Source organism: Pristiophorus japonicus, chromosome 9 (assembly GCF_044704955.1).
Source record: "Pristiophorus japonicus isolate sPriJap1 chromosome 9, sPriJap1.hap1, whole genome shotgun sequence".
In the NCBI taxonomy this organism is placed as follows: Eukaryota; Metazoa; Chordata; class Chondrichthyes; family Pristiophoridae; genus Pristiophorus; species Pristiophorus japonicus.
Genome location: NC_091985.1, coordinates 143980530 through 145095802, shown reverse-complemented (window position 1 = coordinate 145095802; position 1115273 = coordinate 143980530). Strand labels below are relative to the sequence as shown.

Below are 1115273 nucleotides of genomic sequence, written 5' to 3'. Positions count from 1 at the left end.
CCCTTCATTAAAATCTGCTGGCTCTGGAGGCCCCGACCTGGACCACCGGGGAGTGGGGTGCTGTGGCATTAGCCCAGCACTCAAGCGGAGTGCCGGCTGCCAGATCGCGGCACGGACCCCGCCCCGCGTTCCACCATGCAACCGGTAAGTTGGCCGATTATTTTTTTCTTGCGAGCGCCACTTCCCCTAAAACTAGCGCCCCCAGAGCGGCCTACAGCCCGGGACGCGCCCCCTGAACGGTCGTTGTCATCGCCCGGCGCAGCTTCAGGGAGTGCTCCTGAATTTTTGCTCCGGGATGAAAACGGGTTATTGCGCACGGTGATGACATCATTATCGCCAGCGGAGCGGGACGCTACCGGTTACCGCCGCCGCTAAACTCCCATGGAATTTAACGGGAGTCGTTAGCAGCGGCGCACCCGGCCAAAATGCCGTTTGCATCCCATTACGGGAGGGCACTAACTATCTCAATGTCTCCCCCTAGGTTTTTATTTCCAGATTTTATAAACTGCCACGGTGGGATTTGAGCTCACATTCTCCAGATTAATAGTCAAGTAATATAACCACTACCGTACAATCTTAACGACCAATAAAGTGGTAACAGTTACAGATTAAATATCCTCATTTACTTGCCAACTTTTGACAGTTTGAACACTTTCTGACAGTAATTCCGTGTATGAGGACCTAAATCTTCTCAGGCACTGTATTACTGGGACAGCTGGAAATTTGTTCCTTGCCAGGAAATCCAGTTATGCAGCTGCTGCTATCAGTTGGTAACGCTCCTTCACCACGCAGCACAGATGCTGCACATGTGCGGGGACAGCTGTGGATGTTATGTATTGATGTGTGTATCGTCCTGGTACTTTAAATGTAATGTAAGCACAATGCTCCACCACAGAGGGCGCTGTGGTGGGAAACCTGGAAGTATCTGCAACAGGCGCTATAAAATGCTGACCACCACACCTGAGAGGCACTCTGGAGCTAAACAATAAGGGACGAAGGTCACAGCAGTTAGATTTATACCAGACCGTGTGGAGTCAGTGATTTGTGTGCTACATGCACCACAGTTCCTTGCCAGGAAATCCAGTTATGCAGCTGCTGCTATCAGTTGGTAACGCTCCTTCACCACGCAGCACAGATGCTGCACATGTGCGGGGACAGCTGTGGCCTGAGACGTGGCTGCACCTTCTGGAGGGCCCATAATGCAGTGCTGTCCTGCGGGTTGGTACTGTAGAGCAGCACAGAGGGAAATTCTCCTCGCAAGTACCCGACTCAGCACAAACAGAACTTCAGCAGCCATCAAAGAGGAGACCAACTGCTGGACTGTCTGCAAACGTATGCTGCGTCCACAGGATGCTTTCCCTCCACCCTGGCCTGCCACCTCTTCATCCCATCTTTCTTCAGCCCCGGCAACGGTTATTGATGGCTCGAGATGAGTTTTACTGCTCTCCAGTGGTGTTCTTTCGGATGTGATGTTAAACCAAGGCCCCTTCTGCTCTCTCAGGTGGACGTAAAAGATCCCGTGGCACTACTTTGAAGAACAGTAGGGAAATGATCCCCGGTGTCCTGGCCAATCTTTATCCTTCAATCAACAGAACAAAACCAGATGATCTGGTCATTATCACTTTACTGTTTGTGGGAGCTTGCTGTGCAGAAATTGGCTGTCGCATTTCCCACATCACAACAGTGATTACACTCAAAGTACTTAATTGGCTGTAAAGCGCTTTGAGACATCCGGTGGTCGTGAAAGGCACTATATAAATGCAAGTCTTTCTAAATTCTTGTGGCCCTCCTTGTGAAACTCCCCATTAACTACCCCTATCCCTTACATGCAATTGAGCTCTCCTACCTGTATAGATCCAGCAGAGTTTGCACCTGGATTTGTGAACCACGGCGCAAATAAGGTTGGACACACACAAATTACGTGTTATTAGCACCAGATTCTGGCAGGTCATAAAGCTTCACAAGCTGGGAATAGAACTGCTTTACATCTCAAGACCAAAATCATTCTCAACATCTGTGGCCAACAAAAAACCCCATAAAAACAGTTAGCCAGAACAGCAGCAACTGACCTGGGAGGATAAGAAGTAAAAAGATTCAAAGTGTGATCTCACAAGAAAGCAGGGAAGTGATTGGTTGGTCAGTTTTTCTCCCTTTTCTGGGGCATTGGTTTAAATTAAGAGCTGGGATAAAAAGCAAAACTTGAAAACGTAATCAATTAAATGGCAGGGCAGACGATGTGTTTCTGTTGTTGCATGTGGGAGCGGGTTGACCCCATTGAGGTCCACAGCGACCACATCTGCAGCTCGAGGAACTTTGGCTCCAAGTTGATGAGCTGGAGTCCGAGCTGCAGACACTGCGACACATCAGGGAGGGGGAGAGTTACCTGGACTCTGTGTACCAGGAGGCAGTCACATCCCTTAGATTAATTCATTCAAATTTGGTCCGTGGTCAGGAACAGGAGGGTGTGACTACAAACGAGGCAGGTATGGGGACTCAGGAGGTAGTGATGGAGGAGCCTCAGCTCTTGCTCTTGTCCAACAGGTTCGAGGTTCTAACTCCCTGTGTGGACGAGAGCAGGGACTGCAGGGAGGATGAGCAAACTGACCACAGCCCCGTGGTACAGGGGGTCATTCAAGTGGGAGAGTAAAAAGAAACATTGTAGTGGTAGGGGACAGTATTATTAGGGGGATAGATACTGTTCTCTGCAGCTGAGAGTGAGAGTCCCGAAGGCTGTGTTGCCTGCCCAGTGCCAGGGTTAAGGACATCTCCTCTGAGCTGGAGAGGAACTTGGAGTGGGAGGGGGAAGATCCAGTTGTCGTGGTCCACATAGGTACTAACAACATAGGTAGGACAAAGAAAGAGTTTCTACTAAGGGAGTATGAGCAGCTAGAGGCTAAATTAAAAAGCAGAACCACAACGGTAATAATCTCTGGATTACAACCTGAGCCTCGAACAAATTTGCATAGGGGTAAATACGATCAGAGAGATGAATTGGTGGCTCAAAGATTGGTGTGGGAAAAATGGGTTTCGATTCTTGGGACACTGGCACCAGTACTGGGGTAAGAGGAAGCTGTTCCTTTGGGATGAGCTCCACTTAGACCATGCTGGGACTAGTGTCCTGGCAAATTGAATAACTGGGGCTGTAGAGAGGGCTTTAAACTAAATAGTGGGGGGGGGGGGGAAAGGTTAAGGTGAGTGGAAATTTAAAAAGTCAAAGAGCAAGGAGAAGGCAACAGAGCAGGGTAGCAGTGGGGGAAATGATAACCAGAGTGTGACAGGAAGGGACAGAATGTATAAAAATAAGAGTATATCAGAAAGTGGGGTCAAAGCAGCAAAAAATGGTAAAAAAAAAAATTAAAACCTCTTTATCTGAATGCACAGAGCATTCGTAACAAAATAGATGAGTTGACCGGCACAAATAGATACAAATGGGTATGATCTGATAGCCATTACAGAGATGTGGGAACTGAATATTCAGGGGTATTTGACAATTCAGAAGGATAGGCAGAAAGGAAAAGGAAGCGGGATAGCTCTGAAAATAATGGATGAGATCAGTACGTTAGTGAGAAATTATATTGGCTCAGAAGATCAAGATGCTGAATCAGTTTAGGTGGAGATATGGAATAATAAGGGGAAGAAGTCATGGTGGGCATAGTCTTTCGGCCCCCTAACAGTAGCTATACTGTTGGACGGAGTATAAATTAAGAAATAATGGAGACTTGCGAGAAAGGAACGTCAATAATCATGGGCGATTTTAATCTTCATATTAATTGGACAAATCAAATTGGCCAAGGTAGCCTTGAGGAAGAGTTCATAGAGTGTATCCGGAATGGTTTCCTTGAACAGTACATTGTGGAACCAACCAAGGAGCAGGCTATCTTAGATATCTTAGATCTGGTACTGTGTAATGAGACAGGATTAATAAATGATCTCCTAGTAAAGGATCCTCGAGGAAAGATTGATCATAGTATGGTTGAATTTCAAATTCAGTTGGAGGGTGAGAAACTTGGATCTCAAACCAGTGTCCTGATCATAAATAAAGGAGATTACAAAGGTATGAAGGCAGAGTTAGCTAAAGTGGACTGGGATAATAGATTAAAGTGTAGGACAGTTGATAAGCAGTGGCAGACATTTAAGGAGATATTTCATAACTCTCAACAAAAATATATTCCACTGGCAAGGAAAGACTATAATAGAAGGGACAACTATCCGTGACTAACTAAGGAAGTAAAGGATGAAATCAAATTGAAAACAAGGGCGTACAATGTGGCCAAGACTAGTGGGAGGCCAGAGGATTGGGGAACTTTTAAAAGCCAGCAAAGAACAACAATAAAAAAGATAGATTATGAGAGTAAACTAGCAAGAAATATAAAAACAGACAGTAAGAGTTACTACAGGTATATAAAAAGGAAGAGATTGGCTAAAGTAAGCATTGGCCCTTTAGAGGATGAAACTGGGGAATTAATTGGGAAACCAGCGAAATGGCAGAGATGTTGAACGAATATTTTGTATTCGTCTTCACGGTGGAAGACACTAAAAACATCCCAATAACGGATAATCAAGAGGCTATAGGGAGGGAGGAACTTAAAACAATCACTATCACTAAAGAAAAAGTACTCGGTAAAATAATGGGATAGAAGGGTGACAAATCCCCTGGACCTGACGGCTTGCATCCCAGGGTCTTAAAAGCAGTGGCTGCAGAGATAGTGGATGCATTGGTTGTAATCTATCAAAATTCCTTGGATTCTGGGGGGGTCCCAGCGGATTGGAAAACTGCAAATGTAACGCCCCTATTTAAAAAAGGAGGCAGACAGAATGCCGGAAACTATAGACCAGTTAGCCTAACATCTATGTTGGGAAAATGCTGGAGTCCATTATTAAGGAAGCAGTAGCAGGACATTTGGAAAAGCAGAATACAGTTAAGCCAAATCAGCATGGTTTTATTAAAGGGAAATCATGTTTGACAAATTGGCTAGAGTTCTTTGAGGATGTAAAGAGGAAGGTGAATAAGGGGGAACCAATGGATATGGTGTATTTGGATTTCCAGAACGCATTCGATAAGGTGCCAAATAAAGGTTACTGCACAAGATAATAGCTCACGGGGTTGGGGGTAATATATTAGCATGCATAGAGGATTGGCTAACTAACAGAAAACAAAGAGTCAGGATAAATGGGTCATTTTCCGGTTGGCAAACAGTAACTAGTGAGGTATCACAGAGATCAGTACTGGGACCTCCACGATTTACAATCGATATTAATGACTTGGTTTAAGGGGCCGAGTGTAATGTAGCCAAGTTTGCTGATGATACAAAGATAGGTGAGAAAGCAAGTTGTGAGTGGTACACAAAAAATCTGCAAAGGAATATAGACAGGCTAAGTGAGTGGGAAAACATTTGGCAGATGGAGTATAATGTAGGAAAATGTGAGGTTATCCACTCTGGCAGGAAAAATAAAAAAGCAGATTATTATTTAAATGGAGAAAAATTACAAAAATGCTGCAGTACAGAGTGACCTGGGGGTACTTGTGCATGAAACACAAAAAGTGAGCATGCAGGTACAGCAAGTAATCAGGAAGGCAATGGAATGTTGGCCTTTATTGCAAAGGGGATAGAGTATAAAAGTAGGGAAGTCCTGCTACAACTGTACAGGGTATTGGTGAGGTCACACCTAGAGTGCTGTGTACAGTTTTGGTCTCCATATTTAAGGAAGGATACACTTGCATTGGAGGCAGTTCAGAGAAGGTTCACTAGGTTGATTCCTGAGATGAGGGGGTTGACTTATGAAGAAAAGGTGAGCAGGTTGGACCTCTACTCATTGGAGTTTAGAAGAATGGGAGGTTTTCTTATCGAAACATATAAGATACTGAGGGGGCTCGACAAGTTAGATGCAGAGAGGGTGTTTCCCCTTGTGGGGGATTCGAGAACTAGGGGGCATATTTTCAGAATAAGGAGTTGCCCATTTAAAACTGAGATGAGGAGGAATTTCTTCTCTTAGAGGGTTGTAAACCTGTGGAATTCTCTGCCCCAGACAGCTGTTGAGGCTGGGTCATTGAATATATTTAAGGTGGAGATAGATTTTTGAGTGAAAAGGGAGTGAAGAGTTATGGGGAGTGGGCAGGGAAGTGGAGCTGAGTCCATGATCAGATCAGCCATGATCTTATTGAATGGTGGAGCAGGCTCGAGGGGGCCAAATGTCCTACTCTTGCTCCTATTTCTAATGTGTTTATGTTCTTATAAAACAGGAAATACTGGAAATATCTCTTAGGTAGTCCCTTGGAGTTGAGGATGACTTGCTTTCACACTAAAATGAGTTCTCAGGTGACTGATGAGACCACTGCGGGACTGCAGTCTCTGTCACAGCTGGGGCAGATGGTGGTTGAAGGGGCAGGTGGCTGGGGTGCATGGATTGACGTGTGCTCCTTCCACTGTTTGCGCTTGGCTTCCGCTTGCTCCCGACGAAGAAACTCGAGGTGTTCGGCGCCTTCCCGGATGCTTCTCCTCCACTTTGAGCGGCCTTGGGCCAGGGATTCCCAGGTGTCGGTGAGGATGTTGCACTTTTTCAAGTAGGCTTTGAGGGTGTCTTTGAAGCGTTTCCTCTGCCCACCTGGGGCTCGCTTGCCATGTTGGAGCTCCGAGTAGAGCATTTGTTTTGGGAGTCTCGTAGCGGGCATGCGGACGATGTGGCCCGTTCATCGGAGCTCATCGAACGTGCACAGTGCTTCGATGCTGGGGATGTTGGCCTGAGTGTGAACACTGCCATTGGTGCGTCTTTCCTGCCAATGGATTTGCAGGAACTTGTGGAGGCAGCGTTGGTGGTACTTCACCAGTGCTTTGAGGTGCCTGCTGTACATGGTCCATGTCTCTGAAGCATATAGGAGGGCAGGTATCACTACTGCTCTGTCGACATCTGCCCTTGTTGACAGTAGGCTCCCGAGGTATGGAAAATGGTGCACGTTGTCCAAGGCATTGTTGTGGATTTTGATAACCGGCAGGCAGTGCTGTGTGGTGGGGTCAGGTTGGTAGAGGACCTTTGTCTTACAGATGTTTAATGTAAGGCTCATGCTCTCGTACACTTCAGTGAAGATGTTGACGATGGTTTGGAGGTCAGCTTCCGAGTGTGCACAGACGCAGGTGTCGTCTGCATACTGTAGTTCAATGACAGAGGATGGGACGACCTTGGATCTGGACTGAAGGTGACGGAGGTTGAACAATTTCCCGTTTGTTCTGTTAATTAGCTCCACTCCAGCAGGGAGCTTACTGAGGGTGAGGTGGAGGATTGCAGCAAGGAAGATCGAGAAGAGCGTTGGTGCAATGACACAGCCTTGCTTGACCCCGGTCCATTCGTGAATTGGGTCTGTGGTGGATCCATTGGTCAGGATCATGTCATTATGAAGGAGGCGGAGGATGGTGACAAACTTTTGAGGGCAGCCAAATTTGAGGAGGACACTCCATAATCCCTCCCGGTTGACAGTTTCGAAGGCCAAAGAGGTCCATTGTGCCCCTTAGTGGGCGGAATCCGCATTGCGACTCTGGGAGGAGCTCTTCAGCCACTGGGAGAAGGCGATTGAGGAGGATTCTTGCGATGACTTTCCCTGTGGTAGACAGCAGGGAAACAATTGGACTTGTCACTTTTCTTGAAGATGGTCACGATTACGGCGTCTCTTAGATTCCTTGGCTTGCTCTCCACCTTCCAAATAAGAGAAATTAGTTTAGGTATTAGCGCCAATAGTGCTTCTCCGCCATGCTTTAGTTCTTCGGCGGGGTTTCCATCTGCTCCTGAGGCCTTGTTCTTTACGTCGGATGGCCTTTTCTACCTCATGCCAGGCTGGGGTTGTGCTGAGATGGTGGCGGGCAGTGTGCTACGGGGTGGAGTTGAGGACACTCGTGTCGAAGACAGAATCTCGGTTAAGGAGATCTTCGAAGTGTTCCTCCCAGTGGGCACTGACTGCCTCTCTGTCCTTGAGGAGTACCTCTCTGTTCTTGGCCCGCAGTGGGATAGAACCTTGGGTGCTTGGGCTGTAGGTGGTCTTGACTGCGCTAAAGAATCCACGTGCATCGTGATTGTTGGCTAGTTGTTGGATCCCCTGCACTTTCGCCACCTACCATCTGTTCTTTAGGTCTCGAGTTTTTTGTTGGTCCTCGGCCTTCAGATGTCTATAAAGCTGCTTTCTTGCTCTTGAGTTGTGTTGCTGTTTCCAGTTCAAGAATGCCTTGCGCTTGTGGCTTATTAGCTCCTGGATCTCCTGGTCTTTTTCGTCGAGCCAGTCTTGATGTTTCCTGATCGCGTGACCAAGCATCTCTTCACAGGTGCGAATTATGGAGGCCTGGAGGGCAGACCAGGCGCTGTGGATACTGTGCGTCTCTGGATCACTGGGAGTCATCAGGTTGGTTGTGAGGCGCTGGCTGAATAGGGCTTTCTTAGCAGGGTCTTTGAGTGCTCCAGCGTTGATTTTCCTGCGGCACTGTTTCTGTCTCCGCCGCTGCTGTTTTGGGGCTACATTGATGGAGATGACAGAGCGGATTAGGCAGTGGTCCATCCAGCAGTCGTCATCTCCTGTCATGGTGCGGGTGATGTGCACGTTCTTGCGGTCCCTCGCTCGGACAATGACGCAGTCCAGCAGATGCCAGTGCTTGGATCGAGGGGGTTTCCATAAGGCTTTGTACCTGTCTCTCTGATGGGACAAGGTGTTGGTTATGACAAGGCCATGTTGTAAGCATTTGGTCAGGAGGAGGGTACCGTTGGAGTTGGTTTTCCCTACCCCTCTCTGCCGATCACACCTCCCCAGAGGTCTGTGTCCTTTCCAACTCCGGCGTTAAAGTCAACAAGGAGGATCAGCTTGTCACCCGTTGGGACTCGGGACAGGGATTGTTCGAGGCTGGAGTTGAATTCCTCTTTGGGTCTTGTCTGTAGCTTCCAGTGTTGTGGCGTATGCGTTGAAGACCGTAGCACACTGGTTCCAGGTTAGGGTGAGCCGAAGGGTCATGAGGCGTTCGTTTATCCCGCAAAGGGAATCTCTGAGATGGCCAACTAGTTCATTTTTTATGACGAAGCCTACCCTATGGAGGCGGTGTTCCTCTTCTGGTTTCCCTTTCCAGAAGAAGGTGTAGCCACCACCTTGTTCCTTGAGCTGGCCTTCCCCTGCTCACCGAGTCTCGCCTAGGGTGATGATGTCTATGTCGAACCATCTGAGTTCCTGGGCAACGATAGCAGTACGGCATTCCGATCTGTCGCTGTTGGGGTTGTCCATGAGGGTCCTGACCTTCCAGGTCATAAACTTCATCTTAAAGAGTGAAAGATGCCTGCGCGTGAATTCTATTATCGTGGTGTGGCCGTTGCACACCAGCCACCACACGGGCTTGACAGAGCAAGGTCTTAATCCAATGGCAAAGGGATCCAAGATGATCGGAGACCAGGCACTGCTGCATAGGCCTAATGCACACACACAAACATACTCTGAGTATACTCCTTCCTTGTTCCCACAGGCCCTCTCACCCTGGGTTTCACAGGATGCAGTATAGTCCCCTACCTCATGTTGGCCCATGCTGCACCTTCCCTGGGTCCCGACCTCACTCCTGGGTCCGGACCTCGCTGCAGGGCCACGACCTCGCTGCTGGGTCCCGACCTCGCTCCTAGGTCCCGACCTCACTCCTGGGCCCCGACCTCACTGCTGGGCCCTGACCTCACTTCTGGGCCCCGACCTCGCTGCTGGGCTGAACCTCACTGCTGGGCCTCGACCTCGCTGATGGATCCCAACCTCACTGCTGTGTCCCGACCTTGCTGCTGGGCCACGACCTCGCTGCTGGGTCCCGACCTCGCTGCTGGGCCTCGACCTCGCTGCTGGGCCCCGACCTCGCTGCTGGGCTGAACCTCATTGCTGGGTCCCGACCTCACTGCTGGGATGAACCTCACTGCTGGGCCCCGACCTCACTGCTGGGCCCCGACCTCACTGCTGGGCCCCGACCTCACTGCTGGGCCCCGACCTCACTGCTGGGCCCCGACCTCACTGCTGAGTCTCGACCTCACTGCTGGGCCCCGAGCTCACTGATGGGCCCCGAGCTCACTGCTGGGCTCAACCTCACTGCTGGGCCCCGGCCTCGCTGTTGGGCCCCAACCTCACTCCTGGGCCCCGACCTCGCTGTTGGGCCCCGACCTCGCTGTTGGGCCCCGACCTCGCTGCTGGGCCCCGACCTCACTCCTGGGCCCTGACCTCGCTGCTGGGCCCCGACCTCACTGCTGGGCCCCGACCTCACTGCTGGGCCCAACCTCACTGCTGGGTCCCGACCTCACTGCTGGGCCCTGACCTCACTGCTGGGTCTCGACTTCACTGCAGGGCCCCGACCTCGCTGCTGGGTCCCGACCTCACTGCTGGGCCCTGACCTCATTGCTGGGTCTCGACTTCACTGCAGGGCCCCGACCTCGCTGTTGTGCCCCGACCTCGCTGTGGGCTCCGACCTCGCTGCTGGGCCCCGACCTCACTGCTGGGCCCTGACCTTACTTCTGGGCCACGACCTCGCTGTTGGGCCCCAACCTCACTCCTGGGCCCCGACCTCACTGCTGGGTCCCGACCTCACTGCTGGGCCCCGACCTCATTGCTGGGCCCCGACCTCACTCCTGGGCCCCGGCCTCGCTGTTGTGCCCCGACCTCGCTGTGGGCTCCGACCTCGCTGCTGGGCCCCGACCTCACTCCTGGGCCCCGACTTCGCTGTTGGGCCCCGACCTCACTGCTGGGCTCAGCCTCGCTGCTGGGCCCTGACCTCACTGCTGGGCCCCGACCTCACTGCTGGGTCTCGACTTCATTGCAGGACCCCGACCCCGCTGTTGGGCCCCGACCTCACTCCTGGGCCCCGAGCTCGCTGTTGGGCCCCGACCTCACTGCTGGGCCCCGACCTCACTCCTAGGTCCCGACCTCACTCCTGGGCCCCGACCTCACTGCTGGGCCCTGACCTCACTTCTGGGCCCCGACCTCGCTGCTGGGCTGAACCTCACTGCTGGGCCTCGACCTCGCTGCTGGGCCCCGACCTCGCTGCTGGGCTCAACCTAACTGCTGGGTCCCGACCTCGCTGCTGGGCTGAACCTCACTGCTGGGCCCCGACCTCACTGCTGGGCCCCGACCTCACTGCTGGGTCCCGACCTCACTGCTGGGCCCCGACCTCACTGCTGGGCCCCGACCTCACTCCTGGGCCCCGAGCTCGCTGTTGGGCCCCGAGCTCGCTGTTGGGCTCCGACCTCGCTGCTGGGCTGAACCTCACTGCTGGGCCTCGACCTCACTGCTGGGCCTCGACCTCGCTGCTGGGCCCCGACCTCGCTGCTGGGCTCAACCTAACTGCTGGGTCCCGACTTCGCTGCTGGGCTGAACCTCACTGCTGGGCCCCGACCTCACTGCTGGGCCCCGACCTCACTGCTGGGTCCCGACCTCACTGCTGGGCCCCGACCTCACTGCTGGTTCTCGACTTCATTGCAGGACCCCGACCTCGCTGTTGGGCCTCGACCTCACTCCTGGGCCCCGATCTCGCTGTTGGGCCCCGACCTCACTGCTGGGCCCCGACCTCACTCCTAGGCCCCGACCTCACTCCTGGGCCCCGACCTCACTGCTGGGCCCTGACCTCACTTCTGGGCCCCGACCTCGCTGCTGGGCTGAACCTCACTGCTGGGCCTCGACCTCGCTGCTGGGCCCCGACCTCGCTGCTGGGCTCAACCTAACTGCTGGGTCCCGACCTCGCTGCTGGGCTGAACCTCACTGCTGGGCCCCGACCTCACTGCTGGGCCCCGACCTCACTGCTGGGCCCCGACCTCACTGCTGGGTCCCGACCTCACTGCTGGGCCCCGACCTCACTGCTGGGCCCCGACCTCGCTGTTGGGCCCCGACCTCACTCCTGGGCCCCGACCTCGCTGTTGGGCCCCGACCTCGCTGTTGGGCCCCAAGCTCGCTGTTGGGCTCAACCTCGCTGTTGGGCCCCAACCTCACTGCTGGGTCCCGACCTCACACCTGGGCCCCGACCTCACTCCTGGGCCCCGACCTCATTCCTGGGCCCCGACCTCACTGCTGGGTCCCGACCTCACTGCTGGGCCCCGACCTCACTGCTGGGTCTCGACCTCACTGCTGGGCCCCGACCTCACTGATGGGCCCCGAGCTCACTGTTGGGCCCCGACCTCACTGTTGGGCCCCGAGCTCGCTGTTGGGCTCAACCTCGCTGTTGGGCCCCAACCTCACTGCTGGGCCCCGACCTCACTGATGGGCCCCGAGCTCACTGTTGGGCCCCGACCTCACTGTTGGGCCCCGAGCTCGCTGTTGGGCTCAACCTCACTGCTGTGTCCCGACCTCACTGCTGGGTCCCGACCTCACTCCTGGGCCCCGACCTCACTCCTGGGCCCCGACCTCACTGCTGGGCCCCGAGCTCACTGCTGGGCTCAACCTCGCTTCTGGGTCCCGACCTCACTGCTGGGCCCCGATCTCGCTGTTGGGCCCCAACCTCACTCCTGGGCCCCGACCTCGCTGTTGGGCCCCGACCTCGCTGTTGGGCCCCGACCTCACTGCTGGGTCCCGACCTCACTTCTGGGCCCCGACCTCGCTGCTGGGCCCCGACCTCGCTGCTGGGCCCCGACCTCGCTGCTGGGCCCCGACCTCGCTGTTGGGCCCCGACCTCGCTGCTGGGCCCCGACCTCGCTGCTGGGCCCCGACCTCGCTGCTGGGTCCCGACCTCGCTCCTGGGCCCCGACCTCACTGCTGGGCCCCGACCTCGCTGCTGGGCCCCGACCTCGCTGCTGGGCCCCGACCTCGCTGTTGGACCCCGACCTCGCTGCTGGGTCCCGACCTCGCTGCTGGGCTGAACCTCACTGCTGGGCCCCGACCTCACTGCTGGGCCCCGACCTCGCTGTTGGGCCCCGAGCTCACTGCTGGGCTCAACCTCACTGCTGGGCCCTGACCTCACTCCTGGGCCCAGACCTAACTGCTGGGTCCCGACCTCGCTGCTGGGCTGAACCTCACTGCTGGGCCCCGACCTCACTGCTGGGCCCCGACCTCACTGCTGGGTCCCGACCTCACTGCTGGGTCCCGACCTCACTGCTGGGCCCCGACCTCACTGCTGGGTCCCGACCTCGCTGCTGGGTCCCGACCTCGCTGCTGGGCTGAACCTCACTGCTGGGCCCCGACCTCACTGCTGGGCCCCGACCTCACTGCTGGGCCCCGACCTCGCTGTTGGGCCCCGAGCTCACTGCTGGGTCCCGACCTCGCTGCTGGGTCCCGACCTCGCTGCTGGGCTGAACCTCACTGCTGGGCCCCGACCTCACTGCTGGGCCCCGACCTCACTGCTGGGCCCCGACCTCGCTGTTGGGCCCCGACCTCACTGCTGGGTCCCGACCTCGCTGCTGGGTCCCGACCTCGCTGTTGGGCCCCGACCTCACTGCTGGGTCCCGACCTCGCTGCTGGGTCCCGACCTCGCTGCTGGGCTGAACCTCACTGCTGGGCCCCGACCTCACTGCTGGGCCCCGACCTCACTGCTGGGCCCCGACCTCGCTGTTGGGCCCCGAGCTCACTGCTGGGTCCCGACCTCGCTGCTGGGCTGAACCTCACTGCTGGGCCCCGACATCACTGCTGGGCCCCGACCTCGCTGATGGGCCCCGAGCTCACTGCTGGGCTCAACCTCACTTCTGGGCCCAGACCTCACTGCTGGGCCCCGACCTCGCTGTTGGGCCCCGACCTCACTGCTGGGCCCCGACCTCACTGCTGGGCCCCGACCTCGCTGTTGGGCCCCAACCTCGCTGCTGGGTCCCGACCTCACTGCTGGGTCCCGACCTCACTGCTGGGCCCCGACCTCACTGCTGGGTCCCGACCTCGCTGCTGGGTCCAGACCTCGCTGCTGGGCTGAACCTCACTGCTGGGCCCCGACCTCACTGCTGGGCCCCGACCTCGCTGTTGGGCCCCGAGCTCACTGCTGGGTCCCGACCTAGCTGCTGGGCTGAACCTCACTGCTGGGCCCCGACATCACTGCTGGGCCCCGACCTCGCTGTTGGGCCCCGAGCTCACTGCTGGGCTCAACCTCACTGCTGGGCCCTGACCTCACTTCTGGGCCCAGACCTCACTGCTGGGCCCCGACCTCGCTGTTGGGCCCCGAGCTCACTGTTGGGCCCCGACCTCACTGCTGGGCCCCGACCTCACTGCTGGGCCCCGACCTCGCTGTTGGGCCCCAACCTTGCTGCTGGGTCCCGACCTCACTGCTGGGCCCCGGCCTCGCTGTTGGGCCCCGACCTCAATGCTGGGCTCAACCTCACTGCTGGGCTCTGACCTCGCTGTTGGGCCCCGACCTCAATGCTGGGCTCAACCTCACTGCTGGGCCCCGGCCTCGCTGTTGGGCCCCGACCTCAATGCTGGGCTCAACCTCACTGCTGGGCTCCGACCTCGCTGCTGGGTCCCGAACTCTTTACTGGGCCCCGACCTCACTGCTGGGCCCCGACCTCGTTGCTGGGTCCTAAACTCGTTGCGCCTCTACCGGGCCCCGCTTGTCCTGCCTACGCTCCTGGGCCTCGATCTCGCTCAGAGATACGCAGCCAATTAGCTGGCTGGTTTCCGGTGATGCCACACTTGGATTTTGTCCCCCCTCAGGACGGCTCACGCTGGGTCCTGGGGCGTTGCAGCTTGTATTCCCGTTGCTGCCTTCTCCCAGGTCGGGTCAGCTGGAAATTTGCAGCAGCCCTGTCAACATCTGTATAGAGAAAAGACAAAAAGCGTTAGATCCAAAATGTTAACCTGTCTTTTCCTTCCACAGCTGCTGACTAAGCTGTTGTGTGCTTGCAGCGTTATCTGTCTTCTTTTCAAATTTGTAGGTGTTTTGGCAGTCTTTATAGAACAGGTGGTCAGATTGCAATGTTCGCCTCAATGTGCCGTTTGCTTCAGTCGTGGTATAAATTCGAGGCAAAACTCACAGTGCCGAGCAGCCGCAATGATTTACCTAGCATTCTGTTTGGCCACCTTACCCATGACCAACACAATAACTGGCTCAGCGATGCTGAGTTGGCTGTAGTACTGGCTCGGAGCTCCGACAATGCCCCAGAATTTACAGCATTTCACAGCACTTCCTGAAATGATTGGTGTTGGTGCCACCTTCTAAGCTCAGCCAATCTATCACCAGCAAGTCACCACAGAGGAGGATGGACAAGATATGAGGGAGAAGGGAATAGAGGGCTACGCTGATAGAGTTAGATGAGGAAAGACAGGAGGAGGCTCGGGTGAAGCATAAATGCCGACATGGAATGGTCGGGCCGAATGGCCTGTTTCTGTGCTGTGTATCCGATGTCAGTCGATTAAAACGTAGAGTCATAAGAACATAAGAATTAGGAACAGGAGTAGGCCATCTAGCCCCTCGAGCCTGCTCCGCCATTCAACAAGATCATGGCTGATCTGGCCGTGGACTCAGCTCCACTTACCCGCCCGCTCCCCATAACCCTTAATTTCCTTATTGGTTAAAAATCTATCTATCTGTGACTTGAATACATTCAATGAGCTAGCCTCAACTGCTTCCTTGGGCAGAGAATTCCACAGATTCACAACCCTCTGGGAGAAGAAATTCCTCCTCAACTCGGTTTTAAATTGGCTCCCCCATATTTTGAGGCTGTGCCCCCTAGTTCTAGTCTCCCCAACCAGTGGAAACAACCTCTCTGCCTCTATCTTGTCTATCCCTTTCATTATTTTAAATGTTTCTTTAAGATCACCCCTCATCCTTCTGAACTCCAACGAGTAAAGACCCAGTCTACTCAATCTATCATCATAAGGTAACCCCCTCATCTCCGGAATCAGCCTAGTGAATCATCTCTGTACCCCCTCCAAAGCTAATATATCCTTCCTTAAGTAAGCTGACCAAAACTGCATGTAGCACTCCAGGTACGGCCTCACCAACACCCTATACAGTTGCAGAAGGACCTCCCTGCTTTTGTACTCCATCCCTCTTGCAATGAAGGCCAACATTCCATTCACCTTCCCGATTACCTGCTGCACCTGCAAACTAACTTTTTGTGATTCATGCACAAGGACCCTGTGCGGAGGGGAGCGGGTAGGTCCGAAGGCCTCCTCGTAGGACTGCTCCTGGACACGGCCAAGAGTGCCATCAGCCGGTCCAGGCAGCGGGCGGTCGAGGGGATCGTTCAACCTGACTGCCTGCCTCTCTTCCGCTCTTACATCCGGTCCAGGGTGTCATTGGAGATGGAGCACGCGCTGTCCACCGGTACGCTCGCGGCCTTCCGCGAGAGGTGGGCACCGGAGGGACTGGAGTGCATCATCACGCCCGGCAACCAAATTTTAATTTGATTTTACGTTTTAAAGTTTAATTTGTTTTAATTGCCGGTGCTTTTAGTGTCCCCCTTCCCTTTTATAGGGGGCACTGGGGAAAAATTGTGATTTTAGTGCCCCCAAAAAAAAAGAAAAGAAAAAAGAAAAACACAAAAAAAAAAGGAAAAAAAAGGGCCTTGTAAATGTCTGGTGTGTCACCCAGGTAGGGTGGCACGGTTTAATGTCTTTTGTTTTTGCAGATAAACTCCAAAAAGAGTTTCATGCACAAGGACCCCCAGGTCCCTCTGCACCACAGCATGTTGTAATTTCTCCCCATTCAAATAATATTCCCTCTTACTGTTTTTTTTCCCAAGGTGGATGACCTCACACTTTCCGACATTGTATTCCATCTGCCAAACCTTAACCCATTCGCTTAACCTATCTAAATCTCTTTGCAGCTTCTCTGTGTCCTCTACACAACCCGCTTTTCCACTAATCTTTGTGTCATCTGCAAATTTTGTTACACTACACTCTGTCCCCTCTTCCAGATCATCTATGTGTATTGTAAACAGTTGTGGTCCCAGCACCGATCTCTGTGGCACACCACTAACCACCGATTTCCAACCCGAAAAGGACCCATTTATCCCGACTCTCTGCTTTCTGTTAGCCAGCCAATTCTCTATCCATGCTAATACATTTCCTCTGACTCCAAGTACCTTTATCTTCTGCAGTAACCTTTTGTGTGGCACCTTATCGAATGACTTTTGAAAATCTAAATACACCACATCCATCGGTACACTTCTATCCACCATGCTCATTATATCCTCAAAGAATTCCAATAAATTAGTTAAACATGATTTCCCCTTCATGAATCCATGCTGCGTCTGCTTGATTGCACTATTCCTATCTAGATGTCCCGCTATTTCTTCCTTAATGATAGTTTCAAGCATTTTCCCCACTACAGATGTTAAACTAACCGGCCTATAGTTACCTCGCTTTTGTCTGCCCCCTCTTTTAAACAGAGGCGTTACATTAGCTGCTTTCCAATCCGCTGGTACCTCCCCAGAGTCCAGAGAATTTTGGTAGATTATAACGAATGCATCTGCTATAACTTCCGCCATCTCTTTTAATATCCTGGGATGCATTTCATCAGGACCAGGGGACTTGTCTACCTTGAGTCCCATTAGCCTGTCCAGCCCTACCCTCCTAATGATAATGATTGTCTCAAGGTCCTCCCTTCCCACATTCCTGTGACCAGCAATTTTTGGCATGGTTTTTGTGTCTTCCACTATGAAGACCAAAGCAAAATAATTGTTTAAGGTCTCAGACATTTCCACATTTCCATTATTAAATCCCCCTTCTCATCTTCTAAGGGACCGACATTTACTTTAGTCACTCTTTTCCGTTTTATATATCGGTAAAAGCTTTTACTATCCGTTTTTATGTTTTGCGCAAGTTTACCTTCGTAATTTATCTTTCCTTTCTTTATTGCTTTCTTAGTCATTCTTTGCTGTCGTTTAAAATTTTCCCAATCTTCTATTTTCCCACTAACCTTGGCCACCTTATATGCATTGGTTTTTAATTTGATACTCTCCTTTATTTCCTTGGTTATCCACGGCTGGTTATCCCTTCTCTTACCGCCCTTCTTTTTCACTGGAATATATTTTTGTTGAGCACTATGAAAGAGTTCCTTAAATGTCCTCCACTGTTCCTCAATTGTGCCACCGTTTAGTCTGTGTTTTCAGTCTATTTTAGCCAACTCTGCCCTCATCCCACTGTAGTCCCCTTTGTTTAAGCATAGTACGCTCGTTTGAGACACTACTTCCTCACCCTCAATCTGTATTACAAATTCAACCATACTGTGATCACTCATTCCGAGAGGATCTTTTACGAGGAGATCATTATTATTATTCCTGTCTCATTACACAGAACCAGATCTAAGATAGCTTGCTCCCTTGTAGGTTCTGTAACATACTGTTCTAAGAAACAATCCCGTATGCATTCTATGAATTCCTCCTCCAGGCTACCCCGTGCGATTTGATCAGACCAATCGATATGTAGGTTAAAATCCCCCATGATTACTGCCGTTCCTTTTTCACATGCCTCCATTATTCCCTTGATTATTGCCCGCCCCACCGTGAAGTTATTATTTGGGGGCCTATAAACTACGCCCATCAGTGACTTTTTCCCCTCCTCCTTTCCCTTCTTGTCTATCCTTCCGAATCGTCAGATACCCCTGTATGTTTAATTCCCAGTCTTGGCCACCCTGCAACCACGTTTCTGTAATGGCCACCAAATCATACCCATTTGTAATGATTTGTGCCGTCAACTCATTGACTTTATTTTGAATGTTGCGTGCGTTTAGGTAGAGTCTTTTAATACTCGTTTTTAAACCATGATTTTTAGTTTTGACCCCTCCTGCAGCCCCTTTATATTCAGTGGCCCTTTTTGTTTCTTGCCTTTGGTTTCTCTGCCCTCCACTTTTACTCATCTCCTTTCTGTCTTTTGCTTTTGTTTCCTTTTTGTTTCCCTCTGTCTCCCTGCATTGGTTCCCATCCCCCTGCCATATTAGTTTAACTCCTCCCCAACAGCACTCGCAAACACTCCCCCTAGGACATTGGTTCCGGTCCTGCCTCGGTGCAGACCGTCTGGTTTGTACCGGTCGGCCGGGTAAGAAGCCACTTTAGGCTCTCCGATTGCTTCTTCACCTCGCAATGCCGCAGCAATTGTGTAGTGGTGCCATCTTCAGACTGTAACCCGGCTGGTGTGAGTCAGACAGCAGTGCTTCGCTGCATCTCAGTTAGCAAGTCAGGTACCTGTAACTAGCGCCTACGGGGGTCATTTTGACTGTGCGATTGTGTTCATCAGGTGACAACGAATCGGCTGGCTGTTTTACACCTCGCCCGATTTTTATTGGTGTCAATGGGGAGAGAGATAAAACGGCCTGCCGATTCACTACCACCTGTTTTAAAGTATGGCACAAGGTCAGAATCACCCCCATGATACGACTCTCTTAACACTAACCGGGAGTCTTTTATAATACTGGGAGCTAATGATGTGGGTAGTTAATTCCAGAATTCTTAATAAGGCATCGAGATGAAAGAGCATAAGGAGAAGACACACGTTTTAATTGGCATCACAACTTTCACCATATGTCTTCCTTTTGTTATGCTGGACGGCAATGACACAGTGAATTTCGATTACACTCAGCGGACCATTACTAATTAATGCTAAATGAATGTTTTTGCTTGCAATTGATATAATTACCATCTTCTCCCTCTTTTCAAACAATGTGGTTATAAAAAATAAATTAAATATTTATACAGGACAAAACAGACCGGAGGGATTAAATGCCACTTTTTAATTTCCTTTCCCCGTGGCATTTTCTAGATGCAGTGCCCCTTAAAACAAACACGTTGTCCACTTACTGACTTGCTGAAATTGGCTCGGCCTGATTGTTTATGCTTTGAAAGTGAGTTAAGCTTTACTGCACTGCTGATGCCAGTGGCTGAGGTTCCTCAATCACAGCATGCTTTCAAAGGTAAAACTGATTGGCACAAGTTGTTCGAAAAGCTGAAGGCGTGATCTGATCCGCGAGAATCTGAAGCCAAACATTTCATTATGGAGCTGTTCCCAGACCAACGTTGCAGGCCTCAATCGCTTGCCAGCCCAGATCAGGTGTGGCCCTGCCATCTGTCATTTTGATTCAGACACTGGCTGCAACCTTTGAGTCAACATTACAAGGTTAATACGAAAGAAAGAATTGCATTTATGTAGCACCTTTCACGACCTCAGGACATCCCAAAGCGCTTCACAGCCAATGTACAAAAGCAAAATACTGCAGGTGCTGGAATCTGAAATAAAAACCGAGAATGCTGCAAATCTCAGCGGGTCAGACAGCACCTGTGGAGAGAAAAACAGAGTGAATGTTTCAGGTCGATGACCCTTCCTCAGACCCTGCATCATCGTTACTCCAGAGTCAACAAACAAGAATCAGCACAACAAGGGCCCCTTTTAGGGCACCACTAATATAGGAGAGAAAGATATGGTCCAATCAAACTAAAAGAAACTCAACATAGACAAAAAAAAGTCCCAACAAAAGCAAAAGTAACATTCCCAACTAAATCCGAGTGTTGTTATCAGTGTTTACACGATACTCTATACGCTGCGGTGTCACTGGTCGCGGAAGGCCTCAAGCATACTCCATGTTTCATAGAAACATAGAAACATAGAAAATAGGTGCAGGAATAGGCCATTCGAAGGAGTAGGTCTTCGAGCCTGCACCGCCATTCAAATATGATCATGGCTGATCATGCAACTTCAGTACCCCACTCCCGCCTTTTCTCCATACCCCCTGATCCCCTTAGCTGTAAGGGCCACATCTAACTCCATCTTGAATATATCAAACGAACTGGACTCAATAACTTTCTGTGGTCGGGAATTCCATAGGTTCACCACTCACTGGGTGAAAAAGTTTCTCCTCATCTCGGTCTTACTCCTTCTGCTTAATCTGTGACCCCTGGTTCTGGACTTCCCCAACATCGGGAACGTTCTTCCTGCAGCAAACCTGTCCATTCCCGTCATCATTTTATATGTTTCTATGAGATCCCCTCTCATTCTTCTAAATTCCAATGACTATAAGCCTAATCTATCCAGTCTTTCTTCATATGTCAGTCCTGCCATTCCGGGAATTAGTCTGGTGAACCTTCACTGCACTCCCTCAATAGCAAGCACGTCCTTCCTCAGATTAGGAGACCAAAAATGCACACAATACTCAAGGTGTGGTCCCACAAAGGCCCTCTACAACTGCAGTAAGACCTTCCTGCTCCTATACTCAAATCCTCTCGCTATGAAGGCCAGCATGCCATTTGCTTTCTTTACTGCCTGCTGTACCTGCATGCCTACCTGATGTACCATGACACCCAGATCAGATAATAATCTGCCTTCCTGTTTTTGCCACCAAAGTGGATAACCTCACATTTATCCACATTATACTGCATCAGGTATGCATTTGCCCATTCACCTAACCTGTCCAAGTCACCCTGCAGCCTCTTGGCATCCTCCTCACAGCTCACACTGCCACCCAGCTTAGTGTAATCTGCAAACTTGGAGATAGTACATTCAATTCCTTTGTCTAAAGGAAGGCAGCTATTAAAGAATATGATATAATTGGGATTACGGAGACATGGCTTCAGGGTGACCAAGGCTGGGAACTCAACATCCAGGGGTATTCAACATTCAGGAAGGATACACAGAAAGGAAAAGGACGTAGGGTAGCGTTGCTGGTTAAAGAGGAAATTAACACAATAGTAAGGAAGGATATTAGCTTGGATGATGTTGAATCTGTATGGGTAGATCTGCGAATACGAAAGGACAGAAAACGCTAGTGGGAGTTGTGTACAGACCACCAAACAGTAGTAGTGAGGTTGGGGACAGCATCAAACAAGAAATTAGGGATGTGTGCAATAAAGGTACAGCAGTTATCATGGGCGACTTTAATCTACATATAGAATGGGCTAACCAAACTGGTAGCAATACGGTGGAGGAGGATTTCCTGGAGTGTATTAGGGATGGTTTTCTAGACCAATATGTCGAGGAGCCAACTAGGGGGCTAGCCATCTTAGATTGGGTGATGAGAAAGGACTAATTAGCAATCTTGTTGTGCAAGGCCCCTTGGGGAAGAGTGACCATAATATAGTATAATTCTTTATTAAGATGGAGAGTGATACAGTTAATTCAGAGACTCAGGTCCTGAACTTAAGGAAAGGTAACTTCGATGGTATGAGACGAGAATTGGCTAGAATAGACTGCCGAATGATACTTAAAGGGTTGACGGTGAATAGGCAATGGCAGATATTTAAAGATCACATGGATGAACTTCAACAATTGTACATCCCTGTCTGGAATAAAAACAAAACGGGGAAGGTGACTCAACCGTGGTTAACAAGGGAAATTAGACATAGTGTTAAATCCAAGAAAGAGGCATATAAATTGGCCAGAAAAAGCAGCAAACCTGATGACTAGGAGAAATTTTGAATTCAGCAGAGTAGGGCAAAGGGTTTAATTAGGAGGGGGAAAATAGAGTATGAGAGGAAGCTTGCAGGGAACATAAAAACTGACTGCAAAAGCTTCTATAGATATGTGAAGAGAAAAAGATTAGTGAAGACAAACATAGGTCCCTTGCAGTCAGATCAGGTAAATTTATAATGGGGAACAAAGAAATGGCAGACCAATTGAACAAATACTTTGGTTCTGTCTTCACAAAGGAAGACACATATAACCTTCCAGAAATACTAGGGGACCGAGGGTCAAGTGAGAAGGAGGAACTGAAGGAAATCCTTATTGCTCAGGAAATTGTGTTAGGGAAATTGATGGGATTGAAGGCCGATAAATCCCCAGGGCCTGAGAGTCTGCATCCCAGAGTACTTAAGGAAGTGGCCCTAGAAATAGTGGTCATTTTCCAACAGTCTATCGAATCTGGATCAGTTCCTATGGACTGGAGGGTAGCTAATGTAACACCACTTTTTAAAAAAGGAGAAAGAGAGAAAACGGGGAATTATAGATCGGTTAGCCTGACATCAGTAGTGGGGAAAATGTTGGAATCAATTATTAAAGATGAAATAGCAGCGCATTTGGAAAGCTATGACAGGATCGGTCCAAGTCTGCATGGATTTATGAAAGGGAAATCATGCTTGACAAATCTAGAATTTTTTGAGGATGTAACTGGTAGAGTTGACAAGGGAGAACCAGTGGATGTGGTGTATTTGGACTTTCAAAAGGCTTTTGACAAGGTCCCACACGAGATTAGTGTGCAAAATTAAAGCACATGGTATTGGGGGTAATGTATTGACATGGATAGAGAATTGGTTGGCAGACAGGAAGCAGAGAGTAGGGATAACCGGGTCCTTTTCAGAATGGCAGGCAGTGACTAGTGGGGTGCCGCAGGGTTCAGTGCTGGGACCCCAGCTATTTACAATTTCTATCAATGATTTAGATGAAGGAATTGAGTGTAATATCTCCAAGTTTGCAGACGACACGAAGCTGGGTGACGGTGTGAGCAGTGAGGAGGATGCTAAGAGGCTGCAGGCTGACTTGGACAGGTTATGTGATTGGGCAAGTGCATGGCAGATGCAGTATAATGTGGATAAATGTGAGGTTATCCACTTTGGTGGCAAAAACATGAAGGCAGAATATTATCTGAATGGCGGCAGATTAGGAAAAGGGGAGGTGCAACTGGACCTGGGTGTCATGGTACATCAGTCATTGAAAGTTGGCATGCAGGTACAGCAGGCGGTGAAGAAGGCAAATGGCATGTTGGCCTTCATAGCTAGGGGATTTGAGTATAGGAGCAGGAGGGTCTTAATGCAGTTGTATAGGGCCTTGGTGAGGCCTCACCTGGAATATTGTGTTCAGTTTTAGCCTCCTAATCTGAGGAAGGACATTCTTGCTATTGAGGGAGTGCAGCGAAGGTTCACCAGACTGATTCCCGGGATGGCAGGACTGACGTATGAGGAGAGACTGGATCGACTGGGCCTTTATTCACTGGAGTTTAGAAGGATGAGTGGGGATCTCATAGAAACATATAAAATTCTGACGGGACTGGACAGGTTAGATGCAGATAGCATTTTCCCGATGTTGGGGAAGTCTAGAACCAGGGGTCACAGTCTAAGGATAAGGGGTAAGCCATTTCGGATCGAGATGAGAAGAAACTTCTTCACTCAGAGAGTTGTTAACCTCTGTAATTCTCTACTGCAGAGAGTTGTTGAAGAGGGAGTTAAATGTAGCGCATATGGCCAAAGGGATCAATGGGTATGGAGAGAAAGCAGGAAAGGGGTACTGAGGTGACTCATCAGCCATGATCTTATTGAATGGTGGTGCAGGCTCGAAGGGCTGAATGGCCTACTCCTGCACCTATTTTCTATGTTTCTATGTTTCTATGCTTCTTTGTTTCTAGATCATTAATATATATTGTAAATAGCTGGGGTTCCAGCACTGAACCTTGTGGCAACCCACTAGTCACTGTCTGCCATTCTGAAAAGGACCCATTTATCCCGACTCTCTGCTTCCTGTCTGCCAACCAGTTCTCTATCCACGTCAATCCATTACCCCCAATACCATGTGCCTTAATTTTGCACACTAATCTCTTGTGTGAGACCTTGTCAAAAGTCTTTTGAAAGTCCAAATACACCACATCCACTAGTTCTCCCTTGTCCACTCTACTAGTTACATCCTCAAAAAACTGTGGAAGATTTCAGAGCTGTGATGGAAGGTGGAGGGAGGTGTGTTTGGTTAAAGGCCTTGGCACTGTGTGTGTTTTGTATTCAGCCCAGAAGCACGTCAGCTGCTGGTAACAAGCAACACAACCACAGGACAAGCGCGAGAGCAGTCAGGTTAACCGCCATGTAGCCTCTCTTATTTTACTGGATTGTGTGAATTTCCTGGATTACTAGAGTTTTGAGCAGCCTAAACCAATCATTTTTTTTTTAAAACAATGTGGAAAATACGGGTAATGAAGAGTTCCTGTCAGATTTAACGGTAGGACCTCATTTGGAATTTTTTCCTCCGTTTCCCAGCTGGCAGCTTGCCAGACTGTGGGTTCAAATCTCACACCAGAGACTTCAGCACAGTGCTGAGGGAGTGCTGCACTGCCAGAGGTGCCGTCTTTCGGATGAGACTTTAAACCGAGGCCCCGTCTGCCCTCTCAGGTGGACGTAAAAGATCCCATGGCACTATTTTGAAGAAGAGCAGGGGAATTCTCCCCGGTGTCCTGGCCAATATTTATCCCTCAACCAACATCACTAAAACAGATTATCTAGTCATTATCACATTGCTGTTTGTGAGAGCTTGCTGTGCGCAAATTGCCTGCCACATTTCTTACATTACAACAGTGGCTGCACTTCAAAAGTACTTAATTGGATGTAAATTGCTTTGGGAAGTCCTGAGGTCATGAAAAGCGTTATATAAATGCAAGTTCTTTCTTTAACTGGTGTTAGAGGCAAACATCATTTTAGAGATGAGTTTAGCTAAATAAAGGAACAGTTAGAAGGAAGATTCAAACTCAAACATAAAACCTAAGGCTGTAGGGCCAGTTCTGCAAACTATGCTCCCATCTAGTATGGCTTTTGGTTGGAAGCAGAGCTCTGTAATATTACCCCACGACTCCCACGTTAAGTTTAATATGCCGTGAAACAAAAGAAGAAGGTGGATATGTTGAAATATTAAGTGAATGTTTTCCAGAAGTATTCGCTGTAGCGGTAATTCTAATTTACTAATTTCTGTAGTGCATTCAATATCCTAGAGCATTCTGCAATCATCGTGGCAAAGGTCTTGGATAAGATAGCAGGATTTACAACCTGCAGGGCAGATGATATATATCGTCGGGAACTGAAGGAGGGAATCTGTGGGACAAGGCAAGAATCTGTAAGCACTTGTAAGGTTCCACAGGACTGGAAACAGCCAGGTGCAGTATTTATATTTAAGGAGAGTGACAAATCTGATGCAGGCAACTCCATGCCTAACAATTAATAAAAGGTAAGATATTGCAATCTACTCCAAAGGGCAAGCTGAAGGAGTGCCTGTAGAACAATAACTTAATAAGAAAAAACCCGCATGGGTTTAGGTGGAGACAATCTTACTTCCTTGTCTTTCCAGTTATTGATAAAGTAGATAATAGCATACCCTATAATATCATTTATATAGACTGTCAGAAAAAGTTTGACTAAGATCTACATGAAAGATTTCTAATGGAACTAAAAGCCACAGGAACCCAAAGCAGAGCATGGCACTGGATAACAAACATGGGACCAAAACAGAAAGCACTTGTTCTTTTTATTCGTTCCTGGCATGTGGGCATCACTAGCCAGGCCAGCATTTATTGCCCATCCCTAACTGCCCTTGAGAAGGTGATTGTGAGCCGCCTTGAACTGCTGCAGTCCGTGTGGTGAAGGTGTTCCCACAATGCGGTTAGGGAGGGAGTTCCAGGATTTTGACCCAGCGATGATGAAGGAACGGCGATATACTTCCAAGTCAGGATGGTGTGTGATTTGCAGGGGAACTTGGAGGTGAAGATGTTCCCATGTGCCTGCTGCCCTTGTCCTTCTAGATGGTAGAGGTTGCTGGTTTGGAAGGTGCTGCCGAAGAAGCCTTGGTGAGTTGCTGCAGTGCATCTTGTAGATGGTATACACTGCAGTTACGGTATGTCAGTGGTGGAGAGAGTGAATGTTTAAGGTGGTGGATGGGATGCCAATCAAGCAGGCTACTTTGTCATGGATGGTGTTGAGCTTTTTGAGTGTTGTTGGAGCTGCACTCATCCAGGCAAGTGGAGAGTATTCCATCACACTCCTGACTTGTGCCGTGTAGATGGTGGAAAGGCTTTGGGGAGTCAGAAGATGAGACACTCACCGCAGAATACCCAGCCTCTGACTTGCTCTTGTAGCCACGGTATTTATGTGACTGGTCCAGTTAAGTTTCTGGTCAAAGGTGACCCCCAGGGTGTTGATGGTGGGGGATTCAGCAATGGTAATGCCGATGAATATCTGGGGAGGTGGTTAGACTCTCTCTTGTTGAAGATGGTCATTGCCTGGCACTTGTGTGGCACGAATGTTACTTGCCACTTATCAGCCCAAGCGTGAATGTCTTCCAGGTCTTGCTGCATGCTGGCATGGATTGCTTCATTATCTGAGGAGTTGCAAATGGAACTGAACACTGCAACCATTAGCAAACATTCCCACTTCTGACATTATGATGGAGGGAAGGTCATTGATGAAGCAGCTGAAGAAGGTGAGGCCTAGGCTACTGCCCTCAGGATCTTCTGCAGTGAAGTCCTAGGGCTGAGATGATTTACCTCCAACAATCACACCCATTTTCCTTTGCGGTAGGTAAGACTACAGCCAGTGGAGAGTTTCCCTCAATTCCCATTGACATCAGTTTTACTCGGGCTCCTTGATGACACACTTAGTCAAATGCTGCCTTGATGTCACTTCTGGAATTCAGCTCTTTTGTCCATGTTTGGACCAAGCCTGTAATGAGGTCTGGAGCCGAGTGGTACTGGCAGAACACAAACTGAGCATTGGTGAGCAGATTATTGGTGATTAAATGGCACTTGCTAGCACTATTTATTGACTACAACCTTCCATCACTTTGCTGATGATTGAGAGTAGACTGATGCCGCAGTAATTGGTTGGATTGGACTTGAACTGCTTTTTGTGGACCGAACTTACCTGGGCAGTATTCCACATTGGTGGGTAGATGTCAGTGTTGCAGCTGTACTGGAGCAGCTTTGATAGGGGTGCAGATAGTTCTGGAGCACGTCTTCAGCATGACAGCCGGGATATGCCGGGATTGCTGTATCCAGTGTGCTCAGCCATTTCTTGATATCACATGGAGTGAATCGAATTGGCTGAAGACTGGCTTCTGTGAAGTTGGCGATGTCTGGAGGAGGCCAAGATGGATCATCTTCATCTCGGCACATCTGGCTGAAGATGGTTGCAAATGCTTCAGCCTTGTTTTTCGCACTGACGTGCTGGGCTCCGCCATCATTGAGGATGGGGATGTTCATGGAGCCTCCTCCTCCTGTTAGTTGTTTAATTGCTGACCACCATTTATGGCTGGATGTGGCAGGACTGCAAAGCCTGTATCCGATCCATTGGTTGTGGTAGCGCTTAGCTCTGTCTAGAACATACTCCCTCTGCTAATTAGTAGTCCTGTTTTGTCGCTTCCCCAGGTTGGCACATCATTTTTAGGTATGCCTGGTGCTGCTCCTGGCATGCTCTTCCACACTCCACATTGAACCAGGGTTGGTCGCCTGGCTTGATGGTAATGGTAGAGTGAGAGATATGCCGGGCCATGAGGTTACAGATTGCGATGGAATACAATTCTGCCTCTACTGATGGTCCATAGTGCCTCATGGATGCCCAATTTTGAGCTGCTAGAACCTAGTTCTGAATCTATCCCATTTAGCACGGTGGTAGTGCCACACAACATGATGGAGGGTGTCTTCAGTGTGAAGATGGGACTTCAGCTCCACAATGACTGTGCAATGATCACTGCAACCAATGCTGTCATGGACAGATGCCTCTGCGACAGGTAGATTGGTGAGGATGAGGTCGAGTATGTTTTCCCCTCGTGTTGGTTCTCTCACCACCTGCCGCAGGCCCAGTCTGGCAGCTATGTCCTTCAGGACTCGGCCAGCTCAGTCAGTAGTGGTGCTACCGAACCACTCTCGGTGATGGATGGTGAAGTCCCCCACCCAGAGTACATTCTGCGCCCTCATGAAAGATATAATGCTAGATTGGAGGAACACATTTTGAGTGCAATCCCAAAGCGGTCAATGTTTGGTTCTCTTTCCTTTTTAATCCATGTAAATGATCTGGATATCAAATTAACTGTAAACTGGTTGAAGTTGCCAGTGATACGAGAGAAACTAGTTGCAGCAAAAGATTTGCTGAACAATTTAGATCCATTTAGCAATGAGACAGACACATGGCAAATAAAATTGAGCTCTGACAAAGGTACAGTATTACACATGGATGAAGTATACGATGAATGGAACTGAGCTAACATAAGGAAGACTAACGATGCATTAATACTGCAACTGCAAGTTGAGCACAGAGCTTGGAGACAGAGCTGGGAGTTTTGCAAACTGAGTCATTTGCAAGCAGAGTGAGGAATTGGTGGAGAGGAGGAAGGTGGTGGAGACGTCTGTCTGAAAAGGAGGAGTGGAGCCACAGAACCCAACTTAATAGACACGAAAGCCAATCTGCGGGACAGCGAGAGGAGTGGCCGCAGATAAAGGTAGGCTCAAGAGTGGGAGTAAGGTAAGCGACATCAGCGCAAGGGAAGCAGCTATTGGTGAGTAATTGGTGATTGTTTTTTTTTAAGTCTTCAATTTATTCCTGTTAAGTTTCTTTTAAAAAGTTAGTTAACAGTCAAATAAATAAAGGCATGGCAGGGCAGCTTGGTCAAGCGGAATTCACATCCTGTGCCATGTGGGAACTCCAGGACGCTTCCCGTGTCCTGGACAAACACGTGTGCAGGAGGTGTCATCAGCTGGAGGAGCTCGAGCTCCGGGTTTCTGAGCTTATAAGAACATAAGAACATAAGAATTAGGAACAGGAGTAGGCCATCTAGCCCCTCGAGCCTGCTCCGCCATTCAACAGGATCATAGCTGATCTGGCCGTGGACTCAGCTCCACTTACCCGCCCGCTCCCCTTAACCCTTAATTCCCTTATTGGTTAAAAATCTATCTATCTGTGATTTGAATACATTCAATGAGCTAGCCTCAACTGCTTCATTGGGCAGAGAATTCCACAGATTCACAACCCTCTGGGAGAAGAAATTCCTTCTCAACTCGGTTTTAAATTGGCTCCCCCGTATTTTGAGGCTATGCCCCCTAGTTCTAGTCTCCCCGACCAGTGGAAACAGCCTCTCTGCTTCTATCTTGTCTATCACTTTCATTATTTTAAATATTTCGATAAGATCACCCCTCATCCTTCTGAACTCCAATGAGTAAAGACCCAGTCTGCTCAATCTATCATCATAAGGTAACCCTCTCATCTCCGGAATCAGCCTAGTGAATCGTCTCTGTACCCCCTTCAAAAGCTAGTATATCCTTCCTTAATTAAGGTGACCAAAACTGCACGCAGTACTCCAGGTGCGGCCTCACCAATACCCTATACAGTTGCAGCAGGACTTCCCTGCTTTTGTACTCCATCCCTCTCGCAATGAAGGCCAACATTCCATTCGCCTTTCTGATTACCTGCTGCACCTGCAAACTAACTTTTTGGGATTCATGCACAAGGAACCCCAGGTCCCTCTGCACCGCATCATGTTGTAATTTCTCCCCATTCAAATAATATTCCCTTTTACTGTTTTTTTTTCTAAGGTGGATGACCTCACATTTTCCGACATTGTATTCCATCTGCCAAACCTTAGCCCATTCGCTTAACCTATCTAAATCTCTTTGCAGCCTCTCTGTGTCCTCTACACAACCCGCTTTCCCACTAATCTTTGTGTCATCTGCAAATTTTATTACACTACACTCTGTCCCCTCTTCCAGGTCATCTATGTACATTGTAAACAATTGTGGTCCCAGCACCGATCCCTGTGGCACACCACTAACCACCGTATTCCAACCCAAAAAGGACCTATTTATCCCGACTCTCTGCTTTCTGTTAGCCAGCCAATTCTCTATCCATGCTAATACATTTCCTCTGAAACCGAGTACCTTTATCTTCTGCAGTAACCTTTTGTGTGGCACCTTATCGAATGCCTTTTGGAAATCTAAATACACCACATCCATCGGTACACCTCTATCCACCATGCTCGTTATATCCTCAAAGAATTCCAGTAAATTAGTTAAACATGATTTCCCCTTCATGAATCCATGTTGTGTCTGCTTGATTGCACTATTCCTATCTAGATGTCCCGCTATTTCTTCCTTAATGATAGCTTCAAGCATTTTCCCCACTACAGATGTTAAACTAACCGGCCTATAGTTACCTGCCTTTTGTCTGCCCCCTTTTTTAATCAGAGACGTTACATTAGCTGCTTTCCAATCCGCTGGTACCTCCCCAGAGTCCAGAGAATTTTGGTAGATTATAACGAATGCATCTGCTATAACTTCCGCCATCTCTTTTAATACCCTGGGATGCATTTCATCAGGACCAGGGGACTTGTCTACCTTGAGTCCCATTAGCCTATCCAACACTATCCCCCTAGTGATAGTGATTATCTCAAGGTCCTCCCTTCCCACATTACCGTGATCAGCAATTTTTGGCATGGTTTTTGTGTCTTCCACTGTGAAGACAGAAGCAAAATAATTGTTTAATGTCTCAGCCATTTCCACATTTCCCATTATTAAATCCCCCTTCTCATCTTCTAAAGGGACCAACATTTATTTTAGTCACTCTTTTCCGTTTTATATATCGGTAAAAGCTTTTACTATCTGTTTTTATGTTTTGTGCAAGTTTACTTTCGTAATCTATCTTTCCTTTCTTTATTGCTTTCTTAATCATTCTTTGCTGTCGTTTAAAATTTTCCCAATCTTCTAGTTTCCCACTAACCTTGGCCACCTTATACGCATTGGTTTTTAATTTGATACTCTCCCTTATTTCCTTGGTTATCCACGGCTGGTTATCCCTTCTCTTACCGCCCTTCTTTTTCACTGGAATATATTTTTGTTGAACACTATGAAAGAGCTCCTTAAAAGTCCTCCACTGTTCCTCAATTGTGCCACCGTTTAGTCTGTGTTCCCAGTCTACTTTAGCCAATTCTGCTCTCATCCCACTGTAGTCCCCTTTGTTTAAGCATAGTACGCCCGTTTGAGACACTACTTCCTCACCCTCAATCTGTATTACAAATTCAACCATACTGTGATCACTCATTCTGAGAGGATCTTTTACTAGGAGATCGTTTATTATTCCTGTCTCATCACACAGGACCAGATCTAAGATAGCTTGCTCCCTTGTAGGTTCTGTAACATACTGTTCTAAGAAACAATCCCGTATGCATTCTATGAATTCCTCCTCAAGGCTACCCCATGCGATTTGATTTGACCAATCGATATGTAGGTTAAAATCCCCCATGATTACTGCCGTTCCTTTTTCACATGCCTCCATTATTCCCTTGATTATTGCCCGCCCCACCATGAAGTTATTATTTGGGGGCCGATAAACTACGCCCACCAGTGACTTTTTCCCCTTACTATCTCTAATCTCCACCTACAATGATTCAACATTTTGTTTATTAGAGCCAATATCGTCTCTCACAACTGCCCTGATATCATCTTTATTAACCGAGCTACCCCACCTCCTTTCCCTTCTTGTCTATCTTTCCGAATTGTCAGATACCCCTGTATGTTTAATTCCCAGTCTTGGCCCCCCCCTGCAACCACGTTTCTGTAATGGCCACCAAATCATACCCATTTGTAATGATTTGTGCCGTCAACTCATTGACTTTATTTTGAATGCTGCGTGCGTTTAGGTAGAGTGTTTTAATACTAGTTTTTAGACCATGATTTTTAGTTTTGACCCCTCCTGCAGCCCCTTTATATTTATACATATTATCCCTTCCTGTCACCTTGTGGTTTACACTTATCCCAGTGCTACTCTGCTCTGTTGCATTCTTTCTTGGGGTCCGGTTCATCTGAGTTCTCACCCACTCTAACTAGCTCAGAGCCCTCTCCTGGGTTCCGAATACTCCTTGCATTGAGGCACCGAGCTTTCATGCTTGCCTTTTTATTACACTTTGACCCTTTAGAATTTTGCTGTACAGTGGCCCTTTTTGTTTTTTGCCTTGGGTTTCTCTGCCCTCCACTTTTACTCATCTCCTTTCTGTCTTTCGCTTTTGTCTCCATTTTGTTTCCCTCTGTCTCCCTGCATTGGTTCCCATCCCCCTGCCATATTAGTTTAACTCCTCCCTAACAGCACTAGTAAACACTCCCCCCTAGGACATTGGTTCCAGTCCTGCCCAGGTGCAGACCGTCTGGTTTGTACTGGTCCCACCTCCCCCAGAACCGGTTCCAATGCCCCAGGAATTTGAATCCCTCCCTGCTGCACTACTACTCAAGCCACGTATTCATCTGAGCTATCCTGCGAATCCTACTCTGACTAGCTCGTGGCACTGGTAGCAATCCTGAGATTACTACTTTTGAGGTCCTACGTTTTAATTTAGCTCCTAGCTCCTTAAATTCGTCTCGTAGGACCTCATCCCTTTTTTTACCTAAATCGTTGGTACCAATGTGCACCACGACAACTGGCTGTTCACCCTCCCTTTTCAGAATGTCCTGCACCCGCTCCGAGACATCCTTGACCCTTGCACCAGGGAGGCAACATACCATCCTGGAGTCTTGGTTGCGGCCGCAGAAACGCCTATCTATTCCCCTTACGATTGAATCCCCTATCACTATCGCTCTCCCACTCTTTTTCCTGTCCTCCTGTGCAGCAGAGCTAGCCACGGTGCCATGAACTTGTCTGCTGCTGCCCTCCCCTGATGAGTCATCCCCCTCAACAGTACTCAAAGCGGTGTATCTGTTTTGCAGGGGGATGACCGCAGGGGACCCCTGCCCTACCTTCCTTGCACTGCTCTTCCTGCTGGTCTTCCATTCCCTAGCTGGCTGTGGACCCTTCACCTGCAGTAAGACCAACTCGCTACACGTGCTACTCACGTCATTCTCAGCATCGTGGATGCTCCAGAGTGAATTCACCCTCAGCTCCAATTCCGCAACGCGGACCGTCAGGAGCTGGAGGCGGAAACACTTCCCGCACACGTAGTCGTCAGGGACACCGGAAGTGTCCCTGAGTTCCCACGTGGTACAGGAGGAGCATATCACGTGATCGAGCTCTCCTGCCATGACTTAACCCTTAGATACACTTAAATTGGCAACAATAATGCTAAAGTTTACTCACTATTATAGAAGAGAAAAAAGAAAAACTACTCACCAATCACCAGCCGATCACTTACCCTCTTGGCTGTGACGTCACCTTTCTCTTTCTTTCTACTTCTTTTTTGCTTTCTCCCTGTAGCTGCACAAGTATACCTCTCCACGCACCTCCTCGACGCTGGGCCCCGGACTCCCTGCTGTGCCTTTTATAGGCTTCTCGCCGAAGTCCCGACTGCCTCTCCTCGCACCTCCTCGACGCTGGGCCCCGGACTCCCTGCTGTGCCTTTTATAGGCTGAGGCTGAGAGCTACGTGGATAGCATATTTTAGGAGGTGGTCACCCCGCAGCAAAGGAGTGTGTAGGCAGAGAGGGAATGGGTGACCACCAGACAGAAGAGGAGGACCAGCTAGGTAGTGCAGGAGTACTCTAAGTGCATCTCGCTCTCCAACTAGTATTCTGTTCTGAGTACTGGTGAGGGCAATGGTTCCTCTGGGGAGTACAGCCAAAGCAAAGTCCATGGCACCAATGGTGTCCAGCTGTATATGGAGGTGGGTGGCGGTAGGGTGAGGAGGAAGACAGGGAAAGCAATAGTGGTCGGGGATTCGATAGTTAGGGGTTTCTGGGGCCGCAGACGTGACTCCATGATAATATGTTGCCTCCCTGGTGCCAGGGTTAAGGATGTCACTGAGCGGCTGCAGAGCATTCACAAGGAGGAGAGTGAACAGAGAGATGCCATGATCCATATCGGTAGCAATGACATAGTTCGAAAGAGTGATGAGATCCTGCAGGCAGATTTTAGGGAGCGAGGAAAGAGATTAAAAAACAGGACCTCAATGGTAGTAATCTCTGGATTACTCCTGGTGCCATGTGCTAGTGAGTACAGAAATAGGAGGATAGAGCAGATGAATGCGTGGCTGGAGAAATGGTGCAGGAGGGAGGGCTTTAGATTCCTGGGGCATTGGGGCCAGTTCTAGGGGAGGCGGGACCTGTACAGGCCAGACAGGTTGTACCTCAACAGAGCTGGGACCAATATCCTCACGGGGTGTGGAGGGGGGTGGGGTGTTGCTAGTGCTGTTGGGGAGAGTTTAAACTAAGATGGCAGACAGATGGGCACCAGGATGAAGCATTTGGAAGGAGAAAAAAAGGGCACAAAGAATTGGGAGAGATGGATAGCACTATAGCAAGAAATAGTAAGGTATTGGGTGGGATCAGACTAAGAGAGAACACAGGATGGTCTAGGATAGATTTACAGTGTATGTATGCGCATGCACAAAGCATAGTAAACAAGGTTGGTGAGCTGCAGGCACAAATAGCCACATGGGAATATGATGTTATGGAAGTAACGGAGGCCTGGCTCAAAAAAGGAGGCGCTTATTTCCAACAGATCACAACTTGATCACATACCTGATTGCTGATTGGTCCCCTTGGAGGATAAGACACACCCAGCAATTTCTCTGGAATGTGTAATTAGAACCACCCTGCCTATGTAATCAGTGACTTTGCAAAGTGTAATTCGAACCATTCTGACTGCCGATTCCACCTGCTCACTCGCACAGGTTAAGACCTCCCCCCTCCAAGTTCCTACCTCATCCCAGCCCAGGTTCCTGACACCCCCAGCCCAAATTCTTGCCCCATACCAAGTTCCTGATGCCCCCCCCACCCCAGCCCAGGTTCCTGATGCCCCCAGCCCAAGTTCCTGCCCCATACCAAGTTCCTGATGCCCCCAAGGCCCCCCCCCCCGCCCAGGTTCCTGACACGCCCAACCGCAAGATCCTGCCCCATACCAAGTTTCTGACCCCCCCCTCCCCACAGCCCAAATTCCTGCCCCATACCAAGTTCCTGACACCCACTTCCCCCCCCAGCCCAAGTTCCTGCCCCATCCCAGCCCAAGTTCCTGCCCCTCTCGCCCAAGATCCTGCCCCATTCCAGCCCAAGTTTCTGACCTTATCCCACCCCCCTCCCCCCACTGCACCATAGATGGGGCATTGTGTGTGGGTCACGGACTGTTATCGGGTTTATTGGGTATGAAGTGAATAGTAACAGTGTCGTGACTTCCAGATTTCATCCACTCCAATGATATCACTTGTCACACATGCACTGAGCTTTCCGAGAAATCGCGTGTGGGTGTAAAAGAGGTGGGGTTGGAAGAACGTGATCCATCTTCCCTGAGTTATATTCCTTCTTTCACTCTCCCCTCCCCTGCGTCCCCCCTCTCCCCCAGTCTCTCACTCTCCCCTCCTCTGCATCCCCCTCTCCCCCAGTCTCTCACTCTCCCCTCCCCAGCAACCCCCTCTCCCCCAGTCTCTCACTCTCCCCTCACCTACACCCCCTCTCCCCCAGTCTCTCACTCTTTCCTCAGTCTCACTCTCTCTCTCCTCAGTCTCTCTAACATAAGAACAGAAGAAATAGGAGCAGGAGTAGGCCATTTGGCCCTTCAAGCCTGCTCCGCTATTCAATAAGATCATGGCTGATCTGATCATGGACTCTGCTCCACTTCCATGCTCGCTCCCCATAACTCTTTATTCCCTTATCGCTCAAAAATCTGTCTATCTCTACCTTAAACATATTCAATGATCCAGCCTCCACAGCTCTCTGAGGCAGAGAATTCCATTGATTTACATCCCTCTGGGAAGAAATTCCTCATCTCAGTTTTAAATGGGTGGCCCCTTATTCTGAGACTAGGTCCCCTAGTTTTAGTTTCCCCTATGAGTGGAAATATCCTCTTTGCATCCACCTTGTCGAGCCCCCTCATTATCTTATATGTTTTGATAAGATCACCTCTCATTCTTCTGAACCCCAATGAGGGAGTTTAAACGATAAGGGGATAAAGGGTTATGGGGAGCGGATGGGGAAGTGGAGCTGAGTCCATGATCAGATCAATCATGATCTTATTGAATGGTGGAGCAGGCTCAAGGGGCCGTATAGCCTACTCCTGTTCCTATTTCTTATGTTCTTACATATAGGTCCAACCTACTGAACCTATCTTCATAAGTCAGCCCCCTCATCTCTGGAATCAACCTAGTGAACCTTCACTGAACTGCCTCCAATGCAAGTATATCCTTCCTTAAATTGGAGACCAAAACTGTACGCAGTACTCTAGGTGTGGCCTCACCAATATCCTGTACAGTTGTAGCAAGACTTTTCTGCGTTTATACTCTATCCCCCTTGCAATAAAGGCCAACATTCCATTTGCCTTCCTGATTACTTGCTGTACCTGCATACTAACTGTTTGTGCTTCATGCACAAGGACCCCCAGGTCTCTCTGTATTGCAGCACTTTGCAATTTTTCTCCATTTAAATTATAATTTGCTTTTTTATTTTTTCTGCCAAAGTGGATAACCTCACATTTTCCCACATTATACTCCATCTGCCAAATGTTTTCCCACTCACTTAGCCTGTCTATATCCCTTTGCAGATTTTTTGTGTCCTCCTCACAATTTGCTTTCCCACCCATCTTCATATCATCAGCAAACTTGGCTACATTACACTCGGTCCCTTCATCCAAGTCATTAATATAGATTGTAAATATTTGAGGCCCCAGCACTGATCCCTGCGGCACCCCACTAGTTATTGTTTGCCAACCGGAAAATGACCCATTTATCCCGACTCTCTGTTTTCTGTTAGTTAGCCAATCCTCTATCCATGCTATATTCTACCCCCAACCCTGTGAACTTTCATCTTGTGCAGTAACCTTTTACATGGCACCTTATCGAATGCCTTCTGGAAATCCAAATAGACCATATCTGCTGGCTCCCCCTTATCCATCCTGCTCTTTACATCCTCAAAGAACTCCAGTAAGTTTGTCAAACATGATTTCCCTTTCATAAAACTATGCTGACTACTTGATTGAATTATGCGTTTCCAAATGTCCTGCGACTGCTTCCTTTATAATGGACTCCAACATTTTTGCTTCCTTTTTTAAATAGGGGCGTTACATTTGCGGTTTTCCAATCCGCTGGGACTGCCCCAGAATCCAGGGAATTTTGGTAGATTCAACCACTATCTCTGCAGCCACTTCCTTTAAGACCCAAGGATGTAAGCCATCGGGTCCAGGGGACTTGTCCGCCTTTAGTCCCATTATTTTATTCTTTAGTGATAGTGATTGTATTATGTTTCTCCCTCCCTATCGCCCCTTGATTATCCACTATCGGGATGTTTTTAGTGTCTTCTACCGTGAAGACCGATACAAAATATTTGTTCAACGTCTCTGCCATTTCCCTGTTCCCCATTATTAATTCCCCAGTCTCAACCTATAGGGGAACAACATTTAGTTTAGCCACTCTTTTCCTTTTTATATACTCTTATTAACTCTTTTTATATTTCATGCTAGTTTACTCTCATAATCTATCTTCCATCTCTTTATTATTTTTTTAGTCGTTCTTTGCTGGCTTTTAAAAGTTTCCCAATCCTCTGGCCTCCCACTAGTCTTGGCCACATTGTATGCCCTTGGTTTCAATTTGATACCAACCCTTATTTCCTTTGTTAGCCATGGATGGTTAACTTCTCTTACAGCATTTCCTTTTCACTGGGAAATATCTCCTTAAATGTCTGCAACTGCTCATCAACTGTCCCATACTTTAATCTATTTTCCCAGTCCACTTTAGCCAATATTATCTTCATACCTTTGTAACCTCCTTTATTTAAGCTGAGGACACTGGTTTCTAAGAACATAAGAACATAAGAATTAGGAACAGGAGTAGGCCATCTAGCCCCTCGAGCCTGCTCCCCCATTCAATAAGATCATGGCTGATCTGGTCGTGGACTCAGCTCCACTTACCCGCCCTCTTCCCGTAACCCTTAATTCCCTTATTGGTTAAAAATCTATCTATCTTTGACTTGAAAACATTCAATGAGCCAGCCTCAACTGCTTCCTTGGGCAGAGAATTCCACAGATTCACAACCCTCTGGGAGAAGAAATTCTTTCTCAATTCGGTTTTAAATTGGCTCCTCCGTATTTTGAGGCTGTGCCCCCTAGTTCTAGTCTCCCCTACCAATGGAAACAACCTCTCTGCCTCTATCTTGTCTATCCCTTTCATGATTTTAAATGTTTTTATAAGATCACCCCTCATCCTTCTGAACTCCAAGGAGTAAAGACCCAGTCTACTCAATCTATCATCATAAGGTAACCCCCTCATTTCTGGAATTAGCCTAGTGAATCGTCTCTGTATCCCTTCCAAAGCTAGTATATCCTTCCTTAAGTAAGGTGACCAAAACTGCACGCAGTACTCCAGGTGCGGCCTTACCAATACCTTATACAGTTGCAGCAAGACCTCCTTGCTTTTGTACTCTATCCCTCTCGCAATGAAGGCCAACATTCCATTTGCCTTCCTGATTACCTGCTGCACCTGCAAACTAACCTTTTGGGATTCATGCACAAGGACCCCCTGCACCACAGCATGTTGTAATTTCTCCCCATTCAAATAATATTCCCTTTTAATGTTTTTTTCCCAAGGTGGATGACCTCACACTTTCCGACATTGTATTCCATCTGCCAAACCTTAGCCCATTCGCTTAACCTATCTAAATCTCCTTGCAGCCTCTCTGAGTCCTCTACACAACCCGCTTTCCCACTAATCTTTGTGTCATCTGCAAATTTTGTTGCACTACACTCTGTCCCCTCTTCTAGGTCATCTATGTATATTGTAAACAGTTGTGGTCCCAGCACTGATCCCTGTGGCACACCACTAACCACTGATTTCCAACCGGAAAAGGACCCATTTATCCCGACTCTCTGCTTTCTGTTCGCCAGCCAATTCTCTATCCATGCTAATACATTTCCTTTGACTCCGTGTACCTTTATCTTCTGCAGTAACCTTTTGTGTTTGAGATCCAACTTTCTCACCCTCCAACTGAACTTGAAATTCAAACATGTTATGGTCACTCATTCCTAGAGGATCCTTTACCAGGAGATCGTTTATTAATCATGTCTCATTACACAGTACCAGATCTAAGAACGCGTGTTCCCTGGTTGGTTTCCCAACATACTGTTCAAGGAAACTATTCCGGATACACTCTACGAACTCTTGCTCAAGGCTACCCTGGCCAATTTGCTTTGTCCAATCAATATGAAGGTTAAAATCGCCCATGATTATTGCCTCCATTATTTCTTGATTTATACTCCATCCAACAGTGTAGCTACTGTTAGGGGGTCTATAGACTACACCCACCAGTGACTTTTTCCCCTTATTATTCCTTATCTTCATCCAAACTGATTCAATATCTTGATTTTCTGAGCCAATATCGTTTCTCGCTAACACACTACGCATTAATCTCATCCTTAATTAACAGTGCTTTTCCTTTTCCTTTCTGTCAAATACCCCTGAATATTTAGTTCCCATGAATATTTAGGTCACCTTGCAACCACATCTCTGTAATGGCTATCAGGCCATACCCATTTGTATCTATTTGTGCTGTCAACTCATCTATTTTGTCACGAATGCTGCGTGCATTCAGATAAAGAGCTTTTAAATTTGTTTTTTTTACCATTTTTTCCTGCTTTGACCCCACTTTTTGATTCACTGGTATGTTTATACATTCTGTCCCTTCCTGGCACGCTCTGGTTTTCATTTCCCCCAGTGCTACCCTGCTCTATTGCCTTCTCCTTATTCTTTGATGTTTTATATTTTCGTTCACCTGAAACCTGCCCTCCCTCTAATTAGTTTAAAGCCCTCTCTACAGCCCTAGCTACTTGATTCGCCAGGACCCTAGTCCCAGCACGGTCTAAGTGGAGCCCGTCCCAATGGAACAGCTCCCTCTTACCCCAGTACTGGTGCCAGTGTCCCACGAACCAAAACCCATTTCTCCCACACCAGTATTTGAGCCACGTGTTTAACTCTCTGATCATATTTACCCTATGCAAATTTGCTTGTGGCTCAGGTTGTAATCCAGAGATTATTACCATTGTGGTTCTGCTTTTTAATTTGGCCCCTAGCTGCTCATACTCCCTCAGTAGAACCTCTGTCTTTGTCCTATTTGTGTCATTGGTACCCACATTGACCACAGCAACTGGATCTTCCCCCTCCTACTCCAAGTTCCTCTCCAGCCCTGAGGAGATGTCCTTAACCCTGGCACTGGGCAGGCAACACAGCCTTCGGGACTCACGCTCTCAACTGCAGAGAACAGTATCTATCCCCCTAATGATACTGTTCCCTACCACTACAATGTTTCTTTTTACTCCCCCCACTTGAATGGCCCCCTGTACCACGGGGCTGTGGTCAGTTTGCTCATCCTCCCTGTAGTCTCTGCTCTCGTCCACACAGGGAGTAAGAGTCTTAAACCTGTTGGACAAGAGCAAGGGCCGAGGCTCCTCCATCACTACATCTTGGGTCCCCATACCTGCCTCGCTTGTAGTCACACCCTCCTGTCCCTGACCACGGATCGAATTTGAATTAATTAATCTAATTGATGTGACTAGTTCCTAGATCGCCCAGGTAACTCTCCCACTCCCTGACGTGTCGTAGTGTCTGCAGCTTGGATTCCAGTTCATCAACGCGGATCCAAAGTTCCTCAAGCTGCAGACACTTGCTGCAAATGTGGTTGCCGTAGACCTCAGTGGTGTGCACCAGCTTCCACATGTTGCAGCTGTGACACATTGCCTGCTCTGCCATCTATAATGTGTTTAATTAATTAGATTTAGTATTTAATCCCAGCCCCTAATTAAAGGCCCTTAATTTAAGCAAGAAAAGAGAGAAAAACTCACCAACCAATCACTTCCCTGCTTTCCTGTGACGTTGAATGTTGTCGCCCTGTTTTCCTTTGTCGCCCTCTCTTACCTGCTTGCGCTGCTCCCACTCTCTCTCTCTCTCTCTCTCTGCCCCACTCTATCTCCTTCCCCATCTCTCTCTCCCCCAGTGTCTCTCTCTCTGTCCCAATCTCACTCTCTCTCCCCCCAGTCTCTCACTCCCCAGTCTCTCTCTCTCCCCCTTCCCGACTCTCTCTCTCCAGTCTCTCTCTCTCCCTCCCCCCAGTCCCTCTCTCTCTCCCCCTCAGTCTCTCTCTCCCCCAGTCTGTCTCATTCCCCAGTCTCTCTCTCTCTCTGCCCCACTCTCTCTCTCTCTCTCTGCACCCCCCCTTCTCGCGCTCTCTGCCCCACTCTCTCTCTCTCTCTGCCCCACTCTCTCTCTCCAGTGTCGCTCTTTTCTCTCCACAGTCTCTCTCTATCTCTCTCCCTCCCTTCCCTGGCAATAATCTTCCAATCCTCCTCAAAAACAGGGGTGGTGTTAGAGGATTGGAGAATTGCAAATGTTACACCCTTGTTCAAAAAAGGGTGTGAAGATAAACCTGGCAACTACAGGCCGGTCAGTTTAACCTCAGTAGTGGGGAAGCTTTTAGAAACAATAATCAGGGACAAAATTAACAGTCACTTGGACAAGTGTGGTATACATGGATTTCCAAAAGGCGTTTGATAAAATGCCACATAATTGGTTTGCCAGCAAAGTTGAAGCCCATGGGACAATGGCAGCATGGATATGAAATTGGCTAAATGACAGGAAAGAGAGAGTAGTGGTGAACAGTTGTTTTTCGGACTGGAGGAAGGTATACAGTGGTGTGCCCCAGGGGTCGGTACTGGGACCACTGCTTTTCTTGATATATATTAATGTCTTGGATCTGGGTGTACAGGGCACAATTTCAAAATGTGCAGGTGACACAAAACTGGGAAATATCGTTAACAGTGAGGAGGATAGTGATGTACTTCAAGAGGACATAGGCTGGTGGAATGGGCGGACACGTGGCAGAGGAAATTTAGCGCAGAAAATTGTGAAGTGATATATTTTGGTAGAAAGATTGAGGAGAGGAAATATAAACTAAAGGTTACAATCTAAAGGGTACAATCCATGAAGATAGAGACCTAGGAGTATATGTGCACAAATCGTTGAAGGTGGCAGGGCAGGTTGAGAAAGTGGTTAAAAAAGCATACGGGAACCTGGGCTTCATGAATAGAGGTACAGAGTACAAAAGCATGGAAAATATGATGAACGTGTATAAAACACTGGTTTGGCCTCAACTGGGATGTTGTGTCCAATTCTGGGCACCGAAATTTAGGAAGGATGTGCTTTGTGTAACAGGTAGATATTAATTTTATTGCCCATAAATTAATCTAGGTCAATTAAGTAGTAAAGAAACTAAACTGTAAATACAAATGTAATTAAATAGAACAAGGTCATATATAGGGATGGCAGTGCAGGTGATGTGCCACAACTGCAGCATGTGGGGGTTTGTGGAGAGCATTGTGATTCTGGACAACTACATCTGCAGTAAGTGGCTGCATCTGGAGGAACTTCAACTCAGAGTTGTTGAGCTGGAGTCTGAGGTGCAGACATTGCGGGGCATCAGAGAGGGGGACAGTTACCCAGACACTTTGTTCCAGGAGGCAGTAACATTATTAGGTTAGTTAGTGGTACAGGTCTGATTAGTGTTCAGGGACAGGAGGGTGTGACTGCAACTCAGGCAGGTAAGGGGACCCCAGGTACAGTGCTGGAGGAGTCTTTGTATTTGTCCTTATCCAACAGGTATGAGATTCATGCTGCCTATGTGGATGTGGGAAAAACCTGCAGGATGGATGAGCAAGCTAATCATGGCACCGTGGTGCAGGAGGCCATTCAATTGGGGGGAATGAAAGGGAATGTAGTTGTGGTAGGGGACAGTATAGTCAGAGGGATAGATGCTGTTCTCTGCAACTGTGACTAGGAGTTCCGAAGGTTGTGTTGCCTGCCCGATGCCAGGGTTAAGGACATCTCCCGGCGCTGGAGAAGAATTTGGAATGGGGTGGGAAGGATCCAGTTGTCGGGTCCATGTAGGAATCAATGAAATAGGTAGAACTAGGAATGAGGTTCTGCTGTGAGAGTTTGAGGAGTTGGGGTCCAGACTAAAAAGCAGACCTTCAAAGGTAATAATCTCTTGATTGTTACCTGAGCCACACGCCAATTCGCATAGGGATAAGCAGATTAGAAGATTAAATGCATGGCTCAAAGGGAGGCTGGGGTTTTGCTTCCTAGCACCAGTACTGGGGAAAGAGGGAGCTGTTCCATTGAGATGGGCTCCACTTAAACCAGGCTGGGACTAGTGTCCTGGCGTATCCGAATAACTAGGCTTTAAACTAATGAAGGAGGGTGGGAAGATTTAGGAAAGAGTACATTTAAAAGCAACAAGAGAAAGGTTAAGGCTCTAGAGCAGAGTTTTGGGTAAACATAAGCAGAGTGGGTCAGGAAGGGACAGAGAGAGCAACAAAGGCCATGACTGGCTAAGGTGACATCAAGGAAAAATAGAAAAAAGTGAAAGCTAAAGGCACTATATCGGAATGCGCGGCGTAGCATTTGCAACATAATAGATTAATTAATAGCTTAGATAGAAATTAATAGGTTTGATCTAATTGCCATTACAGAGTCATGATTGCAAAGTGACCAAGGTTGGGAATTAAATATTCCAGGATACTTAACTTTTGGAAGAGATAATCAAAATGGAAAAGGAGGAGGGCCCTGATAATAAAGAATGGGATAAAGACAGTAGAGGGAAAGGCTCTTAGGTCCTAAAATCAAGAAGTAGACTCAGTTTGGGTGGAGCTAAGAAACAGTAAGGGGTAGAAAACATTGGGGAGAGTTGTTTATAGGACCCAAACAGTAGCTATAATATAGGGCAGAGTATAAATCAGGAATTAGAGATGCATGTAACAAGGGTAATACAGTAATCATAGGGGAATTTGCAGTAATAGCGTGGAGGACGAATTCATGGAATGTATACAAGATGGTTTTCTGGATCAGTATGTTGAGGAACCAACTTGGGAACAGGCTACTTCAGATCTAGTATTGTGCAATGCGAAAGGATTAATTAATAAGCTTGTAGTAAAGGGGCACTTAGGGAATAGTGGCCATAATATGACAGCATTTTAAATTAAGTTTGAAAGTGATTTAGTTAAATATGAAACTAGGGTCTTAAATCTAAACAAAGCAAACTATCTAGATATGAGTGGAGAGGTAGATTGGGAAACTACATTAAAAGGTATGACGGTGGACAAGCAATAGCTAATATTTAAAGAATTAATACATAATTTACAACAAATCTACATTCCTTTAAGGCACAAAAACCCCACAGGAAAAGTGGTTCCAACCATGGCTAACAAGAAAAGTTAAAGATAGTATTAGATCAAAGGTAGAGGCTTATAATTTTGCCAAAAAGAGCAGTAAGCCTGAGGATTGGGTGGATTTTAGAATTCAGCAAAGGAGGACCAAGAAATTGATGAAGAAAGGGAAAATAGAATATGAGAGTAAACTAGCGAGAGACATAAAAAACAGACTGTAAAAGCTTCTATAGGTATGTAAAAAGGAAAAGATTAGCGAAAGTAAATGTGGGTTCCTTATAGGCTGAGACAGGAGAAATTATAATGGGGAATAAGGAAATGGCAGAGAAATTAAACAAATACTTTGTGTCTGTCTTCACGAAAGAAGATGCAAAAAACTCTCGGAAATAGTGGAGAACCAAGGGTCTAGCGAGAATGAGGAACTGAAAGAAGTTAGTATTAGTAAAAAAAAATAGTACTGGAGAAATTAATGGGACTGAAAACCGATAAATTCCCTAGACCTGATGGCCTACATTCTAGGGTTTTGAAAGAGGTGGCTATAAAGATAGTGGATGCATTGGTTGCCATCTTCCAAAATTCCAGATACTAGAATGGTTCCCGCAGATTGGAAAGTAGCAAATGTAACCCCACTATTTAAGAAAGGAGGGAGAGAGAAAATGGGGAACTACAGACCAGTTAGCCTAACATCAGTACAGGTTGGACCTCTCTGGTCCGGCACCCTTGGGATCTGACCGGTGCCGGAACAGAGAATTTTCTGAACCACGGGAGGTCATGCCGAGCCTATGCTTACCGGTACCTGTAGACAGCGCCCAGGGTCCTGAACGCCTCCACCACACTCCGATTCAGGCTCAAGCTGCGAAACTCGGCTCTCGCTCTCTCTCTGTTCATGTAAGCACGGGAAACTGGGATGCCACCCACACAAAGCGGCAGTTGCGCACTGATCACAGAGTCAGGAAGTGTGGGAACCCGATGCCAATGCCGAAGCCGAACCACGGATTTTTTCAGACCAGAGAGGTCCAACCTGTACTGATGTCAGGCTAACTCGTCTGTAGTTCCCCGTTTTCTCTCCCCTTCCTTTCTTAAATAGTGGGGGAGGAGGGGAAATGCAAGAATCCATTATTACGGACGTGGTAAAAGGGCACTTAGAAAATCATAATGAAAAGGCAGAGTCAACACGGATTTATGAAAGGGAAATCATGTTTGACAAATCTGTTAGAGTTTTTTGAGGTTATAACTAGCAGAATAGATAAGGGGGAACCAGTGGATGTGGTGTATTTGGATTTTCATAAGGCATTCAATAAGGTGCCACACAAGAGGTTATTAAACAAAATCGGGGCTCATAGGTTTGGGGGTAATATACTAGCATGGATTGAGAATTGGTTAACGGAGAGAAAACAGAGAGTAGGAATAAACAGGTCACTTTCAGGTTGGCAGGCTGTAACTAGTGGGGTACTGCAAGGATCGGTGCTTGGGCCTCAGCTATTCACAATCTATATCAATGATCTGGCTGAGGGGACCAAATGTAATATATCCAAGTTTGCTGATGATACAAAGCTGGGTGGGAATGTAAGTTGAGAGGAGGATGCAGAGAGAGTTCAAGGGGCTATAGGCAGGCTAAGTGAGTGGGCAAGAACATGGCAACTGGAATATAATTTGGAGAAATGTGAGTATTGTGTACAGTTTTGGACTTGTTACCTAAGGAAGGATATACTTTCCATTGAGGGGCTGCTACGAAGCTTCACCAGACTGATTCCTGCGAGGGGAGGATTGTCCTATGAGGAGAGATTGAGTAGACTAGGCCTATATTCTCTAGAGTTTAGAAGAATGAGAGGTAATCTCATTGAAATATACACAATTATTACAGGGTTTGACAGGGTGGATGCAGGGAGGATGTTTCCTGTGGCTGGGGAGTTTAGAACCAGAGGTCACAGTCTCAGAATAAGGGATCAGCCATTTAGGACTGAGATGAAGAGAAACTTCTTCACTCAGAGGGTGGTGAATCTTTGGAATTCTCTACCCCAGAGGGCCGTGAATGCTCAGTCTTTGAGTATATTTAAGACAGAGATCGCTAGATTTTTTTTGATATTAAGAGAATCAAGGGATATGGGGATAGTGCAGGAAAGTGGAGTTGAGGTAGAAATCAGCCACGATCTTATTGAATGGCGCAGCAGGCTCGAGGGGCCAAATGGCCTACGCCTGCTCCTATTTCTTATGTTCTTATGTTCTTAGAGAGGGAGCAGAAATGATTTACGAGAATGATTCCAGGGATGAGGGACTTCAGTTTACTCTATCAAAACCATTCATAATTTTGAACACCTTTATTAAATCTCACCTTAACCTTCTTCAAATCATGAGGGGTCTGGACAGAGTAGATAAGAGAGAACTACTCCCAGTGGCAGACGGGTTGAGAACCAGAGGACACAGATTTAAAGTGATTGGCAAAACAACAAAGGCGACATGAGGAAAAACTTCTTTGCACAGCGAGTGTTTAGGATCTGGAATGCACTGCCTGAATGGGTGGTGGAGGCAGACTCAAACACTGCTTTCAAAGGGAATTGGATAAGTACCTGAGAGGAAAAAAAATTGCAGGGTTACGGGGAAAGGACTGGGGAGTGGGACTAGATGAGGTGCTCTAGCAGAGAGCCGGCAGGGGCTCGATGGGCCGAATGGCCTTTTTACGTGCTATAACCATTCTGTGATTCTATGATATTATGGGCTAGAATTTCCCCTCCAATCGTTGGCGCCGGATCCTCAGCGGTATTCCGGCGGTTGCGTCTTTTCAACCGCTGGAGTACCGCGGTTTCCTTAATGTTGGCTGTGGCAAAGCCGAGTGATAGCAGACTGGAGTGGGCGGCGAGAAAGGGAGAAAAGTCGGCGATCTCCTTACTTTTAGTAAGGGAAGCAGAACCACTGCAGAAAACAGCCGGAAAATCTTCTCTGCGCATGCGCGGTCATTCTCCCGCGATTTCGGGGTCAAGGGTGACCCTGCACATGCACAGAGAAGAGTAGGACAGCACTGCACATCTTGAAGCTGCAGAGGTTGGTTGAGGTCAGTGAGAGAGGAGCTGTGAGAGGATTTGTGAGGTGTTTTGAGGATACATTGATTATATTCAGTGTATTTACAATTATATCAATAATATAAAATAATATAATAATAATTATTAATAATAATAGATCTTAAACTATTAAAAACTAATAGTAATAATAATTATTAATAATAATAGATATTAAACTATTAAAAAATAATCGTAATAATAATAAATTATTAATTAATTAAATTCAAATATTTATATATTATAAATAAATATCAACAAAGTGGAAAATCAAGCTATGGCAGTGGAAAGGGTGTTAGCTGGGTGGAAAAGGGCCACTCGTTTCTCGGAGGAAGCCCAGGAGTCATTGGTGGGCAAAGTGGAGGGCCATTGGAATGAGTTAACACGGGGTGGGCGAGGGAAACCATCACCGTTCGTGTATCAGAGGTTATGGTGAGAGATCACTGAGGCGGTGTCCTCCGTCGCACCCGTGATGCGGGCGCCGAACCAGTGCCGCAAACGGCGGAATGACATCGTTGGGTCTACGAGAGTAAGTACTAACTTTTATCATGTATTGACGGTTTACTCTTAAGTAGTGACATGTTTTATTATGTTGCAAAGCTTGATGTCATTTTTATTTCCCATCCTTGATCTCATTGTCTTAGTCCTCTATATGTTCACGTGTTCATCATGCAACACTTGCGTGCTAACAAAACTTAAATTGTGCATTCGTTGGCGAAGACTGGGGATGGTTAATTGGGGATGTGAACCTATATATTGTGTATGTATGTATGTATGTGTATGTTCTGTGTTAGTAGCTGTCAAATTAGTTTACACATATTTTTTGTCCCCTTTGCAGAAAAAGTTAGCCGGCAATAAGGCGGAGTTCCACAAAACGGGCAGTGGTCTGTCGAAGACTATTCCTTTGACGGACCTCGAGGAACATGCTGCAGCCCTGACAGGAGTGTACGATCGCACTGCCACGTGTATTGGTGTCGAACCAGTTGTCCCGGAGGGTAAGTCTGCATAATGCCTGGACTGTACTGTGGTCATGTAATTCGATCTTATGGCAATATAATGTAGAATGCAATGTAATGCTGGGAACAAGACATGTTATTAGTTGTGACATGATTTATTGGTTGATCACACTGTGCCACTTGGAAAGCAAACTGTTTGGGACTCAAGTTTTGTTCCGTCATGTACTTTCTCTCTACTTTGCTTATGATAGTTTCATGTAATGATTCTCGGGAAAAAATGTTTGTTCTCCACATAAGCCTGCGCAAAGTGAATTGCTCTGAAGTTACCTCTGACCCCTCCCCTCTCCTGCCGCCAACCATTAATGTTGTGTTTTTACAGTTGCCCAGGTGGAGCCGCCTGCCCCTCCCAGAGAGGAGTCATTGCAGGATAGAACAAATGAAGAGATTGTGGAAGAGACGGAGGAGGTGGTGCTGCAGCAGCTGGAGAAGACCACTCCTCAAAGCGTTATAATGGTGGTGGTGCAGGAGGAGGGAGGGATGGCGAGACTTGAAGGGTCCTTTCTACTGGCGGCCACCGGTTCCTCGTCGGAGGGATTCCAGTCCAAGGAAGCGGGATCAAGCGGAATGCAACGGCGCGCACCGACCCCCATGGTGAACCCGCGGTGGCTGATCTGCCAAAGTAGGAAAGCTGCGCAACAGGCAGATGCAAGCCCGGACATGGTGGGACTGTCCAGGATGAACATCGACTTGATTCAAGAGCTTCTCCAGGCCATTCGGAGGACATGGCGGAGCTGATTGCCGCGGTGAGACCGCAAATGCCAATGCTATGCGGCAATCGATGGTCATGGGATATGGCACTGCACCCCAAGGTGCCATGCCACCAATGATGACAGCACCTGATCGTCAGGAGGAACTAGTTTCTTCCGACTTTGAAGATGGGTGCTCAGCACCCCCAGCTTCTCCAGAACCCCCACACATAGCACTGCCATTGTCGCCGCCCCCCCCACCCCGCACTTAGCAGACACGCTTGAGGTGCCTTGCTGCTGCACAACGTACTGGTCCCGACGTGGGCAGGCCCAGGGATATTGATAGCGGAAGGAGGAGGAGGGGTCAGGGCCAAGGGTCAGGGGGGGATTGGGGAGGAAAGGCGTTGGGAAAGGTGGCCACAGATAGAACTGTGGGAGGGTGCAGGATCTTTTGAATGCTGTTTATACTGTTGTTGATGTTGTTGCTGTTGTTGCTGTTTGTTGTTCATAATTTTTTTTTGTACAAATTTTCAATCATAACAATTATGTTATTTTATTACATTGTTAAAGTTTAATACAAATTACAAGTTTTATATAACATTTTATTCAACGAAACCATTCTTGCATTGTGTCTCACTCACTTCTGGGAAGGGGAAAATATGTCCCACATGACAACTTTTAGGAAACATAACTTTAAATGTGTGATTGCCGATGTCCCATCCTCACAGGTGTATACATTACAGTTGTGACGCCTGCTACAGTTGAATAGCCACACGACCACACTGTCACGTCACGTGAAGAATGGTTACTTGGATGAGGCCCCAGTGCGTGGACACAACCCCTCCCCCTCCAATCCCCCACCCCACCCCTCCCCCTCAACCCTGCTACATCCAGCATCAGTAAAGCGGGGGGGCGGGGGGGTGGAGAAAATTTCCAGCAAATAATTCATGTTCAGCAATGAATAGCTCAGTGGGCTGACTCCAATGGCTTTTTCCTGAGTGGTGTTACATATGTTACAAAATCCCTTTCCTGCCACCCACAAAATCAGCCCCTCGGCATGTTACACAGGTACTGGTCAGTTACATCTGCAATCGAATTGGGTTTATTTTTTAAATAATGTTTCAATTGGGAGCGTCTGTTTCTGTGGACCCAGAAATACACCAGGCAGCATCGCTCAGCAAACACCCTGAGTTGAGTGTGTCTCTGAATTGACGGCAGCTAGTGAGACATGGCGTGAGATCAGTAGTGCGGCATCATTCATCGCCAACCTGCATTCCTCAGTTTAAAAAAAAGTTCAAGCAATGAAATGAACCACTCTCTCCTTCTTCCCATCCTTACACATGTAACCACTAATATAATATTTCATTGGCGGTGATTGCTGCGACTGGCTTTAATTAGATCAGCCCAGGCCTGGTTGTAAGTACTCCAAAAATTACTTTATTGTATGTGAAATGTGATAACAAATGCAGATTTTTTTTCTAAAGGCTAACGAGCTGTAATGTGTCCCAAGTTCAAAATGTTTGTATCAGCCTCTGCAATTGTTGCTTCCTCTCCATGAAAACTGCTCCAGTCACTGAAGTTGGCCCAGGAGCTTGATGGAAGTTCAACTCATGATGTTGATGGAACAAATGCTGAGGTTGCTCCTCATCGGTCTAATTCAAAAATCTCTGGTTGGGTGTAATGGGGAGCAAAAGTTGTTGGGAGGTGGGGGGTATCTCCCCAGACTGCCATATCACCTAATAGTGAGATTGAAAAGGGGTGGCAACCTATTTTCTTCTCTGGAAGTACTGCTTGTCCTTGGAGCTCTAATCCTCAGTAGCCCTCCAGTACCTCATCCAAGTGGCTATCCCTTTGAGCCGAGCGAATTTTGGGCTATTTGGTAGGAATCAAATTTACAGCACAGAAGGAGGCCATCTCGGCCCATCGTGTCCACGCCGGCCGACCAAGAACTATCCAGCTTAATCCCACTTTCCAGCTCTTGGCTCTATGGGTGTATTGCAGCCGAGCCTGATTAGGTGAACCAACAGTATATCAAAACATCTTGGTGCTGAAGTGTGGAATCATGGAACAGGAAATGGGAGGCATCCCCTCGGAGTCAGGGAATGGGGGGGGCGATCCCCCTCCGGGTCAGGGAATGTCGGGGCTCCCCCTCCGGCTCAGGGAATGGGGGGGGCGATCCCCCTCCGGGTCAGGGAATGGCGGGGCTCCCCCTCCGGCTCAGGGAATGGGGGGGTTCCCCCTCTGGCTCAGGGAATGGGGGGTTCCCCCTCTGGCTCAGGGAATGGGGGGTTCCCCCTCTGGCTCAGGGAAAGGGGGGGCTCCCCCTCCGGGTCAGGGAATGGGGGGGTTCCTCCTCCGGGTTCGGGAATGGGGGGTTCCTCCTCTGGGTCAGGGAATGGGGGGGTTCCTCCTCCGGGTCAGGGAATGGGGGGGCTCCCCCTCCGGGTCAGGGAATGGGGGGGTTCCTCCTCCGGGTTCGGGAATGGGGGGGTTCCTCCTCCGGGTCAGGGAATGGGGGGGTTCCCCCTCCGGGTTAGGGAATGGGGGGACTCACCCTCCGGGTTCAGGAATGGGGGGGTTCCTCCTCCGGGTCAGGGAATGGGGGGGCTCCCCCTCCGGGTCAGGGAATGGGGGGGTTCCTCCTCCGGGTTCGGGAATGGGGGGTTCCTCCTCCGGGTCAGGAATGGGGGGGCTCACCCTCCGGGTTCGGGAATGGGGGTGATCCCCCTCCGGGTTAGGGAATGAGGGGGCTCACCCTCCGGTTTTGGGAATGGGGGGTAATCCCCCTCTGGGTTAGGGAATGGGGAGGCTCACCCTCCGGGTTCGGGAATGGGGGGGTTCTCCCTCCGGGTTCGGGAATGGGGGGGGTTCCCCCTCCGGGTTAGGGAATGGGGGGGCTCACCCTCCGGGTTAGGGAATGGGGGGGTTCCTCCTCCGGGTCAGGGAATGGGGGGGCTCCCCCTACGGGTTCGGGAATGGGGGGGTTCCCCCTCCGGGTTCGGGAATTGGGGGGTTGCCCCTCCGGGTTCGGGAATGGGGGGTTCCCCCTCTGGGTTAGGGAATGGGGGGGCTCACCCTCCGGGTTAGGGAATGGGGGGGCTCACCCTCCGGGTTCGGGAATGAGGGGTTTCCTGCTCCGGGTCAGGGAATGGGGGGCTCCTCCTCTGGGTTAGGGAATGGGGGGGCTCACCCTCCGGGTTGGGAATGGGGGGGTTCCCCCTCCGGGTCAGGGAATGGGGGGCTCCCCCTCCGGGTCAGGGAATGGGGGATTCCCCCTCCGGGTCAGGGAATGGGGGGATCCCCCTCCGGGTTAGGAAATGGGTGGGGGGGGGGGGCGATCCCCCTCTGGGCCTTCACCCATTCCCTGACCCCTGGGTCCACATGCTAACCCTCAAGGTCTGGGCTCAAACAGTCCCCATTCCCGCGGAGACGGAGGCTTCAGAATGAGCGCGCGCCTCTCCCGCTCCCGGCCGGGCCCCGGAGGGGGGGAGTTGATCAGGTTCCTGGGGGGCGGGGGGGGGGCGGTCAGGGATCTCGTTCCCTATCCGAGGGCTGCCGAACTTGTTCTCCTTCACCTGGGCGGCAGGAAGCTGCATCCTCTTCTGAACGAGGCGGACATGTTCGATCTGATCAAACCCTGCCTCGACAGCGTGTTGGGATTGCTGTCCCTCGGGATGGAGAAGACCAAGGACAAGACCAGTGCCGACATGCAGGAGAGAGAGGTAATGATGGAGGTGATTTCAGCGCTCATAGCGGAGTGGGCTCGATACTGCCCGAGTTTAAAGGGTGCCTTACTCTGCTGTTCCCGTGCTGTCCCTGTCTTGAGAGTGTTTGATGGGACATGTAGAGGGAGCTTTACTCTGTATCTAAAATCTAAAATCATAGCAGGCCAGCGACCCTTGCTCGATGGACTCTCTTGTACCTTCATGGTCTGAATGGAGTGAGCACGAGCACGATGGTGACCACCCATGTCATGATGTCGCACTGGGTGACAGCACCAGCAGTGGTCAGGTCCCTGTACACCCTGTACATATGGGTTCCACGACGCTACGTTTATATATATAAAAAAAAATCTTCTCTCCCCTCTAGCTCTTTGGAGAAGATGGAACAGCTGGAGTGATCAGCCAGCCTGTTATGATGATGAAAAGTAGTAATCTCCACTCTGAGAGAAGTTTGTATCCCAGCTGCCAATATTTACTCCTGCATAACATTGGGCCCAAGTCAGGTAGGTACTTTAAAAATGGGCGGTTGTGATCAGAACGATAACAGGCGGTAGTGGGCCTTTAAAAAGACTTTTTGGTGGAAATTAGTGCTGGGGGGAAATTTTGGGCAATTTCTGGGCGGCAAATCTGGGTGAGCGATTTGCAGCAACAGCGGCAGTAATCGTAGGCCAAAATTACCGCGGGCAATAATCGGGAAGTGAAACGGGTGGCACAGGGTGGTCATTTACATTTTTGACCAAAACGGGCGGTAACTGGGCGGTAACTGGGTGTTAAATGGGCGATAATAGAGGAAATTCTAGCCCTGAAACTGCAGCAAAATGATTTTGCTTTGAACCGACGCCGCAGTTATACTGTAAATGCAGGCACAAATTAGTGTCCCGACACTGGAGCAAAGCAGAATAAGACTACCCAGTGGAGGTTAAGGTGAGATTTAATAGAGGTGTTCAAAATCATGAATGGTTTTGATTGAGTAAATAAGGATAAACTGTTTTCAGTGGCAGAAGGGTGGGTAACCAGAGGACACCGATTTATGGTAATTGCAATGTACCTGTGAGTATGCTCACAGGTGTGCGCAGCTGTTGGAGGCGTGGCCTAATCATTTGGAGCCTGGAGCAGAGAGGGAAGGAGCTCCTTGCTGTTGCTCCTGCCTGAAGGCCTGTGGAACCCTGAGACCAGCCCAGGAAGAGGCTTACTACAATTCAGACCATCCAGAGGGAGAGGAGAAGAGCAGAATTCATCAACTATAACACTGTTACAAAGAGTTGGAGAGAGGGGGAAAAAGAACAACATCCAGTGTGGAAGGAGGGAGAGCCATTACTATTCTTCAGGTGGGTGTATTGGTGCATTCCCCTAAAGACTTTGTTTTATTGGTGAGGGGAGGAAAGAAGATAACTCGAGGGCCGGAACATCGCGGGGGGTGTGTGTGTGTGGAAGTGTGTGTGGGGGTCTTGCCCACAACTAGGCCCCACACACCACTGAAGCACCCCTCCCCCATTGCCTCACCTGGGATAGCTGGAGCTACCTGGCTGAAGACTCATTTAATCAACTAATAATATCATTGGGAGTGCTGTGCCTGGGTGGCTCCAGCTGCCCCAGGTGAAGACATCTTCTCCCCCCACCCGAAGACCATTCTTAAGACTTTGTTCTTTCACCATCTGGGGAGTGAACCCCAGCAACACCCACCCATCACTGTGAGGGAAGACCTGCCCTCGCAGCTTCCCTCTTTCCCACCTCCCTCTCACTTTCTCTCTCTCTCTGTCTCTCCCCTCTCTCTCTCTGAGAGCCCCTTTCCTCCTTAATTTAAAAATATTAAGACAACTGAGCAGACGGAGCAAGGCCCCTCCCCAATCATTAACCGGGGAGAGGTGTGCCTCCTTCAGAGCTCCCTCTGCTCAAACATTAACGAGGCCATTTAAGACCTTCAAGGCCTGTGACTTTGGGGTGAGTGTAGCCCTTAAAGGGACCCCGTGATGGCGACTCCATCCACGCCAGTGGCAGGGCCAGCAAAGACATATGCGCAGGCGGCGTCCGCATCCACGGCGCCTCCTGCGCCTCCTGCTGCCCTGCCACCATTCAGACTGATAACTAAAAAAAACGGGGTCAAGAGCTACACTCACCCCACTATGACTATTGAGGAGTGCGTGCGGGCGATGGCTGGGGTAGTAGGCCCCTCGGCCATTGTCGCAGCTTCCAAAATGTCCGGGAAGGCTGTGTTCTTCCTGGGGTTGGAGAGGGCGGTGTCCCTGGCCCTTGAAAAGGGGCTCACGGTGGGCGGGACGTTCCTGCCGGTGGACCCTCTCGAGGCCACCGCGCAGAGGGTCATACTATCAAACGTCCCGCCCTTTGTTCCCGCTGAGCTCCTCCTCCCTCACCTACATCAACAGGGGAGGTAAGGTCAGGGATTAACCCCATACCGCTCGGCCTCAGGGAGACCAGCCTGCGCAATGTGTTCTTCTTCCGCCGCCAGCTTTTTGTCCGGCTGGCGCGGGAGGAGACGACGGAGGGCACTTTTAACGTGGTGCACGAGGGAACTGCCTACCGCGTCTTCTGGACGTCGGACGGCGTGCGGTGCCATGCCTGTAGGGAGGTGGGGCACGTTCGTAAGAACTGCCCCGCCTCCAAAGCCGCCAAACCACCGAAGGCGGCCAAGACTGGCGCCGCCGCCATCGCTCCCCCTAGTTGCGTCCGCGTGCCGGGAGCCGTAGGTACGCGGGTATCGTCGGGGGCCTTTGTCTTCACGGCCTCCGGCGGGGGGGAGGGAGAGCGCCCGGGTGGAAAGTGGGCGCGGAGGAAGGCGAAACACCTCGAGGCGGGTCCTCTCAGTGCGCCGGATAGTCCCATCACCGCGCTCAGCCCAACCCTGTCATCGGCGAGCGCGGGGTGCCCTGAGCCCGTGCCCGAGCCCTTGACCAATACCGCAGGGGGGCTCAGGTGCGGGCAAGAAAAGCAAAAGGGGGGAGCGGAGCAGGAGGCCTCGGCAGACATGGAGGTCTCCCTGCCTCCGCGCCCTCCCAGGAAAAAAAGGAGTCACCGCTCCAATGAGGCGGAGGGGGAACAACATCCCTCCGCGGAGGAGACGGTGCCCGCCGCGTGTCCCGCGTCCCCCACCAGCGCCCCCAAACTGCACCGTAGGGGAGAGGAGTCTGTCCCCGGGGAGGGTCAGACAGTCGAGACTGCCCAGCCTCTGTCTCCCGGGGATGGCAAGGAAGATCTGCCTGTCGTGGGGGGCATGGGGCCGGCGGAGGAATGCGTTGCCGCCGGGTCGAGCATCCCGGGGACTGAGGCGGGCGGGGCCGAAAAGGCCGAACCTGAGTCCGCCCAGCCATTATCCAACTTCCCCCGGGAGTTGCTCGATCCGGCAGAAATACAAGATTTTAATGATTTTAATGAACCGACACACGCTGGGCCGGGGGGTGGCGGCGGGGAGGGGGAAGAACACCAACCCTCACCTCCAACTTTGGGGCTGGGGAAATTGGAGGTCCTGGAGCATTTCTTTGACCAGGTCTCTCCATGTTCCCCGGTCCCTTCCGCTGCTGCTTCCTGACCCAGCAGCACAAGTAAAAGAGCCCAGTGGGGACTCCTCTGCCGACGATCCTAGGGGTGGGATCGGGGCAGAGCCAGGGCCGGATGGAGCGGCCGGGCCATTTGCCGTACCTCGTGCGGTCGACGGGCCGGCTGCTAGCGGCGACCTCCTGGAGGGGGACGGGGACTCGGTGGAGGACGCGGGAGAAGATCTGGAGTCCATCGCCGGTGAGGCAGTGGATCTCCTTGCGCCCGACGCTGAGTCCCCCCTCATTCCTGTAAAGGAGCTCCGGGACTTTTTGGTCCAGAGCCAGGATCGCCGCAACCGAACCCATCTGGCCCTGGAAAAATGGTCCGAGCCGGCGCTGCTCATCAGGTCCGTCCGCACCGCCGCTAAAACCATGGCCGCGGGCGGGCCCTTATCAAAGGCGCAAAGTCTTGAGCTGCGTCGGCTCAAAAAGTTCCTCGCTGGGCTGCTGAAGGAGTGGAGGTCAACAAACGACTCCACTCCCCCCTCCACAATAGGTTAAGGTAGAGGTTGCACTATGCTTTTGCCATGAAGATAACCATAGCCAGCCTCAACATCAACGGCGGCAGAGGGGCACGCCGTAGATTTAACAATTTTTCGCTCCTGCGGGAGGGGAAATATGCGGTGTGCTTCCTGCAAGAAACCCACACCGTTCCGGGAGACGAAGCCACGTGGCTCCTGGAATGGCAAGGAGAGGTCCGCATGAGCCACCTCACCGCCACTTCTTGTGGGGTGGCCATCTTGCTGGCCCCGCATTTTCAGCCGGAGATCTTGGGGGTCGAGGAGCCCGTGCCAGGCCGCTTGCTGCACGTCACGGTTCGCCTGGGGGACGTGCCGCTCCATCTCGTGAACGTGTACGCCCCTCAGCCCGGCCCGCAGCAAACGCACTTCTTCGAAGAAGTGTCCGCTCTTCTTGGCTCCGTCGACGTCGGCGACTGCATTGTCCTCGGGGGGGATTTTAACTGCACCCTCGAGGCGAGGAACCGCTCCGGTGCCCCGCAGAGCATGACGGCGATCGAGAAGTTGAGGGACCTGGTCGGGTCCTTCGACTTGGTGGACAACTGGCGAAATCTCCATCCCGACTCCAGCGCCTTTACTTGGGTGAGGCCTGGAGTAGGATGGTCCAGAATCGACCGCCTTTACGTGTCTCAGGCGTAGGTTTCCTGCATCCCGGCGGCCTCCATGCGGCCGGTGCCGTGTTCAGACCACCAGCTGGTGTGGGCGGAGCTCGCTTCGCTCCGTGCGCGGGTAGGATCCGCGTACTGGCATTTTAACAACCAGCTGCTGGAGGACGTGCGGTTCCAGGACTCGTTCCGTCGATTCTGGTCCGACTGGAGAAGGAAGCAGGGGGGCTTCCCCTCCTTGAGGCTATGGTGAGACGTGGGCAAGGCTCACGTCCGCGTCTTCTGTCAAGAGTATGCGAGGGGGTCGACCAAGAGGCGGGCGGCCAGGGTCGGGCGCCTAGAAAAAGAGGTGCTCGACCTGGAATCCCGTCTCGGTCAAGTCGTCGAGGACCCGGCCCTGCGGACGGTGTACGAAGCGAAGAAGGCCGCGCTGAAGGACCTGCAGTTCCTCGGGTCCCGAGGCGCATTTGTGAGGTCGCGGATCCAGTTCCTGCGGGATCTGGACCGCGGCTCCCCCTTCTTCTACTCGCTGGAAAAAAGACAGGGTGTCCGTAAGCAGCTCTTGACGCTGCTGGCCGACGACGGCTCTCTCGTCTCGGATCCGGAGGGCGTCATCAACAGGGCCCGAGACTATTATGGGGCTCTGTTCTCTCTGGAGCCGTCCAGCGAGGAAGCACGTAGAGTTTTGTGGGAGGACCTGCCAAAGGTCGTCCCGGAAGGCGCCGAAAATCTGGAAGCTCCGCTAAGCCTGGCTGAGCTGACCGGCGCCCTCGACCGGCTCGCGAGGGGAAAAGCCCCGGGGCTGGACGGGCTGACTGTGGAGTTCCACAGGGCGTTCTGGGACATCCTGGGGGGGCGACTACGCGCGGGTCCTGGGGGAAAGTCTGGCGACCGGGGAGATGCCCCTCTCTTGGCGCAGGGCAGTCATCGTCCTGCTGCCAAAGAAGGGGGATCTTCGCCTACTTAAGAACTGTCTCCCTCCTCAGCACGGACTACAAAATCTTCACCAGGGCGATGTCTGCTCGCCTTGGCGCCGTGCTGGACCACATGATCCACCCCGACCAGTTCTACACGGTCCCGGGCCGGACAATCCATGATAACATCCATCTGGTCCGGGACCTCATCCATCATTCCCAGGAGGCTGGTCTGTCGGTCGCCTTCCTATCTCTCGACAGGGTGGATCACGACTATCTGTTCGGAACTCTGCGCGCTTTCGGGTTCGGGACGCATTTCGTCGCCCGGATCCGACTTTTGTACGCCGCCGCGGAGTGTCTGATTAAGGTTAACGGGTCCTTGATGGCGCCCCTTCGCTTTAGGAGAGGGGTGGAGCAGGGATGCCCCATGTCCGGCCAGTTATATGCCATTTGCGTGAAGCCTTTCCTGCGCCTCCTGCAGACGAGGTTGACGGGACTGGCTCTGCAAGCGCCGGGCGTGGAGGTCGTCCTCTCGGCTTATGCCGATGATGTGCTCCTCGCGGTAGAGGATCCCGCTGACCTGCAGAGGATGCGTGAGTGCCAGGAGATTTACTCAGTCGCATCCTCTGCCAGGATCAACTGGGAGAAATGTTCCGGACTCCTGGTGGGTCAGTGACAGATGGACTCCCTGCCGGAGGGGCTCAGGCCTTTTGCCTGGAGCACGACCCATCTCCTCTATCTGGGAGTCTACCTTAGCCCTGACGAGGAAGCCTGGCCGGCGAACTGGCAAGAGCTGGAGGCCAAGGCCGCCGCTCGCCTAGGGCGCTGGACAGGACTGCTCCGAGTGTTGTCCTACAGGGGTCGAGTGCTAGTCATAAACCAGCTGGTGGCCGCAATGCTGTGGTACCGGCTGGTCACTTTGACCCCTCCCCCTGCGTTTGTCGCCAGGATACAGAAGAAGCTGGTGGACTTCTTCTGGAACAACAGGAAGCACTGGATCTCTGCCGCGGTCTTGAGTCTCCCGCTTAGGGAGGGCAGTCAGTCGTTGGTGTGCGTCAGCGCCCAGCTAGCGACTTTCCGTCTTCAGACCCTGCAGACATACCTTTACGTTGAGCCCCCTCCTAGGTGGCATGCGCTGGCGATGTATTTCTTCCGCCAGCAGCACGGCCTTAGCAGCTCCTGTTTGTGAGCTTGGGGGGCGTCAGGACCGCCCTCCGGGAGCTGCCTGTCTTTTACAAGGAATTCACCAGGGTCTGGAACAAAGTCTCCACCAAGCGCAGCTCTCCACCGGCTGGAGTGGCGGCTGTCCTGCAGGAGCCGCTGCTCGGGAATCCGTACCTCCACGACCGAGGTTTTAGGTGGCAGTCGGACGAGAGGGCTGTGGCTGGTGAGGTGACCAGGGTTAGGGATCTGCTCGATGGCGGAGGAGCGGGCCGGATGGCGCCAGACACGCTGGCGCGGCGCCTAAATTCAGCCGACGTCCGCCGCGCGGCCGATGCCATCGAGTCGCTAAAAACAGCACTGGGCCCTGACTCTTTTAGGTGTATCGAGGAGGCTCAAGCACGTGAGGAGATCCCGTCCGAACTGACTCCCGTCCGGACGGAATTCCTCCTCGGTGCCAAACCCCGGAACCTCCCTCGGGAGCCGGCGCCTCACAACTTGAGCCGCCTCGGGGAAATCCCTTCCGTGCCTTTCAGTTCTGTGCGGAGGGGTTTCCTGCACACCCTCAACCTTGCCATCCTCGTCTGCTGTCCGAACATGCCATGGCGTACCATCTTGCTGTCCGGAGGAGGCGGGGGTCCCCGATGGAGTGCACTCTATGCGGGAGTCCTCCCATTATTTATCGGGGACTTGGCCTGGAGGGTGGTGCACGGAGCAGTCCCGTGCAACAAATTTTTAAGTCGGTTCACGGGCTCCCAGGCCGCTTGCAATTTCTGCGACCTGGAAGAGTACGTGTTCCATGTTTTTATGGAGTGTGCGAGGTTGCAGCCCCTGTTTCATTATTTAAAGGGGCTGCTCCTCAATTTCTGGTTGCACTTCAGTCCCACAATCCTGATCTTTGGGCACCCTGTGCCAAGGGGAGCGGGTATGTCCGAGGGCCTCCTCGTAGGACTGCTCCTGGGCACGGCCAAGGGTGCCATCAGCCGGTCCAGGCAGCGGGCGGTCGAGGGGGTCGTTCAGCCTGACTGCCTGCCTCTCTTCCGCGCCTACATCCGCGCCAGGGTGTCCTTGGAGATGGAGCACGCGGTGTCCACCGGTACGCTTGCGGCCTTCCGCGAGAGGTGAGCGCCGGAGGGACTGGAGTGCATTATCACCCCCGGCAACCAAATTTTAATTTGATTTTATATGTTTTAAAGTTTAATTTGTTTTAAATGCCGGTTTTACTGTCCCCCTCCCCTTTTATAGGGGGCACTTGGGAAAAAAACATGATTTTAGTGCCCCAAAAAAAAAGGGCACGTGAAAAGTGTTTGGAGTGTCCCCCAGATCGGGGGGCACTTGATTTAATGTTGATTTTGTTTACTCCAAAAGAGTTGTTGAGCTGTTGGAGGCATGGCCTAATCATTTGGAGCTTGGTGCAGTGAGGGAAGGAGCTCCTGCTTTAGCTCCTGCCTTAGGCCTGGAGAAACCCTGTGAACAGCCCAGGAAGAGGAGGAAGGGGCTTACTACTATTACTCACCATCCAGAGGGAGAGGAGGAGAGCATAATTCAACAGCCTTACTACTGCTGCAGAGAGTTGGAGAAAGAGGGAAATAATATCAACCATCCAGTGTGGAAGGAGGGAGAGACTTTACCATTCTGCAGGTGGGTGTACTGGTGCATTCCCCTAAAGACTTTGTTTTATCGGTGGGGGGAGGAAAGAAGATTTGCTCGAGGACTGGAACATCGCGGGGGGTGTGTGTGTGTGTGTGGAAGTGTGTGTGGGGTCTTGCCTACAGCTAGGCCCCACACACCACTGAAGCACCCCTCCCCCATTGCCTGGCCTGGGATAGCTGGAGCTACCTGGGTGAAGACTCGTTGAATCAACTAATAACAGAGACTAATAAGAGAGACCTACCCTCACAGCTTCCCTCTTTCCCACCTCCATCTCTCTCTCTCTGTCTCTCTGCTCTCTCTCTGAGAGCCCCTTTCCTCCTTAATTTAAAAATATTAAGACAAATGAGCAGAGGGAGCAAGGCCCCTCCCCAATCGTTAAAGAGGCACACCTCTCCCCTGGTTAAGAGCTCCCTCTACTCAAACATATAACGAGGCAATTAAGACCTTAAGGCCTGTGACTTGGGGTGAGTGTAGCCCTTAAAGGGACCCCATGATGGCGACCCCATCCACGCCGGTGGCAGGGCCAGCAAAAACTTATGTGCAGGCGGCGTCCGCATCCACGGTGCCTCCTGCTGCCCTGCCACCATTCCGGTTAATAACCCAAAAAAATGGGGTCAAGAGCTACACTCACCCCACAATGAGCATCGAGGAGTGCGTGCGGGCGATGGCTGGGGTAGTCGGCCCCTCGGCCATTGTCGCAGCCTCCAAGATGTCTAGGAAGGCGGTGTTCTTCCTGGGGTCGGAGCAGGCGGTGTCCCTGGCCCTTGAAAAGGGGCTCACGGTGGGCGGGACGTTCCTGCCGGTGGACCCTCTCGAGGCCACCGCGCAGAGGGTCATCATATCTAACGTCCCGCCCTTTGTTCCCACTGGCTTCCTCCTCGCCCACCTACATCAACTGGGGGAGGTAAGGTCGGGGATTAACCCCATACCGCTCGGCCTCAGGGAGAGCAGCTTGCGTCATGTGTTCTCCTTCCGCCGGCAGCTTTTTGTCCGGCTGGCGCGGGAGGAGACGACGGAGGGCACCTTTAACGTGGTGCATGAGGGGACTGCCTACCACGTCTTCTGGACGTCGGACGGCGTGCGGTGCCATGCCTGTAGGGAGGTGGGGCACGTTCGTAAGAACTGCCCCGCCTCCAAGGCCGTCAAAACACCAAAGGCGGCCAAGGCTGGCGCCGCCGCCACCCCTCCCCCTAGTAACGTCCGCATACCGGGAGCCGTAGGTGCGCGGGCATCGTCGGGGGCCTTTGTTTTCACGGCCTCTAGCGGGGGGGAGGGAGAGCGTTCGGGCGGAAGGAAGGCGCGGAAGAAGGTGAACCACCTCGAGGAGGGTCCTCTCAGTGCGCCGGACAGTCCAATCACCGCGCTCAGCCCAACCCTGTCACCGGCGAGCGCGGGGTGCCCTGAGCCCGTGCCTGAGCCCTCGACCAATACCGCAGAGGGGCTCGGGCGCGGGCAAGAAAAGGAAAAGGGGGAGTGGAGCAGGAGGCCTCGGCAGACATGGAGGTCTCCCTGCCTCCGCGCCCCCCCCAAGAAAAAAAGGAGGGGCCGCTCCAATGAGGCGGAGGGGGAACAACATCCCTCCGCGGAGGAGTCGGTGCCCGCCGCGTGTCCCGCGTCCACCACCAGCACCCCCAAACTGCGCCATAGGCGGGGTGAATCTGTCCCCGGGGAGGGTCAGACAGTCGAGGCTGCCCAGCCTCTGCCTCCCGGGGATGGCGAGGAAGATCTGCCTGTTGTGGGGAGCGTGGTGCCGGCGGAGGAATGCGTTGCCGCCGGGTCGAGCGTCCCGGGGACTGAGGCGGGCGGGGCCGAAAAGGCCGAACCTGAGCCCGCCCAGCCATTCTCCAACTTCCCCCGGGAGTTGCTCGATCCGGCAGATAATGAACATTTTATTGATTTTAATGATTCTGCACACGCTGGGCTGGGGGGTGGCGGCGGGGAGGGGTAAGAACACCAACCCTCGCCCTCAACTTTGGGGCTGGGGTAATTGGAGGACCTGGAGCATTACTTTGACCAGGTCTCTCCATGTTCCCCGGTCCCTGGGGCGGAGGAGGAACCCCTTCCGCTGCCGCTTCCTGACCCAGCAGCACAAGTAAAAGAGCCCAGTGGGGACTCCTCTGCCGACGAACCTGGGGGTGGGATCGGGGCAGTGCCAGGGCCGGATGGAGCAGCCGGGCCGTTTGCCGTACCTCGTGCGGTCGATGGGCCGGCTGCTGGCGGCGACCTCCCGGAGGGGGACGGGGACTCGGTGGAGGACGCGGGAGAAGATCTGGAGTCCATTGCCGGTGAGGCCGTGGATCTCCTCGCGCCCGACGCTGAGTCCCCCCTCATTCCTGTAAAGGAGCACCGGGACTTTTTGGTCCAGAGCCAGGATCGCCGCAACCGAGCCGACGCTGCTCATCAGGTCCGTCCGCACCGCCGCTAAAACCATGGCCGCGGGCGGGCCCTTATCAAAGGCACAAAGTCTTGAGCTGCGCCGGCTCAAAACGTTCCTCGCTGGGCTGCTGAAGGAGTGGAGGTCAGCAAACGACTCCACTCCCCTCCCACAATAGGTTAAGGTAGAGGTTGCACTATGCTTTTGTCATGATGATAACCATAGCCAGCCTCAACATCAACGGCGGCAGAGAGGCACGCCGTAGATTTAACAATTTTTCGCTCCTGCGGGAGGGGAAATATGCGGTGTGCTTCCTGCAAGAAACCCACACCGTTCCGGGAGACGAAGCCACGTGGCTCCTGGAATGGCAAGGAGAGGTCCGCATGAACCACCTCACTGCCACTTCTTGTGGGGTGGCCATCTTGCTGGCCCCTCATTTTCAGCCGGAGATCTTGGGGGTCGAGGAGCCCGTGCCAGGCCGCTTGCTGCACGTAACGGTTCGCCTGGGGGACGTGCCGCTCCATCTCGTGAACGTGTACGCCCCTCAGCCCGGCCCACAGCAAACGCACTTCTTCGAAGAAGTGTCCGCTCTTCTTGGCTCCGTCGACGTCGGCGACTGCATTGTCCTCGGGGGGGATTTTAACTGCACCCTCGAGGCGAGGAACCGCTCCGGTGCCCCGCAGAGCATGACGGCGATCGAGAAGTTGAGGGACCTGGTCGGGTCCTTCGACTTGGTGGACGTCTGGCGAAATCTCCACCCCGACTCCAGCGCCTTTACTTGGGTGAGGCCTGGAGTAGGATGGTCCAGAATCGACCGCCTTTACGTGTCTCAGGCGTAGGTTTCCTGCATCCCGGCGGCCTCCATGCGGCCGGTGCCGTGTTCAGACCACCAGCTGGTGTGGGCGGAGCTCGCTTCGCTCCGTGCGCGGGTAGGATCCGCGTACTGGCATTTTAACAACCAGCTGCTGGAGGACGTGCGGTTCCAGGACTCGTTCCGTCGATTCTGGTCTGACTGGAGAAGGAAGCAGGGGGGCTTCCCCTCCTTGAGGCTATGGTGAGACGTGGGCAAGGCTCACGTCCGCGTCTTCTGTCAAGAGTACGCGAGGGGGTCGACCAAGAGGCGGGCGGCCAGGGTCGGGCGCCTAGAAAAAGAGGTGCTCGACCTGGAATCCCGTCTCGGTCAAGTCGTCGAGGACCCGGCCCTGCGGACGGTGTACGAAGCGAAGAAGGCCGCGCTGAAGGACCTGCAGTTCCTCGGGTCCCGAGGCGCATTTGTGAGGTCGCGGATCCAGTTCCTGCGGGATCTGGACCGCGGCTCCCCCTTCTTCTACTCGCTGGAAAAAAGACAGGGTGTCCGTAAGCAGCTCTTGACGCTGCTGGCCGACGACGGCTCTCTCGTCTCGGATCCGGAGGGCGTCATCAACAGGGCCCGAGACTATTATGGGGCTCTGTTCTCTCCGGAGCCGTTCAGCGAGGAAGCACGTAGAGTTTTGTGAGAGGACCTGCCGAAGGTCGTCCCGGAAGGCGCCGAAAATCTGGAAGCTCCGCTAAGCCTGGCGGAGCTGACCGGCGCCCTCGCCCGGCTCTCGAGGGGAAAAGCCCCGGGGCTGGACGGGCTGACTGTGGAGTTCCACAGGGCGTTCTGGGACATCCTGGGGGGCGACTACGCGCGGGTCCTGGGGGAAAGTCTGGCGACCGGGGAGATGCCCCTCTCTTGGCGCAGGGCAGTCATCGTCCTGCTGCCTAAGAAGGGCGATCTCCGCCTCCTTAAGAACTGTCTCCCTCCTCAGCACGGACTACAAAATCTTCACCAGGGCGATGTCTGCTCGCCTTGGCGCCGTGCTGGACCACATGATCCACCCCGACCAGTTCTACACGGTCCCGGGCCGGACAATCCATGATAACATCCATCTGGTCCGGGACCTCATCCATCATTCCCAGGAGGCTGGTCTGTCGGTCGCCTTCCTATCTCTCGACAGGGTGGATCACGACTATCTGTTCGGAACTCTGCGCGCTTTCGGGTTCGGGACGCATTTCGTCGCCCGGATCCGATTTTTGTATGCCGCCGCGGAGTGTCTGATTAAGGTTAACGGGTCCTTGATGGCGCCCCTTCGCTTTAGGAGAGGGGTGGAGCAGGGATGCCCCATGTCCGGCCAGTTATATGCCATTTGCGTGAAGCCTTTCCTGCACCTCCTGCAGACGAGGTTGACGGGACTGGCTCTGCAAACGCCGGGCGTGGAGGTCGTCCTCTCGGCTTATGCCGATGATGTGCTCCTCGCGGTAGAGGATCCCGCTGACCTGCAGAGGATGCGTGAGTGCCAGGAGATTTACTCAGTCGCATCCTCTGCCAGGATCAACTGGGAGAAATGTTCCGGACTCCTGGTGGGTCAGTGGCGGGTGGACTCCCTGCCGGAGGGGCTCAGGCCTTTTGCCTGGAGCACGACCCATCTCCTCTATCTGGGAGTCTACCTTAGCCCTGACGAGGGAGCCTGGCCGGCGAACTGGCAGGAGCTGGAGGCCAAGGTCGCCGCTCGCCTAGGGCGATGGACAGGACTGCCCTGAGTGTTGTCCTACAGGGGTCGAGCGCTAGTCATAAACCAGCTGGTGGCCGCTATGCTGTGGTCCTGGCTGGTCACTTTGACCCCTCCCCCTGCGTTTGTCGCCAGGATACAGAAGAAGCTGGTGGACTTCTTCTGGAACAACAGGAAGCACTGGATCTCTGCCGCGGTCTTGAGTCTCCCGCTTAGGGAGGGCAGTCAGTCGTTGGTGTGCGTCAGCGCCCAGCTAGCGACTTTCCGTCTTCAGACCCTGCAGACATACCTTTACGTTGAGCCCCCTCCTAGGTGGCGTGCGCTGGCGATGTATTTCTTCCGCCAGCAGCACGGCCTTAGCAGCTCCTGTTTGTGAGCTTGGGGGGCGTCAGGACCGCCCTCCGGGAGCTGCCTGTCTTTTACAAGGAACTCACCAGGGTCTGGAACAAAGTCTCCACCAAGCGCAGCTCTCCACCGGCTGGAGTGGCGGCTGTCCTGCAGGAGCCGCTGCTCGGGAATCCGTACCTCCACGACCGAGGTTTTAGGTGGCAGTCGGACGAGAGGGCTGTGGCTGGTGAGGTGACCAGGGTTAGGAACCTGCTCGATGGCGGAGGAGCGGGCCGGATGGCGCCAGACACGCTGGCGCGGCGCCTAAATTCATCCGACGTCCGCCGCGCGGCCGATGCCATCGAGTCGCTAAAAACAGCACTGGGCCCTGACTCTTTTAGGTGTATCGAGGAGGCTCAAGCACGTGAGGAGATCCCGTCCGAACTGACTCCCGTCCGGACGGAATTCCTCCTCGGTGCCAAACCCCGGAACCTCCCTCGGGAGCCGGCGCCTCACAACTTGAGCCGCCTCGGGGAAATCCCTTCCGTGTCTTTCAGTTCTGCGCGGAGGGGTTTCCTGCACACCCTCAACCTTGCCATCCTCGTCTGCTGTCCGAACATGCCATGGCGTACCATCTTGCTGTCCGGAGGAGGCGGGGGTCCCCGATGGAGTGCACTCTATGCGGGAGTCCTCCCATTATTTATCGGGGACTTGGCCTGGAGGGTGGTGCACGGAGCAGTCCCGTGCAACAAATTTTTAAGTCGGTTCACGGGCTCCCAGGCCGCTTGCAATTTCTGCGACCTGGAAGAGTACGTGTTCCATGTTTTTATGGAGTGTGCGAGGTTGCAGCCCCTGTTTCATTATTTAAAGGGGCTGCTCCTCAATTTCTGGTTGCACTTCAGTCCCACAATCCTGATCTTTGGGCACCCTGTGCCAAGGGGAGCGGGTATGTCCGAGGGCCTCCTCGTAGGACTGCTCCTGGGCACGGCCAAGGGTGCCATCAGCCGGTCCAGGCAGCGGGCGGTCGAGGGGGTCATTCAGCCTGACTGCCTGCCTCTCTTCCGCGCCTACATCCGCGCCAGGGTGTCCTTAGAGATGGAGCACGCGGTGTCCACCGGTACGCTTGCGGCCTTCCGCGAGAGGTGAGCGCCGGAGGGACTGGAGTGCATCATCACCCCCGGCAACCAAATTTTAATTTGATTTTATATGTTTTAAAGTTTAATTTGTTTTAAATGCCGGTTTTACTGTCCCCCTCCCCTTTTATAGGGGGCACTTGGGAAAAAAACATGATTTTAGTGCCCCAAAAAAAAAGGGCACGTGAAAAGTGTTTGGAGTGTCCCCCAGATCGGGGGGCACTTGATTTAATGTTGATTTTGTTTACTCCAAAAGAGTTGTTGAGCTGTTGGAGGCATGGCCTAATCATTTGGAGCTTGGTGCAGTGAGGGAAGGAGCTCCTGCTTTAGCTCCTGCCTTAGGCCTGGAGAAACCCTGTGAACAGCCCAGGAAGAGGAGGAAGGGGCTTACTACTATTACTCACCATCCAGAGGGAGAGGAGGAGAGCATAATTCAACAGCCTTACTACTGCTGCAGAGAGTTGGAGAAAGAGGGAAATAATATCAACCATCCAGTGTGGAAGGAGGGAGAGACTTTACCATTCTGCAGGTGGGTGTACTGGTGCATTCCCCTAAAGACTTTGTTTTATCGGTGGGGGGAGGAAAGAAGATTTGCTCGAGGACTGGAACATCGCGGGGGGTGTGTGTGTGTGTGTGGAAGTGTGTGTGGGGTCTTGCCTACAGCTAGGCCCCACACACCACTGAAGCACCCCTCCCCCATTGCCTGGCCTGGGATAGCTGGAGCTACCTGGGTGAAGACTCGTTGAATCAACTAATAACAGAGACTAATAAGAGAGACCTACCCTCACAGCTTCCCTCTTTCCCACCTCCATCTCTCTCTCTCTGTCTCTCTGCTCTCTCTCTGAGAGCCCCTTTCCTCCTTAATTTAAAAATATTAAGACAAATGAGCAGAGGGAGCAAGGCCCCTCCCCAATCGTTAAAGAGGCACACCTCTCCCCTGGTTAAGAGCTCCCTCTACTCAAACATATAACGAGGCAATTAAGACCTTAAGGCCTGTGACTTGGTGTGAGTGTAGCCCTTAAAGGGACCCCATGATGGCGACCCCATCCACGCCGGTGGCAGGGCCAGCAAAAATTTATGTGCAGGCGGCGTCCGCATCCACGGTGCCTCCTGCTGCCCTGCCACCATTCCGGTTAATAACCCAAAAAAATGGGGTCAAGAGCTACACTCACCCCACAATGAGCATCGAGGAGTGCGTGCGGGCGATGGCTGGGGTAGTTGGCCCCTTGGCCATTGTCGCAGCCTCCAAGATGTCTGGGAAGGCCGTGTTCTTCCTGGGGTCGGAGCAGGCGGTGTCCCTGGCCCTTGAAAAGGGGCTCACGGTGGGCGGGACGTTCCTGCCGGTGGACCCTCTCGAGGCCACCGCGCAGAGGGTCATCATTTCAAACGTCCCTCCCTTTGTTCCCACTGGCTTCCTCCTCCCCCACCTACATCAACTGGGGGAGGTAAGGTCGGGGATTAACCCCATACCGCTCGGCCTCAGGGAGACCAGCTTGCGTCATGTGTTCTCCTTGCGCCGGCAGCTTTTTGTCCGGTTGGCGCGGGAGGAGACGACGGAGGGCACCTTTAATGTGGTGCATGAGGGGACTGCCTACCACGTCTTCTGGACGTCGGATGGCGTGCGGTGCCATGCCTGTAGGGAGGTGGGGCACGTTCGTAAGAACTGCCCCGCCTCCAAGGCCGCCAAAACACCGAAGGCGGCCAAGGCTGGCGCCGCCGCCACCCCTCCCCCTAGTAACGTCCGCATACCGGGAGCCGTAGGTGCGCGGGCATCGTCGGGGGCCTTTGTTTTCACGGCCTCTGGCGGGGGGGAGGGAGAGCGTTCGGGCGGAAGGAAGGCGCGGAATAAGGTGAACCACCTCGAGGTGGGTCCCCTCAGTGCGCCGGACAGTCCAATCACCGCGCTCAGCCCAACCCTGTCACCGGCGAGCGCGGGGTGCCCTGAGCCCGTGCCTGAGCCCTCGACCAATACCGCAGAGGGGCTCGGGCGCGGGCAAGAAAAGGAAAAGGGGGAGTGGAGCAGGAGGCCTCGGCAGACATGGAGGTCTCCCTGCCTCCGCGCCCCCCCCAAGAAAAAAAGGAGGGGCCGCTCCAATGAGGCGGAGGGGGAACAACATCCCTCCGCGGAGGAGTCGGTGCCCGCCGCGTGTCCCGCGTCCACCACCAGCACCCCCAAACTGCGCCATAGGCGGGGTGAATCTGTCCCCGGGGAGGGTCAGACAGTCGAGGCTGCCCAGCCTCTGCCTCCCGGGGATGGCGAGGAAGATCTGCCTGTTGTGGGGGGCGTTAGGCCAGTGGAAGAATGCGTTGCCGCCGGGTCAAGCGTCCCGGGGACTGAGGCGGGCGGGGCCGAAAAGGCCGAACCTGAGCCCGCCCAGCCATTCTCCAACTTCCCCCGGGAGTTGCTCGATCCGGCAGATAATGAACATTTTATTGATTTTAATGATTCTGCACACGCTGGGCTGGGGGGTGGCGGCGGGGAGGGGTAAGAACACCAACCCTCGCCCCCAACTTTGGGGCTGGGGTAATTGGAGGACCTGGAGCATTTCTTTGACCAGGTCTCTCCATGTTCCCCGGTCCCTGGGGCGGAGGAGGAACCCCTTCCGCTGCCGCTTCCTGACCCGGCACCACATTTAAAAGAGCCCAGTGGGGACTCCTCTGCCGACGATCCTGGGGGTGGGATCGGGGCAGAGCCAGGGCCGGATGGAGCAGCCGGGTCATTTGCCGTACCTCGTGCGGTCGACAGGCTGGCTGCTGGCGGCGACCTCCCGGAGGGGGACGGGGACTCGGTGGAGGATGCGGGAGAAGATCTGGAGTCCATCGCCAGTGAGGCCGTGGATCTCCTCGCGCCCGCCGCTGGGTCCCCCCTCATTCCTGTAAAGGAGCTCCGGGACTTTTTGGTCCAGAGCCAGGATCGCCGCAACCGAGCCCATCTGGCCCTGGTAAAATGGTCCGAGCCGGCGCAGCTCATCAGGTCCGTCCGCGCCGCCGCTAAAACCATGGCCGCGGGCGGGCCCTTATCAAAGGCACAAAGTCTTGAGCTGCACCGGCTCAAAACGTTCCTCGCTGGGCTACTGAAGGAGTGGAGTTCAACAAACGACTCCACTTCCCCCCCACAATAGGTTAGGTAGAGGTTGCACTATGCTCTAGTCATGAGGATAACCATAGCCAGCCTCAACAAAACGGCGGCAGAGAGGCACGCCGTAGATTTAACAATTTTTCGCTCCTGCGGGAGGGGAAATATGCGGTGTGCTTCCTGCAAGAAACCCACACCGTTCCGGGAGACGAAGCCACGTGGCTCCTGGAATGGCACTTCTTGTGGGGTGGCCATCTTGCTGGCCCCGCATTTTCAGCCGGAGATCTTGGGGGTCGAGGAGCCCGTGCCAGGCCGCTTGCTGCACGTCACAGTTCGCCTGGGGGACGTGCCGCTCCATCTCATGAACGTGTACGCCCCTCAGCCCGGCCCGCAGCAAACGCGCTTCTTCGAAGAAGTGTCCGCTCTTCTTGGCTCTGTCGACGTCGGTGACTGCATTGTCCTCGGGGGGGATTTTAACTGCACACTCGAGGCGAGGGACCGCTCCGGTGCCCCGCAGAGCATGACGGCGATCGAGAAGGTGAGGGACCTGGTCGGGTCCTTCGACTTGGTGGACGTCTGGCGAAATCTCCACCCCGACTCCAGTGCCTTTACTTGGGTGAGGCCTGGAGTAGGAAGGTCTAGAGTCGACCGCCTTTACGTGTCTCGGGCGTACGTTTCCTGCGTCCCGGCGGCCTCCATGCGGCCGGTGCCGTGTTCGGACCACCACCTGGTGTGGGCGGAGCTCGCTTAGCTCCGCGCGAGGACGGGGTCCGCGTACTGGCATTTTAACAACCAGCTGCTGGAGGACGTGCGGTTCCAGGACTCGTTCCGTCGTTTCTGGTCCGACTGGAGAAGGAAGCAGGGGGGCTTCCCCTCCTTGAGGCTATGGTGGGATGTGGGCAAGGCTCACGTCCGCGTCTTCTGTCAAGAGTATGCGAGGGGGTCGACCAAGAGGCGGGCGGCCAGAGTCGGGCGCCTAGAAAAAGAGGTGCTCGACCTGGAAGCCCGTCTCGGTCAAGTCGTCCAGGACCCGGCCCTGCGGACGGTGTACGATGCGAAGAAGGCCGCGCTGAAGGACCTGCAGCTCGTCGGGTCCCGAGGCGCGTTCGTGAGGTCGCGGATCCGGTTCCTGCGGGATCTGGACCGCGGCTCCCCCTTCTTCTACTCGCTGGAAAAAAGGCAGAGTGTCCGTAAGCAGCTCTTGACGCTGCTGGCCGACGACGGCTCTCTCATCTCGGATCCGGAGGGCGTCATCAACAGGGCCCGTGAATATTACGGGGCTCTGTTCTCTCTGGATCCGTCCAGCGAGGAAGCGCGTAGAGATTTGTGGGAGGACCTGCCAAAGGTCGTCCTGGAGGGCGCCGAAAATCTGGAAGCTCCGCTAAGCCTGGCGGAGCTGACCGGCGCCCTCGACCGGTTCTCGAGGGGAAAAGCCCTGGGGCTGGACGGGCTGACCATGGAGTTCCACAGGGCGTTCTAGGATGTCCTGGGGGGCGACTACGCGCGGGTCCTGGGGGAAAGTCTGGCGACCGGGGAGATGCCCCTCTCTTGGCTCAGGCATCGTCCTGCTGCCAAAGAAGGGCGATCTCCGCCTCCTTAAGAACTGGTGCCCGGTCTTCCTCCTCAGCACGGACTACAAAATCTTCGCCAGGGTGATGTCTGCTCGCCTTGGCGCCGTGCTGGACCACATGATCCACCCCGACCAGTCCTACACGGTCCCGGGCCGGACAATCCACGATAACATCCATCTGGTCCAGGACCTCATCAATCATTCCCAGGAGGCTGGTCTGTTGGTTGCCTTCCTATGCCTCGACCAAGAGAAGGCGTTCGACATGGTGGATCACGACTATCTGTTCGGAACTCTGTGCGCTTTCGGGTTCGGGACGCATTTCGTCGCCCGGATCCGACTTTTGTACGCCGCCATGGAGTGTCTGATTAAGGTTAACGGGTCCTTGACGGCGCCCCTTTGCTTTGGGAGAGGGGTGCGCCAGGGATGCCCCATGTCCGGCCAGCTATATGCCATTTGCGTGGAGCCTTTCCTGCGCCTTCTGCGGACGAGGTTGACGGGACTGGCTCTGCAAGCGCCGGGCGTGGAGGTCATCCTTTCGGCTTACGCCGATGACGTGCTCCTCGCGGTAGAGGATCCCGCTGACCTGCGGAGGATGCGTGAGTGCCAGGAGATTTACTCGGCCGCATCCTCCGCCAGGATCAACTGGGAGAAATGTTCCGGACTCCTGGTGGGTCAGTGGCGGATGGACTCCCTGCGGAGGAGCTCAGGCCTTTTGCCTGGAGCACGACCCATCTCCTGCATCTGGGAGTGTACCTTAGCCCCGACGAGGAAGCCTGGCCGGCGAACTGGCAAGAGCTGGAGGCCAAGGTCGCCGCTCGCCTAGGGCGCTGGACAGGACTGCTCCGAGTGCTGTCCTACAGGGGTCAAGCGCTAGTCATAAACCAGCTGTGGCCGCTATGCTGTGGTATGGGCTGGTCACTTTGACCCCTCCCCCTGCGTTTGTCGCCAAGATGCAGAAGAAGCTGGTGGACTTCTTCTGGAACAACAGGAAGCACTGGGTCTCTGCTGCGGTCTTGAGTCTTCCGCTTAGGGAGGGCGGTCAGTCGTTGGTGTGCATCAGCACCCAGCTAGCGACTTTCCGTCTTCAGACCCTGCAGAGATACCTTTACGTCGAGCCCCCTCCTAGGTGGCGTGCGCTGGCGACGTATTTCTTCCGCCAGCAGCACGGCCTCAACTACGACACGCAGCTCCTGTTTGTGAGCTTGGGGGGCGTCAGGAGCTGCCTGTCTTTTACAAGGAACTCACCAGGGTCTGGAACAAAATCTCCACCAAGCGCAGCTCTCCACCGGCTAGAGTGGCGGCTGTTCTGCAGGAGCCGCTGCTCAGGAATCCGTACCTCCACGACCGAGGTTTTAGGTGGCAGTCGGACGAGAGGGCTGTGGCTGGTGAGGTGACCAGGGTCAGGGACCTGCTCGATGGTGGAGGAGCGGGCTGGATGGCGCCAGACACATTGGCGTGGCGCCTAAATTCAGCCGACGTCCGCCACGCGGCCGATGCCATCGAGTCGCTAAAAACAGCACTGGGCCCTGACTCCGTTAGGTGTGTCGAGGAGGCTCAAGCATGGGGGGAGATCCCGTCCGAACTGACCCCCGTCTGGACGGAATTCCTCATCGGCGCCAAACCCTGGAACCTCCCTCGGGAGCCGGCGCCTCACAACTTGAGCCGCCTCGGGGAAATCCCCTCCGTTCCTTTCAGTTCTGCGCGGAGGGGTTTCCTGTACGGGCTGCTCCTGCACACTCTCAACTTTGCCATCCTCGTCTTCCGTCCGGACATGCCATGGCATACCATCTTGCTGTCCGGAGGAGGTGGGGGTCCCCGATGGAGTGCACTCTACGCAGGAGTCCTCCCACTATTTATCGGGGACTTGGCCTGGAGGGTGGTGCACGGAGCAGTCCCGTGCAACAAATTTTTAAGCCGGTTCATGGGCTCCCAGGCCACCTGCAATTTCTGCGGTCTGGAAGTGTCCATGTTCCATGTTTTTACTGAATGTGTGAGGTTGCAGCCTCTGTTCCAATATTTAAAGGGGCTGCTCCTGAAATTCTGGTTGCACTTCAGTCCCACACTCCTGATTTTTGGGCATCCTGTGCGGAGGGGAGCGGGTAGGTCCGAGGGCCTCCTCGTAGGACTGCTCCTGGGCACGGCCAAGGGTGCCATCAGCCGGTCCAGGCAGCGGGCGGTCGAGGGGATCGTTCAGCCTGACTGCCTACCTCTCTTCCGCGCCTACATACGCGCCAGGGTGTCCTTAGAGATGGAGCACGCGGTGTCCACCGGTACGCTCGCGGCCTTCCGCGAGAGTTGGGCGCCGGAGGGACTGGAGTGCATCATCACCCCCGGCAACCAAATTTTAATTTGATTTTATGTTTTAAAGGTTAATTTGTTTTAATTGCCAGGGTTTTTAGTGTCCCCCTCCCCATTTATAGGGGGCACTTGTAAAATATATGATTTTATTGCCCAAAAAGAAATCACAAAAAAAAGTTTTTAAAAAAGAAAAAAAAAAAAGAAAAAAAAAAAAACGGGCATTTGAAAAGTGGCTGGAGTGTTCCCCAGATTGGGGGGCACTTAATTTAATGTTTATTTTGTCTCGCCCCCCACCCCCAAAAGAGTTGTAGAGCTATTGGGGGCAGTTAAGTGTCTGGAGTGTCCCCCAGATTGGGGGGCACTCGATCTAACGTTTATTTTTGTTCCCCAAAAAGAGTTGTTGAGCTGTTGCATTGTGAGTGGCTTAGCTAGTCACGTGGTATTCACAAGACTCAATAAAACCCCAGTCAGTTGATTCTAGGTCATCCACGATGAGGTATGCAGTTGTGAGCCCAGTGGATGAACTGGTAATGTGTAGTGTGATTGTTAAATATTTGTTAACAAACCAACTAGTTCTTAATAGCAATGTGTTGCTATGAATTCTTAAGCAAAGAACCCATGAAGCAAATACATTACAGTAATAGGCAAAAGAACCAGAGACGAGATGAAGAGAGATTTTTGTCATGGAAGCAAGCTTGAGTACCATATTCAATTTTGGTCACCGCATCACAAAAATATATTTCTATTAAAAAGGGCACAGAATAAAGCAATTAGACTGACCTTGAGTGCAAAGGCAATGAATCATGAGGAATAATTGGAGCAGCTTAACCTAGTTCAGGAGGGATCTCACATAACAAATATTTCTCCTCATCTCGCCTCTGGTTCTTTTGCCAAATTCCCTTAAAACAGTGTTTTGGGGGAAGCCTCATTTGCAATGCAGCCATTGTGTGCCAACCTTTAAGCCCTTGCAAGACCGCAATGTTCCTTTTTAAAGAGATTTTATCCAAGCTTCGGGATTGATTTATCTCAACATATGTTCCTCCCAGTTGGTAAGAGCTAATTTTATATAAAAGTATGCAATTTCAGCCACGAGAATGGGCCTTGCCAGGTCTGTACAATGCACACATGGACGCGGCGAGGCCTCGCTAAAGCTGATTATCGGGGCGTGATGCACATGCGCTGAAAACCATTTTTTCCGATGTGTCAAGATTTCGCCATATAGAATCCCCGCATCCCCGGGAGAAGGACATTCGCGCGGGAGAGACTGGGCTATTTGCCCAACTCATGCCCAGCGAATCTCCTTCAAACTCTTACGCCTGGTAAAAGCAGGCGCATAGCTTACTTTTACCAGCATAACACTTTCAAAACACATAAAAATTTAATTAAAACACTTTTTTATATTAAAAACCCTGTCCATTAAGGGAAGTTTATTTTTAGCACTATTAAAACACATTAAAAAAAATTCCCAAAATGTTTTCTTTCTAAAACATTTAATTACATTTAATTTCAATTAATTTTAAATATGTGAGGTGTTTTATTTATTTATTATGCTGTGTTTCAGTGTTTTAGGGGTTTTTCTCATTGATAGTAATGGGAACTCGTACAAACGGAGTTCCTATTTTTATCAATGAGAATACTGCATCATGATTGGTGGACCAGGCCTACGTGACTCCAGCTTGTACGTATGTACGTGAAATACATCTCACCGTGCGCTGCGCAACGAATCTAGGCCTCCAATTGGAATCCTACGATCCTCCGGGACCACCACGTACTTTCGTCGATTTTTTGATGGTCGGAGGCGTTTGTCCGAAGGAAGCCTCCGACCGCAATTTTCCCCTCCAATGTCTTAAAAATTATTTCTGGTGGATGCAAGAAAAAGGTTAAATGTATTAAGTGTACTCCTTCACTTCCAAATCCCAGCCCCCCCGCATCAAAATTAATGATGCTGTACTTTCCTTAATGAGACCTATTAGCAGAGTTACATAAAGATATTTCATGTAGTCAGTGGCAGGAATACAAGCCAGTCAAGGGGTTGTTAAATACTAGATAGCAATGGTTCACCAACTGGGCTGAAATGAGCACGTTTTCCCCCTCTGTCTTTTATTTTGGCAGACACATGTCAGAAATGTCCTCCTTAGTTACTGACATAGTAACAGTAGTGAAATAACATTAGACCCTTTGGCATTTTCCATGTAATATAAGGAAGTCAGTGCACGTTGGTTGAAAGCCTGATGACCAATCACTATAAACAATTGCACTGAATATACAGCACAGAAACAGGCCATTTGGCCCAACAGGTCTATGCCAGTGTTCATGCTCCACACGAGTCTCCTCCCACCTTTCTTCACCTAACCCCATCAGCATATCCTTCTATACCTTTCTCCCTCGTGTGTTTATCTAGCTTCTCCTTAAATGTTACCACGCCCTTTAACCCCTTGAGGATTGCAACAGTAATTCCACTTCAAAACCAAAAGTAGAGAATTAAAAAAAAAATCCCTCAAAGATATTACAAGATTAGAAATGTAACAGGGGACTATGTATGCATTGCTGAATATTATTCATTCAATTTCAGATTAGAATCTCATCGGCCCAGAAATCCCAGTCGGCTGCTTCCCACGGGCGATCGGGTAAAAAACTTTTAAAAGATGCGCACTTACCTGCAGCTGCTGCGCCCACGCAAGTTCCCAGTCCTGAGGCCTCCACTGACTGCACGTCACAGCGCGTGCACATCAGGACGTGCGCAGGGCTGGAGCTGCAGTCACATAGCACTGGGCAGCCAATCCAGGTAAAGTATATTCTCATTCATAATAATGGGAACTCCGTAAGTTGGAGTTCCCATTATTATGAATGAAACCCCCCCCACTGAAACACCCAAAACACAACTAAAAAATAGAAAAAATACACCACATATTTTTATTAATTTAACTTAGTTATTTATGTATTATAAAAAAATATATTTTTCCAATTTTTAAGAAAGTTTTTTAAATTATGGTTTAAAATAAACTTACCATACTAGGGAGGGTTTTTAACAATAAAATGTGTTTTTATAATTTTATTTTCAAATATTTTTGTGCATGTTAAAATGCCTACGCCTGTAAAAGTAGGCTATGCGCCTGTTTTTAATCAGGCGCAGAGTTTTCAGGATATTTGCTGGGCAAGATATAAGTAAATACAGCAATCTTGCCCTTGCAAATGTCCTAGCTGCCGAGATACGGAAGATCTGTCATGCTCCAGCCGCGCATGCGCATTGTGCGCTGAAAACCGGGTCCGTACACACACCGTATAGACCCGGAAGGGAGGAGGAATTTCTGCCTCTTCATATCTGGTATATAGCAAATGATGCACCAGTTTTAAAGTCACCTTTCAATATACGGTACACAGTTAGAAAGCTTTGTATTAAAATAATGCTGAGTAAAGACTTTTGGTTTCCTGCTTCTTCTGATTATCTTTATGATAACTGTAGTGTATGGGGAAAGAGTCAGACGGAACACTGTGAGCTCAAAGTAAAGTGTGACCTTAGTCCTTTATTGCAGGTCTCCAGAGTGCTGCTCCAACTTGTGAAGCACTCTTAAATACCTGTGCTCCCAAGGGATTAAGAGATCATTTGTGAAACCGGGGAATGAGCCCTCTGGTGGCTGTACAGAGTGTATACAAGTCCAGATACATAACAACATTCCCCCTAAAGTCAATAGTGTAACTATTTACAATGTGAGTCGATCTGGGGGCCCTTCTTGCCCCGGTTGATCGTCTTGGTGTGAAAGTTGGTGTTGCTGAATCATTTGTTGGGCCCTTGCTCGGCTGTTGTGCAGCTGACCTTGCTGGGCTGTCTGGTGTGTTGGGCCCTGCAGGGCTGCTGTGCAGCTGACCTTGCTGGGCTGTCTGGTGTGTTGGGCGCTGCAGGGCTGCTGTGCAGCTGACCTTGCTGGGCTGTCTGGTGTGTTGGGCCCTGCAGGGCTGCTGTGCAGCTGACCTTGCTGGGCTGTCTGGTGTGTTGGGCCCTGCAGGGCTGCTGTGGATGATGGGTTCTGCTTCGTGGTCAACCATGGTGTTGATTGTCACTGTTGAGTGTGTTGGGGGACCAAAAAAGGTAGGGTCCAAGATGGGTTGCTAAGGATAGTCCGTGAATCTGAGTTTGATTTGGTCCAAATGTTTCCGGTGAATAAGTCCATTTGAAAGTTTGACCCAAAACATCCTGCTCCCCTCTTTGGCCACGATAGTGCCGGGAAGCCACTTGGGACATTGTCCAGAATTTAATACAAATACAGGATCACTGACTTCAATCTCGCGTGACACATTTGCGCTATCATGGTATGCATGAAGCTGCCTGCTCTCTCCCTTTTCATGTAGATCAGGGTGAACTAACGAGAGCCTTGTCTTAAGTGCTCTTTTCATGAGCAGTTCAGCAACTGGAATCCCAGTGAGTGAGTATGGTCTCGTGTGGTAGCTAAGCAGGACTCGGGATAGGCGAGTCTGCGGTGAGCCTTCAGTTACCGTCTTCAAGCCTTGTTTGATGGTTTGCACTGCTCTCTCTGCCTGACCATTGGACGCTGGTTTAAACTGGGCAGATGTGACATGTTTGATCCCGTTACGGGTCATAAATTCTTTGAACTCAGCACCGGTAAAACATGGCCCGTTGTCCCTCACCAGGACATCGGGCAAGCCGTGTGTGGCAAACATGGCCCGCAGGCTTTCAGTGGTGGCAGCGGACGTGCTAGCCGACATTATCTCACATTCAATCCACTTGGAGTACGCGTCTACAACCACAAGGAACATTTTACCCAAGAACGAGCCTGCATAGTTGACGTGTACCCTGGACCACGGTTTGGAGGGCCAAGACCATAAACTTAGCGACACCTCCCTGGGTACATTGCTTAACTGCGAGCGTGTATTACATCTGTGAATGCAGGACTCTAAGTCCGCATCGATGCCGGGCCACCACACATGGAATCTGGCTTTCGCTTTCATCATTACGATGCCTGGGTGGGTACTGTGGAGGTCATTGATGAAGATGTCTCTGCCCTTCTTGGGGACCACTACTCGATTGCCCCACAGAAGGCAGTCTGCCTATATAGACATTTCATCTTTGCGCCGCTGGAACGGCTTTATCTCTTCCTGCATTTCCACTGGGACACTGGACCAGCTCCCGTGAAGCACACAGCTTTTGACTAGAGATAATAAGAGGTCCTGGCATGTCCAGGTTTTGATCTGCTGGGCAGTGAAGGGTGATTGCTCACTCTCAAATGCTTCCATAACCATGGCCACATCTGCGGGCTGCGCCATTTCCACCCCCGTGGTGGGCAATGGCAGCCTACTGAGAGCATCAGCGCAGTTTTCTGTGCCTGGCCTGTGGTGGATGGCGTAGTTGTATGCGGACAACGTGAGCGCCTATCTCTGGATGTGGGCCGATACGTTAGTAGTTATCCCTTTGCTCTTGAAAACAGGGATATAAGTGGCTTTATGGTCAGTTTCCAATTCGAATTTTAGCCCAAACAGGTATTGATGCATTTTCTTTACCCCAAAGACACACGCGAACGCTTCTTTCTCAATCATGCTGTAGGCTCTCTCAGCCTTAGACAGACTCCTGGATGCATAAGCAACCGGTTGTAGTTTCCTGAAATCATTAACTTGTTGCAATACATACCCGACTCCATATGATGATACATCACATGCTAGTACCAAATACTTACATGGGTCATACAACACAAGCAATTTATTTGAGCATAACAATTTTCTCGCTTTTACAAAGGCATTTTCTTGGCTTTTGCCCCAAACCCATTTGCCCCCTTTTCGTAGTAAGACATGTAGTGGTTCTAGCAGGGTGCTGAGACACGGTAAGAAGTTACCAAAGTAGTTCAAGAGTCCGAGGAACGACCGCAGCTCCGTCACGTTCTGTGGCCTCGGTGCGTTCTCGATTGTCTCCGTCTTCGCGTTACTGGGCTTGATGCTATCCGCCGCAATCCTCCTTCCCAAGAGCTCCACTTCAGGCGCCAGGAAAACGCACTTTGAGCGTTTTAACCTGAGCCCCACGCGGTTGAGCCAACTAAGAACCTCCTCCAGGTTCTGCAGATGCTCGACTGTGTTCCGACCTGTGACCAAGATGTTGTCCTGGAAGAACATGGTGTGCGGGACCAACTTCAGTAAACTTTCCATGTTTCTCTGGAATATCGCCGCCACTGATCAGATTCCAAACGGGCATCTGTTTTAAACAAAAAGACCTTTGTGCGTGTTGATGCAGGTGAGGGCCTTCGATGATTCCTCCAGTTCCTGCGTCATGTAGGCTGAAGTCAGATCCAGCTTTGTAAACATCTTTCCTCCCGCCAGCGTTGCAAAGAGGTCGTTGGCTTTTGGAAGTGGGTATTGGTCCTGCAGGGAGAAACGATTGATAGTTACTTGGTAATCGCCACAGATTCTGACGGTGCCGTCTCCCTTGAGGACTGGGACAATAGGACTGGCCCACTCACGAAACTTGATCAGTGAGATGATGCCCTCTCTTTGTCGCCGGTCGAGCTCGATTTCTACCCTTTCTCTCATCATGTACGGTACTGCTCTCGCCTTGTGATGAATGGATCCGCCCCCGGAATTAGGTGGATCTGCACTTTTGCTCCTTGGAATTTCTCGATACCTGGTTCGAAAAGCAAAGGAAATTTGTTTAAGACCTGGGCACACGAAGTGTCGTCAGCGGGCGATAGCGCTTGGATGTCATCCCAGTTCCAGCGTATCTTTCCCAGCCAGCTCCTGCCGAGCAGCGTGGGACCATCGCCTGGTACCACCCAGAGTGGTAGCTTGTGCACCGCTCCATCGTAGACCTTTACGGTAGCACTGCCGATTACAGGAATCAGTTCTTTAGTGTAAGTTCTTAGTTTCATGTGAATTGGAGTTAAGACTGGCCTTGAGGCCTTGTTGCACCACAACCTTTCGAAAGTTTTTTTGCCCATGATGGACTGGCTCGCGCCCGTGTCCAGCTCCATTGACACCGGGAGTCCATTTAGTTCAACCTTCAGCATTATCGGGGGACAATTCGTGGTGAATATGTGCACCCCATGTACCTCTGCCTCCTCTATCAGTGGTTCTGTTTTGTCGTGATCCTCGTGGATCTGTCCTCCTCTGCAACATGGTGGTTTGCAGACTTAGCAGCTCGCCTGCACACTCACTGGAGGTGTCCCATTGTTTCACAGCCCTTGCAAATGTATCCTTTGAATCGGTATGAATGGAAACGATGATCACCCCCGCAGTGCCAACAAGCTGTTAATGGCCTTGCATTCATCAACCTTGATGGTGGACTCTGAGACATCTGCAGACGTGTAGCTGCAGGTATGTGTGACCTGCCCTGTCCATTACGATTCGAAAACAACATCACTTTGTTCACAGTACTTGTAGCAGCACTTGTGTGCTGAGAGATTTGCTTAGTATTGTCACTGGTGGCAGTGAACGCCTGGCTATCGCTATGGCCTTACTTAAGGTTGGGGTCTCTACAGTCAAAAGTTTGCAAAGTATGGTTTCGTGGCCGATGCCATGTACGAAAAAGTCTCTGAGCATGTGCTCCAAATGTCCTTCAAATTCGCAATGTCCTGCAAGGCATCTTAGCTCAGCGGCATAACTCGCCACTTCCTGGCCTTCAGACCTCTTGTAGGTATAGAACTGGTACCTCGCCATCAGAACGCTTTCCTTCGAGTTCAAATGCTCTCGGACCAGTGTGCACAAATCATCGTACGATTTCTCCGTGGGTTTCGCTGGAGTGAGCAGATTCTTCATGAGGCCATATGTTGGTGCCCCACAGACGGTGAGGAGGATCACCCTTCGTTTGGCAGCACTCTCTTCCCATCTAGCTCTTTGGCCACGAAGTATTGGTCGAGTCGCTCCACAAAAGTTTCCCAATCATCTCCCTCCGAGAATTTCTCCAGGATGCCCACTGTTCTCTGCATCTTTGGGTTCGCTATCTGTATCTCATCACCAGTTGTTGTGTATGGAGAAAGAGTCAGACTGAACACTGTGAGCTCAAAGTAAAGTGTGACCTTAGTCTTTTATTGCAGGTCTCCAGAGTGCCGCTCCCACCTGTGAAGCACTCTTAAATGCCCTTGGGATTAAGAGATCCCTTGGGACTCTGGGGAATGAGCCCTCTGGTGGCTGTACAGGATATATACAAGTCCAGATACATAACAATAACACTATTCAATCATACCTCACATTCCAACTGTTTACCATCCCTCAAATGTCACTGTTCCAAGCCTGAGGTAAATCAGTACCATTTTTATACACTACACTGTGCTCCATTTTATCAAGCTTCTGCCCACATCCCTAACCCCCTTTCCCCTTTCTTCCTCCTGTTTGGTGTCCTCTGCCATATAAAGTGCTCTGAGGCATAGGGTCAGCTTTCACATATTCGCTGACAACACCCTACCTCTCGGACACCTTTCTCGACCGCTCCGCTGCTTCTGTTCTGTCAGAATGCCTGTCCGGTATCCATTCCTGGGGTGAGTCTTAACTTCCTCCAGCTTAACATTGGGAAGACCGACACCGTCGTCTCCGGTCCCTGACACAAACCCCGCTCCTTTGCCCCCTCCCCAGCTACTGTCTTGGGCTCAACCAAATCTCGGTTTGCTATTCAACCCTGAGCCATCACAAAGCCTGGCTACTTCCACCTCCACAATAGTGTCTGCCTGTACCCCAAACTCAGCTCCTGCATTCTCTCGGCATTTTAAATATAGGGATTATTAAATAAATTCACTGATCCGATGCTCCAGGCCAGAAACCACACGTGAAGGGAGTGGGGGTGAGCTGGATTTTGCGAGGGGTCAGCGGGCGCGATCGGTGTTGGGTCGTGTGGGGAAGTGTTTTTTTCCCCCGGCAGGTCGGGACCCTGCTGTGAAGCCTCCACGCACCTTTCCCAAATGTTGGGCCTGTCGGCACTGAGCAGACTCGACATGCAACGGCGGGGGAGGCAATTAAAATCTTTAGTGGCTTGTTTACAGCTGCTTAGCAATGTTTTTTTCCCCAGCTTTTTGGATTTGACAGATTACCCACCGGTTTCCCACTGTGCCTCGACCTCGGCTGTGGAGCTGAGGCAGGAGGTAACTGACCATTGTTTCAGCTGATGAGTGACAGCCTCAAATGTCAAGTCAATGCTACCAGCTGATTGAGAAATGTTCCCTTAACCACCAGCTTCTCTAAACTGCATTTCCACTACAGATTCAGAATGCTGCAAGTCCTTACACAAGTCTCCATCCAGTCTGACCTCAATACCTCTCCCACCATTGACAGATCGCTTCTATCATCTCTGCTTCACGTGCCATTTATTCCATCAGCATGGGTGCCATTGAAACTCTCTCAACTTGGTCCTCAGAGTCCCACCACGATCAGCCCCAACACCAGCAACACCAGGCAGACTAGCAGCACCAGGCACATCTGCAGCACCAACAACAACACCAATCTTCTCCTCAATCACCTGATGCTGCACAGCACAGAGGGCATCAGCACCCGAGCACATTGCTGCCCGGGAGGCCAGTGATAGCCTCACCATGGCCAGATTTCCTTCACTTGATGCTGTATACCCTGGTTGCCACATGATGTGCCAGGTTGGCACCATCCTGCACCAACACCATAAAGCACCCCGACAATGCCCAGTCCATTCCTTTTGCCCTCATCACCATTGTGGCTGGTACCGTTATGTCTCACCATTCACTGCAACTCACTAAATAATTTCCAAAGCTGCATACAAATCTGTTCAAGAATGCAAAGTGTTGACAATAAAGGTTTCAATGTTTGACACCACATTAACAGAATCTTTACATGAACATTGGATAAAACACCCAAATGCCTACCCTTGTGTGTTGTTAGTTGGTATGATCGGACAAAGATGAGGGTGAGTGTGAGGGGTGGCTAGTGAGATGGAGAAGTGATAATGTAGATAGAGGGGGATGGGTGGAGGTGCAAGGTAAGTTGGTGTGTGTAAGGATGTGCAGGAGTAGGGTCGGGAAGGCAGAGTGATGGGGATGTGATGTGAGGCACAACAGGATGCGGTTGAGTGTGGCTTTGTACTAATGTTTCATGATCTACTGAGCTCATTGAAATGTTTGTGGCATTGCACCCAGGTCCTCCTGACCACGGCCCTGCTGTGACCTCCTCTGCAACCGGGCTGCGTTGATCTCCTAGGGAGGTCTCTTCCATCCATTGGAAGGGAAGAGAACCTCCCTGCGTGCTGTGATTCCCTCCATAAGCATATGGAGGGAGTCATGGGAGAGCCTGGGTGAAGTTGTGCATCTTTGTGCAGTGCTTGTCAGTGTTTGCAGCACCTCAATGCTGTAAAACACTGACAGCATGAATGTCAAATTAAAGTCGGCCATGGTCCCTTTAAGGAAACCGGCTGATGACGCGTCATCAAGTGATGTCACCAGACCTGCTTCCTCTAATTGGCCGGGAAACGTCCTGGGGATTGAATGGAGTGGTGACATCCAAAATAGCAGGTCGTGCATGAATTCAGCATTGCACAGTGATTGACGTCACAACTTGACTAATTACCATTTTTCCAGGCGAGCGCTGGAAGTGGGCGGAAGCGAGGGACCGCCATTTGTTTCTCTGAAACTGGACTTATCAGCCAGCTCGAAGGTGCCACAAAGCCTGTATCATACTTGCTTCTCTTCTCTGAACCTACTACATTGCATCGTGGCCTTTTACGGTGTCCAGAATTGCACATATATTTACAAAAGGGCCGATTAGTGTCAGCTTGGCTCCACAGTAACTCTCTTGCCTCTGAGTTGGAAGGTCATGAGTTCAACCCCCACTCTAGAGACTTGACCATATATTCTAGACTAACACTTCAGTGCAGTACTGAGGGAGTGCTGCACTGTCAGATAAGATGTTAAGCTGAGGCCTCCTCTGCCCTCTCAGTTGGATGTGAAAGATCTCACGGCACTATTCAAAGAAGAGCCAGGGAGTTCTCCCAACATTTATCCCTTGACCGGCCCCACCAAAACAGGTTGTCTGCTCACCATTTTTAAGTTTTCTTCACAGGATGTGAGTGGCGCTGACAAGGCCAGCCTTTATTGCTCATCGCGAATTGCCCCTGACAACTCATGGCTTGCTAGGCCATTTCAGAGGGCAGATAAGAGTCAACTGCATGTGCTCTGGAATCACATATATGCCAGACCGTGTAATGAAGGCAGTTTCCTTCCCTAAGGGATGTTAGTGAACCAGGTGGGTTTTTATGACAATCCAGTTGTTTCATGATCACCATTATTGATACTAGATTTGAAGTCATGTCTCTGGAACTTAACGCAGGGCTTGGATTACGAGCCCGGTAACATAACCACAATGCCACCACACCTGGTAGTTTGCGGAACCTTGCTGTGCGTGAATCGGGTGCTGTGCTTGCCTAAATTACAACAGTGGCTGCACTTCAAAATAATTTATTGGCTGTGAAGCACTTTGGGATGGCCTGAGGCCCACTGAAGTTTCTAGAGTGGGGGGCCTAACTCATGAACTTCCAACTGAGAGGCAAGAGTGCTGCCCAGGAGCCAAGCAGGCACTCTGTGTTTGCTCATTTGGCTCTTCATCCTTAAGTTGCACAGGGTTAAAGTAATTTCTTTGGATTTATAGTGAGAATCTTATTAGGAATTTCTTTCATGCTGTTGCTTCTCCAGCTTCAGCTGCTTGTTGGTGCACAGGCACCGAAGAGTATTTGTAGCTTTGTGCTTCAATGAGCCAATGCTTATTTTTTGTAAATAGGATTAGAAATTATTTTCAAAAACTGGCAACATTTAGGTGTTTGATTGAAAAAAAACAAGGAATTAGCCCAATTTGGTTCCCTTCGGGCAATATGAATTGGGACAAATCATACTGTAGTATACAGTCCAGAACAACATTATAACAGGTATAGTAATTAGACTATGGAAATGGCTCTTGACTGAGGTGTCACTCACTGGAGATGTCAAGAACTGAGACTCTATGTGGACTGTTCTCATGGAGCTTAGTGACAGTATTTGTGGTGGGTGAGGACGGCCCCAAAGATGTAGAGAAGGAGGAGTGTGTAGGAGTGCCTCACCCTGACGGCAAACACTGTCTCAGGACTCAACACATCTGCAAGGGAGTAAGGAACAATGTGACATAACTAAGATAAGGTCCACAGTGTCCATTGTTGCACTCATCAAAAATGTTTTTATTGGTTTTGTGCCAATCTCTACCACAGTTACACACCTCACAGCTGTATTTAGAACACTTTGGAGATTTATATTGGTGAACTGGATCATTACCTGGTTGCGAAGTGTTAAAGGATTATTATTGTGGGTCGGCCATTACTGCTTCACATATTTTCATTCCCGTTAACACAACTGCAATCCCAGGAATCGCAAGTTTCCATAGAGTACATCCAGGCAATTCATTTACGCTTCATGGTTCCTGATCAGTGATTAAAGCAAATCTCTCTCATGAAAATAGAAATGTTGGGTCCAGAGTGCTGTTAAAGCTAATGTTTTAACTCGATTCAAAGGGCATAAAAACATACTACCATCATAAGGCGAGAGCAGTACGGTAGTGTAGTGGTTATGTTACTGGACCAGTAATCCTAATCGATTAATAACGCAGGGAACATGAGTTCACAACCTACCATTTCCTGTTCCTGTACTGCCGCCACCTTACCCATGCTCTGTTTACTGCATAGTGCAACCTCCTGTAACCCACGAGCCACGTCCTCTGCGGTGGATATACCTGTGTCGGTGTTTGGAGCGGAAGGAGTAAGTGATGCAGGGTTTTGTGAACTGCTCTTCTTGGGACGTGGAATAGGTTCCTTTTACGCATGTATGGAAAGTGTAGAAGAGCACATGTTACAATATTAACTGCATGATCCCCCTTCCGATCATTCATTCCACAAGAATAGACCATTCACATGGCATTGAGTGCATGAGTAGGTGAGAAGGAAGAGTATGAAAAGGATGATGCTGAGAGCTGAGAGAAGCCTCCACCTTCACACATTTCTATTCTCTTTACACCCTCTTCCCAATGATCTCCAAGGTGGTATTTTCATGGGCTTGCACTGCTCCCTTCTGTTTTGTAACGCCTTGTTGTGCGGGTAGAGGTGAGAGGTTCGAAGTGTCAGGAGCACATACAGGAAAAACAAGTGGCCATTCTGCAGCCCATTGTGGCTGTGATTAGATGCAGATGAAACATGCAGCAAGATTCAGCTCAAAGGACTTTTGGAAGGGAGTCCTTTAAGGATGCGGCTAGTGGGAGAGTTATAGGCGTAAGTTGCTGCTTGCAAAGTGTGGCGTGCTTTAGCAAAGGGTGCTCGGTTTCAATGGGCTGTAAGATAGTGAAAGGCAAGGAAACACTACGTGACATGCAGACTTTGCCCAGCTAATTAGGTAGTGACGTGCACTCCACTGATCTAGTGAGGTGTCTGCATTCCACCATTTTGACCTCGTCAGTTTCTCGAAGATTGCGGACAATTCTGCATAACACCTTACCCACCTGAGCAACTTTCCAAGATGAATAACTTTGTTAACTAGAGCAAACAACATTGCTACATGTCAATGCACTTTTAGCACAGGCACTGCTTCTAATGCCCAGAGCACTTTGTCCCCAAACTGGAATACATTACTAAGTTACATTCAAATGTCCCTCCACATTACCAATACAGGTTAAACCTCCCTTATCCGGAACTCCTTATCCGGCACCAACCCTCGTCCGGGACCATTCCCGACCGCTCCAACACGAACAAATTCAACAAATTGAAGTCCTTCCTCGCTGTCGACTCCCGCAATCGCCGGCCTGATCCTGTGCTCCACTCCCACTCCCCCACCCCCCCACCCCCACCCCCACGATCTTTCTGCCGCACTCCCAGCCCCAACCCAGCCAGCTCCGATATCCCCTTGCTCAGTACCTGTACCATCCCCTCGTCCGGCAAAATCCTTTATGCGACACAGGCCCGGTCCCGAGGGTGTTGGATAAGAGAGCTACAGCCTGTATTGCTGCCCTGACTTTACACAAAGCAATTGTCCTTATTCACCTCATCAATTTCTTTCATTAATTTTTAAAACTTGAATCAAGTGCCTACTTAATCCTTTTCCTCCAGTGTGAATGAATAATCTTCTCCCTACAAATATACAAATATAATGGACAGGAAAAGACCTACTGGTCCATCTAGCCTGACTATATAATTGTGATATCCACTTCATCACAATACAGACACTCCCCGCCCACCCGCAACCATGGAATCTCCTGCAGCCTCACAATCCCCCGCGATGTCTACGCTGCTCAAATTCTGCCCTTTTGAGCATCCCTGAGAATCTGTGGTATATTCTTTACGACCTCACAAACACACAGACTCCAAGATGGCTGAATACTTAGGAACTTGTCAGGTGACCTGGCACCTGATGTCTTTATTGCATTTACAGCAATGGCTGCATTACCACAGTAGTCCACTAGGTAGAGCAGTAGTCCATTAGATGGAACTATATTACCTCTCCCTCCTTAATGAAGAATTATAACAAACAGTCATCATACTTAACTTGCATGGTTATACATAACAAAAGATATGGACTTATCTTGCCATATTTACAAATCAAACTTAACCACTGGTTTGCTGTTTCGAAGAAGATACCTTCGCTCTCGAACAGAACTTTCCAAACATGGTGTTGAACTTAGACTCATTCTCGGCTGAGCCTGAGGAACGTTTTCCTCCAAGGGATGCCCTTAATTTACATTTGAATTCTCTACAAGTCTACAGAAGTCCGCCTGACACGGTCTCAGACTTAAATTCTGACTTTCTCTTGGATTTGTTTCTAGTACATTTGATGTAGGATTTGTTACTGGTACTTTACTTGTAATAAGACTATCTGATTAGTCAGAAATAATCAAATCATTCCAACTTTCAACTCCTTGCACATCTGTAGGTAAAATATGATCAATCCAGAACCTAACCTTTCCATGATCAAACATCTTGACCAAATATGTGCAAAGATCATATATCTTCACCACTCTTCCTGGTAACCACTTTAACCATTTATAGTGATGGTTCTTCACTCTCACTTTCTGATTTAATTTCACACTTCTCTCTCTTACTCTACCTCTATCATGATTCTCTTTAGATACGTCATAGTTAACTCATCATCATCATAGGCAGTCCCTCGTATCAAGGATGACCTGCTTCCATGCCAAAAAGGGATGAGTTCACAGGTGTTTCAATGAAGGACCATATTCCAGGTCCCGAACTGCATCTTGAAGGGTGGAAGTTGCCTATGCGTGGATTTTTGAAATGTGAACTAACATGGTGCTCGCTTCCAATTTGCTTTTACACTCCTTGAATGCTGTATCGCATTCTTCTGACCACTTCCAGTGGACCTGTTTTTTCAATAGTTCATTCAGTGGGTGTAATACTGTTGCCAAATTTGGTAGGAACTTCCCATAATAGTTCAAAAGACCCAAAAATGATCGAAGTTCAGTGACATTTTTCGGAGTGCGTGCATTTCTAATTGCATCCAGCTTTCCCTTGGTTGGAAGTAAACTATCTTTGTCTATTCTGTGCCCTAAGTACTCCACTGAGTTTTGAAATAACTCACACTTGCGAGCAGACACTTGTACTCTGTGCTTCTCTAGCTGTTTGAGCACTTCATTCAATATGTTGTTATTGATTTGCTTGTTTGTTGCTGAAATTAGCATGTCATCTAAATAACATACTACCCCTTCAATGCCTTGCAAAATCTGGTTCATCGCCTCTTGGAACATAATAGGGGCGGAAGACACTCCAAATGGTACCCTATTAAATTGATATAGGCCTACATGAGTATTTATAGTCAAGCATGTCTTGGACTCCTCATCTAGTTCAAGTTGTAAGTAGGTAGTTGTAAGATCCAACTTTGAGAAGATCTAACCACCAGCAGCGTTGTGACCAAATCTTCTACTTTTGGCAATGTATTGGGGAGATTATCCTCTCGAACCTGGTTTACAGTTACTTTATAATCCTCACACAACTTTACCTTACTATCTGACTTAGGTACAACAACAATGGGTGTAACCCATTACATAGATCTAGCTTAGGGGGCTCAAGTTTCGGGTGGAGTTGCTCTAATTTTTTTGGAGCAACTAGTTTAGTTTGGAGTATCTTAGAAATCGCAATTCTCGGCATTTAGTTTGCTCCAGTTCTAGTGAGTTAGTTTAGTTTCGTTTTAATTCAGTTTTTTTTTCAAAAGGAGATATGTCCAGCCACTTAAGCCTGTGTTGCAAGTTTGAACTGTGAAAAGTTACTCCAAACTAACTTAGAACGGAGTAAGTGTCCACTATTGTAAGTTCTGAAAAACCTTACCTAGAGTTAAGTTCAGTGCAGGCACAGCCAGAGACAGGGGGTGGGAAGCATTAAACACAAAGGATTAAAGCATTAAACACATCACTTAAAATGGCCTAAAACCTCTTGCGATGATACTTTGCCTTATATCTGCTGAGTGAGGACAGTTGTTTCTCTTTTTATAAATAAGCAAGTGTAGGCTCCCAGCTGAGGCAGAAACATCAACACCTAATTGTGGCTAAGTTGATCCTTCGGAAAACATCATACCCCATTAGTCCAACCTATTACTTGAATAACTCGCCTTGGACTAGATTATCTCTCATTTGTAAGAACTAACTGTTTGGCATTAACGTGCCTCTGCCAGGGACTGACTGTTAGAGTAACGTGGTGTAACCCACCCTAACCCACCACTGTCTCGTCTTGAAGGTAGCCAAAGTTCGTACTAAGTGAAACATTGTATGTCTTTTTACAACATTTTTTTTTATGTCTAGTTCTTGCTGGACTTAACTGTACTGGGTGTTTTATGACCCTTAGATAATTGAACAGATTGATGGACAATTAGGACTTGGTACATTAACGATAGCATTTGACGTCTTATCTCTTGCAACTTCTATAGTGAAATGAACCTATTCCCTTATTCATACTGCAGTAATTTCCTTCTTTTACACTCTCTCCTGCTGTGATTTTTAAAAAGCCAGTGTACAAACCCAACAACCCTTTTAGCTTCCTAATATATCATTAATGCCAACTAGCTTGCTTATTTAATAATCTACATGTGCCTATCCTCAGAGAATACAATGTCTTTGCCCCCGAAATGCATCCTTCTCAAAAGTTATCAGTGTCATTGAGGGGCAGAGATAGAATTAGTGAGCGCACAGTTTAAACCAACTCTTCCTACATTAGCTGTTATGACATTTTTCGCTATTAGAATAACGTAAAACTATAACTATATTCTTACACCTCTCCCAGCAGGTTACATGGCGATTGGGAGCGGGGGGGGGGGATCGTCATGATGCTCCAGCCACTAGGAGCGTGGTGCAGGCTTGATGGACCAGCTGATCTTTTTCTGCCCATCATTCATATATAATTTGCAAAAGTGGTGTCATGTCCCTTTAAGGGCACACGGGCTCAGTTGTTTGGCCAGGCCACTTTGCACATTGGAATGTGGTTGTCAGTTTCAACCAGCATTTTAAGATCGATTTGCATCTGAAATACAGCATGATACATGGAGTGTTGGAGTGTGATACAGGGAGCGTGATATCGGGACTGTGGTGATGTCTAGAGCATGATTTCTCACGGATAAGCCGGATTACAAGAGATAGGCCAAGTTAAAAACAGTTTAACTCCCCCTTAGAAATACAGTTTTCTTCAAGACAGTCATTTTACATCTATTAAGAAAGGATTATCAATTGAACACTTCCTTAAATATACTCCAATGCATTATGCAATACTTTATACAACTGATAGTTTCAGGTTGATGTTTTCAAGAGTGACACTCGATGGAAGGAGATGTTTCCCTTCTGAAAAACCTTTCCTACCCTTCAGGAAATCGGCGCAGAGAAGACAAAATTGGCAGAGAGAAGATGCCATTGTTTCAACTGAGCTGAAGACATGGGGGGATGGGGGGAGGGGTTTGCGAGGTCCTTTCGGCCCGGGATAGGTGCGGGTTGGTGCGGGGTCCTTTCGGCCCGGGATAGGTGCGGGGTCCTTTCGGCCCGGGATAGGTGCGGGTCGGTGCGGGGTCCTTTCGGCCCGGGATAGGTGCGGGTCGGTGCGGGGTCCTTTCGGCCCGGGATAGGTGCGGGGTCCTTTCGGCCCGGGGTAGGTGTGGGTCGGTGCGGGGTCTTTTCGGCCCAGGATAGGTGCGGGGTCCTTTCGGCCCGGGATAGGTGCGGGGTCCTTTCGGCCCGGGATAGGTGTGGGTCGGTGCAGGGTCCTTTCGGCCCGGGATAGATGCGGGGTCCTTTCGGCCCGGGATAGGTATGGGTCGGTGCGGGGTCTTTTCGGCCCAGGATAGGTGCGGGGTCCTTTCGGCCCGGGATAGGAGTGGGTCGGTGCGGGGTCCTTTCGGCCCGGGATAGGTGCAGGGTCCTTTCGGCCCGGGATAGGTGTGGGTCGGTGCGGGGACCTTTCGGCCCGGGATAGATGTGGGGTCCTTTCGGCCCGGGATAGGTGCGGGGTCCTTTCGGCCCGGGATAGGTGCGGGTCGGTGCGGGGTCCTTTCGGCCCGGGATAGGTGTAGGTCGGTGCGGGGTCCTTTCGGCCCAGGATAGGTGTGGGTCGGTGCGGGGTCCTTTCGGCCCAGGATAGGTGTGGGTCGGTGCGGGGTCCTTTCGGCCCAGGATAGATGTGGGGTCCTTTCGGCCCGGGATAGGTGCGGGGTCCTTTCGGCCCGGGATAGGTGCGGGGTCCTTTCGGCCCGGGATAGGTGCGGGGTCCTTTCGGCCCGGGATAGGTGTGGGTCAGTGCGGGGTCCTTTCGGCCCGGGATAGGTGTGGGTCGGTGCGAGGTCGTTTCGGCCCGGGATAGGTGCGGGGTCCTTTCGGCCCGGGATAGGAGTGGGTCAGTGCGGGGTCCTTTCGGCCCGGGATAGGTGCGGGGTCCTTTCGGCCCGGGATAGGTGTGGGTCAGTGCGGGGTCCTTTCGGCCCGGGATAGATGTGGGGTCCTTTCGGCCCGGGATAGGTGCGGGGTCCTTTTGGCCCGGGATAGGTGTGGGTCGGTGCAGGGTCCTTTCGGCCCGGGATAGGTGCGGGGTCCTTTCGGCCCGGGATAGGTGTGGGTCGGTGCAGGGTCCTTTCGGCCCGGGATAGGTGCGGGGTCCTTTCGGCCCGGGATAGGTGTGGGTCGGTGCGGGGTCCTTTCGGCCCGGGATAGGTATGGGTCGGTGCGGGGTCCTTTTGGCCCGGGATAGGTGCGGGGTCCTTTCGGCCCGGGATAGGAGTGGGTCGGTGCGGGGTCCTTTCGGACCGGGATAGGTGCGGGGTCCTTTCGGCCCGGGATAGGTGCGGGGTCCTTTCGGCCCGGGATAGGAGTGGGTCGGTGCGGGGTCCTTTCGGCCCGGGATAGGTGTGGGTCGGTGCGAGGTCGTTTCGGCCCGGGATAGGTGCGGGGTCCTTTCGGCCCGGGATAGGAGTGGGTCAGTGCGGGGTCCTTTCGGCCCGGGATAGGTGTGGGTCGGTGCGAGGTCGTTTCGGCCCGGGATAGGTGCGGGGTCCTTTCGGCCCGGGATAGGAGTGGGTCAGTGCGGGGTCCTTTCGGCCCGGGATAGGTGCGGGGTCCTTTCGGCCCGGGATAGATGTGGGGTCCTTTCGGCCCGGGATAGGTGCGGGGTCCTTTCGGCCCGGGATAGGTGCGGGTCGGTGCGGGGTCCTTTCGGCCTGGGATAGGTGCGGGGTCCTTTCGGCCCGGGATAGGAGTGGGTCGGTGCGGGGTCCTTTCGGACCGGGATAGGTGTGGGTCGGTGCAGGGTCCTTTCGGCCCAGGATAGGTGTGGGTCAGTGCGGGGTCCTTTCGGCCCGGGATAGGTATGGGTCGGTGCGGGGTCCTTTCGGCCCGGGATAGGTGCGGGTCCTTTCGGCCCGGGATAGGTTTGGGTCGGTGCGGGGTCCTTTCGGCCCGGGATAGTTGTGGGTCGGTGCGGGGTCCTTTCGGCCCGGGATAGATGTGGGGTCCTTTCGGCCCGGTATAGGTGCGGGGTCCTTTCGGCCCGGGATAGGTGCAGGTCGGTGCGGGGTCCTTTCGGCCCGGGATAGGTGCGGGTCGGTGCGGGGTCCTTTTGGCCCGGGGTAGGTGTGGGTCGGTGCGGGGTCCTTTCGGCCCGGGATAGGTGTGGGTCAGTGCGGGGTCCTTTCGGCCCGGGATAGGTGCGTGGTCCTTTCGGCCCGGGATAGGAGTGGGTCGGTGCGGGGTCCTTTCGGCCCGGGATAGGTGCGGGGTCCTTTCGGCCCGGGATAGGAGTGGGTTGGTGCGGGGTCCTTTCGGCCCGGGTTAGGTGTGGGTCGGTGCCGGGTCCTTTCGGCCCGGGATAGGTGCGGGGTCCTTTCGGCCCGGGATAGGTGTGGGTTGGTGCGGGGTCCTTTCGGCCCGGGAGGGCAGCGGCGTCATTTTCCGTTTTCAGCCCAGCCTCAGCCCTTGGTCAGTTTCCATTCCCAGCATCACCCGTTCTGAGCGTCCCTCATTACCCCGGCAACATCAGTTTTTGGCGCAGACCTTAAGCTCCACCCACAGAGCTTAAGGCCAATGTGCGGCGCGCCAAATTCACAGATAATTCCGGCGAAACTCTGAACTTTTCTTTCTGGCGTAATCGGGCCACAAAAAAATTGGACGTACTTCTTCAACTGCGGCGTTCTAGCGGATATCGGAAACTTGGGCCCAATGTTCTCAGTCTCTAGTCTTTTGAGTTCTTGCTCAACTTTCTTTGAGTGCATATGGTACGGGACGTGGTTTGCAGTAAACTAGCCTAGCGTCCTTCTGTACCCTGGTACTCACCTTGAAGCCTTGGATTGGACTGCCTGTTTCACAGAACACCTTCGGATACTTCTTGATGACATCATCCTTCGACGTAAAACTAATTTCAACACAAAAAATCTCATTCCAATCCAGCTTCAGTGATCCCAACCAATTTCCACCTAGTAAGGCAGGCTTCTCTCCTGCCACTACTAAGAGAAGTAAGTTCTGAAATTGATCCTTGTATTTCACTGGTAAGGTGATACGACCTACCACAGGAATGTTCTCTCCTGAGTAGCCTCGCAGCTCTAGCGTGGATTTCTCCAATGGTAAATCACACAATTTGTTGAGATATAGCGATTCCGGTACTATGTTGATGGATGCACCAGTGTTGATTTCCATGGTTATCTTGGTTCCTGCAACATCTACTTGGATGATGATAGTTTTTGAATCGTTGTTAGATACCCTTGTGCTCCTGATGATGTGTATCTCTTTGTCCTGTTGCTTTTCTTCTCTGTCGTCTCTGGGAATTTCTACTTATAGCGTTGAAAGTTGGTTTACTCTTCAGTCGGCATGCTTTCGCAAGATGCCCAGTTTTCATGCAGATGAAACACTCTGCCTTCATATATGCACAACTTTGAGCAATGTATTGTCCCAGGTACCGATAGCAGGACTTCAATGCTCTGTTACCATTGCCAGTTGCTGAGATCTTGGGGTCCAACTGCCTTTTACTTTTAACCTGCAGGAGATTCACCTCGGTTGTCTGATAACTGAAAATGGAACGAAATTCTCGGGAATATTGGTCGGCCATATCCTTTGACATAGTTGTCTGACAAGCTAAATTAAAAGTCAAGTTAGGAGTTATCAATAACTTTCTTTTGATTGCTTCATTTTTCATCCCACAATCAAAGCGGTCACACAATGCTCGGTCCTGAAAGTTTCCGAAATGACAGTGAATAGATAACTTTTAATGCTACAATGTATTCACTGAAACTTTCATCAGTTAACTGGTCTCGTGTTCCAAAACAATAACTTTCAGCAATTTCCAGGGTCTCAGGACTGTCGTGAGCACACAGCGCAGACCCGACCTGCAAGGAAACACCAGCGGCAGGTCGGGGCTACAAAAGGAGTGGCTTGGAGGCGGCTGCAAGATACAGCCCGAGCTGGTTCGAGAGGGCGACTGGATTGGACATCATCATAATCCAGGTTGGTGATTGGAGCGTAGGCAGGTACAGCAGGAGCGGCGAGGTCGGGGCGACGGAGTAGCGAGTGATTGTGGAGCGACGTGATCGGGGCCCAGGAGAGGCGAGGGCCCATGGGCAGCAAGGACCAGCCCACACTGCAATATGTGTGCGCACTAGGTCCATGCAGCAGAGCTGGTCTCCAGTTGTCTTGGTTAATCCTTACCACTGGACCAAGACCTAGCTCTGTCAAGCCCGTGTGGTGGCTGGTGTGCAATGGCCACCACACGTTAAAAAAATTCAAGCACGGGCATCTTCCACCCTTCAGGATGTAGTTCAGGACCTGGAATATTAGGTCCCTCATTGTAACACCTGTGAACTATTTGGTGTGGAAGCAAGTCATCCTCGTTATGAGGGACTGCCTAAGAAGAAGAAGGCTGTTCTAACCTCCTTCGAATCTCCATAAGTGATGTGTCCTTTGGCTTGACGGGAACAAGCACATTTTTCAGGGTTTCATACACCTCGGGGCCTGCTTCAGTCAAGAAAATAGCCCGTTTTCTTTCCAACACCACCCAGTTACGGTTTTCATCATCGGGTACTTCGATTATACTACTCGCGGTGAAAAACTTTCCTAGCCGCTCCACATACACTCTGAAACTTTCACGATTGCGATGGAATTCACCCACGCGCCCTATTATTCCCATAGGCGCGGCTATCTGGACTCTGGCAGTTCAGCCAAGTGTGCTTGTAATTTACCTTGGATTTTTAGCTGTTCTGCAAACAATGGACCTCTCTATCTCTTTGTTGTTTGGCTGGAATCATCCACTAACAAAAATTTCAGCTCGGGAATCCGATGATCCTATCCTTCATCGCCAATGTGATATATTCTTTATGGCCTCACAAACAAGCAGACTCCAAGATGGCTGTTAACTCAGGAACTTGTCAGGTGACCTGACACCTGAAGGACCCGAACTTGGTGCACTCACCGCCCACTGCCGCCGAGTTTTTTGGGCGGTCTCCCCTCGGTGCCAGTTTCCTCTCGGCCACTCACCAGTGGGAGGGAAGGATCGCTGGAAACCGGCTGCTGATGTCCGCGAGCGCACAAGGCGTGTCAGTGTCCTCCCGCCCTCCGAGCTGGCAGATTGGTCCGGGCGGGAGTCGGCGGCAGCAGGGGGAAGGACCTCTGCGTGGAGGCAGGTCTAACCTCAATGGTAAGTATGAAGACCTGCAAAAAAAGGTTAGTACAGTTCTCTTTTTTTGCAGCGATTCAAGTGGATGGGGTCCCCTGAAGGTTTTCCAGTGTTTTTTTTTGTGTAAATTTTTATTTTCCAGTGCTCCCCCCTCCCTGGGCCCGACTCAATCCTCGGTGGCACTTTGGCGAGGATTGGATTTGCCGCCGAGATTGGGAGCTCCCGCCCGCTGCCGCCTAGATTCACGGTGTAAGTCGGTATTTTGCTGCTGGGCGGTCTTTGCAGATCTTTTTGCGGAATCTCCCGACCAAAGTACCGCCAGGTCTCTCAGCAGTCCTTTGGGCGGCACTTTGGCGGGCCTTAGCTTTGACCAAGTTTGGGCCCGATGTCTTTATTGCATTTACAGCAATAGCTGCATTACCACAGTAGTCCCCTAGGAGGAGCAGTAGTCCACTAGATGGAACTGTATTACATAATCGCTCAACCATTGGTGGCCATGCCTTCTGTTGCCTAGGCCCCAAGCTCTGGAACTCTCTCCCCAAACCTCTCTAACTCTCGACCTCTCTTTCCTCCTTTAAGGTGCTCCTTAAAACCTACCTCTTTAACCAAGCTTTTGGTCATCTGCCATAATTTCTTCTTATGTGGCTCGGAGTCAAATTTATTTGTTTTGTCTGATAACACTGCTGTGAAGCGCCTTGGGACATTGTACTACATTAAAGGCGCTATACAAATACAAGTTGTTGTTGTTGGGGGAGATGAAAAAACAGACAAAAACCCAGGCCAATTAGGTAAAAATCTGGAAAATTCTTCCAGGATATAGGTATCCCTATGATATTAATTAGGGTTTATGTGATCTTCTGGACTAGTTTCGAGCGCCTAACATAAATCCCTTTTGGGTATCAAAACTAGTCCAGTAGACCGCATAGATGTGAATTAATATTGCAGGATACCTACCTCTACTATGAGGTAATCTCTGCCCCGGCCAGAACCAAGGCCCTTCACGTTCACTATATGGTTCATTGCCCATGCCTGGGGGGTTCCCGATGTGATTCCTGCTACCGTGTGAGGTCTCCAGTGTTACCGAGGAAACTCCCAGTGATGCTGCAGCAGGGGCGAAGAGACCAAAGCCGACACAAGTAAGTTAGTGGGGGCCAGAACAGAGGTCTTTACTGGGCCCGCTGCCACCTTCCACCAGGCAGTCTCCGGGAACAGGGGCAGATGAGGGAAATGGGATGAGGCGTGGAGAGGGGAGTGCAGAGCTAAGCCTCTCCCGCCAATATTTACATGTGGCGGGCTGGGAAGTGATGGCCATCAGATGTCTCGGGAAGTGGGAGAAGAAGTTCGGTGGCGTTTACTGGTACCCGGGGATTGGGGGTCACACACGCCTCCCCGCTGCGATCCCATACCACCCCATCCCCGACATCCTGCCACCACCTATAGAAAGCAATGGAGACCCCCTCTGAACACACGCGAGTGGATCCCCACATACACAAATAAATTCCTTGGTCGTACGCCCACCATTTCTCCCAGCACACCGTTACCCCGCCAGATGAGCCCATGATGGTTCGGTAGGTATCATTATCCAGACGTTCCCAGTCCGAGTGTCGGTCTCCCATGTCCCTCTTGAGCTTTCTGAGCCACCACCACCGTCCCAGAGGTATGTCCCCTTGGCAAGTTAGGCATACCTTCCTGCCTTCTGTCACTCTCACTCTGGAAGTGGCCACAGTGATCTTCGGGCAGGGGATGGAGGCCTCTCCGTAGGTAAAGTCCTTATGGTTGGAGTACTTGGTGGAGTTCGATCCCAACCACCCAGGCCATTTCCCCTCGTGGGAGTAGGTGACCCGGCCATCCGCCGCCGGAGTCCCTTCTCCTGTGGTCACTGTCAGCGCTCTGCCCCCAGAGCATCCGAAAACCAGGAAGTCCTCGGTGTCCCCTCAGTGCCCGGTGCAGATCCTTAGCGATACCAGCATCACTAACATCCAGTAGGGAGGTGTTGACATCTGAAAGGCAAGAAGAACATGGTCTTGCCTTGAGAGACCTCTCCAGGCTCGGCCCACTTAACATGTTCCGAACACAAAAATGCTGTACCCAACCGTCACTGCCTTACCTAAACACATATACTCACAACACAAAGTAACAAAACAGGAAGGGAAAATATACACACCGCCACCCGTCCCCGGGTGGCCAGGCTATATCCTGTCACTGTACAGGCGTCGTCGACCACTCGGCTGACCGTACCCTGGGGACCAGGATGCCCTCCGCTGAGGGGCTCGTATGGTCCCCCTTAATGAGTCTTGTGCTACCCTCCAAGGCCCTCCCGAGCCCCGGATAATCGGTGGGAGACCCTTGCTAGTGCAACAGAGCACCCTCCCTGTTGTCTTTCGCCGTATCGGTCTGGGGCGGGAGGCTAAGTTAACAGGGGACCACGGCGCCCTGGGCTGTGGCACTCTGTTACTCCTCCTTACTGTTGGTGCAGAGTCCCACGTTATGGGCTGCAATGCCATCTCCTCCATCTCTTGGGCTAGCCCCAGCTGATCCACCATGGGAGGTTCAGCTTCCCCTTGAACTTTGCTAATGGTAGAGGCTTTCTCCCTACTTCTGTTAGTGGGCTGGGAACCTCTACCCAGTGGTGGGATAGCCTTACAGGAGCAATGAACCAGCCCTGGCTGTAGAGCTTCGGGGCCCGCTGCCTCCTCCGGAGCCTCCAAATCCACCGGGGCCTGTTCTTCCCCCAGTGCCTGATTCCCTTCCCTTGCTCGTCCCCTCTGTTTTTGACCTCTTTTGGGGTCAAACAATTTACACTGATTAATGTGATACCACTTCACCCGGCGAGGCAATCGAACCGCATAGACCATAGGGCTAGCCTTGTCGACGATGCTGTATGGTCCCATATACAGTGGTTCAAATACCCTGACCCGAGCATAGTTCCTCACCATGACCTGGTCCCCTATTTCCCATTCGTGGTGTTTGCTGGGTTCTAGCAGCAATCGGTTTTTCTGATGCTATCTGCCCATGTTACTAGCAGCCTGCCAGTGAATCTGTTTCAGGTGTTCAAACAGGCTCGGAGCTGCCCTTCGGTGAGAACCAGCGCCAACACATGCACTGGGGTTCTCATGATCCGGCCCGTCATCAGCTCATGGGGTGAGTACCCTGTGCTCTTTGACTGACTGGCCCGGATTCCCATGAGGACCAACGGTAAGACCTCCAACCACTTGTTCAGTGAGTCTCCCGTCTCCTTGCGCAGCCTTTCCTTTAGGATCCGGTTCAGGTGTTCTACGGGGCCTGAGGACTGAGGGTTGTAGGCGACATGCCATTTGGCTCTTATCCCCAGCACCTTTGAGGTGGCCTGCATCACCTGGCCGGTGAAGTGGCTTCCCCGGTCAGACTCCACGATTTGAGGTAGACCCCACCGAGAGAACACCTCCCTCACCAGGATTTTTGCAGTCCCCACCGCGGTAGCTGTTCGGCAAGGGAAGGCTTCCACCCACTTGGAAAACACATCCACCAGGACGAGGCAGTATTTATAACCTCCCTGGGCAGCCGGTAGGGGTCCGATGTAGTCGATCTGGATCGACTGCCATGGTCCCTCTACCCGCCTGACGTGTCCCATAGACACCTTCCTTTTCTGAGGGTCTGGATTGTTTGCAGCGCAAACCAGACAGCCCGCACAGAAGTTGCGGACGTCTTCCCGGAGGCCTGGCCACCACCCTGCCTTTTCTACCCGTTGCCAGGTAGATTCCGGCCCAGGGTGTCCTGCACCTGGACCCTCATGGGCCAGCTGAAGGAATTCCCTCCGGTATTGTGGCGGCACTACCCATTTGTCCCCTTTAAACAACATGCCTTCCCTCACAGCAATATCTGCAGCACTGTATGGACCCTCCGCCTTTTCCCCCTTTTTGATAGCAGCCAAGACAGCCTTCGGGATCGGATCCTGCATCTGGACTACTTTAAGGTCCGGGGCCGCAGCCGCCCCTACGCTCCCTTGTGTCCCTGGCTTGCTTCTTGCTGCTGCTATCCTGCCTGCCTCATATGGGTCCCATGGGCGACCTGTGTGAGCACCTTCCCTTGCCAGCAGGTCTGCTTGCTGGTTACCTTCCCCCCGTAGCTCAGTTTTGGAGTAAGCCTTTACCTTATGGATATATACATCCCCGGTTTCTCCCACTGCAGCCACGATCTTTTCTAGCAGGGGTTTGGTCACAAGGGGCTTCCCATCTGCAGAGGTGTACCCCCGGCGTGACCAAATCGCCAGATACTCTGTACATGAATTGCAAGTGAACATGCTGTCCGAGCAAATCGTGTGTAGGGTAGGGAATTCCTCGGGGTGTGTGACCACATACATCACCGCCGAGAGTTCCGCCTGCTCAGGGTGCATGGGAGTTTAAGAGCCAAGGCAATTCCTGCCTTGGGATCCCAAACTCCGCAGCCCATGAGTCTTGTACCCGCGGACACTGAACTGGAGCCATCAACGTAGATCTCGCGGCCTGTGGGGTGTATCCCTGCCCGAAATCCAAAGTTAATGTCTCATACTCCCTCCACAGAGCATCGATGCGGCTGCCCTGGATAGATTAAATTTGCTGCGAGCCTGGGCTCGCAGAGGCCCTTGACCTTTAAAGTCATTTGGGAGAGGAGGAGGGTCCAGCGAGTGATTCTAGCACTGCTCACTGTCCTGTCCTTAATCCTCCCGTCCAACAGCATCTGCGTCGGGGTATGATGGGTGAGGAGTGTAATGGGGGATATTCCGGTAAAGATCTGAGCTCTCTTTACTGCCCAGTGGGTGGCAAGCAAGTGCCTCTCACAATTGGAGTATCCCTTTTCTACCTCCGTGAGGACCCTGGAGGAGTACACCACTGGTCTCAGCTGACCGTTTCGCCCCTGGAGCAACACTGCACTTAAACTGTCACCACTGGCTGCCACCTCCAGGAAGAATTCCTCCCCCCCATCAATTGCCCCTAGGGCTGGTGCTACCTGCAGGTCTCTCTTAAGACGGACAAATGCTGCCTCACAGCCCTCGTCCCATTCCCACTCGACCCCCTTATGTAGGAGTCTGAGCAGAGGGGCGGCAGTGGCTGCATAGTCCTCGATGAAGTCCCTACAGTAGCCAGTGATTCCCAGGAAAGACCTTACCCCTGACACATCCCTAGGGACAGGGAGTTCCTGCACTGTCTTTCTTCTAGCCTCATCAATGGCCCTTTCTCCTGCCCTTATCGTCAGGCCCAGGAATTTTACCTCTCCTAGACCTATCTGGGCTTTCTTGGGGTTAACTTTAAAACCCCCTTCCTTCAGTAAGACCAGCAGTTCGGCCAGCAGTGGACCATGTTCCTCACTGCTGTCTGTGAACAACAACAGGTCGTCCACATACTGGACCAGCTGGTGTGGCTGGCTGAAGCCTTTTAAGCAGTTCACCATGCATTGTGAAAGATGCTGGGACTATTATGAAAGCCCTGTGGTAGGCAGCTCCATGTATACTGCTGTTCCCGGAAGGTGAAGGCAAACTTGTACTGGTCTTCCCTCCGTATAGGGATAGACCAGAACCCGTTGGATATGTCCAACACTGTGAACGTGGTTGCGGATGCAGGGATTTCCCCTATCAGATCCGCAACCACCGCTACTGTGGGGGCACAAGCTGGGATGTTTTTATTGAGCACCCTATAATCCACCGTAGCCCTCCAAGAATTATCCGGTTTCCTAACCAGCCAAAGCAGGGAGTTGACATGGGTGGCTATGGGTCTCAAAACACCCTGCTCGACAAGCGAGCTTAAAGCTGTCTCCAAGTCTGCTTCTGCCTCTCGGGGAAAGCCATACTGCTTTTGTGGGCGCGACATGGGATCCCCATCTATTCTAACCTCCACTCCTTTGACTCTCCCACAGTCGTGTTTATGGGTGGCAAATGCTGCAAGATTTGCTTGCACATAGGCCCGGTACTCGGCCGGGGTGTTACCGACCAGAACCTCCAGGTCGTAACCCCCTTTTGGCTTCATTGTACACAGAGTCCCTTTTCCCTGTTTCTTATCAATAACCATGACTTCTCCCTCTGCTCCCGTGCCCACTGTGCCCCATAGACAATGATTCCTCAAGTCTACTAGGATCTGGCGAGCGATGATAAAATCAGCCCCCAAAATCCCTTTTCCCACCTGCTCCCAGTTCATCAGGACGCACTTCCATTGTGTTTGGAGTGCTCCTAAACGAACTGCGAGCGGGACTGAGAAAAACCCAGCCTTCTCATTACCTGTGAACCCAACTAGTTGATACGGCACCCCGTTTGATAGAGGTGAGGTTGCGGGGTCCTCCGAATGGACTATCGTGCTGGAAGCACCAGTGTCCAAAAGGTAGGTACCCAATACACCGTCAACCTCCATCTTGACCCAGGATCGCCCCCAGGGATCGTATTCTAGTGGGCACAGGTATACAGGCTGGGTCTGGGCTAGTCACGGCCTCTGTACTGGCAGGGTTGCTGGTGCTTCCCTGCCCGTTGCCGTGGCTACCTTCCCAGTCCCCTCCAGCGCTGTCCTCACTGCAGCTACTATCTCGTCAAGGGATGGTGAGGAGCTCGCTCCACTTCCCCCACTCTGGGCGGCTCCTAAAGAACTTCTCCCCCCATATCTCTTTACTGGGCTCCTGCAATCCCTTTTAAAATGCCCAGCTTTCCCGCACCCGTAGCACACTCCCTCCTTATCAGATGAGCGGCCACCCTCCTGGTGCCATTCCCTTTTGGGAATCGGGTTGGGTTTTACTTCATTTACCCGACCTTTGGAGGTTTTCTCCTCCTCCCCTCCTCCATTCCGTTGGACCAGTGCCAGTTGCCTGACCACTGCTTCCTCGGTGAGGTTGGGGTCCCGGGAATCGAACCACAGTTCTGCCCTGGCCTTGAGCCGGGGCAAGCAGTTTGCCACCAGCATCCTCAGCCAGTGGCCAGTCTGTACCGCGGAGAGATTCGCCCGGTCGAGGAGCTCCCCACAGGCTGTGTGGTATACCACCCACAGCCTGTCCGCAAACGCCTGCGGGGTTTCCCCTGCGAGCTGCCTTGTCCTTTCGACCCGTTCGAAAGGACTGCCGTCATCGAAGCCCATAGCCTCAAGGACGGCCCTCTGGACCTCAGTAAATGTACGCTGTCCCCTCCGGCATTCTGCCGGTGGGGCCTGGTACAATTTGGTGTCCAGAGAGAAGAGCAGCAGCTTGGCTGTCTCTTCCTCATCAAACCCATTAATTTCCCCTGCCTGCATCACCTCCATGAAGTGGATAGATGGGTCCCCACTGCGAGTGAGTTTGGCCAAATGGGCCACCATGGCCCTGAGTGATTGAACTCCATGGGGAATAATAAAGTCGCTCTCCAGCGCTCCCCGACCTTGGCCACCTCCCTGTGGAGGACCGTACTTGCGCTGCCTGACCGGGCACATCCGCCCTGGTTCAGGATCTTTCTGCACTGGTCCCTCTACCTCCGGCTGTCCCACCATACCCGGTGCAGCAGACAGTGCCTGGTCGCCTGATCCAGCCCTTAACTGACCCTCGGCTGTAGCCTCACATCCCTGCTGCCAAACGGGACACATTGGTCCTGCCCCCAGCCCTGGGTATGCTACTACCTGCGTGCCCCGCCCCTCCTGGTACCCCACCGGACAAACCACCGGTGCCTCAGGAGGTGGTCGGGCGCCTCTTGCCTTTGGGTTCTCCTCTACCCCCCAATACTCTTCTTTGTCCCCTGTGGACCCTCCGGGTCCTATCAAGGCGACCATCCCCTTTGTCTGGGATAGAGCGTGGGTGAGAGTTTTAATCCTCTCCTGGCAGGGACCATGATCTGCAAACTCACTGCTACTGGCCACTTTATAGGCTGCCTGTACGTCTTTTAATTTATTCTCCAGTTCCCAAATTTTCTGGGTGTACCGAGAGTTCTGTTCCCGGAGGGACCCCTCACTACCCTTGGCCTCAGTGACCTGACACTGAAGATAGTCCCGGCTATTTCGGAAGGTCTCCTCCAACTGCCGGTTCCTTTGCTGCTCTCCAGCTAATTCGGCCAGCAGGTTGTCCCCAACCACAGCCCGGATAGCAGAGAGCTCCTCTGATTTCTGAAGACTCTGTTCCAAGTCCTTCACCCGCTGGTCGAGCTTTCGGACTTGGCGGGTGAAGCAGATAAGCCAGATGGCCTTTTCCACCCTGTGGTTGTGGTCCTTCCCTGCTGTCCACTGAGCAGCAGCATCCACTGGGCGCTCTGCCCGAGTGAGGGCTTACACCCAAGGTTTGGTGAGGTTCACCTTGCCAAAAATGTATGAGGAAATTCTCTCCTCCATTTTAGTTGCCTCTCTTATCACCTCATCTGTTATATTAACATCTCCTGTTTGCATATGTCCCTTCGTGGTCGCCATGTTCTGTAAGGGGTTTTCACAGGGTTGTTGTGCCTTGGGTGTCTCTCTCTGGGCTTCTGCCCTCACAGGTTATGCCTGGCCTGTGAGGTACCCTGAGTGCTGCAAGAGCACCCCTGGAGAGATTGTGTCCACAGCTTATGAAGGGGGTTTTGAGACTCGTGCATCCCCACAGCTTATGCCTAGCCTGTGAGGCACCTGTGAGTGTCAAACACTCCTAACCCCTTCTTCCCTAGCCTGTGACACACAGTTGAGCGTTTTCGAGGCGCTCCTAGCTTCCCTTACACGGTTCTGACATAAGACTCACGATCAGGAGATGTAATACAATAGAACTGAGACAAGGTGATTCCAAGAGGAACTTTAGGCTTCCAATTTATTTGACAAGGTGTAACTCAACAAACAGCAATACACCAACAAAACAATCCCCCTAAATCCCACTAAACGGACGCAACGAAAATCTTTACACCAGTTTAGCAGTACAATGCCCAACCTCCCACCTTTCCTGGCCTAACTGAGTTGGGAGTTCTGGGGACCGGAGGTTATACTCACTACTGTGCCTTCCACAGTCTGGTGGTTTGTTTCTTCTATCTTTGGTGTCTTCGGACACTGGTTTTCCTTCAGTGTCGAGAGGCTTGTGGTTGTGGTTGTTGGATGACGAGGGCAGGGAAAATCATCACTCCTTTATACCACTACGTCAGAAACCCCTTTTTTATAGCCAGATTATCCAGTCCGCCTCTCCTGCTGAAGTCGATTCTTCTCATTGGTGGACTTTTTGATTTTGAAAAATGCAGCAGTTTTAGATTTTTAGTTTTTTTTTCCACTGATCTTAACCTACTCAAGGTTTGAGTGGGTGTTGATTGCATTGGCCTCCTGTAGCCATTGTGCTAGTCTGGCCTGAGCCAGATATTTCTATACCTGATGAAAAAGGTGTTGGAATATGTATGTGGCATTGTTTAAATGCTAATGTTTTCAAGGGGCGAGTTTCGAGGGTATACAGTTCCCAGACAATTTGATTAGTTCCAATGTCCAAACTGGCCCTTTTGATATTGACTCCACCCCTTTTCTTGCAGACCTTTAAAAAATCCCAAATTCAATTAAAGTTCGTAGTTTCTTCCATGTGCACTTTAGGATTTCAAACTTTCTGGTAGATAGTTCCAAATTAAATTCCCTTTCCTGTGAGTCCAAACACTGGGGGGGGTCTCCATTTGTGTCCCAAAGTTTTCCTTCCATCGGTTTCAATTCACAGCACAGACTGATCCCACAGCCCTTTTCCTTCTGGGTAAAATGAGAGGGTTTTCGTCCTCCCCTACATGCCTCTTCCTTGGATTTAACACTATCCTTAATTTCCCTTGTTAGCCACGGTTGAGCCATTTTCCCTGTTTTATTTTTACTCCAGACATTTTTTTCCAGGATCTGCCAGCTCCAGAATAGCCTTCAGTCTTCACTGGTTCTTTTGGAGCTACACCCCATCTAATATCACTGGAGTTGCTTATCCACCAATGGCTGGTAAGAATTTTTTTTTCATTAAAATATAGTCAATCAAAATTCTCCCAAGGCTAATAAAATGGGGGAGTGCTTTGAACAAAGAGTATTCCCTCAGACTTTCCAGTGCCTTTAAGTCTTAAAAACTGCAGTACATAGTGAACATGGACTGAAAAATGATATTACATTCATCAATACCTGAAGAGTTCAGATTTTTACAAGTTTGTATGTGTGTGTAGTCATTAACAATTATTATTTAATTGTGCCTACTGACTGGCTGTGTTCACATCAAAAGTAATGAAAGTGCCATACACTTGATTGTTTAGCAATAGATACCAAGTAATCTTACACAATCTGTAAAAGGTCATGATCAAAAGCAGGAGCAACTTATCCAACTGTTCAATACTAGTATGCAATAATGAGAATTTCAAGTTTTATTACCTGCTAGTGCCTCCCTCAATGCAACTTTAATATTCAGATTGTGTCTCCACCAATATAAAAGCTGGATTTGATTCCATCTTAACAGCTTTTAAAAAAAATTCTACCATTCGTTATATTAAGACAATGTTTAACAATGTAGTGTACCTTCTACGTTGCATACTTAGCCAGTTTTAAAGTTTATGTGGTGACACCTGCTTCAGTTTGAGATTTTCTGCAAGCTTGTCCATGAATTCAAATGTGTTCAAATAGTCAGAGCGCTACACTTTTGGTAGACCTTTGATATCTAACATGGGAGCCAGAAAAGGAAGTTAGGTGGTCAGCAGTTTGGTGGGAATAAGGTCAAAGGAGCAGGAAGTGAGACAGGATGAGCTCAGAAAGGTCATAGGCGGAGATTGGAGAGAAACTGGAGAAAGATATGAGGTCAGGGCTAGGGTAGGAGGGATCCTGAGAGGAAGTTTGGCCCAGTGGGCTTGCGGAAGGAAGGGAAGAGGCAGAGGCAGCCGAATGGATGGTCTCAATCTTAGAGACAAGGGGATAGACTTTCCAATTTGCTGTCTATCACCCAAAAAATGGGCAATGTTCCGGCGATGTTCGATGCCCAGCCTTACCGATTGCTGGCTCATTGTCCATTTTTTGGATGGTGATTTTCCACTTGGCGATAGGCCAGCGATGTCAAATGGGCGATGCAAAAGGATGTGACACTCGCCCAACGAACGGCCAGCAATGTGGAAGGTATAAGCTTCCCTAGCAACGGCCTTCTGCGCATGCGATTTTTTTTGGTGACAGGTTTTCCCGCGTTTTGGGAGGTCAGTGGTCATCCACACATGTGCAGAAGGTCGTTGGGGAGAGAGAAAGGAGAGAGTTGTTGGAGTTGAAGAGAGGAGATTTGTGGAGTTTTGTGGAGTTTTTTGCCGTTGGAGAGTTGGATAAAATGTTTTTTGCCGTTGGAGAGTTGGATATTTGGATAAATTGTAGAGATGTCATCATCATCATCGTCCGAGAGCGTGGCTGGAGGTCGGAAAAGGGCAAAGTCGTTTTCGGATGAGGCCAACGAGGCACTCGTCGAGGAGGTCCATTCCAGGTGGGCAGAACTTACCCGGGGTGCTAAGGGCAAACCTCGACCCCAGGCATATGTGGTCCGAGATTGTGGACGTCATCTCCTCGGTGTCTCACGAAGCGAGGGGGCCTGACCAGTGCCGGAAGCGCTGGAACAGTCTTGTGCCGTCAGCTAGAGTAAGCAGAAATCATGGACTAAACTGCAACAATGGTCCTTCAACCTTCATATTAATTTGTGGTTTTGCTTTGTATTTGGTAGAAGAATAATTATGAAGCCCTTTAGAAGAGCTTGCTGAATATATGTCATAATTTCTACCCTCTGACCTTCCCCTCTCTGACCCCGAACGATCAGTCCTCAGTAAAGGCCTGAGCTTATCCCCTTACGCCCCAACCTCAATGAATTTCGAGTTCACTTCGTCCAAATAAAAGATGTTGCTGTGGGAACCCACATGGGCCTGCATTTTTGTGGGATATGTGGAACATTCTTTGTTCCAGTCCTACTCGGGTCCCCTCCCTCACCTCTTCTTCCAGTACATTGATGACTGTATCGGTGCCATTTCCTGCTCTCGCCCCGAACTGGAAAATTCCATTAACTTTGCTTCCAATTTCCACCCTTCCCTCGCCTTCACATGGTCCATCTCCGACTTTTCCCTTCCCCTCCTCGACTTCTCTGTCTCCATTTCTGGGGATAGGCTATCGACCAATATCTACTATAAGCCCACTGACTACCACAGCTACCTGGACTACACTTCCTCCCACCCCGCTTCCTGTAAGGACTCCATTCTAATCTCCCAGTTTCTCCGTCTCTGTTGTGTATCTGTAAAGCATGCACTCCCATGTTCCGCCACCAGGGAGCTCATCCCCTGAAGTCCCAAGGGATCCCAGCATCCCTTGGGAGCACCGTATATAAGCCGGCCCCGAAGGCCTGTTCCTCACTCTGGAGTGTCTTTTTTATGAGTAGCTCAGCCGGGGGCACCTCTGTGAGCGAGTGGGGTCTCGTGCGGTCGCTGAGCAGTACTCGGGACAGGCGGGTTTGAAGTGAGCCTTCTGTGACTCGTTTAAGGCTCTGTTTGATGGTTTGTACTGCCCGCTCTGCCTGCCCATTGGAGGCTGGTTTAAATGGGGCCGAGGTGACATGTTTGATCCCATTACGGGTCATGAATTCTTTAAATTCGGCATTGATGAAACATGGCCCGTTGTCACTGACCAGTATGTCAAGCAGGCCATGTCAAGCAGGCCATGGGTGGCAAACATGGCCCTCAGGCTTTCAGTGGTGGTGATGGCGGTGCTTCCCGACATTATTTCACATTTAATCCATTTTGAAAAAGCATCCACCACCACCAGGAACATTTTACCTAGAAACGGGCCCGCATAGTCGACATGGATCGTCGACCATGGTCTGGAGGGCCAGGACCACAAACTTAGTGGTGCCTCTCTGGGCGCGTTGCTCAATTGAGCACATACGCTGCATTGCCGTATACAGGACTCTAAGTCAGAGTCGATACCGGGTCACTACACGTGGGATCTGGCTATCGCTTTCATCATTACTATATCCGGGTGTGTGCTGTGGAGATCCGAGGTGAACATCTCTCTGCCCTTTTTGGGTAGCACTACGCGGTTACCCCACAACAGGCAGTCTGCCTGAATGGACAGCTCATCCTTTCGCCGCTGGAACGGCTTGATTGACTCTTGCATTTCAACAGGGATGCTGGCCCAGCTCCCATGCAGTACACAGTTTTTTACTAGGGACAGCAGAGGATCTTGGCTGGTCCAAGTCCTAATCTGGCGGGCCATGACAGGTGATCTATCATTTTCAAATGCTTCCATGACCATCAACAAGTCTGCGGGCTGCGCCACCATCAACAAGTTTGCAGGCTGTGCCATTTCCACCCCCGTGGTGGACAATGGTAGTCGACTGAGAGCATCCACACAGTTCTCGGTGCCTGGCCTGTGGCGGATAGTATAGTTATACGCTGATAGCGCGAGTGCCCACCTTTGTATGCAGGCTGAGGCATTAGTATTTATCCCCTTGTTTTCAGCGAACAGGGACGTGAGGGGCTTGTGATCGGTTTCAGCTCAAATTTGAGGCCAAACAGGTACTGATGCATTTTCTTTACCCTGAACACACATGTTAATGCCTCTTTCTCAATCATGCTGTCGGTCCTCTCGGCCTTAGACAAGCTCCTGGAAGCATAGGCGACAGGTTGCAACTTCCCCGCAACATTAGCTTGTTGTAATACACACCCGACTCCGTACGATGACGCATCACATGCTAGCACAAGTCTTTTACACAGGTTATACAATACAAGCAGCTTGTTGGAGCATAAAATGTTTCTGGCTTTCTCAAAAGCAATTACTTGATTTTTTCTCCATACCCAGTTCTCACCTTTGCGCAATAACACATGTAAGGACTCTAAAAGGGTGCTTAACCCCGGTAGGAAGTTGCCAAAATAGTTGAGGAGTCCCAGGAATGACCGCAGCTCAGTGACGTTCTGTGGCCTGGGCGTGTTCCTGATCGCCTCTGTCTTGGCGTCTGTGGGCTGAATGCCATCCGCCGCGATCTTTCTCCCCAAAATCTCCACTTCTGTTGCCATGAACATGCATTTCGACCTCTTCAGCCGTAGCCCTACGTGATCCAGTCGCTGGGGTACCTCCTCCAGGTTTTGTAGGTGCTCGGCGGTGTCCCGACCTGTGACCAATATGTCGTTCTGAAAGGCCACCATGTATGGTACCGACTTGAGTAGGCTCTCAATGTTTCTCTGCAAGATCGCTGCAGCCGACCGAATTCCAAGATGAACAGTCGCTTGTGCATGTTGACGCAGGTGAGGCCCTTCGAAGACTCCTCCAGCTCCTGCGTCATGTAGGCCGAAGTCAGGTCGAGCTTGGTAAACGTCTTGCCTCCTGCCAGCGTCGCAAATAGGTCGTCTGCCTTAGGTAGCGGGTATTGGTCCTGTAGCGAGAAACGATTAATAGTTACTTTATAATCGCCGCAAATCCTGACCATGCCATCACTTTTGAGTACTGGAACAATTGGTCTGGTCCACTCGCTGAATCCCACTGGGGAGATGATGCCCTCACATTGCAGCCTGTCCAGCTCGATTTCCACTCTCTCCCTCATCATGTGAGGTACCGCTCGCGCCTTGTGGTGAATGGGTCGTGCCTCTGGGACCAAGTGGATCCGCACCTTCGCCCCGGAAAAGTTTCCAATGCCTGGCTCAAAAAGGGAAGGAAATTTGTTAAGAACCTGGGTACATGAGGCCTCATCGACATGTGATAGCGCTTGGATGTCATCCCAGTTCCAGTGGATTTTGCCCAGCCAGCTCCTTCCAAGCAGTGTGGGGCCATCGCCCGGGACAATCTAGAGTGGCAGTTCGTGCACCGTGCCCTCATAGGTGACCTTGACCATGGCGCTGCCCAGGACAGTGATAAGCTCTTTGGTGTACGTTCTCAGTTTCGTGTGGATGGGGCTCAGAGCTGGTCTGAATGCCTTGTTGCACCACAGTCTCTCAAACATCTTTTTACTCATGATGGATTGGCTAGCGCCAGTGTCCAGGTCCATGGCTACGGGTAAGCTTTCCAATTTTACGTTTTCGATGAAATGGCCACCTATAATGCTAATCCATTGTGCTGTACACGCGTGGGTTCAGATCCCATCCTCGTCACCAGTTATTGTGTTGCTAACACAGATGAGGCTGCACACGGAGGTTAAAGTAACAGTGACCTCAGTCTTTAATAAGACACTCCAGAGTGAGGAACAGGCCCTAGGGATCCCTTGGGACTTCAGGGAATGAGCTCCCTGGTGGTGGAACATGGGAGTGCATGCTTTACAGATACACAATAGTCTCCTTTGCATCTGTTCTAACAATGCCACCTTCCAAACTAGTGCTTCCGATATGTCTTCCTTTTTCCTCAACCGAGGATTCCTCCCCAACCATGGTTGACATGGCCCTCGTCCATGTCAGTCCCATTTCCCGCACTTCTGCTCTCACCCCTACACCTCCCTCCCAGAACCACGATATGGTCCCCCTTGTCCTCACCTTTCACCCCACATTTAACAGATCATCCTGTGTCATTTCTGCCACCTCCATCAATCCTACCATCAATCACATCTTTCCCTCCCCTCTCAGCATTCTGAAGACACTCCGCAACACCCTGCTCCACTTCTCAATCTCTCCAACACCTCCTCTCCTTTCCACAGCACCTTCCCGTTCCCAGGAGATGCAACACCTGCCCTTTTTGCCTCTTCCCTTCACACCTTCCAGGGCCCCAAACATTCCTTCCAGGTAAAACAGCGATTTACTTGTACTTCTTGCAATTTAGTATGCTGTATTCGCTGCTCACGATGTTGTCTCCTCCACATCGCAGATTGGGTGACCACTTTGCGGAACACCTTCATTCAGTCAGTAAGCATGACCCCCAAGCTTCCAGTCGCCTGTCACTTTAATTCTCCGCTCCACTCCGACATCTCTGTCCTCTGCCTCCTACACTGTTCCAATGAAGCTCAACGCAAGCTGAAGGAATAGCACCGCATCTTTCGATTAGGCACTTTACAGACTTCTGAATTCAACATCGAGTTCAACAATTTCAGAGCATAACCTCTGCCCGTATTTTTACAGATGGCGGCTGTTCATGATTCTGCTATTCCCATTCTCCTCTGGACCCATTTTTGTTTCTTAACTTATCCCATTACCATCTCCTTTTGCCTCACACCACCATCCCTTTTGTCATTTAATCTCTCCTGCCTCCCACCCTATCACAGACCTTCCCTTTTGTTCTTTCCTCCCCTCCCCCTTTCCCTGCCTCTGTACTGGCTTGAAACCCGTTACATCCCTAACTGTTGCCAGTTCTGCCGACAGATCATCGACCTGAAATGTCAACTCTGCTTCTCTCTCCACAGATGCTGCCTGACCTGCTGAGCAGTTCCAGCATTTTCCGTTTCTATTTCATCATTTCTAGAGCTGATTCTCTGAAGCGTAAGCTTGGCGTTGGCAGTGACAGACCTGACACGCCAATATAACAGCTCACAGCGGCTCCTTTAGTCCTGTTACGTTTTATTTTTTTGCAAATCCCTCCCCCAGGAATTAATTCTACTTTTGTGCCTGCTCATTAAATGCTTCCGCGGAAAAGATAGAAGCAACGTCAGTTCCTCTTCATATTAGTGGTTGTAACAGGCCGATGAAACAAAGGCAGCGTTCATCGGCCACATTTATCATTTCCAAATAGTTAAATTTCATGCTGCAATATCAAATAAATTCATACAATAAATTTATAGTTAGGAAACTTACCAAGTAAATGGGGTAGAAATTTGTTAGCTTAGCGCCCCTGGAAAGGTTCGGAACAGGGGCGCTGAAAGGGTTTGGAGCCATGAGTGCCGGTATTCGCGCCACCCACACTCAGGGCCCAGCTGATGAATTTTGCGGCTGCAGACGCAAACTATTTCCCGACGCAAAAATTTACCGTCCCGCCGCCATTAGCGCCCTAATTAGCCTCCAACTGAATTTCCACCCCGATATGTTTAAAAGTTAATAAAATAAAGAGGAATTGTTTGAATGGATTTTTAACCTCACACCTATCGTTCACCATATTTACAGCTGCAATTAAACACGGTTACATGGGCAGTAAAGCTGGAAGAGGAAGTGAAAAGCAGCTTAGGGGAAGCATTATGAGCGTGTTCCGATGATTGTTTAAGAGCTCCGACTGTCACACTGGTGAGACCAAAGGACAGAGAAGCCTTATTTGAAATGATTTTTAAATTCTAGTTATTAGTTTATGCTACCCAGTTCCTCCTACAGGATTCAAGAACAAACAGGGTTTGTACACATCACATGACGGTAAACTATACTGGTTATGAAGGTGAGTGGTTATGAAGATGAGTGATTATGACACCGGCTAAGAACGGTTTAAGTAATTATCAATAGTGACAGCTTTAATCAGTGTTAAGACACAATGCAAGTCACCCATGATCTTTTTAAAAATGTAGGCCTAGAAGATTTCAAATCAAGCAGCGATCGTACAAGTAGAAGCCTCTATCTGAGGATCCAAGTGCTTAACTGATTGCGATGGACTTGAATCTGCTGCAGAGGAGTGTTTATTCTTGCCAGCTAAAATTTCTGATGATATTACCTCTTTAACCAACAGGGTGGAGCGATTGAAATAGGGGATGCAGAAGAGGCCAGAATTGGAGGAGTGCAGAAATCTCGGAGGGTTGTAGGGCTGGAGGAGGTTAAAGAGATAGGGAGGGTTGGTGGAAGCTTTTCTTCCCAAAGGTGGCTGTGCCAGCAGACCCTGGGTGGAGTCACTGTCAGATGTGAATGCCTGGCTACCTATGATGCTGGAAGGTTCTTCAGGAGCACCCCAATCACACCCGCCACGATGCCACCCGGCAGGCCCTGGCAAACCCACCTGGGTGTGACATGGGAACTTGTCTTTGCAGAGTCAGGGTCAGCAGAGAGGACAAGAGCACCGATCCACAAGGGCAGGGACACCGGCCTGTGAAGTTGGCACTTCCTCTCTCGGCCTGCGTCTCTATCATTACCCACCATTGGCCAGATTCCTGCCACTGCTTTCCCTCCCAGCCTTTCTCACTCTACCTCTTGGTAACTGTTCGCCTTGTTCCATGGATGCTTCACCAGGTATTAAACTCTGCCTGTCCATCTCTTCATTAAACCATTCAGTTTATGAGCAGAACGTTCAAAAACGTCGAGGGCTGGATTTTAGGCTTTTCTGTTTTCGGGGCGAAAGCAGAGGCGGGGCGGGAAAGTTACCGTCCGGAATAGTTTGCGCTTCAGTACGGAAGTTTCGGCATCTGGGCCCCTGGGTCAGGAGTCGCAGCGGGAAGGGAGGCGTTGTACACCTCTCAGGACGCAAGGATGGGAAACTCCCGAGCTAAAGAGTCGGGTCGTGTGCGCTCCGAAAGAGGCCTGGGGGGGGTGGGGGGGTTGCCTACGGCACCGAAACACAAATCGCACAAAAAACTAAAATCAAAAAAAACTCACGCTTACTTTTACAGCACAGTACCTCCCTCACCACCGCCGGCATGGCTGAACCGCTCTGATTTCCCAGCGGGTCACTGCGGGTGCACTTCAGGGCAAACAGGTCAGGCAAAAGTCAAAACTCCTGCCGGTGTCGCAACCAGGGGCGTTGCACACCGGGCGCAGCTCTTCCCGGCGGTGCTGCCTAGCGCCGCGGCAAAACCTGACCGGAGGATCGCTGCGGGACACGGAAACCTCACCGCTGCCTTTCACACTGACCCGGGGCGAAACCCAGAAGCGCAAAGGATGGAAAATCCAGCCCAAAATGTGTGATTTCAGTAAAATAATGAGGAATTGTAGTTTGTGGTGAAACCAAATGTATCAACATAGAACTCCCCAGCTTGTTCATCTTTCATGACAACAGAATATGTTGGAAATACACAGCAGCTTATCTGTATCTGACAAGAGGCTAGTTACTGTTTCAGGCTGAGACACTTTATCAGATAAAATGAAGTGATAAAATCAGCAGTGTCAGTACAAACACTCTTACTTTTAATCTGTAGAGTGATATGTTTGGCTTAAGATAGGAATTTCCAACATGTGGACCATGGGCCAAATCCACTCCGGGGCTCCTTTCATGCCTCTTGTTCTCACATTGAACATACACGCCGACTTTATTTTCACTGGGGAGCTGAAACTAACTATTTGTGAAACTGGATTAGTGGGCACCGGATCAACAGCTCAGCTAAAGTCCCTTAAGCTTCCCAGCCTGAAGGACTGGTGGATTTAGGCCAAAGGGCAGTCTTTTCCAACCAAGTAATCTTACAGCCTGAAAAGTTTAAAGAGTTTAGCGTCTGTGTTTTCAAGCTTTACAGGACGGGGGGAGAGAGATGGGGAGAGAGGGACGGGGGGCAGGGGGAGAGAGGGACGGGGGGCAGGGGGAGAGAGGTGAGGGGAGAGAGGGACGGGGGGAGAGGGACCGGGTGGAGAGGGGCAAGGGGAGAGGGACAGGGGGGAGAGGGACAGGGGGGAGAGGGGCAGTGGAAGAGGGACGGGGGGAGAGGAGAGGGGGGAGAGGGGCAGGAGGACAGGGGGTAAAGGGTCGGGGGGAGAGTGGGGTAAAGGATCGGGGGGAGGAGAGGGACAGAGGGGAGAGGGACGGGAGGGGAGAGAGTGTCGGGGGAGAGAGGGTCGGGGGAGAGCGGAGAGGCCCGGGGGGAGAAGGTTATGAGTGAGGAAGGATAAGAACGATGTGAGAGGGTGGGAGGAAAAGGATGGGAGTAAAGATAAGGGTGTGAATAGCAGGGTGAAGAATGAGGGTGGGAAGGCTTGAATTTCTTTTCTGCATGATGAATTTCTGCTCATGGCCTTACTGTTTGGACGTCTTGGAGGTTTGGCTGTTCCTGTGTCTGGGGGATAGAAACATAGAAACATAGAAAATAGGTGCAGTAGGCCATTTGGCCCTTCGAGCCTGCACCACCATTCAATAAGATCATGGCTGATCATCACCTCAGTATCCCTTTCCTGCTTTCTCTCCATACCCCTTGATCCCTTTAGCCATAAGGGCCATATCTAACTCCCTCTTGAATATATCCAACAAACTGGCATCAACAACTCTCTGCGGTAGAGAATTCCACAGGTTAACAACTCTCTGAGTGAAGAAGTTTCTCCTCATCTCTAAATGGCTTACACCTTATTCTTCTACTGTATCCCCTGGTTCTGGACTTCCCCCACATCAGGAACATTCTTCCTGCATCTAACCTGTCCAGTCCCGTCAGAATTGTATATGTTTCTATGAGATCCCCTCTCATCCTTTTAAACTCCAATGAATACAGGCCCAATCGATCCAGTCTCTCCTCATATGTCAGTTCTGCCATCCCGGGAATCAGTCTGGTGAACTTTCGCTGCACTCCCTCAATAGCAAGAACGTCCTTCCTCAGATTAGGGGACCAAAACTAAACACAATATTCCAGGTGAGGCCTCACCATGGCCCTGCACAACTGCAGTAAGACCTCCCTGTTCCTATACTCAAATCCCCTAGCTATGAAGGCCAACATGCCATTTGCCGCCTTCACCGCCTGCTGTACCTGCATGATTTGAGGGAAAGGGGGCCAGTATCTGAGGTGAGAGAACTGTTAACAATATCATAGAAACATAGAAAATAGGTGCAGGAGTAGGCCATTTGGCCCTTCGAGCCTGCACCACCATTCAATAAGATCATGGCTGATCATTCACCTCAGTACCCCTTTCCTGCTTTCTCTCCATACCCCTTGATCCCTTTAGCCGTAAGGGCCATATCCAACTCCCTCTCGAATATATTCAATGAACTGGCATCAACAACTCTCTGCGGTAGAGAATTCCACAGATCAACAACTCTGAGTGAAGGAGTTTCTCCTCATCTCAGTCCTAAATGGCTTACCCCTTATCCTTAGACTGTGTCCCCTGGTTCTGGACTTCCCCAACATCAGGAACATTCTTCCTGCATCTAACCTGTCCAGTCCCGTCAGGATTTTATATGTTTCTATGAGATCCCCTCTCATCCTTCTAAACTCCAGTGAATACAGGCCCAGACAATCCAGTCTCTCCTCATGTGTCAGCCCTGCCATCCCAGGAATCAGTCTAATGAACCTTCGCTGCACTCCCTCAGATTAGGAGACCAAAACTGCACACAATATTCCAGGTGAGGCCTCACCAAGGCCCTGTACAACTGCAGTAAGACCTTCCTGCTCCTATACTCAAATCCCCTAGCTATGAAGGCCAACATACCATTTGCCTGCTGTACCTGCATGCCAACTTTCAATGACTGATGCACCATGACACCCAGGTCTCGTTGCACCTCCCCTTTTCCTAATCTGATAATATTCTGCCTTCGTGTTTTTGCCACCAAAGTGGATAACCTCACATTTATCCACATTATACTGCATCTGCCATGTATTTGCCCACTCACCTAACCTGTCCAAGTCACCCTGCAGCCTCTTGGCATCCTCCTCACAGCTCACACCGCCACCCAGCTTAGTGTCATCTGCAAACTTGGAGATATTACACTCAATTCCTTCATTTAAATCATTGATGTATATTATAAATAGCTGGGGTTCCAGCACTGAGCCCTGCGGCACCCCACTAGTCACTGCCTGCCATTCTGAAAAGGACCCGTTTATCCTGACTCTCTGCTTCCTGTCTGCCATCCAGTTCTCTATCCACATCAATACATTACCCCCAATACCATGTGCTTTAATTTTGCACACCAATCTCTTGTGTGGGACCTTGTCAAAAGCCTTTTGAAAGTCCATATACACCACATCCACTGGCTCTCCCTTGTCCACTCTACTAGTTACATCCTCAAAAAATTCTAGAAGATTTGTCAAGCATGATTTCCCTTTCATAAATCCATGCTGACTTGGACCGATCCTGTCACAGCTTTCCAAATGCGCTGCTATTTCATCTTTAATAATTGATTCCAATATTTTCCTCACTACTGATGGATGTCAGGCTAACCGGTCTATAATTACCCGTTTTCTCTCTCCCTCCTTTCTTAAAAAGTGGTGTTACATTAGCTACCCTCCAATCCAGCTACCCTCCAATTAGTAACTGATCTAAAGTCGACTGCTGGAAAATGACCACCAATGCATCCACTATTTCTAGAGCCACTTCCTTAAGTACTTTGGGATGCAGATTGTGTTAGGATGGTCTTGCTTTTTTGAGATTTTTTGAATGTGCGAATGTCACTTGTTTGCATATGGGCGGTCTCACTTTATTTTTGTCTTTGGGGATTGGAAATATTTATGTAAGAGATCTAGTTCCACCTCTGTAATATCACCCGACTCCACCCCTGCCTCAGCCAATCTGCTGCTGAAACCCTCATCCGTGCTTTTGTTACTTCCAGACTCAACTATCTTAATGCTCTCCTCTTCCATCCTCCGTACACTTGAGCTCATCCAAAACTGTGCTGCCTGTATTTTAACTCGCAGCAAGTCCCATTCATCCATCGCCCCTTTGCTCGCTGACCTACACTGGCTCCCGGGTCCAGCAACAATCGATTTTAAATCCTTGTTTTTAAATCCCTCCGTGGCCTCGCCCCTCCCTAGCTCTGTAATCTTCTCCAGTCCTACAACCCTCTGAGAACTCTTGAGATCTTCAAATTATGGCCTCTTCTGCAACCCCGATGTCCTTATTCCTATTATGTATAGAAGAATCCCACGAGGCTGAGTACTGTGAGTTAATCTTCGTGTGGCCTTAGTCTTCTTTATTAAAACTCCAGAGTGCCTAACCAACATGGCAGCCAACCTTTTATACTGGCCCTGCACGTGTGTGCAGGTGACCATTAGGACTCCAACAGTCGCGCCCTCTGGTGGCAAGTATTACATCGTTGCATACATAACAATTCCCACCATTGGTAGTCGTACCTTCAGCTGCCTGGACCCTAAGCTCTGGAATTCCCTCCCTAAACCTCTCCGCCTCTCCGCCCTACACTCTCCTCCTTTAAGATAGTTCTTAAAAGCTATACTCACCTGTCCTAAGTCTCCTTCTTTGGCTCAGTGTCAATTGTTTTGTCTGATTATACTTCTGTGAAGTGCCTTGGGATGTTTTACTACATTAATATAACTTGTTGTAGTAAGAGGATGTTTGAATTTTCTGCTGCTGAAGCCCTTATCCATGCTTGTATTATCTCCAGACTTGACTACTCCAACGCACTCCTGGCTGGCCTCCCACATTCTACCCAACGTAAACTTGAGGTAATCCAAAACTTGGCTGCCAGTGTCCTAACTCGCACCAAGTCCCGCTCACCCATCACCCCTGTGCTCGCTGACCTACATTGGCTCCTGGTTAAGCAACGCCTCAATTTCAATATTTTCATCCTTGTTTACAAATCCCTCCATGGCCTCGCCCCTCCCTATCTCTGTAATCTCCTCCAGCCCCACAACCCAACGAGATATCTGCGCTCCTCTAATTCTGCCCTCTTGAGCATTGCTGATTATAACTGCTCAACCATTGGTGGCCGTGCCTTCAGCTGCCTGGGCCCTAAGCTCTGGAACTCCCTCCCTAAACCTCTCCGCCTTTCTACCTCTCTTTCCTCCTGTAAGACGCTCCTTAAAACCCAGCTCTTTGACCAAGCTTTTGGGCATCTGCTGTAATTTCTTCTTATGTGGCTCGGTGTCAAATGTATTTATTTTGTCTTGTATCACTGCTGTGAAGCGCCTTAGGATGTTTTACTACGTTAAGGGCGCTATGGAAATACAAGTTGTTGTTGTTGCTTTCTGTGTATCGGGGCTCATATTTCTGCATAATCATGCAGCCCACTCACTAATTTTGATGCAAGCATCCAGTCTCCACCTCCAAAATATTGGACAATCCTGGGTTAAGATACTCGCTTGCTCTCTGCGTACTGATGGGCTCATGATTAATATCTGCGCTTTGCACGTTTGTAGGACAGGGCTCTGATCCTTCGGATGCAGGGTCACACTAATCCTGCTTAACAGGACCTCTACTGGGATTTGCAAAGTTATGTTCTGTGACAATGAAGTCCCTTTTCTCAAAATAGAATCGCATCCAAAGTAAGATTTTAATGGCGAGAATTTTACGGGTGCTCAGAGGACGGGAAGGGGGTGGGTCAGCTGTTCATTTTAAAATGATTGACAGCTGGTCGGGAACCCGCTGCCACGCTACTTTCCCAGATATTGTCTGTCGACGCTGAACACACCCAACACGTAGCGGCGGGGGAGGCAATTTCGGTCATTATGACCTTGTTAACAGCCCATTAAAAAGGATTTTGAGCTCACTTTACCATTTTACCAAAACCACGAGGTTTACGCTGCGCGGCGATCACGTCGGGGACGGACGTCGGGAGTTGTGTGACCATGAATTAATTTCTTTATTTGACAGCTGCAATTGTGCTATAAAAGCTCCCATCTCACAGCTGTTCACTTTCCAAGATCGAAAGCTGTTGCTTACTGCATTTGGAAGGCACATTGGGGGAGAAATTCGGTGCCATCCATTTTGAGGCGGTACCACCCACCTGGTCAGTAAGTTTAGCGCCTGGCGATAATTAGCGCCGTCTACCGCGAAATTCAGTTGCATCGCCCCAAGAGGGAAATGGAGCGGTAAATCAAGCCTCACACGCGAATCTTAAGGCGCTAGCAGCGGTAAGTGGGGCGCTAAGATCACAGCGCTATTCAGCGTCAAGAGCTGTGCAACAGACTGGTACCATCGGGTTGTTAATGGGGAGGTCATCTGATGTGTCGAAGCCTCATTCTGATCATTGCCACCTGCGCACTCTTATTGAGAGGCATAAGATGGCAGAGGTGAGAGGTCGCCAGCGTGCCCACCGCTGCTCAGACACCACCTTGGATGCTCCACTCGGCTTAGTGGGGAGGCGAAAGGATGTCCTGCACCCAGACACTGGCAGCAGATCACAGCCAAATGCCTTTAGGCGGCTATTGAGGGAGGTGGCACTAATGTGTCGGCCAGGAGTACGGTGCCCAGAGCCTCGACGCAATGTCACAAAAGGTTCGACGACCTGACTCGGGTGATCAGGATGAGTACCTTTTCCATATACCTTCCCATGTCATCATCTGAACCTCAGTGTCTTACACAATGTATATTGTGTGCAGGATCTCCTCATTCAGTATGTCTAGGACCCCATGCTCTTCGTTGATGAACACAGATGCAAAGTTACGCTTTGCTTCCTCAGCCATACCCTGGGCCTCCATGCGCAGGTCTCCTTTTTGTTCCGTACTCAGCCCCACTCCTCGTCTTGCTACCTTTTCACTCTTTATGGAAGACGCTAGCCTTATCGTTAATATTAGCTGGTAGCCCCCAAATCCCAGCATTGCCACACCAAGTGTGTGCAGCTTATTGAGAGTTACATGGTCACCTGCTGACATCCATACAGTAACAGCTATTCAACTATGCAAGGCACATCTGTCAGACGTTTCGATGCATGGTAACTCAGACGTTCTGTCTGTTATTGCAGGCCAAGCTAGTGCATAACCGTCGGGAGCAGATGTGAACCGGAGGAGGAGAGCCTGACCTCCCCGTCCTCACCAAGGTCGAAGACCGCGTGGCCGCCATCATGGGCACATAAGTGGGCGCGTTGGGGGTCAGTGAAGCCGAGGCCCCTGGGGACAGTGATGGTATGTTCATGACCTTTCCCTCTTCTATCACACCACTTTGCCCTGATACCACAACCCTTTCTCACTTTACATGTAACTGTCGTCTCTCAACGCGTTGTTCCATTCCTGCCCCCACCCCTGCACGTAACCACTCTTCTCTGGCTTTGTGCTTTCAGATAATCAGCCAGAAGCCCAGGATACTGTCCGTGAGCCCTCCATTGCCAGCGACGGGGGAGATGAGGACAAAGGAGAGGACACTTCTCTGCCAGTCGCAGAGGAGCCAGCAGCCTCAGTCAATGGGGACACCACTTGGGTGGAGGAGGACATGCTCATGTGGTCTGAGGTGGGTGATGCTCCAGGACCCAGTGACCTGCAGCAATGCCACATGGAAAGGGAAGCTCAGGGGGCCAGCTCCCCGGAGGGTGAGAGCGCGCCCCCGAGCTGGAGGTTGTGGCCAGATAATCATTGCGGATGCACAGCGAGCTTATAGGTGTACTGGGAAGGGTGCCCAAGAGTCTGGATGCACTTGGCGTGAGGTTGGGGGAGTCCGCCTCAAGCATTGCCTGGTGCCTCTCAGCAGCCCATCGAGCCCATCCTTGGCACTTACCAACGGATGTTGGAATTGACAAGTGACCGTGGGGACCCAGACATCATGGCGCATGCCATGGCTGACGTGGCAGTAGCTATTGAAACGTAGGCCGAAGCTACGCATGGCCATCGTACTGTCATCGCGCCAGTGCTTGTTGGCATCAATACTCAGTCTGCTCTGATGCAGAGTCAGTGTGCTCTGATGCAAATCAGATTGATGCCACGCAAGCACTGACTACTGCCATCCCCTCTGGATTCCCCCACAGTCCAGCGGGGAACTCACGGTGACGAAGCAGGCCAGCAATCTGAACTCCACCAGATTGCTCCGGATGCTGAGGCTCTGCCCCGGGGGAGTGGCAGTATCGGTGGAAATGGAAGGTGTTGTCCTCTCTCAGGATGACATCATTCCGGCTCCCACCAATGCCACTCTGCCTTTGCACCTGCCGCGGTCTGTACCCCATCCATCTGAGGTGGTGCAGTCAGCAGCCGGGCCTTCCAGGCCCAGAGCTTGTCAGGGGCATACTGCTAAGTCATCTGCAGTCTCTGCATCATAGACGGAGCAGCCTTCAAGCAGCCTTGCTGCAGGCAGTGCAGCCACATTACTGAGGAGCAGTAGGTGTGGGAGGGGGGGAAAAGGGAAGGGTGGGAAATATGGGAGTTGTTATGTATGCAAACCTGCAAATACCATGTCTACCCACCAGAGGGCTTATCCCCTGGAGTCCCAAGAGATTCCACAATCCCTTGAGAGCACCTGTATATAAGGAGGCCTCACAGGCTGGAGAGGCACTCTGAGATCTGTAATAAAGGACTATGGTCACACTTACTTTGAGCTTGAGTATCTAGTCTGACTCTTTATTCAAGACATAACAGGAGTGAGTCCCAATAAAGATTTATCGCAACATAGCCATATCTGCACATCTTTTTGGAATAATACAGCAGATATTCAGTTGTTGGTGTTTCATGGTTATTGTGTGTGGAAGGTGGTTTTGAGAAATATTGTTCATGTGGTTTTATTTCAGACGGGAGGGTTGCTGGCAAATACATTGTTGCACTTGCTTGTGGGTTATTATGTTGCCAGTGGTGTTGGTCATTGATCATTAGTTACTGCTGGTGGTTTTGTGTTGTGCTGGTTGAGGGCACACTCTTTTGAAGTGAATTATGCAATAATTTGGCCTTTGGATTATTGTGCTCTGATATATATACTTTGAGATTTGCAGGGGGTTGCACGATGAGTTCAGCACAGGGCGATGTGTCTATAATGGGCACTCGCCATTTGTTACATGCTTCATTCGAATCGCTGCATGATGAGGCGCTAATGCACAACCCTTGCAGCGGCAACAGTCTCACATTGCCTCCTCCGTGGCTGCTGCTCCTCCTCCTGGTCTGCATCGCCATGCTGTGCCTCCTGATCGTCGACATCGTCCTCCTCCTCCTGCGGTAGAGCTGCCATCCCCGGTGGCAGTGCCTGGCCCCTCATGATGGTAAACATGGAGACTCGATAAAGCGGTCAAGGCAGCGGAACCGCTGGTGCAGCACCCCGATAGTCTGTTTAATGATGTTCCTGGTGGTAGCATGGCTTTGGTTGTAGCGCTGCTCGGCACAGGTGTTGGGGCTGAGGCGGAGTGTCATGAGCCAGGTGTCGAGAGCACCACCTTTGTCGCCGAGCAGCCGGCCGTGACCTGCATGTGGTGGCTGGAAGAGTCATGGCACAGAGCTCTCCCGCAGGATGAAAGAATCGTGGCTGCTGCCAGGATAGCGGGCATTGACAGCCAGGATGATCTTCTTGTGGTCGCACACCAATTGGACATTGAGCGAGTGGTGGCCCTTGTGTTTGCGAAAGATCTGCGCTCTCTGGGGAGGTGCTCGCAATGCCACGTGCGTATAACCAATGGCGCCCTGAACCATGGGGAAGGCCGCTATCCTGGTGAAGCCACATGAGTGCTCCTCCTGTTTCTCCCTCGACATGCTAAAATTGATGTAGTTCATGCACCTGTTGTATAGAGGGTCTGTGACCTGGCGAATGCAGCAGTACACAGCCAACTGCGATATGTTGCAGATAACCCCTCCTGGAGCCTGGAAGGAGGCGGCAGCGTAGAAGCTCAGTGTTACTGTGACCGTCACTGCCACTGACGGCGAAGTCCTGGTCCCGATGTGAGCCTCTGGGTCTGTGTGCAGGAGGTGGCAGAGCTCGGTGACCACCTCCTTCTGGAACCACAACCTTCTTAGGCACTGCACCTCCGACATGCTCCCGATACACCCTGAGCAGGTAAGGCCTCCTGTCCTGACATCTGCGGCCTCTCCTCATACCTGGCCCCACATTGCCCAGATGCCGTATCTGCAGCCGGTGCCTTTCAATTAATCGCCGTAGCCCAACGTGGTGTGTCAACGTGCCCCCATCAAAATGCAGAGTTAAAACCGCTATGTAAGTGTAACTAATCACCAGCTGCACCAAGCCAAGACCTACGCACTCTGCTAGCAGAATACGTAGCATTCACGGTGACTTCTGTGACCCAGTTGTTCATCCAATTAAATATCGGCCCGGCATCACCCAACTCGGGTATGAATAGCTGCTTTCTGTGACGAGGTCAGCGGCAGCCAGTAAGTGAGGCACGAAAACCAAAGTTCATGCCCAGGGCGCTAGCATTGCATTGCACATGTACTCACACCACAATCTGCCTGGCGGTAAAGGGTGAGGCGGTAATTGTTAGCGCCGCCACTAAAAGTCAACCAAAGTTCGCAGCAGGCACTAAAATCACCAAACCTGGGCGCTAAGTCATGAGCGGCACGTTACTGCCACTCCGGGGCGCTAATGGGTGGTGCGAACCAACCGAATTTCGTGCCCATTAAGTTTTATGTAGGTTGCAAGTGTTTGGAGCAATCTCTCTATCCAGTGTCACCTCATTGGAACAACCACTCTCACCACTGACAGATCGCTTCTGTCATCTCAAGTTCACCTGTCATCTATTACATTAGTATCAGTGCCCTTGAAACTATCTCACCTTGGTCTGCAGAATCCAACCAAGATCATAGAAACATAGAAATTTACAGCGCAGAAGGAGGCCATTTCGGCCCAACATGTCCACGCTGGCCAACAAAGAGCCGTACGGCCCTTGGTCAGCAGCCCTAAAGGTTACATATAAACCTATGAACAATGACGGAAAGGGAAAGAGCACCCAGCCCAACCAGTCCGCCTCACACAACTGCGACACCCCTTATCCTAAAACATTCAGCATGCCACCCCAATCGGAGCCATGTGATCGCCTGGGAGAGGCAAAAACCAGATAAAAATCCAGGCCAATTTAGGGAGAAAAAATCTCACCATTCGCTGCAACTCACTAAGCCACTTCCAAAGGTGCACACAAATCTGTCCAAGAAGGCAAAGCGTTGAAAAAAAATATTTCAATGTTTGACAGCAAATTAACAGAAATGTTACATGAACATTGGCTAAAACACCCAAGTGCCTACCCTTTAGTGTTGTTAGTTGGTATGATTGAACGAAGATGAGGATGAGTGTGAGGGGTGGCTAGTGAGATAGGGAAGTGATAATGTAGATACAGAGGGATGGATGGAGGTGCAAGGTAAGTTGGTGTGAGTAAGGATGTGCAGGAGTAGGGTAGGGAAGGCAGAATGACAGGGATGTGATGAATGGCATAGTAGGATGAGATTGAGTGTGGCTTTGCAGTAACGTTTCATGATCTACTGAGATCATTGAAAGGTTTGCGCCACTGCAGCCTGATCCTCCTGATGACATCCCTGCTGCTGTCCTCCTGTGCAATGTGCAACCAGGCTGCGTTGATCACGGGGAGTTCTCTTCCACCCATTGGAAGGGAAGAGGACCTCCCTGCGTGCTGTTTCTCCCTCCATAGGCATATGGAGGGAGTCATGGGAGAGCCTGGGTGCAGTCCTGCACCTTTGTGCAGTGATTCAGTGTTTGCAACACTTCAATGCTGCAGAACACTGACAACACAACAGTGAAAGTAAATTTGGACATGGCCCCTTTAAGGAAACTGGCTGATGATGCGTCATCAAATGACGTCACCAGACCCACTTCCTTCAATTGGCCGGGAAATGCCCTGGGCAGGTTTAACAAGTCCAATCAGCTTAAAATCATTTCTACACAGCGTGGCTGGAGCCAGCAGTAGGTTCAGGAGCCACCACTGACCTCTGCCACACCAAACCCGCTGAGATAGGCCAAATTAGGACTGAGATGAGGAGAAACTTCTTCACCCAGAGAGTGGTGAACCTGTGGAATTCTCTACCACAGAAAGATGTTGAGGCCAATTCACTAAATATATTCAAAAAGGAGTTAGATGTAGTCCTTACTACTAGGGGGATCAAGGGGTATGGTGAGAAAGCAGGAATGGGGTACTGAAGTTGCATGTTCAGCCATGAACTCATTGAATGGCGGTGCAGGCTCGAAGGGCCGAATGGCCTACTCCTGCACCTATTTTCTATGTTTCTATCACGGCCAATGTTTCCAGCAACAAAAATATTATGTGTACTGCTTGGACTATATTTGAGTCTCATTTGAATATGATGCCTCCAGGATTGCCCTGGAGTCTCCAGAAATTTAAGATTAACCTCCTGGACACAGCTGCAAGCAACCTGGCAGAAAAGTCATAGGCCCATTAAAAGAACGTTTAAAAAAGAATTATTTGAGCACTTTTGTTAATTATTAAAATATTGGAGATGGGGGAATAAAGCTCGTTTGACCAGGTGGGCCTTTTTTTTTCCAGCAGTTGGTCATGTGATGAAACCTCCAGGAATGCATCCAACCAAAGTTGGCAACCCTAGTGTCTGTCACTTGTACCATATTTGGACCTCATGTTAATACAAGTGACATACAGAGGCTCAAATGTGACTTTAGTGTTTTGGGGCTATTTGTTGTGCTTCTCTCTTCCTTTCTCTTCCGCTCTGTTATAGACATTACAGGAAGATGTCCTCTGTGTGCTGCATGTAGCAAAATCATAAACACTCTTTTTGCTGTTTTGTTACCTGTCGCACAGAAGAAATTCCCCCTATGTTCCAAAATGAGACCATTACGTTGTTTGCTCAGATTATCTCGGGGATCCGGGAATATTTATGCAGAACGTTCCTTCAGGAGATTAAATGGGTGGGATAGACTCCATGGGGGATGAAATTGGCCGCCCGTTTTACACCACGCCCCATTTTCATACGAACGAACATATGAAGAAACAAACAACGACGGACAGGTAAAGATCATCTGGTCCAGCGAGCCTGTCCCACACAATTGCGATGACTTGTATAGCACAACATACACACTCCACCTCACCCGGAACTGTGTAATCGCCTGAGAGAGGCAAAAAAACAGATAAAAAACCCAGGCCAATTTGGGGGGAAATAAATCTGGGAAATTCCTCTCCGACCCATCTAGGCGATCGAAACTAGTCCAGGAGATCACTCTAGCCTTAAATTCCCTGCAATACCTACCTCAAGTGGTGATCTCCGTCGCAGCCAGAAACAAATCCAGCTTTCACTTCAAATGGGAAAGAAAATCAGGCTGATGCTTTTGTGCTACTGTCTGAGACCAATTTTACCTTCATGAGAGGGTCGTTTGTATATGGTCTGTGAAAGGAGTGAGCTTGATGGGCCAAATGGAATTCTTTCTTGAATCCTTATATTTCTCCGACTCAATTAATCTGGGGATTTTGGAAATAATTCCACATGTTTGGGGCTCCAAAACATGAATTTAAGAATAATATTTTAAACGAGTGGCATTACTATAATATGTCATGGCCAGCAGTGAGATACAAATATCTCCAGCAACTGACCATGAATTATTCAAACAGTCCCTTTTGTGGAGACATTTCTCAAAGCCATGGATATGACACGTCCTCTCTTCAAATCATACCATGTTATTTTTTTTTAATCGAGATTTAATTCCATTTGGAAACTGCTTTCAAGGTTAAACTATTTATTTCTATGACATGAATCATCTGTGTTTGGATTCCACTGAAGGTTTTATTCTCCCAATGAAAAGCATTGTCGAGACTTTGGCATCTCAGAGTGTTCTGGAAATCAGAGACAGTAGTAAAGCTGTTTTCAGGGGGATTGTCTTCCGCAATCCCACCCAATTTCGCCTCACCGTCCCGACCAAGATTCCCCTTCCTCCCTGTCCGCAGCCCGGCCCGCACCTTCCCGGCCCACCAAATGCCCAAGTTCTCTGTGGACTTTCCTTTTTTCCGTTTATGTTACTGCCACTCCCCAGGGCTGCCGTTGGGACAGTGGCGGTAATGGCCGAGACACCCCCAGTAGAGGCGGAGGGTCTTGTAGTGGCATCAGACTCTATTTGCTGAAGGCCCAAATCTAAGCCGCGGCCTTCAGTTGAGTGCATTTAATACAATCACTATCACTAATGAAGTAGTACTCGGTAAAGAGGGCGACTGGATTGGACGTCACCATAACCCAGGTCGGTTATTGGAACGTAGGCAGGTACAGCAGGAGTAGCGAGGTCGGGGTGCAGGAGCGGCGAGTGATCATGGAGCGATGTGATCGGGATCCAGGAGAGGCGAGGGCCCAGGGGCAGCATGGGCCAGCCCACATTGTGATATGTATGCGCACTAGGTCCGTGCAGCAGAGCAGGTCTCCAATCGTCTTGGATAACCCTTGCCACTGGACCAAGACCTAGCTCTGTCAAGCCCATGTGGTGGCTGGTGTACAACGGCCACCACACGTTAAAAAAATCCACACACAGGCATCTTCCACCCTTCAACATGTGGTTCGGGATCTGCAATATTAGGTCCTTCATTGAAACACCTATGAACTCATCCCTTTTTGGTATGGAAGCAAGTCATCCTCGATAAGAAGAAAGTAGAGTCTCCTTTAATCTATGTGGTGGCCTTTAGCGCCCTTCGCTGGATCATCCACTGCTGCAGTGGTGTTCCCTTTTGCAGTGTAAGAATGTACAGACCCTTAGAACTTGTACATATTAAAATGCTCTGTCAGGCCACAAGACTTGTCAAGGTAAAAGCTGTCTTTCACTGATGGATGGAGATAGACGGCAGACTTTGGTGCCTCATGAAAAGCAACAAACTTTTTGCAGAGTAAAATAAAACCTGCTGAACTTGTAAGCTATTCTGTGAGTTCAAAAGCTGTGTTTAGATGCTTGTAGCCACAGGGGGTACTCACAGGTAAACAAACCCCCTTTATCTGAGACAAGTTCCAGACTGAGCGTCTCCAAAATGAAGGGGTACACGAGGGTCGTAAAGCAAGACATTTTATGGCTAAAGGGAGGAAACAGACATTGGGAATTCTGCAAAAACAGGACACAAATTAACGATGAGTATTGTGACAGAATGGTTGCTGACCACTTCCGACAGCTAACAACAGACACAGAACGTGTATGTTTGAAAGATTGACAGCTCAGTCAACTCAAGTCAAACATTGGGGGAACGCCCCTCACAATCCCTGAGTGATGGAGTTACTGAGAAGGACAAAAACTGTGTAAAAGACAGACTTAACGATATCAGCACTGCAGTTGGAAGGAGTGGCCTGGCCACTCAGCTTGCCTGCGAGGACCTACAATCAATGCTAGACTGATCATCTGCGGGGTGGTTGTATGTATGAAGTCTTGTAACATTATTGGTGTACTGATTGAATAGTCTTGAGAACAATAAAAGGTAAAAGGCAGAGCTCGTGTGTCTTGTGTAATTGCTCATAAGTCTCAAGTCCGAGCTTTATAAACTGTTAGACGGGGCGAGGGGTAATTACACACGTCATACAGCAGCAATAGCGGGATTCTCGACCCTTGCACTGGCAGGCGCCTTCCTGACAGCAGGGATCTCGCTGGGAGCCCATAGTGCCCATGTAATGACCCTTGACCCAGGAAAGTGGAGGGCGTTCAGGAGTCCCACCCTGTTGGATCTCCGCCCCAAGGAGGAGAATCCCACCTAGCAACTTCTCAAAAGTCATTCTTCACATTCAAACTTTTCCATGAAGAAGGCCCTAAAATATTTTGCGTCTGATCTTCTTATGTTAAGCGAGTCCTTCCCCATTATTGTTTGTCTCCCTGCACTATCCATGGCCAATGGAGGCAGTCATGAAACTATCATTAAGGAAGAAATAGCGGGACATCTGGATAGGAATAGTGCAATCAAGCAGACGCAGCATGGATTCATGAAAGGGAAATCATGTTTAACTAACTTACTGGAATTCTTTGAGGATATAACGAGCATGGTGGATAGAGGTGTACCGATGGATGTGGTGTATTTAGATTTCCAAAAGGCATTCGATAAGGTGCCACACAAAAGGTTACTGCAGAAGATAAAGGTACGCGGAGTCAGAGGAAATGTATTAGCATGGATAGAGAATTGGCTGGCGAACAGAAAGCAGAGAGTCGGGATAAATGGGTCCTTTTCCAGTTGCAAATCAGTGGTTAGTGGTGTGCCACAGGGATCAGTGCTGGGACCACAGCTGTTTACAATATACATAGATGACCTAGAGGAGGGGACAGAGTGTAGTGCAACAAAATTTGCAGATGACACTAAGATTAGTGGGAAAGCGGGTTGTGTAGAGGACTCAGAGAGGCTGCAAGGAGATTTGGATAGGTTAAGCGAATGGGCTAAGGTTTGGCAGATGGAATGCAATGTCGGAAAGTGTGAGGTCATCCACCTTGGGAAAAAAAACAGTAAAAGGGAATATTATTTGAATGGAGAGAAATTACAACATGCTGTGGTGCAGAGGGACCTGGGGGTCCTTGTGCATGAATCCCAAAAAGTTGGTTTGCAGGTACAGCAGGTGATCAGGAAGGCAAATGGAACGTTGGCCTTCATTGCGAAAGGGATGGAGTACAAAAGCAGGGAGGTCTTGCTGCAACTGTACAGGGTATTGGTAAGGCCGCACCTGGAGTACTGCGTGCAGTTTTGGTCACCTTACTTAAGGAAGGATATACTAGCTTTGGAAGGGGTACAGAGACGATTCACTAGGCTGATTCGAGAAATGAGGGGGTTACCTTATGATGATAGATTGAGTAGACTGGGTCTTTACTCCTTGGAGTTCAGAAGGATGAGGGGTGATCTTATAGAAACATTTAAAATCATGAAAGGGATAGACAAGATAGAGGCAGAGAGGTTGTTTCCATTGGTGGGGGAGACTAGAACTAGGGGGCACAGCCTCAAAATACGGAGGAGCCAATTTAAAACCGAGTTGAGAAGGAATTTCTTCTCCCAGAGGGTTGTGAATCTGTGGAATTCTCTGCCCAAGGAAGCAGTTGAGGCTAGCTCATTGAATGTTTTCAAGTCAAAGATAGATAGATTTTTAACCAATAAGGGAATTAAGGGTTACGGGGAGAGGGCGGGTAAGTGGAGCTGAGTCCACGACCAGATCAGCCATGATCTTGTTGAATGGCGGAGCAGGCTCGAGGGGCTAGATGGCCTACTCCTGTTCCTAATTCTTATGTTCTTAGGAGACCCTCTGATGTTTTAATTGTCTATTGCTGTATTTAGCTGCCACCACCAACAAGCTTCATTCAGTGTTCGTAGAGGTAAAGCTAATGAGTAGGCACTGCTTTCTCTATAGGTTCTGAGACACACCGAAGGAAGTGATTTTGCACAGGCATCTCCAGAGGTTGTGCCTCTCAGAGTCTGTACTACCCCCCAGAGGCTGTGCCACCCTCATTGGGAATAATCGGGAGCCTCTTGCCAACAAGAGCAGACATTGACGACGAGATTCAACACCGCCTCCAGTGCGCCAGTGCAGCCTTCGGCCAACTGAGGAAAAGAGTGTTTGAAGACCAGGCCCTCAAATCTGCCACCAAGCTCATGGTCTACAGGGCTGTAGTAATACCCGCCCTCCTGTATGGCTCAGAGACATGGACCATGTAAACACCTCAAGTCGCTGGAGAAGTACCACCAACGATGTCTCCGCAAGATCCTACAAATCCCCCGGGAGGACAGATGCACCAATGTTAGCGTCCTCGCCAGACGCACCGACATTAGCATTGAAGCACTGACCACACTTGGTCAGCTCCGCTGGGCAGGCCACGTAGTTTGCATGCCAGACACAAGGCTCCCAAAGTAAACGTTCTACTCGGAACTCCTTCACAACAAACGAGCCAAAGGTGGGCAGAGGAAACGTTACAAGAACACCCTCAAAGCCTCCCTGATAAAGTGCAACATCCCCACCAACACCTGGGAGTCCTTGGCTAAAGCCTGCCCTAAGTGGAGGAAGTGCATCCGGGAGGGCGCTGAGCACCTCGAGTCTCATCGGCGAGAGCATGGAGAAATCAAGCGCAGGCAGCGGAAAGAGCGTGCGGCAAACCAGTCCCACCCACCCTTACCCTCAACGACTATCTGTCCCATCTGTGACAGGGACTGTGACTCACATATTAGACTGTTCAGTCACCTAAGGACTCATTTTAAGAGTGGAAGCAAGTCTTCCTCGATTCCGAGGGACTGCCTATGACGATGATGATGATGATAAACAAAGTGACCATGCCATCAGAAACAGAGGCTGCCATATTTTCTCTGTGCTGCTCTGGGCGGTTTAGTTCATCTGTGCAAACCTGCAAAAGTGAACCACTTTGCTGGCCTCTGTACCTTCCCCAGCATACTCTCATTTATTCTCTTGTGCCAACTGCTGTGGAATTTGCCTGGTGATACGAAAGGAGCAGTTTCCACAGCACTTTAACCATAAGGCACTATTATAGGCGGTGTCTTAAAGCGTCAAATTGGGCCCATTCTCCTTTTCCCCTCCTCCCCCTTCCCCACCCTCCCAAGCTGGCAATGGGTGTCTCGCCAATTCACATTGCTGTGATCAGAAATTCAGGATGGGCACAGGCCCACATAGAACTGCTTTGTGGTGTCATGTGTTGTCTCCGATGTTCCATGGTGCCATGTATTGGTATCTTACTATTCTGAGGTGGTGTGTTGTGATATCCCATTCCCTGTGCACTGTGGTGTCATGTGTGTTCGTACCCTACGTTTTGTGGCACCATGTGTTAAAAGCCTACACTCCATGGTGCCCTGTGTTGGTATCCTATGATCAGCAGTGCCCTGTGTTGGTATTCTACTATTCCATCTTGCCATGTGTTGGTATCCTATCAGCAGGTCGGGGCCATTGGAGGGAGCAGCGTGCGACGGCATACCACTGCAGGGAGCAGCGCGTGCTGCTGCAGGAAAGCAACGGCTATGAAGCCAGGTCGCTGATTGCAGTGCGGGCAGGCATAGCAGGAAGGGCGAAGGAGTGGCAAGAGTCCGTAGAGGGAAGTGACCAGGGCCCAGGAGAGGCGTGAATCTGGGGTCCAGAAGGGACGAGGATCCAGGGGCAGCACGGGCCAGCCCATACTGCGATATGTGTGCACGCTCGGTCTGTGCAGCAGAACTGGTCTCCAATTAGTCTTGGGTAATCTTTGCCATTGGACCAAGACCTAGCTCTGTCAAGCCCATGTGGTGGCTGGTGTGCAACGGCCACCACACGTTAAAAAAATCCATGCACAGGCATCTTCCACCCTTCACGATGTAGTTCAGGACCTGGCGTATTAGGTCCTTCATTGAAACACCTGTGAACTCATCCCTTTTTGGCGTGTAAGCAAGTCATCCTCGCTTCGAGGGACTGCCTATGATGATGATGATTTGCTATCCTACACTCAATGGTGCTGTGTCTTGGTAGTCTGTTGTTCCGTGGTGCCGTGTGGATGGTATTCTACACTCTGTAGGACCTCTGTTTTGGTATTCTACACTGCATGATACCTTGTGTTGGCATCCTATTGCTCCGTGGTGCTCTCTATTGGTGTTCTACACACTGTTGTGCTTTGTTGGTATGTTGTGCTTTGTGATGTGTGCATTGATCCTATGCACAGTGGTGCCATAGGTTGGTATCCTACAAACTGCTATACCATGTGTTGGCGTCCAAAGCTTTGTGGTGCTGTCTATTGGGTATTCTACACTGCATAGTGTGTGTATTGGTATCCTGCCCTCTGTGTGTATTCTTTGCTCTGTGGTGCCATGTGTTATTGTCCTATCCTCTGTGGTGTTGCATGCTGGTATCCTACGCTCCTTGGGTCCATGTGTTGGTGTGTTATGCTCCACGGGGTAACAATCCATGGTGCTGTGTGTTAGTATCCTGCTGCTCTGTGGTGCTGTGTGTTGGTATCCGATACTCCATGGTGTTGGCATTTTACCATTCAATGGAGCTGAGTGTTGGTTGTCCAACATCTGGCAATCAAAAGCACACTTGCCAATGATATCTGTGGCAGACTTTTTCCCTTTGCCATCTTTGTTACCAACCTGACTGCTGTGAGCAGCAGCACTAAAGTTGTGCTATGATGATATTATCAACATCACAACACCAGACCGATATGTGTAAACACGTGGTTCTCGGCTGCAAACTACTAGCTGCTTAAGGATAACGAGTTCCATCAGACAGATTTATTAACCAGGTGGTGCTAAAATAAAAGCAGAAAATGCAGGTAATACACAGCAGGTCCATTAACGTCTGAAAAGAGAGAATGCTAGTTAACATTTTGGATAGACATCCTTTGTCAGAACTTCACCCAACATGTTGCCTTTTCTCTTTCCAGCTCCTGCTTGACCTCTCTAATGCGTTTCCAGCATTATCTATTTTCAGTTCAGATTTTCAGCTGTCACTGTTTTTCTTTTTCTATCCCTTTAAACATAGTAATCTCGCAATAACTATTCTAGACTGTCTCTGCAGTGCAGTATCAAAGCCCCTGTAAAAGGGAGAATAAAAGGATGCAAGAATGCTTTTATTTGTACAAGCACACTGCATTTTTGGTTTGCCTGAGCACTTTGCTCACAGCATCAGAAGCTCCTTCAGAGATCCAGAATCAGACAGCCTTTTGAGCTCAAAGAGGTGAAGTAATTTGGACTTCGAAGCTGCAGCCTACTTCTGAACTTCAGCTCCTGAAGAAGCTCGAAATGTTGCCAGAGACAGATCCTACAGCATCAGCACAAACCTGCAATCCCCACTGAAAACAACAATGTCGGCTTGGAAAATAGGCAACATCGACAGAACTGGAGTTAACTTTACTTAGTCGGAAACCTGACAAACTAACATCCTGGGAACGTGCTGAGCTTCACTCTGGTCCTGACTTGTTAATACTAAGTGGGTACCAAGCCTCTGAGAATATTTGTTTTTACCAGTCCACCCATCCAGAGAAGAAATGATCAGAAGTGACTGGCTACGGAACCAAGCGAAGTAGAGAGAAGAATGGAGAAAACATGGCTGGGGATTATCCGAGTAAAGGTACTATTAATTATACAGACACACATGGGGGTCAAATCTCGGGCCGCGCCTAGAACGGCGCAGCCCTGACATGGACGCCCGTTTTTCACGCCTAAAAGCGCGACAAAAATGTACCTCGTAATTCTCGGGCTCCCTGCAGGTCCCCCGGAGCTCGGCACGGCGCGCACACAGCAGCGGGGGGGCCGGAGCCACAAAGTCGCGTCGATTCTGCAAGTCCAGCGGGGCGGGGCTAAGTCAAATGAGAGAACGTCGTGCCAGCAGCCCTGCGCATGCGCGTTGGAGCGCGCGCACACGCGCAGTAGCCCATAAACATTGGCACTCGGCCATTTTTAAAGGAACTTAAAGAAAAGTGCTGATTTGTCTCGTGGACCTCTGGAAAGGCTTGGAATTGAATTTTGGTGATTTTTTTGGTGTCTGAAGGAGTGCTTTTAGCAGCACTGTTGAAGAAATCACCTGCTGAATTCAGTGAGTGCTGCTTTTCACTGCTAAACTTCCAGAACAGGTGCTGCATTGGTGCATGCAAAATAAGGACTGTGTGTTTTGAAAAATAAGAGTGTCAATTCAATACAGCAATGGAACAACGTCCACCAAGAACAAAGAATTTCTTGCATGAGGAAGTGGAGATATTAGTCAACATCATTGAGCAGAGATGGCAGGAGCTAGATAGCAGCAACAGAGGTCGCATAAAAGTGCCACATGAAGAAATGCAGGAACCTAGTTGCAGAAGATTACTGCGCAGTGGTGCATACCATGAGATCTGGAAGCCAGTGTAAAAAGAAATGGCACAACCTTGGTCAAGCAGTTAGTGTAAGTAATATTTTCATTTTTTAATGTAATCGTAATGTGACTATCTGTATGTCCCACCCTGCAGAAAGACGCACTCTGTAAAAAGTTATATTTTACTCTTTGCAGAAGAAATTGGCCCACAATAAAAGGGAAGCAACTCGAACAGGAGGAGGCGCGCGTAATCTGCATCCACTGACACCCTTGGAACAGAGGGTAGCTGCTATGATGAGTCGTACATGGAGAAAAGCAATCAGTACAGCACAAGCTGGGCCGGCACGCGAGGAAGAGGGTAAGTCCTGAAAATGCGTCGTGGCCCTTTAAATCAACCTGCTGCCAGGCCTGCTATGTGTGAGAGCACTCATGCCACCCATCCTGCCCCCTCCTTTGCTGTTAAACATTTGACTGTTCTGATGTATTTTGCAGAACATGATGATGATGATGATGATGCTGCCAACCCTGAGGATCCTGAAGATACAGAACAAGAACCAGTACAACCAGATACAGACGATCCAGACTGGATGATGGCGGCGATGACTGAAATGTCTACAGGGGAGAGCTTCCAAATTAATGTTTATGAGCCCCCATTAAGGGGCATCAGAGTTTCAACCCCTTGCATAGGTTCTGGTTCCACCTTTCATGGTTTTGATTCCAATGTTGCAGGTCCCAGTGGTGCTGCTGGTGTAATGCAGCAGTTTACAGCCAGTGCACCACCCTCCGAGCCTGCGCCTCTCACTCGCATAGGTTCTGGTTCCACCTTCAATGGTTTTGATTCCGACTTTGCGGGTTCCAGTGGTGCTTGTGATATCATGGAGCAGTTTACACCCATTCACCCACCATCCCAGCCCACGGCTCGCTCTCTACGATGGACGGCCCTCGTGCTCCGGCATCAGGCACTTGCATGCTTTCCTGATCGTCATCATCCTCATCCTGCTCTTCCGTAATACTATCATCATGCACTGGACCCTCACGTGGGTCTTCTGGTTCCGCTACCAGTTCCTGCTGCCTCATGATGGCTAAGTTATGGAGCATGCAGCCCACAACAGTGAAGTGACCGACAATCTGAGGAGAGTATTGCAAGTGGCTTCCAGAATGGTCCAGGCATCGGAAACGTTGTTTCAATATGCCAATGGTCCTCTCAATGATGCTGCGCGTCGCAATGTGTGCCATGTTGTATTGACGGTTAGCTTCTGTCCGTGTCACGCGTAGGGGCGTCGTGAGCCAGGTGACCAGGCCGTACCCTTTGTCTCCCAGTAGCCAGCTCTGTCCTTCTGCTGCTGCTCAAACATGTCAGATATAACGCTGTCACGTAGGATGAACACATCATGGGTGCTGCCAGGGTATCTCGCATCGACTGACATGATGCGCTGTTTGTCGTCACACACGAGCTGCACATTGATGGAGTGGAAACCTTTTCTATTCCTGTACTGCTCGGAATCCTCCACAGGTGCTCGCAAGGCTATGTGGGTACAATCAATGCAGCCCTGTACCTTTGGGAATCCGGCAATCCTGAAGAAGCCCACAGCCCTCTCATGGATCGCTTGTGCGGTCATTGGGAAATTGATGAAGTCATTCCTCTGCACATACAGTGCAGCTGTGACCTGGTAAACACAGGCATGTATTGCACGTTGAGAGATGGCGCACACATCTCCAGTTGTAGCCTGAAACGATCCCGAGGCATAGAAGGCAAGTGCAGCTGTTACCTTCACTTCAACAGACAAGGCAGTTTGCGTTCTGCTTCTGGGCTGCAAATCTGCTCTCAGCATATCACAGATCTCAACAACAACTTCTCTGCGGAAACGCAGCATTTTGATACAATCAGCCTCGCTCATGTCCAGGTACGAGCGCCTGGTTCGATATTGCCGACGTGGGTAAGGTCTCCTGCCCATCAGCCTACGGGCTATGATGTTCCTGGTGCGGTGAGCTCAAATCAATTCTCTCCTATGCAGTGAACTGCTGGCGAACCATTGCATAATCCGTGGGGATGACAATGCAGCACCCATTCTGCAATTGCAAATTTAAGTTTCAAACTGGCTATCTGGCTGCCTCTCCCTGTCCCCTGGCCGAATGGCCTCAGTCTCCCTCGCAGTTCGAAGGCTGCTTGCTGTGCCTTCGGCTGCCGTCGAGCCACTGACGCCGCCCCTGTCTCCTACATGGAAGGAAGGCCTGCCTGAAGCACCGCAGCTCGAAGGCTGCTGCTGCTTCACCAAGGTAGGAATATTCAATATTTTATATTTGCTTTGTTTATAATTTTTTATTCAGGATGGCTCTTTATTTGTATAAGTAAAACTGTTGAATGCTTGTAGAATTTAATTACTTCCCTTCCCCACCCCCTCGCTCCCTACGCCTGATTTCTAAAGTGTAGGCAAGGTTTTTCTGAGCGTACAAAAATCTACACTTACTCCATTCTAAGTTAGATAGGAGTAAGTTTTCACTGCCTAAACTTTCAAAACAGGCGTAAGTGGCCGGACACGCCCCCTTTTGCAAAAAAAAATCTGTTCCAAAATGAAACTGTTCTAACTGACTAGAACTGGAGCAAACTAAATGCCGAGAATTGCAATTTCTAAGATACTCCATTCTAAACCAGTTGCTCCAAAAAAATAAGAGCAACTCAGGCCAAAACTTGACCCCATGATGTGGTTTGTAGAGTTTCAGCTATTTCTTCCCTTTGTTAGAACTCTACCCAAGATGTGAACTTATCTTTTCTCTTTCCATGCTAAGCCCTGCTGTCGAAAATTGGTGAAGAGTCAGGCTTAGTATCCTATGGGGGTGGGGATTGGAATTCAGGAGGCAGTGAGGAGAGCACTGGTGTAGTTCATCCTGGAGGTGACAAAGGTGTGGATGAGAGCAGAGGCAGTTGATGTTGTCGAGATGGAAATCGATGCTCCTGATGGTTAGATTGTGGTTAGCAGCTCATCTCAGTATTAAACAGGACACCGAAATGAGACATTTGTGGGGTACAGCCTGAGCGATCCACCAGGGAGGAGAAAGGAATTGGGGGCTGGAGTATGGAATTTCCGATGGTCGCCAAACTGGATGGCTTTGATCTTACCGATGTTTAAATTAAGCAAAGTTCTAATTTATGGGAACATAGGAACAGGAGTAGGCCATTCCAATCTGATTTTAAGGTTAAGTCCCCTTAGAACATAAAAACATAAGAAATAGGAACAGGAGTAGGCCATACGGCCCCTCGAGCCTGCTCCGCCATTCAATAAGATCATGGCTGATCCGATCATGGACTCAGCTCCACTTCCCGCCCGCTCCCCATAACCCCTTATCGCCTTATCGTTTAAGAAACTGTCTATTTCTGTCATAATTTATTCAGTGTCCCAGCTTCCACAGCTCTCTGAGGCAGCGAATTCCACAGATTTACAACCCTCAGAGAAGAAATTTCTCCTCATCTCTGTTTTAAATGGGCGGCCCCTTATTCTAAGATCATGCCCTCTAGTTCTAGTCTCCACCATCAGTGGAAACATCCTCTCTGCATCCACCTTGTCAAGCCCCCTCATAATCTTATACGTTTCGATAAGATCACCTCTCATTCTTCTGAATTCCAATGAGTAGAGGCCCAACCTACTCAACCATTCCTCATAAGTCAACCCCCTCATCCCAGGAATCAACTTAGTGAATCTTCTCTGAACTGCCTCCAAAGCAAGTATATCCTTTCGTAAATATAGAAACCAAAACTGCACGCAGTATTCCAGGTGTGGCCTCACCAATACCTTATATAGCTGTAGCAAGACTTCCCTGCTTTTATACTCCATCCCCTTTGCAATAAAGGCCAAGCTACCATTGGCCTTCCTGATCAGTTGCTGTACCTGCATACTATCCTTTTGTGTTTCATGCACAAGTACCCCCAGGTCCCGCTGTACTGCAGCACTTTGCAATCTTTCTCCATTTAAATAATAATTTGCTCTTTGATTTTTTTTCTGCCAAAGTGCATGACTTCACACTTTCCACATTATACTCCATCTGCCAAATTTTTGCCCACTCACTTAGCCTGTCTATGTCTTTTTGCAGATTTTTTGTGTCCTCCTCACACATTGCTTTTCCTCGCATCTTGTCCGAGACTCCCCCACCAACGGAAAAAGGTTTCTCTCTGTCGACCCTATCAATTCTTTTCAAAATCCTAAACACCTGAATCAAATCATTCCTTAACCTTTAGTATTCCAGGGAATATAAGGCTAGTTATGTAAGCTCTCCTCATGTTAATGTTATACTGTAACACTAATCCTGAATGTACCTTCACCTTGTTTATACCATACCTGTACACCAGAGGGTGCTGCTGCTGGAGACCTAAGGGTCACTTGTATACAGCAGCTAACCAAGTATAAAAGGGAGCTCACCTCTTGGTGTCCTCACTCTAGGAGCTGCAATAAAGGACTACGGTCAATATAGTTCAAGTGCCATACCCCTGCCTCGTGGAGTCATTAAGAGAGTGCTTGCATACACAATAACTTGCGACGAGGTTACGAATTTCCACGCACAACATATCTAACCTAAGCAACTTCCAACAATTCGCTGATGGGGAAGATTGGGATGCCTTTGTGGAAAAGCTAGAACACTTTTTCATCGCGAACGACCTGGCTGAGGACTCACCGATCTCACTGGCGAACAAGCACAGAGCCATCCTGCTCAGCAGTTGTGGGCTCACTATCCACGGCCTCGTCAGGGACCTGCTAGCCCCAGCAAAGACAACAACCAAGACCTATGCAGAGCTCATAACTTTAATACAAGAACAACTCAAACCCAAAGAGAGCATCCTCACAGCCAGGCACCGGTTTTACACTCACTGGCGGCCCAAAGGTCAAAAAATTGCTAAATATGCTGCAGATCTAATAAGGTTGGCTGCACTGTGTGATTTTGGCGACCACCTCACCTAAGCACTAAGAGACATCTTCATTATTGGAATCGGCCACGAGGGCCTCCTCCATAAACAGCTCTCTGCGGACACTATGGTCACCCTGCAGAAGGCACTCAAAGTGAGCCAGGCTTTCATGATTTCGTTCTGCGGCTTCAAATGGATAATGACCCACACCCAGGACTCTAACCTGATGAGCGCAGTGAACAGAAGTTCTTTCAGAGGCAAGAATGCTGCCCCGAGTCCCGCAACCCTGAGTCCGCCACATGGGGCCAACCAGCTAGCCCCGTGCTGGCGCTGTGGAGGAAACCAGAGGGCCCACCAGTGCCGATACAAAGACTATATCTGCAAAGGCTGCAACACTAAAGGTCACCTTCAGCGAATGTGTAGAAAAAGTTTTACTCACCGAGTCGCTGAAGCGTTGGCCGATCACCCGGGCTCTGACACTGATAAAGATGAAGCTGCTCAGCTCCTGGAAGAAGAGTACGGAATATATACCTGCTCCACCGAGAGTTCCCCGTGGAAAATGGAAGTGGAAATCAACGGTGTTCCAGTCTCGATCGAGATCGACACAGGGACGAGCCAGTTGTTGATGAATCATACGGCCTTTGAGAAACTCTGGGACAACCCCGCCAAACGACCCAAAATGTCCCCAATCCAGGCAAAGCTGCTCACCTTCACAAAAGGCACCATCCCAGTCGTTGGCAGCGTGGACATCCAGGTGTCCCATGGGGGCGTGATGCACAAGCTTCCCTTGTGGATCGTTGCCGGTGATGGTCCAACGCTGCTGGGTAGAAGATGGATGAAGCAAGTCCAAATCGGTCAGAGCGATGAAGGCCTCCGGGCCCTGGCGATTGACATCCTACGTGGATCAATCGCAGCACCTGGAAATTCTACCGTCCAGCTCGACTGCATGGCGACGACACAGACTGCACAAATCTGCGGTGAGATGATCCAACCTGAACGACCAGACCTCACCTTCCGGGCCATGGCAGGACTCCGAGGGAAGAATATCGGTGCAGAAGGTAGATTCCCGGCGTCCGTGGCAGAACCTGGGGAGAAAAGGATCACCGCAGCCTACCTCACAGAGAGAGAGAAGGTGGCACCCGCACCACAAGGCGAAGCACCTAGAATCAAGATGGCCACGACCAGACCACGAGGGGCAGCGTTGAGGGAGCAACACATGTTTCCGAGCGGCGAACTGGATTGGGGTAAAGATTGAAAGGCCCTCTTAAAGGAGACCGGCAACCCAAAACAATTAAAGGGACACGTCCACTCTAGGCAAGCGATGCCAGTGATATTAAAGATAAAAGTGTAGTAAATGAATGCAGATATACAAATGTAATGTTAAATGGTGATGCCAGCAAGGCTAATGGGAGAAATGTAATGAATGCTTCAAAAAGTGATGTAAGTAACAAGTTTGTACTGTTGAACAGTGATGCCAGTAATGCTAACGTGATAAATCTAACCTTTTACTGCGATACCGATACACAAGAAAGCGTTGTAAGCGCAAAATGTGAAAGTGTAAAGAGATATAACAATGTCGAGTCGACTAGTTGCGATCGGAGCCAATGTGTCATGTATGCTAAAGATAGAATGATAAATGATACCGGTGTCTACAGGTATAATGTCAATGCCAGAGGAAACCCCCGGTGGGAGACACCCAGGTCCAGCGGGCTACCTGATCATGTAGCCTGCGCTTCCGGGACCAATGTGATGCCCCAGGAAGGGTTCACACACACCCAGTGGGAGAAGACCTACTGCAGGGACAGCAGTCAATGGGCAGCACAGCCACAATCACTGGCAACCTGCCCCAGATTGGCCCTACCCACCCCTGGCCACCAGGGCCAGCACCGGGAGCAAGAGGCCAGTACCCTCCAGCTTTCCCGGCGGAACCTGGGATGACCAGACTTCCACCACCAGTGGAGGACAAGGAGCCTAAACCACCCTGTGGCCCTGCCCACCACCAAACCATTCTACAATGTATGTACCTCACCCATAGCACTTGCTCTACCACTGCAGAGTCCTCCAACAGTGACACCCACATGGCCTTTGTATGGTGGGGGGGGGGGGGGAATTGATGAGGACAGCCACAAGCACAGGGATCACACCTGGCACCCACACAACCCTCACCACAACCTCCCACAGCCCACTACTGATCACCTCCTCATGTCATGGCAATAAGGACTTGGGAAAGGCTTAGGGGGGGAGTGTTGTTATGTATGCATGCTAATGTTGTACTGTAACACTAGACCTGAATGTACCTTCACCCTGTGTATACCATACCTGTACACCAGAGGGTGCTGCTGCTGGAGACCTAAGGGTCACCTGTACACTTCAGCTAACCAAGTATAAAAGGGAGCTCACCTCTTGGTGTCCTCACTCTAGGAGCTACAATAAAGGACTAAGGTCAATACAGTTCAAGTGCCATACCCATGTCTCGTGGAGTCATTACTTGTATTCCAGGGAATATAAGGCTAGTTTATGTAAGCTCTCCTCATAATCTGACCCTTGGAGCCCTGGCAACATTCTGGTGAATCTGCACTGCACTCCTTCCGAGGCCGTGGTGTTGGATAAGCAACTGGACAGCATAGCAGTGGTTGTGGAGGCTAGTGATGATGAGGGGACAGTGAGGCCAGGTAAGAACTTGAGAAATAGGAGCAGAGTGGGCCATATGGGCCCCCATTCAATAAGATCATGGCTGATCTTCTACTCCAACTCCACTTTCCCAGCCTATCCTCCTATCCCTTGATTCCCTGAGTGCCCAAAAATCTAGCGATCTCAGTCCTGAATATACTCAACAACTGAGCAGCCACCGCCCTCTGCGGTAGAGAATTCCAAAGTTTCACAACCCTCTAAGTGAAAAAGAAAAAAAAAGACTTGCATTTATATCATGCCTTTCATGACCTCAGGACATCCCAAAGAACTTTACAGCCAATGAAGTACTTTTGAAGTGTAGTCACTGTTGCAATGTAAGGAAACACGGCGGCCAATTTGCACACAGCAAGCTCCCATAAACAACAATGTGATAATAAACAGATAATCTATTGGCTGAGGAATAAACATTGGCTAGGACACCAGAGATAACTCCCTGAATTTCTTTGAAATAGTGTCCTGGGGTCTTTTACGTCCACCTGAGAGAGCAGATGGGGCCTCGGTTTAACATCTCATTCAAAAGACAGCAGCTCCAACAGGTGTCTGCAGCTAGCCAGTCTCATATAAACAAGGCCAGAGGCCCAATATTGGGTGGGCCTTGAGCTACCCATTCAAGCACTGGGATCAATCCCTGTGCCCAGTTTGCACTGGTAGGCGAACCAATTTCTAGGCCATTATCTCAAATCATCCTGTCATTCACAAAGCTTTATGCTTCAAAAGAAATATAACTTCATTATAGCATTACTTCTACAGTCATAAATACTGTTGGCACGTAAGGAAAGTGAACACATTGAACAAAGTAAGACCTTGTTAGAAGATTCTAGTGCAGTGTATGAGGAACAACTGTGTAGATGTGATCTGTGAAAGTGTTTTGATTTAACCACAGCCACTTTGATCAAATCCCCAACTCTTCCAGACACAGCTATTAGTAATGGAAAAAATGAATGAACTCACAACTAATTGTTTTCCCGTCACCTGTAAAGCAACCCTCGGTCTTTTGATCCAGAGGGAACATCAACAACTCCAGTCGGATCGTACAGCAATGTATTACTGGTGTGTAGGTCATCTCCTAGTGGTTTCTACTCTACACTTAGGTTCCACCTCTTTTCACCTCCCAGGAGATCGCATGGTCTCGGGTGGGGTGGGGAGTGTATATATTGCGACACACAAGGAATCACAATTGTGTGGTACAGGCTGAGTGGACCAGAGGGTTTTTTCCAGTTTGTCATTATCGAACCTTGGTTACACCTCACACAGAGTATTGCGTACAGTTCTGGTCGCCATATTATAAAAAGGATGTAGAGGCACTGGAGGGGGTGCAAAGAAGATTTACAAGGATGATATCAGAAATGCGAGGGTATACATATCAGGAAAGGATGAACAGGCTGGATCTCTTTTCTCTTGAAAAAAGAAGGCGGAGGGGTGACCTACTAGAGGTCTTTAAAAGGTTCTGAAAGGTTTTGATAGAATCGATACAGAGAGAATGTTTCCAGTTGTGTGGAAGAGCATAACTTGAGGCCATCAATATAAAATAGTCACCAAGAAATCCAATGGGGAATTCAGAAGACACTTCTTTACCCAGAGAGTGGTGAGAATGTGGAACTCGCTACCACAGAGAGTGGTTGTATTGAGAGGCCGATAGACAAGCATATGAGAGAGAAGGGAATAGAGGGTTACGCTGATAGAGTTAGATGAGGAAAGACGGGGGGAGGCTCGAGGGAGCATAAACGCTGGCATGGACTGGTTGGGCCGAATGGCCTGTTTCTGTGCCGTATATCCTGTGTAATCCTAGGTCATTGTTTGTATATTCATAAATATATTGTTTGGAGGATGTTGGGGGTGGGGAGAGGGAGTAGGTGAGACCTGATTTCACTTAACCTTCAGAGCAAAAAAGGATCAAAATAATGACCGTAACATTAATCTGTGTCCCAATGAGTCCAATTTCATGGAGGTTTTGTCATTTAAATCATTTTTTTTCCTTCCGTGACATTATTTGTTTTTTTCATGTGAGTCCGACTTGAAACGGCACCATCCATTTCCCACTTTAATTAGAGGTTGACGACTGCTCAAAATCTGGATTAATGATTGGTGGCTCTCCGGACTCGGGAACCCGGCCTGTGGAGTGGGCAGTATTTACAGGTCATGTGCCACAATTTCAATGATTTTTTTTATGGACGCAACAGAATGTAACCCTTTTTTCTACCATTACTCCTGCCGTCAAAGAAAATAGGAATGAGAACTTGTCACTCCCCAAAAATGGTAACGATATTTCCGGCCTGGGCGGTAAAAAAGAGTTTTCAGATCGCCGGCTTCTCGCCCATTCTCAAAGCACCTAGTCTCCACTTTTGAAAATGGGCGTTACCGCGAGCAATATAAAATGGGCTGTAACGTTACATTTTTTTGACCTTCTGCCGTAAACTGTGACCGTCCTTATCAACGGAATGGCAATGCTCAATTCCTGTGATTCAGGAGATCAAGGGTCATCATGACATGCACAGAAGAGGAGACAGAGAGCGAGGGAGCTAAGAAGGACTGAAGGCGTGTGTGGGTGTGTTGTGGCTGCTTTAGGAGGAAGGAGGGAGAGTTTAGAGCTTCACAGCAAGTAGGCAAACAAAATGTAGCTGTTACCAGCCACATATTTGCCCGAATTTGGCCTATAATAGAGAGAGAGGAGGAGGCATCACAGCACGCTGGAGGCTGACGTTGGAGGTAGCAGTGAGGTGGGAGAGGAGCACATTGGAGGGCGCAAAAGAGCCAGGAGGTTCTCAGACGAGGCAAATGCCTCCCTCCTGCAGGAGGTCGAATTACACTGGGGTGATTTGACACAGGGAGGGCGAGGGAAGCCCACCCCAAAGGGGTACCAGAAGATATGGACCAAGAGAGCAGGGTTGGTCTCGTCGGCGACCAACGAGGTGCGTGAGGGCAACCAATGCCACAAACGATGGAACGACCTTGTGGGATCCACAAGAGTAAGTATTACATTTATTTACATGTACTTATGTATATATATAATTTGATTTGTAACAGTCATGAGTGACTATCAGATGTGAGGTCTTTCACTTTTACCGGGAATGTTTTACTCAAAGTCTGTGGTCACGGTGTACATCTTTAGGTAAAGAATGATAATAATCATAATAATCATGATTACATCAGTCAATTATGTGTTGTATCAGTGTCAGTACCTAGCAATGATATCATGCAATGATCTCACACCATGTCATCCTGTCACCTTTTACAGAAGAAGCTATTGACGATGAGGTCCATGCAGAGGCGAACGGGTGGGGGGCCACCAGTCCTCAACGACATCACTGACATGAAGGAGTGGGTGCTCACACTCCTGGGGAAGCACCCCCGGACCGCCATGGACACATCTGCAGACCCTGAAGTGATGCCATGTGAGTAAAGCTTACACCATTGCGTGATGTAATGTCAATAGATGCCACACCCACTCATATGCGAACAATCATATATGATAGATGATTTCTAAAGTTGTCAAAGAAATAATGCTGGCCTAATGAAAATCATTGGAATGCAAATGTGTTGATGGTCATGAAATGTGGTTTCTGTGATGATTTTGAGAGCGATGGTGCTTTTGTCGTGCACATGCTGTGTGTAGCGCTGGACTCACCTTGTGAACCTAGCATCCCCTTCTCCTCTAATAACCTCATTTGTGTTTTTCAGCTCAGTCAACAGTGCAGCCCCAGGCAAGACCACAGAGGCCAGAAGGTGGGGGCGCGGGGCAGGAGTTGGCAGACGATCCTACATCTGGTTCTGAGGAGCTCCGATTCTCGCCCGTCAAACCGCTGGGTCTGTTCTCCACGAATGAGAGCATGGACTTCGAGGAACCTATATCGCCATGCTCCAGAACCCATTCCACCCCAAGGCCATCTATTAGTCCTCCTGTCATTCCCGCCTCTACTCTGGAGGTACCGGCCCCAAGCACCTCGCCACAGGCTCCCCATTTGTCCCCAGGACGGCACCAACCCCGCGAAGGTCCCATGGACACAGCAAGTCTGTTCCATGAGCGCCACATGACAGCGGAGAGATGGTACAGTTGTCCAGGAGGACTGTAGACATTGGTGACCAGCTCATCGAAGCATTACGGGGCATATCCTGACATCTGGCCACCATAACCGAGTACATTCCACGGATGGCGGAGGCCCTGGATGCAATAGCTAGGAACACTGCTGCCACAGGCCTCCCAGAGGTCCCCGAGTGCGGCACTCCACCCCTAGGTTCCACACCACCACTGCGAATGACAGATGAGAGCAAGGACCAAGATCCTGCTTCTGCATCAAAGAATGTTGCCCCCTTTGCACCAACCGCTCCCGTACCCGTGCAACCACCGCCTCTGCCTTCATCCCCCCCAATGAGGCACCGCCTGAGGAGTTCCTCGGCCAGGCAGCAAGGAGGGGAAGGGGTAGAGGTGGGAAGAAGAAGGGGAGGGGGGAAGGAAAGTGAGGTGCATGTCCGCAGGTGATGGCTGTGTTATATCTCCATCTGGATGTATGCAATTTGTTGTAATGTATGGGGACTGGGGACCACCCTCCTGCTTTGCCTTTGTATTCTGCGTTGCTGGACATGTTGACCATGTGATTAATGTCAATGGTGGAAAAAGTAGGGTGTGGGCGGAGGTTGGGTGTTATTGCCTGTGATATTTATGATTTCTGACCAATGTTGGTATAAAATTTGTTATTGAACATAACCTTGTTGCGCATTGTCTCAGATAGCTGCACCATTACACACTGGTGATTCCTTAACATGAAAGGGTTAAATACAACTTAACATCAATCAACATAAACTTTAACTGGCACCAAGGTGATGAGCACCATTGATGTCTGAGCTGCACACACACAGCAGTGTGTCAGTGTGGTCACTCACATCAACGCTCTTTCAGGCAAATCTTTCAGATATCAGCTCCTCACACACCGCTGGCATTCGTTTGGAACAGTTCCACTTTTTGTGGGCAGTTTTTTGGGCGAGCGATATGGTGGATGATATGTGTGCGAGGTGCGGAAAGTGACGGTGGGCGATCTCCTGGGTGTTAGTTTCGCCAAATGTGCTCCTAACGACATAAAAAAGGTGGGTGGGCAGTATTATTTAATTTCGGCGTTAATTCCGTGCAGAAAGTAACACTGGCCGATATTATGGGCGTTGATTTCGCCCACTCTGATGATTCCGCCCAAAAAAAGTGGGTGGGCGGAATCATTAAAACATTCTACATTCCACCCCAACCGGAGCCATGTGATCTCCTGAGAGAGGCAAAAAACAGATAAAAACCCAGGCCAATTGCGGAAAAGAAAATCTGGAAAAATTCCTCTCCGACCCATCCAAGCGATCGAAACTAGTCCAGGAGATCATCCTGGCCATGTTCAATTCCCTGCAGTACTTACCATCATATCTGCGCCAGCCAACAAAAGGTTATCCAGTCTAATCCCAATTACCAGCTCTAGGTCTTGCAGGTTACGGCACTTTAAGTGCCCATCCAAGCATCTTTTAAATGTGGTGAGTGTTTCTGCATCCACCACCCTTCCAGGTAGTGAGTTCCAGTGCCAGTAACATCATTATCACCTGCACAGGCCATTTTCATCTCCCTCCAGACTTTGCATCCCTCTGCTTTCATCAAAGAGTCTAGCCATTTCCATTGTGAATGATCTGCCTGACTCACCTTGAGGGAGGGAATCATATCTCTCCTCTGTTGGTGGGAGCAGGGCAGTACTTACAATGGAATGGCTGCATTTCCCGCTCTGTTCTCACCAGTTGCCCATTGTAATGCTGCCAGTTTTGGCGGATGACGCTCCCGCTGGATTCTGGTGGGAGCCTCATTAATTAAATGTGAATCGTAGGGTTCCGAGATACACAACGGGTCCCTCTGGCAAGTTAACCCGCTCTTGAGCTTACTCTATTACCCAAAGTCAAAAATTGCCCCCAGAGAGTTCTGATGTCGCGATCACCAGTGATGACCTCATTGCTGTTTGTGAGACTTTGCTGGTGCAGTGTGGTTGCTGCGTTTGCCTACATAACACTGTACCCCAAAAGTAATTCAATGTGTGTGAAGGATTTGGAGACATCTCAATGGTGTGATAAGGACAGTGGAATTTGCAAGTAGTGATCATTGAGACATATTGCTCAAATTTTATATCATTAAAATTATTGTATGTATCTGGCGCATCACACCTTTCAAAGGGCACCGTACCTCAGGATGTGACAGCATGCAGTGTTATGCGTCTGTAGGGTAAATAAGTAATTGGCTGAGATATGGACTATTAAAATAAGTAAATGTGAACGTGAATAAATTAAAAGCAATTTAATTCAGTCAGTAAGTACCAATTAGGGATGAATGAACAGCAGAAAATTAAGCAATTATATTCTTTCCAAAGCTACCTATCCTGAACTGGGCCTCCTGGAGAGATGGAAGTTGGACAACTTGGGGAGTTAAGGGTTAATAGTCAAATTCTTTTGTATCTTAAAGCAACAGGCTTTCCAGGATATAAACAGGATGACTTTGAAGTGTCGCAAAAAGAATGCATTGTTTGTTTTCTGAGATGTAAAGTGCTTGTGTAAGGGAATAAGTGTAGGTAATAAAATGTAATTTTAGTTTTAGGGTAATAAAACAAGGGTAGCAAATCCATTTCAGGAAGTCTTGTTTAAGGGAAGTGGTTCTGAAGCAAACAATTGCAAACTGTTTACCTAGATAGGGCTAGAAATTCAATTAATTTGCGCCTCCCATTAGTGCCCTTAGGGGGCGCTAACACGGCACAAACGAGTTACCGACCGGGTGCAGCGCTGTTAACGCCTCCTGCCATATTGGGCAGGCATTTAGCGGCGCGCTACAGCTTTGTGCCTCGATCTCCTGTGCCCGGAAATTGTGGACATCATCACCATACGCATCACCCTGTTTGCACGCTGGCTCTGAGATTCACTTTCGCACCCTGCCATCAGTGCTGGGGAAAACACCGGCAGCTGCAGGAGGCACGGACCTGGCAGCCGGCCGCTACCGGGGCGATAATTAAAGGCGAGGTGACTGATGTAAGTTTAAAAAAAAAATCTCTTATTGTTGGCGCTGCTGCTCCATTTTCTTCGTGGGGTCCTGGCCGCGATGGCTCAGCCCGGCACTTTGCTCGAGTGCTGGACTGATCACGTGGCAGCCCCGCTCCATGGTGGGCCAGGTAGATGCCTTTTCCCTTGCAGAGTCTGCAGTGTGGTCCCTTCCCTTTAAGGGAGGGAAGGGCCCCTTGGACATGGCAGCGCTGCTGAGGAGTCCGCCCCTTTAGTGTCCCAAGAAGGAAGTGGGGCACTTGATTTAGCGCTCCACTTCCTTCCGGGGGCAGTAACCTGAATTTTGAGAGGGGCGATACTTCCGAGCCTGGTGCTAAGTATCATGCCTCCCCAACGTTACTGCCCCCTAATGGGGCGAGAAAGAATTTCACTGCCATGGTCTTTACGTCTTTTTGACATTTTCCTTTGATGTAGTCAAAATATGGTGTATAAAGGAGCATGGTTTTCAACAGTTTATCAGAGTGTACTCGAAAGATACAGAAACTGAGTATCCACTCTCTGTATACAGTTAAAGACTGATCACCGTGTATTGCTGTGTATCAATAAAGTCTGTTCTGTGTATTCCACTATGAAGCCTCGTGCTTACTCGAAGTGTGTTGTTGTGAACCAGAGGACAATGGAGGTGGACTGTCTAACAGGAAGATGTAAAAATACAAATCTCAATCGTGACAAATCAGATTGCTCCAGAAATGTTTGGAATTTGGTTTGAGCTGCCATCTAGAAAATCTATCTGTAAATATAATAAGAAACTCATAAAACTCTTAACAATTCAGAATGAAATGTCTGTTTTTAATCATACGGTTGCCTGAACACTGTTGCAGCTCTATAGAAGATGTTGCCTTGGCCAGGCCCACTGCTGTGTGAGGAGCCTTGTCCTCAGTTTGGTGCTTTGCTGATTGGGTTGGACTTTATCAATCGTCAAATGCCTTGGTTCCTCCCAGCAGGCAGCAGTCCATGTCGATGTTGGCAAGCCCTGCCTGTCATGTATGTAACCTTCATGTAACTGTAACCTTCATGTAACAACACTGCATACTGTATACACCTAAGAAATGCACACCTTGACCACAGGGGGTGAACTTGTGGGAGATACTCCTCACCTGGTCATCTAGGTATATAAAGGGAGGTCCCACGCAGGGTCATCACTTCTTGGTCCTGTGAATAAAGGTTCGGGTCACAGAGTGACCTTGTCTGCAGAATGTGCCTCGTGTGAATTTATAGTAGTGTGTAAGGGCATTACATTTGGCGACGAGAAACGGGAATCAACAACTCACAAGAATGGCTACCGGTAGCACAGAGGAACGGTACTGTGTTGGTGAGGACTGGGACGATTTCGTTGAGAGGCTCCAACAGAGCTTTGTCACGAAGGACTGGCTGGGAGATGCAGTGGCTGACAAGCGAAGGGCGCATCTACTGACCCGCTGTGGACCTAAGACGTACGCGCTGATGAAAGACCTGCTCGCACCCGAGAAGCTGGCGGACAAAACCTTTGAAGAGCTCAGCAAACTGATCAGTGAGCACCTCAAACCAGCGAGCAGTATACACATGGCCCGACACCGATTCCATACACACCAACGTCGGGAATGACAGAGCATACCGGACTTTGTTGCGGACCTTTGGCGCTTGGCCAGCCTCTGTAAGTTCACAGATGCCTGCAGGGGAGAGATGTTAAGGGATTTCTTTATTGAGGGCATTGGTCATGCCGGGATTTTCAGAAAGCTAATTGAGACCAAGGGCTTGACCTTGGAAGTGGCGGCGTTGATGGCTCAGATCTTCATGTGGGGGAGGAGGAAACCAAGATAATATACGCGCGCAACTCTGCTTCCAACGTGGCGATGGATCAGGGAGTTAACATTGTAAACATGACTCAGAACCCCGTAGGCAGGCAAGGGCAATTCGACACCACCCATGCAGCAACAGAGTGGGTCCTCAACAGAGACAATGGCAGGTTGAACGGACATTTACACCATCACGGTGGACAATGCGTCCCGGGATGAGGCCACTGACACCCAGTAACAGAGTGCTCAAGAGAAATCAAAGAGACAATCAGAGAGGAATGCTTGATAACAGCCCTTTTGTTCACAACAATCTCAGCTCATGCTGGAGGTGCGGGGGCAGACATGCTGCAAAAACCTGTAGGTTTCAACAATTTATCTGTAGAAATTGTAACTTCAGTGGACATTTAGCCAGAAGCTGCGGGCTTCCTGCACAGAGGCTAAGTTACGAGGCAGATGAACCAGAAGAGGGGTCTGCAAGGCAGGTTGATGCTTGGGACACAGCAATGGACGCTGAAGTTCAGCAGGTTAATGTGGCAAACATCCACAGCTCATATACCAAAACGCCACCTATGATGAATCAAGTCCTATTAAACACATGGAGCTGGACACAGGGGCCAGCCAGTCACTTATGAGTGTCCAACAATTCGAGAAACTATGGCCACTCAGAGCTAGCAGACCCAAACTAGAACGCATTGACACGCAATTACGGATGTACACCAAAGAGATCATCCTAGTGCTAGGCAGTGCAATATTGGTGGTCACACATAATGGATCAGAGAATCGGCTGCCATTCTGGATTGTCCCAGGAAATGGTCCCACGCTTTTGGGGAGGAGCTGGCTAGCCGAGATAAACTGGAAATGGGGGGATATGCACACCATTTCATCGGTGGAGCGAAGTTCATGCTCATAGGTCCTACAGAAATTTGAGTCACTATTTCAACCGGGTGTCGGGACTTTCAAAGGTACCAAAGTAGTGATACGCATCACCCCGAACGCCAGACCAGTGCACCACAAAGCCAGAGCTGTGCCGTATGTGATGCGGGAGAAAATTGGGAGTGAGTTGGACAGGTTGCTAAGAGAGGGCATAATTTTGCCCATTGAATACAGCGACTGGGCAAGCCCCATCATCCCTGTTCTAAAAATGGATGGCTCGGTCAGGATCTGTGGCGACTACAAGGCCACAATCAACCGAGTGTGACTACAAGACCAATACCCGCTTCCGAGAGTGGAGGAGCTTTTTGCCACGCTGGCAGGCGGCAAGCTGTTCACCAAGTTGGACCTCACTTCGGCCTACATGACCCAGGACCTGGCCGAAGAATCCAAGCTACTGACCACCATCACCACGCACAAGGGGCTGTTTGTCTACAACAGGTGCCTGTTTGGCATTCGATCAGCAGCCGCTATCTTTCAAAGGAACATGGAAAGCCTGCTCAAATCCATCCCTGGAACAATCGTATTTCAGGACGACATCCTTATCACGGGTCGAGACACTGAGGAACATCTCCACAACCTGGAGGAGGTGCTACGCCGACTGAACCGGGTAGGCCTGCGACTAAAGAAGTCCAAGTGTGTGTTTTTGGCCCCAGAGGTTGAGTTTTTAGGCAGGAGGGTTGCCGCAAAACGGAGGCGAATCGACGAGCGCCCAGGCCCGGCAACACATTGGAGTTGCGGTCATTTCTAGGACTCTTGAACTATTTCGGGAACTTTCTGCTGAACTTAAGCACATTGTTGGAGCCACTACATGTGCTCCTGCGTAAGGGTTGCGATTGGTTTTGGGGGGACTGTCAGGAACGGGCATTCAATCGGGCGGGGAACCTGCTTTGTTCTAATAAGCTGTTGATCCTGTACAACCCCTTGTAAGAAACTGGTTTTAACGTGTGATGCATCATCCTATGGGGTTGGGTGCGTGTTGCAGCAGAGTAATGATGAGGGCCAACTCCAACCTGTGGCTTATGCCTCCAGGTTGCTCTCCCAAGCAGAACGGGGTTATGGGATGGTTGAAAAGGAAGCACTTGCATGTGTCTACCGGGTGAAAAATATGCACCAGTACCTTTTTGGCAGGAGGTTCGAGTTAGAAACGGACCACAAGCCATTAACATCCCTGTTGTCAGACAGCAAAGCTGTCAATGCCAATGCGTCAGCTCGCATACAGCGATGGGCTCTCATGCTCGCTGCGTATGACTACACCATACGGCACCAGCCAGGCACCGAAAATTGCGCTGACGTGCTCAGCAGGCTTCCACTGGCCACCACTGAGGGGACAGCGGAGCAAAACGCTGAGATGGTCATGGACGTTGAAGCCTTTGACAGCGCAGGTACCCCCATCACAGCCCGCCAGATCAAAATCTGGACGAACAGAGATCCCCTCCTATCCTTGATTAAGAAATGTGTCCTGACTGGGGATTGGGCGCCTGCACACGGAGCATGCCCCGAGGAGATCAGACCGTTTCACAGACAGATGGATGAGCTCCCCATCCAAGCTGACTGCCTACTATGGGGAAGCCGGGTAGTCATGCCCCAGAAGGGAAGGGAAGCATTCATCAGGGAACTCCACAGCGAGCACCCAGGCATCGTGCTAATGAAGGCCATTGCCCAGTCACATGTATGGTGGCCGGGAATTGACTCAGACCTTTAACACTGTGTTCGCAGGTGCACGACGTGTGCCCAGCTGAGCAATGTCCCCAGGGAGGCCCCACTCAGCCCGTGGCCCTGGTCCACCAGGCCATGATCACGTATTCACGTGGCTGCAACCGAGACTCCAGGATGGTATGTTGCCTCCCTGGTGCAAGGGTCAAGGATGTCTCGGAGCGGGTGCAGGACATTCTAAAAAGGGAGGGAGAACAGCCAGTTGTCGTGATGCACGTTGGTACCAACGACATAGGTAAAAAAAGGGATGAGGTCCTACGAAATGAATTTAAGGAGCTAGGAGCTAAATTAAAAAGTAGGACCTCAAAAGTAGTAATCTCGGGATTGCTACCAGTGCCACGTGCTAGTCAGAGTAGGAATCGCAGGATAGCTCAGATGAATACGTGGCTTGAGCAATGGTGCAGCAGGGAGGGATTCAAATTCCTGGGGCATTAGAACCGGTTCTGGGGGAGGTGGGACCAGTACAATCCGGACGGTCTGCAACTGGGCAGAATCGGAACCAATGTCCTCGGGGGAGTGTTTGCTAGTGCTGTTGGGGAGGAGTTAAACTAATATGGCAGGGGGATGGGAACCAATGCAGGGAGATAGAGGGAAACAAAAAGGAGGCAAAAGCAAAAGACAGAAAGGAAATGAGGAAAAGTGGAGGGCAGAGAAACCCAAGGCAAAGAACAAAAAGGACCATTGTACAGCAAAATTCTAAAAGGACAGAGGGTGTTAAAAAAACAAGCCTAAAGGCTTTGTGTCTTAATGCAACGAGTATCCGCAATAAGGTGGATGAATTAACTGTGCAAATAGATGTTAACAAATATGATGTGATTGGGATTACGGAGACGTGGCTCCAGGATGATCAGGGCTGGGAACTCAACATCCAGGGGTATTCAACATTCAGGAAGGATAGAATAAAAGGAAAAGGAGGTGGGGTAGCATTGCTAGTTAAGGAGGAGATTAAGGCAATAGTTAGGAAGGACATTAGCTTGGATGATGTGGAATCTATATGGGTAGAGCTACAGAACACCAAAGGGCAAAAAACGTTAGTGGGAGTTGTGTACAGACCTCCAAACAGTAATAGTGATGTTCGGGAGGGCATCAAACAGGAAATTAGGGGTGCAGCAGTTATAATGGGTGACTTTAATATGCACATAGATTGGGCTAACCAAACTGGAAGCAATACGGTGGAGGAGGATTTCCTGGAGTGCATAAGGGATGGTTTTTTAGACCAATATGTCGAGGAACCAACTAGGGGGGAGGCCATCTTAGACTGGGTGTTATGTAATGAGAGAGGATTAATTAGCAATCTCGTTGTGCGAGGCCCCTTGGGGAAGAGTGACCATAATATGGTGGAATTCTGCATTAGGATGGAGAATGAAACAGTTAATTCAGAGACCATGGTCCAGAACTTAAAGAAGGCTAACTTTGAAGGTATGAGGCGTGAATTGGCTGGGATGGATTGGCGAATGATACTTAAGGGGTTGACTGTGGATGGGCAATGGCAGGCATTTAGAGACCGCATGGATGAACTACAACAATTGTACATTCCTGTCTGGCATAAAAATAAAAAAGGGAAGGTGGCTCAACCGTGGCTATCAAGGGAAATCAGGGATAGTATTAAAGCCAAGGAAGTGGCATACAAATTGGCCAGAAATAGCAGCGAACCTGGGGACTGGGAGAAATTTAGAACTCAGCAGAGGAGGACAAAGGGTTTGATTAGGGCAGGGAAAATGGAGTATGAGAAGAAGCTTGCAGGGAACATTAAGACGGATTGCAAAAGTTTCTATAGATATGTAAAGAGAAAAAGGTTAGTAAAGACAAACGTAGGTCCCCTGCAGTCAGAATCAGGGGAAGTCATAACGGGGAACAAAGAAATGGCGGACCAATTGAACAAGTACTTTGGTTCGGTATTTACAAAGGAGGACACAAACAACCTTCCGGTTATAAAAGGGGTCGTGGGGTCTAGTAAGGAGGAGGAACTGAGGGAAATCCTTATTAGCCGGGAAATTGTGTTGGGGAAATTGATGGGATTGAAGGCCGATAAATCCCCAGGGCCTGATGGACTGCATCCCAGAGTACTTAAGGAGGTGGCCTTGGAAATAGTGGATGCATTGACAGTCATTTTCCAACATTCCATTGACTCTGGATCAGTTCCTATAGAGTGGAGGGTAGCCAATGTAACCCCACTTTTTAAAAAAGGAGGGAGAGAGAAAACAGGGAATTATAGACCGGTCAGCCTGACATCGGTAGTGGGTAAAATGATGGAATCAATTATTAAGGATGTCATAGCAGTGCATTTGGAAAGCGGTGACATGATAGGTCCAAGTCAGCATGGATTTGTGAAAGGGAAATCATGCTTGACAAATCTTCTGGAATTTTTTGAGGATGTTTCCAGTAGAGTGGACAAGGGAGAACCAGTTGATGTGGTATATTTGGACTTTCAGAAGGCGTTCGACAAGGTCCCACACAAGAGATTGATGTGCAAAGTTAGAGCACATGGAATTGGGGGTAGTGTGCTGACATGGATTGAGAACTGGTTGTCAGACAGGAAGCAAAGAGTAGGAGTAAATGGGTACTTTTCAGAATGGCAGGCAGTGACTAGTGGGGTACCGCAAGGTTCTGTGCTGGGGCCCCAGCTGTTTACACTGTACATTAATGATTTAGATGAGGGGATTAAATGTAGTATCTCCAAATTTGCGGATGACACTAAGTTGGGTGGCAGTGTGCGCTGCGAGGAGAATGCTGTGAGGCTGCAGAGCGACTTGGATAGGTTAGGTGAGTGGGCAAATGCATGGCAGATGAAGTATAATGTGGATAAATGTGAGGTTATCCACTTTGGTGGTAAAAACAGAGAGACAGACTATTATCTGAATGGTGACAGATTAGGAAAAGGGGAGGTGCAAAGAGACTTGGGTGTCATGGTACATCAGTCATTGAAGGTTGGCATGCAGGTGCAGCAGGCGGTTAAGAAAGCAAATGGCATGTTGGCCTTCATAGCAAGGGGATTTGAGTACAGGGGCAGGGAGGTGTTGCTACAGTTGTACAGGGCATTGGTGAGGCCACACCTGGAGTATTGTGTACAGTTTTGGTCTCCTAACCTGAGGAAGGACATTCTTGCTATTGAGGGAGTGCAGCGAAGGTTCACCAGACTGATTCCCGGGATGGCGGGACTGACCTATCAAGAAAGACTGGATCAACTGGGCTTGTATTCACTGGAGTTCAGAAGAATGAGAGGGGACCTCATAGAAACATTTAAAATTCTGACGGGATTAGACAGGTTAGATGCAGGAAGAATGTTCCCAATGTTGGGGAAGTCCAGAACCAGAGGTCACAGTCTAAGGATAAAGGGTAAGCCATTTAGGACCGAGATGCGGAGGAACTTCTTCACTCAGAGAGTGGTGAACCTGTGGAATTCTCTACCACAGAAAGTTGTTGAGGCCAATTCACTAAATATATTCAAAAAGGAGTTAGATGAGGTCCTTACTACTAGGGGGATCAAGGGGTATGGCGAGAAAGCAGGAATGGGGTACTGAAGTTGAATGTTCAGCCATGAACTCATTGAATGGCGGTGCAGGCTAGAAGGGCCGAATGGCCTACTCCTGCACCTATTTTCTATGTTTCTATGTTTCTATACGCGGGCCCATTCATGGCAAAAATGTTCCTCATTGTTGTTGATGCGTACTCGAAATGGATCGAGTGCATCATATTGAATTCGTGCACGACATCCCCACTGTGGAGAGTCTGCGTGTGGTTTTTGCGACCCACGGCTTGCCGGACATCCTGGTTAGCGACAACGGCCCATGTTTCACTAGCTATGAATTCCGGGAGTTCATGTCGGGTAATGGCATCAAACATGTCAGGACAGCACCGTTCAAGCCGGCTTCCAATGGCCAGGGGGAACGTGCAGTCCAAATCATAAAACGGGGCATGTTCTGGATTCAAGGATCCTCTCTTCAATGCAGCCTATTGTGCCTCCTGCTGGCCTATAGGTCCCGACCGCATTTGCTCACGAGGGTCCTGCCCACGGAATTACTCATGAAACGTACACTTAAAACTCGGCTGTCCTTTATTCATCCAGTCCTGTCAGACATTGTTGAGGGCAAGCGCCAGTCCCAAAATGAGTGCCATGACCGTAACTCAAAGGGGAGATGTATAGAAATCGATGACCCTGTATCTGTTCTTAATCGCACTTTGGGGCCCCAAGTGGCTTGAGGGTACTGTAATTGGCAAAGAGGGGAATAGGGTCATAGTGGTCAGACTTAACAATGGACAGATATGCCGCAAGCATCTGGACCAAGTAAAAAAAAGGTTCAGCATGGACACTGAGGAACCTGAGGAAGATCATGAGATGCTGCTCACACCACCGCCAGTGAACGAGCAACAAGAACATTCAGCAGCATGCACAGTCCCTGCAGCCAGCCCGGACGAGCCGGAATCACCACAGAGGACAGAGACGCATGCCAAGGCTCAACAATCAGAACCCCAACTGCCGCGCTCCACGGGAGAGCGTCGACCGCCCGAAAGACTTAATCTTTGACCTCATAAGACATTGGGGGGGGAGGTGATGTCATGTATGTAACCTTCATGTAACTGTAACCTTCATGTAACAACACTGTATACACCTAAGAAATGCACACCTTGGCCACAGGGGGTGAACTTGTGGGAGACACTCCTCACCTGGTCATCCAGGTATATAAAGGGAGGTCCCACGGAGAGTCATCACTTCTTGGTCCTGTGAATAAAGGTACAGGTCACAGAGTGACCTTGTCTGCAGAATGTGCCTCGTGTGAATTTACAGTCGTGTGTAAGGACATTACACTGCCCATCCTTATTGACTTTGCCACCTCCTCTGCTGAGGTTCCTGTGGGTCCACGTACAGCGCCTACCTTTCCTAAAATAAGATTTTCCGAGGATGTTTATGCTCGAACATCTGGTTTTATTAAAAATTGATGCAAACAAATGAAATGGGAGGAAAGTATGCTGGTGGCCACCTGAAACATCACCAAATAAATCAGTGCACGTTTCACTACCACCGCCTGATAAGTTCTAGTTTCACAATGTGTTCGTAACCGTATGAAGTAACTCTGCATTCAAATAGTAAACAAACCACTTGCTGGCCATAAAACATAGGTTTCACATGTGGAAGGTTTTGCATGTTAATGGCTCTACCTTTTTCTTAACTTTAAATGACTTAATGTGCTCCACTATGTTTCAAACAAGAAGAATGATCAAACCTTCCTTAGTGAATCTTCTAGCTATGTAGCATATCAAGATTGATCTTAATAGCCCTGAAACTGCGTGACTCTATTCCCAGCATGGAGCCTTGTTCAACAAAAAGGCAGATCAGAGAGTCGGTTGCTAGGCTCAGTGCACCCGATTCACACCAGCTCCAACTTCCTGACTGGAAAATTGGGAGCAGCGAAGATTCTGCGCATTGATTTTCTGGTATGGCTGAAAATGGCCTCCAGCTCCCCCTCCTTGCAGGCAGAAAATGAGGACACCTGTGTGGACCAGGGTCGGCATCACCCAGATCCAGGAACCGCATCAGCCCACAGTTACCACACTCCGAACCTGGCCACACTCTCCCCCTGCTGAAAGGTGATGCCCTTACAGACCTTGCAGTACTTTGAGCCCCATAAAGCGTCTCTCAATGGGACGGCCTCAGTACGACTGAGGAGTTGCGAGACTGCTTCCGGAGTGAGGAGGGAAAGCTAACAAATGGGCTGAGGTTTGTGGCAATGGTCGGAATGTATCTCAGCAGCGGCTCTTTTATTTCTCCTTGGAACAGCAGGTGGGGTCTTCTTTGGTCATTTTTCAGCCTCTGCTACCTGTTCAGCAGGTTCTTCTATACACTCTATTGGGTGATTGATGGTCCTCCAAGGGACTCCTTATCTGAAGAGAAATGGCATTTCATTTAGTGAAGAATCAGACTCTGATATTATGCTCTGTCTAAGTGCAACAAAGGGATTGGGTCTTTACTCTCATGGTGGGAATGGGAATATATCAAACCAATTAAGCCACCATATCTGTCCTACCCCTAGATGTTTAGTGCTGTACATAGTACCCATCACCTGAAGATCCTTGAATCTCAGGAACTCTGTATTTTGTTTCATGTAAGGGGGTCCAATCCTTTTTTTTAAAAGTGGATCCCTGTGAGGGGTGCAATAGGCAGCTAAAAGTTACTGGTGGGTCTTAGCAGCTCCTCACCTCCCCCTCCCCCACCACCGCCGCCACTTGGGATACTTTGGCCAGACTTTACAGCCTCTTCAGTGAGGGTGGGCTGGTCCCGGATATGCATCTGGACCAAAGACAATCAACATGTGGGACCGTTCCCTGACCCCGCGAACCTTAGCAGCATCAGCAGCAGAGCTTGGGGGGCAGGCGCAGTTCAGCACTTGGCTGGGTGGGGGCTTGGAATCGTACTATTGAGAGACTTCCTGCCTAAGGAACTCCAACATTTTGTGTCTCTCTCTTAGACCATTCTTAATAGACACAAGCCACTCCCTGATTTGACCCTCTGTATGTCAGTGGTGCTAAAATGATTATCTATAAATAGAGCTGTGTCCACCCAAGTAACAGAAAATATGGGGCATATCCCATAGCTAAATGAGGCGCGAGGTTGTAATAAAAGTACAGTTCCAGAAGATATTCATGCTACGCCTTTTCTTCTCCAGAGCAAGTGTTGACAGCAGGTCATTCGTGTTTCTATTGACCCTTTCCTTGGGAAGATAAGGCATCATTCTGGACTTCCTTATCCACACAGCTGTAATAGTCCTGCAATGTCCTTTTTCTTTCTCAAAAGTCCTTTGTTGATCAGAGTGTAGTGATTGGTTCCTGAGGTGTGGAGTGCCCATTCATGCAGAAGGATCCTAGCCTTTGTGATCACTGGTGGGAACCTCCTGCATAAAATTGGTGAAAACATTGGCAGTGACCAGGACTTTTTCAGTTATTTGCAGCTTCAAAAGTACTTCATTGGCTATAAAGTTCTTTAGGACGTCCTGAGGTCGTGAAAGGATAATATATAAATGCAAGTCTTTCTTTCTTATAAGGTACGTTTCACATGCGAAAGGATCCACTCCGAATTCTAACTGTAAATTACTTAATATATAGCTGACTATATTGAGTATAATGAGGAAAATAATAAACATTCCCTGGTGAATTTTCCAGGTATATATTATAGGTTCCATCACGATTTACCTAGGATGGCTTGAAATTCCTCTGATTGGGTTTCTATTGTGGCAGAAAGTGGCCTCAAGCTTCTTTTACTCTGTCTGCAGGCAATGAGCAAGGCTGCCACATCAGGATATACACCATCCAGTGGACAGCTCCAGGAACTGCACCAGCCCCACAGACAAGTCACGACCCAACTGGCCAAATTCCGATGACCTGATCAGTTCCTGCGCTCCCTGCAACAGTCTAACTCCAAAACATTACCAACCACCACCATAGGGTCACTCTCAGCCTTACGCTGCCCTATCCTGGAATCATTCTTCCCCATCTCAGAGCCATTCCCCAACTTGTGCTTAGGCCGGCTGAGCTGCTCAAAGTCATTCCCATTGATTGCTTCACACCATAGAGGTGAAAACCACAAGGAGGGAAGGAGGGAGTGGGCCAGAGTGACTTTGGTCTTTAAGGTCCCTAACCTGAGCTCCCCAACTGTTTCTTGCTTAATCTGCTCTAATCTGCTCAGCAGCCTTCCTGTCCACTCAGCTGCCCCAAGTGCTTATCCTCACTGAGAATCTCTGGCCCACCTGCTCAACCACCCATGTACTTTCTAGTCAACTAGCCTACCTACATGTTCAACCCAAATGGCCTCGAGCCCACCTACCTTGAATGCTTCCCAGAATACTTGCTTTTCTATTCAACTGCCTCCCTACCCACCTGTCCATTCACTCACTCATCCTGAATGTTTCCTTGCCCAACAGCCCAACTGACGCACTCACCCACTGATCTACTCACCCACCAGCCCAACTGACCCACCTCCCCCACTGTTGTGTATGTATAATATAAGTATACTCCCTGTACAGTCAATGTACAGTTTCATAAGACTACTGAATGTACTTTAACACTGTATACACTATGCTTGTACCACTGGAGGGTGCAACTGACGGAGACCTAGGGATTACCTGTACACGACAGGTAACCAGGTATAAAAGAGAGCTCACCATACTCTACCCTCACTCAGGAGCTGCAATAAATGGACTGACACAACAGTTCAAGTACACAACCTTACCGCATGGAGTCATTACTAGAGTGCTTACAGACACAACAACTTGCGATGAAATTATGAATTTCCATGCGAAAAATGGCTAACCTTGGCACGTTTCAACAATTCACCGATGGTGAAGATTGGGAGGCCTTTGTGGAAAGGCTCGAACACTTTTTCATTGCGAACGACCTGGCAGGAGTGCAGGGGTTCTGGGGAGTGTTGTGCCTTGGAGGTGTCTCTCTCTGGGCTTCTGCCCTCACAGCTTATGCCTGGCCTGTGATGTACCCTGAGTGCTTCAAGAGCACTTCTGGAGAGACTGTGTCCACAGCTTATGAAGGGAGTTTTGAGACTCATGAGTCCCCACAGCTTATGACTAGCCTGTGAGGCACTTGTGAGTGTCAAACACTCCTAACCCCTTTCTTCCCTAGCCTGTGGCACACAGTTGAGCGTTTTCGAGGCGCTCCTAGCTTCCCTTACACTGTTCTGACACAAGACTCACGATCAGGAAATGTAATACAACAGAACTGAGACGAGGCGATTCCAAGAGGAACTTTAAGCTTTCAATTTATTTGACAAGATGTATCTCAACAAACAGCAATACACCAACAAAACAATCCCCCTAAATCCCACTAAACGGACACAACAAAAATTTTTACACAAGTTTAACAGCAGTGCAATGCCCAACCTCCCACCTTCCTGACCTAACTGAGTTGTGAGTTCTGGGGACCAGAAATTCTACTCAGCACAGCCTTTACAGTCTTTCCAGTTTCTGGGTTCTCCTTTTGCTATCTTCAGGATCTTGAAGTTAGTTTTCCGGTTGTGATTTTCTTGGAAACTTGGTTGTTGTTGCGTCTTGTTGTTGCTGTGGATCTACCCGAGTCCAGCTCTCAGGGGAAGATCCTTGTGGAAAAAGAAAAGGTTCAGTCTCCAGTAGCGAAAGGAGGCTGAACTGATGCCATCTCGGGATAGTAGTTTGCTTCTTCTGTCTTCGGTGTCTTCGGACACTGGTCTTCCTTCTGTGTCAAAAGGCTGACTGCTTGCTGGAACACGAGAACGGAACAACTTGTTGGGGCAGAAACCCCTTCTTATATCCAGTTATCCAGCCAGACTTTCGTGCTGAAATAAATCCTTCCCATTGGTGGGCTTGTGATTTTTGAAAAGTGCAGCAGTGTTGGATTTCAGGGGTATTTCCACTGGCCATCCCTGATGTTAACCTAATCAAGGGTTGAGTAGGTGTTAATTGGGTTGGCAGGGTGTGGGCCTCCTGTAGCTATTGTGTAGGCCCTCGGTTTGTTTTGGGTTCTCTAGTTTTCTTAAGGCCTGCATAATATCCCTCCATAGTGTAAACGTGGGGGAGACAATAGCCCGGTATCGGTGATGACTCAGTCCCGAGTTTTCGAGCAAGGGCACTCCCATTGGCTTGGAGTCCCTTGTTTCGGGCTGACTCTGTCCCACCATTGGCCCTCCGGTGTCCTCCTCCGTCCAATCACTGCCCTGCCAAAGCCAAACCGTCTCGGTTTCAATCCACATCTGGTTCTGGGTTCCCTGTTTCTTCCAGGACACTGGCCTGCTGCAACACAGACAGATCCCACAGCTCTTTTCCTTCTGGGTAAAATGAGGGGTTTTCGTCCTCCCCTACAGGAGACACACCGACCTCACTGGCTGATAAGCGCAGAGCTATCCTGCTCAGCAGTTGTGGGCCCACCATCTATGGCCTCATTGGGACTTGCTAGCTCCAGAGAAGACAACAACCAAAACATATGCGGAGTTCATAACGATGATACAGAAACAGCTCAAATCTAAAGAGAGCATCCTCACAGCCAAACACCGGTTCTATACCCACCGGCGGTCTGAAGACCAAGAAATCGCAAAATATGCTGCAGACCTCAGGCGATTGGCTGCACCGTGTGATTTTGGCGACCACCTCACCGACGCGCGGCGGGACATTTTTGTTATTGGAATCGGCCATGAGGGCCTTCTCCACAGGCTGCTTTCTGCAGACACCACGGTCACCCTGCAGAAGGCAATTAATGTGAGCCAGGCGTCCATGGTCTCGGCCTGCGATTCCAAGCGGATGACTCACCCCCAGGATGACTAACCCGGCAAGTACTGTGAACCGACTGGTGCCTTACAGAGGCAGGGCTGCTGCTAGCAGTCTCTCTCAGAGTAGAGAGAACAAAACCTCGTGTCCTGCAACCCAAGTCCGCCACATGGGGCCAATCGGCCAACCCCATGCTTGCGCTGTGGAGGAAATCACAGGGCCCACCAGTGCCGCTACAAAGACTATACTCGCAAAGGCTGTAACACGAAGGGCCACCTCCAGCGAATGTGTAAGAGAAATTGTACTCACCGAGTCGATGAAGAGTTGGCTGATCATCCGGACTCCAGCGATGATGAAGAGAGAGTCCATGAGGCAGCTCAGCCCCATGAGAGGTGTACGGAGTGTTTACCTGCTCCACCGAGAGTTCTCCGTTGAAAATGGAAGTTGAAATCAATGGTGTTCCAGTCAAGATGGAGGTGGACACAGGGGCAAGCCAATCGCTGATGAATCAGGCGGCCTTTAAGAAACTCTGGTACAACCCAATTGAACGACCTAAAATGATCCCGATCCATGTGAAGCTGCTCACCCACACAAACGACACCATCCCAGTCGTTGGCAGCGTGGATGTCCGGGTGTCCCATGACGGCGCGATGCACAAGTTACCTTTGTGGATCGTTGCTGGTGATGGTTCAACGCTGCTAGGAAGAAGATGGATGAAACAAATCCGTTGGAGCTGGGAGAACCTCCAGCCTCCGACAATCGACGTCCTACGCGGCCCCAAATTTGGATCCAGCACAGCACCTGAGAAACCAGCCACTCAACTCAATTGCGTGGAGATGACACAGACCACTCAACCCAACGGCGAGATGATCCAAGCAAAATGACCTGACCTCACCTCCTAGGCTCCAGCAGCAGGACTCCGGAGGAAGAGAATCGGTGCAGAAGGCAACTTCCCTGCTTCCATGGCAGAATCTGGGGTAAAAAGGATCGCCGCAGCCTACCTTGTGGAGAGAAAGAAGATGGCGCCCACACCACAAGGTGAAGCATCTAAAGTAAAGATGGCGGCGGCCAAACCACGAGGGGCAACATTGAGGGAGCAACACGTGATGACGAGCAGCGAACTGGATTGGGGTAAAGGAGACCGGCAACTCAGCACAATTAAGGGGACAGTTCCACTCTTTATAAGCAATGCCGGTGATGCCCCAGGGAGCGTGGCCACACAGGGAGGGAGCATACCAGCTGCAGGGCCAGCGATCAACGGACAGCAAAGGCACCAGTACCAGTACCCTGCCCCCGATTGGCTCTACTCCTCTGGCCACCAGGGCCAGTACTGGGAACAAGAGGCTAGCACCCTCCAGCTTTCCCAATGGGACCTGGGACGACCAGGGTCCCACCATCACTGAAGGGCAGCAGGGAAACACCGCAGCCCTCAAAGGAGGACAGGGAGGCCACACACTCCTGCGGCTCTGCCCACCACTAGGCAATGGCAAAGGCCCTGAGACTCAGCCAGGTGAGCGGTCCAAGCCCACCCAGCTGGCAGGGGGTGCAGTGCTGCCATCAGACAACCTGGACACAGACCGGTCACTCTGGAACTAGCGTCCTCACCCACCTGCACCTACACAACCCAGGGACAAGACTGTGATACCACGTATGTACCTTACCTGTAAAATGTATTTATTCCACTACTGCAAAACCCAAACAGTGATGTAATTAATCCTGTTTTTTTTTTGTTCTTTCTTTCTATACATGAATGCACATGCAGGTGTTGAGCCACACGCATGGTCTATGTATGGAGGGGGGGGGGGAAATGGATGTATGTCACCATGGACACACATGGATCACACCCAGAACCCATTCAACCCCCCACTGCAACCTCTAACCGTCCACTGCTGACCATTTCCCAATGTTGTGGCAATAAGGACTTGGAGGTCAACAGGAAGAGAGCCAAGCCAAAGCATAGACAAGGTGCAAGGGTTTTGGGCATTCAAGTCTAGGGCCAGAGCACACAGTCAAGGCCAGTGGCACAAGTCTTAGGGGAGAGTGATGTTGTGTATGTATAATATAAGTATACTCCCTGTACACTCAATGTACAGTTACATAAGACTATTGAATGTACCTTCACACTGTATACATTATGTTTGTACCACCAGAGGGTGCAACTGGTGGAGAGCTGGTATACGACAGGTAACCAGGTATAAAAGGGAGCTCACCATACTGTACTCTCACTCAGGAGCTGCAATAAATGGATTAAGGTCACAATAGTTCAAGTACAATACCTTGCCTCATGGGTCATTACTAGAGTGCTTGCAGACACAATACCCACTGACCCAATTCCCCACCTCCCCCACTGACCCAATTCCCCACTGACCCACCTCCCCCACTCACCCACCTCCCCCACCGACCCACCTCCCCCACTGACCCACCTCCCCCACCGACCCCACTGACCCACCTCCCCTACCGACCCACTGACCCACCTCCCCCACTGACCCACCGACCCACTGACCCACCTCCTCCACAGACCCACCTCCCCCACTGACCCACTTCCCCCACCGACCCATTGACCCACCATCCCCACTGACCCACCTCCCCACTTCCTCCACCGACCCACTCACCCACCTGCTCCACTCACCCACCTCCCCCACTCACCCACCTCCCCCACTGACCCACCGACCCACCTCCTCCACCGACCCACTCACCCACCTCCCCCACTGACCCACCTCCCCCACAGACCCACTTCCCCCACTGACCCACCTCTCCCACTGATCCCACTGACCCACCTCCCCCACTGACCTACTGACCACACTGACCCACCTCACCCACTCACCAACAGACCCCCCCCCCACTGACCCCACTCACCCACCTCCCCCACTCTCCCGAACTGACCTCTCGCCCAACCACCCATCAGCTTCCTGATCTACCAAGACATGATGAGTGTTAAGGTGGAGATGGCGAGCGGGAAAGAACAGGGGGTATAGTAGTAGAAAAAAAGAGGAGAATGATAAATTAGAGCGAGAGTGTTAGGAAACAAAATTCAAGCAATAGAGCAAGGGTGGAAAGTGAAACAGGATGAAGAGACAAGTGGTGTTCACAAAAAGCTTGAGAACTACTGAATTCATACGTGCTAACCATCAACAGGCAACCCATGTATCAGCTGATCAGTATTTCACAAAGAAAATCAGCTTTTTTCATGGTGATTGAGAGTTGTTAGTAACAACCAATCAGATCATTTGGATGGCAAGACTGGAAGCTGTCAGTGTTTATTACATTGGTTGGAGAGCAGGACTGAAGCCAGTTTGAACCAATTAGATCATTTGATGGTAAGATCTGGCGGTTATTATAACCAATTAGATAGTGTGATGGGGAGGGCTGGAGGTTTTTTACCAATTTGATTGTTTGGATATTACTTTTTCCCATTGTTGGCCATGCATGATTATAGGGGCAAAAATATTGAAAATGAGCTGTTTCTGAGAGTCACAATAACAGGCTTATTAAATGTTTGTCCCCAAAGAAGTTATATATATATGTAAAACAAGTAAGGTGTTAAAATTTTTAAATCTTTTAATTTCCTCAAAGATACCTTGTGACAGCATGTTGTCTTAAGTGAATGTTAATTTTCTTCCAGACTGTTTGCAACTGATTTCAGATGAGGAGGATGTTGCCCGGTGTGAATACATTTACCGGCCTCATTCCTGTCATTGTATATGTGGAATCTCCAAGGTTTGGCAATAAAATGGGAAGTATGGCTGGAATCATGATAAATTTAGGAATATAGGGATTTACATTCCAAATTACAGTAGGCCTCATAATGCCTGAAAATGCAGCAAATCAGGTGTAAAAATATCAAAGTGTCAAAGGGGGGAGGGGAGCATGTCATGCGATCCCTCCCAAAAATAAATCCAATGCATTTCGAACTCACAAACCCCTTTCTGTAACCTTCAAATCTGCGGCATACTCCACTTTTGCGTACCATTTCTTCACGTGTCATAAGGCCAACATCGTAGGGAATTTCTGAGCTGTATTTTTTGGGGGGGAGGGGTCTTGGCGACTTTGTTCAAGCTGCCGCGGTCAGTTTCCCTGGTTTTGTAGGCTGGCGCATGTGGGCATTGGTTTTTGCTGATCGCTTCTGCCAAGGACGAGTATGTTGTTTGAGTGACGGTGGGCTTAAAAATCTAGAAACAGAATATTTTGCTCCAATGGGAGATGCAGAGGCCACACTTTAATCATGTTCGCTCCAATCTGACACCCCTGGCTCACTTAGGGTTGCCAACTCTAGTTGGACGTATTCCTGGAGGTTTTAGTACATCGCGTCCCACCTCCAACTGCCCCGCCCAGTCAAACATAAACTTTTCCCCATCTCCAATAGCTTTATAACTGATAAACAAAAGTGTTGAAATAATTTTTTTTTTTAATGAATGTCCCCGATGATTTTTCTCCCCCGGGTGTTGCTCGTAACAGTGTCCTAGAGATGAATCTTTAGTTCCTGGAGACTCCAGGGCAATCCTGGAGGGTTGGCAACCCTAGGCTCACTCAATATCTTCAGTTGTTCGGTAATGCCTTCTCTGCTACGCTTTTTGCCTAGTGCTCCAGCTTTGGCCTACTGTCACACTCTTGGTTGGTGAGCGTGTGCTGTTCCCAAGTTTGGCAAATCGCCGGGCCAGTATTCAGGGCCTAAACCTATTCTTGGATCCTAGCTGCATTGACAAGTGCACACTACAGGTTAGTGTGCCTATTCTGCATTCAGGCCTACACCATCAGTGTTTCGTGTCCATCACCCCTCTGAGTGGCCCCAGCCCCCATTAACCCTTCGTGCTCCTAGACCCTCTCAGTTATTCCAGTTCCTCTCCCTAATTTAGTGACCATTTGGTGGCAGTTTGTTTATATATAAATATGATAAATATATATATTAACGATAACTATAAATATTATGATATATTCTTTACAACATCAGAAACACACATATACATAAGATGGCTCCACAGGAACTTGTCATGTGACCTTGTCACATGATCATTTTATTATATTTACATGAGTAATTGCATTACATCAGTTGTCCACTAGGTGGAGCAGTAGTCCACTAGGGGAGCTCTATTTTATACTTCTCCCTCCTTAATGAAGAAGTAATCATAACAAAATAGCCATCATACATAACTTGTCTGGTTATACACAACAAAAGATATGGACTTATTTTCCCATATTTACAAATCAAACGTAACCATTTATTTTCTGATTCGAAGAGGATACCTTCGCTCTTGAACAGAATTTTCCAAACTTCGTGACGAACTTAGACTCATTCTAGGATGATCTCGGCTGATATAGGCTGTTCCTGAAAACACTTTTCCTCCAAGGGCTTGATTTACATTTGGACTCTCTACAACTTCAGACTGTTTGCCTGACTTGGACTCAGACTTAAATTCTGACTTTCTCTTGGATTTGTTTCTAGTCCATCTGATGTAGGATTTACTACTGGTACTCTACTTGTAACAAGACTATTTGACTCATCAGAAATAGAAACATAGAAACATAGAAAATAGGTGCAGGAGTAGGCCATTCGTCCCTTCGAGCCTGCACCGCCATTCAATGAGTTCATGGCTGAACATGCAACCTCAGTACCCCGAATCAAATCATTCCAACTTCCAACTGCTTCCACATCTGTAGCTAAAATATGATCAATGTGAACAAACCTAACCTGTCTATGATCAAACATCTTGACCAAATATGTGCGAGGGCCACATATCTTCACTGCTCTTCCTGGTAACCACTTTAACTATTTATGGTGATGGTTCTTCACTTTAACCTTCTGATTCAATTTCACACTTCTCTTTCTTATTCTACCTCTATCATGATTCACTTTCTGTCTTAATTGTTTCTCTTCTACTGATTGTGCCAAGATTGGCTTTAACAACGAGAACCTGGTTCGTGGCTGTCATTTTAGAAACAATTCTGCTGATGTTCTACCAGTAGTCGAGGAGTATTACTATAAATAATCAGAACATTTGCTAGTTTATGGTCCATCGACAACTGCCATTTCCTTGGATTTGGATCCAACATTTGCTTGATGAGGGCACATTTTACAATTTGTACTGTGCGTTCTTCTGCACCATTTGAAGCAGGGTGGTATGGTTGATCTTTGGTATGTTTCACATCATTTCTGCTCATGAACTGTGCAAATTCTTCTGATAAAAATTGGGGCCCATTATGAGATACAATCTCTTCTGGGAGGCCATATGAAGAAAACAATCTTCACAAATTGTGTAATGTTTTACTTGTTATTTTCCGCATCAGAAACACCTCTACCCACTTCGAATGGCTATCAATAATAATGAACAATTGTTGTCCTTATAGCTCAGCAAAATCTATATGTAACCTTTGCCATACTCTGGGAGGCCATTTCCATGGCTGCAATGGTACTGATGATGGTTTCTTGCTCACCGATTGACCTGCTGTACACTGACTGATGATGTACTCTATATCTTTATCTAGACCTGGCCACCATAAGTAACTGCGTGCAAAAGTCTTAGTCAAGTCCATTCTCAGGTGCTGGTCATGAAGATCTCCTAAGATATTTGAACCTGAACTTATTTGGAATAACTACTCTTGCACCCCACATAATACAATCTTTATCCACTGATAATTCATTCCTACGAACAAAGTATGGATGAATATCTTCCTCTGTTACCTGGATTGGCAAGCCATGTGCTATGTAATCATATACCTTTGACATAATTGGATCACGTTTGATTACTCTACCAATTTCTTCAGCTATGGCTGGCAGTTCATCAATGTATGAAAAATAGAAAACTTCTTCTACCTTAGAGAAAATATCCTTAGTTTCTAGTCTTTTGAGTTCTTGCTCAGCTTTCTCCTTGAGTGTGTATGGTACGGGATGAGGCTTACAGTAAATTGGTCTAGCGTCCTTCTGCATTCTGACATTCGCCTTGAAACCCAGGATCGGACTGTCAGTTTTGCCGAATATCTTCAGATACTGCTTGGTGACATCATCCTTTGATACAAATCTCGTTTCAACGTGAAAAATCTCATTCCAATCCAGCTTCAGTGATCCCAACCAATTGCTACCTATCGGTTATGGTTTTCAGCATCGGTCACTTCGATGATACTATTTGCGGTGAAAAACATTTCTAGCCGCTCCACAAATGCTCCGAAAGTCTCTCGGCCGCGATGGAACTCACCCAAGCGCATTATTATTCCCATAGGCGCAGCCATCTGGACTCTTCAGTTCAACCAAGTGTGCTTGTAATTTACCTTGGATTTTTAGCTGCGATGCAAAGCAAAGAACCTCTCAAAGTCTCTCTGTTGTTTGGCTGGAATCATCCACCAACACAAATTTCAGCTAGGGTATCCGATTATCCTATCTTCATCGCCAATGTGATGTATTCTTTATGACATCACAAACACACACATACACATGATGTCATGGAACTTGTCATGTGACCTTGTCACATGATGCTTTTATTGTATTTACATGAGTAGTTGCATTACCACAGTAGTCCAAAGGGGAAGCTCTATATTACATATAGAGTTAATGTTTCAGCTCGATGTCCTTTTGTCAGAACTCCATACATGTATATCTATATATGGAGCATGAACATCGGCACAGATGAGTCGGGTCGGTGGGCCTGTTTCTGTGCTGTAAATTCAATGGAATGTACAATCAGACACCATTATAAATGTGGGATTTTCTCTTCTTCAGCAACAACAGTATAAATCAGTCAGCCACCCCACCTCCGCAACACAGGGCACCCAAAAACCTTAAAACCCAAATCAAAAAAAAGGTACCGGTAACACTATTTTTATTTATGAAACTGAGGCACTTCGATGTGTGGTGACAACAAAGCCTGCACTGGGGCAGTGGGAGTTTAATGACGACAATCAGGTATTATGGGAGTCACATGAGCCCTGAATTGTATGGCCCAGTGCCATTGGACGGTTTATTTGCTGTAAACTGTCACTTCCCAATGCACACGTGTGTTTTTAAAATCTCTGTCTGGTTGACACTTACTTACCTGTTGTTCGTGCTGGTGTTAAACCATTTGTTTAGCAAACAAAGCAATGCCTGTGGAAAATGGACGGTTTGAAAATACTTGTAATTTTAGTACGTTGCTTTGTCAGTATAAAGACTCCTGGAATGACTCACTCTCGTGCTATGTTCCATTTACTCAGTCCCTGTTAACACGATTGTGAGTGAAGGACACAAATTAACCGGCTGGTTACATCCATCCATATAGGCTCTGCTGCAATACGGTCAGATTGATGATGGTTGAGACTAGGTTTTCCAGTGTTAGTCAGATGGACAAGGGCAGAAAATATCATCAGGTCCCTACCTATATCTGTAGCTGCACCAATCTCTGCCGTCATTTCCATTGGATGCTACCAACGTCCACTCAAGATATAGACGTGTGTATTCAAATACGATAGCAATAATGTAGTAATAATGTAGTAATAAGGTCAACATATTCACTGAGGCGTATGAAAGCATGGGCCTTACACTAAACATTCGTAAGACAAAGGTTCCTCACTAACCTATCCCCGCCACACAGCACTGCTCCCCAGTCATCAAGATCCACAGCGCGGCCCTCGACAACGTGGACCATTTTCCATACTTCGGGAGCCTCTTATCAACGAGAGCAGATATTGATGATGAGATTCAACACCGTCTCCAATGCGACAGTGCAGCCTTCGGTTGTCTGAGGAAAAGAGTATTCGAAGACCAGGCCCTCAAATCTGCCACCAAGCTCATGGTCTACAAGGCTGTAGTAATACTCACCCTCCTGTACAGCTCAGAGACATGGGCCATGTAAAGGAGGCACCTCAAGGCGTTGGAGAAATACCACCAACGATGTCTCTGCAAGATCTTGAAAATCCCTTGGGAGGACAATCGCACCAACGTTAGAGTCCTCGACCAGGCCAACATCCCCAGCATTGAAGCACTGACTCCGCTGGGCAGGCCACATTGTCCGCATGCCAGACACGAGACTCCCAAAGCAAGTGCTCTACTCGGAACTACTTCACAGCAAACGAGCCAAAGGTGGGCAGAGGAAATGTTACAAGGACACCCTCAAAAGCCTCTCTGATAAAGTGCAACATCCCCACTGACACCTGGGAGTCCCTGGCCAAAGATCGCCCTAAGTGGAGGAACTGCATCCGGGAGGGCGCTGAGCACCTCGGGTCTCATCGCTGAGAGCATGCAGAAATCAAGCGCAGGCAGCGGAAAGAGCGTGCGGCAAACCAGTCCCACCCACCCTTACCCTCAACGACTATCTGTCCCACCTGTGGTTCTCGTATTGGTCTGTTCAGTCACCTAAGGACTCATTTTTAGAGTGGAAGCAAGTCTTCCTCGATTCCGAGGAACTGCCTATGATGATGAATAATGGAGTGATACTATATATGACTTTTTCCATTATACTGCTTTGGCAATACTGGATACCAATCATCCATCATTATACCAGTGCCTCAACATTACTGGAGCCAATGGAGAGACTATGGTCTAGAAATTCGGTGCATTTGCGCCTCCCGTTTCCACCCCTGGGGGGCGCAAATGCCTTACCTCCTGGGTGAGACGCTGGCAACGACTCCTGCCATATTGGGCAGGAGTTTAGTGGCGGTGCTATGGTGTTACACCCCGATCTCCTGCGCCCGGAGATCGTGACGTCATCATTGCGTGTATCGTCCCATTAGTGCCCCGGCCCCGAAATTCACTTTTGCCCCCTGCAGCAACGCCGGACAAAAACACCGACGGCTGCAGGAGGTGCAGGTTGGCTGGCCGGCCGCTTCTGGGGCGAAAATTAAAGGCGAGGTGGCCAGGGCGGGAGGGGAAGGGGGGAAAGTACCTTTTGGCTCCCGCTGCTACTCTGTTCTCTTCGCGGGTTCCTGGCCACGATCGCTCTGCTTGTGTCCCAGGCTGATCACATGGCAACCCCGCTCCCTGCTGGTCCAGATAGGTCTGTTTTCCTTCTGCAGAGTGGGCAACATGGGCCCTTCCCTTTCAGTGAGGGAAGGGCCCCTCACACGCGGCAGTGTTGTACGGCCCAGTGTGCAATGCTGCTGAGGTGTCCGCCCTGCTAGCGCTCCACTTCCTTCCGGTGGCGGTATGACGAATTTCCCGAGAGAGGTGCAAACCTCCACGCCTGCCGCTAAGCCATGCGCCTCAGGAATGTTACCGCCCACAAACAGGACGATAATGAATTTCGCCCCCTTTCAAATTTAGCCGGCCCCACTCCAGTTAATGTAATTTATTGCAGGGCCCTTTTGGTTCCGAAAAACCTCTGCATCCTGAAAAGGTGCCCGCATCGCGATGTGCGTACAGTCTGTTGTTCCCTGCATCTTGGGGAAGTTTGCAATTCTGGAGTATCCTAGAGCCCTCTCAGTCTGTGCCTCCCTGGTCATAGGGAAGCTGATAAAGTCCATCCTGCGTGCGTAAAGGGCTTCAGTCACCTACCCTCATACCCCCCCACCACCGGAGTTCGGCAGGTAAATGTAAATTTTATTTTCAAATGGGAACCAAATTGATGAGGTGATTGCAGATATTTTCTAGGATTGTTACCGGGGAACAATTTTTCCCCCACATCGTCCATTCTCAAACATGAAGAAAAATACATATTTTACCAAGATATCATTACCAAGTATGATCGAAATTATGCGTAATAAATTCAGTGCAATAACATGATAGGGAGTGGTGAGATCAAGTGGCGTTGCAATGAGCACCTGTCCAATTTGTTTGCATTGGAATGCTGCAAATTATATCATTCCCAGTTTGCTTGTGTGCAGGTCATTTAATGTCCCTCCCTGACCTCAGCCCTCCTATCTCTGTAACCTTCTCCAACCCTACAACCATTGGTTCTCTCTCGCCGGCTGCGCAGTGCTCTGGAGGTTCCACGTCACCGGTGAGCCGGCTTGTAAATGGAAAAACTGCACATGCGCAGAATGTTGAATGGGTTGCGCAGCCCATTAAAGGGGCCGTGTGGCCCCCCCCTCCCCAAACATTAGAAGCAACATGGCCTGCAACTCTCTGGGAACTTTCCTTTCCTCCAGTTCTAGCTTTTTTGTGAACTCCCAATTTCTTTCGTCCCGCGATTTGTGGAAGTACCTTCAGCTGCCTGTGCCCTAAGCTCTGGAAATCCCTCCCTAAACCGCTCAGCCTCTCTCTCTTCCCTTAAGACCCTCCTCAAAATTTGGTCACCTATCCTAATATCTTCTTCTGTGTCCATTTTTTCTGATTACACTCGAAGCACCCTTGGGAGGTTTTACTACATTAAAGGCGCTATATAAATGTAGCCTGTTGGTGTTGTTAGATAAACGTCGACGTGCTGGGTCATTGGGATTGCACGCAGTTCATTTTCATGCCTGGGCTGCAAGCATACTATGTGCGTTGTAATTAGAATCTTTCTAAGCTGCTCAAATCCAGTTACAGACCAATCTTCCCCTCCTCTGTACTCTCGCTCCTTCCCCAATATATAAATAAACTCAATGAACTCTCCGGGACTGGGCTCTGCAAAATCCACTTTTACCAGTTGCTAAGATGAAGCTGACTGCGAGCATTGATTGTATCCAGGGGAAGTGGAGCCCAGTACTCAGCAGCAAAGCGTAAGCATGCAGGGGTACAGCAGCACTGTGCAAGTCCTGTTTGTATGTTTGTACACAGAGACCAAATGCCAGCGTATGAGCTCTTAGGAGGGCGAAGGAACAATAGCCTTCAGAGATTGCCGGTGGAAATAAATGCTTCACTGCAGTTCCACCCTAATCTCGCAAATATTTACATAGCATTTTATAAGCACTACGCTGAAAGGTATTTGTGTATTGGTGCTACCCTTCACTAGTAGCCAGGCTGCTCTCTGTACCTGCTGTAGTATTTTACAAAGTTCAGACAGACGAGCAAAGGACTGGTTTTTTTTCAAAGTGCTTCAGATTTTAAAGAGTTAATTACAGGACTTGTTACCATGGAGTTTAACCGCTCTGGGAAATTTCCATTGCTATGTATATAAGGCGAACTGTGGAACAATCCTGTCGTATCTCTCTCGCAGGTACAGTAGATATCAAAGACGGTACAAGGTGACTCCTGAGCATGAAACTATTGAATCAAAGCTGCAGACTCGACTATATCATACACTGAAACGTTCCATGTAAAAACAGCCTTCAGAATACTAAATCTTCAGGTGTGTTAGAAGGTACCACATGTGTCATTCAACTCCATATTACTGCTAAATGAGTTTGGCACTCCCAGTTAATGTGGGGGTGACCTTTCTGTTCATGAGAAAACTCTGCAGAGTTCAGTGAATATGTTCCAAGTGTACACTGTAACCAGGGTGGCAAGCACTGTCCTCAAAACACTCCTGGAAGGTTCCAAGTCCCTGGTATTTAGGGAAACACAATGGGAATGGAACATTCGTTTTAGTTTAAGATTCCAGCTGCAATGAACGATTTCACAAAATACTAACTGTTCTCCTCTGGCATTTCCTCCTCGGTAGTCTGGGGTAGTCTTCTGCCCACGAGGAGAGGCCAGGTTATCAAGGTCAGAAAATACAGTAGGAAATGACTTGAGCTTTTTACTGACTCCAGTTCTGACGAAGGGTCATCGACCTGAAAGGTTAACTCTGTTTCTCTCTCCACAGATGCTGCCTGACCTGCTGAGGTTTCCAGCATTTTCTGTTTTTATTTGAGCTTCTTACTTTCTTTATTCACTTTAGACATTGCGAAGTGTGACATCTGACGTATGATAGAACATGCGCTAGACTTTATTTATACGTAGATGTATTGTTATATTTGACCAGCAGTTCTCACCTCTTGTTTTGTAATGTTATTTCTAGGTTCAATCCTGCACTGTAATTCCAGTGCAACTATAAGCTCACAGAGTTAGAGTCCAACAAAGCAGCGAATTAGCCATGAAGAAAAAATTGAAAGACCGTGCCACTTGGAGCAGAGCAGGCTAAGGGGCGATTTGATAGAGGTGTTTTAAAATCATGAAGGGTTTAGAGTAAATAAAGAGAAAGGGTTAGATTTTTGTTTTCCAAAACAGTAATTTTACGCCAAAATTACCATTTTCGCCGCGCTACCATTTTCAGGCCTAACTTTCGGCTTTACTTATGCGCCAATGATAAAATCGGCATTGCATGAGGATTCGCGGCGCAAACCGCGAGCTTTGGCAACTTTAGTCCGAGGCAGGTAACGCTGCAAGAGAGGCCTTGGGAGGGGGAGGGGAAAAATTGCAAAAAGTAAAAAATAAAAAATTCACAAAACATTTAAAAAAAAACTAAAAACTTACCTTTTCCCAGGTCTTCATACTTACCACTGCTGGAAGGACTGTACTGATAGGTTTGATCCCATCGGTATTCTGGGCATGGCGTACGGGTCCCGAGAGTGCCGAAAGTGCGGCTCAAATGCAATTTGCATCGTTACACCTCGGCGCACCTCTCGGTGGGACATGGAAGCGCCGCCGCAAAGAGGTACCCGCGGATCCCGCCGACCGGGTTTTCGCCACGGAGGGTCAAATCGCGGCGAAAACCCGGTCGCAAAGTTGCCGAAAATCTAGGCCAAACTGTTTCCAATGTCCAAAGAGTCGATAATCAGAGGGCACAGATTTAAGGTGATTGGCAAAAGACGTTTTATTCAGCGAGTAGTTAGGATTTGCAATGCACGGCCTGATAGGGTGGTGGATACAGATTCAATAGTAGCCTTCAAAAGGGAATTGAAGAAGAAACAATTGAAGAAAAAAATACTTGAAGAAGAAACAATTCCAGGGATGTGAGGACAGAGCAGGGGAGTGGGACTCACTGGATTGCTCTTTGAAAGAGCCGGCGCAGACTCAATGGGCCGAATGGCGTCCTTCTGTCTTGTACTATTCTAAGAATCTATAATTCTATGAAACACATGAACAAATCCATGCATCAATGCAATGAGAATATTGAACTATCCTGCCAGTAGAACATTGAAATCTTAGCCAAGAGACACCTGAGTTTGGATCCCATATTGGCTGATACACAAATTCTGCTAAGCAATTTCTTGCCTGGACTCTGCACACAGGCAGGGAGTGATAGAGCGTCTCCCTCTACATTGCTGTAACATACCCTCTGCTGGCTTCTCCAGGATCAGCATTAACCGATTCCACAGAGAGCTGTGGGCTGAACCATCCCAGCCTCCGTGCTGAAGGTGATTTGACGGAGCGTGAAAATGCCATTTTCAGCCCCTACCATGTTGTTGTCTCTTGTGTGTGAAGATTGGATGCAGGGAGTTGAGCTCTTCCTAAACCGCTCAAGAGAACAGAGGAAAAGTGTGCAACTCATGGGATAGTGCATTGCACGGAAAATGGAAGAGGTGAAGCGCTCTTAGTTGTGAGATGTGGATGCTGTTGGGCTCTTAGAGATGCAGCGCCTCCATATCAGGAAGCTTTCAGACAATATATTCCTGAAATAGTCACAAATTGGCTCCGATAACAAGGTTACAGAAGCTATAGCTGCTGCAGCGGGAACTTTCTTTAATGAGGTTTTAACATTAAATATTTTAAAAATTAAATTAATTTGCCGAGACATTCCACGTGCAGCGCCCGCGATACATGCTTAAAACCGTTGCCAAAGTTACCATTATGATGGGTGGTGTGCACGTGCTCATTCTGAGCCAGAAGTGCGCGGTCTGCCATATTGGAATAGGCATCAAAAGAGGCTTCCAAAGCCAACACTGCAAACAGGCTTTCGGACCTTTGCACGTGCGAATAAGGGACGCAGGCCCTGTTTGATGCCTCCTTTACCAAACTGGTTTGCAGGGCTGGCTGTGTCAGGAAAACCAGGTTTATGTGCGGCCTAACCAGAGGTCCTTAATGGGACTGCTGCAGGCCTCCACCCAAAAGGTCATGCTTTTTAAAATACTTAGCTGAATGTCGAGCTGGGGGGAGGTGCAGGAATGCTCCTCTTGGTTCCACATTAAAACCATGGGCCGTTGTTGGCCACCGCTCGATCCCCTCACCAATCACTGCCTCTCCCACCTCCTGATAAACTCCCCCAATCTCCCTGCTCTCCCAACCACCCCTTCTCGAATGGCTGCCTCTCCCAGTCACCCTCTTCCCCCCCCCCCCCCCACCCCTCTACCTGACTTATCAAATGCTCTTCGCTGGCAAGCTGCCTGGGGCCACCCAACAGGTATCTGGAGCTCGCCAGTTTGATGTAATTGGGCAGTTGGGCCTCGGGCCTACCCGTTCTGGTGCAATCAGTCTAATTTCTGGACCATTATTTCCCAGGAGCTCATAATTGTGGAACTCTTTATCTGCTTCAGTCCAACCTTGGCATAGCCCAATCGTTACTTCCTGGTTACTGTGTCATCTCCTTTACTGTCTTCAACCTTTGGGCTATCCTGCACTGTAGGCCTTGGCTCTTTACCCTAGTTCTTCAATTTAAAACAAAGTATACCCATGTTGAATGGCCACTTGGGGGAGGTATCATTTTCCCATGTTAAGATTACCATGTAGAAGGTTGAGATGTTTCAGAAGAGTGATGGTAGAGAGGAGGAAAAGGAGGTAATCTAGGCTATTTCCAACTGTAGAGGCTTCTTATCGCTCCTTGCTCTGTGACTTAGCTTCATAATAAGCTCCGAGGTTTGTGGGTTGGTACATTTGCCCATGAGAGAATCTAATTGAATTGTATTTGCGATGTGCATGATTTGTAGCTCACATATTTTGTATTGAGGATGTAATAAATTTTCAATATGTATATATTAGTGGGCACATCATATGAAAAGCATTTTGAATATTTTACTGCCTGACACTTTCTGAACCACACACAACAGATCCTATGGGATTGCTGTTCAAAACCTGAGTTGTATTCTCTGTTTGGGAGCAGAAATTCGGTTGCTAACTCCAGCTGATAACGCCGACGTTAGGCGTTGACTGGGCGGCAGCGGTTTCGCGCCGGCGTTAGGCGGTGTTGACACCTGGTGTGAAATTTGGTTCTGGATTTTCAAGGGCATAAAGAATTGCCATGCCGCCGACTACTGCCATGGAAACCATGACGTCAGATCGCACACATCGGCTCGTTGGCGCCGGTCTCGCCAAATTCACTTTTGCCGCCTCACTTACTGGCTGGCGGCGAACACACCACAAAAAGTTGCCGTTCACAAGGTGGGGTAATGATTCTGGGGCGGCATTTAAACGGCGTTGCAGCCGGGGCATAAGACGGCTCCAGTTCGGCAAAGCGGTGGTGGTGGCAGAGCCTGACACTGCTGCAGCTGGAAGGGCTGCTCATCAGAACTCATCGCATATCGATTCCAGTGAATGACACTAGACGAGCCAAATGGCCACCCTATACACCTTGGCATCTGCTCAACACACCTGCAAGCCTCCCTGCATATAACTCTCAACACAATGTCAAAAATCAAAAATTCATTTATTTAACAGATAAACCATGGTGTGCTGTAAAATAACACAACATAACCCCATAATCCTCAGCAAATAATCAAACCCTCATGACCCCTTCAAACATTCCCAGCGACATCCAAGTGAAATTATTTGCATGAATTCAGATTTAAACAAGGTTCAACAAGGCCAGCATCTGTGGCCACTATCCCCCAGTTGTTTAATAGGTTTTGCTGAGTGCTTTCCCACTCCTTCCCTTCTCCTCCCTCCCACGCCTATTGCTCCTCCTCAATGGGGTCTCAGCAGTCTAGAGTCAGTTGCTCACTTTGAGCCGTTGCCACACATGGTTGCTTCGCGGGACGTCCTCGACCAGCTCAGGCCCTGGAAGGCCTGGCTGCGGACTGCATCACCTCAGCATGGGCGACAGCACTCTGGTGGATGGGGTGCAGAGAGCAGCAGGTGCAAAGGTGGAATTATGTCATCCTGAGAGAGGACATAAGGTTCCAACAGGCCCGACGTGCTGCTACGCTCCCAGGGCAGAGCCTCAGCACCTGGAGCGATCTGGATGAGCACAGATTGCTGTCCTGGTTCAGCGAGGTTAGGTCCCCGTTGAACTGATGGGGCCCCACACACGATGGTAGCAGTCAGTGCATCCGTGGCATCAATTGCCTCTGCATTAACACAGACTGCAACTGCAGCAGACCATAGTGTTGATTGATGCCATCACACACTGACGACATGACAGTCTTCAGGCCTACTATAGCATCGGTCTGGTGCTCAATGGCTACTGCAACATCAGCCATGGCCCGTGCCAACATGTCAGAGACCCCATGGCCACTTGTTGCATCCAACATCCGTTGGTCTCTACCAAGGATGGGCTCGGTGGGCTGCTGAGAGGCAGGTGCAAACCTTGAGGTGCACCTTCGCCAGTGCACCCAGCAGATAGTGGTGCAACCGCAATGATTGTCTTGCGACAACCCGTAATTCAGCCTCCTCATCAGAGTGCTGCTGAGCATCACTCAGGCGCGCACCCTCCCTCCGGGGAGCTGGCCCCCAGTCTTCCTCTCCCCGCGGCATTGCTGCGGGCCACTGGGTCCCGGAGCATCACCCACCTCCATCTCCCTGACCACACCTTCCTCCCAAAAACTGCTGGCCCCGCTCTCTGAGGCTGCTGCCTCCGGTGTGATGTCCATAGCGGTGTCCTCCTCCTTTGCAACACCGGTCCATCTGGTTGATCATCTGAATGCACAAAGCCAGAGAAGAGTGGTTACCTGCAGGGGAAGGGGCCAGGACCGGGAAAGGCATTTCGAAATGCCAGTCTCATGGAAAGAGCTGAAGGATTGTGGTGTCAAGGCTAAGTGGCCTGCTAAACGCCACAAAGGAACTCAACATACTGTCACTGTCCCAAAGGGGTTCGGCATCACCCACCCCCACCGTACCAACTTCAGCGCCCATCAGGGCCAAAATACTTCATCCAATGCAATAATGGGCTGGAGGTCAGGGTCCCCTCCTCCAGTCCTCATCTGCTCCCTTCGATTGTGGGCAAGGTTGGCTTGCAGGATTAAAGAGAACGTCAGAGTTAGTGACCTTCTATCGGTCTGTTCCAAGTGCTTTATATAGTTGAGTACATGTTACTGTTTGAGAGTCTTCACAGGTCGAGGAAACTTCGATGAGCTGTGTGTCCTTAGTTTGCCAATGCTTGAATGAGAGGCCCAGGATCTAACAGTAATGTTGAGGCTACTGTCATCCACGCATATGAAGTGAGAAGGTAACAAGCTGAGGGGTGGATGTGAAGAACAGATGAGGAAGGTTACCAGTGCTTGCAGGCCCTTGGGGTGGATGAGGCTGCAAATGCGAACCTTGCATGTCGCCTCGCCCACATAGAGCATGGGGCCCGACACAGTCACATTGAGGACAGACTGCACATTGAGCTGACAGCATGGCACGGTCAGGTTAATGTTAAAGATACTCACACTCAGCAGCCACGTCATGTCGTTCCACTTCTTGCGGCATTGAGTGGCTGTCTTGTGCACTGTGTCACTCGCTGACACTCTTTCAGCCACTTCCCTCCATCGGCGTCGAATGACCTGTGTCGGTGGCCTCCTCCCTGCCTCTGTCCTCAGTAGTTCCTGACGCCTCACCTGGCCATGAAGGAGTGCATCGATGGCGGCGTCCGAGAAGCGGTGAGCTGCTGCATCTGCCATCTTCACCGTCTGACTGAGTGCGTAGGAAGTGGATATAACCACGAGGCGGTGAGGCACTCAATCACTGCCTCAATTGAATACAGGTGATGCAGCTCCAAATGCTGCTCAATGCATCAGCCGAAAGTGGCAAAACATTAACCGAAAAATGCTGCTGTTGCCGGCCCACTTAAAGGCCCACTTAATGCCCCACTTAACAGCCCACTTAACAGCCCACTTAATGCCTCACTTAACGGCCCACTTAACGCCCCACTTAACAGCCCACTTAATGCCCCACTTAATGCCCCACTTAACGGCCCACTTAATGCCCCACTTAACGCCCCCTTAATGCCCCACTTAACGGCCCACTTAACAGCCCACTTAACAGCCCACTTAATGCCTCATTTAACGGCCCACTTAACGCCCCACTTAACAGTCCACTTAATGCCCCACTTAATGCCTCACTTAACGCCCCACTTAACAGCTCACTTAATGCCCCACTTAATGCCCCACTTAATGGCCCACTTAACGGCCCACTTAATGCTCCACTTAATGCCCCACTTAACGGCCCACTTAACGGCCCACTTAACGCACCACTTAACGGGCCACTTAATGCCCCACTTAACGCCCCACTTAACGGCCCACTTAACAGCCCACTTAATGCCCCACTTAACAGCCCACTTAATGCCCCACTTAACGCCCCACTTAATGCCCCACTTAATGCCCCACTTAACGGCCCACTTAACGGCCCACTTAACACCCCACTTAATGCCCCACTTAATGCCCCACTTAACAGCCCACTTAATGCCCCACTTAATAGCCCACTTAATGCCCCACTTAATGCCCCACTTAACGCCCCACTTAATGCCCCACTTAATGCCCCACTTAATGCCCCACTTAACACCCCACTTAATGCCCTACTTAACAGCCCACTTAACGCCCCACTTAACGCCCCACTTAATGCCCCACTTAATGCCCCACTTAACGGCCCACTTAATGCACCACTTAATGCCCCACTTAACGGCCCACTCAATGCACCACTTATTGCCCCACTTAACGACCCACTTAACGGCCCACTTAACGCCCCACTTAACAGCCCACTTAATGCCCCACTTAATGACCCACTTAATGCCCCACTTAACAGCCCACTTTACAGCCCACTTAAGGGCCCACTTAATGGGCCACTTAACGGGCCACTTAATGCCCCATTTAACAGCCCACTTAATGCCCCACTTAATGCCCCATTTAATGTCCCACTTACGCCCCACTTAACAGCCCACTTAACGCCCCACTTAACGACCCACTTAACGCCCCACTTAACAGCCCACTTAATGCCCCACTTAACAGCCCACTTTACAGCCCACTTAAGGGCCTACTTAACGCCCCACTTAACGGGCCACTTAATGCCCCACTTAACAGCCCACCTAATGCCCCACTTAACAGCCCACTTTACAGCCCACTTAAGGGCCTACTTAACGCCCCACTTAATGCCCCACTTAATGCCCCACTTAATGCCCCACTTAACAGCCCACCTAATGCCCCACTTAACGACCCACTTAACGCCCCACTTAACAGCCACTTAATGCCCCACTTAACAGCTCACTTAATACCCCAGTTAACAGCTCACTTAATGCCCCACTTAACAGCCCACTTAAGTGCCCACTTAATGGCCCACTTAACGGGCCACTTAATGCCCCACTTAACAGCCACTTAATGCCCCACTTAACAGCCCACTTAATACCCCAGTTAACAGCTCACTTAATGCCCCACTTAACAGCCCACTTAACAACCCACTTAATGCCCCACTTAATAGCCCACTTAACAGCCCACTTAACGGGCCACAACACCCCACTTAACGGCCCACTTAACGACCCACTTAACGCCCCACTTAACGGCCCACTTAACGACCCACTTAACGTCCCACTTAACGGCCCACTTAATGGCCCACTTAATGCTACAATCCACTTTTCAAACGGCAAAACTGAATTTCGCGGTTCCAGGCGGCCAATGCCACCTGCTGTTAAAATCTGCATTCAGCCGGTGTCATCGGTGATACCGAAATTCAACCCCTTGGACTTTTGAACAAATCCGTTGTTAATTATGCGCAGAAGGACAAATCCTGAATATTCCAATCTCATGGAAACTGTCCGGCTATGTGGACAGGTGGCAGATGTTCCAAGTTAAAATACAAAGGGCAGGATTTTCTCCATGTGCTAGCAGGAGGGAAATTAGAAACCTGTGCTTTATTAATGCTACAAATGATGGTCCGAGCACATCTTGCCCACAGGGGGGAATCTAACCCCTAAAACGGGTGGGTTTGGGTTGGGTGGGAAGTAAAAATGTAAAAAATCACAAACCCGAACCCAACCCAACCCGTCTCAAACCCAACCACTCTGTTTTAACGGAGGTGGGATGGGGGGTGGGGTGAGGGTAGTGGGGAGACAAAACTGCTCCAGGAGGCGGGTTGCTCATTTAAATATTTAATGAGGCTGTGTGCCTCAGATTTTTTCTTTGTTCTATGTTTGATGCCGGCTGGAGTTCCCAGTGCTCGGACCATCCCGATCTTCTCCCCCGCGACTCCTGGTCTCTCCGGGACCCATCAATAGAAGACACTAAAAACATCCCAATAATGGATAATCAAGGGACGAGAGGAAGGGAGGAACTTAATACAATCACAATCAATAAAGAAGTAGTACTCGGTAAAATAATGGGACTAAAGGCAGACAAGTCCCCTGGACCTGATGGCTTGCATCCTAGGGTCTTAAAAGAAGTGGCTGCAGAGATAGTGGATGCATTGGTTGTAATCTATCAAATTCCCTGGATTCTGAGGAGGTCCCAGCGGATAGGAAAACCCCAAATGTAACGCCCCTATTTAAAAAAGGAGGCAGACAGAAAGCAGGAAACTATAGACCAATTAGCCTAACATCTGTCATTGGGAAAATGCTGGAGTCCATTACTAAGGAAGCAGTAGCAGGATATTTAGAAAATCATAATGCAGTCAAGTAGAGTCAACATGGTTTTATGAAAGGGAAATCATGTTTGACAAACTTGTTGGAGTTCTTTGAGGATGTAACGAGCAGGATGGATAAGGGGGAACCAGTGGATGTGGTGTATTTGGATTTCCAGAAGGCATTCGATAAGGTGCCATGTAAAAGGTTACTGCACAAGATAAAAGTTTGCGGGGTTGGGGGTAATATATTAGCGTGGATAGAGGATTGGCTAACTAACAGAGAACAGAAAACAGATTTACAATCTATATTAATGACTTGGATGAAGGGACCGAGTGTAATGTAGCCAAGTTTGCTGATGATACAAAGATGGGGAGGAGAGCAAATCATGAGGAGGACACAAGAAATCTGCAAAGGGATATAGACAGGCTAAGTGAGTGGGCAAAAATTTGGCAGATGGAATATAATGCGGGAAAATCTAAGGTTATCCACTTCGGGAGAAAAAATAGAAAAGCAAATTATAATTTGAATGGAGAAAAATTGCAAAGTGCTGCAGTACAGAGGGACCTGAGGGTTCTTGCGCATGAAACAGGTACAGCAAATAATCAGGAAGGCAAATGGAATGTTTGCCTTTATTGCAAGGGGGATGGAGTATAAAAGCAGAGAAGTCCTGCTGCAACTGTACAGGGTATTGGTGAGGCCACACCTGGAGTACTGCGTACAGTTTTGGTCTCCGTATTTAAGGAAGGATATACTTGCATTGGAGGCTATTCAGAGAAGGTTCACTGGGTTGATTCTGGAGATGAGGGGGTTAACTTAAGAAGATAGTTTGAGTAGGTTGGGCCTGCACTCATTGGAGTTCAGAAGAATGAGAGGTGCTCTTATCGAAACATGTAAGGTAATGAGGGGCCTCGACAAGGTGGATGCAGAGAGGATATTTCCACTCACAGGGGAAACTAAAACTCGGGGACATAGTCTCAGAATAAGGGGCCACACATTTAAAACTGAGATGAGGAGGAATTTCTTCTTTCAGAGGGTTATAAATCTATGGAATTCTCTGTCCCAGAGAGCTGTGGAGGCTGGGTCATTGAATATATTTAAGGCGAGATAGACAGATTTTTGAGCGATAAGGGAATAAAGGGTTATGGGGAGCAGGCAGGGAAGTGGAGATGAGTCCATGATCAGATCAGCCATGATCTTATTAAATGGTGGAGCAGGCTTGAGGGACCAAATGACCTACTCCTGCTCCTATTTCTTATGTTCTTGTGTTGTTAAACCCGGCAGCTGCTTTTCCAGTACTGCTCGGTGGCCAGGGAGAGCAGGAGTGCTTCCCCGCAATCCCCCAAGCAAACCTATTAATCTCCCCAGTGATTGGACCCCCCACATTGTGATCCGCTGCCCTCCTGGTGACCTTCACGATCTGCAATCTCCTCCTGCCATCCCCATGTCCTCCACGGGCCCTCCCCACCGACCTTCTCCCCTCCTCCCCCGATCTCTCTGCCCCCCTGCGATCTTCCCGCTCCTCCCCCGATCACCACGGCCCATCCCGATCTTCTCCCCCACGACCCCTAGTCTCTCTGGGACCCCATCAATGTCCCCAAAACCCCGATTTCACCCCTTGCCCCTTCGGTGCCAACCAGCCCTCCACGCCCGCATCCCGGCCCTCGATCTCTCCCTCCCACCTCTCCCCAGCTGCGGCCTGGTGCCACAGGTCTTCCCATCCAAAGGCCAGCCAGCTTCTCAATCTGGTTGGCTGTGGCTGGAAGATGGATTTCAAAATGGTAATCAAATCCTGCCGTTACATTCAGCAGGACCAGAACTGACCATCCACTCCCCACACCCCGCCTTGCCGTTAATAGAAACTTAGAAACATAGAAAATAGGTGCAGGAATAGGCCATTCAGCCCTTCGAGCCTGCACCGCCATTCAATGAGTTCATGGCTGAACATGCAGCTTCAGTACCCCATTCCTGCTTTCTCGCCATACCCCTTGATCCCCCTAGTAGTAAGGACTACATCTAACTCCTTTTTGAATATATTTAGTGAATTGGCCTCAGCAGCTTTCTGTGGTAAAGAATTCCACAGGTTCACCACTCTCTGGGTGAAGAAGTTTCTCCTCATCTCGGTCCTAAATGGCTTACCGCTTATCCTTAGACTGTGACCCCTGGTTCTGGACTTCCCCAACATTGGGAACATTCTTCCTGCATCTAACTTGTCTAAACCCGTCAGAATTTTAAATGTTTCTATGAGATCCCCTCTCATTCTTCTGAACTCCAGTGAATACAAGCCCAGTTGATCCAGTCTTTCTTGATATGTCAGTCCCGCCATCCCGGGAATCAGTCTGGTGAACCTTCGCTGCACTCCCTCAATAGCAAGAATGTCCTTCCTCAAGTTAGGAGACCAAAACTGTATGCAATACTCCAGGTGTGGCCTCACCAAGGCCCTGTACAACTGTAGTAACACCTCCCTGCCCCTGTACTCAAATCCCCTCGCTATGAAGGCCAACATGGCATTTGCTTTCTTAACCACCTGCTGTACCTGCATGCCAACTTTCAATGACTGATGTACCATGACACTCAGGTCTCGTTGCACCTCCCCTTTTCCTAATCTGTCACCATTCAGATAATAGTCTGTCTCTCTGTTTTTACCACCAAAGTGGATAACCTCACATTTATCCACATTATACTTCATCTGCCATGCATTTGCCCACTCCCCTAACCTATCCAAGTCACTCCGCAGCCTCATAGCATCCTCCTCGCAGCTCACACTGCCACCCAAATTAGTGTCATCTGCAAATTTGGAGGTACTACATTTAATCCCCTCGTCTAAATCATTAATGTACAATTAAAACAGCTGAGGCCCAAGCACAGAATCTTGCGGTACCCCACTAGTCACTGCCTGCCATTCTGAAAAGTACCCATTTACTCCTACTCTTTGCTTCCTGTCTGCCAACCAGTTCTCAATCCACGTCAGCACACTACCCCCAATCCCATGTGCTTTAACTTTGCACATTAATCTCTTGTGTGGGACCTTGTCGAAAGCCTTCTGAAAGTACAAATACACCACATCAACTGGTTCTCCCTTGTCTACTCTACTGGAAACATCCTCAAAAAATTCCAAAAGATTTGTCAAGCATGATTTCCCTTTCACAAATCCATGCTGCCTTGGACCTATCATGTCACCTCTTTCCAAATGCACTGCTATGACATCTTTAATAATTGATTCCATCATTTTACCCACTACCGATGTCAGGCTGACCGGTCTATAATTCTATAATATCAGGGACATGGTGGCTGTTTATTTGCTCCAAGGCCAATTCCTACAACTTTATACCATATTTAAAAGACCATCATTATCTGCCCAAAGTATATTGGACAGTCTTCTCCACATTGCGAAGACATCATTGATGATAGAAAGCGGCGATCTGTGTATGATCTAATCCTCTCCCCCTCAATATAATGCTAACTCTACCTTTGTAAACGAGCTATCCCATGAACCAAATCAATCCAAAACCAGGTGAGAAATGCCAGTGCTGGAGATTAGAATACTTTTCAAATCGGGTATGTAGTGCAAATATTAAGCATTCCTAAACCAGGTTGACCACATTTCAATGCAAAGTAATGACCACAAGAGTACCCCTGCTGCATCCTCATGACATTTTCTGAGGGAAACTGCCTTCGACACGAGTGTCCTCGACTCCATCCCACAACATGCTACCCGCCACCATCTCAGCAAAACCCCAGCCCAGTTCAAGAACAACAAGGCATCTGGAGCAGATGGAATCCCCGCTGAGGCACTAAAGTATGGCGGAGAAGCACTATTGGTACGAATGCATGAACTCATTTCTCTTATCTGGAAGGAGGAGAGCATGCCGGGAGATCTCAGAGATGTGGTAATCGTGACTATCTTCAAAAAAGGGGACAAGTCCAACTGCGGCAACGACAGAGGAATCTCCGTGCTGTCGGCCACTGGGAAAATCAGCACAAGAATCCTCCTCAACTGTCTTCTCCCTGTGGCTGATGAGCTCCTCCCAGAGTCACAATGCGGATTCCATACACTAAGGGGTACAATGGACATGATCTTCACCGCTCGACAACTACAAGAGAAATGCAGGGAACAGCACCAACCCTTGTACATGGCCTTCTCTGACCTCACAAAGGCTTTTGAACTGTCAACCGTGAGGGACTATGGACCGTCCTCCTCCGTTTCGGCTGCCCCCAAAAGTTTGTCACCATCCTCTGCCTGCTCCATGACAACATGCAAGCCATGATCCTGACCAATGGATCCACCACAGACCCAATCCACGTCCGGACCAGGGTCAAGCAGGGCTGCCTCATCGCACCAACACTTTTCTCGATCTTCCTTGCTGCAAAGCTCCATCTCACTCTCAACATGCTCCCAAGAATCAATAGGAATCTGTTCAACTTCGTCGCCTCCAGGCTAAATCCAAGGTCAGCCCAGGCCAACATCCCCAGCATCGAAACACTGACCATGCTCGACCAGCTCCGTTGGGTGGGCCATATCATCCGCGTGCCCGACATGGGACTCCCTAAGCAAGTGCCCTACTCGGAACTCCTACACGGCAGGCGAGCCCCAGGTGGGCAGAGGAAACGTTTCAAGGACACCCTTAAACCTCCTTGATTAAGTGCAACATCCCCACCGGCATTCGGGAATCCCTGGCCAAAGACTGCTCTAAGTGGAGGAAGAGCATCCGGGAGGGCGCTGAGCACCTCGAGTGTTGTCGCCGAGAGCATGCAGAAATCAAGTGCAGACAGCGGAAAGAGCGTGTGGCAAACCAGGCTCCCCATCCACCCTTTCCCTCAACGACTGTCTGTCCCACCTGTAACAGAGACTGTAATTCCCGCATTGGACAATACAGTCACCTAGAGCAGAAGCAAATCTTCCTCGATTTCAAGGGACTGCCTATAATGATGACACAACGTTCCTTGAACCTCTTTCTGCTTTTTCTTTTGCTCCTCTCCCGTCCCCTACCTCATGAAACACAGTATGCATGTTGAAAATAATTCCATTTCATCTGATGCCAATATTACTTCATGAAGAGGTTATGCTCCCTTGTTCTGGACTCCTCACCAGAGGAATCAGTTTCTCTCTATCTACCCTATCAAACCTTTTAATAATCTTAAACACCTCAATTAGATCACCCATTAATCTTCTATAATCAATGGAATGCAAGCCTAGACTATGCAGCCTGTCCTCATAATTTAATTCTTTTAGCCCCAGTATAATTCTGCCAAGCTGCTTCCCCACCCCCCCCAACCCCTCCCCCCCTCCCCACCAAAGCATTATCTGCTGAACGCAGTACTCTATTAGTACAGTACTGTCAATAGGATGTGTTTCAAATCTGTTAACTATCTATGATATTTCATATTCGAATATTTTTCCTCTTGCAGTTCATACAGCACAGAAGGAGGCCAGTCGGCATTGGTGTCTGTGCCGGTTCTTTGAAAGAGCTGTCCGGTTTCACTCCCCTGCTCTTTCCCCATAGTCCTGCAAATTTTTCCTTTGCAAGTATATGTCAAGTGTGACCTTCCCTTTTGAAAGTTACTGTTGAATCTGCTTCCATCTGTCTTTCAGACAGTGCATTCCAGATCATTATAACTCGCTGCATAAAAATATTCTCCTCATCTCCCTTCTGGTTCTTTTGCCAATTATCTTAACTCTGTGTCCTCTGGTTACTGACCCTCCTGCCAATGGAAACAATTTTATATAGAATTAAATAGAATGTACAGCACAGAAACAGGTGCTCCAACTGCACTGTGGGAGCCTGAATTCAATGTTATAATGAAGTGTTTCTATGTGGCAGATTGGGGGTGGCGTTTCATGATTTTAAATTTCATCATGGTGGGGGGTGGGGTGCGGGGTGTGGGGTGGGTGGCTAATATCGACCCCAACCTCTCAGATCTCAGATCTGGTATCATTCTAGTATATCTTTCTTACACCTTCTCCAATGCCTCTATATCCTTTATGTAATATGGAGATCAGAACTGTAGGCAGTACTGCAAGTGTGGTCGAACCAAGGTTATATACTTGTTTAACCTAACTTCTCTACTTTTCAATTCTATCCCTCTAGAAATAAACTCCAGTACTATGTTCGCTCTTTTATGGCCTTATTAATCTGCATAGCTACTTTTATTGTGTTGTGTATCTCTACCCCGAGATCCCTTTCCTTCTCTACTTCATTTAGACACCTATTTTCCAAGGAGTATGTGATCTCTTAATTCTTTCCACCGAAATGCACCACCCCACACTTATTTATATTGAAATTCATTTGCCAATTACATAATTACATACCCATACTGTCATGTATCTCACATTACTGTATATAACTGTATCTTATCATGCTATACATGACTGTAACTGGATATGACCTGTAACAATAAGCATACCTTACCACCAGGGGTGCACTTGCAGGAGACACTCCATACCTGTCCCACTGAGGCATATAAAGGGAGGTCTCAGGCAAGTGCAACCGGGGAGAGCTGTGAATTAAAGGTGCAGATCCTGAGTGACCTTGACTTCAGCATGTGTCTCGTGTAAGTCAGTACATTAGAGTCAGGACTTAACAGTGGCGACGAGTTACGGGATCACAGAATCCATAGAATGGCTACCAACAGCTCAGATGAGAAATACAATGCTGGAGACAATTGTGATGACTTTATAGAAAGGCTCCAGCAAAGCTTTGTGACCAAAGACTGGCTGGGCGACAATAAGGCAGACAAGAGAAGAGCTCATCTCTTGACCAGCTGTGGCTCGAAAACATACGCTTTAATGAAAGACCTGTTGGCACCCTAGAAACCAGCAAGCAAGTCGTTTGAGGAGTTGAGCACACTGGTGAGAGACCACCTGAAGCCAGCGAGCAGCCTACACATGGCCAGACACAGGTTCTACAACTACAGACGCTGTGTGGGCCAAAGCATACCCGACTTCGTGACGGAACTTCGGAGGCTGGCTAGTTCATGTGAGTTCTCCGATGAACTAAGGAGAGAAGTACTAAGAGACTTTTTTATTGAAGGAATAGGCCACGCAGCCATATTCCGAAAGCTTATAGAGACTAAGAACTTGACTCTAGAGGCAGCAGCACTGGTCGCACAGACAGTCTTGGCAGGTGAAGAAGAAACGAGGCTGATCTATACTTTGGGTAAGACAACCAATGAGGCATCGGAACAAGGGGTTCACATTGTGAAACAAACCGCTACCCCCACACACAGACAAAGGCAGGAGAGCAGCCCTTCAACAGCAGACAGTGGCGCCAGAAGCCATCAAAATCAAGGGCCACATGAACGGCCGATCACACCTCATCAACCCACAATGTGAGCAATCAACAACAGATTGAGAGAAGCTCAAGAGAGATCAGCCAGACGCAGCTCATCCTTTGGAAACAATGGAAACGGTCTGTGTTGGAGATGTGAGGGAAGGCACTCAACCAGGGTGTGTCGATTTCAGCATGCCGTTTGCAGAAACTGCAACTACACAGGGCATCTGGCTCGCATGTGCAGAAAAACAGCAGCTCAGCTGGTATACGAATCGGAAGGGTCGGAAAGCGGACCAGAAGACGGTTGGAACAGTGCACGGGACGCCGAGGTACAGCGAGTTAACACGATCAATGTCCACTCTTCTTACACCAAGACGCCTCCAATAATGATGAGGGTTCTACTCAATGGGATACCCGTCAACATGGAACTGGACACGGGGGCCAGTCAATCCCTCATGAGTGTTCAACAATTTGAACAGCTGTGGCCGCACAAAAGCAACAGACCAAAACTCACAAAGATCGACACCAAACTAAGGACCTATACTAAAGAAATCGTCCCAGTCCTTGGCAGCGCCATGCTCTCAGTCACACACAAAGGGACGGTACACCGACTTTCCCTGTGGATTGTCCCCGGGGATCTCCCAGCCCTGTTGGGGAGAAGCTGGCTAGCAGAACTTAATTGGAAATGGAATGATGTTCACGCCATGTCTTCAGAGGAACGGACCTCCTGCTCAACAGTTCTAAGCCGTTTTGAACATCTCTTTCAGCCAGGTGTGGGCACCTTCAAAGGGGCTAAAGTTAGAATCTACATCACACAGAATGCCAGACCGGTCCATCACAAGGCTAGAGCTGTGCTTTCTATGATGAGGGAAAATATTGAAAACGAACTGGACCGGCTTCTGCGGGAAGGCATAATTTCTCCCGTGGAATTCAGCGACTGGGCAAGCCCCATCGACCCCATCATGAAGCCTGATGGATCCGTGCGAATCTGTGGGGATTACAAGTCTACCATAAACAGAGTCTCCCTACAGGACCAATACCCGCTGCCCAGAGCGGAGGACCTATTTGCCACGTTGGCTGGAGGAAAACTTTTCTCGAAACTTGACCTCACATCTGCGTATATGACGCAAGAACTGACCGAAGAGTCTAAGCTACTCACCACCATCAACACTCATCGAGGCCTTTTTATGTACAATCGATGCCCATTCGGCATCAGGTCGGCAGCTGCTATATTGCAGCGCAACATGGAGAGTCTGCTCAAGTCCATCCCGGGGACGGTTGTGTTTCAAGATGAAATACTTATCACGGGCAGGGACACCGATTCTCATCTCCGCAATCTTGAGGAAGTACTAAGTCGATTGGATCGGGTAGGCCTAAGAGTTAAGAAATCCAAGTGTCTGTTTCTCGCGCCTGAGGTTGAATTTTTGGGCAAAAGGATTGCCGCTGATGGAATCCGCCCAACAGAATCCAAAACCGAAGCGATTTGCCTGGCACCCAGGTCCCGGAATGTCTCGGAACTACGCGCCTTTCTCGGGCTACTCAACTACTTTGGGAACTTTATGCAGAACTTGAGCACGCTGCTGGAGCCTCTCCACGTGCTACTCAGAAAGAGGTGCGATTGGTTTTGGGGGGATGCCCAAGAACGCGCCTTCAATAAGGCACGCAACCTTCTATGTTCCAAGAGTATTTTAGCCTTTTTTGACCCAGGTAAAAAGTTAGTCCTTACATGTGATGCGTCAGTGTACGGGGTCGGGTGCGTTTTACAGCACGTCAATGATGCGGGTAAATTGCAGCCCGTTGCTTATGCCTCCAGGTCACTTTCGCGGGCGGAGCGCAGGTACGATATGGTTGAGAAGGAGGCGCTCGCGTGTGTGTACGGTGTCAAAAAGATGCACCATCACTTTTCGGGGCCAAGTTTGCGTTAGAAACCGACCACAAACCCCTCACGTCCCTGCTATCCAACTGCAAGGCAATCAACGCCAACGCCTCGGCGCGCATTCAGCGGTGGGCACTCATGCTGGTGGCTTACGACTACACGATAAGGCACAGACCAGGCACAGACAACTGTGCCGACATGCTTAGCAGGCTACCCCTGGTGACCACAGAAGGGTCTGACGAACAGGACTGTGAGATGGACATGGCAATCAATGCCTTTGAATCCACAGATTCGCCCATGACGGCTCGCCAAATCAGAGCCTGGACGACCAGCGACCCCACGTTATCTCTAGTTAAAAGATGCGTTTTAACCGGTGACTGGGCAGAGGCTCGCGATGCCTTCCCCGAGGAGGTCAAACCCTTCCATAGGCGTATGCATGAACTCTCACTACAGGCAGACTGCCTGATATGAGGCAGCCGAGTATTTATGCCCTTACGAGGCAGGGAGGTGTTTGTCTGGGAGCTCCATCGTGAGCACCCGGGGATCGTCCTTATGAAGGCCATAGCCAGATCTCATGTCTGGTGGCCTGGCATTGACGCGGACTTGGAGCTCTGCATCTGTCGGTGCACCATTTGTGCCCAACCCAGTAATGCCCCTAGGGAGGCCCCCCTAAACCCCTGGCCCTGGCCCATCAAACCGTGGTCGCAGGTGCATGTAGACTATGTGGGCCCATTCATGGGCAAAATGTTCCTCGTAGTCATTGATGCATTTTCAAAATGGATCGAATGCACCATTTTAAACTCGAGCACCACCTCCACCACTGTGGAGAGCCTTAGAACCGTGTTTGCAATGCACAGCATTCCTGACATATTGGTCAGTGATAATGGTCCGTGCTTCACCAGCGCAGAATTTCACGATTTTATAGTTGACCACGGTATAAATCACGTTAAGACGGCACCTTTCAAGCCGGCCTCCAATGGCCAGGCTAAGCGATAAGTGCAGATCATTAAACAAGGCATGCTCAGAATCCAAGGTCCCACGCTGCAGAGCCGCATTCGTTGACTGGGTTTCCCCCCGCGCAACTATTGATGAAACGAACCTTAAAGACCAGGCTCTCGTTAATCCTCCCAGACATGCTTGAAATTGTTGAGGCTAAGCGTCAAAAGCTAACTGAGTACCATGACCGAAATTCGAGGGGGAGGTGGAATGAGATAGGGGACAAAGTGTTTGTGCTAAACTATGGCCGGGGTCCCAAATGGCTTGCAGGGACAGTAACAGACAAAGAGGGAAACAGGCTACTGGTTGTACAAATGGACAATGGCCAAACCTGCCGGAGGCATGTAGACCAAGTAAAAAGTAGATTCACTGATAACACTGAAGAACCAGAGGCAGACTACAATGTGGAACTCACACCACACCTGGTGGACAGACAGGTGGAACAACCTGAGGAAAAGGCAGTCTCAACAGACAGCCCCGGCGAGATACCAGCAATCACACCGAACGAAACAGACAGCCCAGGCGAGATACCAGCAATCACACCGAATGAAACACAGGCACCAAGGCAAACAACTGAACCACAACTAAGATGCTCCACGCGAGAGCACAGACCACCTGAGAGACTGAATCTATAAAGGCGATAAGACCTTGGGGGAGGGTGATATCATGTATCTCATACTACTGTATGTAATTGTATCTTATCATGCTATACATGACTGTAACTGGATATGACCTGTAACAATAAGCATACCTTACGATCAGGGGTGCACTTGCAGGAGACACTCCATACCTGTCCCACTGAGGTATATAAAGGGAGGTCTCAGGCAAGTGCAGCACTGGAGAGCTGGAATTAAAGGTGCAGGTCCTGAGTGACCTTGACTTCAGCATGTGTCTCGTGTAAGTCAGTACATTCGAGTCAGGACTTAACACATACTATAAGTTTATTAATGTCTTCTTGATTTTTTGAAATCTTCCTCAGTATTTACTGTATCCTCCAATTTGGTGTGATCTGTAAATTTTGAAATTGTACATTTCCGATTCCCAAGTCCAAATTGTTTATGTAAGTAGTGAACAATAGTGGTACCAGTACTGATCCTTGAGGAAAACCACTTTCTACCTGTAACTATCCTAACGCCTACTCTGTTTTCTATTTGGTAGCATGCAATTCATTCTGCTACTTGTCCCCTGAATCCACATACTTATCAAAGGCCTTTTGAAAATCCAAATATATTACATCGACTACATTACCCTTATCTACTCTTGCTATTACTTTTTCAAATAATTCATTAAGGTTGGTCAAGCGTGATCTTCCCTTTTGAAATCCCAGCTTATTACTCTTTTCTGTTTCTAGTGGTGTTTCTATTGTATCTTTGAATAAAGATTACAATATCTTTCCTACCACCGATGTTAAGCTAACTGGTCTATAGTTCCCTGTAATTGTTCTATCTCCCTTTTTAAATCCAGGAATAATATTAGCTATCCACCATTACTCTGGCACTATTCCCTTTTCCAATTAATTTTAATCTATATGTAATAGAGCCTCTGCTATGTCTTCCCTAGCTGCTTTTAATAAGTGCAGTTGCAATCCAGAGGTTTTATCCTCTCTAAGTTTGATTAGTTTATCAATTATCTCCACTCTTTTTATCTTAAGGAGGAGAAATTGGGGTCATGTACGTCTCCCGTTAGCGCCCCTGGAGGCGCCGTTAACAACTCCTGCCATATTCGGCGTGAGTTTAGCAGCGGTGCTACGACACTGCGCCCCAATCTCCTGCGCCCGGACAGCATGATGCCATCGCCGTGCGCAATGCCCCATTAATGTCCCGGACCCTAAATTGGGTATTGCCCCCTGAAGCATCGCGGGGTGACAACAGCAACAGCTTCAGGGACGTGTACTGTACGGGGTTTTCACTGGGTTGTTGTTGTGCCTTGGGTGTCTCTCTCTGGGCTTCTGCCCTCACAGCTTATGCCTGGCCTGTGAGGTACCCTGAGTGCTGCAAGAGCACCCCTGGAGAGACTGTGTCCACAGCTTATGAAGGGGGTTTTGAGACTCGTGCGTCCCCACAGCTTATGCCTAGCCTGTGAGGCACCTGTGAGTGTCAAATACTCCTAACCCCTTCTTCCCTAGCCTGTGACACACAGTTGAGCGTTTTCGAGGCGCTCCTAGCTTCTCTTACACGGTTCTGACATAAGACTCACGATCAGGAGATGTAATACAATAGAACTGAGACAAGGTGATTCCAAGAGGAACTTTAGGCTTCCAATTTATTTGACAAGGTGTAACTCAATAAACAGCAATACACCAACAAAACAATCCCCCTAAATCCCACTAAAACGGACCCAACGAAAATCTTTACACCAGTTTAGCAGTACAATGCCCAACCTCCCACCTTTCCTGGCCTAACTGAGTTGGGAGTTCTGGGGACCGGAGGTTATACTCACTACTGTGCCTTCCGCAGTCTGGTGGTTTGTTTCTTCTATCTTTGGTGTCTTCGGACACTGGTTTTCCTTCAGTGTCGAGAGGCCTGTGGTTGTGGTTGTTGAATCACGAGGGCAGGGAAAATCATCACTCCTTTATACCACTACGTCAGAAACCCCTTTTTTATAGCCAGATTATCCAGTCCGCCTCTCCTGCTGAAGTCGATTCTTCTCATTGGTGGACTTTTGATTTTGAAAAATGCAGCAGTTTGAGATTTTTAGGTTTTTTTTCCCACTGATCTTCACCTACTCAAGGTTTGAGTGGGTGTTGATTGCATTGGCCTCCTGTAGCCATTGTGCTAGTCTGGCCTGAGCCAGATATTTCTATGCCTGATGAAAAAGGTGTTGGAATATGTATGTGGCATTGTTTAAATGCTAATGTTTTCAAGGGGCAAGTTTCGAGGGTATACAGTTCCCAGACAATTTGATTAGTTCCAATGTCCAAACTGGCCCTTTTGATATTGACTTCACCCCTTTTCCTGCAGACCTTTTAAAAAATCCCAAATTCGATTAAAGTTCGTAGTTTCTTCCATGTGCACTTTAGGATTTCAAACTTTCTGGTAGATAGTTCCAAATTAAATTCCCTTTCCTATGAGTCCAAACACTGGGGGTACGGGTCTCCATTTGTGTCCCAAAGTTTTCCTTCCATCGGTTTCAATTCACAGCACAGACTGATCCCACAGCCCTTTTCCTTCTGGGTAAAATGAGGGGGTTTTCGTCCTCCCCTACAGTACTGGTCGGTCGGCCGCTAGTGGGGCGAAATTTAAAGGGGTGGTGGCCGCTGCTCCTGAAAAAAAGTCTCCTTTTTTTTTCCGCACCAGTGCCACTTTGGACGCTGGGTCCGTGCTGCGATCGTTCAGCCGGGTGCTCTGCTTGAGTGCCAGGCTGATGGCGTGTCACCCCCCCGCTCCCCCGTGGTATATGTAGGTGGGTTCCTCATATGCAGAGTGTGCAGATTGGGCCTTTCCCTTTAATTCAGGGAAGAGCCCCTCGTACGCGGCAGCGCCACACGGCCCAGTGTGTGGTGCTGCTGAGCCCTGTGCCCTGCTCCCGCCCTAGAAAGGAAGTGGACTGCATGATTTAGTGTTCCACTTCCTTTCGGGGGTGGTAACCTCAATTTATCGCGACAGAGCGTGGATTACAGGGCGTTACCGAATTTCTAGGCCTAAATATCTTGATATCTTTTTTGAACTCTTCTTCTAATGTCATGTCCACCGTGTTAGTCTCCCTGGTAAATACTGAGGCAAAGTCATTAGTCAATATTTCTGCCATTTTGCTGTCAGCACCTACCTGTAAGTTTGTCTTGTACATCCCTGGTGGCCCTGTCCCTATCCTGATTTTTCTTTTGTCATTTATGTGTCTGTAGAATACTTTACTATTTCTTTTTATCTTCCTTGATAATTTAATTTAGTAGTTCCTCTTTGCTTTCCTAATTTTTATTTACTTCTTTCCTAGCCTCTTCATATTCCCTTTTGTCATCCTCTCGTTTATTGTCTACGTACCTAGTGTATGTTTTTTTCATGAACTTACATTTTGTCCTTACCTCTTTATTCATCCATGGTGGGTTTTTTAGCAGTAGATAGTCAAACAAAACAAATTCACTCGATCAAAACTCTTCAAACTTTAACAACCTTTTTTAAATCTCCTCTTAATTTTCTGTTTTATTGGAAATAATCGGAATATCTCAAATAACTAGTATCATCCGGGTGAATATACACTCGACTGTCTTTATGTCTTTTTCCCCAAAGCATTTATTTGGCCTACTTGAAGAGTTATGCCCGATTTTTTGGAGCCCAAGTACGGCAAAAAAAAATTCTAAGTTTCCCCGTTGGATTTCTTCATTTTGTGTGGCGTAACCCGACCGTTAGTTTTGGGGGTGGAGCCTTGATCTGCGCCAAAATGATCGGGCTGCCATGGTAACCAGGGACACAGTGCGAGCTGAGGCTGCAAAGTGAAGCATACAGCCAGCTCCCAACACATGAAAAGAATTTAAAACAAATAGCAGCAACTTACCTCCAACCCCGCCCGAAGGGCTTGCTGGTCCGGTCCCATTCTCCGTCCCCACCAGTTCGATTCTCCGGTCTCTCTCTCTCTCTCTGTATCTGGCCGGAGGGCTTGCCGGTGCGCTCTCCCGCCCCTAGCCCTGGCCGAGTGGTCTCCCGGTCTGCTCTCCCGCCCCTAGCCCAGGCTGACTGGCTTCCCGGTCCACTCGCCCGCTCCTAGCTCAGGCCGACTGGCCACCCGGCCCGTTCCCCCGCCCCTAGCCCTGGCCGAGTCATCTCCCGGTCTGCTCTCCCGCCCCTAGCCCAGGCTGACTGGCCTCCTGTTCCGCTCCCGTGCCCCTAGCCCTGGCCGAAAGGCTTGCAGGTGCGCTCTCCCTCCCCTAGCCCAGGGCGAGTGGCCTCCCGATCCACACACCTGTCCCTAGCCAACGCCGAGTGGCCTCCCAGTCCGCTCCCCCGCTCCTAACCGAGGCCGACTGGCCTCCTGGTCCACTCCCCCGCCCCATCCCAGGCCGAATGGTCTCCTTCTCCTGGTCTCAACACCTACCCCTCTCCCTCTCCCACCTCTCTCTCCGCCTCTCTCTTACTTTTCCTGCTGCTGCTGTCCGGGCATCTCCGCCTCAACCGCCTTCTCCCTGTGGCCGAGGAGTTCCTCCCAGAGTCGCAGTGCGGATTTCGTCCCCTCCGGGGCACAACGGACATTATTTTTGCAGCGCGACAGCTGCAGGAAAAATGCAGGTAACAGCACCAGCCCTTATATGTCGCCTTCTTCGACCTCACAAAGGCCTTTGACACTGTCAACCGCGAGGGTCTATGGAGCGTCCTCCTCCATTTCAGATGCCCCCAAAAGTACGTCACCATCTCCGCCTGCTCCACGACGACATGCAGGCCGTGATCCTTATCAACAGATCCATCACAGACCCAATCCATGTCCGGACCGGGGTAAAGCAAGGTTGCGTCATCGCCCCAACCCTCTTCTCAATCTTCCTCGCTGCCATGCTTCACCTCACAGTTGATAAGCTCCCCGCTGGAGTGGAAATAAACTTCAGAACCAGTGGGAAACTATTCAACCTTCGCCATCTCCAGGCCAGGTACAAGACCACTCCAACCTCTGTCGTCAAGCTACAGTACACGGCTGACGCCTGCGTCTGTGCACACACAGAGGCTGAACTCCAGGACATAGTCAACATATTTACCGAGGCATATGAAAGCATGGGCCTTACGCTAAACATCAGTAAGACAAAGGTCCTCCATCAGCCTGTTCTCGCCGCATAGCATGCCCCCCAGACATCAAGATCCACGGCGTGGCCCTGGACACCGCGGACCACTTCCCATATCTCGGGAGCCTCCTATCAACAAGAGCAGGCATTGACGACGAGATCCAACACCACCTCCAGGGCACCAGTGCAGCCTTTGGCCACCTGAGGAAAAGAGTGTTTGAAGACCAGGCCCTCAAAACTGTCACCAAGCTCATGGTCTACAGGGCCGTAGTAATACCCGCCCTCCTGTATGGCTCAGAGACATGGACCATGTACAGTAGACACGTCAAGTCACTGGAGAAATACCACCAACAATGTCTCCGCAAGATCCTACAAATCCCCTGGGAAGACAGGCGCTCCAACATTAGCGTTCTTGTCCAGGCCAATATCCCCAGCATTGAAGCACTGACCACACTTGATCAGCTCCGCTGGGCAGGCCACATAGTTCGCATGCCAGTCACGAGACTCCCAAAGTAAGCGCTCAACTCGGAACTCGCCCACAGCAAACGAGCCAAAGGTGGGCAGAGGAAACGTTACAAGAACACCCTCAAAAGCCTCCCTGATAAAGTGCGACATCTCCACTGACACTTGGGTGTCCCTGCCCTAAGTGGAGGAAGTGCATCCAGGAGGGCGCTGAGCTCTTTGAGTATCGTCGCCGAGAGCATGCAGAAATCAAGCGCAGGCAGCGGAATGAGCATGCGGCAAACCACCCTTCCCTTCAACCACTGTCTGTCCCACCTATGATAGAGACTGTGGTTCTCGCATTGAACTGTACAGCCACCGGAGAACTCATGCTAAGAGTGGAAGCAAGTCTTTCTCGTTTCCAAGGGTCTGCCTCTGATGATGATGATGATGATCTGCTGCACTTACGTGCGCCGATTTCCTTACCTGCGCCGATTTCTTTAACTCTCTGGAAAGTTGTTTCTGCAGAGGCCACATACACTGGCCTAAGCAGAACTGGAGTAACTCTCAGCTGGCCAAACTTCCCTAAATGACCAGAAGTGGCGTAGGTGGCTGGTTACACCCACTTTGGCTGAAAAAAAAAACTGACCTAAAAAAAACGTAATTAACTGAGTTACACTGGTTCAAATTGATCGGGGAAACTGTGGTTTTTCAACTTAGGCCAAAAAGAGCAGCCTGCTCCAAAAAAACAACACAAAACACTGAGGAAAATTGAGCCCATTTCAATCTCCACTCCAGAGACTTGAGTACATAGACTAGGCTGACACTTGGAAATAGCGGATGCATTGACAGTCATTTTCCAACATTCCATAGACTCTGGATCAGTTCCTATGGAGTGGAGGGTAGCCAATATAACCCCACTTTTTGAAACAGGAGGGAGAGAGAAAACAGGGAATTATAGTCCGGTCAGCCTGACATCGGTAGTGGGTAAAATGATGGAATCAATTATTAAGGATGTCATAGCAGCGCATTTGGAAAGAGGTGACATGATAGGTCCAAGTCAGCATGGATTTGTGAAAGGGAAATCATGCTTGACAAATCTTCTGGAATTTTTTGAGGATGTTTCCAGTAGAGTGGACAAGGGAGAACCAGTTGATGTGGTGTATTTGGACTTTCAGAAGGCTTTCGACAAGGTCCCACACAAGAGATTAATGTGCAAAGTTAAAGCACATGAGATTGGGGGTAGTGTGCTGATGTGGATTGAGAACTGGTTGGCAGACAGGAAGCAAAGAGTAGGAGTAAATGGGTACTTTTCAGAATGGCAGGCAGTGGGGTACCGCAAGGTTCTGTGCTGGGGCCCCAGCTGTTTACATTGTACATTAATGATTTAGACGAGGGGATTAAATGTAGTATCTCCAAATTTGCGGATGACACTAAGTTGGGTGGCAGTGTGAGCTGCGATGAGGATGCTATGAGGCTGCAGAGTGACTTGGATAGGTTAGGTGAGTGGGCAAATGCATGGCAGATGAAGTATAATGTGGATAAATGTGAGGTTATCCACTTTGGTGGTAAAAACAGAGAGACAGACTATTATCTAAATGATGTCAGATTAGGAAAAGGGGAGGTGCAACGAGACCTGGGTGTCATGGTACATCAGTCATTGAAGGTTGGCATGCAGGTACAGCAGGCAGTTAAGAAAGCAAATGGCATGTTGGCCTTCATAGCGAGGGGATTTGAGTACAGGGGCAGGGAGGTGTTGCTACAGTTGTACAGGGCCTTGGTGAGGCCACACCTGGAGTAGTGTGTACAGTTTTGGTCTCCTAACTTGAGGAAGGACATTCTTGCTATTGAGGGAGTGCAGCAAAGGTTCACCAGACTGATTCCCGGGATGGCGGGACTGACATATCAAGAAAGACTGGATCAACTGGGCTTGTATTCACTGGAGTTCAGAAGAATGAGAGGGGATCTCATAGAAACGTTTAAAATTCTGACGGGTTTGGACAGGTTGGATGCAGGAAGAATGTTCCCAATGTTGGGGAAGTCCAGAACCAGGGGTCACAGTCTAAGGATAAGCGGTAAGCCATTTAGGACCGAGATGAGGAGAAACTTCTTCACCCAGAGAGTGGTGAACCTGTGGAATTCTCTACCACAGAAAGTAGTTGAGGCCAATTCACTAAATATATTCAAAAAGGAGTTAGATGAAGTCCTTACTACTAGGGGGATCAAGGGGTATGGTGAGAAAGCAGGAATGGGGTACTGAAGCTGCATGTTCAGCCATGAAGTCATTGAATGGCGGTGCAGGCTAGAAGGGCCGAATGGCCTACTCCTGCAACTATTTTCTATGTTTTCTATGTTTTTCCGTGCAGTACTGAAAGAGTCCTACACTGTCAGAGATGCTATCTTTTGGAAGACCTCCCCTCTCGGGTATGTAGAAGAAGAGCAGAGGACTTCTCTGTGTCCCAGCCAACACGGATTTACGTCATTGTTGTTTGTGGGACCTGACAGTGACTACGCTTCAAAATGTAACTGATTAGCTGTGAAGCATGTTACGATGCTCTGAGGTTGTGAAAGGCAGTATATAAGTACTTTCTTTATGGCTTCATCTACCTGCACTCGCATTTTCAGGGAATATGTATTTGAACCTTTAGGCCTATCTTTGCATCACAGGAATTTAGGTTTCAACAGGACCAGAAGAGGCTATGGTGAATTTAGCTTTAATGGTCCAGAAGAGCTGAGGACCAAATTGATTTAAATGCAATTACTTCTACGCCATGATCTTATTAAATGGCGGAGCAGGCTCGAGGGGCCAAATAGCCTACTCCTGCTCCTATTTCTTATGTTCTTATGTCCTTATACCTTAGCTGATATGAAACTAATCTGACAGTAACTGTTGGAAACCATGATATTACTTATAATTGCTCGCAGTAAGTACAACATTATCTAGCATTCAACGCTTACACATGAACAACATTTTTACTGTGACATACCACCCTGTGATATACTAATAATAGCCAACTTTTTTTCTCACCACAGAAGAATCTGGGCCATTTGGTCTGTAGAAGCTACATTATAACATAATCAATGAACACAGATTACACTACTATACCAGGTACCAGCACAAATACAGAGCCACTTCCATCTCTGACCCTAGTGATCACCAACACATATAGCTCCTCCACTGGTTGAGGATAATTGGAGAACTCAAGAGGTTGAAAGCATCCTAGACTTGAGGCTCAATCAGAAGGACGCGGAGGTATGGAGTCAAGCACCAATAGGATGCTCGGATATTGTGGCCGACATGCACAATACGATCAATGAGGGACTCGAGAGGATAGAGAGATCCATCCCAGTTAAAATTAATTCTAAACACAGTTTGTTGGACCATAATTGGCTGCACTGTAGTCCTCCATGGAAAGAATGTCAACCAACAATAGGGACTAGGGCCATTTCACTGCAACACATTGACTTACATGCTGCCTACCATTTGAGTAGCACCATAAACAGGGCTAAACATTTTTGGCAAGATGCAGCCAACTGTCGTGAAACTGTATGACCATAGGGATGTACACCACTGTCTCAGACCATAGGGATATACACTGCTGTCTCAGACCATAGGGATATACACTGCTGTCTCAGACCATGTGGATATACACCGCTGTTTCAGACCATAAGGATATACACTGCTGTCTTAGACCATGTGGATATACACTGCTGTCTCAGACCATAAGGATATACTCTGCTGTCTTAGACCATGTGGATATACACTGCTGTCTCAGACCATATGGATATACACTGCTGTCTCAGACATAGGGATATACACTGCTGTCTCAGACCATAGCTGTTATATATGTAAACCTGTAAATATCTTGTTTAACCACCAGAGGGCTCACCCCTTGGAGCCCCAAGGGATCCCACAAACCTTTGGGAGCACCTGTACATAAAGGGGCCTCACAGGCTGGAGAAGCACTCTGGAGACCTGTATTAAAGGACTACGGTCACACCTTACTTTGAGCTCATAGTAGCTGGTCAGACGCTTTATTCAATACATAACAACTGGCGACGAGATACAGATGACGAACCCCAATGCAACGATGCAGAGAACAGTGAGCATTCTGGAGAAATTTTCAGAGAGAGATGATTGGGAAACCTTTGTGGAGCGACTCGACCAATACTTTGTGGCCAACAAGCTGGAAGGAGAAGCGAATGCTGCCAAACGAAAGGCGATCCTCCTCACTGTTTGCGGGGTACCAATGTATGGCCTCATGAAAAATCTGCTTGTTCCAGCGAAACCCACAGAGAAGTCATATGAGGATTTGTGCACACTGGTCTGGGAGCATCTAAACCCGAAGGAAAGCGTTCTGATGGCGAGATACCGGTTCTACACCTACAAGAGGTCTGAAGGCCAGGAAGTGACGAGCTTCATCGCCGAGCTAAGGCGCCTTGCAGAACACTGTGAATTTGAAGGACACTTGGAGCATATGCTCAGGGACTTCTTTGTACTTGGCATTGACCATGAAGTAATACTTAACAAACTTTTGACTGTAGACTCCAACCTTGAGTAAAGCCATAGCGAAAGCCCAGCCGTTTATCACCACCAGTAACAATACCAAATAAATCTCCCAGCACACGAGTGCTGCTGCAAGTACTGTGAACAAAGTAATGTTGTTTTCGAATCGCAACATACAGGGCAGGCCTCACATGCCTGCAGCTGCACGTCTGCAGATGTCTCAGAGTTCACCATCAAGGTTGGTGAATGCAAGGCCATTAACATCTTGTTGGCGCTGTGGGGGTGATCATTGTTTCCATTCATGCCGCATCAAAGGATACATTTGCAAGGGCTGTGGAACAATGGGACACCTCGAACATATGTGCAGGTGAGCTGCAAACCCTGCTAATCCTGCAAACCACCATGTTGCAGAGGAGGACAGATCCACGATGGATCACGACGAACCGGAGCTCAGACCGAGGAGGCAGAGATATATGGGGTGCACACATTTACCACACAGTGTCCCCCGATAATGCTGAAGATTGAATTAAATGGACGCCCTTTGTCAATGGAGCTGGACACGGGCGCGAGCCAGTCCATAATGAGCAAAAAGATTTTCGATAAATTGTGGTGCAGCAAGGCCTCAATGCCAGTCCTGACTCCCATTCATACGAAACTGAGAATGTACACAAAGGAACGGATTCCCCTAATCGACAATGCTACTGTAAAGGTCTCCTACAATGGAGAGATGCACAAGCTACCACACTGGGTGATACCGGGCGATGGCCCCACGCTGCTCAACAGGAGCTGGCTGGGAAAGATACGCTGGAACTGGGACGACGTCCGGGTGCTCTCGTCCGTCGATGACACTTCGTGTGCTCAGGTCCAAACAAGTTCCCCTCGTTGTTCGAACCAGGCATCGGGAAGTTCCAAGGAGCAAAAGTGCAGATCCACCTGATTCCGGGGGCACGATCCACCCATCACAAGGCGAGAGCAGTACCGTACATGATGAGAGAGAGGGTGGAGATCGAGCTGGACCGGCTGCAACGAGAGGGCATCATTTCACTGATCAAATTCAGCGAGTGGGCCAGTCCGATTATTCCAGTCCTCAAGGAAGTCGGCACCGTCAGAATCTGTGGTGATTACAAAGTAACTATCAATTGTTTCTCCCTGCAGGATCAATACCCGCTACCAAAGGCAGACGACCTATTTGCAACGCTGACGGGAGGAAAAACGTTCACAAAATTTGATTTGACCTCGGCCTACATGACGCAGGAGCTGGAGGAATCATCGAAAGGCATCACCTACATCAACACGCACAAAGATCTCTTCATTTACAACAGATGCCCGTTTGGGATTTGATCAGCCGCGGCGATATTCCAGAGGAACATGGAAAACTTACTGAAGTCGGTCCCGCACAACGTGGCCTTCCAGGACAACATCTTGGTTATAGGTCGGGACACCGTCGAGCACCTGCAGAACCTGGAGGAGGTTCTTAGTCGGCTTAATCGCGTGAGACTCAGGTTAAAATGCTCGATGTGCGTTTTCCTGGCACCTGAAGTGGAGTTCCTGGGGAGAAGAATCGCGGCGGATGGCATCAGGCCCAACGATTCGAAGATGGTGGCAATCAAGAACGCATCAAGATCACAGAACGTGATGGAGCTGCGATCATTTGTCGGACTCCTGAACTACTTTGGTAACTTCTTACCGGGTCTTAGCACACTGTTAGAACCCCTGCACTCTTTACTGCGTAAAGGAGATGAATAGGTATGGGGTAAAAGCCAAGAAAATGCCTGTGAGAAAGCTAGGAAGCTGTTATGCTCAAACAAATTGCTTGTGTTATAGGATCCATGTAAGCGTTTCGTACTAGCACGTGATGCGTCGTCATATGCTGTCGGGTGTGTATTGCAACAAGCTAATGAATCTGGGATATTGCAACCAGTTGCTTATGCATCCAGAAGTCTGTCCAAGGCTGAGAGGGCCTACAGCATGATCGAAAAAGAAGCATTAGCATGTGTTTATGGGGTAAAGAAAATGCATCAATATCTGGTAGGGCTCAAATTTGAATTGGAAACCGACCATAAGCCACTGATCTCCCTCTTTTCTGAAAGTAAGGGGATAAATACAAATGCATCGGCCCGCATCCAGAGATGGGCGCTCACGTTGTCCGCATACAACTACGCCATCCGCCATAGGCCAGGCACAGAAAACTGTGCCGATGCTCTCAGTAGGCTGCCATTGCCCACCACAGGCGTGAAGATGGCACAGCCCGCAGATTTAGTTATGGTAATGGAAGCATTCGAGAGTGAGCAATCACCTGTTACCGCCCGACAGATTAGAACCTGGACGAGCCAGGACCCCTTACTATCCTTAGTAAAAAACTGTGTGCTCCATGGGAGTTGGTCTAGTGTCCCATTAGAAATGCAGGAAGAGATAAAGCCGTACCAGTGGCGCAAAGGTGAAATGTCTATACAGGCAGACTGCCTTCTGTGGGGTAATCGGGTAGTGGTACCCAAAAAGGGCAGAGACACTTTCATTAGTGATCTCCACAGTACCCACCCAGGCATTGTAACGATGAAAGCGATAGCCAGATCCCACGTGTGGTGGCCCGGTATCGATGCGGACTTCGAGTCCTGCGTGCACAAATGTAACACATGTTCACAGTTAAGTAATGCACCCAGGGAGGCACCACTAGGTTTATGGTCTTGGCCCTCCAAACGGTGGTCCAGGGTCCATGTCGACTATGCAGGCCCGTTCTTGGGAAAAATGTTCCTAGTGGTTCTGGATGCGTACTCCAAATGGATTGAATGTGAGATAATGTCGGCAATTACGTCCGCTGCCACCATTGAAAGCCTGCGGGCCATGTTTGCCACGCACGGCCTACCTGACATCCTTGTGAGTGACAATGGGCCGTGCTTCATCAGTGCCGAGTTCAAAGAGTTCATGACCCAAACATGTCACATCTGCCCCGTTTAAACCAGTGTCCAATGGTCAGGCAGAGAGAGCAGTGCTAACTATCAAGCAGAGCTTGAAGAGGGTAACTGAAGGCTCACTGCAGACTTGCCTATCCCGAGTCCAGCTTAGTTACCGCACAAGACCCCACTCGCTCACTGGGGTTCCCCCCGCTGAGCTGCTCATGAAAAGGGCACTTGAGACAAGGCTCTTGTTAGTCCACCCTGATCTACATGAACAGGTAGATAGCAGGTAGCTTCAACAGAATACATATCATGATCGCGCAAATGTGTCACGCGAAATCGAGATTAATGATCCTGTTTTTGTGTTGAACTATGGACAAGGTCCCAAGCGGCTTCCCGGCACTGTCGTGGCCAAAGAGGGAAGTAGGGTGTTTCTGGTCAAACTTTCAAATGGACTCCCCTACAGGAAACACTTGGACCAAACCAAACTCAGATTCACAGACTATCCAGAAAAACCCACAACAGACTCTAACTTTTTTGATCCCCCAACGCACACACCAGTGGAAACTGACCAGCGGTTGACCACGAAGCAGAACCCATCACCCGCAGCAGCCCAGCAGGACTCACCACGCCAAGTAGCCCAACAAGGCCAGCTGCACAGCAGCCCAGTGAGGGCCCAACAAACGACTCACCAAAACCAGCAGTTGCACCGAGACGATCAACCAGGGAAAGGAAGGCCCCAGATCGACTCACACTGTAAATAGTTACACTGTTGACTTTGGAGGGGGCTCACCCCCTGGAGTCCCAATGGATCCCACAATCCCTTGGGAGTACCTGTACATAAAGAAACCTCACAGGCTGGAGAGGCACTCTGCGACCTGTAATAAAGTACTACGGTCACACCTTACTTTGAGCTCACAGTATCTGGTCAGGCACTTTATTCAATACATAACAATAGCGATGTACACCGCTGTCTCAGACCATCAGGATATACACTGCTGTCTCAGACCATGTGGATATACACCGCTGTCTCAGACCATAGGGATATACATTGCTGTCTCAGACCATCAGGATATACACTGCTGTCTCAGACCATGTGGATATACACCGCTGTCTCAGACTATAGGGATATACATTGCTGTCTCAGACCATGTGGATATACACCGCTGTCTCAGACCAATCACTGGCATCTGAGCAAAAGACTGCAGAGGCAAAAATTTGGAACTTGATCTGGTGTCCTTCCTCTGACATAACAGAGCCTTGGCTACACGTCTGATGCTCCAGTTGAAGGCAGTGGGTGATTATTTGAATCACAGACTTATACTGTACTAAAACTTCCCTATTAGACAATTTACCACAAATTGTAAATGCCCCATTGATAATGCAACCACAAGGATTTGCCATTTCTGGAAACAATGAACGGTCTTACTGTGAGTAACTCTGGTAAAATAAAACTGGATATCAGATAGTCGCTGCTTCTCTGTCGAATGGGAATGATATCAGGTGGGTTTATGATGAAGGAAGCAGATTGTCAGAGCTAGCGCCAGAAGTGCCCTCACACTGCGGTGATACGTACGGAAGTGGAAGATCGGGCAGATTAAGGTCTCTCCGGGAGGGAAATGTCTCTTCCAGGTGCAGCGGTGAAAATCTGTCCTGAGTTGGACTGCAGTCCAACTGTGCCATGCTAACAGTGATCGGTGAGGATAGGTAAGGCAAATGGCTAAGGCCCAATTGGCCCTTCTGCCAGTTTGCTGGTCTGTGATGCTTAAAGTTTGCCTGGTAGATACTGAAATATCTACCGTTGGTTTGATAACTGGGAGCTGGGGGCAATAAAACCCATGGATATTGGCTAGTTGTGAACTTACTACTGACAGATCAACTTCTGCCCCACTGAGAGAGAGTTCACTTCACGAGCCTGAAATTCAATTCCCTTTTACATGCGTTTCAATTTGAAAGAAAACAACCACACACTGCACATTTGTTTTAGACATAATATCGGCACAAATTGATGGTTTGTTTACAGAAAATTACTTTAAAATTCCTTGGAGTATTGTAAAGACGTGTTGGGCCATTTCACACTGCTGTTATCAAATCTCATTTCAGCGGAGCAAGATGAAGGAGCAGATCGTTGGTCGCTGAGATGATCGATGGCTTTAGGGCATAAAAGGTTCATGTGAAAACTGATAAAGAATGATTTGCTTTATAGTGTATTAAATTTTTAGTGCACGCTATAAATGATTAAAATTCGATTTGTGTGAGAAGGAAGAAAGAGCCATTACAATATGAATTTGTAAGACAGATTGATGTATTTAGATTTCCAAAAGGCATTCGATAAGGTGCCACACAAAAGGTTACTGCAGAAGATAAAGGTACGCGGAGTCAGAGAAAATGTATTAGCATGGATAGAGAATTGGCTGGCTAACAGAAAGCAGAGAGTCAGGATAAATGGGTCCTTTTCGGGTTGGAAATCGATGGTTAGTGGTGTGCCACAGGGATCGGTGCTGGGACCACAACTGTTTACAATATACATAGATGACCGGGAAGAGGGGACAGAGTGTAGTGTAACAAAATTTGCAGGTGACACAAAGATTAGTGGGAAAGCGGGTTGTGTAGAGGACACAGAGAGACTGCAAAGAGATTTAGATAGGTTAAGCGAATGGGTTAAGGTTTGGCAGATGGAATCCAATGTCGGAAAATGTGAGGTCATCCACCTTGGAAAAAAAAAACAGTAAGAAGGAATATTATTTGAATGGGGAGAAATTACAACATGCTGCGGTGCAGAGGGACCTGGGGGTCCTTGTGCATGAAACTCTTTTGAGTTTACCTGAAAATAAACATAAACATTAAAACCATGCCACCCGCCTGGGTGACACAGCAGACATTTTCAAGGCCCCTTTTTTTTTTCCTTTTTTTTTGTTTTTTTTTTTGGGGCGCTAAAATCAAAATTTTTTCCAGTGCCCCCTACAAAAGGGGAGGGGGACACTAAAAGCACCGGCAATTAAAACAAATTAAACTTTAAACGTAAAATCAAATTAAAATTTGGTTGCCGGGCGTGATGATGCACTCCAGTCCATCCGGTGCCCACCTCTCGCGGAAGGCCGCGAGCGTACCGGTGGACACCGCGTGCTCCATCTCCAAGGACACCCTGGACCGGATGTAAGAGCGGAAGAGAGGCAGGCAGTCAGGTTGAACGACCCCCTCGACCGCCCGCTGCCTGGACCGGCTGATGGCACCCTTGGCCGTGCCCAGGAGCAGTCCTACGAGGAGGCCTTCGGACCTACCCGCTCCCCTCCGCACAGGGTGCCCAAAGATCAGGAGAGTGGGACTGAAGTGCAGCCAGAATTTCAGGAGCAGCCCCTTCAAATAATAAAACAGGGGCTGCAACCTTGTGCATTCCATAAAAACATGGAACACGGACTCTTCCAGACCACAGAAATTGCAGGCGGCCTGGGAGTCCGTGAACCGGCTTAAAAATTTGTTGCACGGCACTGCTCCGTGCACCACCCTCCAGGCCAAGTCCACGATGAATAGTGGGAGGACCCCTGCGTAGAGTGCCCTCCATCGGGGACCCCCGCCTCCTCCGGACGGCAAGATGGTACGCCATGGCGTGTCCGGACGGCCGGCGAGGATGGCAAAGTTGAGGGTGTGCAGGAGCAGCCCGTACAGGAAACCCCTCCGCGCGGAACTGAAAGGCACGGAGGGGATTTCCCCGGGCGGCTCAAGTTGTGAGGCGCCGGCCCCCGAGTGAGGTTCCGGGGTTTGGCGCCGATGAGGAATTCCGTCCGGACGGGGGTCAGTTCGGACGGGATCTCCCCACGTGCTTGAGCCTCCTCGATGCACCTAACGGAGTCAGGGCCCAGAGCTGTTTTTAGCGACTCGATGGCATCGGCCGCGTGGCGGACGTTGGCAGAATTTAGGCGCCGCGCCAGCGTGTCTGGCGCCATCCAGCCCGCTCCTCCGCCATCGAGCAGGTCCCTGACCCTGGTCACCTCACCAGCCACAGCCCTCTCTTCCGACCGCCACATAAAACCTCGGCCGTGGAGGTACGGATTCCCGAGCAGCGGTTCCTGCAGGACGGCCGCCACTCCAGCCGGCGGAGAGCTGCGCTTGGTGGAGACTTTGTTCCAGACCCTGATGAGTTCCCTGTAAAAGACAGGCAGCTCCCGGAGGGCGGTCCTGGCACCCCCCAAGTTCACAAACAGGAGCTGCGTGTCATAATTGAGGTCGCGCTGCTGGCGGAAGAAATACCTCGCCAGAGCGCACCACCTAGGAGGGGGCTCGACGTAAAGGTATCTCTGCAGGGTCTGAAGACGGAAAGTCGCGAGCTGGGCGCTGACGCCCACCAACGACTGACCGCCCTCCTCAAGCGGGAGACTCAAGACCGCGGCAGAGACCCAATGCTTCCTGTTGTTCCAGAAGAAGTCCACCAGCTTCTTCTGTATCTTGGCGACAAACGCAGGGGGAGGGGTCAAAGTGACCAGCCGGTACCACAACATTGCGGCCACCAGCTGGTTTATGACTAGCGCTCGACCCCTGTAGGACAGCACTCGGAGCAGTCCTGTCCAGCGCCCTAGGCGAGCGGTGACCTTGGCCTCCAGCTCCTGCCAGTTCGCCGGCCAGGCTCCCTCGTCGGGGCTAAGGTAGACTCCCAGATAGAGGAGATGGGTCGTGCTCCAGGCAAAAGGCCTGAGCTCCTCCGGCAGGGAGTCCACCCGCCACTGACCCACCAGGAGTCCGGAACATTTCTCCCAGTTGATCCTGGCGGAGGATGCGGCCGAGTAAATCTCCTGGCACTCACGCATCCTCCGCAGGTCAGCGGGATCCTCTACCGCGAGGAGCACGTCATCGGCGTAAGCCGAGAGGACGACCTCCACGCCCGGCCCGTGCAGAGCCAGTCCCGTCAACCTCGTCCGCAAGAGGCGCAGGAAAGGCTCCACGCAAACGGCGTATAACTGGCCGGACATGGGGCATCCCTGGCGCACCCCTCTCCTAAAGCGAAGGGGCGCCGTCAAGGACCCGTTAACCTTAATCAGACACTCCGCGGCGGCGTACAAAAGTCGGATCCGGGCGACGAAATGCGTCCCAAACCCGAAAGCGCGCAGAGTTCCGAGCAGATAGTCGTGATCCACCCTGTCGAACGCCTTCTCTTGGTCGAGGGATAGGAAGGCGACCGACAGACCAGCCTCCTGGGAACAATGGATGAGGTCCCGGACCAGATGGATGTTATCGTGGATTGTCCAGCACGGCACCAAGGCGAGCAGACATCGCCCTGGCGAAGATTTTGTAGTCCGTGCTGAGGAGGGAGACCGGGCGCCAGTTCTTAAGGAGGCGGAGATCGCCCTTCTTAGGCAGCAGGACGATGACTGCCCTGCGCCAAGAGAGGGGCATCTCCCCGGTCACCAGACTTTCCCCCAGGACCCGCGCGTAGTCGCCCCCCAGGACATCCCAGAACGCCCTGTGGAACTCCACGGTCAGCCCGTCCAGCCCCGGGGATTTTCCCCTCGAGAGCCGGGCGAGGGCACCGGTCAGCTCCGCCAGGCTTAGCGGAGCTTCCAGATTTTCGGCGCCCTCCGGGCTGACCTTCAGCAGGTCCTCCCACAAAACTCTACGCGCTTCCTCGCTGGACGGATCCGGAGAGAACAGAGCCCCGTAATATTCACGGGCCCTGTTGTTGACGCCCTCCGGATCCGAGACGAGAGAGCCGTCGTCGGCCAGCAGCGTCAAGAGCTGCTTACGGACACTCTGCCTTTTTTCCAGCGAGTAGAAGAAGGGGGAGCCGCGGTCCAGATCCTGCAGGAACCGGATCCGCGACCTCACGAATGCGCCTCGGGACCCGACGAGCTGCAGGTCCTTCAGCGCGGCCTTCTTTGCTTCGTACACCTTCCGCAGGGCCGGGTCCTGGACGACTTGACCGAGACGGGCTTCCAGGTCGAGCACCTCTTTTTCTAGGCGCCCGACTCTGGCCGCCCGCCTCTTGGTCGACCCCCTCGCGTACTCTTGACAGAAGACACGGACGTGAGCCTTGCCCACATCCCACCATAGCCTCAAGGAGGGGAAGCCCCCCTGCTTCCTTCTCCAGTCGGACCAGAATCGACGGAACGAGTCCTGGAACCGCACGTCCTCCAGCAGCCGGTTGTTAAAGTGCCAGTACGCGGACCCCGTCCTCGCGCGGAGCGAAGCGAGCTCCGCCCACACCAGGTGGTGGTCCGAACACGGCACCGGCCGCATGGAGGCCGCCGGGACGCAGGAAACGTACGCCCGAGACACGTAAAGGCGCTCGACTCTGGACCATCCTACTCCAGGCCTCACCCAAGTGAAGGCGCTGGAGTCGGGGTGGAGATTTCGCCAGACGTCCACCAAGTCGAAGGACCCGACCAGGTCCCTCAACTTCTCCATCGCCGTCATGCACTGCGGGGCACCGGAGCGGTCCCTCGCCTCGAGGGTGCAGTTAAAATCCCCCCCGAGGACAATGCAGTCGCCGACGTCGACGGAGCCAAGAAGAGCGGACACCTCTTCAAAGAAGCGCGTTTGCTGCGGGCCGGGCTGAGGGGCGTACACGTTCACGAGATGGAGTGGCACGTCCCCCAGGCGAACCGTTACGTGCAGCAAGCGGCCTGGCACGGGCTCCTCGACCCCCAAGATCTCCGGCTGAAAATGCGGGCCCAGCAAGATGGCCACCCCACTAGAAATGGCAGTGAGATGGCTCATGCGGACCTCTCCTTGCCATTCCAGGAGCCACGTGGCTTCGTCTCCCGGAACGGTGTGGGTTTCTTGCAGGAAGCACACCGCATATTTCCCCTCCCGCAGGAGCGAAAAATTGTCAAATCTACGGCGTGCCCCTCTGCCGCCGTTGATGTTGAGGCTGGCTATGGTTATCTTCATGGCAAAAGCATAGTGCAACCTCTACCTTAACCTATTGTGGGGGAGGGAGCGGAGTCTTTTGTTGAACTCCGCTCCCTCTGCAGCCCAGCGAGGAGTCCCTCGAGCTCGCGCAGCTCAAGGTGTTGCGCCTTTGTCAAGGGCCCGCCCGCGGCCAAGGTTTTAACGGCGGCGCGGACGGACCCCTTGATCAGCTCTGGCTTGGACCATTTTTCCAGGGCCAGTCGGGCTTGGTCGCAGCGACCCCGGCTCTGGGCCAAAAAGTCCCGGAGTTCCTTTGCAGGAATGAGGATGGTCTCGGTGGCGGCCGCGAGCAGATCCACCGCCTCGCTGGCGGTGGTCTCTAGGTCTTCACCCGCGTCCCCCACCGAGTCCCCGTCCTCCTCCGGGAGGTGGCCGCCAGCAGCCGGCCCATCGACCGCACAAGGTACGGCAAATGAACCGGCCGCTCCAACTGGCCCTGGCTCTGCCCCGATCCCACCCCCAGGATCGTCGCCAGAGGAGTCCCCACTGGGCTCCTTTAAAAATGGTGCTGGGTCGGGAAATGACAGCGGAAGGGGTTCCCCCTCCGCCCCAGGAACCGGGGAACAAGGAGAGACCCGGCCATAGGAAATCCCCAGGCTCTCCAAGTGCTCCAGCTCCACAGCAAGAGGCGAGGGTGGGTGTTCCTCCTCCTCCCCGCTGCCACCCCCCGGCCCAGCATCTACAGTGTCATAAAAAACATTTGTTTCATTTTCTGCCGGGTCGAGCGACTCCCGGGGGAAGTTGTGTATTGGCTGGGCGGGCTCAGGTTCGGCCTTTTCGGCCCCGCCCGCCTCAGTCCCCGGGACGCCCGGCCCGGCGGCAATGCATTCCTCCGCGGTCCCCACGCCCCCCACGACAGGCAGATCTTCCACGCCATCCCCGGGAGGCAGAGGCTGGGCAGCCTCGACTGTCTCACCCTCCCCGGGGACAGACTCCTCTCGCCTACAGCGCAGCTTGGGGGCGCTGGTTGGGGACGCGGGACACGCGGCGGGCACCGACTCCTCCGCGGAGGGATGTTGTTCCCCCTCCGCCTCATCGGAGCCGTGCCTCCTTTTGTTCCTGGGGGCGCGCGGAGGCAGGGAGACCTCCATGTCTGCCGAGGCCTCCCGCTCCGCCCCCCCCTTTTCCTTTTCTTGCCCGCGCCCGGGCCCCACTGTGGTGTTGTTCAAGGGCTCGGGCACGGGCTCGGGGCACCCCGCGCTCGCCGGTGACTGGGTTGGGCCGAGCGCGGTAAACAAATTGTCTGGCGCACCGAGGGGACCCGCCTCTAGATGTTTCTCCTTGTTCCGCGCCTTCTTTCCATTCGGACGTTCTCCCTCCCCCCAGCCGGAGGCCCTGAAAACAAAGCCCTCCGACGATGCCCGCGCACCTATGGCTCCCGGCACGCGGACGCAACTAGGGGGAGGGGTGGCGGTGGCGCCAGCCTTGGCCGCCTTCGGTGGTTTGGTGGCCTTGGAGGCGGGGCAGTTCTTGCGAATGTGCCCCACCTCTCTGCAGGCATGACACTGCACGCCGTCCGACGTCCAGAAGACGCGGTAGGCAGTCCCCTCGTGCACCACATTAAAGTGCCCTTCTGTCATGTCCTCCCGCGCCAGCCGGACAAAGAGCTGGCGGCGGAAGGAGAACACGTGGCGCAGGCTGTTCTCCCTGAGGCCGAGCGGTATGGGGTTGATCCCCGACCTTACCTCCCCCAGTTGGTGGAGGTGAGGGAGGAGGAGCTCAGCGGAAACAAAGGGCGGGACGTTTGACACGATGACCATCTGTGCGGTGGCCTCGAGAGGGTCCACCGGCAGGAACGTCCCGCCCACCGTGAGCCCCTTTTCAAGGGCCAGGGACACCGCCCGCTCCGACCCCAGGAAGAAAACAGCCTTCCCAGACATCTTGGAGGCCGCGACAATGGCCGAGGGGCCGACTACCCCAGCCATCGCCCGCACGCACTCCTCAATGCTCATTGTGGGGTGAGTGTAGCTCTTGACCCCGTGTTTCCTGGTTATAAGTTGAAAAGGTGGCAGGGCAGCGGGTGGCGCAGGAGGTGCCGTGGAAGCGGTTGCCACCTGCGCATATGTCCTCGCTGGCCCTGCCACCGGCGTGGATGGGGTCGCCATCACGGGGTCCCTTTAAGGGCTACACCCACCCCAAAGTCACAGGCCTTAATGGTCTTTATTGGCCTCGTATATTAACTGAGCAGAGGAGCCCTTAATGAGGCACACCTCTCCCCTAGTTGGCAATTGGGGAGGGGCCTTGCTCCCTCTGCTCAGTTGTCTCAATTGTTTTTTTTTTAATTTAAATTAGGAGAAAGGGGCCTCAGAGAGAGAGGGGAGAAAACGAGTAACAGAGAAAGAGAGAGGGGGGTGGGAAGGGGGGGGAGGGAACTGCGAGGGCAGGTCTCCCCTCGCAGCTGTGGGTGGGTGCACTCCCCAGATGGCAAAACACACAAGCACAGTCTTTGGGTTGGTCTTCAGGTGAGGGGAGAAGATGTCTTCACCTGGGGCAGCTAGAGCCACCAGGCACACACTCCCAACGATGTTTAATTAGGTGATTAAGAAAAATCTTCAGCCTGGTAGCTCCAGCTATCCCAGGCTAGGCAATTGGGGGGGGGGGGTTCCAATTGTGGGGGGGGCCTAGTTGTAAGCAAGGCCCCCACACACACTACCACACACACACACACCCCCCGCGATGTTCCGGCCCTCAGTGGTCTTCTTTCCTCCCCCCACCGATATAACAAAGTCTTTTTGGGAAATGCACCCACACCCACCTGTAGAAATGTAGAGTCTCCCTCCTTCCACACTGGATGTTTGTTGTTGGTCTTTTCCCCCTCTCTCCAACTCTTTGCAGAAATGGTAAAGATGTAAAAAAGTTTCCTTTTCTCCTCCTCTCCCTCTGGGTGAAAGTTGGTGGTGAAGCCCCTTCCTTCCTTCTCTTCCTGGGCTGGTCTCAGGGCTCTCCAGGCAGGAGCAAAAGTTGATGGCTGCTCTCCTTACTGCTCACAGTTCCTACTGTGCAGGACACGCCTCCACTGCTCCACGATTGGTTCCTTGTGCATGAAACTCTTTTGAGTTTACCTGAAAATAAACATAAACATTAAAACCATGCCACCCGCCTGGGTGACACAGCAGACATTTTCAAGGCCCCTTTTTTTTTTATTATTATTTTTTTTGTTTTGTTTTGTTTGTGCATGAAACTCTTTTTGGAGTTCACCTGCAAAACATAAAACATTAAACGGTGCCACCCGACCTGGGTGACACTCCAGACATTTACAATGCCCTTTTTTTTTCCCCCCCTTTTTTTTTTTTTTTGTGTTTTTCTTTTTTTTTGTTTTTTTTTTTGGGCACTAAAATCACAATTTTCCCCAGTGCCCCCTATAAAAGGGAAGGGGGACACTAAAAGCACCGGAGCAGCCCCTTCAAATAATAAAACAGGGGCTGCAACCTCGTGCACTCAATAAAAACATGGAACACGGACTCTTCCAGACCGCAGAAATTGCAGGCGGCCTGGGAGTCCGTGAACCGGCTTAAAAATTTGTTGCACGGCACTGCTCCGTGCACCACCCTCCAGGCCAAGTCCACGATGAATAGTGGGAGGACCCCTGCGTAGAGTGCCCTCCATCGGGGACCCCCGCCTCCTCCGGACGGCAAGATGGTACGCCATGGCGTGTCCGGACGGCCGGCGAGGATGGCAAAGTTGAGGGTGTGCAGGAGCAGCCCGTACAGGAAACCCCTCCGCGCGGAACTGAAAGGCACGGAGGGGATTTCCCCGAGGCGGCTCAAGTTGTGAGGCGCCGGCCCCCGAGGGAGGTGCCGGGGTTTGGCGCCGATGAGGAATTCCGTCCGGACGGGGGTCAGTTCGGACGGGATCTCCCCACGTGCTTGAGCCTCCTCGATGCACCTAACGGAGTCAGGGCCCAGAGCTGTTTTTAGCGACTCGATGGCATCGGCCGCGTGGCGGACGTTGGCAGAGTTTAGGCGCCGCGCCAGCGTGTCTGGCGCCATCCAGCCCGCTCCTCCGCCATCGAGCAGGTCCCTGACCCTGGTCACCTCACCAGCCACAGCCCTCTCTTCCGACCGCCACATAAAACCTCGGCCGTGGAAGTACGGATTCCCGAGCAGCGGCTCCTGCAGGACGGCCGCCACTCCAGCCGGCGGAGAGCTGCGCTTGGTGGAGACTTTGTTCCAGACCCTGATGAGTTCCCTGTAAAAGACAGGCAGCTCCCGGAGGGCGGTCCTGGCACCCCCCAAGTTCACAAACAGGAGCTGCGTGTCATAATTGAGGTCGCACTGCTGGCGGAAGAAATACCTCGCCAGAGCGCACCACCTAGGAGGGGGCTCGACGTAAAGGTATCTCTGCAGGGTCTGAAGACGGAAAGTCGCGAGCTGGGCGCTGACGCACACCAACGACTGACCGCCCTCCTCAAGAGGGAGACTCAAGACCGCGGCAGAGACCCAGTGCTTCCTGTTGTTCCAGAAGAAGTCCACCAGCTTCTTCTGTATCTTGGCGACAAACGCAGGGGGAGGGGTCAAAGTGACCAGCCGGTACCACAACATTGCGGCCACCAGCTGGTTTATGACTAGCGCTCGACCCCTGTAGGACAGCACTCGGAGCAGTCCTGTCCAGCGCCCTAGGCGAGCGGTGACCTTGGCCTCCAGCTCCTGCCAGTTCGCCGGCCAGGCTCCCTCGTCGGGGCTAAGGTAGACTCCCAGATAGAGGAGATGGGTCGTGCTCCAGGCAAAAGGCCTGAGCTCCTCCGGCAGGGAGTCCACCCGCCACTGACCCACCAGGAGTCCGGAACATTTCTCCCAGTTGATCCTGGCGGAGGACGCGGCCGAGTAAATCTCCTGGCACTCACGCATCCTCCGCAGGTCAGCGGGATCCTCTACCGCGAGGAGCACGTCATCGGCGTAAGCCGAGAGGACGACCTCCACGCCCGGCCCTTGCAGAGCCAGTCCCGTCAACCTCGTCCGCAAGAGGCGCAGGAAAGGCTCCACGCAAACCGCGTATAACTGGCCGGACATGGGGCATCCCTGGCGCACCCCTCTCCTAAAGCGAAGGGGCGCCGTCAAGGACCCGTTAACCTTAATCAGACACTCCGCGGCGGCGTACAAAAGTCGGATCCGGGCGACGAAATGCGTCCCGAACCCGAAAGCGCGCAGAGTTCCGAGCAGATAGTCGTGATCCACCCTGTCAAACGCCTTCTCTTGGTCGAGGGATAGGAAGGCGACCGACAGACCAGCCTCCTGGGAACAATGGATGAGGTCCCGGACCAGATGGATGTTATCGTGGATTGTCCGGCCCGGGACCGTGTAGGACTGGTCGGGGTGGATCATGTGGTCCAGCACGGCACCAAGGCGAGCAGACATCGCCCTGGCGAAGATTTTGTAGTCCGTGCTGAGGAGGGAGACCGGGCGCCAGTTCTTAAGGAGGCGGAGATCGCCCTTCTTAGGCAGCAGGACGATGACTGCCCTGCGCCAAGAGAGGGGCATCTCCCCGGTCACCAGACTTTCCCCCAGGACCCGCGCGTAGTCGCCCCCCAGGACATCCCAGAACGCCCTGTGGAACTCCACGGTCAGCCCGTCCAGCCCCGGGGATTTTCCCCTCGAGAGCCGGGCGAGGGCACCGGTCAGCTCCGCCAGGCTTAGCGGAGCTTCCAGATTTTCGGCGCCCTCCGGGCTGACCTTCAGCAGGTCCTCCCACAAAACTCTACGCGCTTCCTCGCTGGACGGATCCGGAGAGAACAGAGCCCCGTAATATTCACGGGCCCTGTTGTTGACGCCCTCCGGATCCGAGACGAGAGAGCCGTCGTCGGCCAGCAGCGTCAAGAGCTGCTTACGGACACTCTGCCTTTTTTCCAGCGAGTAGAAGAAGGGGGAGCCGTGGTCCAGATCCCGCAGGAACCGGATCCGCGACCTCACGAACGCGCCTCGGGACCCGACGAGCTGCAGGTCCTTCAGCGCGGCCCTCTTCGCTTCGTACACCGTCCGCAGGGCCGGGTCCTGGACGACTTGACCGAGACGGGTTTCCAGGTCGAGCACCTCTTTTTCTAGGCGCCCGACTCTGGCCGCCCGCCTCTTGGTCGACCCCCTCGCGTACTCTTGACAGAAGACGCGGACGTGAGCCTTGCCCATGTCCCACCATAGCCTCAAGGAGGGGAAGCCCCCCTGCTTCCTTCTCCAGTCGGACCAGAATCGATGGAACGAGTCCTGGAACCGCACGTCCTCCAGCAGCTGGTTGTTAAAGTGCCAGTACGCGGACCCCGTCCTCGCGCGGACCGAAGCGAGCTCCGCCCACACCAGGTGGTGGTCCGAACACGGCACCGGCCGCATGGAGGCCGCCGGGACGCAGGAAACGTACGCCCGAGACACGTAAAGGCGGTCGACTCTAGACCATCCAACTCCAGGCCTCACCCAAGTAAAGGCGCTGGAATCGGGGTGGAGATTTCGCCAGACGTCCACCAAGTCGAAGGACCCGACCAGGTCCCTCAACTTCTCCATCGCCGTCATGCACTGCGGGGCACCGGAGCGGTCCCTCGCCTCGAGGGTGCAGTTAAAATCCCCCCCAAGGACAATGCAGTCGCCGACGTCGACGGAGCCAAGAAGAGCGGACACCTCTTCAAAGAAGCGCGTTTGCTGCGGGCCGGGCTGAGGGGCGTACACGTTCACGAGATGGAGCGGCACGTCCCCCAGGCGAACCGTTACGTGCAGCAAGCGGCCTGGCACTGGCTCCTCGACCCCCAAGATCTCCGGCTGAAAATGCGGGCCCAGCAAGATGGCCACCCCACTAGAAATGGCGGTGAGGTGGCTCATGCGGACCTCTCCTTGCCATTCCAGGAGCCACGTGGCTTCGTCTCCCGGAACGGTGTGGGTTTCTTGCAGGAAGCACACCGCATATTTCCCCTCCCACAGAAGCGAAAAATTGTCAAATCTACGGCGTGCCCCTCTGCCGCCGTTGATGTTGAGGCTGGCTATGGTTATCTTCATGGCAAAAGCATAGTGCAACCTCTACCTTAATCTATTGTGGGGGAGGGAGCGGAGTCTTTTGTTGAGCTCCGCTCCCTCCGCAGCCCAGCGAGGAGTCCCTCGAGCTCGCGCAGCTCAAGGTGCTGCTCCTTTGTCAAGGGCCCGCCCGCGGCCAAGGTTTTAACGGCGGCGCGGACGGACACCTTGATCAGCTCTGGCTTGGACCATTTTTCCAGGGCCAGTCGGGCTTGGTTGCAGCGACCCCGGCTCTGGGCCAAAAAGTCCCGGAGTTCCTTTGCAGGAATGAGGATGGTCTCGGCGGCGGCCGCGAGCAGATCCACCGCCTCGCTGGCGGTGGTCTCTAGTTCTTCTCCCGCGTCCCCCACCGAGTCCCCGTCCTCCTCCGGGAGGTGGCCGCCAGCAGCCGGCCCATCGACCGCACAAGGCACGGCAAATGAACCGGCCGCTCCAACCGGCCCTGGCTCTGCCCCGATCCCACCCCCAGGATCGTCGGCAGAGGAGTCCCCACTGGGCTCTTTTAAAAATGGTGCTGGGTCGGGAAGCGACAGCGGAAGGGGTTCCCCCTCCGCCCCAGGAACCGGGGAACATGGAGAGACCCGGCCATAGGAAATCCCCAGGCTCCCCAAGTGCTCCAGCTCCAAAGTAAGGGGCGAGGGTGGGTGTTCCTCCCCCTCCCCGCTGCCACCCCCCGGCCCAGCATGTACAGTATCATTAAAATCAGTTGTTTCATTCTCTGCCGGGTCGAGCAAATCCCGGGGGAAGTTGGGTATTGGCTGGGCGGGCTCAGGTTCGGCCTTTTCGGCCCCGCCCGCCTCAGTCCCCGGGACGCCCGGCCCGGCGGCAATGCTTTCCTCCGCGGTCCCCATGCCCCCCACGACGGGCAGATCCCCCACGCCATCCCCGGGAGGCTGAGGCTGGGCAGCCTCAACTGTCTCACCCTCCCCGGGGACAGACTCCTCTCGCCTACGGCGCAGCGTGGGGGCGCTGGTGGGGGACGCGGGACACGCGGCGGGCACCGACTCCTCCGCGGAGGGATGTTGTTCCCCCTCCGCCTCAACGGAGCGGCGCCTCCTTTTGTTGCTGGAGGTGCGCTGAGGCAGGGAGACCTCCATGTCTGCCGAGGCCCCCCGCACCACCCCCCCCTTTTCCTTTTCTTGCCAGCGCCCGAGCCCCTCTGTGGTATTGGTCAAGGGCTCGGGCACGGGCTCGGGGCACCCCGCGCTCGCCGGTGACTGGGTTGGGCTGAGCGCGGTGGTCAAATTGTCTGGCGCACTGAGGGGACCCGCCTCTGGATGTTTTGCCTTCTTCCGCGCCTTCTTTCCGGTCGGACGCTCTCCCTCCCCCCCGCCGGAGGCCCCGAAAACAAAGGCCTCCGACGATGCCCGCGCACCTACGGCTCCCGGCACGCGGACGCAACTAGGGGGAGGGGTGGCGGCGGCGCCAGCCTTGGCCGCCTTCGGTGGTTTGGCGGCCTTGGAGGCGGGGCAGTTCTTGCGAACGTGCCCCACCTCCTTGCAGGCATGGCACCGCACGCCGTCCGACGTCCAGAAGACGCGGTAGGCAGTCCCCTCGTGCACCACATTAAAATTTCCCTCCGTCGTGTCCTCCCGCGCCAGCCGGACAAAGAGCTGGCGGCGGAAGGAGAACACGTGGCGCAGGCTGTTCTCCCTGAGGCCGAGCGGTATGGGGTTGATCCCTGACCTTACCTCCCCCAGTTGTTGTAGGTGAGGGAGGAGGAGCTCAGCGGGAACAAAGGGCGGGACGTTCGACACGATGACCCTCTGCGCGGTGGCCTCGAGAGGATCCACCGGCAGGAACGTCCCGCCCACCATGAGCCCCCGTTCGAGGGCCAGGGACACCGCCCGCTCCGACCCCAGGAAGAAAACAGCCTTCCCAGACATCTTGGAGGCCGCGACAATGGCCGAGGGGCCGACTACCCCAGCCATCGCCCGCACGCACTCCTCGATGCTCATTGTGGGGTGAGTGTAGCTCTTGACCCCGTGTTTCTTCGTAATGAGTCTGAATGGTGGCAGGGCAGCGGGTGGCGCAGGAGGTGCCGTGGAAGCGGTTGCCACCTGCGCATATGTCTTCGCTGGCCCTGCCACCGGCGTGGATGGGGTCGCCATCACGGGGTCCCTTTAAGGGCTACACCCACCCCAAAGTCACAGGCCTTAATGGTCTTTATTAGCCTCGTTGGTGTTTGAGCAGAGGGAGCTCTGAAAGAGGCACACCTCTCCCCTTGTTAATGATTGGGGAGGGGCCTTGTTCCCTCTGCTCAGTGTCTTAATTGTTTTTTTTTAAATTAGGAGAAAGGGGCCTCAGAGAGAGAGGGGAGAAACAGAGTAACAGAGAAAGAGAGAGGGGGGTGGGAAGGTGGGGGGGAACTGCGAGGGCAGGTCTCCCCTCGCAGCTGTGGGTGGGTGCACTCCCCAGATGGCAAAACACAAAAAAACACAGTCCTTGGGGTGGGTCTTCAGGTGGGGGGAGAAGACGTCTTCACCTGGGGCAGCTAGAGCCACCAGGCACACACTCCTAACGATGTTAATAGGGTAAATGAGAAAAATCTTCAGCCTGGTAGCTCCAGCTATCCCAGGCTAGGCAATTGGGAGGGGGGTTCAATTGTGGGGGTTCAAATGTGGGGGGGGCCTAGTTGTAAGCAAGGCCCCCACACATACTTTCCACACACACACACCCCCCGCGATGTTCCGGCCCTCAGTGGTCTTCTTTCCTCCCCCCACCGATTCAACAGAGTCTTTTTGGGACTGCACCAACACCCACCTGTAGAAATGTAGAGTCTCCCTCCTTCCACACTGGATGTTGTTGTTGTTGGTCTTTTCCCCCTCTCTCCAACTCCTTGCAGAAATGGTAAAGAGTTGTTAAAAGTTTCCTTTTCTCCTCCTCTCCCTCTGGGTGAAAGTTGGTGGTGAAGCCCCTTCCTTCCTTCTCTTCCTGGGCTGGTCTCAGGGCTCTCCAGGCAGGAGCAAAAGTTGATAGCTGCTCTCCTCACTGCTCACAGTTCCTACTGTGCAGGACACGCCTCCACTGCTCCACGATTGGTTCCTTGTGCATGAAACTCTTTTGAGTTTACCTGAAAATAAACATAAACATTAAAACCATGCCACCCGCCTGGGTGACACAGCAGACATTTTCAAGGCCCATTTTTTTTTTGTTTTGTTTTGTTTGTGCATGAATCCCAAAAAGTTAATTTGCAGGTGCAGCAGGTAATCAGGAAGGCGAATGGAATGTTGGCCTTCATTGCGAGAGGGATGGAGTACAAAAGCAGGGAGGTCCTGCTGCAACTGTACAGGGTATTGGTGAGGCCGCACCTGAAGTACTGCATGCAGTTTTGGTCAGCTTATTTAAGGAAGGATATACTAGCCTTGGAGGGCGTACAGAGACGATTCACAAGGCTGATTCCGGAGATGAGGGGGTTACCTTATGATGATAGATTGAGTAGACTGGGTCTTTACTCGTTGGAGTTCAGAAGGATGAGGGGTGATCTTATAGAAACATTTAAAATAATGAAAGGGATAGACAGGATAGAGGCAGAGAGGTTGTTTCCACTGGTCGGGGAGACTAGAACTAGGGGGCACAGCCTCAAAATATGGGGGAGCCAATTTAAATCCGAGTTGAGAAGGAATTTCTTCTCCCAGAGGGTTGTGAATCTGTGGAATTCTCTGCCCAAGGAAGCAGTTGAGGCTAGCTCATTGAATATATTCAAATCACAAATAGATAGATTTTTAAGCAATAAGGGAATTAAGGGTTATGGGGAGCGGGCGGGTAAGTGGAGCTGAGTCCACGGCCAGATCAGCTATGATCTTGTTGAATGGCGGAGCAGGCTCGAGGGGCTAGATGGCCTACTCCTGTTCCTAATTCTTATGTTCTTATGTTCTTATTAATGTTGGGGAAGTCCAGAACCAGGGGTAACAGTCTAGGGACTTGAGGCCAATTCACTAAATATATTCAAAAAGAGTTCGATGTAGTCCTTACTACTAGGGGGATCAAGGGGTATGGCGAGAAAGCAGGAATGGGGTACTGAAGTTGCATGTTCAGCCATGAACTCATTGAATGGTGGTGCAGGCTCGAAGGGCCGAATGGCCTACTCCTGCACCTATTTTCTATGTTTCTATGTTTCTATTCTTGCCATTGTACTGATGGAAATATGTGAGGACTGGCTGCATTTAAATCCGGTATGGAGGTGTCCGGCTAAGTGTTTAATATATCAGCTGCACAGCCACTTTTCGCATTGCGCAAGGTACACAAATGACAGTATGGCCCTGATATTTACAGAGAGGCCGGGAGGGTGCGGGGGAGGCTGAAAATGGCCGCAGAACGGCAGGAATCTCATTAACACTTTTTTGGTCCGGTTTCCCTGCCCGGCAGCTGGCCAAATTGACAGCCTTGGGGATGGTCCACCGCAATCGGGAAGAAGGGAGGGAAGGTCAGCCATTGCGGCTGGAGGAGGCAGAGATCGGGCATCGGGGCTGGGGTTGTGGGATCCGCTGATCACGGCTTGGGCCGAGAGCAGACATCGGGGCTGGAGGGAAAGAAAGGCCATCAGAGTTGCGGGGGCGGGGTCAGCTAATGCATGATTTAAATATGTTAATGAAGCGTCTTACCTCACCATGGTGGTTCACTCACACGCCCTGACTTCCGCTGTTATGTATGCAAGCTTGTATTGTTATATGATGTCTGTAACACTGAATGTACCTTTACACTGTACACACCTTACCTGTACACCAGAGGGTGCTGCTGCTGGAGACCTAAGGGTTAGCTGCACACTGCAGGTAACCCAGTATAAAAGGGAGCTCACAGCTTGGTGTCCTCACTCGAGGAGCAGCAAATAAAGGACTACAGTCTACACAGTTTAAGTACCATACCCTGCCTCGTGGAGTCATTACCAAAGGTGCCTGCATACACTACAACTGGCGACGAGGTCACAAACCACACACTCAGCATGTCGAATCTCAGCAACTTTCAGCACTTTACCGATGGGGAAGATTGGGACGCTTTTGTAGAAAGATTGGAACGTTTCTTCATAGCCAACGACCTGGATGGGGACACATGGCTACACGACCGAACAAGTGCAGGGCCATCCTGCTTAACAGTTGTGGGCCCACCATCCATTGTTTCGTCAGGGACTTGCTAGCCCCGGAGAAGACAACCACCAAGAGCTATGAGGAACTTGTAACACTAATACAGGAGCAACTAAAACCAAAAGAAAGCATCCTCACAGCCAGGCACCGGTTCTACACTTACCGGCGACCCGAAGGCCAAGAAATTACTAAGTCTGCTGCATTTTTAAAAGACTAGCTGCACTGTGTGATTTTGGAGACCACCTTAATGAAGCACTATGGGACATATTTGTCATCAGAATCGGCCACGAAGGCCTCCTACACAAACTGCTCTCTGCGGACATCACAGTCACCCTGCAGAAAGCAATTCAAGTGAGCCAGGCCCACATGGTTTCGGCCGGCAACTCCAGGTAAATACTGACCCAGGACTCTAAACCGGCGAACGCATTGCACCGAATGGACACTTCTAAAGGCAAAAATGCTGCCCCAAGTCCTGCAACCCTGAGTCCACCACATGAGGCAAACCGTGCTGGCACTGTGGAGGAAAGCACAGGGACCATCAGTGCTGCTACAAAGACTATACATGCAAAGGCTGCAAAGAAAAAGGGTACCTTCATAGAATGTGCAGAAAAATCTTTATTCACCGCGTCACTGAAGAGTTGGTTGATCACCGGTGATCCGACACAGATGAAGAGGAAGTTGCTCAAACCCTGGAAGAAGAGTATGGAATTTATACCTGCTCCACCGAAAGTTCTCCGTGGACGACACAGGGGCGAGCCAATCTGTGATGAGCCAAATGACCTTTGAAAAAATTTGGATGAATCTCACCACTCGACAAAAACTGTCTCCCGTCCAGGCGAAGCTGCTCACCTACATCAAAGGTAAAATCCAAATCATTGGCAGCGTCCAGGTCTCCCAGGGCGGCGTGTTGAACAAACTCCCCCTGTGGATCATTGCCGGAGATGGTCCCACGCTGCTGGGAAGGAATTGGATGAACCCGGTCCAAATCAGTCGAAGTACCTTACACTGTACACACCTTACTGTACGCCAGAGGGTGTTGCTGCTGGAGACCTAAGGATTATTGGCGCACTGCAGGTAACCCAGTATAAAAGGAAGCTCACAGCTTGGTGTCCTCACTCGAGGAGCTGCAAATAAAGGACTACAGTCTACACAGTTTAAGTACCATACCCTGCCTCGTGGAGTCATTACTAAAGGTGCCTGCATACACTACATCCGCCACCATAAAAACGGCAACAGGAACTTTTGCGGCGTGTTGGGGACCTGTTCCCCATTTTTATGTCTATATCACACCCCTCCCCTGACTCTCTCCCGCTCACCGTGGCGGGGTTAATATGCAGATCTGAGGGGGGGTGCAGAGGGGCATCGCACAACACTCCAATGTAGTGTCAAGCCCAACTTAAAAACAGATTTAAATGAGGGGTCATCGCCCTGAACTGTTGACTCTGTTTATCTTTCCGCAGGTGCTGCCGATTGTTTCCAATATTTTCTGTTTTCATTAAAAACTGATCAGACGGTTTGCTGGATTTCCCTCGTATTTTATAAACTTAAGCACAGCTTAATTAACGTATTGAGTGTGTGGATGCACCTGGACATTCTGTCAAAGCGTTTCAAATTTATTGACAGGAGCAGAGTTATGTGCATGCACGCGGACAATCTACTCCTGGCCAAAAGAGTTGGAGTCACAGCTAGGCAGCCAGACACGTTGTTGCCTCCCATCAATCAATAAGGTAACTTAAGATCTGAGACCAGTAGCAGTCAAACATGACAAACTGATATCACATCATTTTGCATGTAAGTTGCACCTTTGTAAGATTAGGGTCACAGGTCACACATATATTACCCAAAAGGTCTCAGGGGTCACAGGTCATTACCCAAAAGGGTCTTAGGAGTTTAAGGCATTGCATTAAGGAGTGGTAGTTCAAATAAAGTCAAACACAAACACAAGACACAATCAGGATAGCCATAGTAGACATATGACCATGACAAGTAGCTGATATTTTCTTCTTAGGCAGTCCCTTGGAGTCGAGGATAACTTGCTTCCACACTAACATGAATTCTAAGGTGGCTGATGACTCCAATGCGGGACTTACGCACTCTGCCACAGGTGGGGCAGGTGGTGTTTGAAGGGACGGGTGGGTGGGGTGCTTGGTTTGTTGTACGCTCCTTCCGCTGTTTGCGCTTGACTACCGCCTGCTCCCGACGAAAAGACTCCAAGGGGTAGAAATTGGCCTCATCCCGAAACAGGGCACCCCTACCATTTTTGTTCCGTTTTTCTCTGCCCAGTCCATGGGGCAGAGATACCGGAGAAATTCAGCACTTTGTTTTTTCTCCGAGTGCAGGGTGAATGTGACCTCACAGCAGGTCTGCCACTCCAATCAGTCACACTGACACTGACATGTCACAACGTCTCTCTCCTTCAGTTAAAGGGGAGAGTCGCTGCGAACTCTGCAGATACTTCAGCTAGGTCCATGGGGCCACCAGGGAGGGTTTTGGCTGGGCCTGCGGCCTGGTACCCAAGAGGGTGGCGGACCTTCCGAACCCAGGGGCACAATTGTCGGATCAACCTGGCAGTCGGCCGACAAAAAAAAAATAACATGGTGGCCGCGGCAGTGCGCCCTCTCCTTTAAGGGTGCCACCATGCCACAGAGATGGTACCGACAGCAAAAGCTGTCGAGGGCCCCGGCCAGTGGCAGGGCCTCTCCACTGGGGCAATTTCAGGTAAGGGACAATTTTGCGAGGGGGTCCCCGCCAGTTGGAAAGAGGTCGGCGGAGTACGCCGCGGCGGTAAAATGGGCGGGGTGATCCCAGACACCGCTCCGTTCCTGAGTTAGGGAGAGTCAGCGGCCATTCCGCGGCAGCCAGAGGCCTTACCAGGAGGGGCAATTTCGGCCCCAAAGTGTTCGACGCCTTCCCGGATGCTTCTTCTCCACTTTGAGCAGCCATGGGCCAGGGATTCCCAAGAATCGGTGGGGTTGCTACATTTTTTTCAGGGAGGCTTTGAGGGTGTCCTTGAAGCATTTTCTCTGCCCACCTGGAGCTCGCTTTCCGTGACGGAGCTCGGAGTATGGTGCTTGTTTCGGGAGCCTTGTATCAGGCATGCGGACTACGTGGCCCGCCCATCGGAGCTGATTGAGCGTGATCAATGCCTCAGCGCTGGGAATGTTGGCCTGAGGGAGAACAATGACGTTGGTACGCCTATCCTGCCAAAGGATTTACAGAATTTTGCGGAGGCAACATTGGTGGTACTTCTCCGGTGCTTTGAGGTGCCCACAATACATTATCCATGTCTCTGAAGCATAATGGAGGGCGGGAATCACTACTGCTCTGTAGACCATGAGCTTGGTGCCGGGTTTGAGATCTTGGTTTTCAAACATTCTTTTCCTCAGGCGACCGAAGGCTGCACTGGCACACTGAAGGCGGTGTTGGGTTTCATCATCGATGTCTGCCCTCGCTGACAGGAGGCTCCCAAAGTATGGAAAATGGTCCACGCTGTCCAAGGTCTTGTTGTGGATCTTGATAATCAGGGGTCAGTACGGTGAGGCAGGGGCAGGTTGGTAGTGAACCTTTGTCTTACAGATGTTTCATGTATACGCTTCAGTGAAGGTGTCAATGATGGTTTGGAGTTTGGCCTCTGTGTGTGCGCAAATGCAAACGTCGGTGGCATACTGTAATTCAATGACAGAGGTCGGGACAACCTTGGTGCTTGACTGGAGACGACAGAGTTTGAACAATTTCCCGTTCATCCTGTAGATTAGCTCCACTCCAGCGGGGAGCTTGTTGGAGGTTAGATGAAGCTTTTCAGCGAGAAAGATTGAGAAGAACGTTGGTGCAAAGACACAGCCTTGCTTGACCCCAGTCTGCACTTGTATTGGGTCTGTGGTGGATCCATTGGTAAGGATCATAGCTTGAATGTCAGCTGCAAATTCGGCTGTCCTCAAAAATTTGTCACCATCCACCGCCTGCTTCACGATGACTGCAAGCTGGTATTAATCCCGATTGGACACACGGCTGGTGGCACAAACAGTTCTTCTCTGCACCGTCTGCCCTGAAAAGCTCTTTGGATAAATCTTTTATTCTCTTTTTAGGGATGGGCCTGGGGTAAAATGATGGAAAGGACCATTTAATCTATGAGGGTTCTTCCCAAACCAGGGTGCCCAATGGCTCATCGAGTTCTTTGTCACAACTCTTAGGTGAAACCCTCCTTGTCACATGTCTTTCCTGTTTATACTTTCTGAAGGCTCATCTCTCCTGTACTTCTCCTCCCAAGGTTAGAGTCAGACATGCCATTCTTGGCCTTCAGATATTTGGAGCTGCCTGTTATTAATTATTTATGTTCACGCTGTTCAAGTAGCTTTAGCTATTGTACCATGGAATGAATCCTTCAATTCTAACACCAGTCTGAAGAGAATTTTTTTCTCAAGTTATTTCTTCCAATCCACGATTTCTTACACCTTCATGTCTATTTTACAGTCTTGTGAGAAAAGGAGAGCAATTTGTATTAGCTGCACAGGAGAGGCTCTCGTATAACCCACTGGGGCAGAAATTTGACGTGCCCAAAAAGCGTGGCGAGTCAGTAGAGGCATTGCTCCAGTGTGGTCCTTGCCGGCTTGAGGCTGCAAGCCAAATTTGGCACCGGGCCTTCATTTGAAAAGAAAGAAAGACTTGGATTTATATAGCACCTTTCACGACCACCGGCCCTCTCAAAGCGCTTTACAGATATTGTTATAATGTGGGAAATGTGACAGCCAACTTGCACACAGCAAGCTCCTACAAACAGCAATGTGATCATGACCAGATAATCTGTTTTTGTTATGTTGATTGAGGGAAAAATATTGGCCAGGACACTGGGGATAACTCCCCTGCTCTTCTTCAAAATAGTGCCATGGGATCTTTTACATCTACTTTGAGAGAGCAGGCGGGGCCTCGGTTTAACGTCTCATCTGAAAGACGGCACCTTTGACAGAGCAGCACTCCCTCAGCACTGCACTGGAGTGTCAGCCTAGATTTATGTGCTCAAGTTCCTTGAGTGGGACTTAAACCTACAACCTTCTGACTCAGAGGCGAGTGTGCTACCCACTGAGCCACAGCTGACACTGAAGCGGCTTGCTGCAGGGTACGTGCCAAATGGTTATCCAGAGTCAGCTCACTGGTCGGAGCCTGACGACTCTAAGCCAGCCCGCAGGTAGGTCCTGGGATAGGGGGAAGGTAAAGCCAAGGGACACGAGCCTAGGCCGGATGTGACCCATAGCACTCCTGCTCCTTCAGGCGCCACAAAAATATAACTGTGGCCGTTTTGCGAGCAGCCTCCAACAGATCCTTTAAGAAACCATTGGTTAGGCCACTCAAGACTTGGTGCAACTGGGCAGAGCTTGGCCGGCGCAAACTCCAATTTGTACATGCATTTTGCATTGAGGTTCTACAACTGGCGTAGGAACTGCGATTTGTTTAGTCTAGCAGTCTGACGCCTACATCAGGCCTGTAAATGCGTGACCAGCTCACCTGCCTGACGGGCCTTGGGTGACAATGGCTGAGGAGGCCTTCCCACTTCCAGATTTTCAACAAATGGTTGAGCGCATTGGATACAGCAAAGGCTATGGGCCCCGACAACATCCCGGCTATCGTGCTGAAGACTTGTGCTCCAAAACTAGCCGCGCCTCTAGTCAAGCTGTTCCAGTACAGCTACAACACTGGCATCTATCTGACAATGTGGAAAACTGCCCAGGTACGTCCTGTCCACAAAAGCAGGACAAATCCAATCCAGCCAATTACCGCCACATCAGTCTACGCTCAATTATCAGCCAAGTAATGGAAGGTGTCGTCGACAGCGCTATCAAGCGGCACTTACTCACCAATAACCTGCTTACTGATGCCCAGTTTGGGTTTCGCCAGAACCACTTGGCTCCAGACCTCATTACAGTCTTGGTCCAAGCATGGACAAAAGAGCTGAATTCCAGAGGAGAGGTGAGAGTGACTGCCCTTGACATCAAGGCAGCAACTGAAGTCAATGGGAATCAGGGGCAAAATTCTCCACTGGCTGGAGTCATACCTAGCACAAAGGAAGATGGTTGTAATCATCACAGCCCCAGGACATTGCTGCAGGAGGTCCTCAGGGCAATGTCCTAGGCCCAACCATCTTCAGCTGCTTCATCAATAACCTTCCCTCCATCATAAGGTCAGAAGTGGGAATGTTTGCTGATGACTGCACAGTGTTCAGTTCCATTCGCAACTCCTCAGATAATGAAGCAGTCCTTGCCCAGATGCAGCATGATCTGGAGAACATTCAGGTTCGGGCTGATAAGTGGCAAGTAACATTCATGCCACACCAGTGCCAGGAAATGACTATCTCCAACAAGCGAGAGTCTAACCACCACCCCTTGACATTCAACGGCATTACCATCACCGAATCCCCCACCATCAACATCCTGGGGGTCAGCATTGACCAGAAACTTAACTGAACCAGCTATGTAAATAATGTGGCTAAAAGAGCAGGTTAGAGGCTGGGTACTCTGCGGCGTCTCATCTCCTGACTCCCCAAAGCCTTTCCACCATCTACAAGGCACAAGTAAGTCAGGAGTGTAATGGAATACTTCCATACTTTCCTGGATGAGCTCCAACAACACTCAAGAAGCTCGACATCATCCAGGACAAAGCACCTTAAATATTCACTCCCTCCATCACCAGCGCACCGTGGCTGCAGTGTGCACCATCTACAAGATGCACTGCAGCAACTTGCCAAGGCTTCTTCGGCAGCACCTCTACCACCTAGAAGGACAAGGGCAGCAAGCACTTGGGAACACCATCACCTCCAGGTTCCCCTCCAAGTCACACACCATCCTGATTTGAAAGTATATCGCCGTTCCTTCACCGTCACTGGATCAAAATCCTGGAACTCCCTCCCTAACAGCACTGTGGGAGTACCTTCACCACACGGACTGCGGCGGTTCAAGAAGACGGCTCACCGCCATCTTCTCGAGGGCAATTAGGGATGGGCAATAAAAGCTGGCCTTGCCAGCGATGCCCACACCCGAGGAACAAATACCTGTTTTTCAGGCTCAAAATTGATGGCCGTGAGTAGAATTTCTCTCTCAATATTTCTCTTTTAAATAAACTGCAACTAGAAAATGTGGAATCGAGTCTACTCCTTTAACTCAAATTTAGCATTAACTTCTCTCTTTACTATAGTATTTATGCTGTTTAATTCAAAATGATTGGATAATTCAATATTATTATTGCAACCAAATGCTTTTTGATTGAACAAAATGTGCAATGCATAAATGTAGTTCTTGGTATTTATAAATCAGGAGCCACAAGGATAAGTGGATGACGTATTGCTCGTGGTTAAATATAAAACACTGGTTTTATGATAACTTAAATAAAACTACATTAAACTATGAATATCTTACGGGAAACAAATGAAGAAAAAACGTTAAATGCCTTGTGTATCAAGATTCTCCTACCACAAATACAAACATCTAATGCTAGCCAATCCCGGTTTAATTTGCATCTCACAGGTTTAATCCTTTTGGCTGTCTTGTGTTCAAGTACCAGAGAAATAGAAAAACCACTGATTAAATTAATCAAAAATTTTTTCTTAAATTTGAGATTTTGACATTGGAGGAGTTCAAATTTCTGCGTGGATGAAATAAGATCTCAAAGGAGTCGTGTTCCTCTTCGAAAATTCCCACTTCATTGTGCAGTGGATTGCCTTTGGTAAACAATCTCATGAAGCTGTGTAGGATAATTGGTTTTTCATAGTTTAAAATAACAGCATCAATTTGGAAGACTCCAGTGGAATAAACTATTAGAGTTTATCTAGTGTCAATACTGGAAAAGTAATACATTTTGGATGAGAGAACACTACGTTCAACCAGACCTGATCTGAAACATACAGTGTCATATTCAGCCTCCTCCTTTACTTTGATGTATTTGACAAGGGATAATGAAAAATTGGGTGAAATTTGCTTTTGATTTATCGTGTTCAGCTCCGATTTATACCACTCTGAAGATTGCGCTGTTAAAACGACTTAGCAGAGGGAAGATTGAAAGAGTTCATTGGAATGGGTCAATTGGTAGTGTGCTCACCTCGTGACTGGACATTTGGATTTGATGCCCTGATGTGCAGGGTCAACTGTGCGAGCAGCTCAGGGAGCGTGCTGTGCCAAACCTCGCAGTGGGATTCACTCTCCCTAATTTGTGTTGGAAAAGTTTTCCCAGAGAATTTGGCCGGTAACACACTTGGTTAGGGGGAGCAGATAATTCGACATTAGCAGCAGCTGTTAAAGGGCTGCAATCTGCCACGAAAGAGTGAGTCTCGGTGCCGGCACACAAGTGGAGTAATTGTCCACAATTAGCTTGCCTCTGAGTCAGGAGATGGTGGCTTCAGGCACTATTTCAGGACTGCAATACAAAGACCCTGAATTTCCTGTAAATCTGTGCCAGAAAAACAGCATGATCGTGGCGCAATATCGATTGCCAGCATGAAAGATCGCGGAAATTTGTATTTAAATTATTACGCTAAGTCCAAGAGTCTTTGATCTTTTTTGCCATTCAGCAAGACCATCACTCAGACCCTGAACTGCTCTTTAGCATTGGCCTGCCCCACCCCCCCAGATCTAAAAGAACAAAAGGTGCAAATTTCCAGCATTTAGGCAGGTTCAGAACGGATGTAAATGTGTGTAATGTATGTAGCACTCAAATCACTGATTCCACGCGGTCTCGTGCTGCAGTAACTGCTGTGACCTTAGTCCTTTATTGTGCAACTCCAGAGTGCCTCTCAGGTGTGGTGGGCAGCCTTTTATACTCTGTCTTACAGGTATTTTCAGGTCTCCCACCACAGCGCCCTCTGTGGTGCACCATTGTACTTATACATTTAATGTACCTAGACAATACATAACATCTCACTCCTCCCGCCCAGTTCCAAAAGCCATAGCCGGTGACCTCGGCCTTGTTCGTCCTGGTTGGTTTGTGAGTGTGAGTCCATAACCATCCACTTCCTTCTTCCCCCACCCCATGTAGAGATTATACTTGTGATCCGGTGCAAGCATGTGGTATTTGCAGTCCTTACAGGGGTGATGAAGTACACGAGTATAACCTCCAACAGAAAGCAGGTATACATAGACAGTACATTTGTATGGTACGTATGATATATGGTACAGATATTATGTCAAAAGGTTGCAGGTGCACTGAACAGTTATTTAATCCCAGCTCCACTGGGTGAGGTACGGTGGCAGTGTACTGCCCCTTTTTGCCCGAGGTGATGGACTGTGCTGAGACAGGGTATCGCAACTAGCCATTGCCTCTGTTCTCAGTAGTCGCCTTAGCGGCTCATCTGCAGCCGCTGAACCATTGCATGAATCACATAAAATCGGAAATCGCATTGGCCCCTTAGGCATGTTAGTCACGGACCCATTAACCCTTTTACTTGTACCTCGTGGGATTAACTCTTCGTAAATCATTCATATCCATCATTTTAAACACAGTAACCATTCAGCATCAAAATACCAACTCTTATCCTAAATCATTAAATCACACAAATCACATTATACATTTAGACTCGCTCTTGCCTTACAAAAGTCTTTTTGTGGGGACCGCCAATGGTGTAAGGCCCTTTTAAGGCTCCCGGGTGCATTTCCCTTTTAAGACGCCATCATGTGGTTCCCACGAGGCTTCCCTTGGGCGCCGTCATTTTAGTTGTACTGCTTGCTTTTGTTCTTTGCAGCCACGAGGTTCGCCGCCATCTTGAGCTCGCTGGCCTGACGTTTTGCTGCAGTTGAGAAGGGATAGAGGGGATAAAGAAGAGAGAAAAAAAAAGAAAAACGGCCACGAACGAGTCACGGACCTGACTGATACTGCAGCCGCTGGGACGGCTCCTAGTGCCGCCGCCGCTCAAACCAAGGCTCCCAGCAAGAAGCGGAATGTGATGAATGGCTCCCTGAAGCAGATCAAGGGCACGGGCGCCTCGGACTCCTTCAAAATCGCTACGCCGGATCCCCAGGGAAAAGAAGGTGAAGATGCCAGCAGCCAAGAAAGCAGCAGCCAAGAAATCTCCAGCGACGAAAGCAGCAGCCAAGAACGATTCGATCAGTCATAGTCTCTGTGGCCTCCGTAACTGCCGTAACTGCTGCTGTATCCGCCACTCTGGCTCTTATGCCCACCCGAGTAGCTGTCGCATTCTCCCGAGTTATGCCGGCCGCCTCCGTAGCCTCCTCTGCCGCCGTGGCCTCCTCTGCCGCTGTTGTCCCAGTAACTGCCGTCTCTCCTGCGGCCGCCGTAGCCGCCACCACCGCCGCCCGACTTTTTCTCCACACGGCCCCCCCCCCCCCACCCCCCCCGATTTGTCAGCCGTCGATGGGTTTGCCGTTCAACGCCTGCTCTTCCAGGGTCTGCTCATCTGTGTGTGGCTTCTTTCTCCTCCCTCTCGGTCGGCGCTGCTCTTTGGGAACCCGGGGGACAGCGGTCTGTGGAGGAATGAAGTCTTCCCAGCTCCCACGGACCTTTCCCATCCACCTCCTGTCTAGTAGCGTCGGCCCATCATCTGCAATGACCCACAAAGGTAAACCATGCGTCTCGTCCCCGTGAGATACCTGCACATGCGCTCTGCCAAGAACAGGTATCAGTTCCTTGGTGTAGGTACGCAGCTTTGCCGTGACCGGGACCAGCTTGGGTCGTGCAGCTGGGTTAATCCACAGTTTATCAAAAGTTCTCTGACTCATCAATGACGGACCCGATCCAATGTCCACTTCCATACTCACTGGAACTCCATTAATCTTGACCTCCATAATCACTGGAGCCGAATCGTCGGTACACATATATAGTCCAAGCACCTCATCTTCTTCTGCCTGCTCCTCGCTGGATAGTAGATCATCTACCATCTCCTCAGCTACACAGTGAGTCAGGCTCCTTTTGCACATACGCTGAAGGTGGCCTTTCGTGTGGCAGGTAATGCACATATACTCCGCAAACCTGCACCGGTGAGCCCCATGGCTTCCTCCACAGCGCCAGCATGGTGCTGCTTGATTGGCCCCCCTCAGCAGACTCTGAGTTCCAGGACCCGGAGGTCCATGCTCTCTGCCCCGGGCAGTTTTGTCCGTGGCGGGTGCTATCCTGTGGACAGTGCCTGCCGGGTTCGAGACTGTGTGGATCATCTGCTTGGTGCTGCAAGTCAAGGTCATGAATGCCCTGCTGATGGTGATGGCTTTTGTCAGGGTGACTGTAGGTTGAGTGGATAGCAGCCTGTGAAGGAGACCCTCATGGCCAAGCCCCATAACAAAAACGTCCCGCAATGCCTCGTCAAGGTGTGTGCCAAAATCACACAGCGCCGTGAGTCTCCTGAGGTCTGCAGCATATTTGGTGACATCCTGGCCCTCAGGTCTGCAGTGGTGGTAGAATTTGTGCCGGGCCGTGAGGATGCTCTCCTTCGGTTTCAGTTGGTCACGAATGAGTGCGATCAGCTCCTCATATGACTTGTCCCTGGCGCTCTCGGGTGCCAGCAAATCCCTGACGGGACAGTAAACCTCATCGCCACAACTGGAAAGCAATATCGCCTTACGCTTCTCTCTCAGTGCGTCCGTGTTCCCCGTCAGGTCGTTTGCTGTGAAGTAGTACTCGAGCCTTTCCGTGAAGGCCTCCCAATCATTGCCCACCGTAAAATCCTTTAACGAGCCCAGAGTAGCCATGGTTGTGTGAAGTTCGTCTGTGTCCTTGTCGCCAATGTAATGTATGTAGCACTCAAATCACTGATTCCACACGGCCTCGTGTTGTAGTAACTGCTGTGACCGTAGTCCTTTATTGTGCAACTCCAGAGTGCCTCTCAGCTGTGGTGGGCAGCCTTTTATACTCTGTCTTGCAGGTACTTTTGGGTCTCCCACCACAGTGCCCTCTGTGGCGCACCATTGTACTTATACATTTAATGTACCAGGACAATACATAACAATATGTGCCTCGCATTTCAGGCGCACAGGCTTCCTTTCAATTTCCGCCCGAGATTGGCCAGAAGTAGTCCCAGCCTTGGAATTCACTTTGACGTAATAGCAGATTTACACATTTAATAAAGGATGTATTTAACAAATCAAAATATATTGAACAGCGACATCCAACAGAGAAAAGCCTGCACTGAATTAGTAGTGAATCACCTGCCAACTAATTACTGCAAATCAGAAGCAGACAGCAGTGGATTTACTCACTGAATGGAACAATTCGATTTCCCCTTCCACCGTGCTGGATCCTGGCTAAGCGGATGATACTTGGCCACACGCAGAAAAGCAGGACAATTGATGAACAAAAATAAAACCAAATAAAAATGTGACTGTGATCTGTATTGCAATTGTATAGGGCCCTGGTGACACCGCACCTGCAGTATTGTGTACAGTTTTGGTCTCCTTACCAAAGGAAGGATATACTTGCCATTGAGGGAGTCTAACAAATGTTCACCGGACTGATTCCTGGGATGGAGGGATTGTCCTATGAGGAGAGATTGAGTAGACCAGACCTATGTTCTCAATAGTTTAGAAGAATGAGAGGTGATCTCATTGAAACATACAAAATTCTTACAGGGCTTGACAGGGTAGATGCAAGGAGGATGTTTCCTGTGGCTGGGGAGTCTAGAACCTGGGGTCACAGTCTCAGAATAAGGAGTTGGTCATTTCGGACTGAGGTGAGGAGAAACTTCTTCACTCAGAGGGTGGTGAATCTTTGGAATTTTTTGGCATTCTCTAGCTCAGAGGGATGTGGAGACTCAGTCGTTGAGTATATTCAAGACAGAGATCGATAGATATTTGGATATTAAGGCAATCAAGGGCTATGGGGATAGTGCAGGAAAGTGGAGTTGAGGTAGAAGATCAGCCATGATCTTATTAAATGGTGGAGCAGGATCAAGGGGCTGAATGGCCTACTCCTGCTCCTAATTCTTATGTTCTTATGTAAAGATGATGGGACTGAAATTCAGTAGCACAAGAAAACTGGTGCACCTCCCAACTTTTTGGGGCCATCACTGCCAAAATTTTTCGGCGGTGGCCTGATCGATTTTCAGCTCAACAAGAAAAATGGGTCCAGCACGAACGAGCACCTCCAAAGTGCACTTTGCATCGGTGTGGGTGTGTTAATTGAAGCGGAATCCCCACCGAAAAACTCAGCATTCTGGTAATGTGGACATAATGAGCCAGCTGTTCCCTGGCCTTCTTAGAGATCAGGGTTTGCAGCTAGGTCCCGAGGAGGGAAGGAGTTTACTTTCAGGATGGCTGGTGTTAGAGGAGCAAGGAGGGCAAGCCACTTCACTGATGCAGAGCTGGAGACACTTATGCAGGGTGTAGAGGGCAGGAGGACACTGCTGTATCCCGACGTGGGGAGACTAACGCGGGAGGTCTTGAGTAATGCATGGAGGGAGATAGCAGGGGAGGTCTCAGACATCTCCAAACATGAAAGGGCTCCCATGCAATGCAGGATACGATTCCACGATATTATCCGTCTTATGAAAGTGAGTACCTCTTCCAGCAACTGCTGACCTTGCATCTGCGAGCCTCTCCTTCAACATTCTCTTGTTTCCCATCCTCACTGTGTAGTCACTCAAGCAGCATTTCATTGTTCACGACCATATACATATATGTGTGTGTTTTCGCAATGGATGTTCCCTTTTGTCATGTATGTATGCTTGGGGTTACTAGCCACCAGGTGGCGCGACTGTCAGAGGTCATTGGGCTGTACACACATGTGTGCAGCCCAGGTATAAAAGGCAAGCCATCATGTAATGTAATCACTTTGGGCCCTAATAAAGCAGAGCCAGGTTTGTACCTGTGTTAGCTTACAGTATTCAGTCTATCCAGTCTATAATTACCCGCTTTCTCTCTCCCTCCCTTTTTAAAAAGTGGTGTTACATTAGCTACCCTTCAGTCCATAGGAACTGATCCAAAGTTGATAGACTGTTGGAAAATGATCACCAATGCATCCACTATTTCTAGAGCCACTTCCTTAAGTACTCTGGGATGCAGACTATCAGGCTCCAGGGATTTATCGGCCTTCAATCCCATCAATTTCCCTAACACAATTTCCCACCTAATAAGGATATCCTTCAGTTCCTCCTTCTCACTAGACCCTCGGTCCCCTAGTACTTCCGCAATGTTATTTGTGTCTTCCTTCGTGAAGACAGAACCAAAATATTTATTCAATTGGTCTGCCATTTCTTTGTTCCCCATTATAAATTTACCTGAATCTGACTGCAAGGGATCTACGTTTGTCTTCACTAATCTTTTTCTCTTCACATATCTATCGAAGCTTTTGCAGTCAGTTTTTATGTTCACTGCAAGCTTCCTCTCATACTCTATTTTCCCCCTCCTAATTAAATCCTTTGTCCTCCTCTGCTGAATTCTAAATTTCTCCCAGTCCTCAGGTTTGCTGCTTTTTCTGGCCAATTTATATGCCTCTTCCTTGGATTTAACACTATTCTTAATTTTCCTTGTTAGCCACGGTTGAGCCACCTTCTCCGTTTTATTTTTACTCCAGACAGGGATGTACAATTGCTGAAGTTCATTCATGTGATCTTTAAATGTTTGCCATTGCCTATCCACCGTCAACCCCTTTAAGTATCATTTGCCAGTCTATTCTAGCCAAATCACACCTCAAACCATCGAAGTTACCTTTCCTTAAGTTCAGGACCTTAGTTTCTGAATTAACTGTGTCACTCTCCATCTTAATAAAGAATTCTACCATATTATGGTCACTCTTCCCCAAGAGGCCTCGCACAACAAGATTGCTAATTAATCCTTTCTTATTACACATCACCCAGTCTGGAATGGTCAGCTCCCTCGTTGGTTCCTCAACATATTGGTCTAGAAAACTATCCCTAATGCACTCCAGGAAATCCTCCTCCACCGCATTGCTACCAATTTGGTTAGCCCAATCAATATGTAGATTAAAGTCACCCATGATAACTGCTGTACCTTTTGTTGCATGCATCAATAATTTCTTGTTTGATGCTGTCCCCAACCTCACTACTATTGTTTGGTGGTCTGTACACAACTCCCACTAGCGTTTTCTGCCCTTTGGTATTACGTAGCTCCACCCATACCGATTCCACATCATTCAAGCTAATGTCCCTTCTTACTATTGCGTTAATTTCCTCTTTAGCCAACAATGCCACCCCGCCTCCTTTTCCTTTCTGTCTATCCTTCCTAAATGTTGAATATCCCTGGATGTTGAGTTCCCAGCCTTGGTCACCCTGGAGCCATATCTCCGGGATGCCAATTACATCATACACGTTAACTGCTATCTGCGCAGTTAATTCGTCCACCTTATTCCAAATACTCCTCGCATTGAGGCACAGAGCCTTCAGGCTTGTCTTTCGAACACGTTTTGCCCTCTTAGAATTTTGCTGTAATGTGGCCCTTTTTGCTTTTTGCCTTAAGTTTCTCTACCCTCCAGTTTTACTTTTCTTCTTTTTATCTTTTGCTTCTGCCCCCATTCTACTTCCCTCTGTCTCCCTGCATAGGTTCCCACCCCCTGCCATATTAGTTTAACTCCTCCCCAACAGCACTAACAAACACTCCCCCTAGGACATTGGTTCCGGTCCTGCCCAGATGCAGACCGTCTGGTTTGTACTGGTCCCACCTCCCCCAGAACCGGTTCCAATGTCCCAGGAATTTGAATCCCTCCCTTCTGCACCACTCCTCAAGCCACGTATTCATCTGAGCTATCCTGCGATTCCTACTCTGACTACCCTGAGATTACTACTTTTGAGGTCCTACTTTTTAATTTAGCTCCTAGCTCCCTAAATTCATCTTGTAGGACCTCATCCCGTTTTTTACCTATATCGTTGATACCTATATGCACCAGGACAACTGGCTGTTCACCCTCCCTTTTCAGAATGCCCTGCACCCACTCCGAGACATTCTTGACCCTTGCACCAGGGAGGCAACATACCATCCTGGAGTCTTGGTTGCGGCCGCAGAAATGCCTATCTATTCCCCTTACAATTGAATCCCCTATCACTATAGCTTTCCCACTCTTTTTCCTGCCCTCTTGTGCAGCAGAGCCACCCACGGTGCCATGAACTTGGCTGCTGCTGCCCTCCCCTGATGAGTCAACCCCCCAGCAGTACCCAAAGCGGTGTATCTGTTTTGCAGGGGATGACCGCAGGGGACCCCTGCACTACCCTCCTTGTACTGCTCTTCCTGTTGGTCACCCATTGCCTATCTGGTTGTGTACCCTTTACCTGCGGTAAGACCAACTCACTAAACGTGCTATTCACGTCATTCTCAGCATCGTGGATGCTCCAGAGTAAATCCACCCGCAGCTCCAGTGCCGCAATGCGGTGCATCAGGTGCTGCAGGCGGATGCATTTCCCGCACATGTAGTCGTCAGGGACACGGGAAGCATCCCTGACTTCCCACATAGTGCAGGAGCATAGAAACATAGAAACATAGAAACATAGAAAATAGGTGCAGGAGTAGACCATTCGGCCCTTCTAGCCTGCACCGCCATTCAATGAGTTCATGGCTGAACATGGTCTGCATCCCAGGGCCTGATAGTCTGCATCCCAGAGTACTTAAGGAGGTGGCCTTGGAAATAGCGGATGCATTGACAGTCATTTTCCAACATTCCATAGACTCTGGATCAGTTCCTATGGAGTGGAGGGTAGCCAATGTAACCCCAGGAGGGAGAGAGGAGGGAGAGAGAAAACAGGGAATTATAGACCGGTCAGCCTGACATCGGTAGTGGGTAAAATGATGGAATCAATTATTAAGGATGTCATAGCAGCGCATTTGGAAAGAGGTGACGTGATAGGTCCAAGGCAGCATGGATTTGTGAAAGGGAAATCATGCTTGACAAATCTTCTGGAATTTTTTGAGGATGTTTCCAGTAGAGTGGACAAGGGAGAACCAGTTGATGTGATGTATTTCGACTTTCAGAAGGCTTTCGACAAGGTCCCACACAAGAGATTAATGTGCAAAGTTAAAGCACATGGGATTGGGGGTAGTGTGCTGACGTGGATTGAGAACTGGTTGGCAGACAGGAAGCAAAGAGCAGGAGTAAATGGATACTTTTCAGAATGGCAGGCAGTGACTACTGGGATACCGCAAGGTTCTGTGCTGGGGCCCCAGCTGTTTACATTGTACATTAATGATTTAGACGAGGGGATTAAATATAGTATCTCCAAGTTTGCGGATGACACTAAGTTGGGTGGCAGTGTGAGCTGCGAGGAGAATGCTATGAGGCTGCAGAGTGACTTGGATAGGTTAGGTGAGTGGGCAAATGCATGGCAGATGAAGTATAATGTGGATAAATGTGAGGTTATCCACTTTGGTGGTAAAAACAGAGAGATAGACTATTATCTGAATGGTGACAGATTAGGAAAAGGGGAGGTGCAACGAGACCTGGGTGTCATGGTACATCAGTCACTGAAGGTTGGCATGCAGGTACAGCAGGCGGTTAAGAAAGCAAATGGTATGTTGGTCATAGCGAGGGGGTTTGAGTACAGGGGCAGGGAGGAATTATTACAGTTGTACAGGGCCTTGGTGAGACCACACCTGGAGTATTGTGTACAGTTTTGGTCTCCTAACTTGAGGAAGGACATTCTTGCTATTGAGGGAGTGCAGTGAAGGTTCACCAGACTGATTCCCGGGATGGCGGGACTGACATATCAAGAAAGACTGGATCAACTGGGCTTGTATTCACTGGAGTTCAGAAGAATGAGAGAGGATCTCATAGAAACGTTTAAAATTCTGACGCGTTTAGACAGGTTAGATGCAGGAAGAATGTTCCCAATGTTGGGGAAGTCCAGAACCAGGGGTCACAGTCTGAGGATAAGGGGTAAGCCATTTAGGACCGAGATGAGGAGAAACTTCTTCACCCAGAGAATTGTGAACCTGTGGAATTCTCTACCACAGAAAGTTGTTGAGGCCAATTCACTAAATATATTCAAAAAGGAGTTAGATGTAGTCTTTACTACTAGGGGGATCAAGGGGTATGGCGAGAAAGCAGGAATGGGGTACTGAAGTTGCATGTTCAGCCATGAACTCATTGAATGGCGGTGCAGGCTAGAAGGGCCGAATGGCCTACTCCTGCACCTATTTTCTATGTTTCTATGTTTCTATGTAACAAGTCTCCGAGCTCTCCTGCCATGACTTAACCCTTAGATAAACTTAATTTGGCAACAACAATGCTAAATGTTATTTACTGATAAAGAAAAGAAAAAGAAAAACTACTTACCAATCACCAGCCAATCACTTACCCCCTTGGCTGTGACATCACCTTTCGATTTCTTTCTACCTCTTTTTTGCCTTCTCACCCTGCTGCAGCTGCACCGGCTGGCCTCCTCGACCACGAACTCCTGCTGGGCCTTTATCAGCCTCACCAACGCTGCTGTTCCACCTCCCCGACTGCCGCCGATCCCCGGACTCCCGCTGGGCCTTTATACACCTCACATGGAGAGTCGACTGGAGTCCGTTCCTGGAACCGTCGTGTTCCAAGATGACACACTGGTCACAGGTCGTGACACCGCCGAACAGCTGAACAACCTGGAAGAGGTTCTATATCGTCTGGACAAAGTGGGACTCAGACTGAAACATTTGAAGTGCATCTTCATGGCACCGGAATTCGAATTCCTGGGGAGGAAAATTGCTGCTGACGGCATCAGGCCTACAGACTCAAAAACCAAGGCATCAAAAATGCACCCAAGCCTCAGAATGTGATGGAGCTGCATTCATTCCTTGGTCTACTCAACTACTTCGCTAACTTCCTAACTAGATTGAGCACTTTACTAGATCCACTGCACATGCTGTTAAGAAAAGGCGACAACTGGGTTTGGGGTGCGTCTCAAGACAGAACTTTTGAAAAAGCTACTAATCTGCTTTGCTCTAACAACCTGCTGGTATATTATGATCCGTGTAAGTATCTAGTATTGGCCTGTGATGCTTCGTTACATGGAGTTGGTTGCATGCTCCAACAAGCTAATGAGTTGGGTAAACTACAACCTGTTGCGTATACTTCTAAAAATTTGTCAAAGGCGGAAAGAGCCTACAGCATGGTAGAAAAAGAAGCATTAGCCTGTGTGTATGGGGTTAAAAAGATGCATCAGTGCCTGTTTGGTCTTCGGTTTGAACTGGAAACAGATCACAAGCCACTCATTTCATTGTTTTCGGAAAACAAAGCTATCAAAACCAATGCATCGTCCCACATCCATAGGTGGGCGCTGACATTATCTGCCTATGATTATGTCATTCGCCATAGACCTAGCACCGAGAATTGTGTCGATGCACTGAGCCGTCTGCCATTGCCCACACCGGAGGTGGAGACACCACAACCTGCAGACCTACTGTTAGTTATGGATGCTTTTGAAAATGAAAGAACCCCTGTCACTGCTCAACAAGTTAAGACCTGGACCAGCCAGGACCCGACATTATTGGTTATGAAACGTTGTGTCCTTAGTGGTGATTGGTCTGCCATACCCAAGCAAATGGGTGATGAGACCAAACCTTACAACCGTCGCAAAGACGAACTATCCATTCAGTCAGATTGTTTACTGTGGGGTAATCGTGTTGTTATGCCAAAGAAAGGTAGAGAGAAATTTGTACATGATCTACATAGCACTCATCCCGGTATTGTCATGATGAAAGCCATTGCCAGGTCTCATGTATGATGGCCTGTAATTGTCTCTGATCTGGAATCATATGTGCATCAGTGCAACACTTACATGCAGCTAAGTAAAGCACCAGGGGAATCGCCGCTGAGTTTGTGGTCGTGGCCATCTAAACCATGGTCCAGGATCCACATCGACTTTGCATGTTCATTCCTGGGAAAGATGTTTTTAGTTGTGGTGGATGCATATTCCAAGTGGATAGAGTGTAAAATCATGTCATCCGGTATATCCACAGCTACCATTGAGAGCCTTCGTGTCATGTTTGCCACTCATGGTCTGCCCAACATTGTTGTAAGCGACAACGGACCTTGCTTCACTAGTCTGGAGTTTCAAGAGTTCATGAAACTCAATGGTATCAAACATGTGAGGTCAGCACCATTCAAACCCCATCTAATGGTCAAGCAGAGTGTGCTGTCCAAACCATCAAGCAGAGTATGAAACGTGTAACTCAAGGTTCACTGCAGACTCGCTTGTCATGCATATTGCTTAGTTACAGGACAAGACCCCACACTCTTACCGGGGTCCCCCTGCTGAACTAGGCTCTCTCTTGTCCACCCTGACTTGAACGATCATGTTGAATACCGATGTCAAAGTCAGTAGTGGTATCATGATCATGCTGCCGTGTCACACGACATTTCTGTTAACGATCCTGTGTAAGTACTAAATTATGGTCAAGGTCCCAAGTGGATCATTGGTACTGTTATGGCCAAGGAGGGTTTATCGTCAAGTTCAAGAATGGGCAAATATGCAGGAAACATGTTGATCAGATAAAGCTGTGGCACACGGATGAACCAGAAGATACAATCAACCAACCTACTCTCAGTCATCAGAGGACTCCATTGTCATCAATGAATCTGGACTTTCAATCCTTGACATGGTCATTGTCACTCCCACCAGATCGGCTACCCAGCCCCCAGTCATAACAGACTTAGAACGCTCGCCAAAGGCTGGAGTTGAACTGAGACGATCAATTCGGGAGCGGAAAGCCCCGGAATGTTTCAATTTGTAAAAAGACTGTGTGTGCATTTTTGTGTGCGCGGCCCAGGTATAAAAGGCAAGCCATCATGTAATGTAATCACTTTGGGCCCTAATAAAGCAGAGCCAGGTTTGTACCTGTGTTAGTTTACAGTATTCAGCCTATCGAGTTATTACATACATAACACCTTTCATCTCACACTTACACCTGCATGTCAGGGACAAACACTTGGGCACTCATTTCTGATGAGTCACCACAGTGGTACTCGCCACGTTCTTTCTTTTGCAGGCCAAACTGGCTCACAATAGAGCCGAGCAAAGGAGGACTGGTGGTGGTGACATGTATTCAACTATCATTGTAACCCATGTAAAAGCTGACTTAAGTTGTACACCTGGGGTGAACATTGACCACAAGGGGTGAACTTGTGGGAGACACTCCTAACCTGGACTTTCAGGTATAAAAGGGGAAGCTCCACCCACCGTCATCACTTGAGGTCTTGGTAATAAAGGAAACTGGTCACAGAGTGACCTTCTCTCAAGTATGGGCCTCATGTGCATCTATACTGTATAGTAAGGACATATCATTGGCGACGAGGATTGGATTTAAATGACGTGAGCATGACCACTAGCAGCACAGAAGAGAGGTACTGTGTTGGTGATGATTGGGATGACTTTATTGAGAGACTACAGCAAAGTTTTGTCACTAAGGAATGGTTGGGACAGGATTCGGCCGACAAACGCAGGGCTCAGCTCCTGACGGTTTGTGGATCCAGAACGTACTCCCTGATAAAGGACCTTCTAGCGCCAGAGAAGCCAGCGGACAAGACATTCCAAGAGCTCAGTAAGTTGATCGGGGAACACCTTAAACCAGTGAGCAGCATGCACATGGCGAGACACCGGTTTTACATGCACCGGCGGCGAGAAGGGCAAAGCGTTCCAGACTTTGTGACAGATCGCCGGCGACTGGCGAGCCTATGTAAGTTCCCAGATGCATGCAGAACGGAGATGCTGTGAGACTTTTTTATTGAGGGCATCGGGCATGCTGGGGTTTTCAAGAAACTGATTGAGACCAAAGACTTGACCTTGGAAGCGGCGGCTCTGATAGTCCAGACATTTATCTCAGGGGAGGAAGAGACCAGAATGATGTATGACAAAAATCTTGGCTCAAATGCGGCAAACAACCAGGGAGTCAACATTGTTAACGCGGCACACAGTTCTCTAGGCAGACAAGGGCAATCGGACATGCCCCAGTATGTAGTCGAACCCAAAGGGGGAATTCAACAGAGACAATGGCTAGCTGAACGGCGATTCATGCCATCGCAATGGATAATGTGGCCAGTAATGGGGCCATCAACACCAGTTAATGGTGCGCTTAAGGACAGTTACAAAGACAGTCAGAGATGATCGACTGGTAATGGACCTTTTGCTTCCAACAACGGGGCCTCCAGCTCATGCTGGAGGTGTGGAGGCAAACACCCAGCCAGAGCTTGCAGGTATCAGCAACATACGTGCAGAAACTGCAATGTCAGCGGTCACTTGGCGTGTATGTGCAGGAAGCCTGCAGCCAAGTTGATGTACAAGGAGGACAGGCCCGATGTAAGCCCTACGAGGCCAAATGAATACTGGGGGAAATCGCTGGAAGCTGAAGTGCAGCGAGTTCATGTGGAGCACATATACAATTCATATACCAGGACGTCACCAATAATAATGAAAGTGCTCCTCAATGGCATCCCAGTATTAATGGAGCTAGACACGGGGGCCAGCCAGTCCCTGATGAGTATCAAACAGTTCGAAAGGTTGTGGGTGTCTAAGGCCAGGAGGCCAAAATTATTGCCAATTGACGCACAGCTACGGACATATACAAAGGAGATAATTCCATTGCTAGGCAGCGCCACGGTAGTCGTGACCCACAAAGATTCGGAGAACAGGTTGCCACTCTGGATTGTCCCAGGGGACGGACCCACACTACTGGGGAGGAGTTGGCTTGCTGTCATGTACTGGAAATGGGACGATGTCAAAGCAATTTCTTCTGTGGAGCGAGTATCATGCTCACAGATCCTGGACAAATTTGACTCATTATTTCAACCCGGCATCCTCACTTTCATGGGGGCCAAGGTAGTGATTCACATAAACTCGGACGCCAGGCCAGCACAACACAAGGCCAGAGCGGTGCCATACGTGATGCGGGAAAAGATATAATGCGAATTGGACCGTCTGCTGAGGGAAGGCATCATCTCGCCAGTCGAATTCAGTGACTGGGCGAGCCCGTTTGAGCCGGTGCTCAAGGCGGATGGGTCGGTCAGGATATGTGGCGATTACAAGGACACCATCAATCGGGTGTCACTCCAAGACCAGTATCCGCTACTGAGAGTGGAGGACCTCTTTGCGACGCTATCCGGTGGCAAACTTTTTTCAAAACTGAACCTGACCTCAGCTTACATGACCCAGGAGCTGGCGAGTGAGTCGAAGAAGCTGACCACCATCACGACACACAAGGGGTTGTTTGAGTATAACAGATGTCCGTTCGGGATTCGCTCGGCCGCCGTGATCTTCCAACGAAATATGAAAAGCCTCCTCAAGTCGATTCCAGGGACGGTGGTTTTTCAGGACGACATCCTCATCACGGGACGCGATACTGAAGAACACCTCCACAACCTGGAGGAGGTGCTACACAGACTGGACCGGTTGGGCTGCGACTGAAAAAGGCGAAGTGCGTCTTCGTAACTCCAGAGGTAGAATTCCTGGGGATGAGGGTAGCAGCAGACGGGATCAGCCCTACTGCGTCCAAGACGGAAGCGATCCAGAGAGCACCCAGACCCCGTAACACAATGGAGCTGCGTTCATTCCTGGGGCTCCTGAACTATTTTGGTAACTTTCTTCGCAAATTGAGCACGCTGTTAGAGCCGTTACACGTGCTCCTATGCAAAGGTCGCGATTGGGTCTGGGGGGGACAGCCAGGAAAGGGCTTTTGATAGAGCACGCAATTTGTTATGCTCCAACAAACTGTTAACGTTATATGACCCGTGTAAGAAACTTGTTTTAACGTGCGATGCGTCGCCCTATGGGGTCGGGTGTGTGTTGCAGCATGTGAATGCCAATGGTCAGTTACAGCCGGTAGCTTATGCCTCCAGAAGTCTGTCCCAGGCAGAAAGGGGCTACGGGATGGTCGAAAAGGAGGTGCTAGCATGTGTATATGCAGTAATAAAAATGCACCAGTATCTGTTTGGCAGGAAATTTGAGCTGGAGACAGATCACAAACCCCTAACGTCCCTTTTGGCCGACAACAAGGCCATAAATGCGAATGCATCAGCCCACATACAGAGGTGGGCACTCACGTTAACTGCCTATGACTACACAATTCGGCACAGACCGGGCACTGAAAACTGTGCCGACGCACTCAGCAGGCTCCCACTAGCCACCACCGAGGGGGCAACTGAGCATGATGCTGAGATGATCATGGCTGTTGAAGCTTTCGAAAGCGAAGGCTCACCTGTGACAGCCTGTCAGATTAAAGTCTGGACAAATAAAGACCCGCTACTGTCTTTAGTTAAGAAATGTGTCCTGAATGGGGACTGGGCAGCCACGTACGGGGCATGCCCTGAGGAATTTAAACCGTTTCATAGGCGCAAGGATGAACTCTTGATTCAGGCCAATTGCCTACTGTGGGGAAACCGAGTTGTCATGCCCCAGATGGGCAGAGAGGTGTTTATCAGAGAACGTCACAATGAGCACCCGGGCATTGTCATGATGAAGGCAATTGCCAGGTCACATGTTTGGTGGCCAGGGATAGATGCAGGGATAGTTCGCAGGTGCAACACGTGTGCTCAGCTGGGCAATGCACCCAGGGAAGCCCCCTTAGCCTCTGGTCCTGGCCCGCCAAGCCATGGTCACGCATCCATGTGGACTACGCAGGTCCTTTCAGGGGAAAAATGTTTTTGGTTGTAGTAGACGCCTACTCCAAATGGATTGAGTGTGCAATTATAAATTCATGCACATCCTCTGCCACGGTAGAAAGTCTACGGGCAATGTTCGCCGCCCATGGTCTACCGGATGTCTTGGTCAGCGACAATGGCCCATGCTTCACAAGCACTGAATTCCAGGACTTCATGGCGTGCAATGGATTTAACCATGTCAGAACGGCACCGTTCAAGCCGGCCTCAAACGGCCAGGTGGAACGAGCAGTGCAGATAATCAAACAGGAGATGCTCAGAATCCAAGCGGGTTCCCTACAAAGCCGCTTATCACACCTCCTGTTGGCCAATAGATCCCAACCACACTCGCTCACAGGGGTTCCACCCACAGAGCTGCTAATGAAAAGGACACTCAAAACCAGGTTATTCCTTATACACCCTAGTATGAAATAAATTGTTGAGAGCAGGCGTCAGCTACAATGTGACTACCATGACAGGAATGCGAGGGAGCGATGTATTGATGTCAATGACCCTGTTTTTGTCCTTAATTACGCTGCAGAGCCCAAAAGGCATGCAAGCACTGTGATTGCCAAAAAGGGGAATAGGGTTTTGGTAGTTAAACTTATCAATAGACAAATCTGCCGCAAAAACGTGGATCAAACTAAAAGGAGGTTCAGCAACCCCATAGAAGAAGCAGAGGAAGAACACGACGTAGAGTTTACTCCACCACAGGTGACCGAACACCGGAACCAAGTGGAGGAGAGCCCAGGTACTGTGGACAGTCCAGACGGGCCTGAGACACCGCAAGCAGCAGACACTCAGGCCAGCGCCCAACAACCAGAGCCCCAACTCAGGCGCTCTACAAGGGAGCGTAAACCACCAGAGAGACTTAACCTGTGATCCCAATAAGACTTTGGGGGGAGGTGATGTCATGTATTTAACTATCATTGTAACCCATGTATAAGCTGACCTAAGTTGTCCACTTTGAGAGCATTGACCACAACGGGTGAACTTGTGGGAGACACTCCTAACCTGGATTTTCAGGTATAAAAGGGGAAGCTCCACCCACCTTCATCACTTGAGGTCTTGGTAATAAATGTCATGTATTCAACTGTCATTGTAATCCATGTATAAACTGACTTAAGTTGTACACCGTGAGAACACTGACCACTAGGTGGTGAACTTGTGGGAGACACTCCTAATCTGGACTTTCAGGTATAAAAGGGGAAGCTCCACCCACCTTCATCACTTCAGTGCTGGCTAATAAAGGTTACTGGTCACAGAGTGACCTTCTCTCAAGTATGGGCCTCGTGTGCATTTATACTGTATAGTAAGGACATATAATTGGCGACAAGAAACTGGGATTTAAACCATGCGAGCATGGCCACTAGCAGCACAGAAGAGAGGTACTGTGTTGGTGATGATTGGGACGATTTTATTGAGAGATTACAGCAAAGTTTCATCACTAAGGAATGGCTGGGACAGGATTTGGCCGACAAACGCAGGGCTCATCTCCTGACGGTTTGTGGATCCAGGACGTACTCCCTGATGAAGGACCTTCTAGCGCCAAAGAAGCCAGCGGACAAGACTTTTGAAGAGCTCAATAAGTTGATCGGGGAACACTTTAAACTGGCGAGCAGCATGCACATGGCGAGACACCAGTTTTACACGCACCAGCAGCGAGAAGGGCAAAGCGTTCCAGACTTCGTGGCAGACCTCCGCCGACTGGCGAGCCTATGTAAGTTCCCAGATGCGTGCAGAGCGGAGATTTTTTTATTGAGGGCATTGGGCATGCTGGGGTTTTCAGGAAACTGATTGAGACCAAAGACTTGACCCTGGAAATGGCAGCTTTGATTGTCCAGACATTTATCTCAGGGGAGGAAGAGACCAGAATGATGTTTGACAAAAATCTTGGTTTAAATGCAGCAAATGGACAGGGAGTCAACATTGTTAATGCGGCACACAGTCCTCCAGGCAGACAGGGGCAATCGGACATGTCCGAGCATATAGTCGAACCCAAAGGAGGAATTCAACAGAGACAATGGCTAGCTGAACGGCGATTCATGTCATCGCAAGGGACAATGCGGCCAGTAATGAGGCCAAGAACACCTGTCAATGGTGCGTTTAAGGACAATTACAGAGACAGTCAGAGATGATCGACTGGTAATGGACCTTTTGTTTCCAACAACGGCTCATGTTGGAGGTGTGGAGGCAAACACCCAGCCAGAGCTTGCAGGTATCAGCAATATACCTGCAGAAATTGCAATGTCAGTGGTCACTTCGCGCGTATGTGCAGGAAGCCTGCAGCCAGGTAGATGTACGAGGACGAAGGGCCCGATGTAAGCCAGAGGAGGACGGGCCTGATGTAAGCCCTACGAGGCCAAATGAACACCGGAGGAAATCGCTGGAAGCTGAAGTTCAGCAAGTTCATGTGGAGCACATATACAGTTCATACACCAGGGCACCACCAATAATAATGAAAGTGCTCCTCAATAGCATCCCAGTATCAATGGAGCTAGACACGGGGGCCAGCCAGTCCCTGATGAGTATCAAGCAGTTCGACAAGTTGTGGGCATCCAAGGCCAGGAGGCCAAAATTATTGCCGATTGACGCACAGCTACGGACATATACAAAGGAGATCATTCCGGTGCTAGGCAGCGCCACGGTAGTCGTGACCCACAAAGATTCGGAGAACAGGTTGCCACTCTGGATTGTCCCGGGTGACGGTCCCGCACTGCTGGGGAGGAGTTGGTTTGCTGTCATGAACTGTAAATGGGGCGATGTCAATGCAATTTCTTCTATGGAGCAAGTATCATGCTCACAGGCCCTGGACAAATTTGACTCACTATATCAACCTGGCATTGGCACTTTCATGGGGACCAAGGTAGTGATTCACATAAACCCGGATGCCAGGCCAGTACACCACAAGGCCAGAGCGGTGCCGTACGTGATGCAGGAAAAGATAGAAGGCGAATTGGACCGCCTGCTGAGGGAAGGCATCATCTCACCAGTCGAATTCAGTGACTGGGCGAGCCCGATTGTGCCGGTACTCAAGGCGGATGGGTTGGTCAGGATGTGGTGATTACAAGGCCACCATCAATCGGGTGTCACTCCAAGACCAGTACCTGATACTGAGAGCGGAGGTCCTCTTTGCGACGCTATCCGGTGGCAAACTTTTTTCAAAATTGGACCTGACCTCAGCTTACATGACCCAGGAGCTGGCAAGTGAGTCGAAGAAGCTGACCACCATCACGACACACAAGGGATTGTTTGAGTACAACAGATGTCCGTTCGGGATTTGCTCGGCCGCCGCGATCTTTCAACGAAACATGGAAAGGATCCTCAAGTCGGTTCCAGGGACGGTGGTTTTTCAGGACGACATCCTCATCACGGGTTGCGATACTGAAGAACACCTCCACAACCTGGAGGAGGTGCTACGCAGACTGGACCGGGTAGGTCTGCGACTGAAAAAGGCGAAGTGCATCTTCCTAGCTCCAGAGATACAATTCCTGGGGATGAGGGTAGCAGCAGACGGGATCAGACCTACTGCGTCCAAGACAGAAGCGATCCAGAGAGCACCCAGACCCCATAATACGACGGAGCTGCGTTTGTTCCTGGGGCTCCTGAACTATTTTGGTAACTTTCTTCCCAAATTGAGCACGCTTCTAGAGCTGCTACACGTGCTCCTATGCAAAGGTCACGAATGGGTCTGGGGGGACAGCCAGGAAAGGGCTTTAGACAGAGCACGCAATTTGTTATGCTCCAACAATCTGTTGACGCTATATGACCCATGTAAGAAACTTGTTTTAACATGCGATGCGTCGTCCTATGGGGTCGGGTGTGTGTTGCAGCATGTTAATGCCAAGGGTCAGTTACAGCCGGTAGCTTATGCCTCCAGAAGTCTGTCCCAGGCAGAAAGGGGCTACAGGATGGTAGAAAAGGAAGCGCTTGCATGTGTATATGCAGTAAAAAAAATGCACCAGTACCTGTTTGGCAGGAAATTTGAGCTGGAGACAGATCACAAATCCCTAACATCCCTTTTGGCCGACAACAAGGCCATAAATGCAAATGCGTCGGCCCTCATACAGAGGTGGGCACTCACGTTAGCCGCCTATGACAATACAATTCATCACAGACCAGGCACTGAAAACTGCGCCGATGCACTCAGCAGGCTCCCACTAGCCACCACCGAGGGGGCAACTGAGCACGCTGCTGAGATGGTCATGGCTGTTGAAGCTTTTGAAAGCGAAGGCTCACCCGTGACAGCCCGCCAGATCAAAGTCTGGACAAATAGAGACCCGCTACTGTCTTTAGTCAAGAAATGTGTCCTGAATGTGGACTGGGCAGCCATGTACGGGGCATGTCCTGATAATTTGAACCATTTCACAGGCGCAAGGATGAACTCTGGATTCAGGCCGATTGCCTACTATGGGGAAACTGAGTAGTCATGCCCCAGATGGACAGAGAAGCGTTCATCCGAGAACTCCACAATGAGCACCCGGGCATTGTCATGATGAAGGCAATTGCCAGGTCACACGTTTGGTGGCCAGGGATAGATGCAGACCTGGAACTTTGTGTTCGCAGGTGCAACACGTGTGCTCAGCTGGGCAATGCGCCCAGGGAAGCCCCCCTTAGCCCCTGGTCCTGGCTCGCCAAGCCATGGTCACGCATCCATGTGGACTACGCAGGTCCTTTCATGGGAAAAATGTTTTTGGTTGTAGTAGACGCCTACTCCAAATGGATCGAGTGTGACATTCTCAATTCAAGCACATCCTCTGCCACGGTAGAAAGTCTACGGGCAATGTTCGCCGCCCATGGTCTACCGGACATCTTAGTCAGCGACAATGGCCCGTGCTTTACAAGCATTGAATTCCAGGACTTCATGGCGTGCAATGGATTTAACCATGTCAGAACGGCACCGTTCAAGCCGGCCTCAAACGGCCAGGCGGAACGAGCAGTGCAGATAATCAAACAGGGGATGCTTAGAATCCAAGGGGGTTCCCTACAAAGCCACTTATCACGCCACCTGTTGGCCAATAGATCCCAACCACACTCGCTCACAACATGAAATAAATTGTTGAGTGCACGCGCCGGTCACAATGTGATTACCATGACGGGAATGCGAGGGAGCGATGTATTGATGTCAATGACTCTGTCTTTGTCCTCAACCAAGCTGCAGGGCCCAAATAGCTTGCAGGCACTGTGATTGCCAAAGAGGGGAATAGGATTCTGGTAGTTAAACTTACCAATGGGCAAATCTGCCCCAAACACGTGGATCAAACAAAAAGGAGGTTCAGCAACCCCATAGAAGAAGCAGAGGAAGAACACGATGTAGAGTTCACTCCACCACAGGTGACCGAACACCGGAACCAAGTGGAGGAGAGCCCAGCCACTGTGGGCAATCCGGACAGGCCTGAGGCACCGCAAACAGCAGACACTCAGGCCAGCGCCCAACAACCGGAGCCCCAACTCAGGCGCTCTACAAGGGAGCGTAAACCACCAGAGACTTAACCTGTGATCCCAATAAGACTTTGGGGGGAGGTGGTGTCATGTATTCAACTGTCATTGTAATCCATGTATAAACTGACCTAAGTTGTACACCGTGAGAACACTGACCACTTGGTGGTGAACTTGTGGGAGACACTCCTAACCTGGTCTTTCAGGTGTAAAAGAGGAAGCTCCACCCATCTTCTCCACTTCAGTGCTGGCTAATAAAGGTTACTGGTCACAGAGTTACTATCTCTCAAGTATGGGTCTCGTGTGCATCTATACTGTATAGTAAGGACATATCAGGTGGCAAGACCGACATGCAGATCCTCACACCTTTGGAGGAGAGGGTTGAGGCACTGGTTGGAGGACATGGTGCCTTCCCTGTGGGCCAGCGTAGTGCTGACGCCAATGTGGGTAAGTGAAGGCCCTCCTTGAATGCGCCAGTGCCTACTGTTCCTTTCCTTCATGGAAGTCTGCTTGTTGCACCCTCCGTGTCTTCATCCCCCACCTCCCCCTCACGGCAGCCTTTATCCCATTTATACTTGCAGATGACACACCCCCTATTGGCTCCGGTACTGGCGACGTCGATGTGGACAGCTTGGGTAAGGGAGGCCGTCCTGGAATGCGCTCTCCACCTGAATGCGCCAGCGCCTACTGTGCCTTTCCTTCTGGAAATCTGCTATTTGTAGGCTCCAAGCATTAATCCCCCAACTCCCCCTCACGGTAGCCCTTCTCCCATTTATACTTGCAGATGACAGACCGAGTAGCAGCACACCCAGCACAGTCGCCAGTCACGAGAGACGTCACAGACCAGCTGGAGGCCTTGCATCACACCCTTCTCTTCTTAAACCCTGACATCTCAGGTCTCAGCAGTGAGGACATTGGGGATTCAAGCCCTGAGAGCATCCACAGCACTCTATCGTTTGGGGATGCCACTGAGGTGGAATCGGAAGAAGAGGACACTGATGGCACCAACGCGTCACTGCTTCCACCCACAAATGCCAGCTCAGATGAGGTAGTACAGGGGTCTGCACTGGGTGTTGCACCGGGGCCTACCGGGCTGCACCATGAAGACAGGGCTAGGCAACCTCAAGTGCCATCTCTCTGGGGGGCGATTCTGCACCGGAGTTCTGCCGACGAGGACTCAGATAATGCCATCGATGTAGCGGTTTACAAAAGAAGGGTGGAGGTCATGCATTCCCAGATGTTGAGGGCACTGACAAGGGTGCCAGAGAGGCTTTCGGGAGTGGTGAGGAGTGTGGAGGAATCCGCCTTCCGCATAGTCGACAGCTCTGGGCACACCATGGTGGCCATCATTGCCAGTGTGCAGGCGATGGTGGACTCCCAGAGTGAGTGTGCGGATCCAGCTGTGATGCTGCAACCTGCAGGTGATGTGGCAACTGCCATTTCAGCACAGGCGTGTGCGAACAAGTGCATAGGTGCTGCTTTGGAGAGGATGGCCGCAGCCCTGGAAGCTCAGAAAGTTCTTATGCTCTTTGGGCAACAGGCCACGGAGCATCTTACTGCCACCATGGAGCTTCAAACTGCTGCCATGTCTGCTGGCTTTGAGACTCTGGCTGCTCTCATGCAGTCTCAGCTCGATGCCACCCGACAGCTCAGTGTTGCGTTCGTGGCTGGGTCCACCACGGGCCACATGGGACCTTCCGGTATCGTGTCACAGCATCGACCTGACTTCCCTCAGCTTGGTGGTGGTGGTGATCGAAGCACTGACCACACTCGATCAGCTCCGTTGGGCGGGCCACATTGTCCCCATGCCCGACACGAGACTCCCAAAGCAAGTGCTCTACTCGGAACTCCTGCACAGCAAGTGAGCCCCAGGTGGGCAGAGGAAACATTCAAGGACACCCTCAAAGCCTCCTTGATAAAGTGCAACATCCCCACCGGCACCTGGGAATCCCTGGCCCAAGAGCGCCCAAAGTGGAGGAAGAGCATCCGGGAGGGCACTGAGCACCTCGAGTCTTATCGCCGAGAGCATGCAGAAAACAAGCGCAGGCAGTAAACCAGACTCTTACCCATCCCTTCCCTCAATGACTGTCTGTCCCACCTGTGACAGAGACTGTAATTCCCGTATTGGACTGTACAGTCACCTGAAAACTCACTTTTAGAGTGGAAGCGATTTCGAGGGACTGCCTATGATGATGATCTTGGTGGTAGTGTGCCGCCCCCGGTGAGTGACTCAGGCTCCTCGGACCAGGATCCTGATGATGTGCTCTCCCAGGATCACAACATTCCTGGCTCCAGACCTGCCACTCTGCCAGTGCCTCAACGCATAACCTCACCCGAGCCAAGCCAGACTGACCCCTCCCAGTCTGCCCAGTCTGCACCCGGCCCTTTCAGGCCCAAAGGTGTTCGAGAGTGTTCGACAAGGACATCTGTAGCTCCCATACAGCAACCACAGCAGCCTTCCCAGGCCCATGATACAGCCACAGGGGAGACACTTAGGTAGTGTTAGGCTAGGCACGCATAAGAGATGTTATAAAGAAATGCACTGGGGTAAAAAACGATTATGTGGTAGTTGCTTGTAGTCTTTTCTGGTTCTGTTGTGTTTTTGCACCGACTTGTATCATTTGATAAATCTTTATTTTTTGCACATATATCTGGCCAGGTGTTTCATTTGGAAGTGGGCAATTGTGTGTGAAAACACTCATTGGGTTGATCATGGAAAGTAGGAGCTGAAGGGTCATGTGTGGATGAGATTGTGTGAATCAAGCAGCTATCAGACATAGCTGCACCACCCTTGCAGGGTTGCGATGGCGATGACGCCTCCCGGCTGGGTGGCGACGGGGATCCTCCTCCTCCTCATCATCATCAGGTGGTACTGCTAGCTCGAGCTCCAGTGGCTGGCCCCTCATGAGGGATAGGTGGTGCAGCATGCAGCAGACCCATCATCATCATCATCATAGGCAGTCCCTTGGAATCGAGGAAGACTTGCATCCACTCTGAAAATGAGTCGTTAGGTGGCTGAACAGTCCAATATGAGAACCACAGTCCCCTGTCACAGGTGGGACAGATAGTCGTTGAGGGAAAGGGTGGGTGGGACTGGTTTGTTGCATGTTCTTTCCGATGCCTGCGCTTGGTTTCTGCATGCTCTTGGCGATGAGACTCGAGGTGCTCAGCGCCCTCCCGGATGCACTTCCTCCACTTAGGGCGGTCTTTGGCCAAAAAACTACAGGTGTCGGTGGGGATGTTGCATTTTATCAAGGAGCCTTTGAGGGTGTCCTTGAAACACTTCCTCTGCCCATCTTTGGCTCGTTTGCCACAAAGGAGTTCCGAGTAGAGCGTTTGCTTTGGAAGTCTTGTGTCAGGCATGCAAATAATGTGGCCTGCCGAACGGAGCTGATCAAGTGTGGAAAGTGCTTCAATGCTGGGGCTGTTGGCCTGGCCGAGGACGCTAACTATTGCGTTCCTAACACAAATGAGACTTGCACACAGGGAGGTTAAAGAAACAGTGACCTCAGTCTTTAATAAGACACCCCAGAGTGAGTAACAGGCCTTAGGGGCCGGCTTATATACAGTGCTCCCAAGGGATGCTGGGATCCCTTGGGACTTCAGGGGATGCGCTCCCTGGTGGCGGAACATGGGAGTGCATGCTTCACAGATATACAACACTAACGTTGGTGCGTCTGTCCTCCCAGGGGATTTGCAGGATCTTGCGGAGGCATCATTGGTGATCTGCAGCAGACCACCACAAATATGGAGACCCGTTGAGGAGAGTACTGCAAGGCGCCACTAGACCGGTCCAGGCAACGGAACCTGTGCTTGAGGATCTCAATGCAGTGCTCGATGATGCACCTGGTGACACAATGAGCGTCGTTGTAGGCATGCTCTGCCGCTGTCCACAGTGGAGTGAGCAGCCAAGTGGACAGGAGGTATCCCTTGTCAAGCTGTCAACCACAATTTTGATTTGGGCCGGTGAAGAGGGCGGGCACACTAGTCTGGCATAGAATGAACGAATCACGGCTGCTGCCTGGGTACCTCGCATCAACTGCCAAGATCCGATGCTGGTGATCATACACAAGCTGCACATTGAGGGAGTGGAACCTCTTCTGGTTGACAAAGATCTCGGGGTGATGTTGTGGCGCCCTCAGCCCAAGGTGTGTGCAGTCGATCACGCTCTGCACCCTCGGGAATCCTGCAATGCGGGCAAATCCGGCCTGCCGCTCCACCTGCTTATCCCTAGTCATCGGGAATAAGATGCAGTCCACTCTTCTCCTGTACAGTGCATCGGTAACCTGCCGGATGGAGCGATGTGCAGAGAATTGAGAAATGTTGGAAATGTCTGCACTCGCAGACTGCAAAGAAGTTCAGAGCTATGGTGATCTTGATCTCAACGGTCAGAGCATCCTGAGCCTTGTGTGATGCTCCAGATCTAGGCACAGGACATTGCAGAGCTCCCTTAGTACATCCTTTCTGAATCTCATCCTTCGCAGGCAATGCTCATAACTGAGCTCGAGGAAGACAAACTGATGTCTGTAGACCCTTTGAGGGTAGGGCCTCCTTCCCCAGCTCTGTATTGGCCAACTCCCATGGTAACTGGATGGTGGCCTTCCTCTGATCCTCCTCATGTTCGGGAGCCTCTGCAGGCTGTTGCTGGCAAGGCTCCTGGCCCAGTATGTGTTTGGAAGGGTGGGGGGGGGGCGCGGGGTGGGGGGGGGGGGGGTCGGGGCTGGGGAGGGGGTCAGCACATCTGACCCTCCTCCTGACGCCATCTCCGTCCTGGCCACTCTCTCTATGTGGAGGTCTGCGCACATCTGCAGGCCCTTCTCGATGTTGGGCAGCCATCGCTGCTGCCTCCCTTGCCCGCTGCCTCTCTGCACATTGCTGACAGCGCCACCCTCTCCTCCGTGCCGCCCTGCATCCTACAAGGTGTACAAGGTGTTCCCCTGCCAACATTGATCCCATTGTGGTTGAAGGCTGCACCCTGACAAGCAGGCCTCTGGAGCACAGAATCAGGCCAAAGGCCTACAGGCCTCCATTAATGAGTCAGAGCTCAAAGTCTTGAAAGCTCTCCCAAATATTCCAAATAGCACTCAGCAGGTTCAACAAAAACAAAAAATAAAGAGCAAAAGTTATCAGCAAAAATACCCTTGGTCGCGAGAATCCTCCGTTGTCCTCCTCCAGCAGTGCCGCATATCACGGCAAAGTGTACCGATCCCAAAAAGCTGGCGGGGGCACTGTTCAAAAAAACCCTCCCTTTTTAAACCTGAATATGGGAGGGAGACTTGGCCGCGTAGCAGCGGTGCGCACCCTGATGATGCCACCGCGGCCGAAATCCCTTTACCGCAGCTTCAGTCGGCCGATTCCGGCGGAAGTCCTCACTGCTGAACCCCCCCCCCCCCGCTGAATATACGTCGAGGGAGGGAGGGGGGCCAATAGAGCAAAACGCGTCGGCCAATCGATTTTGCCGATTGGCCACCGAAGACCCGCAGTAACGGTCCCTCCCGGGACACTGAATTTCAGCCCCGATGTATAGGTTTGATTTTGATACAATTCAGCGTTATATGTTAAATGAAGGAATATTGCACTGGCTTTTAATGCGCAGACGTGCTGGGAGCGGGGGTGGGGGCGATCGCGCATGGGAAACACGGAAATATGTTAGGCGCGTCTGTCAGTGGCTTTTTAAAGCAGCCGCTTCATTATCATTTCATTTCTGGGTTTCCCGACCAATTAGTGTCAGCGGCCGTGATGACGACCCACTTGACGCAATCTCAACTCCAGTATTTAAAGGGACACTCCCAACATGCAAGTTGAAGCAGTTGGAGCTGGGAAGGAGAGAGAAGAAAGTGTTGCAATGGAAGGTTAAAGGCTGCACCCCACTTCACGGACGCCTCTTGATGTGCTGCTGGGGGCTGTTTCAATATAGATAAGTGAGAGATATTACATGTTGGTAAGAGAAATTAGGAGTTCACATATTACTTAGAAAACAAGAATCTAAAAGGGGCAGAGGAGCAAAGAGATCTGGGAGTACAAATATACAAATCACTAAAAGTAGTGACGCAGGTTAATAAAGCCATAAAAGAAGCAAACCAAGCACTCGGGTTTATTTCTACAGGGATAGAATTGAAAAGTAGAGAAGTTATGCCAAACGTGTATCGAATCTTGGTTAGACCACACATGAAGTGCTGTGTGCAGTTCTGGTCACCATGTTATAAAAAGGATATAGAGGCACTGGAAAGGATGCAGAATGATACTAGAACTGTGTAGTTACACCTATCAGGAAGGGATGAACAGATGGGGTGCAAAGACGTCGGCGCAGGGCGGTGAGGGCTCGGCGCGCATGGCGATAGCATCATCACCAGGCGTGCCCCAGCCCGGGTCGCAAATCGTGGAGCGCGGCGATACCGGCTCATCGCCCCCCAAACTTCTGGGGCAATTTCCCAGGAGGCGCAAACACCCCCTTGTCCGGGTGGAAATTGCATCCCATTAGTGCTTCCGGGGGGGGTGGGGGGGGGGCGCTAACGGGGCTATAAAAAGGGGCAATTTCAGCCCCTGGGTCTTTTGCCTGAGGTTGTGAGATGGTTGCACAGCTGGAATGTAAGTGAACTTCGCAATAATCAGGGCATCCCAGACAGCAATGTGCACCACTGGTGGTACATTGCCCGCGTCACCTTCCGCCTCCTCATCTTTCCCCTCCTCCTCTTCTTCCTCCTCGTCTTCCTCCGAAGAGGATCTGCGCCCTCTGCCTTGGTCCTCCTGCAGGTCCAAATCTCATGGCTGGGCAATATTGTGCATTGCGCAGTGCACCACAACCAATCAGGAGACCCTGGCTGATGCGTGCTGAAAGATGATCCAGATCTGTCCAGGTGCCTGAAGTGCATCTTCATCATGCCGAGGGCATGTTTGAGGACACATCTGGTGGTCATATAGCATTCAGTGTGGCGCTCCAGGGCCTCTCTCCTCAGTTTCTGGGAAGTGTCTTCAACCCTGCTTTAAGTAGGGATCCAGCCGTTAACTCTGCTGTCAGGTGCGAAGACTTCAGGGAGGTTGGACTACCGTAAGACGAAAACATCATGGCAGCTGCCCGATAATCTTGCGCGCACCTGCATAAAGATATTTTTATGGTTGCACACTAGCTGCACATTGATGGAATGGAAGCCCTATCAGTTGACGAACACCCCTGGGTGCTCTGATGGCCACACGTCTGCATTCGATGACGCCCTGCACCTGTGGAAAACCAGCCAGAGCTGCAAATCCAAGCACTCGCTCGTTTTGAGTGGCATCATCGCCGGCATAGTTGACATAATTGGTGACCCTGACAAGCCATCAGTCACCTGGCTTATGCATTTGTGTGCTGCCGACTGGGAGATTCGGCAAGTATCTCCAGCAGAGTCCAGGAAGGATACGGAGGCAAACAAGTTGAGGCCGGATGTGACTTTGACAGCCACTGGTAAAGCGTGACCACCAGGTCCAGCTGGCAACAGGTCCCATAGAAACTTACAAGATTCTGACGGGACTGGACAGGGTAGATGCGGGAAGAATGTTCCCGATGATGGGGAAGTCCAGAACCAGGGGACACAGTCTTAGGATAAGGGGTAGGCAATTTAGGACTGAGATGAGGGAAACTTCTTCACTCAGAGAGTTGTTAACCTATGGAATTCCCTACCGCAGAGAGTTGTTGATGCCAGTTCATTGGATATATTCAAGAGGGCATTAGATATGGTCCTTATGGCTAAAGGGATCAAGGAGTATGGAGAGAAAGCAGGAATGATCAGCCATGATCTTATTGAATGGTGGTGCAGGCTCAAAGGGCCGAATGGCCTACTCCTGCACCTATTTTCTATGTTTCTATGTTTCTATGTCTTGTCCCAGCAGGTTGCAAATGTCTGCCACCATGTGTCGTGACACCCTGAGCCTCCTGAGACACTGGTGTTCAGACATGTTGAGGAAGTTGATCCTCTGACTGTACATCCTGTGTGCTGGGCACGTCCTCCTGCAAGCTGCACTTCTCTGCTGCTCCCCTCTCTCCTGTGTAGCTACAGGTCTGTTTTGGTACCATTGCTGCTGCTGTTGCAGGTGCCGGTGCTGGTCATCTTGGTCCTCGTCTGACGTCCAATCTAAGGCAGCACCCACGCTGATCTGATAGATCAGAGCTCCCAAGTGCAGATCAGACCTCCAAATCTCCAAAGTGTTGAAGAAACTTCCAAAGCGTGAAAAGTAACGTCTCAGCACAAGTTCTGTGAACAAACCCTTTCCCACAAGTAGGCAAGAAAGCAGCTGGAAGCACTGAATACTGACTGGCCTATTTCCCTGAGACTGCTGCAGCCCTCTCAATTGCCGCAGTGTACGCTCCTTGCTTTGATTGGCAAGTTCCAGGAAACCCATGGACCCAAAGGTAAACTTCAAAAATCCAGGTCAATATTGTTCTGATTGAACGATTAACATCTGCTAAGTGGCATCCCGCCTTTCCCGAGGAGATTGCTCACAGGCAGACTAACGTGCGCGAGTGAACCCCGGAGTCTGGTGGGGGAGATTGTTCACTTGCAGACACACGAACACAGCTGCTGTGAACCCCGAGGTGGAGCCGGCTTTCCCACACGCTGCCACTTTCACCGGTTTTAAAACCCCTGGCCCGCTCTCAAGCCCAGACGCTCCTGCACATTAAAATCCAGCCCATTATTTTAATGTTGATTTTTATGTCTGGCTGTGTGAAACTGGTTTAGAACTATTAGTTTTCACTGTTTTTGCAAATTAATCCAATGTAACAATCATCCGTGATGCATATCCAAAGAGCTCCAATAAATCTGAGCCAAAATGTAGCTGCTTATTTGGCAACAAATTCTGAAACACTTGAATGATTACCGAGACTTTAAGGGCTGGATTTTACCGACCTTGCCGGGTCCGTGATGGGTGGCGGGGCCCAGCTTCACTGCTGGCTCCAGCCCGCTGTACAGAATGGTTTCTCCCTGATTGGGCTTGTTAAGCCTCACCCAGCGCGTTTCCTGGCCAATTGAAGGAAGCGGGTCTGATGACGTCATTTGATGACGCGTCATCAGAAAGTTTCCTTAAAGGGGCCAAGCGCAAATTTATTTTGACAGTTATGCTGTCTGTGTTCTATAGCATTGAGGTGCTACAAACACTGACAATCACGGCACAGAGGTGCAGGGCTGCACCCAAGCTCTCCCATGACTCCCTCCATATGCTTCCCTCCTAAATTATTTGTGAACTCGATTCCTACACAGCTTTGGCAGTGATACCATTCTACACGAGTTTATATTAGAGTTCTGTAGATTGTCAAGTTACACTCGCAGAGTAAAAGCTACAACTAATTCACAGATAAAAAAGAGAAAATGCCAGTGCATTATTTTAATGGAAGAGCAAAATTATTATTAGACCAGAATTCTCAGTCAACATGAAAAGTATAGGTCGATCAGCTGCCAAGTGCAATTTGTTTTTGAATAGTCAAATGCTAATATTGATGTCACCTTTTTATTCTCTTCAATTCATTTGGCAAAGACGATGTGCAAATAAGGGGCGGAGTTTGAATTTAAATTGCCCGATGCACAAGATATAAAAAATGTTTTCATTTGGAAGAAATGTGAAGAATGCCATTGTCCAAAATCAAGACTCAAAACTTGTTTGCTTGGAGGCCTGTTAGATTTGGTTTTTAAACTTGACAATCACTCGGGTCTTAAATGTCACAACTATTTTAATTCTGAGCGTGGCTGATTCTAAATGTCATAAAAAGATAATTATGCTGTTTGGTTCACAGGCCAAAGCTTCCGAGGAAGTTGTTCCTGGCAGCTCAAGGGTTCACTATCTTTGGTAGGGATTTTGAAGAAAGGTTGGGGAGGAGGGGGGGAGGGAGGTAGTTGCCAAGTAGCTTAGGAATGAAAAGGGTTACAATAGAGGATCCTAAACTTGAGATTGATTCTCGGGAGTTGAATAGATATATGTATCTGATGATCTGTACCACGAGGTAGCTATTGACACAAACTAAGGGAAAGAGTTTTCGAAGACCAGGCCCTCAAATTTACCACCAAGCTCATGGTCTACAGGGCTGCAGTAATACCCGCCCTCATATATGGATCAGAGGCATGGACGATATATAGAAGGCACCTCAAGTCGTTAGAGATATATCACCAGCGATGTCTCCGCAAGATCCTGCAAATCCCCTGGGAGGACAGGTGCACCAACATCAGTGTCCTCGTCCAGGCCAACATCCCCAGTATTGAAGCACTGACCACACTCGATCAGCTTCGCTGGGCAGGCCACATAGTTCGCATGCCAGACACGAGACTCCCGAAGCAAATGCTCTATGCGGAGCTCCTTCATGGCAAACGAGCCAAAGGTGGGCAGCGGAAACGTTACAAGGACACCCTCAAAGCCTCCCTGGTAAAGTGCAACATCCCCACTGACACCTGGGAGTCCCTGGCTGAAGACCGCCCGAGGTGGAGAAAGTGCATCCGGGAGGGCGTTAAGCTCTTCAAGTCTCAACGCCGAGAGCATGAAAAGGTCAAGCGCAGGCAGCGGAAGGAGTGTGCGGCAAACCAGTCCCACCCATTCCTTCCCTCGACGAATCTCTGTCTCACCTATAACAGGGTCTGTGGCTCTCGTATTGGACTGTTCAGCCACCAAAGAACTCACTTTAGGATTGGAAGCAAGTCTTCCTCGATTCCAAGGGACTGCCTATGATGATACAATTCACTGCTTATTTTAACACATTTCTTAATTCAGTAACAAAATTGTCTAATGTGATATGAGTTGATTACTTCCAAAATCCGATTTCAACATAATTTCAGAGGGTTGGGACAATGTTGGAAGCATCTGATATATCACAGAAGTAGCGTGCGTTTCTTTGTTAGATTTCAATGAAGCTCTTTTGTTGTTTATGCTCTGACATAGTCGAATTATTTTCGCAGGAAATCTCACCATGAATTGACATTGACAAAACCAGAGTATGAATGGATGTAAATTGGGTGCAACTTCTCGATTACATCCGCACAGGAAATTCCAGGCCTATGATAAGCCAGGCTGATAGATCAGTGATATACTGAGGCAGCGCTGCATTTTCAAGGTGACATGGAGGAGTTATCAAACTAAGGCCCCATTCAGGAGAACGTAAAAGATTCCATAGTATTTCTATTAGTATAGACAATTTCTTGTACCAACACATTTTTATTGTCATGAAGTACACGCTAAAGCTGCTGCCATTATTTACAAACACCGTCACAGTATCATTGAGCAGTTAAACAGGTTCTTCACATTCAACAGCAACTCCAGATCAAGTGACAGTGTTGGGGATTGGATGGTGTGGTGGATTAGATTAGAATATGATTCTTTTATCCCTGGGATCTGGGTTTTAATCCAGCCCTGAATGATGGAGGAAAGACTCCTCTTTCTGCTAGCTGTTAGGGCTAGATGTAAAACTAGTTTGGGTCGTCTTAATCCAATCCCTGGTGAACCTGAGTTCACACAACAAAATTGGGCTAAACATAAGAACATAAGAAATAGGAGCAGGAGTAGGCCATTTAGCCCCTCGAGCCTGCTCCACTATTTAATAAGATCATGGTTGTTCGGAGCTTGGGCTCAGCTCCACTTCCCTGCCCGCTCACCATAACCTTTCCCTCTCTTATCGTTCAAAAATCTGTCTATCTTCACCTTAAATATATTCAATGACCCAGCCTCCACAGCTCTCTGGGGCAGAGAATTCCACAGATTTACAACCCTCAGAGCGAAGAAATTCCTCCTCATCTCAGTTCTAAATGGGCGACCCATTATTCTTAAACTGTGTTCCCTAGTTTTAGATTCCCTCACAAGTGGAAACATCCTCTCTGCATCTACCTTGTCGTGCCCCCTCAGTATTTTATATATTTCAATAAGATCACCTCTCATTCTTCTCAACTCCAATGAGTATAGGACCAACCTACTCAACCTTTCTTCAAAAGTTAACCCCTTCATATTTTCTTATTGAATGGCGGTGCAAGCTCGAAGGGCCGAATGGCCTACTCCTACACCTACTTTCTATGTCTATGTCTATGTTTCATCTCAGGAATCAACCTAGTGAATCTTCTCTGAACAGCCTCCAATGCAAGTATATCCCTCCTTAAATAAGGAGACCAAAACTGTACGCAGTACTCGAAGTGTGGTTTCACCAATACCTTGTACAGTTGTAGTAGGACTTCCCTACTTTTATACTCTATCCCCCTTTGCAATAAAGGCCAACATTCCATTTGCCTTGCTGTACCTGGATACTAACTTTTTGTGTCTCATGCACAAGGACTCCAGATCCCGCTATACTGCAGCACTTTGTAATCTCTCTCCATTTAAATAATAATTTGCTTTTTTATTTTTCCTGCCAAAGTGGATAACCTCACACTTTCCCACACTATACTTCATCTGCCAAATATTTTCCCACTAACTTAGCCTGTCTATCTCCTTTTGCAGATTATTTGTGTCCTCCTCACAACTTGCTTTCCCACCCATCTTTGCATCATCAGCAAACTTGGCTACATTACACTCGGTCCCTTCATCCAAGTCATTAATATAGATTGTAAATAGTTGAGGCCCCAGCACTGATACCTGTGGCACCCGACTAGTTACCGTTTGCCAACCAGAAAATGACCCATTGTTCTTGACGCTTTGTTTTCTGTTAGTTAGCCAATCTTCTATCCATGCTAATATATTACTCCCAAGATCGTGAACTCTTAGCTTGTGCAGTAATCTTTTATGTGGCATCTTATCAAATGCTTCTGGGAATCCAAATACACCACATCCACTAGTTCCCCCTTATCCACCCTGCTCGTTATATCCTCAAAGAACTTCAGCAAATTTGTCAAACATGATTTCCCTTTCATAAAACCATGCTGACTCTGCTTGACTGCATTATGATTTTCCAAATGTCACCTGCTACTGCTTCCTTAACATTGGACTCCAACATTTTCCCAATGACAGATGTTCGGCTCACTGGTCTATCATTTCCTGCTTTCTGTCTGCCTTCTTTTTGAAATTTACATTTGCAGTTTTCCAACCTGCTGGAACCTCTACAGACTCCAGGAACTTTGGTAGATTGCAACCAATGTTTCCACTATCGCTGCAGCCACTTCTTTTAAGACCCTAGGATGCATGCCATCCGGTCCAGGGGAGTTGCCCACCTTTAGTTCCATTATTTTACCTAGTACTTTTTCTTAGTGATAGTGATTGTTTTAAGTTCCTCCCTCCCTATTGCCCCTTGATTATTTATTATAGGGATGCTTTTAATGTCTTCTAACGTGATGACCAATACAAAATATTTCTTCAAAGCCTCTGCCATTTCCCTGTTCCCCATTATTAATTCCCCAGACTCATCATCTAAGGGATCAATGTTTACTTTAGCTATCCTCTTCCTTTTTATATAGCTGTAGAAACTCTTACTATGCATTATTATATTTCTTGCTAGTTTACTCTCATAATCCATCTTCTCTCTCTTTATAATTTTTTTAGTCGTCCTTTCCTAGTTTCGAAAAATTTCCCAATCCTCTGGCCTCCCACTAATCTTGGCAACATTGTATGCCATTGTTTTCAACTTGATACCATCCTTTACTTCCTTAGTTAGCCACGGATGGTGCTCCCTTCTCAAAGTCTTTCCTTCTCATTGGAATATACTTTTGTTGAGAATTATGAAATATGAAATAAATTGCCACTCAAAGAGGTCACAAGAGTGGCTCGGGTAGAAGATTAAATGTTAATCCTCTCCACTCTGGAAAAGTAATACTGGTTCAGAAAAGTGTGAAAGTTAATATGTGCTCAAAAGTTATTGGCCCTGGCAGTATAGAGGCTTGAGTTCTCAAAGCCCTGAGGGAACTAGCTGATCCCCTTCGATCACCGCTAGTTTAAACAAATCACGCACATGCCCTCGACATTAAAGATGGGCAAAAATGGAAACTGAGACATACTCAAAGACAAAACACTGGTCTGGAGTTAACCCTTTCGTAAGACTGTTTACTATTGCAAGAACATTTACGCTACGATTCATACTTAAGATGCAAAGGAGTTAGAAACATGGCTGACTGGACTCTGTGCTTGGCCCAGCTTTATGTGTAGTAGCCTGAGCCTAAATTTAACAGTCCCAGTGGATATATTCTAACGGATGGACTTGGATATCTGAAATACTGAATTAATTACAAGGCCAGTACACAATGCATTTATTTATTTCATCACGTTAGATTAAACCTTTCCTCTACACTGAGATGTCTTATCATAAATATGCTGGTGAAAATAACTTTTGGGGAGGAGGAGATGTTGAATTTATGGGTTCCTCGGATATCTCAGTACTTGGGATTAAATAATTTCCTACAGCTAGCATCCAATCTGATCTGTGGCCTTGGCATGTTCAGTGTGGTTAGACAAGCAGCTGAATGGGGGATAGTTTTCAAGAAGCAGGGCTGCCTGACAATCCCACAGTGAGAATGTCTTACCCTTGGTTTTAATAGGCCTGTGGCTCCCTTTGGATTAGGTACTGTAGCCCAAAGCCTCCGAGCTGCACTGACTGAAGGAAAAAGTGCGGTGGAAAATGTTATAGTTGTACTCTGCCACCCGTATTCTAACCCATACTGAATCCCATTCACCTATCCTCACTGTCCTCACAAACGTCCACTGGCTTCCCACACCAAGGTATTGACTTTGAAATCCTGGTCCTTGACTACAAATTGCTGTGCAGTCTCACGCACCCTGCCTCTGCAACCCTCTTTAACTCTAAGTCCCAGCATCGTCTCTTCTTCCAATTCTGGACAACTGCATGTCACCCTCCCACACACCGCTCCCCGCCGCCTACCCCCGCCGCTACCCCACCACACCCCCGCCCCACGCCGCCCTTGCTCCACCATCAGTGGTACAGCCTTTAGCTATCATGACCCTGCACTCTGCAATTCCCTTCCCTTCATTCACTTCAATACATCTCACGTCTCTCTTCGTAACTCACCTCTCCAAACATTAATCGGTCCTCTCCACTAACTCCATCCCCAACTACTGTTTGATGTCTGACCATTGCACCCTTGGTGAAGCACCTTGGGACGTTTATCCGTGTTACCGGTGCTATATGAATGCAAATTGTTGTGGCTGTTGTAATATTAATTAATTCTATGATGCAAAATAGTCAGAATCTTATTTATTAAACACTTGTCAGGACAGCGGGTTACTATTATGTAGCACAATGTTGGAAGAAAGGGTCATTTAACTTTCCCTTCAATGCAGTGAAAAATGCCAGAATGTTATGGGACAAGGCGCAGATGATATTTAGAACTCTTGTACCTATTGATAATTAGGGTCCTTTGGGCACTTAATAAAAGTGGTGACATAATGGTTTCAGTCTGCAGCGCAATGTATGATTTGAGTTTGGCAGCATGGGTGGATCAGCTTGTTGGTCCATTGATGCGATAACCTTTTGGCTCACACCCACAATTGCACACATGGTGAGCTCCTAACTTTAGCTATCCTGTTGGAAGATGTCCAAAATGGAAGCTAGGCCCGTTCTCGCGGAGAAAGAGCGATAATTAAAGAGCAAGTCACAAATCGGAGTGCTCTTGAGCACCTCCTACTGGTTGATTATACTGCTGCGTCAGCAAAGGCTCTGCTTCCGAACGAGAGAGGTGGGTATGACCAACGGAGACCTAAGGACAGGGACATAAACTGACAATTAAAAGTAAAGGAAGACAATCTGATGTGCATCATTAAACGAAGCCCACGCAATGACTCATTTTTAGTGGAATTGTATGGCACACTGCTGTTGTTTAATTATTTTAATGTTACACTGCTCCCCACCAATGCAATTGAGAATCAAAGCACAACTTTGCTCTAAAGGCTACCCACCACAATAAACTAAATATCATACAATGTTGCCTCCAGCAACCTGGGGAAATATAGATATCTGACTAGTTTATTTATTGCAGATTTAGGGGGCAGCGGATCTTCGGTGGGGCGGTATTTCCTCCCAACCCCTGACCCCAGCCCATTTCCCGGGGCCTAGGGAATTTCAATATTTCAGGTGCCAGCACTATTATGGCACCAATAGGACATCGACTTTAGGTTGGGGACGGGGAGAGGGAATTTGTTGCAGGGACTTGCCTCAGTGTAAGTGGGCTTACCCTCCTGAATAAAGAGCTAGAACAAGATATATAACTTGCTGCTTTTCTATTAGCTTCCTTACTGTAGAACTGAGAACTCTGGTGGATTTGTCAAGCACAATTTCCCTTTCGTGGGACCATGTTGACTCTGCTTCATTGTATTGTGATTTTCCAAATGTCCTGCTGCTACTTCCTTGGTGGTGGATTCTAGCATTTTCCCAATGATAGATAGGCCTGTGATTTCCTGCTTTCTGCCTCCCTCCTTTCTTGATTAGGGGCATTGCTTTTGCGGTTTTCCAATCCGCTGGGACCTTTCCAAAATCTAGGGAATTTTGGAAGATTACAACCAATGCATTCACTATCTCTGCAGCCACTTCTTTTAAGAACCTAGGACGCAGGCCATCAGGTCCAGGGAACTTGTCCGCCTTTAGTGGCTGCAGAGATAGTGGAGGCGTTGTTTGTAATCTACCAAAATTCCCTGGAATCGGGGGAGGGCCCAGTGGTTCGAAAGCCGCAAAAGTAACGCCCATATTTAAAAAAGGAGGCAGACAGAAAGCAGGATAAGGGAATTAGGGGTTATGGAGAGCAGGCAGGGAAGTGGACCTGATTCCATGATCGGATCAGCCATGATCGTATTAAATGGCGGAGCAAGCTCAAGGATCCATATGGCCTACTCCTGCTCCTATTTCTTATGTTTTAATGAAACTATCGACCAGTTAGCCTAACGTCTGTCGTTGGGAAAATGCTGGAGTCCATTATTAAGGAAGCAGTAGCAGGACATTTGGAAACGCATAATTCAATGAAACAGAGTCAGCATGGTTTTATGAAAGGGAAATCATGTTTGATAAATTTGCTAGAATTCTTTGAGGATGTAACGAGCAGGGTGTATAAGGGGGGACCACTGGATGTGGTGTATTTGGATTTCCAGAAGGCATTCGATAAGGTGCCACATAAAAGGTTACTGCACAAGATAAAAGTTCACGTGGTTGAGGGTGATCTTTTAGCATGGATAGAGGCTTGGCTAACTAACAGAAAACAGAGAGTCGGGATAAATGGGTCATTTTCCGGTTGGCAAACAGTAACTAGTGGGGTGCCACGGGGATCGGTGCAGGGGCCTCAACTTTTACAATCTATATTAATGACTTGGATGAAGGGACTGAGTGTAATGTAGCCAAGTTTGCTGATGATACAAAGATGGGTGGGAAAACAAATTGTGAAGAGAACACAACAAATCTGCAAAGGGATATAGACAGGCTAAGTGAGTGGGCTAAAATTTGGCAGATGGAGTATAAATGTGGGAAAATGTGAGGTTATCCACTTTGGCAGAAAAAATAGAAAAGCAAATTATAATTTAAATGGAGAAAAATTGCAAAGTGCTGCAGTACAGAGGGCTTTGGGGGTCCTTGTGCATGAAACACAAAACAGTTAGCATGCAGGTACAGCAAGTAATCAGCAAGGCAAATAGTATGTTGGCCTTTATTGCAAGGGGGTGGAGTATAAAAGCAGAGAAGTCTTGCTACAACTGTACAGGGTATTGGTGAGGCCAAACCTAGAGTACTGTGTACAGTTTTGGTCTCCATATTTAAGGAAGGATATACTTGCATTGGAGGCAGTTCAGAGAAGGTTCACTAGGTTGATTCTGGAGATGAGGGGGTTGACTTATGAAGTTAGGTTGAGTAGGTTGGGTCTATATTAATTGGAGTTCAGAAGAATGAGAGGTGATCTTATCAAAACATATAAGATAATGAGGGGGCTCGACAAGATGGATGCAGAGAAGATATTTCCACTCATAAGGGAAACTAAAACTAGGGGGCATTGTCTCAGAATAAGGGGCCGTCCATTTAAAACTGAGATGAGGAGTAATTTCTCCTCTCAGAGGGTTGTAAATCTGTGGAATTCTCTGCCCCAGAGAGCTGCGGAGGCTGGGTCATTGAATATATTTAAGGCGGAAATAGACAGATTTTTGAGCAATAAAGGGATAAGGGGTTATGGGGAGCGGGCAGGGAAGTGGAGCCAAGTCCATGATCAGATCAGCCATGATCTTATTAAATGGCGGAGCAGGCTCGAGGGGCCAAATGGCCTACTCCTGCTCCTATTTCTTATGTTCTTAGAAATATAGAAACATAGAAAATAGGTGCTGGAGTAGGCTATTCAGCCCTTCGAGCCTGCACCACCATTCAATATGATCATGGCTGATCATTCACCTCAGTATCTTTTTCCTGCTTTCTCTCCATACCCCTTGATCCCCTTAGCCATAAGGGCCATATCTAACTTCCTCTTGAATATATCCAATGAACTGGCATCAACGACTCTCTGCGACAGGGAATTCCACAGGTTAACAACTCTCTGAGTGAAGAAGTTTCTCCTCATCTCAGTCCTAAATGGCCTACCCCTTATCCTAAGACTGTGTCCCCTGGTTCTGGACTTTCCCAACATCGGGAACATTCTTCCCGCATCTAACCTGTCCCGCCCCGTCAGAATCTTATACGTTTCTACGAGATCCCCTCTCATCCTTCTAAACTCCAATGTATAAAGGCCCAGTTGATCCAATCTCTCCTCATATGTCAGTCCAGCCATCCCTGGAATCAGTCTGGTGAACCTTCACTGCACTCCCTCAATAGCAAGAATGTCCTTCCTCAGATTAGGAGACCAAAACTGTACATAATATTCCAGGTGAGGCCTCACCAAGGCCCTGTACAATTGCAATAAGACCTCCCTGCTTCTATACTCAAATCCCCTAGCTATGAAGGCCAACATGCCATTTGCCTTCTTCACCGCCTGCTGTACCTGCATGCCAACTTTCAATGACTGATGAACCATGACACCCAGGTCTCGTTGCACCTCCCCTTTTCCTAATCTGCCGCCATTCAGATAATATTCTGCCTTCGTGTTTTTGCCACCAAATTGAATAACCTCACATTTATCCACATTATACTGCATCTGCCATGCATTTGCCCACTCACCTAACCTGTCCAAATCACCCTGCAGCCTCTTAGCATTAGTTCTTCTTATGTTCTAGTCCCATTAGGTTGCCTAGTACTTTTTCTCATGTGATAATGATTGTTTTAATTTACTCCCTCCCTTTTGCCCCCTGATTTTCTACTATTATTGGGATGCTTTTTTAGTGTCTTCTACCGTGAAGACAGATGCAAAATATTTGTTCATAGTCTTTGCCATTTCCCCATTTCCCATTATTAATTCCCCAGTCTCATCCTCTAAGGGACCAACATTTACTTTAGCTACTCTCTTCTTTTTTATATACTTGTAGAAGCTCTTACTGTCTTTTTTTATATTTCTTGCTAGTTTACTCTCATAATCTATTATTTTTTTTGTCATCCTTTGTTGGTTTTTAAAATGTTTCCAATCTTCTAGCCTACCACTAATCTTCACAACATTGTATGCCTTTTCTTTCAATTTAATATCATCCTTCACTTCCTTAATAAGTTACAGATGGTTCATCAAGTCTTTTTTTCTCAATGGAATATATCTTTGTTGAAAATTCTGAAATATCTCCTTAAATGTCTGCCACTCATCATCATCATCATCATAAGCAGGCCCTCGAAATGTCTTCACTCAGAGGGTGGTGAATCTTTGGGATTCTCTGCCACTGCTTATCTACCATCTGACCTTTTAATCTATTTTCCCAGTCCACTTTAGCCAACTCTGTCTTCATACCTTTGTAATTGCCTTTATTTAGGTTTAAGACACTAGTTTGAGACCCAAGTTTCTCACCCTCAAACTGAATGTGAAATTTTAACATGTTAAGATCACTCTTCCCAAGAGGATCCTTTACTATGAAATTATTAGTTAATCCTGTCTCATTACACATTAACAGATCTAAAATAGCCCGTTCCCTGTTTGATTCCGCAATGTATTGTTCTGGGAAACTGTCCCGAATACACTTTATGAACTCGTCCTCAAGGCTACCTTTGCTAATTTGATTAGTCCAATCTATATGAAGATTACAGTTGCCCACGATTATTGCCCCAAATGCTTTACCTCACACTTCTCCAGTTTCCATGTTGTACTTTTCTGGCTAACTGACCAGTCCACCGATATCTTCCTGCAATCTGAAGCTTTCCTCCTCACTATCATCCAGGACTCAGATGAGGAGAAATTTCTTCACTCAGAGGATGGTGAATCTTTGGAATTCTCTACCCCAGAGAGCTGTGGATGCTTAGTCGTTGAGTATATTCAAGACAGCAATTGCTAGATTTTGGGATATTAAGGGATATGGGGATAGTGCAGGTAAGTGGAGTTGAGGTAGAAGTTCAACCATGATCTTATTGAAAGGCGGAGCAGGCTCGAGGGGCCGAATGGCCTACTCCTGCTCCTATTTCTTATGTTCTTAAGTAAAATGGTGCTCTGCGATTGACAATGACGCTGGGCCTTTAAAATTTAAATCCTCTCGGCGAGGCAGTTAGCAACCCTGAAAGCCAGAGTTTTAAAAAATGTATTCATTCCTGGGATGTGGGAGTCGCTGGCATTTATTGCCCATCCCTAATTGTCCTAGAGAAGGAGGTGGTGAGCCATCATTTCAGAGGGCAGTTAAGAGTCAACCACATTGCTGTGGGTCTCGAGTCACATACAGGCCAGACCAGATAATAACAGCAGATTTATTTCCCTAAAGGACATTAGTAAACCAGATGGGTCTTTACAACAATCCGATAGTTTCATGGTCACCATTCCAGATTTATTTATTACCTGATGGCCCACAACGCCTCATAGATGCCCAGTATTGAGCTGCTAGATCTGTTCTGATCCCATTTATCATGATGGTAATGCCACACTACATGATGGAGGGTGTCCTCAGTGTGAAGACGAGATTTCGTCTCCACAAGGACTGTGCGGTGATCATTACTACCAATGCTGTTATGGACAGATGCATCTGAGACAGGTAGATTGGTGAGGACGAGATCAAGTAGGTATTTCCCTCATGTTGGTTCTCTCACCACCTGCTGTAGGCTCAGTCTGCCAGCTATGTCCTTCAGGACTCAGCCAACTCGGTCAGTAGTGGTGCTACCGAGCCACTCTTGGTGATGGACATTGAAGTCCCACATCCAGAGTACATTCTGTGCCCTTGCTGCTCTCAGTGTCTCTTCCAAGTGATGTTCAACATGGGAGAGTACTGATTCGTCAGCTGGGGGAGGGCGGTAGGTGGTAATCAGCAGGAGGTTTCCTTGCCCATGCTTGACCTGAAGCCATGAGACTTCATGTGGTCCAGAGTCATTGTTGAGGATTCCCAGGGTCACTCCCTCCCGACTATATACCACTGTGCTGCCACCTTGGATGGCTCTGTCCTGCTGGTGGGACAGGACATACCCAGTGATGGTGATGGAGGAGTCTGGGACATTGGCTGAAAGATATGATTCTGTGAGTATGACTATGATAGGGTACAAATAATAGGAAATACAGAGAATGAGGTACTTCCCTCCTTTGCCTGATTAGAATGTACCTGACCAGATATTGCCGGGTGTGTTATGTATCTGACATCATTTCTGGCAGGAAATTCTGCAAGTCCCATTGGTGTTGGAGAGTAAGTGGAATGGTTGCACACTTGGGTTGCCTCTGTTTCCTGGGTAGCCTGACAGGAGATTTGAGGCCAGGATGTTTCAATAAATGATAGGCCTGGATCCTAGTGTTTATCGACTTGGTGGATAGGATATGCACAGCAGAGTTTTGGATGAGCTAAAGTTTACAGAGGGTGGCGGATGAGAGGCCGGCCAGGAGAGCATTGGAATAATTGACACTGGAAGTGACAAAGGCCTGGATGAGGGCTGAGGCAGAAATAGAGGTGGAAATAAGCAATCTTTGTGATGGAGCGGATGTGGGGTCAGACAGCGGCCAGAGAGAAGGATGAGTTTGGAGTTCATGGCGGGGCCTGAAGACAATGGCTTCAGTCTACCTGATGTTCAGCTGGAGGAAATTGCAGCTCATCTAAGATTGGAGATTGGACAAGCGACACAGGGCAGTAGTGGAGTCGGGAGTAGTGGTGGAGACGTAGAGCTGGGTGTCGTCAGCGTACATGTGGAAGCGGGGGGGAAGATGTGATTGGTGGTGGGATCACGCTGGAGGTGGCGGAAATGGCGGAGGATGATCCGTTGAATGTGGAGGCTGGTGGGGTGGAAGGTGAGGACCAGGGGAACCATATCATGGTTCTGGGAGGGAGGGGAAGGGGTGAGAGCACAATTGCTGGAAATAGAACGGACACGGTCGAGGGCCATGTTAACCACAGTAGAGGGGAATCGTCGGTTGAGGAAAAAGGAAGACATGTCAGAAGCACTGGTGTGGAAGGTGGCATCGTCAGGATAGAAGCGACAGAGACGGAGAAACTGGGAGAATGGAATAGAGTCCTTACAGGAAGAGGGATTGGAGCAAGTGTAATAAAGATAGCTGTGGAGTCGGTGGGCTTATAGTAGATATTGGTCGACAGTCTATCCCCAGAAATGGAGACAGAGAAGTCGAGGAAGGGAAGGGAAGAGTCGGAGGTGGACCATGTGAAGACGAGGGAAGGGTGGAAATTGGAAACAAAGTGAATGAAATTTTCCAGTTTCGGGCGAGAGCAGGAAACAGCACCAATACCATGAAAAGGCAGGCATAGCTCGGACCTATATGGGTTCCGATTGCAACACCTTTTATTTGTAGGAAGTGAGTGGAGTCAAAGGAGAAGTTAGTTTAATGTGAGAACAAGTTCAGCTGGCGGAGGAGGGTGCTGGTGGTGGTGGGGATTGGTTGGGCCTCCATTCAAGGAAGAAGTGGAGCGCCCTCAGGCATATCCCGGTGAGAGGATGGAAGTGTAGAGGGATTGGATGTCCAGGTTTTTATTTCCAATTTCCAGGGTCGGCAGTATTTTCTATTCTGACTGTTATAGCTGTGATGCTGCTGTTGCCATACGGTAGTGCACCAGTAGAGAGATGATGACGCGACGACTGTTTAATTAAGGCTTCAGTGTGTGGATGTGCTTCACATGGAGACGTGGGAAAGACAGGAGTGTTGCTACACAGGAGCTGGTCAAGCATCACTTCTCACTTCATTTGCCTAATGGAGGGTAAATTGAAGGTGGCCCTGACTAGATGCACCAAGTCTAGGCATTTGCAAGTGTATCACATGATGTGGCGCTGAGTCACACTTGCACAGCAGATACTATTGGCTCACTTACAGTGAATGGCTGTTCTTTATTAATCCGAGGATGCATCCCAACCCTGGAATCTCAGCTAGTACTCTGATATTTTTGCAGGAATGCATTCGCAATATGATAAATGTCATGTAAATCAATGTGCACGGTCCCCGATTTATCATTGCAGGATTTCCGTCCGCCCCCTCTATCCATCCCAGCCCAACCCACTTTATCAGTTGTGGCTCATCAATGTGATCCCGACAGGATTCCTGCCGTCAAGAGGGAGCCCACCAGTGCAAAGGAACAAAAACTCTAGGACACCACCGCAGTACGTGAAGATCTAGCGAGGGGTCTTAAAGGGTAGAGGCTGGCTGGAGATGTGAACTGAAGACCCACGGAAGGCCCCGGTGGAGACCAGGGCCTTTAACGGCTGAGTCGCTGGGACGGAAGGGAGGGGGAGGAGGTCGCTACAAGGCACCTCCGAGCAGTAACCATCGCTTCCTGGGAATCTCTGCCACCTTCCCCACGGCAGCCCCTGAAGGCCACCGTAACATGGCCAGAAAGATGGCTCCTGCAAAATGGCGCGGCAGTTTGCAGAGGCGCAAGACCGGTGATGATGCCGTTGCCGTGCGCGACAACCACTTTTCGCCCAGCAGTGCCGCATTTGCACCCCGCGGCAGAAATTAGCCAGCACCCCGTGAGGCTGCCACGAACAATGTTAGCGTCAGCCTCACAGGTCGCGATCCTGGCTGCACTCCGCTCACGGGCCGAACGCTATATGGGAGATGCCGGCACCATTTTACATTTTTGGCCGACTTACCGACTCAGCCTCGGTGCGGCTTTCTGCCAGGTCCGTGCCCCGACGATGCAGCCCGGCACTCCGCTTGGTACCGAGCTGCTCCCACGGCACCCCGTATCCCCGAGGGCCTAGTGGAGGCTCCACAAAACCCCTGCAGAGCTCGCAGAGTGCCCTCTCCTTGAACAGAAGGGGAGGGCCCTGTGATTGCGTCAGCGCCCGATGTTGCACTCCACTTCCTCTAACCCCAATTTCGCTTCCGCGGCGGGACTTCCGCGCCAGGATGTCCCGCTTCGCAATGGTTACCGCCCCCAAATGGGACGCTGCCGAATTTTCGGCCCTTGTATTACCCCATGCTTAACCAGAGGGAGATGTGGACGCATTTACAATTGGATGTTGGGCAAGCAGTGTGACAACTGAGGCAGAGGAAAGCTCAAAAGAGATGATGGGGAGGTTGTCATGTATCCTACATGGCTACTGTTGGTACTATCACAAGGTGTGCCACCAGAGGGCACAGCAGTGGGAGACTTGTAGGTTACCTGTACAGGTGTGCCTGGTCTAGTATAAAAGGCAGGCCACCAGGTGTGATCCTCACTCTGGAGTTAACAAATAAAGGACTAAGATCACTACAACACATTGCCTCGTGGAATCATTACTGGAGCATCTAAGGACACAACAATTGGCGACAAGATTACGAACTTCCACTTGAAAATGGCTATCCTTGGTACGTTGCAGCAGTTCGCTGATGGTGATGATTGGGACGCCTTTGTGGAGAGGCTCGAACATTTTTTCACAGCCAACGACCTGGTAGGAGGTGACCCAGCCACACTGGCTGATAAGCGCAGAGTTATCCTGCTAACCAGTTGTGGGCCCACCATCTATGGCCTCGTCAGGGACTTGCTGGCACCAGCGAAGACAACGACCAAGACGTACAAGGAGCTCGTAACCCTGGTCCATGAGCAACTCAAGCCCAAGGAGAGCATCCTCACAGCCAGACACCGATTCTACACCCACCGACGGCCCGAAGGCCAGGAAATCATGAAATGCGCCGTAGACCTCAGTTCGGCGACCCCTCAACGAAGCGCTGCGGGACATTTTTGTCATTGGAATTGGCCATGAGGGCCTTTTTCATAAGCTACTGTCGGTGGATATCACAGTCACACTGCAGGAGGCCATCTCCGTGAGCCAGGCATTCATGACCTCGACCTGCAGCTCTAGGCAGATGAGTCACCCTCAGGACTCAAACCCGGCAAGTACTGTGCACAGAATGGCGCCGTTTAGAGACTGGATTGTAGAACGCGAACCCTCTCAGGGAAGAGAGAACAGGCCCCCCAAGTCCTTTAACTCAGAGTCCGCCGAGGGGGGCTAATCGAGTAGCTCCATGCTGGCGTTGTTGAGGGAATCATAGGGCTCACCAGTGCCGTTTTAAAGACTATGTATGCAAAGGCTGCAGCACAAAGGGCCACCTCCAGCGAATGTGTAAGAGAAATATGACTCACTGTGTCGATGAAGAGTCTGCAGATGGCCAGGAATCCAGCGCGGATTATGAAATGATAGGCAGAGAGGCAGCTCAGCCCCATGATGAGGTACATAGCATGTTTACCTGCACCACCGAGTGTTCCCCGCTAAAGATGAAAGTCGAGATAGATGGCGTTCCAGTCTTCATGGAAGTGGACACGGGGGCAAACCAGTCAGTGATGAATCAAGAAGCCTTTGAGAGGCTATGGGACAATCAAGCTGAACGACCCAAGTTGGTCCCGGTTCAGGCAAAGCTGCGCACCTACACCGATAAAATCATCCCAGTCGTTGGTAGTGCGAATATAAAGGTACTCCATGATGGCGCGGTGCACAAGTTACCTCTGTGGATTGTTGCAGATGATGGACCAACGCTGCTCGGCAGAAGGTGGATGGAGAAGATCCATTGGAAGTGGAAGACTTCACCCCTCCAACGATCGACATCCCCCGCGTTCAGAGGCAAAGCAAGCCCTCACTTAAGGGTGGACCCAGCACCGGAGAGCAGACCAGCACAGCCCCAAGGCACAGACCGCTCAGCACGACTGCGTGGCAATGATCCAGCTGAGACGAGCCGAACGCACCTTCCAGGTTCCAGTGACAGGACTCCGGAGGAAGAAAATCGGATCCAAAGGCGACTTCCCAGCTTCGGTGGCAGAACCCGGGGAGAAGAGGATCATCGTAGTCAACATCGTGGATGGAGGAAAGATGGCGCCCAAACCACGAGGTGAGGCGCTGATGAAAAAGATGGCCGCGGCCAGACCACGAGGTGCAGCGCTGATGGAGCAACACGTGGCACCAAACGGAGAAGAGGATTGGGGTAAAGATAGCAAGGCTCTCTTAAAGGAGGCCTGCAACCCACCACACTTAAAGGGACAGTTCCACACACTCAAGCAATGTAATAGTAATTGTAAGTTAGAGACAGAATGTGTAAAATGTAAAATGTGTAAGTGATGATCAGAGTTGTGTACATGCAATGAGCAAGGAAAAGTCGCGCGATCATGTAAAATGTGTAATTGTTAATCTGAATTGTGCACATGCAACCAGTGAGGAAAAGTCGCGCGATTGCAATCGGACCCGCAGGGTATTCACAATAAGTAATGAAACGGTGTGCGATGTAGGATTTCAACTGCACACTGCCAATGCTGTGGGCAGACATCCATCGGGAACACACAGGTCCAGCGAGCTACCCAATGCTGTAGCCTGCGTCCTGGGGACCAGAGTTATGCACCATGGAGTGTGGCCACAAGCAGTCGACACACACAAGCTGCAGAGCAAGCGACCTCAGCAGGGCAACGGCACCGGTATCGATACCCTGCCCCTGATCGGCTCCACCTCTCAGGCACTCGATGGCGCCAACTGCCATGAGCCTGAAAGAGCAGACTGTGCTAAGACGCAATCCCCAGACCCCATCACCACCAAGGCCATACCTGTAAACGAAGGGTCACCCGCCACAGTTCCCCCAAAGGGGACCGGGACCAGCCAGGATCTCAAACCAAACAACGCCCAGGCCAGCGAGTCAGCAGTCCCCTGTGCACTGCTAGACGACAGCTCCTCAGGAAGCAGCAGCGACCCAGGGCGTAAAGAAAGGACAGGGAGGTCACAGGCATCTGTGAACCGGCCCGATGCTAGGGACCATGACAACAGCCCCAAGAGCAGGCAACTCAAGCCAACCGGGATCCCACTGCCAGCACCGGGCACTGAGCCACCACCAGACTGTAGGGACACAATCCAGCAGCTCTGGAACTAGTCTGTCCTTACGCACTGGTCACTGCGTCGATAAGGCATCTCACCAGTCTAACGTACTTGTCTCACAATGTAAACACAAATGTAATGCAAATCTATTTTCCTGAAGTTGAATGTCTATGAATGCAATGAGCATCCAGCATAATCTATATGTGTTGGGGGTGGGGGGGGGCGGTGCAGAGAATGGAGTGGTCAGGGACACACACAAACAGCAACCACCAGCACTCCACTGCACCAGCCACTCACCCAAGATTGAAATGACCTACCAAGGGTCAACCAGACAGAGCCCACATAGAGCTAAGCCCAGAGCACAGTCAATGCAGAGGCGATTTGCACTAAAGGCTCAGGGGAGAGTGATGTCATGTATCCTACATGGCTACTGTCGGTACTATCACAAGATGTGCCACCAGAGGGCACAGCAGTGGGAGACTTGTAGGTTACCTGTACAGGTGTGCCTGGCCTAGTATAAAAAGCAGGCCAGCAGGTGTGATCCTCACTCTGGAGTTAACGAATAAAGGACTAAGGTCATTACAGTTCAAGTACAATACATTGCTTCGTGGAGCATCTAAGGACACAACAGAGGTAGAGCTGGGTGTTGTCAGCTTAGTTGTGCCTTCGGATGATGTCACCGAGGGGCAGCATGTAGATGAGGAAGAGGAGGGGGCTAAGGATAAATCCTTAGGGTACTCCAGAGGTAAGACTGTGTTGGGGAAAGGAGAGAAACCATTACTGGAGATGCTCTGACTATAATTGGATAAATAAGAGTGGAACCAAGCAAGGGTAGCCCCACTGAGCTAGACAATGGAGGAGAGATGGTGGAGGAGGATGGTATGGTTGACCGTCTCAAAGTGCAGAGTGAGGTTGAGAAGGATGAGGAAGAATAGTGTACTATGGTCACAACCATAGGAGATGTCACAAGACTCTTGCAATAGGAAGGGGAAATAAGTAGGTGAAAGGTGAAGGACATTTTTTCGGGGACATAACTCAACTATTCAAAAAGGACATTGCACATTCTCCAAATAAATTCCACTGGTTCAGCACTGGTAGTTATAAAGTCACTGGCCCCAAAATTTCTGTTGTCTAGGACTGTGTGGGCTGCTGCCCCTCAACACTAGCCTCCACCAGAGTTTGCGCGGGTCAAGAGGAGGTCATCTCAATTACCTGGGGCTGGTGGGTGGAGGCGACACTTGGCTGCCCCATTCCTGTGACAAATTTGGCCGGCTGCACCCAATCCCAGCACTGCTCAATCAGCAAGCAAGGACATTTTATTTTCTGATGGGACCCACACACACTCTTGATGAGGAAGGTACCCCGCGCCTCCCTCAGCGTACTGGAACCCCTGGCTTAGGGATAAACGGTGGAGACTCACCATAACTGGGCCTCTCCTGCTTTTTGTGGGGAGCGAGGTGGGGGGGGGGGGGGTGCGGGGATTCTGCTCATCTCCTGCTAATTTTGGGGCAACTCAAATTTGGTTATACGACCAGTAGTGTAGTCTTCTTGAATCAAGCCTGCCCTGTTGCAATGCAAAATATCGTTGTGCTTTTATTAATAAAATTATAACTATAATAATTGTTCAAAATATTAATTATTCTCCTCAAAGAGTTAAAAGGTTGAATTTCCTGTCTTCCATTAGTCCTGCCAAGGCTCTACTTGCTTGACAAATATTCTAAAGAAGAATCTGTATGTAATTTGCATTAACATCTGCTCGTTTTGTCACAAAGGTCTTTGTGTTCAATGAATGTTGTTGGTTTTGATTATTTTTGACAGTACCCTGGGGAAAGATGGCAGCAGCCGTAATATTTTTAGATGTTGTCCTATTCAGAGTTTAAAATGTCAATAAACTCTGAAAACCACTTGGCTCACAATTAGGAGCTTGAATTGCACTCAACAAAGGGAGTGTGATATACGGCCGAACAGTTGAAAGAAAAGATGCAGAACATCAAGAAAGCTTCAAGAAAAGGTAAAACTCTGCTGGTTTAATCACTCGCCCCCCCCCCCCCCCCCACCACCCTGCTTCAGTCCTGGAGAATTAACATTAAACTTACTTCAGCAAAAGGAAGTAAAGGTCTTCTGTCTCTCATTGCCATTGAATGACTGATAAACTGAGCTGAGACAGTCTCTGCTTTGTTTAGTCAGCCTTGGCTCAGTGGGTGGCACATCTTGTCAGGAAGGTTGTGGGTTCAAATCCCTCTCCAGAGACCTGAGCACAAAATCTAGGTTGACACTCCAATGCAACATTGAGGGAGTGCTGCACGGGCAGAGGTGTTTTCTTTTGGAAGAGGTGTTAAACCAAGGCCCAGAGTACAGTTTCGAAGAAGAGCACATAAGGTCTCTCCGGTGTCCTGGATGATCTTTTTGCTCAACCAACATCACTAAAAACAGATTACATGGTCATTATCACGTTGCTATTTGTGGGACCTTGCTATGTGCAAATTGGCTGCCGTGTTTCACTCCATTTCAACACTGGCTACACATCAGAAGTACTTCATTGGCTGTAAAGTGCTTTGTGATGTCCTGAGGTCATGAAAGGCGCGATATAAATGCAATTCTTTCTTTTATTTCTTTCATAGTGAATATGAGCTCATGGTTAAAAAAGAATGGAAATGACATTTCATCTCCACAATGTCCTCCTCTGAGCTTGAAATGCAGAATCTCAGGAACATTTTGAGGGCAGTTGGAATAGGTCTACCTTAGCTTACTCAATTAGCTTGGAGTGTCCTAAAAATGTTGCTGTCCATTGCGGATGGATCAAGGTACCAAATTAACAATTCTACCACACTCAGTTCAAATGGATCTTACAACATTTGGATTTTATTTTCCAGATCTGAAATTAAAAGTTGTCATGGAGTTTGAATGACATGAAGTTGCTGGTGGGAGTTTGTTATCTTCTGAACTTAGCACAGGTTTGGATTTACTGGGCAAGCACAGACCAAATCCAATCTATCCAAGATGTCAGCCTTTCTACTTTCATCAGCCAAAATATGCACACGAAAGATTACATGTAAATTCTGTATAATTAAAGGTCTTGTATCCAGTATGCTTCCATTATGTAATTTTCAAACATGTCACACCTCAGAGGGTGAGGGCGGGGGGATCACAAGTCTGTAAGGCAAAAATGAGTGATTGGTTAAAATGGGGAATTATCTGTTAAGTCACAAATCAAATGTTTAACTAACTACATGTGAACAAAGCAAATGCAGTTTTAGTCAGTTGGTATCCACTGTGAGGTATAAGTAATCAGGAGAAAACTATGCAATCAAGTCAGTCACTACATTTCAAAGCTATTATTCAATAGGCAGCAAGTATCACAAAACTGATCAACTAACTACCTCTTCTAATTTCTTTAGACAGTTTTTTGGGTGCCATTTTTCTGTGCTAGACATTCCATTTATAACACAGCAAACACGCTGCAAAATTAGTGAGTTAAAATTAGAATTGGGTCTCAGTGATGTCATCAGGCCACAACATGCATAATGACGGAGCCCGTTGGCTCCTGGCATGTGTCCGGGCTGCCTGCTCAGGAGAGTAGGTTAAAATTGTGGATGTTGCGATCACGGCGGCTTTCGGACAGGTAAGAGCCAGGGAGATTTTAACTGCCCACCCGCCAGGTTTCTGCTGAGCGAGTAGGGTTAAAATTGGCCCCTTTATGTGTGTGAGTTTGTGTGTCTGAGTTTTTAAAAATGTGTTCCTTGGATGTGGGTGTCGCTGGCAAGACCGGCATTTATTGCCCATTTCTAATTGCCCTAGAGAAGGTGGTGAGCCGCCTTCTTGAACCACTGCAGTCCTTGTGGTGAAGGTACTCCCACAGTGCTGTTAGGGAGTTCCAGGACTATGAGTCAGCGACGATGAAGGAACGGCAATATATTGCTAAGTCTGGATGGTATGTAACTTGGAAGGGGAACTTGCAGGTGATGGTGATCCCAGTGCCTGCTGCCCTTGTCCTTCTAGGTGGTAGAGGTCACAGGTCATAGGAGATGCTGTCAAAGAATCAGTGGCGAGTTGCTGCAGTGCATCTTGTAGATGGTACACACTGCAGCCATGGTGTGCCAGTGGTGGAGAGAGTTAATGTTTAAGGTGGTGGATGGGGTGCCAATCAAGTGGGCTGCTTTGTCCTGGATGGTGTCGAGCTTCTTAAGTGTTTTTGGAGCTGCACTCATCTAGAAAAGTGGAGAGTGAGTAAGTGAGTGACAGAACACAATGTGTAATGGACATTATCATTTCCGCTCCTGTGGAACTGCATTATTCAGTATGTACTGTGACAAACCAGGCAGAAAACTTACAAACAATTGTAAGGTATCAGTGCTACAAAAACATAAAGGTCTAGAAATTGGATACTGTTGAAAAACGAGAGCGGGCACCGTGATGCGAGGTATACCCGTGTCATTCAAAAAGTGCAGACAGCACATCAACTTCATGCTGTCTGCTAATTACCATGATGGTAGCGCACAGCCTAACACCGTACAAGCTGCTGACAGATTGTGTGCTCAGCAGGGTGCCGAATTTTGCATTGATGGTGCAAAGCTAACTTTACTTACTTAAAGCTAGCCTGCTCCTCTTCAAGACCCTCTGCAGCTCGTAAAGCTGAGCTGCCTTCTGCAGATATAAAAATTGAAAATTCCTTCAGCACTAGGCAGTCTGCACCTCTGAAAGGTGGGCTGCCTTCTGCTGATCAAAAATGATAACACAAATGGCTCAACAGGCCAGGGAAAGGGCTTCCAGAGTCACGAATGCAGCACGCGAGCTTTGTGTCGGAGATGAACACTCGAAGAGAGATCCTCTACCCACAGGGGACGAGGAGGCGCTCCAGAAAGAAGGATGTGGGACCAGGTCTGCCAGCAGTGTTGCCCCCAGGACCTGGCTCCGATGCCCAAAGAAGTTTCATGACCTCACACGAGTGGTCAAGGTCAGTGAATGCATCTTCAAAAGCCATCTCCTACCAACTGCACCATTCTGCTCAGTGCATGACCCCAGCCACCCCCCATCACTTACCGACTAACAATCTCTACCAAACATGAGGCACACCTCAAATTCCTAGCTTCACCTCACCTCCTTGGAAGAGATGGTGCTGGCCATTCTTGGCAGGGGAATGGCTGAACACTTGGCTAGCGATGGGGATGAAAGAATACAAGATGCCAGCATCCTCATACATAAAAACATAAGAACGTAAGAAATAGGAGCAGGAGTAGGCCATATGGCCCCTTGAGCCTGCTCCACCATTCAATAAGATCATGGCTTCTCACATCCCACTTCCCCCTCATCCCACAATCTCTTCTGGTTTACAAGCTGCACATGGTGTAAGCATGCACCTCTTGCTCCCCCACCACCCCCTCGCCCCTCACCACAACCCTATCCTTGTGCCTACCCCATTTTACACACCCAAGAAATGCAGCCTGCCCAGCCAATGGTTGACCAAGAAGAGGGAGGGGAGTGAAGAAGATGAAACACAGTCATTCAATTTCACACTCCTAGCCAACAACTCCTCGAGGTCAACCAGCAAGGAAATTTGCAGTCTCCTAAACTGAAATTCAGCAGCCTTCCACCAACCATGCTGCAGCCACTACGGAACTGCGCTAGGATAGGCAAAGGCACACGCAAGACACTCACTGAGGGAATGCACTTGGGTGATTAATTCATTTTTTAATGTAATATTGGATGGATAGATGGATGAAGTAGGATCGGAAAGTTTGCTTTGTGGTGGTTTTTATTCCAGCATTGTGGCCAAGATGACGCTGAGATGGTCAGTAACAGAGGGAAGGTAAGGTGGGGAACAAATGTTGAAAGGGGAATTGGGGTTGTGCTCACTGGGACCACAGGCGGATGTTTTCATCCCTGATATCCTGGACAGAAAGAGGCTGTCTGGGTTGTCTCCTTCCTTCTGCATCCTCCTTCTCTTCTGCTTTCTCCTCCTCCGCTCTCTGCGAGCAGCTTGTCCCCTTTGCTGCCTCTGCACCATTTCCATGTCATACTACAACTAGAGCCCTGAGGACTGGGAGCAAGTGGTGTTTTCAAAGGCCTTCAAGAGCCAAAGCCATGAACACCCAACAGCATATCCTGCACACTTTAACAACATTTTAAATGTAATACACCAAGCCACTCCTTCAATAAAATGTAAAGATACCAGTCCAATAGAAAAAAATCTAAACTTACCTGAAAGTGGGCGGTACACACGTTTTTCCCTGCGTGGTTTTTAGAGGGTGTTACAAAGAGCGACGAGATCCAAAATCCTAGATCGTGCGTCAATTCAGTCGTTGCGCGCTGATAGATGTCACGATCTGGATCATTTAAATATGGGAAGCGAGCGCAGGCAACGACAGCGTGCCAACCTGCCCAAAATGGTGGCCATCACATGCCATGCCAGAAGGGGGTGCAAACAAGGCAGACGCCATTTTTCCTTCCAAATCGACCTTAATGCCTGGCGCTAACAGGCTCCAATTTCCCAGCCAAAGCTTTTATTTTTTTCAGCTTTTGATACAGCTTAAGGCATTCGTGAAAAATTCTGAGTTAATAGCGTTTAGAATGTGGGTGTCTTTTTTGTAATATTTGAGTACTGACTTCAGACTGTACAACTGAAACAGTCAGTGTTGTGCAGGCATGCCTGTTCACTGTGTGATGTCTGTAACACTGTCATGCAACATTGAATGTACCCTTGTACTGTACACACCTTACAGGTACACTAGAGGGTGCTGTTGCTGGAGACCCAGGGTTTGCCTGCACACTGCAGGTAACCCAGTATAAAAAGGAACACACAGCTTGTTGTCGGCACTCAGGAGCGGCTAATAAAGGACTGCAGGTCTGCACAGTTAAAGCACCATACCCTGCCTCGTGGAATCATTACTAAAGGTGCCTACATACACCACAACTGGCGACGGGAATACGGGATCACGAATTACACGCTCAATATGTCTAACCTCAGCAACTTTCAGCATTTTACAGAGGGGCAAGATTGGGATGCTTTTGTGGAAAGATTGGAACATTTCTTTATAGCCAACGACCTGGACGGGGACACACCGGCCACACTACCGAACAAACACAGGGCTATCCTGCTTAGCAGTTGTGGGCCCACCATCTACGGTCTGGTCAGGGACTTACTAGCCCTGGAGAAGACAACCACCAAGAGCTATGAGGAACTTGTAACAATCATACAGGAACAACTAAAGCCGAAAGAAAGCATCCTCACAGCCAGGCACCAGTTCTACACTTACTTGTAACCTGAGGGCCAAGAAATTGCCAAGTATGCTGCACACTTAAGAAGACTAGCTGCACCGTGTGAGTTTGGTGACCACCTTAATGAAGCACTAAGGGACATATTTGTCATCGGAATCGGCCACGAAGGCCTCCTACACAAACTGCTCTCGGCTGACATCACGGTCAACCTGCAGAAAGCAATTCAAGTGAGCCAGGCCTACATGGTTTCAGCCAGCAACTCCAGGCGAATACTGACCCAGGACTCTAAACCGGCGAGCGCAGTACACCGTGTTAATGAAAATAAATTCACATAGACTCTAGTGAAGTAAGAGAGACAACTTTATTGCTATCAGAGCTCTGGGAGAAGAGTTGAGGTCCCGCGACCTGCGAATCACCTTCTCCCCGAGTGCCTTGTGCCGCGGGGTTATAACCAGTTTACAGGGGGCGGAATACAATCATTTAAATTCATTTACATACAACCAATCAATCCATATGGCAACGCAATTCATTTACATACAACTTTTTAGTCCTAGTGAAACCTGATAGCATGGCACGAGTTTGGGGGCCCTTCCTCTGTATCTTCTTTTGTGGTTAGTTATTCTGTTGCAAAGCTTTCTATGAAACAGTGGCCTGCACCTGGCCAGGAGTCACTTGTTGCTGCAGAGTTCATATCAGGGACAGCAGATAGGCTTCTTGGTACAAAGTTCATTTAGTGGTGGCTTACCCCATCCTGCTTTGCTATGTCCGAATATCCACTCCAACAGTTCCCCCTGTTGGTCCTGGAGGATGTTCACGAAATCCAGATGACCACAATGAAGGTGGCTCAGTGCTTACCTTCGAGGCAAGTTACTTCCCTGCCTTGCCTATAGCTCTAGCCTACCTTTCATAGGTAGTGGTCTGTGCCTGCGTCGTCCGCTCCGTCTTCCTCGGCGTCTCCGGGTGTTCCCATCAGATGTTCATTTCCGGTGATCACGCTGGCAACCGGCACTATTCAGGCCATCATGACTTTACAGCAGATATTAAAACATCCGATAATCAAGCAACAAGTAATTAATATTACAACAAGAATAACTACTCCATGCGTTAAATAAGACCCCCAGGACCCCCCTAATAGCCAGTCAAGCCAGCTATTCTCCCTTTTTGGGCCTTGTCTGAACTCGTCAAGCTGCTTTCTTATGGCATCAATGGCTTGGGTGATATTGTATGATTCATCATCAAACGGGTATGCCCATGTTTCTGAGCTGACATGAGTTCCATTGCACTGACCGCAGATAACTTGCCTCCCTGCAGTCACGTTCAGGCATCTTTGCTCGTTACAGGTGCAAGTAAACTGGCCTCTATGCACTCGACAGTGCTGACGGGCACACTGCGTCTGCACACAGGTGGCGTTCTCGCAGACCAGGGCATATACACACCCCCATCCTTGCCCCGAGAAGCAAAGCGGGTAGCTTGCATTGTCTGAGCATACCGTTTCGTCCTTTCCCCGGGACCCCCTGCACACAGGATCTGTGGGATTTATTAATTCCACACATCTTCCCTGTATACCCCTTCTATATTCGCCCGTTTGTCCCTCACAGGGTGCGTCCGAGGTATCTGCCGTATATAAGTCACGGGGGGTCCACCCAGGGGTGGCCACGAACAGGGCCTCTAATGATTGGGTTAGTGGGTAACACGCGGTTCGATTGCCGTGTAAACATATATGGGTCTTGAAAAACAAGTTATCTTCTAATCCTATTAGCTTTACAACCGTGACAACATAGAGTAACGCGATTATATTCGCTATCTTAGACATGTTTGTTACGCTCAAACAATACAATATTTACACATTAGCAGTAGCCGTAATTTGGACTTGCTTGCAGTCGTCACCTGTTCGGGGTGCATAAACAAGTATCCTGCTTACATTATCGTGAATCACATGTCTTATGTTTACTCATTAGTTTCTTTGTACAATTTCACCTGGGTCCAATGTTTCCATACACTCTTCTCTCTTATGTCCAGACAGGCACAGGTGTCTCCACTGATTATGACCTCATATGGGCCATTCTATTTTGGTGCAAACCCTGGTTTTTCAGGTAATATTTTTACCATGACGCGACGTCCCGCCATTGGGACGTCAGGGAGCCTTTCAAGCTCTTTCTGAGTGTCTCTCTCTTCCTGATTGTCTCTTACTAATTTACGCATCCCTTTGAGTTGAGTGCTTAGTTCCAAAACATACCGTTTAATTTTGTCTTTTAATGGGCCTACGTCGGCCCCACCTGTTATGATGCTTTCTGGTAATTGCATCGCCCTTCCTGTCATTAGTTTATAAGGGGTTAATCCGGTTGTCCGGTTTACCGTGGCTCTTAACTTCATTAATATAATAGGTAATACTTCTGTCCATGTTCTTCCTGACGTTTTTATGGCCTTGGCCAGGGCGTTCTTAAGGGTACGGTTCATGCGTTCTATCATTCCAGAACTCTGCAGGGTAGGGGATGTGGAATTTTTGTTTTATGCCCATCAGCTGGCATACTGTTTTTACAATCTTCCCGGTGAAGTGGGAACCTTGGTCGGAATCTATTTGAAGAGGCACTCCCCATCGGGGAATCACCTGCTCAGTCAATATCCTTGCCACAGTTGAGGCAGTGCAATCACGTGTGGGGAAAGCTTCCACACCCCGGGTAAATTGATCTATAATCACTAGGCAATATCTTTTTCCATGGGATGGGGACAAAGTACCTGTGAAATCAATTTGTAAATGTTCCCATGGCCCCCGTGGACAGGGCTGGTGTCCCATTTTAATTTTAATGGGCCTGCCTGGATTATATTGTGTGCACGTAACGCATCGATGGCAATGTTTGGCAATATCTCTCCCTTTCCACCACCAATCTCTTCCAAGACTCCCGGTCATGACCTCTCGTCCCGAATGGGACAGGTCATGGTGCAACTCCAATAAGGTATTCTGTATGCATTCAGGCGCCATTACCTTGTCATTTCGTCTCCAAACGTTATCCTTTCCTTGCGTTGCGCCCTGCTTTGTCCACATACCCCTTTCTTCCTCAGAAGTGTCCTGGTGTAGTTTCTCGATACTTATCTGTTCGTCTCAGACCCCAGCGGTGCTGACTGAGGCTTCCTCACACTCCTCTTATTCTAATGCCTCTTGTGCAGCTAAGTCCACAGCTTGATTTCCCTGGTGACTCAGTCAATCTGGACTAGTTCGGTCCGGTTCCCTTTGATGGGCTTTAATTTTAATGACCGCTACCTGTTGTGGTTTATTACTGGCTGCTAAGAGAGCTTCTATTCTCAGCTGGTGTTTTATGGGATGTCCGCTGGTTGTGATAAAACCCCTCCTCCCCCATGCTGTCATATAATCGTGTACTACTCCGAATGCATATCTACTGTCCGTATAGATATTAACGATCTTACCCTCTGATAGTTCCAGTGCCCGGGTGAGGGCTACCAATTCTGCCACCTGAGCTGACGACCCCCCATTAATTCGCTCTGATTCGACTGTCTCTAGATCTGGTTAACTACGGCCCATCCGGTACGAGGTAGTCCCTCTACCTATTTTCGCGAGCCGTCCACAAACAAGGTTTGTTCTACGGTTTGTAGGGGCGTGTCTTTTATTCTATCCTCTTCCATGTCCATATCCACGTCCCCGCAATCGTGGGGCTCTCCCTCTTGCACTATGCCCTCCGCGGGGTTTTCCCCTACATCTCTAATTATAGTTAATGCTTTGTTGGGTGGCAAGAGGACTGCTTCCCACTTTGCCCGTCTCATATTAGAAACGGTTTTCAGTTTTCCTGTGTTAAACATTTCTACCAACGTGTGTTTGGTGTGAAGAATGATGTTTCCGGTCATTACCACGGGCTCGCTTATTTTTACTGCCCAAGCTGCGCAGTCTAGTGCAGCTATACCTCTGGATAATCCGGTCACCACCGGACCTTCGGCGGTGGAGTAATAGGCTATAAGTCTCCTTTTATCTCCGTGATCTTGGGTGACCACGGCCGTATAGAACCCATCTTCATTGGTACAGTGGATGTGGAAATCTTTACCCATGTCAGGCAGTCCCAATCCAGGTGCGGAGACTAGTTCTGACTTGAGTTTACTTTACGCCTGTTCTTGTTCAGGGCCCCACTCTATAAGGTCTAGGGCCGGTTTTCCTCCCTTTACTAGTCTTTGTATAGGCTCGGCAATCTTTGCAAACTCAGGGATAAAGTTCCGGCTGTAATTAAAGAGACCCAGTACCTTCCTCACCTCCCTTACCGTTACTGGTCTAGGCATGTCCTTGACAGCCTTTTTCCTATCTGAGGGCATTTCTTTCAACCCCTTTGAAAGGCAGTACCCTAGGTACAGGACTTGGGTTTTCCCTTCCTGGGCTTTCTTGGGGTTGATCTTAAGGCCTGCCATCTCCAAAGCTCGTAACACCAGGTATAGGGTTGCCTGATATCCCTCCTTGGTTTCTAAAGCCAATAATATGTCGTCGACATATTGTAAAATACTATTTCCTGAAGGTACTTCTATTTGTTTTAGTATGTCACTCATGACTCGGTGGAATATGGCAGGACTATTATGGAACCCTTGTGGTAATCGGGTCCAAGTATATTGTTTATCCTCCACCGTGAAGGCGAATTTCTCTTGTGATTCTGGGTCGAGGGGAAGTGCCCAGAAGCCATTGGCTATGTCCAGGACTGTAAAGATTTTATGTTCAGGGGATAATCCATTAAGGATTGTGGAGGGACTGGCCACTATCTGGTGTATTTTGGGGGTGACCTTATTAAGGGCGGTGTAGTCAATGGTTAGTCTATAACTCCCATCTGACTTCCCTACTGGTCATGTTGGGGAATTAGTGGTGCTAACAGTTTCTCTTAAGATATCTTTTTCCACTAGTCCCTTTACTATTTCTACAACTGCTGTTCTGGCTTCGGGTCTTATAGGGTATTGCCGGTGTGGTTTATGAGATGGTCCAGGAACCTTAATAGGGTCCATGTCTGCCTTTCCGGTATCCAATTTTGTCTGTGCCCAAACCCCGGGCACAGAGGCACAAATGCCGCCATATCCTCCAGTCTCGGTATGCCAGTTGGTTTTTGTGGCTGTTGCTACACCTAAACTTTCCATATGGTGAGCTATCTGTCCCAAATCTCCCTTACTGCCATCTGCCTTTGGCCATGTTAATTTCCCCTTGCCACAATCAATCAGGGCCTGAAATTCCTTCATTACGTCATTCCGCAAGATTATTCCCTCACGATTCTTGCAAACGTAAAATCTCATGGGTAGACATAATTATCAATTTCCACCACTTGGGTGGTGCTCAGGTAGGCCGGTGTTGGCCGTCCATCTATTCCGTTTATTAAAGCCTTTTTGTCGGTTACGGGAAGGGGTAGATTGGTAATGGATATTGAGGCTCCAGTGTCCACTAGCATCTCACACTGTCGGCCCCTACTAGTGCAGACACATATATCCTTCCCTCCTTTTTACTTTGTACAGGGGCCGCCGGGCATCACAGGGTGGCTTTGTACTCCTGCTACTGCTGGTATTCCTGTTCTGACAGGGTCCTTGCCTTATTAGGATAGCCATTTTTACTATAGCAGGTCGCGTCTAAATGTCCCTTTTTGCCGCAATATGTGCATTGTTTTTCCATGCGTTTCCCCTTACATTCTTTGGCAAAGTGACCCACCTTCCCGCAATTATGGCATGTCACCTTTTTCTGTCCTCCCCCTGTCCCTGCTGCAAAAACCCTTTCTTGTTTTATCTTTGTTTGGGATTTTTCATCGCCCCCTCGCTGGACGCCACTAGCCCACTCGACCAGTTCATCATAATCCTGGGTTACAATTACTCCCATTTTTAAGGGAATTAAGGGTTATGGGGAGCGGGCGGGTAAGTGGAGCTGAGTCCACGGCCAGATCAGCCATGATCTTTTTGAATGGCGGAGCAGGCTCGTGGGGGTTGATGGCCTACTCCTGTTCCTAATTCTTATGTTCTTATGTTGTTATGTTCTTGTAATGGTCTGGTGTGCAGCGGATAGTCCATCCTTAAATGCCTAGATAAATGTTCGGTCATCATGGCCCGGGTTTCCCTGTCCAGAGCATTCTTGATATAGCTGGAATAATCGTTCCCCATACTCTGAGGCTCCTTCCCCCTTTTGTTGTTTGGTTGTAGTAATTTTACTCCAATTAATAGGGGCATTACCTAAAACTCGGATCTCGGTTTTAAAAGGGCCAAAGGCCGCCTGTTGACCATCTACTTCGGTGGTTAAAGGTACCGCGTGTGTCCAGCGTTCCCCTGAAAAGTCGGCATTGGCTGCTACCGCGGCTCCTCCGGTCACTACTCTCCACCGATTTGCCGGGCAAGCCGCTCGGACTAGTTGGTGGATATCTCTGAGGTGTAGTTGGTGGCCCACCCAAACTGTATCCAGCTCTGCCCAAAATTTGGTATTCGCCGGGTTTGTAATTTGTCCAGGGATGCCATTATCTGCTGTCTCTCGCCGGGGGTAAATGGTTTATAGGTTGCAGTGGGATTCGCTGCAGTTCCTCCCCTGGTGACTGGCGCCGCCGGGAAGGTTTCTAGATCTTCCTGACCCGGGGCTGTTGCCTCACCTTGGTAATCTTCGTAAGGGGGCAGTGAGGCTGTTTCTCCCCCCCATTGGGAACAGTTCTGAATCTGTTGTTCTAACGCCAGGCATTTCTTTTCCCATTCCCTACATTTTCCTTGTGCCTGACTTAATTGTTTACTTTTCTCTTCCCTTTTCTCTCTCACGTCCTTTACTTGCTCAATTAGTCCTTCTAACTGATGTATTAGTAATACTCCGGCCTTTTTGATTTTATCTTTCTTTTGTTTTGCCATCCAATTTCGTTGTTGTTCTAATGTCTGGGATACATCCCAGCCGTCTTCTGCATTTTTTAAAATTAAGACTTGTCGATCGGTCATGTAAGAGTTAATTAGGGACCCGGGCGGTCCACATTTTACGTCCGTTTCCTTATCTGCCATTGAAGATGTTTATTCTATGTTCCTGTATTCCCCTTTAGTTTATGGAATTTCCGAACTTAAATACTCACGGCCACGATTCACCTCGCAGAGACCTCTTGTCTTGCTCGCGAAGATTAACGTGTTTCCTTACCACCGGAGTCCGGCTCTTGGTTGGAGTGATCAGCTCCCTTCTGCACCGATTTCTATATCACCTTCTATGAACATTGGACTAAAATAATCAACCCCCGCATCATTAATTACTTTACTTTCAGTCTGCGTTGTACGCCACTACAGTCTGAATTTCTTAACTCTTATCACATACTATCACATACTATCAAGTTATGTCTCTTTCCTCACTTAATCTATTTTATTCGTTTGATACCACTTCGCCGGCCAGCCGCTTCCCCCAGTATAATTTCTGGGTGGTCAGAAATTGACTACTATCCCATTCTACTGGGTCATACGACTACCCAGCTCCGCCAATTTGTTAATGAAAATAAATTCACATAGACTCTAGTAAAATAAGAGAGACAACTTTATTGCTAACAGAACTATGGGAGAAGAGTTGAGGTCCCGCGACCTGCGAATCACCTTCTCCCCGAGTGCCTTGTGCCATGGGGTTATAACCAGTTTACAGGGGGCGGAATACAATCATTTAAATTAATTTACATACAACCAAGCAATCCATATGGCAACACAATTCATTTAAATACAACTTTTTAGTCCTAGTGAAACCTGATAGCATGGCGCGAATTTGGGGGCCCTTCCTCTGTATCTTCTTTTGTGGTTAGTTATTCTGTTGCAAAGCTTTCTATGAATCAGTGCCTGCACCTGGCCAGGAGTCACTTGTTGCTGCAGAGTTCATATCAGGGACAGCAGATAGGCTTCTTGGTACAAAGTTCATTTAGTGGTGGTTTACCCCATCCTGCTTTGCTATGTCCGAAAATCCACTCCAACAACCGCATGGACACTTCTAAAGGCAGAAATGCTGCCCAGGGTCCCGCAACCCTGAGTCCGCCACATGGGGCAAACTGGATGGCCCCGTGCTGGCGCTGTGGAGGAAACCACAAGGCCCAACGGTGCCGCTACAAAGACTATGCATGCAAAGGCTGCAAGGAAAAAGGGCACCTTCAGAGAATGTGCAGAAAAGGCTGTACTCACTGTGTCTCTGATGAGTTGGCTAATCACCGGGGCTCCGACACAGATGAAGATGAAGCTGCTCTAACCCTGGGAGAAGAGTATGGAATCTTTACCTGCTCCAACGGAAGTTCTCCGTGGATGATGGAAGTGGACATCGACGGGGTCCCAGTCTCCATGGAGATAGACACAGGGGGGAACCAGTCTGTGATGAGCCAAAAGATCTTGAAAAAATTTGGAGGAATCCTGCCACTCGACCAAAACTGTCTCCTGTCCAGGCAAAGCTGCTTACCTATACCAAAGTTAAAATCCAAATCGTTGGCAGTGTAGATGTTCAGGTCTCCCAGGGCGGCGTGTTGCACAAACTCCCCCTGTGGATTGTAGCTGGCGACGGTCCCACGCTGCTGGGCAGGAATTGGATGAACCGGGTCCACATCAGGCGAAGTGGTGCTATGGAAGAAAAGAGCACCACAGCCTGCCTGCAGCAAGACCACAGAATGACTGCAGCATCACAAGCATGTGGAAGAAAAGAGCACCACAACCTGCCTGCAACAAGACCACAAAATGACTGCAGCACCACAAGAATGTGGAAGAAAAGAGCACCACAAAATGGCTGCAGCACACTAAGCAGCAGACCTGCATTCAAAATGCGAGTCAACATGGAGGAGCATCATGTGACATCAAGCGGCCAATCGGATTTGAAAGCTCCCTTAAAGGAGACCGGTAACCAAAAAAATTTAAAGGGAAAGTTCCAACTATTACAGTACACAGATTTTAAAGCTAAAGATGCAATTAAAGGGTGCAAGTATGAAAATGTATGCAATGTAACCATGGATTGTATTGCTGGTTTAACTAATGTGACTAATGAGATGAATGCAGGTGTCAGTAAGGTTAAGAACAAGTTTATTATGCTTAGCAATAATGATAGAGATTGTGAAATGCCTAAAGTAACCATGTCTGTTGAAACCAGGACACCGAAAAGTGATGCAAATGCTAGAATGTATAATGCAGGCTCGACTATGTGTGATCAGAGCCAAGGTGTCATGTACACCGGTAGGACACTGCCAAAGGACATTGGGTCCTACAGGGACCATACTAATGCCAATGGAATCCCCCTGTGGGAAACTCCCAGGACAAGCAGGCTACCTGACCATGTAGCCTGGACCTTTGGAATGAATGTGATGCCCCTTGCAGGCACACAGGCAGTGGGAGCAGACTCACTACAGGGACAGTGGTCAATGGGCAGCCCAGCCACCTCCAATGGCAACCGGCACCAGACCAGCCCTACAACCCCTGGCCAACACCAGAAGCACGAGGCCAATACCCTCCAGCTTCCTTGGCAAACCCTGGGATGACCTGACCCTCAACTCCATTGGTGGACAAGGAGTCCACCCAGTCTTGTGGCCCTACCCACCACCCCACAACTACCCACATCACAGTGTATACACACCACCCACTGCTGCCGTGGCTACCTCCCCGAGGGATACCACAGCAGTGACACACACTTGGTTTGTGTGTGAGGGAAGGGAAACATATGAGGCCAGCCTCAAGCACAGGGATCACTCCTGGCAACCACACAACCCTCACCACAACCTCCCATAGCCCACCACTGATCATCTCCCCTGGTCATGGCAACTAGGATATGAAAAATGCTCAGGGGGGAGTATTGTTGTGAAGGCATTCCTGTTCACTGTGTGATGTCTGTAACACTGTCATGCAACATTGAATGTACCCTTGTACTGTACACACCTTACCGGTACACTAGAGGGTGCTGTAGCTGGAGATCCAGGGGCTGCCTGCACACGGCAGGTAACCCAGTATAAAAAGGAACACACAGCTTGTTGTCGGCACTCAGGAGCTGCTAATAAAGGACTGCAGGTCTGCACAGTTAAAGCACCATACCCTGCCTTGTGGAGTCATTACTAAAGGTGCCTACATACACCACAGTCAGTCTGACACAGAGCACGGACAATGATCATTAGAGACTCAACAGTGGGGAAAAACTACCCATGACAGTTCTACCTCAACAACAGCTTCAGCAAGAACTACAATTCCACATTGGGGAATAATGGGGTGGGTGGCGGGCAGAGGGAGAGAAAAAACCTTTCTTAATCTTGCAAATAATTCAGGGACGAAGGCAGATTGTGAGGGCCGGGGCCGGGCCTCTCGCTGATGAGTCGGCACTCAGGCCCAGGACCCAGCGCCAGAGTCCTTTTTCACTATGTCGTCCTCCCTCCCGATGGATGCTCATGTGATCTTTCCGGACAGAACCCTCAGATACCTGCCCATGTGGGTGCCAGGATACAGGACCACGCTGCCCATGCATCTGCAGTGGTGACACAGCCTGCTGAAGAGTCCTCCCAGGACTCAGGAGCCCTCAGATAAGGGCCACCTCTGGGGCTATTTTGGCTCCCCTGTGTACCCCCAACAGGCAAAGGCAAAACCTCCAGGAAGGAGCCAGTGGAACAGCCCTGTTCCCCCAACCTCCTCTCCCCCTTCCCCACCCCCCACCTCCACCCCACACCACCCCCACAACTTTGGGAATTCCTGTTGTAGGGCGTTCAGTACATGTGCTCAAATTTGAGCGGGGTAACAGAAATGGTGCAAATGATTGGAATACGTAATACAATGTACCCCCCGCCCTTTACCCACTGGCAGTGTTGGATGTTAGTGATGTAATGTGTTCCTGGCACGTAATGTTACTATGGTGTGCAGATGAGGGTTTTAAAACTTAAATCCGCACCCAAAGGGAGTGTAATCAAACGCGAAATGATTGATTATATTCATTCTGGCCTCAATTTTGTCAATGTTTTCAAAACAAATTAACGTTTTACTCCCGCCCCGCTCACTACTGCCCCCTTGAACTCTGCTGGTGGATCAACAATCATTGCTTTGATGTCTCTTCCAAATGTTCGCTTACTCCCAGACATGCCCTTGCCATCCGTGACCTCATTGTGGATGATTGTATTGACATCCTAGCTTTGATTGAAACCTGACTCACGGGTGATGACACCTTGCTCTATACTGAGACCTTGTCGTTTGGCTATACTTTCCACCAACTGCCCCACCGAAACCACCACAGTGGCAGCAGGTCCTATCACCATGCCATCCCTTGGCTTTTCCCTCTACTCTTCAGGCACTTACTCCTCCTTTCAGCACCTCACTCTGTTCCATCTCTCACATTTCTCCCCAAAAATGCTCATTATCTACCGCCTCTCAAATTCCACCCCAAGTTTCTCCCCAAGACGTCATCCCTTCTTTTTGCTCTCAGCCGGACAAATTTTCCAAGTGTCATCCTAGCGGGAAAAGATAATCCCAGGCTCCTTTCCTCTACTACCAGGTTCCTCCTTAAACACTTCTGCCCTTACTGGCCACTCTCACCTCTTAGTGCTAGGAGCTCATGGAATTCTTAGTCATCAATATGGAGACCAGGGGGGCAAAATTGGATCCGGTAACACCTGTTTCTTGGGAGCAGCAAGTGCCGTTAGGCGTTCAAAATGATGTGTGCACACACTTCTGACTGCACACATGCAGTTAACGTCTACCCGAAGTATGCAGAGCAGGCAGATCATGATGTGACACCAGCTCTGCCATTTTGGAACCCCATGCTTCAGCCAATGTCCTCTCTTGAGCTTGCACAGCTGAACACGCTTTCTGTAGCAGGAAGGACCCCCCCCCTCCACTAGTGCTATTTAAAGGTTAGTTCCGGGGCAATTTTTTTTTCTGGCAGTTGCTACAATTCTACATGTTTTTTGGCGCTTTCCATTGTCGATTCAAGTTTCAGAAGTCTAGTGGGAGTGGTGTGGCAGATGCTGAAGGACATTTTGCTGACTTCAAGCCTTCTGCACAAACTAGATATGGGTACACTAGTAGGCATTCCCCTTGGAATACAGCATGTCTGGAATCAGATTTCTTGTGGCAGCATGGCTCTCATTGTGTGAATGCGCATCTTATAGGTCAATGCCCGCTATCCTGGAAACAGCCATGATGTGTTCAATCTGCGCCAGTCCACTGTACCAGCTGCATTTCAGCTACCACAGCAAAGCAAAGGGTGGCTGCTGGGCGACAAGGGCTATCCACTGACGACATGGCTCAGGGCTCTGGTTTGCAACCCACGCGTACGTGCGCAGCATATATACAATGAGAGTCTGGAATCTATGTAACTCCAAGTAAGTAATATGTGATGACCTCAATTTTCTTACCAAAATGTAATACCTCACACATATCTGTGTTGAAATTTATTTGCCAATTATATGCCCATTCTGCAAGTTTATTAATGTCTTCTTGTAATTTGTTGCAGACCTCCTCAATATTGACTATCCCTTTCAATTTGGTGTCGTCTGTAAATTTAGAAATGTTGTTTGTGATTCCAAAGTCTAAATTATTAATACAAATTGTGAACAACAGTGTTCCCAGCACTGATCCTTGTGGGACTCCACTTCCCACCATCTGCCACTCTGTCTTGCAGCCAGCTAGCTATCCATTCTGACTGTGCGTGTTCTTGACCACCCAAGTTCCCTTCCTGATCCCCATACTCACCAATATAGTAAATGGTTCTCTCCGCTCCAACAATGTTCATTCCTTAAAAAAAAACACCCTGACTCCTCTATCCGCGCTAATTATTGCACCATTTCCAACCTTCCTGTCTTTTGAAGGCATCTCCCAGATCCATGCCCATCTCACCTGGAACTCTTCTTCATTTAGACTTCTGCCCCTCTCATTGAAACAGCCCTGATTGTGACCATGGTCCTCAACCTCTTTATAGCCTTTGACATGGTCAACCACACCGTCCCCCATTCACTGTCTCTCTTTCACTAACTCCCCTTGCTTAGCTCCACTCTTAATTACCTGATTGTAGCCAAAGCATTCCTAGCAACAGATTCTTTTCCCACCCCTGCACCATCACCTCTGGAGTCCACCAAAGATCCATGCTTGGTCCTCCCTCTTCCTCATTTACATACTGTCCCTTGGTTATAACATCTGCAGACCTGATGTCAGCATCCACATATAGGGTGATAACTCCCATCGCTACCTCTCCACCACCTCTCTCAACCCCAGCACTGCTTCTGTGTTGTCAGACTGTTGGTCCGACATCCAGCCTTGGATGAACTGTAACTTGCTCCAGCTTGTTCTGAGGAAGACCAAAGCATTGTCGTTAGCCCCTGCCACAAACTCTGAATCATTAATGCCGACTCCATCCCCCTCCCTGGCCACTGTCTCAGGTTGAACCTGTCTGCAATCTCCGCGCCCTGTTTGATCGTGAGCTGAGCTTCTGCCTCAATTTCCTCCCCATCATAATGCCAAGCAAATTGTTTGGGACAGGCTGCATGCACCAGATGGTCTTTACCTGCCCGTCATGCTTGGTATGTTCATATGTCCATAAATCACTCAAAACACTTCCAGAAAATGTTTCAATCTGCCATTGCTCTCCTCCCATCATAGGCAGTCCCTCGGAATCGAGGAAAACTTGCTTCCATTCCTAAAGTGAGTCCTTTGTGTAAAGTCCTTACACAATACCACAAATCCACACGAGGCATGTTCTATGGACAAGATCACTCCATGACCTGAACCTTTATTCATAGGACCAAGAAGTGATGACCCTCCCTTTATATACCTGGATGACAGGTGAGGAGTGTCTCCCACAAGTTCACCCCCTGTGGTCAAGGTGTGCATTGCTTACATATATACAGTATTGCAGTGTTGTTGCATACAGGTTACATACATGACATCACCTCCCCCTCAACATCTTATTAGAATCATAGGTTAAGTCTCTCAGGTGGTCTGCACTCTCTCATGGGGCTCTGGTTGTTGAGCCTTGGTATGCGTCTCTGTCACCTGTGATGATTCCGGCCTGTCCGGGCTGACCGCAGGGACTGTGCATGCTGCTGAATGTTCTTGTTGCTCGTTCACTGGCGGTGGTGTGAATACCATCTCATGATCTTCCTCAGGTTCCTCAGTGTCCATGCTGAACCTTTTTTTTACTTGGTCCAGATGCTTGCAGCATATCTGCCCATTGTTAAGTTTAACCACAATGACCCTATTCCCCTCTTTGTCTATTATAGTACCCTCAAGCCATTTGGGCCCCAAAGCGTGATTGAGAACAAATACGGGGTCAACAATTTCTATACATCTCCCTCTTGAATTTCGGTCATGGTACTCGTTTTGGGACTGGCGCTTGCCCTCAACAATGTCGGACAGGATTGGATAAATGAGGGACAGCCGAGTTTTGAGTGTTCGTTTCATGAGTAGCTCCGCGGACGGGACCCCCGTGAGCGAATGCGGTCGGGATCTATAGGCCAGCAGGAGGCGTGATAGGCGGCATTGAAGGGAGAGTCCTTGAATCCGGAGCATGCCTTGTTTTATGATTTGGACCGCACGTTCCGCCTGGCCATTGGAGGCCGGCTTGAACGGTGCTGTCCTGACATGGTTAATGCCATTACCCGACATGAACTCCCGGAATTCGTAGCTTGTGAAACATGGGCCATTATCGCTAACAAGGATGTCCGGCAAGCCGTGGGTCGCAAAGACCGCGTGCAGACTCTCCACAGTGCTGGACGTCATGCACGAATTCAAAATGATGCAATCGATCCATTTCGAGTACTAATCAACCACAATGAGAAACATTTTTCCCATGAACGGGCCCACATAGTCTCCGTGAATACGTGACCATGGCCTGGTGGGCCAGGGCCACGGGCTGAGCGGGGCCTCCCTGGGGGCATTACCTAGCTGGGCACACGTTGTGCATCTGCGAACACAGTGTTCCAGGTCTGAATCAATTCCCAGCCACCACACATGTGACCGGGCAATGGCCCTCATCAGCACGATGCCTGGGTGCTCGCTGTGGAGTTCCCTGATGAATGCTTCCCTGCCCCTCTGGGGCATGACTACCCGGCTGCCCCATAGTATACAGTCAGCTTGGATGGAGAGCTCATCCATCCGTCTGTGAAACGGTCTGACCTCCTCAGGGCATGCTCCGTGTGCGGGCGCCCAATCCCCAGTCAGGACACATTTCTTAATCAGGGATAGGAGGGGATCTCTGTTGGTCCAGATTTTGATCTGGCGGGCTGTGATGGGAGAGCCTGCGCTGTCAAAGGCATCGACAGCCATGACCATCTCAGCGCTTTGCTCCGCTGCCCCCTCAGTGGTGGCCAGTGGAAGCCTGCTGAGCGCGTCAGCGCAATTTTCGGTGCCAGACCGGTGCCGGATGGTGTAGTCATACGCTGCAAGCGTGAGAGCCCATCGCTATATGCGAGCTGACGCATTGGCATTGACAGCCTTGCTGTCTGACAGCAGGGATGTTAATGGCTTGTGGTCCATTTCTAATTTGAACCTCCTGTCAAAAAGGTACTGATGCATCTTTTTCACCCCATAGACACATGCGAGTGCTTCCTTCTCAACCATCCCATATCCTCGTTCTGCTTGAGAGAGCGACCTGGAGGCATAAGCCACAGGTTGAAGTTGGCCCTCAGCGTTACCCTGCTGCAACATGCACCCAACCCCATAGGACGATGCATCACATGTCAGAACCAATTTCTTACAGGGGTCGTACAGGGTCAACAACTTATTTAAACAAAGTAGGTTCCGCGCCCGATTGAAAGCCCGTTCCTGACAGTCTCCCCAAAACCAATCGCAACCCTTACACAGGAGCACGTGTAGCGGCTCCAACAATGTGCTTAAGTTCAGCAGAAAGTTCCCGAAATAGTTCAAGAGTCCAAGAAATGAACGCAACTCCAATGTGTTGCAGGGCCTGGGCGCTCGTCGAATCGCCTCCGTTTTGGATTCGGTAGGCCGAATTCCATCTGCAGCAACCCTCCTGCCCAGAAACTCGACCTCGGGAGCCAAAAACACACACTTAGACTTCTTGAGTCGCAGGCCTACCCAGTCCAGTCGGCGTAGCACCTCCTCCAGGTTGTGGAGGTGTTCCTCAGTGTCACGATTGATAATGAGGATGTCATCCTGAAACTTGATCGTTCCAGGAATGGATTTGAGCAGGCTTTCCATGTTTCTTTGAAAAATCGCGGCCGCTGACCAAATGCCAAACAGACACCTGTTGTAAACAAACAGTCCCTTGTGCGTGATGATGGTGGTCAGTAGTTTAGATTCTTGGGCCATGTAGGCTGAAGTGAGGTCCAACTTGGTGAACAGCTTGCCGCTTGTCAGCGTGGCAAAAAGGTCCTCCGCTCTCGGGAGCGGGTATTGGTCTTGTAGGGACACCCGGTTGATAGTGGCCTTGTAGTCGCCACAGATCCTGACCGAGCCATCCGCATTTAGGATGGGGACGATGGGGCTCGCCCAGTCACTGAATTCAACGGGCGAGATGATGCCGTCTCTCAGCAACCAGTCCAACTCACTCTCAATTTTCTCCCGCATCACATATGGCACAGCTCTGGCTTTGTGGTGCACTGGTCTGGCGTCCGGGGTGATGCGTATCACTACTTTGGTACCTTTGAACGTCCCGATGCCAGATTGAAATAGTGACTCAAATTGCTGTAGGATCTGTGAGCATGAACTTCGCTCCACAGATGACATGGCGTGCACATACCCCCATTTCCAGTTCATCTCAGCTAACCAGCTCCTCCCCAACAGTGCGGGACCATTGCCCGGGACAATCCAGAGCAGCAGCCGGTTCACCGATCCATTGTGTGTGACCGCCAACATTGCACTGCCTAGCACTGGAATGATTTCTTTGGTGTACGTCCGTAATTGCGTCTCAATGCGTTCTAGTTTGGGTCTGCTGGCTTTGAGTGGCCACAGCTTTTCGAATTGTTGAACACTCATGAGTGACTGGCTGGCCCCCGTGTCCAGCTCCCATGCATACAGGGATGCCGTTTAATAGAACTTTCATCATCATAAGTGAGCTGTGAATGTTTGCCACATGAACCCGCTGAACTTTAGCGTCCATTGATTTGTCCCAAACGTCATCCTGCCTCGCAGACCCCTCTTCTGGTTCATCCGCCTCGTATATTAGCCTGGTTACAGGCTTTCTGCACATTCTGGCTAAATGGCCACTGAGGTTACAATTTCTGCAGACGAACTGTTGAAACCTGCAAGTCCTGGCAGCATGTCTGCCCCCACACCTCCAGCATGAACTGAGATTCCCACTGTTGTGAACAAAAGAGCTGTTACAAGGCATTCCTCGCTGATTGTCCCTTTGACTGCTCTTGAGCACCCTGTTAGTGGGTGTCAATGGCCCCATCCCGGACCGCATTGTCCGCTGGGGGGGCGTAAATGTCCGTTCAGCCTGCCATTGTCTCTGTTGGAGACTTACTCTTGGGTCTATTGCTGCCTGGGGTGTCTCGAACTGCCCTTGCCTGCCTGCGGGGCTCTGTGTCGCGTTTATGATATTGACTTCCTGATCCATCGCCACATTGGAGGCAGAATTGTGCGTGTATATTATCTTGGTTTCCTCCTCCCCCGCCATAAAAGTCTGAGCCATCAAGGCCGCCGCTTCCAAGGTCAAGTCCTTGGTCTCAATTAACTTTCTGAAAATCCCAGCATGACTGATGCCCTCAATAAAGGACTCCCTTAGCATCTCTCCCCTGCAGGTGTCTGTGAACTTACAGAGGCTGGCCAAGCGCCGGAGGTCCGCAACGAAATCCGGTACGCTCTGTCCTTCCCGACGTCGGTGTGTACAGAATCCGTGTCGGGCCATGTGTATGCTGCTCGCCGGTTTGAGGTGCTCACCAATTAGTTTGTTGAGCTCTTCAAAGGTTTTGTCCGCCGGCCTCTCGGGTGCTAGCAGGTCTTTCATGAGTGCGTAAGTCTTAGGTCCACAGCTGGTCAGCAGATGAGGCCTTCGCTTGTCGGCCGCTGCATCTCCCAGCCAGTCCTTCATGACAAAACTCTGCTGGAGCCTCTCAACGAAATCGTCCCAGTCCTCACCAACACAGTACCGTTCATCTGTGCTGCCGGTGGCCATTCTCGTGGGTCGTTGATTCCCATTTCTCGTGCCACAGTAAAGTCCTTACACAATACCACAAATCCACACGAGGCACATTCTATGGACAAGGTCACTCTGTGACCTGAACCTTTATTCACAGGACCAAGAAGTGATGACCCTGCGTGGGACCTCCCTTTATATATCTGGATGACAAGGTGAGGAGTGTCTCCCACAAGTTCAACCCCTGTGGTCAAGGTGTGCATTTCTTATGTATATACAGTATTGCAGTGTTGTTACATACAGGTTACATGACACTTTGATGGCTGAACAGTCCAATACGAGAGCCACAGACCCTGTTACAGGTGGGACAGACATTCGTCGAGGGAAGGTGGGGGAGGTGGGACTGATTTGCTGCATGCTCCTTCCACTGCCTGCGCCTGACCTCTTCACGCTCGCGACATTGAGATTCGAAGAGCTCAGCGCCCTCCCGGTCTTCGGCCAGGGACTTCCAGGTGTCAGTGGTGATGTCGCACTTTACCAGGGAGGCTTTGAGGGTGTCCTTGTAACGTTTCCACTGCCCACCTTTGGCTCGTTTGCCGTGTAGGAGCTCCACATAGAGCAATTGTTTAGGGAGTCTTGTGTCTGGCATGCGAACTATGTGGCCTGCCCAGCGAAGCTGATCGAGTGTGGTCAGTGCTTCAATGCTGGGGATGTTAGCCTGGACGAGGACCCTGATGTTGGTGCGCCTGTCCTCCCAGGGGATTTGCAGGATCTTGCGGAGACATCGTTGGTGATATATCTCCAGCGACTTGAGGTCTCTTCTGTATGTCGGCCATGCCTCTGATCCATACAGGAGGACGGGTATTACTACAGCCCTATAGACCATGAGCTTTGTGGTAGATTTCAGGGTCTGGTCTTCGAACACTCTTTTCCTCAGGCGGCCAAAGGCTGCACTGGCGCACTGGAGGCGATGTTGAATCTCTGCATCAATGTCTGCCTTTGTTGATAAAAGGCTCCCAAGGTATGGGAAGTGGTCCATGATGTCGAGGGCCGCGCCGTGAATCTTGATGACTTGGGGGCAGTGCTATGACCTTTGTCTTACGGATGTTAAGCGTTAGGCCCATGCTTTCAGATGCCTCAGTGAATACATTGACTATATCCTGGAGTTCAGCCTCAGAATGTCCGCAGACACAGGCGTCGTCCGCATATTGCAGCTCAACGACAGAGGTTGGGGTGATCTTGGACCTGGCCTGGAGGCAGCATAAGTTAAACAGCTTCCCACCAGTTCTGTAGTTTAGTTTCACTCCAGCGGGGAGCTTGTTGACTGTGAGGTGGAGCATGGCAGCGAGGAAGATTGAGAAGAGAGTTGGAGCGATGACACAGCCCTGTTTGACCCCGGTCCAGACGTGGATTGGGTCTGTAATGGATCGCTGGTAAGGATCATGGCCTGCACGTCGTCGTGGAGCAGGTGAAGGATGTTGACAAACTTTTGGGGGCATCCAAAATGGAGGAGGACGCTCCATAAGCCCTCATGGTTGACAGTGTCAAAGGCCTTTGTAAGATCAAAAAAGGCCATGTATCAGGGCTGGCGCTGTTCCTTGCATTTTTCCTGTAGCTGTCGCACTGCAAAGATCATGTCCGTTGTGCCCCGTAGAGGGCGAAATCTGCACTGTGATTCCGGGAAGAGCTCCTCAGCCACACGGAGAAGACGGTTGAGGAGAACTCGAGAGAAAACCTTCTGAGTGGCTGATAGCAGGGAGATTCCCCTGTAGTTGCTGCAGTCAGACTTGTCCCTCTTTTTAAAGATGGTCACGATCATTGCATCTCTGAGATCTCCCGGCATACTCTCCTCCCTCCAGATGAGAGAGATGAGGTCATGTATCAGCGCCAACAGCGCCTCTCCGCCATACTTTAGCGCCTCAGCAGGAATTCCATCCACACCCGTAGCATTGTTATTCTTGAGCTGTTTTATGTCTTTTCCTACCTCGTGCATTGTTGGGGTTTCACTGAGGTGGTGGCGGGTCACATGCTGCGGGATGGAATCGAAAACACTCGAGTCAAAGGCAGAGTCTCGATTGAGGAGATCTTCAAAGTGCTCCTTCCAGCGGCCCCTGACAGTCTCAGTGCCCTTGATGAGTGTTTCCCCGTTCTTGGCCAGGAGCGGAGTGGGGCCTTGGGAGTTTGGACCGTAGGTGGCCATGACTGCAATGAAGAATCCTCGCATACCGTGGCTGTCGGCCTGTTGTTGTATTTCCTGTGCTTTCTCCATCCACCACCTGTTCTTTAGGTCCCGGGGTTTTTTGTTGGACCTCAGCCTTGAGCCGTCTGTAACGTTGCTTTGCAGCTCCCGAGTTGGGTTGTTACTTGAGACTCAGAAATGTTCTGCGCTTATGATCTATTAGTTCTTGGATCTCCTGATCATTTTCATCAAACCAGTCCTGCTGTTTTCTGGTTGAGTAACCAAGTGTCTCTTCACAGGTACTGGTTATGGAGACCTGGAGGGCAGAACAAGCGCTGTGGGCATTGAGCATTTCAGGGTCATCAAGGCACGCCAGATTAGCTGTGAGGCATTGGCTGTATAGGGCTCTCTCAGCTGGGTCTTTAAGTGCACCAGCATTAACTTTTTTGCAGCACTGCTTCTGCTGACTCCTTTGCTTTGGGGCTATGTTTATATCATAAGAACATAAGAACATAAGAATTAGGAATGGGAGTAGGCCATCTAGCCCCTTGAGCCTGCTCCGCCATTCAATAAGATCATGGCTGATCTGGCCATGGACTCAGCTCCACTTACCCGCCCGCTCCCCGTAACCCTTAATTCCCTTATTGGTTAAAAATCTATCTATCTGTGACTTGAATACATTCAATGAGCTAGCCTCAACTGCTTCCTTGGGCAGAGAATTCCACAGATTCACAACCCTCTGGGAGAAGAAATTCCTTCTCAACTCGGTTCCAAATTGGCTCCCCCGTATTTTGAGGCTGTGCGCCCTAGTTCTAGTCTCCCCGACCAGTGGAAACAACCTCTCCGCCTCTAGCTTGTCTATCCCTTTCATTATTTTAAATGTTTCTATAAGATCACCCCTCATCCTTCTGAACTCCAAGGAGTAAAGACCCAGTCTACTCAATCTATCATCATAAGGTAACCCCCTCATCTCCGGAATCAGCCTAGTGAATCGTCTCTGTACCCCCTCCAAAGCCAGTATATCCTTCCTTAAGTAAGGTGACCAAACCTGCACGCAGTACTCCAGGTGCAGCCTTACCAATACCCTATACAGTTGCAGCAGGATCTCCCTGCTTTTGTACTCCATCCCTCTCGCAATGAAGGCCAACATTCCATTCGCCTTCCTGATTACCTGCTGCACCTGCAAACTAACTTTTTGGGATTCATGCACAAGGACCCCCAGGTCCCTCTGCACCTCAGCATGTTGTAGTTTCTCCCCATTCAAATAATATTCCCTTTTACTGTTTTTTTTCCCAAGGTGGATGACCTCACACTTTCCGACATTGTATTCCATCTGCCAAACCTTAGCCCATTCGCTTAACCTATCTAAATCTCTTTGCAGCCTCACTGTGTCCTCTACACAACCCGCTTTCCCACTAATCTTTGTGTCATCTGCAAATTTTGTTGCACTACACTCTGTCCCCTCTTCCAGGTCATCTATGTATATTGTAAACAGTTGTGGTCCCAGCACCGATCCCTGTGGCACACCACTAACCACCAATTTCCAACCCGAAAAGGACCCATTTATCCCGACTCTCTGCTTTCTGTTCGCCAGCCAATTCTCTATCCATGCTAATACATTTCCTCTGACTCCGCGTACCTCTATCTTCTGCAGTAATCTTTTGTGTGGCACCTTATCGAATGCCTTTTGGAAATCTAAATACACCACATCCATCGGTACACCTCTAGCCACCATGCTCGTTATATCCTCAAAGAATTCCAGTAAATTAGTTAAACATGATTTCCCCTTCATGAATCCATGCTGCGTCTGCTTGATTGCACTATTCCTATCCAGATGTCCCGCTATTTCTTCCTTAATGATAGTTTCAAGCATTTTCCCCACTACAGATGTTAAACTAACCAGCCTATAGTTACCTGCGTTTTGTCTGCCCCCTTTTTTAAACAGAGGCGTTACATTAGTTGCTTTCCAATCCGCTGGTACCTCCCCACAGTCCAGAGAATTTTGGTAGATTATAACGAATGCATCTGCGTTAACTTCCGCCATCTCTTTTAATACCCTGGGATGCATTTCATCAGGACCAGGGGACTTGTCTACCTTGAGTCCCATTAGCCTGTCCAGCACTACCCCCCTAGTGATAGTGATTGTCTCAAGGTCCTCCCTTCCCACATTCCTATGACCAGCAATTTTTGGCATGGTTTTTGTGTCTTGCACTGTGAAGACCGAAGCAAAATAATTGTTTAAAGTCTCAGCCATTTCCACATTTCCCATTATTAAATCCCCCTTCTCATCTTCTAAGGGACCAACATTTACTTTAGTCACTCTTTACCGTTTTATATCTCGGTAAAAGCTTTTACTATCTGTTTTTATGTTTTGCGCAAGTTATCTTCGTAATCTATCTTTCCTTTCTTTATTGCTTTTTTAGTCATTCTTTGCTGTTGTTTAAAATTTTCCCAATCTTCTAGTTTCCCACTATCCTTGGCTACCTTAAATGCATTGGTCTTTGATTTGATACTCTCCTTTATTTCCCTGGTTATCCATGGCTGGTTATCCCTTCTCTTACCACCCTTCTTTTTCATTGGAATATATTTTTGTTGAGCACTATGAAAGAGCTCCTTAAAAGTCCTCCACTGTTCCTCAATTGTGCCACCGTTTAGTCTGTGTTTCCAGTCTACTTTAGCCAACTCTGCCCTCATCCCACTGTAGTCCCCTTTGTTTAAGCATAGTACGCTCATTTCTGACACAACTTCCTCACTCTCAATCTGTATTACAAATTCAACCATACTGTGATCACTCATTCCGAGAGGATCTTTTACTAGGAGATCGTTTATTATTCCTGTCTCATTACACAGGACCTGATCTAAGATAGCTTGCTCCCTTGTAGGTTCTGTAACATACTGTTCTAAGAAACAATCCCGTATGCATTCTATGAATTCCTCCTCCAGGCTACCCCGTGCGATTTGAGTTGACCAATCGATATGTAGATTAAAATCCCCCATGACTACCGCCGTTCCTTTTTCACATGCCTCCATTATTCCTTTGATTATTGCCCGCCCCACCGTGAAGTTATTATTTGGGGGCCTATAAACTACACCCACCAGTGACTTTTTCCTCTTATTATCTCTAATCTCCACCCACAATTATTCAACATTTTTTTCATTAGAGCCAATATCGTCTCTCACAACTGCCCTGATATCATCCTTTATTAACAGAGCTACCCCACCTCCTTTCCCTTCTTGTCTATCTTTCCGAATGGTCAGATGCCCCTGTATGTTTAATTCCCAGTCTTGGCCACCCTGCAACCATGTTTCTGTAATGGCCACCAAATCATACCCATTTGTAATCGATGATGGATTGGATTAGGAGATGGTCCGTCCAGCAGTCGTCAGCTCCTGTCATAGTATGGGTGATGCACACATCCTTGCGATCCCTGGCTCCGACGATGACAATAGTTGAGCAGGTGCCAGTGTTTGGAGTGAGGGTGTTGCCACGATGCCTTGTATTTGTCCCTCTGGCGGAACAGGGTGTTGGTGATGAGGAGTTTGTGTTCTAGACATTTTGTCAGGAGTAGGGTACCGCTGGAGTTGGCTTTCCCTACCCCCTCTCTGCCAATCACGCCTCCCCAGAGGGCTGTGTCTTTGCCGACCCTGGCATTAAAGTCACTTCGGAGGATCAGTTTGTCGCTTATGGGGACGCGGGACAGGGATGCAGGGAGGTCTCGAGGTTGGAATAAAAACCCTCTTTATCCTCATCCATTGCATCGAGTGTTGGGGCGTACGTATTGATGACTGTGGTACAATGGTTCCGGGATAGGGTAAGATGAAGAGTCATGAGGCATTCGTTAACCCCGCAGGGGGAGTCTTTGAGGCGGTCGATCAGCTCATTTTTGACTGCGAAGCCGACTCCATGAAGGCGGCATTCTTCCTCTGGTTTTCCTTTCCAGAAAAAGGTATAACCTCCACCATGTACCTTGAGCTGGCCTTCCCCTGCCCGCCGGGTCTCGTTTAGGGCAGCGATGTTGATGTCAAAATGTCTAAGTTCCCGGGAAACTATGGTGGTGCGGTGTTCCGGCCTGTCGCTGTTGGGGTTGCCCATGAGGGTCCTGACGTTCTAGGTCCTGAACTTCATATTAGCGAAGTGGAAGATGCCTGTGCGTGAGTTCTTTTAACGTGGGGTGGCCGCTGCACACCGGCAACCACAAGGGCTTAGCTGAGCGAGGTCTTGGTCCAGTGGCAGGGGGGTCCAAGACCACTGGAGAGCAGGCACTGCTGTATGAGCCTAATTGTCTACGGCAAGGTGGTGGTCGCAAGCTCGGCGCCGAGTAGCACCATTGATGGTAGTTGGCCCGAGGCTTGGTTGGAGGCAGGCATTAGGGAGGTCCGCTGTCCGCTGGGGCTCCGAGGGATGTTTTGGAAAGTTCCTTCCAAGGTTAAAAATTTCCCCAAAGGTTTCCAAATTGTTTTAAAAGTTTAAGAGTTTAAAAGTATTTCCAAATTATAATTTTTTTTTAAAGTTACACAGGTTGATTGAAGGTTTAATAAATAGATTAAGAGTTGGTTAAAAGTTGATAAAAGAGTCTAAAATGTAAATCAAGCTGTTTAAAAGTTAGTTTTCTTCGCTAGTGACCTAGGGCAGGTACAGCCCATCGTTGGGCCGGGCCGGCTGGTTGAGGTGACCCAGAATGCGAGGCTGGGCCGGGCCCTCTGGCCGAAGGGACCTGGAGCTTGTCGTTGGACCGGGCCGGCTGGTTGAGGTGACCCAGAATGCGAGGCTGGGCCGGGCCCTCTGGCCGAAGGGACCTGGAGCTCGTCGTTGGACCGGGCCGGCTGGCCGAAGGGACCCGGAGTGCTGAATGTACTCCCACGATGTACAAAGCCCTGGCCAGAGCACACCTGGAGCACTGCGGGGAAGTAGAGGCCCAGTCGTCTCCGAAGGGGGCCCGAACGCCTGGATGCCGCCCGGGAGAGGTCTGGATGCCACCGGAGGCCCAAACGCCTTGGCTCGCTGCAATCCCAGGCCGAATGGCTTCCCCGCTCCCGCTGTAACACAGTGCTTCTGCTGTGCTGAAGGAAGCAGCTCCCCGGGCCCGTGTGCTCCCGCTCGACTGTGCTGTACAGCTGCCGCTCGAAGACTGGCTCGTTGTCGTTCACATCACATTCTCTCCTCCATCTGCTGACTGATCACATACACACCAATATAGTAAATGGTTCCCGCTTATAACATTGCAAGCATAGGATAAAGAGGGAGGCGACTAAGACATGGCAGGCAGAAGTGAAGGAAAAGGAGACCCAAGGCACAGACACGAATCTGCAGGAAGGTGACGGAGCAGCCCAGCACCCAATTTCTGTTTGAAGGTTGCTAAAGTGGAGGCAGTGCTGTGTCTGATAGCTGCAAGGAGGGTGTCACTCTGTGCCACTCCAGAACACCAACCCCATGGATCAGTATTGCAGCATGCCTGAAGGCGGTGAGGCCACGTTTCAGGCCTCCGTTGACCATTACTGTTACTGGGTGTGCTAGCTTGATGCTGCACAGCCACTGCAGGTGTCCTTGCAGCCTCTGGCCCTGCACCATGTAGAGACAGTTCCCCATTGGCCCTGTTGGAGAGGTGCGACATTGCCTGCCAATGTGTTTGCAGGCATTTTGACATGAGCAGCCAATAATGCTTTTTGATCACTCTGGCATGCCTTCTTTCATGCAATGCCACTGAAATAAAGGAAAAAAAGAACTTGCATTCATACAGTGCATTTTACATCCTCAGCAAGGCATTTGAAAGCCAATAAATTACTTTTGAAGTGTAGCCACACAAAGTAGTCATGTTTTGTAGTTGGGCTGCAGCCAAGGAAGCCTCCAAAATCATGATGAGTCCGGCATATCTTAGTGATGCTACCGTACAAGTTGTTCCAGCAGGAGGAAGGTTTTACGTACACACAGATTGTCTGTCAAAGCGAGGTCTGGCCTCTTGTGTTGGCAGAGGCAGGTTCCAGGGTGGCAGCAGGTCACAGAGCATCCCTCTTACAGCAGGAGCTGCCTGGCATCCCTCTGTAGGGCCTCTTCCTCTTTGTCAAAATGCCTGAGGCAGGAGGATTCCGATGGGAATTCCACTGGTGCCAGAAATAGTGCCGGGGGGCAAAATAAAAGTAACAACAGGCACAAAGGCTGTGAAGAACTTAACTGACAGCAGGGAAAAAAACAAATGGAAACAAAAATGTGGAATATTGCAGATTCAATGTACTCCACCGTGCCTTTTATAGAATCTTAGAATAATACAGCACAGAAGGACATTTGCCCACCGTGCCTGTGCCAGCTCTTTGAAAGAGCTATCTAATTAGTCCCACTCCCCTGCCCTTTCCCCAAAGCCCTGCAACATTTTCCCCTTCAAGTATTTATCCAATTCCCTTTTGAAAGTTATTAATGAATCTGCAACCACCAGCCCTTCATTTGCCATCACAGCTAAGACCCATTGCAACAGTATTAGCTGTGGCTCAGTGAGTAGCACACTCATTTCTGAGTCAGAAGATTGTGAGTTCAGGTCCCACTCTAGGGACTGAGCGCAAAAGTCTAAGCTGACACCCTGAGGGAGTGCTACCAACTGAATGGTAAATCCAGCTCAATGTGTTCTTGCTGATCCATTTGGGTTTAACATGCACTTCTTGCATGAAAATAATTTGATGGCATCTACGTTATGGTGAGTGAACATTTATGGAACACCACAAAAAGGCTGTGCTCAGTTACAAATAATCGCTGCTATTATTTTATCAGCTGTGGCTCAGTGGGTAGCACACTTGCCTCCAAGTCAGAAGGTTGTGGGTTCAAGTCCCACTCCAGGCTGACACTTCAGTGCAGTGCTGAGTGAGCGTTGCACTATCGGAGGTGCCGTCTTTCAGATGAGACATGAAACCAAGGCCCCTTCTGCTCTCTCAGGTGGACATTAAAGATCCCATGGCACTATTTCAAAGAAGAGCAGGGCAGTTATCCCCAGTGTCTTGGTCAATATTCATCACTAAAACAGATTATCTGGCCATTATCATGTTGATGTTTATGGGAGCTTGCTGTGCGTAAATTGGCTGCTGCATTTCCCAAATTACAACAGTAACTACATTCCAAAAAAGTACTTCATTGGTTGTAAAGTGTTTTAAGACATCCGGTGGTTGTGAAAGGCGCTATATAAATGTAAGTCATTCTTTCTTTCTATCAATGCTGGAAGGCCATTTCACATGGATTTTCTGTAAAAACACACCCAAGCTGCAGGAAACGGTGTGCAGGAAATCCTGTCCCCAATGCATACTTAAATGAAGAACCCATTTGAGGTGGGCACTTCCTATGCTGCAGTTTTAGACATCACCCACAGCCCCCCTCCCCCCCCCCCCCCCCCCCCCCCCCACCGACTCCAAAACTACCCGGTGATGCAAAATGGCGGGAATTCCAGTAGGATAGTACTCCCGCCCATATCCTGCTACTAACCGCCTGCTTGCCATCAGTCGAACCGGTGGTCAGCAGCAGAAAATCTCGGCAATAGATTCAGAGTCATCTAATAGTGACCTTATCTGGACGCACATGCCCAAAGGCAGTGCAGTTATAGCACCTGCAAGGCACCAGCTTGCTTAGATTTGTGGTATTCCACGTTTACACAGCCAACTGCTCCAAATCTCCCCGGACACGAGCTGTGATGAAACAAGGACCTACACGTGCCCGAGTCCAAAAGCAGGAGCCAACTTAGCAATCTAAACTGAAATAACTTTAAAATGAAATTTTCACAGCAAAACAACAAATGGAATTACCCAGCAGGCAGTGGACTTTGTCGGTACCTCTGAGATTTTTTTTTCCTTCTTTTTACTTTTGTTCTCATTCCTAGTTGACAGCTGTCAAAGCTGGCAAAATGGAATCCTCTTTTTTCTGACACCCACGGTGTCGACATCATGTACCCTTTCTGTTTAGATTTTCTCCTCTATCAAAGCTGTTTGCTGTCATGCAATTTCCCCCTCAAGTAACATTCTCCTTCTCATCACCAAAGGCATCTCCTGAATTATTTTAAATATCAAAAGCAAACGTATTTCAGTTTCAAAAACAGTGCAAACAACAGCAATCCGAGCAAGCTGCTTGTAGCTCCTCACATACAGCCCCAGGCCTGCTGAACATGAAACAGGACTTGCCAGGGCTCCTGGATTCAATAATAAATATACAGCTCAAATGATAAATAATGACCGCATCGTATGCAAAATCTTGGCTCCCTCACTTTTGCTCTTTGCTCATTAATATTAAAATAGCTCAACTGAGAAAATACGCACAAGTAAACACACACGAACATATAAAATACATGTCAGAAGGGGAACTGGGTGGCACAGTGGGTTCAATAAAGAAAACCGGGTGGCACAGTGGATTAGATAAAGAAACTGGGTGGCACAGTGGGTTAGGTAAAGAAATTGGGTGGCACAGTGAGCTATATAAGAAAAATAGGGTCCTTAGGGAAGAGTGATCATAAACATACAGGGGTATCTGACAATTCGGAAAGATAGACAAGAAGGGAAAGGAGGTGGGGTAGCTCTGTTAATAAAGGATGATATCAGGGCAGTTGTGAGAGACGATATTGGCTCTAATGAACAAAATGTTGAATCATTGTGGGTGGAGATTAGAAATAGTAAGGGGAAAAAGTCACGGCTGGGCGTAGTTTATAGGCCCCCAAATAATAACTTCACGGTGGGGCGGGCAATAATCAAGGGAATAATGGAGGCATGTGAAAAAGGAACAGCAATAACCATGGGGGATTTTAACCTACATATCGATTGGTCAAATCAAATCGCACGGGGTAGCCTGGAGGAGGAATTCATAGAATGCATACGGGATTGTTTCTTAGAACAGTATGTTACAGAACCTACAAGGGAGCAAGCTATCTTAGATCTGGTCCTGTGTGATGAGACAGGAATAATAAACGATCTCCTAGTAAAAGATCCTCTCAGAATGAGTGATCACAGTATGGTTGAATTTGTAATACAGATTGAGGGTGAGGAAGTAGTGTCTCAAACGGGCATACTATGCTTAAACAAAGGGGACTACAGTGGGATGAGGGCAGAGTTGGCTAAAGTAGACTGGAAACACAGACTAAACGGTGGCACAATTGAGGAACAGTGGAGGACTTTTAAGGAGTTCTTTCATAGTGCGCAACAAAAATATATTCCAGTGAAAAAGAAGGGCGGTAAGAGAAGGGATAACCAGCCGTGGATAACCAATGAAATAAAGGAGAGTATCAAATTAAAAACCAATGCGTATAAGATGGCCAAGGTTAGCGGGAAACTAGAAATTGGGAACATTTTAAACAACAGCAAAGAATGACTAAGAAAGCAATAAAGAAAGGAAAGATAGATTACGAAAGTAAACTTGCGCAAAACATAAAAACAGATAGTAAAAGCTTTTACCGATATATAAAACGGAAAAGAGTGACTAAAGTAAATGTTGGTCCCTTAGAAGATGAGAAGGGGGATTTAATAATGGGAAATGTGGAAATGGCTGAGACCTTAAACAATTATTTTGCTTCGGTCTTCACAGTGGAAGACACAAAAACCATGCCAAAAATTGCTGGTCACGGGAATGTGGGAAGGGAGGACGTTGAGATAATCACTTTCACTAGAGGGGTAGTGCTGGACAGGCTAATGGGACTCAAGGTAGACAAGTCCCCTGGTCCTGATGAAATGCATCCCAGGGTATTAAAAGAGATGGCAGAAGTTATAGCAGATGCATTCGTTATAATCTACCAAAATTCTCTGGACTCTGGGGAGGTACCAGCGGATTGGAAAGCAGCTAATGTAATGCCTCTGTTTAAAAAAGGGGGCAGACAAAAGGCAGGTAACTATAGGCCGGTTAGTTTAACATCTGTAGTGGGGAAAATGCTTGAAGCTATCATTAAGGAAGAAATAGCGGGACATCTAGATAGGAATAGTGCAATCAAGCAGATGCAACATGGATTCATGAAGGGGAAATCATGTTTAACTAATTTACTGGAATTCTTTGAGGATATCACGAGCATGGTGGATAGAGGTGTACCGATGGATGTGGTGTATTTAGATTTCCAAAAGGCATTCGATAAGGTGCCACACAAAAGGTTACTGCAGAAGATAAAGGTACGCGGAGTCAGAGGAAATGTATTAGCATGGATCGAGAATTGGTCTCGATTCTCTGCTTTCAGAAAGCAGAGAGTCGGGATAAATGGGTCCTTTTCGGGTTGGAAATCAGTGGTTAGTGGTGTGCCACAGGGATCGGTGCTGGGACCACAACTGTTTACAATATATATAGATGACCTGGAGGAGGGGACAGAGTGTAGTGTAACAAAATTTGCAGATGACACAAAGATTAGTGGGGAAGCGGGTTGTGTAGAGGACACAGAGAGGCTGCAAAGAGATTTAGATAGGTTAAGCGAATGGGCTAAGGTTTGGCAGATGGAATGCAATGTCGGAAAATGTGAGATCATCCACCTTGGAAAAAAAACAGTAAAAGGGAATATTATTTGAATGGGGAGAAATTACAACATGCTGCGGTGCAGAGGGACCTGGGGGTCCTTGTGCATGAATCCCAAAAAGTTAGTTTGCAGGTGCAGCAGGTAATCAGGAAGGCGAATGGAATGTTGGCCTTCATTGCGAGAGGGATGGAGTACAAAAGCAGGGAGGTCCTGTTGCAACTGTATAGGGTATTGGTGAGGCCGCACCTGGAGTATTGCGTGCAGTTTTGGTCACCTTACTTAAGGAAGGATGTACTACCTTTGGAGGGGGTACAGAGACGATTCACTAGGCTGATTCCGGAGATGAGGGGTTTACCTTATGATGATAGATTGAGTAGACTGAATCTTTACTCGTTGGAGTTCAGAAGGATGAGGGGTGATCTTATAGAAACATTTAAAATAATGAAAGGGATAGACAAGATAGAGGCAGAGAGGTTGTTTCCACTGGTCGGGGAGACTAGAACTAGGGGGCACAGCCTCAAAATACGGGGGAGCCAATTTAAAACCGAGTTGAGAAGGAATTTCTTCTCCCAGAGGGTTGTGAATCTGTGGAATTCTCTGCCCAAGGAAGCAGTTGAGGCTAGCTCATTGAATGTATTCAAATCACAGATAGATAGATTTTTAACCAATAAGGGAATTAAGGGTTACGGGGAGCGGGCGGGTAAGTGGAGCTGAGTCCATGGCCAGATCAGCCATGATCTTGTTGAATGACGGAGCAGGCTCGAGAGGCTAGATGGCCTACTCCTGTTCCTAATTCTTATGTTCTTATGTTCTTATGATAGAATTTTATATTAAGTTTGAAAGTGGTTTAGTTAAATCTGAAACCAGGGTCTTAAATCTAAACAAAGCAAACTACATAGGTATGAGGGGGTGAGTTGGCTAAGGTAGATTGGGAATACATTAAAGGTATGATGGTAGATGAGCAATGGCTAGCATTTAAAGAATTAATAGATCATTTACAACAAGCCTACATCCTTTAAGGCACAAACACTCCACAGGAAAAGCGGTCCAACCGTAGCTAACAAGAGAAGTTAAAGATAGTATTAGATCAAAGGAAGAGGCTTATAATGTTGCCAAAAAGAACAGTTAGCCTGAGGATTGGGAGTATTTTAAAATTCAGCAAAGGAGGACCAAGAAATTGATAAAGAAAGGGAAAATAGAACAGGAGAGTAAACTAGCAAACTAAAAACAGATGATAAAAGCTTCTATAGGTATGTAAAAAGGAAAAGATTAGCAAAAATAAATGTGGGTCCCTTACAGGCTGAGACAGGGGAAATTATACTGGGGAATGAGGAAATGGCAGAGAAATTAAACAAATACTTTGTGTCTTCACGGAAGAAGACACAAAAAACCTCCCGGAAATAATGGACAACCAAGGGTCTAGCGAGAATGAGGAACTGAAAGAAATTAGTATTAGTAAATAAAAAGTACTCGAGAAATTAATGGGACTGAAAACTGATAAATCCCCTGGACCTGATGGCCTACATCCTAGGGTTTTTGAAAGAGGTGGTTATAGAAATAATGGATACATTGGTTGTCATCTTCCAATATTCCATAGATTCTAGAAAGGTTCCGGCGGATTGGAAGGTAGAAAATGTAACCCCGTTATTTAAGAAAGGAGGTAGAATCAGCACGGATTTATGAAAGGGAAATCATGTTTGATGAATCTGTTAGAGTTTTTTGAGATTGTAACTAACAGAATAGATGAGGGGAAACCAGTGAATGTGGTGTATTTAGATTTTCAGAAAGCATTCGATAAGGTGCCACACAAGACATTATTAAACAAAAGTAGGGCTCATGGGATTGGGAATGGGATACTTGCATGGATTGAGGATTGGTTAATGGACAGAAAACAGAGGAAGAACAAACAGGTCATTTTCGGGATGGCAGGCTGTAACTAGTGGGGAGCCGAGGGCCAAATGGAATATAATGTGGAGAAATGTGAAATTATCCACTTTGGTAGGAAAAATAGAAAAGCAGAGTATTTTTTAAATGGTGAGATTGGGGAATGTTAGTGTTCAGAGAGTCCTGGATATCCTTGTACACGAATCACTGAAAGTTAACATGCAGGTACTGCAAGCAATTAAGGAAGCAAATGGTATGTTAGCCTTTATTACAAGAAAATTTGAGTATAAGAGTAAAGATGCAATTATATAGGGCCCTGATGAGATCACACCTGGAGTATTGTGTACAGTTTTGGTCTCCTTACCTAAGGAAGGAAATACTTGCCATAGAGGGAGTGCAATGAAGGTTCATGAGACTGATTCCTGGGATGGGAGGATTGTCCTACGAGGAGAGATTGAGTAGACTAGGCCTATGTTCTCTAGAGTTTAGAAGAATGAGAGGTGATCTTATTGAAACATACAAAATTCTTACAGGGCTTGACAGGGTAGATGCAGGGAAGATGTTTCCCCTGGCTGGGGAGTCTAGAACCAGGGGTCACAGTCTCAGAATAAGGGGTCGGCCATTTAGGACTGAGATGAGGAGAAATTTCTTCACTCAGAGAGTCGTGAATCTTTGGAATTCTCTACCCCAGAGGGCTGTGGAGACTCAGTCATTATCTTCACAACAGAGATCGATAGATTTTTGAATTTTAAGGATATCAAGGGATATGGGGATAAGTGCAGGAAAGTGGAGTTGAGACATTAAAAAGAATTCTCAAATGGGAGTCTTCAGCTCTTAAAGCTAAATTCCCTTCCGTACCTAAAAGAAAAATTGGAAAATGCTTCAGTACTAACACAAATGACTCAGTAAGCCAGGGAATGGGCACCCATGGCCTTGCAGCTTTGTGCAGTGGGTCAACACTGTAGAGAGGTCCTCAACCCACAGGGGCCAGGAGACCCTCCAGAAAGAACAATGTGGGACCACATCACCAAGGCTGTCACTGCCAGCAATGTTGCACCCATAACCTGGCTCCAATACCAAAAGAATCTTCATGACCTCAGACAGCCCCTTTCTGGTCAAGGTATCCAGGATGGAATCATCCACCTGCGGTCCCAGTGAGCACAACCTTTCAACATTAGTCCCACACCTTACCTTCCCTCGGTTACTGACCATCACAGCATCCTTTTGGCTACGTTGCTGAAATAAAAGCCATCACAAAGCAAACTTTCCAATCCAACTTCATACATCAATCCATCCAATATGACCTCACGAACTCAACTCATCACTTTTATGCATTCCCTTAGTGACTGTCTTGTGTGCACCTTCGCCTATCCTACTGCTGTCACGCAGTGCCACCCCAGTGGCTGCAGCATGGCTGGAGGAAGGCTGTTGACTTTCAGTGGGGGACACTGCAAACGACCTTGCTGGTCAACCTTGAGGAGCTGGTGGCTGGGAGTGTGAAATGGAAGTTGCTCACCGACTGACGTCACCCTCTCTTCATTTACATTTCCAGGGCCAGCGCTGCTATCAATCTGGCTTTCGCCCCTGCCACAGTACCGAAATTGTTCTCATCAAAGTCACAAATTACATCTTTTGTGACTGTGACTATCCCTCCTCATCCTTCTGGACCTGTCTGCAGCCTTTGACACAGTTGACCACTCCATCCTCCTCCAACGCCTCTCCACCATCGTCCAGCTGGGTGGGACTGCACTCGCCTGGTTCCATTCCTATCTCTCTAATCGTAGCCAGAGAATCACCTGCAATGGCTTCTCGTCCCACTCCCGTATTGTTACCTCTGGTGTCTCCCAAGGATCTATCCTTGGTCCCCTCTTATTTCTCATCTATATACTGCCCCTTGGCGATATCATCCAAAAACATGGAGTCAGTTTCCACATGTACACAGACGACACCCAGCTCTACCTCTCCACCACTTCTCTCGGCCCCTGCTTGGTATCTAAATTGTCAAACTGCTTGTCCGACATCCAGTACTGGATGAGCAGAAATTTTCTCCAATTAAATATTGGGAAGACCGAAGCCGTTGTCTTTGGTCCCTGCCACAAACTGTGTTCCCTAATCACTGGCTGCATCCCTCTCCCTAGCATCAATCTGAGGGTGAACGAGACAGTTCGTAACCTAGGTGTCATATTTGACCCTGAAATGAGTTTCCAGCCACATATCCGCCTTTTTCCACCTCTGTAACATTGCCCGCCTCTGCTCCTGCCTCAGCTCTTCTGCGGCTGAAACCCTCATTCATGCCTTTATTGCCTCTAGACTTGACTACTCCAACTCACTCCTGGCCGCCTTCCACATTCTACACTACGTAAACTTGAAGTCATCCAAAACTCAACAGCTCTTGTCCTAACCTGCACCAAGTCAAGATCACCCATCACCCTGTGCTTTCTGAACTACATTGGCTCCCAGTTAAGCAATGCATCGATTTCAAAATTCTCATCCTTGTTTACAAATCACTCCATGGACTTGCCCCTCCCTAGGTCTATAATCTTTTTCAGCCTCACAATCCCACAAGATGTCTGCGCTCTTCAAATTCTGGCCTCTTGAACATCCCTCATTATAACTGCTCAACCATCGGTGGACATGCCTTCAGCTGCCTGGGCTCTATGCTCTGGAACTCCCTCCCTAAACCTCTAGGCCTCTACCTCTCTTTCCTCCTTTAAGATGCACGTTAAAACCTACCTCTTTAAACAAGCTTTTAATCATCTGCCTTACTTTCTTCTGTGGCTCGGTGTCAAATTTATCTGTTTGTCTGTAACACTGTTGTGAAGCGCCTTGAGACGTTTTACCATGTTAAAGGCGCTATATAAATAAAAGTTATTATTATTATTATGATGATTCTATGGTGCAGTCGGAGGCTGAGATTGGGTTTGAGGCATGTTGTTAGGTAGAGTAGAGGAAGCTTTATTGTGCATGAGTACCCCACTGAAAGTCAGCAGCCTTCCACCAGCCATGCTGCAGCCACTGGGGGTGACACTGTGTGACATCAGTCGGATAGGTAAAGGCACACAAGACAGTCACTAAGGGAATGCATAAGAGTGATGAGTTGATTTCTTGAGGTCATATTGGATGGATAGATGTATGAAGGTGGATTGGAAAGTTTGCTTTGTGATGGCTGTTATTTCAGCAACGTGGCCAAGAGGATACTGTGATAGTGTGACTAAAATCAATAACCCCCGTGCGTGACCGTGTTCAGCAGCAGGAAGGAACCCCCAGCAGTGCTACTTAGAGGGATCATCAACAACTAACAGCTGACTTACTTTTTCAGTTTTACTGGCTCTGTGTAGATTTGAGCAACTGTTTGGCGCTTTCTAAAGTTATTTAAAGTTGTGAAGGTGACAGTGAGTGTTGCCGCAAGTGGAGAATGCCTTTATTCTCAGTTAGGTGCTTCTGCTCACAACAGTTGCTCACAGTCATGGGGGCTCGACTGGCAGTCCCCCTCACGCTCGGGTATGATAGGGAGATGGAGCGGAGGCAGCAATGAAGAGAAGATGCTTGCAGAGAGAGGGGAAGGAGGGCCAGGAGGGTTCTCAGCAGGAGGCCTTACCCACCTAAGGTCTTCTCCTACCTACATCTAAGCCAGGAGTAGTGTATTAGCAGGCCATGATTCACAAAGGAAATGGTCACAGACCTGCAGCCTCAGAGCTGGACGATGATGGCTCTCCCAGTGGAAGCCAAGGCCACCGTGGCCCTCAATTTTTTTGCCATCGGATCATTCCAGTCTGGAGCAGGAGACTTCATTGCCTGCCTTGACCGCTCTGGAGGAGCCCTCCAGTACTCACCAGAGTGGGTGTCCTATTTCGTGGTGGTCTGCTGCATCCTCTACAACTTGGCCACCATGAAGGCGCAGTCCTTGCCTCCACGGCTTCCGGGACCACCTCAAGAGGAGGAGGTGGAGGAAGAGGAGGAAGAGCAAGGGAGGAGGCAGGCAGCAGAACCTCATTCCTGAATGGCTGTCCATGAACGCCTCATTAGACTCCGGTTCCAGTGAATGAAAGTCCAGATCTCCATTGTTCACCACTTCCCCATCTTTACTGTCGCTATGTCACGGAATATCACAGAGTCCTCCTGGGCAAAAAGCCGAAATGAGAGCCACCACAAAACGCACATTCCAAACATAATTTATAAACTTATCAAATGCAAATCAAAAGCATAAAGTCAACTAATCAACCTTGTGCAGTCCCTTAGGGGTCGAAATTTGTTGGGCTGACTGGAAATTGAGTTGAGCGGTGGGGGCAGCGGCAAGACATACCGCTGCGCGCTCGGCCGCCACCCACGTGGTGATGTCATCGGGCGTGCAACACTCCTTGCCGCCGATGCTCCGAAATTTGGTGAGTACGGTGGCCTTACCGGCAGGCGTCCGTACAGTCTGGGAAAGGTGGTGGGTCACCGAGGATCCCGGGGCAGTAACGTCCAGCGATCAAGGTAAGTAGTTATGTTTTTTTAAGCATTTAGGTATTAATGGGGACAGTGGGGAAGTATGGGTGAGGGAAAGTGTCGGAAACTTTGCATTTCATTTTTTTTATGCATGCTGGCAGCCTACCGCCGGGAAATTCAGTCGGCCTCCGGAGATGCCGCTCCTTTGGCGCCCAAGGATGTGTGTGCAATGCCACTCTTAGCACTGCTCTCTCATCTTTGGGCGGGAAAACTGAATTTTGCAGTTTGAGACAGCACCTACTGCCTGCCGTTAAAATCAGCACTCAGTCGGTGACACCGCCTCAAAAATGGTGGGACTGAATTTTGACACCTTAGTGTCTGTCTTTTGTGTACCAGTACTCCTTCGAAGTGCTCCCCCGGTGGCTGCAGCATGGCTGGTGGAAAGCTGCTGACTTTCAGTGGGGGGAGACGGCAGATAGCCTTGCTGGACGATCTCAAGTAGCTCTGGGCCTAGAAGGCCCAACTGTAGTCTGCACCACCTCAGCATTGGCGGCAACAGTCTGGGCTGGCTGACAGGCATCAGCAAGGGCAATGGGGGAGTGGCAGCGGTGGGAGTAGGAATACTGTCATCCTGAGAGAGGACAGCAGGTTCTTGCTCCATGGAGCCACTGCCAGTCCCCCGGGGTGACGCCTCAGCATTCCTGGCCATATGTTGGAGGACAGATTGCTGGAACACTGTGGGACCTTGCAGCCTCTTTCCACACTCGTAAACCCAGTCACGCTGGCAGCAGTCTGAGCTTCCACTGCAGCACTGAGACATTGGGTCACTTCCAGCTGTGCTGCAATGGAAGCTGCAACATTGCCCACCACATGCAGCATCATGGCTGGGCCCACAATGTCTCTCATACAATTGCCCATCATTTCCATTCTGGAAATCATGGGCTCCAAACTCTGCACAAAGACCAGTGCAATGTTGGTGCCAGACTCCTCCATGCTCCTTGTCACTGATCAGAGGCTCTCTGGCAGGCTTGCCATTGCACCAAGCATTTCTGTGTGCGTTCTCATCACCCTTCTTCTGAAGGTCGCCCCGTCGAGGTCATCATCTAAGTCTTGTGCAGCAGGACGTGTGCGTGAACTGGCCCTGCGGGGAGCTGGCACCCAAGCTACCCTTTCCCCCTAGCCTGGCTGCAGCTCAGTGACTCACCACATGCAGAACCCGCCTCTATACTATCCACTAAAGTGCGCACAGTGCCATTTCCTGAGCTGGTGTCTGCGCGTGTCAGATGCAGTGCTGGTCTGTCTTCTCCTCTGTCACTTCAGGGACAGGTTGGGTTGCTGTGAGTTCTTGGGTATCTGAAAGGAGAAAGGTACAAGGGTCAGGTTGTGTTGAGGGGGGGGGGGGGTCAGTGTCATATATGTATACTCTGTACCTACTATGCTGGTACCACTAGAGGGTGCAACCGTGGGAGGCCCAGGCAGCAGCTGTATAAAAGGCTGGTCACCACGTTGTTGCCTCACTCTGCAGTTACAATAAAGGGACTAAGGTCACAGCAGTTCAAGCACAGCACTAGGCCTCATGGAGTTATTCTACAGATAAGTAGAGACACATTAACTGGTGACAAGAACAGATCACGGATTTATACGCAAAGATGGCTGCCGTTGGTAGTTTAGAAAAGTTTACAGAGGGTGAAGCCTTTACTCGGGTTTCGCTGGCCAGGTGTTGCTTCTACACACACCGCCGCACCAAGGGCCAGGATTTAGCGGAATATGCCGCAGACCTACGAAGGCTCGTGGAACCGTGTGAATTTGGTGAACTCTTCAACAATGTGTTGCGGGACGTTTTCACGACGGGACGGGACGTAAAGCGGACCATCACCTTCAGCTAGGCGTTCACGACCTCAACGTTGAGATTTCCCAGAATCAAAACTCACTGGCAAATACTATGCAGAAAATAACTGTTGATCAAAGAATTAGTCCGACTCAGAGTCCGCCAGAGGGTGTAAATGTGAATCGTTTAACATGCCAGCATTGTGGGGGTAACCATCGGGTCCATCTGTGTCGATTCAGACACTATATGTGCAAAGGCTGCGGCCAAAAGATCCACCCACGGCAAATGTGCAGAAGAACTGCGACTCAAAACGTGGCAGAGGAGTCAGCAGAAGGTTTCCGATCCAGCAAGGATCATAAAGTACAAGCTAGAGAGGCGACTCAGCCCAAGGAAACAGTGTATGGGGTGCACACCTTCACTACCAAAAAGTCTCCCCATGATGATGAAAGTCAAGATAAATGGCATTCCTGTTTCCATGGAGTTGGACACGGGGGCAAGTCAGTCATTTATGAGCCAGAAGGCATTTGAGAGGCTGTGGGGCAACAAAGAACAAAGACCCAAGCTGAGCCCGATTCAGACAAAGTTGCGCATTTACACCAAGGAACTGATCCCAGTTATCGGCAGTGCGAACGTAAAGGTATCCTTTGATGGAGAGATACACGAATTGCCACTGTGGGTTGTACCAGGCGATGGGCCAACACTGCTTGGCAGAAGCTGGATGGGGAAGATTCGGTGGAACAGGGAAGATGTCAGAGCACTATTTTCAGTGGACGATGCTTCCTGTGCTCAAGTGCTGAGCAAGTTCCCATCCCTTTTTGAACCAGGCATCAGCAAATTCACAGGCGCCAAAGTGCAGATCCGCTTGGTCCCCGAGGCACGGCCTGTTCATCACAAGTCCCTTACATGATGAGGGAGAAAGTGGAGATCGAATTGGACAGACTTCAATGCGAGGGAATCATATCACCAGTCGAATTCAACGAGTGGGCCAGCCCGATTGTTCCGGTATTTAAGAGCGATGGCACGGTCATAATCTGCAGCGACTACAAGGTAACGATCAACTGATTTTCATTACAGGACCAGTACCCGCTACCCAAAGCCGATGATCTCTTTGTGACATTAACAGGGGGAAAGGCATTCACCAAGCTGGATCTAAACTCCGCTTACATGACTCAGGAGCTGGCTGAGTCATCGAAAAAATTAACGTGCATTAACACAACAAGCGACTGTTTTTGTATCACAGGTGCCCGTTCGGGATCCGCTCGGCTGCAGCCATGCTCGAACCGTTGCACAAGTTGCTACGTAAGAGAGACGACTGGGTTTGGGGTCAAAATCAAGAGGCCGCCTTCAAAAAGGTCAAAAACTTGCTGTGTTCGAACAAATTGCTTGTATTGTATGACCCAAGCAAACGTCTAGTTTTAGCATGTGTCACGTCATCGTACGGTGTCGGGTGTGTTTTACAGCAAGCAAATGTAGTGGGCAAACTCCAACCGGTTGCGTATGCATCTAGAAGTCTATCCAAGGCCAAAAGAGCCTACAGTATGGTCGAGAAGGAGGCTTTGGCCTGTGTCCATGGGGTAAAAAAAATGCACCAGTATTTGTTCGGACTCAGGTTCAAGTTAGAAACCGACCACAAGCCCCTAATCTCACTGTTTTCGGAAAGCAAAGGCATAAACACCAATGCTTCGTCGCGAATCCAAAGATGGGCACTAACACTGTTGGCCTATGATTATATGATCCGTCACAGGCCAGGCACTGAGAACTGTGCCGATGCCTTCAGCCAGCCACCATTGCCCACCACTGGGGTGGAAATGGCACAGCCTGCAGACCTGTGCCTGGTCATAGAATTCTTCGAAAGCGAAGGGTCACCCGTAACGGCCCGCCAGATCAGGACTTGGACCAACCAGGACCCCGTATTATCTCTTGTAAAAAGTTGCGTCCTCAATGGGGGCTGGTCAGCGGTCCCAAGAGAAATACAAGACAAGATAAAGCCGTTTCACCGTCGTAAAGACGAAATGTCCATCCAATCGGATTGCCTCTTATGGGGCAACCGTGTCGTCCTGCCAAAAAAAGGCAGGGCAACCTTCATATGCGACCTACGCAGTGCCCACCCAGGCATAGTCATGAAGAAGGCTATCTCTAGGTCCCACGCCTGGTGGCTCGGCATTAACTCGGACTTAGAGTCGTGCGTGTGCCAGTGTAACACTTGCTCACAATTGAGCAATGCCCCCAGGAAGGCTCCACTTATTCTGTGGTCCTGGCCCTCAAAACCACTGGTACGTAGATTATGCGGACTCCTTTCTAGGAAAAATGTTCTTCGTTGTAGTGGACGCCGACTCTAAGTGGATCGAATGTGTAATAATGGCATCCAGCACGTCCATCGCCACCATTGAAAGCCTCAGGGCCATGTTCGCCACCCATGGCTTGCCCGACATTTTGGTCAGCGACAATGGTCCATGTTTCACCAGCTCAGAATTCAATGAATTCATGACCCGCAATGGCATCAAGCATGTCAGGTCTGCCCCGTTCAAGCTCGCATCCAACGGCCAAGCGGAGCGGGCAGTCCAAACCATAAAACAGAGCTTGAAACGCATCACGGAAGGCTCCTTACAAACCCGCCTATCCCGGGTGCTGATCAATTACATGACACGACCCCACTCACTTACTGGGGTCCCCCCTGCAGAGTTACTGATGAAACATGCACTCAAAACCAGGCTCTCCTTAGTTCACCCTGACCTCAACGATCAGGTGAAAACCAGGCGTTATCGGCAAAACATGTACCATGATCGTGTGGCTGTATCACGCGACATCAATGTAAACGACCCGGTGTTTATGCTGAATCATAGTCATGGCCCAAATGGGTCGCTGGCACTGTTGTAGCCAGGAGGGGAATAGAGTGTTTTTTTGTCCAACTGCTTAATGGAGAAACGTGCAGAAAGCATTTGGACCAGACCAAATTGCGATTTACAGGTAACCAGGACCTACCGGGAGAGGACCTTACCTTCAGTGATCCACCCCACCTACACACACCCAATCAGCAACAGACCTAGCTGCCAACCACGAGGATGATCCCACCATCTCCAACAGTCCAGTCAGACCAACAGCGCTGCAAGACAGCAGTGGCCCGACCAATCACCCATGCCAGAAATGACACTCAGATGGTCAACCAGGGAGCGCAGAGTTCCAGATCGCCTCAGCCTGCAACTAACTCGCATCAAAGACTTTGCGGGGGAATGTTGTCATATATGTATACTCTGTGTATATACTATGCTGGTACCACTAGAGGGTGCATCGGTGGGAAGCCCAGGCAGCAGCTGTATAAAAGGCTGGTCACCACATTGCTGCTTCACTCTGGGGTTATAATAAAGAGACTAAGGGCACAGCCTATCAAGCACAGCACTAGGCCTCGCGGAGTTATTCTACTGATAAGTAGAGACACATTAGGGAGAAAGCAAGATGTGCATGCATACACCATCAGCAGTTTATAAGTGAGAAGAGATTGTGGGATGAAGGGGGAAGTGGGATGTGAGAGGAAGGATTAGAAATGAGCACACCTTCATCATCAGCATTTCTTTCCACTTCCCCGCTCACTCTGTCACTGCCCCTCCAATTATTTTGAGAACGACTTCCTCCAGCTCTGTGAGGTTCTTGTCATGTGTGTACATGCTGTTTGTAGCCACCAGATGGTGGCATTGTTGGAGGTCACATGGTGCTGCTCTGGTACAAAAGGCCAGCCATTTTGTGAGTCAGACACTTTGGGCCAAAATAAAGCAGAAGCAAGGTTGTACCTTGCTTAGTTAAACAATACTCAGTTTGAACCTTTATTGCATACATCATCATCATGGGCAGTCCCTCGAAATCGAGGAAGACTTGCTTCCACTCCTAAAGTGAGTTACATAACAGTTCTGTAGCCTGGCTTCCCCTCCACTAGTCTGCTGGTGCTCCTGGTGGTTGTGCACTACCTTTGCTGGAGAAGAGAAGTGTGTCAGTGAGTATGGTGCAGTGTGTTTGAGTGATGTGCCTGCCATGATTGAATAACTGGCAGTGTATGCAAGGTGTGAGATGTGGGTGTGAGTCTTGCAGCAGTGGCATTTGATGATACAGTCACTCGCATTGACCACTCGTGTGAGGTCGTTAAACTTTTTGCAGCACTGGATCCAGGCCCTGGGGACAACATTAATCGCAGTGACGGGTTGAGCCATCTCCTCCCACAGCCTTCTGCTATTCTGCCTTCAAGGTCTCCTGCACCCCTGCGGGTAGAGGACCTGACGGAGGATCTTTGGATCTCCAGGACCAAGGCCTCCAATGCCGCACCCGAAAACCTCCTCGCCCTTTCTCTTGGCTGTTGGACCATGGCTCTGCCCACAATGATAATGAGGTACTTCTGCAACAAAGCACCACCCCTTTAAATAATGCACAAACCCGCGGCCAAATTTTATTGGCCAGTTGACGGCACCCGATATTGACCCCGCATTGAGTGCGAAGCCAATCAGCAGCGCGTTTAGCCCTGAGATCAGCACTGCAATCACTATAATGAGCAGGCAGCATGAATTTTGCTTGCTCCGTGCGCCACTTTGAACGGTCACAGGCACAGAGCACTGCAGGATGCCCCCGCCATTTTTCAGTCCTTATCTAATTTCTAGGCCCCAGTGTTCATGGATTTTCAGAAAGTATTTGATAAAGTGTCTCACTGCTCCCTAAATCTCTCTACCCCTCCACCTCTCTCTCCTCCTTTAAGATGCTTTTTAAAATCTACCTCTGACCAAGCTTTTGGTCACCTGTCCGAATATCTCATTTTGTGTTTCAGTGTCAAATATTGTCTGATAACACTCCTGTGAAGCAGCTTGGGACATTTTACTATGTTAAAGGCACTGAATAAATGTGAGTTGTAGTTGAGATTAAATCAATATACTGTAAACATTAAATACTACCGTTATAATCAATAATTGAAAATCAAATTACAGCCAGCATAGGTTTGTTAAAGGCGAGTTGTGCTCAATAAATTTAATAGAGTTTGAAAATATAGTCAGTGTGGTGCTTCTGGATTTTCAGAAGACATTCAATAAGTTATCTCATAAGATGCTTTTACAGAAATTCAAGTGTAAGGTTAAAAAAAGAAAGATTTTGCATTTATATGGTATCTTTCACAGCACTTCACAACCATTTAAATACTTTTGAACTGCTGCCACTGTAGTTATGCAGCCAACACAGCAAGATCCCACACACATCCATGAGATTAAAAAAACAGTTAATCTGTTCCGATGTTGTTGGTTGACGGATAAATATTGGTCAGGATAACAGGAGAACTCCCCAGCTCTTCTTTGCATAGTGCAATGGGATCTTATAATGCTCACTTTAATGGGGCCTCAGTTTAAAGTCTCATCCTAAAGTTATGCATCTCTGAAAATGCAATAGTCTTTCAATATAAGGAAACATTGCAGTATGGATACAAAGTTGACTATGGACAGGAAACAAAAGGTTAAATGGTGTTGCTCAGATTGGAGAAGGATTGGAAATGGTACACCCCAGTGGTCACTCCCACGTCCACTTTTGCTCCACATATATTTTATTTATATATATAGAGAGAGAGAGATAAAGAGAGATGATTTGGTCGTGGGCAGAGGGAGCATGAAATCAACATTTTCTGATCACATGAAAATAAGCGATTTAGCAAATAGCGAGGGGACTGAACAAGGTTAAGCAGAATAAATAAACAGGAGACAGATGCAGTTTCATGTGAAGTATGAGATAATGGGGAAGAGTGATCATAATATGGTAGAATTCTTCATTAAGATGGAGAGTGACACAGTTAACTCAGAGACTAGAGTCCTGAACTTAAAGAAAGGTAACTTCGATGGTATGAGATATGAATTGGCTAGAATAGACTGGCGAATGATACTTAAAGGGTTGATGGTGGATAGGCAATGGCAAACATTTAAAAATCACATGGATGAACTTCAACAATTGTACATCCCTGTCTGGCGCAAACATAAAACGGGGAAGGTGGCTCAACCGTGGCTAACAAGGGAAATTAGGCATAGTGTTAAATCCAAGGAAGAGGCATATGAATTGGCCAGAAAAAGCAGCAAACCTGAGGACTGGGAGAAATTTTGAATTCAGCAGAGGAGGACAACGGGTTTAATTAGGAGGGGGAAAATAGAGTATGAGAGTAAGCTTGCAGGGAACATAAAAACTGACTGCAAAAGCTTCTATAGATATGTGAAGAGAAAAAGATTAGTCAAGACAAATGTAGGTCCCTTGCAGTCAGAATCAGGTTAATTTATAATGGGGAACAAAGAAATGGCAGACCAATTGAACAAATACTTTGGTTCTGTTTTCACTAAGGAAGACACAAATAACCTTCTGGAAATATTAGGGGACTGAGTGTGTAGCAAGAAGGAGGAACTGAAGGAGATCCTTATTAGTCAGGAAATGGTGTTAGGGAAATTGATGGGATTGAAGGCCCATAAATCCCCGGGGCCTGATAGTCTGCATCCCAGAGTACTTAAAGAAGTGCCCTAGAAATCGTGGATGCATTGGTGATCATTTTCCAACATTCTATAGGCTCTGGATCAGTTCCTATGGATTGAAGGGTAGCTAATGTAACCCCACTTTTTAAAAAAGGAGAGGGAAAACAGGGAATTATAGACTGACTATAGTTAGCCTGACATCGGTAGTGGGAAAATGTTGGAATCAATTATTAAAGATGAAATAGCAGCGCATTTGGAAAGCAGTGACAGGATCGGTCCAAGTCAGCATGGATTTATGAAAGGGAAATCATGCTTGACAAATCTTCTAGAATTTTTTGAGGATATAATTAGTAGAGTGGACAAGGGAGAACCAGTGGATGTGGTGTATTTGGACTTTCAAAAGGCTTTTGACAAGGTCCCACACAAGAGATTAGTGTGCAAAATTAAAGCACATGGTATTGGGGATAATATACTGACATGGATAGAGAACTGGTTGGCAGATAGGAAGTAAAGAGTAGGAATAAACAGGTCCTTTTCAGAATGGCAGATAGTGACTAATGGGGTACCGCAAGGTTCAATGCTGGGACCCCAGCTATTTACAATATACATGAATGATTTAGATGAAGGAATTGAATGTAATATCTCCAAGTTTGCAGATGACACTAAGCTGGGTGGCAGTGTGAGCTGTGAGGAGGATGCTAAGAGGCTGCAGAGTGACTTGGATAGGTTAGGTGACTGGGCAAATGCATGGTAGATGCAGTATAATGTAGATAAATGTGAGGTTATCCACTTTGGTGGCAAAAACAGAAGGCAGAATATTATCTGAATGGTGACAGATTAGGAAAAGGGGAGGTGCAACGAGACCTGGGTGTCATGGTACATCAGTCATTGAAAGTTGGCATGCAGGTACAGCAGGCGGTGAAGAAGGCAAATGGCAGGTTGGCCTTCATAGCGAGAGGATTTGAGTATAGGAGCAGAAAGGTCTTACTACAGTTGTACAGAGCCTTGGTGAGGCCACACCTGGAATATTGTGTTCAGTTTTGGTCTCCTAATCTGAGGAAGGACATTCTTGCTATTGAGGAAATGCAGCGAAGGTTCACCAGACTGATTCCCGGGATGGCGGGACTGACATATGAAGAAAGATTGGATCGACTAGGTTCGTATTCACCGGAATTTAGAAGAATGAGAGGGGATCTCATAGAAACATATAAAATTCTGACGGGATTGGACAGGTTAGCTGCAGGAAGAATGTTCCCAATGTTGGGGAAGTCCAGAACCAGGGTTCACAGTCTAAGGATAAGGGGTAAGCCATTTAGGACCGAGATGAGGAGAAACTTCTTCACTCAAAGAATTGTGAACCTGTGGAATTCTCTACCACAGAAAGTTGTTGAGGCCTGTTCGTTAGATATATTCAAAAGAGAGTTAGATGTGGCCCTTATGGCTAAAGGGATCAAGGGGTATGGAGAGAAAGCAGGAATGGAGTACTAAAGTTGCAAAAATGATCATCCATGATTATATTGAATGGTGGTGCAGGCTCGAAGGGCCGAATGGCCTACTCCTGCACTTTTCTATGTTTCTATGAACTTTGGGGCGAAAGACAAGGAATGGTAATGTCTACTCAATACTGAAGGGATGAATAGAAAGACGTAGTGGTTCCAAGTGTAGGTAGATAAATCTTTAAAATGGCCAATAACATTTTGGGGTGTCTAAGTAGGAACACAGAATAGGATTAATGGTTACATTTGTACAGGAGAAGGGTTCGGTCACTGTAGAGTACAATTGTTGTAAAAAAATTCAAATCTAGAGAAAACATACTGGTAAATTTACCAGGGTAATAACAGTTATGAGAAGTAACTTGAAATTTTGAGATTTTTTCCACGGGAGCACAGAAGGATAAGAGGTGATTTAATTAAAAAATCAAAAATTATGAATGTTTTTTATAAGGTGAATAGGGAAAGATTATTTTCTCTGCCGGGGAGGCAGTAATGAGGGATCATTAATGTAAAATTGTCTGAGCAGAAAAGTTTGGAGCATTTCTCTACACATTTCTCTCCTGCTAGAGCAGGAATGCTTTTCCACAGCGATTGGTTGAGGAAGAGACCATTGCATCTTGTACGGGAAAAGTGCATGAATAGTTGAAGCAGAAGATGAAACAGGGCTGCAGGTACAGTGAGATTAGTTTTGGAATGCTGTAACAAAGAACTGTACAGATACAATGGGCCGAACAACCTTCTGTGCTGTAAATTTCTATGGTTTATGATACTCTGCAATTTGAAATGTAGCACCCAGATTACCTAGTCCAATATTATCACTGGGGTTATGGCCAAATCCACTCTGAAAAGCTTGATCTGTCGCCATTGTAATTCTTCGCTCAGGCCAACATCCTCCGCATTGAAGCATTGACCATGCTCGATCAGCTCCGATGGACGGGCCACATCGTCTGCGTGGCTGATACTAGATTCCCAAAACAAGTACTCTATTCAAGCTCCAACACGGCAAGCGAGTCTCAGGTGGGCAGAGGAAACACTTCAAGGACACCCTCAAAGCCTCCTTGAAAAAGTGCAACATCCACACTGACACCTGGGAATCCCTGGCCCAAGACCGCTCAAAGTGGAGAAGCATCCGGGAAGGCACCGAACACCTCGAGTCTCTTCGCCAAGAGCACGCGGAAGCCACGCACAAACAGCGGAAGGAGCGCATGACAACCCAAGCGCCCCACCTGTTATGTATGCAATAAAGTACAAACTGAATACTGTTTAACTGAACAAGGTACAACCTTGTTCTGCTTTATTACGGCCCAAAGTGCCTGACTCACAAAATAGCTGGCCTTTTATACCAGAGCAGCACTATGTGCGTGCTGCTTAGTAGCCTCCAACAATGACACCATCTGATGGCTACAAACAGCATGTACATACATGACAATACCCTCCACTGAGATCTTATCACAGTCTCACAGGATGAGACGGTCCGGTGCTTTACGCTCCCGGGTTGACTGTCTCAGTTCGGTTCCGGCCTTGGGTGAATGTGCGGAGTCTGTTGTGGCTGGTGGCTGGATGGCTGACTTGTTGGGGGTGGCAGTGGCCATGTCAGGAATTGTAAGTCCATTTTTATTGAACAAGTCCGTGATGGAAATTCCGGGTTCACTGATGACCCTTGAGTTCACTGAAGGCTGCTGGTAGGTTGGTTGGTCTTCGATGGTTTCTTCGTCCGACTGCTCTGGCTCGTCTGTGTGCCTCAGCTTTGTTTGATCCATGTGTTTCCTGCAAGTTTGCCCATTCTTGAGCTTAATAACAAATACTCTGTTTCTCTCCTTGGCCATGACCGTACCAGCGACCCATTTGAGACCCTGACCATAATTCAACACATATACAGGATCATTAGCAGAAATCTTGCGTGACACAGTTGCGTGATCATGGTACCCTTGTTGATTCTGTCTTCTGTATTCAATGATTACTTAAATCTGGGTGTACCAGAGATAACTTGGTCTTAAGACCTCTTTTCATCATGAGTTCAGCAGACGAGGCCCCTGTGAGTGTGTGGGGTCTTGTTCTGTAACTCAGCAGTATGCAAGACAAGCGGGTCTGCAGTGACCCTTGGGTTACTCTCCTCATGCTTTGCTTGATAATTTGTACTGCACATTCTGCTTGCCCACTGGACGCAAGCTTGAACGGTGCTGACCTTACATGTTTTATGCCGTTAAGTTTTACAAACTCCTGAAACTCCTGACTGGTGAAGCACGAACCATTGTTGCTCACCACTATGTCAGGCAGACCCTGTGTCGCAAACATGACATTGAGATTCTCTATGGTTGCCGTGGACGTACTGGATTACATGATTATGCATTCTATCCAACTCGAATAAGCATCCATCACCATTAAAAACATCTTGCCCAGGAAGGGACCTGCAAAATCTACATGGATCCAGGACCAAGGTTTGGATGGTCATGACCACAGACTCAGCGGTGATTCCGCGGTGCTTTGCTGAGCTGCATGCAAGTGTTGCAATGATGCACGCATGCTTCCAGCTCAGAATCAATTCCTGGCCACCATACATGGGACCTGGCAATGGCCTTCATCATCACTATACCAGGATGTGTGCTGTGTAATTCATGCACAAACTTCTCTCTCCCTTTCTTAGGCATTACAACTTGATTGCCCCACAATATGCAATCTACTTGAATAGACAGTTCGTCCTTGCGACGAATGTACGGTTTGGCCTCCTCGCACATTTGCTTAGGTATGGCAGACCAATCCCCTTTGAGGATGCAACCCTTTACCACCGATAATAGCGGGTCCTGGCTGGTCCAGGTCTTAACTTGTTGAGCCGTGACAGGGGTACTTTCACTCTCAAAAGCATCCATGATTAACATTAAATCTGCCGGTTGTAACATTTCCACCTCTGGTGTGGGCAACGGCAACCGGCTCAAAGCATCAGCACAATTCTCTGTGCCAGGTCTGTGGTAAGTGACATAATCATAGGCAGATAATGTCAGCGCCCACCTTTGGATGCGGGATGAAGCGTTGGTATTGATACTTTTGTCTCGGAAAACAACGAAATAAGCGGCTTGTGATAGAAACATAGAAACATAGAAACATAGAAAATAGATGCAGGAGCAGGCCATTCAGCCCTTCTAGCCTCCACCGCCATTCAATGAGTTCATGGCTGAACATGAAACTTCAGTACCCCCTTCCTGCTTTCTCGCCATAACCCTTGATCCCCCGAGTAGTAAGGACTTCATCTAACTCCCTTTTGAATATATTTAGTGAATTGGCCTCAACTACTTTCTGTGGTAGAGAATTCCACAGGTTCACCACTCTCTGGGTGAAGAAGTTTCTCCTCATCTCGGTCCTAAATGGCTTACCCCTTATCCTCAGACTGTGACCCCTGGTTCTGGACTTCCCCAACATTGGGAACATTCTTCCTGCATCTAACCTGTCTAAACCCGTCAGAATTTTAAACGTTTCTATGAGGTCCCCTCTCATTCTTCTGAACTCCAGTGAATACAAGCCCAGTTGATCCAGTCTTTCTTGATAGGTCAGTCCCGCCATCCCGGGAATCAGTCTGGTGAATCTTCGCTGCACTCCCTCAATAGCAAGAATGTCCTTCCTCAAGTTAGGAGACCAAAACTGTACACAATACTCCAGGTGTGGCCTCACCAAGGCCCTGTACAACTGTAGCAACACCTCCCTGCCCCTGTATTCAAATCCCCTCGCTATGAAGGCCAACATATCATTTGCTTTCTTAACCACCTGCTGTACCTGCATGCTAACCTTCAATGACTGATGTACCATGACACCCAGGTCTCGTTGCACCTTCCCTTTTCCTAATCTGTCACCATTCAGATAATAGTCTGTCTCTCTGTTTTTACCACCAAAGTGGATAACCTCACATTTATCCACATTATACTTCATCTGCCTCTAATTTGAACCTCAGACCGAACAGGTATTGATGCATCTTTTTAACACCATACACACATGCTAAAGCTTCTTTTTCTACCATACTGTAGGCTCTTTCTGCTTTAGACAAACTTTTGGATGCATAAGCGACAGGTTAAAGTTTCCCTGACTCATTGGCTTGTTGTAACACACAACCAATTCCATATGACAATGCGTCACAGGCCAAAACTAAACGTTTACATGGGTCATAATGTACCAGCAGCTTGTTCGAGCAAAGCAAATTGGTGGCTTTCTCGAAAGCTCTGTCTTGCAATGCGCCCTACACCCAGTTGTTGCCTTTTCTCAATAGCATGTGCAGTGGTTCAAGTAAGGTGCTCAATTTAGGTAGGAAGTTACCAAAGTAGTTGAGTAGGCCCAGGAACGAACGCAGCTCCGTCACGTTCTGCGGCGTGGATACATTCTTGATGGCTTTGGTTTTCACGTCAGTAGGTCTGATGCCATCAGCGGCGATTTTCCTCCCGAGGAATTCAACCTCCGGTGCCATGAGGATGCACTTCAAGCGTTTAAGTCTGAGTCCCACTCTGTCCAAACGCAGTAGAACCTCTTCCAAGTTGTTCAGATGTTCCTTGGAGTCACGACCGGTGATTGGGATGTCATCTTGGAACACGACGGTTCTGGGAACGGACTTCAGTAGACTTTCCATATTCCTCTGGAATATTGCTGCAATCGAGCGAATTCCAAACAGGCACCTGTGATAAATAAACAGTCCTTTGTGCATGTTAATGCACATAAGTCTCTTTGACGTCTCGGCCAACTCCTACGTCATATAACCCGACGTCAAGTCCAGTTTTGTGAATGACTTCCCTTCGGCTAGCGTCGTAAACAAGTCATCAGCCTTCGGTAATGGGTACTGATCTTGTTTCGAAACCCTGTTGATCGTAGCCTTGTAGTCTCCACAGATTCTGACTGTGCCATAACTTTTCAGCACAAGAACAATGGGGCTGGCCCATTCATTAAATTCGACCGGTAATATGATCCCTTCGCGCTGGAGTCTGTCCAGTTCAATTTCGACCTTCTCCCTCATCATATACGGTACTGCCCGAGCTTTATGATAGACAGGTCTTGCATCTGAGTCCAAGTGGATCTGCACCTTGGCTCCCATAAAGTTGCCGATACCTGGTTCGAACAGCGAGGGGAACTTGCTTAATACTTGGGCACATGTATCTTCCGACGACGACAACGCCTTTATGTCGTTCCAGTTGTGTCTGATTTTCTCCAACCAGCTCCTGCCGAGCAGCTTTGGGCCATTGCCTGGAACAATCCACAGCAGTAACTCGTGAACAGCACTGTTATACGACACATTAATTTGTGCACTGCCAATCACCTTTATCAGTTCTTTGGTGTACGTGCGCAGCTTGGCACTAACAGGGCTCGGTCTGGACCTCGCAGTCTTAGTATCCCACAGCTTATTAAATGCCCTCTCGTTCATGATCGATTGACTCGCCCTTGTGTCCAGTTCCATCGATACCGGTATCCCGTTAAACTTCACATTAATCAAAATTGGTTTACTCTTGGTTATGAAAGAGTACGGTCCATACACTTCTTTCTCTGGTATCTCGGATTGCGTATCGGATCCACGCTAGTCTGACTCTCATCCTCCACATGGTGTGTCGCAGCATGCTTGCTCATCTGCGGACGCTTGCGCTGGAGATGCCCCACTCTCAGACAGCCTTTGCAACTATATTGCTTAAATTGGCACTGCTGGTGCCGATGATTTCCCCCACAACGCCAACACGGAGAAGTCGGATACATTCCTGCTGGTGGACTTTGGGCAGCCACAGGTTTCGCGAACGCAGCCAGATAGGCCCTGCCATGTGCCGCTCTGCCGAACGCTGAATCAATCGCATTTACAGTACTTGGCGAGGTTCGGTTCTTCATTGCTATTTGCTTTAGACTCCTGTCCATCGTCATACATTGAGCGATCTGGATGGCCCTTTTTTAAATCCAACTCCTGCACCACCAGAAGTTTGCGCAGGATCACCTCGTGTTTGATACCGATAACGAAGAGGTCCCGCAGCATGTCTGCCAACACCGTCCCGAACTTGCACGGTCCCGCTAGACGTCTCAGGTCGGCAACGAATTCCGCCGCGCTCTGGCCCTCCGATCAAACGTGTGTATAAAACCTGTGTCTCGAGATGATGATGCTGTCGTCTGGCTTGAGGTGCTCCCATACCAATGTACACAACTCCTCGTACATTTTCTCTGTTGGATCACTAGGCATGAGTAGATTCTTTATCAGACTGTAGATCTTTGAACCGTACACAGTGAGGAACACGGCCCGGCGCCAATCTGCATCATCGACCCCCTTCAATTTGTTGGCCACAAAGTACTGATTCAAACGGCTCACAAAGTCTGACCAATCTTCTCCCTCCACGAATCGCTCTAAAAATCCAAATGTGCTCATTTTGCAAACAAAGGTTCTTGTATTCTCGTCGCCCAATGTTATGTGTGCAATAAAGGTTCAAACTGAGTATTGTTTAACTGAACAAGGTACAACCTTGGCTCTGCTTTATTATGGCTCAAGGTGCCTGACTCACAAAATGGCTGGCCTTTTATACCAGAGCAGCTCCACGTGCGTGCTGCTCAGTGGCCTTCAACAATGACACCATCTGGTGGCTACAAACAGCCACCCGTCCCTCCAAGCACTGTCTGCCCCACCTGTGACAGAGACTGCAGGTCCCGCATTGGTCTCTTCAGTCACCTGAGAACTCATATTAGTGTGGAAGTAAGTCATCCCCGACTCCGAGGGACTGCCTAAGAAGAAGATTTCTTCAGAACAATATTTTATTCACGGTTAACTTAGCTGAGATTCGGACACTATCAATTTAATTTTAGATCTTTGTAATCCCAATTTTGATCCAGACAAGACTCTTTAAAGCCTTGACCCGTACAAAAATATAGATTAGGTTTTCCTTTTGGGGTGTCAGGAGGGGTAATGTCAGCAGACGTATCAAGCTGCTTCAATCAATATTCCTGAATGTAGAAATGGCATTTACTGAAGAATTCACATGGATTCACTAGGACAATTGTTTCACACTAGGCTCCTGTTAATCGAAACATTTTTTTGCCAAGAATAGGTATATATTTATGGCATAAATTACACTTCTACTCTCAGCCATTTCTGCATAAATGCCTGTAAAATCATTTAGCTTGTTGCTTCCTGAGGGTGGACAACTCGGTTGGTTGAGGGTCACATTCAGGGTCAGATAATCTCAGGGTTTCAAATGCCTCGAGAGTTCACTCTGCCTTACATCCTTCAGAGATGTTATGGTTAGGATGTGGGGAGACAGCTTTCCACCCTGTAGCAATATCTTTTGTCTATTTGGCAATGACAATGCTGCACTCAAAAGGAACTTGCTGTAAGAAATAGCATGCAAATAATGGAGTGTGCAAGGTATTGTGTAATGGAAATTCTTACCAATATCTTACAGTGATCTCTCAATAAGTGAATAAAATGTTTGCAGCACACTGACGAGCCATGGTACATGAAATAAGTACATGATCATCTAGTTTTGTTAAATATTGTCAAGAGGAGGCACATCATCATCATCATCATCATAGGCGGTCCCTCGAAACGAGGAAGACCTGCTTCCATGCCAAAAAAAAGGAGGAGTTCACAGGTGTTTCAATGAAGGACCCGAACTACATCCTGTAAGCTGGAAAATGCCTGCGTGTGAATTTTTAAATGTGTGGCGGCTTGACCGAGCTAGGTCTTGGTCCAGTGGCAAGGATTACCCAAGACAACTGGAGACCAGCTCTGCTGCACGGACCTAGTGCACACACGAATCGCAGTGTGGGCTGGTCCATGCTGCCCCTGAGCCCCTGGCCCCGAACTCGCGCCTCCCCTGGGCTCCGATCATGTCCCTCCACAGTCCCTCGCCGCTCCTTCGCCCTGACCTCGCTGCCCCTGCTGTATCTGCCCACGCTCCAATCACCGACCTGGGTCTTGATGACGTCACGCTTCACAGCCGTCGCCCTCCTGCACCAGCTCGCGCTGTACCTTGAAGTGGCCTCCATGCTGCCCTTGGCCGCTGCTCACCACTCCTTTTATGGCCCCGACCTGCCGCTGATGTTCCCTCGCAGGTCGGGGCCTCCACGCTGCCCATGGCCCTACAATCCCCCCAAATTCTCTGGTTCCATGACCACATCTTTCGTGCATCCACCCAACACCCTTTACCCCATCAATGGTAGTTGTGCCTTCGACCGCCTGGACCCCACACTCTGGAATTGCCTTTATAAATCCCACAAGGTACAAGGCCCCTATTGAATAAGGCAATTAGTTCAGACAATGACATCTACTTTAATTAAATCAATTGGACCCTGCAGTGTTAATATGAAGTTTCCATCTTTCAGTATCAGTAAAGGGTTCATAATTAAATGGTGTGATGTTCCTTAGATATAGGGCTATTATATTTTCCACGAAATTCAACCTAATGATTTCCACTCAAAAAAGAAATGAGCGAGAGGCCTTTCACTCAGTACCTGAAGCAGAGGAGACGTTGAGATCAGATTTAGGTTATTTGATCTTCTGACTTGAAACACACCTAGTTATCTGTTGTTTGTAATATTAGTTGATTGATGTACTGAACATAAGAACATAAGAACATAAGAATTAGGAACAGGAGTAGGCCATCTAGCCCTTCGAGCCTGCTCCGCCATTCAACAAGATCATGGCTGATCTGGCCGTGGACTCAGCTCCACTTACCCGCCCGCTCCCCGTAACCCTTAATTCCCTTATTGGTTAAAAATCTATCTATCTGTGATTTGAATACATTCAATGAGCTATCCTCAACTGCTTCCTTGGGCAGAGAATTCCACAGATTCACAACCCTCTGGGAGAAGAAATTCCTTCTCAACTCGGTTTTAAATTGGCTCCCCCATATTTTGAGGCTGTGCCCCCTAGTTCTAGTCTCCCCGACCAGTGGAAACAACCTCTCTGCCTCTATCTTGTCTATCCCTTTCATTATTTTAAATGTTTCTATAATATCACCCCTCATCCTTCTGAACTCCAACGAGTAAAGACCCAGTCTACTCAATCTATCATCATAAGGTAACCCCCTCATCTCCGGAATCAGCCTAGTGAATCGTCTCTGTACCCCTTCCAAAGCTAGTATCTCCTTCCTTAAGTAAGGTGACCAAAACTGCATGCAGTACTCCGGGTGCGGCCTCACCAATACCCTGTACAGTTGCAGCAGGACCTCCCTGCTTTTGTACTCCATCCCTCTCGCAATGAAGGCCAACATTCCATTTGCCTTTCTGATTACGTGCTGCACCTGCAAACTAACTTTTTGGGATTCATGCACAAGGACGAGAGGTGGGCACCGGAGGGACTGGAGTGCATCATCACGCCCGGCAACCAAATTTTAATTTGATTTTACGTTTTTTAAGTTTAATTTGTTTTAATTGCCGGTGCTTTTAGTGTCCCCCTTCCCTTTTATAGGGGGCACTGGGGAAAATTGTGAATTTAGTGCCCAAAAAAAAAAACCAAAAAAGAAAAACAAAAAAAAAACAAAAAAAAAGGGGGGGAAAAAAAAAGGGCCTTGTAAATGTCTGGAGTGTCACCCAGGTCGGGTGGCACCGTTTAATGTTTTTATGTTTTGCAGGTAAACTTAAAAGAGTTTCATGCACAAGGACCCCCAGGTCCCTCTGCACCGCAGCATGTTGTAATTTCTCCCCATTCAAATAATATTCCCTTTTACTGTTTTTTTTTCCAAGGTGGATGATCTCACATTTTCCGACATTGTACTCCATCTGCCAAACCATAGCCCATTCGCTTAACCTATCTAAATCTCTTTGCAGCCTCTCTGTGTCCTCTACACAACCCGCTTTCCCACTAATCTTTGTGTCATCTGCAAATTTTGTTACACTACACTCTGTCCCCTCTTCCAGGTCATCTATTTATACTGTAAACAGTTATGGTCCCAGCACCAATCCCTGTGGCACACCACTAACCACCGATTTCCAACCCGAAAAGGACCCATTTATCACGACTCTCTGCTTTCTGTTAGCCAGCCAATTCTCGATCCATGCTAATACATTTCCTCTGACTCTGAGTACCTTTATCTTCTGCAGTAACCTTTTGTGTGGCACCTTATCGAATGCCTTTTGGAAATCTATATACAACACATCCATCGGTACACCTCTATCCACCATGCTCGTTATATCCTCAAAGAATTTCAGTAAATTAGTTAAACATGATTTCCCCTTCATGAATCCATGTTGCATCTGCTTGATTGCACTATTCCTATCTGGATGTCCCGCTATTTCTTCCTTAATGATAGCTTCAAGCATTGTCCCCAATACATATGTTAAACTAACCGGCCTATAGTTACCTGCCTTCTGTCTGCCCCCTTTTTTAAACAGAGGCGTTACATTAACTGCTTTCCAATCCGCTGGTACCTCCCCAGAGTCCAGAGAATTTTAGTAGATTATAACGAATGCATCTGCTATAACTTCCGCCATCTCTTTTAATACCCTGGGATGCATTTCATCAGGACCAGGGGACTTGTCTACCTTGAGTCCCATTAGCCTGTCCAGCACTACCTCCCTAGTGATAGTGATTGTCTCAAGGTCCTCCCTTCCCACATTCCCGTGACCAGCAATTTTTGGCATGGTTTTTGTGTCTTCCATTGTGAAGACCGAAGCAAAATAATTGTTTAAGGTCTCAGCCATTTCCACATTTCCCATTATTAAATCCCCCTTCTCATCTTCTAAGGGACCAACATTTACTTTAGTCACTCTTTTCCGTTTTATATGAAGGCCAGAAAAGATCATTAATTTATTCACTGCATACTGAAAACTCTTCCTCATTGCTACGTCTTCCTCCTGCCCCCTTGAAAATCCAGTTCAAATCCTACTTCTTTAAACACCCCTTCTGGCATCTCCCCTAGCTCTGCCATTGCTACCACTCAGTGTCGGTTCTCCCGTTTCTCCATCAAAGGATGTTTCAATATATTAAAGTACGTTGCTGTCACGTGGTAAAGCTATTGGCCGCAACTTCTATTGTGTTCCTAACACAGATGAGGCTGCACACAGGGAGGTTAAAGTAACAATTACCTCAGTCTTTAATAAGACACTCCAGAGTGAGGAACAGGCCTTAGGGGCCGGCTTATATACAGTGCTCCCAAGGGGTGCTCGGATCCCTTGGGACTTTAGGGGATGAGCTCCCTGGTGGTGGAACATGGGAGTGCATGCTTTACAGATACACAACAACTCCCATCTCCTCTTCTCCAACACAAAGAATGAGCTAGAATGATACCAGGCGGCACCTCTAATTAAATTAATAATGGTCGTAATTACCAGTAAGCTTTCAGTTATATTGAAGTCAGAGTGGTGTGGGATTATCTTCTTGAAGAGATCTCACCCCACTTGTCCAGAAGTGATTCGTTTGACCTTCTACCTAAATTAGATTACATTGGGTTGATGCAAAGCTGAAACCAGTTCACATTGAAGCAAATTTCGCAGTATAAGTGGTGTATTAAAAACATTTGCAACTGTAAAAAAAAAAGTGAGGATATTTGAAAAAGGATGGATCTGCTAAGTAGTCCCACCTTCTGAATCTCATTATATTCAGTGATGGGATAGATCACAAAAGTTAAGAGGAGCAATCCTGCCTTTATACTATACAAAGACAAAACTGATCGGTGCCTCTTGAAGGATTCTGGAATGATAGGAACATATGAAGGAAATACAACACAAGTATTGCACCTGCTGTCAAACCCAAATACCATTTCATGTAGTTTATGATTGTATCACAGTTGATTATTACCCACAATGGGCAGGGAATTTGAAAACAGTCACTGCTAGAAGTCTGCAATGAACTTCTTTAAATCTTCCAAATCCATTTTCCGATAATCGACATCAATTTTAGCAAAATATGATCAATTTAAGATCGACTCATCACTGACCTCGGTTTACTGCGGATCATTTCGGGGTCAAAACCGTCGAATAAATCAATGTTTTCTGATACTGGTGTTAGAGGCCATGCTCACAGTAAAAGATTTATACCAGCCTGTGTAGATTTAGAAGAGGATTTACAGAAAACATGGGAAATTCGTACAAGCTTTACCAAGCTGCCACTTGCACAGATTTCCTATCACTTCAGTGCAGGACACAGCTGAAGTGACCTGTGGTTATCGTGTTGAGGGTGAAGAAGGTGTTGCTGACAGAGGCTTGGACTTCTGCACTGGGAGTATATATTAACCAAAATGATCTTGTCAGCTGTGGCTCAGTAGGTAGCAACCTTGCTTCTAAATCAAAAGGTTGTGGGGTTCAAGTCCCACTCCACGAACTTGAGCACATAAATCTAGGCTGACATTCCAGTGCAATGCTGAGGGAGTGCTGCACTGTCGGAAGTGCTGTCTTTTGGATGAGATGTTAAACCAAGGCCCCATCTGCCCTCTCAGGTGGAAGTAAAAGATCCTATGGCACTATTTCGAAGAAGAGCAGGGGATTATCCCCGGTGTCCTGGCCAATATTTATCCCTCAACCAACATAACAAAAACAGATTATCTGGTCATTATCACATTGTTGTTTGTGGGAGCTTGCTGTGCGCAAATTGGCTGCTGCATTTTCTACATTACAACAGCGACTACATTCCAAAAGTATTTCGTCGGCTGTAAAGTTCTTTGAGACGTCCGGTGGTTGTGAAAGGTACTATATAAATGCAAGTCTTTCTTTTTTTGACTCAAATGGTTTCCTTCTACTTGTATAATTCTATACCCCACCGTGTTGTGTTTTATCAACAGAAGCAGGTTGAAACTCATTGTCCCCTGGAAGTGCATAGCCACCAAAGTGGAGAGAAATATTGGGGCGAGGCGTAAAGCTGGCGCTCCACACGATCCTACGGGTTTTCTCCCTGGTTAAAATTACACTCCCCCCCATCCCCGGCCCCCCACAACGATTTTTTTTGTAGAAAACAATTAAGTGCCCCCTAATTAAAGGAGTGGGGGCACACTCCAAAACCTTTTCAGGTGCCACCTGTTTTTTTTTCCTGAGGGCACCAAAACACAAATTATACAAGTGCCTCCTGGCTAAAAGAGGGTGGGGGGCATTAAAATTGACAAATTTAAACAAATTAAACTTTTGATGTGGATCAAATTAAAATTTGGTTGCCGGGGGTGAAGATGCACTCCAGTCACTCCGGCGCCAACAGCTCCACAACTATTTTGTTGTAATCAGTAAAACAATCATTAGATCAAGTGCCCCCCACCCCTGCCCCCCGGCCCCCCACAACTATTTTTGTTGCAAAACAACAAATCAAGTGCCCCCTGATTAAAGGGGGGCGGGGTGCAACACACCAAAAATTTTCAAACAAGCTCTACAACTTTTTGTTGTGAACAAATTAAACATTTAAATCAAGTGCCCCCCCCCCCACCCACTCCGGCCCCCCACAACTCTATATCTCTCTCCATAGATGTTGCCTGACCAGCTATTTTCTGTTTTGATGTTACATTTCCAGCAAACAAGCAGGATTTTTTGTTGTTGTTTTCAATACAACTTGCAGCACTGGTTTCTGCCCGGCGAGTGTATGTGTGTGTGGGGGGCAAGAGAAGCCCAGTGCCAGCTTTACCCAGTCCAATGAAGATGGGCAGAAGCCACCAAGTGAGAAGGCAATGGGGCTGTATTGGTGATGGAGACCCGAAGAGGGCGCACTGGCCTCTCTCTCTCTGTCTCTCCCTCCCCTACCCACCCAGATCCTCCCTCCCCTCCCTGAGTTTCTCTGACACAACCAGCTCTGGGCTTCCCAGGCATCAGCAGAGCTGGAGACCGAAGCGAGCTGCAGCTGCCGCTCTCCGCGTCTCTCGGACGCCCTCTCTCCACCCCTGTTCATGGCTCAGACCAGCAGCAGCCGCCGCCAGCTCGCCCCCCATCTCCTCTCTTCTCGGCGTCTAATGGACTGAAGGCGACTCTCCCCCCTCCTCCCCATCCCCACCCCTCTCTTCCCCCTCCCTCCCCCCACACACACATCCCCTCCCTCTCTCTCGCCTCCAGCTGCTCCGGGGCTTCCAGTTTGCGCTGCTCCCCGAGCCCAGCAAGCCAGGGGTCTTTGGGATGGAGCCTTCGACCACCCCACAACACCGCCCCTTCCCGCTGGTGCTCAACCAGAAGAGAATCAAAGTGCGCCGAAAAAGACGGGATTTGTTCTGGTGGCAGGTGTGCTGGCTGGGCGGTATGTTGTTGGTGGTGCTGTGTATCTCCAGCCTGGTCGAGAAAGCAGGTAAGGAGGACTGTGTGTGTGTGTGTGTGGGTGGGGGGGGGGGTGGGAGGTCTGGACTTCCGAGCTGCTCAGGGGGCTCACCAGTGATGGGTCCGGTGGGGGGGGGGCAGTGCATTACTCTCCACCAGTGATGGGTCTGGGGGCCAGTGCACTACTCTCCACCAGTGATGGGTCGGGGGTCCCAGTGCATTATCCTTCACCAGTGATGGGTCGGGCGGGCCAGTGCATTACTCTCCACCAGTGATGGTTCGGTGGGCCAGTGCATTACCCTCCATCCTTGCCACAAAAGGAAACATTCCTGCCCTCCGCACCCCCCTTTATCTGCCCGCAGCCAAAGGGCAGCTCACAGTGTCCACGCCTGGAATTGCCCGCAGGCCCCATTCAATGTTAGGCTGCATGCAACTTTCAAGAAAGAAGGGCTTTGCGTTTCTATAGCGCTTTTCACGAGCACCGGACCTCTCAGAAGCGCTTTACAGCCAATGAAGTACTTTTGAGGTGCAGTCACTGTTGTAATGTGGGCAACGCGACAGCCAATTTGCGCACAGCAAGCTCCCACAGACAGCAAATGTGATAATGACCAGATAGTCCGTTCTTTTGTGATGTTGATTGAGGGCTAAATGTTGGCCAGGACACTGGGGATAACTCCCCCTGCTCCTCTTCCAATAGTTTCCATGGGATCTTTTACATTCATTTGAGAGAGCAGACGGAGCCTCGGTTTAACGTCACATCCGAAAGACGGCACCTCCGACAGTGCAGCACTTCCTCAGTACTGCACTGGAATGTCAGCCTAGATTATTATGTGCTTAAGCCCCTGGATTTGGACTTGAATTCACAACCTTCTGGCTCCGAGGCGAGTGTGTTGCCCACTGAGCCATGGCTGACACTAGTGAAATGAGACAATCACCCAAAATGCTGCTGACTCTTATACTTTTGTATAATTGCTAAACAAAAAATTGCGTTTGGGAACTGATGGGATGGATACATTGTAGATGGACAGCAGCATTAAAACATAACATTACCCAATATTATACAACTGAAATATTATTTTGCTCTGTGCCATTATTCTGTAATAAAGACACTCATCCACAGGAAGGTTCCATAGGGTTTGACAGCCACCTCTGAGGGTAAAACCCATATACTAAAGATGTTTGGTGGCTGAGTTTTCCAGCTAGTCACGTGTTTCCTAGGTGTAGAAGAGTGATTATATGGGCTGATGTTCCCAGGTAATTCACATGCAGTCCATGATGCATCATCTGAGGTGCATCGACTATGGTCCTGCTCCTGCCTCATCCAAACCGATCGGCATAAGTGTTTTACTGTATGTGCCAAACCTTCAGGAAACACATGATCAAGAAAGCCACTTAACAAATTCCTTCTCGCCACTTTGAGAAGCATTTGTACTTTTTTTTGTAAATGTTGCCCACATGATAACCGTCACTGTACCTCACAAAGAAGGTGATTCCTTGATGTGTGCAGTGCTTCGAGATATTCCTGAGAGATGGGATAATGCTCGATATAAGCACAAGCCCTCATTGTGCATTAAGGACACAAAGTGCACTAGGAACAGAGTGTGATCGCAGTCATCACCAGCACAATTAATGTCATGATTAAAATTGAAATGAAAACCAAGTGCCAAGAATATAACCATTAGTACGATTCATGTACACTATCTTGTTTCAGATGGTCTGCTCGGCATGGTTGGGCAAAAACATTGCTCGAGATACTGAGGCAGAATTGGGATACCAGAGCTATTGGCATTAATGGGCCAAATGGCCTTTTCTTGTCCCTGACTTTTATTATCTTATATTCTGGTGGGCAGTTTCAGAAGAGTGTTAGTGAAGCCCGACAGTCGTTTGACAGACTAGGCCTTGGTGCCGGGAGAGCCAAGCGAGGTATCACCCTCAGATCAAACCACGAGGATGTGTGTTGCAGACCGTAATCTAATCTATGGGTTCAAATGTTGCACTTGTGTTTTATGACACCCCACGCCCCTCGATTAAATTACAGCCTTGTAACTCCCTCCTGGGCATCCATTGCTGCACATCCATTTCCACAAATTTGTTTGGAAATGGAATTTGTCTTGGGTTTCTTTTGTATCGGATATCGAGCTGTTGGTTTCGACCAGCACACAGAAATATTGACTTTTGTCGAACCAAAAAAAAGTCAGTTGAAAGCTGTTTTTGGGGATGTAATAGGCGAGTATGCTTGCAATGATAAGTTATCTTATCTAAATAACTTCTGTATCAGCTTTCACATAGTACTGGTACTGTAACTGTACAGTGCTGATTAGAGAGGATGTTCTACCTGATAAGAATGATGACGGGCCATTGTTATGTCGAACTGAGCATCATTGTAAAAGGGGAGGGAGTCCTGGAACTATGACCCTAATAGGGCAGGAGGTCTTTTTCAGTCAGATTTGGGTGCTTTTATTAAACATACCTCCTCCAAGATTTGAATTCTCCCCTGGTTATCCTGCCACTTCATCTGATCCTTGGACGGGAGCTGGTGCCTTTTGTTCCTTGTCATTGTGCTACTGCAACACAATACACAACTCCTATTGTGGAGACTGCACTTCGCTCTGAACTGACTAGCTTAATAGGAATCTCATTGATTTTAAACCTGAGTATCGCACCATCGAGTAGATTTGCCCTAATGAGCTCGGAGTGCAGTACTGATTTATAAATATACAGCTTGGTCTGCATCCTGGCTGAATTCAGTTTCCATTTAGATGCCTATTTATTTAATCAGTGTGTGTGTGTGCAAAATGCAATTTTTCTAACATTTATTAGTATTCTGGTTATTAATAATACAATCCTCACTCTTCCGATATGGTGAGCACAAGTGCTGATGGGAACTTTGAGAGTCAAGAAAGCTAATATTGCTTGCTACATGTCGTGAAGAAAGCAATTTGTTATTTCCGTGTGGATTGGTATGAAGAAATATTTACATTTTTGAGCCATTTACTGCTGAAGATGATATTTGATGGCCAGACACTAGAATTGTACATTCAGAGGAAACCCAGCGTTTATCAGTTAAGTAAGCAACTAATCCTAACATACTGCAAAAGTGTGATAGCCTAGAAGTGACTGTCAGCCCCAGGTTGTTCAGGTCCTACCGGCAAGCAAGGATGCTGTTTATCCCATACAATTCTGATTTTAAACTCTCTATTATGTATTGACACAGGAACTTAGCTGGCCAAGTAAAGATTGAGCTATTCCCCTCCTGCATTTTCCCACAGATAAAATGAATACTGTCGTCGCAAATGATTTGTTTTCCTCCAACTCAAATAAATCAATCTCTACCTTCTCACCCCTCAAACTGCCGGGGGGCAGTGGTTTCCCCCTGAATCTTTCACCCTGTTTAAACTTGAGAGAAGTATTAAAACTGCAACGGTACCCTCGTGCTGATACGGATTATAAACATTGCTGTCAGTGTGAGGTACAAACATACCTGGTTGGCTGTCGGGCATTTGGGTCATTGGGGAAGGAGCATTGTCCCATAGTCCTGGTGCTTTCCCAGCTTTAACAAATGGCCTGTGGACCAGTTGCTCTGACTGTTTTTTGCTCAAATACTTATCGAGGGTAGTTGGGCTGCAGATAGCTGCACCTCTCGCTGCCAGGACTGAAAGCTGGTTGTGTTTACAAGTACTAGGGGTTCCTTGCTTCGCTGAAAGTAGGCAGTGTCGGCACTGGTTGCACCTAGAGGGGTGCTCAGACTAGATGTGTCTTTAGTGGCCTCTACAAACGCGATTGAGAAGGGCGAGCAGTAGGAACAGAATGAGTGCCGGAGCCTGCCCCGTTAACCACAGTTCCACCGACACTCAGCTGACAGTCAGCTGGAATTCTGAGTATGAGTGGGTTGAGCTACAAGGCGTGCAGCATTTGTTTTGGTGGAGATTGTGAAGGTGATTCTCCATGCTTCCCTCCAATGATCCCTTGAGATTGAGTGACTTAAGTCCAGTTCCCAGTATTTAGTACACAGGTTTCTGCCAAACCTCTAAAATGCACAGCCAAAGGCAAGATACTGACCAGATAGGTCACAATATCCCACCCGTCCTTCTCACAGGTGCCCAATGAGAACTTTATTCCTTCACTTGCCCCTCGAGACAGAGGTCCTGTGTCGGCTTGGCTCAGTTGATAACATTCTAGCCCTTGTGTCAGAAGGGTGTGGGTTTAACCGCCCCGCACTCCAGGAACCGAGCACATATTCTACACCTCAGTGCAGTAATGATGGAGCACTGCAGTGTTGCAGATGCTTGTCATGTTTGGGGGATTTTACTCTGAAATGTTCTTGGGTTGAGCATTTCTGACTACTCCTTTTTGTGATCCCTTGTTTCCCCACGGACAAGTGTCTTTACCTGTATTTCAAGTCACTGGTTATATTACGCGCCTTCGTGTGGTTTGCCATGACTTTTGAATGTGGTTGAATAAACACTCCACTAGACCGTGGCTTAGGCTGTAAACCGACAAACGAATTCAGCAGTAAATGGATAAGTGAACAGAGGCAATTGCACGCTAGATTACAGTAATTACAAGTTTAACGATTCCTCTTCAGAAGATAAAAGAAAGAAAGATTTGGATTTATATAGCGCCTTTCACAACCACCAGACGTCTCAAAGCGCTTTATAGCCAAGGAGGTACTTTTTGAATGTACACTGTTGTAAAGTAGGAATCGCGGCAGGCAACTTGCACACAGCAAACTCCCACAAACAGCATCGTCCCATCATTGGCAGTCCCTCGAACGAGGATGACTTGCTTCCACACCAGAAGGGATGAGTTCGCAGATGTTTCAATGGAGGACCCGATGTTCCAGTCCTGAACTCCACCTTAAAGTCATCGCACACTTGAGACGATTCGCGCTGGAAGCTGTAGTGACATGCTGCCGACCCTCTCCCTCGAGTGTGATAATGACCAGATAATCTCTTTTTGTTATGTTGATTGAGGGATAAATATTGGCCAGGACTCCGGGGAGAACACCCTTGCTTCAAAATAGTGCCATGGGATTCTTTACATCCACCTGAGAAGGCAGGCGGGGTCCCAGTTCAACTTCTCTTCCGAAAGACAGCAATTCAGACAGTGCAGCATTCCCTCAGCACTGCACTGCAGTGTCAGCTTAGATTTCTGTACTCAAGTCACTGGAGTAGCACTTGAATTGACAACCCTCTGACTCAGAGGTGAGAGTGCTACCCACTGAGCCACAGCTGACACTAATAGAAAATAAGATAGAAAATAAGACAGTTGTGCCTGCTGTACTAAACCGCAATATGAACTTGAACAGGATCTCTGAATATTTAGCCTTGTCTGTCGGCTTGTGGCTGACTGTCCCTGGGGACCCTCTGACATGTGTATGGTTCTCTCTGATGGCATCAGGTGCACTGCTCAATTAGAACAAGACAGGCCGAGGAATACTTTTCAACATTTGACTTGGACAAAGCAAATTTAAATGAGTCCCTTAAATAGAGTTGTCAATCAAACGTACATTCCAACCAAACCTGCAGCATGACTGCATATGAATTGAATGGCTTGGCCTCCCTCACAGCTATCAGGGCTGGATCTGCTGGAGCGTGGCATCTCACGGCCTTCTTTCAGCTGTGGCTCAGTGGGTAGCGCACTCGCCTCTGAGTCAGAAGGTTGTGGGTTCAAGACCCACTCCAGGGACTTGAGCACAAAAATCTACACTAGCACTCGAGTGCAGTGCTGAGGGAGTGCTGCACTATCGGAGATGAGACGTTAAACCGAGGCCCTGTCTGCTCTCTCGGCTGGATGTAAATGATCCCATGGCACTATTTCAAAGAAGAACAGGGGTGTTATTCTTGGCCAATATTTATCCCTCAATCAACATGACAAAAAGCAGATTATCTGGTCATTATCACGTTGCTGTTGGGCAAATTGGCTGCCGCGTTTCCCACATTACAACAGTGAATACACTCCAAAAGTACTTAATTGGTGGTCTTGCAAGGCAGTATATAAATGCAAGTCTCCCTTTCTTTCGTATGGTAATAGCAAAAGCAAACTAAATCTCACGGGGTTCACCCTTAGTTAGACTTTTACCTGCACCCTTCAGATCAAAACCATTTTGTGCTGTAAGTTGCTGGGAGTGTGAGCTGATAATGGCGTGGTGAGGGCAACAGGGCATCTGGGACCTCAGTGAACGGCAGTAACAACAGTCTAGCTCCTTAGCCAATGAGATTTAAGGATTGAGAAAGAAACAGAGGAACGACGGAGAAGGAGGATGAACTAAAGTTAAATCAGGTACAGAAAGAGAAATAAAAAGCGAGAAAGATTAGATTAGATTGAGAGAGAGAAAAAGACAGAAAGGAAAAGGTTTAAACTTTAATAATCGAGTGCGATGTTCACGTGCCGTTATTTTTCCGCCAAGTTCCGCCCATCATGTCTGTATCTGGGCGTATTGTGTATCAAAACAAACAAACTGCAGCATTTTGTGTGACTGAATCAGGCTTTTAACCCCCTGTGTACCATTACAAAACATAAAGAAGTGAATAACATGATACATCAAAGACAAGAATGATTTGTTTTTGGCACCGTGCCGTCCTTTGGATGCGATGTTAAACTCGGGGCCCATCAGCCTGTGTTGGTGGTTCAAGTCCCAAAGCACCCTTCAAAGAAGCACAAGGAATCCTCCTGGAGTTTTGGCCAATATTCCTCCGTTAACCAACATCACCAGAAAAAAATAACAGGCCGTATCATATATTTGTGATGGTGCTGGCTGAGGGAGGTACATTGGCCTGAATACTTTTCTTCAGTTCCTGCCTTGGCACATTTTAAAGACCACCTAAAAAGCAGGCCTCTGTTTAGTATCTCCCTTGCCTACACTGGAGTTCCAGCCTGAATTATGTGCTGAAATCCTGGAGTGGGGCTTGAACCCACAATTTACTGAAGTGCTCCCATGAAGCCAAGTTGACATTTGGTCAGTTTGACTGGCGATTCATTTTATTGATTGTGGGATCTTGCTGTTTACAAAATGGCTTCCCCCATTTTATCCACAAAACAGTAATTGTACTTCAGGGTAATTATTTATATGTGCGCTGCCGTGAGATATTTTTGAGAGATGTGGTGAACTTGCTATTTAAAAGCAAGTTCAATGGTACAGTTGAAGTACTCCTGGTAAGGAATGACTCAAGTCCCATTAAAAGGTAAGCCCAACCAAGTTATTAACGGTTCAGGGTTTCTCTCAACATCTTTGTTTTGCATTCAGAGCAAAAAGGCAATTTCCAGAAGCAGATTAGAACTGGCGTTCTTATGTGTACAGTCAGTGGGATAGCACACTATGGGATTGACAGTTAGCCCATACCATACATATGTTATATAGTGCACCAGGTCAGATGGGATATGCACCATGTCCTCCTGTCTTCTCTGGAAGATGAGAACCACCACACCAGAGTAATCAGAGATTTATAAATAGAGTCATACATAGATGCAGTAAGGCACAACACATTATTTAAAGTACATTAGTTAAAATGAAGATGGAATCAGCCCACAAAGGGTTAACATATCCCTTTTCAAACGTAGTTCCTAGACTGCTTGATAAGTGACAGGACTCTGGTACGAAACTGCCTTTCGTAGAACTTCACGATGGTGGTTCTATATGGATGATGGAAATGACTAATCTGCAGAATTCAGATTTTTAGATAAACTAAAGATTAAAGGAAAAAACCTCAGAGCTTCTGCAGCAGAGTCACCTAACATTTTCTCAAATACACAAGATAGGAAAGGACAATTGAATGACATACTATTGAGCAACTTCTTACACACGATGTGAGTTCCACATCTGCTAAACCTTTGAAGCACATCGATTTTGAATTTCCTCTCTAACAAAGTTCCCTTATCTGCCTACTTACCAGCTTCATCAACCTGGCGTGTTTAACATTGGAACAGGAGTAGACCAATCAGCTCCTCGATTCTGTTCTGCCAATCAGTTAGAATCATAGAATGGTTACAGCACAGGAGGAGGCCATTCGGCCCATCAGGCCCGTGCCGTCTCTCTGCATTTCAGCTAGTCCCACTCCTCCGCTCTTTCCCCGTAACACTGCAATTTTTCTTCCTTCAGGTATTTACCCAATTCACTTTTAAAAGCCACGATTGAGTCTGCCTCCACCATCCTCTCAGGCAGTGCATTCCAGATCCTAACCACTCGCTGCGTAAAAAGATTTTTCCTCATGTCACCTTTGGTTCTTCTGCCAATCACCTTAAATCTGTGTCCTCTGGTTCTCGACCCTTCCGCCGATGGGAACAGTTTCTCTCTACTCTGTATAGACCCCTCATGATTTTGAACACCTCTATCAAATCTCCTCTCGACCTTCTCTGCTCTAAGAACAACCCCAGCTTCTCCAGCCTATCCACGTAACTGAAGTCCCTCATCCCTGGAACCATTCTTGTAAATCTGTTCTGCACCCTCTCTAAGGCCTTCACATCCTTCCTAAAGTGTGGTGCCCAGAATTGGGACACACTATTCCAGTTGAGGCCGAACCAACGTTTTATAAAGGTTCATCATAACTTCCTTGATTTTATAATGTATGCCTCTATTTATGAAGTCCAGGATCCCATATGCTTTATCAACTACTTTCTCAACCTGCTCTGCCACCTTCAATAATTTGTGCACATATACCCCCCAGGTCTCTGTTCATTCACCCCATTTAGGATTGTACCCAATATTGCCTCTCCTCATTCTTCCTACCAAAATGTATCACTTTGCACTTTTCTGCGTTAAATATCATCTGCGACATATCCGCCCATTCCATCAGCCTGTCTATGTCCTCTTGAAGTCTATCACTATCCACCTCACTGTTCACTATACTTCCAAGTTTTGCGTCATCTGCAAATTTCAAAATTGTGCCCTGTACACCTAAGTCCAAGTCATTAATATATATCAAGAAAAGCAGTGGTCCCAGTACCGATCCCTGGGGAACACCACTGTGTACCTTCCTCTCGTCCGAAAAACAACCGTTCACCACTACTCTCTGTTTCCTGTCACTTAACCAATTTTGTATCCATGCTGCCACTGTCCCTTTTATTCCATGGGCTTCAAATTTTCTTGCAAGTCTATTATGTGGCACTTTATCAAACACCTTTTGTAAGTCCATGGACACCACATCAAATCGCATCAACCCTCTCTGTTACCTCATCGAAAAACTCAATCAAGTTAGTTAAACACGATTTGCCTTTAACAAATCGTGCTGGCTTTCCTTAATTAATCCACACTTATTCAAGTGACTGTTAATTTTGTCCCCGATTATCGTTTCTAAAAGCTTCCCCAGTACCGAGGTTAAACTGACTGGTCTGTAGTTGCTTGGTTTATCCTTATATTCTTTTTTGAACAAATGATAGGCAGTACCTCCGCAATTTCCACCTTTACTTCCCTCAGCATCCTAAGATGCATCCCATCTGGTCCTGGTGACTTATCTACTTTAAGTACACCAACCTTTCCAGTACCTCCTCTATATCAATTTTTATCCCATCCAGTATCTCCACTACCTTCTCTTTCATTATGATTTTAGCAGTATCTTCTTCCTTGGTAGAGACAGATTTTGGCTGATCTGTACCTCAACTCCATTTGCCCGCCAATGTTCCCCTCGATAACCTTGCCCAGCAACAATCTAGTGATCTCTGCCTGGGAAATTTCAATTGACCTAGCATCTACAGCTTTTGGGGGAAGTGAGTTCCAGATTTCTTTCTATTAAACAGATAGGTCTGTAGATACCTCATCCCTTCTTAAGTAATTTTACCATCCCCAGCCTCCATTTTGTAATTTGGAAAGGCGAGCCATTTTCCATTTTAACAATTTTAAAATATAGAATTATTCCCTATTTGCCACAGGATGAAAATGTTGCTTTAGTCAAACCCTATTGAAATATATAGCTATATAAAAAGAACAAAGATCTGCTGTTACTATGTCTTTTTCTAATGTACTACGCAAAGCAATTAATCTTATGTACAACCGTAATAATAGAAGGAAAATGTATGGAAAGGCAAAGCACCTGGTCATCGAGTATGAACATTCTCTAAAATCATTATTGGTGTATTCTAAATATTACTTTCATCTGTTGCTGGCTTCTGAATATCAGTAATAAAAACCCGCTGGTCTCTGAATAACAAATAAAAACAAGTTGGTGATTGAGATTAATATCATAATGTGGATGCACATATACATTCCTAGATGCACACACTATGTGCAAAGGCTTTTGTTTCAAGAAATGTCCACTGCTATCAGTAGAAAGGTTTCAGCAAGGGAGGAGACCACTCACATTTGAGGAAACAGTTCCAGCTGTAAAACGCAAAGAGGGTGTATATTCCTTTCCTGGTGCAATCCAATTGCTCAATAATTCATTCGTCACTGTAGATTGTCATACTCGTGTCTCCAACTCAAACACTGATCTACTTGGCTTGGCTTGAATGGTAGTAACACCCAATCGTGAAACTGTGCACTGACTCTGTCAGATTGAAATAATGGACAATAATTAAATACAGATTTCTGAATGCCGTGGTTCTTTTCCCTGTAATTATCTCCTTTTCTCTCTTGAAGGTGGGGGCTCACCCTGGCTCAGTACCAGTGACCACTCCTTGTGCCTGAGGCCAGATTGTTGGGGCATGGCGGATTAGTGATTAAATTACTGGACTAGTAATCTAGAGAATGTGACTTCAATTCCCACGGATGGCATTTTGAGAATTTGAAATCTGTAAATAGAAAGCCTATTGGATTGTCATAAGAACTCATCTGACAGGAAACCTGCCGTCCTTACCCGCTCTGGCCGATATGAGACTTCAGTCCCACACCAACGTGGATGACTCTTTAACTACCCTCCAATGTGGACTAGCAAGCCACTCAGTTGCATCAAGTAACCACCTTCTCAGGGCAGCTAAGATTGGGCAATAAATGCCGACCTTGCAAGTGATATCCACATCCCTGGAATTAATTTTTAAAAAGATGCTGGGGGTGGTTTCCGCTTGTTTTTGCTGGTAATATCAGCGCAATCCGGGCAAAATCGGCCGAACCAGCGCAAAAAATCGGGGAATTTTAACACAAAACCACTTCCGTCGTGTTTCCCGCAATTTTTTACATTGGTTCAAGATTCAGATTGCCCAAATCAGACCCTGCCCATAAAACTGGCCACATTCCCAGGTCGAAATTGAGAGATTGCACTGATTAGTGAAGGCTCCTCAAATTACGCTCATTATCTTAAGAGCACAAGCACGAATAGGCACATCTTAAACGTTATTTTATATCAAATGTTACTAAGAAACTGACCATTGAAACTATTAAATGATTCAGTATAGTTTTTTAAAGTAATTTTCAGTGATTTTAAATCAGGTTACTCACCAATGGAGGACTGGACACTCGTATTAAAACTGCTTATTTTTGATGATAAATTCAGCTGTACAGGTATTAATAAAACTGCACCAGGTTACCTCTCAAGTACATCAAGGAATACTTTCTAATGGAAAGAAAAATAAAAGAAACGATTACGTCCTATTCCGCTGCCCAATTGTGCTGGTTCATGAAAGATTTAACATTTGTGATTAGGCAAATTAATTTTATCAGAAACTTGAGCTGTAATCTAACCAGCGCAATTTCCAGCGCATTTTGGATGCAAATTTCTGATTGTGCCCAAAGCGGAAATTCTACCCTCAATGACTGTCAGAAGATTATTCAATGAGTAGCCATCATGGACGTAGTATATTTGGATTTCTGAAAGGCATTCGATTAGGTGCCACACAAAAGGTTGATATGCAAGATAAGGGCTTATGGGATTGGGGGTAATATATTAGCATAGATAGAGGATTGGTTAACGGACAGAAAATAGAGAGTAAGGCTAAACGGGTCATTTTCAGGTTGGCAGGCTGTAACAAGTGGGGTACCGCAAGGATCGGTGCTGGGGCCTCAGCTATTTACAATCTATTTCAGTGACTTAAATGAAGGGACCGAGTGCAATGTGTCCCAAGTTTGCTGATGATACAAAGCTAGGTGGGAAAATAAGCTGTGAGGAGGACACAAAGAGCCTGCAAAGGGGTTAAGTGAGTGGGCAATAAGGTGGCAGATGGAGTAGTGAGATGGGAAATTGTGAGATTATTCACTTTGGTAGGAAGAATAGAAAAACAGAATATATTTTAAATGGTGAGAAACTATTAAATATTGGTGTTCAGAGAGATTTAGGTGTCCTCTTACAGTAAACACAAAGTTAGTATGTAGGTACAGCAAGCAATTAGGAAGGCAAATGGCATGTTGGGCTTTATTGCAAGGGGGTTGGAGTATAAGAGTAAGGAAGTTTTACTACAATTGTACAGGACTTTGGTGAGACCACACCTGGAGTACTGTGCATAATTTTGGTCTCCTTATCTGAGGAAGGATATACATGCCTTAGACGAGGTACAATGAAGGTTCACTAGATTGATTCCTGGGATGAGAGGGTTGTCCCACGAGGAGAGAGTGAGTAGATTGGGCCTATACTCTCTGGAGTTTAGAAGAATGCGAGATGATCTCATTGAAACATCAGATTCTGAGGGGGATTGACAGGGTAGATGCTGAGAGGTTGTTTCCCCTGGCTAGAGAGTACAGAACTAGGGGGCATCGTCTCAGGATAAGGGATTGACCATTTAAGACTGAGATGAGGAGAAATTTCTTCATTCAGAGGATTGTGAATCTTTGGAATTCTTGACTCCAAAGAGCTGTGGATACTGAGTTGTTGAGTATATTCAAGACAGAAATTAATAAATTCTTGGACACTAAGGGAATCAAGGGACATGGTGATAGTGCGGGAAGCTGGAGTTGAGGTAGAAGATCAGCCATGAACTTATTGAATGGCAGAGCAGGCCCGAAAGGCTGAATGGCCAATTTCTGCTCCCATTTCTTATGTTCTTATGTTCTTAAGGGACTGGCTCCCTGTTGAGGTATTGTTCGATAGTGTCAGTTGCTCTTTAGTACCTTGCCCAAGTGTGTGACCTAGTAAAGGATCCCCTCGGAATGAGTGATCATAGCATGATTGAGTTTCAAATCCAGATCTAAGGTGAGAAAGTTGGATCTCTAACCAGCGTACTAGGCTTAAATAAAGGAGACTATGAAGGTATGAGGGCAGAGTTGGATAAAGTGGACTGGGAAACTAGATTAAAGTGTAGGACAGTTGATGAACAGTGGTATACATTAAAGGAGATATTTCACAACTCTCAAGAAAAATATATTCCAGTGAAGAGGAAAGGGTGTAACAGAAAAGATAGCCATCCGTGGCTAACTAAGGAAATTAAGGACGGTATCCAATTTAAAAACAAGGGCATACAAAGTTGCTAAAACTAGTAGGAGGACAGAAGACTGGGAAGCTTTTAAAAGGCAGCAAAGAACGACAAAAAAAATGATTAAGAAAGGGAAGATAGACTATGAAAGTAAACTAACACAAAATATAAAAACAGATAGCAAGAGTTTCTGTAGGTATATAAAAAGGAAAAGAGTGGCTAAAGTAAATGTTGGTCCGTTAGAGGACAAGACCGGGGAATTAGTAATGGGGAACATGGAAATGGCAAAAACTCTGAATAAATATTTTGTATCAGTCTTTACGGTAGAGGACACTAACTAACAATATTCCAACAGTGGACAGCCAAGGGGCTATAGGGGGAGAAGAACTTAACACAATCACAATCACTAAGGAGGTGGTACTCAGTAAGATAATGGGACTAAAGGCAGATAAATCCCCTGGACCTGATGGCTTGCATCCTAGGGTCTTAAGAGAAGTAGCGGCAGGGATTGTGATGCATTGGTTGTAATTTACCAAAATTCCCTGGATTCTGGGGAGGTCCCAGCAGATTGGAAAACTGCAAATGTAATGCCCCTATTTAAAAAAGGAGGCAGACAAAAAGCATGAAACTATAAACCAGTTAGCCTAACATCTGTGGTTGGGAAAATGTTGGAGTCCATTATTAAAGAAGCAGTAGCAGGACATTTGGAAAAGCAAATTTCGGTCAGGCAGAGTCAGCATGAATTTATGAAGGGGAAGTCATGTTTGACAAATTTGCTGGAGTTCTTCGAGGATGTAACAAACAGGGTGGATAAAGAGGAACCAGTGCATGTGATGTATTTGGACTTCCAGAAGGCATTTGACAAGGTGCCACATAAAAGATTACTGCACAAGATAAAAGTTCACGGGGTTGGGGGTAATATATTAGCATGGATAAAGGATTGGCTAACAAACAGATAATAGAGAGTCGAGATAAATGGTTCATTCTCTGGTTGGCAACCAGTAACTAATGGGATGCCGCAGGGATCAGTGCTGAGACCCCAACAATTTACAATCTATATAAATGACTTGGAAGAAAGGACTGAGTGTAACGTAGCCAAGTTTGCTGATGATACAAAGATGGGAGGAAAAGTAATGTGTGAGGAGAACACAAAAAACCTGCAAAAGGACATAGACAGGCTAAGTGAGTGGGCAAAAATTTGGCAGATGGAGTATAATGTTGGAAAGTGTGAGGTCATGCACTTTGGCAGAAAAGAAATCAAAGAGCAAGTTATTATTTAAATGGAGAAAGATTGCAAAGTGCTGCAGTACAGCAGGACCTGGGGGTACTTGTGCATGAAATGCAAAAGGATAGTATACAGGTACAGCAAGTGATCAGGAAGGCCAATGGTATCTTGGCCTTTATTGCAAAGGGCATGATGTACAAAGGCAGGGAAGTCTTGCTACAGCTATATAAGGTATTGGTGAGGCCACACTAGGAATACTGCGTGCAGTTTTGGTTTCCATATTTACCAAAGGATATACTTGCCTTGGAGGCAGTTCAGAGAAGGTTCACTAGGTTGATTCCGGGGATGAGGGAACGTTGAGTAGATTGGACCTCTACTCATTTGAATTCAGAAGAATGAGAGATGATCTTATTGAAACGTATAAAATTATGAGTTGGCTTGACAAGGTGGATGCAGAGAGAATGTTTCCACTGATGGGGGAGACTAGAACTAGAGGGCATGATCTTAGAATAAGGAGCCGCCTATTTAAAACAGAGATGAGGAGAAATGTATTCTCTCAGATGTTTGTAAACCTGTGGAATTCACTGCCTCAGAGAGCTGTGGAAGCTGGGACATTGAATAAATTTAAGACAGAAATAGACAGTTTCTTAAGCGAAAAGGGGTTATGGGGAGCAGGCGGGGAAGTGGAGCTCAGTCCATGATCAGATCAGCTATGATCTTATTGAATGGAGGAGCAGGCTCGAGGGGCCTTATGGCCTACTCCTGTTCCTATTTCTTATGTTCTTATAAAAGAGACAAAAAGAAAGCAAAATAATGATTATTTAATTTTTTTTAAATTTCCAATGATAATTAAAATTTGAAGGAATGAGACTCCACATTTGTTAAAGTTAATTTTCAGTGCCAGAGAGGTTGTTTGGTAGTAATTAAGAGTAATCATGCCGTTAAAAATTTACTTACACTGGAATGGACAAACTCAAACTTTTCCTGGCAAGTTAAGTGTGTATCTATTTGGTAAGTACAGAGTCTCTCGATGTGATACCATCCTCGCACAGCTTCTGGAGGAGCAGTAACTTCCTGATTTACGTATTTAACGGCACATGTGCAGTTACTGCAAGTTGCAGTCCGATTTACATGTTAATAACGGTGAGCCCTGTTAGCCTCACTGCTATTTCTGCTGCAAAATCCGGGCCAGTAAGTTTTTTTCTGTATTTTCTTTTGTCAGTGTCGTTTTTCTTATTATCTTTAGGCTGCTGGTTCCACCCTGCTCCACACCTTTCCCTAACTGAGGCCAACCACTTGACATGTTTCCAGACTTGTCCATTTCTGTTGTTGAATTAAACTTAAGAAATTAAGTGTTGGAACTCCAGCTTCAATTGTTTTTCAAAATTCTCGTCCTTGTTCATAAATCCCTCCATGGCCTTGCCTCTCTCTATCTCTGTAATCTCCTCCAACCTCACAACTCTGCAAGATGTCTGTGCTCCTCAAATTCTGCCCTCCTTGAGCATCCTTGATTATAACTGCTCAACCATCGGTGGCCGTGCCTTCAGCTGCCTGAGCCCCAACCTCTGGAATTCCCTCCCTAAACCTCTCCGCCTCTCTACCTCTCTTTCATCCTTTAAGACACTCCTTAAAACCTACCTCTTTGACCAAGCTTTTAGTCATCTGCTGTAATTTCTTCTTGTGTGGCTCAGTGTTAAATTTATTTGTTTTGTCTTTTCCCACTGCTGTGAAGCGCCTTAGGATGTTTTACTACGTTAAAAGCGCTATATAAATACCTGTATAATTGTTGTTTTCCTGCCGCACCCCCCCCCCCCCCTCCCCCCATATTACCCCTCGGGATAGATAACTGCTTCAACTCCGCTCAGGATCAGCCGCCCCATTCAGCCGCTCCCAGGAAATCACCATGCGAAGATTGGCACCTGTCAGCTGATGAGTGCAAGATAAGGCCACTATATCTGTGTGAACATTTTCTTTTAAAGAAATAGGGCAGAATTCTTGGCATGATTGCTCAAATGCTAGTTGGAGCAAGTTCTACTGATAGAGGGAAGGCTAGGTCCAACATTGAAATTCTCTCTCCTCAATTCTAGACTGGCCAGCTGTGTTTTTACCATCTGACTTTTACGATAAATATAGAGGGTAGTTTTGACATCACATTCATCCTCACCACCTGGAAATGCAACTATTTTCAAGTGATTTGTTTTTCATATAATCAGACTTGAGCACATGGTGAGACAGTCCCCACTAGTAACTAATTATTTCAGTAGAAAAAAAATTGAACTTATCAAGAGGAAACAAAGTTCCCTATGTTTATATTTGCAGGGTGGAGATTAAGATTGCCGGAAGATAGTATTGGGATGTTTTTCTCGGGAATGTTGCCCCCGTTAACATGGTACTTTGGGTTGACATTGTGGGGGTGAAATTGCCCTGCGCCCTGATTGGGGCCGGTATCCAGCTCGGGCCTCGCACAGATAGTCCCACCCCCGCCATGGGATTGCCCTTACCGCCCCTCAAAGGAAGCGGAGCGAAATCTCGCACGCTCCACTTCCTTTTGGGGAACGGTTACCGGGGCGCTACTGGGGCGCTGACGCACTTCAACGCCCCTCCTCTTCGCGTAAAGGGGCGGCCCGCCGTGCATTCTGCAAGGCCTCCGATAGCCTCCTTTTATTCCACCAGGGCAGCGTGCGACCGGGCCTCCAGCCGGACACCCAACACGGAGTGCCTGGCTGCACAACGGCGGCCCAGACCTCGCTCGGGCCACCATCATAGAGCGGACCCAAGAGACGGCCGACACAAAAAGATGGCGCCCAGGGTGCTGGCGCCCTCTCGTTAAGGAGCGCTCAGAGAGCGGATGTCGGCTGGCTTTGCGACCTGTGGGGGGGCAATTTCACCCACGGGGGCCTAAGGGGTCGTCGCGGGGCAGTGAGAGGACGGCACACATGGCAATGATGTCATCGGCAGCTGTGCGGCAGCCCGATGCACTAACCGCGGGGCATGGCGCTGCTGTGCCAACACATCCTCACCAGCTCCCGGGCATTTTCCCGTGAGGCGGTAGCGTCCCCTTCCCTGGGCAAAAAGTCTTCTCTGCCCCGTTAGCTTCCCCCACTCCCCCCGGAGGTGCTAATGCTGCTTTAGAAAGGGCCAATTTTGTCCCCTGTGTTTGAATCCAAGTTTCCCCCAGCCCATGTGGGACTAGAACTCTATTTCCTGCCCTAGAGGCTCACGTGCACTTGATTCAGTGGGCTCAATATTAGCCCCACATGATGGGCAGGAGGGGATCGGGGTGCTGGGGCGGGGGGGGGGAGGTTTAAAGATTTCATTACGGGGAACGCATCACCAATATGCGGCCCGGACGCCTGTTACCGTTTTTACGGCGGCTGATATTGTGGCGCACTTCATTAACATATTTAAATCAAGCCCGATTTAAAATTCATTGCTGCCGCGCGGGTTTCCCACAGGAACGGGAAGCTCGGCAGTTAAAGGGAGGTGGGAACTGCTGGCTCCACAAGGCAAGTGCCTTTTCCAGCACTCCATGTGGGTCAGGATGAACGGTAGTGCTCCCCCGGGCCTCTCTCTCACTCCGCTCCCTCCCCATCCCTACCACGACCACTGACCTGCCCGACCCCTCTCTGGCCCGATTACCGGGGACCATCCCCAAGGGACCTTGGCTGCGGCCTGCTGCTACTGGCTTTACGTCCGGCCACCGGTCTGGCTGTCAGTCCGGCAAGTAAGTGTCTATTTCACTTTTAAACATCTCAGTTGATTTTGCATCTGTTGTCACCTTTACTTCCACCCTACCACATTCTCATAATTCTTTGTGTGGAGGAATTTTTCCTCAATTTGCTTTTAATTAGCTTTGTTTGGATTCTAACGTAGCCCCTTGATCTTGATTTCCCTACTCCTGATTCTCAACGTTCCTGATCCATCCCGAGAGCTTTCAGCTGTCGAGGTCCAATCCTTTGGGACTTTCTCCTTGCCACTTCCCTCACTGATTGTAAAACCCCTGTTGAACCAGGGGTCACAGTCTCAGAATAAGGGGTCGGCTATTTAGGACTGAGATGAGGAGAAACTTCTTCACTCAGAGGGTGGTGAATCTTTGGAATTCTCCACCCCAGAGGGCCGTGGATGCTCAGTCGTTGAGTATATTCAAGGCTGAGATCAATAGATTTTTGGAATCTCGGGGAATCAAGGGATTATGTGGATAGTGCGAGAAGATGGAGTTGAGGTCGATGATCAGCCATGATCTTATTGAATGATGGAGCAGGCTCGAGGGGCTGAATGGCCTACTCCTGCTCCTAATTCTTATGACCTTACCGCTTTTAAAAGCTTGTGTGTGATATCACCCCGAATACATTGAAATCAATGTTCCCCCTAGCGTGAATTGCACCAGTTGTGAGGTCCCGTACAGGCTGCTCACCAGCGCAGCCGCTGGAAGAGATACCCCCCACACGCGCAGCAGCAAATGTAAAGGGCCCGCGGAGAGATAAAAAATTAGAGGGACATTGATTCAGATAGAGATCTTTCCTCAATTGAAAACTTCTAGGTGGTTTTAAAAAAAAAACGAAACCGGTGTTAAGTGTCGATTCTTTAAGCCAGAAGCTCTCAACTTTGTAAAGATAGGCTTGGGCTGATGGGTGGGAAGTAACAGTCATGCCACACAAGTGCCAGGCAATGACTGTCTCCAACAAGTGAGAGTCTAACCACCTCCCCTTGACATTCAGTGGCATTACCATCACCGAATCCCCCATCATCAACATCCTGGGGGTCACCATTGACCAGAAACTTAACTGGACCAGTCACAAAAATACTGTGGCCAGCAGAGCAAGTCAGAGGCTGGGTATTCTGCGGCGAGTGTCTCACCTTCTGACTCCCCAAAGCCTGCCCACCATCTACAAGGCACAAGTCAGGAGTGTGATGGAATACTCTCCCCTTGCCTGGATGAGTGCAGCTCCAACAAGCTCGACAGCATCCAGGACAAAGCAGCCCGCTTGATTGGCACTCCATCCACTACCTTCAACATTCACAACCTCTACCACCGGTGTACCGTGGCTGCAGTGTGTACCATGTATAAGATGCACTGCAGCAACTCGCAAGGCATCTTCGACAGCACCTCCCAAACTCTTTACCATCTAGTATGACCAGGGCAGCAGTGGTATGGGAACACCATCCATCACCTGCAAGTTCCCCTCCTGACTTGGAGGTATATCGGCGTTCCTTCATCGTCGTCGGGTCAAAATCCTGGAACTCCCTCCCTAACAGCACTGTGGGAGTACCTTCACCACACGGACTGCAGCGGTTCAAGAAGGTGGCTCACCAAGGGCAATGAGGGATGGGCAATAAATGATCCTAGAACAAATTTAAAAAGATGTCCCACCTGCTGACACACTGAGAAAAACCATGAAGTATCTCCAGGTGTTATTTAATTAGCAAATAAAGCTGTGTGTAATTTCTAAACATGCTCGATGACACGACAGGAAAACTTTGCGAAGCTTACAATACCATCATTCCAACCCTTCACTTCCCATCATTTATTTATCTTTCTCTCTTTCCTTTTTCATTGTGTGAGCTGTGGCTCAGTAGGTAACACTCTTGCCTCTGAATCAGAAGGTTGTGGGTTCAAGTCCCACTCCAGGAAATTGTCGCACATAAATCTAGGCTGACACTCCAGTGCAGTACTGAGGGAGTGCTGCACTGTCAGAAGTGCCGTCTTGTGGATGAGATGTTAAACTGAGGCCCCGTCTGCGCTCTCAAGTGGACGTAAAAGATCCCATGGCACTATTTTGAAGAAGAGCAGGGGAGTTATCCTCGGTGTCCTGGCCAATATTCATCCCTCAATCAACATAACAAAAAAACAGGTTATCTGGTCATTATCACATTGCTGTTTGTGGGAGCTTGCTGTGCGTAAATTGGTTGCCGCGTTTCCTACATTGCAACAGTAACTGCACTCCAAAAGTACTTCATTGGATGTAAAGCGCTTTGAGACGTCCAGTGGTCCTGAAAGGCGCTATATAAATGCAAGTCTTTCTTTCATTGTCTTTGCCTTCTACTTTACATTTCTCTCCTTTACTTCACTTTCATCTTCCTTTTCTTCCTCCCCTTGCTTACTGTTCTGCTTTACTCCCTCTTCTGTTTCTCACTGTTTACTCCCCGCCCCCCCCCCACCTCCTGCCATGTCTGCGCTGCCACTCGGAGGGATTGTGGAGCCGGGAGGGAGCGAGGGAGTGCAGCTCAAAGAGCAAACTATCGGAAGAGGCAAATCTTGGTGCTTGATCATTGGGGATTTGTGGAGTTTGTATTTTTGCAGCTGTAATACGGTCGAGCTGGAGATTTTAAGAGCTAGTAAAGCGCTCTGGTGCCTGATGGGTTAATTACAATTTCTCGTGACATCCCCTGAATTTTTTCCGTTCCATGTCCAAGTCTGCACGTGACATAACTTTGAGTAACCTTTGAGTGCTGAACATCCTCCTGTGACTTGCGAAATAAGCACTTGAGAATCAGCCACCTAAAGAATGCAATCATCACATTTTCTTTTAACCCATTCCGCTTCAGCTCCTGCTGTCATTTTCTTCCAGTGCTGTGGGACTGCCTGGGCAGCCACATGGAGAGTGGAACCACACGACAGCCACTGGGCCATAATCAATAAGCAAGCTGCCCGATAGTGGGGTAGTTGCCAAATGGGAGGTGAGCAGTTGGCGGCAGGATGTTGCGAGCTTGGCTGCATGGTGTGTGGCTCTGGGTCCCAAGTCGTGGCTCATTGGCCAGCCCAAGGCAAATCCATGCTCGCCCCCTCAAGGACAGGTTGCGCATCGCTGGGATGTGATGAGGGCTCCCCTTATGCTACAGGCGATGTTTGGAGAGGCGGAATGTAAGAATGGCTATCATTACAGCCAGAACTGCTACAACGATACTTGTCCCTTTACTTGAACACTGCTGTGCATTTGCCTCACTTCTCAGTTCCTGTTATATTTCCTGATTCTTTTTTTCAGCCTTGAAAAGCATGAGTGCAAAAATATGTTTTTACACAACACTGGCCTGCCAGCATGTTTGCACAAAAATTAATTTCACTGAAAAGTTTTGAGACCCAAACCTGGAAACAATTACTGTGATGTTATTGTACAGCTGGTCAGTGCCTCTGTTGACGCAGCGGAGAGAGGAATTTAATATGCGCACGTTAAACATGTGTACAATAGTATTGCTGACACTAATATCCAGCCATATTGCGGAGACATTTGGCTCCTCACCGAGGCAAGAGCTGTGGTATAGCATCCCTAGCACTATACCGTGCAACGGGAACTGAACAGGTTGAGTGTGTACCTCCAGCAGAGTGGTCAGCATGCTTGACAGCAGTGCAGTGCACTTAACAGATTGAGAAGAGGGTTGGGGTGATGACGCAGCCCTGCTTGACCGCGGTCCGGACATGAATTGGGTCTGTGATGGATCCGCTGGTAAGGATCACGGCCTGCATATCGTCATAGAGCAGGCGGAGTATGGTGACATACTTTTGGGGGCATCCGAAACTACAGAACCAGTGGGAAACTGTTCAACCTTCGCCGTCTCTAGGCCAAGTCCAAGACCACTCCAACCTCGGTCGTCGAGCTACAGTACGCGGATGACGCCTGCGTCTGTGCACATACAGAGGCTGAACTCCAGGACATAGTCGACGTATTTATCGAGGCGTATGAAAGCATGGGCCTTACGCTAAACATTAGTCAGACAAAGGTCCTCCACCAGCCTGTCCTTGCCGCACAGCACTGCCTCCCAAACATCAAGATCCATGGCGTGGCCCTGGACGACGTGGACCATTTCCCATATCTCGGGAGCCTCCTATCAACAAGAGCAGACATTGATGATGAGATCCAACACCACCTCCAGTGCGCCAGTGCAGCCTTCGGCCGACTGAGGAAAAGAGTGTTTGAAGACCAGGCCCTCAAAACTGTCACCAAACTCATGGTCTACAGAGCCATAGTAATACCCGTCCTCCTGTATGGCTCAGAGACGTGGACCATGTACAGTAGACACCTCAAGTTGCTGGAGAAATACCACCAGCGATGTCTCTGCAAGATCCTGCAAATCCCCTGGGAGGACAGACGCACAAACATTAGCATCCTCGTCCAGGCCAACATCCCCAGCATTGAAGCACTGACCACACTTGATCAGCTCCGCTGGGCAGACCACATAGTTCGCATGGCAGACACTAGACTCCCAAAGCAAGCGCTCTACTCGGAACTCGTCCACGACAAACGAGCTAAAGGCGGGCAGAGGAAACATTACAAGGACACCCTCAAAGCCTCCCTGATAAAGTTCGACATCCCCACTGATATCTGGGAGTCCTTGGCCATAGACCGCCCTAAGTGGAGGAAGTGCATCTGGGAGGGCGCTGAGCTCCTCGAGTATCGTCGCCGAGAGCATGCAGAAATCAAGCGCAGGCATCGGAAGGAGCGTGCGGCAAACCAGGCTCCCTGCCCACCCTTTCCCTCAATGACTTTCTGTCCTACCTGTGACAGAGACTGTGGTTCTCGTATTGGACTGTACAGCCACCTAAGAACTCATGCTAAGAGTGGAAGCAAGTCTTCCTCGATCCCGAGGGACTGCCTATGATGCTGATGCACTTAACCAACACATACCTGCCAAACCTATGAGTAAATACCCTGTTCCGTTGTGTTAGTCTTGTGAGGAACAAATCAATGGAGACACCCCATTATTGCCCGATTGAAATTGATATAAATAATCTCTTTCTTGTAAATTTTACTGAGCTACGAATGGAACTACGGGCAGATTTGAAAGCAAACATTTGGAAAGGCGCAGTGGCTCTGCGGGAACTCTGGTCCATCCCATGAATTTGAAAAGGATTTAACTCTGGTTAGATTTTAATTTGCAGAGGGACCCATGTGCTGAATAAATGCTGCAAAGATTTAATTGACAGCCAAAATATCCCAATTTTTCAGTTCTGGGAAGAAAATGGAAGGCCCGTTGTAAACAAACCAACCGTTAGGGGTCATTTGAGATCTGATGGTCTCCAGTTAGCTACAATATACAAGTGTCCACAGCAGAAATGTACCCACAGTTGGCTGGAGCTTCCAAGGGCTCAGCTTCTCAGAACAGCCGATAACTCCCCTTCTACTTCTCCATTTTAAAGCTGATTACGGTACTTTATAAATTGAAAGATCTGTAATCGGCTGAGCCACTTATTATCTATTTTCATTTCTGCCCTCCGTTCCCTGTTGCCAGGGCCACTTCAGTAGCCCTCAACGTCCACCACTGGCATTGTATGACACGGAAAAGCCAAAGGCATCAGGTCATGCGTTATGTACAGTAAGGCTTGGGTTTTACACTCACTTAGTTTGTTGGCATTCCAGCAAGCCTGACAGTGCACTGCACCGACCTGCCAAACACATGAGAAAATACCCAGTTCCTATGTGTTAGTCTAGTGAGGAACAAATCAACAGAGATGCCCCATTATTGCCCATTTGGAATTGATATAAATAATCTCTTCCTTTATAATTTTATTTTATTTTAAAACTGAATTATAATGAAAAGTCTCAAAGATATGGCAGAATCCTCTGGGACCTGGATTAATAGGTCAACAGTCACCCTGTCTGCTGGCTCTAAGGGTCCTATGTGAAATGAGTTTGGACGGACTCAATCCAATTGCTAGTGCTCAGGGGTTTATAGTGGAAAAAGCTTCCGTTAATTTAGTACTGATCAGCAATCTCACTCAAAACCCACAGGGTGACCTGTGTGGGAAATAGAAAAAACGTCACACTGCTGCAGGAAGGTCTTCGGAGGTTGGGCTCGGACCATTGTTGGGGCAGAGTAGAAAGAAAGAACGAACTTGTATTTAAATTGTGTGTTAGCTCATCCTCAAGGCAACCCTAAAGTCTATGGATGACTTTGTGAAGTGCACTCAACATTGTTACACAAGCCATCTTGGCAAACAGTTTACCCACAGCAAGTTCCACAAACAGCAAATGAATGAATGAACGACCTTGTTGGTGGTACTGGTTGTAAGGGGAATGTTGGCCAGGACACCAGCAGAACTCCCTACTCTTCTCGTAATGTCATGCGATGTTTTGCGTCCACCTGAACAGGCAAATCTCAGTCAAGCATCTCATCCAAATGGCACCTCTGCTAACACAGCACTCTGCCTGTACTGCATTGAAGTGTCAGGCTAGATTTATGTGGTAAAGTCCACTGTTGGATTGAAGCCACAACTTTCTCCTCGGAGGCAAGAGTGCTACCAACTCAGCCAAGCCGGCACTTTAGCGAGAGCTTTACTCTCTTTGCATCTGGCTGTGCTTTAGCTGAGCTGGGCAGCGGGAAACCTGAAATGGGAAAAGTTACATTCACCATCACTAACGTCTCTCACATCGATGAGCACAAAAAATGAATAAAAGACTCCACTGCCTGCGTCCTATTCCCAATGTCCCAGTTACCTATCATTCACTTTGTCAGCCTCCAGTGGCCTCCTGTTCTCCCCAATGCATTGATTTCAAAATCCTTATTCTTGTTTGCAAATATCTCCGTAACCTCCCAGCAACCTGCAGCTTTATGCTCCAGCTCACCCCTCATTTCATTTTTTAAGCAGCCCCTCGGAGTCGAGGATGACTGGCTTCCACACTAAAAATGAATTCTCAGGTGACTGATGAGTCCGATGCGGGACCTACAGTCTATGGCACAGGTGGGGCAGACGGTGGTTGGAGGGACGGGTGGGTGGGGTGCTTGGGTTGTCGTGCGCTCCTTCCGCTGTTTGCACTTGGCATCTGCTTGCTCCCGGCGAAGAGACTCGAGATGTTCGGCGCCTTCCCGGATGCTTTTCCTCCACTTTGGGCGGTCTTGGGCCAGGGATCCCCAGGAGTCGGTGGGGATGTTGCACTTTTTCAAGGAGGCTTTGAGGGTATCCTTGAAGCGTTTCCTCTGACCACCTGGGGCTCCCCTTCGGTGTCGGAACTCCGAGTAGAGCGCTTGCTTTGGGAGTCTCGTATCGGGCATGCGGGCGATGTGGCCCATTTAGTGGAGCTGATTGAATGTGGTCAGTGCTTCGATGCTGGGGATGTTGGCCTGAGCGAGAACACTGACGTCAGTGCGCCTATCCTGCCAATGGAGTTGCAGGATCTTGCGGAGGCAGCATCAGCTGGCCTGCTGTGTCTCCCTGCCACTCCCACCCACCACTTCACAATCAATGGCTGAGCCTTCAGCCATCATGGTCCGGCATTCTTGAATATCTCCACCTTTCTGCCTCGCCACATCTCTCCCCAAGTTCAAAAACCTGAATTATCTTCAACCACTCTTTCAGTCTACTCGCCTAACCTTCTAATTCCTGATCAGCCCCTGATCCACTCCCTGTGCCAGATACCTCAAAAGTGTAAATACCTACATTTGTAAGATTAGCAAATGACAGCGAATATTCTAAAACAAAACTAAATCTTTGATAGTGCAGCTGATAGAATTCTGACAACTTTACTAAACCATTTATTATGCGGTATAACTTTATACACAAGGCACAGTCGTCACATTTCACATTATTATACATTACTCATTTTAACACAACTTGTGTACAGTAAGAGGGTACAGTAACCTGGATTGTAACATGAAACTTCAGACAGTGCAGGACTAATAGCTCTGAGACTGTGTGAGAAAGATAACTGATTCGGCTGGAAAGTATTTGGGAAATTCTCCTGGGGAATGCTATCTTTGGAATGTTGTGGTCTGGAAATCATGAATCACACAAATGACAGTAATGGGTTACAATTGCACTGATTAGTGACTAAGCAGATGTGATTTTTATTTATATAAAAAAGTATAAATCTACAGAGAAAGTTAATGTGTGTGCTGGCAGTGGGGTAGATCCTGACTTTGTGCATTAGTGTAAAACAGGTGATAGTGAGTCGGCAGCTGTCAGCAGAAATAAAAATGGGGAGAGATGTAAAACGGACTCACTGTCACCCGCTTTACACTATCGCACAAAGCTAACACACTCTGTTTATGGAAAAAAAGGTGGGGGCTGAAAAAAAAGAGTAGAAAGCAAGAATGAGTTACCCAAGGGCCGGATTTTTGGCTTTCGGGGTTTTTGGCGAAAACAGTAGCGATACGTGCAACTTACCGTTTTAGCTGCGCGACTGTTTTTAGGCCGAACTTTCGGCCTTTATGTCCATCGGTAAGGGAGGTGTTGCACAAGCATTCGCAGCGCAAAACGCTAGTTTCAGCAACTTTAGTCCGGGGTCGTTCGCGCTGGGACCTGGCTCCGCCCCCAATCCATTGGGCCACGCTGGGCCACGACCGAAGAGAGGCTGGGGAGCGGCCAGAATACCGACGTCTTTTCCTGGCATGCTTGGAAGCGGACAAAAACGCCGCACCTCGGGTGAGGGCGCCAGAAAAACAGGTTAGGGAAAGTATAGCCCTTTGTTTCTCCCCTCCTCTCCTGAAGGCATTGATTCTTGCTGGGTTAAGGCTTCACAGATGTTGGCTGCCATTCAGTACCTTGCCTAAGTGCCTATTCTTCATGTAGACAGTGCATGTCAACTGCTGTAGAGAACATGCAATCCAGTCCAAATATGCACGCTCCAGCACGAGTAAATAGATAGCGATGAGGAGTGAGAATCCTGTCTGTTTGTCTTTTCTATCCCTAGTTCAAGCGTGCTAGTCGAGTTATAGCAACCCAACTACTCGTAGCTGTGATCTTCGAACTCAGCACAGACCTTGAATTGTATCCAGACTTCTTAGTCCGAATAACTTAGTGCTACACTGTGATGCCTGTACCCAGGGATTTGGGAGAGCTCTTTAGTACCAATCTTAAGTTAGCTGTTTGGAAATGCCGTAGAGCACATTTTGGGGAGGAGTTGATGTGGGGGGGACGGGGGGGAGGCGCGGGGGGGATGTCTGATTGTGGGGCGAGTGCAATCGCGTGGGTTCCGATCATGGAGGGTGCAATCGCAGGGGGGCCTGGATCGCGGAGGGGGGTTTCCGATTGGGGGCTGGGGGGATGGTCTCTTCCTTGATTTATGGGGAAGGGTCCATCCTTGGCACTTCCAACAACAGCAATAATAACTTGCATTTATCTAGTGCTTTTAACATGGTAAAACAAGGCGCTTCACAGGAGCGTTATCAGACAAAATTTGACATTGGGACACATAAGGAGATATTAGGACAGGAGGCCAAAAGCTTGGTCAAAGAGAGAGGTTTTACGGAGCATCTTAAAGGTAGAGAGGCGGAGAGGTTTAGGGAGGGAATTCCAGAACCTAAGGCCTTGGCAGCTGAAGGCACAGCCACCGATGGTGGAGCGATTAAAATCGGGGCTACGCCAGAGGCCAGAATTGGAGGAGCGCAGATATCGCGGATCCAGTGACAGCACAGCCAAGGTCGGGATGTGTTGAGAATCACGGGCATCGAGGGCTGAATCTTAACTCCCAAATATGGGTGGGTTGGGGGCGGGTCAAACGTTAAAATGTAAAAAAACCTGAAACAGGAAGCCAACCCGCCTCGAGCCCGGCCACTTCAGTTTTTAACGGAGGCGGGGATGAGGGGCAGCTGACCAATCCGCTCGCAGGAGGCGGTTTGCTCCTTAATTATAATGAGGGCTGCGTGCCTTCGTTTTAAAAGTGGACGGTATTTGTAACTCACCTTGGTTAGGTTTCCCAGGGCTCGGGAAACCCCGCCCCACCGCCCACCATGAGCTATCGCCTCCCCTAAGTCCCCCCCGCTCCCAACCCCCCAATACCATCTGCTCTCCCCGATCACCATCAAACCCCCTCCAACCACTATCTTCTCCCCCGAACACCAACGGACCTCCTGTGATTAGAGTCCCCTGCAATTGGAACCCCCACGATCAGACCACCCCCATGGTCGGAACCCCCCACCCCCCCCCAACCGATCAGACGCCCCTCTGCGATCGCACCCCCCTCTGTGGTCGAAACCCACGCGATCGCATCAACATCCTCCCATGATCGGACACGGCACCCCCCCCCTCCTCACAATCTATTCCCATCCTCGCACTGGACTTGCCTGCACTCAGGCCTACTCGGCTGCGGCCTTGTGCTGTAGGACTTCCCACCTGACTGGCCTCTGGCAGGCGGGCAACCTACAAAAAAAACAATGTAAAGATGTTCCTGCCAGACATTCGAGAAACCCAGAAGTAAGGGTTTCCCAATCTCAAAACAGTCCCCACCCTACGCTGCTCCCTCCCCACCTCCAAGCTAAAATCCAGGCTTAAAGTACCGTGCTGCTGCCTCTGGGGAAGATTTAATCCAAGTGGACGGTGGGAAGTCCTCAGGATAATCCCTGCGGGATCATAATTTCAAATTGGGTCGTTCTCACTTGAGTAAATATAATCTGTGTGGGGCTTGACAGAGTCAGTAGGGGTCTGTTTCAAGGCTCACTAATGACGAGAAGAAGATAACCCAATTTGAGCTAAACCTCGACTATAAAGTTTCCAAGAGCCCTGTCACAACTCTTTGGTATTGGTTGTGAATACGTTCCCAGCTCTGCCTGCACTTCATTTGCTTGCGAAGCCTGTTCAAATAAGGACAGGCAAAAAGTAGGATCGAATTGTACTTGTCACATTAATGATCAATGGCTGCTTTTTCTTTCCAAATTGTTTTTGCTGAACAGGACTAACAGTTAAAAACACGACCCGCAATCAATCTGAAAACCGACAAGTCCCAGTGCAGTGGATGTTGGGACGCACCATATTGGCACAATATGTTAATGATTCGGTTTTGCTGCTGGATGAGGGCCATTCTTTTCCAGGGCACAACAGAACAGATGCTTGTTTAGACAGCCTGACACAGCTTGGTTCCAGCACTGGTACATGGAGGTGCTGAGTGCTGTGAAGTGAGCATTTACATTAGGTATAACGGAGGAATAAATGATGGGACGCGGTGGAGTATTCTTTATGGTTGGCTTACCAATATTCCACAAGCCAGCTTCTCCGATACCTTTGGCCTTGATCTTTACCGGGAAGCGGGGGGGGAGCGGGGGAGCGTGGTGGCGGGAAGGGAAATCCTGGGAACGTGGAGACCCTGTTGAATTTAATGGCAGGGCCTCATTATCATACTTTTCCACTCCGCTTCCCGGCCACCAGCCAGCCAGCCTATCAATCTGGCTCAAAGCTTCAAGTAGGAAGCCGCAGCCAGGGACCGTTGGGAGCGGACCCTGGCGATCGGGTAAGATCGTGGGCAGAAGGAGTGGAGGGGAGGGCTCGGATTGGCAATCGGGAGGGTGTGGGGGACAGGCTCAGGATCACGGGTTTGGAGTCCCGGGGGGGGGGGGTGGTGTCGGTGCAGTCGGCCGAACACGACAGATGATTTGCTTGAGGGGCCCGGGGGGAAGCACTGCTGCTCCTCCTGGCCCACCTGCAGTGCTGGAAAAAGCACTTACCTACTGGATCAAGCTGTTTCCGCCTCCCTTTCGCTGCCGAATTTCCTGAGCCCTGGGAAACCCAGGCCGCAGTCGTTAAATTTAATGGGCTCCCAACTGCACTATGGGAGCCTGAGTTAAATATTATAACGAGGTTTCCCGTCTCTCGAGAGCGGGCCGCAAACCTCGCATGCTGGAAAAATGACAGTAGGTGCGTTCGGGGTCACGTTACACGTTATTTTTAACCGCTCGCTTGGGGGGAGGGGGGTAAACCCAACCCCTCTTGTTCATGCAAACAGTTGTTTACACACACAAAATAACAGAGAACATTCATAATGAGCCCTTTATAACTCTGTTCAAAGAAGTCTCCCTTTGTGTTCATTTTAATAGTGAGATATAACCATTCTGTACCAGAGGCAGCTTTTTCCACTGGCTCCAAATGCAATGTGGTGACCAGAATAGAACTTTAATATGTGATTGTTGCTGGAAGTGGGGAAGGGACTTTGTGAGGAGGACATGCAGTGTACTTACCATGAGGATAGTGCCAGTGTCAGGGCTTGCACCAGACTAGTCCCAGGGAGATTTGGCCATGGAAGCTGCTGTTGGCAATCCGCGTGACTGCATTGTTCATTATTAGTTCTTGCAGGGAAATATATATACATGCCAACCAGAAAAACTAACGAAAGTTAACCAACAACTTCAAAAGAGCAAACATTGTCCCATAAAAAAACTAACTGCTTCCATCTTCAGTGTACCGTTTTTAATTGCTGGATGTGATGATAATGTAGTCCTCACAGGTCTGAGCACAGTGACTCGTAGCTCGGTTAAATGCTCGGTGGAGGTAGAAAAGAGAGGTGGTTCTCTCTGGTGTAGGTCAGAGATAGGCTGAAAGAAGGTTGTCAGTGGTTCTACATCGTGGCAAGATGTCAGGCTAGGGGGATGTGGTGTGCCCCAAGGGTTAGTGCTTATTTGCCCTACGTTTGGATCCAGAAGTTAAATGCAATTTGGTCAAATTCACACACAATACTGAGCTCGGGAAGGGAGCTGAGTCCCATGACCAAACCATGGAGGCCCAGATGAAACTAGACAACATTTGCAAGTAGACAGCACTATGGCAGATGAAGTGCAATATGATAAGTACAAAGTATTATATAATGGAGAAACACTAGCTGTAGAACTGGCTAGGAAAGAGATGGAAAGAGGTTTAGAAGTGGCAATAAACTTAACACTAACATTGTCAGTCATTGTGGTGGAATAGTAATAAGATTAACAGAATTCTGAACTATATTGATGATGGGGGAGCCCAGCATGTGAGTGCAAAAGACACGTTTGCAGCCATCTTCAGCCAGAAGTGCCGAGTGGATGATCCATATGGGCCTCCTCCTGAGGTCCCAACAATCACAGATGCCAGTCTTCAGCCAATTCGATTCACTCCACGTGATATCAAGAAATGGCTGAGCTCACTGGATACAGCAAAGGCTATGAGCCCCGACAACATTCCAACTGTCGTGCTGAAGACTTTGCTCCAGAACTAACCGTCCCTCTAGCCAAGCTTTCCAGTGCAGCTACAACACAAGCACCTACCCAACAATGTGCCCAGATATGTCCTGTCCACAAAAAGAAAAACAAATCCAATCTGGCCAATGACCGCCCCATCAGTCTACTCTCAATCATCAGCAAAGTGATGGAAGGTGTTGTCGACAGTGCTATCAAGCCACACTTACTCACCAATAACTTGCTCGCTGCTGTTCAGTTTGGCTTCCACCAGGACCACTCGACTCCAGAACCCATTACAGTGAAAAGAAATTGTGGAATTGTCTTATCGCTCAGCTCCTTCCAATGAAAAGTGAGGAAAAGTAGAGAAGTGAAAATGTCAAACCTAACCCCCCAAAACACAAAACAAAGTATTGTTATAATTTTTTAGAAGTTGGATGCTTATTTGCATTTTCCATTTTAACCCCTTGATGTTGTTGTTCCCCAGGCTTTTACGTGGTGAGTTATACTTCGGAGGCGGCTGACAGGCGGATAGGCCGGAGACTGATGGAGCACAATGCTGAGAACGCCACAGTTGCCAAGGCAACCTCACATCAGTACAAGAACTGCACTGAGCCCGGTAAGAGAACCATAGCATCAGTTGCTCCCCGGGACGGAGAGTTCAGCGGAAAACATTGAAATCTTTTGCGGCCTTTGATATTAGTACTGCTGACTTTGTAGTGGAGTGACATGGTTCCTTGCAAGATGTACCCATTGCACCTCATAGCCATGGGTAACAGGCTCATGCATTTGCTCTTTTAGGCATTGAGTTCCTGTTAGCAGCCCTCCTGCCCAGAGTAGGTAGTCATATCCCCTCTGAGAGGGAGGGAAATTCATGAGAGTTATCCTGGGCCGTTCTTGTGCCAGTTGCCAGTAAAGCCAGTTGCACGGCAACATTGGTAGAGATTTGTTGGTTTACCCGCTCGGTTGGTCACAGGAAGTTGAATGGAAGAGACAACATTTTTTTTTTAATCATGTATTTATGATGCTGTCGTGCAATTTCAGAGAGATCATCCAAGATTGCTTAGAATTGACAAATAGCTAAAAGCATTCTGGAAAACCTTGAGATTTCCTTTAAAGGACCGTACAGCCATTAGAGTGTCTCAGACAACTATAACTGTGGTGTAATTTGCTAATTGGTTATATCACTTACCTTTTTCTGGTTGCAAATGTATTACTCTTTATTGAGATGTACTGAAACCACTGCAGCAGGTGCAATGCACACTTGCCATCATATCCAACGTGCTGCATCTGCACCGAGCAGATAGTCCAAAGAGGTGACCTATCCTCCATTAGCTGAAGCAGTGTCATAAGGAACAAAATATTCCTGAGAATCTGAAGCAATAATCATCTTTTCTTCATCGTTGTTGCTCACCTCCAGAGTTGACAGTGACAAACAAAATTGTGCAGCGATATTAATGTGAAAACGCTTTGATGTCTTTATGAAAGTCTCATGTCTGCTATTCTAATGGAGGCATTAGTTCATTTATTTTAAATTATATTGGCCTGGATCTTGCTGCAGCCGGGCATCTTACAGCGTACGCCATTAGTTAGACTTTCTCCTGCACACTTCAGCTCGAAATAGTTTTTGCGCCGTAATAGGGGAGAGCGGGAGGGGGGTGGGGGAGCGAGCGCACATTGGCAGCAGCCTTCAGGATTGTAGTGGAGCCCTGTGAATCACTCCTGCGCCTCCTGACTCCACATGAAGATTTAAAGAAGAAACTCAACTATCTGTTGGTCGCCTCCAGCGATCCCTTTAAGGACCGCAGGTTAGGTCATAGCAAGAACAGGAAATCCTGAGTGCATGCTCCGTTCAGTGCTGACAACCTTCCCTCAAGGGTCTTTGAATGGGTGTTGGGCCCCTCATTAACATATTTAAGGCGGCCACCGGGTTTGCCTGAATATCGCCCGAGCCAAAATGGCGTTGGATGTATTTCAGGTGCCCCGGGGTGCATGACATAAAGCTGTGAAATTGGAACCCTTTGGCCACTATTGAAAAACAGGTGCAGTAAGTTCCAATTTCTCCCCCTTTGTGACTTTTGCTTAATTTTTACTCTCTTACAAATAACCAGCATTCAATAAAAAGGGGTGGGCAGTAGAGTTAATTTTGTTGCCTGACCTGAAAATTTACACGTGCTTGCCTTTTTTTAAGGGGCACAACTACAGTAATAAAGGATGAAATAAGCCACTAATGAGGTTTATAAATCAAATGTCAATCTGTATGGGTTTATGTTTGAAAAAAACAACTCATGATTTTTATACCAAATCTCTTGCTTTTTGAGACGGTGGTGTTTTTATTACTGGATTCCATAACTGGTAGGTGGAAGAGAGATCACAGACCTATCTGGGTGTGTTTTCAGAGAATGAGCTGCAGAGAAACAGGCTAATTTGTTTATTGTAAATAAGCGAGGTTCCCCAGGATCAGCTGTACTGTAGTTATTGAAGCAGTCTGATTACTTGAGTCCCCCTTTCTATCTTTTTTAATTCTTTTTGGTTTTGTCTCTTTTCTTCTTTTTATTTTTGTTTGTATCTGAAGCCACTCTGGTAACAGTCAGGGTGAGTTAGATGCAATCTTTTACTGCAGAAAGGAATGGAGCCTTGTTGCAACAAAAAAAATCACGCGCCGCGCAAACTCTCTCAAACCCATCCACACTCGGGGTAGGAAATGTGAGAACCATGATGGTTCACATACTGGAACAATTACAAAGGCTTTTCTCGAGGAAGTTAAACTATTTTATGTTTGTGCATATTTCTGGTTATGTTATTGCTTCTCATGCAGCTAGTATGAAGGATTTGGATAGGGTAATTAATGGGAAGCTTTTTTTCCACTGGCAGGAGGGTCAGTAACCAGAGTGCATGAATTTAAGATAATTGGCAAAAAAATCCATATAATTTGCTAGAATGATACCAGGGATGAGGAACTGTGGAAGACTAGACAAGCTGGGGTTGTTCTCCTTTGAGCAGAGGAGCTGAAGGAGAGATTTATTAGAAGGTGTTCAAAATTATGAGAGGTTTTGATAAGGAGCAACTGTTTCCACTAGCAGAAGATCAGTAACCAGAAAACACAGACTTAAGATAATTGACAAAAGAACCAGAGGGGCTATGAGGAGATTTTTTTTCACGCAGTGAGTTGTTATAATCGGGAATGCACTGCCTGAAAGGGTGCTGGAAACAGCTTCAATCGTAACTTACAAAAGGAAATTGGATATATACTTGAAAAGGAAAGATTTGCAGGGCTATGGGGAAAGAACGGGGGAGTGGGACTAATTGAATAACCCTTTTAGAGGGCCGGCACAGGCACGATGGGCCGAATGGCCTCCTTCTGACCTGTGTAATTCTATTATTTTAGTGAGCTTTCACCAGTTTGAGACTGCGCTCCCACTGGACAGGGCCAGGTCCATTCATTTGGATCCCACTTCAGAGACCTGTTAACCAAAGTGAAATTTAGTGCCTGCTAAGATCTGTCTTGTACAAATTCATACGTACTACAAGCTGTACGTATATATAAACCTGGTGTGAAATTGTTCTTACATTTAATGAAAGTTGTAAATGACAAGTATTACGTGCATGCCTGTACTTATGATGCATTGAGATAAAATAATGCTTTGCACACACATTAGATACTTTGTTTATTGGCCATGTCTTCTTCCGTGCTGTAACCATTCTGTGATTCTATGTCTAGTCCACCAGAAAACTGCCATTAAAACAAGGTCAGGGCAAACCTAGAATTATATATTCAGGTCTTACATCGATACCATATCGCTCCCATAAATGGTCTGAATATCTTTTCCGGGAGTTGACTTACACTGACCTATATCTACTTGTGCAATAGTGTAACAATAGTACACCCTTGTGACCTGAAGCAGCTATTTGTGTCTTTCCTAGTGTCCTCCTTCAATCTTCCCGAAGTCAGTGAAATCCAGCACTCGGTGAACATACTGAGCAGACAGTTGAGATCAGATTCGCCTCGTTCAATCAGTACAACTTGTGTTTGCATAATGATGCACAATAATATTGGGCCTAAAATTCCGGTCGGGCGTTTCCTTCGGACAAACCTAAAATGTTTCTACGAATGTACCTGGTGGTCCCGGAGGCTCCTTCGATTGCGGTTGGAGGCCTCGATTCGATGTGTAGCGTACGGGACGAGGACTTCCCCCGCACGCACGAAAAAGCTGGTGTCACGTGGGCCTGGAGGCTACATAGGCTTTGCGCCTGCTTTGACCAGGTGCAAGAATTTTGCGGACATTTGCTGGGCAAGAGATGGGTAAATCCCGCAATCTTGCCCTTGTAAATGTCCTCACTTCCGAGATGCGTGCGATCTGTCAAGCTCCAGCACTGTGTGCTGAAAACCGGCTTTTGCGATGCCTTCCCAGGTCCGTACACACTCCATATGGACATTCCATTTGGACCCGGGGAGGCCGTGATTTCCAGGCCATTGTGTTTTAATAGGGTTTAAAATAAACTTACCTTAATGGACAGGGTTTTTACTCTAAAAATGTGTATTTAAATTACATTTCTATATGTTTTAAAACTCTGACGCTGGTAAAAGTAGGCTATGTGCCTGCTTTTACCAGGCATAAAAATTTCAAGGACATTCGCTGGGCAAGGGATGGGCGAATAGCCCAATCTCACTGCGCGGAAGTCCTTCCTGTGGGGATGCGGAGGATCTGTCAAGCAAAATCCTGACGGAACAGAAAAGCCGGCTTTCGGTGCATGCGCATTGCGCCCCGAAAACCGGCTTTTGTGAGGCCTCGCCGGGTCCATACGTATTCCGTACAGACACGGCAAGGCCAGGATTTTACCCCCGTTGAAGATGCTACACTTCCCAGATCTGTGGACCGTCGGACGTGACTTAAAAGAGAGATTCCTGACTTCCCTCGCCTGCATTTCCATTGTCCTGCTATCTTTAATTGCGTCAGGACTGCCTTGAAACATTCTGTTTCAAAAGCCTCCCTGACTACTTGGCGGTGTTACTGTTGCTGTCTGATCTCCATCTGTTCACAGCCAAATGGATCGAAGACTTACCAGCACAATGGGCGTGAGGTGTTTTTCAATTGCTGAGACAATCTTAACAAATTACTCATGTTTTTATAGTCCTTGGGGAAACAGCATCAATACGAGCTCTTCAGCAGCTTTGCTGCCTATTATCTTGGAGCCATTTCAAAAACCCACCATTTAAAGTAACTCTTCTTCCAAATTCTTTCTGTATGAAAAAAAAATCATAAAATATGACATTAAACTGCCTATTGAAACAGTAGGGTCAAAGGTGAAAAGACAGCATTATAGTCCAATGTAGTATCTTAAGTTTTAAATAAATCTCTTTGAATACTCCCCTAAATAAATGCACTGCCTAGTATGGAACAGTCATATAGAGCAGCGGAGCCCTGGTTTATGCTGAAGTAGCTGGCCCTAGCTGGGTCAGTGGTAAAGGTGCTACAACTGGCCTCAGGAACCCGGCATTATGAAGTCACCTCTACATAGAAGGTGTGCGTGTGAATGCCAATGAGAAAGGATCAGGTTTGTGACAAAGAAGATGACAAAAATGGAGTGAATAAAACACCACCTGCTGCAAATGATCGTAGAAGAGATGATTATGAGGCAAATGGGGGAGGGGAAGGATCAGGGAATTTATCTGCATCATATCAAAGTATGTTGTAACCTAAATGGGACAGAACTCAGCGTAATTTGGACTGCCTTATAATGTCACCATGTTGGGCAGAAACAATACATCACATGTGGTGCCATCAGCATTACTAAATAATGTTGTATACCTGCAGTATCCAGGGCTAGACAAGAATCTATAGACCACGTGACACCGACGAGGCAGATGTAGTCCATGTGAGATGTAATGTAGTCTGATCTGGCTGGAATCAGCAACTTGTTTATTGTTTTAGCTATCTTACTGATGACCCTGCAAACATTTGGTCCTAATATAATAGTCCTTCTTGGTTTCTGAAGCCAGATAATGCACGACCTCTAAAGTATTAGCTTCATTCAGTTCTTATTTTTGGAGCTCTTAGTCTGAGTCAGGATGTGCAACCTCAAAATAAAAGAGCTGCTCTTGAAATTGGTGCTGTAAGTTCCTTCTAATCACATATCTATTGTTAGTGGTTACCAGTGAGAAATTGTTCAAGTTCCGAGAAACAGTGTCGTTTCTTCCCAATCCCCTTAAATCTGTTCTTCTGAAAGCAGTGACCGGTGCTCTCAATACTTCAACAGGCACCAGTAGCCCTCAGGAGAGGAGGAGGCCATGTGTAAAAGCAAACTGTCGTGAATGAATACTAATGATGAAAGGAAAAAGCAGCTGTTTTAACCCGAATTTAACAAAACAAAACCGAAATGGGAAGTGAGCCTGACTGTGAGTGACGAGACTTGCAAGACGACAAGATTAAATGTGCTTCGAAATGTTTCTTAATTAAATGTCTGTCTGGGGTGGACGAGGTGAAGGCAAAGTGGTCTGATTATCAAACTCGGAGCATGCAGTTCTTATAGGCCCAATTTTGGCCATGACTTGCATCAATTATTTTGGGAGTAAGTTGTTTTTTCTGATGTAAGTTTAAAAAAAAACATTTTCCCCAATAAACTTGCTCCAGAGTAACTTAGTTAGGTACAATTTTTTTTAGTTCAGTTTTTTTTTCAAAGGGGGCGTTCCCAGACACTTATGCCAGTTTTGGCCATTTATGCCACTTTGGCCAGCTAACACTTACGCCAAATCGACTTAGGTCAGCGTATGTGGCCAGCTCTGAAAAACCTTGCGGGCAGTTAAGAAATTGGCGCAGGTAAGTAAGTAAGGACCTGCACCCAAGCACCAAGCAGCAAACATTCCAAATAAAAATTAAAATAACTAAATAAAAATAAAGAACTCAGGTAAACAATTGATTAACAATTAAATATTTGAAGTAAATCCTACCTTGGGCAGGGGAAGGCAGTGGGCCGACCTGTACGGGAGGCCATTTGGCATGGGATAGGGGCGGCCAGCAAAGACGCATTGGGGGGGGGTGGGGGAGAGGGAGGGAGAGGAAAGGCTGGGCCTGGGCTAGGGCAGGAGCGATCGGCATCGGCATCTGTATTCCACGGGGAGAGAGAGAGAGAGAGAGAGAGAGGTTGGGCTGCAAAAGAACGGTGGGGGAAGGAGGAGAGCGAGTCAACATGGCATCTGTGGGGAGAGAAAGCGAGAGACTGGGCCTATTGCCAAATTTCGGCACGACTGCGCATGCGCAGACATCGCGACCTGACTACAATGAGCATGTGCAGATGTCCCGGCGCTGTTTTCAGCGCAGGACGCTGCCTCCACCCCCGACTTGACTGGCCACGCTGCGTGACGACCGGGGAGAGGCCGGACAGTGGTCAAAGTGGGGAGGAATTTTTTTCGGTGCACTTCTGAACGGAGAAAAGCGGCGCATCTCCAGTAAGTGCGCCAAAAAAAGAGGTGGGCCAAAATTGAGCCCTGTAGCTCTTCGACTGGCTGAATTGCAACTCTTTCTGAAACCCTACTCTCAAATCATTTCTAAAACCTGAAGCATTCATTTACTTCATCAACAATGACTATTCTTCAAAAAGTACTTCATTGGCTCTGAAGCGCTTTTGGACAGCCTGGGGCCATGAAAGGCACTATGCAAATGCAAGTCTCTGCTTTGTTCCTTTTTAGTTTAGTTCATTTTTTTGACACTCATTGTGTGAATGATGTCAGTCCTAGAATGAAACTTTTTCATTTTGAGCACCCTAGTTTCTGCATTAAGCACTTCCAGGTCAGGTGTAGAATCACACAGCACAGAAGGAGGCCACTCGGCCCATCGTGCCTGTGCCGGCTCTTTGAAAGAGCTGTCCGATTAGTCTCGTTCCCCTGGTCTTTCTCCTTGGCCCTGCAAATTTTTCCCCTTCAAGTATTCATCCAATTCCTGTTTTGAAGGTTACTATTAAATCTGCTTCCACCGCCCTTTCAGGCAGCGCATTCCAGATCTTAACAACTCACTGCATAAAAACATTTCTCCTCATCTCGCTCTTGTAGAATTTGGATGTAGAATAAATTCCTCTCTCTTCTCCGCCAACAATGTAATGTGCCTCAGCAGCAACCTCTGAAAAACACTCTCAACAGCACCAGTGGCGGCTCTTTTCCATTTTGCTTTCAGCCATCCTGTGCCCTCTGAGTGAGAGCGACAATTAGAGGTGGTACAGTTGTGTAGACATTGGTCTATCAGCTGTGATGTCGGTTCAAATCCACCTCCGATTTTCTGCTAGTTGTAAATGCTCCCCAAGAACTCAGTTTGGACAATCTTAATCAGGTTCTGCATTGGCCGATAAAACAACTTGCATTCATTTAATTAACATATCTGTATTTCTTGATGACATACTCTCCTCATTTCACTGGCATATTTATTGTGGTTGAAAATAGATCATTTTGTACACTTAGCAGTTTCACATCCACGGCAGCAATTGTTTCCGTTTTCATTGTTTTATTTAAAATCCACAATCCCGGTGTTGTTTTGCCAACTTCTCCATTTTTGAACACACAGAGTGGAAGTGAAAGATGGTATAATTAAGACTTATTTACAAATAGTAGGTTCGTATTCTTGGGCCTTTATCACAGGCCTCATAACACCAATGGCGTAAGATGCGGATCGATATTAAAGTAAAGTTATGAATACTACAGAAACTAGCAGACCTCATGTGGCCTTGCTCATGGTTAGTTTAGGATCTAGACTGTGGTTTTTAGTCTACTATTGTCCCACTGCAGAAGTTCTGATGAAGGTTCATTGACCTGAGACGTGAACTCTGTTTCTCTCTCCTCGGCTGCTGCCTGACCTGCTGAGTATTTCCAGCATTTTCTGTTTTTATTTCAGATTTCCATCATCCGCAGTATTTTACATATGTATGAGCTGGATGTTACTCTTTTGGATGGAGTATCAATGGGGCGATACTTGTGTCTGCCTTTCCGATTCCACCCCAATCCGTTTCTATGGGTTTCCAATGCAGGGCGGACTCATCAGCCAGATTCCCGCTACCAAGACAAAGCCCGACCCTGCTAACTAGGAATATCGGGCAGAGTTGCAGTGGGACCGCAGGTGCAGCACCCAAAGAGGCTGCGCAGGATCATGAAAGGGGCAGGAGTGCCTCAAAGATAAGGGCTAAATTTGTTTCTGTCTTGGCTGAAACAGAGGCCCAAATAGATACGGCATTGAAAGAAAAAAAGTCATTTATACAGCACCTTTCACGACCTCAGGACATCCCAAAACGATTTCTAGCCAATAAAGTACTTTTTCACTGTTAGACTGCAAGGTCTCACAAACAGCAATGAGTTAATGGCCGGATAATCTGTTTTAGTTGAAGGATAAATATTGTCTAGGCGAATGGGGAGAATTCCCTTGCTCTTCAAAATAGTGCCGTGGGATCTTTTACATCCACTTGACGGGGTCTCAGTTTAATGTTTCATCTGAGAGGCGGCACCTCCGAAAGTGCAGCACTCCCTCAGTACTGCACTGGAGTGTTGGCCTAAATTTTGTGCTCAAGCCTCTAAGATCAACTAGTAATAACACTTTGTTATTTTCTTACATCATTGCATTTGGTTGTGTGGAAATACCATGCCTCAATATGCACCCTGCTCCAGTTCTCTTTACTTACCCTGGGCGGGCTGTATGGACATCAGCTATTTGCTGATTCCTTATCCAAGTGGCGATTCTCCGTGTGAGAGTTCAACAGTGAGTGAGTGTAGGCTCTTCAATAATGGTGGGTTTACATCACAGCCATGTTTGATCGTATCCTCACACAGGCATAACTGGAGTGAGAACCATGGCTGATATCCCCTTTCCTTTACCCCAGAGACAAGGAGGCCAATTGTAGCATCCCTGTCACTTCCGCAGACAGGGAACCCCTCAGTCTGTACGGTTGAGTACATGTACGTTTCCTTAGCCAGCCATTCGAGGAATCAGCTCTGTGGGCTCAAGTTTCCCCAAAGCATTTTTTTGGCGTACTTGAAGAGTTGCACCCGTTTTTTTTGGGGGGGGGGCCCCAAGTACGCCACAAAATAATGTTCCAAGTTTCCCCGTTTGGTTTCTTCATTTTGGTGCAGCCGAACCTGTCCTTTAGTTTTCGGGTGGAGCCTTGATCTGCGCCAAAAAGATCAAGTTGCCACGGTAACCACAAAATGCGGGCTGAGGCTGCAAAGTGAAACATGCAGCCAGCCTGCAACACATTTAAATACATTGCAGCAACTTACCTCCAAATATTAAAGTGTCCCCCGCCCCCCCACCCCCTCCTGATGCTGGTGCTGAGCCCCGCCCCTATCCCAGGCCGACTGGCCTCCCGGACCGCTCCCCCGCCCCTATCCCAGTCTGAGAGGCCTCCTGGTATGCTCCCCCGCTCCTATCCCAGGCAGAATGGCCGCCTCCCTCCCGGCCCCCCGCACCTAACTATACCCAAAAGGCTTCCACCCCCCCCCCCCCCCCCGGCCCCCCCGCAACTTACCTTTCCTGCTGCTGGCCGGGCATCTGCTGCACTTATCTGCGCCGATTTCTTTAACTCACCAGAAGTTTTGTCTGCAGAGGTCACATATGCTGGCCTAAGCAGAATTAGAGTAACTCTCAGCTGTCCAAACTTCCCTAAATGGCCAGAATTGGCGCGGGTGGCAGGCCACGCCCCCTTTGGCTGAAAAAAAACCCCTAAAAAAATCGTAACTAACTGAGTTACGGTGGTGCAAATTGATCGGGGAAACTGTTTTTTTAACTTAGGCCAAAAAAAGCGGCCTGCTCAAAGAAAAACCGGCGCAAATCACTGGGGAAAATGGAGCCCTATATACTTAACATGTGCAGCAGGTGCTTTTTTCTGGTTTCTCAATCTGTGGAACACTTGCAGGTTCTGAAAGCTGGAGCTCATCCAGCTATGAAAAGACTGGCGTGTAGTTCACTGTTAATCACTTTGTCAACTACCAAGCGATCGCATTATTTATAACAACAACTGATGATGGTTTTGAGATTCATATGTTGTGTGAAAGGTGTCTAGCCCACCTGAGGCCTGCCTCCACAGCCTGCACCATTAAACCCATCCCATTCTACTTCACCCGTACAATTTTGCTCTACGTTTGAGGTGAATTTATTTTGAAAAAAGACACTTTGGCATGCTGTGTTTTCAATGTGAAAAAAGATCTGTTAAGATGTAATCATTGCAGTGTTGCTGGAAACCTGTGTGAATAGTTACCTCAAGGTTATAAGGAGCTTTTTCCTCAGGAAACTTTCATCCTTTGTCATGGCAGCTGGAAGGGAAATGTATTTCATCTTCTCCCCACCCGGATGAGATTGACTCGTGCTGGGGTGCGTTTCCCCGGAAACCAGCAGCTCGCTAGCACAGGCCGCACCAATACCCCTTGCAGAGCCCAACATGTTCGGCGGCCCTTCCGTTGCCAAGGCTCAGCCGCCCAGCTCGGTGTCCCAGCAGCACTGACACCACAAGTGAGGAAGGGGCTGGGGGAGGGCGATTTTAACCCTGCCCGTCCAGCCACTGCTGATTTTAAGTCTGCTCTCCCTGCATCTATCCCACTAGAGCTGCCTCCAATTTTAAGTCGGTGGTGGGACTGATGTTGGGAGCCCGAAGTGAGAGTTGCCATTTAAATATCACAGCCCTTGAGGAACTGGTAGTGGCGAACTGGAGTGAATGTATTGCTGGGTCCTCTGTCCTTGGGGAGATGACTGTGCCAAGTGAAACCAGAGGGAAAGTAGAACCTGCATCCAAAATCACCCCAGCCTCTCCCACCCGCATAATTTTAACTCCAAACAGGGCTGTAAACTTCTCGTCTTACCTGTGAATTTATACAGTAATTTTTGTGAATTAACATGCAAACCTGGGCTTAACAAAGGACTCGGGTTCCTCAGCAGGTGATGCTAGAATTGTTAATGTATAGGATTATGAATGCCTTGCATTGAGCCGTGGGCACTAAGGGGGTTTCTACCACCAGCATTCCACCAATAAGCAATGATCTCATTTGTTTGGGACGGAGAAGGTTATTTCCCAAAGATGCCAGCTCCTTTTATCCCGCTCCGTTTTCCATCAGCGGGGAATTGAAAAGCTCCAGCTGCAACTTTTCCTCTGACCCTGCGACCAGATCTTCTCTCACTTCGCGGTTTGTCGCGTTGCCCCATGTGTCACGCTCCCACCAGTACCCTGTGGTGTCGAGTCTGGCTATGGTCAGAGCTGCGCTAAAGTCACTCTTAATTATATTGTTAAGGCTTTCTTCCAAAGGACGAAGGTCTGACTTGGATCTTACTTTTGTTTTATTTATTCATTCATTGGATGTGGGCGTCGCTGGCAAGGCCAGCATTTATTGCCCATCCCTAATTGTCCTTGAGAAGGTGGTGGAGAGCCATCTTCTTGAACCGCTGCAGTCCGTGAGCTGTTTTTCCAGCGGTTTGATACAACTGAGTACAGTTAAGAGTCAACCACACTGCTGTGTGTTGGGAGCCACGTACAGGCCAGACCGGGTAAGAACGGCAGGTTTCCTTTCTTAACGGACATTAGTGATCCAGATGGTTTTTTTTCAAACGAGAATCCAGTCACCATTACTGATATTATTCCAGATTTATTTAATTAACTGGATTTTAAATTCCCCAGCTGCCGTGGTGGGTTTTGAACCCATGTCTCCGGATCGTTAGTCCAGGCCTCTGGATCACTGGTGCAGTAACATAACCACCATGCTACCGTTCCCGTGAGAGCCAAGGTGAGAGACATCTGAGCTGCACATGGGAGACATTTCCACCTAAATCAGAGGCCATCACCTGTTATCTCACAGGTTTCTTGCCCAAGTCGCGCATATGGCCACTGTGAGTGAGTTTGTGCTCAGTAAGGGGCAGTTTTGTGCTATGGGCCCATTCCCTTTTGGGAACTGGATTGACACCGCTGGCTGCAAAGGTTATACATCAAATCAGTTTGAAGCTTTCATCGCATCAATCTGAGCTGGATTAAAACCAAATGAAAGGACATTGCAATCTTATTGTAAGCCAGTGCTCACAGGTCCTTAGATACACATTGATTGCTTTGAAAAAGAACCTGCGATAATACTGCCCTGATTATATCGCACCCTCCAAGTACAGTTGTATTTCTTCCCTTCTTTGTTACTTAAATGTCCCTAGGCATGTTGAGCCATTGGGAAGCTTGTGTTTTGTCACTATCATTGTTATTATTTGGGGGGAAAAAGCTTGTGCCAGTACTTTTAATTTGGCATAATTTATTCACGTCTGAGATTTAAAGAGAATCCAAGCATGAGGCTCTCGAGACTTTTTACTGTTAAATATAAATAAAAATTAGGAGCAGGAGTAGGCCTTTTGGCCCCTCGAGCCTGCCACACTGTTCAATAAGATCATGGCTGATCTTCTACCTCAACTCCACCTTCCCGAACTTTCCCCATATCTCTCGATTCTCTGAGTATCCAAAAACGTATCGACCTCTGTTCTGTCTTGAATATGTTGAACGACTGAGCTTTCACAGTCATTTTGCAACTAGCCTGCTTAGTGACATAGCAGCTTGCCTTTATTTGACACACCTCGGGAGTAATTTTAACATTTGGCAGGCGATAGTGTAAAACGCGCAATATCAGATTGTGCACCGGTTATACATTGAAGTCAATTGGAAATTATATTCTGGAGGGGTGTACTACGGGTGTCTGAAGTGATATCGCCCGTTTTACATCATCACCCAAAGTCAAAATGACAGAATGACATCTTGGAGCACTTTAGCGAGAAACGAAAATAGAATGGGAAGACTGGGAGCAGGGCTGAAGGAGGCAAATTGTATTTTGTGTGTTTCCGGGATATGGCCGATGCTGGAAAAATCGTATTTATTTTCAGTGCCGAGTCACACTGAGCAGGTGATGGTGTTCCCATGCCCCTGCTGCCCTTGTCCTTCGAGGTGGTAGAGGTCGCGGGTTTGGGAGGTGCTACCGAAGAAGCCTTGGCGAGTTGCTGCAGTGCATCTTTTAGATGGTACACACTGTAGCCACGGTGCGCCGGTGATGGAGGGAGTGAACGTTTAAGGTGGTGGATTTGCTCGTAAATGATTTGGCTCCAAATATTCTGAGGGACAAGATGTTTGCTCAAACTTGGCGTGCTCCAGACTGTGAAAAAGCGTTTGGCAGTAGCAGGAAATGTCATGTGGCTCTACCTGATGTCATTGCCCGGTGGCATGTTCTAAACTGTCCTGCGGGACAGCAGAGATATATTTGTCAAACCTAGTCAGTAATAATAGCGGTGCTGGAATCTTTATTGTCAACACAGGACTGTGCAGCAGCTGTGACTCCCACTACAGCCCCCACCCCCTCTCTAAACCGTGGCCACTAAGTATCAGTCTGGTTTGCTTCTGCAATAACTCAGTGAAAGCTGCACTGAAATCGCAGACTAGGAGGGACCTGGCTTCACTTCCAGTGTGTTGTGACACTGCTGCCTCCCTGTTTATTGAGCAACCACGGTGAAAGTGAAAAGGCGGGGGTCCATAACACCGGACACCACCACGGTTGAAAAGAGCAGCAAAGACAATGAAAGAAAAGAAAGACTTGCATTTATATAGCGCCTTTCACGACCACCGGACGTCTCAAAGCGCTTTACAGCCAATGAAGTACTTTTGAAGTGTATTCACTATTGTAATGTTGGGAAACGCAGCAGCCAATAAGCGCTCAGCAAGCTCCCACAAAGAGCAATGTGATAAATGATGCAGATAATCTGCTTTTGTTGTGCTGATTGAGGGATAAATATTGGGCCTGGACACTGGGGATAACTCCCCCTGCTCTTCTTCGAAATAGTGGCCATGGGATCTTTTACGTCCACCTGAGAGGGCAGACGAGGTCTTGGTTTAATGTCTCATCCAAGATTTGGGAAGCTAACTCGGGGGAACAGGGCGAGGAGGGGGTGTGTGCGCTGGCAAATAGGTCATTGCAAATTAGAAAAGTGAAGTCACAGAAGGAAACCTGTCCCAAACCATTCCTATGCCTGGAGAATTCCTGGTTTGTTATGATCTGCCAGTTTGAGCTGAACAGAGTTCATTGATTGCAATGCTATTGCCATTGTTCTATGCAAACCAGAAGCAGGGCCCTCAGTGTCTTCTTGATTCAACCAGCTGAAGTCCTGGTTAAAAATTGTGGGAGCAGTTACAGTTCCTCAACTTGCAGCTCTGTGAGGCAATCGGGAAGCAATGATGAGGTGGCACCAAGCTTGCCTTTAACCAGCCAGTCGGCTACAGGAGCAGGCACAAACAGAAGCGGCTGGAAAGCTTCATTCGGCCTGGCGGGGAATTCGCGGCAGTCTCCCGGCTGTTAGAGATGTTTGGCGTAACAGGACCCCGATCTGCGAGGCGGCACCCTACATGTTAAGATCGGAGACTGCAGGAAAGGGCCGGGTTTTCGAGCGGGTGCGTAACCTCGTTTTTAACCGCCCACTCATCCACCCAGGTTCCGCCGGGCGGGCAGGGTTAAAATCGCCCCCTTTGGTGCAGTGCTAAGAGAGCGCTGCACTATCAAAGGACCCGTCATTCGGATGAGATGTTAAAGCGAGGTCCTGTCTACCCTCTCAATTGGATGTAAAAGGTCTCGTGGCACTATTTGAAGAAGAGAAGGGGTGTCCTGGCCAATACTTAACCCTCAACCAACATCACTAAAGCAGATTACCTGGTTGTTCATCCCATTGCTCCTTATTGCACTTCGCTGTGTGAAAATTGGCTGCCGCATATGTCTGGAAAACAACGGGGACCACACTTCAAAAAGTACTTCATTCACTGTGAAATGCTTTGGGACGACCCGAGGATATGAAAGGTATGTTGCGTTCTCCATAACTGAGCTCTTCAATGAGGAATCTACTTGGAGCTTCAGAACGTCATCAAGGAGGTGTCGCTGAGGAGCCAAAGGGTCAAGCTATATAAGTACCTTTTCCTGCTATGACATAGAAACATAGAAAATAGGTGCAGGAGTAGGCCATTCGGCCCTTCGAGCCTGCACTACAATTCAATATCATGGCTGATCACTCCCCTCAGTACCCCTTTCCTGCTTTCTCTCCATACCCCTTGATCCCTTTAGCCGTCAGGGCCTTATCTAACTCCCTCTTGAATATATCTAACGAACTGGCCTCAACAACTTTCTGCGGTAGAGAATTCCAGAGGTTAACAACTCTCTGGGTGAAGAAGTTTCTCCTCATCTCAGTCCTAAATGGCTTACCCCTTATCCTTAGACTATGTCCCCTAGTTCTGGACTTCCCCCAGCATCGGGAACATTCTTCCTGCATCTAACCTGTCCAGTCCCGTCAGAATTTTATATGTTTCTATGAGATCCCCTCTCATTCTTCTAAACTCCAGTGAATACAGGCCCAGTCGATCCAGTCTCCCCTCATGTGTCAGTGCTGCCATCCTGGGAATCAGTCTGATGAACCTTTGCTGCACTCCCTCAATAGCAAGAACGTCCTTCCTCAGATCAGGGGACCAAAACTGAACACAATATTCCAGGTGAGGCCTCACCAAGGCCCTGTCCAACTGCATTAAGACTGCCCTGCTCCTATACTCAAATCCCGTAGCTATGAAGGCCAACATGCCATTTGCCGCCTTCACCTTCTTCAAGGTGACACGTCACATTTTCTGCAACACGCTTTGCGTCACCAGCCCTCCCTCTATCTTTCTTCTGCCCTGGAATAAATAGTCATTCTCTGTATTTACACAGCAGACCAACTAATCTGCCCCCGCCCCCACTTCTCCCCCCATCCCCCCCCACCCCCGCCATATCACTGCCCTTAACTGCACATCTTCGCAGAGCTTTAGAAATGTATTAGTCTGCACACACAGCTGCTGAAGTGCCACCATACCTTATTCCCTATAATGACTCTGATTTTAGTGAGTGCTACCACAGCGCTGCGTGTATGTTCTACTGTATGACCCAGTCTTGGGCATCTTTGCTTGGCTGGAGGTGACTGAAGGCTTGAAGTGACATTGAACCTCTGAGCAAAGGGCTGAGATGACTGAAACCTCTTTGCCTCTCTCTCTCAGCCTTTAAGATGCTCCTTAAAACCTACCTCTTTTGTCCTGATATCTCCTTCTGTGGCTCATGTTAAATTTTGATTGATAACGTTCTTGTGAAGCTCCTTGGGGCATTTTTGCTGCCTTAAGGGCGCTATATAAATTAAAGGTGTTGTTGTGATGTCATGGGGGGGTGGGGAGGCGGGGGGAATGGCGGGAATGGTGTGGTTTTGTTGTCGTCACAAGAGGAAGTGACTATATTCATTGCCAGTTGGTGTCTGCCCATGTTCCTGAGGCAGTGCCAGTGACATTGAAGTCGCTCTGTCCGGTTGGAGGACGTGTTCGGGCAGATCTGAGATTGCACCTCAAGGTCTGTATGGCATCAATCCGAGCATTCGCGAGAGATGCCAAGACTGACATTGGATCCTCCGTTGTGAGGACTTCCACTACAGATGTCCTCAGAATTGCCTTGCGGTCCAAGATGGCCTGCAGAAGACCAGACCAGCAGGAGAATATGCATGGAAATACCACTGGGTTCAGCAGACAATGTCAGAAGAAAATCAGACCTGGGCCTGGGAAAATCTTCCATCTTTCAACTTTCCATAAAGTTCAGACAATCCGCCTCTTTCCTGGTCTCTTGGACAGTGCCGCCAGGAAGGAACATAGGGACAGGAGCAAGCCATTCAGCCCTTCAAGGCCGTTCTACCATTCAATTAGATCATGGCTGATCTGTATCTTAACTCCATCTACCCGCCTTGGTTCCGTAACCCTTAATACCCTTAAAACAAGAACCAACCAATCTACGGTTTGGTCTCTCGGTCAATTGGTCCTGTGTTTGGTGGCTGTAGCAAGTTCGAGGGAGAGTCTGATTGATTTAATTGCAGCACTATGAGGCTGATCACTTCCCCCAATACCATATGTAAAACGTCCCCCTCGCCCACACACGCTGTATTAAGACTGGGCTGAGAAATAGCCACGAGCTAGGAAAGCCTTCCCCTTGTGTGTAAATGAAATGCTGCTGGTGTTTATGCACGAGTGGATAATGGCTATCATGCATGTGTGATAGATCAAGGAAATGAAATGCAGAGTGGCCCCGACAGGTACAGACTGAAAACGGCAGCAGAGAACAGCACTTTTATCATTTGTTGCAGTACAACCGATCGACTGTGCTCGGTGCGAGTGCGAAGGTCGATAGCTGGTGCAGCAGCTCTCGATTGCTCATTAAACTGAGAACAAAAGCTCCTGTGCTGATGAGGGAAGGAAAAGAGGGAAGAGTTAGGTACAGGTTTTGAAAGGTTGTCAACTCCAGAGTTGAAAGTCAAGGTCAAGTGCTATGACGTTTAAGGTCATTGGCAAAAGAACTAGAGGGGAAATGAGGGAAAAACATTTTTACACAACAAATTGTTATGTTCTGAAAGGGTGGTTGGTGATAGTAGATTCAATAGTAACCCTGGAAAGGAAACTGGGTAAATATTTGAAGGGGAAAGGTTTGCAGGGCTATAGGGAAGGAGCAGGGGAGTATTGGATAGCTTTCTCAAAGAGCTGGCTTGGGCACGATGGGCCGAATGGCCTGCTCCTGTGCTGTGTCATTGTGTGATTCTATGATTCTAAGGGCTGGATTTTTGGCTCTGATGTTTTTGGGGCGGTAATGGAGGTGGGGCGGTAAAGTTTTCACATGGCAACAGTTTGCGCCTCAGTAAGTAAAATCAGGTAGCTGGGCCCCGAGTCAGGGGGCGCAGCACTAAGGGAGGCGTTGTACACCTCTCTTAGGGCGTTAGGATGGGAAACTCTCGAGCTAAAGAGCTGGGCCGGGAGCGCTCCGAGACATCTGGGGGGGGTGGGGGGAACTTTTTTTTTAAAGAAGCCACAAAACCATTCCCAAAACATTGCCCACAGCTCCACAAGACAAGTCACAAAGATAATTAAAATAAAAAACAATTACCTTAGGAGTCCATTACTTGCCTTTCTGCAGTCGGTATCGTTGGACTGCCTGATTTCCCAGGTGTTCACCTTGGGGCGGACAAGTCGGGCAGGAGCTCAAACTCGCGCTGGTGTCCCAACCAGGGGCGTTGCACACAGGTGCAGCTTTTCTGGGTGGTGCTGCTCCGTGCTGCCGCTAAACCCGACCTGAGGATCGCTGCGGGGCGCTGGAGGCTGACCGCCTGCCCAGAACACCTCACCGCCGCTCCGGGGCGACAAACGGAGCAGAGAGGAGCCGAAAATCTGGCCCTATGTTTGGGAGTAATTTTGTGCGATAGTGTAAAACCTGGACATAAAAATTGGGAGAGATATAAAACGGGCTGCCGATTCGCTATCACCCGTTTTACATTATCGCACAAACTCAACAATATTCCCCAGGAGTGTACCAATACCTTCGAGAAGGAAGGGTGAAGTAGAGAGAGCCAGAAGGTATTCTGCACCGCTCACGTCCCAATAGCTTTTTGTTAGGAGCAGTGGTATCTTGAAATTGTTCTCTGTTCAAAGTATTCCAAGAATGGAATAAAAACAAACTTCTGGAGGTTAAAAAGTGGTCCAAAGAGGAAAAAGTAGTATAATATTTTGGATGTAAACCTTTCTTGGAAACTGTAAGATAAGTCCCTCTGTAGGACTGAGCGAAACAGAGACGGAAGGGGGAGAACAGTGGGGCGAAGGTCAAGGGTCAGGCAGGTTACGTCCCATTACAAAGAGACACTGAATAGATTTAAGAACTTGTGAAGTTTTTTTCAAAACACATTGGAAAAACGCAGAGGTGAAAGAGTGTTAATGATATACCGGGATCATAGCAACAGTCGGTCAAAAGGCATTGCTGGAATGACGTGGATGTGGGGCAAAATGGAAGGGAATAAATGGAATATGGATGGGAGAATTGATAAGTAAACAGTATGATCTGAAGTTGCTAAAGTCCATGTTCCGAGCGCGGCAGAATGCCAACAAAGATGAGATACTATTCCTGAATTTTGTTTTGAGATTGGTTCAAGCAGTGAGGGTGGCTAGAGATAAATCTCAGAGTGGGAATGGACGGGGAGGTGAACTGTCAAGCCACAGAGCAGTCGGGTTCGTGGTTCGAGACACATGTTTGCACAGTAGACATTCGATCGATGTTTGGTCTCCCTAATGTAGAGGAGACTGCACCCTGTGCGGGAAATACAGTGCACTACATTGAATAAGCGAGATGTGAATTGCTGTCTCATTCTGAAGGAGTGTTTGGGGCCCTGGGAAAATGTCCGGGGGAGGAACCAGAAATGGGGGCAATGGAAGAGTGAATAACGGTTAAACGGAGGAAACGGTACACCTGGAAAATAGAAATGTGAGGGTAAGGGAAAATCTAAATTTATGAAATAGCTGATTATGGTTTGTTGGATGCAACGTCTCGTGGAATGGAAGGTGAGGTTAGGAGAGATTTTTTGAGAGAGGAGGAAGAGTGGGTGAGAAAGGGAGTGAGGGATATGGGGTGGATATGGTCAAGGGCCCCGTTGGTCACAGGCAAGGGAAAACCTTGGCTGAATCGAAAGGACATTTCAGATGAAAATGGGAGCCATCAGAGCTGATGTAATAGAGATGGAAATACTTAGAGAAAGGGATGGTGCATTTTCAAAGTGCTGAGTGAACCATTTGGACCTTCAGATATGTCCAGAATGTGGAAGAAATCCCTAGTTGGTAGAGCAGCCTTTGAAGCCTCAGCAGAAGCATTCATTCCATTTAATGCTGTCATTATTGAAACATAATGACCCGGATTTTGCTGTAATAATAACAGCCAGGCTCTCAGCGCTTGTCATTATTACCGGGTAAATCCGACAGCAACTTCTGGCATCCGCACATGCGCAGTTAAACCAGACGTTGCTGTCAGAGATACCCCACTCCTCCACAGGGTACGCTGCTACAGACTTCGTCAATGGACTCGGCACAGAAATCACTGTGACGGCATGAAGTTGGGGTACTTACCCACTAGTTCCCCACTAAAGACAGCTGAAAAGGTTAGCGCTTGTGCATTTAAGAATAAGTGAGTTTTTAATGGAGTGATAAGTGCTAATTACTGCTGAACAACCTCTCTGGCCCTGAAAAAATAATTTTACAAGTGTGGAGTCTCATTCCTTCAGAAGAAAATTAATGTGGCGAATTTTTTCAAACCCAAACTTTGTAGGCACCTATCAGTGAGGTGAACAGCGAGCGCCTTTCCCTTCGCTGCTAACAGGAATATCCAGGCCAATATACTTCCAGAAAATGGTCTTCAAAATGCACATGGCCATTGTCAGAATGTCAGAGAAAGCACAGCCCATCTCCACCATGGGATTAGAAGAAAATGGAACCGGAAAAGGTTCACGCTATTTAGCGCACCAGCATTACTGTCTCTAGAACAATGGTTTCAAAGCATGTTATCTATACCTCTTCCTCTCTCTTAGTCACCTAGCAACAAATAGAATCCCTGGGCACAAAGAGGTTTGCACAACACGGTCCAGATCTCTGCTTGTGATGCTCTAACAATGATTCGCTGTTTTTTTACCTTCCTGAGTGGGAGCTTTTGCCTTTGTCACAATGGCACCGCTGAGGCCAAGGACCCAACATGTGGGTAATCCTCGGGCATCGCCCAGCAACCCTAGGCTCAGTGGGTCAGGCATTGCCTGCATTACTGCCACTGGGCCACCTGTTGCACATATCTTTGAATTAATTTTGTTTCAAAAGAGTTAGAAATAGTTGTAAACCTTCTGTTACTAAGATAATTGTCATATTCATAGGATACTAGGAATTGCAGTATAAAGAAAGGCATTGTGCCAATGCTACATCGGAGCTAGCTACCTGTATTCCATACCCATTTCGTATTTTTTCATGTTTAATTCCCTCTTAAATGTCATGTTTGACGTCTTCAATTGCCACTTTTCTTGTATGTTCAAATAACTTCATGCGTGAAAGATTTATTGTTATGACTATTATTTAAATAATGTATGTTTCTAACGACACTAATGGAATATTCTGGTTTGCTTTGGTTAATGACTAACTTTACATATGCAAAATACAATCGTAAAGTTCTAAATATTAGCACCTGTGCAGCTATTATATCTGTGACTTATTGGTGTAAAACCCAATGGGACAGTCTCTGTTAGCAGGATTAACGAAGTGCATTTGTAATGGAGGTTCCTGGCGGTTAAAGGACATAGACAGGCTAAGTGAGTGGGCAAAAATTTGGCAGATGGAGTATAATGTTGGAAAGTGTGAGGTCATGCACTTTGGCAGAAAAAAAATCAAAGAGCAAGTTATTATTTAAATGGAGAAAGATTGCAAAGTGCCACAGTACATCGGGACCTGGGGGTACTTGTGCATGAAATACAAAAGGATAGTATGCTGGTACAGCAAGTGATCAGGAAGGCCAATGGTATCTTGGCTTTGATTGCAAAGGGGATGGAGTATAAAAGCAGGGAAGTCTTGCTACAGCTATACAAGGTATTGGTGAGGCCACACCTGGAATACTGCGTGCAGTTTTGGTTTCTATATTTACGAAAGGATATACTTGCTTTGGAGGCAGTTCAGAGAAGGTTCACTCGGTTGATTCCGGGGATGAGGGGGTTGACTTATGAGGAAAGGTTGAGTAGGTTGGGCCTCTACTCATTGGAATTCAAAAGAATGAGAGGTGATCTTATCGAAATGTATAAGATTATGAGGGGGCTTGACAAGGTGGATGCAGAGAGGATGTTTCCACTGATGGGGGAGACGAGAACTAGAGGGCATGATCTTAGAATAAGGGGCCGCCCATTTAAAACAGAGATGAGGAGAAATTTCTTCTCTGAGGGTTGTAATTCTGTGAAATTCGCTGCCTGAGAGCTGTGGAAGCTGGGACATTGAATAAATTTAAGACAGAAATAGACAGTTTTTTAAACGATAAGGGGATAAGGGATTATGGGAAGCGGGCGGGGAAGTGGAGCTGAGTCGATGATCAGATCAGCCATGATCTTATTGAATGGCGGAGCAGGCTTGTGGGGCCGTATGGCCTACTCCTGTTCCTATTTCTTATGTTCTTATGAAAGTGTTGCTGCTTGGCTAGCATGATGGTGCCAGATTCAGCTGTGTATACTGCAGTCCATAAAAACACTGATCAGGCAGATAAAGAACTTGCAGTGTGTGTGGATTTCAAACACTTTCACGTTGTTTCAAATCTAATCACAGGGCAGAATCAAACTTTTACGGTTCCGGAACTATTTGAAATGTTTTTTTTAATGCACACAGATACTCCATTGAGGAAAACATTTGAGAGAAGGAGCCCTGCTTGTAATTTAATGCTTTGACCTCCCACGAAGACATATCGCCCAGAGAAAATTATTTACAGTGGGGGATAATGTAGCTCCTTACATAAGTGCTGTCACAAATTGGCACTAACCCACAGGTTTTACTCCTGATCAGTAGATGAAGGGTTTTTAGCTTCTTTGCGTACAGCGCTTATATAAGCCTGTGGAAGCCTGTCATCTTGCATTTCATGCATGATGCAAAGTGGGCAGGCTGTATGGATCACTGGTTCACTGTGTCCACTCCAGAAACCAGGCACCTTGCTGTCCTTTGAATGTATCTGAGTTTTCTCAATCTGCGTATTACATAAGAACATAAGAAATAGGAGCAGGAGTAGGCCATTTGGCCCCTCGAGCATGCTCCGCCATTTAATGTCATGGCTGATCAGATCTTGGGCTCAGCTCCACTTCCCTGCCCGCTCCCCACAACCCCTCACTCCCTTATCGTTCAGAAATCTGTCTATCCCCACCTTAAATATAATAACTAGAGCTGTGCCGTAACTTGGATTCGAACCGAGGTTGCTGCAGCCACAACACAGAGTAGTGTAGATCTGCCAGGATAAGAAGAAAAACCCCATTTTTGTTTTCTGGCATATACAGTGTTTCTGATTACGCATCAGAATGAAAGATTTTATTGACCCAAACAAAATAAGCTTTCCTCTAAAATGACATTTGCAAGGCAATTGCTATCTTCAAGGTCATTACCCAAAAGAAACTTTGAAAATGGAGTTTATCAAAAGGCCTGTTACAGAAAATGGAATTAGGAGAAGGAAATGATCAGTATTTGCAGCCTGATTCCTTCAGTTTCCCCAAATTCAGGTCTCAACCTTATCTCAGTGGCAACACTCGCATCTCCAAGTCAGAAGATTGTGGGTTCAAGCCCCATGCCAAAGACTTGAGCACTTAATCTGAGCTAACACTTCAGTATAGTATCTGAAGGATGGCTGCACTGTCGATAGGGCTGTCTGTCGAATGAGATGTTAAACTGTGATCCCATCTGCCTTCTCAGGTGGACATAAAAGATCCCATGGCACAATGAGCAGTGGAGCTCTCCCATTATCCTGGCCAACATTTATCCCTCAACCAATGTCACCAAAACAGTTTAATTATTCATTTATCTCATTGCGAGAATTCCTGTATGCAAATTGGCTACTGTGTTTCCCTACATTGTAACAGTGTCCACACTTCAAAAGTACTTCATTGGCTGTAAAGCCCTTTGGGACATCCTGAGGTTGTGAAAGGTCTTAGCACTGTGAACATCTCTAACAGCTCTGTGGGAGTACCTTCGCCACATGGACAGCAGCGGTTCAAGAAGGCAGCTCATCACCACCTTCTCAAGGGCAATTAATGCTGACCTTGCCAGCGACGCTCACATCCCAGGAACAAATAATTAAAACATTTATTATGATTGAAGATTTCATCCACTTGACATCCTCCAGAGCCTGCCATTTGAGGGATATTGATATTTTTAAAATAGAGTAGATTGCACACGGTCTGTTGTAGAAGCAGGCTCGATGGGCCTAAAGAAATAACAAGTTGCAGAATCCAAAGCAATCAGTTGGGGCCAATTGTGTTGTTTGGAGCTGTTGAGAAATATTATTAAGCTGCAGGAATCGTTTTTCAGTCGCAATAAAGTTCAGCCATTCTGTTCGGCGCCTCTCATTCCTGCATTTGGCTTGCTTACCGTGTGGATGTCCAGTACACTGTGTAATCAAAGAATTGGCTGACGTTGAGATTTTAGCTGCGACTGAACTGTTGCGCACGAGATTTGGTGCTGTAATTGCTCCAAGAAGTCTTGTTACCTATCAGTTGCCCACTGGTGCTACTCCTTGCCCCCTGTCCATCTCCCTTCCTGCCACACACCGGCAGATTTATAAAACCCAAACTTGGTTATCATTCACAAACCCATGACCTCCACCACCTAGAAGGGCAAGAGCAGCATGGGAGCACCATCACCTCCAAGTTCCCCTCCAGGTCACACACCATCCTGACTTGGACATATATCGCCGTTCCTTCCTCGTCGCTGGGCCAAAATCCTGGAACTCCCTCCCTGACAGCACTGTGGCAGTACCTTCACCACACGGACTGCAGCGGTTCCAGAAGAAGGCCCGCCACCACCTTCTCAGGGCAACTAGAGATGGGCAATACATGCCGGCCTTGTCGGCAACCTCCATATCCCAAGAATGAATATTTTTTAAAAATCCACTACTTACTGAGTTATCGGGTCATCTCTTCTTGTGGTGCCCTGCACTTTTCACTTTGTCCTCTTAATTTTAAAAAAAGGGTTACGCTGTTCAACTGAGGTACAACTGAGTGGCTTACTAAGCTACTTCAGAGCCAGTTAAGGGTCAACTACATGGGTGTGGGATTCGAGTCACGTATCGGCCAAACCAGGAAAGGCCGGCAGGTTTCCTCCCTAAAGTAGCTGGGTTTTTAACCAAAATCTGACAGCTCAATGGTCACTTCTTACTGATGTCAGTAATTTATTTCCAGCTTTTTGTAAAAAAAACTGAATTCAAGTGAAAGAAGAGTGCCAACCTAACTAGGTTGGAGAGGGAGAAAAGTATGAAATAGGAGGGTTGGAGAAGAGAGTGGGGTAGATTTTAGCATTTCCTGCCGAGGTGATAAACTTGCCCTGGGAGGAGTGCTGAATGGAATATCTGATGGGGATTGTGATATCTTCACAGAGCACAGCACACACAGCTTCCTAACATGCAGGCTGCTCTCTCGGAACTCTCCGGAAACTGCCTGTTCTGTTTAATGAATAACTATGCAATTGCAGTACACAATACGTCCATGTCCACAGTGTGGAGCTACAAACATTACAAGTTTACAGACATTACACGGATGTGTGTACACCCCTAGTAGAACCTACCATTCTTTTCTTCCCTTCATTTCAATGGTAGGAAAATGTGGCAGATTCTGTTCTCAGCGTGCAAATCCACCAGATTTCCCCTTCTGCGTTGTACCCAGTCGATGCTTAATGTCCAGGCGGTAAAGGCAAGAATCTACCCCAGTGTCTCTGTAAAATGGCAGGGAGTTGGATGGGATGCAGGGTCACTGCAAACTGGGACCTGGAAGGGGGTCCTTTGTGAACTGGGGCAGTGGGAGAGTTGGATGTGGAAGAGGGACTATTGAGTTCCTTTTTGAGTTTACTTCTGTGCCATAATTTGTTGGCTTCTTGTTCTATTTTTCTTCCTCCTTCATTTAAATTGGGGTGAAATTGGACTTGGGCGGAGCCGCAAAACAGACGGTATTGTTTTCACCATTCATCATCCAACACGGCCGGTAGTCACTTCCATTGAAGTTCCTGGAACTGGATATCGGGTGGGGCGTTTAACAGGCGACCGACGCAATGTTTTGTGACCCATCCATATCTAATTTCCCCGGTAATATCCCCTAGCGCGAGGACGATGCAAATAAAAGTGATCTGTTCTTTACATCAATGCCGTTTACATTAAAAATGTGCGATTATTTACTTCTGTTTCATGTTCCAAAAAATGTTATGACGCTTTAAGCAAGCCAACAGACCATTATTATTTATATTACTTCATTCAGCTACGTACAGACCTGCTGTGTTATTGCCTTCTGCAAAAATCCAAGTCATTTGTAGCTTGTAAAACTAATTTTACTTTAATATATAATTATTGCAGACTAAATGATTTTTCTCTTCAAATGATAAATCACAGTATGCTTTGGAATGTTGGAAATTGCACCCAGTAAAATGTTAAAAAATCAAAATTTCCTCAGGAGTGGAGGGACAACATGGCCGCGATTTCTCCACACACGGCGGGAATCTTCCGATGATTGGGCTTGTTAAGCCTGCCCTGAAAGCTTCCCGGCCAATTAGGAGGAGGCCTGTCTGATGATGTGTCATCAGCTAGTTTCCTTAAAGGGACCATGCCCACAATGATTTTGATAGTTCTTCTGTCAGTGTTCTACAGCATTGAAATGCTGCAAACACTGACAAGCACTGCACAGAGGTGCACTGTGCCACCCAGACTCTCCTATGACTCCCTCCTGATGCTAATGGAGGGAGGTTCTCTTCCTTCCAATGCGTGGAAGGGACCTCCCCAGGACACCAGTGCAGTCTGGTTGCACATTGCACAGGAGAACTCAAGCAGTGACGACGTCAGGAGGACCAGGCTGCAGTGGTGCAAACCTTTCAATGATCTCAGTGGATCACGAAACGTTACTGCAAAGCCATACTCCACCTCATCCTGCTGTGCCACTCATCACATCCCCATCACTCCCCTACTCCTGCACATCCTTACTCACACCAACTTTACCTTGCATCTCCATATATCCCTCTCTCTATATCTACATTATCAATTCCCAATTTCACCAGCCAACCCTCACTCACCCTAATCATTGTCCAATCATACCAGCTAACAACACACAAGGGTAGGCACTTGGGTCTTTTAGCCAATGTTCATGTATAGTTAATGTTGATGTGTTGTCAAACATTAAAATCTTTTTCAGCACTTTGCATTCTTGGACAGCTTTGTGTGCACCTTTGGGAGTGGATTAGTGAGTTGTAGTGAATGGTGAGACATAAGGGCACCCCCCACAATGGTGACGAGTGTAAAAGCAATGGGTTGGGCATTGCAGGAATGGTATGGAGCTGGTGTGGGGTGGTACCTGGCGCATCATGTGGCAGTCAGGGTGCACAGCACGAAGTGAAGTAAATGTGGCCATGGTGAGGCCATCACTGGCCTCCTCGGCAGCAATGTGGTCAGGTGCTGATGCCCTGTGTACTGTGCAGCATCAGGTGATTGCGGAGAAGCTTGGTGCTGCTGTTGGTGATGCTGGTGTGTTTAGTGATGCTGGTGTTGGGGCCGATCGTGGTGGGATTCTAAGGACCAAGGGCACCGATGCTGCTGGAATAGATGGCAGGTGAGGTTGAGATGACAAGCGATCTGACAGTGGTGAGCGAGGTTGCTCCAGGGAGGTGATAGTGAATAGAGAGTTCACTGCAAACATTTCCAACTTGCATACAGCTCAAAAGTCTCTTCCAAAACCTGAAGGCTTCAGCTTCTGATATTGGAAAGTGAACAGCTGTGAAATGGTAGCTTTTATACCACTTCTGCAGCTGTCAACTAGCCAAACAGATGGAGAGTCACTGAGAACCCAACTCCACTTACCTGGATTTAAACCTGAGGCATGGGAAACCCGAGAAAAGTTTGGTAAAATTGTAAGTGCCTGCTTTTAAGCCTCTTAACTAGTATTTAAGTATATTTTAATAATTACCTGTCCCACCGCTTGTTGTCGGGTCGGTGATCTGAATGCAGACCTGACAGCTGAGAAACTCGCACGGAGGCGGGTTCATAGTGGGATACCGACCCGCTGTCAATCAGGGCCATTTTGACAGCAGGCCCACCTCCAAACCCGCACTCGCGGAGCTGGGAAGTTTCTGGCCCCTGTCTCTCAGTGAAATGCGGTCATTTTTGCAGTGCCTCTATCAGGCTTTATTTAAAAGAAAGAACAAACTTGCATTTCTATAGTGTCTTTCACAACCTCGGGACTTCCTAAAGTGCTTTACAGCCAATAAAGTACATTTTGAAGTGCAGTCACTGCAGTCAGTTTGCACACAACAAGGTCCCACAAACAGCAATGAGATAAATGACCAGATCATTCTTTTTGGTGATGTTGAGTGAGGGATAATTATTGGTCAGGACACTGGGAAGAACTCCCCTGCTCTTCTTCATATAGTGCCATGGGAACGTTTAGACCTGAGAGGGCAGATGGGTTCTCGCTTTAACCTCTCATCTGAAAGACAAAGCCTCCGACAGTGCAGGGCTCCCTCAGTACTGCTCTGAAATATCAGGTGTGTGCTACACGTGAACCGTTTGCTTCTTCGTGACGTCACTGCTATGAATAAGGTGATATGTAAGACACATCATGGGTATTCTGTTGGGAGAGAGGCAGTTAATTACAACAAGGGCTCGGGTGCAAGTAAGTTAGCACTGCCTCATTTGCACCATGAACCCACTGTCATTGGCCATCAAAGGTTCCTTTTGAAACTCAGAGAGGCCCCGTCCATTGGCTCTCCATGTTTCGAAGGAGATTGGAGTGTGAATTTACTCTAGCTGGGGATGTAGCGAGTCAGTCTACTCACGGAGGGGCGTGGGGAGGGAATGTGTGGACGGTCACGCTCAGACCAGTCAGAATACAGCATGTTTGAATGTGTGCCATGATGGTATGACGCGTTGAAAAAACTGCTGGGAAAACTCTGAAAGAAAATAAGCCTTTTGTTTTTTCCTTTTATTGGTCTGCGATGCAGTTATATCGCCAACAACAGACTTCCAGCTGCGTGTTCGATGGAAAGCCTGGCCCTTTGTGTTCTGCGCATCTGTGGGTTTTTTTTTGAACTGTGCAGTGCTTTCAACTTTAACCCTTTGAGCAGAAACGCTTCTGCCACAGATGATTGGTTTCTTTTGGTGAAAGAGGCGGCAGGGAGTTGGCTCCGAACTTTGCGCTGTGTGCAACAGTTGGCGGTAAATTGGTCGATTTAACCTTTGGTTTCATTTCTCCGTCCAATCTGATCGGGTTCAGTCAAATTTCCACTCCACTGGGCATCTGTGCGGACTGAAAATAACAGCTTGATTGGCCACGGGCTGCAGACATTTCTGGGCTATGTATATATATATATTTTTTAATGTATTCGTTCTTGGGATGTGGGCGTCGCTGGCAAGGCCGGCATTTATTGCCCATCCCTAGTTGCCCTTGAGAAGGTGATTGCGAGCTGCCACCTTGAACCGCGGTCCTTGTGGGGCAGGCACTCCCACAGTGCTGACTTTGTAGGTTGAATACAGCTGAGTACAACTTGCTCGGCCATTTCAGAGAGCAGTTAAGAGTCAACCACATTGCTGTGAGTCTGGAGTCACATTTAGGCAAGACTGGGTAAGGACGCCAGATTTCCTTCCCTAAAGGTCATTGATGAACCAAATGTTTTTTTCGGACAATCCGACAGTTTCATGGTCACCATTACTGATACTAACTTTTTAATTCCAAATTCATTTAATTGGCTGAATTTTAATTCCTCCAGCTGCTGTGGTGAGATTTGATCTCGTGTCTCTGAATTACTAGTTAAGTAACATAACCACTATGCTACCATCCCCCATAACTGGTAAATAGTGGGTGAGTAGTACAGAAAGTGTATTGTTATCAAACTGAAATGTCACTTAGTTTTTCTAATTTAAGAAAAACTGCAAGTCATGGCAGTGAACAGCCAAACAGCTGTAAGTGGGACCCTGACTAGATGTTAATTATTCGGAGTGACTATTTGTACTAAGTTTCCCTTCTGTGCATGCGGCCACTGAGCAGCCGAATGCATCCGCCAAGCCTCTCGCAGTCCGAGCCCCGAGCCTCCCCGATCCTCCCACAGCACCGAGCCCCGAGCAAGCTACAGGCCCCGATCCACCTCCAGCGCCTGGGAGAGTGGGCAGCAGGCGAGGAGAGTGAGAAGCGGGGAGAAAGAGCTTGTGGGTGGTGGGGGAGGGGGGAGAGCTTGTGGGAAGGAGGGGGGAGGGAAGAAAGAGCCGGGGGGGGAGAAGCGAGCGTGGGGGTGGGGGGAGAAGAGGGGGTGGGGCAAGGGGGAGCCGGGGGGGGGGGGCGCAGGAAAGAGAACCTTGCGGCGGTGGGGGGGGGGGGGAGTGGGAGGAAGAGAGCCTGGGGGAGTGGGAAGAGAGCCTGGGGGTGTGGTGGAGGGGGGGGAGAAGAGAGCTTGTGGGGGGGGGGTGGGGGAGAGAGCTTTTGGGGGGTGGTGGAAGAGAGCTTGGGAGGGGGGGGAGAGAGAGAGCGCTTGTGGGGGGGGGGAGGAGAGAGAGCTGGGGGGGGAGGAGAGAGTGAGCTTGGGGAGGGGGTGGAGAAGAAAGCTTGGTGGGGGAGAAGAGAGCTTGTGGGGGGCGAGAGGAAAGAGAGCTTGCGGGGGGGGGAGCTTGGGGGTGGGGAGGAGAGAGCTGTGGGGGGGGGGAGGTGGAGAGCTGTTGGGGGGGGGGGGGAGGTGGAGAGCTTGGAGAGCTTGGAGGAGGGAGGTGGAGAGCTTGGTGGTGGGGGAAGAGAGAGAGCTGGGGGGGGGGGGAAGAGAGTGAGCTGAGGGGGGAAGGGTGAGCTTTGGGGGTGGAAGAGGGATCTTGGGTGGGTTTGAGAGAGTAAGAGCATGGGGGCTGGGAGGATCCAAGGGGAGAGAGGGAACTCAGAAGACAGATCACGTTCTTCCGAGCCCGTAGTGCGTGCAAGCTCCGTGCGTGTGTTACAAGGGACATCATTAGGGTGGATGAAATCCAGAAGTCACGACACTGTCACGATTCACTTCACACCGAATAAACATGTTAACAATCCGCACATAATGCGCCATCTATGGGGGTTGGGGGTGGGGCCGTGGTGATGTAAGGTCTTGCGCTTAGGTAAAGGTCTTCAGCTGGCGGAGGGATGCACTTGCGCTGGGGGAATGGACTTCGGCTGAAACTTGGTGGCTTTTGGGGAGATCTATCCTCTGTGGTTTCTGAAGTCAAAATGGATCGAATTACAAATTGGAAATTCACTCGGAACTTGGGCTGGGCGGTTCCAGTTATACATTCCAGAGGAACTTCAGGGTGTGGCTTATCCTCCAAGGGGACCAATCAGCAATAGGTCTGGAGAGCCAATCAGAGAAACGGCTGCATTTCAGTTCGTACAAATAGACGCATCCTTAATTATTGTTGCTGGAAGTTGACTGTTCAGTTGTAACTAGTGTGGCTCTGAAGGTATTTATGAGAGGGATATCTGCAAATGCTCAGAGCTGCAGCACAGCTGAGAGATGAATGAAATGCTAAACAGAGTGATAACAGAGGGGAATTTGGTGACTGGGAATGAGGTGCAGAGGGTGGGGGAGCTGGTAATTTAAACCAGGGGACAACAGGAAACAAGTAAATATATAAATAAATGATCAAAGTAATTAATTAAATATAAGGTATAAAATTAAAATGAACTAAAACGGACCCGACGACCCTGCCAACCTCGGTGCCTCGCCTCACCGCCGCTGCCCTTCCCTCGGAGCCTCCTCGCCAGCACTTCCGAACACCTCCTCGGCGGGGCCCCGCCCGACAACATCCTCGGCGGGGTTGGCACGCCCGATGACCTGCTCGGCGGCCCCCCCACCTTTCTGACGTTCCGAAATCCGGAAATGCCTGAACCTGGGCTCGGGTGTTTCCGGATTAGTGACGTCAGAAAGTAAATCGAGAGTCCAGAAAAGCCCGGAATCCGGAATGGCCTCTGTCCCGAGGGTTCTGTTTTTTAGGCGCTGCGCCTGTATACATAAAAAATAAAATAGGAGTTAAGGGGATACTAAAATAAAGAAAGAAATAAACAAAAAAACAAACTAATTAGTTACAAATTAATCTGAAACCAAGCTAAATCCATCTAATTATAATCCAGATCTGCAGTAGTTCTATTGGGCTCAATTTTCCCCAGTTATCTATGCTGCTTTTTTAACACATGCCACTTTTTTTGGCCTAAGTTAAAATATCCAAGTTTCCCCATAGTTTCTGTGCCAGCTAGTTAGTTATGATTTTTTTTAGGTTAGTTTATTTTGCGTCATAGGGTGCGTAACCTGATATCTGCGGCAGTTTTTCACATTTATGAAGTTTGGCCGACTTGCATTTTTCCTAGGACGGCGTATGTGACCATTCCCCAAAAAAACTTCTGGGCACTTAAGGAAAACCAGCGCACATTAAAAAATCGGCGCAGAAAGACGCCATTGTTTTTAGTCGCAGTTTTGGAGGGAGTCAAGAACACGTTAAATATGCATCATGAAGCTTAATTTTTTGAACATAAAATGGAGAAAATGGAAGTCTAATGCAATTCTTAATTTTTGGATTTGTTCAAAGTGCCACGCCACCACTGAACGTCTCCAAACCGAGCTCGAGGATCGGAGCGTTGCCCAGACACAGGGGCTCGGCTTCAAAAGAAGCCCGGCGGGGGGCTGGAAGCTGAACTGAAGGGATGAGAACCCGTACACTATGCAGCAGCATCAAAAGAAGTCCGCGCGGGGGGGGTGGTGTTTGCCGAGCCCGTGTCCTTGGGAGGGAACGATTCTCCGGCTGACCCTCGAGCCTGGTGAGGAAACGTTCGGTCGGTGGTGTGATGGTACTTTGAAAAAAATCTAAAATTATAGAATTGCATTAGACTTAGTTGCCCCAAATGTCCTCATTGAATGCCTAGCTTCCCGTTCTCAGTAAGCCTATTGCACATGCGCAGACCTGGGTGTTGTCCATACTAGGGCGTTGACCTTGTGGGGGGAGAGAGAACAAAGAAGCTTGTCCTGCTGGTTTGAGCTTCTTACAAAGGTACAATTTAATTATGGGGGGCAATATTGACAGTGTCATTCCTTGTGTAAGCCTTTTGCATGATGGTGCTGCGGAGGAGACGATTGATTTGCGCATGAGGAACCTCAGAGCATGTAGGATGATGGGCAGGAGGCCTTACCCACGTCAGGTATATCGAGACAGGCGTTCGTACCTGCACCTGAGTAATGCAGACTGTGTGAGAAGGCTGTGTTTCCGCAAAGAAGTTGTAACTGAGATCTGTGAGTTAATAAAAGCAGACCTGCAACCTAGAAGCATCAGGAGGATTGCTTTGTCAGTTGAAGTGAAGGTTACAGCTGCACTTTCATTCTATGCATCTGGATCATTCCAGGCCAGGCCACAACTGGGGATGTGTGCATCATTTCTCAACATGCAACACATATCTGCATTCGGCAGCTGACTGCTGCACTTTATGCCCAGAGGAATGACGATATAAATTTCCCCATGACAGCCCTGGCAATGCGTGAAATCCAGGATTGCTGGCTTCGCAAAGGTACAGGGCTGCATTGATTGTATCCACAACGCCTTGCCAACACCTTTTGGAGGATTCCGAGATGTACAGGAACAGAAAAGGCTTCCACTCCGTTAATGTGCAGCTTGTGTGTGACGACATGCATCGCATCACATCAGTTGATGCGAGATACCCTGAGAGCACCCATGATGCATTCATCCTACACGAGAGCGTTATATCTGCCATGTTTTCATCAGCAGCCAGAAGGGCAGAGCTGGCTTCTGGGAGACAAAGGGTACAGCCTCGCCACCTGGCTCATGACGCCCTTACGCGTAACCCGGACAGAAGCTGACCGGAAATATAACATGTCGCACATTGCGATGCGCAGCATCATAGAGAGGACCATTGGCATCTTGAAACAGCATTCCCAATGCCTGGACCATTCCGGAGGCTACTTGCGATACTCCCCTGTGATTGTCGGCCAGTTCACTGTTGTGTGTTGCATGCTGCATAACTTAGCCATCATGAGGCAGCAGCAGCTGGTAGTTGAAGACCCACCTGAGGTGAGAGTGGCTGATGATGAGGAGGAGGATAAGGAAGCCATGCAACTATCTGAACCCGGAGCATGACGGCAGGGAAGGACAGGCCATCATGCCCCTTTAACAATTGCTCGAGCCTTGCGCCAACAGCTCATCCGTGAACACTTTGCTGTCTGAAGGCTCAACTGCAACTATTCCACATGGACCATGTTTATTGTTTGGACCTGTTCCGTAATGTTGTGTTGTATTAATGGAACAAATAATGGAAATGATTCTTTTTTAGTTTAAAAAGTTGAGTTAATAATGACACAAATAATGGAAATGATTCAGTTACAATTTAAAATATATTTTATTCAAAAGTTTAACAAACACTTGTTTGTACTTAACTTTAATAAAAATATTCTTGTGTCAAACTTTAATGTTTTCAGTTAAGGTCACTTCCGAATTTTAAGATCACTTACGAATTTTAAGATCACTTAAACTTTAAGATCACTTACAAACTTTTAAACTTGTAAATTTACATAACTTACAAAAAACTTTTAATTTGATAACAGTTACAACAGTAACAACAATAATAATATCAACAACAGCAGCAAAGAAAGGCTGCACCCATCTCTCCTCCACCTTATTATTCTAAGAACGCCCGCTGCGCTTGGTCTGGGTGATTCCACCACTGACCGCAGACAGTGGTGCAGTGTTTCTCAGGTTGGTACCAAGCTTATTCTTTCAAACATCTCGGGTAATGCGCAGTTCTTGATGGGGGGGGTGGGGGCAGGTGGTAATGTGGAAGGCCCGGCTTGGGCCTTTTCAGAGGATAGTCTGGGGATTGGAGTGGGAGTGGCAGTTGATTCTGTCAATGGCCGCGTGGTCTGGGCGTGTTCCCTTATTGCAGCAGCTAACTCCGACATTCCCTCCCTCATGTGCCCCGACAGTGTCTCAACTACCTGCAACATTCTGTCCCTCGTGTGCGGACAGTGTTCCCATTTCTCGTGGCAGTGTTGTTGCTTCTCCCGACAGTCCCAATACCTCATCACCCGCCCCACTGATGGTGTCCAGGAGTGATCGGGTAAGGTCAATGCTCTCCGCATTCATTGCCATCATCTGAACCACATCTGAAAGATCCTGCACCTGAGGAGAGTGCTGTCGAACTCTCCTTCCACCTCCTCACCCTGGGTGTGGCTCGCTGCATTCCACTGGGAACCGCAGCCTCAGATGGTGGGGCCCTGGGTGTGCCTCGCTGCACCTCACTGGAATCCCTAGCCTCGGACGGTGGGAAACCATGGAATGTCTCACCAACACTCAAACCACTCAGGGAAGGGCCTGGCACCTCAATGGGCGGCACCTGCACCTCCTCCAGAGTGAGTACAACAGTGGGGGCTTCATCCATCCCCACCCCCTCCCCCTCACCCCCATGTTCTTGGTCTGGAAGATGGGATTGGAAGATGTTCTCCTCTTCAGGCTTGTCCGCGTCTGAATCTTCTTCTGTATCAGCTTCAGCCTCGTCAGGGTTGGCCTCAAGTTATGCAAAATATAACAGAACTCAAACAAATGGTTAGCAGCAGAGGAGGGGGCAGGGTGGGTGGCATGTTTAGGCTCACATAGCGCAGGCAGCAGGCGGATTTGAAGGACCATGATGAATGATAGCACATTGCATCAACCGACGCGTAGCTGACGGAGACGACCCCATGAACCGAAGCATGGCTAGCCCGCGCAGTACTTAACATTTAGCAAAGCCAAACTGTGGAATTTGCAGGACTTACCCTCTCCCTCGAGTATGGGCCCAGCTTGTGCAGTGCTGGTTGCGTTTCTCCAGGCAGGACCCATCAAAGCAGCGACCCTGTCATCCAAGGGTGTCAGTGGGTGCAGATTTGCCGGACCGCCTCCTGTTCGAGTTCATTCCCTTTTGTTCTGTGCCACTTTCCCCTGCAAAGATAAAAATATAACTTTTCAGAGAGGGTGCCTTTCTGCTGGGTGGGACATATAAAGATGGTCACATTTACAATTGCAATTTCAGTGAAAAAATGAAAATATTACTTACACTAACTACTTGACCAAGGTCCTGCCACTTTTTGCACTGGCCTCCAGACCTCGGGGTGGTCACCATTGCAGGGTAATCTTCTGCAAGTTGGTTCCAGCGTTTCTTCATTTCTTTTGGTGAAACTTTTATGTGACCTCTGCTGGTGTCCAGCTCATGCCATCTGGCTTCAATTCCAGTAACTAGTGCCTCCACTTCATCCTGTGAGAAATTCTTGGTCCTTGAGCCACGTTGAATATTGTATTGAAGCTCCAATTTTTCCACTGAGAATTAAAGTTCTCACACACAACTGGCATTTTTAAAAATGGCGGAATGCAGCTGTACTGGGCATGCGCGCCCATAAGAATCATGTCAAAAACGTCATTTTTTTTCACGCATGCGCAGAAGGTGGGACATCGTTTTTTTGGCACAGACATTAGGATCCACCTCCCGAAGCTAAAGGACAGGTTGCGCGGCGACAATTTCAAAAAATAGAACGGGGAAACTCGCTAGTTTTTTTTTTGGAGTAGTCGGGGCGAAAAAAAACAGGCGGAACTCTTGCAATACGCCAAAAAACGGCATTGGGGAAAATTGAGCCCTATAAAGCTAGAATTAAATTACTTCAAACAAATAAATAAATAAAAACTAGAAATGGCAGTGCAGGCTATGTGTTGGGACTGTAATGTGGGAGTTTGTGGACAGTGGAACTGTCTTGGACTGCAGAAAATGTCTTTTTCTTGACAGTGTCCTTGAGCTAGAGTTGGAGACACTTGGCACATAAGGCAGGGGGGGGAATTTCCCCATTCATTTTCTCCAGAATACAGTGCACCTCAGGCAAGTGCAGGAAAGGGAGAATGTGACTGTCAATCAGCAGTGTAGGGGGAACCAAGGGGAGATAAAGCAACAATATTACAACGGTGAGTACACTCCAAAAGTACTTAATTTGCTGTAAATCACTTTGAGACGTCCGGTGGTCGTGAAAGGCGCTATATAAGTCTCAAGTCTTTCCTTTCTTCCTCTTCTCTTTTTTCTTTCTATCCAACAGGTACAATGTACTTGATATCTGTGAGGACAAGGAGAAAGACCATGGGGAGGACAGCCACAATGTTGACCTAGGCACCGAGGAGCAGAATATAAATGTAGTAGTACAGGGGATTCAATAATTGGGTGGTTAGATAGCATCCTGTGCAGCCATGATCGAGAGCCCTGAAGGGTATATTACCTACCTGGTGCCAGGGTAAGTCATATCTCAATGCGGCTGGAAAGGAATTTGGAAAGGGAGCGGGTAGATCTAGTTGTTGTGGTTCTGGGCACCACACCTTAGAAAGGATACATTGGCGTTGCAAGGAATGCAATGCAGTTTCACCAGAATGTTACCAGGGCTCCAAGGGCTAAATTATATGGGGAGATTACATAAACTCGGCTTGTCTTCCCTGGACTATAGAAGGTTAAGGGTGATTTGATTGAGGTTTTTAGGATTTTGAAAGGCTAGATAGAAACCTTTTCCACGGGTGGGGGAGTCTAAGAGAAGGGGACATAACCTTAAAATCAGAGCCAAGCCATTCAGGCGAGAAGTTCAGAAACACTTCTACATGCAAAGATTGGTCGAAGTCTGGAACTCTCTCCCACAAAAAGCAATAGATGGCTCTCTCAATGAATTTTAAATCTAAGATTTTTGTTCCGACAAAGGGTATTAAAGGATATGGAGCTAAGGCGGGTGGAGTTAGGATACAGATCGGCCATGAACCCATTGAATGGAGGAACAGATTCAAGAGGCTGAATGGCCTCCTCCTGTTCCTATGTGGTTTGTTTGCGTTTATGCTGGGCATCTGCGGCTTTAGAAGTAAACTGCCACTTCCTCAGAGGAAATTGCATCTGAAAATACTTGTGATAAAAATCTGCAGGCAGTCCACTAACAGAACCAGGGCTTTTTGTGAGCCATTCAGCAGAGGTAATCTTAACACAAACACACCACATTCCTCATGTGTGCCTATTTCCACAAACTGGCACTTCTAAAAATATATTTTCTTTTCAAAGAAAGGGACTGGACAATTTTTATGAGTCCATTTCTCCCAGTTCAGTACTCCCAGTGTTTCTGATTTTTGCGGCAGATGTTTGAATGCCCCCGACTTACAAGCCATTCCATCGGCGAATTGGATTTAGACGGAGATGGTTCTTGCTGGAATACTGAATTGCTGTCAATCGCGAAGAAGACAGGAAATTGACTATAGAACACAGCAGGTCACAGAATGTCAATCTTCTCTGTGCTGAAGGTGGGGTTGCCAACCCTCCAGGATTGCCCTGGAGTCTCCAGGGATTAAAGGTTAATCTCCAGGACACTTTTGTGAGCAAACCCAGGAGAAAAAGCAAAGAGGCAATAAAAAAATTGTCTGTGTTTGTTTAAAATGTTCTTTGAACACTTTGGTTATAAAAATATTAGGACTTGAGAAAAAGTCTGTTTGACTGACGGTCAAGAATCATCCAATCTGGTATTGAAGAGTCGATTCGCGTTCCGATTGGTGTGGGAAGGTGGGGCACCGCGGGGATGGACATGTTCGGCGACCAATGGCAGGAGTGTGGGGGCGGGGTGGTTTGAGGTAGGAGGTCATGTGATGACACCTCCAGGAATATGTCCAACCAGAGTTGGCAACCCTAACTGAAGGGCTGACATCTCATTACATGCACGCTGTTGCCTTTGTGAGAGCCTGAAAGGTTCTTGTTGGACACAGAAGTATGAAGCCAGTACAAACTCGCCAAGTCCGAATCTATTAACTGGCTTTCAGAGCCAGCATGTCCTTGGTGACCTCAGTTGATCATAAGGTGCGGAAATTAAAATGATTCAAGAGTTATGGACTTGGATGAAGCTCTGTAGCTATCATTAAATCTACTGCGAGAAGAATGTGCAGTCCATTGGCAGTGACTCGGGAATAGTCTTGATGGGATTCCCATGACCTGTGAACTCAGTCATAAAATGATGCTTGACTGGTAATGCATTTTTGATCAGCTACAGAACCAAAGCTGGGTTATTCCAATACTCTAAGTCCTAAATCTTCGTTTATAGGCCTCGATTTTGGCTGAGTCCATTTTTCGGCACACTTACCGGAGATGCGCCGCTTATCTACATTCTGAGGTGCGCCGAAAAAAAAATGTTGCGACTTTGGCCGCTGTCCGGCGTCTTCACTGCAGTCGCGCAGCATGGCCAGTCGAGTCAGGGGTGGAGCCTGTGTTCTGCGCTGGAAAATGTGCCAGGACGTCTGCACATGCTCAGTGGAGTCCGTTGGTGATGTCCGCGCATGCGCAGGAGCGCTGCGAGTCTGCAACAACAGTCCCAATTGATGTAGGTCTCCGCCACACTCTGAAACTGACAATGTTCTTCCTTCCTGTGTTGCTGGGCTCCTTTAGGTAAAATTCTCTGCATTTATTCTGCCTCCTTTGTTAGGCTAGGGGCGAGCAGGAGAACTGATAGAAATCACCGGCAGGCAGGAGCACTATCAATTCTCCTGCCTGCCCCTAGCCCTGGCCGAGTGGCCTCCCGGTGTGTGGGCCCGCCCCTACCTGCGCCGATTTCTTTAACTCTCTGCAAGGGTATTCTCGAGTGGCCACATATGCTGACCTAAGTAAAAATGGAGCAACTATTAGTTGGCCAAAGTTGCCTAAATGGGCAGAACTGGCATTGGTGGCTGGTAACGCCCCTTTTGAGAAAAAAAAACTTATCTCAAAAAAATGTAACTAAGTCAGTAACGCTGGTGCAAATTGATTGGAGAAACTGGGGATTTTTAAATTACGCCAGAAAAAGCAGCCTACTCCAAAAAAAAAACAGAGCAACTCCTGACCAAAATTGAGCCCATAGTATGTCCAGGGATTATCTCTAGTTGGCTACTAAAGCATTCCTATGAAATACTTTTTGCCATTGATGGTAGTGTATTTGTGCTGGCCTAGTTTTGTTCTATTTAATAAACGTGCTGTTAATCTGGTGCAGAGGCCCATACATGGCAACTGCTGGTGTTTGCGGAGAAATCAGCATTTCCAGTCCTTCTTGGACAATCTTCCCCGGTTACCACAGAATGCCGTGCAATTTTCTTATGTCAGTGCATGCTCAAGAGCTTGTGTGCATCTGATCAAACGACTGTCCTGAGCTGCCTGGCATCTGAGGTTGCCCCATAATTGCCCACATTTCTCATCTGCACACGTGCACACCGAGCACAGCAGAGTCATGTACCAGAGATAGCGCGCCGCCTTGGTCACAGTCACATGGGGCACACTCTGGTTTAGGATTACATAGGCACATAGAATTTTATTGAGGCCCAAGCCTGTTGAATTGTTGCTTGGCTGGGAGCATGTATTCCAAAAATCTGGATGATTCCATTCCAGAGCCTGACCTGAAATTATTTATTGCAGGGAAAGTCTTGCATCATACAAATTTATCTCACGGAAAACAAAAATAATGAATGAAAAATGTAATAGCTTTTAATGTGGGGGGGGGATTGCTGAACTTAATTACTACATTGAAGTGATCTGCATTGGCCATTTGGGGCTTGCCGCCTCTCTCTCCTTTAAGTCGTTCCTTAAAAACCTACCTCTTTGACCAAGCTTTTGGTCACCTGTCCTAATGTTTCCTTCTTTGGCTTGATGTCAATTTTTGTCTGCTAACGCTCCTGTGAAGTGCCTTAGGGCATTTTGCTATGTTAAAGGCGGCATATAAATGCAAGTTATTTGGGCAAATTTAGATACATTTTTTGTGGGTTGATGCATGGTGACCTGTGTATACAGAGTGACAGACGTCCAGAATTTCCCTGTATCCACATATGTCACCATTATGTCCGTCCCATCATTCCAAGCACAATGGGAAGCAGGCAAACAACAGCCTCTGGGCAAGGGAAATTTATGAGCCATCTGATAAAATAGAAATTTGGCTCCGTAGTGCCTGTTTTTTGGGCACTACCAGTGCTGTTTTGTGTCCAAAATGGTGTCCGTGCCGGGTGCCCACACTTCTGGTGCGGGCCACACCGGATGCCATCTTGGTAAAGGCTAAACAAGAGACATCCTTTACTTATGTCTGAAGCATGCATTAGCTCATTGATATATGCTAATGCCGTCTTCTGTTCCCTCTTGCAACTTTTATTTGCGCCTGAGGCAGCCAGCAGCAGTGCTGATTGCTTCTGGGCAAATCACCACAAACAGCACGGGATTAAAAAATGGTAAGTACTTACCATAAACACTGCTGCTCCCGATCCGATATCTCCAACCGCACTCCCAACTACGACCTCCAAGCCCCCCCCAATCTTCGCCCGACCCTGGCCTCCTAGCACCCCCGACCGCACTCCAAACCCCTCAACAATACTCCAGACCCTCTGCGGTCTTCCTACTCGGCCCTCCGATCGGACTCCGAGGCCCAGCTATTCCTTCTCTAGAGCCCTGTGATCTAACCCAATCGCTTACCTGAAGATTGGCGCACCGACCTGTGCAGACTCCTACCACTGCGCCATCTACATGATAATGAGGTCCGAGGTACAAAATCCAGGGCTCCTTGGGCCTCCCTATCCGAGCACAGTCTGTTCGCACTCTGCGGGTAAGCCACTCAACAATGGTCGCCACCCAACAATGGTCGCCACCAGATTTCTCGGCCACAAACTCCTGAACGAGCCTCATGTCATACGGATTTCCGCATTCAAATTTACAACGTTTGTAGCGTTATTATGTACGCTGTAGTGAAGTAATGTGAGTATCCCAAATGACTTGTGGAATAATGTTTGGAAAGAGTAAACCATGAGCTCAAAGGGTTATGTATTTCTTGACATGATTTTCCATATGCTGCTGATCCTATGACAACAGTGCTATTTATACTCGGTGTTTAAAATGTCTAAAGCCCATCTCTTTTTGATTTGATCTCAAACCCACATAGCTTTCTTCTCACTGTATCCCTCGGTTCTCTCTCTCCGGAAACATGTCTGGTTGGCTCTTCAACTTACAGCCTTTAGTGATAAGTTATTCCAGAAGTCTGTTGCCTTGTGGTTATTCTTTAAAACATTCCACCTGACTTACCTCGACTTCCTAGTTTTAATTTGCATTCTCCGGTATCTGCATTCGTGAACAAATTGCTTTGTAATCTTCTTTTTCCTCTTGAAAACGACAACCAGGTTACCTTGAAGTCTCCTCTTTATATGGTCAATAATACAATATTCCTTTTTATATTACAGGGCCAATTCCAGTGAAAGTATTGTGCATGTTTCTGTCGTTTTGGATCTGCCTTGTTTATACTGTGGGTGGGTTTGGTGGAAACCTGGGGCAGGGGGGTGGGGGGGTGGGGTCTGTGTCTGAGCATGTTTCCCACGTGCAAAGTGACTCCCAACCTGTGAATGTGACGTTACTGCTACCGTGTAAATCTTGCACATATACAGGGCTCAATTTTCCCCAAAGCGTTTTTTTGGCGTACTTGAAGAGTTACGCCCAATTTTTTGAGGCCCAAGTACGCCAAAAAAAATGTTCTAAGTTTCCCCGTTGGATTTCTTCATTTTTGGCATGGCCTAACCCGACCTTTAGTTTTGGGGGTGGAGCCTTGATCTGCGCCAAGAAGGTCGGACTGCCATGGTAACCAGGGACACAATGCGGGCCGGGGCTGCAAAATGAAACAACCACCTCCCAACACATTAAAATAATTGAAAACCACACAGCAGCAACTTACCTCCAACCACGCCCGAAGGGCTTGCCGGTCCGGTCCCATTCTCGGTCCCCAGTCTCCCGGTCCAGTCCCATTCTGTCCCCGGGACATCGCTCTCTCACTCTCCTCTCACTCTCACCGGACTGTGTGTGTGAACCAGGGACTGAGAATGGGACCGCACAGCCTTCGGGTTGAAGGTAAGTTGCTGCTATGTGTTTTTCAATTTTTTCAGTGTGTCCGGGCATCTGCTGCACCGCTTTCCTTACCTGCGCCGATTTCTTTAACTCTAGGGAAGGTTTTTCAGGACAGGCCACATACGTTGGCCTAAGCAGAACTGGAGTAACTCTCAGCCGGCCAAACTTCCCTAAATGGCCAGAATTGGCGTAGGTGGCTGGTTACGCCCCCTTTGGCTGAAAAAAAATCTGACTTAAAAAAATCATAACTAACTGAGTTACACTGGTGCAAATTGATTGGGGAAACTGTGGTTTTTCAGCTTAGGCCAAAAAGAGCAGCACGCTCCAAAAAAACAGCGCAAATCACTGGGGAAAATTGAGCTCAATGTTAGTGTAAAGGCACATCTATGACATTGTGGATCTGGCTACAAATCTTGCCCACTGTTGGAACGTTTCCTAAAAGCACATCTCTGGCACGTAGTGTAGTGGAAAAACTTGAAGTGCAGGAATGCACTGCCACTTAGGGGAAAATTATCTGGATCATTGGGCCATGCAATGAAATCATTCCAACAGCCTGGGTTTGAAACCATGAAAATAAATATGACAAAATACATAGTACAATCTTGTGTACAAGTTACTTCACAAAGCTCAATCTTTCAGGAGCAATTTTCCACTGCTCCTTTGTTGGCAGCGCGCATTAGAAATTGGCGTGCGCTGTGCGCGATTCTCTGGCCATTCGATGAAGTTGTCAGAACTACACGCACGGTTAGTGCCAGACTTTCTGCTCCGTGCTCCGAGGCGGCAAGGCTCCCCAGCAGGAGTGCGACGTTAGAAACTGACCCCTATTGTCTACAGAGTAAATTGCATTGTCACCTCAGCTCAAATCAAAGCAACTTTGCAATAGCTGGTTGTGGAGATACCTTCTCAGTTCTGGTGTCCCGCGGACCTGTGGGATTGAGTTCTATGGGCCGAAATTGCCCCACGCTGGATTTGGGGCGGTCATTTTGCTAAAAATGATTTTTTTGCGTCGACCCCATCATGGATTTGGGCTCTTTGATTTAAAAAAATGTTACCTATGGCAAGGGAGAGGTCCCCTGGCATTAGCGCAGCACTCTTTTAAAGGGGAGGGCCGCTGCATACTCTGCAGCCTCTTTAGTGGCACCCACTGGGCCACCAGGGAGGAGGGTTGGCCAGGCTAGCGGCCTGGTGCCCAAGAGGGGTGCCGCGCTACCCACCTCCCCTTTAAGGGCAATTTCCCCTGAGGGGCGCAAAGGGGTCGGCGCGGGACAATAAGGGATTGGCGCACACGGTAATGACGCCATTGGCGTGCGCCGCGTCAGTGCGCTAATCATGGGCTGCGGCGCAAACCATTTTTTGCCAGCGGGGCCCCAGGGGAAATTCTGCGCGGGCCAATGAGGCCGCCGCACTCGCGCGCTAACTCATTGGCGCTGGCCCTGCGCAAAGGGGCACTTTCGGCCCATTAGTCTTCACACTTGGCTCTTGAGTCCTATACACAGATTAGAGGTCCATAATGTTTATTAAACAGGGAAGGCAGATGCCCGATTAGCAGCAAGTGTGTAGGAGATAACAATTATATTACATTCATATGGTCAAAGCCATGCTCATATTCAGCTGTAGAACAAGGTATCACCTTCTGTACAGTTAATTAAACACACGTTCCTGGCCAATTATATCCAGCATCATTTCTGAAGTCCAAATCATGGAGCCCGTTTAAATCTCTTTGAGATTTCACCTGTTTGTCACTGTAACTGTTAGACCTATCTGCTGGCCAGTAATTTGGATATATGAACATTTGCCGTTCGTTGGTTTTCTTGTCATTTGCTACAACATAGAATCATAGAATGGTACAGCACAGAAGGAGGCCATTCGACCCATCATGCCTGTGCTGGTTCTTTGAAAGAGCAATCCAATTAGTCCCACTCCCCCACTCTTTCCCCATAGTCCTGCAGATTTTTCCCCTTCAAGTATTTATCCAATTCACTTTTGAACGTTATTATTGAATCTGCTTCCACCACCATTTCAGGCAATGCACTTCAGATCACAATTACAAATTGCTGTGTGAAGAAATGGTCCTCTGGTTCTTTAGCCAATTACCTTAAATCTGTGTCCTCTGGTTACTGACCATTCTGCTACTAGAAACAGTTTCCCCTTATTTACCCTATCAAAACCTTTCATGATTTTGAACACCTCTATTAAATCTCCCCTTAACCTTCTCTGCTCTAAGGAGAATAACCCCAGCTTCTCTGGTCTCTCCACATAATTGAAGTTCTTCATTGCTGGTACCATTCCAGTAAATCTCCTCTGCATCCTCTTGAAATCCTTCCTAAAATGTGGTGCCCAGAATTGGACACAATACGACAGCTGGGGCCTAACCAGTGATTTATAAAGGTTTAGCATAACTTCCTAGCGTTTGTACTCTATGTCTCTGTTTATAAAGCTAAGGATCCTGTATGTTTTTTAACAACTTCTCTCACCACCTTCAAAGTTTTGTGTATGTACACCCCCAGGTCTCTCTGTTTCTACACACCCTTTAAAATTGCACCGTTCAGTTCATATTGCCTCTCCTAATTCTTCTTACCAAAATGCATCACTTCACACTTCTCTGCCTTTAATTGCACTTGCCATGTGTCTGCCCATTTCACCAGTCTGTCTATGTCCTCCTGAAGTAAGTTACTATCCTCCTCACTGTTTACTATATTTCTGAGTTGCATGTCATCTGCAAACTTTGACATTATGCTCTGTGTACCCAAGCCCAGGTCATTGAAAAGAGCAGTTGTCCCCTGGGAGACACCATTGTGTACTTCCCTCCAGTCTGAAAATCAACCGTTTACCACTACTCTCTGCCTCCTGTCCCACAGCCAATTTTGTATCCACGCTGCCATTGCCCCTTTAATCCCTTGGGCTTCAATTTTGCTAACAAGTATATTATGTGCTACTTTATCAAATGCCTTTTGAATGTCTATCGCAACATCATCAGCCACACTACCCTCATCAACCCTTTCCGTTACTTATTCAAAGAACTCAATCAAGTTACTCAAACATGATTTGTCTTTCACAAATCCATGCTGGCTGTCATTTATTAACCCATATTAAGTGACAATTAATTTTGTCTTGGATTATTGTGTCTAAAAGTTTCTTCACCACCATGTTAGGTTCACTTGCCTGTAGTTGCCAGGTTTATCTCTCTCTCTCCTTTCTTGAACACGGGTGTAACATTCGCAATCCTCCAGTCCTCTGTCAGCTGTGGCTCAATTGGTAGCACCCTCGCCTTTGAGTTAGAAGGTTGTGAGTTCCACTCCAAGGACTCGAGCACAAAAGTCCAGGCTGACTCTCCAGTGCAGTACTGAGGGAGTGCTGCACTGTTGTCAGAGGTGCCGTCTTTCAGATGAGATGTTAAACCGAGGCCCCATCAGCTCTCTCAGGTGGACATTTAGGACCGAGATGAGGAGAAACTTCTTCACCCTGAGAGTGGTGAACCTGTGGAATTCTCTACCACAGAAAGTTGTTGAGGCCAATTCACTAAATATATTCAAAAAGGAATTAGATGTAGTCCTTATTACTAGGGGGATCAAGGGGTATGGCGAGAAAGCAGGAATGGGGTACTGAAGTTGCATGTTCAGCCATGAACTCATTGAATGGTAGTGCAGGCTTGAATGGCCTACTCCTGCACCTATTTTCTATGTTTCTATAAGAGATTTTCAAAGAAGAGCAGGGGAGTTATCCCCGGTGTCCAGGCCAATATTTACCCTCAATCAACATCACTACAGCAGATTATCTGGCGATTATCACAATGCTGTTTGTGGGAGCTTGCTGTGCGCAAACTGGCTGCTGCATTTCCTATATTACAACAGTGGCTTCAAAAAGTTCTTTGTAAAATGCTTTGGGATGTCTGGTGGTCAGGAAAGACGCTTATATAAATACAAATCTTTCTTTCGTTCTCTGACACCGCTCCCTTAGCTAAAAAGCTTCTGTTATCGTCACCCTTAATTCCCTCAGCAACCGAGAATGCATCTCATTTGGACGGGTTGGCTTTTCTACATTGAGCTCTGCTAATCTTTTAAGTACAATGTGCATGCGCATGCGCTGAAAACCGGCTTTACCGATCTGTCAAGTTTCTGGCTTGATAGATCGCGCGCATCTCAGGAGCGTGGATATTCCCACGGCCATCTCTTGCCCAGCGAATGTCCTTAAAACTCTTGCGCCTGGTAAAAGCAGGCACATAGCCTAGTTTTACTAGCGTAAGAGTTTAAAAACATATTAAAATAAAATTTAAAAATACATATTTATGTTACAAACACTGCCCACTCAGGTAATTTTATTTTAAACTATAATGAAAACTTTTTTAAAAAATCATTTTTTTTTCAAAAACATTTCTATCAACTTTAATTTAAATAGTGTATTTATGTGAGGTGTTTTTTTTTAATGTTTTATGTAGTGTTTGGGTGTTTGAGGGTGTTTCTCATTCATAGAAATAGGAGTTTCGTAAGTCCGAAACTCCTGTTACTATGAATGAGAATATACTATACCTGATTGGCTGCCCAGAGCCATGTGACCCCAGCTCCAGGCCTGCGCACGTCCTGACATGACCGCGCTGCGACACGCAGTCAGGAGAGGCCTCCGGACCAGGACCTTGCGTGGCCGCAGCAGCTTCAGGTCGGTGCGTTGCTTTTTTCTAGAATCCAGTACTAAGGGAGCGCCGCGCTGTCGGAGGGGCAGTACTGAGGGAAGGAGAAACCGGGATTTCTGGGCCAATATGTTTATGAAGGACTTTTGGGTTCCCTTTTATGTTACCTCATACACTCTCTTTGCCACTCTTTTTCAGTTCTCCTCTGTACTTTCTATATTCAGCTTGGGTCTCTGCTGTATTATGAGCCTGACATTTATTATAAACCTCCTTTTTCTGTTTCATTTTAATCTCTTTGGGCTGGATTTTAGGCTTTTCTGTTTTCGGGGCAATTACCGAAAGGTTACCATCCAGGAATAGTTTTCACTTTAGTCGGTAAGTTTGGGCGTTTGGGCCCTGCGTCATGGGGTGCAGCGCTAAGGGAGGTGTGTTGTACACTTTTCATGATGCAAGGATGGGAAACTTGTGAACTAAAGAGACGAGCCATGTGCATTCCGAGAGAGGCCTGGGGACGGGGTCGGGGAGGGGTGGGGGGGGGCGGAAGAAACCTAAAAAAAACCCCCATAAAAATATTCTCAAAACATTGCCCACGCCACCACGACACAAATCGCTAACAAAATTAAAAGAACAAACACTCGCACTTACCTTTGGAGTACTTTACCCTCCTCTCTGCTGCCGGCATCGTCAGACCACTCTGATTTCCCAATTGCGGGTGCACTTCCGGGCGAAAGTCCAAACTCCTGCCAGTGTCGCAACCAGAGGTGTTGCACACCCGGCGCAGCGCTACCCGGCGGTGCTTCTCAACGTCGCCGCCAAACCCAACCGGAGGTTTGTGGTGGGGCCTGGAGAGACCTCCCCGACGCCTTTCACGTCGCTCCAGGGCGAAACCCAGAGCGCAAAGAACCGGAAAATCCAGCCCTACATCTTTAGTCATCCAGGGAGCTTTAGCTTTAGATCCCCTTCCTTTCCCTCTCGTGGGAATGTGTCCAGTCTCGTACCCGAACTATCTCCTCTTTGAAGACCTCCCATTCAATGTACCCTGTAATTATTTTGCTGACGCGGGGCCCCTTTAAGGGGAAGCATGGGCATGTGTGGTTTTGCATTGATCTCTGGAGCGCTGTGCAGACATGCATTTTACGGGGGACACTGCTCCCATTGCTCTTTCACTGTTTTTACCTGCCAGTCTTTGATTGCAATCCACCTGAACAGTGCCAAATAATTGAGCTGTCAAGTTAGGAAGAAACTACTGGTGTTTGAAGCTAACCTGCTTTCTGTTCAAGGCTAAAGGGACATTCCACTTAATTTTTTTCCTCCTTTTGTTTTCAATGTCATTGTGCCTAGTTTCATTTCTTAGTCTCTGACTCCTACATCTCAGTAGCTTGCCTGCTTATATAAATGTGCACCTTGCTTCTGCGATAACTTAAAGCAGAGACAATTGATAAAGGACCTTAAACATGCCTAAATCCCGGATTAACAATTGCAAAATACTGTGGATGCTGCCAATCTGAGATAAAAACAGAATAGGCATGGAAACACTCAGCAGATCAGGCAGCTTGTGTCAGGAGAGAGACAGAGGTTAACGTTTCAGGGCGATAACCTTTCATCATATTATAAGGAGATTATAATCTTGCCAACAGTTGATTTTGTGTCTGTGAATACTTCTCTCCCCAATTTCTAACCCGCCAATTTAGAAAAACAGTAAAAAGGGGATGAATAGCTTTAAAATCGCTGACAACTCAATAAAAAACGAGCTACAATGAGGTACGGTAGCATAGTGGTTGTGTTACTAGACTAGTAATCCAGAGGTCTCAACTAATCATCCAGAGACATGATTAAATCTCACCATGGCAGCTGGGAAATTTAAGTTCAAATTGGATAAATCTGCAATTTAAAACAAAATAGTATCAGTAATGGTGACCAGAAACTACCAGATTGTCGTAAAGCCCATCTGGTTCACTAATGTCCTTTAAGGAAGGAAATCTGCCGTCCTTACCCGGTCTGGCCTATATGTGACTCCAGACTCACAGCAATGTGGTTGACTCATAACTGCCCTCTGAAATGGCGTAGCAAGCCGCTCAGTTTTATTCAAGAAGACGACTCACCACCATCTTCTCAAGGGCAATTAGGGATGGGCAATAATAAGCTGGTCTTGCCGACAACATCCACACCCGTGAATGAATTTTTTTAAAATTAAAATAAAGCCCTGGGTAAGGCCGATGATCAGGGCCAATGCTTTATAGCGACAATGTTAAATTTAGATTCCAATGTTATGGGGATCACATTCTGCAGTAAATTACATTTTCTGTGAAAATCAAAAGTAACAGCCTTGCCTATATCATGTGATAATAAATAGTTACACAGAGTGAGGTGAAACAATGAGCTTGTCATAACTTAAGCTGTGAGCATATCTAATATCCCATCATTTGATTCACAGGGAAAATCAACAGTACATAGCAGTACATTTTGCAGTGGCACATTTCGACATTTCTACAGGAGAATCAGAATCGAATTATTTCTGTAGGGTGGGAGGAGGGTCCGTGGACATTGCTCCCACCTTAAGACATTTTCATTTTGATACTTTTTAGTGCATTGTCCTGCATTTTAGAAAGACAAAAATATGATTTCCTGGATGTGTTACAGATACTATAAATATTAAAATAAAGTAGTTATAACTTTGCATCATCAAAAAGTGAGTATAATGAAATAAGCATGTTTTACATGACTGTCCCATAGATGAGTGAGGTATGGGTTATAGGCTTGCCTTTAACAAAATTAACATTTCCATCATCCTTCTTCTTAGGCAATCCCTCGGAGTCGAGGATAACTTGCTTCCACACTAAAAACGAGTTCTCGGATGATTGAAGAGTCCAATGTAGGACCTACAGTCTCTGTCACAGGTGGGGCAGACGATGGTTGAAGGAACGGGTGGGTTACTGTGCTCTCCTTCCGCTGTCTACGCTTGGCTTCAGCTTGCTCCCAGTGAAGAGACTCGAGGTGTTCAGCGCCTTCCCGGATGCTTTTCCTCCACTTTGGGCAGTCTTGGGCCAGGGATTCCCAGGTGTCGGTGGGGATGTTGCACTTTTTCAAGGAGGCTTTGAGGGTGTCCTTAAAGTGTTTTCTCTGCCCACCTGGGGCTCGCTTGCCGTGTCGAAACTCCAAGTAGAGCGATTGTTTTGGGAGTCTCGTGTCAGACATGCGGACTCTGTGGCCCGTCCAGTGGAGCTGATCGAGTGTGATCAGTGCTTCGATGCTGGGGATGTTGGCCTGAGCGAGAACACTGACGTTGGTGTGCCTATCCTACCATTGTATTTGCAGGATCTTGTGGAGATAGCGTTGGTGATACTTCTCCAGTGTTTTGCGATGCCTGCTGTACATAGTCCACGTCTCTGAGCCATATAGGAGGGCGGGTATCATTACTGCCCTGTAGACCATAAGCTTGGTGCTGGGTTTGAGGTCCTGGTCTTCAAACACACTCTTCCTCAGGTGACCAAAGGCTGCACTGGCACACTGAGGCGTTGTTGGACCTCGTCATCGATGTCTGCCCTTGTTCCATCATACATACGCTGGAGAAAGCTCTGAAAACCCTCAGCTATAGAAGGGAAGGCGGGCTGAATCAGGAGCAGAGATTGCCGATGCTACGGAGGTGGAAGTGGGTGGTCCTTGTGATGGAGAGGATTGTGGATTTGGAAGTTCAGTTCAGGGACGCTGCGGTGGCAAACCATTTGGTTCAACCTGAGATCGTGGCCTGGGATCAGAGAAGGAATCGTTGGCCAAGGAACGGAGTTGTGATGGGGCTGAAAACCATGGTTCAGGTGTTGCCAATGTTTAACTGGAGGAATTTTTGGCTCATTCGGGATTAGCAATCTGACAACACGCAGGCAGTGGAAGTGTTGGGAGAGGCGGAGGTGAGGTAGAGCTGGGTGTCGGTCAGCGTACAGAAAGCTTGGAACTCACGGGTTGTATTTTGTGGTCGTCAATGTGCAAACTAAAGATAGGAACATGGGCAAACCGGCAGAACCATAAAAATTTACGGCACAGAAGGAGGCCATTTGGCCCATCGTGCCTGTGCCGGCCAACAAAGAGCTATCCAGCCGAATCCCACTTTCCAGGACTTGGTCCGTACCCTTGTAGGTTACAGCACTTCAGGTGCACATCAAGTACTTTTTAAATGTGGTGAGGGTTTCTGCCTCTGCCACTCTTTCAGGCAGTGAGTTCCAGACCCTCACCACCCTGTGGGTGAAATACCTTCCCCTCAACTCAGAGGGCTGTGAGTCTGTGGCATTCTCTGCTCCAGAGAGCTGTGGAAGCTGGGTCATTGAATAGATTTAAGGTGGAAATAGACAGATTTTTGAGCAATAAGGGAGTAAAGGGGTTATGGGGAGCGGGCAGGGAAGTGGAGCTGAGTCCATGATCAGATCAGCTGTGATCTTATTGAATGGCGGAGCAGGCTTGAGGGGCCAAATGGCCTACTCCTGCTCCTATTTCTTATGTTCAACTCCCCTCTCATTCTTCCTGGGGTGGGACTTGAACCCACAACCTCCTGACCCAGAGGCAAGGGTGCTGCCCACTGAGCCACTGGCTGACAGACCTATCCAGGACAGTGGTCTTTGGTCCTTTAGCCGCCGGTTCCCTCCCCAGTCCGTGCTCTGCCTCCAGCTCCTCCCGCCAAATCCGGGCCTGCTCCAGGATCGTGCGGGACAGACTCCCGTCCACGTGCTCGAGGGGTTCTGCCTCCTCCTGCTCCCTGCGGCCTCGCCGATCACGGGCGGGTGACAGGCTTCAGGGCGGCTCCCTGCAGGATCGGCTCGCCCAGGCTCCGCAGAGCCTTTGCCCGCCTTAACCTTCGCTTCAAATCACCCCCTCCTTTCAAAAATGAAAGGCCGCCTGGTCACTCGACTCTCAGTTGCCGGGGTCCTGGGACTGGACCGGACTCTGAGGGAGCTCCGCCACATGGCAGCGACTAGTGATGGTTGATGGAGGTCAATCTCTCCGCTCATTGCACCACCAAAGCAACACAGTCGTCACGCTGGTTTACTTTCAATGCGGGGATCGCACAGCAATCATTAATATATCGGTGAAAATTAAATACATGGGAAGTGATATGAAGAAAACTTTTCTGAGTAAGCCGTTTAGATAGTGGGTACGAAAAACTGACGTTCCCAAACAGTGTTATTGTCTTATTTATAAACGTCTGTGTCTGAATGCGCTTCAGTAGTGTGACATCGTGTCTGCAGAAATTATATGCACATTTGTTTTGTAGAGTCTATGTGCAACTGTTAAAATATAATACTGCTAAAAATTCTGCCTTGCTACGCCATGCAACCTACATTTACCATCCTGACTACTTTGCTGCGCTCCCACTCTGTGTGTCCCCTGATTCGGTTTAGAAAACATGGTCACCCTATCCCTGGCAATGTTCAGAAACCAGATGGTATTTAAAACAAACCTTTTCCATTCCTTTGGGGCCGTAAACTTAAGATGCCTTCGGGATTTGTTGGGCTTTACCGACATGCCTCAGGAGCCCAGTCACAAACCAGGATGGCATTTGACGGCCTTCCCAAAGCATTCTGGGGCGAGCGCAGGCAGAACGGGAAGTTCATATCACGTGCTGATTTTTGTCAACAAACCCTGATAAGTGGGCACAAGTTTAAAAATGTTGCCTGTCAGTGTGAAATGCCGGCAGTTGGCTTGTATAGTTCCCCTTCTGCAGCAGCTAGAACATAACATGAAGTGCCTAGAGTCATTCCACACAGCACATCCTATTCTGTAGGAACTTGCAAGCCATCTGGTTCCAAATAAACATCCAGTTTTGTTTAGTAAACCCAAGTCTTCAAGACATTCTTGCAACTCCTTTTAGTTGAGTTATGAACGGCTAAACAGTTAGTTTATCCAGAAATGTCAAATGGTCGAAACCATTTACTTAATCAATAGCATCTCCATCTGCTAATTCAAACCTCGATTGTGACAATTCCTTATGATGTCTAGATATTTACCTTGAAGATGCTTCAGCTGGTTGGTCTAACACTGCACTTGAAACATCAGTGGCAAACACACAACTAAATTGTTCTGCTAATGTGCATCATTGAATCCATTACTATCGAGACACTTAAACAATATCTCTGTGATGACGTTGTGATTGCTGATGAAGGATTTCTAATAGATCTAAGAATGTGTAATGAGGGTTTGTTTGATCAATGTCCTGTGTGAGAATCCGTTTTATGCTGTAAGTTATAACAATGGCACAAAGCAGTTTGGCTTTTACATCAATGCTAAACTGTGCACTGTAAGTTTGGTGCTGGGACCCAAACTGGCTCCAAAGCCAAGTAGTCAGTCCTCCCTCCAGGGAACCTTACTCGTCTTCACTTGGGTTTCAGGTTAGGCTTTGACTACAGATTCAGGCTCTGTTTACACCTATAACTGCAATGTCTGTGCAAAACGAAAAAGAAAGACTTGCATTTATATAGTGCCTTTCACGACCACCGGACGTCTCAAAGTGCTTTACAGCCAATTAAGTACTTTTTGAAGTGTAATCACTTTTGTAAAGGACAGAAAGGAGATGAGTAAAAGTGGAGGGCAGAGAAACCCATGTCAAAAAACAAAAAGGGCCAATGTACAGCAAAATTCTAAAGGGTCAAAGTGTAATGAAAAGGCAAGCCTGAAAGCTCGGTGCCTCAATGCGAGGAGTATTCGGAACCGAGGAGAGGGCTCTGAACTAGTTAGAGTGCGTGAGAGCACAGATGAACAGGACCCCAAGAAAGAATGCAAAAGGCAGGAGGCAACAGAGCAGAGTAGTACTGGGGTAAGTGTAAACCACAACGTGATAGGAAGGGACAATATGTATGAAGATAAAGGGGCTGCAGGAGGGGTCAAAACTAAAAATCATGGTTTAAAAGCTAGTATTAAAACACTCTACCTAACCGCACGCAGCATTTGAAATAAAGTAAATGAGTTGACGGCACAAATCATTACAAATGGGTATGATTTGGTGGCCATTACAGAAACGTGGTTGCAGGGTGGCCAAGACTGGGAATTAAACATACAGGGGTATCTGATAATTCGGAAGGATAGACAAGAAGGGAAAGGAGGTGGGGTAGCTCTGTTAATAAAGGATGATATCAGGGCAGTTGTGAGAGACGATATTGGCTCTAATGAACAAAATGTTGAATCATTGTGGGTGGAGATTAGAGATAGTAAGGGGAAAAAGTCACTGGTGGGGGTAGTTTATAGGCCCCCAAATAATAACTTCACGGTGGGGCGGACAATAATCAAGGGAATAATAGAGGCATGTGAAAAAGGAATGGCAGTAATCATGGGGGATTTTAACCTACATATCGATTCGTCAAATCAAATCGCACGGGGTAGCCTGGAGGAGGAATTCATAGAATGCATACGGGATTGTTTCTTAGAACAGTATGTTACAGAACCTACAAGGGAGCAAGCTATCTTAGATCTGGTCCTGTGTAATAAGACAGGAATAATAAACGATCTCCTAGTAAAAGATCCTCTCGGAATGAGTGATCACAGTATGGTTGAATTTGTAATACAGATTGAGGGTGAGGAAGTAATGTCTCAAACGAGCATACTATGCATAAACAAAGGGGACTACAGTGGGATGAGGGCAGAGTTGGCTAAAGTAGACAGGGAACATAGACTAAACGGTGGCACAATTGAGGAACAGTGGAGGACTTTTAAGGAGCTCTTTCATAGTGCGCAACAAAAATATATTCCAGTGAAAAAGAAGGGCGGTAAGAGAAGGGATAACCAGCCGTGGATAACCAATGAAATAAAGGAGAGTATCAAATTAAAAACCAATGCGTATAAGGTGGCCAAGGCTAGTGGGAAAGTAGAAGATTGGGAAAATTTTAAACGACAGCAAAGTATGACTAAGAAAGCAATAAAGAAAGGAAAGATAGATTACAAAAGTAAACTTGCGCAAAACATAAAAACAGATAGTAAAAGCTTTTATCGATATATAAAACGGAAAAGAGTGACTAAAGTAAATGTTGGTCCTTTAGAAGATGAGAAGGGGGATTTAGTAATGGGAAATGTGGAAATGGCTGAGACCTTAAACAATTATTTTGCTTCGGTCTTCACAGTGGAAGACACAAAAACCATGCCAAAAATTGCTGGTCACGGGAATGTGGGAAGGGAGGACCTTGAGACAATCACTATCACTAGGGAGGTAGTGCTGGACAGGCTAATGGGACTCAAGGTAGACAAGTCCCCTGGTCCTGATGAAATGCATCCCAGGGTATTAAAAGAGATGGCATAAGTTATAGCAGATGCATTGGTTATAATCTACCAAAATTCTCTGGACTCTGGGGAGGTACCAGCAGATTGGAAAGTAGCTAATGTAACGCCTCTGTTTAAAAAAGGGGGCAGACAAAAGGCAGGTAACTATAGGCCGGTTAGTTTAACATCTGTAGTGGGGAAAATGCTTGAAGCTATCATTAAGGAAGAAATAGCGGGACATCTAGATAGGAATAGTGCAATCAAGTAGACGCAACATGGATTCATGAAGGGGAAATCATGTTTAACTAATTTACTGGAATTCTTTGAAGATATAACGAGCATGGTGGATAGAGGTGTACCGATGGATGTGGTGTATTTAGATTTCCAAAAGGCATTCGATAAGGTGCCACACAAAAGGTTACTGCAGAAGATAAAGGTACGGGGGGTCAGCGGAAATGTATTAGCATGGATAGAGAATTGGCTGGCTAACAGAAAGCAGAGAGTTGGGATAAATGGGTCCTTTTCAGGTTGGAAATCGGTGGTTAGTGGTGTGCCACAGGGATCGGTGCTGGGACCACAACTGTTTACAATATACATAGATGACCTGGAGGAGGGGACAGAGTGTAGTGTAACAAAATTTGCAGATGACATAAAGATTAGTGGGGAAGCGGGTTGTGTGGAGGACACAGAGAGGCTGCAAAGAGATTTAGATAGGTTAAGTGAATGGGCTAAGGTCTGGCAGATGGAATACAATGTAGGAAAATGTGAGGTCATCCACCTTAGAAAAAAAAATAGTAAAAGGGAATATTATTTGAATGGGGAGAAATTACAACATGCTGCGGTGCAGAGGGACCTGGGGGTCCTTGTGCATGAATCCCAAAAAGTTAGTTTGCAGGTACAGCAGGTAATCAGGAAGGCGAATGGAATGTTGGCCTTCATTGCGAGAGGGATGGAGTACAAAAGCAGGGAGGTCCTGCTGCAACTGTACAGGGTATTGGTGAGGCCGCACCTGGAGTACTGCGTGCAGTTTTGGTCACCTTACTTAAGGATGGATATACTGGCTTTGGAGGGGGTACAGAGACGATTCACTAGGCTGATTCCGGAGATGAGGGGGTTACCTTATGATGATAGATTGAGTAGACTGGGTCGTTACACTTTGGAGTTCAGAAGGATGAGGGGTGATCTTATAGAAACATTTAAAATAATGAAAGGGATAGACAAGATAGAGGAAGAGAGGTTATTTCCACTGGTCAGGGAGACTAGAACTAGGGGGCACAGCCTCAAAATACGGGGGAGCCAATTTAAAACCGAGTTGAGAAGGAATTTCTTCTCCCAGAGGGTTGTGAATCTGTGGAATTCTCTGCCCAGGGAAGCAGTTGAGGCTAGCTCATTGAATGTATTCAAATCACAGATAGATAGATTTTTAACCAATAAGGGAATTAAGGGTTACGGGGAGAGGGCGGGTAAGTGGAGATGAGTCCACGGCCAGATCAGCCATGATCTTTTTGAATGGCGGAGCAGGCTCGAGGGGCTAGATGGCCTACTCCTGTTCCTAATTCTTATGTTCTTATGTAATGTGGGAAACGCAGTGGCTGATTTGCGCACAGCAAGCTCCCACAAACAGAAATGTGATACTGACCAGATGATCTGTTTTTAGTGATATTGGGTGAGGGATAAATATTGGCCAGGACGCCGGGGATAACTCCCCTGCTCTTCTTCAAAGTAGTGCCTTGGGGTCTTTTATGTCCACCTGCAGAGCGCATGGGATCCCGCTTTAACGTCTCATCCTACAGTGCACTGGTGTGTCAGCCTAGATTACACACTCCAGTATCTGGAGTGGGACTTGAACCCACATACATCGTTCATGTATCAGAGGCGAGAGTGCTACGAACTGAGCCATGGCTGACACTGCTAAATTGCTTCTCGTAGTTATTACAGTTATAGTGTAAATGCACCCTATGTTAAACCACTGGACTGTTTTGTTCCTCACGCTTGTAGAATCATCACTTGGTATTGGACTGTTACCTTGCACTGTTTTAAGGTAGTTACAGATTCTCCTTCCTATCTGCTTGGCAAATTGTTTTTTAATGAACTATACCACGAATGTAATCCCAAAGCAAGATTTAGTCCATTTGTTTGTGAAGAGTTCGACCAGTCTTGGAATGGTCCAAATATGGGTGATTGTCGCTGGCTCGCAGTATGGAAAATCTCTGTGGTGGAATCCAGTTCAGTTGCCTGCATTCTATCACAACTTTTTCCATCATTTTTTTTTAAACCTTTTCCTCCAGAACTTTGACTGCAGTTTTACAGGGGTAAATGAGCTCCTGTATTCCTAAATATTCTTCTGTCAAAGATGGTAAATGTAGCAGCTCTGGTTTTCCTATTGCATGTTACATGCACTTGTTGGCACACACTCGAGATTAATTCTCATTGTATTCTGAACTCCCAACTGATACCGTACTGCATCCCGTCTGCTTCATATGACAGCTTATCTTGGGTCGGGCATCCCTCTTCAACCTCCATACATCTGGTCAATTGCCATTACATTTTACGGCTTCATTGCCATCATCATCAACCTTTGTCTTCCCTCCAAGATGAAACAGCTTGCTGCTTTCTTCTCTCTACTGATGCCATTCTATCTCTTCCACTTGAATAGCACTCGCCACAGTGTCGCCATTGTCACACGGGCGCAGTCACCCGCCGTTGTGGTTTATGGCCCGGCACATCATGCACAAGCCTGTCATCATCATTTAAAAGATTTTAATAGATGCCATTGACGTGCTCAGAGCAATTAATGCCTTAATAAAGCAGTTGGATAGGATGTGGAAACCTTACAATTCATGCAATCAAGCACTGCTTCAGCATTCAGCTCCATTACATCCCTGTTACTGGCCGACATGGGCATTCTGGGAGCTCAGCCCGCCTGTAGCTAAGCCACAAAAAAAAGTGGTCCTGATTTAAAGTCTGCAAGAGCAAACTATTTGTTTGCCACCAACAGCAGTTTTAGCCAGAAGCAGAAAGCGAAAGGCTTTTGCTGCCATTGAGACGGTAAGTACTTCGGGCTGTTTGCACTGCAGGATTGGTACTGACGGCAGTCTTTAAGTTTGAAACAGCCCTGGTATTACAGAAGGCATCAGAGATCATGTGATACATCTGCAATGCACCCTGGGCAAAAATAGCCTATTGACTAACCACCCAGAGAATATAAATCCAGTTACATACAGCTCTAAGTGCTTTATTTAATCTGTGTGATGATTTTATTGGTGTCTCACTGCTGTTATGGTATCCGTGATGTCATATTTTGACAGGAATTTGGGGGTAATTTATATCAGCATGTTGCTAATAAGTTGAATTCAGCACATTGGTTGTAATTTACCAAAATTCCCTGGATTCTGGGGAGGTCCCAGCAGATTGAAAAATGACAAATGTAACACCCCTATTCAAAAAAGGAGGCAGACAAAAAGCAGGAAACTATAGACCAGTTAGCCTAACATCTGTGGTTGGGAAAATGTTGGAGTCCATTATTTAAATAAGCAATAACAGGACATTTGGAAAAGCAAAATTTGGTCAGGCAAAGTCACATGGATTTATGAAGGGGAAGTCATGTTTGACAAATTTGTTGGAATTCTTTGAGGATGTAACGAACAGGGTGGATAAAGGGGAACCAGTGGATGTGGTGTATTTGAACTTCCAGAAGGCATTTGACAGGGTGCCACACAAAAGGTTACTGCACAAGATAAAAGTTTGCGGGTTTGGGGGTAATATATTAGCATGGATAGAAGATTGACTGACAAACAGAAAACAGAGAGTCGGGATAAATGGTTAATTCTCTGGTTGGCAATCAGTAACGTGTGGGGTGCTGCAGGGATTAGTGCTGGGTCCCCAACTATTTACAATCTATATTAATGACTTGGAAGAGGGGACTGAGTGTAACGTAACCAAGTTTGCTGACGATACAAAGACGGGAGGAAGGGTAATGTGTGAGGAGGATATAAAGAGGCTGCAGGAGGACATATAGACAGGCTAAATGGATGGCCAAGAATTTGGCAGATGGAGTATAATGTTGGAAAGTGTGAGGTCATGCACATTGGCAGAAAAAAATCAAAGAGCAAGTTATTATTTAAATGGAGAAAGATTGCAAAGTGCTGCAGTACTGTGGGACCTGGGGGTTACTTGTGCATGAAACACAAAAGGATAGTATGCAGGTACAGCAAGTGATCAGGAAAGCCAATGGTATCTTGGCCTTTATTGCAAAGGGGATGGAGTATAAAAGCAGGGAAGTCTTGTTACAGCTGTACAGGGTATTGGTGAGGCCACACCTGGAATACTGCGTGCAGTTTTGGTTTCCATATTTATGAAAGGATATACCTGCTATGGAGGCAGTTCAGAGAAGGTTCACTAGGTTGATCCCGGGGATAAGGGGGTTGACTTATGAGGAAAGGTTGAGTAGGTTGGGCCTCTACTTATTGGAATTCAGAAGAATGAGAGGTGATTTTATAGAACCGTATAAAATTGTGAGGGGGCTTGACAAGGTAGATGCAGAGAGGATGTTTCCACTGATAGGGGAGACTAAAACTACAGGGCATGATCTTAGAATAAGGGGCTGCCCATTCAGAACTGAGATGAGGAGAAATTTCTTCTCTGAGGGTTGTAAATCTGTGGAATTTGCTGTCTCAGAGAACTGTGGAAGATGGGACATTAAATAAATTTGACAGAAATAGACAGTTTCTTAAACAATAAGGGGATAAGGGGTTCTGGGGAGCGGGTAGGGAAGTGGAGCTGAGTCCATGATCAGATCAGCCATGATCTTATTGAATGGTGGAGCAGGCTCGAGAGGCCTTATGGCCTACTCCTGTTCCTATTTCTTAATGTTCTTATAAAGAGTTGAATGCACAGAACACAAACTTTTAGGAAATGCAGTTTCGATGCAGGTGAACTGTCTGAAGATATGCTGCTTCCCACATTGCATCTCAGTTTGAGACATTGGGGGTTTGTTAAGATACTATCCACCAATATATTGGAGCGATTTCATTCATGTGACCCCCAGCACGGGATGGCTGGCAGGAAAGCCCACAGCTGAGAGCGATAACCAATCTGGATTGGAAGTTCGATACAGAGGATGAGAACTCCCTTCTTAGGTTTAGCACCAACATTATTTTCGGAGGATTTCTGGTCTGAAAAATGGGGAGTGGTATGAAATCGATTGAAATTCAAGTGCCAACTTTATTCTGTTCATGTATTATATGTGTAAAATAAACAATTGGTTGATTTACAATTGGCTTCGTCTCACTAGAATGCCCATCAGCCTGCTTTCTGCAAAACAAGAGAAATACACGTGGCATTATCTGCGATATTATAATATTCAGTGCACACAATAAAGGATTTAATTTTTACAAACCCAGATAATTCTGTTGCATGGCTAGATATGGAGCAGTAAGGCTAAACTCCTGAGTTCTGCTTACATGAGTGACCATAGTGTCAGAGTGTCAGCCAGTGGCTCAGTGGGTAGCACTCTTGCCTCTGAGTCAAGTGGGTTCAAGTCCCACTCCAGGGCCTTGAGTACAAAAATCTAGACTGACACTGAAGCGCTGCACTGTCGGAGGTGTTGTCTTTTACATGAGATGTTAAACTGAGGCCCCGTCTTCTCTCTCCAATTGGGCATAAAAGATCCCATGGCACTATTTCAAAGAAGTGTTGCGGAGTTATCCCCGGTGTCCTGGCCAATATATTTATCCCTCAATCAACATAACAAAAAAACAGATTATCTGGTCATTATCACATTGCTGTTTGTGGGAGCTTGCTTGTGCGCAAATTGGCTGTCACTCTTCCGACATTACGACAATGACTACGCTCCAAAAGTACTTCATTGGCTGTAAAGTGCTTTGAGATGTCCGGTGATCATGAAAGGCTTTATATAACTCCTAGTCTTTTTGTAGTGGAGACCTAAAATTGAAACCTGACGATATTTAACATTGGGTTTTCATCCAATATTTATTATCATTGTATTATTTAATCAGTGCCAAAGAAAGGCATGAGGTGCTGTGTTTGATGTTGGGTCCTTAATGAGTGGAAGGGAATTAATGGGAACAATTCCTATACTCCTATGTTCCCAAGTACTCCAGAGACTCATTAAGAGTCGGATGTTTTTTTGTTGATTGTACAACGCAGCAGTGATGTGTCTTGATGTAAGCTTTGCTTCATACGTTTCAATTTTATTTGCAAAACTGCCTAGAATTCCATGGGGACTTCTCCACTCTGATACCCTGCAGTATATTTTGCTGCATTAATGACAAACCTATGATTGAACAGGGTAACTGACTTTATTCACTGTCGATTTTTATATGTTTGGTTTTTGTGACTTGATTTCATTAATTCTCCCCCGCTGCCCTAAGCAGGTTCCATTTCACACATCTTGTCCTTCCATTACTTTTGTTTTTTGCTGAAAATGTAGTCTGCCCAGATTGTGCCTGGCTTGTCGGAAGTGCTTCAGTGAAACAGGAAGGCACCTATGTGTATACAATACCCTGATGTGAGAAATTGTGGGTGTGCCTTCATGTTCTGTCACTAAATCGCCAGGTATTTTGGCTCTCGAGTGTATCAGTGCACTCTGCAGTCCAAGTTTTCAGAGTTTTTAAAGCAAGTTGTCCTCAAGCAGAACATACCTGCAGAATTGAAAACTGCACCTGAGAAGTAAAGCTAGTTATAAAAAAGAAATTGGAGGAAAAGGTCAAAAGAACTCACATTGATTGCAAATTATCTACAGATTCCTCTAATTGATCATTAATACAGTGATTGAGTTAATTCTTTTATAATTCTCAAGGAGTAATCTGACGACACCTATGTCAGCGCAAACTACTCTGTGGTTGAATAGCATATGAAACAGGTAATCTCCAATCTGTCTGGGGGTGTCGTTCCTGTGTCACTATTTCTGTCTCAATAAATGCTATCCATAGCTTTGTGATGCTCAGTGTGATGTCTTTTATTCAGCAGACATTCAGTACCGATCTCCTTGATAAACTTGAACTGCACCTTCTATTTATCCAAGGGAACCTTTCCTAAATGATTTATGGAGGTGGAGCTGGAGGCCATAAACATGCCCGGAGCAAAGCAAGATTCAGACCCCTTTAAGGAAGATGGCTTGTGTTAAAAATGTAATCTGATGTTTCTTTTTTTGAAGCTGCCCCATGTGTGCACTTGAATTAACTGCACTTACACAGAGGGCAGCAGTAGGAGTTTCTGATCGCCTAAAGGCCCACAATGATCGGTGGACAAGACTAAAGGAGATGAATTGGGTTTTCTAGCAATTCAGGGCCTTGTAGTGAGAAAATTGATTTTGCAGGAGCGAACATTTTGACTGTTCAATCAGCGGCAGTGGTAATTCATTCTCCATGGAGGAGCTCCCTCCGGAAGTAACTGAATGGAAATTAACTCTTAGCTCGATGGAAAAGAAAACATTTATGAGTTTGTAAGCGCAAGACTCATTTACTACTAGTCGCATTTAAAAAGTACTTGGATATGCACTTGAAGTGCTGAAATCTGCAGGCCTATGGACCTAGTGCTGGAAAGTGGGATTAGGCTGGATAGCTCTTTTTCGGCCGGCACAGACACGAAGAACCGAATGGTCTCCTTCTGTGCCATAAATTTCTATTTTCTATAGTCATTGGGGAAATACGCAGTGAAATAGTTTTTTTTTCCGGCCTACTTGTGAAGGTGACTTAAATACATAAGAAAACGTGAAACGAGATGTCCATTTAAGCCTGCTGCTTCTATGGCCTATGTAAAATCACGTGGACTCTGGGGCCCGGCTATTCCGTGGGAGTTCTCCTGATGTCACGCTGTAGTTTCCGAGAGAGAGCGTTGGAACACCAAGAGAGACGACATTAAACGGGTGCTGTGAGCTATTTACACCCTTTCTTCTTGGGGTTGCACCCATCTCCCATCGAGGTTACAGCGGGCGCTCGGGTGAACTCCTGCCGAATTTCAGAGCCCACTCATTTAATCTCCTGAGGGAAAAATTCGGCAATTCTGCCCCTCGATCCCTGGACAAGACTCTTGAATCTTCATCCACCCGCACGTCACCATTCAGCTCTGGCCTGGTGCCCTGAACAAACATGTCCCCACCCCTGGCCTTGGCAGCCACTCGACGTCCTCCCTGAATGTTAGAATAATCACCCTACTATGTGGGATTTGTAACATTTGCAGCACCTTTATCACAACAAATACCATCTATAACATTTGTGGAATGTGCCTGTATGTCTCTTTGCCGTAACAGTGGTGTTCTTCCCCGCACCCTGGTAATCAGTGTGAAGTTGTAACTGAGTCAGGAATCATGTGTTACAGTTTGTGTGCTGCTCGCCAACAGAATGCCAGCAATATCTTATCAAAATGTAACCACTCCTTGTCTAAGAACAGCAGCAATGAACATCTAACCCTTGCTGGAGCAGAGTACTATCTTTCCCACCATCTCTTTTCTCTTTCATTTACCAGTGGTGGAGGGTTAGAGTCATTGGAGGTCATTTTGACTGGGCGATAGTGTAAAACAAGCCTTAACGGATTGGCCTCCTGTCATACAACTCTCCCTATTTTCATTTCCATTGAAGTCATGGGATCGATTTACACCATCACCCCCCAAAGTCATAATTACCCCCACAGTGTAGCTGGACAGAATCCAATCCAGTAGTTCTAGTAATCCCACCACGGCAGCTGGGGAATTTAAATTCAAATTAATTAAATCTAGAATTTAAAAAACTAGTATCAGTAATGGTGACCGTGAAACTAACGGATTGTCGTAAAAACCCATCCGGTTCACTGATGTCCTGCAGGGAAGGAACTCTGCCGTCCTTACCCAGTCTGGCCTATATGTGACTCCAGACCCACAGCAATGTGGTTGACTCTTAACTGCCCTCTGAAATGGCCCAGCAGCCACTTATTCAAGAAGGTGGCTCACTGTCGCTTTCTTGAGGGCAATTAGGGATGGGCTATAAATGCCGGCCTTGCCAGCGACGTCCACAGCTCATGAACACTTTTTTAAAAAGTAGATATAGTGTTTTCCCTACCACACACACACCAATTTTCAGCATTTGATGCTAACAGTTTTGATTTTGGGGGTCCAGTCATTGTGCTGGCATTTGGCAGCACAAATCGGTGCAGTTGGGTCCCCCTTGCCTTCCTCTTCCACCTCCCCCTGCCCAAGTCGTGCTCCTACTGAATCCAGTGCACAATGACAGGACAGGCTGCACTGCTTTTCACCTGTTCCCAGTGCTACTGGGCCCAATTGTTGAAGCGGGGGGAAACTCTCACAGGAACAGAAGCTCTCCTCCGGTGTACCGACCGGGGTGCAAGTCATTGCTCGTGGTGCTGGAAGCATATGCAGGCGAGGTGTGCAGCCTGTCTGGTGCATTAGCCAGCGGACTCTGGAGGGACAGTGAATGCAGGGCAAGAGGAAATGGATGGGTAGAGAAGAGAGGCACTGGAGGAGGTGGATGAGTAGGTGTTACTGAAAGAGATGTGTGCATGGCAGTGAAAGGGAGAGAGAAGGGGAAATCAATGGAAATTCATGGGGAGATAAACAAATGGCAATAGAGAGAAGCAGATAATGGGTGATGATGAAGGTGAGAAGAGAAAGTGGTAGAAGCTGGGGGCATTGCTTTGCAGTGGGAAATAGAGGAGATATCAGAGCCTGGTAGTTTAGGTGGGGAGGACAGTGCCAATGTTGAGTGAGAGAACCAGTATGATCCCTGGGGGAGGGGAAAACACCAACTTGAATGGGGGATTGGAAAAAGAGTACCAGCTTAGCTAGGTTGGGGGGGTTGAATTGACAAAGGGGGGAAGAGAGTGCCAGCATGAACTGGGAGGGTTAGAGAAGTAGTATTCCTGTGAAAGGGCAGGGAGTTGGATGGGGTGTAGTGTGACTAAAAGCTGAGTCTGGAGAGGGTAGAGTGCTTTGCGAAGTGGAACAGTCAGAGGAGGCTGGATATGGGAGAGTGACTGTTGAGATAATCTTTCATAAATAATTCTGTTGAAAACGCGAATGTGACTTTACCATTTTTAAATTAAAAACATATTATTTCTTGGCAAGTAAAACAAAAAAAATCAAGGAAAACCCAAAGATGTTTTATAAGTATATTAAGAGCAAGAGGATAACTAAAGAAAGGGTATGGGGCTATTAGAGACCATCTGTGTGTGGAGGCGGAAGATATGGGTATGGTTCTTCATGAATACTTTGCGTCTGTTTTCACAAAAGAGAGTGGACGATGCAGACTCTGCTATCGAGGAGGAGGAGTGTGAAATATTAGATGAAATAAACATAGCGAGAGAGGAGGTATTAAGGGGTTTAGCAGCTCTGAAAGTGGATAAGTCCCCAGACCCGGATGAAATATATCCTAGGCTATTAAGCGAGGCAAAAGAGGAAATAGCAGAGGCTTTGACCATCATTTTCCAATCCTCTCTGGCTTCAGGTGTGGTGCCAGAGGACAGGAGGACTGCTAATGTGGTTTAAGAAGGGAGAAATGGATAGACCGAGTAATTACAGGCCAGTCAACCTAACCTCAGTGGTGGGAAAATTATTGGAAAAATTCCTGAATGGCAGGATAAATCTTCATTTAGGAAGACACGAATTAATCAAGTACAATCAGCACGGATTTTTTCAGGGAAGGTCATGTCTGACTAACTTGATTGAATTTTTCGAGGAGGTAACCAGAGGGTCGATGAAGGCAAAGCGTATGATGTAGTGTATATGGATTTTAGCAAAGCTTTTGATAAGGTCCTACATGGCAGATTGGTCACAAAAGTAAAAGGCCATGGAATCCAGGGCAAAATGGCAATTTGGATCCAAAAATGGCCCAGAGGCAGGAAGCAAAGGGTAATGGTTGATGGGTGTTTTTGTGACTGGAAGGATGTTCCAGTGGGGTTCCGCAGGGCTCAGTACTAGGCCCCTTGCTTTTTGTGGTATAAATGAGTTAGACTTGAATATAAAGGGGTATGCTTAAGAAGTTTGCAGATGATACTAAAATCGGCTGTGTGGTTGATAATGAAGAAGAAAGCTGCGGACTGCAGGAAGATATTAATCAACTGGTCAGGTGGGCAGAACAGTGGCAAATGGAATTTAATCCAGAGAAGTGTGAGGCAATGCATTTGGGGAAGGCTAACAAGGCAAGGGAATACACATTAAATGGTAGGACACTGAGAAGTGTAGAGGAACAAAGGGACCTTGGAGTGCATGTCCACAGATCACTGAAGGTAGCAGGCCAAGTAGATAAGGTGGTTAAGAAGGCATATGGAATGCTTGTCTTTATTAGCCGAGGCATAGAATACAAGAGCAGGGAGGTTATGCTTGAACTGTATAAAACACTAGTTAGGCCACAGCTGGAGTACTGCGTGCAGTTCTGGTCACCGCATTACAAGAAGGATGATGTTTGCAATGGAGAGGGCATAGAGAAGATTTATAAGGATGTTGCCGGGAGTGGAGAAATCTTAGCTATGAGGACAGATTGGATAGGCAGGATTTGTGTTCCTTGGAACAGAGGAGGCTGAGGGGAGACCTCACTGAGGTGTATAAAATTATGAGGGGCCTAGATATAGTGGATCGAAAGGGCCTATTTCCCTTAGCAGAGCGGTCAACAACCAGGGGGCATAAATTTAAAGTAATTGGTCGAAAGTTTAGAGGGGATTTGAGGGGAAATTTCTTCACGCTCTGTTGTGGGGGTCTAGAACTCACTGCCTGAAAGGGTGGTAGAGGCAGAAACCCTCACCGCATTTAAAAAGTACTTGGATGTGCACCTGAAGTGACGTAACCTGCAGGGTTATGGACCGAGAGCTGGAAAGTGGGATTAGTCTGGATAGCTTCTTGTTGGCTGGCACGGACGTGATGGGCTGAAATGGCCTCCTTCTGTGCTGTAAACTTTCATAATTCTATGATGATTCTAATTATGATGCACACAACATATTGAAGATGTTGTTCTAGGTGTGTGCAATTGATGCACATGACCCTAATTTATATTGATGTTGAACATTTTATAATATCCTTCAGAACTGCCATGCTGGGGGAGGTGGTTGCAACATGGAAACTTGGTAGGTGGTGGAAAACAAGAGTTGAGGAAGTTTGACATATGCTGAAGTTTAGTTCCAAGAGAGACAGTTCAGTTTTTCTCACTCGATAGATCAAAATACTTTCGGTGCTTAATAAATACTTTGCTTTTTTGGCAGTGGCTAAAAATAATAAACCCAGCTAAGGCAGTTGTCAGACTGGATAACCAATTCTTTCTCTCATTTTACAACCCATTTATCTTCTGAATGTTGCAGAACTTGTAAACAGGTTGCGCAGTAGTAGTCTTACTGCATTAGTGCTCTTAATTGCCTCACTTCTGCTATTCTGACCTGGCCAACTGCCAGCCCAGTACTTTTAAGGATGTATTAATGCTGCTACTTTTGTGAAGGGATTCCACCTTGGCTTGACACTGGATGGAGTATTAATTCCAGGCTGACACTAAGCCTAGTTTAAAACTTGATCATTAAAAAGTGTTCAAGGAGTCCCCCTGGAACTCCTGCGCACTTTATAAACACAAGCAGAGCTCCTGCCTGCACTCTCAATATATCAATAACGTAAAGCTGGAGGCTCAGCCCAGCACAGATGTTCTCTCCTGGGCAGAGTCGCAGTGGGTGTAGGTATTTCCACTGTGAATCAGGACTCAAGTTATCAATATGAAAGTCAGTGTACCTGTGTAAAAGATAGCCATCTATTCTGTCCTTCCTTCTCCATTGTCTGGTTTGCGAGCAAGTATTTTATAGTACCCTCTGAGTGTTAATTAACATCTAATAAACTACACTCGGTAAAAAGGTTTTGGTCACAAATCACTTCTTTCATATAAACGGCAAACACTGATGCACATGGAAGCAATTGTGAAGGAAAGTCTGATGATGGGAGGTGATGTGACCCGACACACACGTTGGTATGACCCGACACAACGTCAGAACTGGAAATTGTTAGAAATGTTGCAGTGTATTAGCTTCATGGGTTCTTTACTTAAGAATTCATAGCAACACATTGCTATTAAGAACTAGTTGGTTTATTAACAAAGGTTTAACAATCACACGACACATTACCAGTTCATCCACTAGGCTCACAACTGCATACCTCATCGTGGATGACCTAGACCCAACTGGCTGGAGTTTTATTGAGTCTTGTGAACATCACGTGACTGGCTAAGCCACTCACAGTGCAACAGCTCGACAAACCTGTGAGCATACTCACTGGTGCATACATTACAGAGGCAACAGATTTTAAGCAAGTACAGAGGCTGGGAAAGAGTGATGGGGAGGAAAGAACAAAAGGTAACGTCTGTAATTAGGGTGGGAAGCAGGGCAGATTAAGTGATAGTGCGAGGCAAAAGGTATGAGACAAAAGGAGATGGTAATGGGACAAGTAAAGAAACAAAAGATGGGGCTAGAGGAGATGTAAATGGCAATAGCAAAATCATCAGCAGGTTCAGATAGTCACTTACGTGTTAACTTACCAGTTAAATATTCAGTTGATCAACTAAAGATGAATGCATCAAAAGTAACCAAACGTATAAATGAGGAATGAGTAACCAACAGAAAAGTGATTTAATAAAATTCCTCATGGTAGTTTTTTAAGCCATCTTTCATGACACAGCAAGTACCACAAAACTGAGCAATCACATTGTGCAAAGAAGTTTTTCACACTGCTTTCAGCTGCCATTTTGCTTCTTCATCAATATCATTAGATGTAGATATAAATAATTTAATGTGACGAAGACAAATAATTACACTGTTCTAGAAATAAAGACAAAATGCATTTCTGTAGTGCCTTTAATTATCCCAGGACATCCCAAAGTGCTTTACAGCCAATGAAGTACTTTTCAATGTGTAATTATTGTTATAATGTAGGAAATGTGGCAGTCAATTTTCACATAGCAAGCTCCCACAAACAGCAATGAAATAATGACCAGATCATCTATTGTCCAGGACACTGGGCGAACTCCATTGCTCTTCTTTGAAATAATGCCATGGAATCTTTTGCATTCACCTGAGAGGGCAGACAGTTTAATGTCTCATCCAAAAGATGGTATCTCCGACAGTGCAGCACTCCCGCAGTACCCCACGAGTGTCGGCCTAGATTTTTGCGTAGACCTACTCACTCCTGACTCAGAGTGCTACCAACTGAGCCACGGCTGACACAGTTTTTCAATGGTAGAACTGCCTCCGAGAAATTTCTGTCTGCGGCCTCGACAGTAAAAGAGAGAGAGAGAGAGAGATGCATCATTTCACATGCATCAGAAAGGATAGACAGAAAGGAAAAGGAGGTGGGGTAGCATTGCTGGTCAAAGAGGAAATTAACGCAGTAGCAAGGAACGACATTAGCTTGGATGATGTGGAATCGGTATGGGTAGCTGCGGAATACCAAAGGGCAGGAAACGCTAGTGGGAGTTGTGTACAGACCACCAAACAGTAGTAGTGAGGTTGGGGACAGCATCAAACAAGAAATTAGGGATGCATGCAATAAAGGTACAGCAGTTATCATGGGTGACTTTAATCTACATATACATAACCAAACTGGTAGCAATACAATGGAGGAGGATTTCTTGGAGTGTATTAGGGATGGTTTTCTGGACCAATATGTCGAGGAACCAACTAGAGGGCTGGCCATCCTAGACTGAGTGATGTGTAATGAGAAAGGACTAATTAGCAATCTTGTTGTGCGAGAGGCCCCTTGGGGAAGAATGACCATAATATGGTAGAATTCTTTATTAAGATGGAGAGTGACACAGTTAATTCAGAGACTAGGGTCCTGAACTTAAGGAAAGGTAACTTCGATGGTATGAGACGTGAATTGGCTAAAATAGACTGGCAAATGATACTTAAAGGGTTGACGGTGGATAGGCAATGGCAAACTTTTAAATATCACATGGGTGAACTTCAACAATTGTACACCCCTGTCTGGAGTAAAAATAAAACGGGGAAGGTGGCTCAACCGTGGCTAACAAGGGAAATTAAGGATAGTGTTAAATCCAAGGAAGAGGCATATAAATTGGCCAGAAAAAGCAGCAAACCTGAGGACTCGGAGAAATTTAGAACTCAGCAGAGGAGGACAAAGGGTTTAATTAGGAGGGGGGAAATAGAGTATGAGAGGAAGCTTGCCGGGAACATAAAAACTGACTGCAAAAGCTTCTATAGATATGTCAAGAGAAAAAGGTTAGTGAAGACAAACATAAGTCCCTTGCAGTCAGATTCAGATGAATTTATAATGGGGAACAAAGAAATGGCAGACCAGTTGAACAAATACTTTGGTTCTGTCTTCACAAAGGAAGACACAAATAACCTTCCAGAAGTACTAGGGGACCGAGGGTCTAGTGAGAAGGAGGAACTGAAGGATATCCTTATTAGGCGGGAAATTGTGTTAGGGAAATTGATGGGATTGAAGGCCGATAAATCCCCGGGGCCTGATAGCCTGCAACCCAGAGTACTTAAGGCAGTGGCCCTAGAAATAGTGGATGCATTGGTGATCATTTTCCAACAGTCTATCGACTCTGGATCAGTTCCTATGGATTGGAGGGTAGCTAATGTAACACCACTTTTTAAAAAAGGAGGGAGAGAGAAAACAGGTAATTATAGACTGGTTAGCCTGACATCGGTAGTGGGGAAAATGTTGGAATCAATTATTAAAGATGAAATAACAGCGCATTTGGAAAGCAGTGACAGGATCGGTCCAAGTCAACATGGATTTATGAAAGGGAAATCATGCTTAACAAATCTTCTGGAATTTTTTGAGGATGTAACAAGTAGAGTGGACAAGGGAGAATCAGTGGATGTGGTGTATTTGGACTTTCAAAAGGCTTTTGACAAGGTCCCACATAAGAGATTGGTGTGCAAAATTAAAGCACATGGTATTGGGAGTAATGTACTGACGTGGATAAAGAACTGGTTGGCAGTCAGGAAGCAGAGAGTCGGGATTAACGGGTCCTTTTCAGAATGGCAGGCAGTGACTAGTCGGGTGCCGCAGGGCTCAGTGCTGGGACCCGAGCTATTTACAATATACATTAATGATTTAGATGAAGGATATAGGTGTAATATCTCCAAATTTGCAGATGTGACACTAACCTGGGTGGCGATGTGAGCTGTGAGGAGGATGCTAAGAGGCTGCAGGGTGACTTGGACAGGTTAGGTGAATGGGCAAATGCATGGCAGTTGCAGTACAATGTGGATAAATGTGAGGTTATCCACTTTGGGGGTAAAAACATGAAGGCAGAATATTATCTGAATGGCAGCAGATTAGTAAAAGGGGAGGTGCAACGAGACCTGGGTGTCATGGTACATCAGTCATTGAAAGTTGGCATGCAGGTACAGCAGCTGGTGAAGAAGGCAAATGGTATGTTGGCCTTCATAGCTAGGGGTTTTGAGTATAGGAGCAGGGAGGTCTTACTGCAGTTGTACAGGGCCTTGGTGAGGCCACACCTGGAATATTGTGTTCAGTTTTGGTCTCCTACTCTGAGGAAGGATGTTCTTGCTATTGAGGGAATGCAGCGAAGGTTCACCAGACTGATTCCAGGGATGGCTGGACTGACATATGAGGAGAGACTGGATCGACTGGGCCTGTATTCACTGGAGTTTAGAAGGATGAGAGGGGATCTCATAGAAACACATAAGATTCTGACGGGACGGGACAGGTTAGATGCAGGAAGAATGTTCCCGATGTTGGGGAAGTCCAGAACCAGGGGACACAGTCTAAGGATAAGGGGTAAGCCATTTAGGACTGAGATGAGGAGAAACTTCTTCACTCGGAGAGTTGTTAACCTGTGGAATTCCCTACCGCAGAGAGTTGTTGATGCCAGTTCGTTAGATATATTCAAGAGGGAGTTAGATTTGGCCCTTCCGGCTAAAGGGATCAAGGGGTATGGAGGGAAAGCAGGAAAGGGGTACTGAGGTGAATGATCAGCCATGATCATATTGAATGGTGGTTCAGGCTCGAAGGGCCGAATGGCCTACTCCTGCACCTATTTTCTATGCTTCTATGTTTACTCTATTACTGTGCAGCTATAATACCCACGACGTGCTGTGACAAACAGACAGAAGAATGACAAGTAACATCCGTGAGTTGTGAGCACTGGTGGAAAAGCAACAAAATTAACAATTTTATTTTATTAAGTGTTTAGTACAGTTTACACCAATAAATTTAAAAAAAGATCTGAGCTGAGAATGCTGCTTGGGTTGAGGCTTTGAATTGCTGATGTTTTAGCCAGGAGCAGAGTGTGATGTCTGAGGTGATTTTATGCTAACCTCAGATAGTGCAACAGGATTTGGTCTGTCAAAACCAGGTCTAGGTTGAGCAAATGAAATAAGAACATAAGAAACAGGAGCAGGAGTGGGCCATTTGACCCCCTCGAGCCTGCTCCGCCTTTCAATAAGATCATGGCTGATCTGATCTTGGCCTTAGCTCCACTTCCCTGCCCGCTCCCTATAACCCATGACTCCCTTATCATTCAAAAATCTGTCCATCTCCACCTTAAATATATTCAATGACCCAGCCTCAACACCTCTCTGGGGCAGAGAATTCCAAAGATTCACGACCTTCTGAGAGCAGAAATTCCTCCTCATCTCTATTTTAAGTGGGCGACCCCTTATTCTGAAACTGTGCCCCTAGTTCTAGATTCCCCCTATGAGGGAAAACATCCTCTCTGCATCTACCTTGTCGAGCCCCTTTAGAATCTTATATGTTTCAATAAGATCACCTCTCATTTTTCTAAACTGCAATGAGTATAGGCTCAACCTGCTCAAACTTTTTTCATAAGACAACCCCTTCATCTCAGGAATCAACTTGGTGAACCTTCTCTGAACTACCTCCAATGCAAGTACCTGTATATCCCTCCTGAAATAAGCAGACCAAAACTGTACGCAATGCTCCAATGTGCTGGTAATTGGAGCCACAACAGCGGAGTGAAATTCTACATAGCAAGTAAAGAGGAGAAGTACACCTTGTATAATCATGTGAATAACGGAGCAAGGAGAAAGATTTTACAATGGGAAGAACAAGCAAGTGAAACACTTGTATCTTAAGCAAATACTACAAATTCACCGCTGAAGGTGGAGTAAATATTTTTTTAATAATTTATAATAGCTGGGAGGAAGAGGTGTTGGGAAGGGACGAACAACGTTACTGATATCTGAAGGGAGTTTCACGGTGGGTGAATTGTATTCGAAATAAATATGAGGTCTGGTCTTCTAGCATCAGAAATATTTTTACTGCATGGCAGTCATATCGGTTCAGTAGGTTTGGTGTATTACAGCAATGAGTCACACCAAACCTATTTAGAGTTACAGAAAGATCATGGTAAACTTCAGTTCAGGTCCAGGATTACCCATCAAAATGGCAGAGGGAATCTATCCATAAAGTTTTAAAAAATACAGACATCACCTTCTCACTGTCTCCAAGCACAATGAATTACTTTTAATTATACAAATGCAACAGTTATTTTTGTGCAATAAGATGAATAACCAATTATTTTTCGTGGTATTGGTTGAGGTTGGGATGTAAACCAGGGCACCAGTAAAACTCCTGCTCTAAAAATAGTGCGATACGATTTTTAAGTTCCATCTGAACCACCACAAGATCACAAAATACTTACGGATGAGGAAGGGCATTCAGCCTAACTTAATTCATCCGCCCAGAAACACACAGCCATCCTTCACTGCTGCATCTAGTTGCCTCTTAAATTATTCTAGGATTTTTACTCCATAGACGTATCTAGAATCCTGTTCGGAGTGTTGATCACGCTCTCTCTGACGCATTTCTGACAATCCGTCCAACTTTTACTAGTTGGAACCAGTGTCTTGTTGTACTACTCCGACAGCTTAATTTAAAGTAGTGTTCCAAATTATCCTTTTCCATACCGTTTGCTATCTCGGTAAGATCACCTCCAAGGCACCTTCTTTCCAGGTTGAAAAACTGGTTTCTGCAGTCTTCCCCATAACTCAGATCCTGATGCTGAGAATCAGCCTCATGTATCTTCTCTGCACTACTTCCAGCACTTGTTTTATCAGCTGTTCAGAACTTTACAGTTTTTCCACGTTAGTTTTCATCTGTTATTAATTGGCCCACTCACATATTTTGTTTGACAGACAAGGCCTTGGTGCAGTATCACATGTAGCAGTGCAGCAGTCCCTCAGTACGGCACTGGACTATCAACTTAAATGATCTGTGCCAACTCCTGGTGTGCAGTTGAACCCATGACCGACTGACCTGGAGATGAGAATGTTACCGATTGAGCCAAACTGACACACATTTGGCAGTGAGCTTAAGGCAGTATATTAATTCAATCTCCCAACTTCTGCTGACGTTTATACACAATTCAGCATTTGCTCTTGCAATTTATATTGTCAGACCCATTCAGTTGGATCGCTTTGTTACCCACTGCCAGCAATCAATCATTCTTCATAACAGAGCAGCACGAAAACACTGGACTTGTGATGTTCTACCATAAACCTCTGCATTTTCAAATCTACCTCAACATCTTGAAGAATTTGCCTTCCAGAACACATAGGGGGCCTGTCCCAACATGCATCTTTACGTGCTTGTTGCCAAAATAAATCGGATGTGCCAGTTGCAAGCATTTTGCCTGTACGTTCACTGCATGCATTATTACGAATTCCACATGAGTTTGCTATAAACATTATCAGCACCAGTGGCCGTTGAAAGGTTGGTGAAGTACTTTATTCCCCATTACTGTTTTTGATCAAGGTGCTGAAATAGATTTTTGTTTTTGCTGGAGGCCAGAAACGATGGAGCATATTTTCCAGGAAAACACCTATCATTATGCTGATGGTTATCGAATAATGTGTAACTACAGCGATTAGCTCATTGGCTGTATTAAAATACTGTTTGTGCACTCAGAGCTGCAGCAGCAGCAGAAGGTTGGATTGTGCCAAAGTATCCATTCATACAAGCCAATCATCAGGCTATCAGGTTGACACCAGCGTTTCAACCCTGTGTTCGCTTATTAGCGTTTCATCAGAAAAACCTGCTTTATTCCAGTTGGTTTGGAGGTTGTCTGAACCAAATTTTAATTTGATTTTATATGTTTTAAAGTTTAATTTGTTTTATTGTCGGTTTTAGTGCCCCCTCCCCTTTTATAGGGGGCACTTGTAAATTTACGGTTTTAGTGCCCAGAAAAAAAACACAAAAAAAACAAAGAAAAAAACACAAAAAAGTACAAAAAGGGCCTTGATAAGTGTTTGGAGTGTCCCCCAGATCAGGGAGCACTTGATTTAACTGTTTTATTTTGTTTCCAACTAAAAGAGTTGTAGGATGTCTGTATCGATCAATCAGATCAGTTGGACAGAGACACTGGTACTAATCCCAGAATTTACAGCCTAGAAGGAGGTTAGTGATGCCCATTATGCCTGTGCTGGTGGGAACCAATGAGATTGGTTGAAGGATGGGATGGTAGGCTGTCGGAACCAATCAATGAAGCACTACTTTCTCTCACTATTGGTTGCATGAGTTTGAGGCGGGAGCACTTTAAGACGAGCTGATAGAGCGTCAGAGTTTCAGCTGTCTTCAATAAAATGAGTAAAACTGGCCTTTAAAAAGTTTTTATTTTTCTCCAAAGCTCTTTACACGATTATAGCTTGTCCTTTTGAGATAAAGGAGATGTTCCCTGGCTTGGCTGGATTAACTGAATGCTGTATTTGTGGAACTGTCCGGCTTTGGAAATAAAAATAGGGAGTGAGATTGGAGTGGTGATACGTTCTATCCAATTTAAAAAAACAACTGAAACTGCAATTCTCCGGTTTAGGATTTCACTGTGGTGTGCGATGGGTGTGTGGACCCGATGTCCGTCAGTACGATGCCCAGTTGTGTTCATTGACACACCCACAGTTGAGATCGTTTTGTTACCTTGCGGTGACTGGGGAGAAAGCCAGCACTTTCTGGATTAGTGGCCGACGTCCATGGGGAAGTGTGAGGAGTGACAGTAATCATGAACAAGAACATCATAAATTGGAAAACTGCAGACCAGACGCAGTCAGTCAATCAGGCCCGCCTGAGCACTGACTTCAACTAGCTCCCCGTGGCTGTTCCTGCAAACCATGTTTTTTTTTTTGCATTTTTCTTTTTTTCTGACGGTTGCAGTGTGTAATGATTTTTATTCCCAGTACAAGAAAATAAACTTGTTTTGACAGGGTCAAAAGAGTGATTATAGGCTCAGAATTAGATTTGGTGGTGATGGTGGAAAAACACCCATTATATTTGTATCTGAGATTAGATTTGCAATGAAAGGAAGAGGACTCTGTAAAGCTATTAAAGCACAAACAACTACTTTTATTTTCACATTTTAACTATCTGTGACCCCTTTCCCCAGCATGCAGTTGGCATGCCTTACATGGGTTCAACTATTCTATCCCACCGCGCACTAAACCTGCTGTACACAGGTTGAGTTATTGGCGCATTGTCAGCAGGATTGGCTGGTTCCCCCCACCCATCATACAGTAAGTGTGCAGTCTGTGGGGTGCACTATTCCTCCCTCACATGCAGTAAATGTGCTATATGGCAGTGTAGGGCACAGTAGTGTAGCACTATTGTGACTGAGCCAGTAATCCAGATGATGCAAATACAAACCATGGCCATTTGAGATTTGAAATTCATTTTTTTTTTAATCTGGAAATTAAGAAAAAGCTAGAATCAGTGGAAGTGACCATGAAGCTATCAGTTTGTGGTTTAAAAACTCAACTGGTTCACTAATGCCCTTTAGGGAAGGAAACCTGCCGTCCTTGCCCACTTTGCCCACTTTGCCCACTTTGCCCTCCAGTCCCACGTCAAGATGGCTGACTCTTAACTGCTTTCTGAAGTGGCCTAGCAAGCCACTCAGTTGTATCAAACTATTCAAGAAGGCAGCCCATCTTCACCTTCTCAGGGGCAGCTAGGAATAGGAAACACATGCTGGTCTTGCCAGTGATGTCCACATCCCATGCCAAGAATAAATTTAAGAAATACGCAAGGTAAAGCCTCCCATCTTCCACCTTCCATAAATTTAAGGTCATCCAAAACTCTGCTGCCCATGTCCTAACTCACACCAAATCCCATTCAGCCATCACCCCTGTGCTCACTGACCTACCTTGGATCCCGGTTAAGCAACGCCTCAATTTTTAAATTATTGTCCTTGTTTTCAAATCCCTCCATGGCCTCGCCCCTCCCTATCTCTGTAACCTCCAGCCCTACAACCCTCAGAGATCTCTGTGCTCCTCCATTTCTGGCCTCTTGCACATCCCGATTTTAATTGCTCCACTATTGGTGGCTGTGCCTTCAGCAGTCGAGGGCCTAAGCTCTGGAATTCCCTGCCTAAATCGCGCCACCTCTCTATCGCTCCTTCCTCCTTTAAGCTGCTCCTTAAAACCTACCTCTTTGACCAAGCTTTTGGTCATCTGCCTTAATAGCTCCTTAATATCTCCTCGGTATCAAAATTTGCTTGCTAATGCTCCAGCGAAGCACCTTGGGACATCTTACTATGTTAAAGGCACTATATAAATGCAAGTTGTTTTTGTTGTTACCCCCGCCCCCCTCCACAGCATGCAAGAAATGTGCCATGTACGGGCCATGCTACTCATGTGCCATATTTGGGGATGCTATTCCCCCTAGTGGGCAGTAAATGTTTCTGTACACGGGGTGTGTTATTGGCTTCTAGCAAGTAAAGAAACAAAAGAAAGACTTGCATTTATATAGCGCCTTTCACGACCACCGAACGTCTCAAAGAGCCTTACAGCCAATGAAGTATATCACTGTTGTAATGTGGGAAACGCGGCAGACAATTTGCGCACAGCAAGCTCCCACAAACAGCATTGTGATAATGACCAGATAATCTGTTTTTTGTTATGTTGATTGACGGATAAATATTGGCCAGGACATCGGGGATAACGCCCCTGCTCTTCTTCAAAATAGCACCGTGGGATCTTTTACGGCCACCTGAGAGAGCAGACTGGGGCCCCGGTTTAACGTCTCATCTGAAAGACGGCACCTCCGACAGTGCAGCATTCCTTCAGCACTGCTCTGGAGTGTCAGCCTAGATTTATGTGCTCAAGTCCCTGGAGTGGGACTTGAACCCACAACCTTCTGACTCAGAAGCGAGTGTGCTACTCACTGAGCCACAGCTGACATAAAAAATATAAGCAAGGTTTGTTCATGGGAGTGCGTGGTGTCTGCCCAGGGTCAAGAAAGCAGGGCAAACACAGCGGCAGTAGCAATTGCCACGCTTCCCAATCCCTCACCCCCGTTGAGCTGAAGTGCCAGTGCCCCAGCATAACATAGGAACTTCAGGAGATGTGCGATAGGAATGGATGAGGGGAATAGGTTGTCAGTCGCCATCACATTGGTGTCTGAATTGGAGACTCGAGGCCCCGATTTTAACTCCGGGTGGATTCAGGCCCCAGTTAAAATTACAGTCGGATCTCAATGATGTCATCGGGCTGCAACATGTATATGCAAAGAAGGTCCCTGAAAGGACCCTGTTGGCTCCGGACGTGTGTCCTTGCTGCCTGCTCAGGAGAGCAGGTTAAAATTGCAGATGTTGTGATCATGGTGGCTTTTGGACAGGTAAAAACCAGGGCAACCTGAAGTGCCCAGCCACTAGGTTTCTGCTGAGCGAGGAGGATTAAAACCACCCCTCGTGTCTCATTCTGGAAAGCATGCCTTCCCCATCCCCATTCACCTGTGCATCTCTTGTATCATGAATTCACCAGGTATCTGTTTTACTATTCATGTATCCTGATTAAAACAAATTCCTGGCGCAGTCTTGCCTATACAGATTCTTATTATCGAGTCCCAGTTTTGCTCCTTGGGAAGGCAGCAGCAAGACGATCAAGGTTGATACAAAATGTTGCCTCCCATTGTACCTGAAGCACCTGATGCTTCATTTAAGAATAAAGTCTGTATTCGGTCAGCATTATGGCTTCTCAGTTTCTCCCTTGATTGACAGATTTTATTCATTTTCATTACCATTTTATTGCATCTGGACATCTGTTGCCACAGTGCACTATTTTTAGTTAATTAGTTTCATTATTTCCTGGCTAAAGCTGGAATTCACAGGGGGAAGCTCAGTTGTGCTTAATGGAGCGATTTCTTTTAATTTTGTTTTCTTTAAGGGCTGTGCAGTGAGAGACTCTTGCTCGGCGTGCTTGCAAATCCTGGAGACTGCCATCTTGGTTACCTGTTCCTGCTGGTGATTATTTTCACCTTTTGAACTCTTGCATCAACCTTGAAAAATTAGATATAGACATAGACATAGAAAATAGGTGCAGGAGTAGGCCATTCGGCCCTTCGAGCCTGCACCGCCATTCAATGAGTTCATGGCTGAACATGCAACTTCAGTTCCTGCTTTCTCGCCATACCCCTTGATCCCCCGAGTAGTAAGGGCTACATCTAACTCCTTTTTGAATATATTTAGTGAACTGGCCTCAACAACTTTCTGTGGTAGAGAATTCCACAGGTTCACCACTCTCTGGGTGAAGAAGTTTCTCCTCATCTCGATCCTAAATGGCTTACCTCTGATCCTTAGACTGTGACCCCTGATTCTGGACTTCCCCAACATTGGGAACATTCTTCCTGCATCTAATCTGTCTAAATCCATCAGAATTTTAAACGTTTCTATGAGATCCCCTCTCATTCTTCTGAACTCCAGTGAATACAAGCCCAGTTGATCCAGTCTTTCTTGATATATCAGTCCTGCCATCCCAGGAATCAATCTGGTGAACCTTCGCTGCACTCCCTTCCTCAGGTTAGGAGACCAAAACTGTACACAATACTCCAGGTGTGGCCTCACCAAGGCCCTGTACAACTGTAGTAACACCTCCCTGCCTCTGTACTCAAATCCCCTTGCTATGAAGACCAACATGCCATTTGCTTTCTTAACCGCCTGCTGTACCTGCATGCCAACCTTCAATGACTGATGTACCATGTAGGAAGTTGTTGAAAGAAAGTAAGACTTGCATTTATAGAGCGACTTTCACGGTCACCAGGCGTCGCTCACTGCTTTACAGCCAATGAAGTACTTTTGGAGAGTAGTCACTGTTGTAATGCGGGAAACGCGGCAACCAACTTGCGCACACCAAACTCCCACAAACAGCAATGTGGTAACGACCAGATAATCTGGTTTTTGTTATGTTGATTAAGGGATAAATATTGGTCAGGACACCGGGGATAACTCCCCTGCTCTTCTTCGAAATAGTGCCATGGGATCTTTTACGTCCACCTGAGAAAGCAGATGGGGCCTCGGTTTAACATCTCATCCGAAAGACGGCACCTCTGACAGTGCAGCACTGCCTCAGCACTGCACTGGAGTGTCAGCTTAGATTTATGTGCTCAAGTTCCTGGAGTGGGACTTGAACCCACTTGACCATAAAACGTTGCGCCCATTTACTGACTGAAGTTTCTAGTCTCTGGGCCTGTTGAACAACATTTTTCACAGTGCCACTCTCACTGTTTAAATAGTTTTTTTCTGACAGCATGTGGGTGACACTGGGAAGGCCACATTTCATTGCCCGTCGCCAAAGGGTAGTGGAAATCTGGAATTCTCTCCCCCTGCTTCCCTCCTCCCTCTCACCTGCCCCCCCTTCTAAAGGCTGTGGATACTTGGGGACAATTGAAATGTTCAAGACTGAGCTTGATAGATTTTTGTTGGCTAAGGGGATCAAGGGATACGAATGACTGAGCAGGCTCGAGGGGCTGAATGGCGTCCTCCTGTTCCTAATGTTCCTATGTCACTCGTTCCCAGAAATTCGTAGCCAATCTTTCCAATTCTTTGTCAAATCACAAACGCCAGAGGTCACCTTGCACACATCAAGGATCACTCTGCGCCAATGCTCTTAGCCAAAAGGCCTAGAGCCACTGCACAGTTCCTGGAAGTACTGCAATACCAGGTTCGTGCCATGGAGGTGGATGGGTCAGGCCCCCCACACACCTCCGTGGAGGTGGATGGGTCAAGCCACCCCACCCACCTCCTATTTCCAAAAAGCATAGGAGAACCACCTTCCTGATCCAGGGAGAACCACTTTGGGGTCATGGTTACTCCCCTGTCAGGTCAGTTACGCATGATCTTAGCCAAAAGGCCGAGGCCTTCACATGGTTTAATTCAAACCACTTGATAGATTTGGTGACGATCCCCACCTCTGCAAGGCATTGCAGCAATCGTGCAGTCAGTACACAGCACACGATGCGTGGCCCAGAGCATTGAACACTGGCAGTTTATCAACAACTTGTCTATCATGCTACCCTGGCCAAAACAAATTTCAGTGGTTTTCACAAGATTCAGAAGCCAAAATTTATAATTAACACAAGAAAAACACAAAACATGTCTCAGCTAAAATGGGTAGAAAGGATCTCTCGCCGCCAGCCGCTGATTGTGACTAACTGCCGACCACTCTCTGCTTTTCATCCCGATGCAGAAAAGTCTGAAAGATTCAGGTTGGGTTGTGACTGTCATTTTGTACAGTAATTGATCTTTAATTGGTTTTTTTCAAAGATTCGTACACTGACTCATCTTTCAGAAATGAATATAACTGCAGATCAGGCATCCGCCACGATCCAAAATCAGAAGTTTTCACAAAGTAGATCAGAAGCAGTTTGTTTCAATCATTAGATGGATTCCCCGCTCCCTAAAATGGTGCCATTGATGCTTTCCTGACTAGAATCCAAATGATGAACCAAGTGTTCATCACTGAAATCCCTGAAGAACTTCAGCAGTTTGATTCTGTCTCTAGCTTTAGCTGATTTGCATCAGATTGAAACGAGATGAAATCTGTTCGATGCTGAGCATCTGTCTCCCTTCATTACCCACGGTCTGGACTCACTTTTTGAACCTTTATGACTCAACATTGGCCAAATTGATGGTAAGAATAGGGAGCTGGCTCCATGAATTTGAGAGTGGGAAAGTGGGACATTTGGCAGCATTCAAAAGAACGAATCTCAAAATTGTATGTTTTTTGTTCTTTTGTTAAGATCCTTGTTGTCGTTGTTGAAAGTCCTGTAAAAAGGGAAACTAGGCAGTAAACTATGTCACTCTGCTGGGTAGAAATTGCGTGACCCTTCTGCTGACACAGAGCATCCCTCGACACGAGGATGGGTTAAAGACATGGCTACAGCACTGTCGCTCGAATTCTGCAATCCAGCTCATGTCCATCGCACTGGGAGTGCAGCCTCATAATGTCTGACCTGATGGCTTCAAGCCACATGTTGATGGGTCGTAAATAAGTCTCGTTGCTGTTCGCCAGCTTTAGGAGTCCGAAATAAAATGAGTTTTGGAAGGTCCCAATCCACTCCTTATTTGAATGCAAAATATTCTCTGATTTGTCAGTAATTGGCACTGTAATGTATTTGCTTCATGGGTTCTTTGCATAAGAATTCGTAGCAACACACTGCTCTTAAGAACTAGTTGGTTTATTAGCAAGGGTTTAACAATCACACTACATATTATCAGTCCATCCACCAGGCTCACAACCACCTGCCTCATCATGGATCCCCTAGACCCAACTGGCTGGGGTTTTATTGAATCTTGTGAACATCACATGACTGGCTAAACCACTCCCAACTCAACAGCTCTACAACTATTTTAATGTAAAACTTTAAATCAAGTGCCCCCTTATTAAAGGGGCACTAGAACCGACAAATTAAACTTTTTAAAAACCATGGTCAAATTAAAATTTGGTTGCCGGGTGTGATGATGCAATCCAGTCCCTCCGGCGCCCACCTCTCGCGGAAGGCCGCGAGTGTACCGGTGGACACCGCGTGCTCCATCTCCAGGGACACCTTGGCTCGGATGTAACCATGGAAGAGAGGCAGGCAGTCGGGCTGAACGACCCCCTCGACCGGCTGATGGCCACCTTGGTCAGGCCCAGGAGCAGTCCTATGAGGAGCCCCTCCGACCTTGGTGCTCCCCTCCGCACCAGGTGCCTAAAGATCAGGAGTGTGGGACTGAAGTGCAGCCAAAAATCGAGGAGCAGCCCTATGAGCATACTCACAGGTGCATGCATTACGGGCACCAGATTGCCAATCGCACTCACAGGTGGTCAGTGTGGAGAGATGGGGACATCACCCAGGTGCAGTCAAGAGTACCCTTCGGAAGTAGGGATTCAGGCACATCCGTTTGGGCAAATTATAACTGATGTAGGACAACGTGATACTGAGTGCAAAACAATATCAAATGCTCCATTCTCTGGCCGTGACGCCCCTCGCTTTGATGAGCGCGACGCAAAGGAACGGTGGAAAGTTCCAGTGGAGAGTTACTCCTTCCCACATGCCGTACGAGAGGCCTTGGGACAGGGAACAGGCCTGCTGGAGAACGGATGAGCAGCTTGCCAATGTGGTAACAAGAATTAGCCTATTACACGGAGCTGCTGGCCCAGCACTCTGCAGACAAAGTGAACCGTGAATTGGTCATTAAGGCATGTAGCAGAAGAAGCAGCAGGGGACAGAAAACTGAGCTAAATATATTGTCATTTCCAGCACGGAAGTGCAAGTGGCTGAAGAAATCCTACAGTCCATTTATCTCCTGGGACACACTGGCGTGGATTTGGGACTCCTGCATGGATATAATAGGCTGTGATATTCATGAGTGCCTGGATTCAATAAGTACCCTGAAAAGAAATGGGATGGCATGAAGCATGTTTTAAATATTGTAAATTCTGAGGCTGTATTTGAACCTACTTGAGGGGCAGCACTGACAAGTGAATAATGGAGGTATGCTTTCATTGGACACTCAGTCCTTACACAATGCCAACAATTTGTACAGGGTATTATGACAGAAAATAGATGGGTTAATGGAAGGGGCAACTACATCAGTATCCTTCAGTGATCCTCGTTGAAGTTCAGAAAGATTCCATGATATTGTTGTATGATGTTGGGAGTGATTTCAGCTAGTTGTGATCCCGTTGGTTAGTTGAGATCTGACAGACGGACCCTCCCTCCCCAGTCCCCGTTCGGACTGCACAGGGCAGTGGTGTTGCTGAAAATGCTGCCCTCTGGTGGTATCACCGTCCATTGAGAGAAATTTACCCACTGATCCACATCTATGGCACAAGTACGTTGGGGACCAGGAGGGAATCAAATGTGTCTGTTGTGCTTGTGAAAGATGTTGCAGCACAATTGCAAGCTGAGCTTGTGGTGCAACTGCTAGGGAGCATTTCTGAAGATCGGTTTTGTGATCTGGAGTCAATTCAGTTGAAGGTTGCGTCCAAGAAGTTGGGATCACCAGACTGATTCCCAGTCCTAGTCCCAAGATAGGCTCAAAAAGTCGGAACTCTACACTTTAGAGAAGTGTAGACTTAAGGGGGATCTGATTGAGATTTATAGGATAATGAAGGGAATAGATTGTGTTCTAGTTAATAGCTGGTTTCAATTCACTCCCTCCACCACCGGCGCACCGTGGCTGCAGTGTGTACCATCTACAAGATGCACTGCAGCAACTCGCCAAGGCTTCTTGGGCAGCACCTCCCAAACCCGCGACCTCTACCACCTAGAAGGACAAGGGCAGCAGGTGCATGGGAACACCATCATCTGCAAGTTCCCCTCCAAGTCGCACACCATCCTGACTTGGAAATATATCGCCATTCCTTCATCACCGCTGGGTCAAAGTCCTGGAACTCCCTCCCTGACAGCGCTGTGGGAGTACCTTCACCACACGGACTGCAGCGGATTAAGAAGGTGGCTCACCACCACCTTGGGGATGGGCAATAAATGCTGGCCTTGCTAGTGACACCCACATCCCAGAACGAATAAAAAGCATTAAATAGACTAGGCAGGACTAGGAGTCACAAATTTAAGTTGTATAAGGCTAGATCTAGGTTAGATGTCAGGAGGTTCTTTTCCCAGGCAAAAGTGGACCTCTAGGCTGACGTCTCATGCGGTGGATGCTGATTCAGTGAATTCCTTCAATCGAGAGCCGGATTAGTTTCTGGCAGGGGTGGAGATCACCTCTTACAGAAGGTAGGCACTGCAGTGAATTCAGGGCCAGAATGATCTCCTGGACTGGTTTCGATCACCTTGATGGATTGGAGAGGAATTTCTCAGATTCCCCCCCCCCCTCCCCCTCCCCCCCCCCCCGCTTCCAAATTGGCCTGGGTTTTTGAGGGCTAGAATTTCCAAAAAATCAGTGCTGGATTGCCAGCCAAAATACCGCTAAGATTTAAGATTATCGCGAGTGAAAAATTCCACAAAAAAAGGAAAAAAATTCCACCCTGCGGAAAAATCTTAATCACTGTAAAATAATTTTAAAATAATTATTTAAAACTAATTCACTTACCTTTTTTGCAGGGCTACTTATCTACCACCCAGCTCCCGCTGCTTCTCGTGGGTGTTTTTTTTTTCTAATTACCTACGGGTCACCGCTGAGTCAAAACTCGGGCGATGGCAGTCTATGGATGGTGCACTCCCCAGCGGTATTTCGAAACTGCTGGCGGAACTCCTTTATTGGAAATTTTCGCCGACCCGGTTTTGGCCCAAACTGATCGATACCACCAAGAAACCGGTCGGAAATGCAGTGCAAATTCTAGCCCGTAATCTTTTTTGCCGCTCCTAGGAGATCACATGGTTTGAGGTGGATGGAGTGTATATTGGATAGGCTGGGGTTGTTTTCTTTGGAACAGAGGAGGCTGAGGGGAGACATAATTGAGGTGTATAAAATTATGAGGGGCCTGGATAGAGTGGATAGGAAGGACCTATTCCCCTTAGCACAGGGGTCAACAACCAGGGGGCAAAGATTGAAAGTAATTGGTAGGAGGTTTAGAGGGGATTTGAGAGGAAATGTTTACACCTAGAGGGTGGTGGGGGTTTGGAACTCACTGCCTTGAAAGGATGGTAGAGGCAGAAACCCTCACCACATTTAAAAAGTATTTGGATATGTACCTGAGATGCCGTAACCCGCAAGGCTACAGACCAAGAGCTGGAAAGTGGGATTAGGTTGGATAGCGCTTTGTCGGCCGGCACGGACACAATAGGCCGAATGGCCTCCTTCCGTGCTGTAAATTTCTATGATTCTATATTGTGTGATACGCACGGCATCACCATTGTGTGGGACTGTGTCGATGGACCAGAGGCTCTTTACCTGTCCATCATTGTTCATATGATCACACCCAGTTTCTGACTGAGCTCCAGTGATGCAGAGAAGGTAATGGTCTTGTTTTCCATACAGCTCGGACCATTCAAAATTCCTCCCTCCTGCAGGAATAAACCACCCACCATTAATGGCACGTGGCAGCTTCACCAGGAGGAGGCAGGCTAGCCACGACAGGCAAACAATACGGACCGATTCCACCCACACCAAACTCTGTTCACAGTCAAAATATTTTTAACATAACCCACCTGCCACTTGGCTCCAGTATACATACTCTTTTTATTATATAAATTGTACAGCACAAACAGGCCATTCAGCCATTTTCTGATCCTTTTTCTGGGGACCAATTCAGCCTGGGCTGTTATAGTACCTATAGTATCGTGGTGGAGGAGCAGCGAGAGATCGTGGCGGAGGTGTGGTAAATGAGGGTACGGGGCCCAGAAGAGCCGAGGGCCCAGGGGTAGCATGAGCCAGCCCACACTGCGATATGCGCGCACACTAGGTCCGTGCAGCAGAGCAGGTCTCCAGTCGTCCTGGTTAACCCCTGCCATTGGATAAAGGCCGAGCTCTGTCAAGTCCGTGTGGTGGCTGGTGTGCAACGGTCACCACACTTTAAAAAAAATCCACGCACAGGCATCTTCCACCCTCTCAATTGGAGTTGAGGACTGGAATAGCGGGTCCTTCATTGAAACATCTGTGAACTCATGTGGAAGCAAGTCATCCTCGTTTGGAGGACCGCCTATGGTGATGACATACTCACTAAAAACAGACCACTTTTAACATATTGCAAATGAAAATTAAAATGCACAGTATTCTTGCAACATGTACGTACTTGCACAGTTTAAAAACAAAATCTTTTCAGAGGAAATAGTTTTAAGGAAGGCTGCTTTCTTTTAAGCGCATACAAGTTAGAATCATAGAATGATACAGAACAGGAGGCCATTCGGCCCATCGTGCCCGTGCTGGTTCATTGCGCGGAATCTGCTTCAGTTGCAGAAAGGGGACAAACAAGAGAAAAAGAAAGAAAGACTGGCATTTATACAGCGCTTTTCACCATCACCGGATGTCTCAAAGCACTTTACGTCCAATGAAGTACTTTTTGAAGTCTAGTCACTGTTGTAATGTAGGAAACGAGTCAGCCAATTTGCACACAGCAAGCTCCCAATAACAGTAATGTAATAATGACCCCGATAATCTGTCTTTGTGATGTTGATTGAGGGATAAATATTGGCCAGGACACCGGGGATAACTCCCCTGGGCTTAGAGAGCAGTCATTAGGTTGTACGTTAATGCTAAGGAGAACAGCTCAGTTTCCATGTTGAGAGGGCGTATGGCGAGATGGCAGGGCAATGCATCCTGGTTGAGTACCCATGTGCTGCACTCCAGCCATGAATGGAGAGATATGGCTTTGAGTCCGTGTCCCACACAGCACGATCCCAATCTTAGCTCCAATTCCATGGAGGAAGGGTGTAATGTATGCTCACAGGTTTGTAGAGCTGTTGCACTATTTTTGTAAGAACTAGCCCACATACGTGTGTACTTCTACAGGATGAAACAGCAACAACTTCCTCCATTTTTACATTTGTGTTATTGCGATGACTTGGAAAGAAACAATGTGTAAAAATCATCTTAAATAGCGTCTCCATTTTAATGTAGATCGGTCAATTTAAAATCCAATTGCAATTCAATCAAATAACCATTGTAAAACAAATCAGAGTCTGTAATCCTCTTCGGCTTGGAGCAGATTTAAGTGAAACTAAAACTAAAACGAAACCTTTATTCATCCCGTTCCCACAAATCTGCAGTCTATATCAGCTCTATAGATGCTCGCACAGGTTTCCTATTGCTTTTTTACAAATTTCCCCCTCACCTCCATGAGATCAATTGGCCCTTTGCTCTCTTGTCTTCTGCTCACTGGTCAGAGCTGACTCCCTGGTTTCCAGACACCACCCCTTCCCCGCGCCCCTTGGAGTGGTGCCCTTGTGTCTTTCTCGTGCAGTTCTGTTCCTCAGCTTACATATGAACATAAGAAATAGGAGCAGGAGTAGGCCATTTGGCCCCTCGAGCCTGCTCCGCCATTTAATAAGATCGTGGCTGATCTGATCATGCATTCAGCTCCACTTCTCTGCCCGCTCCCCATAACCCTTTATTTCCTTATCGTTCAAAAATCTGTCCACCTCCACCTTAAATATATTCAATGACCCAGCCTCCACACCGCTCTGGGGCAGTGAATTCCATAGATTTACAAACCTCCAAGAGAAGAAATTCCTCCTCATCTAAGTTTTAAATGGGCGGCCCCTTATTCTAAAGCAATGCCCCCTAGTTCTAGGTTCCCCCATGAGTGGAAACATCCTCTCTGCATTTACCTTGTCCAACCCCCTCATTATCTTATATGTCTAAATAAGATCACCTCTCATTCTTCTGAACTCCAAAGAGTACGGGCCCAACCTGTTCAACCTTTCATCATAAGTCAACCCCTTCATCTCAGGAATCAACCTAGTGAACCTTCTCTGAACAGCCTCCAATGCAAGTATATCCCTCCTTAAACACGGAGACCAAAACTCTAGATGTGGCCTCACTAATACCCTGTACAATTGTAACAGGACTTCTCTGCTTTTATACTCTATCCCCCCGCAATAAAGGCCAACATTCCATTTGCCTTCCTGATTACTTGCTGTACCTGCATACTAACTTTTTTGTTTCATGCACAAGGACCCCCAGGTCTCTCTGTACTGCAGCATTTTGTAATTTTTTTCCATTTAAATAATAATTTGCTTTTTTCTTATTTCTGCCAAAGTGGATAACCTTACACTTTCCCACATTAAACTCAATCTGCCAAATTTTTGCCCACTCACTTAGCCTGTCTATATCACTTTGCAGATTTTTTTGTGTCCTCCTCACAATTTGCTTTCCCACCCATCTTTGTATCATCAGCAAACTTGGCTACATGACACTCGGTCCCTTCATCCAAGTCATTAATATAGATTGTAAATAGATGAGGCCCAGTACCAATCCCTGTGGCACCCCACTTGTTACAGTTTGCCAACTGGAAAATGACCCATTTATCTCTGTTTTCTGTTAGTTAGCCAATCCTCTATCCATGCTAATATATTACCCCCAACCCCGTGAACTTTTATCTTGTGCAGTAACCTTTTATGCGGCACCTTATCGAATGCCTTCTGGAAATCCAAATATACCACATCCACTGGTTCCCCCTTATCCACCCTGCTTGTTACATCCTCAAAGAACTCCAGCAAATTTGTCAAACATGATTTCCCTTTCATAAAACCATGCTGACTCTGCTTGACTAAATTATGCTTTTCCAAATGTCCTGTTACTGCTTCCTTAATCATGGACAATGTGGACCATTTCCCATACCTCGGGAGCCTCTTATCAACAAGAGCAGACATTGATGACGAGATTCAACACTGCCTCCAGTGCAGCCTTAGGCTGCTTGAGGAAAAGAGTGTTTGAAGACCAGGCCCTCAAAACTGCCACCAAGCTCATGGTCTACAGAGCTGTAGTAATACCCGCCCTCCTGTATGGCTCAGTGACATGGACCATGTACAGTAGACACCAAGTCACTGGAGAAATACCACCAACGATGTCTCCGCAAGATCCTATAAATCCCCTGGGAGGACAGAAGCACCAACATTAGCGTCTTCAACCAGGCCATCATCCCCAGCATTGAAGCACTGACCACACTTGATCAGCTCCGCTGGGCAGGCCACATCGTTCGCATGCCAGACATGAGACTCCCAAAGCAAGCGCTCTACTTGGAACTCCTTCACGGCAAACGAGCCAAAGGTGGGCAGCGGAAGCGTTACAAGGACACCTTCAAAGCCTCCCTGACACCTGGGAATCCCTGGCGCTGAGAGCATGCCGAAATCAAGCGCAGACAGCGGAAAGAGCGTGCGGCAAACCTATCCCACCCACCCCTTCCCTCAATGACTATCTGTCCCACCTGTTTCGGGGACTGTGGTTCTCGTATTGGACTGTTCAGCCACCTAAGGAATTATTTTAAGAGTGGAAGCAAGTCTTCCTCGATTCCGAGGGACTGCCTATGATGATGATGATGAATAATGGACTCCAGCATTTTCCCAATGACAGATGTTAGCCTAACTGGTCTATAGTTTCCTGCTTTCTGTCTGCCTCCTTTTTTAAATAAGGGACTAAAGTTATCAGAGCTAAGTTTATTGATAAGGATGTGATTTTGTAAAGAGGATTTATTGCATTATAAATTGTCAGGGGTATAAAGAGCAGCACATCGGAAAGTAACTTTCTACCCAAATTATTTTGAATTCTTTTTCGAGTGATTTGATTGGTTGGTCTGGTGATGATTTCTGGTTGGTAGCTATTTACTAAATGTGAGTGCTGATTTACTTCATGCTGTGCTTGGTTCAGATAGGTAATTTTCCTACCACAATGTGGGATCAGTCAATTGCTATTACACGTACTCACTTAAATGCTTCCCATTTTTTTCGCCCCTGAGTTATTTGAGTCAATTTTTTTCTGTCGTCCTGGCCACACTTGAGGTGCGATATTCATTTTTGACAAAGGTTTGAAAGGCATCAAGACATACTTGACTGGGGAAAAGAGGGAGGGAACTGTGGAGTAGCACCGTCTGTGTATTGACACGATTGCAGTATTCAGTGGTGTTATGTCAAATCTAGTTAAATTAATGGGACTGGTGCCAACGGTGCTGCCTGTAATATCTCCAGCGTCATGTTGTCATAGCAGCTGCTGTCAGACTGCGATGTTGTAAAGTCTCCAGGTTTCCAGTATTACCTGATTGTGTGAGTCGAGTCTGGGCTGCAGTCCAGTCAAAGTTTAATATAGTCTGTTACTTTCAAGTAGTGAGTGGCCCTACTACTCCTTCCCTACATACTGTACCTGTCAGTTTAATTAGTAATTGCTTGACGCATTCCTTCTACTCTCATGGGGCATCTTTAGGAATGTGAGTCCCACCATACATTGCACAAATATATGTGTTCTATATAAAGAAAGAAGGACTTGCATTTATAATGCGCCTTTCAAGACTGTCTGTCTATCGGTCTGTCTATCGGTCTGTCTCTATCTGTCTGTCTGTCTCTGTAATCTTCCCTCCCTCAGCTTGTCTCTTGTCTTGTTTGTTGTTTTTGTTTGCACCCGCTCCTTGCAATTGGCTCCTTGTCTCTGTCTACACATGACGAGTCACTAACAGTTTAGGAAAGCCATTCTACCAATCATAACGCACCCATGAAGAATAACCCTGTACCCCCCCCCCCCCCTCCCCACCCATTAGTTGTTTAGTAATTGAGTCCAGGGTTTTCGCCTCCACCGCGTTACCTCCGCGGAAGACAACATCAAGTGTTGATCACTTTGTGTGTGAAGAAAAACATTCTGATATCAGTTTTAAAGTTACCTTTGTCCCCTTGTGCTACTCCCGCATTTTAAAGTAGTATTCTAGATTGACCTTTTCCATGAGCTATAGGGGCCGAAATTTCTCTCAGCAGGAAATTGGGGAGGAAAATTCATCTCTTTAATTCTGACACCGCCTCCCAGCGCTTTGAGGCGGTGTTTGAGGCAGTGTCAAGGTGGGTTGGGAGCGGGGTGGTGTCCACCATGGGACATGCCGCGTCACGCTGACGCGTCACAATGTCCCTCCCCAGTCTTAAAGTGGGGGAACGTTGTGAGGCCTACGTGGATCCCACTGGGCCACCAGGGAGGGGTTCGGCCAGACCAGTGTTACCGCCTCTTAAAGACCATAACAGGCCTTAAAGAAGGGGTCAACTTCCCCCCTTACTATCTTATATACCTCTAAGATCACCGCTATAAAGTGCCTCCTTTCCAGGCTGAAAAGCTCAATTATCCCCAGTCTTGCCTCATACCTCCGAACCTCGGCTCTGGGGATTAATCTCATGGCTCTTCTTCCCACTGCCTCCAGTGCTTCTCTTGTTTCTCGGCAAGCAGAGCTAGACACCATACTGAAGGTGCGATCTGACCCAGAGCACTGTTCAGTTTGATCGCAACTTTCTCTACTCTTCTGGCTATGTAGTTTGACAATCAGTTGGCTTTATAGTTTGTCACTCTGCATTTGTTGGTCTCCTTATACGCTCTTTGCTTGTTGCTGTCCATATGCCTTTTTGGATTTTATCCGTCTCTCTCTCTCTCTCTCTCTCTAAAAATCATTCGGCCCATGGTGCCTATGCCGGCTCTTTGAAAGAGCTGTCCAATTTAGTCCCATTCCGCTTTTTTCCCGTAACGCTGCAAATGAGTCCTCTTCAAGTCCAATTGCCTTTTGAAAGTTCCTATTGAGACTGATTCCACCACCCTTTCCAGAAATTGTGTTCCAGATCTTAACAATGCTCTGTGAACAAATTCTCCTAATTTCCCTTCTTGTTCTTTGTCCAATTATTTTAAATCTATGACCTCTGGTTACCAACCCACTTGCCAGAGGTTAGAACTCTGCATCGCACTTTTAATCCTTTTCATCTTTGTATTCATGTCTGGCTCTGGGATTGATCATATTTTATATAATTCTCATTCTTTCATTGTCATTTCTCACACTTGTTCACCCTCCTCTCCCTTTTTGTTTCTCTCATCTCTCATCACTTTCCACTTTTCTCCTCCACTTTTTACCTCCTGTAAAGTCCTTGCACAATACCACAAATCCACACGAGGCACATTCTATGGACATCGTCACTCCATGACCTGAACCTTTATTCACAGGACCAAGAAGTGATGACCCTGCGTGGGACCTCCCTTTATATACCTGGATCACCAGGTCACGAGTGTCTCCCACAAGTTCACCCCCTGTGGTCAAGGTGTGCATTTCTTACGTATACACAGTATTGCAGTGTTATTACATAAAGGTAACATACCTGACACCTCCCGTCCTGCTTATCTGCTCCACACATTTTTTTTCTTATTGCTTGCAGCATTTGTGGTGTGGTGCAGCGCAGTGCAGGCAGACTGCAGGGGTGAGAAGCAGGATGGGCATCTGAAAGAGCCTAAAGGTGGGAGGAAGTGGGCTGAGGCCACTAATGCAGGGAGGGACAGGGAATCGGCTTGATCCACTGGTGTAATCGAGAAGAGAAGAGGTGATGGGCTGTGGCTTTAGGAGCAGTCTCTTCAATGGTTCGTGGTCTGACTGTGAAAGGGAGCAAAATGCAAGTAGAGCAGTTGTTCAGACATTTCCCGTTTGGAATGTCTGCGGTATGAGCCATTGGAGATGTCATTTGGGCATTGGGGTCTCCAGTTTACATTCCTGAAACTGGCTACTTCATCCTTGTAATGTATGCCCCTGTGAGTATGCTCATTGGTTTGTAGAGCTGTTGCATTGGGAATAGCTTAGTCAGTCACGTGATGTTAACAAGACTCAATAAAACCCCAGCCAGTTGGGGTTCAGGGGATCCACGATGAGACAGGTGGCTGTGAGCCAGGTGGATGAACTGGTAATGTTTAGTGTGATTGTTAAACCTTTGCTAATAAATGTGTTACTATTAATTCTTAAGCAAAGAACCCACGAAGCAAATACCTTGCAATCCTAAAGTGGATGTAAGTGTGGACCACAAAAAATGTGGGTCTCTGATTTTGGTGTGGGAATAAAGAAGCTGGCTTTAGCAACGTATGGTCAGGGAGCACGGGCCGCTTTCCCAGGGCCCACACTGCGGAAGTTCCAGACAGAAAGACATCTTTAGTCTAACCCATAATGGAGACAAAATACGAACTACACCACTTCCTAGTCCGATTGGGATTTGGAACAAGTACTTGGTCCCGCACCTCCAGCTCATTTAGGCATGGAGCTAGATACAGTCGTGTACATTTACAGCCTGAAAGAAGTACTGTCCATGTATCTTGTCTTAAATTGAAATTATGTGAAGCTTTGTTTTATCAGTTTGATTTCTGAAAATGCCACATTGTGTATTACAAGAACACCTACTACCTGGTGTGTATATAACAAATGGGTTTCCTTCCTAGAACATGGCACTGAGTTACTCTCAGTGACCTGTTCCAAGTACCGCACCCTGTAATGCTGTGTTATGAGACTTTAGTGGGAGGTTGCTCCATCTGACTAAGCATTTCTTGGACTCTTTTACTCCCCATATTCCTGCTCAAATCCAGAAAAAAGGCAACACATTCATAGCAAGAAACACATGTTGTCTTCCTGATAAACCAAATGTTACTCTTTTAATAGACCAATATTTCCATGCAGCATTTATTCTTGTAGGAGTGTAATTTTTATGTATGAAAAGTCAGATTGTAAAGCAATTGAATTGTCTTCTGGTTTGAATTTTGTCAAATAATGATCTGGTGAAGTGCCTTGGGAGGTTTTACTACATTAAAGGTGCTAAATAAATGCAAGTTGTTGTTGTTGGCTATAGTGAAGTTACTTGAATGAGTGGAGAGGCATTCAGTATAATGACTGTATCTGGTGCAGGTCCTTTACACTCACTGTATCAGTGCAGGACCTTTACACTCACTGTATCTGGTGCAGGACCTTTACACTCACTGTATCAGTGCAGGACCTTTACACTCACTGTATCAGTGCACGACCTTTACACTCACTGTATCAGTGCAGGACCTTTACACTCACTGTATCAGTGCACGACCTTTACACTCACTGTATCAGTGCAGGGCCTTTACACTCACTGTATCAGTGCAGGACCTTTACACTCACTGTATCAGTGCAGGACCTTTACACTCACTGTATCAGTGCAGGACCTTTACACTCACTGTATCAGTGCAGGACCTTTACACTCACTGTATCGGGTGCAGGACCTTTACACTCACTGTATCGGGTGCAGGACCTTTACACTCACTGTATCAGTGCAGGACCTTTACACTCACTGTATCAGTGCAGGACCTTTACACTCACTGTATCAGTGCAGGGCCTTTACACTCACTGTATCTGGTGCAGGACCTTTACATTCTCTGTATCAGTGAAGGACCTTTACACTCACTGTATCTGGTGCAGAGCCTTTACACTCACTGTATCAGTGCAGGGCCTTTACACTCACTGTATCAGTGCAGGACCTTTACACTCACTGTATCAGTGCAGGACTTTTACACTCACTGTATCTGGTGCAGGACGTTTACACTCACTGCATCAGTGAAGGACCTTTACACTCACTGTATCTGGTGCATGACCTTTACACTAACTGTATCTGGTGCAGGACCTTTACACTCACTGTATCAGTGCAGGACCTTTACACTCACTGTATCAGTGCAGGGCCTTTACACTCACTGTATCAGTGCAGGACCTTTACACTCACTGTATCAGTGCAGGACCTTTACACTCACTGTATCTGGTGCAGGGCCTTTACACTCACTGTATCAGTGCAGGACCTTTACACTCACTGTATCTGGTGCATGACCTTTACACTAACTGTATCTGGTGCAGGACCTTTACACTCACTGTATCAGTGCAGGACCTTTACACTCACTGTATCAGTGCAGGGCCTTTACACTCACTGTATCTGGTGCAGGACCTTTACACTAACTGTATCTGGTGCAGGGCCTTTACACTCACTGAATCAGTGCAGGACCTTTACACTCACTGTATCGGGTGCAGGACCTTTACACTCACTGTATCAGTGCAGGACCTTTACACTCACTGTATCAGTTCAGGACCTTTACACTCACTGTATCTGGTGCAGGACCTTTACACTCACTGTATCAGTGCAGGACCTTTACACTCACTGTATCTGGTGCAGGACTTTTACACTCACTGTATCTGGTGCAGGACCTTTACACTCACTGTATCTGGTGCAGGATCTTTACACTCACTATCAGTGCAGGGCCTTTACACTCACTGTATCTGGTGCAGGACCTTTACACTCACTGTATCAGTGCAGGACCTTTACACTCACTGTATCAGTGCAGGACCTTTACACTCACTGTATCAGTGCAGGGCCTTTACACTAACTGTATCTGGTGCAGGACCTTTACACTCACTGTATCAGTTCAGGACCTTTACACTCACTGTATCTGGTGCAGGACCTTTACACTCACTGTATCAGTGCAGGACCTTTACACTCACTGTATCTGGTGCAGGACTTTTACACTAACTGTATCTGGTGCAGGACCTTTACACTCACTGTATCAGTGCAGGACCTTTACACTCACTGTATCAGTGCAGGGCCTTTACACTCACTGTATCTGGTGCAGGACCTTTACACTAACTGTATCTGGTGCAGGGCCTTTACACTCACTGAATCAGTGCAGGACCTTTACACTCACTGTATCTGGTGCAGGACCTTTACACTAACTGTATCTGGTGCAGGACCTTTACACTCACTGTATCAGTGCAGGACCTTTACACTCACTGAATAAGTGCAGGACCTTTACACTCACTGAATCAGTGCAGGGTCTTTACACTCACTGTATCAGTGCAGGACCTTTACACTCACTGTATCAGTGCAGGACCTTTACACTCACTGTATCTGGTGCAGGACCTTTACACTCACTGTATCTGGTGCAGGACCTTTACACTCACTGTATCGGGTGCAGGACCTTTACATTCACTGTATCAGTGCAGGGTCTTTACACTCACTGTATCAGTGCAGGGTCTTTACAGTCACTGTATCAGTGCAGGGTCTTTACACTCACTGTATCAGTGCAGGACCTTTACACTCACTGTATCAGTGCAGGGCCTTTACACTCACTGTATCTGGTGCAGGACCTTTACACTCACTGTATCAGTGCAGGGCCTTTACACTCACTGTATCTGGTGCAGGACCTTTACACTCACTGTATCAGTGCAGGGCCTTTACACTCACTGTATCAGTGCAGGACCTTTACACTCACTGTATCTGGTGCATGACCTTTACACTAACTGTATCTGGTGCAGGGCCTTTACACTCACTGTATCAGTGCAGGACCTTTACACTCACTGTATCTGGTGCATGACCTTTACACTAACTGTATCTGGTGCAGGGCCTTTACACTCACTGTATCAGTGCAGGACCTTTACACTCACTGTATCTGGTGCATGACCTTTACACTAACTGTATCTGGTGCAGGACCTTTACACTCACTGTATCAGTGCAGGACCTTTACACTCACTGTATCAGTGCAGGGCCTTTACACTCACTGTATCTGGTGCAGGACCTTTACACTAACTGTATCTGGTGCAGGGCCTTTACACTCACTGTATCGGGTGCAGGATCTTTCCACTCACTGTATCAGTGCAGGACCTTTACACTCACTGTATCAGTGCAGGACCTTTACACTCACTGTATCAGTGCAGGACCTTTACACTCACTGTATCAGTGCAGGATCTTTACACTCACTGTATCTGGTGCAGGACCTCTACAATGACTGGCTGAGATTTATACCCGGAGGTCGGGTGGGGCTCATACCTGCACACACTGGAGTTTTAACTCCACAGCGGCGTGTGATGTCACTGACCAGTTCGACACCCAGAGTCAGCCTGATTGACAGGGTTGGCTTCCAATCAGGTGGGGAACACTGGACAAGAGGTAGGTGTGAGCCCTGATCCGGCGGAGGCGGGGGGGATCCGATCCTGGGAGGTGAGATCTGATCGCTGACCCCGAGTGTGGTCATTCCAGGGGTGGCCTGATCCCTGACCCCTCAAGTTGCAATCTTTGGGGGTCAGGAGGAATGCTTCCACTCACCCCCCCCCCCAATTTACTCCAGTATCAGCCCCCCGCCATACAAACCACTCTCCCTCCCCCCCGTCCCTCAAACGTTAAAATCGGAAGTGGGCGGGTTAAAAACATAAGAAATAGGAACAGGAGTAGGCCATACGGCCCCTCTAGCCTGCTCCGCCATTCAATAAGATCATGGCCGATCATCGGCCTCAACTCCACAGTCCCGTCCAATCGTCATATCCCTTGATTCCCCGAGACTCCAAAAATCTATCTCGCTCATCCTTGAATATATTCAGAGTTGGGGCTGGGATTCAGATTTTTAACACTTTATGCTCCGACCCGACCCCAAACCACCAGTTTTCTGGGGTTAAAATTCCCACAACTAGATCTGGTGCAGAATCTTTACAATGACTGTACCTAGTGCATGAGCCGTCAGCCAGTCTGTCATGACATCATGAAGCGTATGGTGAACCTGAGCAGTAAGCTGACCCCTCCCTCATTTTAAGTGTGTGCGGCTGGTGAAGCCGATTATACATAGTGGACAATCCAGTTTTTCAAAAACTGGGACCATGAACATGATGGGCAGGTAAAAACCAGCTGGTGCATCGAGCCTACCTCACACCATGATAGCTTGACCATCATGGCTAAACACTCTTTCCCTCTCCCACCCCGCCCCTTCACACCCACATACTGAACCATGCCATCTCCTTGGAAAGGCAAAAAAAACAGTGCCAATAAGGGGAAAAATACTCTGGTAAATTCCTCCCTGACCTCCGCAGGCGATCAAAGCCAGTCCAGGCGATCACATAGACCAAGTGTTGTCGGCCCCAGTCAGGAACCGACCCAGCTCCCCCCTGGAAGGCCTGCAGAGGGTAAACTCCCCACACCTATTCCAGAGGCTCACTGCTCTCCGGGAGAACCACCACCATCTAACATCCGGTCTATTTCTCCTCTTGCATAGTTTAAACTCATCTTCCCCAATCTGTTGAACTGGAATAATCTGTCAATAGGGGTGCTGTCCAGCCCTTTAATTATTTTATAGACCTCTATCAGATCACCTCTAAGCAATTGGGCCAAGATCCTAGGAATCATTTTTGTAGCTCTCCTCTGGACCTTTCCAAGGCCACTAAATAACCCACTGTGTCGGGGGGATCAGAACCTCGCCCAGACCGATTTCTAAGGTTCACCACCAGTAATGTGTCTCCAAGCTGAACCACATACGTTCACAACATATTGGTTGTGGGATTAAAGCCAATTCCTAATCCAGCATTTCAAATTTCTACTCATACTACAAGCTTCTGGGGCCGAAATCGAGTGCAGCCAGAAAGCTGGTGGTGTTGAGGCCTTTTTCCCCTGACTAGCGCCGCAAAGTTTGTGGCAGCCATTGGATCCAAATTCAGCTTTTTGACCACAAAAAAAGCGTTCCAGTCTTTTTAGCCCTTCAAACCTGAAAGTATGCATTCTTAATTGGGGCGTTATTCCCACGGGAAATTCACCCTTAGGGTGATGTGGCAGCTGTTATTGTAACACAGGCGCGAGGGAACAAGGGTATCGGTGCTGCTTTAGAGAGGATGGTCGCTGCTCTGCAAGAGTCGACGGAGCGTCTAAGTGTTGTCATATCTGGTGGCTGCTCGCATGCAGTCTCAGCTGGATGCCCCCCCGAGACCTCAATGCTGCTATCACGACTGGGTCCACCACGGGCCACGAGGGACCTTCCAGTGTGGCACCACAGCACCGACCTGAGCTCCCTCAGATTGGTGGTGGTAGTGTATCGCCCCCTGGTGAGTGACGCAGGCTCCTCGGGCCAGGATACGGATGATGCGCTCCCTCCGGCTCGCAGCATTCCTGGCCCCAGACCTGTCACTCCACCAGTGCCCTCCACACATGGCCTTGCCCGAGCCAAGCCAGACTGAACCCTCTCAGGAGGGTGTTGGCCGGTCTCCAGCCGGCCCTTCCAGGCCCAAAGCTGCTCCAGGGCATCCTCGAAGGACATCTGCAGTTTCCCCACAGCAGCCTTCCCAGACCCTTGAGTCAGCCACAGGGGAAACACTGAGGCGAAGTTAGGCATGCGTAATAGAGAGAAAATAACGCAATGCACAAGGGTGGTAAATTATGTTTGTTATTTTTCTGTACTGTTTATTGTTCTGATAGTAGTTTGGAGTTATATTGATTATGTATTAAATCTTTATTTTTCACACCTATATCTGGGCTGCTGTATAATGTGAGGTGATTATCATCATCATTATCATAGGCAGTCCCTCGTAGTTGAGGAAGATTTGCTTCCACTCTAAAAGTGAGTTCTCAGGTGGCTGAACAGTCCAATGCAGGAATTACAGTCTCTATCACAGGTGGGGCAGACAGTGGTTGAAGGAAAGGATGGGTGGGGAGTCTGGTTTGCCACACGTTCCTTCCGCTGTCTGCTCTTGGTTTCTGGTTGCTCTCAGCGAAGATACTCGAGGTGCTCAGCGCCCTCCACTTTGGGCGGTCTTGGGCCAGGAATTCCCAGGTGCCGGTGGGGATGTTGCACTTTATCAAGGAGGCTTTGAGGATGCCCTTGAAACGTTTCCTCTGCCCACCTGGGGCTTGCTTGCCGTGTCGGAGCTCCGAGTAGAGCGCTTGTTTTTGTGAGTCTCGTGACGGGCGTGCGGACGATGCGGCCCGTCCAGCAGAGCTGATTGAGCGTACTCAGTGCTTCGATGCTGGGAATGTTGGCCTGGGCGAGAACACTGACGTTGGTGCATCTGTCCTCCCAGTGGATTTACAGGATCTTGCAGAGGCTGCGTTGGTGGTACATCTCCAGTGCTTTGAGGTGTCTACTGTATACAGATCACATCTCTGAGCTATATAGGAGAGCGGGTATCACTACTGCCCTGTAGACCATAAGCTTGGTGCCAGATTTGAGGTCTTCAGACACTCTCTTCCTCAGGCGACTGAAGGCTGCGCTGGCACACTGAAGGCGGTGTTGGACCTCGTCATCGATGTTTGCCCTTGCTAATGGTAGGCTCCCGAGGTATGGAAAATGGTTCATGTTGTCCAAGGCCTCAACATGGCTTTTGATAATTGGGGGGCAGCGCTGTGTGGCTGGGTCAGGTTGGTGGAGGACCTTTGTCTTACGGATGTTTAGTGTAAGGCCCATGCTTTCGTACGCCTCAGTGAAGATGTTGATGATGGCTTGGAGTTTGGCCTCCAAGTGTGCGCAGACGCAAGTGTCATCTGCGTATTGTAGTTCAATGACAGAGGATGAAACGACCTTGGATCTAGCCTGGAGGCAGCGGAAGTGGAACAGATTCCCATTTTTTACCGCTCGGAATGCTGAGCTGGGGCAACATTTCCAGTCTGAGTCCCTGGATTGAGATTTCTGTCAATCTCGGGATCTCTAATTCTCTCTCTCTAGTTTTTTTTCCCTTTTCTTTTTCTCTATTCCTATTTCTCTATTTCTCGCTCTCCCAATCAAATGTTTTCTTTGTTTCTCATTCCCTTTCCTCACTTCTATCTGTTTCTCCTTTCTCTTTTGCTCTGCTCCCTTCCCCTTCTCTCTCCCTCCCTCCTTCTCTCTCCCTCCTTCCTTCCCTCCCCCTCCCTCCTTCTCTCTCCCTCCTTCCTTCTCCCTCCCTCCCTCTCTCTCCCTCCCTCCCTCCTTCTCTCTCCCTCCCTCCTTCTCTCTCCCTCCCTCCTTCTCTCTCCCTCCCTCCTTCTCTCTCCCTCCCTCCTTCCTTCCCTCCCTCCCTCCCTCTCCCTCCCTCTCCCTCCCTCTCCCTCCCCCTCCCTCCCTCTCCCTCCCTCCCTCTCCCTCCCTCTCCCTCCCCCTCCCTCCCTCTCTCTCTCTCCCTCTCTCTCTCTCTCTCTTTCCCTTCCTCCCTCCCTCCCTCTCTCTCTCTCTCTACCTCTCTCTCCCTCCTTCCCTCCCTTTCTCTCTCCCTTTCTCTTCCCTTCCTCCCTCTCTCTCTTTCTCTTCCCTTCCTCCCTCTCTCTCTCTCTCTCTCTCTCGTGCCCCTTGAGTGCGGATTCTGTGCTGAACACCTCCGGTCCATTGAAGAGACTCTTTACGGAGCTGGTTCCGGGATCTCGCCCCAGATCACCCCCAGATGATCTCTTACTGGACTTCTCTGCTGCCAACTCAGCTGCTGTCGTCGAGCTAAGTTGGCTCCGAAATCTCTGCCACTGTGCACTGGCCCTAAAAGCTGGCGGGGACACCGTCAGTTAAAGGCCCGGCTTCTTAATGGTGAAAATGGGTCCGGGGGCGGAGCGGCAGTGGTGTGCACTTCTACCGCGTTACGACTGCCGCAAGCCCCACACGGCCACGAGAGTTGGCGGTGGCCCACAATGCTGCAAGACCTCCCGGGCCGAATCTATGTCGGGGCGGCCAGTTGAGATTTTGACAAATGGCCGCCACAAACGGGCAGTAACGGTCCTTCCCGGGACCGTGAATTTCGGGGCCTCTATCTTGTGAAGTAACCGAGTGTGGGATACCTTATCAAAGGCCTTCTGAAAGTCCAGGCAGACACTGTCTGCTGTATTTTCCTCATCCACTACCCTAATGACTTCCTCAAAAAATTCTAGCAAATTTTTTAGGAGTGACCTATTTTATTGGAAGCTGTGTTGTGAATTTCTAATGGCTCCTCCCCTTTCCCAGTGGTCATAAACGAAGTCTCTTACCATCTCTTCCAGCATTTTCCCAATAATGGATGCCAGGCTGATGGGCATAAATTCCTGGCTCTGATTTGTCCCCTTTTTCTGAAAGTAGGAACTAGATGAGCTAGCTTCCAGTTTAAGGGAACTTTCTCTGACTCTGTTAACTATTGAAGATATGAGCAAAGGGCTCATAGAGCACCCGTCCCATCTCCTTCATCACCCTTGGATGGATATTATTCAAGACCTGGAGCCCAATCAATTTTGAGCTTCCCTAATCGATCCAAAATGACATTACTATCTATTTTAATATTAATAATGCTATTCAGTTCTGAGCACTTAGTTCTGGAACATAAGCATCATCTACAGGAGTATAGACCGATGCAAAATAGCCATTTAGCAGCTCTGTCGTAATGAGAATCAGTTGAATCTGCCGGCAGTATCCTTTACTGGCCCTAAATGGTTCTTAATGGTCTTTTGACTTCTGACATAGCTAAAAAAGCTTTTGGTATTACTGCCACAATTACGCACCATCTTCTTTTCCAGAGATCTCTTGACTAATCTTATTTTGTCTTCCTTAATTGGATGCAATACTTTTCCCTGTTCTCCTGTGAGTTAAATTCCTTAAATGTGTAGAATGCCTTCTGTTTTGATTGAATTTTGCCTCTGCAGATTCCTCATCAACCACAATGATTCTGTTTTACTCTGTACCCTTCTTTGGGCATATATGGTTTTGTTCTGTTTCAGAATAGGTTTAAATAGAACCTATTTGTCCTCAGTACTTGGCTGGATTTCCTATCGAGTAGGGTTACCCCCGTCAACTTTTGCCAGATCCTTAGCCATTTTTGCAAAGGTAGCCCTGTTAAATTCTGGGGACCAGCATTACATTGGCTGCAGCCTTGAATGGGCCAATAAGATTAAAGCTAATTACTGGCCCGATGTTCCCCCAACATGGAGGTTTGATGCAGCACCAGGGTCGCTGCTAGAAAGCAGATCCAGAATGCAGCAATCCAGACTGCTACGATGTGTGCACTTAGCTGCGCATGTTGATTCAGATGACAGCCGGGCATGCTATTAAGGTAAATAGATCTGTGGCAGCATGGGACAGTATTGTTTAATGCACCGTACTTGCATTGACATCTTGATGTAACAAGTCATTAGTGTAAGCAAAGCTATTGTGTAAATGTTAGCGCGGCTTCACGTGTGCCAAAGAGCATAGATAAACAAACACTGCCACTGAGCAATTGGAGAACAAAGACTCGAATGGGCGAAAGAAATATTAGCGGGATTTACAAAAGAAAGATGGAAGAGAAAATGAAAGAAATGGGGGATGAGACACAGAACGGACAAAGGAGATACAACTAATTATTCCAATGCCAAGCCAAAAGAAGTCAATTAAATTCAGACACAGTTGAAAGATGTTATTGATGTAATTGCATGCAAAACTCAAGTATAAAACTGACAGACAGGAATGATGGAAAACAAAATGGTGTCATATATCATCACCTACCTCATCAAGTTACAAGCTTGCCTGAGAACTGACTCAACTGTTTATATTGGGGCAGATCGAAGTCTTACTGGCGGGCAGCCCTTGGACTTGAATGTATGTTCGCGAGGATCAGGATTCAAATGTTCAACCAATTTGTCTGTCTGTCTGTCTATCTTCATTTACTCCACAAGCTTCTTAATAAGGTGGGTTCACCAGAGTTCCATGCAAGACCATTTCATTATTTTTGCCACCTTCTCGGTGTATAAGGATGGTAAACACTATTGGATCTGCTGTGGTGTCATTTTATCACGACAGAAGTATTGGCCCACCGAACGCCGTATGTTATTCTGCCTCGAAGGTGGACACTGTGTAACTTGCCGTAAGGTCTAATTACTTAAATAGGCATTTCCAGACATCAAATAATTTCTGTTGGTGAGAGAAGTTTGTAGATTGGCACCTACTTGTAAATGTCTGGCTCCAAGTCAGCAGACATCATCAGGAATTGACTGTCTATTTATATTATCAGTGTACTGCAGAAATTTGCATGTGGAGCGATGTCTGAAGTGTGACGGATGGATTTGAAAACTGTTATGTGCACAGGTTGAACCTACCTTATCCAGCACCTTCGGGACCTGGCCTGTGCTAAATAAGGGATTTTGAGGGGAGGTCAGCGGTCCGAGGTCGGGGGGGGGGAGGTTGACACCCCAGGCAGGCCCGAAGTGTCTGCGGGCCCTCAGCGGGCCGCGAAGTGTCGGAGCAGCCCCAGCGGGTGTCTGCAAGCCCCAGCGGGCTGGGTATCGGAGCGGCCCCAAAGTCGGGTTGGAGGCCGGCCACGTTCTGTGCATGCGCCGCCGGAATCATGCCGGATGAGGGGTGGTGCCGGATAAGGGCGGTCCAACCTCTACTACAGCAAGAACTTGCATTTATACAGTGCCTTTCACATCGTGAAACACCCCAAGGCACTTCACAGGAGTGATTATCAAACACAACCTTGTGCATTGCTTGGTTGAGTCGGAGCTTAAGCTGGTGCAAGAGAAGAGGTGGGGCGCACATCTCCACTGAGAGGATTGAAAGAAATTTCGAAAGAGTTCTGCTTCGAGACAGTGAAGCAAGGAGGCTGCGATTAGTTCCTGGAAAATAAATAACTAGCTTACTTGTTACCTTCTGCAGGTAGCAAAATAAGTTTGTTCTCCCACAGTTAAATAAATAAATCTCAGCAAGTAACATGGGGGAGCAGCTCTTTACTGTTTGTCTGTTCCGGGCGTGCGTTTTTCATAGTGAGAGCCAAGAAATATTTAAAATTGAAGAAAAGAATAAACTAATTTGCATCACCCCACCGTTACCAAAAAGAACTTGCATTTAGCTAATAATGCCTTTCAAAATGGATCTCATAGAAACATATAAAATTCTGACGGGATTGGACAGGATAGATGCAGAAAGAATGTTCCCGAAGTTGGGGAAGTCCAGAACCAGGGGTCACAGTCTAAGGATAAGGGGTAAGCCATTTAGGACCAAGATGAGGAGAAACTTCTTCACTCAGAGAATTGTGAACCTGTGGAATTCTCTACCACAGAAAGTTGTTGAGGCCAGTTTGTTAGATATATTCAAAAGGGAGTTAGATGTGGCCCTTACGGCTAAAGGGATCAAGGGGTATGGAGAGAAAGCAGGAATGGGGTACTGAAGTTGCATGATCAGCCATGATTTTATTGAATGGTGGTGCAGGCTCGAAGGGCCGAATGGCCTACTCCTGCACCTATTTTCTATGTTTCTATGTACTCAGGATGTTCCAGAATGCTACGGGAACAGGAGTAGGCCATTCAGCCCCTCGAGCCTGTTCTGCTGATCTGTACCTCAGCTCTATTCATCAGCCTTCACTTGGGAACCCTGACTGAAAAAAATCTGTCAATCTCAGTCTTGAAAATTTCAATTGACCCAGCATCCTCAGCCTTTTAGCGGAGCGAGCACCTCCTTTCACTATCTTTTGGGTGAAAAGCGTTTCCTGATTTCATCCCTGAATGGCCTAGCGTTAACTTTAAGATTGTGCCCCCGCCATGTTCTGGAATTCCCCCATCATAGGAATTAGCTTCTCTGCCCGTCTCCACCCTGTCCTCAGCTCATCTGCTGCTGAAACCCTCATCCATGCCTTTGTTACCTCGAGACTTGACTATTCCAACACACTCCTGGATGGCCTCCCACATTCTACCCTATGTAAACTAGAGGTCATCCAAAACTCGGCAGCCCGGATCCTAACTGGCACCAAGACCCGCTCACTCATCACCCCCTGTGCTCACTGATCTACATTGGCTTCCGGTTAAGCAACGCCTCGATTCCAAACTTCTCAAACTTAATTTCAAATCCCTCCATGGCCTCACCTCTCCCTATCTCTGTAATCTCCTCCTGCCCCACAACCCCCCGAGATGTCTGCGCTCCTCTAATTCTGCCGTCTTGAGCATCCCTGATTATAATCACTCAACCATTGGTGGCCATGCCTTCTGTTGCCTAGGCCCTAAGCTCTGGAACTCACTGCCTAAACCTCTCCGCCTCTTTACCTCTCTTTCCCCCTTCATGACACTCCTTAACATAGAAACATAGAAAATAGGTGCAGGAGTAAGCCATTCGGCCCTTCGAGCCTGCACCGCCATTCAATGAGTTCATGGCTGATCATGCAACTTCAGTACCCCATTCCTGCTTTCTCGCCATACCCCCTTGATCCCCCTAGTATAAGGACTACATCTAACTCCTTTTTGAATATATTTAGTGAATTGGCCTCAACAACTTTCTGTGGTAGAGAATTCCACAGGTTCACCTCTCTCTGGGTGAAGAAGTTTCTCCTCATCTCGGTCCTAAATGGCTTACCCCTTATCCTTAGACTGTGACCCCTGGTTCTGGACTTCCCCAACATTGGGAACATTCTTCCTGCATCTAACCTGTCTAAACCCATCAGAATTTTAAACGTTTTTATGAGATCCCCTCTCATTCTTCTGAACTCCAGTGAATACAAGCCCAGTTGATCCAATCTTTCTTGATATGTCAGTCCTGCCATCCCGGGAATCAGTCTGGTGAACCTTCGCTGCACTCCCTCAATAGCAAGAATGTCCTTCCTCAAGTTAGGAGACCAAAACTGTACACAATACTCCAGGTGTAGCCTCACCAAGGCCCTGTACAACTGTAGCAACACCTCCCTGCCCCTGTACTCAAATCTCCTCGCTATGAAGGCCAACATGCCATTTGCTTTCTTAACTGCCTGCTGTATCTGCATGCCAACCTTCAATGACTGATGTACCATGACACCCAGGGCTCGTTGCACTTCCCCTTTTCCTAATCTGTCACCATTCAGATAATAGTCTGTCTCTCTGTTTTTACCACCAAAGTGGATAACCTCACATTTATCCACATTATACTTCATCTGCCATGCATTTGCCCACTCACCTAACCTATCCAAGTCACTCTGCAGCCTCATAGCATCCTCCTCACAGCTCACATTGCCACCCAACTTGGTGTCATCCACAAATTTGGAGATACTACATTTAATCCCCTCATCTAAGTCATTAATGTACAATGTAAACAGCTGGGGCCCCAGCACAGAACCTTGCGGTACCCCACTAGTCACTGCCTGCCATTCTGAAAAGTACCCATTTACTCCTACTCTTTGCTTCCTGTCTGCCAACCAGTTCTCAATCCACGTCAGCACACTACCCCCAGTCCCATGTGCTTTAACTTTGCACATTAATCTCTTGTGTGGGACCTTGTCGAAAGCCTTCTGAAAGTCCAAATACACCACATCAACTGGTTCTCCCTTGTCGACTCTACTGGAAACATCCTCAAAAAATTCCAGAAGATTTGTCAAGCATGATTTCCCTTTCACAAATCCATGCTGACTTGCATATATCATGTCACCTCTTTCCAAATGCGCTGTTATGACATCCTTAATAATTGATTCCATCATTTTACCCACTACCGATGTCAGGCTGACCGGTCTATAATTCCTTGTTTTCTCTCTCCCTCCTTTTTTAAAAAGTGGGGTTACATTGGCTACCCTCCACTCCATAGGAACTGATCCAGAGTCTATGGAATGTTGGAAAATGACTGTCAATGCATCCACTATTTCCAAGGCCACCTCCTTAAGTACTCTGGGATGCAGTCCATCAGGCCTTGGGGATTTATCGGCCTTCAATCCCATCAATTTTCCCAACACAATTTCCCGACTAATAAGGATTTCCCTCAGTTCCTCCTTCTTACTAGACCCTCTGACCCCTTTTATATCCGGAAGGTTGTTTGTGTCCTCCTTAGTGAATACCGAACCAAAGTACTTGTTCAATTGGTCAGTCATTTCTTTGTTCCCGTTATGACTTCCCCCGATTCTGACTGCAGGGGACCTACGTTTGTCTTTAATAACCTTTTTCTCTTTACATATCTATAGAAACTGTTGCAGTCCGTCTTAATGTTCCCTGCAAGCTTCCTCTCGTACTCTATTTTCCCTGCCCTAATCAAACCCTTTGTCCTCCTCTGCTGAGTTCTAAATTTCTCCCAGTCCCCGGGTTCACTGCTATTTCTGGCCAATTTGTATGCCACTTCCTTGGCTTTAATACTATCCCTGATTTCCCTTGATAGCCACAGTTGAGCCACCTTTCCTTTTTTATTTTTACGTCAGACAGGGATGTACAATTGTTGTAGTTCATCCATGTGATCTCTAAATGTCTGCCATTGCCCATCCACAGTCAACCCCTTAAGTATCATTTGCCAATCTATCCTAGCCAATTCACGCCTCATACCTTCAAAGTTACCCTTCTTTAAGTTCTGGACCATGCTCTCTGAATTAACTGTTTCATTCTCCATCCTAATATAGAATTCCACCATATTATGGTCACTCTTTCCCAAGGGGCCTCGCACAACGAGATTGCTAATTAATCCTCTCATTACACAACACCCAGTCTAAGATGGCCTCCCCCCTAGTTGGTTCCTCGACATATTGGTCTAGAAAACCATCCCTTATGCACTCCAGGAAATCCTCCTCCACCGTATTGCTTCCAGTTTGGTTAGCCCAATCTATATGTGTATTAAAGTCACCCATGATAACTGCTGCACCTTTATTGCATGCACCCCTAATTTCCTGTGTGATGCCCTCCCCAACATCACTACTACTGTTTGGAGGTCTCTACACAACTCCCACTAACGTTTTTTGCCCTTTGGTGTTCTGCTGCTCTACCCATATAGATTCCACATTATCCAAGCTAATGTCCTTCCTAACTATTGCATTAATCTCCTATTTAACCAGCAATGCTACCCCACCTCCTTTTCCTTTTATTCTATCCTTCCTGAATGTTGAATACCCATGGATGTTGAGTTCCCAGAACCTGATCATCCTGCAGCCACGTCTCTGTAATCCCAATCACATCATATCTTTTAATATCTCTTTGCACTGTTAATTCATTCACCTTATTACGGATACTCCTTACATTAAGACACAAAGCCTTCAGGCTTGTTTTTTTAACATCCTTTTAGAATTATGATGTAGTGTGGCCCTTTTTGTTTCTTGCCTTTGTTTACTCGGCCTTCCACTATTGCTTTTTACCTTTCTACCATCTGTTTCTGACTCCATATTACTGTGCCCTATCTCACTGCATAGGTTCCCATCCCCCTGCCATATTAGTTTAAACACTCCCGAACTGCATTAGCAAATGTTACCCATAGGACATCAGTTCCAGTCCTGCCCAAGTGCAGACCGTCCCTTTTGTACAGGTCCCACTTCCCCCAGAACTGGTTCCAATGTCCCAGGAATTTGAATCTCTCCCTCTTGTACCACTGCTCAAGCCACGTATTTATTCTAACTATCCTGCTGTCTCTACTCTGATTAGCACGTGACACTGGTAGCAATCCAGAGATTCCTACCTTTTGAGGTCCTACTTTTTAATTTAACTCCTAGCTCCCTAAATTCAGCTTGTAGGAACTCTTCCCGCTTCTTACCTATATCGTTGGTACCTACATGTACCACGACAACTGGCTGTTCACCCTCACTCTCCAGAATGCTCTGCAGCCGCTCCGAGACATCCTTGACCCTTGCACCAGGGAGGCAACATACCATCCTGGAGTCTCGGTTGCGACCGCAGAAACTCCTTTCTATTCACCTTTCAATAGAGTCCCCTATCACTATAGCTCTCCCACTCTTTTTCCCACCCTTCTGTGCAGCAGAGCCACACACGGTGCCGTGAACCTGGCTGTTGGTGCCTTCCCCTGGTAAATCATCTCCCCCAACAGTATCCAAAACAGTATATCTGTTTTGGAGGGGGATAACCGCAGGGGACTCCTGCACTACCTTCCTGCTCTTGCCTTGTCTCTTGGTCACCCATTCACTATCTGTCCTAACCCTTGCCTGCGGTGTGACCAACTCACTAAATGTGCTATCCACAACATTCTCAGCATCGCGCATGCTCCAGAATGAGTCCATCCTCTTAAAACCTACCTCTTTGATCAGGCTTTTGGTCAACTGCCCTAATTTCTCCTTTTGTGGCTCAGTGTAACATTTTTTTTCTTATAATACCCCTGTGAAGTGCCTTGGGATGTTTTACTCTTGTTAAAGGCGCCATATCAGTACAAGTTGTTGCTGTATCGTGATACACAGCCAATGAAATGCTTTTGAAGTGTAGTTAGTGTTTATTTGGTAGGGAAAACATGGCAGCCAAATTATGCACAGCAACTCCCAAAAGCATCATCATCATAATCATAGGCGGTCCCTCGAACGAGGATAACTTGCTTCCACATGAGTTCACAGATGTTTCAATGAAGGACCTGATGTTCCAATCCTGAACTCCAATTGAGGGGGATGGAAGATGCCTGTGCATGGATTTTTTTTAACATGTGGTGACCGTTACACATCAGTCACCACACGGGCTTGACAGAGCTCGGCCTTTATCCAGTGGCAAGGGTTAACCAGGACGACTGGAGACCAGCTCTGCTGCACGGACCTAGTGCGCGCACATATCGCAGTGTGGGCTGGCTCGTGCTGCCCCTGGGCCCTCGGCTCTTCTGGGCCCCGTACCCTCATTCGCTGCACATGGATACGTTTCTCCCCCCTCACTTTTGCAGATAACTTCGACAAAAATTGTTGTTGGATTTGCACAAGACTTACAAGCACCTAATTCACAGAATTTCTAAATTTTAATCACATACACTTCCTGCTCTTTACCCCTAATGAAAGACTGGTTTGTTCAAACCTACGATTTGAAAAGAGACTCAGTCCTGTGGCTTTGTTTTACACATAGGACTTTGGCTGAAGACAGGAATGGGCTTGGCTGTTGATACCACTGTAAGCAGCAAAGTGGTGAACGACCAGTTAGTGCATTTTGGTGGTCTGGGATGTGGCTGCAGTACTGGTGCAGCTGGGTAGGCAATGACGGCCTTTAGCTAAGCCAAACTACAGCAGCATCCTTGCAGAGAGGGTAAATGGAGCAGTGTGGAGAGGGGCGGGGAGGCAATTTCAACGGATATGGCAGGGGATGGGGGTGGAGAGCTGGAGTTTGAGACGAGGGGAAGGCAGCAGAATTGATAAAGCCATTGAAACATTAGCAGAAGGTTGAGCTGAAATAAATAATGAATGAGGTTCAGAGCAGAAAGGGAAAAAAAACACAGGTTGAGGAAGTGAACCATAAAAACGCTGCTGTAGAAGGGACAAGAGGGGTCAAAAATATTGAATGAGAAAATCAGGAAAAAGAATAAGGGTCAATGTTCTGAAAAAATTGGAGTCCGGGATTGAGTGATGTATATGTAAATGTACAAAGCATTCAAAACAAATTTGATAACTAAATAGGAATACAGGTATGATATAGTAATTAAAATGAAGATGGGACTTACGTTTGAACAGACTGGAAAATTAATATTCCTGGCTATAACATTTTGAGGATAGAGAGAGGAGAAAAGGGGGTAGAATGCAACGTTGGTATTGTATTAAGACACAATGCATGGGGATAGAATTATGAAATAAGAAGGGAAATGGTCTAAATCTTGGTGTGCATTATAGGCCACCACACAGTGGAGATGAGATGGAGATCTGCAGATAGGTCAGAGATATAAGAAAGAACAATAGGGCAATAATATTAAGTGATTTTAGCTATCTCAAATTAGAATGGAATAAAAGTAATATAAGCAGTCAAAATGAGGAATACCTTTGAGAAGTCATCCAGGATTGCCTCCTCCGTTTCTGGACCAGCAAGTAAAGCAACATGCCTTAGTTTCCCTTTGGGAAACGAAGTGGGCAACTTAAATGAAAGTAAAGAGAAACAATTATCACAACATAATTAGGTTCAATGTAAGAATATAAATATAGCAGGAAGAGTCAAAGATGAGGGTGCTGGACTGGGTAAAGTGAGACAAAAGGGACTTGGCCCAAAATAACAGGGCAGATAAGTTAATAAACAGGTCGCCAGATCAGCAGTGGGAAATCTTCAAATGTGGGTGTTGTGTATCTGTAAAGCATGCACTCCCATGTTCCGCCACCAGGGAGCGCATCCCCTGAAGTCCCAAGGGATCCCAGCATCCCTTGGGAGCACTGTATATAAGATGGCCCCGAAGGCCTGTTCCTCACTCTGGAGTGTCTTATTAAAGACTGAGGTCACTGTTACTTTAACCTCCCTGTGTGCAGTCTCATCTGTGTTAGGAACACAATAATTGGCGATGAGAATACGAATCCAACGCAAAGATGCAGCAAACTGCAGGCATCCTGGAGAAGTTCTCGGAGCGTGAGGACTGGGAAGCCTATGTCGAACGGCTAGACCAGTACTTTGTAGCCAACAAGCTGGACGGAGAAGGAAGTGCTGCAAAAAGGAGAGCGGTCCTCCTCACGGTCTGCAGGGCACCGATCTACAGCCTCATGAAGAATCTTCTGGCTCTGGTGAAACCTACAGATAAGTCGTATGAGGAGCTGTGTACACTGGTGCGGGAACATCTTACCTCGCCATCAGCACGCCCTCCCTCGGGTTATCGGTTCTACATGTGCCAGCGATCTGAAGGTCAGGAAGTGGCGAGCTACGTCGCCGAGCTAAGGCGACTTACAGGACAATGTGAGTTTGATGGCTACCTGGAGCAAATGCTCAAGAGACTTTTTTGTACTGGGCATTGGCCATGAGACCAGCCTACGAAAACTTTTGACTGTAGAGACACCGACCCTCAGTAAGGCCATTGCGATAACACAGGTGTTTATGTCCACCAGTGATAACACCAAACAAATCTCTCAGCACACAAGTGTGAGCAATGTTCATAAATTTAACTGGAGCTGTGTTTGCGAGCAGAAATGTACAGGGCAGAAACCACAAGTCTGCAACTGCCTGCAGGCGTCAGATGACCCAGATGCAAGGCAATTCACACCTTGTTGGCGTTGTGGAGACTTCCATTCAGCCTATTCATGCCGCTTCAAAGGGTATGTTTACAAGAGCTGTGGAACAATGGGGCACCTCCAGCGAGCTCTGCAAAACCTGCTAACCACCACGTGGCAGAGGAAGATCGGTACATGGTGGACCAAAGCAGTTTCGAGCCCCAGAGATAGGAGGCAGATGCTGAAGTACACGGGGTGCACACATTTTCGATGAAATGTCCACCTATAATGCTAAACGTAAAATTGAATGGCTTACCCGTAGCCATGGAACTGGACACTGGCGCTGGCAAATCCATCATGAGTAAAATGATGTTTGAGAGACTGTGGTGCAACAAGGCACTCAGACCAGCCCTGAGCCCCATCGACACGAAACTGAGAATGTACACCAAAGAGCTTATCACTGTCCTGGGCAGCGCCATGGTCAAGGTCACCTACGAGGGCACGGTGCATGAACTACCACTCTGAATTGTCCCGGGCGATGGCCCCACACTGCTTGGAAAGAGCTGGCTGTGCAAAATCCGCTGGAACTGGGATGACATCCGAGCACTATCACATGTCGATGAGGCCTCGTGTACTCAGGTTCTTAACAAATTTCCTTCCCTTTTTGAGCCAGGCATTGGAAAATTTTCTGGGGCGAAGGTACGGATCCACTTGGTCCCAAAGGCACGACCCATTCACCACAAGACGCGAGCGGTACCTCACATGATGAGGGAGAGTGTGGAAATCGAGCTGGACAGGCTGCAACGCGAGGGTATCATCTCCCCAGTGGAATTCAGCGAGTGGGCCAGCCCGATTGTTCCAGTATTCAAAAGTGATGACACGGTCAGGATTTGCGGCGATTATAAAGTAACTATTAATTGTTTCTCGCTACAGGACCAATACCCGCTACCTAAGACAGACGACCTATTTGCGACGCTGGCAGGAAGCAAGACGTTCACCAAGCTCGACCTGACTTCGGCCTACATGATGCAGGAGCTGGAGAAGTCTTCGAAGGGCCTCACCTGCATCAACACGCACAAGGGACTGTTCATCTACAACAGATGCCCGTTTGGAATTCGGTCGGCTGCAGCGATCTTCCAGAGAAACATGGAGAGCCTACTCAAGTCAGTACCATGCACGGTGGTCTTTCAGGACGGCATATTGGTCACGGGTCGGGACACCGTCGAGCACCTACAAAACCTGGAGGAGGTCCTCCAGCGACTGGATCGCGTAGGGCTCCGGCTGAAGAGGTCGAAATGCGTCTTCATGACAACAGAAGTGGAGTTTTTGGGGAGAAAGATCATGGCGGATGGCATTCGGCCCACAGACGCCAAGACAGAGGCTATCAGGAACGCGCACATGCCACAGAACGTCACAGAGCTGCGGTCGTTCCTGGGACTCCTCGACTATTTTGATAACTTCCGACCGGGAAGTTACCCTACATGTGTTATTGCGTAAAGGTGAGAACTGGGTATGGGAAAAAAAACAAGTAATTGCTTTTGAGAAAGCCAGAAACATTTTATGCTCCAACAAGCCGCTTGTATTGTATAACCCGTGTACAAGACTCATGCTAGCATGTGATGCGTCGTCGTACGGAGTCGGGTGTGTATTACAACAAGCTAACGTTGCGAGGAAGTTGCAACCTGTCGCCTATGCTTCCAGGAGCTTGTCTAAGGCCGAGAGGGCCTTTAGCATGATTGAGAAAGAGGCATTAGCGTGTGTGTTCGGTGTAAAGAAAATGCATCAGTACCTGTTTGGCCTCAAATTTGAGCTGGAAACCGATCACAAGCCCCTCATATCCCTGTTCGTTGAAAACAAGGGGATAAATACTAATGCCTCAGCCCACATACAAAGGTGGGCACTCGCGCTATCAGCGTATAACTATACTATCCACCACAGGCCAGGCACCGAGAACTGCGCGGATGCTCTCAGTTGGCTACTATTGCGCACCACAGGGGTGGAAATGGCGCAGCCTTCAAACTTGTTGATGGTCATGGAAGTGTTTGAAAATGATAAATAACCTTTCATGGCCCGCCAGATTAGGACTTGGACCATCCAAGATCCTCTGCTGTCCCTCGTAAAAAAAACTGTGTACTGCATGGGAGCTGGGCCAGCATCCCCGTTGAAATGCAAGAGCTAATCAAGCCGTTCCCGCGGCGAAAGGACAAGCTGTCCATTCAGGCAGACCGCCTGTTGTGGGGTAACCGTGTAGTGCTACCGAAAAAGGGCAGGGAGACGTTCATCTCGGATCTCCACAGCACACACCCAGGGATAGTAATGATGAAAGTGATAGCCAGATCCCACGTGTGGTGGCCCAGTATCGACTCTGACTTAGAGTCCTGTGTACGGCAATGCAGCATGTGTGCTCAGTTGAGCAACGCGCCCAGAGAGGCACCACTAAGTTTGTGGTCCTGGCCCTCCAGACCATGGTCGAGGATGAATGTCGACTATGCGGGCCCGTTTCTTGGTAAAATGTTCCTGGTGGTGGTGGATGCTTTTTCAAAATGGATTGAATGTGAAATAATGTCGGGAAGCACCGCCACCGCCACCATTGAAAGCCTGAGGCCCATGTTTGCCACCCACCGCCTGCCTGACATACTGGTCATTGACAACGGGCCATGTTTCACCAGTGCCGAATTTAAAGAATTCATGACCCGCAATGGGATGAAACATGTCACCTCGGCCCCATTTAAACCAGCCTGCAATGGGCAGGCAGAGCGGGCAGTACAAACCATCAAACAGAGCCTTAAACGAGTCACAGAAGGCTCACTCCAAACCCGCCTGTCCCGAGTACTGCTCAGCTACCGCACGAGACCCCACTCGCTCACAGGGATGTCCCCGGCTGAGCTACTCATGAAAAGGACACTTAAAACCAGACTCTCGCTGGTTCACCCCAACCTGCATGATCAGGTAGAGAGCAGGCGGCAGCAACAAAATGTAAACGATGGTCGCGCCATTGTGTCACGGGAAATTGATCTGAATGACCCTGTGTATGTGCTAAACTATGGACATGATCCCAAGTGGATCGCGGGCACAGTGATAGCTAAAGAAGGGAATAGGGTGTTTGTAGTCAAACTAGACAATGGACAAATTTGCAGAAAGCACCTGGACCAAACGAGGCTGTGGTTCACAGACTGCCCTGAACAACCCACAGCAGACACCACCTTTTTCGAGCCCACAATACACACCCAAATGATCAACAACACCACACCGGACCAGGAAATCAAACCCATCACGCCCAACAGCCCAGCAAGGCCAGGCTCACCCAGCAGCCCTGCAGGGCCAACAACACGCCAGCCCAGCGGGGGCACAGCCAACACACCAGAACAGATATTTGTCCCAAGGCGGTCCACCAGGGAAAAAAAGGCTCCCGACCGCCTCACCTTGTAAATAGTTTTCACTTTGACTTTGGTGGGGGGGGTGGGAGGAGTGATGTTGTGTATCTGTAAAGCATGCACTCCCATATTCCGCCACCAGGGAGTGCATCCCCTGAAGTCCCAAGGGATTCCAGCATCCCTTGGGAGCACTGTATGTAAGCCGGCCCCTAAGGCCTGTTACTCACTCTGGAGTGTCTTAATAAAGACTGAGGCCACTGTTACTTTAACCTCCCTGTGTGAGATGGGTAGAGTGCAAAAGAAATATACTCCTACTCGTTGATCCCTCATGTTGCACACCGGTGGTCAAGACAAAGAGCAGTCTTCAGGTAAAGGAGGAGGATTGGAGAGCAGGGGATAATTAGTCCAGGGCACATTGATGTAATAATTCGGTACCAATTTTAAATTAATATATTCTGTCCATAATTTTATATATTTCCATTATGAATTGCTGTGCCCACATTTAGAATAGAAACTGCCAAAATAAACTTGTCACACTGCAGTGCCTTTACTGGTAGGATTCGGTAATTACAGCATTACCAGGAGCATCTGGGAATGGTGGATTGAGAAGGAAGATCGGGTTCCTGGGATCTGGCAGTATTTTAACAGATGGGTGGGAGAGCAATAAATGATAATGTAGCCATGTTCCTAGCCCTGTCCTTTCTCCTGAATGGCCTGGCACTGATTTTAAAGTTATGTCCCCTTGTCCTAGACTGCCCCACCAGCCGGAAAAAGTTGCTCTCCATCGACCCTATCAATTCCTTTCAAAATCCGAAAAACCTCAATCAAATCACACCTTCACCTTTTATATTCCAAGATATACATGCCTAGTATATGTAATCTCTCCTCATAATCTAACTTTTAGAGGCTTGGTAACATTCTGATGAATCTGCGTTGCATTCCTTCCAAGGCCAATATATCCTTTGGAAGATTCAGTGCCCAGAACTGAGCACAGTACTCCAGATGTGGTCTAACCAGAGCTTTGTATAGCTGTAGCGACACTTCCTCCCCTTTATATTCTATCCTACAGTTATAAAGGCCAACATTCCATTCGTCTTTATGATTATTTTTTGTACCTGCCCACTACATTTTAGACCATGCTAATTTAAGCTGTACAAGGATAAACCGAAGCCTGTCTTGCACATGTCAAGGAACCAAATTCTTCTTCTAATGGAAAAATAGAAGAATGCCTACTTTTCTTTATAATTAGTGACACGTGAAGAAATCACAATCTCATGAATGACAAGTTTGAAAGCCGTGTGTTGTAGTTCTGTTTGCATGCCGTTAATTGTGTGGAAAAACAGAACATCTCCTGCTCTTCAGAAAGAGGAAATTCATGTCTTTGTTGCAGAAGAAAACACCCTGAGACAAAGAACATCACCTCATCCAAACTCTGTGTAACATTTGGCTAGATGAGGATCAGGATAAATCCATCCCTTTGGCCGCGTTAGAGATGGAATCAGGTTGGCGATATTTTGAATGGGCCGCACAGCCTCTTAAAGGGGCCGCGCACCCACATTAAATTAACGGGAACTTTGCTTATGTGCCCTTTAAAATCACCAAACTGTTTTAAGCAGAAGTGTTTCTGTGTAGGTGCATTTGGACCTGGCCCCCTTGCTGTGTGGATTCTTAATGTCCTCAGAACAAAGAAGCGCTCGTGCACAAGCTGCCGTAAAAGAAACCTCTGGCCAGAAAGATTACAGCATGCGCTCCCGCAGGGTTCTGTTTACACTGGAGCTGCCGGCACTGCGGCACCATGTGTTGAGCTAATCCCGCACTCGTCCAGCAACAGGAGGAGCTTCCTTGTTTACATTACATCTCTGAATGTAAAGGGATGATTCAAGGATTTGATAGCGTGGATAGAGAGAAGCTATTTCCACTGGTGAGGAGTCCAGAACAAGGAGGCATAATGTTAAAATTAGAGCTCGGCCGTTCAGGGGTAATGTCAGGAAGCAGGTCAGGGGCCACATTGCAGCGGAGGTCTGGGGGGGGGGGGGGGGCGAAGTGTGTTGGAGGGGCGGGCCTGGGGGCTCTGTGCCTCGGTGCGGGGAGTGTTCAGAGTGGGGTGGACGGGTTGACTGCGCAGATGGCGGTTGGTGGATGTGGTGTGGTTGGCGTCGCGGGGGCGTGGCTCCGGGGTGGCCAGGGCTGGGGGCTCGACATCCGGAGGGTGTTCGGCATTTGGGAAGGATTCTGATGGGGTGGGTTGGGTGCAGGGGGAGTGTACCCGGTGTTGGGTGGGTGGGGCACGGTCTTGGGATGGGGGGGTGGGGGGTACGGTCTTGGGATGGCGGGGGGCATGCTCTTGGGATGGGAGGGTGGGCTGTGGGGCTGGGATGGGGAGAGACTTCTTCACTCGGGGAGTTGTTGGCCTGTGGGGTTCCCTGCCGCGGAGAGTTGTTGCTGCCAGTTCATTGGATGTGTTCGGGAGGGAGTTGGATGTGGTCCTTGCGGCTGGGGGGGGTCGGGGGGGGGGGCGGGGGTTGCTGCTGGGGTGGGTGATCAGCCATGATCTTGTTGAATGGCGGTGCAGGCTCGAAGGGCCGAATGGCCTACTCCTGCACCTGTTTTCTATGTTTCTATGTTTTGTTTCACACAGGAAATCTGGAACTCTCTTCCCCCAAAGATCTGTTGAGGCTGGTGGTCAATTGAAAATGTCAAAACTCAGATTGATAGCTTTTTGTTCGGCAAGTGTATTAGGAAATGATGGAGTTGAGATACAGATCAGCCATGATCTAATTGATTGGCAGAACAGGCTTCAGGGGCTGAATGGCCTCCTCCTGTTCCTATGTTCCTAAACTATTTCCGACAATCATTGTAATGTGTACCCTTTCCTGTAGGCTACAAGTTTGTTGCCTCTGGGTTAGTTCCACGGGGGACACACTTCATCCTCTTGAGGGAAAGAAATGCTGACCTTGCCAATGACGCCCACATCCCGTGAACAAATTTTTTTTTAAACGGCCAGCTTCAGCCAAGAGCCCCGGGGGGAGGGGGGTTTCAAACGTACCATATACCGTACTGTATGATTGTCCGAAAGTCTCTAGACACAGACCCAATGAAATGTATACCCTGGCCTGTGAACTTCTAGTGAGCCTGTGACGCATGTTACTGCATAAAGTTGTATTCCAGGATGGTGACTTTGCTCACGTGTAAACAGGGTCCGTTTTAAACTGGGAAAAAAAGGGACAAGTTTCTTTTAGGAGACGAATTTGGTCAAGGCCTCCGGCCGCCCAAAGTGCCGCCGATGGCCGGTGAGGTACCGGACAATACTTTGGGCGTGATATTCATCGCCGAGGTCCCTCGAAGGTCGGCGGGCAGAAAATAAACGATGTATGCCGCCAATCTGGGTGGCAGCGGGCGGGAGGTCTCATTCTCGGCGGCAGAGCCGCTTGTCGCCCAGGTGCCGCCGAGGATGGAGTCGGGCCCGCGGAGGGTCGAAGACCTGAAGAAAAAAATCATCAGGAAAAAAATGTAAAAACTATCGGAAGACCTTCAGGGGACCCCATCCAGGTAAGCCGCCGTGGAAAAAAAAATATAGAAAATGTTCACTAACTTTTTTTTTCAGGACCTTCATACTTCTCGTCAGGGACAGACCAGTCTCCAGCCAGCGGCCCACCCCCATTCTGGCGCCAACTCCCGCCTGCATCAATTATGGGAGCTCGGCGGGCGGGAGGTCAGTTGCGCCACTCGGCCGTCCGCTGACATCGGCAGGCGATTCCCGGCGGCTCTCCCCTCCCGCCCGCTCCAGGCCATGTCGAAAGTGGCACTGGGCGGATCTTGCAAAGGAATGTGGGCGGCAGTCGGCGACAGTGGGCGGTAAGGTGATCAATTTCGGCCCCTTAGTCTTTTGGTATCCTTGGCCACTTGGCCCATACTGAATCATTCTAAGGGAAGGGGGTTAATCACTGTTCTGAAGTCTGCTAATGTTGTACTACTATTGTTTATGTTGTAGAAATAGTAACCTTTAGTCTTTGGCTGTTGAGCAGGGAAGATTAAATCAATCTAAAGTACCACTGAGCTATTGATCCAGGGCTGACCTTAAAGCAGTGGTCAGTTTAGCCGAAACTAATTAAGAGACATGCCAGTGCGTACCGATTCATATATTTCAGAGAACTTCAATCAGTTGATAACAAGTGCAGGAAAAACAGTACGTTCTGCAGAGGAAGACACCCAGTTTAACTGATACGAAATGGTTCCGAATGAAAGACAAACTTGGAATTAAATATTTGGATTCACAAAGGCGGAAGATACTGTGCTCAGAACTGTAAGATGTATGAACCCCCAACCAACCACTATTAGGTCTGGTTATAAGTAATGTTCCCGTTAAGCTAGCTGTCTGGAGGACCCCGCCTCAGGCTCGCTGGCTGTTAAATGGAAAACCCGCACATGCACAGAAATTTGAACAGGCCACACAGCCTGTTAAAGGGACCGCATACCCAGAAATAACAGAGAGAACTTTGGTTGGATATATTATCTGTTAAGTGTATGTTTAAGTGGAATTAAATGTACTGTATGCTGAATAAATCTACGATACCTGATATTCGATGTATAAGAACCTCTGCGGAGTAAATTACAAATAAGAACCCCACCTCTAACATCATCTAGAACAGCAGGGATTGCATAACTGATGATTTGGAGCTTGGGTATCAACCGATCACCCTGTGTATTTCTCTGGTCCCATCCAGCCATTCCCACCAGCTTCTGGACTGAGAAACCATGGCGACAGTGTATTTGCAAACATGGTTAAATGTTGCCATGGGCAGACCTCTCTCAGTTTGTATTAGAGCGGTAAATGCCAGCTAATGAATCACGCAGAGGAGGACTGTTTCTGTACAGTTTACATGCCGGGAGAATGTTGTGGCTGGTACTGAAGTGTTCTTTTCTGTCTACTACAGGCCTAGTTTCTAAAAGGGAGATAACTTCTCAGTGGGAGGTTTTCTGAGAGGTTTGTTGCAAGCCAGGAGGGGCTGCCTTCCAAAAAATGTACCAGGAGACGTATAAGCTGCGTGATCTCTTGCAAGGCCGTCTTCAGCTAGTGCCATTGGCCCAGATCTTCCTGGGGAACTTGGCCCATTGGGTTGGCACTTGTACCGTGTCTGGCCCCTTGAACGGTGTAAAGAAAAGAGGGTATTATGGAGTAAGTGACTTAAGCTATCACTTATGCCATTCCATATTTTCCTGGGAGTTTGGCCCCGCTCTATCTTTACTCTTGCTGAAATCAGCGAGAAGTTAATTATCATAGTCCCGCCTCCATTAAAATCAACAGCGATCGCAATTTTCCTGCATTTAAGCTAGTTTCCACACTGCTGCCACTTAGACTTAAAATGGTGCTGGGGACTTGGCGGGGGTGTGATTTATGGACTTGTATTTGAGGATGCAGGATGCCTTATTTCCTGGTCTTTGGGAGTCTTTGTCCAATTTGACACAGGCCACACACCAACTCTTGCCTATTGATGCAAATTAGCAGATAATAAACATTATTGGGAAAACAATCTAAGCTATCCAGATCTTTCTCTTAATCAGCACAAAGCTGTCGTAAGTCCTTTGTGAGATACACTCGTGTCTCCGGACTCCATGTAAAATCCTGATCACAAGAGAGTCACTTTTCTACTAGTAGCCCTGCCCTGAAAGAGATGGTTTGTTACACGACCCAACACGCAGACGGAGATTGCTAAAATTAAAAGTCTGCACAAATAATTAACTGTTTTAAAAAATTGAATAAATAATTTTCATCTCAGTGGTGTGCATTCAAATTCAAGAAAATAACAAATAAAAATATATAATAGCTAAATGAATATCGATATAAAATATATCCATAATAAAGTTCAACTTTTTTTATCTTTCAACGGAGTACATGGTCGTTTCTTGGAATTCTGAAGTTTTCATTGTTTTTTTAGACATACGCCACCACCGAAAGTCTTCAAACAGGGCTGGAGGGTTGCAGCGTTAGCCGGTAGAATCGGCCCCGTGCCCGGACACAGGGACTCGGGGCTTGGCTACAAAACAAGCCTGGGGGGGGAGGGGTGGCGTTCGGAAGATTGCACTCATCATCATCATCATCATCATAGGCAGTCCCTCGGAGTCGAGGAAGATTTGCTTCCACTCTTAAAATGAGTTCTTAGGTGGCTGAACAGCCCAATATGAGAACCACAGTCTCGGTCACAGGTGGGACAGATAGTGGTTGAGGGAAGGGGTGGGACTGGTTTGCCGCACGCTCTTTCTGCTGCCTGCGCTTGATTTCTGCATGTTCTCGGCGATGAGACTCGTGGTGCTCAGCGCCCTCCCGGATGCACTTCCTCCACTTAGGGCGGTCTTTGGCCAGGGACTCCCAGTTGTCAGTGGGGATGTCGCACTTTATCAGGGAGGCTTTGAGAGTGTTCTTGTAACATTTCCGCTGCCCACCTTTGGCTCATTTGCCGTGAAGGAGATCCGAGTAGTGCGCTTGCTTTGGGAGTTGTGTGTCTGGCATGTGGACTATGTGACCTGCCCAGCGGAGCTGATCAAGCACTAGGCAGCAAATGAGCCCAGGGGAGGAGACTTACAAAAAACTTTTAATTTGAGACAGTTCCAACAGTAACAATAATAACAACAACAACAGCAGCAAAGAAAGGGTGCATCCATCTCTCCACCACCTTATTCTAAGACCGCCCGCCGCGCTTGTTCTTGGTGACTCCACCACCCCTGCCCGCAGGCGGTACGCAGTGTTTCTGGGGTTGGTACCAAGCTTATTCCTTCTAAGATCTCGGGTAGTGTGCACCTAGTGGAGGGTGGGCGGGGGCGTGGGGGGGGGGGGGGTGGATGGAGGCAGCAGGTGGCAATGTGGAGGGCCTGGCTTGGGGCTTTTCAGAGTCTGCTGTGGAGATTGGAGTGGGAGTGGCAGTTGATTCTGTCAATGGGCGCGGGGTCTGGGCGTGTTCCCTTATGGCAGCAGCTAACTCCAACATGCCGTCCCTCATGCCCCCTGACAGTGTCTCAACTACCTGTGACATTCCCTCCCTCATGTTCAGTGATAGTGTTTTCACCATCTCTGACATTCCCTCCCTGATGTTCACTGACAGCGCATCAGCTACCTGTGACATTCCCTCCCTCATGGTCACTGACATGGTTTCAGCTGTCTGAGATATTCCCTCATTCATGGTCCCGGACATTGTTCCCATTTCTCGTGAGATTGCTGTTACTTCTCCCGACAATCCCGTTACCTCATCACCCACCCCACTGAAGGTATCCAGAAGTGATCGTGTAAGATCAATGCTCTCCCCACTCATTGCCATCATCTAAACCACATCTGTTAGATCCTGCACCTCAGGAGAGTGCGGTCGAGCTCTCCTTCCCCTTCTCCCCACGGGTGTGGCTTGCACCCCACTACTGGGACCCACAGCCTCAGAAGGTGGGGCCCTGGGTGTGCCTCGCTGCACCATACCACTGGAACCCGCAGCCTCGGAAGGTGAGGCCCTGGGTGTGCCTCGCTGCACTCCACCACTGGAACCCACAGCCTCGGAAGGTGGGGCCCTGGGTGTGCCTCGCTGCACCATACCACTGGGACCCGCAGCCTCGAAAGGTGAGGCCTTGGGTGTGCCTCGCTGCACCACATCACTGGGGCCCACAGCCTCGGAAGGTGGGGCCCTGGGTATGTTTCGCTGCACCACATCACTGGGGCCCACAACCTTGGAAGGTGAGGCCCTGGGTATGTTTCGCTGCACCACACCACTGGGACCCGCAGCCTCGGACAGTAGGAAATCATGGAATGTCCCACCAACACTCAAACCACTAGTCACGGAAGGGGCTGGCACCTCAATGGGCGGCACCTGCACCTCCTCCAAAGTCAGTAAAACAGTGGGAGCTTGATTCGTCTCCATCCCCTCCCCCTCCCCCTCACCCCCATGCTCTTGGTCTGAAGGGTGGGATTGGAAGATGTCCTCTTCAGCTCGTCCATGTCTGAATAATCTTCTACATCGTCAGGCTTGGCCTCAAGTTCTGCAAAATAGAACAGACAAATGGTTAGCAGCAGAGGAGGGGGCAGGGTGGGTGGCATGAGAAGGCTCACACAGTGCAGGCAGCAGGCTGATTTGAAGGACCATGATGAATGATAGCACATTGCATCAACCAAAGTGTAGCTGAGGGAGACATCCCCATGAACCAAAGCATGGCTAGCCCGCGCAGTACTTAACATTTAGGAAGGCCAGAATGTGAAATTTGCAGGACTTACCCTCTCCCTCGAGTGCGGGCCCAGCTTGTGCAGAGGTGGCTGCTTTTCTCCAGGCAGGACCCATCAAAGCAGCGACCCTCTCTGCCAAGGGTGTCAGTGGGTGCAGATTTGGCGGGCCACCTCCTGGTTCGAGTTCTTTCCCATTTGTTGTGAGCCACTGTCCTCTGCAAAGATGAAAATGCAACTTTTTAGAGAGGGTGTCTTTCTGCTGGGTGGGACATGTACAGCTGGTCACATTTACAATTGCAATTCCATTGAATAAATGAAAATATTACTTACACTAACTACTTGACCAAGGTCCTGCCACTTCTTTTTGCACTGGCCTCCAGATCCCGGGGTGGTCACCATTGCACAGTAATCTTCTGCAAGTTGGTTCCAGTATTGCTTCATTTCTTTGGGTGGAACTTTTGTGTGACCTCTGCTGGTGTCCATCTCCTGACATCTGCCCTCAATCACAGTAACTAGTGTCTCCACTTCATCCTGTAAGAAATTCTTGTCCTTGCAGCGTGTTACATCCGGTATTGCAGCTCAGATTTTTCCAATGCTCTCACACAGCACTCAACATTCTCACACACACAACTGGCTCTTTAAAAATGGCCAATTTTAGACCCGGAGCTATACTGAGTATGCGCGCCCATTGGAATCACATCAAAAACGTCTTTTTTTTTGTGTGCATGCGCAAAAGGTGTGCGCATCGTTTTTACGGCGTAGACTGCAGGCTCCGCCCCCACCCCACCCCCGCCCCGAGGTGACTGGAAAAGGCGTCAAATTTGAAAAATACAGCGGGCAAACTTTGGACACATATTTTTGTCGCATTTCTGGCTGAGAAAAATGGCCATAACTCTGGCAATACGCTAAAAAAGCGGGCTTGGGCAAAACTGAGCCCTTAGTAATACAGGAATAGCAAACCAGAGTGACTGAAAAAGGGAAGAACTATTTAAAAAAGAAGCCTTGCCTACATTATTACTTCCCTTATCAGGACTCTAACTCATCTGAAATTGGTTGAGAAACTTGGATGCTTAACACTTCAGTTAATTAATCTGAAATTTAACAGATTTCTTTCATTTAAGAAAAAAAACAGCTGATATAAGCACAGGGTTTTATTTCTGCTAATTTCAGTCCAGCCTCAGATCTTCAGCTGCAGTAATGTCGTTCTGTGGATGACATTGTTAAGGTACACATTTTGCTGGTACGGTATTTTATATCTACATTCATTTAGCTATTATGTCTTGCTTTCTTGAAATTGGACGCACACATGTTTACAGTACCTGTTTAAACCCACAAATGAATCTCTCTGAAACACTGATATATAAAAGGCATAGCTAGAGTATGGTGGACTATTCTGGGCACCACATTTCAGGAACGATGTAAAGGCCTTCGAAAGGGTACAGCGGAGATTTACCAGGATGTTCCCAGGAATGAGGAACTTCAGTTATGAGGGGAGCTTGGAAAAGTTAGGGCTGTTCTCCTTGGAACAGAGAAGGTTGAGAGGTGACCTAATAGAGGTTTTCAAGATGATGAAGGGTTTTGATAGAGTAAATAGGGAATAACTATTCCCTCTGACAAGTGGGTCAATAACTAGAGGGCATAGATTCAGAATCATTGAAAAAGGATTTAGAGGGGAGATGAGGAGAACTGTTTTCACTCAGAGTAGTCGGGATCTGGAGCGCTCTACCTGAAAAGGTGCTGGAAGCTGATCCATAAATAATTTTAAAACAGAGTTGGGCAGGTAGTTGAAGATGAGCAACTTACAGGGTTACGGACAAAAACTGGGGGTGTGGAACTGAGCATAGCTGCTCTTTCACAGAGCACAGGAACGATGGGCCAAATGGCCTCCTTCTATGCTGTAAGCTTCTATGAATCTACGAATAGCTGGAAAAGAGGCAGGTCCTAGTTTGGTCTCAGATACACCCAGACACATCCTTTCTTACTTACTTACAATTCTTTCACTTTGAATAATTACCATGGTCCAGAATTTGCAGTCAGCAGCGAAGGCGGCTCCAATGTGCGATGCATTCAAGGATCCCACAATCCCTGTGTCGAGAACTTCAGTTCAATTTAACTGAAGTTAATGGGGATCCCCTTGTTCGAACTGCTGGGACGCCAACAGGCTGTCTAAGCACCCAATCAAAAGGCAGAATTCTCACAAGACAGTGAACAAAGAAGTGAGTAATCTCTTAAAATTCTAACTTTTAAAATAGTTAGGGAGAGCAAAAGATTGGGGCTCGCACATGGGCAAAAGACAAACCTGAAATAAAAAATAGCCAAACTTACAAAAAAAAATTGAATTTTGTTTGAAAAGTTTCTTTAAAATTTGAATTTTCATTAAAATGGGTAAATTTTACACTGCACAAAATTAACATTAGTTTTCCAGGCCCTCAACCTTTGTTTGGCAGTCAACACGCTGTTAAAACTCCGGTTACACCTAATCCCTTTGGGTCTAACTTTTTAGTGGGAAGTTTAACAGCGTACTTACTGTGGAGGAGCCAAAGTTTTTGTCCGTTTCGGTGATTTACGAGATGCCACAGATTGACGGCTCTGTGTGGGTGGGCCACAGTGCAGCCAGTTTCAGAGCTGTCACTGACTGACCACAACCTCAAGATTTCCACGTGCCCAAACCCCAGAGTTGCGGTCAGTTTCAAAGGCGGGATGGCAGCAAAACGCTGACAGTTCGCCGTCATCCCGACTGCAAATTGCGGGCCCTCGTCCCCAGTGCACGGGCCTGTTGACACTTCTGACTCGGGCAGGAATGCTTCCTGCGGAACGGCTGGTAATTTTGAGTGCCCAATGCACCCAGCTCTCTGATAAAAGAATTCCTCCTCTTCTGAACCAAATTCTGTTCTTTCCAGAAAGGAATTTTCAAAATGATTGTGGCGCATCTCTCTCCTTCCCTTTAGTTCAAATAAAAACAAAGCTGTGCTTGTGAGCACAAAATAGTGTCATATTTTATTAAGTGTTTTTATTAATATTTTGTGATGTACAATAAAAACCTTCTAAATATACACACATCTATTCTTTACTGTACCAGCACTCCAAGGTACTAGCATCATTAAGCACTAGTTACCAACCTACAGGCCTCCCTGTAATGGCCCCAAGTTTCCACACGCGGCAAAACAGGCGCCCCTCCGAGCTGGGCGCCCGTTTTTCGCGCCGAAATCGGCGCCTGAAAAGAAGCGCGCTATTCTCGAGTGCTTTACAGCTCGATGTCAGCTTGGCGCGGCGCCCAAGGGGCGGAGCCTACCACTCGCGCCGATTTTGTAAGTAGGAGGGGGCGGGTACCATTTAAATGAGTTTTTTTTCGTGCCGGCAACCCTGCGCGTGCGCGTTGGAGCGTTCGCGCACGCGCAGTGTGAAGGAAAGATTGGCACTCGGCCATTTTTGTCGTTCTTTGTAGCTGTTCAATTTTTAACATTTTTTAATAAAACCACATTGCCCTTCCATGATCAGCACTGAGGCTTCTTGCAGGCAGAGAGAAGGCTGCAGGAAGCCTCAGAAGTTGAGGCAGCCGTTTCCCGACGGGTCCGACCGACGGCAGGGGGGCCTCCCCCCCCCCCCCCCCCCGCCGTCGGGAATGGCTGCCTCAACTTCTGAGGCTTCCTGCAGCCTTCTCTCTGCCTGCCCCCCGCTGCGGTCGGTCGGGCCCTTACTGCCTCCCCCCCTGCTGCCATCGGGAACGGCTGCCTCCTCCCTGCCTACTGCCCCGCTGCCGTCGGTCGGGCCCTCACTGCCTCTCCCCCGCTGCCGTCGGGAACGGCTGCCTCCTCCCTGCCTACTGCCCCGCTGCGGTCGGTCGGGCCCTTACTGCCTCCCCCCCTGCTGCCATCGGGAACGGCTGCCTCCTCCCTGCCTACTGCCCCGCTGCCGTCGGTCGGGCCCTCACTGCCTCTCCCCCGCTGCCGTCGGGAACGGCTGCCTCCTCCCTGCCTACTGCCCCGCTGCCGTCGGTCGGGCCCTCACTGCCTCTCCCCCCCCCCCCCCCCCTGCCGTCGGGAACGGCTGCCTCAACTTGTGAGGCTTCCTGCAGCCTTCTCCCTGCCTGAAGCAGTTTCACACATGGTTTATTTAATCTTTTCTTTGCTTATAAATTTTTATTCAGGTTGGATTTATTTGTATAATATTTGTATAAGTATAACTAAGGATTTATTGTAGAATGTAATGACTTCCCTTTCCGCCCACCCCCCCCAACCTGCGCCTGATTTTTTAATGTGTAGACAAGGTTTTTTCAGGTCGATAAAAATCTTCACTTGCTCCATTCTAAGTTAGTTTGGAGTACGTTTTCACTGTGGAAACTTTCAAATCAGGAGTCAGTGGCCGGACACGCCCCCTTTTGAAAAAAAAATTCTGTTCAAAAGTGAAACTGTTCTAACTGACTTGAACTGGAGCAAACTTAAATGTGGAGAATTGCGATTTCTAAGATACTCCGTTCTCCACCAGTTGCTCCGAAAAATCCTTAGCATCTATTGATTTCTTTTCATATTGGAACCTCTCAAGTGGAAGAGGAAAGCACTTGTCTACAATGCAGATGTCAGGCCCTGCTCGTCCCCATTTTTCAATGTAGTATTAATAAATGAGTGCATTTATTATTCTGCTCTCCATTGAAATTGAAATTGCTGACGTAAGCGTGTAAACCAGAAACTCGTTAAGTGTTTTTATACAGTATACAGTAGACACCTCAAAGCACTGGAGAAGTACCACCAGCGCTGCCTCTGCAAGATCCGACAAATCCACTGGGAGGCCAGACGCACCAACGTCAGTGTTCTCGCTCAGGCCAGCATCGAAGCACTGACCACATTTGACCAGCTCCGTTGGGCGGGCCACATCGTCCGCACGCCCGACACAAGACTCCCAAAGCAAGCGCTCTACTTGGAACTCCTACACAGCAAGCGAGCCCCAAGTGGGCAGAGGAAACGTTTCAAGGACAACCTCAAAGCCTCCTTGATAAAGTGCAACATCCTCACCGGCACCTGGGAATCCCTGGCCCAAGACCGTCGTAAATGGAGGAAGAGCATCTGGGAGGGCGCTGAGCACCTCGAGTCTCATCGCCGAGAGCATGCGGAGGACAAGCGCAGGCAGCGGAAGGAGCGTGCGGCAAACCAGAATCCCCACCCTTATCTTCAACAACTGTCTGTCCCACCTGTGACAGAGATTGTAATTCCCGTATTGGACTGTACAGTCACCTACGAACTCACTTTTAGAGTGGAAGCATGTCTTCCTCGATTTCGAGGGACTGCCTATGATGATATGTCTTTCTGAAAATGCATTGTGTTTGATGGCTAGTGCAGGGGGTTAGTCTCTGACCTTTCAGCCCTGTTCAAATGCAGCCATACTGAAACAAACAGGTCAACCTAGGAAACCAGTAACAGATACCCAACAAGTACAAGGGTTTTGACAAAGCAGATAGAGAGACATTGTCTCCACTAGCAGGAGGGTTGATAACCAGAGGACAAAGATTTATGATAATTGGCAAAAGGACAAGGGTTAACTGAGGAGACATTTTTTTAACGCAATTTGTTGTGATCTGGAATGCCCGACCTGAAAGGGCAGCGGAAGGCAGATTCAGTAGTAACTTTCAAAAGGTAATTGGATATATACTTGAAAAGGAGAAATATGCTGGGCTACGGAGAAAGAGCGGGGGATTCATTGGCCAGCTCTTTCAAAGAGCCAGCACACGAACAATGGGCCTCCTTCTGTGCTGGGATTCCATGATTCCATAAAAAAGGCTAATAATAATAATTCAAGAGGGACCCTGGTTATAAGCCTATGAAGTGTGACTTCACAAAATAGAATGTAGAAGGAGCGAATTTGGTGAATTTCTAGGTGGGACCCGAAGGCTCCTTCCCTGGAAAGGTTTGAATTTTCACGTTAAGATGAACCAGAATGCATAATTTTCAAGTGGTTTTACACTTCGCAACTAATCTTCAAAAAAAAGGGGGAAAGCAAAATGACGTTTGGATTTTCAAAAAAACAACCAAAAGTTACCTCACCAGTCACTCACCCACATCGTACCCACTCTGTCCCCTCCAGATCCAGTACACGGGGCTCCTGCATTCTATCCAACGTCTCATGACTTCACAAAGAACTCTCTCTACCTCCAACTCTCCCAGGGCATACTGGCACTCTGCTCCCCTTTTTTACGCCCCCCCCCTCAATTCAATCTGGTACCCTTCTTCTCTTCACCCCCAATCAAACTGACACAATTCTCCCCCTTCCCCAATTGCTGCTGGCATTAATTCCCCCTGCCTTTAATTTCATGTTGGCACTCTTTCCGCATTGCCTCTCCTGTTAATGGTGGGACTTCTTCCTCCCCAACCTCACACAGCACTGCCAAAGTCTTCTGTCTATCCCTTCCCCAAAGTACTGCTCCTAGCTTCCGCCCCCTTTGCCCCTCACTCCCTCACCCCTCAGCCCTGCGTCTGCCCAAGTCCTGCTGTGAATGAAGTGATTCTGCCTGCTGCACACTGTAGGCGGGAACTCCTGTCCCTGCGAGGACTCCCCTGTACCATCGGCAGCAGCTGGGATCCTCCGAGTTAGCAGCAGGAGCCGGGGTAGAGTGGCCTTGTCGCAGCCTACACCTGGTTTTGGTTAGTACAAGCTAAGACACGGACCAGGCCTGCAACAACACTGACTGTCGGTGATCGGGTTGCAAACCTTTGACGACTCCCCTGGAGCCTCCAGGAATTGGAGATTAATCTCCAGGAAACTGCTGTGAGAAAACCTGGGAGAAAATCATAGGGGTATTAAAAAAAAAAAATTGCCATTTAGAAACATAGAAACATAGAAAATAGATGCTGGAGTAGGCCATTCGGCCCTTCGAGCCTGCACCGCCATTCAATGAGATCATGGCTGAACATGCAACTTCAGTACCCCATTCCTGCTTTCCCGCCATACCCCTTGATCCCCCTAGTAGTAAGGACTACATCTAACTCCTTTTTGAATATATTTAGTGAATTGGCCTCAACTTTCTGTGGTGGAGAATTCCACAGGTTCACCACTCTCTGGGTGAAGAAGTTTCTCCTCATCTCGGTCCTAAATGGCTTACCCCTTATCCTTAGACTGTGACCCCTGGTTCTGGACTTCCCCAACATTGGGAACATTCTTCCTGCATCTATCCCTTTGAACAGTTCCGTTTATTAGTTATAACGATATTAAAGATGAGAAAAAGGTTATTTTTGACTGAGAGACAAGAATCATTTCAAATTGGCATAAGAAGGTGGTGCGCTGTGAGGTTGGGCACTGCAATCTATTTGCTTCATGGGTTCTTTGCTTAAGAATTCATAGCAACAATTGCTATTAAGAGCTAGTTGGTTTGTTAACAAAGGTTTAACAATCACACTACACATTACCAGTTCATGCACTAGGTTCACAACTGCATACCTCATCGTGGATGACCTAGACCCAACTGACTGGGGTTTTATTGAGTCATGTGAACATCACGTGACTGGCTAAGCCACTCACAATGCAGCAGCTGTACAAACCTGTGAGCATAGTCACAGGCGTATACATTACAGGCATGTTGAGTGACCAGTGGCGGGAACGTGAGCGGCTGGGCAGTTGAAGGCGTGGGTCATATGATGAAACCTCCAGGAATACATGCAACCACAGTTGTCGACCCCAGGCGGTGTGTATGCGAAAAGTGTTTGACTACTGGCTGTAAGGGTTGCATGTGAAATAAGGTTGGGCAGTCATGATCCAGTTCTGAGTGAGAATATGCTCAAGCTGTCACAAAAGTTGGCGATCTCGAGAAACTATTCAAAATCGCTGCTGCAGGAAACGGAAACGCTGGTGTGGTTGAAACTGGGTCTGAGGCACATTTACAGAGCCAGAGTAGAGAACTTCACTCTGTATCTACGTGTGCTGTGCCAGACCTGTTGGAATATAATGCTGTCACTTGCCGATTTACAAGTGGGAGAAAAAGGTTTCAATTCATCCTCTACAGGCTTTTCACTCAGAAATAAAAGCATTTCACGGTGCGCTTAAACTTTTACAGATTATGTCCCTGATGTGATCTGTCTGATCCAGTTCCCAATGGGCACAAGATGTTCCCCAAAAAATCTTAATACTGAATTGAATTGGACTATTTATGCCAAGGATTAGCAAAAGGAATAACCCATAGCGTTCTGGGCTGGCTGCTCTTGAGAGCAGGCATGAACATTGAAAGTTCATTCTCATTTGCAATTCCTGAAGCAAATTTGAATCTGCACAGTAGGTTTTCACTTCAGCCCCCATGGGTGCACCATGTGCCTTGTTTACACATCGTGCGCATGAAGAAATAAAAGCCGAAAATGCTGAAGATACACAGCAATCCAGTCAAGGTCTGGAAAGGGGGGGAATAAACAGGTCCTAATATTTCCAGCGTGCAACTTTTATCCCGACATTGCAGTAGTGGTTACACTTCAAAAGTACAGCTACTTCAATGGCTGTAGAGCATTGTGGGACATCCTGAGCTCGTGAAAGGCGCTTTGTAACTGCAAATCCCTTCCCTTCCCTTTCCTTCCCCTTCCTTCCTTTTTTCCTTCTTTCGTTCTTTAGTTCCATTCCTTCCCTTTCCTTCCTTCCTTCCTTCCTTCCTTTCCCCTTCCTTTCCTTTCCTATTCTTTCCTTCTATTAGACATAGACATAGACATAGAAAATAGGTGCAGGAGTAGGCCATTCGGCCCTTCGAGCCTGCACCACCATTCAATGAGTTCATGGCTGAACATGCAACTTCAGTACCTGCTTTCCTGCTTTCTCGCCATACCCCTTGATTCCCCCTAGTAGTAAGGGCTACATCTAACTCCTTTTTGAATATATTTAGTGAACTGGCTTCAACAACTTTCTGTGGTAGAGAATTCCACAGGTTCACCACTCTCTGGGTGAAGAAGTTTCTCCTCATCTCGATCCTAAATGGCTTACCTCTGATCCTTAGACTGTGACCCCTGGTTCTGGACTTCCCCAACATTGGGAACATTCTTCCTGCATCTAATCTGTCTAAATCCATCAGAATTTTAAACGTTTCTATGAGATCCCCTCTCATTCTTCTGAACTCCAGTGAATACAAGCCCAGTTGATCCAGTCTTTCTTGATATATCAGTCCTGCCATCCCAGGAATCAGTCTGGTGAACCTTCGCTGCACTCCCTCAATAGCAAGAATGTCCTTCCTCAAGTTAGGAGACCAAAACTGTACACAATACTCCAGGTGTGGCCTCACCAAGGCCCTGTACAACTGTAGTAACACCTCCCTGCCTCTGTACTCAAATCCCCTTGCTATGAAGACCAACATGCCATTTGCTTTCTTAACCGCCTGCTGTACCTGCATGCCAACCTTCAATGACTGATGTACCATGACACCCAGGTCTCGTTGCACCTCCCCTTTTCCTAATCTGTCACCATTCAGATAATAGTCTGTCACTCTGTTTTTACCACCAAAGTGGATAACCTCTCATTTATCCACATTATCCACATTTGCCCACTCACCTAACCTATCCAAGTCACTCTGCAACCTCCTAGCATCATCCTCGCAGCTCACACTGCTACCCAACTTAGTGTCATCCGCAAATTTGGAGATACTACATTTAATCCCCTCGTCTCAATCATTAATGTACAATGTAAACAGCTGGGTCCCCAGCACAGAACCTTGCGGTACCCCACTAGTCACTGCCTGCCATTCTGAAAAGTACCCATTTACTCCTACTCTTTGCTTCCTGTCTGCCAACCAGTTCTCAATCCCCATCAGCACACTACCCCCAATCCCATGTGCTTTAACTTTGCACATTAATCTCTTGTGTGGGACCTTGTCGAAAGCCTTCTGAAAGTCCAAATACATCACATCAACTGGTTCTCCTTTGTCCACTCTACTGGAAACAGCCTCAAAAAATTCCAGAAGATTTGTCAAGCATGATTTCCCTTTCACAAATCCATGCTGACTTGGACCTATCATGTCACCTCTTTCCAAATGCGCTGCTATGACATCCTTAATAATTGATTCCATCATGTTACCCACTACCGATGTCAGGCTGACCGGTCTATAATTCCCTGTTTTCTCTCTCCCTCCTTTTTCAAAAAGTGGGGTTACATTGGCTACCCTCCACTCCATAGGAACTGATCCAGAGTCTATGGAATGTTGGAAAATGACTGTCAATGCATCCGCTATTTCCAAGGCCACCTCCGTAAGTACTCTGGGATGCAGACCATCAGGCCCTGGGGATTTATCGGCCTTCAATCCCATCAATTTCCCCAACACAATTTCCCGACTAATAAGGATTTCCCTCAGTTCCTCCTTCTTACTAGACCCTGTGACCCCTCTTATATCCGGAAGGTTGTTTGTGTCCTCCTTAGTGAATACCGAACCAAAGTACTTGTTCAATTGGTCCGCCATTTCTTTGTTCCCCGTTATGACTTCCCCTGATTCTGACTGCAGGGGACCTACGTTTGTCTTTAATAACCTTTTTCTCTTTACATATCTATACATTCCTCCTTTTTTCTTTCTGCCAGAGACTAGATTTTCACCATTTACAGTTTTTCCATCGTAATGTACACACAGGAGTTGGCAGCAGATTGTTATACAACCACACACTCGCGTGGAGCAGATTTCTTCCTCTGAGGCATTGCCCGATAAACGTGTTTAACCTTCAATAATTGGAAGCTGTCTATTCCTTATTGGCAATAAGTGATTTTGCACTGCACTGGGTCTGATTCATCCTCGCCTGGTTCAGGTCCCCTGTAACTTGATAGCTCAAGTCCCTAAACTGCGGTCCTGCTCCCTGTGAGCAATTGCATTGCGTTCAGCGTTGTTTGTTTTGAACGCAGGTTTTTTGTCGTCCCCGGCAAGTAGTCAATCAGATTGCTAATTTTGACCGGATATTCCCGGAGCTTTCTGCTGCTAACAGTGTGTTGCTTTGCATTTAAACAAAAATGACCTCATCCCAGGAACAATTGCTGCAAAATAGTCAGCAAGAACTTTATGAATCGAGACCTTTGTTGTGAGTCTGGACGAAAATAAATAAATAAATCACTCTGTGAAATTTGTCTTGCTAACATTTTCCATCTTTAAATAATACCACTTTTCTCGGCCTAATCCGAGGCAAGGTTACAGCTATGATATCTGGGGGCCTTGGCACAAAGGCCTCTCTGTGTGTGTTTCAACTTCCAGGATTTTTTTCAGCTGAATTTTCCATTGCACTGTGCCAGCCTAATGTGTATTGAATGGTTTTTCACCAACTACTGTAATCCTGGGAAAACAAAATTCCAGCAGAATATAGTGGAGCGCTTTTAAAAAAAAAAAGCATCTTGCGGCATCCTGTATATTTGTTGCAGTTTTTAAAAAAAAATGAACAGACCCTTTACGGTCAGTCCTGTTAGACTTGTATGGACTGCACCTCCTAGGTATCCTGTCATATACCTGTACGTTCCCTCAGTTGCTTTTCTGTTACGAATGGTGAGGCGCTGGGGGTCTTGATGTGTAACTAGGGTTGCCAACTCGGGGTGGACGTATTCCTGGAGGTTTCATCACATGACCTCCCATTTCTAACTGCCCCGCCCGGTCAAACAAAGCTTTTATTCCCCTCGTATAAAATATCTTTCAAACTAATAGTCGAGAAAGTTCAAAGAAAATGGGAAAAAAAATGTTTTGAATGCCCCTATGATTTTTCTTGCACAGTAGAAGTGTCCAGGAGGTTTATCTTTTATTCCTGGAGACTCCAGGACAACCCTGGAGGGTTGGCAACCCACGGTGTCACCTCCAGAGTTCACTTGCTGGGTTCACTGAGGCCAGCGGCCGGGGCAGGCCTGTTGTTGCTCGTCGCGCGAGACCTGCGTGCTGGGGGCCAGTGGTCATATGTTAGATCTCTTAATTTCCAATGAAATACGAATTCCGATGGTAGTTTTAACTTTTTAATACTGGCAGAGAGTAACAAACTGCTGGCTGATTGCCAGTTTCTTTGTCTTACCGAGACACATGGTCAAAATGGCTGTACTTTATACCTGGATCAATTTACAGAAAAGAACTCGCCTTCTTTGACCTTATTGGCTCAATCAATATTCTTTTAACGTTTTATTGGCTCACTACCCAAGGTCCGAAAATGTCAAGGTGATTGAAGAGTTAATGCAACATGCTGAGCAGCACGTAGCAGCCTTGACTTGGGGGTCTGTGAATTTTCACGTCTGTCTAAATGAGCCTGTTTGAATACTCTATCATCATAGCACCCCACTAAGTGCAGCTTTCATTCAACTTGCAGCTGGAAACCTACATGTGCTCAGAAGCCAGTGGGCCTGTTCCTCAGGATCCCATTCCAATCACCTGATTTTAGTTTTTTTTTTTAATTAGCCCACGCTGTAAGAAATGTTCTCACTGCAAGAAATGCAAAGGTTTGAGAGCCAAGCTTTGAATTGTCACGGCTCGCATGACCATTACTGCTCCGAACCTGCTTCTCCTTTAACCGATCAAATCTGTACACGGACTTTCTTCATTTTAATTTGGGTCCTGGGAAGTGAAGTGGACAAATCCAATGAAGCTTTCGGTGAGGAAGCCCTAATTACATGATTACAAGCTTCTGTCGCACACAGTAAAAGCACTTGCTGTGTTAGGAAGGAAGGTTGGAAGAATGAGGGACATTGAATAAATTTAAGACCGAAATAGACAGTTTCTTAAACAATAAGGGGGTTATGGGGAGCGGGCAGGGAAGTGGACCTAAGTCCATGATTGGATCAGCCATGATCTTTTTAAATGGCGGAGCAGACTCGAGGGGCTGTATGGTCTACTCTTGCTCCTATTTCTTATGTTCTTATAATGGGAAGCTGTTGGTTTACATATATAAAAGTATAAAGTCTGATATGTCTGCGCATATAAAGATATCTTCACTACATAATGAGAGCGTTTTTCTTCCTTCTCTTCCTGCTCCTCAGTGACATTATCTGGAGGCACGGGGTCAGCTGATCACGCCCAGCTTTATCTCTCCACTACCTCTCTCAAAACCTCCCGACCTCCTCTCCAAGCTGTCAGGCGACCTATTCACTACTTTCTCTAACTACACATTGGGAAGGCCAAAGCAACCCTTTCCAGTCTCACTACAAACTCCTCTGACTTGCCACTGATTGCCCACCCCCTCCCCAGCCATTACCGCAGGCTGAACCAGACCATTCTGACACCTTGGAGTCTTGTTCAACCCTGAGCTGAGCTACAAACTCCACATCCTGTGCATCACTAAGACTGCTTATTTCCACCTCTGCAACATTGCCCACGTGTTTATCTTTGCTCCTTTGCCACTGAAATCCTTGCCTGTGCAACCCCCCAATACTGCACTGGTATGAGGCTTGAATCCATGACCTGCTGACTCAGAGGTGAGATTGCTACCACTGAGCCATGATTGACACTTTCCCCAATCTTGTATCTCCTCCTGCAGCCCAACTCTGGCCAACAATCATATTGGTTGGTGTGGCTGGATAAACCTGTGCAGTTGTATGTATTGATGGTATTGGCATGAATTTTTTGCTGGATCACTTGAATACCATGACAATTATGCACCGTGGCAGCAGGAGTTAAGTTTTAATGTTTACATTGAATTTTCATGTGTTAAAGGAACTTCAATATTATACCATATCATCTCAATTCAAGGCACAGAACTACACTGAGTTGTCAGGTTAATTTATGTTATCTTTTGCTTAATTGGGTTTATGTTCAAAACAAAAACTGGTCATTATTCACTCTGACTGTTTACCATCACATATATACTGACTGTTATTATCCAGTGGTAAACTGTGGGTTACTACTCAACAAACCTGCCATAACACCATTAGTCTCCTTGTGTAACTCAAGGTCATGGAGTGCAACTTCATTTTCGAAACAAAACTTGATGAAAGAATGAGCCACTCCCTCCCAATCCAGAGAGAATTGAAGCCATGCAATGTAACAGAAACAGATACCAGGGTTGTCTCACCCAGTCCATGCACTGCATGGTGTGCTACTGAGCCACAGACGAGGAAGAATCCAAGTTCAACTATTTTAGTTGTGCACTTTAAACAAATGCCTCTTGCAAGGGGCGTCACACTCCAAAATATATTTTTTCCCAGTGTCCCATTTTTGGGGGTTTTTTTTGAGGGCACCAACACACAAATTATACAAGTGCCCCCTGGCTAAAAGGAGGGGGATACTAAAACCAGCAAATTAAACAAATTAAACTTTAGACAATAAAATCAAATTAAAATTTGGCTGCCGGGGGTGATGATGCACTCCAATCCCTCTGACGCCCACCTCTTGCGGAAGGCCGCGAGCGTGCTCCATCTCCAGGGACACCCTGGCTCGGATGTAAGCGCCGAAGAGAGGCAGGCAGTCGGGCTGAACGGCCCCTCGACCGCCCGCTGCCTGGACTGGCTGATGGCCCCCTTGGCCATGTCCAGGAGCAGTCCTATGAGGAGGGAGAATTCAAGTTCATCTTCAACTTGTGTTTTCAACTGGGTGGCATTAATGGTGCTACAACTAGCCTCAGCACCTCTGGGCATCACAGGTTGGTGAATCTGACCACTAACCAGTGGGGCTCCACAGGTTGGTGAATCTGACCACTAACCAATGGGGCTCCAGAGGTTGGTGAATCTGACCACTAACCAGTGGGGCTCCACAGGTTGGTGAATCTGACCACTAACCAGTATTTTTTAATTTCAAAATATACTTTATTCATATAAAAATTTGTACAGTACATTCAAAAGCAGTTCAGTACATTTAGCTGCAGTCAGCAATCCCATACACTACATTTGGATGTTGACGGCAGTTCCGTTCGATACATTTCCTTGCTTTTCATTTCAAGTACAATTCGGTACAATACGGGATACGTTGTAGTGCATTCTGACCACTAACCAGTGGGGCTCCACAGGTTGGTGTTTCTGGCCACTAACCAGTGGAACTCCACAGGTTGGTGTATCTGGCCACTAACCAGCGACTACTGCTGGAGGGTGCATCAGTGTGAAGATTGGATGACCAGACTGGACTTGATTGTGATAGCCTCATGATTGGAGAGCCTGCCAAAACTCATCATCTAGCATAAAGAATGTAACTTGATTGAGCTACTCAGAGGGCATTGGTGCTTTAGGCAGAGGTGTTGGTGAAATATCGAGGTGTTGGGGAAGGAAAGCTATGCACATCCACTGCCTGGTTTATTTTGACATTTTCAGAAATTGTTACTTTGGCTCAGTTGGTAGCACTCTCCTCTGAGTCAGAAGGATGTAGGTTCAAGGCCCACTCGCCGATCTAGCCTGGCACTCCGGTATTGTATTGAGGGAGCGCTGTATTGTTGGAGGATGAAACAATTAATCAGGCTACTGTTCGCCTGTACCTGGTGGGCATAAAAGATCCCAGTGTGCTATTCAAAGAAGAGCAGGGAGTTCTCTTGATCAATGCCTGCAAAACAGATTAACTGCTCATTCATCTCATTGGTGTTTGTGGTAATTTGCTGTGCATAAATTGATTCTCATATTTATCTGTACAATAAATCACTGCATATCAAAATAATTGTCTGTGCAGTGGATATTACATAGAACATAGAATAGAATATACAGCACAGAAACAGGCCATTTGGCCCAACTGGTCTATGCCGGTGTTTATGCTCCACACAAACGTCCTCCCACCTTATCACATCTCACCCTTTCAGCATATCCTTCCATGCCTTTCTCCCTCATGTGTTTATCTAGCTTCCCCTTAAATGCATCCATGGTATTTGCCTCAACCACTTCACTTGGTAACGAGTTGCACATTCTCACCACTCTGGGTAAAGATGTTTCTCCTGAATTCCTCATTGGATTTATTAGTGACTATCTTATATATATATATGGGTCCTAATTTTGGACTTTCCCAAAAATGGAAACAATTTCTCCACATCTATCCTATCAAACCCTTTCATAATTTTAAAGACCTCTATCAGGTCACCCCTCAGCCTTTGAGATGTTTCTGAAAGTTGTGAATGAGGCACTACATAAATACAAGTCTTTCTTACCCCCAAAGTGTACATATCTCCTGTGTTCTCTGTACTTGTTCCACTTGTGAAGGAGTCTTTTAGGACTCGCAACATTAACATTTCTGAGTTAGGTGCTGTCTTTGCATAGTTGAACGAAGATCAGATTCACCAAGTTCCTATGTGTTTTGCTATTATTTTATGGATGATGGTGTTGGCTTCACTGTCTCGACCACTGAGACCTTCGAACAGTGAAAGTAAGGCTAATATTCATTACAATCAGGTCAGCCTATCGGCTGCTCTGTGTACTGCTCCATTGATTTCCTTAAAACAGTTCAAGAATTAGCACTTACTGGCTACCAACTATCAGCTGCGGGAGTCACCAACACTGGAGGTGAGGAAAAAACATTCAAATCCAAAGTATTCAAAGAGTCCTTGCGATTTCTATTAACCATTTTGATACCAGTATGATTCCATCCTTTCATGGGCTACTTTACCCTACAGGCAGGATCCCAGCATCTTGGGGAGGGGGGGAAGGACAATTTTGGGTGTGCAGTAGGACATTCTGTTTTGATGGCACTAAGTGTGATCATGATTTATAACATAAGAAATAGGAACAGTAGTAGGCCATATGGCCCCTCGAGCCTGCTCCGTCCTTCAGTAAGATCATGGCTGATCTGATCATGGACTCAGCTCCACTTCCCCGTCCGCTCCCCATAACTCCTTATCCCCTTATCATTCAAGAAACTATCTATTTCTGTCTTAAATTTATTCAATGTCCCAGCTTCCACAGCTCTCTGAGACAGGAAATTCCACAGATTTATAACCCTCTGAGAGAAGAAATTTCTCTTCATCTGTTTTAAATGGGTGGCCCCTTATTCTAAGATCATGCCCTCTAGTTCTAGTCTCTACCATCAGTGGAAACATCCTCTCTGCATCCACCTTGTCAAGCCCCCTCATAATCTTATACGTTTCGATAAGATCACCTCTCATTCTTCTGAATTCCAATGAGTAGAGGCCCAGCCTACTCAACTTTTCCTCATAAGTCAACCCCCTCATCTCTGGAATCAACCTAGTGAACCTTCTCAGAACTGCCTCCAAAACAAGTATATCCTTTCCTAAATATGGAAACTAAAATTGCACGCAGTATTCCAGGTGTGGCCTCACCAATACCTTGTATAGCTGTAGCAAGACTTCCCTGCTTTTATACTCCATCCTCTTTGCAATAAAGGCCAAGATACCATGGGCCTTCCTGATCACTTGCTGTGCCTGCATACTATCCTTTTATGTTTCATGCATAAGTACCCCCAGGTCCTGCTGTACTGCAGCACTTTGCAATCTTTCTCCTTTTAAATAATAACTTGCTCTTTGATTTTTTTTCTGCCAAAGTGCATGACCTCACACTTTCCAACATTATACTCCATCTGCCAAATTTTTGTCCACTCACTTAGCCTGTCTATGTCCTTTTGCAGATTTTTTGTGTCCTCCTTATCGATTGTTTTTCCTCCCATCTTTGTATTGTCAGCAAACTTGGCCACGTTACACTCAGTCCCTTCTTCCAAGTCGTTAATATAGATTGTAAATAGTTGGGGTCCCAGCACTGATCCCTGCGGCACCCCACTAGTTACTGGTTGTCAACCAGAGAATGAACCACCTATCATTCATGGAAAAGCCAATAAGTTCCGGTGGTAGTGGTTGGAAATAGTTGATCAACAGTAATGGACTGGGCTTCTTGTCTGAGATAATGAAGGTATAAGCCTTCTAAAATAATGCACATGCCACCTGCTAGGCTAATTGTGACTGTAGAGAAGTCCACGGAGGCAAATTGTCCCACTCCTGGTTGTAGGATCTTGTGGGAACAAAATTACTTGCGCTACTCACTCCCTCCGGGGGATAGAGCGAGAGAGACGGGAAAAGAAGATATGGCCCTCTCTATGACATTCCGCTCACCGTAACATGACTTTGCATCTTCTCAAACAGCATTACAAAATTATATCATAAATGAAGTCTCTGCTGATTATGTGACTGTCCTTCAGAACAGCGGTTGTTCTGAAAGACAGCTGGAGCCCAAGATGTTAGCTGTTCCATTGCTGCAAATTAGATCTTCATCAGTGATGCAGGAGGAGATGAAGCAGCGATTTCCACAGGTGCACATTGTGCATTGGCATTAAAAACTCGTGGGAAATGTAGTCAGTCATCCGTCTTTATAAAAAGCCATCCAGCCTTCTGTGGCCTGTGAAATGAGTGGCTGCTACTGCTGCTGTTGATTGGTTTAAGCCCTAGGAGCATTCATTGCTCTCACTTGTATTTGTAGCAGACAAAAGACGCTGGGGTACATTGGCACAGCATGGGATAGTTAACAGTTTTAGTGTGTACACTAAAGGGTGATTGCATTTGGTGCGCAGAAGCTCCTTGCTATTCATGGAGAAACATCCTCTCTGGATTCCAATGAAGTGACCTTTATTAAACATGAGATCACACGGAGATTAATCAAGTCTTTCCACTCTGCAGATGCTTTTTGTGCAGCCCTCCGGTGTTAACCATGGTGTGATGAGGCTGTGAAAACACTGATATGTTGGTCTAGTTCTAAACTCAAGGGAAGAGTTAAGCGAGGAGGAGACCGCAAAATTAGCATCGTTTGAAAATATTATCATGTTCCAGTTGTCAACTATTGCCTTTTTAGAAGCACCGGATTTTGAAATGTAGGACCATCGAGATTTGAGTGAAGAAACTTACTGATCAGCAAATACTTCACTAGAAAGAGATAAAGAACTGTGATTGCTGGAACTCTGAAATAAAAACAGGAAATGCTGGAAATACACAGCAGGTCAATCAGCATCTAGAAAAAGAAAAGTTAGCGTTCCGGGTCTCGACCCTTCATCAGAACTGATAGATTTAGACTTCAATGCAGGGAACATGATTAAGAAGTTTGCAGATACAAAAATAGGCTGTGTGGTTGATAATGAAGAAGAAAGCTGTAGACTGCAGGAAGATATCAATGAACTGATCAGGTGGGCAGAACAACGGCAAATGGAATTCAATCCAGAGAAGTGTGAGGTAATGCATTTGGGGAGGGCTAGCAAGGCAAAGGAATACACATTAAATGGTAGGATACTGAGAAGTGTAGATGAACAGAGGGACCTTGGAGTGCATGTCCACAGATCCCTGAAGGTAGCAGGACAGGTAGATAAGTTGGTTAAGAAGGCATACGGAATACTTGCTTTTATTAGCCGAGGCATAGAATACAAGAGCAGGGAGGTTATGCTTGAACTGTGTAAAACATTAGTTAGGCCACAGCTGGAGTACTGCGTGCAGTTCTGGTCACTGCATTACAGGAAAGATGTGATTGCACTGGAAAGGGTACAGAGGAGATTTACGAGGATGTTGCTAGGACTGGAGAATTTTAGCTATGAGGAAAGATTATGGGGTTGTTTTCTTTGGAACACAGGAGGCTGAGGGGAGACCTAATTGAGGTTTATAAAATTATGAGGGGCCTAGATAAAGTGGATAAGAAGGGCCTATTTCCCTTGGCAGAGAGGTCAACAACCAGGGGGCATAGATTTAAAGTAATTGGTAGGAGGTTTAGAGGAGATTTGAGAGGAACTTGATAGGGGTCTGGAACTTCACTGCCTGAAAGGGTGGTCGAGGCAGAAACCCTTATCACATTTAAAAAGTACTCGGATGTGCACTTGAAGTGCCGTAATCTGCAGGGCTATGGACCTAGAGCTGGAAAGTGGGATTAGACTGAATAGTTTGTTGTCGGCTGGCACGGACACGATGGGCCAAAGTGGCCTCCTTCCGTGCTGTAAATTTCTATGATTCCATGATACTAAAAGATAACTGCCCTTTATGATTCTTACCAGCTCCCACATTTATGGTTTGGATTTTCCAATGCTATCCTACCCCAAATCGAGCAGAATAGCAGCGGATGCAGTGGGGGAAATGGGCCTCCCCTCCCTGGCCTGCATTCCCCACTCCCTCACTGGGTCCACCCCAAACCCAGCCACTGCATGCAAAGTACAGTGGGGTACAGGTCCAGTAAGCAACCCCATTTCCCTGCCTTTCATCACTGTTTGAACACTCCAAGGGCTGCGAGGAGAGAGGTGGCGATGATCTCTGGAGCAGTGGCAGAAGCTCTCCTTGTCAGGGGTGGGCCCTGTAGTAAGCATCCCGCCCTCCTATTGGACTCTGTGCACCCAAGCTGACTCTGAGGCCTAACAGTAAAATGTACCTCAATGTTAAGGGTCCTGTGGCCCCTTTAACTGGACCTCTGCTTTTTCAGGTGCTGCAGCCAGGGAAAATTCCTTTGGATCTATTTACGGGCTCCCGATTACTGGTGGAGCTGCTGCCGGGACCTGACCTGCATACATAACAATCCTTGGGGAGAGAAAGTGCATCAGGTTAATGGTAGGGTTGGGGCAGTGGGTGGGAGTCCTGCCCTAATCTGTCTGCAGAAGCAAGAGATGAATCCAGGCCTATAATTTCTCCCAGGTTTAGTTGGTTGTGAAAAGAATTGCGTAGCAAAGCATCTTATAAGGATGTCTACGGTGGCTGTGAACCCCACTAAATTTAGGTAAGTAAGGCAGTCAAACCTCACATTGTAAACTGAGGGAACAAGAAATCCATCCTTCTTGTTATTTCATAAAGAATTGAGTTATTCTTCCATCTTTAATGAAGAATGAGTTGCAAGCCAAACTGAATCCTGGGTGTATATGTCGATCCATAGAATATTAGGGTAGATGTTTGTGACCATAATGGACTAGTCTAGAGCACAACACTCCAGCCTGACACCCGAATGCAGTGCTGAGGGAGTGCTGCACTGTTGGAGGTGCCGTCTTTTGGATGAGACGTTAAACTGAGGCCCTGTCTACCCCCTCAGGTGGACGTAATAGACCTATAGTACTACTGTGAAGACGAGCAGGGAGTTATCTCCAGTGTCCTGACCAATATTTATCTCTCAATCAACATCAGTATAACAGAATACCTGGTCATTATCACATTGCTGTTTGTGGGAGATTGCTGTGTGCAAATTGGCTGGCGCTTTAAAAAAAACATTTGTTCCTGGGAAGCGGTCCTTAATTGCCCTTGAGAAGATGGTGGTGAGCCTCCGCCTTGAACCGCTGCATTCCGTGTGGTAAAGGTGCTCCTACAGTGCTGTTAGGGAGGTTGTTCCAGGATTTTGACCCAGCAATGATGAAGGAGCATAAAGTGATATATTTCCGTCAGGATGGTGTGTGACTTGCAGGGGAACTTGGAGGTGATGGCGTTCCCATGCTACATTTCAACAGTGACTACTCTTCAAAAAGTACTTCATTGGCTGTAAAGCGCTTTGGGACATCCGGTGGTTGTGAAAGGTGCTGTATAAATGCAAGTCTTTCTCTCCCTTTCTTTCACATTACATGCTGACTCACTAAAATCCAAAATCAGGCAAGTTCGAGAAAGGGCGGGTAACCCGTTCCGCCAGATTATTGCCCGGGGGTGAAGACAATTCTACACGATTAAGTCCAAAGAGCTGATACTCAAACTCTGTAAATTATTAGTGAGACTGCATGTATTGTGCTTATTCTGATCAGTATACCTGCAGAAAGATATTAAGGCAATGGAAGGGAGTCAGAGAAAGAAACCAAGATGATACCCAGATTCGAGAGCATTGAATGATAAAGCGACATCGCATATAAGTATAGACAAGGGAGGCCATTGCCTCCACCCCCTTACCCAGAAGACTATTCCAGGGTATTAATCACTTTTTGAAAGAAAGACTTGCATTTATATAGCGCCTTTCACGACCACTGGACTACTCAAAGCACTTTACAGCCAATGAAGTACTTTTGGAGTGTAGTCACTGTTGTAATGTGGGAAACATGGCAGCCAACTTGCGCACAGCAAGCTCCCACAGACAACAGTGTGAAAATGACCAGATAATCTGTTTCTGTTGTTTTGATTGAGGGATAAATATTGACTAGGACACCAGGGATAGCTCCCCTGCTCTAGTGCCATGGGATCTTTTACCTCCACCTGAGAGGGCAGACGGGGCCTCGGTTTAACGTCTCATCCGAAAGATGGCACCTCCGACAGTGCAGCACTCCCTCAGCACGGCACTGGAGCGTCAGCCTAGATTTATGTGCTCAAGTCCCTTTGCACGAAGAAGTGCTTCCTGACACCAGTGCTGATGTTTCTTTTGCCTTGAACGCTGTGCATACGATGTGGAGCGGTCCCACTGGCATTAATCAGCTGCATAATGCCCCTCTAAATATAATCTCACGGGAGGAAATGGCAGTTTGAGATTCAGATGTGAGGCGATGAGTCAAACTTGACATCACAACTGTGTGTGTTAGTTGACTCTGAGAATAGGCTGCCATCTAGTGCAGTAAAGACTGGAACATTTTCAGAGGAGATTTGGACTGGTTCCTATTTCAGCAAGAGGTTGCCTGATGCACAGACACAGTTTAGGGAAGGAAGTTGCTGAGAAATGGGCCAGCTTCAGTGCTGAAACTGAATTTACTTGACTGAGCAATGGGACAGGGTAGAATGACCATTTTTTGTTCCTACACTCTTATTTCTGATCATCCAGAACCATGGGCTCAATTTTCCCCAAAGCTTTTCTTTTGGCGTACTTGAAGAGTTGCACCCGTTTTTTGGGGCCCAAGTACGCCCCAAAAAATTTTATAAGTTTCTCCATTTGATTTCTTCATTTTGGCATAGCCTAACCTGTCCTTTAGTTTTAGGGGTGGAGCCTTGATCTGCGCCAAAAAGATCGGGTTGCCACGGTAACCAGGGACACAATGCGAGCTGAGGCTGCAAAGTGAAACATACAGCCAACTCGCAGCACATTAAAACACATTGCATCAACTTAAAAATACATTAAAACACATTGCATCATCTTAAAAAACACATTAAAATATATTGCGTCAACTTACTTCCAATTATTAAAGTGCCCCCCCTGCCGATGCCGGTGCCAATCCATGCCCCTATCCCAGGCCGAAGGGCCTCCAGGTCCGGCCGCCCCTAGCCCCGAGTGGCCTCCCGGTCCGCACTCCCACCACTTGCCCCGAGTGGCTTGCCGGTCCAATCCCCCGCCCCTAGCCCAGGCAGAATGGCCTCCTCCCTCCCAGTCCCCGCACCTAACTATACGCGAAAAGCTCCCCCCCTCTTGCCTCTCCTGCTACTGCTGTCCGGGCATCTTCTGCACTTACCTGCCCCGATTTCTTTAACTCTCCAGAAGGTTTTTCTGCAGAGGTCACATACACTGGCCTAAGCAGAACTGGAGTAACTCTCAGCTGGCCAAACTTGCCTAAATGGCCAGAATTGGCGCGGGTGGCTGGTTACGTCCCCTTTGGCTGAAAAAAAACGTACCTAAAAGAATCGTAACTAACTGAGTTACGCTGGTGCAAATTGATCGGGGAAACTGTTTTTTTTTAACTTAAGCCAAAAAAAGCAGCCTGCTCCAAAAAACGGCAAATCACTGGGGAAATTTGAGCCCATATCCCTATTTCTTAAAGGAGATATGCAGCCCTCTGAATTACCACACGTCCAAATTGTTAAAAAGCAGATACCTGCACACTTACTTGCTTTTCTTAGACTTGTCTTGTTCCTGTTATAATTAAAATCAGCACATCCTAACTCAAGCCCCAATCCTTGCCATGTGGAACATGCTCAAAGCTATGACAGGCACACCGGCAATACAAAGCAAGAAAGCTGTGGCTTCCTAAGTATTTTAGTCTAGGATGGAAGCCCTGTTTACATTTTAAGATGCAGATGGTGCTCAATGATCTATGTGAACTCTGGAGTTAAAGAAAGCAGCTAAAGTAAACGGTGTAAGGGTCATGTTTGATCAACCCCATCTCCCATTGAAGGACATGGCCAATACAGCCTTTTGTAGGATTGTAAGTTTGTGGCAGTGTGATAACTTGATGCTGCAGTGAAGGTGCACTTTGATATTATTATTGTAATATATGCACCTGTGAGTATGCTCACAGGTTTGGGACGCATTTCGTCGCGGAGTGTCTGACTAAGGTTAATGGGTCTTTGACGGCGCCCCTTGGCTTTGGGAGAGGGATGCACCAGGGATGCCCCATGTCCGGCCAGTTATACGCCATCTGCGTGGAGCCTTTCCTGCTCCTTCTGCGGACGAGGTTGACGGGACTGGCTCTGCAAGGGCCGGACGTGGAGGTCGTCCTCTCGGCTTACGCCGATGACGTGCTCCTCATGGTCGAGGATCCCGTTGACCTGCGGAGGATAAGTGAATGGCAGGAGATTTACTCAGCCGCATCCTCCGCCAGGATCAACTGGGAGAAATGTTCCGGACTCCTGGTGGGTCAGTGGCGGGTGGACTCCCTGCCGGAGGAGCTCAGGCCTTTTGCCTGGAGCACGACCCATCTCCTCTATCTGGGAAGTCTACCTGAGCCCCGACGAGGAAGCCTGGCCGGCGAACTGGCAAGAGCTGGAGGCCAAGGTCGCCGCTCACCTAGGGCGGTGGACAGGACTGCTCCGAGTGCTGTCCTACAGGGTTCGAGCGCAAGTCATAAACCAGCTGGTGGCTGCTATGCTGTGGTACCGGCTGGTCACTTTGACCCCTCCCTCTGCGTTTGTCGCCAAGATACAGAAGAAGCTGGTGGACTTCTTTTGGAACAACAGGAAGCACTGGATCTCTGCTGCAGTTGTGAGTCTCCCGCTTAGGGAGGGCGGTCAGGTGTTGATGTGCGTCGGCGCCCAGCTAGCGACTTTCCGTCTTCAGACTCTGCAGAGATACCTTTACGTCGAGCCCCCTCCTAGGTGGCGTGCGTGGCGATTTCTTCCGCCAGCAGTACAGCCTCAATTATGACACACAGTGTAAAGTCCTGACCCTGCAGTACAGACTTACATGAGGCACATGCTGAAGTCAAGGTCACTCTGGACCTGCACCTTTATTTCACAGCTCTCGAGTGCCACACTTGCCTGAGACCTGCCTTTATATACCTGTGTGGAACAGGTATGCAGTGTCTCCTGCAAGTGCACCCCTGGTGGTAAAGTATGCTTGTGGTTACAGGTCATATCTAGTTACAGTCATGTATAGCATGGTAAGATACAGTTATGTACAGTAGTATGAGATACATGACATTACCCTCCCCCAAGGTCTTATTGTCTTTATAGATTCAGTCTCTCAGGTGGTCTACGTTCTCGAGTGGAGCGTCTTAGTTGTGGTTCAGTTGTTTGCCTTGTTGCCTGTTTTTCTTTCGGTGTGATTGCTGGTATCTCGCCTGGGCTGTCTGTTTCGTTCGGTATGATTGCTGGTGTCTCGCCTGGGCTGTCTGTTGAGATTGCCCTTTCCTCAGGTTGTTCCCTCTGTCTGTCCACCAGGTGTGGTGTGAGTTCCACATTGTAATCTGCCTCTGGTTCTGCAGTGTTGTTGGTGAATCTACTTTTTACTTGGTCTACATGCCTCCAGCAGGTTTGGCCATTGTCCATTTGTACAACCAGTAGCCTGTTTCCTTCCTTGCCTGTTACTGTCCCTGCAAGCCATTTGGGACCCCTGCCATAGTTTAGCACAAACACTTTGTGACCTATCTCATTCCACCTCCCCCTCGAATTTCGGTCATGGTACTCAGGTAGCTTCCGGCGCTTTGCCTCAATAATTTCATGCATGTCTGGGAAGATTAACGAGAGCCCAGTCAACGAATGCGGACGAGATCTGTATGCCAGCAGCAGTCGCGACAGGCGGCTCTGCAGCGTGATACCTTGGATTTTTAGCATGCCTTGTTTAACGATTTGCACTGCTTACTCCGCCTGGCCATTGGAGGCCGGCTTGAACGGTGCCGTCTTAACGTGATTTATGCTGTGGTCAACTATAAAATCTTGAAATTCTGCGGTGGTGAAGCACGGACCATTATTACTGACCAATATGTCAGGAATTCCGTGCGTTGCAAACATGGTTCTAAGGCTCTCCACAGTGGTGGAGGTGGTGCCCGAGTTTAAAATGGTGCACGCGATCCATTTTGAAAATGCATCAACGACTACGAGGAACATTTTGCCCATGAATGGGCCCGCATAGTCTACATGCACCCGCGACCATGGTTTGGTGGGCCAGGGGCTTAGGGGGACCTCTCTGGGGGCATTACTGAGTTGGGCACAAATGGTGCACCGCCGGACGCAGAGCTCCAAGTCCGCATCAATGCCAGGCCACCAGACATGAGACCTGGCTATGGCCTTCATAAGGACGATCCCCGGGTGCTCGCAGTGGAGCTCCCGGACAAACGCGTCTCTGTCTCGCAAGGGCATAACAACTCGGCTGCCCCACATCAGGCAGTCTGCCTGTAGTGATAGTTCATGCATGCGCCTATGGAAAGGATTGATCTCCTCGGGGCAGGCATCGCGAGCCTCTGCCCAGTCACCAGTTAAAACACATCTTTTGACTCAGGATAACGTGGGGTCGCTGGTCGTCCAGGCTCTGATTTGGCAAGCCGTCATGGACGAACCTGTGGATTCAAAGGCATTGATTGCCATGACCATCTCACAGTCCTGTTCGTCAGACCCTTCCGTGGTCGCCAGGGGTAGCCTGCTAAGCGCGTCGGCACAGTTGTCTGTGCTTGGTCTGTGCCTTATCGTGTAGTCGTAAGCTGCCAGCATGAGTGCCCACCGCTGAATGCGCGCCGAGGCGTTGGCGTTTATTGCCTTGCACTCGGATAGCAGGGACGTGAGGGGTTTGTGGTCGGTTTCTAACGCGAACTTGGCCCCGAAAAGGTATTGGTGCATCTTTTTGACACCGTACACGCACGCAAGCGCCTCCTTCTCAACCATACCGTACCCGCGCTCCGTCCGCGAAAGTGACCTGGAGGCATAAGCAACGGGCTGCAATTTACCCGCATGATTGACACGCTGTAAAACGCACCCGACCTCGTACGCTGACGCATCACGTGTAAGAACTAGCTTTTTACCTGGGTCAAAAAAGGCTAAAACACTGTTGGAACATAGAAGATTGCGTGCCTTATTGAAGGCGCGTTCTTGGGCGTCCTCCCAAAACCTGTTGCGAACTGACCCCCGTCCGGACAGAATTTCTCATCAGCGCCAAGCCCCGAAACCTCCCTCGGGAGCCGGCGCCTCACAACTTGAGCCTCCTCCAGGAAATCCCCTCCGTGCCTTTCAGTTCTGTGTGGAGGGGATTCCTGTACAGGCTGCTCTTGCACACTCTCCACTTTGCCATTCTCGTCCTCCATTCGAACACGCCATGGGGCACCATCTTGCCGTCCGCAGGAGGTGGGGATCCCCGATGGAGTGCTCTATATGCGGGAGTCCTTCCTCTATTTATTGGGGACTTGGCCTGAAGACTGTTGCATGGAGCAGTCCCGTGCAATAGGTTTTTTAGTCGGTTCACGGACTCCCGGGCCGCCTGTAATTTCTGTGGTCTGGAGGAGTCCGTGTTCCATGATTATGTTGAATGTGTCAGGTTGCAGCCCCTATTCCATTATTTAAAGGGGCTGCTCCTCACATTTTGGCTGCACTTCAGTTCCACACTCCTGATCTTTGGGCACCCTGTGCGGAGGAGAGCAGGCAGGTCGGAGGGCCTCCTCTTAGGACTGCTCCTGGGCCTGGCCAAGGTGGCCATTAACTGGTCCAGGCAGTGGGTGGTCGAGGGGGCCGTTCAGCCTGACTGCCTGCCTCTCTTCCACTGTTATGTTCTCACCAGGGTGTCCCTGGAGATGGAGCACGCGGTGTCTACCGGTACGCTCACGGCCTTCTGCGCATGGTGGGCATCAGAGGGACTGGAGTGCATCATCACCCCCGGGAACAGAATTTTAATTTAATTTGACCATTTAAAGTTCCCAGTTAATTTGGAAATGTGTGGGTTCTAGTGCCCTTACAAAAAAGAGGTACCTGTACTTGATTTTAAGTTTCTATTAAAATAGTTGTAGAGCTGTTGCATTGTGAGTGGCTTAATCAGTCACGTGATGTTCATAAAACTCAATAAAACCCCAGTCAGTTGGGTCTAGGTCATCCACGATGAGGAATGTAGTTGAGCGCCTAGTGGATGAACTGGTAATATGTAGTGTAAGTGTTAAACCTTTGTTAATAAACCAACTAGTTCTTAAATAACAATGTGTTGCTCTGAATTCTTAAGCAAAGAACCCATGAAGTAAATATATTACAGTGATCAATAAGACCTAGAAATGTAAATGGAATGGCACACGCTCTGTATCATGCTCAGTTTAAAACCTACGTTTAAAATGTTATTGTTTAAAACGTCTTTCAAGTCACCAAATTGAGGGGGCCTGCCAAATAATAAGGAAGCGGCAGAATAAGTACAAAGAGATTGGATAGGTCGGGAAGGTGGACTGAAAAGGCATAGAACTTAAGAGCAGCGGGGTTATGCTAGAACTGTATACAACACTAGTTAGGCCACAGCTAGAGTACTGCGTGCAGTTCTGGTCGCCACGTTACACGAAGGGTGTGATTGTACTGGAGAAGGGAGCAGGGGTGATTTACGAGGATGTTGCCAGGACTGGAAAACTCTATAAAGAAAGATTGGATAGGCTGGGGTTGTTTTCCTTGGAATAGGGGAGGCTGAGGGGAGATTTATTGAGGTGTATAGAATTATGAGGGGCCTAGATAGAGTAGATAGGAAGGACCTATTTCCCTTAGCAGAGGGTCAATAATTAGCGGGCATTGATTTAAAGTAGTGGAAGGTGGAAGGATTAGAGGGGAGATGAGAAAACATTTTTTCACCCAGTGGGTGGTGGGGTCTGGAACTCACTGCCTGAAAGGATGGTAGAGGCAGAAACCCTCACAACAGTTAAAAGGTACTTGGATGTGCACTTAAAGTACTGCAATCTACAGGGCTACAGACCTAGTGCTGGAAAGTGGGATTAGACTGGGTAGCTCTTTTTTGACTGGCACAGACACGATGGGCCGATTGGCCTCCTCTGTCATAATTTTCTATGATCAGTGTGTCAAGTGACATTTAATGGGTCAAATGCAAAGCAATGTGATTAAGGATGGGAAATAAACAATAAAAATATAAACTAAATGGATCCAAGCTGCAGGACACATGCAGGGCATATAGTAAGGAAGGCTGACCAGATGTTGAGATTATGTCTCTCCCTCCGGTGAGTGTTGATGAGGCTGTACAAGCTAATGGTACAGACACACCTAGAGTAGTGTTTGTAATTCTAACAACAAGGGTATCCAGATATTGGAAGCCATGAAGAAAAGAACAAGCAAACTGATACCTAGTTTAAGGCAGCTGAGAGCCTGGGATTGTTTACTCTGGAGAACAGAATGCTCAGGGGAGACATTAGAATCATAGAAAATTACGACACAGAAGTGGAGGCCATTTGGCCCATCGTAATCTCAGGATAGATTGGCGAATGATATTAAGGGGTTGACAGTGGATGGGCAATGGCAGACATTTAGAGACCACATGGATGAACTACAACAATTGTACATCCCTGTCTGGCATAAAAATAAAAAAGAGAAGGTGGCTCAACCGTGGCTAGCAAGGGAAATCAGGGATAGTATTAAAGCCAAGGAAGTGGCATACAAATTGGCCAGAAATAGCAGCGAACCCAGGGACTGGGAGAAATTTAGAACTCAGCAGAGGAGCACGAAGGGTTTGATTAGGACAGGGAAAATAGAGTACGAGAGGAAGCTTGCAGGGAACATTAAAATGGACTGCAAAAGCTTCCATAGATATGTAAAGAGAAAAAGGTTAGTAAAGACAAACGTAGGTCCCCTGCAGTCAGAATCAGGGGAAGTCATAACTGGGAACAAAGAAATGGCGGACCAATTGAACAACTCCTTTGGTTCGGCATTCACCAAGGAGGACACAAACAACCTTCCGGATATAAAAGGGGTCAGAGGGTCGAGTAGGAAGGAGGAACTGAGGGAAATCCTTATTAGTTGGGAAATTGGGTTGGGGAAATTGATGGGATTGAAGGTCGATAAATCCCCAGGGCCTGATGGACTGCATCCCAGAGTACTTAAGGAGGTGGCCTTGGAAATAGCGGATGCATTGACAGTCATTTTCCAACATTCCATAGACTCTGGATCAGTTCCTATGGAGTGGAGGGTAGCCAATGTAACCCCACTTTTTAAAAAAGGAGGGAGAGAGAAAACAGGGATTTATAGACCGGTCAGCCTGACATCAGTAGTGGGTAAAATGATGGAATCAATTATTAAGGATGTCATAGCAGCGCATTTGGAAAGAGGTGACATGATAGGTCCAAGTCAGCATGGATTTGTGAAAGGGAAATCATGCTTGACAAATCTTCTGGAATTTTTTGAGCATGTTTCCAGTAGAGTCGACAAGGGGGACCCAGTTGACGTGGTGTATTTGGACTTTCAGAAGGCTTTTGATAAGGTCCCACACAAGAGATTAATGTGCAAAGTTAAAGCACATGGGATTGGGGGTAGTGTGCTGACGTGGATTGAGAACTGGTTGGCAGACAGGAAGCAAAGAGTAGGAATAAATGGGTACTTTTCAGAATGGCAGGCAGTGACTAGTGGAGTACCGCAAGGTTCTGTGCTGGGGTCCCAGCTGTTTACATTGTATATTAATGATTTAGACGAGGGGATTAAATGTAGTATCTCCAAGTTTGCGGATGACACTAAGTTGGGTGGCAGTGTGAGCTGCGAGGAGGATGCTATGAGGCTGCAGAGTGACTTGGATAGGTTAGGTGAATGGGCTAATGCATGGCAGATGAAGTATTAAGTGGATAAATGTGAGGTTATCCACTTTGGTGGCAAAAACAAGAAGGCAGAATATTATCTGAATGGTGACAGATTAGGAAAAGGGGAGATGCAACGAGACCTGGATGTCATGGTACACTAGTCACTGAAGGTTGGCATGCAGGTACAGCAGGCGGTTAAGAAAGCAAATGGCATGTTGGTCTTCATAGCGAGGGGATTTGAGTACGGGGGCAGGGAGGTGTTACTACAGTTGTACAGGGCCTTGGTGAGGCCACACCTGGAGAGGGTTACCTTATGATGATAGATTGAGTAGACTGGGTCTTTACTCGTTGGAGTTCAGAAGGATGAGGGGTGATCTTATCGAAACATTTAAAATAATGAAAGGGATAGACCAGATCGAGGCAGAGAGGTTGTTTCCACTGGTCGGGTAGACTAGAACTAGGGAGCACAGCCTCAAAATACGGGGGAGCCAATTTAAAACCAAGTTGAGAAGGAATTTCTTCTCCCAGAGGGTTGTGAATCTGTGGAATTCTTTGCCCAAGGAAGCAGTTGAGGCTAGCTCATTGAATGTATTCAAATCACAGATAGATAGATTATCAACCAATAGGGGAATTAAGGGTTACGGGGAGCGGGCGGGTAAGTGGAGCTGAGTCCACGGCCAGATCAGCCATGATTTTGTTGAATGGCGGAGCAGGCTCGAGGGGCTAGATGGCCTACTGCTGTTCCTAATTCTTATGTTCTTATTGTGTACAGTTTTGGTCTCCTAACTTGAAGAAGGACATTCTTGCTATTGAGGGAGTGCAGCGAAGGTTAACCAGACTAATTCCCGGGATGGCGGGACAGACATATCAAGAAAGACTGGATAAACTGGGCTTGTATTCACTGGAGTTCAGAAGAATGAGAGGGGATCTCATCGAAACATTTAAAATTCTGACGGGTTTAGATGCAGGAAGAATGTTCCCAATGTTGGGGAAGTCCAGAACCAGCGGTCACAGTCTAAGGATAAGAGGTAAGCCATTTAGGACCGAGATGAGGAGAAACTTCTTCACCCAGAGAGTGGTGAACCTGTGGAATTCTCTACCACAGAAAGTTGTTGAGGCCAATTCACAAAATATATTCAAAAAGGAGTTAGATGTAGTCCTTACTACGAGGGGGATCAAGGGGTATGGCGAGAAAGCTGGAATGGGGTACTGAAGTTGCATGTTCAGCCATGAACTCATTGAATGGCGGTGCAGGCTCGAAGGGCCGAATGGCTTACTCCTGCACCTATTTACTATATTCAAGATCCTTAAGGGAATAGATAAATTGAACCCTGATTCTCTGTTGAAGATCTAAAGGGCAAAAGCAGCTGCTTAGGAGAGGGAAGGTGAACAGACTAAATTTAATTCCTTTACTAGGGCAAAGGGACATAACCTTAAAATCAGATCCAGGCCATTTAGGAGAGAAGTTAAGAAGCATTTCTTCACGCCAAGTGAGGTAGAAATGTGGAACTCTCTCCCACAAAAAGAATTAGATGCTGGCTCCATTAATAATTTTAAATCTGAGATCGCTGGACTTTTGCTAGCCAAGGCAGGTGAATGGAGTTAAGTTACAGGCAGCCATGATCTCATTGAATGGCATAGCAGGCTTGAGGGGATGAATGGCCCACTCTGTTTGTACGTTCCCTTATGCAGAGGTGAATGTGCAGAAAAACTTGCCTGGGGCACTCGATAGTGTGGGAAAAATGAAGGAGAATAGTATAGTGAGGGAATAAATGATTTAGAGGTTACTAGCTTTTGGGAGTGATTGATGAACAGCAGAGTTTTATTTTGGCCCTGTGCTTTTCTATGTTCCTGTGACATTTGCCAGCAAAGGGAAACCATATTGAAACACCCCACTGGGCTTGTTTTTTTTAATTCATTCACGGGATATGGGTGTCACTGGCAAGACCAGAATTTATTGCCCATCCTTCATTGCCCTCGAGAAGGTGGTGGAGAGCCACCTTCTTGAATACAACTGAGCGGCTTGCTAGGCCATTTCAGAGGGCAGTTAAGAGTCAACCACACTGCTGTGGGTCTGGAGTCACATATAGGCCAGACCGGGTAAGGGCGGCAGATTTCCTTCCTTAAAGGACATTACTGAACCAGATGGGTTTTTACGACAATCCAGTATTTCATGGTCGCCATTATTGATACTAGCTTTTTATTCCAGATTTATTTTTAATTGAATTTAGATTCCACAGCTGCCGTGGTGGGATTATGAACTCTGGCCTCTGACCCATTAGTCCGGGACTACTGGATTACTGGTCCAATAACACTGTGCTACCGTTCCCATACATGTGAGTATCCATGTCTCGAGAGAACAGGCACTCGTGGTAGAATCATAGAATCATAGAAAATTACAGCACAGAAGGAGGCCATTTCAGCCCACTGTGCCCGTGCTGGCTCTTTATTATGGAATAATAAGGGGCTCTTACTATTATTGATGGAATCAGCAACTTTTCAGGTCGAGCGCTCCAGATCCCCACAACTCTCCGAGTGAAAACATGTATCCTCCTTGCCCCTCTCAATCTTTTGCCAATTACTTTAAATCTGTCACCTCTGGTTATTGACGCACTGGTTACAGGGAATAGTTTTTCTCTCTCTACTCTAAGAAAGCCTCTCATCATCCTGAAAACCTCTTTTAGGTCACCTCTTAACCTTCTCTGTCCAAAGGAGAACAGTCCTAACTTTTCCAACCTCTCCGCATAACTGAAGTCCCTCATCCCTGGTAACATCCCAGTGAACCTCCGCTGTACCCTTTCTACAGTCTTTACATATTTCCTGAAGTGTGGTGCCCAGAATTATCCAATACTCCAGCTGAGGCCTAACCAGTGATTTATAAAGTTCTAGCATGATCTTTTTGCTTTTATATTCCATTCCTCTATTTATAAACACAAGTAACCCCTATGCTTTTTTGACCACCTTATCAACTTGCCGTGCCACCTCTAAGGATTTGTGTATATAGACACCAAGGTCTCTTTGCTCAGCTACAATTCTCAACAGAAGGTGCAGTCCTTTCACGTGCTAGTTGCCAAATGGCCACCAAGAAGCAGATGAAGTGACATAACCTGGCGTGTGTACGAAGCTCCCTGCAAACAGACATTTTGTATTGGGTCCGACTGAGCAATGCTTCACTGGAGGACTCCAAGGAGAAAGTTTGCAATCATAGGCGGCTATTTCCTTTCTCTCCGCCCCGTTATTTGTGTGTTCTGTTGTGACTGAGTCTGTTCCAGTAAATCAACAATCACAACGTGTGCTGCCAAGACTGCTCGCGCCAAACCATGTGCAACAGGAAGTATTTGTATCTCACTGTCGGGCTGGCTGACAGCCATTCAACTCCCCCTGACCTGCCAGTTGCCGCTCCCACTGCACTTTGTGGCGCTCTCCCTACATCCTGGGACCCAGGTTTAAATGTTACCGGATAAGGTATAGGAATCCTTTATTCAAAACTGCGCAACAGGCAAAAGCCAGTGGTAAAACACTTGCGTTGGTCCATGGGGTGACTTCATTGCAACGTGTCCCATTTAATTTTGCAATAAATAAGCAGCGAACAAACCTCCCAGATTTTCCAAATGATATTTTCTGTGAAGTGAGAAAGTTAAATTCCCGTTGAAGGCGGCTGCTCACCACCACCTTCTCGAGGGCAACAAGGAATCGGCAATCAATGCTGGCCTTGCTGGCGACAGTCGCATCCCAAAAATGAATGAAAAGAGGCATCCGAGCCTAGTAATTCCATGGGCTTATGTACGTACGGGCATGCGCTCGAGACTGCTCAGAGACCCAGCTCACAGGCCTGGCACACGATGCTTTATGGCACTCGACAGGGTGCTAAAATAATTGGAATGGAAGGAGCTGTCATCTGAGTGATGGTGTGTCACTTGTACATCTTCCTTCAAAATACAGGATGTAACTGTCAGTGTGTACTGCGGCACTTGTGAGTCATCCTCCTTCTGAAGTGCCTAATGAACAGCATATGAAAGGGAGGTTTTCGGCAGACTCGAGAAGGAATATGGCTTCCCCCCCTCCCTCCCTTCCCCCACCCCCCTCCCAGCTCCTGCCCCCCAGCCGCTATAACAGATGTACAACCTTTGTAGTACAAAAAGAGCAGACCGTTCAGCAAATTAATGATCATTATCGCTATGAAGGATGTCAACAGTAATCCTGAAGTGAGAAGGAGCTTGCTAGCCACGCTTCCTATTCAGCGAGAACACAAGAAACTTCTGGTTTTGTCTTTCGTCCCTGTTATGTATGTAAACATTACCAATGTGTAAGACTTGCCACCAGAGGGCGCATCGGTGGGAGACCCAAGGGTCACCTGCACACCCTGGACAAGCAGGTATAAAAGGCAGTCTACCATGCTGCTTCCTCACTCTGGAGTTACATTAAAGAGACCAAGGTCACACAGTTTGAGCTTACAATATACAGTCTTGTGGAGTTATCCTGAACATAACAGCCCCATTGAGGCAGGTTCCTGTCCCATGGTAATTGGGTGACGTGAACCAGCCAAGGTTTGATGAGCCAGTTACCTGAACTTTTTCGCTATTCAATTAACAAAACAACAACCACTTCCATTTACAACAGCACCTTTAATATAGAAACTCGCCCCAAGGTACTTCACAAAAGTGTAATGATTTTTAAAAGTTGTGCCGAGCCAAAGAAAGAGATATTTGGTTCGAGGTGGATTTTTAAGGAAGGTCTCAATGGAGGATAGGAGGCGGAGAAGCGGTGAATTTTAGGGAGGGAATTCCAGTGTGTAGGGCCGAGGTAGCTGAAGGCACAGCCGCCAATGATGGGATGATGCAAGGCAGGAGGTGCTAGAGTCCGAGAAACGCAGAGTTCTGTGGGGGGGGCGGGGGGGAGCGGGGGTTGTAGGGCTGGAGGGGGTTACAGAGAGGGGTACGACCATGAAGAGATAGTAGCACTGTGTGGTGCTTGGAGCAGCAGTAGTTATTGCAGTGGCACGATTGCAGCAGGAATATAATTGTCCTGTGATGGTGTAACGATCCACAGTTAGTTTGGGAGAACAGCAACAAGAGAAAAATAGTGTGAAAATCATAGAGAGAGAGAGAGGGGAACGTTTATGTTTAATGTGTAAATTCATACAGAGAGAAAATGTTGAGAGTAAATATGACCCAGAGGTGAGACAGATTTCACTAGAGTGTGAAGTGAGTTGGCGTTGGGAGTTAATTTGTATTTTTGTTGTATTAAATTGTTTTTTAATAAGTTGTTTGTACAGATTTGGGAGCACAGCACACCATCAGTTGTTGCTATAACACACAGATTATCTGCTCATTTGTCTGATTGCTGTTTGTGGGACATTGACATGTGCACATTAGCTGTTGCCCACATGAGAACAGTAACTGCACGTCAAAATTAATTATTGGCTGTGAAGGACTTTGGGACTTCCTGAGACCTCAGAAGTTATATAATGCAGGCTCCTTCTTTCTTAACCCCACTGTCAGCGAGTCTGCGGCACAATGTTTCAATGCACCCAACTTGCCATATTCAGATGTCTGTATGGAAGCGTAGTGGTCCAGTTATGTGTATCAGTCCAAAACCGGGGCTGGGATGGGCACGGATTTGCAGATGGACTCTCCTGGGATCTGGAGAAGCACATGTAACAGACTTTGTTCTTGGGATTTTCTGACTGCTCAACCCAAATCAAAACGGGTTCTTTCTGGAAATGGCCAAGGGAGGTAGACAAATGTGGTGAATTCTGCTTTGTAAAAAAGATCCAGTGTGTCAGGATACTTCAAATCTGCCAAGTCCTTGTAGTACCCAGAAGGTTAATGCAGCTTTTTGCGAGGAGCCTATTAACTTGTAGAACTATTCCTTGTTGCAGTGACATTGACTACAATTTCTCACATTCTGCTGCCAAAGCTTCACTAACAGTACAACCTCTACCCTGAGGACCCCCAGACAGCCCATTTTTAAGATCGAGGCTACATGGATATATATTCACTTCAAGTCTACACATGCCAAGACTGGTCAAGCTAATCTTTCTGGGTTTTGAATTATAGTAATCAGTGTTTGATTATTGTTTGTCACGTTGCCATCGAAACCGTACATACCACAAACCACAGTTTATCCAGTGCTCACAGGGTGATAATGCAACTACAACCAACTGGGATTTTTTATTTCACCCTCTGTTTTCTGTCAATTTTCTCCTCTTCTCTTCTCTTCTCTCCTGAAAGCACTTGACTCCTTTCTGGGTTACAGCTGGACGGGGGCCGCCATGTGGTAACCCGCCCTGATGACGCTGCCGATAGGTTGGGCATCGGGGTCAGGGTTCACCTATCTGTTGCTGGCCTCCCATTGCAGGAGTTCCGTCCTGCTGGAACCGTGTCCACTTTGCTCCGTGACTTGGTTTCCTGAGGGTTGGGACCGGTGACATATGAAGCACCAGGTCAGAATCATAGCATCATAGAAATGTATGGTTTATATGGCTCAGTGACTCATTGCCTTATCCAGCCACTGGGGAAACCCTCGCTGAGATACTTGAGTTTTAAGTAATCCACATCAGTCTGTCCCTGATGCTCTGTTTTTGTCTCAATATCTACCTCTCTCACACCCCTTATCTCTCAATGTCTGCAACCCCAGACCATGCAACCAACACTCAGAAAACACAGAATTTTCTAATTTGTCCGACTCCGAGACCACCCATCCATTTACAGGTGGTTTTGTGGCATTCAGAAGTTTTTTAAAAAAGGGGCAGTGTGCCTTACTGCCACAATCCTGCCCCAACAAATGGCCACCAGAATTTATATTTGTTTTATCGACACATTCTCGGGATGTGGGAGTCGCTGGCAAGGCTGACATTTATTGCCCGTATCTAATCAGCCTGAGAAGGTGGTGGTGGCCTTTTGAAACCCCTGTAGTCCATGTGGTGAAGATCTTGTTATTCTTTATAGCAATTTGATCAAATTCAGTGCCTTGCTTGGTCACTTCAAAGAGCAGTTAAGAGTCAACCACACTGGTTTGGGACTTGCATCTCCAATAGGCCAGACCAGGAAAGGATGGCAAGTTTCTTTCCCTAAAGGATATTAGTGAACCAATTGGGTTTTTGTGACAATCTGACAGCTTGATGGTCACTTTTACTGATACCAGCTTTTTAAAAAATTGGAATTCAAATTCCCAACTGCTATGATGGGATTATGAACTTACCTTCTCCGGATTATTAGTCCAGGTGTCTCAATTACTAGTCTAGTAACATAACCATATCCTTTTACTCTCAGAGCATTGCCGCACACTCTTACCATCTGTCCTGAGCCCATATTGCCGCATGGGAATAGTTGGGTTGATCAAGTTGCCCGTGTAATTTTCTGTCAGTTAGCACCACAGGAGCAACACTGGGAAACAACGTCAGTATAAAAGTGGCAGTAGGGATAACACAGCAGTAGCCCTGAGGAGGAGAGCTTAGAGAGGAGGCTATTCTTTGTTGGAGAACATTATTGAAATTTCTTGAAATTTATTTGAAGAGTAATTGGAACTGAAGCCCACAAAATGGCTGCTGTCGTCGCTGAGTGCAGGTAGCGAAAGCCTTTTCATCATTTGTCGGGATGTGGGTGATGCTGGCAAGACTGCGTTTCTTGTCCATCCCTGAGGTCCTGAGAAGGTAGCGGTGGGCCGCCCGAGTGAATGCATTTCTACAGTGTGGAGCTCCCTCATTTCTACTGTTGTCAGGAATTGGACCGGGTCTTTCATCTTGGGTCAAGACAGGAGAGGAGCCACAACAAAAGAGGTAGCACCGTGTGTGAGCAAGGACTTTAACTACTCGTGCAGCACAAGGTGGGAATGAGAGCTGTGATGGACGAGCCAGCTTCTGGTTGTGACATCACTACGTTGTAGCTCAGTTGCAGATGTCCTTGTTGTAGATGGTAAAGCTCTGCACCTCGTTCCCTGCTGAACCTGAGCAACATGACGCAATTTTCTTTCGGCCATTGGCAATGAGGTGTGCTAAGACCAAACGGTCAGCTTGAGTTCCTGCTCATCTCTGTGTCACGCATTCTTTCACATTATACCACCCCAACTTTCAAATACTTCATTTGGGTCACTTCAAAAACAAACGTATGTTCAATAAAATAAATTACTGGACCCCAAAAATGTTTCTGCAAAATATTAATAATTTTAGAACTATGGATAAAGGCTGATAAAAATAATAGAAAAGAACTTGTATCATATATCATGCCTTTCACCTCCTCAGGAGACCTAAAGTGCTTCACCACCAATTCATTCCTTTTGAAGTCCAGTTACTATTGTGTATAGCTGTGTCAGCCGTGCCTCAGTGGGTAACACACTCGCCTCTGAGTCAGAAGGTTGTGTGGGTTCAAGTCCCACTCCAGGGGTCCGAAATTGGTGGAAGTCCTGCCCACAGCCGGCGAGGTTCCGCCGGAAATGACGTTTTTTTTCCGGCGGTTCCTCCTGTGCCGCCCATCTGTCGCCTGTGTTCCGCCCACCGGTGGATTGGTCATCCTGCCACCCGCCCATGCCAATCCGGCATTTTCCTCAGCGACGACCAATCGCCCTGCCGCCCGCCAGAAGGACCGCTGGCAAAAAAACCTTGTCTGAGCTGGCTGTGAGTCGGGCGGCAGGGAGAATCGCTGAGAGCACTGCACATCCCGGGTCTTGTGCACATGTTGCAGCATCATCAGTGGCACAGTGAGGTGATAGACCTTAACCCGCACACAGAGAGGTCAGATATCTTACTCCCCATGACTCCGTGTGGTAGAGGAAGCGGCAATGAGTTGCAGAAGATGGTAAAGGCTCATTGGAGATGCCCTGCGAGAGTTTGACCATTTCATGTGGAACATATTTAGTGACTGATTGTGACTGCGCAGATGGTATGAGCTTATGTCAGAGTTATTAAGTGAAAGTTATAAGATGTAAAGCTCTGGCTGATCGCTGCAACTGATACTGAGAACATCGTTACATGAAGTGTGGAAGACTTGAACATACATATAATGGACTGCAATGTAACTGATGAACATGTCATCTCAGGGGTGGCACTCCGCCATGTTTGGCATCGTAAAAAGTGGGGTGAAGTGCAAGCCTTGATGTGTGCCCTGCAAGTACTTCAACTGACTCTCATTGAATGGCAGCCTTTCTGCATTGGGCGCCTTAATTGTCGTGCCGCGATGGTCTGATGACAGGACCCATTATACAGTGGAACTATACGTGGAGTGCAATATATTCCTGATGCAGCAGAACACCTGAGGGACAGTTGTGTGTTTCTCACAAGGCACCACACATTACGTGGAAATGAGACACTGACCAAGAGAAGATGAACATTGTGACTGTATTTAAAAGTACATAATTACAAAAGTGACATAACATAATAACATTCACGAACATCTCCAACACCAACACCCACCCCGCTACCTGCCACCACCACCTCTCTTTTCCCCCCCCCCCCCACCCGATGTGAGGCCCATCATCCTCTTCTTTGCCCCGCCTTCAAGACGACGTCCCACACCCCTCCCCTTCTCCCTCCCCCTCCCCGCCTCTGCTTGAGCAGGTTGTGCAAGAAGGCAGCTGGATCTCTGCAGATGTGTCCGTCTTGGCGAGAAGGTAGGGGGCGTGACTGAAGGCACCAGGATCTCCGGCTCTTCAGGATCTGACTGCCTTGAGGGTGTGGGGTCGGGGGCTTGCATGACCTGCCCAGAAGCCATCGCTTGTCTCATCGTCTCAACCGCACTAATGAGCCGCTCCATGCTGTCGGTATGGTGCTGAACGAGGGTAGCGATGCTGTCAGCTGTCCCAGCCATAGTCTGCAGCCGATCAGGACCGAGGTTGACCCTCGTCCTCGACAGCTGGACCATCTCATTATTAGCTGTGAACCGTCCTGCATCCTCAGCTGCTTGTTGGGTCGTTGTGGGTTGACGTGCATGGGTTGGGTCAGCTCCATGGCCTCTGCGCCTGCCAGCTCTTGGAGATGTTGCATCCGAGTCAAAGCCCATGAATTCTGAGCCCGACGCCGAGGGTCTCCGGACAGGTGGCACGCATGGCAGGAGGCTGGTGTCATCCTCTTCCAGCTCCTCCACCTCAAGAGGCTCAAAGACAGGCCCTTCTCCCTCCTCTCTCTCCTGTTCTTCCTGACTCTGGGTGCGGTGAATATGGGTGATCTTGGGGGGTGGAGGAAGGAGCCACTGTCGTGGGCTGGGGACAACATTGGGGGTGGGTGACGTTGGGGTCACACTCCTCCTTTGAGTGCCAGAGGTGGATGGCGTGCATTGATCGGTGCTGTCCAACTCACCACCTGCAAGTAGAGGACAACATTTCAGTCTATAGGGGGGTGGGGTTGGTCAAGTTGACATGTGAATCATCCCATTTCACATTGGGACATCAAGGCATTCCATTCCTACATGGGCACACCGATAATGGCCGACAAACTGTGTGTTAAAACCCCCACACACACACACACACACACACACACACACACATCTGGGGCATAACCTTTTGGAGTTGCACGGGAGGGGTCCCATAAATGTTTACTCACTCTTGCTGACGCCACCACATCATTCAAACATTTCCTACAGTGGTCTCCATCTCACTTCATGTTGTCCATTGAGGGCACGGCCTCGCCAATCTCCCTCCAAATGCATCCGTATTGGGGTGGTGGAGCTTTGTCACGACCATCCCGGGTGAGGTCTTTATACCTGCGCTCCACTTCTGATACATGCTCCTCCAGTTCCTCATCATTAAACCAGGGAGCTCTGGGCCTGGTCTTGACAGTCTTCGTTGATGCTTTTTTTCCCACTCATGCTAAATCACTTAAGGAATGGCTTATGAAAACTTTGTATGTCCAACACGCTCCCCTCTACAACTGGCAGGTGCAAGAGAGTGATCACCATTTAAGCGCATGCGCAGATCTCCCAGCAGCCTCAATCGCGGCAAAACTGACGTCAGGTGGGGTAATAAAACTACAAAAAAAAATCTCGTGCCTGCGCAGTGCACGGCCTCTGAAATTCTCCGATTCGAGAGGCCGGCACCTGCCGCCCACTGATGCCGCCGTCTGCCGACTCCCACTGCCACCCACATTACCGTGGCAAAACTGGCTCCTGACTGGACCCAGCGACAATGGGCCCCAAAAAGGTAGGTGCTGCCCGGGGATCGCCGAAAAATGGGCGGGCCTTACAGTTCACCAATTTTAGGGCCCAGGAACCTGAACACATAAATCTAGGCTGACACTCCAGCACAGTGATGAGGGAGTGCTTCACTGTCAGAGGTGCCATCAATCACCTCAATCAATATAATAAAAACAGATTATCTGGTCATTATCACATTGCTGTTTGTGAGAGCTTGCTGTGTGCAAATTGGTTGCCGCTAAGGCAGCGACAAGCCGATAAATCCAGTTGTGTTACTGATAGTATTGAAGGAGCAGGCATTGGCAGTATTTTTGGTCCACTTGGTGTTAGGAACCATGTGATGTACTCTGACCAACGTACAGGATGTCCATTGTGCCAACTTTTAAAAAGCACTTTTCAAACAAGCGCCCATGTGCAATAACTGCATTGTCCATGCCAGTCACCAAGCGGTTACTGTTAGCAGCCACTAGCTGCTCTTGCTGGAGGTTTCACAGTCAAATGTTTGAACTGAATGTCTCTGCTTCATTATGTTCAGTTTCTTTTTCTCTTGTATTTCTTTCTCTCATTCTCTCTCTCTCATTCACTCTCTCGGAGGTTGGAAAAGTTAGGAACCGTGCTCCTTGGAACAGAGAAGGTTCAGTGGTGACCTAATGGAGGTTCTCAAGGCAGTGAGAGGTTTTGATAGAGTAGATGGAGGAAAACCATTCCCTTGGTGAGTGGGTCAGTAACCAGAGGTCAGAGATTTAGAATCATTGGCAAAAGATCTGGAGGGGCGATGAGGAGAAATGGTTTCATTCATTGAGGTGTTGGGATCTGGAGCGCTCGACCTGAAAAGGTGGTGTGAGGTGATGCCATGAATAACAGGTACTTGAGGATGAGGAACTGACAGGGTTACGAACATAAAGCCAGAGGTGGAACTAAGCAAGACTGCTCTTTCAAAGAGCCAGCACAGGCACGACGGGCTGAATGTCCTCCTCTGCAGTAGAATTCTATCATTCTCTTTCTCATTCTCTCATTTTCTTTCTCGTCCTCTCTCTCATTCTCTTTCTCATCCTCTCTCTCATTCTCTTTCTCGTCCTCTCTCTCATTCTCTTTCTTGTCCTCTCTCTCATTCTCTTTCTCATCCTCTCTCTCATTCCCTTTCTCATCCTCTCATTTTCTCTCCCATTCTCTCTCTCTCTCATTATGTAATTCTCTCTCTCGCTATCTTACTCCCTCGTTACGTCATTCTCTCTCTCTCTCTTGCTATCTCATTCACTCTCTTATCCAGATAGATGCCGACAGGTTGCGATTCCTTCAGCAGAATATTTGAGTTGTGGCACCCCGAATTAACCAGCTCGCATGCGTGTGCGAACATCTCTTTGAGGAGGTTGTGTACGTGTCCTAGCATTCTGACTGCCAGGTTGTCTATGTGTAAGCTATAAAGTTGTCTTTGTTTCCACCATTCCCATTAACAGGCCATGTTTATGTCCAGGCATCTTACTTGCCAGTTTGCGCCTGTGTCTCAGCGACCGGGTTGAATACATGTCCTAACGTGCCCCATCACCAGTTTGCTTGAGCTTCCGGTTTCCACAGGTTGTGGATTTGCGCGGAGTCTTCCACACACGTCAGCCTGCTGTGCAAACAGTCGTTCTTTTGGCTTGGAAGCTTAAAAAAAAAAGCTTTTAAGGACATGGCCCTATTAATCCACATTGCATTCCCCATCTGTGCAGCTGAGTAATTACAGAACGGCCGAAAGCCGAGCTAGTTTCATAGCCACGTCGTAGTCTGAATTTCCCACACTGCGCATTAAAGGTCGGAGCAATCGTAAAGTGTTCATCTGTGTAATGGTATCACAATTAGATTCTCGATCAGGCCAACATCCCCAACATTGAAGCACTGACCACATTCGATCAGCTCCGTTGGGCGGGTCACATTGTCCGCATGCCTGACACGAGACTCCCAAAGCAAACGCTCTACTTGGAACTCCTTCACAGCAAGCGAGCCCCAGATGGGCAGAGGAAACGTTTCAGGGTCACCCTCAAAGCCTCCTTGATAAAGTGCAACATCCCCACCGACACCTGGGAGTCCCTGGCCAAAGACCGCCCTAAGTGGAGGAAGAGCATCCGGGAGAACGCTGAGCGCCTCGAGTCTCGTCGCCGAGAGCATGCTGAAACCAAGCGCAGGCAGCAGAAGGAGCGTGCGGCAAACCAGTCCCACCCACCCTTTCCCTGAACAACTGTCTGTCCCACCTGTGACAGAGACTGTAATTCCCATATTGGACTGTACAGCCACCTGAGAAGTCACTTTTGGAGTGGAAGCAAGTCTTCCTCGATTTCGAGGGACTGCCTATGATGATGAGATAATGCTTTGTGCTTGTGTGCTTCCTTGTGTGCATTGGGGAAGATGTGTGAGGCGTTAGTTAACTTAGCTGAAGGTTTCCCTTCGGAGATTCCAGCAAATGTAATAAATTCTTCTGTCTTTTGGACTCGTTGCTGGATGTCGCTAGGCATTGAGGTAGATGTTGATGTATGCTGCCTGGAATATGGTTTTGCAAGGAAAGCCGCTTCTTCATCTTTTGTTTGTCATATTTGCTCAAAATGCTGCAACTCAATATTGGAGAATAAGAAGAATTACAATGCGGACAATCGGAAATGAAACCAGAAAATGCCGGAAAGACACTCCAGGTCCGTGAGCTTCTGAATAGAGACTGGGCAGGTCAGCATATTGGATGTGATCTATTTTCTGAAACTTTCAGCAAGGTCCCACGCGAAACTTTAACTTTTCGTTATCAGATGCTCACCTACCTGCTGTGTATTTCCAGCATTTTCTTTTTGTTAAACTTCAACATAATGGTGCCATTTTCTTCTCATTCTGGCCTCTCCCTCTCTTCCCCCACCCCCCCCTCCCCATGGATTGGGAATGAGAGGAAAATCCTGGGTAAGGAAAAGATGAATGGAAAATCGCCTTTTCTTCTGGTGGTAAGATTCTACCTTCGTTATCTCCAGCCGTGGCAGAATGGTAGCATTTTCGCCTCTAAGTCATGAAGGTTTTAGGTTCAAGTCCCACTCCTGAGACTTGAGCGCATAATCTAGGCTGACACTTAATTGCTGAGGGAGCGGTGCACAAAGTCTTTTGGATAAAGTGTTCAACCAAGGCACTCTCAGGTGATCATAAAGGATCCCATGGCATTATTGAGGAGAGCAGAGGTGTTCTCCTGGTGTCCTGGCCAAGATTTGTCCCTCAACCAACTTTACTAACAAAACAGATTATCTGGTCATTTATCACATTGCTGTTTGTGGGACCCTGCTGGGTGTAAATTGGCTCCCATGTTTCCTACATTACAACAGTGACTACACCAAAAGTACTTTATTGACTGTAAATAGCTTTCAGACATCCTGGCACGTTCTTTCTGTCTGAGGCTGAACCAGACTGTTCACAATCTTGGTGTCATATTTGATCCTGAAATACACGTTCGACCACATATCAGCAGCATAACTAAGACCGCCTATTTCCACATCCGTAACATCGCCCATCTCTGCCCCTACCTCAGCTCATCCGCTGCTGAAGCCCTCATCCATGCTTTTGTTACCTCTAGACTTGACTACTCCAACGCACACCTGGATGGCCTCCCATATTCTACCCTACGTAAACTAGAGGTGATCCAAAACTCGGCTGCCCGTGTCCTAACTCGCACCAGGTCCCGCTCCTGTGCTCGTTGGCCCACATTATCTCCCGGTTAAGCAATGACTCAATTTCAAAATTCTTATCCTTGTTTTCAAATCGCTCCATGGCCTTGGCCCTCCCTATCTCTATAATCTCCTCCCGCCCGACAACCCCCTGAGAAGTCTGCGCTCCTCTAATTCTGCCCTCTTGAGCATCCCTGATTATAATCGCTCAACCATTGGTGGTCGTGCCTTCTGTTGCCTAGGCCCCAAGCTCTGGAACTCACTGCCTAAACCTCTCCGCCTCGCTACCTCTCTTTCCTCCTTCAAACCTACCTCCTTCAAACCTACCTCCTTGACCAAGCTTTTGGTCACCTGCCCTAATTTCTTCTTATGTGGCTTGGTGTCAATTTTTTTAATCTCATGTGAAGCGCCTTGGGATGTTTCACTATGTTAAAGACGCTATATAAATACAAGTTGTTGTTGTTTCCCTCCCTCCCTTTCATCGAGGTGGCTTAGATCAAGCAAAAGGGGTTGTGTTTTTTTAGTGAGGGTAAAATGCACTTTTTTTCCCCACTAATTAGCCCTCTTGCTCAAGATGCAAGTGACCTACCTCTAGGTCTCCTCACATTGATGTGGCTGAGGTCAGAACTGTGGCAGTGTGAGTGACTTTAAAAAAAATATTCATTCTCAGAATATGGACATCACTAGCAAGGCCAGCATTTATTGCCCATCCCTTGTTGCCCTTGAGAAGGCAGCGGTGAGCCGCCACCTTAAATCACATGAACCCATATTGCCGTTCACTGCACAGCCGCACCCATCAACCACCTGAAAGGGAACTATGAAGTCTCGCTGAGCATCAGCTTGGCTGAGTTGGGAGCACTCTTGGCCATCTGCCCCTCGCCCAGATCAGAAGGTTGCGGGTTAAAGTTCCACTCAAGGTGCTCAGCACATAATCTAGACTGACACAACAGTGCAACTGAGGGAGTGCTCCACTGTCAGCTGGGATGTTAAAATCAGGTCCTTTAGGTAGGTATTGATCCTCTGACACTATTCAAAGAAAAGTCAAAGTTTCCCAGACACGTTTGAACCAATCTTCTTCCCTCAACCAACGCCACAGAATGATATAGAACTGAAGGAGGCCATTCGGCCCATCGTGCCTGTGTCGGCTTTTTGAAAGAGCTACCACTAACATAAACAGATATTTTGGTCATTTGTCAGTTTGCTGTTTATGGCACCTTGGACTGGATTTTCAGTTGGTTAATGCCTCACTTAGCGGCCAGAGGGGACATTAATGGGAGCGTAAGAGGTTACCGCCCAGGAGCGCAGCTTTAGCGCCCTGACCGAAAATTCATTAGAGGCACATCGGGGACGCAAACCAGTAACATCTGGCTGCTGATGATCAGTGTGATCCTGACATCAGTCCTGGTGCAATGCCTACGCTTGTGGAGTTTGGCACGTGCACAAAGGGTCCGCCAAATTTACCGACCATACTTTCATTATGCCCCCCCCCCCCCCAGCTGTAGTGTGCAACAGCTGATTTAGTGCCCCTGTCAGCTCCTCGACCAATTCTGATGAATTTCTGGGCGGAGGGTGCAAACTTTTTCAAGGTGCTAAAATTACCGCTCTGCCTGGGTTACCGCCTAAATGAGGCGCGACCGAATTTCTTCCCCCTTGTGTTTACAAAATGGCTCCCATGTTTGCCTACTTAAAAGTTATTTATTGTCGGAATTCGTACTTCTAGTGTGGGCATCCACTGGGAACGCACTTCGGGAACTTGGTCGCGCAATGTCCATGATTTTCCAACTAGTCATGTTGGCAGAAAATCGTGGGGAGTGCACTCCCAAATTCCTGATGTGCATTCCTGCAGGATAAAGTTCACATTACACCAGCATGGAGCTACGATGATAAGGTGCTTTACAAATGAAAATACTTCTTTCCTTTTAGTGTTAACTGGGAGCTACCACTTGTGGCAGCTTCATTTCTATCTGGAAGTACGGTACAAATGAGTGCAAGAAAACATGGTGTGAGAAAAGGCCAGTTGGCCCCTCAAGCATGTTCCTTCCATATACCGTGTCCAATTTGCTCGGTCATGGACTCTGTTCGACCTATTACATTTCCTGAGGAAAGGTTCTGTCAACTTTTTCACTGTCCATCAAAAGCAAATCAAGCACGTGAGCCGAACATTAATCTAGCCTCGTAGATCCTAGGCCAGTTACTTGGCTTGGACATGTCCATTGTCCCAGCAATTTCACACAGCACTCAATCATCTCTATACATACTTATAATCCTCAATCCTGTTCCTAACCAGATTGTTCTCCAATCCTTAATTTAGTCCTATTTTGTCCCTATCTCTCAGTTCTGGAAGTGAACAGTTATAAGCAGGGCTGTGGAACAGAACTGTCTCTCTCCCATTGCCATGTATCTACTCCAGAAAATCACGAATCCAGATTTGTTGAACCTTAATGAATTGAACAAAACTGAGCCCGGGCGGAGTTTCTCTATGCCGGCCCTCCCCTTTTACATTTTCAGTAATAAACCTGAAGGTTGAAGCAAAGTCATATTTTCACTATGACATTGAGCTTGAAGCGGGAAAGAGCTCTTCAATTATGGGCAGATATTTTGTAAGCAGCCATCCGATCTTATCCTGCATGTGACACCTCAAAAGTCTAGCATCTAACACTTTGTTTTCATTTGTGAGAACTATAAAATTCTTCTGCTATAGAGGGAGATTGGCATTGGAGCCAGAATCCATTGCAGTAGGATACAACTTTATGATCATCATCTTCCACAAACTGATCCCATAGTCTCATCAACAATAAAGAGTCGCCTGCATTGCCTTTCCCCTTGTATCCCTTTCTCCTGGGACAAAGAAGTTTCATAGAATCATACAACACAGGAGGCCACTGTGCCTGTGCCGGCTCTCTGAAAGAGCTTTCCAATTAGTCCCACTCCCCTGCTCGTTCATTACAGCCCTGCTAATGTTTTATTTTTCAGCATATATCCAATTCTCTTTTGAAAGTTACTATTGAATCTGCTTCCACCATCCTTTCAGGCAGTGCATTCCAGATCACAACAACTCGCTGTGTAAAAAAAATGCTCCTCATCTCCCCTCTTACTTTGTTGCCAACTATCTTAAATCTGTGCCCTCGAGTTACCAACCCTGCTGCCAGTGGAAGCAGTTCCTCCCTATCTACGCTATCAAAACCCTGTATAATTTGGAACACCTCTATTAAATCTATCCTTAACCTTCTCTGCTCTCAGGAGAACAATCCCAGCTTCTCCAGTCTCTCCACATAACTGAAGTCCCTCATCCCTGGTCCCAGTTTGGTAAATCTCCTCTGCACCCTCTCCAAGGCCTTGACGTCCTTTCTAAAGCCCAGAATTGGACACAGTCCAGCTGAGGCCTAACCAGTGATTTATTAAGGAAGCATAAATACCAGCATGGACCAGTTGGACCAAATGGTCTGTTTCTATGCTGTAAATATGTAACTATGTAAGATTTAGCATAACTTCCCTTGTACCAGAAGAAAGCATTTCTGAGTGCTTGGTTCCAGAGCTGCATTTAGGAAGGACTGTGGACCACCTTCTTAAGAAGGCAGCAAAGGAAAAGGGTGGCCAAACGATATTTTGTTCTTGTGTAGACCGCCACTCCTGAACAACCTGACACAATCATGAATCCACTCTGCACTGAAAGCCCCAGCTCACAATTAGTAATTTTTCACGAATGGTAAATTGAAGTATGTTGTCATTTATATTTACAGTTGTTTGCTTTCACTGTATTTTGAATTAATTAATTCTTTCTTTCTCTTCAAATACTTTCACTCACACACTCTCACCCCTCTTCACACCTTTTCTCTCTTCACTCAATCTCTTTCCTCTCACTCACTTCTCTCACACACACTCTGTTCTCACTCTCTCTCCTCACTCTCTCTCTCACACTCTATCTCTCCTCACTCACAATCTTTCACTCTCCTCTCACATACTATCTCTCTTTCCTCGCACTCTCTCTTTCCTCTCACTCTTTTCACACTCTCGACTCCTCTATTTCTCTTCTATTCCTTCCCTCCATCACCCCTCCGCCCCCCCCCCCGCCCCTCCATATGTACACCTCCTAAGTTTACAGTTTAATCTCATTCACTTTACATCAATACAGCAGCTGTAAGATTACTGGTATTCATGCCTTCTCAAAAGAATGAAAAAACATGCTGTCATCTATCTAAAATGGTGTGACGATGTAAGTTAAGAAAATAATACTTGTCACATTATTCACAGTAGGTTGTTGCTTGTAAAGAATTCTTCACATTTCAGTTGTAGGAATTGCATGTGTACAGCAATTTCATTCTAATTGAAATTCTTGAATAGAAATTGATTGCATGGTAGACCCATGGTCCAGCCTCAAGGAAGCACCATAGCAACCATGAGGACTCTGTGGAGGTGACCATAATGTTCCTCCTGGCACAATCTGCTTGCAATTCTGTGTTAGGATTGGTACTTGCTCTGTTTTGGATTACGGTCTGGTTTTTCAGTGGGCTAACCAGAAAGTTCAGTAACGTAAACGGGGCACCAGTTTTGTTTTTCTTAATAGAAGTCCCTGGGGACAAAATTGCCCTCCGTCCCGATTTAGGGGCGGTAACCCGCTGGGGTCGGGACTTCCTGCATCCGACATAGAAGTCTCGCCCCGACCACTGAATTAAGCTTACTGTCTCTCAAAAGGAAGTGGAGTGCAATCTCGCACCCTCCACTTCCTGTAGGGGCGGTTCCGGCAGCGTTAACGGGGCGAGTTGTTCAGCGCTACACGGATGATCTGCGTAGCGCTCACGCGCTTCATCGCCCCTCTTTGTTTAAATGGGAGGGCCGCTGCACACACTGTACGGCCTGTGATGGTCGCCACTGGATCACCAGGGCAGCGTGGTACTGGGCCTGCAGCCAAAGCGGAGCGCTGGGCTGCATGATGGCAGCCCCGACCACGCTAAGGGGGCCGACCTGAAGCCAACCCGAGAGTCGGCAGAACATTAAAGATGGCGGCGTGGAGCACTGGCGCCGTCTTTAGCTTCTGCCCCGCGAGCGGATGTCAGCTTCGCAACCCACAAAGGTGGCGGTGACACCCGCGCTCACACACCAGCCTCGCGGGCTGTGGGGCAATTTCCCCCCACGGGGCAGAAAGGGGTCGGCTGAGAGGTCGCCGATGCCGTCATTGCCATTCGCGCGGCGGACCAAGGAGCTACCCGTGGGGCGCGGCGCTGTCCCGGTAGCACCTCCGCTAGCTCCCGGGCAATTTCCTGGGAACTGGTAGCCAAGTGTCTTGTGTCCCGTTAGTGGCCCCCGGTGACGCCTACGGGCCTCTCAAAAAGGGGCAATGTCGCACCCCCCCTATTTTTTATTATTTCCATGTCTCGTGGTGTGGAAGCATTTGATTAAGGTTTGCAGTGAATGTTAACAGTAGAGCAATTATCAGAAATCAAAGCATGATCGTGCCTCCTATCCAGTTTTGGACTCGGCAAGTGATGTTAGTCCTACAACCCATTTAGAACATGGCAGTGGAAAGAGAATTTTAAAAATATTCTCGGGATATGGGCTGCAGTTACTGCCCGCCTCTAGTTACCTTGAGAAGGTGGTGGATCTTCTCCTTGAACCACTGCAGCCCTTGTGGTGGTGATGGTGCTCCCAAAATGGTGTTTGAATGGAATTTCCGGCATATTGACCCAGTGGTGATGAAAGAATAGCAGTATATGAAGAAGATGGTCATCCCCCATCTTGCTGCTCTTGTCCTTCTTGGTGGTCGATGATGTGGGGCTGAGAGGTGTTGCTGCACTGCATCCTGTAGATACGCCACCCTGCAGCCAAGATTGCTGTTGCTGGAGGGGGTGGATATCGAATCCAGTCCAATCAAGCGGACTGTTATGCCCTGAATGGTGTTGAGCTCGTTGAGTAGTGTTGCAGCTGCACACATCCAGGCAAGTGGTAAATATTCCATCACGCCCTTGGCTTGAGCCTTATTTTTGACTGGGAAGCTTTGAGGGCCAAGTGGTGCGTTACTCGTGACACAGTTCTCAGCCTGCTCATGTTTCCACATTGTTGATATGGCCGGCGCACGGGTAATTGGTGCCCCAGGCAAATGTTCACCCGCCAATCCCCTCCACCTCAACCAATTCCAATATCAAGGAAAAACACATTGCAAGATGTCTTACATGTACTGGTTTATTATCATATCCAAAGTAAAATTATTTATGACAATCGCTACTTGTTTCAATTTTCCCAATTTATGACCAAACTCTGTCCAGCAGATGTCCCACAAACTGGGAGAAGAGTTTCACTTTTTGCATATGCTTCTTGCGAAGTCCTCGCCATGGTTGGAGATTGTGTGAGACAGGAACCACCCGAGCCTGCTGCACAATGTTGGGTTATAAATTGGAAAAATTGAAATAAGCAGTGATTATTTTGTGTGCTCACAGCATGCTGGGTGGAATATATTGTAAGTATAGGACTTAGTCTGCTGATTAATAATCCTTGAAAGTTCCAAACACTGGAGAAAGGACGATAGCTGATCACTGCTAACACAGTAAAACCCTGCCATCAAAAGCTGCAATAGGCACTATTGTGATCAAATATATTCAACTTGTTGCATAATCAGGTTGTCCAACAATACTTACAGTACACATATAATATACATTTGTATATTCCAAATTTTATAAGTATACCTCTGTGTATGTTAACTGCGCACCTATAGTACCATTCACCAGTAGTACTATACATCAGCATATGCAACACAATGTGTATTGGTGAGTATCCTATGACCATCCATGTATCATGGCCCAGGTATGTTTCACTCTGCAGAGAACAATACTGTTGTATTTTAAAGTATAGTATATAAAATGGCACTTCATTCATTCTTTTGGACCAGGCGACGCTAAAAAAAAATACAGCACCACAGTTGCCAGAGAGTTGATGATTTACTGGGGAAAGTGTGATAAAGATGGGAGCGAGTAGGACATTTTCAAGATTAGTATCTGTAATGGGGAATCATTCGGAAGACAAAAAGAACCTTAAAAGGATAAATCAGAAGCAGCGGCCAAACTCTGTGCGACAGAGCTGTCTCCGTTTAAAGGATGTTTTCGCCCACTGTTCATACAGTGCTTGTCCTTTTAATGCGTGGGGCTGGATGGTTGTCTCATCTGATCTGAGCTGAGCTGAGCTGACCTGCATGGGATGGCGGGAGTGTGTCTGCTGCCTCCCGCTGTCAGTTTCACCGTGTCCATTTCACTCCCTGTCTCTGGGAGGCCGTCTGGGCTACACCAGGGAGCCGGGGTGGGGGGGGTAAACAGACAGTTCGGCGGCTCACATGGTGTGCCATGTGAACCGTAAAACCCACTCTCCACAAGCGAAGAAAATCAAATGAAAATGAAATAAAAAGGAAAGCTGGGAACCCACTGCTAACTTTGATGCTCTCCCGTTGCTCGGCAATGAGCAGTGCCTGGCTACATCTTTTTTCCGGTTCCGAATCTTCCCACTTTGCCCTGATCTTCAAACGTGTCAAGGTGTTTAAATGAAAGAACAGCGCAGGGCAACGTCAGATTAACGAGCCAGGAAGAAAGAGGGCGATATTACTTGGGTACCTTTATATCCTCCTCCGCCCCCGGACCCCCCCCCCCCCCCCCCGCCCTTCAACCTGCTCCCTTTTAGTTCTGTGAGATCTCGGGTGTTCTCTATAACACAAAATGCACCGCCGTTGGCACCCTTGTTACAAAATACTCAAGGCAGGTTCATTGTTAAGGGCTCTAGTTCGGAGAATTCCCACTGGATTCGAACCCATTTCCCAGCGCGTCTCTCGGAGAGATTTGTTTAATTCCATTTTTTGGCCCCCCCCCCAAATTTGGGCACCCTAGGTGACCACCTAGTTCGCCTAATGGTTGTGCCGGCCCTGATGGCTGTTCTGGTTCTAAGCTTCATTGCACATGGCTTTCCTGCAAAGCCTTCCCTCGAGCATCGCAGAACATGGGAGCAGAACATGTCTCACTCTAAGCGTGCAACACTTCTGGACCTGTGACCAGTGGCATCATAATAACCAATTCTAAAATTGTGTGGTTCTTTGGTCTGGGGTTGGGACATGATCTGAGAACTATTTTACTGGAAATAGATATATGAAATATTACCAGAAAAAGCCATTAAAACAGTAAAAACGGGTTCAAGAGGCAACTAGATATATTACTGGAGAAAGAGAGTATGGAAGGATATGATCAAATCAGCCGAATAGACAATTCCTGTTTGTCCATATTTGACAAGAATGTCATCTGATGGTAGAGATGTACTTTTTTTAAAATAAAGGATTGACATTGTGCTGTGTCGTATTAGTACCAAATGCATTTGAATGAAACATCTTTTAATTTTTTTGATGAAACTATTCGAATTAACCCATTCAAACAATTGGATCAATGCATTTGTTAAACTAGTGGATGGATGAATTTCATAGGAAAAATACTAATGTCACACAGCACAGTGCTAATATCACAGAGCATGACTTCAACTCTTAAGTATCTGGTGTTTTCTACAAAACACAGTCAGATATCCGTATGGACTGTACCATATCAGATGTGGGGGTCTCCCTGAGTACAAATGGAAAATACAACATCGTGATAATTACGTGCCCATGGTATTTAGCTTTTAGACACTCTTCTTTTACAAGATTCATTTTGGAAATATGCTCAGCTGTTGGCTTACATTACAGATAGTAATAGAGAGTCTGGTTAGTACATGCAGTGAGCAGATCAGTAAAATAGATCCGAGGACGTTGGCCAAATTTGACCGATCTCTACACATGAACGTACATCTTAACCAAAAGATGTGATTGCACAGCAGTCACTCTAGCAGGCATGTCGAGGTTAGGACGATCTCCTCAGCGCACTTGGCTTTCCAAGTTATCATTTACAAGTGAACTCGTGTCCTTGTCTTACGTGGGAGGGAGAGAGATTAAATTTCTATCCACTAATGTTAGTTGTGGAGTACTGATTGCCCTTTACTTGTGCTTATATTCTGCTAAAATCAGTTGAAGATGCAAATTTCACCCCCTCAGTCCCTGAACTTCTAAATAACCAGACCGGGCCGGAGTAGAACATTACAGACCAGGCTCTGGGAATGCTCAAGTCTGGCTGACTGCCACAAGCTGCCTCTAATACTAAAATAATCAATGCAATTTTCCCCATAACATGCTAATAATCTAGGTTTGTATCTTATTGCTGTTTGATGTCTACCTATTTCATGTAAATATCATGCTCTTTGATGAATTGATGTTGGTACCTCATGAATTTTGAATTCGGAACTCCTATATTTAGACATTGAAGAGAGATAAAAGGTAACTTTAAAATGATTCTGCACAGCTTTGTCTCCAGGTGAGATTTCTATGGCTTTATTTTTTTGTGTGCGTTTTAAGAAAATGATTTGGGGGTTTCCTGGTTGCTCATTGGGTGGATGCATTGCATCGTGTGTGACTGAGATTTGGAGACTGGGAAGGACCCATGTTCGAGCCCTCCTCTATGCTGAATTAGCAGATGTTTACTAGGCATCAGTAGGGATGCGGAACTGATCAAGTGTGGTCGGTGCTTCAATGCTGGCGATGTTGGCCTGGTCGAGGACGCTAACGTTGGTGCGTCTGTCCTTCCAGGGGATTTTCAGGGTCTTGCGGAGACATTGTTGGTGGTATTTCTCCAGCAACTTGAGGTGTCTACTGTACGTGGTCCAAGTCTCTGAGCCATACAGGAGGGTGGGTATTCATCATCATCATAAGCAGTCCCTCGAAACGAGGATGACTTGCTTCCACGCCAAAAAAAGGATAAGTTCACAGGTGCAATGAAGGACCTAAAATTCCAGGTCCTGAACTACATGCTGAAGGGTGGAAGATGCCTGTGCGTGGATTTTTTTAACGTGTGGTGGCCGTTGCACACCAGCCACCACACAGGGCAGATTTACTACAGCCCTGTAGACCATAAGCTTGGTGGCAGATTTGAGGGCCTGGTCTTCAAACATGTCCGCTGGGCAGACCACATTGTTCGCATGCCAGACACGAGACTCCCAAAGCAAGCGCTCTACTCGGAACTCCTTCACAGCAAACAAGCCAAAGGTGGGCAGAGAAAACATTACAAGGACACCCTCAACGCCTCCCTGAAAAAGTGACACCTGGAAGTCCCTGGCCAAAGATCGCCCTAAGTGGAGGAAATGCATCCGGGAGGGCGCTGAGCACCTCGAGTCTCGTCGCCAAGAGCAAGTAGAAATCAAGCGCAGGCAGCGGAAAGAGCGTGCGGCAAACCTGTCCCACCCATCCTTCCCCTCAATGACTATCTGTCCCACCTGTGACGGGGACTGTGGCTCTCGTATTGCACTATTCAGCCACCTAAGGACTCTTTTTTTTTTTTAGAGTGGAAGCCAGTCTTCCTCGATTACGAGGGACTGCCTATGATGATGAGTAGGGATGTGACAGTTTGCCTCTTGCCTTGAGCTAGGGAGTATAAGCAGAGCAGTCACAGTTCACAATCCTGATCACTATCCACTGACACCCTTAACAATTGTACATGTGTGGGGTGGAAATGACAACGCTAGGGCTGTCCACCCCTCCCTTGCATGCTTATGAGTAGGAGGCGTTTACATGCTGTAGCGTGTAAGAGGGTTATTCTCGTCATCAGTTACAGTGATTTTAAAACTTCTACGAAGTTAGTCAGTGTGCAGTAGATTTGTAACAATAAATGGCAATAATTACATTGAGAGAACAAACTGTTATCAAGCTGAGCCTTCCCACATAGCTCTGAACAGAACCAGCTTTCCACCCTCCCTTGGTTTGGAAGGACTCGTTCAGCGATATCGCCTGCTTGAGGTTTTGCAGGCTCTTTGCATGTCGGGTAACACTGGGTGACCTTGGGCGCTGCACTTTTCATAGAATCATAGAATGGTTACAGCACAGCAGGAGGCCATTCAGCCCATCGAGCCCGTGCTGGCTCACTGCAAGAACACTTTAGCTAGTCCCATTCCCCGCAGGCCTGCATTTCTTTTTCCAATTCCCTTTTGAAAGCCACAATTGAATCTGCCTCCACCACCCTTTCAGGCAGTGCATTCCAGATCCTAACTGCTCGCTGCATAAAATAGTTTTCCCTCATGTTGCCATTGGTTCTTCTGCCAATCACCTTAATTCTGTGTCCTCAGGTTCTCGACCCTTCTGCCAATGGGAACAGTTTCTCTTTATCTACTCTGTCAAGACCTCTCATGACATTGAACACCTCTTAAAATTCCTCTCAACCTTCTCTGCTCTAAGGAGAACAACCCTAGCTTCTCCAAGTATCCACGTAACTGAAGTCCCTCACTAAGGAAATAAGATATCAAGGTATATCTAAGGTATCAAATTGAAAACAAGAGTATACAATGTAGCCAAGACCAATGGGAGGCCAGAGGATTGGGAAACTTTTAAAAGCCAGCAAAGAATGACTAAAAAAATAATAGAGAGAGGAAAGATAGATTATGAAAGTAAACTAGCACGAAATATAAAAACAGATAGTAAGAGTTTCTACAGGTACCTAAAAAGGAAACGAGTGGCTAAAGTAAATGTTGGTCCCCTAGCGGATGAGACTGGGGAATTAATAATGGGGAACAGGGAAATGGCAGAGACGTTGAACAAATATTTTGGATCGGTCTTCACGGTAGAAGACACTAAAAACATCCCAATAGTGGATAATCAAGGGGCTATAGGGAGGGAGGAACTTAATACAATCACTATCACGAAAGAAGTAGTACTCGGTAAAATAATGGGATTAAAGGCGGACAAGTCCCCTGGACCTGATGGCTTACATCCTTGGGTCTTAAAAGAAGTGGCTGCAGAGATAGTGGATAAATTGGTTGTAATCTACCAAAATTCCCTGGATTCTGGGGAGGTCCCAGCGGATTGGAAACCCTCAAATGTAACGCCCCTATTTAAAAAAGGAGGCAGACAGAAAGCAGGAAACTATAGACCAGTTAGCCTAACATCGGTCGTTGGGAAAATGCTGGAGTCCATTATTAAGGAAGCAGTAGCAGAATATTTGGAAAAGCATAATTCAATCAAGCAGTGTCAACATGGTTTTATGAAAGGGAAATCATGTTTGACAAATTTGCTGCAGTTCTTTGAGGATGTAACAAGCGGGTGGATAAAGGGGAACAAGTGGATGTGGTATATTTGAATTTCCAGAAGGCATTTGATAAGGTGCCACATAAAAGGTTACTGCACAAGATAAAAGTTCACGGGGTTGGGGGTAATATATTAGCATGGATAGAGGATTGGCTAACTAACAGAAAACACTGTGCAGGGGCCTGAACTATTTACAATCTATATTAATGACTTGGATCAAGGGACCGAGTGTAATGTAGCCAAGTTTGCTGATGATACAAAGATGTGCGGGAAAGCAAATTGTGAGGAGGACACAAAAAATCTGCAAAGGGATATAGACAGGCTAAGTGAGTGGGCAAAAATTTGGCAGATGGTGTATAATGTGGGAAATGTGAGGTTATCCACTTTGGCAGAAAAAATAGAAAAGCAAATTATTATTTAAATGGAGAAAAATTGCAAAGTGCTGCAATACAGAAGGACCTTGGGGTCCTTGTGCATGAAACACAAAACGTTGGCAGCAGGTACAGCAAGTAATCAGGAAGGCAAATGGGATGTTGGCCTTTATTGCAAGGGGGATAGATTATAAAAGCAGAAAAGTCCTGCTACAACCGTACAGGGTATTAGTGAGGCCACACCTAGAGTTCTGTGTACAGTTTTGGTCTCCGTATTTAAGGAAGGATATACTTGCATTGGAGGCTGTTCAGAGAAGGTGCACTAGGTTGATTCCGGAGATAAGGGGGTTGACTTATGAAGATAGGTTGAGTAGGTTGGGCCTATACACATTGGAGTTCAGAAGAATGAGAGGTGATCTTATTAAAACATATAAGATAATGAGGGGACTCGACAAGGTGGATGCAGAGAGGATATTTCCACTCATAGGGGAAACTAAAACTAGGGGACATAGTCTTAGAATAAGGGGCCGCCCATTTAGAACTGAGATGAGGAGGAATTTCTTCTCTGAGGGTTGTAAATCTATGGAATTCACTGCCCCAGAGAGCTGTGGAGGCTGGGTCATTGAATATATTTAAGGTGGAGATAGACAGATTTTTGAGCGATAAGGGAGTAAAAGGTTATGGGGAGCAGGCAGGGAAGTGGAACTGAGTCCATGATAAGATCAGCCATGATCTTATTAAATGGCGGAGCAGGCTCGAGGGGCCAAATGGCCTACTCCTGCTCCTATTTCTTATGTTCTTGCGTTCTGAGAAGCAGAAAAGGTGTTGGCTTTGTTATTGAATGGGACACAATTTCAAAATGTAATTAGAAAAATATGGGCACTCATGAATAGCCACCATCGATTGGTGCTGTCCACAGTGTGTTCTTTACAAATAAGCTTCCCTGTCCTGTCGGTCAGTCATTGTTTTATTTATGACTTTTGATAAAACGCTTCAATATTCCAATAAATAATATGGTATGAAATAGACGTTGCATTGTTTGCTAGTAATTGATGATAAGTGATGGAAATAACATTAGTTCTGTCCTGAATAAGTAATACCATGCTCCAAGAATACTCTATAACCACTCATAACAAAGCACCAGCTCTTTTGGGAATTACTAAAGTAGTTAGAATTTACCGAAGAACTGGAAAATTTGACTCCACCATAAATTGCTCTAGTTATGGACCATCTCAGGTATTTCAATCCATCTTCATAAAGTAATGGTACTTTTGGACATATTATGTAATTGATAACTTGCACTTTAAAAAAGGAAAATTGAGAATGCTAAGTGAATGACCAAGGCCCAACTAATGTAACTATCATCAGGATTGAAAGGAGTAGGAGAGGAGATGTGGTACATTGAGAAGTCATGATCAGGTAATGTCAAGATTGGGATTTCAAATCCTGTAGATGGTAGGAGGAAGGGAAAGGTAGCGGAAGACAAGGAATCCCACATCTTGAGGTACTGGGCAAGAATGAAGTAGAATGTGAAACGATGTGATGCATCTTGATTTCAAAAGTGTGAGGATATAGGGACAAGGAAGGGCACATGTGGGATGGCACATTTGAAGCTTATAAGGATCAAGAGAAAAATTCAGAGAAGCATTGCCTCAGTGGTAACAAAGAGAGAAAAAGAATCATGTAAAAGCTTGCAACATAGAGATTGGAGGTTAGAGATGAGAGAAGGATTGCCCAGTGGACAGGAAAATGAGAGAGTTACTATAAGATTCTCTGCATATATGGGAGCACTATTCTGGTCTCAGATTTAAGGGCCTAGACATTGCTTGCCTTAGCGTCAGCCGTTAACGCTGGTTTTCTGGAAAATAAATGGCAGCCGCCTCATTTCCGGCCGCCTCCAGCATGGGACACGGCAGCTGCCATCTTGGTGAGGGCTATAGTGCTGCCATTGACAGCTCCTGAAATGAAAATTAGAAGATCGTGACATCAATCGGCATGCATTGCTGGCAGGAACGGTCTCGATGATGTGGTCCCACATCACTGTTTCTGGAGGGCCTCCGGGTCTCTATAGGTAGAGGACCTCTCTTACAATGATGACCCCTTGCACAAAGCTGGAGTGTGGCGTGCGAGACCCTGGATGCCCCTTCTCTGGCTTGTTGAGCCAATTGTGTTAGTGCTGAAGAACTTCTCCCATTTTTTTACATGCAGAAGTCAGTTCAGCTTTAAGAGCTGAATACTGCCATTTCACATTTTGTTCAACTCCACCGCCTGGCCGCTGCTTTATGGCCTTTTTGGGGCCTTGAAATTCGGCCCCTTCACTTCAGAACTATCCTCCGCTTCTCTCAGACTTGTGCCTCAATATCTTTGTCAGTATTTTCTAATTTTTCAATCACTCTTTGAGATGGAGCTAATTACACATGGCTTTCCTTGTCAATTGATTTTAAACTTTGCTGCGCTTGCAAGCCTCAGACTCGGGAATTCTCTTTGCATTAATAAAACAAAGCCCACGTTCCCTGTAGGCAATGTGCCCCTACAATAACATCAGCAAACGCACCAAAATTAGTGACACTTTACCTGGGTTTATATCAAGACGCTGCAGAATATTATGATGAATTAGCAATGCCATAGCTGAAACATTACATTTGTTTGTACAGTAATGTGCACTGTAGTGTATGATTGATCATAACCCTCTGTCTTTGGAGCATTCCTGCAATGTTTGAGAATGATGTGCTCATCAGTGCTGTGAATAGAACACCTTTCCACTTTGGGCTCGGTATCAGCTTCAAGCATGTCCAGGTTATAGAAAACTCCCACTCTGCCTCAATAAGCTCATTGACCTGGTTTGTGATACATGACTTGATCCTTTCCAAGAAAAGAGATGGTGTCTAGGTCTGATATTTGACAAGAATGGTTGTAGCAATCGCTTGTACAGTTTGGAGGTGAAATGAAGTTGCAGGTCACACGATCTTTTCATGTTGGGGCTTGGTTTGCAGATAGGTTTCTCTGTTCTTTTAATACCTGATCTTCCCGACCTAACAAAATATTACCACAGTTTTGGCTAATGCTGCAGCACATCGCTCATCAAGTTAATCTCTAGAGCCAGTTCCAGTGTTTAGTTTCACAGACAAGACGCGGTATCCTAAACATTAATTATGATCTGTTTTTCTGGACCAAGATTAAATCTGGATCCTATGACCAGTCCAATATACTGAAGTCCTGCTTCAGACTGAACCGAACACCATTGTAGGGGCATCATTACCACAAAGAGGGCAGCGATTCGAGAAAATTGCCCACTGCCAGCTTCTTAGAGCAACTAAGAATGGACAATCAATGCTCCCTTGCCAGTGTCACCCACATCCTGAGAATACATTTTAAAAATTGGTTCTTCTCATGCATCCAAGCCTCCCCTTTTCCATTTAAGAACATAAGAAATAGGAGCAGGAGTCGGCCATTTGACCCTTCGAGCCTGCTCCGCCATTCAATAAGATCATGGCTGATCTTCTACCTCAACTCCACCTTCCCGCAATATCGCCATATCCCTTAATTCCCTTTGTTATATACTTGTTTAAAAATAACATAAAAAAACGATGAAGTGGTCAGGCTTGCCAATTGGCACTTTGTTGAATGATTTTAAGTGATTGGGGAAGTTGATGAATGCTAGATATAAACAATCGTTTCCTTGAGTTGGAGAGGCCATTAGGTCTTCTGAAGGTGTGAACAGGTCAGTTAGGGTGGTCTCTGTTTCCTGTATCCGTAAGCAATTGGAATTTAGCTGTTGGTATTTGAGCAGTAGCTGAGAATTGAATCATTAGCAGATGGTAAACAGTAAACTTTTGTCAAAAAGCCAATCAATGCAGAATTGCAGGCAAAATTTTGCTGTAGATTTGTATCCAGTCAGAACTAGATTGAGACTGCCAAAGGCATTTAACTTAAAAACCTTATAGTCATCATCTCATCTTGTGAACAGATATTTTAACCCACTGCAACACCAAATGCCTCTATGTACTGTGTCTCAGATCCAAGACCACCCCAACCTCTGTCGTCGATCTACAGTACGCGGACAACACCTGCTTCTGCGCACATACAGAGGCCGAACTCCAAGTCATAGTCAACATGTTCACTGAGGCATACGAAAGCATGGGCCTTACACTAAACATCCGTAAAACAAAGGTCCTCCACCAACCTGTCCCTGCCGCACAGCACTTTAACTAGTTCTGTCCTAATGCAACTGCAAGAAAATATAATGATGTAAGAGTTAAGAATGGAAAATTGTTAATGTTGCACACATTTGATGGGAAATTCAGAATGGCAAAGATGGAGCTAGTGCTGGGCATGACTCCAGAGAACACGTGCCCTCGGAGAACTGAGCACAGCTTTGCTCCTGATTATTGCAAATACAGTTTCTGCAGGAGCTTTCGCCTTGATCTACTCAGTTCAGTACTTGTCCTGCTGTGGCACTTAATCAAATGTCTGTGTCAGTGAGAGCAATCCAATCAATTATCTTTTTATTTTTACATACACTCGTGTTCTGTTTGAGAGTAAATTAAAGGGAAACAATCTTCATAAAACGTGGCAATTTTGTGGAGGGGAATAGGGAATAGAACTTTGTGTCCGTTTCCTGACAACATCATGTGCAGCTGCAGAGATGGTGGATGCATTGGTTGTAATCTACCAAAATTCCATGGATTCTGGAGAGGTCTCAGTGGATTGGAAAACCACAAATGTAACGCCCCTATTTAAAAAGGAGGCAGACAGAAAGCAGGAATCTATAGACCAGTTAGCCTAACATCGGTTGTTGGGAAAATGCTGGAGTCCATTATTAAAGAAGCAGTAGCGAGACAATTGGAAAAGCATAATTCAATCAAGCAGAGTCAACATGGTTTTATGAAAGGGAAATCATGTTTGACAAATTTGCTGGAGTTCTTTGAGGATGTAACAATTAGGGTGGATAAGGGGGAACAAGTAGATGTGGTGTATTTGGACTTCCAGAAGGCATTCGATAAGGTGCCACATAAAAGGTTACTGCACAAGATAAAAGTTCACGGGGTTGGGGGTAATATATTAGCATGGATAGAGGATTGGCTAACTAACAGAAAACAGAGAGTCGGGATAAATGGGTCATTTTCCGATTGGCAAACAGTGACTAGTGGGGTGCCGCAGGGATCGGTGCTGGGTCCTCAACTATTTACAATCTATATTAATAACTTGGATGAAGGGACCGAGTGTAATGTAGCCAAGTTTGCTGATGATACAAAGATGGGTGGGAAAGCAAATTGTGAGGAGGATACAAAAAATCTGCAAAGGGATATAGTCAGGCTAAGTGCGTGGGCAAAAATCTGGCAGATGGAGTATAATGTGGGAAAATCTGAGGTTATCCACTTTGACAGAAAAAATAGAAAAGCAAATTATTATTTAAATGGAGAAAAATTGCAAAGTGCTGCAGTACAGAGGGACCTGGGGAGTTCTTGTGCATGAAACACAAACTGTTAGTATGCAGGTACAAATAATCAGGAAGGCAAATGGAATGTTGGCCTTTATTGCAAGGGGGATAGAGGCAATTTTGGAGGGGAATAGGGAATAGAGCTTTGTGTCTGTTTTCTGACAACATCATGTGCAGCTGGCATGTGATATGGGTCTTAAAAGAAATGGCTGCAGAGATAGTGGATGCATTGGTTGTAATCTACCAAAATTCCCTGGATTCTGGGGAGGTCTCAGTGAGACTGAGATGAGGAGGAATTTCTTCTCTCAGAGGGTTGTAAATCTGTGGAATTCTCTGCCCCAGAGAACTGTGGAGGTGGGGGTCATTGAATATATTTAAGGCGGAGCTAGACAGATTTTTGAGCGATAAGGGAATAAAGGGTTATGGGGAGCAGGCAGGGAAGTGGAGCTGAGTCCATGATCAGATCAGCCAAATTTCCTAGTCCTGCTCCTATTTCTTATGTTCTTAGGACAAGCCTTTATAAATGAAGAAAGGTTTGCCAACAGTTTTTGATGAATGCATTATTGATGTAAAATATTAGAATCATGTGATCGTTTTGAGATGTGAAAGATGGAGGATGACATCACGCAACTGAACTCGATGTGAAATCAAAAGCTGATTGATTATATTTTTCCCCCAGTTTTCTGCTCTTTGTCACCCTTCTTCCTGAGTCTGTATTTTTGCACTGGTGTTGATGGTCTCTGATGAGATGTTCTGTTTTTCTGGGATGTGGTGGGAGTATGAAGAGTGGCTCTACCATATGGTATCTGTAAAATGAGATCGAAAGGGGCAGTACTTGGGGTACAAAAAAACTCTCTGACAGAACTGTTGTTGATAGAAATAACAACAACTTGCATTTATATAGCGCCTTTAACGTAGTAAAATGTCCCAAGGCGCTTCAAGAGTCAGCTATGGCTCAGTGGGTAATGCACTCGCCTCAGTCGGAAGGCTGTGGGTTCAAGTCCCATTCAAGGGCCTTGAGCACATAAATCTAGGCTGACTCTCCAATGCAGTACTGAGGGAGTGCTGCACTGTTGGGATTTAAGACACTGTCAGAGTTCAGCCTCTCTGCTTCTGTTTCCTCCTTTAAGATCCTCCTTAAAACCTACCCTCATCTGCCCTAATATCTCCTTATGTGGCTCGGTGTCAAGTTATGTTTGATAACCCCCTGCTGTGAAAAAAGAAAGACTTACATTTATATAACGCCTTTCACAACCACCGGACGCCTCAAATGCTTTACAATAAAGTGGTGTAGTCACTGTTGTAATGTAGACCATGAGCTTGGTGCCGGGTTTGAGATCCTGGTCTTCAAATATTCTCTTCCGAACGCTGCACGTAACACACTGAAGGCTGTATTGGACTTCGTCATTGACGTCTGCCTTTGTTGACAGTAGGCTCCCAAGGTATGGAAAATGGTCCACATTGTCCAAGGCTTCATCATGGATTTTGATAATTGAGTACTGTGTGGCAGGGGCAGGTTGGTAGAGGACCTTTGTCCTATGGATGTTTAGTGTAAAGCCCATGCTCTCAGATGCTTCTGTGAAGGTGTTGACGATGGTTTCGAGTTCGGCCGAGTGAGCGCAGACGCAAGCGTCCTCTGCATACTGTAGTTCAATGACAGAGGATGGAACGAACTTGGATCTGGACTGGAGGCGACGGAGGTTGAACAGTTTCCCGTTTGTTCTGTAGATTAGCTCCACTCCAGCGGGGAGCTTACTGAGGATGAGATGGAGCATTAGAGCAAGGAAGATCGAGAAGAGCGTTGGTGTGATGACACAGCCTTGCTTGACCCCGGTCCACATGTGGAATGGATCTGTGGTTGATCCATTGGTCAGGATCACGGTTTACATGTCATTGTCAAGCAGGCGGAGCATGCTGACAAGCTTTTGAGGGCAGCCAAACTTGAGGAGGACGCTCCATAATCTCTCACGGATGACGGAGTCGAAGGCCTTTGTGAGGTCAAAGAAGGCCATGTACAGAGGTTGGTGTTGTTCGCTGCATTTCTCTTGAATTTGACGCACGGTGAAGATCAAGTCCATTGTGCCCCTTAGTGCATTGCGACTCTTGGGGGAGCTCTTCAGCCACAGGGAGAAGGCGATTGAGGAGGATTCTTGCAATGACTTTCCCTGTGGTAGACAACAGGGAAGCTCCTCTGTAATTATTGCAACCGGACTTGAAGATGGTCACGATTACGGCATCTCTGAGATGCTCTGGCATGATCTCCTCCTTCCAAATAAGAGAAATGAGTTCATGTATTCACGCCAATAATGCTTCTCTGCCACGTTATAGTGTTTCGGCAGGGATTCCATCTGCTCCTGAGGCCTTGTTGTTCTTCAGTTGTCGGATGGCCTTTTCAATCTCATACTGGGCTGGGGTTGTGCTAAGGTGGTGGTGGGTAGCATGCTGCGGGATGGAGTCGAGGAAAGCGCGTCGAAGACAGAGGTTGTGAGGACTGCACTGTGTCCTATGAATCCCAGGGAGAGAGGATCTGTGTGAAGGAGACAGGAAGACAGTAGGAGTATGTTTGTGTGTGTGCACGAGGCCTATGCAGCAGAGCCTGGCCTCCAGTCGTCTTGGATCCCCATGCCACTGGACCAAGACCTTGCTCTGTATGGTGGTTGGTGTCTAATGGCCACTCCACGTTAAAAGAATTCATGTGCAGGCATCTTCCACCCTTTAAGATGAAGTTCTGGATCTGGAACATCAGGGCCTTCATGGAGAACCCCAACAGCGACAGATCGGAACGCCACATTGCTTTCATTGCCCGGGAACTCAGACGATTCGACATAGACAGCGCCGCCCTAGGCGAGACTCGGGGGCAGGGGAAGGCCAGCTCAAGGAACAAGGTGGTGGTTACATCTTCTTCTGGAAGAGTAAAGCAGAAGAGCACCGCCTTCATGGGGTAGGTTTCGCCATAAAAAATGAGCTCGTTGGCCGTCTCAGAGACTCCCCATGCGAGATAAACGAACGCCTCATGACCCTTCGGCTCACCCTAGCCCTCAACCAGTGTGCTACGGTCATTGGTGCATCCGTTCCAACACTACAGATGAGACCAAAGAGGAATTCTACTCCAGCCTTGAACAATCCCTGTCCCGAGTCCCAACAGGTGACAAGCTGATCCTCCTTGGCAACTTTAATGCCAGAGTTGGAAAGGACACAGACCTCTGAGGAGGTATGATTGGCAGAGAAGGGGTAGGGAAAACCAACTCCAACGGTACCCTCCTCCTGACGAAATGCTTAGAACATAGCCTTGTCATAACCAACAACATGTTCCGTCAGAAAGACAAGTACAAGGCTTCATGGCAACACGCTCGCTCCAAGCACTGGCATCTGCTCAACTACGTCATCGTCCGAGCGAGGGACCGCAAGAACATGCACATCACCCGCGCCATGACAGGAGCTGACGACTGCTGGATGGACCACCACCTAATCCGCTCTGTCAACTCCATCAATGTAGCCCCAAAACAGCAGCGGTGGAGACAGAAACAGTGCCGCAGGAAAATCAACGCTGGAGCACTCAAAGACCCTGCTATGAAAATCCTATTCAGCCAGCGCCTCGCGACCAACCTAATTACTCCCAGTGATCCAGAGACACAGAGTGTGCTCAGCGCCTCCATAATTAGCACCTGCGAAGAGATGCTCAGTCACTCGACCAGGAAACACCGACTGGTTCGATGAGAATGACCAGGAGATCCAGGAGCTAATAAGCTGCAAGCACAAGGCATTCTTGAACTGGAAACAGCAACACAACTTGAGAGCAAGAAAGAAACTCTACAGACGTCTGAAGGCCGAGGACCAACAAAAAACTCACAACCTAAAGAATAGATGGTGGGTGGAGAAAGCGCAGGAGATCAAGCAACTCGAAGACAACCACAATGTGCGTGGATTCTTTAGAAACATAGAAACATAGAAAATAGGTGCAGGAGTAGGCCATTCGGCCCTTCTAGCCTGCACCGCCATTCAATGAGTTCATGGCTGAACATGCAACTTCAGTACCCCATTCCTGCTTTCTCACCATACCCCTTGATTCCCCTAGTAGTAAGGACTTCATCTAACTCCTTTTTGAATATATTTAGTGAATTGGCCTCAACAACTTTCTGTGGTAGAGAATTCCACAGGTTCACCACTCTCTGGGTGAAGAAATTCCTCCTCATCTCGGTCCTAAATGGCTTCCCCCTTATCCTCAGACTGTGTCCCCTGGTTCTGGACTTCCCCAACATTGGGAACATTCTTCCTGCATCTAACCTGTCTAACCCCGTCAGAATTTTAAACGTTTCTATGAGGTCCCCTCTCATTCTTCTGAACTCCAGTGAATACAAGCCCAGTTGATCCAGTCTTTCTTGATAGGTCAGTCCCGCCATCCCGGGAATCAGTCTGGTGAACCTTCGCTGCACTCCCTCAATAGCAAGAATGTCCTTCCTCAGGTTAGGAGACCAAAACTGTACACAATACTCCAGGTGTGGCCTCACCAAGGCCCTGTACAATTGTAGCAACACCTCCCTGCCCTTGTACTCAAATCCCCTCGCTATGAAGGCCAACATGCCATTTGCTTTCTTAACCGCCTGTTGTACCTGCATGCCAACCTTCAATGACTGATGTACCATGACACCCAGGTCACTTTGCACCTGCCCTTTTCCTAATCTGTCACCATTCAGATAATAGTCTGTCTCTCTGTTTTTACCACCAAAGTGGATAACCTCACATTTATCCACATTATACTTCATCTGCCATGCATTTGCCCACTCACCTAACCTATCCAAGTCGCTCTGCAGCCTCATAGAATCCTCCTTGCAGCTCACACTGCCACCCAACTTAGTGTCATCCGCAAATTTGGAGATACTACATTTAATCCCCTCGTCTAAATCATTAATGTACAGTGTAAACAGCTGGGGCCCCAGCACAGAACCTTGCGGTACCCCACTAGTCACTGCCTGCCATTCTGAAAAATCCCCATTTACTCCTACTCTTTGCTTCCTGTCTGACAACCAGTTCTCAATCCATGTCAGCACACTACCCCCAATCCCATGTGCTTTAACTTTGCACATTAATCTCTTGTGTGGGATCTTGTCGAAAGCCTTCTGAAAGTCCAAATATACCACATCAACTGGTTCTCCCTTGTCCACTCTACTGGAAACATCCTCAAAAAATTCCAGAAGATTTGTCAAGCATGATTTCCCTTTCACAAATCCATGCTGACTAGCTTAATCAAGACCACCTACGGCCCAAGCACCCAAGGCCCTACCCCACTGAGGGCTAAAAACGGAGAGGTACTCATTGAGAACAGAGAGGCAGTCAGTGCCCGCTGGAAGGAGCACTTCAAAGATCTCCTTAACCAAGACTCTTCTGTATAGACACTTTTTATCCCATTATAGTCCTAGTTTAAAGTTAGAATTTTGGAAAAGTCTCCCTTGTTCTGGGATGTGAGATGGTTACCACTGCATCTCCTCATACTGGTGCCAACGCATAGGACACACTACAGGGCTGCTTTTCCGGATATGTGCTGCTGGAGGAGACTATCTGGGAATTGCATACTCAGAAAATCAGCCCTCATCAGTAACTGAGGCTCAACCACCAGTGATGGGACAAACTCCAGCTACCAAAAATAATGCTGCAATTTATATATTTTTAAAATAATTTGATAGTATCTTCAACACTTGAACACACTCAGATTATTGGATATTACAATACAAGGCTTTAAAATTAAGTCCTGGTATCGCTGCTTGTGAAATGGTGCAGTTCAATCAGAGGAGTCTGCCATCCACTGTGCACCGACTCTTCGGCCTCTGGAGCATGTTCCCAAGTAATCACACATTTCACAGCTGAGATGACTTGAAGTCCTTCACTGCTTTGGCATATGATAGCATCTAATCCCCTCACTCTATTAATATCTTGTAGCACACTGCAGGTTATGTGTTAGAGAGCAAGAACTTGCAGTCATATACTGCCGTTCATGACCTTAGGATGTTCCAACACACTTTGCACTTCAAAAGTTCTTTGTTGGCTGTAATCACTGTTGTAATGTAGGCATAAACTGCTGAGCTTGGTACTTGTGATCCGTAACATCATTGGAGGCTCTCATGTATTATTATATGTACCGCTCCATCTCTCTCTTCTCCTTTAAGATCCTTCGTAATACAACTTTGTGACCGAGCTTTTGGTCACTCCTCATCTCTCCTTTGGCTTGCTGCCCATTTGATTTGATTGCGCCTCTGTAAAGCGCCTTGGGATGTTTTTCTATGCTACATAAAATGCAAGTAGTTTTTGTTGAAGTTCTATTCCCCTATACCATGCAGTGAATTAAAATTGAGTATGCAATTCAAATAATTTGGTGCTGTGTTATTTTCCATAAAATTACACAAGCTGTTCCAAAGACATGAGGTAGTGGGGTTCAGATAATATTCTTAAGTTCCTTGAGAATCACAATTATTGTTTAGGATGTCCCCATAATTTTCATTGATTACTACCTTGCAACACACAGCAAATTATATTCTCCTGTACATAAGATGCTTGCAGGTGTCCCTAAACTGCTTATACCCATTAATAAAATTATTCTTCTCAGATTATCTTTGCTAATCAGATTGCATTACAATAATATGAAAGGCTTCAATGGGAAAGATAGATTTATGTGAAATATTAATGCCTCTGATGTATATTTGAATCCACTTGCCTGCAAATCTCACGGGCTCTTTGAACACTGTTTCTGATCACTAACCATGAGAAATTTTCCGGAACTAATTTAAAGCTTCCCAAACTGCCATAAACAAAGAAGAAAGAACTAACTTGCATTTATAGAGTGCCTTTCATGATCTCAGGATGTCCCAAAGCACTTCACAACCAATTAAATATCTTTGAAGTGTAGGCACTGTCCCAATGCAAGGAAATGCGGCAGCCGATATTTGCACACAGCAAGGTCCCATAACCAGCAAATAAGATAAGTGACCAGTTAGTGGGCTAGAGTTTCCTCTCAAACCGCCCATTTACCGTCCGGCGGTAAATTCCACAGTCATTACCACCGGGTGGTATTCGATACTGTCCGCCCATATAATACCGCCCAAAATGGAAGTTTCAGCATTTAAGATCCGTTTACTACCGGACCTTAATACCGCCCTGAAAAGGCAGATCTTACTGGATTTTAAGTGGGCGCTATGGACACAGATCTGACAGGTTTTGTTTGATATTACACAGAACTTTATAGATCGCCACAGTTTGATGTATTTTTAAATGGGTTGTAGTATTTTCTAGTGTTAGGCAATAATATAAATGGTCTAATAAAGCCTTATTTACTCCTTTAGCCTCTCTCACTCACTAGTCTCACTCACATTAGTCTCACTCACCCCCCAGTCTTCCTCCCCCCCCCCCCCCACCGCAGTCTCTTCGCCCCCCCCCCCCAACAGCGATCTCTCTTCTCCACCCCACCCCCCACAGTGATCTCACTCTCTCCTCCCCTCCCCCCGCACAGCGACCTCACTCTTCATCCCCCCCTCAGGCCGGCAGCCTCTGGTCTCTCATCGGTGCCTCTGTGGGGGAAGAGACTGGGGTGGGGGTGGGGGGGGGGGAAAGTGGGGTTGGTGTGGAGAGACTGTCTCTCCCCGCACCCCCCCCAGTCTCTCCCCGCCCCCCCCCCAGTCTCTCCCCTCAGTTTCTCCTCGCCCCCCCCCCAGTCACTCCCCCCAGTCTCTCCCCGCCCCTCCTCCCAGTCTCTCACCCCCGCAGTTTCTCTTTCCCCCTCCACCGTCCATGCTCTTTCCCCCCGGCTTGCCATTCTCCTCCCCCCCACCACCCAGTCCCTCCCCGCCCCCCCCCCCAGTCTCTTTCACCCCCCCCCGCAGTTTCTCTCCCCCCCCCTCCGCAGTCTCTCTCCACCCCCCCCTCCCCCCCCCCGCCAGTCTTACCTCACCTCCCAGTCTGTCTCACCCCCTGCAGTGATCTCCCTCTCCACCCACAGCAATCTCTCTTGCCATCCCCCGCACAGTGATCTCACTCTCCCCCCCCCCCCCCCGACCCCATCCCCCAAGCGATCTCATCCGGGAGTCTCTGGTCTCTCATCGGTGCCTCTGGGAGTGGGGGGAGGGAGCTTGACAGCCACGTGCATGCCCACAACTCGGGAGCCGAAGATTCCCGAGTCGATAGGCCTCCTCTGCCGCACACCACCCGCTGCACTTCGCTCCCGGTGACATGGAGCACCCGAAAACCGTGGGAGCACGCACCAGCAGTATTCCGGCAGATGAAAAAGACGCAACCGCCGGAACACCGCTAAGGATCGGGCAGGGGCGATTTAAAAGGAACATTCAGCCCAGACTGTTTTACAGGTGTTGGTTGAGGGACAAATATTGGCCAGGAATCTTGTAGAGCTCTCCTGCTCTTGTCCAAATGCTGCCTTTGGGAAGTTTACTGCCCACCTGAGAGGGTCTCGGTTTAATGGCGCACTTGAAAGATGGCATCTTCCAGCAATGCAGCACTCCCTCAATACTGCACTGAAGTGACAGCTTCAATTTTATGTTCAAATCTCTGGAGTTGGGGCTTGAACCCACAACCTTCTAACTAAGAGGTAGAGAGTGCTACCCCCTGAGCCACAGCTGACACCTAAGCAAAGTGATATTTTTATCCATGTGATTTAATCTGATTTGTATTTTTCCATCTTTTTAAGGAAAAACTCCCAACTTTTGAATGGTGCTATTGGCCTCATTGGTAATGGCACTGCTCAACACCACTAACTCATAAGAGACCAGGAGGTTTCGGGTTTAATTCTTGGGCTGTGCTGAGTTAGCTGGTGTCTAATTCTTAGAGCTTGACAGGGTAGATGCAGAGAGGATGTTCCCCTGGCTGAGGAATCTACAACCAGGAGTCATAGTCTCAGAATAAGTGGTTGGCCATTTCAGGAGAAATTTTGTCACTCAGAGGGTGGTGAATCTTTGGAATTCTCTACCCCAGAGGGCTGTGGATGCTTATTCTTGAATATATTCAAGACAGAGATGGATAGATTTTTGGATATTAAGGGAATCAAGGGATATGGGGACAGTGCAGGAAAGTCGAGTTGAGGTAGAAGATCAGCCATGATCTTACTGAATGGCGGAGGATGCTCGAGGGGCCGAATGGATTCTCAGCATATTAATCTGGGTCGAGCTGAACTATACCAACCCAGGAGATCACTGATTGGACGAGCAATTGGTGGACCTCAGCCAGAGCGGAGGTTAGAGTGTGGCGGTGCTCCTGGGTAAGGGAAGGGAGAATCAGTCAGGGTTTCCACTCCTGATCACTAGACCGTGACCCCCCCCTTATGGAAGTACATTATCATACTTACTTGTCAAAGCTCACACATGGACAGTGACCTTTTGGGTAAAGTACCAGTGGGCAACTGCTACCCGTGGAGGCAAAACTGCTGAGAAAAGTCTTTATAAAAATTCATGGCTTATTTCTGTATTTGTATGTTAATTTCTGTAAGTGTGTTACATAGAATATATAAAACATATAACATTCTGACGGGATTGGACAGGTTAGATGCAGGAAGAATGTTCCCGATGTTGGGGAAGTCCAGAACCCGGGGTCACAGTCTAAGGATAAGGGGTAAGCCATATAGAACCGAGATGAGGAGAAACTTTTTCACCCAGAGAGTGGTGAACCTGTGGAATTCTCTACCACAGAAAGTTGTTGAGTCCAGTTCGTTGGATATATTCAAAAGGGAGTTAGATGTGGCCCTTACGGCTAAAGGGATCAGGGCGTATGGAGAGAAAGCAGGAGTGGGGTTCTGAAGTTGCATAATCAGCCATGATCATATTGAATGGTGGTGCAGGCTCGAAGGGCCGAATGGCCTATTCCTGCACCTATTTTCTATGTTTCTATGTATAGCACAGAAACAGGCTATTCAGCCCAACAGGTCCGTGCCGGTGTTTATGCTCCACAGAGTCTCCTCCCATCCCTCTTCATCTCACCCTATCAGCAAATCCTTCTATTCCTTTCTCCCTCATGTGATTATCTAGCTTCCCCTTAAATGCATTGATGCTGTTCACCTCAACCACTCCCTGTGGTAGTAAATTCCACATTCTAACCACTCTCTGGGTAAAGAAGTTTCCCCTGAATTTGTATAGGATTTATTGGTGGCTATCATATTTAAGGCCCCTGTTTTAGTCTCCTCAACTAGTAGAACCTTCTCTACATCTACCCTATCAAACTCTTTCATAATCTTAAAGACCTCTATCAGGTCACCCCTCAGCCTTCTCTTTTTTTTTAAAAAAGAGAAAAGAGCCTCACCCTGTTCAATCTTTCCTGAAAGATGGGAGAGAGAAGAACAAATAGAGGGAAATGGATAAGCGATGCCCGGTTCTTATTGTTTCTACGTTGTTCCAAGTGTGGTGGCTCCTGTTCCAAGAACATTCACTTTCCATGCCGTCCCTTAGGCGGTTCAGTGCTCCTGTATTGGGTCTGTTCACTTTTTCCCTGCTGTCCTCAGTCATCTCTTGGACCCAGCTCACAAACTGGCACTTTCACTGCTTCTGGAACGTTTCCTGCAAAACCGCAGCATCTGGACAGCAAATTGTTCTGCAGGTGAAAAGTGGAAGCAATTTGAGCAATTTGTCTGGCGATGAAAAGTTACTGCAAACCGCTTGCCCTTAACCACACTCGATCACTTTGGAGTCAAGTACATTCCATTTACACATTGTCCTTTTGGATATTTTCCCTCTGTTGGGTATCTCTATTCCTTGAGGCTTTTCCGTGGCAGCTCCACTGTGTCATATGAACATACACAATTGACGGGCAAGAAAAGACCAGCTGATTCATCAAGCCTGCCTCACACCTCATGATGGCTGGAGCATTGTGACTAAACACTTTTTCCCCAGCAAGCCCACACCATGCGATCTCCTGGCAGAGGCAGAAAACCAGAGAAAAAGCCCAGGGCCAATAATGGACAAAATACTCTGGAAAATTCCTCTCCGGCCTCTCAGGCAATCGAAACCAGTCCAGGACTTCCTTTCTTCAAGTGTCTTTCTGTGTCTAGTATGGCATTTCATTTGTCTTTAGACTCCACCTGCACTTCCGCACCAGAATTCTGACTTGAAAAAGGGGCTGACTGGGCATGACATCTTCTCCTCACCCCCCCCCCACCTTGGCACAATATAAACTATCCTTAAAAGAGCTGGAAGTTCTGATACTTGTCGTGGGTTTTATTTTATTCATTCACGAGATGTGACTCACAACATGTCGCTGCCAAGGCCAGCATTTATTGCCCATCCCTAATAGCCCTTGAGAAGGTGGTGGTGAGCTACAGCCTTGAACTGCACCCATGTGGTGAAGATACTTTGTCGTAGCGGTTTGGTACAACTGAGTGGCTTGCTAGACCATTTCAGAGGGCTGTTAAAAGTCAACCACACTGCTGAGGGTCTGGAGTCACATACAGGCCAGACCGGGTAAGGATGGCGGATTTCCTTCACTAAAGGACATTAGTGAACCAGATGGGTTTTTACGACAATCCGGTAGTTTCGTGGTCACCATTACTGACACTAGCTTTTTATTCCACATTTATTTAATGAACTGATTTTAAATTCCCCAGCTGCCGTGGGACATATTAAGATATAATGTCACATAATATCACGCTGCTCATTTTGGGCCTTTGTGGATTTCTCTTAAAATTCTGTACCAGAAGATGTCGTAATTTTTGCCAGCAAAGTTGAAGCTCATGGAATAAAAGGGACACTGAGTAATATGCTCAGTGACAGGAAACAGAGAGCAGTGGTGAACGGTTGTTTTTCGGACTAGAGAAGGATATATAGTGGTGTTCCCCAGAGGTCGGTTCTAGGACCACTGCTTTTCTTGATATATATTAATGACTTGGACTTGGGTGTACAGGGCATAATTTCAAAATTTGCAGATGACACAAAACTTGGAAGTATAGTGAACAGTGAGGAGGATAGTGATAGACTTCAAGAAGACATAAACAGGCTAGTGAAATGGGCGGACACGTGGCAGATTAAATTTAACACAGAAAATGTGAGGTGATACATTTTGGCAGGAAGAACGAGGGGAGGCGTTATTGGGTACAATCCTAAAGGGGGTGCTTGAACAGAGACCTGGGGGATATATGTGCACAAATCGTTGAAGATGGCAGGGCAGGTTGAGAAAGCGGTTAAAAAAGCATATGGGATATTAGGCTTCACAAATAGAAGCATAGAGTACAAAAGCAAGGAAGTTATAATTAAACTTTATAAAACACTAGTTCGGCCTCAGCTGGAGTATTGTGTCCAATTCTGGGCACAGCACTTTCAGAAAGATGTGAAGGCCTTAGAGAGGGAGCAGAAAAGAGTTATGAGAATTATTCCAGGGATGAGGGACTTCAGTTACGTGGGTAGACTGGAGAAGCTGGGGTTCCAAAATCATAACAGCTCTAGACAGAGTAGATCGAACAAAACTGTTCTCATTGGCGGAAAGGTCGAGAACCAGAGGACACAGATTTAGTGTGACTGGCAAAAGAACCAAAACCTTTTTTATGCAGTGAGTGGTTATGATCTGGAATGCACTGCCTGAAAGGGTGGTGGAGGCAGATTCAATCCTGGCTTTCAAAAGGGAATTGGATAAGTACCTGAAGGAAATAAAAATGCAGGACTGCAGGGAAGTGGGACTAGCTGAAGTGCTCTTGCAGAGAGCAGGCACAGCCTCGATGGGCCGAATGGCCTCCTCCAATGCTGTCACCATTCTATATTGGGCCCGAACTTGGTCAAAGCTAAGGCCTGCCCAAGTGCCGCCCAAAGGATCGCCGAGAGACCTGGCAGTACTTTGGCCGGGAGATTCCTCAAAAAGATCTGCAAAGACCGCCCGGCGGCAAAATACCGACTGACGCCGTGAATCTGGGCGGCAGCGGGCGGGAAGCTCCTAATCTCTGTGGCAAATCCAATCCTCGCCAAAGTGCTGCCGAGGATTGAGTCGGCCGGGGGGGAGCACTGGAAAATAAAAATTTACACAAAAAAAAACCATGGAAAACCTTCAGGGGACCCTATCAACCTGAATCGCTGTAAAAAAAAAAAAAAAAAAATTTTAAAGTTCACTAACTTTTTTTTTGCAGGTCTTCATACTTACCATTGGGGTTAGACCTGCCTCCACTCAGCGGTCCTTACCCCTGCTACCGCCGACTCCCGCCCAGAGGAATCTGGTGCTCGGCGGGCGGGAGGACACTTACACGCCTTGCGTGTCAGCAGCCGTCAGCGGGCGCTTCCCAGCGGTCCTCCCCTCCTGCCGGCAGGAGGCCTAGAGGAAACTGGCACCGAGGGGAGACCGCCCAAAAAACTCGGCGGTAGCCGGCGGAGTGTGCACCAATTCGGGGCCCTATGATTCTATTAATTTTCCACAGTGCCAGGCCTTGAAATTTCTGAAATTGGGTGGTGAATTGATAACGTTATGCTGTGGAATCGTAACTTGGTTGAGAGGCGCCGACGATTTCTTAATATCAATGCTCAATGTTTAACACGTGTGTATTTTACAGCAAGTCCAAAGGCTTAGGGTATTGAATGTGTTTTTTTAAATAAAGAACAAATGCCTTTTGGCTATGTTCAAAAGATTCAGCAGCAATGTGCAAATGACTTTCACAGGCAGGCTGTACTGTGGTCTTGGAGGATCATATCATATCAGTGCCTGGAGTTCAGCTCATTCACAGGAATAATTGGGTAATAAATCATGTTGACATTTATCACAGCTGAGCAGCTCCTCCGACTCCATACCATTTCTGAGTTTCTCTGGTGAGTGCGCACTATTGGATCACAGTCACTAAATTATATTGAGTGCTCTCCGAGTCTCTGTCAGACTGTACTCAGTCTGTTGAGGGGTATTAGGTCAGTGCCCCTCGGCTAGGGAAAGGACACGATCCAGTCCAAATTCCCGCTCTTGATCAGTATCCAATGACCTCCAGTTAAACAGTGGGGGCTAGAATTTCGGTTGTCGGCGAAAACGGTGGTTTTACACCAAAATGACCGTTTTCGCTGTGCTACCGTTTTTAGGCCTTTAATTCTGCGCATTGCACGACGATTCGCGGCGCAAACCATGAATTGGGTCGGCAACTCTAGTCCGGGTCCAACAGTGCCGCGAGGGAGGCCTTGGCAGGGGGGAAAACAAACAAAAAAATTTGCAAAAAAAAAAACATTCACAAAACCCTTACCTACTAAGTCGCTGAAAAATAATTTAAAAATAAAAACTCTAACTTACCTTTTTTTGCAGGTCTTCATACTTACCGCTGCTGGCAGGGCTGACCTGTTGGTATACTTGGCGCAGAATACGGGTCCCGAGAGAGCCAAAAATCGATCGCAAACGCAATTTGTGGTGTTGCACGTCGGCGCATCTCTCTCCGGTGCTACGTGGAAGTGCCGGCACGAAGAGGTGCCCGAAGATGCTGCCGACCGGGTTTTCGCCGTAGAGGGTCAAATCGCGGCGAAAGCCCGGTCGCAAAGTTGTCAAAAATGTAGCCCTGCATGTGTACCAATGTTGGGTGAGGATAGATATGGCCTTGGCTGTGATGTTCCCCATGGTCAAATAGCCTGTTGATGCTCACTGTCCAGTCTCTCTCATAGAGTGGTCACTTGAGACTGAGAGGAAGTGAGTGAAGAATGGCCTTTAAGTCCTGCTCTCAATTTCATGTTTAACCACCAGTCATCAAGTAACCAGTTAGCACTGCAAGTACGGCATAACATCGAGTAATACAATAAGATTTGATTTTATTACTTTGCTATATGTACCTTGAGCCAGATTTCTCTAAATACAGCTGATTTATTGGTAGCTCCCATCTCGTTAAGTAAAGTGCCTTTTATTTCTCTGCAGAAGATTTTGTCCACACGCTTGGAAATCCCGTTGGTGGGAATTAAAATGAAAAATTATGGCCAAAGACAGCCGCTACAACAACCATATATTCCAATAATCTAACGGGGCTCATTTCAATCCAACTCTCCGTCACTCTTTAGTGACAGCGTGAATACGACACAGATATAAGTGCTGGCAATTACCTCTGAGGTCCTCCTGATTTGGCGAGCATAAATTCGGCAGAAGATCAGCGGAAGCCCCGCTGACGCCATTTCTCGAGGGTTTCTGTCGTAAAGTCAGCGGCCGATCGGGGTAACACCCTCTCCCGGCGACAGTCTTGGTGAGAGCCTCTACTCACAGACACAGTTCCTGCTGTAATGCACTCCCCAGCTTTCCGAAACATGCGGGTCCATGCCCGGTCCAGTTCCACGGACACTCGCAGTCCTCTGGTAGGTCAAACAGGCGACCATTCTTCACCAGTGAATAGAATAGAATCATAGAAGTTTACGGCACAGAAGGAGGCCATTCGGCCTATCGTGTCTATGCTGGCCGCAAAAGAGCTTTCTAGCCTAATCCCACTTTCTAGCTCCTGGTCCGAGGCCTTGTAGGTTACGGCACTTCAAGTGCATTTCCAAGTACTTTTTAAATGTGATGAGCATTTCTGCCTCTACCATCCTTTCAGGCAGTGAGTTCCAGACCCCCACCACCCTCTGGGTGAAAAAGTTCTCCTCGACTCCCCACTAATTCTTCCACTAATTACTTTAAATTTATGCCCCCTGGTTATTGACCCCTCTGCTAAGGGGAATAGGTCCTTCTTATCCATTCTATCTAAGCCCTTCATAATTTTATACACCTCAATTAATCTCTCCTCAGCCTCCTCTGTTCCAACCCCAGCCTATCCAATCTTTTCTCATAGCTAAAATTCTTGAGCCCTGGCAACATCCTCGTAAATCTCCTCTGTACCCTCTCTAGTGCAATCACATCTTTCCTGTATTGTGGTGACAAGAACTGTATGCAGTACTCTAGCTCTGGCCTAACTAGTGTTTTATACAGTTCCAGCATAACCTCCCTGCTCTTATATTCTATGCCTCAGCTAATAAAGGAAAGCATCAAGTCTCTGGAGTGAGATTTGAACCGAGGACCTTCTGACTCAATGAACCAAGACAGTGAGTATTGGCAGGCTATTCCACCATGCGTGGCATCACAAGCTGCCCTCACCTGACGTGCCACCGTCTACTGGGTTGAGGTTATTGGATAACAATCTGGAGAGAAATTCTGGCTCATTTCCTCCCTCCCCTCGCTATCCCGGGGCACTGAGGCATAATGAGAATAAAATGTAAGGGTTGGATTCTAAAGAAAGGTATAAATACTTGTATTTATAGAACATCTTTTACAACCTCGACATCCCAAAGCACTTGACAGCTAATTCATTACTTTGTGAAGTGTGATCACTGTTGTAATGTGGGAAACGCTGCAAACAATTTGCGCACAGCAAGGTCCCACAAACAGCAATGAACAGATTTTCTTTAATTATGTTGTTTGAGAGCTAAATATTGGCCGGGATGCTAGGGATAACTCCCCTGCTCTTCAAATAGTTCCACCTGAGAGAGCAGTGGGGGCCCCGGTATAGCAGTGAAATATCTTTCTTGCCATACCTCTGAATTCTGTTTAAGCACATAGCTGAGTTAAAATCAACGTCTGACTGACTTTTATACTGGTTGACCTTTAAGAAATGGGAAGTAATGTTAAGAGTTGACTATTACACTGCCCCATTTACCCTCTTCCATCTCATCCCCCTCCTCCCTCCCCCCTCCCCAATCACTGGTTTTAGAGGTAAAGGAGGGGCGGGGGGGGGGGGTTGAAGAGCTATTCTTCTGGCAGCGTTTTAAAAAAAACACGGAGTTGAAATTGGTAACCCTATTTCAGGTTACCACCCTGAGCAAAATCTAGGCCTTAATGTATACTCACCTTTGAACTTTCAATAACCTCCATTAACTTCAGGGATATTTACATGTTTTAATAAGTTCTCTCATTTCTGACACTTTATTACCTATCAGAATCCAAAAGTTACACCAAATCGCCTTCCAACATCGAGCAGTGCAATCGTGCTGGGTAAATTCAGATCATTACACTCACAAGATTCTGACTGTTTCCTTCCAATACTTTTAAGATATTTGGAAGTGAAGCAGTTGTGTCGAGATGTTCAGCACACAGAGAGCAGTGCTTTGCATCAGAATAGGAGTCTGCCACAGGTGTGAGTGGTTTGTGATTAAGTTAAATTGCCATGCACAGTTGAAAAGGCTGATAACCGATGTCTGTCCCCGACAAGTCTTCAAGAAATGATTTTCAGCTAATTGGCTTGCCGGCAATTATTTTCAGAGGGTCATGGTACTAGGAAGCAGGTTTGTCACGTCTTGAGACTGGGGTATTTGCACATGTTTACTGTGGAGGAATAATAATTATGAAGCAATATTCTTTTCTCCTCACTCAATCTCAGTGATCTCTGAGCAACCCAGCTGTCAACATATGAGATATACGTAAACTACAACACAAAGCTTTGGGAGTGTAGTGGCGATGTTACTAGGCTAGTAATCCTGGAATCAATTAATCCAGTAGAATAAGTTCAAATCCCACCACAACAGTTTTTTTTTAAACTGGGATAACCACAAATCTGTCAGATTGCCATAAAACCCCTACTGGTTTACTGATGTCCTTACCTTCTCTGGCCTATTCAAGATTCCAATCCCACACCAACGTGATTGACTCTTAACTGCCCCCTGAAGTGAGCTAACAAGCAATGGGAGACTGGCGATACAACAACTATAACTTGCATTTATAAAGCGACTTTAATGTAGTAAAATATCCCATGGTGCTTCACAGGAGCGTTATCAAACAAAATGCGACACCGAGTCATATGAGGAGATATTGGACATGTGATCAAAAGCTTGGTCAAAGAGGTCCTCCTGTATGGCTCAGAGACATGGACCATTTACAGTAGACACCTCAAGTCGTTGGAGAAATACCACCAACGATGTCTCCGCAAGATCCTACAAATCCCCTGGGAGGACAGACACACCAACGTTAGCGTCCTCGACCAGGCCAACATCCCCAGCATTGAAGCACTGACCACACTTGATCAGCTCCGCTGGCAGGCCACATCGTTCACATGCCAGGCATGACGCTCACAAAGCAAGCGCTCTACTAGGAACTTCTTCACGGCAAGCGAGTCAAAGGTGGGCAGAGGAAACGTTACAAGGACACCCTCAAAGCCTCCCTGAAAAAGTGCAACATCCCCACTGACACCTGGGAGTCCCTGGCCAAAGACCGCCCTAAGTGGAGGAAGTGCATCCGGGAGTACGCTGAGCACCTCGAGTCTCATCGCCGAGACCATGCAGAAATCAAGCGCAGGCAGCGGAAAGAGCGTGCGGGAAACCTATACCACCTGTCCTTACCCTCAATGACTATCTGTCCCACCTGTGACAGGGACTGTGGCTCTCGTATTGGACTGTTCAGCCACCTAAGGACTCATTTTAAAGAGTGGAAGCAAGTATTCCTCGATTCCGAGGGACCGCCTATGATGGTCAAAGAGGTAGGCTTTAAGGAACGTCTTAAAAGAGGACAGGGTGGAGAAGATTAGCGAGGGAATTCCAGAATCTTGGGTCTACTTAGCTGAAGATACGGCCGGCAATGGTGGCGCATTGAAAATTGTGGGTGTGCATCAGGCCAGAATTGGAGGAACGCAGAGATCTCAGAGCGTTGTAGGCTGGAGGAGATTACAGAGATAGGGAGGGGCGAGGCCACGGAGGGATTTGAAAACAAGGATGTGAATTTTAAAATTGAGGCGTTGCTTAACTGGGAGCCAATGTAGTTCAGGGGGCACAGGGGTGATGGGTGAACGGGACCTGGCACAAGTTAGGATAGGGGGAAGCAGGGTTTTAGATGAGCTCAAGCATAGGAACGGAGCAAGGTAGAAGTGCAGTCTTGGTGATGGAGAGGATGTATGGTCGGAAACCCAGCTCAGGGTCAACAAGGACGCCAAGATTGTGAACGGTGTGGTTCAGCCTCAGACAGTGTCCAGGGAGAGGAATGCAATCGATGGCCAGGGAATGGAATTTGTCGCGGGGGCTGAAGACAATGGCTTTGGTCTCCCCAATATTTAATTGGAGGAAATATTGGATGTCGGACAAGCAGCGTGACAAATCAGAGGCAGTGGAGGGGGCGAGAGAGACGGTGGTGAGGTTGAGCTGGGTGTCATCAGCGTGTATCTGGAATCTGACGTCGTGTTTTTGGATGATGTCGCTGATTTGCAGCATGTACATGAGAAATGGCGGGGGTGCGGAGAATAGATCCTTGGGAGACACCAGAGTTAATGGTGTGGGAGCAGGAAGACAAGCCATTGCAGGTGATTCTCTCCCATGACTGGATAGATCAGAATGGAATCAGATGCCAGAAGTTCCACCAAGCTGGATTACGGAGGAGAGGCGTTGGGGGAGGCTGGTGTGATCAATCATGTCAACAGCTGCAGTCAGGTCGCGTAGGATGAGATGGGATAGTTCACCATGGTCACAGTCACGTAGGGTATCATTTGTGACTTTGATAAAGGTCATTTTAGTGCGGTGGCAGGGGCAGAGACCTGATTGGTGGGGTTCAAACATGGAGTTATAGAATCATAGAAAGTTACAGCATGGAAGGCGGCTATTTCGGCCCAACGTGTCCGCGCCGGCCGACAAAGAGCCATCCAGCCTAATCCCACTTCTCAGCTCTTTAGTCCGTAGCCCTGTAGGTTACGGCACTTTAAGTGCACATCCAAATATCTTTTAAATGTGGTGAGGGTTCCTGCCTCTACCAGCTTTTCAGGCAGTGAGTTCCAGACCCCCACAACCCTCTGGGTGAAGAAACTTACCCTACATCTCCTCTAAACCTCCCCTCAATTACTTGAAATCTATGCCCCCTGGTTGTTGACCCCTCTGCCCAGGGAAATAGGCCCTTTCCATCCACTCTATCCAGGACCCTCATGATTTTATACACCTCAATCAGGTCTCCCCTTATTCTCCTCTGTTCCAAAGAAAACAGACCCAGCATCTCCAATCTTTCCTCATAGCCAAGTCAACATACTTGTAAATCTCCTCTGCACCCTTTCCAGTGCAATCACATTGTTCCTGTAATGTGGTGACCAAAACTGCACACAGTACTCCAGCTGCGGCCTAACCAGTGTTTTATACAGTTCAAGCATAACCTCCTTGCTTTTGTATTCCATGCCATGACTAATAAAGGCAAGTGTTCCATATGCCTTCTTAACCACCTTATCTACCTGGCCTGCTACCTTCAGGGATCTGTGGACCCGCACTCCAAGATCCCTTTGTTCCTATACACTTTTCAGTGTCGTACCATTTAATGTATATTCCCTTGCCTTGTTAGACCTCCCCAAATGCATTACCTCACACTTATCCGGATTAAATTCCATTTGCCACTGTTCTGTCCACCTGACCAGTTCATTGATATCTTCCTGCAGTCTGTAGCTTTCCTCTTCTTCTTTATCAACCACACAGCCTATTTTAATGTCATCTGCAAACTTCTTAATCATACCCCCAACATTCAAGTCCAGGTCACTGATATATACCACAAAAAGCAAGGGACCCAGCACTAAGCCCTGCGGAACCCCACTGGATACAACCTTCCAGTCATAGAAACACCCATCAACCATTACCCTTTGCTTCCTGCCTCCGAGCCAATTTTGGATCCAACTTGCCACTTTGCCCTGGATCTCATGAGCTATTACAGTCTGCCATGTGGGACCTTATCAAAAGCTTTGCTAAAATCCATATACACTACATCATACGCACTACCCTCATCGACCCTCCTGGTTACCTCCTCGAAATATTCAATCAATTAGTCCGACACGACCTTCCCTTGACAAATCCATGCTGACTGTCCTTGATTAATCTGTGCCTTTACAAATGAAGATTTATCCAGTCCCTCAGGACTTTTTCCAATAATTTTTCCACCACCAAGGTTAGGCTGACTGGCCTGTAATTACTCGGTCGATCCCTTTCTCCCTTTTTAAACAAAGGTACAACATTAGCAGTCCTCCAGTCCTCTGACACTGCACTTGTAGCCAGAGAGGATTTTAAAATGATGGTCAGAGCCTCTGCTATTTCCTCTTTTGCTTCTTTTAATAGGCTGGGATACATTTCATCCGGGCCTGGGGGACTTATCCACTTTCAAAGCTGCTAAGCCCCTTCATACTTCCTCTCTCACTATGTTTATCTCATCTAATATTTCACATTCCTCTTCCCTCATTGCAAAGTCTAAATCGCCCCTCTCTTTTGTGAAAACGGATGCAAAGTATTCATTAAGAATTCTATCCACGTCTCCCGCCTCCACACACACATTTCCTAGCGGGAAAGATGGGCATGGATTTGGGAGGCGACAACATGTTCAAGGACATTGCAGAAGAAAGAGAGGTTGGAAATGTAGCAGTACTTTGCAAGGACAGAGGGATCAAGGGTGGGTCTTTTGAGGAGAGGAGTGATTACAACAGATTTGAAGGGGAGGGGGACAGTGCTTGAGGAGAGGGAACCGTTAATAATATCAGCTAATATGGTGGTCGGGAAGGGGCATGAGGGGACATAGGTGGGAAACGAGAGAATGATGCGAGTTCAGGGCTAAGGTAAGGGGGAACCTTGGGGGAGGTTTGACCCAGTTGGCTATGAGACGAAGCGGCAGAGGCAGCTGATCGCATGATTTCAATCTTAATATCAAAGAAGTCCATGAGCATCTCGTACTTGTTGAAGATGAGGGATTTAACAATATGGTTTGTAGTGGAGAAGAGAAGCCAGGAGTTCACGTTGCATTCCAGGATGGACCTGGAGTAGTGAGCGATGGGCAATAATTGCCAGCCTTGCCAGCGATACCCACATCCCGAGAATGTATAATAAAACAAAATGATGCCCAATCACAAGTTGCAGACCTGACGCATAGTCTCGTGTTAAAAATGCAAACATGGCCAAAATAGTAAGTTATGTTCAGAGTTGAGGTCGGAGCGGGTGCAGGACATTCTGAAAAGGGAGGGTGAACAGCCAGTTGTCGTGATGCATATAGTACCAATGACATAGGTAAAAAACGGGATGAGGTCCTACGAAGCGAATTTAGGGAGCTAGGAGCTAAATTTAAAAAGTAGGACCTCAAAAGTAGTAATCTCAGGATTGCTACCAGTGCCACGCGCTAGTCAGAGTAGAAATCACAGGATAGCTCAGATGAATACGTGGCTTGAGGAGTGGTGCAGAAGGGAGCGATTCAAATTCCTGGGACATTGGAACCGGTTCTGGGGGAGGTGGGACCAGTACAAACCGGACGGTCTGCACCTGGGCAGGACCGGAACCAATGTCCTAGGGGGAGTGTTTGCTAGTGCTGTTGGGGAGGAGTTAAACTAATATGTCAGGGGGATGGGAACCTATGCAGGGAGACAGAGTGAAATAAAAAGGAGGCAGAAGCAAAATATAGAAAGGAGAATAGTAAAAGTGGAGGGCAGAGAAACCCAAGGCAAAAATCAAAAAGGGCCGTATTACAGCAAAATTCTGACGGGGCAAAGTGTGTTTAAAAAATCAAGCCTGAAGGCTCTGTGCCTCAATGCGAGGAGTATTCGGAATAAGGTGGATGAATTAACTGCGCAGATAGCAGTTAACGGATACGACGTGATTGGCATCACGGAGACATGGCTCCAGGGGGACCAAGGCTGGGAACTCAACATCCAAGGGTATTCAGCATTTAGGAAGGATAGACAGAAAGGAAAAGGAGGCGGGGTGGTGTTGCTAGTTAAAGATGAAATCAATGCAATTGTAAGGAAGGACATTAGCCTGGATGATGTGGAATCGGTATGGGTGGAACTGCGGAATACCAAAGGGCTGAAAACGCTCGTGGGTGTTGTGTACAGACCACCAAATAGTAGTAGTGAGGTTGGGGACAGCATCAAGCAAGAAATAAGGGATGTGTGCAATAAAGGTACAGCAATAATCATGGGCGACTTTAATCTACACATTGATTGGGCTAACCTAACTGGTAGCAATGTGGTGGAGGAGGATTTCCTGGAGTGTATTAGGGATGGTTTTCTAGACCAATATGTCGAGGAACCAACCAGGGAACTGACCATCCTAGACTGGGTATTGTGTAATGAGAAGGGACTAATTAACAATCTTGTTGTGCAAGGCCCCTTGGGGAAAAGTGACCATAATTCCTTATTAAGATGGAGAGTGACAAAGTTAATTCGGAAACTAGGGTCCTGAACTTAAGGAAAGGTAACTTCGACGGTATGAGGCGTGAATTGGCTAGAATAGACTAGCAAATTATACTGAAAGGGTTGATGGTGGATAAGCAATGGCAAACATTTAAAGATCACATGGATGAACTTCAGCAAATGTACATCCCTGTCTGGAGTAAAAATAAAACTGGGAAGGTGGCTCAACCATGGCTAACAAAGGAAACTAAGGATAGTGTTAAAGCCAAGGAAGAGGCATATAAATTGGCTAGCAAAAGCAACAAACCTGAGTACTGGGAGAAATTTAGAATTCAACAGAGGAGGACTAAGGGTTTAATTAGGAGGGGGAAAATAGAGTACGAGCTTGCAGGGAACATAAAAACTGACTGCAAAAGCTTCTATAAATATGTGAAGAGAAAAAGATTAGTAAAGACAAACGTAGGTCCCTTGCAGTCGGATTCAGGTGAATTTATAATGGGGAACAAAGAAATGGCAGACCAACTGAACCAATACTTCGGTTCTGTCTTCACGAAGGAAGATACAAATAACCTTCCGAAGGTACTAGGGGACCGAGGGTCTAGTGAGAAGGAGGAACTGAAGGATATCCTTATTAGGCGGGAAATTGAGTTAGAGAAATTGATGGGATTGAAGGCCGATAAATCCCCAGGGCCTGATAGTTTGCCTCCCAGTGTGCTCAAGGAAGTGGCCCTAGAAATAGTGGATGCATTGGTGATCATTTTCCAACAGTCTATCGACTCTGGATCAGTTCCCATGGACTGGAGGGTAGCTAATGTAACACCACTTTTTAAAAAAGGAGGGAGAGAGAAAACGGGTAATTATAGACCGGTTAGCTTGACATCAGTAGTGGGGAAAATGTTGGAATCGATCATGAAGGACGAAATAGCAGCGCATTTGGAAAGCGGTGACGGGATCGGATCAAGTCAGCATGGATTTATGAAAGGGAAATCATGCTTGACGAATCTTCTGGAATTTTTTGAGGATGTAACTAGCAGAGTGGACAAGGGAGAACCAGTGGATGTGTATTTGGACTTTCAGAAGGCTTTTGACAAGGTCCCGCACAAGAGTTTGTAGTGCAAAGTCAAAGCACATGGTATTGGGGGTAATATATTGACGTGGATAGGGAACTGGTTAGCAGACAGGAAGCAGAGAGTCGGGATAAACAGGTCCTTTTCAGAATGGCAGGCAGTGACTAGTGGAGTGCCGCAGGGCTCAGTGCTGGGTCCACAGCTCTTTACAATATACATTAACGATTTGGATGAAGGAATAGAGTGTAATATCTCCAAGTTTGCAGATGACACTAAACAGGGTGGCGGTGTGAGCTGTGAGGAGGATGCTAAGAGGCTGCAGGGTGACTTGGACAGGTTAGGTGAGTGGGCAAATGCATGGCAGATGCAGTATATTGTGGATAAATGTGAGGTTATCCATTTTGGGGGCAAAAACACAAAGGCAGAATATTATCTGAATGGCGGCAGACTAGGAAGAGGGGAGGTGCACGAGACCTGGGTGTCATGGTTCATCAGTCACTGAAAGTGGGCACGCAGGTACAGCAGGCAGTGAAGAAGGCAAGTGGTATGTTGGCCTTCATAGCTAGGGGATTTGAATACAGGAGCAGGGAGATCTTACTGCAGTTGTACAGGGCCTTAGTGAGGTCACACCTGGAATATTGTGTTCAGTTTTGGTCTCCTAGTCTGAGGAAGGACGTTCTTGCTATTGAGGGAGTGCAGCGAAGGTTCACCAGATTGATTCCAGGGATGGCTGGGCTGTCATATGAGGAGAGACTGGATCAACTGGGCTTTAATTCGCTGGAGTTTAGAAGGATGAGAGGGGATCTCATAGAAACATATAAGATTCTGACGGGACTGGACAGGTTAGATGCGGGAAGAATGTTCCCGATGTTGGGGAAGTCCAGAACCAGGGGACATAGTCTTAGAATAACGGGTAGGCCATTTAGGACTGAGATGAGGAGAAACTTCTTCACTCAGAGAGTTGTTAACCTGTGGAATTCCCTGCCGCAGAGAGTTGTTGATGCCAGTTCACTGGATATATTCAAGAGGGAGTTAGATATGGTTCTTACGGTTAAGAGGATCAAGGGGTATGGAGAGAAAGCAGGAAAGGGGTACTGAAGGAATGATCAGCCATGATCTTATTGAATGGCGGTGCAGACTCGAAGGGCCGAATGGCCTATTTCTGCACCTATTTTTCTATGTTTCTATGTTATTGCAGACTCTCCCTTTTCTTATTTTGCTTTTCGCTGGATTTCTATTTTTCTTCCCTTTTTTTGGATTTCCCCTTCTCCCTTCACAGCCTACCTGCCTTTGGAATTTGCAAGTGTGTTTTTCTGGTATCTTCTATTCTTAATTACTTCATGTACCTGCATGTTAACTTTCAGTGATTTGTGTACAAGGTCACCCAGGTCCCTCTGAACACCAACATTTCCCAATCTCTCACCATTTAGAAAATACTCTGCTTTTCTATTTTTCCTACCAAAGTGGCTAACTTCACATTTCTCCACATTATATTCCATTTGCCATGTTCTTGCCCACTCACTTAGCCTGTCTATATTCCCTTGAAGTCTCTTTGCATCCTCCTCACAACTTACATTCCCACCTAGCTTTGTATCATCAGCAAATTTGGATATATTACATTTGGTCCCCTCATCCAAATCATTGATATAGATTGTGAATAGCTGGGGCCCAAGCACTGATCCTTGTGGCACCCCACTAGTTACAGTCTGCCAAACCGAAAATGACCTGTGTAGTCCTACTCTCTGTTTTCTGTCCGTTAACCAATCCTCAATCCATGCTAGTATATTACCCCCAATCCCATGAGCCCTAATTTTGTTCAATAACCTCGTGTGGCACCTTATCAAATGCCTTCTGAAAATCTAAATCCACTACATCCACTGGTCCCTCCTTATCTATTCTGTTAATTACAACCTCACAAAACTCTACCAGATTTATCAAACATGATTTCCCTTTCATAAATCCATGTTGACTCTGCCTAATCCTATTATTCTTTTCTTAGTGCCCTTTACCACTTTCTTAATAATAGATTTTAGCATTTTCCCTACAACTGATGTCAGGCTAACTGGTCTGTAGCTTCCCCCTTTTTTCTCTCCCTCCTTTCTTAAATAGTGAGGTTACATTAGCCACCTTCCATTCCGCGGAACTGTTTTAGAATCTATGGATTACGCAAGCTATCAGCAGATATGAGAGGGACCTAGGTGACCACCCACCAATATCAGGAAGTCTTCAACACATGGCACGGATTTGAGGATTAGTGGTAATATTTTGAGTCGAGGTACATAAAATAAGTACACAGTGTATAAGTTAATGTGGAGCAGCTACTGATTTTTTTGATATCCGTCATTGGTTTTAGACGGAAGAAAGTACTGTCCATGCAGGATGGACAAAATGAGTCAGTGGTCTCCTGCTCTTCTTCGAAATAGTGCCATAGGATATTTTACGTTCACCTGAGAGCAGACGGGGCCTCGGTTTAATGTCTCATTCGAAAAACGTCACCTCCGTCAGTGCAGTACTCTCCCTCAGCACTGCACTGGAGTGTCAGCCTAGATTTAAGTGCTCAAGTTCCTGGAGTGAGAATTGGACCCACAATCTTCTGACTCAGAGGTGAGAATGAGCCACAGCTGACACTAAGCAGAGACTGTTGGCATTGGAACAGCTGTTCTTTTCTTGTGGGGACCAGTCCTCAATTTCCCATTGTGCTGGTTACCCGAAGAATGAAGGCAAGCGTAATAATATTCTAATCGGGTTCACTGGCTTACGGTGACTGAATAAGACAAATTCAATTTTTATTATAAGGGATTGTGGGACTTACGTTTTTACATTCCATAATTCTGCCATTTATAATTCGTGCCACCAGTTTCTTGACAACTGGATGAATCAAATTATGATTTTATTACACGGGGTGATGATATTTTCATCAGCAACATTTGGGGAGTCGTATTTTGTCTCTTTTTCTGTGAGAACTGCAAAGCAGTGACCCTGAATATAACATGTTGAAACCTTCTGAAACCGCAGCATTCAACATTGCAGGATGTGGGTGAGTCGTAATTCTTCATTGTGTTGCTTCATAGAGACTAAAAAAGGAGAAAGTTCTGTCTTTGAACCCTTGTGGGGAAGATTCTTCATATCACTAACCCAAGACTGGAGTAGCTACTTCTCACCCACTTCCTGCAATGTTGAATGTTGCGGTTTGCAGCTTTTACAGAAAAAATAGACTGAACGTGATTCACCAAATGTTGCTGATTTAAAAAAAATCATAACCTCATTTGACAACATCTGATTGATTCATCCAGTTGGCAATAAACTAGTGACACTAATTTATCATTTTAAATGTTATTTTTATTATTCATTTTCTGGGTTGTGAGTGTCACTGGCAAGGCCGACATTTATTGCCCATCCCTAGAATGATACAATTGGTTAAGAGTCAACCACATTGGTTTGGGATTGCAGTCACATTGCCCAGACCAGGTAGGAGTGGCAGGGTTTCTTTCCGAAAGGACACTAGTGAACCAGTTGGGTTTTTACGACAAATCAAATAGCTTCGTGGTCACTTTTACTGTTACCAGATTTTTTAAAACCTAATTTCAAATTCTCAGACTGGCCATAGTCGGATTTGAACTCACATCCCCTGGATTACTAGTCCAATGACATAAATTATAAATGGCAGAATTATGGAATGTGGTAGCAAAGCACCAACAAAAATCCCAGAGTCCCATATAATAAAAATTTAATTTATCTTATTCTGTCACCATAAGCCAGTGACCCTTACTATAATATTGTTAGCCCTGCTATCTCATACTGTACAACATTCCTCAGGTGACCAGCATGATGGGCTATTGAAGGACACGGTTGACCTGAACCACAGTTGTAGGACTGGAGGAGGTTACAGAGATAGGGAGGGGTGAGGCCATGGAGGGATTTAAACACGAGCATGAGAATGTGTGTTGAGGTGTTGAGTGACTGGAGCTAATGTAGGTCAGTGAGGACAGGGGTGTTGGATGAGTGTGACTTGGGGTAGGGTAGGATACAGGTAGCAGAGTTTTGGATTGTCTGAAGGCAATAGAAGGTGGAGGATGGGAGGCCGCCCAGAGCAGCATTGGAATAGTTGAGGTCTGGAGGTGATAAAGGCACAGATCAGGGTTTCAGCAGCCGATGGACTGTGGCAGGGGCGAGAATGGGCGATGTTACGGCGGTGGAAGTAGGCCATCACTCTGGGCTCAGAGGTGAAAACACGGTGTATTAACCAACTGCATCACCCAGTACCTTTAAGGTATTGTCTCATGTTGTAAGGCCACTTTGGTAGTACAGGTCGAACCTCCCTAATCCGGAACCCTCGGGATCTGGTCTGTTCTGGATAAGGGATTTTTACGGACGAGGGGTGGTCATGTTAAATTGGATGGTACAGGTACTGAGCAAGGGGATATCAGGACTGGCTGGCTTAGGGCTGGGAGTGCGGCAGAGAGATCATATGAGGGGGGGTTGTGGCCGGTGGATCGTGGGGTCAGGCCAGCGAATTGCGGGAGTCGGCAGCGAGGAAGGACTTTGGGCCCAAGTTTCGGGCCGCGCCTCAAACGGCACAGCCCGGACCTGGATGCCCGTTTTTCGCGCCAGAAAGTGCGCCTAAAAAAAACTTACCTATTCTCCGGCTCCCTGCAGGTCCTCTGGAGCCGGGCGCGGCGCAGCACGAGCTGTAGGGGGCGGAGCCAGGTCCCTGCGCTGAAAACAGTGCCGCGACCTCTGCACATGCGCGTTAGAGTGGGCACGCATGTGCAGTAGCTCCAGGCGCCCGAAACTGTGGGAGGGGCCCGAAGCACGCAGACCCTAGCCCTGGCCGAATGGCCTCACTGGGGCTGCGTGAATAAGGCTCCTCCCACCCGACCCGATCCCCGCTCTCCCCCCTGGCGACCCGACCTCCGCCCCCCCCCCCCCCAGACCTCCGCGACTCTTCCTCCCCCCCCCCCCTTCCGGGACCTCCGTGACTCTCTTTTCCCCCCCCCCCCCCCGGGACCTCCGCGACCCCCCCTGAGACCCGACGCCACCTACCTGTAAATCCAGCCCGAGGTCTTAGGCCCGGCTGGTCAGCCTCCTTCTCTCCCTTCCCCACCGCCCCCCGCCCCCTCTCTCCTTCCCTCCCTCCCTCCTTCCCTCCTCTCTCCTTCCCTCCCTCCTCTCTCCTTCCCTCCCTCCCTCCTCTCTCCTTCCCTCCCTCCTCTCTCCTTCCCTCCCTCCTCTCTCCCTCCCTCCCTCCTTTCTCCCTCTCTCCCTCCCTCCTCTCTCCCTCTCCCCCTCCCTCCTCTCTCCCCCTCCCTCCTCTCTCCCTCTCTCCCTCTCCCCCTCCCTCCTCTCTCCCTCCTCTCTCCCTCTCTCCCTCTCTCCCTCCCTCCTCTCTCCCTCCCTCCCTCTCTCTCTCCCTCCCCTCTCCCACCCTCCCTCCCTCCTCTCCCCCTCCCCCCCCTCCCTTTTCCCCCACCCCGCCCCCACCGCCCTTCTCCCCCTCCCCTCGCTGTCAGAAACACAGACACTGACAGACAGAGAGTGAGAGACACACACATAGACAGAGAGATAGGGACCGTCCCAGCACGCTGTTGGAGGACTCCCGTTGCTGCAGTTGGTAAGTAGTAAATGTTTTGTTTTATTGATTTTAATTTTTTTTTTTTTTTTTGATTGATTTATTGATTGATTTATTGATGTATTTATCATTTATTACTGATGATGGTTCTTTATTTGTAAAACTGAAGTGTTTAATGTTTGTAAACTTCCCTTTAAACACCCCCCCACCCCCATTCTCTGCGCCTGATTTGTAACCTCCGCCTGATTTTCTAAAGTGTAGACAAGGTTTTTTTGAACGTACAAAAATCTTTACTTACTCCATTCTAAGTTAGTTTGGAGTAAGTTTTCACTGCCTAAACTTTGAAAACAGGCGTAAGTGGCCGGACACGCCCCCTCTTGAAAAGAAATTCTGTTCCAAAGTGAAACTGTTCTAACTGACTAAAACTGGAGCAAACTAAATGCCGGGAATTCAAATTTCTAAGATACTCCATTCTAAACCAGTTGCTCCAAAAAAACAGGAGCAACTAAGGCCGAAACTTGGCCCCTTTAATTTGTTCATGTCGGGGTTCTGCGCATGCGCCACCCGGTGGCCGAGAATGGTTCTGGACGAGGGGTGGTTCCGGATAAGGGAGTTCTGGATAAGGGAAGTTCAGTCTGTCGTGGGTTTGACAGCTGACACATACAGTTCTGACACCATCTTCTCAGTGTTACATATATTGAAACTGAAAAGATGATGGTAATCTTAACACATGCTCTGTTTATTTGGATAAATGCACCTAATTTGGTTTCCTTCAGTCTGTGTATTTACTTGGTTGACTACTAGTATGATGCAGTTGTGTGTGCGAGGACACTCACTTGTCAAGCTGCTGCTTGCTCAATGTCAGCTTGCTGGTAGACAGCGATGCTCTGCTGGGTGAAGCCGACAGCACATTTCTCAGGACTGTCACTGGGGACACATTTAGCTAAAATGACTGTTGGGCCCCAAAGCTTCTGTTCTGAGGGCATCACGTGTTTGTATTGCATGACACATGGGAAACGGAATTAAGTCTGGTTGTCCCTTTAAATCATTGCCACACTCATGGAGCACTGCAGTAAGCAACAGTTATGTTCAGCGTCTACTTTTAATCGGTCAGTACTAGTTTGTGCTCATTTTCCCCCCATTCTGAGGTATGAAAAATATGTCACAGTGAGGTATTGGGTTTCTCGTATTCACAAGGCCTTATTTCACAAGTTTTCACTGTGACCTCAAATATACAGTTCAGTATTTAGGCGACTGGCACTTTCGATCCCTATTCATTCGAGATTTGTGATCAAAAGTGGGACCTAACACAACCCATCGGGAGTTTTTGTTAGCAGATTTTCCCTAATAGACTGAGCACTAGCATCCCTACAAACCCAGAACATCATATCTATGAATTTACTGTATTAAACATGTTCCAGTGCATTCGAACAACAACCAGTGTACACGGCCGTTTAAAGAGCTGTGCGGCGTAACTAAAATCTGATTTGATAACGCAACCCCTGTGTGATTAAGAGGAAAATGCAGGTAATTGTCTTGGCACATCTCTAACAGTGTCACCTTGGCCATTTTATAATCTAGGTTCTAAGTAACTAAGCTAACCCATCATCCATTTTATTTAGCACCACTGCAGCAACGTTGCTCTTTTAAAATCGGGTTGCTAAACTTGGACAAATGCAAATTGAACCCTGCAGTTAAGCAATGTTAAGAGTAAGCATTGCAATGGTTCCTTTAACTGAGATGTCCACATTTATAAAGTATGATGGTTAGTATCGCAAAGTGCAAAGCAGTTTCTGGCCCTAGTGCTACACGATCTGCTTTAAGTCATGAACGATGCATAGTGTAAAAGCTATTTTTATCCTGCTACCCTTCTGTTGGGCAGCACTCCAGTTGATCCATTTTTTGCACTGAGGAATAAGAATTTTATCTTCCACATCGAACCAATCTCTGTGACCTGCTACAACAGGAATCGGTCAGGTTTTCAGATGAAATACTGTTGGAAAATCTGAGTCAGTGTAGGATAGCCGTACAATTAGCTCAGCCCCAAGGTCAGTGCTGTCATAGACTCTGTGATCAGTTCATGAAAACCTTCTGTTTGAGGACAGTAAACAACATGAGTTTTCAGACAGTTAAAACACTCAGGGAGAGACCAGTATGCGTCCTTCGATGATGTTTGTTTACGAGGAATTTCTGGGACTGATTAGATAATTCGAACGTGTTGCTTGCTGTTCCTGGTCAAAATCTTCCATCTCGGGGGAAAAAAAGCACAAGAAATGTGGCGACGTGTTTAAGGCCTAGCTTTTTATAGTGCAGCAGTTCGTATTCGTCTGTTTTGGAAAGATGCAAGCCGTTTATGCCCATATATGTGAAGATGCTGTTTTGCATTGGAAGCTTCACAGTGCTTCTGCAGTCGGAAGTGCGGTGATCTCGGTTCTCGCCCATCCCTCCCAGGAACGTGGGCACATCGGCCTGTCAGAAAGAAAGTTCATGGTTATGAGGGGCGGACCCCTCGTCAGAATCGCTATCAAAATCTAACAAAAAGATCAGATCCCCAAAAAATACAAATTGGGACACGATTCTGATGAGGAATCATGCCCAGACATAAACCTTTCTTTCTTTTACGCTGATGTACCTGCTGTGGCTCGGGAGGGACAGAGCGAGACTTAAGCTCTTTGCATCAGATGTTTCTGCCAGCCCCTGTTTACATTAGAATCTCCGTTGATGGCTGATTTTTAATCTCTCTTTTCTTCCTTCCCCTCAGTGTTCTCCCCCCCCCTCCCCCCCAATTCTGAAGGCAGTGGCTCCTGCTGGCTGGCAGCAGTCCTTCAATAGCTCATCTCAGTAGTTCATGTGTGACACGAGATGGGTGAGCGTTCAGTGGTTATTTGATCTTCTAGTTTATAATGGCTACCATCCACGCACAGACCTTTTACGTAGAGATTGCTGAATAGTCAGGTTCAGGATTCAAAGCTGAGTTGATTTATTCTTCCTAGCCCAGGGGCACTAAACACAGTTGTAGCTCCCCAACCACCTTAGAAGGTGAAATCAGCTGATCAGGGATCAAAGCTAGAAGATCAAATAACCACAGCAGACAGCTTCCCTCATCAAGCCTCTTGATGCTCCTTCTGTGCCCGTGAGGTGTCTGTGCCCATGAGGTGTCTGTGTCGCGACCAATGCATTAGATAGAACTTAGAAAACATGCAGGAAAGTACAAGACCGCTACAGCCAATGGGGAAGTTAAGTGGAAAATGGCAAGAGTTTTAATTAAACAGATGCTATCTTCTTTGGCCTTCACAAGCAGTTTTTCAAACCTGCCAATGGCCAAGACTGAACATCGGCTTTTTCTTCTTATATGGGTTTTGCCTCCAGAGTGATGGTGACTCAAGTAAATAAAGCGAAGGAGGCGACGTTGCTGTAGCTAAAAGTCTTCCAGGACCCTTCACTGTGTTTATGAATCATGCTGAGTTCAGTATATTGGGTAATATAGCAGTGATTTGTAGTTTCACCAGTCATGTCTGGTTCCACAGATTTATTATTTCTATCTCTGTTTTAATAAAAAACTAAGACTCAACAAGTAACACAATAAAAATATGAGCTGTGGCAAAAAGAGGGTTGCCAACTCTGGTTGGATGTAATCCTGGAGGTTTCATCACATGACCTCCTGCCTCCAAACACCCCACCCCCCCACCATTGGTCACCTGACATGTCCACCCTCGCGGATAATTCTTGACTCGCAGTCAAACAGCCTCATTTCCCCATCTATAATGTTTTTATAACTTTGTAAATGAGTCACAAGGAGATTAAAGTTAAAGAATAAGGGGCTAAAGTTGCCCACAGCCCAAAGTGTTCCGGCCGCCTCAATGCATGGGGCGGCCAAACCGGAGAAATTCAGGACGTTGTGCGTTTTGTTGGAGCGGGGCGCAAGAGACTTCGTCATGGGAGCGGAAGTGGGGGCGGGGCAGAGTAGCCGACGCTCAAAGTCATCAGTGCCGCGCTGATGACCTCATCGTCACAAGTTAAAAGGGAGGGCCGCTGCGAACTCTGCAGCCACTTTAGTGATCAACACTGGGCCACCAGGGAGGGATTCAGCTGGGCCAGTGGCCTGGCACCCAAGAGGGTGCTCGGCGGCCTGTTGGCGGCCCGGCTGAACCCGCGGTCATAATGGTCAGCCCGACCTGGCAGTTGGCCGACAAAAAAATAAATAACATGGCGTCGTCTGCAGTGCCACCTCCCCTTTAAGGGCGGCCAAAGCGCACCGGCGGCAAAAGCTGCCGGTGGCGCCGCTCCCACGGGGCAATCCTGGGAAAGGGGCAAATTTCCTGTGAGGAAATTTCAGGAAGGGGTCGCCGCTGGTCGGCACGTGCGCATGGCGGCTGGAAAACGGGCAGAGAGGTCCCCTCCAAAACTGAGCAAGGGCAATTTTTGAAATGGGCGGCCCCTCCGCAGAGACTCGTCGGCCACGGGCCTTATAGAACGGGGCAATTTCAGCCTCTAGATATCTGGTGGGAGTCCATTTCCTTATGGTACCTTTTCATTCTACTTGTTACTGTAAATAGATTTCTGGATATTGAATGATGAATATTCAATGATCACCCTCTCTTTACAATGCTAAATTCTGATGCTGAAAGCCTCCACACTGCTGTGCACATCGAGAATGTTGAGGACTGGTTGGCAGATTGGATAAATTGACTTTTCACCTCAGGGCCTTAGATTTAAGTCAACCTGCAATGTATTTGCTTTATGCATTCTTTGCTTAAGAATTCAGAGCAACACATTGCTATTAAAAACTAGTTGGTTTATTAACAAAGGTTTAACAATCACACTGCACATTACCAGTTCATCCACTAGGCTCACCACTGCATACCTCATCGTGGATGACCTAGACCCAACTGACTGGGGTTTTATTGAGTCTTGTGAACATCACGTGACTGGCTAAGCCACCCACAATGCAACAGCTCTACAAACCTGTGCGCATACTCACTGGTGCACACATTACACAACCTACCACAGAGGCTCTGTACAGGTCCAATGTGAAATGAGTTGGAGCAACCTCGAATCAAATAGAGTAATTTTGTGAGGCTTAAGCTAAAAACTAAACCCATCTCAGCACGACATTGGCAATCTTGAAGAAGCTGCAAGGGTGGCTATCTCTGAACTGATTATTTCACACGTATGTGCAATAGATGGTGTTCTGGGCATGGAGTTGTTTATGGCATATTGAGGGACGCGGTGAAGAGTTAGTACGGAGGTTAGAGCGAGGTGGTGAAGGGTTAGTACGGGGGTTAGAGGGAGGTGGTGAAGGGTTAGTACGGGGGTTAGAGGGAGGTGATGAAGGGTTAGTACGGGGGTTAGAGACATGGTGAAGGGTTAGTACGGGAGTTAGAGACATGGTGAAGAGTTAGTACGGAGGTTAGAGCGAGGTGGTGAAGGGTTAGTACGGGGGTTAGAGGGAGGTGGTGAAGGGTTAGTACGGGGGTTAGAGGGAGGTGATGAAGGGTTAGCATGGAGGTTAGAGACATGGTGAAGGGTTAGTACGGGGGTTAGAGTGAGGTGGTGAAGGGTTAGTACGGGGGTTGAGGGAGGTGGTGAAGGGTTAGTACGGGGGTTAGAGGGAGGTGGTGAAGGGTTAGTACGGGGGTTAGAGGGAGGTGATGAAGGGTTAGTATGGAGGTTAGAGACATGGTGAAGGGTTAGTACGGGGGTTAGAGGAAGGTGGTGAAGGGTTAGTATGGAGGTTAGAGACATGGTGAAGGGTTGGTACGGGGGTTAGAGGGAGGTGATGAAGAGTTAGTACGGGATTAGAGCGAGGTGGTGAAGGGTTAGTACGGGGGTTAGAGGGACAAGGTGAAGGGTTAGTGCGGGAGTTAGAGACATGGTGAAGGGTTAGTACGGGGGTTAGAGACATGGTGAAGGGTTAGTACGGGAGTTAGAGACATGGTGAAGGGTTAGTACGGGAGTTAGAGCGAGGTGGTGAAGAGTTAGTACGGGGGTTAGAGGGACAAGGTCAAGGGTTAGTACAGGGGTTAGAGGGACATGGTCAAGGGTTAGTACGGGGGTTAGAGGGACATGGTCAAGGATTAGTACGGGGGTTAGAGTCATGGTGAAGGGTTAGTACGGGGGTTAGAGGGAGGTGGTGAAGGGTTAGTACAGGGGTTAGAGGGACATGGTCAAGGGTTAGTACGGGGGTTAGAGGGACATGGTCAAGGGTTAGTACGGGGGTTAGAGTCATGGTGAAGGGTTAGTACGGGGGTTAGAGGGAGGTGGTGAAGGGTTAGTACGGGGGTTAGAGGGACATGGTCAAGGGTTAGTACGGGGGTTAGAGACATGGTGAAGGGTTAGTACGGGGGTTAGAGACATGATGAAGGGTTGGTACGGGGATTAGAGGGACATGGTCAAGGGTTAGTACGGGGGTTAGAGACATGGTGAAGGGTTAGTACGGGGGTTAGAGACATGATGAAGGGTTGGTACGGGGATTAGAGGGACATGGTCAAGGGTTAGTATGGGGGTTAGAGACATGGTGAAGGGTTAGTACGGGGGTTAGAGACATGATGAAGGGTTGGTACGGGGATTAGAGGGACATGGTCAAGGGTTAGTACGGGGGTTAGAGACATGATGAAGGGTTGGTACGGGGATTAGAGGGACATGGTCAAGGGTTAGTACGGGGGTTAGAGACATGGTGAAGGGTTAGTACGGGGGTTAGAGGGAGGTGATGAAGGGTTAGTACAGGGGTTAGAGGGAGGTGGTGAAGGGTTAGTACGGGGGTTAGAGGGACATGGTCAAGGGTTAGTACGGGGGTTAGAGACATGGTGAAGGGTTAGTACGGGGGTTAGAGGGAGGTGATGAAGGGTTAGTACGGGGGTTAGAGACATGGTGAAGGATTAATACGGGGGTTAGAGACATGGTGAAGGGTTAGTACGGGGGTTAGAGGGAGGTGATGAAGGGTTAGTACGGGGGTTAGAGGGACGTGGTGGAGAGTTAATACGGGGGTTAGAAACATGGTGAATGAGTAACATTCCAGGACTAATTATTTTTTCACGGTCAAACTTCAAAAGGTTGGGAAGTGCAACAAATAAAGTGCCAAAAATCCAATTGTTTTGACAGCCATCTATGAACATAAATCTCATGTCGTAAGCCCCCAAATCCTCCGTCAATCATTTGTAAATCTACAAAAGCAACAAACCGCACTTTGGCCATTCCATAAAAGGGATATCTCGCAACACTTTCGCAGTGGATTTTGAGCTGTCAACCTTTTGGCCGCTCTGGTGTCTTATTTTTGAAGCTATTGGTCACTTTTTCCCCTAGATCTCCAGAAGAATTTATGGCTTCGAGAAGAATTTGTAGTCGATCTCAACATTATTTTGCAAGCAGGCTCTGAATTTTATGTACTGTGTTTCTGAATGTTACTTTTGTGGAGTTATTGTGAATGACTTTCTAATGTATTAATAACATTTTACGGGTGCTTTTGAATAAAACCTGCAGTGGCCATGTAAATGCACTTGAATATAACATGAGGCCTCCTCCTGACACCAAAACAAAGCTGAGTGTGGCCCCCGGGAGGAGGCAAGTATCACTCCGCTTCACTGGGAACCAGGTCGGGCTTTGACGCTCAATTTGCACTTTAGTGTCGGTGGAAAATGGGTTCTGTGGTGTGTAAATACACTGTACCTCTTTCCTAGATAAATGAGTGAGTAAACAGGGGTTAATGGAATGGCGGAGGAGGGAGAGGTATAAAGGTAAATTCAGTGGGCAGCATTGCTTAAACAGAGTAAGAAATAGGAGCAGGAGTGGGCCACCAGGCCCCTCAAACCTGCTAGGCCATTCAATAAGATCATGGCTGATCTTCGACCTCAACTCCATTTTCCCGCCCAGTCCCCATATCCCTTGATTCCCTTAGAGTCCAAAAATCTATCTATCTCAGCCTTGAATATGCTCAACAACTCAGCCTCCACTGCCCTCCGGTTTAGAGAATTCCAAAGATTCACAACTCTCTGAGTGGAGACATTCCACCTCACTGCAGTCCTAAATGGCCGACCCTTTAGCCTGAGACTCAGCTTCCTAGTTCTAGACTGTCCAGTCAGGGGAGACAGCCTCTCAGCATCTCCGAAGGAGTGTAGGTCAGAGAGCTATTACTGCAGCATCGATACTCTAAGCTGCGTTCTCTTCTAGCCCACTCCCAACTCAGCACACAAAAATCAGTGAATTTACCCTGTCTGTCTGTTTCTCTAATGGTGTTTGTATTAAATGAATTCACGGTACCTGATTTTCCTTTTCCAGCTCTTCGTGAATTCCCTGATGATGTCTTTACGAATGAGGAAAGAAGACAAGGAGCTATAGCCCTCCATCTACTCTGTGTAAGTCATGCCGTCTTTTGTCACCACCCTGCCAATGTGAAAAGCTAGTTCTGCCCATTGCAGATATTGTAGGGAGTATAACGATCGGTTATATCCCTCTGTTTGAATATGATTACATTTGCAAATCACTGACAGCTTCAGATCTGCATCTAAGGACCACAAAAACAATATTCTGTTTTGGATACTTGAACTCTCAAAGTAGGCAGTTGCTACTGAACCTACTTTCCCGTGACTTTCAGACCCAACAATATGGGGTGGGATAACTACATACTTGCATTGAAAGTGCTCTCTCTTACAGAAATGCTCCCTGTTGCCAATCGTTAAAAAACAACTTTTGCAGATGTAATTTAGATGACTTTTAGTCAAATTCAAACATTTTCTTTTTATTCGTTCACACTGGCAGGGCCAACATTTATTGCCCCATCCCTAATTGTCCTTGAGAAGGTGGTGGTGAGCCACCTTCTTGAACCGCTGCAGTCCTTGTGGTGATGATACTCTGACAGTGCTGTGAGGGAGGGAGTTCCAGGATTTTGACCCAGCGACGATGAAGGAACGGCGATATAGGATGGTGTGTGACTTGGAGGCGACAGTGTTCCCATGTGCTTGCTGCCCTTGCTAAGTGGTAGAGCTGCTGAAGAAGCCATAGCGAGTTGCTACAGTGCATCTTTTGGATGATACACACTGCAGCCACGGTGCGCCAGTGATAGAGAGAGTGAATGTTGAAGGTGGTGGACGGGGTGCCAATCAAGCGGGCTGCTTTGTCCTGGATGGTGTCGAGCTTCTTGAGTGTTGTTGGAGCTGCACTCATCCAGGCAAGTGGAGAGTATTCCATCACACTCCTGACATGTGCCTTGTAGATGGTGGAAAGACTTTGGGAAGTCAGGAGGTGAGACACTCGCCGCAGAATACCCAGCCTCTGACCTGCTCTTGTTGCCAAATTATTATGTGACTGGTCCAGTTAAGTTTCTGGTCAATGGTGACCCCCAGGATGTTGATGGTGAGGGATTTGGCGCTGGTAATGTAACCATAAAATCTTGCTTTGAGCTATTTCTGTAGATATACGGGGTGCGGAGTTTTGATATCATTGTGTCAACCAGCTTGGAAAAGAGAGTGAGCCTGAGGGTGAGGAAATTCTCTGAAATCATATGACAATGAGGCTAATTATAGTTTTTTTTGATTGATTTCCCCTCCCCTCCTCCCCTGAGGCTGGTGATCCATGCTGGTGCCACAGGCGCTGTCGACCTTCTAATACCACGTCCAGTTGGCTATTCCTATGTGTGAGCTTGGACATTCATGAGGGAATACAATTCCAGCAGCGTCAGTAGTGTCACAGACAGACCTATCCCTGAAATCCACACACATGCAGTTTCCAGTAGAAGTACTAATCAGGAATGGGAACCGTGGTTAACTTGTCCCTTCACTGTTGCCCAGGCTGATTCAGTACAGTCGACAAAAATAACTTGTCTTTATATAGTGTCTTTAACGTAGAAAACTTACCCACGGCACGTCACAGGGTGGGCAGAAAAATAAGTGAACAAATCAAAGGAGAGTTGGAAAGGGTGACCGGAAACTTTGCCAAAAATGATGTGCTTTAAGAAAATCTTTCAAGGTCGAAAGAGAAGTGGAGAGAGGGAAGGGTTTACGGAAAGAGTTCCCGAGAGTAGGTCAGTGGCAGCTGAAGGTTTTTCCACCAATGGTGAGGTGATGCAAGGGAGGAATGAAGAGAAGGCCAGAGTTAGGCGAGATGCAAGGCTGAAAGCGGTAGCAGAAGTAGGCTGAGGCTAAGGAGAGATTTGAATTTGAAGATGAGGGTTTTACATTCATTGTGTTGGGAGGCAGGGCACCAGCTCAGGTCCGTGAGGATGGGATTGATGGGCGAATGGAACTTGGTGTGGGACAGATGTGGGTGGCTGAGTTGTAGCTACTGTTAGTACCACTGTGTGACCAACAGCTGGGAGGTATAGTTCAAGTGGAAAGCCTCACATCTGTATTGTGCTGCATCAAGCCGTGAAGCAGGAGCAATTGAAGTTTACCCAAAGATGATGGGGTTCATTGGACCATTCTGATTCCAGAGACCAGTGCTCTCTTTTGTATGACCATGTTTCCTTATTCTGTCCTTTTTAGAAATATGATTGCATTATTTCTGATACATATTTAACATTGTACCATTAACACATTTCTAGTGAGGTTCCCCTAGTTACCTCAATACACAGCCTCTCACCGGCACCAAAATCATACAACGGAAAATTCCACAGCGCCAGATTTAATAACCAATAGAAAGTTTGGTGTTCACGTCTACCGGCCAAATCCCATGAAGTAATTCGAGCTTTCAGGACCACTGTCACGTTTCGGAATTTGTGACTTTTTCCTTCATCTTCTCGGAAATGATTTGGAAATGAGTTAGAACATAAGAAATAGCAGTAGTAGGCCATTTGGCCACTCGAGCCTGTTCCGCCATTCAATAAGATCATGGCTGATCTGATCATGGACTCAGCTCCACTTCCCTGCCTGTTCCCCATAACCCTTTATTCCCTTATCGCTCAAAAATCTGCCTATCTCCGCCTTAAATATTTTTAGTGACCCAGCCTCCACCGCTCTCTGGGGCAGAGAATTCCACAGATTTACAACCATCTGAGAGAAGAAATTCCTCCTTATCTCAGTTTTAAATGGGTGGCCCCTTATTCTGAGACTATGTCCCCTAGTTTTAGTTTCCCCTATGAGTGGAAATATCCTCTCTGCATCCACCTTGTTGAGCCCCCTCATTATCTTATAAGTTTCAATAAGATATGTTGAAGTTATGTGTTTTAAACAGTGGTTTTGCACAGACCTGCGAAGCCATTCGCTGATGCCACTTTACAGTAGGTTTATTCATTAATGGGCCGGACATTAAAGGTGTGTATTTAATGTGTATTCAGATGAGCCAGATTGTAGAAAGCCTGAGGCAATGAGGATCCCAGGCTCATTAAGCCAGGGTGACCCCTATTTATTTTGACAATAGCAGGAGATGTTTCTTTAAATCCACACCCTAAGTGGAGAGGAAAAGTTGCCGCCCACTTTATTGATAATCCATCTGGTGAATGGGGAAGACAGAGGGGGAGAAATTTTCATAGTTTGCGCCTCCCGTTAGCACCCCCAGGGGAAATTACGCGGGAGTTTAGTGGCAGCGTTGACAACGTCATCACCGTGCGAAGCGATCCCTTTTCGCCCCGGAGCGAAAATTCTGTTGCGCCCCGTGAGGCTGCCAATGGGCGGTGTCCGTGCCAGCTTCGCGAGTCACGAACTGGGCCTCAATCCGCTCGCGGGGCGAAAACTAAAGGGGAGATGTGGCGGCAACATTTTTTTAAATGTCTAAACGGGGCGCCAAACTTTGCCCCCAGAGAGTAAAGGACAGTGAGACACATGAACAATGAATCAGCCAGCCAGGTGAGGGTAGACATACTCATGTCAAGCTCAGAGCCGATCAGATTTAGAAGAAAAGTCAAGCAAGCATGCTAATAGGGATAGCGTATTTATTCGTTTTCTTCCTCCTGAAGGAGGGTTCTGTCGTTAGCTGAATGAAGGTGAGGTTTGATTACAACTGTTGCTCCATACATTCAATTGCTGACTGTGTAAAAATATTAGAATTTGATTGCGGTCTCAATGCTTGGAATTGCCTTTACTTCAAGGCAGTTTTTCTATTTTAAACCAAATGTAAAATAATTTGTTTGAAGAAAGAGACCTGCACTGATGTCATTTTGCTTCACTCTCTGCAGGGCACTTTGCCATTATGATGCATCACTTTAAGACTCTTGAGTTTTGTACTGTTACACTTGTCGTTTGATTTTTCCCAAAACTTTTAAGACCAGCCCAAATTCTAGGCGAGTGGGATGCGTAAATAGGAATGAGCTGGGCATTTTTCCTCTGAATTGGAATGATGATTCTGCCCTGCCTTCAGCAAACGTCTCTCGCAGTAATCCCCTGGATTTAATGCTGTTTACCCGTTGATTACATTTACAAATGTTCTACATTCCCACCTGAAGTAGGAGCCTTTGTGCCTCGCGCAATTTACATCTCAAAATAATTAAACTGCGCTTCTCAATGGCATCGAGTTGACACTGTTTCATCACAATCAGCCCTAGCATTTAAACATTAAGGCTCATTGTGTGTGGCTGCAGGAAGCTCGCCTGCATTCATTCCAGCCAAGGTGGTGATTGCTGATTTTTGGCTCGTGTTTAAGTCGAAGATCATTATATATTCTCGAAGCGCTCTGTTGCAGTCAGCATTAAATATTCCCGGCTCAGATTTAGCGTGGGCCACGTGCAAAGCAAAACGTCCCCAACAGTGAACTTCTGTTCCAACTGCAGAAGAGCAACCTTAGCTGTAGGGGTGTTCGCGCTTTTCATCTCCAAAGCGCATAAGAAATAGGAACAGGAGTAGGCCATTTTGCCCCTCGAGCCTGCTCCGCCATTCAGTAAGATCATGGCTGATCTGAGCATGGACTCAGCTCCACTTCCCTGCCTGTTCCCCATAAACATCGACTCCCTTATAGTTCATGAGTCTGTCTATCTCAGCCTTGAATATATTCAAAGACCCAGCCTCCACAACTCTGGGCTCAAGAATTCCAAAGATTCACGACCTTCTGAGAGACAAACTTCCTCCTCATCTCCGACTTAGATAGGCCTCTTATTCTGAAACTATGCCCCCTAGTTCTAGATTCCCCCACGAGGGGAAACATCCTCTCTCGATCTACCTTGTCAAGCCCCCTCAGAATCTTGTATGTTTCAATAAGAATGTGCCGCCCCCCCCCACACCCCCCACCCCCCCACCCCGTGGAGATCCTTACATCTAAGGGTCGACTGTCACTCCCGGGTGGGAAGGCAGCCTAGCGAGAGACCTAGCGAGCCAGCCCATCGGGAAGCGCTGGCAAGGATGCTCACCCGATTTTAACGGTCAGACCTCATTAGCACGCCGTTTGGCCGACTTCCCGACCAAAACAAGTCAGCAGGAAGCGGCTGCCCGACCGTTGAAATCGGGCGGCTTACAGGCTGCCGTCAGGCCCCCCTGGGAATGGTCCCCGGCACAAAGGTGCGTAGATCGGAGGGGCTCGGCAGCGGAATGGCAGTCGGAGGATTGGGAAACCCCCGGCGCAAGTGGGGAGCACAGTTTTTCTGAGCGGTCCATGGAGCACCCCTGCTCCTCCTGGGCCACTCGGGCACTTCAAATCACATTAAAATATTTACCTTACTGGGACTTTCCTGACCGTCGATGCAGGCCCTGATGGCTTTGGTCTGGCAGGGAAGCCACCACTGCTACTTTGCTCAGGCCTCGGTGTCAGCTGTGGCTCGGTGGGTAGCACCCTCACCTCTGAGTCAGAAGGTTGTCAGTTCTAATCCCACTCCAGGGGCTTGAACACATAAATCTAAGCTGACACTCCAGTGCAGTGCTGCACTGTCGGAGGTGCCGTCTTTCAGATGAGATGTTAAACCGAGGCCCCATCTGCTCTCTCAGGTGGATGTAAACAATTCCATGGCACTATTTCAAAGAAGAGCAGGGGAGTTATCCCAATATTTATCCCTTAATCAACATAACAAAAACAGATTATCTGGTTATTATCTCATTGTTGTTTATGGGAGCTTGCTGTACCGCATTTCCTATATTACAACAGTGACTGCACTTTATTGGCTGTAGAGCGATTTCGGACGTCCAGTGGTTGTGAAAGGCGCTATATAAATGCAAGTCATCATCTCAAGTAAAAATAGTAGTCGAGCCCAGATGATGTCATCAGAGCCCGATCTACATATTTAAAGAAGGACCCCGCTAGCATCCAACAGGCGCCTTTGCTGCCAACAATTTAAAATTGCAGTCAGTCAGATCGGAGCATGATCAGAGTGGGTATGCCCACTCCACCCACTTCATTTTAACTGCCTGGTTTCCGGAGTGTAGGAGCAGTTAAAATTGACTTCCTAACGTTCAAATCCAATGATACTAATAATTCTTGGCATTCGGATTTAGGATTTATCCTTGACTAAGCTCCAGGCCCACAGAATTCAAAGAATTCAAAGGCCCAGCAAATAAAAAATATAGGTGCAAACAGGACTGATTTACCAGGGCCTCGGGGTCACATGTGGTCCGCGGGCTGCAGTTTTGACACCATTGACATTTTCAACCATCCTCATAGTCTAGCGCAGTGAAACTTTCAGTTTTCATCTCCACTGAGAACTGGGACCGAGAAATTCGCCTCGGGCACTGGTGCAAAATGGCCACTAGTGGATCGTCCGCCCGTTATGTTCAGTTCATGCAGTCACTGGAACAGAATATCAGGCACTGCATGTAATGGGCATCCCATACCGAGTGTTGGCACCACCACTCGAGACGAATTTCTAGGCTATTTATCTTTAACAGAAGCCATGCAGCCAACCGAGAGAGAAGATGCTTATTCCATGCATCAAAAAAGGGTGATCCATGAATTAACAGGCATATTGAAACTAGTACCACATTCCTCCTTCACTGGCAACTGAATCTCCACTCTCCTCTGTAGACTTTCATATAGAGATACAGTGCACTATACAGATGGTGGACATTGTGCCGACGGCCTCACTGACAAATAACGGGACCTGCTGTTCTGACCACCTTACATTTGACAGGACCTGTTACGCCAGAACAGACTTTACTGACCATGTAAAGATCGTTATTGGGATGGGAATAATTGACAGGTATCAGGAATTGGGCAGGAATTTGCTTGTAATGTATGTATGTCTGGGTTTACCTGCCACCAGGGGGAGCGACCGTCGGAGGTCTTTGGGCCACAGACACACACGTGCAGCCCTTGTATATAGAGAAAGCCTCCATGTTTAATCCTGACTTTGAGAGCTAATAAAGTAGAGTCAGGTCACACCTGATTGAGTTGACAGTACTAAGCTTATGAAGTTATTGCATACGCAACATTTGGCGACGAGGCACAATACAAACTTTCACACACAAAAAATGAGCACCGTTGGAATCCTGGAGCGATTCGTGGAGGGAGAAGACTGGGAGTATTTTACAGATTGCCTCGACCAGTACTTCGTGGCCAACAAGATGGATGAAGACGCTGACGCAGTTAGGCGCAGGGCAGTTTTCCTCACGGTTTGTGGTCCAAAAATCTATGACCTCAAAGAATCTGCTCTCACCTGCACATCCAACGGAAAAGACCTATGAGGAATTGTGTGCTCTGATTCGGGACCATCTCAAACCTAAAGAAGGCATCATTATCTCGAGATATCACTTTTACAAACATGTTCGTTCTGAGTGCCAGGACGTGGCGGAATTTGTTGCTGACCTTAGACATCTCGCTGGGCCGTGTAAGTTTGGAACCACGTTGGAAGACATGCTGCACGACATCTTTGTAATAGGCATAAACCACGAGGTGATCCTGCGGAAGCTGCTGGCTGCAGAAACGCTGGATCTGAGCAGGGCCATCACGATCGCTCAGGCTTGCCTGACCACGGTCGATTGTACAAAGCAGATATCCTCGCAGAGTCGGAACTCCACGGCAAGTACTGTGCACCAGATTGTGTCGTCGGTTGGCAGAGCTGTACCTGGCAGGGCCTACCCGACTGTGTTTGCGAAACCTGTAGCTGCTCGAAGTCCGCCATTGGGCACGATTCCGATTTCACCCTGTTGGCCTCATCTGTGCCGTTTCAGGCAGTATATTTGTAGAGGCTGTGTGAGAATGGGGAACCTTCAGCGGATGTGTCTGCAGCTCAGTGGGCGTGCTGCGACACACCACGTGGATGATGATGACCGATCCGGAGCGGATCCGGCAATGTAACCCGAGATACCCGAGGAGGAAGTGTATAGTGTACATTTGTTCCTGACAAAGGGACAACCGATAATGATTGAAGTAAAATTGAACGGCGTGCCGATATTTGTGGAATTAGACCGGGTGCGAGTCAGTCAATTATGAGCCAGAGGACTTTCGAAAAGCTGTGGGACACCAAGGCTGAGAAACCCAAGCTGAGTCCAGCAAATGCAAAATTGCGTACCTACACCAAAGAGCTCATACCAGATTGGCAATGCAGCAGTCAAGGTGTCGTACGATGAGGTGGTTCATGATCTATCGCTGTGATCATTCCAGGCAATGGTCCAACGCTGTTCGGCAGGAGTTGGCTCGAAAAAATAAAGTGGAACTGGAACGATATTAAAGTTCTGTCATCGGTGGATGACGCTTTGTGTGCTCAAGTGCTGAGCAAATTTCTCTCGCTGTTTGAACCGGGCATCGGCAACTTCACGGGAGCCAAGGTGCAGATCCACCTGGACTCGGATTCAAGACCTGTCCATCACAAAGCCCGGGCGGTCCCATACATGATGAGGGAGAAGGTCGAAATTGAACTGGACAGACTCCAATGTGAAGGGGTCATTTCACCAGTCGAATTTAACGAATGGACTAGTCCCATTGTTTCTGTGCTGAAGAGTGATGGCACTGTCAGGATTTGTGGAGACTACAAGGTTACAATCAACCGAGTTTTGAAACAGGATCAGTACCCGTTACCAAAGGCTGATGACATGTTTGCAACGCTAGCCACAGGAAGGTCGTTCACCAAATTGGATCTGATATCGGCCTATATGACACAGGAGCTTGTCGAATCGCCAAAGAAACTTACGTGCATCAGTACGCATAAATGGCTGTTCATTTATAACAGGTGTCCTTTCGGAATTCGCTCGGCTGCAGCCATATTTTAGAGAAACATGAAAAGTTTACTGAAGTCTGTCCCTAGAACCGTGGTGTTTCCAAGATGATGTTCTGGTCATAGGTCATGACACTGCCAAACACCTGCACAACCTGGAAGAGGTTCTACATCGACTGGACAAAGTGGGGTTCAGGCTGAAACGTTCAAACTGTGTCTTTATGGCACTGGAAGTCAAATTCCTGGGAAGGAAGATTGCTGCAGACGGCATCAGGCCTACGGACTCGAAAATAGAGGCCAGCAAAAATGCACCCAGACCCCAGAATATGACGGAGCTGCGTTCGTTCTTTGGTCTTCTCAACTACTTTGGTAATTTCTTACCTAAATTGAGCACATTATTAGAGCCACTGCACGTGCTGCTCAGAAAAGGCGACAACTGGGTTTGGGGTGTATCTCAAGACAGGGCCTTCGAGAAGGCTAGAAATCTGCTTTGTTCCAACAAATTGCTGGTATATTATGACTCGTGCAAACGTTTTGTATTGGCCTGTGACGCTTCATCACATGGGGTTGGTTGCGTGCTCTAATAATCCAATGAGTCGAGCAAACTACAACCCGTTGCATACACATTGAGAAGCATGTCTAAAACAGAAAGAGCCTATGGCATGATAGAGAAAGAAGCTTTAGCCTGCATATATGGGGTTTAAAAAGATGCACCGGTATCTGTTTGGGCTTTGTTTCGAGCTTGAAACCGATCACATCTTTGTTTTCAGAGCATAGAAATATCAATACCAACGCGTCGTCCCGCATCCAGAGGTGGGCGCTGACATTATCTGCCTATAATTATGTCATTCGCCATAGACCTGGCACCGAGAATTGTGTCGATGCATCGAGCCATTTACCGTTGCCCACGCCGGAGGTGGAAATGCCACAGCCCGCAGACCCTACTGTTGGTCATGGATGCCTTTGAGAGTGAAGGGTCGCCTGTCACTGCTCAACAAGTTAGGACCTGGACCAGGCAGGATCCGATCTTATCGGTTGTAAAACATTGTGTCCTTAGTGGTGATTGGTCGGCCATTCCCAGGGACGTGTATGATGAGACCAAACCTTACAACTGTCGCAAAGACGAACTATCCATTCAATCTGATTGTTTGCTATGGGGTAATCGTGTTGTTATGCCCAAGAAAGGCAGGGAGAGAATTGTATGGGATTTAAACATTACCCATCCCGGTATTGTGATGATGAAAGCCATTGCCAAGTCTCAATTTTGGTGGACTGGCATTGACTCTGATTTGGAGTCATGTATGCATCACTGCAACACTTGCATGCAGTTAAGCAATGCATGAGTGGAATCTCTGCTAAGTCTGTGGTCATGGCCATCCAAACCATGGTCAAGGATCCACATCGACTATGCGGGTCCTTTCCTGGGCAAAATGTTTTTGGTGGTGGTGGATGCATATTCCAAATAGATAGTGTTTAATCATGTCATCCAGCACGTCCACAGCCACCATTGAGGGCCTTTGTTCCATGTCCGCCACTCATGGTCTGCCCAACATCGTTGTGAGCGACAATGGATCGTGCTTCACGAGTTTGGAGTCTCAAGACCAGGCTGTCGCTTGTCCACCCTGATCTTAACGATCACGTCGAAAACAGACGTCAACATTAGCAGTGATATCATGATTGCACTGCCGTGTCACGTGACATTTCTATTAATGATCCTGTGTATGTGCTAAATTATGGTCAAGATCCCAAGAGGGTCACTGGCTCTGTTACGGCCAAGGAGGATAACAGGGTGCTTATTGTCAGGCTGACTAATGGGCAAACATGCAGGAGTCACATTGATCAAATGAAATTGCGGCACACAGACGAACCAGAATAGCTTGAAGAAGACACCATCAATGACCAACTGATTCATATTCAGCCATCAGAAGACCCTGCTGTTGTCAATGAATCTGGACTTTCAATCCCCGACATGGACACTGCCACTCCCATTAGATCAGCTATCCAGCCTCAAGTCATGAATGACTCGGGGAACTCACCCAGATCTGGAATTGAACTAAGACGATCAACTAGGGAGCGGAAAGCCCCGGACCATCTCAATTTGTCATTAAGACTGATACCAAGATCTTGGGGGGGTGGAATGATGTAATGTATGTATGCCTGGGTTTACCTGCCACCAGGGGGAATGACCATCAGAGGTCATTGGGCCACAGACATACACGTGCAGCCCTTGTATATAAAGAAAGCCTCCATGTTTAATCCTCACTTTGAGAGCTAATAAAGTAGAGTCAGGTCGCACCTGATTGAGTTCACAGTACAAAGCCTTTGAGCTATTGCATACGCGACATTCCATCTGCCAGGTTTGCAGACATGATCGCTATGGTGAAGAGCCGAAATTGGAAAGGTAGAAGAATAGGAACTGATCATTTCCTGACCTCGGCTGACTGCCGATAGGAAGGAGAACTGAAGATCACTCCCAAATCAGTCAGAATGGAGTCAAATTTGCAAACATTCAAAGAAAGAAATTACACAAAATTTGGAATGAACAAATTGAAATTGGCAATAAAATAGCTGCTTGGATGGGTGTGTGCTGTTTTTGGCAGCTGAAGCACACTGTTGGTTTCTAACTGATGCCAAAAATTCCATCCAAGTCTCACTTTTGTGGCTGGCAGCATGGGAGTGACTCTAAACAGCATTTTTAATGTTTTTGCCAGTGTGTTAACTGGCAATGAAAAGTGGGAGGGGCTGCTACCCCGTTGGTCTAATTGGAGAGAATGTGCAGCCAAGTTTCCCAGTGGGAAAGATGGATGGGGGCATCTGAAGAAGTTAATGAGGTGCTGAGGAGCTTAAACCTCCTCCCCCACCCATGCACCACCACCTTCCTTCTCCCACACTGGGAAAAATGGTCTGTGTAATCTATGCACCTGTGAGTGGCTTAGCCAGTCACATGATGTCCACAAGACTCAATAAAACCCCAGCCAGTTTGGTTAAGGCGATCCACGATGAGGCAGGTGATTGTGAGCCTGGTGGATGAACTGGTAATATGTAGTGTGATTGTTAAATCTTTGCTAATAAACCAACTCGTTCTTAATAGCGATGTGTTGCTAAGAATTTGTTCGCAAAGAACCTATGAAGCAAATACATTGCAGTCTGGATGTTGAATATTTGTCACTCACGAGTTAGGAGTCTTTCATTCTCATAGAAGAATTGGAATTCAAGCTTAAGGTGGGCAAATGCATTGCCCAGTGTGCTGCTGAACTATACAGATTAGGAGAGCCTCCACCTCAGCCCCTGGTCTGTGTTGGACGTAGTCGATCTCAGCCTGGGAGATGCCCTCAGGGTCCCTCAACCAGTTCTCCTGCTCCTGATCACTATTCAGTGATCCCTACTAAAAGGAGTATGTGTGTGGATGTCAGCTAAAGTCAGCAGTGGACCTTGCCTTGATGCCCTCACAGTTAAACAGCTAGTTAAGGCTGACACATAAAGAATGGTCACTTGAGTGAGATACCTGAGGACTGCAGGCAACATTGGAATAGGAGAGAAGAGGAGGAAAAAGTTGAACATGAAGCCAGAACTGGAACTCAGCAGTACCGGCAGACTTGCTCACTATGTAGGCTTCCAGTATTATGAATGGGGTGTGAGGAAATCTCTTATAGAAACATAGAAACATAGAAAATAGGTGCAGGAGTAGGCCATTCGGCCCTTCTAGCCTGCACCGCCATTCAATGAGTTCATGGCTGAACATTCAACTTCAGTACCCCATTCCTGCTTTCTCGCCATACCCCTTGATCCCCCTAGCAGTAAGGACCTCATCTAACTCCTTTTTGAATATATTTAGTGAATTGGCCTCAACAACTTTCTGTGGTAGAGAATTCCACAGGTTCACCACTCTCTGGGTGAAGAAGTTCCTCCGCATCTCGGTCCTAAATGGCTTACCCCTTATCCTTAGACTGTGACCCCTGGTTCTGGACTTCCCCAACATTGGGAACATTCTTACTGCATCTAACCTGTCTAACCCCGTCAGAATTTTATATGTTTCTATGAGGTCCCCTCTCATTCTTCTGAACTCCAGTGAATACAAGCCCAGTTGATCCAGTCTTTCTTGATAGGTCAGTCCCGCCATCCCGGGAATCAGTCTGGTGAACCTTCGCTGCACTCCCTCAATAGCAAGAATGTCCTTCCTCAGGTTAGGAGACCAAAACTGTACACAATACTCCAGGTGTGGCCTCACCAATGCCCTGTACAACTGTAGCAACACCTCCCTGCCCCTGTACTCAAATCCCCTTGCTATGAAGGCCAACATGCCATTTGCTTTCTTAACCGCCTGCTGCACCTGCATGCCAACCTTCAATGACTGATGTACCATGACACCCAGGTCTCTTTGCACCTCCCCTTTTCCTAATCTGTCACCATTCAGATAATAGTCTGTCTCTCTGTTTTTACCACCAAAGTGGATAACCTCACATTTATCCACATTATACTTCATCTGCCATGCATTTGCCCACTCACCTAACCTATCCAAGTCGCTCTGCAGCCTCACAGCATCCTCCTCGCAGCTCACACTGCCATCCAACTTAGTGTCATCCGCAAATTTGGAGATACTACATTTAATCCCCTCATCTAAATCATTAATGTACAGTGTAAACAGCTGGGGCCCCAGCACAGAACCTTGCGGTACCCCACTAGTCACTGCCTGCCATTCTGAAAAGTACCCATTTACTCCTACTCTTTGCTTCCTGTCTGACAACCAGTTCTCAATCCATGTCAGTACACTACCCCCAATCCCATGTGCTCTAACTTTGCACATCAATCTCTTGTGTGGGACCTTGTCGAACGCCTTCTGAAAGTCCAAATATACCACATCAACTGGTTCTCCCTTATCCACTCTACTGGAAACATCCTCAAAAAATTCCAGAAGATTTGTCAAGCATGATTTCCCTTTCACAAATCCATGCTGACTTGGACCTATCATGTCACCTCTTTCCAAATGCACTGCTATGACATCCTTAATAATTGATTCCATCATTTTACCCACTACCGATGTCAGGCTGACCGGTCTATAATTCCCTGTTTTCTCTCTCCCTCCTTTTTTAAAAAGTGGGGTTACATTGGCTACCCTCCACTCCATAGGAACTGATCCAGAGTCAATGGAATGTTGGAAAATGACTGTCAACGCATCCACTATTTCCAAGGCCACCTCCTTAAGTACTCTGGGATGCAGTCCATCAGGCCCTGGGGATTTATCAGCCTTCAATCCCATCAATTTCCCCAACACAATTTCCCGGCTAATAAGGATTTCCCTCAGTTCCTCCTCCTTACTAGACCCCCCGACCCCTTTTATAACCGGAAGGTTGTTCGTGTCCTCCTTCGTGAATACCGAACCAAAGTACTTGTTCAATTGGTCCGCCATTTCTTTGTTCCCCGTTATGACTTCCCCTGATTCTGACTGCAGGGGACCTACGTTTGTCTTTACTAACCTTTTTCTCTTTACATATCTATAGAAACTTTTGCAATCCGTCTTAATGTTCCCTGCAAGCTTCTTCTCATACTCCATTTTCCCTGCCCTAATCAAACCCTTTGTCCTCCTCTGCTGAGTTCTAAATTTCTCCCAGTCCCCAGGTTCGCTGCTATTTCTGGCCAATTTGTATGCCACTTCCTTGGCTTTAATACTATCCCTGATTTCCCTTGATAGCCACGGTTGAGCCACCTTCCCTTTTTTATTTCTATTGATGTACAGGGTCAGCTTTCATAAGGGTGAGCAATCGTCAAATGAAACTGGACAAGTGGTTGTAAAACGTTCTTTGATCCCCACCTTGGGGAAGGGAAGGTGGGGGGTCTTTGGTTTAATAGGCTCAAATGTTTGTAAATCCAGAGCTCTGATCCTGATCTCTGGTGCATGAGTAGCTCTAACTCTTTGGAGAAAACAATGATGTGTTTTTGGTACATTTTGGTAGGAAGAATGAGTAGAAGCAATATAAACTAAAGGGTACAATCCTAAAGGGGGTGCATGAACAGAGAGATCTGGGGGGATATGTGCAAAAATCATTGAAGGTGTCAGGGCAGGTTGAGAAAGCCATTATAAAAGCATACAGGATCCAGGGCTTCATAAATAGAGGCCTAGAGCACAAAAGCAAGGAAGTTATGATGAACCTTTATTCCTCAACAGGGGTATTGTGTCCAATTCTGGGCACTGCACTTTAGGAAGGATGTGAAGGCCTTAGAGAGAGAGTTCAGAAAAGATTTAGAAGAATGCTGCCAGGGATGAGGGACTTCAGTTACGTGGAGAGACTGGAGAAGCTAGGGTTTCTTCTCCTTAGAGCAGAGAAGGTTGAGAGGAGATTTGCTAGAGGTGTTCAAAATCATGAGGGGTCTAGACAGAGTGGACAGAGAGAAACTGTTCCCAGTGACGGAAGGGGCGAGAACCAGAGGACACAGATTTAAGGTGATTGGCAGAAGAACCAAAGACGACACGAGGAAAAACTTCTTCTTATGCAGCGAGTGGTTAGGATCTGGAATGTACTGCCTGAAAGGCTGGTGGAGGCAGACTCAATTGTGGCTTTCAAAGGGAATTGGATAAGTACCTGAAGGAAAAAAAATTGCAGGGCTACGGGGCAAGGACGGGGAGTGGGACTCTCTTGCAGAGAGCTGGCACAGGCCGAATGGCCTCCTATGCTGTAACCATTCTATGATCTGTACGAACCTTTACAGAGGCAAGGATTGGATGCAATGAGCCACTTATCTCCCTGACCATTCAATCAGACAAGAGCACTACTAAGGAAAAGGAATGCAAGTTCCTAACACTAGCCTGGGGTTTCCTTTAGCATTTTTTTTAAACTAAAGGAAACTTGTATTATTTGCCTACAACAGAGAGTAGCATGATGATATAAAGAAATGTATCAGATTGTAAGATACGGACAATTAGAAAACTTGCTGCCTTTGGGGTGCTTGTTTTATTTTTTGAACAAACACAAATAGCTGAATCCGGCCCCAAAATAATCAATAAAGGCTCAGTGTATGTTCTTCTGGATTCTTAAGAATATAGAATGAGGGAAAGCCATTCAATCACTCAAGCCTGCTTCCTCCACTGACCCTGTACGACCCGACCTATTGATCTTCTGAGGGAATATTCTGCATAAATGCTTTTGTGTCCCAAAAGTTATTGAGCAAAACTGCAGAATATTCAGTCTGCATTCTTCAATCCCTGGCCTGTTCCACTCAACAGACGACATTTCATCTTCCCTTGCCCCAACTGTAATCACGAGGGCCCACTCGGGTTTTTGATCTTCGGTCCAAATCTCTTGCTATAAGATGCCATCCTGTTACAACCAGCCAGGCAGTCGAATGGACGTGGTGATGTGGAGCTCCCTGCAGTGGACACACTACAGCTGTACAGAGTTCATCCTACAAATTCACTCAGTCATAGGTAGTCCCTCGAAATCGAGGAAGACTTGCTTCCACAAGTGAGTTCTCAGGTGACTGTACAGTCCAATACAGGAATTACAATCTCTGTCACAGGTGGGACAGGCAGTCGTTGAAGGAAAGGGTGGGTGGGGAGTCTGGTTTGCCGCATGCTCCTTCTGCATGCTCTCGGCGACGAGACTCGAGGTGCTCGGCGCCCTCCCGGATGCTCTTCCTCCACTTAGGGCGATCTTTGGCCAGGGATTCCCAGGTGTCGGTGGGGCTGTTGCATTTTATCAAGGCGGCTTTGAGGGTGCCCTTGAAACGTTTCCTCTGCCCATCCAATAAATAACCAGTTGGTGGATGTTTGAAAATATTATGGCACAACTCATCTCCCTGACCCATACAAAAATGTAGGCCATCATTTTCTGAGGTCCACACGAGCGCGATTGGAGGTGGGTCGGGTGGGAAATTTGAAAAAATTTGGAGCGGGTCGGGAACCCGCCGTTACTTGAGTCACCTTTTTCTTCCTCGTGCCTCTACGAGGTGCTACTCCTGCGGCTTCAGCAAAGGCAGAGGCAGGCTGCTCACTTCCCTGCTGCGACTGCTTAGACACTTTTGGCGGATGTCCTCTGGGTCTGTGGAGCCTGCGATGGACCTGCCAAAGTCTACTCCTCCTGTGACTGTGCAGGGGCAGGTTGGGCCATCGCGATCCAGGGAGGCATCTGGGTTATTAATTAATTTATTCACAGGATGTGGGCATCGCCGGAGAAGGTCAACATTTATTGCCCATCCCTAATGGTCTTTGAGAAAGTGGTGGTGAGCCGCCATTTCAGAGGGCAGATACGAGTCAACCACATTGCTGTGGGTCTGGAGTCACATATAGGCCAGACCGGGTAAGGACGGCAGATTTCCTTTCCTAAAGGACATTAGTGTGCTAGATGGGTTTTTACGACAATTCGGTAGTTTCATGGTCACCATTTCTGATACTAAGTTTTTATTCCAGATTTATTGACATAGAAACATAGAAATTTACAGCGCAGAAGGAGGCCATTTTGGTCCATCGTGTCCGCGCCGGCCGACAAAGAGCTGCACGGCCTTTAGTCAGCAGCCCTAAAAGTTACATATAAACCTATGAGCAATGACAGAAAGGCAAAGAGCACCCAACCCAACCAATCCACCTCACACAACTGCAACACTCCTTATACTGAAACATTCTACACTCCACCCCAACCGGAGCCATGTGATCTCCTGGGAGAGGCAAAAACTAGATAGAAACCCAGGCCAATTTAGGGAGAAAAAAATCTGGGAAACTTCCTCTCCGACCCATCCAGGCAATCGAAACTAGTCCAGGAGATCACCCTGGCCGTATTCTATTCCCTGCAGTACTTACCATTATATCTGCGCCATCCAACAAAAGGTCATCCAGTCTAATCCCAACTACCAGCTCTAGGTCCGTAACCCTGCAGGTTACTGCAGTTTAAGTGCCCATCCAACCATCTCTTAAAAGTGGTGAGAGTTTCTGCATTCACCACTCTTCCAGGCAGCGAGTTCCAGATCCCCACAACCCTCTGCGTAAAGAAGCCCCCCCTCAAATTCCCTCTAAACCTTCCACCAACCACCTTAAAACTATGCCCCCTCGTAATAGACTCCTCCACCAATGGAAATAGGCCCTTACTAGCCACTATCTCCAGGCCCCTCAATATTTTGTACACCTCAATGAGGTCTCCTCTCAACCTCCTCTGTTCCAATGAGAACAAACCCAGCCTATCCAATCTGTCCTCATAACTAAGAGTCTCCATTCCAGGCAGTATCCTAGCAAATCTCCTCTGTACCTTCTCTAGTGCAATCATGTCCTTCCTATAATACGGTGACCAGAATTGCATGCAGTACTCCAGCTGTGGCCTAACCAAAGTATTATACAATTTAAGCATAACCTCCCTGCTCATATTCTATGCCTCGGCCAATAAAGGCAAGCATTCCGTATGCCGCCTTAACCACCTTATCCACCTGGCCTGCTACTTTCAGGGATCTGTGGACAAGCACTCCAAGGTCCCTTTGTTCATCTTCACTATTAAGTGGCCTACCGCTTAATGTGTATACCCTTTCCTTATTAGCCCTCCCAAAGTGCATCACCTCACACTTCTCTGAATTAAATTCCATTTGCCACTGCTCTGCCCACCTGACCAGTAGATTGATATCCTCCTGCAGCCCATGACTTTCCTCTTCTTTATCAACCACACAGCCAATTTTTGTGTCATCTGCAAACTTCTTAATCATACTCCCTATATTCAAATCTAAATCGTTGATATATACCACAAAAAGCAAGGGACCCAGTACTGAGCCCTGCGGAAACCCACTGGAAACATCCTTCCAGTCATAAAAACATCCATCAATCATTACCCTATTCTTCCTACCTCCAAGCCAATTTTGGATCCGACTTGCCACTTTGCCCTGTATCTCATGGGCTTTAACCTTCAGTCTACCATGTGGGACCTTATCAAAAGCCTTCTTAAAGTCCATATATACTACATCGTACTCACTACCCTCATCGACCCTCTTGGTTACCTCCTCGAAAAATTCAATCAGGTTAATCAAACACTATCTTCCCTTAACAAATCCGTGCTGACTGTCCCTAATTAATCCTTGCCTTTTCAAATGCAGATTTATCCTGTCTGTCAGGATTTTTTCCAATAATTTTCCCACCACTGAGGTTAGGCTGACAGGCCTATAATTACTCGGCCTATCCCTTTTTCCCTTCTTAAACAAGGGTACTACATTAGCAGTCCTACAATCCTCCAGCACTATGCCCATATCCAAAGAGGACTGGAAATCTAATTAACGGAATTGAAATTCCCCAGCTGCCGTGGTGGGATTTGAACTTGTGTCTCTGGATCATTAGTCTGACTGAGGGGGTGGTAACGGGGGAGAAGTGTGAGCACTTTGAGAGTAGCCCCCACTTCCCCCTCCCCTCTCACAGTTATCCCTCTCTGGGCCACCTGCACTTCCCTGCTAGCAAGGAACTGGAGAGCACCTTGTTGCACAGCAGTGGGGCCATGAGGACCCAGGTCTACGCTGACAACCCTCCTAGAGAGGAGGTCTATGAGCCTCTGCCGTCTATATAGATCGGCAACTATACTCCATAGAGACCATGTGCTCCTATGAGTAGCACATTAGCAACTCCATACAGATGGTCATCCTTTCCAAGGAAGCGCCTACAGTCACCATCGCCTGCGACACGGTGGTGCTCATGTTGGAGATGGATTCGTCCTTTCACTGAACATTTGCAGACATCACACTCACAAAACCTGTCAGAGCCTCCTGCACTTCTTGCTGCACCTCCAGGATCGCCCTCTTTCTGGTTGTCCCTTCGAGGCTCAGCGTCTGCATACAGCTGAGCAGAGCTGGGAGCGTCCTGCGCCCTCTGGTGACGAGTCTCCACTGCTGTCCCTGCCTCCACCATCTCCTCTTGCTCGTAGTGGTTACGTTACGGGACTAGTAATCCAGAGGCCTCGACTAATGATCCACAGACTTGAGTTCAAATTCCACCATGGCAGCTGGGGAATTTAAATTCAGTTAATTCTGGAATAAAAACGGTGACCGTGAAACTTACCGCATTGTCATAAAAACCCATCTGGTTCACTAATGCCCTTTAGGGAAGGAAATCTGCCGCCCTTGCCTGGTCTGGCCTATGAGTGACTCCAGACCCACAGCAATGTGGTTGACTCTTAACTGCCCTCTGAAATGGCCTTGCAAACCACTCATGGGCAATTAGGAATGGGCAATAAATGTTGGTCTTGCCAGCGACGCCCACATCCTGTGAACAAATTTTTTTAAACTTGTGACTTGTGACTGACCCAGTGACAACACTATCTCTCTTGGGTCACACCGAGATGTGCGTTTCCGCACTGGTGCTGGGTTTACGCCTGGTGACGCTACGCCCTCAGAGGCTGGAGGCTCCTCTGAGGAGTCGTCTCGCTCTTCCTCCTAGACCATGGAGGGGTGGGGGGGTGGCCTTGATGGAGCTGTGGGAGAGTAAAGAGATATGCCATATGAAGAATGGTTACATATACCATTCTGCACATGATGACCATTCAGTGGCTGCTGACATCAGTCCCCATATGTTGTACGCCATGTAGCTGAATGATATTTAATTCTGTCACCAGATTGCTGAGATGTCCCCCGTCTCTCCGTCTCCCCCCTCCAGCTGCTCGGCCACTCCCAATACTTCCAAAGCAGCTTTGTCTGCTGTTGTGAGGGTTGCAGATGATGGAGGCCCACTTCCAGTTCTCTCCCTCTCCCTCTTATTGTGGGCTCTCTTCTGCAAGGAGGGAAAGAAGAGAAGGTTGAGTGAGAGTGATGGAATGAGTGTAAGGAATGGATGGGTTACATTTTTAGAGGGAGACTATAACGGATTGGGGTGGCAATGCCAAGTGGCCTCCTTGCGTGTTGTTAGTTAATAGGATTGCATTAGGTTGAGGTTGAGTGTGAGGGGTGGCTAGTGAGATGGTGATGTGATAATGTAGATAGAGAGAGAGGGATGGGTGGACCTGCAAGGTAGGTTGGTGTGAGTAAGGATGTGCAGGTTTAGGGTTGGGAAGGTAGTGTGATGGGGATGTGATGCGAGGCACAGCAGGATGAAGCCGAGTGTGGCTTTGTACTCACCTTTCTTAATCTAATGAGGTCATTGAAATATTTCCAGCTCTGCACCCAGGTCCTCCTCACCACATCCCTGCTGTTGCCCTCCTCTGCAATTTTTGTCTCCTGGGGAGGTCTCCTCCGCCCATTGGAAGGGAAGAGGACCTCCCTGCATATGGAGGGTGTCATTGGGGAACCTGGGTGCAGCTCTCTGCCTCTGTGCAACAACAACAACTGCCTTTAAAGTAGTGAAATGTCCCAAGGTGCTTCACAGGAATATTATGAGATAAAAAATTTGACATCGAGCCACGTAAGGAGAAATTAGGGCAGGTGACCAAAATCTTGGTCAAAGAGGTAGGTTTTGAGGAGTGTCTTGAAGGAGGAAAGAGTGGAATAGGTGGAAAGATTTAGGGAATTCCAGAGCTCAGGGCCTAGGCACAGAAGGCACGACCACCAATGGTTGAGCGATTATAATCAGGGATGCTCAGGAGGGCAGAATTAGAGAAGCGCAGACAACTCGGGGGTGGGGGAGTGGGGGGCTTTGTGGGGCTGGAGGGGATTACAGCGATAGGGAGGGGCAAGACCATGGAGGGATTTGAAATCAAGGATGAGAATTTTGAAATCGACGCGTTGCTTAACTGAGAGCCAATGTAGGTCAGCAAGTACCGGGGGTGATGGGCGAGCGGGACTTGGTGCGAGTTAGGACACGGGCAGATGAGTTTTGGATCACCTCTAGTTTGCATAGGGTAGAATGGGGGAGGCCAGCCAGGAGTGCGTTGGAATAGTCAAGTCTCGAGTTAACAAAGGCATGGATAAGGGCTTCAGATGGGTGTAGCCTGCTCCCTAACTGTTTGGATCAATGAAAATCTGCACACTCCTAGAGGAACCTTCAAATGCAATGTGACCATGGCTACTTTAAATATACCGGCTGAAAATGCGTCCTGGATGACGTCATCAGACCCACACTATTTAATAGGGCCGGGTAATGCACAGGGCGAGCTTAATAAAAACCCCATTATCGCAAAGTCGATCTCAGGAGCAGGATGGAAGCAACAACGGGGTTGTGACTCGACACGCCGACTGCCCGCACCTGACCAGGTACAGAAAATCCCAGCCGTACTTTCAAGGAATGTTAAACGCTCCTGTATCCTTAGCACTTCCAGTTCCTTCAAATTAAATATCAGGCTTGGCATATTATTATCACTTGTTTATGTGTCAGCACTTTGAAAACTTTTACGAATAGGAATGCATTTGTGGTGCTAGTGGATCAAGGTCAAGACTGTACTCAGGAATGGAACAGTTGTTTTTTTCCTTCAGTAACAGAATTCCCTCTGTGCCCTGTCCCAATCACAGTACAGCCCGCTGCACAACATTTTAACAAAATAGTAGATCTCCCATGGCGTTGCTAACTGATTTAGGTTACATTGTTACATGGGGCTGCTTGTGGGGGGGAGGGGGTTCGGTGGGTGTTGCTCGAACTGCAATTTCGAGTGATTAGTAGTTGCCTACGACGGTTCTTGAGTTAAATACCAAATGACACATTAGACAATGGCGGTACCGTTAATGTTCGTTTAATACAGAAGAAGTACAAGACTCACCACTTATACTTTATAGTTACCCAATAGGTCCACGGGTGACCAGTCCGACCTAACACTGTTCCGTTAAGGGTCTCTTCCCTGGCACCTACTTCTGCCGCTCCTAGGTTCTCGCTATGGACTGTCCGAACCTGTCTATCTTTATACCCTCCTTCTCACGTAATATTCCTGTTCCCCCATAACTGTCGAGTTGGCGTCAGTAAGTCTAAGGTGATCATGTCAGTAAGTCTAAGGTGATCAGCTATATTCAATGGCCATTGTTTTGTTAATGTCTGGCCGATTCCCTAGTTTCGGCTGCATATTGTAACACAATTGGGGTGACTAGCTTCTTTCCTGCTGAAATTGACAGTGCATAATAGGGTTGATAAAACTCTACTAGGCTAGCACAATACATCGACTTTTCGCTATCCGTCATATTAACTTCCTGTTACCTTATGGCCTATACTTCCACTTGGAGGAGGGCGGGGGGTGAGGGAGAGAGCAGTGCACATTGCCAGTGAAAGGATTTGGAAATAAGGGGGCCGAAATTACCCTCCACCCGAAACGGGGCGCACGCAACCCGTTTCAAGTATTTTCAATACCGCGGTGGTTGAGGTGGCCTCTTGAGCCAAATGCCACTCTTTGCTTTTTTTGCCGGCGGACCGGAAATCGCTCATAGTCAGGGTGGAAGTGGGGTGGTGAACACACTAGAGGGGCAGAAGTTGGGGGGGGGAGGGGAGTGACCGCCGGTGTCAGTCACCATGGCGCTGCGTCACCACGGCTCTCCCCTTCACTTCACTTAAAGGGGAGAGCGGCGCGATTTCTAAAGTTCGGTCCACTGGGCCACCAGGGAGGGTTTCGGCCACACCTGCGGCCTGGCACCCAAGAGGCTGTGCCAAGTTGCCTGTTGGCAGCCCGGCTGAACCTGGGGCCAACATGGTAGTCGGCCGACAAAAAAAAACATGGTGGCAGCGGCAGTGCTCCCTCCCCTTTAATGGGAGCCGCACTGCCATTGCAGAAGGCCTCAGCCTCACTGGACCGCCGGGAAAAAGCAAGTTTCGGCGGGAGTAGAACTTTCACGGCGGAATTTCAACGTTAGGGGGCTACATCGCCGGTGCGCACTGTGATGACATACTTAGCACGGATCGGCAGCAGCAGAGCAGTGGGGGGACAGGGGGAGAGGAGTAGCGGGTCACCGCCAGGATACCGCAGGAGCGGAATTTTGATAAAGGCGGCCATTACACGATAAATCGGCGGCCATTGCAATCCGCAGTGTTGCTGCCGTTTTCCGGTATTAAGAGGCCTTCAGAAAAGTGGCATTTTCGGCCCCAAGTTTTATTTAATTCATTCATTCACGGAATGTGGGCATCGCTGGCGAGGCCAGAATTTTTTGCCCATCTCTAATTGCCTTTGAGAAGGTGGTGGTGAGCCACCTTCTTGAACCTCTGCAATCCGTGTGGTGAAGGTACTCCCACAGTGCTGTTAGGGAGGGAGTTCCAGAATTTTGACCTGGTGACGATGAAGCAACGGCGATATATTTCCAAGTCAGGATGGTGTGTGACTTGGAGGAGAACTTGCAGATGATGGTGTTCCCATGCACCTGCTGCCCTTGTCCTTCTAGGTGGTAGAGGTCGCGGGTTTGGGAGGTGCTGTCGAAGAAGCCTTGGCGAGTTGCTGCAGTGCATCTTGTAAATGGTACACACTGCAGCCACGGTACGTCAGTGATGGATGGAGTGAATGTATAACGTTTGTGAAACATTGTTTAAGAAGGGAGAAAGGGATAGACTGAGTGATTACTGGCCAGTCAGCCTAACCTCATCCAAATTATTGGAAAAAATGCTGAAGGATAGGATAAATCTTCACCTAAAAAGACACAGATTAATCAAGGACAGTCAGCACGGATTTGTTAAGGGAAGGTTGTGTCTGACTAACTTGATTGAATTTTTCAAGGAGGTAACCAGGAGAGTCGATGAAGGCAAAGCATATGATGTAGTGTATATGGATTTTAGCAAAGCTTTTGATAAGGTCCCACATGGCAGACCGGTTACAAAAGTAAAAGCCCATGGGATCAAGGGCAAAGTGGCAAGTTGGATCCAAAATTGGCTTAAAGGCAGGAAGCAAAGGGTAATGGTTGATGGACGTTTTTACGACTGGAAGGATGTTTCCAGTGGGGTTCCACAGGGCTCAGTACTAGGTCCCTTGCTTTTTGTGATAAACATCAATGATCTAGACTTGAATATAAGGGGTATGATTAAAACGTTTGCAGATGATAAAATCGGCTGTGTGGTTGATAATGAAGAAGAAAGCTGCGGACTGCAGGAAGATATCAATCAACTGGTCAGGTGGGCAGAACAGTGGTAAATGAAATTCAATCCAGAGAAGTGTGAGGTAATGCATTTTGGGAGAGCTAACAAGGCAAGGGAATACATATTAAATAGTAGGATACTGAGAAGTGTAGAGGAACAAAGGGACCTTGGCGTGCATGTCCACAGATCTCTGAAAGTAGCAGGCCAGGTAGATAAGGTGGTTAAGAAGGCATACGGAATGCTTGCCTTTATTAGCCGAGGCATAGACTTCAAGAGCAGGGGGGTTATGCTTAAACTGTATAAAACACTGGTTAGGCCACAGCTGAAGTACTGCGTGCAGTTCTGGTCACCGCATTACAGGAAGGACGTGATTGCACTGGAGAGGGTACAGAGGAGATTTACGAGGATGTTGCCGGGAATGGAGAATATTAGCTATGAGGACAGATTAGATCGGCTGGATTTGTTTTCAATGGAACAGAGGAGGCTGAGGGGAGACCTGACCTGTATAAAATTATGAGAGGCCTAGATATAGTGGATAAAAAGGGCCTATTTCCCTTAGCAGAGGGGTCAACAACCAGGGGGCATAAATTTAAAGTAATTGGTCGAAGGTTTAGAGGGGATTTGAGGGGGAATTTCTTCACGCAGAGGGATGTGAGGGTCTGGAACTCACTGCCTGACAGGGTGGTAGAGGCAGAAATCCTCACCACATTTAAAAAGTACTTGGATGTGCACCTGAAGTGCCGTAACCTGCAGGGCTACGGACCGAGAGTTGGAAAGTGGACTTAGCCTCTTGTTGGCCGGCACAGGCACGATGGGCCGAAGTGGCTTCCTTCCGTGCTGTAAACTTCTCTCATTCTATGAAAGCATGCTCTGGTGGTTTGAAAGGGTCTAAGGCTGGCATATCATGGGATGCGGGGGGAAGAGTTTGAATTTGGGACATCACCTGGATCTGCTTGTTTCCCACTCCATTTAAGTCCCACTAAATTGTGCTGAAAGTGAAGACGGCAGGAAGATGCACCTGCTCAAATGACTGCAGCAATGTAAATGCTGGGTTTAGACTGGATAATGTAATCCATTCTAAATGTCATCAGTTCCACCCTAGGAACTGCCCATGTAAGACAAGCCACTACACAATAGGGATATCGTGGAGCAGTGGCTTAGTAAAACTTACGCTGTATTCTGAAAAGTAAATTGCTGCTTTCATTGTGGCATTATATAGAGAGTGATTACTTTCATTTGAAATAGTTCTTTTCGAATTTTTTTTTTTGCACTTAGTTTTTGAGGTTGCATTTGGAAGTCTGCCTCAAGATGGTTTTGCATTTGGGATATTTCCCAAAAGTATACTGTAAGGTTGTAGGTTCTCAATGGGGATTTATGATATATGTTGGAGGAGGAAGAGAGGAAAGAGTCGAGAACCCAGGAGGCCAGGCTCATATAGTAGCACTGCAGGAGATCCAGATCCTCCCACAGCCACCAAGACGTTTCGATCCGGAAGATCTTATTTGATTATATCCCTGGAGTTACACAGAGCAAGCCTGCAGCTCAATCCAGATGCCCTGGAAGGTCTTTGTTCTATCCGATAGGGAGCTCTGCAAACTCCCTCAAGAACCAGTTACTGTGGCTTCGAGCCACTGCTGCGTTGAATTTCCGCGTGACCAGAGCATTCAATGGGGATCAGGCAACTTCTGCCAGGTCAGTCAGTTTGCTGTTCATTCTTGCATAAGGCGATCAATTACAGCAACAACAACAACAGCGCCTTTAACGTAATAAAACATCCCAAGACGCTTCACAGGTGTATTATAGACAGAATACTTGACACTGAGCCACATAAGGAGAAATTAGGGCAGATGGTCAAAGAAGTAGGTTTTTGTAGAACAACTTTTATTTATATAGCGCCTTTAACATAGCAAAACATCCCAAGCCGCTTCACAGCAGAGTTTTCATAAATTTGACACCGAGCCATAGAAGAAGAAATTACAGCAGATGACCAAAAGCTTGGTTAAAGAGGTAGGTTTTAAGGAGCGTCTTAAAGGAGGGTAGAGAGGCGGAGAGGTTTAGGCAGGGAGTTATAGAGTTTGGGGCCCAGGCAGCGGAAGGCACAGCCACCGATGGTTGGACGATTATAATCAGGAATGCTCATGAGGGCAGAATGAGAGGAGCGCAGATATCTCAGAGGGTTGTGGGGCTGAAGGAGATTGCTGAGATAGGGAGGGATGAGGTCATGGAGGGATTTGAAAACAAGGGTGAGGATTTTGAAATCGAGGCGTTGCTTAACCGGGAGCCAATGTAGGTTAAGCGAGCATAGGGGTGATGGGTGAGTGGAACTTGGTGTGAATTTGGACACGGGCAGCCAAGTTTTGGATCACCTCAAGTTTACGTAGGGTAGAATGTGGGAGGCCAACCAGGAGTGCCTTGGAATAGTCAAGTCTAAAGGCAACAAAGGCATGGATGAGGATTTCGGCAGCGGATGAGCTGATACAGGAGCGGAAACGTGCAATGTTACGGAGGTGGAGGTAGTTATGTTGCAGACATGTGGCCGGAAGCTCATTTCAGGGTCAAATATGACACCAAGGTTGCGAACAGTCTGGTTCAGCCTCAGACAGATGTTAGGGAGAGGGATGAATCAGTGGCTAGGGAATGGAGTTTGTGGCGGGGACTGAAGACAATGGCTTCAGTCTTCCCAAAATTTAATTAATGCCCTGTTTGCCAGAGGTGTCCAGTTAAGAACATAAGAAATAAGAACAGGAGTAGGCCATAAGGCCCCTCGAGCCTGCTCCACCATTCAATAAGATCATGGCTGATCTGATCATGGATTCAGCTCCACTTCCCTGCCCGCTCCCCATAACCCCCTATTCCCTTATCGATTAAGAAACTGTCCATTTCTGTCTTAAGTTTATTCAATGTCCCAGCTTCTACAGCTCTCGGAGGCAGCGAATTCCACAGATTCACAACCCTCTGAGAAAAGAAATTTCCCTCATCTCTGTTTTAAATAGGCGGCCCCTTACTCTAAGATCGTGCCCTCAAGTTCGAGTCTCCCCCATCAGTGAAAACATCCTCTCTGCATCCACCCTGTCAAGCCCCCTCATAATGTTATACGTCTCAATAAGATCACCTCTCATTCTTCTGAATTCCAATGAGTAGAGGTCCAACCTACTCAACCTTTCTTTATGTCAACCTCCTCAACCCCAGAATCAACCTAGTGAACCATCTCTGAACTGCCTCCAAAGCAAGTATATCCTGTCGTAAATATGAAAACCAAAACTGCATGCAGTATTACAGGTGTGGCCTCACCAATACCTTGTATAGCTGTAGTAAGACTTCCCTGCTTTTATACTCCATTTCCTTTGCAATAAACACCTTCCTCATCACTTGCTGTACCTGCATATTGTCCTTTTGTGTTTCATGCACAAGTTCCCCCAGGTCCTGCTGTACTGCGGCACTTTGCAATCTTTCTCCATTTAAATAATAACTTGCTCTTTGATTTTTTTTCTGCCAAAGTGCATGACCTCACACTTGCCAACATTATACTCCATCTGCCAAATTTTTGCCCACTCACTTAGCCTGTCGATGTCCTTTTACAGATTTTTTGTGTCCTCCTCACTCATTGCTTTTCCTCCCATCTTTGTATCGTCAGCAAACTTGGCTAAAGTCCCTTCTTCCAAGTCGTTAATATAAATTGTAAATAGTTGGCATCCCAGCACTGATCCCTGCGGCACCCCATTAGTTACCGGTTGCCAACCAGAGAATTAACCATTTATCCCGACTCTCTGTTCTCTGTTACTTAGCCAATCCTCTATCCATGCTAATATATTACCCCAAACCTCGTGAACTTTTATCTTGTGCAGTAACCTTTTATGTGGCACCTTGTCAAATGCCTTTTGGAAGTCCAAATACACCACATCCACTGGTTCCCCTTTATCCACCCTGGTCGTTACATCCTCAAAGAACTCCAGCAAATTTGTCAAACATGATTTCCCCTTCATAAATCCATGCTGACACTGCCTGACTGAATTTTGCTTTTCCAAATGTCTTTAATAAGGGACTTCAACATTTTCCCAACCACAGATGTTGGGCTAACTGGTCTATAGTTTCCTGCTTTTTGTCTGCCTCCTTTTTTAAATAGGGGTGTTACATTTGCAGTTTTCCAATCTGCTGGGACTTTCCCAGAATCCAGGGAATTTTGGTAAATTACAACCAATGCAGTTCTTAACATTTAATTCAGGATTAAAACAAATGAGTGAGTGAGAAATGCATTTATATCCAATTACTGGGTGTCCATGAGTGCTTGGTGCAATAATGTGCACTCACAAAATCAACGATGATGATGATGAGAATGATACAGCACGGAAGGAGGCCATTTGGCCCATCGTACCTGTGGCCAGCGCTCCCCTGCTCTTTCCCCATAGCCCTGCAATATTTACCCCCTCAAGTATTTATCCAGTTCCCTTTAGAAAGTATGGGATGAAAATTCAGTTGGAGGCTAATTAGGGTGTTAATGGTGGCGGGACGGTAACATTTGCACTGGGAAATGGTTTGCATCTGCAGCCGCAGAATTCCTCAGCTGGGCCCTGAGTGTGAAGCAGGGCACTAAGGGAGGCGTTCCACATCACTCTTTGGGCGCTAGGCCGGCTGAGCAACTGAAAATCCCGAGCTAAAGAGCCGGCCTCGGAGCACCCTAAGAGAGGCCTGGGGGGGGAAAGAAACCAGCCATAAAATACCAAAAACATTCCCAATACCTTACTGACGCCACATAAACATAAATCACAAAAATAAAAAACAGTCACACTTACCTCAGGTAGACATTCTTTCCTTCACTGCTGCCGGTACAGCTCCCACTTTCCCAGGTGCTCCAACTAAGGCGCACTACGGGTCCCCCGGAAAACATAAACATAGAAACATAGAAAATAGGTGCAGGAGTAGGCCATTCGGCCCTTCTAACCTGCACCGCCATTCAATGAGTTCATGGCTGAACATGCAACTTCAGTACCCCCTTCCTGCTTTCTCGCCATACCCCTTGATCCCCCTTTGAAAACAAATTTATAAATGTTGTCGGAACCAGGGGCGCTGCACACCGGCTCACCTCTCCCGGGCGGTAATGCTCTGCGCTCCCGCAAAACCGGCACCAAACGTCCCGGCGGGGCGTTGGAAGCTGGCCGCCTGCCCGCCCGGTAATGATTGCCATCACCATAACCGTCTCTCCAGGACGCGAACAGAGGTGGCAACTGACTGAATTTCCACCCCTTATTATTGACTCTTCTTCCACCATCCTTTCAGAAGGTGCATTCTAGATCATAACAATAACTGTGTTAAAAAAAAAAAAAAAAAAAAAATTCTCCTCATCTCGCTTCTCGTTCTTTTGCCAATTATCTTATTGTCATATAAATCCCTGCTGTCCATCCACTCCATTATATGAACTGAAAGCAATTCCATTCCCTTAATGTCAAATCAGTGTGCGAGTACAGCAAGGTTTCTACATGTCGGTGCCCAGCATGCAAGGGCCTGCCACGATTCACTCATCCTTTGGCAGTCCAGTGTCTCTGTACTCTTTCAGAATGTCTACCCGAGGTACAGCGTGCAACGAGGCACCCCAGGTCCCCCAGAAAACAAATTTAATAACGTTGTCACAACCAGCGGCGTTACACACCGGCTCGCCTCTCCAGGGTGGTACTGCTCCGCGTTCTCGCAAAACCATTGCACCTTTGCCTCCTTGGAAAAAATGTAACATCCCCACCGACTCTTGGGAATCCCTGGCCCAAGACCGCACAAAGTGGAGGAGAAGCATCCGGGAAAACGCTGAACACTTCGAGTCTCTTCACCGGGAGCACAAGTTCAAACAGCGGAAGGAGCATACGACAAATCAAGCACCCCAGCCACCCATCCCTCCAACCACCTGTGACAGAGACTGTAGATCCCGCATTAGTCTCATCAGTCACCTTACAACTCATTGTAATGCAAGTCATCTTCAACTTCAGGGAACTGCCTAAGAGAGAGACTCTTTCAGGACAATGGCAAGGCACGGGCTGGTTTCTTGGAGCTGAGGGGTATCAAATATTACCATGACCTCCAACACCAGGAACCATCAAGAAATCAGAGGAATGCCACGGTGAGGGTCACATTGAAGGGAAAACTTGCGCTTATGTAGAGATTTTCATGATCTCGGGCAACTCAAAGCTCTTCACTGCGAATGAAGTACTTTTGAAGTGCAGACGCTGTTATAATGTAGGCAGAAGTGGCAGCAAAATCCCACAAATAACAAGGAGATGAATGACCAGATAATCAGTTTTAGTGACTTTGATTGAGGGGAGGGATAAATATTAGCCAGGACATTAGCGATAACTCCCCTACCTTCCCTGCTTTTCTTCAAAGAATGCTGTAGGTCTGTTTATATCCACCTGAAAAGGCAGATGGGGCCTCAGTTTTAACGTCTCATTCAAAGACGAATGCAGTGCTCGCTAGGTACTACACTGAAGTGTCAGTCTAGATTATGTACTCAAGTTCCTGGAGTGGGACCTGAACTCTCAACCTTCTGGCTCAGAAGCGAGAGTGCTACCCACTGAGCAACAGCTGACACCTTGGCTCAGTGATAGCATTCACATTGCATACAAATTTAAGATGAGCTGCCAATTGACATGCTGATGGAAAGGTTCAGGTGCCTAGCTAGGTCTGGGAGCTCCCTCCAGTATGCTCTCAATGTTGTCTCATGAGTTGTAGTGTTCTGCTGTGCCCTCTATAATTTTGATCTTTAGAATGGTGTGAAAATTGAGATTCCTAAGGAGGAGACAACATCTGAAGCTGAGCCTCCTGAGACAGAGAAACATGGACATGAGAAGGACACAGCAGGGTCAAGGACAGCTGCTGGCAGAGAGCTGCATGATAAACTAATCAGAGTAACTTTCAGTGCTATTTTTGATCATATTCTAGCTGTAAAATAACTAAGTTGAGCCACATAATTGAAATCTTCTGCTCTTTCAAGAAAAGAAAGACTTGTATTTATATAGAAACATAGAAAATAGGTGCAGGAGCAGGTCATTCAGCCCTTCTAGCCTGCACCGCCATTCAATGAGTTCATGGCTGAACATGAAACTTCAGTACCCCCTTCCTGCATTCTCGCCATACCCCTTGATCCCCCGAGTAGTAAGGACTTCATCTAACTCCCTTTTGAATATATTTAGTGAATTGGCCCCAACCACTTTCTGTGGCAGAGAATTCCACAGGTTCACCACTCTCTGGGTGAAGAAGTCTCTCCTCATCTCAGTCCTAAATGGCTTACCCCTTATCCTTAGACTGTGACCCCTGGTTCTGGACTTCCCCAACATTGGGAACATTCTTCCTGCATCTAACCTGTCTAAACCCATCAGGATTTTAAACGTTTCTATGAGGTCCCCTCTCATTCTTCTGAACTCCAGTGAATACAAGCCCAGTTGATCCAGTCTTTCTTGATATATCAGTCCCACCATCCCAGGAATCAGTCTGGTGAATCTTCGCTGCACTCCCTCAGCTCTGCACTGGAGTGTCAGCTTAAGTCCCTGGAGTGGGACTTGAACCCACAACCTTCTGACTCAGAGGCGAGAGTGCTACCCACTGAGCCACAGCTAATACTCTAAAAGATACTCAATTCATCATTAAAAGCAGAATTCAGATGAGAGTCCCACAACATCTGCTCTTGTCCCTGTGTTTTCAAAAGAAATCGCAAACATCAGCAATATATTTCAAACTACTGGAGTCTGGGAATTCTTGAGTGGCAGTGGGGTGTAGGAAGAGTGGAGGGCTGGTTGAGTCTGGCAGTGTTGAGGAGTAATGGGAGGACGATCCCGAGGTCCAGGAGTACTGGGAGTAGTATGCTGGGTTGGCAGGAAGAGGGGTGGGGTGTGAGGGGCGGTGGGGAGGAAGAGGGGTGGTGGGGTTTGAGGGGGGGGGGGTGTGCAGGGAGGGGGAGGTGTGAGGGGGGTGTATTTGATTTTTGGTTATGGTCCAGGCCAAGGAGAGGGGTAAGCAGCAGTCACGGGCACAGCAGCAGGCAGTGGGCAGGCAGCATTGGGTCACGGGCCCAGTTTTCTTAGCTCCAAGGTGGGTAGCTTTGTGGGCAATAGCACTGGCCACCTTAGAAGCAGAGCTGGGAAATCTCTGAGTTAAGTATGCAACTGCACCACCCACCATGGAGGCCCAGTTTGGAATACTCAACGAAAGGTAGATAACATGAATAGGTACATAGGGTTACATAGGATATACGACACAGAAACAGGCCATTTGGCCCAAACAGTCCATGCCAGCGTTTATGCTCCACTCGAGCCTCCTCCAGTCTTTCCTCATCTAAATCTATCACCATAACCCTACTCCCTTCTCCCTCATATGCTTGTCTATCCTCACCTTAAATGCATCTATGCTATTCACTTCAACTGCTCCCTGTGGTAGCGATTTCCAAATTCTCACCACTCTTTGGGTAACGAAGTTTTGACTGAATTCCCTATTAGATTTCTTGATGATTATCTTATATTGATGGCCTCTAGTTATGCTCTTCCCCACAAGTGGAAACATTCTCTATCAAAACCTTTCATCATTTTAAAGACCTCTATTAGGTCACCCCTCAGCCTTTTATCAAGCGAAAAGAGACCCAGCCTGTCCATCCTTTCCTGATATGGTATACCCTCGCATTTCTGGTATCATCCTTGTAAATCTTGGTACGCTGACAGAAAATCACAAAGTGGGAGCTGTACACAAGGATATATAGCTGGGCGTATATAAGGATAGACATGATCAAGGATGCCATCCAAAATTTGTGATGTCACAGGGTAGAATTTCATGATGCCACAGCACGAACTCTGCAGAAAATGCCTGCCTCAAGCAATCAGTTTTAAAGCATAAAAATGGGTTTTGGAGAGTGACAATCACGGGTGTGTTAATTCACTGTAAAATCTTTGAATTTTTCTCAAATAAATTTTCTGGGCCAAGCCCGGATGTTGTCTTATGTGAAGGTTTAGTTTCTCCAAGACTAGTTGCAGACACTTTTTTGAGATGAGGAGGATGATCCCTGTAGAAACCTGGCATTTTCTCCCTGTGGCTACTGGGGGGTGGGGGAGGGGGTAATTGGAACTTTCAAGACGAGGCTCAATAGATTGTTGTTAGGTAAGGGTATCAAGGGATATGGAGCTGAAGGGGACAAATGGAGCTAAAATACAGATCAGCCATGATCTAACTGAATGATGGAAAGGCTCGAGGGGATGAATTTGCTAGTCCTGTTCCTATGAATGTATTTATTGGCCTTATTGAACACTTGCCATTATACTGTCGCCAGGGTTTGGAAAGGTTAAAGTGGATATAATTTTTAATTCAAGTAAAATTTACACTCAGAATTACAGCTGGCTCCAAAACGTACCAAATCAGGTGCTCACTATCAATATTTTTAAGTGGGGACAGTCCCATTGGTAATTTGAAAATAAATAAACCTTCAGCACTGCTTTAAAACACTCCTTAAAACCTACCTTTGACCAAGCCTTCAATTATCTGTCCTGATATTCCTTCTGTGGCTCGGTGTCAAACGTTTTTATTGATGATGCTCGTGAAGCCCCTTGGGATGTTTTGCTGCATTAAAGATGCTATATAAATGCAAGTTGTTGAAGTGTCTGAAGTGTCCAGGCTTACAGAAGCTGGGCTAGAAGTGGGTGGGAAAGAGTAGAAGGGTTAACGGACGCTGAACTTGAGTAATATATTAAGCTAACAGCCACGCCACCACTCTGACACATGCTAGGGCTAAATTTAACTCGCGGTGGAGAACAAACAAACGAACGGACGGGCCTATGGTCCTGCCACCAGTTGTTCATACTCGAGGGAGGCCTGAGCCTTTTAGAGGCCGGGCCCTCATTTCTGTTCTGCCGAACAGGTGCCTTGCTGTAGCTCGCCAGTTCTGGAGGGTGGAGAATTGGCGAGCTCACACTCTGAGCCGGTTGGCAGGTCAGAGTCTGGGTAGGGGGTGCGGGGGGAGGGGAGGGGTAGGTGATCCCGAGGATGGAGAGGACTTACAGCGGAATGTCTGTTAGCCAGATGTTTATCGTGGGCCCAGGAGGAGCGCGGCTGTTCCTCCTGGGCCCCACCAAAGTGAAATGGAAAGTTTCCTGGGCCGTTTGGTGAGCAGCTTCCGGTGGTGTCATGGAGGACCGCTGGCTAGGCAGCTCACCGCCTGGCGAAACTGGGCGCATGACGCACGCTCCGCACATTCGTACCTTGAACGTGCAGCAGGGGCCTGTGCACATCATAGGAACCCCGATTTACACAATGTAGTGATCCAGCTGGGTCCCTTGTAACAACGCTGGGCAAAATGACAGCCGGCGGATTCGGGGCGTGTAGGTGGCGGTAAGTGCAGCGCTCCGATTTTAGGGTCTGTGCCGCTCGATGGACCTGGGTTAAAATCGGCCCCGCTACACATGAGGCAATATACGAGTGGTCAGACTTATTCGAATAACATTACTCCAGTTCGTTTAATGCCAACATTCTTTTAGGGGATCACTGACCCTTTCACCTACACAGTGAGATGAACTGTCCTTACAGGCAAACTGTGCTTTGAATATCTAAACTCTGACATTTGGATAACAGCATTTCATCCTCCCACTCTCTCCGGGTCAACAGAGCCTGATTTTTAAATTCCGTAGTGCTACTGAGCGTGGATTTATATTCCCCATCGGATACAGTTGTCAAAAAGCCGGGGAACTTAGAGCTGTGCTGACATCTGCTATTAATTATCATCAGTCTTTCTGTTTAAAAATAATTCTACCTTGGGGATCTTGGCACTGCAGTGAGGCTATGGGGAATTCGGATGAAAGGAGAGGGCAAAAGTTAACATGAGTCATCAGGGACAGCACAAGACTGCTTCAGATATACACTCGGCATTGTATTCTTCAGGGGAGGAAAGAATCCATTATAGTCGGTAGTTTTTTTGTGATATACAGAAGGTTTGTTACAGAATGCTGACACCACACCTACATCTAAAGAGGATTGGAAGATTGTGGTCAGAGCCTCTGCAATTTCTACCCTTACATCCTTCAGCAACCTAGGATGCATCCCATCCGAACTGGGTGACTTTTCTACTTTGAGCACTGCCAACCTTTTTTTAGGTACCTGCTCTTTATCTATTTTTATGCTATCCAATTTCTCTACTACCTCCTTTACTGTGACATTGGCAGCATCCTCTTTTGTGAAGACAGAAGTGGTTTCCTCTGGCAAGTGGGTTGGTAACCAGATGTCATAGATTTAAAATACTTGTTATGGAGAGGAAATGAGAAGAAATTATTTTGCACAGAGGGTTGCTATGATCTGGAGCACATCACCTGAAAGGTGGTGAAATCAGATTCCATAGGAACATTCAAAAGGCAATTCGGGATTTTTTTGAAGAGGACTAACATGCAGGGTTATGGGACAAAAGCTGGGGTGCGGGACTAAATTGGACAGCTCTTTCAAAGAACCAGCATAGACATGATGGGCTGAATGGTTCTCTTCTGTGCTATAAGATTCTATGAGGTACAAAATACTCATTAAGTGCCTCCGAATTTCTTCCAATCCAGGCCAAGATGGACATTATTTCCCCATCTATAAAAAAAAAACTTTCCCGCTCACATTTACCGACCTGGCAAGATGTCACCACAAACCCTTGCTCGCTGATGGTGGCACATGATTTTAAACATGCCAATATGGTCGCACTGTGTGAGCCGAAATATGCCAATTTTTAGTCTTACCACCCAGCCACGAAAAAAGGCTGGGGAGAGACTCTGACAATCCAAAAATAGACCCCACCCTCATTAAAGGTACTTCATTGCGACCATGTCACTTGAATCATGTTTAGCTCAGTTCCTACACGCACTGTTCCCCACTGCTCCAGTTCCTGAGGCCTGCCAGCAGGGGGAGCTCCAGAGCGAGAGTCTAAGCAATTAAAAAAGGTGAAGAAATAAATTAAAACCGAGGGGGTGGGGGGAATGTTGGAAATATTATCAGCTGATCCATGCTTTCAGACTCATTAACTTCTCTTCCCATTGCCGTCAACACTAACTGCTGACACAAAGATGGTCCAAAAAAAACCGCTCGGGTTAAATAGGAGTCCTTGCATTTTTGTGAAGGAGGTGTAAAGGCTTTGAATTTCCCCATTCCTTAATATTGCTGTAAATTCAACAGTTCGTCAGGTGCCCGATGCATTGCTGGCATACTCTTTAACTCTAAACATTCTCACAGAAAGAACCAGTCAGTCACTTATTCAGCACTTGTGACACAGTCCTCAGGAGTCGAACTTTTTACTATTTTTAACAAAATGCATGATACTTTGAGCCTCTCGTAACCAAGCATGAAATACAGCTTCAAAGGGGGAGATTCTAACCCTACTCGCTCAGCAGAAACCTGGGTGATCAGTTAAAATCACCCTGGCTCTTACCTGTCCGATAGCCGCCATGATCGCAGCGTCTGCAATGTTAACCTGCTCTCCTGAGCCCGGAGCCAACAGGGTTCTTCTTTACATGTGCATGTTGCAGCCCGATGATATCATTGAGACCCGACTGTAATTTTAACTGAGCAGGGAATCCACCTGGAGTTAAAATCGGGTAAGAGTGAGGGAAAGGTCCAGTAGTCTTATGCCCAGGGGAATGCCGAAAATGAGAAAATTGGAATGAAGGTTGGATGAAGTTACCATTAGAGATTTACAATTGAACGTTTATATGTACAGGTTGAACCTCTCTTATCTCCGGAGCACTCAGGAGCTGGCCTGTTCTGGATAAGAGATTTTTTTGGATGAGGGGTGGTCACGTTAAATTGATGGTACAGGTACTGAGCAAGGGGATATCGGGGCTGGCTGGGATCATGGGGGGTTGGGGGGGGGGGCGGGGGGCAGTGGATCGCGGGGTCAGGCCAGCGACTGCGGGAATCGACAGCAAGGAAGGACTTCAATTTGCTCATGTTGGAGTTCTGCGCATCTGCCACCTGGTGGCCGGGAATGGTTCTGGATGAGGGGTGTTTCTGGATAAGGGAGTTCTGGACAAAGGGAGGTTCAACCTGTATTAGTTTACTTGAGGAACACTGAGTGAAGTGAGGCTGTATACTTTGCATTGATTCTACTGGATGATATTCAATATTAAATGCGAGCGGTTGTTATAGAAGAGAATGCCGAGCACAGGGCTGATCAAAATACAGTCTGTGGATCAGATAGGCTGCAAGCTTTGGCAATATGGATAACGTAGCCCAGACAACTTCACTGCTGGTTTGTGCTGTTTGAATTTCAAGTGCCTGATGGTTTGGAAAGGGCTGTTCTCGGCACTCTTGCCTCATTGGTGGTTAAATCCCAAGGTAGAACATCGAGATGTGTTGCTGCCCACAGCGTGAGGTATATACAATGGGAACATGAAGCTGTGAGTCTGCGAAGTTCCATGGTACACACCTCCAGAGACAAGATGCTCAGACACCACTAGCCCGGCAGCTCTCTATCTCAAACAGCTACGTGCTTGACTTCTGGCCCAGAGTTTGAGCTGCAGGCTGCCCGTTATTCTGGCTTGTATGTGTCAACTCAACATTGATCAGATTTCTGTTACCTTTCTAGGCCGGAGCACCATGTCATTAGAAGGAGCAAGCAAAACAAATCCTGCTTCTCCTCTTTCCACTCGGGTAGCATCTAGGAGAATTCAATGACATTACGCCATCTTAAAACTACCACAAGTGTCAGCCGTGGCTCAGTGGGTAGCACACTCGCCTGTGAGTCAGAAGGTTGTGGGTTCAAGTCCCACTCCAGGGACTTGAACACAAGAACCTAGGCTGACTCTCCAGTGCAGTACTGAGGGAGTGCTAAACTGTCAGGTGTGCCTTTTGGCTGAGATGTTAAAACGAGTCTGCTCTCTCGGGTGGAAAGATCCCGTGGCACTATTTCGAAGTGGAGCAGAGGAGTTCTCCCTGGTGTCCTGACCAATATTTACCCCTCAACCAACATATCAAAAAACAGATTATCTGGTTATTATCACATTACTGTTTGTGGGAGCTTGCTGTACGCAAATTGGCTGCTGCCTTTCCTACATTACAACAGAGACTACACTTCAAGAAGTACTTCATTAGCTGTAAAACGCCTTGGGATATCCAGTGGTCATGAAAGGCACTGTATAAATGCAAGTCTTTCTTTCTGGTGACAGCGAAGCACTGCTATAAGACGAGAAGGAAACGATCTGTATTTGTATAGAGACTGGTATACAGTTACCTATAGTTCGAAGGATTGGATTACCTTATCTGGTGGGTTTGTTGTTTCTCACAGATCCGTTTGTGATTTCACCCAATTTAGTTAATATTAGCGATGTAATTGCCTGCACACCCTTTATCTTCCCAATATAGGTAATATTGGAATATATTTTTCTTTGCATTTTATTTTTCAGCAGATCCAGTGCATGCAAACATTTTTTTTTACACATTTTCCTTTCTAAATTTTAATGTTTTCACCCCATTGGGTCTTTGAAAAATGATTAAAAACACCTTGAGGGTATAATTTTGAGCTGCTGACATGGACAACGAGGTCATTGAAAAATGCATTGTACGTCTTTTTAAAAAAATACATCAATTACGGACCGAAGATAACTTCTAATACAAATACTCGGCGAGCAACACAGAACGGATATTGATGCAAGGCAGCAAAATATTGGCACTTCTCTACACATCTGTAAACAGGAAAGGGAGCAACCACTGCCTCATGCAATTAAAGGTAGAGATTAAAATATAGCACACAAATACATTCACTTCAAAGAGATGGCATCTAATAAGCTTCCTAAAATATTTTACAGAGGAAGTTAGTTGCAAAGCCATTGGTAATGAATTCCAAGAGAAAACAACTTCATTATTGAATTAAGACTTTAAAAAAAAATCTGCGCAAGCTACTTCCGAGTGTTTGTGATGTGCAGTCAGTTGGCCATCGGACTATATTACTAGCACTGTATTACTGCTTGGAAGGTAGGTGCAGATTCTGCTCCCTGAGCCGTGTTTCTGAGGTGTTGTTGAGATGTGATTTCGAGACAGAAATTGGCTCAGGTCTGTTTGCAAGTGCATAATCAATGCCGAGAGAGCACCTGCCCCAACCGGGGGGCCTCGGGCCTACTTAAAATTGGGCCTCAGGCCTTATTTCAATCATTTGGGCAAGATGGTGGCGCCAGTCGAGCCTCCTGAGGCAGCTTGCCCATTTTCAAAAGGATGAAATTTGGGCCGCTTGCCTCGTTGCCAACGACCCTTAGATAAGTCCCAGGAAAGGAGGGGTGGATGGGGGTGCAGGGAAGGACAGCGGACAGTGGCAAAGGGCCACGGGAGTCCTGGGCAGCTGGGAAAGCATTTCTGCCCCTCCCAGCTCCAAATCCAAAAAGTGTACTCACTTTTATGTTGGCAATTACTGCTTAGCTGCAGCGACCGATGAAGGTTCCTGAACAGAGGTGACCAATTCATTGACATGTGTAAGGGGCCTAACACCTACTTTAGGGTCTACTGTCGACTTTTATATTAAGTGTTTCATCAAATTATGAGACTTGATAGCAGAGAGAGGTTTATTTACGTTGCTGTACAGGCTTGGATTGTAGCTCAGAGGTACGTTCCAGGCCGGGGCGGGGGGGGGGGCTGTTTTGAGGGGTCGCGAAACGCGAAAATACGGATTTCCTGAACTTCCTGGAGTTTTTAAACTTTGTTGGTAGCTTGTTGGGCCAGGAGCGATGACTCCTGCTCCTCCTGGCCCACAAGCAGTGCTGTAAAGGCATTTGCCTCATGGATTCAGCCCTTCTCACCTCCTTTCACCTGCCGGGTACAAGGGTTGATGCTGTTCTCTGCATTTCTCTTGGATTTGCCGCGCGGTGAAGATCATGTCCTTTGTGCCCCTTAATGGGCGGAATCCACATTGCGACTCTGGGAGGAGCTCTTCAGCCACAGGGAGAAGGCGATTGAGGAGGATTCTTGCGATGACTTTCCCGGTGGTCGACAGCAGGGAAACTCCTCTGTAATTACAGCAGTCGGACTTGTCACCTTTCTTGAAGATGGTCACGATTATACCATCTCTGAGATCTCCTGGCATGCTCTCCTCCTTTCAGATAAAAGAAATTAGGTCATGTATTCGTGCCAGTAGTGCTTCTCCGCCATGTTTTAGTGCTTCGGCGAGGATTCCATCTGTTCCTGACGACTTGTTGTTCTTCAGTTGTCGGATGGCCTTTTCTACCTCATACCAGGCTGGGGTTGTGCTGAGGTGGTGGCGGGTGGCATGCTGCGGGATGGAGTCGAGGACACTCACGTCGAAGACCGAGTCTCGGTTGAGGAGCTCTTCGAAGTGCTCCTTCCAACGGGCACTGACTGCCTCTCTGTCCTTGATGAGTACCTCTCCATTCTTGGCCCGCAGTAGGGTAGGGCCTTGGGTGCTTGAGCTGTAGGTGGTCTTGACTGCGCTAAATAATCCACACACATCGTGGTTGTCAGCTAGTAGCTGAATCTCCTGCGCTTTCTCCACCCAGCATCTGCTTTATAGGTCGCGAGTTTTTTGCTGGACCTCGGCCTTCAGACATCTGTCGAGCTGCTTTCTTGCTCCCGAGTTGTGTTGCTGCTTCCAGTACAAGAATGCTGATCTTCTACCTCCTGCACTGTCCCCATATCTTTTGATTCCCTTAATATCCAAAAAAATCTATCGATCTCTCACCCGGCAGGAATGTTTGGGGCCCGGGACGGTGGGAAGCAGATGCAACACCTGCCCTTTCACCTCCTCCCTTCCCACCGTCTGGGACTCAGAGAGGTGAGACTGAGCTAATTAAGTGGCATTTGCTTTGACTGTTACTCTGTGTGTTCACTTGTTGTGTGAAAGAGGACAGCTTACTAATTCGTATCTGGCCTCATCTCACCCAATGTTTCTCAGTCTGACCGATACGATTGGACAAGCGCCTGCCAGGGCACAAGTGAAAGAAATGATGGGGATCCGATTCAGCTTTATCACTTGGGTGGTAACCTGGTGGAGCAGATCACCACCCATTGTAGAAGCCACCTGATCCTCGTGCCATAGATCGACTGGATTCTACAAAGGTCAGCCGGTCCTCTCCACCAGGTTACTGCCAAGGCAGCGAAGTAGAACTTTACCCTCCGTTTCAAGTTCAGATTACAACGGGGCCCTATTGTTAGACTCCTGGGCTCGGCTATTGTGCAGTTAGATATTGAGCGGTACAGCCACAACCTGACATGAAACATACTCAGAATACTCATAGGGTGACCAGTGCCGCTGTACCCAAGAGAGTCGCTAAGGCAGACCCTAAACTTGCAACAGTGGTAATTGTTGGTTGGACGTCAGTCGTATGAAAAGGCTGGAGGTAGAAATTCGGTCGGGCCACAGCTGGGCGGTGTCCGGGCCAGAGCGGTAAATTTTGTGCCGGCAAATGGTTGCATCTGCCACCGCAAATTTCATCAGCTGGGCCCCGGAGTTTGGAGCGGGGCGCTAAGGGAGGCGTTACGCCTCTTTTAGGGCACTAGGCCGGCTGAGCAAGGGAAAAATCCCGTGCTAAACAGCCGGCCTCGGGGCGCCATAACAAAGGCCTGGGGGCAGGGGGAGTGAACCTGAAAAAAAAAACCCCACCAAAAACATTCCGAATCCATACCTCACGCCACCACAACATAAATTGCAAAAAAAAACAATCACACTTACCTGAGGTCAATATTACTTCCCTCACTGCGCTGCTACAGCTCAAAAATTGGGCCGGTGTCACAACCAGGGGCGGTAATGCTCCGTTCCCCTGCCGATACCGGCACCGAATGTCCCGGCAGGGCACTGGAAGCTGGGCACACGTGCTTTCCACCGCCATTGCTGCCCCTCCGGGGAGCTAAGAGGTGCAACAGAAGACTGAAAGCCCGCTGTCTTTTGAAGTTGTGTGAGGGCACTAAACTGACCTAAACGATAAGTTTTTCAGTTACATATGATGGTTCCGATAGACGAGACAAAAGCTTGATATCCCGAACCAACAGCACTTATTCCAATGAATGTAGTTGTGTTTTTTTTCCCAAGATGGGAATCACATTCTTTTGCTTTAATACAATCTATTCCAAAACCACAATTGACACCACAAAATTTCTGCCAGCAGTTATGATTCCTAATTCAGCAACCCCCAACAATTCATGTCAGCCCCTTCAGGTGTCTTGACTTTACAGATCCTTGAAGTTCTTGAACTAATTTGGTATACATTTTAAACAAAAGATACACTTATATATATTTAGCAACCTGTTGAAGCGGCAGAAAAGCGTGTCATCTGTCCACTATATGTGTTATAGTGCCTCTAGTCTGACCCTTTGTAATCATGGGGTTAAATGGCTAATGCAAACCAGGTGGATGCTGGTATTTCCAGCTAATGTTAGACACACAGGATAGATTTCCATTCATATAGCACCTCATCACATCTCTCAGAAACCTCTCCAAGAGCTCCATGGTCAATGAATTATTTGGCAAAAGAACCGGAGGGGAGATGATGAGATTTATTTTTACACAGCGAGTTATGATCTGGAATGCATGCCTGAAAAGGCGGTGGAAGCAGATTCAATAGTAAGTTTCAAAGGGGAATTGAATATACTTGAACAGGAAACATTTGCAGGGCTATGGGGAAAGAGCCAGGGAGTTGGGACTACTGAATAGCTCAAAGAGCCGGCAGAGGCACAATGGGCTGAATGGCCTCCTTCGGTGCTGAATGAAACCATGATTCTATGCTTTGAGTGCAGTGACCGCTGTTTTGTAGGCAAAAGAATCCAAGACAAGTCCTATTATTGAGTCATATTTGGTTTTCCATCCCACCATTATTATTTAGTCCTCCGTAATCTCATTTGAGCGGTGACCAAAGAACCTGCAGTAAATGGAGTCAACGCCTCTTGCTTACTGAGGAGATTGTTTCGACCAAAAATCTACCAGCTTGCAGTGGGCCTCTCATCATCATAGGCAGTCCCTCGGGATCAAGGAAGACTTGCTTCCACTCTTAGCATGAGTTCACAGTCCAATACGAGAGCCTCTACCATTCAACTGTAACCTGATGATGGGGAATTTGCTATGGAAGCCAGAATAGTATTGGAAACAAATGACACTTCCCTTATGAATAGTAGTGAGCAGTGGCTTTTGATTGTGACTATGACACAGGCCATATTGCCTTGGGTCCCTTCCAGCATCTGAAATCAGCAGTGAGGCAGATGAGAGTGCTGGGAAGTGTTTTTAAAATATTTGGTCATGGGATGTGGGCGTCGCCAGCTTGGCCAGCATTTATTGCCCGTCCCTAATTACCCTGGAGAAGGTGGTGGTGGTGAGCTGCCTTCACGAACTGCTGCAGTCCATGTGGTGAAGGTACTCCCACAATGCTGCTTCGTATACTTCTTTGTTTATAGCGGTTTTGGTACAACTGAGTGGCTTACTAGGCCAATTCAGTTAACCACATTGCTGTGCGTCCATCCAGAGTCACATAATAGACAGGTCAGGACAGCAGATTCCCTCCCCTAAAGGACATTAGTGAACCAGATGAGTTTTTACAACAATCCAGTAATTTCATGTTCACCATTACACAAACTAGCTTTTCATTCCATTATGTAATTAACTGCCATGGTGGGATTGGAACTCGGATCTCTGGATTACTGGTCCAGTAACATAACCACTGTGCTATTGTACCCACAATGAGTTGGAGATGGGGGCGCTCACACACAAACACTGTATTTTACAGCAAATAAAGTCTATTTACAAAGAGTCTCTGTGAACTGCAGCAGCAAACAGATTTCATGACCGAAAGTGCAGCAATTTCTCCCGATTAAAAGCAGGGTGATTTCTGCAGCAAAAAGCAATGACCGGAGGACAGTTACATAATGCAAATGTAAAATCAATCCCAGTCCCTCACAGTGGTGTGGTCTCCAGCTGTGATTGATGGAGGAACGATCCAATCATCTCCAGTATCAGACAGGAACAGTGGTGTTACTGGATGCAGCCTTCCAAAATTAGCTGAAAGATTGGGTTTATGTAAGAGTTCATTGTTCTGAGGCGAGAGCAATGAGCTCTCCGGTTCCCATTGACTGAGTGTTTATGAATCAACTGGATATCAGCCGTTTGCAATAAATCAACCTCCAGAACTGCTAATTACATCACTGGATCACTAATAAATGGAAGCACAGAACATCTGCCGAAAGCTCGGTGAAGGAGAGGGCAACTGGAGTAAAGCATATCCCTTTGTCGAATAAATTGGCAATGGTCTGTTAGAGGAGTGCTTTGTTCTGCCAACACAGGCACTGGTTAATATTGCACACCCGCACTTCCCTGCAATGTTAACAAGAATACATGAGGGTCTTAGCAGCAGGCTTCAGTGAGGACCTGCCATATCAGGTTGATGCTAAGGGGGTCATTTTCAGCACAGTTTGAAGTGCTCAGGTATTCGCTTCAGTTGCCCCTTGCTGTATTGCAACATTTAGTTCAGTTGTCTCTGTGCGCCTGTAATGTATTAATTAATACAGCTGGGTTTTCAAAAGGGTGACGAAGGCATGACCTTTATTTCACCCTATTGTATTTGTGTGATTGTTAATGTACTGTTAATAGAGCTGTCAACCTTGAGGCAATGTCTGGAATAAGATTTACGATCACAAAGAGTGACGCAGATTGTAAACCTATCTGAAAATGTGGGGCTGTGTTTATTTTTTAACATTAACATACATCGAATTGGATTACATTTTTCTTCCTCTATTCTCTCCTCCTGGCTACTTGTGTTGGGATTTGGCTCTACCAGGGCTGGCAGCCTTTCCGGATCTCTCCCAAGTGTCTTTTTTTTGTGGGTCAGCCTCGACACAGAATGTTCAAAAGCTGTCCAAAATGCAGGGGATAGTATAGTTGAGTTTGATCATACCTTTCTCTGACAGCCAGACATGTCTCCTTTCCATGAGGGGGTCACTGGTCAGTTTGAGGGAGAAATAAAACTTGCATTTCCCCCCTCTCTTTCACAGTACAAGGGGCACACAGGTCAATAATACTAGCCATATCTCAGCTCTGGTTGAATTTGGCTAATTCCACACAGACCACAGCTTGATCGATAGAATTTTCTGGTCTTGGCACCACAACCAATGGTGAATTCACCCACTAAAATATTGGGGGAAGGAGGAGATCGACTTTGTAAAACATAATGAGTAACTCTCGCCCATGATGAGTTTGACTTGGCAGGTTATTAATAATTAAGGAGCAATATGTTTTACTTTTTGCCTAATTAGATCTTTCTAAACTAAAACTCACTCACTGTAATATTCCATTAGCATTTATTTAGCAGAAGGATGCGCTTTTGTTTTCAATAAAAGTCCGAGGCTGTAATTTTCCAGCACGCGGGATCAGTGGTGGTCGGGTGAGAAAGTGGGGTTTTTTGACAGCGGGTCGGGAACCCGCCACAATGTGCGTCTGTCAGCACTGAGCAGACCCAAAAGGCAGCGGCGGGTGACCCAATTAAACACATTATAATGTACTTAAAAGATTCTTAACCAGCTTTTTTTAACCTTGCTTTTTAACGTTAACTTCAGGGCCACGGGAATTCTCTGCCCAAGGAAGCAGTTGAGGCTAGCTCATTGAATGTATTCAAGTCACAGATAGATAGATTTTTAACCAATAAGGGAATTAAGGGTTACGGGGAGTGGGCGGGTAAGTGGCCAGATCAGCCATGATCTTATTGAATGGTGGAGCAGGCTCGAGGGGCTAGATAGCCTACTCCTGTTCCTAATTCTTATGTTCTTATGTAACCACGCTGTTAGGGGACCACGGCTGTCAACCTGAGGCGGGAGTTCCGTGGCCATTGCTCCAGCTGATTATTTGACAGCTTCAAATGTTCAGCAAAAGCTCCCACCTGACAGGTGATCACTTTCCTCAGCCACAAGCTTTTTCTCAGTCCATTTCCAGCACAGATTCTGCAGGCTTTCCACTCTCCATCCACTCTCACCTCATTGGAAAAACTCTCTCACCATTGACAGAATGCTTCTGTCATCTGTACTTCACCTGCCATCCATTCCATCAACATGGATTCCGTTTATACTATCTCAACTTGGACCTCAAAATCCGACCACAATCAGCCCCAACACCAGCAGCACCAATAACACCAGCCTTCTCCGCAATCACCTGAGGCTGCACAGGGCATCAGCACCCGACCACATTGCTGCCCGGGAGGCCAGGGATGGCCTCGCTATGGCCAGATTTGCTTCACTTGACACTGTACACTCTGGCTGCTACATGATGCGCCAGGTTGGCACCACCCCATCCCACACCAGCACCATAAAGCATCCCTACAATGGCCAAGCCATTCCTTTCAAACTCATCGCTATTGCGGGGTTATCATTATGTTTCAGCATTGACTGCAACTCACTAAGCCACTTCCAAAGGTGCACACCGATCTGTCCAAGAATAGAAAGTGTTGAAAATAAAGGTTTCAATGTTTGACACCGTATTAACAGAAACTTTACATGGACATTGGATAAAATACCCACGTGCCTACCCTTGTGTGTTGTTAGTTGGTACGATTGCACTAGAATGAGGGTGCTGGGTGGCTACTGAGATGGGGATGTGATGATGTAGATAGATAGAGAAGGATGGGTGGAGGTGCAAGGTATGTTGGCATGAGTAAGGATGTGCAGGGGTAGGGTAAGGAAGGCAGAGTGATGGGGATGTGATGAGAGGCACAGAAGGATGAAAGTGAGTGTGGCTTTGGACTAATGTTTCGTGATCTACTGAGATCATTGCAATGTTTGTGCCACTGCACCCGGGACCGCCTGACAACGTCCCTACTTGTGACCTGCTCTGCCATTGTAACCAGGCGGTGTTGGTCTCCTGGTGAGATCTCTTCCGCCCATGGGAAGGAAGAGGACCTCCTTTCGTGCTCTGAGGGGGTACAGAGACGATTCACTAGGCTGATTCCGGAGATGAGAGGGTTACCTTATGATGATAGATTGTGTAGACTGGGTCTTTACTCATTGGAGTTCAGAAGGACGAAGGGTGATCTTATAGAAACATTTAAAATAATGAAAGGGATAGACAAGATAGAGGCAGAGAGGTTGTTTCCACTGGTCGGGGAGACTAGAACTAGGGGGCACAGCCTCAAAATATGGGGGAGCCAATTTAAAACCGAGTTGAGAAGGACTTTCTTCTCCCAGAGGGCTGTGAATCTGTGGAATTTTCTGCCCAAGGAAGCAGTTGAGGCTAGCTCATTGAATGTATTCAAATCACAGATAGATAGATTTTTAACCAATAAGGGAATTAAGGGTTATGGGGAGCAGGCGGGTAAGTGGAGCTGAGTCCACAGCCAGATCAGCCATGATCTTGTTGAATGGCGGATCAGGCTCGAGGGGCTAGATGGCCTACTCCTGTTCCTAATTCTTATGTTCTTATGACTCCCTCCATAAGCTCATGGGAGAGCCTGGGTGCAGCCATGCACCTCTGTGTAGTGATTATTATTGTTTGTAGCACTTCAATGCTGCAGAACACTGACAACACAAACATCAAAAGTAAGGTGGCTGTGGTCCCTCTAAGGAAACTGGCTGATGACGCGTCATGAATGCTGCCACCAGACCCACTTCCTCTAATTGGATGGGGAAATGCGCTGGACGGGTTTAACTAGCTCTATCAACGTAAATATATTTTAGGCAGCAGGATGGAGCCAGCAGCAATGTCGGAACCCACCACCTGGACACGCCGAAGTGAGCAAAATCCAGGCCTTGACATTGAAATCTGCTATGGTGGCGTGACACATAAGTACATGGTGGAACAGCCTTGCTATGCAGAGTACAGATTTGAAAATGGCGATCCTGTCAATTCAAGGGAGCCAATAAAATAGTTATTTTAAAAAATTTGTTAAAAATATTTTATTAATTTAAGATCATTCAGCTAAGAATGAAACTTACCTGGTCTGGCCTATATGTGACTCCAGATCCCCAGCAATGTGGTTGATTCTTAACTGGGGTCTGCGGTTCAAGAAGGCGGCTCACCACCACCTTCTCCAGCGCAATTAGGGATGGGCAATAAATGCTGGCCTTGCCGGCGACGCCCACATCCCATGAACAAAACAAAAATCATCTTCAATGATGGTATAAATAATTTGTTTTTGATGTCCTGACCACATGAACAGTCAATGAACACAAGGACGGAGGCAGTTACTGTTTCCATCTGCTGTGTGAGACACACACTTCTCGCGTACTTCCCTTTCTACGATAGCCATGGGCCATTGACCTATTCCCAAGTCCCAAACCAGGCAGAAGTGAGCCCAGGCACGGATTAGGAAACAACATTTTAATAAGAAATGATGTTGAGGCAGAGTATTTGAATTGCCATGTGACCTGAGCATTGAACTGGAATATTTCAATGACACCTTTGTCCCTGTTGTGCCTTTGCCAGGTCAGTCTATATTTCGATGCTGCAGATTTAGATGCAGTGCTTCTGTCTCCTTATTGTCAAGTATTTTATATTAATTTTTGTACCCAGTTTGTATTAGTTTTTGTATACATTTGGATATGTTCTCATGATTCCATTATAATGTAAGGTATTTATTTGATCTCTTTCTGTGTAGATTTTTCATATTTTTATAGCCACAACCAGTTGCTGCTCCCCTTGCTGGTGGCATTAAATTTCATCTCGAGGCTGTGCTCGATTATTTTTAGCGTGTCCTTGGGATGTGGGTGATGTTGGAAAGGCTGCATTTATCAGGAAGGCAGTGGTGGGGCTGTTCCTGGAGTTGCTACAGTCCTCGTGGTGATGGTGATGCTCCCCCAATGTTGTTAATTCGACGGTTCCAGGATGTTTGACCCCATGATGGAACCCCGTGCATGGCCAAGTCCGGATGGTGTGTGACTTAGAGGGGGAACTTGGAGGCGACCTGAGAAGCTGGGATTCTTCTGTTTAGAGCAAACAATGTTAAGGAGAGATTTATCATTCAAAATTGAGAGGGGTTTTGCTAGAGTAAATAAGGAGGGATTGTTTCCACTGGCAGAAGGGCCGGTGACCAGAGGACACATATTTAAGATCATTGGCAGGGGAAGATGAGTATTTTCTTACACAGAGAGTTGTTACTATCTGGAATGCGCTGCCTGAAAGGGTGGTGGAAGCAGATTCAATATTATGCTTTAAAAACAAAATTGGATATATACTGGATAAGGAGAAATTTGCAGGACTGTGGGGATATTGGATTCAGTGGCAGATTGGGTAGATTAGATGTTGTCCAGCTTCTTGAGTGTTGTTACAGCTGCTGGATTATATACATTGATTCAGTTTTGATTGTTTATTGTAATACTCTACCATGCAAACAAAGATCAAAAAATGATCAAAAACCTTAAGAAAGCAGTATTTTACGGACCTGTTTACTTTAAGCTGTCTGCTCAACAGTCTTTTTTTTTCCGTAGCCAATCTTTCCAATTCTTTGTCAAATCACAAACGCCAGAGGTCACCTTACACACATCAAGGATCACTCTGCGCCAATGCTCTTAGCCAAAAGGCCGAGAGCCACTGCACCGTTCCTGGAAGTACTGCAATACCAGGTTTGTGCCATGGAGGTGGATGGGTCAGACCCCCCACACACCTCCGTGGAGGTGGATGGGTCAACAGTCAGTCCAGCCACAAAACAGATAGGTGGTAAACCTTTACGGCCACCTTGGTGACAACCCGAAGGTTGGCCCAGTCAGTCAGTCCCCTGTATTCAAACGGCACAAATCCATCCATCTGGTGAGCTTGTAGACCAGATTTTACAGCAATGGACAAATCACACTTTAGTACAAAGATTATTCAACCAGTGAACCTTATGAAAATGTTAAATCTTCTCCAAAAGTATTTGTCGATAAAATATTTATACAGGCCCATAATCAATGAAGAGATCTCTTGCTGCACAGAAACTCTTCAATTGCAACCCATAATATCACAGTGCATATACTTTGAATGAGAAGGCTAGGACAGAGTCAGAATTAAGGCAGCTTCAAGAAATGATTTTCTTCTGACTTCTTTGTGATTTGCCCTTGTAGTTAACTTGAGACCAGCTGAAGGGTTTTCATGCTGGATTATGGATTTGGATTTACATTTACAGAGTATCATGTCACTGCTCTCTATTTCCCCAAGAATTTTCAACTGCTGCACCTATGCTCAAAATTACCTGAAACCTCTCACACCTCAGCTTGACATTCGGATCCAAAGATTAAGAGAAACGGGTCATTCAGACCGTTTGGGAGAGAAATTGGGGTAGTCAGTGCCGCTGGGGGGGGGGCGCGAAACGACTTTTTGCCCGGGCTAACGACTCCCGCTAAATTCCGTGAGAGTTTAGCGGCGGCGGTAATGGGTAGCGCCCCGCTCCGCTGTGTCGGCGATAATGATGTCATCACCGTGCGCAGCGACCCGTTTTCATCCCGGAGCGAAAAGTGGGGAGCGCCCCCTGAAGCTGCGCAGGGCGATGAGAGCGACAGTTTCAGGGGGCACGTACCGGTGGCTGTAGGTCACTCGTGGGTACGCTCGATAAAGGAGAGGTGGCGCTCGCAAGAAAAAATAATCGGTTGATTTACTGGTCGCGGTGCATGGTGGAACGCGGGGTCCGTGCCGCGGTCTGGCAGCCCCCTCACCGGTGGTCCAGGCAGGGACCCGCAGAGTCGGCAGCCTGGCCCTCCCCTTTAATGACGGGACGGGCCCCTTCTACACAGCAGTGCTATGCGTCCCAGCGCACAGCCCCTCTCCAATCGCGTCCGCCCCGCCCGCGCCCCACAGAGCAAGTGGTGCCTGTTATTTTGCGCTCTACTTGCCCTCGAGGGCAGTAACCCCAATATCGCGAGCGGGACGGGGCTTCCGTGCCTGGCACAGGAACTCTCGCCTTGCAGCTGTTATTGCCCCCAATATGCAAGTTCGCCCGCCCCCCCCCCCCCCCCCCACCCCTTTGAACTTGTATCACACAATTCTGTTTAGAGGTGGCTGAAAAATCGACCCACCAGCTGAAACACAATTCCAGGTATCTGTGTTGTGGGACACTGAATTCTTAGCATGGCAATTGGTAGGGCTTCAAAAGATAGAAAGAATGAAAGAGACTTGCCTTCATATAGCGCCTTTCACGACCTCAAAACATCCCAAAGTGCTTTACAACCAATGAAGTGCTTTTGAAGTGTAGTCACTGTTGTAATGTGGGAAATGCAGCAACCAATTTGAGCACAGCAAGCTCCCGCAAATGGCAATGTGATAATGACCAAATAATCTGGGATTTTTTTTTTAATGATGTTGGCTGAGGGATAAATAATGTTCAGGTCACCAGGAGAACTCCCCTGTTCTTCTTCAAATAGTGCGATGGGATCTTTTATGTCCACTTGAGAAGACATGTGATTTAACATCTCATCTGAAAGATGACAGCTCTGACAGTACTGCTTTGGAGAGGGTCTGTTTTTGTGTAGAATCCTGTCCTCGATTTGACTTGAGCCCAGACAGATGAGACTTTGGAGACTCTTAAATGATATATTTGTTGACCGACTGCACGATGGGTTGGGACAGTTTAATTCCAATTGCAAGGCACAACCTGGAATATAAAGGGAGCCTCGTTTAGTGCTCGTTGGCACTAATGTGGGAATGTTGTTTGGAGAGGCTGTTATACCAGTGCAGTATGTGATAATCTTCTGAGGTTAAGATTGAAATGTGTACAGAAGAAAGCATGAAGTGAGAAAAAGTCATTGGGCTTACTCCTTCCATAGACTGTATAATTATCTGAACATGTACTATACCCTGCTTATTCAGTCGCTTTGATTTCGAGGTTTATCTTCAGCAAGTAATCCCAGGTAAATAGAATCATACCGCACAGCAGGAGGCCATTCGGCCCATCATGTCTGTACGCTCTTTGAAAGTGCTCCCCAACTAGTCCCACTCCCCTGCACTTCCCCCATAGCCTAGCAGATTTCTTTTCTTCGAGTATTTATCCAATTCCCTTTTGAAAGTTAATACTGAATCTGTACGATGTATACTTCACCTTTGTGTTTCAATACTGATCGATTCATTTTCTTAGAAAAAAATCAGCCTATTAAAGTTATGGGGTCGAAATTGCCCCTTTTTCCGCCACCCGTGAAACGCTTTTCGTGCGGGGGGGGGGGGGGGAGACCTGCTCCAGGGGGTTAGTGGAAGCGCTGCCATGGCAGAGCCCCTCGTCGCCACACAAGCGACGGTGACATCATCGCATGCGTGGGCCGACCCCTTTCCGCCCCACGGCGGATATTGTCCCGCACCCCGCGAGGCTGGTGTGAACGGATGTGAGTGTCAGCCTCGTGGGTCGTGAACCGGACCGACACCCGCCCGCAGGGCAGAAGCTAAAAGGGTGGTCGCGAGCGTCCTCCGCTGTCATTGTGGCGATTTTGCCGACTCACCAGTCGGCTCCAATTCTTCTCCCATAGTGTGGTCTGGGCCGCCATTGTGCAGCCTTGCACTCAGTTTTGGGTACCATGCCGCCCTGGTGGTCTAGTGGTGGCCATGCAGAGTGCGCAGCGGCCTTCCCCTTTAAGCGAAGGCGAGGGGTGTTGAAACGCATCAGCGCTACGCGGAGCACCTGCGCAGTGCTGCCAATCACGCTCCCCGTTGGCACCGCTGGACCCGCTCCTACAGGAAGTGGAGGGCGCGAGATTGCGTTCCACTTCCTCTGAGGGGCGGTAAGCCCAATTCAGCGGCCGGGCCGGGACTTGCGCGTCGAGCGCAGGAAGTACCGCCCCGAGCAGGTTGTGCGAGGCCCCTTGGGGAAGAGTGACCATAATATGGTAGAATTCCTTATTAAGATGGAGAGTGACAAAGTTAATTCGGAAACTAAGGTCCTGAACGTAAGGAAAGGTAACTTCGACAGTATGAGGTGTGAATTGGCTAGAATAGACTGGCAAAGGATACTCAAAGGGTTGATGGTGGATAAGCAATGGCAAACATTTAAAGATCACATGGATGAACTTCAGCAATTGTTCATCCCTGTCTGGAGTAAAAATAAAATGGGGAAGGTGGCTCAACCGTGGCTAACAAGGGAAATTAAGGATAGTGTTAAAGCCAAGGAAGAGGCATATAAATTGGCCAGAAAAAGCAACAAACCTGAGGACTGGGAGAAATTTAGAATTCAACAGAGGAGGACGAAGGGTTTAATTAGGAGGGGGAAAATAGAGTATGAGAGGAAGCTTGCAGGGAATATAAAAACTGACTGCAAAAGCTTCTATAAATATGTGAAGAGAAAAAGATTAGTAAAGACAAATGTAGGTCCCTTGCAGTCGGATTCAGGTGAATTTATAATGGGGAACAAAGAAATGGCAGACTAACTGAACCAATACTTCGGTTCTGTCTTCACGAAGGAAGACACAAATAACCTTCCGAATGTACTAGGGGACCGAGGGTCTAGTGAGAAGGAGGAACTGTAGGATATTCTTATTAGGCGGGAAATTGTGTTAGGGAAATTGATGGGATTACAGGCCAATAAATCCCCGGGGCCTGATAGTCTGCATCCCAGAGTACTTAGGGAAGTGGCCCTAGAAATAGTGGATGCATTGGTGGTCATTTTCCAACATTCTATAGACTCTGGATCAGTTCCTATGGACTGGAGGGTAGCTAATGTAACACCACTTTTTAAAAAAGGAGAGAGAGAGAAAGCGGGTAATTATAGACCGGTTAGCCTGATATCAGTAGTGGGGAAAATGTTGGAATCAATCATTAAGAATGAAATCAATCATTAAGGATGAAATAGCAGCGCATTTGGAAAGCAGTGACAGGATCGGTCCAAGTCAGCATGGATTTATGAAAGGGAAATCATGCTTGACGAATCTTCTGGAATTTTTTGAGGATGTAACGAGCAGAGTGGACAAGGGAGAACCAGTGGATGTGGTGTATTTGGACTTTCAAAAGGCTTTTGACAAGGTCCCGCACAAGAGATTGGTGTGCAAAATTAAAGCTCATGGTATTGTGGGTAATATACTGACGTGGATAGGGAACTGGTTGGCAGACAGGAAGCAGAGAGTCGGGATAAACGGGTCCTTTTCAGAATGGCAGGCAGTGACTAGTGGAGTGCCGCAGGGCTCAGTGCTGGGACCCCGGCTCTTTACAATGTACATTAACAGTTTAGATGAAGGAATAGAGTGTAATATCTCCAAGTTTGCGGATGACACTAAACTGGGTGGCGGTGTGAGCTGTGAGGAGGACACTAAGAGGCTGCAGGGTGACTTGGACAGGTTAGGTGAGTGGGCAAATGCATGGCAGATGCAGTATAATGTGGATAAATGTGAGGTTATCCATTTTGGGGCAAAAACACGAAGACAGAATATTATCTGAATGGCGGCACACTAGGAAAAGGGGTGGTGCAACGAGATCTGGGTGTCATGGTTCATCAGTCACTGAAAGTGGGCACGCAGGTACAGCAGGCGGTAAAGAAGGCAAATGGTATGTTGGCCTTCATAGCTAGGGGATTTGAATATAGAAGCAGGGAGGTCTTAATGCAGCTGTACAGGGCCTTAGTGAGGCCTCACCTGGAATATTGTGTTCAGTTTTGGTCTCCTAGTCTGAGGAAGGATGTTCTTGCTATTGAGGGAATGCAACTAAGGTTCACCAGACTGATTCCAGGGATGGCTGGGCTGTCATTTGAGGAGAGACTGGATCAACTGGGCCTTTATTCACTGGAGTTTAGAAGGATGAGAGGGGATCTCATAGAAACATATAAGATTCTGACGGGACTGGACAGGATAGATGCGGGAAGAATGTTCCCGATGTTGGGGAAGTCCAGAACCAGGGGACATAGTCTTAGGATAAGTGGTAGGCCATTTAGGACTGAGATGAGGAGAAACTTCTTCACCCTGAGAGTTGTTAACCTGTGGAATACCCTGCCGCAGAGAGTTGTTGATGCCAGTTCATTGGATATATTCAAGAGGGAGTTAGATATGGCCCTTACGGTTAAGGGGATCAAGGGGTATGGAGAGAAAGCAGGAAAGGGGTACTGAAGGAATGATCAGCCATGATCTTATTGAATGGCGGTGCAGGCTCGAAGGGCCAAATGGCCTAGTCCTGCACCTATTTTCTATGTTTCCATGTTTCTGCAGCCCCCAATCGGGGCGCAGGGCAATTTCTCCCCCTTAATGAGTGTGTGTGACACTGATCAACACTACAATGCCAGGATTGGCGGACATGCATACGTACAGACTTCTGAATGCATTAGCATCACAGAAATTCAGGTTAGCATCAATACTTATGCAACTACTACTAAGTAGCGATGTACAGTGGAGCCTTGATATGATTCACTCAGTCTTACGAATGGAACGTTGCTAAGACAACAATCTTATTAAGGATCATACCACATTAAAGTGATAGCCCGATATAGCAAAGGTTAACCAGACTAATGAACATGCAAAAAAATCTGTTCCGAGTTTGACGACTAGGCAGTGAAACGAGAATGCTGTTTAAAAACTGACCGATATTTCGCTGGCTCCATAATCAGAATTGTCCCTTGCCGTAAACTATCTTCAGTATTCAAGATGGAAGGAGGTACATTGTAATGTGAAGATATCCGATAGTGTAAGATGAAATGGCAAACAAGTTTTGAACTGGATACAGATCTGGGCCATTACATGGACATTTTAGCGTTTCAGTAGCAGTTTATCGTGATGGAGCTCTTCGGAACTCGCGAGTTATTAAAGCTGATGAATCTTAGCTCGGCTATTTTGGTAATCAATACATTTAGAAGAAAATTCTCTTGTCTTTCCTGACTGATTGCACATTTATGTATAGATGCAAAATTAAGAAGCTGCACATTTTTCATTCTATTTTCTCCTTCCCCCTTTCCCCACATACATACAAATGACAATTGATTTCTTAATGCAACTCCATAAATCAAACCGCTGCCAGGTCACCAGGGGCCACCAGCACCATTATTCCTCGGTCTGAGTGGCAATGGTGATAAAAGTAGCATTCATTAATTCATAATCGCCATTGATTTTAATTGGAGGGCGGAGCCACAATTAAGTTCTCACTGTTTCAGTGAGGGTATTAGCGGAGCAACGCAAAAGTCGCAGGATATGATGCCGTGGAATAAGTAGTGGAGTGAGTCACTTGCGCCATAATTTCATCTTTATTTTGTGCTGTAAAACAGGCTCTACAGCATTGATACCCCATTACAATGGCACAAGTCCCCGAGACATTCTTGCCCACTTGCGTCAGCTGTGGCTCAGTGGGTAGCACTCTCGCCTCAGTCAGAAGGTTGTGGGTTCAAGTCCCACTCCAGGGACTTGAGCACAAAAATCTAGGCTGATACTCCAGTGCAGTGCAAAGGGAACAGTGCATTATTGGAGCTGTCATCTTTCGATGAGATGTCTGCTCTCTCGGGTGGACGTAAAAGATCCCACGGCACTATTTCGAAGAAGAGCAGGGGTGTTGTCCCCGGTGTCCAAGCCAATATTTATCCCTCAATCAACATCACTAAATCAGATTATCCTACATTACAACAGTACAAAACTACTTCATTGGCTGTAAAGCGCTTTGGGACATCGGGTGGTTGCGAAAGTCGCTATATGAATGCAAGTCTTTCTTTTCTTTCAATAATGCTGTCAACACTAGCATAAGTATCAAAGTGTAGAAACAACAGTAATTTAGCGACTTAGAAAGTTAAAGGAATGAAGTGGATTCATAAGAACATAAGAAATAGGAACAGGAGTAGGCCATACGGCCCCTCAAGCCTGCTCCGCCATTCAACAAGATCATGGCTGATCCAATCAGGTCCACTTCCCTGCCCGCTCTCCATAACCCCTTATTTCCTTATCGTTTAAGAAACTGTCTATTTCTGTCTTAAATTTATTCAACGTCCCAGCTTCCACAGCTCTCTGAGGCAGCAAATTCCACAGATCCACTACCCTCAGAGAAGAAATTTCTCCTCATCTCAGTTTTAAATGGGTGGCCCCTTATTCTAAGATTATGCCCTCTAGTTCTAGTCTCCCCTCTCTGCATCCACCCTGTCAAGCCCCCTCATAATCTTATACGTTTCGATAAGATCACCTCTCATTCATCTGAATTCCAATGAGTAGAGACCCAACCTACTCAACCTTTCCTCTTAAGTCAATCCACTCATCCCTGGAATCAACCTAGTGAACCTTCTCTGAACTGCCTCCAAAGCAAGTATATCCTTTGGTAAATATAGAAACCAAAACTGCATGCAGTATTCCAGGTGTGGCCTCACCAATACCCTGTACAACTGTAGCAAGACTTCCCTGCTTTTATACTCCATCCCCTTTGCAATAAAGGCCAAGATACCATTGGTCTTCCTGATCACTTGCTGTACCTGCATACTAACCTTTTGTGTTTCATGCACAAGTACCCCCAGGTCCTGCTGTACTGCAGCACTTTGCAATCTTTCTCCATTTAAATAATAACTTGCTCTTTGATTTTTTTCTGCCAAAGTGCATGACCTCACACTTTCTAACATTATACTTCATCTGCCAAATTTTTGCCCACTCACTTAGCCTGTCTATGTCCTTTTGCAGATTTTTTGTGTTCTCCTCACACATTGCTTTTCCTCCCATCTTTGTATCGTCGGCAAACTTGGCTACGTTACACTTGGTCCCTTCATCCAAGTCGTTAATATAGATTGTAAATAGTTGGGGTCCCAGCACTGATCCCTGCGGCATCCCACTAGTTACTGATTGCCAACCTGAGAATGAACCATTTATCCCTACTCTCTGTTTTCTGTTAGTTAGCCAATCCTCTATCCATGCTAATATATTACCCCCAACCTCGTGAACTTTTATCTTGTGCAGCGAACTTTTATGTGGCACCTTGGCAAATGCCTCTGGAAGTCCAAATATACCACATCCACTGGTTCCCCTTTATCCACCCTGTTCATTACATCCTCAAAGAATTCTAGCAAATTTGTCAAACATGACTTCCCCATTCCTGACGTAAAATCCAGTCTTACCTAAAGTCCCAGGAACTGAGGCTTAGACTTATGTTTAATTTAAATTGTGCTAGCCTTAGTTTATAACTTTATTATGGAACTGAATTAACATGGGGAATTTGAGCAGTTGGCCTTTGGATTTGAGGTGTGGCTGAGATATGTCTTGGAGCTAGGCCATTCAAGGGTGATGTCAGGAAGCACTTCTTCACACAAAGGGCAGTGGAAATCTGGAACTCTCTTCCCAAAAAGCTGTTGAGGCTGAGGGTCACTTAAGAATTTCAAAACTGAGATTGATGTATTTTTACAAAACAAAATACTGCGAATGCTGGAATAAAAACAGAAAATGCTGGAAATACTCAGCAGGTTAGGCAGCACCTGTGGAGAGAAAAACAGAGTTAACCTTTCAGGTCGATGCCCCTTTGTCAGATCATTCTTGCCCAATCGTGTTTGTTATGATAGATTTTTGTTAGGCAACGGCATAAAGGGTTATGGAACCAAGATGGGTTTAATGCAAGGCCATTTAATTGTGCCAATTCCATGCAATACTGTAAAATCTTTTGGCATTAGTTGGGTACATCTGTAAGTGTGACTATTATAAATACTCCCAGTGCTGCCCTGCCCTAATCTCTACAAACTAAATGCAACCTTGTGAATTCATTGCAGCTGACACTTACATTTTAGGGTACAGGTAGAACCTCCCTTATGCAGAATTCCCTTATCCGGAACCACCCCTTGTCCAGAACGATTCTCGGCCACCGGGTGGCGCATGCGCAGAACTCCGACATGAACAAATTGAAGTCGTTCCTCGTTGCCGACTCCCACAATCGCTGGCCTGACCCCGCGATCCAACGCCGCCCCCCCCTCCCCCCCTGCACCATGATCTCTCTGCCGCACCCCCAGCCCCAAGCCAGCCAGCCTTGATATCCCTTTGCTCAGTACCTGTACCATCCAATTTAACGTGACCACCCCTCGTCCGAAAAAGTCCCTTATCCGGAACAGGCCAGGTCCTGAGGGTTCCAGATAAGGGAGGTTCAACCTGTAGTCATTTCATAAAGAATTGCATTGCCAATTTTCATTGATGGCACTACAGTAAATAATGACATCCAATAGGCAAACAACACCCATTTTTTTAGTGACCAAGAATAATCAAAGGAACTAACTGTTCTGCTCAGAAGGGGTTCAAACTGGAATCGCGCGCACACCATTTTATAACTGTATTTTTACTGTGGAAAATAGGAATTATTCAAATTACATTTACTCTTTCAACCTCTTTCTTTCTCCACAGACCATGTACATGTTCTACGCTCTGGCAATCGTCTGCGATGACTACTTTGTTCCTTCATTAGACAAAATCTGTGAGGTATGCGCACCCCATGATTTATTGTGATTCTCCAGATTGCAATGTATTACAGTCTGTTTACAGTTATTGTCAGACTGGGTGTAATGCTTCCACTGTGTATTTGATATGTAAACTTGTAATTGTTAATTATGGATAATAGAGATAATCGGAAAACAATTGCTACCCTCAAACCACTTAATCCTTTTCATAATGAGCACAACCACAACCTTATCCTGCTGAGCAAAGATGATCTCAAAATGAATAGGAGTTCAGCTGCCGAGACTGGTGTTTTAAGCCAGCAAAGATACTCAAACTGCATTTGTGGTGAAAAGGAAGATATCATGGAGGAAACCAGGAAGGCATGTTCGAAGGAATTAATTCAAATTCATTCTGTGTCTTTGTACTATTGAACATTTCTTAAAAACAACATTTCTCAGCATCCCTGGCAAAAGCTCCAAACCTATCCATCAATCTACCTATCATGATATAAAAAATCTTGCATCTGCATATACGTCCTATCAATTTTTTCTATTATAAACTCCTGTGTCAATGGTAATAATGGAAACTGCTATGGAAACTTGTCACATTGTCATTGCACCCTTCCCCCAGTAGAGGCACTACAGGTGCTGCAGTGCTATTTCGGACAGAATCTTGTAAGCATAGAGTGACAAGTTCACATAGGCAGTTTCCATTATTAACATGGACATAGGAATGTATGTGTCAGCTGTGGTTCAGTGGTAACTCTCTTGCCTCTAAGTCAGTGGGTTCAAGTCCCACTCTTTGAATAGTGCCATGGGATCTTTTAAGTCCAGCTGAATAGGCAGATGTGGCCTCAGTTGAACATCATAGCAACAACAACAACAACTTGTATTTATATAGCGCCTTTAAGGTAGCGAAATGTCCAAGGCGCTTCACAGGAGTTATCTGAAAAGACAGCGGGGCCAAAATTGCCCCCTTGTTTAAGAGCCGTGACAACCTCAAAGAGGTGGCCACAGTCGGTAATGAGTCTCCGCCTAGTCAGCGCAGAGTCTCGCAACATTTAATAAATTGCCCTATCTCGTTTTCCTGCCGATGATTGTCACCGCTCCGCCCGTGTTCCCGCCCCGACGGGCAGCGACCCCCTTTCCGACCCCCGCAGGAAATTTTCCCGCGGGAGCGGCAGCGCTGCCGTTCACTGCCCCCGACAGCTTTCCCCGGTGGGAAGCTGCGTGTGGCTGGGGTGGCGCGTCCGCCCTTAAAGGGGAGGGCGCACTGCAGCGGACGCCATTTAATTTTATTTGTCGGCCGACTCCGAGTTCGGCCCGACAGTGGTGGGCCACGGGTTCGACTGGGCCTCCAACAAGCAGCCCAGCACCCCCTCTTGGGTGCCAGCCCGCTGGCCTTGTCGAAACCCTTCTTGGTTGTCCTAACTAAACCCCATGCAGAGCTTGCAGTGGCCCTCCCCTTTAACTGAAGGGGAGGGACAGCATCAGCCCGGCACCCAACCCAACAGCACGTCTACCTCGCTGATGACCCAACATCCGCCCCAACCAAAAAAATAAGAAGACCTGAATATTGTTCTATTCTCTGCCCCGTAGATTGGGGCGCAGAAAAATCTTTAACACTGGTAATTGCACCTACACTTAATCGGGGGCCAATTTCGGCCCCAGTACCTCCCAACAATGCAGAACACCCTCTGCACTGCATTGAAGTGCCAGCCTAGATTATGTGCTCATTTCCTGGAGTTGGGCTTGAACCCATGACCTTCTGATTCAGACATGAGTGCTGATTTAAATTCTAGAATTTTTTTCTAGGTCACTGCTGAGGAAAACCTTTACTACACTTCTTGGGAGTGCCGGGAATTAACTCTCCTTCACCTCCCCATCTGCCCGTCTACCACTTCTGGCTGCTGCTGCTGTGATTAGCCTGCATTTTCCCTCCTCCCTGCATTTTCCCTTCTCCCTCTTGCAACAAGCTACCTGCTACCTATGCGTACGGTAGTATGGTGGTTATGTGACTGGACTAGTAATCCAGAGGCCGGGACTAATAATCCGGAGATGTGGGCTCAACTCCCACCACGGCAGCTGGGGGAATTTAAATTCAGTTAATTAAATCTGGAATTAAAAAGCTCGTGTCAGGATTGGTGACCATGAAAATACCAGATTATCAGGAAAAAAAAACAACTGGTTCACTAATACCTTTTCAGGAAGGAAATCCGCCATCCTTACCCAGTCTGCTTTATCTATATGTGACTCCAGATCTACAGCAATGTGGTTGACTCTGAAATGGTCTAGCAAGCCACTCAATTGTACAAAACCGCCACAACAAAGTCATCAGTGGGAGAGTACCTTCACCACACAGACTGCAACGGTTCAAGAAGGAGGCTCACCACTCCTTCTCGAGGGCAATTAGGGATGGGCAATAAATGTTGACCCTGCCAGTGACACCCACATCCCATGAACAAATATTTTTTTTTTAATTTAAAAACCTCGCTGCAACCTCATCTCTACCAGCTTCCCCTGTATCCTGGGTTTTAAAAAGAGTTGAGTGAACAGTCAGTAGTAATCAAGGCAACTGGTTTACAGTTTTCACACACATATGTACCTAATAATGGATATTGAGCCTGAAAATATCGTCAACATTCTAATAAAAATGAAATGTGACTTATTCTGTATCACAGATCAGAAAGCAGCATAGACTCTAACTCACTGTGAACAACGCCATGGGAGAACCTTGTAGTATTATTATATAAACTTCATGTACCAGTGTATTGCTCGTTGGGTTGCCACAATCATCGAATGAATATGTTTTTTAATAATGTACAAATAATGTGCAGGTGCAGGCCTGGAGGAAGCAGGGTCATTCAAACATTAATAGGGTGCAGGAGAGGTCCGGAGGCTATTAAAAATGAATGAACTTCAACAGAGGAAGTAAGGTCCACAGGAACATCGCAACCTTAGCCAGGGATGCAGGAAGTGGAGTTGACAGGTTGATCTATAGTGTGACCAATGGAAGGAGGAGCAAAGGAAAGGATGGGGCTGGAGGAAGGCAATGAATCCGTCTCAGAATAAAGGGGTCGGCCATTTAAGACAAAGATAAGGAGGAATTTCTTTACTCAGAGGGTGGTGAATCTTTGGAATTCTCTGCCCCAGAGGGCTGTGGGTGCTGAGTCTCTGAATATATTCAAGGCTGAGATAAATAGAATTTTGGAGTCTAGGGGAATCAAAGGATATGGAGATCGGGCAGGAAAGTAGAGTTGAGGTCGATGATCAGCCGTAGGGCCCACTCCTGCTCCTATTTCTTATGTTTTTATAATCCAAAACCATTGCAAAATTTAAGAGCCGGAATCGGGGCTTATGAAATGAGACAACAAGGAATACACAGACCCATGGCTAAAGGAAGGATGGAGTGGGCGAGAATCTGAACTTTTCTAGAAATTATATTGAATTCAAAGGGAGTCTTTTTGATAATGCAGAAACCTCTCTTGCCCACCGCATTGAAAAATGGAGTACGTCTTTTTTTTGAGTGGATTGAAACTTCACAGCTCATAATGGTACAGCAAAATTACAGTTTGTGCCCACTTACTAAATACACGATGCAGCAGGATCACGTGGAGAACAAACACAACATGATGCCGCCATCGAAGCTCAAAGGAGGAGGGGGAGGGCGGTAAAGCAACTGGGGCCAATGGCAATGCTGTGACCATTGGAGGTGCGGTGGATGAGGCCAACTCTTCGGGCCAAATCGGGCCGCCGTCCTCCTCCCCCGCCGCCGCCCCGACTTCGGACCATCTCTCTTTCCCCTCCCTCCAACCCCGAGCCAATGACCTCCCCTCATCCAGCTCAGGCCAGGTCCCGAGGGTGCCAGACAAGGGAGGTTCAACCTGCGCCAGAGCACAATATATATTTTTTTAACACCTTCCCGCGCACCAGCCTCGGACTCCAAAGGACTAAAGGAGGTAGGGCAATGGTTTTTCGCTCACTTTTTTCCCCCCAGAACTTCGGCTGGTCCGAAGCTGTCATTGACGTTCAATGAGGGAATGGGGCTCAGGCAAGCAGGACTGATGCCAACTGCACTGACACGGCCATAGAACATATAAATCGCTGTAACAACCTCTTCAATATTAAATGTTCAACCTTCACCAGAGCCTCAATATCTGCAGGCTCTTAACTGACCTTCGTGGAAACAAAAGCCAGTATTCCGATCTCCAGCCTAAACGGCAGTTGACCTTTGAGTGAACCCTCCCAATGTTCACTTAACATCAGTTTCGCTTTGCAGCCTTAAAGGGACATCCGCCTACACTTTAACAGAAGAATAAACCATTGTATTATTAAAATGCTCCCCATCTACTTCATCCGCCCCACTTCAGTCCTGAACTATTTTTTCCAATGGTGGCAGCAGCACCATTGGCCTCAGTCGCTTGAAAAAAATATATACAGGGTGAAAAAGATCGATTCAACACATAGGCAAGCAACCTTTCATTTTACCTAGAAGCATTTTTTGCCCTTCCACCATCACAGTTAACCTCTCTGCCTTACAGGAAGGCAGGCCCGACTTGTGATGAGCTTTTCTTCTGTCAGTTATGGCCCCATGCAATGCTAGCAGACAGACGCTTTGGAGCAGCCTAAAATAAGCGGGTTCGCACCCCCGCTAAAACAGAAGAAGAATGTCAGGCCGATGTTGTTACACATCCGTCAGCTCGGATCCCGCAGCATAACGCCCGGGCCCAAAGCCCACCGGCACATAGGGCCATCTTTCGCCCGAGTGACACCATGCTGTCACCACTGGAAATATTTGCTTTATTCTTTGTGAGCTCCCCAATCTCTGGAGTCCGAGCGCAGCTTTTAACAGCAGAAAAACATACAGAGCCCCTGTTCCCGCCCCCCCCCTCCACCCCGCATAAAGTGTGCGCCCGCAGTCCACACATGTTTGTTATTTTTATTTTCCACTGCTCCTCCACTGGGCAGTCAACTTTTTGCTCATTTCCACAGAATAACAACATTTCGCAGCTGGGCAGCGTTCGGTTAATGGCTAACACATGTAACAGATGGTATTGAATAAATATTTTAAGAGAATTGATTTTAAATATTCAGTGATGTTAAAAAAAAAAGAACACAAATGTGAACTTGAAAGGGAACCTTGTGCCAGTTAAGTAGATAAATGGCACCCAGTCAGAATGGAGCACTCCTGCTACGTTTTGCCTGTGCAGCTTGTCCCAATCTTTGGCAGCAAGGCCACAAACCTGAACTGCAGCTGTTGTTTGCTACGAAATGATTGAGTGTGTATTGAGATAAGGGAGCAGGCTGATACAGGGATGCTCGGCCTAGCTCCACTCCTTCATTCTATTTCGCCACACTGAACTCGCACCAGTTTATCATAAATGTTTTGAAAAATGACATACCAAACAAAATCTGGAGCAGGCACAGAGTGAGAATGAAATGGAAATGAGTATGAGCAAAGGCAGAGCAGCTGAGAACTGGGGGTATGAAAAAGGTACAGTAGAAATGTGGAATGTGTACAAAGGGCTCCAGGGCAGAGCTTTTTGAGAGGTTTATGAGGGCTTTATGAGAGACCCACACTTGGATAGAGGAGGGCCAGGTCAGTTGGAAAGATGAGGGACACAGTTAAATAGATATAAAATATCATTTTCTATCCAAGACTGTGGAGCACAATAGAGCATCTATCAGTGGAATACTGCATTACTTGCCTAAATTCATTACATTAATGTGAGCCACTTTGCTTTAGAAGCAGTAAAAAGATGCAGAGTCATCTGACTGGCTCTGCTATTTAGAGAAGTGTTTCGACTTTATGGTTGTTGAATGCAAATCCTTGCATGGTATGACTGGCACTTGCTTTCTTTTGCAGCTTTGCGATTGGGATAATGAACATTCTTGGTCTAATCTGTAGGTTGTCCTGGAGGCAGTGCGCAAAGATATTTTGGTCCATTTTCACTTAAGTGGCCAGTGACTCGATGGTAAACTTTAATTGAATTCTCACACAGGCGTCAGAAAGTTGCGTCATGTCATGTGTGCCTCCGACACGGGTGGGTGGGGTGGCTTGACCCATCCACCTCCACGGAGGTGTGTGGGGGGCCTGACCCATCCACTTCCATGGCACGAACCTGGTATTGCAGTACTTCCAGGAACGGTGCTTTGGCTCTCGGCCTTTTGGCTAAGAGCATTGGCGCAGAGTGATCCTTGATGTGTGCAAGGTGATCTCTGACGTTTGTAATCTGACAAGATGATCTGACAAAGAATTGGAAAGATTGACAACGAATTTTTTTTAAAAAGATGTCGCTTCTCGGCCTTTTGGCTAAGATCATGCGTAATTGACCTGACAGGGGAGTAACCATGACCAGAAAGTTGTTCTCCCTGGATCAGGAAGGTGGTTCTCCTATGCTTTTTGGAAATAGGAGGTGGGTGGGGGACCTGACCCGTCCACCTCCATGGAGGTGGGTGGGGGGCTTGACCCATCCACCTCCATGGCACGAACCTGGTATTGCAGTACCTCCAGGAACGGTGCTTGGGCTCTAGGCCTTTTGGCTAAGAGCATTGGCGCAGAGTGATCCTTGATGGGTGCAAGGTGACCTCTGGCGTTTATGATCTGACAAAGAATTGGAAAGATTGGCAACGAAAAAAAAAAAAGATGTTGCTTCCAGGGACCTTCCTTACTGCGCTCTCTGAACTCCTTGTAACTGGTCATGCACCTAAACTCGGCCTGGTAAACCTATATTGCTACCCTTTGTTCCGAATGGTTGTTCAGCTGATGATGTCATTGAGCTTGAAGCCCAGGCTTGCCGCTCACATCAACTGTTTAACATCTCCCGAGCTGTTGAGACTGGGGCGGTCAAATGAAGATTCCAAAACGGAGATTGATAGTTAGTTAGGCCAGGGTATTTAGGGTTATGGAGCCACGGCAGGTAGGTGGAGTTAAGATCCAGGTCAGCCATGAACTGACTGAATGGCGGAACAGGCTCGAGGGGCTAAATGGCCCACTCCTGTTGCTATGTGGAGGAGCAGGTCTGAAAATGTAAAGATTTAATTACACATTCATTAGTTCTCAGAATTCAGAATGCATTAGATTGGGGATTTACTTCTAATATATTAAAAAGAAATGAGTGTGTGGTACCCCCAGGCATCCTAGACTGAATTCATCTCCCTTGTTTTAGTGTCTCTCCCTCAACGTACCATAGGCCAAAGTTTTCTCCGAGGCTTCTGTCAGCGCCACCTGTAACCATGCTAGATAGAAGGTGTTAAGAGCAGCCTTGAATAATTCTGGTCTTTCCTCCATTTCCTGTCGGGAAGCTCCTGGCCTCCAATCGATCTCCCTGACAACAGAGCTGAAATTCGGAATCAGAATCAGAGAGTCATGGGTGGGAAGCCATACAGGATGAAAACAGAAATGAGGAGGAATTTCTTCACTGAGGGTCGTGAATCTTTGGAATTCTCTACCCTAGAGAGCTGTGGAGGCTGGGTCTTTGAATATATTTAAGGTGGAGATAGACAGATTTTTAAATGATAAGGGAATAAAGGGTTATGGGGAGCGGGCGGGGAAGTGGAGTTGAGGCCAGGATCAGATCAACCATGATCTTATAGAATGGTGGAGCAGGCTCAAGGAGCTAAATGGCCTATTCCTGCTCCTATTTCTTATGTTATGTTCTTATGTAGGATCATAGAATTGTACAGCACAAAATGGAGGCAATTTGTTCTTTGCATTACTTAATCTTAACCTATAGACTTCTATTATAATTCTTGTTTCCGAATCAGAAGGTTGTGGGTTCAAGCCCCACTCCAGCGACATGAGCACGTAACATAGGCTGACACTCCAGTGCCGTACTGAGAGGGTGCTGCACTGTTGCAGGTGCTGTTTTTCAGATCAGACGTTAAACCAAGACCCCATCTGCTCTCTCAGGTGGATGTAAAAGATCCCATAGTACTATTCAAAGAAGCAGGGAAGTTCTCCCAGTGTCTGGGTAATATTTATCCCTCAACCAATATCCCCAAAACACATTATCTGCTCATTTGTCTCATTCACCACCTCTCTCACCACAAATTATGTTCCCTATCACTGATTCCTTTCCTCTCCTTGGCCACAGTCGGGCTGAACCAGGCTGCTCTCAAGCTTGACAAACGATTTGACCCCGAGCGGAGTTTGGAACCCCATTTCCTCTCCCTCACCAGGACCACCTACTTCCACCTCCGTAACATCACCCGTCCCTGCCCCTGCCCCTGCCTCAGCTCATCTGCTGCTGAAATCTTTGTCCATGTCTTTGCTAACTCTAGATGTGGCTATTCAAATGCTTTCACGGCTGGCCTCCCACCTGTAAATTTCAGCTCGTCCAAAACTCTGCTGCCCATGTCCTAACTCGCACCAAGTCCCATTTGTTTTCAAATTACTACATGCCCTCTCTATCTCTGTAACCTCCTCCAGCCCCACAACCTCATAAGATCTCTACGCTCCTCCAATTCTGGCCTCTTGAGCATCCCTAATTATGATCGCTCAACCATTTGGTGCCATGCCTTCTCTTGCCGAGGCCCTAAGCTGTGGAATTCCCTCCTTAAACCTCTCCAATTCTACCTCTCCTCCTTTAAGATGCTTCTTCAAACCTATCTTTTTGACAAAGCTTTTGGTCACCCTGTCCTAATATCACATTATGTGTCTCAGTTTCAAATTTTGTTTGATAATCGCTTCTGTGAAGCACCATGGAATGTTTTCCTGTGTTAAAGGCACTATATAAATGCAAGGACGTTTTATCTTTATGGAACCAATCTGCAAATTGGCTGCCGAGTTTGCCTCCATAAGAACAATGTTTACACATCAAAAGTAATTAATTAGCTGTGAAGCACTTTGGGTCATTGTAAGGATGTGAAAGGTGCTATATAAATGCAAGTCCTTTCTTTGTTAATGAAAGAAAAATGTAGCATTTTCCTGGCACTAGAGGTCACCCGTTCACTAAATGAAGATCATTTCACAGAAGCTGTTTCAAAATCTGCTAAACACATCTATAACAGGTATTGTGTTTTAATCTTAACCAAGATTATTGTGCATTAATGAACTCGGGAACTTGAAGGGGTCAAGGGTTTGAACACGCCTTTCACCTGCAGTGCCTGGGTTTTAATCCAGCTCAGACTGAGGATGTGAAATTCTGGCTGGCTGGAAGGGCTCTAAATGTAAGTAGAATTAATTTAGGCAATCTCAGTTGAAGGGCTGAATGTTTTTTTTAGCCCAAACAAATTTGGTATGTGTGAGAAATTTGTAGATATTGCAATTACGGTGTTATTTCACTAAATCTTCGATAACTTCACAGCTCACACTTCATAACATTATCACTCTTAAAATAGATAGGAAAATAATTTTAACTGCAAGCTCATTTATCAGCAATTAAATAAAACCTGAAACATCTTATTTTTACACAAAATATCCATACCTATAATTGAGTTTGTAAATGAATGTCTGTTTTGACTACAGGGAAAAGGTATCACTGTGGCACGTACTCCTTCCTGTAGCCGCACTGGATGCTTCTGCTGGCCCCCACTTCCAGCAGTCGAGCGAAACGGTCGCTATTGCTTGGGGATGGCGGTATTCTCTGGATTGTGTCTTTGACCATGCTCGTGTTGGAGGTGTACACCTGTCCATTTGGGCCCTGGTCCTTGAGAAATTCCAGGCAGATGCCATAGAAACATAGAATGAAGCTAATGGCAACCTACACGTGGGCTCCCTGTGTGTGCCAGTTCACCGAGAACTTGCCAGCTAATGTCATCAAGACGACGATGACCGAACGCCCGAAAACAGCCTCCCGGTATGAAAAGCATCGAACATTAGAGCTTGTAGTTTACTGGACTGAACACTCTGAGGATCTGTACAGCACTCTGTGGCTGTGTTATATGATGCACTGTTACAATCGTGGGCCACCCTGACCTGCGAGAGGACACCACCGCAAGTCTGGAGTATAACAGCTGGAGCGAGCCACTGCAGCTTCCAGTGCGAGCCGACACAATTTTGCGACGGCTTTGAGGTGGGCGACTGGGTGATATCATCAGGACCCAGGTCGCCGTTTGGAGCGTGGGCAGAAGCATCGGCGGGGCCCTGGTACAGCGGAGGAGCAGGAAGGTCATGGCGGACTTGCGACGACTGATCGGGGCGGATGAGGGATCGTGGCTGAGATTTGGTGGGTGATCGTGGCGGAGGTGCAGCGAATGTTTGTGGCGGAGGAGCGGCGAGAGTTCGTGGCGGAGGTGCGGCGAATGAGGGTACAGGGCCTAGAAGAGCCGAGGGCCCAGGGTTAGCACGGGCCAGTCTACACTGCGATATGTGTATGCACTAGGTCCATGCAGCAGAGCAGGTCTCCAGTCGTCCTGGTTCAACCCTTGCCACTGGATAAAGGCCGAGCTCTGTCAAGCCCATGTGGTGGCTAATGTGCAACGGTCACCACACGTTAAAAAAATCCATGCACAGGCATCTTCCACCCCGCAATTGGAGTTCAGGATTGGAACATCGGGTCCTTCATTGAAACATCTGTGAACTCATGTGGACGCAAGTCATCCTCGTTCGAGGGACCGCCTATGAATGATGAATGACAATCATTTCCAAATTAATTTGATTTTATGGTATTTGAACGTACCTGTCCTGGAGTCTCCAGGGATTAAAGATTCATCTCCAGGATACTGCAGTGAGCAAATCCAGGAGAAAAATCATAGGGGCATTAAAAGAATTGTAGGTCTTTTAAAAAAAAAAAAAAATTGAACACTTTTGATCAATAGTTATAAAAATATTGGAGATGGGAAGAAAAGACAATCATCCAATTGGTTAACGAAGAATCTGTTCACTTTCCAATTGGATGAGAAGGCGGGGCACCACGGTGTTGGACGACCAATGGCGGGAGTGTGGAGGCAGGTTGGATGGAGGCAGGAAGCCATGTGATGACACCCCCAGGAATATAGCCCGCCAGAGTGGGCATATGTGTAACAAATTAGAATATACAAAGCCACATATCCAACTGAAGCTATAAGGTTCACTTACTTATTTGGCTTTATATCAGGGATTCACATTTCTCAGAGATTCAGAGTTCTAAAAACAGTCCGTCTTGACCTATAGCTGGAGAGGATTTACAGAATCTGCTTTATATAGAACACTCATTACATTATACTGCCTATTTTCCAAGTTGATCATTTGGGACCACGGCTGATGCAGGCATCGGACGCCTGACCTTGCAACGACCTATTCACTAATTGCCCAGTCTTCCAATGGGTAATTTGGGGCCAAAAGCGGAGGCTGTGTGGATCTGTCATAAACTGATTATTTATTGAACTCGTGTCCCTCTCCGATACTTCGGGCTCTGGGCGAGGTTCTGGGCGAGGTTTGAGTGTGTGACACACACTCAAACCGGTGACATTGCAATCTTGGGACTTGGCCTGGCTGAGTAGAGGGGGTTTTTTTTGGTAAAAGATATATTTTTATTTGTACTTTACAGGCAGTGGAACATCGAAGTGTGATGCCGGATCAGGTGATTTAAATATGGCCCAGTGGGTCGAAAAGCCAACAGCTGCTTGTCTTTAAGTGGGTCTCCCGTAGCAACCATTGCACCAGGTCGTCAAATTTAAGCTTCTGTGACAGCAACTTGAGCGTCGAGAGAAGATATGAAGCATTCTGCCACAGGAAACCCCTGGGTTAACAGATGTACAGTAAATGTAGAATAGCTGCTTGTGAGGTGGGTGCAAGGAGGACAGCCATGTTAGGCACCCCATGGTACCCTCTCCTCAGAAGGGCAATGCAGTCTACCTGGAAGGAAACGGTGACCAGAGTCGATGCTGTTTGCAGGATCTGGCAGCAAATGCGGAAGAAGATGGCACACATGAAGGAAGCTGCCTTGGTGAAATTATCCAACGGGACTGTATCCCAGATAGATGGTCGGAGCATGCAAGCCGCAAAATGTTGCTCGGCAACCTGTTGCACATTTGCTACTATGCGATGCTAAGCAATCAAGCAACCTCACAACTCTTTCATGACTCATCATGCACGCCCTTACTGCAGCAGCATACACATTCAAGCAGGAACTAGCATCCAGAACTCTCGTTGCACTGACATCTCAAAAGTGCTGCACAGCAAAAAAAACTTGCAAACATAATCTAGCTGCATGATGCACATTCGTATACGCACACACACTGCGATGCAAAATGGCCACTTGGGTGTCACTGTACAAGTTCTAGAAACTTTCAACATCATTGTTAGCAAGACAAATTAGCTCAAAGCAAGAGGGAACACATGCAGACAGGAGAAGGGGACCCTTGTGTCCGCCCTCTTGACACCTTTTCAAGAGGCTACATTAAACAGTTTTGGCACTGAAAGGGAAGGAGGGAGGGTAAAACTGGAGGTGTTTCCCCAAGCTGAGGCTCGGTACCATCCCTCTTGTTTTGCCTTTTCCCCCCTTACTCAACCTTGCACAGAAATATACTTGAGCACGTTGCCACGACACACAGCATATTGCTGTGTAAGCAGTGTTTAAATGCCATGGCACCATGTCATACGTTTCTGGCCCCTGGTCAAATAATGATGGCACTGTTCCCATTGAACTGGATTTTTACACTATAGGTCAGGAAAGGTAGATAGTCAGTGGAAATGGTTTTTAGCTACAATTCATGATTGGTGAGGGACATTAAGCAATGGTATTTGTTTATGGTAGGTAAGAGCTATCGGGAACGTTCTTTTGCCATGGTTCCTGGCCATTGAGGAATGCATAGAAATAATGTTTGGCTGGGGTTCATGGTTCATGAAGGCAATATGGAGGCAGACAGAAAATGCTGGGAATCTCAGCTGGTAGGAAACATCTGTGGAGAGAATGGATGTAGTGGTGCCTGATCAGTACCTAATGGGTTCAGTGCGAGAAATCTTGCAGTCTAACCAGTCCGATAAATTGAAAACAAAATCAGAAATGCAACTGCTGCAGTGAAACATTTAAATTCATTATATTTTCAAGAAATTGTGTTGGTCAATATGTTGTTCTGCAAGAATAAAATATGGGCCCTTTGAACAACAGGGTGGTTTGTAACTGAAACCTGGCATTGCTGATTATTTGAAGAATCCTGGAGCAATAAGAACATAAGAAATAGAAACAGGAGTAAGCCATATGGCCCCTCGAGCCTGCTCCGCCATTCAATAAGATCATGGCTGATCTGATCATGGACTCAGCTCCACTTCCCCGCACGCTCCCTATAACCCCTTATCCCCTTATCATTTAAGAAACTGTCTATTTCTGTCTTAAATTTATTCAATGTCCCAGCTTCCACAGCTCTCTGAGGCACTGAATTCCACAGATTTACAACCCTCTCAGAGAAGAAATTTCTTCTCATCTCAGTTTTAAATGAGTGGCCCCTTACTCTAAGATCGTGCCCTCTAGTTCTAGTCTCCCCCATCAGTGGAAACATCCTCTCTGCATCCACCTTCTCAAGCCCCCTCATAATCTTATACATTTCGATAAGATCACCTCTCATTCTTCTGAATACCAATGAGTAGAGACCCAATCTACTCAACCTTTCCTCATGTTAACCCCCTCATCCCCAGAATCAACCTAGTGAACTTTCTCTGAACTGCCTCCAAAGCAAGTATATCCTTTCGTAAATATCAAAACGAAAACTGCATGCAGTATTCCTAGTGTGGCCTCACCAATACCTTATATAGCTGTAGTAAGACTTCCCTGCTTTTATACTCCATCCCCTTTGCAAAAAAAGCCCAAGATACCATTGGCCTTCTTGATCACTTGCTGTACCTGCATACTAGCCTTTTGTGTTTCATGCACAAGTACCCCCAGGTTCCTCTGTACTGCGACACTTTGCAATCTTTCTCCATTTAAATAATAACTTGCTCTTTGATTTATTTTCTGTCAAAGTGCATGACCTCACACTTTCCAGCATTGTACTCCATCTGCCAAATTTTTGCCCACTCACTTAGCCTATCTATGTTCTTTTGCAGATTTTTTGTGTCCTCACACATTGCTTTTCCTCCCATCTTTGTATCGTCATCAAACTTGACTACATTACACTCAGTCCCTTCTTTCAAATCGTTAATATAGATTGTAAATAGTTGAGGTCCCAGCACTGATCCCTGCGGCACCCCACTAGATACTGGTTGCCTAACAGAGAATGAACCATTTCTCCCAACTCTCTGTTCTCTGTTAGTTAGTCAATCCTCTATCCATGCTAATATATTACCCCCAACCTTTTATGTGGCACCTTGTCAAATGCCTTCTGGAAGTCCAAATACACCAAATACACTGTTTCTCCTTTATCCACCCTGTTCGTTACATCCTCAAAGAACACCAGCAAATTTGTCAAACATGACTTCCCCTTCATAAATCCATGCTGACCCTGCCTGACCGAATTTTGCTTTTTCAAATGTCCTGCTACTGCTTCTTTAGTAATGGACTCCAACATTTTCCCAACCACAGATGTTAGGCTAACTGGTCTATAGTTTCCTGCTTTTTGTCTGCCTCCTTTTTTAAGAGAATAGTCGTTTGGCTTCCATCAGATTATGAAAGTCACAGTGAACCTTATTATAGATTTACAATTGCTTCCAGAATCCATTTGGATAAATTATTCCGGAAAGATTGTTGGATTTATCAGGTAGAAAAAGGTAACTAAGCGATTGGGCTGGTTGGCACTGTGCTATCGTCCCTGGTGACTTGGTTCTCTTCCAACTGGTAGACAGGATGAAAGTCTTTTTCTCAGTGTTTAAAAACAGCATTGTCTTTGTGAGTAAGACCTGCTTTTCATTTGCTCAAAGGCACACAATATAAGTTGTATCATCTCCACGTGATGTCACCACAATAAAAGTGAAGAGCTCTTCTCCCAACCCCGAATTTAAAAGCTAAGTTTAGCAGCTGCACTTTCTTTCTATGGCAGTGCCCCTTTCAGTGTTCGGAATGAAATGGGTTTAGGCCGTTTCAATGAAGTTTCTAATGAATGCAAGTCCACAGCAAAAACCAAAAGCTGCCACAATTTACATTGAGCTCAGGAAAAAATCCCAACAAGGGGCAGATGTCCAGCTGGCAGTTTCTAAGACAGGACCTTGTGTTCGGAGGTGTTATTGAGGAAGAAGCGTTTCTGAGGTGCTATTGAGGAAGAAGTGTAAAGAAGGAAGACTGGCTCACAGGTCAGACAGATGAATAATGAGCATCTGTTCAGGATGAGTAAACACTATTGTAATCGCCATGGTGATGACTTACCTTTGATATTTTCTCTCTCTGCTTTCTGTTCTGCAGCGGCTACATCTCAGTGAGGATGTGGCTGGAGCCACTTTCATGGCAGCTGGAAGCTCAGCCCCTGAGCTCTTCACCTCCATCATAGGTAACCCATCCAAGTCAAGTGTGAAACAAGCAAGGCTGCAGTTTGTTAATCCTGATTTGTTCATCGCCACCTTGCTAATCACTCATTTCTCCAGTGAATTGTCTGATATCAATTTTTGCATGGCTGTTGTTTTGCATGTTGCACATTCAAAGGCTTCACTTTAAAGGGAAGCACTGTTAAATGCATAATCACGTACTTTCCCTCTGTGTTCCACAGGGGTGAGTTTAGAATGAGATGTACCTCTTATTGAGGTGCTGCTCTTGAGCCCAGGAGCCACCCGTTAGCTCAGATCTTCCAGTGCGGTCTTGCTTGTTGCCAGCACTATCAGCACTGAGTTTTGTAGCATCCAACTTTATTGAAACAGTTATGGCCTTGTTATATATTTCTGATCCTGTCCCACTCGAATCTTTTTGTTTTTATTTGTGGAGGTTGAGAAAATCATGTGTCACTTTGTGCCAAGAATTAGTACAGATTAATGACTGATCAACAAAATGTGCTTGTGTACCATGAAAGGGATCTGCACGATTCTTCCTTTAAATTGAGGGATCTGCTAAGTTGCTGTTTGTACTGTTTTGGCACTTGACTGTGAGGTGTTTGTATGTGTAACAGACAGAATATTCTCTCTTCTCCATTGCTGATGCTGTGACTCTTGCTGGGTCATTGTCCAGTGGGTACTGGTTGCCTTCTGCTGCACATCCAGTGCCCACTCTATGTGAGCCTCGGCAGGGTGTTTGTCCGTATGGCCATCACCACTGAGCCCAGTCCACATGCAGAATGTTTCTGTCAAGGATCACTGGGTAATGATTAGGAATGGGAACCCTGACATTAGCTTGGCTAAGGGGCAATGGAGCCAGTTAAGTGTCTCATCCACTAATCTGACTGCAATCAGCTAATTCAACAAAATCCAGAAATTGAACCTCGGATCTTCCTAGTCCATATGGAAACATCATTAATCATAGAAGAATGCAACACAGAAGGAGGCCATTTGGCCCATCGTGCCTGTCCCTGCTCTTTGAAAGAGCTGCCCAATTAGTCCTACTCCCCTGCCTTTTCCCCATAGCACTGCAATTTTTTCCCGTCAAGTATTTATCCAGTTCCCTTTTGAAACATTATTGAATCTGCTTCCAGCACCCTTTCAGGCAGAGCATTCCAGATCATAATAACTCACTGCATTAAAAAAAAAAATCCTCATCTTGCCTCTGGTTCTTTTGCCAATGAAAATCTTGTGTTTGCGCTTACTATCTGTCTGTCAAACATTATTTTTTATTATTATGCTTTTGTCATGCATTTTATCATCTTTTTTCATTATAGATATGGATATACGAATTTACAATGTAAACTGTGTAAATCTGTCACACTGCTATTACACCCACCCACCAGAGGTGGTGCTGTGGCACCTCAGCTTTGCATCTCTCAGCTTCTCAGCCTGTACTGCAGACAAATTCCAATGCTCCACCCAACTCTGCTTTCCCAGTTGCTAATTTTAAAGTTATACATTCTTGGTTTTTATATTGGAGTTTGATTTGATATTATTAGTTATGATTAAAGACCGAACATATGACTTTAAAATTGAGACTCATTATTTGATAATTTATATCTTAGTAAAAATCTCATGTTTGCATGGCCTAATCCAATTATCTCACGCCCTCTAACCTCTCTTCCCCTGATTTGCCTTGACTCCCCATGTACAATATCACAGGAGATGGAGTCATTTTTATTGAATATTTATCTGTCTCTTGACATTGTCTCTCATTCAGCTTTCTAAGCAGAATTTTACATTGATGGAAAAACCTTGTTGAAGAATTGTCAATATGTATGCCATTTGAAAACTGGGTATTCAGATTTCATGCTTTAGTGAGACAGTATCTTTACAAATTGTCATGGATTTGGTTGTTGTATATTTATTCAGATGATTTAAGAAGCATTTTGGAGGAATTAAGCTAAGGTGTTAAGCTGCTATTTTAATGAAGCTCAATTAAGGTGAAATATCGGAGTTGTCACCTGTATTAAGGTACCTCAGACACTGAAAGTGTGCATCACAAACTTACAGTCTCCAATGTCCACTCGCAACATGAGAGCTACCTCACCGTGGCTTAGTACTCCGAATATCTACCCTATTGTGTTTAAAGTTCAAGCTATTATGTCTTTGTTGTATGCACAGTGTAGCTGGCATCCCAAAGATACTGCAGTTCTCAAAAGTTCATATCCCTGCTTATAATTCCCTTTCTATTTCTCAGGGGTGTTCATCACAAAAGGCGATGTAGGGGTCGGAACCATCGTGGGCTCGGCAGTGTTCAACATTCTCTGCATTATTGGAGTGTGCGGACTTTTTTCAGGGCTGGTAAGCAAACCTCCTGCCGTCACCTGCAAGGAATTAGCACGATCATCATGTGCGGCATCAGAAAACCCGAGCTCTTGGTGCATGTTGTTCGGAATCTTCTTGGTTATTAGTTGGGTAGTCATGCCTTGGTTGAACAAACTTAAAAAAAAGAGCAAGCAGCAGAAACTGCTGTAAGGTGTTTGTGCTAATTGATATGTGACATATGAAAACAGATAAAAGAGCTGTTTTTTTCTCTTTGGAGAGGATGAGGAAGCAAGAAATCTATTGTTACCTGTAGTGAGATGATAGACAATATGAAAACAATCAGCAAGTCCACCACCGTCTTTCCAATTGAGGCACTTCTGATGTACGCGACTGCTGCCAACGAACCGGAAGTGGTCTGCTCATGAGGTTTGGTTCGTCAAAGATGTGGGTTTGTTAAAAAAGGGACGGGAGATGGCTTGTTGAGAAAACCGGGAACATTTTTAAAAGCCGTGAAGGGAGCGGGCTGGTGAAAAAGCCGGTAAGCCGGAACACTTATCAGATGCTCCATCTGTTGTGGTGAACCTTATTTTTAAAGTTTAGGACCTGCTAGTTATACGCAGAATGTTTCTGCGCCGCTTCCTGTTCGTTGGCAGCAGCCATTCCGATTTCGGATATGGTTAAACAATCTGGTCTCCAGATCAAAGCTGTCATCTGAAGATTGATTAGATTCAAACAGTTTCAAAACAAAATTCGTTAAGAAATACCAGGCATGACCATGTTGGATGGAGTAAGTGGTTTCCTTATATGAGATAGTTGCCGATCGCCTGCTAGATTAGTGTGAGCTGGAGGCTTTCCTGTAATCTAACGATGGGCTGCAGTTCCTGCCTTCGGATTTTGGAGGTTCCCAACAAGGTTGACTGGGGCTGTCCCGACCCAGCCTGTCCCTTCTCACGGTACTTAGCTGGGATATTCTTCACCCAATACACACCAGCATACATCTTGTCATTCTTCCAAGTGTGAGCCTGAATAGTGTCACTGGATGGCAGCAATTTGTTTAGACTTTTTGAAAGTGGCAACACTTTTGCTCACAGAAAAAAAACGATCAAATATAAAGGATGTTAACAAATGTATTCTACACTGATCTTTCCATTTTGCCACAAATGGAGGTAGTTTTCACTGAATGGTGGAGTTTTACAGTACATGAGGGGCAACAGTTCAGTCATTGGTATCGCCATTATTGAGCATTTGGGATATTTGTGAAAGTGATGGGCCTATTGTTCAACTGTTGCTTATCTTGTTTGCAAAAACATTGTCACCTGACTGTTAAATTCCAGGTGTTGGCATTATACGTTGAGATAAAAGTAGTGGAGAGGCCGATTGTGATCTATAAATTCCTGCAGAATGTTAGTTAAAGCGATTTTTATCTGTCAGTTGTGAATGGACAGGTCTATTCTGTGTCTCCTTGATTACCATCAGACTAGTTCCCACCCCCACAGTTGGCAATTTCGTGAGTGCCTGCAGCTGGCTCTGCTGGGCTGTAAGCATCACATCTCTGCAGGATACGACTGGCCTTGTCCTTCCCATTCTGTCCTTTTCAAAAGATGTCCTGGAACTTCCCCACAAGAGCAAGTGAGAACAAATCCGAGTTGAAGCTGGGATTGGAGCTCGGAACACTGGAAGTCCAAAGCTTCACCACAAAAACTAAACCGAAGGGCTCGTGCTTGACTAATTACATTATTTAAAGAAATATAAAGGCAATGCAGTGGATGTTGTGTGTATGGATTTTCAGAAGGCATTTTAATGAGGTGCCACATGGAATCTTGGCCTTTGTTGTAAAGGAGATGGAGTATAAAAGCAGTGAAGTCTTGCTACAGCTATATAAGGTATTGGTGAGGCCACACCTGGAATACTGCGTGCAGTTTTGGTTTCCATATTTACGAAAGGATAAACTTGCTTTGGAGGCAGTTCAGAGAAGGTTCACTAGGTTGATTCCGGAGATGAGGGGGTTGACTTATGAGGAAAAGTTGAGTAAGTTGGGCCTCTAATTGGAATTCAGAAGAATGAGAGGTGATCTTATCGAAACATAAGATTATGAGGGGGCTTGACAAGGCAGAGAGGATGTTTCCACTGATCGGGGAGACTAGAACTAGAGGGCATGATCTTAGAATAAGGGGCCGCCCATTTAAAACTGAGATGAGGAGAAATTATTTCTCTGAGCGTTGTAAATCTGTGGAATTCGCTGCCTCAGAGAGCTGTGGAAGCTGAGACATTGAATAAATTTAAGACAGAAATAGACAGTTTCTTAAATGATAAGGGGTTATGGGGAGCGGGCGGGGAAGTGGGGCTGAGTCCATGATCAGATCAGCCATGATCTTATTGAATGGCGGAGCAGGCTCGAGGGGCCGTATGGCCTACTCCTGTTCCTATTTCTTATGTTCTTATAAAAGGGTTGCTATGAAGATTATGGCACATGGTGTTAAAGAAAAAGTAGCTGTATTAGTAGAAAGATGGCTAGTGGTCAGAAAACAACAAGTAAGGCTGAACGGACTGGTGGGATGTGGGTGGTGATGACCCCATGGATTTTGTTTTCCATTTAATATAAATGATTTGTACACTGGTGTAAGAAGAATGATATATTTTGCTAATACCAAACTAGGAGGCATGGCAAACTATGAAATAACGTGGAATACTTTACCACAAGTGGCTATTGAGGCAGAGACTATAACATTAAATTAAAGTGAAATTGGTAAGGATTGCAAAAGGAAGGAACAATATAAAAGAATGTGGGAATAAGACAGAGAACTGTGATTAGTGTCATTAGCTCCAAGCAGTAGGGGTCATAGGCAAATGGCTTCCTCCTGGGTGTAGCCTTCAGCACGCTCACCTGAGTCACAAGGTTGTTTTCTTAAACTACACTCCAAAGACTTGAGCACATAATCTAGGTTGACACTCCAGTCAGTGCAGTACTGAGGGAATGCTGCAGTGTCAAGAGATTCCATCCTTTGGGTAAACTGAGGCTCTTCCTAGGAGGACATAAAAGATCCCCATGTACTATTTGAAGAAGAGAATGGGGTGATCTCCTTGTCATGGCTAACATTTATCCCTCAACTAACATTTGAAAAAATGGATTTTCTAATCATTTATCTCATTGCTGTATGTGGGATCTTGCTGTGCACATTTTTGGTTGCTGTATTTCCTTACACTGACTACACTTCAAAAGTATTTTATTGAAGCACTTTGGGACATCTTGAGGTCATGAAAGGTGCCATATATATGCAAGCTGTTTCTTTTTTGGTTTTAAATTCTGATTCCACTTGGGCCAGTGATCCTCCTTGTTGCTCCAAGCTGCAAGCACACCATCCTATGTGCTCTACACCTCCCTGCATCTATAGTTCCTCATTCACCAGGGTAAATGTTCTTCTTTACCGCCTGGATATTGAGCATCGTCTTGACAATTGCACAGGAAGGGAAAGTCCGGCAGGGTAGATGGCATTCCATCAGTCCCATCGGACTTTCCTTCAATTAAAAATAATAGTAGGAAAATCCAGCGGGGTCTGTAGGTTCAGTTACGTGGATAGACTGGAGAAGCTGGGGTTGTTCTCCTTGGAGCAGAGAAGGTTGAGACGAGATTTGATGGAGGTGTTCAAAGTCATGAGAGGTGGCTGGACAGAGTAGATAGAGAGAAACAATTCCCATTGGCGGAAGGGTCGAGAAGCAGAGGACACAGATTTAAGATGATTGGCGAAAGAACCAAAGGCGACATAAGGAAAAACTATTTTAGGCAGCCTGTGGTTAGGATCTGGAATGCACTGCCTGAAAGGGTGGTGGAGTCAGACTCAATCACGACTTTCAATAGTGAGTTGAATAAGTACCTGAAAGAAAGCTTTTGTAGGGCTACAGGGAAAGGGCGGAGGAGTGGGACTAGCTGAGGTGCTCTTCCAGAGAGCTGGCACGGGCTTGACGGGCCGAATGCCCTTCTTAAGTGCTGTAACCATTCTATGATTCTATAAGGTGCTTGCGAACCACCCTGCTTGCTTTTGCCTCTGCCCAGGCGATGCGTAGCATCTAGGTGGTAAAGATAAAAAGATCTACCCATCATATTTTCTTCAACATTGGTGGTGCCTGTTCAATGAGCCTTGGCTTTTCACCTTGGTTCTTCAATTTGAAATAAATGAAAATAATCCTGCATTCTTAAAGTGAAGCCTATCGCAGTGACCCTGTTAAATTCACTGTTCTATGGGTTTTGAGTTCTGGTTGCTCTTTGAAGAGCACCAGTAACAATGTGAATTACTCAGAGATAACATAAGATTGCACTATGTTAGTACGTTTTTATCCTAGCCAGCATCAGATGAAAGGTTTAGATTGCACAGTGTTACAAGTTGCCACATTTCATCTCGAGACCAAATCCAATCCAGTAGGAACATGCAGGGATTTATATGGGTAAGCGTGTTAAAATTTACAAGTAAAATATTTTAAGGCTAAGTTATTAGACATTGTTGAAATGGTATGCAATGATTGTATTGCACAAGACAATAAAAGTTGGCATCTTCAGCCTTTCAGCCCCGCTCGGATCTTTGCTACAGATTTTAAGATTTAAGACTATAAATATAATTTGGAAAATTAGAGACATCTATTATTTTATGATTTCTATCTAACGATAAAATGCTAAACTCTTTCAATCAATTCTGCTAACAATTATAATTTAGCAAGACCGGCAGCCATTTTACACTGTTTCAACCCATTGATTGGCAAAGGAAAAGATATGTTCACCTGTGCAACTTGCAAGGTACCTTACAGTCTGCGTCACTCCTGCAGTGACAGTATCAGCAATGTACTTTTGTTATGGGTGGTGAGAATGACAATGTTGCGAAGTACGTCCTTGCATTGACTCAACGGCACATGATTCTGTAAATGGGGATTTGTCATCTGCTGAAGTGAAGCAGTCTGCTGAGACACAGCCGGTGAAGCAACAACACTGTCTATGTCACTGATTGCACCTGCCACTAAAATAAATCCCATCTTACATATATAGATTTACAAAGTGTGAAAACTTGTTAACAACTTGGAATCGAATGTCTTGATTACATCCCGCCACTTCATCATTGATCTCATTGGTTAATAATAGCTTCACATTGACTGGATACATTTAGTGACTTTTCAGTAATCACAACCAAATCCTGTTCCACTTTAATGTTTCTTTTTGAGTTTGCATTACTTGTATCTCTAAAAGTGCACACATTTTGCAGACCACTACGCATTTCTGGCCAGAGTTTTGCATTGCTTCTCTGCTGCGCTCCATTGTGTCTCGGACTTGGTCACTTAATGCTCCATTGTGTCTCGGACTTGGTCACCCTTCCCAACTCTCGAATTGATTGGCACGTCCAGTGCACTTACTCCTGCAAGGCACATTGACAAGTCAATTAAAACGTGTCACTTCTTTTACAATAATAGTAGCACAAAGGCAGACAGGCAAGTCTCCGCTGCTAATCTGCTCCTTTGGCTTTTGACCTGTCTGTGTATTTGTTTAGTTATTTTATGGAATAGTGTTCCAAAGTATCATATATGAAATCGGGTGCAGTACATTATGAAAAATGTGTGTCACAAATTCTAGCTCCTCGCAACATGTTCTGTCCTACATTGGACCTGAAAAGAATTCAGGTCTATCATTACCTTTCCTTTATACAGACTAATTCCATGTTGTACGAGGTAGCACCCCATAAACAGGCTTGCACTCTTTTCTCCCTTTGCTACTTTTTGATCTTTCCCATAACACCTATGTTCAGACATTGCACAGAGCATGAGCAGCTTGCGGTCACTTGATGGCTGTCGATTCTGTAGTTGCTCGTTCAGGAGTAAATCAACTTAGTTTTGAACTGTTTCCTTGGAGGTTCAGAGAAAGATTTTGTCATGTTCTAGTTAACATTAGTCAAAGTATCTATAGGCTGGAACAGGTATGGCATAGGTCAGTTCAAACTTCTTATCATATACAGGACATACAAATGGCATCAATAGTCTAAGAGACTGCCCACAGTTTCAGAAATCAAAATCTCCTGTGATATTTTCCCGCTGCACCCCATTCGGAAAGCAGCTCAATCCTGCCTCGCCTGACCCTGTTGGCATAATGATGGTTCAGAGCACAGCTATACAGGTTGTACCTCTCTAGTCCGGCACCCTTGGGACCTGACTGGTGCCGGACCCGAGAGGTCACGCCGTCCCTAGACTTACCGGGTCCTGATGACACCTGAACGTCTCTGCCACGCTCCGGCTGCAAAACTCCGGCCTGACTCCCTCTCCGCACTGAGAGCCAGGAAACACGGGAAACCAGGGCACAAAGCAGCAGCTCTGCACAGATCCAGGAAGCCACAGTGTTCAGTTCCATTTGCAACTCCTCAGATAATGAAACAGTCCATGCCCACATGCAGCAAGACCTGGACGACATTCAGGCTTGGGCTGATAAGTGCCAGGTAATGGCTATCTTCAACAAGAGAGTCTAACCACCTCCCTTGACATTCAGCGGGATTACCATCACCAAATCCCCCACCATCAATATCCTGTGGGTCACCATTGACCAGAAACTTAACTGGACCAGCCACGTAAATACTGTGGCTACAAGAGCAGGTCAGAGGCTGGTATTCTGCAGCGAGTAATTCACCTCCTGACTCCCCAATGCCTTTCCATCATCTACAAGGCACAAGTCAGGAGTGTGATGCAATACTCTCTACTTGACTGGATGAATGCAGCTCCAACAACTCGACACCATCCAGGACAAAGCAGCCCGCTTGATTGGCACCCCATCCACCACCTTAAACATTCACTCCCTCCACTACTGGAACACCATGGCTGCAGTGTGTACCATCTACAAGATGCACTGCAGCAACTTGCCAAGGGTCTTTGTCAGCACCTCCCAAACCCACGACCTCTGCCACCTAGTAGGACAAGGGCAGCAGGTGCATGGGAACACCACCAACTGCAAATTTCCTTCCATGTCACACACCATCCCGACTTGGAAATATATCACCATTCCTTCATTGTCACTGTGAGAGAACTCCCTCCCTAACAGCACTGTGGGAGTACCTTCACCACACGGACTGCAGCGGTTCAAGGTGGAGGCTCACCACCACCTTCTCAAGGGCAATTAGTGATGGGCAATAAATACTGGCCTTGCCAGCGACACCCACATCCAATGAATGAATTTAAAAAATGAACATTCCCATGAGAGTGTAGCCAGCAAGTGAAACCAGGATTTCTGCCATTGCCTAAATATTCTTAGGTTACAGCAGAAATCTAGATGAAGATGTAATTTTGCATTTTAAGACCCTCTCACAGCAATGTTCCTATTTAAAGGACAACTGATTAATCTAACCCAATGCAGATTTTATTACAGAGCCATTTTAAAGATACAGGAAATGATATGGCTTCATTTAATTATATCGCTGCATTAATTCAGACCATAAAATTGATCATGTTAATAACTTGCAAAAATGGCACCCAATTTTATATTGCTTTCCAACGTTGAATTCTTTAAATTATGTAAATTAAGACATCATGAGAAATTAACATGCCATAAGATTCTATCCTTGATAAATTATACTTTAGGTCATTAAAAATATTAATAAAATAATCAATGCAGACCAGAAAATGGATTCTAAAAGATGACACGTTGAATTAAGTCTAATGGTAATCAACCCAAGCAAGTCACAGTTTGTCCATAATTTTTAATTAATTACCACCAAATGTCATCAAAATAAAATAATGAACATTAACGAGAATCCATTCAAAGAATCTTCTATGGTTGGGCAGAAGAGATAGTGGCCTCAAATCTTGGCTCTAGTCTATGATGCCATGAAATGTCAGTGGACCCACTCCGCAATTTTTCTGCCCTACTCTTCTGAAAATGTCAATTTTTTGGGGGCATGGTTCACAGGTGTTGCCCGACATTTGTGTATGGACTGTTCTGCTATGGGGTCATCAGAGCAAAGCCTTAAATTGTCCTCAGCCAACATGTTTACACATGCAGAGCCCAAAGGGTAGCTATTGGGAACAGGAACTTTGGCTGAAGTATATCAAGCCCATTGTTCTTCTGGTAGTAATAGGGATATTACCCCCAAAGCCTCCTTGATAAAGTGCAACATCCCCACCGACACCCGGGAATCCCTGGCCCAAGACCGCCCAAATTATGGAAGAGCATCCGGGAGGGGGCTGAGCACCTTGAGTCTCGTCACCGAGAGCATGCAGAAAACAAGCGCAGGCAGCGGAAGGAGCGTGCGGCAAACCAGACTCCCCACCCACCCGTTCCTTCAACAACTGTCTGCCCCACCTGTGATAGAGACTGTAATTCCTGTATTGGACTGTACAGCCACCTGAGAACTCACTTTTAGAATGGAAGCAAGTCTTCCTCGATTTTGAGGGACTGCCTATGGTGATGATGATGATGATGATGATGAATAGGGATATTGCTGAGAGTGAACTGGGTAGGGTCAGAAAGCAAAGAATAAGGCTAAATGGATGTTTTGCAGTTGGTGGGAGGTAGTTAGTGATGCTGCCCCATGGATCTGTGCAGGAGCTTGTTTGTTTTCCATTAATATTAGAAATAGGCAAAAGAGGAATGATACTGATGTTTTCTGACACCGGGTCTTGGTAAACTGTGAAGAAGATTTACAGGAGGTGATGGGATAGCTGAATGAGCAGTTAGGTGGCAGTTGCAGGTCAATACAGAAAAATATGAAGTACATTGTGGGGGGAAGAGGAAGTGAAAGAAAATATACACTAAACAGTCGGGAGCGGGGAGAGGAGAAATTACCACAGCCTTTAAGGCCCGTTACCACCTCCAAAGAGGCGGTAAGGCCTTTCTGCACATTGGGCAGCCGCAATTGCCCCCGAGCCGCAAGCGGCTGGAACAGGTTTCCGCTACGCCCCGTGTTTCTGCCTGGCACGCTGACCCCTTACCGCCCGGTGGCGACCCCTTACCGCTCTGCGGGGGAAATTGCCCCATGGGAGCGCAGTCACCGCTGGGCGGTGCCCCCGACAACTTCGCAAGGCATGAAGCTGCCAGTGGCTGGGTGGTGTGGTCGCCCTTAACGGGGAGGGCACACTGCCGCGGCTGCCATTTTGTTTTAAATGACGGCCCGACAATGTTGGCTGCTAGTTTGGCCGGGCCACCAACAGGCAGTCTGCCACCCCCTCTTGGGTGCCGGGCCACTGGCCTGGCCGAATCCCTCCCTGGTGGCCCAGTGGGCTCCACATCGGCCTCGCAGCGTCCCTACCCTTCAAGTGATGTCATCACCCCTCTCCCTTGCAAACCCGCCCTACACAGCCTCAAACAGCGTCCCAAAGCGCCGGGAGGCAGTGTCAGAGTTCAAGAGCCGATTTTCCAGCTCGTCTCTCAGACTCCCGCCGGGCGGCAAATTTCCGGTTGATTCAAAGTGCCCGCCCCAATTTCCCGCTGAGGGCAATTTCGGTCCTTAGGAGTCTTCACAGAGTGAAAGAAGAGAGAGGTCTTGGCATGCAGATACATAAAGCTAAATATTTGTCTTCAATAGAACTGAAAGTGTGCATTTGATAAAAGGGTGCACACTGCCCATAATTATTTGCCTGGAGCTTTGAAGATGAATATTTTACCCTAAAAAAATCTTATAAAGTCTTGTATCTCATAAAGAGTGCAGGAGTAAAAAGCCCAATAGGGTTCTGGGTTTTAGACACACATGGGCATGGAATACAAAAACAAAGAAGTGATGTTGCATTCGTGCAAGACATTGGTTAATTGCATGCAGCACTGGACTCCCCATTAAGGAAGGATATTCGAACATTGAAAAAGATACAATGTAGATTAATTGAGAATGATACCAGGAATGAGAGATTATAGTTATGGGGAAAGGCTGGATTCAGCTAAAATCATGCGTTTATCTTAATTGCTATAATCAACTTGCAGAAAATCTTCATTTGACTCAATGGGGATCGTGCAGAAACAACAACAACTTGTATTTATATAGCGCCTTTAACGTAGTGAAACGTCCCAAGGCGCTTCATTGGAGTGTTATGCGATAAAAATGACACCAAGCCGCATAAGTAGAAATTAGCGCAGGTGAGGTATGTTTTAAAGAGCATCCTGAAGGAGGAAAGAGAAGGAGAGAGGTGAAGAGGTTTAGGCAGGGACTTCCAGAGCTCGGAGCCTAGACAACAGAAGGCACGGCCACCAATGGTTTAGCGATTACAATCAAGGATGCTCAAGAGGGCAGAATTAGAGGAGCGCAGACATCTCGGTGGCTGTGGGGCTGGAGGAGAATCTTCATCATCATCATCATCATCATAGACATAGACTTGCTTCCACTCTAAAAGTGAGTTCTTAGGTGACTGTACAGTCCAATACGAGAATTACAATCTCTGTCACAGGTGGGGCAGACAGTGGTTGAAGGAAAGGGTGGATGGGGAGACTGGTTTGCCGCACGCTCCTTCCGCTGCCTGCGCTTGTTTTCTGCATGCTCTCGGCGACGAGACTCGAGGTGCTCAGTGCCCTCCCGGATGCTCTTCCTCCACTTTGGGCGGTCTTGGGCCAGGGATTCCCAGGTGTCGGTGGGGATGTTGCACTTTATCAAGGAGGCTTTGAGGGTGTCCTTGAAATGTTTCCTCTGCCCACCTGGGGCTCACCTGCCATGTAGGAGTTCCGAGTAGAGCGCTTGCTTTGGGAGTCTCGTGTCGGGCATGCGAACAATGTGGCCCGCCCAGCGGAGCTGGTCGAGTGCGGTCAGTGCTTCGATGCTGGGGATGCTGGCCTGATTGATTATAGAGATAGGAAGGGGCAGGGCCATGGAGGGTTTCAGTAACACAGCTAGGTTCAGGTCCTGGCTGCTGGCACAGTCGCACATTTATTGACAGCAAAGTGGTCAGCGGACCACTCGAGTTCACCACAACTTCACGATTACTATCATTCCCGCTGCTATTTTCAAATCGTGATCGACTCTCAATCTGCCACTTTCTGTCTATTGAATCCATTGCTGCATCAGAGCCTAGAACGTGCAAGCAGCTGCTATTTGCTGTCATCCATTCTCACATTAGGAAGCTGAAAATAGGTACTGTAGGTGATTAATGTGCACAGAGGTTGAGTGTTAATTCGCTCCTACTTGGCTGTGGATGATAACTGACACTTTGCATGATAACACACTTTTTGGGGACATTTGCTGCAATAAAGGATTGACCCATTGATTTTGTGGCAAATCAACTAGCGCTATCAAACAGAAAGAAAAGGAGAATGGTTGTATTCCAGGTAAACAAACGGGATCTCGGGTGGTTCAGATGCAGTGTTGCCAATCTGAAGTGTTGGAACAATTTTAACGGCCAATAAAGGTATTGGTGTTTTCGTTAAATTGTATGTCTGAAATAAATTGAATGCGAGCAGATTGCTCCAGGCTCTTTATGCTCATCAGACATTGTGGTGGAAAGTTGTGCCTGTGGGACCGATTTAACAATATCGCTAATTATCTAGATTAGATGTATCTAATCTGATTTGCACTTAATTGGTAGGAAACATCGATGAGAGTTTTATGCTGTGATGTTCTTACGCTAGCCAGCATATTTTGTATTACCTCATCTAATTTTCCTCTGGGTAACAATACACTTTTTGTTCTGTTGCTGGCACAGCAATTCTTTTCCTTCCCTGATTTCTAGAAACTTAAGAGATTACTTAAAGAGGCATTATCATCCTGGTAACGTGGTTTATATGGGCATCCTGTTATCAGCACCTTGTAAAGGAAGGTTCACAACATAACTCATAGAAATAAAGTCCCTGCATTTATATACCACCTTTCGTAAACTCAGGATGTCACAAAGTGCTTTACAGCTAATGAAGTACTTTTGAAGTGTAGTCACTGTTGCAATGTAGGAAACACAGCAGCCAATTTCTGCACTGCAGGTTTCCACAAACAGCATTGTTGATGGCTGTTAAGACTCACAAGTGGAGATCTCTTGAGCAGCCTTAATGTCACGCACAATGAACAAGAGCCAAGCTGCTACTCATCTGAGAGCCTCGGATATGACCACTGGGTGTGTGCGATGGTCCACCTGTTCAAAGTTATTTTACGGGATCGCATTTAGACTGCTGTACCTGAGCTATGATGGGAATAGGGACAAATAAAGCAGCTGTGAATCCAAACTGATCCATGTTAAAATGAGGCAGTGAAGCTTCCAGAGGACAGACATGTCAATTTGGGAACAATGGGTTGGATTTTAGGCTTTTCGGTTTTGGAGCGCAAACAGAGGCGGGACGGGTAAGTTGCCGGCCGGGAATAGTTTGCACTTTGGTAAGGAATTCTTGGCATCTGGGTTCTGTGTCAGGGTGCGCAGTGCGAAGGGAGGCGTTGTACACTTTCCGTGGCGCAAGGATTGGGAAATTCACGAACTAAACTGCCGGGCCGTGTGCTCTCCGAGAGAGGGCGGCGAGGGCAGGGGGGGACTTTAAAAAAAACATTGCCCACACCACCACAACACAAATGACTACAAAAATTAAAAGAACAAACACTCGCGCTTCGCACTTCCTCGCCGCCGATGGCATGGCTGGACCACTCTGGTTTCCCAGGCGATCATTGCAGGCGCACTTCCAGGCAGACGGATCGGGGGAAAGTCCAAACTACCGTCGGAATCGCAACGAGAGGCGCTGCACACCCGCGCAGCTCTTCCCGGTGGTGCTACTCAGCGCCGTCGCAAATCGGGACCGACGGGCGCGAGAGACCTCACTGCCGCCTTTCATGCCGCTCCGGGGCGAAACCCTGATGCAAATGACCGGAAAATCTAGCCCAATGTACTGTTTGGATCAATAGAAATGAAAATTGACCTGGTATAAATAATGAATTACAGCTCATGATAGAGTACATGCATTTTACAATTGCCTTTCTAGAACTTGCATTGTTTAATTGTCATACGTTAGTAAAGTTGGTAATCGATAAACTTACATCATGCCCTTTAATTTCTGTGAAATGTGTTTGAATCCTCTCGCTGCCAACCGTAATGCTCCTTTGCATTATGAATCACCCTCTTTATACCAAAATGCAGATTTTGCAACAGTCGAACTATTAGGTGCGGTTGCTTGGAACTGGCTTGACCTTCTGGCCAAGAACTTGATCTGCCAGTGGCCGGAACCAAGATGGCGGATCACACACGAGTGCGGCCGACACTATCCGCTTACCTCTGCCGTCAGGGATACTAGACAGGCAGAAGTATAAAAAGAAGCTACCTGCAGACCAAAATCTTATTGCCTCCAACAACTCCGCACGAGGTTGCTTATGCTACGGGGTTGCATTCAATAGTGCTGCTGCCAATGGAAGTAACCTGTAAGGGAACAGGAAGAATAAGGTCCTACATGAAAAAAGCTCCCAGTTTGAATCTATAAACATAATAAGAACATAAGAATTAGGAACAGGAGTAGGCCATCTAGCCCCTCGAGCCTGCTCCGCCATTCAAAAAGATCGTGGCTGATCTGGCCGTGGACTCAGCTCCACTTACCCGCCCGCTCCCCGTAACCCTTAATTCCCTTATTGGTTAAAAATCTATCTATCTGTGAATTGAATACATTCAATGAGCTAGCCTCAACTGCTTCCTTGGGCAGAGAATTCCACAGATTCACAACCCTCTGGGAGAAGAAATTCCTTCTCAGAACTGCCCACACATTTTAACAACCTAGAAATTTCACACGAAGGCCACAAGGATATGTGACATGAGAAGTGGAAACACATGCGCAAGTACAATAGGAGTCTTTTTTTCAGATTAGGAACAAGACACATTTTGAGCAAAGTATAGAGGCAGCTTTACTCTACATCTGCCCCATCATTTATTTGGGATTATTTGATCCGGATGGCAAGATCTCCCACTCGAGTTATGAGGCAGAAGACAATCTATCGGATCCATGTTTGTCCTTGCACATTGGACATAAGAATTGGGAGCAGGAAAGGGCCATGCAGTCCCTCAAGCCTGCTCTGCCATTCAATAAGATCATGGCTAATCTTCGATCTCAATTCCACTTTCCCACCCGATCTCCATATCCCGGAGTCCAAAATTCTATATCTATCTCAGCTTTGAATATACTCAATTGCTCAGCATCCTTTGTGATAGAGAATTCCAAATATTTACACCCTCTGAGTTCAGAAATTCCTCCTCATCTCAGTCTTAAATGGTAGACCCCTTATCCTGAAACCATGACCCCTAGTTCTAGACTCTCCAGCCAGGAGAAACAACCTCTCAGCATCTACCCTGTCAACCCCCCTCATAATCTTGTATGTTTCAATGAGTTCACCTCACATTCTTCGAAACTCGAGAGTATAGGCCCAATCTCTCCTCAGAGGACAACCCTCTCATCCCAGGGATCAATCTAGTGAACCTTCATTGTACCGCCTCCAAGGCAAGTATATTCTTCCTTAGATAAGGAGACAAAAACTGTGCACAGCACTCCAGGTGTGGTCTCACCAAGGCCCTGTATAATTGTAGCAAGACTTCCCTACTCTTGCACTCCAACCCCCTTGCAATAAAGGCCAACATACCATTTGCCTTCCTAGTTGCTCGCTGTACCTGTATGCGTTTCCTGTACGAGGGCACCTAAATCTCTGTGAACACCAACATTTAATAGTTTTTCATTATTTAAAAAATATTCTGTTTTTCTATTCTTCCTACGAAAGTGAATAACCTCACATTTTCCCACATTATACTCCATCTGCCAGCTTATTGCCCATTCATTTAATCTATCTATATCCCTTTGCAGGCACTTTGGGGGGGGGGGGGGGGGAAATTGCGCTCCACCCCATTTCAGGCGGATAATTCGAATTATTTGAATTATTACCACCTATCAGGGGGGGGTGGGGGGAACAGAGAGAAGAAGAGCCAGGAAATTGGGCTCTTTAAATCAAAAAGTGCTTCCCCGCGCTGTTAGAGACGGTAGCGGGGTGGGAGCGAGGTGCTGTCCATCAGCGTGACGCGGATGTGTTACATCGCGCTGACACGTTGCAACGTCCCTCCCTTTCACTCAAAGGGGGAGGAGTACTGCGAGGCCGGGTGAGGCCTCTGTGGCACACACCGGGCCACCAGGGAGGGGTTCAGTCGGGCCAGTGGCCTGGCACCCAAGAAGGGGTGCCGGGCTGCCTGTTGGTGACCCAGCCGAACCAGTGGTCGCCATTGTTGGACCGACTCAGGAGATGGCTGACAATTAAAACAAAATGGCGGCCGCAGCAGTGCTCCTTCCCCTTTAAGGGCGGCCATACCGCCCAGCCACCGGCAGCTTCGAACCCCGCACCCTTTATTTCCTTTATTTCAGCCCCTTTATTTCCTCCTCCCACCTAGCTTTGTATCATCAGGAAACTTGAATACATTGAACTTGGTCCCTTCATCTATGTCATTGATCTAGATTGTAAATAGCTGAGGCACCAGCACTGACCTTTGTGGCTTCCTACTAGTTATAGCCTGCCAAACAGAAAATGACTCATTTAACCCGACTCTCCATTTTCTGTCCATTAACTAATCCACTATCCGGGGAAATATATTACCCCCAAACCCATGAGCCCTTATCTTGCGTAGCAACCTTTTATGTGACACCTAATCGAATGCCTTTTGGAAATCCAAATATACTACATCCACTGGATCCCCTTTATCTACCCTGTATTTTTCACTGGAAGTGACAGGTGACATATAATACGTGGTTGATCATATGGGAATAGTATGCAAATTATGGAAATGCATCCTCCAGACATTTTTTGTCATTTTTGCTACAGTAACATAGCAGCAAAAGGAGGATTTAAACATGTTAAAGGACCACAAAACCGATGAAATTGATTGCAGAATGGTCAGTTCCATAAGCTCTGTTGCATTTCTACATTCTCCAACTCCTCTGCAGAGGCCAGGAAGGCCTCCTAGAACTTGAAAGGTGGCCTGAGCCTGTAAAATTGACCAGAGCCAGAATGCATCTTTGTGGCAGATGGAATTCCTGCCTTGCTGAAGATGTATCGGGATTCTGCGATAGCGGAAATTCCAGGCCCCATAACCAAGTTTGAAAAGTGTGACAGTCTCAGTTTGATGAATACAAAAAAAAATCACCAAAATGTGTGTCCTATTTTCACGTGGTTTTGACTTGCTCAATACAGTTTACATTTCCACTTTAAAAAAAAATGTTGCTTTAGCTCACAGACTGGATTACTCATCCTGGGACAGGACACCATATCTGAGAGTCATCTTTCCAACTTCCAGCTCATACTAGATCCTGCAGTGAGCTGGGACCAGTATCCTCGTGGGAGTTTTTGCTAGAACTGTTGGGGAGGGTTTAAACTAGCTTGGCAGGGGGTTGGGAAGCGGAGAATAGATTCAGTGGGAAGAGAAGCAAAGCTGGAACTGGGCAGCAGAGAAGTAGAAGTAGAAAGTGAATTTGGAAGACAGAGGAAACAAGGGCTGGAAAGTAGACAACCGGGGAGTGTGGCAATGCAAAATGGTATATACGTCAATGCAAGGAGTATTGGAAATAAGGCAGATGAGCTGAGAGCATAGATTGACTTGGGAGTACGATATTACAGCTATTACTGAGACATGGCTGAAAAAAAGGCAGGTATGCCAGCTCAATATTCCTGGATACAGGACTTTCAGACGGGATAGAGAGGGGGGGTAAAAAAGGAGAGGGGTGGGGGGGGTGTCGCAGTATTGATTAAAGAACCAATTACAGCTATGAGAAGGATCATTATTATTAGAGGGATCATCAAACGAGGCCATATGGGTTGAATTAAAGAACAAAAAAGGGGTGATCACACTACTGGGAGTGTACTATAGACCTCCTAGCAGTCACAGGGAGATAGAAGAACAAATATGTGGGCAAATTGCTGCAAAGTGCAAAAGCTATAGAGCTGTAATAGTGGGAGATTTCAACTACACTAATATTAACTGGGGAATAAGATAGTGTGTATGGTACAGAGGGTGCGGAATTTCTAAAATGTATTCAGGAGAACTTCTTTAGCCAGTATGTAATAAGCCCAACAAGGGAGGGGGCAGTTCTGGACTTGGTTTTGGGGAATGAAGAGGGGCAGGTGGAAGGGGCATCAGTGAGAGAGAATTTTGGTACGAGTGATCATAATTCAGTAAGATTTAGGGTAGTTATGGAAAAGGACAAAGGTGGAGCAGGGAAAAAAGTTCTCAATTGGGTAAAGCCAATTTTGCTGAACTGAGATGGAATTTGGCCAAAGTGGACTTGAAATGGCTACTTGAAGGTAAATCAGTGTCAGAGCAGTGGGAGGCATTCAAGGAGGAGATCCTGGGTGTACAGAGCAAGTATATTTCCTTAAAAAAAATGGGTGGGGATAATAAATTTAGAGCCCCCTGGATAACAAGGGACATACAGGGGAAGATAAAGAAAAAAAGGGAAGCTTACGACACATACTGGGAACTCAACACTGCAGAAACTCTAGAGGAGTACAAGAAGTGCAGGGGTGCAATTAAAATATATATCAGGAAAGCAAAGACAGCGTGAAAGAATGTTGGCAAGTAAAATTAGGGAAAACCCAAAGATGTTTTATAAATACATTAAGAGCAAGAGGATAACTAGAGAAAGAGTGGGACCTATTAGAAACCATAAAGGAAATCTGTGTGGAGGCAGAAGACGTGGGTAGGATTCTTAATGAATACTTTGCATCCGTTTTCACAAGAGAGGGGCGATTTAGACTTTGCAATGAGGGAGGAGGAGTGTGAAATATTAGACGAGATAAACATAATGAGAGGGGAAGTATTTAAGGGGCTTAGCAGCTTTGAAAGTGGATAAATCCCAGGCCCAGATGAAATGTATACCAGGCTGTTAAGAAGCAAAAGAGGAAATAGCAGAGGCTCTGACCATCATTTTCCAGTCCACTCTGGCTACAGGTGCGGTGCCAGAGGACTGGAGGACTGCTAATGTTGTACCTTTGTTTAAAAAGGGAGAAAGGATAGACTGAGTAATTACAGACCAGTCAGTCTAACCTCGGTGGTGGGAAAATTATTGGAAAAAGTCCTGAAAGACAGGATAAATCTTCATTTAGAAAGATACGGATTAATCAAGGACAGTCAGCACGGATTTGTTAAGGGAAGGTCGTGTCTGATTAACTTGATTGAATTTTTCGAGGAGGTAGCCAGGAGGGTCGATGAGGGCAGTGCATATGATATAGTGTATATGGATTTTAGCAAGGCTTTTGATATGGTCCCACATGGCTAACTGGTTACAAAAGTAATAGCCCATGGGATCCAGGGCAAAGTAGCAAGTTGGATCCAAAATTGACGCAGAGGCAGGAAGCAAAGGGTCATGGTTGATGGGTGTTTTTGTGATTGGAAGGCTGTATCCAGTGGGGTTCTGCAGGTCCTTTGCTTTTTGTGGTATATATCAAGGACTTGAATGTTGGGGGTATGATTAAGAAGTTTGCAGATGACACTAAAATCGGCTGTGTTGTTGATAATGAAGAGGAAAGCTGCGGACTGCAGGAAGATATCAATGTACTGGTCAGGTGGGCAAAACAGTGGCAAATGGAATTCAATGTGGATAAATGTGAGGTAATGCATTTGGGGAGGTCTAACAAGGCAAGGGAATAGACATTAAATGGTATGACACTGAAAAGTGGAACAAAGGGACCTTGGAGTGCAGGTCCACAGATCCTTAAAGATAGCAGGCCAGGTAGATAAGGTGGTTAAGAAGTCATATGGAATACTTGCCTTTATTAGTCATGGCATGGAATACAAAAGCAAGGAGGTTAAGCTTGAACTGTATAAAACACTGGTTAGGCCACAGCTGGAGTACTGTGTGCAGTTCTGGTCACCACATTACAGGAAATATGTGATTGCACTGGAAAGGGTGCAGAGGAGATTTACAAGAATGTTGCCTGGACTGGAAAATTTTGGCTATGAGGAAAGATTGGAGATGCTGGGTCTGTTTTCTTTGGAACAGAGGAGGCTGAGGGGAGACCTGATTGAGGTGTATACAATTATGAGGGGCCTGGATAGAGTGGATAGGAAGGACCTGTTTCCCTTGGCAGAGGAGTCAACAACCAGGGGCCATAGATTTAAAGTAAATGGGGGGAGGTTTAGAGAAGATATGAGGGGAAATGTCTTCACCCAGAGGGTGGTGGGGGGTCTGGAACTCACTGCCTGAAAGGGTGGTAGAGGCAGGAACCCTCAGAGTATTTAATAAGTACTTGGATCTGCACTTAAAGTGCCGTAACCTACAGGGCTACGGACCAAAAGCTGGAAAGTGGAATTAGGATGGATAGCTCTTGGTCGGCCGGCATGGAAACAATGGGCTGAAATGGCCTCCTTCTGTGCTGTAAATTTCTATGATTGAGCAGTGCACAGCTCTCCAAAGATTTGACCTTTTAATATTTAGATATGAGCTAGTGGGATAATCTTCGTAGCATTTCTGTGATCCACCCTAAATAAATCTTATGTTGGATTATATACTTTGATTTATAAGAGTTTCTTGAAATCCATTGCAAAAAGTGCAAATAGCTAACATTTTATGAGGTTATTTTTTAAAAAGCCTTTTATTTTACATTATGTGATTATCAAGTGCAGTGAACTTATATTTTGCTCTTTGTCACAATGACACCATCCTTGGTCAGGTCCTGCAATGTGGAGATATCTCTGAAAGAAATGAATGGATTTTTTTCATATATATTACCATCCAAAGAGAGTATGCACCCCTATTTTGCCCCAATCTCTCCCCAATGTAACTTCCTGGCCGATCTTTGTGGCTGAGCCTGCTCTCATGCTGCCCCCAGTGCTACGTAGCTCTGTCAAGTCCGTGTGGTGGCTGGTGTGCAACGGTCACCACACGTTAAAAACATCCACGCACAGGCATCTTCTACCCCCCTCAACTGGAGTTCAGGACTGGAACATCGGGTCCTTCATCGAAACACCTGTGAACTCGTGGAAGCAAGTCATCCTCGTTGGAGGGACCTCCTATGGTGATGACTTTTGCAAGAGGCATGTAGCAATAGTCTGGGGGGATGATGCACCATCCAGTTTTCCTTCCTGTTGCGGGGAGACACCTGACCCATTTAGCTCCTCCCCACGCAAGCGTGACTGAAATTACCAACTCAACAGTGGAGACTTGAGCATAACTCTCTCCATTCTTTTATATCCCAATAATGACTGGAACTAGAAATCAAAAATCGGATTTCAGATCAATTACATCATCTCAATTTTGCTGCAGTTTATAATTTAGAGGTTAAATGACTTGCTTTTTGTTGTCTGCAACATGCTAGCCACCTTAATGTTCTCGGAATCAAAGTCTAGCACCACATACCAGATTTACATGTCATCAGCTGCTTATTCCTGGCAAAATGTCCTGATAAAGAGATGAGCACATTGTGATGGAGACAGCGCTCCATCTTGCTTCAAAATCTCTCTTCTATCAAAGAATCAGTTAAAAGACTCTGCAACGATACTAACAATTTTGGACAGTATTATTTTGGTTTTGGAAATAGTTTAAAGTAAAATGCAAGTCATACATTGTATTGTGAATTATGTGTAATATAATATTTTGCATCTGTGTAATTAAATATTTTGTAAATAAAATGGGTTATTAGTTTTGGCCTGGGTGAGTGGACTTGGTGCAGGGATATGATACAGGCGGCAGAACTTTGGATGATGTGAAGATTACAGAGATTGACCAGCCAGGAAAGCATTTGAATAAGGACACAGCTATTTCTCCGAGCAAAAAGCTCTGATAGGCTCACATCATCACATGACCTGATTGCTGATTGGTCCCTTTGGAGGATAAGCCACACCCAGAAGTTTCTTTGGAATTAGTAATTAGAACCGCCCAGCCCAAGTTCTGAGTTCTGAGTGAATTTGCAAAGTGTAATTCGAGCCATTCTGACTTCAAACATGATAGAGCTTCCCCCATCCCAGCACAAGTTCCTGATAACCCAAGCCTAAGTTCATTCACCCCCCCCTCCCAGGCGAAGTTCATGCCTCCCCCAGCAGTCTTTCCTTGCACCCCCCACCCCAGTCCAAGTTCCTGACCACCTCCAGCCCAAGTGCATGGTCCTCAGCCTAAGTTCTTTACCCCACCCAGTTCAGGTTCCTGACACCCTCAGCCGAAGTTCAAGCCCCCCCCACCCACTCCTCCCAGCCCAAGTTCCTTATCCACACCCCACACAACCCCCCCCAGCCCAAGTTCCTGACGCCCCCCGCCCCAGCCCAAATTCCTGCCCGATCCTCAGCCCAAGCTCCTGACCTCATCCCAGCCCAAGTTCTTGACCTTACCCCCACCCCGCCATAGATGGGGCATTGTGTGTGGGTCACGGATTGTTAACAGGTTTATTAGAAATGAAGTGAATAGTGACAGTGTCGTGACTTCTGCATTTCATCCACTCCAATGATGTCCCTTGTCACACACACACCAAACTTTCCGAGAAAATCGGGTGTGGGTGTAAAGGGGATTGGAAGAACGTGATCCGTCTTCCCCGAGTTCCCTCTCTCCCCTCCGATCCCCTCTCCCGCTTCTCTCTCTCCCCTAGACTCTGTCTCTCTCCACACAATCTCTCTCTCTCTCTCTCTCTCTCTCTCTCTCTCTCCCCCCCCCAGTCTCTCTTGCTCCTCCAAAGTCTTTCTCCCCCAGTCTCTCTCGCGCTCTCTCTCTCTCTCTCTCTCTCTCCCCATCTTTCTCTCTCTCCCCATCTTTCTCTCTCTCTCTCCCTCCCTCCCTCCCCACTCTCTCTCCCTCCCCACTCTCTCTCCCTCCCCACTCTCTCTCCCTCCCCCCACTCTCTCTCTCTCTCTCTCTCCTCCCCCGCCTCGTCTCTCTCTCTCTCTCTCTCTCCCCCCTTTCCCCCAGTCTCTCTCCCCCTTTCCCCCAGTCTCTCTCCCCCCTTTCCCCCAGTCTCTCTCCCTCCTTCCCCCCAGTCTCTCTCCCCCCTTCCCTCCAGTCTCTCTCCCCCCTTCCCCCCAGTTTCTCTTCCCCCCCAGTCTCTCTCTCCCCTACTCCCCCAGTCTCTCTCTCCCCTACCCCCCCAGTCTCTCTCTCTCTCTCTCTCTCTCTCTCTCTCCCCACCCCTAGTCACTCTCCCCACCCCCCCCCCCAGTTTCTCTCTCCCAGCCCCCCCAATCTCTCTCTCCCAGCCCCCCGCAGTCTCTCTCTCCCAGCCCCCCTCCATCTCTCTCTCCCAGCACTCCCCCACCCCCCCAGTCTCTCTCTCCCAGCACTCCCCCCCCCTCCCCCAGTCTCTCTCTCCCAGCAACCCGCCCCAGTCTCTCTTCCACTACCTCCAATGTTTTCTCTCCCACACAAGGTCGCGAAAATGTTCCAGATAATCCAAAAGCTAGAAGCAGCTCCAGCTCCACACGGCTCGTGGCCCCACTTCCGATTTCCTCATGCGTTGCACTGCGCATGCACGCCCGGATCGAGGGCCCATGCTGAAAGAAGGGACGAAGTCCAATGTGTGCATGCGCAGAAGGTCACACAAAAAACTAGTGCAAATAGTCACCCTGTTCGAATAATTGAGTCTGGAGGTGACAAAGGCATGGACGAGGGTTTCAGCAGCAGATGGACTGAGGTAGGAGCGGAGACGAGCGATGTTACTGAGATGGACATAGGGATCTTGGTGATGGAGAGGTTATGGGGTTGGACACTCAGTTAAAGGTCAAATAGGACAATAGAGGTTGAGTATTCTGGTTCACTCTGTGACAGTGGCCGGGGAGGGGAGATGGAATCAGTGGCAAGGGTACGAAGTGAGTGACTGGGTTTAACTGGAGGACATTGAAGCTCATCCAGGACTGCATGTTGGACAAGCTGTCTGACAACAGAGGCAATGGAAAGATCGAGAGAGATGGTGGTGAGGTAGAGCTGGGTGTCACCAGCGTACATGGGGAACCTGAGTCCATGTCTTCAGAGGATGTTGCCAAGGGGGCAGCATGTCGACGAGTGAGCTGAGGTTAGATCCTTGGGGGGACTCCAGAGCTAATGAGGCAGAGGCAGGAAGAGTAAAGCTGACTTTTTTTTGTTTCTTGTGACTTCCAACTGCACCTTAAAAAAAAAAAGTTTAGTATTTCAAAACAAAATCAATAAGAAACAATGTAGTTAGACGTTCTACCCTGTCTCCTTCAGGAAAACCAGGGCCTTCATGTGGAGCAACTTCAGGGATCATCAGTGTCCATTTTGCCAGGCCTACAGTCTCCCACATGAGATCACAATGTCCTGCCCTACCACCCAAAGATTGTGAACTCACACTCTTGTGTAGAATGCTGTGGTAACTCGCACCATTTTCTATTTGCTGCCTTTTGCTTCTCCGGGGCATAAAACATAAGGGCCTAAGCAGACTGTAGATTGGAAAGCAAGAGGAAACGATAGACTCTACACCTAAAGGGAAAAAGGAAAAGACGACAAGAAAGTCAGTCAGCAGCTGAATTAGACCGATCAGAAGATCCCAGGATCAATTTCCCAGCCTGTGCCAAATTAGCTTGATCTCAGCCAGGTTGGCAGTCGGAACAGTATAATTGGCATCACGTCACTGGGACAGGGAATGGGAAAATCAGCCAACGTTCGCATTACTGATCATTGCCCACTAATGCCTTCTGGGAGATGCAGGCTTTTGGATGTTAGATATGGACAGGCTATAAAAACTTCCATGATTAAATAGCATGCCAACACTGGCCAGGCTCACACGAATAAAGATTGGTGTTCAGAGAAATTTAGGTGTCCTCACACAGGAAACGCAGAAAGTTAGCATGCAGGTACAGCAAACAACTAGGAAGGCAAATGGCATGTTGGCCTTTCTTGCAAGGTGGCTGGAATACAAAAGCGAGGACGTCTTACTACAATTGTACAGGGTTTTGGTGAGGCCACACCTGGAGTACTGTGCATAATTTTGGGGGCCGAAATTGGCCCTTTCTAAAAGACCCATTGCCGCCTGAAAGCAGCAGCCACGGGTTGGTGCGGACTGGCCGTGGAGGGGCCGCCATTTTTAACATTGCCCTTTTCACTTTTGGAGCGGTGTAGGGGATCTCTCCACCCGTTTTCCTGCCATGGCGTGCACGCACCGACCCCTTACCGACCGGCGGTGACCCCTTTCCAAAATTGTCCCACGGGAAATTGTATACCGTCGGTCAGTGCCCCCGACAGCTTTTGCTGCCGGTGCCCTTTCTGTAGCTTGGCGGCGACGTCGCCATATTATTTTTTTCAGCCGACTGCCGGGTCAGGATGACAATTATGGTCGCGGGTTCTACCGGGCCGCCAATAGGCAGCCTGACACCCCCTCTTGTGTCCAGGCCGCTGGCCCGGCCGAAACCCTCCCTGGTGGTCCAGTGTTTGCCACTAAAAGTGGCTGCAGAGTTCGCAGCAGCCCTCCCCTTTAACTGATGGGGTGGGACAGCATGATGACTTGCAGCGTCGGTCACTCCCACCCGCCCCCACTTCCGCCCCGCTAGTGATGGCTACTCCAACCCGACCGTACTTCCGCCCCGCTGCAAAAAAAAACACCAAGTGCTGAATATCTTCGTCTTGTCCGCCCCATGCATTGGGGCAGACGGGACACTACAAGAACGGTAGATGCGACTCATTTCGGGCAGTGGGCAATTTCGGCCTCTCGGTCTCCTTATCTGAGGAAGGATATACTTGCCTTAAGGCGGTGCAACGAAGGTTCACTAGATTGATCCCTGGGATGAGAGGGTTGTCCTATGAGGAGAGATTGGATAGATTGGGCCTGTACTCTCTGGGGTTTAGAACAAACATACAAGATTCTGGGGGATTGAGAGAATAGATGTGAGAGATTGTTTAGTCTAGAGGCTGGAGAGTCTAGAACTAGGGGGCATCGTCTCAGGATAAGGGGTCAGCCATTTAAGACTGAGATGAGGATGAATTTCTTCACTCAGAGAATAGAATCATAGAATGGTTACAGCACGGAAGGCGGCCATTCGGCCCATCTACCCATACCAACTTTCAGCTAGTCCCACTCCCTGCCCTTTCCCTGTAGCCTTGCATTTTTTTTCCTTTCAGATACTTATCCAGCTCCACCTCATTGAGTCTGCTTCCACCTCATTTTCAGGCAGTGCATTCCAGATCTTAACCACTCACGGTGTAAAAAAGTTTTTTCTGACATCAGCCTTTGGTTCTTTTGCCAATCACCTTACATCTGTGTTCTCTGCTGCTCGACCATTCTGTCAATGGGAACAGTTTCTTTCTATCTACTCTGTCCAGACCCCTCATGATTGTGAACGCCTCTATCAAATCTCCTCTCAATCTTCGCTGACCGAGGAGAACAACCCCAGCTTCTCCAGTCTATCAACAGAACTGAAGTGCCTCGTTCTTGGAATCATTCTCGTAAATCTTTTCTGCACCTTCTCTAAAGGCCTTCACATCCTTCCTAAAATGTGGTGGCCAGAACTGTACACACTACTCCAGTTGGGGCTGAACCAGTGTTTTATACAGAGGGTTGTGAATCTTTGGAATCCACACCCAAAAGGTCTGTGGCTGCTGAGTCATTGAGTATATTCAAGACTGAGGTAGATAGCTTTTTGGCCTTGAGGATTCAAGCGATATGGAGATCGGGCGGGAAAGTGGAGTTGAGGTCGAAGATTGGCCATGATCTCATTGAATGGCGGAGCAGGCTCGAAGGGCCGTATGGCCGACTCCTGCTCCTAATTCTTATGTTCTTATGAAGAGTGGTCACTTGGGCAAGGGTTCCATGAGCTGATATCCCAGCCAGGAGTCAACTCCTTTAAGAGAATAATATATGGAATATTTATATATTACAGCAGGATATAATATTAGATCTGTGTTCACAGCGATGTAAGTAGGCATCATGTTATTTTTTACAGTTACTCTGACCGTGGACTTTTTCCCAGTTCTTGTTGTGCGAGCAGCCCATTGATATTTGTACAGAGTATCAAGCCTGCGTAATTCATCTCCAGCTAGTGCAGTTTTTTTTTTATTGCAAATATTCTTCGCTTAGGGTATTAAATCATACATTCATCCAGAGTTGACGTAGTCCCCAATATATCTGAGCCTTTATTATTGACTTGTTAATGACCCAGAAAGCTGGTTCTGATGAGTAATAGGGATGTTTAGGTGCAAGGGCTCTGTGGGAATAATGTCATTGTGTCAACTATCCTTTGGCAGCAGTTTAAGAATTGGAACCAGATTTTGGAACTCTTTGCCCACTCTGCATATTACTTTCTGTACACTAGGAGAAAAATGAATTTTATTTTGAAAAAAATGACAAAATAACACTTTTTTAACTCTCCATCTCCATTGACCCCTGAAGTGCAGTTTGGAGGTCAAGTGAATGCTTAAGTAAAGTATCTCTTCTCTTTGTGCAAAGAAAATTAAAATTAGCAGGAACAAAACTGGAGTTTAATACCATTTTTTCTGCCAGTGTTTTTTGATCTTTCTTGCTGTGTAAATAGAGATTCCAAGAGACATTCCTAACACCTCAGTGAGCTGACGGTGCAACCTCTCACATTAGTACAACAGATGGCTATGTTTATAGCACTGCAACTGGTTTATTCTACTCAATGCTATGCTCAATATTGGGTGTTCCTTGAAAATATTTGTACCATTCAAGTGAGTTCAGAATCTCAGTGCTGCTCATTCCAAGCTCGGTCTTTTCCCCAGCGAAGTTTGCTACAGTTAATTTTGACCCAATGTTAGGTGTGATATTTCTGACTAGCATGATTGACACAGGTTGTGAGGCTATTTAAGCACACGGAGCTGCGTTTGTTTGTAAGGGAGACATACATCAAAATTGATCACACTGACAGACCAAAATGACCAATTGTCAGCCTTAATAAGCAGGACACACATTGCCATATTTTGCCATCATTCCTTCTATACAAAATCTTTCTTCTCCCTGCCCACTGTCTCCACAAGGTTAACACCCTCAAAGCCTCCCTGATAAAGTGCAACAGCCCTACCGACACCTGGGAGTCCCTGGCCAAAGACCGCCCTAAGTGGAGGAAGTACATCTGAAAGGACGCTGAGCACCTCGAGTCTCGTCGCCGAGAGCATGCAGAATTCAAGCGCAGGCAGTGGAAAGAGCGTGCGGCAAACCTGTCCCACCCTCCCTTACCCTCAATGACTATCTGTCCCACCTGTGATAGGGACTGTGGCTCTTGTATTGGACTGTTCAGCCACCTAAGGACTCATTTTAAGAGTGGAAGCAAGTCTTCCTGGATTCTGAGAGGTTGCCTATGATGATGACCCTATGCCAGACCAAAATTGAACAAGGAGCAGGGTAGGACTGAGATCATGGTGGCAGTTCTAATATTGCTGAAGAAAATGTATTGATACTATACCCTTAAATCTAAAAGCTTTCACGTCACAAGACATGGAAATATGTGGAAAAGGTGGACTTGTGTTTTTAAAAGAACATTCAACGTCTGATGTACATTTTTAAAATGCAGTTCAAAATCACACTGGTGATCAACGTAGCACATGCAAATGCACTAAGTAAAATAGCTGCCAGCACTCTCTTTTGAGGTTATCCCGAAGCAGACCTAAGAATCCAAAGTTACAGCTTCTTGAAGGAGTCCAGTCAGAGTGGCACTCAGCAAGTCAGCCCCACCCACTGTGCGAAAAAAGCAAATTGGTGGGTCTGGCAAATTTAGTGACTGTTCGAAATAATTAGAGCTTTAAAAAAAAACTGTACTCATGTTAAACAGTAAATGCCTATTAATAATAACATTTTAATTCTCTTTATTACTGCATACTGCTCCTTTAATGTTTGTTTAGATGATGCAGAACCTTCGTGTTCTCTGCAAACCTTTGAACGGTTTAACCTCACATTCAGTTTGAAACTAAGATTGCATTCTTCCACCGCCGGAACCCCTGACCTCACCCCACTGCTGTTACTTACACCTCCTTCGCCTGGAGATTGGTTTCTCAACTCTCCTCACCGGCATCCCCACCTCCAATCTTCACAAACTTCAGCTCCTCCGGAAGTGTGCAGCCCGAGTGCACCTTCTCCCACACCCATCACCTCCATCCTCGCCCAGCTCCACTGCTTTCCTGGGCTCCTCCGGAACTGCACATCGAGAGCCTTTACTTCATCTTCAAATTCCTCCATGGCTTAGTTTCATCTTATCGGAGCAATCTTCAACCATATGTTTCCAATTGACGTCCCTCGCTTCCTATTGATCCTGTCTGGATTACTGCTTGTTCCCCAGACTCTGGGCCCTATCTGATCTTTGAGTCACTTGGCCTTCTGACTCTCTATCTGCCTTCATAAGCAACTTAAAAGCCTTTCACTTTGATCATGTTTTTGATTTGTTCCCCTCCCCCCTCATTTACCGGCTCATTGCCCACCTCTCCCCTTGTGACATGTTCTGGGCCTTTTGTTTAACTTACTCACTAATGTAAGGTGGTGCTTGTTGTTTGGTCTTGACAGTATACTGCAAAATAAAGCCTCTCATTGAGTGTTAACATTTGAACCCTGCACGATGAGATACTGGGGGTAAATCCAGCTCCGTCTCAGCTTTACATATTTTCACAACCCAAGGCTTTGACTTCCTGTCCCACATTCAAAGGATGGCATCTTTTATGGCTGAACTGTTCTCTGCAGCTATGCTATAAAACTTCACACATTAAATCTGGCTCATAAACAAAGTAGATATTTGTGGTTTAATGAGACAAATTTTATGTGGCATTTTACAGTTTATTTAGAGTTCTATTATATGCAGCATAGCTCAAAGCACCCGATGCCAAAGGGTGGGATAGAGGTTCTGTGCATTGGTCTAGCAATGCATGAAGCAACAGTGTCCAGTGAGCCAGGCTAAATTCTTCCAGTTCCTGAGTTGCGCTGTGCTGCTGTGAAGGGAGGAGGTGGTAGGGGTTGGTGTGGGGGGGGATGGTGGTAGTGGTTAGTGGGGGGGGAGGGGGTGGTGGGGAGGTGTGTGGGGGGGGTGGTGGGGAGGTGTGTAGGGGGGAGGGGTTGGTGGGGAGGTGTGTAGGGGGGAGGGGTTGGTGGGGAGGTGTGTGGGAGGGAGGGGTTGGTGGGGAGGTGTGTGGGGGGGGGGAGGGGGTGGTGGTAGTGGTTAGTGGGGGGTGAGGGGATGGTGGGGGTTGGTGTGTGGGGGGGTGGAGGGGGTGGTGGTAGTGGTTAGTGGGGGGGAGGGGGGGTGTGGGGGGGAGGGGTTGGTGGGGAGGTGTGGGGGGGAGGGGTTGGTGGGGAGGTGTGTGGGGGGGAGGGGTTGGTGGGGAGGTGTGTGGGGGGGAGGGGTTGGTGGGGAGGTGTGTGGGGGGGAGGGGTTGGTGGGGGGAGAGGTTTGTGGGGAGGTGTGTGGGGGAGGAGGGGTTGGTGGGGAGGTGTGTGGGGGGGGGAGGGGTTAGTGGGGGGGAGGGGTTGGTGGGGAGGTGTGTGGGGGAGGAGGGGTTGGTGGGGAGGTGTGTGGGGGAGGGGTTGGTGGGGAGGTGTGTGGGGGAGGGGTTGGTGGGGAGGTGTGTGGGGGGAGGGGTTGGTGGGGAGGTGTGTGGGGGGAGGGGTTGGTGGGGAGGTGTGTGGGGGAGGAGGGGTTGTTGGGGAGGTGTGTGGGGGGGTAGGGGTGGTGGGGGGGGAGGGGTTGGTGGGGGGGAGGGGTGGTGGGGAGGTGTGTGGAGGGGGGAGGGGTTGGTGGTTGAGGTGTGTGGGGGGGAGGGGGTGGTGGGGGTGGTAGGGAGGTGTGGGGGGAAGGGGGTTGGTGGGGAGGTGTGGCGGGGGGGGGTTGGTGGGGAGGTGTGTGGAGGGGGAGGGGTTGGTGGTTGAGGTGTGTGGGGAGGAGGGGGGTAGGGGTTGGTATGTCGGGGGGAGGGGTTGGTGTGGGGGGGTTGGGGGATTCAGCGGTGCCGAAAGGTTTGCTGCATGTCGGCTGCCCATGTCTACCTGAGAGGAGCTGAAACAGGAAGTCCCCCAGAAGGGGCTTTCATAGGACTCGTGTTGTCAGCAGTGGGTAGGGGAAGAGTAAAATAACTAATTGGTCCTCCCACATGTTGGAGCCTCGTGATTTGAGGTGACCTGAAGGACAAGGGAGGGGATGGGGGCTATCAGGATAAAAGCGAGTGCATGCAGCAATAGCAGAAAACATATTTTGAAAAACAAAAGCCAGACACACTGATGTCAATCATCAACGGTGCAGCAATGGTGTCCATCTTACAACCAGCTGAGTTTCTCCAAGCACAGTAGCACATTGATTTATGACCAAACTCATAACTGAAGCATACATTTATAAGCACATTATGGCTTTGTTTAAAAAGAATGGAATTTGCTTTTAACTGGGAGGAAATTTTCACTCGTCAGTCCAGGTTGAGTTTGAGCTGAGGGATGGTGATGGTTCTTATTGGCAGGGTCCTATTTGACCCTGGACCGAGCTTACAACCCCATATCCTCTCTATCACCAACACAGTCTACTTCCACCTCTGTAATATCACCTGACTCAGCCCTGCCTCAGCCCTGCCTCAGCCTATCTGCTGAAACCTTCATCCATGCCTTCTGTACCTCCATCCTCGACTATTCCAATGCACTCCTGACCAGCCTCCCATCTTCCACCCTATGTAAACTTAAGCTCATCCAAAATTCTGTGCCCGTATCCTGATTCGCACCAAGTCCCATTCACCCATCACCCCTGTGCTCGCTGACCTACTCCCGGTCCTAAAATGCCTTGATTTTAAAATTCTCATCCTTGTGTTCAAATCCCTCCATGGCCTCACCCCTCCCTAACTCTGTAACCTCCTCCAGCCCTACAACTCTCCGGGATCTCTGCTTTTCTCCAATTCTGGCCTCTTGTGCTTCTGTGATTTCCTTCACCCCTCCATTGGTGGTTGTGTCTTCTGTTGCCTGGGCCCTAAACTCTGGGATTCCCTCCCTAAACCTCTCCGCCTCTATATCTCTCTCTCTTCCTTTAAGATGCTCCTTAAAACCTACCTCCTTGATCAAGCTTTTGTTCACTTATCCTAATAGCTCCTTATGTGGCTTTCCACATGTACGCTGATGACACCCAGCTCTACCTCACTACCACTTCTCTTGACCCCTCCTCGGTCTCTAAATTGTAAGACTGCTTGTCCAACATCCAGTTCTGGATGAGCAGAAATTTTCTCCAATTAAATATTGGGAAGGCTTGAAGCCATTGTTTTCGGTCCCCGCCAGAAACTCCATTCCCTAGCCACTAATTCCATCCCTCTCCCCAACTTCTGTCTGAGGTTGAACCACACTCTTTGCAACCTTGGTGTAATATTTGACCATGAAATGACCTTTCGACCACACATCCGCAGCATAACTAAGACCGCGTATTACCACCTCCGTAACCTCGCCCAACTCCGCCCTGCCTCAGCTCATCCGCTGCTGAAGCCCTCATCCATGCTTTTGTTACCTCTAGACTCGACTATTCCAGCACACTCCTGACCTACCTCCAACATTCTACCGTACGTAAACTAGAGGTGATCCAAAATTCTGCTGCCCATGTCCTAACTCGTACAATGTCCCGATCACCCATCACCCCTGAGCTCGCTGACCTACATTGGCTCCCAGTTAAGCAACGCCTCGATTTCAAAATTCTCATCCTTGTTTTCAAATCCTTTCATGGCCCCACCCCTCCCTATCTCTGTAACCTCCTCCAGCCCCACAATCCCCCGAGATGTCTGCGCTCCTCTAATTCTGCCCTCTTGAGCATTCCCTGATTATAATCGCTCAACCATTGGTGGCTGTGCCTTCTGTTGCCTAGGCCCTAAGCTCTGGAACTCCCTGCCTAAACTCTCCACCTCTCTACCTCTCTTTCCTCCTTCAAGACACTCCTTAAAACATACCTCTTTTACCAAGTTTTGGTCACCTGCACTAATTTCTCCTTATGCGGCTCGGTGTCAATTTTTTAATCTCATAATACTCCTGTGAAACGCCTTGGGATGTTTCACTACGTTCAAGGCGCTATATAAATACAAGTTGTTGTTGATTAAAATGTTGCTCCTGTGTAGCGCCTTAGGATGTTTTACTACATTAAAGGGGCTATATAAATGCAAGTTGTTGTTGATTTCCCTGGGCTTGCTTTCTTAATGAACACATTGGGACACCCCGCTGCCAGTTTACTGTGTCGCTCACTCTGCAACAGATGCCTGGTTACACTAGTTAATTACAAGACTTTTTTTTTTAAAAAGAACGGTTGCGCTCACTCCTTTGTGAGAAGTAAAATCAATTCCATGGGCCACGCAAAACCAAATCGTAATTTACCGCAGCAACCTCTGGAAATAGTTTGCATCGTAAGGGTAGATTCATGAGTTGGAGCAGCCAGCCAGCTGAACCCGGCCTGGAATCGTATAGTTCTAGTTAACTTCTCATCGTTCCATATCATTAAGCCATGGATAAGTGAGATCAGTTATATACACAAGCAGGTCACAAAATCTTCAACTTCTTTTTCTTAAGTGTATATGGATATGCAGAATGTAGACTCTGGTAAATGATGTAGTGCCGCGCTCCTTAAAAAGAGCAGAATAAGTAACTGGTTAAGAATAAGAGCAAAGATGAAAGAAAGATTTGCATTTATGCAGGACCTTTTATGACCTCAGGACATCCCAAACTGCTTTACAGTCAATGAAGTACTTTTGGAGTGTAGTCACTGTTGTAATGTGGCAGCCAATTTGCACACAGCAAGCTCCCACAAACAGCAATGTGATAATGACCAGATAATCTGTTTTAGTGATGTTGGTTGAGGGATAAATATTGGCCAGTACACTGGGGATAATTCCCCTGCTCTTCTTCGAAATAGTGCCGTGGGATCTTTTACGTTCACCTGAGAGGGCAGACGAGGCCTCAGTTTAACTTCTCATTAAAAAGCCGGCACCTCCAACAGTGCAGCATTCCCTCAACACTGCACGGGAGTGCCAGCCTAGAAATAAAACTATTAGTGTAAGGCTCGATTTTAGAAAGCCAATACTGCCACTTGACGACAGAGTGATGTTAGGATATTAAGAATGTCATTTGCAGCTGGTGAGAATTGAATATTATGGCCTAGAAATTGGGCTACTTACTGCTAGCTGTTTGCATCGCAATCCTGGAAAGAAATGGCAGAGGCTATTCTGACGTCTGCCTCTGGCGCGGGACTCGGCGGCCGCCATTTTTGTGAGATCCTTAGCAGCGCTGGCCCTGGATATGTAAATATGGAGAACATGCAATGCCGACTTAACATCACGCTCTGTGAACTTTGATCTTTGCGCTGAGTTTAGTGCTGGTTCCTAAGCTCGTTCTGAAGAGCGAGAGTGCAGCAGACTGACGGAGATGCTGACAACACTTCTGAAAAGGGACATACACATCTTTCGGTTAAGTTAGCATTTTAGTTTTTGGACTGATTTTTTAAATATTTTATTCAAGTAGTGGCTCAGTGCAATACATGTTAAAAGTTTATAAATTGTGCTGCTGGATGCTTGCAAGGCCTCGGATGGTAAAGGAAGGCCTCTGAGAAGACAGAAAATGCTGTAAATCTGAAATAAAAGCATATAATGCTGGAAATACTCAGCAGATCAGGCAGCATCCAGTGGAGAGAGAAACAGAGTTCACGTCTCTGGTCAATATGCTGCCTGACCTGCTGCGTATTTCCAGCATTGTATGCTTTTATTTCAGATTTACAGCATCCATTCACAGAGGGAAGAGCAGGACACAGGAGGAAGGATGCAACTCAGACAGCCCCTTTCTGGCCGGGATATCCGGGATGGAATTATCCACCTGCGGTCCCAGTGAGCACAATCCCAATTCCCCTTTCAACATTAGTCCCACACCTTACCGTCCCTCTGTTACTGACCATCACAACATCCTCTTGGCCACAGTACTGAAATAAAAACCAGCACAAAGCAAACTTTCCAATCCAACTTTATACATCTATTCATCCAATATGACATCAAGAAATCAACTTGTCATCCTTCTGCATTCTCTTATTGACTGTCTTGTGTATGCCTTTGCCTATCCTACTGATGTCACCCAGTGCTATCCCAGTGGCTGCAGCATGGCTGGTGGAAGGCTGCTAACTTTCAGTGGGGGACACTGCAGGTGGCTTTGGTTGACCTTGAGGAGCTGGTGGCTGGGAGTGTGCAATCGAGTGATGGTGTTTCTTCTTCACCCTCCTCTCCCTCTTCTTGGCCAGCCACGGTGTGTGAAATAAGGAAGACATGAGGGTGGAGTTTTGGTGAGGGGAGGGCGGGATAGCAAGAGGTGCATGCGAGAAGGAGGATAACGTACGAGGATACCATCATCTTGTATCCTTTCAACCCTGCCACTGGCCAAGGGCTCAGCCATGCCCCTGCTTAGAATGGCCTGCATCGTCTCCTCCTCCAAGGGGGTGAGGTGAGGCTAGGAATGGGTGGCTAGCCTCATGTTTGGCACAGATTGTTGGTAGGTGATGGATTGGGGGAGGGGGGGGGGGGGGGAGTCGTGCATTGAGCAGTGTGTGAGCCTAGAGGTGCAGTTGGTAGGCGACGGCTTTTGATGATGCATTCACTGACCTTAACACGAGTCATGAAGCTTCTTTGGGCACTGGAGCCAGGTGGTGGGGGCGACATTCGGTGATGTACTCCCACATCATTCTTTCTGGAGGGCCTTCTGGCCCCTGTGGGTAGAGGACATCTCTCGCAGGGTTGACCCCCTGCACAAAGCTGGAGTGCTGCATGCGAGACCCCGGGTGTCCCTTCCTAGCTTGCTGAGCCATTTGTGTTAGTGCTGAAGCATTTTTATCATTTTTTTTAGATGTGGAAGGCAATTCAGCTTTAAGAGCAGATCACTCCCATTTGGGAATTCTTTTTAATATAATTTTTTTTTCAGAAGGTATTTGAGCTGTAAGGGCTTAAAAACTGCCTATTTTTAAATGACTTTTTTTTTATTTTAGAAGGTAGTTCCCCTTTAAGGGACTGCACTGCTTTCTAAAATGAGAGCCTTGCTTTAAGAGAAGGCTATTGGTGCAAGGCTACGGCCACGCCACATTGGGCCTCCTGCTGGGACCACCGCCACAATAATAGCCTTGCACTGTTGGTTTAGCGCTGGGCTAATGTTAATTGGCGACTAGCACCAATAATTTCAGCAGCTGTTAACACCGACTCACAGTGGCTCCGGTAGATTTTTAGCGCTCTCCAAGTTTGAGCCCAAAGTGTTGTCATTTGGAGTTGCACCTTCAATGAAGGGATAGGCTAGCAGGGTGAAACTTCAGAGCTTTATATTCTTACAGGTGTTACTTGTGGTTAGTCACCTCTGTTGATGAGCTTTGGGCAAATTTCATTCGGTCTACGGAGGGCAAGGCTGATTTCTAATTGCATACTTCTCCAGGTTGGGAAAATACCTGTTCCTGGACTGCTGAGTAAAATCAACACATTATTCCTGGTCCATTATGATGCTCACACACAGCTCCACATTTGCATCTAATAAGGACATGCATACGCTTGGAAATGTTGTCTGTCTACTCCAGTGACTATCGTTTTCATTCTAGGAGTTGTTTTTTGTTGTTTGTAAACATTACCAATGTGTAAGACTTGCCACCAGGGGGCGCACCTGTGAGAGACCCAAGGGTCACCTGCACACCCCGGGCAAGCAGGTATAAAAGGCAGACTACCATGCTGCTTCCTCACTCTGGAGTTACATTAAAGAGACCAAGGTCACAACAGTTTGAGCTTACAATACACAGTCTTGTGGAGTTATTCTGAACATAACAATTGGTGACGAGTAACAGATCACGAACTTTCACGTGGTTATGGCTGCTGTTGGTATTCTTGAGGATTTGTTGAGAGTGATGATTGGGGAGCCTTTGTTGAGCGTCTTGACCAGTACTTTGTGGCCAACGAGCTGGATACGGAAGAAACCGCGATCAAGCACAGGTCGATTCTCCTCACCTGTTGCTGGTCCATGATGTATGGCCTCATCAAAAATCTGCGAGCACCAACGAAACCAATGGAGAAGACATATGAAGAGTCATGCACACTGGTTCGGGGACACCTCAAGCCGCAGGAGAGCATCTTGATGGCCAGGTATCGCTTTTATATGCACCATCGCTCCGAGGGCCAGGATGTGTCGCCGGCCTAAGACGCCTTGCGGGACCGTGCGTATTTGCTGGATTTTTGGGAGAAGTATTGCGGGACCTTTTCGTGCTTGGAATCGGCCATGAGGTCATTGTTCACAAACTGCTGTCTGCCGAATCCCTAGACCTGAGCAAGGCCATCACAACAGCCCAGGCTTTCATGTCCACGAATGATAATACTAAACAGATATCATTGCAGCACCGAAGCTCACCGGCAAGTACTGTGCATAAAACAATGTCTTCAGCAGGCAGAACTGTACATGGCAGGGCCTACACGCCCGCAGAGGCCAAACCTCTGCAGTAGGGTGTGAATGCGAATCCATTAGCACCATGTTGGTGCTGCGGGGGTAATCATCGAGCCCATCAATGTCGATTCAAGCACTACGTGTGCAAGGGCTGTGGAACAATGGGTCACCTCCAGTGAATGTGCAGACGTGCTGCAACTCAGAACATGGCAAAGTCGGCAGAAGATGACCGATCCAGTGTGGATCACGCTGACAAGTAAGAGAGGCAACTCAACCCGAGGCTGAAGAGGAAGTGTATGGGGTACACACCTTCACTACCAAAAACCCTCCGATAATGTTAAAAGTCAAATTAAACAGCATTCCAGTTTCCATGGAATTGGACACGGGAGCGAGTCAGTCAATTATGAGCCAGAAGACTTTTGAGAAACTGTGGGGCAACAAGGCACAAAGGTCTTGGTGAGGCCACACCTTGAATATTGGTCTCTTAATCTGAGGAAGGACATTCTTGCTATTGAGGGAGTGCAGCAAAGGTTCACCAGACTGATTCCTGGGATGGCAGGACTGACATATGAAGAAAGACTGGATTGACTAGGCTTATATTCACTGGAATTTAGAAGAATGAGAGTGGATCTCATAGAAACATATAAAATTCTGACAGGATTGAACAGGTTAGATGCAGGAAGAATGTTCCCGATGTTGGGGAAGTCCAGAACCAGGGGACACAGTCTAAGGATAAGGGGTAAGCCATTTAGGACCGAGATGAGGAGAAACTTCTTCACTCAGAGAATTGTGAACCTGTGGAATTGTCTAGCACAGAAAGTTGTTGAGGCCATTTCGTTAGATATATTCAAAAGGGAGTTAGATGTGACCCTTACGGCTAAAGGGATCAAGAGGTATGGAGAGAAAGCAGGAATGGGGTACTGAAGTTGCATGTTCAGCCATGATCATATTGAATGTTGATGCCGAATGGCCTACTCCTGCACCTATTTTCTATGTTTCTATGTATTAACACCAATGCTTCGTCCCGCATCCAAAGATGGGCACTAACATTATCTGCGTATGACTATGTAATCCACCACAGACCAGGCACAGAACTGTGCTGATGCCCTCAGGCGGCTACCATTGCCCACCACCGGGGTGGAAATGGCGCAACCCGCAGACTTGCTTCTTGTAATGGATGCTTTTGAGAGTGAGGGGTCACCCATCACGGATTGCCAGGACCCTGTGCTATCACTAGTAAAAAGCTGTGTCCTCAATGGGAGCTGGTCGGCGGTTCCCGGGGAAATGCAAGACGAAATTAAGCCGTTCCACCGACGCAAGGATGAAATGTCCATCCATTCGGAATTCAACGAGTTCATGACCCGCAATGGCATCAAGCATGTCGGGTCTGTGCCGTTTAAGCCCACATCCAATGGTCAAGCGGAACGGGCAGTCCAAACCATCAAGCAGAACTTGAAACGCGTGACGGACGGTTCCCTGCAGACCCGGTTATTTCGGATTCTGCTCAGCTACCGCACGCGGCCCCACTCGCTTACCGGGGTTCCCCCAGCACCCAAAACCAGGCTCTCCTTAGTCCACCCAGATCTCAATGACCATGTAGAAACCCAGCGTCACCGGCATAACATGTACCACGATCGCGCGGCTGTATCGCATGACATTGAGGTTAATGACCCTGTGTTTGTTCTTAATAACCGTCATGGTCCCAAATGGGTTGCTGGCACTGTGTTAGCCAAGGAGGGGAATAGAGTGTTTGTTGTCAAACTTTTGAACGGACAAACGTGCAGAAAGCACTTGGATCAGATCAAACTGCGATTCACTGACAACCAAGAACAGTTTGAAGAGGACATTACCATCATTGATCCACCCACACATACCCAACCAGCAATTGACCTTGTGGTCAACCACGAGGATGAACCCACCATGCCTGACAGTCCGATCAGACCAGCCACACTGCAGTGCAGCAATGATCCGACTGACTTATCCATGTCAGGACTTCAACTCAGGTGATCAACCCGGGAGCGCAGAGCCCCGGATCGCCTCAACTTGTAAATAACTTGTATCTAAGACTTTGGGGGGGGGAAATTATGTTATGTATGTAAACATTACCAATGTGTAAGACTTGCCACCAGGGGGCACATCTGTGGGAGACCCAAGGGTCACCTGCACACCCTGGGCAAGCAGGTATAAAAGGCAGTCTACCATGTTGCTTCCTCACTCTGGAGTTACATTAAAGAGACCAAGGTCACAACAGTTTGAGCTTACAATGCACAGTCTGGTGGAGCTATTCTGAACATAACATTTTTAATGAGTATTGTTAGCGTTTTTTTCTTATGGTGTATAGTTCGAAGTCTAGTGACTGTCTGAATACCATTGCCTCACTGCCCATGCTGAATTGAAAATATATCCATTTGTAATAGTTTGGTGTCAAGCTATGCCTAAAAATGACAGGCCGTTTCAATAAACCGCGTTGGTCATGTTATCTATTGAAGTGATATTTCTCAGCAAACTGGTTTGAATGAGATTAAAAAGTGCTTCTTAATTACTCAATCTTATAATAGGCAGTTGCATTCTAAACATTGTCGTTGTTAACATACTCTGGAGATCTACCAAGGACATGGAATTAGCAAATCAGATCAGATTCAATTTTTGGATTCTCTTCAAGTCTAAGCTATTAACATCCATGGAACCTGAAACTGAATGTAACACATTTTTAACTTTCCAATATAAATCAATTCGAGATTAGCATGGATTTGTTAAGGAAAGGTCGTGTCTGATTAACTTGATTGAATCTTTTGAGGAGGTAACAGGGAGGGTTGATGAGGGTACTACATTTGATGTAATCTACATGGATTTTAACCACGGTTTTTGACAAGGTCCTACATGGCAGACTGATCAGAGAAGTAAATGCCCACAGGACCCAAGGGAAAGTAGCACATTGGATCCAAAATTGGCTCAGTGGCAGGAAGCAAAGGGTAATGGTCGACGGGTGCTTTTGTGACTGGAAGGCAGTTTCCTGTGGGGTTCCGTAGGGCTCAGTACTATATCCTTTGCTTTTTGTGGTATATATCAATGACTTAGATTTCAATGTCGGGGGCATGATTAAGAATTTTGCAGATGATACAAAAGTTGACCGTGTGGTTGACAGTGAGGAAGAAAGCTGTAGACGGTAGGAAGATATCGATGGACTGACCAGGTGAGCAGAGAAGTGGCAAATGAAATTCAAACGGGAGAAGTGTGAGGTAATACATTTGGGGAGGGCTAACAAGGCAGGGGAATAAATGGTAGAATACTGAAAAGTGTAGAGGAAAAGAGGGACCTTGAAGTTCATGTCCACAGATCCCTGAAGGCAGCAGGACAGGTAGATAAGAAGGCATATGGGACACTTGTCTTTATTAGCCAAGGGCATAGAATACAAGAGCAGGGAGGTTATGCTTGGACTGTATAAAACACTAGTTAGGTCACATTACAGGAAAGATGTGATTGGACTAGAGAGGATACAGAGCAGATTTATGAGGTTATTGCCTGGACTAGAGAATTTTAGCTGAGGAAAGATTTGACAGGCTGGGGTTGTTTTATTTGGAACAGAGGAGGTGACCTAATTGAGGTGTTTCAAATTATGAGGATAGGAAGGACCTTAGCAGAGGGGTCAACAACCAGGGGGCATAGATTTAAAGTAAGGATTTCGAGGGGATTTGAGGAGAATTTTTTTCACCTTGAACTCACTATTTGAAAGGGTGGTAGAGGCAGAAACCCTCAAAGCATTTAAAAAGAACTTGGATATGTACTTGAAGTGCCGTAACCTACAAGGCTGTGGACCAAGAGCTGGAAAGTGGGATTAGGCTGGATAGCTCTTTGTTGGCTGGCACAGACACGATGGGCCGAATGTCCCCCTCCTGTGCTGTAAATTTCTATCGTTCTATGATTCTTGCAATACCGACTAACCTCGTAGTCTCTGACTGCCCATTACTGTTAAGCTAGGAAAATACTTTAGTGTGGCAGATGCACATTCACTGAGAATTAGCTTTAGATAACCCAAACTCGCCAGATAAAACTAGTAGCGAGAGGAAACTTGTATTCCATTGGACTGGGCCAGATTTAAACACAAGTCAGAGTGATAAATGAACTACGACACCTAGTTGCCTAGTTACATATTTCTGAGTGTGAGGACGCATTTTTATCTTTCAGAGACCTTGCCTGTGAGGTAAATAATTGTTTTTTCTTTCATCGCCTTCAAAAAAAAAGCGATTGCAACCACGATAAAGTGCAACAAAGACACCCAGATTGATAAAATGTTTCAAGTTTCATTTAAACACCCACAAATGTACAGATTTCGACACTGTACAGGAAGCGAGGCAGGCAGTCCGTTACCATCTATTCCTGTGTCCTCGTTGCCCCGTTATATCAGAACCTAAGACATGCCGGAAGCTGCTCCTGGGAGGAACCTACACCAGGCTATTCCTTGATTTATATCCCTTCTGTTGTTGTTTTAATTAAAAATGAATTTGTGTTTCCCTTTATCCCTTTTATAAGATTAAGCCCAACGTTAAAGGAAAAGGACATTCCCTCTCGAAAACTCGGCAAGCTACAAGCTCAAATGGCATTCTTGAGTCATTCTGCTTCTGCGAGCTTTGTGGCGTAGGCAGGACCCTCGCTCTATCCCCCTCTTCTCCAGGGCGACGAGAGGAAAATTGAACAGCTGAAGCATTAAAACCTTTCTGCTGTTTTAATTAGATAGGATGTGTTATATCCTGGGAATTGTATTACCAAACAAAAGATAGACGAAGGCCCTCAGTTAGGGTTAGGGTGCACTACGTCCCATCCACACAAGACGGACATGTTCTTTAAACATCTAGCTTGCCTTTGCTTTGCTGAGGCAGTGCACATTATATGGTTTGTTGTTTAAGTAATTTCAATCCCATGTTAACTTTCTTATAAAGCTGTTTTGCAAATCTTTTGTCTGTGGCATTACAATGAACTTCACTTCAGTGAATACTGAGGGGGAGAAATTCGGGTCATTTGTGCTAATGGGGTACAAACGACTTCTCGGCTGGGGCGCGGTGCAGTTACCAGTGCCTGCGCAATTCCACCGGAGTTTAGCGCTGCTGCTAACCGGTCGCGTCCTGGGCTGTTGCGCCAACGATGATGTCATCACTGTGCACAACAACCTATTTTCACCCCCGGAGCGGTAAAAAAATTTGGTCGTGCCCTGTGAGGCCGCCGCAGGCAATGCCCGCGCCAGCGTCGTGGGGCGTGTACCGGGCTTTAGGCCACTCGCGGGGCAAAAATTAAAGGAGGTTTTTTTAAAATGGCAAACTTACCAGTGGCGGCCTTGCCTTGTCCAATTCGCGGGGTCCGTGCCGCGATGTTGCAGCCCGGCACTTTGTTTCTGTGCCGGGCTACTGCCACGGACACCCCCGCTCCCCAGTGGTGCAGCAGTGGCCCCTTCTCCCTGATGCAGAGCCCACAGCGTGGCCTCCCCTTTAATGGAAGGGGAGGGCCTGGTGTTCCCACCAACGCTATGCGCCTCGCCTCGTAGCGCTGGAAAATTCCTCTGGTTAGCGCCCTAGTCCCGCCCCCGAAAGGAAGTGGAGCACGCGACTTTGGGCTCCACTTCCTCTCGGGGGTGGTAGGCCCAATTTAGCTGTGGGGGCGGGACTTCTGCCCCTGGCACAGGAAGTCCTGCCTCGCAGCCGTTACTGCCCCCAACTCGGCTTTCCAGAGGCCCTGCTATCCTTTCCTTTCCCCTTCCCCCGCAGATAGTCTCCCCTCCACTGAAGGTGGTGACTTATGTTAGTACACACTTCCCCTGATACCTCACTCAAGTGACTGCTCTTCACATGTCTGCCTGTCTTCACCTCCCAACAGGGGTCATTGCCTGTGTCAACTCCTTCGGAAGCAAAGAGATGATTAAAAAGTAAAATAATAAAGCCAGGATAGAAGAAATGTGCAGCCCAATTACAGGGAGGTGTTTAATAGTGGGGCACTTTGAAAGCTGTTGAACTAAGTGGCTGCACAAATCAAAATGACAATTTGATTTGACAGATATCAGAGAATGTTGCATTGTCAGCACTGAATTTGGCATGTATTGATATTACATCAATAAAATTACAAAAATCTTGGGCAGGAAGGAGTGCGTGTAGCTTTAGATAGAAAGGGCTGAGTGCCATTGATCTTGAGCCTTGCCTATCTGTATTTTTCTTTTCGGCCCGAGCCGATGCTTCCTGTGGTTTTTGAGGATTAAAACAATGTAGAAATTAGAGTTTACATGCAGGTTAAATGAAGCACTGTATCCAGCTGTGCGCTGTGTAACAGTCCTGCAGGGAACATCCACATTAATCCACTCTCAATTGTAAGGCTTTTGCTGTCGCAAAGAAAACAAGTCAAGTGTAAAGAATGTTTCCTCCTAATGTCAGCAGAGGAAATGAGGCATTCCAGCTGCATCTTCAAAAAGAAAATTAACATTTTTAATTTTTAAGACTTTTATTTTTATTCATAAACATATGAAGTAAACATATGTTCACACTCAATCTGGAAATCAGAACAGTTTAGTTCTTGCCTGTAGTAATGATCTGACTGGATCGACTAGGCTTATATTCAATGGAATTTAGAAGAATGAGAGGGGATCTCATAGAAACATATAAAATTCTGACAGGATTGGACAGGTTAGATGCAGGAAGAATGTTCCCGATGTTGGGGAAGTCCAGAACCAGGGGTCACAGTCTAAGGATAAAGGGGTAAGCCATTTAGGATCGAGATGAGGAGAAACATCTTCACTCAGACAGTTGTGAGCATGTGGAATTCTCTACCACAGAAAGTTGTTGAGGCCACTTCGGTAGATATATTCAAAAGGGAATTAGATATGGCCCTTATGCTAAAGGGATCAAGGGGTATGGAGAGAAAGCAGGAATGGGGTACTGAAGTGCATGATCAGCCATGATCACACTGAATGGGGCCGCAGGCCTACTTCTGCACCTATTTTCTATGTTTCTATGTTTCTTACAATCGGATCCAAGACACAATAAGATCGCAGGAGGGAATTATTGTTTAGCCATCTTCCCTGGTGAATGTAGCACTCAGCAATCTGCTGTGAGCGTTCTTAAAGGGAACTGCACCACTCAACAAACAATCAAGACACACTTGGCCATAACCATGTGGGGCACAATTGAGTAGCCCACTGTGGTAAAGCAATAATCACTGTGCACTCCATATTGCCTTTAAACTGCTTTGAAGCTGGAAGCTGCGCAGTGACAAACCTTATGTTGGCCTTAAAGAAGTGACATTCAGCCCATTTTAAAAGGTCTAGATCATGTTCACGAAGAAGCTTATCGTCTGACAGCCGTTCCTGATCTGTCTCTTGCCTCCCTTTCCTAACCTCTCTGTCCACTCATCACATTTTTTAAATGTTTTAATTGTTTTCACTATAATCATTGTTTTTTTGAATTTTCATCTCTAGTTCCTCATTATCTCCAAATATACCATGCAAGATGCTCTTGTGAAAATCATCATTATTGCACATCTCCTCCTCCTTCACTCATTCTTTTTCAGGGCCTCAAAACTGTGGCATCTTTTGTTTTTTTCCCTCATCCTACAATCTTCTTTGCCTAAGCACACACTGGTAAGGTTGACTGCAGGAGGTTCTGTCAGGGTTGACTCTCCTTCTGATTTCTCCTTCAGTGAGGCACTACAATCTTCACTCCTTCTATCTCGGATCAGGAACAGTGCAGGAAAATGGTTTTCTAATGCGAATATAAAAAAAAAGCATGAAATGAGAAAAGGCCATTCAGCCTATCGTGCACACACCAGTTCATGTACAATCTACCCTACCATGGACTTTACCTCACCTATTTAATCTTCAGATCGAAAGTTACGTACAACTTCACTACTGGTTAGATCACCTCTCCGTATCAGCACAGGAACCAGTTTGCCCATTAGAGTATTTGATTATCAGTCTGTACCTCCTCATATCCCAACTAGGTATTTGCCAGCTTCTCTTTGACAGTTTAATTGAATGAGCGTCAATTCATTTTGCTAGGAATCTGTTTCATGTATTCATTATTATAAGGGGAGAGGGGGCATTTCTTTCAATCTCTAGCAACAGGAGTTGTCTGCAATGAGGCTAAGGGTTATGGTGAAAAGTCAAACATGAGTATTTCTGTTGTGGACCACCTTAAAACAGCTGACTGTTCGATAGATCTGAAGCTACTTGTTTCTATCTAACTGCAACAAATTCTTACGTTTCCACAGCGCTTCTCACACAGCATCTTTGACCAAAAAGGTGGAGACCAAACAAAGGGATTACAATAAGAGGTCAGGCAGGTCGTGGGTCTGGAAGCACAATCAAAGATTGGTATTACGGAAACTTTTGCAAGCAGGTAGTTTTAAAAATGTTTTTATTTTTATTAGTTCCTGGGATGTGAGTGTCGCTGGCAAGGCCAGCATTTATCATCCATCTCTAATTGCCCTTGAGATGATGGTGGTGAGCCGCCTTCTTGAACCGCTGCAGTCCGTGTGGTGAAGGTACTCCTATAGTGCTGTTAGGGAGGGAGTTCCAAGATTTTGACCCAGCGAGAATAGCTGCAGGCGTCAAGACTTGAAGTGATCAAGGCACGGATTAGAACCTCAACAGCGGCTGGGGGCAGGAGGGATGGAGACAGACAGTGTTTCCAGATGGAGAAGATCGGATGTCGTGTCAGAAGCTCATGCAACACTTGCCTGCGACATCACAACTCTTGTGCACTACACAAGTATGTTGTGTATTCACACCATGAGATACACTGCTTGCACAAATAACTTGCGCATGTGGGCAGCCATTATATCTATTCCTATTCTATAGGATATCTTAAAAACTCTCATGAACCAGAATTCTGAGTAGCGCAGATTATTACCATAAATCTGTGTCCGGTATCTCTCCTGCATAGGGCTATTGAAGAATTAATCCAATCTATGTCTTCATCCACTTATAATAGTCATCAAGTACAAGGAAGTTATGGAGTTTCTACATTGTATAATAATTTTCAAAACAAAAACTAAACATTAAGAGAGAAAAAAGAAAGACTTGCATTTATATAGCGCCTTTCACGACCACCAGAAGTCCCAAAGCGGTTCACAGCCAATTACATATTTTTTTGAAGTGTAGACACTGTTTTAGTGTAGGAAATGCGGCAGCCAATTTGTGCACAGCAAGCTCCCACAAGCAGCAATGTGATAATGCCCAGGTAATCTGTTTTAGTAAGTTAGATTGAGGGATAAATATTGGCGAGGACACCAGGGATAACTCCCCTGCTCTTCTGTGAAATAGTGCCACGGGATCTTTTACGTCCACCTGAGAGAGTAGACAGGACCTTGGTTTAACGTCTCATCAGAAGGATGGCACCTCCGACAGTGCAGCACTCTCTGGGAGTCAGCTCAAAGTGTTGTTCTCAAGTCCCTGGAGTGGGACATGAATCTGCAACCTCCTGACTCCGAGGCAAGGGTGCTGCCAGCTCAACCATTGGCTGACACATCAACATAATTTAGCCAGTATCTCAGATTCATTGTTTAATATTAATATTTCCAAACAGAAACTGATGGAAAGAGTTGGGGTGAACGACTCAGCATCTACAGTGAAGCAGCATAAACCGTGATATGCGTGTGTGCAGATTTCATTTCTACAGATGCAGAAACCATTCTCAAGAGCTCAGGAAATTTGACCTGAGCTGAGCCTCTGTGGCTTGGTGAAAGATCATCCAATTGTAGCTTGTAAGGGGACAGTTGTGCCCAGTTTCTGAGATTAAACTTAGAACAGAGAAGGTTAGGATGTGACCTAACAGAGGTTTTCAAGATGATGAGGGGTTTTGATAGAGTAGATAGAGAAAAATTAACCCCTCTGGTGCGTGGGTCAATAACCAGAGGTCTTAGCTTGAAAATCATTGGCCAAAGATTTAGAGCGGAGATAAGGAGAATTTTTTTCACCGAGTTGTCGGGATCTGGAATGCTCAACCTGAAAAGATGGTGGTGATTCCATGAATAATTTTAAAATTGAGTTGGACAGGTACTTGAGGATGAGTTATGGACAAAAAATAAGGATGTGAGACTAAGCACAACTGCTCTTTCAAAGAACCAGCAGCGGCACAATGTTTCATATGGCTTCCTCCTGTACAGTGAGGTTTTGTGATTCTATGAAAATTAACCTTTATTTTCAGTAACTGGCACAAATTTTTCAAAAATCCTTTTGAAGTATTGCACTAATTACGGCTATTTTTGATGCTATCCATAGCATCTTGCCAGAAAGTTACCCTGTGGGAGAGAAACCCTTTTTTTTATCTTGATTATGGGAGAACGGAGAAAGTTGTCTTTCTGCTGTGAGAATCATAGAGGTTCCTTCAATTGTGATTATTTCTGGAAATGACATGAGAAACTTTTAAGTGAAATGTTAAGTCCTTGCATAAAGTCCCATGTTTATTAAAAATCTGAAAGTCTCCATTAAAATGTCAGAATTCCTAGGCTCCTCCATTGATCCTCATAGCAAAAACATAGCAGCAGCGGGAGAAAAAATACTTACTGGAGATTGTCCGCACATAACCGAAACCCACCAACACCAGTGGCAGGACCATGATATCTTCCCACTGTGCCATCTTAGCCAATTTCATTGACATGTGTCTGTCTCATACTAAGTCAGAGTTGATATTGGTAAGTACTCAATATTTGCACTCTATCCCTGGAATTAATTTCTTCATTTTAGAAGGAAACCTCTTTCACCATTTTGTTCCTTCAACAACCTTTTTTTTTTGCAGTGAAATTGATTTGTTGATTTTGAGATACAGGATACCTCTGCAGGTCTCTTAAGATTTTCAAGGAATATGAATAATTAATTTTGTTTTCTTTTCAATGCCTTTACCTGGCTCTTAGATTGACATCTAAAATTTTGGCAGTGAAAAGACATCTTCTGTGACCTCAAACCCAATACCTCAGTAGATGTCCTCAGAGATCCCATAAAATAAGAGCGTAAGTTTGTTTAAAAATGGGAATCATCATTAGCCTGTTAAATGTTGACAGAGCTCAATCCCAGTTACCTGCCTTCCCATATATCATCAATCTTTTAATTAGATCTGCACCCAATTACTTTCTGAACCCCGTGTTACTGTCTGCTATGATGCTATAATTCCATTACTTCACAAATCTCTTTGCATTAAAAAAGATCTCCCTGACTTCTTTACGATAGTGTCAGGTCATGCAAACCTAGCTGAATTCTTTGTTGGGAGTGGGAGGAGAAATTCCTGAAGTGTATTTTATTAAGGATGACGGCGGGTAAGATTCAGAAACAGATGGAAACATTGGCCCAATTTTTCATGCAGGAAAAGTGCTAAATGCTTTAGGATTGAAAGTAGCATGTTGAAAGTAAGATTTGTCGAGGGGAGGAAGCAAGATCTATGACGGAGGACAGAGAGAGAAGCATAATCTTCCCGAGAAGCTTTTATATTGATTTCAGCTGTCTTTAATGCTTTTAGGAAAATGCATGAGGCAGTGTTGAACTAAGATAACACAATCCTCCCACAGGAGATCACAGGAGTACAGTTCATGCATTTCCAAGAAACATTATTCCATTTTGTCAGCTCTCACAGGCCGTTTATAACCTTGACATTTAGTATTCGGCATTCATCCAGATGTCCTTTTTAAAAAAAAATTAGATTCATAGAATCATACAGCACAGAAAGAGGCCATTCGACCCATCGTGCCTGTGCCAGCTCTTTAAAACAGCTATCCAATTCGTCCCATTGGTTCGGGTGTGTGACAGGCCTGGGGTGTGACTGGGGCGGGGTGTGACTGGGGCAGGTGTGACATGGTCGATGTGTGATTGGGGCGGAGTGTGACTGGGGCGGGGTGTGACATGGTCGATGTGTGATTGGGGCGGGGTGTGACTGGGGCGGGGTGTGACATGGTCGATGTGTGATTGGGGCGGGGTGTGACTGGGGCGGGGTGTGACTGGGGCGGGGTGTGACATGGTCGATGTGTGATTGGGGCGGGGTGTGACTGGGGCGGGGTGTGACTGGTGCGGGTGTGACATGGTCGATGTGTGACTGGGGCGGGGTGTGACTGGGGCGGGGTGTGACATGGTCGATGTGTGATTGGGGCGGGTGTGACTGGTGCGGGTGTGACATGGTCGATGTGTGACTGGGGCGGGTGTGACTGGGGCGGGTGTGACTGGGGCGGGGTGTGACTGGGGCGGGTGTGACTGGGGCGGGTGTGACATGGTCGATGTGTGATTGGGGCGGGGTGTGACTGGGGCGGGTGTGACTGGGGCGGGTGTGACTGGTGCGGGTGTGACATGGTCGATGTGTGACTGGGGCGGGTGTGACTGGGGCAGGTGTGACATGGTCGATGTGTGATTGGGGCGGGGTGTGACATGGTCGATGTGTGATTGGGGCGGGGTGTGACATGGTCGATGTGTGACATGGTCGATGTGTGACTGGGGCGGGGTGTGACTGGTGCGGGTGTGACATGGTCGATGTGTGATTGGGGCGGGGTGTGATTGGGGCGGGGTGTGATTGGGGCGGGGTGTGACATGGTCGATGTGTGATTGGGGCGGGGTGTGACATGGTCGATGTGTGATTGGGGCGGGGTGTGACATGGTCGATGTGTGATTGGGGCGGGGTGTGACATGGTCGATGTGTGACTGGGGCGGGGTGTGACTGGTGCGGGTGTGACATGGTCGATGTGTGATTGGGGCGGGGTGTGACATGGTCGATGTGTGACTGGGGCGGGGTGTGACTGGTGCGGGTGTGACATGGTCGATGTGTGATTGGGGCGGGGTGTGACTGGTGCGGGTGTGACTGGGGCGGGGTGTGACATGGTCGATGTGTGATTGGGGCGGGGTGTGACTGGTGCGGGTGTGACTGGTGCGGGTGTGACATGGTCGATGTGTGACTGGGGCGGGGTGTGACTGGGGCGGGGTGTGACTGGTGCGGGTGTGACATGGTCGATGTGTGACTGGGGCGGGTGTGACTGGGGCGGGTGTGACTGGGGCGGGTGTGACTGGTGCGGGTGTGACATGGTCGATGTGTGACTGGGGCGGTGTGTGACTGGGGCGGGGTGTGATTGGGGCGGGTGTGACTGGTGCGGGTGTGACATGGTCGATGTGTGATTGGGGCGGGGTGTGACATGGTCGATGTGTGACTGGGGCGGGGTGTGACTGGGGCGGTGTGTGACTGGTGCGGGTGTGACATGGTCGATGTGTGATTGGGGCGGGGTGTGACTGGTGCGGGTGTGACATGGTCGATGTGTGATTGGGGCGGGGTGTGACTGGTGCGGGTGTGACATGGTCGATGTGTGATTGGGGCGGGGTGTGACTGGTGCGGGTGTGACATGGTCGATGTGTGATTGGGGCGGGTGTGACATGGTCGATGTGTGACTGGGGCGGGGTGTGATTGGGGCGGGGTGTGACATGGTCGATGTGTGATTGGGGCGGGTGTGACATGGTCGATGTGTGATTGGGGCGGGGTGTGACTGGTGCGGGTGTGACATGGTCGATGTGTGACTGGTGCGGGTGTGACATGGTCGATGTGTGACTGGGGCGGGGTGTGACTGGTGCGGGTGTGACATGGTCGATGTGTGATTGGGGCGGGTGTGACTGGTGCGGGTGTGACATGGTCGATGTGTGACTGGTGCGGGTGTGACATGGTCGATGTGTGATTGGGGCGGGTGTGACTGGTGCGGGTGTGACATGGTCGATGTGTGATTGGGGCGGGTGTGACTGGTGCGGGTGTGACATGGTCGATGTGTGACTGGTGCGGGTGTGACATGGTCGATGTGTGACTGGGGCGGGGTGTGACTGGTGCGGGTGTGACATGGTCGATGTGTGATTGGGGCGGGGTGTGACTGGTGCGGGGTGTGACTGGTGCGGGTGTGACATGGTCGATGTGTGATTGGGGCGGGGTGTGACTGGGGCGGGTGTGACTGGGGCGGGTGTGACTGGGGCGGGTGTGACTGGTGCGGGTGTGACATGGTCGATGTGTGACTGGGGCGGGGTGTGACTGGGGCAGGTGTGACATGGTCGATGTGTGATTGGGGCGGGGTGTGACTGGGGCGGGGTGTGACTGGTGCGGGTGTGACATGGTCGATGTGTGATTGGGGCGGGTGTGACTGGGGCGGGTGTGACTGGTGCGGGTGTGACATGGTCGATGTGTGACTGGGGCGGGGTGTGACTGGGGCAGGTGTGACATGGTCGATGTGTGATTGGGGCGGGTGTGACATGGTCGATGTGTGACTGGGGCGGGGTGTGACTGGGGCGGGTGTGACTGCTCTTTCCCCATGCTCTTTCCCCATAGCCCTGCAATTTTCTTTCCATTTCAAGTATATATCCGCTTCTTGTTAATTCTTAATTGTACCAAAAAAATTGTTTCTTAGTTACCAAATAAAGGTTTCAGCAATCAACACAATTCCATTGTGATGATTGCTCCCACAAATGACTAGCACCTCTTTGGTCCCGTTAGAGACTGTTACAAGTATATTTTGAGTGCACATGTGAATAATTATGAAATGCAAACTATTTAAATTACAAAAGGGATATGCGTTCCATTTAGTTATGACTCTTCGTAATATTTGTGTGACACACAAAACATTCGATTCTTAGTTTTAAACTAGTTTGGTTGTGATTGTGCTGTTAAGGTGGAAGTGATGTGGTCACTATCTGCGAGGAACCATCCTGTTCCCAACCACTGGGTTGAGCACCTGAGTGGATTTTTGTACAGAACTTGCTGAATGACGCAATCAAATCGTGTGCAAGAACCACAGCTGCATTTCCTGAAATGACTAGCATTCAGACTAGATAACTGCTTGCATGGATTGAGAAAACTATAGCTGAATGCTTGCACAGATTGCCATTGTCATGTGGCAACATCCCACAGTCATTAGATGAATCACCAATTCATCAGCTTTTTTTTGGAGGAAATGTTTGAAAGCGGAATGTTGACCAAGGCACTGGGAGAACTTCCTGCTCCTCACCTAGTGGCATGGGATCACTACGGTCCACCCCAAAATGTTAGAAAGGGAGACTTCAACACATTATCTAACTGGAGGTATATCTTGTTCCATTACTATTAATATGTCCTCAGACAAGCACAGTGGACTATATTGTGCAAACTTCCAAAAACTGCTATAGGAATAAAATATTAACCATTTCTGCAGGTATTGATGGTCTATTGATACTCCCTCAGGGATACTTGGTATAGATATATAATGTTGCGCTTTTATAATATTCTATACATTTGTAAAAAGCACGTGTAGTCTACGGAATTTTTGGCCCAGCGTTTTCTCCCAGCGGAGAATAAATGACGCTCACCGTTCATCTCGCTGACAGCTGCCCACAGATTTTTCGTGGGCCTGTCAGTGGAGATTTCCTCTAATCCGATGTCTGATCCAGCATGGTGCCCTCTACAGGAGATCTGTGGCATTTCTGAGCGAGTCAAGCAACAGCGAAGCTCTTTAACCAATCAGATTGAAGAATCCTCACTGAGACACGCAAAGTTCAAACCAGGAAGTATAAAGGAAAATATAAATTAGATTTAAATGATGTACATAGAGCAAAATAATGATTGAGAAATACAAATGGGTTTAAGGGAGAGAGATAAAAGAGACAGGAAAAGTTTTTTAAAATTATTAATCTCCAAGGGTGATTTTCCTCTGAGGGAGTGAGACTCCACCTTTGTAAAATAATTTTTTCAGAGCCAGAGTCAGCAGTAATTATCACTCATCACGGCGTTCAAAGCTCACTTACTCATGAATCCACAAGGCCAAACTTTTTCAACCATTTTTAGTGCAGAACTCGCGGCCAAGCTCACGCCGTTGCATTCATTTCAATGTCGAATCTATTGGCAAAGACTGTAACAGTGCACCCTGTGGAGAAGCGGGATATCTCTGACAACAACTTCCAGATTTCCGCATTTAACTGCAAAAGTGCGTACTGCAGAAGTTGCTGTCAGATTTCGTCCATTACAATGGTCAGCGCTGATAACCTCACCATTATTCTCATCGCAAATTCAGCACATTATGAAATGAGGGGGCCGAAGTTCAGGCACGCCAGAAAGCTGGCGCACCAATGATTTTGTACCTGGTTTTACTGCCGGGTGCGATGAGGCAGCCCTCCGATCGATTTTCTCCACTTTTACCTTGTTTTCGTGTCGGACCGGAAGTGTCATAATGGGGGCAGAAGTGCGGCGGTAAGTCCTGGTGAGGGACGGAAGTTGGGGTGGGACCGAGTCTCTATCACTGTCACTCAGCGGTGCAGTCGATGGTGACATCACAGCACGTATGCGTCACCACGCTCACTCTCCCCCACCCCCTGCCTTAAAGGGGAAGGAATCAGCGAATTTGTAGGTTCGGCCACTGGGCCACCAGAGAGGGTTTTGGCTGGGCTAGCGGCCTGGCACCCAAGAGCGTGTGCCAGGCTGCCTGTTGGCGGATCGGCCGAACCCGGGGCAATAATTGGCCGGCCGATCGGGAAGTTGACCGGCAAAAATAAAACATGGCAGCTGCGTCAGTGGCTCACACACAGGACAATGTGCACCGACAGAAAGAGCTGTCGGGGGCACTGTGCGGCGGATCATCAATTTTTGCAGGTGAATTTGGGGCGGAGTGTGCTGAAGGTGCGGGAGAGTGGCGATGCACGCTTTGATGATGCGCTTGCGGTGGTCGGCAGCATCAGGGCGGAAGTGGGGAACAGGCCGAAAAATCCCCAAACTGAATTTGGGTCGTGGCGGCCAATGGACTGGAACGCGGTGGGCACTCGGTTCCGCCGCATGTCCGCCGCAAAATGTCGGTATCAGGCCTTATCCGGACCCTGAATTTCGGCCCCGAGATATCGGTATAGTTCATGCATTTACTCCTCTGTGTTGGTGAGTTTCTGTCATTAAATCAGCATACCTACACATTTGTGGCCAGATTGTGGGGTAGGGCGCTTGTCTGCTGGGTTTGTTAGCCTGATTCTCCAGCCACCACCAGGAGGATCAGGTGGACTGCCTGTCGACCTGTCTGATTTGGGTGGTTCTAATGGGAGTTGTACACCCTCCAGCTTAGCTCTCAGGATCAGCCATCTCATTACGTCACAGTGCAGTCCCTAGGGAAGGAGCAAGACGGGGTCTGCAGTGAGTCTAAAGCTGTTGATCCAGCTGCCTTCGCTACACATTCAGATATGTTGACAAACTGTTGACTCATTGGCAGTTGACGCTTGTACCTGCAGCTTCCATTCACCAGCTTAACACCCACAGTCTGATGACTATATCTAGGCCATCAAAAGGCTGAACTTTGTGGCTATAACTAATCTGTCCATAGCTTGAGTAAGCTATGCCGTGCAAGTAGAATAAAATGAGGCATGTCGCGATTATTCCGGAGTTCAAAGGCAAGGAGCCTGGTACATATGAATGTCTCTATAGAGAGTGAAGTTATTTTAAGTCCTCACGTCATGTACCTATTCACTATTTGAAACCTGTTGTGCTGTGAGTACATCAATTTTTCTCCATGAGAAACAGTGAACAGTAATAACCTTTGTGGTGCCCAAAATAAAACAATTCGCTCCCACCACATTAACCCGTTCACTAGCACAGACTTATTTAGGTTTGAACCAACTGCTCTCCGAGCAGTATTTATTATTTTTCTGTTTTGCACTCTTTGGCTGCGATATTTGCGGGGAGGGAGTGTGTTTGCGAGAGGAGAGGGCGGTGGAGGGAATATGGCGTAAAAATGGTGGCAGGAGCATACTCGGTGGGTTGGAGTCGCATTACGCAACTATGAATTTTTAACCCCCCCAGCCCTTCTGCTGCCCGTCTTGGGGGTGGGAGAGAGTTTAAAAATCCCTCCCTTTGTTTTCTTTCGGTTTAAGCAATACGACTTCAGCTGTCTGTGAGATTCTGTGCCTCTTGCACTTGCAAACCAAATCCAAATCTCAAGATGTATACCCGCAATTAAGGAAGCTAAGTTCAGCCGAAGGTTATAGAAACATAGAAAATAGGTGCAGGAGTAGGCCATTCGGCCCTTCTAGCCTGCACCGCCATTCAATGAGTTCATGGCTGAACATTCAACTTCAGTACCCCATTCCTGCTTTCTCGCCATACCCCTTGATCCCCCTAGCAGTAAGGACCTCATCTAACTCCTTTTTGAATATATTTAGTGAATTGGCCTCAACAACTTTCTGTGGTAGAGAATTCCACAGGTTCACCACTCTCTGGGTGAAGAAGTTCCTCCGCATCTCGGTCCTAAATGGCTTACCCCTTATCCTTAGACTGTGACCCCTGGTTCTGGACTTCCCCAACATTGGGAACATTCTTCCTGCATCTAACCTGTCTAACCCCGTCAGAATTTTATATGTTTCTATGAGGTCCCCTCTCATTCTTCTGAACTCCAGTGAATACAAGCCCAGTTGATCCAGTCTTTCTTGATAGGTCAGTCCCGCCATCCCGGGAATCAGTCTGGTGAACCTTCGCTGCACTCCCTCAATAGCAAGAATGTCCTTCCTCAGGTTAGGAGACCAAAACTGTACACAATACTCCAGGTGTGGCCTCACCAATGCCCTGTACAACTGTAGCAACACCTCCCTGCCCCTGTACTCAAATCCCCTTGCTATGAAGGCCAACATGCCATTTGCTTTCTTAACCGCCTGCTGCACCTGCATGCCAACCTTCAATGACTGATGTACCATGACACCCAGGTCTCTTTGCACCTCCCCTTTTCCTAATCTGTCACCATTCAGATAATAGTCTGTCTCTCTGTTTTTACCACCAAAGTGGATAACCTCACATTTATCCACATTATACTTCATCTGCCATGCATTTGCCCACTCACCTAACCTATCCAAGTCGCTCTGCAGCCTCACAGCATCCTCCTCGCAGCTCACACTGCCACCCAACTTAGTGTCATCCGCAAATTTGGAGATACTACATTTAATCCCCTCATCTAAATCATTAATGTACAGTGTAAACAGCTGGGGCCCCAGCACAGAACCTTGCGGTACCCCACTAGTCACTGCCTGCCATTCTGAAAAGTACCCATTTACTCCTACTCTTTGCTTCCTGTCTGACAACCGGTTCTCAATCCATGTCAGTACACTACCCCCAATCCCATGTGCTCTAACTTTGCACATCAATCTCTTGTGTGGGACCTTGTCGAACGCCTTCTGAAAGTCCAAATATACCACATCAACTGGTTCTCCCTTATCCACTCTACTGGAAACATCCTCAAAAAATTCCAGAAGATTTGTCAAGCATGATTTCCCTTTCACAAATCCATGCTGACTTGGACCTATCATGTCACCTCTTTCCAAATGCACTGCTATGACATCCTTAATAATTGATTCCATCATTTTACCCACTACCGATGTCAGGCTGACCGGTCTATAATTCCCTGTTTTCTCTCTCCCTCCTTTTTTAAAAAGTGGGGTTACATTGGCTACCCTCCACTCCATAGGAACTGATCCAGAGTCAATGGAATGTTGGAAAATGACTGTCAACGCATCCACTATTTCCAAGGCCACCTCCTTAAGTACTCTGGGATGCAGTCCATCAGGCCCTGGGGATTTATCGGCCTTCAATCCCATCAATTTCCCCAACACAATTTCCCGGCTAATAAGGATTTCCCTCAGTTCCTCCTCCTTACTAGACCCCCCGACCCCTTTTATAACCGGAAGGTTGTTCGTGTCCTCCTTCGTGAATACCGAACCAAAGTACTTGTTCAATTGGTCCGCCATTTCTTTGTTCCCCGTTATGACTTCCCCTGATTCTGACTGCAGGGGACCTACATTTGTCTTTACTAACCTTTTTCTCTTTACATATCTATAGAAACTTTTGCAATCCGTCTTAATGTTCCCTGCAAGCTTCTTCTCATACTCCATTTTCCCTGCCCTAATCAAACCCTTTGTCCTCCTCTGCTGAGTTCTAAATTTCTCCCAGTCCCCAGGTTCGCTGCTATTTCTGGCCAATTTGTATGCCACTTCCTTGGCTTTAATACTATCCCTGATTTCCCTTGATAGCCACGGTTGAGCCACCTTCCCTTTTTTATTTCTATGCCAGACAGGAATGTACAATTGTTGTAGTTCATCCATGCGGTCTCTAAATGTCTGCCATTGCCCATCCACAGTCAACCCCTTAAGTATCATTCGCCAATCCATCTCAGCCAATTCACGCCTCATACCTTCAAAGTTAGCCTTCTTTAAGTTCTGGACCATGGTCTCTGAATTAACTGTTTCATTCTCCATCCTAATGCAGAATTCCACCATATTATGGTCACTCTTCCCCAAGGGGCCTCGCACAACGAGATTGCTAATTAATCCTTTCTCATTACATAACACCCAGTCTAAGATGGCCTCCCCCCTAGTTGGTTCCTCGACATATTGGTCTAAAAAACCATCCCTTATGCACTCCAGAAAATCCTCCTCCACCGTATTGCTTCCAGTTTGGTTAGCCCAATCTATGTGCATATTAAAGTCACCCATTATAACTGCTGCACCTTTATTGCACGCACCCCTAATTTCCTGTTTGATGCCCTCCCCAACATCACTACTACTGTTTGGAGGTCTGTACACAACTCCCACTAACGTTTTTTGCCCTTTGGTGTTCTGCAGCTCTACCCATATAGATTCCACATCATCCAAGCTAATGTCCTTCCTAACTATTGCCTTAATCTCCTCCTTAACCAGCAATGCTACCCCACCTCCTTTTCCTTTTATTCTATCCTTCCTGAATGTTGAATACCCCTGGATGTTGAGTTCCCAGCCCTGCTCATCCTGGAGCCACGTCTCCGTAATCCCAATCACATCATATTTGTTAACATCTATTTGCACAGTTAATTCATCCACCTTATTGCGGATACTCCTTGCATTAAGACACAAAGCCTTTAGGCTTGTTTTTTTAACACCCTCTGTCCTTTTAGAATTTTGCTGTACAATGGCCCTTTTTGTTCTTTGCCTTGGGTTTCTCTGCCCTCCACTTTTCCTCATCTCCTTTCTGTCTTTTGTTTTTGCCTCCTTTTTGTTTCCCTCTATCTCCCTGCATTGGTTCCCATCCCCCTGCCATATTAGTTTAACTCCTCCCCAACAGCACTAGCAAACACTCTCCCGAGGACATTGGTTCCGATTCTGCCCAGGTGCAGACCGTCCGGATTGTACTGGTCCCACCTCCCCCAGAACCGGTTCCAATGCCCCAGGAATTTGAATCCCTCCCTGCTGCACCATTGCTCAAGCCACGTATTCATCTGAGCTATCCTGCGATTCCTACTCTGACTAGCACGTGACACTGGTAGCAATCCCGAGATTACTACTTTTGAGGTCCTACTTTTTAATTTAGCTCCTAGCTCCTTAAATTCATTTCGTAGGAACTCATCCCTTTTTTTACCTATGTCATTGGTACCAACGTGCACCACGACAACTGGCTGTTCTCCCTCCCTTTTTAGAATGTCCTCCACCCGCTCCGAGACATCCTTGACCCTTGCACCAGGGAGGCAACATACCATCCTGGAGTCTCGGTTGCGGCCGCAGAAACGCCTATCTATTCCCCTTACAATTGAATCCCCTATCACTATCGCTCTTCCACTCTTTTTCCTGCCCTCCTGTGCAACAGAGCCAGCCACGGTGCCATGAACTTGGCTGCTGCTGCCCTCCCCTGATGAGTCATCCCCCTCAACAGTACTCAAAGCGGTGTATCTGTTTTGCAGGGGGATGACCACAGGGGACCCCTGCACTACCTTCCTTGCACTACTCTTCCTGCTGGTCTTCCATTCCCTCGCTGGCTGTGGACCCTTCTCCTGCAGTAAGACCAACTCGCTACACGTGATACTCACGTCATTCTCAGCATCGTGGATGCTCCAGAGTGAATCCACCTTCAGCTCCAACTCCGCAACGCGGACCGTCAGTAGCCGGAGGTGGACACACTTCCCGCACATGTAGTCGTCAGGGACACTGGTGTTGTCCCCGTGTTCCCACATGGTACAGGAGGAGCATATCACGTGACCGAGCTGTCCTGCCATGACTTAACCCTTAGATACACTTAAATTGCCGACAACAATGTTAAAAGTTACTGACTAATAAAGAAAAAGAAAAACTACTCACCAATCAGCAGCCAATCACTTACCACGTTGGCTGTGACGTCACCTTTTGATTTCCTTCTACTTCTTTTTTGCCTTCTCTCCCAGCTGCGGGACCAAGTGCTTCTGTGTTGGTCCAACTGGCCAGTGAAAGAATTAGCGCCCCACTCGGGCTCCACACAATCACTGCGCACACACGTGGGAGCTGGTCTTAACCTGTGCTGGAATTGAAGCCTTACACCATCGTGACGGAGACACAAGAGTTGCTGCTGCATTAGAAACCCCAAATCTGATCTCTGATAGCTCATGTCAAGTTTTTATTGCTCTCATACATCACATCGAACAGTCACCACTAACAATGATTTGAATTGACGCAGTACTAGCAACAACCCAGTACAGGAGGCACTTGCCCCATTTATTGAGTTCGACAGTACACAGCGGATGTTTCCGTTTTTATTGCCGTGATTTCGTATAAAACTCAACATAGTCGCACATGTGGTGCCTGTGGGAATGTTCTAATGCTAATAGAAGAGTTAGTGCTGCTTTTGTGGAGCAGCGTTAAATAATATCACTTCATGCACTTGTATCGTGCTATATTTCCCTCGTGCTGCGTTTGAGCGGCATTGCAAAACCGGCACGTTCCTGAACTCATTGACAATCCTCACGTTTTTGGGATAGAGCCTGAGTTCGTATTGTAAGCAGCTCACTCCCCACTCCCTCCCCTCCTCTCCCTGAGCCATGCACACATTCAGCTCGATTACGATCTTGAGTCTATCTGTCTTGATGGGGCTGCCGGGGCCGAAGGAGATGTGACGAGGGTTTGACTAAGGATCGCTCACCTTGGTCCTTAATTTGCGATCGGAGGCTTCCCGCAGGGAAACGCCTCCGATCTGCAAATAAAATGCCCGGGTGCCTGGTGGTCTGGGAGATACGGAGATTCGCGGGCCTCTCCGGGTACCCGCAGGTAGAGGCCCACGTACCTCGGGCACAGGCGGTTCGCAAGCGGCCCTGGGATCACTTGGGCCAGCCCACCAATAAAAGAAGGGGGATCCCCATTCATGCTTATGGAGATTCTGTAGGTGCGGAATCCCCTTAAGCATTAATGAGAACACCCCAAAATTACATCTACACATCAATTACATTTTTAAAAAACCATTACATATTTAAAATTAATTAAAATGGCATTTAATTAAATATTTAAAACAAAAATTATATTTTTTGAAAAATAAATTTAAATGTTTTAAAGGGGCTGAAAATAAACATGACCTTATTGTACAGGTTTTCTTAATGTATAAATGTTTTTTTTTTAAATGTTTTTTTTAAACTTACACTGGTAAAAGCAAGCCTTGTGCCTGCTTTTACCAGGCATAACAATTTGAAGGACATTCGCTGGGCAGAGGTTGGGCAAATAACCCAGCTCTCTGTCAGCGAATGCCCCTTTCCCGGGGTTGCGTTGACAGATTGCAAGCTCTGGGTTTCTGTGCATGCGCTTTGCGCGCAAAACCCCAGAAGACACGCAGCCCTTTCGGGCGATTGTGCACCTCGTACGCACCCGTAGGGGCCGCAATTACAGTCCTTTGCGTCTGACGCAGATGTTCTAGTCGAGCCAACAGACCTGAATGTGTACTCAGACAACTTGCTGTTGGTGTTATTTGATCCAATCAGGGATTGGACTTTATGTTCTCACTTGATTATAAACTTTGTGAAATCAATTGAAGTCACAGAATGAGGAATTCTACCCACTGTTGCTCTCTGTCTGTCCCTCTCACGGTTGAAGCTTCAGGTGGCAACCCAGTCTATGTAATTAACAGCTCTAAACAACAACTGTTCTCTCAGCTAATTTTGTGCAGATAATTGGGTAAAAATTCACCGCCACTCGAAACAGCTCGCACCTCCCGCTCCTGATGTACTTTCACCGCCGCTGTGGATGAGGTGGCCTCCTGCGCGAAAATCAGCTCTTTGTCATTTTTTTAGGAGCGGAGCGGAAGTCGGTCATAATGGGGGCGGCAGTGTGGCGGTGAGCACTCTCGAGGGGCGTAAATAGAGGTGGGACAGAGTCTCCGTCGCTGTCGGTCATTAACCTGGCACTGATGATGTCATCACGTCTCTGCCCTCCACTTAAAGAGGAGAGCTGCTGCGAACTCTGCGATTATTTCAGTTAAGTCCACTGGGCCACCAGGGAGGGTTTTGGCCGGGCCAGCGGCCTGGCACCCAAGAGGGGGTGCCAGGCTGCCTGTTGACGGCCCGGCCGAACCCGGGGGGCATAATTGTCGGGCTGACCAAGCAGCCTACCGACAAAAAAAAATAAAATGGCGGCCGCGGCAATGCGCCCTCCCCTTGAATAACCACCGCACAGCCATGTCACACGCACTTCAAAGGCAGTGCACTGACAGAAAAAGCTGTCGGGGGCACTGCTCGGCGGCCCGAAGATTTTTGTTGGTGAGTTTCTCTGGAGGTGCGGAAGATCGGCGGTGCGGTCTTTGATGACACACTTAGGAGGGGTCGGCAGCAGCTGGGCGGAAGTAGGGACCACCGGAAAAATCACCGGGGTGAATTTCGCTGGCGGTGGCCATTCGACCGCAAATCGGCGGACACTCAACTTTGTCACTTGGCCGCCGCTTTCCGACGATTCGAGGCCTTTTCGGGAGGCTGAATTTCGGCCCCAATGTGTTACAGCCTTTTCCTACATTGACTTGTTGGGACGATATGTTGGAGCACTGGCCCATTGTGAAACCCTTCTTAACTTATTAGCATTTTCCAAAACAGGAGTTAGAGATAATTATTTAGATGAGCAAAGGATACTGCAAAGGGTTCTTGATAAGCTGGAGGGATAAGCTATAAGGTGGCAGATGGAATTCGATATCAAAGTGTGAGAGAAAACATTGTGTTTAAAAACGTAACTGCAGTAATTACAGTTTGAATGGAAGTAGGCTTGGAGTTGTGGAAGAAGAGAGGGATTCGGGGTTCACAGGACATTAAAGGCAGCACCTCGGGTTGATAAGGTTATTCAAAAAAAGGCTCCCGGGATTCTAGGTTTTTTTCACAAAAGGTATAGAGTATGAAAGCCAAGAGGAGGATGAGCCTATATAAAACCTTCACAAGACCGCAGTTAGAGTAGTGTGTGTAGTATTGGGCTCAGCGCTATAGAGAGGATATTGAGGCCTTCCAGAAAGTATAATGCAGATTCACTAGAATGCTGCCTGGTATGAGGAAATATAAATACAAAGAAAGACATTTTTTAGAATAATGCAAATTACAGGGAAATATGATAGAAGTGTTTAAAATGATGAAAGGATGGGATAGGGTAGATAGAAGCAGACTGTTTCCAGTAGTTCAAGGGTCAAGAACAAAGATTAAACGTAAGAGCGTTAAAACAGATTTCCAGCATCTGCGGTATTTTGCTTTGCCAACAAACTCTGTTTGGACCAAATGGCCTGTTTTTGGTGTTGTAACTTGTATGTAATCCTATGTTCCCTGTTTTATTTTCCCTGGTTTCTCACAAATAACTACTCCACAGCCAACGTACTAATTCTTTTCAGATAGATTAGGTCCACCCTCAATCTCGTTCCCAAAAAGACAAGAGTAGGTTGTCTTCATGCAATCATTTTTGTCGCTTTTAAAATCATTTTAAAGGATACCTATTTACACAGAAAAATAGATTAAGTTGTAGAATGTATTCTCCAAAACACCAGTAAAAATTCTAGAATTTTATGTAATAAAAATAGGATCTGACTTAATCAGTCACCATAAACTAGTGGCCTCTAATTCCAAATGGATGGAACTGCAGAATGTGATCTCCAGCACAGCGGTAAAGATCAGAGTCCCGTGAATTAAGGAAGGATTTTGACTTATTCAGTCACTGTAGGCCATTGGCGTGGTCCAATTCCATGACCTCAAAAGTCCTCAGCAAAGAACTGCAAAACTCAAGTCTCTTCTATGGAACAAGCAAAGAGCGATCCCTTTCTGTGTAGGGAAAGGGATTTTATTCCCTTGCATCCATTTCATAAGCTGCTGAAGTAAATCATGCTAACGTTTCAACCTGCCTGTCTGCTTGTCAGTGTTTCACTGGGATCAGAGGGTGTCATAGTCAATCAATCTGATTGCTTCGTAGGTGGGGCTGTGGGCTTCAATCAGATCAGTTGAAGACCGAGACTGAAGCCTGTTGGAACAATTCGAATTGGTCAGAGGCCAGGAGTGGAATAAATTAAACAGGCTTTATTGTTGTTTGTTGTGAATGAAATTGTGGTCACAAATGTTTAAATGAGCCGTTGGGTGTTTGAAAGCAATAGGGATTGCCAAATAAACTGCTAAACAGATTTTAAAATAATAAGTTCCTCACTGGAACATGTTTGGCTGTTGTCTTTATGTAAAGGTTTATTTTCTTCAAGTCTGGTGGCAGCCTCCTTTTGTTTGGATAAAGAGGATGTCCTCTGGTGTGAATGCATTATTTGCCATCCCTCTCACTGTACTTACAGAATTATAAGGGATTGGAAATAAAATGGGGTTTGGGATAATGTTGTATTAATTTATAATTGCAGTAGACTCCAAAGTGCCAGAAAATACATCAAATCAAAATCAATCTTTTCAGATTGGGGCGGAGCCTCTCGTCCCCTTTAGTAATTTCTAAATCCATCATGGCTGCAGATTCCACTTTTGTGTAGTGAGATAAAAGTGATCAATGATATAAAGATCAGCCTGCAGCTTAGGTTATGGCAAATCAGCGTCCCACTGCACTTTCAGTATGTTTCCTGGTCATCCTACATTATAAGGTCTGACTATACTCTCAGCTCGTTTTGATCTGCCCATGTGATTTTTTTGGGGATGTGCGACTTATTTTTTAGTTTAGTTTGTCAGCCTTTGCTGGTTTTCTAGGTTGGTACAGATGGTAAATGGATATTTACAACGCTTCTCAGCAAACAGAGTATTAACAAAAGAGTCCAAGATCAGGGAGAAACTCTCTGCATAATACCGAAAGCTGATGTTGTTTAGCCTGTAGAGTTACTGTCCCCTTCAACTCTCTACATTGCAGCATGCTCCAAATATTGTGTCAAATGTAGGAAACCCACTGGAGCATCTGCTTGTGTAATGCTATCTTTAGGGGTATTGCAGGTATATAGCAAGAGGTGTATTATTGTCCACTGTTTAGAATTTCTCGATTTGAAATGGAGTTACAAACAACCTTATCAGCAGAATTGTGGCGTGCGGATTCTGTGTTACACAGGAAACACGCTCCACAATCATCTTATTGAAACGTATGAGATTCTGAGGAGGGGCTTGACAGGGTAGCTGCCGAGAGGATGTTTCTCCTTGTGGGGAATCTAGAACTAGGGGGCATAGTTTCAGAATAAGGGGTAAGACGGAGATGAGGAGGAATTTATTTTCTCAGAGGGTCGTGAATCTTTGGAATTCTCCACTCCAGAGAGCTGTGGAGGCTGAGTCATTGAATATATTCAAGGTGGAGATCGACAGATTTTTGAACTATAAGGGAGTCAAGGGTTATGAGGAGCGGGTGGGGAAGTGAGTTGAGGCCAAGATTAGATCAGCCAGGGTCTTATTGAATGGCGGAGCAGGCTCGAGGGGCCAAATGGCCTACTCCTGCTCCTATTTCTTATTATGTTAATATAATACCACTTCATAGTACCTGTACCGTATATCCTGTGTAATTCTATGTACCCTTACTTACAATGTTGACATTTGGCTCGGCTGACTTTCAAGTAATGTGTTCTCTCTCTCCTGTGGCTGCTTACAGGTTGTGCCATTGACATGGTGGTCATTGATTCGAGATTCCACTTACTACACGTTATCAGTGATGGCCCTCATCTTGGTAAGAACGTTACCTAACTCTAATGCAGAAGCAAACTGTTCGTTTAAAAAGAAAGATGGGAGGGGCATCAGGGGAAAATTATGGGAGTTGAGGTGGGGGGAAAGTGGCTTATAACCTCCATCAAAAAATAAATAGTTGCCGCGTGTCTTCCTCACCTTGCTCCCTCCCCAGTGGTTGCACCCATTTTCTAATGGTCAAAAAAGTCTTAATTAGGGGTTAACTAACTGAGTGTTGCAGGGTTCACTCTCCAACAACTTCTTTATCAGAATTTACAAAAAGACTAATTCATCGCAGAGGTGATATTTACTTACAAATAGATTTAAGACTGACAGTGATCGAAAACTCAGGATTAATGTCAGGTTCTTTTATTTTATAAAGAAGCAGTGTTTCTTCGATGACATTTGTAGCAGTCCCAACACTGCTACAATCAAACTTGGGGTGGGCCTGGTCGGCACAGCTCAGTACCACACCAAAGTGGCGCTTTGTCCACTCGGCCACTAGGGGGAGCTTTTGCCCCCTTTCCTGGTCACATGCCAACACCTTCAGCGAAGGCAGACAAGTGGTGCTTGCTGTGGCGTCTCCTTGAGCACCACTGTTGCCCTGTGTTTAGGCAACGTGTTGGGACGGGCGTGGTGCTGGGACGGCACAGCCCAATGTCGCAGTGAGGCCGGCAGGATAGCAGGCAGCCTCCAGACTGTGGTGAGCCTGAGTGAACAGCCCGCTGCGTAAAAACAGAAAAGGCTGGGAAACACTCAGCAGATCGGGCAGCATCTGTGCAGCGGGAAACTGAGTTAACGTTTCAGGTTGGTGACCCTTCGCCAAAACTGGAAGCAATTCGAGCTTTATCGGTTTGTGAGCAATTACAGAGCTGGGAGGGGGTATGGGAGAAGGGGTGGAGGAAAGAACAAAAGGGAAGGTCTGTAATGGGGTGGAATGCAGGAGAGATTAAATGACAAAAGGGATGACGGGGCAAGGCAAAATGTGGTAATAATGGGGCAATAAAGAATCCAAAGATGAGTCTGGAGGAGGTGTAAATGGCAACAGCCAAACCATTACCAGCACCTGCTGTCCAACCAGTGATCGGGTTGCCTGCTATATAACCTGAGCCCATTTATGCCCCGCCCCCACCCCCCCAGTCTACTCCAAGGATTGATTTATGACCACAAGGCCTGATCCTTTTAATGGTCAAGCTTAGGTGATGCTTGTGACCTCTGCGATGTAACCAGTCCTATCAACTTCCTTCCTCCGCTGAGTTTATTTGTTTTCCAGAGGAATGATCCTCCTTCATATTTTTCTACGTTCTGGCAAGTTCCAGTCACATTTGTGTGGCTGCTCTTGGTACTGAAATACTGCGGTCAAAGTCTTCAGCATTTTCTTCATTTTTACACCTGTGATGTAATGTCAAATTTTGCAAAGTAGACATGAAAAACCCCAGAAAATTTCATTAAATACCCATTAAATTTGCAAGTGAACTACATTTTTTCTCTCTGCTCTATTCTTCTGTCTTTTGAAATGCCATTACCAAGTACCATCCAATTCGGAACTTGATGATGTGTTAAGAAAAAGCAATGCTGTTTCCACTTTGCAAGATGATTGCTACTGCATCTCCATAGAGTGAAGCAATTCTGGCTTAGATACAGATACTCAAGTTATATTCAGAGCATTGCCAATCTATCATACAGCAGGTCTTCACACATTTGAAGTCCCAAGCGCTGTAGATTGAATCAGCACTTGGGTGCTATTTTTCGCTTTCTTTGAGCAATTGAGCCTCAGTCAATGCTCAAAGCTGTAATCATGAAAGCTTTCTTTGAGAAAATGCCAGTGGATTAAACCTCGATGTATTGCAGTTAATCTCTGTGGACTTCAGCTGAGTGTCTCAGAGCCTGGAGTGTCGTGTCTTCCTTTTCATTCTGTACATGTTCGAGTTTCAGTGCTCTTGAATTATTCTAGAAGATTCCCACCAATGAGTATCTATTCTTGGGCAAGCGGATGGAGTGGGGTATTTTACAGGTCCGCCTGGCTTGTAGGGAGGGAGCCTGATTCGGCCAGATGAAAAATTGGGGCTATTTTCATTAGGATAGAGGAGATTATGGGTTGATATAATGCAGGTGTTTAAAGTGATGATGGGATGGGACAGTGAAGATTGTTTCCATTGATTGAAAGGTCTATAAGAGGGGCCGTAGATATACGATTAAGTGCAAGAAATACAGGACAGAGTGGGATAAACCTTTTGACTCCAAGGATTGTGAGGCTGTGGAATGCACTAGCAAAGTTATAGTTACTGAAGTAAAGGCCATGTCAACAGTTAAGAATAGGTTAGATAACTGGTTGAAGGAAAAGGAGATATTGGAACAGGGCAGGAATATGGGATTAGGACAACTGGTTATGTGGAGGAGAAACATGGCAACATGGGCTGGTTGGGCCAGATGGCCTGATTCGGTAATATTTATTTTTTTGCTCTGTACTTGATTCAAATATTTTGTTACTTCCTTAAAGGCTGATGGTTTACCAAGGCAAATCACTGAGGTTGACTCACCTTATAGTGAAACTCGATAATCTAAATATTTCCACTGTTTAGTTCACTTACATAACACTGCACAGAATGGCGCGCGTGCTAATTTCCAGATTGTGGCTATTAACACATTTCGGATACTTGTACAGCAAGGAACCCGGAAGGAATCTGGCAGACGCGAATTTGTAGAATGCACATTTAGGTCACGTCTCCAGTGGTTACCCTCCATTAGGGATCCTTTGCCTGAGCTGCCTTGCTCAAAACACCCAGTTGATGAATTTTCATGTACGAAATGGAAAACAGCTACAACTGGATGGGTTATCTCCCCTATAGCCTCTACAATCCGGTCACACCTGCATAATTGCTCCGCAATGCCACAAGAGCCATTCCGGATGAGCTGAGAGCTACTTTACTACCTTGCTTGTGTAGCACAATGCTATATAATTGTTCGGGCTGGGTTCTTGTTCAAACTGTGTGAATAATACAGCCTCCTGAAACACCACTGGGCAGGTAGTGCTGCCAGCTCTGACATAGCATTCCAAAGAGGAGCTATCAAGAAGTCTTCAAGCTATATTTAACTCAAACTCAATGCTATATTCCGATGGTCTGAACATTTTAACTTAACCAAGAGTCAAAATGACTTTGCTTCGCATACTACCAGCTGCACAACCTAGCACAATAGCAACTCACATATTTTAAAAAGGAGGGAGAGAGAAAATAGGTAATTATAGACCGGTTAGCCTGACATCGGTGGTGGGGAAAATGTTGTAATCAATTATTAAAGATGAAATAGTGCATTTGGAAAGCAGTGACAGGATCGGTGCAAGTCAGCATGGATTTATGAAAGGGAAATCATGCTTGACAAATCTTCTAGAATTTTTTGAGGATGTAACTAGTAGAGTGGACAAGGGAGAACCAGTGCATGTGGTGTATTTGGACTTTCAAAAGGCTTTTGACAAGGTCGCACACAAGAGATTAGTGTGCAAAATTAAAGCACAAGATATTGGGGATAATGTATTGACGTGGATAGAGAACTGGTTGGCAGACAGGAAGCAGAGAGTCGGAATAAACGGGTCCTTTTCAGAATGGCAGGCAGTGACTAGTGGGGCACCGCAGGGCTCAGTACTGGGACCCCAGCTATTTACAATATACATCAATAATTTAGATGAAAGAATTGAATGTAATATCTCCAAGTTTGCAGATGACACTAAGCTGGGTGGCGGTGTGAGCTGTGAGGAGGATGCTAAGAGGCTGCAGGGTGACTTGGACAGGTTAGGTGAGTGGGCAAATGCATGGCAGATGCAGTATAATGTGGATAAATGTGGGGTTATCCACTTTGGGGGCAAAAACACGAAGGCAGAATATTATCTGAATGGTGACAGATTAGGAAAAGGGGAGGTGCAACGAGACATGGGTGTCATGGTACATCAGTCATTGAAGTTTGGCATGCAGATACAGCAGGCGGTGAAGAAGGCAAATTACATGTTGGCCTTCATAGCGAGAGGATTTGAGTATAGGAGCAGAAAGGTCTTACTGCAGCTGTACAGAGCCTTGGTGAGGCCACACCTGGAATATGTGTTCAGTTTTGGTCTCCTAATCTGAGGAAGGACGTTCTTGCTATTGAGGGAGTACAGCGAAGGTTCACCAGATTGATTCCCGGGATGCAGTCAGAATCAGGGGAAGTCATAACGGGGAACAAAGAAATGGCGGACCAATTGAACAAGTACTTTGGTTCGGTATTCACTAAGGAGGACACAAACAACCTTCCGGATACAAAAGGGGTCGGAGGGTCTAGTAAGGAGGAGGAACTGAGGGAAATCCTTATTAGTTGGGAAATTGTGTTGGGGAAATTGATGGGATTGAAGGCCTATAAATCCCCAGGGCCTGATGGACTGCATCCCAGAGTACTTAAGGAGGTGGCCTTGGAAATAGTGGATGCATTGACAGTCATCTTCCAACATTCCATTGACTCTGGATCAGTTCCTATGGAGTGGAGGGTAGCCAATGTAACCCCACTTTTTAAAAAAGGAGGGAGAGAGATAACAGGGAATTATAGACCGGTCAGCCTGACATCGGTAGTGGGTAAAATGATGGAATCAATTATTAAGGATGTCATAGCAGTGCATTTGAAAAGAGGTGACATGATAGGTCCAAGTCAGCATGGATTTGTGAAAGGGAAATCATGCTTGACAAATCTTCTGGAATTCTTTGAGGATGTTTCCAGTAGAGTGGACAAGGGAGAACCAGTTGATTTGGTATATTTGGACTTTCAGAAGGCTTTCGACAAGGTCCCACACAAGAGATTAATGTGCAAAGTTAAAGCACATGGGATTGGGGGTAGTGTGCTGACATGGATTGAGAACTGGTTGTCAGACAGGAAGCAAAGAGTAGGAGTAAATGGGGATTTTTCAGAATGGCAGGCAGTGACTAGTGGGGTACCGCAAGGTTCTGTGCTGGGGCCCCAGCTGTTTACATTGTACATTAATGATTTAGACAAGGGGATTAAATGTAGTATCTCCAAATTTGCGGATGACACTAAGTTGGGTGGCAGTGTGAGCTGCGAGGAGGATGCTATGAGGCTGCAGAGCAACTTGGATAGGTTAGGTGAGTGGGCAAATGCATGGCAGATGAAGTATAATGTGGATAAATGTGAGGTTATCCACTTTGGTGGTAAAAACAGAGAGACAGACTATTATCTGAATGGTGACAGATTAGGAAAAGGGGAGGTGCAAAGAGACCTGGGTGTCATGGTACATCAGTCATTGAAGGTTGGCATGCAGGTACAGCAGGCGGTTAAGAAAGCAAATGGCATGTTGGCCTTCATAGCGAGGGGATTTGAGTACAGGGGCAGGGAGGTGTTGCTACAGTTGTACAGGGCATTGGTGAGGCCACACCTGGAGTATTGTGTACAGTTTTGGTCTCCTAACCTGAGGAAGGATATTCTTGCTATTGAGGGAGTGCAGCGAAGGTTCACCAGACTGATTCCCGGGATGGCGGGACTGACCTATCAAGAAAGACTGGATCAACTGGGCTTGTATTCACTGGAGTTCAGAAGAATGAGAGGGGACCTCATAGAAACGTTTAAAATTCTGACGGGTTTAGACAGGTTAGATGCAGGAAGAATGTTCCCAATGTTGGGGAAGTCCAGAACCAGGGGACACAGTCTAAGGATAAGGGGTAAGCCATTTAGGACCGAGATGAGGAGGAATTTCTTCACCCAGAGAGTGGTGAACCTGTGGAATTCTCTACCACAGAAAGTTGTTGAGGCCAATTCACTAAATATATTCAAAAAGGAGTTAGGTGAAGTCCTTACTACTAGGGGGATCAAGGGGTATGGTGAGAAAGCAGGAATGGGGTACTGAAGTTGCATGTTCAGCCATGAACTCATTGAATGGCGGTGCAGGCTAGAAGGGCCGAATGGCCTACTCCTGCACCTATTTTCTATGTTTCTATGTTTCTATGGCAGGAATGACATATGAGGAGAGACTGGATCAACTGGGCTTGTATCCACTGGAGTTTAGAAGAATGAAAGGGGATCTCATAGAAACATGTAAAATTCTGATGGGATTGGACAGGTTAGAGGCAGGAAGAATGTTCCCGTTGCTGGGGGGTTCCAGAACCAGAGGTCACAGTTTAAGGATAAGGGGTAAGCCATTTAGGACCGAGAAGAGGAGAAACTTCTTCATTACTCAGAGTGGTTAACCTGTGGAATTCTCTACCGCAGAAAGTTGTTGAGGCCAGTTCATTAGATATATTCAAAAGGGAGTTAGATATGGCCCTTACGGCCAAAGGGATCAAGGGGTATGGAGAGAAAGCAGGAAAGGGGTACTGAGGTTGAATGATCAGCCATGATCTTATTGAATGGTGGTGCAGGCTCGAAGGGCCGAATGGCCTACTCCTGCACCTATTTTCTATGTTTCTATATGGCATCGCTAGTGTCCCAAGGTGCTTCACATATTGACCAAAGTAAACAGACACCAAGCAACGAAGGCAGAACTTAGGAGTGGCAACTGAAAGCTTGGTCAAATGAATGGGTTTTAAGAAAGTTTGCACAAGAGGAGAGGTTTGGCAAGGAGATCCAGAGAGTCGAACTGAGGTGGCTGAAGACTCTACCACCAGTGGTGGGGCCAAGGGAGGGGGTGGGGTTCACAGAAGGCTAGAGTCAGAGGAATGGCACTTTCAGGGAGTGGGATTTAGGGATGAAGAAAATTGCAGAAACCGGATGGGATGAGGCCACGGAGGGATTTATACAAGGATGGGAACTTTATAAATTTTATGAGTAATTTGAGACATGACATTTGGTAAGTGTAGCATGCTTGGGAGGAAAAAGGCGACTTTGGACCTGTGGTTCCCAAAGCTGGGGTTTTCTTCACATGGTTTTTGGGTCTATTGTAGACTAATTGATAGAAATTGATTGTATAATTCATAAACAACTCCATCATCGTTATATCATGTGACTACCAGGATGGTAGAAGGCAAACTAAATGGACCCAAGTCTTTTTCCATCTAGCAATTCCTATGTTCCTATGCACTGAGGAATATTAGAGAATTTTACAGCACAGAAACAGGCGATTTCAGCCCAACAGGTCTATGTCAGTGTTTATGCTCCACACAAGCCTCCTCCCACCTTACTTCATATCAGCCTAGAAAGATATCTTTCTGTTGCTTTCTCCCTATAGTACTTACCTAGCTGCCCCTTAAATGCATCTATGCTATTCGCCTCAACTACTCCATGTTTCACATTCTCACCACTCTTTTAAGTAAGGAAGTTTCTCCTGAATTCCTGATTGGATTTATTAGTGACTATCTTGGAAGTGGAGCTGAGTCCATGATCAGATCAGCCATGATCTTATTGAATGGCGGAGCAGGCTCGAGGGGCCGTATGGCCTACTCCTGCTCCTATTTCTTATATTCTTATTTATGGCCCTTAGTTTTGGACTCTCCACAAGTGGAAACATCTTCTCTACGTCAACACGTTCAAATCCCTACATAAGTTTAAAGATTTCTATCGGGTCATCTCTCAATCTTCCCTTTTCCAGATAAAAGAGCCCCAGCCTGTTCAATTTATCCTGATAATTGTACCCGCTCAGTTCTGTTAACGTCCTAGTAAATCTTTTTTGTACCTTCTACACTGCTTCTATATGCTTTTTGTAATATAGAGACCAGAACTGTGCATAGTACTCCAAGTGTGGTCTAACCAAAGTCCTATATACATTTAACATAACTCCTCTGCTTTTCAATTCCATTCCTCTGGAACTGAACCCCAGTGCTTTGTTTTCACTTTTTATGGCTTTGCTAACCTGTGTTGCTACTTTTAATGATCTGTGAATCTGTACTCCGAGATCCCTTTGCTCCTCTGCCCCATTTAGACTTTTACAAGGAGTTTGTGGCCTCCTTATTCCTCCTGCCAAAACACACCACCTCACACTTGCCTGCATTGAAATTTATTTGCCATTTACATGACATTCTGCAAGTTTGTTAATGTCTTGTATTTTATTGCAGACTTCCTCAGTATTAACTATGCCCCCCCAATTTGGTGTTCATCGCAAATTTTTATATTGTACTTTCTATTCCCAGCTCCAAATCATTTATGTAAATAGTGAACAACAATGGTCCCGGCACCAATCCCTGTGGACAATGTCTTCCCAACTTCTGCCAGCCCTACTCTCTGTTTTCTGTTTGTAGTCAGCTTGCTATCCATTCTGTTATTTGTCTCCTGACTCAAATTGCTCTGACTGTAGCCATGGGTCTATTATGCGGTACCTTATCAAAGGCCAATGAAAGTCCCTGGGCCGAAACTCAGGGTCTCAAAGAGACCCGTTAACGCCCGTTTGCTGCAGCCATTCCTAAAAATAGAATGACCGCCGCTTTGGGGTCAACAGGTCGATCCGATCTAAATTCAGGTCGGGGATTTTTCAGCCTGGATCCCATACCGCCCAAGTTGATGCACCGCCAAATTAAATAAACAAAAAAATACTTACCAGCCATTTTCACCTCCATTTGTTGATCCCTCGCCGCATAGTGCCTCTGGCAGGTTTTTCTGCTGGTGCACCCTCTGAACACCCTCTTAAAGGGGAGGGCCCACTGCCGCGGCCGCAATGCAAAAATGTTTGTCGGCCGACATGCTGATCGGCCGGCAAAATACTGCCCCCCGGTTCAGCCAGGCTGCCAACGGGCAGCCTGACACCCCCCCTTGGGTGCCAGGCCGCTGGCCCGACCGGAACTCTCCCTGGTGGCCCAGTGGCCAAAGTAAAAAATTGTTCGAATCTCTCCCCTTTAATGGAGGGGAGAGAGCGTGGTGACGCACACGCGATGTGACATCACCACGATGATTGACAGCGGCGGACGGCCCAAACGACCCCTTTTCAGCCAGTCAGCCTGGCTTTGAGTCTAAGGCCCGCCCCCATCATGATCCATTTCCTGTAGGACTTTGAAAACAATTCAAAGTCTTGAAAATGGATCCACTCACCGCACCAAGAGTTCCAGCGGTGAGTACTGGTTAAAACTCATAGGTGCGCCAGCTTTCTGACCCCCCTGTAGATTACATCCACTGCATTACCCTTGTCTTGAATATGGAGTCTTGAATATGGAGCCAGTGTAGGTCGACACACCATAAGGCTTAAGAACCTGAATCACAAATGGTTACAGAAGATCTCTATCCAAAGAGTAGGTACATAAGGTTTTTTTTGTAACGTAGTAAAACATGTAGTTAATTAGATTCTTCCAATCATTAAACACTACTTATAAGATCAACAGGGCATTTTGACTGGTGGGGAAGGGAGGGGAAGCCAGCTTACTGGGAAATAGCATTTATAGAGTTACAGAGGAAGTTGTAGAAAATATATAATTAGTTGAAGTTTTCATTCACTTAGTTCCAACTGTAAGCTGCCACATAGTTCACTTGGTAACTTCAGTAGTCATATATTAATATCAGCATTAGACCGTTACCCTGTCTATCACAACATTTACAGATATCTGCAGACATTGTGTTCATTGTACACTTGGGTGGAACTGCTGTATATTGAGCTTCCCGACAGTTTCTCAATAGTTTTTACATAAATCTTAAAAGTCAGTTAAACGCTCATCACGTCATTCAAAAATTAAAATGGAGCTACAAGCATTTGTGCCTTCAGAATATTGTAGAGAGTATAATTAGTCTAAATTATAATATAATGACTGTAATTATGATCCTACTAAGCTGAAAGTGCTTTATGTATGTAGAAATATGCCACCCTCCATGCTCTCTCCTGCCTTCATCCTCCTGAGCCTTCTGTTCTAAGTTACTCTTTCTCAGCACCTGTGAACTCCTTACCTCCCTTCGTCTTTCCCTCTTCCCAACAATATTTAAGTTTTTAAAACCCAAGCTTGGTGCCACCTAATTGATACTTCAGATTTACCTTACCTCTTCTCTGCTTTCTTTTAAACCAGGTCGTTCCCTGCACTCGACCTTTAGAGCTTTATAACAATAAGATGAAACCTCTCCATGCCCTCTCGACCTCTGTAACCTCTTCCAGCCCGACAACCCTCCAGGAACTGTGTGTTCCACCAGTTTTGGCCGCTTGTGTATCCCCGAATTCCATTACCGCATCACTGGTGGCTGTGCCTTCAGATGCCTAGGCCCTAAGCTCTAGAATTCTCTACCGAAACATTTCCGTCTCTCTCCTCCGCTAAGACACTCCTTAAAACCTACCACTTTGACTAAGCCTTTGCTCACCTGTCCTTATATCTCCTTCTTTGGCTCGATGTGAAATTCTGTCTGATTATGCTCCCTCAGTTACCACAAGCAAAAACAGGTTAACACATGAATATACAACCACAGCTTGCCTTTATAGAGCACCTTTATCCTAGTAAAACTTCCCAAGGTGCTTCACAGGTGCTTAATCAGACAGAATTTGACACTGAGCCACATAAGGAGATACAAGGACAGGTGACCAAAGGTTTGGTCACATAGGTAGGTTTTAAGGAGTATTTTAAAGGAGGAGAGGGAGGTAGAGGCAGAGCGGTTTAAGGAGGGAATTCCAGAGCTTAGGCCCTTGGCAGCTGAAGGCACGGCTGCCAACAGTGGAGCGATGAAAATCGGAGATGCGCTAGAGGCCAGAATTGGAGGAGCGCAGAGATCTCGGAAAGTTGTCGGGATGGAGGAGGTTACAGAGATAAGGCAATTTGAAAACAAGGACGAGAATTTTAAAATCAAGGCATTACCAAACTGGGAGCCAATGTAGGTCAACAAGCACAGGGGCGATGGGTGAATGGGATGTGGTGCAAGTTAGGACACGGGCAGTAGGGTTTCGAGCAGAAGCTCAAGTATACAGAGGGTGCAAGGTGGGAGGCCAACCAGGAGTGCATTGGAATAGTCGAGTTGGGAGGTAACAAAGGCATGGATGAGGGCTTTAGCAGCAGATGGGCTGAGGCAGGGGTGACATAAGAGGGAGCTCAGATGCATTGATCTCTCCTATAAAGCATCTACGGCACAGAAGATTAGTATTTTCACTGACCTAACATTGTCACATAGGTATTACATAGTCCTGGTAAACCCATCTGAAGCTGTAACTGTACCTGATATATTTTGGGTTTGTCTGCCATCTAGTGGCTATTCCTGATGTCTGCAAACTTTATTAAGTCAGCTGGTTGTTGCTGGAAACTGGAGGTAGCTTGTTGTGTCAGCTTTCAGTCTTGATTGCACTATTGTAGATCAATCTCAACACATGAATGACTGAGAGTTACTCACTGATGTCCATCCGTGAACATGCGGCAATTTAATCATCCCTTCATCATTGAAAAATAGAACCACACAGCTAACTGACGTTAAAGAAAATTTATGAAATGAATGTCTTTTGCAATAAAAATAAATCCAGTTTTCTCTGATGGACACAATGAGAAACATAAGCAGTTAAACTTCTTCAAATGGAAATAAATTGAGGTACTCGTAAAAGTTCATAAGAACTGGAGGAGGCCATTCAGCTCCTCAGGCCTGCTCTGCCATTTAATTAGTTCTTGGCTGATCTGTAGCTCAACTCCATTTACCTGCCTTTGCTCCATATCCCTTGATATCTTTACCCAACAAAGATCTATTGATCTCAGTCATGAAAGCTCCAGTTGTCCCTCAGCATTCACCCACAGCCACTTGGGCAGAGAATTCCAGATTTCCACTACCCTTTGTGTGAAAAAGTGCTTCCTCGTTTCATTCCTGAATGGCATGGCTCTAAATTTAAGATTTTGTCCCCTAATTCTTGATTCCCCTACCAGAGGAAATAATTTATCTGTATCTACCCTATAAAATGCTATGAACATTTTAAACACCTCAATAAGATCACCCTTCAATCTTCAGTGTCAGCTGTGGCTCAGTGGATAGCACACTCGCCTCTGTGCCAGGATGTTGTGAGTTCAAGTCCCACTTGAGCACAAAAAAAAATCTAGGCTGGCAGTGCAATGCTGAGGGAGTGCTGCACTGTTGGAGGTGCTGTCTTTTGGATGAGACGTTAAACTGAGGCCCCGTCTACTCTCTCAGGTGGACATGAAAGATCCCATGGCAATATTTTGAAGAAGAGCAGGGGAGTTATCCCCAGTGTCCCGGTCAATATTTATCCCTCAATCAACATAAAAAAAACCTGATTATCTGGTCATTATCACATTGATGTTTGTGAGAGTTTGCTGTGTGCAAATTGGCTGCCACTTTTCCTACATTACAACAGTGACTACACTCCAAAATTACTTCATTGGCTGTAAAGCGCTTTGAGACGGCCGGTGGTCGTGAAAGGCGCTATATAAATGCAAGTCTTTCTGTAATCAAGGGAACACGAGCCACGTTTGTACAACCTGTCCTCATAATTGAACCCTCTAAGCCCCGGTATCTTTCTTCTTCATTTGTTACCTTCCATCCTGTAGATGCTTCTAAATTCATGGCATTTATTTCTTCTGCCTGTAGGTAGTAGGTAGCTACAATGCTGTTTCATTAAAAGGGACCAAGTAACTTTAGGTTAGAGCATTGGCCTGTCAGTTCAAGGACCAGAGCTTTCATAGTGCTAGTGAAACCATAGCACCAAACCCTCCCTAACGCGGCACTAATTGACACCGAATTGGCCGTCTCACGGAGAGGCCCAAAGGATGTGGAGTGTAAGATGCAGAAACACACGTCACTTGATGCGGACGGCAGAAGTAAACAATTCCATTCAGCAGACTTTGCATCACTTTGAGCACAGTAATTCTCCAGAATAAGTAAATGGCAGGACATCTTCAATTACTTCATATATCTATGATATATAAAAAATGGGGAGTGGTCACATTGCCAAGGTATGGCATGGTGAGGGGTGTGTTATGTAACAAGTGAGGCTGAATTAACGTTACATGATAGCCCAATTACACTGAGCTGTCCACTATTAGGCAGTTCCACCAGCTGTATAGTGGACATAAGAACATAAGAAACATAAGAAATAGGAGCAGGAGTTGGCCAACTGTTCCTGAAAATTACCCATTTATCCCGACTCTGTTTTCTGTTAGTTAGCCAATCCTCTATCCATGCTAATATATTGCCCCCAACCTCATGAGCGTTTATCTTGTGCAGTAACCTTTTATGTGGCACCTTATCGAATGCCTTCTGGAAAACCAAATACACCACATCCACTGGTTCCCCCTTATCCACCCTGCTCGTTATATCCTCAAAGAACTCCAGCAAATTTGTCAAACATTATTTCCCTTTCATAAAACCATGCTGACTCTGCTTGATTGAATTATGCTTTTCCAAATGTCCTGCTACTGCTTCCTTAATAATGGACTTCAGCATTTTCCCAACGACCAATGTTAGGCTGATGTTAGGCTAACTAGTTTATAGTTTCCTGCTTTCTGTCTGCCTCCTTTTTTAAATAGGGGCATTAAATTTGCAGTTTTCCAATCCGCTGGGGCCTCCCCAGAATCTGGGGAATTTTGGTAGATTACACTCTATGAACTCTTCTTCAAGGCTACCTTTCCCAATTTGATTTGTCCAATCAATATGAAAATTAAAATCACCCATGATTATTGCCGAACCTTTCTTACAAGCCTCCATTATTTCTTGATTTATACTCTATGTTGCAGTATAACTACTGTTAGGGGGCCTATAGACTACTCCCACTAGTGACTTCTTGCCCTTATTATTTCTTATCCCCCACCCAAACTGATTCTACATAAGAACATAAGAATTAGGAGCAGGAGTAGGCCATACAGCCCCTCGAGCCTGCTCCGCCATTTAATACGATCATGGCTGATCTGATCATGGACTCAGGTCCGCTTCCCTGCCCGCTCCCCATCACCCCTTATCCCCTTATCGTTTAAGAAATTGTCTATTTCCGTCTTAAATTTATTCAATGTCCCAGCTTCCACAGCTCTCTGAGGCAGAGAATTCCACAGATTTACAACCCTCTGAGAGAAGAAATTTCTCCTCATCTCTGTTTTAAATGGGCGGCCCCTTACTCTAAGATCGTGCCCTCTAGTTCTAGTCTCCCCCATCAGTGGAAACATCCTCTCTGCATCCACCTTGTCAAGCCCCCTCATAATCTTATACGTTTCGATAAGATCACCTCTCATTCTTCTGAATTCCAATGAGTAAAGGCCCAACCTACTCAACCTTTCCTCATGTCAACCCCCTCATCCCCGGAATCAACCTAGTGAACCTTCTCTGAACTGCATCTTGATCTTCTGAGCCAATATCATTTCTCACTACTGTACTTTATTAACAGGGCTACCCCACCTCCTTTTCCTTTCTGCCTATCCTTCCAAAATGGCAAATACCCCTGAATATTCAGTTCCCAGCCTTGGTCACATTGCAACCACGTCTCTGTATTGGCTATCAGATCATACCCATTTTTTTCTATTTGTGCCATCAACTCATCTATCTTGATACGAATGCTGTGTGCATTCAGATAAAGAGCTTTAATTTTATTTTTTTACCATTTTTCCCTGCTCTGACCCCACTTTCTGGCACACTCTTATGTTTATACGCTCTGTCTTGTCCTGTCACACTCTGGTTATCATTTCTCCCGCTACTACCCTGCTCTATTGCCTTCTCCTTTTTTACTTTTTAAATTTCCGCTCACCTGATTCCCCCCCCCACTATTTAGTTTAAAGCCCTATCTACAGCCCTAGTTATTCGATTCACCAGGACACTTATTCAAGTGAAGCCCGTCCCAACGGAACAGTTCCCTCCTATCCCAGTACCGTCACCAGTACCCCAGGAATCAAAACCCATTTCTCCCACACCAGTATTTGAGCCACGTGTTTAACTTTCTGATCATATTTACTCTATGCAAATTTGCTTGTGGCTCAGGTTGTAATCCAGAGATTATTACCTTTGTGGTTCTGCTTTTTAATTTGGCCTCTAGCTGCTCATACTCCCTCAGTAGAACCTCTGTCTTTGTCCTATCTGTGTCATTGGTACCCACATGGACCACGACAACCGGATCTTCCCCCTCCCATTCCAAGTTCCTCTCCAGCCCCGAGGAGATGTCCTTAACCCTGGCACTGGGCAGGCAACACAGCCTTCGGGACTCACGCTCTAACTGCAGAGAACAGTATCTATCCCCCTAACGATACTGTTCCCTACCACTGCAACATTTCTTTTTACTCCCCCCCGCTTGAATGGCCCCCTGTACCACGGGGCTGTGGTCAGTTTGCTCATCCTCCCTGTAGTCTCTGCTTTCGTCCACACAGGGAGTTAGAGCCTTGAACCTGTTGGACAAGAGCAAGGACTGAGGCTCCTCCATCACTACCTCCTGAGTCCCCATACCTGCCTCACTTGCAGTCACACCCTCCTGTTCCTGACCACAGACCAAATTTTAATTATTTAATTTGAGGGGTGTGACACTCTGCTGGAACACAGCGTCCAGGTAACTCTCCCCCCTCCCTGATGTGTCACAGTGTCTGAAGCTCGGACTCCAGCTCATCAACGCGGAGCCGAAGTTCCTTGAGCTGCCAGCACTTACTGCAGATGTGGTCGCTGTGGATCACACTGGTATCCACCAGCTCCCACATGCTACAGCTGCAACACATCACCCACCCTGCCATCGCTAATGTATTTAATTAACTCATTAAGTTTTCACGTTTGGAAATATCAATTATCTATGTTTAGTTTTTAATCCCGACCACATCTGCAGTAAGTCTTGGCAGCTGGAGGAACTTCGGCTCCGCGTTGATGAGCTGGAGTCTGAGCTTCAGACACTGCGACACGTCAGGGAGGGGGAGAGTGACCTGGACACGGTGTTTCAGCAGAGAGTCACACCCCTCAAATTAAACAATTAAAATTTGGTCTGTGGCTCTTAATTTAAAGCAATGCCCAAGTTTAGAAGAAAAAGAGAGTGAAATACTGACCAACCGATCACGTACCTGCTTTCCTGTGACGTCACTCTTTGATTTATTATGGCTTCTCTCCCCTCACAGGTCCGTTGGTGCTGCTCCCAGCCTGACTACTTTCATTCCGACTTCTCTCGCTCTCGCGCTGCTTTAACTCCAATTATGTAGCACAATAGTACAGCAACCCAAATAAAACTTTGTTTGGATAAAATATCATAATGCCAAAGACAAAGCTGAATAAATATGCAGAAATAAAAACCCTTCGTTGAGCTAAAGCCCCAGGAGCTAACCTCCCCCCATCGCTGTGGAAATGGTACATTTTCTCAAACCCGTGGAAAATCAGCAAACTTGCCAAATTAAAACCTGCTACTCATTGAAAACTCAATGAAAAGTATCCACCCCGCACTGACTGACGATGCACCAAAGTACCTCAGCAGCTATAAGTATTCCTCCTTCCCTCTCCCCCCATCAAGCTGGGAAACATTCTATTCATTCACTCCTCCCCCCATTCTCTCTCCATGCCAGCAGGGATCAGCCCTATCCACACCCTCTCCACAGAGTCTGGCTATGTACTTCTACCCTCGCCCACAACTGCCACAGTGAGCTGGAACTGGGTGCCCAAACTCACCCCTTCCCTATTGAACATGGAACGGCGGAACACATTCCCTGTCTGCCCCTATTGACCTGAAAACGAGTCCTCCCCACCTGATGGGCCATTAAACCCCCCCATCCCACCCCATCCCCCCAAACCGTAAAGGTGAGCCCCTTGCAGCAGAAAAACATTCCCGTTCCCCCACCACTCCTCACACACACACACACACACACACACACACACACACACACACAAACACACCACACACACACACAATGAAGATCTGCCCGTTAGCACTTTTAACTAAGAAGGAACATGGGCTCTTTGGCCAGCCCCCATATGTGTTGAGAGGAATGCTCCCTGTTTTAGGGAAAGGGATTGCCACCTTACTCACTGCAATACCTGGTCACAAGAACAACCCCCTCCATCCCCTGCACTTCAACCCTGTCACTGAGGTAATCTTTCAGCCTTTGCTTCCTCCAACCCTATCCCCCTCTCACACTCTACCTCCCCTCCACCCTTTATTTCCATTCCTCCTCTCCTCTCCCATCTCTGACCCCCATCCCTCTTCCCACATCCTCCCCACTCACTCTCTCTCTCTCTCTCTCTCTCTCTCTCCATCCTCATCTATCTTGCCTTCCTTCCTCTCCTCTTCCCTGCATCTCTCCTCTTCTCCCCACTCTCTCCCTCTGCTCCACCTCTCCCTCCTCTCTCTCCCTCTCCTCTTCCTGCCCAGCCCCTCCCACTCCTCCAATCTGCCGCTTTCCCCCTCCTAGATACACCTGTCCTCTGACCCTAATCCTACTTGACTTTAACCCGGCACTTGATCTTGACTCCCTGTGCAACTCCACAGGACATTGACTCGTAATATATATTTTAAAATCGTACATCTGCCCAAGTCAAAATGAAGCTACCACGCTTTATTACCGATGCATTTTAAAATGCTCTATGCTTTCAAGCTGAAGCCTGAAACTAATAAGTGAATTGGATTTTGTAGAGTTCCCTAACTAAGTAACAATTACACTCTGAATGGCCCGAGGATCTGTTTACTTAAGAATCAGAATTTGTGGCATTAATGGACACAGATCCACCTTATCAGAAGAAGAATACATTAAGCATCACTTCTGTCCTCTTACCATTTCATCTTTCATCTTACCATTATTAACAAGGCCATGGAAGGTCCACTCTATACTGAAGAAGTGGCATACAGTGCACGCTTCCTGTTACTAACTGGTGTCTCTACTTTTGGTCACACCTTTGTCAACAGTGACAATGTATTGTCAACTTTTGCCTCTGTCACGATGAAGTTGCAGGTCTCCCAGTACGATGGTGCTATCGCTTCTTGTTTTCCATCTCTCAGCTGCTGCTGTTTCTCATTTTGACACATGCTTTTTCTACCTGCTCTCCCGTGCTCCAGCCCCGCCTTCAAACTTTTTATACGCCTGCAATTGAAAGACATCGCTCACTGTACTACTACTGCCTCACTCTGTCCAGGCTCCCAAAGGTGGTCCTGTCAGCTGTACCCTCCTGGAACAACCCTTCCCAGCGTTTGGTCCTGCCTTGCGGCCTTGCTCCTGACAGCTCAGTGCTGCTTGGACTTTGGCACTTTGCCTCATATCGCCCAGATGTTTCCTTTCCCAACTCCAACAGCATGTTGTGCCTTATCTTCACCACCTGCCCCTGTCCTAGGTTAGCCAAGTCTCTTGCCATCCACCTGCCTCCTCTCTCGATTAAAAGTCCCATTCCCTATCATCATAAGCAGTCCCTCGAATCGAGGATGACTTGCTTCCATGTCAAAAAGTGCACAAGTGTTTCAATGAAGGACCTAAAATTCCGGATCCCAAACTAAATCTTGACGGGTGGAAGATACCAGTGCGTGGATGTTTTTAACGTGTGGTGACCGGTGCACAGTAGCCACCACACGGGCTTGACAGAGCTAGGTCTTGGTCCAGTGGCAAGTATTCACCAAGACGACTGGAGACCAGCTCTGCAGCACGGACCCAGTGCGCACACATATCACAGTGTGGGCTGGCCCGTGCTGCCCCTGGGCCCTTGACTCTTCTGGCCCCGAACTCGCGCCTCTCCTGGGCCCCGATCACGTCCCTCTACAATCTCTCATCGCTCCTTCGCTCCGACCTCGCCGCTCCTGCTGTACCTGCCCACGCTCCAATCACCGACCTGGATCTTGGTGTCGTCTCTTTTCACTGCCGTTGCTCTCCTGCTCCAGCACGTGCTGCTCCCTGGAGTGGTGTGCCGTCACGCTGCTCCTTTCGCTCCCCGGCCTGCTCCCTTACCCTAGCCATTCCCTACCATAGGCTCGCTGGCTCTACCTCACTGCTCTTCTTCCCAACCGGCCCCATTCCTCCCCAAAACATTCCTGCTTCCAGGCCCCACTCCTGGTCCAAAGAGGTGGACACTGTATTTTGGCAAAGGGAGGGGACAGGTGATGGGGGTCGGGGGAGGGTGGAGGAGATGGGCAGAAGACTGGAGGGGGAGCAAGGGCAAAGAAACTACAGGGGGGGTTCTGGTGTGTACATGTGGTGGTGGGGAGGATGGTGAGCCGTCCGGCCCTCCCCATTCCTCCCACCTTTCTTCTCAGTTGGGGCCCCATATTGTGTCTGTGCGGGAAGAGGTTAAGCGGCTATCCCAGGCCTCGGTTTAGCTCTCTGAGGGTGGGGAGATGCATTCTAACCTCAGTCCCCCAATCTTGATTTTTGTTGGGACGGTAGAAAGTTTTCCCTCCCCCCTAAGCCAGACTCTCAGTTGGGTGGCAGGCAACAGGCAGAGCCCAAGGCCCCATTCACTGATGCTCAAGCAGTCCGCATTTCAAAGTCGGGGATTTGGTCAACAAGCCCATGACTTGGGAGAGAGAAATGTTCTCAGTGGGTGGGAGGAGGTGTTGGGTTTCAGACCTGGCAGATCTTGGCTCAGACCGCAGGCTTGTGTAAACAGTCCTGGGCAAGTGTTATATTTGCTTTCAGTACAGTGGAGGGTCATCGTCTCCAGGCCAGGTCCAAGACCACCCCAACCTCTGTCGTCGAGCTACAGTACGCGGACGATGCCTGCGTCTGCGCACATACAGAGGCTGAACTCCAAGTCATAGTCAACGTATTTACTGAGGCGTACGAAAGCATGGGCCTTACGCTAAACATCCGTAAGACAAAGGTCCTCCACCAGCCTGTCCTCACCGCACAGCACTGCCCCCCGAGTCATCAAGATCCACAGCACGGACCTGGACAACGTGGACCGTTTCCCATACATCGGGAGCCTCTTATCAACAAGAGCAGACATTGACGATGAGATTCAACACCACCTCCAGTGCGCCAGTGCAGCCTTCAGCCACCTGAGGAAAAGAGTGTTCGAAGACCAGGCCCTCAAATCTGCCACCAAGCTCATGGTCTACAGGGCTGTAGTAATACCCGCCCTCCTGTATGGCTCAGAGACATGGACCATGTACAGTAGACACTTCAAGTCGCTGGAGAAATACCACCAACGATGTCTCCGCAAGATCCTACAAATCCCCTGGGAGGACAGACGCACCAACATTAGCGTCCTCGACCAGGCCAACATCCCCAGCATTGAAGCACTGACCACACTTGATCAGCTCCGCTGGGCAGGCCACATTGTTCACATGCCAGACACGAGACTCCCAAAGCAAACGCTCTACTCGGAACTCCTTCATGGCAAATGAGCCAAAGGTGGGCAGCGGAAACGTTACAAGGACACCCGCAAAGCCTCCCTGATAAAGTGCAACATTCCCACCGACACCTGGGAGTCCCTGGTCAAAGACTGACCTAAATGGAGGAAGTGCAACCGGGAGGATGCTGAGCACCTTGAGTCTCAATGCCAAGAGCATGCAGAAATCAAGCGCAGGCAGCGGAAAGAGCGTGCGGCAAACCAGTCCAACCCACCTCTTCCCTTAACGACTGTCTGTCCCACCTGTGACAGAGACTGTGGCTCTCGTATTGGACTGTTCAGTCACCTAAGGACCCATTTTAAGAGTGGAAGCAAACCTTCCTTGAGTCCGAGGGACTGCTTATGGTGATGATGGTGGGAGGATGGGGGTAGGGGGGCACTGGTGGCAACCAGGGGAAGGCCTCATATCGTGTCTCACATACAACTGAATCAATCCCCCAGTAGTTTAAACTCAAGAATGGATCAGTTAGCATGCCAGTGGTTTGGATGGTTAGCTTTGTTAGCCAGCTGTCATCTTTTCGAGCAAGAGAGCCTTGTTTCGCGATGGTTGGGTGGGGTATGGGGGGGCAGTGGCGGTTCTAATGTATACACCTGTGAGTATGCTCACGGGTTGGTTGAGCTATTGAGTTGGGAGTGGCTTAGCCATGTGATGTTCCACAAGACAGAATAAAACCCCAGCCAGTTGGGTTCGGGGGATCCATGATGAGGCAGGAGGTTGTGAGCCTGGTGGATGAATTGGTAGCGTGTACTGTGATTGTTAAACCTTTTGTTAATAAACCAATTAGTTCTCAAGAGCAATGTGTTGCTATGAATTCTTAAGCAAAGAACCCATGAAGCAAATGCATTACAGCAGTGACAGGGGATATTAGATGGTGCATGGGGGGTCAGCTGCTTAGGGCCGTGGTCAATGAGAATGGGCTGTAGACTGAGGACCCCATCGGAGCCTTGGGAAAGAGCATTGCGATGAGGGAGGAGATTGTCAATTGATCTACGAGGAGGTTGGATTTGCACATGGGTTTTATGCGACTTTTAAACTGAACGCTTATCTCCTTCGCTGAGCAATTCCAACATGGTCGCTGGCTAAGGCGACAGGGGTTCAAAAGGTTAAGGCAGGTCCACAGCGACGTCTGGTGGTCAGGGCCAGGAATTGCACGCAGACTCAACCATTTTGTTGTGAACAACAGAGAGGTCTGCTCGACCTCTTCCCGCACAGACAAAATATGGGGCCCAAACTGAGAAGAAGTGTGGGGTAATGGGGAGGGCACGACGGTTCTCTCTCCACAGATGCTGCCTGACCTGTTGAGTATTGCCAGAATTTTCATTTTTATTGAAGACCAGATTTCCACCGTCCACAGTATTTTGCTTTTTGTATTGTTGTTAACTCTCAGTTTACTATTTAGCTGCTGTTATTTTAGCACAGCGCCACCTGCAGGATAACTGGTGCCTCTTTTATAATACATTTTCCCATTGAGTTTGTATGCATAAAACTTTTCAACACACTTTGATGGGGAATTATGCAGCCCACTCGGTGATTATCATATAGATAGAGAGATGAAAGATCATCAGTGATAATCCTAAATTATTGAAGAACATTTTTAAATCTCAAACTGCAATGTCAAACAAAGAAACAGCAATCTGGGTAAGAAATAGCTCTCAGTTGGTAAGTGCATTATCGAATGTGGAGCTGAGCCACACAGATCATTGGTTCGGTCCCCAGTCTGCCCTGTTAGTTGATCTGATCTTGGTTGATAGTAGAGACACCACGGTCGGCCTTAGCATTCCTGAACTGGGAAGAGCAAAAATCCACATGACATAGGATTACATTGGCTGTACGGCACAGAAACAGGCCGTTCGGCCCAATCAGTCCATGCCAGCGTTTATGCTCCACATGAGTTCCTCTCATATTTTCTCATTTAACTCTGTCAGCATAATTCCCTTCTCCCTCATATGCTTGTATAGCCTCCCTTTAAATACATCGATACTATTCGCTTCAACCACTCCCTGTGGTAGCGAGTTCCACATTCTCACTACTCTTTGGGTAAAGATGTTTCTTCTGAATGGCCTATTGGATTTCTTGGTGGCTATCTTATATTGATAACCTCTAGTTATGCACTACCCCACAAGTGGAAACATTCTCTCTGTATCCACTATCAAAACCGTTTAAAATTTTAAAGACCTCTATTGGGTCACCCCTCAGCCTTTTTTCAAGAAAAAAGATACCCAGACTGTTTATCCTTTTCTGATATGTATACCCTCTCATTTCTGGTAAAATCCTTGTAAATCTTCTCTGCACCCCCTCCAGGGCCTCTATATCCTTTTCATAATATGGTGACCAGAATTGTATGCCGTACTCCAAGTGTGAACTATTGAAAGAACAAATTTGTATTTATATAGCGACTTTCACAACCTCAGGATATCCCAAAGCTCTTTACAGCCAATGAAGTACTTTTGAAGTGTAGTCACTGTTGCATTGTAAGAAACGTGGCAGCCAGTGTTTGCGCACAGCAATATCCCACAACAGCAATGAGATAGTGTCCAGATACTCTGTTTTAGTGATGTTGTTTGAGGGATAAATATTGGCCTGGACACAGGGGATAACTCCCCTGCTCTTGTTTGAAAGAGTGTCATGAGATCTTTTACGTCCACCTGAGAAGGCAAGGGGGCCCTCAGTTTAACATCTCATCCAAAAGACGGCACCTCCGTCAGGGCAGCACTCCCTCAGTAGTGCACTAAGGGAGTCAGCCTAGATCTTATGCTGAAGTATCTGTAGTGGGGCTTGAACCCACAACCTTCTGAGGGGAGACTGATACCCACTGAGCCAAGGCTGCCTTCTGCCGATCACTAGCCAATGACCTCTGGTAGAAAGTGCCCATGTACGCGGATGTGAGGTGAGGATGAGATCACACACATGACTAATTAGCACTTTGGCAAGATCCATGAGAGTGACTGGTATATCTCAACATGAGTCAGTATTGTTGTGGAGGAGGGGGGAACCTATATACACCAGGACAGGATTTACTAACTCCAGCAGATTATCAGTCGGGAACTGCCCCACTTCTTCCAGGCTGTTCTGCCGAGCTGATGGAGGATGTTAAATGCATCTACAGCAATATAGGTAGGTATATTTAAATTAGAGACAAATATATCATTGAACAGAGTCCCCATCATTTGTGGCCTAGCAACGCAAATGATGGGGGCTGACAACCAGGGTTGCTGTGATGGTGGGGTCCAACTGCCTCCAGTGCACCAGTGCAGCCTTCGGCCGCCTGAGGAAAAGAGTATTTGAAGACCAGGCCCTCAAGTCTGCCACCAAGCTCATGGTCTACAGGGCTGTAGTAATACCCGCCTTCCTGTATGGCTCAGAGACATGGACTATGTACAGTAGACATCTCAAGTCGCTGGAGAAATACAACCAACAATGTCTCTGCAAGATCCTACAAATCCCCTGGGAGGACAGATGCACCAACATTAGTGTCCTCGTCCAGGCTATTGAAGTGCTGACCACACTCGATCAGCTCCACTGGGCAGGCCACATAGTCCGCATGCCAGACAAGAGATTCCCAAAGCAAGCGCTCTACGTGGAGCTCCTTCACGGCAAATGAGCCAAAGGTGGGCAGAGGAAACGTTACAAGGATGCTTTCAAAGCCTCCCTGATAAAGTGTAACATCCCCACTGACACCTGGGAGTCCCTGGCCAAAGACCGCCCTAAGTGGAGAAAGTGCATCCGGGAGGCTGCTGAGCACCTCGAGTCTCATCGGCGAGAGCATGCAGAAATCAAGCGCAGGCAGCGGAAAGAGCGTGCAGCAAACCAGTCCCACCCACCCTTAACCTCAACGACTATCTGTCCCACCTGTGACAGAGTCTGTGGCTCTCGTATTGGACTGTTCAGCCTCCAAATAACTCACTTCAGGAGTGGAAGCAAATGTTTCTCGATTCCGAGGGACTGCCTATGATGATGGTGGTAGGGTGGTTATAAAATTTAAAGGGCCGGCTTAACCTGTGCATATGAGCACAGGGCTCCAATCTTCACAATATAACACCAATAATGAACTGAAAAGACAATGGGGGAGAAATTGCCCTACGGCACACAATTCGAATGAAATAAAAATTTATCATCCAGCGAAAGCGGAACCTAAATGACTCAGAATTGGGGTCTTGGTGCTTGAAAAAATATCCGGGCATCCGATCTGTGCCTCCGTGGGGTGGTAACGGCCGCGAGAGGAGCAGAAGCGCATCGATGGCACTCAGCGCCGTGCTGATGATGTTGGTGCGACGGGGAAGTACTGCATCTTGCTGACGGGTCACAACATCCCTCCCCATCCCATAAAGGGGGGGGGGGGCGGGCGCTGCGAACGCTGCAGCTGCTTCAGTGGCGCCCACTGGACCACCAGAGAGGGTTTCAGCCGGGCCAATGGCCCAACATCCAAGAGGGATTGGAGGGCTGCCTGTTGACGACATGGCCAAACCAGCGGCCGCCATTGTCGTGCCAACTGCAAAGTCGGCTGACAAAAAAAAGATGGCGGCCGAGGTACAAGGCCCTCCCCTTTAAGGGTGGACAGGGCACCCCAGCCACCACAGCTTTATGACTCGCAAAGCTATGTCGGTGGCATTGCCCCGCGCCAATCTCGCTCCTGCGGAGCATAAAGGAATTGGCGCGCACGGTGATGACATCATCACCATGGGCATCGTCGCCCGGGGCGAAAACTTTGGAGCCCAAAGCCGTCTTCCCTCACGGCATGCTGGGGCAATTCCAGGCAGGTCGTTTCTGCCACCTGCTCCCGGGCAAAATGTCCTTATCGCCCCGTTTGCCCCTCCGGGAGACGCTAATGTGCCTTTCAGAAAGGGGCAATTTTGGCCCCTGTGTTTATTGGCTTTATCTCCTGGCAATCATGGAATGTATTCTTTCTGTTTAGTTATTTGTTAAATTATATTAATTAATTCTTGTTTATTTTAGTTAGGAAAGTTAACTATTATATTTTCTAATTGTTATACATTAAATGGACACATTGCTGTGAAATGGCACAAGGCTCAAACTGAATCAATGTTCTGTTTCTTTCCAGATTATTTATGATGAAAAGGTTTCTTGGTGAGTGCCTTTTGTTGAACATGCCAAACAGTCTGAACTTTACTCTCTTACACATTAGATGCTCCTTATTAATGTAAGGTGTGCTGCCGATTCATACTAAGAGTGCAAAAACATATATTTAAAAAATAAAGAACAAAACGCTATTAATTTTGTGAACAAGTTTAAATATGTATTGGCATTTACCTGCATTTTTTAGTTTTCTACTATGTACATATTCCAATCAATGCAGTCCACACATTCCGACAATACTCATCAAATGCAGGCAGTCCTTTCAATACTCCACTTACCCTGACCGTTCATCCACACACTACCACAATAATCTGCACTCACTGACAGTTATTTTAATTTTTGCTGTCTCCACAACCTGTACAAATTGCTCTTTATTTAGAGGTGTTGCACTCTGAAGCGCTCAAGCACGTTGCATATCAAAGAACTAATCCCAGGATTCGTATTCATTTCCTCTTCAGGTGGGAGTCTCTAGTGTTGATATTGATGTATGCAGTCTACATCCTGATCATGAAGTAAGTGCAGATTTTCTCTTCCAACGAGCTGCTGTGCTTGTTGCTGGGCAGGGTCTGGTAGGTGGTGAATCCAGCATTATTCCAGTTGAAGCACTCCACATAGACTTTCTGTTCAGCCCCAGACCATGCTGGATGACTTTTGGCAGCAATTTCTTTTGGCAATCTGCTCACCCAGACCTGCACTTGTTTCTGACCAGCAGGAGATTGTAATTCCCCTACCCACAGTGAGGGCTCTGTAGAGCAGGTATGTCATTCCCTCTGGGCATGTCCTTGAATGAGAGCTGGAGCGCTGGGCCCTGGAATATCCTGGGCCGCCCCGACCTGTGCGAGAACACCACCTCAGGTCTTGTGGCTGGGGAGTCTAGGGGCCCAGGTTGCCCACGCAGTGATAGAATTAGCTCAGCCCGTAGTTGGTCCATCGTAGGAAACAGCTGCCAGGAGGCATGGGTCACCTCAATCCCAGAGGCTTGTGTGCATACACAGAAACCAGCCACCTCTTGTACTTCTGCTGGTATAGCCCCTAGAAGAAACATGAGACTAGTGTTTAAAAGCACTCCATCACCAAGGGAAAGCACTACGGGACCAATCACTAGGCACTTGCATGGTGGTCAATAAAGTATTTAACATAAGAACGTAAGAAATGAGCAGGAGTAGGCCATGCCTGCTCCGCCATTCAATAAGATCATGGCTGATCATCGACCTCAACTCCACTTTTCTGCACAGTCCCCGTATCCCTTGATTCCCTTAATATCCAAAAATTGATCTCTGTCTTGAATATACTCAACAACTGAGCCTCTACACCCCTCTGGGGTAGAGAATTCCAAAGATTCACCACCCTCTGAGTGAAGACATTTCTCCTCATCTCAGTCCTGAATGGCCGACCCCTTATTCTGAGACTGTGACCCCTGGTTCTAGACTCCCCAGCCACAGGAAACATCCTCCCTGCATCTACCCTGTCAAACCCTGTGAGATTTCTGTATGTTTCTATGCGATCACCTCTCATTCTTCAATATAGCCCTAGTCTACTCAACCTCTCCTCATAGGACAATCCCCCCATCCCAGGAATCAGTCTGGTGAACCTCCATTGCACTCCCTCTATGGCAAGTATATCCTTCCTTAGGTAAGGAGACCAAAACTGTACACAATATTCCAGGTGCGGTGTCACCAGGGCCTGATATAATTGCAATAAGATGTCTTTACTCTTAGACTCAAATCCTCTTGTAATAAAGGCCAACATACCATTTACTCTATTAATTGCTTGCTGTACCTATATTTGGCAGCATTGAAGCTATGCGCTTTTTGAAAAGCCTGTACGCATATTTCAGGTGGGAGGAATGTGATATTTGTGATGCTCCTGGAAAGTTTAAGGCAATTGTAGGTGAAGGCATTTTTATGGTGGGCATGGGAAGACATAGACAGGACGGCAGTGGCCACACATTTGCGTGTTACGAGAAGATGTCCTGTGTGAGACCTTCTCAAATTGCTCTCACACCCGGCACCAGACTATGCCCCTGCCCCTCCTTGTCATCTCCTTGATGTGACTGCGGACTATCCGTCACTGGGGCCTCCTTGATGATGCACCATTACAGGGGAAAACGGTGCCACTTGCAGCACACAACAGCATGAAAACCTTAGCCCGGCTGTATTTCAGGGTGGTCCCAGATCTATCCAGACTCCGGAAACATTGCCTCAACGTGCCCTCTGAGTACTCTAGTGGATACCAGCACCTTATTGTTCAGTTGGAGTTCTGGAACCTTGTCATGGGCATTGGCTCCAAAGGATAACCTTGGTCAACCAGAGGTCACCCCAACTTGTTTTGTGGAGTGAAGTATTGGGTAGGCAGTGAGGTGCCGTAACAAAGGGAATGGTAACAGCTGCCTAGCAAATCAGCATATTGTGCTGCTAAACATTGAGAGAGTGGAATTCTTCCCCTATTCACAGAGGTAGTGGACTTGCGCAATGCAGTGCATTGGGCCGTATAGATGTGACCAATAAGCCCTTGGAGCTTTCTGAGAATCCCGCCCATTATATCCTGTCAGACATCTGTGGAGTAAGAGATGAAATTGCTTGCTCAAACAAACAAGGCATCAGTCACTTGCTTTACACATCTACGGACAGTTGATTGACTTATGTTGTTGATGTTCCTCATGACAACTTAAAATAATCCTGAAGCACAAATATTAAGAGCATTTGTGACCTTGACAGCCACTGGCATTGCCACGCCTACAGAATTTGGCTGCGGATCTGCTTGGATCAAGTGGGGTATAATTCTGTCTGGGCATCACAGGTAACTCACAGGCACTGCTCCTCTGAGCAATGCGGGTATGGGCACGTCTGCCTGTAGATTGTGGGTGGGTGTAGAGTGGCTCTGGCAAAGCAAAACCCGCCCGATATTCTTCTGCTCATCTTTCTGTTCAACCTTCTCTTCCTCCACAAAGTGTAGCTACAGGAAGAACCATTGTGTCATTGTTGGAGCCGATAGGAGTGGGGGGACAAAATGTAGGCGCAGCACAATTACCACAAGGGCTCCTGAAAACCGAAGTGTCAAGCGGGAAAAATCAAAACAAAAAGCATCGAAAAACGACTTGTCAATTTGTGGTACTCAACTCAACATCCACTACTGCTCCGAGATTTGCCAATAGGAGAGATTGTATTGTATTAAGACCACTATTTGTACCCTAGCTGGGACCCACAGTAAGTAGGTGGGCCACTCGGCCACAGCTGTGACGTTATCTGCTGAGGGACTGGGATGCGGAGTAAGAGCGAGGCACTGGTGACATCAGAGTGAGAGCCGGGATTGCAGTTTGGGACAGGACTCCTGTTAGACATGGCATCAAAGGCGAGGGCGGCTTTGACTGCAACAGTGTCTCAGAAACACGCTGTGTAATGACCGACCTTGTAAGAGACGGAAACAACACTTCCCCATATCTTCTACAGAAAGACTTCTGTTTATATAATATCTCGTGTCTCTCTGCAACTTTCCACCGACTTCACAACAATGAAATATGCATTGTACTTCATTGCAAGTATTGTAGGAAACATGAATTTATTTGGTTTTATAATGTAAGCTTCTGACTTTAAAAGAATGATATTAGAAAGACTAACTTTTGCTAATGACTGCTCTTATGGGGCCCAGGTTCAACACCTCGATGCAGATTTTTTTCGAAAGCAAATTGAAGAAGACATCTGTGAACATGGCGAACGGGAATGCAAATAATACGGAAATGGATGACAACAGCAACTGTGATGCAACTGTGGTCTTACTGAAAAAAGGTAAGGGCTAGGCTCCATGTATTGTAGATAGCCTGTCTTTAAAAGTCATGCAAATCAACACCTCGTACTCGCATAGCGCACCTCACACAAAAGGATGCATTTTACAAGGAGAGAGATGGAAGTGATGGAACTTGGATGTAAGAACAATGTAAGAGAGGTTTTCAGGAGGCTTGTGAGGGCGGGGCGGGAGGCAGCAGAGAGGATGGTCAGGGGACAAATCCGCAAGGCAGGGTGAAGGGAGGGGCATGATACAACAACTACTTGAATTTATATAGTGCCTTTAACATAGATTTTCCAAACCCCTTTACAAAGGGAAAAATAGAAAGGAAGGGATTGACGAGCCATGGTGCGATTAATTAACCCAGGTAACCGAAAGCTTGGTCGAAAGGATGGTTTTTAAAGGTGGAAGGGGAAGAAGAAAGGGGCTTCAGGAGGGAGCTCCAGAGAGCAGGGCCTAGGCAGCTGAGAGTTCCACTGCCAATGCTGGGGCAAACAGAGAGGGGATGCACTGAAAGCCAGAGTTGGACAACCAGTGGGAGGAGGAAGATTAAGGCTGGAGGTGATTGCAGAGTTGGGTAGTGTGAGGCCATGGAGGGATTTGAAGATGAGCATGAGGTGTTCAAATTCAGTCTGTTCGGAATCAGTGAGGATGGGGGTGAGTGGTACTTTGTGTGGGACATTATACATATTGTGTTCCTAACACAGATGAGGCTGCACACAGAGGTTAAAGTAACAGTGACCTCAGTCTTTAATAAGACACTCCAGAGTGAGGAAAGGCCTTAAGGGCCGGCTTATATACAGTGCTCCCATGGGATGCTGGGATCCCTTGGGTCTTCAGGGGATGAACTCCCTGGTGGCGGAACATGGGAGTGCATGCTTTACAGACGCACAACAATACAAATGGCTGATTTTTGAATGAGATGGATCTATGAAAGGCGGAGAATTGGAGGCCAAGAAGAAGAAATAAGTCACGGAAGTGTGGATAAAGGGCCTTGGCAATGGTGGTGGTGAGGGAAGGGCTGTGAAAGTAAGCAGTCCTGGTGACGATTAGGATGTGGGATTTGAAACTCACATTGGGCTGCACAAGATGCCGAGATTGTGCACAGTCTGAATAAGGGACTGAGAGGGATGGAATCCATGGCAAGGGATTGGAATTCACAGCAGGGGCTGAAAATGCTGATCTTATCAATGTGCATTTAGAGGAAATATTGACTCCATCGTGATATAACATCAATTATGCAGTTTGCCAACAAAGAGCTGGTCATTAGGTTGTGCTGTAAATACTTGAAATGAATGTGTAATCATGCTGGAGGGTGATTGGGGGGCGGGGAGGGGGGTCAGTAGTAGATGACACAGTCGGGGGGGGCTAGTCAGTGGCAGAGATAAGAGAGACGGGGAACAAGATAATCCTCAAGGAATAAACTGACTGGATGGTTGCTGTGAATGAAGGATGAGACTGTTCTGGTTGCCACCGTGGTGTGGATGGAGAACATGGAGGGATTTGAACAAGAAGACAGGATTTTAAAATTGGTTTGCTGGGGCAAAGTGAGCATGTGGAACTTGGCGATGATAGGTATGCAGAATTTAGTATAGGTGAAGACTTGATCCTCTCTATTGACTGACATTTGTGAGGTGAGGAAATAAGAGGTAAAGTGGCCAGTGAAGAGAAGCAAGGGATATGGCTGTTCGCTGTACTAGCTGAAAAAAAACTTCCCAAAACATTGAAATATTTAAACTATACAGCTGCGTATGGAAAATTTAAACTTTGGGGATTTCAGGAATGTTGACGATTCTCAGCTGTGTGTGTGTGTGTCCAGCCTTTATTTTTCCAGCTCGCTTGGCAAAGATAAATCTGAACTTTCAAGTGAGCCCAGCACAACATCCAAGTGGAGCACCAACATTGAGGCTTACAGAGGCACCATGGACTTCTCAGTGTGTTTTCGGCCATGCGTATTTCCTGGACCAGACTGCTCCGTATTACAGCCACTGTATTGGCTGGCGGGAGAGTTTGGCCAAATGCAAACAAAATTGTCACGCCATAAAAGGCATCATTTTTGTTGTGCATTGTCAAACAAATTTGAAGAAGAATGGCAGAACACTTTGCAGTAGCATCGTGCCTCTTTAAAAGATCAGTGCCATATTTACCTCAACTGGACCTGTCCCCTAAAGGTTTCTTCAGTCACTGAAGGAAAGAACTGGCATTTAATTAGAGCCTTGTCACATCTCTCAGAAATGTCCCCAAACACTTCACATGCAATGAATTGTACTATGTAAGCAAAAATTTGCAGGGCTGTGGGGAAAGGCCAGGGGAGTGGGACTAATTGGATAGTCCTTTCAAAAGTCCGATGGGATAAATCCTTCTGTGCTGTAAGATTCGATGTGTTGGCCATTGTGTGCTCAGCAGTGAGAAGGATAACTGCATGAGATAAATTATTTGAATATTCAAACCAGCACCTTAAAAGAGATAATTCATTTTATTTGTGTGCTTCATTGAGAGATTCCTTCCAAATGAATATTTATTTTTACAATAATTGGAAGAGCCAGAAATGGTGAGGCTGCTGTGGATCACATTGGGCCGTTCTTTGCGGCCCCTAAGAGTGTGTACAAGGTGTACACGCGCCCTTAGGGGCCGCGCAAGTCCCGGGTTAAGGCATGCATTGCGCGTGGGCTGGAACCCAGAACTTGCGATGTGTCAAGAATTCTCTTGACAGATCATCTGCATGCCCAAGAATAGGGCATTCGTGGGCGGAGAATTGGACTATTTGCCCAGCGAATGCCTGTGAAACTCTTGCGCCTGCTAAAAACAGGCATAAGGCCTGATTTTACCAGTGAAGTTTTAAGAAACATAAAAATATTTTTTTTCCATTTAAACATTAAAACACATGTACAATAAAGCAAGGTTATTTTTAGCCCCTCGAAAACATTTAAATTTATTTTTCAAAAGTTGTTTTTTTGTTTTAAATGTTTAATTATATTGTATTTGAATTAATTTTAAATATGTAATGTTTTTTTTATTTATTTGTTACATTAAATAGATTTTTTACGTGATCCCCATTCGTGCTTATGGGGATTCCATACAGAATCCCCATAAGCATGAATGGGGATCCCCTTCTTTGATTGGTTGAGCCAGCCCAAGTGATCCCAGGAGCGCTTGTGAACCGCATGTGTCCCTGGGATACGTGGACCTCTACACAGGCCTACGTGTAGAGGCCCAGGAGCGCAAGTCTCCGTGGATCCCAAGGCAGAAGGTAAGTGCTGATCTTTTGCTGATCGTAGCTTCCACCCCGCAGGAAGCCTCCGACCGCGAATTCAGTCTCTATGATCTGTTAACACTGCATCAGCTAAAGGCAGCAACAGTTGGAAGGTTCTCCAACCACCGATGGATTGTATTTTTGTGATGTGGCCTTGCTGTTTTAAATACTCCAGCGTTACCTGGATCAGTAAGTGAAAACTGAAGCAAAACAAATCTGCCTCCCCGTGTGGTAGCAGGTTTGCCAATTCTGGTTGGATATAATCCTAGCGGCTTGATCACGTGACAGTGGACCACGTGACTGCCCGCAGTTTGCAAATGCTATTGCATTTGCCTTTTAATAGTTGGGTCCTCTTTAATTGTGTTTCTGCTTTTGCTTAACAGTATTAAGAATAGTTTAAGGTGGCCCATGTTGTGTAAAAGTAGACCGTGACTGTTAGGTACTCCATTCTTTTGTTCTAACCATCTTATCTTCTGCAAGGTCACAATTTGTAATGTGGCATTGGAGGCAGTTCAGAGAAGGTTCACGAGGTTGATTCCTGAGATGAAGGGGTTGTCTTATGAGGAAAGGTTGAGCAGGTTGGGCCTATACTCATTGGAGTTTAGAAGAATGAGAGGCGATCTTATTGAAAGATATAAGATATTGAGGGGGCTCGATAAGGTAGATGCAGAGAGGATGTTTCCCCTCTTGGAGGAATCTAGAACTAGGGGGTAGAGTTTCAGAATAAGGGGTTGCCCATTTAAAATGGAAATGAGGAGGAATTTCTTCTGTCAGAGGGTCGTGAATCTTTGGAACTTTCTTCCCCAGAGAACTGTGGTGGCTGGGTGATTGAATATATTTAAGGTGGCGATAGACAGAATTTTGAATGATAAGGGAGTGAAGGGTTATCAGGAGCAGGCAGGGAAGTGGAGTTGAGACCAAGATCAGATCAGGCATGATTTTATTGAATGGCGGAGCAGACTTGAGGGGCCAAATGGCCTACTCCTGCTCCTATTTCTTATGTTCTTACAACCCATATTTGTAGGTTTGTTCTTTTGAAATTGCAAGACACTTTTCTACATTTTGAAGATATGATTTATGTACTCTATTTTAGAACAGTTTATTTAACACAAGCTTCATAATTCATTCAGTTTTTATCTTCCATGCACTTTGATTCACCTTTGTCCGTGTTGATATTTGTATGGTTATTGAAATACAAAGGTGTCACGTCATCTGCATTTTATTACAAATGAAGCTTCTTCAAGCTAAACAAATACCTGTCAAAGATCCCGAGATTTAACAAAAGGTTAAATAGAAAATATAATCTAGTGGTTATGCAAATGTTTTGTTTTTATAATCGGACAGCGTGCTTGTTTCCTTCTGCGTGTCTCAGTTGTGTTTTGTTAGCTCAGCTGACGAGCTTGACTGAATGCCTTATGACAGTGGAACATTTCCCTGAAGGAAGGAAGGGGAAAAAAGACTTCGCTCCGAGGCATGATTTTTTTTTTCAAACTATCTATATAGACTTGCATTTATATAGCACCTTTCATGACCACCAGATGTCCCAAAGTGCTTTTCAGCCAAAGTAGTACTTTTTTGGTGTAGTCACTGTTGCAATGTATGAAACGCAACAGCCCATTTGCGCACAGCAAGTTCCCACAAACAACAACGTGATAATGATCATAGGATATACAGCCCAACCAGTACATGCCAGCGTTTATGCTCCACTCGAGTTCTTTTTAGTTGGTTGAGGGATAAATATTGTCCAGCACACCTAGGATAACTCTTGCTCTTCTTCAAAATAGTGCTATATTATCTTTTCCGTCCACCTGAGAGGGCAGACAGGTTTCGGTTTAACGTCTCATCTGAAAATCTGCACCTCCGACAGTGCAGCGCTCCCTCAGCACTGCACTGGGAGTGTCAGTCTAGATTTTTGTGCTCAAGTCCCTGGAGTGGGACTTGAACCCATGACCACCTGACTCTGAGGCGAGAACTTTAAGGCGAGAAATTATTTTTAATTAAAAATAATTAAGCCCAGCCTTATCCTTTTAATTAATAAAGCTGAAAACATGTCGAATTTCGAGAGTTAGGGACTTAGAAGTAGAGGCATATAGAGTTATCGCTCTAATCCAGCCACAATCAAACTTCCTCTCCAGAGTTGGCACCATCTGCCAATTCCAAAACTGGACAGATGACAGAATAGGGGTGGGAAGGGGCAGAATTGTAGCTTGCGATCTGATATTTGCTGTTTTGTTGATGATAAATTCATTTGAAAACGGAACAACTGATGTTCCCATATCATAAGACACAAACGCAAATGGAACAAAATGGGCTTTTGTTTTTAGAAGAAATGTGTGTTTAGCATTTTGCAAATTTCCAAACAACCCACGCAAGAAAAAAATGACTTGATGGGTGATTGCGAACAACCCTGCAGCCGAGACAGGCAGCCCAACGAAAGGGGAACGCGCAGAGTTATGAAGCATCACGGGCTTGGGGGAGTTAGAAAAACAGCGGGAACACTGGAGCTGGTGAGAGGGTTAATCACAACACTTAACATTGTCGTCTTCTCTTCACAGCTAACTTCTGCCGTAACTCCTCTGTGCTCATGGTGGATGAGCTGCTCTCGGCTTATCCACACCAGCTCTCTTTCTCTGAGGCCAGTCTGAGGATCATGATAACCAGCCACTTTGGACCCAAAACCAGGCTCAGCATGGCTAGTCGCATGCTCATCAATGAGGTATTTACTCCCATCAACTGCAGCAGGTATCAGCAGGAAAGGTTCGGGTGTGAGCTTTGACCTGCTGACAGGTCCGTAGGGCTGTAACGTACATGTCTGTCAGTGTTATGACCCATTCACAAGGTACATGCATCCCCACAAACTGAGGTTGAATCCTGGCCTGACTATTAAAGCTTGCATTCTGGAAGTTTAAAACTAACAATCCAGAGATAACAGCCCCTTAGAAGCGAGCCCTTCAATCTGGCATTTCTATTATACTGAAAATAGAACTTTCAGCTCGATTTTTGAGTTTCCAGACATTGTACCATGAGATAAGAGTCCAAAACTCTATCTATCTCAGCCTTGAATAGAATTAGCATCCCTTTGGGGTAGAGAATTCCAAAGATTCACAACCCTCTGAGTGAAGAAATTGCTCCTCATTTCAGTTTTAAATGGCCTACCCCTTATCCTGAGATGATGTCCCCTAGTTCTAGACTTTCCAACCAGGGAAAACCAGCCTCACAGTTCCAACCTCTCAGCATCTACCCTGTCAATCCCGCTCAGAATCATATATGTTTCAATGAGATCACCTCAATTTTTTCTAAACTCCAGGGAGTACAGGCCCACTTTACTCAATCCCTCCTCATAAGACAACTCTCTCATCCCAGGGATAAAACTAAGGAACCTTTGTTGCACCGCCTCTCAGGCAACTATGCCCTTCCTCAGATGAGGATAAGTGCACAGTACTCCAGGTGTGGTCTCACCAAGGCCCTGAACAATTGTAGCAAGATTGCCTTACTCTTATATTCCAACCCCCTTGCAATAAAGGACAACATGCCATTTGCCTTCCTAATTGCTTGCTGTACCTGCATCTAGCTTTCTGCGTTTCCTGTACGAGGACACCCAAATCTATCTAAACATCAACATTTGATAGTTTCTCACCATTTTAAAAAAATGTTCTGTATTTCTATTCTTCCTACCAAAGTGATTAGCCTCACAGTTCGTGATTTGCTGTTCCGATTACCTCACACTGTTGACTTCACCTGTCTCAGCCACCTCACTGCGGGCGTAGAGAAGGAGGGAGACACCAAATGGGGGGCCGCAGGATGGGAGGGTGAGTGGTCCCTGTTCCACTCTTGTGAAACTCCCAGCAATGGTGGCATTGGAAGAAGCTTGTTGAGTGGATGACCCAGGGACTGTAAACTTGAAATAAATGTTACACAAACAAAGCACGAGACAACAATAAGCAGGAAAGCTGCCGCTAATATTGAGAATAATGTTGTTTTGAGGAAAGGTTGTACTGCTTTTGGTAAAAACAAAAATCACAGATGGGGCTTATATTTTATTTGCCAATGATTCATTTGTGCCACACATCACCGTAACTCCCAAACCCAGCAAGTGACTTGCACCTCAGACTCTCTCAGCTACTGATGAGTAGTGACTAGCGGGGGGAACACAAGTGCAGACTGGGATCTAATAAGAACATAAGAAAACTTTAAATAAGAAAAGGCCATTCAGGTCATCAAGCTCACTCCTTCCGCATACCAATTACAATCTACCCTATTGTCGAGTCTAACCGACCTGCTCAATCTCCTGAGGGGAGGTCCAGTGACTGCTCCTTGAGTGCAAATCCAGGATATCAATCTATCGTTACACCTCCATTGTTCAACCCTGACCTTTCCTCAGATGACCTTTCCATGGTGCTAGCAGCACAAAAGCCACCATACCCCATGGAGTATCAGTCTTAGATTTCCTCTCTCACTTCAGGGAAGCCCCTTGACCTGGCTCAGCGCCTCGCATGGCAGCACAAGTCAGATGAAGAATGGGCCACGTGGATAATTCTGTCAATTCCTGATCCCGCTGCCCGCTCTGTGCTGCTCCATTCATTTCTGGTTCCCATTTCTCCGTTGCTTTCTGCTGGTACTGACAAGGCAGGCAGCTTGCCCCTGAGCAGGAGTCGGGCTGCGTACTGTGGGCGTGGCACAAATCTGGGTTTGCAAGGAACAGCACTTTGCCAGTTGTAGGGCGCTGGTACGATAACGTGGCCAGACAACCACATGTCAGTAAGGCAATGACTTACTGCTACAACTGCCAGAGCAGATGAAGGGCGTGGATCCAGTGAGAATTACATACAGTCCCCGCCGCTTGTAGCGGGTGGGCTGGTGTTAATGCGATTTACCCGCGGTAAAACTGCTGCGTGGATTTTCCCCAGGTCACCATCTTTGGATCATTGTGATTTTCACTATTGCTCCTGAGCCCTCTACGGACTTGATTTGCCATTGCATCACATGGAAGTAATTGAAGGGTTGCAGGTCTTTGTTAGAGAGCTAATCAATTCATCAGCATTAAAGTGGGCTGATAGCAACTTGTGAACACTGAGGTGGCAAAGCTTTCATCTCCCACACAGCCCGAAATAGCCGGCACGATTAACGTGTTATAAACGTTGTGGTTGACTCTGATGGTAATGACAAATGGTTAGCGCCATGTGCCCGATATAGGCTGGTGATAAGTGCAGACGGTGTAGGTGGTAGGCACTGTACCAAAAACAAGTCCTGTCCCCATGTATCAAGGAGGCTGCAGCATCCAACGTGACGTTAGCTGTAAGTCATTACAGTAATTGCCTGTAGAAGATGTCACGCCTGTGCTAACTTGATCTTTATTAAGCCAAAAAGCCTGACAGTTGAGCCATCATTTTTTTCCTTTCCCTGTGGATTTACGATTGCTTTCTTAAACTTTCCGTTCTCGTTTCTGAAGCCACAAATCAAAGCAGTTCCGCATGAAAACATAGATCTGTGCTTTTAGCGTTCAGCCAGTATTGTAGTCGGTACTAATGTGGCCCACTTACTTGTCCTCTGCATTCCAGAGACAAAGGCTGATCAGCAGCAAGAGCATTTCCAACGGAGAACCCGAGGTTTCCATTAAAATGCCGGCGAAGCACAACATCGAGAATGGAACAGGGCCGAGCAACTCCACCGAGAGGAGCGTAAACGGCCAGAGGAGGGAGGTGGACAGGACTGAGGCCGGCACAGAGAGGGAGAACGAGAACGAGAACGAGGACAACCAGAACAATGAAAACGATGAAGAGGAAGAGGAGGAGGATGAAGGCGAGGGGCCCTATGTGCCATTCCACTTACCCGGTGAGTTGCGGGGGGGGGGGCTTTTACGAGGGGCTGTCCCACAGTTCAGTGTAGATTGGTTTTGAAACTCTTGTGGAAGAGTGTGGGGAGGGACTTGGATGGTCTATGTGGGTCTGTTCCAAAGCACCCTCCACTGTTAAATGTGCATGCTGCTCCCAGTGCTGTTAGGTTCACTGTGACCCAGTGAGTGAGAGATGCTATATTGTTCTGTTGCTCCTCGTGCGATGGTTGTTGTACATTGAATGTGTGTGCCTGCAGGATCTGCCCTAGAGCTCCCTCTGCTGATACTTTTATGGCATGATGTAGGACTACAGTGTGCTCCAGACCTCCCTCTGCCGTTATATTCCATGCTGTAATGTTTGGCGTTTGAGTGGCAGGCTGTTGATTCTGCTCTGCTATTATCATGTGGGTTGAAATCATGCTGTGCAATAGTAGCATTTAAACAGGTAAACACATTCCCATGAAACTCCTTCGTGATTTTAATCTGTTTATTTAAGAAAGACTTGCATTTATATTGCGCCTTTCACGAACTGAGGACGTCCCAAAGCAGTTTACAGCCAAAGAAGTACTTTTGTGGTATAGTCCCTGTTGTACTGCAGGAAACTCGGTAGCTAATTTGCGGACAGCAAGCTCCCACAAACAGGTGAAGACCTTTGTTAAAATAACAGAGGATAGGCGTGTGAACGCATTAACACATTCATATGCTGTAACTCACAGCACAATTTGATCCAAATAAGTTCATATTCTCCCTAGGTTAATATTCAAATACATTAATGGGAAAAGGAGGTTGTTCAACTTTTTTTCCAATGTCATGAATAAATACTGAAGAAAACCAGTGACAGATTCCACACAAGGAGAGGCCCATTTCAGGCTTCTTGGATATGTGGTCCCCACAGTTGGCAACTTTGAGATGCGCTCGAAGATAGAACCTAGAACAGGTTGCTGCAGCCCAAGTTCTCTAACTCCGAACTGTCACCATAAGTCACATCACAGGAGAACACAGAGTACCTCGGTGCTCGCTTGGTTAGTTTGCAGAGGAACATGTGGAAAGACACTAGAACCATGCTGGAAATTCTTAATATTTCAAGTATTGGCTTCACACTGGCCCTTTCCCACTCTGAGCATTTGGTGGCTGGTGTTTTCTGGTTGTTGCTGTGTAATGTGTCTTCTGTTTGATTGCTGCCTGGCCCTCACGTGGCTCGAAGATATTTGTTCTCTTCTGACGGACAAAGATGTGACAATCATAGATTAGTTCTCAACTTGCATTGTAATCTTAACAAAAAAACTGCATCAAAAAATAATACCACTCAGAAAGCAGCATTGTCAATGGCTGACATTGTGCAAACAAACAGTGCCTGAACATACACAGAACGTTAGATTGAAAGACAAATTGAGTTGTGTATGACAAAAACTAAGTTGTACAGAGCAGCTGGGTCTCCTGGCTGCAGTGTGCACTATCCACAAGATGCACTGCAGTAAATCGCCAAGGCTTCTCCGGCAGCACCTCCCAAACCCGCGACATCTGCCATCTAAAAAGACAAGGGCAACAGGTGCATGGGAAAACAATCACTTTCAGTTTCCCATCCCAGTCACACCGCATCTGATTTGAACATGTATCATCATTCCTTCATTGTCGCTGGGTGAAAATCTTGGAACTCCCTACCCAACAGCATTGTGGGAGTACCTTCACCACACGGACTGCAGCAGTTCAAGAAGGCGGCTCACCACCACCTTCTCGAGGGCAATTAGGGATGGGCAATAAATGTCAGCCTTGCCAGCGACGGCCATATCCCGAAAATGAATTTTTAATAATACTCTTGTTCTTTATCTCCACAACTAACAGTCACTTGTCAAGCTTGGTTTAAAAAAAAAACATCCTTTTAAGGAGATGGAAAAAAAGATTCTATTTACAAACACATGATGCAACAAATCACCTGGCATTTGCATTTGGACATTGAGGAAAGTGGTGCTCTCTTCTGCTGGCACTCCATCTCAATTATTTATTAAAAGGATTGCAAAATAATTTTAGGAAGACAATGCCCCTTTAAAATTAATGTATTCCACAATGATTTGTTTACTAGCTCTGACTGCAGTTTGATTGACACGTGTTGAATGTGAGTAATCAGTCAAACATTAGGTGTTGCTGATCCTCCCGGATTGTCCAGGAATTTCTCAGGGGGGTGCGGTGCCTTGGGCCTCACCAATCAGGTGCAGGGGTCAGGCCCTGCCGAATTTCAGGGCCTTGAGTTCCAACTAGTGAGGAGGGAAAGCGGCCGAGCTATGAATGTGGAATTAAGGTAGAGCAATAGACAAACGTTTAGAGGAGCATTGACCACAGTAATATCGATTAAACTAGACGACAAGAAAGGTTGTGAGGGAGAGAGGTTTAAGTGAGAGAGGTGGTGACAAGATGATGATAATTGTCTGATCGGGAGGGTTGGGGGTTTATATTGATGATCCGCCCAATAGGGTTGATTTCCCGAGTACTCAGCTGACCGCCATCCATTGATTTCAAGAAGCAGTAGATCATGGGTGGTGATCCCGCGAATTCCCTGCCAGGCCAAACTATCCGCTGGCAGCCCACGCTCAGAACACTGGCCTTAGCATCTTCCTGTCCCCCACCTACTGAGATCGCTGCAAGTGAAAGTCTCTGTCTGAGGTTGAGCCACTTTTCTTCTGTCTCTCTCTGCAGTGGGAATGTGGGATGTGATAAAGTGGGCGATCGCTTGGCCGCTGTGCTTTATGATGTACTTCACTATCCCGAACTGTGCCAAGCCTCGCTGGGAGAAGTACTTCATGTTCACGTTCGTCGCAGCGACCTTGTGGATTGCCGTTTTCTCGTACATGATGGTGTGGATGGTAAGTGCAAGCTTCACAAAGAGCTATAAGGAATAGGCTGCCGCTCGTGTTTTCTTCAACCTTTTCGAGCTTGTTTTATTGGAGAGGGGTGACGGAGACTCGTTGTTGGCTACCCTGATGGCCCGGCTGATGCCCGACACTCCCTGTGATGGTTCCCAGTTCAATGCCTGGTCTGTGTTGAGTTACCTGACCTCGGGTAAGGTGGGCACTATCGGTCTGTTTCATTTGGTCCTGATTTTAACTCCAGGTGGATTCCCCATTCAGGCCCGAGTTAAAATTACAGTCGGGTCTCAATTATGTCATCGGGCCGCAACATGCATATGTAAAGAAGGACCCTGTTGGCTCTGGGCAGGTGTCCTTGCTGCCTGTTCAGGAGAGCAGGTTAAAATTGTGGATGTTGCGATCATGGCGGCTTTCGGACAGGTAAGAACCAGGGCGATTTTAACTGCCTGCCCACTCGCCAGGTTTCTGCTGAGCGAGTAGGGTTAAAATTGCTCCCACTCCTGGCTGCCGTAATGAGATAATCAGCCATGGCTCCGACTCCTGATCACGGCGAATCAGTGTGTGTGCAGACATTGGATGGGGACAGGATTAGGCTTGGCGTTGATGCCTCTCTCACAGTTAAGGAGCACTCACTGTCTAGGTTCACACATGGAGAATGGTACTGTACTGGGGGATAGTTTGTACCTGTTAAAACTGTACCCACCATGAGTCAGTGCCTTCAGGAGAGGAGGAGAGAAAATGTGAAAAGAAATGTTGAAGGTGCATTGTCAGGAAGTTCTTCTGGCAGTCTGTTTTGGGCCTAAATCCACCTTTGGACACCGACCAGGCCATTCAGTTGATAGGAATCACCGTCCAGCCCATTACATCAGCAGAGAACATAACATCCTTCCCATTCCTTTGATAGTCAACAGAACAAATATGCTTCTTGTGACCTTTGTTTGAACCCTCTAAGTTCAGAGGCAGTTTGCCTGCCTAGCCACAGCCCAATAAGAACATAACAAATAGGAGCAGGAGTAGGCCATTCGGTCCCTCGAGCCTGCTCCACCATTCAGTAAGATCATGGCTGATCTTCTACCTCAACTCCACTTTCCTGCACTGTCCCCATATCCCTTGATTTCCTTAATATCCAATAGTGAACCATGTTGTTGTGCCAGTCACATCATTGATTGCCTCACTGTGAGAACATGCTCCCCATTTCACAAGTACACGTGATCATAGAATAGAATCACAGAATGGTTACAGCACGGAAGAAGGCCATTCGGCCCGTCGAGCCCGTGCTGGCTCTCTGCAAGAGCACCTCAGCTAGATCGGGTAAACATTTCTTGTTCGTTTGGTGATCCATTTGAGTCCCTCTCTCTACATTCCCATTGTCTCCCAGGAATCCCCCTGCATTTCCCAGATTGCTGCCTGCTTAACCATGTGGGCTTATAGTATACTGGGGCCCACACCCAATCCAGCTGTAGAGCTGGGATTTCACAATCTCATGACATTATGTATAAGTATAGACTTCCATCCAGCAAAGTTCATGTTGCACAATCTGTTCTCTCTTACTACATTCCTGTGTGCAAGCAGTAACTGGTTTCATAAAAACATAATATTTTCAAGTACCCTGTATTTATTGTGTTTTTTGCTCTGATAGAACAATATCTTTCATTAGCACGTTTATAGCTATAACCGTTATTAAATTTTACCGAGGGCCATCATTTGCTCGGCAGTGCAAAACCTATTGCCCAAAGCTCAGTTCCATCTCACATTGCAAGGACTCAATGCTATTGCACTGAGGGGTGATAATTAGAGGCAGAGGTGGGGGGCAGGGGGTGAAAAAGACTTTTCAGTCAGGGTGGAATCAGGAATCCCACTTTGGAAAATTCACCTTGAGAAAGTAGGAGCATTTGGGGAATGTGCAGAGGAAGACTATTTAAAGTGATCAAACGGTGCGATTGTATTTATATAAGTGAAACCAGCCCACCCTGTGAGCTGTGACCCATTCCGTAGAGGTGAGATCTCATTGTTGTAGCCTCGTTCAATCCAGGACTTGCAGGCGATGGGAACTCTTCCTATATCAGGCACTCAGAATCAGTATCAAGGACTCCCAATCCAGGTTTAGTACAGGTTCGATCGAGAGAAGAGCCCTCTCTATTCTGGAACAGGCTCAGAAGAGAACCCTTTCATGCAACGATGCCCCAGTTCCTATTTCTCACACCAGCTGTGCTGCAGAGCGAGGTTAACAGTTTATGGGAGTTTTGTGCACTGGGGCCGGCACCCCATTTGGACTGGGGTTGATGATGAGGTGAAGTCAGGATCAAGACAATGTGAAATTATTTTAACGTTTCGCTTTCTGTTTTTCTCTTTGTTCCCTGGAGGGGGTCATTTTTTTGTTGGTGAAAGGGAAGTCAAACCATCTCCCTGAAGTTTGGAAAATAGCTGTTTGATGAGAAGCAGCTGTTGTGCCATGTACGTGGTGTTGTGTTAACCGCTATTACGAGGACCAGGTGTCCTGGAAGCCAACAAACTGGGAGATGGGATCCAAAACTCTCCAGCCAGGTGTAATAAGTGATGGAACCGTTGGTGCGGAGATCCAAATTTTAACTTTGCTACAAAGGCACTCTCTGTGAGGTCAAAACCCATAGTGTAAATTAGACACAGCTGCAGGCTTGCATTCCATCATCTTCTCCGTTCTTCCGTTTGGAAAATGTACGAGTGATTGTGTTGTGCCACAGGTTAAACTGTGTAGTCATTGATCAGCTTATGGAATATTGTCAAAGACTTTACAGTGCCTACTCTCCTCCACCCCACCCCTCCCCTTTAAGGACCAATAGAAGACACTGTTTTCTTGGAATTTCAAGATACAATTTTAGATCCTGGAACGTTTATCAACTAGACATTAAAAAATTAACTTGAAATATTTTATAATTCACAAATACTGGGTTGAAAAGGCTAACACCATTTGAATTGGGGGAAGTTCCTTAACTTAAAAAGAAAATGTTAGTGTATTGAATGTTTTGATTTGTTAACTTGTACTCACTCAGATGTTAGTGCTGGACAATGGAACTCTTCATATATCAGGCACTCAGAATCAGTATCAAGGACTCCCAATCCAGGTTTAGTACAGGTTCGATCGAGAGAAGAGCCCTCTCTATTCTGGTACATGCTCAGAAGAGAACCCTTTCGTGCAACGATGCCCCAGTCCCTATTTCTCACACCAGCTGTCCTGTGGAGTGAGGTTAACAGTATAGTGCTGTGGGGCCCTCACCACATTCGGGCTTGGGTTGTGACTGGAAGGTTAACACTCTTGCAGCTGACTTGAGGAAATGTTGAGCCCCATCACTTTGGGCTGAGTTCAACCCCCCCCAGGTCCCAGGAGCGAAAGGACTTGGTGCTAATCCACTGCAAGTTCGATAGTTTATTCTGTACATGCCAGTTGAGAGCTGTGATTCAGACCGTAAATAAGGCAGAGCACAGCAATGTTTCTGCATAGTGGAAAGCACAGTTGCAGCTCTTTAGCACAGGATTAACGTTCATAGCCGAGGAGTTTTGGAGACGGATTGGGAGACATGAATGCCTAAGTGCTTGAAAATCACGTGATCTGTAGTACCAAAATAAATCTATTCGGAAATGAATTCATAAAAGGCAAAAACGTATGTCCAACTGTGGTCCGTCACAGGTGTAAGCTGGAGCTGTAACTGGTGGCTCGATGGTAAACAAGTTAATTCTCTATTGAAAGCCCCCAAAAAAGGCTTTCAGAATGCTGTGTTCAGTTACTAAGAGCAATATGCTGTTGTCTAGGTCACAATAATCGGGTACACACTAGGAATTCCTGATGTTATAATGGGAATCACCTTCCTGGCAGCTGGAACGAGCGTACCGGATTGCATGGCCAGCCTTATCGTTGCCAGACAAGGTAAGCACAGCACTGGGGGAAGTTCCTTAACTTAAAAAGAAAATGTTAGTGTATTGAATGTTTTGATTTGTTAACTTGTACTCACTCAGATGTTAGTGCTGGACAATGGAACTCTTCATATATCAGGCACTCAGAATCAGTATCAAGGACTCCCAATCCAGGTTTAGTACAGGTTCGATCGAGAGAAGAGCCCTCTCTATTCTGGTACATGCTCAGAAGAGAACCCTTTCGTGCAACGATGCCCCAGTCCCTATTTCTCACACCAGCTGTCCTGTGGAGTGAGGTTAACAGTATAGTGCAGTGGGGCCTTCACCACATTCGGGCTTAGCACTGAGAGCAATATACAAGATGCTTTGCCATTTGGTCATTGATTTAAATGCTCAGTTTGTGTTGCAGCATATCTGTTCATCTTATTAAGAATATGGTACAATTCCATGGTATAGTTCCCATCCACATATTCCACGGTGCAGATCTTTCTGTACATTGCCAATGGATTTTATTTTCATTAGTCTATTTGTACACATTAAAATAAGGAATGTCATGGTGGGTGAATGGGGCACTTTTGGCACCCAGTGTCAGCCTCGAGCTCTCCCAGTCTAGGCACAGCATGATTACAGGCCTGATGAAATTAAAGATCCCTCTTTTCTATCTCAACAACGCCCTTTAACCCTAAAATTCAGACATCAACCTACTGCTGCACTACTGTGAACGTTCACCGAATTATTGCTCATATGCGGCCTGTGAGCCATGGCAGTCCGGCCCACAAAATGCAAGCAATTCTGTTCTACTTGTGCTTCGATTTCTTACTCCCTGGTCTATCCTATTAGAATTTTGTGTACCCGGAGGTTTGGTAAACAAGCAGATCTTGGGGTTGTTGCTTTATTGCTGTCAAAGCACCAAGATCTGTTCGTATCCACAGACCAGGTTGAGTGCAAATTAATGGCAACATTAATTTAAACCTTAGATGTGACCAGTGAGGCTCAGTGATATGCCCCTAAATGGTCCACAAAGACAGAAAAAGATTTTTTTTTAAGATTTTGAGTTGCGAAGAGTAAACGAAAAAGGGTCATAGCAGCTAACGCAAATATAACTCAAATTGCTCCAGTACTACAACATCAAGAAGGTTGTCAAGGAAGAAGTTGAAGTGCTTGGAGACCAGGTACATCTTGTGGTATTTGCCTCTATCAATGTGGGATGTAACCTCCTCAAAAAACATTGATACCATTAAATATCTCCCTTGTCTCTCTAAATACCCTGGAGTATACTTCATTCAAACCATCCATTTTCCATTTATTTTCTTGGCAGCCCAATTGTTTTTTGTTCTCTTTCTGTATAATCTTATTCCGACTCCATGACCACTCTCTTCCTTCTCTGCAAACTTTGCAAAGCTTTACGGGAGGAGATTTGTGAAGCCAGTTGAGCAAGTTAGTGAACACGTAAGGTTCTTCAGTCAGGGCAACAGAGGCTAAACTACAGGCAACGCTCGATTATCTGGGTCCCTCGGGGATTGGGCTATGCCGGGTAAACAATTTCTCCATTAGAGCGATTGACATTATAAAGTTAAAACCCGATGCCTTCCCGGGCTGAAAGGACTCCGAACGCACCGGCCCGATGCCTTCCCAGGCCGAAATTTTAAATCTCGGTACAATGGTTTCCCGTTGGATCCGTGTGCGGATAATCGAGAGTTGCCTGTAACTTCATTGCATGAGAATGACCAAGGGATGGTTCATTTGAACAATATACCATTCAACAACAACATATTGCACCTATAACATTAAAAAAGTCAGAAGATGCTTCACAGGAGTGTTATCAGAAAAAAGTCAACGCCAATCCAAAGAAGATGATATTAGATGGGGTGACTCGAAGCTTGATCAAAGAGGTGGGTTTTAAGGAGGGTCTTAAAGCAAGAGGGGAAGGGAAGAAGGCAGAGAGAATTCCACACTCTGGGGCCGGGATGGCTGAAGGCATGGCCGCCAATGGTGGGGCGAAATGAGTGGGGGATGCACATGAGGCATGGAGAAGGTTACAGACATACGGAGGTCTGAGGCCATGTGGGGAACTGAGCAGGAAGATGAGAATTTTAAATTCAAAGCAGTAGCCAATGTAGGTCAGCGAGCACAGAGGTGGTGTGTGGGCGGGCCTTGCTGCGAGTCAGGATACGGGCAGCGGAGTTTTGGATGAACTAAAGTTTATGGAGTCTGGAGTAAGGCCAGGAATAGTCAAGGTGATAAAGGCATGGATGAGAGTTTCATCAGCAGACAGACAGAGACGGGCAATATTATGGAGGTGGAGGTGGGCAGTCTTTGTGCTGGGGATGATATGGGGTGGGAAGTTCAGCATGGGGTCAAGTAGAATATTGAAGTTGCAAACAGTCTGGTTCAGCCTGAAACAGTGGACAAGGTGGGGGTTAAAATTGGTAGCAAGAATAGAGAGTTTTGGTAAACATTCAAAGATGATGGCTTCAATCTTGGGAGGAAATGGCAGCTATCCCAGAAACGATTGTTGGACAAGTAGTCTGAAACCACAGGTAGTGAAGGGGTAGAGAGAGCTGGTGTCATCAGCGTACACGTGACATTGGGGAAGTTTTAACCTAAAAAATGGATGGGATAGGGGGTAGTTAGTGTTAAAAATCTGAATCCCAACCTGAACCCGCCTCCAACCCGCCCATTCCGGTTTTGATGGATGAGTGATGGAGCCGGGCATCCAATCCGTTGCCAGGAGACAGGACGTATATTTAAATATTATAATGAGGCTGGAAGCCTCTGCTTTAAACTCCATTTTGTACTTAACTTTAGCTGGTCGTGTTTTGCAGGCCTCGTGAAATCCGTCAGCTAAAGGAAGACAAGGCTGGCTGGACCCAGGAGGAGAATACCTTTACACTTACCTCCTGGATCCAGGTCCCTACCTAATGCTCACAAGGTCTTATCACCACTCCCCCCCCACCCCATCCCCCTCCAAGCCTCCGATTCCACCCCCAGACCTCTCCCACTCCCTTCCCCACCAGGCCTCAGAGCACCCCCCTCCCCTCCAAGCCTCCGATTCCACCCCTAGATCCTTCTCTACCCCCCTCCTCCCCCCCCCCCCAGGCCTCCGATCACCCGCCCCAGGCAACCGATTACCCCCCCTCTGCCCACAACACCCCCCCACCAGGCCTGCCCCCTCCCTAGGCCTCCAATTCCCCCACAAGGCATCTGCCCCCTGCTCCTCCCCCAACCCCCTGCTCCTCCAGGCCCACAATCTCTGCCTCCCCATCCCACCCGCCCGCTCTTCCAGGTCCCTGATCTTTGCACGATCACCTCCAGGCTGACCCCGATCTTTTCACAAACCCCCACATTCCACCCCTCCTCCAGGCCGAGCCCGCAGTCAGCCAGCCTCTCATTCTGGCTGGCTGCAGGTGGGAGACACAAGCTTCCCATTCAAGTCAAACCTCGCCTTGGAACCCATCCCCACCCCCTCCAACCCGCCTTCCCCGTTAAAATTCAGGCCATTCTGTCTTTGGATGATGTCACCGAGGGACAGTGTGCAGATGAGAAATGGGAACGGGCTAAGGGTGGATCCTTCAGGGACTGCAGAGGTAACGGTTCAGAGGCGGGAGGAAAAGCCATTGCTGCCGATGTTCTGGTTACAGTTTGATAAGTAAGAATGGAAACATGCAAGGGCAGTCCCAATGAGTTGGAAAACAGGAGAGGCATTGGAGGTGGATGGTGTGACAGACTATGTCAAAGGCAACAAACAAGATGAGGAAGGATGGTGACCAAGGCCGCAGTCACAGAGATTGTCATTTGTGACTTTGCCGAGGGTTGTATCCGTGCAGTGGCAGGGGCGGAAACCTGATTGGAGGGATTCAAACATGGAGTTGTGGGAAAGATGGGCACGAATTTGGGATCGATAACATGTTCAAGGATTTTGGAGAGGAAATGGAAGTTGGAGCTGGGATGGTAGTTTGCAACGACAGAAAGATCAGAAATGTTTTTTTAAGAAGAGGGGGATGATGGTGGTTTTGCAATAAAAGAAACAGTACCTGAGGACAGGGAACTGTTTACAATATCAGCTACCATGGGAGCCAGGAATGGAAGTTGGCTGGTCAACAGATTAGTGGAAATGGGGTCAAGGAAAAAGGAGATGGGTCTCATGGACAGAATGAGCTTGGAGGGGAGATAGGAGAGAGACACAGGTTCTTGGCTAAGGCAGGGAGGAACCTTGGGGGAAGTTTGGCTTGGTAGGCAAGGGGAAGATGGGTGCAGCAGGCAAATTTTTGTCAAAGTCACAATATCAAGGCAATCATCCACAAAATTTGTGTGGAGGGCAAGGGCTTTATCCATGGGTAGAAACATAGAAAATAGGTGCAGGAGTAGGCCATTCGGCCCTTCTAGCCTGCACCGCCATTCAATGAGTTCATGGCTGAACATTCAACTTCAGTACCCCATTCCTGCTTTCTCGCCATACCCCTTGATCCCCCTAGTAGTAAGGACCTCATCTAACTCCTTTTTGAATATATTTAGTGAATTGGCCTCAACAACTTTCTGTGGTAGAGAATTCCACAGGTTCACCACTCTCTGGGTGAAGAAGTTCCTCTGCATCTTGGTCCTAAATGGCTTACCCCCTTATCCTTCGACTGTGACCCCTGGTTCTGACATTCTGGAGGGAAATGCGGAGAGGGGCAGTGATCCGCTGGCAGAGTCCAAGGGAAGTTGGGGTGGATGTATTGAGGAGGGAAAGGCCCAAGAGTTATCAAGAAAAGAAAAGAAAAAGGGAGAAAGAAGTAATGGGCTCAAATACAGAACGGCAGTCAAAATGTGCACACGAGTGGACACAGAGGGAATTCAGGTTACATAGGCATGGCAGAGATGAGGAGTGATGTGTCCTAGTTATAAACAGTGGAAAGGTAGGAGATGATATGAGGGAGTCCAAAGTTAAAGTCAGAGGGCCTGTGATGGGATGAAGTTTACTGATGTACAGGGTGGAGCTAACTTGGAACATTGACAAACCATGTCCAGGTTCAGAGACAGAGGTGGAAGGTGAGGGAGCCCAGGAGCTATTCAAGGGGCAGACTGTCAGTGAGCGCAGTGCTGTAGGTTGTCTGGTGGTAAAGCCGACCGTGAGCCAGTGGAGATTAATCTAGCTGTCCACTGAGTAGTGGCTTTGGTGTTGATAATGCACATCTGTGGATCCAGTATATCAACAGAGGAATGAGGAGCAGCGGGAGTGAAACCCAAAGACCCAGAGCACAGAGGACCAGGGAGCAGGTTAATGGTGCCTTGGATCCACAGGACCGGTGCAGATAAGAGAGCAAGTCCAAGGAACAGCTGTAGAATGTGAGGAGCGGATCCAGGCCAATCCAGCGAAGGGTGACGGGTGTTATCAAACACGCTTTAGGTGTGCTCTGGGGCTTTGACATTATTGAGTAGAGGTTTCAGATATGATGTAGGGACTGCAAACGCATAAACCCCTAGGGTGGATGTAGTATACACCAGGGTACTTTGCCAACTACAGACCCATTTGCTTGACATTATAATTAGAACATTAATGGAATTAATAAGCAGAAACAAAATGGAAGAGTATCTGTATAACAATAACCTAATAAATAAAAGCCAATGCAACTTCTTCACTTCACAGACTTTGAGCAATTCATGGATATTTTTGAGGCGGTGACATCCCACATTAACAAGGGAAAACTATACAGTTTCCAAAATACTCCTTAATTCACAAAGGACATTGGGTAGCAAGCGTAAGACATGAAAAAAGAAAAGAAAGACTTGCATATATATAGCGCCTTTCATGACAACCAGACGTCTCAAAGCGCGTTACAGCCAATGAAGTACTTTTTGGAGTGTAGTCACTGTTGTAATGTGGAAAATGCAGCAGCCAAATTACCACGAACAGATAATTTGTTTTTGTTAAGTTGATTGAGAGATAAATATTGGCCAGGACACCGGGATAACTCCCCAGCTCTCCTTCGAAATAGTGCAATGGGATCTTTTACATCCACCTGAGAGGGCAGACGGGGCCTCGGTTTAACATCTCATCTGAAAGACAGCACCTCCGACAGTGCAGCACTCCCTCAGCACTGCCCTGGAGTGGGACATGGATTAATAACTGGCTATTGGGAAGGAAGCAGAGGGTCATTATAAGGGACACTGGATTACACTGGGGGGAAGTTATTGAGTGGGATGCCTAGGAGTCCATGCTGGGATGTCTGTTGTTCCTAGTATACATAAATGATCTGGAATTGCAGTCTCAATGCAAAATAGTTGATTTGCGCAAGACACCAAGCTGTGAGAGATTGTGGAAACATAGGTGCAGGAATAGGCCATTCGGCCCTTCGAGCCTGCACCACCATTCAATAAGATCATGGCTGATCATTCCTTCAGTACCCCTTTCCTGCTTTCTCTCCGTACCCCTTGATCCTTTTAGCCGCAAGGGCCATATCCAACTCCCTCTTGAATATATCCAATGAACTGGCATCAACAACTCTCTGCGGCAGGGAATTCCAAAGGTTTGCTACTCTCTGAGTGAAGAGGTTTCTCCTCATCTCAGTCCTAAATGGCCTGCCCCTTCTCCTAAGACTGTGTCCCCTGGTTCTGGACTTCCCCAACATCGGGAATATTCTTCCCGCATCTAACCTGTCCAGTCCCGTCAGAATCGTATATGTTTCTATGAGATCCCCTCTCATCCTTCCAAACTCCAGTGTATAAAGGCCCAGTTGATCCAGTCTCTCCTCATATGTCAGTCCAGCCATCTTGGGAATCAGTCTGGTGAATCTTCGCTGCACTCCCTCAATAGCAAGAACATCCTTCCTCAGACTCGGAGACCAAAACTGAACACAATATTCCAGGTGGGGCCTCACCAAGGACCTGTACAACTGCAGTAAGACTTCCCTGCTCCTATACTCAAATCCCCTTGCTATGAAGGCTAACATACCATTTGCCTTCTTCACCGCCTGCTGTACCTGCATGCCAACTTTCAATGACTGATGAACCATTACACCCAGGTCTCGCTGCACCACCCCTTTTCCTAATCTGCCACCATTCAGATAATATTCTGCCTTTGTGTTTTTGCCCCCAAAGTGGATAACCTCACATTTATCCACATTATACTGCATCTGCCATGTATTTGCCCACTCGCCTAACCTATCCAAGTCACCCTGCAGCCTCTTAGCGTTCTCCTCACAGCTCACACCGCCACCCAGTTTAGTGTCATCTGCAAACTTGGAGATATTACACTCAATTCCATCATCTAAATCATTAATATATATTGTAAAGAGCTGGGGTCCCAGCACTGAGCCCTGCAGCACTCCACTAGTCACTGCCTGCCATTCTGAAAAGGACCCATTTATCCCGACTCTGCTTCCTGTCTGCCAACCAGTTCTCTATCCACGTCAGTACATTACCCCCAATACCATGTGCTTTGATTTTGCACACCAATCTCTTGTGTGGTACCTTGTCAAAAGCCTTTTGAAAGTCCAAATACACCACATCCACTGGTTCTCCCTTGTCCACTCTACTAGTTACATCCTCAAAAAATTCCAGAAGATTTGTCAAGCATGATTTCCCTTTCATAAATCCATGCTGACTTGGACCAATCGTATCACTGCTTTCCAAATGCGCTGCTATTTCATCCTTAATGATTGATTCCAACATTTTCCCCACTACTGATGTCAGGCGAACCGGTCTATAATTACCCGTTTCCTCTCTCCCTCCCTTTTTAAAAAATGGTGTTACATTAGCAACCCTCCAGTCCATAGGAACTGATTCTGAGTTGATAGACTGTTGGAAAATGATCACCAATGCATCCACTATTTCTAGGGCCACTTCCTTAAGTACTCTGGGATGTAGATTATCAGGCCTTGGGGATTTATCGGCCTTCAATCCCGTCAATTTCCCTAACCCAATTTCCCGCCTAATAAGGATATCCTTCAGTTCCTCCTTCTCACTAGATCCTCGGTCCCCTAGTACATCCGGAAGGTTATTTGTGTCTTCTTTTGTGAGGACAGAACTGAAGTAATTGTTCAATTGGTCTGCCATTTCTTTGTTCCCCATTATAAATTCACCTGATTCTGACTGCAAGGGACCTACGTTTGTCTTCACTAATCTTTTTCTCTTCACATATCTATAGAAGCTTTTGCAGTCAGTTTTTATGTTTCCGGCAAGCTTCCTCTCGTACTCTGTTTTCCCCCTCCTACTTAAACCCTTTGTCCTCCTCTGCTGAATTCTAAATTTCTCCCAGTCCTTTGGTTTGCTGCTTTTTCTGGCTAATTTGTATGCCTCTTCTTTGGATTTAACACTATCCTTAATTTCCCTTGTTAGCTACGGTTGAGCCACCTTCCCCATTTTATTTTTACTCCAGACAGGGATATACAATTGTTGAAGTTCATCCATGTGATCTTTAAAGGTTTGCCATTGCCTATCCACCGTCAACCCTTTAAGTATCATTTGCCAGTCTAATCTAGCCAATTCGCGCCTCATACTGTCAAAGTTACCTTTCCTTAAGTTCAGGACCCTAGTTTCTGAATTAACTTTGTCACTCTCCATCTTAATAAAGACAAATGTAGGTCCCCTGCAGTCAGAATCAGGGGAAGTCATAACGGGAAACAAAGAAATAGCAGACCAATTGAACAAGTACTTTGGTTCGGTATTCACTAAGGAGGACACAAACAACCTTCCGGATATAAAAGGGGTCAGGGGGTCTAGTAAGGAGGAGGAACTGAGGGAAATCTTTATTAGTCGGGAAATTGTGTTGGGGAAATTGATGGGATTGAAGGCCGATAAATCCACCGGGCCTGATGGACTGCATCCCAGAGTACTTAAGGAGGTGGCCTTGGAAATAGCGGATGCATTGACAGTCATTTTCCAACATTCCATTGACTCTGGATCAGTTCCTATCGAGTGGAGGGTAGCCAATGTAACCCCACTTTTTAAAAAAGGAGGGAGAGAGAAAACAGGGAATTATAGACCGGTCAGCCTGACATCGGTAGTGGGTAAAATGATGGAATCAATTATTAAGGATGTCATAGCAGCGCATTTGGAAAATGGTGACATGATAGGTCCAAGTCAGCATGGATTTGTGAAAGGGAAATCATGCTTGACAAATCTTCTGGAATTTTTTGAGGATGTTTCCAGTAAAGTGGACAAAGGAGAACCAGGTATATTTGGACTTTCAGAAGGCTTTCGACTAGGTCCCACACAAGAGATTAATGTGCAAAGTTAAAGCACATGGGATTGGGGGTAGTGTGCTGACATGGATTGAGAACTGGTTGTCAGACAGGAAGCAAAGAGTAGGAGTAAATGGGTACTTTTCAGAATGGCAGGCAGTGACTAGTGGGGTACCGCAAGGTTCTGTGCTGGGGCCCCAGCTGTTTACATTGTACATTAATGATTTAGACGAGGGGATTAAATGTAGTATCTCCAAATTTGCGGATGACACTAAGTTGGGTGGCAGTGTGAGCTGCGAGGAGGATGCTATGAGGCTGCAGAGTGACTTGGATAGGTTAGGTGAGTGGGCAAATGCATGGCAGATGAAGTATAATGTGGATAAATGTGAGGTTATCCACTTTGGTGGTAAAAACAGAGAGACAGACTATTATCTGAATGGTGACAGATTAGGAAAAGGGGAGGTGCAACGAGACCTGGGTGTCATGGTACATCAGTCATTGAAGGTTGGCATGCAGGTACAGCAGGCGGTTAAGAAAGCAAATGGCATGTTGGCCTTCATAGCGAGGGGATTTGAGTACAGGGGCAGGGAGGTGTTGCTACAGTTGTACAGGGCCTTGGTGAGGCCACACCTGGAGTATTGTGTACAGTTTTGGTCTCCTAACTTGAGGAAGGACATTCTTGCTATTGAGGGAGTGCAGCGAAGATTCACCAGACTGATTCCTGGGATGGTGGGACTGACCTATCAAGAAAGACTGGATCAACTGGGCTTGTATTCACTGGAGTTCAGAAGAATGAGAGGGGACCTCATAGAAACGTTTAATATTCTGACGGGTTTAGACAGGTTAGATGCAGGAAGAATGTTCCCAATGTTGGGGAAGTCCAGAACCAGGGGTCACAGTCTAAGGATAAGGGGTAAGCCATTTAGGACCGAGATGAGGAGAAACTTCTTCACCCAGAGAGTGGTGAACCTGTGGAATTCTCTACCACAAAAAGTAGTTGAGGCCAATTCACTAAATATATTCAAAAGGGAGTTAGATGACGTCCTTACTACTCGGGGGATCAAGGGGTATGGCGAGAAAGCAGGAATGGGGTACTGAAGTTTCATGTTCAGCTATGAACTCATTGAATGGCGGTGCAGGCTAGAAGGGCTGAATGGCCTGCTCCTGCACCTATTTTTCTATGTTTCTATGTTTCTAATTCTACCATATTATGGTCACTCTTCCCCAAGCAGCCTCGCACAGCAAGATTGCTAATTAGTCCCTTCTCATTACACATCACCCAGTCTAGGATGGCCAGCTCTCGGGTTGGTTCCTCGACATATTGGTCTAGAAAACCATCCCTAATACACTCTAGGAAATCCTCCTCCACCCCATTGCTACCAGTTAGGTTAGTCCAATCAATATGTAGATTAAAGTCGCCCATGATTACTGCTGCACATTTATTGCACACATCCCTTATTTCTTGTTTGATGCTGTCCCCAACCTCACTACTACTATTTGGTGGCCTGTACACAACTCCCACTTGCGCTTTCTGCCCTTTGGTATTCCGTAGCTCCACCCATACCGATTCCACATCATCCAAGCTAATGTCCTTCCTTACAATTGCATTAATTTCCTCTTTAACCAGCAACGCCACCTCACCTCCTTTTCCTTTCTGTCTATCCTTCCTAAATGCTGAACACCCTTGGATGTTGAGTTCCCAGCCTTGGTCCCCCTGGAGCCATGTCTCCGTGATGCCAATCACATCATATCCGTTAACTGCTATCTGCGCAGTTAATTCGTCTACCATGTTCCGAATACTCCTCGCATTGAGGCACAGAGCCTTCAGGCTTATCTTTTTAACACACTTTGATCTTTTAGAATTTTGCTGTAAAGTGGCCCTTTTTATTTTTTGCCTTGGGTTTCTCTGCCCTCCACTTTTACTATTCTCCTTTCTATCTTTTGCTTCTGTCTACATTTTATTTCCCTCTGTCTCCCTGCATAGGTTCCCATCCCCCTACCATATTAGTTTAACTCCTCCCAAACAGCACGAGCAAACACTCCCCCTCGGACATTGGTTCCGATCCTGCCCAGGTGCAGACCGTCCGGTTTGTACTGGTCCCACCTCCCCCAGAACCGGTTCCAATGCCCCAGGAATTTAAATCCCTCCCCGCTGCACCACTGCTCAAGCCTTGTATTCATCTGAGCTATCCTGCGATTCCTACTCTGACTAGCACGTGGCACTGCTAGCAATCCTGAGATTACTACTTTTGAGGTCCTACTTTTTAATTTAACTTCTAGCTCCCTAAATTCGTCTCGTAGGACCTCATCCCATTTTTTTACCTATATCGTTGGTACCTATATGTACCACGACAACTGGCTGTTCACCCTCCCTTTTTAGGATGTCCTGCACCCGCTCCGAGACATCCTTGACCCTTGCACCAGGGAGGCAACATACCATCCTGGAGTCTCGGTTGCGGCCGCAGAAACGTCTATCTATTCCCCTTACAATTGAATCCCCTACCACTATCGCTCTCCCACACTTTTTCCTGCCCTCCTGTGCAGCAGAGCCACCCATGGTGCCATGGACTTGGCTGCTGCTACTGCTCTCCCCTGATGAGTCATCCCCCTCAACAGTACCCAAAGGTGTATCTGTTTTGCAGGGGGATGACCACAGGGGACCCCTGCACTACCTTCCTTGCACTGCTCTTCCTGTTAGTCTTCCATCCCCTATCAGGCTGTGTACCCTTTTCCTGCGGTAAGACCAACTCACTAAACGTGCTATTCACATCATTCTCAGCATTGTGGATGCTCCAGAGTTCACCCACCCACAGCTCCAGTGCCGCAATGCGGTCCGTCAGGAGGTGGAGGCGGATACACTTTCCGCACACGTAATCGTCGGGGACACCGGAAGCGTCCCTGACTTCCCACATAGTACAGGAGGAGCATAATACGTGTCCGAGCTCTCCTGCCATGACTTAACCCTTAGATAAACTTAATTTGGCAACAATAATGCTAAAGGTTACTTACTAATAAAGAACAGAAAAAGAAAAACTACTTACCAATCACCAGCCAATCACTTACCCCCTTGGCTGTGACATCAGCTTTCGATTTCTTTTTACTTTTTTGCCTCCCTGCTGCTGCTGCTCCAACTCCCACCTCTCCGACTCACCACGCTGGTCCCCGAACTGCTAGGTCTTTAATAGGCCGCTACCTCTTCGACTCCCACCTCTCCGACTCACCACGCTGGTCCCCGAACTGCTAGGTCTTTAATAGGCCGCTGCCTCTCCGACTCAGCACGCTGGTCCCTGAAATGCTGGGCCTTTTATAGGCCGCTGCCGCTCCGACTCCTGTCTCTCCGACTCACCACGCTGGTCCCTGAACTGCTGAGCCTTTTATAGGCCGCTGCCGCTCCGACTCCTGCCTCTCCGACTCACCTCCCATAGGGAACAGCCAGAATCTTACAAAGGGAGCTTGATGGGTTTGCTCCTGGGTTGTTCAAGTTTGATCTTGTAAGTAAAAATCGAAGGCACACATCCTCTGTTAATGGAATAGAACTTGGCACGCGGAAGGTGAAAGAAATATAGGGAGTGTTTGCCAACTTCATCACTCAACATGCCCAAAAGTTACAAGGTAACAATATATAAGTGAATAGGATGTTGGGTAACAAATGACCTCTTCTGATATCCACAGGCATGGGAGATATGGCAGTATCTAATTCTATAGGAAGCAATGTCTTTGACATCCTGATGGGACTTGGTCTACCCTGGTCTATAAAAACAATTGCAGTGAATTACGGCTCGTATGTAAGTCTTCTCCTTAATTCCTGTGCAGTTATTGAGTATTTAAAAAATGATAATATTGACATATTTGCAAACTGCCAGGCTCCAGTCTTCATCTCTTTGGTCTGAGTTCATTTTACAGAGTGACTTTTTTAAGTGATGTACAATGCCCACCCCAACACAAGAGAGATGTGTCTTCAACTCCCTGGCACAGCAGAACTTCATTACTAAACCTGTCATTCCGCTCCCTCCCCAACACACAATCCTACCCATCAACTACCTGCCAGTCTCTTCACTCATCATTATCTGCCCATCACAAATCTGCACTGTCTCCTTTTGGCATAGAGCCTGGCATATATTTTCCCCCATAACATCTTACCAGTACCTTCCCAAAATCTGCCCCCCCCCCCCCCAACCATATAACCCCACCCAATCATTTCCAACTTCCCCACCTTTAATAATTTGGGGTTGTTCAAGGGTGGTGAGTGTTTTACAACCCCAAATTATTAAAGGTGGGGGGAAAAGGATATTGAGCCTTTTCGGCAAACAAATCCATTCACAGTCTCTTGTATTCTGTTTATACATTTGGAGGCAGTGCTTAAAGGTAGAGTGCATCCCTCCAGAGGCAGAAAATACCATTTCACAAGTTCTTGACCAACATAAATGGGCACTAAAAGCAGTGCGCACTCATCCCCCATTTGCTCAGCAGGCCAGCAGAGTTACGGACCAGCAGTGCAATGTTCACCTTTCCACAACATCAAGGAGAGTGTTTGGTCAGAACGATGAAGCTGTGAACCAAACTCTAGAGGAACAACATGCACAGTGTTCCTACGTTGCTGCTGATCCTCAGACCCATCTGAATATAAGTTAGGTAAATTTGAAACACAGGCAGTTGCGATATCTCCATCTGCATGCGAATGGAGCATGGTGCACACTGCAGCATCGCAAATATCACAATATTGAGACGATCTCTGTAAAAATGGGCTGTCCACCAATTGCGAGCCATCTGTTGTGGTGCAGGACAGAAGTAGACCTGTACTTCCACTATTACAGTTGTGAATGGAAATAACAATAAACTAAAGGGGGTTGTAGAGTGTGCAACCTGGGAGTGCCCCAGATTACAAGCGCACGTTTCTAAGGATAGAAATGCAGCAAAGTTGATTGTCCCTCCCAATTCAGCACTGCTCATCACCAATATAATCCAGCTCCATTGTGACCCCCGCGCCCCTCCCCCCACGCCCATGTTAATTAGTCTTTCAGCACTTGCTGCCAAAGCTCACATGTGAAGAATGTGCACCTGAGCCAGATCACCCAAGAACTGCCAAGGCCTGTGCAACCGTGAGTCATTGGGGTTGATTTTCCAAGTTCTCCCACATGGCATGGTACTTTGTACACCGAGAGTGCTCACTGAAAGATCATGGGCAATTGGTCCATGATTTTCCGACACATGCTTGCAAGGAATTGGAATATCTGTCCTCATTCCTTCAAGAGTTGATGGGAGAAAGCAAAGGGTAAAGAAACAAAATAACAGTTTAGCCAGTGAATTCAGGTAAATGGGGACTAAAGTGTAATTTTTACATTTTGCATGACACTCTAATCAGCAAAAATTACGTACAAAGAGGTCTAGTTTGAAATGTTCTAAAAGGAATGTAAAACATTTTCTTTTTCTTTTTTAGTTAGCGTTGAACAGTCGGGGGCTTATATATTCAGTGGGACTGCTGCTAGCTTCTGTTTTCGTAACAGTAAGTATTCACTCATACCGTGTTCGGACCAGCTCCAGTACCAATCTGTTGTGAGACTGGTGCCATTGCTGAGCTAGTGAAGTCTGTAATTATTGTTTGTACCATGATGTTGCCGCAACTCATTCCCTGTCTCCATACTGCTGCTGTCATAACATCTGGGTTTGTTGATTTTCTGTAAGAGACAATTCAAAGGTTTAGTTCTGAGTTTCCTCAAGCCTATTTTTTTCCCCCACATTCCTCCAGCACTCATAAAATCTTATTTTTTTTATTTTGTTCTTACAAGACCTTCTTCTCTTTCCCTTCTCTCTCCCACATAACCTGCCTTCCTTCCTTCTCTCAGAAAGGCATGTTCAAACTTAAATGACTTCAACTAAACTGAGATACCACTTCAAACAATCGGGCCAACTTTAGTCAAAATCCTCTTCATAAGTTTAAAAAAAACCCATCCATATACATACCACAAATTCGAATTAACCGGCTAACTTTATCTCTATGAATTTTTGCTCCTGCGCTTTCTGGTGTGAGAGTGTCAGCAGACTGACCTGCTGTTGCAGATGAGCCTGTCTCAACGATTTGAAAACACAAATGTTATCTCACTAGCAAGAGCAAGGAGAAGAAATCCCTTTCTGTACTACAAAAGCAAAATACTGCAGATGCTGGAATCTGAAATAAAAACAGAAAATGCTGGAAATCTCAGCGGGTCAGGCAGTATCTGCGAGAGAAACACGGTTAACGTTTCGGGTCTGTGACCCTTCGTCAGAGCTGGAAAAGTTTGCGATGTAACCGATTGTTAAGGAAGTGCGGCCTTCTTTCGTTTCAGAACTTTACAGCCTTCTGGACTCGACATCGAGTTCAACAATGTCAGACCATAACCTCTGCTCTATTTTTTTTCCCTTTCCTTTTTTCTTACAAACCCCGCCCATTTTTCTCTCTTTCCCATGGCAGCTTGTGATAATTTCGTAATTCACACCCCATCTAGACTCATCTTTTGTTTCCTAACTTGTGCCATTACCATCTCATTTTTGTCCATCACCCCTTTTGTCTCCTAAATCACTCCTGCCTTCCACCCTATCATAGATCTTCCCTTTTGTTCTTTCCTCCCCTGCACTTCCTTAAGAATCTGTTACATCGCAAACTTTTCCAGTTCTGATGAAGGGTCACCAACAGTAGAAGACACTAAAAACCTCCCAATGGTGGATAATCAAGGGGCTGTAGGGAGGGAGGAACTTAATACAATCACTATCACTAAAGAAGTAGTACTCGGTAAAATAATGGGACGAAAGGCGGACAAGTCCCCTGGACCTGATGGCTTGCATCCTAGGGTCTTAAAAGAAATGGCTGCAGAGATAGTGGATGCATTGGTTGTAATCTACCAAAATTCCCTGGATTCTATGGAGGTCCCAGTAGATTGGAAATGTAATGCCCATATTTTAAAAAAGAGGCAGACAGAAAGCAGGAGACTATAGACCAGTTAGCCTAACATCTGTCATTGGGAAAATGCTGGAGTCCATTATTAAGGAAACAGTAACAGGATATTTGGAAAAGCATAATTCAATCAAGCAGAGTCAACATGGTCTTATGAAAGGGAAATCATCTTTGACAAATTTGCTGGAGTTCTTTGAGGATGTAACGAGCAGGATGGATAAGGGGGAACCAGTGGATGTGGTGTATTTGGATTTCCAGAAGGCATTCGATAAGGTGCCACATAAAAGGTTACTGCACAAGATAAAAGTTCATGGGGTTGGGGGTAATATATTAACATGGATAGAGGTTTGGCTAACTAACAGAAAACAGAGAGTCGGGATAAATGGGTCATTTTCCGATTGGCAAACAGTAACTAGTAGTGTGCCGCAGGGATCGGTGCTGGAGCCTCAACTATTTACAATCTATATTAATGACTTGGATGAAGGGACAGAGTGTAATGTAGCCAAGTTTGCTGATGATACAAAGATGGGTGGGAGAGCAAATTGTGAGGAGGACACAAGAAATCTGCAAAGGGATATAAACAGGCTAAGTGAGTGGGCAAACATTTGGCAGATGGAGTATAATGTGGGAAAATAGGAAGTTATCCACTTTGGCAGAAAAAATAGAAAAGCAAATTTTAATTTAAATGGAGAAAAATTGCAAAGTGCCACAGTACAGAGGGACCTGGGGCTCCTTGTGCATGAACCACAAACAGTTAGTATGCAGGTACAGCAAGTAATCAGGAAGGCAAATAGAATGTTGGCCTTTATTGCAAGGGTAATGGAATATAAAAGCAGAGAAGTCCTGCGACAACTGTCCAGAGTGTTGGTGAGGCCATACCTGGAGTACTGCGTGCAGTTTTGTTCTCCGTATTTAAGGAAGGATATGCTTGCATTGGAGGCTGTTCAGAGAAGGTTCACTAGGTTGATTCCGGAGATGAGGGGGTTGACTTATGAAGATAGGTTGAGTAGTTTGGGCCTATACACATTGGAGTTCAGAAGAATGAGAGGTGATCTTATCGAAATGTATTTTGACAATATCAAGGATGTCTGTATGTATGGTCCTAGCTTACTAAATTACTCATCTCCAGCTATGACAGCCAGTCCAGTCTTTAAGAAAAATAAAAAGACTTGCATTTGTATAGCGCCTTTCACAACCTCAGGACATTCCAAAGCAATTTACAGCCAATTAAGTACTTTTGAAATGTAGTCATTGTTGTGATGTAGAAAACACGACAGCCAATTTGCACACAGCAAGCCTCCCACAAACAGCAATGTGATGATGACCAGATAATCTGTTTTTGTGATGTTGATTGAGGGATAAATATTGGCCAGGACACCGGGGATAACTGCCCTGCGTTTCTTCAAAATAGTGCCATGAGATCTTTTACAACCACCTTAGAAAGCAGACTGGGCCTCGGTTTAACGTCACATCCTAAAGACTGCACCTCTGACAGTGTAGCACTCCCTCAGTATCAGCCTAACTTTTTGTGCTTAAGTCTCTGGAGTGGGACTCTGAACCCACAACCTTCTGACTCAGAAGCGAGGGCACTACCCACTGAGCCATGGCTAATTGTTACTGCTCTGCAGAATGATGATCACCTGACCACGGATTTGAGTGCTCAGCTGTTCTAGGCTTGACCTTGCATATGTACATGCTTCATGTTTAGGGTCAGGCTCAGCTGGGACACCCTTCACCCTTCATCCCCAGTCAAGCAGTTAGCTGAAACTTGCGGTCTAGGATCAGACATCAGGTCACTTGGGCCAAGCACCGGCGGGCGAGTGAGCATGGTCCGAAGTTTCACTGTATCCTTCTGTTAAAAGAGGCCCCAGTAAAAGTCAGTGTCTTCAGGTGAGAATGGAAGCAAACGGGGAATAAATACATAAAATTAATATGAAGCAAATGTAACATCCTACCGAACGCTCAGCGCACTAAACCCTCCGCAAGATTTGCGTTACAGGGGCTTGGCATGATTCAATAAGCAAGAAAACCAACGTGGACTTATTGTCTCCGACAGCGAGAGGATTCATTTTTATTGTCACATGTTTAACAAGGGGTCATAATCGCAAAATTTAAGCTAGGCCATTCAAGTGCGAAATCAGAAAGTACTTTTTCACACAAAGGATAATATTTGGAACTCTTTCCCCCAATTGGGGATGGGGCGGGGAAGTGGAATTAAGGTATAAAGTCAGCCATGATTTTATTAAATGGCGGAGCAGGCTCAAGGGGCCTTATGGCCTTCTCCTGCTCTTATTTCTTATGTTGTTAAACCTGGAACTCTCTCCTCCAAAAGCTTGTGGATGTTGGGGGACAATTGAAGCTTTCAAGACTGAGAATGATAGATTTGTGTTCGATAAGGGTATCAGAGGATAGGCGGAAACATTGAGTTACGGTGCAGATCAGCCGTGGTCTAATTGAATGCAGAGCAGACTCAAGGGGCTGAATTGGCTCTCCTGTTCCTAATGTTCCTATGTGGTATCATCTAGTTTGTTTTTGTGAGCCCTTGTAAAACCACTAAATAATCATTTGTATAACATAAATGTGAGATACTGAAAATGGTTTGAAAAGGAACCTTAAAATGTATTGTTGGTGCTTTTGGTGCTTTCCCCATAGGTGGTTGGCGTTCATTTGAACAAATGGAAACTAGATAAGAAGCTTGGATGTGTGTCCCTGTTCCTCTACGCCGTTTTCCTGTGTTTCTCCATCATGACAGAGTTCAACGTTTTCACCTTTGTGAACCTTCCCATGTGCCGGGATCACTGATGTACAATGAAGACGACTTGGGAGCGAGCACCTTGGTATCAGTGCAATACAAAAACAATACAAAGAATGGAAGTCCCATGGCTTATCGTTGTGAGCTGCATGGAGCTGCTCTTACTGAGAACTTGGTACAAGACATATTTTTGAGAGAAAAAAAAACACCTGTTTTGATGTGAACGTATTTTTAATGTATTTATGTGGAGTTGTCTCTCACACACACACACACACAGACACAGACACACACACACACACACACACACACACACAAGAAAAACTTATCTGATTTTGTTGGCTGCTAATTAACGTAAGGCTGGAAAATGTACCTGCCACGTTTGTATATTCTCAGTTGCATCAGAAAAAAAAGAAATCTTTTGTCCTGCGACAGATGAGTGGGCGTGATAGAGGTGTACAGTGGTACTTGCTATTGAAGAGAATATGGTGTAAATGGAAGCAGGGGATTATATTGCCCTGTGAGTTTACCTCTCACTTTCTCCCCTACCCATCCCCATTCTCCATCCCCCTTCCCCTCCGCCAGAGAGCCTGAAAACCAAGAATGTACATATTGATGAGAGTCACCTTATCCTTATGCTCACCAGCTGTTCTGACCGCTGACAGGAAAGTGGAATTTAAGCTCTGAGCCATGGCCTTCATGCAGAATCTGAGTTGTGGAATTTGAAATCTCTAAAGTCACTGCAGTTTGTACCCAGATACTACACCCTCCTGACAAGATTTTGATTTTTCCAGGAGGTACATTTGCACGAAACTTTTTGTTTTGTTGTTGGAACAGTTGCATAGTCAATGGTACATGTGTGTATATTGATGGTATAAAAAATGTATATATTGGGAATTTTCCTTTTCAAAAAGGTAGAGTATATAAGATATTATTATATCACGGTTTTACCCTGCTGCACGGTTTTGGATTTGGAAATACTGATTAAGGTACAAATGGTGCAGCTGAAGAAGCAAAGTTGCTCTAGTTTTTGTCTGTACAGGTAGTTTTAAGAATAAGGCATGTTTAATTTATATATTTATAAAAACAGCACAGGAAGCCACTTTGCAGTTTCACAGCACATTTTTACAGGAATATTTGCAAGCTCCATGCACGCCTGCATGCTTGAACCCTGGTCGTAGTGTATTGTCCTCTACAGCTTATTTTCCACTTCTTACAGAGAAGAAATGACCGTGATGAGGAAGACTGTTGTCTTTAACTGTTGCTGTAGTTAATAAATTTGTAGATGAATTTGCTACGAAATGGCTCCACCAAACTGATTGTAGTTAGTTGTCTCAATCTAAATATAACTCGTTTCTTTGTTTTTTTTTAAGTGATTATATAATGAGACCACTGAATCCCCAAATTCTGATCGGAAAGGGGTGGATTATTATTCAACAAATCACACCTCACCAAAGTTTACAAGCTAACACCTACTGCTACAGGACAGTGTTAAATCATATTTTCGATAGGAACAGACTTTATTTGTTCTGGAGATATAATACATGAGAAATTTAATGCACTTCAAACTTTTCATGCACACTGAGCTTCAGGGTTGAATTGGCGACAAGTGAGTCTAATATAATGTGTGTGGATTACTCACCGGCTATTATCATTATTGTTCAGTCCTATTCTACCTGTGTTGTGATTTCAGTAAATATCTTTACAGTGTTAATGTCTCTCTCTCTCCCTCTGTCTCGCTCTTACTCTCTCCATCATCAATCCTCAAACCAGAATTTAACAAATAAGTTTATTTTTCATAGCTGCCTGCCCCCCCACCACAACCTGTTCCCAGTGCAGGAACACAACAAATGACTAAAATGTAACTGTATTGCCAACTTGCCAGGAGATTGAGATGACAGAACTGTTGAACTTGGGGACTTGCGGGTGTGAAGGCTTGTAATTTGTCCACTAGAAAGGCTATAAATACACCATACATCTATCAATTTGTTTAATTAGTTAAATCTATCAGCAGTTGTCATCTATTAACTGTTGCTGTAGCTTTCCAACTCCAAGGGGGTGAAATTCTTGTCCTGGTAATAACGCCCCACCGCTTTATACTCATGTCACCTTTTGTTAGGTAATGAAAGCCAGAATTTCATCCCCCACTGCTTAGCTGGAGTAATATTTAGTTCCGCCTTTTTGCAAAATAAGTCAATACAACATAATCACCTTTTGAAGTTTGATATAATCTGTTTGGATGAATGGTCATGAGATAGAGGTTGTTCTCCTTGGAGCAGAGAAGATTGAGAGGAGATTTAATCAAGGTGTTCAAAATCATGAGGGGTCTGGACAGAGGAGATAGCGAGAAACTGTTCCCATTGGCAGAAGGGTTGAGAACCAGAGGATTGGCAAAAGAACCAAAGAAAAAACTTTCTTACGCAGCGAATGGATAAGATCTAGAATGCACTGCCTGAAAGGGTGGTGGAGGCAGACTCAATTTTATCTTTCAAAAGGGAAGTGGATAAGTATCTGAAGGAAAAGAATTTTCAGGGCTACGGGGAAAGGGCAGGGGAGTGGGATTGGCTGAGAGCTGGCATGGGCTCGATGGGCCGAATGGCCGCGTTCTGTGCTGTAAGCATTCTATGTTTCTATGACATGTAAACAACAGCACTTATTATATGAAGACTAATATTGTAGCCTAGCATTACTGTTATGTTGAGTAGTGTTGATTAAAGTTTCGATTCTGCCAGTAAGCTAGTCGAGCACGTATTATTCACAAAACTTTTTAAGCAATCTGGACCTTTTAAAACATTTTTAATGTTTTGTAAAATGAAAGCCCATGTGGAATGACCATTGGCTTACCTCACAGTGAATGGCCAGATATTTGGCCTAGCACTGTGTTCAAAAACGGTAGCGTTGACACTGCTTTGGTATTGTAAGGGAAACTATACAATTCTATTCATAGTTGAAGTGCACTAGGAAAAAAAATTAAAATTTACTCTACGCCACAAAAATATATTAGCATTTCATGTCATTTCTAATTGTGCGTGTAAAATGTAGAGTCAGCTTCTGCATGCTGAGTACTGATCAGTTTTGGAGAGCTAGCTTTATAAAACGTATTGTTAGAGATCTATATGCCATTCTTTAACTGCCCTCCTGGAGGTAGACAAGAGCAGCCTTGCTTGAGTCAGTCTGATTTTTCCCTCTGTTCAAAGCCTTCGCTTCAAGATCTGGTGAGAATTCACCAGTCGGGCGAATTGTGATTACAGATCACCCAATTGTTGCAGTTTATCTGGAAAATATTTCTGGTAACTCTGTGGTTCAATTGCAGTTGATTCTGAGAACCCCTCGTTTTTTTAAATTATAATCCATTCATAGTTTAAATCTTACAGACAAATCAAATCATCAATGGAATATTGCATGATGCGAATTCTAGTCCGTCAGTTGTGAGATTCAGCTTGTGTGAAGCTCTAAATGATCCCTGTGATGAAATCTCCCCTATATTTGTCAAATAAAAGATTTTTTTCAAGGTTTCATCAGTATACTCCTCAGTTGCATACTTCTCCTCCCCCCCCACCCCCCTCCAAAAACACACACGCACACCACATTTAGGTGTAGGCTTCCCTATAGAATTCAGAATTCTCTTACTCTCTGTTTAATACCAATCTTGAGCCAAGCATCAGGATGATGCCCAAGAATGACCCTGGGTGACTGCTGGCATCCACAGAGCTCCTTCCTCAATCATTAATATTGAAAACTTTCCGCACAGGGAATTAGAGGCCTATACCCGGAACCTGCCACTCCACGGCCTACCCTGCTGGCTCACCAATTCATTGTACCATCTCATTGCCCTTTATCTCCGATTTATTCATCCCTTGACACATGAACCGAAAATGGAGTAAAATATGTAGTTAAATCATTAACACTCGGACAGGCCAGTATTACAATTTAGCCTTTGCTGTCGCACTGTAAAGCACCAAATCGTGAAAACATACCCATATCAGCTGAAGCATCGCTGAGCAGCAATAGTCAGTTTAAATCCAAAATATTGAAATTTGGCTAATTTATACGACTATATCTGACAGTTGGTGTAATATTCTCCAGTTTTGTTTTGCCAGATACATTTGTTGGTTTCTGCTTAATATTGGTGCTACATTTACCAATGACTTTTGCAAATGAGTCTTGTCAGTTTTATCCAATCTTGGAGAAGACGCGCTAAGTGTTTCCTGCTGTCAACCCTCATGTCTGGATATGTTTTTTTTTTCCCTTTCCAGTACCCATATGCAAAACTGATAATCTTCTGTTAGGCCATCCATCTCCCACAACCGAATCTCCATTTACTCCACAGATTTCATGTTGTAGTAAAGTCCGAGCAGTGACAACATAGTTTCCCAATGGATAAGCCTCAGGCGTGTGACAGAAACATAGATAGAAACATAGAAAATAGGTGCAGGAGTAGACCATTCGGCCCTTCGAGCCTGCACCACCATTCAATATGATCATGGCTGATCATGCAATTTCAGTCCCCCATTCCTGCTTTCTCTCCATACCTCTTGATCCCTTTAGCCGTAAGGGCCACATCTAACTCCCTTTTGAATATATCTAACGAACTGGCCTCAACAACTTTCTGTGCTAGACAATTCCACAGGTTCACAATTCTCTGGGTGAAGAAGTTTCTCCTCATCTCGGTCCTAAATGGCTTACCCCTTATCCTTAGACTGTGATTCCTGTGGTTCTGGACTTCCCCAACATCGAGAACATTTTTCCTGCATCTAACCTGTCCAATCCCATCAGAATTTTATATGTTTCTATGAGATCACACAGCAAGTAATGGCTGGCTTTTCTGGACATGTATATTTCCATGAGCCTCTTCTCTGAGCATGGCACGCTGCCTTATATAAGCCACACTATCGTCATGACAAAGCAAAGCTCTTTGTTTTTATAAATATACAACATGATGTTGAAAGGCCCTTCTAGCTTTTTCTCAGTCTCCCCCACCCGGCAGTGTTGTTTGGACCCAGATCAAACCACAGGATGGAATTTTTTTAATGGTTTCAATGCTTCTGGCAAGTAAGTGGCTACTTTCTTGACCCATGCACAGCAGCCCCTGTTGTCTTTCACATAGTACGCCTTGAACTCCACAATAAAATCCTTTGTATAAATCTTGCACAGCAGATATACCTCTTCTGCTATGGCTATGTTGCCAATGAGTATTGACCTTTGATCCCAGAGAGCATTGAGATGACTCAACATTAAAGATCTGAGGTGTATTCCAATATAAACATTGCACTCAGTGGTACCTGCCAAGAGACTGTAAGGACTATTCTAGGGAGTTAGGTTATCATGACATTGAAGCCAGAACAGGCAGGTTAAGTACTTGTATAATCACTGCTGTATCCTGCTTTAGTTATGCTGTGGATAACACTATACTGCAACTATACTGCAGTACAAATCCATTAATTCTGTCAAATTTTCCTTCATGATAGATGGACACAAGTAATTATTTCTACATCTATTTTAAAGAAAATTCAACAACACAAATGCAGCTGCCAGAACTATGGGCTAACTTTATCAAAATCTAAAAATGCATAAAATGAACATTCCTTTCAGATAGCCCACATGTATAAGATGTATAAGATTTCAAAATTGACTTGTTGAAAGAACACTTAAAATCGCTTATTGTAACTCAAGATGTTCAATGGAAACTTACAGTGTATCTTACAGGACTGTAGAAGATTTGCTTCAAAAACCCGTAAGAACCCAACAGGACATCTTTGAGCAGAATAATCATTGATGGTTCTTATAACCTATAGAAACACCTTTTGACAGGACTTATGCTAACTGTGTAGATCTTGTTCCTTTGGTTTAATAAAAGATAAGGCCAAACTTTAGGAGAGTTCTGTTTTATGCAGAAACACAATATCTAGAGCAAAGACAGTAGATGAAAGTGAAACAAATATTCCATTATGATGGATGCAACATAGCTCCTAATCTAATAGCTTGCAGCGGGTTCTAGTGCAGGTCTAGATTTGTGAGGACATAAAGTGAAAGAGCAATATTATTACAATCTATTTGTTAGTAATTATTATTAGATTCACATTTGGCGTGGGGAACACTTCTTTACTTATTTCCCCAAGACTTGCTGCAACACAGGGGGTTGGTTGTACCGTGGTCTTCAGAGTTGTGCCATGTTTTTTGTTATTTCCCACACCCCCCCCAAAAAAAAATTAAGCATTGATGCCCTTAAAGGAACCAGAGGCCTTGTCACCAATATCTATCTCTTTTGTTTTGCAATAAATTACCAGAACAATATGGAGCAGCACAAGCTGAGGCTTAGTGTTGTTTCTTACAATGCAATGCAAAGCAGAATGAGCTGCATTAAGGTACAATTTGCTGCATGGCAGTAAAAACAAACTGATTAAAACAAACTTTGACTGGTGGCATGGTGCAGGTTGGAGATATTGCCAATAGTGCTCCAACATTATCTTTAGCAATACTTTCATGGCAGCGAACCAGGATAGAGGGGATGTATTAACAGCTGCTTTGGTTCTGTGCAGGTTTTCAGGGATTGTGTGATTAATTGTTGGTAATTATCTGACAGGATAAATCAGTTAGCCGACAGTACCCAAAGGGAATACCTAATATTTGGACCGATTTTCTGAATACACATTCCTGTTGCAGAGCCTTACCTGTTGGGAGTGCACATCGGGAAATTGTGGGCCTGATTAAAGTAAGGGGCAGAAAACTGAGGAATGCATCTGGGATTTTCCGATATGCGCTCCTTGCTCCAAAGCTTTGTGATGGAGTGCACAAATTTGGAAAATCAGTCTTTATGTGTAGTGGCATGAATGAGTGGTTAAAGATTAGCTACATAGGAACAGGAGTAGCCATTTAGCCCCTCGAGCCTGCTCCGCCATTTAATTAGATCATGGCTGATCTGTGACCTCACTCCATCCATAAACCCATTTTTGGCCCATATCTCTTAATACCTTTGGTTATCTCGGATTTAAAATTATTAATTGACCTAACATCAATTGCCATTTGCAGAAGAGAATTCCAAACTCCTACCATTCTTTGTGTGTAGAAGTGCTTCCTAACTTCACTCCTGAAAGGCTCTATTTTTTAGGCTATTTCCTGTAGGCTAATTATCATAAAATTATATGCCTGTTTGGATTAACACGCCACTTTAAAATTGTCCATCTATTAGTTTAATTGCAGTGTCATGCTTAATTTTAAAAAATCAAAATGTTCCTCTTAAATGCTCTGACCACTGGACTGAAATTGTCCCATAATAGAAGCAAAGCTAGGTAGTGCAATTGTGATAAGCCAGAACTAAGTTGCCAAGAACTAAGATCCTCCTTGAATCAATGCATTTGTCAAAATGCCTGCATAGTTTAGAATGATGTTTATTAATAGCAGTAGAAATGTGTTCATGTTCTATTGGAAGGTGTAGCCTTCTTTCACATATATCCCCAGAGTACATGATGTGTTTATGCTTTTATCATAAATGCCACAATGTGATGTTTTCAAATTCGTATGGAAACATATCCCATTACAGGGACAATAGTGACAATATGGTGTAATTCTATTAATTCTGTCATTTTCCAGGAAAGATGATCCTGTTTGTTTTAACCACTTTTCTCATTACTTTCATTATTAGAATCAATGATCAAAATGGTTTTCGTGTAGATTTTCATGAAAAAATAACCAGGCTTATTTCTGTACTTTTCCACTAAGTTCTCGTGCAGTTAAGTACTTCAAAAATGTCACTAGCTTGCCAAGAAATTGTCTACTTGGATCAGGATTATGTCTGGATCAGGAATTCTACAAATAAAATTGGGAATTTGAAAATCTCAATTTGTAGCCCAGTAAATCACCAAGTCAACTTAAATTAAAGTAAAACACTGGCCAAACACATCTATTTTAAATTAAAATGATTATATATTTAGGATGCACTGGTGTCTCGACTTGATATTTGGTAGCGGTGTATCTATTCTTAATGTGTAGAGTTCTTAAAAATGGAAACATAGAATTAAGTGGACTGGGTGGTGCAATGTATTGGGACACTGCTCCCTCATCCAGTCCGGGTTGGTGGGATAAGAGGATCCTAAATAAAATGGGTTTGGGAACGTCTCAGTCAAGTTGGGTTTATGTCTACAGAAAAAAGTTTTCTGTAAATAGATGTTAAATTAACATTATCACTGATAAAGCCCATAAGCATGGTTGATGTAAAATGTAGACATTTCACACGCGTCCAATAAAGACTGGCATTTATATAGCGCCTTTCACGACCAACGGACATTGTAACGTGCTTTACAGCCAATGAAATACTTTTAGAATGTAGTCACTGTTGTAATGTGGGAAACCCAGCAGCCAATCTGTGCACAGCAAGCTCCCACAAACAGCAATGTGATAATGACCAGATAATCTGTTTTTGTTTTGCTGATTGAGGGATCAATATTGGCCAGGACACCAGGGATAACTCTTATGCTCTTCTTTGAAATAGTGCCATTGAATCTGTTACATCCACCTGAGAGGGCACACGGGGCCTCGATTTAACACCTCATTCGAAAGACGGCACCTCCGGCAGTGCCGCACTTCCTCCAGCACTGTACTGGAGTGTCAGCCTAGATTTATGTGCTCAAGATCCACTCCCATAAACTTCTGATTCAGAGGCAAGTGTGTTACCAACTGAGCTACAGCTGACACTCTCATGTCCATTGGAGCTCCTTGCTCTCCTAAGGGAGTGGGGGCGGGGCGGTGGGGGGGTGGTGGAGGGGGTGTAGGGTTAAGATCCATTCTTGAAACACAGTGGAGAAAGCTTTACTCTGTACCTGACCATACAGTATCCAGACATGGGAATATTTCATACTGACGTTTTTGTGTCCTATTCCCCAGTGTTAGCATTCCTCAACTTGATGAGCACAAAAAATGTAAGGAAAAACAGACAGTAATGGAACATTTTATACTCAGGTGAGGAATTTATAGAGTAGGAATGAACGGGGGACTCAGTTGGGAGATTGAAGTGTCTTGCATCAGGACCGAGGTCAGGTTTGGGTTAAGCTGGAGTTGACTATACCATAGTATGTTGTTGTACTCTCCTATCATGACAGACCAGATTGAGACTGGCTTATATTTTTTGTTAAAATACCTACTTTTTGATATATCAGGCCACCAATAAATAACTTTTAAAGGGGCTTGTCAGATCTGTTTTATTCATTCCTATAAATTAAAAGTAATTACAGAGTCTACTTGCCGAGTCTGCATTAATACCACCTGCACCAAATAGTGAATGTGCCTGAACTGTACTATAATGGAAACCCATATAAACCAATATATCTTGAAGCCTTTTCATCGTAAGAGAGGCAATACTCTTTGTCTTACATGAGACAGCGCTACTTTTATATTTAAAGATCAAACGGTTTACATAAAAGAAATGGGTTGCTGTATTAAGTGAAGTGAAATGATGCTATATGGTATTTATTATAATAACTGCTGCATGTAAGTGAATCTCAGGCAATAATCTAGTACAGATGATGATCAGTCTTTGTTCCCATGGTATATGACATTGTCTAACCGCCTTGCGATTCACCTGTAGATATCTATTCGAGTCGTGTCTTCCTCCTGCTGGTTTTGTCTTTGCTGTGTGTGAACACAGACTAGACACTCGAGGAGAATTCCCGCAGGCTGTCCCAATCTCCCACCGTAACATCGGTGAACGATTGGGGGTGGGAACCGCGGAGACCATGACCGTTTACGCCCTTTCTCCAGCGTTTGCACCAAACATCCGCTGAAGTTACGTTCGAAGATTGGGAGAACCCCTACCCCCATGGAAATTCCAGGCGCACACACCCTTTATCTAGTGAGACTTTACTGCTTTGAATCAGCTTGGAGGGGAAAGCGCACGTAACCAATTTGTAGACCACATTTGCACTTTGAGGCCACGGTAGATTCTGTCGCTAGCTGGAAGCTTGTGAAGAAGGCTGATCTCAGCATATTACTTCGAGGGTTTGCTTTGCGAATGCAACAACAACTGCACCAAATTCTTCATTCTGTTTATACCATGTGTGTGTCGTTTCAACACGATTTCTTTCCCTCTTAAGGCTTTAAATCAGGTTTGAAGTTTGTGTTATTGGTGTGGAAACAAGAATTGTCGATTCCAACAGCCTCACTCCTCCCATACTTTGTATTGCTAATAAACAAAAGTGTTCAAAGAAAATCACAATAATACACATTTATTTTAAAGCCCCATTCATTTTTCTCTCGGGTTATTCACAGGAATGTCCCAGAGATGAATCTTTCATTCCTGGAGACTTCAGCCCAAATCTGAAGGGTTGGCAATTCCAGCATACGTCAGGGATACCGTGTTCTGTTGGCCAATTTATAGGGACTCTGAGCGGTTCCCGAAGCTAGTTTTGCCGTGCTGTGAAATCCTGCTGACTACAGAGTGAAGTGAGCATTTACTGTGCAGCTACTTATAGTTACAGGAAAGATGAGCAAAGCTTTAAGATGGTACCCATCCTGCCATTTTCTTTCTCTCGCAAGCTTCGGAGCAGTGTTTTAAATATCTTTTCAAAACAATACGAAAGAATTTTAAAGACTCAGACGGATTTATTTTTTAAAGAAATTATTTGTAAGAATGCTCTATGTATGTTCTATTTTTCATAACGACAGCCTGTACAGCAGGAAGAATGTATTTTCTTGCTGAAGACTTTGTGAAGGATCAGATAGTAATCAGATTCAGATCAATCAAATCAACTTTCTCTGCACACACTCGGGAAGAAACCAGTTTGGATTGGTCTAAATACAGTCTGCCCTTTACCAATGGCTTGTTTGAAATTAACATTTTATCTGAAATTAACATTTGAGGAAGAGGCAAGCTTAACGTAAGAAATGTGGATTTAACCTCCACAATTAACGCGGCACAGTAGGGTGACAATGCACAGAAGCTGTTGTGACTGAACATATACTGTATTTCCCTCCCCTCCAGGTATAGTCCGTGTGGTTTATCACAGACAAGTCCAGAGAGAATTGGTTCCTATCTCCGTGTGTTTAGAATTGATCTCAATAAATAATGTCAATAGTCTCCAATTGACGCTGATGTGTAACTGATTTATTTCTAGACGAGGGGCGCATAAAAACAGCAGACCTGTGTCCACACAGCCAGTGCTTTTGTTTAGGCCTCCAAAACTTTTATTAGGAGTTTTTGTATCTTCCGCTTACTTGCAGATTCCAGTCATTTTAGATAGCCTCAGCAGCTAAGATACATCGCAAGTTACTGGTGAAAATATATTCTTCTTACCGAGCTGAGGAATTAAATAGTAACTCGATGCTTCAATGATATTGCTTTAAAATGGAAACCAGCAGCTAAGTGAGAGATGGCTAACAGACTCTGAGGCAGATCTTGACTTTGGGCGATAATGTAAAACGGGTCGGCAGTCCGTTTTAGATCTCTCAATTTTTAGAAACAAAAATCGGGAGAGATGTAAAACAAGCTGCTGCCTTGATATCGCCTCTTTTACACTCAAAATCAAGATCTACCCCCTCTGCCTTAACACATGAGGCCCCATCAACATTTTGGTCATGCAGCCCTTGCTCTAGAATGATGCACAGATCACCTAATGAGATTTGCTGAGCCTTTTCTCCATTCCTTCCCCTTTTGGTTTGACTGTAATGCCATTAAATATAATATTGCATCTGTATCTGTACTATAAGCAAACATAGAATTCAATCAAAATTCCCTTGTCCTTTTTCCCAATGTAGTGGAGAGAGAGAGAGAGAGAGATCTTTCACATTTGCTCTGTAAAATGGGGCTGTTATACTGCCCAGTGCCATCAGCCTGGGCAAAATGTAGTTTGTACAAAATAAAGAATGTTATCCACTGTTATGAAACCAGTGATATTGTGCATTTCAGGTGAACATAGAAAAAAATATATAAAGTTTTTTTTTAGCAATTTATTAAACGTGTTATTTAGAATCAAAGTTGTTTTACAAGTTTGCAAGCACTTTTTATATTTCACACAGCTTGTATAAAGCTTCTCTTTAATTTATTGATTTGTATATATTGTGATCTTTAGCACCTTGCAACCGGTTCAGCTTGTTGAGAAAAATGTTGATCGATGAAACTGATTGCTTCATGAACTCCAGTTTTAAAATTGCTGAAAAAGAAATCAAATCTTAGTAGGGTCTGTTGAGAAAGCTTGAAATCTGAAGACAACAGTTGCTTTTGTAGATATTTTAAATCTTGTCATTTTCTTTGGAAAACTATCATAATAAATCAACTATTGATTTCTCACATATGCTGTGCATTTCTTAGCAGTGAATTAGTCAAAAGTAACTGCTCATTGAAAAGCTTGTGAATCGCTGCACTGAGGCAGCATTATAAAACTTGTTTTATTTTCCTTTAAGAAAATAATGTCTTCACCGCCTCCCCCCCACCACCCCCTCGTTTTTCTGTGCACCACATACTTTGCACAGTTGCTGAAAAAGAAATCAAATCTTCGTAGGGTCTGTTGCAAAATCTTGAAATCTGAAGACAACAGTTGCTTTTGTAGGTTAAGCAGGTTGAGGACGCCTGCTCCCAGTATCTATGTCTATACTGGTCTTTAAGTAGCTACACGGCACTAGGTGAAAGTTGACACCCCATTGTCCCTCCTTCATGGAAATGCTTGGCCATGTTTGGCACTTCCCCATGACAGATTGGCTGATATAGGAAACTTGGCATGTGAGGAACAACACGGATAAGTCTGTGTCCTGCAGCTCTATGCCAAACATTGGAATCTCCAGTGCTTTGTGCATCATGCCACCAAACAAGTTACATTTATTTTTTAACCAAATATAAGTAGCAATATGTTGCACAGGGTGCAGTTTCTCACTGAAGTCCCTGAAGCTTTTGTGAAATACCTAATGTAATGATGTTTGTATTTAAACATACTCAGAACTTCTTTAAAAGGCAAAAAAAAAGTTGCTTTACTGCCTGATGTGTGTCTCTTACTGAATAAAGTTTCAAAAAACACATTCTAAAACAGTGTGACTCAAAACCAGTTCTATGCAGCTGTGTAATTATTAAAACATTTGACCGGCCTTATAGAAAGAAGGTGCTTAACTCCTGGATCTGCAATAGTACAATATTCTATAGTTGCCTCTCTCTGTTTACATCTCTCAACAAACAAAAGAAGCTCTTGAAGGGTTAATAGTTTAGAAGGCATATGGTTCTTCAACTTCAATGAAGGTTTGATCCACCTATTTATTAAGGATTGTTTTTTTGTATTTGAAATAATTGTGGTTACTTAGTTTGAGTTTCATTTTTAGAATTGAGTTGCTTTTCCCTCTGTGGTTCAATTCCTGCATCCAGTATGGTTTCACGTTCAACACACGCTCTCACGTTCACGCTCACAGCAGTCAAGAATCATTTAAACTATATAGGTAGGCGGAACTGAGGTGGGGGGACCAGATCCCAGACGAGACTGATCGCAGGGTAGAAGGTAGTTAATAGGTGGATTACGAACAACAATAGCCAGGGTGACATGGAAGAAATGGAGGCCAAGAATGGGCAGACACCGGGAACAGAAAGGAAATAAATCTGTAGCACGTTAACGCTAGAAACATTAGAAATAAGATGCCAGAATGGGAGGCAGTAGGGAAATACACTGTGGGTGAGAAAAGCAGAAACATGGCAAAATGTAGATGGTGGAAACAAATTTAACATTCACGGGTGCAGAGTGTTCAGAAAAGGGAGTGGACAGAAAAGGTGACACACCCCTATAAAAGACAACTCAAGATAAATGAAGTTGATCCTGTGGGAGAGGGCAAGCTACACAATTAATTAAACCGGTTAGACATCGCAAATACAAAGAAATCCAAACTTCGCCACTGACCTCCAACGCAACCTAAGAATATGCTCTACGAAGAGGTTGGGCGGGAATGTGAAAACGGAAGTTATTCTAGTGTGAGATTTCAATCAACCAAATATAAAATGGTAAGACCCAAGTGATTTTAGAGTCAGAGTTGGTAAATGTAATTCAGAACTACTTTACCACCCAGTGTGGCACGAGAGGCAGATACTTCTCTCGACCTGCTATTCATTAATGACCCACACATCATATAGGAAATAAAAGTTGTAGCACCTCTGGAATAGCAAACACTGAATGATCTGGGAGTCAGTTATGCCCAAGGCCTGGAGGGGGAATTTCCTTGGGTTTTCTCCTTCTCTGCAGCGTAACTTTGGTTGGATAAAAATCGGACAGGTTCTACAACAGGCGGGCACTCCCCTGCCAGGTTACCGCCCATACGGTGAAATTGAAAATTTTCCCCATCGTGCTTGATTGCAGCAATTGTGCTAGGCCAACACATAACAACTCTGGCTTTGCGCAGACGTCATTCAATCTCCATCTGACTGAATCGGTGCGGTCCCGGCCTGCAAGACCATCAGCAGGCCAGGGCCATTAGAAGGAGCAACATGCGGCGGCATACCACTGCAGGGAGCAGTGCGTGCTGCCACAGGAGGGCAATGGCTGACTGCAGTGCGGGCAGATACAGCAGGAGTGGTGAGGTCGGGGCGAAGGAGCGGAAGAGTTCGTAGAGGGAAGTGATCGGGTTCCCAGAAGAGGCGAGGGCCCAGGGGCAGCACGGGCCAGCCCACACTGCGATATGTGTGTGCACTAGGTCCGTGCAGCAGAGCTGGTCTCCGGTCGTCCTGGATAATCCTCGCCACTGGACCAAGACCTAGCTCTGTCAAGCCCGTGTGGTGGCTGGTGTGCAACGGCCACCACATGTTAAAAAAAATCCACGCACAGGCATCTTCCACCCTTCAAGATGTAGTTTGGGATCCGGAATATTAGGTCCTACATTGAAACACCAGTGAACTCATCCCTTTTCGGCATGGAAGCAAGTCATCCTCATTTCGAGGGACTGCCTATGATGATGATGATGGCTGAAGTAGATTCTCTGCATCATATCTCTAGGGCTGATAACTGTTTCCTTTGAACAAGATCTCATCTTGGACAAACAGTCTATCTTGGAAACTGCAGGACTCTTTAATCTGAGGAAGAACCTAATTTTTCCATTTCAGCCATCTGACCAAAACGATATGTTTCAACATTTATATGGTTTGATATTTCTGAGTTTTCATCTGGACTTTAGCTGGACACCGTTCCACGAAAGGAGCTACGACAATATGTTAGCGTTCTTCATAGTTTCAATAAGTTTGTCATCGGCTTTGATCAGGAGTACATAATAGTCACTGAATCTCTTTGACTTTATTGGGTAAAAATTGGTTATGGCCCAGTTGGGGCCCATTGCCGACGGCGTACATGGAATGCGCGCCCCAAACAAGCGGCTCAAGGTTCGCTAAAATTGGCCCTTTGGACCTCGTTTCAATATTCCAAAGGCAGCTCAGCTGTTGCTAGCATTCCCATTTCAGGCTTTCTCATCGGCAGCGGCCTTCAGGTAAGTCCCAGGATGGGGAGGGAAGGAGAACAGGAGCACTTCTGCTCCTCCTAGATCCACAGCATTGTTTGCTTTTTTTAAAAACGAACTTTATGGTGGCGGGCGCTGCTTCGGCCACAGCGACTACTGAAGAATCCCGAGCGGAGATCACTCACTACTTCAAGGCAGGGGTCCTGAACCAGGTGTTAGAACCCAAATTTACATCTGTAAGGGACCGAATGCTGATTCAGGTGGGCTCCACGGACACCTGGGCAGCTGCTAATGACAATATGGCAGCGCCTATACCCTTGGCATGGATCGACCGTGGGACATTGCTCCTTTGAAATTGGCCCTCATTGTGCCCATAAACCTGGTGCAATGAGGTCTGATTTCTCCCCATATTTGTTTAGGTAGCTAGGTTCTACTTGAAGTGTAACAGCAACATAACACCTGATCCATGCCACGGGTCGCTTCAGTAGTCGCTGTGGCCTAAGCAGCACTTGCCACCAAAAAAGTAAGTTTTTCAGCAGCAACTTACATAACCTTTCCATGCTTGTGTATTTCACTTTCAGATTGTGCTTCTGTAAATGTAACAGCATTCTTTGTAATTGAGTCTAGATTGGACAACTTTCTTAAAAATACTTTCTTAAATACTTATGGTCAGTGTCAATCATATCTTAGTGTCCAGACATATTCTTCATGTCTGGTATCTCTCATTTTCTTTATCGTGCCTTTCTGTGGAAGAGAACGTTAGCTGTCCTTGCTGACTCAATGTTGCACCAAAATATGATCTGACCCATTTGGCTCTAAATGTTATCGCTAATTTAATTCAGTCATGGATGCCAGAGCTGAATGACAGAGTAGAATAATTGCTCTCAATATCAAAGCAGCATTCGACTGAATAAAGCACCAAGAAGTAAAAGTGAGATCAGTGGAGATCAAAGGAAAATCCCTCCAGTGGCTGGAGTCATACCTCTCACAAAAGAAAATGGTTGTGTTGTCAGACATCAATCATTGCAACCCCAGGACGTCACAGCTGCAGTTCCTCAGGGAAGGGTCCTTGGCCCATCCACCTTCTGCTGCTTCATCAATGACCCTGCTTCACCATAAGGTCAGGACTGGGGCTGTTTACTGACAATTCCACAGTTTTCAACTGCAGTAACGAAGCAGTCCATGCCGAACTACAGCTGGACCTGGATAGCATCCAAGCTGAGGCTGCCGGGTGGCAGATAGCATTTGTGTTACATAAGTGCCAGCAAATGATCATCTCAAACAAGAGAAGGCCCAGTCATCTCCTCCAGAACTTCAGTGGCACCACAATGGCTGAGTCATTAGCTCCTGGGTACACCTTACACCCTCCCTCGCTTCCAGCAGAGTTTAGGGTGCAACTTAATTGGAGGTGTAAACTGGTGAATCCTCTCTCCTCCCCAAATTCCAGCCCCTCTTACCCGCCCTCCCCTCCACCACCACCATAGATCTACTGGGTTTACGCCTCACCAAACCATAAGAATTTCAGGACTGTGGGTTTATTTTTGATTTTCTTTTTAGAATTGAGAATGTAAGGATCGGCGTGTAAGACACCAACAAGGTTTAAAAGTGTAGGACACAAGAGAAGGTAAACCAGTAATTAGTGATTAAGTGATGCCCAGCTGGTACTTTAAAAGTCCGTAGGTTGAAGGAGAAAGGTAAGACTGAGGGAATTAAGCAGTTCCACAATATGAGGTGCTGGAAAAGAATGAAGAGTCGCATCACCCTTCGCCTGCATAGATCTTAGGATTGATGGCCAATGGATACATAAAAGAGGAAATCTAAGGCAGTATTTGTCACGCATGGTTCTAAAACTGGCTGGCTATTTCACAGATACAGGAAATAATGTAGGAAAGCCAGATGTCAAAGAGGAAGTTGTGCAATCAATCAGGCACAGTTTTGGTTGTAGAACGTGCTGCTTAGTCAGATGAAGGTTCAAAATCAGCTAAGTCAGACACAGTTGCAGAATCTGCTAAAACTTGCTCCCATGTTATTTTGTAGCTCTGATCCTGGTCAGTGAGTAAGGGTTTAAGGTGTGCCTCCCATAGCTGAGGTACAGCCATGCAAATGCTAGATTTAGGTAGGATGCCTCTGGTGACTGTTGTGTATCTGTAAAGCATGCACTCCCATGTTCCGCCAGCAGAGAGCTCATCCCCTGAAGTCCCAAGGGATCCCAGCATCCCTTAGGAGCACTGTATATAAGCCATCCCCTAAGGCCTGTTCCTCACTCTGGAGTGTCTTATTAAAGACTGAGGTCACTGTTATTTTAACCTCCCTGTGTGCAGCCTCATCTGTGTTCGGAACACAAAAACTGGCGATGAGAATACGAATCCAATGCAAAGATGCAGCAAACTGTGGGCATCCTGGAGAAGTTTTCGGAGGGTGAGGACTGGGAAGCCAATGTTGAACGGCTAGACCAGTACTTTGTAGCCAACGAGCTGGACGGAGAAGGAAGCGCTGCAAAAAGGAGAGCGGTTCTCCTCACAGTCTGCAGGGCACCGACCTACAGCCTCATGAAGAACCTTCTGGCTCCGGTGAAACCCACAGATAAGTCGTATGAGGAGCTGTGTACACTGGTTCATGAGCATCTTAACCCGAGGGAGAGCGTGCTGATGGCGAGGTATTGGTTCTACACGTGCCAGCGATCTGAAGGTCAGGAAGTGGCGAGCTACGTCGCCGAGCTAAGGCGACTTGCAGGACAATGTGAGTTTGATGGCTACCTGGAGCAAATGCTCAGAGACTTTTTTGTACTGGGCATTGGCCACAAGACCATCCTACGAAAACCTTTGACTGTAGAGACACCGACCCTCAGTAAGGCCATTGCGATAGCACAGGCGTTTATGTCCACCAGTGATAACACAAAACAAATCTCTCAGCACACAAGTGCTAGCAATGTTCATAAATTAACTGGAACTGTGTTTGCGAGCAGAAATGTACAGGGCAGAAACCACGAGTCTGCAACTGCCAGCAGGCCTCAGGTGACCCTAATGACTCAGAGTCCCCAACAAAGGATGAATGCAAGGCAATTCACACCTTGTTGGTGTTGTGGAGGCTTCCATTTAGCCTATTCTTGCCACTTCAAAGGATATGTTTGCAAGAGCTGTGGAACAATGGGGCACCTCCAATGAGCTACAAGCTCTGCAAAACCTGCTAACCACCACGTGGCAGAGGAAGATTGTTCCATGGTGGATCAAAGCAATTTCAAGCCTCAGAGTGAGGAGGCAGATGCTGAAGTACATGGGGTGCACACATTTTCGACGAAATGTCCACCTATAATACTAAACATAAAATTGAATGGCTTAACCGTAGCCATGGAACTGGACACTGGCGCTAGACAACTCATCATGAGTAAAAAGATGTTTGAGAGACTGTGGTGCAACAAGGCATTCAGACCAGCCCTGAGCCCCATCCACACGAAACTGAGAACGTACACCAAAGAGTTTATCACTGTCCTGGGCAGCACCATGGTCAAGGTCACCTATGAGGACACGATGCACGAACTGCCACTCTGGATTGTCCCGGGCGATGGTCCCACCCTGCTTGGAGGGAGCTGGCTGGGCAAAATCCGCTGGAACTGGGATGACATCCGAGCGCTATTACATGTCGATGAGGCCTCATGTACCCAGGTTCGTAACAAATTTCCTTCCCTTTTTGAGCCAGGCATTGGAAACTTTTCCGGGGTGAAGGTGCAGATCCACTTGGTCCCAGAGGCACGATCCATTCACCACAAGGCACGAACGGTACCTCACATGATGAGGGAGAGAGTGGAAATCGAGCTGGACAGGCTGCAACGCACGGGCATCATCTCCCCAGTGGAATTCAGTGAGTGGGCCAGCCCGATTATTCCAGTACTCAAAAGTAATGGCACAGTCAGGATTTGCGGCAACTATAAAGTAACTATTAATCGTTTCTCAGTATAGGACCAATACCCGCTCCCTAAGGCAGACGACCTATTTGCGACGCTGGCAGGAGGCAAGACATTCATCAAGCTCGACCTGACTTCGACCTGATGCAGGAGCTGGAGGAGTCTTCGAAGGGCCTCACCTGCATCAACACGCACAAGGGACTGTTCATCTACAACAGATGCCGGTTTGGAATTCGGTCAGCTGCAGGGATCTTCCAGAGAAATATGGAGAGCACACTCAAGTCGGTACCATGCACGGTGGTCTTTCAGGACGACATATTGGTCACGGGTCGGGACACCGCCGAGCACCTACAAAACCTGGAGGAGGTCCTCCAGCGACTGGATCGCGTAGGGCTGCGGCTGAAGAGGTCGAAATGCGTCTTCATGGCAACAGAAGTGGAGTTTTTGGGGAGAAAGATCGCGGCGGACGGCATTCGGCCCACAGACGCCAAGAGAAAGGCTATCAGGAACACGCCCAGGCTGCAGATCGTCACAGAGCTGCGGTCGTTCCTGGGACTCCTCAACTATTTTGGTAACTTCCTACCGGGATTAAGCACCTTTTAGAGCCCCTACATGTGTTATTGCGCAAAGGTGAGAACTGGGTATGGGGAAAAAAATAAGTAATTGCTTTTCAGAAAGCCAGAAACATTTTATGCTCCAACAAGCTGCTTGTGTTGTATAACCCGTGTAACAGACTTGTGCTAGCATGTGATGCATTGTCGTACGGAGTCGGGTGTGTATTACAACAAGCTAACATTGCGGGGAAGTTGCAACCTGCCGCCTATGCCTCCAGGAGCTTGTCAAGGCCGAGAGGCCCTACAGCATGATTGAGAAAGAGGCATTAGCGTGTGTGTTCGGGGTAAAGAAAATGCATCAGTACCTGTTTGGCCTCAAATTTGAGCTGGAAACTGATCATAAGCCCTTCACGTCCCTGTTCACTGAAAACAAGGGGATAAATACGAATGCCTCAGCCCACATACAAAGGTGGGCACTCGCGCTATCAGCGTATAACTATACCATCCGCCACAAGCCAGGCACCGAGAACTGTGCGGATGCTCTCAGTCGGCTACCATTGCCCACCACGGGGGTGGAAATGGCGCAGCTTGCAAACTTGTTGATGGTGGCGCAGCCCGCAGACTTGTTGATGGTCATGGAAGCGTTTGAAAATGATAAATCACCTGTCACGGCCCGCCAGATTAGGACTTGGACCAGCCAAGATCTCTGCCGTCCCGAGTAAAAAACTGTGTACTGCATGGGAGCTGGGCCAGCATCCCCGTTGAAATGCAAGAGCCAATCAAGCCATTCCAGCGGCGAAAGGACGAGCTGTCCATTCAGGCAGACTGCCTGTTGTGGGGTAACCGCGTAGCGCTACCCAAAAAGGGCAGGGAGACGTTCATCTCGGATCTCCACAGCACACACCCGGGTATAGTAAAGATGAAAGCGATAGCCAGATCCCACGTGTGGTGGCCCGGCATTGACTCTGACTTAGAGTCCTGTGTACGGCAATGCAGCGTATGTGCTCAGTTGAGCAATGCAGCGTATGTGCTCAGTTGAGCAACGCGCCCAGAGAGGCACCACTAAGTTTGTGGTCGTGGCCCTCCGGACCATGGTCGAGGATCCATGTCGACTATGCGGGCCCGTTTTTCGGTAAAATGTTCCTGGTGGTGGTGGATGTTTTTTCAAAATGGATTGAATGTGAAATAATGTCGGGAAGCACCGCCACCACCACCATTGAAAGCCTGATGGCCATGTTTGCCACCCACAGCCTGCCTGACATACTGGTCAGTGACAACGGGCCATGTTTCACCAGTGCCGAATTTAAAGAATTCCTGATCCGCAATGGGATCAAAATGTCACCTCGGCCCCGTTTAAACCAGCCTCCAATGGGCAGGCAGAGCGGGCAGTACAAACCATCAAACAGAGCCTTAAACGAGGCACAGAAGGCTCACTCCAAACTTGCCTGTTCCAAGTACTGCTCAGCTACCGCACGAGACCCCACTCGCTCACAGGGGTATCCCCGGCTGAGCTACTCATGAAAAGGACACTTAAAACCAGACTCTCGTTGGTTCATCCTAACCTGCATGATCAGGTAGAGAGCAGGCGGCAACAGCAAAATGTAAACAATGGTCGCGCCACTGTGTCACGGGAAATTGATCTGAATGACTCTGTGTATGTGCTAAACTATGGACATGGTTCCAAGTGGATCGCGGGCACGGTGATAGCTAAAGAAGGGAGTAGGGTGTTTGTAGTCAAACTAGACAATGGACAAATTTGCAGAAAGCACCTGGACCAAACGAGGCTGCGGTTCCCAGACTGCTCTGAACAACCCACAGCAGACACCACCTTTTTCGAGCCCATAACACACACCCAAAGTATCAACGACGCCACGCCGGACCAGGAAATTGAACCCATCACGCCCAACAGCCCAGCAAGGCCAGGCTCACCTAGCAGCCCTACAGGGCCAACATGCCAGACCAGCGAGGGCACAGCCAACACACCAGAACAGACATTTGTACCAAAGCGGTGAACCAGGGAAAGAAAGGCTCACCTTGTCAATAGTTTTCACTTTGACTTTGACGGGGGAGTAATGTTGTGTATCTGTAAAGCATGCACTCCCATGTTCCGCCACCAGGGAGCTCATCCCCTGAAGTCCCAAGAGATCCCAGCATCCCTTGGGAGCACTGTATATAAGCCGGCCCCTAAGGCCTGTTCCTCACTCTGGAGTGTCTTATTAAAGACTGAGGTGACTGTTACTTTAACCTCCCTGTGTGCAGCCTCACCTGTGTTAGGAACACAATAGTGACAATACAGAATTATCCAATCACTAAACCCTTTGCCCTCACATGGTATTGAGGTTAGAACTATATTTGCAGAAGGATTTTTTTTTTGTGGAAGCTGCAAACTTCAAATCATAAATGACTCATCAGTTCACCATCTGCTGGCACTGTCTATCAGTTTTGAAATGAATTTTGCAGTTGTCAAGGCAAATGGAACATTTTCCCACTTCAGATACCCAGTAGAGCATGAACTACTCTCAGGTCAGGTGGTGCATAATTAGCAGCAGACTAATGGGTAGATTTAATCTTTCACACTCCCACACTCGCCTGATAGAAACACATAGTGGGAAATCGCAGGTTAACTTCCCACAATGTTTCATCCATTAAAGTTAATAGACATAACGTAGTGACCACGAGATATGCAAATCCAGCAGGCATGCCGCAAATACGCAAAGGTTTACCCCTGAAGCTCCTTCCACTCTGCCGCAATAGTTGCTCTTAACCTCAGCCTCCCAAAAGTCTCAGAAACATACGGCCTGCTGTACCAACATGACATCTTCCATTTCCCCTCCTCTGGCCTCACCTGGTGGGAGTGCCTTTTTTATGAATCAAATTTTATTTACTTCCGATCATGCAAGAGAAAACAGTTAACTTTACTAAAAAAAAACTAATACCCAGTTGTAACATCAGTGTCACAAAGCATGGTCCAAATATTCCACTTGATTTCCAGCTACAGCCCTGCCTCTCCTTTCCATGCAACACAATAAACCAGGACATGAATAAAGAATAACATAAAAAAAAACGCTCCGTTCTACCATTGGATGGGTCAAGTCAACACAGTTCTCATATGTTCACTCCTGTGCCAGGTGATATCCTCACTATCTCCTGTGACACCCAAACACTGGAAGTATGTACTGCAAAATGAAGAATAATAGGTAAAATCCTGGGTGATGGATTGAGGCAATCTCCAAATATCTATCTGACCCTTCTCGTCACTGAGCTCCAACAGATTATTCTGACTCATCACATGATCCCTCCACCTGTCTCAAGGACCATATAGAACCTAATCTGAAAGCCCCACCTAATTAGAAACAGCCCCAACAGAAATAATATAGGGAGAGAAGAGTAAATATCAGTAATCGGAACTGAGTCAATAAGGAGAGCTGCCATTTAAATAACACAGTAGAGCTAGAAGGCGTAATGTATGTGCCTGTGACTATGCTCACAGGTTTGTAGAGCTGTTGAGTTGGGAGTGGCTTAGCCAGTCACGTGATGTTCACAAGACTCAATAAAACCCCAGTCAGTTGGGTCCAGGTCACCCACGATGAGGTATGGAGCTCTGAGCCTAGTGGATGAACTGGTAATGTGTAGTGTGAGTGTTAAACCTTTGCTATCAAGAACTAGTTGGTTTAGTAACAACGTGTTGCTATGAATTCTTAAGCAAAGAACCCATGAAGCAAATACATTACACAAGGGAAAGCACATGAAGGTGGAATGGAGAGAGAACTGAGAGAAAATGTATCTGTAATGCAACTGACATGTAGTTGAGAAATTTGGTTGATATTGGTAGCTTTATCAAGTTGCTTTTCACAGGGATTGTAGAATTTTTTCAGGCTTTTGGTTGTAATTTTGGATTTAAGATTATTTTGGCATTTATTAGCTCTCTTAAATCTTACGTCCAAATATATGTTTATCTGTTGAAAAAAGCAGAAACATAGTTAATTATTTTGTGTGGCAATGCTAAATATTATGGTTTAAGAAACATGTTCTCACTCAATAGGAGCACAAAATAGTTGGTGAGCCATGAACCATAAATCCAACTCTCATGTAGAATGTGGGAAAATATAACTTTTTTCATTTATTCTCGGGATGTAGGCATTGCTGGCAAGGCCTTGAGAAAGTGGTAGTGGGCCTTCTTCTTGAACCACTGCAGTCCGTTTGGTGAAAGTGCTCCCACAGTGCTGTTATGGAGGGAGTTCTGAAGCTGAAGATGGAGGCTGTTATGAAGGAACAGCGATATATGTCCAAGTCAGGATAGTGTGTGACTTGGAGGGGAACATGGAGGTGATGGTGTTCCCATGCACCTGCTGCCCTTGTCCTTCTAGGTGGTGGAGGTCACGGATTTGAAAGGTGTTTTGATGGTGCTGATGCTGCTTTCATCTAAAAATCTCTTATAATCCTTTTTTTCACTTAAGCAGTTTTAATTTGGTTTGTTGTTTTAAGACAGTGAGATCCATCACTGTTAAAACACAATGGCACCCTGTGGAATTTGGCATGGTATTATAGTGTATGAACTGGCTTAACATGTGGGCTGATTGTAGGCTTTAAGACTTTCCTTAAGCCTGAAGTCCCACTGTTCCATATATTAAAACAATACTGCTGCGTGGACATGTCTTGCTTGCAGTTCAACAGCAATTTTAGTTTTTTATAAGCAGTTAACATAGTTCTCCCTTTGTGAATCAACTGTGTAGGAAATGTGCCAAAAGCCTATCTTCCCATTGAAAACAATGTTAGCACAAGAGGGCAATAAACACAGATCAGCATGCACATTTATTACTGTCCTCTCATGGCCCCTTTGTTTTTAGTGGAAGGAGGTCAATTGGAAGAAATGGAAGAAAACATTACGTTTTGCCTTTACTAGTCTACTTTTTTAAGACGATGAGAGCATTATCTTGGTTTAATTATTTTTCAAATGCTTTTTAGTCATTCAGTAAGTGCAAGCACACACATGAAAAACATACACAACACATTCCAGGGATATCCCAGCTTTGCTCCCATGTGTGTGCTCAGTTAGCTGGCTACAGCATGGGTAGCAGGAGGGGCATTACAATTTGCCTCCAGGTCCCTGGATTAGAGAGAAAAAAGAAAGAAAGACTTGCATCTATATAGCGGCTTTCAAATCCACCAGACGTCTCAAAATGCTTTACAGCCAATAAAGTACTTTTGGAATGTAGTTGTAATGTGGGAAACGCGGCAGCCAATTTGCGAACAGCAAGCTCCCACAAACAGCAATGTGATAATGACCAGATAATCTGTTTTAATGATGTTGATTGAGGGATAAATATTGGCCAGAGCACTGGGGATAACTCCCCTGCTCTTCTTCGAAATAGTGCCATGGGATCTTTTACGTCCACTTGAGAGAGCAGGCGGGGCCTCGATTTAACATCTCATCCGAACGGCTCTGACAGTGCAGACTCCCTCAGCACTGCACTGCAGTGTCAGCCTAGATTTATGTGCTCAAATCCCTGGAGTGGGACTTGAACCCACAACCTTCTGACTCAGAGGTCAGTCTGCTACCCACTGAGCCACAGCTGACACTAAATCAGCCAGGGTTCCTTCCTTTGATCGGGATTCAATAACTCTGTTGGTTGACTCTTAATGCCCACCGGGGCAAACTGGGATGGGCAATAAATAATGTCTTGCCAGTGTCACCCACATTGCAGGAACAAAGTATAAAAGAAGAATGTCGGGTGAGGACCAGACCAGGCTCAGCTGCAATGCCGTTGCAGTCGAATAGCCTGCTTGATGAATAAGAGGAAAAGTAAAAATACGGAGACATATGCAAAACTCACCCTCGGGGAAGCCTGACACTGATCAAGGATGGGATTCAAACCTGATCAGCAAAATGAGCGTCCACTGTTATAGCTTCAGGTATGGTGTATGTGGGCTCATAATAGTAGGATACTTTTCGAGATAAATTATCTGCAGCAACTCATTAATGCTGTACTCTAGTAACTTATTAATCCTGTACTAGTGTCAGCTGTGGCTCATAACATAAGAAATAGAAGCAGGAGTAGGCCGTTTGGCCCCTCGACCCTGCTCCGCCATTTAGAACCGTGGGGCCAATTTTCATCAAGGCCTCTGCCCATCCAAGTGTCGTCGATGGCCGCTGAGGTACCGGATGGTACTTTCAACGGGATATTCATGGCTGAGATCCCTCGAAGGTCGGCAGGCGGCAAATGGACAACGTACGCCGCCAATCTGGGCTCATTCTCGGCGGCAGAGGCGCTTGCCGCCCAAGTGCTGCCGAGGATGGAGTCGGGCTCATGGAGGTCGAAGAGCTGAAAAAAAAAATCATCAATTTAAAAAATAGAAAAACTATCTGAAGACCTTCAGGGGACCCCATGCAGGTAAGTTGCTGTTGAATTTTAAAAAAAAATGTTGACTTACCTTTTTTTCAGGTTCTTCATATTTCCTGTCGGGGACAGACCAGCCTGCAGCCAGCAGTCCACCTCTGTTCTGTCACTGAATCCCACCGACTCCCGCTCACAGGCGCTTGGCCGTCCGCTGACCTCAGCGGGCAGTTCCCGGTGGTGCTCTCCTCCAGCCCGCTCCAGGTCACCTCCAAAGTGGCACTGGGCAGATCTTCAGGAGCGATGTGGGCGGCAGTCGGCGGTGGGCTGATGAATTTTGGCCCCATAGAATCATAGAAGTTTACAGCACGGAAGGAGGCCATTTCAGCCCATCGTGTCCATGCCGGCCGACAAGAAGCTATCCAGCCTAATCCCACTTTCCAGCTCTAGGTCTGTACCGCTGCAGGTTATGGCACTTCAGGTGCACATCCAAGTACTTTTTAAATGTGGTGAGGGTTTCTGTCTCTACCACCCTTTCAGACAGAGTTCCAGACCCCCACAACCCTCTGCGTGAATACACTTCCCCTCAAATCCCCTCTAAGCCTTCTACCAATTACTTTAAATTTATGCCCATTGGTTGTTGACCCCTCTGCTCAGGGAAATAGGCCCTTTCTATCCACTATAGGCCCCTCATAATTTTAGGCCCCTCAGCCTCCTCTGTTCCAATGAAAACAAATCCAGCCTATTCAATCTGTCCTCATAGCTTAGATTCTCCACTCCTGGCAACATCCTCGTAAATCTCCCCTGTACCCTCTCCAGTGCAATCAAGTCCTTCCTGCAATACGGTGACCAGAACTGCACGTAATACTCCAGCTGTGGTCTAACCAGTGTTTTATACAGTTCAAGCATAACCCCCCTGCTCTTGTATTCTATACCTCAGCTAATAAAGGCAAGCATTCCGTATGCCTTCTTAACCACCTTATCTATCTGGCCTGCTACTTTCAGAGATCTGTGGACATACACTCCAAGGTCCCTTTGTTCCTCTACACTTCTCAGTATCCTATCATTTAATATGTATTCCCTTGCCTTGTTAGCTCTCCCAAAATGCATTACCTCACACTTCTCCGGATTAAACTCCATTTAGCACTGTTCTGCCCACCTGACCAGTTGATTAATATCTTTCTGCAGTCTGTAGCTTTCTTCTTCATTATCAACCCCGCAGCAGATTTTAGTATCATCTGCAAACTTCTTAATCATACCCCCTATATTCAAGTCTAGATCATTGATGTATATCACAAAAAGCAAGGGACCTAGTACTGAGCCCTGCGGGACCCCACTGGAACATCATCCAGTCACAAAAATACCCATCAACGATTACCCTTTGATTCCTGCCTCCGAGCCAAATTTGGATCCAACTTGCCACTTTGCCCTGGATCCCATGGGCTTTTACTTTTGTAACCAGTTTGCCATGTGGGACCTTATCAAAAGCCTTGCTAAAATCCATATACACTACATCATATGCTTTGCCTTCATCGACCCTCCTGGTTACCTCCTCTCAAAATTTAATCAAGTTAGTCAGACACGACCTTCCATTAACAAATCCGTGCTGACTGTCCTTGATTAATCCGTGACTTTCTAAGTGAAGATTTATCCTGTCCTTCAGGATTTTTTCCAATAATTTTCCCACCACTGAGGTTAGGCTGACTAGCCTGTAATTACTCAGTCTATCCTTTCTCCCTTTTTAAACAAAGGTACCACATTAACAGTCCTTCAGTCCTCTGGCACCACACCTGAAGCCAGAGAGGATTGGAAAATGATCGTCAAAGCCTCTGCTATTTCCTCTTTTGCATCACTTAGCAGCCTGGGATACATTTCATCCGGGCCTAGGGATTTATCCACTTTCAAAGCTGCTAAACCCCTTAATACCTCCTCTCTCGCTATGTTTATTTCATCTAATATTTCACACTCCTCCTATTCGATAGTAGTGTTTGCACTGCCCCTCTCTTTTGTAAAAACAGATTTAATATCATGGCTGATCTGATCATGGATTCAGCGCCACTTCCCTCCCCGCTCCCCAGTGGTTAGCACACTCGCCTCTGAGTCAGAAGGTTGTGGGTTCAAATCCCACTCCAGGGACTTGAGCACATAAATCTAAGCTGACACTCCAGTGCAGTGCTGAGGGAATGCTGCACTGTCTGAGGTGCCGTCTTCTGGATGAAATGTTAAGCTGAGCCCTCTCTGCTCTTACAGGTGGATGTAAAAGATCCCATAGTGCTATTTCGAAGAAGAGCAGGGGAGTTATCCCCGGTGTCCTGGCCAATGTTTATCCCTCAATCAACATTATAAAAACAGATTATCTGGTCATTATTACATTGCTGTTTCTGGGAGCTTGCTGTGTGCAAATTGGCTGCCCCATTTCCCACATTACAACAGTGACTACACTCGAAAAATTTATTTCATTGGCTGTAAAGCACTTTGGGACATCTGGTGGTCGTGAAAGGTGCTATATAAATCCACCAACCGCAGGTCGGGGATATAAGGAGGAGTATGCCACTTCAAGATATAGCACGAGCCATTCCAGGAGGGGGACGGCTTTGAGGAGGGCGACTAGGTGACATCACCAAAACCCAGGTCATCAATTGGAGCATGGGCAGGAACATTGGCGGAGCCCAGGTAGAACAGAGGTGCGGCGAAGAACAGTGAGAGATTGTGGTGGAGGTGCGGCGAATGACCGGGGCAGAGGAGCAGAGAGAGGTCGGGGCCCAGGAGCGATGTGATCGGTGCCTAGGAGAGGTGAGGGTTCAGGGCCCAGGAGAGGCGTGGGCCCAGGGGCAGCACGGGCCAGCCCACACTGCAATATGTGGGCGCACTAGGACCCATGCAGCAGAGCAGGTCTCCAATCGTCTTGGATAACCCTTGCCACTGGACCAAGACCTAGCTCTGTCAAGCCCGCCTGGTGGCTGGTGTACAACGGCCACCCCACGTTAAAAAAATCCAAGCGCAGGCATCTTCCACCCTTCAACATGTAGTTCGGGACCTGGAATATTAGGTCCTTCATTGAAACACCTGTGAACTTATCCCTTTTTGGTGTGGAAGCGGTAAGCTACTAGGAACTGCCTAATATTACACTAATATCAATCCAAATCTTTCTTTCTTCTTTTCTATAATTACATGGTTGGTTACCTTCTCTCAGTAACAGCACAGTTCGCTGCACAGAATGTTGCTGGCTTTTAATTCACTTTATTCAAATAAATCAAAATGAGCAAGTCCTTAGTCTATTGTTAATAGTTGTGGGATATTCTTGACGTGATGAGTTATCGCGGTGCCAGACTGTGCCAGGATGGTTTGCAGTTATCTGGATGTAATCCGTTGCTACTTACAACAGCAAGATGAATCATCACTGACGATTCTTTGTTCTCCTTTGTTTAAACCACAGTATTCATCAGCAGATTCTCGAGAAGTGTAAGCACAATTTGCGACCGCGGTATGTAACAAAGGATGTTGTGCCTATGGACTGATAAAGATACCTTCGCAACATGACTGGAAATTCTCAGCAGAGACTATTTATTTTAAAAGGATGATCCCTGCCAGCTGTTGCTTTCATTCTGTTATCTAACTGAGTTTGCTGAGATGAATTGACTTTGTGTTACAAACTGGAAGTGAAGGGTCGCTTGTAAAATGAAATGTTCCTAGAAGCTCAGTAGAGCAAGCAATATTTCCACCGTTCCAGCGCTATTTACCATTCTGAACATTGGCACAAGCTTCCCTTTAAAAATTGAGCCAGAGTTCACTGATATCCGCAGCGTTATTCAAGTCAATGAGTACTTCAATTGGGGTGAGGGGAGAGGGTATGTTGTTATTTATAGCATTTTAATAACTCATTTTAAGAGTGGAAGCAAGTCCTCTTCGATTCCGAGGGACTGCCTATGATGATTAATAGCAATGCACAAGGTATTTGTGTTTCAATCATTTTTGCACTAAGCCTGGGCATTAATTAAACCTTACTGCAGCTGGCCCTAATAATGGCCAAATCCATCGAAAAGAGCACAATAAACACCAGCATGCAGTCACATCCCCACAATGGAGCGAAAAGATGATGCGTGTGGCAGCTGCTGCCATGGAGAGGCGGAGGAGGAGGTCATATCCTCTGCTGTGGGGTGTTCTTGGCTATTTGTGAAAAACAAATTGGATGTCAATCTAGCCTCAGCAAGCAATTGATATTTTGTCCCTATGTAGAGTTGCATGAGGACTTAGAATTTTACGATTTTAGACTGGTCAGTAGCTGTGGATTTGACAATTGTGAACATCTAGGCACGATTAACATAGAAACAAGGTGCAGGAGTAGGCTATTCGGCCCTTCGAGCCTGCACCACCATTCAATAAGATCATGGCTGATCATTCACCTCATTCTGAAGATCACTCTGACACCCCAAAACCCACATGGTGTGGTTGCAGCACTTTCTCAAACAGGCTGGTCGGAGTACCAACTAACAATGCAGCAATCTTTCATACCAATGTTGATTTTACTATGACCTTAATTGCATTTGGTTGCATGCCTGTGGAATTACAATTCCCCTTGCGGATACAGAGTTGCTTTGGGTTAAAAATTCAGCTTTATTTTGGCAGAATTAGAGGAGCATCAATATCTCGGATGGCTGTGGTGTTAGAGAAGGTTGTAGAGATGGGGAGGGGCGAGGCCATGGAGGGATTTTAAAATCGAGACGTTACTTAACAAGGAGCCAATGTAAGTCAGCAAGCACAGGTGTGATGGGTGAACGGGACTTGGTGCGAATTAGGATACGGGCAGCAGAGTCAACATACCTCTTTGGCCAATCTTTTGGTTACCTGCGCTAATTTCTACTTGCACAGCTCGGTGTCAAATTTTTTGTCTCATAATACTCCTGTGAAGCGCCTTGGGACGTTTCACTATGTTAAAGGTGCTATTTAAATTCAAGTTATTGTGGTATAAAGGTAACTAAGGCATAGATGAGGGTTTCAACAGCAGATGAGCTGAGGCAGTGTCAGAGTCTGCCGATGTTATGCAGGTGGAAATAGGCGGTCTTAGTAATGGAGCGGATATATGGTTGGAAGTTCATCTTGGAGTCAAATATGGCACCAAGATTGCCAACAGTCTGGGTCAGTCTCAGACAGGTGCCAGGGAATGGAGTTTGTGGTGGGGACTGAAGACAATGGCTTCAGTCTTCCTAATAATTAGTTGTGAAAATTTCTGCTCATCCAGCACTGGATGTCGGAGAAGCAGGGTGACAAATCGGAGAGAGTGGATGGGTGGGAAGAGGTAGTAGTGAGGTAGAGCTGGGTGTTGTTAGTGTACATGTGGAAACTGATGCTGTTTTTGGATGCCTTAACATTCTCCCCACCCTTTCTCTCCCACAGTAAGATTACAAACTTAGTGCCAAATGACGTGCACTTTTACCCTCTGGGCCCGTACCAACCAGGACCACCGGACGTCTCAAATCACTTTGCAACCAATTAACTACTTTTGGAATGTAGTCACTGTTGTAATGTAGGAAACACGGCAGCCAATTTGCGCACAGCAAGCACCTACAAACAGCAATGTGATAATTACCAGATAATCTGTTTTTTTTGTTATGTTGAATTGAGGGATAAATATTAGCCAAGACACCGGGGATAACTCCCCTGCTCCTCTTCAAAATAGTACCATGGGATCTTTTACATCCACTTGAGAAAACAGACTGGGCCTCAGTTTAACATCTCATTCGAAAGACGGCACCATCAACAGTGCAGCACTCCCTCAGCACTGCACTGGAATGTCAGCCTAGATTTTTGTGCTCAAGTTCCTGGAGTGGGACTTGAACCCACAACCTTCTGACTTAGCGGCGAGGGTGTTACCCACTGAGCCACAGCTGATAGAAGGGGTAAATATTGAAAAAGGTCAGAGGTTTCTCCCAGAATTGCTCTTGGTGGTGAATGTCTCAGATGTTAGGTTGACGCTGGCTTTTCTAAAGAACTGGGAAACTCATTCTAAGCAAAATTGTTTCCCTCCCAGCAAAGTCTCTGCAGTGGTCTCAGGCAATGTTTCAGAAGATGCATCTGTGGAATTGGCAATCTTCCTCTTGTAGCCCCAGGCTGTTTCCTCTTGCTCCTACCCACATCTCCGGAGTGAGCAGTTGGTGACCTTTTCACCCCAGTGAGGTAAGTCTCCCAGTGGTGCCAAATCCTTCTCCAATGGTTATCATTAATTACTGGCATCCAACTTTTTCCCTGTCTTCATACAAATTTTATTTAAGCATTTACAGCATTTTGCATGATCTTCATGACATCAACAACTTGCATTTATTATCACGTTTTAATGTAGTAAAACATCCCAAGGTGTGCTGTCAAATAAAATTTGGCACCAAGCCACATAAGGAAATCTTGGGACAGATGATCCTTGGTTAAAGAGCTAGATTTTAAGGAGAGTCTTAAAGGAGGAGACAGTGGTAGAGAGTCGAAGATGTTTAGGGAGGGAATTCCAGAGCCTAGGGCCTTGGCAGCTGAAGGCACAGCCGCCAATCGTGGAGTGATTAAAATCGGGGATGCATAAGAGGCCAGAATTGGAGGAACACAGATATCTCGGAGGGTTGTAGAGCTGGAGGAGGTTACAGAGATAGGGAGGGCGAGGCCATGGAGGGATTTTAAAACAAGGATGAGAATTTTAAAATCGAGGCATTGCCGGACCGGGAGCCAATGTAGGTCAGTGAGCACAGGGATGATGGGTGAACGGGACGTGGTGCAAGTTAGGACGTGGGCCGCAGTTTTTGGATGAGCTCTAGTTTATGTAAGGTGGAAGATGGGAGGCTGGCCAGGGGAGCATTGGAATAGTCACGTCTAGATAGAAGTCATCATCATCATCATAGGCGGTCCCTCGAACGAGGATGACTTGCTTCCACATAAGTTCACAGGTGTTTCAATGAAGGACCCGATGTCCCAGTCCTGAACTTCAACTGAAGGGATGGAAGATGCCTGTGCGTGGATTTTTTTAATGTGTGGTGACCGTTGCACATCAGCCACCACATGGGCTCGACAGAGCTAGGCCTTTATCCAGTGGCAAGGATTAACCAGGACGACTGGAGACCTGCTCTGCTGCACAGACCTAGTGCGCACGCACATTTCGCAGTGTGGGCTGCCCCATGCTGCCCCTGGGCCCTCGGCTCTTCTGGGCCCCGTACCCTCATTTGCCGCTCCTCCGCCACAAACATTCACTGTACCTCCACCACGATCTCCCGCCGCACCTCCACACCAAACATTCATCAATATTTAGCTTTCAGTCAACATCACTTCGGAATATTTACCTTCCTCTGCACAGCCGGTTATGTTGGACCACGCTGATTTCCCGGGCCGTGCGTTGCGGGCGCACTTCCGGGCGGACAGGTTGGACAAAAGTCCAAACTCCTGCCGTTGTCGCAACCAGAAACGTTGTACACCCGGTGCAGCTCTTCCCGATGGTGCTGCTCAGCGCCGTCGGAAAACCCGGCAGGAGCATCACGATGGGACGCTGGAGACATCGCCTGCCGCCTTTCTTGCCGAGGTGAAACTTGGAGTGCGAAGGACCCGGAAAAGCCAGCCCCTGAACTTTCTTCCACCTTGAAGGCCTGCCATTGCTCATTCACTGTTGTCCTGGGAAATCTTTGTCTCCAGTCCACCTGTGCTGGATCCCTTCTCAGATCACTGAAATTGGCTCTCCTCCTTTGATTTTTCTTTGACCCTTTCCAGAACTATTTGGCAAGCCAGCCCTTGTCGTTGATTCACATGGTCCCGGGTACGTTCTACTCTGAAGACAAAATCATGCCTAACAGGAGAGGTATGCGATGCGGCCGAGAGAGTTACGTTCAGGCGATACGGCGAGGCACACACTTTGGGCGTTCCTGGAGAGTTGACAGACACGTAGCCACGCGGGGAACCCAGTTCCAGACGGTGAAGAAAAGTAAATCTAGAAGTAACATACATATGGATGAGGATTGCAGCAGTAGGTGAACCGAGGCAGCAGTGGAGTAGTGCAATGATGGCGAGATAGAACTTGGGGTCTTAGTAATGGAGCGGATATGTGGTCGGAACCAAATACAACAGTAACATTGCGAACTGTCTGATTCCGCCTCAGACAGTTGCCAGGGAGAGGGATAGGTAGGGAACGGAATTCGTGGCGGGGTCAGAAAACAATGGCTTCAGCCTTCCCAATATTTAGTTGGAGGAAATTTCGGCTCATCTAGTACTGGATGTTGGACAAGCAGTGTGACAAATCCGAGGCAATGGAGTTGCCGAGAGAGTTGGCGGTGGTGGTAGAGCTGGGTAGCCATCCTCAGCACACATGTGGAACCTGACGTCGTGTTTTTGGGTGATGTGACCAAGGGGCAGCATGTAGACAAGAAATAGAAGGGGGCCAACAAGGAGAGATCCTTAGGGGACTCCAGAGATAACGGTGCGGGAGTGGGAAGAGAAACCATTGCAGGTGATTCTCTGGCTACGATTGGATAAATGAGACAGATGACTGTGCCCTGAAACTGCAACATGATACAGTATTGAAGTTAGCAATGGAGATGCGCGGTTAAATGCAAATACCCAAAAGTTGCTGTCCGCTCCACTGTCGGCTTTGTGAAAACAACTTTGAGCTGTCTGACACACCATTGAAATGCATTGAATGGTGGAATGCTGTATTTGTGCAGTAGATACAAACTAAACCCGCCAGAGAAAAATTCCTGTCATTCCAAATGCAAGTACTCTTTTAATGATGTGATAACTGTTAATTACTGGTGGATGAACTGGCAATGTGTAATGTGATTGTTAAACCTTTGTTAATAAACCAATTAGTTCTTAATAGCAATGTGTTGCTATGAATTCTTAAGCAATGAACCCATGAAGCAAATACATTACAACTATTAATCAACCTCTCTGGCATTGAAAGTTAACTATTATAAGTGTGAAGTCTTATTCCTTTATGTTGATGTTGGAGAATTTTAAAATATCAAATTTTAAAATGTTTTACTTTTCCTTTCTGTCTCCTTTTTCTTTCTCTCTCTCTCTCTCTCTCTCTCTCTCTCTCCCCTCCTAATACAATCTTTCTTTCTCTCTCTTTATTTCTCTTCCTGTACCTGATTTGACATTGAATTTACCCCATTTAATTTACAGTTCTGTCTCAGCCCTTGTGCTGTTCATTTCACAATTCTTCAATCTCATTGGTTAAGGAGATACCCTGTTGGTTGCCCTGTTCACGCAGGTCCCGATGCCCTGTTTCCCTTGCTGCACCGTGGGCCTGGAATGGGATATTGACTACACCTTTTTGGCCTATAGAGATTCCTCTTAAAACACAGTGTCCAATGGGACATCGCGTTCTTTGTCTACACTTGCCGATGAAGACCCTCCCTGAAGGAGGGGTCTTCACAATCATCACACATCTTTTCTTGTTTATAATTTTGAAGGCTAATCCATCCACCTGGACCCTCTTATCTCGTCTGGCCCTGTCTCCTTATCTCATCCTGCCTTTCCTCCCTGATCCAGCCGATGCATGCCACAGGCACAACCTTGGGCCATTAAAAGAGAGGTCCTTTGTTAGAGCTGTCTCACTCCAGCCAGTCGTCATGCAAACTCTAACTCCCATTTCTTCTACTCTGTGGGGTGAGATTCATTATTGCCCATTTTGAGGTGTCAATACAGGCAGAGCCTAAATCAGTCATTACACACCTGAGCTGCGGGGGGGGCGCGGGGGGGGGGGCAGTGACGGGGGGGGGGGGGGCAGTGACGGGGGGGGGGGGGCGCTGCTACCGAAAATCTTGGCGCAAAATTTTGGAAACCATTGTGCATGCTCCGAAGTCCGATCACATCCCAGGCAAAGCCGTGTCTTAAAGGTGCGTCAAGGTAAGTATGCGCATGCACAGTTCCACCTCCTCAGTAACCTCAGAGCGGGAAAATGGAGGAGCAGGGAGGACCTTCTCGGCCACGCTTCTCGGCCACAGCCCTTGAGGCCTTGTTTGAGGCAGTGGAGAGGTGCAACAATGCGCTACAGCCTGGAGAGGGAGGAAGGCCACTGTCAACGGTCTTCAGAAGGCTGTGGAGGGAGGTGGCCCAGCACGTCTCGGCCCGCGACACGGTGGCCAGAACAGCGACACAATGTCGCAAAAATTTCAATGACTTCACTAGGGTCGTCAGGGTGTGTACTATTTACATTAACCTTGCAATGCTTTCATGGGAGCCTCCTGTCTTACACAATGTGAAAACGTTACACTGCCCACCCCTTCTCTATGTGTGCCAGGCCATGTTCCTCATTGCTGGAGATACCCTAAAACACCTCTATCGCCTCACCAGACATGCCCCGCTCATCCAAGTGTCTCTCACCTTCTAGCTTCCGACTCAGCCTGAGGACACCAACAACACCTTTTAACTCTTCATATGTGGTTACAAGCCTTCAGCCTCATACTTACTCCAAGCTCTTTGTCGGGAGGGGTCAAAACTAAAAATCATGGTTTAAAAACTAATATTAAAACACTTTACCTAAACGCATGCAGCATTCGAAACAAAGTAAATGAGTTGACGGCACAAATCATTACAAATGGGTACGATTTGGTGGCCATTACAGAAACGTGGTTGCAGGGTGGCCAAGACTGGGAATTAAACATACAGGGGTATCTGACAATTCGGAAAGATAGACAAGAAGGGAAAGGAGGTGGGGTAGCTCTGATAATAAAGGATGATATCAGGGCAGTTGTGAGAGACGATGTTGGCTCTAATGAACAAAATGTTGAATCATTGTGGGTGGAGATTAGAGATAGTAAGGGGAAAAAGTCACTGGTGGGCGTAGTTTATAGGCCCCCAAATAATAACTTCATGGTGGGGCGGACAATAATCAAGGGAATAATGGAGGCATGTGAAAAAGGAACAGCAGTAATCATGGGGGATTTTAACTTGCATATCGATTGGTCAAATCAAATCGCTTGGGGTAGCCTTGAGGAGGAATTCATAGAATGCATACGGGATTGTTTCTTAGAACCTACAAGGGAGCAAGCTATCTTAGATCTGGTCCTGTGTGATGAGACAGGAATAATAAACGATCTCCGAGTAAAAGATCCTCTTGGAATGAGTGATCACAGTATGGTTGAATTTGTAATACAGATTGAGGGTGAGGAAGTAGTGTCTCCAACGAGCATACTACGCTTAAACAAAGGGGACTACAGTGGGATGAGGGCAGAGTTGGCTAAAGTAGACTGGAAACACAGACGAAACGGTGGCACAATTGAGGAACAATGAAGGACTTTTAAGGAGCTCTTTCGTAGTGCTCAACAAAAATATATTCCAGTGAAAAAGAAGGGATAACCAGCCGTGGATAACCAAGGAAATAAAGGAGAGTATCAAATTAAAAACCACTGCGTATAAGGTGGCCAAGGTTAGCGGGAAACTAGAAGATTGGGAAAATTTTAAACAACAGCAAAGAATGACTAAGAAAGCAATTAAGAAAGGAAAGATAGGTTACGAAAGTAAACTTGCGCAAAACATAAAAACAGATAGTAAAAGTTTTTACCAATATATAAAACGGAAAAGAGTGACTAAAGTAAATGTTGGTCCCTTAGAAGATGAGAAGGGGGATTTAATAATGGGAAATGTGGAAATGGCTGAGACCGTAAACAATTATTTTACTTCTGTCTTCACAATGGAAGACACAAAAACCATGCCAAAAATTGCTGGTCACGGGAATGTGGGAAGGGAGGACCTTGAGATAATCACTTTCACTAGGGAGGTAGTGCTGGACAGGCTAATGGGACTCAAGGTAGACAAGTCCCTTGGTCCTGATGAAATGCATCCCAGGGTATTAAAAGAGATGGCGGAAGTTATAACAGATGCATTCGTTATAATCTACCAAAATTCTCTGGACTCTGGGGAGGTACCATCAGATTGGAAAGCAGCTAATGTAATGTCTGTTTAAAAAAGGGGGCAGACAAAAGGCAGGTAACTATAGGCTGGTTAGTTTAACATCTGTAGTGGGGAAAATGCTTGAAGCTATCATTAAGGAAGAAATAGCGGGACATCTAGATAGGAATAGTGCAATCAAGCAGACGCAACATGGATTAATGAAGGGGAAATCATGTTTAACTAATTTACTGGAATTCTTTGAGGATATAATGAGCATGGTGGATAGAGGTGTACCGATGGATGTGGTGTATTTGGATTTCCAAAAGGCATTCGATAAGGTGCCACACAAAAGGTTACTGCAGAAGATAAAGGCACGCGCAGTCAGAGGCTGCAAAGAGATTTAAATAGGTTAAGCGAATGGGCTAAGGTTTGGCAGATGGAATACAATGTCGGAAAATGTGAGGTCATCCACCTTGGGGAAAAAAAACAGTAAAAGGGAATATTATTTGAATGGGGAGAAATTACAACATGCTGCGGTGCAGAGGGACCTAGGGATGCATGAAACTCTTTTTGAGCAGAGGGACCTGGGGGTCCTTGTGCATGAATCCCAAAAAAAAAGTTTACAGGTGCAGCAGGTAATCAAGAAGGCGAATGGAATGTTGGCCTTCATTGCGAGAGGGATGGAGTACAAAAGCAGGGAGATCCTGCTGCAACTGTACAGGGTATTGGTGAGGCCGCACCTGGGGTATTGCGTGCAGTTTTGGACACCTTACTTAAGGAAGGATATATTAGCTTTGGAGGGGGTACAGAGACGATTCACTAGGCTGATTCCGGAGATGAGGGGGTTACCTTATGATGATAGGTTGAGCAGACTGGGTCTTTACTCGTTCGAGTTCAGAAGGATGAGGGGTGATCTTATAGAAACATTTAAAATAATGAAAGGGATAGACAAGATAGAGGCAGAGAGGTTGTTTCTACTGGTCGGGGTGACTAGAACTAGGGGGCACAGCCTCAAAATACGGGGGAGCCAATTTAAAACCGAGTTGAGAAGGAATTTCTTCTCCCAGAGGGTTGTGAATCTGTGGAATTCTCTGCCCAGGGAAGCAGTTGAGGCTAGCTCATTGAATGTATTCAAATCACAGATAGATAGATTTTTAACCAATAAGGGAATTGAGGGTTATGGGGGTGGGCGGGTAAATGGAGCTGAGTCCACGGCCAGATCAGCCATGATCTTGTTGAATGGCGGAGCAGGCTCGAGGGGCTAGATGGCCTACTCCTGTACCTAATTGTTATGTTCTTATGTTCTTATGTCCCCAAATCCCACCTTTGACACATCCACTGTGCGCTGCCACGCAGGCTGAGAGGCAAAGATTCACACCTCGGGACATTAGTAGCGAGTCACTTACTGCAGACACATGGCACACGAGTAGCTATGGACCCACTGACAACTTCTTGTTTTGGTCAGTGCAAGCCAAACTTGCCCACAATAGGCGAGAGCAGCAGCGGGCTGGAGGAGGGGAGACTGACCTCCAGGTCCTCACTGAGGTGGAGGAGTGAGTGTCTGCCCTCATGTGCACACCAGCTGGGGTGATGGCAGCCAGTGAGGCAGAGCCCTGCCCGACAGTGACGCTTTGTGAATGAGATGGCCGTTTTCTGTGACACCCCTCACCCTTGAACCCACATGCCTTACAACATGTAGCTCCAAAATAACGATGCCCCCTTCTTGCATTCCTGCCCCCTCCCTAACTGCTACCCACATTTCTGGTGCTTTGTGCTTGCAGATGATGAGCCAGACCATCAGCAGCCTGCCGGTCAGCCACCTTCTTCACACGACGGGGAAGATGAGGAGGAACTGGAGACGAGTGTGGCGACAGAGCAGGACCAGTCCTCAATGCCAGCGAGTGGGGAGACCAGCTTGGTGGAAGAGCCCACCTTCCTGGGGTTTCCAGATCCGGACGCTCCTGGCCCCAGTGGCCTGCAGCAACACCCAGCGCGAGGGTAGGTCAGCCCTGCTCAGAGACAGGCAGAGGAGACCTGGATTAGGAGGCTATGTCCAGGGAGTCCATGCAGATGCGCCGTGAGCTTATGGGTGCATTGGGGAGGGTGTCGCAGAGCGTGGATGTACTTGCTGGGACTGTGGTGGAGGCTGCCTCCTGCATTGCCCATGCAGTTCAATGAGCCCATCCTCGGCTGGATAAACCAGGAAGTGGGCTCACCGAGCGACAGTGGGGTCCCAGAGGTGATGGCGCATGCCATCGTTAACGTGGCAGCAGCCATGACACCACAGGCCAAAGCCACGCAAGGTCTTTGTGATATCATACTGTCACTGGTTGCGCCAGTGCAGCCTTCGGCCGCCTGAGGAAAAGAGAGTTCGAAGACCAGGCCCTCAAATCTACCACCAAGCTCATGGTCTACAGGACTGTAGTAATACCGGTCTTCTTGTATGGATTAGAGGCATGGACCATGTACAGAAGACACCAAGTTGCTGGAGATATATCACCAACTATGACTCCGCAAGATCCTGCAAATCCCCTGGGAGGACAGGTGCACCAACATCAGTGTCCTTGCCCAGGCCAACATCCCCAGCATTGAAGCACTGACCACACTCAATCAACTTCGCTGGGCAGGCCACATAGTTTGCATGCCAGATATGAAGCTCCCTAAGCAATTGCTCTATGCGGAGCTCCTTCACGGCAAGCGAGCCAAATGTGGGCAGCGGAAACGTTACAAGGACACCCTCAAAGCCTCATTGGTAAAGTGTGACATCACCACTGACACGTGGGAGTCCTTGGCCAAAGATTGCCCTAGGTAAAGAAAGTGCATCCAGGAGGGCGTTGAGCTCTTCGAATCTCCAACGCTGAGAGTGTGAAGAGGTCAGACGCAGGCAGCGGAAGGAGCATACAGCAAACCAGTCCCACCTCCCCCCTTCCCCTTCCCCTGACGAATGTCTGTCCCACCTGTGACAGGGTCTGTGGCTCCCGTGTTGGATTGTTCAGCCACCAAAGAACTCACTTTAGGAGTGGAAGCAAGTCTTCCTCGGTTCTGAGGGACCGCCTATGATGATGATGATGGAATGCAATCTGACTGCTGCATTTCAAGCTCAGTCTGCTCTGATGCAGTCTCAGAGTGATGCCGTGCAAGCAATGACTGTTTTCATCCTCTCTGTCATCCCACAGTCGGATGGGGAACAGACAGTGTTGCAGCAGGCCAGCAATCTGTGCTCCACATATTGCTCCCGATGCTCTGGCACCGCCCCGAAGGAGTGGCAGTGGGCCGCTGGAAATTGAATGTGCTGTCTTATCTCAGGATGACAGAAAAGCTGGGTGGGAATATAAGTTGTGAGGAGGATGCAAAGAGACTTCAAGGGGGTATAGACAGGCTAAGTGAGTGGGCAAGAAAATGGCAAATGGAATATAACGTGGAGAAATGTGAAGTTATCCACTTTGCTAGGAAAAATAGAAAAGCAGAGTATTTTTTAAATGGTGAGAGATTGGGAAATGTTGGTGTTCAGAGGGACCTGGGTGTCCTTGTACACAAATCACTGAAAGTTAACATGCAGATACAGCAAGCAATTAAGAAAGCAAATGGTATGTTGGCCTTTATTACAAGAGGATTTGAGTATGAGAGTAAAGACGTCTTACTGCAATTATATAGAGCCCTGGTGAGACCACACCTCTGGAGTATTGTGTACAGTTTTGGTCTCCTTACCTAAGGAAGGATATACTTGCCATAGAGGGAGTACAATGAAGGTTCACCAGTCTGATTCCTTGGATGGGGGGGATTGTCCTATGAGAAGAGATTGAGTAGACTAGGCCTGTATTCTCTACAGTTTAAAAGAATGAGAGGTGATCTCATTGAAAAATATAAAATTCTTACAGGGCTTGACAGGGTAGATGCAGGGAGGATGTTTCCTCTGGCTGTGGAGTCTAGAACCAGGGCTCACAGTCTCAGAATAAGGGGTCGGCCATTTAGGACTGAGATGAGGAGAAACTTCTTCACTCAGAGGGTGGTGAATCTTTGGCATTCTCTACCTGAGAGGGTTGTAGAGGCTCAGTCTTTTAAGTATATTCAAGACAGAGATCGATAGATTTTTTGAGATTTAGCAAATCGAGGGTTATGGGGATAATGCAGGAAAGTGGAGTTGAGGTAGAAGATCAGCCATGATCTCACTGAATGGCAGAGCAGGCTCGAGGGGCCCAATGGCCTACTCCTGCTCCTAATTCTTATGCTCATTCCGACTCCCACGACTGCCAATTCCGCCTTTGTACCTACCATGGTTTGCACCCCAGCCATCCGAGACTGTAGCCATACACACTGAGGCGGTCCAGTCAGCAGTCGGGCCTTCCAGGCTCACAGCTGGTACAGGCCCTCCTGCTAGGCCATCTGTTCTGTCTCCCTCAGGCACAGAGCAGCCCTCGAGGCCATGCCGCAGGCATTGAGGCCACATTGAGGAGGAGCAGCAGGTAAGGGAAAGGGGGGGGTTCGGCAGTGGGATGGCAAATGCCTGCAGAAGACACATAATCACATGTGGCCCCATGGGAATATGTCGCTGTTGACTACAAATGGTTGTCAAAATCTCTTTGGCCTGCTACTGTTGTAAGGGGCTGTAACTAGGATGTTTCATGGATACTGTTGCAGAATAAGAACTGGCAGGGGCGTTTGTACATATGTTGTTGATGGTGATTATATATTCTGGTGTTTGAAGGGGCGGTAGCTCCAGCTTTTACTATTTGAGTTTTGGGGTTGTTTGAGGGATGTAAATAAATAAAATGTTACTTTGACCGTTTCCTTCAGCCTCTGGTGTATGACTGTGTCCTTGTGATGGAGATGTGGCATTATCGTTGCACACTGTGTGGTCATTATTAGCTGCATCCCTCGGCTTCCTCCATTTAAGCAAATCGAAGCGTTGTGAGCTGCTGCCAAGTGGTCTTTGCACCGGCACCATTGGCAGGCTGCCTCCTCCTTGGTTGCTGGACATTCGGGGCCTCGCAAGCTCCTGTTCCTCTTCCTCCTCCCCCTCCTTCTCCTGAGGTGGACTTGTGATCCCCACTGGCAAGGCCCGGGCCTTCATGATGGCCAAGTTGTGCAGCATGTAGCACACCACAATGAATAGCGAGACCTAGTGAGGGGAATATTGAAGGCTGCCTCCAGCGTGGCCCAGGCATCAGAATCGCTGCTTCAGCAGCCCTATTGTCTGCTCGATGACGTTGTGGGTGGTGGCATGCCTCTCATTGTAGCGTTCCTCCTGTTCTGTGGAGGGGGAGGTCATTAGCCAGGTGGCCAGGCCGTATCCCTTGTCCCTGAGCAGCCAGCCTTGGCCTTGTCGTGGTGGCTGAAACTGTCGAGGCACAGTGTTCTCCCGCAGGATAAATGCATCATGTGCGTTTCCAGGATAGCGAGCATTGACTGCGAGAATGCACTGTATGTGGTCGGACAGCAGCTGCACATTTAGGGAGTGGTATTCCCTTTCTGTTTCTGAATATCTCTGCATTCTGGAATGGTGCTCGCAAGGCCACGTGCATGCAGTCAATTGCTCCTTGCACCCTCGGGAAGTCTGCTATCCTGGCAAACCCACAGGAGCCCTCATCCTGTTTCTCCCTGGTCATCGGGAAGGTAATGAAGTCCATTCTGCGTGTGACGAGAGCCTGTGTGACGTTGCGGATGCAGCGAATTGTGAGACGCTGCATATGTCCCCTGATGCAGCCTGGAAGGAGCCGGAGGTATAACAGGTGAGTGCACCGTGACCTTCACAGTGACGGGCAACGGAGTCCTGGTGCCAATGTGAGGCAGCAGGTCTGCCTGCAGGAGATGGCATATCTTTGTAACTACATCCTTTTGGAAACGCAGCCTTCTGACACACTGCTCCTCGGACAGGTCCAGATATGAGCGTTGCTGCTGGTAAAGCCATGGGGGGCGGGGGTAAGGCCTCCTGACTCAACATCTAGGGGCTCTCTTTCTTTGCCTGCCGACATGGCCACGAGCCCTTCTATCTTGACGTCGCCTTACTAGAACATGTAGAATACGACGCTGGTGGTATAGTAATGCACCCATTAAAGTTTTCAACTTCTTTGTTATCAAGCTGAACTGTTAAGTCCGTCTGCCGCTGCAAACTCGGAGGCTCACGCACTGTGCTGTGAGTAAACGTTTCACTAACTGTGACCTCCGAGGGAAGTGCTTCCTCATCCCTTTAAGTAGCCACCAGTTAATGACTATGGAAGGTTGTAGCAACTGGTTTTTCAGACGTGATTAGTGGCGGTCGCTAAATGAGGCGGCTGCACCTAATTTAACGAATGGGACGGCAGCATGGTTGTTGCACCAGGACTGACGTCATGATCGGACTGATAGTCAGCAGCCAGACGCAAGCGTTTGACGCCACTGGTAAATCTCAACTAAATTTTCCAGCAGGGCCCTGCAAGCTGCGTGTCCGGTCGGTAAGCTATTGCGTTCGCATTAACGTCCCTCCTGGCCACTAACTGAGGCGTTGGACAATGGAATTTCCACCCTTATGACTTTTATACTAATTAACTTTTAATTATCTTCGCAAGCAGTTCTGTTAAATAAACTCCGAATTCTACCTTAGCATTAGAATTGGTTATTAGCAATAAGGGAAGAAACATACTGGTCTTCATTGGCCGAATTAAAGACTAAGTCAAAATGTTACGTATTTTCTAAAAACTCATTAAAAACACTGGCGAAAATGCCCCTCCTGATCGGGGCTCTGGCCGCCTGAAAGCGGCGGCCATGAGGCGGCACGGAATGGCCGCCGACTCTCTGCGGAGGGGGCCGCCATTTTATAAATTGCCTTACCTCCGGTTTGGTGCCCGGGGCCGCTCCTCCCGTTTTACAGCCGCGGCGTGTACGTGCCATCCCCTTACCGACTGGCGGGAACCCCGTCGTGAAATTGCCCCTTTGGGAAATTGCTCCTTTCCTGGAATTGACACGTGGGAGCAGCTCAGCCGCCGGTCAGTGCCACTGATAGCTTTTGCTATCGGTACACTTTCTGTAGCATGGCGGCGCGGCCGCCCTTAAAGGGGAGGGCGACTGCCGCGATTGCCATGTTTTTTTTTTTGTCGGTCCACTGCCAAGTCAGGCTGACAATTATGCCCCCGGGTTCGACCGGGCCACCAACAGGCAGTCCGGCACCCCCTCTTGGCCCGACCGAAACTCTCCCCAGTGGGCCTAATTTAAAAGTATGCAAAGCTCGCAGCGGCTCCCCCCTTTAACTGAAGGGGAGAAACGTTGTGATGCGTCAGCGCGATGCTGATGAGTGGTCAGGGTGGCGGACTCGCTGTGACGTCAATTCCGCCCCATACCCGACCGAGGCAAGAAAAATTTCAGAGTCCTGAATTTCTCCGGTATCTCCGTCCCATGGACTGGGCAGAGAAAAACTTTCAAATCCGTTCGGTGTGCCCTGTTTGGGGCGGGGCTCAATTTTGACCCCGCTGTCTCAATGCAAGTCTTCCTCGGAAAGCGAAACTTAAGCATTCTCGGGTAAAACATAACTTACACATTAACCCTCTACTTGCCTCGAGCAGAAACACACACATTAACCCTTTACTTGTCTCGAGCAGAAACATATAATCATTTAAACACAATATTATTTTTAGGTATCCCTAAGTCCTAATCTATTTCTTTAATTAATGATAAGGAGGTACTGCGTTGCCCTCGTGTCATCAAACTCAATCAAACAATAGTGTCCCCTTTTAAAAGGGCACAACTAATAGAGAACTAAATCATAAAAAACAAAGGAAACTTAGCAAATTAAATAATTATCCGTGTCTAATGCACACTCTAGTTCCTCTGATGCCCACCGGTCGCGGATGGCCTCAAGTCTACTGGCGGGCACCGCGTGCTGCTTCACCCGGGTGCAGACATAGCCATGGAAGAGAGGCAGGCAGCCAAAGCGACCACCCCTACGGGCAACATGTTTAACACTGTGGATGACGCTGAGCAGTGGTAATTACTACAAGTGTTGGATTACTACCAGTGATGATGTGCCGCAGTCTGCAGTTGACGTGCACAGGAGACAGTCCAAACACAGTGGATTGTGCTCATAGTAATTATGTGGTTTCTGTGTATCTCCTGCTCTCTCTCATTTCTTTCTGCAGGAAAGAAAACCTCCATGTGTGCATCAGTTTTGCATGGCGCTATTGATTTGGTGCCTGTGCTGAGGCTGGGAAGACACAGATAAGAAAGTGTGGTTGATCGAATTCAATTTGCGCCGCTCTGACCTGAATGTGACCACTGTATTGGGGTGGGACCTGGAATATTAGGTCCTTCATTGAAACATCTGTGAACTCATCCCTTTTTTTTGGAAACGGGTCATCCTCGGCACGAGGGACTGCCTAAGAAGAGTGATGGTAGGAGGATCTCTGAATATGAATTGGGCTTTAGACTGGTAATGGTGAATATTAAATAGTAGCTTGCATGTCAAAGCATTGTTGTCCTGTAGCCAACATATGTTTCTACTTATTATGAACAGCTGATGAGAGAAAAATACATGGAACCACTTCAAAGCTCTCTTTGTCAGCTCGTAACACGAACACACTAAATCTTCTACTTTACATTCAGCTGTCAAGCTACTACAGTCTAAAAATGATTCATTTCCCGCCCCCCCACCCCTCCCACACAATGAAAAATCATACATTTAATACATTTAATAATATAATGGAATATAAAAAGTAATTCAGCGTTCAAATAACTAGAATTTGTGCCCATACTAAAATTTGGCCTTCATGCAGGTTAGGTATACAGTTATGTTTAGGTGGAATAGGTTTTCCAATCATAATGCTGTAGGTAGGCACTGCAGGGAATTCAGGGCCAGAGTGATCTCCTGGACCTGTCTTGATCGCCTAGATGGGTCGGAGAGGAATTTCCCAGATTTTCTTTTCCCCAAATTAGCCTGGGATTTTCTGTATTTATTTGCCCCTCCCATGAGATCACATGGTTTCGGATGGGGTGGGGGATTGTATATATTGTGACACACAAGGTATCGCAATTGTGTGGGGCTGGCTGGATAGACCAGAGGGTCTTTGCCTGTCCGTCAATGTTCGCATGTTTGTATGTTCGTATGCTGACTGTAACCCACTCACGGTACTGGGTTACATTTGGTGTTATGATTGGGAAAACCTAGGCCACTGCGCATAGGATTTGTTTCCAAATGGATGTTCTTAGCTAGGAATGCCAATGCTAGGGATTGAGCATCTATCCACTTTTGGTGGGGAGGTTAGGCATAGAGGTTAAAGGGGGGGGGTGTTCCAGAGAGTGGGGTCATGGTCTGCCACTGACTGAGGAAAGAAAGAAATGCTTGCATTTATATAGCGTCTTTCATGACCACTGGACGTCTCAAAGTGCTTTACAGCCAATGAAGTACTTTTGGAATGTAGCCACTGTTGTAATGTAGGAAACACGGCAGCCAATTTGCGCACAGCAAGCTCCCACAAACAGCAATGTGTTAATGGCCAGATAATCTGTTTTTTGCTCTGTTGATTGAGGGATAAATATTGGCCAGGACACCGGGGAGAACTCCCCTGTTCTTCTTCAAAATAGTGCCATGGGATAGTTTACGTCCACCTGAGAGAGCAGACAGGGCCAACCTGGCCAGCCAGTCCCCGAAGTGATGGAGGAGGACCGTGACAGAGGACACGAAGACACACTGGCACTGCACCTGACACTCGCAGACACCAGTTCAGAAAATGGCACTGCGCGAACTTTAGAGGGTAGTATTTTAGGCGGGATCTGCACATAGTGAGTCACAAGTGGGCTGCAGCCAGGCCAGGGGGAAAAGGGTAGTGCAGGTACCAGCTCCCCGCAGGGCCAGTTCGTGCACAAGTTCTGCTGCACAGGGCTCAGATGATGACCTTGATGGGTCTTCCTTCAGATGAGGTTTGATGGGCACGCACACAGAAATGCTAGGATCGGAAAGCCTGCCTCTTGTCAAGTGTCAAGGAGCATGGAGGAGTCTGGCTCCAAAATCGCACAGGGCTTTTTGTGGAGTTTGGAGCCCATGATTTCCAGGATGGAAATGATGGGCAACTGTATGAGAGACATTGTGGGCCGAGCCATGATGCTGCATGTGGTGGGCAATGTTGCAGCTTCCATTGCAGCGCAGCTGGAAGCGACCCAATGTCTCAGTGCTGCAGTGAAAGCTCAGACTGCTGCCATCGTGGCTGGGTTTACGAGTGTGGAAAGAGGTCTCACAGCGCTCCAGCAATCTGTCCTCCAACATATGACTGAGGCGTCACCCCGGGGGACTGGCAATGACTCCATGGAGCATGATCCTGCTGTCCTCTCTCAGGATGACAGTATTCCTACTCCCACCGCTGCCACTCCCCCATTGCCCTTGCTGATGCCTGTCAGCCAGCCCAGACTGTTGCCGCCAATGCTGAGGTGGTGCAGACTACAGCTGGGCCTTCTAGGCCCAGAGCTGCATGAGATCATCCAGCAAAGCCATCTGCTGCCTTCCCCCATTGAAAGTCAGCAGCTTTCCACCAACCATGCTGCAGCCACCAGGGGAGCATTTCGAAGGAGCACTAGAGTAGGAAAAGAGACTAAGGGAATGCGCAAGGGTGATTACTTGACGTTGTTGTTTTGATTTGCACTTGATAAATTTATAAATTATGTTTGGAATGTTTGTTTTGTGGTGGCTCTCATTTCAACTTTCTACGCAGGTAGGACACTGTGGGGCACTGATATTCCGTGACAGAGGGCTGGTAAGATGGTGAGCATCGAGGATGTGGGGTTTTATTCACTGGAACCTGAGTCTGATGAGATGCTCACAAATAGCCCAGCCGGAATGGGATTCTGCTGTCTGCCTCCTCCCTTCCTCCACTTTCTCCTCCTCCTCCTGAGGTGGTCCCCGGAATCCATGGTGACAAGGGTTACGACTTCATGATGCCCAAGTTGTGGAGCATGCAGCATACCGCCACAAATGAGACACCGAGCGGTTAAGTTAGCGGAACTGTTGCTTTAGCAGCCCGATGGTCTGCTACATAACTATGCCGACGTCACTTGAGTTTTTCCCTGTGTCCAATCACGTGCGCAATTTGGCTGCTGCTTCGGACCCAAACTATTTGTTATATATGTAAACTTGTATTTACTCTGTACAGCCACCAGAGGGCTCATCCCCTGGAGTCCCAAGGGATCCCATAATCCCTTGGGAGCACAGGTATTTAAGGAGGCCTCACAGGTTGGGAAGGCACTCTGGAGACCTACAATAAAAGACTGTCACATGTTACTTTGAGCTCACAGTGTTCAGCCTGATTCTTTCTCCATACATAACAACTGCCGATGAGTTACAGATAGCGAACCCAAAGATGCAGAGAACAGTGGGACCCTGGAGAAATTCTCAGAGGGAGATGATTGGGAAACTTTTGTGGAACGACTCGACCAATACTTCATGGCCAATGAGCTAGATGGGGAAGAGAACGCTGCCAAACGAAGGGCGATTCTCCTCACTGTCTGTGGGGCACCAACGTATGGCCTCATGAAGAATCTGCTCACTCCAGCGAAACCCATGGAGAAATCGTATGATGATTTGTGCACACTGGTCCGAGAGCATTTGAACCCGAAGGAAAGCGTTCTGATGGCGAGGTACCGGTTCTACACCTACAAAAGGTCTGAAAGCCAGAAAGTGGTGAGTTATGTCGCCGAGCTAAGACGCCTTGCAGGTCATTGCAAATTTGAAGGGCATTTGGAGCACATGCTCAGAGATTTATTCGTACCTGGCGTTGGCCACGAAACCATACTTCGCAAATTTTTGACTGTAGAGACCCCAACCTTGAGTGAGGCCATAGCGATAGCCCAGGTGTTCATTGCCACCAGTGACAATATGAAGTAAATCTCTCAGCACACAAGTGTTGCTACAAGTACTGTGAACAAAGTGATGTTGTTTCGAATCACAACGTACAGGGCAGGTCACACATGCCTGCAGCTACACGTCCGCAGATGTCTCAGAGTCCACCATCAAGGGTATGAATGCAAGGCCATTAACACCTTGTTGGCGCTGCGGAGGTGATCATCGTTTCCATTCATGCCGATTCAAAGGGTACGTTTGCAAGGGCTGTGGAACAGTGGGACACCTCCAACGTATGTGCAGGCAAGCTGCAAAGCCTGTTAAACCTGAAAACCACCATGTTGCAGAGAAGGACAGATCCATGGAGGATCACGATGAACCAGAGCCTCAGATCGAGGAGGCAGAGGTACATGGGGTGCACACATTCACCACGAATTGTCCCCCGATAATGCTGAATGCTGAATGTTGAACTAAATGGACTCCCGGTATCAATGGAGGTGGACACGGGCGCGAGCCAGTCCACCTTGGGCAAAAAGACTTTTGAAAGATTGTGGCGCAACAAGGCCTCAAGGCCAGCCTTAACTCCAGTTCGCACGAAACGAAGAACTTACACAAAAGAACTGGAGGAATCATCGAAGGGCCTCACCTGCATCAACACGCCCAAAGGTCTTTTTATTTATAACAGATGCCCGTTTGGAATTTGATCAGCGGCGGCGATATTCCAGAGAAACATGGAAAGCTTACTGAAGTCGGTCCCGCACACCGTGGTCATCCAGGACGACATCTTGGTCACAGGTCGGAACACAGTTGAGCATCTGCAGAACCTGGAGGAGGTTCTTAGTCAACTCAACCGCGTGGGGCTCAGGTTAAAATGCTCGAAGTGCATTTTGCTGGCGCCTGAAGTGGAGTTCTTGGGAAGGAGGATTACGGCGGACAGCATCAGGCCCACCAACGTGAAGACGAAGGCAATTGAGAACGCACGGAGGCCATAGAACGTGACGGAGCTGCGGTCGTTTCTGGGACTCCTGAACTACTTTGGTAACTTCTTACAGGGTCTCAGCACACTGATAGAACCACTGCATGTCTTACTACGTAAAGGTGCCGAATGGGTTTGAGGCAAAAGCCAAGAAAATGCCTTTGTAAAAGCCAGAAAATTGTTATGCTCAAACAAATTGCTTGTGTTGTATGATCCATGTAAGTGTTTGGTACTAGCATGTGATGCAGCGTCATATGGAGTCGGGTGTGTATTGCAACAAGCTAATGATTTTGGAAAACTGCAACCAGTTGCTTATGCATCCAGGAGTCTGTCGAAGGCTGAGAGAGCCTACAGCATGATTGAGAAAGAAGTGTTAGCGTGTGTCTATGGGGTAAAGAAAATGCATCAATACCTCTTTGGGCTAAAATTCGAATTGGAAACTGACCATAAGTCACTCATATCCCTGTTTTCCGAGAGTAATGGGATAAATACCAACGCATCGGCCGCATCCAGAGATGGGCGCTCACGTTGTCCGCATACAACTACGCCATCCGCCACAGGCCAGGCACAGAAAATTGCGCCGATGCTTTCAGTAGGCTGCCATTACCCACCACGGGGGTGAAAATAGCGCAGCCTGCAGATTTAGCCATGGTTATGGAAGCATTTGAGAGTGAGCAATCACCCGTCACTGCCCGACAGATCAAAACCTGGATGAGCCAGGATCCCTTATTGTCCCTGGGCAAAAACTGTCTGCTCCATTGGGAGCTGGTTCAGTGTCCCAGTGGAAATGCAGGAAGAGATAAAGCCATTCCGGTGGCGCAAAGATGAAATGTCTATACAGGCAGACTGCCTTCTGTGGGGAAATCGAGTAGTGGTCCCCAAGAAGGGCAGAGACACCTTCATCAATGACCCCCACAGTACCCACCCAGGCATCATAATGATGAAAGCGATAGCCAGATCCCACGTGTGGTGGCTCGGTATCAATGCGGACTTAGAGTCCTGCGTTCACAAATGTAATACATGCTCGCAGCTAAGCAATGTACACAGGGAGGCGCCGCTAAGTTTATGGTCTTGGCCCTCCAAACCATGGTCTAGGGTACACATCGACGATGCAGGACTGTTCCTTGTGGTTGTAGATGCGTACTCCAAGTGGATTGAATGTGAGATAATATCGGCTGGCACGTCAGCCGCCACTACTGAAAGCCTGCGGACCATGTTTGCCACACACGGCCTACCCGATGTCCTGGTGAGCGACAACCGCCCATATTTTACCAGTACTGAGTTCAAAGAATTCATGACCCGTAACGGGATCAAACATGTCACATCTGCCCCATTTAAACCAGCGTCCAATGGTCAGGCAGAGAGAGCAGTGCAAACCATCAAGCAAGGCTTGAATGGGTAACTGAAGGCTCACTGCAGACTCGCCTATCCCGAGTCCTGCTTAGCTACCGCACGAGACCCCACTCACTCACTGGGATCCCACCTGCTAAACTGCTCATGAAAAGAGCACTTAATATAAGCTCTCGTCAGTTCACCCTGATCTACATGAACAGGTAGAGAGCGGGCGGCTTCTACAAAGTGCATACCATGATAGTGCAAATGTGTCACGCGAGATTTAAATCAATGATCCTGTGTTTGTATTAAATTATGGACAAGGTCCCAAGTGGCTTCCCGGCACTGTCGTGGCCAAAGAGGGGAACAGGGTGTTTCAGGTCAAACTTTCAAATGGACTCATTCACCGGAAACACTTGGACCAAATCAAATTCAGACTCACGGACTATCTTGAGCAACCCAACTTGGACCCCACCTTTTTTGATTCCCCCAACATACACACCAGTGGCAACCAGCACCACAGTTGACCACAAAGCAGAACCCATCATCCACAGCAGCCCAGCAGGACTGAACACACCAGGCAACCCAGCAAGGCCAGCTGCACAGCAGCCCAGCAAGGGCCCGGCAAGTGATTCAACAACACCAGCTTTCACACCGAGATGATCAAGAAGGGCACCAGATCGACTCACATTGTAAATAGTTACACTATTGACTTTGGGGAGGAGTGTTGTTATATATGTAAACTTGTATTTGCTCTGTACAGCCACCAGAGGGCTCATCCCCTGGAGTCCCAAGGGATTCCATAATCCCTTGGGAGCACAAGTATTTAAGGAGGCCTCACAGGTTGGAGAGGCACTCTGGAGACCTGCAATAAAAGACTGTCACATGTTACTTTGAGCTCACAGTGTTCAGTCTGACTCTTTCTCCATACATAACATTATTCACTTCTATTTCCACTTCTTTCTCCCATTCCCTGACCGTTCTCTCCTGTTGTCATGCCACCTTTCATTTCTCCTCTCTTGCATACTCGGTCCTCCCAAATCCCTATCCTAACCCTTCATTACTCTTCGACCTTCCTACTCTCCTGCCGTCGTCCCAGGCTCGACTTCCTCTTAGATAAGCCTACAGCTTGCCTCTGTTCCTCTTGTGGCATCCTCTGAAGGGCCATCGAGGCACTCGTCGCTGTTTCCTCACGAGTAGCAACCCCAACTGTCCCATCCTACTCTCTCACCGACCTTGCCGCCCAGCTTGTCCACTGGGGGCTAACCTTGCCAATCTTCTCCCCGTCCAACTCACCCCTCCAAGCGCTGGTCTTATGTTCTTATGACCCTGTGGATGTTTGCAGTGGATCTGCCATCACCGACCCTCTCCACATCTCCTTGCAGAATGTCCGTTTGCTTGCGAACAAGGCCCTTGCTTTCCATGAACTTATCGTGGATGATGGCATCGACATCATGACCCCAATGGAAACTTGGCTGAGGGGTAATGACACCTTACCCTTCAATGAAGCCTCCCTGTCTGGCTATACCTTCCACCAGTTGCCTCGCTCAGACTGCTGTGGTGGTGGTGTGGCTCTCATCACCAAATCACACCTTGGTCTGTCCCCCTACTCCTCCAGCACTTTCTCCTCCTTTGAACATCTCCCCCTATTCCACCCCTCTCACCTCTCATTTAAAATTTCCGTTCTCTGACGCCCACCCAGGTACCATAAAAATGTTATCACCGAGATATCTTCACTGCTTTCCTCCCTCAGCCTCTGCACCAAGCGACTTCTCATCCTCGGTGATTTCAACCTCCATCTAAAATCATCATGCTCTCTCTCTCTCCTTTGAGTTCACTACCCTCCTGTCCTCCCTTAATCTCTCCTTCCATGTGAATTCCTCAACCTATATTCACAGCTACCCCCTTGACCTTGCCATCTCTCGAGGCCTCATTATTGTCAATTGCAGATAAGACCATCTCTGACCACCTCTTTGTATCGCTCTCCACCCACATTCCCCTTCCCCCACCCAACACAACTTCCTTCTATATCCACCCCTAGAAAAAAAATCTCTTACAACCGCATTTATGAAATCCGAACTGCCGAGCTTTTGGCCCTCTATTCACCATGACACTTCTGCTCAACCACACCCTCACCACCACCTTTGATGCCCTGATCCCTATTAAAACCATTACTCTCTCTCACCCTGGCTATTCCCCCTGGTATGACCCTCATCTTCGCTCCCTCAAGTCCAAAGGACACAGAATTGAATTGATATGGTGGACAATTGGTTTAGCCATTCACCGCCAGATCAGGCTGGACCACATAAAGTATTATCGGGTCTTGCTCTTGTCTGCCAAAACTGCTCACTATTCCAGGATTATTCTGGGATGCAAAGACAACCCCCGGCTACTATTCTCTACTGCTAACCATCTTCTTAAACCCCTCTCTCCTGTCTCCACCACACTCACCTCCAACAAGTGTGAGGAGCTCATGGATTTCTTTGTCTCAAAGATTGAGACCATCCAATTAGCTGCCTCTGCCAGTTCCCTCCCTTCCCCTAGCCCACCGTTTCAAACTTCCTCTAAGGTTCCCCCCTGCCCAATCCCTGAACGTGCATCTTTCTCCAGTTTCTCTCCGATCTCCCCTCTTGACCTCTCCATGCTCATCTTGTCCATGAGACCCACTTCCTGCTCCCTTGACCCTATTCCCACTAAACTGCTGACCGCCCAACTTCCTTTTCTGGCTCCTGTGTTAGCCGACATTGTTAACGGTTCTCTCTCCTCAGGTACTGTCCCTCCTTCAAATCTGCCATTATCACCCCTCTCCTCAAAAAAACAACCCTTGACCCCACTGTGCTTGCTAGCTACCACCACATCTCCAACCTCCCTTTGCTCTCCAAAGTCCTTGAACATGTCGCCTCCCAAATCTGTGCCCATCTTTCCCGGAACTCCTTGTTTGAATCCCTCCAATCTGGTTTCCGCCCTTGCCACAGTACTGAAACAGCTCTCCTCAAAGTCACAAATGACATCCTTTGTGACTGTGACAAAGGTAAACTATCCCTCCTCGTCCTTCTCAACCTGTCTGCAGTTGACCACTCTATCCTCCTCCAATGCCTCTCCTCCATCATCCAGATATGTGGGACTGCACTCGCCTGGTTCCATTCTTATCTATCTAATCCAGAAAATCACCTGCAATGGCTTCTCTTCCCACTCCCGCATCATGAGCTCTGTTGTCCCCCAAGGATCGATCCTTGGCCCCCTCCTATTGCTTATCTATATACTGCTCCTTGGCGACATCTTCCGAAAACATGTGTCAGTTTCCACATCTACGCTGACGCTACACAACTCTACCTCATTACCACTTCTCTCGACCCCTCCACGGTCTCTAAATTGTCAGACTGCTTGTCCGACATCCAGTACTGGATGAGCAGAAATTTTCTCCAGTTAAATATTGGGAAAACCGAAGCCATTGTCTTTGGTCCCCGCCACAAACTCCGTTCCCTAGCACCTGTCTGAGGCTGACCCAGATTGCTCATAATCTTAGTTTCATATTTGACTCTGAAATGAGCTTCCGACCACATATCCACGGCATAACTAAAACCACCTATTTCCACCTCCCTAATATTGCCTGTTCCCACCCTTGCCTCAACTCATCTGAGGAAGGACGTTCTTGCTATTGAGGGAGTGCAGCGAAGGTTCACCAGACTGACTCCAGGGATGGCTGGACTGTCATATGAGGAGAGACTGGATCAACTGGGCCTTTATTCACTGGAGTTTAGAAGAATGAGAGGGGATCGCATAGAAACGTATAAGATTCTGACAGGACTGGACAGGTTAGATGCGGGAAGAATGTTCCTGATGTTGGGGAAGTCCAGAACCAGGGGACATAGTCTTAGGATAAGGGGTAGGCCATTTAGGACTGAGATGAGGAGAAACTTCTTCACTCAGAGAGTTGTTAACCTGTGGAATTCCCTGCCGCAGAGAGTTGTTGATGCCAGTTCATTGGATATATTCAAGAAGGAGTTAGATATGGCCCTTACGGCTAAGGGGATCAAGGGGTATGGAGCGAAAGCAAGAAAGGGGTACTGAGGGAATGATCAGCCATGATCTTATTGAATGGCGGTGCAGGCTCGAAGGGCCGAATGGCCTACTCCTGCACCTATTTTCTATGTTTCTATGTTTCATCTGCTGCTGAAGCCTTTGTTACCTCTAGACTTGACTCCTCCAACACACTCCTGGCTGGCCTCCCACATTCTACCCTATGTAAACTTGAGGTTATCCAAAACTCAAAAGACAGCACCTCCAACAGTGCAGCACTCCCTCAGTGGAGGCAGTGGAGTATTTGGAGTGTCACTTTAACATGCAAAATCCACTAGGAACTATGGGCTAGAAATTTTTGGTCATAGCGGTATTTTTCTGCCAAAAATACCACTATGATATCGAGGCCTAATATTCGGTAAAAAATGCGGCCAGCGGTAAAAATCGGTGTTGCACGAGGATTCGTGGCGCAAACTGCAAATTTTCGACAACTTTTCTCCGAGGCCGATACCGCTGCGAGTTGGGCCTAGGGAGGAGGGAAAACACCCAAAAAAAATTCCAAAGAAATAAAAAAAATCACAAACGTTCAGAAGACCCTTTTCTATCGAATCGCTGCAAAAGAATTAAAAAATAAAAACTTTAACTTACCTTTTTTGCAGGTCTTCATACCTACCTCTGTTCCAAAGGCTGCAATGCAGGTTTTTCCCAGGCAATTTTTTTTGGGGTCCTATCTATGGGTGCGTTGCGAACCAAATATTGGCGACAGCGCTTTTTCCAGTCTTGCATGCCAGCGGTCCGCTCCCCAGCGGTATTTAAAAAATGCCGGTGCAAGACTTCAGCGAATTTCCCGCTGCACCATTTTCCGCCAAAAACGGCGAAATATCGGCGAAAAACCTGGTGCATGGTTGGGGAATTTCCAGCCCATAGGTAGCTCAATTTGTTTTCATTTTTATTTTATGACTAACTTAAATAGGTGAGAATGATTTCAGCCCTTCGACAGAAACACAACCCACAAATGAAAAAGTAAAAAGTGTTTTCAACAAAAGAAACTTGTCTTCAGCTTCTTCACTCACACAGCTTTCAGATACACATTCACTCAAGCTTCACTTTTATGATTTATAATGCATTAAATTACAAGCTTACAATTACTCCTTGCTATTCATTAATCTATATCTTAAGGTTTTAGTTTAAGGCTTACACATTATTGTAAAAGGTCCCAAAGAAGAGCAAGGGAGTTCTCCCCAGTGTCCTGGCCAATATCTATCCTTCAATCACTAAGACAGGTTATCTTGTCATTATCACATTGTTTGTGGGACCTGGCAAGTTGGCTGCCGCATTTCCTACATTATGCTACAAAAGCACTTCATTGGTTATAAAGTGCTTTGGGATGTCCTGAAATCGTGAAAGGCACTATATAAATGCAAGTCTTTCTTTGCTTTTCTTTTATTCTTGAATTTCTCTATAGGATTTGAGAGATGTCAGACAATGAAACATACGGCAATGTTTGTCTTGATTGACTATTTCTTTGCTTCGTATAGGGAAAAAACATTTTAATGTACTTGCATTGAATTCCACTTAATCTCTCCTCTGTACCCTCTCCAAGGCAGGGACTCTAATTCAAAGGGCTGAAGACGATAGACATTTCCACAGCTTCTACAAATACCACTCTGTGATCAGCTGATAGTGCAGCCTCTGGTGAAATCTCTGCTGATCGTGGCAAGCTGCAGAATAAAACTCCTTCTGCACTGCCCCAGCAATATCACTTTGCTCTAACCTCGGAAGAGTATTCCGACTGCACCTGTGTGGCATTTCCATTTCTTACAACTGCCATCCTTATGGTCTCTGGGTTAGGTTGCCAATACTGAAATGTAATGGTCAGATTTGTGCTGTGCATTTACACTGACTCAAAACTCATTTCCAAAATTACCTTTACAACTGACAGAAAAGGAAAGTTTTAATCACATTAGTCTGGGATGGATTAACAATGGTGGGATGTAAGGCAGTTCTTCTTTTCCTAGAAAATAGTAGACCTGTGGAACAGGTTGACTCGTGTGGTGAATGTGAGAGCTGGATCTGTTTCTGGCTGGGGAGGAGATCAATTCGTACAAGAGGTAGGTATCCTGTAACACAAGTCAGGGTCAATGTGGTCTCCTGGATGGTTTTGATCATCTGCAGGGGTTGGAGAGGATTTTTCCAGATTTTTTCCCTTATCCCTTCCTTAATTGTCCTGGGTTTTCAATTTGCTTTTTCTTCTCTCCTCTAATAGATTACATGGTTCCTTCATCGTACTTCACTGGCTGTAAAGCTTTTTGGGACGTCCGATGGTGGTGAAAGGCGCTATGTAAATGTACGGCTTTCTTTCCAGCTGGGTAGGGAATGCCTGTATAGTGATGCAGAAGGCATCAGGATTGCATGGGCTAGGTTATACAGACCAGTTTATCTTTTCCTGTCTGACATTTTCGTATGTTCGTATGTTAAACAGATTCCAGAAATGAAAGTGTGCAGCAGCTAATCGCTAAGTGTGATCATTTAATTCAGTGTTCGCCTGCTATCTGCAGGTATGACACTAGTAAAAATGATTACTGATGAGGGCTTTCATCTCTCCTTTTCTTCCAAAGCATGATCACTCTCTACAATACCTTGTCAATTGTGTTTAACAAATATATGTTAGGTGTGACAAACATTCAGATCTTTAACACCGAAATGCTTGAGAGTCTGGTACATGTCCTGTCATGTACAGAGACAGTGCATGACGATGCAGTATTTTTAAAATTATATCAGTACTATTAATCACCAGTTCCAAACCTCCCACAACAAAAATCCTATGTTCTGACAAACTTTCATTTTAAAATAAATGAATGAAAAAAAACTGACCAACATTACTACTCTAATAAACTATAAATCTGAGGGGGAGCTGAAGAATTAAAGTTCCATAATTCAGAACTGATAATACATCTAACTAAAATGTTGTGTCTCAAGAGATGGCAAGCAAAATGTATAATCTGCACTAAGTTATTTTTGTTATTTTCGCCCCTTCCCCTTGGTTTATTGCCTGCACTGCAGCGCCAGGAGGGAGGGCAGATTACCTATCCCCAGGCCTCTGAGTACTGGAAGAGAGCTCAAGGTGAGTCTGCCTTCAATTTATTTTCCTCCCTCTCTTTGGTGATGGTGCTAACCTCCTTCACCTCCCTATGGCAGTAGTATTTCAGCATGCTTAATATCAAGAACTTAGAATGCGAGCGGCACTGTGGGCATGAACACGTGATCTACCACTCCATAACACATTCTACTATCATGCTGTTAACCGTAACATTTTTTCTACATTAAGTGGAACCATTGCTGTCTACATCTGCTCTACACTTGGGGATCAAGAATGTTTTGGACTGCTTATTATATAAGAATTGAGGATCCATTTAGTATTAAAGTATCACCCACAACGGCTTCTCTTCCCACCCCGCATCGTTACCTCTGGTGTCCCCCAAGGATCTATCATTGGCCCCCTCCTATTTCTCATCTACACGTTGCCCCTTGGTGACATCATCCTGAAACACAGCGTCAGATCCACATGTACGCTGATTACACCCAGCTCTACCTCACTATCACTTCTCCCGACCCTCCAAGGTCTCTAAATTGTCACACTGCTTGTCCGACATCCAGTTCCAGATGAGCAGAAATTTTCTACAATTGAATATTGGGAAGACCGAAGCCATTGTTTTCGGTCCCCGGCACAAACTCCGTTTCCCAGCCATTGACACAATCCCTCTCCCCAACTTCTGTCTGAGGCTGAACCAGACTGTTTGCAATCTTGGTGTCATATTTGACCCTGAAATTAGCTCTCGACCACATATCCGCAGCATAACTAAGACCGCCTATTTCCACCCCTGGAACATCGCCCGTCCCCGCCCTTACCTCAGCTCATCCACTGCTGAAGCCCTCATCCGTGCCTTTGTTACCTGTAGACTTGACTATTCCAATGCACTCCTGGCTGGCTTCCCACATTCTACCCTACGTAAACTAGAAGTGATCCAAAACTTGGCTGCCCATGTCCTAACTCGCACCAAGTCCCACTCACTCATCACCTCTGTGCTCGCTGATCTACATTGTTTTATAGTTAAGCAACACCTCGATTTCAAAATTCTCGTCCTTATTTTCAAATCCCTCCATGGCCTCGCTCCCCCCACCCCCCACCCCCATCTCTGTAATCTCCTCCAACCCCTCAATCCCCCAAGATGTCAGTGCTTCTCTAATTCTGCCCTCTTGAGCATCCCTGATTATAATTGCTCAACCATTGGTGGCCGTGCCTTCTGTTGCCTAGGCCTCAAGCTCTGGAACTGCCTGCCTAAACCTCTCCGCCTCTCTTTCCTCCTTCAGCAGATTGGAAAACCGCAAATGTAATGCCCCTATTTAAAAAAAGGAGCAGACAAAAGGCAAGAAACTATAGACCAGTTAGCCTAACATCTGTCGTTGGGAAAATGCTGGAGTCCATTATTAAGGAAGCAGTCGCGGGACATTTAGAAAAGCATGATTCAATCAAGCAGAGTCCACATAGTTTTATGAAAAGGAAATCATGTTTGACAATTTTTCTGGAGTTCTGTGAGGATGTAACAAGCAGGGTAGATTAGGGGGAACCAGTGGATGTGGTTTCTTTGGATTTCCAGAAGGCATTCGATAAGGTGCCACATAAAAGGTTACTGCACAAGATAAAAGCTCATGGGGTTGGGGGTGAAATATTAACATGGATAGAGGATTGGCTAACTAACAGAGAGTCGTGATAAATGGGCCATTTTCCAGTTGGCAAAGAATGACTAGTGGGGTGCTGCAGGGATCGGTGCTGGGTCCTCAACTATTTACAATCTATATTAATGGCTTGGATGAAGGGACCGAGTGTAATGTAGCCAAGTTTGCTGATGATACAAAGATGGGTGGGAAAGCAAATTGTGAGGAGGACAAAACAAATCTGCAAAGGGATCTAGACAGGCTAATTGAGTGGACAAAAATTTGGCAGATGGAGTATAATGTGGGATAATGTGAGGTTATCCACTTTGGCAGAAATAATAGAACAGCAAATTATAATTTAAATGGAGAAAAATTGCAAAGTGCTGCAGTGCAGAGGGACCCGGGGGTCCTTGTGCATGAAATACAAAAAGTTAGTATGCAGGTACAGCAAGTAATCAGGAAGGCAAATGGAATATTGGCCTTTATTGCAAAGGGGATAGAGTATAAAAGCAGAGAAGTCCTGCTATAACTGTACAAGGTATTGGCGAGGCCACATCTAGAGTACTGCGTACAGTTTTGGTCTCCGTATTTAAGGAAGAGTTTTGGTCTCCGTATTTAAGGAAGGATATACTTGCATTGGAGGCTGTTCAGAGAAGGTTAACTAGGTTGATTCCGGAGATGAGGGGTTTAACTTATGAAGATAGCTTGAGTAGGCTGAACCTATACTCATTGGAGTTCAGAAGAATGAGAGGTGATCTTATCGAAACATAAGATAATGAAGCGGTTCGACGAGATGGATGCAGAGAGGATATTTCCATTCATAGGGGAAACTAAAACTAGGGGACATGGGGCTAGATTTTACACTTTTGTGCTTATCGCCCAAAAATGGGTGTTATTTCTGGCATTCGCGGTAAAAAAGTTTTCAGATCGCTGGCTTCTTGCCCATTCTCAAAGCACCTAGACTCCATTTTTGAAAATGGGCGTTACCACGAGCGTAATGAAATGGGCGGTAATGTTAAATCTCGCTGACCTTCTGCCGTAAAGTGTCGCCATCCTTAGCAACGGCAAGGCAACGCTCGATTTCTGCGATTCAGGAGGTCAAGGGTCATCATGATATGTGCAGAAGAGGAGACAGAGAGAGAGGGAGCTGAGAGGGACTGAAGGCGTTTGCCGATGTGGTGTGGCTACTTTGGGAGGAAGGAGGGAGACTTTAGAGCTTCACAGCAAGTAGGGAAACAAAAATTAGCTGTTACCAGCCACATATTTGCCCAAATTTGCCCTATAATGGAGGGCGAGGAGGAGGCATCACAGCACGCTGTGGAGACTGACGCTGGAGAGAGCAGTGAGGTGGGAGAGGAGCACATTGAGGGCACAAAAGAGCCAGGAGGTTCTCGGATGAGGCAGGAGGTCGAGTTACACTGGGGTGATTTGACACAGGGAGGGTGTGGAAAGCCCAACCCAAAGGCCTACCAGAGGATATGGACCGAGATAGCAGAGGTGGTCTCGTCGGCGACCAACGAGGTTTGTGAGGGCAACCAATGCCGCAAACGATAGAACGACCTTGTGGGATCCGCAAGAGTATTACATTGATTTACATGTACTTATGTATTTATATAATTTGATTTGTAACAGTCATGAGTGACTATCAGCAGATGTGAGGTCTTTCACTTTTACCGGGAATGTTTTACTCAAAGCCTGCGGTCATGGTGCCCGTCTTTAGATAAAGAATGATAATTTTCATAATAAACATGATTACATCTGTCGGTTATGTGTTGTATCAGTCTCTGTGACAGTACCGAGCAATGATATCATGCAATGGTCTCATGCCATGTCGTCCTGTCATCTTTTGCAGAGGAAGCTATTGACGATGAGGTCCGTGCAGAGGCAAACGGGTGGGGGGCCACCAGTCCCCAGCGACATCACTGAGATGCAGGAGTGGGTGCTCGCAATCGTGGGGAAGCACACCCAGGCAGCCACGGATGCATCTGCAAACCCTGAAAAGATGCCACGTGAGTAAAGCTTACATCATTGCATGATGTAAAGTCAATAGATGTCACACCAACTCATATCCGAACAAACACATATGATAGATGATCTCTAAAATTGTCATAGAAATAATGCTGGCCTAATGAAAATCATTGCAATGAAAATGTGTTGATGGTCATGAAATGTGATGTGTGTGATGATTTTGAGAGCGGTGGTACTTTTGTCGTGCATATGCTGTGTATCGTGCTGGACTCACCTTGTCACCCTAGCACCCCATTCTCCTCTAATAACCTCATTTGTGTTTTGCAGCTCAGCCAGTAGAGCATTCCAAGGCAAGATCACAGAGGCCAGAAGATGGGGGCATGGGGCCCAACTCTCCGGACAATCCTACATCTGGTGCTGAGGAGCTCCGATTCTCGCCCGTCAATCCGCTGGGTCTGTTCTCCACGGATGAGAGCGCGGACTTCAACGAACCTGCACCGTCACGCTCCAGAAGCCATTCCACCCCAAGGCCATCTAGTGGTCCTCCGGTCATTCCCGCCTCCACTCTGGAGGTACCGGCCCCAAGCACCTCGCCACAAGACACCCCATTGTCCCCAGGACAGCACTGACCCCGTGGAGGTCTCGTGGACACGGCAGGTCTGTTCCACGAATGCTACATGAGAGCGGAGAGATGGTACAGTTGTCCAGGATGACTGTAGATATTGGTGACCAGCTCATCAAAGCATTGGAGGGCATATCCCGACAGCTGGCCACGATGACCGAGTACATTCCGCGGATGGCAGAGACCTGGATGCGATCGCCAGGAACACTGCTGGCACAGGCCTCCCAGTTGTCCCCGAGCACGGCACTCCACCCCTAGGTTCCGCACCACCACAGCAAATGACAGATGAGAGTAAAAACCAAGATCTTACTTCTGCATCAGAGGATGTTGCCACTTCGGCAACCCCCGCTCCCGTACCCATGCAACCACCGTATCTGCCTTCATCCCCCCCAATGAGGCACTGCCTGAGGAGCTCCTCGGCCAGGCACGTGGAGCGAGGAGGGGAAGGGGTAGATGTGGGGAGAAGAAGGGGAGGGGAGAAGGAAAGTGAGGTGCATGTCCGCAGGTGATGGCTGTGTTATATCTCCATCTGGGTGAGTGCAATTTGTTGTAATGTATGGGGGCTGAGGTCCATCCTCCTGCTTTGCCTTTGTATTCTGTATTGCTGGACATGTTAAACATTTGATTGATGTCAATGGTGGAAAAAGTGGGGTGTGGGCGGAGGTTGGGTGTTATTGCCTGTGATACTTATGATTTCAGACCAATGTTGGTATAAATGTTTTTTTATTGAACATAACCGTGTTGCACATTGTCTCAGATAGCTGGACTGTTACACACTGGTGATTCCTTAACATGAAAGGGTTAAATATAAGTTAACTCCAATCAACGTAAACTTTAACTGGCACCAAGGTGATGGGCACCATTGATGTCTGAGCTGTACACACACAGCAGTGTGTCAGCATTGTCACTCACATCAACGCTCTTTCAGGCAAATCGTTCAGATATCAGCTCCTCACATAAGAGTCTTGCAGCTATGTAGCCACCACAGGCCCGTTCCTGCGGACTGGAGGGGGCCGTGGGCGTGGTTGCATAGCCAGCCTGATTGTATGGCCCTCGATCAGCGTTCAGCCCCTCGTCATCCTTTTCCTCTCTCTTCTGAGGTGGAGCATCGGTCCCTTCTGGCAATTCTTGGCCCCTCCTGATAGCCAGGTTGTGCAGCATCGAGCACACAACCACAAATTTACCTACTTGCTCAGGGTTGTATTGTAGCTCCCCTCCTGAGTGGTCAAGACATCTGAAGTGCTGCTTAAGCACAGTTATTTTTGCTGGCCCCATTGCATTGAAAGTATAAAAGCAATTGATCAGAAGCAATGATTTCCACACTAAAATACATCTAGAGTAAACCCCCAATAGTCCAGAGTCTGAAAATATGTCTGTTGAGATGTTCACTTCACCTGAGAAGAACTCCAGAGTCAATGCAAACTCCCCAAAGTTGAAGCAGCCTTTTGAATGAAGCGACATGCGATTTTAAAAGTGGCAGCCACACCGCTGGCGTTCATTGAGAACAGTTCCACTTTTTCTGGGTGTTTTTTTGGACGAGCGATATTGTGGGCGATATGTGTGCGAGGTGGTGAAAGTGACGGTGGCCGATCTCCTGGGAGTTAGTTTCGCCAAATGTGGTCTTTACGACAAAAAAAAATGGGCGGGCGGTATTATTGAATTTCGGCATTAATTCCGTGAGGAAAGTAACGCTGGGCGATATTATGGCCGTTGATTTCGCCCATTCTGGTGATTCCACCAAATAAAAGTGAGCGGGCGGTAATATTTTTTCCCAGCATCACATATTGGAGAAAGTAACGCTCGGCGATAAGTTTCCTAAAAATGCCCGTCAGTTTCCATTTTGTGCCAAAATGGGCGATATATGGGCATTATATGTAATTTCAGCAGTAAAATGGGCGTTAAGTGGGCGTTAAGCATGCAAAAAAAGTGGAGATTCTAGCCCACAATCTTAGAATAAGGGCCGTCCATTTAAAACTGAGATGAGGAGAAATTTCTTCTCTCAGAGGGTTGTAAATCTATGGAATTCTCTGCCCCAAAGAGATATGGAGGTTGGGTCATTGAATATATTTAAGGCAGAGATAAACAAATTTTTGAGTGATAAGGGAGTAAAGGGTTATGGGGAGCAGGCAGGGAAGTGGAGCTGAGTCTATGATCAGATCAGCCATGATCTTATTGAATGGTGAGCAGGTTCGAGGGGCCAAATGGCCTACTCCTGCTCCTATATCTTATGTTCCAAGACGCTCTTTAAAACATACCTCTTTGACCAAGCTTTTGGTCACCTGCGCTAATTTCTACTTATGCAGCTCGTTGTCAAATTTTTATCTCATAATACTCCTGTGAAGCGCCTTGGGACATTTCACTGCATTAAGGGTGCTATATAAATACAATTTGTTGTTGTTGCAAAGTACAAAGAAAGTTGTGGAAGTAATAATGCATGCTTGACAACATCAGTAGGTCGTTCCACAGCCCTACTTTATTCTACAGTACAAAAAAGCATATCCCCTAAAAGGCAGAAACAGTTTTAAGATTTCTTTTCCCGCATTTGTGAAGCACAAAGGCACACAGGTAAATTCCACAACCCAATCATATGGATTGAGTGAAACTATTTGTTTGCAATGTCTGTGTCCTTGTGGCTGTCCAGATGTGGGCATTTCTGAGAAATTATTTCGCCACACACCAGTAATACCACATGAATCATCTTAATGGCCGGGAAAAATGTTAAAAATATTCTGTGTAGCATATGTCGGCACCTTTAGTAATGACTCCATGAGGCAGGGTATGATACTTAAACTGTGTAGACTTGTAGTCCTTTATTAGCAACTCCTGAGTGAGGACAACAAGCTGTGTGTTCCTTTTTATACTGGGTTACCTGCAGTGTGCAGGTAACCCTTAGGTCTCCAGCAGCAGCACCCTCTGGTGTACAGGCAAGGTGTGTACAGTGTAAGGGCACATTCAGTGTTGCATAACAGTGTTACAGACATCACACAATAAACAGGCATGCATACACAACAACACTTCCCCCCCTAAGCATTTTTCATATCCTCACTGTCATGCCCAGGGGAGGTTATCAGTGGTGGGCTATGGGAGGTTGTGCTGAGAGTTGTGTGGTTGCCAGATGTGACCCCTGTGCTTGAGGCTGGCCTCATACGTTTCCCCTCCCTCACACACAGACCATGTGGGTGTTACTGTTGTGGGATCCCTCGGGGGGGGGGCAGGGGGGAGGGGTAGCCATGGCAGCAGTGGGTAGTATGTATACACTGTGATATGGGTGGTTGTGGGCAGGGCCACAAGACTGGGTGGGCTCCTTGTCCACTGTTGTTGTGGGGTGGTGGGCAGGGCCACAAGACTGGGTGGGCTCCTTGTCCACCAATTGGGATGAGGGTCAGGTCATCCCAGGATTTGCCAGGGAAGCTGGAGGGTATTGGCCTCATGTTCCTGGTGTTGGCCCTGGTGGCCAGGGGTTGTAGGGCTGATCTGGTGCAGATTGCCATTGGTGGTGGCTGGGCTTTCCATTGACCACTGTCCCTGTAGTGGGTCTGCTCCCACTGTTTGCATGTGTCCTGCAAGGGGCATCACATTCGTTCCAAAGGTCCAGGCTACATGGTCAGGTATGGTCAGGTACATGGATCTGGGAGTCTCCCACAGGGGGATTCCATTGGCATCAGCATGATCCCTGTAGGACCCAATGTCCTTTGGCAGTCTCCCACCTTGGCTCTGATCACACATAGTCAAGCCTGCATTATACATTCTAGCATTTGCATCACTTTTGGGTGTCCTGGTTTCAACAGACATGGTTACATTAGGCATTTCACATTCTTTATCATTATTGTTAAGCATAATAAACTTGTTCTTAACCTTACTGACACCGGCATTCATCTCATTAGTCACATTATTTAAACCAGCATCACAATTCATGGTTACATTGCATACATTTTCATACTTGCACCCTTTAATTGCATCTTTAGCTTTAAAGTCCATGTACTCAAATAGTTGAAACTTCCCCTTTAAATTTTTTTGGTTACCGGTCTCCTTTAAGGGAGCCTTCAAATCCGATTGGCCGCTCGGTGTCACGTGATGCTCCTCCAGGTTCACTCATGGCATGGCAGAGGCCATTTTGATTACAGGTTCTGCTACTTGTGGTGCTGCAGCCATTTTCTGGTCTTGCTGCAGGTGGGCTGTGGTGCTCTTTTCTTCCACAGGTTCGATCCTGGATGTTGGGAATCCATTTCTTTTGTCGATGTTCACCTCTTGGAGTGCTGCCCCGGCGCGGAAAGTGGAGTTTGGATCCTCGGTCTCGGAGATTTTGCCGGGGTGCTGTGGGCAGTCGAGCTGGACAGTGGAACCTCTGGATGCTGCGATGGATCCATGTTTGAGGTCGATTGCCGGAGCCCGGAGGCCTGGGAGCAGCTTCGCTTGGACAGGCTGCCGTTGTGGTCGATTGGCGGGATTCATCCAAAGTTCTTCAAAGGTCGCTTGGCTCATCACAGACTGGCTCGCCCCTGTGTCGCTCTCCATAGAAACTGGGACCCCGTCGACGTCCACTTTCATCGCCCATGGAGAATTTTCGGTGGAGCAGGTATGAGTTCCATACTCTTCTTCCAGGGGTTGAGCAACTTCACCTTCATCTGTGTCGGAGCCCCGGTGATCAGCCAACTCATCAGAGACGCGGTGAGTAAAGCTTTCTCTGCACATTCTTTGAAGGTGCTTTTTCTCTTTGAGTGCATAGTCTTTGTAGTGGCACTGGTGATCCCTGTGGCTTCCTCCACAGCGCCAGCACGGGGCTAGCCAGTTTGCCCCATGTGGCGGACTCAGGGTTGCGGGACTCAGGGCAGCGTTTCTGCCCTTAGAAGTATCAATGCGGTGCACTGCTCTCGTCGGTTTAGAGTCCCTTAGTGCTTCATTTAGGTGGTCGCCAAAGTCGCACGGTGCAGCCAGTCTCAAGTGTTCCAATCTTTCTACAAAAGCGTCCCAATCTTCCCCATCGGTAAATTGTTGAAAGTTGCTGAGATTCGACATGCTGAGCGTGTGGTTCGTGACCTCGTATTCCCGTCGCCAGTTGTAGTGTATGTAGGCACCTTTAGTAATGACTCCACGAGGCAGGGTATGATAGTTAAACTGTGTAGAACTGTAGTCCTTTATTTGCAGCTCCTGAGTGAGGACAACAAGCTGTGTGTACCTTTTTATACTGGGTTACCTGCCGTGTGCAGGTAACCCTTAGGTCTCCAGCAGCAGCACCCTCTGGTGTACAGGCAAGGTGTGTACAGTGTAAGGTACATTCAGTGTTGCATAACAGTGTTACAGACATCACACAGTAAACAGGCATGCATAATTCTGAGAAATTATTTCGCCAACACAACCAGTAATACCACATGAATCACCTTAATGGCCGGGAAAAATGTTAAAAATGTTCTGCCTCCACGCAAGAGTGTTTGGCAATCCTTTTCTCAGTTGTTAGTAAACAATAATATGATAAATTGTACTGAGACATACTTCATGTTTTATCTTTTAAAATATTCTGATTCATATTTAATTAATGACATGTATTGTGGCTTTCCTTCCCCTCCTCCAATGTCCCCTCTAGTTGTCTCCTTTGTCTCTCCTCCTCTGAATAGTCATTAAAGCTGTGGTATCAACTCTGAAGCTCTATGGTGCTGTCTAAGTGTCCATTCTCATGCCTGAACTTGATTATCATCAAGAAGAATGTAGGGCTGCAGATGTAACCTACTGATATTGACAATCATGCGTGAATACTTTCACAACCTTCTTTGCACTTTAATACGAAAGAGATCCTCAATCCTTATTCAATAAATAGCACAAAAACAGTGTTGACAAACTATTCAACCATGGTGGAGGGATTCTCTCTTTCCCCCAATAACCACACATTTTCCGGAAGGGGCAGCTGGATAAGGATGACAACCCAGGCTTGGGGACAGTGACAGCAATGGCAGCATTCCTACTGCTGCTCTGTCTGAGGCTGGCTAATGCACCACAGGCCAGCTACCAAGGGTAGAGCGATCAGCACTGAAGAACTATCATTTGACATGTGTGATCAGCATACTAACGTGCACATTTTTGAAAATAACATACCACATCCCCAAACAAAGTGAGTGGCACTTGTGATAAGTAACACTTGGCAGGTCTGCAAGGATCAAACTGGGATTGGGTCAACATGGCTCAATCAGTATACCACGTGATACATTTATCCACAGGGTACCCTTCATTACCATAGGATGTCACCATTACAAAACTGATTCTCGGTTCTTTTTCTTCATCAAGGACAACTCAAGCCCAAAGAGAGCATCCTCACAGCCAGTCACCGGTTTTATACCCACTGACGGCTCGAAGGCCAGGAAATCGCGAAATATGCTGCAGATCTCAGGAGGCTGGCAGCACCGTGTGATTTCGGTGACCACCTCACCAAAGCACTGCGGGATATCTTTGTCATCGGAATTGGCCATGAGGGCCCTCTTCACAGACTACTATCTGTGGATACCACAATCACACTGCAGAAGGCCATCACCATGAGCCAGGCATCCATGACCTCGACCTGCGGTTCTAGGCGGATGACTCCTCCTCAGGACTCAAACCCGGCAAGTACTCTACACAGAATGGCGCCTTTTAGAGGCTGGACTGTGGAACGTGAATCTCCTCAGGGGAGAGAGAACAGGCCCCTGAGTCCCTTAACTCAGAGTCCGCCGAGGGGGGGCTAATCGAGTAGCACTAGGCGGGCGTTGCGGAGGGAATCACAGGGCTCACCAGTGCCGTTTTAAGGACTATGTGTGTAAAGGCTGCAGCACAAAGGGCCACCTCCAGCAAATGTGTAAAAGAAATAAGACTCTATGTTGATGAAGAGTCTGCAGATGGCCATGAATCCAGCGCGGATTATGAAGCGATAGTCAGAGAGGCAGCTCAGCCCCATGATGAAGTGTATGGTATGTTTACCTGCACCACTGAGTGTTCCCCGTTGAGGATGGAAGTCGAGATAAACGGCGTTCCAGTCTTCATGGAAGTGGACACGGGGGCGAGCCAGTCAGTAATGAATCAAGAAGCCTTTGAGAAGCTATGGGACAATCAAGCTGAAGGACCCAAGTTGGTCCCGGTTCAGGCAAAGCTGCGCACCTACACCAATGAACTTATCCCAGTCGTTGGTACTGCAAATGTAAAGGTACTCCATGATGGCGTGGTGCACAAGTTAGCACTGTGGATTGTTGCAGGTGATGGACCAATTCTACTTGGAAGAAGGTGGATGGAGAAGATCCATTGGAGCCAGGAAGATTTCATCCCTCCAGCGATCGACATCCCCCACGCTCAGAGGCAAAGCAAGCCCTCACCTGAGGTTGGATCCGGCACCAGAGAGATCAGCACAGCACCCGAGGCACAGACCGCTCAGCACGACTGCTTGGAGATGATCCAGCTGAGACGACCCGAACGCACCTTCCAGACTCCAGTGGCAGGACTCTGGAGGAAGAAAATCGGATCCAAAGGTGATTTGCCAGCCTCGGTGGCAGAACCCGGGAAGAAGAGGATCACATCAGTCGACATCATGGATGGAAGAAAGATGGCACCCAAATCACGAGGTGAAGCACTGAAGAAAAAGATGGCGGTGGCCAGACCACAAGGTGCAGCGCTGATGGAGCAACATGTCGTACCAAGCGAAGAATAGGATTGGGGTAAAGAAAGCAAGGCTCTCTTAAAGGAGGCCAGCAACCCACCACACTTAAAGGGACAGGTCCACATTCTCAATCAATGTAATAGCAACTGTGAGTTAGATGTAAAGCTTGTAATTGATGATCAGAGTTTTATACATGTAATAAGCCAAAGAAAAGTCATGCAATTGCGATCGGAGCTACAGTTTATCTACAATGAGTAATGAAACATTGTACAATGTAGGATTTCAACTGCATTCAGTTAATGTAATGGGCAAACACCCATCGGGAGCACAGAGGTCCAGCGAGCTACCCAATGCTGTAGCCTGCTTCCCTAGGACCAGAATGATGCACCACGGAGTGTGGCCATAAGCAGCTAATATAGACAAACTTCATAGCAAGCGATCTCAGGAGGGCAATGGCACTGGTATCGATACCCTGCCCCTGATCAGCTCCACCTGTCAGGCACCCGATGGCACGAGCCTGAAAGAGCAAACCGCACCAAGGCACAGCCCCCAGACCCTATCGCCACCAAGGCTACACCCGGGAACGAAGGGTCATCCGCAACAGTTCTCCCTAATGGGACCGGGACCAGCCAGGATCCCAAACCAAAGAACGCCCAGGCAAGCGTGTCAGCAGTTCCCTGCGCACTGCCAGACAACTGCTCCTCAGGGAGCAGCAGCGACCTGGGGCGCAAGGAAAGGACAGGGAGGTCTGTGAATCTGCCCGACACTAGGAGTAATTACAAAGGTCCCGAGAGCAGGCAACTTGAGCCAACTGGGTTCCCATTGCCAGCACTGGGCACCGCGCCACCACCAGACTACCTGGACACCATCCAGCAGTTCTGGTACTAGTTTGTCCTCACGTTGACACCAGTACTGATTCCAAGTGTGTATCAAGTATGTACTTCACCAGTCAAATGTACCTGTCTCACAACTGCACCACAAATGTAATGATGTAAATGCAATTTTTTTTTTCTGAACTTGAATGTATATGAATGTAATGAGTCACCGGCATAACCTATATGTGGGGGAGGGGAGAGAATGGAGTGGTCAAGGACGCTCAAACAGAAACCACCTGCACCTCTACTGCCAACGAAACACCACCCACTCCCCCAAGATAGAAATGACCCTCCAAGGGTCAACCAGATACAGCTAAGCCCAGAGCACAGTCATGCATGAAGGCGATTTGCACTAAGGACTTGGGGGAGAGTGATGTCATGTATCCAAACATGTTTACTGCTTGTACTATTACATATGATGTGCCACCAGAGGGCACTGCAGGGGGAGATTTGTAGGTTACCTGTACAGGTGTGCCAGGCCTAGTATAAAAGGTAGGCCACCATGTGTGATCCTCACTCTGGAGTTACATTAAATGAACTAAGGTCACCACAGTTCAAGTACAATACATTGCCTCGTGGAGTCATTATCAGAGCATCTAAAGACATAACACCCATCACTCTGCCTTCCCTATCCTACTCCTGCACATCCTTACTCACACCAACTTACCTTGCACCTCCACCCATCCCCCTCTATCTACATTATCACTAGCCACCCCTCACACTCATCCTCATCCTAGTGCAATCATACCAATAAATAACACACAAAGGTAGCTACTTGGGTGTTTTAGCCAATGTTCATATGAAGTTTCTGTTAATGTGCTGTCAAACATTGAAACCTTTATTTTCAACACTTTGCTTTCTTGGACAAATTTGTATGTACCTTTGGAAATGATTGAGTGAGTTGCAGTGAATGGTGAGACATAATGGTACCAACCACAATGGTGATCGGTGTGATAGGAATGGCTTGGGCATTGTAGGGATGGTTTGTGGTGTTGGTGTAGGATGGTGTCAACATGTGGCAGCCAGGGTTTACACTGTGAAGTAATTCTGGCCATGGTGAGGCTATCCCTGGCCTCCTGGAGAGCAATGTGGTCAGGTGCTGATGCCCTGTGTCCTGTGCAGCATCAGTTGATTGCAGAAAAGGTTGGTGTTGTTGGTACTGCTGGCATGCCTGGTGCTGCTGGTGTTGGGGCTGATCATGGGGGGATTCTGAGGACCAAGTTGAGATAGTTTCAAGGGCACCGATGCTGATGTAATAGATGGCAGGTGAAGTTGAGATGACAGAAGCGATCGGTCAATGGTGAGACAGGTTGTTCCAATGAGGTGACACTGGATAGAGAGTTTACTCCAAACACTTGCAATCTGCATAAAGCTCAATCTGTCTTCCAAACGCAGTAAGCAACAGCTTCTGAGCTTGGAAAGTGAACAGCTGTGAGATGGGAGGTTTTATAGCACATTTCTGGCTGTCCAGTAAAGAGGTCGCTTCATGGTAATACAATTCCCGACCTGCTTACCTGATGTGATCCCTGAGCAGCGTAGACCCTATGGACGATCTCGTAAATTGGTAAGATGAGCTCAAAATACTGTTTAAAGGCTATTAACAAGGTCATAATGACCTAAATTGCTTCCCCCGTAGCTGCGTGTCGGGTCTGTTCAGTGTCAACAGACCGGACATCTGGGAAAGTCGCGTGGCGGTGAAATTACAGCAGTTTCCCGACCCGCTACCAAAAAAATTTACCACCCGACCCGCCACTGAATATGCCCACTGTCCCGTCTCCCCCTAAAAATTCCCCCCTCTGTGTTTTTCTCTCCACAGATGATGCCTCACCTGCTGAGTATTTCCAGCACTTTCTGTTTTTGGTTCAGATTTCCAGAATCTGTAGTATTTTGCTGATGAGAAAAATATCCCAAGGTGCTTCATAGAGAGGTGAGAATAAGTACAGCAGGTCTCCCTCCCTGACCTGCAGTCCACTGTGTGAGCCGGCCAAACTGTCTGTCCATGATTGTGCTGTTGGCAATAAGGAAGCAGGTCACACTCAGGTGGACTTGACCTGAATCGCTCCATTAGAGCACAGCCACCCAGCCTGGCTCCCCACTCCCAATGTCAAAGAGGGGGCACATCGCTCTCCTGCATCTCGTATCACTCAAGCGTGTCTTAAAGCGGTAGAATTTTTATTTCCTGAATGATCATTCAAATAACGATCTTCTGAGGAAATAAAACCTCGCAGTAAACCACTTGGGTCGCTTTTCAGCATCCATTCAAAGAGCGAATTGAGGAGGAGGGAAAAAAACATTTATTTTGAAAGAGTCAATGTGGTTCAAACACTTCCTGTCTTCACGTGAAACATTGCCTGCATTTGCCCTGAGAAGACACATTGCGCACCCCCCCCCCCCACGCTTCCATAAATAAAACATCGTTGGATTATTGTTTAAGCAAAAATAAAAGTTTTTCCAGTAATTCATTATTTTCACCAGTATCCTGATTTATAAAAAAAAAACCTCTGACACAGTAAAACATCCTAATATTTACAAACAGTCGGCATTAAACAACACAGCCGGCGCCACGATCCTCCTCCTCCGCCAAGGACTCACGTGATTTCCCAAAGTTTGACCAAAGTTTACTTTTGTTTTTTCCTCTCCCAAACTTTTTTTTTGGTGTGTGGCCGGCGGAGTGGCGCGTGCGCAGTGCGAGCGCCGAGCGGTGAGGCTGGAGACAGATCGGGACATCTGTCAGTGTGAGGGGGGGAAGTGAGGGAGGGAGGGAGGCATTGAAGCATCTCGCGCACACCCTCCTCAACCACAGGTAAGTCAGCCGCCCGCCTGCCCGGCCTAGCAAAGGTAGGCGACGCTCGGTGCTGTGTGTGTGTTTGCTGAAGGAATAGGTTGCGCCTTTGTTTCTGTTGTCTTTTGTTTTTGGTTGACGTGAATGAGCAGCTGTTGGACTGTTGCCCCCCGCCCCCTGCGGACTGTCTGACTCTCTCAATCGAGCCACATTATTAAAAAAAAAACTTCACCATTAAGCTGACCGCCTGTGTCTCCCAAGCACAATCCGGGCTCGGCGCGGTTTCCCGGGAGACCAGCCCGAGTGCGAGTGCAGGCAGCTCCGAGATGTGTGGAGCTGCATCGTCTTGTCAGAGAAGAGCATGTCTGTGGAGGTGGGGGTTGGGGAGGGTAGGCGAATTGGATTAGGTAATCCTGTTGCAAAGTCTCGCCACTGATTCTATGTATTAGGGTTGTTGTTTGAGAGAGAAATTGTTTGTGCAATTTCGTTTGTCTGATAAAGTGATGGTCTTGACAGTATTGCTTTCTTATGACATTTTTTGCAAGCCTTCTTTGTGCTCACCTGAATTGCATTCAGTGGGGAAAGTTCGCCAGATTTAGTGTTCATGTAACCATGCAAAATGCTCAGATTTCAATATGCTTGACCAATGGGAGAGATGAAATCTATACGTGCATTAATGTTGATACATGTTCCAGTTCAACTCCTTAATGCGCCCCTTCCTGGATCCATTTGGCCATCGATAGCTGTTTATTACTGCGAGGGTGTAGTAATGAGCTTCTGCCACTCTCCATGCCACTGTTCTTTGCAGTGATGCACGTCTTTGTTATCTTGCAGTGTTACAGAAGATAAATCTCTAGTTGCTTATGGATTTGTAGCTCTGTCATATTAGACTTAGTGTAAAGAATTAAATCTGAGGCTCCGATAGAGAAACAAAGACTTGTATTTAACTGGAAATGCAGACAAAGGCAGAGAACTATCAGCTCTCTGACAGCAGGGACTAGACACAGCCTTTGATTTGTTATGTAAATTCCTGGTGTTGAAGTCGCCTTATTAGCGCTTAAATGTACCATTACTGTTGACCAATTAAAATGCCTATTACATTCTTAATGCTGAATAATAAGTATGTCAAGGATAATTTAATCAAAAGTGAATGAAACCTAAATGCAATGGTTCTATGATTCATGATAAATAGCCTATTGCTTTCAGGCTGTATGCATAATGATGACCTTGACTTTCTGGGTGGCAAGGGATGGGAGCTGTTATGTAATTGTGCGTGCCAATGTACAACACTGTAGCTATTACTTTTTTCATGCTCTAAATTCTCTTATAGCCTTTGAATATAGAGATCAATATGATTGGCTGGAATCTGAGAAAATGCTTTGTGCTAATTAACAACATTACATTCTATTGTCCAATGATGTTGCACAGTGCAGGCAGTAGCTTCTAGCAAAAATATTTCCCTTAAATATTCTGGCACTACACATGAATCCTTGTATTGCGGAACATGTGATGGTTTAATATTGAAGAGTCTACCTACTTCTAATTTCTATTGAAAAGTTGTGTGCACATTCCATCTGCTTTTAACTCTTCATTCCTGTCGATCCAATTGGTGTAGTGCAATTGTGAACTTTTGAATCCTCTGTAGTCCTCAGCTACAGTACTTGTCTAGTATATATTTTTTGACCTTTGCCTTATATTTCTGTGGCCCACACATTATTTATATGATGGTTTGCAGACCAACCTGTTGCCATGTATTAATGAATCCTGCACGTAGCTAGCTGCTACAAGGTGTGCAAGAATGACCCAAGCAGGCTCACCCACCACGCTTTTTTTTTGCTCTGCCTTTATGGACGTTCTTCCTTTCAGTCGCTTGAAGGATCAGGAATGAATTTTTTTTTTTTTGCTGGCTGCCACTGGACTGTTGTGGATACACTCAGCAGCAGAATTCTCGAACATAAAAGGTCAGGGATGGATTATTAAGAGGTATATTGTTCCTGTTTGGTTCTGGCTGAATGCACCTTTTGTAATACATCCACGGATGGAGGTCTATCCATTATTCAGTAACTTAAATTATACCTGTGGGCCAACTTCCTTTTCCTGTTCTAACCATTCTTTCAAACTCCATGTGGTTGAAACTATAGTTGGAAGCCAATCCAGTGTATGACTCATCCATTCTTACTGCAGGTAATATATATCCTTTCAGCCATGGAGAATACTCGTGACTCCAGGCAGGATATTTTATTAACGGGTAAATGAGTGACTGTACACCATGGGTTAGTGCCTTTGAGCAACTTGGAGGAAGCTACACACAAGTCTCACACTCAAAACCATAATACCCTCTGCTGTCATAAAGCATCACTGAAAATGACATTTATTTCTTAAGGTCTATGGTCTTAAGCTGACAGTCCTCAGTGCAGCATGTATGTTACAGCATAGGTACATCAGCATTGCTGTTAGAAGTAGTGACGCTTTCAATGTAGGTGCACAAACCATTTGTTATGTCTGAGGTAGACCGCAAAGGTTGTACATGAAATTAGTTTCTCAAATCAATCCAATTCTTTGTGGGTTGCACATCTCACTAGAGAAGCTTCAGTTTGGCTGGTATCGGAGAGGCAAATATGTTACACTGCTGCAGTGATGGGAGTGGGGGGGATATACCTTTTCTGGAGTTGGGACTAAGACACATTGTTGGAGCAGAGTATATGTGTACTTAACCATGGTATACCATATCTGGGTGTCACAAATGCTCCACTGCCCAGCATTAACTTCACTCACCTTGATTAGCACAAAAAATTACCAAAGAACGTCATTGTAAATAGTATGTAGGCAAACCTAATGTCATGGCAACAAGATCTGACAGAAGACACAGGGCCCCTATGTCAAAGGAGGAAATCTTGTTTCTCCAGCCAGTGACAAATTATTCAATGATCTTCAAAACTAAAACAAAATATGGGTACGCCAATGTGCAATGAAGTGCGCTAGTATCTTTGAAAGAAAGTTCAACGAGCTGTTGATGTTGGGGTTTGAAGGACTAGGCAACACTCGTGATACCTATAACATCCTATCATGAGGTGAGATTCATTTACATTCAAACCAAGCAATTAGGTTGATACTTGTAGGGTCATGGCTAAAACAGAGCTGGTCAACACTTGATCGATGATGATAAGACTAAGGGAGCGAGGAAAGAAAAAAGCTAGTGTTGGTGATTTGTCGAAGAACATAGAAGAGAAGATAGTTGAGATCACATGGGAGAAAGTCATGGAGCGATTTGAAGGTGAGGATGAAGATCTTATAGACAATTTACCAGGGCAGGAGAAGCCAATGGAGCATGGGGGTGATGGAAGTGCACACCCCACAATAAGGGATGCAATACCTACTAGCTAGCAGCTCATCATCATAGGCAGTCCCTCGAAATCGAGAAAGACTTGCTTCCACTCCAAAAATGAGTTCTCAGGTGACTGTACAGTCCAATACGGAATTACAGTCTCTATCACAGGTGAAACAGACAGTCGTTGAAGGAAAGGGTGGGTGGGGAGTCTGGTTTTCCGCATGTTCCTTCCGCTGCCTGCACTTGGTTTCTGCGTGCTCTCGGCGATAAGACTCGAGGTGCTCCCAGATGCTCTTCCTCCACTTAGGGCGGTCTTGGGCCAGGGATTCCCAGGTGCCGGTGGGGATGTTGCACTTTATCAAGGAGGCTTTGAGGGTGTCCTTGAAACGTTTCCTCTGCCCACCTGGTGCTCGCTTGCCGTGTAGGAGTTCCAAATAGAGCGCTTGCTTTGGGAGTATCATGTCGGGCATGCGGACGATGTGGCCTGCCTAACTGAGCTGGTCGAGTGTGATCAGTGCTTCAATGCTGTGGATGTTGGCCTGATCGAGAACACTGACGTTGGTGCGTCTATTCTCCGAATGGATTTGCAGGATCTTATGGAGGCAAGTTGGTGGTATTTCTCCAGTGCTTTGAAGTGTCTACTGTATATGGTCCACGTCTCTGAGCCATATAGGAGGGCGGGTATCATTACAGCCCTGTAGACCATAAGCTTGGTGGCAGATTTGGTAGCAGCTAGAGCTGTGCTAGCCCGCATGGTGCTTGGGGGTGTTTGCTCTCCAATGACTAGGACTAATAAGTAAGAAAGAGGCTCAGTATTTGAGGGGAAATAACCTAATAACTGTGACCCACTCAGACCGATGAGGACAGTGGCCTTAATGAACAAGACAGGTACTAGGTATGACCCCCAATCCCTGACCCAATGGAGCAAGAATAAATAAGTTGTTTCAAATTAGCATAATTCGAGGAGAAGCACAACTGTGGCAAGAATCCATAAAATATTAATTGTGAGCACTGCAGAACCTTTCTATTATTATGAGAAAGCGAACATTCCCTTGCCTTCTCCTAAAATAGCCTTTAGCAGGACCAAAAGACAGAACACTTTTCCCCCTGACTTCACAATGCACTGGAATTATTCTCCACACATTGTCAAACCAAAGCAATGAGAGAGTCTCTTGAAGGAGGTCCAACACCACTGGGAATCAGTATTTACCGGAGTCAAATTGGGACTGACAGAGAGTTATATTGCCACTTTTTGTTGTGCAACGAAACCCCTCTCCATTGACTGCATTCCTAGAGTTTTAATAGCTTGTTTAATTATACAGTGCTTCAAGCACTTTTGTGACCCATTTCTGCTTTTTCTGGCAACAGATTTTCATCTCTCTGGCTCCATCTCGTTTTTTGTCAACTTAATCTTATCCTGCCATAAATATTTTGTTGGCTGTTATTTTCATTTGAACTTTGTGGCATCACCGTCCAAAAGCAATAAAACCTTGTAGCTTTGAACTCTCTCTTACATCCCATCCATAATGCTGTAAATATGTTATTTGGTCTTAAAAATCTCACTGTCTCTAATCAGCTTCTTCCTGGTTTCTACAGTTGTCGCCAACATGCTCCCCACAGGTTTGACATAGTGGTGAAACCTGATTCCTGTGGCAGAGTATAAACTCTTCAGGGCACACATGATATGGCTACAAAAAGATGTTTCCCTTCATTGTTGAGAGTTACTTGAGAATCCAAAAACGCAATTTTCAAGATCTGTTTAAATTTTCAGCGCTTTTTAAAAAAAAAAATTCTAAGTGCCTAGTTTTTCATAATTTATGTTCTTGTATTTTTTTACTTTATATTCTTACCTCTACTAATTTAATTATTTACTGTAATGTTCCATTTGCTGTTCTTCTGTTTTGCCTGTTATCTTTTCACTCATTCATTCTATCTCAGTTCTTATTTTACTCCTTTGTTGTTCTGGTTTTTGTTTTTGATAGTGTGATGTATTGGATATCAGGGTGTACTGATATATTGTGCTGTATATGCTGCACTTCAATACAATGCATACCATGTAGAGATCATTAACATTATCTAGAATGCACCCAGGCTTTCTTTTTAGGAGCTAATTTATTTCTCACTGACTTTTCTCCCTTTTTTTTACGCAAAGAATAAAACCTGAAACAAGCAAGTTTTAAAGTTGGCAGTAAAGTGAACTTTAATCGTTAATAGTATGCCACGAGAGAATAATTTTTGTGTGTGAAGTAGCACAGTGTTATGTGCGTTCTAATGAAAAGAAAGAGTTGCATTTATACAGCGCCTCTCACGACCACCGGATATCTCAAGCACTTTTACAGCCAATGAAGTAACGGGGCACTCTTGAGCACAAGAACTTATTTTGATTACTGAGTAACGGTTTATTCCACTTTTCAGTGATGTAAATGACACATGACTGATATTTGACTCGGCCATGCAACTGGTGGAACAAATGTGCTCATTCTTGCAGGACTCAGGTTGTCGTGCTTATTGATCAATTGACTGATCTGGCTTGCGCTTAAGCTGGACTTTATTTTTGCTACGATATCATTTGCCAGGTGAACCAAGTTTCTCACCAAGCCGTTCCTCATAAAAACCAGTAGCCAATTCTCAGATAGTTCTTGCATCCTCATCGACATCTGACAAATTAACCTTTGATTGTTTGTGTTTTACAGGAGAAGATCACCGTATAGCTGTAGCTAGGTCGACAAGTAATTTTTTCTCGCGGCATTGCGTGCAGTGTTAGGTAGTGTTGCAGTTGACCTATGGATGACTAAAGGGAGCTCGGAGACAGGATGTGCCTGTCGGGGATGTGTATATTGTCATAATCCCTTTTCGCAAGGGTGATTGAGCATTACTGTTGTGCGCCTACATATTGTATTTTATATTGAATAAGAGATCGTAGGTGCACATGCACATGCTACCATTTTTCTGTAGCTCCTGCGGGGACAAAGGCTGAGTGTAATCACTTGTTTGTCGTGACTGGTTATAGAGGAGAATGTGGGATGGATTGCTTAAGAAAGTGACTGCAATAAAAGCACGACTCACAAAGTAATACACGATTGACTGCATAAAATTCCATTTCAACATTTTTCATGAGAGATAATAAGGAAAAACTTACAATTTTTACTCCTTATCGGGATTGTTTTCAAACGAGCGCTTTTAAATACTAATACAGAACTATTTATACTTTAAAAAAATGCATTAGGCTTCAAATTCTACCCATTTCTGAAGCCATACTTCATCTCTCCTTCTCCCCTTCTGTAGGTAGGATGGTGTTTAATAGCCATTATCTCATGTGACAACCCTATTCCTCCAAACTCCCAGCTTTCTCATCTGTCTTCCACCTAACTGCACTTAACAATTCAGTTCTTTGCAGGTTCTTCCCTCAGTGTCCTAAGCATAAATAAAGGAGACTACAAAGGTATGAGGGCAGAGTTGGCTAAAGTGGACTGGGAAAATAGATTAAAGTATGGGACGGTTGATGAACAGTGGCAGACATTTAAGGAGCTATTTCATAACTTGCAACAAAAATATATCCCAATGAGAAGGAAAGACTGTAAGAGAAGGGATAACCATCCATGGCTAACTAAAGAAATAAGGGATGGTATCAAATTGAAAACAAAGGTATACAATGTGGCCAAGACCAGTGGGAGGCCAGAGGATTGGGAAACTTTTTTAAAAGCCAGCAAAAAACAACTTAAAAAAAAATGATAGAGAGGGAAGATAGATTATGAAAGTAAATTAGCACGGAATATAAAAACGGATAGTAAGAGTTTCTACAGGTACATAAAAGGGAAAAGAGTGGCTAAAGTAAATGTTGGTCCCCTAGAGGATGAGACTGGGGAATTAATAATGGAGAACAGGGAAATGGCAGAGACTTTGAACAAATATTTTGTATCGGTCTTCATGGTAGAAGACACTAAAAACATCCCAATAGTGGATAATCAAGGAGCAATAGGGAGGGAGGAACTTAATACAATCACTATCACTAATGAAGTAGTACTTGGTAAAGAGGGTGACCTGGATTGGATGTCACCATAATCCATGTCGGTGATTGGAGTGTGGGCAGGTACAGCAGGAGCGGCGAGGTCGGGGCGCAGGAGCGGCAAGTGATCATGGTACGACGTGATTGAGGCCCAGGAGAGGTCCAGGGGCAGCAAGGGCCAGCCCACACTGCAATGTGTGTGCGCAATAGGCCATGCAGCAGAGCTGGTCTCCAGTCGTCTTGGTTAATACTTGCCACTGGACCAAGACCACCCAACACCACCCCCTTTACCATGCTTGCTGATATCATTAACTTGTTTCTTTTGTCTGGCACTGTCCGCACCTCTTTCTAAATGGTTGTTATTCTCTTCTGTAAGAAACCCATCCTAAGCACCTCCATGCATTACAGCTCTCTTTTTATCTAATGCTTTCTCTTCTTTGAGGTCTTGGAATGTGTTGCTTGCAACTTTGCTTGGAGCTTTCTTCTCCTTTTGGAGTCCCTCCAATCTGTCGCCTACCCCATAGTACTAAGACTGCGCTGACAAAATCACAAACGACATTCTGTGTGACTATAGCCATGGCTCCCTGTCTCCGTGTCCTCGACACCTTTGCCATCTTCAACGCAGTCACCTACTCTATCCTCCTCCAATGTCTCTCCTCCGCAGTAAATCTCCACAGCACTGCTCTTGACTGGACCTGCTTCGCACTCTTTGCTGACAAAGATTCATGTTCCTCAGCTTGATTGGTCACATCATGTGCACTTCAAGCATTCATTCTCGGCTCCTTTTTCTTCACTACCTTAATAATATCCCTCAATGATATCCAGAAGCATAGGATGGGCTTTCAAAAATATGCTGATGACACCCATCTAAATTTTACTGCCTTCTTATTGATTCGAAAGGTTTCTACCATGCTGTCAGATTGCTTGTCTTGTACCGGGATCTTGATGAACCAAAAGTTCCTCCAGCTGAATATTGGCAAGACCAATGCCATTCTCTTTGGCCAAGGACTTCGTTCCATCGACCTTCCTGGTTGCCATATCAAGCTGTTGGAGGAAGTGCGAAACCATGGCATCCTGCTCAACCCTGAGCGCAGCTTCCTAATTCACTTGCTCACTTCTCAAAACCACTTTAAATTCCCAGCTTCCATGCCTTCCCCTCTTCAATGTTTCCACCAGTTTCCTACCCTAAGCTTTCTATTTCTTTCTCCCTTTACCATGCTTTTGTCCATCATATCTCTTCCTTATTTTAAAGTGTTCCGAGATTGGACAGGCCAGGTTAGATGCAGGAAGAATGTTCCCGATGTTGGGGAAGTCCAGAACCAGGGGACACAGTCTAAGGATAAGGGGTAGGCCATTTAGGACCGAGATGAGGAGAAACTTCTTCACTCAGAGTTGTTAACCTGTGGAATTCCCAACCGCAGAGAGTTGTTGATGCCAGTTCATTGGACATGTTCAAGAGGGAATTGGATTTGGCCCTTACGGCTAAAGGGATCAAGGGGTATGGAGAGAAAGCAGGAAAGGGGTACTGAGGTGAATAATCAGCCATGATCTTATTGAATGGTGGTGCAGGTTCGAAGGGCCGAATGGCCTACTCCTGCACCTATTTTCTATGTTTCTATGCTCCTATGAGATGCCTCCCAGATTTAATGACATCTATATAAATTATACTCTTTCCCGAACGTTCTTTTATAGTAATTGTTACCTCAATTGGGCCACCCACAGTCCCTTCTTTAACTTCCTGAATTTTCTCTCTTAATCCGAGGTGGCAGTCTTAGATCAGTGGTATCACTCTTGCTTCTGAGTCAGGATTTAAGTACATAATCTAGGCTGACACTCCAGTGCCGTACTGAGGGAGTGCTACGCTGTCAGAGGAGACGTTAAACTGAGATTCTGTCTGCTCCCTCGGGCTGATGTAAACGATCCCATAGCTCTATTTGAACAACAGTAGGGGAGTTCTCCTGGTGTCCACATTTATCCCTTGACCAGCACTATTAAAACAGTTTAATTGGTCATTTATCTCTTTGCTGTTTGTGGGACCTTGCTGTGCACAAATTAGCTGCCACATTTCCCTACATTACAACAGTAATTCATTGGCTGTGAAGCACTTTGTGACATCCTGAGGTTGTAAAGGTACTCTATAAATGCAAGTGTGTTCTTTCCTTTTTTTCCATCTTTATTCTCTCTCTTTATTAATACTTATTCTGCCATCCTTATTTTTTTAACATAAATTGAATATATTTAATGGCTTCTTACTTGAATTTTGTAAGTCAACATACTCTGCTGTACCACTGTGTTTGTGTCAATAGGGATTAAAATGACTTTTAGACCCAACATTCGCTGGTTAATGATAGCTGTGGCATTTTGTTCATATACGGCACAGAAACAGGATATTAGGCCCAACTAGTCCATACTGGTGTTTATGCTCCACTTGAGCCCCTCCCGTCTTTCCTCATCTAAACCTATCAGCATAACCCTCTATTTGCTGCTTCCTCATGCTTGTCTAGCCTCCCCTTAAATGTATCTATACTTTTTATTCCCTGTGGTGGCGAATTCCACATTCTCACCAGTCTTTGGGTAAGTTTCTTCTGAATTCCTTATTGGATTTCTTATATTGATGGCTTCCAGTTATGCTCTTCCCCACAACTGGAAGCACTCTTATCAAAACCTTTCATAATTTTAAAGACCTCCTATTAGGTAACCCCTCAGCCATCTCTTTTCAAGCGAAAAGAGACCCAGCCTGTTCATCCTTTCCTAATATGATCTGCAAGTATGCATGGATTCGTGACATTGTGTTATCGCCTCTCTAAGAGGCTAATGGGAAATGTTGATGCGTGATGACTTCCTCACTGCTGATCTGAAATAAAGCAATAGGTTTATGTTGAAGTGGCCACAAGCTGTGGGAGATTTGCTTTGATAAGTTTGTCAAGAATTCAGCTGTTGATTACTCGGAAATTGTACGCATGATGTATAATTTTAATACACTTCAGCACACTGTTCATTGTTCAATGATCCAAGTCTGAAACTATCTTTGTTACCTCTCTTTAAATCCATTGACCATCTCAATTATAATGCGGTGAAAACTAACTGAAATACTCCATATGTTGACTCACTAATCCTTCTTGCAGTATTCATATCAGTTCCTTGGATTTCTACTTTTACATACTGCCACTCTCATTTCACTTGTAACTGCTACCGTAAGCTATGATTACACTAACCAGTGCACCTAGCTCTGTAATCTGAGGTGTCCCGTTTCAATACCACATTTATAAATACTGAAGGTAGTCAAAGTCCCAGATCTAAACTTGAGGATATTACACTGGTCACGGTTGTCCAAATGGAAGTGCGCTATTATAACTCTTTGGATAATTAATTGATTAAACAATTTTCAACTTCTTCCTCAATCCCAGAAGCTTTCACTTTAACTGTAAGTATTAGCTCGGGAGCCTACTATCAGCAAGGGCAGACATCGATGACGATGTCCAACACCGCCTTCAGTGTGCCAGTGCAGCCGTCGGTCGCCTGAGGAAGAAAGCGTCTGAAGAGCAGGACCTCAAATCTGGCACCAAGCTTATGGTCTACAGTGCAGTAGTGATACCCGCCCTCCTATATGGCTCAGAGACGTGGACTATATATAGTAGACACCTCAAATTGCTGGAGAAGTACCAAGATCCTGCAAATCCACTGGGACAGATGCACCAATGTCCGTGTCCTCGCTCAGGCCAACATCCCCAGCATCGAAGCACTGACCACACTCGACCAGCTCCGTTGGGCAGGCCACATCGTCCGCGTGCCTGACACAAGACTCCCTAAGCAAGCGCTCTCCTCGGAGCTCCTACATGGCAAGCGAGCCCCAGGTGGGCAGAGGAAACGTTTCAAGAACACCCTCAAAACCTCCTTGATAAAATGCAACATCCCCACCGGCACCTGGGAATCCTTGGCCCAAGACCGCCCAAAGCCGAGAGCATGCAGAAATCAAGCGGAAGGAGCGTGCGGCAAACCAGACTCCCCACCCACCCTTTCCTGCAACCACAGTCTACCCTCACTTGTTAGATTCTGTAATTCCCGCATTGGACTGCACAGTCACCTGAGAACTCACTTTTAGAGTGGAAGCAAGTCATCCTCTACTTTGAGGGACTGCCTATGATGATGAGTATTTGTGCAAGGGACTATAATCAAGTATGTTATGGAAGTCAATGTTTGAGAAACCGTATTGCCATCATCTGTCATTTCTGTTTAATATTCTGTAGAAATGATTGATGTGCATCTTGGACCCAAGTCTCATTAAGATTGCAAATTCAAATTTCAGACCCTGAACAGCCATTAATTAGCTGGAATATATCAGTGTTAGAATGCCTACAACTTAATTTATGAAATGCGTTCATTAGAATTTGCCATTGTGTGGCCATGGCTTAAATATATGCTGTAATTATCTCACTTCAAGTTGTCCTGCATTAAACCAATCCAAGTAATGTAAAATATCCTGTTGACAGCCTAATTAAAGTGCAACAGTAGTTTAAAAACCATCTGAAGCTTGTCTTAAGCAGAGATTTCGAAAATGTATACTAGCACTTTATTTTTATAACTGCACGTGCAAAGATAAAATCGGAGTCGGAAGTTATGATTAGAACTCTCCACTGCCAACAGCCACATTTCGCTTGCAAATCCCAGGATTTGCAGAAGATTTAATTTTAAATCCTGAAATGCAGTGTTCTGTTCTCTAGCACTTCTATCTCACACCTTGAGTACAAAATTCATGCATTTTTAAAAAAAAACAATCATTTATTGTCTTTCATTAATTTACAGAAGGTATTTCATTATATCTGGTTGGAATTGATGTTTGCTTGTTAATTTAGTTTTTTTATGATTAGAGAAACAGTGAGAAATGTATTGATACCCATTTTGGCACTTCAGTAAGAAAAACTTGAACGAAAGACTTGCATTTATATAGCGCTTTCACGACCACTGAAAATCCCAAAGCACTTTACAGCAAATTAGGTACTTTTGGTCACTGTTGTAATGTAGGAAGCGCAGTAGCCAGTTTGAGCACAGCAAGCTCCCACAAACAGCAATGCGATAGTGACCAGGTAATCTGTTTTTGGCTATGTTGATTGAAGGATAAATATTGGTCAGGACACCAGGGATAACTCCCCTGCTCTTCTTCGAAATAGTGCCATGGGATCTTTTACGTCAAACCGAGGTCCCGCCTGCCCTCTCAGGTTAACGTCTCATCCGAAAGACGGCACGGCACCTCTGACAGTATAGCACTTCCTCAGCACAGGACTGGAGTGTCAACCTAGATTTATGTGCTCCAATCCCTGAACCCACAACCTTCTGACTCAGTGCTACCCATTGAGCCACAGCTGACAATGGCCAAGAATCGATAAATGACTGCCTGTTATAAATGGAGGTGCACAGATTTTAGAATGCAGCCAGAGTCAGAAATAACCCTTTGCAGATAAGCTGTCAGTTTGAGTCCATACCTATGGTGTGGCGTGGAAGCAAGTCATCCTCGTTTTGAGGGACTGCCTATGATGATGATGGTGTAAATAGAAATGTCACACTGGTGCGATTGGGGGGGAGCTGCGGGAGCTTGACTCTGGGAGGTAGCCTCTAGTGTATCTGTTGTGGGAGTGCTAAATATTGATACAGGGTACTAAAAATAGAGAAGTATTCTTTTCATCAGCATTGAGGTATTTGAAGAGCACAAAATCTATTTTTAAACAAATACCATTCAACTTTTGTGGAAGAATAAATAAATGTGTCCACTTCAAGAGGTAACGTCAAGATTAATGTTGCGAATATCATTAACTATGCAAGCATACATGTTTTATTATCATCCTGAAACACTTATTGTGACATATGTACACAGAGCAGGATTGTGTAGAATAATCACATAGCAGTGAAAACCTTCCTATAATAAAATATGCTTTCCACAAACAGTATTTTACTCACTTCCAACAGTCTATTGTAGGGAATTCAGAAGAAACTTCTTTACCCAGAGTGGTGAGAACGTGGAACTTGCTACCACAGGGAGTGGTTGAGGCAAATTGTATAGGTGCATTTAAGGGGAGGCTGGACAAGCATATGAGGGAGAAGGGAATAGAGGGTTATGTTTCTCGAGTTAGATGAGGTAAGACGGGAGCAGGCCTGTGTGGAGCATGAATGCCAGCATGGACTGGTTGGGCCGAATGGCCTGTTTCTGTGCTGTATATCCTATGTAATCCTAGGTTTTAACATGATGCGCTGATGTAGGTCTCATGGAAGAATTGTAAATAAAAAGTATCCTTGCTGTGGTATTGACTTCTAATTGATTGAAGCTGTGTAAATGACTGTTGCTGTTTTGGATTTTAAGTGAACTTTTAGATTGGTCAAAGTACTTCTGTCAAATTCACCCCAAACTGAAATAGCTTTTTGGAGATTTTTAAAATTGTAATCAGATAGATTCCTGCGAAAACCAAAGCTCAGCGTATTATCCAGAAAAGGCATGTTTTATAGGTCTGCGTTAGCAAAAGAGCTAAAGGATTACCCCACACATTTAGCCTGGGCACATCTGGAATGAATCTTGTTTAAACCACAACATCACTTGTCTGGATCGGGATGGTACTGTAACCTGTCTGGTTTCTGTTACACATGAAAAGTAGTGTCTGACAGACTGTCATGGACTTTGTCCCGACCATAAACAGTTTCACCATGTCTATCAGCTGTAAATAAATATGTTAATGTCTAATATGTGTGGAATTTTGGTCTTCAAAATGAATTGCAACTGGTCATTTGCACAGGTACGCAGCGTGCTTTATTTCTTCCATTGGCCGCAATTTTATACAATTTACAAAGAAAATTGCCTTTTGTATCCTTCTGGAAATTTTTAGTATGCTTTTGTCGCATGCAAGTGATTAGCTGATAATTCAGATTTCCCAGCCAACAGTTCCAAAAGCTTTTGTCATAACTTAAAGCTACCATGGACATTTGAGAGCTTAGAGGAGGCCTTTTGGCCCATTATGTCTCTGCCAGCTCTTTTCTAGAGCAATACAAAACTCATTCCACCACCCTGCTCTCTTCCCTTAGCCCTGTGCCTTCCTCTGCTTGAAATATTGATTCAATTTTCCCTTAAAGATGCAGTGGTCTCTGCCTCAACATTCCCTTTGACAAAGCATTCCACACTCCCGATAGCCAGCTGTGCAAATAAAGTTCTCCTAACACCTCTCCTCCCTCTTAGTGACAATCTCACTGATGACCCCTCATCACTGACTCCCCAACCAGTGAAAATAACCTGTCCCTATTCACTCTTATCGAAATCTTTCATCATCTTATAAACCTTTATATAAGTTTCTCTAGCTTTCTCTTCTCCAGTGGAAATAATCCCAATATCTCCAGTCTTTCCTGATCACTAGTTTTCCCTCCTGGTGAATCTACACTGTACACTCTAATGTCCTTTTTATAATGGTGTGTCCAAAACTGCACACACTACTTTATCTATCGACTAACCGTTTTGTATAAGTTCATCGCTACTTCTTTACTTTTTCACTCTACTTTTATGGCTTTATCTACCTGCTTTCACTTTTCAGGGCACTATATATTTGAACCCTATTATGTTTGTCCATACCCTTCAGCGTTTTCCCATTGAGTGTCTACTCCAATTCCTTGTTCTTCCTAAAATGTTTTACCTCACACTTATCCACTTTAAATTGCATTTTCCACCAATCTGCCTATTCTTCTAACTTGTCTGTCTTCATGAAGTCTTTTACAATCCTTCCTGCGGTTTGCCAAACTTACTATTTGTTTGTGCTTAGCAAATTTTGAGATTGTGCTTTCTATACCCAGTCCAAATCTTCTACATGTTCCCGAGGGGAATAAAGTGGACCCAGTATTGACCCCTGGGGTACAGTACCTCCAACTTGTCTCCAAACCCATTTACTCAAAATCTTTGTTTCCTCTCCATCATCCTAGCCACGTTGCTAACTTCCTCTTGTAAGAAGTATTCAGGCCTCTGATACAAGTCTTTAGTGAGATGTCTTGCATATAACACCTTCTGAAAATCCATATAGATTACATCTACAACGTTCACTTTGCACAATGAGTCGTCCCTTCAAAAAACTCTATTAAATATGCCAAACATGACCTGCCTTTAACAAACCTATTCTGGCTGTTGTTGATTAACCCACGCATTTCTAAATGCTCAATAATTTTATCTCGCAATTGCCCACAACTGACGTTAGACTATTTGACTACTCTCCAGTGCCATTGACCAATATGCATATTTAAGGGATTGGAAAGTAACCTTTTTAGAAGGAATTCCTATTCTATAGATATCTCTAACAAATTATTCCATATCCTTCTCGAGTACATGTACATTTTCACATCCACCACCATTTGTAAAAAACTGATGCAAAATATTTATTTAATATCATTACCATTACTTCATCCTCCACAGTCCTTCTCTCTCTCTCTAACTATTCTTTTATTTTCTATGTATTTATAAAATGTATTGCCTTCAGGCCATGTAATCTCCCTTTTCCCTCCCCACTTTCAGTATTCCTCAGCATTTTCTTCTCTTGCTATTCCCTAATTTTATCATATGCCTCCCTTTTCAGTTTGTTTAATCTCTAATTATCCACAAACTCTATTCTTTGCACACTCCCCCTTTTGCCTTAGAGGAATACATTTATTTTGCTCTATCCATTATCGTCGACTGTTGCTAACTTCGCTTGTCAACTTGAGTCAGTTCCCTTCTTATCTTGCTGAACTTTGTCTTTCTCCAGTTGAGCACATTATTGAGTGCTCATTATCTTTTCCTACATTGAGCCTATGTTGTACTCATTATTTCCCAGTTGTTGTACTCTCACATCGGTTATTTGCTCCACTTTATTTCCCAGAGCTAAGTAAACCAATGCTTCCTTCCTTGTTGGATTAGAAACATACTGATCTGAGAAGCAGTCGTGGAGGCATTCTGAAAAGTGCTCCTGCTTTGATCACAGGAGGCAGGATTTACAAACCGGTCTATTGAACTATGTTGTGTTACCAATGTTTTAGGTCCAGTGCATTCTATTCTAAAAAATCTTGGATTGAAATTCTATGGATCAACATCCTTTCCCATCATAAGTGCCAATCCACAGGGAACATCGCTAGAAAAGTTCAATCACCAGCAGAGCACACAGGAGTACTTGCTGCATGTGAATTTTCTTGCCTTCTAGGATATGAAGAGCTGTTTGTCTCTCAAGCCTGCAGTTCAATGAGAGTGTGATATCTGATGTCCCTCCCTCCTCCCCCTTTGCCACCCTCACTTGTCCACCCCTCGTTGCTCACCCGCCTCCTCCTCCTCCTCCTCTCATGCCCACCCCACCCAGGCCCCCTCCTCCACACCCCAGGCTCCCACCTCCACCCGCCCACCCCCTCCTCCGCCCTCCCCCCTCTTCCACTCGCCTAAGTGCCTGGAAAAATCTAAATGCATCAAAACCATTATTAGGGAATGGAGGAAGTAGTGAAATAATTACATCAATGGTGCTGGCCAAATGCCTACAAATTGCCTGTACGGGAATTCCTATTTGTTTTGTTTTTAGCAGGAACCATTGTTCGGGAGTGGGTGTACTGCCTTAGGTTGCAGAGCAGTTTGACCCAGACTATTGCAGTTACTCAAAAATCCAGTGCATATCTAAGCTACTAAAATTCGAATCTGTCGCTAAGACTGCATCCCACTCCAGGCGTGATATTCTTAGGTATTCAATGGTAATTTGTTACTGTGTAATGAATATTGGAACAAGGCAGCTAAGTTTGAGTGATGTGATTTTTTTTTTTAATCAGAGCATGCTCACCTGCAGTCATTGAGGCTGTTTCACGGATTTGAGGTTGCCTCAGCTTTGAGTGTTAGAAATTTTGAAGAGGGGTTTATTTACCAGCTTTCTCAACCTCTCACTCCCTTAACTCCTGTATTCTTTACAGTACATTGTCTTCATTTGGGTTGGAAAGATTTCTCACTTGTCATTCTATGTCTGCCAACAGAAAGCAGAAACTGAGGGTGAAGGTAGATTCCTCCTCGAATTTCGCCCTCATTCTTCAGCTCAGTTATTAAATTGCAGTCAGTCTTCAAATTTTTTTCAAACAAATCTCCCTTTCAGATTTTACACTTAGATACGATTTTACACAACAGCCACAGCATTTATCATGTGTGTGGATGGTAGTTCCCCTCTTTCTTCTACACCCCTCAAACCATCCACCCATTCCTTTAGAAATCAGACTTCGGCCTAGAAATTGGATCACGCAGCACTACAACTACAACAACAAGTATTTATGTAGCACCTTTAACATAGTAAAACATCCCAAGGCGCTTCACAGGAGTTTAATATGACAAAACAATAAATTTGGCACTGAGCCACATAAGAAATTATGGTAGATGACGAAAGCTTGGTCAAAGAGGTAGGTTTTCAGGAGTGTCTAAAAAGGAGGAGAGGTGGAGAGGTTTAGGGAGGGAGTTCCAGAGCTTAAGGCCCAGGCAGCTGAAGGCACAGCCACCGATGGTTGAGCAGTTATAATCAGGGATGCTCGAGGGCAGAATTTGAGGAGCGTAGACATCTTGGGGATGGGGGGGAGGGAGGGGAGTTGTGAGGCTGAAGGAGATTACAGAGATAGGAAGGGGCGAGACCATGTATTTATTGCCCATCCCTAACTGCCCTTCAGAAGGTGGAGTTGAGCCGTCACCTTGAACCGCTGCAGTCTGTGTGGTGAAGGAATTCCCACAGTGTTGTTGGGGAAGGACTTCCAGGATTTTGACCCTGCAACTATGAAGGAACAGTGATTATATTTCCAAGTCAGGATGGTGTGTGACTTGGAGGGGAACTTGCAGGTGATGGTGCTCCCCTGCATCTATTGCCCTTGTCATTCTAGGTGGTAGTGGTCACGGGTTTTGGGGGAAGCTGTCAAGGAAGCCTTGGTGAGTTGTTGCAGTGCATTTTGTAGATGGTGCGCTGGAGTGAATGTTTAAGTTGCTGGATGGAATGCCAATCAAGCGGGCTGCTTTGTTCTGGATGGTGTCGAGCTTCTTGAGTGTTGCTGGAGCTGCACTCATCTAGGGAAGTGGAGATTAGTCTATCACACTCTTGATTTGTGCCTTGTAGATGGTGGAAAGGCTTTGGGGAGTCAGGAGGTGAAACACTTGCCACAGAATACACAGCCTCTGACCTGTTCTTGTAGCCACAGTATTTATGTGGCTGGTCCAGTTCACATCTGATCAATGGTGACCCCCAGGATGTTGATGAGGGATTCAACAATGGTAATGTCATTGAATGTGAAGGTGGTTAGACACTCTCTTGTTGAAGATGACCATTGCCTGGCACTTGTGTGGCGCAAATGTTACTTGCCACTTATCAACCCAAGCCTGAATGTTGTCCAGGTCTTGGTGCATGTGGGCATGGACTGCTTCATTATCTAAGGAGTTGCAAATGGAATTGAACACTGTTCATGAACATCAGCAAACATCCCCACTCTGACATGATGGAGAGAAAGTCATTGATAAAGCAGCTGAAGCTGGTTGGGCCAAAGACACTGCCCTCAGGAACTCCTGTAGCGATGTCCTGAGGCTGAGATGATTGGCCTCCAAAAACCATCTTCCTTTGTGTTAGGTATGACTCCAATCAGTGGAGTTTTCACCCTGATTGCCATTGACTTCAATTTTACTAGGGTTGCTTGCTGCCACATTTGGTCATATGCTGCCTTGTCAAGAGCAGCCACTCTCACCTCACCTCTGGAATTCAGCTCTTTTGTCCATGTTTGGACCAGGGCTGTAATGAGGTCTGTAGCCGAGTGGTCCTGGCGGAATCCAAACTGAGCATTGGTGAGCATGTTATTGGTGAGTAAGTGCCGCTTGATAGCACTGTTGACGACACCTTCCATTACTTTGCTGATGACTGAGGGTAGATTGATGGGGCGATAATTGGCTGGAATGCATTTGTCCTGCTTTTTGTGACTGGGCATAGCTGGGCAGTTTTCCACTTTGTTGGGTAGATGCCAGTATTGTAGCTTGGAACAGCATGGCTAGTTCTGGAGTACAAGTCTTCAGCATTACATCTGAGTTGTTGGGGCCCATAGCCTTTGCTGTAGCCAATGCGCTCAGCCATTTCTTGATATCAGATGGAGTGAATCGAATTGGCTGAAGCAGGCTTCTGTGATGGTGAGGACCTCAGGAAGAGGCTGAGATGGATCATCCACTCGGCACTTCTGGCTGAAGATGGTTGCAAAAGCTTCAGCTCCGCCAGCATTGAGGATGGGGATATTCATGGAGCCTCCTCTTCCCGTTAGTTGTTTAATTGTCCATCACCATTCACGACTGGATGTTGCAGGACTGCAGAGCTTTGATCTGATCCATTGATTGTGGGATCACTTAGCTCTGTCTATAGCATGTTGCTTCCGTCTTTTTAACATGCATGTAGTCCTGTGTTACAGCTTCACCAGGTTGACACCTCATTTTTAGGTACACCTGGTGTTCCTCCTGGCATGCTCTTTTACACTCCTTGTTGAACCAGGGTTTGACGGTAATGGTAGTGTGAGGGTTATGCCAGGCCATCAGGTTACAGATTGTGGTGGAATACAATTCTGCTGCTGCTGATGGCCCACGGCACTTCATGGATGCCCAGTTTTGAGCTGCTAGGTCTGTTCTGAATCTATCCCATTTAGCACTCCGGAGTTGTCCAGATCACACTTCTGAAACTAGTACTGGTCCTGTCCAAATCGAGAGCCTAATGCCCATTTCTGACCCCTTTGGGAAATTGGGTCGTGACTGATTTCAGCATGCGCCACACATGCAAAGGTCTGTTTTCTCAGCCCTAAAACAGCCAAATCATCGGTCCTTGGAGGCTGCCACCAGAAAGGGAAGCTTTACTTACCTGAATATGGAGCTAGGAGGAGCAGATGTGTGCCTCCTCATTCCACGTTGAAACTGTGGGCCCTCCTGATCTCCTTCTCCACCCTGGATGATGACTGTAGGCCTGGTGACTCTTTGTGACCAACACACTGCCACTTGGGACATGTACTGATGATGCAAATGAACCATTTCTGAGTGGTCCTTTTCCATATCAAAGTGCCAAGTGAAGTCAGCACATAAAATAACTAAAATTGTGTGTCGAGGCAGAATATGAAGCAATCAACAAAATAGAATTCAGCCTAATGCATGACTTTGTTCGAGTCTGATTTGCTGTGGGAAAAATAGGATGTACTTTTCTCATCGGTGTTGCAACTTTTACTAAGCTTGTAGTGCCTAATATTGATTACCCTGTGAAAATAAAGAGGAAAGAGTTCGACAGTTTTTGTGGTACTGTATTATTAAGCTCAGTTAATCTAGAAAGCCAAAATTATGCAGTTGATAAAAATCCTGCTGAGGGGTCACAGATGGGAAAGACCATTACTATAAGACATGCTTTGGTCACTGAAAAACAGCGCAAGTTGTCTACAACAATAATGAATACTATGAACCGACAGCTACTCCTTAATTTTCTGTGTTTTCTGCTGAGTTGTGTTCCAGTAGGTTAGGTTACTTTCTTTTCACCTCAGGATTTGAAACCAGGTCAGACGAATGGAGTAAAAGCCTTCTCTGGCTGTAAGGGTTCTAATTAAATTTTGACAGTTTCAATTCTATTCAATGAAGCACAGCATGCAATGGCCTGATAACTTTGATTTCTGCTCTTAATTTTCCCTGGCACTCGCTGCCTTTCCTTTCATGTTTTTCATGGAACTGTGAGCTGCTACAATTTCAAAATCAGCATGCTGTTTGATCACTGAACGTTACATAGGACTTTTCAAAGTTGAGCTTCAGCTGTGCCTTGCACAATATTTTAAAGTCCAAGAACACAAACCAGTTGCTGGTGGTGATTCATGGTGACCTGTCCTGTGATGTCAAATGGGCCGAAATGAAGAGCAACAATGAAGAAGATTGAATCGAATGACTGAAGGAGAGAAACTATCCATTAAAAACAGAAGCACCCTCACATTAAAAAAAAACAGACTGCATAGCAATTGCAAAAGTAGTTTCGATGATTTTTGTTCTAGTTTTTTGTCCTTCTGCCCTCTTAAAGCCATTGGGCTGGATGATTATCATTTAGCCCTATCACTGGTTTTCTGGTGGTATTTCGGTGCTATTTAAAAATCACGTTTTTTTACTACTGAAATACCACTTTCACTCAAGGCTGCTATTCTCATCAAATATCACCAGTGGTAGGGCTAACTGTATTTCGTTCTTATTTTTGATCGTGCAACACTCAAAGTAAAATGGGTGGTATTTTTGCGGGTGCTAAAAATGGTCGTATTGATGAATCTACCTCTGGTGGTAATTTTCGGTGTTGGAGTCTTGGCCGAAGGTAAAAGAAGTGCAGGGTGGGAGCTGATGTTTTATTGCTGTTTATGTTCTTGCTGTTGATGTTGTAGTTCTTGTTGTATTATTGTTGTTATATTGTTGTTGCAAAATTTTTAAATCTTTGAATTTAAAAATTATTTATTTATTGACACATTTTTCAAAGTTTACAACATTTTATAAAATGTTGTTTAACCTAACCATTCTTGTACTGCGTCTAACTTTTAGAAAATGAAGGGTAAAACTCAACGATAGAGTGGGCGGTAAAGGTGAAAGGTGACTCTCACTGTTCAAGCAAAGCATTGATTTATGAGCTGATGTCCTCAAATGTTCTCCAAATGTCCTCCAGTTTTCTTACATAATCCACTAAAATCCTCAAATAACTTTAAAATCTAACTCTGAACTCACATAAAAATGTCTGTGTAAAGCTCAGCCTTCTCTCATGTGGAATGGACGGTAGCTCCAATTTTTAAAATGGCATCCGTAGCACTGGATTCAATTAGATAAGACAGCACTTTGCTCGGTAATTTAGGCCAGTGGTAAAAATGGCATTGATGAATTTACCTCTGGTAATTTTCAGTAGTATTTCAGTGTTGCACACTTAATGACATCATAAAAACGGCAAAAAAATAAGATCGCTGATAAGTCACTGATGAATTTAACACCAGTGGTATTTCGGTGCTAAATTATGAAATCGGCGATATTTCGGTGGTAATGTGCGATGAGTTTACCACCGGTGGTATTTTCGGTGGTAAATGATGAAAATCCAGCCCATTGCCCTGTTACTGGGATGTGGTTCCACAGCTGCTAATTACCCTCGAGACCCATCACGTGGCCATTCTTCATGTGTCAATACAGACAGTGTCTCAGCAGGCTATTCAGTATAGCTGAGCCCATTTCTGTCCCCACCAGATTCCACACAAGCTCGTTTTGAGCAGGGGATGTTGACGAGGGATTGGATGAGAGAATTGTGACCAAGTTTCCCCTGGTTAGCTCAGGGTCTTAGTCCAGCTGAAGCCCCCTACTGCCATTGCAGCGGAAACTAGATAAATAAGCACAGGTGGGGATCGAATCTGGGAACTTCTCGTCTGCATGGCTTTTTGTAACTTGGGAAGATAGGAACAGAAGGCCATTCAGCCTCCCGAGCATGCTCTATCTACCATTCAATGAAATCATGGCTGATCTGCGGCCTAACTCCATATACCCACCGTTGGCCCTTATCCCTTAATACTTTTGGTTAACCAAAAGTTATCAATCTCCAACTTAAAATTAACAATTGATCTAGCATCAATTGCCATTTGCGGACGACAGTTCCAAACTTCTATCACCCTTTGTGCATAGAAGTATTTCCTAATTTCACTCCTGAAAGGTCTGGCTCTAATTTTAGACTAGTCCTCCTAGTAGTAGAATCCCCAATCAGCAAAAATAGTTTCTCTCTATCTAACCTATCTGTTCCCTTTCATATCTTGGAAATGTCAATCAGATGACCCCTTAACCTTCTAAATTCTAGGCACTCCCTCCAAGGCCTTCCTAAGATGTGGTGCTCAGAACTGCTCGCAGTACTCCAAGTGTGGTCGTAATCCGCTGATTCCGCCCGGATTGTGCTGATATTACCAGCAGAAACAAGTGAAAACGCAGTGCCCAGGTAGGTAAAGAGAAGAAACAGGTTCTGAAGTTTCACATGTGTAGTTTTCAGCAAGCGTTGTAAAATGTTTGGTACCTCTTAATTTGTGTGTATGTGTTTGTTGGAAAATGTTTGCATAGTAACCAGATAGATAGTTTGGTTTTGCTTCAAATTCTTCTCTGTCCCTCCTCCACTCAGTAGAAGCCAAAGGATTTACTATAGCTGTACCAAACTTTGCTGATTCTAGTGAAAAGCAGCCAGGCATGGTATTGTAGAGGTATGTGTCCAGAAATAGTGAAATTTAGTTCTAGCTATTTTCTTTGTCCAAAGTAGCAATAAAAGTAACCTCAATTTTTTTTCTGTTCAAAGACATATAATGGGCCCAAGTTTCCACATGATTTGCGCCTGCTTTTTAGGAGCAACTGGTGGAGAACGGATTATCTTAGAAATTGTAATTCTCCACATTTTTTTTTCTGCAGTTCTAGTCAGGTAGAACAGTTCTACTTTGGAACAGAATTTTTTCTTCAAAAGGGGGCGTGTCCGGCCACTGACGCCTGATTTGAAAGTTTCCACAGTGAAAACGTACTCCAAACTAAAGTAGAATGGAGCAAGTGAAGATTTTTGTAGAACTGAAAAAACCTGTTCTACACATTAAAAAAATCAGGCGCAGGTTACAAATTAGGCATATTGAACGGGGAGGGGGGGAGAAGGGAAGGGAAGGGAAGTCATTAAATTCTATAATAAATCCTTATTTATACTTATACAAATAAATCCAACCTGAATAAACATTTATAAGCAAAGAAAAGATTAAATAAACCATGTTCCTACCTGTGTGAAAGTTCTTCAGGCAGGCCTTTAGGAAGCGGTTTGCCGTCTGGACCGAAGGCTGAACGGGCCGGGCCCGAGATTTCAGGCAGGGCCCGTCCCCAGCACCAGAGGTAGGTGGTGTTGGGTCGGGGAGAGAGGTTCGGTTCGGGTCGGCGGGGAAGGGAGAGAGTGGGATAGAGAGGGGGAGAAGGAAGGAGGGAGGTAGGTAGGCAGGATCCGGTCGGGGGGTGGGGTGGGGCGGAAGCAGGAGCGGCAGCGACAGGCGGGTCGAGTTGGGTCCGGTCCGGTCGGGGAGCTGGCCGTGGGAAGAGCCTTATTCACGCAGCCCCAGTGAGGCCATTCGGCCAGGGCTAGGGGCTGCGTGCTTCGGGCCCCTCCCACACAGTTTCGGGCGCCTGGAGCTACTGCACTAGCGCGCCCACTGTAGCGCGCATGTGCAGAGCTCCCAGCATTGTTTTTGGCGCAGGGTCCTAGCTCTGCCCCCTACAGCTCCTGCTGCGCCGCGCCGAGGGCCAGAGGACCTGCAGGGAGGTGGAAAATACGGACGGTTTTTTTAGGCGCACTTTGTGGCGCGAAAAATGGGCGCCCAGCTCGGAGGGGCGCCCGTTTTTTATCGTGTGGAAACTTGGGCCCTATGTAAGTACTTGGATACTAAAGGAGAGAAGGACAAAAGGGAATACGAAGAACTTTAAAAAGCTATCCGGAAGGCAAAGAGAAATTATTAAATCAAATTATTCAAGGAATATAAAAATAAATAATAAAGTGTTCCATAGACATAAATAACAAAAGGACAATTAAAGTAGGGATAGGACCACTAAAGGATGAGCAACATAAACTCACAGATAATGATAGAGAAATGACAGAAATATTGAATAACTTCTTTGCCTCAGTTTTTACTGAATAAGATGAGGAAATAGACACTTCACCGAAGGATGTGCTGAAAAAGAATATTAATACAGTTGGGATAGAAAGGGAGAAAATAATTGACAAGCTATCAAAACTAAAAGAGAATAAAACCACGAGGGAGGAAAAAGCAGAGGCAGCTAGTTTATACACACACAAGTTCCATAGTAGAGGGGGTAGTGCTAGAAGACTGGCAGACAGCATCCAAAAAGGGAGATAGATCAAAACCTCGAGACTAGTCAGCTTAACGTCCGTGATAATAAAGGTACTGGAATCTATACTAAAAGAAGTGATAGAAAAGCATCCAGAGACAGAAAATAGAATAAAAAATAGTCAGCATGGATTCTGAAAGGATACATCAAGCTTGGGTAACCTGAAAAAATTATTTGAAGAGGTAATGGACATAGTAGACAAGGGTAATGCAGTAGATGACATATACTTGTATTTTCAAAAGGTCATTGATAAGGTATCACATAGTAGGCTCATGAAAAAGGTTAGGGCATGTGGAGTCAGGGATCAAACAGCTGAATGGATAACAAATTGGCTAAAACATAGAAAGCAGAGATTAGGGATAAAGGGTAGTTATTCAGATTGGAGGAAGGAAGGAAGTGGCGTTTCACAAGCATCAGTGCTGGACCAATGTCATTCATAATTTGCATTAATGATTTGGACTTGGGAATAAGTAACTCTATCAAAATTTGCAGATGATTCCAAACTGTGGGTGTTGAAACTTACAGCACAGAAGGAGGCCATTTCAGCCCATCATGTCCGCGCCGACCGACAAAGAGCCACACGGCCCTCGGTCAGCAGCCCTGAAGGTTACATATAAACTGATGAACAATGGCGGACAGGTAAAGAGTATCGGCCCAACCAGTCCACCCCACATAACTGCGATACCCCATGTATCGCAACATTTTACACTCCACCCCACCCGGAGCTATGCAATCTCCTGGAAGAGGCAAAAAAACAGATTTAAAAACCCAGGCCAATTGGGGGGAAAAAATCTGGGAAAATTCCTCTCCGACCCATCCAGGTGATCGAAACTAGTCCAGGAGACCACTCTGGCCGTATTAGATTCCCTGAAGTACTTACCATTATATCTGCGCCAGCCAACAAGACGTTACCCAGTCTAATCCCACTTACCAGCTCTAGGTCCATAACCCTGCAGGTTACGGCACTTCAAGTGCCCATCCAAGCACCTTTTAAATGTTAATGCCTCTACCACCTTTTCACTCAGTGAATTCCAGACTCCCACAGCCGTCTGCGTGACGAAGTTCCCCTCAAATCCCCTCTAAACCTTGCACCAACCACGGTAAACCTAAGCCCCCTCGTAATTGACTCCTCCACCAAGGAATAGGCCCTTGCTATCCACTATATCCAGGCCACTCAAAATTTTATGCACCTCATTGAGGTCTACCTCAGCCTCTTCCAAGGAGAACAAACCCAATCTGTCCTCATAGCTAAGATTCTCCATTCCAGGCAGCATCCTTGTAAATCTCCTCTGCACCCTCTCCAGTGCAATCACGTCGTTCCTATAATACGGCGACCAGAACTGCATGCAGTATTCCAGCTGTGGCCTAACCAGTGTATTATACAATTTAAGCTCTTGTGTTCTATGCCTCAGCCAATAAAGGTAAGTATTCTGTAAGCCGCCTTAACCACCTTATCCACCTGGCCTGCTATTTTCAGGGATCTGTGGACAAGCATTCCAAGGTCCCTTTGTTGTGTATACACTTTCCTTATTCGCCCTCCCTGAGTGCATTACCTCACACTTCTCCGAATTAAATTCCATTTGCCACTGTTCTGCCACCTGACCAGTAGATTGATTTCCGCCTGCAGCCCTTGACTTTCCTCTTCATTATCAACCACACAGCCAGTTTTAGTGTCATCTGCAAACTTCTGAATCATACCCCCTATATTCAGATCATTGATGTATACCACAAAAAGCAAGGGATCCAGTACTGAGCCCTGCGGAACCCCACCGGAAACATCCTTCCAGTCACAAAAACATCCAATCAACCATTACCATTTGCTTCCTACCTCGAAGCCAATTTTGGATCCAACTTGCCATTTTGCCCTAGATCCCATGGGCTTTTATCTTCGTGACCAGTCTGCCATGTGGGACCTTATCAAAAGCTTTGCTAAAGTCCATATACACTACATTGTACGCACTACCCTCATCAACCCTCCTGGTTTTCTCCCCTCAAAATTCAATCAGATTAGTCATACATAATCTTCCCATAACAAATCCGTGCTGACTGTCCCTGATTAATCCTTGCCTTTCTAAATGTAGATTTATCCTGTCTTTCAGGATTTTTTCCAATAATTTTCCCACCACTGAGGTTAGGCTGACATTCCTGTAATTACTCGGTCTATCCGTTTCTCCCTTCTTAAACAAGGGTACCACATTAGCAGTCCTCCGGCGCCATGCCCAACTCCAAAAAGGACTGGAAAATGATGGTCAAGGCCTCTGCTATTTCCTCTTTTACTTCGTTCAACAGCCTGGGATGCATTTCATCCGTGCCTAGGGACGTATCGACTTCCAAAGCTGCTAAACCGCTTAATACCTCCTCTCTCACTATGTTTGTTTCATCCAGAATTTCACACTCCTCCTTGATAGCACTAATACTGAGGAAGAATGCAATATAATACAAGGCATTTAGAAAACTTGCAGACTGGGCAGTTAAATGGCAAATAAACTTTAACATAGATAACTGTGAGGTGATGCACTTTGGTAGGAAAAACAGAAACGTTACCTACACCGTAGAAAATAAAAAATTGAATGAGGTAGAAGAGCAAAGGGATCTAGGGATACAGGTGAACAAATCATTTAAAAGCAATATTGCAGGTCATAGAATCTATGGGCTAGATTTTCCACTTCACATCGCCCATTTATGGCCCATATATGGCCCAAAACTGACCCCTATCGCCCATTTTGAGCAAAAAGTGGAAACTAGGCCCAAAATATCGCCCGAAAAACAGGTGGCTAAGTTTCCACTTTGATCGCCGAGAAAATCGCCGAAATTATAGCCCACACTAGGCCCATCCCAAGTTTCAGCACCTAGCATGCACTTTGCTGGGCTGATGCAAGGCCCAAAAGAGTGCTGAGAAATAGTTGCTTTTTCTGGGCCTAAGAGAAGGAAAATGGGCACTACGGACGCCATTTTGACTTCAATGGAAGGGTGGAGAATTAGTTGTGATTTAATTAGAGAGCTAGTTGTACTCCGAATATTGGGACGGACTATAAATGGGTATTATTACGTTATTTTTAGTAAATAGGTTTTGTATAATAGAATTTACTGAGAGCTGTAATTTTTCATAGCTATTACGTTATTTTTAGTAAATAGGTTTTATATAATGGAATTTATTAGAAGGTTTTATATATATTTTATATATTGAATTTATTAAATAACCTTTACATAGTTAAGTTATTTACTGATATTGTTGGTGCCGATCAAACTGGTAAACAGCGTATAGAGTGCAGAGTACAGTGATTAGATATTGTTGAGAGATTATTAAAATCACACATCAGCACGCTACACACAGCTGCAATTGACAGGTGACTGAAGCTCTTTACGCTCGTGGAGGGACTTCATGAGCTTCACAATGACTAGGGAGGCACAGACCGTGAGTACTTTTCGGTTTCCATAGAATAGCAGACTTCCCCAAGGTGCAGGGAGCAATATACTGTATGCACGTTGCCCTCAAAGCACCCTGAAATGACGCGGAGGTCTTTCGTAACAGAAAGGGGTTCCACTCGCTAACTGGATATTTCAGATGTTGATTTACAGTTAGGGTTAATCAATAGTTTCAATTGCTTGGGGTGTCCTTTAGGTCTTGCCTGCAATGGCCTATCATCAGAATTTATGCTTATTTTAAAAGTTTAGTGTTACTGAAGTGTTACTAAAGTACTCGTATATTAAAAGAATAAACAAATATGGAGTAACATCTATATAGTTGATAACCAATGTAACTAATAGAGAAGATGCACACAATTTATTGAATTAAAGAAAGTATTTTTTATTAACAAAAACGAGAATAAAAATTGAAAAACTATCCCTCCAACTCCTCGCCCCCCGTGCACCAACCCACCCTTCCCTCAAATACACAAAAATCTTAAGTTAACAATTAACAATTTACAATTGACCTTTAACAATTAACAAAAGTAACAAAACAGGAACAAGAACAAGTGAACAAACTGTGAAAAAACGCCCCCCTCCCTACCTGCGGTCACGTTTCCCTCCAGGTCCAGTCCCACTCCATGTTCGAACCCCACCCGCACGTTTTGGTCTACGCAGACCGACACCAAGACGTTATGCAGAGTGGGACGGCAAGACTTCCTGCCGTGGTGGAGGTGACGGAGCGGAAGCGGAAGCCTGAAGCTCCACTTCCGAGTCCGGAGGAACTGTGTCCTCCGTACTCCCTTGCATGCTCGGAGTTTTACTGCGAGCAGACATGACACCTTCGGGTGCAGCGCCATGTCCAGCCAGCAACGCATGCCGTAGGGCATTGGTTGTGGCTGTCTGCTGCCGAATGGCCTCCAAGGCCTCCCTTGCAGTCTGTGCCTGCTCGGAAGACCAATTGGAGAAGTTCGTGCAGAACTCACTCCAGGATGCTGGAAACTGGCTCCAGTTCACGGAGAACTGGCTCCAGTTCGCAGAGAATTCCGTGAACCCCTGGATAAGATCGCGACCATCTCTCTGCACAGGGAAATTGAGCTCTCTGTCTGGCCCTCCATGGTAGGCGATTGCTTGCCACGCTGACTGGACCCCCGTGTGGTCTTCATTTGCAAAATGACGCGCCTTGGCGTTGCCACCTGCACACCGCTTGGTCCCGGTGCTTCTTCCATCTCAATCGAGATGGCCCGCAGGTTGTCCCCTCCCCTCCCCCCCCCCCCCCCCCTCCCCACAGAAAAAATCTCATCATCCTCCTCCTCCCTTCTCCCCCCCCCCCCCCCCCCCCCTCGTCCTCTGCCGTCTCAACCTCTTGCGAGCTGTTTGAGGGGTCTATCACATTTTGAGATGTCTCTGCTACCGAGCACTGCTCAACGGACATTTGACCTTAGGAAGATGAATGAAATTTCTAAACAACTCATAACAGTACATATCAATATATTTCAATATCAATATTTCAAGAACCCAAAACATTGCAATACTTTGCAAAACCACATATGCACAAGGGCTCATCAGGGTTAACATGGCCTCATTCGTAGATCAGGCTATATCTAAATTTTTGAATTATAATTGCATAACATGAAATGCGTAACTACGATATTTTTCGTATGTATTTAGTAATGTTTGATATATTGCACATTTCCCGTTACTCACCAGACTCAAGGGTGGGCTCGGCCACGCCAGGAGTTGTGACCGAACGGCTTTCAGGCCCCACCAAGGCCACCGCAAGCTCCTCGTATGAATTAAGTGTGTGCACTGTCGCGGAGCCGCCACCCGTCCTCCTTTGCTCTGCTCGGTTCTTACTGATCTTTTTCTGTAAATGATAATTTAACATTGCACGGCATAAGCCACTGTACTTGACAATAAACATTGAAGACTGATTTAAATGTTCAATTATTACATAACATCATAGTGCATATGAATAATTTTTAATCTAATTATAAACAGCAAGTAAATAATACATGTATGATTTTAAATGACTTTTAAATATCTTTTAAATATTAAAATGCAACTTACTCTGGTAGCTGCATATGACTAAGTTTTAATACTATAACATGCAACTTAGTATCAGGGTGAATAAATGTATTTGTTAATGTAATTTTTTTAATTTAATGTTTTTAAATTAGTTATTACTTCACATTATAAATAAATAACATTGGATTTTGTTTGCAATTTATAAACATCAAGTAAATAATACATAACAATTTATAAACATGAAGTAAGTAATACATATGTGTGATTTTAAATAAAACTTTAAAATATGTTTTAAAGACTACTTACTCTGGCAGCTGCCAGCAGGCTGTTCCATCACTTGCGGCACTGGTCAGCTGTCCGCACCTCATTTGATGCCGATGTGACGACATCGGCAATTTCCAGCCAGATCCGTCTATTGGCACGAGGTGGAGGTTTCCCATGACCACCCCATGTCAAGAAATGACATTTACAAGGGCCTCGTTGGCCTCCTCACTAAAGGCCTTACCCTTTGCCTCTCCATCTCCCTTGTTTTTGGTGTTTCCATTGTTGATTGTTAAAGCAAATTAGCAAAATAGCAACTGCTTCCTCTATGCCTCTCTCCTTCTCTCCTCTCTCTCTTCGACCCTTCCTGTACTTCTCAGCATGTGCGATGACCCATGAACCCGGCAAAAAAAATCGATCCAAAAAAAAAATCCCACACATGCATGAAAGGGAAGATTTTTTTTTGGACTTGCATTTGACTTCCTCTTTTTTGGGCGATCGTGAGATTGCTGAGAAATCAGATCGCCCATTTGACATCGCTGGGGTAAGGTCGAGTGGAAAATCGCAAAAAAAAATGGGCCTTATGATGGCGATCAGCACAGGCCTTAGCCACCTAGTGGAAAGTCTAGCCCATGGAATGGTTGCAGCATAGAAGGAGGCCATTTGGCCCGTCGAGCCCATACCGGCTCTCTGCCAGAGCACTTCAGCTAGTCCCATTTCCTGTCCTTTCCCCGTAGCTCTGCAATTCTTTTCTTTCCGGTATTTATCCAATTCCTTTTTGAAAGCCACGATTGAGTCTGCCTCCACTACCCTTTCAGACAGTGCATTCCAGACCTTAACTACATGCTGCGTCAAATAGTTTTCCCTCATGTTGCCTTTGGTTCTTTTGCTAATCACCTTAATTCTGTGTCCTCTGGTTCTCGATCCTTCCGCCAATGGGAACAGTTTCTCTCTCCTCTGTCTAGACTCCATGATTTTGAATACCTCTAACAAATTTCCTTTCAACCTTCTCTGCTCTAAAGAGAACAACCCCAGCTTCTCCAGTCTATCCACATAACTGAAGACTCTCATCCCTGGAATCATTCTCTAAATCTTTTCTGCTCCCTCTCTAAGGCATTCACATCTTTCCTAAAGTGCAGTGCCCAGAATTGGACACGATACTCCAGTTGGGGCCGAACCAGTGTTTATACAGGTTCATCATAACTTCCTTGATTTTGTACTCCATGCCTCTATTTATGAAGCCCAGTATCCTGTATGCTTTTTTAACTGCTTTCTCAACCTGCCCTACCACCTTCAACGATTTGTATACCTGTATCTCCAGGTCCCCCTGTTCATGCATCCCCTTTAGGATTGTACCTTTTTAGTTTACATTGCCTCTCCTCATTCTTCCACCCAAAATGCATCAATTCGCACTTTTCTGCATTATATTTCATCTGCCACATGTCCGCCCATTTCACCAGCCTGCCTATGTCTTCTTGAAATCTATCACTATCCTCTTCACTTTTCACTATACTTCCAATTTTTGTGCCATCTACAAATTTTGAAATTTGGCCCTATGCTCCGAAATCTATGTCATTAATATATATCAAGAAAAGCAGTGGTCCCAGTACCGATCCCTGGGGAACACCACTGTATACCTTCCTCCAGTCCGAAAAACAACCGTTCACCACTACTCTCTCTTTCCTGTCACTTAGCCAATTTTGTATCCATGCTGCCACTGTCCCTTTTATTCCATGGGCTTCAAATTTGCTAGCAAGCCTATATTATGTGGCACTTTATCAAACGCCTTTTGGAAGTCCATGTACCATTGCCCTCATTAACCCTCTCTGTTATCTCATCAAAAAACTCGATTAAATTAGTTAAACACAATTTGCCTTTAACAAATCCATGCTGGCTTTCTTTAATAAATCCACACTTGTCCAAGTGACTGTTAACTTTGTCCCTGATTATCATTTCTAAAAGCTTCCCCACTACCGAGGTTAAACTGACTGGCCTGTTGCTGGGTTTATCCTTGCACCCTTTTTTGAACAAGCATGTAACATTTGCAATTCTCCAGTCCTCTGGCACCAGCCTCATATCTAAGGAGGATTGGAAATGATGGGCAGTACCTCTGCAATTTCCACCTTTACTTCCCTCAGCATTCTAGGATGCGTCCCATCCGGTCCTGGTGACTTATCTACTTTAAGTACAGCCAGCCTTTCTAGTACCTCCTCATCATCAGTTTTTATGTCATCCAGTATCTCCACTACCTCCTCTTTTTTATTATGACTTTGGCAGCATCTTCGATTGGTGAACACAGATGCAAAGTACTCATTTAGTATCTCATGCTCTCTGCCTCCTGCGTAGGTTTCCTTTTTGGTCCCTAATCAGCCCCAACCCTCCTCTTACTATGTATATATCTATTGTAGACTTTTGGATTCCCTTTTATGTTAGCTGCCAATCTGCCATACTCTATAAAGGACATGGAAGCACCAGAGAGCGTGCAACACAGATTTACAAGCATGGTACCAGAATTGAGAGATTATAGCTATCAGGAAGGGTTGAACAGGTTGGGGCGTTTTCTGATAGAGGTCTTCACAATTATGAATGGGTTGGACAGGGTAGAAGTGGAGGGAAGGTTTCCACTTGTGGGAGAATCCAAAACTAGTGACCATATATACAGTGTGTACCATCTAAGAGATGCACTGCAGCAACTCTCCATATCTTCTTCGACAGCACCTCGCAAACACGCGACCTTTACCGCCTAGAATTTCAAGGGCAGCAGGCGCATGGGAACACCACCACCTTCAAGTTCCCCTCTAATTTGCACGCCATCCTGACTTGTTCCTTCACCATGGCTGGGTCAAAGTCCTGGAACTCCCTCCCTAACAGCACTGTTGGGAGTATCTTCACCACATGGACTGCAGTGGCTCACCACAACCTTCTCCAGGGCAACCAAGGTTAGGCAATAAATGCTGGCTTTGTCAGAGACGCTCACATCTTGTGAATGAATAGATTGTTAAGAACCCGCCGCTATGGATTCTCCATTTATTCATTTTTAAACCCCTTCGCCCCCCTTCTGCCCATTGCTTGGCTGGGGTGGGGGGGTGGTGGTGGAGATGGCATCGAGTCCACAGTGTTTGTCTCATTTTCCTTATCCATTTAAGATGCTTTGGGATTTACACATTTGCCTCTCTCTTCGCCCATGGCAGCTATGTAAACACAATGAATTGCTTGACTCACTCAAATGCAGTTTGTAGGCATGAAATTTGATTCAATTGCTACATGTAATCAAAAGCAAAGACATTTTCAGTTGTGAAACAAAATTAACTATTGCTTTCTGGGAGCGGGAGACTTTGGTCCATATCAAAATCATAGTAGACAAAAGATATATTCCAGTGAAGACAGAGTCCCCCAAATTTGCTCTTCATGAAGAGCTTCTGTATTTAGTTTGGGTCTTGGGAGAGCTAAGAGCTGCCCTCTCCTGTTTATATTATCTTTCACTCTACTGTGATGCTGTTTTGCATTGCAGTGCATATATTCTGACTCGCTCAGCCTGGTTAGCAGGCTCAAAGAATCGGTCGTTGTTTTGATTGCAGATCAGGAGGCTCATTATTGAGGTAAAAGCACCTTCAGATGATCACAACTAACTTCGTATTACAGATGATTCATTACAATAGTGGTTTTTGAACATGCAGTGTGGGCCCAACTGAAAATGTTGGATGAACCACAATTTCCTCCAGTTAAGCATTGGGAAAACTAAAGCCATCATCTTCAGCCCTCACCACAAACTTTGTACCCTCCAGACTTCACTATTCCAATGCTCTTCTTTCCGGCTTCCCATCCTCCATAAACTTGAGCTTATTCAAAACTCTGCTGCTTGTAACCTTTCACCCATCACTCCTGCCCTTGCTAATTGACTCCTAGTCCCCCCCCCCCCCCCCCCAATGCTGCCGCTTAGAATTCTCGTAAGAACATCGAGCCTGCTCCACCATTTAATAAGATCGTGGCTGATCATCAACCTCAACTCCACTTTCTCGCCTGATCTCCATATCTCTTGATTCCCCTAGAGTCCAATAATCTATCTATTATCCTCGTGTTGCCCTCCCTCCCTTCGTCGCCTTACCTGTTTCTGTAACCTCTTCTAGCCCCACAATCTCCTCCCCAAACTCTCAATTCCTCCGACTCTGACCTCTTGTGGAGCCCCGCCATTGCCAGCTGGAGCCTTCAGCCGTCTAATCCCCAGATTCTGGAATTTCCTCCTTTTAACCCCCTTACCTTGCCACGTCCCTCCTTGAAGACCTGCCAGAAAACCCACCTCTTTAACCAAGCTATTGGTTACCCCTCCTAATATCTCCTTTTTTGTCTCAACAACAAATGTCAGTATGATTACACCTCTGTGAAGTGCCTTGGATCATTTTTCTGTGTTAAAGGTGCTACCTGAGTGCAAGATGTTGTTGTATTCTACCATTATATAGATGCAGCTGCACCATGTTACTGTATGAACACTTCCCAGCAGCTGTAATTCAGTTCAGATCTTCATACTCATGTAATGGGAATTCAGGTGATTGGCAGGCCCTGTAATAAATGCGCACTAATCGAGTGGTATGAATCTTTGCTGCATTGGTGTTCTAGTAGTCATTAGTTTGCATGCATTTTTTCTGTCCTGTATCAGAAATAATTAAAATGCATGGCTCTTATAATCTTTGTGATCTTATCTTTATGACTAATGTATGCTGACCTATTTGGTCCAGTTTAACCAATTTGCCTTATAATCACATAAAGGACTGTTAATGACTCTAATGACAGCTATTTTAAATCTTTAATAATATCCTTTAAGATGAACTTACAGTGAGTTTAATGTTAAACAAATCAGAAAATGCTGGAAATACTCTAAGTCAGGCAATATCTGTGGAGAGAGAAACTGAGTTAACGCCTCGGGTCAATGACCTTTCGTCAGAACTGGAAAAAAGTTAGAGATGGAACAGGTTTTAAGTAAGTACCGAGACGGAAAGGGGGGCTGCAGGGAAGGGAAGAACAAGAGGGAAGATCTGTGATAAGGTGGAAGGCAGGAGAGATTAAATGACAAAAGGAAGGGATGATGGTGCAAAAGGGGACGATAATGGTAAAGAAACAAAAGGTGGGTCTAGAGGAGGTGTAAATAGGAATAGCAGAATCATTACCAAAAAAATGGGAGCAGTGCTTATGGTCTGAAATTGTTGAACTCAATATTGGGGCAACCAAACGCTGATTTGCTTTGCATAACACTTCCGTTCAGTCCACGAGGAGTCCAGAAGGCTGTAAAGTGACTAATTGAAAGATGAGGCACTATTCCTTGAGCTTTCGTTGGTTGAGCTTCATTAGAATAGTATAGGAGGCCAAGGATGGAGAGGTCAGCGTGGGAATGGAGTGAAGTCCGACTGGAAGCTCGGAGTCATTCTTGTGGACTGAACGGAGGTGTTATGCAAAGCAAATCTGCGTTTGGTCTCCCCAATATAGAGGAGACTGCATCATGAGCAGCGAATACAGTATACTAAATTGAAAGTAGTACAAGTAAATTGCTGTTTCACCTGGAAGGTTTGTATGGGACTTTGGACAGTGGGAAGGGAGGTGGTAAAAAAGGGCAGGTGTTGCATCTCCTGTACTTGCACGGGAAGGTGTCGTGGGGAGGGGAGGGGATGCTGGGGTTGATTACAGAACGGACCAGGATGTCGTGGAGGGAGTGGTCCCTTCGGAATGCTGGGAGGGGAGGGGAAGATGTGTTTGGTGGTGGGATCACACTGGAGATGGTGGAGGATGATCCGTTGAATGTGGAGGCTGGTGGGTGGAAGGTGAGGACCAGGGGAACCGTAACGCGGTTCTGGGAGGGAGGGGAAGGAGCGAGAGCAGAAGTGCGGGAAGTGGGACGGACATGGGAGAGGGCCCTTTCAACCACAGGAATCCTCAGTTGAGGAAAAAGGAAGCAATTGTGTTGGAAGCTGGCATTGCCCGAACAGATGTGACGGTGACTGAGAAACTGGAAGAACGGAATAGAGTCCTTACAGGAAGCAGAGTGGGAGGAAATGTAGTAAAAGTAGCTGTGGGCTTATAGTAGGTATTGTCGCATTTCTGCCTCCATCTCTCGCCGCTTCTCCACCTCAAGTCATTCAGCACACCTCCGCCACGATCTCTTGCCGCCCCTTTGCTGTACCTGGACCCCACGGATGTTCCTGCCCATTCTCCAAATGGCGACCAGGGTTTTGATGATGTCACCCAGTCGCGCACCTCGAAGCTGTTGCACACTTGGAGCAGCTCGCACTGGAATTTGTAGTGGCACGCTCCAGCTCTTGTACTCCCGACCTGCGGTGATGCCCTCTCACAGGTCGGGGTGGTCCACACTGTTGCAGGGGACCGCGCTACTCGCAGTGAGGGATCATGGCTGAGATTCGGCAAGTGATTGCGGCAGAGGCGCGGCAAATGTTTGGTGCGGAGGTGCGATGAGAAATGGTGGCGGAGGTATGGCGAATGTTTTGTGGCGGAGGTGCAGCGAATGGGGTATGGGGCCCAGAATAGCCGAGGGCTCAGGGGCAGCATGGGCCAGTCCACACTGCGATATGTGTGTGCTAGGCCTGTGCAGCAGAGCAGGTCTCTAGTCGTCTTGGTTAACCCTTGCCACTGAATAAAGGCCTAGCTCTGTCAAGCCCGTGTGGTGGCTGATGTGCAACAGTCACCACATGTTTAAAAAAAATCTAGGCACAGGCATCTTCCACCCCTGGAGTTCAGGACTGGAATGTCGGGTCCTTCGTTGAAATATCTGCGAACTCATTCCTTTTGGTATGGAAGCAAATCGTCCTCGTTCAAGGGACTGCCAATGACGATGACGAGTAGATATTGGTCAACAGCCTATTCCCAGAAATGGAGACCGAGAAGTCGAGAAAGGGAAGGAGAAGAGTCGGAGATGGACCATGTGAAGGTCAGGGAAGGGTGGAAATTGGAAGCAACGTTGATGACATTTTCTAGTTCAGGGCGAGAGCAGGAAACGGCACCGATACAGTCATCAATGTGCCGGAAAAAGAGGTGAGGGAGCAGACCCGAATAGGACTGGAACAAAGAATGTTTCACATAACCCCAAAAAAGATAAGCATAGCTAGGACCCATACGGGTTCCCATAGCAACATTTTTAATTGGAGAAAGTGAGTGGTGTCAAAGGAGAATGTTCAATGTAAGAACAGGTTCAGCCAGGAGGAGGAGGAGGGTGGTAGATGGGGACTGGTTGGGCCTCTATTCAAGGAAGAAATGGAGTGCCCTCAGGCTGTTCTGGTAGGAGGATGGAGGTATAGAGGGATTGGAAGTACATAGAGAAAAGGAGGAGGTTAGGGCTGGGAAACTGTTAAAAGGACGGAGGGCTTCGGCGTCGGAAGAGTCGCGGATGTTGGTGGGAAGAGACTGGACGAGGAGAAAAAAAAGTGTCAATGTAAGAAGAAATCAGTTCCGTGGGACAGGAAAAGGCTGCGATGATGGGTCTACCAGAGCAGTCCTGTTTGTGGCTCTTGGTAAATGATAGCTTATAACATTTCTGAGTCCATCCTTTTAATAAAACAAATGGTATGTGTTGATGGTGTTTTTAGCTGCTTTATTTTCTCAAGGTACTTACTTGTTAATCTTTTCTTGTCACCCTCTAATTCTGTCGGATTGGTTTAGTTGGACTTATGTGCCAGAAGGTTCAAGCCCCACTCCAAGGCTTGAATTCAAAATCTAGGCTGACATGTTCTGCAGCACAGAGACAGCACAATTCTTTAAAAAAAGAAAGACTTGCATTTATCTTCTACTTCTTAGACAGTCCCCTGAAGTCAAGGATGACCTGCTTCCACACTAAAATGAGTTCTAGGGTGACTGATGAGACCAATGCGGGCCAGGTCCATTTATATAGTACCCTTTGCAACCTCCGGACATCCCAAAGCACTTTACAGCCAAGTTATAACTTTTTGAAGTGTAGTCACTGTTGTAATGTAGGAAATGCGGCAGCCAATTTGCACACAGCAAGCTCCCACAAAGTTGATAATGACCAGATAATCTGTTTCAGTGATGTTCGGAAGGATGTCAAGGCCATAGAGAGGGTGCAGAAGAGATTTACTAGAATAGTACCAGGCATGAAAGACTGCAGTTACGTGGAGAGACTTGAGAAACTGGGGTTATTCTCCTTAGAGCAGAGGGGAGATTTGATATAGGTGTTCAAAATCTTGACGGGTTTTGATAGAGTAACAAAGGAGAAAATGTTTCCAGTGGCAGAAGGGTCGGTAACCAGAGGACACAGATTTAAGGTAATTGGCAAAAGAACCAGAGGGGACATGAGGAAAAAAAAATGTATGCAGTGAGTTGTTATGATCTGGAATGCACTGCCTGAAAGGGTGGTGGAAGCAGATTCAGTAATAACTTAGAAAAGAAATACATGAAGGGGGAACATTTGCAGGGTTATGGGGAAAGAACAGGGGGCTAATTGGACCGCTCTTTCAAAGAGCTGAGATAGACACGATGTGCCGAATAGCATTCTTCTGTGCTGCATCATTCTATGATAAATATTGGCCAGGACATAGGGGAGAACTACTCTGCTATCTTTAAAATAGTGCCATGGGATCTTTTACGTCCACTTGAGAGGGAGGCAGTTTAAAATCTCATCTGACAGACGGCACCTCCGACAGTGCAGCACTCCCTCAGTACTGCATTGGAGTGTTGGTCTAGATTATGTGCTGGAGTGGAACTTAAACCCACAACCTTCTGATTCAGACGCTTGAGAGCTACCAACTGAGTTAAGGCTGACAGGTGAAACATTAAACTGAGGTCCTGACGGCTGATTTTCCAATCAATGTTTAAAATTCCACAACGTGATTTGAACAAGAACAGAACATTCTTCTGGTGTTCTGTCTAATGTTCTTCCCTCAACCAACATCATGGAAAACACATTAACTGCCAATTTAGCTCGTTGCTGCGTGGAACTGCTGCAATTAAAATGGCTGCTGCATTTGCTTACATCATAACCATCAACAACTTGCATTTATATAGCGTCTTTAACATAGTAAAATGTCTCAAGGTACTTCACAGGAAGGTTATCAAACATCATTTGACACCAAGCCACATAAAGAGATAGGGGGAGAGGTGACCAAATGTTTCATCCAAGAGGTAGGTTTTAAGGAGCGTCTTGAAAGAGGAGAGGTTTAGGGACGAAATTCTAGAATTTGAGGCTTTGGCAGCTGAAGGCCAGGCCGCCAATGGTGGTGATAGAAATGGGGGATGCGCAAGAGGCCAGAATTGCAGATATATTGGAGGATTGTAGAACTGGGGAGATATCAGATGGGGAGCAGTGAGGCCTTGGAGAGATTAACATTAATGGCATCATATTAAAGTAGTTAATGTCTGAAGACTGTGAAATGTTTCTGAGAGACATAGTTGTAATATAAATGGAGGACTCATTTTGTCCCCATCTTTTTCTCTTGCACTTACTCTGTATGATACTTTCATCTATCCACCACTCTTGTAGGATCTTGTGGAGACATCGTTGGTGGTATTTCTCCAGCGACTTGAAGTGTCTTCTGTCCATGGTCCATGTCTCTCAGCCATACAGGAGGGCGGGTATTACTACAGCCCTGTAGACCATGTGCTTGGTGGCAGTTTTGAGGGCCTGGCCTTCAAACACTCTTTTCCTCAGGTGGTCAAAGGTGGCGCACTGGAGGTGGTGTTGGATCTCATCGTTAATGCCTCATCCTTCAAATCCCCTGGGAGGACAGACGCACCAACATCAGCGTCCTTGACCAGGCTACCATCCCCAGCATTGAAGCACTGACCACACTTGATCAGCTCCGCTGGGCAGGCCACATAGTTCGCATGCCAGACACAAGACTCCCAAAGCAAGTGCTCTACTCGGAACTCCTTCACGGCAAGCGAGCCAAAGATGGGCAGCGGAAGCGTTACAAGGTCACCCTCAAAGCCTCCCTGATAAAGTGCGATATCCCCACTGACACCTGGGAGGGCAGTCTTTGGCCAGGGACTAAGTGGAGGAAGTGCCTCTGGGAGGGTGCTGAGCACCTCGAGTCTCATTGCCGTGAGCATGCAGAAATTGAGCGTAGACAGCAGAAAGAACGTCCCACCTGTAACAGAGGCTGTGGCTCTCGTATTGGACTGTTCAGCCACCAAAGAACTCATTTTAAGAGTGGAAGCAAGTCTTCCTCGATTCCGAGGAACTGCCTATGATGATGATGCATCACTGCCATTTATCTGCCCGTTTAACTTTTTCTCTTCATCCTTTCTGTCTTGTTCTATAAAAAAAATACAGATATTCCCTTTTTAAATAAAGCAATATGATTTATGCTGGTTGGAGTAACAGTTATGGCCATTATTGTGAAAGCTACAAGCCACGTATATCCATAAATGTCACTTTAATTTTCTGGATATTTACCTACCAGTCTGTTTTATAGCTCATTTATATGGGGAACTCATATTTTTGCTTTGTTTGGTTTTCCATGTTTCAAGTGAAATAGACTCTGACTAGCACCATCATCAACTTTTTTATTTTCCTCATTTGTGTTTTTCATTTACCACTTTACATCAAAATATTTTAACTATTTCAAATAATGACAACCACCGTGTGACCTTCAAGACACTGCAACCAAAAAGAGAGCCCACATACTTCACTCCCACTCCTTCCCCAGGTAGATAGACATAGGTCAGTCATAGGCTCCTAACAAATGCAAGTTTGAACCTTCATTAGGTGGACAACCTACCTACGAGTACTGGTAGCTCCTCATAAGGGGGTACGGTGAGCAGCTCAACTCACCATCAAATATGCAATGTCGTTATGTTCCTGTAGGCAGTTTAAAATGCCCTCATTTACTTCTGGCATAAATGGTGACGACAATGATACTCGTTTTAGTAAACCAGAAAAGTTTATTAAACATGCACAACATGCATTATGCAAACCTGGACAGTAATGAATTGGTTAGAACACAGGCTTTACTTCCCGTACAACCAAGGACGACGGAACGGACTGACGTGGGATATTCGGCTGGTCACCCTCTCTTCTGTCTTTCTCAAAGTCGTCTTCTCTGTGTGGTGAGGGGTCTCAGAGTTTACCTTTCTTCAATACACAATCGTCACATTCCCTGATCCTAATCTTATTGATGGCTGTCTGGAGCTTCGCCTATTCAGTAGATGATTGAATTATCATGTTCCAATCTCATGACCCGGTCCCCTCTCCTCTGGCCTTTGTGATTGTGTCTTTCAGACAGAAAGCATTGACTAGCGAACACAGTTATAATCGTTGACTCCGTAAAGCCATTAACAAGACTGGGCTTAAAGATTGTGTCTTTGTGCCCTACAGACAGAAAGCATTCACTAGTGAATACAATTATAATCGTCAATTCAGTAAAGCCATTAACCCTTTATACTCCACACACCACACCCTATGGAATGATGGATCCAATAGCTTGAGGCAGTCACATTTCTTTCTAATCATGTCAGACACAAAGTCCTAGATATATGTTCTCATACCCAGTCTCCAGATAATATTTTCAAGTAGCTGTTGCCCCAAGTCTGAGTTTCCTCATTTATGATTGACATCTGCCTTCAGCAAGGTGCAATGGTCCGACACATCATGGCTTGCTTCATTCCAGTGATTTTGGTGTTCCGTCCGGAGTGTCCATGACCAGTGTCGTCTCTGTCGTCGAGCTACAGTACGTGGACGATGCCTGCGTCTGCGCGCATACAGAGACTGAACTCCAGGACATAGTTGACGTATTTACTGAGGCTTACGAAAGTATGGGCCTTGCGCTAAACATCAGTAAGACAAAGGTCCTCCACCAGTCTGTCCTTGCCGCACAGCACTGTCCCCCAGTTATTAAGATCCACGGCACAGCCCTGGACAACTTGGACCACTTCCCATATCTCAGGAGCCTCCTATCAACAAGAGCAGGCATTGACGACAAGATCCAACATTGCCGCCAATGCAGCCTTCAGCCGCCAAGGAAAAGAGTGTTTGAAGACCAGGCCCTCAAAACTGCCGCTAAGCTCATGATCTACAGGGCTGTAGTAATACCTGTCCTCCTGTATAGCTCAGAAACATGGACCATGTGCAGTAGGCACCTCAACTCGCTGGAGAAATACCACCAACGATGTCTCCGCAAGATCCTACAAATCCCCTGGGAGGACGTATGCACCAACATTAGCATCCTCGACCAGGCTAACACCCCAGCATCGAAGCACTGACCACAGTTGATCAGCTCCGTTGGGCAGGCCACATCGTCCACATGCCAGACACGAGACTCCCAAAGCAAGCGCTCTACTCGGAATTCCTTCACGGCAAACGAGCCAAAGGTGGGCAGCGGAAACGTTACAAGGACACCCTCAAAGCCTCCCTGATAAAGTGCAACATCCCCACTGGCACCTGGGAGATCCTAGCCAAAGACCGCCCTAAGTGAAGGAAGCGCATCCCGGAGAGTACTGAGCACCTCGAGTCTCGCCGCCAAGAGCGTGCAGAAATCAAGCGCAGGCAGCGGAAAGAGTGTGCGGCCAACCAGTCCCACCCACCCCTTCCCTCAATGACTACCCCACCTGTGACAGAGACTGTGGTTCTCGTATTGGACTGTACAGCCACCTAAGAACTCATGTTAAGAGTGGAAGCAAGTTTTCCTCGATATCGAGGGACTGCCTATGATGATAATGTGTACAAGTCTTATTTACCACCAACCATTTAATCCAGGTGCTGATATGTGGGACCTATAGTGGTGAATGGCCTCCTCTAAAACCAAACCTGTCAGTCAGATTGGGAAGCCCCTGGTCTATTAGGATTGTGGCACAAGGACTGTAGAGCTCATCGTCAAATGATTGGAAATTATAAGTATTTCTCAGTTGGAGGTGGATATGAGGTGGATAGTCTACAAATATTGGAAATATCGCAATACTTCACTCTCCCTCGTGCTCCATCCCACCCTGCTGGCCAACTGGCTTAGATGGAAAGTTAATTGTGTGGAAAATGGTGGCACAGACATTCAACATATCCACTAGAAATTCGGTAAAGTCTAATGACTTGAGTGCAGTTTTCATTTTATGTGAACTTGAACTATAAAAACTAAAAGCACAGTAAGATTTTTCCTTTTTATAACTTGGGTTGTGGCTGTAGAAAACATGTCGCTCTATAGAATACGGGGTAAAGTACTTTTGAAATTAGAGTGTCCACATTTAACAGAGAGAGTAGACAATGGTAATGCAGTAGATGTAAGTTATCTAGATTTTCAAAAGGCCTTCAATAAGGTACCCTATAATAAACTGATGAACAAGGTCAGAGGATGCAGAATCAGGGAACAAGTAGTAAAATGGATAGCTAGCTGGCTTCAAGACAGAAAGCAGAGAGTAGGAGTAAAAGGTAGCTATTCACAGTGGCAGAAGGTGGGCAGTGGTGTTCCATTGGGATCAGTGCTGGGACCACTGTTCACAATTAACGATTTAGGCTTTGGAATCAAAAACACAATTTCTAAATTTGCGGATGACAGTAAATTGGTGGTGGTGGGGGGATAGTCAGTACTGAGGAGGACTGCAACAAATTACAGGAGGACATTAATAAATTTGCAGAATGGGCATATAATTGGCATAGATAAATGTGAGTTATTACATTTTGGTAGGAAGAATAGGGGGTCACTTATTGGAGAGTCCGAGTCTCGGTGGGATAGAGGAACAAAGGAATCTGAGTACAAATACACAAATCACTAACAGTTGCGACACAGGTTAGCAAAACCATTAAAAAAAAAGCAAACCAAGCATTAGGGTTTATTTTTAGAGGTATAGAATTGAAAAATAGGGAAGTTACGCTAAACCTGTATCAAACCTTGGTTAGACCACGCTTCGAATACTGCGTACAGTTCTGGTTGCCATATTATAAAAAGGATATGGGGCACCGGAGGGGATGCAGAGAAGATTTACAAGGATGATACCAGAAATGTGAGGATATACATATCAGGAAAGGATGAACAGGCTGGGTCTCATTTTTCTCTTGAATAAAGAAGGCTGAGGGGTGACCTAATAGAGGTCTTTTAAATTATGAAAGGTTTTTATAGAGTGGAAACAGAGAGAATGTTTCCAGTTGTGAGGAAGAGCATAACTAGAGGCCATCAATATAAGATAGTCACCAAGAAATCCAATAGGAAATTCAGAAGAAACTTTTTACGCAAAGAGCGATGAGAATGTAGAACTCACTACCACAGGAAGTGGTTGAAGCGAATAGTATAGATGCATTTAAGGGGAGGCTAGACAATCATACGAGGAAGAAGGCAATAGAGGGTTATGCTGAGAGTTAGATGATAAAAGACAGGAGGAGGCTTGAGTGGAGCATAAATACTGGCATGGACTGGTTGGGCCGAATGGCCTGTTTCTGTGCTGTATGTCCTATGTCATTTATAGCATCATAGAAATTATGAAAAAAGTCATCTAATTTTCATCTTTTGCTCTTATAGTGATGATCCTTAGTCTATTATCCCTTGTTACCGATTTGTTGATCAGTGGAAATAATCTTTCAGAATTTGCCCCCTCCAAACATTTTCATAACTTTGAAAAGCTCTATTAAATCACCTCCTTAATCTTTTCTGTTCCAGTGGGAAAATGCCCCAGTTTTCCAAACCTTTCTGCATAACTGTATTCTCTCATTCCTTGTATCATTTTAGTGAATCTTTGCTGTACCCATTCCTCAGTGCAAGGTATCAAATTGTCTTAGTGGTAGCACTCTCATGCCCGAGTTAGAATGTCATGGATTCAAGCAGCACTCCAGGTTTGAAGACATAATCACTGGCTGAAACTCCAGTGCAGTACTGAGGGAATGCTACACTATTGCAAGTGCTATCTTTCAGATGAAATGTTAGACCAAGCGACCATTTGCCTCTTCAGGGGGCTGTGAAAGAACTAATGACACTACTGAAGAGCTCGTATTCAACACCACCACAACATTGGCAAATCTTACATTATCTTGCTGTAGATCTAATGTCGTTCAGAAATAAATGAAACTTAAATATTGCATCAGATTTTATCGTAAGGTGTGGAGTCATGGTTTGCGAAATCATAGTTACCTTTTTAGTACACTGGATGGCACTAATATTAATTCCTATGTCATGAAAGTAAGCTAATATTACAGGGAGCCTACACCTACTTAACACCAGTGTGAACTTGTGCTGGTTTTATGCTCTTCAGATGGAAAGAATAGATTTATTTTCCAACAATGAAATAGAGACTGGAGTTTAGTGTTCAGTAAATGTGAGAAGCAACCTCGCTTTTGCTTGCATCAGTTGTATTGTACAGGTTGAACCTCCCTTATACCGACCGAATCCTCGGGACCTGGCCTGTTCAAGATAAGGGATTTTTCCGGACAAGGGGTGGTCACGTTAAATTGGATGGTACAGGTACTGAGCAAGGGGATATCGGGGCTGGCTGGCTTGACGTTGTGACTGTGGCAGAGAGATCATGAGGGGGGCAGTGGATCGCGGGGTCAGGCCAGCGATTGCGGGAGTCGGCAACGAGGAAGGACTTCAATTTGTTGATGTTGGAGTTCTGTGCATGCGCCACCCGGTGGTTGGGAATGGTTCTGGATGAGGGGTGGTTCAGGAAAAGGAGTCCTGGGTAAGGCAGGTTCAACCTGTATTAAAATGTAATGTCACGGAGAGCCTCAACCTGTCACAGACTCCTGCTGGTTGCTGCCAAATCTCAGTTTTGTTCATGTTTGTTTACAACCAGTAAAATCAAGAGGTTTTTGAGGCCTTATCCCATTTTACCTGAACCCTCCCAAGTAAATGGAGCTTTCTCAGACACATTGTGCAATCTACAATCATATTCTGAATATCTCAATGCATTAAAATGGTTTAAATCTAAAAATAAATTTAACCAGTCTAAATTCTAAAACAATTCTTGCAATTGAAAAAATCTGCATTTTTTTAAAAAAAAAGCATGGTGCAAACACTGGTGGTGGTCACAGTGACTGAATCGGTCAGGATACATTGTTTAGTTTTAGGTTGCTTGCTTTCGGAGAATGGCATTTGTGTCAAAAAGGGAACTGTTTCAAAGTTTTAAAAATAGATACTTGTGTCAAAATTGATTCGTTTTTTTTAATCTCTTTTAGAAGGCACAATTAGAGAAAGATCTATTGAATTTGGTGTGTTGTGTGTTCGTTCCTGTGCGCTCTGCTGCTAAAAGCCTTGAATTGAAATTCATGGATCAACATCCTTTTCCATCATAGATGCCAATTGGGAGGGAACTTAGCTGGAAAAGTTCAGTCAATAGCAGTACTTGGCTGGTATTGAATTCTCTTGCCTTCTCATATAGGTGCAGCGTCAAAAATCTGGAGTTCTGGAATCCGAACTCCGGACCGATCGGTGGCAGAGTCATCCGGAATCCGTAAAATGTTCCGGAAATGGACCCTACCGACCTCGGAGGGCCCCGCTGCTGCCCGACCTCTGGCCTTGCCCTGTTCGCCCTTGTTGTCATTCCCTCGATCCCCCTCACCCCCGCTGCCCTTGCCTCAGAGCCTCTTCGCCGGCCCGCCCGACCATCTCCTCCGTGGTGGGCCCCACCCCAACAGCTCCTCTTTGGCGGGGCCCGCCCCCTTCTGAAGTTCCGAAATCTGGAAATACCTGAACCTGGGCTCGGATATTTCCGGATTCGTGATGTCAGAAAGTCCGGAAAAGCCTGGAATCCGGGATGGCCTTGGTCCCGAGGGTTCCGGATTCTCCATGCTGCACCTGCATATGAAATTATGTGTGTCCATAATCCCAGCAGTTTGTAATGGGGGAGTTTACTTACAGTGTTACATCTGATCACTCACTCTCTCTCACACTCACTCCTCCTTCATTAACTTGGAAGAGGCACTAGAGGTTTTTTTTGTGTACTTTATCTTTTCTCTTTTTCCAACCCCCGCTCCCTGTAGGTGTTGACTCTTGCTAAGATACAGTGCACTGGCGCCAGTAGCTCTCTCGCATTCATCCAGTACTCATCCAAATAGCCATTATTTCTGTATAGCCCTTGTTGGTGTCAGCAAGCTCTTTAACTGTGTGTGGGGGGAACGAGAGAGAAGGGGCTGGTCAACCAGAGCTGCCATTCCTGACATCAACATTTTGTAAGACTACATTAATGGATGTGGAAAGCAATGATATCCGTCAAGAGAAAAGCGATATAAATAGCAACATGTTGACCTCGATGTTAAAATAAACAGGTTAAGAATAACCTCAAGGCTAGCAAGAATGATAAAATATGTAATCAAATGACTAATGTTGATTTGATAGCACTGAGAGAGATTTGATGAGAGGAAGCTGGGTAAGTTATGTTGTTTGGCTAAGGGGAATGGCACCCTCAAAGCCTCCTTGATAAAGTGCAACATTCCCACCGACACCTGGGAATCCCTGGCCAAAGACCGTCCTAAGTGGAGGAAACATAGAAACATAGAAAATAGGTGCAGGAGTAGGCCATTCGGCCCTTCTAGCCTGCACCGCCATTCAATGAGTTCATGGCTGAACATTCAACTTCAGTACCCCATTCCTGCTTTCTCGCCATACCCCTTGATCCCCCTAGTAGTAAGGACCTCATCTAACTCCTTTTTGAATATATTTAGTGAATTGGCCTCAACAACTTTCTGTGGTAGAGAATTCCACAGGTTCACCACTCTCTGGGTGAAGAAGTTCCTCCGCATCTCTGTCCTAAATGGCTTACCCCTTATCCTTAGACTGTGACCTCTGGTTCTGGACTTCCCCAACATTGGGAACATTCTTCCTGCATCTAAACTGTCTAACCCCGTCAGAATTTTAAATGTTTCTATGAGGTCCCCTCTCATTCTTCTGAACTCCAGTGAATACAAGCCCAGTTGATCCAGTCTTTCTTGATAGGTCAGTCCCGCCATCCCGGGAATCAGTCTGGTGAACCTTCGCTGCACTCCCTCAATAGCAAGAATGTCCTTCCTCAGGTTAGGAGACCAAAACTGTACACAATACTCCAGGTGTGGCCTCACCAATGCCCTGTACAACTGTAGCAACACCTCCCTGCCCCTGTACTCAAATCCCCTTGCTATGAAGGCCAACATGCCATTTGCTTTCTTAACCGCCTGCTGCACCTGCATGCCAACCTTCAATGACTGATGTACCATGACACCCAGGTCTCTTTGCACCTCCCCTTTTCCTAATCTGTCACCATTCAGATAATAGTCTGTCTCTCTGTTTTTACCACCAAAGTGGATAACCTCACATTTATCCACATTATACTTCATCTGCCATGCATTTGCCCACTCACCTAACCTATCCAAGTCGCTCTGCAGCCTCACAGCATCCTCCTCGCAGCTCACACTGCCACCCAACTTAGTGTCATCCGCAAATTTGGAGATACTACATTTAATCCCCTCATCTAAATCATTAATGTACAGTGTAAACAGCTGGGGCCCCAGCACAGAACCTTGCGGTACCCCACTAGTCACTGCCTGCCATTCTGAAAAGTACCCATTTACTCCTACTCTTTGCTTCCTGTCTGACAACCAGTTCTCAATCCATGTCAGTACACTACCCCCAATCCCATGTGCTCTAACTTTGCACATCAATCTCTTGTGTGGGACCTTTTCGAACGCCTTCTGAAAGTCCAAATATACCACATCAACTGGTTCTCCCTTATCCACTCTACTGGAAACATCCTCAAAAAATTCCAGAAGATTTGTCAAGCATGATTTCCCTTTCACAAATCCATGCTGACTTGGACCTATCATGTCACCTCTTTCCAAATGCACTGCTATGACATCCTTAATAATTGATTCCATCATTTTACCCACTACCGATGTCAGGCTGACCGGTCTATAATTCCCTGTTTTCTCTCTCCCTCCTTTTTTAAAAAGTGGGGTTACATTGGCTACCCTCCACTCCATAGGAACTGATCCAGAGTCAATGGAATGTTGGAAAATGACTGTCAACGCATCCACTATTTCCAAGGCCACCTCCTTAAGTACTCTGGGATGCAGTCCATCAGGCCCTGGGGATTTATCGGCCTTCAATCCCATCAATTTCCCCAACACAATTTCCCGGCTAATAAGGATTTCCCTCAGTTCCTCCTCCTTACTAGACCCCCCGACCCCTTTTATAACCGGAAGGTTGTTCGTGTCCTCCTTCGTGAATACCGAACCAAAGTACTTGTTCAATTGGTCCGCCATTTCTTTGTTCCCCGTTATGACTTCCCCTGATTCTGACTGCAGCGGACCTACGTTTGTCTTTACTAACCTTTTTCTCTTTACATATCTATAGAAACTTTTGCAATCCGTCTTAATGTTCCCTGCAAGCTTCTTCTCATACTCCATTTTCCCTGCCCTAATCAAACCCTTTGTCCTCCTCTGCTGAGTTCTAAATTTCTCCCAGTCCCCAGGTTCGCTGCTATTTCTGGCCAATTTGTATGCCACTTCCTTGGCTTTAATACTATCCCTGATTTCCCTTGATAGCCACGGTTGAGCCACCTTACCTTTTTTATTTTTATGCCAGACAGGAATGTACAATTGTTGTAGTTCATCCATGCGGTCTCTAAATGTCTGCCATTGCCCATCCACAGTCAACCCCTTAAGTATCATTCACCAATCCATCCCAGCCAATTCACGCCTCATACCTTCAAAGTTAGCCTTCTTTAAGTTCTGGACCATGGTCTCTGAATTAACTGTTTCATTCTCCATCCCAATGCAGAATTCCACCATATTATGGTCACTCTTCCCCAAGGGGCCTCGCACAACGAGATTGCTAATTAATCCTCTCTCATTACATAACACCCAGTCTAAGATGACCTCCCCCCTAGTTGGTTCCTCGACATATTGGTCTAAAAAACCATCCCTTATGCACTCCAGAAAATCCTCCTCCACCGTATTGCTTCCAGTTTGGTTAGCCCAATCTATGTGCATATTAAAGTCACCCATTATAACTGCTGCACCTTTATTGCATGCACCCCTAATTTCATGTTTGATGCCCTCCCCAACATCACTACTACTGTTTGGAGGTCTGTACACAACTCCCACTAACGTTTTTTGCAGCTCTACCCATATAGATTCCACATCATCCAAGCTAATGTCCTTCCTAACTATTGCCTTAATCTCCTCCTTAACCAGCAATGCTACCCCACCTCCTTTTCCTTTTATTCTATCCTTCCTGAATGTTGAATACCCCTGGATGTTGAGTTCCCAGCCCTGATCATCCTGGAGCCACGTCTCCGTAATCCCAATCACATCATATTTGTTAACATCTATTTGCACAGTTAATTCATCCACTTTATTGCGGATACTCCTTGCATTAAGACACAAAGCCTTTAGGCTTGTTTTTTTTTAACACCCTCTGTCCTTTTAGAATTTTGCTGTACAATGGCCCTTTTTGTTCTTTGCCTTGGGTTTCTCTGCCCTCCACTTTTCCTCATCTCCTTTCTGTCTTTTGTTTTTGCCTCCTTTTTGTTTCCCTCTATCTCCCTGCATTGGTTCCCATCCCCCTGCCACATTAGTTTAACTCCTCCCCAACAGCACTAGCAAACACTCCCCCGAGGACATTGGTTCCGATTCTGCCCAGGAAGAGCATCCGGGAGGGCGCTGAGCACCTCGAGTCTCATCGCCGAGAGCATGCAGAAACCAAGCGCAGGCAGCGGAAAGAGCGTGCGACAAACCAGACTCCCCACCCTTTCCTCCAATCACTGTCTGTCCCACTTATGACAGAGACTGTAATTCCCTTATTGGACTGTTCAGTCACCTGAGAACTCACTTTTAGAGTGGAAGCAAGTCTTCCTCGATTTCGAGGAACTGCCTATGATGATGATGATGATCTTGTCAGATGAATTTTATTGTGGTAAAATGCAAAGCAGTGCACATTGGGACAGGAAAGTACAATTGGAAAGTCATGATTCCGAGGGACTGCCTATGATCATGATGGACAAAAATGACTACTGTGTAGAGATGAAGAGGACATTGTTTCAACGATTGTTTCCAACTAAACTAGAAATGCGGAAAGACTGTTGCAGAATTCGGTGATATGAAGAATAATTTTCGGTCGAAAAATAGTGACACAGGATTACTTCCTGACTTTTATTTTATTTGTAAAGAGATTAAGGAAGATGTCACGAATCGTGCACAGATGGTGCTACTATAAGGATAGAGCTTCTGAAGTTTGGGTATTGGATCAACAAATCGGTGAAGCCACCTCCAACCATTTGCATTCTTTTTAGAGGCAAGAATGAAACTGAATATTTGTAATCAGAAAACTTTGACTTTAATCAGCAAAATGTTTTTGGAGGGAGCTTATAAAATAGTCAAAGAAGGACTTACAACTGCATGGTCAGCAGCTTCTCCCTCCAAGGTACTTTGTTCAACCATCTTTGTCATATATCTTACATGGCCCCTGTTGGTACTATCTCAAGGTGTGCCACCAGAGGGCACAGCAGTGGGAGACTTGTAGGTTACCTGTACAGGTGTGCCTGGCCTAGTATAAAAGGCAGGCCACCAGGTGTGATCCTCACTCTGGAGTTAACTAATAAAGGACTAAGGTCACTATGGTTCAAGTACAACACACTGCCTCATGGAGTCATTGTTAGAGCATCTAAGGACACAACAACTGGCAACGAGAATATGAGCTTTCACACGGAAATGGCTACGCTTGGTACGTTGCAGCAGTTCGCCGATGGTGATGTTTGGGTCGCCTTTGTGGAAAGGCTAGAACACTTTTTCACAGCAAACGACCTGGCAGGAGACGACCCGGCCGCATTGGCGAATAAACGCTGCGCTATCCTGCTAATCAGTTGTGGGCCCAACGTCTATGGCCTCGTCAGGGACTTGCTGGCACCAGCGAAGACAACGACCAAGTCATACAAGGAGCTCGTAACCCTGATCCAGGAGCAACTCAAGCCCAAAGAGAGCATCCTCACAGCCAGACATCGGTTCTATACCCACCGACGGCGCGAAGGCCAGGAAGTCGCGAAGTACGCCGCAGACCTCAGGAGGCTGGCGGCACCGTGCGAGTTCGGCACCCACCTCAACGAAGCGCTGCAGGACATTTTCATTGTCAGAATTGGCCATGAGGGCCTTCTTCACAAGCTACTGTTGGCGGATACCACAGTCACCCTGCAGAAGGCCATCTCTGTGAGCCAGTCTTTCATGATCTTGACCTGTGGCGCTAGGCAGATGTCTCGCCCTCAGGACTCAAACCCGGCAGGTACTGTGCAGTGTGGCGCCGTTCAGGAGCTGGACGGCAGAGTGCGAATCCTCTCTGGGAAGAGAGAACAGGCCCCTGAGTCCCTTAACTCGGAGTCCGCCGATGGGGGTTAACCGAGTAGCACCATGCTGGCATTGCGGAGGGAATCACAGGGCTCACCAGTGCCGATATAAAGATTATGTTTGCAAAGGCTGCGGCACAAAGGGCCACTTCCAGCGAATGTGTAAGAGAAATAGGACTCACTGTGTCGATGAGGAGTCCGCAGATGGCCATGAATCCAGTATGGATTATGAATTGTTAGACAGAGAGGCAGCCCAGTCCCACGGGGAGGTACATAGCATGTTTATCTGCACCAAGTGCTCCCCGCTGAAGATGGAAGTCGAGATAGAGGGAAGTCCAGTCTTCATGGAAGTGGACAAGGGGGTGAACCAGTCGGTGATGAATCAAGGAGCCCTTGAGAGGCTATGGGACAAAGCGGCAGAACGATCCAAGTTGGCCCCGGTTCAGGCAAAGCTGCGCACCTATACCAATGAAATCATCCCAGTCATTTGTAATGTGAATGTAAAGGTACTCCATGATGGCGCGGTGCACAAGTTACCTCTCTGAATTATTGCAGGTGATGGACCAATGCTGCTCAGCAGAAGGTGGATGGAGAAGATCCAGTGGAAGTGGGAAGACTTCACCCCTCCTGCAATCGAAGCCCTCTGTGCTCAGAGGCAAAGCAAACCCTCACCTGAGGATGGACCAGGCACCGATGAGCTGACTAGCACGGCACCCGAGACACAGACCACTCAGCACGACCACGTGGAGATGATCCAGCTGGGACGACCCGAACTCACCTTCCAGGCTCCAGTGGCAGGATTTGGGAGGGAGAAAATCGGATCCAGGAGCGACTTCCCAACTGCGGAGGCAGAACCCGGGGAGAAGAGGATCGCCGCAGTCGATATCGTGGACGAAGCAAAGATGGCGCCCGCACCACGAGGCGATGCGCTGAAGACAAAGATGGCCGCAGCCAGACCACGAGGTGCAGCGCTGATGGAGCAACACGTGGCACCAAACGGAGAAGCGGATTGGTGTAAAGCAAGCAAGGCTCTCTTAAAGGAGGCCGGCAACCCACTACAATTAAAGGGATAGTTCCACACAATTAAACAATGTAACAAGAATTGTAAGTTGGAGACTAAAGGTGTAACAGATTACATAAAGTGTGTAACTGGCCATGTAAAATGTGTAACCGATAATCGGAAATGTATATATGCAACCAGCGAGGAAAAGTCATGCGATTATGCACAATGTGTTATTGATGATTTGAACTGTGCATATGCAACCAGCGAGGAAAAGTTGCGCGATCGCGATTGGACCCCTAGAGTGTCCATCATAAGTAAGGAAAAGCTGTGCGATGCAGGATTCCCACCACATGCAGCCAATGCAGCAGGCAGACATCCATCGGGTTCGCACAGGTCCAGCAAGCTACCCAATGCAGTAGCCTGCGTCCCGGGGATCAGAGTCATGCACCACAAAGTGTGGCCACAAGCAGCAAACACACACGAGCTGCTAAGCAAACGACCTCAGCAGGGCAAAGACACTGGTGGTGATACCATGCCCTGGGTCGGCTCCATCTCTCAGGCAATCGATGGCACCAACTGCCACGAGCCTGAAGGAGCAGACTGCACTAAGGCCATACCCCTAGATGTAGGATCACCCGACAATGTTTCCCCAGAGGAAACCAGCACCAGCCAGGATCTCAAACCAAGCGACGCTCAGGCCAGCGAGTCAGCGGTTCCCTCTGCACTACTAGATGACAGCTCCTCAGGGAGCAGGTGGGACCCAGGGAGTAAAGTAAAGGGGGGGGGGGGGGTCACAGACATCTGTGAACCTGCCTGACGCTGGGAACCATGGCGACAGCCCCGAGAGCAGACTCCGAGAGCCAACCGGCTTCCCACTGCCAGCACCGGGTACTGAACCGCCACAGGACTGCAGGGACACCACCCAGCAGCTCCGGAACTTGCTTGTCCTTGCGCACCGGTCACTGCATCGACAAGGCATCTAACGCTCTCGTCGCACCACAGAAACCCTCAACAAACAAAAAGCATGCAAAACCCACTTACCTGAACTTGTATGTACATGAATGCCAGGAGAGCCCCCCAATGTGGGGGGGAGAATGGAGTGGGTGTGCACACACACACACACACACACACACACACACACACTTCCAGCCCCAACAGGACACACACACTCTCTGCTCTTCCAACTCTGGAATCCCTAGTATCGGGCTAGAGCACCTAGAATAGCTTGACACTTCAATGGACTGATGAGAGATTGCTGCATTTTTGGATATGCATCTTTTGGAGACGACAGTAAACCAAGACCTATTTTCCTGTTGCAGTGGTTCAGCTGGATGTTAAAAAAAATTTCCACAGTACACTTTGAATAATTGGTGGAGGTTAGCCTACAACCCACACCACCAAAATAGATTAGCTGATCATTCAGCTCTTGCTGTGTGTGGGATCTTGCTGCGTGGAATATGGCTGCTGTATTTACCCACATAGCAACTACACAATGTAATTCTTTGTATGTTAAATGCTTTGGGATCTTTCGGAGCGATACAATAATATAGTGGCATCACACCACTGTTCTCTGTAATTCCCTTTCTGAACTCCCCTCTTTATCTACCTTCAGAAGTTGCCTCAAAGCCTACTACTTTGACGATGCTTTTGGCCCTGCCCTTAAATTGGTCATCGGGTCCCTTAACCTTCCTGCAAAGTACCTTGGGGAGTTTTGTGGCAGGAGAGACACTAAAAGTGCAAGTTGTTGACTGAGTGATTTTGGTTTAGGCAGCCTGATGATGGTCAACAATCATGCAGCTAAATGGTCAAATGTATAAAACAACAAAACGCATGACCCAAAATATGCTACGTGGGATTGCAACTTCAAATTCTAATATGTGTTGCAACTAGATAATCAATCCAAGTGGCTGCCAGAGGGGCTGGTAAATGAAATTAAAATAAAGTCCAGTACATTTTATATTGCTCAGGCATGTAATTCTGGCTCCGATTAGTGATTAGGAGTGTTTAGGTGCCACATAGCTCTGCAGTAAATGTTCGTGCTGGTTATGGAAAGTAACCCTACATGTAACATCCAAACACCTGGTTATTTTGTTTTTGGTTGAATATTTATAGCTATGAAATCTGTAAAAATAGAAATTTGTGATGATTTGGGGAACTTTACAAAGTAGTAATTTTATAGACAGCTACGAGAAGCAGTAAAATAACTCCACAAGTAAAGCTGACAAGATAACTTCAGAGGAGAAAGTAAGTGGAGTAAATTATAGTCCTTTTGGCATCTTCAGACATTTGCAATGCCTTGATAATCCAGTGGGGATGAGGTGGGAGTAGGCCAGATCTAATCCATGGTCTATGTTGAGTTAAGCGATGACTATGCTGATTTTAAAGGATATTAAAATGAGATTACAGTCATTTATAAAAAAGAAAACAGCAATTAAAATAAAAGTCTAAAAAGGTGTGTTAAAAATAAAATCTACACTATTTACTTAAAGTTCAGGAAGCTGATCAGATCTTAATGTATCAAGTCACATGAAAACATAGTTCAAGATGCGTTTTCAATTTTAGTAAATATTTCACAATTTAATTTGTCTGCTAGTACAGTGAGAGTAGGTATGCAACAAAGTGCCAGTGGGTAAGGGAGGCTGTTCCTCTACACACACTCTACACATTGGCCGAGAAATCCCGGTCGAGGTCTTCCCGTGGGCAGTCGACAGAAAAAGGTGAAAAAGATCCGCACTTGCCTTTTCCTGCTGCGCCCACGAGAGATCCCGGTCCTGAGGCCCTCATTCACTGCGCATCAGAGCGCGTGCACATTGGAGCTGGAGCTGGAGTCACATGGCTCTGGACAGCCAATCCAGGTACAGTATTTTCTCATTCATAATAATGGGAACTCTAAGTAGGAGTTCCCATTATTATGATTGAGAACCCCCCCCCCCCCAAACACCCAAACACAATCAAAAAATACGGCACATATTTAAGATTAATTTAAATTAAAGTTATTAATGTCTTATTTAAAAAATATATATATTTTTTTTAAGTTTTAAATTGTGGTTTAAAATAAACTTACCTTTAGTGGGCAGGGTTTTTAACAATAAAATGTGTTTAAAAAATGTTATTTCACTATGTTTTTGTATGTTTAAAACGCTTATGCCAGTAAAAGTAGGTTCAAGAGTTTTCAGGACATCCGCTGGGCAAGATATGGGTAACTACCTCCATCTTGCCCATGCAAATGTCCTGGCTGTGGGGATACGGAGCTTGATGGATTGGAAAAGCTGGTTTTCAGCGCATGCACATTGTGCGCTGAAAACCGGCTTTTATGATGCCTTCCCAGGTCTGTACACACTCCGTACGGACCTGGGGAGGCTGGAATTTCTAGGCCATTGTTGCAGCCATGATATGTAAGATTTGTTGGATCGAGCGTCTGTACTCTTTAAAGTCAGAATTTATGGGTACAGTACAAGTTACTAGAGCAGAGATGGCAGATAGTGGGTTTGGCAAAAAAGAAATCATACTGATAGTGCAGGGGGGATCTTGTGAGGTTACACCTGAGATACATTATTGTGATGGTGTACAGGGAGTTTTACATTGCGTCTAACCATGCTATATCTGACCTTGGAAGGAGTTGCCACTGGATGCCGAAACTAAGCATTCCAATCGTCAGCAGTGACATCCTTCACACAAAAAAGGTCAGTGTACTAGCCGTGCGAGTACAATGCACAGCAGGGTTGTGGTGACTCATCCATTTTTCAAATCCCTCCACGGCCTCGCCCTTCCCCTTCTCTGTAATCTCCTCCATCCCTACAATCCTCTGAGATCTCTGCGGTTCTTCAGTTCTAGGAGCTGAAATTCAGGGCCACCAGAAAGCTGACGCACCTATCTTTTTTTTGAATTTTTTTCCATCGGGAACGTTGAGGCAGCCTTTCCATCGATTTTCGGGACTTTGTACTACTTTTGCCGTCGGACCGGAAGTCGGTCATAGTTGGGGCGGAAGTGCGGCGGTAAGTCAGGCTGAGGGGCGGAAGTTGGATCGGGATTGAGTCTTCGCCGCTGTCACTCAGCGGTGGTGACGTCACAGCGCATGTGCGTCACCACGCTCTCTCCCCTCGATTTAAACGGGAGAGAATCGGGCATTTTTTACTTTGGCCACTGGGCCACCAGGGATGCTTTTGGCCGGGTCAGCGGCCTAACACCCAAGCCGAACCTGTGGCCAATATTTTGCCGACCGATCGGGAAGTCAGCAGGCAAAAATAAAGACATGGAGGCCGCGACAATGCGCCCTCCTCTTGAAGGGCCGCCACGCTGCCGGGCCGCGCGCACACAGGATAAGGTGCACTGACAGAGAAAGCTGTCGGGGGCATCACATGGTGGGGCAACTATTTCTTTTCACTAAATTTCGGTCGCAGTATTCTGGAGGTGCGGGAGAGCGGCGGTGCGGGTTATGATGACGCACTTGCAGAGCAGAGCGGAAGTAGGGACAAGCCAAAAAAAATGCCCAACCTGAATTTGGTTCGGTGCGGTCATTGGACTGCAGTGTTGCGGCCACTCAATTCCGCCGCAGAACGGTGGAAACGGGCCTTTATACGGATCCTGAATTTCGGCCCCCTAGTCTCTTGCACATCTCTGATTTTCATCACTCCATTGACGGACATGCCTTCAGTGGCTTGGGCCACAAACTCTGGAACTCCCTCCCTAAACCTCTCCCCCCTCACTATCTCTCTCCTCCTTTCAGACGCTCCTTAAAACCTACCTCATTGACCAAGCTTTTAGTCACCTGCCCTAATTTCTCCTTGCATTGCTCGGTGTCAAATTTTGTTTGATAACTCTCTTTTGAAGCACCTTGGAACTTTTTACTATGTTAAAGGCGCTATATGAATACAAGTTGTTGAGAATAACATAGCTGAATCATAGTTGTCATGCTGTAACAGATTATGTCATAAACCATGAGAATGAAGCTTGAGTAATTTACAACCATGATTTGAAGCCCAAGGTAAGAGTACTGCCTGGTAATCACTTGTATAATTATTGGGAGCAGGTTTATTTTGTTTTCTTAATGTCGGCAGCAGTCGTCACCAGTTAACATTGTCTCAGCCAAAGCTTCTTGCGGTCGATGCATAATGGGTTCATTGAAGGATTAGAATTGTGACATAACTGCTGTGGGTTTTACTAGAATTTGATTGCCAGGAAATAAATTATATAAACATTTCTAGTATTTTACAATATCACTGCTCCAAGATGTGTTTTTATATAAACTACAACTCCCATCATGGACTAGAGGGGAAGCTGAAAGTTGAATCTTTACAGTGAAGAAGCATTAATCCAAATTTTGTATCTGCTTAATTAGACACTGTTATACTTTCTGGGATATCTCATCAGAATGAGTGTGTGTGTGTGTGTGTGTATGTAAGAGAGAAAAAAACACAAAGGTGACTGAGTATATAGAATTTTCAATCACAGTCCTGTTAGAGTTGATCAGGAGAGGGTAAAACAGTGACAAACGATCAGCCGATCCTAGATTATTTATATATTCTTTGTCTGTTCATTCTCTAATTGACCATAAGCTCGCATTCCCCCACCATTCTGCTGGATTCTGAAACTATTGCCTCGTGCCTCGCTTGCATTAACCCAACCAAAATCATCAGTTGATATCAAAATCAAGGAATAGCTGATACTTTTTGACCTATGCACATGAAATGATGAACTCTATAATCACCAATTGTGGAAAAAGAATCACTGTCCTTTATTCAAATTCCCCTGGAATTTGCTCCTTGTTTAAAATGGGCATTAACAGGGCTTCAAGGAGGAGACGTAATTCATGTGTAAAATAGAAATTATTTAAAAACAAAGTGCTTGGGAAAGGGCATGGGTAAATATCAGAGGTCTCGGAGGAACTAAATGGGTAAATATGTGCCAGATTTTGCTGTAAAAATAATGGTGAGGCTAACCGTGTTCACCGTTATAACTGAGTAAATGGGATAGCAACTTTTGCGGTCCACACATGCAGTTAAATGTGCAAATCCGGAAGTTGCTGTCAGACATAACCTGCTCCTCCACAGTGAGTACTGTTGCAGTCCTCGCTGATAGACTCGACCCTGAAATCACTAATGGTGTGCTTACCCACGTGTTCCCCACTACAAACGGCTAAAAAAGTTAGGCTGGTGCATTCAGGAGTAAGTGAGTTTTTAACAGCGTGATATATGATTACTGCCGAACAACTTCTCTAGCCCTCAACATTTAATTTTACAAGTGTGGAATCTCATTCCTTCAAATGAAAATTCGCGTTGGAGATTTTTTTTTTAATTAAAAATGTTTTTTTATTTTACATTTTCTGTCTGTATTTTATCTCTCTCCCTTAATCCCATCTGTATTTCTTAACCTTTATTTTGCTTTCTGTACATCATTTAAATGTAATTTAGAATTTCCTGTTTTATATTTCTGGTTTGTACTCTGCGGGGGAGAAATTCCCCAGCGCCCCGTTTGGGGGCAGTAATTCAATCGGGGAGGGACTTCCTGCACCCGGCGCAGAGGTCCCACTCCAGCTGCGAATTTGGGGTTAACACCCCTCACAGGAAGTGAAGCACAATGTCACGTGCTCCACTTCCTGTTGGGGCGGTATTCGGGGTGCTACGCAGGCGGGATGGACAGTGCTACGCAGGCGGGATGGACAGTGCTACGCAGCCTCGCCGTTAAAGGGGAGGGCCACTGTGAACTCTGTACGGCTTCTGATGGGCCTCCTCTAGGCCAGCAGGGCGGCAAGGTGCCATGGCCGCAGCCTGGCACCCATTTGGAGTGTCAGGCTGCATGATGGCGGCCCAGACCACTCCACGGAGCACCAAGTCGGACCGACCGGTGAGTTGTCCCGGATGTGGAGGTCGGCCCAGATCATGACTTGTAAGGCTGGCGCTGACCCGGCTTGCGGCAGCCTCGCGGGGTGCTGGGCAACTTCCACTGTGCAGCGGATACAGGTCGCTGCGCACGGCGATGACATCATCGGCAGTTGCACGGCGGCTCGAGGTACTACCTACAGGGCGCGGTCCTACCGTGTTCACGCTTCCAGTAATTCCCGCACAATTTCGTGGGAGCTGTTAGCACCCCACCCCACCAGGCAAAAATAGGTTTCGTGCCCCGTTAGCGCCCCCCTCCTGGTAGGTGCTAACTGGAGGCGCACAACAGAGGAATTTTTTGCTTGGTTGATGAGCCTCGCTGTTGCTTAATCTGCTCACACATGCCACATATGCTCTGTAGAGGGCGCCGTGCTAGAACAGTCGCCGGATTAGTGTAAGTCTCTGTTTTAAAGCCTGCAAAAGCTCTGTGAGCAGCTGTCAGCGAGGTGAATGGTGAGCTCCGTCCCTTCACTGATAACCGCAAACTCCAGGCCATTGTATCCTATTGGTAAGTCGCATATATAGGTGCCTTCTACTCTAATGTATTAAATAGATATTTTAATTAAATAATGCCAGATTTCTTCTGTTTTTATATTTGCTGAGTATTGTTGCTCCTAGGGCACTGATGTGATTTGTTGGAGGACTTTCTTTTTTGGGAAACTATATATAATCGCTTGTAATAGTACAGGCTTACCAATATCTTGGTACTTTTAGCAATGTCATCGGAGTCACAGCAATGAACCATGAAAGAGAATGAGTTTCCACATTCAACTCTCACCAGCCCATCATATTGTACAGTTCCATGGGATTTTATATTTACTAAAGTTTAAACTTCAAATATTTTAATTTAATAATTATTTCTCCTTTGTCTCTTTACCCCATAATAAACACACACCCAGTTCACAAAATGTATGCTGATTGTTATGCCATTTAATTCTGACCAGCCCGGAGCAGTGGAGACGTACCAATCCGCAATCACTTGAATTCCTATCCAGATCAACACTTTTCTTTTATTTCTCTCAATTTATTTTCTCCCTGTTCTTCCCCTGAAGGATTCCTTTCTGGGGTATGGTTCCACGGTGACGAACATCGTCTGTGTGCCGTGTGCATAATTGTTGAGCCAGGTCTTTGTGATGCCTGATGATAACCAGGACATCAGTATCAATCCGATTTAAATAAAGTCTGCCCTGCCTCTCTGTGCCATGTCTCCATTCTAGTCTTTCATCGTTACTTGGGCTCCCTATGAGAACCATGACTTCTCTCCCTTTCCAAATATTTTCCCCTTGTGCTCCATAACCTGGCACAAGGGAGATAACATACCATTCCTTACTCCCAAATGTGGCTTAAAGCAGGCTGTTTATCTCCAATTATTGAATCCCCCACAATCACTCTCCTCTTCTCACGGGATAGTGTCTTTCTTTTTCCCATTGGCCGGCCCTTACATCACAGTGCTGTGCTGTTGGTCTTGATTACCTGTGTCTCCATCCTTTTCCTCCTAATAGGCGTCCATTGGACAAGTGCAGACCCACAGAGCTTCTCTGCAGTGGTTCCGTTTGCCACCCCTGTGGGCACTCGCCCACTTCCCTTCCCCTGCTTCACTATGTCTCTCTGTAGGGTGACCACCGTTCCGACATGTCTTCCAGAATCCTTTGCTCCCCACGTGTGTTGGCGGCTATGACTCCGCATTCCTCTGCTCCAGCAACTATAACTCCAACGAAAATCGGTCTAATTGTGAAACGAGCTGCCGACTCGCTACGAGCCTGTTTCGTGCTACTGCCGCAGACCAGTTTTGTCCGCGTAGTCTCTCAGAATTGAAATATTTTCATTGGAAAAAGGAAAACTGAGTGGGACGCTTTCTTCCAATGAGTAGGTCGCCAGTAGGCTATCACACAACTGTCAACATTCAGATTTTCTCTTCTAAAGTAAAATAAATTAAACAACAACAACAACAACTTGTATTTATATAGTGCCTTTAACCTGGTGAAACATCCCAAGGCGCTTCACAGGAGTATTATGAGATAAAAATTTGACACGGAGCTGCATAAGCAGAAATTAGCGCAGGTGATCTAAACCTTGGTCCAACAGCAAATTTGCTCCTGAAGTGTGGCAAGCATGAACAATGTGGCCATCCAATCCTATAGGATACCTTTTTGATGTTCTAGGGATTTAACGAGGAGAAAAAAAACAGAATGAAATAAAAACGTAACTGGCTGCTATAGAGCTTCTGCTAGAAGCCATCAAACGTAGTAATGTGAATGGAAACACAAAGCTCTGTGCTGCACAATCCAAAGGACATGACCACCACAGCTATAGTAACAACCCAGCCTGTCAACATACAGCACAACAGCCTTTTAAAAACCAGAGACATCACAGACCAATTTGAAAGAAGACGGAAAACCACACCCTCTCTTTACTTTCCTCTTCATTCAATTACAGAATAATGGAGAGTCTTTATCATCTTTGCCGAGGTCCTAGTAAAAGGTTGACACATTCTGCTTTACGTAATAGTTACTGTATCTTTGTATTTTATACAAAAGATGGTGTGTTTGTCAGTTGAAACACATTGTTAAACTACACTCTATGTAGCCAGCTGCTGTCCTTTCATTTGGATGCATTACTATTTGTTTGAAACACAGGCAAATCATTTAGGGTATAGATCTTATAGATGGGTGTGTAATTTTTCCTTTTAATCTGAGTTATGCTTGTTGGGGGCTATAGTCAATTGATCAGAGCTTCAGGCAAATCCGATTTCCCTTCAGTAGAACAGTGAAAGTAATTCCTTGTAAGGCGTTGTATGCCTGTATCGGAATGCACATGAAAGTGACCTAAGCAATGACCTTCCATTTGTCCCAAGGCATTAACCAACTAGCTCCATGAAGAGGCTGCAAACTGAAGGGGATGATTTTCCGCAGGGGTTCTCCCACTTGTCCGCTATAACTTTTGTGAAAGTGCCACTGAAACTCTGGAAAAACTGTGTAGCTGGCACTGGGGAAAGTGTAGAAAAGATGTACAAGGATATTACCAGTATTGAGAGGATGCAACTGTCAGGAAAGATTGAGTAGACCTGATTGATTATGAAGGGGTTTGATGGTGTTAGCGCGAATGTGGATGTGGAAAAGCTGTGGGTGAGTCCAGAACGAGGGTCATTGTAATGTATGCACCAGTGAGTGTGCTCACAGGTTTGTAGAGCTGTTGCACTGTGAGTGGCTTAGCCAGTCACGTGATCTTCACTAGACTCAATAAAACCCCAGTCAGTTGGGTCTAGGTCATCCACGATGAGGTATGCAATTGTGAGCCAAGCGGATGAACTGGTAATGTGTCGTGTGATTGTTAAACCTTTGTTAATAAACCAACTAGTTCTTAATAGCAATGTGTTGCTATGAATTCTTAAGCAAAGAATCCATGCAGCAAATACATTACAGGCGTAAATATAAGATAGTCACCAACAGATCAAATAAAGAATTCTTTACACAGAGAGCGGTGAGAATTCAGAACTTGCTGTCACATGATGTGGTTGAAGCAGATGGCATTGACACATTTACATGAGGGTGATATGGGGACAGGGTGGGATGAGGTAATTAGAGTGGGAGGAGGCATGTGTGCTGTATAAACACCGACATAGACCAGGTGCGCCATATGGCCTGTTTCTACGCTGTAGATTCTATGTAACATCTCCAGGAATTGTCTAAAAGTACAGTGACTGTTATGAAGGCTAATATAGCAGTCATTTAGTGCGAAGTGAAACCACATTGACCCTGGGGCAGGTGCCCCGGGGTCCTCAACATGGCAGCCCTCTTTCGTGTCACTTCCTGCAGCGGTACCTCCAAAGCCGCAGCCAGAAATGCACGTGCTCAGCATTATTAACCAGCCATCTCCAATATTCTTTTCAATGACAGTGAAGCAGCCTTTTTAAGTAGCAGTTGTGAACTCGGTCCTGCCCACCGCTAACAGTGAATTATGGCCAACAAACCCACTGTGGGCTAGGAATATAGCGATGGAATCAGCCTTGGAAATTCCCATGACATCAGCTTCGTCGTTGCGCATTACGCTCATTGCATACTGGGGAAAATCAGATCTATGATTAATTGGAAATTTTATATTTGCCTGTTTGTTACATTTTTATTTCAAATGTTCCTGGTAATTTGTGTCCCGGGAAGGTTTTTTTTCAGTAAAATGTGAAAGCAACACGCCCGGATCATGTGTCTTCTGTACAGATCTGATTACTTGAATTTTCTTTGCACAACACTCAAGTTCTTTACAAAAGTAAAATTAAGCATGGGTTAATGTATACCATGACGGGCTGGTTTACCTTGTCCAGAACAGTAGGACCAGAGAACACGAACTGCACTTGAAAGGCAGAAAACTCGAAATGTTACTTCAGTGAGCGAGTGGTAAATCTATCAAACAGACTTCCTAGGGAGATGGTGGCAGCAGATAGTATTGATTCATTCAAAGGCAAATTAGATAGATTTTGTTCAGAAAGTGGGATACAGTACAAGACTAATTTGAGACATGTGGTAAGTGTAGCAGGCTTGGGAGGAACAAGTGACTTTGGACCTATAGTTCCCAAAGCTCTCCACCACTGGCATTTTGCTTGCCTCAGTCGGTTATAAACTAATTGATAGACTAGTCAATAACTCTATTATCGTATCATGAGATTACCAGGATTGTAAAAGGCAAACTAGATGGACCTTGGCTATGAGTAATGAAATAGAGGAGGTAGATGAGCTAAATGTGGGTGTGCATCTTCGGAGTAGTGACCACAAGATGTCAACATTTACGAGTGACTGCTACCAACGAACGGAAGCTGTGCAAAAGCGTACTGCGCATTAATCGGTAAGCTCCAACGACCGAAAGCATGATGTTTCTGTATTTATAAAAACAAGCCCGCTCCCTTCCCGGCTTTTTTTAACGAGCCCGTTCCCATAACGAACCGGAAGCGCACATGTGCAGAACGCTTCTTCGCAGCTTCCAGTTCATTGGCAGCAGTCAGGTCCTCTGATTTAACATCCAATTAGAGACAAAGAAAATCAGTCCAAAAATTAAGACACTAGACTGGATCAGAGCAAATTTTAGAAAGGTGGCGCTAGCTAGCTAAGGTGAAAAGAGAAACGAGCACACAGGACTATAGAGCAACAGTAGGCTATTTTTTTTTTAAAAAGGAGATTGCAGAACTATATTCTATTTAAAAAAAAATCTAGTATTTTCAGGATGCCATGGATAAATAAAGAGGTTAAAAATATGGCTGTCAACTAATCGCAGTTAACTTCTGCATTTTAGCAATTAATGTTTTTAATGCGTCAGTCCTATAAGTTATGGAAATAATAATGCAGTTCAGAAAAAGGAGCTCAGATGTTCAATACGTTGTTTTGAAACACCACTTCTTAGCGAGGTAGCAACCCTGACAGAAGAGGATAGTCAATTTGTGGATAATGATCAAACGCTGGTGGAGATATTTAATAAGTACTACACATCAGACTTTACCACAGAGAAAGATATCGGAGAGGAGGTGAATCCTGAAGCGGTTGCGAGAAAGTGAGAGATACAATAGATAAAAGGAAATTTTCAGATAATTTAGTTGATGAGAGAGGAAATTGCCGAGGCCCTAGAAATTATATTTCGAGGCTCTATTGAGTGGGGGATATCTGTCAGAATACTGGAGTGTTCAGTGTAGTACCTATCTTTAAAAACTATCATAATTAATTAGCTTAATATCTGTGGTGTTTTAGAATCTTTTTATTAAGGATGACATTACCACGTATCTAGATAAAGGAAATAAAAGGGAAGAGAAAACCGAGAGGAGATTAGGGGTGTTTTCAGAGTGTTTTGAAGTGGGTCGTGGTGTCCCACAGGATTCATTTCTGGGGCCACTTCTGCTTACTCTGTATAACATTGATTTGAATAACGGCCTAGAGGGAGCAGAGTTAAAGTTTTCAAATAACAGAACGTATATTTCATTCTGTTGAAGAGCACAGAAAGCTGCAAATCGATACAGATTGAGCGTCCAGAATCCGGAACCCTCAGGACCGAGGCTGTTCTGGATTCCGGGTTTTTCAGGATTTTTGATTTGTTTTCTGACATCACGAATCCAGAAACACCAGGGCCCAGGTTTGGGTATTTCTGGATTTCGGAATGTCAAAAAGCGGGGAGGCGGGGATGGGGGGAATTCCCGCCAAAGAACTGAACTGTTTGGACCGTCCAGCCCGCCAAGGAAGTTGGCGGGTGGGCGGGGCCCCACCGAGGTGGTCGTTGGGCGGGGCCCCGCCGAGGATGTCGTCGTCGGGCGGGGCCCCGCCAAGAAGGTTGTCGGGCCGGGGGGCCCTGCCAAAGAGATTGTCAGGCCGTCGGGCCGTGTCAAGGAGGTGTTCGGGCGGCATGGCCCTGCCGAGGAGGTGCTCGGGCGGGCCGGTGAGGAGGCCCCAAGGTAAGGGCAGAGAGGCCCGAGGTCGGGCAGCGCGAGGCCCCGAGGTCAGGCAGAGTCGTCCGCTCCGGCCTCCGAAACATTTTACGGATTCCGGACGACCCTGCCTCAGATCGCTCCGGTTTCCGGAACTCCGGATTTTGGACGCTGCACCTGTACTGTTAACGTGGGGGAATGGATGGACAAAATGGCAGTTGAAATTCAATGTCAGTATATGTGAGGTGATATATTTTGATTTAACAAAAAAAAAATTACAGCAGTTTTATACTCTGACTAGAAGTAGGCTAGGTGTTGTGGAAGAACTGTTGGATTCGCATGAGATTAAAGGCAGCACCGTAGGTTGGGAAGGCCATAAAAAAGCTGATGGAATTCTAAGTTTTATAACAAGAGTTACGGAGTACAAAAGCCGAAATAAACTTTAAGACAACCTCAGTTATGGAGTACTATGTATGGTATTAGGCTCCTCCCTAAGGGCTCAATTTTCCCCAGTGATTTGCGCCAGTTTTTTGGTGGGCGCCACTTTTTTTGGCCTAAAATTTTTTAAATCAAAGTTTCCCCAATCTTTGTGCGCCAGCGTAACTCCGTTAGTCACAATTTTTTTTTTTAGGTTAGTTTTTGCATCAACAGACCCAATGTCTGCGCCAGTTTTTCACAATTATGCAAGTTTGGCCAATTTAAATTTCTCTTCGGACAGCGTATGTGACTACTCCCAAAGAACCTTCTGGGCACTTAAGGAAAACCAGCGCACATTACAAAATTGGCGCAGAAAGACGCCATTGTTTTTAGGCGAAGTGTTGGAGGGAATCAAGAACACACAAATATGCATAAATCAAGCTTAATTTTTAAAACATAAAATGCAGGATATGGAGGTATACTTTAAGTTTTGATTTTTTAAAAAACTGACACGCCACCACCGAACGTGTCTAAACCGGGCTCAAGGGTCGGAGTGCGGCTGGCAGAATCGGTCCCTCGCCATCGGCTTGAAAAAAAGCGCGGTGGGGGGCTGTGGAAGGCATGAGGTTGGGGGGGGGGGGGTTGGGTGGTGGGTTCCTGATCATTGCGCCTGCTCAGACCTGGGTGTGGTCCATACTAGGGCGCCGACCTTGGGGAAAGAGAACAACAAACCTTGTCCTGCCTGCCATTTTGAGCTTCTTGCAATGGTACAATTTAAACATGGGGACAATACTGACAATGCCATACCTTGTGCAAGCCGGGACTGCTTTCAGTTGAAGTGAAGCTTACAGCTGCACTTTCATTCTATGTATCTGGATCGTTCCAGGCCACAACTGGGGATATGTGCTCCATTTCTCAGCATGCAACACGTATCTGCATTCGGCAGATGACTGCTGCACTGTATGCCCGGAGGAATGAATACCGCACATAACCGCCCTGACAATGCGTGAAAGGGCTGTGAGCTGCTCTCGGATTGCTGGCTTCCCAAAGATACAGGGCTGCATTGATTGTACCCATATTGCCTTGCAAGCACCTTTTTGGAGGATTCTGAGATGTACAGGAACAGAAAAGGCTTCCACTCCATTAATAGTACAGCTCGTGTGTGATGACATGCATCGTATCATGTCAGTTGATGCAAGATACCATGGTAGCACCCATGATGCGTTCATCCTACGCGAGAACGTTATATCTGCCATGTTTCAACAGCAGCCAGAAGGGCAGAGCTGGCTACTGGGAGACAAAGGGGTATGGCCTCGTCACCTGGCTCAAGACGCCCCTACGCGTAACCCGGACGGAAGCTGACCGGGAATACATGTCGCACATTGCGACATGCAGTATAATCGAGAGGACCATTGGCATCTTGAAGCAGCATTTCCGATGCCTGGACCATTCCGGAGGCTACTTGCAATACTCCCCTGAGATTATCGGTCAGTTCACTGTTGTGTGCTGCATGCTGCACAACTTAGCCATCATGTGGCAGTGGTAGAAGAACCACCTGAGGTGAGAGTGGCTGATGATGACGAGGAGGAGGAGGATGAGGAAGCCATGCAACTACCTGAACCCAGAGGAGGGCGGGCCGTCATGACCCTTAACAATTGCTCGAGCCTTACGCCAGCAGCTCATCCGTGAACGCTTTGCTGCCTGAAGACTCAGCGGCAACTATTCCACATGGACCATGTTTACTGTTTGCATCTGTTCCGTAATGTCGTGTTATGTTAATGGAACAAATAATGGCAATCATTCAGTTATAATTTAAATTATATATTTTATTGAAAAGTTTAACAAACATTTGTTTGTACTTAACTTTAATAAAAATATTCTTGTATCAAATGAAAGTTTTCAGTTAAGATCGCTCATAAACTTTTAAACATGTAAATTTACATAACTTACAAAAAACTTTTAATTTGAGAACAGTTACAACAGTAACAACAATAATAATAACAACAATAATAATAAGCAAAGAAAGGCTGCACCCATCTCTCCTCCACCTTGTTCTAAGACCGCCCGCTGCGCTCGGTCTTGGTCACTCTACCCCTGCCCACAGGCGGTGGCGCAGCGTTTCTTGGGTTGGTACCAAGCTTATTCTTTTGAACATCTTTGGTTGTGCACACGCACTTGATTGGGGGGGGCGGGGGGTGGTGGGGGCAGCCGGTAATGTGGAAGGCCTGGCTTGGGACTCTTCAGAGGCTGGTTTGGGGATTGGAGTGGGAGTGGCAGTTGATTCTGTCAATGGGCACAGGGTCTGGGCGTGTTCCCTTATTGCAGCAGCTAACTCCGACATTTCGTCCCTCATGTTCCCTGACAGTGTCTCAACTACCTGCGACATTCCCTCCCTCATGCACCAACATTGTTTCAGCTGACTGAGACATTCCCTCCTTCATGTTCTTGAACAGTGTTCCCATTTCTCGTGAGAGTATTGTTACTTCTCCCGTCAGTCCCGATACTTTATCACCCACCCCACTGATGGTGTTCAGGAGTGATCGCGTAAGGTCAGTGCTCTCCGCACTCATTGCCATCATCTGAACCACATCTGTTAGATCCTGCACCTCATGAGAGTGCTGTCGAGCTCTCCTTCTCCTCCTCACCCTGGGTGTGGCTCGCTGCATCCCACTCGGACCCACAGCCTCGGACGGTGGGAAACCATGGAATGTCCCACCAACACTCATACCACTCAGGGAAGGACCTGGCACCTCAATGAGCGGCACCTGCACCTCCTCCAGAGTGAGTACAACAGTGGGGGCTTCATCCATCACCTCCCCCTCACCCTCACCCCCATGCTCTTGGTCTGGAAGATGGGATTGGAAGATGTTCTCCTCTTCAGGCTCGTCCGCATCTGAACCATCTTCAGCATCGGCATCTGCCTCGTCAGGGTTGTCTTCAAGTTCTGCAAAATATAATAGAACAGACAAATGGTTAGCAACAGAGGAGGGGGCAGGGTGGGTGGCATGAGTAGGCTCACACAGTGCAGGCAGCAGGCTGAGTTGAAGGACCATGATGAATGATAGCACATTGCATCAACCAAAGTGTAGCTGAAGGAGACATCTCCATGAACCAAAGCATGGCTAGCCCGCGCAGTACTTAACATTTAGCAAAGCTAGACTGTGGAATTTGCAGGACTTACTCAGCTTGTGCAGTGGTGGCTGCTTTTCTCCAGGCAGGACCCATCAAAGCAGTGACCCTGTCATCCAATGGTATCAGTGGCTGCAGATTTGCCGGGTCTCCTCCTGTTTGAGTTCTTTCTCGTTTGTTGTGTGCCACTTTCCACTGCAAAGATTGAAAATATAACTTTTTAGCGAGGGTGTGTTTCTGCTCGGTGGGACATCTACAGCTGGTCACATTTACAATTGCAATTCCATTGAATAAATGAAAATATTACTTGCACTAACTACTTGACCAAGGTCCTGCCACTTTTTTTTGGACTGGCCTCCAGACCTCAGGGTGGTCACTATTGCACGGTAATCTTCTGCCAGTTGTTTCCAGCGTTTCATCATTTCTTTTGGTAGAACTTTTATGTGATCTCTGCTGGTGTCCAGCTCGTGCCATCTCCCCTCAATCATAGTAACTAGTGCCTCCACTTCATCCTGTAAGAAATTCTTGGTCCTTGTACCGCGTTATATCTTGTATTGCAGCTCTGATTTTTCCAATGAGAATTAAAGTTCTCGTATACAACTGGCTCTTTAAAAATGGCCAAATGCAGACTGGGAGCTGTACTGGGCATGCGCGCCCATAGCAGTCACATCAAAAATGTCCTTTTTTTTTTTCCCGTGTATATGCAGGGGGGGTCGGGGAGGAGGGGGGCATCGTTTTGTCGGCGCAGACAGTAGGCTCCACCCGCCGAGGCTACAGGACAGGCTGCACTGCGCCAATTTCAAAAAATAGGGCGGGGAAATTTGCTACTTTTCTTTTGGAGTAGTTGAGGCCAAGAAAAACGGCCGTAACTTTGACAATATGCCAAAAAACGGCATTGGGCATAATTGAGCCCTAAAAGAGCTATATGTAGGCTTTAGAGAGGGTGCAACACAGATTTTGCTGCCTGCTATGAGCAAATACAAATGCAAGAGGGTCTTGAAAAAATGGGTCTTTTCTCATTCAAACAATGAAGATTACGGACGATAAGATGGAAGTGTTCAAAATTATGGAAGGATGGGAAATGGTATTAAGTAAATTATTTCCAGTGCAGGTTCGAACTCCAAAATCCGGAGTTCCGGAATCCAGAATGTTCCAGAATCCGGACACCGGGCCGATCCGTGGCGGGGTCGTCCGGAAACCGGAAAATGTTCCGATATCCGGATTCCCCCCGCCTCGGCGAACCGACCTCACTCCGGCCCGACTTCCCCCACCCGAATTCGCAGGGCCCAACCTCGCCCCGGCCCCCCTCCCTCCACTTTACCTCGGCTGCCCGACCCCACCTACCTCGGGCCAGAAAAGGAACTCCTCCATGGAGGCGGGGCCCCGCCCGATCAGGTTCTCGGTGGGCGGGGTCCCATGCGAATATCTCGGTGGTGGGGCCCCGCCCAAACATCATCACGGCGGCGAGGCCCCGCCCGGCGACCCGAACAGCTCATCAATGAGCACCCCTCCTCTCCCTCCCCCTCCCCCCTTCTGACGTTCCGAAATCCGGAAATACCTGAACCTGTGCTCGGGTGTTTCCCGATTCGTGACGTCAGAAGGACGTTCCAAAATCCGGCAAAACGCAAAATCCAGAATGGCCTCCGTCCTGAGGGTTCCGGATTCGGGACGCTGCACCTGTAGTTGAGTCTAGAATAATGGGACATAGTTTGAATATAAGAGATTTAGAACAGAAAGAGAAACCTCTTTACATACAGTTGTGAGGATGTGGAATTCAATTGCATAATTAGCAGCTGAGGCAGAATCTATGACAACATTCAAGATTAGCTTGGATAGGTGGATGAAGGAAAATGGTTAAAGGGATATGGGAAGAGCGTGACTAGTTGTGATTAGGATTATTTGTTCGCGTGGACGGTAAATGCTGACACGGGCTGGTTAGGCCAAATGGCCTACTTCCTGTTGTAAATTCGATGTATTTCTACATATAGGATTTTCCTCACCCTGAATATAGGAAGGAACATTCAACAGATTGATTGGAGAGCTTCACCCAGTACATAAATCCTCAGGCCTTTAAACTTCAAGCTTGGGGTCAACCTATTGCTGCCTCCTGACATATCTTTTCACTTTTACTATGTTCATTCGGGGTGTTGTCCTGCAAATATGAGCTTTGGCCTTTCATCTTGGTTTCTCAAAAATAAATTTCATTGCCCCAATTATCATGTCATAATTTATTACTTTCTGAAAAATGATTACAACAGTCACATTAAGTTATGTACTGGACATGCACCAGATCCAACCTGTCCTAATGTGTAGACAAGCAGGTTATCGTTGGGATAAATTTGGGACTCTTTTTAAATTGAGGTGTCAAAAATTTTCTTGGTGGTTGGGAATCACTGGAAAAGTACAATGGTATTTAAAATTTTCCACTTCTAATACAATACTGAAGAGTCACAGACAATTTGCGTGGTTTTAATGCCATACATACTTCGAGTCGTTCTGTTTATTTCTTCACCTAGCATATCTATAATGTGTGTGGGACTGGAATATTTAGGGAGAGTTCCTGCACAGATATCCTTGTTTGCTTTTTTGTTGCTGTGAACTTCCTGGTTTGCTTTTTTGTTATTGCCAACTTTCTCCCGTCTTCTCTTGAAAGTGACAGTTCTTCGGTGGATGATATTCCATCGATGTTGGCTACCATCCAGTACCTTGCTGAAGTGGCCATCATTCATATTGACCTGTGACATTATGGGCTGGATTTTCAGCTTTGATAATTTTGGGGATGATAATGGCGGTGCGGGGGGCCGGTGTAAGGTTTGCGCCTGGGAACGGTTTGCGCCTCAGTCATCAAAATTGGGCAGCTGGGCCCCGAGTCTGGGGTGCAGTGCTCAGGGAGGCATTGTACACCTCTCTTAGGGTGTTTACATGAGAAAATCTTGAGCTAAAGAGCTGGCCCGAGAGCGCTCCGAGAGATGCCTGGAGAGAAAAGAAAAAACCCCACAAAAACATTCCAGTACATTCCCATTGCTCTTTCGGGCGCTACTGCTCCGCGCCACCACAAAACCAGCCCTGGAAACTCCCACGGGGCGCTGGAGGCTGACCGCCCGCCCACAAGATCTCATTGCCACCCTGGAAAAACAGAACACAAAAGACCGGAAAATTCGCCCCTTAAGTGGAGAGCATCGCAATGTTGATGTCACCTGGCACCCAAGCATGCACTTCCAGCAGGGATTGCTGGATAATGACAGGAATTGGAACATGGCCCACTATTTAACCCTCCCCATTTTCCCTATTCCAGGGGCTCTGAAACCAATTGCAGTGTCCCTACCACTGCCCTTGCTGAAACCAATTAACTCAACACACTCCCGGGACCAAACTTGAGACTTTCCTGGTCTGCGTGACCAGCTTCAATTGGTATGACATTCCCTTTTCCCAATTCCATGTGCTCTTGCGACTCCTCCTGAGTGAGTGTTGATTTGCACGGTCAGTCTATGCTGTGCACTTGTACTCGGAAACTATTTCCTTTTGGATTCTTCACTGCTTATAAGGAGGAGAGAGACTTTCATTCCATCTGCTTTGACTTTGGTTTTAAAATGCAAATATAAAAGGGCAGTTTTCTAATCCACTGGTCTACCCAAGGCTATGTGTCTAGACTGTGCCTTGTCAGTCAAGGTGTTTTGTTATTTTAAAATCTGGCTATTGCATGAACCTGTGATGTGCAAAATTTGGGGATTGATTTTCGGCTTTGATGCTTTCGGGATGGTAATGGCGGCGGGGCAGTAAAGTTTGTGCCTCAGTCATCAAAATTGGGCAGCTGGGCCCTGAGTCTGGGGGTGTAGCGTTAAGGGAGGTGTTGTACACCTCTATTGGGGGTTAGCATGAGAAAATCTCGAGCTTAAAAAGCCGGGCCGGGACCATTCTGAGAACTGCCTGGGGAGAAAAAAACTTGGAAAAAAAACCCACTAAAACATTCCCAATACATTGCCCATGCCACCACAACATAAATCGCAAAAAAAAATTAAAAGAAACATCACACTTACCTTAGGACGGCATTACTTGCCTCTCTGCAGTCGGTATAGGTTCCCTGCCCGATTTTCCCAGGCGGTCACTGCAGGGGGCGCTGCGGGGCATACGGATCGGGCGGAGTCAAAAACCGCAGTGGTGTCGCAACCAGGGATGTTGTACACCGGCGCAGCTCTTCCGGGCGGTACTGTTCCATGCCACCGCAAAACCAGCCCTGAAAACCCCCGCGGGGGGCTGGGGGCTGACCGTCCAGAAGACCTCATTGCCGCCACTCCGGGGTGAAAAACGGAGCGCAATGGGCCATACAATCTGCCCCATAGTTTGTCCAAACCATGCGCTGCAAGAGTTACTTTTTACTTCCATTTGACATTTATATCGGATTAACTGTACATCACAATTTATGCTGTGCTCAAAAAAAACACCTGGGAAAGATTAGTTAATAGTACTTATTCCACCAGGTTGTTTCTACCTCTTAAGTATATTCAGTTTGAAGGGAAAATAGCTTCCTCGTCAATGCTATGAACTACTTTTATTTAAGGGTATGAATTCCTCAACATTGTTCCTTGGCCATGTGCCAGCTTTCAGTCAAGAAGAGCGAGTGCCTGCTACCCTGGATTCTTTCAAAGCTACACTGAATCAGCTACTTGGAGGCCCCATGTGGGAACAACTAGGGAAAACTCTTCCTTGGCTTTTTACGTCTCAGATTCTGTTCTCTACTTCCCCACAGCAGTATAGCTGAAATTGATAACTCAGCAAGCAGGGCAATAGGTCCCATCACACTTTGCGACTCAATGTTCTGCACAACATGCCTCTTGTCGTGCCGTTGCTTGTAAAAAAACAAGTGTAATAAGAACATGAAATAGGAGCAGGAGTAGGCCATGCCGTCCCTTGAGCCTGCTCGATTGTTGTGGTAATTACAGCCTTGCAGTATCTAGAGCTCAGTGCCCTCTTAACAGCCTGTCAAGGGCACAAATAGGATGGTGAAGGGGTTAAACGTATATTTCTGGAAGGAGCTGGAGAAGTATGTTGCGGAACCTATTTCTATAGTGCTTGAATTCTCAAGTGAACCATTAACCAGCAGCCTGGAAATAAATAACATTTGGTTCGATCCCAAACAGAAGTACGTTGGCAAAGGGCAAAGTTGTTTGATAGTAGACCCAACTTTCCTTTAAATGACCTCATTACAAAGGATCTCTGCAGAAGTCATTTTCTTCCTATTGGCAGAGAGGCTTGCTGTGAGAACCTGGACAGCAGCCCACAGGATACAGGGCCCTACTTTGCTTTGTTTCTGCAAAAGTCTGTGCTTGGTGAAGAATGTTGTTTCTGTTACACGTCTTGTGCTGTGTTGGAAATTATCTGGAGCTGCTTTCGGTAAGTGTGTTTGGAGCACTGGCTCTTATAATTAGTCCACTGTCAGTGTTTTGTGTAGCTGCTAATCTTAAGAGGCTGACGGTGAGGTTAATCAGCCTTTCAAAGATAGAGCTAAGTTTTCAAAATAGTGTATTACTCGCACGTGTATGAATTTACCTTTTTTTTTTCATGTAACTTTGTCAGAAACCTTACAGTAACTTCTGTTTTTTTTTTCCAGTCAGTAATAAAAATACATTTGTTGAATGATATTTTAAGTTTGGTTTAAACAAGCTGTGGAGAGACAAGCATGCTGAGGGAGATGTTAAACTTCCTGGAACTAACAGCGATGGTTAAGAAAAGCAAATAAGATTGCAGCTGTTAATCCCTTTAGAGTTTTGTTCGATAATGTTCCTGTGAAGCACTGTATAACGTTTTACTCTGCTAAAGGCACTATATAAATGCAAGTTGTTGTTGTAATAACGTTGGTCAGAATCTATTGATACTTCAGCAATTATTTCCAGTTCTGACTCCTCGGACTTACTGTAAACCTTATAAAGTCCCGAGATTAATTTGCATGCTGCACAAGTAGCACACCGTTGAATGAAAGTTAGCAAAACTCTATTCACAAGTAACTTCAGTATTGTTAGTACCCTTCGTACTGGATAAGCTGAGGCTGAGATTCAGCAGGGCATTTATTGAGGGGTGGCATCAGGTTACAGAGTCAATACAACTCGGTGCATGTTATTTTTGTATTGGGATATTTTACAGGATATACACAAGTGAAGTACAGATGGAGGGAGATTTCACAGGATATATTCGTAAGTCCTCTTTTGTAGTACTTCAATTTTTGCACCGCACTTCAGTGTCACAGGATTACGTATAATACCAGAGATAATATGCCATCTACATTTTGAACCAGAATTGTGTATTAACACATGGGCTAAATAACTTTTTTTAAAAATTCATTTACGGGACGTGGGCATCGCTGGCAAGGACAGCATTTATTGCCCTTGCGAAGGTAATGATGAGCCTCCTTGTTAAACCTCTGCAGTCCGTGTTGTGAGGTACTCCCACAGTGCTGTTTGGGAGGGAGAGTTCCAGGATTTTGATCCACCGACTTGCAGTTTAATTTTTTATGGATTTATATTTTATGACCAAATGTCAAATTAGTTCTAATCAGTGTTTTGGCTGTTAGCTGAAATATTTTGGATTGTTTTCTCCTATTTTTGTGTTGTTGTTTTCTAACCGTTACTTTCTTTTAAATCTTAGCGGCAACCTGGCTCTCCATGGTGTAGCTATCTCCAGTGAAAGAAAAGTCAATACGGGTAGGTGCAATGTTTTGTTAGTTTAGATCCTGCTATACAGAAATATGATGTGCTTCATTTTGTGAGTCCCCCCCCCCCCCATATAAAAATCATCAGTTCATAATTGCTAAGTACATGAGGGAGAAATGAACAGAAGGATAAGTTGATCGGGTGAGATAAAGTAAGGTGGGAGGAGGCTTGTGTGGAGTAGAAACACCAGCACAGATCTGTTGGGTCGAATGGCCTGTTCCTGAGCGGCAACATTCTATGTAAAAGTGAATAAACTGCTAACTTAACCTCATTTAGCACTTAGGTTCATGTGTTTGTGCTGGCTATGTTGAACATCTGTACTCGCCAAATGAATACTGCACGTGGAGATAAATCAGCTTTACTGCAGCAGTAACTTGTACCAAAGCAGTGCTAGTATTTTGAGCTTTTAGATGCAGTGTTGCCACTACATCACTTAGTGGTATGAGCCTAGAATTGCAATATTAGTGCACAACCACAACAAAGTTTTGTCCATTATTTTAAGAGGCACAAACCAACCTATTTTACACAGGTTAGTGCCTTCATTAAAATAGAAAAACGTCATATGAGCATGTTACGCATTCATATGCTCTTAGTGCACACAGTAATTTCTAGGCTGTAGACATTAGCTCCTGGCAGGGAGTGGGGGAAAAGAGGGGGAGATGTGGCGGATCTGTTGCTCTCTGTCCCAAATTAATATGCTGCTTGCCTATATGCAAGTAAATCATATAAGAACATAAAAAATAGGAACATAAGAAATAGGAGCAGGAGTAGGCCATTTGGCCCCTCGAACCTGCTCTGCCATTTAATAAGATCATGGCTGATCGGATCATGGACTCAGCTCCACTTCCCCACCCACTCCCCATAACCATTGACTCCCCTTTCGCTTAAAAATCTGTCCATCTCTGCCTTAAATGTAAGAAATTGTTTTAGTTTAGTGTGTGTTTTTAAAAAAAAAACCTGGGTGTCGTTGTGAAGAACAGGGATTAACCATCCACTCTGGCTCAGTCATCTAGCTGCCCATCCACCTGTCTGACTGTCACCTGGAAGTGTTACTACATTTTGTGATAATCGACGTTGGTTCAAGCATTCTTTCTGATACTGCTTTTGTGTTTTGTGATCCTAAGCTCAAAGTGTTGCAGACCTTGGCACTAGACACCGCAAAATCTATGACACATTTCAAATCATTAATGCCTTTCCAAATATTCTGGGTGTGTACTTAAATTAAGCTGTTGGGTGGGAGCTGCACATTACATCATTCTTCTCAAGTTTGTCTCTTTTTATTCCCCTGTGCCAATTTCTTAGTTATAAGAAAATGCTCACTTTCTCCTCTTTAGTAGTGGTTAAATACTATTAAGTCACACTGTAATGTATTTGCTTCGTGGGTTCTTTGCTTAAGAATTCATAGCAACACATTGCTCTGAAGAACTAATTGGTTTATTTTAGCAAAGGTTTAACAATCACGCTACACATCACCAGTTCATCTACCAGGCTCACAACCACATGCCTCATCATGGATCCCCTGAACCCAACTGGTTGGGGTTTTATTGAGCCTTGTGACCATCACGTGACTGGCTAAGCTACTGCCAACTCAACAGCTCTACAACTATTTTGTAAAAACAGCCCTCTCGTCTGCCTGCCACCTAAAACTGCGGTCGTGGAGGTATGGATTCCTGAGCAACGGCTCCTGCAAGACAGCCGCCACTCCAGACGGTGGAGAGCTGCACTTGGTGGTGACTTTGTTTCAGACCCTGATGAATTCCTGATAAAAGACAGGCAGCCCCCGCATGGCGGTCCTGATGCCCCCCAGGCTCTCAAACAGGAGCTGCGTGTCATAATTGAGGCTGTACTGCTGGCGGAAGAAATACGTCGCCAGCGCACGCCACCTAGGAGGGGGCTCGACGTAAAGGTAGCTCTGCAGGATCTGAAGACGGAAAGTCGCTAGCTGGGTGCTGACGCACACCAACGCCTGACCGCCTTTCCAAAGCGGGAGACTCAAGACCGCGGCAGAGATCCAGTGCTTCCTGTTGTTCCAGAAGAAGTCCACCAGCTTCTTCATCTTGGCGACAAACACAGGGAGAGGGGTCAAAGTGACCAGCCGGTACCACAGCATAGCGGCCACCAGCTGGTTTATGACTAGCGCTCGACCCCTGTAGGACAGCACTCTGAGCAGTCCTGCCCAGCGCCCTAGGCGAGCGGCGACCTTGGCCTCCAGCTCTTGCCAGTTCGCTGGCCAGGCTTCCTCGTCAGGGCTAAGGTAGACTCCCAGATAGAGGAGATGGGTCGTGCTCCAGGCAAAAGGCCTGAGCTCCTCCAGCAGGGAGTCCACCCGCCACTGACCCACCAGGAGTCCGGGACATTTCTCCTAGTTGATCCTGGCGGAGGATGCGGCCGAGTAAATCTCCTGGCACTCACGCATCCTCCGCAGGTCAACGGGATCCTTGACCATGAGGAGCACGTCATTGGCGTAAGCCGAGAGGACGACCTCCTTGCAGAGTCAGTCCCGTCAACTCAACAGCTTTACAAACCTGTGCGCGCATACACCAGGTTTTTACTTGTTTAAACTAAATCTATCCCAATATATCCACAGATGACCATATTCCTACTGGTAGCTTTTCTCAAGTTATAATTGATGAGATGTGAAGCACCAGGTTACAGCAAATGGCAAGGCTTCTGTATGCGCAGGAATCTCAGTTCTCAAATGGATTGCTCCAAAGGCAAACTTGTTGATGAAAAACTAACAAAGGGTGCGTGGGAAGATCTCGGCAAAGCCCAGGGACGTGGAGGTCATGCTGATCTCAGCAACATTTGAATAATCGTGAGCAGACTCCTGCCCGCCAGATAGACTACCTGGCCGGCGGGCGGGAGCAGTAGGTATCGGAAGGTGGCTGCAGCCAGGTACCCGTGGGGACGGTCGCTGTCTGTGTGTGAGGAGGCGGGAGGATCCGCGCTGCAATCGGGGCCGTGATGGGGGGTGGGGGGCGGGGGATGGGGGGGTGGCTTCCTTGTAAGACCTGGGGAAAGGGGTCTCCAGGCCTACAAGGAGTGCTAAAACGAGCTGATCCTCAGTACTTACTTTAGGCAATCGGCGCCTCCTGCCTCGGATCTGCAGCCTGGCAGCCGACAGTGTGGTCCTCCCCTTGATCTACAGTTAAGTTTAAGTTAAGATGTCATCGGGCCGCGTCGTTTGAATGTTAATTAGGCTCCCGCCTGCCTTTTGTGGGAGCTTCATCAATTGCCTGATTTGGCTTTCGAAAAGTTTAAATGGACAGGAATGGTATTTTAACCCCGACCCTCTCCTGCTTGTCGGTGGCGAAGGCGGGGCGGGGTTAAAATTGAGGCCAGAATCCAGGGGGGGCGAAATTGCCCCGTGCCCTGATTGGGCATGGTAACATTCCAGGGCTGGGACTTTTAGTGCTCGGCACGTAAGTCCCGCCCCAATGCTGAATTGGGCATATCGTTCCTCAAAGGAAGCAGAGTGCTGTCTCCAGGGGCACTACGGGGCCGTTAAGTCAAGCTTACCACTTCAACGCCCCTCCCTTTCAATTAAAGGGGAGGGGCGCTGCGCACTCTGCACAGCCTCTGATGGCTGCCACTGGGCCACAAGGGCCAGCGTGGGACCGGGCCAGCAACTGGCAGCCAAGACGAAGTGCCGGGCTGCACGATGGCGGCCCAGACCATGCTGGAACAGCCATCGTCTAGCCATCCCGAGAGTCAGCCGACTAAAAAGATGTCAGCCTGGGACGCTGGCGCCCTCCCCTTTAATCAGCAGCGCTCCGAGAGCAGATGTCCACCAGCTTCGCGACCTGCCGGGGGGGAATTTCACCTGCGGGGCGGTGAAGGGTCGCCACACATGGCGATGATGTCATCGCTGGTTGCTCGATGGCCCGGGGCACTAACCACGGGGCATGGCGCTACATGGGCAGCACCTCCACAACCTCCCGATCAATTTCCCGGGAGCCGGTAGCACCCCACCACCCCCCCAGCCCGGGCGGTAACTGACTTGCGCCACGTTATCGCCCCCCCTCACCCCTCTCTTTTCCCCCCCCCTCCCCCCCCCCCCCCCCCCCCCCACCGAAGGCGCTAACAGGGTTATAAAAAGAGGCACTTTCACCCCCCATATGTTTACACAAAGGGAGAAGTTTTTTAAAGTCCAACATTTTGTCACTGGACATTAAAACTGAGTCAATACATGAATAAATACATATTTCAATGTTGGTTTCTTTCCCAGTAGCAGCAAGCTGAAGAACATGGCATTGGTCAATTATACTTGTAATTTTATAAATTTATATTATTTTGCTCTCAATCATGGAAAACAATCCCAGGGAATTCTATTTTAATTTAATCAAATGAAATAATAGTGTTAGGTTGTACTTGTACAGCAATGTGACAAATACAGATGTCTGACAAAATTGCCACTGGGAGTACAGACAGACAAAATTTGGAAACAATGTACTGAGAGTCCCGTAGTGAGTTTCCATAGCTTAATGCATAGTCCAGCAGTGTTCATTGAACAAATGGTGGGCAAGTCTGCGTTTTAACTCCAGCGTACTTGAAGCTGTTTTTATCTTGGGTTAGATGCGGTGCTTGTGCTCATAGCTCTTGATGTGAGGGGAGCTATCTGTGTGAGCTTGCTGGATTTGGATTTTATGGGGTATTTCTGGTGGATTTTGTCTTGGAAAATCCAACATGCTTTCTTTGGTGCCAGTTGTACACCAGGAGCCAGCAGCACTAGTGTGGCACGTACCCCAATATAAAAGAGGTGTTAGGGTCAGAGGTCGATGGACCAGAAGTGAATCAGCGAATTTTACTGATGATGTGCTTAAGATGATTAAAGGATTTGATAGGGTAGATAGAGCGAAACTATTTCCTCTGGTACGCGAGTCCAGAACAAGAGGGCATAACCTTAAAATTAGAGCCAAGCCATTCAGAGGTGATGTCAGGAAGCACTTCTTCATACAAAGGATGGTGGCAATCTGGAACTCTCTTTCCCCAAAAAGCTGGGGGTCAGTTGAACATTTCAAAACTGGGATTGGTAGATTTTTGTTTGGCAAAGGTATTGAGGGCTATGGAACCAAGGTGGGTAAATGGAATTAAGATACAGGTCAGCCATGATCTAATTGAATGGTCGAACAGGCTCAAGGGGCTGAATGGCCTCCCCCGTTTCTATGTTCCTATTAACATGGCCTAACATTTGAGTCTTCCAAGGAAATTACATGTCCCGTTCATTAGCTAACTAGGTATGCGCAGGAAGCCAGTTCCTCATTGGATGCCATATCCTATCACAGGCCCTTTATTAAAGTTTCAGAGGCTACCTCTGTAACTCTTTGCCAGACATCAGGAGGACAGAGTAGATTTTCAACTTCGCTGAACCTGCGAAATCAGGCAGAGTGAAGGGAGAAAAAGGGTGGAGACCCATTACATCCATGCTTCCTAATGAGCCTGTGCCCGGTGGAGGTGAAGTCATTTAACTTGTGCTCCAGAAATGTGCAAAGCATTCAACTGCATCTGTCAGAATGTTTTCAGTTTTGGCACCAGCTATTCTTGAAGAGTCGGAGTGCTGTGTTCACTCGGCTTTGGGCTGAGACCTCCAAACCTGTTCCACTTGGAAGAGAGAGGAGGCTTTCAACCTGGTACAGAAGTAAATCCAGGCCCCAAAGGTGTAAGTGTGCCAATCCACCTTTCCACTAGGTTCCACAAGTCATATTGTTGCTAATAGGTCAGTTACACATTTCCTAATTACACATTCTGAAGCTGAAACTGGAAAAGTAAAGGTTCCTCTCCAGCTGAAGGTCCAGAAGAGAGCTATAAAAGATAATTTGTGTCTGAAACTTGTTTTCAAAATCCATAAAGTATTAGTCATTTCTCGTCAAATTTCAAAATATGATTGGAAACATTGAGCATAATCAACCTTTAAATAGATTAGAATTTAAACAAAAATGAGCATTGACACTAAGATCTGTCTTAATAAAATATTGGATTGAAGCAAAGTTTGGGATAAATTCCAAATAATGCTCAGTGTTTGGCAGACTCTGAATAGATAAGAGGCAATTAGATTCCCTTTCATGTGGTGAAGAATGTTGTAAATACTACTTTGTTAATTGATACTGTAGCAATTTAAAGTGTGTTTGTTTCCCTTGATTTGGTAAATATTTTTAAATCTATGCTAACCCATTACCTTGAAGGCCTTAGAGTTGAGAATGAGTGAAATTTGGCGAAGTACCATGTTTGGAAACTAATAGTTGTATCCTGTTTCCTTAGATTTTGTTTTAATATTAAAACTTGGTATGCTTGTTCACCCTAACATGGTCTGGAAGTGCTCTGAGGGTTCTGTGGAACATTGTCCAGTGACTTTGTGAATATTGTACCTCCTTGTGCAAATTATAATATCACCGCTTGATTACAAACTAGCAGCCTTGCCAAAGAATTGAGCCCCTCCAGCAATGCTAACTGCTAATATTTCATTTTGAAACCCTGAATAATATTTCACACTGGAATGGAATGGTCCTAACCAATGGTATACCACAGAAGAATTGTCCAGACATATCACACTACCAATGAAGGGGATAAGTGGTCATGTAGCAATGAGCTTGATGCTAGAAAATCGTTAAATATTGATCTCAACCATGTCAATTTTCAGCGTTGTTGACCTCAGTTGAATGAAAGTAGAGCATTTGGGACTGGAGCTTGCTTCTAGCCAATTAGAGGCAATTTTATTGTTAGCTACCTATCTGTAATAGATGGCAAAACTTGCGAGACTTCCAAAAATGTTTAATGAAATGTTTGAAGTTTATCTTTTCGAATGGAAATGGTTTGGATGGAGCATATTAGCTGGTTACAATATGGAATATTCGGTAGAAATAAAATAATGTTCTAATAATGAATATGGAAGACGGCATGAATCGAAAAGAGAACATGAGAAAGAAAGACAGTGAGTAGAAATAAGTTGCTGAAAATTTTATATTTTAAGTCCGCATGCTTTATCCATTTTCTAAGTTTATGATTTTTTTCCCTGAAAGATATATTCTGTACATATACATGGAGGCAACAAAAGTCAAAATGATATCAGTGGTCTCTTCCACATCTGTATTGAAACAGTTGTAATTCAATCACGACACATTCCCTGTTTAATAACCCAAATAAGAATGGAGATTTGTCCAAAATACAGAATCTGCTTCAAACTTTCCGGCATTACTTGTATCGTGAGGAGAAATTTGACGACTATTTCCTTTTCATGTGAGACTCATCTAGGAACTTACCATGATTCACCTGCATTCTCTGGCTCAGTGCCTACTGATTAGTAGATATTGCATTACTGAATAAAAGGATACCACGTGTAATCCTGGAAATGGCTGTGGGCATTACACCTTATGCCGATGGTAATTGTGATGCTCAGGGTGGAGATTGTGAACTGCGATTCCCAGAATTTTGACTCTTGTGTGTTTCCCACTCACGTTGCACCTGTCTTTAAATTGTTGCTGGGCACTTCTGTGGCCAGTGTGCTTTTTTGCCCAGATTGTGTCATATTTATAACTCGGCACTCATCCCATGTGAAGTGGGCCTCGAGGTTTTTGCATGTTGGGAATCAAGACAATTGCTGAACTTTGAAGTGTTGTGTATATGGCTTAGGTACTGGATTCTTAGTGTATACAAGGAAAGGTAAGAACTGTTGTTGATTTTGAAAGCACAATTGAGAAAATTTTGGAGATAAAATTGCTACCTTCAATGTAATCTGTGCAGTAATTAACAGAAAATAGGAATGCAGCAGTTACTGAGTTTCTTTACTCTCAAAGCATTTGTGCTTTTAATAACATTCCATGTTTTGTTTTATGAATTCTGGATACGGTTTAGAATATGCTATATTATGTTGGTAAATTTTCCTTTCAACTATTGGTATCCAATCATTGAAGACTCAAAGTTGCTGCCAGCATGCATGGCAGTTATAGCATGAGGATGAACAGCCAAAGAGAACTGAGATGGCACCAGGAGTTTACTGTCCACACCCACCAGTATGCCATCCATTGCATCTACAGGCCCAGGCCTAGCTATCTGCCAATGGCTGAGAAGCACTGCCTTTTGATGTTCAGGTGTAACAGGGAGGCAGTTGCATTGTTGCGTCATCTGCCTAAAGACGATCTTCGGACAGATGAACGGGGAGGGAAGGGGGTGGGGGGAAGGTGAATGGGGGAAGATCAACGAGGTGGGGGGGGGAGAGGGTGAGAGGGGAAGATGAATGGGGTGGGGGGGGGAAGAGGGGGAAGATAAATGGGGTGGGGGGGGAGAGGGGAAGATAAATGGGGTGGGGGGAGAGGGAAGATGAACGGGGTTGGGGGGGGAGAGGGAGAAGATGAACAGGGTGGGGGGGTGAAGAGGGAGAAGATGAACAGGGTGGGGGGGGTGAAGAGGGAGAAGATGAACGGGGTGGGGGGGAGAGATGAACGGGGTGGGGTGGGGGGAGAGGGGGAAGAGAACGGGGTGGGGGTGGGGAGAGGGGGAAGATGAACGGGGTGGGGGGGGGGAGAGGGGGAAGATGAACGGGGTGGGGGTGGGGGAGAGGGGAAGATGAACGGGGTGGGGGTGGGGAGAGGGGGAAGATGAACGGGGTGGGGGGTGGGGAGAGGGGGAAGATGAACGGGGTGGGGGGGGGGAGAGGGGAAGATGAACGGAGTGGGGGGGGGGAGAGGGGAAGATGAACGGAGTGGGGGGGGGGGAGAGGGAGAAGATGAACGGGGTGGGGGGGAGAGGGGAGAAGATGAAGGGGGGGGAGAGGGGGAAGATGAACGGGGTGGGGGGGGAAGAGGGGGAAGATGAACGGGGGGGGGGGGAGAGGGGGAAGATGAACGGGGTGGGGGGGGGAAGAGGGGGAAGATGAACGGGGGAGGGGGGAAGGTGAACGGGGTGGGGGGGAGGGGGGAAGAAGAACGGGGGGAGGGGGGAAGATAAACGGGGGGAAGATGATGAACGGGCCCCGCCGAGGAATTTGGGCGTGGCCCGCACGCAGCTGATGCCGACTCTTTGGGCGGGGCCCACCCCCAGCGAGAGGCCGGGTGGGCGGGCCCCACCGACGAGGTAAGATGTGTCAGGCCGCTCGGCCCGGGATAGGGGCGACGTCCCTTCGGCCTGGGATAGGGTCGTCGCCCGGGAGAAGGGGCGCGCAGGGAGGGCCGGGCGCTACTGTGCACACGCGCAGCTGCCGGCACTGTTTTTGGTGCAAGGCCGTGGCTCCGCCCCCAGCAGCTCCTGCTGCGCAGCACCGAGCTAGAAATGGGCCTACAGCTATCGGAGAATCGCGAGGTAAGTATTCGGCGCAATTTTTATTCTACAAATTAGGCAGGCCTCTCCGATATGCGCCTTTCTAGCAGGAGTTCAAAACTTGAGCCCATAAGGAGGGTGCTGTCGAGGAGATCATGCCCCTCAATTGTTGTGCACTGGTATCCTCCAAGTTAACGTAGAGCAGCATCGGCCACAGATGTATCGAGGAGGTCACAGATGATTCCCTTCACTTTCAGCTCTGCAAGGCAGTGGTTAAAATTGGGTCTTAGGTGTCTGAAATAGAAAGTGTTTCATTTACTAGTATTAAAATCTTATGGATTGAGTTCTCCATAGCATCTCACTCATTGGCAGGTAGCCACACCTGGGTCTATAGATGCAATGGATGAATTTAAGTGTATCCAAATAGTCGGGCTCCACAGAGGTTAAGCACCTCTACGTAACCAGTTTCAGTGTGGTTGAATCATCCATCGCAGGTAGTCCCTCAAAATTGAGGAAGACTTGCTTCCACTCTAAAAGCGGCCCCCACCTGCGAGGACCATCGGCAGTAGGTCGGGGCCTTAAAGGAGGAGTAGCATGGAGCATACCAATTCGAGGTACAGCGCGCGCTGGTGCAGGAGAGCGATGGCTGTGAGGAGGGCGACTGGATTGGACATCACCATAACCCAGGTCGGTGATTGGGCAGGTACAGCTGGAGCGGTGAGGTTGGGGCGTAGGAGTGACAAGTGATCGTAAGAGCAACGTGATCGGGGCCCAGGAGAAGTGTGAGTTCGGGGCCAGGGCCCCAGGGGCAGCACAGGCTGGCTCACACTGCGATATGTGTACGCGCTAGGTCCGTGCAGCAGAGCTGGTCTCCAGTCGTCTTGGTCAATCCTTGCCACTGGACCAAGACCTAGCTCTGTCAAGCCCGTGTAGTGGCTGGTGTGCAACGGCCACCCCACGTTAAAAACATCCACGCACAGGCATCTTCTACCCTTCAACATGTAGTTCGGGATCTGGAATATTAGGTCCTTCATTGAAACACCTGTGAACTCATCCTTTTTTGGCATGGAAGCAAGTCATCCTCGCTTCGAGGGACTGCCTATGATGATGATGATTGTGGATCAAAGGAGCAAAGTATTTGAGCCTTTAAGAGCTGACAAAACTGGTCTGCTGTGAACAGTGACAACTCAATGCTAATTGAGGCTTTTTATTCAGATCCAAAGTTGTTTCGGTTGGAAATTACTGTGTGCTGTATTTTGTTCCAAAAGTATGGGCAGTTTTAGTCCAAGCACACAATAGATATTTATTCTGGATGTCTTGATGGGCACCAGACCAGCTTTTCATTATCCCAGCCAACCCTTTCCTTCCGTTTCCCGTTGACGTGCAGTAAAATGCTGAAATTAGGTAAACCATCACTATCTTCAGCCTAATGCTCCTGTGGGAAACCACCAGAGGCCCTTTCCTGGTTTCTATGAGAAATAGTGGGCATAGAGTAGTGATGTTTATATCAGTTAGTTTTACAATAACTTAATCGGATCACAAGCATTTTTAAAATCAATAAAAACCAATCTTAGAAGCATGTCCAGCTGAGCTTCATTTATATATCTAATCTAAGCTCTCTTTGAAGAGTTCATTGGTAATTCAGAAAGTAATGTGAATATTCAAAATACTTTCATTGAACCGTCCAGTGACTCTTCCATTTAGTTTCACCTGTGTCGGATATTTCAGAACTTAGTCACTCAATTACTCAGAAATTGAAACTTGTTTTGTTGCATTACACATGTCAGGAATTTTGGCATGCATTTTGAGAAGAACAGTTTTAACATTGCTGCTTTCTGTGTTATGATGTTGTTATATATGCCTTATGGCTGTTGCTTAAATACTTCTAACCCTCCTCTCCTGAAGGAGGTGACTTCTCCTGGTTCCAGTGGGCGGCGGGGTGGCCCAAATGGTCATTTTTCATGTTTGGCTCTAGACCATGAGTTTCAATAGGCTTTTCAACCAAGGGAAGCATCACAGCGAATTCTGATCCTGTCCCCATGCGACATCCACACGCGCACACACACACCCTTTCCAGCAGGAGCCGTAAGGTAGTGATTGAGATTGGAAATCTTAGATCTTTTGCTTGATGAGGCCAAGGGTAGTGCACAGATCAGGTATCGATCCTGGAACCATGTCTGTATAAATCAGTACTACACCAAATTGATTTGTATTCATTTCTTCATGTGCTTTACAATATGTGGATGAAAAGTTACACCATAAAAGTTAATCAGTGTAGATTTCAGAGAGTGAGAGCCAATAAGGGTTGGCTAAAGTCCACTGTGATGTTCCTGAATTGGTTAACTCATAATAGAAACATTCAATACGCCCCGATGATGTGGCAGGAAATGTTGTCAACTAACTTCATGGCCTTGGCTCTAATATGCATTTGATTATATGAAAAAAAAATTCTTAAAAAAAAAAAAAATAATAATTCCTTTGTGCTTTGAACTATATAGAGCCTGACATGGTGATGTAGTAGGTTGATGTATCAAAAACATAGAGGCACAGAAAAGTATATTAAAGATCTTCACACATATCCCATAATGGAGAGTTCCTAATCCTGGCCGGTCCATTGGCGAAGGTGCTGTATGTTTCCTCTTTGTAATGTAGGAAGGTCACAATGAATCACTCTGTACCCACAAGCAGACAGGTAGTGAGCCCAAAGAGGCCAGAGAAACAAAAATAAAACATCATTCCAATCAGGGCAACTAGAGAGGGTAACCACAGTTAACCCCTTTCTATATTGGTATATCAACCTTTTAATTGTAGTCTTTGACCTAGAAATTGTATTGCCCCTGAACTGAGGTGCTATCCCGGTGCAGCACCGAATGGGATCTGCGACACGACTCTCAAATTGGCCTGCCAGCCTCATTTGCTTAATAACGGCAAGCTGCAGGTTTCCATCACTGATCCCAGGGGCAGCAAGATCGGCTGGCTCAGATGCCAGCCAGGGTCCCTAGGAGAGTTTGGGGCAGAGAGAGGCAATTGGGTGGGCGGCAGGGGGTGGGGGGTGGGGGGTGCAAACGATGGCGAGCAGCGGCACGTGGATTTAATGTGGAGCAGGAGTGCTTCACCCGGCTCCACAATAGGGCAAGTAAAATGTACAAGCTTTCCTTTCCCGTGGTCCCTTCAAGCGCCTGAAGGAACTGAGTGCAGTCATGCGCAAATTAATTTTGAACAGGGGTTTTCAAATAGGTGTTAGGACCCCTATTTGCATATGCAAAGGGAATAATGCCTGTTTCAACCATTTAATGTGGAGAAATGTGAAGTTATCCACTTTGGTAGGAAAAACAGAAAAGCAGAGCATTTTTAACTGGTGGGAGATTGGGAAATGTTCAGAGGGACCTGGGTGTCCTTGTACATGAATCACTGAAAGTTAACATGCCGTTTACAGCAAGCAATTAAGAAAGCAAATGGTATGTTGGCCTTTATTACAAGAGGATTTGAGTATAAGAGTAAAGATGTCTTACTGCAATTATATAGGGCCCTGGTGAGACCACACCTGGTGTATTGTGCACAGTTTTGGTCTCCTTACCGAAGGAAGGATATACTTGCCGTAGAGGGAGTGCAATGAAGGTTCACGAGACTGATTCCTGGGATAGTGGGGGGGGGGGGGGGGGGCGATGGTCCTAACGAGGAGAGATTGAGCAGACTAGGCCTATATTCTCTAGAGTTTAGAAAAATGAGAGATGATCTCATTGAAACATACACAATTCTTACAGGGTTTGACAGGGTAGATGCAGGAAGGAAGTTTCCCTGGCTGGGGAGTCTAGAACCAGGGCTCACAGTCTCAGAATAAGGGGTCGGCCATTTAGGACTGGGATGAGGAGAAACTTCTTCACTGAGGGTGGTGAATCTTTGGAATTCTCTACCCCAGAGGGCTGTAGATGCTCAGTCGTTGAGTATATTCAAGACAGAGATGGATAGATTTTTGGATATTAAGAGAATCAAGGGATTTGGGGATAGTGCACGAAAGTGGAGTTGAGGTAGAAGATCAGCCATGATATTGAATGGAGGAGTGGGCTCGAGAGGCCGAATGGCCTACTTCTCCTAATAAGTTCTTCTGTTAAGTGCCCTGCTAAGTGCTGCCTTTATCAATACGGCAGGTGGTGCACTTTCAGTGCAGAATGAGTGCGTGCAGGACACCCAACATATTGAACCCTTAGATGCCCGTTTTATGCCTATAACACAGGCGCAGCACAATTCAATTTCTTGGCCTTTTTCTCTGTTCTGTTCAGTATATCAGGGAGCATTCCTTCCACCAACACCTCATTTAAAAAAAAGAATTGGAAGAAGCTCAGTAAACGCATCCAAGTTTTTGCTCCCACTGAGATGATATTTGCAGACTTACATGAAGGAAAATCTGTGTTTCCTACATCAGTATTACTTTGTTTGAGTAACTGCTGGCACATTGAATGATAAAGCTGCAAAAGTTGTACGGTTGTTTGTTATACAGGATTGTTTGCATGTTTGGTCTATTCAGAGATAGCCACTTACTTCCTCTCTTAGACTCTTGGCATGTACTACATGTACTTTAAATAACTTCACTGGGAAAGTCATTCTGTTCCAAATCTGCACGCACTTAAAATTACTTTTAAAGGTACAAAAATCAAACTTCTTTTTCCAGCACACATACACTTTTCTTAGTTCTCAGAAGACTTTACATGAATTTAAAAAAAAGCAAGGTATTTATTACTGATGGATTTATTAGCACTCTGCATAAAATCCCCACTGAGCCACTGAATGATATCTATGACATATTTGTTTATATATTCCAATACCAAGACACTGTCAACATTAATAAAAATCTCTGACCTCAAAGATTTTGCAAATTAAATGCTTTTTCTGCCACGTCAATTTTGTACATGGTGTAAATAAAGATACATGCCAGAAAGCTATGGAATAAGCATGCTGTGTTTATCTTCCTTGCTTTTTAATTCTGATTCACAACTTGCTCAGTCTTGACTTGGAGTAGTGTCATCATCCAGTTAGTACATTATCGTGCAAGATCACAATAACAAATGAGGAAGACCATTCATCCATCTAGAATAACCCTGCACTCTCCCCCATTGCTGCATCTAATTCTTTCTGAAATGATTCCGGGGTTTTTGTCTCCACGTTCTATCCAGAAGTCCATTCCAGTCACTCTGTCAGGAAAAACCTGCTGATATCAGCCCTGAAGTTTCAACTTGTGACCCCTTATCCTACTCCCACAGTTTAATTTAAAGCAGTATTCCGGATGAACATTTCCCATGATATTTACGATCTTGTGCACCTTTAAGATCACCTCTTAGGCACGCCGCCTTTCCAGTCTGAAAGCTCACATTTCTCCAATCTTTCCACATGACCCAGAGCCCTGACACTAGCCATCAGCTTTGTGGCTCTTGTTGCATATGCTGCTGAAACAACATTAGATTCAGAAAAATAAATGACGGTGAAGGACGGAAATGACCCGAAGTAAAAACAATAGCATGGTTCAGCAGTGTGGAACTTTCTGTGGCAATCGGCATGGCGGCCGTTTCAGCTGAGTTCTCGGAGCTGACAGTTCCTGCTTTGGCACCAAATGAGCCAGCCAATGACACTTTTTGCAGGAGCCATGTGATTAGGCATGTCCACAAGCTGCACTGAGGCACAGAAATGAATGGCCGGACATTTTTGGGAAATGTCAGGAGAGGGACCAGGCAGTGGAACAGGCACTGATTTTTATTAGCAAATGTTGACACAACTCTGCACATGTTAACTGTTGGCATGTATGATTTTTTAAAAATACTACAAATGACAATGATTTGTAACTAGTGGCTTGCAACATTTATACAGATTTAACTTTCTGTAAGGCCAAATAGAAACATAGAAAATGAGAGCAGTAGCAGGCCATTCGGCCCTTCGAGTCATGCACTGCCATCCAATATGATCATGGCTGATCCTCTATCTCAACACCATATTCCCGCTTTTTCCCCATACCCCTTGATGCCTTTTGTAGACTGTCTGTCTATACCAGTCACCTCATTTCAAAATTAATTTGCTTGATGACTTTTGACAGTGTGAGCTATATGAATGCAAGTATCCTACAGGCCAACAGTCAGCATTTTCAGAGTTGTCAACATTAGCTGGCATAAATCAGTGCCTACTCCAATGCTTGGTTCCTCTTCTGTCATTGCTCAAAACTGACCGGTAATTCTGTTCTGTGCCTCAGTCTGGTTTGTGGACATGCATAATCATATGGCTCCTGCAATAACTTATTATTTAATGACACCCAGTGCCACGTAAGTACCTGAAACCTTCAGCGGGAGATATGCAGCAGAAATTGATCATGTGAAGTGCACTGGAGAGGCTACATGATGTAAAATGTATCAAGGAGAGATATGCAGCAGAAATTGGTGTCGAATATACTGGACAATGTAAAATAAAATGTACAACTATGGAGGACGTATGTGTGTGTCAACCACCAGCATTTTGTAGTTATAGCTTCCATTAAAAATATTGTTTTTCAAAACTGGACTAAAACCAGGTTGTAAAAATGTAGGCAGGCATCTTTTAAGCGCAACTAGCAGTTTGAAAACATTTTTCTTTGCTTTGCAGCTAAAAAGAATCATTTGTGCGAGAGTGAAAAAGGAGTGGAATTTTACTATTATAAAAAAAAATGGAAATTAACAAGCCAGTATTGCAAATCTTAAGCTTCAATGCCAACAGCTGCTTGTGTCTCTTGACCTCGAATTACCTTCAATCCCAACACAAGCAAACGGAGAACTTGATTTGCAGCACAATTCACCAAGCCTGAGCTTTAAAGTGTTTTTATGTGTTAAAGGTGATGAGGCTATTTGAAGATAAAATGTTTCTGAACGATGTTGGTGCTGTGTGATTTGCTCTATTTTGGGGTCAATTTGAAAAAGTCAAATCATGTCCCTCCTTAACTTTGCCAGTGTGGCTTTAATGAAAGGCTGTTGTTGTCATAGATTTTGGCAGAATGTCTGTTGTGACTGGTGGTTTTGAAACGAGCATCAGAATTTCCTTCAGCATGGAATAACCATTAAATGTCTTTGGTTTCAGGTCAGTCTCGCTAACTCTGAAACCATCCCAGAGAACCGCTGAGAATGTCAGGTCTGGTTGAGCTGCAGAGAGGGAGTTTTTTTAAGGTATTGTAATTTTGTTGCAGTACTTTTAACAGAAGCGGTGTTTTTAAAACATTCATCGCCTTTTTTTGTTGTTTCTTACTTTTTGCCTGGAGCTCCTTCTCACTCTCTTTCTTCACCCCACCCCCGCCATCCACACTATCCTTTTTTGGGGGGAGGGTGGACTGGAGCACTTCAGTCCAACAGCACTTGTCAGTGCTTTGGCATCAGTGAACATGCCAGGAAGCATGCTTGAGAGATGAGGAAATGATCCCACCCTGGCTGCGTTTCCTTCTTTCTGTGGACAGCTCTGCCGAGACAGTCAAAAAAGCTCAGCTGTAAATGTTTGTGGATTAAAAACTGGACACTTTGCAGAAAGTCTAATGTAAAACTGGATGCAATATCTTACGCGATCTGTTATTGGGGACAGGGTGACTGAGCATTTGAACAAATATGAGCTGATCAGAGATAGCCATCATGGACTTGTAAAAGGTAAGTCATGTCTAACGAACATGGTTGAACTTTTTGGGGAGGTAACTAATGTGGTAGATAAGAAAGTGTCTATGCATGTTATTTATATGGATTCCGGAAAACATTCAACACGGTTCCACATAACAGGCCGTTAACAAAAATGAGAGCACATGGAATTGGAGGCAACCTATTGACATGGGTAGGAAATTGGTTAGGAGGTAGAAAATGAAGAATGGGGTAATGGATTCATTCAAATTGGCAGGATGTGACTAGTGGTGTCCCAAGGTGATCTGTACTGGGGACACAGATTTTCACTATATAATTGACTTGGAAGAAGGAATAGAGAAACATATATCTAAGTCTGATGGTACAGTAAACAGTGGAGATGGGAGTGAAAAGTTGCAAAGGGACATTGATGGATTAAGTGAGCGGGCAAAACTATGGCAGATGGAGTTCAATGTGGGGAAAGTCTGAGGTCATCCACTTTAGACCCAAGATCGACCAGAGTATTTTCTAAATGGTGAGGGGCTGGGAACTGTGGAGGAACAGAGATATTTAGGGCTCCATGTACAGAAATCACTCAAAGCTTGTGTACAAAAAATAATTAATAAGGCCAATGGAATGTTGGCCATTATCTTAAGGGAGCTGGAATGCAAAGAGGTGGAATTTATGTTACAGCTGTATATAGTTCTGGTTAGACCTCATCTGGAGTACTGCGCTCCGTTCTGGGCACCGCACCCCAGAAAGGACATACTGGCCTTGGAGGGGGTGCAACGCAGATTCAGCAGAATGATACTGGTGCTAAAAGGGTTAAATTATGAGGACAGGTTACAAAGACAAGGCTTGTATTCCCTTGAATATAGAAGACTTAGGGGCGATCTAGGTGTTTAAGATGATTAAGGGATTTGATAGGGTAGATAGAGAGAAGCTATTTCCTCTGGTGGCGAAGTCTAGAACAAGGAGGCATAACCTTAAAGTTAGAGCTAGGCTGTTCAGGGGTGATGTCAGGAAGCACTTCTTCACACAAAGGGTGGTGGAAATCTGGAAATCTCTTCCCCAAAAATGTTGTTTGAGCTAGGCAGGGTCAATTGAAAATGTCAAAACTGAGATTGATAGAATTTTGTTAGGCAAGGCTATTAAGGGTTACGGAACCAAGGCAGGTAGAAGATACAGATCAGCCATGATCTAACTGAATGGTGGAATGGGCTTGAGGGGCTGAATGGCCTCATGTTCCTAACTTCTGGAATCCATCTTTTATAGTCACAAATATTAATAACTAAAGACCATAAAATGTTATATGGGCAATTATCCAACATTTCAATTAAATGTTTTTTTAATTGTCTTTTTGAACGGCTGTTACTCATTCATAAGTAAATTTTCACTTGTATCTGGAAAGGATGTTGCAGCACTTGCGTTTTACACCATATCCTTGTCATTCTGATTTTTGAGCTAAATGAAAGGGAAACAACTAAAATGTGGGCACACGAGAAAGACTTTTTCATGCATTTTAGGTGAATTTTTCATTCAGTTGATTGAAGGGTGAAACACGCATTGATCAGGGACCCATTACAACACTTTATTGGCGGTGGAGCGCTGTGGTACATCCTGAGGTCATGAAAGGCGCTACATAAATGCAAGTGCGTTCCTTTCTTTATACGTTTGTCATAAATTGAGATGGGGTTAACTGGATCTCAATAAGAAAAGGGCAGATTTATCCTCTGTTGTGGGCTGCCACTGGTTTAAAAACATCATGTAGTGCAAACTGCATTTGGTAACTGTTCTTTTACACAGAACATAAACAAAGATAATGGAGTACTTATGTTGCTTCAGAACTTGTTTTCAGAATCTATATTCTGTGGAATGTAGTTTTGTGGTGGCTGCAGTTTAGTGTTTTAGGAAGTCTGTGGGTAGCCTAGCTGATGCAAGTTGGAACATCTGACTTTGTTTTCTTTTTGTCACAAAGGAACTTTCAGTGGGATAGCATGCTGCTACTTTAAAATCTATCTCTAATGATTGTAGGAGGACCACTTGGATAGTTTGCACTAGGTCACAGAAGCCAGACCCGTCGAGTATATTTTATTTTAGTCGAGTATATTTTACTCATTCTGACTTTAAAAGTAATTACCTATTTTGACATACCTCATTTTTTTCAATAAAGTTATCTCCTTATGTTTAAATGGGTGTGTGATCTTGTAAACATAAAATCTCACTCCTAACATTTCCCCAATGTTGATGGATCTCATTAGGAAAAGGGCAGATTTATCTTTGCTGTGCAAATGTGGTTTGGGTCAAACAAAGTAGTTCTACTTGCACCTAATACAAACGCAAAATACTGCGGATGCTGGAATCCGGAATAAAACTGAAAAGGCTGGAAATCTCAGCGGTCTATTGTGTTTTAATTTAGAGTTGCAAAAGTTATGTTAAAAATATTTTTCTGTAAAAATGAGGGGTGGAATTTACCGAGGTCACTGGTGGTAACCTGATTTCGCCCTACTGACTTTCAGAAATCTGTGATGCCAGTAGGATTGATGTCTTTGAGTAACTGTAATCTTTGTACCTGTGAGGATGCTCACAGGTTTGTAGAGCTGTTGCATTCTGAGTGGCTTAGCCAGTTACATGATGTTCATAAAACTCAATAAAACCCCAGTCAGTTGGGTCTAAGTCAATCACGATGAGGTATGCAGTTGTGAGCCTAGTGGATGAACTGGTAATGTGTAGTGTGATTGTTAAACCTTTGTTAATAAACCAACTAGTTCTTAATAGCAATATGTTGCTATGAATTCTTAAGCAAAGAACCCATGAAGCAAATACATTACAAAACGGTGACGAGAATGGGAGTTTCTTCATGAAAAAATTTTAGGGGAAGTTCCTTGTGGAGCACAGCAAAAATATATACCAGCAGCATGGTTACTGAATGAGAGTCTGGCTGCACCATTTTTTTTTGAGAGTAGTGAACAGTGTTGAACTGACAAAAAGAGCTTGTGGAAAGCCATTTAGAGCCATTGAAAAGCAATTCAAGGTTATTGAGACTTGTGAACATCATGTGACTGGCAACCCCCTTGCAATAAAGGCAAACATGCCATTTGCCTTCCTAATTGCTTGCTGTACCTACAAACTAAGTCTCTGTGTTTCCTGTACATGGATACCTAAATCTCTCTGAACATCAACATTTATAGTTTCTCACCATTTAAAAAATATTCTGTTTGTTTTTCTACTCTTCCTACCAAAGTGAATAACCTCATATTTCCCCTAATTATACTCCATCTGCCATCTCACTTAACCTGCCTATATCCCTTTGCAGGCTCTTTGCGTCCTCCTCACAGCTTACTTTCCCACCTAATTTTATATCGTCAGCAAAGTTGGGCACTCAGTCCCTTCATCTAAGTCATTGACATAGATTGTGAATAGCTGAGGCCCAAGCACTGATCTTTGCAGCACCCTGCTGTTTACAGCCTGCCAACCTGAAAACGTTTGTCCCTATACTCCGTTAACATAGCCGTCAGAACTCCCAGTTGCAGCTGCAGAGAACAGTATCCATCACATACTGTCCCCTACCACAACTACATTCCTTTTCATTTCCCCCACTTGAATGGTCTCCTGTACCATGGTGCCGTATGCAGTTTTCTTAGTCAACCTGCAGACTTTGCCCCCATCCACAAAGGTTGCAACAACCTCATACCTGTTGAATAAGGGCAAAAACCGAGGCTCCTCCAGCCCTGCACCTGGGGTTCCCTTACCTGCCTGAGTTGCAGTCACACGTTCCTGTCCATGACCACTAACCAGACCTGTACCACAATCTAACCTAAGGAGTGTGACTGTCTCCTGGATCAAAGTGTCCAGGTAACTCTCCCCCTCCCTGATGCCCCCGCAATGTCTGCACCTCAGACTCCAGCACAACAACTCTGAGCTGAAGTTCCTCGAGATGCAGCCACTTACTGCAGACGTGGTGGTCCAGAATCACAATGCTCTCCACAGATTCCCACATGCTACAGTTACGGCACACCACCTGCACTGCCATCCCGATATGGTCGGGAGTATAAGAGCTGGAGCGCCGGGCCCCTGCAACATCGTGGGCCACCCTGGCCTGCGAGAGGACACCACTGCAGGTCGGGAGTGTTATGTCTGTAATGTACTTATGAATGACTCTACAAGACAATGTATTGTACTCAAACTATAGTGACCTTGGTCCTTTATTCGTAACTCCAAAATAAGGCATAAGCATGGTGGGCAGCCTTTTATACTGGGCCTTGCACACCTATGCAGGTGACCCTCAGGTCTCCCACCGCAGTGCCCTCTGGTGGACAGCTCCTGCCCATCATTATAGGCAGTCCCTCGGAATCGAGGAAGACTTGCTTCCACTCTTAGCATGAGTTCTTAGGTGGCTGTACAGTCCAATATGAGAACCACAGTCTCTGTCACAGGTGGGACAGACAGTGGTTGAGGGGAAGGGTGGGCAGGGAGCTTGGTTTGCCGCACGCTCCTTCCGCTGCCTGTGCTTGATTTCTGCATGCTGTCAGCGACGATACTCGAGGAGCTCAGCGCCCTCCCAGATGCACTTCCTCCACTTAGGGCGGTCTATGGCCAGGGACTCCCAGGTGTCAGTGGGGATGTTGTACTTTATCAGGGAGGCTTTGAGGGTGTCCTTGTAACATTTCCTCTGCCCACCTTTAGCTCGTTTGCCATGGGCGAGGCAGGAAACCCTGGTCTCCACCAGTTGCATCCTCTAGTGGTGCCAGTATGTATATACACAGTGTAAACCTTATTGATAGTACATCAGGTAACAAGTCTCCATCTTATGCAACTATACAGTGACTACACAGAGAGTATGTCTATAGTCTGCATATATAACATCACTCTCCCCCAAGTCCTTTGTGCCGATTACCTTTGCATAATATGCTCTGGCTTAGCTCTCCCCAGACTTGTGCCAATAGCCCTTGCTCCTTGGCTGTGCTTTGGCTTGGCTCCCTCCTTGTTAACCCCCAAGTGCTTTTGCCACAACGTTGGGTAGTGGTTACCAGTTTGGATGGTTCGATGATGCAGTGGAGGTTCCAGTGGGTTCTGGGTGTGATCCATGTGTGTGTCCATGGCTACATACATCCATTTCCCCCCTCCACCCCCACCCCACAGCAAGATCATGCAGCAAGCCCGTTACATTAACATACAGCATCAGACACAGTGCAAGTACAAAGAAAGGAAGTTACAGTTTGTATCGTGACACCTTGGATCAGTGACTTACGGTCGTGCATCAGGCTTGGGTAGATTGCATTCATGGTTCAGTCATGGTAAGTTCTGAGGTAGCAGTACAGGTATGCGAGGACACAGGGTCCAGAGCAACCGGATGGGGTCCTAGTCGTCTGATAGCGCCGCTGCGCCCCCTGGTAGCGGGGTGGGCTTGGTTCGCTCACCTAGCCAGGACTCGGGGCCTTTGCCATTGCCTAGTGGTGGGCAGAGCCGCGGATGTGTGTGGCCTCCCTGTCCTCCTTTAAGGGCTGCAGAATCTTCTGCCTGCTCTCTAACAGTGCTGGGAACCTGGCTGTTCCAGATCCCGTTTGGGGAACTTGTTGGTTCTGACCTTTTGCTCCCGGGCATGGCCGAGGTAGCGACTGGGTCTGGGGGCTGCGCCGTCTCTACCCGGGTCGTGGGCAACGGCAGCCGACTGCGCGTGTTAGCGCTGTTTTCGTTTCCAGGTCCGTGGTGAATGGTATCAGGTGCCTGCAGCATGGGATAGACCTGGGGCAGAGTATCAGGATCAGTGCCTTCACCCTCCTGAGGTTGCTGGCCTATAACTTGTGGGTACACCTGGGGCAGGGCATCAGGATCAACACCTTTACCCTCCCGAATTTGCTCGCTTGCTACTTTTGGGGACACTCCATTCCCGACATCCAGCAACAACATTTTGTTCTTTACATTAGGACTGGTACCGACATCTCGCAACAACATTTTGTTCACAATCTTAATCGGTTCGTTACATTGATTGCCATGCATACAATGTCTCTAAGTTCAGTTGGTTGCAGGTCTCCTTTAAGAGAACCCTGCTGGCTTTACCCCAATCAAATCCTCTGTTAGACACCACGTGTTGGTCCCTCAGCGTTGCACCTCGTGATATGGCCATGACCATCTTTTTTTTCAGCCACGCTGCACCTTGCTGCAGCAGGGACGCCATCTTGCTTCTGTCCTCGAGGTCAACTACCTTGATCCTTCTCTCCCGCGATTCTGCCAAAAAGCTGGAAGAGTGCCTGTGAATTCGATCTTCCTATCCAGGAGTCCTGCCACTGGAGCCGGGAAGGTACTTTTAGGTTGTTCCGGTCGGCTCATTGCCACGCAGTCATGATGGACAGTCTGTGCCTCAGGTGCTGTGCTGATCTGTTCTCTGGTGCCTGGCGAAGGTGAGGTTTTGCTCTGCCTCTGAGCACGGGAGACATCGATTGCTGGAGTGAAGAAGTCTTCCCATTTTCACTGGATTTTCCCCATCCACCTTCTTCCGAGTAGCGTTGGACCATCACCTGAAACAATCCACAGAGGTAACTTGTGCACCACGCCATTATGGATTACACTTACATCCGCACTACCAAGGACTGGGATCAGCTCCTTGGTGTAGGTGCGCAACTTTTCCTGTACTGGAACCAGCTCGGGTCATTTTTCGTTCCATAGCCTCTCAAAGGCATCCTGGCTCATCACTGACTGGCACGCTCCCGTGTCCACTTCCATGAAGACTGGAACGCCGTTTATCTCGACTTCCATCTTCACTGGAGGACAATCAGTGATGCAGGTATACGCTCCATACTCTTCTTCTTGGGGCTGAGCTGCCTCTCTGGCCAAATCATCATACTCCCCGCTGGATTCAAAGTCATCTACCGACTCCTCTGCTAGACAGTGAGCCATATTTCTTTTACACATATGCTGGAAGTAGTCCTTCGTGTTAAAGGCTTTGTATACGTACTCAGCAAACCGACACTGGTGAGCCCTATGATTTCCTCCGCAATGCCAGCATGGTGCTACTCGATTAGCACCCCTCGGCGGAATCTGAGTTCTGGAATCCTGAGGTCTGTGCTCTCTGCCCTGGGCAGAGTCACGTTCTACAGTCTTGCCTGTGAAAGGCACCATTCTGTGCAAAGTACTTGTCGGGTTCAAGTCCACAGGATGAATAATTTGCTTGGTGCTGCAGGTCGAGGTCATGAACGCCTGACTGATGCAGGTTGACTGTGGTATCGGCAGATAATAGCTTGTGAAGGAGGCCCTCGCGGCCAATTCCCATAACGAAGATGTCTTGCAATGCTTTGTTGAAGTGTGTGCTGAAATCACACGGTGTTACAAGTCTCCTGAGGTCGGCAGCATATTTTGCAATCTCCTGGCCCTCAGGTCTGCGGTGAGTGTAGAATCTGTGCCTGGACGTGAGGGTGCTCCGTTTTAGAAACATAGAAAATAGGTGCAGGAGTAGGCCATTCGGCCCTTCGAGCCTGCACCGCCATTCAATGAGTTCATGGCTGAACATGCAACCTCAGTACCCCATTCCTGCTTTCTCGCCATACCCCTTGATCCCTCTAGTAGTAAGGACTACATCTAACTCCTTTTTGAATATATTTAGTGAATTGGCCTCAACAACTTTCTGTGGTAGAGAATTCCACAGGTTCACCACTCTCTGGGTGAAGAAGTTTCTCCTCATCTCGGTCCTAAATGGCTTACCCCTTATCCTTAGACTGTGACCCCTGGTTCTGGACTTCCCCAACATTGGGAACATTCTTCTTGCATCTAACCTGTCTAAACCCGTCAGAATTTTAAACGTTTCTATGAGATCCCCTCTCATTCTTCTGAACTCCTGTGAATACAAGCCCAGTTGATCCAGTCTTTCTTGATATGTCAGTCCCGCCATCCCGGGAATCAGTCTGGTGAACCTTCGCTGCACTCCCTCAATAGCAAGAATGTCCTTCCTCAAGTTAAGAGACCAAAACTGTACACAATACTCCAGGTGTGGCCTCTCCAAGGCCCTGTACAACTGTAGCAACACCTCCCTGCCCCTGTACTCAAATCCCCTTGCTATGAAGGCCAACATGCCATTTGCTTTCTTAACTGCCTGCTGTACCTGCATGCCAACCTTCAATGACTGATGTACCATGACACCCATGTCTCGTTGCACCTCCCCTTTTCCTAATCTGTCACCATTCAGATAATAGTCTGTCTCTCTGTTTTTACCACCAAAGTGGATAACCTCACATTTATCCACATTATACTTCATCTGCCATGCATTTGCCCACTCACCTAACCTATCCAAGTCACTCTGCACCTCATAGCATCCTCCTCGCAGCTCACACTGCCACCCAACTTAGTGTCATCTGCAAATTTGGAGATACTACATTTTGGTTTTGGTTTTAGTTGGTCGTGAATTAGTTCAATCAGCTCATCGTATGTCTTATCCTTGGCCTTCGTGGGTGCCAGCAAGTCCCTGACGAGGTGGTAGACCTCAGGCCCACAACTGGTCAGCAGTATAGCCTTGCGCTTCTCCTCCAATGTGTCCGTCTCCCCTGCCAGGTCATTTGCCACGAAATATAGCTCGAGCCTTTCCGTGAAGGCATCCCAATCACCACCCTCTGCGAAGTCTTTTAGTGTGCCAAAGGTAGCCATAATCGCGTGAAAGTCCGTATTCTCATTGCCAGTTGTTATGTCTGTAGTGTACTTATGAGGCAATGTGTTGTACTCAAACTGTAGTGACCTTGGTCCTTTATTCGTAACTTCAGAGTGCGGCACAAGCATGGCGGGCAGTCTTTTATACTGGGCCCTGCACACCTATGCAGGTGACCCTCAGGTCTCCCACCGCAGTGCCCTCTGGTGGACAGCCCCTGCCACAGGGGCAGGCAACCCCGGTCTCCACCAATTGCACCCTCTAGTGGTGCTAGCATAGTATATACACAGTGTAAACCTTATTGATCGTACATCAGGTAACAAGTCTCCATCTTATGCAACTGTACAGTGACTACACAGAGAGTATATCTATAGTGTGCTTATATAACAGGGAGTATAAGAGCTGGAGCATGCCACTGCAGCTTCCAGAGCGAGCCGACACAAATGTGCGACGGCCTTGAGGTGGTTGACGTCATCAGGACCCAGGTCGCCGTTTGGAGCATGGGCAGAAACATCGGCAGTGCCCTGGTACAGAGGAGGAGCGGGGAAGGTCGTGGTGGACTTATGACGAGTGATAGGGGCGGAGGAGTGATGAGGGATCGTGGCTGAGATTTGGTGGGTGATCGTGGCGGAGGTGTGGCGAATGAGGGTACCGGGCCCAGAAGAACCGAGGACCCAGGGGCAGCATGGGCCAGCCCACACTGCGATATGTGCGCGCACTAGGTCTGTGCAGCAGAGCAGGTCTCCAGTCATCCTGGTTAACCCTTGCCACTGGACCAAGACCTAGCTCTGTCGAGCTCCTGTGGTGGCTAATGTGCAACGGTCACCACGCGTTTAAAAATTCCACGCACAGGCATCTTCCACCCTTCAATTGGAGTTCAGGACTGGAATATCGGGTCCTTCATTGAAACATCTGTGAACTCATGTGGAAGCAAGTCATCCTCGTTCGAGGGACCGCCTATGAGGATGTTTTATTTAATTCATTAAAGTTTATGTATTTAATTAATTGTGGTCAATGGTGAACGAATGGCACTCGCCGTTCACCTCGCTGATAGCTGCCCGCAAAGTTTTCACGAGCTTTTGAGCGGAGGCGTGCTTTAATCTGTCCTCTGATCCTGTGCGACGCCCTCCACAGGGGATCTGTGGTGTGTGTGAGTAGAGCAAGCAACAACGAGGCTCCACAACCAATTAGATTGGTGAAAGGGTGAAAAGAGGCACTATGTGAGTGCTGTGCTAATAAGACATGCCTGTTTGAAGGCCTGGTTTTATTTTGCAGTTTTGGGGCTATTTTATGATTAGCCTAATTTTAAACTTGCCTGGAGGTGCTAAAATAGACACCTGCAGGTTTAGCTCTCAAGCACTGAGTAGAAGAAATTTTCGTGGAGCAGTGTATGTAGTCTCTACACACCCACTTCCACTGAAGATTTGGAGTGCGCTGGCTGAATCACAACAGAACGTTTCAGGATGGCTCAGGGACTGAGGGAGAGGGTGCACAGGTTCTTGGAAGTAACTGCAGAGCAACAATCAGCAAGGCAAATAACAGCTGAACTATGTAGTCAAAACAATCACACTTGCCTCAGGTCGGCATTACTAATCTCACTGCTTTCACAGGCGTGCCCAGCAGCGTGTGCTACGGAGCACTAAGGGTCAGGCGGTAACCAAAAATCGAGCCAGCATCTCCACCAGGGGCGTTACACACCGGCTCACCTCTCCCGGGCGGTAATGCTCCGCTCCCCGTCGATACCGACACCGAATGTCCCGACGGGGGCACTGGAAGCTGGCTGCTTGCCCGGAACTGCTTACCGCCGCCATTGCCCTGTGGGGCGCTAAGGGGGGCAGTGAAGACCAAAAATCCAGCCCCAGGGCCTTTTTACCAAAATCTGCAGTAACACTCATGACCTTGGAAAGTCTTCAATGAGCTCACTGAATGTTTGTTTTTATTGTAATTTGAAATAACAGAAAGCTCAGTTTTTAATGGATGATTATTTTAAGATTCTATTTTCCATACAACTTAGAAGCTCACTGCATAGCAGTTTTACAAGTGAAGTTTGTAAGCAAATACAAAATAAAGCTCTCCATTTTCCATTCAGTCTCTGATTTTTTCCCATAGTTCAGCATTATTCAAAAGGTGGCTGAGATGTCTGTATCTATCATTTTAGGTTTGACATAAGTACGTGCATTCCAAAGTATCTGTTTTTAATGGGAGTACTAATGTTTTACTGAAGTACAGGGAAAATCTTGTCCTAAATACTTTGCGTTCTTAGTGATGTCAAGTTTCTGCAGACTGGTTAACCCAGTTGAGCAACGCCTCGATTTTAAAATTCTCATCCTTGTTTTCAAATCCTTCCATGGCCTCGCCCCTCCCTATCTCTGTAACCTTCGCCAGCCCCACAACCCTCTGAGATCTCTGCGCTCCTCCAATTCTGGCCTCTTGAGCACCCTCGATTTTAATCCCTCTGCCATTGGTGGCCATGCCTTCAGATGCCTAGGCCCTAAGCTCTGGAATTCCCTCCCTAAACCTCTCCGCCTCTCTCTCTCTCTCTCTTTCGTCCTTTGAGACGCTCCTTAAAACCTACCTCTTTGACCAGTCGTCTGCCCTAATATCTCCTCGTGTGACTCGGTGTCAAATGATAATACCCCTGTGTAGCGCCTTGGGACGTTTTACTACATTAACGTCACTATGAGAAAACAAGGTTGTTGTTGGTTAACCTAGTTCCTAGCACCACACCTTTTCCGTTGTCTAACAATAGACTCTTGCCTGCTCATCACAGCTGATTGACACACTTGCCTTAGAGATTGGAGAACTGAAGATGGTTCGTTCTATTCCTGATGCAGATGAGGATGCTCACTACGGCCAGTGGCTACGGTAGGTTTTCACATTTTTTAATCACACATCTTTCCCGGCATGATTTCTTGCCCCCAGCCCCCACCCTCCGCACTAACTCATTTTCTTTCTGCATGTGATGTAGTCTGACTCTTAAATCTATGTGGAATTGTGGGCCACAAATTCAGAGATTCTGTTAGATGGGTCCCCTGCTGCCTTTCTGTGCTGGCACTGCTTTCACAGGGCTTCTTACACGGTTAGAATTTTAAGTTTTGTCTTCCTTGGGCTGCACACTGTTGAAACTGGTCAAATCTTACTCACTTTCTGGGGGAGGAAAAGTAAAATGGCAATGGATTTCATGTAAAATTTTCTCTTACGCTGTACGTTTCAGTAATCAACATTGTGGTGCGTCAGTTTCTCTGACTTGTCAATTGTAAGAGTTGTTTCATTGTGTTTTGGAATGTTTAATTGATACACGCGTCTTAATAATGAGAAGTAAGTTTCCATCGTGTTGCCTCGCTCCTTCCTAGTTTCTCAACCCTCGCATTCAATTTAAGGCCTGTTTATAGATCATAGAATTCTAGAATGATACAGCACTGGAGGAGGCTCAACCCATCGTGCCTGTGCCAGCACTTTGAAAGAGCTATCCAATTAGTCCCACTCCCCTGCCCTTTCCTCATAACCCTGCAATGTTTTTCCCTTCAAGTATTTATCCCATTCTCTTTTGGAAAATTATTACTGAATCTGCTTCCACCACCCTTTCAGGCAGTGCATTCCAGATCATCATAACTCGCTACATTAAAAAAAAATCTTCTCATCTCACCAATGGCATTAATTGGCAACAATGAAAATCGAAGTTGAATTTGATTTTAAAGTGACAAATTAAATGGTGATTTGCTACATTCAAATTAATCAAACATTCGTCAATTTTAGTGATCAAATTATCTGGAACAAACACATCCAAAACTGTACAGTTGTGTGAAATAATTACAAGAGTTTGAACAGATGACTGAATGATTCGTGATATATTTATAATCCCCACCTACAAGAACCGCCAGGAATGGATCAATTGCTTTCACAAAATGATGTCCCACATTTATTGTCTCACTCAGCCAACACATTTTCACATGTTATTTAAATGAAATTCGAGAATGCACCCTTTAATCACGCCGCTGTCAGGTTACTTAGACCACCTATGCCTTTGTTGCGTACACCGTTGCTGTAACATTACTACTGCGGTGCAAGGTTCACCTGCTAGAAAGCCATATAATTTCACTGGTTTGTTCCACTCGGAAGGAGAAGATGATACAGCAAAAAAAAAACGCTGCACAGTCAGTTTGTGCTATTGGGTCAGGAAGTTGTGTGTTTGAGCCTTATATCGATGAGTGAGCTGCCAATCTGGGCTGACACTCCGATGTAAAGAAGGACTGCTGTACTGTAGATGTGTTTCCTCGGAATAGAGATTAAGAACTTAAGAACACAAAAAAAAAGGAGCAGGCCATTTGGCCCTTCGAGCCTGCTCCGCCATTCAGCAAAATCATGGCTGATCTTCTACCTCAACTCCACCTTCCCGCACCATCCCCATATCCCTTGGTTTCCTTTGTATCCAAAAATCTATCTATCTCAGCCTTGAATATACTCAACGACTCAGCATCCACGGCCCTCTGAGTGAAGAAACTTCTCCTCATCTCAGTCCTAAATGGTCGGCCTCTTATTGTGAGACTGTGACCCCCTAGTTCTAGACACCCCAGCCAGAGGAAACATCCTCCCAGCATCTGCCCTGTCAAACAGAGATCCTACCTACCTACCTACTACTGGTCTAGAGTTTTGGGTGAACATGAATGATTGCATGGCTCTATTTCAGAAAGAGAAGGTTCTGTCTATTCAACAACATTCTTCCTTCCTTCAACATTCCTCCCCCACCCAATAAAAAAAATTAGTTAGTCGTTCATCTTGCTGTTGTTTGTGGATAGCATTGCTTTTACATTTTCTTACATAAGTCAGTGCACCTCAAAAGTAATTGATTGCGTGAAGCATGTTGAAATATTTCAATGCACTAGGTAAATAAAAGCACAGTTGCTATGGGCCCCAAGTTTCCACAAGAAAAAAAACGGGCGCCCCTCCGAGCTGGGCACCCGTTTTTCGCGCCTAAAACGGCGTCTAAAAAAATCCTCGGTATTCTCCACTTACTTAGAGGTCCTGTGGCACTCGGCGCAGCCAGCACGAGCTGTGGGGGGGTGCGGAGCCAGGTCCCTGCGCTGAAAACAGTGCCGGGACCTCTGCACATGCACGCTACAGTCGTCACGCAAGTGCAGTAGCTCCAGGCGCCAAACTGTGTGGGAGGGGCCCGAAGCACGCAGCCCCTAGACCTGGCCCAATGGCCTCACTAGGGCTGCGTGAATGAGGCTCCTCCCACGGCCAGCTCCTGCTCCCCGACCAGACCAGACCCGACACTCCCCCCCCCCCCCCCCCCCGACCAGACCCGACCCGACACCCGCTCCCTGACGCCCCGACCCGACCCGACACCCGCTCCCCCCCAGCCCCGACCGACACCCGACACCCGCTCTCCCCCCTGCCCCGACCCGAGACCCGCTCCCCCCCCCCCGCCCCGACCCGAGGCCCGCCCCGACCCGAGACCCGCTCCCCCCCCCCCCCCGCCCCGACCCGAGGCCCGCTCCCCCCCCCCCCCGCCCCGACCCGAGGCCCGCCCCGACCCGAGACCCGCTCCCCCCCCCCCCCCCGCCCCGACCCGAGACCCGCTCCCCCCCCCCCGCCCCGACCCGAGACCCGCTCCCCCCCCCGCCCCGACCCGAGGCCCGCTTCCCCCCCCCGCCCCGCCCCACCCCGAAGCCCGCTCCCCGCCCCGACCCGACACCCGCTCCTGTTCCCTGACCCCCCCTCTCTCTTCTCCCCCCCCCCTCTCTCTTCTCCCCCCCTCTTCTCCCCCCCTCTTCTCCCCCCCCTCTTCTCCCCCACTCTTCTCCCCCCCCTCTCCCCTCCCCCCTTTCTCCCCCCCCTCCCCTCCCCTCCTCCCCCCTCTCTTCCCCCCCCTCTCTTCCCCCTCTCTCTTCCCCCCCTCTCTCTCTCCCTCCCCTCCCTCTCTCCCCTCTCCCTCTCCCCCTCCCTCCCTCCCTCCCTCTCTCCCCCTCCCGCTCAGCGGCACGAACGGCTGCAGAATTCTCCCTGGCTGAAGCACTTTCACACTAGTAGGAAGATGGTTTATTTAATCTTTTCTTGGCTTATAAATGTTTATTCAGGTTGGATTTATTTGTATAATATTTGTAGAAGTATAAATAAGGATTTATTGACGAATTTAATGACTTCCCCTCCCCCCTCCCCCCCACCTCGTTCTGGACGCCTAATTTGTAACCTGCGCCTGATTTTTTAATGTGTAGAACAGGTTTTTTCAGTTCTACAAAAATCTTCACTGGCTCCATTCTACTTTAGTTTGGAGTACGTTTTCACTGTGGAAACTTTGAAATCAGGCGTCAGTGGCCGGACACGCCCCCTTTTGAAGAAAAAATTCTGTTCTAAACTAGAACTGTTCTACCTGACTAGAACTGCAGAAAAAAAAATGTGGAGAATTGCGATTTCTAAAATAGTCCGTTCTCCACCAGTTGCTCCAAAAAATCAGGCGCGAATCATGTGGAAACTTGGGCCCTATATTTATGCGTTTTTTACTTCCATGCAGTTGGAGCCTCTTATCGGTTGTAACATGGTGATAGTGTACAGAATTGCTTCCTATGGTGAGACCAGTGACAAGCTGTTGCAGAGGATCTATTAAGTTAAAGCGTTTTCCCTATTCCCAAAAACAAATGTAAATAAACAAAGAAAGAAAATGGTCAAGCCATTCGGATGTAACTATTAAGTCAGTAGGATACACCCAAAACCTCTTCCTGTTCCTAGCCACAATTATAGTTTCTTACTGTGAGCAGTTAACCTCATCTTTACAATGAAATTGATCGTAGAAATGATGCCGCCTTCTTGAGCAGCCTCTCGCCTAAATGCATTGCCTTTGCACCCCAGAACAGTTTAACCAGCAGTGTCGGTTTGGACTGTTCACTGGATAGGCAAAACAGTGACCAAAATGCCTTGCGCATTAATTGCCAGAATCAGTGGTTACAGGACATGTACCCATCACAGTCTCACTTGGAAAAGAAAAATCCCACTTAGCAATGGAAATTAAACTCTCACACCAGCTTGTCCTGCAGCACAAGCTCACGATCCATCAGGTGGTTGTTACCACCACACTGCCACTACTGTTTTGGAGAGAATTTCTTTTCCTCCCTCAATTTTTTTTCACTGGGGACTCCTGCTTGGATTATAGTTTCACAGTTACCAACGGCCCTCCGATACCATCTCAAGTGGCTGCTCATCACGTATGAGCCTAGGCCATGGTTTTGATGGGCTATTCAACTGTCAAAGGCATCACAGCCAAGCCTAGTACTAGTTACATGCTTCAAATGCTGCGTATATGCACTTCCTAGCAGGTGCTACTGGACAGCAATCAGGAGTGGGAATTTTGATTGTTTTTCCCTCTCCCGTTCAGGGATACCTCAGCTGAATTGTAGGACACTGCCACCATCCTGGATGAGACCAGCTAATTCGTCACAGACCAAAATTCACAGCAATGAGATGTGTTGTCTCAAGTTGTATACAGCAGGTTACGTGCATCATCTTAACTGGGAATAATTCTCAGTCCTCCTGGCTGTGGAGATATTTGATATGTTTGCCATGTTTTGCACACACTCACAGCTGCATCAGGACCTGTCCTCCGATAGGTTAGAAAAAAATACTAATCCAATTTAAAACATAAATGTGCAATAAACAAAATTGACAGACCTGTCCCTCATAACTGCTAACTGATCATTTGTAGCCTTTATAGCTAGTCCCAACACAGCAGTCCTCGGGGCTGCTTATGAACAGAACATCCACCACGAGCTAATTAAATAATAATGAATATTCAACTTGTTTGTCATGCATTTAAAAACAAATTAGTTTGATTTCCTCATTCGAACGTAATCCAGTTAGTGATGCCCCACAAGGTTACTTACTCGCAGTGATGCTTGTTCGTATAATTGAAACCCCCTCCCATAGTTCCATGTCTGAAAATATGCAGAATGTTTAAAAATTGTCCCAAAATAAATTATGTACCCTTAATTCCCACCATGTCATAAAGCTTAGATTGAATCTTATTGGGTGCTAAAGCACATTACATTAAAACAATTAAAAGTTTCTCTACTGCCAAGTACTATGTGTGTGTGTGTGTGTGTGTGTGTGTGAGATATTTAGAATATATGAACAGAAAACTCATTGGGGAAATAGATATTTTATGCCGCTTTGTACAGTCACAGAGCACTGCTCTGCTCCTGTTTCAGTTTTGTCTCTTCCCCCTGAAAACATGCAAGTAAATATATGTTGCAGCTGAGTCTTTTGAAGATAGTCTGTGGCTTGGTAATTTTATAAATATTTTTCATCTTTCAAGATAAAGTGCTGTACGTTGCTGTTTATAAACTTATATAACTGCCTATTTTCAGCGTGTAGTTCAGCTTCCTCTATATTTCTCATTAGGTTCAACTCGTTGAGCAGTGCGCAAGAGAATATGGATTATGACTACCAGAAAGAACAAGCTGCGAAGTACTGGATGAGGGACTCTGGCTATGAAAGCTTCATATGTAACCTCAGCATTTTTGATCGGCTTCTGCACACCCATCCAGTCTGGTTACAGCTCACCCTGAGTGATGAGGATGCTTTACGCATTCTGCAACCTGAGGACGCTGGGGTAAGTTACTGGTCTGAATCTTTTCAAAGGAAAGTTGACATAGCTACATTTATGAAGCGACATCTGAATGTTTCTTCTGGAACCCCTCTACTTTTCTACCTCCTTCCATTCCTTCAAAAGCATCCTGAGGGCTACCTATTTTGGCCACGTCTTTAGCACCTCCACACCAAGCTCATCTATTTTTGCATTTGTGAAGCGCCTTGGATTATTTCACTATGTTAACTATATAAGTGCAAGTTGTTGCTGCTATCGAGCAGAGATATAACCAGCATGACAGCCCTGATCAGGAGACCAGCCACTCCACTTCTTAAAATTATTCTTTTCTTAATTACTGATTCATTTTTCAGATAACTACTCAAGGAGAATGCTGTTGTATGTTTAGCTGATTTATTTACTGAGTAGAAATCGTATTTGGTAAGTCATTGGGAAAGATAACAGTGGAACATGGAATCTCTCTGATGTTCGAATGCATACTGCAGAAATGTGCTATTGAGTTCTTGCAGTTAGTCTGAAATTAAGCTCCTGAGTTTGCCAGCTTGTGGTTAACTGGCATTTAACTTATAATTTAAGATATCCGGAATATAAACTGATGTCTAAATTAAGATCAACAGTCCTATTAATGATAAAGGTCATCACTGTGAGTATCAGTCCAAAATTGAGTTCTGTTGATTTTTTTTTAAGATGAACAAATCTAGATGTAGGAGCGCAAATGCTATTTAAAAGCTTTCTACAAACCCAGTATAAGAACTTTTGACAAACTATTTTAAGCAACAACAAAAACTTGCATTTATATGGCGACTTTAATGTAGAAAAATGTGCATCAGAGAGGCATAATCAGACAATAATGGATGCCAAAACAAAGAAGGAGATATTAGGTAACCAAAAGCTTGATCAGAGGTGGTTCTTGAAGGATGTGGAGAGGCGGGGGGGTTTTGGGATGGAATTCCAGAGTGTAAGGCCTAGATGGATGCAGGACCACCACCACTGGTGCGGTGAAGGGAGAGGGGATACACAAAAGGCCAGAGTCAGGGGAACGGGGTGTTCAGGAGGGGGCTACAGGTGCCGAAAGAGGTTAGAGAGATAGGGAGGGGCAAGGCCTTGAAGAGATTTAAACATGAGCACTTTAAATTGAAGGCATTGGGGGACTGGGAGCCAATGTAGGTCGCCAAGGACATGCATGATTCATGGGTGAGAGGAACTTGGTGTGGGCAGCAAAACACAACTCTTTGTCAGAAAAAATAATTTTGATCAGTATATCTTGGTCTTAATCACTTCTCAATGCTTTTTCAAATGGTTCCAATCACTGCAGTTGAAATTATTAGTAGCTATTCTGGGGCTTCACACCAAACTAAATATGCCAACTGGCCCATGTTCTAGGCGGACAGTCGATACTTGGTTCCTCCTATCTGTTTGTCCATGTTTGTGTGCAAGCATCAACTTATCCAAACATCCCACACAATGCTCTGCAGCATCACCTTGTCAGTCATTGCAGTTCAGTTGAGTTTGTCATCCATTGTCCTGTGCATCCCGTGCTCGGAGTACAGCAAAAGGAGAGGAGACACATGAAGCAGAATTCCGATAACAGCATAAGTATTGTCACCATCTGATTTACAGAATCATGGGATTTTATAGCATAAATGGAGACCATTTAGTCCATCAGGTTTGCATCAGCTCTGAGTTATCCACTTAGTCCTACTTCCCTGCCCTTGCCCCATACCATTTTTAATTATTCTTTTTCAAACTTCCTTTTTAAAAGTGATTACGGGTTCTCGTTCCACCACTGTTATGAGTAGGGCATTACATGTCTCAACAACCCTCTGCATAAAAATATTTCTCCCAACCTCTTTTTCTTTGTTCAGTTGGTTCTGGCCTTCAGTTTATTATTTCTAATTACTGACCCACCAACCAGTGGAGGTGGTTTTTCACTATTTATCTTATAAAAGCCACTCATAATTTTGAACATCTCTATACGATCTCCTCTTAATGTTCTCTGTTCCAATGAAGAGAGTCCCAATTTCCCTAGTCTCTCCTCAAAAACTAAAGACCGATCCTAGCTTCTTTATTTACTTGTCTTCCCACTTCTAATGGTTTACGTATCTGAAACCTTAAGCTCCGGTGCTCTTATGAAGCTTTTGCCATTTGGTGTGTATTTCCTTTCCTTAATTATTCTTCCCAAAATGTATCATCTTGCGTTTCTCGGCACTAAATTTCATTCAACAGCGATCTGTCCAATCTTCTACCCTGAAGGACTCACAGTTCAGCACACTTCCTATTTTTGTCCTCTGTAAATTTTGATCCTGTATCCTTTATATCTGAGCACAGATCATTTTTGAGTATATATTGAGAAGAGCAGTGGTTCCAACACTGCCATCTGGGGACATTCTTGTTTACATCTCTGCAAAATATCAATTACCTGCTGCTCTGTTTTCTGTCCATGCTGACACATTCCCTTCAATACCATGCACACAAGCCCCCTGTGGTCCAACCTATCCGATGCCTTTTGAAAATGCATATATACAACCTGCACTGCATTCTTTCATGAAGACAGTTTTGTTATTTCTTCAAAACACTCGTACATTTGTTAGACTTGATTTGCCTTTTACAAATTTTTGCTGGTTGTCCTCAACTTATGTCTTTCTAGGTGGCTATTAATGTTATCCTGTATTATGGCCTCTAGAAGCCTAGCCACGACCAATGTTAAGCTGACTGATCTAAAGTGAGGTGGTTTATCCTTATTTCTGTTCTTGAACTATGAAAACAGTAGGGCCATGTGTAACATCGAAGTATCCGTTTATTATAAACAGATCTTTATGGTCCGAAAGTCATGCAGGACACAGAAGAAAATCATATCCATGCGTTTACCCGAGTCTGGATCTCACTTTGTTCAAGACTTTCCAATAAAGGAAAGCCAATATAGTAAGTACACTCCCATCTTATTCTGGTATCTTTGAATGAATGGACTAAAGGGAAGATACTGTCATAAAACAAGGCAAACAAAATACCATGAAACTCTCTATTTTACCTTCTGACTTTTTGAAAAACTAACAGTCCTTTGCAATTCTGAAGCTTTTACTTTATAAGTAGATCTGACATCAAATGGCATGTGAATAGATTGTTGCTTAGGGGTTTCATTTCTCCCAACATAAAAGTATCTCTCCACAGATACTTTTCTCTCCACAATGCTGCCTGACCCGCTGAGATTTCCAGCATTCTTTGGTTTTGTTTTATAAAAGTATATTATTTCAATCTAATCTTCTCCCGCATTTATATTTTACTTGAAGTGGTTCCACGTGGGCCGGCGAACCCAGTGCTTCGGAATCGACCCTTGTAACATTTCAGGGCAGATTTCAGAGCACCGGCAGCAGCTGGGGCAAGACCGCTGTTACTGGCAAGTGCCGATTGCCATTTTAATTACCTGTTCACCGGCCTAGTGGCTTGCCTGGTCAGGCTGAACACTCACACTGCTCATTGCCAGGAAGGTACTGGCCCACTCACCAAGGCTTCTTCGGCAGCACTTCCCAAACCCATGACCTCTACCACCTGGAAGGAAAAGGACAGCAGGCGCATAGGAACACCACCACCTCCCAAGTTACACACCATCCTGACTTGGAAGTATATCGCCGTTCCTTCATCGTCACTGGGTCAAAATCCTGGAACTCCCTCCCTAACAGCACTGTGGGAGCAACTTCACGACGTGGACTGCAGCGGTTCAAGTCGAAGATTCACCACCACCTTCTCAAGACCAGTAAATGCCAGCTTAGACAGTGATGCGCACATCCCAAGAATTTTTTTTTTTATAAAGCAATTTGTGTTTGCTGACGGCAGCACTGCGTTTCTGGCAGATGGGAAGAGAAACATCTTTTGTCTTGGTCGATGTGATGTCAAAGACTGCATCATTTGCAGACAACGCTGCTGCTGGAGTCTGGGATGCCTTTGGTGGCCAAACTGCAATCGGAATACAGCATTTCCTTTGTCATTGTCTATAGACTTGGAGTAAATGATCCCAATTTGTTCTGATGCACCCTGTTTCCCGTTGCCCTTTGCACACTGCAGAAATGCTGGGAGTGGGGGTGGGGGGAGTACTTCCTTGTAGATCTGCCATGTAGAGAATTGCAGAAGATGTTGTTGATCTACTGTTCAGTATTTTGGGCTGCTTCAACTCTCATTCTCATCAGTACAGATGGTAAGATTCCCACTTAGGCTTGTCAACTCTGATTTGATGTATTCCTGGAGTTTTGATCATGTGACATTTGATCATCTGACACTTGCCCACTGTTTACAAATGTTATTGAATTACCTTAGTTGAGTGTCTCAGTATCACCAAGCCCCGAATAAAATATTTGACTTTTGGTTTTATAGTGAGATAAATAACATAATTTATAAATCAAAGAAGGAACACAAAAGAATCAAAATGTTTAAGGATAAGTAAAGTTTAAATAAAAACTATTTTTGTGATGCTTCTACAGTATCAGCTGCAATGAGAAACACCAAGTAAATTCCACTAATTCAACAAAAACATCAAGAAGTAACTTTCAACTAAAGGTTACATATGATTTTATGACCTTTTACAATACACAGCAAGTTATAAAAATAATAAATAAAACCAAACCCAAACCTAATTGAGTTCATTGACTCCCACACCGCCCCACTAAAACCCAGCTCAGTCCTCCGGGAGAAGCACGAAAGCTGCCTGCCTCCTGTAATAAACACATTATACATCAGGCCGACATGAACTCTCTCCCCCCCAATGTGTGTTTTTTTTTTTCTCTCTCCACCAGTTTGTGTTTCTCTCTCTCTCTCTCTCTCTCTCTCCCAGTTTGTGTGTGTCTCTTTCGCTCTCTCCCTCCCTAGTTTGTGTGTGTCTCTTTCGCTCTCTCTCTCTCTCCCCAGTTTGTGTTTCTCGCTCTCTCCCCCCAGTGTGCGTTTTTCTCTCTCTCTCTCTCTCTCTCTCCCCCAGTTTGTGTTTCTCTCTCTTTCTCTCCCTCCCCAGTTTGTGTTTCTCTTCCTCTCCCTCCCCAGTTTGTGTTTCTCTCTCTTTCTCCCTCCCCAGTTTGTGTGTGTGTCTCTCTCTCTCTCTCCCCCAGTTTGTGTTTCGCTCTCTCCCATTCCAATTTATTTCTCTCTCTCTCTCCCTCCCTCCCCAGTATGTCTCTCTCTCTCTTTCTCTCTCTCTCTCTCTCCAGTTTGTGTCTCTCTCTCTCTTTCTCTCTCTCTCTCTCTCTCTCCAGTTTGTGTCTCTCTCTCTCTTTCTCCCTCCCCAGTTTGTGTGCGTGTGTGTCTCTCTCTCCCCAGTTTGTGTTTCTCTGTCTCCCTCCCTCCCTGGTTTGTGTTCGTGTCTCTCTCCCTCTCTCTCCCCCCAGTTTGTGTTTCGCTCTCTCCCATTCCAATTTGTTTCTCTCTCTCTCTCTCTTTCTCTCTGTGTCTCTCTCTCTTTCTGTGCATGTGTGTCTCTCTCCCCCCAGTTTGTGTTTCTCTGTCTCCCTCCCTCCCCGGTTTGTGTGCGTGTCTCTCTCTCTCTCTCTCTCTCTCCCCCCCCAGTTTGTGTTTCGCTCTCTCCCCTTCCAATTTGTTTCTCTCTCTCTCTCTCTCTCCCCCCTCTCCCCTCCTCAGTATGTGTTTCTTTCTCTCTCTCTCTCTCTCCCCAGTTTGTGTGTGTCTCTCTCTCTCTTTCTCCCTCCCCAGTTTGTGTGCGTGTGTCTCTCTCCCCAGTTTGTGTTTCTCTGTCTCCCTCCCTCCCCAATTTCTCTTTCTCTCTCTCTCAGTCTCTCCCTCTCCAGTTTGTGTTTCTCTCTCCCTCCCTCCCCAGTTTGTGTGTGTGTGTCTCTCTCTCTCTCTGTCTGTCTCTCTCTCTCTCTCTCTCTCCCCTCAGTTTGTGTTACACTCTTTCTCTCTCTCTCTCTCTCTCCCTCTTCCTCCCCAGTTTGTGTGTGTGTATCTCTCTCTCTCTCCCCTCAGTTTGTGTTTCTCTCTCTCTCTCTCTCTCTCTCCGCCAGTTTGTGTTTCTCTCTCTCTCTCTCCCTTCCCAGTTTGTGTGTCTCTCTCTTGCTCTCTCTCCCTCCCCAATTTGTGTTTCTCTCTCTCTCTCTCTCCCCCCCCCCTCAGTTTGTGTGTGTCTCTCTCTCTCTCTCTCCCTCCCTCCCCAGTTTGTGTTTCTCTCTCTCTCTCTCCCTTCCCAGTTTGTGTGTCTCTCTCTTGCTCTCTCTCCCTCCCCAATTTGTGTTTCTCTCTCTCTCTCTCCCCCCCCCCCCTCAGTTTGTGTGTCTCTCTCTCTCTCTCTCTCCCTCCCTCCCCAGTTTGTGTTTCTCTCTCTCCCTCAAATTGTGTGTATGTGTGTGTCTCTTTCTCTCCCCCCCAGTTTGTGTGTCTCTTTCTCTCTCCCCCCCAGTTTGTGTTTTTCCTCTCTCTCCCTCCCCAGTTTATGTTGCTCTCAGGACTCCTGGGGTTTCCAGGTGATTTTCATTGGCTCCGATGCCACTTTCCTCACCAGCAGTAATGAAGTGGTGCGTTCCAAATAACGGGGGGGACCAGCGAGCTCGGGCATTTTGGTTGAAAGCCAGGACCGTTTCTCCCGAGCCGCCAGCAGCAGTGGTCGATAGACCGATTGCTTGTTCTGGTAGATGGCGGGAGGGTTGGAAACCCTATTTCCGCGCCATGTATGGCTGCCTCCATCTTTTTGCTGATGTAAGCAATATGTCTTTGTGTAACATTTAAATAACAACCCTCTCCAAAAAAATATGTCCGTATTGGCAGCGTGCGTATAGTATATTAAACAGCTGTTAGCAGGCTGGCCGTGTGTTTACCAAGTGGGTGGTTCCACTGCTGATTCACTAGAAGTGACAGGGCTGCAGGAAACGGTGCTGGACTTTCAACTCTGCTGCTCAATTAAGCTCAAGGACTATAATGAAAATAACTCAGCTGTTCATTTACGGGTCTCTGAATTCTACCTACGTACAGTGTAAATATTCTTTGTTTATTTCTGTCCAGAAGGATAGATATTTCCAATAAACCCTTGCGGAAATTACCACAAGTGTGGAACAAGTTAATTTTGGCTTGCGAATGGGCCCCGCACAGCTGTTTCAGCTTAAAAAAAGCAGTCATGTCTGCTGTATGTGTCTCAAAACAGACATCTTGTATTTTTTGGGTAGTAATGAAGACTGTCAGGATACTTAGTTAATTTACTGCACAGATTTAACAGAATACCCTATGCTGTCTAATGGCTTTTTCATATGCATATGCTCCCTTTGCTGTGTAAGTGATCTGGTTACTATTTTGCTCTTTCTTGCTGCATTAGCTTTTTCACTCGAAGGATCTTGCCTGAGCTTTGCCGACTTGTTCCGACTCATCGCTTTCTACTGCATCAGCAGGTAAGAGAGCAAACAAACGTGAACTTTGACCTGTGCACATACAAACCCTATTATTAGAAGCTCAGAAACTTCTTTTGTCGCATCTGCTCCCCACCCACCCACCTACAGCCAGGCACCTCTGCTGTTATCCTAGACTGATGCTACAAAAGGAACCATTTCCTGTTGGGTCAATACAGGAAATACTTAATTATATAATTAAGTGATTCAGCATCGGTTCCGGAAAATGTTTTGTTAACAAATTTCCCTGATCTAAAACAAAATCAACAAACGATTTGAACGTAGAAAAAAAAGAAAGACTTGCATTTCTATAGCGCCTTTCATGACCACCGGACGTCTCAAAGCGCTTTACAACCAATGAAGTACTTTTGGAGTGTGAGGGGGGCGTTTGGTAATTCTGATAATGCGCAATGTTTTTCACCGAGCACCTGGTGTTGTGTAATTAGACCCTGCAACAGTAGCAATGATTCTGGTCCTAACCCAGTAAAAACAGCCTCCTCCACTGCTTCACAAAAGCTACTTGTGTTGGGCAAGGCTGCTGCTGTTCCAAAATAAGGTCTGCCAGCACTGATACGTTTGGTCAATATTCCAGGTGGGGATGCTTCAGCAGAGATCAGGGACTTCAATTGCTGCAAAGTCTGCTTTGCTTCAGTAAAGCAGCTTATGTCAAAGTGGGGAATGGTGTTTACTAAAGGAGCCATTAATCCTGTATATTCAATATAACTGCTTTGGGAAAGGGGCGAGAAAGAGTTACACAAATATTCTTGCGCTTGAAGAGAAATCAAGGTATTTCCTGGTCGGCAGACTATTAATACTGAGTTTTTGGCCCACATATTAACAAGGAGGCGGGGGAGGGTGTGGGAGACACAGCCGATGATCCAGGGCCACCTCATTTTTTTTTCTCACCCAGTAGCCACCCAAATTGACATCCTGGCCGGCTGCCGGGCGGGAAAACCAACGGCAGGAGGCCGCAGCAGGGGACCCTTGGGGGGTGGTTCTCGGTGATCAGGAAGGGGGGGCGGGGGGTGGTGGCGCTGGAGAAGGATGCCATTCGGGGTTTGTTGTGGTTTGGTGGTCATCGATCGTGAGAGTGAGGCTGTGATCGGCTGAGGGGAGACTTCCTTGAGTGTATGGGGAGGTACTCCAGCTCCTCCTGGCTCACGAAGAGTGCTTGGTAAAAGGTACTTACCTTGTGGTGCAGGACCTCCGGCCCCTCCCGCCTGTCGTGGGGTGTTAATATCGAGGTCTTTCAATCATATTAAAGCTTTGGTAAAGGAAAGCACCTGAACCATTCACTAACGAACCTTTCACTGCCAGGTTTCCCGACCCCTGGGAAACACACACAGCAACTGTCAAAATTTAGATGGGGCTTACACTTGCACTCTGGGGGCCCGATTTAAATATGTCGAAGTGTCCAGCCTCCCCCACAGCACGACATTCTGAAATCCATTGCCATAAAAACAGTAACTGGCAAGTGCAGGGTGGGTTGAGGACGAGTTCCCCGTTTTCTATTTTTTCATTTTAAACCCCCCTCTCGACCATCGTGGGGGGGGGGGGGGGGGGTTAATATCGAGGCCTCTCAATCACATTGAAGCTTCAGGAAAGGAAGGCACATGAACCATTCACTCGTGAACACCCTGCTGTCCAGCCAACTGAGGGACTGTCTTTCGGCTATGACCTGGCTGGTTATCAGCAGACTGCCCGCAAATGAATAAAGCTTGATTCCTCCTCGTAGGCAAGCAAAGGAACTGTGTTGCCATTTGGCTAATTTTTAAACAGTGACTTTGCTTACCCCATCCTCGCACCAAAAAAGTAATACTTCTCTCTATCCTATCAAAAGCTGCTCATATATTGTTCACCAGCTGCAGGGTGACGTTTCTTAGGTCTCGTGCAGTTCGGTGAAAGTTCTAATTATGGGGTGGAAATCTGGTGCCGCCCACAATGAGGTGGTGACACCGCTTGGCCGCTAAAGTTAGCGCCAGGCAGTGTCTACCGCCTTAAAGTACAAAATCCAGTTGTTTTCCCCAAAGAGGAGAGTGGGGCACTAAGAGAAGCGTTCCACACTCCTCCCCGGGGACCTACGGAGCGGGAGCGCAGGAGGCCCACTCAATCTTTTTGCCGCTAGGATGTCGGCATCCTGGCGCCTGAAGATGAGAAAAAAAATGTTGGTGAGTGACCTGCACCCACACTTCCCCACTGCTGCCATAAATAAATAAATTAAATTTCACAACTTACCTTGCTCACCGGACGATATCGCCCCAGGATCACCGATGTACCAACTGCTTTCCCAGTCGGGAACGGCGCTTGCCGGTAAAGCAGGCGATCCAATTCAATTTTGGCGCCAAGGACGCGTTGTATGCTCGATGACGTCATCATGTGGGTGGCGCTAGAGTGCGCAGCGCTACCTCTTAGCGCCGCCCCCATCGCTCCATTGAAGTTTTCGGGAGGAGAGGACAGCGCGCCGCTGCGTCGGTAGGTGCTTAGCGGCCTGTTGGCCTCCCTCTCCGGCACTAACGGGTGAAGCAAACCACCAAATTTTGGCTCCTATGTATTTTATTAGACTGGAGATGAGCTGGATGAATTTTCCTAGATCTTAGCACCAGCTACAGGTCTACCCGCCAATAAAGGGCTGTAATGGTGGCAGTGTGTTATTTACTCTGTATGGATGTGTTCCTTGATGACCTCATGATGTATATGCCTCAGATCGGTACACGTTTTCTACTGCCAGGTATGACTAGTTGATGATTTCATGATGCAGTTGAATTGTATGTATGCACACTGGCCAGCTAGTCACAGGCACTCAGTGCATACGTTCCCCAGCAATGTGATTTTGAGGTAAATTAGACTGCTCTCCCAAAGACTGTTGTATAATATAAATGGCTCCTAAGAGCACTGCAAGGCCTAAAAAATGTTTTTAGTCCCATTCACACACCAATTCAACCCATCCACCTAGAAAGGTATTGTTATGTATGTATGTAAGACTTGCCACTAGGGGGCACACCTGTGGGAGACCGAAGGGCCACCTGTGCACCCTGGGCAAGCAGGTATAAAAGGTGATTCACCATGCTGTTTCCTCACTCTGGAGTCTGAATAAAGAGACCAAGGTCACAACAATTTGAGCTTGCAATATAGTCCTGTGGATTTATTCTGAACATAACAAGTATGAAACAGATTAATATTCTGAATTGTAAGAATGCAACTACGGGAAGTTGGAAATGTTGATGAGGTGAATACCTGCCAGCATATAAAGGAATGTATGTGTATTGTTATGAGAGTATTTCTTTTGTGGTTTAATGTTTAGGTATGTCGACAAAACTTCCTTGGGACTTTCCACATTTCCTATACTTGGATTCTCAAAGAGATAAAAATATTCCCTACTTGAATGACTTATTTATTTGGGTTCAATATTGTCTTCAGTGACTTTTAAATTCTGTCTTTCTTTTTTTAAAAAGGGATGTGCTGCCTTTCCCTTTAAAAATGCCTCATGGAATTACAGCTGCCAAGACTGAGACAGAGCTGGAAGCAATTGCATTCTTGGGTCTGAGTGAGTACACTTTCGGTCTACAGATTCTGCTTGAAGCACGGGATTGTGAGCCTGGGTAGTCTTTGATCTGTAGAAAATGGTCACTCCTACAGAAATGACCACAGCTGTCTTCTCTCTCATACTTAGGGGCCGAAATTTCCCCTTTTAGCGATGGTTGTTAGATACTCCGCGAGGCGCTAACAGGGCGCAAAATAAATTTTGCCCACTCACGCTGAGAAAATCGGCTGGTGAGGAATTGGGCACTGTTTTTGCGGAGACACTGAGTTAGCGCCCCGCTCCTGGCACGAGCGCCCCGCGATGATGACATCATCGCCATGCACATTGCCCCCTTACCGCCCCGGATGTTAAATTGTCCCGCGCAAGCGATCTCAGCGCCTGGTGATGACAACGACAGCTTGAGCTTTCGAGTTCCAGTCGGGAACCAGATGCGCCAGCGCTATTCAAAGGCACCATTTAAAAATGTTCTTTTGTCTGCCATTACCAGTTTCTCGCTTGCAACCTTTTAGTGAGTTCGGGACTGATCTCAGTTATTTATTGCTAGACGATTGTTCCGACTCCTACCTTTTCCCCTGTATTACTCGGCCGGCTACTCCAACTTCACCGTTGGGATGCTTCGCAGAGGGAAAGGCATCAAGAGAAGCAGAGAGAAAGGCTACGATTAAGAGGGAGCGGCACAGGGAGAGGCCCATGTAGAGGGCCATGGAGCACACCACAGGGAGAGTGGCAGCTCATTATCTGAAAGCATAAATAGCACAAGAATGACACTGAGGTGAGGGCAGGGAGGCAGGAATGGAGCAAGGAAGGCAGACAAAATGAGGAGGTGGAAAGTGATGAGGACTTCTGGTTTAACGGGAAAGTGGGATGAAAAGAGGGGATCAACATACCATTGGTGGCCCCAGTGGGTTCGATATCTCCGGCAGCCACGGGGTCCACCACCTCCGGGCCAATGTGTCGCAGTACTCGCTCCTCCAGGTCGGAAAGCTCACGCAGTTCAGCACCTATCCCTGCCCCCCACCTCCAGTCTGCTGCTGCTGCACCCTATTGTGTGCCACCTTGGCCTGCCAAAAAAATGAAGCTTTGTGAGCAACAGTCCAGTTATGTCTGTGGAAGATATGCCTGCTGTGATTAAATAGCTGTGAATGTAGGCAAGGCTTGAAATGAGGCCAAGTGTGTGAGTAGGCACAAATGGTTAATGGTTGCATGCTGGGTTAAGAGCTGGTTTTCAGAGTGTGCACAGCCATGGGCTCAGAAGCTGGTATGTAAGAGTTGTAGAAACATGTACTCACTTTGATCACCCGAGTGAGGTCGTTGAATTTCTTGCGACACTGAGTAGGGGTTCTATCCACCGCCGTGCTGTCCGACACCTCCGCAGCCACCTCTACCCACATGTCCCGAGAAACCTGGTGGACCATCTCCCAGATGGAGGGACGAGTACCTCCCTCCTTCCCTCTACTGCCCCCACCAATGTCTCTAACGCCAGGTCACTGAACCGAGTGCTCCTAGCAGAACGCCTCGCAGCACCCATCGTGTACCTTCCTTGCAGCTCAGTCAAGTGAGCAAATGATGAGATTGACCAGCTGCTGCCTTAAACAAAATCCCCTTTAAGAACTGGAATGAACAGCAACCCCATTATCAGTGAATTAAAGTTGGCTGAAATTGGGTGCAGCCCCAGTAATAGCGCCCCTGCAGTGCTCCACTGAGGCCATTAGTGCCTCCGATACCGCCTCACTGCATTTCTCAGGGAAAAGTGCTCAATTTCCCACAATTTTGCAGGCCATCTTGCCGTGTGCTAAATCGTAAATCTTTTTACATTTAATGCCCCAAATTTGGTGCTACTCAATTTTGGGCCCTTGGTCTTTGCCCCCTTTGAACCTAGAATCAAATAAACTTTGATTGAACCTACGAACATAAGGAATAGGAGCAGGAGTAGGCCATTTGGCCCCTCGAGCCTGCTCCACCATTTAATAAGATCATGGCTGATCTGATCATGGACTCAGCTCCACTTCCCTGCCTGCTCCCCATAACCCTTTATTCCCTTATCGCTCAAAACTCTTTCTATCTCCGCCTTACATATATTCAATGACCCAGCCTCCACAGATCTCTGGGGCAGAGAATTCCATAGATTTACAACCCTTGGAGAGAAAAAATTCCTCCTCATCTCAGTTTTAAATGGGCGGCCCCTTATTCTGAGACTGTGCCCCCTGGTTTTAGTTTCCCCTGTGAGTGGAAATATCCTCTCTGCATCCACCTTGTTGAGCTCCCTTATTATCTTATATATTTTGATGAGATCACCCCTCATTCTTCTGAACTCCAATGTGTACAGGTCCAACCTACTCAACCTATCTTCATAAGACAATCCCCTCATCTCCGGAATCAACCTAGTGAACCTTCTCTGAACACCCTCCAATGCAAGGATATTCTTCCTTAAATATGGAGACCAAAACTGTACACAGTACTCTAGGTGTGGCCTCACCAGTACCCTGTACAGTTGAAGCAGGACTTCTCTGCTTTTATACTCCATCCCCCTTGCAATGAAGGCCAGCATTCCATTTGCCTTCCTGATTACATGCTGTACCTACATTTTGTGTTTCATGCACAAGGACCCCCAGGTCCCTCTGTACTGCAGCGCTCTGCAAGCTTTCTCCATTTAAATTATGATTTGCTTTTCTATTTTTTTCTGCCAAAGTGGATAACCTCACATTTTCCCACATTATACTCCATCTGCCAAATGTTTGCCCACTCACTTAGCCTGTCTATATCCCTTTGCAGATTTTTTGTGTCCTCCTCACAATTTGCTTTCCCACCCATCTTTGTATCGTCAGCAAATCTGGCTACATTACACTCTGTCCCTTCATCCAAGTCATTAATATAGATTGTAAATAGTTGAGGCCCCAGCACCGATCCCTGCTGCACCCCACTAGTTACTGTTTGCCAACTGGAAAATGACCCATTTATCCCAACTCTCTCTTTTCTGTTAGTCAGCCAATCCTCTCTCCATGCTAATATATTACCCCCAACCCCGTGAACTTTTATCTTGTGCAGTAACCTTTTATGTCATCATAGGCAGCCCCTCGGAATCGAGGAAGGCTTGCTTCCACTCCTGAAGTGAGTTCTTTGGTGGCTGAACAGTCCAATACGAGAGCCACAGATTTTGTCACAGGTGGGACAGATGGTCGTTGAGGGAAGGGGTGGGTGAGACAGGTTTGCCGCCCGCTCTTTCCGCTGCCTGCGCTTGGTTTCTGCATGCTCTCGGCGTTGGGACTCGCAGTGCTCAGCACCCTCCCGGATGCACTTCCTCCACTTAGGGAGGTCTTTGGCCAGGGACACTCAGGTGTCAGTGGGGATGTCTCACTTTATCAGGGAGGCTTTGAGGGTGTCCTTGTAACGTTTCCACTGCCCACCTTTGGCTCGTTTGCCATGAAGGAGTTCCGAGTAGAGCACTTTGGGAGTCTCGTGTCTGGCATGCGAACTATGTGGCCTGCCCAGCGGAGCTGATCGACTGTGGTCAGTGCTTCAATGCTGGGGATGCTAGCCTGGACGAGGACGCTGATGTTGGTGTGTCTGTCCTGCCAGGGGATTTGTAGGATCTTGCGGAGACATCATTGGTGATATCTTTCCAGCGACTTGAGGTGTCTACTGTACATGGTCCATGTCTCTGAGCCATACAGGAGGGCGGGTATTACTACAGCCCTGTAGACCATGAGCTTGGTGGCAGTTTTGAGGGTCCGGTCTTCAAACACTTTTTCTCAGGCAGCCAAAGGCTGCATTGGCGCACTGGAGGCGGTGTTGGATCTCGTCGTCGATGCCTGCTCTTGTTGATGGGAGGCTCCCAAGATATGGGAAGTGATCCACGGTGTCCAGGGCCACGCCGTGGATCTTGATGACTGGGGGGCAGTGCTGTGCGGTGAAGACAGGCTGGTGAAGGACCTTTGTCTTACGAATGTTTAGCGTAAGGCCCATGCTTTCGTACACCTCATTAAACGCATCAACTATGTCCTGGTTCAGCCTCTGGCGTCGTCCGCATACTGTAGCTCGACAACAAAGGTTGGGGTGGTCTTGGACCTGGCCCAGAGACGGCGCAAGTTAAACAGGTTTACGTGGAATCTTTTATGTGGCACCTTATCGAATGCCTTCTGGAAATCCAAATACACCACATCCACTGGTTCCCCCTTATCCACCCTGCTCGTTATATCCTCAAAGACTGCCAGCAAATTTGTCAAACATGATTTCCCTTTCATAAAACCATGCTGACTCTGCTTGATTGAATTATGCTTTTCCAAATGTCCTGCTACTGCTTCCTTAATAATGGACTCCAGCATTTTCCCAACAACAGATGTTAAGCTAACCGGTTTATAGTTTTCTGCTTTCTGTCTGCCACCTTTTTTAAATAGGTGTGTTTGCTGTTATCCAATCCGCTGGGAGCTCCCCAGAATCCAGGGAATTTTGGTAGATTACAACCAATGCATCCACTATCTCTGCAGCCACTTCTTTTAGGACCCTAGGATTTCCACTTTTAGTCCCATTATTTTACCGAGTACTACTTCTTTAGTGATTGTGATTATATTAAGTTCCTCCCTCCCTATAGCTCCTTGATTATCCACTATTGGGATGTTTTTAGTGTCTTCTACCATGAAGACCGATACAAAATGTTTGTTCAAAGTCTCTGCCATTTCCCTGTTCCCCATTATTAATTCCCGAGTTTCATCCTCTAGGGGACCAACATGTACTTTAGCCACTTATTCCACCATGATCTTATTGAATGGTGGTGCAGGCTCGAAGGGCCAAATGGCCTATTCCTGCACCTATTTTCTATGTTTCTTTTCCTTTTTATGTACCTGTAAAAACTCTTACTATCTGTTTTTATGTTTCGTGCTAGTTTACTTTCATAATCTATCTTCCCTCTCTATCATTTTTTTAGTCGTTCTTTGCTGGCTTTTAAAAGTTTCCCAATCCTCTGGCCTGCCACTAGTCTTGGCCATATTGTATGCCCTTGTTTTCAATTTGATACCATTCCTTATTTCCTTAGTTAGCCACGGATGGTTATCCCTTCTCTTACATCCTTTCCTTCTCATTGGGATATATCTTTGTTGAGAGTTATGAAATATCTCCAAAAATATCTGCCAGTGCCACTGTTCATCAATCGTCCCACACTTTAATCTATTTTTCCAGTCCACTTTAGCCAGCTCTGCCTTCATATCTTTGTAGTCTCCTTTATTTAAGCTTAGGACACTGGTTTGAGATCCAACTTTCTTACCCTCCAACTGAATTTGAAATTCAACCATGTTATGGTCACTCATTCATAGAAGATCCTTTACTTGGAGATCGTTTACTAATCCTGCCTTATTACACAGTACCAGATCGAAGATAGCCTGCTCCCTGGTTAGTTCCCCAACATACTGTTCAAGGAAACTATCCCGGATACACTCTATGAACTCTTCCTCAAGGTTACCCCGGCCAATTTGCTTTGTCCAATCAATATGAAGGTTAAAATCGCCCATGATTATTGCCATTCTTTTTTTACAAGCCTCCATTATTTCTTGATTTATACTCCGTCCAACAGTGTAGCTACTGTTAGGGGGCCTATCGACTACGCCCACCAGCTATTTTTTTTCCCCTTTTATTATTCCTGATCTCCACCCAAACTGATTCAACATCTTGATCTTCTGAGCCAATATCGTTTCTCACTAAAGTACGTTTGCTAATGGTGCTTTGTATGAGGTGAGACTTGTTAATTATTGATTTTTAACAACAGATTTTATAGTTTGTCACTGGGATTATGTCCACGTTCATAAGGTGCTCTTTTAAAGAAGTTGCCGCAAGATCCAGTAATAGTTCTGTATCTGTCCCTTACGGAGTTAATTTCTAATCCATAATGACGCATACTACATGAAAACTAAAGCCCATCTGTTCTCAACTTTACGACATTCTTTTGTTTCAGAGTTCTGGAGTTCTCCTGTGTACAAGAGAGTAGCCAAGAACCCTGCACCTCCTGCCAGTCCTCTCAGCAAAGGCAGCATATGCACAGAAACGAAGCAGCCCCCTCTCTTAAATGGTGTGCATTCCATACGAACACGAACGCCTTCAGAGCTGGAATGCAGCCAGACCAATGGTGCTTTGTGCTTTATAAATCCCCTTTTTTTAGAAGTCCACAGCAAAGATATTAACGGCAGCCTGAAAAGGCAGTGTACAAAGTCCAGGGAGACCGGCAGGCCCTATTCCCCCCCACCTAGACCACCCCCGCCACGGCTGGCCATGAATATCAACCAGACCAGCAGTCCAGCAACAAGCAGTAGTCCAGCAGGTGAAGATGTGGGCACGTTCAAACTCCCAGAAACAAAAGCTGTTCCGATCCCGCCGCCTCGCAACAAGAAGCAAGCTAATAGTTCAGAAATGGAAAGAAACTCGACACCTATACTGAGAGCTGCAAAGAAATCGTTTGACTGCACAGCTGCAGAGGCAGTAACTGCTGGAAGCAAGGGTGAGGCTCAGATATTGCACAACGTGGCTTGCAGCAGCGAAAGATCAGCTGGAAATATCAGTACTCAAATCCAGGAAATCAAAGACAGACAGCGACTTAGCGACATGAGCATGTCAACCACTTCCACAGAGTCGGATTCCAGCACAATGGACGTAGAACGCAATTTTCCTTATAGTCACGAAGGTGACACAAACAGCAGCTTGGAGGATTCTGATGGCGAGAGTGATCAGGAGGTGGTACCCCCACCGTGCACCCCTAAGAAGAAAAGGCACGGTTCCTTTGTCTTCCCTAAAATTGTAAAGTCACACATTCAAAAAGTGAGCGGCGTATTCAGTTCCTTCATGACTCCGGAGAAGCGAATGGTGAAGAAAATTGCAGAAATGTCCCGGGATAAGCACACGTACTTTGGGTGCCTGATCCAAGACTACATCAGCTTCTTCAAAGAAAACAAGGATTGCCACGTCTCTAGCACAGACATGCTGCTCACTATTCGCCAGTTCATGACCCAGGTTAAAAACTATTTAACCCAGAGCTCGGAGCTGGACCCACCAATAGAATCGCTCATCCCAGAAGAAGAAATAGGTAAGCAGATTGCTGCTGCGATCCTTTAGTGTTTAAAAGTAACTCGCATTCTCCCTGTGGCTTGCTCGGCTGCACTGCTGTGATGGGTTGAAATCCTGAAGAAATGGTTAACTGCTGCAGGAAACATTTGAGTTTCATTGCATGTAATAAGACTTACTATGCGTCTTAGTGAAGGGGGGGAACACAGTTCCTTTTTGTGCCACTTGCAAATATCTTGGAACCTGCCTTTAAGGGTGAAAAATGTATTGTTACTAAGATTGGCACGCAAAGAGTTTATGGCACTTCATGGAAAAACGACCTTACATAACGTAGTCTGTAGCAGCGCAGCCTTTGGGAAGCCTGTTTTTTTGTTTTGTTTCAGAAAATTAAATGGCATGATAAACACACAATCCAGTGATGCTAATTATGTTGAAGTAAATCACTGTGTGTGTGAAACTGCAACAGATGTGGCGTAAAGCACTTTCTGGCTCTTCCCTCCTCGTAAACAAAGTTTGTCAAACATCAATTCGTGATGGAAACACCTATAATATTGGGTCGTCTGTATTGGACTTATCTGGTTCTCACTCGGAAGCTGGCTGTAAAATTAATTCGTGCAACATGCCAATTTTTAACAATTTCTGAAATTATAAATCAAGTTGAAGTATAAGTAGCATAATCTGATTATGTCAATCAGTTCGTCACAGAACTATGTTAGAAAGTTTCTGAGTACAATAAGAACAGAGCTTGACGTGAAGTTTTACTGAGTGTGATTGGTGTTTATCGTTTTAGTGCTTGGGGAATGGATGAAAAGGTGCTTTTGTGTTGTTAACAAAGGATTAATAACTGTTGTAGAAAGATAGTCAATACATATCCATAAATCTAACAGCAGTCAGGGTTAGTTTAAAAAAAGAAAGACTTGCATTTATATAGCACCTTTCATGACCACCGGATGTCTCAAAGCCAATGAAGTGCTTTTTAAGAGTGTAGTCACTGTTGTAATGTGGGAAATGTGGCTGTCCATTTGCACACAAGCAAGCTCCCACAAAAAGCAATGTGGTAATGACCAAATAATCTTGTTCTTTTTGTTATGTTGATTGAGGGGTAAATATTGGCCAGGACACTGGGGATAACTCCACTGCTCTTCTTCGAAATAGTGCCATGGTATCTTTTAGAGAGAGCAGACATTTAACGTCTCATCCGAAAGACGCCATTTCCGACAGTGCAGCAGTCCCTCAGCACTGCACTGGAGTGTTAGCCTAGATTTTTTTTTGTGCTCAACTCCCTGGAGTGGGACTTGAACCCACAACCTTCTGACTCCGAGTGGAGTGTGCTACCCACTGAGTCACAGCTGACACTGTTTAAGCTTTTATTGGTTTTCATTTTTGCAACGATGTGAAAGACCAAAAATGAGCGTGAAGTGTAGATTAGTTAATTCCTGCTGGAATTTTATTTGACGCAACGAGCTATTTAAACAGGGAGTTGTTCAGTCAAAAGTATCAATAATGTTTTGTTTCGATAAATTGACCAAACTAGGCCAAGTCCTTGTAGTGCAGGCGCACTGAAAATGTTGATGGAACAGTGAGTTCGATTGCCAGCACAGACTTGCCTGCAGTGACGGGACAGGGGTTCAGTTCTTATCTGTTGATGAGTTCACAATCTCAATGGTGTAGCAAGAAAGTGTCAAAAGGGAAGCCACATACTCCCTCCATAGAGCGAAGGAAGATCCAGCAGGGTGCATTAGTCTTACTCCTTGCGACCAATTCATAGCAGTGCTGATGACGGCCTCGGTAGGGGGAGAAAAAGTTATTAAAATCCATGGCTCTTATTTATCCAACAGTAATCTGTCCTCTTATATTAAGAAAAAGGCAGATGCAAACTATAATTTGTTTTATTTTGTTCTGCTGCCTAAATTTCCCCTTTTAAGGATTTGCTTCATACGCCCACTACTCTGATCCAAACAATCTTAGACAACGCTAGGTTTAATAAGTTAAATAAGCCACAGGGGTTTGGAAGAAATAAAATGGCTGACTTAGCATATTTGGCATATGGTAAACAGATTTAGCCATCCTTATTTAACACAGGAAACAAGCAGTCTGATCAAAATGTTAATTTCTTTTTATTTGGTTTTTAAATTGCAGGATGGCTCCATTTTAAGATACTAATATAACTTTTGAAAAATCGCAGAATTGCAAGTGAGATTTTTTAAAAAAAGAACTAGGAATTTAAATGAAAACAGAAAATGTAGAAGGCCCACGAGCAGCTGAACAAACGGGATAATATTTTCGAGGAGAAACTCTTCATCAGAACTGAGCTTCGACAAGCTGAGCTAGTTCTAATGAAAGGTCTATGCCCAAAACATTAGCTTGTCTTTGCTTTTTACTTTACCTTTTTTTAGTGTTTTTTCATATTTGTATTGGTTCCAGGGATGAGGGAATACAATTACTTGGATAGACTGGAGAAGCTGGGGTTGTTCTCCTCGGAGCAGCGAAGGCCAAGAGGAGATGTGATGGAGGTGTTTAAAATCACGAAGAGTTTAGATAGAGTAAATAAAAAGGAATTGGCTGAAGGGTCGATAATGAGAGGGCACAGATTTAAGGTGATTGGCAAAAGAAGCAGAGGTGAGATGAGGGGGGGGGTGAAATAATGCAACGAGTGGGTTAGGATTTGCAATGCACTGCCAGATAGGGTGTGGATACAGATTCAATAGTAGCCTTCAGCGGGGAATTAGGTAAATACTTGAAGGAGAAAAATTGCAGGGATTTGAGTAAAGAGCGAGGGAGTGGGACTAAGTGGAGTGCTCTTTGAAAGAGCCGGCGCAGACCAATGCTCTGCAGCTGCTGCGCAGCCAATTGACCGGCTTTTAAATAGGAAAAACCGCACATGCGGGGTATTTTGAATGGGCCACACACCCAAAAAAATTAAACAACATCGGCGCAGACTTGATGGGCCGAATGACCTCCTTCTGTGCTGTATTTTTCTATGATTCTATGAGGTCAAGTTTTGGCCTGAGTTGCTCCTTTTTTTTTTGGAGCAACTAGTTTAGAATGGAGTATCTTAGAAATTGGAATTCTCGGCAATTAGTATGCTCCAGTTCTATTGAGTTAGAATAGTTCCATTTTAGAACAGATTTTTTTTTTCAAAAGGGGGCGTGTCCAGCCACTTACGCCTGTTTTGCAAGTTTAGGCAGCGAAAACTTACTCCAAACTAACTTAGAATGGACTAAGTGTAGATTTTTGTACGCTCAGAAAAACCTTGCCTGCACTTATAAATCAGGCGTAGGGAACGAGAAATGGCGGGGGGGAAGGGAAGTAATTAAATTTTACAAGCATTCAACAGTCTCACTTATACAAATAAAGAGCCATCCTGAATAATAAATGATAAATAAAGCAAATTAAAAAAATACATTGAATTTTCCTACCTGTGTGAAGCAGCAGCCTTCGAACTGCGGAGCTTCAGGCCGTTCAGCCAGGGCACAGGGGCGGCGTCAGGCCACTCACAGAGATGGCAGCAGCAGCCTGTCTCACTGCGCACGCTCCAACGCGCACGCGCAGGGCTGCCGGCACGGCGTCTTCTGCTGTGAGCTAGTCCCGCCCCCCTGCACTCTCAAAATCGGCGCAAAGCTTTGGCCACGCCCCCCGCTGAACTCTGTGCGCCGCGCCAAGCTGGAAGCAAGCTGCTGGGAGGCCGAGAATTGCTCGGTAAGTTTTTGACGTGCTTTTGGGCGTGGATGTCGGGGATGCGCCGTTGTAGGCGCGGCCCGACACTTGAGGCCTCTAATTCAATTGACTAATTTTGAATAATGAGGTTTGGACCTGCTATACATTTCCAATATTTTCTGTTGTCACTCCAGAATCGGCAGGAATCTGGATAATCTTAAACAAAAAAAATAGTCAGCAAAAGTGGAAATGAATAATCGGCACAAGATTTCAGTTTCTAAAAATAATCGGCACAATACTATCTCCAGCCAAGTGATGTCATTTGGTTTTGGCTCCTCTGGTGTTTTGCAGAAACTGAAAAGCTGAATTGCCCAACAACCTTCAAAAACTGCCAGAAGCAGCAGAGTAAATAACACCAGTTAACCTTTAAACTGCTGTTCAGCTCGGGCTAGGCTCCTAGTGCTTGAAGAGAGCTTAGGACCAGTAAGCCTCAAGATAAGAAGTCACAATCCTGAGCAAGGGCAAGTCAGGGAGGTTGGTCTGTAATCTCCCGAGGATGGAAAAATGGCATTAAAGTTTCACTCACTGTAGTACAGCAGTTTTAACAACTTTGGAAGGAAGGTGGATCTTTGAAGTCCTGCTCAGCCCTGGGCAGAGGCTAAGGTGTGGACCCTTCCCCTCCTGCCACCCATACACATAACTTGGCTTAATACGCCTCCCCTGCCCCCTCCCCTCCCCCCGGGACTGGGACCCTGGGCGATTGCTCGCCCCTAAAACTGAGCCTGCTATTGCCTCTGTAGGTAATTTTATTTTGTCAGGTTCAGTCTCCGAAAGGAACAGTCTGCTTGAAATATCCTGCTGCGATACCACCGTGGTGGCTGATGAATGTTGGTTCTGTCGTAGATGCTACAGAAAGAAAGACTTGCATTTATATAGTGCCTTTCACAACCACCGGACGTCTCGAAGCGCTTTACAGCCAATGAAGTACTTTTTGGAGCGTAGTCACTGTTGTCATATGGGAAATGCGGCAGCCAATTTGTGCACAACAAGCTCCTACAAACAGCAATGTGACGCTGACTATTAATGCAGCCCTTGTACTTCACCTAGTTTTTAATTTTAATTTACTGTGTTACAATAATAAAAATCTGAGGCCAAACTTCACTGGCATCACTGGTGTCCCCTTTTGTGAACACATTTCAGTTTCTTTGCCAATGTGACCCTTTCCTGTGACTGTGTGTGTGAGAGAGAGGGAGAGAGCGAGCTACGTCATGCATTGCCATCCCAGTTTTTGAACAGAGCATTCCATGGTGATGAATTGCCTTAAAGAGGCTGCGTCAATATTGAAGAAACAAAGGCAAGCGTTTTCTTACACATTTATAAACCTCCAATGCAGTGATATCATTTACATTGTAAACATGACAACTCGTCCAAAAACTCTGCTGCCCTAACTCGTGCCAAGTTCCATTCGCCTAACACCTCTGTGCTCGCTGACCTACACTGGCTCAAAAGCACCTAAGGGCGTTTAACTACGTTAAAGGCACTATATAAATGCAAGTTTTTGTTGTCGGAGTGTTCCTGCTCCTTTGCTGCGATATCTGCAATGATCAAATGCCTGCACACAAGATGTAGGAGGCACCTGTAGAACTGAATACGTGAGGCACTTATTTTTGGCATCAACACATTTATTTGTACAGGTGCAGTGCCTAAAATCCAGAACCCTCTGGACCGAGGCCGTTCCGGATTCCGGGCTTTTCTGAACTATCAATTTGCTTTCTGATGTTACGAATTTGAAAACACCTGAGTCCAGGTTCAGGATTTCCAGATTTCGGAACGTTAGAAAGGAAGGGGGCGGGGAGTGGGGCGGGGGGGGGGGATTCCCACCAGGGAGCAGTTTGTGCCGTCTGGCCCCGCCGAGGATGTTGTCATCGGGCAGGCCCTGCCAAGGAGGTCGTCGGGTGAGGAGGCCCCGAGGTAAGGGCAGCGGCGGTGAGGCGAGAGGCGGCGAGGCCCAAGGTCGGGCAGCAGCAGGGCCCTAGGGTCCTCTGGTCCGATTCCGGAACATTTTAGATTCCGGACAACCCTGCCACCAATCATCCCAGAGTCTGGATTCCGGAACTCCGATTTCTCAACCCTGCACCTGTATTACCATTGAGAGCAGTTTCAATTCATCATTGGGAATCCGATCAAGGGAAATCACACACAACATCAGAAGCTGTCTTTTCTCTTTACAGATGCTGACTGACCTGCACCACCGGTCTAGTGTCACGTCATATTTTCCATTCCTTTTTTTTAAACATTACATGCCGCCTTAGTAAGGAGAATAAAAAGGAAAACATGAATTAAAGAATCAAAATGCTAGAAATATGCAGCAGATCAATCAGCATCTGTAAAGAGAAAAGACAGGGTCTGATATTTTGAGTGATTAACCTTGATCGAATTTCCAGCATTTGTAGTTTTTCCTTTTGGATTCTGATGAAGGATATATTCTCCTGCTCTTCTTTGAATAGTGCCGTGGGATCTTTTCATCCACCCGTGAGGGCTGACGGTGCCTCTGTTTAACATCTTGTCTGAAAGACAGCACCTCTGACAGTGCAGAACTCCCTCAGTACTGTACATATTGACTTGAACCTGAAATATCATAACCTGTTTTTTCTCTTTAGGGATTTTAGGGCTAGAAATTGTGTAGCGCCCCGTTTGGGGTGATAACATTTGCGGGTGTGCTACCCAACTCCAGCGAACACGAACTTCCGGCTTAGTGCTCCAGGGGGGAAGTGGAATGTTAGCTCAAGCGCTACCACTTCCCTTGGAGCGTCAAACAAGGAAAGTGGGGTGGTAGCCACAGAGCACTGCACTATGTCCCAGGCAGCACTGCCGGACTCACAGGCTCTTTCCCTCCTTTAAAGGGAAGGGCCATTGCTGAGGGCGTTGCTAGGTGATCAGGGCTGATTAATTGCAGCAGCAGAAAAATGCAAAAACGAGCAAGAGGGCTGATGAAAATGTTTTGGCCACCTGCCCACCAATCCCTTTAACTATTGCTCTCCAATTGACCGGCCGAGGTCACAACGTCTCCTGCAGCTGTCGTCGTTGACGTCCGGCAATGCTGCAGGAAATTAGAATCCAGGGCAGTAACAGGGCACTGCGCACCAGATGACATCACGATGTCCGCGATGGAAAGCTGTTGGAGCCCCGTTATCGCTCGCCCACCCCCCCCCCCCCCCCCCAGCTCCCCGGCCCTGCCCGGAGGTGCTAACAGGAGGCACAAAGGAGGGCAATTTTCCCCCCATAGAGTCATACAGAAGGAGGCTATTTGGCCCATCATACCTGTGCCAACTCTTTGAAAAAGCTTTCCATTTAGTCCCACTCCCCCACTCTTTCCCCATAGCTCTACAGTTGTTTCCCCTTCAAATATTTGTCCAATTCCCCTTTGAAAATTATTATTGAATCTGCTTCTACCACCCTTTACAATTGTTAACTGACCGGCTGTGTATTTCCAGCATTTTCCATCCTTAGAAAGGAAGTTTATTTGAATTGGCACAGAAATCTAAATGTTACAAAGGAAGAGTGATAATTATACTGCACATATGGTGTCATGGATTGTGGTTTCTTGCACCTCATTAATACCAAGCTTGCAGTAGGATGAAACGATGTGAAAGATGGTCTCAAACTTCTACCAGCATAACCAACTGTCTGAACCCAAGGTCAAAATGAACTCTGACAGCCCCCCATAAACCATCTTTAAACTTAGACTGACAGAAAAGAACGGATTATCCTGTCAGCCCTTTTCTAACATTAGTTTGCTTCATTGGCAGTTATATGTCACAAACTACACCTACATCGAGCCGCAGTGTTGGCATCGAGCCACTTAGCATCGATACGTGGTATTAGCATCGAGCTGCGGCGTTGGCATCGAGCCATGGTGTTGGCATCAAGCAACAGTGTTGGCATCAAGCCGCGGTGTTAGCAGGAAGCATACCTGCAAGGCCCCACCCATGCTGCTGTTTCTAATAAACAAAGAACTTGCATTTCTATAGCATCTGCCATGACCTCAGGATGTCCCAAGTTGCCTTTTGGCCAATGAAATACTCTTAAAGTGTAGTCACTGTTGTAATGTAGGAACACGGCAGCCAATTTACGCACAGCAAGGTCCCACAAACAGCAATGAAATAAATGAGATCAGCAATTATAGATCTTAGTTGAGGGATAAATGTTGGCCAGGAAACCGAGAGAATTCTCCTGCTCTTCTTCAAATAATGCCATGGGGTGTTTTACATCCACCTGTTGAGGGCAGACAGGACCTCCTATTTAATGTCTCAACTAAAAGACAGCACCTCCGACAGTGCAGAACTCCCTCAGTACTGCACTGAAGAGTCGGTCTGGATTATCGACTTGAACGCTCAACCTTCTGATAGTGAGGCAAGAGTGCTACCATTGAGCCAAGGCTAACATCAATACTGAATTGCTTAATGTCATTTACCTGAGGTATTAATAATATTTCTTTGGCACACTTTCTTGTGTTCATATTTTAAAACTTCTAATCTGATGATATTTGGCAAACAACTTGCTCGAATCGTGAAAGTGAAATACTGTGTTGCTTTCATCATGTTACTAAAGAAGGAAAACTTTCCCTTTTAAATTTTGTGGAGTAGAAAACTTGCAATAAATACCAGGTGACTTTCTGTTTTTTATCATTGGGTCTAAAGGTGTGCAAATGTCTTGACACATTCTAATGTGATTCCTTTGCTGTGAAACACTTGTAATCTATTATTGCTCCGTGTTATTTCCAGCCAGACGTAAGCATTGAACTTGATTTGATTTTGAACGTTTTCTTTTTTTACAACCTTTCCAGATTTTGTTTTGGAGAAAGCAATGCACAAATGCATTCTGAAGCCCCTGAGGTCTTACATTTATGCTACTTTGAAACAATTTCATGTCTCCGATGGCTCCTGGAAGCAGCTGAAGGAAAATCTCCTCTCTGTGAAACAGAAAGTGCCGCAGGAGCTGGGAGTAGATGCTGCCGTCCCTGATACTGTTACTTTGGAAAAAATAAAGCACAAGTTTTCGAATATGCGCAAGGCCTACTCACCCGAGAAGAAAGTGTTTCTACTGCTGAGGATCTGCAAAGTTATCTACACAGTTATGGAGAACAATTCAGGTACCGTTTTATTTGACTAAACTAGGCATATTATAACAACAATGCGTTAATGGATGCTGTGAATGTTCCAGGATGGATTAATTTAAGGACATGCAGCACAAAGACAAAGCATGTCTGACCCATTTCATCGAAATAACAGAGCGGATCGATAAAGAGAGGATGTTGTGTATTACTGACTTTCAAAAGGTGTTTGATAAAGTGCCACATGGAAGGCACTGGATGTGGATATGGGCCACAACATCAATATTTTCAGATGACACAAAAATAGGAATTGTTGAGAACAATAAGCAATTTCAGGAAGATTCATACAGTTAGTAGATAGAGGAATTTGATGCCGGGTGAAATTCAATAGGTAGAGAAAGGAGGTGATACTTTTTGGGAAGAAGATTAAGGAGGGAAAATGTACATCAAATAGTGAAACTTCAAAATAAATAGAGGAGTAAAGAGACCCCAGGGTTCAGATAGACAAATATTTAAAAGAGGGAGAACAACTTGGTAAAGATGTTAGGAAAGCACATGGGAATCCGAGGTGTTACAAATAAGGTGTTACAAATTCAGGGTCTGCCTTAGATATTCTCTGGGGTACAGCAATGCTGGTCACCCTCGTAAGCTTAGGAGTGTGCCTTAATGATTTTATATCATGTCTCTCGCACTTGCCCTTACATGCACTTCTCCAATCTTTCCTTTGATAAGATGAGGCCAGATACTGCTCAGACAGCAAGTGAACATACAGAATAACAGTCAAAGCAAAGCAAATGCCATTTTCACTTCTCTGGGAAAATATGAAGCAAACATAATAAACCACATGCCCTGTCCCTTTCAAGAATAGGGGTCATCCTGGCTAATGGAGCTGGGATGAGAGAGTTGAGCATTACTGTACTAGCTGTCAGGCTTTTGTACATATTCACCTGCAGCCTGTGGCTTTCTTTCGAAACCTGCTCAAATGTAACTCAATCCCAAAGTCCTTTTCATAAAGAGAAAAAACATCAAAAATCCTAAAACGTGACATAGGAGAATGAAGTACAGGGTAAAGAGGTAATGCTCAACCTATACAATTCACTGGTTAGACTGCAGTTTAGAATATTGTCACGATATGAGATTCCTACTTTGGGACCGATGTCCAGGCCATGGAGGTGGTACAGAAAGCTTTCACTTAAGATGATAACCGGGATGAAAAGCTTTAGTTATGAAAGGAAGCAAGAGAAAATTGGACTTTTTTCACTGCAACAGAGAAAGTTAAGAACTGATCTGATAGAAGTGTTCAAAATTATGAGGGGTTTTAATAAGATAAATGGGGGGAAAAAACTATTTTCACTGGTCAATGAGTTAGTAACTGGAGGATATAAATTTAAAGTCATAATACAAATCATGAAAGGAGAAGTCAGGAGAATTTTTTACACAGTGGGGTGTTAAAGCATAGATTGCCCTACTAGAAACATTGGTGGAGGCAGATTCTATAAAAGCTTTTAAAAAGTCGCTAAATACTTGGAAAATGGGCTAGGGATTGGAATAGGTCTTTCAATAAACAGCCTTCTTCAATACTGTTAAATTACAAGATTCTCGAAAGGAACAATTATCTATTGCTTTTGTACTATTATCTATATATTTCCAAGTAGAATTCAATCCCTATTTTTGTGTGTACGTGCGGGGGTAACTCAAAGGCTGTTAGCATCTCCAAAAAGAATGCTTTTTCACACGAACCATCAGCGTTGCGATTTCCTAATTTACCTATGGAATGATTTAGATGCAAAACTTCACTGTGTCCACAAAAAACACACCCTCTAGTGGAGCAACATGAATTTTCATTGCCACATCAGATATCCTTTCAGTCTACCCAGTACTCAAAGTAGCAACACAGATGAGCTTCATTAACCAGTGCTGCTTCACTTGCGACTAAATGACAATACTTGCATGTAGCAGACTTTGTGAGTACTTTCAGTTAATGTGTATCTCTGCAATGAGCTTTGAGTTTGTGGGAGTGGGAGTACTCTGTTCAGCCTGCTGCACCCAGCCATATGCTGGTAAATCTAATTCAACTTTACCAGCCTGGGGAAAATGGGAATTATGCCTGAAAGTAGATGGGTTGGTAAATGCAGCATCATATAACATTATAATGTAGCCTTGTTTATAAACTTAGTAAATTCCATAGCTGTGTTGGTACTGAGAGAGGCCATTCAGCCCTTTATATCTGTGCTGGTACTGGCTCCCCCACTGGAGCTATCTATTCCAATCCCATTTCCTTGCCCTTTCCCTGTAATCTTTCATGTCTTCTAAACATTTCCAAACCCATATTTTGTTTTATGAGCCAATATCTGGGATTTAAGGAGCTAACTTTCAAACATTGGCCAGTTCCAGAAATTAAGTTGTGCATGTATTAGGTGAAGTGGATCTCACCCATTCATTCTGCCAATTCATTTTTACACCAACAAAAAATTGAGACGGCAGGTGCTAAAAATCACACTTTTGTCATACTTTACTGGGCAATTTCTACAACAAAAAAGCAATTAAAAAAAAAAATTATAGCAGTAGGTTACACATTCAATCACAGAATAGTGCCTAATTTATGGATTTTTAAAACATTAAGATTTGAAGTGCTTCCAGTGTCCTGGTTAATATTTATCCCTCAATCAACATCACTAAAAATAAATACCTGGTCATTATCACATTGCAGTTTTGGGGAGCTTTCTGTGCGAAAATTGGCTGCTGCATTTCCTACATTACAACAGTGATTACACTTTAAAAGTACTTCATTGGCTGTAAAGCGCCTTAGGAAGTTCTGATATCGAAAAGGGCGCTATATAAATGCAAAGATATTTTTGTTGAGTTTGTGAGCGCAGACCAGATACAATGAAAAATATCTATCAGGAAGCTTTTCTCCACATAAGGGACTTTTGGTTAGGCTGGAGGAGCCAAAAACCCCTTTGACCAATGCAAATGAGAAAGGCCATTCACCTTGTCTTGCTTGATTCTTCTCGAAAGACATAACAATCCCCCATCACAGTAGAATATTGTACGTAGAAAAACGGAATAAATGTCTAAATCATTCTAGGGGTTTTTGTCTCCTCCTGCCCAACCAGAAGTCCCGTATGTGGAGAAAAGCTTCCTGATACTGATCCTAAATTAGCCTTTCACCAGGTTTGAACTCTGTTGCCTCATCAATTAAATGTTGGATTAATAAACGATGAGTTGAATATAGTGTATGAAAATCATCTTGCCTACTGGAAATTAATTTTATCATGTAACGCATCTGCTATCATAAGAAACAGAAAAGAAATCTTGGTTTTGATCAGTCTGTGTAATTGTGCCCACAGGAAGATTATATGGGGCTGACGACTTCCTGCCTATGCTGACCTACATAGTAGCCCAGTGCGACATGCCAGAGTTGGAGATTGAGATTGAATACATGATGGAGCTGTTGGACCCATCACTGCTGCATGGTGAAGGTACAAAGCAGAATTATTATTCATCATGTTGCCGTGTTTTTAGAACAGTGCTAACCAAATGATTCACAACGACTCACACGTTTGATTCTACATCTTTCAATGAAGTGGCAACAAATCGTGTGCAGAGATTTATTTTAATGTGACTTGATGAATTACAATTCCGGTTGATGGGCCACAGAGTAGCATGCCACAACTATGCTGTGCCATGAAGAGAAGATCACAGTTTGCGTCCATAGTTACCTAAATGGCAAATTCTTGTGTTATTAGAATGGGTTGTTCCACTTTCTCAAGGGAGAGACTAGAAGCAGGTCAGCTCTTGTATACCCCCCAGTAAATGATTAAATGTGCCATTGCTACAGCCTCCTGCCTGTCTTTAAAATTGTGTGTAGCTGGGGAGACTTTAGGAGGGATGGGAGAAAGAAGTAAATTACAAAAGTAGGAGAAAAAATATTGTAGTCATATTTAACTGGGGTCAGCAATGGGTGAACCAGAAATGCGTTGTCTTGATCAAACGCGAGTGTCCTAAGCCAGTACCCTGCGTATTTAACGTGTTGCATTATTAATTTAAAACCTGACAACTTTGATTTGAAATAGACGCATGAACTGTTAAATGGAGTAAGTTCTTATTAACTCATTTTCTTTTCGTGTGCACAGAGTAAGTTGGTTAACAGTGGAGCTTTTGGAATTCATTCCTGGCACTTAATTAGTGTTGGACTGGGAATTATTTTGTATGGAAACAATGCATCCTGTTGTATGAACGGAATTTTTATTGTTTAGACACAGGGTGTTCCCTTTACTTCCTGCTCTTATCTACATGTTGGTGCATTGTCTGTGATGTCACTCCCCACATAAACACACTTAAGTTGGAATTGGTGCCTGGCTTCAAATAAAACCATTCATTTTTAATGTATTGACAAGTTCATATAATGTATTTTGTGAATATAAAAATATGACTACTCCTGACTTCTGCTGTGGGAGGTCTTGTGCTGTGATGTTGTTTGCCTGCCTGTAAAAGGTCACACACCACTTCAGTATCTTAAGGCTGTTCATCAACAACAACTTATATTTATATAGCTTCTTTAAAGTCATAAAATGTCCCAAGGGGCCTTCATAGAAGCATTATCCAAAAAAATGTTTTGACACCAAGCTATAAGGATATGATAGGGCAGATGAGCAAAAGCTTGGTCAAAGAGGTCAATTTAAGGAGCGTCTTAAAGGAGGAAAAAGAAGTGGAGAGATTTAGGGAGGGAATTCATCAGACTATAACCAATAGTCCTAAACATTCTCCTCTGGTCAGAAAATGGATTCCAATTGAAAATCTGATTGATTATTAAAACACATTGTGTCCCATTCACATAATTGTAAGAAGTAATGTAATGTGTTAGCAAAATATGCTTATGAAAAAAAAAGATAGGCTTACACCAAACCTGGCAAGTGATATCCAGCATTAAACTCTGCCAAGATATTGCCAGCATGCCCAGTCAGTGGGTGAAGTAGCTCAGAGGAATTATTGAGGCTGATCATTTAATGGGTCAAATTATAGTTTAAAACAGTGCAATTTTTTTTTAAACGATTATTAATGATATCACTGCTGATAACACAAGTCTTGCACATCTGCCAGTCGCAGTAATGCCAGACAGGTCCCTAGGGACTTCCAGCAAGTCTATCAACCTTTGAAAAGAGAAAAAATGCAAGTTAACAATTTAAGTAGAGGCCCTTTGCCAGAACTTCTGGTTCTGATGAATGGAGTCTACCCAAAACCACCATGTTTGGATGCTGACTGGTCTGTTGTGTATTTCCAGCACTCTTTTTATTTTACATCTTTTTCTTTTTATCCCGAGTACCATCTCAGCATTTGTATCAAAACAAATGATCACTAATGGAGAAAGTCACCCTTGAACTGCTCCTTCCCTTACCCACAGCCCCACCAAATATCAGCACCGCTGAAAATGTTGACATGCACCACTAAATGTCACCACGCCATTTTCCACAATCTGCTGCGTTTTCTTCAAAAAGAATGAACAAAATATGAAATTTACAATTATGCTTAGGATTTGAAAGATTAGTAATGTCAACTTATGTTTGTAAATTCAGAACGTTTTCCCAAAACATGGCTATAACATGAACCCTATTCACACAATCCCCTGTTTGGTTCTACACAGGTGGCTATTACCTGACCAGTGCATATGGAGCACTCTCACTGATAAAGAACTTCCAAGAGGAACAGGCAGCCAGGTTACTGAGCTCACAAACCAGGAACACTCTAAACCAGTGGCACAAAAGGAGGACTATGAACAATAGAACAGCTCCTTCTGTGGAAGACTTCCAGGTGTGTTCCTTAAAGAAACATGGGTAGTAGCTGTTGAGCGGTGTGTATTTTTACGGATTAAATACCTTGCACAGAGTCCTATATATTTTTTTTAAGTTTCTGTTTTTGTGTACAATTAAAACTATTGGACATGTACAAGAGCTAAAGGCCATGTAAGCCTCTGTGATCAAATCCCTAAAAATTGAAAATACAATTCAAGAATAGCCTGGCCTGTCACTGACACCACCACGTTTATTTTTCTCATGATTTTTACAGTTTACATTATTTAACCGCAGATTGTTGTTGTCAAGTCAATTCCAGCACTACGCATTCAGCTCTGTATCCACCCAAGATTGGGATCAGCAACCAGTAGTACATTAGAGTTCATGGATGTTAAATAAGAAGTTATGGTAATAGCATCTTAATACCATAAATTGGACATTTTATTAATTCTACTAGCTATGCCATTTAAAGAAGCTGAAAACATACAAATAAATTAAATATTTTACTGTAAGAACAGTTATGTAAGGTGCTGCTTTCATAATCCTACGAGAACTTGATGGTTACGGCCCACCTACCTGTCAACATGCAGTCCATAGAGCAACAAAGATTTTAACTTTGGAAATGGAACAGTTCTCCATACACATGACTGCCAAGTATGCCCTGTATAGCAGTCTTATGATGATTGTATCCCGGGGGGGGCTTACTAATGTAGTAGGCCTCAGGCTTTGTAGCTAATGTACTTTACCTGTGAAGATAGATGTTTCAATCTTCAAAGATTGAACAGTTCACCGTTTATACGCAATCAAATATCATTAAGGAGTTTTAAATATGCTGCAGTACCATGCTAAAAGGATCCTCTCTCTCTCTCTCTCTCCTTTGCCTTAATCCATGTAGAACTACCTGCGTGTGGCCTTCAACAACATGACGAGTGGCTGCACAGCCAAGACGTTACTGGTAAGACCGTTTACTACGACAGAGGAGCTGTGTGACCTTTGTGCAGCCAAGTTCCAAGTTGAGGACACTGAGAACTACAGTCTTTTCCTCCTGATCAATGACACTTGGCAGCAGCTGGCTCCTGATACATTCCCGCAGAAAATCAAAGCCGAGCTGCACAGCAGGTCTCAGTCACAGATTTTTCATTTTGTCTACAAGCGCCTTCACAGTGACCCTCCCAGCAACGTCATTGAGAACAGCACCATGGTTTCTGAGGAATGCAACACAACTATGTAAACAAAGAAATTATTTTTTCTTTGTAGTCATCGGGCACCTTGACGGTTGTTTCTGTTTTATTTGAATTAATTTTTGTAGCACGCCAGGTGTGTCTATTGTTACAACCCAGTAGGCCTTTAATAGGTGAACAGTTGCCGATGTTCTTGGAACTGTGCGCAACACTTTGCCAGGGACACAGCTGGTTATTGGGTTTTTGCGTCTTGCAACAGATATTCGCTCTGTGCGTGGCAAAGACAAGTCAGATGCAATGCATCAATAAAACTGTCACAGTAGCTGGATGATTTGCATCCTACTCTTAGACTAAAAAGTGGGAATAAAATCAGTTTGGGCGCAGGCTGCATGAATGGTTTTATGTTTATAGGAAGACTGTGTGTTTCTATGTTTCCCAGAGACATTAATTTGGTAGCAGTTGCTGGTTAACTGAGAGTTTTTTTTAAATATTATATTTTTAAGCCAGAAATTATTATTCTTGTAAACATCTGGGCATAATTGTAACAATTGTTCATTTTTAATTTTTTTTTATTATTCACAATATATTGATCAATATTTTTTATCTTGAGCATAAGGTATTTGCTTGATGAATGAAATTGTTTGTTGGACCATTCACATTACAGCTGTTGTACAATTAAGTACTATTGCTGCAACGTTTCCTGCCCTGAAACACCATCTGGGCTTTGATTCAGCTCCAGCATCAAAATGGGATACAGCACCTTTCTGTAAAATAGTTAGTGATGTGGCCTAGGTGATTGTGTGAGAGAGATTATTGCTCCAGGCATATTAATCAGTGTCCAAATCCACATCATCTTTTCATACACAAATATTGTGGCCAATTCTGGGCATATAGGAAGGATGTCAAGGCCTTAGAGAGGGTGTAGAAGAGATTTACTAGAAGGTACCATGGTTGAGGGACTTCAGTTATGTGGATAGACTGGAGAAGCTGGGGTTGTTCTCCTTAAAGCAGAGAAGGTTAAGGGGAGATTTGATGGTGGTGTTCAAAATCATGAAGGGTTTTAATAGAGCATATAAGGAGAAGATGTTTCTCGTGGCAGAAGTGTTGGCACCAGAGGTCACAGATTTAAGGAAATTGTAAAAAAAAATCAGAGGTGACACAAGGAACAAAAAATTACGCAGTGAGTTGTTGTGATCCGGAATGCACTGCCTGAAAGGGTGGTGGAAGCAGATTCAATAGTAGCTTTCAAAAGGGAATTGGATGACTAGTTGAAGGGGAAAAATGTGCATGGCTATGGGAAAAGGGCAAGGGTAGTGGGACTAATTGGATAGCTTTTTCAAAGAGCTGGCACAGGCACGATGGGCCGGGTGGCCTCATTCTGTGCTGTATCATTCTATGATTCTATGAAATAGTTTGGACAAAACACAAGGTATAAGAAATGGCAATAGATTGGGGGCTGAAACCCACTATTGTATCAGGACTGTGCCCTGTATCCAACCTGTACTGTATCTGAGCTGGGAGCGCTTGTTCATTGACACTGGATGCCCAAAATGGTGAGTGTTGCATTTCCTAGAATTATTCATCTCTCACCTTGATGAGCACAAAATAAATATTATTGACCTGGCCCCTCAGTGCAGGAAGGAGCTCTAGTAATATAGACAAAGGTGGGCATTGGAAAGTAGGAATGAGAGAGAGAGAGAGAGAGAAAATGAGCAGCATAAGAGGGAAACAAAAGAACATTTGCTTATAGAAAGGGTCAGGGTGGTGTGGCCTGGCAGTATAGAAAGTAGACCTGACCACATAATTATAGGTTTAGGTTCCGGCTTTACCTATCACTTGAATCCACCTGCTGTAGTCATTTTCAGCTGAGCTGTCAGATGGCAGGGTAAGAAAGAATACTGATATTTACTGTGTTTATGTTCAGTTGATACATCATTGTGTTTACATTACTGTACCTTCACTGCACTCAATTGCCACTTAAACATTCCATGCAACTTTTTACAGTGAGATTTTCTTGTGCCTAACCAACAGAGTAAAAGTACAATACCTATAGGATATGCCAATATCTTCACTACTTGTATTATTGTGTCCGTAATTTTAAGAGCCCACTTCTATTCAGCTGACCTTCATTGGTTGCATATAAATATTTATACATCAGCTTCAAAGTATTCATTGTTGGAGCAGTGCCCTTTTCCCTCTGGGGCTTGAGATGGAATCCATCTCACAGCACTGGAATCAAAGACTCCTCCCTCGCTCAGCCTTATCGGTGCCGTGTGCAATGAGTTTGGGCTGTTTTAAGGCAATGCCTCAATTGCACAAAACTACACGGAGACTGGCACTAAGCTGACAGTCTCATTTGGAGAAGCGTCAAGGCTGGTTGCCGGTAAATGGAAATCTTCACAGGGGCACTGTTCTGAGCCTTGGGTTGGGAGATTTAGGGACAGTTTACCTGGATACTTTTCTGCTGGCGCGCTAAACAGGAACAGAGTACTCAAAGTATGCTGAGCCTGTCCAGCCCCAGCAGCACCTAAATTTCCTGTTGTGGCCTAGCCTGTGGTCGGGCTTAGCACCGGGGGTACGGTCAGGAAAGTCGAGCAGATCCAGGCCTCTCGGGCCTCAGTGTTGGGGACATTCTGTCTGACAATGGAGAACGACATGTAGGAGGTCCAGACTGAAGTATAAACTTCTTGGGGTGGAGGGAGGAGGAAGAGAGAGACAGAGAGACATATTTAAAACACTGACCTACCTATAGATCCTTGGTCCACCCCCGAGGAACCTTTAGTCAGTGTGGTTTAGAGGGCAGGGCACAGTGCCAGCCTTTTCAGGTTGCCCCTGCACATGGGCGCCCAGCAAGCATCTGGTAAAAGAGCTAACCACATTAGCACGGTTCAGTCTGGCACCTTCTGTAGGCACAGGCCAGGCTCTGCCCCTACAGGGGATCCTGGAGCAACAGAAAAGGCCCACAGACCTAGGTCTCCACCTTTTATTTTTTGTTCGACCACAGAATGCTCAGTTCCCAGAAACAAAGATTCTGAAAATTAGCCCTTTTGTGTAAAGGGAGATTTATCCGAGACCTGACCTGAGTGCTCAGTACTAACACTGAAGGCAAGAGATAGAATAATCCAGTGCCTAGCACTGAAACCCTCATGCTGACCATAAAACTGCAACATACGACCCGATACCCAGTTTCTCCCCCTGTACCCCAATTGATTGTGAAGTAACATTGATAATGGTGATGGAGAGGCCTGAAGAAAAGATTCTATGCTGAAAGACAGAGGCAAATTAAGGCTGAGGGAAAAGAGAATGTCATCAAATAACGTAAGGAAAGTAAATTGTGGAACTGCGCAATAAGTAGTTTTTCTTTACATAAAGTGAGCAGGCTCCATGCAGTACAAGGATAGCATCAGTACAACCTGGGTCTGATATTTTTGTTCTATTATGATGAAGATTGGTCATGCCAACAAAGATATTTCCATCGTTCCACATGATCCTCTACATACAATACTGAATTAGCCCAAATTATCAACAGGGGGATATCACGGGGCCTGTGAGATATTCTATGGAGTACACACATCATAGTGTATATAATCCCACCCTTGGCTTGCTTGCTTCAGTTGTTTTCCTTTGGCCACTTGCCAACCATTGCATAAATATCTCACAATCTTATGCACTTAATATCGAACACCGTGCACATTTTTAAATTTAGCATTCCTAGCTTTTCTTACATTTCCACAGTCAGAAAAGATTTTTCAAAAGCTTACATTTCTGATTCAGCTGACATGGTTGGTGATGCTCCGTATTGAACAGTTCGGCTGCATGGGCCAGTAAGATATTATACGGAGGAAACTATTCAGTGCATAAACCTTGACATTCCCAATGGTTGCAATGCTGACAAAAGACTAGACCAGGGAACCACAGTCCCTGGGAGTCGGTGCTGTTCTCCTATAAACTGCATTCAGTGCCTTCTGGGGTCTTTTGCAAGCTGACTACCATGTAATGGCAGTATATGGCAGAAGCCTATTGGCCGAGATTTCTAGACTTCCAACAATCTCCTTTGAGCTTTACTCTATCACCCTACAGTTCCAAGCTATGAACCACCTCCTGGTTTCATGCTCTTGTATTTGTTTGACACATTCCTAGAAAAGTTAGGCATTTCATGCAATGATAGCTTATTCACGACCACTGGTAAACCAGAATCTCTGTTTCAGTGATGCAGTATGCATTGACTGGTGCAGAAACAAAAATTGCCAATTACCAGTATAAGAACAGGTTATACTACTGTGTACTATGGGAACAAATTGTTAACCTGAAATTTGCTTACATCAAGATTACATGTAGGTAGATTGCATTTTTAATGAAATGGCATTTGTGATTTTTGTATGTAGTTTAGAACAGTACTAAGATTTGTATACCAGTATGGCAGTAATAATTTGGGTACATGACTCAAAACCCCTCTATACTGTATTAGCATACTGTGCATACTCTGTACAACTGAAACATTGTATTTTGCACGCAATAAAAATTGAATGTTTTAGTAATGTAATATATGTGTGAATGTTTCAACTCCAACGTGTAAGAAATATTCCTTGTTACTGACTCTTTAACATATAGATGTATGGAGCATTTTGTTTGTAAATACAATTCCTGGTTTACCAGTTTGTGAGAAAGCTGGACAGGAAGCAAGTGAGTGAACCACCAAAAATCACCTGAAACTGAGTTGGCCTTAAAATAATCAGTCCATTTATGATCTGCCAACTGCAGGCCCAATGTAGGATCTACCCTCTGCAGCCCCCCGCCCCACTGCTCCGCTGTTGCCGATCCATGTTAAGTACGTCATCACAATACAATCTACTCCCGCCCGCCCCCCCCCCCATGGTGAAATTCCACCGTGAAAATCTTCGCCCGGCAGAGCCAAAACGAGCTTTTTTGCTGAGGTCCAGTGAGGCTGAGGCCTTCTGTAATGGCGGTGCAGCTGCCCTTAAAGGGGAGGACCTACTGTTACTGCCATGTTTTCTTTTGTCGGCCGACTGCCATATCGGCCCGACAATTATGCCCCCAGCTTCGGCTGGGCTGCCAACAGGCAGCCTGACACCCCCTCTTGGGTGCCGGGCCATTGGCCTGGCTGAAACCCTCCCTGGTGGCCCAAATGAACCAAAGTTTAAAGATCACGCAGGCTCTCCCCTTTAAGTGAACCGAGAGCCGTGGTGGCACGGCGCTGACATTACGTAATTGTGGCGGCCACTCCACACCGGCCCCAACTTCCGCCCCTCTAGTGTTGTCTCTGCCCCCATTAAAAGCGACTTCCTGATCCAAGCAACAAAAAAAAACAAGGAGTGGAATTTCGTTCAAGAGGCCACCTCAACCACCGCAGCGGTAAAAACCATTGAAATGGGGTGCGTACTCCATGTAAGAAAGAACTTTTTAGGCTGGATTTTCAAGGGGTTTGCGACCAGTTTAGCACCTGGGCGGAGTGCAAAAATGGGTTTTTTTTGGCACGAAACGAGGCGCAGGACATTTTGCGCCCGGGCGGAACTTTCGCCAGTGGTTTTGCGACGGCGCTACAGCCCGATGTTTTCACCATTTGGGTGACGTCAATTGATGTGCAATGCTGCGCTAGCGCCCCGGGTGGAACTTTTGAGCATATTGCCCAATTTAGCGTCTGCCCGGGAACTCGCCAGCAAAATGTAGTCGCACCCAGGGTGCACCCGGCACTAATGGCACCATCTTGAAAACGGAGCAAAGGTTGAGTGTATAAAAGGATTGGGACAAGGTGTGTTTTTCATCCTGAAATTTTGTGTCAGTTTATAGTTTGTTTTAAAGGACATTTTAAAAGATGGGGGCTGTATTATATCAGCCATTATTCCTGGCTGCCACATTTATATGGCATTGAGTTGGAAGAAGGCTTATTGTTGATCATTTTGAATGTAATCGAAGAGGTCACAGACATATGGGTAGGAGGCCTTACCCCCAACGAGTTTACAGGGAACAGCACTCATATCTGCAGCTCTCTGAGGTGCAGTGCATTAGAAGGCTGTGCTGCCAAAAAGAAGTGCTGACAGAGATATGCCAGCTCATACAGGCAGACCTGCAGCCTACCCATGGCAACAGGACTGCACTGCCTGTCGAGGTGAAGGTGACTGCGGCGCTTGCCTTCGATGCCTCCGACTCCTTTCAGGCATCAGCGGGGGACATATGCTCCATCTTGCAGCACGCTACACATTGCAATATTCTTCAGGTGACTACTGCACTGTACGCACGCAGGATGCACTTTATAAACTTCCCAATGACCAAGGAGACCCAGAATGAGAGGGCTGTAGGTTTTGGATGAATTGCTGGCTTTCCCAAGGTTCAGGCTGCCATTGACTGTATACACATCGCCTTCACAAGAGGACCTTTACACAAAACCGAAAGGGATTCCACTTCATGAACATACAGATCGTCTGCGACCGTACTCAGCGCATCATGGCAGTCAATGCACAATATCATCTTGCATGAGAGCAGTGTCTCACCGATGTTCCATTGTCGGCCACAAGCCCAGAGCTGGGGGACAAAGGTTAAGGCCTCGCCACCTGGCTCATGACACCCCTCCGGAACCCTCAGACAGAAGCCGAGCATCGCTACAATCAGAGCCATGCAATCACATGCAAGATCGTCGGAAAACAATTGGAGTGTTCAAGCAGCGCTTCCGATGCCGTGACCACTCTGGAGGCTGCCTACAATACTCCCCTCAGCAGGGATCCGAGTTCATTGTGGTGTGCTGCATGCTACACAACTTAGCCTTCATGAGGGGACAGGATTTGCCACTGGGGATTGCAGAAGCACCTCAGGAGAGAGGGGGCAGGAGGAGGAGGAAGAGGAGCTTGGCGAGGAACCCATGCCACCACCACCCCCACCACAACAGGGGCAGCCTCGTGGACCTTTTACCGTTGCAAAAGCCTTACGTCAGCAGCTCATAATTGAATGCTTTGCTTGAAGAATCAACGGCACGTTTGGCCGTTGCCTGGCCACTCTATCTCACCATGTTGACTATTCCCCCTCTTAATCTGCAAATGAGACACTATACAGGAATGATTAAGGTGAACAAAAGAATGTATTAAACATTGTAAATGTAATTGAGAAACTGAAATAACATTTATTAAACAATTGTGAACTTTTATAACTTAACAGAATTAGGGAAACTTTGAAAACTTTAATAAAATAACAACAAAACACCAACCCCTGCCCCAACTGTCTTTTACCACTGGCGTTCACCCCCCCCCCCCACCCTTACCCTTACCCCGTGCCCCCTCCCTCACCTGTATGCCCCTACCCAAAGTGACACCAAGAGTTCGTGCAGCAAGGCAGCCAGACTCCTGTTGAACTGGGGGGATTGACATTGGAGACGCTGTCTGGGGATACATTGGATCAGCTCGAGGCATGGAAGGCCCGGCTTCTGACTGGCGAACCTCTTGATCGGCGTCGCCAGTCACTGGTGATGTGGGGGGGTGTCTGGGTGTCACACTGGGGACTGCAGTGTGACTGGTGGAGGCCACCAGCCTCGCGTGGGCATTGATGGCCTCGCAGGTTTCGTGGCACACACTGACTATAACGACCCTACCTCCGTAATGGTCACTTTCAGACTGTCGATGCTTGCGGGAATCCTCCCCAGGACATCAAGGAGCTGATGGGTACACTGGATGCTCTCCTTGGACAGTGCCACCATGTCCAGTTCCGTGTCTGCCTTTCTGTCAGCAGACTAACTTAGCCAACAAGCTCTGGAGAGTTGGCCCGCGGGATTCGACCCACCAGTCCCAGCGGCCTCAGAGATCTCAAAGCCCGGAATGTTTGATCATCCTCGGACGAGGCGTTTGCCGGTGGAAAAAGAGGTTTCGAGTGCATATGCGCCCCGCCCCTCCCCCGGAATAGGCAGCTCCATCTGCACCTCATCCTCCTCCTCAAATTGATGCTCCTCCCCGATGTGACAGCCTGAGGTGCAGGATTGCTGTGAGGGATTCGGCGCCTGCGACTGGTCATCTGGAAGTAGGAAGCAACAGATGAGTGGTTAGCAGTAGGGGAGTGGGCAGGGTGACATGAGCAAGTTCACAGCACAGGTCATTTGAAGGACCGGAGCTACTCCATTATATGTAGTCCAGTGACATTGCCCTAACCCTAGCCCACAGACACTGCAGGGCATTGCCGCAACACTAGCCCACAGACACTGCATGGCATTGCTCCAACCCTAGCCCACAGACACTGCTGAGCATTGCCCCAACCCGAGCCCACAGATACTGCATCACATTGCCCCAACCCAAGTCCACAGACACTGCATCACATTGCCGTAACCCGAGCCCACAGATACTGCATCACATTGCCCCAACCCAAGTCCACAGACACTGCATCACATTGCCGTAACCCGAGCCCACAGACACTGCATGGCATTGCTCCAACCCTAGCCCACAGACACTGCATCACATTGCCCCAACCCTAGTCCACAGACACTGCTTGGCATTGCCCCAACCCGAGCCCATAAACACTGCATCACATTGCCCCAACCCTAGCTCACAAACACTGCATCACATTGCCCCAACCCTAGCCCACAAACACTGCATCACATTGCCCCAACTCTAGCCCACAGACACTGCATTACATTGCCCCAACCCAAGTCCACAGACACTGCTTGGCATTGCCCCAACCCTAGCCCAAAAACACTGCATCACATTGCCCCAACCCTAGCCCACAAACACTGCATGACATTGCCCCAACCCTAGTCCAGTGACACTGCATGACATTGCCCCAACCCTAGCCCACAAACACTGCATCACATTGCCCCAACCCTAGCCCACAGACAATGCATCACATTGCCCCAATCCTAGCCCACACACACTGCATCACATTGCCCCAACCCTAGCCCACAGACACTGCATGACATTGCCCCAACCCGAGTCCACAGACACTGCATGACATTGCCCCAACCCGAGTCCACAGATACTGCATCACATTGCCCCAACCCTAGTCCACAGACACTGCTTGGCATTGCCCCAACCCGAGCCCATAAACACTGCATCACATTGCCCCAACCCAAGCCCACAGACACTGCATCACATTGCCCCAACCCTAGCCCACAGACGCTGCATCACATTGCTCGAACCCTAGCCCACAGACACTGCATCACATTGCCCCAACCCTAGCCCACAGACACTGCATCACATTGCTCGAACCCTAGCCCACAGACACTGCATCACATTGCCCCAACCCTAGCCCACAGACACTGCATCACATTGCTCGAAACCTAGCCCACAGACACTGCATCACATTGCCCCAACCCTAGCCCACAGACACTGCATCACATTGCTCCAACCCTAGCCCACAGACACTGCATCACATTGCCCCAACCCTAGCCCACAGACACTGCATCACATTGCCCCAACCCTAGCCCACAGACACTGCATCACATTGCCCCAACCCTAGCCCACAAACACTGCATCACATTGCCCCAACCCTAGCCCACAGACACTGCATCACATTGCTCCAACCCTAGCCCACAGACACTGCATCACATTGCCCCAACCCTAGCCCACAGACACTGCATCACATTGCCCCAACCCTAGTCCACAGACACTGCTTGGCATTGCCCCAACCCTAGCCCATAAACACTGCATCACATTGCCCCAACCCTAGCTCACAAACACTGCATCACATTGCCCCAACCCTAGCCCACAAACACTGCATCACATTGCCCCAACTCTAGCCCACAGACACTGCATTACATTGCCCCAACCCTAGTCCACAGACACTGCTTGGCATTGCCCCAACCCTAGCCCATAAACACTGCATCACATTGCCCCAACGCGAGCTCACAAACACTGTATCACATTGCCCCAACCCTAGCCCACAAACACTGCATCACATTGCCCCAACTCTAGCCCACAAACACTGCATCACATTGCCCCAACCCTAGCCCACAGACACTGCATCACATTGCCCCAACCCGAGCCCACAAACACTGCATGACATTGCCCCAACCCTAGTCCAGTGACACTGCATGACATTGCCCCAACCCGAGTCCACAGATACTGCATGACATTGCCCCAACCCTAGTCCACAGACACTGCTTGGCATTGCCCCAACCCTAGCCCATGAACACTGCATCACATTGCCCCAACCCTAGCCCACAGACAATGCATCACATTGCCCCAATCCTAGCCCACACACACTGCATCACATTGCCCCAACCCTAGCCCACAGACACTGCATGACATTGCCCCAACCCGAGTCCACAGACACTGCATGACATTGCCCCAACCCGAGTCCACAGATACTGCATCACATTGCCCCAACCCTAGTCCACAGACACTGCTTGGCATTGCCCCAACCCTAGCCCATAAACACTGCATCACATTGCCCCAACCCTAGTCCACAGACACTGCTTGGCATTAGCCCAGCCCTAGCCCATAAACACTGCATCACATTGCCCCAACCCTAGCCCACAGACACTGCATCACATTGCCCCAACCCTAGCCCACAGACACTGCATCACATTGCCCCAACCCTAGCCCACAGACACTGCAGCACATTGCCCCAACACTAGCCCACAGACACTGCATCACATTGCTCCAACCCTAGCCCACAGACACTGAATCACATTGCCCCAACCCTATTCCACAGACACTGCATCACATTGCCCCAACCCTAGCCCACAAACACTGCATCACATTGCTCGAACCCTAGCCCACAGACACTGCATCACATTGCTCGAACCGTAGCCCACAAACACTGCATCACATTGCTCGAACCCTAGCCCACAGACACTGCATGACATTGCCCCAACCCTAGCCCACAAACACTGCATCACATTGCTCCAAACCTAGCCCACAAATACTGCATGACATTGCTCCATCCGAGCCCACAGACACTGCTTGGCATTGCCCCAAACCTAGCCCACAGACACTGCATGACATTGCCCCAACCCTAGTCCACAGACACTGCTTGGCATTGCCCCAACCCTAGACCACAAACACTACATCACATTGCTCCAACCCTAGCCCACAACCACTGCATCACATTGCCCCAACCCTAGCCCACAAACACTGCATCACATTGCCCCAATCCTAGCCCACAGACACTGCATCACATTGCCCCAACCCTAGCCCACAAACACTGCATCACATTGCCCCAACCCTAGCCCACAGACACTGCATCACATTGCCCCAACCCTAGCCCACAAACACTGCATCACATTGCCCCAACCCTAGCCCACAGACACTGCATCACATTGCCCCAAGCCTAGCCCACAGACACTGCATCACATTGCCCCAACCCTTGCCCACAAACACTGCATCACATTGCCCCAACCCTAGCCCACAGACACTGCATCACATTGCTCCAACCCTCGCCCACAAACACTGCATCACATTGCCCCAACCCTAGCCCACAAACACTGCATCACATTGCCCCAACCCTAGCCCACAGACACTGCATCACATTGCTCGAACCCGAGCCCACAGACACTGCATCACATTGCTCGAACCCGAGCCCACAGACACTGCATCACATTGCTCCAACCTAGCCCACAGACACTGCATCACATTGCCGTAACCCGAGCCCACAGATACTGCATCACATTGCCCCAACCCAAGTCCACAGACACTGCATCACATTGCCGTAACCCGAGCCCACAGACACTGCATGGCATTGCTCCAACCCTAGCCCACAGACACTGCATCACATTGCCCCAACCCTAGTCCACAGACACTGCTTGGCATTGCCCCAACCCGAGCCCATAAACACTGCATCACATTGCCCCAACCCTAGCTCACAAACACTGCATCACATTGCCCCAACCCTAGCCCACAAACACTGCATCACATTGCCCCAACTCTAGCCCACAGACACTGCATTACATTGCCCCAACCCAAGTCCACAGACACTGCTTGGCATTGCCCCAACCCTAGCCCAAAAACACTGCATCACATTGCCCCAACCCTAGCCCACAAACACTGCATGACATTGCCCCAACCCTAGTCCAGTGACACTGCATGACATTGCCCCAACCCTAGCCCACAAACACTGCATCACATTGCCCCAACCCTAGCCCACAGACAATGCATCACATTGCCCCAATCCTAGCCCACACACACTGCATCACATTGCCCCAACCCTAGCCCACAGACACTGCATGACATTGCCCCAACCCGAGTCCACAGACACTGCATGACATTGCCCCAACCCGAGTCCACAGATACTGCATCACATTGCCCCAACCCTAGTCCACAGACACTGCTTGGCATTGCCCCAACCCGAGCCCATAAACACTGCATCACATTGCCCCAACCCAAGCCCACAGACACTGCATCACATTGCCCCAACCCTAGCCCACAGACGCTGCATCACATTGCTCGAACCCTAGCCCACAGACACTGCATCACATTGCCCCAACCCTAGCCCACAGACACTGCATCACATTGCTCGAACCCTAGCCCACAGACACTGCATCACATTGCCCCAACCCTAGCCCACAGACACTGCATCACATTGCTCGAAACCTAGCCCACAGACACTGCATCACATTGCCCCAACCCTAGCCCACAAACACTGCATCACATTGCCCCAACCCTAGCCCACAGACACTGCATCACATTGCCCCAACCCTAGCCCACAGACACTGCATCACATTGCTCCAACCCTAGCCCACAGACACTGCATCACATTGCCCCAACCCTAGCCCACAGACACTGCATCACATTGCCCCAACCCTAGCCCACAGACACTGCATCACATTGCCCCAACCCTAGCCCACAAACACTGCATCACATTGCCCCAACCCTAGCCCACAGACACTGCATCACATTGCTCCAACCCTAGCCCACAGACACTGCATCACATTGCCCCAACCCTAGCCCACAGACACTGCATCACATTGCCCCAACCCTAGTCCACAGACACTGCTTGGCATTGCCCCAACCCTAGCCCATAAACACTGCATCACATTGCCCCAACCCTAGCTCACAAACACTGCATCACATTGCCCCAACCCTAGCCCACAAACACTGCATCACATTGCCCCAACTCTAGCCCACAGACACTGCATTACATTGCCCCAACCCTAGTCCACAGACACTGCTTGGCATTGCCCCAACCCTAGCCCATAAACACTGCATCACATTGCCCCAACGCGAGCTCACAAACACTGTATCACATTGCCCCAACCCTAGCCCACAAACACTGCATCACATTGCCCCAACTCTAGCCCACAAACACTGCATCACATTGCCCCAACCCTAGCCCACAGACACTGCATCACATTGCCCCAACCCGAGCCCACAAACACTGCATGACATTGCCCCAACCCTAGTCCAGTGACACTGCATGACATTGCCCCAACCCGAGTCCACAGATACTGCATGACATTGCCCCAACCCTAGTCCACAGACACTGCTTGGCATTGCCCCAACCCTAGCCCATGAACACTGCATCACATTGCCCCAACCCTAGCCCACAGACAATGCATCACATTGCCCCAATCCTAGCCCACACACACTGCATCACATTGCCCCAACCCTAGCCCACAGACACTGCATGACATTGCCCCAACCCGAGTCCACAGACACTGCATGACATTGCCCCAACCCGAGTCCACAGATACTGCATCACATTGCCCCAACCCTAGTCCACAGACACTGCTTGGCATTGCCCCAACCCTAGCCCATAAACACTGCATCACATTGCCCCAACCCTAGTCCACAGACACTGCTTGGCATTAGCCCAGCCCTAGCCCATAAACACTGCATCACATTGCCCCAACCCTAGCCCACAGACACTGCATCACATTGCCCCAACCCTAGCCCACAGACACTGCATCACATTGCCCCAACCCTAGCCCACAGACACTGCAGCACATTGCCCCAACACTAGCCCACAGACACTGCATCACATTGCTCCAACCCTAGCCCACAGACACTGAATCACATTGCCCCAACCCTATTCCACAGACACTGCATCACATTGCCCCAACCCTAGCCCACAAACACTGCATCACATTGCTCGAACCCTAGCCCACAGACACTGCATCACATTGCTCGAACCGTAGCCCACAAAGACTGCATCACATTGCTCGAACCCTAGCCCACAGACACTGCATGACATTGCCCCAACCCTAGCCCACAAACACTGCATCACATTGCTCCAAACCTAGCCCACAAATACTGCATGACATTGCTCCATCCGAGCCCACAGACACTGCTTGGCATTGCCCCAAACCTAGCCCACAGACACTGCATGACATTGCCCCAACCCTAGTCCACAGACACTGCTTGGCATTGCCCCAACCCTAGACCACAAACACTACATCACATTGCTCCAACCCTAGCCCACAACCACTGCATCACATTGCCCCAACCCTAGCCCACAAACACTGCATCACATTGCCCCAATCCTAGCCCACAGACACTGCATCACATTGCCCCAACCCTAGCCCACAAACACTGCATCACATTGCCCCAACCCTAGCCCACAGACACTGCATCACATTGCCCCAACCCTAGCCCACAAACACTGCATCACATTGCCCCAACCCTAGCCCACAGACACTGCATCACATTGCCCCAAGCCTAGCCCACAGACACTGCATCACATTGCCCCAACCCTTGCCCACAAACACTGCATCACATTGCCCCAACCCTAGCCCACAGACACTGCATCACATTGCTCCAACCCTCGCCCACAAACACTGCATCACATTGCCCCAACCCTAGCCCACAAACACTGCATCACATTGCCCCAACCCTAGCCCACAGACACTGCATCACATTGCTCGAACCCGAGCCCACAGACACTGCATCACATTGCTCGAACCCGAGCCCACAGACACTGCATCACATTGCTCCAACCTAGCCCACAGACACTGCATCACATTGCCCCAACCCTAGCCCACAGACACTGCATCACATTGCTCCAACCCTAGCCCACAGACACTGCATCACATTGCTCGAACCCGAGCCCACAGACACTGCATCACATTGCTCCAACCTAGCCCACAGACACTGCATCACATTGCCCCAACCCTAGCCCACAGACACTGCATCACATTGCTCGAACCCGAGCCCACAGACACTGCATCACATTGCTCGAACCCGAGCCCACAGACACTGCATCACATTGCTCCAACCCTAGCCCACAGACACTGCATCACATTGCCCCAACCCTAGCCCACAAATACTGCATGACATTGCTCCAAACCTAGCCCACAGATACTGCATGACATTGCTCCATCCTAGCCCACAGACACTATTTGGCATTGCCCCAAACCTTGCCCACAGACACTGCATGACATTGCCCCAACCCTAGTCCACAGACACTGCTTGGCATTGCCCCAACCCTAGCCCACAGACACTGCATGACATTGCCTCAACCCTAGTCCACAGACACTGCTTGGCATTGCCCCAACCCTAGCCCACAAACACTGCATCACATTGCCCCAACCCTAGCCCACAAACACTGCATCACATTGCCCCAACCCTAGCCCACAAACACTGCATCACATTGCCTCAACCCGAGCCCACAGACACTGCATCACATTGCTCGAACCCGAGCTCACAGCCACTGCGTGACATTGCCCCAACCCTAGCCCACAAACACTGCATCACATTGCCCCAACCCTAGCCCACAGACACTGCATCACATTGCTCCAACCCTAGCCCACAGACACTGCGTGACATTGCCCCAACCCGAGCCCACAAACACTGCATCACATTGCTCGAACCCTAGCCCACAGACAATGCATCACATTGCTCCAACCCTAGCCCACAAACACTGCATCACATTGTTCCAACCCTAGCCCACAGACACTGCGTGACATTGCCCCAACCCTAGCCCACAAACACTGCATCACATTGCCCCAACCCTAGCCCACAGACACTGCATCACATTGCTCGAACCCTAGCCCACAGACAATGCATCACATTGCCCCAACCCTAGCCCACAGACACTGCATCACATTGCTCGAACCCTAGCCCACAGACACTGCATCACATTGCCCCAACCCTAGCCCACAGACACTGCATCACATTGCTCGAACCCTAGCCCACAAACACTGCATCACATTGCTCCAACCCTAGCCCACAGACACTGCATGACATTGCCCCAACCCTAGCCCACAAACACTGCATGACATTGCTCCAAACCTAGCCCACAAATACTGCATGACATTGCTCCATCCTAGCCCACAGACACTGCTTGGCATTGCCCCAAACCTAGCCCACAGACACTGCATGACATTGCCCCATCCCTAGTCCACAGACACTGCTTGGCATTGCCCCAAACCTAGCCCACAAACACTGCATCACATTGCCCCAACCCTAGCCCACAAACACTGCATCACATTGCCCCAACCCTAGCCCACAAACACTGCATCACATTGCCCCAACCCTAGCCCACAAACACTGCATCACATTGCTCCAACACTCGCCCACAAACACTGCATCACATTGCTCGAACCCTAGCCCACAGACACTGCATCACATTGTTCCAACCCTAGCCCACAGACACTGCGTGACATTGCCCCAACCCTAGCCCACAAACACTGCATCACATTGCCCCAACCCTAGCCCACAGACACTGCATCACATTGCTCCAACCCTAGCCCACAGACACTGCATGACATTGCCCCAAACCTAGTCCACAGACACTGCATCACATTGCCCCAACCCTAGCCCACAAATACTGCATGACATTGCTCCAAACCTAGCCCACAAATACTGCATGACATTGCTCCATCCTAGCCCACAGACACTATTTGGCATTGCCCCAAACCTTGCCCACAGACACTGCATGACATTGCCCCAACCCTAGTCCACAGACACTGCTTGGCATTGCCCCAAACCTAGCCCACAAACACTGCATCACATTGCCCCAACCCTAGCCCACAAACACTGCATCACATTGCCCCAACCCTAGCCCACAAACACTGCATCACATTGCCCCAACCCGAGCCCACAGACACTGCATCACATTGCTCCAACCCTAGCCCACAGACACTGCATCACATTGCTCCAACCCTAGCCCACAGACACTGCTTCACATTGCTCCAACCCTAGCCCACAGACACTGCGTGACATTGCCCCAACCCTAGCCCACAAACACTGCATCACATTGCCCCAACCCGAGCCCACAGACACTGCATGACATTGCCCCAACCCTAGCCCACAGACACTGCATCACATTGCTCCAACCCTAGCCCACAGACACTGCGTGACATTGCCCCAACCCTAGCCCACAAACACTGCATCACATTGCCCCAACCCTAGCCCACAGACACTGCATCACATTGCTCGAACCCTAGCCCACAGACAATGCATCACATAGCCCCAACCCGAGCCCACAGACACTGCATCACATTGCCCCAACCCTAGCCCACAGACACTGCATCACATTGCTCGAACCCTAGCCCACAGACACTGCATCACATTGCTCCAACCCTAGCCCACAGACACTGCATGACATTGCCCCAACCCTAGCCCACAAAAACTGCATGACATTGCTCCAAACCTAGCCCACAAATACTGCATGACATTGCTCCATCCTAGCCCACAAACACTGCATCACATTGCCCCAACCCTAGCCCACAAACACTGCATCACATTGCCCCAACCCGAGCCCACAAACACTGCATCACATTGCTCCAACCCTCGCCCACAAACACTGCATCACATTGCTCGAACCCTAGCCCACAGACACTGCATCACATTGCTCCAACCCTAGCCCATAGACACTGCATCACATTGCTCCAACCCTAGCCCACAGACACTGTGTGACATTGCCCCAACCCTAGCCCACAGACACTGCATCACATTGCTCGAACCCTAGCCCACAGACAATGCATCACATTGCCTCAACCCTAGCCCACAGACACTGCATCACATTGCCCCAACCCTAGCCCACAGACACTGCATCACATTGCTCGAACCCTAGCCCACAGACACTGCATCACATTGCCCCAACCCTAGCCCACAGACACTGCATCACATTGCTCGAACCCTAGCCCACAAACACTGCATCACATTGCTCCAACCCTAGCCCACAGACACTGCATGACATTGCCCCAACCCTAGCCCACAAACACTGCATCACATTGCCCCAACCCTAGCCCACAAACACTGCATCACATTGCTCCAACCCTCGCCCACAAACACTGCATCACATTGCTCGAACCCTAGCCCACAGACACTGCATCACATTGCTCCAACCCTAGCCCACAGACACTGCATCACATTGCTCCAACCCTAGCCCACAGACACTGTGTGACATTGCCCCAACCCTAGCCCACAGACACTGCATCACATTGCTCGAACCCTAGCCCACAGACAATGCATCACATTGCCTCAACCCTAGCCCACAGACACTGCATCACATTGCCCCAACCCTAGCCCACAGACACTGCATCACATTGCTCGAACCCTAGCCCACAGACAATGCATCACATTGCCCCAACCCCAGCCCACAAATACTGCATGACATTGCTCCAAACCTAGCCCACAAATACTGCATGACATTGCTCCATCCTAGCCCACAGACACTGCATCACATTGCCCCAACCCTAGCCCACAGACACTGCATCACATTGCTCCAACCCTAGCCCACAGACACTGTGTGACATTGCCCCAACCCTAGCCCACAGACACTGCATCACATTGCTCGAACCCGAGCCCACAGACAATGCATCACATTGCCTCAACCCTAGCCCACAGACACTGCATCACATTGCCCCAACCCTAGCCCACAGACACTGCATCACATTGCTCGAACCCTAGCCCACAGACACTGCATCACATTGCCCTAACACATAGCCCACAGACACTGCATCACATTGCTCGAACCCGAGCCCACAAACACTGCATCACATTGCTCCAACCCTAGCCCACAGACACTGCATGACATTGCCCCAACCCTAGCCCACAAACACTGCATCACATTGCCCCAACCCTAGCCCACAAACACTGCATCACATTGCTCCAACCCTCACCCACAAACACTGCATCACATTGCTCGAACCCTAGCCCACAGACACTGCATCACATTGCTCCAACCCTAGCCCACAGACACTGCATCACATTGCTCCAACCCTAGCCCACAGACACTGTGTGACATTGCCCCAACCCTAGCCCACAGACACTGCATCACATTGCTCGAACCCTAGCCCACAGACAATGCATCACATTGCCTCAACCCTAGCCCACAGACACTGCATCACATTGCCCCAACCCTAGCCCACAGACACTGCATCACATTGCTCGAACCCTAGCCCACAGACACTGCATCACATTACCCCAACCCTAGCCCACAGACACTGCATCACATTGCTCGAACCCTAGCCCACAAACACTGCACCACATTGCTCCAACCCTAGCCCACAGACACTGCATCACATTGCTCGAACCCTAGCCGACAGACAATGCATCACATAGCCCCAACCCTAGCCCACAGACACTGCATCACATTGCCCCAACCCTAGCCCACAGACACTGCATCACATTGCTCGAACCCTAGCCCACAGACACTGCATCACATTGCTCCAACCCTAGCCCACAGACACTGCATGACATTGCCCCAACCCTAGCCCACAAACACTGCATGACATTGCTCCAAACCTAGCCCACAAATACTGCATGACATTGCTCCATCCTAGCCCACAAACACTGCATCACATTGCCCCAACCCTAGCCCACAAACACTGCATCACATTGCCCCAACCCTAGCCCACAAACACTGCATCACATTGCTCCAACCCTAGCCCACAGACACTGCATCACATTGCTCGAACCCTAGCCCACAGACAATGCATCACATTGCCCCAACCCCAGCCCACAAATACTGCATGACATTGCTCCAAACCTAGCCCACAAATACTGCATGACATTGCTCCATCCTAGCCCACAGACACTATTTGGCATTGCCCCAAACCTTGCCCACAGACACTGCATGACATTGCCCCAACCCTAGTCCACAGACACTGCTTGGCATTGCCCCAACCCTAGCCCACAAACACTGCATCACATTGCCCCAACCCTAGCCCACAAACACTGCATCACATTGCCCCAACCCTAGCCCACAAACACTGCATCACATTGCCCCAACCCGAGCCCACAGACACTGCATCACATTGCTCCAACCCTAGCCCACAGACACTGCGTGACATTGCCCCAACCCTAGCCCACAAACACTGCATCACATTGCCCCAACCCTCGCCCACAGACACTGCATCACATTGCTCGAACCCTAGCCCACAGACAATGCATCACATTGCTCCAACCCTAGCCCACAGACACTGCATCACATTGTTCCAACCCTAGCCCACAGACACTGCGTGACATTGCCCCAACCCTAGCCCACAAACACTGCATCACATTGCCCCAACCCTAGCCCACAGACACTGCATCACATTGCTCCAACCCTAGCCCACAGACACTGCATGACATTGCCCCAACCCTAGCCCACAAACACTGCATGACATTGCTCCAAACCTAGCCCACAAATACTGCATGACATTGCTCCAACCCTAGCCCACAGACACTGCATCACATTGCTCCAACCCTAGCCCACAGACACTGCGTGACATTGCCCCAACCCTAGCCCACAAACACTGCATCACATTGCCCCAACCCTAGCCCACAGACACTGCATGACATTGCCCCAACCCTAGCCCACAGACACTGCATCACATTGCTCCAACCCTAGCCCACAGACACTGCGTGACATTGCCCCAACCCTAGCCCACAAACACTGCATCACATTGCCCCAACCCTAGCCCACAGACACTGCATCACATTGCTCGAACTCTAGCCCACAGACAATGCATCACATTGCCCCAACCCTAGCCCACAGACACTGCATCACATTGCCCCAACCCTAGCCCACAGACACTGCATCACATTGCTCGAACCCTAGCCCACAGACACTGCATCACATTGCCCCAACCCTAGCCCACAGACAATGCATCACATTGCTCCAACCCTAGCCCACAGACACTGCATCACATTGTTCCAACCCTAGCCCACAGACACTGCGTGACATTGCCCCAACCCTAGCCCACAAACACTGCATCACATTGCCCCAACCCTAGCCCACAGACACTGCATCACATTGCTCCAACCCTAGCCCACAGACACTGCATGACATTGCCCCAACCCTAGCCCACAAACACTGCATGACATTGCTCCAAACCTAGCCCACAAATACTGCATGACATTGCTCCATCCTAGCCCACAGACACTGCTTGGCATTGCCCCAAACCTAGCCCACAGACACTGCATGACATTGCCCCAACCCTAGTCCACAGACACTGCTTGGCATTGCCCCAAACCTAGCCCACAAACACTGCATCACATTGCCCCGACCCTAGCCCACAAACACTGCATCACATTGCCCCAACCCCAGCCCACAAACACTGCATCACATTGCTCCAACCCTCGCCCACAAACACTGCATCACATTGCTCGAACCCTAGCCCACAGACACTGCATCACATTGCTCCAACCCTAGCCCACAGACACTGCATCACATTGCTCCAACCCTAGCCCACAGACACTGCGTGACATTGCCCCAACCCTAGCCCACAAACACTGCATCACATTGCCCCAACCCTAGCCCACAGACACTGCATGACATTGCCCCAACCCTAGCCCACAGACACTGCATCACATTGCTCCAACCCTAGCCCACAGACACTGCGTGACATTGCCCCAACCCTAGCCCACAAACACTGCATCACATTGCCCCAACCCTAGCCCACAGACACTGCATCACATTGCCCCAACCCTAGCCCACAGACACTGCATCACATTGCCCCAACCCTAGCCCACAGACACTGCATCACATTGCTCGAACCCTAGCCCACAGACACTGCATCACATTGCCCCAACCCTAGCCCACAGACACTGCATCACATTGCTCGAACCCTAGCCCACAAACACTGCATCACATTGCTCCAACCCTAGCCCACAGACACTGCATGACATTGCCCCAACCCGAGCCCACAAACACTGCATGACATTGCTCCAAACCTAGCCCACAAATACTGCATGACATTGCTCCATCCTAGCCCACAGACACTGCTTGGCATTGCCCCAAACCTAGCCCACAGACACTGCATGACATTGCCCCAACCCTAGTCCACAGACACTGCTTGGCATTGCCCCAAACCTAGCCCACGAACACTGCATCACATTGCCCCAACCCTAGCCCACAAACACTGCATCACATTGCCCCAACCCTAGCCCACAAACACTGCATCACATTGCTCCAACCCTCGCCCACAAACACTGCATCACATTGCTCGAACCCGAGCCCACAGACACTGCATCACATTGCTCCAACCCTAGCCCACAGACACTGCATCACATTGCTCCAACCCTAGCCCACAGACACTGCGTGACATTGCCCCAACCCTAGCCCACAAACACTGCATCACATTGCCCCAACCCTAGCCCACAGACACTGCATGACATTGCCCCAACCCTAGCCCACAGACACTGCATCACATTGCCCCAAACCTAGCCCACAAACACTGCATCACATTGCTCGAACGCTAGCCCACAGACACTGCATCACATTGCTCCAACCCTCGTCCACAGACACTGCTTGGCATTGCCCCAACCCTAGCCCACAAACACTGCATCACATTGCCCCAACCCTAGCCCACAGACACTGCATCACATTGCTCCAACCCTAGTCCACAGACACTGCCTGGCATTTCCCCAACCCTAGCCCACAAACACTGCATCACTTTGCCCCAACCCTAGCCCACAAACACTGCATCACATTGCTCCAACCCTAGCCCACAGACACTGCGTGACATTGCCCCAACCCTAGCCCACAGACAATGCATGACATTGCCCCAACCCTAGCCCACAAACACTGCATGACATTGCTCCAAACCTAGCCCACAAATACTGCATGACATTGCTCCATCCTAGCCCACAGACACTGCTTGGCATTGCCCCAAACCTAGCCCACAGACACTGCATGACATTGCCCCAACCCTAGTCCACAGACACTGCTTGGCATTGCCCCAAACCTAGCCCACAAACACTGCATCACATTGCCCCAACCCTAGCCCACAAACACTGCATCACATTGCCCCAACCCTAGCCCACAAACACTGCATCACATTGCTCCAACCCTCGCCCACAAACACTGCATCACATTGCTCCAACCCTAGCCCACAGACACTGCATCACATTGCTCCAACCCTAGCCCACAGACACTGCATCACATTGCTCCAACCCTAGCCCACAGACACTGCGTGACATTGCCCCAACCCTAGCCCACAGACACTGCATGACATTGCCCCAACCCTAGCCCACAGACACTGCATGACATTGCCCCAACCCTAGCCCACAGACACTGCATCACATTGCCCCAAACCTAGCCCACAAACACTGCATCACATTGCTCGAACGCTAGCCCACAGACACTGCATCACATTGCTCCAACCCTCGTCCACAGACACTGCTTGGCATTGCCCCAACCCTAGCCCACAAACACTGCATCACATTGCCCCAACCCTAGCCCACAGACACTGCATCACATTGCTCCAACCCTAGTCCACAGACACTGCCTGGCATTGCCCCAACCCTAGCCCACAAACACTGCATCACTTTGCACCAACCCTAGCCCACAAACACTGCATCACATTGCTCCAACCCTAGCCCACAGACACTGCGTGACATTGCCCCAACCCTAGCCCACAAACATTGCATCACATTGCCCCAACCCTAGCCCACAGACACTGCATCACATTGCTTCAACCCTAGCCCACAGACACTGCATCACATTGCCCCAACCCTAGCCCACAAACACTGCATCACATTGCCCCAACCCTAGCCCACAAACACTGCATGACATTGCTCCAAACCTAGCCCATAAATACTGCATCACATTGCCCCAACACTAGCCCACAGACACTACTTGGCATTGCCCCAAACCTAGCCCAGAGACACTGCATGACATTGCCCCAACCCTAGTCCACAGACACTGCTTGGCATTGCCCCAACCCGAGACCACAAACACTGCATAACATTGCTCCAATCCTAGCCCACAGACACTGCATCACATTGCCCCAACCCTAGCCCACAAACACTGCATCACATTGCCCCAACCCTAGCCCACAGACACTGCATCACATTGCCCCAACCCTAGCCCACAGACACTGCATCACATTGCCCCAACCCTAGCCCACAGACATTGCATCACATTGCTCGAACCCTAGCCCACAGACACTGCATCACATTGCTCCAACCCTAATCCACAGACACTGCTTGGCATTGCCCTAACCCTAGCCCACAAACACTGCATCACATTGCTCCAACCCTAGTCCACAGACACTGCTTGGCATTGCCCCAACCCTAGCCCACAAACACTGCATCACATTGCCCCAACCCTAGCCCACAGACACTGCATAACATTGCTCCATCCTAGTCCACAGACACTGCTTGGCATTGCCCCAACCCTAGCCCACAAACACTGCATCACTTTGCCCCAACCCTAGCGCACAAACACTGCATCACATTGCTGCAACCCTAGCCCACAGACACTGCGTGACATTGCCCCAACCCTAGCCCACAAACACTGCATCACATTGCCCCAACCCTAGCCCACAGACACTGCATCACATTGCTCCAACCCTAGCCCACAGACACTGCATGACATTGCCCCAACCCTAGCCCACAAACACTGCATCACATTGCCCCAACCCTAGCCCACAAACACTGCATCACATTGCCCCAACCCTAGCCCACAAACACTGCATGACATTGCTCCAAACCTAGCCCATAAATACTGCATCACATTGCCCCAACCCTAGCCCACAGACACTACTTGGCATTGCCCCAAACCTAGCCCAGAGACACTGCATGACATTGCCCCAACCCTAGTCCACAGACACTGCTTGGCATTGCCCCAACCCTAGACCACAAACACTGCATCACATTGCCCCAACCCTAGCCCACAGACACTGCATCACATTGCTCCAACCCTAGCCCACAAACACTGCATGACATTGCTCCAAACCTAGCCCACAAATACTGCATGACATTGCTCCATCCTAGCCCACAGACACTGCATGACATTGCCCCAACCCTAGTCCACAGACACTGCTTGGCATTGCCCCAACCCTAGCCCACAAACACTGCATCACTTTGCCCCAACCCTAGCCCACAAACACTGCATCACATTGCTCCAACCCTAGCCCACAGAGACTGCATCACATTGCCCCAACCCTAGCCCACAAACACTGCATCACATTGCTCCAACCCTAGCCCACAGAAACTGCATCACATTGCCCCAACCCGAGTCCACAGATGCTCCCGCCAGTTGTGGGACTTCTTTGCCTGCAAAGATGAAAATGGGAATGGTTACCAAAGGGTCCATCTGCCCTCGTGGCACATACAGATAGCCACAAAAACACTTATACCTTACTGCGTAAATGTAATACAGTCCTCTGATTAATGGCCTTGGAAGTTGCACATGGTTCATCAGGAGGACATCGAAGTACGGAAACATCTTTTGAGATATGTGCAATAAAGGTACAGCAGTTATCATGGGTGACTTTAATCTATATATAGATTGGGCTAACCAAACTGGTAGCAATACGGTAGAGGAGGATTTCCTGGCATGTATAAGGGATGGTTTTCTCGACCAATATGTCGAGGAACCAACCAGAGAGCTGGCCATCCTAGACTGGGTGTTGTGTAATGAGAGGATTAATTAGCAATCTTGTTGTGCCAGGCCCCTTGGGGAAGAGTGACCATAATATGGTAGAATTCTTCATTAAGACGGAGAGTGACAATTAATTCAGAGACTAGGGTCCTGAACTTAAAGAAAGGTAACTTTGATGGTATGGGGCGTGAATTGGCTAGGATAGACTATACTTAAAGGGTTGACGGTGGATAGGCAATGGCAGACATTTAATGATCACATGGATGAACTTGAACAATTGTACATCCCTGTCTGGAGTAAAAATAAAACTGGGAAGGTGGCTCAACCGTGGCTAACAAGGGAAATTAGGGATAGTGTTAAATCCAAGGAAGAGGCATATAAATTGGCCGGAAAAAGCAGCAAACCTGAGGACTGGGAGAAATTTAGAATTCAGCAGAGGAGTGCAAAGGGTTTAATTAAGAGGGGGAAAATAGAGTATGAGAGTAAGCTTGCAGGGAACATAAAAACTGACTGCAAAAGCTTCTATAGATATGTGAAGAAAAAAAGATTAGTGAAGACAAACGTAGATCCCTCAGAATCAGGTGAATTTATAATGGGGAACAAAGAAATGGCAGACCAATTGAACAAATACTTTGGTTCTGTCTTCACTAAGGAAGACACAAATAACATCTGGAAATACTAGAGGACCAAGGGTCTAGCAAGAAGGAGGAACTGAAGGAAATCCTTATTAGTCAGGAAATTGTGTTAGGAAAAAAGGCCGATAAATTCACACGGCCTGATAGTCTGCATCCCAGAGTACTTAAGGAAGTGGCCCTAGAAATAGTGGATACATTGGTGGTCATTTTCCAACATTCTATAGATTCTGGATCAGTTCCTATGGATTGGAGGGTAGCTAATGTAACCCCACTTTTTAAAAACGGAGGGAGAGAGAAAACGGAATTATAGACCGGTTATCCTGGCATCAGTAGTGGGGAAAATGTTGGAATCAATTACTAAAGATGTAATAGCAGCGCATTTGGAAAGCAGTGACAGGATCGGTCCAAGTCAGCATGGATTTATGAAAGGGAAATCATGCTTGAAAAATCTTCTAAACATTTTTGAGGATGTAACTAGTAGAGTGGACAAGGGAGAACCAGTGGATGTGGTGTCTTTGGACTTTCAAAGGCTTTTGACAAGGTCCCACACAAGAGATTTGTTATGTTCACAATAAAGTAATGTAACTGTACTGTAGACATGAGTAAGTGTGACCTTAGCTCCTTTATTCAAACTCCAGAGTGTTGGTACAGCATGGGAGGCTCGCTTATATACAGTGCTCCCAAAGGATGCTGGAAGCCCTTGGGACTCCAACAGGTAGGCCTTCTGGTGGCAGTATGATACAGGTTACCTAGGGTTGCATACATAACAAGATTAGTATGCAAAATTAAAGCACATGATATTGGGGGTAATGTATTGACGTGGATAGAGAACTGGTTGGCAGACATGAAGCAAAGAGTAGGAATAAACGGGTCCTTTTCAGAATGACAGGCAGTGACTAGTGGGGTGCCGCAGGGCTCAGTGCTGGGACCCCAGCTATTTACAATATACATTAATGATTTACACAAAGGAATTGAATGTAATATCTCCAAGTTTGCAGATGACACTAAGCTGGGTGGCAGTGTGAGCTGTGAGGAGGATGCTAAGAGGCTGCAGGATTTGCGTATAGGAGCAGGGAGGTCTTACTGCAGTTGTACAGGGCCTTGGTGAGACCACACCTTGAGTATTGTGTACAGTTTTGGCCTCCTAATGTGAGGATGGACATTCTTGCTCTTGAGAGAGTGTAACGAAGGTTCACCAGACTGATTCCCGGGATGGCAGGACTGACATATGACGAAAGACTGGATCGACTAGGCTTATATTCACTGGAATTTAGAAGAATGAGAGAGGATCTCATAGAAACATAGAAAATTCTGACGGGATTAGACAGGTTAGATGCAGGAAAAATATTCCTGATGTTGGGGAAGTCTGGAACCAGGGGTCACAGTCTAAGGATAAGTGGTAAGTCATTTAGGACCGAGATAAGGAGAAACTTCTTCACTCAGAGAATTGTGGACCTATGGAATTCTCTACCACAAAAAGTTGTTGAGGCCAGTTCGTTAGATATATTCAAAAGGGAGTTAGATATGGCTGGAAAAATCAAAGGGTATGGAGAGAAAGCAGGAATGGGGTACTAAAGTTGCATGATCACCCATGATCATATTGAATGGTGGTGCAGGCTCGAAGGGCCGAATGGCCTACTCCTGCACCTATTTTCTATGTTTCTATCTCAGAAAGCAATTTTAATGTATAAAGATCATTCATGACAAATTGGTCGGCTTGGTGTGGCACCCTATGTGTCACGTGTTTTAGAAGGCAACCCACACAGTGCTCCCAGACGGCAACAGCATGAGAACAAATACTGTGTCAGATTTATATTTTAAGTAATCAAGGAGTGCATCAATAAAAATTGTACTCACTCGAATGACCCTCGAATGATCGTAAGTTTTTTCCGGCCTGTGTTGCAGTCCTTTCCACAATGTCGGAGGCAGAGATCTCCTCTACAATTTGCCTCCATATCTTAAATACTGATGGGAGGGGTCTAGATCCACCCCTCTTGTACAACTCAGGCCAGCTACGCTCCACTGCCCCCACTGGAGCCTCGTTGCCTCTGGGCTGAATTTCCTAGCACGCTGCCTGCTGTCATAAGAACGTAAAAACATAAGAAATAGGAGCAGGAGTAGGCCATTTGGCCCCTCATGCCTGCTCTGCCATTTAATAAGATCATGGCTGATCTGACCATGGACTCAGCTCCACTTCCCTGACCCGCTCCCCATAACCCTTTATTTCCTTATTGCTCAAAAATCTGTCGATCTCCACCTTAAATATATTCAATGACCCAGCCTCCACGACTCTCTGGGGGAGAGAATTCCACAGATTTACAACCCTCAGAGAAGAAGTTCCTCCTCACCTCAGTTTTAAATGGGCAGTCCCAAATTCCCCTAGTTTTAGTTTCCCCTATGAGTGGAAATGTCCTCTCTGCATCCACCTTGTTGAGACCCCACATTCTTATGTTCTAAGGGGCTAGATTTTACACTTTTGTGCAGATTGCCCAAAAATGGGTGGTATTTCCAGCGTGGGCGATAAAAATGTGTTTTCAAATCGCCAGCTTGTCACCCATTTTCAAAGCCCCTAGTCTCCATTTTAAAAATTGGGCTTAACCACAAGCGATCTGAAATGGGCGTTAGCATTAACTCTCTCTGACTTCTGCCGTAAAGTGTCGCCGTCCTTAGCAATGGCATGGCAACACTCATTTCCCGCGATTCAGGAGGTCAGTCGTCATTATTACATGCGCAGAAGAGGAGACAGAGAGAGAGGGAGCAGAGAGGGACTGAAAGTGTGTGTGGCTATGGTGTGTGTTTGTTTGGCTGTTGTGGGAGGCACGAGGGAGATTCACCAGCAGCAAAAAGCCCACTAAGCACCAAGAACATCGTTGGCACCGAGTTTTTGTCCAACAAATAATATATAACATGGAAAGGATGGAGGAGGCCCTGGAGCTGGTAGCCAGGAACACTGGTGGCAGAGGGCTCCCAGTGGTCCTGGAGCGCAGCACTGCACCCCAAGGTGCCGCACCCCCATTGCTAACGACACATGACAGCATGAGAGCCAGGAGCAACATCTTCCTTCTGGCTCTGAGCACGTTCCCACCTCAAGACTGTCCTCTTCCGTATCCGTCCAAGCAGCGGTTCGGCCATCATTCCCCCGCCCCCCCCCAAATCATCGCCTGAGGAACTCCTCGGCTAAGTGGCTTGGAGTCAGGAGGGGAATGGGGAGGAGTAGAGGTGGGGATGAGAAGCTGGTGGGGAGGGGATGGATGGTTGGTTTTTACAGATATACTTATGACTTCAGGCAAATGGTCGGATTAAATGTTTATTATTTAACATAACCTTGTTGCGCATTGGCTCAGATAGCTGCACCGTTACACACTGGTGATTCCTTAACATTAAAGGGTATAATTACACTTAACTTCAATCAACTTAAACTTTACCTGTCACCAAGGTGATGCACACCATTGTTGTATGACCTGCACACCCAGCAGTGCGTCAGCCTTGTAAATACCACCAACTGGCAAAGTGCACATTTATGAGCTCCTGATGTAAGAGTCTTGCAGCTATGATGCCACCAAGGGCCCTTTTCTGCAGTCTACAGGAGGGCGGGGGCATGGCTTCAACGTCAGCCTGATTATGTGGCCCGAGGTCAACGTCCACCTCCTCGTCCTCCTCTTCCTCCTCTTTCTCTCTCTCCTGAGGTGGGCCGTCATACCCTTCTGGCAATTCTTGTCCTCTCCTGATACCCAAGTTGTGCAACAGTGAGCACACCACCACGAGGATGGTATTGGAGCTCGCCTCCTGAGTGGTCCAGGCATCTAAAGTGCTGCTTAAACACTCCAATGGTTTTCTCCACGATATTGCAAGTGGCCCAATAGCTTCTCGGCCTCAGTGTGGGTGTCACACAGGGGTAGCCATCAGCCAGGTGGCGAGGCCATATCCTTTGTCACCAAGCATCCAGCATTGACCTTGTGGCTGATTGATAAACAAGTCAGATACAGTGCTCTCACGCAGGATGTGAGCATCATGGATGCTGCCCAGAAATTTAGCATTCACCGCCATAATAATTTGCTGGTGGTCAACAACAAGTTGCACATTCAGGGAGTGGAATCCCTTGCGGTTCCTGAAAACCTCTGCATCCTGAAAAGGTGCCTGCATCGCGATGTGCATACAGTCTATTGCTCCCTGCACCTTGGGGAAGTTAGCAATTCGGTAGAATCCTAAAGCCCTCTCAGTCTGAGCCTCTCTGGTCATAGGGAAGCTGATAAAGTCCATCCTGCATGCATACAGGGCTTCAATGACCTGTCTAATGCAGTAATGTGTGGCATGCTGAGACATACCACAAATGTCGCCAGCTGAGGCCTGAAAAGAACCCAAAGCATAGAACGACAGTGCCGCGGTGGCTTTGACCTCGACTGATAGTGCGGTCCTGATGGTGCTAGCAGGCTGCAGATCTCCCCTGTTGAGCTGGCATATCTCACTGATAACCCCTTTGTGGAAGCGCAGTCTCTGAAGGCAAGTGGTGTCGAACAAGTTGAGGTAAGACTGCTTCTCCTTGTACTTGCGGGGGGTCTGGTCGTCCTCATCAGTCTGTCACGTCTTACATTGGGCACATGATGCTGTCAAGCATAACTTCTGCCATCTCGAGTCTGCAGCATGTAAGTGGTCATCAAGAGAGGGTGAGAAAGGACAGGCCAATAGCTATCCGTTTTCCATTGGTCACCAAAGAATGAATGGCCCCACTAAGATACCTATTAAATTCCAATCGTTCACAGTATGATAAGATGTTTGTTTAGATGTTCACATTAGCTCCAAAGACCTCCAGAGTACATCCGAACTCCCCCGAGATTGAAGCAGAACAGCCTTTTAAATGATACGACATGTGATTTAGAACATGGTGTCCATACCGCTGTGAGTAGTTCCGGTTAGTTCCACTTCTTCCCAGTGGTTTTTACGGCAAGCGATATTGTGGGCGAGATGTGTGCGAGGTACCAAAAGTAAGAATGGGCGATCTCCTGAGCATTAGTTTCGGCAAATGTGATCTTTATGACAAAAAACAGTGGCCGGGCGGTATTATTAAATCTCTGCATTAATTACATGCCGAAAGTAATGCTGGGTGATGATATGGGCGTTAGGATCGGCCATTCTGATGATTCCGCCCCAAAAAAGTGGACGGGCGATATTATTTTTTCTTGGTGTTACGCACATGCAGAAAGTAATACTCAGTGATAAGTGACCGAGAAATGGGTGTCAGTTTCCATTTTGTGGCTAAATGGGCGATATCTGGGAGTTACACGTCATTTCAGTGTTAAAATTTATGTTAAATGGGCGTTATGCATGCAAAAATAATGGAAAATCTAGTTCCATGTTTCTAGGATTTCTCCGGAGTAGGTTTTTAACTCTACGGTACTCTTTATAAGTGGTATTTGATTAAACGTACTCTAATAGGTGTCCTTACTCATGATAAAGCAGTCTGCCGCTGTGTCAATACACATATCAATATATTTCTCGTTGATCAAAAGTTTTGTACGGAAGTCTTTCTCAAAACTGCTAGTGTTGCCATAAGTGGCATAGATACTGTAGATGCCTAATTCTTCAACATCAGGTGTGTTAACTTCAATATTTTGAACTCCTCCCTTTTGTTGTCACTTCTTTGCATTGTCACTAGAATGGTTCTTACTTCCAGCTCTGCAAGCTGTTGAAATCTGGCCTTGCTTCTGGCAGTGAAAACACTTCGCACTTCTGTATTGGCCGGACTCTGGTGAGTGATTTCCATTGCAGCGATAACAATTCACTGAGCGGCTCTCACCAACATGCTTTTGACTCAGTCTCACAGCTTTAGGTTGACGGTGGCTTTGTGACTGTAGACCTCAGCTGCACTAGTCATTTGAGTTGGATGGAGCTCCCTAGCATTCTTAGATGCTATCTCCATAGTTAGGACAATTTTGCATGCTATGTCAAGTGTTGGGTTCGGAGTGCTCAGTAATTTAGACTGTGTGCACTCAGTCCACACACAAACTTATCTCACAATGCACGATCCAAAAATGTGCCAAAGTTACAATGCAAAGACTTGGGTTTTTAAGAGCTACACTGATGGTTTCACTTTGTTTTTGGTTTCTGGTATCAAACTTATTGCTCTCTGCTATTTCTAATGGCTTTGGGTCGAAATGGTCCTCGCATTTCTCGACAATGTCTTCAAACAACGCATCCTTTGCTTTCCCTGGCGTCAGCAAGTTTATCAACGTTCCATAGACATCTGGCCCAATCTGCTTTTTTATATTCAAGAATGACTGTATTTTGAGCTTGAGCATTCTCAGCTGCACTTTCGGTCTCAATAATGTTAATTGCCTTAAGAGTCATCTCCATCTGCTCAATGTAAGTACTGAATGGTTTGCGAGCTGGATCATACATGCCAAGGCTTCCGATGAATCCCGTAGGTGCGGCCATGATTGTCCCGATCCGGTCGAACAATGACTCAGCACACTACCTGTGTGCCTGTGAGAATCAACGCCGCTGTTGCTGTGTATTCATACACACGATGGCACAGGCGATTCTGCATCAGCATTAACCGTAAATCATCGCAAAAATTCAGTTTAGGTGTCACAAATTCACCTTAAACTTGTCCACTGTCTCCTTCCGTGATCCCTAAAAAAGGCTTTGTAGTCCCATTTTCATCACCAAAAATATAATATATGTGGGTAGAGCAAATGAAGGACAGAGACACGAGTTGCTAGCTCATGTGCTTGCTTTTCTAGGCCAGAGCAAACTGAGCATGCTAAACCATGTGACAAGCCATGTGCAGCGGAAGGAGCGTGCAGTAAACCAGGCTCCCTGCCCACCCCTTCCCTCAACGACTATCTGTCCGACCTGTGAGAGACTGTGGTTCTTGTATTGGACTGTACAGCCACCTAAGAACTCATGCTAAGAGTGGAAGCAAGTCTTCCTCGATTCCGAGGGACTGCCTATGATGATGATGATGATAATACATTACAATGCCCTATTCAAATATTTTGAAACTCATGCAGGATGCAACCTGCATACTTTTGTTGCCTCCAGCCTCATCCTCTTCAATGCCAACTTCTCTACACAAATGCCTTTGTGTCCAAAGCTCTGTTGCCCACATCCTGTCCTTCATTACGTCTCGCTCGCTTATCGTACCTGTCCTCCCTGATCTTCCTTGGCTTGCCATCTCTTACAGTATAAATTTTTAAAATCCTCATCTCAGTCTTCTGAGTTTGACCTCCTGTGACCCTCATTCTCCCTCCAACCCACCGTTTATGGCAGAGTCGTCGGTTGTCTTGGCCCCATGCCATGCAATTCTCTCCGCAAACCCCTCTGTCTCGCTGCTTCTCTCCCCTCCTTTAAAAGCCACCTGAAAATCTTATCTTCTTGACTATACTTTCAGTCATCTCTCCAAACTTCTTTTACTGCTCAGCATTGGTTCTCTGTGAAGCATCTTGGAACATTACTATGTTAGAAGTGCGAAATAAATGCAAGTTGTTTTGTACAGGAGGTAGGTTTCCAGCTAGAGGATAAATGTCACCTTTTGAACTGGCCTGTTTAATTCTGTGAAATTGTTGATGAAAATTTACTGGTCCCTTACAAAGTGTCTCTTTATTTATTTATTCTGTGAAAGCAGCTTCCATGAAACCTAAGTTTAATTATCACTTTCTGTTGAGTTCATAACAATTGTTTTATGAGAGTCAATAGGAAATATCACCCCAAATTCATTTGCCAGATGTGAATGTATCCGCTGCCGTCATTGCTTTGGTTCCTAGTGAGCCTGCATTAAAAGGTCATTCTGAGAATTGGTCAATATTGGGTTACACAAGTTCTTTTTCTGGCATATTGTATTGATTGAAAATGTTTTGTTAACCCAGTGCTGTTCTAGCCCCTGTGAAGTTCCATTTAAACATCGGCCAGAATTTTCATGCTGCTGTGCGTGCGGGAATAGAGGCGGGTCGGGAGTAAAATTCACAATAAATGGGAGCGTGTCGTGAACCCGCCGTCATCCTGCCTCCTCGCGCCTTTAACTCAGCCGCATTCGCCAGCATGGCACGGATCCGGAAGGCAGAGGCGGGCGACCTAATTTGCCTCATTAATACCGTTGTCAGACCCTTAACAGTGTTTTTAACCAGTCCTTTTGAGTTTAACTGCAAGACCATGAGAATCACGCAGCTCGGGAACCAGGTCCGTCAAACTGAGGTGGAAGTTCGGTGGTCATTGGTTGAGATCATTACTGCAGAGCACGGAAAGCACAATACATACTGCCACCTGACGCCTGCTTACTTGCCCAAGGGAAAGGCTCTTGCTGAGTTCATTTTGAGCGCAGATTTAGATGTCTCTACTTGACCGGCCAGCTATTACATCTGCATGGATGCTGTTTCTACTGTCTCACCTTGGTCCTCAGAATCGGACCAGGATGAGCCCCAACACCAGCAGCAGCAGGCACACCAGCAGCACCAACACCAACACCAACAACCTTCTCCTCAACGACCTGATGCTCCACAGGACAGAGGGCATCAGCGCAGGGCTGCACCGCGCCGGAGGCAATCCCCCCAACACAGGATATACAGGTAGAGGATGAGCTTCCTCAACATGATTGAGCAGCAGTGCCAAAGGGGGCTCAGGCTATTGCGACAGGTCTTCGCAAACATTTGCAGCTTACTGGAGCAAGACCTGCAGTGCAAAGGAGCGGGTGGGCACACCTTACCAGTAGCTGTCAAAATCACCAGCACCCTCAAATTCTACGCCTCAGGCTCCTTCCAGGGATCTGCAGCAGACATTTGCGGCATCTCGCCATCGGCCGCCACAGATGCATCACACAGGTCACCGATGCCACGTTTGACAAGTCAGCAAGTTATATCAACTTTGTCACTGATGATGCCAGTGTGTCTGAGCGGGTGCTGGGCTTTGTGGCTGTGGCTGACTTCCTATGGAGGCAGTGTGTTATCGACTACACACATGTGGCCATCAGGGCACCCTATCATCATGCAAGAGTGTTTGTGAGCCGCAAGGGCTTCCACCCCCTCAAAGATGAATATGCATGTATGCTCCAGATTCCCTGGCAGCAGTCATGACTCTTTTGTCCTGCGCCAGTCCACCCTCCCTCAGATATTCACACCACCAAACATACTTTCCGTCTGGCTGCTTGGAGACGAGAGCTATCCACTGAAGATGTGGCTCATGACACCGTCGAGATGGCCAAATACTGAGGCCAAGGAGGGATATAATGAAAGCCACATCTCCACCAGATATGTCATACAGAAAACAATGCCTTCAGATGCCTTGACAGATCTGGAGGAGCCTTTCAGTACACACCATAGTGCAGCAGCGAGGATTAGTGCTGCATGAGGAACACAGTACAGAGCACACAGCCTCTTTAGAGGAGAAAGAGGAGGAGGAGGAGCATCAGCTGGAAGACGAGGAGGAGCAGCAGGAACTTGAGGGCTAGATGCCAGCAATTCCGAGCACTTTGCTGCCTGGGAGGCCAGGGATGGCCTCATCATGACCAGATTTACTTAACTTCATTCATTACACCCATATGCCTGCCACATGCTGTGCCAGATTCTTCCCGCCCCACCCCCAACAACACCGTAAAGCATCCCTACAATAACTAACCCGTTCCTTTCATACTGACCCCAATTGCTTCAGGTAACATTATGTCTCACCATTCACTCCATCTCACTAAGCCATTTCCAAAGAACCAGACAGAATTGGCCACGACCAGAAAGTGGTGAAAATAATTAGTGTTATATATGACATAAGGGTGCGGAACCTTAACAGAAACAGTTCGCTAAACACGCCTGTGCTTACCCTGGTGCATCTACTTCTGTATCATTTTTCATTTACTCGTGCTTCTACAAGGTGCAATCCCTGTGGCTTCAGCAAAGGTTGAGGCAGCCTCCCCACTTCCCTGCTGCAACTGTGCAGACACTTTTGGCGGATGTCCTCTGGGTCTGGAGCCTGTGATGGCCCCGCCAAACACTACTCCTCCTGCGACTGTGCAGGGGCAGATTCGGCCATCGCGATCTAAGGAGGCAACTGGGGTTCTGACAGAGGGGAAGGCAACAGGGGAGAAGTGTGAGTGCTTTAAGAGGAGCTCCAACTTCCATCTTCCCTCTCACCATCATCCCTCTCATGGGCTACCTGCATTTCCCTGCTAGCAAGGACGTGGAAAGCACCTTGCTGCACAGCAGTGGGGCCATGAGTACCCAAGTCTACATTGACATCTCTCCTCGAGAGGAGGTCTATAAGTCTCTGCCATTTGTTCTCCATAGATAGCTACCTATTCTCACAGGAGGCTCCTGTGAGTGGTGCATTAGCTGCTCCCTGCAGATGTCCATCCTTTCCATGGAGGAGCCTACAGTCACCATCGCCTGCGACATGATGGTGCTCATGTCGGAGCTGGACTCCTCCATTCTCTGTACATTTGTAGACATCGCGCCCTCAAAACCTGTCAGTGTCCCCTGCACTTCTTGCCGCACCTCCAGGATCGCCCTCTTTCTTGATGGCCCCTGAGGCTCAGTGTCTGCATGCAGCTGAGCAGAGCTAGGAGCGTCCTGTGCCCTCCAGCGAGGAGTCTCCACTACTATCCCTGTCTCCACCATCTCATCTTCCTCACTTGTGACTTGTGAGACAACAGGTGATAACACTACTCTATCTGGCATAGGACCCACCGAGGTGTGCGTCTCTGCGCTGGCGCTGGGTGCGTCATGTCTGGTGACGCTGCACCCTCAGAAGCTAGAGGCTCCTCTGAGGAGTCATCTTCCTCTTCTTCCTGGACCTGGGGAAGAGTAAAGAGATGAGTTAGAAATGTTACATGAAGAATGGGTAACAATACCATTATGCACACGATGAATATTCACTGGCTGCTGACATCAGTCCCATATGAGTGATTGCTATATGCCATGTGGCTGTATGAGATGTAATTCTGTCACCAGGTTACTGAGAGGTCACCCTCTCTCAGTCTCCCTCCACCAACTCCTGAGATCTCCAGGACGGCCTCCTCTGCTGCTGTCAGAGTGGCGAATGATGGAGGGCAACCTTCGGTTCTCTACCTCTCCCTCTTATTGTGGGCTCTCTTCTCCTGCAAGGAGGGAATGAAGATATGTTTGAGTGAGAATGATGGCATGAGTGTGAAGAAAGTGTGCGTCACATCTTTACAGGGTGACTACGAGGAAGTGTGGTGCCAATGCAAAGTGGCCTCCTTGTGTGGTGTTAGTTGGTATGATTGCATTAGAACGAGGGTAAGTGTGAGAGATGGCAAGTGAGATGAGGATGTGAGTATGTACATGGACAGAGAGGGATGGGTGGAGGTGCAAGGTATGTTGGTGTGAGTAATGATGTGCAGGAGTAGGCTTGGGAAGACAGAGTGATGGGGATGTGGTGACAGGCACAGCAGGATGAAGTTGAGTGTGGCTTTGCACTCACCTTTCCTGATCTAATGAGATCATTGAAGGGCTTCCGACACTGCACCCAGGTCCTCCTCACCACATCCCTGGGCTGTTGACCTTTTCTGCAATTTGGAGCCAGGCTCTTTTAGTCTCCTGGAGAGGTCTCTACGGTCCATCAGCAGGGAAGAGGACCTCCCTGCGTGCTCTCATTCCCTCCACAAGAATATGCAGGGAGTAATCTGAGAACCTGGGTGCAGCCCTTAGCTTCTGTGAAGCCACCTCTGCAAAGCTGGGCAATAACCAGATGGTGATATGTACTGCCTACAAGTACCTTCACTTGCAATATGTCCAAGACTGCTTTAAACATTCCTGCTGGAAATGAGTCATCAATGACATCATCAGACCCACACCATTTAATAGGGCTGGGTAACGCGCAGGCCTGCCTTGATAGGCGCCATAAATAGAAAGTCATTCTGTGGAACGGGATGAAAAGAATAACGATTTTCTGAGCCACCACACCAACCGCCCACACCCAACCTGCCCTGGTAATGAAAATTCCGGCCATTGTTTTTCATTAGTCAGCCGTGGCTCCTTTGGTAGCACTCGCATGTCTAAGTCGGAAGGTTGTTAGTTCAAGTCCTGCTCCAGAGACTTGAGCACATAAATCTAAGCTGACACTCCAGTGCAGTACTGAGGAGTGCTGCACTGTCGGAGGTGCCATCTTTCGGATGAGATGTTAAACCGAGGTCCCGTCTGCCCTCTCAGGTGGACGTAAAAGATTCCATGGCACTATTTCGAAGAAGAGCAGAGGAGTTATCCCCGGTGTCCTGGCCAATATTTATCCCTCATACAACATAACAAAAACAGATTATCTGGTCATTATCACATTGCTATTTGAAGGAGTTTGCTGTGTACAAATTGGCTGCCACATTTCCCACGTTACACTTCAAAAGTACTTCATTGGCTGTAAAGCACTTTGGGCCATCGTGAGGTGTGAAAGGCACTATATAAATGCAAGTCTTTTTAATTTATTTTGTTTATAGCTACGTGTTGCCATATGTATTGAGGAAGAAAAATCTGAGGCAGCAATCCTGGATAATCAGCATCAATCATTTGCAGGTCAGGTGTCTCATCGACAAAGCACTGAATTATTTTCTCTTTATTCCCAAAGTTTTCTACACACAGACATGCTCCCTCTACTGTGCCAGTGTGAATGTTGCTATTTTATATACAATAATAACTTACATTTATATAGCACCTTTAATGTAGAAAAAGCTTGTCAAGATGCTTCACAGAGGTGTAATCAAACAAAGATGGACACCGAGACAAAGAAGGAGATATTATGATAAAGCTTGGTCAAAGAGGTGGATTTTAAAAAGGGCCTCAAAGAAGAGATGGAGATGGTTTAGCGGAGGCGTTTAGGGATGGAATTCAAAGATGGCTGAAGGAATGACCAATAATGGTGGAGTGAAGAGAGTGGGGAATGCACAAAAGGCACATTAGAGGAACAGAGAGGGAGTTGTATGGCTGGAGGAGGCTACAGAGATATGTAAGGGGTGGGCTATAAAGGGATTTATTATGAGGATCAGAATTTTAAATTTGAGGCAATGGGGATCTGAGAACAAATATAGGTCAGCAAGGATAGGGTGATGGGTGAAAGAGTTGGTGTGGGATAAGGGTACAGGAAGCAGAGTTTTGGATGGGCTAAAGTTTAGAGAGTGGAGAATGGGAGATGTCCAGGAGAGCATTGGAACATTTCTGGAGGTGACAAAGGCATAGGTGAGGGCTTCAGCAGCCAATGGGCTGAGACTGGGGTGGAAATGGCAATATAACGGAGATGCAAGTAGGTAGTCTTTGTGATGGATAGTGGTGGGTGAGGTGAGGTGAGTGGGACAGGAAGGGTGCTAACAAGAGTAGCCGCACTGGGTGGGAAGGTCGGTGAGAAAGGATGATGGGGCAATTGGGATTGCTGCTAGTGAGAAGGCAGGAATGGAGGCCTTGATAGACTCTTTGTGGAATGCCGCAAATCAAGACCCTAAACCCAAATGAAATTGTCTTTGAAAAATAGAGAGGTTATGCTAAACTTGTAGCCACACTTGGAGTACTGAGTACAATTCTGGTCGCCATATTATAAAAAGGATATAGAGGCACTGGAGTGGGTGCCAAAAAGATTAACAAGGATGATGATACCAGAAATGCGAGGTTATACGCATCAAGAAAGGATGAACAGGCTGAGTCTCTTTTCTCTTGAAAAGAGAAAGCTGAGGGGTGACCTAATAGACGTCTTTAAAATTATGAAATGTTTTGATAAAGTCGATACAGAGTGAGTGTTTCCAATTGTGGGGAAGAGCATAACTAGAGGCCATCAATATAAGATAGTCACCAAGAAATCAAATAGGGAATTCAAAAGAAACTTCTTAACCCAAAGAGTGGAGAGAATGTGGAACTCGCTACCACAGAGGGTGGTTGAAGCAAGCAGTATAGATGCATTTAAGGGGAGGTTGGATAAGCATATGAGGGAGAAGGGAATAGAGGAAACATGAGAGGAGGCTCGATTGGAGCATAAATGCTGGCATGGACTCATGTAAGATTTCTAAATCTCTGGCATTAAATTGACGGCAAGACTGATTCTTTTAAAACAATTCGGAATAGTTTATAAAACACACACATGCACGTCTTATCAGAGAAACAGCAGTCGTCAGCTAGCCAACAACAGATTATAAAAAGGTATACTTCACTTTCCTCTGGCTGGCTGAGCACACGGCCTGCTGTTTGGGCTGGTCTTGAGAGGACGGTTTTCCTGTTTTGCCATGTGCTCAGGAGAGAAGAAGAGAGACCCAGCCATCTGTGCTTGGGTCTTTATAGTCCTTAAGTACATTGTTTCTCAGAAAGCCCCAAGATTGGCTCTTGATTCCAGGGCCGTTTCTGATTGGCTTCTCCTCATACATTTGTCTGTCTGGGGGACCGTTGCCATTCCTTGATTAGGTTAATGGCTTCCCAATTAACACCTTTAAGTTTCGATGGGTTGCAAAGACATTTCCTTTGTTCCTTTAAGCTCTGTCCAGCCAGAAGACAATATACAAACAGAACATGCTGGAAGTCTGTGAGCATCCATTTTCTTTTAAAACTGTCTTTTCGTATAATCTCATTTTTTAACATTTATATATATATATACAGAATAAATTTTGCCATTACTAAACACTTTTATTCTTACACTCATTGGGCCGGATGTTCCTGTGCGCTATAGCCTATGTAATCCTGTGATCACCTGACACACTCTGCATGACAAATTGCAGATGCTCATCTCTCTCCGCTCTCCCTTCACACTAAAAGCTAACCCTTGCCTCTCTCTTTCATTTCAGACGCTGAAAATATGGACATACCTCTGCCACGTCAGAAAGTGGAGGCCAATCTTCCAGAAGATGCACTCGATCTGACCCTTGCAAGCACTATCTCAGAGACTGGCATCACGCGTACTTTGGAGCCTAAGCTAGAGGACGGGGCTTCACATGGTGGATTATCAGACATAAGAGCAAGGGCAGGGGGACAGGATGCCGCAGATGCCAGCTCGTTGGAGGGCAAGATCACTTACTGCTGCAGAGGACTCAGACGCTGACTTCAAGGGCGCACCTACCAAAGAAGGGTAATGGGCATCAATGAAGAAACATAGGTGCACTGGACAGCTGCAGCAGGTTTGTGCATAATGTTACAGAGCGTGGAGAAGTTCAGCTCCAACTTGTGTCAAGGCTTCGCGCAGAGCATGGAGACCATTCTTTCAAATATGAACTGAGAGGTCAGCTCCATCAACACGACAATGGAGTATACCATGATGGAGCCACTGCTAACAGCTCAAACATCTTGCATGGAAGCTAACACTGCGGCCAACGTGGCTCTGGGGGGGGCAGTGTTTAAAGGGGCTTTCAGAGAGTCACATGACCCCTGCACTCTTTTCTCACTGTTGTGGAATATTTCAAAATAGTCAACACAAATCTGAAACCAAGGGTACAAACAGTCTTTATTTGCACCCGTGGGAGACAACTTGCTCTCTGTCTTGAGCCAAGCTTCTCAAATTGATACAGCATGTACCTGATTTTTATACATTCAAATGACAAGTTATATAATGTTCCCACCTCCCTTCTAGAACATTCCATATTACATCATTAGGTTTAATTCTGTTACTACTGGGTGTCCACCTTAGTTTAGATAACAGTTAGACAGTAGGCAGTTGAGGTCAGCTCATTTAGCTTAATCATTTTATCTTGATTAACCATGTCCATTGTTTTTTCAGAAGAGTGACCATAATATGGTGGAATTCTGCATTAGGATGGAGAATGAAACAGTTAATTCAGAGACCATGGTCCAGAACTTAAAGAAGGGTAACTTTGAAGGTATGAGGCGTGAATTGGCTAGGATAGATTGGCGAATGATACTTAAGGGGTTGACTGTGGATGGGCAATGGCAGACATTTAGAGACCGCATGGTGTCTAAATGTCTGGCGTAAAAATAAAAAAGGGAAGGTGGCTCAACCGTGGCTATCTAGGGAAATCAGGGATAGTATTAAAGCCAAGGAAATGGCATACAAATTGGCCAGAAATAGCAGCGAACCCGGGGACTGGGAGAAATTTAGAACTCAGCAGAGGAGGACAAAGGGTTTGATTAGGGCAGGGAAAATGGAGTACGAGAAGAAGCTTGCAGGGAACATTAAGGCGGATTGCAAAAGTTTCTATAGGTATGTAAAGAGAAAAAGGTTAGTAAAGACAAACGTAGGTCCCCTGCAGTCAGAATCAGGGGAGGTCATAATGGGGAACAAAGAAATGGCAGACCAATTGAACAAGTACTTTGGTTCGGTATTCACTAAGGAGGACACAAACAACCTTCCAGATATAAAAGGGGTCAGAGGGTCTAGTAAGGAGGAGAAACTGAGGGAAATCTTTATTAGTCGGGAAATTGTGTTGGGGAAATTGATGGGATTGAAGGCCGATAAATCCCCAGGGCCTGATGGACTGCATCCCAGAGTACTTAAGGAGGTGGCCTTGGAAATAGCGGATGCATTGACAGTCATTTTCCAATATTCCATTGACTCTGGATCAGTTCCTATGGAGTGGAGGGTAGCCAATGTAACCCCACTTTTTAAAAAAGGAGGGAGAGAGAAAACAGGGAATTATAGACCGGTCAGCCTGACCTCAGTAGTGGGTAAAATGATGGAATCAATTATTAAGGATGTCATAGCAGCGCATTTGGAAAATGGTGACATGATAGGTCCAAGTCAGCATGGATTTGACAAATCTTCTGGAATTTTTTGAGGATGTTTCCAGTAAAGTGGACAAAGGAGAACCAGGTATATTTGGACTTTCAGAAGGCTTTCGACAAGGTCCCACACAAGAGATTAATGTGCAAAGTTAAAGCACATGGGATTGGGGGTAGTGTGCTGATGTGGATTGAGAACTGGTTGTCAGACAGGAAGCAAAGAGTAGGAGTAAATGGGTACTTTTCAGAATGGCAGGCAGTGACTAGTGGGGTACCGCAAGGTTCTGTGCTGGGGCCCCAGCTGTTTACATTGTACATTAATGATTTAGACGAGGGGATTAAATGTAGTGTCTCCAAATTTGCGGATGACACTAAGTTGGGTGGCAGTGTGAGCTGCGAGGAGGATGCTATGAGGCTGCAGAGTGACTTGGATAGGTTAGGTGAGTGGGCAAATGAATGGCAGATGAAGTATAATGTGGATAAATGTGAGGTTATCCACTTTGGTGGTAAAAACAGAGAGACAGACTATTATCTGAATGGTGACAGATTAGGAAAAGGGAAGGTGCAACGAGACCTGGGTGTCATGGTACATCAGTCATTGAGGGTTGGCATGCAGGTACAGCAGGCGGTTAAGAAAGCAAATGGCATGTTGGCCTTCATAGCGAGGGGATTTGAGTACAGGGACAGGGAGGTGTTGCTACAGTTGTACAGGGCCTTGGTGAGGCCACACCTGGAGTATTGTGTACAGTTTTGGTCTCCTAACTTGAGGAAGGACATTCTTGCTATTGAGGGAGTGCAGCGAAGATTCACCAGACTGATTCCCGGGATGGTGGGACTGACCTATCAAGAAAGACTGGATCAACTGGGCTTGTATTCACTGGAGTTTAGAAGAATGAGAGGGGACCTCATAGAAACGTTTAAAATTCTGACGGGTTTAGACAGGTTAGATGCAGGAAGAATGTTCCCAATGTTGGGGAAGTCCAGAACCAGGGGTCACAATCTAAGGATAAGGGGTAAGCCATTTAGGACCGAGATGAGAAGAAACTTCTTCACCCAGAGAGTGGTGAACCTGTGAAATTCTCTACCACAGAAAGTAGTTGAGGCCAATTCACTAAATATATTCAAAAGGGAGTTAGATGAAGTCCTTACTACTCGAGGATCAAGGGGTATGGCGAGAAAGCAGGAAGGGGGTACTGAAGTTTCATGTTCAGCCATGAGCTCATTGAATGGCGGTGCAGGCTAGAAGGGCTGAATGGCCTGCTCCTGCACCTATTTTCTATGTTTCTATGTTTCACACAAGCTGTTTGTTCAAGATATTACTGGTTTCTTGCCACACAAGCTATGGCCCCTGTCTCGAGCCCCTGCCACCCTGTCTCCCTATCTCCCTCGTGCTCCCCTTTCAGTTCCCCCTTTTGGCCCATGGCTATAATTGGCCCAAGGTAGCCACTGAGTTTAAGTCCTGATAGTCTGAAGAAGTTTGCTCCAATTTGTACATGTTCTCGTATATGGCTCTCCGCGTTTGAGCAGTTATGGCTTTTGCCAACTTACTGATTCTTTATCACCTGTATTTGCAACAGCAGCTTGCTATCAGGTATATAGTGATTATTACCTGGAGGGAGACCAGGGTGTGGGATACTGTTCTTATCCAGAGATGTACCTGGAAGTTCATGCTCCATTTCCAAGCTATACTGCACCACGGGGGAGTGCCCAAAGTTTCGATGTCCTTCCCAGTTCTCCTGATTTCTTCTTGTCTAACTGGGTTAAGTGTTCAGGGAGTTTGGGGATTTTGGGTCCCTGGGAATTAGATATCCCGCAAGTTCCCTTTTAACCCTTCCATGGCATTGAAGATCATCTGTCGTCTTTTGTATGTTACTATCAGTTGCTGATGTCCAATAGTGGTTGGCGTCTGTGGGTGGAAACAGTTGTTGATCGGGCACACAAGGGGTCCGTTGGAGTACTGTTTTTCACTCGTAGTCACACACTACTTCCCCTTAACCTGGTAGGCAACGCAGATTGGCTCATATTGGGCCTGTGTCATTTCCACAGTGCAATTTGTGGTAGTATTAAATCCGCATAGTGCCTGTGTTCCAGGCCCAACTTGGTGTGTGCAGATTACTGTGTTTCCAAACTCCTTTCATCCTGTCAGTGATATTCCTACCAGGGTCTCTCTCATTCCAGGTGCTTGCTACTTCATAGTGGCATGGTTAAAGGTTGGGTAATATCTGACATGTGCCTTTCTCTGATTTACCCCTATATTTTCCACTTGGTACAATGGGTAAGGTTTTTGGCCCTCGGCCATGGCTGGGATCATCATGATCATTCCAAGGTATTGTGTGTGATTTGTCACAATTCGTATCAGTGGGGTATACTCGGGTCAACCCTTGGAGTTGGCATGCTGTTAGATTGCTTGGATTACTGGCCATGCCGTTTATCTCCACGTTACTGGTCCAGCTAGGGACCTCTCCCTGTTGCAGCTGGTCCATATTGGCACGGACGTGACCAGTTACCCATGCCCCATAGGCATTATTTTCTCCTTGGTTCTGTGTTTTAGCATCTATTAGACAGTTGGTGGTCTTTGCATGTGCCTTTAGGTTGTGGGTTATTCCTGTTATGTTCAGGATAACTCCACAAGACTGTATATTGTAAGCTCAAACTTTTGTGACCTTGGTCTCTTTAATGTAACTCCAGAGTGAGGAAGCAGCATGGTAGACTGCCTTTTATACCTGCTTGCCCGGGGTGTTCAGGTGACCCTTGGGTCTCCCACAGGTGCGTCCCCTGGTGGCAAGTCTTATGGTAATGTTTACATACATAACAATTCCCAACAAGGTTTCCACCGTGTTTGTCCCCAGCTGGCTTCCCTTTTCAGCCTCAATGTTTGTTTGTGTCAATACCCGCTTTAGTTTGTCGTTTAACCTTCCTAGCTCTTGGTCCACTGCCTCAATATCTAGGATATTGACTAGTGAAGTTCCCGTGTTGAACACGGTCCCCACACACCCCAGTGTGCTCCTTTTTTTTCCTGCCCAATTTCTTTTTCCTTTACTACGTGTCCTCGATCCTTGGGCAGCTTGGTCTATAAAATTTTTTAGCAGTGTTTTATATAGCTGTTGGGGGTTTGTGGGCTACACCATGTTGGGAGATATATCCGCGCCAGATTTAATACCACTGGCACAAGCTCGTGGCATACATTATCATACAATATTCTCCCATTGTCCATCAATGCCAGACCACCTTTAGGACCTGGGGTTGTCTCTGGACACTCTCAGGGTGTCAGTGTCACAGTGGTTGGTGGTGGCATCATTGTTCATGGCTTCGTAGGTGAGGTAGTTGTTGTTAGGTGTGGTGGGCAGACTCTCCACCATCCTGTGTCGCTCGAATGTACTAAACTCAGGCAGCTCCAATCACCCGGCGAGACTTTCTTGTTTTCAGGTTCTTTAAGGTTTGCTGGTGTCCACCACCAACACTGTACCCATATACACCCGTCTTTATCTAATTCGACATCGTGGAAGTTGGAGCAGTTGTGGGTACCATTTGAGTATCCTCCTACTGTGTTTCCTCTGGTGAAGAGGGACCATTTTCCGTGTTCTAAACATTCTACGTATACTATTGCCCATGTGCTTGCCTGGATTGTTCCGTCATGCATGTTACACCGTCCTCCATGTTAAATCGTATATCGGAGTGGAATCGTACACGGTCACCCTCGCTGATGGTTAGCCCAAGGCTGGTAATGACCCTTAATAGCAACGTCATGGTTGCGGTTTACCTGTGAGAATATATGGTCTTGGTCATCATCAAGAGTTAATGGCCATTACTACTATATTTCTTAATCTGGGTCCAGTATTTCCACTGTCCCTTTCCATTCATCTCTACACATGCACATGTATCGCTTGTCAGTATTACTTCGTGGGTTCCAGTCCACCGTGGAGCAAGCCCTGGTTGCCCAAGCAATGTTTGGACCATTACAGAATCCCCTACCCTTTAGGGGTTCTATTGGTTCTGCATTTTTGTCTTCCTGATCTTTAATAACCTGTTGTTCCCTTACCTCTTTTCGCAGAGCTTTAAGCTGATTGTCTAATATTTTAACATAATTTTTGATTCGATCCCTGATTGGCCCTAATTCTGCATTTCCTGTGGAGTTTCCTTCAAGTAAGCACATGGCGCGTCCGGTCATTAATTCATACGGGGTCAGTCCGGTTGTCCGGTTGAGTGTTGCTTGTAAGCACATTAATATACATGGTGATACGTCTGACCATGGTTTTCCCGTATCTGTGATAGCTTTGGTTATGACTGTTTTAAGAGTTCGGTTCATTCGTTCAACCATTCCTGAGCTTTGTGGGTGATACAGTATGTGAAATCGTTGTTGGATACCTAATAATTTACAGACCTCTTTCTTTAACTTTCCTGTATTTGGGCTACCATGTTGGCCGAGCAATCTCTTGTGGGGTATGCCTTTACCCACCGTGTGAATTGGTCTATTATTACCAGGCAGTATGTTTTACCTCTACCGTTTGGTAATGGTCCAGTAAAATCTATTTGTAGATTTTGCCACGGTCCCATTGGTCTAGGTTGATATGCCATTCGGATCTTTATGGGTCATCCGGGATTGTGTTGGATGCATATGATGCAACATTGGCAATGTTTAGTCACGTCCCTACCTAATCCACACCACCACCAATCTTTTCTGAGTCTATTTATCATATTTCCCCTTCCCACATGGTCAGGCCCGTGATATATGTCTAACAGTTCTTTCTGGATGCAGTTGGGGGCTACTACCTTCAATTCCTTTCTCCCTACCCCATCTTCATCTTGTTTAGCCCCCTTTCTTTCCCAACCTTCCTTTTGCTCAATATTCGTGTCCTCCTGTAGTTTTTTTATATTCATTTTCTCTGGTCCAAAAGCTGCTGCACCTTAAGGGTGGTTGTGTCAGCTACCTCGTTCCCCCTTTGGATGTCATCTGTCCCCCTTTGGTGTGCTTTTACCTTGATTACCGCCATCTCTGTGGGACCCTTTGCGGCTTCCACAAACTTCTTTACTATGTTCTCATGTCTGATATGCCCTCCTCCGGAGGTGATGTATCCTCTTTAACTCCAGGCGGTCATGTAATCGTGTACCACGTCGAAGGTGTACCTACTATCTGTACAAATGTTTACTCACTTTCCTTTTCCTAATTCTAGGGCTCGAATTAGGGCGACTAGTTTGGTTACTTGTGCTGATATAGATCCTTCTACCCCGCCATGCGCTATCACTTTTTTGTCCTGATTTACCACTGCCCACCCAGCATGTGGTTCCCATTTATATATTTTCTAGATCCGTCCACATATAGTGTAAAGTCTGAGTTCTCAATGGTTTCGTCCGATATTCCACTGGGATTTTCTAACTCTATTGCGATTTTACAGAGGTGTTCTTTTCCTTCGGATAGTATTCCGTTGGCGGGGTTAGGACAGGAATCCTTAATTATCTGTACTGATCGGTCCTTGGGAATTATGACTGCCTCCCAAGCAGCCCTTTTGCTGTCCAATACCGCCCTCAGTTTTCCTGTGTTTAATAGTTCTATTAATGTATGCTGGGTGTGTTGGATTATTTGCCCTGACATAACCACCGGTTCACTGACCCTCACAGCCCACGCCACACAGTCCAGTGCTGCCACACATCGAGCTAATTCTGCTACTACTGGCATTTTTTGGGTCGAGTAGTATGCTACTGGTCTCATTCTATCACCGTGGTCTTGTGTGACTACTGTGTTATAGAAATTCCTTTCTATACCACAGTGTATATGAAAGGCCCATCCCATGTTAGGTAGTCCTAGGGCGGGTGCTGCCATTAGGGCAGTCGTAAGTTCGGTGCATGCTATATCTTGTTCAGGACCCCAGTCTATCTTCTCTGCTGATGGTTTTCCACCCTTTATCAATCGCTGAATAGGTTCTGCTATGGCTATGAAGTTTGGTACGAAGTTCCTACAATAATTAAATAGTCCCAAGACCTTTCGGATCCCGCTCACTGTGATTGGTCGGGGCATTTCGCTGATGGTCGTTTTGCGGTCTTGTGGCAATGTTTTTGACCCTTGGCTAATCTCGTGGCCTAGATACCTCACCTGCTGTAGTCCCACCTGAGCCTTTTTGGGGTTTACCTTAAAACCTGATTCTTCCAAAGCCTGTAAAGTGAGTACGAATGTTCCCAAATACACCGTTTCGTCTTCAGATGCTATATCGTCAACATATTGTAACATCATCATCATAGGCAGTCCCTTGAAATTGAGGAAGACTTGCTTCCACTCTAAAAATGAGTTCTCAGGTGACTGTACAGTCCAATATGGGAATTACATTCTCTGTCACAGGTGGGACAAACAGTCATCGAGGGAAGGGGTGGGTGGGATTGGTTTGCCGCATGCTCTTTCCGCTGCCTGCACTTGATTTCTGCATGCTATCGGCATTGAGACTCGAGGTGCTCAGCGCCCTCCCAGATGCACTTCCTCCATTTAAGGCGGTATTTTGCCAGGAATCCCAGGTGTTAGTGGGGATGTTGCACCTTATCAGGGAGTTTTTGAGGGTGCCCTTGTAATGTTTCCTCTGCCCACCTTGGGTATGCTTGCCGTATAGGAGTTCCAAGTAGAGCGCTTGCTTTGGGAGTCTTGTGTCAGGTATGCAAACAATATGGCCTGTCCAAAGGAGCTGGTCGAGCGTGGTCAGTGCTTCGATGCTGGGGATGTTTTATCAGGCCCTCAAATCTGCCACCAAGCTCATGGTCTACAGGGCTGTAGTGATACCCGCTCTCCTGTATGGCTCAGAGACGTGGACCATATACAGTAGACACCTCAAATCGCTGGAGAAATACCACCAACAATGTCTCCATAAGATCCTGCAAATCCCCTGGGAGGACAGACGCACCAACGTTAGCGTCCTCGACCAGGCCAACATCCCCAGCATCGAACATATTGTAACACCGTGCTATTATATGGGGTTAGGTCCAAATTTTCTAGAGATCGATTCATAACCTGGTGAAATATAGAAACATAGAAATTTACAGTGCAGAAAGAGGCCATTTCGGCCCATCCTGTCAGCGCCGGCCGACAAAGAGCCACATGGGACTTGGTCAGCAGCCCTAAAGGTTACATATAAACCTATGAACAATGACGGAAAGGCAAAGAGCATCCAGCCCAACCAGTCCACCTCACACAACTGCGACACCCCTTAGATTGAAATATTCTACACTCCACCCCAACTGGGACTAGGGGGACTATTGTGAAATCCCTGTGGGACTCTTGTCCAAGTGTATTGTTGATTTCCCACTGTATATGTGAACTTATCCTATGATTCCTGAGCCAGTGGTATTGACCAAAATCCATGGGCTATATCTAGTACCGTAAATATCCTATGTTCGGGCTTTAATCCATTAAAGATTGTTGTTGGGCTTGCCACAATTGGGTGTTCTCGCGGGATTACCTTATTCAGAGCCGTATAATCTATTGCTCAGCAGTAAGAGCTTCGTTACCAGTCACATTGGCGAGCTGGTGGTTGACAGCGTTTCTTGTAACATCCCTTGCCTAACTAGTTCTTCAACAATACCTGCTACAGCTTGTTTGGCCTCCAATTTTATGGGATATTGTCTGCGGGCTATGTGTGCGGGTCCAGGTATCTGAATGAGCTTGGCTTTTACTAAACCACAGTCTTGTTTCGACTGGGCCCTGACTCCTGGTATGTTTGCACAAATAATTCCTCATTGCCCGTCCCATGACCAATCTCGAGACAATATTTTGGTATTGCCCAGTCGTGTGGTATAATTGGCTACTGCCTTAGGTCTGGACACTTATTGCTTCCTTTCTGTTTTGTCCGTCAATACTAGCTGTCTTTTTGCAGGATCTATCAGGACTCCTAATTCGCTCAAATTATCTATTCCCAATATTGTTCCCTCTGGGTTTTCGCATGCCCAAAATTGAACGGGTAATAGTAATCCTCTATAGAGTTACAACCCTCTGAGAGAAGAAATTCCTCCTCATCTCAGTTTTAAATGGGCGGCCCCTTATTCTGAGACTATGCCCCCTAGTTTTAGTTTCCCCTATGAGTGGAAATATTTTCTCTGCATCCACCTTGTTGAGGCCACTCATTATCTTATGTGTTTCGATAAGATCATCCCTCATTCTTCTGAACTCCAATGAGCATAGGCCCTGACATGCATGTAACCTTCATGTAACTGTAATGGTCCTGTCTTGGTCCTGTGAATAAAGGTTAGGTCACAGAGTGATTTTGTCTGCAGAATGTGCCTCGTGTGAATTTATAGTAGTGTGTAAGGACACAACAGGTCCAACCTACTCAAGCTATCTTCATAAGTCAACTCCCTCATCCCTGGAATCAACCTTGTGAACCTTCTCTGAACAGCCTCCAATACAAGTATATCCTTCTTTAAATACGAAGACCAAAACTGTATGCAGCACTCTAGATGTGGCCTCACCAATACCCTGGACAGTTGTAGCAGGACTTCTCTGCTTTTATACTCCATGCGCCTTGCAATAAAGGCTAACATTCCACTTGCCTTCCTGATTACTTGCTGTACCTGCATACTAACTTTCATGCACAAAGACCCCCGGTCCCTCTATACTGCAGCACTTTGCAATGTTTCTCCATTTAAATTATAATTTGCTTTTCTATTTTTTCTACCAAAGTGGATAACCTCACATTTTCCCACATTAGAACATAAGAATTTGGAGCAGGAGTAGGCCATATGGCCCCTCGAGCCTGCTCCACCATTTAATCCGATCATGGCTGATCCGATCATGGAGTCAGGTCCACTTCCCTCCCCACTTCCCATAACCCCTTATTCCCTTATCGTTTAAGAAACTGTCTATTTCTGTCTTAAATTAATTCAATGACCCAGCTTCCACAGCTCTCTGAGGCAGTGAATTCCACAGATTTACAACCCTCAAAGAGTAGAAATTTCTCCTCATCTCAGTTTTAAATGGGCTGCCCTTTATTCTAAGATTATTCTCTCTAGTTCTAGTCTCCCCTATCAGAAACATCCTCTCGACATCCACCTTGTCAAGCCGCCTCATAATCTTATACAATTCAATAAGATCACCTCTCATTCTTCTGAATTCCAATGATTAGATGCCCAACCTACTCAGTGGCAGGGATTGTGGATGCATTGGTTGTAATTTACCACCATTCCCTGGATTCTGGGGAGGTCCCAGCAGATTGGAAAACTTCAAATGTAACGCCCCTATTTAAAAAAGGAAGCAGACAAAAAGCAGGAAACTATAGACCAGTTAGCCTAACATCTGTGGTTGGGAAAATGTTGGAGACCATTATTCATCATCATAGGCAGTCCCTTGGAATCGAGGAAGACTTGCTTCCACTCCCAAAGTGAGTTCTCTGGTGGCTGAACAGTCCAATACGAAAGTCACAGACCCTGTCACAGGTGGGACAGACATTCGTTGAGGGAAGGGGTGGGTGGAGCTGGTTTGCCGCGCGCTCCTTCCGCTGTCTGCGCTTGACCTCTTCACGCTCTTTGCATTGAGACTCGAAGAACTCGACGTCCTCCCAGATGCACTTCCTCCACCTCGGGCGGTCTTCGGCCAGGGTCTCCCAGGTGTCAGTGGTGATGTCGCATTTTACCATGGGGGCTTTGAGGGTGTCCTTGTAACATTTCCGCTACCCACCTTTGGCTCATTTACCATGAAGGAGCTCCACATAAAGCATTTGCTTAGGGTGTCTCATATCGGGCATGCGAACTATGTGGTCAGTGCTTCAATATTGGGGATGTTAGCCTGGCGTATTAAAGAAGCAGTAGCAGGACTTTTGGAAAAGCAAAATTCGGTCAGACAGAGTCAGCGCGGATTTATGAAAGGGAAATCATGTTTGACAAATTTGCTGGAATTCTTTGAGATGTAATGAACAGGGTGGATAAAGGGGAACCAGTGGATGTGGTGTATTTGGACTTCCAGAAGACATTTGACAAGATGCCAAATAAAAGGTTACTGCACAAGATAAAAGTTCACAGGGTTGGGGGTAATATATTAGCATGGATGAAGGATTGGCTAACTAACAGAGAACAGAAAGTCAGGATAAATGGTTCATTTGCTGGTTGGCAACCAGTAACTAGTGGGGTGCCGCAGGGATCAGTGCTGGGACCCCAACAATTTACAATCTATATTAACAACTTGGAAGAAGGGACTAAGTGTAACGTAGTCAAGTTTGCTGACAATACAAAGATGGGAGAAAAAGCATGTGTGAGGAGGACACAAAAAATCTGCAAAAGGACATAGACAGGCTAAGTAAGTTGGCAAAAATTTGACAGATGGAGTATAATGTTGGAAAGTGTGAGGTCATGCACTTTGGCAGAAAAAAATCAAAGAACAAGTTATTATTTAAATGGAGAAAGATTGCAAAGTGCTTCAGTACAGCGGGACCTGGGAGTACTTGTGCATGAAACACAAAAGGATAGTATGCAGGTACAGCAAGTGATCAGGAAGGCCAATGGTATCTTGGCCTTTATTGCAAAGGGGATGGAGTATAAAAGCAGGGACGTCTTGCTGCAGCTATATAAGGTATTGGTGAGGCCACACCTGGAATACTGTGTACAGTTTTGGTTTCCATATTTACGAAAGGACATACTTGCTTTGGAGGCAGTTCAGAGAAGGTTCCCTAGGTTGATTCCAGGGATGAGGGGGTTGACTTATGAGGAAAGGTTGAGTAGGTTGGACCTCTACTCCTTGGAATTGAGAGGCAATCTTATCGAAACGGATAAGATTATGAGGGGTCTTGACAAGGTGGATGCAGAGAGGATGTTTCCACTGATGGGGGAGACTAGAACTAGAGGGCATGATCTTAGAATAAGGGGCCGCCCATTTAAAACAGAGACGTGGAGGAATTTCTTCTCTGAGGGTTGTAAATCTGTGGAATTTGCTGCCTCAGAGAGCTGTGGAAGCTGGGACATTGAATAAATTTAAGACAAAAGTAAACAGTTTCTTAAATGATAAGGGGATAAAAGGGTTATGGGGAGCGGGCGGGGAAGTGGAGCTGAGTCCATGATCAGATCAGCCATGATCTTATTGAATGGCGGAGCAGGCTCGAGGGGCCATATGGCCTACTTCTGTTCCTATTTCTTATGTTCTTATGTAACCTTTCCTCATAAGTCAATCCCCTCATCTCCAGAATCAACCTAGTGAACCTTCTCTGAACTGCCTCAAAAGCAAGTATATCCTTTCGTAAATATGGAAACCAAAACTGCATGCAGTATTCCAGGTGTGGCCTCACCAATATCTTGTATAACTGTAGCAAGACTTCCCTGCTTTTATGCTCCATCCCCTTTGCAATAAAGGCCAAGATTCCATTGGCCTTCCTGATCACTTGCTGTACTTGCATACTATCCTTTTGTGTTTCATGCACACGTACCCACAGGTCCTGCTGTACTGCAGCACTTTGCAATCTTTCTCCATTTAAATAATAACTTGCTCTTTGATTTTTTTTCTGCCAAAATGCATGACCTCACAATTTCCCACATTATACTCCATCTGCCAAATTTTTGCCCATTCACTTAGCCTGCCTATATTCTTTTGCAGATTTTTTGCGTCCGCTAACATATCACACTGCCATCCCCCTTGCAGCGCTGTTATGTACATACCCGGATTCTGGGGGCGGATGCTACCTATTTCTTAGTTAATGACTTTACCAACTGCAATAGTTGATCCTTACTCATGGCCTCTACAGGTGATATTTCTTCGACCGTTGCATAACGGCCATGGGGTCCTTGTCCTTCACTGCCTCCTCCCCGGGCCCAGCAGTCTTTGGTCTCATGTCCTATCTTATTACAATTTCTGCACTGTCCCTGTTTTGTCCTTACACACTACTATAAATTTACATGAGGCACATTCTGCAGACAAGGTCACTCTGTGACCTAACCTTTATTCACAGGACCAAGAAGTGATGACCCTGCGTGGGACCTCCCTTTATATACCTGGGTGACTAGGTGAGGAGTGTCTCCCACAAGTTCACCCCCTGTGGTCAAGGTGTGCATTTCTTAGGTGTATACAGTATGCAGTGTTGTTACATGAAGGTTACATATATGACATCATCTCCCCACCCACGTCTTATGAGGTCAAAGATGAAGTCTTTCAGGCGGTCGACGCTCTCTCGTGGAGCGCCGCAGTTGGGGCTCTGATTGTTGATCCTTGGCATGCGTTTCTGTCCTCTGTGGTGATTCTGGCTCGTCCGGGCTGGCTGCAGGGACTGTGCATGCTGCTGAATGTTCTTGTTGCTCGTTCACTGGCGGTGGTGTGAATACCATCTCGTGATCTTCCTCAGGTTCCTCAGTGTCCATGCTGAACCTTTTTTTTACTTGGTCCAGATGCTTGCGGCATATCTGTCCATTGTTAAGTCTGACCACTATGACCCTATTCCCCTCTTTACCAATTACAGTACCCTCAAGCCACTTGGGCCCCAAAGCATGATTAAGAACAAATACAGGGTCATCGATTTCTATACATCTCCCCTTTGAGTTACGGTCATGGCACTCATTTTGGGACTGGCGCTTGCCCTCAACAATGTCTGACAGGACTGGATGAATGAGGGACAGCCGAGTTTTTAGTGTACGTTTCATGAGTAGATCCGCGGGCGTGACTCCCGTGAGCGAATGCGGTCGGGATCTATAGGCCAACAGGAGGCGCGATAGGCGGCATTGAAGGGAGGGTCCTTGAATCCGGAGCATGCCTTGTTTTATGATTTGGACCACACATTCCGCCTGGCCATTGGAAGCCGGCTTGAACGGTGCTGTCCTGGCATATTTGATGCCATTACCCGACATGAATTCCCGGAATTCATAGCTCGTGAAACACAGGCCGTTGTCGCTAACCAGGATGTCCGGCAAGCCATGGGTCGCAAAGACCGCACGCAGACTCTCCACAGTGGTGGATATCATGTACGAATTCAATATGATGCACTCGATCCATTTTGAGTACACATCAACAACAATGAGGAACATTTTTGCCATGAATGGGCCCGCGTAGTCTACGTGAATACGTGACCATGGCCTGGTGGGCCAGGGCCACGGGCTGAGTGGGGCCTCCCTGGGGGCATTGCCCAGCTGGGCACACGTCGTGCACCTGCGAACACAGTGTTCCAGGTCTGAGCCAATTCCCGGCCACCATACATGTGACCGGGCAATGGCCTTCATTAGCACATTAGCAGAAGATAGAGGTACGCGGAGTCAGAGGAAATGTATTAGCATGGATAGAGAATTGGCTGGTGAACAGAAAGCAGAGTGTCGGGATAAATGGGCCCTTTTCGGGTTGGAAATCGGTGGTTAGTGGTGTGCCACAGGGATCGGTGCTGGGACCACAACTGTTTACAATATACATAGATGACCTGGAAGAGGGGACAGAGTGTAGTGTAACAAAATTTGCAGATGACACAAAGATAAGTGGGAAAGCGGGTTGTGTAGAGGACACAGAGAGGCTGCAAAGAGATTTGGATAGGTTAAGCGAATGGGCTAAGGTTTAGCAGATGGAATACAATGTCAGAAAGTATGAGGTCATCCACCTTGGGGAAAAAAAACAGTAAAAGGGAATATTATTTGAATGGCGAGAAATTACAACATGCTGAGGTGCAGAGGGACCTGGGGGTCCTTGTGCATGAATCCTAAAAAGTTAGTTTGCAGGTGCAGCAGGTAATCAGGAAGGCGAATGGAATGTTGGCCTTCATTGCGAGAGGGATGGAGTACAAAAGCAGGGAGGTCCTGCTGCAACTGTATAGGGTATTGGTGAGGCCGCACCTGGAGTACTGCGTGCAGTTTTGGTCACCTTACTTAAGGAAGGATATATTGGCTTTGGAGGGGGTACAGAGACGATTCACTTGGCTGATTCCGGAGATGAGGGGGTTACCTTATGATGATAGATTGAGTAGACTGGGTCTTTACTCGTTGGAGTTCAGAAGGATGAGGGGTGATCTTATAGAAACATTTAAAATAATGAAAGGGATAGACAAGATAGAGGCAGAGAGGTTGTTTCCACTGGTAGGGGAGACTAGAACTAGGGGGCACAGCCTCAAAATACGGGTGAGCCAATTTAAAACCGAGTTGAGAAGGAATTTCTTCTCCCAGAGGGTTGTGAATCTGTGGAATTCTCTGCCCAAGGAAGCAGTTGAGGCTAGCTCATTGAATGTATTCAAGTCACAGATAGATAGATTTTTAACCAATAAGGGAATTAAGGGTTACGGGGAGAGGGCGGGTAAGTGGAGCTGAGTCCACGGCCAGATCAGCCATGATCTTGTTGAATGGCGGAGCAGGCTCGAGGGGCTAGATGGCCTATTCCTGTTCCAAATTCTTATGTTCTTATGTTCTTATGTTCTTATGCATGTGTGCTCGCTGTGGAGTTCTCTGATGAATGCTTCCCTTCCCTTCTGGGGCATGACTACCCGGCTGCCCCATAGTTGACAGTCGGCTTGGATGGAGAGCTCATCCATCCGCTTGTGAAACGGTCTGACCTCCTCAGGGCATGCTCCGTGTGCGGGCGCCCAATCCCCAGTCAGGACACATTTCTTAATCAGGGATAGGAGGGGATCTCTGTTGGTCCAGATTTTGATCTGGCGGGCTGTGATGGGGGAGCCTGCGCTGTCAAAAGCATCGACAGCCATGACCATCTCAGCGCTTTGCTCCGCTGCCCCCTCAGTGGTGGCCAGTGGAAGCCTGCTGAGTGTGTTAGCGCAATTTTCGGTGCCTGGCCGGTGCCGTATGGTGTAGTCATACGCAGCCAGCGTGAGAGCCCATCGCTGTATGCGCGCTGACGCATTGGCATTGACAGCTTTGCTGTCTGACAACAGGGATGTTAACGGCTTGTGATCCGTTTCTAACTCGAACCTTCTGCCAAAAAGGTACTGGTGCATTTTTTTCACCCTGTAGACACATGCAAGTGCTTCCTTTTCAACCATCCCATATCCCCTTTCTGTTTGGGAGAGCAACCTGGAGGCATAAGCCACAGATTGGAGTTGGCCCTCATCATTACTCTGCTGCAACACACACCCAACCCCATAGGATGATGCATCACATGTCAAAACCAGTTTCTTACAGGGGTTGTATAGGGTCAACAGCTTATTAGAACAAAGCAGGTTCCGCGCCCGATTGAACGCCCGTTCCTGACAGTCCCCCCAAAACCAATCGCAACCCTTATGCAGGAGCACGTGTAGCAGCTCCAACAATGTGCTTAATTTTGGCAGAAAGTTCCCGAAATAGTTCAAGAGTCCCAGAAATGAACGCAACTCCAATGTGTTGCAGGGCCTGGGCGCACGACGAATCGCCTCCGTTTTGGATTCGGTTGGCCGGATCCCGTTTGCGGCAACCCTCCTGCCTAAAAACTCGACCTCTGGGGCGAAAAACACACACTTGGACTTCTTTAGTCGCAGGCCTACCCGGTCCAGTCGGCGTAGCACCTCCTCCAGGTTGTGGAGGTGTTCCTTGGTGTCTCGACTCGTGATAAGGATGTTGTCCTGAAATACGATTGTTCCAGGGATGGATTTGAGCAGGCTTTCCATGTTCCTTTGAAAGATAACGGCCGCTGATCGAATGCCAAATGGATACCTGTTGTAGACAAACAGCCCCTTGTGCGTGGTGATGGTGGTCAGTAGCTTGGATTCTTTGGCCAGTTCCTAGGTCATGTAGGCCAAAGTGAGGCCCAATTTGGTGAACAGCTTGCCGCCTGCCAGCGTGGCAAAAAGATCCTCCGCTCTCGGAAGCGGGTATTGGTCTTGTAGTGACACTCGGTTGATAGTGGCCTTGTAGTCACCACAGATCCTAACCGAGCCATCTGTTTTTAGGACAGGGACGATGGGGCTTGCCCAGTCGCTGAATTCAACGGGCGAAATTATGCCCTCTCTTAGCAACCTGTCCAACTCACTCTCAATTTTCTCCCGCATCACATATGGCACAGCTCTGGCTTTGTGGTGCACTGGTCTGGCGTCCGGGGTGATGCGTATCACAACTTTGGTACCTTTGAAGGTCCCGACACCAGGTTGAAATAATGACTCAAATTTCTGTAGGACCTGTGAGCATGAACTTCCCTCCACAGTTGAAATGGTGTGCACATCCCCCCATTTCCAGTTCATCTTGGCTAGCCAGCTCCTCCCCAAAAGCGCGGGACCATTTCCCGGGACAATCCAGAGTGGCAGCCAGTTCTCTGATCCATTATGTGTGACCACCAACATTGCACTGCCTAGCACTGGGATGATCTCTTTGGTGTACATTCGTAATTGCGTGTCAATGCATTCTAGTTTGGGTCTGCTAGCTCTGAGTGTCCATAGTTTCTCGAATTGTTGGACACTCATAAGTGACTGGCTGGCCCCTGTGTCCAGCTCCATGCGTACCGGGGATGCCGTTTAATAGGACTTTCATCATCATAGGTGGCGTTTTTGTATATGAGGTGTAGATGTTTGCCACCTGAACCCGCTGAACTTCAGCGTCCATTGCTGCGTCCCAAGCATCACCCTGCCTTGCAGACCCCTCTTGTGGTTCATCTGCCTCATAAATTAGCCTCGTTGCGGGCTTCCTGCACATTCTGGCTAAATGTCCACTGAAGTTACAATTTCTACAGATGAATTGTTGGAACCTGCAGGTTTTTGCAGCATGTCTGCCCCCGCACCTCTAGCATGAGCTGAGATTGTTGTGAACAAAAGGGCTGTTACCAGGCATTCCTCTCTGATTGTCTCTTTGATTACTCTTGAGCACTCTGTTAGTGGCTGTCAGTGGCCTCATCCCGGGACGTACTGTCTCTTGTGATGGTGTAAATGTCCATTCAACCTGCCATTGTCTCTGTTGATGACCCACTCTAGAGTCTGTTGCTGCCTGGGCGGTGTCGAATCGCCCTTGCCTGCCTGCGGGGTTCTGAGTCGCATTTACAATGTTAACTCCCTGCTCCGTCGCCACGTTGGGAGCAGAGTTGCGCACATATATTATCTTGGTTTCCTCCTCCCCCGCCATGAAGGTCTGAGCCATCAATGCCGCCACTTCCAAGGTCAAGTCCTTGGTCTCAATTAGCTTTCTGAAAATCCCGACATGCCCAATGCCCTCAATTAAGAAATCCCTTAACATCTCCCCCCTGCAGGCGTCTGTGAACTTACAGAGGCTGGCCAAGCACCGAAGGTCTGCAACGAAGTCCGGTGTTATCTGTCCTTCCAGACGTCGGTGTGTATAGAATCGGTGTTGGGCCATGTGTATACTGCTCGCCGGTTTGAGGTGCTCTCGATCAGCTTGCTGAGCTCCTCAAAGGTTTTGTCCGCCGGCTTCTCGGGTGCTTTCATCAGCGCGTACTCCTTAGGTCCACAGCTGGTCAGTAGATGCGCCCTTCGTTTGTCAGCTGCTGCCGCTCCCAGCCAGTCCTTCATGACAATGCTCTGCTGGAGCCTCTCAATGAAATTGTCCCAGTCCTCACCGACACAGTATCGTTCCTCTGTGCTACCGGTGGCCATTCTCATGAGTCGTTGATTCCCGTTTCTCGTCGCCAAATGTTGTGTCCTTACACACTACTATAAATTCACACGAGGCACATTCTGCAGACAAGGTCACTCTATGACCTGAACCTTTATTCACAGGACCAAGAAGTGATGACCCTATGTGGGACCTCCCTTTATATACCTGGGTGACCAGGTAAGGAGTATCTCCCACAAGTTCACCCCCTGTGGTCAAGGTGTGCATTTCTTAGGTGTATACAATATGCAGTGTTGTTACATGAAGGTTACAGTTACATGACGGTTATATATATGACAGTCTCCACTTATCGTTTCGGGGTGCCCTACAATTTTAGCATCAGTGCCCTGGCTTGTTGCAGTTAAAACATACTTCTGGCCTGTCTATAGCTCCCACACATTTCCCTTCTTCCATGGCAGCCACCTTTGCCCTCTGCTGGTTGTCTACTTCAGTGGCCCATTGCATTAGTTCATCATAACCTTGCGTAGTGACTAACCCGGTTTTTAAAATGGCTTGGTGTGTGCTACTGAGTCCATCTTTAAACATTTTTAGAAAAGCTTCATTATCTCGGGTGAGACCCATCACTATACCTGAGTGTGCCTGAAAGCTGGTGTATTTCCTCTCACCATAGTTGTGCGTGGATTCGCCTTTATTTTGGGTAACTCCCATTATTAGTCCACAATTTATAGGGACTACTCCCATTAGTGGTGTAACGACATCTTTGAATGCCGTAAATTCGGTCTCGCGTTTTACCGCCATGGGTGCTACATCTGCGCTCCAGGTTCCATCCCGGAATCATGAGGGCAACTGTTCCCACATACTTCCCTGCATTTTTGCCCGTACCAGTCTGTCCACGTCTCAGTTATGCAGAGAGTGGCAGACCAAGGGCTGTGTGGCTCTTTGTCGGCCGGCGCAGACACGATGGGTCGAAATGGCCGCCTTCTGCGCTGTAAACTTTTATGTTTCCATACGCTTTTCTCTCATTTTTTGCCAAAGTTCGGCATTACTCTGTAGCTTTTATTTCTGGGAGTAATTGTAGTAATGTCAACTTTTCGCCGGGGGAGAACGGTACATATGTAGTCCGGATTAGATCCGGTCCTGCTAGCACCGGCGGGATAGCATCTGGTTGGGCGGGTGCTCCTGGGATGAATTCCATTATAATAGGGGCAAATGGGTCCCTATTATAATCTGCTGCCTTCTTTCCTAAATCTCCCCAGTTTATGGATCCGTCATCGTCGTTATCGTTATCTGTCATGTCTGGTGCTGCCGGCACCGTGGGTGACAGTGATACAGTCGCACTTGCAGTGCTTCTGGTTGTGCTGCCTCGTTAACCCTTCTACATACCTCATAATATGTGCGGGTTACTAATACCAGTGCTTTCTCTTCCTTATGTTTCTTTTCGCCTTCCCACCACTGTTTTTATTTGACGGGAACTGCGTTGGGATCCAATTTTTGTTTCAACATTTTTTCGATACATTTCTTGTTTTTATCGGCTAAATACTTGGTTAGGGATCCTTCTGGTCCCCACTCCAAGTCCCTATCTCCCATGGTTATTTGTTGTCAGTGGTATCTCTCTTTTCCAAACTCTTCCCGAATGAGACAGATACTTGCAACTTATACCAACTTTAAACGTTCAATCGCAACGTTCTTAACATATATATGGTTATCTGTTGTCAGTGGTATCTCTCTATTCCAAACTCTTCCCGTACTCCTTCCAGGAGAAACAGCGATTTACTTGTACTTCTTTCAATTCAGTATACTGTGTTCGCTGTCTCCTCTATATTGGGAGACCAGGCGTAGATTGGGTGACCACTTTGCGGAACACCTCCGTTCATTCCGTAAGTGTGACCCCGAGCTTCCAGTCGCCTGTCACTTTAATTCTCCACTCCACTCTGATATCTCCGTCCTCGACCTCCTACACTGTTCCAATGAAGCTCGGCGCAAGCTCGAGGAACAGCACCTCATCTTTCATTTAGGCACTTTACAGCCTTCTGTACTCAACATCAAGTTCAACAATTTTAGAACATAACCTCTGCCCATATTTGGCTCCCTCCCCCCGCCCCCCTCCCCATCTTATGTTTCTTTCTTCTTTCTTCTCTTTTTTTTCCTCTTTGACTCCAATGGCAGCTGGTCATTACACTGCCATTGACACCCTATCCAGGTTAACCTTTTTCTAACTTCTGTCATTACCATTTCAATTTGGCCCATCATCCCTTTTGTCTCTCGAATCTCTCCTGCCTTCCCCCCTATCACAGATCTTCCCTTTTGTTCTTTCTTCCCCTCCCCTTTTCAGTGCTTAAGAATGTGTTCTTTTCGAACATTTGGCCGTTCTGACAAAGGGTCATCGACCTGAAACGTTAACTCTGTTTTTCTCTCCACAGAGGCTGCCTGACCCACTGAGATTTCCAGCATTCTGTTTTTCTTTCGCTTTATCTTGTTTAGCCTTGTCCATTGTTTCACCACACAGGCTATTGTCCAAGATGGTCAGCACATTTAGCTTAATCACATTTCGCTTTATCTTGTTTAACCTTGTCCATTGTTTTGTCACACAAGCTGTTTGTTTAAGATATCACTGGTTTCTTGCCACACAAGCTATGGCCCCTGTCTCGGGCCCCTGTCTCCCTATCTCCCTGTCTCCCTGTCTCTCTCATGCTCCCTTTTCACTCGCACAGAGCCGGAGGAGTTCTGAGGCACAGTCCCAGGAGAGCAGACTTGGTTCCATGAGAGTGGTACCTGCTGTCCACTTTCAGGAAGACTACATGCCTGTTCCCCTCCATCTCTGCCAGTGCCCTTGTTGTGCCAACAGCTAGCACTCCTCCTCGTCCTCCTGTCCTTGCTGCCCTTCCTGTTGCCCAGGTGATGATAAAGGCTCCCTCACAATGGAAAAGCTATGGAGCATGCAGCAAATGACCACAAATCTGGATACCTGCTCAGGAGTGTATTGCAAAACTCCTCCCGAAGGGTCCAGGTAGCAGAAGTATTGCTTGAGCACTTCAGTTGTCTGGTTCTGGTGGCAGCATGGCTCTTGCTGTAAGCCAGCTCTGCAGCTTTGCCCAGGTTCCTGACATGAGTCATAAGCCAACTCTGAAGGGGATAATCCTTGTTGCTTAGTAGCCATCCTGTAAACTGATAAGAACCTAAGAAATAGGAACAGGAATAGGCCATATGGCCCCTCGAGCCTGCTCCGCCATTCAATAAGATCATGGCCGATCTGATCATGGACTCAGCTCCACTTTCCCTCCTGCTCCCCATAACTCCTTATATCTGGTCTGGTTGTAACTATGGCAACACAGAGAATTGCATTATGCACTACCTATGGTCGCAAATCAGCTGGACGTTGAGGTAATGGGATCCCTTTCTATTGACAAACATACCAGGCTGGTAATGGGAAGCACACAAGGCAATGTGGGTGCTGTGTTAGACACCTTGCATCCTAGGGAAGCTGCCCTGCTCTCTCATCCTGCTTTTCTCTGTCCATGGGGAAAGCGATAAGAACATAAGAAATAGGAGCAGGAGTAGGTTATTTGGCCCCTCGAGCCTGCTCCACCATTCAATAAGATCATGGCTGATCTGATCTTGGCCTCAACTCCACTTCCCTGCCCGCTCCCCATAACCCTTGATTCCCTTATCATTCAACAATCTGTCTATTTCCACCTTAAATATATTCAATGACCCAGCCTCCACAGCTCTCTGGGGTAGAAAATTCCAAAGATTCATGACCCTCTGAGAGAAGAAATTCCTCCTCATTTCTGTCTTAAATGGGCGACCCTTTATTCTGAAACTATGCCCCCTAATTCTAGATTCCCCCACGAGGGGAAACATCCTCTCTGCATCTACCCTGTCAAGCCCCCTCAGAATCTTATATGTAAGGTGTAGGTGATCCTCCTTGTCATGTTTGTAACCTTCACATAACTGTAACCTTTATGTAACAACACTGTACACTGTATACACCTGAGTAATGCACACCTTAACCACAGGGGATGAACTTGTGGCAGACACTCCTCACCTGGTCATCCAGGTATATAAAGGGAGGTCCCATGCAGGGTCATCACTTCTTGGTCCTGGGAATAAAGGTTCAGGTCACGTAGTGACTTTGTCTGCAGTACATGCCTCGTGTGATTCTATAATAAGGTGTAAGGACACCACATTTGGCGACGAGAAACGGGAATCAACGACCCACGAGGATGGCCACCGGTAGCACAGAGGAACGGTACTGTGTTGGTGAGGACTGGGACTATTTCGTTGAGAGGCTCCAGAAGAGCTTCGTCACGAAGGACTGGCTGGGAGAGGAAGCGGCTGGCAAGCGGACGGCGCATCTACTGACCAGCTGTGGATCCAAGATGTATGCGCTGATAAAAGATCTGCTCGCACCCGAGAAGCCGGCGGACAAGTCTTTTGAAGAACTCAGCACACTGATCGGTGAGCACCTCAAGCCGGCGAGCAGTATACACATGGCCCGGCACCGGTTCTATACACACCGGCGTCGGGAGGGACAAAGCATATTGAACTTCGTTGTGGACCTTCGGCGTTTGGCCAGCCTCTGTAAGTTCACAGGCGCCTGCAGTGGGGAGATGTTACGGGATTTCTTCATTGAGGGCATTGGTCATGCCGGGATTTTCAGGAAGCTTATTGAGACCAAGGACTTGACTTTGGAAAGGGCAACGTTGATAGCTCAGACCTTCATGGCAGGGGAAGAGGAGACCAAGATAATTTACGTGCGCAGCCCTGGTTCCAACGTGGCGATGGACCAGGGAGTTAACATTGTAAACGAGACTCAGAACCCCGCAGGCAGGCAAGGGCAATTCGACACAGCCCAGGCAGCAACAGACTCTAGGGTGGGCCAGCAACAGAGACAATGGCAGGGGGATCGGCAGTTCATGCCATCACAAGGGACAATGCGTCCCGGGATGGGACCATTGACACTCAGCAACAGAGTGCTCAGGAGTAATCAAAGAGACAATCAGAGAGGAATGCCTGTTAACAGTTCCTTTGTTCACAACAATCTCAGCTCATGCTGGAGGTGCGGTGGCAGACATGCTGCGAAAACCTGTAGGTTTCAACAATTTATCTGTAGAAACTGTAACTTCAGTGGACATTTGGCCAGAATGTGCAGAAAGCCCGTAGCGAGGCTAGTTTATGAGGCAGAGGAACCAGATGAGGGGTCTGCAAAGCGGGGTGATGCTTGGGGCAAAGCTATGGACGCTGAAGTCCAGCGGGTTCATGTGGCAGATGTCGACAGCTCGTATACCAAAATGCCACCTATGATGATGAAAGTTCTATTAAATGGCATCCTGGTACGCATGGAGCTGGACACAGGAGCCAGTCAGTCACTTATGAGTGCCCAACAATTTGAAAAACTATGGCCACTCAAAGCTAACGGGCCCAAACTGGAACGCATTGACACGCAGTTACGGACGTACACGAGAGAGATCATCCCAGTGCTAGGCAGTGCAAACTTGGTGGTCACACACAATGGATCGGAGAACCGGCTGCCACGCTGGATTGTCCCGGGGAATGGTCCTGCGCTCTTGGGGAGGAGCTGGTTAGCCGAAATGAACTGGAAATGGGGGGATATGCACGTCATTTCATCTGTGGAGCAAAGTTCATACTCACAGGTCCGACAGAAATCCGAGCCACTTTTTCAACCTGGTGTCGGGACTTTTAAGGGCACCAAAGTAGTGATACGCATCACCCCGGACACCAGACCTGTGCACCACAAAGCCAGAGCCATGCCATATGTGATGCGTGAGAGAATTGAGAGTGAGTTGGACAGGCTGCTCAGAAAGGGCATAATTTCGCCTGTTGAATTCAGTGACTGGGCATGCCCCATCGTTCCTGTCCTTAAAGCGGATGCCTCGGTCAGAATTTGTGGCGACTACAAGGCAACCATTAACTGAGTGTCACTACAGGACCAATACCCGCTTCCTAGAGTGGAGGATCTTTTTGCCAAGCTGGCAGGTGGCAAGCTGTTCACCAAGTTGGACCTCACTTCAGCCTACATGACTCAGGAACTGGCTGAAGAATCCAAGCTTCTGACCACTATCACGACACACAAGGGGCTATTCGTTTACAACAGGTGTCCGTTTGGCATTCGATCGCTATCTTCCAGAGGAACATGGAAAGCTTGCTTAAATCCATCCCTGGAACAATCGTATTCCAAATCACAGGTCAAGACACCGAGGAACACCTCCACAACCTGGAGGAGGTGCTACGCCAACTGGACCGGGTAGGTTTGCGACTAAAGAAGTCCAAGTGTGTGTTTTTGGCCCCAGAGATTGAGTTTTTGGGCAGGAGGGTTGCCACAGACGGGATCCGGCACACCGAATCCAAAACGGAGGCAATTCGTCGTGCACCCAGGCCCGGCAACACATCGGCGTTGCGTTAATTTCTGGGACTATTGAACTACTTCGGCAACTTTCTGCACATTGTTGGAGCCACTACACGTGCTCCTGCATAAGGGTTGTGAATGGTTTTGGGGGGACTGTCAAGAACGGGCTTTCAATCGGGCGCGGAATCTGCTTTGTTCTAATAAGCTGTTGACCCTGTACAACCCCTGTAAGAAACTGGTTTTAACGTGTGATGCATCATCCTATGGGGTTGGGTGCGTGTTGCAGCAGAGTAATGATGAGGGCCAACTCCAACCTGTGGTTTATGCCTCCAGGTCGCTCTCCCAGGCAGAACGGGGATATGGGATGGTTGAAAAGGAAGCACTCGCATGTGTCTACGGGGTGAAAAAGATGCACCAGTACCTTTTCGGCAGAAGGTTCGAGTTAGAAACGGACCACAAACCGTTAACATCCCTGTTGTCCGACAGCAAGGCTGTCAATGCCAATGCGTCAGCTCGCATACAGCGATGGGCCCTCACGCTGGCTGCATATGACTACACCATACGGCACCGGCCAGGCACCGAAAATTGCGCTGATGCACTCAGCAGGCTCCCACTGGTGACCACTGAGGGGGCGTCGGAGCAAAGCGCGGAGATGGTCATGGCCGTTGAGGCTTTTGACACTGCGGGCTCCCCCATCACAGCCCGCCAGATCAAAATCTGGACCAACAGAGACCACCTCCTATCCCTGATAAAGAAATGTGTCCTGACTGGGAATTGGGTGCCCGCACACGTGCCCCGAGGAAGTCAGACCGTTTCACAGATGGATGGATGAGCTCTCCATCCAAGCCGACTGCCTGCTATGGGGCAGCCGGGTAGTCATGCCCCAGAAAGGAAGGGAAGCATTCATCAGGGAACTCCACAGCGAGCTCCCAGGCATCGTGCTAATGAAGGCCATTGCCCGGTCACATGTGTGGTGGCCGGGAATTGACTCAGACCTGGAACACTGTGTTCGCAGGTGCACGACGTGCGCTCAGCTAGGCAATGCCCTCAGGGAGTCCCCACTCAGCCCATGGCCCTGGTCCACCAGGCCATGGTCACGTATCCACGTAGACTACGCGGGCCCGTTCATGGGAAAAAAGTTCCTGATTGTTGTCAATGCATACTCAAAATGTATTGAGTGCATCATATTGAATTCGTGCACAACATCCACCACTGTGGAGAGTCTGCGTACGGTCTTTGCGACCCACGGCTTGCCGGACATCCTGGTGAGCAATAATGGCCCGTGTTTCACTAGCTATGAATTCCAGGAGTTTATGTCAGGTAATGGTATCAAACATGTCAGGACAGCATCGTTCAAGCCGGCTTCCAATGGCCAGGCGGAACGTGCGGTTCAAATCATAAAACAGGGCATGCTCCGGATTCAAGGACCCTCCCTTCAGTACCGCCTATCACGCCTCCTGCTGGCCTATAGGTCTCGACCGCATTCGCTCATGGGAGTCCCGCCCGTGGAACTACTCATAAAACGCACGCTTAAAACGCGGCTGTCGCTCATTCATCCAGACCTGTCAGACATTGTTGAGGGCAAGCGCCAGTCCCAAATCGAGTGCCATGATTGCAACTCAATGGGGAGATGCATAGAAATCGATGACCCTGTATTCGTTCTCAATCATGCTTTGGGACCCAAGTGGCTTGAGGGTACTGTAATTGGCAAAGAGGGGAATAGGATCATAGTGGTCAGACTTTACAATGGGCAGATATGCTGCAAACATCTGGACCAAGTAAAGAAAAGGTTCAGCATGGACACTGAGTAACCTGAGGAAGATCATGAGATGTTACCCACACCACTGCCAGTGAATGAGCAACAAGGACATTCCCCAGCATGCACAGTCCCTGCGGCCAGCCCGGACAGGCCGGAATCACCTCAGGTGACAGAGACGCATGCCAAGGCCCAACCACCAGAGCCCCAACTGCGGCGCTCCACGAGAGAGCGTCGACCACTTGAAAGACTCAATCTTTGACCCAAAGACGTTGGGGGAGGTGATGTCATGTTTGTAACCTTCACATAACTGTAACCTTTATGTAACAACACTGTACACTGTATACACCTGAGTAATGCACACCTTGACCACAGGGGGTGAACTTGTGGGAGACACTCCTCACCTGGTCATCCAGGTATATAAAGGGAGGTCCCACGCAAGGTCATCACTTCTTGGTCCTGGGAATAAAGGTTCAGGTCACGTAGTGACCTTGTCTGCAGTACATGCCTCGTGTGATTCTATAGTAAGGTGTAAGGATACCACACTCCTGATGTAGAAAGCCTTGCTGACCTCCCTGATACAACGGTGGACTGCAAATGGAGAAGTAGCCAATATCACCTGCAGCAGTCTGAATGGGGAACCTGTGACATAAATGTTAAGAGTCATGGTGACATTGGCAGCCACAGGCAGTGCCGTCCAGGCGCTGGGACGAGGTTCGAGCTGTGGCGGCAGCAGGTGACAAAGAATGAGAGTGGCACATCTGAATAAATTTTTGCGAGGCAGCGTGCTTGTTGAATCAGTCACTTTAATCCAGAGAAAGGGCAGAGAGAGGCAGAACACATGGGTTTGAGATGTACTGGGCTAACTATAATTAACAGCAGTGGGAGCAGGACGAACCAGGCCCAGATAAAAGGGCCCGAGAGTTGGAGGAGCCACAGCAGCGGAAGCGAGAGTTTCCAGGCCCAGATAAAAGGGCCCGAGAGTCGGAGTAGTGACAGCAGCGGGAGCGGGAGAAGCCAGGCCCAGATAAAAGGGCCCGCCAGTCGGTGGAGCCACGGCAGTGGGAGCAAGAGTTGCCAGCTTGTGCAGGGTCAAAAAGTAAAAAAAAATCAAAATTGAAGTGTGACATCACAGCCAAGCGGGTAAGTGATTGGCTGGTGGATTGGTGAGTATTTTTCTTTTTCTTTTCAGTAGGAAACCTTTGGCATTGTTGTAAGTAGGATCTGCCAGGAATTATATGTGTGATCTTTATTATCTAAGGAGAGCTAGTTACTTAAACCGGCTGTTTGTTGAGTAGCGGCTGGGTTTAGGTTTAGAATTTAGTTCTACTTTATAGTTGCGAGTGTAACTAGAGGGATGTCAGGGCAGCTCAGTCCCGTGGATTGCACATCCTGTGGCATGCAGGAAGTCCCGGATGCTTCTCACAGCCGGGGCGACCATGTGTGCAGGAGGTGTCTCCAGCTGCAACAACTCGAGCTCCGTGTTTTGGAGCTTGAGCGGCAGCTGGGGTCACGGTGGTGCATCCGTGAGACTGAGAGCAATGTAGATGGCACGTTTCTAGAGGCAGTCACCCCACAGCTTAAGAGTGTGCAGGCAGATTGGAATTGGGTAACCCTTGGACAGAAGAGGAGGACTAGGCAGGTAGTGCAGGAGTTCCCTGACTCCATCTCACTCTCCAACCGGTACTCTATTCTGAGTACTGGTGAGGGCGATGGTGGCTCCGGGGAGTGCAGCCAGAGCCAAGTTCACAGCACCACGGGTGGCTCAGCTGCATGGGGGGGAGGAAGAAGAATGGAAGAGCTATAGTGGTAGGGGATTCAATAGTCAGGGGAGAAGACAAGCATTTCTGCAGCTACAGACGTGACTCCAGGATGGTATGCTGCCTCCCTGGTACCAGGGTCAAGGATGTCACTGAGTGGCTGCAGGGCATTCTGGGGGGAGAGGGTGAACAGCCAAAGGTTGTGGTCCATATCGGAACCAATGACATAGGTAGGAAGAGGGATGAGGTCCTACAGGCAGAGTTTAGGGAGCTAGGAGAGAGATTAAAAAGCAGGACCTCAAAGGTAATAATCTCCGGATTACTCCCAGTGCTATGGGCTACTGAGTACAGAAGTAGGAGGATAGAACAGATGGATACGTGGCTGGAGAGATGGTGCAGGCAGGAGGGCTTTGGTTTCCTGAGGCATTGGGACCGCTTCTGATCGCCATTACAGAGACGTGGTTGCAAGGTGACCAGGACTGGGGATTAAATATTCAGGGATACTTGACAATTCGGAAGGACAGACAGAAAGGAAAAGGAGGTGGGGTAGCTCTATTGATAAAGGATGGAATCACTGCAATAGTAAGAAACGATATTAGCTCAAATGATAAGGGTGTTGAAACAGTTTGGGTGGAGATAAGGAACAATAAGGGGAAAAAGTCACTGGTGGGCATAGTCTATCATCATCATAGGTGGTCCCTCGAAATGAGGATGACTTGCTTCCACGCCAAAAAAAAGGATGAGTTCACAGGTGTTTCAAATGAAGAACCTGAACTACATCCTCGAGGGTGGAAGATGCCTGTGCGTGGATTTTTCAATAGTGTGGTGGCCATTGCACACCAGCCACCACATGAGCTTGACAGAGCTAGGTCTTGGTCCAGTGGCAAGGATTCCCCAAGACAACTGGAGACCAGCTCTGCTGCACAGACCTAGTGCGCACACATATCACAGTGTGGGCTGGCCCGTGCTACCCCTGGGCCCGAACTCACCGCCTCTCCTGGGCCCCGATCACATCCGTCCACAAGCTCTCACAGCTCCTTCGCCCCGGCTTCGCCGCTCCTGCTGTACCTGCTCACGCTCCAATCACCGACCTGGACCTTGATGATGTCCCTCTTCGCTGCCGTCGCTCTCTTGCACCAGCTCGCACTGTACCTTGCAGTGGTACACCACCATGCTGCTCCTGGGCCTCCTAACAGTAGTAACTCTGTTGGTGGGAGCATAAACCAGGAAATAGTGGGGGCTTGTAAAAAGAGAACAGCAATAATCATGGGTGATTTTAACCTCCATATTGATTGGACAAATCAAATTGGTCAGGGTAGCCTTAAGGAGGAGTCCATAGAGTGCGTAAGGGACGGGTTCCTTGAGCAGTACGTAACGGAATCAATCAGGGATATCTTAGATCTGGTCCTGTGTAATGAAACAGGATTAATAAACAATATCCTAATAAAGGATCCCCTCGAAATGAGTAATCATAGCATGATTGGATTTCAAATTAAGATGGAGGCTGAGAAAGTTGGATCTCTAACCAGCGTACTAAGCTTAAATAAAGGAGACTATGAAGGTATGAGGGCTGAGTTGGGTAAAGTGGACTGGGAAAATAGATTAAAGTGTAGGACAGTTGATCAACAGTGGTGTACGTTTAAGGAGATATTTCACAACTCTCAAGAAAAATATATTCCAGTGAGGAGGAAAGGGTGTAAGAGAAAAGATAGCATCTGTGGCTAACTAAAGAAATAAAGGACGATATCCAATTAAAAACAAGGGCATACAAAGTGGGCAAAACTAGTGAGAGGACAGAAGACTGGGAAGCTTTTAAAAGCCAAGCAAAGAACGACTAAAAAAATGATTAAGAAAGGAAAGATAGACTATGAAAGTTAACTAGCGCAAAATATAAAAACAGATAGCAAGAGTTTCTTTCGGTATATAAATAGAGTGGCTAGAGTAAATATTGGTCCCTTAGAGGACGAGACCGGGGAATTGGTAATGGGGAGCATGGAGATGGCAGAAACTCTGAACAAATATTTTGTATCAGTCTTTACGGTAGAGGACACTAACAATATTCCGACAGTGGATAGTCAAGGGGCTATAGGGGGGAAGGAATTTAACACAATCACAATCGCTAAGGAGGTGGTACTCAGTAAGATAATGGGACTAAAGGCAGTTAAATCCACTGGACCTGATGGCTTGCATCCTAGGGTCTTAAGAGAAGTAGTGGCAGGGATTGTGGATGCATTGGTTGTAATTTACCAAAATTCCCTGGATTCTAGGGAGATCCCAGCAGATTGGAAAACTGCAAATGTAACAGCCCTATTTAAAAAAGGAGGCCGACAAAAAGCAGGAAACTATAGACCAGTTAGCCTAACATTTGAGGTTGGGAAAATGTTGGAGTCCATTATTAAAGAAGCAGTAGCAGAACATTTGGAAAAGCAAAATTCGGTCAGGCAGAGTCAGCATGGATTTATGAAGGGGAAGCCATGTTTGACAAATTTGCTGGAGTTCTTTGAGGATGTAACGAACAGGGTGGATAAAGGGGAACCAGTGGATGTCGTATATTTGGATTTCCAGAAGGCATTTGACACGATGCCACATAAAAGGTTATTGCACAAGATAAAAGTTCACGGGGTTGGGGGTAATATATTAGCATGGATAGAGGATTGGCTAACTAACAGAGAACAGAGAGTCAGGATAAATGGTTCATTCTCAGTTTGGCAACCAGTAACTAGTGGGGTGCCGCAGGGATCAGTGCTGGGACCTCAACTATTTTCAATCTATAATAATGACATGGAAGAAGGGACTGAGTGTAACGTAGCCAAGTTTGTTGACGATACAAAGATGGGAAGAAAAGCAAAATCTGCAAAAGGACATAGACAGGCTAAGTGAGTGGGCAAAAATTTGGCAGATGGAGTATAATGTTGGAAAGTGTGAGGTCATGCACTTCGGCAGAAAAAATCAAAGAGCAAGTTATTATTTAAATGGAGAAAGATTGCAAAGTGCCGCAGTACAGTGGGACCTGGGGGTACTTGTGCATGAAACACAAAAGGATATAGCAAGTATGCAGGTATAGCAAGTGATCAGGAAGGCCAACGGTATCTTGGCCTTTATTGCAAGGGGGATGGAGTATAAAAGCAGGGCAGTCTTGCTACAGCCATATAAGGTATTGGTGAGGCCACACCTGGAATACTGCGTGCAGTTTTGGTTTCCATATTTACGAAAGGAAATACTTGCGTTGGAGGCAGTTTATTCCGGGGATGAGGGGTGTTATGTATCTTACATTATTATATATAACTGTATCCTAACATGCTATACATGACTGTAATAAGATATGACCTGTAACCACCAGCATACCTTACCACCAGGGGTGCACTTGCAAGAGATAGGTATATAAAGACAAGTCTCAGGCAAGTGCAGCATTCCAGAGCGGTGAAATAAAGGTGCAGGTCCAGAGTGACCTTGACTTCACTACATGCCTCGTGTGAATCTGTACTGAGGGGACAGGACTTTACAGTGGCGACGGGTTACGGGATTACAGAATCCACAGAATGGCGAACAACGGATCAGATGAAAAGTACAATGCGGGAGACAATTGGGAGGACTTTATAGAAAGGCTCCAGCAAAGCTTTGTAACCAAAGACTGGTTAGGCGACGATAAGGCAGACACGAGAAGAGCCCATCTCTTGACCAGCTGTGGCTCGAAAACATACGCTTTAATGAAGGATCTGTTGGCACCCGAGAAACCAGCAAGCAAGTTGTTTGAAGAATTGAGCACACTGGCAAGAGACCAACTGAAGCTAGCGAGCAGCCTACACATGGCCAGACACAGGTTCTACAACTACAGACGCTGTGTGGGCCAGAGCATACCCGACTTCGTGGCGGAACTTCGGAGTTTGGCTAGTTTATGTGAGTTCTCCGATGAACTGAGGAGAGAAATGCTGAGACACTTTTTAATTGAAGGAATAGGCCATGCAGGCATATTCCGAAAGCTCATGGAGACCAAGAACCTGACCTTAGAGGCAGCAGCACTGGTTGCACAGACATTCTTGGTCGGGGAAGAAGAAACAAGGTTGATTTACAATGCAGGTACGACAACTAACGAAATATCGGAAGAAGAAGTTCACAGCACTAAACAAGCTGCTACCCCCACACACAGACAAAACCGGGAGAACAGGCTCTCGACTGCAGGCAGAAGCCATCAAGGGCCACAGGAATGGCCGTTCACACCTCATCAACCCACAATGCAAGCAATCAACTACAAACTGAGAGAAGCTCAAGAAAGATCAGCCAGACGCAGCTCATTCTTTGGGAACACTTTGAACAATGGAACAGGTCTGTGCTGGAGGTGTGGGGGTGGGCACTCATCAAGGGGAT

General features: G+C 47.2%; 2 protein-coding genes and 1 non-coding gene across 10 annotated transcripts; all 3 read left to right on the top strand.

Annotated features, from left to right (window-relative positions):
* Positions 1 to 356130: 356130 nt before the first annotated feature.
* On the top strand, positions 356131 to 823002 carry slc24a3 (solute carrier family 24 member 3). 3 transcript variants are annotated; one of them, XM_070888803.1, is made up of 17 exons: positions 356131 to 356638; positions 388431 to 388562; positions 615249 to 615325; positions 675032 to 675106; positions 690318 to 690402; positions 692640 to 692743; positions 756719 to 756793; positions 781974 to 781999; positions 782467 to 782520; positions 785657 to 785793; positions 791600 to 791760; positions 794603 to 794876; positions 797569 to 797735; positions 801525 to 801639; positions 814463 to 814575; positions 816228 to 816293; positions 820371 to 823002. In XM_070888803.1, the coding sequence occupies exons 1-17, from the start codon at positions 356473 to 356475 to the stop codon at positions 820518 to 820520; spliced, it is 1977 nt and encodes a 658-aa protein (XP_070744904.1). In that variant the 5' UTR covers positions 356131 to 356472; the 3' UTR covers positions 820521 to 823002. The 3 variants fall into 3 exon arrangements, with proteins under 3 accessions (XP_070744904.1, XP_070744906.1, XP_070744905.1); XM_070888805.1 differs by lacking the exon at positions 814463 to 814575 and having other exon boundaries at positions 820371 to 820482; XM_070888804.1 differs by lacking the exons at positions 690318 to 690402; positions 692640 to 692743.
* LOC139274349 (U2 spliceosomal RNA) lies at positions 681357 to 681552 on the top strand. The gene has a single exon (XR_011595448.1). It is a non-coding gene; the product is annotated as a U2 spliceosomal RNA (small nuclear RNA).
* A 72137-nt stretch (positions 823003 to 895139) lies between the features above and the next one.
* Positions 895140 to 1045191, top strand: LOC139273253 (ras and Rab interactor 2-like). 6 transcript variants are annotated; one of them, XM_070889901.1, is made up of 14 exons: positions 971506 to 971587; positions 972335 to 972384; positions 972836 to 972891; positions 989239 to 989324; positions 1001159 to 1001253; positions 1006783 to 1006993; positions 1009798 to 1009909; positions 1014285 to 1014357; positions 1017807 to 1017898; positions 1023837 to 1024958; positions 1033440 to 1033745; positions 1037057 to 1037188; positions 1039351 to 1039517; positions 1040394 to 1045191. In XM_070889901.1, the coding sequence occupies exons 4-14, from the start codon at positions 989283 to 989285 to the stop codon at positions 1040727 to 1040729; spliced, it is 2688 nt and encodes an 895-aa protein (XP_070746002.1). In that variant the 5' UTR covers positions 971506 to 971587; positions 972335 to 972384; positions 972836 to 972891; positions 989239 to 989282; the 3' UTR covers positions 1040730 to 1045191. The 6 variants fall into 6 exon arrangements, with proteins under 6 accessions (XP_070746000.1, XP_070746003.1, XP_070746005.1 ...); XM_070889899.1 differs by lacking the exons at positions 971506 to 971587; positions 972335 to 972384 and adding an exon at positions 895140 to 895230; XM_070889900.1 differs by lacking the exon at positions 972335 to 972384.
* Positions 1045192 to 1115273: the final 70082 nt, after the last annotated feature.

Bases quoted from the DNA above. Each gene is read 5' to 3' on its own strand.
- slc24a3 (XM_070888803.1), top strand. From the start codon at position 356,473: ATGGAGCCTTCGACCACCCCACAACACCGCCCCTTCCCGCTGGTGCTC. The intron at 356,639-388,430 runs GTAAGGAGGACT...GTTGTTCCCCAG, and splicing joins CAGCCTGGTCGAGAAAGCAG to GCTTTTACGTGGTGAGTTAT. The intron at 791,761-794,602 runs GTATTTACTCCC...TCTGCATTCCAG, and splicing joins GTCGCATGCTCATCAATGAG to AGACAAAGGCTGATCAGCAG.
- LOC139273253 (XM_070889899.1), top strand. From the start codon at position 989,283: ATGTCAGGTCTGGTTGAGCTGCAGAGAGGGAGTTTTTTTAAG. The intron at 989,325-1,001,158 runs GTATTGTAATTT...TGCTCATCACAG, and splicing joins AGAGAGGGAGTTTTTTTAAG to CTGATTGACACACTTGCCTT. The intron at 1,006,994-1,009,797 runs GTAAGTTACTGG...TATTATAAACAG, and splicing joins TGCAACCTGAGGACGCTGGG to ATCTTTATGGTCCGAAAGTC.